General features: G+C 44.5%; 3 protein-coding genes across 11 annotated transcripts in view; 1 reads left to right on the top strand and 2 right to left on the bottom strand.

Annotated features, from left to right (window-relative positions):
- Positions 1-44,391, bottom strand: part of LOC115097484 (translocating chain-associated membrane protein 1-like) — a 233,511-nt gene extending 189,120 nt beyond the window's left edge. The window contains exon 1 of the mRNA XM_029613374.1: positions 44,169-44,391. Coding sequence (XP_029469234.1) covers positions 44,169-44,288 — 120 coding nt within the window. The 5' untranslated portion in view covers positions 44,289-44,391. The remainder of the gene's footprint in view (positions 1-44,168) is intronic.
- A 27,502-nt stretch (positions 44,392-71,893) lies between these two features.
- ZMYND8 (zinc finger MYND-type containing 8) lies at positions 71,894-495,134 on the top strand. Of its 9 annotated transcripts, none has more exons than XR_003858448.1 (25): positions 71,897-71,988; positions 76,684-76,782; positions 105,049-105,283; positions 111,681-111,751; positions 206,052-206,200; positions 229,303-229,521; positions 230,266-230,379; positions 256,896-256,988; positions 299,026-299,113; positions 322,318-322,373; positions 341,962-342,039; positions 361,739-361,854; positions 363,300-363,781; positions 388,874-389,014; positions 415,531-415,683; positions 432,393-432,896; positions 436,558-436,956; positions 438,882-439,072; positions 440,014-440,094; positions 440,779-440,857; positions 464,736-464,975; positions 472,848-473,005; positions 485,785-485,874; positions 491,492-491,600; positions 493,635-495,134. XR_003858448.1 is itself a non-coding variant. In XM_029614634.1 (25 exons), exons 5-25 carry the CDS (start codon positions 111,727-111,729, stop codon positions 493,734-493,736), a joined length of 3,558 nt encoding a protein of 1,185 aa, XP_029470494.1. In that variant the 5' UTR covers positions 71,901-71,988; positions 76,684-76,782; positions 105,049-105,283; positions 105,593-105,713; positions 111,681-111,726; the 3' UTR covers positions 493,737-495,134. The 9 variants fall into 9 exon arrangements, 8 of the variants coding, with proteins under 8 accessions (XP_029470499.1, XP_029470498.1, XP_029470493.1 ...); XM_029614634.1 differs by lacking the exon at positions 491,492-491,600 and adding an exon at positions 105,593-105,713 and having other exon boundaries at positions 71,901-71,988; XM_029614635.1 differs by lacking the exon at positions 491,492-491,600 and having other exon boundaries at positions 229,378-229,521.
- An 8,141-nt stretch (positions 495,135-503,275) lies between these two features.
- EYA2 (EYA transcriptional coactivator and phosphatase 2) lies at positions 503,276-833,622 on the bottom strand. Its single transcript, XM_029613002.1, has 16 exons — positions 833,587-833,622; positions 753,355-753,473; positions 748,100-748,148; positions 741,466-741,608; positions 719,803-719,919; positions 627,161-627,228; positions 617,082-617,256; positions 607,010-607,152; positions 596,247-596,330; positions 542,891-542,980; positions 528,977-529,035; positions 517,276-517,436; positions 516,119-516,233; positions 515,353-515,474; positions 512,694-512,794; positions 503,276-503,356 (listed from the first exon to the last, which is right to left on the bottom strand). Exons 2-16 carry the CDS (start codon positions 753,461-753,463, stop codon positions 503,276-503,278), a joined length of 1,617 nt encoding a protein of 538 aa, XP_029468862.1. The 5' UTR covers positions 753,464-753,473; positions 833,587-833,622.
- Between the last annotated feature and the right edge of the window lie 319,811 nt (positions 833,623-1,153,433).

The raw sequence follows: 1,153,433 nt of genomic DNA on the forward strand, positions 1-1,153,433 counted from the left end.
AATCCCCACACTGGGTCCAATTGAGCTGGAAACCCAAAGGAGCAGGAGGAAACTACTGGGTCAAAATTAAAAGCCCCCTACTGCCTTGTGATGGCCATAGGTGCAAAATGGCCTGGCTACAGCTCTGATCCTCTCTCTGGCTGTGTTCTCCATCTCTGCCCCGCCCCTCATCTCTCTCTCTCTCTCTCGCTAAATAGTCAATCCACTCTACTACCATACAGTACATCTGAGCTCAGCATGCACTCTCTACCACCATACATTTCAACTATGCACTTCCTCCATGTCACAGTTTTTCCCCCATCTTTGGATGGACGTTTACTACTAGTAATATGAATAATGTGCGAAATAAACGTAGCATTTTGTTTTAAGATCCCTTAGATTATAGGACACAAACAAAATAAAGCCAACTAAAGTCTCATCATTAACTTATTCAAAGAAAAATAGTGCAATCCAGTTTTAGTTCTATTATCAAATTTTAAAAATACAGTACTGTAAGCCCACAAGGCAGAAAATTTACCAGATCAGATCGATTTCTAAGATGTAAAGAATGAATACACATTTTTAAAAAATAAAATGCAAATGCACCATTAAAATCAGTCCTTTTTGAATTGATCTACAGAGACAAAATCCCAAGCTGCTTTGGTTTTCAAACCTCTAGACCAGAGCTTTCCAAACTTTTCATGTTGGTGACACACTTTTTAGACAAACATAATTTCAGGACACAGTAATTCAGTCTACTAGCAAACCAGAGGTTAAAGGTTAAACGAACAAAATGTATTTCGACAATTTATGTATGTTTCCTTAAATATATACATAATAAAATGTTTCACGACACAACCTATCTTGTGAAAATCTTTCATTTATATTAAAAATATATAATATTCCAAGATTAATGTTATTGTTATAATTTATGAGTAACAATAATAAAACAAAGTTATTGTGTTATTCAATTTACCTCTTTAATGAGATATATGAGCTTGATGGGATGAACACAGATTTGAATATTTGGTATTAATACGAAAGTCCAAAGGGTCTTCTGCGTAATTTTAAAAAGCTGGCCAGTTTCACACTATAAAATTATTTGATAGCCTCATTCAACTAATTCTATATGGCTATGAGAGTGAAGACTGGAATTTATAGGAAGGGACAGAATGTCAATATAAATCCTGCACCTCCAGTTCTGTAACTCTGTGCATCCACTGAAATTCCCCCAAACAATGAGCTTGAATGTTTCCCTTACATCTCATCATACTAAAAGATGTTTTCAAATTCTGGTGTCACCTCACAGTAACAGCAGCACAAACACCTTCCACTGCCAGGCACATTGTGAACGAAAATAAAACCTCGCAAAAAAAAAAAAGACACTCAAAATCTATACTGCAATCCCATCATAACATAACAGTAATAACACCAAGGACTCTAACAACAATAACCCTACCTGTGAAAAAGCAAGGGTAAATATTATACTGGGTCCTAGAATACCAATACACCACCTACTGAGGAAACAATTGCTATAGATCCCTATGCTAGCGAATTTCTCATCATGGTCACACACACAGAGCAGAGACAGACCCTCACCAAATACAGAATACAAAATAAAGGAGCACAAATTAGACAAAAACTGAAATGGAAACCCCAAGAAGCCAGACTCTGTGTATTAATAATGGAAAAACAGAACCATCATTCCTCATAAAACAAATAAAATCAAGAAACATAAAGCATCAGTTATAATAGTAAAACCATACTAATAAAAGAATATTTTAAAACTACTGATAAATAGAATTTCTATTCATTAAAATCATATACATTTTTTACAATTTCCTAAACACCAATAAAATATTTCAAAACAGCACATATATCAAATAACACCCAATAATTAAAACTAATAAGGATTTTAAAAAGCCCCTGCTGTCCATACGTGGGAGCTCTTGATTTCCAGTCACCCTGATATTGTCAAGGATTAGGAGGTTATCCTCTCTCTCTCACACATACTCACATTTCCATTCTCTCTCACACATATACTGTCACATACATACACATTCATGCTCTTATACCCACCATAACCTCTCGCTCTCACAGACACTGACACACTCTCAAGCTCTAAGACACTCTCTCTCCCTCCACACACACACCCCCACACAAACTCTTACTCCCCTGGATTTTCTCATACATACTCTGTCTGGCTCCCTCACATACACACAAACACACACACCCAGGCAAGCTCCCAGTCATTCTCACACACTGAAACTGACCCCCAGGCAGGCTTCCATTCAATTTCACACCACTCCCTCAGGCATGCACACATTCATTCTCACACACACAGACCCCCAGGCAGGCACCAATTCATTCTCACACACACATACACCACACACAGGCCGGCACCTATTCTCACACATACAAACCCCAGGAAGACACCCATACATTCTCATACAGAGACACACCCTCAGGCAGGCACACACTAAAGGCAAACCCCCTCTCTTTCTTTTGCCAGCAACCTCGGAGCCTCTCTCATTCCTCTGCTGCCACTGTCACTGCTGCCGCATGGCTATTGGGGAGGCGCTGATTGCTGCTATTGGCACTGAAGCCCATTCTGCTGCCTCCTCTGTGCAGGACCCGTGGGTTTCCACTTCCTCCATGTTGATCTCGTACATTGTGAAATCAGCATAGAGAAAGTGCTACTCTTGCACATTACCAAAGATTACATGTGCCAATCAGTAAAAAGTAATTTATTTCTTTTTTTTTTACCTTTGCTGTCTGATCTTAGTTTTCTAATCGGTTGGTCACAGGCTTTTTTGTTCCACCTCCCCTTTCTTATTTTTTTGCCAATTCCTTTCATATTGTCTTTTTTTCTATTTCTTTTCTCTCCATCTATCTTCTTCCCTCAAACATTCAGTCAGGTTCTCATTCTCACATACTTTCTCTCTCTCACACACTCACAGGCTCTCTCTCATACAATCATTCATACAGTCTCTCTCTTGCACATGCTGTCTGACTCTCACACACCCCAGGCTCTCTCTCACACCCACATGTTGTCTTGCTCAAGCACAGGCTCTCACTGTCACATGCTCTCTCTCATACAATCATTCATACAGTCTCTCTCTTGCACATGCTGTCTGACTCACACACCCAGGCTCTCTCTCACACCCACATGTCTTGCTCAAGCACAGACTCTCACTGTCACATGCTCTCTCACATGCTCTCTCTCATACAATCCTTCATACACACAGGCTCTCACTGTCACATGCTATCACACACACACACACACAGGCTCTCTCACATGCTGTCTCTGCAAACATTCAGGTCCTCACTCCCACACACAATCGCTCAACTCACCTCATACACGCACACAATCGCTCAACTCAGCTCACAGACGCACACAATCGCTCAACTCAGCTCACAGACGCACACAATCGCTCAACTCACCTCATTCACGCACACAATCGCTCAACTCACCTCATTCACGCACACAATCGCTCAAACTCAGCTCACAGACGCACACAATCGCTCAACTCACCTCACACACGCACTCTACGGGCCCTCAGCCGCTCTCTTACCTCTGGGCTCCTCTTCACGGGTCGCTGCAGGATGGGCTCTGCAGCGGCCCTGATCTTCTCGGGCCGATCGCGGCGGCGACCCTGCTACCGGGCCGCCTCCTCTTCTCTCCCCGCTGCTGCTCCTCTTCTGGACGCGGCTGATGCTCCTCCCCCTTTCTGCCCGTGCGGCTCCGGCAACATTTTTCTTCCGGGGCCGCATGGGCAGGAAGGAGGAGGGGCACCTGCACGTCTCGACGTGACCTTTTTCTTCTTCGGGCCGTGGTGAGGTGAGCTCCACCACGGCCTTGCTGATCAGCGATATTTTACTGCTCAGCCGCCAGTGGGATGAGCTCCACTGGCGGCTGCATTGGCTCCCACTTGCCGGTGTGTCACGTGCACCGGGCTTGCGCGACACACCGGCACACCTCAGGCGACACACCAAAGTGTCGCGACACACACTTTGGAAAGCTCTGCTCTAGACACTGGAAGCTTATTTGAAAACAATCTCTTATCTCTGCTCAAAATTTGTGAACTTTTAAACATGACTTTTATTATACCATTTTGAAAGTAGCTCATGAAGTGGCAGCTTCTTTTAAATTGCCTTTTGTCTGTCTCTACAGTGAATGAAATAAATCACTTGCAAAATGTCACACATTTAATCTTGAGTTCAGGAGAGGTAAAAATATTTAATGTAAAAAACTTGCATAGAAAGAACTCTGATAGCAAATTGTGTCAATAAATTGTATTTGCTTTTAAACTGTTTAGCCCCTCTGGTGTGATCAGATAATTTTCATTTTAGTCCTGTGATGAATTAGTTTACTTCTTTCAGGGTTAGAGATGTATTTTTTGAAGGAAAAGTTTGCGTATTGAAAATGTAAGACAAGGCAAATGAGTTCAAAGACCTGATTGTGACAAAATTCAGTATTTCATACTTAGTACCCAGACAGAAGAGATTTTGTTAGAATACGAAGGCTGTTTTGGTATAATTGTTCAGAGTTGCCAGGGCTGCATACCTTACTATTTTCTATTAATTGCAATTTTTAACTGTTTTAGATTGTCAACATCTTGTGGTTAAGGTACCATACTATGCTATTTTTTTTTCTGGGATTTTTTAAATCTCCTTTCTGAATCTAAAAAAAAATGCACTAAACGTTTGATCATAGGTTAGGAATCTACAGATGCTCATTCTTAAGGCATGCTATTGTTTTGAAGCTGAAGCATTTCTTAAGATGCTCTATAGCATGAGAACTTTAACTAAGGAAGGACTGGCCACAATGGCCAGCAAAAGGATGCATAGGAGACACAGGTTCAATTCCTAAACCCAACTCCTGTTCCTTGGGTCAGCTAGGAACAATACAGTGTCAGCGTCCAAAGACTCTGAAGGCTTTGAAAATAGAATTGTGATAACATCTCTATTTATTTATGTATTTGAAAAAATTTATTATCCTCATCCTTCCTATGTTAAGGGGTACAATCGCAATCGGTAACACACAACGAAAATAAAACAAAAATAAGGATTTAATATCAAATCAGACGATAGGACATGCCTCTAGAGAGGTAAGAGTCTTTCAGCATTCATATGCTTTTTTGAATAGGTCTTTATAGCTTTCTTAAACAATGTGAACTCTCTCACAGTTTTTATTTCCTTCAGGAGGGAATTCCAGAGAGAAAGACCTGCTAACGAAAAGGCACGTTCTTTGGTTTCATCAAGGTGCGCTGTTCTAGGAAATGAGATATATAGTAAAATTTGACCAGAGGATCCAAGAGTTCTAGAGGGAGAATGAATTTTCATATTTGCTCCAAACCATGGTGAGTGTACATTGTTAATCAGTGAGTGCATAATGGTTATTACTTTATATTGAATACAGGAGGAAACTGGAACCCAGTGAAGAGACTGTAGAATTGGAGAAATATGGTCGCGAAAAGGGGTTCCTGTTAGTAGCCTTGCAGCAGCATTTTGGATAATTTGCAGGGGGACCTATCAGAAGAGAATAGCAATAATCGATACCGGGGGGAAAAAAAAAAAAAAGAGACTGCAGAATAGTGCAGAAGTCAATGAAATCAAGTAATGGCTTCAGGTGATGTAATCTAAACTTGGAAAATTAAAATTGTGTTACAGAGTTAGGTGACTGGTCATGGAACGTGCAGAACTTGAAAGTTACGTGCACCCCTTGATATTCTAATTTTATGATTTTTTAAGGTAATTTCTTCAGCAATAGCCACTGGAAATCAGGATAGTATCATGATTTCAGTTTTATTTAAGTTTAGTGCAAATTTATTTTGACTGAGCCAATTTTGAATGGAAGCGAGGCAGTGTATAAGAAACTCTTCAGATAGATTCAAAGATGTTTTACATGGGAAAAAAAAATTGGATATCAGCATAGAGTTTGTAGAGCACCTCTAGGCCAGCTAACAGGTGACATAGGGGAGCCAAATAGACACTAAATAGGGCAGCGGACAATGCAGAGCCTTGGATACACCAGAGTTAAGGGAAACCCAAGATGATGAGTGTGAACCTACTTTTATTTGTTGGAATATGTTTGATAAGGAAGTAAACCAGGATAATACAGTGCCAGATATTCAAGGATTTTAATTAACCTTGACAACAGGATTGAGAGATCAATTATATCAAATGCTGTGGAAATATCCAAGCATACAAGCATAAATGATGTTCCACGATCAAAACCTTGCCTGACTGTGTCGAAGCTGGACAGTAAAAGGGTTTCAGTACTATGGTACTTACGAAATCCTAATTGGTATTCAGCAAGGTATTGATAGAGTCGATAAATGCAGTAAGTTGGGGTAAAACTCTAGATTCAAGAATTTTTATAAGGTATGCTGACGAGGAAATAGAACAATAATTGGCTAGGAAAGTCAGATTGTTTACTTTTACCTCAAGCCAATCAAGACGCATTGAGCGGGCTTTCAGAACTGGGGACTCTCTCCCTGAGTACGGAAAGCCACAGCAGTTAGTTAAGAATTTTTAAGAGAAAATAAGGTCAGAGAAAGAATGTCAAGTCGAGCCCCTCCAATGCTCCATGGTAGCTATCAACAGATGCCTGGCAGTTAAGGAAGCATAAACAGTGAAGAAAGCAAGATATTGCCACAGTAGCTGCCAAACAATGTATAGAGTTAAGTTGTAAAGTTCTAATTAGAAGCGAAAAGCAAAAAAACTGTAGAGGAGGAGAAAAACTGTACACTTACATTCATTTATATGAAATCACACTTCCATTATTAGTGATAGACTATACACAGAAAAAGTAAGTTTGCTTACTATAAGCTGTATTTTCCATAAACTGAAGTATTAATTAGCCAGGACATGTAGGTGACATCATCCAGTAGCACTGAACAATCTCTTCTCTCCTAGGTAGGAGAGCTTTTAGCTCTACTGAGCATGTATGGAAATTCCTGCATTGGTATTGCTTTGCAAGCCTCCTTAGTCAAGTATAAAGCTAAATCTAACTAGATAGTGAACTGAGTTAGCCATGACATGTGAGGAGTCCCAAGCTGAGGGCTGCAGCAGAGCATTTACTGAATAAGCAACCCAGACCCAGAGTAGATGACTACTGGATGAGGTTACACAAAACTGCTTGTCCAAATTTACCGTCACTCCTTGAGAGACAGTCTAGAGACTAATGAGATAAAAAGGTGTGCATTAACAACCAAGTAACACTTTGTAGCTTCGAGTACTTCACGCAGATGAGCAATGGAAGTGATCATAGCGGTAACTTGACAAGCTTTGATAGTGTCCGTAATCTGCAGGCCTGCACCTCTGTAGTAGTGTAAGATGCAGTCTGCTATTCAGTTAAACAATGTACATTTGGTGACTGCTATGCCAAGTCTGTTAGGATTGTAGGATACGAAGAGTTACAAAGCTTGGTGATGCAGTTGCATTTTTCTTTTGTAGTAGGCCAAGGCTCATTTGCTATCTAAACTATAAAGGACTTTTTCCCCTTCATGTGCATGTGACCTGAGGAAGAAAGTAGGCAATACGATATACTGATTAATATGGAAAATCGACTTCCGGGATGACGTCACTGGGGTAGACAACACAGTGAGTTAGCTTCAGGGCCCCCCCCCCCTGAATCGGCCGCCATCCCTCCCTTAAAAATATAAAAACAAATTTTTTCTCGGCTGGATGTTGTGCAGGACGTCGGGGGCTGCTGTTTTGCCGCAGTTTGGCAAAAAAACGAGCATTCTAGGATCCGCAGCGAGCCCGAGATTGGCGCAACTTACCCGGCTCCTCTGGTGAGTTCACTTCGGGGCACCTCCGTTATAATCGGCCACCATCCTCTCTCAGTCTGGTTTTTTTTTCCGCCTGTCCTGCGCTTGGAGGTGATAGAGGATGCGTGGGGCTGTTGATTCGCCGCGGTTGGGGACCAAAACGAGCGATCTGCGGCCTGATATGCGCAAAGATCACGCGGACCCCACAGAAGAAAAGGCATAGTGTGGCCAAGATGGCGGCCACCATCGCGGGAGACAGCACAGCTCCGGTGGCAGAGGTCTCTGAGACGGCCCTGTTTAAAATATCTGCTAGGGTTGCTGAAGTGCTGGATGCTAGGCTGCTAAAAATCCAATCCTCCATGAAGGAAATAAAAAATGCAGTGGCGGGGCAGGCTAAAAGGTTGGACGAGGCGGAGCATAGAGTATCTGAACAGGAGGACCGGCTGCATATTGTGGAAAGGCAAGTACAAGATTTAACCACGCAAAATTCCTTGCCTTCCGGAATCCGTGTCAGATCAAGAACTGTATGATCTTATTGAGGTCTGGCTGCCGACTCAGGTGGATCTGACTTTGATTTCTGGTTGCTTGCGCTGCGAAAGGGTACACAGAATGGGGCCAACCCAGGAAGCGACTAGTAAGCCTCGGCCTGTGATGGCTAGAATTTTAAACTGGTCACACAAAATTCAACTCATGAGAGCCTTTCAGCAGCACAAGGATGTGGAATATCAGGGCCACCGGATCATGCTGTTTCATGATTTCTCCGCAGCAGTCTCAGCACAGCGTAAAGCTATGTCCCCTGCATGCACAGAGCTGCACAGAAGGGGGATCCAGTTTGCACTACTTTTCCTGCAAAGCTCCGAGTGCAGCACAATGGTACTACCCTTTTCTTCTCTAAAAAGGAGGAAGCCACTACTTTTATATCCTCGCTGGAACAAGTCAATGCTACTTGAATGACACAGCTCTGTTGGACTTGAATTCACCAGCAATTCAGGTCTTCAAATTAATAGCGGTGTAAGTCTGCTGGATCTGCACTTGCCACAGACTTTGTCTTCAATTCAATGGAGTCACCATATGACTGACTTTGGGCCCCTAATTGGGGGTAAAATTCTAGTCTCCTCACAGTTTTTCTTTTTATATTACAGTTTATTGTTCCTTGAGGGGCGGTTCAGTGTTTAGTACCCTTCATAATGTTTGTTTCATTGACACCAGCTGTAGTGCCTTAAGTATAAGGGAAGGGGATGGTGGCGGCAAAGGGGATGTGTGGGTGTGTGTGTGTGGGGGGTGGGGGTGTGTGTCGGGTGTGTGTGGGTGTAACAGGTTGGGGGGGAGGGTTCAAGGTTCCGCCCAGGAGCCCTTCCAATTTCTTTAATCTGTCTGGAAAGTTTTTATATTGTTTTGGACGTGGGGGGGGGGGGGAGGGAGGGCGCCCAGACTGGGGGGCGCTCGGCCCCGTCGATGTCACCTCAGTGCTATCTGCTATCATCATGTTCCTTTTAAACAGCTGACATGGTATCGGTTAAGATCACATCTCTGAATGTGGATGGCATACATTCTACAATCAAAAGGAAAAAATTGCTATCCTTGTTTCAGCGTTCAAAATCACAGGTGGTCTTTTTACAGGAGACTCACTTGACGAAGCTGGAACATAAATTGAAGAGGGAGTGGGTTGGGAGCTGCTACTCATCGTTGTATTTTTCGCGACAGAGGGGAGTAGCAATACTTCTGCACAAACAGGTACCATTTCAGCTGGACGAGGTGTTACAGGATGTGGAAGGTTATGTCATGTCATTGTGGTGGGAACACTCTACCATCAAAGAATAGCTCTTTGTAAGGCCTATGCTCCAAACTTCTATTCCCATGATTATTTCGCTCATTTGGTGGGTATTTTAACGAAATTACCTGATTGCGCCCTCATTTTGGGAGGCGACTTCAATTCGATCATGGACAAGCAAATTGATTGTAAGCCCCCTAGAGCTGCGAGCAGTAATGACATGCATCAAGGCATTAATTTTCTCTGTAATGAACTAAATTTAATAGATGTGTGGAGGACCCTACACCCAGGGGAACAGGATTTCACGTTTTTTTCTCATCCTCATAGCTCTTATTCAAGGTTGGATTATATCCTGGTGCCCGAGCATTTTTTTTTTCTCGCGTCTCCGACACCACTATCGGGCCTATTTCAATTTCTGATCATGCCCCCGTATCTGTTACTTTAAATTTGGGTAGGTCACTTCCTGCAGGTTTTTCTTGGAGAATGCCTCCAGATTTAGACTCTGAGGCGTGCTTTCAGGAATATCTTAAAGAGGGATGGGACGAATATATTAAATTCAATAACACGCCCGGCATTGACCCACGCACTCTTTGGCTCGCTGGAAAAGCTGTAATAAGGGGGAAAATTATCACTTACGTTGCCACGCGAAACAAGCAGAGAAATGCAGAAATCCTGCATCTTACCACAGAGTTAAAGCGAGCGCAGGTTAAATCTGCTTGCAACTCCACTACAGCCAACAAGCAAGAGGCTGACCGGGTGCGGAATGCCTTAAACAATGCTTTGCACCAAAGAGCTTCGAAATCCCTAAGATATTTTAAATATCAGTTATTTAAACATGGGAATGTTCCGGGTAGACTTCTTGCAAACTTAACCAGACCTCGCAAAACTAAGTCTTTTATTGCGGGGGTTAAGGGTGGTGATGGCACCTAGCATACTGATCCACATAATATTGAAGCAAGTTTTGTAAAGTATTATAAGTCGCTATATGCCTCTAAACTCTTCCCTCGATCGCAGTTGGAAGCCTTTTTTCAACATCTAAATTGGCCAAACCTGCATGGAGATACCCTCCATACCTTAAATATCCCCATTGTGGACTCTGAAATTTTCACTATAATACAGAAACTGAAAAAAGGCAAAGCAGCTGGTCCTGATGGGCTAAGCAACGAGTTTTACAAAACCCTAAAGTTCCCATTATTGTCTAGTCTAACCTCATATTATAATTCTCTCATTCAGAGTAAGAACCTCCCACCGGATACAAATTGTTCCACTATCATTTTATTGCCAAAACAGGGGAGGGATTTACAAGAGGTGGGATCTTACTGGCCCATCTCTCTAATTAATGTGGACATCAAAATTCTTGCAGCAGTCTTGGCAGCTAGGCTCAGCACTATCTTGCCCACCTTGGTGCACTCAGATCAGACTGGCTTTGTTTCTCGCCACCAAGGGGTGCAAAATATGAGAAGGCTCATCGCTGCCCTAAATTACTATCCCCAGGAGGAAGCTCTTATTCTAAGTTTGGATGCTGAAAAGGCTTTTGACTCCTTATCCTGGGACTATATGTTTTGGGTGCTTCAGCAATATGGGATAACCGGGAACTTTGTTACATGGCTACAAGTTTTATACCACAATCCTAGTGCCAAAATTCTTATTAACGGAGGTTTATCGGTCCCCTTCCCTCTACAATGTGGGGTTAGGCAAAGGTGTCCACTTTCCCCCCTATTTGTGCTAGCAATAGAGCCACTAGCTGAAAAGCTACGACGAGACAAAGGATTTTGGGGAATCAGTTTGAGTGGACATCCCGTCAAACTTGCTTTGTTTGCGGATGATATTCTGCTCTTTGTGGGACGACCCCGGCAGAGTGTGCCCTTAATACTCTCTATTTTTACACAGTTTTGGGATATAGCGGGCCTTCGCATCAATTTTTCTAAGTCAGAAGCATTGGCCCTACATTCACGGCTTCCGCAGACGTGGCCTGGCTCCTTCCCCTTCAAATGGGCACCTGGGAAACTAAAATATTTAGGAGTATGGATCCCCAGAGAGTTGGATAAGCTATATGAGTGTAACATATGTGAAAGCCTGGCATCCTTGGGGCGGCAGTTGCAGGCCTGGCAGTCTCTTCCCCTCAATTTTTCAGGGCGGTGTGCTCTAGTTAAAATGATTGTTCCCAAATTGCTATACAAGCTACACATGCTTCCCCTTTGGCTCAAGGTTTCTGATCTTAATAAATTGCAGAGGGAGTTGATCCAATTTATATGGGCAGGTAAGCGTGCACGGATTGCCTATCAAACACTGGTGCACCCGAAGGCTCGGGGAGGGTTGGGCCTGCCCGATTTCCGTGCTTACAATGTTGCTTGTCAGATGCGTTTTATTGGGGAATGGATTCTTGATGAATATACTTACTGTGACGAGGGGATGTTAACTCGTATGACTTTGCCCTAGTCTCCTCTCTATGTGGTCCAAGCTCCGGTGGCCAAGGTACAATCCCTCAATATTCCCAAATGTTTTTTTTATCCATGCCGCAGGGCCTGGCGGTTGCTTCGCCGTCTATATCGATTGCCGGGCTTGTTCTCATTGTTTACCCCGCTGGTGGGTAACTGTGATTTTCAGCCTGGGATTACCACCAGTGGCATCTTTAAGACCTGGGCTTCGCTGTGGACTTATGTATGCCTTTCCCTTCTTTGAAGAAGACGTCCCTCAAGTGTTACAATACACAACTCTGGTTGAGAATTACAAGTTTCCCCATAAGTTTTTCTTTGCTTACCTACAAGCTCGCCACTACTTGCAGGCTTTTCGCTGACAACCAGAGGAATTTGCACGCGAAACTGCTTTTGCTAAAACACTGTTCGAACTATGTAAGTTCGCACTTACATAATTCTATACAAGGATGGAGTATACTGATGTGCGCACTTATGTAAGTGCGCACTTACATAATTCTATACAAGGATGGAGTATACTGATTTCAAATACGCGGTTGACTCCTCATCTTGATCTTCTGGCCTGCTACTGGACGCCATTTTGTGCAAAGGATGTTACAGTTCCCTTCATTACTTCTTGCTTCACTTCTCTGCATAAACGACTGAAGGACTGTGGGTTGTGTGACCTGCAATTTCGGATTATCCATCATACTATTTGCGACGATGTGCGGCGTTTTAGAATGGGTCGTCTCTCCTCTCCACTATGTATCAAATGTTCCATAACAGAAGGTACCATGTTGCATCTGCTGATTCTCTGCTCTTCCCTGGAGACTTTCTGGAAACACATACTGGCGTGCGTCAATAAATGTATTCAGATACCTTTACGATTGTCTGCTGTGCTCCTATTGGCAGGACCGCAGGCGCTCTTTGTGAAAATATGGAAAATCAATTATGCCTTTTGCTAGAAACTTGGAGTGGGTAAGGAGTATTGATTATTGGGGGAAGTACTGCATGTACGACAGACAACGAACTAATAACATCAGCCAAAAGAGTCTGTGAACTGCAGTCATCGCTGCAAGAAACACTCCCAAGTCAAAAACTTGAGAAGTTGATTCTAATAGTTCAAAGAGCAGCTACATCAGTTGAAATAGAACACTCAGGTCCCATAGTACATGAGATTATTACATTGGAGGTTTAACTTGTCATAAGCCTTTCATAGATCTCAATAACTAACAGATGAGATGAGATAGGTTTACTATCCACTTGAATACGATAAGCCACTATGGCACTAAGTTGTATACTTACTGTCGATGTGGCAAGGTCTGATTCCAAACGAGCAAGTGGGCTAGCAAATGTTTGGGTTCATGTAAGAATGGGTCCAAAGCATTAAGCTGACACCATATGGAAAATATTTTCCCTTTAAAGCTTTGGTTCTCCTGGTTGATGATACTACTATGTCCTCGATTGTTACGAGCGCGCGCGGGCGCGGTCGTCTCGGGCGGGTGGTGAGCCCTTGGGCCACGGCAGGACCCCAGGAGGAGCCCAAGGCCACACCGTGGGAGGTGAGCTGAGCAGGCATGGTGAGCCAGGCAGGCAGGAACGGAAGCAGGGAGTCCGACCCTCAGCCGGACCTGCATGCCCATGGTAGCCAACACGGGGAAGTTGACTAATGAACGGTCCTCCGACTGTTCCCGGCCCTTTCGGACCTGCCGCTGGGAACGGCAATGGGCAGCAGGCCGGACAGAGGCGAGGGCAGACAGAGTCCTTAAACTGAAGACATCAGACGGGGCAGAAGCAGGCTGAAGCAAGACGGAGACATCAGGGCAAGGGCTGAAGCGAGACACTAGAAGGATCCAGGCGAGTAGGAACTCCGATGCTGGGATACTCACATCCGAAGCCCCCTCGGCTGGCAGAGGAAGACATCAGGGTACGGGCTGAAGCAGACATTGTAGACAAGGCTGGACGGGAACATTGCACTGTCCATCAGGGCGCCCTACTCAGCCCACCCGTGGGACTGAGTCACGGACCACCCTGTCCCAGACGCGCCCTACACAGCCCTGGGAGGCTGGTCGCGGACCACGCTGAGAAGGAGGGCGCGGGGAAGACCCAGGCGAACAGGACTCCGATGCTGGGAAACTCACATCCGAAGCCCTTACGGCTGGCAGGCACAGGAACAAACATCTAGGCAGGGTCAGAGACAGGCATCAAGGCAGAGACACTGGACATCAGGAACATCAAGCAGAGACAGGACAAGGCGCCATCAAACATGGAGGACCTGGATCAGCTAGGTTACAGGCGACTGTAATGCTCAGATCCAAGGCAAAGACACAGTGAACCGAAAGTCCTTAAATACTGGAGGTAGAAGGCAACTCCCTGGGAGGAGCTTGCCAGGACCGCCCACCGCTGGTCCTATAACTAGGGTAGAGAGCTGCGGGCCAGCCCCTAGGGAAGGGCGTCGCCCAACAGGAAGTCCAAACACTGAGGCTGCAAGCCACCGGCATGCCTCAGGAGCAGCTAGGCCTCTCAGGCCCTGGAGCAAGTCCTGGATGATGCGCAGGCGAGGCCCTGGCTTCAGAGCGGCCTCTGGAGGAAGGTAAGAGACCTCCTGCAGCGCAGCAGCAGGGGGGATCGCAACATCGATTTCTTCAGGGAAAGAGAAATCTGTCATTACTGAGCATTCAACATCCAAGGCATCAAGTTGAGGGATGGAAGATTTAGATGGAATATACTTCCTTCCGCTTGAGTTAACAAGATTGGATCTATCCCAAAATGAATCAGAACATTGCTGGAAAACTGTACGATATGCAAACCAAAATCTGTCTGGTCCACGCTGGAGCTTTGAGATTAGCTGAGTCCGACCTTTTAGTGCTTTTTGCACTGCTCTGGCTATTAAACAGAATTGATGGGAAAATGTACATGAAATCTGTATGCCGATGGAGCAGGAAAGCGTCCTGAGCTAACCCAGGTTTGCTGGATAGAAATGAGCAAAGTTTTGCCAGCTTTTTGTTCTGACACGAATAGGTTAGCCATTGGGAGACTCCATATGATGAACAGTGCTGATTGTTGCAGAGAAATTTGTTTGGATAGAATATCTGATATCCCTTGAAGATAGGTGGCTTGCAGGATTGCTTGATGTTCGCATGTCATAGCTGGTAACCACTTAGAGCGATAAGTGAATCTGTGTGCATAGTTTACTCCACTACTCGTCAAACTAGTGGGGTGATTTACATCAGATACCCATGTGAAAAATTCTATGTCTCGAGCTGTCAATGCAAGGATAGTTGAACATAGTAGCTATCTGAGTAGGTCTCGTGTGACAGCACTTTTGGTGTTATATTGTCTGGAGTTTGCACACAAGTTTGAAGATCTGTATATTTGCATTATAGATGCAGAACTGGTAAAGGCAGGGACTTTTCCCGCCACCTCCTACAGATGGAACCTTTGGATTCGTCGGCTCAATACTTTGTCCCCACAAGGGTTTAATACTGATATGGATCTCACAGTTTTCCTTTGAATACTGTCACATTCTCATTTTTGTTTTTGCAGTTAAATTTCTGATCAGAGATTAAGTGAGATTTCCTGATTAAAGTAATTATGTCACGTGATGGGCTACATCAACTCTTCGTTTGGGCACAAAACGCTGAGCACCTGGACACTCCAGAAGTTTCTCCACAAACTTTTGCGAGATTGGGAGATCCTGGCCAGAATGATGGTTTACACAAGACATTGATATAAGTTCCCCCTGATGTAAACTTTTTGATTAGCCAGCTGATGTAAGGGTTTTTTTGGTCTGTTTCAATTATGGTGTCTATGTTTATCATGGTCAATGACTGTACTTAAGTTTGACTTTTTAAATGCAAAAAGAAAAATTATGCTGAAAAATTCATTAAGGGTAAATGATCAAAAGGACTGGAGTACCTCCGTTTAGAGAGGTCTTACACTTTCCTAGCTTGCTGACACCCACATAAGGTTCTGCAATTTTGCATTACCTATACTTTCAAAGTTTCACCATTATATTACTGACACACTGTTCTTTGCTCCAAAATTTTGAAGACAGATCTTCTAGAGAACAGGAATGCTCCAGAGGCTCTGATAGTGCCTCAAAGGATATTCCTGTCAATCCTCCTTTCGAGTCCAAGGGTGTGAGAATGCTAACCCAGGACCCCAATGATGAAGGTGGTGGCTTTTGGGCAGGGGGGAGGGGAGAGAAAAATAACAGTCCCTCAGTTGCCTGGAACTTCTCAACAGCTAGATTTCACTGCAAGTGACAGAAGATAAAAAAAATTCCTAGCAGGGGTTGTGATAATGTATTCACCCCAATAGAGGATACTGGGACTCCTTCCTGTGTGTGGTCACTAGCAATATCAGAAAGGATAGGAAGCACCCTATTTCTCCCTTGTCAAAGAGAAAAGGTTTTCACCAGTTCTGCTACTTGGTCAAGTTGATTAATTGTCCTCTGATCTGGTGCGAGTGGTGGAACATCATTTTCAGAAACTAAGACAAGCTCTTGCCCTTGAATGGGAAACCAGATTGAGGTAAGACAGAGAACATATTGGATCAAGCATCTCTACATGTAAGCCTTTAGCTAGCAATCTGGATGGAGTAAGAGCTCTACTGAATGGAGGAGGAAGTAGTACTGCATCTCCTTCTGCTCTTGTTCTTGGGTGAGCGGCATAAAGCTGCACTGGTAATTCGACCTGACAACCACAGTCCTGAGCTCAATGCATTGCTTAGTGCATCGACAGCATTGAGGCTTTCAGCTTTGGCGGTGCTAATTTATGCTTCAAAATTGTCAAGGTTGCATACTTTGCTGGTACCAATTTGCCCTGCCTTGAGTGGCATGCATCGAAAGGGCATCAGCGCTGTATGTCAAAGGTGCTAGTGTACCCATGCATTGATATGCTGTGTGATGAAGCGCAATGTGTCACTGGTTTCCATATACCGAATGTCACTGGCACTAATATATAGCATGCACTGCTGACATCCCATGCATTAGAGGTGCCAATGTCACGCATCGGCAATACCCAAGTAGCATGTCAATGATGCCAATGCACCGTGGTTGGAAGGTCTTGTGTTGGAATTGAAGACAATGAAGGCTGATGCTTTTTCGATGCTGGCTGCTCAGACAACTCCATGCAGGACGGTCAGTATTACTTGATACGGAGGCTTTGGCCTGTCGTACCAAAGGGGGAGTTTCTGAGAAGCTCCTGCTCAACTCTTTTCCCTGGAAGGCAGATGTTGCACTATGAGAGAAAAACTGACTGTGATTTCTAAAAGACTTACACAGTTTCTTTGATTTATATGCCCTGATGCGCAGAGAGATCAGTCAGCAGTTATAACAGTTTGCATGGTCCTGGTAAGGACTCAGGCAAAAGTAGCAGTTATGTCTATCCATTAGAAACATTACCAGTTGGCTTCTTTTTGCCTGATATCGGGAGAAGGCAAATGACTCCACTTTTTTTAAATTTAACACTGAAAAGTGCTACTGTGTGAGCTGCTGATGCAGCAAAGCAACTGAATAGTGAAAGTAAGTAAAAGATTGAGAGAAAAAAATACGGAGACCGAGTACATGTGCACGCTGTGCTCAGACAAATAACTGAGGCGGCTTGCAAGGCAAAGCCTGCGTGAAAATTCCAGCATATGCTCAGTAGATAGAAGAAGTAAGTCTGTTCAGAGCTGCCAGATGATGTGGTTCAGATATCATGGCTAATTCAGCCCTGTTTATCAACTGACAATTACCCATGACTAGAAAGGATTCTTGAAAAGGCCAAGGACAGGTTACAAAAAACAGTTTCAGTGAAAGGAAGTGTTCAAGTTAAAAAAAAAAAAAAAAAATGCAAATAATGTGGTAAGCTACTCCATGTGCCTAATATAATTTGCATTAATGTTCCTGTTCTTCCATGTACAATAAAGTAATTTGACAGTCCTTACACTCATTTTAATTGCTCAATGAAATAACTCTTTATTAATCTGTCAATATTAACTGAACTAAGCTCAGTTATGACCCTTTGGGATGCTGCATTCAATTTCAATGCAAATAAAAAATAAAACCAGTTCACACTATTAATAAAGCATTAGTCTTACACTTTAGAACTGTAGCCTATAGACATTTATCTTCTCAAGTTTGTATATTAGACAATTGTACAGTAATCCTAAGTGGCAAATGTACTAAGCCACATTAAAAAAAATCAACTATTAATATTGCGATTTTAATGCAAATAGTAGCAGATTTTTTTTAACATCCAGTGTACTAAAGGACATAGTGTCTTTAATACAACTGGGTATTAAAAGCAATTTTGATGGTAGCTAACATGAGCCTCAAACCCCTCCAGACACCAAACAAAAGAGGCCAATGGTGCCCAAATACACTTCACACCTGCTAACATCAAGGTGCTCCGAGGCCAGATCTCTTCCCCTCACTCAGCATCAACACCTAGGGCCCTCCAAGACCCTATAACCCCTCTATGAAGACCCTGACCTCACATAAGATTGTTTTTCAATTATGAATTAGGCAGGAAGGATCAGAGATCTGACTTATCTTATTCATCTTTGCAATACTATCTTGGGAGAGGTGGGGAAGAGGGAAAAATATGACTTGGATGACTCAAGGTATATATCATTGGGGGGGGGGGGGGGTGGAGAACTGTAACTTGCATTAGCTATCAAGGCTAATAGAAAAACTTCACTACACCTCAAGAGGTAGTTAAATCTGCCTGAATCTCAAAAACTTAACCAAATCACATTAATTCACATGATTTGTATAAACCAGTATCAGTTATCTGCATGCTGTGCAGTAACTTTAAAAATGTAGCATTAAATTCACAATAATCTTAACATGAACAAATGCACAATTTAGCATTAAACATGTTAGCATTAACATTTTAGTAGAGACTTCTACATGTCAAAATCTAGGCTGTCTTCCTAATTCCTAATTATAATTCTTTAATTGAGTAATATAAAAGCAAGTTTGCTTATCAAAAACAGTATTTTCTGTAGATCACAGGATGAATTAGGCATGCTGACTGGGTGACAACATCTGACAGCGCACCACTTGGAGCTCTCAATAAATCAGAGCTTTGCTCTGCTGCACATGTGCGGTGGTTCCCATAGAAATGTTAGGTATGTTCCTCCTCAGTCTATAAGGAAGCAATTTAGTGAAGCTCAGGCTGTCAGGATAAAAGATCTGTCCAGGTAGGAGGGAGGGCTTTTATGACTAATTCATATGGAAAACACCATTTATGGTAAGCAAACTAGCTTTTTTCATCAATAAGCAGGACTGAATTAGCCATGCTATCTAGGGAGTCCCAAAGCTTAGGGCTGTAATAGTGTAAGTATCATTCCTTAGCTTTTTCCTTTTTTTTTTATTTTATTTTACAACCCGTATCCCTTGTGGACAGCTCTTTTATTTAATTTGTTAAAACTGCTTGTCCCACTGCACTGTCTGAAGCAGCAAGCTGGTCCAGACAATAGTGGAATATGAATGTATGAATTGATGATCATGTGGCTGCCTTGCAGATGTGCCCATTGAGGACATTAAGTATGTGTGCTATTGAAGAGGCTGAAGCTCTCACTTGCAGGCCGATACAGTACAGTACGCTCCCGCGATTGGACGCGCTAGCTTTACCCTTTATTCAGTAAGGGGTAATAGTGTGTCCAAAACGCGCATCCAACCCCCCCGAACCTAATAGCGCCCGCAACATGCAAATGCATGTTGATGGCCCTATTAGGTATTCCCGTGCGATTCACTAAGAAAAAGGTGCAGCCAAGCTGCACATTTTACTTTAAGAAATTAGCACCTACCCAAAGGCAGGCACTCATTTCTGCCAGCACCGAGAAAGTGCACAGAAAAGCGGTAAAAACTGCTTTTCTGTGAACCCTCTGACTTAATATCATGGCGATATTAAGTCGGAGGTCCCGAAAGTTAAAAAAAAAGTAAAAGAAAAAAAAATTTGAAACAGGCCCACCGGTTGAAAACCGGATGCTCAATTTTGCCGGTATCCCTAGCGCCTTTTTACCGCTGGCCCTAATTTTAATAAATTAAAATGCTTCAACGGCAGGGGAGAAGAAGAACTGATACTACACGCATATCCAGCATAGCTCCCTGCTTCAACGGCAGGGGAGAAGAAAAACAACCAATAAGGGCTGAATAACATATTCTGGGAAAAACAAATAAGCATGGGTGTAGCTTGCTTATTGCGGCGGTTACTATCCCTACTACCCCTTACTAATCAAGCTAGATATTTCACTTGGATGCAGCTCCATCACTGCTCTCTACATTAATGGTGGGGGTGGAAGGGAAATAGAACCAAAGAGCTAAGAGAAACAGATAAGTATGAGAAAAAATGTGTGAAGCTTGCTGGGCAGACTGGATGGGCCGCTTGGTCTTCTTCTGCCGTCATTTCTATGTTTCTATATGTTTCTATGTATCGCGCGCATAGGAGAGTGGCCTGTGCGCTCGCCCGCTCTCCCACGATTTTACTGTATCGGCCCGTTGGTGAGCTCCTGCTGATCCAGGAAAGAAGGAGGATGTAGATTGGTAGCAGTGTTGAATGCAAGCGGAAATCCAGTTAGAAATTGTTCTCTTGTTTACCACTTTCTCTAGGGTATTTGGCTCATAAGATATTTATTTATTTATTTAACAGCTTTTACTATACCGGTGTTCGTGTGGCACATCACGCCGGTTTACAATAAAACTTGGGAAAGGAGGAAAATTACAAAAAACAGGGAGCAGGTGAGGGAGCAGGTGCGAAAAGAGGGGGCAGGAGTGGGGGGATAGAAAGAGGAGAAAGGGATAGCAGCTGAGAAAGTAGAGGAGAGTAACCATAATTGAGGAGGAGGTATACAGGGGGAGATATTTACAGCAGAAGGACTGCAGAGGTGTGATAATTTAGAGCAGGTTATACATTATAACTTATTTACAGTAGAGTGTAAGCTACATTATAACTTATTTATAGCAGAGTGTAAGATACAATTAACTTATGGCAAGCTGTTCAGGTAGCATGCTAGAGAGATATGAAAAGTTTCAATGGTTTCCTATGCCCTTGAATACGTTTTTCGTAATATGCTAAAGCTTTTACAAAATGGCTTTGGAAAAATGATGGGAAGTATAATGGCCTAATTTATGTGAAACACGGTCACCACCATAGGAAGAAGTTTAGGGTGAGTATGAAAAACCAATTATCATGGAAAAATTGAAGATAAAGTCTGCAGTTCACTGATCCTCCTTGCTGAAGTGACCACTACAAGGAACAGTACTTTCGAAGTTTAAAATGTTAAAGGGACTGATCGAATTGGTTCAAATGGATCGATCATTAAAGATGTCAAGACCTTGTTTATGTTCCACGGAACTGAAGGCTTTTGTTGCAGTAGCCTAAAATGAAGATGACCCTTCATAAATCATGATATGAGTGGGTGAACTGCAATGGATAAGTTGCATCCCTGTCATGATAGGTATGATCGCACTAAGATGTACTCTGATAGAGAAAGCTGCTAGACCTTCCCTTGATAAATCATGCCAATAAGTTAGTAGCTGTGTTGGTGAAGCACTGAAGGGGAGAATTGCATGCCAGGAACACTAGTCTGTATACTACTTCCATTTGAAAGCATAGTTGTGACAAGTCGAAGGTTTCCTTGAAACTATTAAAACATCTTGTATCTGAGGCGGGAGATGTAAGCTCTTTAGACTTTCGTGCTCAACATCCATGCCATCAGCTGGAGGGAAGACTGCAGCAGATGAATGAGTGACCCTTCTTCCTGCGACAGAAGATGTGGTCCTGACTCAAAGAACTCGAATTCCTTACGGAATACTGTACGAGATGTACATACCACGCTGCCTCAGCCACTCTGGAGCGACAAGTATCAGACAAGCTCTGTTGTGAGTCATTTTCTGTATCATTCAAGAGATTAGAGAAATTGGAGGAAAAGTGTTTAAAAGTCCAGTCACCCATGAAATGAGGAAGGCATCCGGAGCCTCCGTGTACCCACTGAGTAGAATGTAGCAGAACTTCTGTACTTTCCTGGTGAGTTCTGTCGCAAATAGGTTTATCCACGGTAGGCACCTCTCAAGGAAGAGATTGTCGACTGTCTGATTTATGGACAACTCGTGCAGATGAAATACTCTGCTTAAGTGGTCTGCTGTCACGTTTGCAAGGCCTGGAAGATAGGCTGCCTGAAGGAAAATGGAATGGTCGATGGCCCACTCCCAAATCCCAAACTGCTTCCCTGCACAGCACCCATTAACCAGACCCTCTTTGCTTGTTTATGTAAAATATAACCACCTGGCCCATATGGATCATTAGCTATGTATTCTGAAGGAGATGTTGGAATGCAACCAGAGCATTCTTTATCACCCTGAGCTCTAGTAAATTGATCTGGAGAACAGACTCCTCCAGTGACCACAACCTGTGTTTTGTATTGCAACACGTGAGCTCCCCAACCCTGCATAGAGGCATCAGTGGTCAGAATTAGCTGATGCAGAGGAATGTGCAGAGATACCCCTTTAGTTAAATTGTTCTCCTGCAACCACAGTATGTCTTTTTCATGGAGGTCATCATCATGATTCTGATTGTTAGCGGTTTCAAGTACTGCAACCATTGGCCTTTGAGACCCCATTGTAATCTTTTCATATGAAGACGAGTGTGGAATACAACATGAATGGCCAACGCCATGTGTCTCAATAGGGTTAACACTTGACACACTGACACAGACATCCTTTGAAGTAAAGATCGACTGAGGTGTCAAATCCTCTGAATCCTGTCTTGTGATAAGAAAGCCCTCATCTGGGTGGAGTCTATTCTTGCTCCTATAAAAACTTATGGCTTGGGCGGACTGGAGAATCGATTTTTGTAATTGATTAGAAATCCTAGGTCTTCCAGGCACTTAACAGTCTTCTGTAAGTCATTCCATAGATACTGGAATGGGAGAAACTATCAGCTAGTCGTCCAGATAAGAAAAAATTTGGATTCCCTAGCAACGTAGATGAGTCACTGCCATAGCCAGGCATTTTGTGAAAACTCTGGGGGTGGACAAGAGACCAAAAGAAAGACCTGTGAATTGGTAATGTGCCATATTCATTCTGAAACAGAGGTACTGCCAATAAGAAGGGTAGTTCGGGATGTGAGTATAAGCATCCTTCAGATCCAGGGAGCATATCCAATCATTCAGTTGTATGAAAGGTAGAATAGACTTCAGAGACGTCTTTTTGAATTTTACTTTCGCAGGTGTGTGTTGAGAGAGCAGAGGTCCAATATGGGATGTAGAAACCCCCGCCCCTCCCCCAGAACACTTTGGGATAAGGAAGTAAGGGGAATAGAACCCCATAGAGATGTTATGTTCCGGAATTTGATGGATATCTCTTTGAAGCAACAGCTTTAGAATCTCCTGCTGTAATGCTTGAGTCTGCAAATGCTGTTGCTGAAGAGTTGTGGAATGAGAGAGCTTGGAGTGGATCTTGAAATCTAGGTGATATCTATAGCAGATAATGCTGAGAAACCACTGATCTGTTGTAATCTTTCTCCATTCCACATAAAAATGGCTGTCTGCTTCTGACTCGAAGGATGGGCTGTAGGTGTTCCTGGTTCTAAAAAACTGTGCCAGTTTCGGCGCAGCTGGCTGCACTGGTTTCTGTTGCCTGTGGTCACGAGGGCAATTTCTCGGCTGTAACTGCTGTGGCCGTACATGTAGCTGTTGGTAAGACTGCAATCGATATGGACGGGAACTGCTTATTTGGTTTCCTTTGATAGTTCTTACAATACTGGGGGTAACAGCGCTTGAATGTTCCAGGAATGCTCCAGGGATGTCGACAAGGATTGCACGGCCACATTCTGCTCCTTAATTTGGAAGACAGTCTCCCAGACAGGGAAGGTTTACTAGTTGCTCATGGATATCTTCCCTTATACTGCTAGCCTTGACCCAAGCCATGTGACATGCCACAATCACAGCAGCCAATGTTCTAGAGACGTCAAAAGATTAGTATTCCGCCCTAAGCAGATGATGAATACCCTCTTCCAGACCTATTAGTGGTTGAGGGGTTACCTGTTCTCCCACTTCTGATCTGATAAACCACTTCAGAAGCTGCAGGCACTCGAGAAGATACTGCACCATATAAAATTGCTGCTGCTAGATCCTGGAGGTTAACATGACATTATGGAAGATTTTCTTTCCAAAGTCATCTAGAATCTTGAGTTCTCTCCCAGGTGGAGCACTGGAGTGTAGTTTGAGAATAGCCTGGATTAAATAATAAAATAAAAGAACAACTCAGCACAAGTGAAAGAAGGCATTTCTGTTAATATGAGCAAGTAACCTTGAGCAAGAAACTGAAACAGTTGGTGTAGAAAATTTGCCCACATCTCAAGGCCTGAACTGCTGAACAGAGGAGAAGAGAGTGTACCAGATAAGGAACCTGGAAAACTTTAGTCTTAGCCATAGTTTAGACAGTTTCAGTAACTTTCCATTCCAAATAAGGAATATTCCCAGAAAAGAAAAAAAATAGTAAAACATTGCCAGCAATGCATGTATATAACAAAGCAATATGCCATGTAGAAATTGAGCAGCCTTTGAAGCACATCACTGTTATACTGTTTTCAGCTGCTCCCAAGAAACCTGTCAGTTTCTTGCATTCTTATCTGCCTCTTATTTTCCTACTTTACTTAATAAAGATTAATGCTTAGACACATAAGGCTGAGATATTTCTTCGGTTACCGGCCATATAACCCGAGAGGTATGGTCCTCAGGATGTAAACACAAGAAATAAGGTCCCTGGATGAACGTATACCTGGGAGATAAGGTCCCCAGTTGAACAAGTTTGGACTTTTTTACTTTTTTTTAATGCGTCTCAACCACTACGGACCTATGTGCAAGTTCACCACTCCGTAAGTGAGAGACTTCTGAAGACGGAACTTCAAATCCAATTTCCAGGATACTGGCAAAACTGAAGATGGAGTTTCTCAAGACTTTAGAGTAAGAGAACATAAGAACTTAATTACCATACTGGGTCAGACCAAGGATCCATGAAGCCCAGCATCCTGTATCCAACAGTGGCCAATCCAGGCTACAAGTACCAAAACACTGAGGGGCAGATTTTCAAAGGGGTACGCGGGTAAAGCAAAATTGCTTACCTTGTAATAGGTGTTATCCCAGGACAGCAGGATGTAGTCCTCACATATGGGTGACATCAGTAATGGAGCCCTATACGGAAAAACTTCTGTCAAAGTTTCTAGAAACTTTTGACTGGCACAGTGTGCCCACTGAGCATGCTCAGCATGCCATGATATTCCTGGCCACAGGGGTCTCCCTTCAGTCTCGTTTGTAGCAATGAGCGTTAGTCAAAAATAAAATAATAAAAGGTATCGGACCCAACTCCACGGGGTGGCGGGTGGGTTTCGTGAGGACTACATCCTGCTGTCCTGGGATAACACCTATTACAAGGTAAGCAATTTTGCTTTATCCCAGGACAAGCAGGATGCTAGTCCTCACATATGGGTGATTAGCAAGCTACAGGCTGAGTCATCCTTGTATTGGACCAACAGTGTACAACTTGTGCATAAGAACATAAGAAAATGCCATACTGGGTCAGACCAAGGGTCCATCAAGCCCAGCATCCTGTTTCCAACAGTGGCCAATCCAGGCCATAAGAACCTGGCAAGTACCCAAAAACTAAGTCTATTCCATGTAACCATTGCTAATGGCAGTGGCTATTCTCTAAGTGAACTTAATAGCAGGTAATGGACTTCTCCTCCAAGAACTTATCCAATCCTTTTTTAAACACAGCTATACTAACTGCACGAACCACATTCTCTGGCAACAAATTCCAGAGTTTAATTGTGCGTTGAGTAAAAAAGAACTTTCTCCGATTAGTTTTAAATGTGCCCCATGCTAACTTCATGGAGTGTCCCCTAGTCTTTCTACTATCCGAAAGAGTAAATAACCGATTCACATCTACCCGTTCTAGACCTCTCATGATTTTAAACACCTCTATCATATCCCCCCTCAATCGTCTCTTCTCCAAGCTGAAAAGTCCTAACCTCTTTAGTCTTTCCTCATAGGGGAGTTGTTCCATTCCCCTTATCATTTTGGTAGCCCTTCTCTGTACCTTCTCCATCGCAATTATATCTTTTTTGAGATGTGGCGACCAGAATTGTACACAGTATTCAAGGTGCGGTCTCACCATGGAGCGATACAGAGGCATTATAACATTTTCCGTTTTATTCATCATTCCTTTTCTAATAATTCCCAACATTCTGTTTGCTTTTTTGACTGCCGCAGCACACTGAACCGACGATTTCAATGTGTTATCCACTATGACACCTAGATCTCTTTCTTGGATTGTAGCACCTAATATGGAACCCAACATCGTGTAATTATAGCATGGGTTATTTTTCCCTATATGCATCACCTTGCACTTATCCACATTAAATTTCATCTGCCATTTGGATGCCCAATTTTCCAGTCTCACAAGGTCTTCCTGCAATTTATCACAATCTGCTTGTGATTTAACTACTCTGAACAATTTTGTGTCATCTGCAAATTTGATTATCTCACTCGTCGTATTTCTTTCCAGATCAGGCACAACAACTGGCGTACTGTTGGGAAAAATGAGGCAGCCTGAAATCACGAAAGGTTGGATGTGGAAGGAGTTAGATTATGCTGGAAACAAGTTCTTTAAGACAGATTGTCCATAGACTGAATCTTGTCGTCCTTTCTTGTCTAGACAGTAGTGGGCCGCAAAGGTGTGTAGAGAACTCCATGTTGCCGCTTTGCATATGTCAAGGATTGGCACTGAACGATAGTGTGCTACTAAGGTTGACATTGCCCTTACTGAATGCGCCTTTACTCGCCCTTGGAGGGGAAGGCCTGCTTTTTCATAGCAGAACTGTATGCAATCTGCTAACCAATTGGATAAAGTCTGTTTACCCACTGCTTTACCTGGTTTGTTTGGATCGTAAGATACAAAGGGTTGAGTGGATTTCCTGTAGACTGCAGTGCGGTTTATGTAAAATGCTAATGCACGCTTTCAGTCCAAGGTATGTAAAGCTGTTTCTTCTTGGTGAGAATGAGGCCTTGGAAAGAATGTGGGTAAAACTATGGATTGGTTTAAGTGAAATCCCGTAACTACCTTGGGAAGGAATTTTGGATGTGTACAGAGAACTACTCTGTTATGTAGGAATTTCGTGTAGGGTGAATACGTGACAAGTGCTTGTAACTCACTAACCCTTCTAGCCGATGTAATGGCTATGAGGAAGATAGTTTTCCAGGTGAGATATTTGAGATCACAGGAATCTATGGGTTCAAAAGGAGAATGCATGAGCCTTGTTAAAACCAGATTCAGGTCCCATTCTGTGACTGGTGGCCGAATTGGTGGTTTTAGGTGCATTAAACCTCTCATAGATCTGCTGACGAGAGGTTGCGTGGAAATTGGTGCATCTCCTATCTTGTTATGGTAAGCTGTCATTGCACTTAAGTATACTCTTACAGACGAAGTCTGGAGACCAGAGTCTGAAAGATGGTATAAGTATTCTAGTAGAGAAGTTATGGAGCAGGAGAAAGGATCAATACTTTTTCGCCTGTACCAGAAGGTAAACCTTTTCCATTTGGAAGAATAGTTCTTACGTGTCGAAGGTTTACGTGAAGCTAAAAGCACTTGAGACACATTGGTGGAAAGATTGAGTGGTTGTAAAATCAAGCTTTCAACATCCATGCTGTCAGGGATAGGGATTGAAGGTTGGGATGGCGTAACCGACCTTGATTCTGAGTTATGAGAGTGGGAGCTACTCCCAGGCGAATGGGATCCCTGATCGAGAGGTCTAGAAGTGTGGGAAACCATACTTGTCGAGGCCAATATGGGGCTATGAGGATCATGGACCCTTTGTCCTGTTGTAGCTTCACTAGAGTTTTGGTTATGAGCGGTATCAGAGGATACGCGTATAGAAGGCCTGAGGTCCAAGGGCGAGCAAAGGCGTCCTTGGCTGGCTGGTTTTTCTGTTTGTGTAAGGAACAGAATCTGTACACTTTGTGATTCAGATGTGACGCAAAGAGGTCTATTGTTGGTTGACCCCAACGCTGAAAAATCCTGGTCGCTACTGAGGGATCCAGGGACCATTCGTGTGGTTGGAATTGATGGCTGAGTCGATCCGCTATCACATTTTGAATGCCTGCCAGATAAGTGGCCCGGAGAAACATTGAGTGTGTTAGGGCCCAGTCCCAAATCTGTGCAGCTTCTTGACAAAGGAGATACGAGTCCATACCTCCCTGTTTGTTGATGTACCACATGGCAACTGTGTTTGTATAAGAACAGTCTTGTGTGAAAGGCAGTCCTTGAACGCATATAGCGCATAACGTATAGCTCGAAGCTCTGGGAAGTTTATCTGAAAAGTTGCTTCGAGTTTCGTCCAAGTACCTTGAGTCTGTAGATGGCCAATGTGTGCTCCCCAGCCTGAGGTGGATGCATCTGTAGTCAATGTTACTTGCACAATTGGTTGTTGGAAAGGTAGGCCTTTGAGCAAGATGTCCATGTTGGTCCACAGAGGAGCGAGGAGTGTAGTTTGTGAGTTACTCGGATAGGGGAAGACAGTGGTTGAATGGCCTGTATCCATTGACTTGAGCGTCCACTGAGTGAGTCTCATAGTCAATTTGGCCATAGAAGTGACGTGGACTGTGGAGGCCATGTGACCCAAGAGGATGAGACATTGATGTGCTATTTGTGTGCGTGCTCGAAGAGAGTCGGTTAACGAGGCTAGTGTCTGTGCACGGTCCTTTGGTAGGAAGGCTTTTGCTGTTAAAGTGTTTAAGTCTGCTCCGATGAACTGCCACCTGTGAGACGGTGTGAAGTGGGATTTCTGGTACTTGATGAGGAATCCCAAGGAATGGAGTAGATTTATTGTGAGCTGGAGAGAATTGAGAGCTCCTTGTTGTGTTGGACTCCTGATGAGCCAATCGTCTAGATAGGGAAAGACATGCACACCCTGCTTGTGCAAGTGAGCCGCCGCCACTGCTAGACACTTTGTGAACACTCGAGGTGCTGAGGCAAGGCCAAAGGGTAGTACCCTGTATTGGAAATGTTGAGTACCCTCGAGGAATCGTAGATACTTGCGATGAGGGGGGAATATGGGAATGTGAGCGTAAGCGTCTTGAAGATCCAGAGAACAGAGCCAATCTCCCTTTGAAGTAGTGGTAACATGGTGCCTAGAGAAACCATTCTTTTCTCAGGAATTTGTTGAGATTTCTGAGGTCTAGGATTGGACGTAGGCCTCTGGTTTTCTTTGGAATAAGGAAATAACGGGAGTAGAATCCTCTGCCCTGCTGAGGTCGGGGAACTGGTTCCACAGCCCTGGCTCTCAGAAGGGTGGATAATTCTGTTTGTAGAATTGTGGATTGGTCTTTTATTGTCCAAAACGAAGTGGGAGGAGGGTCATTTGGTATAGTGAGAAAATCCAAGTGGTACCCCTGAGATGTGATGGAAAGTACCCACTGGTCTGTGGTTATGAATGCCCAATTGTGATGGAAGAATGTGATCCGACCACCCACTGGTATGTGTGGTGCCGGATTGGTAGAGCGGCTGCTGTTCCCTGGAATCACCTCAAAACCCCGACGTGGATGCTGTCTGTGGAGGGGGTTGATGTCTGGTTGTTCTTGACTGCCTAGGTCAGGGGTCAGGAACCTTTTTGGCTGAGAGAGCCATAAACGCCACATATTTTAAAATGTAATTCCATGAGAGCCATACAATATGTTTAAAACTAAATACAAGTAAATGTGTGCATTTTATGTAAGATCACACTTTTAAAGTACAATAAGTCTCTGAAAATATTACACCAGGCCTTAAGACACCAATACATCTCCTATTAGGAAAACGGACCAAGTCAGGCTGCTATAGAGTCCTACACAGAAACTACACGCCAGCAGAAAACCTCACCTGAATCACGTGCTGTCCCTTACCTAACATAGAATAAAGAGACCAAAACACATAACAAGAAGCATGCAGAAAAAAATGAATTGGAAACTGCAACAAGCCAGAGTCTCTGTATGCAGTGTAACAAAGGAAAAAAGAAACATCACCCATGCTTATAAAACAAATCAAGAAATATAAAATCATCAGCAGTAAAACTGTACTAACAAAAAGAACATATTTCGAAACAGCTGATGAGTGGAATATCCAATAATTAAAAACTCATATAAAACATTTCCAGATACCAACAAAATATTTCAAAATAGCAGACACAAAGACCCAGTAATGAAAAATAAGGATACAAAAATTTTTTTGCTCTGCATACCTGGGAACGTTTGATATCCAGGTGTCCTGAGATTGTTCTCAATTAGCAGGAGGCGGGGTGGTTTGCTTGGAACTTTCTCCTCTCTCTCAGTCACATACCAGCGCTCTCTCTCACACTGGCTCTCAAAGACACACCTATACACACATGCTCTCAGTACTCACATATACACGTTTTTTCTCTCACTTATATAGGCTCTTAATGACACATTTACACACATGCTGTCTATCTTTTCACGCTTACACACACACAGGCTTTCAATCACACACATACATGCTGTCTTTTTCTCTCACACACAGACTCTCATTCACATGCTTACAAACATGTCCTCTCTTTCTCTCATTTACACACAGGCTCTCAATCACATACTCACATGCTCCATCACCTAAACCAGCTCTCAATCACACACATGATCTCTCTCTTACTTATACACACAGGCTCTTAATCATACATACACATGATTTCTCTCACACACAAAGGGTCTCAATCATACACACATACTCTTTCACACAAACAGGTTTTCAATCACAAACTTACACATACAGGTTCTCAATTGTAAACTTACATTCATGCTCTCTCTCTCACAGGCAGGCTCTCAATCACAGACACTCTCTTTCACATGTACAGGCTCTCAATCATTCACATACATGCAATCTCTCACACACACACACACACACAGGCGCACCCCCCCCCACCCCGCGGCCCGGAAGAGGAAGTGGAGAGTATCGGGTGCCTGCGCGGCAAGAAGAGGCCACGCTGGTGCGCTCGGCATCGGCCCGAAGAAAAGAAGACTGTGCAGCGCGACTCGGAGGAAAATGAAGAGGTTCAACCGCGGCCGATGGGACTCCGCCTCCGCGAGGGCTGAAAATGAAGAGGTTAGTGTTGGGAGGAGGCTGCTGCTGCTGCCGCGAGTTCCCGGGTGGGGGAGAGAGAGAGAGTGAATGAGCGAGCAAGCATGTGTGTTTGCTCGCTCATTCACTCTCTCTCTCCCCCACCCCCACCCCGGGAACTCGCGGCAGCAGCAGCCTCCTCCCAACACTAACCTCTTCATTTTCAGCCCTCGCGGAGGCGGAGTCCCATCGGCCACGGCTGAACCTCTTCATTTTCCTCCGAGCCGCGCTGCAGTCTTCTTTTCTTCGGGCCGATGCCGAGCGCACCAGCGTGGCCTCTTCTTGCCGCGCAGGCACCCGATACTCTCCACTTCCTCTTCCGGGCCGCGGGGGGGGGGTGGGAAGAAGAGAGCACGCCGGTGCCACTGACTCCAGCTGTCCTGCCGCGTTCCGCCCGGGCGGAGGAGGATCGGGGAGCAGCTGGGTCAGCGGGAAAGTGTGGCGACACTTGTCTGCGAGCCAGATGCAGCCCTCAAAAGAGCCATATCTGGCTCGCGAGCCATGGGTTCCCGACCCCTGGCCTAGGTTGTGACCGTTGAGGTGGTCTAGATGAACGCCCATGTGTAAGAGGAGGATAATATCTTCACGGCCTGTAATAAGGACGCTTAGGCTCCTTCCTTGGAAGTCTCTTTGATGATTGAGACTCTTGAGGCATAGATGACAATTGTTTTAAAGTTTCGGAATGTTCTTTCAACAGAGAAACTGCTTCCTTAACTTTATCGCCAAATAAGTTCTCTCCTACACAAGGGAGATCTGCTAGTTTGTCTTGTATTTCGGGCCTTAGGTCAGATGCCTTAAGCCAGGCCCATCGTCGAGCATTGATACCAGTGGCCGACATCCTGGATGCAGTTTCAAATGAGTCGTATGCTGCACGAACCTCATGTTTGCCTGCTTCTAGGCCTTTATGAATAATGGTTGAAAAGGATTCTTGAAGTTGCTGGGGGAGATCCTCAGAGAGTTCCTGTATCTGTTTCCATAGGTTTCACTGGTACTGAGTCATATATAATTGGTAGGCAGCAATCCTGGATACCAACATAGAACCTTGAAACATTTTCCTACCAAGGTTATCTAGGAACCTGTTATTTTTGCCTGGTGGGGTTGAAGAGTGAGTTTTTACTCTTTTTGACTTTTTCTGCGCTGACTCAACCACCACTGATTGGTGAGGTAATTGAGTCTTTTGAAACCCCGGGATGTGTTGGACTAAGTATGTTGCATCCACTCTTTTGTTGATTGGGGGTATGGAGCAGGGATGTTCCCATAACCTGTGCAATAACTCTACCAGGACTTCGTGGACTGGAACTGCCAAAACTTCCTTGGGTGGGTCCATAAATTGCAGAACTTCTAGTGTCTTTTGTCTGGAATCATCCTCAGTGTGTAATTGGAAAGGGATGGTGTCTGCCATCTCCTTGACAAAATTGGAGAATGAGAGATCCTCCGGAGGAGAAAGTCTTCTCTCTTCTGGAGGTGATGTCTCAGAGAGGACTTCCTCTGAGGATGTGTCCGTATCTGTATCTTGCCAAGTGTCCGGTGTATGAGGATGAAGTGGACTAGAAGGTGTATACTCCCTTGGCCTGGATGGAGGTTCCAGCAGTTTAGATGGAAGCAATGGTGATATTGGTGGATGAGGATGTGGAAGCCCTGATGGACCGGGGATTGGCCCTGAAGGTGGAAGTTCCTTTGGAATATCCTCTCCAGTGGGTGGTGGTATTGTTGGTTCTGGAGATATTATCGGAATGGCACCGATAATAGTGTCTAGTTTTGCCAGAATCGGTGCAAAGACAGACAAATCAGGCATTGGCATCGAGGGCGATGGCACCAGTGGTATCGGCGATGGTATCGGCAAGGTTATGGGCACTGGCATCGGTGATGTCGACAGTATCAGCAGGTTCATGGGAACCGGAGACAATGGCATCTGTGGTGTCTGCGATGGCTGAGGTGGCATCACAGCTAGGAGCGCATCCTTTACTGCCTGGCGAATATAGTCGTCCAGTTCCACCTGCATAGCTGGTGCAACCAGAGCAGCTATGGGGGTAGGCAGTGAGGGTGATTCCGGTACTTCCCCAGGGCCCTGAGGAAGTACGGTTCCCGGCACCAATATCGGTGGGGATCGCCTCGGCTTAGAAGGCCTCGGTGATGTTTCGTCTCTGCGAGGTTTCTTAGGTTGGAACCCAGGAACCCTCGATGGATCACCAGTTATTGGGTCGATGTCCGAATCGTGTGTCCTCCGATGCCGATGCTTCTGCTTACTTTCAGCGGTCTTTTCGATGATCGATACCGACCTGAACGACGATGTAGATGGGGTTGGCGATGCCCTATCCCCTGCCTCATCGGATGCTCGCTTTTTTAGCACAACCTTGCGAATCGCTCCAGCCGCAGACGATTGAGTGGATGTTGACGAAGGCATCAATTGTAAATGGAACAAGTGCTCCATTTTCTCCATCCGGAGTTCTCTCCCTTTTGGCGTCATTTCAGTACACTTTACACAAGTTAACACGTCGTGCTTTTCTCCAAGACACAACACACATTCTAAGTGCGGGTCTGTGATGGACATATTACGGCAGCAGATCGGGCATTTTTTTGAAACCTGAGGCCATAGTTAAGTCGGACAAATGTCGACGATTTGAAGGCCAAAAAAATGGTACGGAACCAGCAAAAAACTGATAGAAAAACTTATCGCAATGTTAACACGGAAGACCCCTGCGGTTCTAATGTTTTTCCTAAGTTTTTACAAACTTTTTTATGAGGTAAATTTTACCTCAGAGGACTCCTAATACCCGCGAGGCTAATGGCTACGCGGAAAAAAGAATACTGAAGGAGACCCCTGTGGCCAGGAATATCATGGCATGCTGAGCATGCTCAGTGGGCACTCTGTGACAGTCAAAAGTTTATAGAAACTTTGACAGAAGTTTTTCCGTATAGGGCTCCATTACTGATATCACCCATATGTGAAGACTAGCATCCTGCTTGTCCTGGGATAAGATACGCGCGTACCCCCCGAAAACCTGCCCCAACCTCCCCCTGCACGCGCCAAGCCTATGTTGAATAGGCTCAGCGGCACACGCAAGCCCAGGGACGCACGTACGTCCCGGGGCTTTGCTAGGGGGAGCATTTCAGGGGGCATGTCGGGGGGCGGCGCGACGTTCGGGGGCGTGGCAGCAGCCTCCGGACCGGAACATGGCGCACCGGCAGCCGGCCTGGTGCGCGCAAGTTACGCCTGCCTCAGGCAGGCATCATTTTTGCAACAAAAGTAGGGGGAGGTTTAGATAGGGCTGGGGGGGTGGAAGGAAAGTTCTCTCCGAGGCCGCTCCGATTTCGAAGCGTCCTCGGAGGGAACAGAGGCAGGCTGAATGGCTCAGTGCGCGCAGGTTGCCGATTTTGCCAAGCCTTGCGCGCGCCGACCCCGGATTTTAAAAGATACGCATGACTACGCACGTTTCTATTAAAATCTGGCGTACTTTTAAAAAAATCTACCTCTAAGTAGATCCCAGGCTACTGATGCCAGTAATAGCAGTGGCTATTCCCTAAGTCAACTTGATTAACAGCAGGTAATGGACTTCTCCGCCAAGAACTTATCCAAACCTTTTTTAAACCCAGCTACACTAACTGCACCAACCACATCCTCTGGCAACAAATTCCAGAGCTTAATTATGTGTTGAAAGAAAAAGAACTTTCTCCGATTAGTCTTAAATGTGCTACTTGCTAATTCATGGAGTGCCCCCCTAGTCCTATTATCTGAAAGAGTAAATAACAGATTCACATTTACCCATTCTAGACCTCTCGTCATTTTAAAGACCTCTATCTTATCCCCCCCTCAGCAGTCTCTTTTCCAAGCTGAACAGTCCTAACCTCTTTAGTCTTTCCTCATAGGGTAGCTGTTCCATCCTGTTTATCATTTTGGTCCCCTTCTCTATACCTTATCCATTGCAACTATATCTTTTTTGAGATGCAGCAACAAGAACTGTACACAGTACTCAAGGTGCGGTCTCACCATGGAGTGATAGAGGCATTATAACATTTTCTGTTTTATTCACCATTCCCTTCCTAATAATTCCTAACATTCTGTTTATTTTGACTGCTGCAGCACACTGAACCGATATTTCAATTTATTATCTACAATGATCTTAACTAGATCTTTTTCCTGGGTAGTAGCTCCTAATATGGAACCTAACATTGTATAACTACAGTATGGATTATTTTTCTCTATATGCATCACCTTGTACTTGTCCACATTAATTTTCATCTGCCATCTGGATGCCCAATTTTCCAGTCTTATAAGGTCCTCCTGCAAATTATCACAATCTGCTTGTGATTTGACTACTCTGAATAATTTTGTATCATCTGCAAATTTGATTACCTCACTCATATTCCTTTCCAGATCATTTATAAATATACTGAAAAGTACCAGTCCAAGTACAGATCCCTGAGGCACTCCACCATTTACCCTTTTCCACTGAGAAAATTGACCAGCTAATAATACTCTGTTTCCTGTCTTTTAACCAGTTTGTAATCCATGAAAGGACACCACCTCCTATCCCACGACTTTTTAGTTTCCTTAGAAGCCTCTTATGAAGGATTTTGTCAAACGCCTTCTGAAAATCCAAATACACTACATCTACTAGTTCACCTTTATCCAAGTTTATTAACCCCTTCAAAAAAATGAAGCAGATTTGTTAGGCAAGTCTTGCCTTGGGTAAATCCATGCTGTGTTCCATTAAACCATGTCTTTCTATATGCTCTGTGATTTTGATCTTTAGAATAGTTTCCACTATTTTTCCCATCACTGAAGTCAGGCTCCTTGGTCTATAGTTTCCCGGATCACTTCTGGAGCCCTTTTTAAATATTGGGGTTACATTGGCCACCCTCCAGTCTTCAGGAACAATGGATGATTATTTTATTTATTTTTAATTTTTATATACCGAGGTTCTTATTCCTATTATCTGCCCTTTTAAATAACCTATTTACTCTTTCACTGAAAAAGCATACCTAATCATAGCCCATATTTAGAATTCTTGCAGATTTGATCTTTAGGCAAAAACAACAAATACATTACAACCAGATTGAATGCCAAGGACTCAATTACAAAATACTGAATCTATACTTATTTTTCTTATCAGAGAAATCAACTTCTATGTTCTACAACTAAACCTCAGGTTCAAAATATTTTCTATTAAGAAATGCTAAAGGTCATATTAGGCCCATTACTATACTTAAAACAATTAAAAAAGGTTCTATTCAAGTATTTCTCCAACACAAAATGGAAAAAGAAAATCCTTAAATTCAAAAAGCCACTGTAAAAATAAAAGTTACTGGGAAATATCAGATTTTATTATATTTGAGAGAGAAGCTAAAAGAAACTGATAGATAATCTGAAGGGATGATATTCTTAAAAATGATGAGTGGGGGCACGACTATAATAAAAGGTAAACCTTGAAATCACAAGAGAAAATAAATAAATATATTTTTAGGGAATAGAAAGTAGACAATAAGTACATCAGAGGGAGGAATAGAACCAAAAGATTAGGAATTTGATATATTGAGAATAGTATATTGTATTGCTGTCTAAACCAGTGATTCTCAACCTTTTTTCTGTCGGGACACACCTGACAGATGGTTCTCACATGCATGACACACTGACCCATGATCGTCACGGGGCTAGATGTAAAAGTACAGTTTGCATCCATAGGAACCCCCTGACCCACAATAATGGATGTAAAGCAGAATTATGACATTCCCCATACAACTCACCCTACAAAAAAGATATTCTGGTTCTGGTGTCATCTCAGTAACAGCAACTCAAACTCCTACTTCCAGGCTCAATAGCCCTACTTATGAAAAGACAGCAGTTTACCACCAATGCATGTCATTTGTTGTGTTTTCTCAAGAGAAGACTGATACAAACGCTTACATGCTAGTAAAATATCTCATCTCAGTAACAGACACAGAACCGACCTAACATACTCCCAGGATCTGTAGTAATGCACATAAACTAATCCGCACACAGTTACACCTGTATTATGGAATACACTCAAACAGGAGCAACCCTATCTATGAAAAGGCAACACTACAAATATTAAATCAGGCCCTAAAAACCAATACACCTCTTATTAGGAAAACAGAACTAGCAAGCAGCTATAGATCCCCACACAGAAATAAATTGTAAAACTATACTAATAAGCAGAATAAATGTTTCAAAACAGCTATGAACAGAATAACACCCAGCAATTAAAACCTCATAAAAACTATTAAACATTCTCCAAACACTAATAAAATATTTCAAAAAAGCAGACATCACATAATATTAAATAATTAAAATGGCAGTCAATCAAGAAAAATAAATTTAAAAAGCCACCTTTACTTACCCCCTCCAGCAGCTCTCCTACTCCCTTCCATGCAGGCCGTGGCACACACCAGAAGCAGCAGTAGAAGCTAAGCTCTATACTCATGGTCCTCTTCCTTAGTGCCCATGTCTCTCTCACACACACACACACACACCATACCAGTCATGCCCCCATGCCCAGTTTCTGTCTCTCACACATCAATCATCTCCCAAAGTCTTTGACACACACCAGTCACCTTCCTGAACAGTTTCTCTCATGCCATACACACACACAGTCTTCCCACTCCCATGTTCTCTTTCAGATATACAAGCTTCCCACTCCCATGCTGTGTCTCACACACACCCAGGTTTCTCACTCCCATGCTCACTCTCTTCACAAGCACAGGCTTCTTATTCCCATAATCACTTTCTCTCTGTTACACACACACAGTCTCTCTCTCATTTCCAAGCTCGCTCTCCACGTGCACAGGCTTCTCATTCCCTGAATCACATTCTCTCTCACATTCACACGCACCAGTCTCTTTCTCTCACACACACTGTCACCTTACCAACCAGTCTCTCTCCCTCATGCATGCACACACAGGCTTCCCACTCCCATGCTCTCTCACACATAATCAGGCTTCCAACTCCCATGCTTTCTTTCACACACACACACACCCCCCAACACCAGGCTTCTTACATACCCAGATTTCTCACTTCCATGCTTTTTCTCTCTCTCACACACACAGTCACCTCCCTGACTAATGTCTCACACACACATCAGTTATCTCCCTGAGCAGTCACTTTCATTGTCTCTCACATATACACACACATCAGCTCTCTGACCAGTTTCTCTCAATCACACACATGCTCTCAATCACACACAGGCTGGCTGGCTGCTTCTCTCTCTTTCTCTCACTTCCTCTCCCCCCCCCCCCAGAGCACAAATGGTAGCTGCAGCAGCCTCCTCCTCCAGCCCCTGCAGGCCAATAAAGAAGAATCCCATCGACCGCTCATGCTGCTGTCTCCTTTCCCGATTACCGGCTGCTTCGATTGCTCGGGGGCCAATGCTGCTGCCGCCATTTTTCCACGCGGCACGGCTCTTTCTCCTTCCCGTGCACAGCATATAACTTCCTGTTCTGGGTCACAGGGTGGGGGGGGGGGGGCGCGGGAAGAAGAAAAGGCCAGCCAAAGGTGCCACAGCTTCTTCTACCACCGCTGCCCATTCCCACTGGGCTTGAACGTACTGATAGCCCAGTGGCAACGGCAAGCGGGGAGACACCGGGAGCACGCAACACACCTGCCGGTGCTTGGCGACACACCGGTTGAGAAGCACTGGTCTAAACAACCATCAGCAAAAGATTATCTTAAGCAATCATTAATGAACAATGAGCAAGCTATAGTTTTTTGCTTCTGTAAACCATTATTTGAAAAGAAATATGCTGTATAGATGCTGTTCACCTACTGCATGCAGGCTCTAAATTTAAAAAAATAAATAAAGTTATTAAGGAATATACAGGTTTATAAAGATGTACAATATTTTAAAAGCATAGCAGATTCCCATTTTACTGAGATCTAAGATATTGGCCATAGATAATTCTGAAGAGCTGTATGCTCTTTTTTTTTTTTTGTTAGGCGTGAATAAAGTATATAATGGGTAGCAATAATGTTTAAAGCAATACAATAACTTTGAGAACCAGGAAATGATTAATCAGTTAGTCAGCCTTGAAAATGACCCTTTATATCAGATTTAAAAAGATGTCTATTTTTGGCTGCAGCCGGACTGGGTCGCTGGGTACTCGGTAGAGTGCCCGCGAAAGATTCCTGAAAAATTACCTGTTTGAAAGCTTGAGGATTTCCTGTATCGGCCTGGAGAGGAGTGACGTCGACACCCGAGGGAGGAGCCGGAGAGGTATAAAGACCTGCCTCTTCCGGCGCGACGCCGCCGGCGCAACGGCTAAGCGGCCAAGGGGCGCGCGGCTTTGCCCAGCTTAGCCCGGGTTAGAACGGATTGGAACGGACTCTGCCGGCTGGCAACCAAGTAGAGCCCTATAAAGCTAAGTAACTGTTTTATTAGTCTAACTGGGTTCAATCTGACTGGGAACCTTGGGGATAAGATTGTTTGGTTATTCGCCATGCCTCATACAAAGAGGAAGGCGAAATTGAGGGAAACCTCACTAACATCCACACCAAGCAAAATGATCCAACCCAGCATTAAAGATTGTTTCCAGGGTCCATCCACTCCTGCACCGGAAGCGGCCGCTTTAAGCCTAACTCAGGAGCAAGAGAAGAGCTTACAGGCCATAGAAATATCACTGACGCCCGGTGCCCCACAAAAGCCGGCCCCTCCCTTCAAAGGGGAGATAAATGTTTCTGGCAACATGGGAGAACATTCTTATGCTGAATATAAGGACATTTCTTTATCAGTAATTGAAGGGGATAATGGGGCAATAATGCAGTCAAAAGGGGAGGTTTGCAGGATAATGTTAAAGAAATACCTATTATTATACCTACACAATTTTCCATGGAGGAATTGGGGGCAATTATGGTGAATGTCCAGAAGTCTATAGCTAATTTAACAAAGATAACTCAGGAAGCTTTAAAAAACAATACTAATTTGGAAGAAAAAAGTAGTCAAATTGGAAAAACAGGTAAAATCTTCAGATATACAGATTGGAGAAGTTCAGAAAGTTCAAGCTAATTTAATAAAATCACTGGGGGAGACTGAAGCAAGGATTGAGTTTTTAGATAACCAAAATAGGAAATTAACCTTAGAGTGTTGAATTTCCCTAAAAACCCATTGTCCCCACCAGGTGAATTATTTAATAGTTATTTAAAGAATATTCTAAAATATGCAAATAGCAATTCCCTATGTTGTCAAAAATGTATTATCTACAACAAATGCAAACAGATAAAGAAAAAGATTTACAGACTAAGAAAATTTAGATTTAACAGACTTTTAGAAAAATCGTATGAGGAGCGAATTGAAAATAGAGCAACGTTATTAGTTCAATTTACCTCTCTCAATGAGAGAGATACAGTATTGAAGTTGCATTTTAAACATCAGGAAAAAGAATTCTATGGATATCCATTAAGGATCTATCCGGACGTTGCTCGAGCGACCCAAAATAGGCGAAAAAGTTTATTATCTTTGAGAAAAGAAGTAATTGATAGAGGGGCACAATTCACCCTAAAATACCCATGTAGATGTATTGTAAGATATAAAGATAATAGGTATATCTTTACTAATCCTGACCAGCTCAAGAGACATCTAGACAATGTACCCTTAAATACTGTATTAAATGGGGAAAATGTTTTAAGTGGAAAAGGGGACTAGATAAGTAGTGGTTATAGTTTTGCCTGAGTATGCTCCAATTAATATGGCTAATAGGGTTCTAAATTACCTTTAGATTTCCTATGTAAATGGAGGCTATTTTGACACTGAAGGATAATTTCCTATTGAATATTTCTTCTGTTTATTCTTGAATTGTGGAAATATTGTCCTCCATATATTTGTGTATTTAATTATGAAAATGCAATAAAAATAAAATTTAAAAAAAAAAAAAAAGATGTCTATTTTTAAGAGCTAGAACCAATTTAGTAATTTGATTCAAACTCACATGCTACTAGTTCTTTTGAAACCACTCAATTAAATATAAAGACATCTATCAAGAGATGGGGATTTGTACTGTCTTCCATACCTACAAATGTACAAAGTCAATCAAGCCCAGCATCCTGTCTCTGATAGGAGCCAGTCTGGCTCATAAGTACTCGGCAGATTCCAAGTTACTCTCTCCCAGGGATAGTGATGGCTTTCCCTTGTCTACCTGGCTAATAATATTTTATGGAGTTTTCCTTCAGGAACGTGTCCAAACCTCTTTTAAACCTCCACTATGTTAGTTGCCTTGACCAGGTCCTCTGGCAAGAGATTCCACAATTTAATTGTGCTTGAGTGAAAAAGTACTTTAAACAGTTTGTTTTAAATCTGGTTGTTAGTTTCATGGAGTGCTCCCAAGGTTTTACTATTATTTAACAAGGATAAATAACCAATCTTTATTTACTCATTTCATCGCAATCATGATTTTATAAACTTATCACGTCCTCCCTCAGTTGTCTTTTCCAAGCTAAAAAGCCCTGAGAGGTGCAGCTTCTCTTCACAGGGAAACTGTTATATCCCTTTTATCATCTTTGGTGCCTGTCTCTGCACTTTGTCTAGTTTCGCTATGTCTTTTTTTAAATGAGGCAATCAGAACTACACACAATACTCAAGGTATAGTTGTACCATGGATTGAGGGGAATATATTTTCCTTTTTATTAGCCATTCCTTTTTGGATCATTCCTAACTTTCCATTTTCATTTTGACAGGGTCAAATTTAGGATTTGGGCATCCATAGGCAGGACTGGAGAGTGGGGGGGGGGGGGGGAGCGAGAAACCCTGAAAATCAGATAATGGGTGAAGACCCTGTTACCTCCACTCCCTTCCAGAGACCCATAGCAGTGCCCCTTTGAAATGGATTGCTAAAGCAATCCTCTTTGGCCTGAGTATTTGGCACCTTCAAAATTGAGTACCCTAAGCAATTGCCTATGCTAAATATGGGCTTGATTTTTAACCATCACTGTACACTGAGCTAAGGATTTCAATAAACTGTCCACAAAGACTCCAAGGACTCTTTCCTGGGTGGTGACTAATATGGAACCTGGCATTGTGTACCTGTTGGAATTATTCTCTCTTGTGCACATCGTTTTTCAGTTTTTCACATTAAATTTCATGTGCCATTCAGATGCCCAGTCTCACAATGTCTTTCTGCAGTTCCTCATAGTCAGGCCAATACAGTACAGACACACTAAAAAAGCACATTTGTTTACGGGGCTTGCTCTTGCAACGCGCACACAGCCCCCTCTCCTGGGCATGCAATTCAGGATGCAAATGAGAGGTTGCGCTAGGAGGCAGCACTAGGAACAACTGTGCCTCTCTAGCACCTCCTCGGCACAGGAGAGGTGGCTGTCAGCGTCAGGAAATTTCTGAGCGTAAAATGTGCAGATCAGGTGCACTTTTCTTAGTCAGTATCTGAGGCAAATGGACTAATAGCCTCATCAATATGCATTTGCATGTGATGAGCGCTATTAGTTTCAGGGGGGGTATGGACACATGTTATGACACGCTAAACCCCTTACTGTATAAGGGGCTGTGGACGCGCATCCAACGAGGGTTAAACAGTGCACTCAGCTGAGCGCACTTTACAGTATCTGCCTGAGTCTGCTGCTGTTCTAACAACTTTGAATAATTGTGTCAACTGTAGATTTATCAACTCACTCATAAATGTGTTAAACGGTACAGGTCCAGATCCCTTTGCCTTCAACTAAACAATGATTGTAACACACCCTAATACTCCTTATACTGTATTGCAAAAGCATGTTTGTCAATGCTATTCTGTAACATCTTTTAATCAGCAAACACCTATCTGGTTTTTCCCACACAAATGATTTTCAACATACCATAAATTAACCTGCAGTTCTGAAGTTCTATTTAGCTGAGCCAACACTGCAATACCTCTTTGGCAATTACATTGCACGAAGACAAAGCATTTTTTGATGGAAAAGATTTTAGATGAGAATGAGGAATAATGAAACATAGGTTTAAGATAACATATCTTTGGAAAGGGTGGTGGACAGTAATTCAACAGTTTCCACTGGTGGTTGAAGCAAAAAATGGCAACAGAATTAAAGAATGGGATGTGGCCTGAAGATTTATAGTTGTGAGGAGCTGGTGGAGTCTTTGTAAATTTTCTGACAGCTCTTACTGGGCAAAAAAAAAAAAATAGATGACTGTGCATGAGCTTTTAAGAAAACACTGATATAGACTCAAAGGTTCATGTACTACCTCAATAAAAGTATCACAGCCCACAAAAATCCCACTTCTCATCAGAACCAATACAGTTAAACTAGAACACTAACACAGAAGTGAGGAATTAGAAGTAAATCTAGCAGGGTCTGGGAAATTAGGTTGGTAAAGAAAATGGGCAGCCTGTGAAAGACCGCATGTTTCTATGTACAGAAAAATAAGGTACAAGATAAAGAAATAAAAGTTTTGACATCGATGCTCTAATGATCGATTTACAACTCTCTCTGGTTTCCTAAGAGAATAAGCTAATTTTTATTCTGTGCAAGAACTAGAGCATTTTAGATATTTCAGGCCGGGGTTGCAATTAAACTTCAATTGAAAGTATTTTACTTGTAAATAACCAAAATCTAGTATTAGACATCTAAACATTTTTCTTGTTTCTTTCAAACCCGTTAAACTTTCCTTTAGACTTCCCAAATCAAAACTAAATAATGTATGGCTACATGGAATTTTTCAACTTCCAAGACCTAAAAATAAAGCTGTAGCTTGGAGGAGTTATAAAATAACCTGTAGTTATGACTTTTGGGGGTTTTCTTTTCTGGACTCTTCCAACTAAAAACCACTCTCCACACTTTATAATTTTCCCTAAATCATCACTTTCGCCAAAGTGCACATTCCATTTATCATAATTATTAAAAAAAAAAAAACCCCAGAGTATGTGAAAATGTTAACCCGGGTTTCACCGAGATAAGGCTTACAACTTGCTAAGTCCTACAAGTGGCTCCATGTATGTAGTCTGGGACAAGACAGAGGAGGAAAAGCAGCAGCAGCAATTTTGTTTAGGAGTTGTTCTTTTTTAGTTACAGAAGTTGATGGGCTGACAGACGGGGGCCCCCCTAGGTAGCAGCCTCGCAATACCTCGAACATGAGTCCCAGCAGGATGACCATGGCCACACACGACACCATATCAGCATGATTTTGAATCACGAATTCGTGGCTGAAGACGGGGGGGCTCTTGTTTTTCTTCCGCAGCCCCATACTGGCTAGCTGATCGGCCACCCGCCCCCAACACCGCTAAACAACAACCAAGCCCCTCCAAACACAATCCCCGAGATAACCGAAAGCCAACGGTCCTCCCGACCCTCCCCACTGCAAGACGCAACCAAACCCCGCCCCCTTCCTCTCCCTCCCCCCTTACGCACAGCTCACCCCGCACGTAGCCGAAAGCGCTCAAAAGGGAGACACCCCATCCTGGCCAATCACAAAGCCTCATGGGTGTGATTGACAAGGATGCTAGCCATTCGAAGAGGAGAGGTGGGAGGAAACGGCTAAGTAAGGGACGAAAAAGCCTAGGATTTTGAGTGATCTCGATTTCGGCCAATCAGGTGATTCTGCTAAAGACTGGCTCGTGTCAGAGATCGTTGGTGGGGTGCGCGGTGTGATTGATTGACGGCGCGCGCTGAAGCACCTCAAGGGAAGGTTTACGGCTGCTAGTGTAGTTGTAACTGCAAGGGTGTGGAGCCCTTTGCAGTGCACCTTATCATCTCTCTCTGGATGTGGATCTATTTTCTGAGGCACTCTACACACAAAGTAGTTGATTAAGAAATATAATTGTTGCATGCAAATACTTATCTGAAACCCTACCTGGATTTGTCAATAGGCACCCATTATGCCTGTATCTAGTGCAGCAAACATTTAGGGGCAGCAGGCTGGCTAAGATTTGCTGCCTTCCAGCGCTGTTGAATCTCATTCAGCAGAGAACAGCCCTCTGCTATCCTCTAACAAGCTCTTACAGGAGGTGGACTGATGAAAGCACCAAAAGTGCCTAAGGGCAGCAAAATCCTAAATCCATCCCTGGCTGAAACCCACAAATCATTTGCAGTCAGATTAATGTATTTGTGCCCCCTCTTTCACCCTCTAGTCTAGTTCACCCTATCCCAAACTTTCCCCATCCATCCTCTCCTCTCACTCGGTTGGTTCAATCCCCTAGTCTCTAGCTATTGGGTTCTCTTGTCCCTCTGGACAACTGCCTCTTTTCTGGCCCTCTCATCCTGCCCATACAACATTTTTCTGCTACTAATACTGACTGCCACTTCTTTTCACTTGGGCAGCATGATGACACATCTAAGCACACCAGACCCATTGCTCTAGCTTGGGCCTATTTATGCTAATTGACCTTACCATGCTAGTTTATGGGATACTGATATGTGATACCCTACTTCAAAAATGTTCACCATCACTGTTTTACCTAATTGTGATGTGGTATTGATGACACTGATTAACTTTTTCTGACATTCTGCTTGCACAGCTTATAACAAGGTAGGTAAATGCAACTTAGCAGCATTTGCTACAAGCAAAATTCCCAAATCCCACTTCTGCTGCCTGAGAGCAGAAAAACTCAGATGAAGGAGTGTCTGACACATGTGAACTAGACCTACTTTCTTCACTAAAAGGAAAATCATGTCAGCATGGCCAACTCCAGTCCTCAAGAACCACATGTCTGGTTTTCAGGATAACGACAATGAATATGTATGCGATAGATCTGCATACTGTAGAGGCAGTTTAAAAAAAAAATCAAGGGCTAGTCCGATAGCATTTCCACAAGCAAAGCCTCAGAAGACTGTTTAAAAATAGCAATGGCATGTCAAGCAGAGTCGCATAAGAACATAAGAAATTGCCATTCTGGGTCAGACCAAGGGTCCATCAAGCCCAGCATCCTGTTTCCAACAGAGGCCAAACCAGGCCACAAGAAGCTGGCAATTACCCAAACACTAAGAAGATCCCATGCTACTGATGCAATTAATAGCAGTGGCTATTCTCTAAGTAAACTTGATTAATAGCCGTTAATGGACTTCTCTTCCAAAAACTTATCCAAACCTCTCTTGAACCCAGCTACACTAACTGCACTAACCACATCCTCTGGCAACAAATTCCAGAGCTTTATTGTGCGATGAGTAAAAAATAATTTTCTCCGATTAGTCTTAAATGTGCTACTTGCTAACTTCATGGAATGCCCCCTAGTCCTTCTATTATTTGAAAGTGTAAATAACCGAGACATCTACTCGTTCAAGACCTCTCATGATCTTAAAGACCTCTATCATATCCCCCCTCAGCCGTCTCTTCTCCAAACTGAACAGCCCTAACCTCTTCAACCTTTGCTCATATTATATACAGCTTCCAATCAGGGAACATACTGAAGGCTGGTCCAATCAGGAACTTATTTATTAATTTAAATTATTTAATATTTCTTATATTACACAATTCCATTAAATATGTTCAGTGCGGATTACAATTGGCTAACTAAATTGGTGGTAAGGTAATAATGGGAAATTTCAATTACCCCAATATTGATTGGGTAAATGTATCATCGAGACATGCTAGAGATATAAAATTCCTGGATGGAATAAATGACATTTTTATGGAGCAATTGGTTCAGGAACCGACAAGAGAGGAGCAATTTTAGATCTAATTCTCAGTGGAGCACAGGATTTGGTGAGAGAGGTATCGGTGGTGGGGACGCTTGGCAATAGCAATCATAATATGATCAAATTTGAATTAATGACTGGAAGGGGGACAGTAAGCAAATCCACGGCTCTCGTGCTAAACTTTCAAAAGGGAAACTTTGACAAAATGAGAAAAATAGAAAAAAACTGAAAGGAGCAGCTACAAAGGTAAAAATTGTGAAGAGGCGTGGTCATTGTTAAAAAATACCATCCTAGAAGCACAGTCTATTGCGCTCGGGGGTGGACCCTTGTTCTGAGGCAGTGGAGAACCGCCTCCTGGTAGGGACCAGGAGACAACTACCCCCAGGGGGCGGAACACTGGAGGAGACAGAGGCTAGGAAGAGCTTCACTACTGGAAGCCTAAGGTCCCCCGGGAGGAGCCCGTAGGGACCCGGGCCGCTTGGACTTAGGTGGGCCTTGCAGGGTCTCCTGGGAGAATGGAAGTCCAGTGTGCTCACAGACAGAGGGGGAGCGCGGTCAGGTTCGGAACTTGTGGTCAGGTGGAGCAAAGAGTACCAGAACAGCGTAGGATGAAAAGGCTAGGAACAGAGCTAGAATCTTTGAGAGGTCATGCAGGCAGAGGTCAGAATCCGAGAGTCAGTCTGAGGAGTGGTCAACAATGCAGAGGTCAGGTTCCGGAGGTCAGATGAAGTCACAGGCAGGCCGAGGTCAGAAGGCAGGCAGCAAGCAGAGTAGTCAAGGAGCAAGACAGAGTCAGTACCAAAAGACAGTCTGGAGGTACTACCTGGGGAGGCGACAGATGAACACAGGAACAAGAGGCCACTGGAACGGAAGGATGCAGGAACAGGCAGAGGTCAGGTTCCAGCAGCGACCAGGCGAAGTCATTGGACAGGCAGAGGTCAGGTTCTGACAGCGGTCAGGCGAAGTCTTTGGATAGGCAGAGGTCAGGTTCCGGCAGCAGTCAGGCAAAATCATTGGACAGGCAGAGGTCAGGTTCCGGCAATGATCAAGCAATACTGAAAAGGCAAAATAGCAAGAAGCCAAGACAACTAGGGAGGAAACCAGTTGCAAAGGCAACCATGCGCGGTAGGGAAGTCCCTGGCCGGAACGGGGCTCGGTGGCAGAGATGGCGACGGCATCTCCGCGGTGTCACGCAGAGGATCGCCCGGACCGCGGTAGAGGGGTGAGGAGAGCCAGCCACGGGATTCGTGGTCGGCCTCGTAACACAGTCCAGATGTATTCCACACATTAAGAAAGGTGGAAAGAAGGCAAAACGATTACCTGCAAGGTTAAAAGGGGAGGTGAAAGAAGCTATTTTAGCCAAAAGATCTTCATTCAAAACTTGGAAGAAGGATCCAACAGAAGAAAATAGGATAATGAATAAGCGTTGGCAAGTTAAATGTAAGACATTGATAAGACAGGCTAAGAGAGAATTTGAAAAGAAGTTGGCCATAGAGGCAAAAACTCACAGTAAAAACTTTTTAAAATATATCCGAAGCAGAAAGCCTGTGAGGGAGTCAGTTGGACTGTTAGATGATCGAGGGGTTAAAAGGTCACTTAGAGAAGATAAGGCCATTGCAGAAAGATTAAATGATTTCTTTGCTTCGGTGTTTACTAAAGAGGATGTTGGGGAGGTACCCGTACCGGAGAAGGTTTTCTTGGGTAATGATTCAGATGGACTGAACCAAATCACGGTGAAACTAGAAGATGTGGTAGGCCTGATTGACAAACTGAAGAGTAGTAAATCACCTGGCCCAGATGGTATACACCCTAGAGTTCTGAAGGAACTCAAAAATGAAATTTCAGACCTATTAGTAAAAATTTGTAACCTGTCATTAAAATCAGCCATTGTACCTGAAGACTGGAGGTTAGCTAATGTAACCCCAATATTCAAAAAAGGGCTCCAGGGGCGATCCGGGAAACTACAGACCAGTTAGCCTGACTTCAGTGCCAGGAACAATAGTAGAAAGTGTTCTAAATATCAAAATCACAGAACATATAGAAAGTCATGGTTTAATGGAACAAAGTCAGCATGGCTTTACCCAAAGTAAGTCTTGCCTTACAAATCTGCTTCACTTTTTTGAAGGAGTTAATAAATATGTGGATAAAGGTGAACCGGTAGACATAGTGTACTTGGATTTTCAGAAGGCGTTTGACAAAGTTCCTCATCAGAGGCTTCTAGGAAAAGTAAAAAGTCATGGGATAGGTGGCGATGTACTTTTGTGGATTACAAACTGGCTAAAAGACAGGAACCAGAGAGTAGGATTAAATGAACAATTTTCTCAGTGGAATGGAGTGGGCAGTGGAGTGCCTCAGGGATCTGTATTGGGACGCTTACTTTTCAATATATTTATAAATGATCTGGAAAGAAATATGACGAGTGAGGCAATCAAATTTGCAGATGATACAAAACTAATCAGAATAGTTAAATTACAAGCAGATTGTGATAAATTGCAGGAAGACCTTGTGAGACTGGAAAATTGGGCATCGAAATGGCAGATTAAATTTAATGTGGATAAGTGCAAGGTGATGCATATAGGGAAAAATAACCCATGCTATAGTTACACAATGTTAGGTTCCATATTAGGTGCTGCCACACAAGAAAGAGATCTAGGTGTCATAGTGGATAACACATTGAAATCGTCGGTTCAGTGTGCTGCGGCAATCAAAAAAGCAAATAGAATGTTGGGAATTATTAGAAAAGGAATGGTGAATAAAACGGAAAATGTCATAATGCTTCTGTATCGCTCCATGGTGAGACCACACCTTGAATACTGTGTACCATTCTGGTTGCTGCATCTCAAAAAAGATATAGTTGTGATGGAGGTAAGAGAAGGGCGACCAAAATGATTTATTTATTGATTTATTTAAAACTTTTTTATACCAACTTTCATTTGCACATCACATTGGTTTACATATAACGGGGTTAATACAACATGATTTAGAAAGTAAAAAATAAGTTACATGAAACAGGGAGGCGAAGGAACAAGATGGGAATGAAGTAGAAGAATAAAGGGTCCAAAGAGCGGTTGGATAGGTTAATAAAATGAAAGAAAATAATGTAAAATAAAAATGAAAATGGAATTACTATTTACAAGGGGAATGGAACAGCTCCCCTATTATTTATTTATTTATTTATTTTTTGTTTTTATATACCGGAAGTTCCTGTATACAATACATATCACTCCGGTTCACAATTAACAGAGATAACTATTGCCGGGAAGGCGGTTTACATGGAACATACATGGAACATGGAACATATCGAATAAAGTGAACGGATAATCTATAATAAAGTACAATCTAATTTGAAACGACTGAAATCAACTTAGAAAATAACTTGGAACATATAACTGAAGCAAGATGAACATTACATTATTGCTGCAAGACAAGGCTGGATGTTTGTTCTTCTTGCTTTTAGCTCTCTGGGAAAGCTTGATGGAAGAGCCAAGTCTTGAGTTTCGCCTTGAAAGTAATGTGGCATGGTTCAAGGCGGAGGTCCGGTGGTAGTGAGTTCCAGAGAGACGGGCCCGCTGTGGATAGAGCACGTTTCCTCAGGGTAGATTTTGCAGGTTGTGTGATCATATCTGTTCTGGTATGCCCTTCTGGTTGGTTTGTTAGAAGAGTGTAGTTGAAGCTGGAAAGTTAAGTTGAGTGGGGAGATGTTATGAAGTGCCTTGTGAATCATCATGCAGGTCTTGAACTGAATCCTATATTTGATGGGAAGCCAGTGGAGATGTTGGAGGATCGGGGTGATATGGTCCCTTTTTTTGGCATTGGTAAGGATTCTTGCAGTGGCATTCAGTACCATCTGGAGTGGTTTGGTAGTGTATGCTGGAAGGCCCTGCAGGAGTGAATTACAGTAATCTAATTTAGTGAGAATGATGGCCTGGAGTACTGTGCGGAAATCCCTATAGAGTAGAAGGGGCTTTAGTTTCTTCAGCACTTGTAATTTAAAGAAGCATTCTTTTGTAGTGTTATTTATGAATTTGTTGAGGCTGAGGAAAGACTAAAGAGGTTAGGACTTGTCAGCTTGGAGAAGAGACGGCTGAGAGGGGATATGATAGAAGTGTTTAAAATCATGAGAGGTCTAGAACAGGTAGATGTGAATCGGTTATTTACTCTTTCAGATAATAGAAAGACTAGGGAGCACTCCATGGAGTTAGTATGTGGCACATTTAAAACTAATCAGAGAAAGTTAATTTTCACTCAACGCACAATTAAACCCTGGAATTTGTTGGCAGAGGATGTGGTTAGTGCAGTTAGTATAGCTGTGTTTAAAAAAGGATTGGATAAGTTCTTGGAGGAGAAGTCCATTACCTGCTATTAATTAAGTTGACTAAGAAAATAGCCACTGCTATTGCTAGCAAGAGTAACATGGAATAGGCTTAGTTTTTGGGTACTTGCCAGGTTCTTATGGCCTGGATTGGCCACTGTTGGAAACAGGATGCTGGGCTTGATGGACCCTTGGTCTGACCCAATATGGCTTGTTCTTTTGTTCTTATATACAATACAAGTCACAACACAAATGATCTTCCAGGCATTACGGTTCTGGCTGCTGTGCTGCCTCCCTTCCACTAGAGGACTCCGATGAACCCCGCTCTGAACTTTATTCTTCAGCATGTCCATAGTTTATGCCTCAGCCCGGTCTTATAGCCTCTGCTCTACGAGGGGACCTCCACGAACACACTCCCTGACTGCCCAAGCTCTTCTTGCCTGCCTGCACCACACCCAGACTCCAGCACTACTTAACCTTGTCTGTCCCTTGCCTCAATGCTTCAGCATCAAGTTCCCATTGGCTTCTTGCTCTAGCCACTACTGCCTTGCAGCCTTCTTAGGCTGTTTTGCCTCATGGCCTTTTGGGCTTTCTGACCTCATCCCTTCCTTGCCTTGCCTTGTGGCCATCCAGCCTTCAGCTTCTGTCTTTGCCTTGTGGACATCCGGCCTTCAGCCCATAGCTTTGCCTTGTGGCCTTTGGGCCCTTCCTTGTTTATGCCCTTACCAAGGCCATCCCTGACATCTGGACTACCCAGGCCTTGCCTAGCCTGTGGCTTCTTTTGGCCTCTTCATGTCTCTAGGCCTCTCCTTCTCTTGATCCTCAGGGCCTTCCAGCATTGTTGATTTATTTTCATGTTCTGTGTTGTTCTTGTCCCTTCTTTTTCTGTCCAGTCTGTTCCTGAGTTCCAGTTCCACTCTTACCTGCACACTGTTCCAGTCGGTTCTTGAGTCCAGTTTCACTCTTAGCTGCATACTGTTCCAGTCTGTTCCCGAGCTCCAACCTTCTCTGCATACTGTTCCTGAGTACCAGCGTTGCTTGCACTTGCTCCACCCTCACTGGACTGCCCAAGCCTAGCTCTAGTCATTATGCCAACCTGTGCCACTCTAGAGATGGTATCCACTACGCTCCTCCTGAATCGGAGCCTCAGCCCCAGGCAACCAACCTTTGCTGGGTAGACTAGGTAATTAATACTAGAGTATTTCAAGCTAAACCTATCTTGTAGCCCAGGGGTTCCCAACCTTTCAGAAAACACAGACCCTTTTTCAGTTTGAAAAAGTTTTAAGGACCCTCACACACTTCTTTTTAATTTTTGCATGACAAAATAAAAGAAATAATGATATACAATCTAGAATCCTTCATAATGTATAAAACTTTGATCTTAACTGAATAGGCAGGGAAGGCAATTTCGAAAACTATTTAAAAATTACTCTCATAATTGAAGGTTGAGGCCAACAATGGCCTCCACCTTCCACTCCAGCTACAATAGGGAAAAGGAAGCAAGTTCAAAAAAGTTCCAGGTTGGCAACTTGGTTGTGACTGTTACGCATCCTGTCCACGCCCGGCCCTGCTCACCTTCATGGTTTCACGGCAGGGTCCTGGGTCAGCCTCCCTAGCGGCAGCTGCAAAGCACTTCCAGGCCCCGGTGTCCTGCAGCGGCAGTCGCCGGGCCTTCCACTGCGCACCAGGCCTCACAAACACCGGAGCTCGGCATCCTCGGCTGTGTTGGCCACGCCCCTACGTGCGTGCGCACAGATCACCCAGCCTCTTGTAGGGCCAAGGGCGGGTCCTAGCTCCGCAGCGCGCCCTGATTGATTCCCTGTTATAAGGAAGTCCCTGCTTGGTACTTCCTTGCCTTGGCAATCTGTCAGCGTTTGTGCTAGATTGTCACTGCATTTGTTTCTTGCTCCAGTCTTGTTCCACATCCTCGTTCCAGGAATCCTTCTGTTCCTGCATCCTAGTACTCCAGCATCCTTCTGTTCCTGTTCATCTGTCCGTCTCCCCAGGTAGTACCCTCCGGACTCACTGGTACTGCCTCGGCTTGCTCCTTGACCTGCCTGCCTGCTGCCTGCCTTCTGATTCCAGTCCTGTTCCTTGACCTGCCTGCTTGCTGCCTGCCTTCTGACTCCAGTCTGTTCCTTGACCTGCCTGCCTGCTGCCAGCCTTCTGACTCCAGTCCTGTTCCTTGACCCTGCCTGCCTGCTGCCTGCCCTCTGACTCCAGTCTGTTCCTCGACCTGCCTGCCTACTGCCTGCTTTCTGACCTCGGCCTGCCTGTGACCTCGTCTGACCTCTGCTTTTCTGACTACTCCTCGGACTGACTCCCGGACTTTGAGCTCTGCCTGCTTGACCACGGCTCTGTTCCTAGCCTTGTCATCACCTATGCTCTTCTGGTCCTCCTTTTCCATATGACCTCCAGTCTCAAACCTGACCACGCTCCCCTTCTGCCTGTGGGCATGCCGGACTTCCATCCTCCCAGGAGACCCTGCGAGGCCCACCTAAGTCCAAGTGGCCCGGGTCCCTACAGGCTCCTCCCGGGGGAACCTCGGGCTTCCAGTGGTGAAGCTCTTCCTAGCTTCTGTCTCCTCCAGTGCTCCGCCCCCTGGAGGCAATTGCTTCCTGGTCCCTACCAGGAGGCAGTTCTCCACTGCCTCAGGTTAAGGGTCCACCCCCGAGCGCAACAGTGACCTGGCAGAAAATTAGCACCAAGACCTGCAGACTTGCAATCTAATTTTCAAAGGAAAACTGCCTGTGGAGTTTCCTTTTGAAAATTCAGGCTGGTGGGGGAAGCCACTACTTTTCTGTTGTGTACTGTGCAACTGCTAAGCAAATTACATGCATGAAAAAATGCACAAGGATTTCAAAATTCAATCTCTGCTTGTACTTTCTCTCCGCCAACCTAGCCCTGCTTTTTCCCTCACACATAAAAAGTTTGAAACTTACTCTCCATGAAAACTGACCCCCTTTTAGTCTGCTTTACTTTTATATTTTATTATTTTAACTACTTAACCTTGTCTGTCCCTTGCCTCAATGCTTCAGCATCAAGTTCCCATTGGCTTCTTTTAAAGATGGCGCCTGCTATCCAGTGCTCCTACCATGTGACAGGGGCCGGCCAATGGCACAGATACCCTGTCACATGGTAAGGGCAAAGGGCCATTAGCGCCATTTTTATTAGCGCAGTCGATGGCCTGAGAGCGGGAGATCGCTCCCCGCGCCCCCACTGAACCACCAGGTAAATTTAAAATGTTTTTGGGGGGGGGTCGGGAGGGTGGGGGTGGGTTTTTTGTTTATCGGATCGAGCGCAGCCGATAAACAAAAACCCAATCGGGCCGGGCAATAAAAATTTTAAGATTTGAATCGGAACCGGAACAGATCAGATTCCGGTTCCGATTCACATCTCTACTATTTATATGATTAATAGGATAATCATATATGTTTATACTGTCCTTCTAATTTAATACTTAATTATGAGCAAAATAATAAAGTAAGAAGAGTGACTTTCAGCTGTGTGTATGTGTTCTTACTCAACGACCTCACTGTGAAAGGCTTTTTTGAAGAGCCATGTTTTTAAACTTTTTTTGAAGAGTTTTAAAATCTTTCATTAGTCTTAATTCGAGTGGTAATGTGTTCCATAATAATGGCCCTGCTAAAGATAGTGCTCTTTCTCTAACTTGGGTCAATTTTGCTGTTTTGACCGAGGGTATGGTTAGTAGAGCTTTATTGGCCGATCTGAGATTTCTCTGGGGGACATGTAATCGTAGTGCAGTGTTTAGCCAGTCGGCATTTTCATCATTGATTAGTTTATGAATTGTGCATAGTGTTTTAAATTGCAGACAGTGGTCAGTGGCAGGTGGAGTTCAGATGTGGTCGGAGAGCAGGCAGTGGTCGGTGATAGGCGGAGTTTAGATGTAGTTAAGGATCAGACGATGGTGAGTTGTAGGCAGAGGTCAAGCAGACTCCATGGCAAGCCAACGTCAGAACTGGAGATCTGTCCAAGGGAAGATGGGACGGATAGGCAGGCAGGAAGGCGAGGAGCAGCACAGGCAGGCAAAGAGACAGAAGAACTGAAGACTGACCACAAGTCAAAGACAAGGACCACTGGAGCACGAATGCAGGAGACCAGGAACTGAAGAGACAAAGTCCAGGAACACAGTCAAGAACGCTAAGGCAGTTCACTCTACTAAACTGTAGTGGACCTATTTCCGAGGCATGGGGGAGCCTTATAAAGGCCTATGATATTGTAACGTTCACCCTGCCAGGAGGGCAGAGTTAGTAATCTGTAATGCTTACCCCGCCAGGAGGGCGAGTTAGCAATCTGTTAGCGAACTGCTGTCTGGATGCTCCTGTAAAGGGAAGAGTTAGTAATCTGTTCAATGTTGCTCCTCCAAGGGGAGGAGCTAGCAATATGTATTCCATAAACGGAGCTAGTACTCTATTAGAGATGTGCCTGCCAGGAGGGCAGAGTTCACTATCTATTGTACTACACTACTGAGATAGCAATCAATTATGCTTCCATTACAGATTAGCAATCTGTTATGTATTAGGCTGCTGGCAAATCCCATAGAAAGAGGAGTTAGCTATCTGTGGATCTTGCTAGGGGACTAGCAATCTGTACCAATCTGCAATAGAGTTAATAATCAGTACAATGCTGTTCTTCCAAGGGAAGGAGCTAGCTATATATATAATACTTCCGAAAGCGGGATTAGTGGTCTGTAGTGGTTGGCTCCCACAGAGTGACAGTCAGTATAATGCTGCTAGTAGTATAAGGAATGGCCACTTAGAGGAAATGGTGAATCCCTGGGCCAATGGCAGATGATAGCACCCCCAGGAGGAGATCCTGAGAGAAACCACCAGCTAGGCTGGAATATTTATTTATTTTATTTAACAGTTTTATATACCGACCTTCATAGTAAATAACCATATCGGATCGGTTTACATTTAACAAGGGGTATAACTGGAGTAACAATTCAAGTGAACGAAGATAACAATAGGTAGGAATAAGTCAAAGTTACAATCAACAGGGGGAGGAGAACTTGGAAGCTTGCAACAAGCTGGAAGGAAGATAAGGCGGGAAGAAGTTATAACGTATTACAACGTATTGCCAAAGGGCGTACGGGTTAAAGCTTAAAAGGTGCTTTAACCTGGACATTTAACCTAGAAGTTTCAGAGTCCATTGTTCAAGAGAATAGATGCCAGGCTGGGTTAAATTGAAGGACAACTAGTGAGAGACTGGTGGATCGGCGAAGGCTTGGTGAAAGAGCCAGGTTTTAAGTCTTTTTCTGAAAGTTAAAAGGCCTGGCTCTAATCTGATATTTGATGGGATGCTATTCCAGATAGATGGGCCTGCTATCGAAAAAGCTCTGTCTTTGGTCGTAGAGAGGCGTGAGGCTTTAATGGGGGGGATATTTCAGAGTGCCTTTGTGAATATCTCTAGTAGGTCTGTTAGAGGAGTGGAGTTTGAATGGGATTTCCAGGTCGAGTTGAAGTTGATGATGGATGGTTTTGTGGATTAAGGTGATCGATTTGTATAGAATCCTGAAATTCACTGGTAGCCAATGTAAGTTCTTGAGGATGGGTGAGATGTGTTCGCCGCGGCTTGTACTGGTCAACAATCTCGCTGCCGCATTTTGTATCATCTGCAGTGGTTTGGTCGTGGATTTGGGGAGGCCTAGGAAAAGGGCACTACAGTAGTCTATTTTGGAATATAGAAGCGCTTGGAGAACTGTCCTGAAGTCGTGGAAGAATAAAGAGGTTTTCAGTCGTTTTAGAACCTGAAGTCTGTAGAAGCAGTGGTGGCAGTAGTGGGTCGATGTGCCCAGTAGGGCACATCGACCCACTGATACTGGAATTATAATCTCTGGGTTGCTGAGCTGTAGAGAGAGACTATAAGTAGTGAGTAGACAGGGTATGCTGGATACAACTAGTAGAAGATGGTACTCTCACAATAGTAGATGTCTGCAATGGTCTCTATGCCGCTCTCTGTGGCATAGAGACCATTGCAGTACATTCAGGAACAGGAGCCGTAGGCGAGCACTGGTTCCTATAAACAGTCTGTAATAAGAACTCACAATAGCTATATATGGAATGGCTTCTAGAGTAGAAGAGAGTCTGTAAAGGATTCTAGGAACATGGGCCCTCATGAAGCGAGTACCGGTTCCTATCTGCAATCTTTCCAATATAACTCACGATCTCCGTACCTGCGATAACGTCTTAGACAGAAGGGAGTCTTCTGAGATAAAGGAATATAGGTCCTTGTGGAGCAAGTACCGATTCCTATCTGCAATAGAACTCACAGCGTTCACGTCTACAATCGCTTCCAGGCAATGAGGAGTCTTCTGAGTATTCAGGGACGTAGGTCCTCGAGGAGCGAGTACCGGATCTCGTCTTGGCAATCTGAAATCAAGAAGAGAGCATGGAGCCCCCGAGGAGCGGGTCCTCCTGGTAAGTTTGAAAAGGCCGAGCAGTGGAGAAGGATTCCCCTAGTTGACTCGATCATTGTTGCAAGTAGCGTGGACTGCCAAAGCAAGTCCCATTGGAGTTCCTTGCTAACTCGTTTGAGGTTAGCAAACAAAGACCTTTTAAATTGAAAATGGATGATGTCACTACGGGGGGACGCCCCCGAGGTTCGCGCCCTTGCTGGTACAAAGTCTGGAGCGCACACGCGCCCTTACGTCAACAGAAACATGGCGGATCCATAGCATCAAGCCAGCCCGGGGATACCGGGACCAAGAGGCAGGGAGAAGCCGCGGCAGCATCTGTCCATCAGAGCCGAAGTGTTACAAAACCGGGTCAGCTCCCGGTTCCCCCGCTTACCCCAAGGCAGCTCCGGGCGGGTAGAAGAGCCCCGCACACTCCAGAGCCGGAATCGCTTCCTGCTGCGGCTCCTGCACAGCGTCGGAGACGCTGCCGACTTCCGTCGCTGGCCCCGCCCCCTAGACGCACGCGCGCGAAGAAGGCTAGTTCTTAAAGGGGCCAGCGCGGGAATTGCCTGGGATGACGTCAGACTATGGAGAGAAGCGACGGCATCTAAACGAAGACACATGGCTGATGCAACGGCATCCAGGGACGAAGACACATGGCTGATGCAATGGCCTCCAGGGACGAAGACACATGGCTGATGCAACGGCATCCAGGGACGAGACTCTTGACATCCACAAAGGCAACACGAGGCATGGACATTGGCACTGTCTCTCAGGGCACTCTACTCAGGCCACCTGCGGGACTGAGTCATGGACCACCCTGTCCGTTACGCGCCCTACACAGCCCCAAGGCTGGTCACGGACCACGACGGGAGCGGGACAGCACAGGAAGACACATCCGGGACATGACGGCTCAGGAGCACAGGACAACCATCCACCGGCAGGCTAGTCCTCTCAGGAGTACTGCATCTGAGGGACCCCTGGCCTACCGGACCAGAAGGCTCGAGAGCGAAGACGAGGCATGGAGTAGGAAGGAACATCATGGAAGGCAGGAACACCAGGACATAGAGGATGAAGACACCTGGACGAGGACCTCAGGCACGAAGACTTGACATGGAACAATGAACAAGACGAGGAGCTCCACGAAGAGAAGACGACCTTACACAGGCTCTGGCAGGCGGGAGCCTCCAGAGCGAAGACTCCACGACGATGCAAGGCCCTGGAACAACAGACGGAGCAGCCCTTTATAGGGCTGATACAGGAAACAGTCATCGAGGTGGGGCCCAGACACTTCCTGTGTCTGGCCCTTTAAATGCAGAAGGAAGACACGGCCGCGCGCCTAGAGGGAGTGCAGGAACTGTGCAGGACCGCGGACAGCGGCCTGCACCGACGTACTTGCGAAGGGAGCAGGCCCTGATGTCGGCAGCGGCTCCAGCTGCTGCGGGGAGCCCCGGGGGCGGCTCCAGCCACCGGATGGCGCCAGGGCTTGCGGCCTAGCGCTGCGAAGATGGCGATGACGTCGGGGGCACTCCCAGCCCCGAAGGAAACTGGAAAGTCCGCGGCTCCGGCCACTTGAAGAACTTTAGGCCGCGGCTCCGGCCGCGTGGTAGGGCCGATGCGGTGTCCTGCCGCATCGGCAGAAGACACAGCATGGTGAGTCAGAGCCTGCTCGCTGGGAACACCCGCGGGCAGCGTTCATAACAGTTCTCAAGTTTAGTGAACAAGTTTTTTTTTCATAGCTGCTGTAGAACTAGACATACGTCCTGACAGTGAGTACTGAGATCCCGAGAAAATATTAGGATGTCATCTACACAGACATAGAGTAAATCCCGGAAGATTTCATTCATCATTTTTTGGAAAATGGCCAGAGCATTACACAGCCTGAAGAGTATTGTTGCAAAGGGCAGCTGGAGAGGAGGTGTGTTATAGACAACACTTCCTGGAGTGGCTCAAGACAGTAGGACTGGAACTGGGAGTAGGTGGTCCGGTATGACTACAGCAAGAGTAAGAACAGGCTGGGCAGTAGCTCAGGAATTGATTAGAGGCTGCAGTGGAGCTCTGGACCGGAATGCAGGGTGAGCTGGAGTCCTGGAAGGCTGGAACACTGGAACAAATTGGATCTGAGTGCAGGTAAGAATGGACTGGGACAGCTGGAACAGAGTGATCTGAGTGCAGGTAAGGGTGAAATGGAACAAACTGATGCTGCATGCAGGTAAGAGTGAACTGGAACACACTGGAGCTGAATGGAGGTAAGCGTGAACTGGAACACACTGGAACTGAGTGGAGGAGGTGTGAACTCAGGGACAGACTGGAACACAGGACTCAGAACGGACAGGATAAACAAAGAACATAAAACACAGAGCCAGAAGGCTACAATACAGGAAAGCCCCAAGGGGCTAGGCAAAGAGATGCCTAGTGACAGAGAAGAGACCTAGGAAGTCTCAGCCTAGGCCAGAAGCCAGGAAACAGAGGGGCCTAGTAACATAGAAGAGACCTGGGAGTCTCAGGGCTAGCCACAAGATAAGGAAGGGCCAGGCCCACAGATCACAGAGTGAGGCACAAGGCAGAAGGCCAGATGCCCAGAAGACAACAACAAGGAAAGGCAGAATCAGAAGGCCCAAAGACCACAGGAACACGAAAGGCAGGACTGGGAACAGAAGACCCAGAGGCCACGAAGAAATACCAGGAAAAGTCCTTGGAAGGTTGCAAACAAGAGTGGCTAGAGTAGGGAGCCATGGATGACTCAATGCTAAAGCATGGGAGAGACACAGAGTTAAGTAGGGCTGGAGTCTGGGTGTGGTGCAGGCAGGAAAGAAGGGCTTGGCCAGCCAGGAGAAAGAGCTCGTGGAGGTCCCCTGATGGCATGGAGGATGTAGAAGTGGCTGAGGACAGGAAACGGAGACAAGCTGAAGAATGAGAGTTCAGAACCAAGCTCACCAGGGTCCTCTGGGGAAGGGGAGGCTGCGCAGCGCCCGGAAACGCAACAGGCATCATTAAATATTCTTAATGTCCATTGTGTGTATTGAACACTGTCTATCATTTGTCACCATGCTTGATCCGGATTAAATTGTAGGCTCCTCGGAAGTCTAATTTGGTAAAGATCCTGGCCCCTTAATGCCCCTTGATGAAAAAGTTCAGAGATTAATGGCAATGGGTACCCATCCTTGCTGGAGATAGCATTTAATCCACAGTAGTCAATAAAGGGCCTGAGCGAGCCATCTTTTGGCCATAAAGAAGAAGCCGGTCCCCACTGGGGAGAAAGATGGTTGAATGAAGCCGCATTCTAGATTCTCCTGGATGTAGTCCGACATAGCTCAGGTCTCAAGGAGAGACAAGGGATAGACTCTGCCCTGTGGAGGCTTGGTGTCAGATAGCAGCTCAATTCCACAATCGTACGACTGATGGGGTGGTAGAGTCTTGGCCTTCCTTTTGGAAAAAACGTTCCCAAAGTCACTGTACTGAGGAAGAAGGCTCGGGAGTATAGTGGCCATGATAAGCGAAGCAGAAGTTCCACATGTTCCAGGCACGAATCATGGCATTGTTGACCCCAGCGGGTGAGCTGTAGAGTGGCCCAGCTTCTGGAGCCAAGGTAGTCCCAGCACAATTGAGTGAACGGCACTAGCGGTAACGTGGAAGGTTATTCTTTCTCAGTGGAGCAACCCAGTGTGTAGGGTCAGAGGCACAGTCGCCAGGGTGATTTGGCTAGGCAAGGGATCCTTATAGATGGAGGAGGTAATCAATGGTGATGTCCTCTGAATGGTGGGGTTCTGCAGGTGATCTACCAGTTCTTTCATCACAAATTTTCCCCAAAACTGGAGTCCACCAGAGCTAGATTGGGAGCAGGTGTAGTGAAGCCTTGAGTTATCTCCCCACCCGATCCTAGGCTTGGAAATTTCCCATCCTCATCGGTCATTGGGCAAGTAGGTGGCCCTTGCCAGCGCAGTACAAGCACAAGCCTAATTGCCGATGGTGGAGTCTCTCATCAGGTGCATGGCCATTGCCAAGCTACATGGATTAATTGGATGGTCCAGAAGAGGATGAAATAGGAGACAGTAGAGACAGCAGTTGCTGGAAGTGGGAAGCCAGCATGATGGATTTGCAGAGAGGTCGAGCCTCCCTAGCTCATTGTTGAAGGCTATGGTCTGTCTTCCCTGTCAGGCTAATGAGCCCTTCCAGGAACTCTGGAAGATCTCAAGCTGCCAGTTTGTCTTTGATCCTGGGGGACATGCCCTCCAGAAAAATACTGCAGAGGTAATCCTCCCTCTAGTCAAGTTTGGTTGCTAGGGTCCAGAACTCGATGTCGTATTCTGCCAGAAACATAAGACCAAAAGTCCATCAAGTCCAGTATCCTGTTTCCAACAGTGGCCAAGCCAGATCACAAGTACCTGGCAGGATCCCAAGGGATAGATAGATTCCATGCTGCTTATCTCAAGAATAAGCAGTGGATTTCTGGCACAGATGCAGGAGTTCTGAGCCCATGGTGGCCAGCCGGCCAGGCTCCTCAAGAAAAAGTATGTAAGTAGTTTTCATGATGTCATCCAGAAATAGCACCACCTGAAGCATAAAGTGCATATAACACTGGTTTAAGAACCCCTGGCATTGCTTGGGTTCCCCTGTATACTGGGATGGAGCCTGCAACTGCAGGATAGGGCGACTTGGTGCTGCAGGCTTGGTTGGTGCAGTCAGTGGAAGCACTGGAGCGGCTGCAGCTGCGGCTGCATCCAGGCGAGTAGTGAGTCATTCCATGGAGGCTTCCAGCAGTTCCAGGAATCTTTACTACTCCTGGAGCTTGTGCACAAGATCAGGAATGACCTGGAGAGCAGAAACATCTGTCGAGTCAATGGCCTTGGCAATCTGTTGTGAGCATGGATCCTTGGGCCGAGGTGGAGTTGGCACAACCCTGCAGTTCTACCACTGTGGGCTGGTGGAACTGGATGAGGCAGAATCCCAATTGGAGCTTTCCCTATATCAGCCCTCTTTCCCCTTAGTTTGAGCCCTTGGGTGTCGGGGCTGACAGGTCTTAGGTGGGGGCCTCTGCTGAGAAACAGGAGATCTGTAGAGATGGTCAGGTTACAGGCCAGTATCCAGGACAGAGTCGGAGAGCAGGCAGAGTTCAGACATGGTCAGAGAGCAGGCAGTGGTCAAGCAGAGTCTAAGGCAAGCTGAAGTCAGAACTGTAGATCTGTCCAAGGGAAGATGGGACGGGTTGTCAGGCAGGGAAGCGAGGAGCAGCACAGACAGTCAGACAAGGAGTCAGAAGAACTGAATACTGACCACAAGATGAAGAAAAGGACCATTGGCACTGGCAGGAGACCAGGAACTGACGAGATGAAGACCAGGAACTGAAGAACGCTGAGACAACTAGGTCTACTAAACAGGGGTGGACCTATTGCTGAGGCAAGGAGGAGCTGCTGCAGTGGCCTTATATAAGCCTTTAATAGTGAGGTCTTCAACGGGTACCACTGGCCTTTTCCCGCCACAGGTCCTTTAAATAAGTCAACGTTGAGTGCTTGCTTGCCTTAGGAGGGTCCAGGAACAGTGACAGTGTTGGAAGCAAGCTTGCTGCACATCCATTCGGGGGCCTTCCATAGTGTTGCAGTTTGTTCCCTCAGCCTCAGGGCTGAAGGTAAGTGCAGATGTCCATGGTGCAAGCCTGTGGGCCACCAAACACAACACATAGGTCCTCAAAGACAGCTGACGGAGCTACCCTGTGAAGAGAGCTTCACTTATACCAACCCGTTTCTCCTCAGGTTGAGCCCTTGGATTCCAGGGACTGGCAGGTCTTAGGTGAGAGTCTCTATGGGGCAGGTGCAAGCATAGGTCCAGTATCAGGCAAGGGTCAGAGGCAAGTGGCTATTAGAAGAGTCTGTATCCAGGCAACGGTCATTGATGGGTGGCAGATAAGCTTGATCGGTATCCAGGCATGATTCAGTGGTGGGTGGTAGACTAGAGTAGTCAAAGTCCAGGCGAAAATCAGAACCAGGAGTCAATCTGAGAGCAGGCAACAGGAGGCAAAGAGAACTGACACAGAAGGCAAAGAACGGCAGGGTCTGGATTGGAGAGGACTGACTGGACCGTAGGGCTGAGCAGGAGAGACAGGGCAGGCTGAACTTAGAAAGATGAGGCCGGCTGGATGTGGAGAGACAAGGCAGGCTGGGCTAGCAATGCAGGAGCAGAACTCATACTACACGGTGCGGTCAACCCATTGCTGAGCTGCTGTCAGTAGTATGGCCTGCCCTATATACCCAGAGCAGATGATGTCATCAGGGGGTGCCAAAGCCAGGATTCCCACCTCTATTCCTTTAAGATGTTTTTTGCCCCGTACATGTGTGCTTAAGGAGTGTGTTGGGAGAGGCTGGAGTGTGGCATGGAAGAGCAGCGTTGGAGCACACATCTGAGCTGGAGCCTGCCTTGTGGCGTCAGAGATGAGTGCCGCGGCTCATAGGGCCTGCCCACAAGCCATAATATGTGGTATGAGACTTCTAATGGGTGTGAACAGTCCTGCTTTATTCTTCCTCCTCTGAGTCAGCAGCAATGTGGGGGTGAAGTTTTCAGATCCATAATAGGCCCCACTCTCACTCTCCTGGCCTGAGGCAAGAGTTCAACTAATCATAGTTAGCAGCAGCCTGCTCATTTTCTCCCCAGCTAAACTTTCTGGATATGCCTGAAGGAGTAGAGAGAATGAAAAGTGATTTAAGAAAGCTTGCTCAAAGATTTGGCAGCTGGGATTCAATCCCAAATAGTGTAGAGTGATGCATCTGGGGGTGCAGTAATCCAAAAGAGCTGTAGGCGATGAGGGATGAAAGACTAATTGTTGCACTAACACGCCACACCGGCCGTGCCGGTCCTGCTCCCCGCGGTCCCCTATGTTGTGCCGCTGGTCGGCTCAGCCCTGGATCCTCTGTGCCTCTTTCTGGCAGTCCGGCCTCCATTCCTTCTGCGCCAGATCTCCATCAGGGTGCGGGACGCTGCCGGCCCCCTGCCTGTCGGGTCCTGTCTTTAGGCATGCATGCACGACTATGGCCTCCAGTTAAAGGACCAGTGGCGGGAAATTCCCGCGGGCCCCGCAGGATGACATCACCACACTTGGCCTATTTAGGCCTGCTCCCACTGCATCGCCCAGACTTGGCAATGAGTCTTCTGCTTTGCAGTGGTGTTTCTAGTGCCTCTTCTCTTCAGTTCCTGCCCTCCATTCCAGTTTCCATTCCTGTTCCTGTCTTCAGCTCTGACTCCCTCCTTCTGCTCCCGGCTCCTTGCTCTTCACTCCTTCACTCCTCGGATGGACCTTTTGGCTTTTGACTTCAGATCGGACTTCACGCTGTTTGCTTGCCGCCTGCCCAGGACTTCAGATCAGACCTCATGCTGTTTGCTTGCCGCCTGCCCAGGACTTTGGATCGGACCTCACGCTGTTTTTGCTGCTTCCCTAGGATGTCAGACCAGGACTTCTTCCCTCCTGGCCACGCCACTCCTTGGAACCAGCCTCCGGTACTTCATCGGAACCCCCGTACAGGGGCCTACCTAAGTCCAGCCGGTCCCAGCACCCAAAGGCTCAACCAGCGGGGAACGGGATTGGTATTGGCAAAGCTCCAGCTGGCCACTGCCTTCCGTCAGCCTCGCCTTCTGTCATTGGGAACCCGCGGCAGGCCTTTCTCGCAGGTTGTGTCAATCCCAACACAGGTCAAGGGTCCACATTTCACGTCGAGGTCCCAACAGTTTGCCAATTCCATGGACCCTGCCTCCGCTGGGAGCAGCAGAAGGTCCTGGAGTCCCTCGCCTCAGCAGTAGAATGCCTTAGCCGGCACCTGGATTCCACCATTCAACCGAGAGCTTTGGTGTCTGCAGTGATGGGGGCTCCTGCTCCTCCTCTGGCGGCTATACGGTCAGTGCTGCCCCTGCTGGCACCACCTCGCTTCTCTGGGGATCCTCAACTCTGCCACGGCTTCTTGAGTCAATGCCATATGCACTTTTGACTTCAATCTGTGCTTTTTCCGGATGACCTCACCAAGACCACCTATATACTCTCCCTTTTGGACTGTAAGGCCCTAGCTTGGGCATCCCCTCTCTGGGAGTGAGCTGATCCAGTCTTATAGGAATTACAGCACTTCCTCTCACTCTTCCGCACTGTCTTTGACGATCCCGGGAGACAGTCTGTTTCCAGTACCTCCTTGCTACACCTACATCAAGAATCCCGTTTCCTAACGGACTTTGTTATCAAGTTCCGCACTCTGGCATCGGAACTTCACTGGGGAGAGGATTGTCTGCGTTCAATCTTTTTGGAGGGCCTGGCTGGTCAGATTAAAGACTAGTTGGCAGCCCGAGAATTGCCCCCTTCACTGGATGGTCTCATCGAGTTGGCCAGGCGGATCGATCGCCAACTTCAAGAGTGATCCCGCGAATTACATGCTCCCAAAAGACTTCCCCTGCCTACACGAGTTCCTCAGCGCTCACCCTCTCCCAAACAGATAGCCAGTCTGGTCAAGGCTGCTTCCAAAGAATGCATGCAACAGGGTCGGGGTGATTGACTACCGAGGAACGCCTCCGACGCCGTCGTGCAGGACTATGCTTGTATTGCGGTGAGGCAGGGCACCTCCTGCTCAATGCCCAGTACGCCCGGGAAACACACGGGCCTAGGAGAGATTGGGGGACTTCTCATGGGCCTCACATCTCCCAATTCCCCTCTCACTCTTCCAGTTTCTCTCAAGATGGACACTCAGGAATTTCACACTCTAGCCCTGGTGGACTCTGGATCAGAGGGCAATTTTATCCTCAAGCAGCTGGTGCAACACAAAGATTCCTACTTGCCTTGCCCCGGTACCTCTCGTACTTTTCTTTATCTCCGGGGAATCCCTGCCAGGCAAAGTCACCCATACCACCATCCCGCTGGTTCTCCGCACTGGTGCTCTACACAAAGAGACCAATAACCTTCCACGTCATCAACAGCTCCATCCATCTGGTGGTACTCGGGCTGCTCTGGTTAAGGAAACATTCTCCTCAATTTGACTGGGCATCTTTGCAACTCTCGCAGTGGGGCCCCGCCTGTCAGGTCTCATATTTGAAGTCATCCACGACCCATCGCTTTCTCTCCACAGGGCTCCTCCCCGCTGGGCTACCGCTTTTTTATGCCCCCGACGCGGAGGTTTTTTCCAAACAAGGAGCGGATAACCTGCCTCCTCATCGCTTCTTCAATTGTGCCATCAATCTCCTGCCTAATTCAGAACCCCCTCTGGGGTCGGGTTTACCCGCTATCCCTTGCGGAGACCAGGGCCATGTCCGACTATGTGCAGGAAAATTTAGCCAAAGGTTTCATCCGCAAATCAACATCTCCTGCCGAGGCTCGATTCTTTTTTGTGGCCAAAAAGGACGGTTCATTCTGTCCTTGTATCAACTATAGAGGTCTAAACGCCATCACACGGAAAGACTGCTATCCCCTGCCTCTCATTTCTGAGTTATTCGATCGCCTACAGGGAGCCCGGATCTTCTCCAAACTTAACCTGCGAGGGGCCTATAACCTTATTCACAACCGGGAGGGCGACAAATGGAAAATGGCCTTCAATACTCACGACGTGCACTACAAATACTTAGTTATGCCGTTTGGACTCTGCAGTGCCCTGGCTGTGTTTCAAAACATGATGAATGAAATCTTCCATGATCTCTTATATAAGTGTGTTGTAGTCTATTTGGACGACACCTTAGTCTTCTCCAGGGATCTCCTTATTCATCGCCAGAACATTGCCTGTGTGCTTCAACGTCTCCATGACCACCAGCTCTTTGCCAAACTTGAGAAGTGCTCATTCGAAAAGGGAAGCCTCCCTTTTTAGGGTACATAGTCTCGGCATGGATTTTGCATGGACCCAGAGAAGCTTAAGAGCATTCAGGAATGGCCACAGCCCACTGGCCTACAGGCGGTTCCACGATTTCTCAGGTTCGCTAATTATTATCGGGCATTTATCCATAACTACGCCAAACATGTAGCCCCGATAACTGCCCTGACTCACAAGGGCGCCACGCTGAAGCAGTGGCCCCTGGAGGCAGTAACTGACTTTCAATGTCTAAAATCCGCTTTTCTCCGCAAGCCATGCCTGCGACATCCTGATCCGCTGCGCCCCTTCGTGCTCGAAGTCAACACTTCATCCGAAGGAGTAGGGGCAGTATTAAGCCAACATTCTCCATGTTCCTTCTTTTCGAGACAATTTTCGCCTGCAGAATTAAACTATGGGATCAGTGACAAAGAGCTGCTGGCAATCAAGCTTGCCTTTGAGGAATGGCATCCCTGGTTGGAGGGGTCCCAATACCCCATCACGGTATACACGGACCATAAGAACTTATAATATCTCCATCAAACCCAGCGGCTGAATCCTCGCCAAGCTCGTTGGGCACTCTTTTTTACCTGCTTCAATTTCACCCTGCGCTACCGCCCAGCCGCTAAGAATACCAAAGCTATGCTCTTTCCTGCGCTTTCACTCGCAAAGACATTGCTGAACCTTCTCGTCATATCATAGATTCTGCACGAGTCCTTCTGTTGGCCACCATCACCGTGCCTCTAGGGAAAACCGTGGTTCCCAACAGACTTTGCAACAAAATCCTCCACTGGGCCCACGATTCCCGCACCGTGGGAGACCCTGGGTGAGCCTGTATGCTTTCCACGCTCCTACGATTCTACTGGTGGCCCACGGTCAAGAAGGAAGTCCAAGATTACGTTGACTCCTGTCAAGTCTGTGCTCAACAAAAACCTCTATCGAGTCCCACCTGGGGCCTATTACAACCTTTACCAGCTCCCGCAGAACCATGTTCGCACATTGCCACGGACTTGCTTGCTGGGCAGACTGGATGGGCCGTTTGGTCTTCTTCTGCCGTCATTTCTATGTTTCTATGACTTCATCATGGACTTACCACACTCTAAAGGCAAGACGGTCATCTGAACAGTGGTGGACCGCTTCTCCAAGATGGTGCACTTTGTCGCCCTACCTAGGCTTCCCTCTGTTTCACAGCTGGCACAGCTCTTCGTGCAACATGTCTTTCAGCTACATGGTCTCCCGAAACATATAGTTTCCAACCGAGGTACCCAATTTACTGCCCGCTACTGGAAGGCTATCTGCAAGAAATTTGATATCTCCTTGGATTTTACTATGGCAGAGAGGACCAACTGGACCCTGAAGCAGTTCCTTTGTAGCTATGTTAAGCTGCAACAAAATGATTGGGTCTCCCTGCTTCCTTGGCCAGAATTTGCATTGAACTCCCACATCTCCTCTGCCACCAAATCCTCACCTTTCCTGTTGGTTTACGGCCGGCAGCCCCTCCCTCCGCTGCCTCTACCCTTAACAGTTCCTTCTCCTGCTGCTCAGTTGATGGTGCGTGAGTTGCACCGTATTTGGGAACAAACTCAGCTTCTCATACAAAAGGCGGGTCAGAGATCCAAGAAACCTGTAGATGCTCACCGGAGACCTGCTCCACATTTCCGAATGGGTGAAAAGGTTTGGCTCAGCACCAAATATGTTCGCTTGAAACTCCCATCCATGCGCCTGGCACCCTGCTATATCGGCCCCTTTCCGGTACTCCGTCAACTGGGGCCCATCACCTACCAGTTTCGTCTACCTCCTACCCTGAGGATCCACAACTCTTTTCACGCTTCCCTTCTGAAGCCTCTGGTGTTAACTTGGCTGTCACGAACTCCCCCCAAGCCTCAACTTTTAACGGCCGAAGAAGAGTCCATCTACCAGGTCCGCGATGTCCTGGATATCAGGAAAAGAGGCCGAAGATGGGAATACCTCCTATCCTGGGAGGGTTTTGGTCCAGAGGAGAATTAATGGAAACCAGCCGCCAACATATTGGATAAGAATCTGCTTGAGCTATTTCATCTCTCCCATCCAGGGAAACACAAGCCTCCGGGGAGAGGCCCTAGAGGAGGGGGTACTGTTGCACTTACCGGCCGCGCTGGTCCTGGTCCCCGAGGTCCCCTATGTTGCGTTGCTGGCTGGCTCACCCCTGGATCCTCCGCGCCTCTTTCCGGAAGTCCTGTCTCTGCTCCTTCTGCGCCAGGTCTCTGTCAGGGTGTGGAACGCTGTCAACCCCCTGCCTGCTGGGTCCTGCCTCTAGCCTCATGCACGCGACTATGGCCTCGTTAAAGGGCCAGTGGTGGGAAATTCCTGCGGGCCCCGCAGGATGATGTCACCATGCTTGGCCTATTTAGGTCTGCTCCCACTGCACCTCCCTGACTTGGCAATGAGTCTCCTGCTTTGCAGTGGTGTTTCTAGTGCCTCTTCTCTTCAGTTCCTGCCCTCTGTTCCAGTTTCCATTCCTGTTCCTGTCTTCAGCTCTGACTCCCTCCTTCCGCTCCTGTTCCTGCTCCCGGCTTCTCGCTTTTTGGTCCCTCACCCCTCGTACAGACCTTTTGGCTTTTGACTTCGGATCGGACCTCACGCTGTTTGCTTGCCGCCTGCCCAGGATTTTGGATAGGACCTCATGCTGTTTGCTTGCTGCTTCCCCAGGACGTCAGACCAGGACTTCTTCCCACCTGGCCATGCCACTCCTTGGAACCAGCCTCCGGTACTTTGTTGGAACTCCCGTACAGGGGCCCACCTAAGTCCAGTCGGTCCCGGCACCCAAAGGCTCAACCAGCGGGGAATGGGATTAGTATTGGCAAAGCTCCAGCCGGCCCCTGCCTTCCATCAGCCTCACCTCCTGTCATTGGGTACCTGTGGCAGGCCTTCCTCTCAGGTTGCGTCAATCCCAACACAGGCCAAGGGTCCACATTTCACGTCGAGGTCCCAACACTAATGGACTAGAAGAGGAACCTTGGGGTAATGGTGTTAACCCATCTAAACGCAATAAAGCAATGTGACAAGGCAATAGCTAAAGCCAGAAGGATGCCAGGCTGCATAGAGAGAGAGGAATAACCAGTAAGAAAAAAAGAGGTGATAATGCCCTTGTACAGGTCCTTCGTGAGGTCTTACCTGGAATACTGTGTTCAGGTCTGGAGCCCGTATCTCAAAAAGGATAAGGACAGGACAGGCGGGTTCCAGAGAAGGGTGACAAAAAGATGTGGGGGTCTGTATCGGAAGACTTATAAGGAGAGGCTCTAAATATGTATACCCTGGAGGAGAGGAGGCGCAGGGGAGACATAATACACATCTTCAGATACCTGAATGGTGTTAAAGATGAATGAACTTTGAACCTTTTCTGTTGGAAAGAAAACTGCAGAACTAGGGGTCATGAAATTAAACTCCAGGTGGGATGACTCAGGAAATATTTCTTCACAGAGAGAATGGTGCATGCATGGAATGCCTTTCCAGAAGACAGGGTGAGGACAAAAAAAGTAAATTAATTCAAAAGGGCATAGGATAAACACTGCAGATACTTAGAGGCTAGCAGTTGGAAATGAAGAAAGGGGTACATGGGGGTAACCTGCACAGAGCAGCAGCTACTACCCTTAACAGACTATGTGGGTATAGCCTGCATGGAGCGGCAGTTACTACCCTTAAGAGAAGGCATAGGGTAACCTGTGTAAAACAGAAGTTACTACCATGACAACTTGCTGGGTAGACTGGATGGGGCATTTTATCTTTATCTGCTATCATTACTTTGTTACTATGTCAGCTTGAAGAAGAGACAATTGAGAGAGATTATGACTGAGGTCTACAAAATCATTGGTGGATCAAGCTGTGGAATTTATTGCTGGAGGAAGTGATCAAGGCAACCAGCAAGGCTGAGTTTAAAATGAGTTTGGGACAAGTTCCTGGGAGAACAGTCTCCAAATACATATTAATGAGGTTACTCAGGGGAACCCATCACTTGCCATAGGAAGTGAGCATCACTTCCTATGGCATATAATCCATGTTTTTTGTATTATTAATTTATTGTTTTATGTTAATTTATAGTTTGTAATTTTGTTAACTTATTGTTCAATTACTTAATTCTGTCCTATCTTCCGACATCCATGTTTTTACTCTCCCTGTTTTAATGTAACTTCTCTTTTCCACTTATACGTTAATTGATTTTTCCCCTTGTTCTAATGTAAACCGGTACGATAAGACCTGGTCTTGAGTGTCGGTATAGTAAAAGAAGTTAAATAAATAAATAAATAAATAAATAAGAAACTGAATCTACTTTTAAGAATTGGCCACTGTCTGAGATAGGATGCTAGGCTCCATGGACATTTGGTCTGACCCAGCATGGCATTTCTTATGTTCTTATGAAAAGCAGACTAGGTAGGTATGCACTGCTCTAAATGTAGCTCAGCAAGCAACCCGAAAATAAATATCCTGGGAATGTAGTTTTGAAAGGTCTTTTTACTTACTTTTTATCTGGCTGAACAGGTTTTGTACCATTCTTAAGACAAGCTCCTCGGACTGCCCAAAAGGTGGGCAGAGAGCGTGGGCGAGTGGGAAGGTAAAGGGCTTTAACACTTGATCCAATCAGAAGAGAGGCGGGGCGGAGTTCGGGAGGAGCCGCCTCAGCCGATGGGCGGGGCTCCACGCGGGCATTTCCCGGCGCGTAGGAGGCGCCCGCGCGCGTAGCAAAAATGTGTTTGAAAAGCGTTCCAGTTCTAAACCGTTACTTTCTCTCCTCCCGCACAGTATCTGCAAGGTGAGGGCAAAGCTGGGCCACGTTTTTAAGGGTTGGTTTATATGAAAGCAAAACAACAACAATAAAAAATTGAAACTCTTATATAACCTCGAGTAGATATTACATTTCTCTCGTGGAAGATAACGTTTCGGTTTGTTGTCTTGTTTTTTTTTTTCGTGTGTATTCTCAATTATGCAACCCTCCGGCACCAGAAGCGGGAGCGTTCCTGACGTGGAAAAGCGCGCTCTTCGGGTTTTCCTGAAATGAAACGTCAGTTTCCAGCTGACTGCGCTGTTTCGTGGTGCCCTCTGCTGGGGGAAAGTCTAGTCGTCCCCTGATTTACATCTGGGTGTTTCTGAAGGGGCTTTAAATATTTTACTGGGAATTTTTTGAGATATTAAGTTATATTTTGCTATGCATTCTGACAGAAGGCTTTTAAAAAAAAAAAGTGTGCAATTTATGAAAAGAAACCTGGTCAGATTTGTTTTTAAAAGATAAGTCTCCTGGGTAAGAGGATTCTTTGGGGTTAGCTAACTTTCCTAGCTCCGTTTTCCAAGCAAACGTGGTTATTTTAATAGTAGTGTTACCCTTATGTGACAATTTCCAAACAAAATAATAAAACTACTATTTTGTATAACGAAACCCGGAATCTTGATTTTTCTTTCACTGAAAATTACTCCCACAATTCTGCGTCTCTCTTTTGCCTTATTCGTGCTGCGTGCTCATTGTTGGCAATTTATTTATACATCCTCTTCTAGCCTGTCCTGGTGAGACAATCGTTAAAGTCTAAACTTCATGGCCGTTTTGCAGCTGTGCCGCTTTTGCAAGCAGCTGAAAATCGAGATCTGGCTGAATTTAGTATATTCGCTCACATGACGTGCATCGCACATAAAAAAAACCCAATATATATATATATATGGGGGGAGAGAAGTAAAGGTGATGAGCAAAAGCCTTTTTTTTTCACAAAACTGTTGGGATTTTCCGACTAGATTACAATTAAAGTATTGGAGAATTTTGAATCCAATTAATAAAAAAAAAAGATTGAAAGTAGACCATACCCCAGGTATAGAAATCAGTAAAATATTGTTGGTAGCTGGATAGTATCATGATAGCTTCCCACCCCCACCCCCAAAAAAAGAAAAAAATTCTCATTCTGTAGTGTCCACTACAATCAGGTAATTTATTTATTTAAATTCTTTTAATATACTGATGCTCAAGAGGAGGTCTTATCGTACAGGTTTACAGCAGAACCAGGGGAAAAAAACATTTAACAAGAAATGCATCTAATAGCTTTACCATTTCATTTATAAGGGGAGTTGCTTTCTTTTTCCTTTCCCTACCAGTTTTAGATATGTTTGCTTTGTTAAATACATTGTCTGTTCTGTGAGAATTGCTTTGAAATTCATTTTTATACCCATTACACAAAGTTTAAGGAAAGATAAACATAGAAGCTTCCTTGTCAGGAAAACATGAAAGGAAGCCTGAGATTTTCTGCCGTCTACTGCATGCAAGAGGAGATAGACTGGGCAGACTGCAAGGAGATATGCCTCCAACAGGGTCTGTTTAGCAAACTTTAGATGTATCTGCAAATCTTTAAGATTGCAGTTAAAACAGTTAACCAAGGAACATGGTGATGAAAAAAAAATGTAATATATCTTTGATTTGGGAATTTAAAAATATTAAACATACAAATAGAATAGAATTTTGTTGCTTAAGATGTGAACATAATTGACTTGAAGTGGATACTAGATGCTCCTATTCATTTATAATCATGGGATGGTTCAAGAAAAGGGTACCACAAGTTGCCCATGATAAATGTTATTTGTCTGCCCCCATTTGATTAAAGTCTGTGCCAAGGTATTTCTTTTACCACTTGTATTTTAATGTAATCAAATATAAAACGCAGAGGAATCTTATCAGGGCTGGTAAAAGGATAATTTGAAAATTGCTCATTTAGTTATGACAATGTTGCACCAAATAATTGTAACTTGAAACAGGTTATCTTGTATTAGTGTGTGATGTTGAGCTGCTAGTAAGCCTTAGTTGCTGTTTCTGTTGTTACAAAAATAGAAAGCCTAACACCTATAAGTATTGCAAGCCATAATTGAATAAGTGGCATCATATAACACTGACATGAAAATTCACATTTTACCTTTCTCTTTAATTGCATCTAGTAATGAGTATCCTATGCAGCAATAAAGCACCTCAGTTGAGATCTCTGATTGGTCAATATGTTAATGCATGCAAATAATACAGTGGCCAGGAATTCCTGAATTATAGAGATCTACTTTGTGCCTGCCTGTTTTAAATGTTCTTCTTTCTACAGACCCACACTGTCATGATACCCTTAATGCTTAAGTCCATGTAGCAATACCATATGAGTCACTTCAGTGTGTGTGCAAAATTGCCTTGAGTTCACTGTATCAGACCCAACCACTCTTAAAATAACTTCTTATAGAAAAAAAACACCATCATTTTCATACTTGCCCTATAGCACTTTGCCTTCAGCATCATGGTTCAAAATGCACAGGGAATAACTGTTTCATTATCAGTTGATTATTCTATCACTGTTAGCACTTCCTATTCAGCTGATTCATCACATCCTATCCAGAGTATTACTATTAAATCTGATTTCTAGTATGGTTTTATTCTGATCAAATTGTAGAAGTGCTGAAAAATAGCCCAAGTAGATCCTTCATTGCATACAGCCCTCGAAACAGATTTTTGGCAGCACAACTAAAAATAGCATGTTAGTTCCCATTTCAGGTTAAAACAGTAGAGCAGCCATATTTGAAAAAGGTTATAAATGCTAAAACATCCTTTGCTATCTCTGATTCATCCTATGCATGTTTTTTGGTTTTTTTTTTAATATCTCAATAAGAACCAATCACATCTATCCAGTATAATACAATTTGTTGCTTTTGTCTGACATAACAGGTCCCTTATATTCAAGAAATTGATGAGAAGCAGTTTTAAGAATTATAACCCCCTCCCCCCCCCCCGCCCCCTAATGCTAGGGTGGTTTTATTGCAGTATCTGCACAGTATACGCTAGAAGAAAAGAACACAATGGATATGTTTTTCTTTTAAGCATATAAGACAAAGATCCACAAACAAGTTGTAGGTGATGCCCTTTTTGTTGGACTAATTTAACACCTTTATGACATCTTTAAAGATCTGGGCTACAGGTCATTACAGAATGAGCTAAGGATGTCTGACTTAAATGACAACTCATTTTTGTATTCTTTAAAAGTTAAAAAAATATATTTTTACTGATTCATGAGCTATTAGTTGTGCTCTCTGATGTAATAGGTTTAGACAGTAATTCATTTTGCCTAGTGGATGGCTTGCTATATGGAACTAAACTAACTGAGGCAAGTTAAATGCCACTGTCTCATGGTCTGTACTGTTTCCACAACCCTTCACATCTTCTGTTTGATAATAATGTAGTTAATATATATGTGTCATGACTACTTATACATTGTTAGTTAAAATGTAAGCTAAAAAATAGCATCTACTTTTTTTTTTTGGCCCAGCCATTTTTTCTTGCTTCTTTGGGCTTCCATTTCATTCAGAAGCAGAGATCATTCATAACTACCCAGAGATTATTCACCCTAGTTTTACATCCCCTCCCAACTCATTTAGCTCAGTCATGGCAGTAATAGTCCTTAGCTGAGGATCATGCATCCAGGATCTTTCCAGAACCCTGCAATCCTGGACCCTAAATCCAGCCACTAGGTGTTGATGTTGCATGATAACCTGGACTTCTCTCAGCAGAGGCATTGAAGGTGGTCTCTGCAGACCCCACCTTCCTCCAACCCTAACTAACCCAGGGAACAAAAGATCTCTCCTGAGAAAATTGAACCCTGGTCTTCTGCACTGAGCTACCGGGCTGGCCCAAATTTGGATCTAGTCTAATACTGGTAGGAGTTTTCCCGGTTAACGTAGCTGTTTTGGTATAGATATTAGAAAGATGTATTGCTACCAATTTATTTATTTATTTGAGATCATTTATAGTCCACTTCTGTTTTATACTATATTTTTTAAAAACTTTTCTGTTGGTTTATTCTTGCTTTAATTCTTGTATGTTGTTCAGTAACTAGTAAACCATTATGCATGCTCCTTTATCATTTATTGTTCTATTATGATTTATATTGCACAGTTTGTTGTATTTTATATATCTTATTTGTTTTTCTTTGGCAATTTCCTCCTGCTCTTTTAGGATTCCAGCTCAATCAAAAGAACATCTTTTTGGCTTCCAGCACCATAAGCCTTCATTTGCAACTAACCAGGGATTTTCTTCTTTTTATGTCCCAGCATAAGTTTATTAGACCCAGCCATTGTAACACTGTTCAACCAGGAGCCACAGACCACAGCTCACTTCTGAACACTGTGGATCCTGAGTCTAGCCACCAGATGTCACCATTGAGTAATGGTTGGGAATCCTATAGTGACTGTGAGCTCTGCCACTACAGCATCCTAGCCCAGCTAAACCCAAGACTTAAGCATGGCTGTACATAGCATTGCAACTGAGCATGCCCATGCAATTAACTTTTGTATTAAAGAATTTTGAAAACAAACCAATTAAAAAAAAAAAAAGTAAGATTATGGCTGTGATTTCCAGCAACAAGATTTGTTTGCTGAAAATATACAAACCATTAGGTTATGCAAAACCATTTATTAAAATAAGTTTCTAAGTTACACAACTCTTCCACAGATGCGCTCGTGTGTGGATAACAGAAATCAACTGTGCTACACAAGCCTGATTGTTCCGCCCTTGTGATAAACCAGCAGAAGATTCAGTCAACATGTGAAGGTAAGTAAATATATCTGAGGATGCTCATATCTACTTAGATCCCTTTTAGAGCTAAACAATTGTCCAGGCCTTTTTATTATTTTAATTTTTTTTAATTTTTAACAATTGATTACTGTAACTCCTTGTACATAGGTTTAACTAAGATGTGGTTACATGCATTACAGTATCTTGAGAACTCTGCTGCAAGATTAATTGCTAAAATCCCAAAATATGAACATATTCTGATTACTCTGATCTTGTAGCGTTTGCACTGCCTACTGGTGCCTCAGCAGATAAAGTTTGATTATCATGTTAATTTTCAAATCATATCAGGAAAATTCTCCTAGCTATTTGTCAAAGTTGTTTAGGAAATATGTTCCTAAGTGATCATTAAAAACATCTTTACAACATTTCCTTGAAGTACCTAATGTGTGGAGATCCACCTGCAAAGAAGTGTGTAATCATGCAAAATTGGCCCCAAGCTATGGAATGGTTTACCAGGTGACCTTAAAATAATTTATGATCATAAGATTTTTAGAAAAATGTTAAAGGCCTTGTTTAAAGAAGATTATCCAACTGTATTGATTTGATGTTTATGATTTGATGTTTTATTAGTTTAATGGTTTGATTTTGATGTTGATGGAATGCTGTTGAAGTATGTTTTTTATTAAATGTATATACTCCACTTAGCATGACTCAATATAGGCAGATAAGTACTGTAAATCAATACATAAAATTATGCCCATATACGTGTACTTGATATCCCCTATCATGTTGGGGAAAAGAGTTGCATTATAGATGATCAATGCTTCTTTGCACCCACTGTTTTTCCTACATGTTAAGATGGTTATTGTGTGCCATGTCAGTAAAAAGTGTAGAAATTCATACAACAGTAAAGGAAAAATTCCTGTAGAACAGCTTGTATGTATAAATAAGGGAGCGGTAGCAAAAAAGAATGAGGTAAGGTCTATGGAGGAAATATAGTGAGTGAAGGTATAAAGTGGAACGATGTCTGCATAATAAGGATTGGCCCAAAGACAGGCACATCTATTTTGAAAGGAAGGCAAATGAAAAGAAGCAACATTATATCAAGGTTATGACACGTATTAGGGAGCAGGAGAAACGATTTTAGAAGGTGGCCCTTCCCAAAATGACAAGAAAAAAGCAGCACTGGTCATTTAAAAATAATTTGAGGAGGCAGAAGAGAAGGAAGACTTTAACTTGGTGAAGTGTGTTTATTTAAAACATGGGGTAAGGCAAGAAAATATATTTATCAAAAATCAAGAAGAGAGAGAGACATTTTTACACATGCACCCATAGAAATGAATGGGCCATGGGGTGGCTGCAGCTCTCCGAATCAGTTACTTTCTGCAGTATTGAATATATTTTATTGTGAGGGCTGCTGAAGCAGCACAAACAATGCATAATTAGTTTGGCAAATTAGTCCTAGTTTGTGGACAGAATTGAAGGCATTAGGAGTGTGTCCATGATGGGCCCCCCCTTCTGTGCAGCATGAATATCTTTTCCAAAGCCATGACAATATATCTATTTATAGATAGATATAGATATATAAATATATAGATATTTATTTTATTTTTTATTTATTATTAGCTTTTATATATTGACATTCTTGGGTACATCATGCCAGTTTACAATATAACTGAAGGAGGAAATTAAAAAAAAACCCCAGGGTGGGGGGAGAGGGAGCAGATAGGAAGAGAGAAGGGGCGAGAGAAGAGAGGGAAAAACAGGAAAAGGAGAAAAGGAACAGTACCTGATGGAAAACAGAAGAACATAATAAGTAGCATTGCAAATTATACACTCAGTAAGGGACTGTGTATAACCTTATACACTGTGGAAAAACTTATATAAATTATACACTCCAAAAGGTATTAAATACAATAATTACTATTGTATATAATACTTTTTGTTTACATTATCTTTAACTTGTACATACAGGAGACACTATATATGACATTACAAATTATGCGTTCAGAAAGGCAACTATATATAGACTAGCAGGGTTGCTATAGGGAAAAGTAAGGATTAAAGGATAGCTGGGGGGGGGGGGAATAAAAAGGGTATAAAAGGATTACTATAAGGAAAAAGGTAGGGTATAAGGACAAGGGAGGGGGAATGGGTATAAATTGGGTTAAATAAGGAGGTGAAGAGAAATGGGAGACAAAACAGAGTATAATTAAAGGAATAAAGGCGAAGGCTATGAGTACATTAATGACAAAGGCTCTTTCTCTGAAGGAGTAAAGGGAGTAGGGGGACTACGTAGATACATATAGATAGAGGTATATTTATCTCTATATAGTTGCAAATAAAGAACACTAATGAAAGTACAATATATAACAAAAAAATAAACATTCCATTTATTCAAATCATTTTTATACTTATATCCATCATGTTAATTACTTAAATGTGCAACAACTTATAAACCTCTGTGTGACATTCAAATAAAATCATCTTGTACTCAAACACTATGAACCATGTATACTGACTTCATCACCAGCAAGTATTATCCCTCAACATTATCTGTTGTTAAACAACTTTAAAATAAATTTCTATATGCAGTCCATGTATAGCTACAACTTGGCAAGAACCTGCAAAAGGAATCAGTCAGTGAGCAAATTCAAACAACGCTTGTCACCAACTAAACAGATATAGATCAGTCTATTTTTTAAAAACCGCATCAGCAAGCCTGGCAACATGATTTGTGTGGTTCAATCATATGCGGTTTTATAGGCTTAGCAAAAATCATTTGGAAGTGTTTCAAATAATTTCACTGTATATCAGCAATGGAGTTGTTGCGTCCGTCAGTCTCAGACAGCTTCGACCTTTGTGCCTCACCTTTCTTTCTGCTCTCTCCGCTAGCCTTGGGAAGATGGCTACCGCCGCATCTGCATGCCGCTCTCTCCGGCATCCCCGGAACGGCTATGGCAAAGCCTCACGTCATGTTTCTCCTAAGGGCTTCCTAGGGTGCGCATGCCACCCACTGTCTTTATCCACGTCTTGGCGGGAGCCTTGGGGGTGTCCCCCTCGAGTGACGTCATGCCATCCGGGTATTTAGCCTGCCCTTATTTGCTAGCTCATCGAGTTAGCAACGGATCGTGAATGGATGGAAAGCCTCCGGTCTGAGCTTCTCTGCCGCTTCCTTGCTGCCGCTGGAAGCGCTCTCTGCCCTTCAGGGTATTTCTCTAACCTGAGTACCCGCTCTCGGGGGCCCTTTACTTTCTTTCAGGTGCCTATCTGGGATCAGGTACTCACTCCTCGAGGGTCTGCTCTCCCGGACTCGGTGCCTGTGTTCAACTACTTCTACATGCGGGATCTCCACCTATACAGCTATCAACTTACAGGCCGATACAGTACAGTGCGCTCTGAAGGAGCGCACTGTTAACCTGTCCTTGGACGCGCATTTTCCCTTACCCCTTATTCAGTAAGGGGCGGAAAACGCACGTCCAACCCGCCGAACCTAATAGCGCCCTATTAGGTATTTGCGCGCGATTCAGAAAGTAAAATGTGCAGCCAAGCCGCACATTTTACTTTCAGAAATTAGCGCCTACTCAAAGGTAGGTGCTAATTTCTTCCGGCACTGGGAAAGTGCACAGAAAAGCAGTAAAAACTGCTTTTCTGTGCACCCTCCGACTTAATATCATGGCGATATTAAGTCTGAGGTCCCGAAGAGTAAAACAAGTAAAAAAAAAAAAATAAAATAAAAAAATTGGAAGTCGGCCGGCGGCTGTCGGGTTGAAAACCGGATGCTCAATTTTGCCAGCGTCCAGTTTCCAAGCCCGTGGCTGTCAGCGAGCTCGAGAACCGATGCCGGCAAAATTGAGCGTCGGCTGTCAAACCCGCTAACAGCCACCGCTCCTGTCAAAAAGGAGGCGCTAGGGATGTGCTAGTGTCCCTAGTGCCTCCTTTTGCCCGTTTTTACTGCTGGGCCTAATTTAAATACTGAATTGCGTGCACCGGCGAGTGGCCGGTGTGTGCGCCGGGAGAGCGGGCATTTGCCCGCTCTCCCGCAGACTTTACTGAATCGGCCTGTAAGTGAGTAATCTACTTTCTCAGTCTGTCTCATCTACAGCTCTGCTGCACTGGGAACCTGCATCCGGATATCCCTATGCTATCTCTCTGTGAGCCGGGTCTCCTCAGCTGAGGGTCCCTGGATTGCTACCTCTGGTTCACCTCACTACTGCCACCTCTGGTGGAACATCAGTTGTATAATAAAAGACGAGTCTCTGTGTTTGTGCATCCTGAGTCTAGCCTAGTACTGTGGTTCCCCACGGGGCTCCTCCCCCGTGGGCTTGGTCATCTCTACAGTACCCAAGAATCCACTCAAACACCTCCAAACCATAACAGGAGTTTATTTTATATGTAAAAGAATTTTGTATGTCTGTCTGTGCCTGTGAATATTTGACTATTGACCCGAATAATCTCTTATGATGACCCGACAGCGGCCGGTGTTTCGCAACTGTCAAGTTGCTTCTTCAGGAGTCAATACATCAACAACTTTTTGAAGGAATATGGAATCGGATCTGTAAATATAAACCACAAGGGGCTGTCAGCCTTTTTACATAAAATATTCAATACTTAGCTTGATTGGAGTGGTGTAGCGCACCTCTTCATTCGGACACCTGGTCGCAAGAGTTTCCAAAGTTACAGGACAGAGACCTCATCAGACCAGTCTGGAGAATTAAATAGCCCGTGCTTTTGGTCAGCATGATGACGTGTTGTGACGTGCAAACGTCATATTCTCTTGAAAGTCAAGAACCAAAGAACACAAGTGAAAATTGAATCAAAGGAAAATATTCAATTCAAGTGCAATATTTAAACCAGCATGTTGAACTGTATCCAGTCGGTGAATCCAGCACTGTTCAGCCTTTAATAAAAGTGTGTTTAGATCTCCACCTTGCCAGGTGGGATGGGGCTATTCCAGTACACAGACTCTCAAATCATCAAAAGAGTGAGATTTTTCAAGACAATGGGGTACTAATGGGGCTGTCAGTCGACCTGTCATGATGCAAGAGCGGTTTTCAATCAGTCGGGTTTTGAGGGCACGTTTGGTTTTACCGATGTACCACAAATTGCATGGATAGTGAATAATGTATATTACCCTATAAGAGGCAATCTGTAGTGTGCTTTAAGAGAACTGATTGATGTAACCTGGAAAAAAATATTGCCGAAATCTGAATCATGATATGACATACTGTGCCTGACCCACAGGATGTATGTGAACCAATGGTAGACAGATTGGTCAGGATAGAGGAATTAGAATGAATGAGTTGGTCTTGCAAATTGGTCCCATGAGTAAATGTAAATCTAGGAAAATTTTGGAATTCCTTGTTTTACTGCAAGATGTGCCAATTCTCAAAAATCACTTGCTTCATCTTGCGTGACATTGAAGAAAATGGTAATATACAAGTCAAAATATCATCCGTGTCAGATCCTCGGGATAGAAACAGCCATTCCTGATGTGCGAATTTGGCTGTTGTATAGGCACGTTAAATGCACCGTTGTGGGTACCCTCTAGCGCGGAATCTGTCGAGCATTCCTGATACTTGTTGTTTGTATTCTGACATTGTAGTGCAGAGCCTACGAATCCGGAAAAATTGGCTTTCAGGTAGATTTTCTTTTAAAGTGCGTGGAAGTGCACTGGTAAAGTGGAGAAAGGTATTGCTCGATGTCAGTTTGCAGTATAGCTTGTCATAAACCCATCTTTGACTCTAATAATTTTGATATACAAAAAATGGATTTGATCTTTTTGAATGACTGCAGTAATGTGAAGATGTGAATTACACCTGTTGAGCCAAATCATAAATTGGTTGAAGGTCTCAATGGTATCCGTCCAAACTTGGAACAGGTGCTCAGAACATCACTGAGTAGAGTACCTCGTTCTGCTTGCAGGAAACTTTGTTCAAGTCAGTGATGTTGCATTATCTGTGAATATTTATAGGTATACTCTTGTATACTATTTTGTGTGTGTGTGTTTTGGTTCCTGCCTGTTGTTTGGTAGCAGGAGGAAGTTCCCGGCATTTTGAAACCATCAGATTCTAAAATGCATTTTTACAGACAATTCCTGGTTTTTTGGTAATTGGCCTCTCCACTTAGGGGTAATTGATGCCATCCTGAGAACACCTGCAGCACTGAGCATTTTTGCTTTATAGCGTGCTCACAAGCCAATTCATTTTAATGTTTAATTAATAGTACAGCTAGCGGTGCCATTTCTTTGTTTTTATGGGGATTTCTGTTAACTTTCTTTGCTGAACTTGTTATTCTTGCTGCTCAAGTTCTGAGTAAGGTAATATAAAACGGTAGTCCTTCTATTCAGTATTGACTAGTCCACCAGTTGCCTGCTAGGGTATTTTTTCAGGGGTCATTTTTAATCCTCAATGTCCTTAAGTTGTACAGGCTCTTCCTGTTCATTTAGATCAGGATTAGCCTTTTACAGAACAGAGACTTTCACTGTAACTTGTGCCAGGGGTCCCCCCTGAGGAAGCCTTCATTAGCAAAACAAGGGCCTTGTTGGGGATTTTCTATCAGACCCAGGAAATGACACATTACAGTTTACATATAGAATGATTATTGGGAGGTCAGGAGGCTCCCAGTCTCTGAGGCCCACGATAATATGGACACCCGGCTGGCTCCTCCGGTCGGCTGTGCACGGGTTGGGTGGGGTGGGGCCGGAGTGGTTAGAATCCTCTCTGTCCCACCTGCGATTTGATTTAATTTCGTTTAACTTGGTGCGTCGGGGTTGACCCTGGGGACCCTGCTGGGTCCGATTGGTTGGCCCCGGTGCACCAAGGTCTGAATAATTAGTCTCCATGGGGGTTTAAGAGGGGTGATACCTGATTGTTCCGCCTCCTTTTTGCTTGCGCAGCCATACTGATTGTACTGATTTGATGCGCTTCGGGCTAGAAGGGCCTGGCCTGCTCCGTTTTTTGCTTTTTTCGTTGTTGCTTCTCCTGGGCCGGCCCCCGAATGCCTTCATGCGGCCAAGCTCTCGCTGGAGTGGCTCTCCTGCCCCGACTTGATTTCTCACCTCTGCCATTAGTGCATTGGCGGTAGGCCCCGACGGTGACCGTGGTGCTGCGGCAGTAAGAGCCTCTGTCCCTTCCTTCCTCGCTTGCGCTCTGTGGTCTCTTTTACCTGTTAACGCTTTAGTCGACAGGTGAGCGCAGGCCAGCCTTTCAGAACTTGTTTATCCTAGTTGTCACCCCTCTTCGGGTTCAGGATTTCACCCCCCACCCCCCTCCTTCCCCTACTTTGGCCGCGAGCATAATTTTGGTGGTGCTCCTGGGGTTGGGGTCCGGGCTATCTCTGGGTGGCTCATACCTGGACCCGAACCACAGAATGGCTCATTCATTCTTCTTAATGCTGCAATCTCATCTAGCTTTGCACCTCCCCCACCTTCTGGATTCCTTGGTTTCTCTCAGTTATTTCCTAATGACCTTGCCTGTGTGGGTCCTCTCTCTTTTGTTAACTCTGGATCTCTTGGATCCTATGGGCTTTCTGTAGGTGGTTCTGGTGCTCCAGTTCCCTCTTCTGCTCTGGTGTTTGCCTCATCGTTGGCTTCAGCTGGTATACCTGTTGCTTCGTCCTGGGGCAGTGCTCTTGTGGCTCTTGCGGTTGGCTCTGTTTGTACTACCGGGGCAGATCAGGCTCGGGCGGTTGGGTTTCCAGGTGGGCAGGTGGGGGGGGGGGGGGGGCTTTCTGGGTGTTCTGTTTCTGTCTTTCAGCCTGGAGTGCAGAGGGGATCCGGCCTTGACATCGCTGACCATCCAGTTCCTTCAAGCCGTGAGAGTTGGCGGAACCAGCAGGCCTCAGCGCACATCGGGACCAGTGTTACTTGTGCTGATCCCGGTCCAAGGCCTTCGGCAGCTGGTGCTCCTGTGGAGGATTCTATTCTCCATCCGCAGTCAGCAGAATCTCTGTTTTCGCAGGGCATGGATGCCCCTGGTGAGTTATTGTTTAGATGTTATTTTATGTCTTTGCCAGCCTATGCCATGGATCGGGTTTCCAACAACCCGCCTTTGAGCAGCTTGCCTTTGCCCTCTAACGAACTTCTTCCTGGGTCAACAGTTGGCCCCGCTGGTGGCCAACCTCTTTTCATGGGGGGTGATTTGGATGTTTCGCAAATTGTGACATCTCGTGTGACCAGTGTTGTCGTGGGTGGTGGCGCGTAGGACTCTGTACCGGTAATTGACAAGAGTGCGGATAAGTCGGGTGGCAGTAAGAAAAAACGCGCATGGCTCCAATAGGAGGCCTAGTTCCTCAGATTCCAGTTCCTCTTCTGGGTCGTCGTCCTCCTCCTCTAGTGATCGTGCGGGTCCCCTGAGTCAGTCTTCCCAGGTGGGGGACAAAGGCACTCCTGTGCTTGTAGCTCTTACCGAGCTCTTGCAGGAGGTTTCGCGCACACATAAGAAACAAATCAGAAAACGGAAATATATTGATATTTTCTGTCTCCTGGAGGGTTGACAGGGTAAGCATTCCAAGAGTAAGAGGAACAAATCCGATAGATCTCTGGATGGTGAGACCAAGATCCCTAGGAATATTCTCAATTGGGTCCGGGTTTCCTCAGATTTATTTATTTATTTATTTATGGTTTTTATATACCGATCTTCTTACATTATATGCAAATCAAATCGGTTTACAGAGAACAGTTGAATAAACTTGCTTGGGGGCAATTACATATAACAAAGAACTTTTTGAATAACATTTTGAAGAACTTTTTGAATAACAGTTAAACATAAGAGAAAAACTATACATGACAAAAAACAAAGTCTTATATGTCTAAAAGTGTGGTGGGTCACTATGACCCATCACAATATGGTGCTCTTCTAACTTATGCTGACACCATTATTGGGGCACACAAAGATTACGAAGGTTGGGCCTGGCTCATCTATGATGAGCATTTTAGGGATAGAATGGCAGGTAATAAATCTATCTGTTGGGGTATCCAGGATGTTAGTCTTTGGCTCAAGCAAATGACCAACAAGGCTCATTCCTCTGGTCTTATTGCAAGTCAATCTGGGCGTCCTGCATCTGGGGTTCCTTCTCAGCTCAGCTGGCCCTTTCTCAGACAAGGTGCCAGTGCTGGGCAAGGAAAGTCCGCACCCGGATCTGCTGACGTCTGTTGGCGTTTTAACCGATTGGGATGCCTTTTCCCCAATTATAAATTTAAACATCTCTGTTCCATCTGTGCTTCCATTCACCCCTCCTCCAAATTTCCATGCAAGTCCGGTCCAGGCTCCTCTGTCGCTTCCAAGTAATTGTTCTTTTGATAGAGCTCCAACCCCCATCTCTGTTGTGGGAATGGCCCCCTGATTGAATGTGTACCCCAAGCATCAGGCCTTGGGTACCTTACGCAGTGGCTTTACCTTTGGAGTTTTCGAAGGCTCGAGTTCTAATTCAGGATCCATGGGTAGGCTGGAGTCGGTTGTCTGTCAGAAGCTTGTGGACGAGATTTCCTTAGGCAGAATCACTGGTCCTTTTATGGAACCTCCTTTTACAAGAATGATCATTTCTCCTTTAGCGGTGGTTCCAAAAAAAGGAGCCCGGTAAGTATCGATTAATTCATAATTTGTCTTTCCCTGAGGTCTCATCCGTTAACGATTTCATTCCTCGCGAATTTTGTTCAGTGCGTTATTCCTCCTTTGATTTGGCCTTTCGACTGTTACGACATTGTGGTGCAGAGGCCTTGAGGGCTAAAGTCGACATCGAGTCAGCCTTCCGCCTTCTCCCGGTCCATCCTGATAATTTTCAACTACTGGGTTTTCAATTCAGGTGCCAGTATTTTTTTGACAAGTGTATGCCTATGGGTCGCTCTGTCTCATGTGCGTACTTTGAGCTCTTTAGTTATTTCATATACTGGGTTACCGAGCGGTCCGCTGGTGTGCAGGGAGTTGAACACTATTTTATTTATTTAATTTATTTAAAGCTTTTTTATACCGACGTTCGCAGGGCATCACATAGGTTTACATGACATGTGGGGAAACAATATATCAAAATCGTAACTGTGCAGTACATAAAACGAAAAACATAAACTTAAAGCAATATAACATAACATCTAATATAATATAACATAAAGCAATATAAAATAGTAGAGCTGGAAAGGGGGTAAGAAAGCATAAAACATTATAACATTGTACACCTGGATTTGAAACTGGAAGGAAAGAGGAACCGGGATTTTATGAGAAGTCTCAGGATTATCAGGGTGGCAAAGAGAATAAAACTGAGTTAATAAGTACAATGTGGTGTTAGCGAGGGAGACTGCAAGGCATACAAGTAGGGTGGGTTTGATTATGTAAAGGCTTGTTTGAAGAGCCAGGTGTTTAGGTTTTTTTTTTTAATTTGTGGTGGCAGGGTTCGAGCCGTAGGTCAGGTGGCATAACATTCCAATTTGAGGGTCCTGCTATGGAAAGTGCTCTTTCTTTTGTGGTAGAAAGGCAGGTGGGTTTAGTAGAGGGTATGTGTAGTGTGCTATTATATGCAGATCTGGTGGATCTATTGGAGGTGTGGAAGTGTAGTGAGGAGTCGAGCCAGTGTACGTCAGGGTTATGAAGCGTCTTGTGTATAATAATGAGATTCTTGTAGCGACTTCTGAAGGAGATTGGGAGCCAGTGGAGGTCTCTGAGGATGGGGGTGATATGGTCTTTTCTGCAAGTGTTAGTGAGGACTCTGGCAGCAGCATTTTGTAGCATTTGGAGAGGTTTGATGGTGGATGAAGGGAGATCTAGCAGGAGGGAATTGCAGTTGTCTAATTTGAAGAATATTATGGCCTGAAGGACAGTGTGGAAGTCATTAAAGTGGAGAAGGGGATTAATTTTTTTGAGGACATGAAGTTTGTTTGTTTATTTATTTATTTATTTATTTATTGGAGATTTTTATATACCGCGGTACGTAAAGGTCTACATCACCTCGGTTTACAGAAAACAATAACATAGCACAATGCTTTACAAGTAACAAGTTATACAGTAAGAAAACAATAAATAGCAACAGGTTTTGCATACAACAGTTAATAGGAATGTGAACAATTAACTTCAACAGTAGTTGACAACTTTATACAGAAAACTGATTTTCAATTAAAACTAATTTTTTCAAGTTAGACATTGATCATCTATGGTATGCTTGTTCAAACAACCATGTTTTGAGGTTTTGTTTGAACGTTTTGTGGCAGGGTTCACAAAACGTTCATAGTAACATTCTTTCATGGTGGAGCTTATGAACTTTTTGAGGTTTAGTTGGGTATCTATTATAAGGCCAAGATCTCGTACGTGTTGGGCGAAGGGAGTCGAAGGGGGAAGGGTGTTGATGTTAGTCGTGTTCAAGGTGTTGGGATTGTGTGAAATAATGAGTTCAGTTTTGGAGGAGCTGAGGGAGAGATCAAGATTAGAGAGGAGATGGGTGATTGATGTGAGGCAGTTCCCAGAACTTGAGGGATTTAGAAATGGATTCGGTAATGGGGATAAGGATTTGGACATCGTCTGCATAGATGAAATGAGTGAGTCCTAGACTGGATAGCAGGTGGCAAAGAGGCAGCATGTATATATTGAAAAAGGTGGAGGATAGGGATGAGCTTTGGGGAACACCTCAAGTTAAATTGATAGGTTCAGATTCGCTGTTACCAGTTTTGACAGTGTAGTGTCTATTATGGAGGTAAGATTCAAGCCAGTGAAGGGCAGTGCTAGTGATGCCAATTTCAGAGAGGCGGTTAGAAGAATCTTGTGGCTGGTAGTGTCGAAGGCGGAGGAGATGTCTAGCATTGCAAGAATGTAGGAGTGCCCATTGTCCATACCTTTAAGGAGAGTGTCAGTGAGGGAGATTAGGAGGGTTTCGGTACTGTGGAATTTGCAGAAGCCAAATTGAAAAGGGTATAAAATGTGTTTTTCAAGGTGATCAGAGAGTTGGGTGTTTATTATTTTTTCCATAAATTTGGCTAGGAAGGGTAGGATTGAAATAGGTTGATAGTTGGCTGGTTCAGACGGGTTGAGATTAGGTTTCTTAAGGATGGGTTTGACGATGGCTTGTTTTAAGGAGATGGGGACATTACCAAGTGAGATAGAGCAGTTGATGATATCAGCTAAAGGTTTGGCTATTAGGTTAGGGATAGTAAGGTATTTTGTGGGGATGGTGTTGGAGGGATGAACTGCGGGGTTTTTATTTTGGATGAGGAGGTGGACTCAAATGTGTCTAAGGTCGCATGATGAATTTTAACAGGGATGTTTGAGAGGGTGGTGAAAGTGGGAAAACTGGATGTAAGCTTGGTTATTTTGTCGAGGAAGAAGTGGGCAAAGTGGTCACACATGATTTTAGAGTCCTTATCGGGGATGGGAGGGGGGCGGGTTTTTGTGAGGTCTGAAACTTAGGAAAAGAGGGCTTTGGCTTTGTAAAGAATGTTGTGAATTCTGAGGGCGTAGAAGTCACATTTGGTATTAAGTATAGAGGTTCTGTAGAGGGCAAGGGCGGATTTGTATGAAGCCTGTAGAGTGGGGGAGGGATTCGTGTGTCATTTCTTTTCAGACACAGAGTTTCTTAGGTCACGTTTGAGTTTTTTTAGTTTTGGGGTGTACCAATGTTTTCTAGGGTTGCGGGAGAAGTTTAGAGTTTTGGTTTGTAGGGGGCAGATTTTGTTGGCAATGTCTCTGGTGATGATGTACCAGTTGGAGAAGGCAGATTCAGCATTGGATAGATCGAGATCATTGAGGGTGTCTGTGAGGGAGAAAATTAGATTGTCTTTGGAGCCGGGTTTTCTGAATTGGATGGTAGTGGAGGATGAGTGAAGGGAGATAGCTGCTTTCATCAAGGAGAGGTTTGTTTTGATGAGGAAGTGGTCCGACCAGGGGACAGGGGTGCAGGTAGGTGTCTCGGAGGAGCAGAAGTGAGAGTTAATGAAAATTAGGTCTAAGGAGTGGCCTGCTTTGTGTGTAGGGCTGGTTATAATCTGATTAAAACCCATGGCATTCATTGAGGCAAGGAAGTTTTCACAGGAGGGGGATGGAGGAATGGCATCTACGTGGAGGTTGAAATCTCCAAGCAGCACAGCAGGTATGTCTATATTGAGATTGTCAGCAATGAATTCAATAAGGGGAGAGGTGTTGTTTTCAAGGAGGCCTGGGGGGAAGTAAACTAGGCATATTTGGAGTTGTGAGGATTTAAAAAATCCAATTTCGAAGAGGTATGGACTGTTTGGGATGCAAGTCTGAGTTCTTTTTTGACAGCTAGAAGGATATCTCCTCCTCTTTTTTTGAGCCTGGGTAAGGAGAAGATGTTATATAAGTGAGAAGGGAGTTTGTTTAGAGGGACTAGGTCGGTTTGTTTAAGCCAGGTTTCTGTTATAGCACAAATGTCTGGATTGTCATCAAGGAGGATGTCATTCAGGATTAGTGTTTTCTTAGTTAGGGATTGGGAGTTGAAGAGGATAAAAGAGAGGGCTGTGAAGCCGAGAAATTGTGTAAGGGGGGATAACATGATGGGGATTAGGGATCTTGAGTGAGAGGTAGGATTGTATGGGAGACGTTTTTTAAAGTAGCGTGGGGAATGTTGGAGGATAGGAATCTGTAGTGTTGACATGATAGGAGAAGGGGTATTGAGGGTGGGGTGGGATGCAAAAGGGGTGGGATGGGAAGAGATAGGAATGAGGTGGGGTTTGGGGAGAGGAAAAGTAGAGATAGTTGGGGGGAGAGGGTAGAGTAAAGCGAAGAGTAGGTGAGTAGTATGGAGGTGCAGCTTTAGGGGTAGCGCAAAGGGGCGTACTAAATGGCAGGCCCCTTTGTTGCGCTCCTTTGGTGCGCAGCGCTTACGGCTCACCGGCGCGAGTTTTAAAGGATCTGTCCCTTGTCACTCCGCTGATGTCAGCAGGTGGGCGGAGTCATCTGCAGCAGACTGGCTGGCGTCGGGCAGGTCAGGCGTGGTTCGATTGCAGGCTTGGGGGGGGGTCAGCCGATGCGCTCCTCGTGGCGATGGTGGGGAGCAGGGCCAATCAGCGTCGAGAGCGGGCGCCGAAGAACATGAAAGTCTTGATGACTTTCTGTTCATAGGCCCAGCTGCCTCTGATGCTTGTGCCCTTCTGAATACCTTTTTTGTAGTCGCTAGTCGTTTTGGAATTCTGATTGCCGCTAAGAAGACGGAAGGTCCCATCACGTCTCTGGTGTTTTTAGGTATTGAACTGGATTCTGCGGCTATGGTATCTCGCCTGCCCTTTACAAAGGTGCAGCAGTTAAGATCTTTGGTGTTTGATGCGCTTCGGGCTAAGAAGCTCACATTATGTCAGATGCAATCCCTAGTAGGCAGCTTAAATTTTGCTTGCTGTGTTATTCTGATTGGTCGTGTCTTTTTACAGCATCTCTCTGCTTCGATGGCTGGTGTGCAGAGCGGCACCATCACATTCAGATCACGCGACATATTCGAGAGGATCTTAGGGTGTGGAATGCCTTTCTGGATGGTTTTAATAGAGTTTCCATTTGGCAGTCTGATTTACTCTTAAATCATGATCTGGATTTATTTTCAGATGCATGCAGGGGGTCTCTGTTTTGGCGTTTACTGTCAGGGAGCTTGGTGCACTGTGGCATGGTCGGATAACTGGGTTTTGGCAGGCATCACCAAGAAAAACACCTTCTTAGAGCTCTTTCCCATTGTGGTGGCTCTGGTCATTTGGGTGAGCACTTGCAGAATAAGAAGTTTGTATTTTGGTGTGATAACCTGGGAGTTGTCCAGGTTTTCAACAATTTGTCTGCCAAATGTGTTTTTGTAGCCGATGTGATGCGGGAATTTGTTTTACGCTGTTTGTAGCTAAATGTAATGGTTTCTGTGAAGCATGTTCCCGGTGTAGATAATAAAATAGCTGACTCTCTCTCTCGGTTTAAGTGGGAGCAGTTTCGGAACCTGGTGCCGAACACAGGCTCGGAGGGCATGGTCATCCCAGATTTCCTTTGGAACTATGGAATCCCAAAGCTTGGCAGCTGTTGAGGTCATCAGTGGTGGCATCAACTTGGACAGCATATCTGTGTTGTGGAGCGCTAGGAGAGCGGTCCGCTTACCAGTAGATGTGTTCTTGGGCCACGGCTCGACCCCAGAGGAACTCCGAAGAGGTGTCGCGGTAGGCGAGGCATGCCTGAGCATGGATTGAACAGGAGCGAGGCTGGACTGAAGACTGGAGATACTGACCCTCCTCCGGACCTGCACGCTTCGGAAGACCAACAACGCAATGATGGTCTTGTGAACAGTCCTCCAACTGTTCCAAGCCCTTTCGGACCTGCCACAGGATATGGCAAGAAGCGGCAGGCTGGATGGAGGCCAGGGCAGCGAAGACCGGAACATGGAGATACAGACGAGACTCAGGAACGAGGTACTTGGATGCACAGACGTAGACTTCAGGAATAGACGTAGACTCAGGAACGAGGTACTTGGATGCACAGATGAGACTCGGGTATATGGACAGTGGCACGATCCCTCAGGGTGCCCTACTCAGCCAGTACTACTTGTCTGGTCACGGACCACACTGTCCTACATTCGTGGGAGCGGGACCAGCACAGGAAGGAACGAGGTACTTGACTTTCAGAAGACTCAGGAACAAGGTACTTGGCTTGCATCATGAAGCGCCCTACTCAGCCCGCCCGTGGGGCTGATCTCGGACCATGACATGGCTTGCCATGGGGTACCAAGCTTGCAGAAGACTCAGGAACAAGGTACTTGGCTTTCAAAAGACACAGGAACAAGGTACTTGGCTTGCATCATGAAGCGCCCTACTCAGTCCGCCCGTGGGGCTGGTCACGGACCATGACATGGCTTGCCACGGGGTACCAAGCTTACAGAAGACTCAGGAACGAGGAACCAGGGGTTCAGGAGAGCAAGACAGAATCACGGACTTCAGGATCGGGGAAGCAACATCGGGGCTGGGTCACGGACATCAGAAACAACATCTGGACTGAAACACAGATACTGGAACAGGAGACAGACCTTAGGGCTGGAACACGGACATCTGGAACAGCAGGTGAACATCAGGACTGGAACGTAGACAATAAGACAAGACGAGGAGCTCCAATGAAGAACAGGAAACACAGGACCTTGAAGAAGTGCTGGAACAAGGACGACTCCTTGAGCGAAGGACAGCAGGATCCCAGGAGTGACCAAATCTTTGTGAAGGCAAAGCTGGAATGGACGCTGAGCCCTTTTGTAGGGCTGAAGAGGACAACACCCAGGGAGGGGTCAGCAGAGGGCCACACCTGGCTGGCCCTTGAAAAGCTGGATAGAGGCGTGCGCCCACACCTAAGGAGAGCTGGGAGAAGAGAGAGCTGGAAGCTGGTGGTGTCCTCAGCCACGTGGAAGGCCGAGGAAGCAAGGCAGAAGCGGGGCAGCCCTGCCCTGAAGCTGGATGAAGGGCAGGCTGCTGGAGCGGCTTCCAGCCACGAAGAAGATAGAGCAGGAAGAGAAGGAAGGCTGCAGGACGAGCAGGCAGCTGTAGAAGATGCAGGCACCGGCAGGGACGGCCTCCCTGGTGGCTGAAGACCCCAGCATCGAGTGCAACGTGTCGGGGAAGAGCAGGAGCGGCAGCAGCTGTCCCAGCCGCATGGGAGGGCTCCCGGTGGCCCGACCCTGCCACGCAGGGCTGGAGGCAGCTGGGGAGGAGCCCGGCGACGGCAGCACACCCGCTGCGAAGAGGACAGCGACAGCAGCCCGACTGGCCGTGAAGAGGTAAGGAGCCTGCTCGCGCTCCTCGTGGGCAGGACCGCAACAATCTGGGTGGGTGTGTCAAAGTCTCAATTCTTAATGGCACACGATTGGTCTTGGGGTCCGGTTTCCGATGAGCTGTTCTCCAATTACATCATTTCTTCTATGGAGGCAGGCTTGTCCAAATCCTCTGCCTCTCACATTTCAGGTTTGGCCTTCTTTTTTAAGGCTCCTGGATGGGGCAATCCAGTGGACAGCTTTTTAGTTAGATGCTTGTTGACAGGGTGGTCATGGTGCTTGTCCCAGTCCATCGATGGTAGATTACCCATTACCCATGTCATTTTGCTACAAATGTGGGAGTGCCTGTAACTAAAAACTCACCTGAGCTAAAAAATTCTAACTTATCCCTATCAATTAAAAGCAGAATGAAAATACGAACTAAAAACAAACTTTGAAATGTTTGTATTCTAATGCCAGAAGTCTAAGAAGTAAGATGGGAGAATTAGAATGTATAGCAGTGAATGATACCACACTCCAATCCACTTCAATTCTTACATATTATAGAGGGATTCTACAATTAGACCAACTGTTTATGCCAACAAATCATCTCATACAACAATATTTTCTTCGAATGGAAATTTTCAAAAAATAAATCCAATCTCCCCACAGGGTATCTTATAGGAATTATTTTCAATCCATCTTTTTAGAAATATATCTTGAAAAAGAAAAACATTTTTTAGCTGTAGAGGAAAGTTTCATACCAGGCTTTTATCCCCAACCGGGTGATATCTCTTGTGTTGTAATCATGAACCAACCTCCACCAGCCAATGTGTATTTTTTTATGTGAAAATTTTTTTTTTTTTATATATGTACGTGAATTAAAAAACTGCCATGTTCAAATTATTTACTTTCAAGAGATTTCGGAGCGGCCTCGAAGGGAACAGGCAGCGCACGTCAGGCGTCGTGCTTATCTTATAAAATCCAGCTTTTGTTCGCGCCTGGTGTGCGAACAAAAGTACGCGCTTGCGTAAATTTATAAAATCTACCCCTCTTTCTCTTCAAATGTCTTTAAAATGTTTATCCTGAATCAACCATGTAGACATCCTCCACTCTGGTCTCCCCAAAGAGAAAGTGCAAGTCAGGACATCATGCTCACGGCCTAAGCACATTACACAGACTCTATGAGGGTCTGTGATCGACATGGTGCGAGTACAATCCGGGCACCGACGAAAATCCGACGCCATGGCCATAGAAATAATTGAGTCGCGGTACGGTCGACAGCCAGTAGGCCGTGAGGGCCAAACTCGACAGTAATCGACGAAAAACGACGAAAAAACTTACCGGACTACCGCGGCAGAGAAAGTTAGAGGAGGGACCCCTGTGGGGCAAAGATATTTTAAGTAAGTCTGTGAGGAAAAATTCCTGTCAAGAATGTGTTCAGAGCTCCTAAACCGCGAGGCTACTGCTCCGCGGAAAAAAGAAGACTGAAGGGGGACCCCTGCTGGCTGCAGGGTTAGTGCCATGCTGGGCATGTCCAATAGGGGCCAGTCAAAGTTCTAGAAACTTTGACAGAAGTTTTCCGTGATTGGCCTCCATCCTGTGATGTCACCCATATAAGAACATAAGAAAATGCCATACTGGGTCAGACCAAGGGTCCATCAAGCCCAGCATCCTGTTTCCAACAGTGTCCAATCCAGGCCATAAGAACCTGGCAAGCACCCAAAAACTAAGTCTATTCCATGTAACCATTGCTAATGGCAGTGGCTATTCTCTAAGTGAACTTAATAGCAGGTAATGGACTTCTCCTCCAAGAACTTATCCAATCCTTTTTTAAACAAAGCTATATTAACTGCACTAACCACATCCTCTGGCAACAAATTCCAGAGTTTAATTGTGCGTTGAGTAAAAAAGAACTTTCTCCGATTACTTTTAAATGTGTCCCATATTAACTTCATGGAGTGCCCCCTAGTCTTTCTACTATCCGAAAGAGTAAATAACCGATTCACATCTACCCATTCTAGACCTCTCATGATTTTAAACACCTCTATCCTATCCCCCTTCAGTCGTCTCTTCTCCAAGCTGAAAAGTCCTAACCTCTTTAGTCTTTCCTCATAGGGGAGTTGTTCCATTCCCCTTATCATTTTGGTAGCCCTTCTCTGTATCTTCTCCATCGCAATTATATCTTTTTTGAGATGCGGCGACCAGAATTGTACACAGTATTCAAGGTGCGGTCTCACCATGGAGTGATACAGAGGCATTATGACATTTTCCGTTTTATTCACCATTCCCTTTCTAATAATTCCCAACATTCTGTTTGCTTTTTTGACTGCCGCAGCACACCTTACCGACGATTTCAATGTGTTATCCACTATGACACCTAGATCTCTTTCTTAGGTTGTAGCACTTAGTATGGAACCCAACATTGTGTAATTATAGCATGGGTTATTTTTCCCTATATGCATCACCTTGCACTTATCCACATTAAATTTCATCTGCCATTTGGATGCCCAATTTTCCAGTCTCACAAGGTCTTCCTGCAATTTATCACAATCTGCTTGTGATTTAACTACTCTGAACAATTTTGTGTCATCTGCAAATTTGATTATCTCACTCGTCGTATTTCTTTCCAGATCATTTATAAATATATTGAAAAGTAAGGGTCCCAATACAGATCCCTGAGGCACTCCACTGTCCACTCCCTTCCACTGAGAAAATTGCCCATTTAATCCTACTCTCTGTTTCCTGTCTTTTAGCCAGTTTGCAATCCACGAAAGGACATCGCCACCTATCCCATGACTTTTTACTTTTCCTAGAAGCCTCTCATGAGGAACTTTGTCAAACGCCTTCTGAAAATCCAAGTATACTATATGTGAGGACTAACATCCTGCTGTCCTGTGAGAACACCTGTTACAGGTAAGCAACATTTACTTTTCTCCGATTAATCTTAAATGTGCTACTTGCTAACTTCATGGAATGCCTCCTAGTCCTTCTATTATCCGAAGGTGTAAATAACCGATTCACATCTACTCGTTCAAGACCTCTCATGATCTTAAAGACCTCTATCATATCCCCCCTCAGCCGTCTCTTCTCCAAGCTAAACAGCCCTAACCTCTTCAGCCTCTCCTCATAGGGGAGCTGTTCCATCCCCTTTATCATTTTGGTTGCCCTTCTCTGTACCTTCTCCATCGCAACTATATCCTTTTTGAGATGCGGTGACCAGAATTGTACACAATATTCAAGGTGCGGTCTCACCATGAAGCGATATAGAAGCATTATGACATTTTCTGTTTTATTAACCATTCCCTTTCTAATAATTCCTAACATTCTGTTTGCTTTTTTGATTGCTGCAGCACACTGAGCCGACGATTTTAAAGTATTATCCACTATGATGCCTAGATCTTTTTCCTGGTTGGTAGTTCCTAATATGGAACCTAACATCGTGTAACTACAGCAAGGGTTATTTTTCCCTTTGTTGAACACCTTGCACTTGTCCACATTAAATTTCATCTGCCATTTGGATCTTCCAGTCTTGCAAGGTCCTCCTGTAATGTATCACAATCAGCTTGTGATTTAACTACTCTGAATAATTTTGTATTGTCTGCAAATTTGATAACCTCAAATTTGTCATATTCCTTTCCAGATCATTTATATATATATAGAAAAGCACCAGTCCAAGTACAGATCCCTGAGGCACTCCACTGTTTACCCTTTTCCACTGAGAAAATTGACCATTTAATCCTACTCTCTGTTTACTGTCTTCTAATCAGTTTGTAATCCATGAAAGGACATTGCCTCCTATCCCATGACTTTTTAGTTTTCCTAGAAACCTCTCATGAGGGACTTTGTCAAATGCCTTCTGAAAATCCAAATACACTACATCTACCCACATGTTTATGGGAGAATAGAGTCAGGGAGCCACAGTTAGGGTTGATGGAAATAGTCACAGACTCCTGGAAAGTGCAGGATCTGGGCTAAACTGACCAGTGTGGGGCCCCTATGCAAGGCCTAAATGTTGCTCCTCCCATGGGCCTCTCTATCCTACTTGCTCTTTCTCATCTTCTTCCCCTCACCTTTGCAGTCCAACCAACAAGAGAGCAGGGCTGGAGGGTCCCCTGCTTCTAACCTGTTTCTGCTACCCTTGACGCCTCTCATTCCCATGTGGTCAGGTAGGCTAGATAGCTTATTCCTGCCCTATCAGACAAACAGCTTGGGAAAGCAACTAGTGGCAGCAGGAGCAGTTTAGAAGCAGTCTGGTAGGCCTTTCACCTCCTTGGCTCCCCTAGAGCATGGCAAACAGTTATTATCCCAGGACAAGCAGGATGCTAGTCCTTACATATGGGTGACATCATTGATGGATCCTATTGCGGAAAACTTTCTGTCAAAGTTTCTAGAAACTTTTGACTGGCCCTGTAAGGCCACTGAGCATGCCATGATATTCTCTGCCACAGGGGTCTCTCTTCAGTCTTCATTTTTCCGCACTGCTGTAGGCATCACGGAGCAGGAGCCTTGTGAGTTTTCTCACAGTGTTTTGCTGACTAAAATTCACTTATTTTTCTCATTCATTTTCTCCCACAAGGGATCTCTCAGGTTTCCACCGGCTGGTGAGTAATCAAAGTCTCGTTTTTACTCCTTGAGTAAAAACTTTTTCTTTCATAATTTTTCCCTCATTTCATCGACGGCTGTCGATTTGAAAATGGCTACCAGATTTAAAAAATGTCCTATCTGTAATCGGACAATGTCCATTACAGACCTACACCTCGAGTGTGTCCTTTGTTTGGGGGACAAACATGATGTCACAACCTGGCCTAAATGTGCAGAAATGACTCCGAAGGGAAGAAAATTTCGCAAAGAGAAGATTGAGCATCTATTCCATCTACAGCTTTTGCCTTCTCCCTCGACATCGACAAAATCATCTCCGGCCGGAGTCTCAAAACGAATAATATTGAAAAAACGTTGTCCGGAGGGGTTGGGAGACCATCCATCACCAACAACATCGATAGCACCGATGAGGTCAGTGGTCGAACACCGATTGAAACACTGTCATCGACATCAACACACATCGACACCAGCGGCGCTTCTCTCCCCAGAGGAACTGACCGCTAAGCGGCCAAAACTTCAGGAAACACCACTATCCTCGATGCCGGGGCCTTCACCTCGCGAAGAAACACCAGTGGTGGAACCTCCACAGGGCTCTGTGGAAGGAGCATCGACGCCTCCACCGCCACCTCAATCAGCTACTCTGCCTGCACCAGCTGTTCCGCAGGAATTGTCGGATTTCATCCGGCAAGCAGTGCTCCAGGCCCTTAAGGAGCAGATGTTCTTTCCGGTGCCTTCGCCGAAGCCGGTGACTACACCGATGCCGACTACTCCGATGCCAGTACCTACACCAATGCCGACAATTCAGTCGATGCCGGTGCCTACACCGATGCCGGCACCACAGCCTAAAGTGATACCGGCACGACCATCGATGACAAGGATGCCATCTTCGATGCCGGACCCGATGCCACCGATGCCAGTGACACCTGGGGACCCAGGGCATCCAGAACTAGCACTATATCAACTCATAATGAAGAGATTTGGCGAAGTAGTCAGTGCTCTTCCTCCCAAGCCCCGAAAAGAACAGTCTGAAGGGATACCCCTCGATGACCCGCAAGCAGGTCCTTCAGGGCTTCCTCGCCCACCTAGATCTTCTCCAATATCTCCTCATCAAGAAGATCCATACGATACTTGGGATGATGGGCATACAGATATTTCCTCTGAAGATTTTATGTCACATCCTTCACCTCAAGACCCAAGGAAGAAATCTCCACTGGAGGATTGATCCTTTACAAATTTCATCCAGGATATGGCGGACACCATACCTTTCACCTTGGTGATGGAGGAAGATTCAAGGCAACAAACGTTGGAGGTTCTCCAATTTGTGGATCCTCCAAAGCAAGTAGTAGCTATACCTGTCCATGACGTCCTCCTGGACTTACAATATCAGCTTTGGGAGCATCCATGCTCAGTACCTGCTGTAAATAAAAGAATGGACACAACTTATTTGGTACAGTCTGTTCCTGGCTACCAAAAGACACAGCTTCCACACCAATCGGTGGTCGTAGAATCCACACAAAAGAAGTCAGAGGATAAAACCACATTCCTCCACTCCCCTAGGAAAGGATAACAGATTCTTGGATTCCCTGGGAAGAAAGGTTTATCAAGGAGCCATGTTAAATACTAAAATATCATCTTACCAATTATACATGACTCAATATCAAAGAAATCTGTGGAAACAGATGCAAGAATTTATACCATCATTACCACAGCAACATCAAGAAGCAGCCCAAACAATTATTAACAAAGGACTTGAGGCTGGCAAGCACGAAGTCTGTGCTGCCTATGATGGGTTTGAAACAGCATCCAGAGTGGCCGCATCTGGAATAAGTGCAAGACGTTGGGCATGGCTTAAAGCCTTGGACCTCAGGCCTGAAGTCCAGGAAAAATTAGTTGACCTCCCATGTCTTGGTGATAACCTTTTTGGTTCCAAGGTACAAGATGCAATTGCTCAATTGAAGGAGCACACAGAAACCCTGCGACAACTTTCATTGATTCCACAGGATCCAGCTACACAGTCATCTCGTCGGCCTCAAAGAAAAGAACCTAGAAGGCCCTTCTGTTGACAGGGTCGTTATTACCCTCCAACATCAAGGGGCAGATCTACTAGGCCACAACAAAGAGCTCAGCCCAGACAACCTAGGGTGCCTAGGCCTCAACCTCTGCCACAGACGGGACCGGCTGCTGGCTTTTGAGGCCTTTCCCAGAGACCAAAGCCATCTCTTCAGTCCTCATCCGGATCTTCCAGTAGGAGGCCGAGTATCCTCCTTCTACAACCATTGGTTACAAATAACAGACCAATGGGTACTTGCAATAATATCTCGAGGTTACCAACTCAATTTCCTCTCAATTCCAAGAGATTCTCCTCCGAGACCTCTTTCTCTAACCGAAAATCACATAATCCAATTACAAGTAGAATTATCCACTCTTCTGAGAGCCAGGGCTGTACAGCCGGTGCCCCGGACTCAGCAGGGCAGAGGATTCTATTCCTGCTATTTCCTCATTCCAAAGAAAACTGGAGGCCTACGTCCCATCCTAGACCTCAGAAATCTCAACAAATTTCTAAAGAAAGAAAAGTTCAGGATGGTTTCTCTAGTCACCATGCTTCCACTTCTTCAAACAGGAGACTGGCTTTGTTCTCTGGATCTTCAAGATGCTTACGCTCACATTCCAGTATTCCCTCCTCATCGCAAGTATCTGCGCTTCATGGTGGGTCATCAACATTTCCAATACAGAGTACTGCCATTCGGACTTGCCTCTGCTCCCAGAGTATTCACCAAATGTCTGGCAGTAATAGCAGCACACTTGCACAAGGAAAGTGTCTATGTCTTTCCCTATTTAGATGACTGGCTCATCAGAAGTCAATCTCAACAAGGAGCTCTGGCTTCTCTCAGTCGAACAATTACTCTACTTCACTCCATGGGCTTTCTCATCAATTATCAAAAGTCCCATCTCACTCTGTCTCACCTCTTCAATTCATAGGAGCAGAATTGAACACCATCCTCTCAAAGGCTTTTCTACCCGAGGATCGGACAGAAACACTTTTCCTACTGGCAAACTCGATTCACTCACAGAAACAAGCAACAGCTCATCAGTTTCTAACCTTACTAGGTCACATGGCATCCACAGTTCATGTCACTCCTATGGCAAGGTTAGCCATGAGAGTAACACAATGGACTCTAAGATCACAATGGATCCAAGCCATTCAGCCATTGTCCTCTCCAAGTAACCCACCAGCTACGTTCCACTCTACTTTGGTGGGCAAACAAGGACAATTTGCGCAAGGGCCTACCTTTCCAACAACCAGTCCCACAGATAACGTTGACTACAGATGCATCCACCTTGGGTTGGGGAGCTCACATAGACAATCTCCAAACCTAAGGTACCTGGACAAAATTCGAAGCAACATTTCAAATCAATTTCCTGGAACTTCGAGCTATACGTTATGCGCTGCCTTTCACACAAGTGGACAACACAGTAGCCATGTGGTACATCAACAAACAGGGAGGTACGGGCTCGTATCTCCTTTGTCAAGAAGATGCACAGATTTGGGACTGGACCCTAACACACTCAATGTTTCTCCGGGCCACTTATCTGGCAGGCATTCACAATGTGCTGACGGATTGACTCAGTCGTCAGTTCCAACCACACGAATGGTCCCTGGATCCCTTAGGTAGCGACCAGGATATTTCAACATTGGGGACAACCAACAATAGACCTCTTTGCGTCACACCTGAATCACAAAGTGGACAAATTCTGCACTCTATACAGACAGAATCACCAGCTAGCCAAGGACGCCTTTGCTCGCCCTTGGAACTTGGACCTTCTATACGCGTATCCTCTGATACTGCTCATAACCAAAACTCTAGTGAAGCTACATCAGGACAAGGGCTCCATGATACTCATAGCCCCGTATTGGCCTCGACATGTATGGTTTCCCACACTTCTAGACCTCTCGATCAGGGATCAAATTCGCCTGGGTGTAGCTCCCACTCTCATAACTCAAGATCAGGGTCGATTGCGCCATCTCAACCTTCAATCCCTATCTCTGACAGCATGGATGTTGAAAGCTTGATTTTACAACCACTCAATCTATCAACCAATGTATCTCAAGTGCATATAGCTTCATGCAAACCTTCCACACGAAAGAACTATTCTTCGAAATGGAAAGATTTACTTTGTGGTGCATGCAAAAGAGTATTGATCCCTTCTCCTGCCCCACAACTTCTCTATTAGACTACTTATGCCATCTTTCAGATTCTGGTCTCCAGACATCATCTATAAGAGTACATTTAAGTGCAATCTCAGCTTACCATAACAAGATGGGAGATGCACCAATATCCATACAACCTCTTGTCAGCAGATTTATGAGAGGTTTAACTCAACTTAAACCACCAATACAGCCACCAGTCACAGAATGGGACCTGAATCTGGTCTTAACAAGACTCATGCATTCTCCTTTCGAACCCATAAATTCCTGTGATGTTAAATTTCTCACCTGGAAGACTATCTTCCTCATAGTCATTACATCGGCTAGAAGGGTTAGTGAGTTACAAGCACTTGTCACGTACTCACCCTATACAAAATTCCTACATGACAGAGTGGTTCTCCGTATACATCCAAAATTCCTTCCCAAAGTAGTTACGGGATTCCAATTGAACCAATCCATAGTTTTACCCGCAATCTTTCCAAGGCCTCATTCACACGAAGGAGAACGAGCCTTACATACCTTGGACTGTAAACGTGCGCTAGCATTTTATTTAGACCGCACTGCAGTCCACAGGAAATCCACTCAACTCTTTGTATCTTATGATCCAAACAAACCTGGTAAAGCAGTGGGTAAACATACTCTATCCAACTGGTTAGCAGATTGCATACAGTTTTGCTATGAAAAAGCAGGCCTTCCTCTCCAAGGGCGAGTAAAAGCGCATTCAGTAAGAGCAGTGTCAACCACAGTAGCACACTATCGTTCAGTGCCAATTCTTGACATATGTAAAGCAACAACATGGAGTTCGCTTCACACCTTTGCAGCTCATTACTGTTTGGACAAGCAGGGACGACAAGATTCAGCCTACGGACAATCTGTCTTAAAGAACTTGTTTCCAGTTTAATCCCAACTCCTTTTGCATCCAATCTGCTGTGATCTTCGGCTGCCTCATTTTCAACAACAATACTTCACTGTTGCTGCACTACAAAATGACTCAGCCTCTAGCTTGCTATTCATCCATATGTGAGGACTAGCATCTTTCTTGTCCTGGGATAAAGCAAAATTGCTTACCTTGTAATACGTGTTATTCCAGGACAGCAGGATGTAGTCCTCACGAAACCCACCCGCCACCCAGTGGAGTTGGGTCCGATACGTTTTATTATTTTATTTTTTGTGAAAGCTTATTGCTACATACGAGACTGAAGAGAGAGACCCCTGTGGCAGAGAATATCATGGCATGCTGGGCATGCTCAGTGGCCTCACAGGGCCAGTCAAAAGTTTCTAGAAACTTTGACAGAAAGTTTTCTGCAATAGGGCTCCATCAATGATGTCACCCATTTGTGAGGACTACATCCTGCTGTCCTGGGATAACACCTATTACAAGGTAAGCAATTTTGCTTTTTTTGTCTGGCAAGGCTACATTTATAGAGATGAAACAGCAGGAGTTGTAGCTGCCCAGGCCACACAGAAGAGGGAAGTGTGGCTTAATGATGTTACACCAGAAGAAGGGCCTACCATGGTAGGCTGGGGCCCATAAAAGCATGAGGCCTGGGGAAGTTACCCTGAGTTGTTCCCCCCCCCCCCCCCAAAGACTGGCCCTGCTTCTAGGCCTTAGAATGAAAACGGACAGTCTGATTTTCAGGATAACCACAATGAATATCCATAAAGGCTATTTGCATACAATGTAGATAAGGCATGCAAATAGATCTCATGCATATTCATTATGGACATTTTGAAACTAATCTGATGGTGCATTTCCCAGGGCAACTGCCTTACAGAAAGTGCAGTGTTGACTTTACATGAAAAGTCTATGCCTGAATCATGAGACTTTTGGCGAATTGTATTTTTAGTTTACTAAAATACATTTGGTCTCGCCAGTAAAACGGAGCATTATATTAGGGCCTGAACAGCAGCGGTGCCACTGCGCTCAAAACTCAAGGATAATATATTCTTTTCAACTTCCCCTATACTTTCAGAGACAAATGAAAAATATTTAAATTATTTTCATTAAAACAGAAGTAAAATCCGCATGTTACAGTAGATTTTATAGCCGTGTATTGTGTTTTTTTTTTTGCCTTGAAGTTATTGAGTTTTAAGTATTGCAGTATCTGATAGGGTTAATAGCCAGCAAGCTGCAGCAGACTAAAGCCGAAGTATTTTCTTTAACCGACAGCCTGAAAAGACCTTGTGTGGGGTGGGGGTGGGGGACGGGGCCTACATCGAGAACGCAGGAGATTTGACAAATCTGGTGATTTTGTGCAGATGTAAATGGACCTGTATGGACTTGTATAACAAATCTGTTTCCTACCATTTTCTGTGCACAAAATTCAGTTTGCATAATAAAAGCGCAATTCTGTAGCTACTGATTATACCGGAATCATATTCTGAGCCTTAGGAAAAGGGGATCTTTTCTATTATTATTATAAACTTAGTTTCCGGGAAACAGCAATTATGTTTCAGTTTCAGCATATCTGACAATCACTTTTAAGCTCAGATGTATTATTTTATTTTTATTTTCCTCGCCTGTTACACATTTCTAACCCTCACTTTACTGTAAATGTTCTGGAAATGTAGCAAAGTGCTAAACTGTTTCTCATTACTGCTAAAGTAGCCTCTGTGCTCTCTAAATGAAAGAAAAGAGCAGTGCTGAGAGCTAAAACAGTAAAGCTGGTTCCCTGCGTGTTGTGCAACGAGAAGCTGTGTGCCTGCTCGCTGCCGTGTGCTGAGAGGCAGAAGTTTAGATCGGCGAAATTTTGTTAAGTTCTTTTCCCGACAAAGGCCTAGTTTTAGCCTGTCTCTTTCTCTGTGTACAGGATGGCTCCTTGCTTTCCAGAGCTGCACAAAGATAATCGCTCAGGAAGTGTTTCAGCCAATCCCTTGAAGTTTTGCATTCGGATTTCTGAAAGCAGCCAATCCGGGATTGGTTTCTATTAGGAAGACAGATCATCAAGCTGAAGTGCCAAGCCCTTTCTGTCTGAGAACTGAGAGCCTGTCCTCCATGTTTTATAAGTATTGACAAAACACTGTGTTAACAATGCATCCACAGAGGTAAGCTTTACTTTTTCATTTCTGTTTTCCCTCTAGGACATGTGTATTGTGGGGTTCCAGGCTAATTCTCTGTTCTCTGCGTGCAAAACTCACACCCCAGCACTTTCTTGAGTTAGAGCTGTTTAAATGTGCTTTCTTGGGTCACATGGTTAGTAGCCATTAGCCATATCTTTGTTTTTCTAAGCTGGCAAAAACCTGGGCAGACACATACTTTGTCACAAGAGGCTGGTGTTTTTAAGTTTACCAAGACCCTGGTGTTTTTTTTTTTTTTTTTTTCCAAAGAAGGTTTTTTTTTTTCTCTCTGAGCAGTTTGCCTGCACTGTTGTCTGCTGTGTCACATGCCTGCTGGAGAGAAAATGGAAGCTAGGAACAGATGCATGTAGCTGCCACCCAGGGAGCCAAGAAAGGATAATGGCAGACAACAGAAGAGGCAAGTTAATCTTTCCAAGACCAGAGGGAGAGCTGGTTTCAGTTTGCTCCCAACAAATGCTGTTTTGGAAAACTGGGAATGCAAGAGAGAAGTGTTCAGGGCAGATTCAGATGTTAGGCCTAGAGGCTGGCATTCTGTAGCATGATTTTTAAAATGCAGCTCACCTAAAAGATTTGATCTTGCCTCGTGCTCACTTGGGGAAAGCATCCACTGTGGTTTTTCTCTGAAAGGTAAATGTGCCAGGTTGTACTTTTTTTTTTTTTTAATCTGAAAAGGAGTTTTTTTTAGCCTGAGTTTTGTGCTGTGGGTACCAGACAACCAGGAAAAGACTGAGGAAGGACGTGCAGCTTTATAAAAGAAATTCTGTTTTTATGTGGCAGGCTTTCTGTATATTTAATCTAATGTACATTATTTTATTGCAGTAGGTAGAGTTCTGTGCTGTGAGTGTTAGCTGTGTAAAAGAAAAATGTCTGGGTCATGACAGCATTATGTTGTTCATTTTCTAATACTGCTTAAGCCTTTCAAAAATGTCCATGTTGGTCAGTTTCAAATCTGCCATCCAGGCAGAAACCTGCTTATATGTGGAAACCCTGAGATCTTTTCTTGAGCATTTATTGGTAAGTAGATATCTATGAACTACTTCTGAACACATTTACTGTTTATCAGAATGCACTAATCCTAGAAAACAAAGCACTCATGGAGGCTGTTGAGACACAAAACTGGCCTTGATCTATTAAAATCCAATGATCTATTAAATAACTTATAACTAAATGGGCTAATTCAAATGTATTGTATTTTTTTTTCTGATAATGTGGTATTGTAAAAATGTAATTTTATTTCTTTCCTGTTTCTCCTTAGCCAGTGACAAATTTTATGCATTGTGTTAGTAATTTCTTTAAATATTGTATTTGGGGGCTGGAACTTAAATGTAGGTGCCCCAAAAAGCTTTGTGAACTGTGATGAAAATGCAAATACTCAGCTATGTATATTTCCTGTATCCATTTTAGAGGATTCTGCCTGTTAGCTATGTGTGTATGGGACTATATGTAAAATGAACACCAGCAATAGTGCTGGTTTCTTTAGTATTTGATAATGAACACACACTACTGAATACTAAGGCACCTTCTTTTTTCAAAATATAGGAGTCATTTTCTTAGTCATGGATCATGTTACCTGTATTGTCTTCCTTCTAGCAACAGCCTTATTTTAAGATATCAGTCACATATCCTGTTGGGGAGTTGTATTAAAATTTGAATATAGCTTTATGCCAATTGAATGCATATTAATGCTGGGAACCAGTGTTAGGACATATTTTGTAACATTTAGCCCCACACCTTAAGTTTTAGGCCAGTGTTGTAGGATGCCATATATTGAAAGATAGAATTAAAAAAAAATCACCCTTAATGTGTTCAAACAATATTTTTAACAGCAAAAGTATGTTTGCAAGCAAAATCCTGAGCAGTGTGGCCTGCTGAGCAAAACTGAAAAAACCTAAAAGATTTGTTTGCTAAACAAAAATGTTTTGAGGCTGTTAATCTAAATAAAATATAATTAAATGTATAGCTTTATATGGTTACTTTACATAGAGCTGGATTTTTTGTTATAACTGTTGTCCACAAAAGAGAGAGCAGATACTGCAGCTGAGAAACCAGCTGAAGCTATTTGCTGCTGTCTTTGTTCTTTGTTTGCAGCAGAAACACAGAAGAGGGTTTTTGCTTAGTAAAGTGGATTTCCAGAGAGTGATCATAATATATGTACAAATGTGATTTGAAGCAGGGTTTGTTGCAGTTTCCTGTTTTGGTTAGTACAAGGAAGCATGAGCAAATGATATGTAATTGAAAGCTTGCATTAAAATGGCTCCCCCAGGTTTTGTTAAACAAGGATCTGATTCAACTCTGCAGCCCTCTCCGATATTGCTAACAGTGAGGCATGTTGTTTGAGGTGCCCTTCAGTTTGTGCAGAAACACTGCACTTTGCTTTTGTTGCACATACTATTTTTAACTATGTAAATATAATCAAGTTCATTATATTTCAGAAAAAAAAATGTGTCTGCATTGCAGCAAGATGTCTGAGACAAGGCAGAGATAGCAGTGTTTTGCAGTGTAGCCCAATCGGATGTTTCCATGTAGCTCTTAAACCAATAGTAGCAGAGGGAAGGTTAAAGATTGACAACTAGTAACAGAACTGTGAAAGGCCTGCTGGAAATTTCTGCCATCTTTGTTAAATAAGTAAGACTAATTCAGCCAAGCTGAAGAATTTGATGTAGTTTTGGTGCTTGTTAAGGTATGATATTATCAGTCAATTTTATAAGATTGCATTGTGAGAAATGATCTGTGCAGTTTTCTAGTTAATCAGTACAGATGGGTCATGGCATTCACTCTTAAAAGTGAAAGGAGGTCTTATTCCTTCTAATTCTGGCCTTGCAGAATTTAACTGTCTTCCATTTCTCAGTCAAGTTTTGCCTGAATAAGCATAAGGTAGTTCATAGAACTTCAGTCTAGAAACTTTAGGGCTACTAAAGAATGGCTGTAATTTCCCAAGATGACTGCATATAGTAGTCATTTGGTTTCAGCATTCAGTTACTGTTCTGACTTGACTAAAGCTTGCAGTGGACAGAAACAAAGGGCTTCCTGGCCATATACTAAGGGCTTGAGAGAGGACACTTGTCTTTTAAGCTTTGCAGGGGTACTGTTTTTAGCTGTCGATTGAAATATGTTCTAAAAGCAAGTAACTAAAATACTGAAACAAGCCAACAGGATGGGACCTGCCTGCACAAACCAGTTCAAACTGGATTGCAAAAGTCTGGTTTATGGAGAAGGTGCCTTCCTCTGTTTGGAAATCTCACTTGGAAGAATTCATTGCAGTCATTTATAGTATGACTACAGTGATACTGACATTCAGCCATTTTCTGCTGAAACATTAACTGTTTTTATACCAGTTGTCACTGCTTGTAAACTCTTTGGCACAGTGGAAAAGGATAAGCTGTGTGTGATGTGAGGCTGTTTTGATATTCACAAGTAGCTGTGCTGCTACATCTTTTTTCTTTAATTATAGACCTTCCCCCAATAAAATGGATTGTTTTAGAGCTATATTTTGTTTGTTTCAGAGTTAGACATGGCCAACTTACTATGCTGAGGCCTTGTCATAATGTATCCCCTAGTTTGAAAAATAAGATATATTAGAAACTTTCTTTTACCTTAAAAGTCCTTGATGTTTTTCTTAGTGTGCTATGAAGCTTGGTGTATTTATTTAAGAATCCTAAACTTAAAAAATATCTCTGTACACATTCCCATTAATTAGTTTTTGACTTGTGCACTGTTTGCTGTGTTATTAGGTTAGAGCATGACAAAAATGATAGTTTAAGAATTAGAAGCAAAAAAAAATAAATTTTGAGTCAGGCTTTGACTCTAAAGTTGGAAGTCTTCCTCAGTAACCTATGACTTTAAGCAAATCTCCTATTTAAAGGACAGAACTTCCTATTTTGTAAATTGTATCTAAACATTTGGTTGTCAGATGTGCTTTGCCCTCTGCACTTTCAGATGTTCAGATTATTGCTTCGTTTAAACTAGAGACACAGTTATTCAATAAACTGCTACCATTTTAGACACAGTACAGCAGTGAGGCAGTCACTGCTGCCTGCCAGACGCCATTTTAAGAATCCTTCATATCTAGCTTAACTACCGATGAGTAGGAGACTGTTGTAGGTGAGTGCTTATGCAAAGCTAGTACTTATTCAACTTTGGCATGCTAACATTTGGGGGGATAGAGATGGGGTTGGATTTTTTGACATTTTCCTTCATACTTGCCACTCACAAGTGTATAGTACAAAAGGAAGGAAGTATTTTGAGGATAAAAATGAACATTTGGGGCATGGTCTAACAAAATCTGATATTTATCAACTGTCTCCATAAGTGCATGTTCTTGATGTGCAGTCATTTACTGATTCCCCATGCAAGAACGCTGTGCATGTGAGTATGGATAGACTGAATGGTTTTCCCAGAGCTGTCAGATGTTCTCGGTTAAATGTCAGGGTTAGCAGTTGCGCTGCAACTTTTAATTGCTCTCTGAATCTAATACAGGTTGAGATATGAGTATAATAGATTTAACACAACTTGCCGCTACCTTTAGACTGGATATTCTTCGGTTCCTTATGCGCAGGCAACATATTAATGTAAATTGTCTGAAATTAACTGTTTGTGAATTGCATGCAAACCTAGCTAATGTAGTGTCAGTAACTATCAGGCAAGGACGTGACTGAAGAAAACGTACAGTATATCACATTAACTGATACACTGCTAGAAAGTGTTTCCTTGTTACATAAGAAGACATCAGCTTTTTTTTTTTTTTTTTGCACTTCTCAACATCTAAAAGCAGGTTTCTGAGACTGGGTGAAACACAAACTTTAACCATCATTTAGAAATGAATTACATTTTTACACTTTATCTCAGTTTGTCCACTATGCCTTAGCTGAATAAATGTTGTCCCTAGGTATTTGATGAAGGGTGATAGATATCTAATTTCTAAGAAACTAAAATATCATTTTGTTTTTTTCATGATATGACTTTTGAACAAAATGACCCTATCAAATATCGTAAGCAGAAATATAACTTTTATTGCTGATGTTAATAGAAATCTAGATAGCCTATCAATTCGAAATGAACAGAAAATAAAGTATGTGAACATAACCAAAAAGGTAAAGGATTACATTCATACTGTACAGTGTTGATCTTTAAGATACCTTTAAAGCCATTGGTATATCATAAGAAGTGTTTTCCTATCATAGACATGGATAGATCCAGTAAGTTGTGCCATATGAAACAGGATTCTTGATTTCCATGAAGTTCTTTTGCTGGGATAATGCATTGTAGTCCTTTGCTAGGGAACAAAGCTGCTGCTGTTTCTTTGGTTGAGGTTGTCAGGCTCTTAGGTGTCACTGATTTATTCTGAAAGACAGAAATGCTGACATGGTCAAAATCTATCTGTTTTGGCAAAAGTTATCTGAAATTTAAATATATTTATTTACAAACACAGAATAATTTGAAAAGCAGTTTATTTATTCTGTATCCTTTCAAAACTGGAGCCAAACAACCTCCTCCTTTCTAAAGGCTGAAAATGAGGACTGTAATTGGTGCTTATCTGGATTTGTCCCTGCACTGACTAATAAATAAAATACACATTAGGATTCTGCTTGCATACCATACAAGTCTCCAGGCATTTTGCCGAAATCTCTAGCTTTTTTGCCCTTTTGCATTTGTGGGAGTCTCCAGCGTTATCAACCCCTGGGAATCCATGTAATTGATCTATGCCTCCAGCACAGTCAGCAGATCTTCAGCAAATACTGGAAAATCTCCCAGCAAGGCTCTGAAAACCCTTGGAGAGTATATGTTAGTATGTTAGATGCTAGTATTCTGTCAGTACTTAGAAGCATTTATATTTGTTTTTTTTACCACTCACGTTGTATGTTATATTCTGTAACAAACAACAATTGGGGAATGTTTTTAAGCTTTTGTGACCAGAATGATTTGTCATGTCAGTAATAGGTATAATTTGTAGAAAAGCAAAATAATGAAAAGTTTTATATAACTAAATATCATTGACAATGTTGAACTTTGATTTCTGTCACTAGAAAAAAAATGTGAAATATATTCATGATTTTACTGGTTAAGGATTTCTAAATAATGCATTGTTTAAGATATGCTGGTATAGGAAGAATAGTACCATTTGTTATATTTCTTATAGAATTTCAGAGTCATAGAAAAGCCACAGTTAAAGCTCAGTTAGAAGACACTTCGATAACCCCTCCCCACCCCCCCCCCCCCAAAAAAAAAACCCCAGCAACCTAGTATTTGGCTCCTTATTTGTCGTTAAGCCACACATGTTTGACTAAAATTAAACAAATTAAGTTTTCATGGTTAAACGTGTACATACAGATAATGGTTTATATATATTTTTCATTAACTCTTATAGCTTGGCTGAAGAAGAAATAAAGACAGAGCAGGAGGTGGTGGAGGGGATGGATATCTCTACACGCTCTAAAGGTGAGGAAAATAACATGCTTCTTGCTCTCAGAAGGAAAGGGACTGAAATACCTTAGAGAAATGCAGCAATGTACTGTCTGCTCTGTACATCCAGGTTTTGTACTGCTTCTGTGTAAGAAATCTGCCATGGAAATGTGAAAGAAATTGTATGTGGCTACAGATTTAGATTAATGCACTTCACTTACATGTGAATGAAATAAAAGCGAATTCGACTGCAAATTGTATGTGAAATTAACTTACACTGTACAACTGTCTATACCAAGGGTGTTGGAGAAGATTGGTGAGTACAGATGTTGGAGGAGAAATATAATGCAGAGCTCAGTAAATAAGTGACACCCTTAATTACTGGGTGCATTCACCCTGTAGAGTTTATGTGCAGTGTTGTTCAAGGGAGTACAAGTAACCAGACACCATTTTGCTGCTTTTTCCCAAAGCAGCTGCAAAATGGTGGCAAAACAGGCTGCTAATTGCCAGTGTAGACAGCTACTCCTTTTTCTTCCCTCCTTTTTATGTTTAACAAGAAGAGGATATGAAATGGCAGATTTTAAAATGCAGTCAGTTGTGTGTACTTTTTCATTGAAGACCTGAACATGGATTTCTATACTTCTGTGAGGTTTGTTTAGGGGAGTAGGTTTGCTTATTTATGATCATCTTTGGAGGCTGTGATATTTTTAAAAGGACCAACAAGAAAGATGTTGTCGTACTTGAACTTTCAAGACTTCATAGGCCTCTTCTTCAAATGTTATATGTCATAAAAAATTGCTCATACATTAGCTGGTTCATATATTTTTTGGTTTGAAATTTAAAAATTTATATTTGCATAATTTAATTTCAAGTATTGTGTTCTAAACCGGCTCATTGGAGGCAGATTTTTCTAGAGTGCTTGTTGAAGTAGGTGATGTGGCATGTGCAGACAGGAAAATCCTTTTCCTTGTATAAACACCTGTTTTTCTCTAGAAATTTGTTTCAGAACCTAGATTCAGATGAATAAAAGCAAGCAGTAGAAGGGCTCACCTTGGGACCCATGTACTAAAGGACTTTCTCCATTTTATGTCTATGGGGAAAATGCTTACTTCATAGGTCCCTATAAGTGTTTGTGTATTTTAAGGTTCTGTAGGTGAGAGTGCTCATCCTTCTTCCCTGCTCCCACTTCCCAGTGGAGATATTCCTCTTCTCTCAATGACTGTGATCTTGCTGATTCTCACTGATCTGCCTTCTCCCATGCTATTATTATTCATCCTCACTCTCACCCCTGCCCTAGCAATGATGCTCATGTTCATTCCCCCACTCCTCTGTTGTGTTCCAACTCCTCCATGGTGATGCTTTTTCTATCCATTATGTGCCCAATGTTCACCTTCCCACTGATGACCCACTTTCCACACGCCATAATACTTTTTCCTTTTTCTCCCCTCTTTCCCCACACCGTCCCCTGGTGAAATTTGTCCTTACTTGCACTGATGATAGGAGCTAACTTTTCAGAATGATTTAGGATGCCAAACTCAACACAAATTATCCCTTCCTGGATACAGTGAAGGAGTTTGCTCAACAATGAAAAAGCATCCACAGAGCTGGTGCCTATGTCGATAATCCTTTTCCATGCTACCTTTCTTTTCCATCCCCCCTCCATCCAAGAGCCTATATTATGCATCACCCGTGGAAAAGGAGTGTCAGTATTGAGAGTTGGGTTGATTTTGTAAATGTTTTATTCTGCAAAAACACAAATTACAACAGGCAACAAAATATATCAAAATCAAAAACTTCATACATAACAAAGTACAATGTAAAATATACAAAAACATACCCAAGTTGCAGATCCAACTTGCAGCATGCACAACTGAATTTTTCTTCTTAAAACAAAAAAAGATCAAATCACAACACACAAACCACTCATACCAACCCATGTATAGAGAAGCATCCATCCATATAATTATCGACAGAAATGGTCCAGCCAACATTCTCTCTATCCATTCATAATACAGGCAAAAACACACACAAATGTCCATTGAAAAAGGATACTTCCTAATAGTCTAAAAACTACCAACTATAGGGAAGGCCTCTTCAACTTAGAAGTTAGGCATTATTTGAAGATATTGAGCCACAGGCTACAAAATATGCCAATTCAGACACACTTTGCTTCAAATCTGTTTGTAACTGATTAAAGTACATCTTCCAGTCTTATTTGATTCACACATTTTCCGTTTGGACAACTTTACATCCAACTTTTTCATTTGCATAATCTCGAACATTTTAGTTTGCTACAGCCTCAGGGTGGGTAACATCAGAAAGCATTTACAAGTTTTTTGCAAAATGAGGTAAAGACATTACTTCACACCATTAGGAATCTTTGGAACTCCAGATATATCCTCCAGTAATAGAATCATGCCCCTCTGAGGAAGCAAAACCCCTGTTTAATTCTGCAGAATAGATAGCACATCACCCCAAAAAGATGACTGCTTACTACATGTTAAAAATTGATGTAGCAATGTACCATGTTCTACCTTACATCTGTACAATGGGGCTTGACAGAAAATTTCATGTGATACTGTTTAACATCATTAATGTAGGAGTGATGTAACAACTTGAATTTCGTTTCTCGCATGTTCATGTCTATAATTGACCATTGCACATCTGCAGCTGTAACAGCCATGACCAGAACTCTGCTGAATTACTTAAGGATCCCACAGCTGACTTTGAAAATTGCTGTCTACATAGCATATACCGTTATGATATGGAATTTTCCCTCTATACTTTGTACCACTGGGGAAAAGTTTTGTTCTTTTTTGACAACATTCTCAGTCCATTTCAAAGAAATCAAATAGTGTTGCACTTGAAAAAAAAATGCAAAAAAGTGCGAATTTGGGATATTATACCTGTTGTGAATGAGCAAGAAGCACTGGCAGGTGACAATGGCAGCATTGGCTCATTGCAAAACATCTTTTGCAATCTTAGATATTTTGACATCATTCACATGTATTGGATACCTCAAGTTGTAACGTTCTGTTTTTGTTTAGTAGCTATATATTTGAGGTTTTTTGAGCCAGCATATATTATTAGTTTGTTGGATAAGGGTAAACCATATCACAATACACAGTTTCTAGTGTGCCACTCCCCCACCAAACACAATTGGTGGGCAGCATTGTAAAATTTTAAGATTAGGGCGGTCTAGCCCACCACAGTCTTTAGTATTAATATATCATAGTTTACCCTAAAACAGTTACCCCTCCAAATAAAACTGAAAAACAAAGACCTAAACAGAGAATGATTGCTCCTCATTAACCAGCAAAGTAACATTTGTATTCTGCATAAGATTTTTGGGATAATCTCCATTTTCAAACATACATATCAATCCATGAAAAACATAGGGAAATCTTTCCACATATTCAATTACAACCTTATTAATGAAACAACCTCTGATATATTAAGACTATATAAAGAAGATCTCATGGGATCCAAACTCCCAAATATTTCAAATTTTCATCAGCCCATTTGCGTCCAAAGGCAGAGCCTCGGATTTATCAAAATTTAATTTTTAGCCCTACAAAAGAATGAAATTGTAAAAACAACTCTTGTATTAGGTATGCCAGCATAAGAATCTCAAACAAAAAGCAGAAAATCCTTCACAAATAGACATTTTTAACAATGCAGCACCTATGCTAATGTTCTGGAAAGCCCTAGACAGTCACAATTTCATTGCCAAAGGCTCTATAGCAAAACAAAAGTCAGGAAAGAGGAGAGCCCTTTCACACCCCACACAGCAAATAAAAGCTAGCTGAGACAGAACCATTAATAAGAAGATACACAGTGGGAATGTTTATATAAGATCTTCAGTCTAAAATATTGCCTTGAAAATCAAAATTCTCAAATGCCCAAAACATATAAGTCCATGATAGGGAGTCAAAAGCTTTTTCTGCATCTAGGCTGAGTATCTATGCCTGTCGATTTGTTGTTTTGGCTCAATGTAGCTATCAATTTTCAAACATTTTTTTACCCCATGTTATTCCTAATAAAACCAGTTTGATCAGAGGCCACCAAATCTAGGATGTTCCATTTATTCTGTTCGCTAACATGGATTCCAAAATTTTTAAATCTACATTTATTAAAGAGAAAGGGTGATAAGAACTCACTTCATAAGGATCTTTATTTTTCTTTGGCAAAACTACAATTAGCGATTTGATTTATCTCAGAATAGTACCATGATATAGAATATTACTATAAAATTTTGTTAAGGGAAGTAACACTTGAAACTTAAGAATCTTATACATTTTTGACCCCAGTTCATTTAACTCTGATGCCTTACCTAGTTTGAGTCCTTGAATAACACAATAAATATCTGAATCTCTAATAGGTAAAGCCTATTCAAGTCTATTCAGCTTTTCTTTAGTAAGTTTTGGCCAACCAAAATTGAAAAACTATTTCAGCATTTTCTTGCTGTTTATCATATAACTTTTGAAAGTAATCTATGAAACTCTTAGTAATATCTATTGAACCCGTTTTGATTAACCCAGATTTATCCCATGCTTATAATGATGGAACGCTGTCCTTTCACTTCCACCAAGTTGGCCAGTAGCTTAGTAGGTTTGTTCCCATATTTATATCATTTATATTTTAAAAAGCTAAAAGATTTTGCAGTCCTTTGAAACACAATAAATGATTTAAAGCTGTCCATCCTTGATCCATTGTCTGCATGTGCACAACTGATAAAGCTTACTTTGTTTATCCTGGGCCAGTTTTACAACATTGGTTAATCTGAGAATTTCAGTATTTCTAATCCTCTTTTGCTTATGCAATAATATAACCCTGCATGAAAGCTTTACCAGCTTCCCACAAAAGGGGAAAAGTCTGTGGCATAGTATTAAAGGACATATTCTTGGCCTATTTTACCTGCAGATAAGCATGAAAATGTTCATCCTGAAGTAAACTTGGGCTCATTTGCCAGGTAAACGCTTTCTGCTCAGAATTCCTTAGTTCAACGGCCAACGTAACATGTGCATGGTCAGAGACAGAAATAATCCCTATTATTGGATCTTGCACCTTGGAAAACAAACTTCTGAAACTAGCAAATGATCAGTTTCAGAATAGCTTTTGTGCGGATTAGATTAAAACATGTAATCAGACTCACTAGGTTGGAGAAACCACCATACATCCAACAACCCTATTTCTTTGCATACAAAGTTTACACCCAGTGTATCTTCATCTATTTTAGATTTAGCTGCCTTGCATTCCAGTCTTGGTCTGCAGTAATTTTAAAATCACCCCATCTCCAATCGATAATCTAGAAACTACTGCAATTTCAATACTGTACAAGAGAAAAAAAAATAACAGGAATTAGAATTTGCTGCATAGATACATAATAAAAAGCAGAATATTCTTCGCAAATAGACCATTTTTAACAATTTTTATTTATTTATTTATTTAACTGTTTTTATATACTGACATTCGTTATGGATATCACATCGGTTTACAATAAACGAGAAACTACGCTTAAGTGGCGTTTGACAAGTAACCGGAGAAAAATACATACAATGCCAAGAACAATATATATGTTTATATGATTATATATATATATATATATATATATATATATATATATATTTATAGGGAGTCAAACATGGAGAGTAAATATAAAGGGACCTATATACACAGCACTAAAATTACTTACAAAGTTGCTTATAATACACTAGGGGGAAAGTTATCAATTAGTTGCAGTAGCGAAAGTGGATTGAAGTTGTGAGGTACAGAATGGAGTGTGGTATGGTATAGGATAGAGGTATGGTGCAGAGTATAGCTTAGAGATTAGGTAAGAGCAGTTAGGAGATAGAGATTATTGCACATGTGTCAAGACTATATACAAAATGTCTCAAGTATATAAATATCAACATGAGGATGTAATAGAGGCGGATGCTGGGTGACAAGTATGGGTAGGATTAAGTGTAAGCTTGTGTGAAAAGCCACGTCTTCAGTTTATGCTTGAACATTTTATGGCAGTCGTCCTGGCATAAATCTACAGGTAATGTGTTCCATAAGGTGGACCGGCTATGGAGAGTGCATGTGCTCTTGTGGAAGCCAGGTTGGTGCTTTTAGGGGAAGGTGTACGTATAGTAGCAAGGTATTGGTTTCTGGTTGGTTTAGATGACTCGTGAAATATGAGAGAATCATTGAACCAGTTCATCTTGGCATTGTGAAGAACCTTATGTATGATAGAGAGGGTCTTATATTGGATTCGGGATGCGATGGGGAGCCAGTGTAATTCCTTTAGTACGGGTGAGATGTGTTCATTTCTGCGCGTGTTAGTAAGGATCTGAGCAGCTGTGTTTTGTAAAATTTGGGGTGAGTGGATGGAGTTTTTGGGTAAGCCTAGGAGAAGTGAGTTACAGTAATCGATTTTAGAAAATATTGTAGTTTGTAGTACCGTATGAAAGTCGGGAGGGTGGAGCAAAGGTTTTAATTTCTTTAGGGTGTGCATTTTAAAGAAACACTCTTTCAATGTATTGTTAATGAATTTCTTGAGGTTGATTTGATTGTCTAGAATGACCCCTAGATCTCATACCTGTTGGGAGAACGAGATTGGTGGAGATAGGGAGTGAAGTAGGGGAAGGGTATTGGGGTAACTTTGTGGTGAGATAAGCATAATTTCAGTTTTTGCCGTGTTAAGGGCAAGGTGAATGTTGGATCGGAGCTTGTTGATTGAAAGTAGCGTAGATTCCCAGATGTTCATGGCTTTAGGAAGGGTGTCAGATATTGGAATAAGTATCTGCACATCATCTGCATAAATATAGTGGGGAAGATTGAGGTTGGATAGGAGGTGACAGAGCGGTAGGATGTAAATGTTGAAGAGGGTGGAAGACATGGAGGAACCTTGTGGGACTCCTTGGTCAAGGAGTATTGCTTTGGACTCATGGTTTCCGATTTTGACTTTAAAGTTTCGATTACTGAGATAGGATTTGAACCAGCTGTGGGCAACACCTGTTATTCCAATTTCATTAAGTCGCTGCAGGAAGATATTGTGGCTGATGGTGTCGAAAGCTGAGGATATGTCTAAGAAGGCTAAGAGATACGCTTGTCCTTTATCTAGGCCTTTAATGAGTTGGTTTGACAAGGAAAGGAGGAGGGTTTCCATGCTGTGGAATTTTCGGAATCCGTACTGAGATGGAGAGAGGATGTGATGGTCATCAAGGTATTTAGTGAGTTGCTTATTGATCGTTTTTTGAAGAATTTTTGAGATGAACGGGAGGTTTGAGATGGGGCGGTAATTAGGCAGGTCGGTGGGGTCAAGCTTAGGTTTTTTCAGTATTGGCTTGACTATTGCTTGTTTGAGGGGGTTGGGTACAAAGCCTGAGGTGATGGATGCATTTATAATGTTGGCTATGGGTTGGGCTATTATGTTAGGGATGGAGAGGAGGTGTTTTGTGGAGATTGTGACTGAGGGGTGGAAGGAAGGTCTGGCTTTCTTAAGAAGAGATTCAATTTCCAGAGCAGTGGCATATTCTAAGGAGTTCAGGCCTTTGGAGGGGTTTTTTGAAAGGGCTGGGTAGGCTTCTTGTGATGATTGGTTGGTGTTCCTCGCATTTGGTTTTGGCTACATCCTAAGGTATGTCTGAGGGTGCTGATTTGGTTAGCGAAGCAACGTAGTCATAGTGGGCTCGTGGATTATATTGAAATTGGTGAATTCTGGAAGAAAAGAAGTCCCTTTTGACATTATTTAACCTTTCCCTGTAGCAATGTAAAGAGGATTTGAATCGGGCAAGGAGTGTGGGGTCCGATCTTTGCGCCAGGCCTTTTCTACTTTTCTAAGATTGTGTTTCATGTCTTTTAGTTCTAGTGTGTACCAGGGGTTTTTTCTTTTGTTATGCTGTGAGTTTATTTGTCTTGATTGTAAAGGGCAGATCTTGTTGGCCACAGTATTTGTAATGTTGTGCCATGATGATAGGGCAGCATAGGCATTCGACAGATCTAGCGTGTTAGAGAGGGCCGAGATGAGGTCGTCTCTTTTACATATTTTTCTGTAGTGAATGGTGTTGCCTGAGGTAGGGTAGCTAGGAGGCTTCTTTATGGAGCAGGAGGTTCTTATAAGGTAGTGGGTCGGACCAGGGGATGGGCATGCAAGTTGGGGGGTCCGTCTGTATCTGGGAGTTGAGTGAAAATTAGGTCAAGGGTATGACCCGCTTTGTGTGTTGGGGAGTTGATGACAATGCAGCGCCTATGCTAATGTTCTGGAAAGCCCTAGACATTCATAATTTTATTGCCAAAGGCTCTATAGCAAAACAAGTCAGGAAAGAGGAGAGCCCTTTCACACCCCATGCAGCAAATAAAAGCTAGCTGAGACAGAACCATTGCTAATTTATAATTATAAGGCATACCCAGCAAAATGATAAATCTGCCTTCTTTATCTTGAAAATGATGTTCTACTTGAAAAGGAAGCTGCTTATGAATTGAAATAGTGATTCCCCTTTGTCTAGAGAATGATGAATAATAACTTTGGCTAATCCATTCTCACTTCAGTTTAGCATGCTCCAAAAGATGTCCTCTCTAGCATAACAATATGAGATTTTAACTTTAAATATATTTAATAATATTTTGTGCTTTATAGGCGAGTGGACACCATCAACATTTAATGTGGTGATGTTAAACCTAACGATTAAATCTTAAAAGGTAAATAAAAGATGCAACTCTTTCTGAAAAAACAAAACAAAACAGATCACTTATTGAGATCCCTGGATGATGCCTTACCCCCTGAAGATGGTAGTCAAAGAAACTTCCTGCATTATCACTGCAAATGACTCTTAAACATAAACCCACATTCAGAAAACACCCCTCTCCCCAGCTCACCAAGGGACAACAAACCCCAGCCTTCTCTACTACACTCGCTGGGTTGTGTCCAAGCAGTCTCCTCACAATACTACAACTGATTATTGGTATAATAAAATCATGATATGTCAAGAGCACAAGCTAAAAAACATTCTGTTGCATCTAAATCTCAGAATACCATCCATATTACTAAAACCCATACCATAGATAAAGTTCAGTTACATTTTATATATGCAGCCCACAGCTGACATTAAGTCAGGCAAACAAACAAAACAAAATCAAACCATCTCGATTTCAAAATTGTGATCCGAAAGTAGAACTTCAGTTCAAGAACGTGCATCATAAAGTAATATCAGTATTAAAATGAGACAAAAACAAATGGGGCGCTAGAAACTTAGGAAATAGCGCATCCCAGTATATTCAGTAACAATAACTTCCACATCATATTAGTCACTGAAAAAAAAAATAAGATCCCCACTTAATTTCAAATGCTCTCCCGACCAAACAGGAACTTTGCATCTTTCCTATGGCTATTAGTGAAAACATGAGGTGTGGAGCACTAGTTAAAGAATGCAGATTCTCAGTTCTACTGTCAATCACTAGTGTTGGGTTTGTGGCATATTGTGGACTCTTGATCAAAGTGGCGATGACTCCTCCCATGGGGAGGGGCCCCGTGGGAAACCACAGCAATAGGCTAGACTCTAGTAAGCAGACACTGAGGGAAGAAAGCTTTATTGTAGTGCTGATGTAAGTTGAATCTTGCTTCAAGGAAGGGATAGTACTGTAGGCCAGCGATATCACAGTAAGCTTAGACAGTCTCTATAGATGATGGTCTCACCCAGATGTAGCAAGGTTGGGTAGTGTTCCACAGTGCGGGATAAGCCGAACCTGAAGGGTGGAATAAGGAGATCTGGAGTGTAGCGATACTCAGAGTGGCAGTGCTGGTAACTTCCTTGGTAGAAGAATGGAGAGAGGGACCCGAGGTCCAGGATACCCTGAGCAGGCTAGGCCCATGAGGAGCGAGTACCTAGGAGCGCCGAAGGATCCTGGAAGAAAGTAGATAGGACTCCCGAGGAGCGGGTGTCCTAGGTTAGGTCGTTGAACCCCGAAGGGCAGATAGAAGGGAGAGGCCCTCGAGGAGCGGGTACCCAGAGCTTCTGTAGGAGCGAGTTACCCTGGAGAGTAAAGAGGAATCCAAGCAAATAGCTTAGAAGCGGTCAGATTAGCAAAACCGAAGTCCTTGCTAACTCGTTGGGCTATAGCGGAGGTTAAAAAACCCGGAGGTACTGACTTGATGCGGTGGGGATGCCCCTGAGGTTCCCACCATGATGTATTCAAAAGCATAGGTGGCGTGCGTGTGCACACCTAGGAGGCCTCAGGAAGAGGCATGGCAGAAGGGGACGCCCATGCTGTGTTGGAGATGCCGAGGGTTTCGGCAATCAGCATCGGAGGCAGCCATCCTTCCCATGGCGGAGGAAAAGGGTAGAAGAGAGGTGAGGCAGAGTGGTCACAGCCATCTGCTACCAGACACAACAGTACCCCCCTTCAAAGGGCCCCCCTTCCAGGACCTCTTCCTGGTGGTCTGGATTTTTGAGGATGTGCGACATGAAATTGACGTACCATGTCTTTATCCATGATGTTGGTCAGAGGTTTCCATGAGTTTTCTTCTGGTCCATTGCCCTCCCAGGAGATGAGGTATTCCCACATCTTGCCTCTCTTTCGGACATCCAAGATGTCATCTACAGCATATTCAGTGTCGTCCTCAGTGTCCAGATTTGTGGGTTCTGGGGTCTTCTTGGAGAACTCTGAGAGCATCAAGGTTTTTAACAGACAGACATGAAAAGCGTTGTGTATTCTCATAGATGGAGGTAGTTTTAGGCTGTACGTCAGATTTCCCAAGCGCCGAAGGATAGCAAAAGGTCCTACATAGCGAGGCGCAAAGCGTGTTGAAGGTAGTTTAAGATGGAGGAACTTGGTACTCAGCCACACTTTGTCTCCAGGCTGAAACTGAGGTGCTTCTCGATGGTGAGCATCGTAGATCTTCTTTTTTGCTTTCTGTCCTACCTTGAGGAGCAGGTTCTTCGTTCACTTCCAAAGCTGAGATAGCTCTGCTGCAGTAGCCTATGCAGCAGGAGAAGCCACTGTTAAAGGAATTGGCAGAGGAAGAAGCAGTTGTCATCCATAGACGAGTTGGAAGGGAGAAGATCCTGTAGATGTAGCAGGATGCGAATTGATAGCAAATTCTGCCCAAAGCAGCAGTTCTGCCCAGTCACTCTGTCTTGAGTTAACGTAAGATCGTAGAAACAGTTTAAGTGTTCTCGTCATTCTTTCAGTCTGACCATTAGACTGAGGGTGGTAAGCGGAGGTCAAGTCAAAGGAGATATCAAATTTTTGACATAAGGCTCTCCAGAATTTGGCAGTGACTTGTACTCCTCTGTCGGACAAAATATGCTTAGGCATTCCATGAAGGTGAAAGATATGTTTGATGAAGAGTTTAGCTAACTCCCAGCAGAAGGTAATCCAGGTAAGGCTATGAAATGTGCCAACTTGGAGAACCAGTCAACGGTGACCCAAATGGTATTATTCCCGTTGGAGAGTGGTAGGTCTACCACAAAATCGGTTGCTATATGTGTCCAGGGCTCATCCGATGCTGGCAGGTGTTTTAGCAGGCCCCACAGACTTCCGGCTGGCAGTCTTTGCTTAGCGCAGACAGCGCAGGAACCCACATAAGCTTGTACATCTTTTTTCATGGTTGGCCACCAGTAATACCGCTGTGACATAGCCAAAGTGCAACTCTGTCCAGGATGACCGGCTAGGTGGGAATTGTGTACCCACTTCAACAGTTTGTTCCTTTGATTTCTAGCCACAACCATCTTCCCGGCGGGTACGACATGAGTAGCTGCAAGAACCACTCTCCCGGGGTCAATGATATGACGGGGTTTGTCAGGCACATCCTGAGGTGAGAAGGATCGTGACAGGGCATCAGCCCAAGTGTTCTTCTCTCCCGGACGGTATTTCAAGAGGAAATAGAATCTGTTAAAGAAGAGTGACCATTTTGCTTGACTGTGATTGAATCGTTGAGCGTGTCTAAGATACTCCAAGTTCTTGTGATCGGTGTACACTACTAACTGGTGTTGTGCGCCTTCCAGCCAAGGACGCCATTCCTCAAAGGCCAGCATGATTGCGAGAAACTCTTTGTCTCCGATTCCATAATTTCTTTCGGCAGGCGAGAATTGCCTTGAGAAGAAGGAGCAGGAATGGAACACACTGGATTCGCTGTACTGGCTTAAAACCGCTTCCACACTGACATCCGATGCGTCGACCTCGATGATAAATGGGCAATGCGGGTCCGAATGATGGAGGCATGGCTTCTTTTGAAAAGCCTCTTTGAGAGTCGAAAAGGCTGATATGGCTTCAGGCGACCAGTTAGCGGGATTGGCTCCCTTTCTGGTCATAGCAGTGAGAAGAACTGTCAATGATGAGTTGTTCTTAATAAAGGAACGGTAGTAGTTCGTGAAGCCCAAGAAGTTGCGCAGTGCCTTCAGGCCTGTAGGTTGGGGCCAATCCCGGATGCTTTCTAATTTCTTAGGGTCCATCTGAAACCCGTTTTTAGAAACAGTGTAGCCCAGTAAAGGTACAGACTCCTTGTGGAACTCGCACGTCTCTAGTTTTGTGTAGTGGTATTCCCGCAGGCATCTTAGAACCTTCTTGACGTCTTCTTGATGTGTTTGTAGATCTTGTGAGAAGATCAGAATATCATCAAGATATACTACTACACATTGATATAGTAAGTTCCGTAAGATGTCATTTATCATATTTTGAAAGACTGCAGGTGCGTTACTTAATCCGAAGGGCATGACGAGATATTTGAAGTGTCCATCGCGGGTGTTAAAAGCTGTCTTCCATTCGTCTCCTTCACGAATGCGCACCAAATTGTAAGCTCCTTTGAGATCCAGTTTAGAAAATATCTTGGCTCCCTGGAGTCTGTCAAATAGTTCAGAAATCAAGGGCTGGGGATACCGGTCCTTGATGGTAATTTCAATCAGACCCCTGTAGTCGATGCAGGGATGTAAAGTGCCATCCTTTTTTCCTACAAAAAAGAATCTTGCACCAGCCGGGGATTTAGAGGGTCTGATGAATCATTTTTGAAGGTTCTCTTCTATATAGGCGGACATAACTTTAGTCTCAGTTGCAGAAAGAAAGTAAACTCTTCCCTTAGGAGACTTCGCATTAGGTTTCAGGTTTATAGCGCAGTCAAAAATCCTGTGCGGAGGGAGTACATCTGCTGCTTGTTTAGAGAAGACATCCTGGAAGGAGGCGTATTGTGGAGGTAAGCCAGGTAATGATGGTGTAGTGGGCAAGCACATTAGGAACTCAGATATGAAATTTCTGATCTATTAGTTAAAATTTGTGACCTATCATTAAAATCATCCATTGTACCTGAAGACTGGAGGGTGGCCAATGTAACCCCAATATTTAAAAAAGGCTCCAGGGGCGATCCGGATAACTATAGACCAGTGAGCCTGACTTCAGTGCCGGGAAAAATAGTGGAAACTATTCTCAAGATCAAAATCGTAGAGCATATAGAAAGACATGATTTAATGGAACACAGTTGACATGGATTTACCCAAGGGAAGTCTTGCCTAACAAATCTGCTTCATTTTTTTGAAGGGGTTAATAAACATGTGGATAAAGGTGAACCGGTAGATGTAGTGTATTTGGATTTTCAGAAGGCGTTTGACAAAGTCCCTCATGAGAGGCTTCTACGAAAACTAAAAAGTCATGGGATAGGAGGCGATGTCCTTTCGTGGATTACAAACTGGTTAGGAGCAGTGTATACCTAAGTAAAAAAGTTGAATAGTTCAGCTCAGTTACTCACCTTGGAAAGGTGTTGAGGTAGTGTGATTGGGTTTGAATAGGGACCAACATTTGTTAATCAAGAGAGCAGTGAGTCACTCAGGTTGACTAACTGAAGTTAGACTGTTTGTATTTCCCAACCCTCTCACCCCTCGCCCACCCACCCCTAGCTCATCCTTTAATTTATAGGCAGGTGCCACTTTCACAAAAAAAAAACCCAACAACAAAAAAATTCGATCAGACCCTGGTAGGCCACTACCAGACATATAGTGAATTCACTAATACTCCCATAGCAACCTAAAACTTAAATAGGAACTGATCAAAATTGAGATGAAGGCAGCAGTCCAGCAGCAAGAGGTGGGCTTCCCAGTCTCTTGCATTGAGTGTCACATGTATGACTTTTTACCCACCGGTGAGAAGTTGTACATGTGCATGCGATGCAAAGAGCTCCTGGCTCTCAGAGAACGAGTCTGATCTCTGGAGGCTAGAGTGGCAGACCTGGAGAAGCTGAGGCAGACACAGAGGTGTACAGATGAGACCTTCAGGGACATAGTAGTCAAGTCCCAACTTCAAACTGGCAGCCCTGGTGCTGCCTTGGAGGAAGATGGTCTCATGATGGGAGAGCACCAACCAGGTGCAGCAGGAAAGGATCCTGTAGCAAGGACCTGCTCTCCAGGTGATGCATTGTCCTTTCACACTGAGGATATCTCCCCAAGGCCTACTGCCCAGGAGGGAAGAGTTAGGTCGGCCGTCATAGTTGGTGATTCGATTATTAGGAATGTAGATAGCTGGGTGGCTGGTAGGCATGAGGATCGCCTGGTAACATGCCTACCTGGTGCGAAGGTGGCAGACCTCACGCGTCACCTAGATAAGATTTTAGACAGTGCTGGGGAGGAGCCGGCTGTTGTGGTACATGTGGGCACAAACGACATAGGAAAATGTGGGAGGGAGGTTCTGGAAGCCAAATTTAGGCTCTTAGGTAGAAAGCTTAAATCCAGAACCTCCAGGGTAGCTTTTTCTGAAATGCTCCCTGTTCCATGCGCAGGTCACCAGAGGCAGGCAGAGCTCCGGAGTCTCAATGCGTGGATGAGACGATGGTGCAAGGAAGAGGGATTCAGTTTTGTTAGGAACTGGGGAACCTTTTGGGGAAGGGGGAGTCTCTTTCAAAGGGATGGGCTCCACCTTAACCAGGGGGATAACCAGACTGCTGGCACTAACCTTTAAAAAGGAGATAGAGCAGCTTTTAAACTAGAACAAAGGGGAAAGCCGCATGGTTCGGAGAGAGGTATCTTTAAAGGATACTAATGATGCATTAGAATTAGGGCATCCCAACAGTGAGGTTCCAATAATTAGAAAAGTAGTCCAAGTGCCTGTAACTAAAAACTCACCTGAGCTAAAAAATTCTAACTTATCCCTATCAATTAAAAAGCAGAATGAAAATACAAACAAAAAAACAAACTTTGAAATGTTTGTATGCTAATGCCAGAAGTCTAAGAAGTAAGATGGGAGAATTAGAATGTATAGCAGTGAATGATGACATAGACTTAATTGGCATCTCAGAGACATGGTGGAAAGAGTATAACCAATGGGACAGTGCTATACCGGGGTACAAATTATATCGCAATGACAGAGAGGAGCACTCGGGAGGAGGTGTGGTGCTTTATGTCCGGGATGGCATAGAGTCCAACATCCTGCATGAGACTAAATACAAAATTGAATCTTTTTGGGTAGAAATCCCTTGTGTGTCGGGGAAGACTATAGTGATAGGGGTATACTACCGTCCACCTGGTCAAGATGGTGAGACAGACAGTGAAATGCTAAGAGAAATTAGGGAAGCTAACCAAATTGGTAGTGCAGTAATAATGGGAGACTTCAATTACCCCAATATTGACTGGGTAAATGTATCATCAGGTCACGCTAGAGAGATAACGTTCCTGGATGGAATAAATGATAGCTTTATGGAGCAATTGGTTCAGGAACCGATGAGAGAGGGAGCAATTTTAGATCTAATTCTCAGTGGAGCACAGGACTTGGTGAGAGAGGTAACGGTGGTGGGGCCGCTTGGCAATAGTGATCATAATATGATCAAATTTGATTTAATGACTGGAAGAGGAACAGTGTGCAAATCCAAGGCTCTTGTGCTAAACATTCAAAAGGGAAACTTTGATAAAATGAGAAAAATTGTTAGAAAAAAACTGAAAGGAGCAGCTACAAAAGTAAAAAATGTCCAAGAGGTGTGGTCATTGTTAAAAAACACCGTTCTAGAAGCACAGTCCAGATATATTCCACACATTAAGAAAGGTGGAAAGAAGGCAAAACGATTACCGGCATGGTTAAAAGGGGAGGTGAAAGAAGCTATTTTAGCCAAAAGATCTTCATTCAAAAATTGGAAGAAGGATCCAACAGAAGAAAATAGGATAAAGCATAAACATTGGCAAGTTAAATGTAAGACATTGATAAGACAGGCTAAGTGAGAATTTGAAAAGAAGTTGGCTGTAGAGGCAAAACTCACAGTAAAAACTTTTTAAAATATATCCGACGCAGAAAGCCTGTGAGGGAGTCAGTTGGACTGTTAGATGATCGAGGGGTTAAAGGGGCACTTAGAGAAGATAAGGCCATCGCGGAAAGATTAAATGATTTCTTTGCTTTGGTGTTTACTGAAGAAGATGTTGGGGAGGTACCCGTAATGGAGAAGGTTTTCATGGGTAATGATTCAGATGGACTGAATCAAATCACGGTGAACCTAGAAGATGTGGTAGGCCTGATTGACAAACTGAAGAGTAGTAAATCACCCGGACCGGATGGTATACACCCCAGAGTTCTGAAGGAACTAAAAAATGAAATTTCAGACCTATTAGTAAAAATTTGTAACTTATCATTAAAATCATCCATTGTACCTGAAGACTGGAGGATAGCAAATGTAACCCCAATATTTAAAAAGGGCTCCAGGGGCGATCTGGGAAACTACAGACCAGTTAGCCTGACTTCAGTGCCAGGAAAAATAGTGGAAAGTGATCTAAACATCAAAATCACAGAACATATAGAAAGACATGGTTTAATGGAACAAAGTCAGCATGGCTTTACCCAGGGCAAGTCTTGCCTCACAAATCTGATTCATGTTTTTGAAGGAGTTAATAAACATGTGGATAAAGGTGAACTGGTAGATATAGTATACTTGGATTTTCAGAAGGCGTTTGATAAAGTTCCTCATGAGAGGCTGCTAGAAAAAGTAAAAAGTCATGGCGATGTCCTTTCGTGGATTGCAAACTGGCTAAAAGACAGGAAACAGAGTAGGATTAAATGGGCAATTTTCTCAGTGGAAGGGAGTGGACAGTGGAGTGCCTCAGGGATCTGTATTGGGACCCTTACTTTTCAATATATTTATAAATGATCTGGAAAGAAATACGACGAGTGAGATAATCAAATTTGCAGATGACACAAAATTGTTCAGAGTAGTTAAATCACAAGCAGATTGTGCTAAACTGCAGGAAGACCTTGTGAGACTGGAAAATTGGGCATCCAAATGGCAGATGAAATTTAATGTGAATAAGTGCAAGGTGATGCATATAGGGAAAAATAACCCATGCTATAATTACACAATGTTGGGTTCCATATTAGGTGCTACAACCCAAGAAAGAGATCTAGGCGTCATAGTGGATAACACATTGCAATCGTCTGTTCAGAGTGCTGCAGCAGTCAAAAAAGCAAACAGAATGTTGGGAATTATTAGAAAGGGAATGGTGAATAAAACGGAAAATGTCATAATGCCTCTGTATCGCTCCATGGTGAGACCACACCTTGAATACTGTGTACAATTCTGGTCACCGCATCTCAAAAAACATATAATTGCGATGTAGAAGGTACAGAGAAGGGCTACCAAAATAAGGGGAATGGAACAACTCCCCTATGAGGAAAGACTAAAGAGATTAGAACTTTTCAGCTTGGAGAAGAGACGACTGAGGGGGGATATGATAGAGGTGTTTAAAATCATGAGAGGTTTAGAATGGGTAGATGTGAATCGGTTATTTACTCTTTCGGATAGTAGAAGGGCTAGGGGGCACTCCATGAAGTTAGCATGGGGCACATTTAAAACTAATCGGAGAAAGTTCTTTTTTACTCAACTCACAATTAAACTCTGGAATTTGTTGCTAGAGGATGTGGTTAGTGCAGTTAGTATAGCTGTGTTTAAAAAGGATTGGATAAGTTCTTGGAGGAGAAGTCCATTACCTGCGATTAAGTTCACTTTGAGAATAGCCACTCCATTAGCAATGGTAACATGGAATAGACTTAGTTTTTGGGTACTTGCCAGGTTCTTATGGCCTGGATTGGCCACTGTTGAAACAGGATGCTGGGCTTGATGGACCCTTGGTCTGACCCAGTATGGCATTTTCTTATGTTCTTATGTAAACAGAGAGTAGGATTAAGTGGTCAATTTTCTCAGTGGAAAAGGGTAAACAGTGGAGTGCCTCAGGGATCTGTACTTGGACCGGTGCATTTCAATATATATATAAATGATCTGGAAAGGAATACGATGAGTGAGGTTATCAAATTTGCGGATGATACAAAATTATTCAGAGTAGTTAAATCACAAGCAGACTGTGATACATTACAGGAAGACCTTGCAAGACTGGAAGATTGGGCATCCAAACCGCAGATGAAATTTAATGTGGACAAGTGCAAGGTGTTGCATATAGGGAAAAATAACCCTTGCTGTAGTTACACGATGTTAGGTTCCATATTAGGAGCTACCACCCAGGAAAAAGATCTAGGCATCATAGTGGATAATACTTTAAAATCATCGGCTCAGTGTGCTGCAGCAGTCAAAAAAGCAAACAGAATGTTAGGAATTATTAGGAAGGGAATGGTTAATAGAACGGAAAATGTCATAATGCCTCTATATCGCTCCATGGTGAGACCGTACCTTGAATACTATGCACAATTGTCACCGCATCTCAAAAAAGATATAGTTGCGATGAAGAAGGTACAGAGAAGGGCAACCAAAATGATAAAGGGGATGGAACAGCTCCCCTGTGAGGAAAGGCTGAAGAGGTTAGGGCTGTTCAGCTTGGAGAAGAGATGGCTGAGGGGGGGATATGATAGAGGTCTTTAAGATCATGAGAGGTCGTGAAGGAGTAGATGTGACTCTGTTATTTACACTTTCGAATAATAGAAGGACTAGGGGGCATTCCATGAAGTTAGCAAGTAGCACATTTACGACTAATCGGAGAAAATTCTTTTTCACTCAACGCACAATAAAGCTCTGGAATTTGTTGCCAGAGGATGTGGTTAGTGCAGTTAGTGTAGCTGGGTTCAAAAAAGGTTTGGATAAGTTCTTGGAGGAGAAGTCCATTAACAGCTATTAATCAAGTTTACTTAGGGAATAGCCACTGCTATTAATTGCATCAGTAGCATGGGATCTTCTTAGAGTTTGGGTAATTGCCAGGTTCTTGTGGCCTGGTTTGGCCTCTGTTGGAAACAGGATGCTGGGCTTGATGGACCCTTGGTCTGACCCAGCATGGCAGTGTCTTATGTTCTTATGACTTCTGCGAGACACCGAGCGCATGATAGCCAGGTCCCCAATGGGATAATTCCAGCGTGGCCCAATCAAACTGTGGCATATGATCTTGTAGCCAAGGCAGTCCAAGTACCACCGGGTGCATGGCCTTTTCCAATACAAGGAAGGAAATGGATTCAGAGTGTAAAGCTCCAGTGCGCAGGCCAATGGCCTGGGTAATTATGAAACTTCTCCAGGAAGTGGTTCCCCATGGATTGAAGACAGTAGCAATGGCTTAGCTGTTGGTGTGGTAGGAATCCGTAGATATTCTACTAAGTGTTTTAAGATGAAATTTCCTCCGGCTTCAGAGTCTATGAGAGCGAGGGTCTGAAATTCAAGGCTTCCGCAGAGCAGTGAGACTGGTAAAGGTAATGGAGGAGTTGGAGGGGTGAGGCCTAGGAGAAGTCCTCATGCAGATCCTAGGCCCAACAGTTTCCCGAACAGATGGGACAGGTTTGGACGGCGTGGCCAAATTAGCCACAGTACATGCATAACCCCATGCGTTTCCAAAAACGTCTTTCTTTAGAAGTTAAATGACTTTGGCCTAGTTGCATAGGCTCGTCGTCTTCTAAGGGAGCAGAGTGTAGGCTTGAGGCAATAGGCACAAGTTTAGGATGGTTAGCTCCCGAGGTGGACTTTTGAGGACTCCTATCCTCTTGAGTTCGGTCTCGAATACGGGGGTCAATTCTACCAGCCAGTTCCATAAGAGACTCAAGGGTATCAGGCAGATAACGAGCCACCAGTTCGTCCTTCAAGCGAGAGTTGAGGCCCTTCATGAAAATAGCTCGTAGACATCCAGTTTCCCAGTGTAGTTCGGATGCTAAAGTCTTGAATTCGATTACATAGTCTGTAAGTGGCTTATTACCTTGCTGGAGGTTAAGTAGAGGAGATCCAGTGACAGTCTGGCAAGCTGGGTCATTGAAGACAGACTTAAAAAGTTTCAGAAATCCTGATAGGTCATTCAGGATAGGATCTTCACGTTCCTATAATGGTGAAGCCCAAGCCAAGACTCTTCCTTCAAGTAGAGATAGGATATAGGTGGTCTTGGAAGCTTCTGTGGGAAAGAGGGTAGGTTGCAAAGCAAAATGCATACTGCATTGGTTGACAAACCCTCTACACATCCGTGCTTCACCCATGAAGCAGGTAGGCGCGGATAGCAGTACGGTGGTCTTGACAGTCACCACTGGAGACAGTAATTCTTTCACTGGAGTTGCTGAATTATTCAATTGTGCATGTAACTGATTGAAGGCAGTAGCTAAGCTTTCCAGAGACTTTTGTTGCTCGGTGATCTGCTGGGCTAGGCCAGGAGCCGAGCCAATGGAGTTAGCAATCTGTTGGGTTTGTGGCATATTGTGGTCTCTTGGTCGAAGTGGCGATGACTCCTCCCACAGGGAGGGGCCCCGTGGGAAACCACAGCAATAGGCTAGACTCTAGTAAGCAGACACTGAGGGAAGAAAGCTTTATTGTACTGCTGATGTAAGTTGAATCTTGCTTCAAGGAAGGGATAGTACTGTAGGCCAGCGATATCACAGTAAGCTCAGACAGTCTATATAGATGATGGTCTCATCTGGATGTAGCAAGGTTGGGTAGTGTTCCGCAGCGCGGGATAAACCGAACCTGAAGGGTGGAATAAGGAGAGCTGGAGCATAGCGATACTCAGAGTGGCAGTGCTGGTAATTTCCTTGGTAGAAAAATGGAGAGAGGGATCCGAGGTCAAGGTGCAGGATATTCTGAGCAGGCTAGGCTCTCGAGGAACGAGTATCTAGGAGCGCCGAAGGATCCTGGAAGAAAGTAGATAGGACCCCTGAGGAGCGGGTGTCCTAGATTAGGTAGTTGAACCCCGAAGGGCAGATAGAAGCAAGAAGCCCCCGAGGAGTGGGCACCCAGAGCTTCCGTAGGAGCGAGTTACCCTGGAGAATAAAGAAGAATCCAAGCGAGCAGCTTAGAAGCGGTCAGATTAGCAAAACCGAAGTCCTTGCTATCTCGTTGGGCTATAGCGGAGCAGAGGCTAAAATACCCGGAGGTACTGACATCATGCGGTGGGGACGCCCCCGAGGTTCCTGCTATGACATATTCAAAAGCGTAGGTGGCGTGCACGCCTAGGAGGCCTCAGGAAGAAGCATGGCGGACAGGGATGTCCATGCTGTGTCGGAGACGTCGAGGGTTTCGGCAATCAGCACCGGAGGCAGCCATCCTTCCCATGGAGGAGGAAAAGGGTAGAAGAGAGGATGAGGCAGAGTGGTCGCAGCCGTCTGCGACCGACGGACGCAACAACTAGCATTCAAAGAGGCAATAATGGAATTGCTTCCGATTTATTATTAAGAAAACACACTGGGGCCGATGCAATACAAATGCACTCAGGGGACTTATGCAATAAGGGGTTTAGTGCCTCTTCAACGCACGTCCAACGCGGAGTGAATCTAATAGCGCTCCTCACATGCAAGTGCATGAGAATGAGGCTATTAGCTATTCACTCCCTATGCAAAATTTAAAAAAATGTGTGTCTAGGATGCACTTTTAGCTATCAGAAATTGCCTGCCTGGAGTAGGCATTAATAGATGAGCACTCCTTAAACCAGTACAGAAAAGCAGAAAAACCTGCTTTTCTGTACTGCCTCCTACTTAATATCGTTGCGTTATTCAGTAGGAGGAAAACTAAAGTAAATCAACCCAAAAAAAAAATAAAATGCTGGCAGTTGGGTGCAGGAAACAGATGCTCAGTTGACAAGCATCTATTTCCTGAACCCCCTGGCTGTGTGGCATTTAGGAAAACTGACGTCGATATACTTGGTGTTTGTTTTCCTAACCAGCAGACAGCCAATGCACTCGGGCTCTCATTAGCAAGTAGGCACTAGTGGCGCGCAAGCGACCCTAGCGCCTTATTGCTAACGCGACCCCCCCTAATTTAAATATTGATGGTGCCCCCAGGGGGGCGCATGGGGACACATTAAGAAAGCGGGCGCTGAGTGTTCAGCGCCCATTTCTGTGCAAAAATATTGCATCTGCCCCACTGGCTGGGAATAGTAAAGCAAATGTTGAATTAATGACTGGAAGGGGACAATAAATAAATCTATGACTCTAGCACTACATTTTGAAAAGGGAAACTTTGATAAAATGAGCAAAATAGAAAAAAAACTGAAAGGTGCAGCTACAAAGGAGAACAGTGTACAACAGGTATGGACACTGTTAAAAAATAAATACCATCTTGGAAGCACAGTCCAGATGTGTTCCATGCATTAAGAAAGGTGGAAGGAAGGCTAAACAATTGGCGGCATGGTTTAAAGGTGAGGTGAAAGAAGCTATTTTAGCCAAAAGATCAAACTGGAAGAAAGATCCATTTGAAGAAAATAGGAAAAAGCATAAGAATTGCAAGTTAAATGTAAAACATTGATAAGACAGGCTAAGAGAATTTGAAAAGAAGTTGGCTATACAGGCAAAAACTCATAATAAAAACTTAAAAAAAAAATATCCAAAGCAGGAAGCCTGCAAGGCAGACTGTTGGACCATTAGACCATTAGATCATCGAGGGACTAAAGAGGCACTTAGGGAAGATAAGGTCATCGCAGAAAGACTAAATAAGTTCCTTGCTTCAGTGTTTACTGATGAGGATATTGGGGAGATGCCCATTCTGGAGACTGTTTTCAAGGTTAACGATTCAGATAAACTGAACCAAATCACGGTGAACCTGGAAGATGTAGTAGTCCAGATTGACAAACTGAAGAGTAGCAAATCACCTGGATCGAATGGTATGCACCCCAGGGTTCTTAAAGAACTCAAAATTGAAATTTCAGACCTTTTACAAGTAATTTGTAACCTATCATTAAAATCATCCGTTGTAACTGAAGACTGGAAGGTGGCCATTGTGGAGCCCTTTTTAAATATTGGGGTTAGAGGTGATCCGGGAAACTATAGACTGGTGAGCCTGACTTCAATGCTGGGAAAAATCGTGGAAACTGTTATAAAGAATAAAATTACAGAACATATAGATAGACATGCTTTAATGGGACACAGCCGTAGGGAAGTCTTGCCTCACAAATCTGCTACATTTGTTTGAAGGGGTGAATAAACATTTGGATAAAGGTGAACTGATAGATGTAGTGTGTTTGGATTTTTAGAAGGTGTTTGACAAAGTCCCTCATGATAAGTTTCTAGGAAAACTAAAAAGTAATAGGATAGGAGGTGATATCCTTTTGTGGATTGCAAACTGGTTAAAAGACAGGAAACAGAGAGTAAGATTAAATGGTCGGTTTTCTAAGTGAAAAAGTTGAACAGTGGAGTGCCTCAGGGATCTGTACTTGGACCGGAGTTTTTTTTTTAACATGTTTATAAAAGATCTGGAAAGGGATATGACTTAGGGAATAGCCACTGCTATTACTGGTATCAGTAGCATGGGATCCTCTTAGTGTTTGGGTACTTGCCAGGTACTTGTAGCCTGGATTGGCCACTGTTGGAAACAGGATGCTGGTCTTGAATAACACTTGGCTTAACCCAGTATGGCAGTTTCTTATGTTCTTATGAGGTGATCAAATTTGCAGATGACACAAAATTATTCAGAGTAGTTAAATCACAAGTGTATTGTGATAAAATGCAGGAGGACCTTGTGAGACTGGAAGAGTGGGTGTACATATGTCAGATGAAATATAATGTGGACAAGTGCAAGGTGATGCATATAGGAAAAAATAACTGTAGTTATGTTGCTGTGGTTTTATGTTAAGTTCCATATTAGGAGTTACTACCCAGGAAAAAGATCTGGGCATCATACTTGAAAGTACATTGACATCGTTGTCTCAGTGTGCTATGACGGTCAAAAATGCAAACCGAATGTTAGGAATTAGGAAGAGAATGGCAAATAAAACAGAGAATGTCATAATGCCTCTGTTTCGCTCCATGGTCAGACTGCACCTTGAATACTGTGTACAATTCTGGTTGCCACATCGCAAAAATTTATAGTGGCACTGGAGAAAGTAATGAGAAGGTCGACCAAAATGATAAAGGGCAAGAAACATAGAAATGACGGCAGAAGAAGACCAAACGGTCCATCCATTCTGCCCAGCAAGGTTTTACACTTTTTTTTTCCATACTTTTGTTACTCTTGTCCCTTTAAATAATTTTTTTGGTTCAATTTCCCTTTGACCCTCGCCATCGTAGATAGCAGTGCTGGAGCTGCATCTAAGTGAAGTATCCAGCTAATTGGTTTGGGGTAGTAACCGCCGTAATAAGCAAGCTACTCCCACGCTTGTTTACCCAGCCTGTGCAATTCAGTCCTTGTTGGTTGTTTGAATATAAATCCTCTTTTCTTCATTCCCCCTGCCATTGAAGCAGTGAGCTGCGCTGGATATGTATTCTAAGTGAAGTATCAGGCTTGATTTGGGGTAGTAACCACCTTAACAAGCAAGCTACACCCATGCTTATTTGTTTTACCCAGACTATGTAATTCAGTCCTTGTTGGTAGATGTCTGAATAAACAACATCTTTTCTTCATTCCCCCTGCCGTTGAAGCAGAGAGCTATGCTGGATATGCATTGAAAGTGAAGTAGCAGACATTTTTGGTTTTGGGGTAGTAACCATCGTATCAAGCAAGCAACTCCCCTGCTTTTATGTGGATGCAAATCTTTTTTTCCATATTTCCTCTTGCCGTTGAAGCATAGAGCAATGTTGGAGTCGCATTAACTGTGTGTATGTTTATTGAATAAGGATATTCATCTCCAGGTAGCAGCCGTCATTCCCGCAAGCCACCCCCATGCCTTTTCTCTTCATTCACATCCTCTAGACTTTATGGATCCACAGTATTTATCCCACGCCCCTTTGAAATCCTTCATAGTTTTGGTCTTCACCGCTTCCTCCGGAAGGTTGTTCCAGGCATTCACCACCCTCTCCGTGAAGAAATACTTCCTGACATTGGTTCTGAATCTTCCTCCCTGGAGTTTTAAATCGTGACCCCTGGTTCTACTGATTTTTTTGCAACGGAAAAGGTTTGTCGCTGTCTTTGGATCATTAAAACTTTTCAAGTATCTGAAAGTCTGTATCTTATCACCCCTTCTCCTCCTTTCCTCCATATTTAGATTCTTCAGTCTCTCCTCATAAGTCATTTGATGAAGACCCTTCACCTTTTTGTTCGCCCTTCTCTGGACTGCCTCCATCCTGTCTCTGTCCCTTCTGAGATATGGTCTCCAGAACTGAACACAGTACAACGGTTCCCCTATAATGAAACAGTTCCCCTATGAAAAAAGGCTGAAGAGGATGGGGCTGTTCAGCTTGGAGAAGAAACGGTTGAGAGGGTATATGATAGAGGTCTCCAAAATGATAAAGGACTTGAATGAATAAATGTGAATCTGTTTACTTTTTTGGATAATACAAGGACTAGGGGCACTCCATAAAGTTAGCAAGTTGCACATCTAAAATAAAAATCGGAGAAAATTCTTTTTCATTCAATGCACAGCTAATCTCTGGAATTAATTGCCAGAGGATGTGGGCAGTTAGTGTAATTGGTTTTAAAAAAGGTTTTAGATGTGTTCCTGGAGAAGAAATCCATAAACTGCTATTAATCAGTAGGGAATCACCATTGTTTGTTGCTGGCATTAGTGGCGCAGGATCTATTTAATGTTTGGGTACTTGCCAGGTACTTTTGATTTGGATTGGCCACTGTTGAAAACAGGATACGGGGCTTGATGGACCCCTGGTCTGACCTAGTATGGCATTTCTTAAGTTCTTATGTTCACATGTACCCTCTTATGGTAGAACTCCGAGCAGAACTGCACCATTTCCTTTCTCTCGGCAACCACGTGCTTTGAATAATCATTGAAAAGGATGCCACTTCCATGATACTTAAGCATCTTTGCCTTGCAATACGCTGTAAATATTTAAATTTTATAGGACCAGTTTAAAATCCGAGCAGCCACAAGTCATGGCTTACCTTCCTTCTCCTTCTGTATGCCGACCCTGTGTCGTAACTAGCGCAGTTAAGCCTAGTTCTCTAGGAAACCATTTTTCAATGTTACCATGCAGGAAGGTGTCTTTCATTGTTTCAGGAAGACCAATAATTCTTATGTTTCTGTGGCTATAATTTTCCAGATCCTCAAGCTGCTCATGGAGCAGTGCATTGCATGCTTGCATCTCAGCAGTCCATTAGCCCACCTAATTTACAGCTGCCTTGAGTCTCTTGATATAGTTCTCTAGGCCTTTTTTAATTTCCTTCATCATCACTTACGGTTTTATAAAGTGGTTCCTCAGGTGCAGAAGGTACTTCTGGAAATATGTTGGACAGTATCAACTGACTTGAATTCCATAACTTTGTCTCTGCATTCCACTGCTCCCATATTCAGCTCATTTGCTTTTGTTCTATCATGAGTACTCCATAGGATTTTGGTGCTTATAGCCACTCTTGCCAAGCGAGAGCATGCTACGCCAACCACCAGTACCCAGTTAAAATATGCAGTCCTAGCAAACAGTATTTAATACCTATATACAGTAAAATAATTTGTGGGGAGCCCCACAGGAGCTCCAATTTCCTGCATCTGAATAGCTATCAGGCATAATCAGACATCAAGAGATGGGTTGATTTTAAATTTTACTGTTTATTCTCTTGAAATGGTGTCAGAAGTTGAATTGTAATTCTTGCGGGTTATACTTCATAAGTATGCTCTTGATACTCAGCCCCTTGTGATGTGGTTGCTGCTAGGGCAGGCACAGGGTGGCACACCTGGGGTGGCGGTGGCAGCAGGAGAGGCTGTGGGGTCGCTGGTGGAGCCCAACTTGCCAGCTGCCAAAAATGAGGAGAGGCTGCAAGTCACTGGACATAAATTAGGAGAGGCCACAGGCAGTGTTCTCTTTAAGCTCCTTGTCTGTGCCCAACTTTTCCCATGGGTGTACACAGCTTTTGCCTCCTCCCCAGTGCAGGAAGGCTGATGGGGCTGTGGTGGAGCTCATCTCACTGTGGCCCGAAGAGAAGAGGAGGCCTTGTGTATGTGTTTGAATGCATGTGTGTGTGTCAGTGTGAGAGTTTACATGTATGTATGTTTGAGAACCTGTGCGCAGGTATCTGTGAAGAGCCTGTGTGTGTGTGTGACAGCATGTGTGTATACCTCTGAGAACCTGTGTGTCACACCCAGGCTGTCACAGGCATGCACACACACATATAGTAACATAGTAATGTCGGCAGAAAAAGACCAAAATGGTCCATCTAGTCTGCCCTGCAAGCTTCCCAGGTAGTAACTGCTGCTCCGTGCAGGTTATCCCCATGTTTCTCTTAAGGGTAATAACTGCCGCTCTGTGCCGGTTTAGTTTTTTTTATTTATTCCCATCCTCTAGCCTTTTAGGGATTCACACTGTTTATCCCTTGCCCCTTTGCAATCCTTCACAGATTTAGTTGTCTTCACTTCCTCCGGAAGGGCATTGCAGGCATCCACCACCCTCTCAGTGAAGAAATATTTCCTGACATTGGTTCTAAGTCTTCCTCCCTGGAGTTTCATAATGTATCTGTTAGGGAGAGAAAAGTCTGTGCATGTGAGAGAGAGGGATTGTGTGTGAGAGTGTAGGCATGTATGAGAGAATGAATGTGTTATATTGTGTGTGAGAGAGAGAAGATAAAGTTTGTAAGGCCTTACCTCCCCCAATCCATGACAGTCTCAAGGTGACTGGAAATCAAAAGATTCCAGCTATGGAAAACAGTGTATTTTTTAAACCTTATTAGTTTTAATTAGTGGGCCTAAAGAGAAAGTGGATTGCGCAGGAATAAGAGATCATGCTAAGTAAAGTGTGTGGAGTATCGGCCCGAAGAAGAGCAGAGTGGCTTGGTGCAAAAAGCGAGCATTGTCAGCCCCTGTGGCCGATGGGACTCCTTTCTTGAGGCCATGAGAGTTGGAAGAGGAGGAGGCTGTTGCTGCCGCTAGTTCGGTGTGGGGAGAGAGAGTGAGTGAGTGAGCTTATATGTTTGTATGAGTGTGAGAGAGAGCATGTGTATGTATGATTAAGAGCTTGTGTATCTAAGAGAGAGAGACTGAGAGCCTATGTAAGTGAGAGAGAGAGCATGTGTGTAATTGTGTGACTGAGAGCCTATGTTAGTGAGAGAGAGGAGAAAGTTGCAAGCAACTCCCTCCTAATTCACAACAATCTCCAGTCATCTGGAAATCAAACTTTTCCAGGTATGGAGAGCAGAACATTTTTTTATCCTTATTTTTAATTATTGGGTATTTATGTCCGCTGTTTTGAAATATTTTATTGATGTCTAGAAATTTTTGATATGATATTTTAATTATTAGATATTCCATTTATCAGCTGTTTTGAAATAACCTGTTCTTTTTATTAGTATGGTTTTAATGTTATTGATTTTATAATTCTTGCTTTATTTCATGAGGACTGGTGATTTCTCTTTTTTCGTTTGTTGCACTTCATATAGAGACGTTGGCTTGTTGTGTTTCCAGTTCAGCTTTTGTCTGCATGTTTCTATTTATGCTTTATGGTCTCTTTATTCTTTGTTAGGTGAGGGTCTGCACATGTGATTGAGGTGAGGTATTTTGCTGCATGTAGTTTTTAGGTAGGGCTCAATAGCAGCCTGGCTTGTTCCATTTTCCTAATAGCGGTATTGGGGTTTTAAGGCCTGGTGTAATATTTTCAGTCTTGCCGTTTCTTAGGTAAGTGGTTACAGTTTGAATGCTGGAAGTTGGTGCTGTTCTGGTTTGGGAGGTTTACTAGTTATATAATTTCTGTTCAGAGAGAATACTCTTATCTTTCCCATGTGTCATTCTTAACAGTAAAAGTAATATGGGGCCTTTTGTGTTTTTTTTTTTTCCGCCGTAGATGTAATGAACAGTGTGTCACACGTGAACATTGTCCTTCAGGTGTGTCACAAATTGAAAAAGGTTGAGAACCACTGGCCTAGGGTACCTAATATCCTTCTCTTGACCATGGTTTCCATGGGGCGGGTGCCAGTTTTTAAAAAAATATAGATTGCTGGAGGCAGCTTGGCTTTTTTTTGATGGATGTGGAGTAGCACAGTAATTGCTCGCACAGGGCAGCAAAAAAGCTAGCACGGCTTAGCAATGTGCTTAGCAAACGAAACATCATAGATCTGTTTGTTATTACTATTGTAACAATGCATCCTTTGTTTCTAAGCATTTTTCCCAAAATACATATTTGTTTTGTTTAAATGCTTGGTCATCGTATATTTTGATTTAGCTGTATTTCATGCAGGCTTATTTGCAGACCTTCAAAAACTTGATACATAAGTAAAATTAGGAATTCAGGTATTTTCCAGTTTTTGTAACTGGCAACTATATGATTTATCAGTGAAACTGTAATTGTTTAATGAGAATGTTGTCAACCCCCCCCCCCCCCCCCCCCCCCCCATTTTTCTATAATGAAAAAGCATTTTTATTTTTCCTGGATTATTTGACATACCATATTTTATTATTAGAAAGACAACTACTATATATACTCTTATATAAGTCGAGAAATTTATGCCAGAAAATAAGCCCCTAAAAACTGGGTTGACTTTAACACGTATACTATCATTTTTTCTGCATATACTATAACGTTCCCATGATATGCGCGTGCATATGCGCTAACCGCCAAAATGGAGTGGAGTTAGCCACATAAGTCAAGCGGCTAACTCAGATATTAGCAGTTAGTCGCTTAACTTATACAGCTAACTCTGCTTGTGCCACAGACTTGTGCTAAAGTTAGCGCACCCATTGACTTTTTAAAATATGGACATGGCTTTTCTTGAATTCTTATATTCCTGATAGATCACTTATTTTAAACGTTGACTTGTACATAAGAACATGCCATACTGGGTCAGACAAAGGGTCCATCAAGCCCAGCATCCTGTTTCCAACAGTGGCCAGTCCAGGCCATAAGAACTTGGCAAGTACCCAAAAACTGTCTATTCCATGCTACTATTGCTAGTAATAGCAGTGGCTATTTCCAAGTCAACTTAATTAATAGCAGGTAATGGACTTCTCCTCCAAGAACTTATCCAATCCTTTTTTAAACACAGCTACACTAAGTGCACCAACCACATCCTCTGGCAACAAATTCCAGAGTTTAATTGTGCGTTGAGTGAAAAAGAACTTTCTCACAGGAAAAGCAGGATGTAGTCCTCACATATGGGTGACATCACAGGATGGAGTCCAATCATGGAAAACTTCTATCAAAGTTTCCAAAACTTTGACTGGCCCCTACTGGGCATGCCCAGCATGGCACTAACCCTGCAGCCAGCAGGGTTAGTGCCATGCTGGGCATGCCTCGCGGTTTAGGAGCTCTGTGGAGATTCCTGACAGGAATTTTCCTCACGGAATTAACTAACGTTAAATTGCCCCACAGGGGTCGCTCCTCTAACTTCTCTCTAGCCGCGGTACTCTGGTAAGTTTTTTGACAGTTTTTCGTCGATTACCGTCGGGTTTGGCCCTTGCGGCCTGCTGGCCGTCGTCCATCCCGCGGCTTGATTTTTTCTATGGCCGGGTTCCGCCGGTGCCCGGACTGTACTCACACCAAGTCTATCACAGACCCTCATGGCGTCTGTGTAATGTGTTTAGGCCGGGAGCATGATGTCCTGACTTGCACCAAATGTGCCCTCATGACACCCAAAGGTCGCAAGGCAAGGATGGAGAAGATGGGACTCCTCTTCCGTGCTCACACCCCGATGCAGTCCATTGCATCAACATCATCGGAACCGGCACAGTCGACGTTGCACCAGCATCGACCACCGTCTGGTGACCGTCTGCCATCGATGTCTTCACGGCCATCGGCGCCCATTACTCCCCCTCAGGATCGAGGGGATCGTAAGGAGAAACATCGCCATTGGCATCGTAAGACTCAGACCGTCGAGGGAGCGAAATCATTGACCTCGCCACCGTCGAAGAAGCCCTGTCCAGAAAAGGCACCGACCATTCCTGCGACCGGGTCATCGAGGCCACCCTCACCTGATCGGGGTTTGGGAGCCGCGATTCCGCCTGTAAAGATTGTCCCTCCGGCTATGCCTCTGCCTCCCTCTTCTGTTCCGGAGCCGGGGCTGCTTGCTTCAGGTCTCTGAAGAACTGGACTGGCTGGTCCAGGAGGCCATCGACAAGGCGATGCAACGACTCCAGGGCCCTTCGGCACCGACACCGGCACCGATTGTGGAACCGGTCATGGACCCGATTCCAGCAGCGCTGGCTCCATTGCTATCCCGGATGGAGGCGCTAATAACTGCCCTTCCACCTGTGATTCCCGGGTCTCTGATGGCTCTGATGCGCTCTGATGCGCTCCCTGTTTACAGCCTCATCGAGAGGAGAAACACTGTTCCGCATCCCTCAACCATCGATGCCATTGATGCCATTCATCGGGGGTGATACGTACGTAGGCGCCATCGATGCCTTTGATACTGGCACTGATGCCGTCCACAGTGTCCCCGGCGATTCCTTCGATTAATCTCGGAACCTCAGCCGGGGCCTTCGGGTATCCAACCCCATTCTCATCCTACAGGTCAGTCTGCTGATCCTTATGACACCTTTGGTGATGATTCTTCTTCAGACACCGATGACTTACCTTCACCTCCCTCTCCTACTGAATGTAGAAAGCGTTCTCCTCCAGAGGACCTTTCTTTCATTAATTTTGTGAAGGAAATGTCTGAGTTGGTCCCTTTTCAGCTTCAGATGGAGCAGGATGATAGGCACCAGATGATGAAGTTGCTCCAGTTCCTGGATGCCCCTAAAGTGATCACTTCCATTCCCATTCATCAAGTTCTTCTTGACCTCCTCAAAAAGAACTGGGAAAACCCTGGATCCATTGCCCCAGTCCATAGAAAAGCTGACACTACCTATTTAGTGCAGTCAGCCCCCGGCTTTCAAAAATTTCAGCTCGACCACCACTCAGTAGTGGTAGAATCGGCTCAAAAGAAAGCAAAAAGGACGAAGCCTCACTCATCTACCCCTCCTGTTAAGGAACACAAGTTCCTAGACAATATTGGGCGACGAGTGTTCCAAGGGGCCATGCTCATCTCTCGAATTGCTGCTTACCAGCTGTATATGACCCAATACAATAGGGTCATCTTCAAACAGATACAGGACTTCTCTGAAACCATGTCTGAACAATTCCAAGACAAGCTTCAAATCCTTGTCAACAAGGGGTTTGAAGCAGGAAAGCATGAGATAAGAACAGCTTAAGATATCTTCGACACCTCTACTAGAGTGTCTGCAGCTGCTATTTTGGCAAGACGATGGGCCTGGCTCAAATCTTCTGACCTTCGCACAGAAGTACAAGATAGACTTTCTGACCTACCATGTGTAGGAGACAATCTGTTTGGTGAGCAGATCCAGCAAATAGTGGCTGAATTAAAGGACCATCATGAGACCCTTAAACAGCTCTCATCGATATCTTCCGACTTCCCCTTAAGACAACCCTTCAGGAAGGACTCTAAGAAGTCATTCTTCCGTCCAAGGAAGTACTATCCTCCACCAGCAAGGTCCCGAACTACGAGACCTTATCAAAAGCCTCAGCCTCGCCAGGCCCGAAAGCAAAAGCCGCAAGCAGCTCCCCAGCCGGGGCCTGCTTCCGGTTTTTGACTTTCACTTGCAGAGCAGCAGTCTGATTCCTCTGCCAAGCAAACCAGTGGGAGGTCGATTGTGCCACTTTCACAACATGTGGCAATCAATCACAACCGACCAATGGGTGCTAGCAATCATTGCTCAGGGTTACCACCTAAACTTTCTTACTCTTCCACTGGACTCACCACCTCTGCAGGCGTGGAGAGTATCCAACCACTCTGTCCTTCTGGAGCAGGAGGTTTCCCTTCTTCTCCAGTTAAGAGCAATAGAACCTGTCCCACTCTCGCAGCAAGGCCTAGGGTTCTATTCCCGGTACTTTTTGATCCCCAAAAAATCTGGAGGGCTTCGTCCAATTCTGGACCTACGTGCTCTCAACAAGTACCTCCAGCAGGAAAAGTTCAAGATGGTAACCTTGGGCTCGCTTCTACCTCTTCTACAAAGAGAAGACTGGCTCTGCTCTGCTCTCTGGACCTCCAGGACGCATACACACACATTGCGATCACTCCAACTCATCGCAAGTACCTCAGGTTTTTAGTAGGCCCAAAGCACTATCAATATCGAGTGCTTTCTTTCGGCCTAGCGTCTGCACCACGAGTCTTCACCAAATGTCTCGTAGTTTTAGCAGCTTTCCTCAGGAAAGAAGGTGTGCATGTCTACCCCTATCTGGACGACTGGTTAATCAGGGCTCCAACCCAGCAAGCCGCTCGGTCATCCCTTGATTTCACTCTACACACTTTACTTTCTCTAGGATTTCTTGTCAATTACGGGAAATCCTATTTAACCCCATCTCAAAACTTGTTGTTCATTGGGGCAGACTTGAACACTTTACAGGCAAAAGCCTTTCTTCCTCGACAATGAGCGCTAACATTCGTGGCCCTCGCTCACCAGTTGCAGTCTCAACATACAGCAACAGCTTGCCAATTCCTCGTCCTGCTAGGACACATGGCGTCCTCCGTCCATGTTACTCCAATGGCCCGCCTGGCCATGAGACTCATGCATTGGACTCTGAGGTCACAATGGATTCAAGCTGTTCAGCTTCTGTCGACCATTGTCCACATCACCAACTCACTCCATCTGTCTCTCGCCTGGTGGAAAGATCAGACCAATCTCCTCCAGGGACTGCCTTTTCAAGTGCCAGATCCTCAACTCATTCTCACCACCGCTTCCAACCTCGGGTGGGGAGCCCACGTGGACAATCTCTACAGACACGAGGATCTTGGTCTCCACAGGAAGCCAAACATCAAATAAACTTCCTAGAACTTCGAGCAGTGCGATATGCTCTCAGGGCTTTTCAGGAACGCCTATCAAATCACGTCATCCTGATTCAGACGGACAACCAGGTCGCTATGTGGTACATCAACAAGCAGGGAGGCACAGGCTCCTTCCTCCTGTGTCAGGAAGCTGCACAGATTTGGGCGGAAGCGCTCTCCCACTCGATGTACCTCAGGGCCACCTACTTTCCGGGAGTGGACAATGTCTTGGCAGACAAACTGAGTTGCGTCTTTCAGCCACACGAGTGGTCTCTCAACCCCTCGGTAGCGACCTCAATCTTTCGCCAATGGGGATACCCCCAGACAGACCGCTTTGCGTCCCCTCAGAACCACAAAGTGGACAATTACCTCTCCCTCATTCGGAGCGAGTGCTCTCAGCCCAGAGATGCAGTCTCCCTCTCATGGGCAAACCGGTCTGCACTATGCATTCCCTCCACTTCCTCTTCTTTCGAAGACTCTTGTGAAGCTATGTCAGGACAAGGGAACCATGATCCTGATAGCACCTCACTGGCCACGCCAAGTGTGGTTTCCCATACTCCAGGATCTCTCCATCCGCAGGCACATTCCCTTGGGAATGGACCCGCATATGATCACTCAAAACGACGGATGCCTATGCCATCCCAATCTTCAGGCCTTGTCCCTGACGGCATGGATGTTGAAAGGCCAATCCTTCAACCACTTAACCTTTCAGATTCGGTTTCTTGTGTCCTGATTGCTTCACGAAAGCCTTCCACAAGAAAATCTTATTCCTATAAATGGAAAAGGTACACATGGTGCACTTCGCAGTCCCTTGATCCCTTTTCCTGTTCAATCCCAAGGTTTTTGGACTATCTCTGGCATTTGTCAGTCAGGTCTAAAAATCTCTTCCATCAGAATGCATGTCAGTGCGGTAGCTGCCTTCCATAAAGGTGTCGGGGATGTCCCTATATCAGTACAACCCCTCGTAACATGATTTTTAAAGGGTTTGCTCCATATCAAGCCACCTTTACGTCCTCCGGCCCCTTCTTGGGACCTTAAGCTGGTTCTTGGTCGGCTCATGAAACCACCATTCGAGCCTCTTCACTCCTGTGACCTAAAATATCTCACATGGAAAGTGATTTTCCTTTAGTTATCACTTCAGCTCGCAGGGTTAGTGAGTTACAGGCCCTAGTTACCTATCCGCCTTACACTAAACTCCTGCAGGACCGGGCAGTACTCCACACTCGCCCTATGTTTTTACCCAAGGTAGTTTCGGAGTTTCACATTAATCAATCCATCATACTACCTATCTTCTTTCCCAGGCCCCATTCCAATCCAGGGGAACAGGCTCTGCATACCCTTGACTGTAAACAAGCTCTAGCTTTCTTTCTAGACCATACACTTGCCCACAGGAAGAGCACTCAGCTATTTGTCTCTTTCCATCCCAACAAATTAGGGCAACCTGTGGGTAAGCAGACTCTCTCCTCCTGGTTGGCGGACTGCATATCCTTCTGCTACCAGCAAGCGGGCATTCCATTCCAAGACCATGTTAAAGCACACTCTGTGAGGGCCATTGTGACTTCAGTAGCACACCTACGATCGGTGCTGCTTCCCGACATTTGCAGGGCTGCCACCTGGAGTTCTCTCCATACCTTCGCAGCCCACTATTGCTTGGACAAAGCCGGAAGACAAGATTCCATCTTTGGCCAATCTGTCCTGCGTAACCTATTTCCAATGTGACATGCCAACACCCTTCCGCCTGCCCGGTGGGGTTCAGGATGCCCTCTACCAAATTCCACCCCAGTTGTTTGTAATTGTTGCACGCCATTGGGTAGATTTGGTGCATGTTCGGACATCCTCAGCTCGGTACTCACCCATATGTGAGGACTACAATCCTGCTTGTCCTGTGAGAAAGCAAGTGTTGCTTATCTGTAACAGGTGTTCTCACAGGACAGCAGGATGGTAGTCCTCACAAAACCCGCCCGCCGCCCCTTGGTGTTGGGTTCGTAACGTTTTGTTGTTTTATTTTTTCGGCACTGCCTGTAGCTATCAAATAAGACTGAAGGGGGACCCCTGCTGGTTGCAGGATTAGTGCCATGCTGGCATGCCCAGTAGGGGCCAGTCAAAGTTCAGGAAACTTTGATAGAAGTTTTCCGTGATTGGGCTCCATTCCGTGATGTCACCCATATGTGAGGACTAACATCCTGCTGTCCTATGAGAACACCTATTACAGGTAAGCAACACTTGCTTTCTCCGATTAGTTTTAAATGTGCTACATGTTAACTTCATGGAGTGCCCTTTAGTCTTTCTATTATCCAAAAGAGTAAATAACCAATTCACATTTACTTGTTCTAGACCTCTCATGATTTTAAACACCTCTATCATATCTCCCCTCAGCCATCTAGTCTCCAAGCTGAAAAGTCCTAACCTCTTTAACCTTTCCTCATAGGGAGCTGTTCCATTCCCTTTATCCTTTTGGTCACCCTTCTCTATACCTTCTTCATCGCAACTATATCTTTTTTGAGATGTGATGACCAGAATTGTACACTGTATTCAAGGTGCGGTCTCATTATAGAGCATTACAGAGGCATTATGACATTTTCCATTTTATTCACCATTCCCTTTCTAATAATTCCCAACATTGTGTTTGCTTTTTTGACTGCCGTAGCACACTGAACCGATGATTTCAATGTGTTATCCACTATGATGCCTAGATCTCTTTCTTGGGTGGTAGCTCTTAATATGGAACCTAACGTTGTGTAACTATAGCATGTTTTATTTTTTCCTATATGCATCACCTTGCACTTATCCACATTAAATTTCATCTGCCATTTCCCAATTTTCCAGTCTCTGAAGGTCTTCCTGCAATTTATCACAATCTGCTTGTGATTTAACTACTCTGAACAATTTTGTATCATTTGCAAATTTGATTACCTCACTTGCATTTCTTTCCAGATCATTTATAAATATACAAGCCGTAAAGCCCGTTAAAACGGGCTACATCCCTCTGTCTCTCACCTCCCCCTCATTCTCTCTCCCCTCACTCTTCACCACCCCCCTCCCCCACCCACTCCTCTCCACCCTCCCTCTCCTCTCACTCAGTCCCCCCTCTCCCTCACTCCCTCCCACTCAGTCCCCCCTCTCCCTCCCTCCCACTCACTCAGTCCCCCTCTCCCTCCCTCTCACTCAGTCCCCCTCTCCCTCCCTTCACCCACCTCCATTTCCTCCCGGCGCCGTAAGCGCGACTTCCCGCAACCCTCACCCGGCTCCATTAACTCCTCCCGCTCCTGCCGGCAGATCTCGGGGGGGGGGGGGGCGGGAGTGACACCCCCCCCGAGATCTGCCGGCAGATCTCGGTGGGGGGGGCGCGGGAGTGACACCCCCCCCCCCCGAGATCTGCCGGCAGATCTGGGGAGGAGAAGCAGCGGCACCGCGCGCGCGCGCGGCGCCGCTGCTTCTCCTCCCGCTCCTGCGGCCCCAGCGCCATTTTTTTTTTCTGATCGACATCCTTGCCCGCACATGCGCAGTAGAGCTGTGCTCTACTGCGCATTTGCGGGCCGTCGGTCACAGGCCATTTATAAGGTAGATTGAAAAGTAAGGGTCTCAATACAGATCCCTGAGGCACTCCACTGCCCACTCCCTTCCATTGAGGAAATTGTCCATTTAATCCTACTCTCTATTTCCTGTATTTTAGCCAGTTTGTAATCCACGAAAGGACATAGCCACCTATCCCATAACTTTTTACTTTTCCTAGAAGCCTCTCATGAGGAAATTTGTCAATAGATTTTGGTCTTAATATCGCCCATCGACTTACACATGAGAGCGACTTATATATGAGTATATATGGTACATCTTTTCAGGAATTAATATTTAGAGCTAAAGAAGCACAAAACTGTACTTGCCTTCAAAGAGTAATGCATTAACTACCAGGTGCTATCTTGAGGTTCCTTAAACTCTTCCCTCCCCATCTTTCCACCCTCACTTCTGGAGCAGTTGGTTACATTGGTGCTTTAATGAACTAGGCTGTTTTTTGTAATTAGAAATTTTTATTGGCTGTTATCAAGTTACCAATACAGTATCAAAATGCACACGTAGATATCCACAATTCGCAATATAATTCCCCAACCCACCCATCCCTTATCCATTCAAGCATAAGTATTATAGCACATACGAAAAAGAGCATATGAAATCATCATTTACAACGATAGACTTACAGTATCACCATGAGCGCTTATAACGGAAAACAAACATAATACCAAACTCTTTAATAAGAAACTAAGCTGCAGGGTAGCCACTATGAATTCAGATACCAGCAAATGAAAGGATAAAAATGACCAATGAAAAGACATTATCAAAGGAATATGCAGGATTAGTCACTCAGTCCCTGGGAACTCCACCATTTAACAAAAAGATCCCAAATTTTCTCAGAAGATGCTAAGCAATTATGATGTAAGGCTGGTAAGCAAGCCAAATGACAGACGATGCAATTACCACTTGAAGAAAGGGTACTTCGGTGCATTTCCAAAATAAAGCTAATTCACAACAGGCCACAATAAATACCTGTTAGCAAAACCGCTGCTGAGATTTAGCAATGCCCGCTATTGGCATGTTAATCAAAATATAGCGAGCATCACAGACATTCCTCATACCCAGGAGATTGGATACCCAATCGGTAAGTTGTTGCCAAAAGGTCAAAACCTCTCTACAGTGCCACCAGATATGTATAAAAGTACCCGTGGCACTGCATTTTCTCCAGCTGCAATCACTCACAGTGGGATACATCTGGTGCATCTTAGCGGGGGTCAAATACCAGCAAATTAATAATTCTCCTGCAGACTAGCAGAGATAGAGCATTTATTTAGCACAAATATAGACTGAATCTTAGGCTTCTAAACTCAGTTTCTCCTAAATCCAGCTCCCAGGCTCTGAAGTGCGGAAATGTATCATTTATGCGTCTATTAAGGAGACAAACTTTAGATATAAGACCTCTTATCTTATCAGCTTGATCATAAGTTTTCAAACATACTCTGTCATAAGGTGGAAGCTGTCTGTTGGGCTACTAAAAAATGTAATATTTGGGGATATTCTAAGAAGTCCACCTTCTCCATTTGATTAGTAGTAGTTATAGCTCAAGGAAGCATGAAAGTATCTTGGGTGAATAAATGATCCATTCGGATAATACCATGAGCCTTCCAAGTTTCAAACACTTTAGTTTGTAAGTACATTGGGAAAGTTGTATTGTGAAATAGGTGTGTGAGAAAAAAAATAAGAGGAATTTCCAACCAACTTAAATTTCCATTGATCACACTCGCAAAGTTGTATGTAAGGCAAAGGGGTAACAATTCAGTGATGCCAAGTGGAATCTAGCTGCCATGGGAGGGTGGATAAGGGCATTACTCCAATCAATGCTTGTTCAAGCAATACCCAATGTTTCATCGAGCATATTCTGTGGATATCCAGCAATGCTCGAAGTTGGGATGTGGCATAATACCACATTAAATTGGGGATCCCCAAGCTGTCCGCTACTTAGGCTGGAACAAAATCATCCAGGTGACCCTTTGTGGTTGCTGCCTCCAAATAAAATAAAAAATCTCCTTCTGCCAAGTTTATAGAATAGCAGATATGAAGATTGGAAGGGTTAAAAACAGAAGAAGAAATTGAGGAAGAATATTCATTTTAACTGCTATATGCCCCAACCAGGAGAAATTCTCCCTATTCCACTTCTCCATATCCTTATATAAAGCCTTCACCAAAGGAACATAACTCAGAGTGAATAAATCAGTTACATTAGGGCCTATATGGACTCCCAGATATTTAAGAGAATGTTTAGCACATCTGAAGGGGAACTGCTGGTGAAGACTCATAATATCAGGTTCAGTTAATTTAACATTTAAAATTTATCAAAATTGACCTTGAATCCAGAGACTGTGCTGAACTAGCTTAATTCAGCCATCACGCCCGCCAGTGAATAGCAGGGGTTAGTGAGGGTGAACAAGATGTCATCAGCAAATAATGAGAGCTTTAAGCATAAGTCACCCAAGCTAACTTGCTCAGTCTGCTTTGATAAATGCATTCTGGTGGTTAAAGGTTCCAAGAAAAGGGGCAAACAGTAATGGGGACAAGGGGCAGCTCTGCCTCGTTCCATGGCCTATCCCAAAACAGTCCACATACCTCCATTGACCTTAACTCAAGCTTTTGGTGATTCATATAACTTCCCAAGCCATTGAAGAAAAAAAAGGTTCAAACTGCATTTTTTCCAATGTCTTAAATAGAAAGGACTAATGTACTATATCAAATGCTTTCTCTGAGTCAATGGGATAGTAATATAGCGGGGATATTTTCTTTGCGCACCCACCATAGAAGGTCAGTTGTGTAGCTGGGTTTAAAAAAGGATTGGATAATTCTTGGAGGAGAAGTCCATTACCTGCTATTAATTAAATTGACTTAGAAAATAGCCACTGCTATTACTAGCATCAGTAGCTTGGGATAGATTTAGATTTTGGGTACTTGCCAGGTTCTTATGGCCTGGATTGGCCACTGTTGGAAACAGGATGCTGGGCTTGATGGACCCTTGGTCTGACCCAGTATGGCCTGTTCTTATGTTCTTAAGTCAACAATTTTGTGGATGTTATCTGCTGCCAGTCGATTAGGAATAAAGCCTACTTGGTCATAGTGAATAAGCATTGGCATAATCTTGTGCTTGGCTAGGACTCTAGCCAGTATGTTAAGGTCTACATTAAGGAAATCGGTCTATAGGACCCACAAAGAGTGAGATCCCTGCCAGGTTTTGCAAAAATTGAGATCCTGGGACATTAGAATTGACTGTAAAGGAGCCCCCTTTCCTAATAAAATTAAACATATCAATCAAAGGAGTTAACAAAATATGAGAAAATCATTTGTAATAGCCATTAGAGAGCCCATCGAAACCCAGTGATTTTCCTGCTGTTAAGGTATTAATCATCTGTAAAACCTCAGTTATACTAATTGGGCTAACCAAATATAGTTGTTGTTCAAAGGATAGGCAGGGAAGTGAGACAGAGTTAAAGTATCAGTATCGGTCAGCTATATCTTTATCTGTACTGTAGGGAGATGCATAGAACATTGTCAGGCAATCCTTGATATCTGCAAACTTTGTAACCATCTCCCCACATGCCGTTTTAATTTTAGCTATGCAACCCTGAGTGTGTAAGGCGCTCAGGTACCTTGCCAGATAATAACCAGCCTTGTTTACCCCTTCAAAGTATGCCTGTTTAGTTAACTCAAGCCACTGGATCCACATATCATCATCCAATGACTGTAACTCAGATCTAACTAAGAATAGTCGTTTAAAAGTTGATTTGGATTGGGTCTGCATATGCACATGAGGCAGCTGTGTAATTTTGGTCATTAATTGAGACCGCTTGGACTCCCTTTCCTTCTTACGGTAGGTAGCATGCGAGATTAAAAGACCCCACACCACTACTTTAGAGCAATCCAAAACCACCTCCTTGGATGTAGATGTAAGGGTATGCAATTGAAAATACTCTCTTAGCTGTGTACCTAGAGATTTAAAAAAAAATTCATCTTTTAAGAGACTTCCATTTAAACGCCAGAAGCGTTGGCCACAATCCAAATCCTGAAAAATAATATCAAACCAGGTAGGCGCATGGTCAGACCATATGATATTCCCAATACTCACCCCCACCACACCATTCTGCAGTAGTTTATCATTTAGTAAATAGACAATATGGGAATAGGACCCATGAGGAGATGAAAAGTAGGTATAGGTACAAGAATTAGGATACCACTGCCGCCAGACATCCACTAAACTTCATTGTGCCATAAAAGATAATGTTTTCTCGTCCTCTGTAAAGACAAGGAGGCCTGGTGCAAATTATCTAAGATTGGGTTTCTAGTGAAATTGAAATCCCCGCCTAGGATTAAAAGCCCCTCTGCATGAGAAAACAGAATTTTGTCCAACGATTTAAAAAAGGACCTTTGATCAAAATTGGGTGCATATAAATTGACTAACGAATTGACTCTGATTTTTATCAAAATAAACCTCCCGTGGGGATCAGGGAGCTGGAAAACACCTCATATGTAAGAAAGCAGGAAATTAAAATGCCTATGTCAGTATACTTAGCCCTTTAAGTGCTGGTCGCTAAAACCGTATGGGGCTAATCCTTAAGGAAGAAGATACACTCGGGCCTTTTCCGCAAATGGGTTTCCCGCAAAAGTACAGTAGAGGCCCTGTGAGAAACTAGCTCCTGAGATTAGCTGGTGCTTCCGAAAAATATTAAGGCTTTTAACATTAGAGAAAATATCCGGGTTGTCATTTATAAGCATACAATAACCGACAACGCTTAGATGTAAGAAAGCACTCAGTTCAGTTAAATAAAAAATGACATACTGGCTCAGTAAAATATGTGCACAAACATTAGTATTATAGAACCCCCTCCCACACACACTTATTCCCTACTACCCAAAATATGATCTCTGCCTGACCTCTTCGATAGATCCCTCCTCTCCTTGGGGACATAGGCAGTAGACCAGGATGGGCTCACAGCTAAACCCCCCCCCCCCCCCCCCCCGATTAATCAGTGATAACAGGAAAGAAAGAACAAAATATTTTTCATCGCATAACCCAAATAGAATACAGCAGTGAAGCAATGCAAAACTGACAACAATCCAAATATTGCAGGCCTCTATAGCAAAGCTAGTGAAAATACTAGCTAAACCATAGGTGAAACGACCCAAAAATCAGAGTCAATAAACTTCTTCAGCCCTGGTCCGACTGTCGGTGCATCTGCTGGCCTCTCTTTTCTGCTTGTTGCCATCTGGGATAGGCACCTTTCTTGGGCATACTAGGCGCCATTTTGCTTGCTTGAAAGCCTCCACAGCTTCCGATGCATAAGAACATGCCATACTGGGTCAGACCTAGGGTCCATCAAGCCCAGCATCCTGTTTCCAACAGTGGCCAATCCAGGCCATAAGAACCTGGCAAGTACCCAAAAACTAAGTCTATTCCATGTTACTGTTGCTAGTAATAGCAGTGGCTATTTTCTATTTTCATGCAGTACGAAGTGCAGGCCGAAGGGAAAAGTCCAGCAATATCGGGTGTGCTGACCTCGTAATGACCGAGTCACCACTTAACTCAAAACACTTGCGGAGAGTGGACGGAGCCAGGTCATTAAAAATAGCGATGGTGGGGGCGCTGTCGAGCATCGCTGGAAAATGGCTGCCTGAGACGTCTGCTCCGCTCCCACTAATCATTTAGAGGCGAATAACTGGAAGCAAGCATCGATAGCAAACGTCTAATTGTGATAAACTGGCAGGGGAGTACCCCAGGATGACAACCCGCAAGCGCCTAACTGATTTAAAACAGTTCTCGTTTAGCAAAGCGGCGGCGGAACTCATGCAGGCCGAAGAGGAACAGGCCGCAGCCGGCCACGAGGCAGGACATGCTGCGGCCCGCTCAGAGAGCACTACAGCGGCCGATGAGGTGATGCAAGCGGGGGCTACCCCCAATTTCCCGACTCGAGCGGAGATGTGCACATGGTTTATCGAGCTGCGGGTGGACCTTAAAGCGCATAAAGCGGAGTTGCTCGTCTCCATGGCGGACTTGCGGGAAGACCTTAATTCGATGGGGCACAGAGTGGATGACTTAGACATCCGGGCGGACACTCATAATGCAGCGATCGAAGTTCTAAGTGTGCAAAACAAAGAAATGGCTGCGGAGCTGAATACAGTGCACGACAAGCTTGAAGATTTGGAAAATCGTTCGAGGAGAGCGAATCTCCAACTGCGAGGGGTGCCCGAAACAGAGCAGTACCTGGACTGTATGCAAACTGTGGCGGCCATTTGTAAATTTATTCTCACTAAGGGTCCCTCTGCCTCCTCGGACGAAGGAAAAGAAATAGATTTGGAGCGAGCACATCGGGTGCTGGGCCCGCGAAAAGATAACCAACCGCGAGACATAATCAAATTCCATCATTACAAGGTTAAGGAAGAAATCCTTAAATGTGCACGCTCCCAGCAGCAATGGTCCTGGCAGAATCATTATTAAGTCTGTTTTCATTTCCCTGCATCTCCTTGGTGACTTAATAACTTATTGTGGAGAGCGGTGTTGCTCCATTTATGTTTGTGGATTTCCCTGGCAGAATCATGCCATTTCTATTTACAATGATCTGGCTCCATCTACTCTACAAAAGCGATATTCGCTGCGGGAGGTGGCTTCCGCTCTGCGTAACGAGGAGATCCGATACAGATGGGGTTTTCCTTTTGCTCTTATTTTTCAAAGAAAGGGAGTGACCTATCGTGTTCGCACTTTGGAGGAAGCCGTGGAGAGCTTCAAAAAAGCTGGCCTGGAGGTTCCTTTTACTCCTGCACCAATTCAACGGGCCGCACCTCCGGTGGATCCCACCCCGAGATGGCGGAGACCGGGCCCAGGCCGTAGACGCCTTCGACAACAGTCCTGGAAGGGGAACCCCCAGGGCGAGAAGGGCTGATGGCTTTCTATTGACTTGCAGTGTATTTCAGCTAAGGATGTGAACTCACATAGTTGTTCTTGTTTTTTTACTTCCTTACTTGGTTCAGAAGTTATTTCATAATATTATGTGCTCCATTGCACTTGCTTCCATGATTTTTTTTTTATAATACGTATTATCTGTTACAATGCCTCCTGTTGATTTCAAAGCAAGAAAGGGGGGGGCGGCGGTCTGGGGGAGCTGCTGGTGTTGTTCTTTGGGCACCCCCACCCATGATTCGCGAGGGCTTAGCGAATCACTTTAGTGAGGGTACAGGGCTTGGGTACCAGGGGATATGGATTTGTGTCTGTGGGCTGGCATGTCTTGTTCACCAATTTGTCATCACTAGTGCAGGTCTAAGGGCCTCAATGCAGCCTGTCACGCTGTCCTTAGTGGCAAGTGCTCACGGGTCTCTTTATGGGGATCTTTTCTTTATTTTCTTTTATCATGGTTGTTGTAGTTTCACTGAATGTTAAAGGTTTAAACACCTTTAGGAAACGCTATTTACTCAGAAAGGAGCTCAACTCTTATAGAACAGATATAGCGTTCGTACAAGAAACTCATTTGAAAAGAAGGTATGATCATCTGATGGTCTCTAAAGACTATCCCCATGTGTTTCTAGCGGCAAGTGGCCCGCAGGCTAAGTATTCAGGGACAGGAATTCTAATTTCAGCTCAGATGCTGTTTGAATATATCACTCGTGTCTCAGATCCAATGGGGAGGTATGTACTCTTAAAAATCCGGGTGGGGACTTTGGTCTATACTTTACTTTCCTTAAATGCTCCTAATGGAGAACAAGTGGGTTTTTGGAAGGGGATTCAGACCCTATTACTAGCTCATGCTGAAGGCTCTCTAATCTTAGGGGGGGACTTTAATGTTACTTTATGCCGGGAATTGGACAATTCCAGGGCATCTCTCACTACCTCGCATACAAATAGAAATGCCTTGAGGGGTATTATGGAAGACTGGAATTTAATGGATATCTGGCGGAATCTTAACCCGAGGGCTTGGGTCTATACGTATTACTCGGCGCCCCATACTAGCTATTCTCAAATTGATCTTTTCCTTGTGGATGGGGTGACGAGTAATATTGTGCGGGCAGTAGAAACAGAACCCATTACCTGGTCGGACCATGCCCCGATTAGAATGGATGTACTCATAGGCAGCAGGGATGCGGGAGACAGATTTTGGAAACTGAATGAGTCTCTGTTGCGGGATGATCATTTTACTAGAGAGTTGACTGAGCAGCTTCAGGAGTATTTCCAACTCAATCAACATCCTGAGATAGAGCACTCCCATAGAGTAGCTGGAGCTAAGGCAGTGGCTCGGGGAGTGTTAATTTCTAGAGCGGTACTGTGCAAACGCAATAGAGAACGAGATAGGCTTGCCCTGCAAGCTCAAATAGCTGAGCTGACCAGGGAACATATGAGAACGCAATCATCTCGATGCTACCAGAAACTGTTAGCATTGAAAGATAATCTTGCTTCTCTTGATAACCACAAGGTGTTACACGCCCTGGAACTCACTAAACAGGTGTATTATGAAGGTGGGGATAAAGCCGGACGATTGTTGGCCCGTCAGCTGAGATCTAAGATGACTCAAAATAATATATCTAAAATAAAAAGTGCTAAAGGTCTCTTTCATACCTCAGCTTCGGACATCCGAGAATCTTTTTCGGATTTCTACAGCTCTCTTTATAGTGCTCAGACGTCCATTTTAGACTCAGATATTACAGAATACCTAGGTACTGTAACTCTCCCATCTCTAACTTTAGAACAACAGCAGATATTGGATGCCCCTATTACACCTGGGGAAGTCACCTTTGCCATTAAATCTCTTAAGTTGGGCAAGTCACCTGGCCTTGACGGATTTTCCGGGGCTTATTATAAAACATGCTCTACCACTGTGGTTGAACCTCTTACCGCTTATTTTAATAGTCTTAGAGAAGGAGGCTCTATACCTTCCCACGCTAATACGGCTGGGGTCACGGTCTTAGCTAAGCCGGGCCGGGATCCCACATTGTGTAGCTCCTATCGGCCCATAACTCTTATTAATGTCGATTTAAAAATCATGGCCCGTCTATTAGCATTACGACTTAACAAATTTCTACCGGGACTAGTGCATTCCGATCAGGTCGGATTTGTACCACAACGAATGGCGGCGGATAATATCCGTAAGGTTATAGATCTTATTTGGTGGGTGCGAAAGAAACGGGTCCCGGCAGTACTACTGTCTTTAGATGCTGAAAAAGCATTCGATTTAGTGCACTGGCCGTTTCTTTTCCACACGTTGCAAAAGCTGGCTTTTGGGCCCTATTTATCAATTGGATAAAAAAGCTTTATGATCATCCACAGGCCAGGTTTAAAGTAAATAATGGATATGGGCCAGCTTTTCCCATTGGTAGAGGTACCAGGCAGGGTTGTCTGCTTTTCCCCACTGCTGTTCGCTCTTTATATGGAACCGCTCACCACCAGGATTCGAGCCGCTCCTGAGATCAAGGGGGTTCACTTGGGTGAATTTCACTATACTCTTTCACTGCTTGCGGATGATGTGCTCTTAATGCTGACGGACCCAGAGTGCTCCTTACGGGGAGTGATGCATGAGCTCACTGCATTCAGCAGAGTGGCGGGGCTTAAGGTGAATATAGAGAAATCAGAACTTCTCAATGTTAACCTGGACCCCGGAGTGGTGAGTCATCTTAAAGATCAATTCCCTTTTAAGTGGGCTAAGTCGCATGTTAAATACCTGGGAGTACAGATATCCCCCAATTTAGCCGAATTATACTCACTGAATTACCTGCCACTCTTACGAAATATCACCTTGGACTTGAGTCGCTGGAATAAGAGAGGTTTTTCATGGCTCGGGAGAGTGGCTATAATCAAAATGACCATATTACCTAAATTGTTATACCTTTTTGCTTCACTGCCGGTGTATATCCCCTCCCCGATATTACGAAGCTGGCAGAAAATTTTTTTTGACTTTATTTGGAGACGACGGCCCCCGAGGGTAGCCAGGCACGTGCTTTGTTTACCAAAGACGCAGGGGGGTTTGGGGGTTCCCAACCTTATGAACTATTATACAGCTTCTCAATTAAGGTCGGTTATAGAGGCTCATTGAAAGGCTGCTCCGAAGCAATGGGTATCGGTAGAGCAATCTATTATTGGACCCATGGAGTGGTCTGCTATGCCCTGGCAACCCCGCTCTACATGGCGACCGGTAATAGACATCCCATGCTCACTGGAGGTCACACTTAAAGTATGGGCACATAGTCGACGCCGGCTCTTAGGGGATTATAAATTTTTCTTTCAAACGTCCCTGATGAATAATGTCCGCTTCCCCAGTGGGTTTCAATCTGGGAAATTACGTTACTGGCGGGAGTTGGGGATTAATTCGGTAGGTCACCTTTTCCCCCACGGCTCACTCACTTCTAAGGACCAGTTCTTTGAAATGTATCAGTTAGACCATTGTGACCATTTAGCCTATGCTCAAGTAACCCATTATGTTAAGGGACTGCTAAAAGAGGGGTCCTTACATCCGGGGAGATCTCTTATGGAAACCTACTGCTTGAACAGTGATAGGCTTAAGGGGATGATCTCTAAAGTATACCAGTTATTTTTTCCTCCGCAGGCGGTGCTGGGCAAATTTTTTTCCAAATGGGAAACTGACCTGGGCCGGACCCTGGGGAGGCAGACCTGGGAAGAAGTTTTCCTCAATGCCCGGAAATGCTCTATTTCGGCTCTCATGCAGGAAACCTGCTATAAGATTATCTACCGGTGGTATCTCACGCCGGATAGGCTGCATCATTTTTCTCCTTCTGTGTCGATCTCCTGTTGGAGAGACTGTGGGAACTCTGGCACCTTCATGCATATATGGTGGGAATGTATCGTTCTTGTTCCTTTATGGAGGGAAGTATTTGCTTGGTTGACCAGGGTGTTAGACGTCCCGATACTCTCTAAAGCTGAAACAGCGTTATTAAACATTTTTCCTGATACTATTAATAAACACCAACAGCGTTTTTGTATGCAAATGTTTATTGCGACCCGCACTTTGATCGCTTAACATTGGAAGACCACGCAGGTCCCGGGACTCGCTGACATTTTTGCATTATTACATCGATACCAGAGACTGGCCTCGTTAACGGCCACTAAACATAATAGAATGTCATCCTACTTTAAGATCTGGCAACCCTTCCTGGACTACTCCGACCGATCTTGATCCTTTCGCCGACATTATTGGACTGATGCGGAGTTCGGGTAGCGACCTGGGCTTTGGTGAGCTGCACTCAACTCTAAAGGCTTACCTGTGATTGCATAGTGAACGGACTCAGGACACTGAATATTGCCAGTTGCATTGCCTATTTCCTTGTACTGCAGCTCATGTCAGACACTTATGGGTGATCGGTATGACAAGGTACCCTAATTCCTGGGGGAGGGGGAGGGTTTCGTACATTTGTTAGTACATTTGTTAATCTGTTTACTGTATGCGATTTCAGTGGCGTACTGTGTTCTGTGAGATGTATTTTGATGGTTATTTGTCACCCACTGAGGAAAGTTAATAAAAAACGTAAATTTCAAAAAAAAAATAGCGATGGTATGGTCCTCCCAGAGCCACTCGGATTGTTTCCTTGTTGCGAAATAAATGGACTTTTGAGTGAAGATATGAAAACATGAGATGAAGTTCCTGGCCTGATTATCAGGTTTGGGGCCAAGAGCCTTATGGACTCGTTCAGTCTTAATGGTTGATGAGAGGCAATCGGATGATGAATCCCCAGATTCATTAGCAGTAAGTATAATGGTGCAAATTTTCATGGTGACAGCTCTGGCATCACTGTAATCCGCGTCTTCAGGCATCCCCCGAATCCGCAAGTTACACCGCCTTGAGCAGTTTTCTAGATCTTCTAATTTTTTAGCGAGAAGCACACATTTGGCATGCACCGACTTCTGCTGTGCTGCTAAAGTCTTGAGGGAGTCAGCATGACTTTCCACCTGGATGTTGACCTCATCAAAGCAAGACCCAAGAGCCTCCATATCTTCCCTCACCTCAGAAATAGAGGCCAAGAGGTCTAACTTGTGCTGCTTCATATCAGCCTGCAACTCCAGAAACCAACCCTGCAGCTTATCTCTCGATGGCAGATCAGCAGGTTCTGAGCTAATCAGGGTTGCAGATGAAGCACCTTCCAATTCTTGCCCTCCAGGGTCATTTCCAGCCTGACCGCTATCATTTCCAAGGATCTCGGAAGTATGTTTGCTGAACGAAAATTGCTTTAAGTCTGTTGCTTTTCGTTTGGCTGCCATCCGGCAGGATAAAGTAGCAATAGAGCAGCAAGAATATCCAAAAATCGAGCTGATAGCAACGTTAAGCGATGGAATTAGTAATCGGGGAGAGGAGCTCCTCAATCAGGCATCTATCTTGGTCGGCCACGTTAGAGTGCCCCCAAACTAGGCTGTTTTGAAGAAGGTTGGTGGGGAAAGTTGAAGGGAAGGTAGGAGGGAGACCCAATATGAAAGCTACATGATGATATAAGGACTATCTCTGTTTTGGGACTTTGTCTGACAGATTGCAACTATGTTGAAACTGAGGCCTTTTAGCAGGTATCACTCTGTGGCTCCATTTCTAAAAAAACAAACATTTTAAGACATTTGAATCATGATAGTGGTATTTATAAATGGGAATGGTGGGGAGGTGGGACATCTGAGTGGATTGTCAAAGACCCACACTGAGGAGTTCGTCTTCAGAAAAATAGGGTTAGGAAACTTGGCCACCTTGAGTTGTAAATGAATCTTTAAGAAACGCAGGCAATCAGCAAAATTTCAATGCTTCAGATGGTGTAACCATACACTGGCGATTCCCTTTATAGATTGATGAACGCCTGCTAGAATTCTCTCTAAGGCTGAACTTTTAACTTTCAGACAGAGCAAGTGCTAAAAGTCTGCAAGTCAGTTTTCTTGATTTTTTTTTCATATTTTGCCCAAGGATGTATTTTTCTTTGACTTCCAGGAGGGGAAAATATTCATAGAAAAATGTATGCAATTAACACATGCCTCTGGGAAGGTTCCTTAAATAAAAAGACCCCGGTGTTCTACATAAGTAGTGAAGAGATGGTTTTCTCTTCTGAGATCTCTCACTTAAAGCTTATTCCTACTTTTCAAATTACATTGTAGCCAAATATTCTGCTAGTGTTATTCCTATCCTTTGGGTACCTTTTCTAAAGAAACTTTCAAAGTTGTCTGACCAAAAAAAAATTGGTAAGCCAAGTTTTCAGTTTTACACCAACACACACATTCTTTGTAAAATCTAATATTTGTATAGGCGGTATACAAATGTTTTAAAATAAATAAATAAATCCTTTGCTTACAAGAACTTAGGCTCATTTGGTATTGGCCTGATCCTCTTCCTGTGTCCAATGACCTTGTTCTGGAGCTCCAGACCGCATTCTAGTTTGGGTCTTTTGGCCGATCTTGCAGAATACTGTTGGTGGGCTTTGGAACAATTATGTATTAGGAATAAGAGGCCCAAAAGACTGCTGTAACATCACCATTTTAAAGAAAATTCATCGAACACCTCAAGTGAGAAAAAAAATATTTTTTTCACCAGACCTCATAAACTGGCATAGTTAATAATGCTAAATTAGCATAGAATATATTTGCCAACGTTTATAATCATCGGTCAATTGTATAGATTTTTTTGTATGCTTTCCTTTCGTGAAAAAATAGTGATAAAACTTTCTGATTATCCTTTTCAAAGTCACATTGACAAAACTTAACTTAAGTGAAGAAACGCCATGTTCTTCAGATGAGGCTAGCATGGAAAATTGACCGATGATTATAAACGTTGGCAAATATATTCTATGCTAATTTAGCATTATTAACTATGCCAGTTTATGAGGTCTGGTGAAAAAAATATTTTTTTTCTCACTTGAGGTGTTCGATGAATTTTCTTTAAAATGGTGATGTTACAGCAGTCTTTTGGGTAATTTATGTTTTGCTGTTTTCACTGCAGTCAATACTTTTGAGAGTTTTTTGAGTATATATCTACTTAGGAATAAGAGGTACATAGCGTGCAAGGTAACTCCATGCACAAGTTTTCTGCTTTGAAATTAATGATTTCTGATATGTGGAGGGGAAAAAAAAACATAAATACTTGTTCACTGTTATAGAGAAAAAAAATGTTTTTCAGTTTAATGTTTAATAGGCCACCTTTCTATTAGTAAATCAATCTGAGTAGTTCTGAGCTGGGAAGGATTTATTTTAAATTTTTTGTTAATGTTTTCAAAACACATGAAAGTCAGATTATTACCATTAATTTTCCCTTCAAGTCCATTAGTGACTCTTTTTTTTATAAAGAAAATTGAAAAAATGTACTCCATGGCTAGTTAAAATAGGAAAAAAATATTTTAAATGATATAAGGGATACTGTGAGGATTGTTAAAATAAAAATTTTCATTAAATAGGTTATGAAACAATTAAAAGTTGAAAATAAAAGCAAGTAATAACTAGATATTTCTCATTCCCATTTAACTGACTCTGACTGTATCCCCTTATCACTTTTTAATGTAAGCCAAAATTGAATTAATCCATTTTCTACCTGAGCTTCAAAGGATTAAGAAACACCTTGATTTGTCACCATTCTATTAATGCACTTCCTGGAAAACATATTCTGTGTGCACTTGACTGAGTCATTCCTCCTCTGAAACAGCCCTCTCTTGTGCAGAAAGAGGAAAAACATGTTTTTTTCTCTGTCTCATCTAAGGTACTGGATTTTTTTTTTTTTAAATATAAGAACATAAGTTGCCATACTGGGTCAGACTGAGGGTCCATCAAGCCCAGCATCCTGTTTCCAACAGTGACCAATCCAGACTACAAGTACCTGGCAAGTACCCAAACATTAAATAGATCTCATGCTACTAATGCTGGTAATAAGCAGTGGCTATTCCTTAAGTCATCTTGACTAATAGTTTATAGACTTCTCCTCCAGGAACTTGTCCAAGCCTTTTTTTAAACCTAGCTAAGCTAACAGTCTTAACCACATCCTCTGGTAGTGAATTCCAGAGCTTAATTGTATGTTGAGTGAAAAATAATTTTCTCCCAGGACAAGTAGGATGGTAGCCCTCGCATATGGGTGACATCATCAGATGGAGCCCTGTCACGGAATACTTTTGTCAAAGTTTCTAGAACTTTGATTGGCACACTGAGCATACCCAGCATGCCACTTAACCCTGTAATCACCAGGGGTCCCCCTTCAGTCTCTTTTTTTTCCGCGCTGCAAGTTGCCTCGCGGTTAGGAGCTCTGTGAGAAATTCTCCCTCATGGAAACATCTGAAGTTTATCTTCTTAAAATCACCCTCACTGGGGTTCCCCATTGCGCTCCATTCCCTCCGACACTCGGTAAGTGTTTTTCCTGTGATTTGCAGTCTGTTCCTGGCAGTATACCTCTCGGTGCCCAATGGTTACCGCCCGCACGCCTGCCTCTTTTTTTGATGGTGACCGGGTTTAGAAAATGCCCTGAGTGTCCGAGGAACATATCCATCAAGGACCCGCACAATGTTTGTGTTTTGCGCACAAATGACCCCCAAAGGCCGGCACCCTCATCTGGACAAGATGGAGCATTTGTTTGCTTCAAAACGTTCTGCACCATTGATGCCAGTTCAAGTGCCACCGACTGGAGAGGGTCCATTGACCTCAGAGATGCCCCACCAGGAACATCGTGGAGCGGGTGACCGTCCATCACAGACACCATCAAAGGCATCTGCATCATTATCCTAGGTGCCGGAGAAGGACTGGACCGAGCTCTGAGGGAAACACCGTCCCAGATGGGCGTCTCCAACTGTTATCAATAACACAGCGGCATCGACTTCCATCGAGCCGCCTGTGAAGAGGGTCCGGGGAGAGGAGTCCCCATCCTCCTCTGGACCCGGGAGCCCTAGGCATTCCCCACCGATACCGGTGCCAGGCACTGAGCCTCCACGGGCCCCCATGGAAGCTCTGGTTATGCCTAGCCTGCCTCCTACCCCAGTTGCTATGCTGGCTTTTCGGGAGGAATTGGACCTCATGGTCCAAGAGGCAGTGCTGAATGCCCTACAAGGCTTCCAATCACCACCGGCGCCAGCCCCCATACTGGCACCGGAACCTGCTCCCTTGATGTTCGCACCACTCCTCGAGCGCCTTGACATGCTCATCGGGCCTTGCCGACTCAACCTGTGCCACCGGACACGCTGGCACCTAGTTGTCTATCGAGGCTTCCGCAGGTCCCAATTCCAATACCGGGTTCCTCGGAGGAGGAAGAATCGATTTCTGGCCAGATCCCTCCACAGGAACCACCGATGCCGGAACCCATACCAGGTCCATCGGGGCTATCTGTGCCTAATTGCACCTCATCTGCTCCGGTGCCCTCGATGCCAGCATCGATTCCCTCGATGCCGGTGCGGCATCCATCGATGCCTTCCCTCCCTCTCGGCTTTGGCATACTTCCTCCCTCAGGAATTTCTCCAGGGGAAGGGGAAAGACCCTATAATTCATGGGAAGATGCATCCTCAGATGATTCCTCACAAGCTTCTGAGGAATTGCTCTCAGAGCCTTCACCCCTGGAAGAAAGGTGACTATCTCCTCCGGAAGACCTCTCCTTTGCCAGTTTTGTCAAAGAGATGTCTGAGACTATCCCATTTCCACTGGTTACAGAGGAAGGTGCTCTCCACAAGATGCTGAAGGTCTTCCAATTCATAGATACTCCAAAAGAGATAATGGCAATACCAATGCACAAAGTTCTTCTTGACCTCTTGCACCGCCTGTGGGACCATCCAGGTACTGTACCTCCAGTCAACAGAAAGACAGAGGCTACATACCTGGTCCAACAAGCCCCAGGTTTCCAGAAAAGTCAGCTGCCCCACCATTCTGTAGTTGTGGAATCAGCTCAGAAAAAGGCTAAACGATTGCGTCCACGTTCCTCTGCTACTCCTGGAAAGGAACAGAAGGCATTAGATGCATTGGGACGAAGAGTTTTCCAAGGGTCCATATTGATAGCGCGAATAGCAGCATATCAATTATACATGACCCAATATAATAGAAATCTCTGGAAACAAGTCCAGGAATTTGCGGAGACATTACCGCAGCAACAAGAGACCTTGTCTTCCATCCTACAAAAAGGATTGGAAGCAGGCAAACATGAGGTCAAAGCTGCTTACGATTCTTTTGAAACAGCATCCAGAGTCTCAGCAGTGGGCATCGGTGCTAGGTGCTGGGCCTGGCTCAAGGCCTCAGACCTACGCCTGGAAGTGCAGGACAAACTTGCAGATCTATCCTGTACAGGAGACAACCTATTCGGGGACAAGACCCAGGACGCAGTGGCCCAATTAAAAGACCATCATGAGACCCCTGCGTCAGTTGTCAACTGTCTCCCCAGATGTTCCCTTCTTAACCCGCAGGGGCACACATAGGGACACCAGGAAGCAATTCTACAGGCCATGTAGATATTACCCTCCTGCATCCTGTGCACGACGAGCTTGGGCATCTCAGAGGGGACGTGCACGCCAAGCGAGAACACCTAGACCACAGCCAGCTCCACAAGCTGGATTTTAAGAACATAAGAACATGGCACTCTGGGTCAGACCAAGGGTCCATCAAGCCCAGCATCCTGTTTCCAACAGTGGCCAATCCAGGCCATAAGAACTTGGCAAGTACCCAAAAACTAAGTCTATTCCATGTTACTGTTGCTAGTAATAGCAGTGGCTATTTTCTAAGTCAACTTAATAGCAGGTAATGGACTTCTCCTCCAAGAACTTATCCAATTCTTTTTTAAACACAGCTACACTAACTGCACTAACCACATCCTCTGGCAACAAATTCCAGAGTTTAATTGTGCATTGAGTAAAAAAGAACTTTCTCCGATTAGTTTTAAATGTGCCCCATGCTAACTTCATGGAGTGCCCCCTAGTCTTTCTATTATCCGAAAGAGTAAATAACCGATTCACATCTACCCATTCTAGACCTCTCATGATTTTGACTCTTTTCCAGAGAGCAGCAGCCATTCTGCAGTGGGAGGCTGCCTTTGCCATGCAACCAATTGGCACCCAGTTACCACGGACCAGTGGGTATTGTCCATCATAACCCATGGTTACAGTCTAAATTTTTCAAAAATACCCCCGGACTTCCCACCCATTCCATTTATTTATTTATTTATTTATTTATTTTTAGGTTTTTATATACCGGAAGTTCCTGTATACAATACATATCACTCCGGTTCACAATTAACAGAGAAAACTATCGCCGGGAAGGTGGTTTACATGGAACATACATGGAACATGGAACATATCAAATAAACTATAATAAAGTACAATCTAATTTAAAACAACTGAAATAAACTTAGGAAATAACTTGGTACATGTAACTGAAGCAAGATGAACATTACATTGCTGCAAGGCAAGGCTGGATGTTTGTTCTTATTGCTATTAGCTCTCTGGGAAAGCTTGATGGAATAGCCAAGTTTTGAGTTTCGCCTTGAAAGTAATGTGGCATGGTTCAAGACGGAGGTCTGGTGGTAGTGAGTTCCAGAGAGACGGGCCCGCTGTGGATAGAGCACGTTTTCTCAGGGTAGATTTTGCAGGTTGTGTGATCATTCTATTCTGGTATGCTGTTCTGGTTGGTTTGTTAGAAGAGTGTAGTTGAAGCTGGAAAGTTAGGTTGAGTGGGGAGATGTTGTGAAGGGCCTTGTGAATCATCATGCAGGTCTTGAACTGAATCCTATATTTGATGGGAAGCCAGTGGAGATGCTGGAGGATCGGGGTGATATGGTCCCTTTTTTTGGCATTGGTAAGTATTCTTGCAGTGGCATTCAGTACCATCTGGAGTGGTTTGGTAGTGTATGCTGGAAGGCCTTGCAGGAGTGAATTACAGTAATCTAATTTAGTGAGAATGATGGCCTGGAGTACTGTGCGGAAGTCCCTATAGAGTAGAAGGGGCTTTAGTTTCTTCAGCACTTGTAATTTAAAGAAGCATTCTTTTGTGGTGTTATTTATGAATTTGTTGAGGCTGAGTCTGTTGTCTAGTAGTACTCCCAGATCTCTGACTTGAGGTGCTGTGGAGTATCCTGAGGCGTCTGGAGGGTTGCTGGATGTTGGCGGGGCAGATTTATCTGGTGCTATTATGAGGATTTCCGTTTTTTTGGTGTTTAGAACGAGGTTGAGGCTGGTTAGAAGATCGTTGATGGATGAGAGGCATTTTTTCCAATGATCCATGGTTTTGTGTATGGTCTCTGTGATAGGTATGAGAATTTGAATGTCATCTGCGTATAGGAAATGGGTGAGTTTGAGGTTAGTAAGCAGATGACAGAGTGGGAGAAGGTAGATGTTGAAGAGGGTGGGGGAGAGTGATGATCCTTGTGGTACCCCCATCTTGGCTTGGATGGGGTGAGATTCCTTATTGTTTATCTTAACTTTGTATGATCTGTTCTCTAAGAAGGATTTAAACCAGTTAAAAGCTGCTCCAGTGATGCCGATATTTGTCAGTTGTTGTAGTAGGTTAGGGTGGTTCACGGTGTCGAAAGCTGAGGAAAGATCCAGGAGCGCGAGGAGACAAGGTTGGCCTTTTTCGAGATTGAAGATGATGGTGTCCGCTAGTGTGGCTAATAAGGATTCGGTGCTTTTTTTCTTTCGGAATCCATATTGATTATTGGTGAGGATATTGTTCTCTTCAAGGAATTCATCAAGTTGTCTGTTGACAACTTTCTCCATTCCATTCCATTCTGGAGCTGGGACGATCACACAGGGCTACTCAAGTCAGAGCTCTCGACCCTTCTGTTGGCCAGAGCCGTGGAACTGGTTCCACCGAATCAGCAGGGAAGAGGGTTCTACTCCAGATATTTCCTAATTCCAAAAAAGACCAGCAGCCTATTCTGGATTTCTGTGCCTTGAACACATTTCTTCACAAGGAACGGTTCAGAATGGTGTCCCTGGGCACCATGCTTCCTCAGCTACAACAGGGGGATTGGCTCTGCTCTCTGGACCTTCAAGACACATATGCCCATATTGCAATCTTCTTTCCTCATCGCAAGTATCTGCGATTCGTGGTGGGTCATGGGCACTATCAATACATGGTACTGCCATTTGGTCTGGCCTCGTCGCCCCGAGTGTTCACAAAGTGCCTGGCAGTCATGGCTGCACAGTTATACCGCAGGGGCATATCCGTTTTTCCATACCTGGACGACTGGCTCATAAAAAGCCAGTCCAAACAAGGAGCCCTTGACTCCCTCGGTCTCACCATAAGACTTCTAAACTCATTGGGATTTCTAATCAACTACTCGAAATACCATTTAACACCGTCTCACCATCTCTCCTTTATAGGAACAGAGCTGGACATTACACTAGCCAAAGCATTCTTACCCAATGACCGCACGATTATGCTGCCCAACCTTGCCAGTCTATCTGCCGTCGAAAAAACCTCAGCTGGCCACCTAATCAGATTGCTCGGCCATATGGCATCAACAGTCCACGTCACCCCTATGGCACGCCTCACCATGAGAGTGACACAATGGACTCTAAAAACTCAGTGGCGACAAGCTACTCAACCGCTTTCATCCCTGCTACATATTACCAGCCAGCTTCGTCTGTCCCTTGCCTGGTGGACATTCAAAGCCAGCTTACAAGTGGGTTTTCCTTTCCAGCAACCGGCTCCTCAGGTTACCTTAACCATGGATGCCTCCAACCTAGGTTGGGGAGCTCATGTCCAAGACCTTCAAACTGAAGGGACTTGGACAACAGCCGAAGCAACCTCTCAGATCAACTTTCTGGAGCTTTGGGCGATGTGGTACGCCCTTTATGCATTCCAGGACTGCCTCTCCAACAAAGTTGTCTTGATTCAAACAGACAACCAAGTTGCAATGTGGTACTTGAACAAACAGGGGCAGGGGCTTTTAGCTGCTCTGCGAGGAGGTGGCGCAGATTTGGGCCTGGGCCCTGTCGCATTCTATACTACTGTGAGCCACTTATCTAGCAGGCACACAGAATGCACAGGTGGACTGCCTCAACTGACGTTTCCAGCCCCACGAGTGGTCTCTGGATTCCTCGGTCGTGAGCAGAATCTTCCACCGGTGGGGTCAGACGACCATCGACCTCTTTGTGTCCAGTCAGAAGCACAAAGTGGAACGCTTCTGCTCCCTGCACAGGGACTGACGAGCACCAACCATGGATGCCTTTGCCTGTCCCTGGAAAACAGGCCTGCTGTATGCGTATCCTCTGATTCCGCTAATAAGCAAGACTCTCGTGAAGCTACAACAGGACCGAGGCTTAAAGATACTCATAGCCCCATATTGGCCACGACAAGTTTGGTTCCCCATACTTCTTGACCTCTCTGTCCAGGACCCCATTTGCCTGGGCACGTCGCCCAAACTTATAACACAGAATCACGGCAAGTTATGCCACTTGAACCTTCAGACCATGTCTCTGATGGTCTGGATGTTGAAAGGTTGATACTACAACCACTCAATCTTTCTAGTGACATCTCTCAAGTCCTCGTAGCTTCACGAAAGCCTTCCACGCGGAGGTCTTACCGCTCTAAATGGAAGCGGTTTACCTTGTGGTGCACACTGAAGGGCTTGGTCCCCTTTTTCTTGCCTCACATCAAATCTGTTAGACTATCTATGGCACCTCTCGGAATCTGGTCTCCAGATGTCATCTATCCAAGTACACCATAGTGCCATCTCTGCTTACCATCAAGGAGTAGGGGATGCCCCGATAACGGCTCAACCCCTGGTGAGTCGCTTCATGAGAGGCTTATTACAGCTTAAGCCTCCTCTACGGCCACTGGTCGTGGCATGGGACCTCAGTGTTGTCCTTGCAAGGCTCATGCACACTCCTGCGAACTCAGATACCTTACATGGAAAGTACTTTTCCTAGTAGCCATCACGTCTGCTCCCAGGGTAAGTGAGTTACAGGTCCTTGTGACCTACTCACCCTACACAAGGTTCCTCCATGACTGGGGTGTTCTCCACACTCACCCTAAATTCCTTCCTAAGGTGGTAACAGATTTCCACTTAAATCAGTCCATAGTCTTGCCCACTTGCTTCCCAAGGCCTCATGCTCACCTGGGTGAACGAGCTCTGCACACCTTGGACTGTAAGCATGCACTTGCATTTTATTTAGATTGCACCGCAGTCCATAGGAAGTCCACCCAACTCTGTGTTTCTTTTGATAAAAACAAACTTGGAGTTGCGGTGGGCAAGCAGACACTCTACAACTGGTTGGCAGTTTGTATTACATTCTGCTACCAGCAAGCAGGCCTTCCACTGCAGGGATGAGTGAAGGCACTCTCCGTCAGAGGCATGGCAACGTCAGTAGCACACTACCGTTCAGTACCGATTGTTGCCATCTGCAGGGCTGCGACATGGAGCTCTCTCCACACCTTCGCAGCTCACTCCTGTCTAGACAAGGCTGGACAACAAAGGAGGTAGATGCCAAGGTCTTTTTCAATTCTTTATTGAAATGTAGTCGTGTTTAAAAAAAATTACAGCCCGACTCTGGCCAAGTTTCGCCTATAAGCTTTTTAGCAACCCTGAGTCCAAACATACATATCTAAGCCCCTGAGGCAGCCGTTATGTGAACTGCGAAACTCGGCCAGAGTCGGGCTGTAATTTTTTAAACATGTCTCCACTTCAATAAAGAATTGAAAAAGACCTTGGCATCTACCTCCTTTGTTGTCCTAATGGCTTTTCTAGATCGCCTACCTTCTTGCTTTTTAGACAAGGCTGGACGACAGCTGTTTTTGGCCAGTCTGTCCTAAGGAATTTATTCCCAGTGTAGAAACCCAACTCGTCCTACCTCGACCTGCTGTGAATTTCAGCTGCCTCATTATTGCCAACAGTACCACATTTATTTATTTAAAACTTTTCTATACCGTCGTATAGTAGAGCACCATCACAACGGTTTACAGTTAGGCACAAATATGTGGTTTCTAAGTTATCCAAAGGGTGCCATTATTATACGGTTACATAGTTTGATAATATACTCTAAATGGGAATGGGTGTGGTTACCATTTACTATTAACTGTCTTTATAATTTAATACTTAAATTGTGAGAAAATAACAAAAGTAAGCAATACTGCTTTTTCTTGGTGACTTCCTGCTTTGTGTATGTTATTCCGCTACCTCACTGTGAAATGCTTTTTTGAAGAGCCATGAAGAGATCATTTAATAGAGGACTATTATTGCTCCAGGAAGTGCCCTGCTTTACCCAGCTTGTCCCAGATTAAACTGTTTGACTCCCTCTCACCCTACCCCTCTACCCACCCACCCCTGGGGCTTGTTTTCTAATAAAGACTGCCTAACTTAACATTAGCAGCAAGATAAATTAGTACATTGATAGGTCAAGGAAATACAAATCAAATATTACCAAAATGAGGACTATCCAATGTAACTGCTGTGGAGCCTGTATTCTCAGGGAAAGCATCTGGAAACTTAGAGCTTGCCCAATTTGTGCACAACTCTCTACATTGAAAAAGGAGCTGACTGAGGTTAAAGCTCAATTGGCTTCAATTACAAGTATTAAACCCACAATGCATTACTCAGAAATTAATTCCCCAATATCACAGAAAAACCAAGAGTCAAGAAAAGGAGATTCATTAGGCTCAGGTAGGCCCCACAGTCACCCATTCTTGACAGATGGGCAGCCAACAGGTACACCCCCCCACTCAAACAGGTCATTAAGAAATTCTTTAAAATCCAGGATTACAGTGGGCTCTGGTAGAATTAGACCTGTGATAAGGAGACACACAATGTACCAGATGCAAAAAGAACAAAAAGCCTTCTCTATATTAAAAACTAATGAAGTTCTTGAGAAAAACATTGACGTGTTACCAGAAATGAGAAAAAAAACACAATGCATGCAGAATTTCAAGTTCCATAACCAAAAGAAAAATCTAATTCAGATAGATAACTCTGTCAACAGTGGCACAACCGCAAAAGGAATGAGTGAAGTGAATAACAAATCTCAACCAAAGTCTCATAAGGAGTCCAGGAAAAGCAATAACCTTAAAGAGAGTACCTGGAAGGCTATGACCACAAATGCTCATAGTTTGGGAAATAAAATCCCAGATCTACAGGCCCTAATGACAGAGGCAGAATTGGACATTGTTGCTATCACAGAGACATGGTTCACAGAATCTCATGAATGGGATACAACAATACCAGGCTATAACTTGTTAAGGAAGGACAGAGTGGATAGAAAAGGGGGAGGTGTGGCTCTTTATGTCAGAAACAACATCCAAGCATCTGAGCTGCAAGGAAGTTGGGGCAAGGAAGAAGCACTATGGGTTGACCTAAAAAAAGATGACGGACCATCCATTTATATTGGAGTGGTTTACAGGCCTCCAAACCAAAAGGAAGAGCTGGACAGAGATCTGGTTGAAGACATCCATAAGATAGGTAAGAAGGGAGAAGTGGTGATCGTGGGTGACTTTAATATGCCAGATGTAGACTGGAAAATCCCATCTGCAGAATCTAAAAATAGCAGAGCGATAGTGGATGCCATGCAAGTATCTTTGTTCAAACAAATGGTGTTGGAACCCACGAGAGAAGGAGCTATTCTAGACTTAGTGCTCACTAATGGAGATAATGTCTCCGATGTCCAGGTGGGCACCCACCTCAGCACCAGTGATCATCAAACGATATGGTTTAATATCACTAAAAGAATAGGGAAAAGAACCACAAAGACCCGAGTTTTACAGTTCAAAAACACAGACTTTGAGGAAATGGGGAAGTACCTGGAGGAAGAACTAAAAGGATGGGAGAATGAAAGAGATGTGGATCAGCAGTGGACCAATCTAAAAGGAGCAATCACCAAGGCAACTGCTCTATATGTTAGAAATGTAAAGAAAAGCAAAAGAAAATTGAAACCTATCTGGTTCTCAAAGGAGGTGGCTGACAAAATTAAAGCTAAAAGAACAGCATACAAGAAATATAAAAGTTCCCAAAGGGAGGAACACAAAGAAGAATATTTGTATCAACTGAGGGAGACAAAGAAATTAATCAAGTTGGCAAAAAGTCAAGCGGAAGAGAGGATTGCCAAGGAGATAAAAAATGGTGACAAAACATTTTTCAGATACATCAGCGAAAAGAGAAAGGTCCAAAGTGGTATAGTGAAATTGAAAGGTGGTAATGATCAATGTATGGAGAGAGATGAAGAAATGGCAGAAATATTAAACGAATACTTCAGCTCTGTGTTCACTAAAGAAGACCCTGGAGAAGGACCATCTTTACACAACAAGAAACTGGAGGGAAGAGGAATAGATGAAAATCCTTTTACAGAAGAGAATGTATGGGAACAGCTAAAGAACCTGAAAGTGGACAAAGCCATGGGGCCTGATGGGATTCATCCAAGGATACTGAGGGAGCTCAGAGATGTTCTGGCGGGTCCGCTGTGTGACCTGTTCAATAGATCCCTAGAAACAGGAGTGGTACCAAGAGATTGGAGAAGAGCGGTGGTGGTCCCGCTTCACAAGAGTGGGAACAGGGAGGAGGCTGGCAACTACAGACCGGTCAGCCTCACTTCGGTGGTGGGAAAAGTAATGGAGTCACTGTTGAAAGAGAGAATAGTGAACTATCTACAGTCAGGAGAATTAATGGACCAGAGGCAACATGGATTCACCAGGGGAAGATCCTGTCAGACAAATCTGATTGACTTTTTTGACTGGGTAACCAAGGAATTGGATCAAGGAAGAGCGCTCGATGTCATCTACTTGGATTTCAGCAAAGCTTTTGATACGGTTCCGCACAGGAGACTGGTGAATAAAACGAGAAGCTTGGGAGTGAGTGCCGAGGTGGTGACCTGGATGGCAAATTGGTTGACGGACAGAAGACAATGTGTGATGGTAAATGGAACTCTCTCTGAAGAGAGAGCGGTTTTAAGCGGTGTACCACAAGGATCGGTTTTGGGACCGGTCCTGTTCAATATCTTTGTGAGCGACATTGCGGACGGGATAGAAGGTAAGGTTTGTCTTTTTGCGGATGACACTAAGATCTGCAACAGAGTGGACACGCCGGAAGGAGTGGAGAGAATGAGACGGGATCTAAGGAAACTGGAAGAGTGGTCAAAGATATGGCAGCTGAGATTCAATGCCAAGAAGTGCAAAGTCATGCATATGGGGAGTGGAAATCTGAATGAACTGTATTCGATGGGGGGGGAAAGGCTGATGTGCACGGAGCAGGAGAGGGACCTTGGGGTGATGGTGTCTAATGATCTGAAGTCGGCGAAACAATGCGACAAGGCGATAGCTAAAGCCAGAAGAATGCTGGGCTGCATAGAGAGAGGAATATCGAGTAAGAAAAGGGAAGTGATTATTCCCTTGTACAGGTCCTTGGTGAGGCCTCACCTGGAGTACTGTGTTCAGTTCTGGAGACCGTACCTTCAAAAAGACAAAGACAAGATGGAGGCGGTACAGAGAAGGGCGACCAGGAAGGTGGAGGATCTTCATCGGATGACGTATGAGGAGAGATTGAAGAATCTAAATATGTACACCCTGGAGGAAAGGAGGAGCAGAGGTGATATGATACAGACTTTCAGATACTTGAAAGGTGTTAATGATCAAAAGACAACGACAAACCTTTTCCGAAGGAAAAAAATCAGCAGAACCAGGGGTCACGATTTGAAGCTCCAGGGAGGAAGATTCAGAACCAATGTCAGGAAGTATTTCTTCACGGAGAGGGTGGTGGATGCCTGGAATGCCCTTCCGGAGGATGTGGTGAAGACCAGAACTGTGAAGGACTTCAAAGGGGCATGGGATAAACACTGTGGATCCATAAAGTCAAGAGGCTGCCAATGAAGAGTGGGTGACTCGCCAGAATGACGGCTACTGCCTGGAGTCAATACCCTTATTAAATAAACATACACAGGCTTACTGTGACTCCAAAATCGCTCTAAGCTTCAACAGCAAGAGGAAATGTGGAAAAAAGGATTCACACTCACAAAGAGGGGAGTAGCTGGCTTGTTACGGCGGTTACTACCCCAAATCAAATAAGCCTGATACTTCACTTTCAATGCATATACAGCACAGTTCTCTGATTCAACGGCAGGGGAGAAGAAAAACTGATACTTCACACATCCAGAAAAGAGGGCTCGCACTCGCAAAGCAGGGAGTAGCTGGCTTGTTACGGCGGTTACTACCCCAAACCAAATGTGCCTGATACTTCACTTTCGATGCATATCCAGCATAGCTCTCTGCTTCAACGGCATGGGAGAAGAAAATCAACCAATAAGGGCTGTATAACAGTCTGGGTAAAACAAATAAACATGGGTGCAGATTGCTTATTGCGGCGGCTTCTACCCCTAACTAATCAAGCTAGATATTTCACTTGGATGCAGCTCCATCACTGCTCTCTACATTAAAGGTGGGGGTGGAAGGGAAATAGAACCAAGAGCTAAGAGAAACAGATAAGTATGAGAGAGAAAATTTGCGGGGCAGACTAGATGGGCCATTTGGTCTCCTTCTGCCGTCATTTCTATGTTTCTATGTTTCTATGTTTCTATGTTTAAGCCTTTTTTGAAGAGTTGTAGTTCTTTCATTAGTCTTAATTCTAGTGGTAATGTGTTCCATAATAATGGTCCTGCCAGAGATAGTGCTCTCTCTCTAACTTTGTTGTGCCTGTTGCACATTTTGAGTGCTGATTGGCCTCCTTTGTTATGAGTTAGCCTGTAGCTTGCTATTCACCCATATGTGAGGATTACCATCCTGCTTGTCCTGGGAGAAAGCAGAGTTGCTTGCTTGTAACAGGTGTTCTCCTAGGACAGCAGGATGTTAGTCCTCGGGAAACTCATCCGCCACCCCGTGGAGTTGGGTTCATTACCATTTTCTTATTTTATTTTTCGCTCATAGTTTTGCTACAATTTGGCTTCCGTAAACACTTTAATACAGAATCCCTCCTTCTCACCCTTTCTGATCACCTCCTCAGAGGCATGGACCAAGGGAACAGCTACATCCTTGCCCTTCTAGATATTTCAGCGGCATTTGACACCATCACCTGTCTAAAAGACATCGGCATCTCAGGCTTAGCCCTCCTTTGGTTCTCTTCCTACCTCTCCAACAGAAAATATTTTGTGAAAATAGGTAATGCCATATCCGCCCCCTATCCCCTCCTTCATGGAGTCCCTCAGGGTTCCTCCCTCTCCTCCACCCTTTTCAATATTTATCTCACCCCGCTCTGTCAACTCCTCTCAGATCTCAAACTAAAATTCTACCTATATGCCGATGATGTTCAAATCGTCATACCAATCCACACCTCCATCTCTGATGCCTTAGCTCACTGGGAGACCTGCCTCAAATCAATCAACTCCCTTCTTACCAATCTCCACCTCGCCCTTAACACTAAAAAAAACCAAACTACTATTTATTTCTCACCACTCCATCCCTAAACCATCTTTTTGCTATTGACCCAGCCTTCAAGCTCATCACCACACAACCTTTTGTAAGAGACGTTGGAGTACTCCTTGACCAACATCTAAACCTGAAGAAACACGTCAGCTCCATCCTTAAAGAAGGTTTCTTCAAACTTAATGTGCTTAAGAAACTCAAGCCACTACTACATTCCCATGATTTCCGGACAGTGACCCAAACCACCCTATCATCAAAACTGGATGACTGCAACTCATTCTTCTTAGGACTCCCTTACTCCACCATAAGACCCCTACAAATGCTCCAAAACGCCATGGCAAGAATCATAACAAATGTCCGGAGAACAGACCATATAACTCCCGTTCTCAAAGACCTGCATTGGCTCCCCATCCCTACTCGTATTCTTTACAAAACCCTCACAATCACCCATAAAGCCATTTACTCCCACCACTCCAACTGGCTCGACCATCCATTCACTTCCGCTCACCCGGATCGTCCCACCAGAACAATTAACAAAGGAACACTTCATGTGCCCTCCCTAAAAATGGCACCCCTATCCACCACAAGAGAATGTGCTCTCACGATCGCAGGCCCTTCACATTGGAACTCCCTGCCTTCAACACTCCGTCTTGAATCCTGTCACTTCAAATTCAGAAAAAAACTAAAAATATGGTTGTTTAAACAGGCATTTCTTGACTAACCAGCTCTCCCTGCAACAATCTGCCTCCCCCTAATCCATAACCCGCCACCATCGCTAATACCATTGTAATCTGTGACTATATGCACTCCTGTACATAATGTAAATAACATAAAATTCACTATATTAGAACCTCTTGCCAGTTGCGCTGTTTTTCTATGCTATTTAAATGTACTTTTTAAGCATTTTGTAATGATGTAAACTGATGTGATGTGCACACTAACACCGGTATAGAAAAGGTTTTAAATAAATAAATACAAACGAAACTAAAGGGGGAAACCTGGTGGCTACAGGGTTAGTGGCATGCTGGGCATGCTCAGTGTGCCAATCAAAGTTCTAGAAACTTTGATAAAAGTATTCCATGACAGGGCTCCATCTGATGATGTCACCCATATGTAAAGACTAACATCCTGCTGTTCTGGGAGAACACCTGTTACAGGTAAGCAACTCTGCTTCTTATGATTTGTTTTAAATGTGCTACTGGCTAACTTCATGGAATTCCCCCTAGTCCTATTATTTTTGATGCAGCTCCATCATTGCTTTCTGCTTCCATGATAAAGTTTAAGGGAAATTGGATTCAAACAGCATCCAAGGACCCTGACTTTTATTGTCTGGGTAACTGATAAGCATGAGGGTAACCTGCACAGTGGAACAGATACTGGCATAAGCTTGCTTGGCAGACTGGATGAATCATTTGGTCCTTTTCTGCCATCATTACTATGTTTTTATTAAACAACCAATTCACATTTACCCATTCTAGTCCTCTCATGATTTTGAGGACTTTCATCATATCCCCCCCTCAGCTGTCTCTTCTCCAAGCTGAACAGCCCTAACCTCTCTAGCATTTACTCATATGGGAGTCATTCCATACCCTTTATCATTTTGGTCACCTTTCTCTGTACCTTCTCCAGTGCAGTGTTATCTTTTTTGAGATGTGGTGATAGAATTGAACACAGTATTCAAGGTGCGGTCTCACCATGGAGCAATACAGAGGCATTATAACACTTTCCACTGTATTCACTATTCCCTTTCCAATAATTCCTAACATTTAGTTTGCTTTTTTGGTTTCCGCAGGACACTAAGCTAATGAATACTGTCCACTGTGACACCTAGATCTTTTCCTGGGTGGTAACTCCAAACATGAAACCTAACATCGTGTAACTACAGCATGAATTATTTTTCCCTAAGTGCATTACCTTGCATTACATTCCTCATATCCACCAGGCAAAGACAACAAATATTTGGATGAGTTTGGCAGGAAAATATACCATAACGCAATGTTGAATGCCCGAATTATGCACCATCAATTCTACATGGTACAATACCTATATGAGTGCATCCATTTTCCGAACCTGACTGCCCTGCCCCCTAAGCCTGACCTGCCCATTCCTGACCTGCCCTGCCCTAAGCTCCCTTCCCCCTGAGGGAGCTTTAGGGCAGGTTACATGGAGTGAATAAATCAATATTAAAGTGTCGGGTACTTAATATTTATTTATTTACTCCTTCGCTTATTGCCCATTGGTCCTTTTCACTGACATTTGTCAGTGGAAAGGACCAATCCCCTTTCAGAACAGCCTTCTGAAAGGTGATTACTCCTTTCACTGACATGTGAGAGCGAACGGACCAATGGGCAATAAATGGAGTGAATAAATTACTATTAAGTGCCTGACACTTTAATATTGATTTATTTCCTCTGTGTGATCTGCCCTAAAGCTCCCTCATGGGGAAGGGAGCTTAGGGCAGGTCAGGAATGGGTGCCGGCAGTCAGATTCGGAAAATGGACACTGAATTTATCAGCGTCTGTTTTCCTATCCCGTTGATGTGCACCAGTTAGGAAAACAGACATTGATAAATTCAGCGTTGGTTTTCTTAACTGGCGGATAGCTACTGACAGCGGACCTCTCTCAGGCACACGCTATCAAGGAGGTGCTAGGGGTGCACAATTGCCCCTAGCGCCTCCTTGACAGCGTGAGCCCTAATTTAAATATTGCATCGCGCCCCCAGGAGAGGTGCCTGGGAATACATTAGCAAAGCAGGTGCTGAACACTCAGTACCCACTTTCAGCGCACCTTTTTTGCATCGGCCCCTATACGTTTTGGGTGGTGTGTTTTATTTCCCCAACCCCCCCCCCCCCAACAAACCCAGGACAGGAAAGCAAGGGGAAGGGTTGCATTGATAGGACACTCATCTCTTCTTTTGGAAATGTTCAACCCCAAACAGTGGTAGGGGGTGGAGTCCTTGGTATGTAAAATGGAAGAATATAAATTGATTTTAGTATATTGGGCACTGTTGGCATTTGTCTCATCTTATATACGGTAGTCTTATATACTGTCAAATTTCTTATATACTTATATACTTATATATATATTTCTTATATTATATTATATTCTTATTATATTATATTATATTCTTATATTATATTATATACTTATATATATATTTCTTATATACTTATATAGTCTTATATACTGTCAAATTTCTTATAGTCTTATATACTGTCAAATTTCTGTGTTTCAGGATCTTTAAGGCAGTGATGGGAATATTAAAGCTAAATTAGTTGGATGGATGGAAGACTAGATAGGCCATATATTCATGTTAATGTTTCTAAGAGTTAATGGAATTTATTGTGGAATTGTATAAAGAAACAGGGAAGTTTTTAGTAATAAATGGAATTTAATTGTATTGAAGGAGAAGGGAATTGTAGTTTATGTATAGGTTGGGATGCAAGACTTTGGGCTATACCATTTATTTAAATGGTACCTCCCCCCCTTGCCGTCCTCCTACTCCCCTCCTCTTTCTCCCTCCCATTGAGCCTCCTATCTAGCAGGCTTCCCATTTACACTTTCATCTGTTACCCTCCTTTTGCTCCCCCCCCCTCACCACCTTGTTCAATTGTCCTCAAGTTAAACCTTTGGCGAACTACTGTTCAATTTCAAGAAAATAGCCTTAAGCTTGCACCTACAGCCCCAGGCAATTTTCTCTGTTTAATTATTGTTATTAATGGTAATCATTTTTAATTGTTATTTTGAGATCCACTGTTTAATCGTTATATGTATAGTTTTGGAGACTCATTGTTTACTGTTTTATGTAAAAAGCCTTTGTTTACAGTTTTATGTAAAAACCTTGGTTGGGTATGTATGCCCTGGGCGATCTGTCGTTCCATGTAAACCGGATTGATTTGTATCTCATACAGGAATTTCGGTATATAAAAATTAAAAATAAATAAATAAATTTTAAACAAATGTTATACCATATAAATCAGCCGAAGCCACCAGGATGGTTTCCAGTAGCAAATATACATCATAAAAAAAATATTAAAATACAATTAACCAATTTAGTACAATCTATGTATACTCATTACAACAATGTACATGCCTGTCAGACATCTCCTACATTTCTTTCTACCATAGCAGTTTTTTCTGCTTATCCTGGAAGATGAAAACCCCAAGTTACAAACCTGTCCCATCACTCTTACCTAATTAATCTACAGTTGGATCATCAAAATTTGTTGGTTAAAACATAGACATATTCAGCAGGTCATTTACTAGATCTAGTGTTTGTGTCTGATACAGGATGTAGTTCAGAAAATAGTATTAAATCACTGCCATTGTCTTGGTCCAAACGTTTTCTGGTGGCATCTTAATTTATGTTCGAGCCAGTATTATGCCCTCAAGAAAAATAAGTGACTTCCAGAAATTTATCTTGGCAAGATGTCGAAATTTTAGAGGAAGATTTTAATAAGATTGATTATGATAGAATGAAAACCCTTCTGTTGATGGAAGAGGTTGGCTGTGGGAATACTAGCTTAAAGGAGATTCTTGACCAGAAAGGAGATAATGGGTAAAACCAACAAAGCAGTTTCCTTGGTTTAATGAAGAGCTATGATTGCTGAAATGCTAATCTTGCCATTTGGAATGTAGGTGGAGGCACCAAGAGTCATCTCATTCTGCATGGATTAACCCAAGGGAAGTCTTGTCTCACAAGTCTTCTTCATTTTATTGAAGGGGTTAATAATCATGTGGATAAAGGTGAACCAGTAGATTAGTGTTTGGATTTCAGAAGGCGTTTGACACAGTTTCTCATGGGAGGCTTCTAAGAAAACTAAATAGTCATGGGATAGGAGGCGATGTCCTTTCGCGAATTACAAACTGGTTAAAAGACAGGAAACAGAGAGTAGGATTAAATGGACAATTTTCTCAGTGGAAAAGGGTAAACAGTGGAGTGCCGCAGGGATCTGTACCTGGACCGGTGCTTTTCAATATATTTATAAATAATCTGGAAAGGAAAATGACAAGTGAGGTTATCAGATTTGCAGATGATACAAAATTATTCAGAGTAGTTAAATCGCAAGCGGATTGTGATAAATTGCAGGAGGACCTTGCAACACTGGAAGATTGGGCATCCAAATGGCAGATGGAATTTAATGTGGACACGTGCAAGGTGATGCTGTAGTTACACAATGTTAGGTTCCTTATTAGGAGCTACCACCCAGGAAAAAGATCTAGGTGTCATAGTAGATAATACTTTGAAATCGTCTGCTCAGTGTGCTGCGGCAGTCAAAAAAGCAAACAGTGTTTGGAATTTTTAGGAATGGAATGTTGAATAAAATGGAAATGTCATAATGCCTCTGTATCGTTCTATGGTGAGACTGCACCTTGAGTACTGATGCCATGTTCTTCATAGTTTGTATAAATGGTTTTTGAAGGTATTTGATTTTTTGTTTTTCTGCGCCCTTTGTTTTTTGTTTGTGAGATTGAATTGAAGGGATATCTGCTTGTCTAATTTGAGGTTAAATTAACAGCATTTAAACTGGACCCTCTTTTGTGTTTCTTTCTGAGGGCTGTGGATCAAAGTCTTTTTGTATGGCTAGTAGTGATGGTGCATGATTCACTAAAACAGGGTCTGCTTGCCTACTCTTTTGAAAGAAGACATGGTAAGATGAATTTTGAAGAAGGTTTCTGATCCCACAGTATTAGGAATCTTATCCCCCAGTTTCATATTTGCTTTTTCTCTGTAAAGTAATTCAGAAGGTGGTCTTCCAGCAGTTGAAGGTTTATGTAGATAGTTTTGGAGCCCTTCATCCCTAGCAATCAGAATTTTGATCTGATCGTGGCACAGAGACGGTCTTTCTGACTTTGGATCGTGTACAGAGGCAGATGGACAAGGTCATTGATTCATTAGTGATGCTTCTGGGTCTGCTGCCGTATTTGTCATTTACCATTTGTTGTTGATCACATGCTTGAAGGAGGTTGGACTGGAGGATGTAGTTTTGGGCTAGTAAGTATCTTTTCTAATAGGGCTGATACACAGCATCGTGTGTAATGTGGAGCTATCCACCTCATGGTCCTGGGCCTTTGGAGTCCCACAAAGCTCAATTTTTTCACTTCTGTGGTTCCAATATAAAATCCAGTTAGTAGCTGCAGTGAATAGTGATCTAGAAACATGTGTAGGAATTCTTTCCAGCTGTTTAGATGCAGTAATGGTTTGGCTGCAGTGGTATTGGCTAAAGTTAAATCCAGCCAAATCAGAGCTTCTCTGGGCTAGTAGACTGGAGAGGGAGTTGACTAGCTACCCCTCGGTTCTGGGTCACAGTTTAAAACCAAAGAAAGTAGTCTGCAGTTTGGGTTTCTTATCTGACCCATTGCTACAGAAAGATGTCCAGATATTGGAAGTAATGAGAAGTGCTTCTTATGACCTTGTGCTATATTGATCAATTGAGAGCATCATTAAATAAAAAGGATTTATTGCAAGTTGGTTATGCATTAGTGCTCAGTTTGATGGATTGTTTCAGGGCCTTTATCAGGGACTCCTCAGATTAGGTTGAAACATCTGCAGCTATTACAAAACACTGCGGCTTATAGAGAGAGTTTGGATCATATTATCCTTCCCCCCCCCCCCCCCCCCCCGGGATGGCTGTATAATAAGATAAGGTGAAGTGGCTGCCTTAGGCTGCAAAATTTTGGAGCAGCAGAAAATGCCTCTCCAAATACCCCTATGGTGGCTGCCTTTTTGCCTATATCTAAATGTCAGTGAAGCTGGTGAGATTCTCATACTCTGATAGCAAGAAGAGGTCCCTGTGTGGCAGCACCAGATGATGATGTGCTGGTAGGGTTTTCTCACCTACACCAGCAAGAAGAGGCCCCTGTCTCGGCAATTAAGGAATTGTTGAAGACACAGGGTGGGCCCAATGGTAACCTGAAGGCAGGAAGAAAAATGACAACTAGGGAGGTTGTCATCAAATGGGGGAGGTGAGGGAAGGGAAGGAGTGATTGGATGGAAAGGGAAGGAATGAATGATTGAGAGAGAAGAAGGTGGGAGGGAAAGGAAGGAGTGACTAAGAAGGGAGGAAAGGGAATAGCATGTGTGTGAGGAGGGTTGTAAAAGGGAGGGAGAATAAGAAGGGAGGGGGAATGACATAAGTGGGAGGAGGGTGAGAAAGGGATGAATGAGGGGGAAGGCAGGGGAATAAGGGAAAAGGGTGAGTGAGGGGAGGAAAGGGGTGTAAGTGGAGTAGAAGAGGAAAAGGATGTGTGTGTGTATATATATATATATATATATATGATACGTCTGCTGTCTTGAAATAATTTTGGGGGTTTTGGGACATTTTTAAAGTTTAATTTAAAGTGTTTTTTCTCCTTTATTTTTAATTAGCAAATGTTCAATTTTCCAGCTGTTTTGAAATTCATTTTTATTAGTAAGGTTCACTATTATAAGTAATGTTTTATATTTCATGATTTTGTTTTATGAGGAATAATGATGTTTCTGTTCCTTTGTTGCACTGTATACAGGGGCTGATTTGTGGTTTCCAGTTAAGCTTTGGTCTGCATGTTTCTATTTATACTTCTTGCTCTCTTTAGTTTATATTGTGAGAGTCTGTCTGTGTTCTGCATTTATGACTGAGGGTGATGTATTCTGCTAGCATGTAGTCTCTGTGGAGGGATTTTTAACAGTTTGGCTTGCTTTGTTTTCCTAATAAGAGGTGCAATGATATTTTGGGGCTTACTTTATTATGTTCCGTGTTACCTTTTCATAGGATTGTTACTGTTTGAGCACTTGCAGTTAGTGCTGTTTTGGTATGAGAGGTTTACTATATTGTATTTCTACTTACTCATGGCTTTCTGAGGGCCAAGCCACACTTAACATGCTTTACAATAGGAATATAGATTCCAAGGATCTTTTTGGAAGATTTTCTTGTTTGGCCCACAGCAGTGCACGTAAATATAATATACATGATTTACCATTGGCGGCTTACGGGATGCCCCCGCATGCCATCACTCTCATTCATGCTGCTGCAGTCCAATTCTGCTGACTCATTTGCAAGCCACCATTGCCGCACGCCCAGAGATACTGCCTTGCTCATTCAGTTGCTGCCCCCTCCATAGGGTATGCACATGCGCAGGTGCACACATAAATAGACCCCACAGCAGGAAACTGCGGTCGGCGCCTAGTGATGACATCATCGCCTTGGATGTATTTAGCTTCAGCCCTGCAACACATCTTTGCCTCAGCAATGGGTCTCCTGCCTAGTAATCTGCTGCTCCTGTGTTCCTGTGCGTGACCATCTGTTCTTGTTCCTGTCCTCCAGTAGTTGTGCCTTGCCAGCCATGTCTGCCTTGCTTGCCTGCCTGCCTTTCCTTGCCATGTTCTTGTTCTCTTGCCTTGTTCGGTCTTTGTTTGTCCTTGTCTCCCTTGGCTTGATTCCTTGGACTTGACCCTTGCCTAAACCTGACCTAAACTGTTTGCCACTTGGACCTCACCCTCTGCCTGGCCCCTGACTTCGCTTACTTGCTGCCTGCCCTGACCTCTGGCCTATCCCTGTTTTTCCGGTCTGCTGTGTTCCCTGATCTCATTCAGTACGTCGTGGATTTTGTCTTACTTCCTTGCCCTCAGGACCTGCCTAAGTCCTGTCAGCCACCAGAACCGAAGGGTTCAACCTAGGGGGGGGGGGGGGGGGCAGCTGGAATAGGTTAAGTTCCAATTTGTCCTGTCATAGGGCTTGTTCATCGACTCTTGGTATAAGCATTGTAGGTTTGTTTACGAGGCAGAGCCAGTTACACCACCAAGGACTCACTATCATACCACGCCATGTTGTAATTGATATTTTTATCTCAGAAGACTCTCCATTGAATGCTTTTTTTGTGTAGGGGAAGTGGATAAGAAAATTTAAAATAAATGCTTAATTTTTAATTTGTATGTAGGGAGAGCCAGAGAGAGGAAAAGGTGCAAGGCTGTAAGGTTCATCTAGATCATCTAATACACTTCCACCAGCCCTAAGAGTGTGCCACATTCAGACTTCCGTATTCCCAAGGGGCATATGCTGTGTAAGGATGGGAGGCAGGTTGTAGAGTTTTTGGGAGTGTGGCAAGTTTTATGTGCCCCTCTGGGAACCCTAAAACCAACCCCTCTATTCCCCAGCAACTTTTGGGGAGGTGGCACCATCTCATCCCTCGTTTCAGGCAGGAGATAGTCTTAACTGCCCCGGCCTCCTCATCATTTTGGCATTACACTGACTCCCAGTTGAGCAGAAAATCCAATTTAAGATCATTGCATTAATGTTTAAATGCCTTCATAAGGATAAACCATTTTATTTAGCCCAACTGTTGTGTTATGAGCCACAAAGGTCATTTGCAGCAAGCCCTGTTAATGGTACACAGATTCCTAACATTTGGTTAGTTAGCAGTAAAAATATTATATTTTCTTGCTGTGGTTCAAGGTTATGGAATTCAGTCCCTTTAGATATTCATCTGGAATTGGACTATGCAATGTTTTGGGGAAAAAACCCAATTACTCTTCTTCCAACAAGTATTTCCAGGATAGGTTGTGTTGAACAGGGCAGGTATCAGGGGAGATCTGGAAAAACTTAAGGAGATGAGGAGGGGTGAATGGGCAGAGGGGAAAGGGAGGGAGAGGAATAAAGAGGGGGTGGGGAGGGGTTTTAATTGTGCAAATTTGTTTTTTATATTATGTTTTATTGTAACCTATTTTGAGATCTTTGAATATGTACTGGGAAATCAAGTTTGAATTTTAAATAAGTAAACAAACATCCTGGCATTGGCAGAGAGGAGGAGATATGGCTGTAAGCATCCTGATTCTGAGGTTTAGAAAAAAAAAAAATCCATCTATTTACATATTCTTCTAAATTAAAGAGCAATCTCTGTAAAGTTTGTGCAAATGACACTTCTCCCACCTGGGAAAAGTTCTACACTTTGATTTGAATTTTAAAGATGCAGACACAAGTTCTGCAGCAAGTTGGGGGCTATCCAGTCTTTTGTCACAAATGCTACATGAATGATGATCAGCACAATCATAATGATGAAGGGGATGGAATGATTCCCCTATGAGGGAAAGGCTAAAGTGGTTAGACCTCTTCAGCTTGGAGAAAATAGTTACGAGGAGATGATATAGAGATCTATAAATAATGAATGGCACAGAACAGGTGAATACAAATCAGTTGTTTATGCTTTCAAAAAGTATAAAGATGAGGGGCCATTCAATGAAGTTACTAGGTGATTCATAGGAGAAAATATTTTTTTTAAGTCAACACATAATTAAACTTTGGAATTCGTTTCCAGAAGAAGTGGTGAAAATTATTAGTGTATCTGGGTTTAAAAAAGGTTTGGACAAGTTCCTGGATGAAAAGTCCATAAACCATTATTAAGGTGGACTTCGGAAAATCCACTGCTTATCCCTGGGATAAGCAACATGGAATCTTTTGACCTTGGAATTCTGCTGGATATTTGTGACCTGGCTTGGCCACTTTTGGAATCAGGATACTGGGCTTGATGGACCTTTGGTCTGACCTAGTATGGAGGTCCATGACAGCCTACAGGGCCTCACATCTTCAGGTTGCAGTGGGATGGGCTCCAGTGCAGCCTTGCTGGGCCATGCATCTTTGTGCCATGGTGGGATGGGCTCTGCCATGGCCTGCTCTTTGGTAAGATAAAGGTGGCTGCCACAGGTTTTGGGAGGGGGCTCGTTTTTGCTGTTTCCAAAAATTTGCCAGTTGAGGCGACACGCCTCATGCTGCCTTATTCTAGAACTGCCCCTGGGAGCGTCAGTGGTTGTTGGGACATACCTACGATATTTCTCAGCTTCTCTTCAAATTGTGTAATCTAACTGAAGAACAGTTTTGCTAGTATTTTATGTACTGGTAATTTACATGTGCTTCACCAGAGTTGCAATGAGGTATTTTTGCAAGGTTTGAAAATTTTGCTTTTCTTTCATCTCACACACTGATAATGAAAGTAAACAGATTACAATTTTATCTTTTTAAACAGTAATTTATTTACAATGTAGAAAAGTCCACATTGTCATTTGCTGCACCTTTAAGTGTGCTGTGCTGTGTGTGCCTTTGGTTGGTGTCTGGCTTGCCTACTTCTTGTCCTGGCTCTGTTTCTCACTAGGCATAAAGAAATTTTTCATTTGGTATGTTATGTAATTGTTTTATATTATATTAATGTTTAAGGTTTATTTATTTTATACCGTCATATCGGTAATCCATCATAATGGTGTACAATATGTTAAAGCAGGAAAAATACAATAATTAATCAAATCACAGAACAAACAATAAAAAACACAACTAAAACATAAATAGAGGCATCTTAGGAACTCTTAATACATAGAAGTTTGTTAGAATCAGAACAAATAAATACAGGTAAAAATAGATAAACATGCTTCGTAGTGTTTCTGCATAAGCACATTTAAACAGCCAGGTCTTAAGTTCAGCTTTAAATTTTTTAATGTCTGCTTGTAGTCTTATTTCTTCAGGTAGGGTGTTCCACAGTTTAGGGCTTGCTATAGAGAGTGCTCATTCACAAACTTGACTTAGCCTGGCTGATCTAATTGTTGGAACAGTTAACAGACCCTTGTGTGCTGACTGCAAATTTCTCTGGGGGATGTGTAGCCGTATTGATGTGTTTATCCATTCTGTATTTGTATCATAGATTATATTATGAATGATACAAGCGGTTTTGTACTGTATACGGTAATTGGCAACCATGTGCATTGCTGTCTTGAATGTTTAAACATTTTGGGATACTGTTTGTAGGACTTTCTGTTATCAGACACAGTAGTGGAAGCTTGATGATACATCAAGGACATAGGTGTTGTGGAAGTAAAGCTAGATTTTCAGATTTATGGAATGTTTAAATAGTGGTCCTAAGAATTAGCTTTCAGCAAGGGATCCTTTTATTTGTGTCCCCCTCTGAATCTGCCACCACAGTTATCCTGTAAAAGGTTTGTGTCCTATGCATTAGAACCTCTTTCCCTTGGATGCTTTTTGCCATAAAATGTTTCAGTGTAAGGTTGTATTTATATCTTTTGATTAACTTTATGCTCTGATCCTCATGACCTATCTTTGTGGACTGTATTGCTTAAACTAGGTATTGTTCAAACTCTTCATCTATACAGGTTGCATTTGAGATGGTGCTTCTCAGATACTTGCCAGGTACTTGTATCCTGGCTTGGCCAGTATTGGAAACAGGATGCTGGGCTTGATGGACTCTTGGTGTTGTGTCTGTCAGTGCCTGATGCCTTCTCTCTGCCCTCCTTACCTCCTTGGCGCCTCCCGCTCCGTCTGCGGGAAGATTGGCTGCCGCGCCACGGCGTCCATTTGCTGAGGATCCTCGGGCGTTCCCGGACCGATCCGACGCTACAATCGCCATGTCTCCTGGATGCCTAGGGGCGCGTGCGCAGCGTGACCCCACTTGAAGTACCGGCATTGGCGTGAACCTCGGGGGCATCCCCCGAAGATGACGTCACCCGCGACGGATATTTAAGGTCTTGGAATTTGCTAACACATCGAATTAGCAAGGGTTTCGCTACCTAAGCTACTCTGCCTCCTCGGACTTACCAGAGGTACCCGCTCCTCGGGGGCCTCGCTCTCTCCATGTTTTTTCAGGTGACAGTCTGGAGCCAGTACTCTCTCCTCGAGGGCCCTGATCCCAGACTTGCTTCATATACTCCTGTGATGTAGCGCAGCCCGGCCGCAGGCAGGAGCTGACAAGCTACCATAAGAGCAACAAGAGTACCAGAGCCAGACAGCAGAGGGCGCAGGGGAAGAGAAGAACTACGAATCCCAGCTTCCCTGAAACACCACCAGACAGGGGAGGAAAGCCTGAAGGCGAACAGGTGGCAGGCATAGACGTTAATGAGGCAGACACAGATGAGTCCATGGAGGTGGAGGAAGAGGGCGAGCCCCCTTGGTGGAACTGGCCACAAAAACCCAGCTCTTCGGAGTCAGAGGAGGAGGAGATGGAGGTAGGTTCAGGGATAGAGGAGTCCTCCAGTTCAGGCATGGATACGGAGTAATCCAGGTGGAGGGGTGAAGTATAATCTTTACCCTAAAGGGGCCTGTGGTGTTGGGGCTTGTAATAGTGCTGAACAGAGGAGGTAAATGATTGCTCTGAACTAGCACTGCTTGTAAGGGAATCAGAGGGCTGGAGGGGGAGGGGACAAACCCCATGTAATGCATCCAGTTGTTACTTATTAAACTGCTTTGAAGGAACTATCCCTCTCTCTGTGTTGTCTCTGGGGATTGGGGGGACTGCTTACCCCCAACCCTGCCTGAAGGGAACCCAGAAGCCCAGCAAAACCAGGGCCAGCAGAGGCACAGACTCAGGGAGTTACTTGAACACATCGAACTCCAGGGACCGGGGCAACTGGTGGCGACTGAGAACTGGAGACGGAAGAGCGGCGTTCGAGGCCTCATGGACGGTGAGCCATCACAACTCCTCTGCCTAGAAGTCTTCACTACCAACTATATCAGCTATATCACTGTTACCATCATTCTCTCTGAGCTTTCCCTGGAACCAGGTACTCGCTCCTTGAGGGCCTATACTTTCCAACTCATGGGCTTCATTGGGACATTGTGTGAGTGTTACCATCTGCATACCCTGCCTACTCACTATATCTCAGTCTCTCTTCAGCTCAGCCTCCAGGGATCGCTGTTCCAGTATCTGAGGGACTACAGCCCAGCCGGGCTTACCAGCTCACTACTGCCATCTCTGGTGGTTCAGTATACTGTCTAATAAAGAACTAGTATGTGTTTGTCCCTTAACTCTGAGCCTGATCCGTGGTCCCTCTTGGAATCATTCCCCGGGGGCGTGGTCATCTGCCACTAGTCCAAGGATCCACCCTCAACTCTCATATATAACTACAAATCCCGAACGGATTGTTAACTACTAACTGATTGTTCCTCCCATCAAGCATCAGATTCAGAACAGATTGCTAACTCCTTTGCAAATCCGGAACAGATTGTTAACTCCCTAGCAAATCCAGAACACTCGGTCTGACCCAACATGGCAACTTCTTATGTTCTTAGTGTGAATAATCTCATCAATATATGATGCATTTGCAAATTTTGAAATTTTATATTATGGCTGGTGAAAAGTGACTTTCAATATAATCCTTTAATTTCTTTGTTTGCCATTTTTTTCCTGTATGATACTTGTTTGCTTCTACCTTTTATTTATAGGATGACCAGGCCCTTTTTTTGTCCATTTCTTTTTTTTGTTAGGATTATGGATTTTTTACTTGCATGGTACTCTGTTGCTCAAATCTTATCCTTGTGTTCAAAATCCATGGAGCCCAATATTCAAAGCACATTCAGCACTCGATAGCTGGATTAATAGGTTATATTAGTGGCTGCTAGATAGCCAGATAAGTCACTTATCCGGCTATCTTTTACCTGGAGAAAAAGTGGGCAGGCAATGGATGGCGCTACTTAGATAAATTATCCGGCTAAGTAGTAATCTTCAGCCTTAGACAGGTAACTTATCTTCCTATGTTAGAGGGATAAGACTTATCCGTGTTTCCTGTCTTCATGGGAATATTGGCCCCTGCACACCGACTCACCATGGTGCATAGCGCAGATCAGAACTGCGAGATGGCTACACCCAACACCAGGTCATCACAACTGGAGACATAGACCACCATAATCATCTTCACCATCTTCACACAAGCCAGGCTGCACTGAATTTTCCTGGGACCCAAGCCAATGTTATCCAGATTTGCCTATCAAAGTGGCAACCAACACTCAAGGTCCTAGTGCAATAGGGCAGAGCACTGTCACCCAAGATCCTAGTGAGGCTGGCCAGCCCAACAAAGCTGAGTTGAATGGGGATGGGGGTGGTGGCGTATGCTCAATAGGGGAGGTTGTGTCTGTGCCAGCGGCCACAAGCGTAGGGCCAGCCCAGTTTAAATAGTTCATCTGATTCATTGGACTCTGACACCTCATCAGATGACAGTACACCCCGACCATCCAAGGCTATTGAGCTTGCATCAAGAGGATCTACAGCCCTTACAAGCTTGTTGCAGCTATGGGAGAGTGTGCTCAAAGCTCGTTACAGGAAGATTAAGAAATGTATATACATAGACATATTCCAAGTTATGGAAGAAGGAGCGTATGGAAAGAGGAGAAAGATGATGTAGCGCTTGGAGCAGATAAGAAAGTACCTTGCAATATAATCAATTGGACACAAGCTTTTTAAGGATGATAAACATAACTGGTCAGGGAGACTCTTCTCAGTATGGGCCTATGCGGAGTTATGCAGGTACCATCCTTGAAGCTTACAAGGAGTATGATGGGTGGGCATGTTTGAATGATTTTGGGACAAGATGGAGAAAAATTGCCTCATGTCCTGGGGTACACAGGACTTCAGTGTATGGTTAAAACAAATTACAAAGCAAGTGATGCAGGCACACAGGTCGACAGGACAGGCATTGGGAGTGGCCCAGTTGGCTAACAGTGTGTGTTGGCATTATAAAAAAAAAAAATCCTTGTGAAGTTTTCAGAATTGCAAGTTCAAGCATGCCTGCTTCATCTGTTTTGCACCACACATGGTGACCAAGTGCACCTAAAAGCTGGCTGGAGGGAGTAATAATAAACTAGATGAATCTCTCGTCTTCCTTATAGCTCCGTCCCCCATAAACTTGTTAATGATGTCATTCTGGCTGGAGCTTTATCCTAAGCACAGGGAGGCACTTTGGATTATGCAGGGTTTCCACAAGGGTTTCCCAATACCATTCCAGGGATGAATCCGGTATTCCACAAGGGTTTCCCAGTACCGTTCCAGGGACAATACCATCCCTTTCCGCATAAAATGCAAAATCCTCACAGTTCTTCATAATGCACTCTAAAAAAAAAAACCAACCCTGCTTAGCTCAAGTAAATGCTACGTTTCTGTACCTCCAATCGTCCATCCAGAGCCACCCTTGCAGGTACCCTACACATCCCACCCCCTCAAAACTGCGCACCTCTCCACCACAAGAGAGAGAGCTTTTACCATCGCTGGCCCTACCCTATGGAACTCACTACCCATGTCCCTCCGCCTTGAATCCTCTTTACCCAACTTCAAAAGAGGCATCAAAACCTGGCTTTTCCTACAGGCCTACCCAGATGCCAATCAAACATAAACCCCTTCTTTTGCCTCCTCCCTATCTTGACCTCTGCTCCGCTACCCACCAATCAAGGATACATCTTATGGAAACATTGACTATGTAATGCTTGATATGTTATGTATATATTAAGGCCTTTTTAATACAGTTCCTTTATTTTTTTCTTTCTCTTTCGCTTTACAACCTATGTTCTTCACGCTACTTATGCGCTTGCTTTGCACCGGCCCCCCATTCTCTCCTTATTCCACCCCTGCTCCCCTTTCCCCTCTCCGTTATTTGTAATTTCCCTTTCCTACTTTCAAAGTTGATTGTAAACTGGCATGATATGTTCTATGAATGTCGGTATATTTTAAAAGCCCTTAAATAAATAAATGTCACTGCGGGCAATACTGCATCCATCATCTGCCAATGTAGTGCAGCAAAACCTTGACAGCAAGTTGGCATTGGATCAGATGGTGGGCCCATTTGTGGCTCCCCCTTTCAGCGAAATGATCTTGATGTCTTTGGCAGTAGTCCTGAAGAAGGAGCCTGGCAAGTTTAGGCTCATCCACAACCTCTCATACCCAAAAGAGGCATCAGCCAAAGATAATATGCCCCCCCCCCCCCCCGAAGAATGCATGGTACAGTACGCATCTTTTGACCATGCTATAGCCTTGCTGCTTAACTGTGGATGGGGTGCTGTAATGGCTAAGTCTGACATTTAGTCCACATTTAGACTACTGCCAGTACACCCCAGTAATTTCCCATTGCTAGATTTCCAAATTTATAACCCAATTTTCTCCAAGGATAAGCAGGATGGTAGTCCTCACAACTGGGTGACATCATTGGATGGACCCTGGCATGGAAAACTTTTGTCAAAGTTTCTAGAAACTTTGACTGGCACACTGAGCATGCCCAGCATACTGCTAACCATGCATACACGCGGGGTCCCTCTTCAGTCTCTTCTTTTCCGCGAAGCTGTTGCCACACGGTTCAGGAGCTCATGCTTTTTTTTGTGTGTGTCTCGTAGGGTCCCTCTCCCTCTTTTTGGAGATCAGTAAGTTTCCTCGTGTCTTCGCCGTCGATCACTGGCAGAACTGCCTCTGGTTGCCTACCGGTGATCGACCACACATCACGTTTTTTCCGATGGGATCATCTGGTTCTCGCCGATGCCTCCTGTGCCTACGAACTATGTCGCTCACGGACTCCCATGAGGTCTGTGTCCTTTGCCTGTGGGCCTACTACGATGTCCGCATTTGTGGTTTTTGGTTCCAAATGACGCCGAAGGGTCGCCAGGCCCGCCTCGACAAAATGGAGAAATTGTTCGGTGCCAAACATTTGGAACAATCCCCGGAGTCAGTGACCTCCGCACCGTAAGGAGGCCCAGGCCCCAAGTTCTCCTGCGCCTGTCGGGTCTGCTCCCAAGGTGGGCACAGGAGACCATCTGTTGTCTGTCTCTTCCCACTCCCGTTCAGGTTCCTCGACATCCCCCTAGGCTTCGGGGAAGGATCGCAGGGACTACCAGGAGAGGTCCAGGAAACATCGACATCGATCTTTTTCTTCTAAAAAGGACCATGAGAGGGCATCGATCTTGGTGCCTCCCACAAAGCGGTCGAGGGCGGAGGATGTCATCCCCTCCAGAACCCTCAGACGCCTCTAGGCAGCCTCCACTGGTTCTGGTGGAGGGATCGGTCCCTCTCCAACTAGAGGGTCTCCCAATTCCGCCTGCTGCTCCTCAAACTGTTCTTTCTTCTCAAGCATTCGAGAAGGAACTCAAAAGGGAGTGTGTGCGGATGGTGGTCGTCCGGGCCCTACAGGGCCTCGAGCCTCTGGTTCCCTGGGTACCGCCTCCGCTGCAAGAACCTGCTTCACCGGTTCTTACACAGTTTCTCGAAAAACTCGATATGCTGCTCGATATGCTTCCTACTCAGCCGGCACTGGTGCCTTAAGCCCCTCAGAGGCCCCTGAGCACACCACTGCCATCACCACCAGCCCCCATATCTGTGAACAACGACTCAAGAGGACAGGCCATCCGGCTCAATGGAGGGCTGGAGGCTTGCGGTGACCTTCACCGTCCAGTTCTCCCTGGGCTCTCTGGGTCGATTCTACTGATTCCTTTGGTGCCCCCGATGCTGCCATCGGATCCCTCGAATTCGAGGCCCTCCGATGCCCCTGGTGCCTCCCTCGATGCCATCGAGGCCTGGCCCCCGCATTCGGGTGAGCTTCCCCCTCCTACCTCTCCGGAGGGTCGAAGCGAGGGTGAACCTCCATATGACCCCTGGGAAGAGGAAGCATCCGTCTCTTCATCGGATGAGTCAGAAGATTTACCATCTAAGCCCTCCCTGCCAGAGGAATGGCAGCGATCCCCTTCGGAGGATCTCTCCTTCGCGGGATCATCAAGGCCATAGCCAATTCCGTCCCCTTTCAGCTGTTGGTGGAACAGGACTCTAGACACAAAATGATCGAGATCCTGCAGTTCATGGATGCACCAAAGGAAGTAGTGGTGGTGCCTGTCCTTGACGTTTTCAAGGACCTGGTAACCCGTTTATGGGAGCATCCAATCTCGATGCCATCAGTCAACTGAAAGACAGACGCGGTGTACTTGGTTCAACCCTCCACTGGGTTTGATCGCTGCCAATTCCCACACCAGTTGGTGGTGTTAGTCAACCCTTAAGAAGGCTAAGAGGGTGCGTACCAATGTGTTGGTGCTGCCGGGGCTTGAGCATGAAACCCTAGAAGCTTTGGCACAGTGTATATTCCAGAGTGCCATGCTAATTGCCCACATAGTGTGTTATCAGCTCTGTATGGGGCAATATTCTCGAATCTTGTGGAAAGAAGCGCGAGAATTCAGTGAGTGCCTACCTCAGCAGTACCAGGAGGAGTTGCAGAATGATGTTTAGCAGGGCCTCGAATGTGACAAACACAAAGTCCGTGCGGCATACGATGTGATTGAAATGGCCATGAGGTCGGCTGCAGCGGGCATTGGGGCCTAGCGCACAGCATGGTTATGGGCATCCGACTTGTGCCCAGAGGTCCATGACCGTCTAGCAGACCTGTCCTGTACTGGGGAGAACTTGTTTGGTGACCGGATCAGAGAGGCTGTGGCTCAGCTGAAGGACTATCAAGAGACCCTTTAACAATTGTCAGCTAGTATTTCTGACACCCAGCCTGCTAGGGAAGCCCGCTCTGTCATAACCGAAGCAACCTCTTTACTGGCCCTGCTGGTATTACCCTCCCGCCATGAGATCTAGACCTCAGTGGCCAGTGGTGAAACCCAGACAGAGACAGTCTCGGCCCCCTCGGGCAACCATGGTCCCACCGCAAAACCCCACCACTGGCTTTGACTGGCGGTGAGAGAGTCAGAGCCAGCAGCTGAACCCTGGCCCCCCAGTTGGAGGTTGTCTTTGACTCTTTGCGGATCATTGGAGTTGGATCACTGGGTCCTATCCATCGTCCGCCAGGGTTACCGCCTTCATTTCCAGTGACTTCCACCCCACTTCCCACTGTTTCCTGGATGGGGAGTGGTAGAGAATGATTAAATACTTCAAGCAGAACTCTGTCCTCTGTCCTGCTCAGGCGGTCAAGCTGGGCACACCTGGACCCTGTCCAGAATAAGGCCTACCTACCTTGGCAGCTCTTGCACATCATATTTCCAGCCGCTTCCAGGTATCTGCTTGCCACTTGCTTCAGCTGCTTGGCCATATGGCGGTGACGGTTCATGTCACCCCGTACGCTCGGCTACACATGCGCTGTGCGCAATGGATACCACATTCCCAGTGATGTCAAGCGTCCCAGGAACTTCATGCCACCAATGTGGTCACAGATGAGCTGCGATGTTCTCTTCACTGGTGGATCATCCCTGAGAATCTGCTACAGGATTCCCCATTTGCGGAAGCTGCGCCCCAGGTTTCTCTCACCACAGACGTTTCTCAGACAGGGTGGGGTAACACACGTCCTGGGGTATCGCACGCATTATTTCTGGTCATCTCAGGAAAGGAGGCTCCAAATCAACTTTCTGGGGCTAAAGATGGTCCGATATGCCCTTTGGGTGTTCCGCGAGCTGCTGGTGAACAAAGTAATCCTGATACACACAGAGAATCATGTGGCCATGTGTTTGCTGAACAAGCAGGGTAGAACTGGGTTGTTCCCTCTCTGCCAAGAGGCCGTCCTGGTTTGGACATGGGCCATCGCCAACGGTTATAACTCTCTGGGCGGAGTACTTTCCAGGGGTGGACAACACCCTGGCCAGTGCGCTGAGTCGGACATACAGACCACACGAGTGGTCCCTCAAGCAGGAGGTGGCAAATCACCTCTTCAGCTGCTTGGGGACCCCGGATGTGGACCTGTTTGCCTCTTGGGAGAACAGGAAAGTATGCCCCTCCTGCCGAGGGAGCAAAAGTGGCAAAGGGTCATTGGCTGATGCGGTCTCGATCCACTGGGGGGCGGGCTTGCTGTACGTCTATCCGCCCTTTCCCCTTATCTCCAAGATACTTCAGAAGTTGCAGCAGGATCAGGGCACAGTGATCCTGATCGCTCCCTCGTGGCTCTGTCAGGTCTGGTACCCAACCCTTCGGGAGTTTGTGATGCTTCCCCCAATCTGACTGGGAACGGCACCAGACCTCATCACACAGGACCAGGGCAGACTCCACCATCCCAGCGTGGATGTTGACTGGCTGACAGTTGAGGCCCTCGGCCTACCTGTTCTTCTGGAGTCTAGGACACCGTCCACCAGAAAATCCTACAATCTGAATTGGAAGCGGTTCTCCTCCTGGTGTGAAGGTTGCGGTTTGGATCCCTTCACCTGCTCCCCCTTGGCTCTTCTGGACTACTTGTTGTTCCTTTCTGAATCTGGTCTACAGACCACCACAGTTGAAGGGTACACCTCAGTACCACAGGAGCATACCATCAGGATGTGGATGGTTCTGCTATCTCTTGCCATCCACTCATCCCCCGGCTGTTTACCGGGATCTAAATGTGGTTCTCTTACAGCTCATGAAACCCCCATTTGAGCTGTTATGCTCCTGTGACCTAAAATACCTTTCCTGGAAAGTACTTTTATAGTGGCGGTCACATCGGCTCGTAGAGTGAATGAACTGCAGGTGTTGGAGTCGTACCCACCTTACACAAAGTTCTGTCATGACAGGGTGGCACCACGTACACATCCCAAGTTCCTACGCAAGGTGGTTTCAGAGTTCCACCTCAACCAGTCCATCGTTTTACAGTCTTTTTTTCCCGAGGCCTCACGCTCATCGAGGTGAACGTGCCCTCCATACCTTAGACTGTAAAAGGGCGCTCTCCTTCTACCTAGAATGGACGGTGTCTCATCGAACCTCCACTCAACTATTCATTTCATTGAACAAAAATAGGTTGGATGTCGCTGTTTCCAAACAGAAGCTATCCTATTGGTTGGCCGACTGCATCGCCTTCTGCTATGCGCAGGCAGGGCTAAAGCTTGCTGGCCCTGTTTGGGCTCATTCCGTCCGGGCCATGTCACTTTCAGTATTGCACCTGCGAGCGGTTCCTATTCATGAAACCTGCAGAGCGGCAGCCTGGAGTTCACTCCATATCTTTGTCTCTCATTACTGCTTAGACAAGGACGGACGGCAGGACTCCTTTGGGCAATCAGCTGTAACCCAGCTCTCCCACCGTGGTTCCCCTCTTGGGTGACAGCCTGCTCCTCTGTTCTCTGCAGCTACAGTTGTGCATATTTGCATCCGATTTTGCTGCTCATAGTTGGAGAGGCGTGAAGCTACTTATTCACCCAGTTGTCAGGACTACCATCCTGCTTGTCCTTGGAGAAAGTGGAGTTGCCTACCTGTAACAGATGTTCTCCAAGGACAGCAGGATGTTAGTCCTCACAGAACCCACCCACCTCCCCGTAGAGTTGGGGTCTTTTTTTTTAGTGGGATTTTTTGGTTGTTCGCTGTCCTGCTCACTCTTTGTTATAAGACTGAAGAAGGGACCCCACTTAGATGATGCATGGTTAGCGGCATGCTGGGCATACTCAGTGTGCCAGTCAAAGTTTTTAGAAACTTTGACAAAAGTTTTCTGTACCGGGCTCCATCCGATGATGTCACCCATTTGTGAGGACTAACATCCTGCTGTCCTTGGAGAACACCTGTTACAGGTAAGCAACTCTGCTTTATTTTGACAAGTGCATGCCAATGGACAGTTCAGTGTCAAATGCTTGCTTTGAACTATTCATTTCCTTCCTACAATGGGTGACCTTGAAGCAAGCTGGCATGGACAATATCATACACTACCTCAATGACATCTTATTTATTGGACCGAGAGAGTCTGATTCCTGCATATGCCTCCTTCAAGAGTTTCAGTCCATGGCTGATGACATAGACATTACTCTGGCACACAAAAAGACTGAGGGAATGTAGACTTGGACAATATGAAGTCTAGACTGCTGGATGACAAAGTGCTGAAGCTATGGCTTATGTTACACCAAGCCCTGGGGGCCAAAAAGCTTACCCTACGCTCATTACAATCATCATTAGCACTTTGAATTTTGTGTACAGAGTCATTCCAATGAGGAGGATTTTTCTTAGGAGGTTGGCCACTGCAGTGGTTGGAATTAGTCTGCCTCATCACTTTATCGGGGTATCAAAACCTATATGGCCAGACATCTCCATATGGGTATCCTTCTTGAATGAATACAACAGTGTCTCAGTATGGCAAGCGTCCCTGTTATCTAGCTGTGAACTGTATAAACGCAGATGCTTTGGAAGAGTGGGGATTCGGGACCTTCTGCCAAGGTGCATGGTGTGCTGCCCCTTGGCTGGACACCAGGGTCAAGGCAGGGCATACTTGGAACATTGCATTCCTTGAGTTGTTCCTCATTCTGATTGCCTTGGTACTTTGATGTAGGGTGGTAACTTGGGTGATCATGGCTTGGGAAACAGCTAGAGGGATAAAGGAGGCAGACTCTGGCTGTTTCCTTATATACAATTGCATTTACAAAAATAGGAAAACAGTTTCCAAAGGCAGCTTACCTCTGCAGTCCTTCCTTGTAGTTCTGAAAACATCAAACATAAGTCACTTGGCTTATGTTTGTATACTGTGGCTTCTTGCCTGTTCCCCGAGCCTCTTTTACTCTTCTGGGCCCTGATTCCTTATAGTATGGTGAGGGAAGACTTTACAGTTATGGACGATCTGTATTTTACAGAATGCATTCACTGTTGAAAGGCCATCAGTAGAAGGAACATACTGGACATCTTTCAAATGATTATATGCTCCATATTAGCAAAAATACCCATTAGTGTCAATTTCAGGGAAGACTGAAACTAGTCTGGGGATCCTGTCCTCCACTCAAAGCAGCAGGAGCAGGAAAGCCATAGTAAAGGGGAAGTCCAACATCCAAGCTGACCCCTTGTCCCTTTCCCTCATTGACTTGGCAAGCTAGCAGCTCCACATAAGTAGCAAGCCTACATGGAGTAGATAGGGTGGTATTCCACAACACTGTCTTGGGGCAAGAGGCAGCATTGAAGATGGTGACATGGACCAACAGGGAAATGATTTCTCTTGGATGACCAGCCCTGCAAGTGGGTGAGAAAGTGTGATTTAAGAAGCTAACACATATTTTATCCCCAAATTACAAAGTTCTTTCCAGGACAAAATTTATGATGGGTTCCTACCCAGTGTGGTACCTCTGTACAGACAGGTGGCAATGGTGGAGGGGAATAGCAGCATCTGTTTCACTTGTAACATCTGCACCAGTTTGAATGGTGTGTGCGCCTTTCTCTCTTTTATTGCGCACAGGTGCCAGCAGGATGAGTCAGGTTCAGGCAAAAGCTGTAATGGGAGTCCATCACCAAGGTACAGGTGGGCTATGCTGCACACCCAAGTGATAGACCAGAGCCATATATCTGCTCAAACCTTAATGGTGATAAAGGCGATGAAAGAGGACCAGTGACTAGTCCAGAAATATATTACCATTCCTAGTTTTATGGTTACAGATGGTGGCAGGAATATGACATGGAACAGAGCGATGGGGCTACCTGGGGATCCTGTGCTTTGCCCGATTTACTGCACTTGGCAGCATGGAACTCCCTGGTGCTAGCGGTCAAGAAAACCAGCAGCTTTGTCTTGCAGGAATTGAGAGGGGTACAGAAAAATAGTGGGTTATTTAACGGAGCATGAAGGACGAGCAGCAATTCTCCGAGAATTGGGAAGCAGTCAGGGCACCTGTACACCTGCTTATTTGGGACACAGACACCAGGTGGAATTCCACTTATCTGATGCAAAGTTGGTGTGGATGACCTCCTGAGGTGTCAGGATTGGTTTTACATGACCCAGGCAGTAAAGGTGTGAAGCTGTTTAAGTATGCCACAAAGGATCTGAATTCAACAACTCCCACTTTGGGTGAGATCATTCATAAAAATCAATATCCTTGAGGAGATGATGTAGGATTTTCTCCAGGAAGAGGGACTGGCACTAGAGGTAATGGTGCTAGTCCATGTAAGTGGACTAGAGGTATTGGTGCTGGTCCATGTAAGTGGACTCCTTACAGCTACAATTGCAATATCGGTTCAAACCCTTCGCCAGCTAGATCCGTATTTCCTTTCATCAGGTGACCAGCATGTATTATACTTCAGTTTAATAATCTGCCTTATTGGAAGGAGAGGTTGGTAAAAGGGTGCAAGAATGGGAGCACCAGAAGAAGAAGGGCAGTGGAGTTGCAGCAAAGGAAAGAAAATGTTCCCTGTGCATCAGCAGCACCCTGAAAACTGTCACTTCCTCCTCTTCCTCCACCTTTAACCATAACTCCTGCCCCCCCCCCTGCCGATTTCCACATAATAGACTCATTCCACAGGCCATAACTTCAGTAATTGGCAACAGAGACCAGTATTCCCTCCCCATCGCCAAGCGAAGGAGACTTCTGCACAAATTGGAGGCATATGATACCTTGGAGAGCCCATCAGGGTCATGGACACAAACCCATTGGCATACTGGGCTCACAAGGTGGCACTTTGCCTACCCACCAGCATGCATAGTAAACAGGTATTGTCAGTGACAGGAGACATCATGAGTCCAAATTGTTCATGGCTAGTACCAGAGTTGGTGGAAAGGTTGGTCTTAAGATAAACCTTCCTCTGCTGGGTTTCCTGAAAATTTCATGTGAATGTCAAGATAACTGAGAGCATGGCTACACTACACCAGTGTCCACACTTTTTGGCCTCAGCACTTTGCTGTTTGTTGCCAGTTGCCACTCTTGTTGCCACTAACTGATCTGCTTCTCATGCTCTGCTCTCCTACACTGGGATATTTTGGACCCCCTTTAAAAAAAATATTAAAAAATAAATCCTTTTCCTTTGTCCATCTCTGGATGCCCTGGGATTTTAGAACCACGCTGCTGCCCCCTACCTGCCTGCTTCTCATTACCTGCCTCAGTCTTGGTTCACTGCTTTGCTGTGTTGATGCTTCTCCTTTTGATTTGTCATTCTGTGCCTGGGAATGTTGATGCCACTTCTCTTATTTATCTGTTAAGATTTATAGCCCATCTTTCTGGAAAAGAATGAAAGTGGCTAACAAATGCTACATAGTAATGATAACAATTCTTGATGTCTTACCCCTCACATAGTGTGTGAGCTGGATTTTGGGGTGGGTGAGCTGGGTGGTCACTTAGGGCAGCATGAGCTGGAGGGTGCCCTGGGCACCGCCAGCAACACCCATCTGCAATGGGTCCTATCCCACTGCGGTCGAAGAGAGGATGGTTACTGCAGTGGATCCCATCCCACTATGAACAAAGAGAGGCCCGGTGGCTGCAGCGTATCCTATCAAACTGCGGCTGAAGAGAGGCCTGGTGACCACAGCAGATCCTATCTTGCCACAGCCTGAAGAGACACCCAGCGTGGCTGCAGCGCTTGCTATTGTGCTGCAGCCGAAAAGAGGCCCGGGGGGGGGGGGGGGGGGCAACATCAGTTGGGAGAGGGCACCATCAGGTTGAGGAGGGGGGTGCTTTTTCACCCAGGGTGCCATTTGCATTGGAGTCGGCCCTGACTTAATGTCTTAGAGTGTTCATGCCACTGTGCTTGCTGCCATAGGCCTTGCTTTTTGCCTTGGATGCGTCATGCCTCTCTTTTGGGATATCATGCCATTGTTGTTGGTGCCTTTGCCTTTGGATTTTTCTTGTACAGCTTTTGCTCATTTTTTGGTGTCAAATGTCAATGCTGTTTGTGGCCTTTGCTCCTCTCTTGATGTCTTGGGAAGCTCATGCCACTGTTTGCGTTGTTTTTTTTACCTCTATTGGTTCTTTGGGATGTTCCTGCCATTGTTGGTGCTGTTTTGCTCCTCTCACGATGCGTTGAGCTATTCATAACTGTTCCTTCTGCTTTGTCTCACTCTTGTTGTCTTGAAGTACTGTTCCCTCTGCTTTTGATGCCTTTCAAGTTTCATTAAACTTATTAGGGATGTGCAGCTCCAAAATTTTAGATTTGGTTTCTTTTTTTTTGTTTTTTAATTTGGTTCATTTAATGTGTTTTTGGTTCATTTGCGAAACTGTCAAAAATATTAAACAAGAAAAATAGCCCCAAGATACCCCCCCCCCCCAAAAAAAAAAGCTGCTAAAAAAATTAAAAAAAAAAAAGCGGGCTTTTACGGCCCCGGCTGGCCTTCATGGGCCAAAAAATTGCCTTGAGCCAGGGCCCAGTGCAAGCATTGGGTCCTTCACAAGTGCTGGGTCCAAGGAGCTCTCACACCAGCCTCTTCTTACCTCCTTCCTGGATCCAGCATTGAAACAGGCAGAAGCAATACCTAGTTGCTCCTACCTGGGGCTTGGATTATGAAAATGGTGACGTTTCCCTTGGGATGGTGCTGAAGTGACATCACTTTGGAGCCTTCCATCAGCATGGCCAACTCTGCTTTGATGTATGGCCATACGACAAAATGGCCCCGGCCATTGTGGAGGAAGGTGCTGAAGTAATATTGTCATTTTAAAGCACCACAGGACCCAGGTGGGAACAACTGCGCATCGCTCCTACCCATTTCAGTGCTGGATCCGGAAAAGGGGTAAGAGAGGGTTGGAGTGGGAGTTCCTTGACCCTGGCAGATATACAGAACCCTGATCTTGGGCAGGCCTGGGGCTAGGCCAGGCAGCCGGAGACCCTTTTTTTTCTCTTTTCTTATCATGCAAAAACGAAAATACCCCCAAATTTTCAGAACAAGCCAAAAATGGTCTCATTCATTGCATTTGTTTATAAATTTATTTATTTATTTAGAAACTTTTATATACAGGCATTAGTGGGTACATCATACCGGTTCACATAATAACTTAAAGCTTGGAAAATACATTTCAACAAGGAGAATGTAACTGGGCGGGGGGGGGGGGGTAAAATAAATAGGCAGTAGGAAGGATAGATAAAACAAGAAAGTCATAAATGAATGCACTATGTATTTTCCTGAAATTTGGATAGCAGTGTTAGTCCAAAATAGGATGCATTGCTCCCCCCTTTGCCTTTAATGGAAATGAATGAAACAGCATACTGAATGAAAGGCATGAACTTGAGAGGAGCTACCACCCAAGAAAGAGATCTAGGCGTCATAGTGGATAACATATTGAAATCGTCAGTTCAGTGTGCTGCGGCAGGCAAAAAGCAAACAGAATGTTGGGAATTATTAGAAAGGTAATGGTGAATAAAACGGAAAATGTCATAATGCCTCTTTATCGCTCCATGGGGAGACCACATCTTGAATACTGTGTACAATTCTGATCGCTGCATTTCAAAAACGATATACCGAATTTTTCGCTCCATAAGATGCACCTGACCATAAGACGCACCTAGGATTCAGAGCGGGAAAATTAAAAAAAAAAGTTTTAAAATGGTGTGCTAAACCGGCTCTGTTCCCTGGCATCTGTGTGTCTTATGGAGCAAATTAGGGGAGGGCATAAAATGTCTTTTTGTCCCCAATCCCCATCCCAACATTTAAATTTAATTAACTACAACCCCCTACCCTCCTGACCCCCCAAGACTTGCCAAAAGTCCCTGGTGGTCCAGCGGGGGTCCGGGAGTGATCTGCACTCGGGCCGTCGGCTGCCAGTATTCAAAATAGCGCCGATAGCCTTTGCCTTTACTATGTCACAGGGGCTACCGGTGCCATTGGTTGGCACCTGTCACATGGTAGGGAGTACAAGATGGCGCTGGTCGGTTTAGCACACCATTTTTTTTTTTTTTAATTTTCCCGCTCTGAATCCTAGGTGCGTCTTATGGAGCGAAAAATACGGTATATCTTTTTTGAAATGCGGTGACAAGAATTGTACACAGTTTTCAAGGTGCGGTTTAGAACACTTTTAACATACACATTTATCACCTTTAGATGTTGCTAGTTGTGTCCATGGTCTCTTTCATGCTATAATACATGTGGTTTTTTTTTGTTTTTTTTTTTATAGATGCAGGCTCTGCTGAACGTGTGGCACAAAAAAGAAAGTTTCCCAGTCCTCAGCATTCTTCAAATGGCCACTCTCCACAAGACAACTCAGCTAGCCCCATTAAGAAGAAAAAAAAGCCCGGGCTGCTGAACAGTAATAACAAGGAGCAGGTATAAGAAATAATTTCAGAAACACAAAATTTAGTCAAGCATCAAATCAAGGCCTAAAAATAAAATGTCAGTCTTTCTTTAGTGTGTTAAAACCAAAGTGTGCCTTATAAAAATGAATTTGTTTTGGCAGCTAGACCCAGCGGCATTTCATGCTATTGTACTTTCTGAAAAGCGTGACTAAAAACATAGAAAGCTTATGACAAATCACAGTGATTTCACTCCTCCCAGGACTGTGAGTAAAGACAGCCCAGGCTTTTGAACTATTGCCTGAAAGCATTATGAGGGATAATTTTGGAAGATGCAATTATTTAAAGCTTTGAAGTGCTGAAAAATGGAATATAAATTAAATCAATAAAACTTTCAAAGAAATGGAGAAGAAAGTGAATGAGGAACTTAGAATAATGGATGTGATAAAAGAATGAATTTCTGCGTCTCCTTAAATTCAGTGCACAAACTATTAGAACATCCAGCAAAGAATCACAGAGACTTATATTCTCCTGAATTAATGTTGCAGCCATACGATACCTCCTGCTTTATTTTTAATTTCCTAGAGACCAGTTTCTAGATGTAAAAATTCAGAAGGTAATTTTTGGATTTGAAAAAAAATCACACAATTTTAAATCTCTGATTTACAATTTATTTATTTAGATATATATTCTGCTTTTTTAGGCACTTCAAAGCAGATTACATTCAGGTTTTAAATCCTACCATAATTCAGATATTTACTGACAGGGAAGATTTACTGGATTGTGATCTGGGGAATGTCCAAGAAGTCTTTAGTATGATTTTGGGTCTTTTGTTGGGTTTTTTTTTGGAAATTTTTTTTTTTTTTTTTTGCAATCCTATAAACTTTACTATATTGTAAAATAGGCAATGTTTTGGATTACATTCCAAGCTCATGTTATTACTGTCCATATTGCCAAAGGGACCAATAAAAATAAAATTGGATTTTCAGAAGGCGTTTGATAAAGTTCCTCATGAGAGGCTTCTAGGAAAAGTAAAATGTCATGGAATAGGTGGCAATACCCTTTCGTGGATTATAAACTGGCTAAAAGACAGGAAATAGAGAGTAGGATTAAATGGACAATTTTCTCAGTGGAAGGGAGTAGGCAGTGGAGTGCCTCAGGGATCTGTATTGGGACGCTTACTTTTCAATATATTTATAAATGATCTGGAAAGAAATACGACGAGTGAGAATCAAATTTGCAGATGACACAAAATTGTTCAGAGTAGTTAAATTACAAGCAGATTGTGATAAATTGCAGGAAGACCTTGTGAGACTGGAAAATTGGGCATCGAAATGGCAGACGAAATTTAATGTGGATAAGTGCAAGGTGATGCATATAGGGAAAAATAACCCATGCTATAGTTACACAATGTTAGGTTCCATATTAGGTGCTACCACCCAAGAAAGAGATCTAGGTGTCATAGTGGATAACACATTGAAATCGTCGGATCAGTGTGCTGCGGCAGTTAAAAAAGCAAACAGAATGTTGGGAATTATTTGGAAAAGAATGGTGAATAAAACGGAAAATGTCATAATGCCTCTGTATTGCTCCATGGTGAGAAAAGGAAATAAAACAATCCACAAAGCAAAGAGCACCATGGTACACCCCAGAACTGAAAACCTCAAAGCGAACACTGAGACAAACTGAAAAACAGTGGAGACGTACCCCCACCTCAAACCTGAAAGACAAATACAGAACACTACTACACAACTATACTACTGACCTTAACACAGCAAAGCGCAATTTCCACACATCAAGAATTCACGATTACCAATTTAACCCGAGGACCCTCTTCGCCTATGTCAAAGACCTCACCAACCCCATCCAAAATGACAATACGCCAAACTCCAGCAACATCTCCAGTGAAAAACTAGCACAATTCTTCAAGGATAAAGTTAACAACATCATTGCCAAGATTCCCCAAACCCACAATGACTCAATTGACACCCCCCCTCCCATCCACACATGGTCACAATTCACACCCGTTGCTACCACAGAAATTGAACCTATCATCAGAAAAACCAACCCTGCATCCCACCCCTTAGACCCCATCCCCATCAAAACCCTAAAACTCATCAGAGAGATTATTGTCAAACCAATAACCTACATCATCAACTTATCCCTAGAACTAGGAATCTTCCCAGAAAAACTCAAAAACGCCATCATCAAACCAATCATAAAAAAACCCCAACTCGACAAATCCGACCCAGCAAACTACAGACCAGTCTCTAACCTCCCATTCCTAGCAAAAATCATCGAAAAAACAGTCAACAATCAACTCACAGACTACCTTGAAACCTATAATGTTCTTCAGCCTGCACAGCATGGTTTCAGAAAACTCTTCAGCACTGAAACCCTCCTCCTCTCCCTCACCGATACCATCCTCAGAGGCCGCGACAAAGGCAAATCGTTCCTCCTGATACTTCTTGATATATCAGCCGCCTTCGACACCATCAATCACAGAACACTCCTCACCAGACTTAAAGAAATTGGTCTCCAAGACACCACAATCAAATGGTTCAAATCCTACCTCTCAAACAGATCCTACATCGTCAAGACGAACTCATCTGAATCCTCACAAGTGCCTCTCACTCATGGAGTCCCACAAGGTTCTTCCCTATCATCAACCCTCTTTAACATTTACCTCATCCCACTATGCAAATACCTTTCAGAAGCAAACCTCACCTACTTCGTCTATGCAGACGACATACAAATATTACTCCCCATAAACAACTCCATTCAACTCACCATGGAAAAATGGAACAAACTCAGCTCAAATCTATCCCACTTACTATCTCAATTATCACTATGTCTCAACCAAGCCAAAACCGAAATCATGCACATCCACGATGACCGTCCCTCCTATCCACTCATGTGCACCCCCTCTGACCACCCAGGAAGCTCAATCAACCCGGGATTACCACAGATCTCACAAACCTCACTCACGCCGTCCACAAGAAACCTAGGCGTAACAATTGACAGCCAACTCAACTTTAAACGACACATCTCCAATACAATCAAAGATGGATTCTTCAAACTTCAGACACTAAAAAAACTCAAACCCCTTCTCCAAGAGCACGATTTCCGAACAGTCCTCCAATCAATTATCTTCTCAAAACTCGACTACTGCATCTCCCTCCTCCTCGGCCTACCAGAAATCCACATCAAACCCCTCCAAGTTCTACAGAACGCTGCCGCCAGAATCATCTCTAACAACAAAAAATCCTCTCACATCACACCCACTCTCAAAGAACTCCACTGGCTACCCATTACACAAAGAATCCAGTACAAAACCCTCACCCTCATGCACAAAAAAATAAACAACAACAAAATGGACTGGCTAAACAACGGAATACAACCTTACCCCACTCAAAGAACTCTCAGATCCATCAACACTGGCCTCCTAGCCATCCCCAATCTCAAAGCTGCACACCTCAACGTCACCCGCAAATGAGCCATAACAATAGCGGGCCCCACCTTATGGAACACCCTCCCCACCAGTCTCAGAAACGAACCTTCACTGCAAGTCTTCAAAAAACACCTCAAAACATGGCTATTTTTAAAAGCTTTCCCACCGTTGACACATAACCCGCCCAAATGCACCAACCACACCATGCCCCCCTACACAAGCATCTCACCCCACTCTTTCCCTCCCTATCACTACCTTCCTCCCACCCTTCCCTTTCTCTCCCCTCCCCCACTACCCTCCCTGCTATCCTTACCATAATTTATCCTCATCAACAAGCCATTTATGTACATATGTTATATACTATAGTCTAATGTTCCATATATTCCTGTTAGTTCTGTTACAACTTGTTATATTTATTACCATGTTATAATGTAAAATATTCTTATATCTATTTATTATCATGTTATAATGTAAAATAGGGCTGTTACCACCCTATTCCTTTAGTTATCTGGAAACCGATGTGATATCTCGATCGAATGTCGGTATATAAAATAAATAAATAAATAAATCCCACCTTGAATATTGTGTACAATTCTGGTCAACGCATCTCAAAAAAGATATAATTGCAATGGAGAAGGTACAGAGAAGGGTGACCAAAATGATAAGGGGAGTGGAACAGCTCCCCTATGAGGAAAGACTAAAGAGATTATGACTTTTCAGCTTGGAGAAGAGGCGGCTGAGGGGGGATATGATAGAGGTGTTTAAAATCATGAGAGGTCTAGAACAGGTAGATGTGAATCTGTTATTTACTCTTTCGGATAATAGAAGGAATAGGGGGCACTCCATGAAGTTAGCATGGGGCACATTTAAAACTAATCGGAGAAAGTTCTTTTTCACTAAATGCACAATTAAACTCTGGAATTTGTTGCCAGAGGATGTGGTTAGTGCAGTTAGTGTAGCTGTGTTTAAAAAAGGATAAGTTCTTGGAGGAGAAGTCCATTACCTGCTATTAATTAAGTTGACTTAGAAAATAGCCTCTGCTATTACTAGCAACGGTAATATGAAATAGACTTAGTTTTTGGGTACTTGCCAGGTTCTTATGGCCTGGATTGGCCACTGTTGAAAACAGGATGCTAGGCTTGATGGACCCTTGATCTGACCCAGTATGGCATGTTCTTATGTTCTTATATTTTTCCCTTCAAGATGGCTACGTTTAAAGGTGAATTTTAAAAACCCGGTGTGAGCCAAAACTGTGAAACATGTGCACAAGTTGGGCTGTTGCGCGCCAAGTGGATTTTAAAAGCTGTCCATGTATGTGCACGCTTGCTGCTACGTGCACAAATGAAAAGTTTTGAAAAAGGGGCTTGGGCATGGTCTGGGCAGAGCATGGATGTTTCTGGATTTCACCTTGAAATGTTTGCAGAAATACTTATGGGCACAGATGCGCGTTAGAACCCCTGCTGCGTAACTTTACCTCTGCTATGGATGGCATGTAAGTCATAAAACAAAAACTAAACAGATTATGGTGTTTTAAGGGTCCGGGCTAACGGGGGAAACAATGGGGGTTTGGAAGTCCTATCCCTTAACTTGGCGAACTGAGAACAAATTAGGAAAATGGGCAATGACGTCCGTGTGCGGTAGAAGTGGGAATTGTGTGCATAAGCGCATGTCCTCTTAAAATTATGCACCCATGTGCACGCGGTCAGGCTATTTTATAACTTGCACATATATTATAAAATGCCCCGGACTTCCAGTGATGACGTAGGGGCGCCGGCAGCACGATTTTTGGGCTCTGAAGTCCCGCTCCCAGCCTCGGCGCAAAAAGCCCCTAATATCAAACGGAACGCTCAAAAACTTTTTGCCACTTTACCCGGGACGAGCTGCTGCAGCGCTGACCTGAGTGTGAGGGCCGGGGATGCGACAAAGAAACCTCCGAAAGGCTGCGGTTCGGCGTCCCTGTTGCTCTAAGATGGCGGCGGCCCTTTCACCTCCCTCTGGCGTGAAAGTTTTAGAAGCGGTCTCGGAAGAGGCTTTGGTGCAGATCTCGCAGAGTGTGACAACGGCTCTGGATGCGCGGCTGATCCGCATTCAGTCCACGATGGAAGATCTTAAAGCAGCAGTGGAAGGCCAGTCTAAGCGCCTGGATGAGGCGGAACAGATTCTCTCTGATCATGGGGATCGGGTGGCGGAGGCCGAGCGCCACGTGGCTGAGCTACGCACACAACAGCGCGAGCTGCTCGATAAGGTAGAAGACTTGGAGGATCAGGGGCGCCGTAATAATTTAAAGATTGTGGGGCTACCGGAGGAGGTCAAAGATACTGCGCTCCAGGACTGGGTTGAGAAATGGCTGCCGGCCCAGATAGGCCTGGAACTGTCACCGGGAGAGTTGAAATGTGAGCGAGTCCACCGGGTCGGACCGATACGTGATGGGGCGGCCAGACCCCGGCCAGTAATGGCGCGGATATTGAACTGGGACTATAAGACTAAATTGTTGAGAGCATTTAAGCAGAAGGAAGTAGTGGAATACAATAGCCACAAGATTTTGCTATTTAATGACTTTTCAGCAGCCACTGCCGCGAAAAGGAAACTGATGACGCCTGCCTGCTCGGAACTCTACAAGAGGGGTATAAAATTTGGCTTGCTGTACCCTGCTAAACTCCACGTGTCTCACAACAACAAAGTCCTCTTTTTTCATACCAAGGAGGAAGCGGACGGATTCATCGCCAGTTTACCTGGCACGGCTGGGGAATGAGAGAGCCGGGGACTATATTGGCTACATGCGCTATTTTTACCCAACCGATGCAGCACTGACTGGGCTGTTTCCCCAGTGGAAGGGATGGAGCCCATAAGGATTGTTTTTTTTGTTTGTTTTCCTTTCTTCTGAGGTTGGGGTGACTCACAGTCCGGGCTACAATCCCAGTTTGTTTGCCTTTGGGCATGTTTTCTTTCTTCCTATCATTGCAGTCCCGAGTGGTGTCATGAACCTTATCGCTGATGGCTCTGGGCCCGTGTGCCCAGGGATGCTATTTGGACTATGGACTTGTTTCAATAGACTCTGTGGAAGCTGTGTTCCGTTGTTCAGAATTTGTTTCATTATCTTGGTGGGATGGGGGCTTTGCTGGGCTGGGACGGGACGGAGGGGGGTATCTTGTCCCACTGGAGAGGCTGGGGGGGGGGATACCTCTGTACCTCCTTGAGCGCTTTGGGGTATGTATGGGTGTGTATGTGGGGGTGGGGAGGAACGCTGCTTGGGGGTGGGATTGGAAGGATGGGGGCTGTACGGGGGTGGGGGGGATGGGTTCAGAGACTAAGGTATCATAACTCTTCTGTTTGGAGTTCTATCTCCTTGTGGTCTAGGCTGGGGGGCCATGGGGGGCGGTGGTATTGGTTGCCAGGGCCTACTTGCTGGGCTCTAATATTACTTGGCTGGGTCATGGCACGCCATGGTGAAGGTTAGAATTACCACCATGAACGTCGATGGCATACACTCCCCCCGTTAAGCGGAAAAAGTTATTGGCTATGTTTAATCGCATGCACTCACAAGTTGTTTTCTTGCAGGAAACACATTTAAATGATGCTGAACATCTAAAACTCAAACGGGAGTGGGTGGGTCAATGCATATATTCGTCCTACACGCCTCGTAAGAGGGGCGTGGCCATCCTCATCCATAAGCAGTTGCCCTTTCGACTTACTAAAACTTGTCATGATAAAGAAGGTCGGTATGTGATTGCAGCTGGGGTACTGGGTCACCAAAAGATAGCCTTTTGCAACGTTTATGGGCCCAATGTTTTTTCTCAGGCCTTCTTTTCGTCTCTGGTGGGCTTGCTCGCTGGTTTTTTGGACCATGTATTGGTGCTTGGGGGTGATCTCAATGTGGTAGCAGATAGTCAGCTGGATCGGAAGCCTCCCAAACCTGCTGATGCCCGCGGTGGGGCACTGGGAATTCCATTTCTGTGCGATGAACTTCAGCTTTTGGACGTGTGGCGGGTTCTTCACCCTGGTGAACTGGATTTTACATTCTATTCTAACCCTCACCAGGTTTACTCTCGCTTGGACTATTAGTTGGTCTCTGATAAGTGGTTTGCCCGGGTGGAGGAGGCGACTATTGGTGTGCGTTCGATCTCTGACCATGCCCCGGTGTCTGTTGTGTTGCGGAGCGATAGGGGAGACAGGCCTCCATTTTCATGGCGCATGCGGCCGGATCTTTATTTTGACGAGCAATTTAAGGAACACATTCAGAAGGGCTGGAAGGAGTATATCTTGCATAATTCTACTCCGGATATTTCCGCGGCTACCCTGTGGGAGGCCGGGAAAGCGGTGATGCGTGGGGAGGTGATCGCGTACGTAGCCAAGGTGAATCGCCAACGGAACGCTGAAATTGTCCGCCTAACTCAGGTTCTCAAAACAGCACAACAGCGTCATGCGGTTGATCTGACCCCGGACGCTAAGGAACAGGCCGACCAGGCCCGCGCTACGTTAAATACGTTGCTCCATCACCGGGCGTCGAAATCCCTTAAATACTACCAATACCAACTCTATAAATATGGTAATCGGGCTGGACGATTGTTGGCTCACTTGGTTCGGCCTAGGGGCCAGCGGAAGGTCATTGTCAGTATCAAAGATGGCCGTGGCGTTCGCCGAACGACCTCTGGAGCTATTGAGGCTCGGTTTCTTGAATATTATCGACAATTATATGAGGCGCGGTGTAGCGATCCGCTGGTTCGGGAGGCCTTGTTCCACCAGATTGAATGGCCCAGAGTGACTCTGGACCAGCTGACTGCTCTAAATGCCCCTGTCACTGACCAGGAGGTGTATCGGGCTATTCACCGTCTTAAGTTGGGCAAGGCTGCGGGTTCGGATGGGTTTGGCTCCGAGTTCTATAAATTATTAAAGTTCCAATTGCTCTCCCCGCTTGTGGCTTTTTACAATGAACTGCTGGAGGTGCAGGCCCTCTCGCCGGCGCTTAATCACTCGGTCATAGTTGTCCTTCCCAAACCGGGTAAGGATCCGGAGGAGGTGGGGTCCTATCGACCCATCTCCTTACTAAATGTCGATATCAAGCTCCTGGCGGCTATTTTGGCGGCCAGGCTTAGTGTTATTCTTCCCCAACTCGTCCACGACGAGTTGGCGGTCCACAGGGGGTACGGAATGTGCGCCGCCTCATGGCTTCCCTTAGTTACTCTGCGGGGGCAGACGCGGTTGTGCTGAGCCTTGACGCGGAGAAAGCTTTCGACTCCTTGTCTTGGGATTTTCTCTTTTGGGCGCTGCGTCAGTACGGCCTTGAGGGGGCTTTTGTACAGTGGGTGGAGGTTCTTTATCGTAACCCCTGTGCTAGTATTTTGTTGAATGGGGTACTGTCTTCCACTTTTGACTTGCATTGTGGAGTACGGCAGGGCTGCCCCCTTTCCCCCTTGCTTTTTGTTTTAGCTTTGGAACCACTGGCCATTCGGTTGCGGGAGGAGCCACAGATTTGGGGGTTGCGGGTGGGTCATCAGTCCCTTCGTACCGCTTTGTTTGCCGATGATATCTTACTCTTCGTTGGCAAGCCACAAGCCAGCGTTCCAGTCATTATTAATTTATTCGACCAGTTTCAGGCGGTGGCGGGCCTCCGAATTAACTTTGGGAAGTCGGAGGCGCTGGCCCTCAACCCTCAGCTGCAATCATCGTGGGTAGGCTCCTTCCCGTTTCGTTGGGCGCCAGATCGGCTGAAGTATTTGGGGGTCTGGATTCCGAGGGATTTAAGGCACCTGTATGAGCTGAATGTTACTAACCTCTTGGGGCGGATCCGTACACAGCTCGAGGCGTGGACCTCGCTCCCCCTGTCCCTTTTCGGGCGCTGCGCTCTTATTAAAATGACCATAGCCCCTAAGATATTGTATGTCCTGTCTATGATCCCCTGTTGGCTGCGAGATCAGGATTTAAGGGGACTGTACAAGGCCTTTCAGCTCTTTCTTTGGAGGGGCAGGAGGGCCCATCTGAGCTATCAGACTATGACCTACTCACGAGCTCAGGGGGGTTATGGCCTGCCCGATTTTCGTTTGTACAACGCTGCCTGCCAGCTACGATTCATTGGGGAATGGCTAACTGGGGACTATAAATTTTGTGCACAGGGGCTTCTCTCGGGCATGGCTGCCCCATGGTCACCACTGAGTCTTATTCAGTCGAGCGCACTGGAGCGTCGAAAGCTTGCATACCCTAAAGTCCTGATCTCTCCCTGTATTGCGGCCTGGCGGTGGCTGCGGGGACAGAGGGGGTTGGACGGGGTGGTTTCTCTCCTCCTGCCTTTGACTGGGAATGTGGGATTTGTGCCGGGTAGGGACTGTGGGGCTCTGTTTTCTAAGTGGGCGAATAATGGTGTGATGTTTGCCTTCCATTTTTACGACACGGATACCCATCTAATGCTGGACTTTAATACTTTGGCCAACACCTATCACCTTCCGGCTCATCAGTTTTTTGCATTTTTGCAGACCAGGCATTATTTGACCTCTTTTCACTGGACACCTGAAAGAGTTGGATTGGAGTCTGCTTATGCTACAAGGCTCTTTGACACGGCTCTTCTGGCAAACACCATAACGGGCTGGGCTGCGCTGGGCAGATCGTGGCTTGCAACCCCGCGTTTGGAAGTCCTAGCGGCCAAGTGGTCTAGCACTTTTGGAACACCCATTACCGTGCAGTATCTGGTGAAGTGTTTCGATGCAGTACATCGTCAATTGCCAGATATTGGACTTCGTGAGGTACAGTTTCGCATACTACAGCGGATTTATTGCGACGATGTGCGACGCTTCCAGATGGGGAGTACGGACTCTCCTCTTTGTATTAAATGTAGCCGTGAGGAGGGTACCTTGGTACATAGACTGTATTCTTGCCCTATTCTCCACTCTTTTTGGAATACAGTGGTTGGAGTGATTTCTCAGTGCACGGGTGTCTTACCGCCTACAACGGGATTGTTTCTTCTATCCAGTCCACAAGCTTGCACTGCTGAGGTCAACCGTTCGAAGGATCGATTTGGACGTATTGCGACTATGCTGGCGTGTCGCACCATATTGTCCGGATGGGCAGAACCTGGGACTGCCCCCACTGCAGCAGCATGATTCCAGCGTATGGCCTTGGTCTTGCAGATGGAACGCTTGGATTTTTTGAAAGGCCATCGAAAGCCTGATAGGTTATATGGGGCTTGCTGGACTCAATGTGTGTCACTGTTACCGGCCTCAGTTCAGGCCGGACTGCGGGAGAGTGGGTATAGTACTGACTGGATACAATCAATGGTTTCTGGAGGGAAGGGACAGGTTCAGGGGGGGAGGGGGGGGGCCAGGTGCGCCTGTTTTAAAGCTACTGTCTTAGACAATGAGTCCTTAAAGAAAATGACAGTTTTTATATTTGACAAGGAAAAATGTGGAAGTCTTCTCAAGATTTTACTGTAACTGATCATTAGGGATGCTTGGGACAAGGCTACCAGTTAGGACCATACTAATTAGATATGTGACGTGACAAATCTAGTTTTAGAGAATGATGGCAGAGGGAATTCTTCCAGATATAAAAAAAAAGAAAAGGGGGAAAGGAATTCATTAAACAATTTATAAAATTGAGACATGGAGGAAAATAAATGTTCCATTAAGCAGAATACAATCAAAAGTAAGGTGTTGTAAAACATGGATATTAAATTGCTAACTAACCAATTTCAGGTATTGGTACATTTTTTTTATTCACGATCATCTGAAAATCAGCAGTAACTGACCATAGGATTTAAGCTTCCGCTATAAATAAAGTGGAATGATCTTCGGCCAGAAAAGGGGTGGGGGAGAATAGTGTGCAGCTGTCCGCATCATGGTGGTGCGTTTTTACACTCAGTTGTTGCAGCCGCCCCACCCACTGTTGCCCCCATAGCGCTACTGCAAAAGGTGGTGTTATTTCCCATGATGCTGCCAGTGATAATGTGTAAAACAATGCCTGCAGCGGTACCAGCATAACATTTTTTTTTCTCCCAGGACAAGCAGGATGGTAGTCCTCACAGATGGGTGATGTCATCAGGTGGGGCCCTATTACGGAACACTTTTGTTTTGACTGGCACACTAAGCATGCCATGATCCCTGTGTCCACAGTGGTCTCCCTTCAGTCTCTTTTTTTTCCGTGCTGCAGTTTGCCTCGCGTTTAGGAGCTTTGTGAGATTTTTCTCACAACTTTTCCTCTCAGAAACACTTGATGTTTTACTTCACAAATAATTTCCCTACACTGGTCTCCCTTCGCGTACATTTCATCGACGTTCGGTGAGTACTATGCCCTGTTCTCCTGTCGGTTCCTGTCACCTCACTATTGGTTTCCCCGGGTTACCAACTGAATTGCGGCCCTCTTTTCTCCCTATGTCTATCACCCTTGGTCCGCCCCACAATGCCCGCGAGTGTCCTTGCTATGATCTTCCAACAGGGCTAGAGGGATTGGGACGTCCACGGTTCCCGTTGCGGTTGCAGTCGATGCCGCCAGGCCCGCCGTCGATGCCCCCATTGATTTTGTCGATACCACAGTCTATGCCCTCGACTAAAGAAAATGCTCCATACTTCAGGTTCTCAACCAGAGCCCTGTGCAATCCTTGGGTGAGAAACAATGCCAGGAGCAGTAGAGGCACAGTGACAGTCCGTCACCAATGCCATCTGGGACAGCGAGGGCATCTTCCTCGGTGCTGGAGAATTACCGGGCCGAGCACTGAGGGAAACATCGTTACTGCCACGGTAACAGTCCGTCGCCGATACCATTCTGGACATCGGTGGCAGCTTCCTCGGTGCTGGAGAATGACCAGGCCGAGCACCGAGGGAAACATCGTCGCAGGCACCGATGTGGTTCTGCGTTCGGTGCCGGCCCTGATACCACACCGGCATCATTATCCATTGAGCCAGTTGCAAAGCGGGTCCGGGTACAAGAGTCTCCGTGCTCCTCTGCACCCGAGGCACCAATGTGTTCCCCACCGACACCGGTGCCAGGTACTGAGCCACCACAGATTCATGTGGAAGTGCCAGTAATGCCTAGCCTGTCTCCCCCTGTAGCTGCGCTACCTATACCAGCTTCCAGGGAGGAGCTGGATGTCCTCGTCAGTCAGGCTGTCCTTGATGCCTTCCGGAATCTACTAACACCGGATCCATCGATATTCTCACCGTTGTGGCACCTACCGACGACAGCCTAAGTCATTGACGCCGACTTGTCCTTCTGAGCCTCCAAAGACCCCTATACCTATCCCGGGATCCTCAAAGGGCGATGGGCATTCTAATCCTGCTTCAGCACCGATCCCATCGAGACCTAAGTAATGGACGTGTCTGAAACCATCTCTTTCAACCTGGTCACTAAAAGGGACCAGAAGTTTAGGTCGTAACATCTTCCAAGAACCATATTGGTGTCACACGTTGCTGTTTACCAGCTATATTTGACACAACACCAAGGGAACCCCTCTGCCATCCACATGAAATTTGAGCAACATGTGATTGCTTTGAAATGTCCTCCCATTGCCAGCAACAGGACTCTGTACTAGATGGTAATCTGGCTTACGGCCCCTGATTTATGGCCCAAAGTCCAAGATAAACTAGCTGATCTGCCATGCACCGCAGATAATCTCTTCATGCACAGGGTCCAGCAGACAGTGGCTCAATTGCAAGACCACCGCAAGACCCTGCGACAGCTCTCTACGTTTCTTGCACAGCAAGAGGGATGCTAGAAAGACATTTTAACGCTCCCGCATGAGACCAACTGATACCCAGATCACACCAGCTCCGCCAGTCGGGCAGGCTCCTGGAGTTTTCAACCTTGCCAGAGAACAGAATGCCACTGAGGACCAGGGCAACAAGGCAGAGGATTTTAATCCCGCTATTTCCTACTTTCAAAGAAAACAGGTGACCTCTGCCCATCCTGGACCTCAGAAATCTCAACAAATTTCTTCAGAAAGAAAAGTTCAGAATAGTGTCTATTGGCACCATGCTTCCCTTACTACAACAAGGGGGTTTCCTCTATTCTCTGGACTTTCTATACGCTTCATAGTGAGTCGTCAACATTTTCAATACAAAGTTCTGCCATTCGAACTAGCTTTGACAACTTGTGTATTTCACCAAATGCCTAACAGTGACTGCCGCTCATCTACAAAGAACAGCATTCACCAGTTTCCTTACCTGGATGACTGCCTAATAAGGAGTCAGTCCAAACAAGGAACTCTAAATTCTCTAAGACTCACTATAAATCTACTACATTTGGCTGGGAATTCTGATCAACTACCATAAATCTCATATGGAGCAGATCTGGGCACTACAGTCACAACGGCCTTCCTGTCCAACAACTGCACAGACATCCTATCAAATTGTCCACATCTCTGCGCGAATGCAACATAGCCTCAGCCCATCAATTTTTCCATTGCTGGACCACATGGCTTCCATGATCTACGCCACTTCTATGGCCAGACTAGCCATGAGAAAATCTCAGTGGATTTTAAAATTTCAGTGGCTCTAAGCCATTCAACCGCTTTCATCCCTGATCCATATCACCGATCCAGTAACCAAATGCTCAGATGATCTTGGCCACGGTTGCATCCAACTTGGGATGGAGAGCTCGTATCAACACCATCCAAATCTGAAATGCTTAGACTCCACTCCATGTAAAGTCTCAGATCAATTTCCTGGAGCTGCGAACCATGCGTTATGCCCTTCATGCCTTCAAACACTGCCTCTCACACAAAACTTTGTGGATACAGACAGACAACATAGTGGCAATGTGGTACTCGAACAGGGACACACAGGCTCTTATCTGCTCTGCCAGGAAGCCGCGCAGTTCTGGGCCTGGGCCCTTGCATACTCCATGCATCTCCGGGCCATTTATCTAACAGGCATACCGAACATACTAACAGACCATCTCAATGTCTCCATCCCCACAAGTGGTCTCTGAATCCATGTGTCACGAACAAAATCTTCTAGCGCTGAGGTCAACCAAACATCCACCTCTTGTGACCGAATCGAACCACAGTGTGGACAGATTCTGCTCCGTACACAGGCTTTGAAATGCCTTAGCCATGGACGCCTTTGCTCGCCCCTGCAACAAAGGCCTCCTATATGCGACTCTTCTGATACCGCTCATAGCCAAAACTCTCATGAAGCTACAGCAGGACAGGTTTTCAATGATTCTCATAACCCCGTACTGGCCTTGACAAGTATGCTTCCCCATACTTCTCAACCTATCACTCCAGGTACCAATTCGCCTGCCCACAGGTCAACCTCATAACAGAGACTCACTGATATTCTCAGGTACTTGTAGCTTCACGAAAACCTTCCACACATAAATCTTACCATTTGAAATGGGCAAGATTTACCAAATGGCGTGCACAAAAAGGTATTGGCCCCTTTTTCCTGCCCTACTCCATCTCTGTTAGGCTATCTAGGATACCTTTTGGATTCTGGTCCACAGACATCCTCTGCATGGGTACACCTCAGTTCCATCTCAGCGTACCACCAGGGAGTAGGGGATGCGCTGTTAACGGCTCAATCCCTTATGAGTTGGCTTATCATGGGTTTTCTACAACTTAAGCCTCCTCTACAATCATCAGTTACGGAATGGGGCCTAAATGTAGTGCTTTCAAGGCTCATGTGTTCCCCGTTCGAGCCTTTGCATTCCTATAATATTAAAATTCTAACATGGAAAATTATTTTCCTCATAGCCATCACCTCTGCTAAAGGGATCAGTGAGTTACAAGCCCGTGATGCATACTCACCTGACACTGGGTTCCTCTGTGACCGAGTGGTCCTCCGTACTCACCCTAACTTTCTTCTTAAAGTGGACACAGCTTCTCACCTTACTCAGTCTATAGTTTGCCCACTCTTTCCCAAGGCATCACTCTCACCAGGGGAGAGTGTTTTGCACACCTTGAACTGTAAGCGTGCACTTGCATTCTATCTAGACCGCACTGCACTCCATAGGAAATCACCCAACTCTTTGCTTCTTTGACAAAGACAAGCTGCGAGTTCCAGTGGGCAAATAAACTCTCTCCAACTGGCTAGAGACTGTATCGAATTCTGCTATGAGGAAGCAGGCCTTCCTCTCCAGGGGTGAGTGCAGGCACATTTTGTAAGGGCCATGTAGCACACTATCATTCAGTAGCAATTGCCGACATCTGCTAGGCTATGACATGGTGCTCTCTTCACACATTCGCAGCCCTCTATTGCTTAGATAAGGAAGTCCGTCAAGACTCTGGCTTTGGCCAATCTTTTTTTTTTAAAGTTGTAACTTTTTTATTGGTATCAAATAGTATCATACATGTCAGAATGCAAACAGTCACAATACCGTTACTCACAGCGAAAAGTAAATTAACTGAACATCATGACCAAAAGAACCTGGAAATACCAATTTTTCCAATCATCCATTTCCATCCCCCCCTCTCGCACATAGTCATCATGTGAAAGATCATACAGATAATAATAAAGAATATAAGTCCTATTGATAATAGAAGAATAATACAGACAATTTGAAAAGTATAGAGAATCAGATCCATCTGTAACAGTCCCAAGTCTAAAAAAAATCCTACAAACAGTCCTGTAAGAAGCATTACAGAGGAATCATGTTGCCTTATAGAAATCGAAAAACTGTTATACATGGAAACAATTATTGTGCATCTCCATCATTTAGTTTAGCTATGTCAAACCTTGAGGTGTTGTCCATTGCATATATTTATACCATATTTTGTGAAATTTAGCTAATGTCTTGTGTTTATGGGCCGTAATTTTCCCCAAGGTATGCATAACTCGCACCCTGTCATAGACATCCTGGATTACTGGGGGTGACGTATCCCTCCATTTTTTGGCAATTGCTCCCCTGGCTGCGGTCACGACATATTTAATAAAAGCATTATGAAACTTAGAAAGCTGTGGATCGTCTTTGTTCAGTAACGCCTGCGATGGCACAAGGGATATTGGCTCTCCGAGAACTGTTGTCAGCCAGCGAGCAACAGCATCCCAGAAAGGTGTAAGGCAGGGACACTGCCACCACATATGAAAGAAAGTTCCCGGTGCCTGGCATAATCTCCAACAAAACTCAGAAACATTGGCTCGTATGCGATGTAGCCTATCTGGGGTCAAGTACCACCTGTATAGCATCTTATACCCATTTTCAATGTGGGAGGCAGATATAAGACCCTTACCCATTGAATAAGATAAATGTTTCCAATCCTCCAACGGCCAATGTTCCTGCAAATCCCTTTCCCAAGCAATAACATGAGGAGCCTGGTCGCTTAACCCTCCCATTAGCATAGCATATATACGAGCTATGTGTCCTCTCACCTTCGCAGCTTGTATGCATAAGGCTTCAAATGGCGTGATCCCCAGCGGGAGCTCTACTGTCAACTGGTTATGGGTTAGAAAATGCAACACCTGGAGATAAAAGTAATGATCCTTAGAATCAAGATGGTATCTCGCGGATAGCATTGGAAAGGACCGCACCCCACCAGGATCCCACATGTCAGATACCTGCATGATGCCCCTAACTTTCCATCTTCTGGCAAGAGCAGAGTGTGCTGCGTAACCAAAGGAGGTGTGGTGAAACAAGTGGGTGCTATGAAAATGTGTCCTCTGGCCCACTAAGACCGACCGCCAAGCATTCCAAATAGTGATTGTCGCCTGAACGGTGGCAGGTAGCTTAGCAGAGGGACTCCAGGTGGATCTCCTCTGCCATAGTAATGCCGTGAGGGGAAGATCTCCCACAATTTCCTGCTCTAACTGTACCCATGGCTTTTGGTGGGATTTATTATGCCACTCCACCGCCGCCTTTAGATGTGCAGCGCCCTGGTAACCCACAATATTGGGCATGCCTAAACCTCCTTGTAACTTAGGAAGACATAAAATCTGCCTTCTGATCCTTGGTTTCTTCGCCCGCCACAGATATTTAAAGAATCGGCTCTGCCATTTATGTAGAAATTTTTTGGGTACTACTATCGGTAAAGTTTGCAACAAATATAAAACCCTTGGCAAAATATTCATCTTTAGTACCGCTAAGCGACCCAACCAGGAGATGTGATAACGATCCCACTCCTCCAGATCCTTGTAAATTCTGGCTAACAAGGGAGGGTAGTTAAGTTGAAAAAGATCCCTCGTACATCCTATGTAAATCCCCAAGTATTTTATTTTCTCTTTAGCCCACTTAAAGGGATGAGTCTTCCTGAGTTGGTCCACCATTACCGTCGGTACGGATACATTAAGCAATTCAGATTTTTCCCAGTTGATTTTAAACCCCGAGATCTTGCTAAACGCCGAGATCTCGTCCGTGATGGCCAATAAGGATGAGACAGGGTTAGTTATGGTAAATAAAATGTCATCTGCGAATAAAGAAAGTTTAGAGGAAAATGAGCCAACCTTCACCCCCTGGATAGCTGAATTGGCCCTGATATGGTGCGTGAATGGCTCCAAAAAAAGAGCGAAAAGTAAGGGAGACAGAGGACACCCCTGGCGTGTGCCTCTACCCACAGAAAAAGGTTGTGAATACCCTCCATTAATCTTTAAGCAAGCTTTCGGGGCCTCATACAGCTTTTGTATCCAGCGTATAAAGCGATCCCCAAAGCGAAAACGTCTCATAGTGTGGAATAAAAAGGGCCAATGTACATAGTCAAATGCTTTTTCAGCATCAAGCGCTAGTAACAATAGAGGGGTATGGTGCTCTCGAGCCCAGTCCATAAGATTTACTATTTTCCGAACATTATCGGAGGCCATCCGGCCAGGTATGAATCCTGATTGGTCAGGATGTACCAGTTGCGGGAGCAGACTATTAAGCCTATTCGCCAATATTTTCGCCAGTATTTTCATATCCAAGTTAATCAGTGAGATCGGGCGATAGGACCCGCACAAGGTGGGATCACGGCCCGGCTTAGCCAAAATTGTAACCCCTGCTAGGTTAGCTGAAGAAGATAAGGACATATCCCCCTGAAGAGCATTAAAAAGCTTAACCAATAGTGGCGTAAGTTGTATAGCAAATTTTTTGTAAAAGCCAGCCGTCAGGCCATCCAATCCCGGGGACTTTCCCACTTTTAAGCTCTTTATGGCCCAGGTGACTTCCGCTGGAGTCACATCCCGATCCAAAAACTCTTGATTATCAGGGAGTATGGTTGGAAGAGAGGCATGAGATAAGTAGTCTTCTATCTCTGGGCTATTAATGGCTAAATCAGTAGCATACAATTCCGAGTAAAAACGTATAAAGCGTTGCCGAATTGCAGTGTTAGAGGTCAACATAGCACCCTGTTCATCTTTTATTTTAATAATATTATTTTGCATTTGTTGGACTTTCAATTTTCTGGCTAATTGACGTCCCGCTTTGTTCCCCCCTTCATAGTATTTTTGCTGTGTAAGAGTGAGTGAGTGCGCTATGTGGGCCGCTTCCAATTCCTCCAAGTGTGCCCTGAGTCTGTCCATTTCTCCCAAGATTGCCTCATCTCCGCTACTCTTATGTTGGAGCCCCAGTTGTTGAAGGCTCTGTAGCGTGTCCGTTTTATCTTTGTTACGCTGCTTTTTCAAGAAGGAACCTCTGGCCACAAATTTCCCCCTGAGGACTGCTTTTAAACAGTCCCAAACTAACATAGGGGACATACCGTCCTGGTCATTAAATATCAGATATTCCCTGATCTCCTCCTGCATCTGCAACACAAAGTCAGCCTCCTCTAGTAGACTCTCGTTCAGCCTCCAGAACCGCTGCCCCCTGTCATAGGAATTTAGTTCCAACTGGATAGTGATCGGGCTATGATCTGACCAAGTAATGAGGTCTATTTGTGGATTTTTAACTTGATTGACACAGCTTTTAGCTATGAGGAATAGATCAATTCTGGAGTATGAACAGTGAGCTCTCGAGTAAAACGAAAAGTCTCTGCCCCTGGGGTTCCATACGCGCCACACATCCAGTAGATTTAAATGAGTCAAGAAAGTTTTAAAGAGTTTACGGTCTTTCAGAGAAGTGTAAGCAAAACCCTTAGAATTATCTAGAAAGGGATTCAGAGTGATGTTAAAGTCACCCCCTACTATCACGTGACCTTCCGCCCGCTTGTCTATCAAGGTGCGAATACGACTTAGGTATGCACCCTGCCCACTGTTCGGTACATATACATTAACAAGTGTATATTTCTCTCCGCCCATCACAACAATGAGTATGAGGTATCTCCCCTCAGGATCTTCGTACCTGGTTACCTCTTCATACATTACATCTTTGTGAATTAATACTCCTACCCCCAAGTATTTATGGCTTAATGGGCGAGGCACCCAATACTGAGCCGGGTAAGACGGGTGTTTAAGGAGGTATTCATGACGCCTCTTCAGGTGAGTCTCCTGAATGAAGGCCACGGAAACCTGGTGTCCAATCAAGTCTGCATATAAACAATGCCGCTTATACGGGGAATTCAATCCCTTTGCATTAATAGATAAGTAATTGATGACCACCATGTTTTTAATGTCAGGTAACTATGAGAAATCCTAGCCTGTACATTCCATATGCGCGGGACATCATGTACACGGGGCTCTAGTGTGGACTGACTCTGTGCCCAAGTGTGTCTAGGTATGTCTGTGTTTAGCAGTAAGAACCTGTGACCTGTGCGAGAACCCCCAATTCCTATTCCCCCTCCCCCCTCCCGCTTTACCAATTTCCCCTCTAGGTGGACCATCGCCCCCGTCCAACCCAAGATCATAATGGAGGAATTTGTCATCCCAGGGTGACTGCCCCACCATCCCCATCCAACTATTGTGAAGCCAGCTAATAACGCTGAGCTGGCTTTAAATGCTGAAAATCCCTCAGAACTAATCGACTATAGCAGAAAAACAACTCTGTAGCTACAAGTAACAAGAAACAACAGTGTACCAAAACTATAAAATTATTCCCGACAGGAAGAAAATACTATGCAAACCAGCACTAGGCAATATGCCGTTCCAAACGAGGTAGTACTCTGTCCGGCAAGGAAATCAAAAATGTCAGGTTTGGTCTTTTTGTGTTAATGAGGAGTCTGTTTGGCGCCTCAGTCTTTTGTCTCCTTTATTTACTCTCTGCCATTTCGGATACTCCTCTCTGCGGCTGTGAGGTTTGGGCGCCATTTGCAATTGATCAAAACCAGCAAATCCAGCGTTGTGCAAGAGGGTCGCAGCTTCCGAAAGATTTCGCACCCGGTGAGACTCGCCCTTTACCGAGAAACTCATCCCAAATGGGAATAGCCAGCGATAGCGAATATTTTCAGCTCGCAGTCGATCCGTGACCGGTTTCATCTCCTGCCTCCGTCTGACAGTGAGGGGTGAAAGATCCGCGAAGATCATAATGACTGTGCCCTTCCAAAGCCACGTGGCTTGCTTTCTCGCTATGATCATTAGCTTGTCTTTCTGGGCAAAATCATGAAAGCAGGCCAATATATCTTTGGGCTTGTTAGCCACGTTAGGTCCCATAACCCGGTGAGCACGGTCGATTTTAATATCCCCTCCGACTGTGTCACTGACCTGAGTCATTTCTGAGATCAACAGCAGCTCGCAGATCTGTTTTACTACCGCGACACAATCTTGGTTTTCAACCGACTCCGGCACTCCCCGGAATCGTAAATTGTGGCGTCTAGAGCGGTTCTCTAAATCTTCCATTTTATCATGGAGCCGTTCCATTTCTTCACGAAATTGTTTATTTTGGTCGCGGAGGCCTTTGATATGTTCGCTGTTAGCGTCAACCCGGGTTTCCGTTTCAAAAATCCGACGGCCATGATCCGCTAGGTCACCTTTCAGCTCTTCTATGGATTCCATAATATTTTGCGTTTTGGTGGTCAGCTCATTTTTGAGATCCTCAAACCACAGCTTCATTTCCGATTTAGTCGGCAGGTCTCCCTCAGCTAGTTTATCAGCCAAGGCTTCCTGCCCATCATCCTCGGCTAATCGGGGGTCGGCAGCCGCCATGTTATCCGCCACTTGCTGGTTCCCGTCGCAGTCTTGCTTCTGGTACGAATACTTTTTAAAGTCCACAGCTTTGCGTCTCGTTGACATCAGTACAGGCAGGAATGATACCGCCAATGTTTTAAGATAGAAAATTGTAGCTGATGCGTACGATATTCTGAGGATTATAGTAAGAGGTGGAGGAGCTCTAGTTTTAGGCAGCCATCCCTTGCTATGACGTCACTTCCTCCTCTGGCTTTGGCCAATCTGTCTTGCAAAACTTTGTTCCAGTATAATCCCCAACTCCTTCCTCAACCACCTGCTGTGATTTCAGGCTGCCTCATCATTGCCAATAGCACCCCAGTTATTGTGCCTGCTGCATGAGTTGTCTGCTATTGGCCTGTTGTAATATGAGTCAACCTGTAGCTTACTAATCACCCATATGTGAGGACTACCATCCTGCTTGCGCTGGTAGAAGGAGTTGCTTACCTGTAACAGGTGTTCTCCCAGGACAGCAGAATGTAGTCCTCATGAAACTTACCCGCCACCCCGCAGAGTTGGTTCCGCTTACGTTTATTATTTTATTTTTTCACTCGCGCTTTTTGCTACAAACGAGACTGAAGGGAGACCCCCTGTGGACACAGGGATCATGGCATGCTGGGCCCGTAATAGGGCTCTGCCTGATGAAGTCATCCATATGTGAGGTCTACATCCTGCTTGTAGGTAAGCAACTCTGCTTTACCCTGCCCTTACCCCACCCCTTTCCCCTCATTTAAATGTTAGTCACGATAATGGCCCATCATGATTTAAAAAATGACCCCCTGTGTGTTATGCTGGTCCTAGAGAGAGGGGCTATAAAGGATAATTCTGCCTTTTTGGTAAATGCACTTTTCATGGTGATTGCATCTTTAAAAAAATGTGCTAGCAATTTCTTTTGTGGCTTTCAGACAATGAAATGCTAATCTAACAACTGTGAAAAATAAAGTATTGTTTTAAAATTGTTGGTCCACAAACAGTTGTGAACAAATCTGTAGACATCAAACTGCAAGCTTGGAAACTTTTTTCTTTTGAGGGGTTGCCCTCATACAACCATAACTTTGGATTTGATGTAAAATAAATCTAAAATTTTGTTTAAATACGACTAGGAATTAAACACACCCTATAATATCACCCTGATTATTTTGGTTATTTTTATGAATTATGTTTTCATTGCATTTTATTTTTGAAATTGGAAATGTAAGTGCTATAATTTCATGTGTAGCATTCTTATGTTCATAAACTTCGATTACACACAGGGCATTGCCCTTCTCCAGGTTTTTAGAAGAAACAGTACTCGAAATTTTTCTTGTTGCTATCAAATAAGGCTTATTCTATTACAGAAAGTGAAAAATGCAAAAATGTTGCTGGATGATTGACAGCACGTAGTACTGTGATGCCTTGAAATACTCTGTTACTCAACAGGGCTTCTGGGTGTACTGGGGGGGATGGGCTACTGAGATGTGTGTTTACAGAAAGCCTTCCTATGCTACACAGATCTTGGAGATCTAATCCAACAAAAATATAATAAAATAGAGGAACTAATTGATTCGTTTCAAACCTCTATAGTTCTAACTTTCAAGAGAGCCTTTCAGCTTCATAGCACCAAATTGGCTATGTGATAGGTAGTCCTGCTTTAAAATCTTAACTAATAAACTGTATGTTGTTGAACTAACTGAATTCTGTATGCTGTATCTGTTTTTTTTTTGTTATATGAAAAAGCAAATCTGTGTTTTGAAACCAAACCTGTCTTTCTTGCCTACATTCCAGTCAGAGCTAAGGCATGGTCCGTTTTACTATATGAAGCAGCCACTCACCACAGATCCTGTTGATGTTCTACCGCAGGACGGACGGAATGATTTCTACTGTTGGGTTTGCCATCGGGAAGGCCAGGTGCTCTGCTGTGAGCTCTGTCCTCGAGTTTATCATGCAAAGTGTCTGAAACTGACAGCTGAACCAGAGGGGGATTGGTTTTGCCCTGAGTGTGAGGTAAGTCAAATGAAGAAGGTACCTTGTGTCTCCTGTCATTTCTAGTATCCTTCCCTCAGGGCTTCCCAGATGTGTCCTGGGGATCCCCACAGCCAATTAGGTTTGCAGGATATCCATAGTGAATATGCTTGAGTTAAATTTATGCAATGTATCCAAAGCTGGCATCAGTATATCCATTGCGGATATCCTGAAAAACGTTACTGGCTGTGGGTTCATTAGAGAAAACTTGGGAAGACCTGCTCTGTCTACTTTGTGATGACCAGAGTAAATTCTGTTGGAAGAGATAACAGAACAGACCTTATAAACAAGTCTCTTTGAATAAGAGCATTTGTTTTCCACCACTTTTCTGATTTAGGTTTTGCACTATTTTGGCCTTCGTATGTGTTCTGTTTTTCTTTATCACAGAGAATTTCCATTCACGGAGCAAATCCTGCAAATATTCTGCTGCCCATCAGAGTTGACTGGGAGTACAGTTGCAAACACTAGAGTGGGCAAGAATTATTTTTCTTATGTGTATCCATGTGGCAGATGTGATTTATATGGGCAATACAGTATATATCTATATTTGTAGGTGTGTGTGTGAAGTTAATGTGTACAAAATCAGAAGCATTTTGGTTTATTTCTTAAAACATTCAACAGATATTGTCTTAATGCAATATCTCTGTATTATAGTGTTGATTTTGTATACAAATTTATCTGAATGGTAATAAGTATTTTGCTGATTCATGTCCATTTTCTTTTTAGAAAATCACTGTTGCAGAATGCATAGAAACCCAGAGCAAAGCTATGACCATGCTCACCATTGAACAACTTTCATACCTGCTCAAGTTTGCACTACAGAAGATGAAACAGCCAGGGGTATGGAGAATAGTTTTTTCTTTGTAGTAGTCGTCTAAATAGTTTTTTCTGTATTAATGATATTGTTATTTTACATAAGAACATAACATGTGCCATGCTGGGTTAGGCTGAGGTCCATCGACCCAGCCTCCTGTCTCCAATAATGGCCATTAAGGGACATTTGGAAGTATCCTCATAGCCCAAAGAGTAGATCTATTCTTGTTGCTTGTTAAATAAGCAGTGGCTTTTTCAAGTCTACCTGGCTAATAATGGTTTATGGGTTTTTCCTCCAGGAATGTGTTCAAACCTGTTTAAAATTTAGCAATGCAAAATGCCTTGACTACATCCTCTGGCAACAAATTCAACAATATGATTGTGCATTAAGTGAAAATAATACTTTCTTCAATTTATTTTAAATCTGCTACATGTTAGTTTCATGGAATGTCCCCTAGTTTGTATTGTTAGGATAAATAGCTGTCCCCTAATTTACCTGTTCTACCCTACTCTTCATTTTTGAAACCTCTATCATGCATTTTTTTTTAGGAAACTCTATCATGCATATTCATAAGGGACATCCTGAAAACCAGACCAGTTTGTAGTCTGTGAGGCTTATAGTTTGACACCCATGGCTTATGGATTGAGGTTAGGTCTTGATTTAGGTGTTTGGGTTTTTTGTTTTTTTTTTGCTTACTTTCTGTTAAGAACTGGATAGGAGTTTATTTACGTTGCTTATTTTCTTTAAGAGCATTAGCTCAAGGTGACATACAAGTCAGAACAAATAATCACATACAAAATTTAAAAAAAGATCACTTAATGTTGTTGGCTGCCATGATATGACATATAGGGAAACATCACAAGTTTGACTTAAAAATATGTAATAGTCAATAACATGTTTAAAAAAAAATGTAATAGTGAGAAAATCCTGTACAAAACAGCAATATGTTTCATTACTGTGCTGCATTTTCAATATCATCATTTTCTTAAGCATCATAAAATGTTATAGTTGCCATGTTAGATCCATTTAATAGGTAGAAATAAAGATTAATAAACAAGTTGTAGGCAGGGAGGATAACTTTCAAATAAATGCGCACGGAGGCATATATGCCTGTATGTGGCTGTGAGTACATATAAGCAAGTATTTTATAACCCACACGTATGATATATGCGCATTTTATAAAATTTGTGTATCTGTATCCAGCAACGTAAGTGCATATGTAGGCTTACGCGCAAAAACATGCAGTGCAATGAAACCACATATATCACTGCTTTGAATGTGCGTACTTTTCCTACCTGCACTAAAAATATGCTCGCAAATATTTTACCCATGAAAGTAAAGTAGGACTTATTTGCATAAGTTGGCCAATTTAGAAGCATTCATGCTTAAATAAAATTACTCCACCTGTTCGCCCCCTTCTTCTCCAGGTCATTGAGACCTTCTGGTTCATCAGCCAGTACTCCCCCTAGTTCACCCAGACCTACCACTTAGTTAGTCCTACACAATAAACATGTTTAAAATCATGCCAGATAATAGGTGTAAAAATATGAGCAAGTTGGCAAGTGTACATGTGTAAGTGCCTTTTAAAATAGCAACTTAGGCCATAAGTGTTGGCTCTGCCTTGGAATGCTCCTAGACTGTCCCTTTTTTTACATGTATATGGGTGTGCGAAAGTAAAAATACATGTATATTTTTGACTTTTATAAAATACAGAATACACAAGTAAAGGCTACTTATATATATATATATATATATATATATATATATATATATATATATATATATATACCAAATTTTACATGATTAAGTTTTGAAAATTCACCCCAGTACCTTTTATTGGATTATTTTGCTATGACTGATGAGGTTTTGAGAGCTATGCTCCCTTTATCAGGTCAGTAAAGAAACAGCACAGTTATGCTAGATTTAAATAGTAGTGTTAGCTAGCTGTGTTTCTTCAGTGACCCGATAAAGTGAGCATTGCTCTCTAGAGCTATTAGACTATTGTTAGTCCAATAAAAAGGTCTCATCTACATCTTGTTTGTTGACCCTTATTTCTGTTATACAGAATGAATATTCAAAATACTTATTTGTACACCTTGTTGCGTAAATGGATGCTAGCAATCATTTTATGTGTCATATGTTTGAGGACTCTATTTTAATTGTAATTTTTATCACATTTTTTATTGTTTTGCAATTCTGGATGACTGCCAAACCCTACTTGTGGGATTTCTCAACATGCTGTTTCTGCACATCCCAGTAACATATATGCAGTCTGTTTGCATTTGTGGTCAGGAAAACCTTTTAATGACCCGGTGAACTGTTTTCTGTATCTGTTACTAGGATATGTGGATCTTTTTACTCTCTGTCTATGGCAGCTACATCATATACTATGAATGGAAAGCAGTTTCCATTGTATCTTTCTGGTCTTTTAATTTGTGAAAGGTCAAATTCAAAACTCATTTTTTGCTAGCATGTTTTATTTTTTTGTGTGTAAGTGGCATTTATGTGCCGTAAAAGGTGTAACAGACCAATAGGATTATTGGACTTTTTCATTATTCTCATTATTACACAGGCCTACTCTTAAATGATGGTGAATACCACTATATTCACCAGTACTATGGAAATTCATTCTAGAAAGACAATTTAGATTATAATTCTGAGTTCAAAAAGTGGAAAGTAATTCTTGTGGTTTTCATAGAATGAGAATAATATGAGAACACAAGTCATCCTTTATAAGCTATTGTGTACATCCAGGGGAGATTTTCTAATTAAAAAAAAAAAAAGGTACCAGATTTGGAGGGGAAGAGGCACTGTGGGATGTTCCAGCACCGATCCTCTGTCCACTCCTCCACCTAACTTAAGTAACTACAGTGATGTGGATCTATATCAACCCTCACTCGTCCCCAGTAGTCTCTCTCTTTATCCCAGGACAAGCAGGATGCTAGTCCTCACATATGGGTGATGTCAGTAACGGAGCCCTAGTGCGGGAAAACTTCTGTCAAAGTTTCTAGAAACTTTTGACTGGCAGCCTGGGGCTACTGGGCATGCCCAGCATGGCATGATATTCTCTGCCACAGGGGTCTCACTTCAGTCTTCGTTTTTCCGCGCAGCTGGACAGCAGCACGGATATCGGAGCCCTCTGAGTTACCTCAGTGTTATAATTCTAATATATATTTCTCTCCATTAAGGGGTCTCAAAAATTTTTTCATATATCACTGGCTGGTGAATTATTTCGGTTTCCAAAAAAAAAAACAAACGAAATTCAATTTTCTGTCATCGACGGCCGTCGATGTCAAGATGTCCTCAGGATTCAAAAAATGCCCGAATTGTAACCGCACAATGTCGGTTACCGATCCGCACGAAGAGTGCGTTAGATGTCTCGGGGAAAAACACGACATTTCATCGTGTGAGAAATGTCAAGAGATGACGCCAAAAGGCCGTAAGCTCCGCCAGGAGAAGATCCAACAGCTATTCAGCTTACAACTGACTCCTTCTCCAGCTACTTCTTCGAAATCTTCGCCATCCGGAGTATCGAAAAAGGTACTGTTAAAAAAGCGCCGAGCTGACTGTTCCGGAGATAAATCCTCCCCTACTCCGTCGACATCGTCGATACGCTCGGCAGTAGACGTCCGGCCTAAACATAAACATCACCACAGACACGCCCCGACCTCACCGTCGGCACTTGACCGAGGAGAACCATTACCGAAACGGCCTAAACTTACTATAGCTTCTGTGCCTGAAGGGCCTACTCCGACTTCACTTCCGCAGCATACGGAGGCATCAACACTTCCGGTGGCACTACCTTCGTCGATGCTACAGGACTTCACAGCCTACATAAGAGGCAGTTTTACAAGCGATTAAGGAACACCTGCCGGCACCTCCGCTGATGCCGTGACGTCCCCTTTAACATCGACTTCACCGATGCCTGTACAATCAGTACCGATGTCTCTTCCATCGATGGTGCCAGCGATTCCGGGACACTTCCCGATGCCGAGTATCGACCCGATGCCGGGTGCTCTCTTGATGCCGGGCACGAGCCCGATGCCGGGCACCATCCCAATGCCAGGCACGAGCCCAATGCCGGCCATTGCCTCGACAACGGAGGCTTACTTGACACCGGCCACTAGATCTATGCCACTCACTGCCATGTCGACAACAACCATAGCAGCGCAAGGCCCCGTCCGGCTTCCGGATTCGTTCCTCCCTCCAGAGCGAACGACTACATTCACCTCGATGCCCTCATCGATGCCTACTTTTTCATCGAGTATACCATCGATGCTTCCTGCTCGTTTTCAACAGGCATCGCCGTATATACCCACCATGGGTACCGAGCAGTCATCGAGAGACAAGACACCGATGTCAGCGATGACAAAGACAAAATCTACGATGCCACTTTCTTCTACAGTGGATACATCATCTGAAGCAAGATTATACTCAATACTTCAGAAAAAATATCAGGATCTCCTGGATTCAAACCCGGTGGAAGAGGAGGCTTCTCCACAAGAACCCATTCCAGGACCCTCTGGTGTACCTCCTCCACATCCAGCTAAAAAACCAGGTCCTCATACTCCAGAATATGATTCCTGGAGCGACACACAATCTGACACCTCAGAAACTTTCATGTCTGACCAGTCTCCTCCTCATCCAAGAAAGCAGTCTCCACCAGAAGACCTTACTTTCTCCTCTTTTATCCAAGAGATGGCCGACTCTATTCCATTTAAATTAGAATCTGAGCAGGATCTCCGTCACCAAACTCTTGAGGTGCTACAATTCGTAGATCCCCCCCAAGCAAGTCATGGCAATACCTATCCATGATATTCTTCTTCAACTTCAACAAAGAATGTGGGAACATCCTTGCTCTGTTCTTCCCATCAATAAAAGAATGGACTCCACCTATTTAGTCCAACCTGCACCAGGTTTCCAGAAATCCCAACTGCCGCATTCTTCTGTGGTGGTAGAATCAGCACAGAAAAAAGCAAAAAGATCAAGAGTGCACTCCTCTAATCCTCCAGGGAAGGATAATAGGTTCTTGGATACATTTGGAAGGAAGGTTTTTCAAGGTGCAATCCTCAATTCTAGAATTGCAGCCTACCAATTGTACATCACACAGTACCAAAGGAACCTCTGGAAGCAGATGGAGGAGTTCATAACATCTTTGCCCCAGGAATTCAGAGAGCCAGCACAATATCTCATTCAAAAAGCTTTTGAAGCCGGCAAGCATGAAGTTAGAGCCGCCTATGACTCATTTGAGACAGCCTCAAGGGTGGCAGCTTCTGGCATAAGTGCTCGCAGATGGGCCTGGCTAAAAGCATCAGACCTCAGAACAGAGGTCCAAGAAAAGTTGGTAGACCTACCCTGTGCAGGAGATAACTTATTTGGAACAAATGTTCAAGAAGCGGTCTCTCAACTAAAAGAGCATATGGAGACCTTAAGGCAGTTATCCTCCATGCCTCATGATACCACTACCCATCGCTGTACGTCGTACCCAGTGAAGGGATATTCGCAGGCCCTATTACCGTCCTAAAAGATACTATCCACCGGCAACTAGGCCTCGCCAACCAAGATCCCAGCACAGGCCACAACCTCGCCAACAAAGAACAACCAGACCTGCACCTGCCGCTCAAACAGGTCCCACAGCTGGTTTTTAAAAACATCTCCAGAGAACCCAGCCAATCTCTGAATCCTCACTCACACTTAACGGTGGGAGGAAGATTATCCCATTTCTACAGCACATGGAAAACCATAACGACAGATCAATGGGTTCTTTCCATCATATTCCACGGGTACAAGCTCAATTTCCTAACAATACCTACAGAGCTTCAAGCACCTCTGATTCCTCCCAACAGAAATCACATTCCTCATCTTCAAATAGAATTATCCACCCTTCTGAAATCCAGGGCCATAGAGCCAGTGCCCCAGTCTCAGCAGGGCAGAGGATTCTACTCCCGATATTTCCTCATTCCAAAGAAATCAGGAGGCCTACGGCCCATCCTAGACCTCAGAAATCTAAACAAATTTCTAAAAAAGGAAAAGTTCAGAATGATCTCGCTAGGTACCATGCTTCCACTCCTCCAAAAGGAAGATTGGCTTTGTTCTCTGGACCTTCAAGATGCCTATGCTCACATCCCAATATTTCCTCCTCACCGCAAATATCTGCGTTTCATGGTAGGTCATCAACATTTCCAATACAGAGTACTGCCCTTCGGACTAGCCTCTGCTCCCAGAGTATTCACAAAATGTCTGGCAGTAATAGCAGCACACTTACACAAATAAGGTGTTCATTTATTTATTTATTTATTTATTTATTTATTTATTTACTTATAACTTTTTCTATACCGAAGTTCAGGTAACAGAGTTACTTATCACTCCGGTTTACATTGCAACAGATATAAATATTAAACAATGGCAACAAGTGTCTTACAGAGAACAGGGAGAGACAACTTGGATAACATAACTGGGAACAAGAACATTACAAACTATTAATGCGAAACAAGTCCATGGAGAGGGAGATTAGCTATTGGTGTCGACAGTCTGTGGGAATTGAGGAGTACTTAGTAAGTTATGGGAATGCTTGACCGAATAGCCATGTCTTGAGTCTTTTTTTGAATGTGCTGTGGCAGTGTAGCAACCTTAGTTCCGGAGGAAGAAAATTCCACTGTTTAGGGCCTGCTGTAGATAGAGCTCTTTTACTTAATGATGTTTTCATGGGAGGCGCGTGTAGAGTTCCTCTTTGTGCTAATCTTATTGGTCGTGAAGATGTGTGAAGTTGGAGAGGGATTCTGAGGTCCAGTGGGGTGTTATTGAAAATGGCTTTGTGGGTGATTGATAGAAGTTTGAAGAGGATTCGAAATTTGACTGAAAGCCAGTGGAGCTTTTTTAGAATTGGTGTTATATGGTCTCTTTTGCTGGATTTGGTGAGACATCTTGCTGTCTTCCCATACCTAGACGAATGACTCATCAGGAGTCAGTCTCAACAAGGAGCAATCAATTCTCTCAATCAAACCATTGCTCTACTTCACGCCATGGGATTTCTCATAAATTATCAAAAGTCCCACCTCACATCGTCTCACTTGCTCCAATTCATAGGAGCAGAGTTGAACACCGTCCTTGCAAAGGCTTTTCTACCCGAGGATCGAGCAGAAACATTAGCCTTCCTAGCACACTCGATTCTCTCAAGCACGCAGACAACAGCTCATCGTATTCTAATTTTACTAGACCACATGGCCTCCACAGTTCATGTCACTCCTATGGCAAGACTAGCCATGAGAGTAACCCAATGGACATTACGGTCACAATGGATCCAAGCCATTCAACCACTACATTCTCCAATTCAGGTTACCCACCAACTACACTCTTCGCTCCTTTGGTGGATCAACACAGACAACTTGCCCAAGGGCTTACCCTTCCAACAACCAGTTCCACAAATTACTTTAACTACAGATGCATCCACCTTGGGTTGGGGAGCTCACATAGACCATCTCCAAACTCAAGGAACTTGGACAAAACTCGAAGCAACATATCAAATCAATTTTCTGGAACTTCGAGCTATACGTTATGCACTGCATGCATTCAAGGATTGCCTTTCACACAAGACTATTCTGATTCAAACAGACAATACAGTAGCCATGTGGTACATCAACAAACAGGGAGGTACGGGCTCGTATCTCCTGTGTCAGGAAGCTGCACAAATTTGGGGCTGGGCCCTGAATCACTCAATGTTCCTACGAGCCACTTATCTGGCAGGTATACACAATGTCGTAGTGGATCGACTCAGTCGTCAATTCCAACCACACGAATGGTCCCTGGATCCTGCAGTAGCGGCCAGGATATTCCAACGTTGGGGCCAACCAACAATAGACCTCTTTGCGTCACATCTCAATCACAAAGTGGACAAGTTCTGTTCTCTACACAAACAGAAGAACCAACCAGCCAAGGACGCCTTTGCTCGGCCTTGGAACTCAGGCCTACTATACGCGTATCCTCCAATACCGCTCATAACCAAAACTCTGGTGAAACTACAACAGGACAAGGGGTTCATGATACTCATAGCCCCATATTGGCCTCGACAAGTATGGTTCCCCACACTGTTGGACCTCTCAGTCAGGGATCCAATTCGACTGGGCATAGCTCCCACTCTCATAACTCAGGATCAGGGCCGGTTACGACATCCCAAGCTTCAGTCCCTATCCCTGACAGCATGGATGTTGAAAGTTTGATATTACAACCACTCAATCTTTCAACTCATATTTCACAAGTACTCATAGCTTCACGTAAACCTTCCACAAGAAAGAATTACGCTTCCAAATGGAAAAGATTCACCTACTGGTGCAAGCAAAACAACATTGATCCCTTCACTTGCACCATTACCTCGCTACTAGACTACTTATACCATCTTTCAGACTCTGGTCTTCAGACTTCATCCGTAAGAGTTCATTTAAGTGCAATCTCAGCTTACCATAATAAGGTAGGAGATGCACTAATTTCCACACAACCTCTCGTCAGCAGTTTATGAGAGGTTTAACTCAACTCAAACCACCAATTCGACCTCCAGTCACAGAATGGGACTTGAATCTGGTATTAACAAGACTTATGCGTTCTCCATTCGAACCCATAGACTCCTGTGACATTAAATTTCTCAATTGGAAGACTATCTTCCTCATAGCCATTACATCGGCTAGAAGAGTTAGTGAATTACAAGTACTGGTCACGAACGCACCTTACACAAGGTTTTTCCTTGACAGAGTGGTCCTACGTACACATCCAAAATTCCTTCCCAAAGTGGTCACGGAATTCCACTTGAACCAATCCATAGTTTTACCCACATTCTTTCCAAGACCTCACTCTCACCAAGGAGAGGCAGCCTTGCATACTTTGGACTGTAAACGTGCTCTATCCTTTTATTTAAACCGCACTGCAATTCACAGGAAATCCAGTCAGCTCTTTGTATCTTATGATCCAAACAAACCAGGTAAAGCAGTGGGTAAACACACTCTATCCAATTGGCTAGCAGATTGCATACAGTTTTGCTATGAAAAAGCAGGCTTTCCTCTCCAAGGGCGAGTGAAGGCACACTCCGTAAAAGCAATGTCAACCTCAGTAGCACACTACCGTTCAGTGCCAATACTTGACATATGTAAAGCAGCAACATGGACTTCTCTTCACACTTTTGCAGCTCTTTACTGCTTGGACAAGCAAGGAAAACAAGATTCGGCCTATGGACAATCTGTCTTAAAGAACTTGTTTCCAGTTTAAACCCAACTCCTCCTGCAACCAAATTCATGCTATCTTCGGCTGACTCATTTCCACAACAACACATCACTGTTGCCTTCATATTAAATGACTCAGCCTCTAGCTTGCTAATCACCCATATGTGAGGACTAGCATCCTGCTTGTCCTGGGATAAAGCAAAATTGCTTACCTTGTAATAGGTGTTATCCCAGGACAGCAGGATGTAGTCCTCACGGAACCCACCCGCCACCCCGTGGAGTTGGGCCTTCCTATTTTCCTAATTTTATTTTGCTAATGCTTATTGCTACATACAAGACTGAAGTGAGACCCCTGTGGCAGAGAATATCATGCCATGCTGGGCATGCCCAGTAGCCCCAGGCTGCCAGTCAAAAGTTTCTAGAAACTTTGACAGAAGTCTTCCCGCACTAGGGCTCCGTTACTGATGTCACCCATATGTGAGGACTACATCCTGCTGTCCTGGGATAACACCTATTACAAGGTAAGCAATTTTGCTTTCTCAGTGTTCCTCATCCCCAGCAGTCTCTCTCTCTCTCACTCTGTCCTAGCACAGCAATTTTTCCATTGATAAGCAGGCTGAATTTGCCATTACATGTGGGTGATGTTATTTGGTGGCACTGAACAAATGTGTCTGTCCAACCTAGTAGAGCTTTGAGCTCTACTGAGCATATGCAGGAGTTCCCAGTGGGTGTAGCCTCATGAGCCGACTCAGTAATTTTTTCTTTAAGCATAGCACAGACATAAACTCATTCTCTCCTGATAATTTTTCTCTAAAGATCCTTAAAATGATTTAAATTTGATAATTTTTCTTTAGTCTTTTCCTATTAAGATACCTCATTGCCGCTACAGCCTCATAACTTACAACCTCACTTTTCAGTACTATTAAAAAAAAAAAAAAAACCAACCCACAAAGGAACGTGGCCACCTTTCCTTCATGTCTTGCCAGAAGACGTCAACAGTAGTGAGCGAATTTAAAAGTTGTATCTGTGGAAAGATCATGTCCCTCACAGACTGGCACAAACTATTACCGATGCGTCAATTTGGAACACAATCAAAAGAACTACCATGCCTGTGGATGGATGTCCCTGCATTCACAGCATTCTAGGGCACTTCACATCAAAGAAATGCATAAATCTCTCCAGAGTCGCAGTAGGTCCTTGTCCCACAGTGCAAATTGCCTCGCTGGGAAGAGCAGGAACTCCCTGAAACTCCCCTGTCTGCTCAGGCTGAAGCTGCAGGGTCAAGTCCTACTTGTCTTGAAGAGTAAGTGGCATCAATCGAACCATTGCAGCCTGCGATGAAGAAGTGCACAGTACGCAAGGTACATCGGCATTGGCACGATGATGCCGATGAGGCCACTGTTGATGTGGCCATCATCGGCACCTTGGGCACAAGCAGGTTTGACATTCCCAGTGCACGATGCATTGATTCACCTGAAGCATCTTCCATGGATGTATTCGACACATGGTGTATCAAAGCGCTGGATGTACAGTATGCTGGGTGCATGGAACTCCAATGCACTCAACACATGGAGTTCCAGTGCACTCAATGCATGATGCACCTGTGCACTGGACGCTTGATGCTCTGCCATTGAAGTTTGCGGCCACGATGCACACTACCTCTACTCTTTTTGGTCACATGGTGCTCAGGATCCTATACCACACAATCCTGTGATAAACAGTGTAAGGACACATGGCATAGCCCCTCAACTGATGCAATATCATTGGCCTGCATTGAATTCCTCGACGTGCATGTCCAAATACCCATTGAAGTATGCCAAGACATCCAAGCGTCAAAGCTACCAATGCATCCACCTCAGGGTTCAGTTTATGAGACTGTTTTGCTAACACAGCCCATGCTAGATCAGCAGGAGAAGAGGTCAGGGTACTTCTGCCACCTCCAATAACCTGGGAACTCTCCTTGCCTAGATTAGTAGTGGAAGGACTTCACCTGGAGAATGCCAAATTGGTATCCTCTATTAAATACTGCATATTTCTAATGGGCCACCCCATACTCATTCAGGAGTCTATCCTGATCTTGAAAGAGGATGTACCAACACCTACACCAGGCCAGAAGACACATCAGATACTTTGCCAAATCACAGCTTTGGTGAAGTTTCTTTATCTCTGACCAAGGAGATGGAAGGAACATTCTAGCCTTTCCTTTCCATTATCGCTATGACAATATCATAGACTGGAGTCCAAATCTCACCTATAGGGGTGAAGTCATCATCAGATCCCTTGATTAGGAGTTTGTCTATCACAGCAGATTCTAGTAGGCCAGATGTTTTAGACTAGATTGCACTTCCTTGGAGTCAACTGGAAGCCTTCCCAGTTCGTCCTCTGTATCATTGGAGACCTGGATTAGTAAGCCAGTAACTTTTAGGCTCAGTTGAAGACTTTACTGACATACTCTCCAACCTCCTTCCAGATTCTCCAGACCCCACCTTGCCACCAGAGGATCCTACCTATTCTAAGTTTATGGAAAAGATGGGTATAGTGCTGTGCTGTGCATCCATGTCTGCAAAGACAAAGACCCTTGTTCTGAGCTCCTTGGTCGCTTTCAGATATTGGACACTCCAACAGAACCAGCGGCCTTTCCAGTTCATAACATCCTCAATGTTCTATAGATGAGAATGTGGGAAACTCCCATTTTGGTCACTCCAACAGCTAGAAAGTTATACCTCAGATCCAGCACTCACCTGGCTTTGGTTTCCAGCTGCCTCACCAGTCCATAGTGGTTGAATTTACTATGAAAAAAAGCAAAGATGAGGATTCACTCATTCTCCTCTGGGAAAAGACCACAAACTTTTAGATAACTTTGGGAAGAAATTTTTCAAAGTGCAATGCTTTCTGCTTGCATTACTATCCACCAATTCTATATGGCGCAGTATATCCATGACTGCATTCAAAAATTGAAGCTTTTCCTATCTGCCACTGAGCAATACTATCTACAACCACTCCTAGATGCGGAAGAGGGCATCCACCACCTACTTTGATTAGTCTACAAATCTTTTAATTCTGTTTTCCGTATCTGCTCACCCTCTATTGGTACTAGAGATATAGCATGACTCTGAGCAAGTAGTATCCGCAAGGATATCCATGAAAAACTGGATGACTTTCCATAATTGGGGAACAGTCTTTTCCTAGCATGTAGCAGATGGACTCAAAACAAATGGGTATAGTGTGCTCGTGCTAGCAGTTGGAGACGGATGTGACGTCAGCACGGGTACATATACCCCCACAGGAAGTGCCGCAAATCAGTAATTTGTACATCCTATTTGTTTTGAGTCCATCTGCTACACGCTAGGAAATGTAGAGATTACTTACCTGATAATCTCGTTTTCCTTAGTGTATGCAGATGGACTCAGCATCCCGCTCGGCTGCCGGCATACATGGGGATTCACCGACTCACGGTAAGCCATGTTTTCTTATAATAGGCCATCCACCCTGCCGGGTGTCGACGCCTTCTGGTTGTGATCACTGGCGGTCTCCAGCTACTATCAATCGGTCAGGGTAATCCTGTTCATTTAATTGATCGGTCAGCTACAGCTTTTGCAAGGAAAATTACTGATTTGCGGCACTTCCTGTGGGGGTATATGTACCCGTGCTGACGTCAGATCCGTCTCCAACTGCTAGCACGAGCACACTATACCCATTTGTTTTGAGTCCATCTGCATACACTAAGGAAAACGAGATTATCAGGTAAGTAATCTCTACATTTCTGTGGAAAACTCCAGGAGACGATCACGCACATAAAGGACCAATATGTGGCTGTGCAATCGCTCGCAAAGGCTCCTGAGCAGTCCTTCATGGTGAGATGCCATTTCTATCCCTTACAAATAACCATACTTCTGTAGGAGACCATATCTGCCTTTTCAACAGTTCCATCTGTTGCCCCTTCTGGCACAACGTCTGCAGTCATTTCCAATCAGTACTAGACAAAGAGAACACTGTTAGTAGAAAACCACACAATAGACCCAGTCCAAACTGGGGCCTAATTTTTGATCCCTCTGAATAATCCATTCTTTACTTTCTCAGTAGGGGGAAGAAGCCCCATTTTGGAGAGGAGTGGTGTCACTTCATCAAGGACTCCTATGTCCTCCAAATTGTGCAGTCTGGGTATTGGTTCCATTTCTCCTGGCCATCGTTCCTTTCACATTGTTCAGCGTTCATCCGGATCCATCTCATCTATCGCAGCTTAATCTGGAGGTCCAATCTCTTCTCGATAACAAGCGATAGAACCAATTTCAGCAACGGAACATATGCGGTGTTTCTATTCTTATTTCTTTATCCTTGTGAGGGAGTATATAAAAGATTCCCTCAAACCATCTTAAAACACAGGCTAGAGCCATTTGCCCTGGTCTGTCTTAAGGCTCAGGGCTGCAAAGGTTTCTGGGTCTCGATAGGTTCCCTACCTAACAATATAAAGGATCAAGGCCCAGAAGGGTTAGGAAGGCCCTGAGGAACTACTTCAAGCCCATGGTAAGCCCCACACAGAGTATGTCTGAACTGTTTTGGAACTTTAAAAGCGAGGCAAGCTACTGTTTAGTTTTGTTGTTTTCTTTGAAACTCCTTTAAACAAACCTTTTGTTCCTGACCTTAACAGCCAAATCTTGCTGTGTATCTTTGCCGTTCTAAATGCCATGGCCAGCCTAGCTCTACACGTGATAGTAGAAGTGGGATCAGGTGGCCTAAAGAGTGAACCACAGCACTGACTCATAGCTACAGTACAGAAAAAGAAATCCAGAGATTTTTTTCATGTTTCCTGGGGCCTCCCTAGTTTCTTGCCTAACAGTGTTACAAACAGGCTAAGGTGGTAGCCTATTTGGTATAAATAGGGTTCAAGAAGTGAAGGCAGGGCCAGACAGGCAAGCAGGATTTTGTTTTTCTCTCTCTTTCCCTGGAGAGGCATTGCTTAGCATTTCCTCTTTCCTAGAATGCAGGCAAATTTGGAGCAAGTAATGAAGGTTCTGGTTACCAGGCAGCAACACCTGCAAAATGCTTTGCAGGTCCAGATCAATCAGCATGTGTTGCGGGAGCAAGTGGCTCAGCAGAACACCATACTGACTCAGGTGGCGCAAATGGCAGTGACTAAATCACCTTTCTTGGCTATGGCCTTACTGAAGATAACTCGTGGAGAGGATCCCGACAGCTTCTTAAAAGAATTTTAAGTGGACTGCTGGATTGACCGGCTGACTGGAGGACAGGTGGGCTGTTTATGTAGGCAACTGTGGAAACTGTCGAGCTGCTTTCCAGATCGCAATCCCCAATGGCACAGCCTTGTACCAGAAAGTTAAGATTGCCATTCTGTAGAGAGCAAGGCTCACCCCAGAAACCTATTGACAGTGCTTCCAGTCCGGCTCCCTGCAACCTGGAGAGAATCTAAGAAACCATTTCCATTGACTTCACGAAGTCGCCTGGAAGTGGCTCTGTCAAGAGAGGAAGACTAGCGAGGTTGCCAAGACAATTCTTTTGAAACAAATCCTAGATAGCCTCTGACACTACCAGGCTCAATCTATGCTAGAGACACCATGCTCTCCTGAGAAGTTACAGGATGGGTGTAGAGGCCAATGAATTCCTAAGATTCGGAGGTTCTAGCTGCTGGAAGAGCCGTCTCGAACACGAATGGTAACCCCATTGCCTAACTTGAGGTGTCTCCCATGTTTTGCTTGTGGAAAAAGCCATTTCACCCAGGACTGTCCACATCATGAAGAAGCAGCTATGGTCATTAATGCTGTGACTCCACATTATTGTCATTTTGCAGACATTCCCCAGCAAAACACCAGCACTTTTGTAATTTCCATAGAAATAGATGGCATTCCAACACATGCCCTGGTAGATTCAGGAAGAGTGAAGACCCTCATTTAATGTGTGTTGGTGAAATGGGTCCAGATTAATTATGAGAATGTGTACTGTTGACAAGCATGCATGGTGACCACAATGTCCAACTTGCCAACTGGAGTTAGACACCCATTGGCCAAGATAAAATAGAAGTGGGGGTTCTGCCATTGCTCCCCTAGCCTGTCCTAATTGGGTAAGACTATACCAATTTTAACAATCTCTGGACCATGCTCACAACGGAGATACCCACCACCAATAAGGAGGAGTTACCAATCTCTGAACTCTTACCCTGAAGAGAGGACAAATATAGTTTTTCAGCTGACCAAGTAACTGAGGGGGTGGCTACCTCAGTCAGAGGAAGGATTGCCAGCCAACTGGAATCTCATTCTTGATCCCGTTAACTGGGAAAAGGAGGGTAAATCAGATTACTTTAAATGGGGCCAGAGGGGAGGACCAGTCTTTTAAGTGGGCTAGGGAGCACCTACAGAGGGTAGATAGTAAGGTGGTTCCAGGAGCCCTGGCAACTGTGCCAGATCCTCCGTATTTCATAATGAAAAGAAACTTTCTGTACCAAGACATAAAGGGGAGTGTGGAGGGAGAACGGATAGAGGAACTCCTAGTTCCCAAGTCCCATTTCAGAAAGTCATGCAGCTAGCACATAGTCACCTGCTAGAGGGTCACCTGGGTGAGGAAAAAAACAGAGAGAAAATTTTGGCCCAGTTCTTTTGGCTGGGGATATATAAACAGGTCCAGTTATTTTTCCAGTCCTGCCTTACCTGCCAATTCATTAAACCTGCCAGTGTTCGGGCGGCACCTCTCATTCCCATGCCCATAATTGAACCCCCTTTTTTGCAAGGGTGGCTATGGACTTTGTGGGGCCACTAGAGAGAACCACTTCAGTTAACAAGTATATTCTCATGATCCTGGACTATGCCACGAGATGCCCTGAGGCCCTACCACTGAAAAATATGAAAACCCTGACAGTGGCGACTGCCTTAATGGAAGTTTTCTCTCTGGAAGGACTACCCAAAGAGATCCTGATAGACTAAGGGACCTAGTTTGTCTGTAAAGAATTGAAGCAACTCTGCAGCATGCTTAAGGTAAGTACTCTACGTACGTCACTGTACCATCCACAGACCGATGGCCTCATGGAATGCTTCAGTAGAACACTTAAGCAAATGTTGTGGAAGTTTGTAGATGAAGATGGCAAAAATTGGGACTTGCTACAACCCTATGTGCTATTTGCAGTCGGCAAAGTGCCCCACGTTCAGCAGACTTCTCGCCTTTCGAGTTGTTATATGGTAGAAGATGAAGAGGTGTATTAGATATGGTTCGAGACATGGGAGGATAAAGAAAACCTCAGACAGAATCTGTGGACTATGTTATATGGGTACAAGATCACCTATAGAAAGCAGGCAGGTGGCCCACTTGTGCTTAGAAAAGGCTTAGACTGTCCCACAGTTCAGAGGACCTTCCAGCCTGGAGACTAGTTCTGGTTCTCTTATCCTCTTCAGAAAGCAAGTTGCTCGCTCGTTGGGAAGGGCCTTATGAGGTGCTGGAAAACACTGGCCCAGTGGACTACAAAATAGACCAACCAGATAAGAGAAGGAAAAGTTAGATTTACCATGTCAGGTTACTGAAGAAATGGGTTCCTCAAGAGAGTGGACTGGTACAAGGGAATTCAGCCCAGAACTTGGTCCTGAGGTGGACTAGACCCAAGTGCCATTTGGAGAGAAGCTCACAACTTCCCTGATAGCTAATTTAAAGCAGCTCCTTGAATGGAATAGAGAAATCTTTTCAAGCTTGCTTGGACTTGTTCAGCATATCATTTACCATACTGAAGCCAGGTGCTGAGTCATTAAAACAGGTGAAAGAGATGCTCCAGTCAGTCATAGAAGAATCTACTAGCAACTGGTCTTCACCCATGGTCCTAGTACCGAAGTTGGATGGGAGCATAAGATTTTGTATAGACTTTTAAAAAGTAAACGGAGTCTCCAAACTGGATGCATACTCAATAATTAGGGTAGATTAGCTGATTGAGTGCCTGGGATTGGCTCAGTTCCATCTTGACCTTGAATCTCACCAAAGGATACTGGCAAGTTTCCTCACGCCAACAGGGAAGGAGAAGACAGTCTTCTCGACACTGGTGGGGCTTTTCTAGTTTATGGCCCTCTCATTTAGCTTCCAAACATTCCAGCGCTTGGTCGAACTTGTGCTCTGCCCACGCCAGGGCTATGCCGCTGCATACCTGGATGACATAGTGGTCTACAGCCCAGATTGGAGGACACACGAGCCAACTTCAAGCCTCACTATTAACTCTGAGGAAGGCTGGGCTAATGGCTAACCCAAAGAAGTGTTTGGTGGGAGGACAAGAAGTCAAATATCTGGGCAATACTTTGGGGATGGGTCAAATCCACCCACAGTCCAGTAAGACTGAGACTATTACCAAGGTATTGGTCCCACAAACTAAAGGGAAGATAAGGGCATTCCTAGGCCTGATAGGCTACTATAGAAGGTTTATACCAAACTATTCCAAGAAGACAGAGCCACCTACGAAGCTTTTACTGAAGAAATCGCTGAAAAAAATCCATTGTCTGCTGAGACAGAGAGCCTTCCAAGAGCTGAAGGAAGCGATCTGCACCAACCCAGTCCTAATAAGTCCAGACTTTATGGAATCCTTCATCATTCAGACGGATGCATCAGAGGTAGGACTTTGGGGTGCTCCTCAGCCAAACGAAGGATGGCCAAGAACATCTGTGGTCTATTTAAGTCGGAAGCTCCTGCCACGGGAGAAAAAGTACTCTATAGTGAAGAAAGAGACATTAGCAGAAAAATGGGTCCTCGAAGCATTATAATATTACCTCCTGGGATGGCAGTTTACCCTGGTGACAGACCTCCAACTGCTCATATGGATAAACTGGAACAAAGGGACAAATTCCAGGATGATGAGGTGGTTCCTGGCTTTGCAGTCCTTCAGTTATAAAATTCAGCATAGGCCTGGGAAGGAGAATGTCAATGCTGACTTTCTGTCAAGAGAGGTGTCCCTGACACAGGTGCTCACCTGAGAAGGGGGTGAGCTGAGGAGGAGGGTATGTGAGGGAGTATACAAAAGACTGTCTCAAACCACCTTAAAACACAGGCTAGAGCCATCTGCCCCAGTCCACCTTAAGGCACGTGGCTGCTAAAGATTCTGGGTCCTTGGAGGTTCCCTACGTAACAGTATAAAATATCAGGGCCGAGAAAGTTAGGCCCTGGGGAGCTGCTTTGAGCTCATGATATGCCCACACCAAGAATGTATGAACTGTTTTGGAACTTTAAAAGCAAGATGAGCTACTATTTGGTTTGCTGTTTTCTTTGAAACTCTTGTAAATAAATCATTTGTTCTTGACCTGAACAGCCATTGGCAGTTATAAACCCCATGGCCAGCCCAGCGTTACAGTCCCCAAGAAGATGGGAAGACTGTGGCCAATTTTGGACTTGAGATGTCTGAACAAACACATACTCCGGGAGAAAGTTACAAATGAACTCCCTCAGCACGATCCTTTCTTATATACAAGATGACGAATGAATATATGACTTGAATCTAAAGCAGTGCTTCTCAGCCCAGTCCTCCTGGCAAACCTAGCCTGTCAGGTTTCATGATATCCACAATGGATACAAATGAGAGAGATTTGCAAGCACTGCTTCCGTTTTATGCTAATCTATCTCATGCATATTCATTGTGGATATTCTGAAAGCCTAATTGGTTAGGTGTGCGCTGAGAACTGGATATGTACTTCCGTTTGGCCTTTCATCAGCCCCTAAAAGTCTTTACGGAATTCCTAAAAGTAGTTGCAACTCATTTCTGTTGCCAGGGAATACAAGTCTTCCCATGTCTGGATGATTGGCTTATCATGGTGAAATCATGAGGCAAAGTGCTCTGCTCTCTGAGCTTGACAATAGGTCTTCTGCACCACTTAGGTTTTCTGGTCAACTTTGAGAAATCGAGTATGGAGTCCACTCAGAGGTTCAAGTTCATCAAAGTCTGGATAACTTGTAGGAAAGAGCATTCCTGTCTCCTAACCGAGTGAACACCATGATGTTCCTCATCCACAACCTACTCTCTTCTTCATGCTTGGCAGCCAGAAAGCTTCTCATTGTCCTCTGTCACATGGCAGCAGCCATCCTTGTGGTCTGACTTGTTTTCATATCTGCTACTTCAATGGTGTCTACGTACCCAGTGGGATCAATTCACTCAACCGCTTTCTTCTTCAGTTCAAATAACAATGAAATAGAAGTTGCAGTGTTGGCTGTGCCCCCAAATTCTTAAGGAAGGAGCCCCGCTTCACTCACTCCCCTGTCACGAGTTTCTGGAGATGAATGCCTCCACCAAAGGGTGGGGACACATACTGGGACTGTTTTCACAGAGTGCATCTGGACTTGATTTTATTTAATAACATTTTTTAATTGCTTCACTGTTTACAAATTGCTCGAAGCTATGTACATTACTAGCAATTTCCTATGCAAACTCATGAATCAATCTTTAGATTCAGGAATTTTTCCCAATGCTTTAAAACAAACGTCAATTCTTCCGATACCAAAAAATAAATCAAAAGATCCACTGGACCTTAATCTTAGACCAATAGCTTCGCTTCCATCCCTTGCCAAACGTATTGAGTCTGTTTTGCATCAGCTTTCAAATTTTCTTTCCGATCACGAGATTCTGTATCCCTGTCAGCATGGCTTCCGTAAAGGCCATTCAACGGAAATACTGCTTCTTTCATCTTTTGATTCCCTCCTACGTGGTTTTGACTCTATAATACTGACTTTATTCTTGTTTTTGTGGACATTTGTGCAGCTTTTGATACCCTGGACCATCAAATTCTTCTATCAAGCTTACAATCTATAGGTATTGCTTCTACTGTTCTAAACTGGTTTTCAACTTACTTATCAAATAGAACTCAACAAATCAATATTGGTATGCATTCTTCTGATCCCTATACTGTATCTTCAGGTGTCCCTCAAAGTTCTTCATTGTCTCTAATACTTTTTAACATTATATCTACTGCCTCTTTGTCACTTTCTTTCTGCTGTAAATACTCAGTTCAAAATCTATGCTGACGACATTCAGTTCTTTATTCCATTAAGCTCTTCTTGGTCAAACACTCTTTCTACAGTTGTACTATATTTAAACACGGTCGATGCTTGGTTATCTCATAATCGTCTTAAGTTAAACCCCACAAAAATTGAAATTATTCATTTAACATCAATATCAAACCCCATAAATGGACCCCCGTCTCACCTTCTTGTTAATGACTTTTCTTTTCCCATCTCAACTCATGCTCGCAGCTTAGGGGTGATTATAAACTCTGATCTGTCACTAACACATCACATTTCCACAATAATAAAGAACTCATTTTACAAATTACATATGTTGAAGCATCTTCGTTCCTTATATTCATTTAACATCAATATCAAACCCCATAAATGGACCCCCGTCTCACCTTCTTGTTAATGACTTTTCTATTCCCATCTCAACTCATGCTCGCAGCTTAGGGGTGATTATAAACTCTGATCTGTCACTAACACATCACATTTCCACAATAATAAAGAACTCATTTTACAAATTACATATGTTGAAGCATCTTTGTTCCTTACTATACTATCGAGACTTTCATACTGTTCTTCAATCTTTAATTTTCTCAGGACTTGACTGCTGTAATGCTCTTTACTTAGGTCTTCTCGATACAGCAATAAAACCTCTCCAATTAATCCAAAATTCAGCTGCTCAGATTTTAACAGTATGCCGTTAAAAAATCATATATCCCCCATTCAGTTTTCACTACACTGGCTACTTATCAAATTCAGAATCCAATATAAAACTCTGACTATTATTGATTCACTCATACATAATCCATCCTCAACCTGGCTGTGTTCCACCTTGAGAATTTATAAGCCTGCTAGACACCTGAGATCTTTAAATCTAAACCTACTTGAGGTCCCCTCTGTCCGTCTTGCTAGGTTAGATATAACCAGAAAAAGAGCTTTTTCAGTAGTGGGACCATCAATCTGGAACAATTTACCAAATGATCTCCGACAAATCTCAATTACTGCACAATGTAAATAATCTACCTCTGTAAAGTTTATATTTATTCCTATCTATTCTTATTCTCCTTCATTCCCCAGTTTCAATGACCTTGTTATATTGTAACTTTTTGCTTCTTCTGCACTGGTTAAATGAACAAAGTTTTCACTCCCCTGTTATCTGTAAACCAGCATGATATGATTGTATCATGAATGCCGGTATAGAAAAGCCTTAAATAAATAAATACTAAGGAATTCAAGAAAACTCTAAAAACTTACCTTTTTCAAATAGCATTTAATATTCACTTAGCAGAACACACCTAATATTTACTTGTCTTCATGGTCCTCAATATTCTCATGCAGTTTCTCGCTGTTTGAATTGATACAGGCCTAGTTGTTTTATTTTTTATTTTTTTATTTTTACTGTTCTTTTAAATGTTTTCTTATGAAGTATTTGATTGCTATATTATTTTATGTATGTTTTATCCGATTTCATGGATTTGTTTATTTTATGTTTATATTATATCTGTGGTCAAATGTAAACCGTTTTGATCAATTTTTAATTGAAAAGGCAGTATATAAACAATTTAAAATAATAAATAAATAACAAAGCTTAAGTACATCTTACAATAATAAAACAATAAAAACAAAACCCTAAACTTCTGCCTACTTAATATCACCTAGCATTGGACCTCACTTTTCTGCATATTTAAAATTGTTTGCATATTGGGTCATAAACCATGGTTTGACTTCTTTTTTTGAATTGTTTCAAATCAAGATCTTCTCGCAGTTCTAGGGGGAGTTCGTTTCATTTAACTGGAACTCCTTCCTTGAAATATCTTTTCTGTAATTTAGGGGGTTATTTTCTAAACGTTGATCACGTGCGTTAGCACGCGATAAACCCCTATTGCACATGAAAAGGGCCTTTTCGCGTGCAATAGGCTGCAAATAAGCTGGAAGGGAGGAGTCGGGGAGGGGAGGAGTCTGTGGCACCGCTGCCAGCGATAATGGGAGGAACATTATCACTGGCAGTAGCGCGGCGAATAGCACCACCTTTTACGGTGGCGCTATTTGTATGAAAGGCTGCAGCTGGCTGCAGTGTGGCCGTCGAAATCGCACCACCACGGTGTGAATGGCTGCGGCCTTTCGCAGCCCCCCCCCTTCGTGCCTCCGCCCCCTTTTTCGCTGGATTCATCATTCTGCAAGGAATGATGAATCCAGCCCTTAGTTTGGTGGTAGTTTTTTTTTTTTGTTTTTTTTTTTTAACAGAGGGAGTTTGCAACAAAGATTTCCCCTTAGATCTTAGACTCCTAGGTGCATCATACCATTTTAATCTCATTTTCTTTCTTGGAGATCCAATACCTCAGAGATCCTGGAAAGTTAAAAGTAAAATTCTAAATTTATATTGTAACACTGTTGGTAACCAGTGAAGCTGAAATAATAAAGGGCCCTCTGTTGATCTTCTAGATTGCTCCATTACTATACATGCTATTGTATTCTGAATCAGTTGAAGTTTATAGGTAATTTTTCCCGGTAAGCACTGTTAGTGTATTGCAGTAATCTATGCAAGTTTGGTATTAAAGCATAGGTTACAGCTTTCAAAACTTGGAAATCTACATATGGCCGAAGTTGTCTAACCATCTTCAACTTCCCATAAATATGGCGATACACATTTGCTATCTGTTTTTCCATAGACAGATTCTCATCTAAGGTAACTCCCAAGGATCTTACCTTTGGTTTTGGAAATAAATTTGTTCCCTCCATCATTGGCGTTTTCAATAACTGACCAGGGCCCAACTTCAACAACAATGTTCTTGAACAATTTAAACATGACACTATTGCAAATAATGATACAGGCTCTAGACTAAATCATCCTGATTGTTCCCCAAGGGTGCCAGAATCGTTACATAAAATTGGAGGCAAAGAAGAGCCCTGGGGTAGCCTTGAATGAACATCTCTACTAAGAGATTCCTTCCCTTGCCAAAAAACAAACTGCTTTCTATCTCTTAAATAGCTAGAGAGCCATTTAAGCAATGTACCTCCCAATCCAGCATCCTTACACTGATGCAACAAAATTTCATGGTTAACTAAATCAAAGGTAGTTGAGAGGTCCAGTAGCATTAATATAATATACGGTAGTCTTGCTCTTATCTATCCTCGGTAACATCTCATCCATCATAGTTAAAGTCTTAGTACTGCACCCTCATCTGAATCCTTCCTGAGCTATATCAAGGGAATATACTTTTTCAGTAAAATCAGTCACTTGAGTGGTGATCACCTTTTCCACAATCTTAGCAATATAAGGAATATTAGAAACCGGTCTATAATTACAACACAACCTAGGATCAAGATTATCACTTTTCAGACAAGGTAAAATAGCAGCCTTTTTTGCCTGAGGCGGAAGATACTCTTTCTCCAGTGATCCATTTACAAAAGATAATAGCCACTTCAGTACCTTCAGAGGCACATCCTTCAATAACCATGATGGACAGGAGTTGAGCAACACAGATGCTAGTTTTATTTGAGACATTTTCAATTCTAATATAGAGATTTCTTCAAAAATCAGTAACTGACCTATATCATCAGTCACGTTGTTTACAGTATCCAAGGACTCTGTTCTCATTTCCATCTGAAAAGAGAGCCGCTATCAAATCAGTCTACTAAAGCTGAGAGCAATCAGATATGCTATATCAACTTTTGTGCCTCTCTTTTGGGTAAAGAGCATCCTAATTCAAACTGACAATCATGTTGCCATGTTTTATTGCAACAAGCAAGAAGGAATGGGATCATGGCCTCTGCCAAGAAGCCCTACAAATTTGGAATTGGGTGGAAAGAAATTGAGCTGTTCTACAGGCCACTTATCTGCTTGGCATCTCCAAAATCATGGTAGATTGCTTCGGTAGTATTTCAATCACATGAGTGGTCTCTACAGCAGTCAATGGCCAACTCTTCAGTTTATGCGGTCTACTATCAATGCACCTATTCACATCATCACAAAACTAAATAATTTTGCTCAGTTCTGCCAAGTGATTACAGACTAGCTCAGGATGCTTTCCTCTTTGAGTGGAGACAAAGCCTCATGTATGCTTTTCCACCATTACCACTTATCACCAGAACGGTGCAAAAGATCCTTCAGAGATATGCTTGGCTGATCCTCATTCCCTCAGTATGACTCAGACAGATCTGGTATGCATATCTCATATAACTTTCCAGCAGTCCCCCCTTACATCTGAAAACAGATCCTAATCTGTTAACTCTGGAAGATGGGACATTGTATTATTCCAACCTTTCAGTCCTCAGCTTCACAGCTTGAATATTGAACACTCTGTAATCGCTGATATCAGATATTGTGGACATGCTAGTCTCATCTAGAAAGTCTTTAACAAAGAGAAATCATGCCTTCAAATGGAATAGATACTCCAAATGGTGTCAACAAAAATGCGTTGGACCCATTTTCTTGCAAACGTAAGTATCTGCTAAACTCTCCATCTTTCTCACTCAGGTCTCACCACCTCTTTGGTGCAGGTGCACCTCAGCTCTATAGCAGCTTATCATATACAACTGGATGGCAAACTGATCTCTACTCATCCACTGATATCCCATTTCATGAAAGTCTGTTGAATGCCAAGCTCCTGGTACAAAAGCCACCTGTTTCATGGCACCTGAATGTGGTCCTTTCCCAAATGATGAAGCCTCCCTTTGAGCCGTTGGAGTCAGCTCCTGTAGACATGGAATGTGGTGTTCCTTGATCTAGTGACTTCCTCTAGAACAGTGTTTACCAACACTCTCCTGCAGGCACACTTATCCAGTCAGGTTTTCAGGATTGCCACAATGAATTTGCATGAGAGAGATTTGCATGCAGTGGAGAACTATAATATGCATATCTTTCTTATGCATATTCATTACAGATATCCTGAAAACCCAACTGGTTAGATGTGATGCCAGGAGAGGGTTGGGAAACACTGCTCTAGAAGAGTCGGCAAACTCCAAGCTGTCGTCCACTATCCTCCATACATGCATTTCTTCCATAACAGGGTGGATCTCCATACTCCCCTGAAATTTCTGCTGAAGGTAGTCTGTTTTCCATCTCAGTCAATCCATCATATTGTCTACCTTCTTTCCTCAGCCCCATGTGCATGAAGGTGAAAAAGTCCTACATACTCAGGACTGTGAAAGGCCTTCTCATATTACAAGAAACTAACTCAGTTGCATCATAAAACCTCCAAATTGTTGGTCTCATAAGATTCCAACAGGCGCATATCTTGTCTAACTGGCAGGCTAAGTGCATTCACCACTGCTACACTTTTGCAGAATTGCAAGTCACAGAATCTGTGAAAGCTTACCAAGTGAGAGCTATGGCTGCTTCTGTTGTTCATCTTCAAGAAGTACCTATTGAAGATATCTGTAAATCTGCAACTTGGTCTTCTGTTCATACTTTTATATCCCACTACTGTCTTGACAACCTCTCAAAGGCTGAGAGTAAATTTGGACAAGCAGTTTTGCAAAATCTGTTCTCACTATAGTCTATTCTCCATGGTGTGGCCAGGTTGCTTATTAAGTAAATGCTCTGCTGTAACCCTCAGCTTGGGACTCCCCACATGTAATGGCTAATTCAGCCTGCTTATCGATGGAAGAAGCAAGTTTGCTTACCATAAACAGTGTTTTTCATAAACAGCAGGATGAATTAGCCATGGGAGTACCTGACCACCTCCTTGGAGAGTCGAGTACATAATTAGATTAGCTCTGGTATAGACTGAAGAAACTCACTGAAGAAATCCCGCACATACTCAGTTGAGCTCAAAGCTTTACTAGCTTGGAGAAACAAGTCTGTTTGATGCCTCCAGATGACATCACCCACATCTAATGGCTAATTCATCCTGCTTTATACGGAAAACACTGTTTGCGGTAAGAAAACTTGCTTTCCATCTTTCTTTCAATCCTCCTAGTCCCCGTCTCTCAATCCTTCTCTGTCCTCAGCAGTCTGTCTCAGTTCCAGCACAGCAATCTCTTTCTCTCTCTGTCAACCCCCCTTGTCCCCAGTTGTCTGTCTGACTGCACCTTTAGGCACTTCATCGGCAGACAGGACCCTGGTGATGCTGAAGACCCCTCTTTCTCATGGGCCCGAATGGGCTGCTGATGCTGCTTCTAACTCCTTTTGGCCTGCATAGGCTACTTATGCAGCCTCCTTCACTTTGACCCACACAAGCCACTTATCTGCTAAAAAGGTTCTGGGTAAATGACCTGGCACAAAATCCACCATTGTGTATATTTCACAAATCACGCAAGAAATGTAACATGACACATGCAGTTGTGTTTATACTTGACCATGAAGGGTGAAAAACCTGGACAAGCTTTGCTTTTATTAATTTTATTTACTTTTTCTTTAACAGACAGAGCCATTTCAAAAACCAGTTTCATTGGAACAACATCCTGATTATTCAGAGTACATATTCCATCCTATGGACCTTTGTACATTAGAAAAGGTTGGTCTGCATTAAAGAAATAAAACTGCTGCAACTAGTTTTGCTCGCTTAGTTTGTGAAGTTGCTTTCTGTATAAACTGATTATATGTCTGTACAGTATAGTTCTCATATCAGGCATAATTGCTGCTGTTTAAGTTTGCCAATAACTTAATTTTGATAAAAAAAATTGCTGTGTAAAACTGGGTCTTTCTGTTTGCTTCTGTGTGGCTATTGGGTGATTTTGAAATAATCTGCACTTTTCACTGGTTTAAAGTAATTTTTACATATTTAGTTACTGCACAGCAAAGGAATAGAAAGCTCAGGATGTCTTTTCTGTACTACATCATTACAGTGACACCTACTGTCCAATATCTACAGGAAGCATCTATCCAGAGTTTCAGATTCTGTTTTTATTGCACAGTGGTGATTGCGTGAACTTTGTTTAAGCCATAAACAATGCCAATAAGAGCTGGAAGTTACTAAGCAATCACAGGCAATTTAGAGATTGATATTTATGGCAACTTTCATTATCGTGAAAAGTATGAGTAAAAGTCAGAGACTGACAAGATATGCCCATTATTGATTTCTTTTTTATGGGAATTTCTGCTTTTTACTGTAAATATGCCTTAGGTTCCTGAGCTGGTCAGACCTAGTAATACCTGGGTAAGAGACCACTGTGTAAGACTTAAGTGCTGCAGAAAGCTTCCGCAAACCACTGCAGTATTCTGTGACGAATGCCACAGTCACTATATGGGACCATGATTGTCCAAGTCTTTAACTGGAAAGGGACTTAACTGCCAACACCACACCTTACTCAGTTCAGGTTCCTGAGCAATCATTTAAACTTTCAACTATGAATTGTTGATTAAAAAAAAGTTCTTCCCTTGCTGATCGAAGGCTGGGGAGAGACTGAGCTCCTCAGGCCCCACTGCAATGGCAGTCATTCTTGCCTTTCCCTCTGGCACCAAGCACATTGCACATTTGTCTAAGGTCGATTCTTGAAAGTATGACTTTTATTGTGTGTATTTTAAACACAACGTAACTGTCATATTTTTTAAATAAAGTATATGTTAGAAAGTTGTAAAAATGGAAAATGAAATGAAGTTACATTGAACCTTCAGTAGCACATGAGTATGATTCATAGAGTTAACGTTTCCAAATGAAAATAATGCCTATTTTCAGGATTGTCATTAGTATGTAAAAGTGAGTCATCTTTCCCAAAAATTAAAAAAGCTTTCTTTGTAAAATAGTATTAGAAAATACTAAAGCAGCCAAATTAGATTAATGGTTCCCAAACCGATCCTATTGACTCCTCACTGACCATTGTGTTTTCAGAATACCCATAATGAATAGGCATGAGAGAAATTCTGCATACATTGGCTCTCCAATGTATTCAGATATATCCCATGCTTATTCATTTTGCATGTCCTAAAAACCCGACTGGCTGATCAGTCCCCAGGACAAGTTTGGGAACCACTTAATTAAATATAGCTAATTACAATGATAACAGTATTCATGAAATTTCAAGACAAACAACTGAGGATTTTGGCAGCACTTCATTTTCTGTCAGGTCCACCTTTTTATAGATGATAATAAATTCGAGCACAAGTGTGCTGTTTGTTGTCGTAGAAAGAGGATGATTCTTAATTTTGGGGATGGACTGTTGGGGAGATGGGTTGAGTGAGTGCAATTTCAGATCAGAAAAAATAAGGTCAGATGTTTGTGTTTCTCTGTCAATAAGCAGGATGGTCAGCCACACAAGTAGATGTCATCTGATGGTACCAAACATGAAAAAATCTAGCTAAGCTTAGAAACCATGAAAAAGTTTTTTTCTGAGAATGCGCAGGAGTTCTTGCATGAGCCCCACTCATTGATGAATCATGGATCTTCTTAGTTTGAATCACAGCCAATTATTTTTCTATGCTATGGGCATTGCTCCTTTCCCTTTCCCTTTCTTTAAAATTGTTTATTTTCCACCTATATTGGATCAGCTGTACTAGGCGAATTACAATAAACGTACTAAAGTAAATGAAGGGATAACTGGGGCTAAGGAGCTCTTTGGCCCTGGTTCTGATCAGTTCTTTTGGAGGGGGTGGGTGGGCCAAGGGAGGCCCAGGCTAGGCACAGCTCAGCTCAGCCCAGCTGGATAGATCCAGACTCTGCAGCTGGTTTTATTGGTGGGAAGGGGGTTGGAAGGAACTGGGTTGGGTTTAGCTTCCTCGTCACATTTTTCACATTTGTTTCAAATGAATGCACATCTACTAATTTCTATTTATTCTGTGTTGCGTGCCACCTAAGTCATCTGTAATAGGTCCTTGATTTTTTGTCAGTTTCTAAAGTTTTCTTTTCATGTCAGCCCCACTGCCCTGGGGTTTTTTTCATTCCAGTTAGCTTTTGGCAGGTTTTTGTCTGCTGCCTTATTCTGCTGCAGACATTTTGTTTGGTTTTGTATTGTCTGTTTTTCTCACGGTGTTGGAGAAGCAAGCAAATGGCTTCAAGTGGTTCTACTTATGCTTAAGAAGACATCTAAAATGAATCAGCACAGGGATAGTATTTGTTGTTTGGGATTTGAGCATGACATCCCTAGTTGTGGCATCTGAGCTAAGATGTCACCTAGGATTGTGAAGCATTGAAAATCTATATGCCGATGATATCCAGCTTTGTGTTAAAATAAAAGACCAACACTCCACTATTTCTAATCTTATCAGTAGCCCAATGGCTCAGCAATCACAAATTTAAACTCAACTCATCCAAACCAGAACTTCTTTGTGTGAGCAGGTATGGACAGCTTCTATTACTCCCACCCTCAACCTGCAGAGTCTGTGTGTAGTCTGGAGGTCTATCTAACTACTCATTTTCTCCAAATCTGATCAAAAGGCGAGTTACAATTCAGGCACCATAATTATTTCTATGCCCAAGAGGACTTAAAATCTAAGCTGTTCTCTGGCTTCCCTGATTTTCTGCCTTTTTTTAACCAGTAAGTTGCTACTCCACTCTCAAGAAAAACCCACATCAGCTATGGTGAAGTCCATATTATTGACAATTACATAACTCCTTTGAAAAATGCAATCTAACTACCACCATTTACTCCCTGATCGCTAGCTTTTGCATTTCCCACACCATGGTATTCCACAGCACAAAGCCTTCAAGTATCAGCAAATAGATTTACAAAACACAGTAGCAAGGGCTTTGGCTGGGGCTAAGTCAGATGACCATGTGAAACTTATGAGCCTTTGCATAAGATGCTCATAATAAAATGAGAATCCTGGTAGAGGGTTACAAGATGGTAGAATGGATTAAAAATTGACAGACTGACAAACATCAGAAAGTAGTGGTAAATTAAACCTATTCTGAACAAAGAAGAGTGATAAGTGGAGTTTCTCAAGGATCGATTCCATTTAGTGTCTTTGTGAGTGATATTGCACAGGGATTAGAAAGTTAAAACTTGTTTTTTTTTTCTGCAGATGATACTAAGATCTGCAATAGAGTTGACTCACCTGAAGGAGTTGAGAAAATGAGAAGTATTGTAGAAAAACTCAGTGGTTGAAGGTTTGCAGTTGGAATTCAATGCCAATAAGAACAGAGTCAGGCATTTGTGATATGGCAATCCAAAGGCGTTGTATGTGTTGGGGAGAAAGACTGATGAGCACAAAGTGAGAAATAGTGACCATCATAATAGGAGTCGTCGTGTAGTTAGATACTTTCATACTCTGCCTTATATATAATCATTGGTCAGAAGTAAGAGAACTTTTTATTAGAATTTTATATTTTGCCTCAAGTGAAAGTCCATCACCAATTAAAAATAGAATCCTTATTACTGGAAATTCAACCATTGTACTTATCTTATTTTAACCCTTGTGGAAAGTCAGTTCATGCCCGAATGTCCAAATTTTTCTCAATAGTATTTTACCGATACCCTTCTCAATGGTATTTTACAGATACCAGACATGGAGCCGTGTTTCGGACAAAAGTGTCCTTTATCAAGGGCTGATATACTGAGTCAAAAAAGAACAAGGTATATTATTAACCATCATCTTCAAAATATTTTCAGCAAAAATAAAATGTTTCTTACCAGAGCAACTGTGAGCACTATTTACTATCAGAGCAGCATAATGGCGTTTCAGTCTTGCTAATTTATATGTGACATCTTTTGAGGAATCCTTCTTGTATAATTCTACGTAGTTTCAGAATGTGTCTCACTGGACAAGGTACATTGATATATTCTTTTTGTGGCATGCAGATGAACGTAATCTCCTACAATTCCATCAGTGGATAAATACCTTGGACAGCAACTTACAGTTTACAATATCGTTTCATCAACGCACTATTCATTTTTTGGACATTGCAATTACTAAGGCTGATGATTCTCTGACTACTAGCCTATATAGAAAACCATGTGAAGGAAATACCTTACTTCATTTTTCTAGTTTCCATCCTTACCATCTTTGGAAAAATTTGCCTGTAGGCCAGTTTTTGCGCCTCCGGCGTCTCTGTAGCATAAAACAAGAATTTTTGCTCCAAGCTGACCATTTACAATGGAGGTTATTAAAGTTCATGGATACCTGTATAAATTCATCAAGAAAGCGTAAAAACATGCCTATCACACAGAGAGACAATGGCTTTTATTGGTGAAAACATCTGAAAACACTACATTTCCTAGCGTGTAGCAGATGGACTCAGGACCAATGGGTATAGTGTACTCCTGATAGCAGTTGGAGACGGATCAGATTTCAATCTGACGTCAGCCCTAGTACATATACCCCTGCAGGAAGAGCAACTCTTCAGTATTTTCCGTCTCCATAGCAGTTAGGGACTCTATGCACGCTTGCACAGCGTTAGAGTAATTTTACCAAAGAAAACCAAAATAAAAAGAAATCTTACCTCTACAGTCGAGCCCCGCTCTCCTGTGGTGACACCCATTGGGTCCCTCCCCCAGTTGAGAATTCCCGAGGTGATTTCCGCGATCCCTCAGAGGTAAGCCTCGGTTTGGCGGGGACCTAGCCCCCGACATCGGGTGAGGCTGAGAGGCACCCGCCTGTGCGATTCCTCGAGCTTCGGAGATCGGAGACTTTTAAATATATTTCTACGTTACCTTGTCTTGGCGCTTCCCGGTCTCATTCCGGGCGGTCTCCAGCTGTGGGGGGAGAGGGAAAATACCTTCACCGCCGTGCTCGAAGTTGACCCGCTGACTCTCAGCCTCACCCGATGTGTTTATTTTACCTCTCAGACTCACACCTCTGGTGTGTACTTTACCTTTTTCTGATAGAGCGTCTTCAATTGCAGCGCTTATTAGACATCACTGGCCAGTAGTAAAAGTACATACAGTCTTTGCAGAATTACCCATTATCACTAAATAACAGATACTTCCAAGTACAGATCAAAGATATAATGTCAAATAAGATAGAACTTCAAACAGGAGTCCCACAAGGGTCTGCCCTATCCGCCACACTATTTAACATATACATGCTGCCACTATGCCACCTCTTAGCTGGACTGGGCATAACGCATTACATCTACGCTGACGATATTCAATTAATTCTTCCCATTGACAATACAATCAAAAAAACTCTGGACCTAGCCAACATGTATCTAGATATTATTAAACAGCTTCTTAACCAAATGGAGTTAGTTATTAATATAGAGAAAACAGAATTTCTACATCTAGAAAGAAAAAAAATCTAGAAATCATTCAGAATTCTATAACACTCAAAAACAACCAAAAGATTGAACTAGCTGAGAAAGTACGAAACCTAGGAGTGATAATTGACACTGAACTGAATATGAAACAACATATATCTTTTAAAATAAGAGAAGGTTACAACAAACCTTTGACTCTTAGGAGACTAAAACCCATGCTAACAACAAACAACTTCCGATCGGTGCTACAAGCATTAATCTTTGCAAACACTGACTATTGTAATGCCCTTCTCCTGGGTCTACCATACACAACAATTAGACCACTCCAGATACTGCAAAACATGGCGGCAAGAATTCTGACTGGAAAAAGTAGAAGGGACCATATCATTGACACCCTAATTGAACTACACTGATTACCCATTGAACAGAGAATACAATACAAATCACTATGTACCATGCATAAATTAATCCATGTCGAAAAAACAGATTGGCTAAACACTGCACTGAAAGTACACGTCCCCAACAGGAACCTGAGATCCGCAAACAAGACATTACTAACTATTCCCTCAGTCAAAACAGCAAGACTAACTCAAGTAAGGGATAGAGCCCTATCATTAGTAGGGCCTACATTATGGAACACCATGCCGTCAGAAATCAGATTGCAAAAAGACATCAGACTATTCCAAAAAAAAGCCTAAAAACATGGCTATTTAAACAAGCATACCACAAAGAGAATGGAGAATAGAATCCAAAGAATTGTAGAAAGCAATGTGTTTGTGCTTTGACACAACACACCTACTCATACTGAGAATTTTTTACTTTTAAGCAGCAACAGATAACGTAGAATATTAATATTTTTGAACTGATCTGGTAAACCTAAGCAAAACAATCTCACCTAACATCATATAGCTATTATGAAACTCTGTACCATACCTTACAGGCTATACAGTTCTTAACTGTAAAGCCTTTTACTGTACAGCTTTTATACTGCTTGTTTCACAGAAACTTTCAAAGTTCCCTCATCCAAAGCAGCTAACGTTCCTCTCAACCAGTCTTCAAAACAAAGATCTTAATGTTTGAAATCATTTATTGTAAAGATAATTTCTGATTACTTACAAGTGTTGTTTCCAAACGTCTATGCCTCTGGCAGAGATCCTTGTGGCTGTAGGAAGGCAGGGGAAGGTAGGTGAAGTTTCTTAGGACGCAGGGAAGGACAACGAGGGGTTGAAGCTGATTAGTCTTTCTAATTAAAGCAGTAAGAGGAATGTAAAGAGCTGTTCATGTAACCGAGGTTACAAGCATGTGAGTCTTCCACTGGCTTAGCTGGGACAGACCCTCCGTCTTGGAAGTGAACACAGGAGAAAATCTCCTCAGGCTGAGGTAAGGGGCGAGAACCAATCACAGCGAGCCCAGGACCTAAGAGACTCATGAGGGAACATGAAGAGCAGTCCCTTCAGCCAATAAGGCACCTGAAAGGACCCAGGTTATATTAAGAAGGCATACAGATCCTTTTCCCAATGGGAGGAACAGAAGGGAGGGGGCTTCTGTTAAAGGCAAACTCCTTTTAAAGGCAGGGCTCTCAGACTTTTGTTCTGGGTTACATAAAGTGTCACAAGTATTAGGAAGGAGGGGCTGTGGAAAACATAAGAGGGCTGCACTTTATACATACACAAATATGTACCCTTTACTGGGGACAGAACACTCCCCGTCTGGTATCACAAGATACCACAACATCAATTCTTATATCAATATGCAACAGTGTAAAGTTCATTATAACTGGATCTTGCGACATTCAGGGAAGTTCGCAGGCGTCTCGGTCATCCAGTCATCTAGGCGGTGAATGGTGTCTTCCTCAAGGAGTTTCACCAAGCTGAAACGAAAGACAGACAACACAGAGAGAGATAGTCTTTGGTGTGGACAATGGTCCACGAAGTTCAGGTTTCTTCACGTGGCATGAGGAGTACCACTTCACTGACGGGCCTGTAGAAGACCTTGGCTGTCCCTTGGTTCGTAGTCTTTACTTCGATCTTACAAACAGGTCCGTCGTTTCCGGGGTGAGTCTTGATGACGAGCCCCAGGGGCCAGCTGTTGTGTTGGAATTGACCATTTCTGAGAAGAACAAGGTCCCCTTCTCGGATGTTGGGTTTGTTGGATTGCCATTTGCTTCGAAACTGGAGAGTTGGTAAGTACTCTTTCTTCCAACGACTCCAAAAGGAATTGGCAAGCTGTTGGACTTGTTTCAATTGGCGTTTGTGAATTCCTTTGCCCTCAAAGTCCCCTTGCGGCACAGAATGTTATTAGTCTTTTGTGTTAAAAGCATGGCTGGGGTCAAGATCAGTGGTGACTCAGGGTCGGAGGATACCGGGACTAGTGGTAACTTCCAACTCCTTGCCGAACAACAACTTCCCTTTGAAATGTAATGAACCAAGGTGCGCCTTGGACGAGACATCAGCCGCCTAATTGCGGAGCCAGAGGAGTCTTCGCGCAGAGACAGCGGACACCATGGATCTCGCTGACGTGCGCAGCAAATCGTAGAGAGTATCCGCGCTATAGGCAATGACCCCCTCCAGCCGTCAGAAATCAGATTGCAAAAAGACATCAGACTATTCCAAAAAAAGTCTAAAAACATGGCTATTTAAACAAGCATACCACAAAGAGAATGGAGAATAGAATCCAAAGAATTGTAGAAAGCGATGTTTGTGCTTTGACACAACACACCTACTCATACTGAGAATTTTTTACTTTTAAGCAGCAACAGATAACATGTAGAACATTAATATTTTTGAACTGATCTGATAAACCTAAGCAAAACAATCTCACCTAACACCATATAGCTATTATGAAACTCTGTACCATACCTTACAGGCACCTGTCTAGATGTTAAAATAACACAGTTAAGCAACATTATTTTAAGTGCCTTATTGTTAACCATTGTGACTGTTTCTAGCTTAACGACGGTATAGAAAAGAGAGTTTAAATAAATAAATAAATTATAGTCATGGAAAAAATGTGGGAGAAGAGGTAATGCATTATTTTTAAAACCTATTCCGGACTCTGTTCAACCCAGTGCTCAAGGACATTAGCCATGTCAGCATTACTCTTTCTGTAATCAAGCCATCACAGGGCCCCGATGGATACACAGGGTATTCAGCATATTGCACATCAACATACAGATTGTTCTTCCAAATATGTTATCTATTTAATTATTTGCCCGTGTAACCTGTACTATATTGGTAGAACCAAGCGTTCTATCCGTATTCGTCTCACCGAACATCACAGTTGTATCAACACGGGTAAGACACAAGCACCGATGGTAACACATTGTTGGAGAAACATCATGATTTTCAAGATTTATACTGGTGAATAATTGAACATGTCCCAGACAGTTCTCGAGGAGGAGATCCTAACAGTTTTCTCAATTTTAAAGAGGAACAGTGGATTTTCTGTTTGAATACAGTGAGTCCGCTTGGTCTAAATTGTGCAATCGAGTGGAATTCCCTGCTCTAATGCTAGGGGGGTGGTATCCATATGCAGTAACACAGCATTTAACGGAGATCCGAGGAATACCAGAAGTAGAACGCTGAAACGCCATTATGCTGCTCTGATAGTAAGTAGTGCTCACAGTTGCTCTGGTAAGAAACATTTTATTTTTGCTGAAAATATTTTGAAGATGATGGTTAATAATATACCTTGTTCTTTTTTGATGCAGTGAATCAGCCCTTGATAAAGGACACTTGTCTGAAACATGGCTCCATGTCAGGTATCGGTAAAATACCATTAAGATGGGTGTCGGTAAAATACTATTGAGAAAAATTTGGACATTCGGACATGAATTAACTTTCCACAAGGGTTAAAATATAGGGATGTGCATCCGGTGCTCGATTGTTTATGTTCGTGTGGCCACGGGAAAATCTCGCTTTCCCGTGGATCGGCATTTTTTTTTTAAAGTAAAAAATCGTTTTCGGCTTAGTGTGCGCTAACTCCTATTAGCGCACACTAACAAAAATAACAAAAAGTAACAAAAATAAATGGTTTTTTGTTAGTGTGCGCTAACCCGAAAAACAATTTTCACGAAATTTGGGGGAAAAAGTGTTCGTTTCTTGTTTTAACTGATATATAACGAATTAAGAAATATCATACGATATTTCAATTCGTTATAAAAACGATTCATATCCCTATTAAAATAATATATGTACAATGGTTGAATTTCCAATAATAAGGATTCTATTTTTAGTTGGTGATGGACTTTCACTTGAGGCAAAATATAAAATTCTAAAAAAAAGTTCTTACTTGTGACCAATGATTATATATAAGGCAGAGTATGAAATTATCTAATTACACGATGATGCCTATTATGATGGTCACTATCTAATATTTGTTGTGTGTTATCTAAATTCGATTCTTGGGATAATGTTGGCATTTATTTTTTGAGTTGAAGCTTTTCCTGTGATCCTCCACAAAACAAAGGTTGTCCTGTGCAATTTTCAAAAGTGTGTCACAAAGTGAGAGAGACAGACTTTGGGGTGATAATTAGTGTTGGATGATGTGTAGGTGGTGAAACAATGCAATAAACTGGTAGCTAAGGCCAGAGGAAAGATGGGATGCTTCGAAAGAGGCATAACCAGCAGAAAAAAAGGAGGTGATAATGGCCCTTTATAAATCCTTGGTGAGTCTCACTTGGAATATTGTATTCATTCCTGGTGATCTCATCTCTGAAAGGGAAAGGAAGAATTGAAGTAGCCCAGAGAAAGACAATCAAAATGGTGTGGGGTCTGTACAGCAAGCCATATGAGATGAGACTGAAGGGAGCGTAAGAACTTAAGATTTTCCTTACTGAGTCAGACCAAAGATCTATAAGCCCAGTATCCTGTTTCCAATAGTGGACAATCCAGGTTACAAGCACCTCATAGGATCCCAAAAGGTAAATATATTCCATGCTTCTTATCACAGGGATCAGCAGTGGATTTCCCAAAGACCACTTAATTTTTTTATATAGCTGTTTATTAACAACATGCAACATACAAAGTATCAACATCTTGAGTGAAAGCTTTCATTTATCCAATCCTCAATTCCTCCTCCCTCATCACATCCCTCCTTCCCCTGTCCCACCCTTCCAGTTGAAAACAATATGAAGAAAAATAAAATAAAATCATAAAATAAACAAGCAAATACAGGTTGGGTTAGGATACAATTCCCCAAGTCCTCTTTAATATAATGGCTTATAGACTTTTCCTCCATGAACTTGTCCAAATCTTTTTTTTTTTTTTAAACCCAGCTACACTCTCAGCTTTCCCCAAAGACAAGCAGGATGGTAGTCCTCACAAATGGGTGACATCATCAGATGGGGCCCGGCATGCCACTAACCACGCGTCCACGCAGGGTTTCTCTTCAGTCTCTTCCTTTCCACAAAGGTTTCGCCTTGCGATCGTGGAGCTCACGCTTTTTTTCTTCTTTTTCGGCAGTGTTTGATATCTCTGGCTTTGCGTAGGGTCCCTTGTGTTTTTTCGGGTTCTCTCCCTTTGCGATCTGATAAGTCATTCAGTTCTTCGCGGTCAAGCGCCTACGATATCGCCCCCCGGTGGCCGCCAACCACCGACCATGCGCCGCGTTCTCTTTGCAATGGCATCGTCTGGCTTCCGCCGGTGCCCCCAGACTATGTCCCTCTCAGACCCCCCATGAGGTCTGTGTCCTTTACCTGGGGGCAGCCCATGATGTCCATGGTTGTGATCTCTGTGCCCAGATGACCCCCAAGGGCTGTCGGGCATGTTTGGACAAGATGGAGAAGTTATTCAGCCCAAAGTGTTCAGATCCATCATTGGCATTAGGGACTTCCACCCCGCTCAGGAAGGAGGTCGGAGCCTCAACCCCTTTGGGGTTACCCCAGCTGACTCTCCTCTGTCCTGAGGTGGGAGTGGGGGGCCGGGCGTGTTCTGTATCATCTCGTTCATGGTTGGGTTCTTCTCCACCACCGTCTGTTCAAGGAAAGGACCGAGGTGAACATTGAGAAAAGTTGAAGCATCACCACAGGTTGTCTTCCTCCAAACCAGACCGTGGGTAGGCATCTGCCACATCAGTGCCTCCCCCGAAGCAGTCTCAGGCAGAAGAATTGGTTCCCACCGATCCTTCCAAAGTCTCTCGGCGACCTCCACCGACACTGGTGGAGGGCTTGGTGACTCTCAGTGAAACAGGAGACATTCCAATTCTGCCACCACATGCTCCTCAAGCCATTTTGTCCTCTGATGCTTTTGAGAGGAGTTGGAGAGGCATGGGCAGTTGATGGTCATCTGGATCTTAAAGGGCCTTGAGCTTCCGTTTCCTCTGGGACCACCACTGCCACAGGAGCTCACTCCGCTGGTGCTTGTGCCTTTACTGAAACGGCTGGATATGCTGCTCGGTGTCCTGCCAACACAGCCGGCGCCGATGCACAAGCCCCCTCATGGCGTAAGGGAGCATCGATGCCACTGATTCTCATTCCAGTGAATGATTCCTCAGACGAAGAAGGGCCATCTGATTCGTTGGCACCCCGATTGCACACAGTGCCCTGCCAACTTCCAGCTCTCCCGGAGCCATTGGGGTCGGTGCCTCGAAGCCGTTAGATCCAGTGATGCTTTTACGGCCTTGAGCCCCTCCAGTGTCATCAGTTCCCTCTTTGGTTCCGACGAGGCCTGTGCTTCGAATGCAGCTGGGTGCTCGTCTCCCCATGTCTCCGGACGGACACAATGAGGGGGAAGCCCCTTATGATCCCTGGGAAGGGGAGGTATCTATGTCCCTCACAGAAGAATTGAAGGATTTATCCTTGGAGCCCTATCCACCGGAGGAGCAACTGAAATCCCCACTGGAGGATCTTTCCTTTGCTGGATTTGTTAGGGCACAGTCTGTGCCTTTCCAGCTCTTAACGGAACAGGACTCTAGGCACAAAATGCTAGAGATCTTGCAATTCTTGGATGCCCCAAAGGAAGTGGTGGCTGTTCCAGTCCATGACATCTCAAGGACCTGATAGCCTGCCTATGGGAATACCCCATCTCGGTGCCTCCAGTGACCTGCACGATGTACGCGGTTTACCTGGTCCAGCCTACCACTGGTTTTGAATGCTGTCAGCTCCCCCACCAGTCGGTAGTGGTAGTCGGTCTTGAAGAAGGCAAAGAGGCTTCAAACTCAGGCCTTAGCCCCCCACTGGGGCGGGAACATAGAGCTCTGGATGCTTTAGGACACCAAGTATTCTAAGGCTGAATGTTAACAGCCAGGATTGCTTGTTACCAACTGTGTATGGACCAGTATTTCCGGAACCTATGGAAACAGGCCCAGGAGTTTGGGGAATGCCTCCCGCAACAGTTTCAGGCAGAGTTCCATAGGGTAGTACAACAGGGCCTCGAAAGTGATAAACATGAGGTGCGCTCTGCATATGATGTCTTCGAGACGGCTATGAGAACTGCCACAGCAGGCATTGGGGCTCGCCGTATGGCTGATCTACTCCCTGAGGTCCAGAACCGCTTGGCAGATTTGCTTTGTATGGGTGAAAATCTGATTGGTGACAGGATTAAAAAGGCGATAATGCAACTGAAGGACTACCATGAGACCCTTTGGCAGTTGTTGGCCAGTACTTCCGACACCAGCCTCCCAAGAAGCCCCCTCGGCAGTGCACGAGGCGCCCTTCTTACCAGCCGTGCAAGTACCATCCACCGGCACTTAGGGCGAGAAATCAACAGCCTCCGGCGAGACCAAGATTGAGGCAACCATGTATGCCCGGCTCCAGCCCCACCACAGAACCCCGCCAAGAGATTTTGAGTGGTGGCCAGGGAGTATGAGCCAGTTCCCTGTGCGTGGCATTGACTCCCCAATGGGGGGGGGGGAGGGGGGGGGTCAACTATAGCTGTTCGTAGACTGATGGACTTTGATTACCTTGGACTTTTGGGTTTTGTCCATCGTGCGCCATGTCTACAAGTTGCAATTCCAGTGAGTTCCACCCTGCTCACCTCCGTGTTCTTGGTGTACAGCACTAGGGAAATTGCAGATACTTCAAGTAGAGCTCTCTGCCCTCGTGCTGGCTCAGGCAGTCGAACCAGTTCCGCCAGACCAGCAAGGCAAAGGGTTCTACTCCAGGTATTTCCTGATTCCCAAGAAAACTGGTGGCCTTCAGCCCATTTTGGACCTATGGACACTGACCCAGTTTCTGGACAGGAGAAGTTCAAAATGGTCTGGGCACCTTGATTCTCCCAGGACAAGCAGGATGGTAGTCCTCACAGATGGGTGACATCATCAGATGGAGCCCGGCAAAGAATACTTTTGTCACAGTTTCTAGAAATTTTGACTGGCACACTGAGCATGCCCAGCATGCCACTAACACCGCAACCATGCAGGGTCCCCTTTCAGTCTCTTTTTTTTTTTTTCTGCGGTGCTGTTGCCTCATGGTTTCTGGAGCTCTTTGCTATTTTTCCCTCGTGGAAGAAATTGACTGTTTTTTCACTGTTTTTTCCTGCTTTGGGGTCCCCCTTCGCGAATCTGTTCCTCCGGCATTCAGTAGGTACTTTTTCGGATTGCAGTCTGTTCCCGAGTGTCTCCCCCCTGGTGGCTGCCGGTCACCGACCGCGCGCTGTCTTTTTTCAATGGTGACTGATTTTCGGAAGTGCCCCCATTGTCCGCGGACTATGTCCATCATGGACCCGCACAACGTTTGCGTCCTCTGTCTGGGGCCTTCCCACGATGTCCGGTGTCCTAGCTGTACTCGGATGACTCCTAAAGCACGGCGCGCCCACCTGGACAAGATAGAACACTTGTTCGGTTCCAGAGAATTGACTTCGTCGAGTTGCGAGCATCGATCTGACCCAGGGCCTTCTCCCTCAGCGCCCTGCCGCAATGAACACGGTGCAGGAGATTGCCATTCACCAGCATTTGGCCAGTCCAAGGCCGGAGAAGGACCGGGCTGAGCACCGTGGGAAGCACTGACACCGGCACAGACTATCATCACCATCCGGTGTCTGCACCGATGCCGGAGGGGCACTGGCTCCAGCCGAACCCCCTCCTAAGTGGCCCTGAGGTGAGGAGGCCCTGTCCTCCTCTAAACACGGGAGCCAGGGTTTTCCCCACCGATCTCGGTGTCGGATACAGAGCCTCCGCGGACACCTGTGGAGGCTCTGGTTATGCCCTGCCTGCCTCTCGTGTTGTTGCTCACTTCGCTTGCATTTTGGGAGGAGTTGGACCGTGTGGTCCAACAGGCAGTGCTCGGTGCCCTCCAGGGCTTCCAGCAAGCACCATCGCCAGCCCCCATGCCAGCGCTGTGTCCAGCGCCCTCGATGTTGGTGCCTTGCTGGAAAGGTTGGAATTGCTGCTCTGTGCCTTACCGACCCAGCTGGTGCCCGGAGGTCCTTAGGTGCCCTGTCCACCACCGGTTCCTGCTTCCGACACTATCCCAATTCCGGGTTCCTCGGAAGAAGAGGATGCAACTATATACGCTTGCCACCACAGGCAGCACCATCATTGCCGGAGCCCATTCCTGGGCCATCGGATCCCCCAGTGCCCCAGCTTCCATTGCCCGTTGCCCTTGATGATGGAGTGGCTGTTATCAGGGCCCTCTGATCGACCATCGATGCTGGTGCCCCGAGACCCGGGGTTTGGACTCCCTCCTCGATCCAGATTCATGGGGCGAAGCTTCCTCCGAGCTTTCCTCAGATGCCTTCAACGATCTTCCGTTGGAGCCTTCAACTCTGGATGAGAGGTGCCGCTCACCCTCCGGAGGACATACCTATCACCAGTTTTATTTGGGCGATAGCAGAGGCCATTCCCTTCCAGTTATTGATGGAAGAGGAAGCCTGCCATAAAATGTTGGAGGTCCTCCAATTTGTGGACGTCCCTAAGGAAATGGTGGCTGTTCTGGTACATGAGGTCCTCTTAGAGCTCCTCTACCGTTATGTTATGGGAGCACCCAGGCTCTGTAGCCCCGGTCAACTGGAAGATGGATGCCATTTATTTGGTGTAACGGGCCCTAGGCTTCCAGAAAAGCCAGCTTCAACACCATCTGTGGTGGTGGAGTCGGCATCCGGGGGAGGACCAAAAAGCCTTGAACGCCTTGAGCCATAAGGTCTTCCAAGGGGCTATACTTATTGCCTGTATAGCGGCATATCAGTTGTACATGAATCAGTACAACTGCAACCTCTGGAAGCAGGTTCAGGAGTTTGCTGAAGGTCTCCCCCAGCAGTTCCAAGAAGGCTTAGAGTCCGTTGCACAAAAAGGGTTCGAGGCTGGCAAGCATCAAGTGTGAGTGGCCTACGACGTGCTTGAGACAGCGGCAAGGGTATCAGTGGCCGGCATTAGTGCCCAGTGCTGGGCCTGGCTTAAGGCCTCTGACCTCCGCCTTGAAGTCCAGGAAAAGCTGGCTGACCTCCCCTGTACAGGGGAAAACCTGTTTGGGAATAAGGTCTGAGACACGCTGGCCCAGTTAAAAGATCATCACGAAACCCTGTGTCAGTTGTCCGCTACCACCTCAGACCTCTCTTCAGTGAACCACAGGGCACCACGTAGGGATCCCCAGGAAGGCTTTCTATAGGCAACTGAGATACTATCCTCTGGCCTCACGCGCTCAACCGGCTCGAGCTGTCCAGAAGGGCCACTCCCGCTAACAGCGTGCGCCTTGGGCCCAGCCTGGCCCAGCGACCGGTTTTTGACTGGTGCAGAGAGCAGCTGCCTAACCCTGGTGCCCACAGCTTCTGACCCTCCAGTTGGGGGCTGCCTCTGCTTATTTGCAGACTGCTGGTCGCCCATCACCACCAACCGATATGTGTTAACCATCGTGAAACGAGGCTACCGCTTGAATCTTCTCAGCATCCTACCAGACTTTCCTCTCAGGGGTGGAGTCTCATGGAGCATGCATCGACTCTTGTGTTAGAACTCTCAGCCCTGTTGTAGTCCAAAGCTATCAAACCGGTTCCTCGCGCCTAACGAGGTCAGGAGTTCTACTCCAGGTATTTTCTCATTCCAAAGTGAGCAGGCGGCCTCCGTCCCATACTCAACCTCCGGGCCTAAACAGGTTCCTCCAGCGGGAGCGGTTCAAAATGGTCTCATTGGGCACTTTACTCCCACTTCTTCATCAGGGAGATTGGCTCTGTTCTCTCGATTTGCAAGGCGCTTACTCACACATGCCATATTTCTTTCTCATTGGAAATACCTGTGCTTCGTGATAGTCCAGCAGCATTTCCAGTACAGGGTTCTTCCCTTCGGGCTTGCCTCTGCACCCTGAGTCTTCACCAAGTGCCTGGCGGTGGTGGGAGCACACCTACACCGCAAAGGTGTGCATGTGTTCCCCTATCTAGATGAGTGGCTCATCAGGAGTTCCTCGACGGAGCCCTGCAGTCCCTGAACTCGACAGTCGGGGTCCTCCAATCGCTGGGATTTCTCCTCAACTTTCCGAAATCCCAGCTGATGCCATCCCAGCAGCCCAGCTTCATTGGGGCGGACCTGGACACTCCCTAGTGATTGCAGAGCCAACCTGGCAGGTTTAGTCAGGACGGTTCGCCACAGGCAGATGGCTTTGGCCCGCCTGCTTTTGAGGTTGCTGGGTCACATAACATTGTCAATGCATGGTCACCCCAATGGGTCCGCCTGGCCATGGGGTAACGCAGTGCACCTGTGGTCCCAGTGGCACCAGGCCACTCAGGAACTCTCTTTGCTAGGCCGGATAACGAACCGCTTTGGCTCTTCCTCGCTCAGTGGGCACAGGAAGCCAACATGAGCAAGGGACTTCCCTTTCAGCCCCCTCCTGCTCAGGTGAACCTCACCACAGATGCATCCAACATCAGCTGGGGTGCCCATGTCAATGGCCTCCGCACTCAAGGGGTGTGGTCGAAGTCTGAGGCGAGATGCCAGATAAATTTCCTGGAACTCCGGGTGATGTGGTATGCCCTCTATGCGTTCCAGTACTGCCTGTCCCACGAGGTTGTCTTAATACAGACAACCAAGTGGCTATGTGGTATGTGAACAAACAGGGGGCACTGGCTCCTATCTCCTCTGTCAGGAGGTAGCGTAGATTTGGGCCTGGGATCTGTCACGGTCCATGCTCCTGCATGCGGTGTACCTGGCGGGGACGGAGAATGTGGTGGCGGACCGCCTCAGTCGGTCGTTCCACCCTCACGAGTGGTCTCTCAACCCCTCCGTGGCAGACAAGATCTTCTGCAGGTGTGGGGTCTGTCAGACTTTGATCTCTTCGCGTCCCCTCAGAGTCACAAAGTGAACCACTTCTATTCCCTGTTCTAGGAGGGCCGGGAACCGAACGTGGATGCCTTCACCCAGTCCTGGAGGGTGGGTCTTCTATATGCATATCCTTCGATTCCACTCATAGGCAAGACCCTCATGAAACTCGAACAGGATAGAGGCTTCATGATCCTGATTCTGCGCAACCTATTGATCCAGGAACCCATCAGGCTGGGCACTCTTCCGACCTCATCACACAAGATAAGGGCAGGTTGCGCCACCCGAACCTCCGGTCATTGGCCCTCGTGGCCTGGAGGTTGAAAGGCTAGAGTTACAGTCCCTAGACCTTTCGGACCATGTCTCACTGGTTCTGGTAGCTTCTCATAAGTCTTCCATGCGAAAGTCCTACCAGTTTGAAGTGGAAGCTATTTTTGGTCTGGTATGCGGAGCAGGGTCTTGACCCTTTCACCTGTCCCACGCCTTGGCTCTTGGACTACCTGTGGCATCTCTCAGAGCCAGGATTACAGACTATTTCAATCCAAGTTCACCTGAGTGCCAATAGCTCCTACCACCACGGAGTGGGTGACACTCCAATCTCGGTGCAGCCCTTAGCGGGGCGCTTCATGAGAGGCTTACTTCAATTGAAGCTTCCACTGGGTCCCCCTGTTGTGGCCTGGGATCTGAACATTGTACTAGCACGGCTCATGCTTCCTCCATTCGAGCTCCTGCGAGTTTAAACATCTCACCTGGAAGGTTCTCTTCATGGTAGCAATTACGTCCACTCGCAGAGTCAGTGAGCTGCAGGTCCTAGTGACCTATCTGCCTTACACGAGGTTCTTCCACGACAGAGTGGTGCTGCGCACTCATCCCAAGTTCCTGCCTAAGGTGAAGACTGACTTCCATCTGAATCAGTCCATCATGCTGCCCACCTTCTTCCCGAAGCCCCAATCCCACCGAGGTGAGCCGGCTCTACACACATTGGACTGTAAGCGTGCTCTCGTTTTTTATCTGGAGTGCACTGCAACCCACAGGTGGTCCAACCAATTCTTCATCTCCTTTGATAAAAATAGACTTGGGGTTGCAGTGGGCAAGCAGACTCTGTCCAATTGGTTGGCAGACTATATCACTTTATGCTATGAGCAAGTGGGCCACACACTTGAAGGCCATGGGACAGCGCACTCCGATTGGGCCATGGCGGCATCCATAGCCTTCTTCGGTGCTGTACCAATTGCTGAAATCTGCAAGGCCGCAATGTGGAATTCCCTCCACACGTTTGCTTCCCATTACTGTCTGGACAAGGATGGTTGACATGATAGTGTCTTCGGCCAGTCTGTCCTCCGTAGCCAGTCTGAGAACCCAACTCTCCCTGCCTAGGGCCCCTTCTGTGGATCAGGCTGCCCCATTGTTGCCAACAGCACCCCTGTTGTGCCTGTTGCACATTATTGGCTGCCTGTTGATCCAGTGTATCCGGAGACAGCCTGCAGATTGGTATTCACCCATCTGTGAGGACTACCATCCTGCTTGTCCTGGGAGAAAGCAGAGTTGCTTACCGGTAACAGGTGTTCTCCCAAGACAGCTGGATGTTAGTCCTCAGGAAACCCACCTACAACCCCACAGAGTTGGGTTCACCTGCGGTTTGCTATTTTATTTTTTCGTTCATCTTTCTGCTTTGATACAAGATAGAAGGGGAGGACCCTGCATGGCTGCGGGATTAGTGGCATGCTGGGCATGCTCAGTGTGCCAGTCAAAGTTTCTATACGAAAGTATTCCTTGCCGGGCTCCATCTGATGATGTTAACCATCTGTGAGGACTTAACATCCTGCTGTCTTGGGAGAACACCTGTTACAGGTAAGCAACTCTGTTTTCCCCTCCTCAAAGCGAGAGACTGGCTCTGCTCCCTCGATCTAAAAGACACGTACATTCATTTCCCCTTTTATCAGGTGAATCACTGATATCTGCAATTCCTGGTAGACAGGAAGCGCTATCAGTACCACCGGGTGCTGCCCTTCGGTTTTGTGTCTGCGCCCCACGTTTTCACCAAGTGACTGGTGTTGGTCGGAACCTATGTCAGAGGTGGGGGATCCATATCTTTTCTTACCTCGACGATTGGCTTATCAAGAGCGACTCCAGGTAGGGGGCACAGAATGCCCTGCGTGCTACAGTCTGGGTCTTGGTAAACCTGAGTTTACTGATCAACTATCCAAAATCCCATCTCAAACTGTCCTTGCAACTAGACTTTATTCGGGCCAGGCTGGACACCATCCAGGCGAAGGCCTTTCTACCCCAAGACAGGGCAGAGACCTTCGCGACTCTTGCTTGGGTATTCTCTGGTTGCTCCCAGGTCTCGGCACACCAATTTATTTGGTTACTGGGTCATATGGCATCAATGGTGCATGTCACGCAGTTTGCTCAGCTTTACCTGTTCAGGTCTCAATGGATGTTGTGATCCCAGTGGTGTCAAGCTATCCAGGACTTACGAGTTCATGTACTAATCACCACACTCCTTCGGCAGTCCCTCATGTGGTGGACAGACCCCTCAAATCTTGAGTGGGGGATACCCTTCTGGAGCCCACAGCCCCAGATTGTCTTCACCACGGATGCATCCCAGACTGGTTGGGGAGCCCATGTTGCAGGCCTCCACACCCCCAGGGGTTTTGGTCTTAGTAGGAGAAGCAATCTCAGATCATCCTCCTTGAGTTGCGGGCAATCCAGTAAGCCCTACAGGTATTTAGAGAGCAACTTTACAGCAAGGTGGTCCTTGTTCAGACTGACAGTCAAGTAGCTATGTGGTATCTGAACAAGCAGGGAGGAACAGGGTCCTGCGCCTTCTGCCAGAAGGCAGTACAGTTCTGGTCATGGGCCATTGAGAACAGCGTTCTCCTCAGAGCTGTGTACCTCCCTGGAATAGACAAATGTCCTCGCAGACTCCTTGAGCTGTGCCTTCCGGCATCATGAGTAGCCCTTCAATCAGGAGGTAGCGAACCACATCTTTCGCTCATTAGGAACCCCAGACATAGACCTCTTTGCTTCCTCGGAGAACAGGAAGGTTGATCGCTTCTGCTCCCTAGGCCAGGTGAGCAGGGGAGCAGTGTTGCTTACATGTAACAGGTGTTGGCGGATGCATTTTTGAATCACTGGGGCACCGGGCTGCTATAAGCTTACCCTCCCCTGCCGCTCATCTCAAAAACACTCCAAAAGCTCCAAAGGATGGATGATCCTGATCGCCTCTTTTTGGCCTCGGCATGCCTTGTTCCTGCTTCTACAGGACCTTGTCACGTGCCCCCCATTCCGGCTGGGGACTGCTCCGGGCCTACTTTCTCAGGACCTGGGCAGATTCCGCCACCCCAATCTCTGAGCCCTGTCTCTCATGGCTTGGATGTTGACCGGGTGACTGTACAGGCCCTGGGCCTTTCAGAGGGTTTATCCCAAGTCCTGTTGGAGTCCAGAAAACTCTCCATAAGGAAATTCCACAATCTCAAGTGGAAGCGGTTTTTGGCTTGGTGTGTGGGGTGCGGTCTCGATTTCTTCTGTTCCCCTCCAAAGCTTTTGGACTACCTGTTGTCCCTCTCCGATTCTGGTCTGCAGACCACGTCGGTGAGAGTTCACCTAAGTGCTATTGGGGCATACCTATAAGCCTCTCATGACCCTCCCCATTTCCACCTATCCACTGGTGGGGAGGTTCATGCAAGGCTTGTTACAGCTTAAGCCCCCCACTCAGCTGCCAGTCATCTCCTGGGACCTGAACGTCATCCTGTCTCAGCTTATAAAAGCTCCGTTAGAGCCATTGCAGTCCTGCAACCTAAAGTACCTATCCTAGAAGGTCATCTTCTTGGTTGCGGTTACTTCCACATGCAGGGTGAGTGAATCTCAAGCTCTGGTGTTGTACCTCCATTATACAAAATTTTGTCATAAGGTGGTTTTGCGTACACACCCGAAATTCCTTCATAAGGTGGTCTTGGGGTAAGCAGGCCTTAAACACCCTGGATTGTAAAAGGGAACAGACAGCATCTCATCAAATATTCACTCAACAAAAACAGATTGGGGGTTGCGGTATCCAAGCAGACCGTATCCCATTGGCTTGCGGACTGTCTTTCCTTCTGCTGGGCTCAGTCAGGCTTACAGCTTGACAGTCACATCAAGGCTCATTCCGTATGAGCCATGTCAGTCTCGGTGGCTCACTTGCATGCAGTCCCCATTCACGAGATTGCAGAGTGGTGACCTGGAGTTCCCTCCACAAGTTTGCCTCACATTATTGTCTGGTTAAGTCCTTGGGTGCAGACCTGCTCTTCTGGTTATTGCAGCTGTAGTTGTGCACATTGGCACCTGTTTTCTGCTGCATATGTGGGAGCTACTTTATCATCCATGTGAGAGGACTACCATCCTGCTTGTCCTTGGAGAAAGCAGTGTTGCTTACATGTAACAGGTGTTCTCCAAGGACAGCTGGATGTTAGTCCACACTAAACCCACCCGCCTCCCTGCAGAGTTGGGTTTCCCTTGGTTTGTTTAATTTTTTGCGAGCTCCATGTTATAAGACTGAAGAGGGGACCCCATGTGTCCACATGCTTGGTGGCATGCTGGACATGCCACTAACCATGCGTTTTCCGTGCCAGACTCCATCTGATAATGTCACCCATGTTTGAGGACTAACATCTTGCTGTCCTTGGAGAATAGCTGTTACAGGCAGGCAACTCTGCTTTCACTGCATCGTCTGGAAATGAATTCCAGAGCTTAATTATGCATTGGGTAAAAAAGTATTTTATCTTATTTGTTTTAAATGTACTACATAGTAACTTCATTGCATATCCCCTAATGTTTGTACTTTTTGAAAGAATAAACAACTGATTTGCTGTCACCCATTCAATTTCACTCACTATTTTATAGACGTCTATTATATCTCTCCTCAGCCATCTCTTCTTAAAGCTGAAGAGCCCTAACCTCTTTAGCTTTCCTTATTTTGGTCACCCTTCTCTGTACCTTTTCTAATTCTGCATATCTTTTTTGAGATGCAGTGACTAAAATTACACACAAATACTCAAGATATGGTTGTACTTTGGAGCTATACAGAAGCAATATGATATTCTCTGTTTTATTCTCCATTCTTTTCCTAATAATTCCTAGCATTCAATTTGCTTTCTTGGCTGCTGCCACACACTGAGCAGGGTGTAGCTTATTATGCTATACCCTGGAAGAGAGAAGAGAACAGGGAGATAAGATACAGACTTGAAAATTCCTGAAAAGAATTAATGATGTACAAAAATTAAATCTTTTTCAATGGAAAAGAAGCTGTAAAACTAGCTGTAAAATTTCAAAGGGGAAGACTCATGAGCAATGTTGGGAAATATTTCTGCTTGGAAAGGATGATGGATGTATTATGGAACACCCTCCCAGAAAAGGTGAAGAAGGTAAGAACTGTAATGGAATTCAAAAGAGCATGGGACTCAGAGGATCTCTGCTGGCTAGAAAATGGAAATGAAGAAATGGGGTATCTTTTCTATTACTCCTTGGGGGTATCCTGCACAGAGCCTTAACAAAAGGCTTGGCGGTATCTTGCGTAAAGCAGCAGTTGCTACTTCTCTTAACAGAAAGCTTGGGGGTAGCATACACAAAGTGGCAGCTGCTACTACTCTTGACAGAAAATTTAGGGGTTGCCTGCACAGAGCGGCAGTTGCTACTACCCAAATAGAAACAAACTTGCTGGGCAGTTTAGATCAGTGGTTCTCAACCTTTTTCCCATCGTGACACATCTGACAGGTCACGCTCACGTGTAACACACTGCTCATCACAATTTACGGTGGAAATAAAAAATAAAGGTCCAGTATTGTTTTTATTGTTAAGAATGACACAAGGAAAAGATACATATTCTGTCTGAACAGAAATTGCAGGAATAGTAAACATCCCACACCAAAATAGCACCAATTTCCAGCACTTAACAGTAACCACCTTACCTAAGAAAAGGCAACACTGAAAATATTACACCAGGCCTTAAGACACCAATACATCTCCTATTAGGAAAACGGACCAAGTCAGGCTGCTATAGAGCCCTAAACAGAAACTACACGCCAGCAGAAAACCTCACCTGAATCACATGTGCTGACCTTCACCTAACAAAGAATAAAGAGACCAAAACGCATAATTAGATGCATGCAGACAAAAACTGAATTGGAAACTGCAACAAGCCAAAGTCTCTGTATGCAGTGCAACAAAGGAAAAAAAGAAACATCACCCATCCTTATAAAACAAATCAAGAAATATAAAATCAGTAGCAGTAAAACCATACTAACAAAAAGAACAGATTATTTCAAATTAGCGGATGAATGGAATACCCAATAATTAAAAACTCATATAAAAAATTTCTAGATACCAATAAAATATTTCAAAATAGCAGACACAAAGACCCAGTAATGAAAAATAATGATACACAAAATGTTTTGCTCTGCGTACCTGGGAACATTTGATATCCAGGTGCTCTGAGATTGTTTTGAATTAGCAGGAGGAGGGATGGTTTTCTTACAACTTTCTCCTCTCTCTCTCTCACTGGCATTCAATCGCTCACATATACACGTGCTTTTTCTTTCTCACTTATATAGGCTCTTAATTACACATTTACACACATGCTGTCTATCTTTTCAGGCTTACACACACAGGCTTTCAATCACACTCATACATGCTGTCTTTTTCTCTCACACACAGACTCTCATTCACATGCTTACAAACATGCTCTCTCTCTATTTTACACACAGGCTCTCAATCACATACTCACATGTTCTCTCACCTAAACGAGCTCTCAATCACACACATGCTCTCTTTCTCTCATTTACACACAGGCTCTCAATCACATACTCACAAGCTCCCTCACCTAAACCAGCTCTCAATCACACACATACTCTTTCACATGTACAGGCTCTCAATCATTCACATACATGCTATCTCACACACAGGATCTCAAACACACATGCTTGCTCATTTACTCACTCCCCCCACTCCCCCGAACTAGTGGAAGCAGCAGCAGCCTCCTCCACGTCTAACCCTAAAGGCAGCAGTAACCTCCTTCATTTTCAGCCCTCGCGGAAAAAGGCGTCCCATCGGCCGCGGGGGTTGACGACGTTCTTCGTTTTTCTCCGAGCCGCTCTGCTCATTCCTCAGGCCATGGCTCTCTTCTTTGGGCCAATGCTGCCCGCACTAGCATGGTCTCTTCTTCCCGTGCACGCACCCGCTGCTCATCTCTTCCGGGCTGGGGGGGAGGAAGAGAGAATGCCGGTGCTGCTGACTCTAGCTATCCTGCCGCATTTTGTCCGGGCTATCAGCATTTTAAGCCCGGGCGCAGGACCTATTTCACTTGGGTAGGGGTAGCAGCTGGGTCAGCGGGGGACCGGGAAGTGTGGCGACACACCCGTGTGTTCTTGGTGACACACTAGTGTGTCGCGGCACACCGGTTGAGAACCACTGGTCTAGATTGACTGTATTGGTCTTTATCTGTCATCTTTCACTATGTTACTATCCTGTGTAAGCTTCATTGGCTCCCCTCTGAGAGCAGGATAAGATTTAAAGCACTTTTTATTGTTTTCAAATGCCTGAACCAAACAGCACCAGCATACTTGTTGCAACTCCTGCCCACATACTTCCCCAATGAGGAAACTTGTGTCCTCCCAACAGGCTCTTTTCTCTGCCTCTTTACTACCTATAGTAAGGCTATCCTGTATGAGGCTTTGTGCATTCAGTTGCTTCACTCCCAAATGGAATAAATCTGGTCTGGGCTTCCAAGAAGGTTTTACAGCTGCACCTTTTAGCTTTTTTTTTTTCCATTTTCCTTATTCTATCAAAGTTTCCCTTTTAAAAGTTAAATGCTAGAGCAGTAGTTTTTTCTTAATGTCCTCCCTCCAATTATTAAATTTGATTGCATTACTATAATTGTTGCCAGTTGACCCCACTACCTGTATCTCTTGCACCAAATCCTGCATTCCACTAAGAATGTATTTCTTGTCTTTCTTTGTAATCTGCCTTATGCCTTTCCTAGGAAAAGGTGGAATATGACACATACAGAACTAAAATTAGATTGCTGGACATCTTTGGATCAACCTCAAAGTTTGATACAGGACCAAAGCTATTGCCATTGGAGGACACAAGAACTGTACCATCTGCTAATGGTCATTTGGCCCTAAGGTAGTCAGTTAGCCTCCTCAGGTTGAGACCTAAGAAAAGATGTCCAAGAGCAGGGAGCCATCCTGCTCTTCTCACTTGATGAAGGAGAAGGATTTCTCAAGCTGAGCCTCACAAGTACACAGTGCCAAATATTGTGTGGAGGAACCAGAATGAAAGTGCTGTTCCTTCCCCTGGTTTTTGAGGCCAAGAGCTTGGAGATAGTGGTGACAGCCCTACTTATTCCCAAGTGGGTTGGCCAAGCTGTAACAGTCTCTAATGGTCCAATCAAGATCATCAGTACTTCCCCTTTGGTTTCCCAGGAGGATGTTTCCTATCCTGCTGTTTCCCCAGTGTTGGTGTTGGCAACCTTTGAGCAAGGGCTGGACTGGAGGATCCTTGAGGCCCTCTCTTGGCACCTCAGTTGAGCTAGGAAGTCATCATTGAGTGCTTCAGCATCAATTGTGTTCCCAGTAGAACCAGTCCTTTAGGCTTATGCACTAGTAAGGGGCAAGTTGGCTTTGTTTGGTCTTGGAGAGGAAAACCTCCCATGTGGCTCATCAGCTGTTATCCTCAAGGCTAAAACAGTCTCAGGAATAATCCGCTAAGTGTGAGACTATAAGATCAGTGCTTCCTCAGACTTCTGAGAGATTGATGATGTCTGAGTATGAGGAGTCCTAGGATCTGTCTTGGGGTCTGAGGACTTTTATGTTGATCAAGAGGAGTCCACAGGCCTTCCATGTAATCAGTCTCCACTCTAGGCCAGGAGTAGATTGCTGCAGGTGGATCTTTCCCACCCATCCTTTATTCAGGAGATGACTAAGGCCATCTCACTCACTGTTATTCTTAAATCAAAGAAAACAGACACAAAGCATCATGTCCAAGAGGCTCCAGGATTTAACAAGGTTAGTTGCCACACCAGTCTGTGGTAGTTGAAGCTGTGCTGATAAAGACTTTGAGGAACAGGGGTGCACAAACTCGGCCCTTGAGGGCTACAACCCAGTTGTGTTTTCAGGATTTCCTCAATGAATATGCATGAGATCTATTTGGGTGCACTGCCTCATGGTATGCAAATAGGTATCATACATATGCATTGTGGAAATCCTGAAAACCCCACTGGGTTGTGGCCCTTGAGGACTGAGTTTCATGTCCCATACAAAAATAGCTAGACCAGAGGATTCCAAACTTGTCCTAGGGGACCCCCAACGAGTCAGGTTTTCAGGATATCTATAATGAATATGCATTAGACAAAATTATCATGCTGTGGAGGCAGTGCATGCAAATTTATCTCATGCATATTCATTGCGGGTATCCTGAAAACACAACTATTTCTAGACTATTGTGCTAGACTATTTTCTACATCTCAAGAGATGTAGAAAATAGTCTAGCACAATAGTCTAGAATGGAATAAAGACCTACTCTACCAGGTGCTTATCACCATGTAGAAGATTTGTTGTACAGTTCCTCTCTGTCAGATTCATGTGAGGGCTTGTTTCACTTGGAGCCTCCCATCAAGCCACTCACTGTCTTGAGACCTCAAGGTGAGGTGTACTCAGTTGATGAAAGTCCTTTTTTAAGCCTCTGAATTATCCCAGGACAAGTAGGATGCTAGTCCTCACATATGGGTGACGTCACTGACTGAGCCCTATCGCGGGAAAAACTTCTGTCAAAGCTTCTAGAAACTTTTGACTGGCAGCCTGAGGCTACTGAGCATGCCCAGCATGCCATGATATTCTCTGCCACAGGGGTCTCGCTCCAGTCTTCGATTTTCCGCGCTGCTCTGAGCATCGCGGTGACAGGAGCCCTGTGAGTTCACTCACAATTTTGACTGAAAAAGTCACTTAATTTTCTCCTGTTTTCCCCATTTCGGGTCTCACTTCACATTTGTCACCAGACGGTGACAAAACTAATAGCGATTTTTGCTTTTTCATTGATTATTTTTTTTCACAGAATTTTTAATTGACGGCTGTCGATAGTGACATGGCCTCGGGCTTCAAAAAATGCCCGGTCTGTAATCAGACCATGTCAATAACCGATCCACATCTTGAATGTGTGATCTGTTTAGGTGAAAAGCATGATATCTCATCATGCCCACAATGCCAAGAGATGACCCCGAAAGGTAGGAAACGATGACACATCTTTTCCATCTCCAGCTAGTTCCCTCACTGTCTACTTCGATGAAGTCATCTCCAACAGGAGTCACAAAGAAACTCCTCCTTAAAAAACGGCACCTCAAATGATCTGGAGACGCTTCATCGCCAGCCCCGTCGACATCATCGACCAGGTCAGTCTCGGAATAGAGGCCTAAGCATATTCACCGGCATCATCGATCCTCGGCGTCCATGTCGCTCCCCCCCCCCCCCCCCGGGAGAAAACTGTAAAGCGGCATAAACCTAGCGATGTTCCGCTAACCTCCATGCCCACGGTGCCATCGTCTACACCATCGTTATTGATGCCCACATCGACATCGCAATTACCACTGACTACGCAAGACTTAGTCGTCCTCATCAAACAAATGGTGATGGAAGCCTTGCAGGCACAACTTCCGGTGATCCCGCCGATGCCGGCGATCCAGCCGATGCCAACGATAATACAGATGCCTGAAACCACCCCAATGCCGTCTTCGACAGCTACGTCATCGGTACCATTACCATCTGCGTTGATGCCTCTCTCGATGTCGGAAGCTCCATCGATGCCAAGCCCTTCGGAACCACCGATAGCTTCGATTACTACTCTCATATCGATGTTTTCATTTCTCTCTACATCGACATTGACCATTCCATCGATTCCACAACTGATATCCATGTACACTATGGCACCCACCTTACCTCCGGCTAAGACACCATTGGTATCGAGACAAAAGACATCGACTAAATTAAAACCTTCGATGACTAAACGTCCACCAACAGTTTCTGAGGTTCCAAGTTCTGGAGAATCAGCACTGCATGGTATCCTTACCAAGAGATACCACGAATTGCTAGCCTCCTTGCCATCTAATCCTGTAGAAGAGGAGGTAGAGGACATTCCACCTGATGACCCTCTATCAGGACCCTCTGGTGTACCTCCTCCTCATAGGACTACACCTACTCATCATCAACCTACAGACTATGATACTTGGTCTGACACTGATTCAGATGCCTCATCAGAGGCATTTATGTCTCCGTCACCACCTCATGCCAGGAAACAATCACTTCCAGAGGATTTTTCTTTTCCAATTTTTGTACAGGAGATGGCAGATTCCATCCCTTTCAAACTACAAGCGGAACAGGACGCCAGACAACAAACTTTGGAAGTACTCCAGTTTGTAGACCCTCCTAAACACACAGTTGCAATTCCTATCCATGATGTCCTCTTGCAACTACAGCAACGTCTCTGGGAGCATCCCTGCACAGTTCCAGCGGTAAATAAAAGGGTGGATACAACTTATCTTGTACAATCCACACCAGGATATCAAAAAACACAACTCCCCCACCACTCCGTGGTTGTAGAATCGGCGCAGAAGAAGTCCAGAAGAACAAGGGCTCATTCATCAACACCTCCAGGTAAAGACAACAGATTCCTGGATCAACTGGGCCGCAAGGTATTCCAAGGAGCAATGCTGAACTCTAGAATTTCAGCATACCACCTATACATGACCCAGTACCAGAGGAACCTCTGGAAACAAATAGAGGAATTTATGCCATCCCTGCCTACACAATACCAGGAGATATTATCAACAGGGGATTAGACGCTGGTAAGCATGAGGTCCGAGCGGCCTATGATGGCTATTTATTTATTATTTTATTTATTTGTTTAGGGCTCTTATATACCAATATTCTTGTAACAAGTTACAAATCACTTCGTTTTATATTATAACAAAAACCTGTGCAAAAGAATGCATTACATTAAAACAAGGATGAGCAAACTTGGATCAAGTAACATGGTTTAACATGGGGATAACTGGAAGAGATCGTCTGCATAAAGAACAGAAAGCTAGAGATGTTCTAGTGGCGAGCAGCATAACTGACTCTGAGGTATAAAAAGACTCTACTGTTCGTCTGAGCAAGAGAAGGCTTGGGTGAACAGCCAGGTTTTGAGTCTTTTTTTTTAAATGTAATCGTGCATCTTTCGAGCCGGAGATCTGGTGGGAGAGAGTTCCATTGAGTTGGTCCAGATGTGGAAAGCACTCTCTTTCTTACTGATGTTTTGATGAGGGGGGCATGGAGGGTGTCTCTATACGCTGATCTCACCAGTCTAGAGGGTATTTGTGGCCGAAGTGGGATCTTGAGTTCCAGTGGTGTGATGTTGTGAATGGCTTTTTGAATGATCGTTAGAGTTTTGTATAAAAATCTGAATTTGATTGGGAGCCAGTGGAGATTCCACAGGATGGGAGTAATTTGGTCTCTTCTGTTGGTCTTGGTCAGAATTCTTGCCGTTGCGTTCTGCAGCATCTGTAAAGGTTTGATGGTGTTGGAAGGGAGGCTGAGGAGGAGTGAATTGGAGTAATCGATTTTTGAAAAAAATGATTGCCTGGAGAACTGTGCGGTAGTCCTGGAAGTGGAGGAGGGGTCTCAATCGTTTTAAGATTTGAAATTTAAAAAAGCAATCCTTTGTGGTGTTATTGATGAAACTTTTGAGGTTCAGATTGTTATCCATGTCGACCTCTAGGTTTCTGACTTGTGGGGAGAAAACTGGTTGAATTGAGGGGTGTGTGTTGGTCTCTAGATCATTTCCGTCTTGGGTGACGAGGAGAAGCTCTGTCTTGTTAGTATTCAGAATCAAATTGAGACTTGTAAGCAGGTTGTTTATGGATTGAAGGCAGGTGTTCCAGAAATCCAGTGCTTTATCTAGCGAGTCGGTAATCGGTATGAGAATTTGGACGTCATCTGCGTATAAGTAATGAGTTAGATTTAGTTTGGAAAGGAGCTGGCAAAGCGGGAGCAAGTATATGTTGAAAAGAGTTGGAGATAATGAGGATCCTTGTGGGACTCCCAAGGTAGAGCTGACGGGGTGTGACTCTTTATTGTTGATTTTAACCTTATAGAATCTGTTTTGAAGGAACGATCTGAACCAGCTGAGGGCGGTACCTTTGATGCCGATGTCCGATAGTCAATCTATGAGTATAGAGTGGTTCACTGTGTCAGATGCCGCTGATAGGTCGAGGAGAATTAGAAGACATGGTTGTTTTTTGTCGAGATTCAGAAGGATGGAGTCTGTTAAAGAAACTAGGAGGGATTCTGTATTTCGGGATTTGCGGAAGCCGAACTGTGACGGAGAGAGGATTTTGTTGTAGTCCAAGAATTCCGAGAGTTGTTTATTTTCTATTCTTTCCAAGATTTTGGAGATGAACGGAAGGTTTGCTATAGGGCGGAAATTGGCTGGGTTGTCTGGAGATAGATTTGGTTTTTTCAGAAGAGGTTTTAGAATAGCAAGCTTAAAGGGGTCAGGGACTTGGCCTTGTGTTAGGGAGCAGTTAATGATCTCTACAATAGGTTTCGCGATAGCTTCAGGGATGGCTATGAGACGGCTTCAAGAGTTGCTGCATCAGGCATAAGTGCCAGAAGATGGGCCTGGCTCAAAGCCTCGGATCTAAGGCCAGAGGTGCAGGATAAACTGGTCGATCTTCCTTGCCTTGGAGATAATTTATTTGGCTCCAAGATACAAGATGCAGTTTCAGAGTTACACGAACACACAGAAACTTTGCGACAGTTATCCTCCCTTCCACATGACTCTTCCACACATGCTGGCCGCAGGCCCTCGCGAACAGATACCAGGCGGCCTTTCTACAGACAACGGAGATATTATCCTCCTGCATCCAGACCGAGGCCTCCCAGGTCCCAGCAAAGACCACAAGAGAACAACTAGGCCCCAACCAGCTCCGCAAACCGGACCTGCTACTGGATTTTGAAATCACATCCAGAGAACGAAGCCTTTACTCAAATCCTCACCCAGCACTACCAGTGGGAAGATTGTCCAACTTTTACAAAACTTGGACTTCAATAACATGGGACCAATGGGTCCTATCCATAATACACCAAGGATATCACCTCAATTTCATATCAATTCCCCAAGATTTTCCACCGAGTCACTCTCATCTCAGCGAAAATCACACACTTCAACTACAACTAGAATTATCCACCTTTCTGAGAGCCAGGGCTATAGAGATGGTGCCCAGGTCTCAGAAAGGAAGAGGATTCTATTCCCGTTATTTCCTCATTCCAAAGAAAACCGGAAGACTACGTCCCATACTAGACCTCAGAAATCTCAACAAATTTCTAAAAAAAGAAAAGTTCAGGTTGGTTTCTCTAGGCACCATGCTTCCCCTTCTTCAAATAGGAGACTGGCTTTGTTCTCTGGACCTTCAAGACGCTTATGCTCACATTACATTATTCCCTCCTCATCGCAAGTACCTGTGCTGCGTGGTAGGTCATCAACATTTCCAGTACAAAGTACTACCATTCGGCCTTGCCTCTGCTCCCAGAGTATTCACCAAATGTCTGGCAGTAATAGCAGCACACTTACACAAGCAAAGTGTGCATGTCTTTCCATATCTAGACGACTGGCTCATCATGAGTCCCTCTCAAGAAGGAGCTCTCATCTCTCTAAATCGAACAATTTCCCTACTTCACTCCATGGGATTCCTCATCAATTATCAAAATCCCACCTTAATCCATCTCACCTACTCCAATTCATAGATGCAGATTTGGAGACTTATCTTATCAAGAGCCTTTCTACCCGAGGATCGAGCAGAAACATTATCCCTGTTGGCAAACTCGATTTGCTCAGGGAAACACTGTTTGACATGTTATTGATATCTATTTAATAGTCACGTTCTTATGTTCAGAAACTCTGTTTAATATTTACGTTCTCATGTTCTAAAAACTCTGTTCTATGTAACGCCTTAACAGCGACTGTTTTGTTCTATGGAAACCGACCTGATTTGATATGTGTATCGAGAATGTCGATATATAAAAATTCTAAACAAATAAATAAATAAATAAACAAGCAACAGCTCATCAGTTTCTAACCTTACTAGGCCACATGGCCTCCACAGTTCATGACACTCCTATGGCAAGGTTAGCCATGAGAGTAACCCAATGGACATTAAGATCACAATGGATCCAAGCTATACAACCACTGCATTCTCCAATTCAAGTCACCCTCCAGCTAAGTTCCTCTCTCCTTTGGTGGGTGAACAAGGACAACTTGCGCAAGGGCCTTACCCTTTCAACAACCAGTCCCTCAAATAATTTTAACTACAGATGCATCCACCTTGGGTTGGGGAGCACACATAGACAATCTCCAAACCCAGGGTACTTGGACAAAGCTCGAAGCAACATTTCAAATAAATTTTCTGAAGCTTCGAGCTATACGTTATGAGCTGCATGTATTCAAGGACTGCCTTTCACACAAGACTGTTCTCATCCAAACTGACAACACAGTAGCCATGTAGTACATCAACAAACAAGGAGGTACGGGCTCGTATCTCCTTTGTCAAGAAGATGCACAGATTTGGAGTTGGACCCTGAACCACTCAATGTTCCTCAGGGCCACTTATCTGGCAGGCATTCACAATGTAGTGGCAGATCGACTCAGTCGTCAGTTCCAACCACACGAGTGGTCCCTGGATCCCGCAGTAGCGACCAGGATATTTCAACGTTGGGGGCAACCAACAATAGACCTCTTTGCGTCACATCTGAAACACAAAGTGGACAAATTCTGTTCTCTACACAAACAGAAGAACCAGCCAGCCAAGGATGCCTTTGCTCGTCCTTGGAACTCAGGCCTTCTATACGCGTATCCTCTAATACCGCTCATAACCAAAACTCTAGTGAAACTACAACAGGACAAGGGGTCCATGATACTCATAGCCCCGTATTGGCCTCGACAAGTATGATTTCCCACACTCCTAGACCTCAGTCAGAGATCCAATTCATCTGGGAGTAGCTCCCACTCTCATAACTCAGGATCAGGGTCTGTTGCGCCATCCCAACCTTCAATCCCTATCCCTGACAGCATGGATGTTGAAAGCTTGATCTTGCAACCACTCAGTCTTTCAACCAATATATCTCAAGTGCTTATAGCTTCACGTAAACCTTCAACATGAACTATTCTTCGAAATGGAAAAGGTTCACTTTGTGGTGCAGGCAAAAGAGTATTGACCCTTTCACTTGCCCCACTACTATTCTGCTAGACTACTTATGCCATCTTTCAGAATCTGGTCTCCAGACTTCATCTGTAAGAGTACATCTAAGTGCAATCTCAGCTTACCGTAACAAAATGGGGGATGCACCTATCTCCATACAACCTCTTGTCAGCAGGTTTATGAGAGGTTTAACTCACCTTAAACCACCAATTCGGCCACCAGTCACAGAATGGGATCTGAATCTGGTTTTAACAAGACTCATACGTTCTCCATTCGAACCCATAGATTCCTGTGATCTTAAATTTCTCACATGGAAGACTACAGGTATTAAAAAGACTCAAACCTCTCTTATATTTCCATGACTTTAGGACAGTTCTTCAATCCTTGATATTTGCCAAAATAGACTACTGCAGCGCTCTTCTCACAGGACTTCCCAGCTCAACCACCAAGCCACTACAGATGATACAAAATGCTGCGGCCAGAATCTTGACCAGCACCAACCGGAGAGATCATATTTCACCCATCCTCCGAAACCTACACTGGTTACCAGTCAACCACAGAGTCCTACACAAATCTTTAACTTTAATACACAAATCCATCCACAATCTCCTTTATCTCGACCTTGAAATCCCTCTCAAACTCCATACATCCAACAGACCAATGAGAGAAATATATAAAGGAGCGCTACAAGCCCCTCCAACCAAAGCCACGCGACTCATCTCATCCAGGGACCGAGCATTTTCGACAGCAGGCCCAGCCATCTGGAACAACCTCCCCGCAGAACTCAGGCTGGAACCTTGCCTGCTAACATTTAAGAAAAAACTCAAAACTTGGCTGTTCCGCCAAGCCTTCCCAGATCCCTGGGACACACAGGTGTTTAATCTACTCACGAACAATGGAACCTCCCTCCTCCCCTGATTACCTGATCTGCATGGATACTTCCTCTAATATGTGGACTAACACTAGTCTGGAATTTGTTATGTCTCTCTTTAACTTAATCTAAGTTGATGCCCTCTTCGGGCCTTTTTCTTCCAGCTACCTAAGTTTCCAAGTTCACGGTCCTCGTTAAATGTAACTTTGTTTCCTTTATCTCAGTTATATACCCCTGTTTGATGTAAACCGATCTGATATGGTATTTAACCATGAAGGTCGGTATAGAAAAATGTTAAATAAATAGCCATTACATCAGCTAGAAGGGTTATTGAGTTACAAGCCCTTGTCATGTATTCACCCTATACAAAGTTCCTACATGACAGAGTGGTTCTCCGTACACATACAAAATTCCTTCCCAAAATAGTTACGGAATTCCACTTGAACCAATCCATAGTTTTACCCACATTCTTTCCAAGGCCTCATTCTCACCAGGGAGAAACAGCCTTACACACCTTGGACTGCAAGCGTGCGCTATCCTTTTATTTAAACCGCACTGCAGTCCACAGGAAATCCAATCAGCTTTTTGTTTCTTATGATCCAAAAAAACCCGGTAAAGCAGTGGGTAAACATACTTTATCCATTTGGCTAGCAGATTGCATACAGTTTTGCTATGAAAAAGCAGGCCTTCCTCTCCAAGGGCGAGTAAAGGCACATTCAGTCCAAGCAATGTCAACCACAGTAGCACACTATCGTTCAGTGCCAATCCTTGACATATGTAAAGCCGCAACATGGAGTTCTCTTCACTGCTTTGTAGCTCATTACTGTTTGGACAAAGAAGGACGACAAGATTCAGCCTATGGACAATCTGTCTTAAAGAACTTGTTTCCAGTTTAAACCCAACTCCTTCTACAACCAACCTGCTGTGATCTTCGGATTACTCATTTTCAACAACAATGCATCACTGTTGCCTCAATCTGAAATGACTCAGCCTCTAGCTTGCTAATCACCCATGTGTGAGGACTAGCATCCTGCTTGTCCTGGGATAAAGCAAAATTGCTTACCTTGTAATAGGTGTTATCCCAGGACAGCAGGATGTAGTCCTCACGAAACCCACCCGCCACCCCGCGGAGTTGGGTCTCAGATTTTTTTTTTAATTTATTTTTTGCTAACGCTTATTGCTACATACGAGACTGGAGTTAGACCCCTGTGGCAGAGAATATCATGGCATGCTGGGCATGCTCAGTAGCCTCAGGCTGCCAGTCAAAAGTTTCTAGAAACTTTGACAGAAGTTTTTCCCGCGATAGGGCTCCGTCAGTGACGTCACCCATATGTGAGGACTACATCCTGCTGTTCTGGGATAACACCTATTACAAGGTAAGCAATTTTGCTCTCTATCGACTCTAGTACTTGACCTGGAAAGTCATATTTTTGGTAGCATAAAGAGTCTTTGAACATCAGGCTTTAGTAACTTATCCACTTTACACACAATGTTTACAGCATACAGTGGTGCTGTACACTCATGCTAAGTTCCTTACTATGGTGATATTGGACTTCTATCTTAATCAACCAGTTGTTGTGCCAACATATCTTTCCAGGCCCCATGTTCACTAGAGTGAACAAACCTACCACAGTCTGGATTGCCAGAGAAGCCCATACCTTTTATCTGAAGTGGACCAAAGCCCTTAGAAGGTTCATCCAACTTTTTAATTCTTTTGATCCAAACAAGGCTGGACTTGCTGTAGCCAAACAAAACCTTTCTAATTAGATAGCAGATTTCTTCTCCTTCTATTATACCCAAGCAGGTCTAACACTAGATGGACATGTCAAGGCTCATAATATCAGAGCTTTGTTGGTTGCCCATATAATATTGGCTTTGATTGAGGAAATACGCAAGGTTGCGATGTGGACATATTTATCTTATTTATTTAAAAATTGTTTGTATACCGCTTTTATTTATTTATTTTTATTTATTTTAGTTTTTTCTATACCGGTATTCGTGAGGGTATCACATCATGCCGGTTTACAATAAACAGTGGGGTGATAAAAACAAAGTAGATCAAAAAGGTTTACAGGAACCATATACAATATATGTATAAATCTAATACACACAATTAAAATTACAAACAGAAGATTAAATAGTAAAGTAAATGAAAAATAAAGTAACCATAAAGTTAGAGAATAAAACAAATAAAACAAAAATTAAACAGGGGTTGCCAGCAGCAGTAATTCATTCTTGATAGGCATAAAAGTATTATGTGAAAGATGGAGCTATTAAGATGCCAGGATGTTATTAAAGGCCAATTGAAAAAGAAATGTTTTAATTTCCTTTTTGAATTCTCTATGGTTGGTGATCTGTCATATCAACTGGAATTGAATTCCATATTAAAGGGCCACTGACCGAGAAAGCGCGTCTTCGTGTCATATCGAGTCTTGCTATTTTTATGGTTGGTACATGTAGTAGGTTTTTGTGCATAGATCAAAGGTTTCTTTTGGTTTGGTATACACAAAGTTGAGTGCATAACCAGGTGGAAGTATCATTGTAAAGTAAGTTATGAATGATTGATAAAATTTTGTGTTCAATTCTGTATTGAATAGGTAACCAATGAAGTGAGTGTAAGATGGGTGATATGTGATCTTTGCAGGACATGACAGTTGAAATATGGCAGCAGAGTTTGGGACCATCTGTAAAGGGCAAATAGCAATATCATGTAAGCCGACTAAAAGTGCATTGCAATAATCTATGCCGCTGAATATCAGGGATTGTAGGATGGTACGGAAATCGTCCGGATGAAAAAGGGGATGAACATGTTTCAGTATGGGTAATTTGAAAAAAGAATTTTTTACTATTGTAGAAATGTGATGGGACATGGTTAGTCTAGAGTCAGCTATAATTCCAAGATTACGTGCTTTAGAGACTCTGGGTTTGATGGCGCCATCAACATCCAACTGGATGGCACCATCATACCCATCCAGTGGACTACAGGTTGAGTGTGGTATGGTGGACATGTGAAGAATTTCCAGCTTTGAAGAGTTAAGTTTTAGGCAATTATGAGAACGCCAGCTGTTAATTGTTTTGATGTAGAGATTAACCAGGGCTAAGGTATTTGTCCAAGACTTGATATATAGAACAAAAAACTGTATATCATCTGCATAAATCTTGAATTGGACACCCAGATTATTTAGAAGGTGACACAGTGGAATCATGTATATGTTGAAAAGGGTGGGGGAGAGAGAGGAGCCTTGAGGTACTCCAGAGACTATAGTGTAACAATCTGAGGAGTATGAGCCAATCTTTATTTATTTAATAATTTTTAGATACCAACTTTTCATGCAAGCGAACAGCTAGGAATGATTGGAACCAATTTAATACCATGCTTTAATCCCAATGTGTTGGAGTCTTGTGAGTAAGATTGAATGATCAAAGGTCTCAAAAGCTGCTGATATATCAAGTAACACTAATATATAATCTATATTAGCGTCAAAATCCCAAATTAGTGTATCAAATGAAGAGAGAAAAAGGGTTTCCATACTATGTCCTTTACGGAAGCCATACTGGTTAGGGTGAAGAAGTTCATTATCATTGAGGTAGTTTGAAAATTGATGTGCTATAACGGATTCAGTGAGTTTCGCTAGGGTTGTAAGCGATGCTATTGGATGAAGGATGGAAAGGTTGGTGATGTCTTCACTTTTTTTTTCTTGGGGATGGGTAGAATTGAAGTTTGAAGAGATCTGGGCAAATTCCAGTGGAAAGTGATTGATTGACTAATTTAACGAGAAAGATGCTTACAAAGCCTGATGCAGCTTTTAGGTATGTGCCATGACATGGGTTAAAAGGTGAAGTGGATGTTTTGTTCTTATTTAGTATCTTTGATAGAGATGTGAATCGGTGCCGGAATCGGTTCTGGTTTCGTGGGCATTCGGGAAATTCTGTTTCCCGCGGTCCAAACATTTTTTTTTCTATTGGCTGCGCCCGAGCCGAAAAAAACAAAAACCCACCTGACCCTTTAAATCAAATTTTTTAAAATCCCCCCCCCCCCCAAACTTTTCAAAAGTACCTGGTGGTCCAGCGGGGGTCCTGGGAGCAATCTCCTGCTCTCGGGCCGTCGGCTGCCAGTAAACAAAATGGTGCCCATGGCCCTTTGCCCTTATCATATGACAGGGGCTATTGGTGCCATTGGCAGGCCCCTGTCACATCGTAGGAACAGTGGATGGCCCACACCATTTTTAAAGATGGCGCCGGCCGTCCATCCATTCCATAGTTACTCATCCGATATTTTCAATCATCAGAAAAACAATTCACATCCCTAATCTTTGATATAGTAGGTATGTCTATTGAGAAGAAGTTTGTCCATGAACAGATAGCTGGTGGAGCAGTATTGCTTGGATGAGGCAAATTTACAAAATTATTCACAATATTGTTTTTTTTGCCTGTGATGTAGGAAGCTATCTGTTTGCATAAGTTTTTTTTTTAATGCTTTGGTTTAACATCTCGGGAGGGCATAATAGCTTTTTAATGATGCTGAAAAGGATGGAAGGATTACCGTTTGCAGTGTTAATCTTAAGAGGAGAAAAAAAATTTTTTTGCAGCATTCCATATCTGTATCTTTTCAGGTAGCAGAAATAGGCATTTTTTGCTGCGGTGGATTTTAATTTCCTCCAAGAGCGTTCACAATGCCTTAAGGTGGTTTTTAAGAGGTGAAGTGATGCAGATTGTGTCTTTTTTGTTTTAGTTTTGTCAGATCTGAAAGGAGCTATGGAGTCTAGAGTATGGGTTATGGCTTGGTTCCATGAGGAAACAGTAGAATTTATGTCTGGGCCAATAGAGGAAAGTAAATTAGGCACAAGAGCTTCTATAAATTGATCTGGAGTAATTCTTTTCCTTTTTAGACAGCAAGTGGTTTGAGAGGGATTATAGAGAGTAACAGATTGTCTAGGTTAGTTGATAGGTAGATAAAACAATCTGACCAGGGTATGGGAAAGATTGAGGTTTTGGTGGAAGACAACTTAAATCTGTCTGGGTTGCAAAAGATTAAATCTAAAGTGTGGCCAAGTTTGTGAGTAGGAGACTCGATTAGTTGCTTCCATCCCAAACCTTTCATGGCATCAAGGAAAGTGGATATGGAAGGATGTAGATTGTCTGCATCAAAATGAATGTTTGTTTATTTATTTATTTAAGGTTTTTCTATACCGAATTTCTTGATGCAGATCAAATCAACTCGGTTTACATCGAACAAAAGTTTTAACAATAACATAGCCAATAAACATATTACAAGAGGCAGATATTTGCAGAGTCAAAAGTTACATTATAACAAGGGCGAGCAACTGGGGATTAGGAAAAGAAAGGGGGGGAAAACAAGAGTATACAACAATCGGCAAACTTTATACAGAGAGTGAGGGTGGCTAGGATAGCCAATCTCTAAGGATACTTCTAAACATTAAGACATCTATGCGATATAATGAGTGATTATGTGAAGCGTAGCGAAAAACAGTACATTAAAAGTTCAGTGATGTAAAATTTGGTCTAGGCACATGGAAAGGCTCGGCCGAACAACCATGTTTTGAGTTTCTTTTTAAAGGTCTGAAGGAATGTTAAAGTTGCCAGCAATGATTGTTTTGGTTAAATTGGTGGGCAAAGAAGAAATAGTTTCAAGTAACGGGGATGGATCACTTTTCAGAAGGCCAGGTGGACAATATACCAGAAGGATATCTATAAGGGAGGTTGTGATTAATACGGTTTCGAACTGATGAATAGGGGTTGAGATTCTTTTCCTTGGAAGCAAAGAAGATTTGCAAAGGGCTAAAAGGCTCCCACCACGCCGGTTTGGTCTAAGTTCCAAAAAGGGCATGTAGTTTGGGGGACAGAGAGTGTTAACAAGTCACTATGTCGCTGTCCGTTAACCAAGATTCAGTTATGTGAAAAAAAATCTGGTTTTAAATCTGTTACAGTATCGTAAATGATAGCAGTTTTCTTTTGGACTGATTGGGAGTTACATAATAATAGCGATATAGGTGAGAGATATAGTGACATTAATGACTTTCTGGTAGCTAACTTGTGGTTATGGTTTATATAGCATAAGTTGTCATATATACCTTTGACCAGAAATAATTGTAATTTCCATAGTTAGTTTGTCAAAACGAATGTGAGGGTGAGATGTCGAAAGTACAACCAACTAAAAGCAGATAAAATTTAAATTCAAATGTTCCGATGGATAGGCATGAAAAACACATTGCCCGTTCATTTACACCTAACGTTTGTTTGGTTTTTGACTTCTTATGCAACAATAAGTGATGTAAAATTTTTTTGATTTGGGTTATCTTGAAAAAAGAAAAAGGGATTTCTCACTAACAAAAATGTGGTCTGCCCATTAATGGTTTGCTTATTTTTCCTTTATGTTGAAAGACAACCTCTAGCTAGGGATTCCCACTGTAGCAGTTCATTTTGTTTGTCAACATAGAAAAATAAGTTGCTTACCTATAATGGATGTTTTCCATAGACAGCAGGATAATCAGCTAGATATACAATATTCTCTCTCCTTTTGGAGCTTGATTATAAGTTTTTATGTAAGACTGAGGGGACTTGTTTGTTTGAAACTTGAAAATGTCAACAAAACAAGTAGTTTCATTTTGTGGTGTTTGGAAATCACTAACAAAATGTATGCTGTTTGCAATCAGCATGCACTAAAGACCTGAAAGTGAAACAGTTATAAATGACATAAAAGTGCTGAATTCTTCCCCCTCTCCTCGAAGCAAAATTTTTACCTAGTATGCAGTAACTCCAAATCACGCCCAAAAATTCTTTCTAGACTTTCTTATTTATTTATATTAAAAGTTCTTATTATCCAACTTTCACAATGCTTGTTGCAGTTCACAGTTTTGACATATATAACTTTTCTAAGCTTAGCTGGATGCTATTCATATTTTAGCACCAGCAGATTGTCACCCCTTGTGTGGCTGATTATCCTGCTATCTACGGAAAACAGCTATTCCTGATAAGCAACTTATAGTTTTACACAGTAAAACGAGTAAGTAAAATAAGTCTGCACCAAAATCTTTCACAGAAGTGAAATTTCTCCATCTAAAAATATGATTACATTTTCTTCCTTTCAGAATGTAAAAAAGAAAATGTATGGTTGCACAGAAGCATTTCTGGCAGATGCCAAATGGATTTTGCACAACTGCATTATTTACAATGGAGGTAGGCATTGGTCTCTCTTGGTAATGTTAGCTCTGGGTTTCATGTTGATTTGAAGTCTGTTATGCATGATCTTGTCAGCCCAGGGATACAAACAAACATTGCCATTTATGGCTCATCGAGACCCTTTTATTTTTGTATTGATTCTTATCATTTAAAAGGTATGCATAAACTTTAAAGCAAATTCTGTCAAGGATCTTTTTTTCATATTTCTGTTCCGACTGATAGATTGCCTTCCTTTCCCAATGGGGACCCAAAGTGGTTTATATGAAAACCTTACGGGTGCATTTTTAAAAAGTTGCGAATTTATTAAAATTCGTTATGTCCATGTACATATTATTATATAAACATTAAACATACATGCATAAATAAGGGTTCGCATGCAAATATACATGTAAAAGAAGGGCTGGTCTAACACAACATATATGCACATAAGTTGCTATTTTCATAGAGACATACATGTAGATTTGGCAACTTGCTGGCAATTTTACACTTACTAATTATCTTGCATAAGTGATATCAAACATGTTTATACTGTAGTATTGGCTGGGTGGGAGGTCTGTGTGAGCTGGGGGAACTTCATGCTGTAGAACCAGGAGGGTCTCAGTTACCTGGAGATGGACTGGGTGAACTGGTGGAGGAAGTGGGAATTGGGTTAATTTCCTTTTTGCGTGTATGATAGAAAATTTGCCAACTTACATGGGTAAATGGAGACTTACACAGGTAAATCCTACTTAATTTTCGCACATAAATTATCTGTGCATATGATTTTAAACTAGATTGGAAAAATATGTGCTTTTTTTGCATCATATACGCGTTCAATGATTCAGTGCCACTTAGCCGGCTAAATTCCGATTTATCCAGCTTAGTGGCAGCTTCTAAACGCCACCACTTGGCTAAGTAGTGCTTTTTGAGAATTATCTGTCTAGCTAACTTAGGGAGTCATTCATCAAATTGCGTGTGGGTTAGGGCCTTAACGCCCACGATAACAACATAATGGATGTGATAACGCATCGCGAAAGGCGTATGGAAATTTAAAAAATTTCGTCAAGTGGGAGGAGTTTAGGTGGAGTTTACGAAAATGAGGGACGCTTAACGTTGCTTGCGATAGCTTAACACACGCTATCGTGGGATTTAACGCCGGAAATAACTACACTTTTTTTCCTGATGTTATGCCTGCAATAGCTGTGCATTATAGCGGCAGTGGGATTTGTGATAAATATCGTAAATCCTGTTTTGGAGAGGAAGGGAAGAGAGAGAGAGACTCTTTATAAAGATCTCATATAAATAAACTATTTATACCACTGTAGGAGGGGCAACTATTATTTATTTATTTATTTATTTATTTATTTATTAGTTTTTATATACCGGGGTTCCTGTATAAAATACATATCACCTCGGTTTACAAGGAAATGAAACTAACGCCTCGCAGGGCGATTTACATTGAAACGAGAAAAACACTTCAAACAGGTAACAGATAAAGAGGTGGGCATAACAGGGATTATAGGAAGAAACTATAGAAACAACATGTGTTTAGCATGTCCAATTTGTTTTGATAATGCTGCTCGGAAAACTATGTACAAACCTATGTACAGGGGGAGGTGGTTCAAACTAGTAACTTGGGGTGAGGTTTTGGTGGTGGCCTAGGTTTTGGGGGCCAGTTTTACATGCACAGTCAGAGGTAGGAACAGCACAGTTACTATCAGTGAAGATTTTATGTGATTTGGAGTGACGAAAGGTACATAAAGATGAGATTTGTACATTTTACTCTCGACCTAGCTTCATAGCTGCTAGGTAGAGAGTGCCTCAAGGTAGGTTGAGAGTACAATGTACAAATCTCATCTTTGTGTACCTTTCGTCACTCCAAATCATATAAAATCTTCACTGTTTCCTAGGGTATAGCCAGATGGATTCAGGACCAATGGGTATTGTGCTCTTCTGCTAGCAGAAGGGAGACTGAGTCAGATTTCAAGCTGATGTCATCCTGGGTACATATACCCCTGCACTGACCTCACTTCGTCAGTATCTCTCCGTCTCCTAGCAGATGCAGACACTATACCACAAATTAGAATAGTGTTAACAATTACAGCAAGAAGAAAGAAAATTACTTTTAAGAAGATCGAGCCCCGCTCTTCCTGCGGTGAAACCTAAGGGTCCCTCCCCCAGTTGAGAATTCCTGAGGTGATTTCTGATATCCCTCAGAGGTGAGCCTTGGTCCAGTAGCCGGTTCCTGGCATGGACTTAGTCCCCAGTGGGAAAGGCAGTGGGTGCAGAATCAAGCGCGGCGGTTAAGGTATTTCCCTCTACCCCCGCAGCTGGAGACTGCCCGGTAAGCACCGAGACCAGGTAAGGTAGAAACTTTTAAATTCAGGTCTCCAGAGCTCGGATTGCTGTACCGAAAGTTTTCTTCTGGTGAGGTTTAAAGGGGCACCGATCGGGTTGAGCAGCCCTGCTGGGGCTAGGCCTAGGCCCTGATTTGGTGCAAGGGTCCACACATGTGGAGATCCTCTGGGGGCGCCATTTGCGAGTGGGGTCATCGGCGCCATATTCCCTCCTCGACCGGCGGTATGCATGGGGCAAGCCGGGCGGTCGATGCGCCTAACTTGCGCACGCCCAATATAAACGCATGCATAGCTGTGTGCACAGCGCCGCGCATAACTGAGTCATGCGCACAGCCGAGCACATCTGGCGCACACAACTAAGCGCATATGTGCGCATAACTACGCGCACAGACACGTTTTTGAGGGCAGCCACGCACACAAACTCGTGGAAAACAATGGCACCGCCGCCCAAGAAGGCCAAGGGACACTCCCTTTGCACAGCCTGCCACATAAGAGCCGTGCAGCCTGAATTGGAGTCCTGCCTATGCCAGCACTTCGAAGAAACCCAGGGGGAACCAAAACCTGGACCCCTACTGTCGGGAGAGGGGTCCAGAACTACTGACGATTGCTCCCCGGACCTTTGTATCTCTAGCATGACCGCCCCACAGGAGGGCATCTCTGGGGCCCCTACTCCACCTCTCCCTGGGATCAACATGGACCCAGGGACTTTTTCGTGGGTGGAATTTTTCAAAGGGCTGCAAACCTTTGTTCAGGCGCAACCAGCCCCAGCTGCGCACCAGGCTCAATCCCTACCTGGAGCTCTAGATCCTCCCAGTCTGGCTCGGATGCCTCGAGACATGCCTCGCCTAACCAAGATTCCCTAACAGAGATCCAGACACCTCAGATGATGAGAGTGACTCCATGGAGGAAGGAGAAATCTCTCCAGGGATGGAACCATACCGAACCATGCTTCGCTTTTTCCACAAGGACGAATTACCTGCCCTTGTTTCCCAGACCCTAAAGATGCTGGGTATTCCAGGCACGAACCCTGTGGCGGAACCAAAGAAGAACTCCATCTTGGTGTCCCTTCGTAAGGCCTCATACTACTTTCCAAGGATGGAAGCCATCCAGGAACTGATTGACCTGGAATGGAATGCCTCGGAGGCCAGCTTCAAAGGGGGGTGGGCATTGGAAGCCCTATACCGTCTGGAACCTGCAAACAAGGAACGCCTGTGTTCCAGAAAATGGATGCTATGGTCTGTGCTGTCTCAAAGCGAACGACGATTCCCATTGAGGGACGAGCGGCACTGAAGGACACACAGGACAGACGATTGGAATCCATCCTTAGGCAAGCCTTTGATGCAACAGCAATGATGCTGCAGATTGCTTCCTGCTGCGCACTGGTGGCATGTTCCTGTTTGCTCCTCTCGAGAGAGACTGATACCTCTGGAACTCATGCTGGAGAGTCGATGGAACCTGCAGCGTCCTTCCTCATGGATGCAAGCTCAGATCTAATGCGCACCTCAGCCAGGGGCGTTGCCTCTGTAGTGGCAGCCAGAAGACAACTATGGCTATGAAATTGGTCTGCGGATGCCACACCTAAAGCGAATCTCATGAGAATGTCTTTTAAAGGATCTCTCTTATTCGAAAGCAAATTGGAGAAGTTAACCAACAAATGGGGTGAATCTCCAGTGCCTAGGCTACCTGAAGATAGGAATAAAAGATCTCGGCGTCCCTCCCCCAGAAGAGCCAAGGGCAGAGGATCGCAGTGCTTTAGACCCTACAGGAACGCGCAGTTCCAGGCACCTTGCCCCTCTGGAAGGTCCCAGTCCTTTCGGACCAGACAGACCAAGAATGGAGCAGGATCAGGGGCAGGTTCCAGCCGTGCCCCACAATGAGAAGAAGCCGACCCATCCACAGGAAGAAAACATAGGGGGTTGACTAGCCCTCTTCTACCAAAAATGGGTCGAGATAACGTCTGACAAATGGGTCCTAAACATCATATGAGAAGGGTACTCTCTGGAATTCTGCAGCACCCCTCGAGACAAATTTATGAGATCACCCTGCCACTCCCACTCCAAGAGACTGGCAGTAGAAACCACACTAACTGGACTACTCAGTCTGAAGGCAATATCTCCAGTGCTCACGCCCCAGCAAAATACTGGGCGCTATTCCATCTATTTTATCGTTCCCAAGAAGGGAAGGGTCATTCTGGCCCATCCTGGATCTCAAGAACGTCAAAGGTTATCTGCAGGTGCTACACTTTCGCATGGAAACTCTGTACTCCGTTATAATGGCAGTTCAACCGGGAGAGTTCCTAACTTCCCTAGACCTCTCCGAAGCCTATCTTCACATCCCAGTCCATCAGGATCACCAGCGCTTCCTGCGCTTTGCGATACTGGGTCACCATTACCAATTCCAGGCACTTCCCTTTGGCCTAACAACCACCCCCAGGACCTTCACCAAAATAATGGTGGTCGTGGCAGCAGCGCTGAGGAAGGAAGGAATCTTGGTACATCCTTCCCTGGACGATTGGCTGATCAGGGCGAAATCTCCGGAAGAGAGCCAGCAGAGTCAAGAGCCTACTGCAGGAGCTCGGGTGGGTCGTGAACACGAGCAAGAGCAGTCTACAGCCCTCTCAGTCGCTAGAGTACCTGGGGGTCTGGTTCGACACCAAGCAGAACAGAGTCTTCCTCCCCCCTCCTAGGAGAAGGAAATTGATGGCACAATTGCGATGATTGATGACCGGTACACGGCCCAAGGTATGGGATTAACTTCAAGTCCTTGGCCTCATGGCATCAACCTGGAGGTCGTTCCATGGGCAAGGGCCCATATGCGACTGCTCCAGCACTCCCTACTGTCACAGTGGAACCCACTGTCCCAGGACTACTCAATTCACCTCCAACTACCAGTGGAGGTTCGGACCCAGCTCCAATGGTGGCTACAGGAAGACCACCTAAGCAAAGGAGTAAACCTATCCCCACCGAACTGGATATTGTTCACCATGGATGTGAGCCTGCGAGGGTGGGGAGCCCACTGTGAGGAAATGTCAGCCCAGGGACAATGGAACAAGAAAGAGGCGGAATGGAACATAAACTGCCTGGAAGCATGAACAGTCAGACTAGCGTGCCTGCAATTCAGCCACAGACTCAGTGGCGAGTCAATCAGGGTAATGTCAGACAATGCGACAACAGTTGCTTACATCAACCACCAGGAAGGAACCAAGAGCCAGCAGGTGTCTCTGGAAATAGACCCCCCTCGTGGCATGGGCAGAGATAAACCTACAAGGGATCTCAGTCTCCAATATCGCGGGAAAAGACAATGTCTCAGGAAACTATCTCAGCAGAGAAAGCCTAGACCCAGGGGAATGGACGCTGTCGACCACAGCCTTCCAACTGATAGTAAATTGCTGGGGCCTCCCAGCCATGGATCTACTGGCCACCCATCTCAGTGCCTAAGTTCCCAGGTTCTTCAGCCACAGATGAGAGCCACAATCCATAGGAATCGATGCCCTCGTCCAGACCTGGCCAGAGGAAGACCTTCTGTATGCCTTCCATCCATGGCCAGTATTGGGCAGAGTTATCTGCAAGATAGAGCATCACAGGGGACTAGATCTGGTTGTGGCCCCGGACTTGCCAAGACGACCATGGTATGCAGACATGCAAAGATTCCTTGCGGGGAACCCTCTGTGCCTACCTCCACACTGGGACCTTCTCCGGCAGGGCCCGATCCTCCACGAAGATCGATCTCGATTCTCTCGTATGGTCTGGCCCTTGAGGACTCACCTGAAGAAGCGCAGTTACTCAAAAGCCGTAATTGACACCCTGCTTCGAGCTCGCAAGTTCTCCACATCCCTGTCTTACATACGATTCTGGAGAGTGTTCGAAGCCTGGTGTGAGGACTGTGGGATTCTCCCACGGACAGCCAAAATCCTCATGATTTTGGAGTTCCTACAGGACGGGATAAAGAAAGGGTTGTCACTCAACTCCCTCAAGGTCCAAGTTGCCGCGCTGACCTGTTTCAGAGCCAAAGTGGATGGAATCAGACTATCAACCCATCCAGATGTGTCCCGCTTCCTGAAAGGGGTTAAACAGCTCCGACCACCCCTAAAATGGCCGGTGCCCCTATGGAATCTCAAACTAGTATTAGACTTCCTAGCTGGGGCTTCCTTCAAACCAACACATGGTCTGCCATTACACCTCTTAACATTGAAGACTGCATTCTTGGTGGCAATATGTTCAGCTCGTCGCATCTCCGAACTACAGGCACTATTCTGTCAGGAAATCTGATTGACATTTTTGACTGGGTAACCAAGGAATTGGATCGAGGAAGAGCGCTCGATGTCATCTACTTGGATTTCAGCAAAGCTTTTGATACGGTTCCGCACAGGAGACTGGTGAATAAAACAAGAAGCTTAGGAGTGAGTGCCGAGGTGGTGACCTGGATTGCAAACTGGTTGACAGACAGAAGACAATGTGTGATGGTAAATGGAACTTTCTCTGAAAAGAGAGCGGTTTTAAGTGGTGTACCGCAAGGTACACCACTTAAACCGCTCTCTCTTCAGATATTGAACAGGACCGATCCCAACCGTGTTGGGATCGGTCCTGTTCAATATCTTTGTGAGCGACATTGCGGACGGGATAGAAGGTAAGGTTTGTCTTTTTGCGGACGACACTAAGATCTGCAACAGAGTGGACACGCCGGAAGGAGTGGAGAGGATGAGACGGGATTTAAGGAAACTGGAAGAGTGGTCGAAGATATGGCAGCTGAGATTCAATGCCAAGAAGTGCAAAGTCATGCATATGGGGAGTGGAAATCCGAATGAACTGTATTCGATGAGGGGGGAAAGGCTGATGTGCACGGAGCAGGAGAGAGACCTTGGGGTGATAGTGTCTAATGATATGAAGTCTACGAAACAATGCGACAAGACGATAGCAAAAGCCAGAAGAATGCTGGGCTGCATAGAGAGAGGAATATCGAGTAAGAAAAGGGAAGTTATTATCCCCTTGTACAGGTCCTTGGTGAGGCCTCACCTGGAGTACTGTGTTCAGTTCTGGAGACCGTATCTACAAAGAGACAGAGACAAGATGGAAACGGTACAGAGAAGGGCGACCAGGAAGGTGGAGGGTCTTCATCGGATGACATACGAGGAGAGATTGAAGAATCTAAATATGTACTCCCTGGAGGAAAGGAGGAGCAGGGGTGATATGATTCAGACTTTCAGATACTTGAAAAACTTTAATGATCCAAAGACAACGACAAACCTTTTCCGTCAGAAAAAAATCAGCAGAACCAGAGGTCACGAGCTGAGGCTCCAGGGAGGAAGACTAAGAACCAATGTCAGGAAGTATTTCTTCACGGAAAGGGTAGTGGATGCCTGGAATGCCCTTCCGGAGGAAGTGGTGAAGTCTAAAACTGTGAAGGACTTCAAAGGGGCGTGGGATAAACCCTGTGGATCCATCAAGTCTAGAGGGCGTGAATAAAGAGGAGGCAGTAAAACACTGCACGGAGCGGCAGTAGCCACAGAGGCATTCACGGAGCGGGATGCCAGTGGCTGGAGTTCCACCTTCACGGAGCGGAAGGATGGAGGGCTGCCATCTCCAAAAAAAAAAAAAAAAATAGGGGTGGGTAAGAGTATGGGGCAGGGGTGTGGCCTGCTTGTTACAGCGGTTGCTACCCTAATTGAGCTGGATGTTCACTTGGATGCAGATACGGCACTGCTCTCTACATTGTGGTGGGGTGGAAGGGAATTAGGGCTGGAGGGTACTGGAAGCCAATAGTAACAGGTGGGAGAGAGAAAAAGGGAAATAAAAAAATGGATAAAGTGCGTAGCTTGCTGGGCAGACAGGATGGGCCGTTTGGTCGTCTTCTGCCATCATTTCTATGTTTCTATGTTCCTTAGGTTCACGCCTGGAACCATACAACTGCGCACGGTCCCCTTCTCCTTACCGAAAGTGGTTTCCCAGTTTCACGTGAACCAAACCATCTTGCTACCATCTCCAGATAAACATAAGGACTCTGAATACTCATGCCTTTTTTGCCATCTAAACGTCGGCAGACTCCTTGTCCGATACCTGGGAAGATCGGCGCCTTTGCGCAAAACGGACCACCTGTTCGTTCTTCACAGCGGGAAGAAACAAGGGGAAGCAGCCTCACAGGCGACCATAGCCCGCTGGATCACAGAAGTAATCAAGTCGGCCTTCATAGAGGCAGGCAAACCCTTACCCCTACAGGTTAAGACTCACTCTACGAGAGCCCAGGCAACCTCTTGGGTGGAAACCAGGCTGCTGTCGCCAGCCGAAATCTGTCTGGCGGCAACTTGGTCCTCCATACACACCTTTTCCAGGTTCTACTACCTGGATGTTCAGACCCTGGAGGACACAGCCTTCGCAAGGGCAGTATTAAGTGGGCCACGGGCAGCCTCCCGCCCTGTCTGGGAGTAGCTTTTGTACATCCCATTGGTTCTGAGTCCATTTGGCTACATACTAGGAAATGGAGAAATTACTTACCTGATAATTTTGTTTTCCTTAGTGTAGACAGATGGACTCAGCATCCCGCCCACGGCTGCCCCACAAAAGGGAGAACCTCGGATGGCAGATCTTGAGACCAAGCAAATACGGGTCAGCCACGGCCTACCCCTAGTTCAAGACAACCACAGTTGTCCGGTGTCAGCGTTAATCAGTTGAGTGCACTGGCGGTCTCCAGTTTGGAAATCAGTTGAACCAGTCAAGTTTTTAATCAAGTTTAAGCAAGTTACTTAAGCAAAGATATTTCTCACAGGACAAGCAGGATGATAGTCCTCACACATGGGTGACATCACAGGATGGAGCCCAATCACGGAACACTTCTGTCAAAGTTTCCAGAACTTTGACTGGCCCCCACTGGGCATGGCACCAACCCTGCAGCCAGCAGGGGTCCCCCTTCAGTCTTCTTTTTTCCGCGCAGCAGTAGCCACGCGGTTAAGGAGCTCTATAGAGATTCCTGACAGAAATTTTCCTCACGGAATCACAAAACATTAATTTACCCCACAGGGGTCCCTCCTTCAACTTTTTCAAGCCGCGGTACTCCAGTAAGTGTTTTATCCATTTTCCGTCGATTACCGTCGAGTTTGGCCCTCGCGGCCTACTGGCCGTTGACCGTACCGCGGCTCAATTTTTTCATGGCCATGGTGTCTGGGTTCCATCGGTGCCCGAACTATAATCGCATGTCCATCACAGACCCTCACAAAGTCTGTGAAATGGGTCTCGGATGTGAGCACGATGTCCTAACCTGCACCAAATGTGCCCTAATGACACCAAAAGGTCGCAAGGCTAGAATGGAGAAATTGGAACTTCTCTTCCGTGCTCAAACCCGATGCCGCCTATTGAATCGACGTCGTCAGAACCGGCACCGTCAACTTCGCACCATTATCGACCTTTGGCATCGACGACTTCTCGGCCTTCAACACCCTCTATTCACCCTCAGGATCGTGGGGACCGTAGAGATAAACATCGCCACCGGCATCGAAAGTCTCAGACCATCGAGGGTGTGAAATCATCGACCTCGCCATTGTCCGAGCTGCCGTCGAAAAAACCCCGTCCAGAAAAGGCACCGACCTTTTCGGCAACCGGGTCACCGAGGCAACCCACACCCGACACTGTATCGGGAGCTACGACTCCGCCTTTAACGGTGGTCCCTCCAGCTATGCCTATGCCTCCTTCTTCTGTTCCGGAGCCGGGGTTGCTTGCTCCAGGTCTCCGAGAAGAACTGGACCGGATGGTTCAGGAGGCCATAGAAAGGCGATGCATCAATTCCAGGTTCCTCTGGCACAGACACTGGTGTACCGATTGTGGAACTTACCACCGACCTGATTCCAGCAGCGTTGGCACCGCTGCTCTTGAGGATGGAAGCGCTCATGGCCGCTTTTCCACTGATTGACCTTGGGTCACCGATGGCTCCGGTACCCTCCCCGCTTGCTTCGTCATCGGGAGGAGAAACAACGTTCCGCATTCCTCCATCGGGAGTTCTGCCGATGCCTCAGCCATCAATGCCGATACATCCCTCGATGCCACCTATCCACCCATCGGTGCTGATACATCCGTTTGCGCCACCGAGCCATCCATCGATGCCCTCGATGCCTTCATCGGTGCCTCCACTCAGTCCTTCGGAGCCTAGACCAGGACCTTCAGGGATCCCACCGCCCCGTCCTCCTCTAGCAGAAAGCATTCTCCTCCAGAGGACCTTTCCTTTATACATTTTGTGAAGGAAATGTCTGAATTGGTTCCCTTCCAATTGCAGACTGAACAAGATGGCAGGCATCAAATGATGGAGCTGTTACAATTCCTGGAAGCTCCCAAGGAAATAACCGCCATCCCTATCCACCAGGTTCTTCTAGATCTCCTCAAAAAGAACTGGGAACATCCTGGCTCTGTTGCTCCAGTCCACAGAAAAGCTGACACGACCTATATCGTTCAGTCAGCTCCAGGTTTTTTTCAAATCTCAATTGGATCACCAATCTGTGGTTATAGAATCTGCCCAGAAAAGAGCAAGGAGATCAAAACCTCACCCTTCCTTCCCCCCAGGCAAGGAACAGAAATTTCTAGATGCCATTGGTTGCCGTGTCTTCCAGGGAGCTATGCTCATCTCTAGAATTGCCTCTTATCAGCTCTATATGACCCAATACAATTGGGTCTTATTTAAGCAGATACAAGACTTAATAGACTCCTTGCCTCAGCAATTTCAAGATCAGCTCCAAACCCTAGTAAACAAGGTTTTTGAGGCAGGCAAGCATGAGATCAGATCATCTTTCGACATCTTTGACACTGCTACCAGGTTATCTGCAGCTGCTATCTCAGCAAGACAATGGGCCTGGCTCAAGTCTTCTGACCTTCTCCCTGAAGTACAAGTCAGACTATCCAACCTGCCTTGTGTAGGAGATAATCTGTTTGACGAGCAGATTCAACAAACAGTGGCGCAACTCAAGGATCATCATGAGACCTTAAGACAGCTCTCTCTGATACCTTCTGAGTACTCTTCAAAACAACCCTTCCAGAAGGACTCTAAGAAGTCATTCTTCCGCCCGAAGAAATCCTACCCGCCACCATCTAGAACCCATTCTATGAGACCGTTTCAAAAAGCCCAGTCTTGTCAGACACGAAAACAAAAACTGCAAGCAGCTCCTCAGCTGGGCCTTGCTTCCGGTTTTTGACTCCTGCATAGAGAGCAGAAGCCAGATTCCAGTGCCCCACATACCAGTGGGAGGTTGATTGTGCCATTTCAACAACAGGTGGCACTCCATCACCTCAGACCAGTGGGTCCTGGTGATAATTTCTCAGGGTTATCATCTGAACTTTCTCTCCATTCCACCGGACTCCCCACCTCTACTGACGTGGAGATCATCCGATCACTCCATCCTTCTGGAACAGGTGGTCTCCCTCCTTCTCCAGTTCAAGGCAATAGAACCTGTACCCTACTCTCAGCACGGCCTAGGGTTCTTTTCCCGGTACTTTCTAATCCCCAAAAAATCGGGAGGCGTTTGTCCAATTCTGGACCTACGTGCCCTCAACAAGTACCTCCAGTGAGAGAAGTTCAAAATGGTAACCTTGGGCTCTCTTCTTCCTGTTCTACAAAGAGGAGACTGGCTCTGCTCTCTAGACCTCCAGGACGCATACACTCATATCGCGATAATTCCATCTCATCGCAAATACCTGAGGTTTCTAGTAGGCCCCAAGCACTATCAGTACCGAGTGCTTCCATGGTGTCCTCAGTTCAGGTCACCCCAATGGCCCGCTTGGCCATGAGAGTCATGCAGTGGACTTTAAGGTCACAATGGACTCAATCCATTCAGCCCCTGTCGACCATTGTCCACGTAACCGAATCACTCCGTCAGTCTCTCGCCTGGTGGAAAAATCAGGTCGATCTCCTCCAAGGCTTGCCCTTCCAGGCTCCAGATCCTCAAATAACTCTCACCACCAATGCTTCCAACCTTGGCTGGGGAGCCCACGTGGTCGATCTGCAGACACAAGGATCTTGGTCTCCAGAAGAAACCAAACACCAAATCAGTTTCCTGGAGCTTCGAGCAATCAGGTATGCTCTCAGGGTATTTCAGGATCTCCTCTCCAATCAAGTCATCCTGATCCAGACGGACAGCCAGGTGGCCATGTGGTACATCAACAAACAGGGAGGGACGGGCTCCTACCTTCTGTGTCAGAAAGCTGCACAGATATGGGCGGAGGCCCTCTCCCACTCGATGTACCTCAGGGCCACCTACTTGCTGGGAATGGACAATGTGTTGGCAGACAAGCTGAGTCGCACCTTTCAACCGCATGAGTGGTCTCTCAATCCTCAGTAGCGAACTCCATCTTCCAACCATGGGGTTCTCCTCAAATAGACCTCTTTGCGTCACCTCAAAATCGCAAAGTAGACAACTTCTGCTCTCTCACTTGCAGCCCACACTATCAGCCAAGAGACTCGTTCTCCCTATCATGGACAACTGGTCTCCTATATGCATTCCCTCCACTTCCACTTCTCTCGAAGACTCTAGTGAAGTTACGTCGGGACATGGGAACCATGATCCTGATAGTACCTCACTGGCCACACCAAGAGTGGTTTCCAATACCTCAGGATCTCTCCATTCGCAGGCACATTCCCTTGGGAAAAGACCCGCTTCTAATTACTCAAAACGGGTGCCTACACCACCCCAATCTTCAAGTTTTGTCTCTGACGGCATGGATGTTGAAAGGTTAATCCTTCAGCCACTTAACCTTTCTGAACCAGTTTCCCGTGTCCTGATTGCTTCACGGAAGCCTTCCACGAGAAAATCTTATTCTTACAAATGGACCAGGTTTACGTCATGGTGCTCTTCTCAGTCCCTTGACCCCTTTATCTGTCCAATCACGAAGTTTCTGGACTATCTCTGGCATTTGTCAGAGTCAGGTCTAAAAATGTCCTCCATCAGGATGCATGTCAGTGCGGTAGCTGCCTTTCTTAAAGGTATTGGGGATGTTCCCATATCAGTACAACCCCTTGTCACTCGTTTTTTGAAGGGCTTGCTTCACCTCAAGCCTCCTCTGCATCCTCCGGCCCCTTCTTGGGACCTCAACTTAGTTTTGGGTCATTTGAGCCTCTTCAATCCTGTGACCTTCGATATCTTACATGGAAAGTAATTTTCCTTTTGACAATCACTTCCGCTCGCAGAGTTAGTGAATTACAGGCTCTAGTTATCTATCCGCCTTACACTAAACTTCTGTAGGACCGGGCAGTACTCCGCACTCACCCTAAATTCTTGCCTAAGGTAGTTTCGGAGTTTCATCTCAATCAATCCATTATACTACCTACCTTTTTTCCCAGGCCCCATTCCAATCCAGGAGAGCAGGCTCTGCATACCCTTGACTGTAAACGGGCTCTAGTTTTCTACCTAGTCCGTAGAGCTGCCCACAGGAAGAGCACTCAATTATTTGTCTCTTTCCATCCTATCAAATTGGGGCAGCCTGTGGGTAAACAGACTCTTTCCTCCTGGTTGGCGGACTGCATATCCTTTTGCTATCAGCAAGCAGGCATTCCACTTCAAGACCGTGTTAAAGCACACTCTGTGAGGGCCATGGCGACTTCGGTAGCACACCTACGCTCTGTGCCGCTTCCTGACATTTGCAGGGCTGCAACCTGGAGTTCTCTCCATACCTTTACAGCCCATTATTGCTTAGGTAAAGCCGGAAGACAAGATTCCATCTTTGGCCAGTCTGTCTTGCGCAACCTATTTACAAAGCGACATACCAACACCCTTCCACCTGCCCAGTGGGGTTCAGGATGACCTCAGCCAAATTTCATCCCAGGCCTGGTGCTTTGCATGCCTGCATACATTTGGTGCATACTCTGACATCCTCAACTCAGTACTCACCCATACCTATCACCTATTTCCTTAGCCAACATTTGGCTCCGTAGCATTTACGTTATGTTATTAACCCCATATATCTGTATCCAAGTTCCTGCTACCTGTTCATTGTAAGACATTAACTTGTCAATGTTTCTGTTTAGAATGTAAACCGAATTGATCAGTAACTCTGTTATTGGAAAGTCGGTATATAAAAGTGGTAAATAAATAAAATAAAATATGAGCGGACTACCGTCCTGCTTATCCTGTGAGAAAGCAAATGTTGCTTACCTGTAACAGGTGTTCTCACAGGACAGCAGGATGTTAGTCCTCATGAAAGCCGCCTGCCGCCCTGCGGTGTTGAGTTCGTAAAGTTTTCTTATTTTATTTTCGTCACTACCTGTAGCTTTTTAACAAGACTGAAGGGGGACTCCTGCTGGCTGCAGGGTTGGTGCCATGCTGGGCATGCCCAGTGGGGGCCAGTCAAAGTTCTGGAAACATTGACAGAAGTGTTCCGTGATTGGGCTCCATCCTGTGATGTCACCCATATGTGAGGACTAATATCCTGCTGTCCTGTGAGAACACCTGTTACAGGTAAGCAAATTTGCTATCCACATTGGCTTTTCGAAGAGGATACTGAGGAAGTGAGGTCAGTGCAGGGGTATATGTACCCAGGATGACATCCGCTTGAAATCTGACTCAGTCTCCCATCTGCTAGCAGAAGAGCACAATACCCATTGGTCCTGAATCCATCTGTCTACACTAAGGAAAACAAAATTATCACGTAAGTAATTTCTCCAGTAGTAGCTGTGCTGTTCATACATCCGACTGTGCATGTAAAATTATTCCCCAAAACCTAGGCCACCTCCAAAGCCTCACCCCGAGTTACTAGGTGCCCCTCTTTTATAGTGGTATAAATAGTTTACTTATATGAGAACCTGATAAAGTCTCTCTCTCTCTCTCTCTCTCTCTCGATAAAAGGTTTTTAATTTTTTTTTTGAGACTTACTCGGCTGACTTCATTATATATTTGTGTGTATCTATACTTATGTGCAAATGTTACGTATTTACTCATTTTTACCTATAATTTATAACCTGCATATCTGATACGTGCCAGTTATAAAAATACTAGGGTAGATATGTGCAGAGCTATGTATATATATATATGTATCTAGGACCAAGCACAGATCTTTAAAAGTTATCCTCCCAATGTTGCCCCTCATGTTAAAGTAAGATATTTTTATTTGGGCTGTATTCATGTGTATTGTGGCAGACCATTGTAACATAAATATTCAGTCAAACTAAAACCATTTTTCCTTGTGTACTGGTATGGATAGTTCCATTTTCTGTTTGTGCTACTAAGTTATACTTCTTCAGAAGCAGTTGCGCAAGAGTGATACTAATATTAAACTAAATTGTAATGTGTATCATCCGTGATATTCAATGACATCACTAGCAAATAGTTTATTTCCATGTCATGAATATTGTATAATTCAGTGCAAAATTTTTTAAAACAGAAATTGTATTTATTTATTTGATTTTTTTTATTCCACTTCAGAGTGGATTATCTTCAGGTACTATAGGTATTTCCCTATCCCTAGAGGGCTTACAATCTTAGGGGGCTGATGTAATAGCTGCTCAAAACCTGCCGTGGATTTTTGCATGCGTAATTGAGCGAGGTTTTCCACGCAGATCTTTTGTGTGTATGTAATTTGTTCAGCGTGAGAAAAACATGCGCACAAACCCATGGCAGGTTTTGCACAAATGCATGCAAAAGGCATGTAAAGGAGGCAATTATTTATTCATGGGCGATGCAGGAAGCCACGCTAGTAGGGAGATCGGTTAGTGCAGGGTTTTTTTAGTGGGTATTTTAGTGCCTGGGTCAGGGTGGGAGTTAAGTTAAAGCACGTGTCTGAGGTGCATAAGCCTGCCAACTATGTTGTATATTTGAGTGCATATACCTCAGAATAAGCCATGTCAACTGTAATAGTTCTGATTCCATATTTGCCTTTATCCCAGGACAAGCAGGATGCAGTCCTCGCGTATGGGGTGACGTCACTGACGGAGCCCTATCGCGGGAAAACTTCTGTCAAAGTTTCTAGAAACTTTTGACTGGCACTGTGAGGCAACTGAGCATGCCCAGCATGCAATGATATTCTCTGCCACAGGGGTCTCACTCTAGCCTTCGTTTTTCCGCGATGCTTAGGAGCCCTCTGAGTTTTATACTCAATTCTAACTGAAAAAGTCATTTCTTTCAAAAGTCATTTATCTCCTATATGGGATCTCACTCTCACCTATTTCACCGGACGGTGAGATATTCATAGCGTTTTTCATTGAAAAACGCCGATTTTTTTTCTCTCTCAAAATTTTTCATTTTCATCGATGGCCGTCGATACTACCATGGCTTTGGGTTTTAAAAAATGCCTGACCTGCAATCGGACCATGTCAGTCACAGACCCACACCTCGAGTGTCTCGTCTGTCTGGGCGAAAAACATGATATTTCGTCCTGTCAGCAATGTCAGGAAATGACCCCGAAGGGCAGGAAACTTCGACAAGAAAAAATTGAACAACTTTTTCACCTGCAACTCATTCCTTCACCTTCGACATTGACAAAATCTTCCCTAGCGGGGATTACAAAGAAAATCTTCCTGAAAAAACGTTGACTGGAAGGATCCGGGGATCAGGCATCGCCAACACCGTCGCTGTCATCGGTAAAATCAGTAACCGAGGTAAGGCCTAAACATAAGCATCGACATCTTCATGCCCCGACACCTCCGTTAGTTCCCTCCCCAGAGGAACCGAGAGGCAAACGGCCAAAACATAAAGATACACCGCCGTCATCTAGGCCTCCCTCGATACAGTCTACACAGCCATTGCAGGAGATGTTGTCTCCTCCTCCACCGGTGCCAACCGTTCCACCCATACCACAGGACTTGACTACACTTATTAAAGAAGCAGTAATGCAAGCCCTAAAAGAGCAGTTTCCGGTGACCATGCCGATGCCGGCGATACCGCGGATGCTGGTGACGTCTCCTACATGGGTGACGTCACTGCCGGTAGCCTTACCGATGACTATGGCAGTATCAATACCGGTGACATCGCTGATGCCGGGATTACTCCTGATGCCGGAGAAAATCCCGATTCCAGTGACATCGATGCCACTGATGACTGCGCCGTCAATTCCAATCTCGATGCCTCCTCTCTTTTCAGAGACTAGGTCGATGACGATGACTTCATCGATTCCGATACCGATGCCCATCTTCACCCTTGTACCAACACAAGGAAAAAATGGGAAAGCATCGATGACCACGAAAAAACCATCGAAGACACCATTTTCTTTGATGCCAATGTTTCCAACAACGGTGCCACCCTTTTCTGGGGCTCCAGAATCCACAGAGGCAGCACTGCATAACATCCTGCAGAAAAGATACCAGGAATTATTGGATTCTTTGCCATCTAATCCAAGGGAAGAGGACTCTTCTCCTGAAAACCCTTTACCCCAGGACCTTCTGGCCTTCCTTCCCCACATAAAGCCTCAGCACCACTGCAGAAAATTCCAGAATATGATACATGGAGTGACACTGCTTCAGACACTTCATCAGAAGGCTTTATGTCGGACCCATCACCACCACATCCCAGAAAACAATCTCCTCCAGAAGATCTCACTTTCACCACATTTGTGCAGGAGATGGCGGACTCCATCCCCTTTAAATTGGAAACAGAGCAGGATACTAGACAACAGACCTTGGAGGTACTACAGTTCATTGACCCTCCAAAACAGGTGGTGGCAATTCCAATTCATGATGTTCTCTTACAGCTACAACATCGTCTCTGGGAGCATCCCTGCTCTGTTCCTGCAGTTAATAAAATAATGGATAGTACTTATTTAGTACAATCCACTCCTGGATACCAAAAGTCACAACTTCCCCAGCAATCAGTGGTCGTGGAATCAGCGCAGAAAAGGTAAAAAAGAACACGAGTTCATTCATCAAACCCCCCAGGTAAAGACCATAGGTTTCTGGACTCCCTGGGTCATAAGGTGTTTCAGGGCACAATGTTGAACTCTAGGATCTCGTCCTATCACCTCTACATGACCCAATACCAAAGAAACTTATGGAAACAAATTGAAGAATTTGTTCCATCTCTTCCCACTCAATACCAGGAGGCTGCACGGGCCATTATCAACAAAGATCTAGAGGCAGGAAAACATGAAGTCCGAGCTGCCTACAATGTATTTGAGACGGCTTCAAGGGTGGCTGCATCAGGCATCAGTGCCAGAAGATGGGCATGGGTTAAGGCCTCAGACCTTAGACCAGAGGTCCAGGAGAAGTTAGTGGATCTCCCCTGCCTGGGAGACAACCTATTCGGATCCAAGGTGCAGGATGCTGTGTCTCAATTAAAAGAGCACACAGAAACTCTGAGACAGCTATCCTCCCTCCCACAGGATCCCCTCGTACATGCTGGCTGTAGGCCTCCAAGGAAGGACACCAGACGTCCTTTCTACCGGCAAAAGAGATATTACCCTCCTGCATCTAGGCCCAGGCCTTCTAGAACCCAGCAAAGACCGCAACCACGGCAACAGAGAGCAGCTAGGCCCCAACCTGCTCCACAAATAGGACCGGCTGTTGGTTTTTGAAATCCCATCCAGAAAACTCAGCCTTTTCTCAAATCCTCGACCAGAACTTCCAGTAGGAGGTCGGATATCCAAATTTTACAATTGGATACCAATAACATCAGACCAATGGGTTCTGTCCATAATATCTTGAGGATATCAACTCAGTTTCCTCTCAATTCCCACAGATTTTCCTCAGACTCATTCTCATCTCAACGAAAATCACATGCTTCTACTACAAGTAGAATTATTCACCCTTCTGAAAGCCAGGGCTGTGGAACCAGTGCCCCGGTCTCAGGGGCAGAGGATTTTATTCCCGTTATTTCCTCATTCCAAAGAAAACAGGAGGCCTTCGTCCCATCCTAGACCTCAGAAATCTCAACAAATTTCTGAAGAAAGAAAAATTCTGGATGGTTTCTCTAGGCACCATGCTTCCACTTCTTCAAACAGGAGATTGGCTTTGTTCTCTGGATCTTCAAGACGCTTACGTGCACATTTCCATCTTCCCTCCTCATCGCAAGTATCTGCGCTTCATGGTGGGTCATCAACATTTCCAATACAGAGTACTGCCATTCAGACTTGCCTCTGCTCCCAGAGTCTTCACCAAATGTCTGGCAGTAATAGCAGCACACTTGCACAAGGACAGTGTCCATGTCTTTCCATATCTAGACGACTGGCTCATCAGAAGTCAATCTCAACAAGGAGCAATAGCTTCCCTCAACAGAACAATTGCTCTACTTCATTCCATGGGCTTTTTCATCAATTATCAAAAGTCCCATCTCACACAGTCACACCTGCTTCAATTCATAGGAGCAGAATTGAACACCATGCTCTCAAAGGCCTTTCTACCCGAAGATCGAGCAGAAACGCTTTCCTTAATGGCAGAATCAATCTACTTAAAGAAACAAGCAACAGCTCATCAGTTTCTCACCTTACTAGGCCACATGGCCTCCACAGTTAACGTCACTCCTAAGGCAAGGCTAGCCATGAGAGTTACCCAATGGACTCTAAGATCACAATGGATCCAAGCCATCCAACCACTGCATTCTGCAATTCAAGTAACCCATTAGTTACTTCCTCCCTTCTTTGGTGGGCGAACAGGGACAATCTGCGCAAGGGCCTACCTTTCCAACAACCAGTCCCACAGATAACGTTGACTACAGATGCATCCACCTTGGGTTGGGGAGCTCACATAGACAATCTCCAAACCCAAGGTACCTGGACAAATCTTGAAGCAACATTTCAAATCAATTTCCTGGAACTTCGAGCTATATGTTATGCGCTTCATGCATTCAAGGACTGCCTTTCACACAAAACTGTTCTCATACAAATGGACAACAGAGTTGCCATGTGGTACATCAACAAACAGGGAGGTATGGGCTCATATCTCCTTTTCAAGAAGCTGCACAGATTTGGGGCTGGGCCCTGAACCACTCAATGTTCCTCAGGGCCACTTATCTGGCAGGCATTCACAATGCAGTGGCGGATCGACTCAGTCATCAGTTCCAACCACACGAGTGGTGCCTGGATCCCTCAGTAGTGACCAGGATATTTCAACGTTGGGGGCAACCAACAATAGACCTCTTTGCGTCACATCTGAATTACAAAGTGGACAAATTCTGTTCTCAACACAAACAGAAGAACCAGCCAGCCAAGGACGCCTTTGCTCGCCCTTGGACTCAGGCCTTCTATACGCGTATCCTCCAATACCGCTCATAACCAAAACTCTAGTGAAACTATAACAGGACAAGGGGTCCATGATACTCATAGCCCCATATTGGCCTCAACAAGTATGGTTTCCGACACTTCTAGACTCGATCAGGGATCGCCTGGGAGTAGCTCCCACTCTCATAACTCAGGATCAGGGTCGGTTGCGCCATCTCAATCTTCAATCCCTATCCCTGACAGCATGGATGTTGAAAGCTTAATATTACAACCACTCAGTCTTTCAACTAATGTCTCTCAAGTGCTTATAGCTTCACGTAAACCTTCAACACGAAAGAACTATTCTTCGAAATGGAAAAGGTTTACTTTGTGGTGCAGGCAAAAGAGTATAGATCCTTTCTCCTGCCCTACAACTTCTCTACTAGACTACTTATACCATCTTTCAGACTGTGGTCTCCAGACTTCATCTGTAAGAGTCCATTTAAGTGCAATCTCAGCTTACCATAACATGTTAGGAGAAGCACCCATTTCCACACATCCTCTTGTCAGTAGGTTTATGAGAGGTTTAACTCAACTTAAACCACCAATTCAGCCACCAGTCACAGAATGAGACCTAAATCTGGTCTTAACAAGACTCATGCGTTCTCCTTTCGAACCCATAGATTCCTGTGATCTAAAATTTCTCACATGGAAAACTATCTTCCTCATAGCTATTATATCAGCTAGAAGGGTTAGTGAGTTACAGGCACTTGTCACATACTCACCCTACGCGAAATTCCTACATGATAGAGTGGTTCTCCGAACACATCCAAAATTCCTCCCTAAGGTAGTTACGGAATTCCACTTGAATCAATCCATAGTTTTACCCACATTCTTCCCAAGACCTCATTCTCACCAAGGAGAACGGGCTTTACATACCTTGGACTGTAAGCGTGCACTTTCTTTCTACTTAAACCGCACTGCAGCCCATAGGAAATCAAATCAACTTTTTGTTTCTTATGATCCAAACAAACCGGGGAAAGGAGTGGGTAAACATACTCTATCCAACTGGTTAGCAGATTGCATACAGTTTTGCTATGAAAAAGCAGGCCTTCCACTCCAAGGGCGAGTAAAGGCGCATTCAGTAAGAGTAATGTCAACCTCAGTAGCACACTATCGTTCAGTGCCAATCCTTGACATATGTAAAGCAGCAACATGGAGTTCTCTCCACACTTTTGCAGCTCATTACTGTTTGGACAAAGAAGGACGACAATATTCAACCTATGGACAATCTGACTTGAAGAACTTGTTTTCAGTTTAAACCCAACTCCTTCTACAACCAACTTGCTGTGACCTTCGGCTGCCTCATTTTCAGCAACAATACCTCACTGTTGCCTCAAAATAAAATGACTCAGCCCCTAGCTTGCTAATCACCCATATGTGAGGACTAGCATCCTGTTTGTCCTGGGATAAAGCAAAATTGCTCACCTTGTAATAGGTTTTATCCCAGGACAGCAGGATTTAGTCCTCACGAAACCCACCTGCCACTCCGCGGAGTTGGGTCTCATCCCTTTTATTATTTTATTTTTGCTAAAGCTTATTGCTACATACGAGACTGGAGTGAGACCCCTGTGGCAGAGAATATCATGGCATGCTGGGCTTGCTCAGTGGCCTCACAGTGCCAGTCAAAAGTTTCTAGAAACTTTGACAGAAGTTTTCCCTCGATAGGGCTCCGTCAGTGACGTCACCCCATATGTGAGGACTATATCCTGCTGTCCTGGGATTACACCTATTACAAGGTAAGCAATTTTGCTTTACCTGCACTGACGACATATGCGAGGAGCCAAGGGGCACTTTACAGTGTGGAAGATGTACAGTGTGCCCCTGATCTTGAAGGAACCCAAAGTGAAGTTACTTTTGGGGTGCATTTTCATTTCTAAACAGTATACCACATGTACTTCTCATATTTTGTCGTCTTTGATCATTTGCCAGTGTTTGAACTCTGCAATATATTTTATTAGCATCCATAATTTTAGTGCTTATTTTTCCTGCGGCTTTCTGCATTGGGGCTTGTACCCGGTATTGGTGTGTGCATTGGCATGTATATTTGCTCTTCCACTGGTTTTGTTTTGCATGTACTTCATTTGCAGGCTCTCTCCTTTTTACATCCCTTGGAGCCACCTGGTTTAGTCACATGTGCTAAAAAAAAAAAAAAAACTTGCTGAAAAAACAGCACAGGTCTTATTACATTGGCCCCTATGTTTGTACCTGAGGCAATGAAAAATAAAATGTGAAAGCATTTCAACCAAGTTTATCTTTCATAGGAATTCTTTTGTTAGCATTAACTGTGCTATGACCAAATTATGTTTCCCTTGTTCTGTATTGAACATCACCTGAGTATTTTTTTAAAATTAATTTCTACAAAGCAAGCTGCGTAAATGCATGAACAAACGTATTTGTATTAATTCTGAGTGTGTGTAGTTTATAAATTGTATTGATGGTAGAACTCATCAGATTTGCATAGTATCTTTCATATTGTACCATTGTAGTTGTGACCAGTGCCTAATTAATAAAAATGTATCTTGCTGTTCCTTGTGTACTCTTTCCAAAACAACACTGGCCTTTGGTTTCCTAGAAGCATTCTCTTGCTTTAGTTTTTTCAGCATTCAGAACGGTTAGTGGTAACATTATGGTTTTGTTTTGTGTTTTTGTTTTGTTTTGTTTTTATAATTTTGATACCAAGTTCATAGGTAATGATTTTGCTGCCTTGCTGGTTTTTTAGGAAATCACAAGTTGACACAAACAGCAAAAGTCATAATCAAAATTTGTGAGCATGAGGTAAGTGTTTCCTAGTGAATTTTATTTGCTTGCAGTTTTTATCTAGCTGGAAATTTTTTCCAGTTAGCTTCAAGTAATACTTTTGCTATGTTTCCTTATGAAGCACAATTAGTCTTAAACATTAACATTGGCTTTCATCATTGAAGTTCACATGAATGGAAGAATTCATCATTGCAGATTGAAGAATATGACTATTCAGTTTTTCAGAAGAATATAGCATGCTATATAGATCAGAAAGAGCTATTAAGTGATAGTGCCTGCAGTAGTAGGCATTATTATAAGATAATTGATTTTACTGAGAGAGATCTTGAGCCAGAAGAAAGAGCATGCAATGACATGGCAAGGGTAATGTAAGAATTTAAAGAGCAAAAGCCTTCACTTATTATTAGCTAGTATCCACTGAAGCTGCCCACTGATTGACACTAATTATGTTATCTAATGGTTTTTAAAATAAATACATGTTCACATTTAATGGATATACATTATTTCTTAATATTCCAAATAAAGAAATCCAAGTCCCCGAAGACTTTTGTAAGTAAGGGATTGGATATAAAAATGAGTGATGTCATAGATTTTTAAAAAGTTTCAGAATGGCAGCCATTGATTAACAGAGACAGACTGCTGTTTGTTACATGAGATGTGTAGTTTTGTGATAAGATATCACTGTGTTTAGTGGCGAGAGCCAGTGGGGATCACCAGAGGGTTGGCTATTAGCTGAAGGAAACAGTGAGCATATAACAAAAAAGACAGAGATTTTAAAACACAAGGCAAGATTTAAAGAACTGGCAAAATTAAAGGGGGGAAAGGACATACATCCTGCAAATATGTTTGCTGGCACAATTTTGAAGTATTGCATCTTTTGCCCATACCTTTCATATTTTGTGGCTCCTGGAAAGGAAATAAATCCTCAGGAAAATTACACTAGCAAAACTTGTCCAACCTTAGATTTGCCCCTTTATGGGAAAAAGTTCCAGTGTTAAGACTTGTGGGTTTTTTTGCATGCGTGCACAAGGTTTTCTGCGGAATGGTTTTCTTTTCCAGAAATTGCAACCTTGGGAAAAAGGATAATTGTGCAAATTGTACTTTATCCCAGGACAAGCAGGATGCTAGTCCTCACATATGGGTGACATCACTGACGGAGCCCTATCACGGAAAAATTTCTGTCAAAGTTTCTAGATACTTTTGACTGGCATACTAAGCCCACTGAGCATGCCCAGCATGCCATGATCCCTCGAGCCACAGGGGTCTCCCTTCAGTCTTCGTTTTTCCGCACTGCAGTTAGCATCGCGGAGAAGGAGCCCTGTGTGAACTTCTTCACATAATCTTGTGTATAAAAACAAATTAAAATCCCTCATTTCTCATTCCCCACATCAGGGTCTGTCTTCGACCACCGGCCGGTGAGTTAAGTTCTTTTTTCCGACTCGGAAATGACTGCCAAAGGAAGAAAGGCACGACAGGAAACGTTGGAACATCTTTTCCACAACCAGTTAATGCCTTCCACGTCTAAGTCGACTCATTCGTCTCTGGCCGGAGCATCGAAACAGTTATCCGAAAGCATCGCGTGGGGGACTTGGGAGACCGGTTGTCACCGACCCCGTCTGCAGCATCGACAAAATCAACGTCCGGGCTTGAAAAAGCCACCGAACATCGTTTAAAGCATCGACACACTTCGATTCCAGGGCTCTCTTATCACCGGAAGAACCAGTAGCCAAAAGACCTTGTCCACAAGAGTCACCGAAGCCTGCTACCCCAAGGCGTTCCCCACCTCTAGAGGTGCAGGGCATCGAGACACCACAGTGCCCTGTGGTAGAGCCGATGATGCCTTCACTGCCACCACCTATAGCTGCTCTGACTACACCAGCTATAGCGGAGGACCTGAGCAGATTCATCTGCCAGGTGGTGCGAGAAGCGCTTCAGGACTTACATCCATCGACACCGATGACTCCTCACCGAAGCCAGCACCATTGTCGATGCCGGGACCAGTGATGCCGATGCCATCACCATTCCCGATGCTGGTGCCTGTACCGCTACCAGGGACTCCAGTGCAACCAGATATATTTATTTTTATTTATTTTATTTATTTAAATTTCTTATATACCGGCATTCGCGATGGGAGTCGCATCATGCCAGTTTACAAATAACAAGGTGTGACAAAGGATAAATACATTAATAACTTAAAACATTAACATGTGATAGAAGAATAAAGTAGCAGTTACAATAAAACAGGGATAAAATGCAACTTGGAATGTAGAGAAGGCGAAAGAGAGATTAACAATGAGATAAAAAAAAAATAACCAAGGTAAATAAAACCTGCCATATTAAAAGAAAGAACATTATTGAGTTGTCAAAGGTTGTTGATTACCCTGACGGGAGTTCTTAGTTGCTTGAGTTGAGAGTGGGTTCAGTTGGTATCTGGAAAGGCTTTCAAGAATAGCCAGGTTTTAAGTCTTTTTCTGAAAGTGGGGAGGCAAGGTTCCTGTCTCAGTTCTGGTGGGATGGAATTCCACAAGGTAGGTCCTGCTGTAGAGAAAGCCCTGTCTTTGAGAGTCCTATGGTTAAAGGTTTTTGCAGGCGGCACCTGTAATGAGTCTCTGTAGGACTCTCTGATAGGTCTGATGGAGGTATGTTTTTTAAATGGGATTTGGAGGTTAAGCGGAGAGAGTTGATGGAATGCTTTGTAGATGGTAGTAATGGACTTATATAAGATTCTATAGTGCACTGGTAGCCAATGTAAGTCTTTGAGAATCGGAGATATGTGGTCTCTTCTTCTTGTGTTTGTCAAAATTCTGGCCGCCGTGTTCTGAACCATCTGAAGAGGTTTAGTATGAGAAGATGGGAGACCTAATAGAATAGAATTGCAATAATCTAACTTAGAGAAGATTATTGATTGCAAAACTGTTCTGTAATCATGGAAATGGAAAAGTGGTTTGATTCTTTTTAAGACGTGTAATTTATAAAAGCAGTCCTTCGTGGTTTGATTAATAAAAGATTTTAGATTTAGCCGATTGTCGATAATGGCTCCTAGGTCTCTTACATGTGAAGTTTGAAAGCCGGTTGGTGGATTTGAGGTGAGGTTACTGTTTTCAGGGGAAATTATGAGGACTTCGGTTTTTGCGGAATTTAAGATTAGATTTAGACTGGAGAGGAGGTTGTCAATATTTTGAAGGCAGTTTTCCCAGATTTTGATAGTTTTTGTAAGGGATTCTTTGATAGGGATGACAGTCTGGACGTCATCTGCATATAGAAAGTATTTGAGGTTCAGATTGGTTAATAGTTGACATAGGGGTAGGAGGTAAATGTTAAAGAGCGTGGGGGAGAGAGAGGAGCCCTGTGGAACACCTAGCGAGGAAGGGTAAAACTGTGATTCTTTGTTATGTATTTTGACTTTATATCCTCTGTTTCCCAAGAATGATTTGAACCAGGCAAGAGCAGAGCCTGTAATTCCGATGTTCGCTAGTTGATTAAGGAGAAGGGAGTGATTCACGGTGTCAAAGGCCGCCGATAGGTCGAGGAGTATCAGCAAGTAGGCGTGACCTTTATCGAGGCCCATGATGAGGTAATCTGTCAGAGATATGAGAAGTGATTCTGTACTTAAAGATTTTCGGAAGCCGTATTGAGTGGGGAATAATATGTTGTTGTCTTCGAGGTATTCTGATAATCTGGTGTTGACTAATTTTTCTGTAACCTTGGCTATAAAAGGAAGGTTGGATATTGGGCGGAAGTTGGATGGATCTTTAGGATTAAGGTTCGGTTTTTTTAATAGGGGTTTGATAGAAGCAACTTTCAGGTTGTCAGGATAAATTCCTTGGGCTAAGGAACAATTGATAATGTCAGTTAGGGTTTTGGAGATGGTATCTGGTATTAGCAGCAGTAGTTTGGGAGGGATATGGTCAAATGGGTGGGATGATGGTTTCATTCTCTTCAATACTAACTTGGTCTCTGATATTGCAATGGGTTTGAAGGCTTGTATAGCAATGTCGTTGCAGTGATGGCGAAATGTGCTGGGTGGAGCTAGGGTATTCGTTTTTAGTAGAGATTGCAGGTTGGAAATTTTGTTACTGAAGAAGATGGCCAGCTCCTCAGCTTTTTCGTGCGCTTGGTTGAGTGGGATGTCCGGAGAATTGGGTTGAGTTAAGTTCGAGACGTAAGTAAAGAGGGCTTTTGAATCGAAGATGAGGTGATGTATCTTGTGAGCGTAGTAGTCCCTTTTTGTTTTTAGTGTGGAGCTCTTGTAAATGTGAAGAGCGAGTTTGTAAGCTGAGAGGGAGGTCGGTGATGGTGCTTTACGCCATTTATTTTCTTTTTGTCGCAGGGAAAGCTTGAGTTTTTGTAGTTGGTCATTAAACCAGGGTTGTCTTCTGGCGGCATTATGTTTAGGTTTTTTTGTTGCCAGTGGGCAGAGTTTATTAGCTGCCGATTCTGTGAAGTTGGACCATGAGTGGAGAGCAGTGTTGGGAGTGGAGATGTCTATGTGGGGGAGTTCTAGGATAAGGTGTTCGTGAAGTTCATCGGATGAACATAGGTTTCTGTAAGTAAATTGAGGTTGAAGATCGTGTTTGATGTTTGATTGTGCCAGCGAAAAAGTGGTAGAGATTAAAGCATGGTCTGACCAGGGGACTGATTTGCATATGGGGGGTGCTGAGTACGAGATGCCTGAGTTTACAAAAATGAGATCCAAAGTGTGTCCTGCTCTGTGGGTAGGGTTGTTGATTATCTGCTTGAATCCCATGGCGGTCATGGCATTTAGGAAAGTTTCACAGTTTGTAGATGGAGAGGGGTCGTCAACATGTAAGTTGAAGTCTCCCAAAATGATGGCTGGAACCGCAAGATTTAGGTTAGTAGCTATTATTTCTAGAATGGGGGAGGCGTCTGACTCCAGAAGTCCCGGAGGGGCGTAGACTAGAATGATTTGTAGCCGGTCTGATTTGAAAAATCCGGCTTCAATTTTTGTAGGAGAGTGAATTGGGAATTGAGTAAGTCTCAGCTCTTTTTTGGCTGCAAGGAGAATACCCCCACCCTTTCTTTTCTGTCTGGGAATAGAGAAGAAATCAAGGGATTCCATTGGAAGTTGGTTTATTAGTGCGGTGTCCGTCTGTTTAAGCCATGTTTCCGTAATTGCGCAGAGGTCGGGTTTGGTGTCCAGTAGAAGGTCATTAAGTATTAGTGTTTTTTTGGGAAGGGATTGAGCATTGAATAAAATCAGAGAGAAAAGAGCTAGGCCTAGTGTCTGTGTAAGGGGGGAAATCATGATAGGAATGAGTGATTTATAGGTAGTTGGCCGAGAAAACACTGATGGATTTCTAATGAGAAATGACCTTTGTTGGAGAATTGGAATAGGGAGACCAATATGCATTGAGGCTTGGAAGGGTGGGCGCTGGATGCTTGCTGGAGTGGAAGGATGAGCGCTGGATGACTGCTGGAGTGGAAGGATGAGCGCTGGATGACTGCTGGAGTGGAAGGGTGAGCGCTGGATGACTGCTGGAGTGGAAGGGTGAGCGCTGGATGACTGCTGGAGTGGAAGGGTGAGCGCTGGATGACTGCTTGAGTGGAAGGATGAGCACTGGGTGGAAGGATGAGCACTGGAGTGGAAGGATGAGCGCTGGATGACTGCTGGAGTGGAAGGATGAGCGCTGGATGACTGCTGGAGTGGAAGGGTGAGCGCTGGATGACTGCAGGAGTGGAAGGATGAGCGCAGGGTGGTTGTCTGTCTGGTACAGGTGTGCTAGGCTTTGGAAGGTGTGGCGAAGCTGAGTATTGATGGTAAGGGTTATTATTGTAGTCTAACCCTGACCTCACCTCACCGGAGTCTCACAAAGGGGCTCACTAAGGGGCAGGCCCCTTAGGTCGTGCCCCATCGGACGCGCGACGCCGGATGGGTGTGCCGAGATTTAAAGTCCTTTTTTGGCGCCCTCTGATAGGCCTAGTGCCTCCGGGGGGCGCGGCTGACTCACCGCGTGTGTCCTGCGATTCCCGGCGCTTCCGTCTGGTCTTAGGTAGGGATTTTTTTGTTTCCCTTTTATTTCTTAGCTGTTCTGGTTGCCTCCTCTGTGCGGCTCACGTGATCGTGAGCGGGCTCAAGCCCCGATTGGGCTTAGGGAGCCCCGGCAGAGGAGGAGGAGGAGGAGGCGAACGGCGTCCGATGCCGGGAGCGGTGCGGGCGCGAAGAGGTGGGCCGGAAGGCAGCGCCGAGATTTAAAGTCCTTTTTTGGAGCCCTCTGATAGGCCTAGTGCCTCCGGGGGGCGCGGCTGACTCACCGCGTGTGTCCTGCGATTCCCTGCGCTTCCGTCTGGTCTTAGGTAGGGATTTTTTTGTTTTCCCTTTTATTTCTTAGCTGTTCTGGTTGCCTCCTCTGTGCGGCTCACGTGATCGTGAGCGGGCTCAAGCCCCAATTGGGCTTAGGGAGCCCCGGCAGAGGAGGAGGAGGTGGCGAACGGCGTCCGATGCCGGGAGCGGTGCGGGCGCGAAGAGGTGGGCCGGAAGGCAGCGCCGAAATTTAAAGTCCTTTTTTGGCGCCCTCTGATAGGCCTAGTGCCTCCGGGGGGCGCGGCTGACTCACCGCGTGTGTCCTGCGATTCCCTGCGCTTCCGTCTGGTCTTAGGTAGGGATTTTTTTGTTTTCCCTTTTATTTCTTAGCTGTTCTGGTTGCCTCCTCTGTGCAGCTCACGTGATCGTGAGCGGGCTCAAGCCCCGATTGGGCTTAGGGAGCCCCGGCAGAGGAGGAGGAGGAGGCAAACGGCGTCCGATGCCGGGAGCGGTGCGGGCGCGAAGAGGTGGGCCGGAAGGCAGCGCCGAGATTTAAAGTCCTTTTTTGGCGCCCTCTGATAGGCCTAGTGCCTCCGGGGGGCGCGGCTGACTCACCGCGTGTGTCCTGCGATTCCCTGCGCTTCCGTCTGGTCTTAGGTAGGGATTTTTTTGTTTTCCCTTTTATTTCTTAGCTGTTCTGGTTGCCTCCTCTGTGTGGCTCACGTGATCGTGAGCGGGCTCAAGCCCCGATTGGGCTTAGGGAGCCCCGGCAGAGGAGGAGGAGGAGGAGGCGGACGCCGTTCCCAATTTTACAACCACTAATGGCAAAACCAGATGCCCTTATTGGTGCTATACCATTATAACCTGTCCCTACTAAACCAGCAGGTATAGGAGATACGTATGGTACGTCCCCACTATACGAACCTCAACCAGGACCTTCAGGACTGTCCAGATCAGTTATACCATCAGTGCCACTGAGGCCTTCTCCTACTTCTCCTTCCAAGTATACACCATATGACTCCTGGGAGGACAGAAACACTGATTCCTCGTCAGAAAGTTTTATGTCTGAGCCATCTCCTCCTGAAGGAAGAAAGAAGTCACCTCCAGAGGACTTATCCTTCAACACTTTTATAAAAAACATGGCATAAACTATTTCTTTTAAATTAGTGTCTGAAGAGGATACGAGACAGCAAACCTTAGAGGTTCTTCAATTTGTAGATCCCCCTAAGGAAGTCCTAGCTGACCCTATTCATGAGGTCCTGGTAGACTTACAACATAGATTGTGGGAAAATCCTTGTTCAGTTGCACCAGTAAATAGGAGGATGGACACGACATATCTAGCATAGCACATCCCTGGCTATCAAAGAGCACAACTACCACAGCAACCAGTAGTGGTCGAGTCGGCTCAGAAAAAAATCTAAAAGAGTATGACCTCATTCGTCTACCTGCCTGGGAAAGAACACAGATTCTTTGACACTCTAGGAAGGAAAGTCTTCCAAGGAGCAATGCTTAATTCCAAGATAGCCTCTTACCAACTTTACATGACGCAATACCAGAGAAATCTGTGGAAACAAATGCAACAACTTGCTGATTCCCTACCTCAGCAGTATCAAGATTCAGCTAATGCAATTATCCATAAAGGATTAGAAGCAGGAAAACCTGAGATTCGTGCTGCATACGACAGTTTTGAAATTTCCTCAAGAGTGACAGCTACTGGGATCAGTGCACGCCGTTGGGCCTGGCTTAAAGCCACTGACCTTAGGCCTGAGGTCCAAGACAAGTTGGTAGATTTACCCTGTGTGGGCGACATTCTTTTTGGATCAATAGTTCAGGACACAGTAGCCCAACTTAAAGAACATACAGATACACTGCGTCAATTATCTGCTGTCCCACAAGACTCTTCCACAGTGTCACGCCGTCAGCCACAAAAAGATACAAGGAAGCCGTACTACAGGCCGAGGAGGTACTATCCACCAGCAAATCTTCCTGACCACAACAAAGATCCCAGCCCAGACAACCTAGAATCGCTAGGCCTCAACCGCCACCGCAAACAGACCCAGCTGCAGGTTTTTGAGACAAAGCCAGAGAACAGCATCCAACTCAACAACCCTAACCCAACCATACCAGTAGGAGGTCGCGTCTCCTTCTATTACAACCATTGGTCAAGGATAACAACAGATCAATGGGTACTCTCCATTACATCACGGGGTTATCAACTCAATTTCCTATCAATTCCAAAAGACTCTCCAACAAAGTCTCTTTGGATAAACAAAGACCATATCATTCTTCTGCAAGCAGAATTATCCACACTTCTGAGAACCAGGGCCATGGAACCAGTTCCCTGGCCTCAGCAGGGCAGAGGATTCTACTCCCGTTATTTCTTCATTCCAAAGAAAACAGGAGGCCTACACCCCATACTAGACCTTCGAAATCTCAACAAATTTCTACGGAAAGAGAAATTCAGAATGGTCTCCTTAGGCACCATCCTTCCTCTTCTTCAAGCAGGAGACTGGCTCTGTTCTCTGGATCTACAAGAAGCTTACACTCACATTCCAATATTCCCTCCTCATTGCAAGTTCCTGCGTTTCCTGGTCATCAGCATTTCCAATATCGGGTTCTACCATTTGGACTAGCCTCAGCACCCAGAGTTTTCACGAAATGCTTAGCAGTAGTAGCAGCACACTTACACAAGGAAAGTGTACATGTTTTTCCCTATCTGGATGACTGGCTCATCAGAAGTCAATCTCAACAAGGAGCTCTTGCCTCTCTCAGACTCACAATCAATCTGCTCCACTCGATGGGATTTCTCATCAGTTACCAAAAATCCCACCTCATCCCGTCTCACCTACTACAATTCATTGGAGCAGACTTAAACACCATACTATCAAGAGCCTCCACAGTTCATGTTACTCCTATGGCCAGATTAGCCGTGAGAATAACCCAATGGACATTACGATCACAGTGGATACAAGCCAACCACTGTCGTCTCCAGTTCAAATAACCCACCAGCTACATTCATCTCTCCTATGGTGGGTAAACAAGGACAACTTGTGAAAGGGCCTATCCTTTCAACAATCAATTCCACAGATAACTTTAACAACAGATGCATCCACCTTTGGTTGGGGAGCTCACATAGACAATCTCCAAACCCAAGGTACTTGGATGACACTCGAAGCAACATTTCAAATCAATATCCTGGAACTTCGAGCTATACGTCAATGATACTCATAGCCCCCTATTGGCCTCGACAAATGTGGTTTCCCATACTTCTCGACCTCTCGATCACAGAACCAATTCGCCTGGGAATACATCCCACTCTCATAACTCAGGATCAGGGCAGGTTGTGCCATCCCAACCTTCAATCCCTATCTCTGACAGCCTGGATGTTGAAAGCTTAATCTTTCAACCACTTAATCTTTCAACTAATGTCTCTCAAGTGCTTGTAGCTTCCCGTAAGCATTCCACTCAAAAAAACTATATTTCAAAGTGGAAAAGATTTACCATATGGTGCACACAAAAAAGTATAAACCCTTTTCATGCCCCACAACCTCTTTATTAGACTATCTAAGGCACCTCTCAGACTCTTGTCTCCAGACTTCGTCAGTAAGAGTATTTATTTATTTATTTATTTGAGAGTTTTTATATACCGTCATTAAGTTATTTACCGTCATAATGGTTTACAATAAGGCACCTATATCAAAGAAAGTGTAGATCCTAATTTACATGGATGGTGCCATTGTGGTTCGGTAACAAACAATAATTAAGAATTAATATGGGTTGTGCTCAGGAAATTACCTTTAGAGAAATTTCCTTGGGGGGTTAAGTGTTTTATGGTACTTCATCCTGATGGTTTGACTACAGTTAAAAGTGAGTGCACTAATTTCCAGTAGTATCTGGAAAATATGCTTTGGGTGCTCTGAGTCCGCTTTAGCCTTATTTATTTGCCTGTGTCATTTTCTTTCTTGAAGGCTTGTTTGAAAAGCCAGGTTTTGAGTTGTGTTTTGAAAAATTTATGATTACTCTGGAGTCTTAAGTCAAGGGGCATTGAGTTCCATATTGTGGGACCAGCCAGAGATAGTGCGCGTTCCCTAACTTGGGTAAGTCTTGCTGTTTTTACAGATGGAATCGTTAAAAGAGCTTTGTTTGCTGATCTTAAATTTCTGTGAGGGATGTGTACTCTTAAGTGCTGGGTTCAGCCACTCTACTTTTTCGTCATGGATAAGTTTGTGTATTAAGCAAAGTGCTTTGAACTGAATTCGCTGTTCTATGGGTAGCCAATGTAGTGTGGCAAGTGTATCTGTTATGTGGTCTCTCTTACTTTTTCCAGTGAGAATTCGAGCTGCAGCGTTTTGTAAAATTTTTAGCGGTCTTATTGTAGTGTAGGGTAGACCAAGCAGTAAAGCATTGCAATAGTCCGTGCTGGCAAATATCAGAGATTGGAGTACTGTACGGAAGTTTGGCAGGGATAGTAATGGTTTACGTTTTCTCAGTATCATGAGTTTTGCATATCCTTCCTTTACCTTTAGTGAAATGTGTTGTTTGAGGTTTAGTTCAGTGTCAATTATTACGCCGAGATTGCGAACTTTCTCGGCTAAATCAATTTTTTGGTTGCTATTGAGAATTATTGGAGTTTGTGTAATATTCATGTTTTTCCTTTCTAAGTGTATGAATTCAGTTTTGTCTATGTTGATTATCAGCTCCATGTGGTTTAGCAGTTGTTTTATTATGTCTAGATACATTATGGCTAAACTCAATGTTTTTTCAATAGTTTCATCTATTGGTAAGATTAGTTGGATGTCGTCAGCGTAGACGTAGCGTATGATTCCAAGTCCAGCCAGGAGATGGCATAGTGGTAGTAGATATATATTAAAAAGCGTCGCTGATAGTGCCGATCCTTGTGAGACTCCTGTTTTTAGGGTAATCTTTTCGGATAGAGAGTTTTTAATTTGGACTTGAAAAGTTCTGTTGTTTAGATATGATTTGAACCATGTTATTGTTTTGTCTTGTAGTCCTATTTCTTCAAGTCTTTTAATCAGTATATTGTGGTTCACTGTGTCAAATGCTGCTGATAGATCAAGTAATATTAGAATATAGTGTTTTCCGCTGTCGAAACCTCTTAGTATATTGTCTGTTAGTGTGCATAGCAGTGTTTCAGTGCTATAATGTTTACGGAAGCCGTGCTGAGAGGGGTAAAGGATATTGTTATTATCTAAGTGCTCAGATAGTTGTTTTTGTACTGGTTTTTCAATTAATTTCGCCATAAGAGGTAAATTTGATACGGGTCTGTAGTTTGCTAGGATAAGGGGGTCCATGTTTTTCTTCTTAAGTATAGGTTTAATGATAGCTCCTTTCAGTGTTTCAGGCAGATACCCTTCTTCGAGGGAGTAGTTTATAATTTTTTGCGAAAATTGGAGCGGCGATTTCAGTAAGCTTTTTAATTTCAACTATGGGTAATGAATCTTTCCCTGTACGTACCAGGATTATTCCAGATGGTGGGTTATGTCCCCTGTCCAGCAGATGGAGTCAGAACCAAAAACTCCCAGGGGAGGAGCAATATAGGTACGCCTCCCTCGCCTCAATCCTCAGTATAGTTCTGACTCCAGCAGATGTGAGCAGAGGACACGGTGGTCCCCAGCACTTTTCTAAATTTATTTCTCTCTGAGGGATCAATAAAAAAAAAAAAAAAAAAAAAAAGGTTTTTTTCTTTAGAATAGGTCTTATAGTGTTTACTGCCAGGACCACTCCAGTCAGGAACTTGCTGACAGGCTGTATTTTTTGCCTGTCACTTCATTTTTCTCTCTTTCTATTCTTTTGTTTTCCTCTTCCTTGCCCGGCTAGAGTGTGGTAAGTGTTGTTTTTATTATTTACAGTCGTTGGTAGGAACAGAAATTTCTGAGGGGTGGAAGTTGGTAGTGCCGACCGCTCCCCCCTAGCCCCGGAGTTTTTACTTTTCCCCTTCTACCCTTCGGGGAGTGACTGGAGTCCCGCCCCGCAGCTCTGCGAAGCCCATTCCCCGGAGCTGCTCACCGTCGGGACGGCGCTTTCCCCGACGGTCTCTTGGGGACGGTGAGGGGTCCGGAGGCCGGAGAGTTTTATTGCTTCGCCGCTTCAGTTATTGCCATGCCCTGCAGCCACCCCTCCCCCTCCCTCTCGCCGCGATGCAGAGATCTCCTAACGGCTCCGGAGCTCGGCAAGGGGTTCAGCAGCCCTCGGAGGGGTTTTCTTCGGCTTTTGAGGGGGAGTTTAGCTTACCTGGTGGCCAGCTTGGAGGAGAGTCGGACCACGCCGGCAGGAAGCGTCATGCCCCGTTTCCCCTCAGCGCGGGAACGGCGGCCATTTTGTCAGCTGATTCTGAGGCAGCTCTCTCTGAGGAGGACGTCGACGCTCCGCTCCAGGTTTCCTTTCATGCTATGGGGTTTCGTGCGCAACGGACCAGGCCAGGCAAGGAGATGACACCTCAGGGAGCCCTTCATCAGCACTGCCTGTTTTTTCGCCAGAATTTGTCGTTTTAATGCACAAGGCATTTTTACAGAACAGGGATCCGAATCTTGAAAATTGGGGTCCCCCTCCTCCCAAACTGTCTTGCTTGACCCAGCTTTTGACGGTGGACCCTCCCTTAGGGAGGGCTTCTTTGCCCACAGGAGGTGCGGGGTCTGCTCGGGCCCCTCCCGTGGTCCCTACGCCGCTGCAGCAACCGTCGGGGGATTCATGGCAGGACCCAGATACGGATGATCCCTCCCTGGCGGCCCAGGTAGAGGGTGACGACCCGAGGGTCCTCCGCATCTTTCAAGCAGCGGAGTTGGATGATCTCATCCCCCATATCCTGCAGGAAATGGACATCGACCCTCCTCCGGATCCTATGGCTCAGGATCCGAAGATTAAGAAAGGGGATCCTCTGCTAGCGGGCTTACGACCCCTAGCGAAAGCTTTTCCCACGCATCACAACACCTTGCAATTGATTTCAAGGGAGTGGGATACTCCTGAGGCCAATCTTCGAGTCGGAAGAGCCATGGAAAAGTTATATCCTCTGCCTACTGATTTCCTAGAGATTCTTAAAGTTCCTGCGGTTGATTCGGCGGTATCGGCGGTCACGAAACATACCACCATCCCGGTCACGGGTGGGACGGCATTGAAGGATGTTCAGGATCGCAAGCTCGAGGTGTACCTCAAGCGTATCTTCGAGGTCTCAGCGTTGGGGATGAGGGCTGCTATCTGCAGTTCACTAGCACAGCGAGCAGCTCTGCGTTGGGTACAACAGCTTCTCACATCCCAATCTTTGCCACAGGCAGAGACTATTCAGGCTGATAGACTTGAAGCGGTGGTTGCCTATGGAGCTGATGCCTTTTATGATCTATTAAGGGTTCTCGCTCGATCCATGGTGGCAGCGGTGTCTGCTCGCCGTCTTTTGTAGCTACACAACTGGGCGGCAGATGCTTCGTCCAAGACGCGCCTGAGTTCCCTTCCTTTCAAGGGTAGGTGCCTGTTTGGGGAAGATTTAGATCAGATCATCAAATCTCTTAATGAGAATGCGGTGCACAAGCTACCAGAAGATCGTCCACGTTCTTCTAGATCCTTTTATTCCTCCAGGAACAGGTACCGGAATCAATGGAGGTCGCGTCCTACCAGACAGCAGGCACCTCGGGCGCCTTCTACACGATCACACACCTGGAACCGGTCCTATTGTGGACGCCGCCACGGTAAGGATACTCAAGGGGCAGGTGCCTCCTCAAAAGCTTCACAATGATGCCAGAGGGACCCTCGAGGAGATCCCCTACCTGGGGGGTCGCCTTACTCTCTTCTACAAAGAGTGGGTCCAAATTACGTCTGATCAATGGGTGCTGGACATCTTAAGACAAGGCTACGTATTAGATTTTGTACACGAACCCCGAGACCGTTTTCTGTTTTCTCCTTGCGGTTCCCACCTCAAACAATTAGCAGTTCGGCAGACTCTCGATCGTCTGCTACAGCTAGGGGCGATAGTTCCGGTAGTGGCCTCCGAACTGGGAAGAGGACATTATTCGGTCTACTTCGTGGTTCCCAAGAAGGAGGGCACTTTTCGACCTATCTTGGATCTCAAGACGGTCAACAAGTGTCTCAGAGTTCCTCGTTTTCGTATGGAAACGCTCCGGTCAGTGTTAGCAGCTGTGCATCCGGGAGAATTTTTGGCCTCTTTAGATCTTACGGAAGCATACCTTCACATCCTGATCCATCCCCATCATCAGCGCTTCTTACTCTTCAAGATTTTGGGACAACATTTTCAGTTTCGTGCTCTCCCCTTTGGCCTGGCGACGGCTCCGCGAGTCTTCACCAAGATCATGGTGGTAGTAGCGGCGGCACTCCGCAGCGAGGGCATCCTAGTACATCCTTATCTAGACGACTGGCTCATTCGAGCGAAGTCGAGAGCGCAGGGCTACCGTGCAGTTGACAGAGTGGTACAGCTTCTTCAATCTCTGGGTTGGATCGTCAATTTCTCAAAGAGCAAACTGATACCGTCCCAATCGCTGGATTTTCTGGGAGCATACTTCGACACCAACCAGGCCAAGGTGTTTCTGCACCCGGACAGAGCTCGGGCTCTATGCGCTCAAGTAACCAGTTTTATGGCTCTCGTCGCTCCCACGGCATGGGACTATCTTCAGGTGCTGGGAACCATGGCTTCAACCATTGATTTGGTACCGTGGGCCTTCGCCCATCTCCGACCTCTCCAGAGATCCCTACTTTCACGATGGAACCCGGTGTTGAGAAATTTTCAGGCAGTAATGCCCATTCCGGGTGTTGTCCTGAGCAGCCTACAGTGGTGGCTGGACCCTCAACGATTGGCTCAGGGAGTGTCTCTGCAGAACCCGGATTGGGTGGTCGTCACCACGGATGCCAGCCTCTCCGGCTGGGGAGCGGTTTGTCAAGACAGGTCTCTCCAAGGCCGATGGACGGCAGATCAGTCCACCTGACCCATCAATCGGCTGGAGACCAGGGCAGTCCTTCTAGCGCTGCAGGGGTTCTACCCACTGGTGCGCAGTCGAGCGGTTCGGATTCTTTCGGACAATGTGACCACAGTGGCGTACATCAATCGCCAGGGGGGCCCCAGGAGACATCTGGTCTCGTTGGAAACCGACGAGTTGATGAATGGGCGGAGCTACACTTACAGCGTCTAGCGGCTTCGCACATAGCGGGCGTGGACAACGTTCAGGCAGATTTTCTCAGTCGACAACACCTGGATCCCGGAGAGTGGGAACTCTCGGTGGATGCAATGTGAAGGATAGTACAGCGTTGGGGGAGACCCCATGTGGATCTAATGGCAACCGCGACAAATACAATGGCCGCCCTGTTCTTCAGCCGCAGGCGAGAGCGCGGCGCGGAAGGAGTTGACGCGCTGGTTCTTCCCTGGCCTCGACACTGTCTCCTGTATGTCTTTCCTCCGTGGCCTCTAGTGGGCAAGGTTATCCGACGGATAGAGATGCATCACGGTCCGGTGATTCTAGTTGCACCAGAGTGGCCTCGTCGACCATGGTTTGCAGATCTCCTCAATCTGGCAGTGGAGGGCCCTCTTCGGCTCAGTCATCTGCCACGTCTTCTTCGCCAAGGACCAATATTTTTCAAGGAGGCAGATCGCTTCTGTCTTGCGGCTTGGCTTTTGAGAGGCGTCAATTGAGACGGCGTGGATATCCAGAATCTGTCATCTCAACGCTCCTGAAAGCTAGGAAGACATCCACGTCGGTTACTTATGTCAGAGTATGGAAGGTTTTTGAGGAATGGTGCGAGTCAAAATCGATTCTACCAACGCAGGCCTCGGTGACGCATGTGCTTTCCTTCCTACAGGCTGGTCTGGATTTGGGCCTTGCCTATAATTCTCTTCGTGTGCAGGTGGCGGCGTTGGGAGCCTTCCTACGTAGTAACGACAGCGGGCTCCTGGCCTCACATCCGGATATCCTACGTTTTCTAAAGGGGGTAAAACACTTGAAGCCTCCAGTTAGACCACCTTGTCCTTCTTGGAATCTCAATTTGGTACTCCAGGCTCTATCTGCACCGCCTTTTGAGCCTCTGAGTTCGGCCACACTCAAGGATGTCACCCTTAAGACCATCTTCCTGGTGGCAATCAGCTCAGCACGTCGAATCTCTGAACTTCAAGCTCTATCATGTCGGGAGCCATACCTTCGTTTCACGCCAGGGGGAGTTTCCCTGCGGACAGTTCCATCTTTTCTGCCGAAGGTGGTCTCGGCTTTCCATCTCAACCAATCTATAGAGCTTCCGTCATTTGTATCCTCTGATTCGTCTGACCTCCGTCGGCTGGATGTTCGACGTTCCTTGATACATTATTTGGAGGTCACCAATGATTTTCGACTCTCCGACCATTTGTTTGTACTTTGGTCAGGGCCCAGGAAGGGTTACATGGCATCCAAACAATCAATTGCTTGCTGGCTGAAGGGAGCGATAATAGCTGTGTACATTGGAGTGGGTAAGTCTCCACCTTTAGCTGTTAAGGCGCATTCTCTCCACGCTCAGGCGACGTCGTGGGCGGAAAGTTCTGCAGTTTCTTCTCAGGAAATCTGTAGGGCGGCCACATTGAAGTCGCTCCACGCTTTCGCAAGACATTATCGTCTAGATGTCCACGCGCCGTCTCACGGTCAGCTTGGAGACAGGGTCATACGGGCAGGGCTGTCCAGGACCCACCCATGATGGGGAAGCTTTGGTACATCCCACTGTCTGGAATGATCCTGGTACGTACAGGGAAAAGAAAATTATTCCTTACCTGCTAATTTTCATTCCTGTAGTACCATGGATCATTCCAGACCCCTCCCTTACTGGGGGGTTCTTTGTGGGCCATCCCTGCTTTCCTGTCTTCACAATATTTTCACTCTGTATCTCTAGTTATTGCGAGCTGTGTCATTGTACACAGTACTGTTTGCAAGTTCTCAGTTACTGTTTTTTGAGTACAAGTTAGTTGCTGTCGTTTTTCAGCTGTTATTTTCTCTATATTTTGAGATTAATTGATCCCTCTGGTTCTGTCTCTTCTCGTCTTGGCTTTGCTAGTCCAGTTACTGAGGACTGAGGCGAGGGAGGCATGCCTATATAGCTTCTCCCCTGGGAGTTTTTGGTTCTGACTCCATCTGCTGGACAGGGGACATAACCCACTGTCTGGAATGATCCATGGTACTACAGGAACGAAAATTAGCAGGTAAGGAATAATTTTCTTATTTGGTGGGGGGCGGGATTTAGTTGTTTGATCATGTTCTCTGCCTGGTTGTTGGTTATTTCGTCAAATTCAGACCATAGTGTCACGTTTCTCTTACACATTTTAATTTCTTGTTTGGGTGACTTTGGTATTTTGGTACGCAGGTTCTCAATTTTGTCGTTAAAAAATCTGGCTATTTCATTGCATCTATTTTCTGGTAAGTTGTCTGGGGGGTTTGTAGTATCTTTGGTTAAATTATCAACTATTTTGAATAGGGTTCTCGGGTTATTCAAGTGTTTTTCTATCTTTGCGCTAAAGTGCAATCTCAGCTTACCATCATACAATAGGAGACTCATCAGTATCCATACAACCTCTTGTCAGTAGATTTATGAGAGGTTTCCTTCACCTAAAACCCCCAATACGGCCACCAGTCACAGAATGGGACCTCAATGTGGTATTAACAAGACTCGTGCATTCTCCTTTTGAACCCATGGATTCCTGCAATGTTAAATTTCTCACATGGAAGACTATCTTCTTAATAGCCATTACATCGGCTAGAAGGGTTAGTGAGTTACAAGCACTTGTCACTTACTCACCCTATACAAAATTCCTCCATGACCGAGTGGTACTCTGTACACATCCAAAATTCCTTCCCAAGGTAGTTACGGAATTCCATTTGAATCAGTCCATAGTTTTGCCCACGTTCTTCCCAAGGCCTCACTCTCACCAAGGTGAGAGAGCTTTGCACACCTTGGACTGTAAACGAGCACTTGCATATTACCTAGACCACACTGCAGTCCATAGGCAATCCACTCAACTCTTTGTTTCTTTTGATCCAAACAAACCAGGTAAAGCAGTGGGCAAACAAACTCTCTCCAACTGGCTAGCAGATTGTATAGAGTTCTGCTATGAAAAAGCAGGCTTTCCTCTCCAAGGGCGAGTAAAGGCGCATTCAGTAAGAACAATGTCAACCTCAATAGCACATTATCGTTCAGTGCCAGTAGCTGACATATGTAAAGGTGCAACATGGAGTTCTCTTCACACCTTTGCAGCTCATTACTGTTTGGAAAAAGGGCGACAAGATTTAGCCTACGGACAATCTGTCTTAAAAACTTGTTTCCAGTATAATCCCAACTCCTTCTGCATCCAACCTGCTGTGATCTTCGGCTGCCTCATTTTCACCAACCAATACTTCAATGTTGCTTCACTACAAAATGACTCAGCCTCTAGCTTGCTAATCACCCATATGTGAGGACAAGCATCCTGCTTGTCCTGGGATAAAGCAAAATTGCTTACCTTTTAATAGGTGTTATCCCAGGACAGCAGGATGTAGTCTTCACGAAACCCACCCGCCACCCCGCGGAGTTGGGTCCGATACGTTTTATTTTATTTTTGCTAACGCTTGTTGCTATACACGAGACTGAAGGGAGACCCCTGTGGCTCGAGGGATCATGGCATGCTGGGCATGTTCAGTGGGCTTAGTATGCCAGTCAAATGTTTCTAGAAACTTTGACAGAAAGTTTTCCGTGATAGGGCTCAATCAGTGACGTCACCCATATGTGAGGACTACATCCTGCTGTCCTGGGATAACACCTATTACAAGGTAAGCAATTTTGCTTTATTTTGCCATACTATTGCCCAGACTGGCCCTACAGTGGCTGGGCTGGCTTTTCAGCTGTCTGCAGGAATAGAATTGAATGGACTTGGAAAATATTTTCTTTATAGAAATTGCAGTTAACATTAGAGAAGGGAGCATAAACGGTAAGGATGCTGGTAGCATGGGTAATTAACACTTCACACCATCAATTAGATAATGTGAAACATTTTAAACTGTATGGAATGTAAGTGATGGGTTTTTGGGTCTTGTATATTATTACCATTAACCTGACCAGAATATTAAAAGCACCGCTCCAACTGTTTGCAAATTCACATACTTTATATTATTACTTTTAAAAGTATTTATGATGATAATAAGTGGAGACATTGAATGAGTTTGTCTTAGAGGTAGACATTTTGGAAGCTCAAGCAGCATTTTGAGTCCTTCACAACACTCTAAATGACCTCATTCTATCTCTGATTTTATCCCTTAATTATTATTATTAAGATATAATGGCTCATATTTTTAAGCAAATGCACTTCACATTATTGCAAAAAATAGTCTGCTTTTTCTATTGCAGATGAATGAAATTGAAGTGTGTCCAGAATGTTATTTAGCTGCTTGCCAAAAAAGAGAGAACTGGTTTTGTGAACCTTGTGTAAGTAAAATGTTTTTGTAGTTTATAAAATAATGTAAATGCAAACTTTTGTTGCAAGTGGCAATAAAATCTATATTTTTGAGAAAAATTGCACGCTACAGCTGCTTGCTCTGAAACAAACATGAAATTTCTTTTCTTTTTTTGGCCTGCCAGATTGCTCTTATTTCTTTTGGGCTTCAAGCTCAATCAGAATCTGCTGTAGCAGGACTGAGGCATCAACAGCATTCAGTTACAACTATACAAAGTTTTCCTCACATAATTTCCTGTCCTATCCAGCTCATCTATTGCAACAACAGTCTTCCCATTAAGAATCAGAGACTGTGGTTTGTTCCAGAAACCTGCACATATGTGTTTTCTGATTCAGTAGGGGAAACTGAGCACTACCTCCACAGTATCAGAGCACTGGTTAGTTTGAGGTCCAGGAACTGGGTCTATTAATCAACTAGGTCTCCAGTCTGTAGGAGTGAGACAATGTAGCCTTGGACAATATTTCTCCATTGGTTCCAAAGCAGTGGAGCAGCTCTAAAGGCTGTACCATTCCTAAAGTATGATCAGACTTATTTGATCTGAAGTTGTTGAAATTTGCTGATCTATTGATTAAATAAATACATGCATTAAGATAATATATTAGTGGAAAGCCTGAAACACAGCAGTTTATAAGCCACTAATAATGTTAAGCCAGTCCCTTAGCAAAGATTCATTTTTATTAGAGATGTGCATTCGTTTTAAACGAAATAGATAATGGCAATGAAATTGTCTTTCGTCTCTTTTTGGAAGTGCCACGAAATGAAAAAAAAAAAAGATGACATTTCATAATCAGTTAAAAAGTGTCAATTGGGGGAGCAGTTTGTTAGCTAGAGTTATGGATATGCATTCCCATAGTTACTTGTGTTGCCAAGGTTGCAAGGTGGTATTTGTGGGGGGATGGCCAGTGCCTGGTAACAAACATGAGCAAACCATTGATATAATACTTGATGGTATTTAATACCATCAAGTTTTTAGTCAGCAAATGCAAAGGCATGTATTGCAAATGCATATTTTGAATTTGCCAATCCCTTTGTATTTTAGGAAAGGGGCCCTGGCATTTTGGTACATGCATACTTTTAATTCCCCTGGTGTCTGTGTGTTTGGGGGGGGGGGGGGGAATGGTAACTGGTGAGAGGGGAAGTGACTAGGGTGAATGTATGGGGGTGGTGGGTGGGAGAGAGTCTGGTTGGGGTGGTGACTGGTGAGAGAGAGGCAGCCTGGTGTGTGTGGAGGATTACTGGTGAGAGGGGAAGTGACTGAGGTGAATTTATGGGGTAACAGGTGGGAGAGAGACTGATTGGAGTGGTGAGTGGTGAGAAGGGGTGAATGGGGTGACAGACAAAAGCGAGATTGTTTGGGTGGTGACTGGTGAGAGAGAGGCAGCCTGGTTTGTGGGGTGTGACTGGTGAGAGGGCGAGTGTCTGGGGTGACTGTATGGCGTGTCAAGTCGGGGAGAGAAACTGGTTGAGATGGTGACTGTTGAGAGAGAGTCAGCCTGGTATGAGGGGTGACTAGCAAGAGAGGGAGTAACTGGGTTGATTGTATGGGGTGACAGGTGAGAGAGAGAGACTTCTTGGGGTAGTGACTGGTGAGAGAAAGACAGCCTGTTGTGTATGGAATGGTACTAGTGAGAGGAGAGGTGACTATATGGGGTGAAGTGGGAAAAAGAGGCAGCCTGGTGTGTGTGTGGGGGGGGGGGAGGGGGTGACTGGGGGTAACTATGGGGTGACAGGTTACCCCCACACACACCAGGCTGCTCTCCATTCACCACCCCAACCAGACTCTCTTCCACCTGTCACCCCATACAGTCACCCAAGTCACTTCCTCTCTCACCATCAACCCACCCCTCACCCAAGCACACAGACTCACACAAGGGGAATTCAAAGTATACATATCCCAAAATGCCAGGGCTCCTTTCCTAAAATACAAAAGGATTGGTGAATTCTAAATAAGTATTTGTGTTACATGCTTTTGCTGACTAGAACTTGATGCTATAAAATTACATCACTTGTTTGTTTACACTTGTTACCCCTACAAACACCTCCTTGCAATCATAGCAACACAAACAAGTACTGGTAACTAGGGAGGCAGCTAATGGAATGCAGAACCATACCTCTAGCTAATGAATTCCTCTCAAATTGACACTTTTTAACTGATTGGTAACATTTTCTATTAATGTGCACTAACTCTGAAAGTAGAAAAACACGAAATAAATACCTTCTGAATCATTTTAAAAATGAAAATTAACAGTTAACGACCCGAAACAAAAACGACATGAAACAAAAATCAGTGCACATCCCTAAACTTCTGGGGACTGACTAACATTCAAAGGTATAAAAAGTTCTTGCATAAAAGTCATTGAGATACAAACATGATTTCAAAGTACTTCACGTGCATCCAACTTATATTTGTCTACAGTGATTTTTTTTTTTTTTTTTTCAGATAAAATGTTCTCATATATTAGATACATGCTTTAGGAGAAATTGATAACAGGGCTTGATACTTGCTAAAACAAGGTATCAAAGCCTTCTGTGTTGTGTTTTCAGAATGTAATAGATACTAAAGAGGTTCTGTAGAGGATATCAATTAATTTCATTTTCATTTTGTTTTCTTCATTTATATACTGTCTTTATAAATCAATCCAGTTTAACCAAAGCTATTTGGATACCAGTCATCAACAGAGCAAAAAACTTTAGAATATGCAACTATATGACAACACGTTACAACATATTACCCAACAAACATGAAAATTCCAGGCCATCTAATTGACCCAAGGAGCTACCATCATTTCCTATAGCACAGACTGGGAGCCCTAGCTTGTTGCCTGCCACAGGTTCTTTTTGTTGAGTCTATGGTTAGAAGAGAGAAAAAGGATTAATGACTGAATTAAAAACTAAGGCCTAGATTCATCAAAATACTACAAATTTTGATATTTGAAATGTTGCTTTAATACTACATCCCTCTCAAGGAGGGATGTAAATTGAACCAATAATGTTGCCCTGTTATCAACAGTTGCCTCATACGACTTTTCCAGGAAGTCTGTTAAATTCAATTCAGCTTGATTTTGTTGAGATTTCTTATTTTGTAGCTGCTGAAGATAATATATTTTAGATAATATAGGAAGAGAGTTATCAGTATACTTCAAAATATTTTTCAAATAGCTGTTAAATAAATCCTCCGGAGAGGCTAAGTGTATTTTGGAAAGTTTAAAACTCTCAAATTAAATTTTCTATTTTGATTCTCCAAAAACTCAATCTTCCCTTCATTTTCTGTCACAGATTTACTTGAACTCTTTGAATTTCTACTATTTGCGTATCTGAAGAAATTACTTTCTTCTCTAACTTTGCTATTCTTTCTTCTATATAGGTATTATTCTTTAAAGCTTCCTGGACAGTCGTAGTGAGATTATTTATTTATTTTTATTTATTTTATTTAGGTTTTTTCTATACCGGCATTCATGAACAGATCACATCATGCCAGTTTACATTCGAACAAGGGGTGCATAGAACAATAAAACTATAAACTGGTCCATTAGGGTTGCAGTTACAATGAAACAAGGTAATAAAACAGGGAGAAGACGAGGAGAGCAGTATAGGTTAAACATAAGTTAATTATTTACATTGCCAGGAGGCTACATTGTTTGAGTGGAACTGGAGGTAGTTAAGAGTTGTCTGGGAAGGCTTGTTTAAATAACCAAGTCTTCAATCTTTTCCGGAACGTTGGTAAGCAGGGTTCTTGGCGCAGATTCGTGGGGATGGAGTTCCAGAGTGAGGGCTCTGCAGTCGAGAAAGCCCGGTCTCTTGAAGTTGTGTGCCGGGTGGATTTTGTGTTCGGTACTTGGAGGGATCCTCTGTAGGCTTCTCTGGTTGGTTTGTGAGAGACATGTGGGCTAAACGGATATTGAAGGTCCAGAGCTATAAGGTGATGGATGGACTTGTATATGATGGTGATGGACTTGAAGATGATTCTGAAGTGAATGGGGAGCAAGTGAAGATTTTTTGAGATTGGTGTGATGTGGTCTCTTCTTTTGGAGTTTGTGAGAATTCTTGCAGCCGTGTTTTGTACCATCTGTAGGGGTTTGGTGTATGAAGATGGAAGGCCCAGAAGGATGGCATTGCAGTAATCTAATTTTGCGAAGATTATTGCTTGTAGAATAGTTCTAAAGTCCTGAAAATGAAAGAGTGGTTTTATCTTTTTCAACACTTGGAGTTTGTGAAAGCAGTCCTTAGTGGTGCGGTTTACAAAAGCTTTCAGGTTCATTTTATTGTCAATTATGGCTCCTAGGTCTCTGACTTGAGAAGACAGAGGGATGTTTGATGAGTAGCTGGAATAGTTATTGTTTTCTGGTGCAATAAGTATTAGTTCTGTTTTTGAGGCGTTTAGAATGAGATTCAGGCTGGAGAGTAGGTCATTGATTTTTGATCTGCAAGATTCCCAATATTCGAGGGTTTTGGCGAGGGATTCTTTGAGAGGGATTACTATCTGAACATCTGCATAGATAAGGTGTTTGAGTTTAAGATCTGTTAGGAGCTGGCACAACGGGAGTAGGTATATGTTGAACAAGGTGGGTGATAAGGAGGATCCCTGTGGGACTCCTATAGGTGCGTCATGACGGGAGGATTCTTTATTGTGGATTTTCACTTTGTAGCCTCTGTTGTTGAGGAAAGTTTTGAGCCATGTAAGGGCAGTACCTGCAATTCCAATGGATGTGAGTTGGTTTAAGAGGCTTGTGTGGTTAACGGTATCGAAGGCGACTGAGAGGTCCAACAGGATCAGTAGGAATGAATGACCTTTGTCAAGACCCAGGATCAGGTAGTCTGTCAGTGATACCAGGAGGGATTCTGTGCTTGACGCTTTGCGGAATCCGTATTGTGAGGGGAAGAGGATTTTGTTGTCTTCGAGGTAATCTGAGATTTGCGTGTTGACTAATTTTTCCATAATCTTAGCTATGAGTGGTAGGTTGGCGATTGGACGGAAGTTGTTCGGGTCGTTGGGGTCTGAGTTTGGCTTCTTTAGAAGTGGTTTGAGGGAAGCCATCTTGAGGTCATCTGGGTAGAAGCCTTGTGATAAAGAGCAGTTAGTGATGTCTGCTAGCGTTTGTGCTATGGCATCCGAGATGGACAGTAGAAGTTTGGTGGGAATATGGTCTGCAGGGTGAGTGGAGGGCTTCATTTTATTCAAGATTGATTGTATCTCTTTTGCTGAGGTGAGTTCGAATGCATCCAGGTGCCAGGATTTGTTGTTTGTTCGTGGCGAAGAGGTCAGAAAAGGAGTGGTGGAGTTGGGCAGCTGAGTTACTAGCCTGCTGATTTTGTCCTGGAAATACTGGGCCAGTTCTTCGGCTTTAGCTTGTGCTTGATTGCTAGGGATAACTGGTGAGGTGGGTTGAGTGAGGTTGGAAACAAAGGAGAATAGGGCTTTGGCGTCAAAGACTAGATCGTGAATCTTGTGCACATAGAAGTCCTTTTTGGATCTGGAAGTGGAGGTTTTGTATTGGTGGAGTGCCTGTTTGTACGCTCCGAGTGTGCTCGTGGAGGGGGCTTTACGCCATTTACTTTCCTTCTGTCTTAAGCTATGTTTCAATTTTCTAAGCTCATCGGTGAACCAAGGTTGTCTTTTGTGCGAGTTTGTATTATGTTTTTTTGTTGTAAGGGGGCATAACTTGTTAGCTATGGTTTCCGTAATTTTGTTCCATGATAGGAGAGCTGTGTTGGGGTTGGTGAGATCTATGTTGGTGAGTTGTGGGATTAGGTGATTGCTGAGGTCTTCTAGGGAGCACGTTCTTCTATATTGGAAGGAGGTTTGGGTTCCTTGTGCCAGGCTTGTTTTATTTATTGTAAACTTGGTGGTGATAAGGGTATGATCTGACCAGGGAATCTTCTTGCATTTCGGCTGGGAGGGATGCTTGATGCCTGAATTGACGAAGATTAGATCAAGCGTATGGCCTGCTTTGTGTGTAGGTTTGTTGACTATCTGGTTGAAACCTAGGGCAGATAGTGCCAGGAGGAAAGATTCGCAGATAGTTGAGGGAATTGGATCGTCAGCGTGTAAGTTGAAATCTCCCAGAATGATTGCTGGGGCGTCCAGATTGATGGTGGTAGTGATTAGCTCAATGATAGGCGAGGTATTGGTTTCTAAGAGCCCAGGTGGGGCGTAGACTAAAAGGATTTGAAGTTGATCTGAAGAGAAGAAGCCAATTTCCAGTTTAGGTTCCGATATGACAGAGTGTTGTTTGAAACCAAGGTCTTTTTTTGTTGCTAGTAGGATGCCTCCCCCTCTTTTTTATTTAGTCTGGGGAGGGAGAAGATTTTGTATTGCTGAGTTGGAAGTTGATTTATTATTGCGGTATCTGTTGGTTTTAGCCATGTTTCTGTTATGGCACATATGTCTGGTTTGGCTTCTTATTGACTTTTGTACATGGTTTTCCCATAAGAATTTTTCCTGATGTTACTTGAGTAACTCAATTGAGACGAAAAAATTTTATTGCCCTTAGAAAAGAAGTACTAGATAGAGGTGCGCAGTTTACCTTAAAGTACCCGTGTAGATGCTTTATAAAGCATAGAGATAGTAGATATATCTTTAATACCCCAGAACAGCTTCGAAGTTACTTAGATACTCACCCTTAGACACTGTTCAAATGGGATAACAATGTTTATTATGTGGGAATAAGTTTAGAATAATATGTTAGATTAATTGCTTGTTATTTGCTCCAAGCCAACATAGCTTAAGGGTTCTCTTTTTTTCCTTAAAATTACCTATGTTTGGATGTTATGAAATATTTTCTGGAGGAACTGTTTTGTTTTTTTTTTACCTGATATAAGTGTGAAATCTTAAGTATCCATATTTGCTTTGTATTTAAAAATGAAATGCAATAAAAATAAAATTAAAAAAAAACAAACTACAAATTTTGCATGAATAACATCTGCAATAAGGTTAGAGTTACTGCACCATTTGCTATTTTAGTGCTTCGCATAGGTATTTTATTGCAATGTGCGTTAAATTAATCGCGCCCATGAGATTTTCACTACAGACACTTTCTTGTGTTGGGCTGCAGAGAAAGAGAGAGAGACTCTTTATAAGGTCTCAATAGTAGTCAATTATTTATATCACTATAGGAGGGACAGCTAATAACTCAAGGTGAGGTTTTGGTGGTGGTTTTGGGGTCAGTTTGACATGCAGAGTGAGACGTATGAACAGCACAACACAGTACAGTACACTTCGGTGAAGATTTGATGTCATTTGGACTGAGGAAAATCTCACAAAGATAAGATTTATTTTATTTATTTATTTAAAATTTTTATATACCGACATTCATCCAGGATATCACATCGGTTCACAGTGTAACGCAAACAGACGTCATGCATGGCGCTTTACATAGAACAAATAAAACATGTTAACAAGGGAATAAGGGGGTAAGAAAACATGGGAGAAATTGCATTAAATAATAAACAAGATTTGCAATTATATACATATGTACAAAATGGGGAGACTGAGAGACAAGGGATTTGTACAATGTTCTCTCGCCCTAGCTTGATGGACTCTATAACAGGGCTCTTGACTCTTATTGCTTGTCTAGGACTCCAACTGATAATAATGAGGCACCCACTCTGCCTTTGATCAGATATGTGAGGTTTTAAAAAAGTCAGTTCAGGTCTTTGGCAAACTGGGAGTGTGATACTGTATGTGAATTCAAGGACTAGGGGGCGCTCCATGAAGTTAGCAATTAGTACATTTAAAATAAATTGCAGAAAATTGTTTCACTTAGTACACAATTAAACTCTGGAATTCATTGCCAGAGGATGTGGTTAAGGCAGCTAGTGTAACTGGTTTAAAAAATGTTTGGATAAGTTTTTGGAGGAGAAGTCCATAAATTGCTGTTAATCAATAGGGAGTAGCCACTGCTTGTTACAGGCATTAGTAGCATGGGATCTATTTAATGTGTGGGTACTTGCCAAGTGGTTCTGACTTGGCTTGGCCACTCTTGTATACAGGATACTGGGTTTGATGGCCCCTTGCCCTGATCAAGTATGGCATATCTTATGTTCTTATGTTATATTCTTATGTATTGCTAGCTTGCTATGTTTTCTGAAATATAGGTGTTAGTCATAACATTTCAGGTAATTAACATAGGCTAGCATCTGGAACCAAACAATACTTGCCCTACACCCTGCTTGCTGGAGTGCTAGAAATCACAGGAAAGGGAAGTTGTCCCCAGTCACAAGTTATGAATTACTTTTTCCAGAAGGATGATGTATTTTTTAATAATTATATTTAAATTAAATTTACAGAATCAATATTTTTTCTTAATTTTTTTTGTGAACCACTTTGATATAAATGGAACTGTGGTAAATCAAATAATGATACCTATATATACGTAATGTATAATAGACATTTTCTTATGTCTTCACAGAAAGCTGACTTGTTTCCTCTTCATTCATGTCCTGCATATTGAAATTAGTTCCCTCATTGTTACCATATGTCTAGTTGTATGTTAATGTTGTTTTTATTACATTTATGTCATGGTATAGCACAAGCAGACTGATATTTGACAAAATAGTCTATGGTTATTGCCTAGGTCAGTGGTTCTCAACCTTTTCCCCATTGTGACACACCTGATGGACAATGCTCACATGTGTGACACACTGCTCATTATAATCCATGGCAGAAATATTTTTAAAAAAGGACCAGTGTTACTTTTATTATTAAGAATGACACAAGAGAAAGATAAGTACTCTTTCTGAACAGAAATTACATAAATATTAAACCACCTACCAGAGCAGCACCAACTTCCAGCACTCACAGTATCCACCTTACCCAAGAAAAGGCAACACGTGAAAATATTACACCAGGCCTTAAAACTCCAATACTCTTCCTGTTAGGAAAATGGAACAAGTCAGGCTGCTATAGAGCCCTACACAGAAACTATACGCTAGCAGAATACCTCACCTCAGGTAGACCCTCACCTAACAAAGAATAAAGAGACCATAGCGCATAAATAGAAACATGCAGACCAAAACTGAACTGGGAACTGCAATAAGCCAGAGACTCTATATGCAGTGCAACAAAGGAAAAAGAGAAACATCACCAGTCCTCATAAAACAAATCAAGAAATATAAAATCAATAGCAGTAAAACCATACTAATAAAAAGAACAGATTATGTCAAAACAGCTGATAAATGGAATATCCAATAATTAAAAACTCATCAAAAATTTCCAGATACCAATAAAATATTTCAAAACAGCAGACACAAAGACCCAATAATTAAAAATAAGGATAAAAAAGTGCTCTGTTCTCCATACCTGGAAATGTTTGCTTTCCAGTGCCCTGAACTTGTGAATTTGGAAGGGGGTGGAGTTGCTTGCAACTTTCTCCTCTCTCTGCCATACACAAGCTTGCTCTTTCTTACACTTTCATAGTGGCTATAGAAAGTCTACACCCCCCTTTAAAATATTCACCTTTTGTTGACTTATAGCCTGGAAGTAACTTCATTAAACTAGTATTTGTTCCATGTATCCACCCATCTTGCCCTACAACTACCAAGTGAAAAATATACTCCAAAATTCCTCAGAAAATGAAGTAGAAATAATGGAATAGAATGATTGGATAAGTATCTCCCCACCCCCTTGTACTTCTGTAGCAATCCTAAATGCTTGAAGCTCTGGTATAACCAATTGCCTTCAAAGCCAAGTGTTAAACTGTACAGATTCACATAAGTAAATTCATCAGTTCCTGTTGGTTCTCTCTGCTGGGTACTACATTTCAAAGCAGACTCACCCATGAGCACCAAGGAGCTATCAAAAGAACTCTGGGACACAGTTGTGGAAGTCATAGATTTTGGGATGGATACAAAAGAATTGCAAAATCCTTGAATATCCCTCTGAACAAGGTCACGATGATTATTAAGAAGTGGAAGATGTATGATGCCACTATGATCCTCGCTAGATCAGACTGTCCCTTCAAATTGGTTGACTGAGCAAAGAGGTAACCAAAAGGCTAATGACAATTTTCAAAGAGCTTCAGGCTTCCATGGCAAAGACTAATCAAAGCATGCATGTGACGAATATCTCAAACATTCCATAAATCTGACTTGTAGAGTAGAGAAGCAAGTAGGCAAGCCACTACTCAAGAAAGTTCATCTTGAATCCCATTTGAAATATGCAAAAGAACACTTGTGGGATACTATAGCCATATGGCAAAAAGTTTGTGGTCTGAGGAAATTTAAAATAGAATTTTTGGCCTGAATGCAAAATGTTACATTTGGCACAAACTCAATACAGCACATCACCCAGAGAACACTATCCCTCCTGTGAAGCATGGTGGTAGCAGCATCATATTATGGGGATGTTTTTCATCTGCAGGGACTGGGGTACATGTCAGGATAGAAGAGATAATGAAAATTTCTTGAAGAACACATATGTGCACTCTGGAACAGAAGTTCACCTTTCAGCATGGCAACAACCCAAAGCATATAGCCAAAGCTACACTGGAGTAGCCAATCCCTCGCACACAGAGAAATTACCCTTCTAATTCACCCCTCATGCCCTCCAACCTTTCATCCCATTTACATAGAAGGTTAATCCCCATCCTAATATCCCCCCTCACTCAAATACTAGGCCTCTCACTAATCTCATTACTTCTCTTCAACGCACAGTCACTCAAAAAAAACCAACACATCTTCTCTATGGCCTCCTAACCGATTTGAAACCTGAAATCTGTGCCATAACTGAAACATGGCTAAAACCCCCAGATATCTCCCTTCTTAACCAACTTCCCACTGACACCTATGTCTTTTCCTTACCCCGCAAAAAGAAAAGAGGTGGGGGTCTACTCTTAATCGCTAAAAAAGAACTTAAACTTACACTTCAAAATTGCAACCTTCCTAATGGATACCAAATTGGTTTCTTCAAATCTAAACTCCTCCAAATCTGCCTTATTTATACCCCTCCTGGTCTCCTTGAAAAAGATCCATCCCCACTTATTGAATTCTTTGCCGAATCTCTTGCCCCAGAACTCCCTACTATCCTTCTTGGGGATTTCAACCTTCATGTGGATTCCATCCCGCAATCACCATCCTGTGAAGCTTTCATCTCCACCCTTGAAGCAATGGGCCTCAAACAAATCATCCACTACCCCTCACATACTGCTGGCCATACACTAGACCTCATCTTCACTAACTCTGCTATCAACACCATGAATCCTCCTTCATGCATCACTGTACCATGGTCTGACCACTATATAATCAAAACTACACTAGCACTTCCACCATCTACCCCCCCCTACACCTCCCCAACCACACTCCTTCGAATACCGAAAAGCCTATACCCTAGATACTCACCACAGCATGCGCAGACATTTCTAACCAAATCAACCTATCATCAGCTGACAAAGCCACCTCCACTTGGTTTGAAGACACCCTCAACATTGCTAACCAAACCTGTCCTATTGTGACAGAAACTATCAAACCTACCCAAGTAAACAAAAAACCATGGTACTCACTGAAACTCAAAAATCTTAAAACCCTCCTCAGGGCCTCTGAAAGACGATGGCGGAAACACCCCACTTCAGCTGCCAAAACAACCTATTACCAACTCATGCATGACTACCGAAAAACCATTCTTGAAACTAAACGAGAATACTATGCAAAAAAAATCCACAACTTCCAATACAACCCCAAAGCTCTCTTCACGATGATCACTAACCTCACCAGAAACCCCCCCACGCAACCCCAAGAATCCTCCTCCAAAAAATGGTGTAACGACTTAGCCTATTTTTTTCAAAACAAAGTCACCTCCCTCTCTGCACAATTTCCCCTCAACCCTAGCAACGTGCTCCTTCCTACCAACAACCAGTCAGCCACACTTTCATCCTTTGACCCTGCCTCCTCCTTGGAAATAGAAAACATCCTTAAAAAAATGAGACCATCCTCACACCCCTCTGAAACTATCCCTACCAAGCTCCTCCTCTCTATACCCAAAATAATTGCTAAACCCTTTGCTAACATTTTCAACCTCTCTCTCGAACAATGTACAGTACCTTCCATACTCAAACAAGCAGTAGTCAAACCCATTCTGAAAAAACCCAACCTTGACCCCTCTAGTTTATCTAATTTCCGACCTATCTCAAACCTCCCATTCCTCTCGAAAATCCTAGAAAAGCTAGTCAACAATCGCCTTTCTGACTATCTTGAACAACATAACCTCCTCCCTACCACACAATATGGTTTCCGAAAACACCTTAGCAAGGAAACCCTGCCATTATCCCTAACAGACACCATAATCAAGGGCATGGACACCGGAAATACCTATTTGCTAGCTATGTTGGACATATCCGCAGCGTTCGACACCATCAACTACGACATTCTCGTCAAAACCCTCATCAGTATAGGTATATCTGGAACTGCTCTATCCTGGATTAAGTCATACCTGCAAAATAGACACTACACAGTAATCATTGACAACAACAAATCTGACCCAATTAACCTTGACCGAGGTGTCCACCAGGGTTCCTCCCTTTCCTCAACTTTATTTAACATATATATGCTCCCTCTATCCAACCTCTTCACCAATCTTAACATAAAGCACTTCATCTTCGCAGATGACGTGCAAATTCTTTTACCTTTTACTGAGACCCTGCAATCTGCTCTTCTAAAATGGGATTCATGCCTTAACTCTATTAATCACCTACTCACTAACATGCACTTAGCTCTCAACCCTCAAAAAATGGAACTACTTATCATTTCCAACAGTCAACCTGCATCCCCCATCCCCCTATCCCATCTCTCCTCCACCTTCCCCACTCACACTCGCAGCCTGGGCGTCATGATTGACAACCAACTCAATCTGAAACCTTTTTTTAAATCTATCCTAAATGATTGTTACTTCAAGCTGCAAACAATTAAAAAAACTCAGGCCTCTACTTTACTTCACAGATTTCCGCACTGTCCTACAAGCCATCATTTTCTCCAAAATTGATTACTATAACTCCCTCTTCCTCTGCCTCCCCTCCTCCCATATCAAACTTTACAACTTTTACAAAATGCCTCAGCCCGCATCCTTACCAATGCAAAAAAAAGTGATCATATCACACCCACGCTTATAGACTTACATTGGCTACCAATAAAATCAAGAATCTTATACAAAACCTTGTCCCTCATTCACAAAAGTATTCTAAATGAAAACCTCCACTGGATCAACCCTGTGTTCATACCTTACACTTCTACAAGACCAATTCGCTCCGCCTCCCTTCAATCAAATCTACCAGACTCACCTCCACAACAAAAAGAGCCTTCTCTTTTGCTGGCCCCACTCTTTGGAACTCCATGCCCCTTGAACTACGAACTGAAACCTCCACCCCCAAATTAAAAAAACAAACTAAAAACCTGGCTGTTTTTACAAGCATTTCCCGCAAATTCCTCCCGCTGATAACTGTAAATACTCAGTACTGTAATTACCATGATATTGATATGCACTTCCTCATGCCTATTTCTACTCTCGCGATCTGCTTTTGCCTCTATTATTTATACAGTTAATCAACCTTTTTTCTTTCTGCCATTATTCCTCAGTGTCAAATGTAAATACCGCCTCCTTATATAATCAATTTTATACCAGTTTCCTTATATAAGCCTATGTAACCAGTTTGTTGTTTCCATGTTCCTTGTAAAAGTTTGCTGTTCCATGTTCCTTGTAAAAGCCTCACCTTGTTATCTGGTGTCGCTCTCTTAGTTCTGTGTAAACTGATACAATGTGCAAACGGATATCGGTATATAAAAACCTCTAAATAAATAAAGAACAAAAAGATTAATGTCCTGGAGTGGCCAGTGAGACCCCTTACCTCAATTCAATTGAAAATCTATGGCATAACTTGAAGACTATCCACTCTCCCCAAGGAACCTGACAGAACCTGAACAGTTTTGTAAAGAAGAGTAGTCTAATATTGACAAATCTGGGTGTGCAAATTGATGGAGAACTGTCCCCACAAGTCCACAACTATAATTGCCTCCAAAGGTGCTTCCTCCAGGGGCTAGAACAGGGGTGGGCAATTCCGGTCCTAGAGGGCTGCAAACCATTCGGGTTTTCAGGATATCCTTAATGAATATGCATGAGAGAGACCTGCATACACACTGCCTCAGTTGTATGCAAATCTATTTCATGCATATTCATTAGGGGTATCCTGAAAACCCGACTGGTTTGCAGCCCTCGAGGACCGGACTTGCCCACCCCTGGGCTAGAATCATATCCATTTGGATTCAGTTTTGTTTTTTGGATGCACATAATCTTTGTCCCCCAATACATTTTTGACCCAGAAAAGTATATTGTGTTGATGAGTGGAAAAATGTAAATGCATGCAAGTCTGACACAGAATATGAAAATTGTTCAAGGAAATGCAGATTTTCTATTGCTACTGTAAGTGTATATGAGAGAGAGATCGTGTGTATACATGCATATGTGTATGCACGTGTACACACACACACACATGAAGTCCCTGCCTCAGTGATCTTACAAGCTGTCTTGGTCTCAGACAACTGAATATGATGCAATTTGTCCAATCTCTCAAAGGGTGTTAACAGGAAAACCCTTATTTCTACATTCCAATCCCATTATCTTGTTTGCTAGCTGTTTGTGTGTCACTGATTCCAACTTCCTCCTCAGGCTCTTCTGCAACTGAGTCAAGGTCTCCAGAGTCCCATGACTACCTTTGGTGCCAGCATTATGTGCAGCCCTTCCTCTTTCGACATTAGGTTGTTGGAGGGCTGCAGCTTGTTCTTGATGCATGTACATATGATGTTCTGCCATCATGTCTTTAACTTGCCACTTTAATCATAGAACCATTTTTTTAGGCATGTGTTGACCAGCCTCCTGGATACCTCAAACCTTCTGCCACTGCTGCTATAGTTTCCCGGATGGTATCCATGAAGAACATCGAACTCTTGATTTCCTTCTTGCCAAATGGAGCATCGTATGTCTCCAGGACATTTGTCATAAGCAGCTCATTTTCTTCTGTGGTGTAGTACATTACATAGGCATGTTCTCACTCAATATGCTGCACTGCTGCCTGCCCTACCTGACTGAATTCCAGGTTCGGACTGATCAGCCTATTGAATGCTTGACTATTTGACATCTTCTTTCATGCCTTCATACATTCACTCTTAATCCTCTCATGTCCTGTGCTTTCCAGTTAAATGCTACATACATGCATAGCTCAGAAAAGACAGATTGGCAATTCCTCACTCAGACTCTCTCTTGCTTACAGAAACACACACACAGAGGATTGATTGGTGAACATAGAGGGAACAAATATAAGAAGACACAGAAATCATTCAAAATTTTCTCTACACAAACTATTCTCAGCAAACTCCTAGGTCCATTAACTCTTCTCCTCCTTTTCACAGCATTGACGGAGTTTCCTGATCAAATGGCTGTCTTCTGAGCTTTTTTTTTTTGTGTGTGTATGTGTGTGTGTATTTGTGTTTTCCTGGGATATTTCTAAAATCTCACATAACCAAACATAATAAATGTGTTAAGATTATTTCATGTTTGTTGCACACTTAATTTTTGTAAATACCTAGCATACTCAGCAGATTTAAGGTAGGACGAATTTCTTCGGTAAGACAAGATTATTTAATAAGAACATAAGAACATGCCATACTGGGTCAGACCAAGGGTCCATCAAGCCCAGCATCCTGTTTCCAACAGTGGCCAATCCAGGCCATAAAAACCTGGCAAGTACCCAAAAACTAAGTCTATTCCACGCTACTGTTGCTAGTAATAGCGGTGGTTATTATCTAAGTCAATTTAATTAATGGCAGGTAATGGACTTCTCTTTCAAGAACTTATCCAGTCCTTTTTTAAACACAGCTATACTAACTGCACTAACCACATCCTCTGGCAACACATTCCAGAGTTTAATTATGCGTTGAGTGAAAAAGAACTTTCTCCGATTAGTTTTAAATGTGCCACACGCTAACTTCATGGAGTGCCCCCTAGTCTTTCTATTATCCGAAAGAGTAAAAAATCGATTCACATCTACCCGTTCTAGACCTCTCATGATTCTAAACACCTCCATCATATCCCCCCTCAGCCGTCTCTTCTTCAAACATATTGCCCTTTAGTGAATAGAGACCTAATGTGATGGGAGACACATTCCTGTTGCAAATGATTTATCGTAATCTCCAGTCACAGAGAGGGTGGTGGATGCCTGGAATGCCCTTCCGGAGGAAGTGGTGAAGACCAGAACTGTGAAGGACTTCAAAGGGGTGTGGGATAAACCCTGTGGATCCATAAAGTCTAGAGGACGTGAATGAAGAGTGGGTGGCTTGCGGGAATGACGGCTACTTCCTGGAGATAATACCCTTATTCAATAAACATACACACGGTTAATGCGACTCCAACATTGCTCCAAGCTTCAACGGCAAGAGGAAATGTGGAAAAAGATTTGCATTCACAAAAACCGGGGAGTAGCTAGCTTGTTACAGCGGTTACTACCCCAAACCAAATAAGCTTGATACTTCACTTTCAATGCATAACCAGCATAGCTCTCTGCTTCAGCGGCAGGGGAGAAAGTCTGATACTCGTGCATATCCAGCATAGCTCTCTGCTTCAATGGCAGGGGAGAAAGTCTGATATTTCGTGCATATCCAGCATAGCTCTCTGCTTCAACGGCAGGGGGAATGAAGAAAAGTGGATCTATATACAGACAACAACCAACAGGGACTGAGTCGCGTAGTCTGGGTAGACAAATGGGCATGGGTGTAGCTTGCTTATTGCGGCGGTTACTACCCCTAACTAATAAAGCTAGATATTTCACTTAGATGCAGCTCCAACACTGCTCTTTGCATTAATGGTGGGGGTGGAAGGGAAATAGAACCAAAGGGTTACTAAGAGCCAAGAGTAACAGATAAGTATGAGAAAAAAAAAAAGTGCAAAGCTTGCTGGGCAGACTGGATGGGCCATTTGGTCGTCTTCTGCCATCATTTCTATGTTTCTATGTCTATCCATGTTTCTCCAAACAAGAACTAAAACTAGAATTACCAAAATGTTTAATTTATTATTCATAGTTTTTTTTTGACCTGGCATTTTCCTTCTTTTCCTTTGTGGCTTCCAGCTAACTCTGAACCAGAGATGGAATCTGGAACCATGGGTCTTCATTCGCAACTTCCCAGGAATTTTCCCCCCTGTTCTCTATATCTCTTCCCAACATATTGTAGTACAGTCTTTGCAATGACCATCCTCTGCCTTCCAGAGCTTCTGTAGCCATGCACCTAAAATCTGTCCACTGGATATTGCTGTTGTACGATGACTTGTGTTCCCCCAACCCCAGGGGCTGCAGGCGCTGCCTCTGCAACATACTCAAACTGCACCTGTTCAGTGGAATACCTCAGCTGGGAGTTGATCCCAGTTCTCTCTGCATGACACTGCAACACTGCCACTGAGCTACTAGGCCAGTCCCTATTGGTACTTTTTATGCCATATGTTTTTATGTGATAATAATTATAGTTGTTGGATTTACATTTAGAAACAACCTCTTTAGCTATGTGAGTTTGAATTTCCTAGTGCTACTTTATCTCATAACCCTGACCTCATTTCAAGGACTTATGATGTCTCTATTTTAGGATTGCTAATTAAATGAGTGAACAGTTAAATGTTTTATCTTGTTTAATCAAGGATTACTTTTCAGTGCATTTGCTGCTCCTTTTCTTTCTCTGCATACTTTATATGTGGGGCAGCTTGTTGTCCACTTATTGTCTGGTTGTATGTTTAGTGACAAGCATTATCAAATGTTTTCAATTAAGATGTGTAATGGACAATATATACACATAGTTTTCAACTACATAAACTAAAGCGATATTCAAGCACGGAACCCGCATGGTTTATTATGTTTGAAGCTTGGGTTGATGTGTGGATAAAAATTTAAGACAGGCTCGCATTTGCCGGTGCATGCACACAGATGCACTGATTTTATAACATACATGTATGAGCATATATGCGCTTGTATTAAGAAATGGGCTATCCGCACATAGGTGCGATCACGATTTTATATTGATGTGCACATGTGCGTGTGAATGCAGTCTCGAACGTGTAAGTGGGGGGGAATTTTAGTAGGTATGTGCGGCAGTGCAATAGGCCTTTTTCCCAGTTCGCTCCCAGTTTACCTCAGTAAAGGAGAGGACTTCCTAAACTCCCTAGCTAACTTGCCTCCCTTTCATTCTGTTACCCCGACCGTTAAAACCCCGCTAATTAGCATATTTTTTTTGTTATATGACTTACACGCTGTCCATTGCAGAAGTAAACTTATGCGGCAGGGGACCCCGGCACGCACTTGTGTGCATAAATACTTACACATTGGATTCATGCTACAGACCCGTCCTACCCATGCTGTGCCCAGACCATGCCCATGCCCTTCCCCTTTTAGTGAGAAAAATATTTATGCGCGTACCTGTGCTAGTTTTAAAATCTGCGCTAGTCCAAGCCACACGAATATCTTCAGTGAAGGGCTTTTAAAATTCACCCAAAAGGGCTTGATTTTCAAAAGCATTTCGATGCTTAAAACTGGATTTTACATGTGTAAATGCACTTTTTCCATGTAAGTAGGCTTTTGAAAATTGCTAAAATATATTATATGTGTAAGTGCATTTTAAGCATGCAAATAGGCTTTTGAAAATTGATACAATTGTATGTTACATTTACATGCATAGCACTTTTGAAAATTACCTCTATAGTTTTCAACCATGCCTCTTCACAACTCAGGTTTTTAATGCAGCTAAAAAGAACTGTACTGTGGCTGAAGATCTATTTCTACCTCTGTAATTTTTTTTTTTTTTTTTACCTGTGTAGATCTCGACTAAGCTTTTGAAAATTACCTCTAAAAACCTGATGGGAAGTGAAAATGGAAACTTTTGTATACTGACAGGTTACTTTAGTAATGCACAGAAGATAGCAAGATACCAACTGTGGCAATGGTTGCCCATTTTCCCATTCAGGGCAAACTTGCATGTGTCCTAAGTTTTCAGTATTTGCTCCAAAATAAAATGGCATAGTAATTTTCATGGCTCTAATTCTGTAAATATGATAAATATTTAAAGTAATTTAAACTGCTATCCTGCACTTTTCTTTTAGTTTTCTAGCTAAATGGATGTTCCTCCCATGATCTACTTCTGAGTCTTCAGGACTCATGTCTGAATCCATACTGTGCTGGAGTAGAGATATCATAATCTTTGTCTACCCAATTTTAAATAGCATTGTAAGCTTCAAATGTATCTTAAGTATTGTTTGATGATATGTGATAGTGATATTACTTTCTAGAGTGGTCTTAGGAAGAGTCTGGGTTTCTTGGAGGAGTGATACAAGGAATGAAATCCTGCAAACAAGCTTCCATTAGTGGCAGCTGGGATGTAGCCTTGCAGTGTGGACAAGAATTACTGGGCAATGTGGATGGTCCAATGGACTTTTTTTTTTTTTTTTTTTTTGCAGCTGTCTAATATAAATCAAATAAATAAATACTATGTTACTTTGGGTTTTTATTGTTGTACTTTGTTGCTTTTCTTGGTCACTAGTTGAGCAGGAATCGCCTTCTCTGGCAGTGTTACATAAATGTAATAAGATAAAACATGAATTGTGTTGAATTCTCACCTGTTTAAATGTCTTAAAGATTCTATGATGTGCATCTTCTCCACAGAGCAATCCTCACCCTTTGGTTTGGGCTAAACTGAAAGGATTTCCATTCTGGCCTGCTAAGGCACTGAGGGATAAAGATGGGCAAGTTGATGCCCGCTTCTTTGGACAACATGACAGGTAGGAATTGAACCAAGAATCATTTGTCTGATATGTGCAATTATTATTTTGAAGTTTATGTAGAACATGTACATTTTTGGATTTTTTAACTTTTATTTTTGATCTGAGAAGGAAATGCATTTTATTATAATTCTAAATTGCTCTTTACAGAGAGAGTCCATTCTCCCAGTAGTGCCTTAAGTTGATTAGGAATAAATCAGGACTTACTTTTTTTCTGCTTTTTGTGCAGGGTTGCCACTTCACCCAGGTCAATTCAAAAAATTATGATCCATTCCTGATTTTGGTTTATTACATGCATTAAAATGTAGTCCTACAATTCCATGCATGCAGAGGGACAAAACAAGAAATGGATCAGCTTGGTTGACCTGCATGATGTGGCAACTCTGTTTCTATGAGAATTTGAACTCTAAATTTTTGGCTAAGAATATTTTGTTTAATTTCTTTGAACTGTGTGTAGCTGCTTTCCTGCTTGTTCTTTCCACCCTGCTTTCTGAGACTGATCCCCGCTTGGAGGCTGGGAATTTCTGGTGTGCCTGTTCATTTAGGAAGAACGGTCCTTGCTGTCTCTGTTGGTAACCTTAGAGTAACTGGCAAGGGAATTTCAGTGGAGCTGCAGTTTTCAGAGCACAGTCGTTGCACCATCTGCATTCAGCTCTCTGGGTTGAAAGTGGGGACATTTAGCCAGACTTGAGCCTGAGTTACAGTGAATTAAAACAACTCAGGATTTGCTTTATCCAGTACTGCTGGCACAGATATTTAAAAAATGGAGAGGAGTCCTCACTAAACGTTCAGATAGAATACCGATTGTGGATCACACATGCCTGCCATAGTCTGCTCCTCAATTTAAAAAAACAACAACAAATTACAACATATTTATTTGTTAGTTAAGTTTATCTCTTGCCCATCCAGTCATGTGTTGCAGCAGCATTCACTAGGGCACCATAATAGGTCTTTCAGGAGGTGACACAAGTGGTAGATCAAGGAAGTGCACATTATTGAGTTTACAGAAGTTAATGAAGTTTAAAGTATCTGGTACCATTTTCCTCTGAGTAGCAAATCATTACCTTGTTCTCCAATGAATTTCATCTTAACACTTTTTGAAAGATTTTTTGTAGTCATAGCTTTAGTTTGCATAATTTTAAGTTGCATCATTAGAAGCAAAATTGATTCAGTGCTTTACTTATGTTAATATATATTTCAGGGGCTGTTGTAATTGATAGCATGATAAATATTTACTGGGTTTTTAACATGTGAAAACTTCTTTTCTCATTTTGTGTCTGTTGGGAAAATACTTAATATGTAGGCCCCCTAATGAATTAGGTTTCTATCTAGGTTTTTTTCATTATTTAAAAAGGATACATTTTACCTTGGTTAAATCAATATTTGAAAAATAAAACAGGTATTCTAATTTCACTTTTCATTTTTGTTGCACTGTATGTACACAGGGCCTGGGTTCCAATGAATAACTGCTACCTCATGTCTAAAGAAATTCCTTTTTCTGTGAAAAAGACTAAAAGCATCTTCAATAGTGCAATGCAAGAGATGGAAATTTATGTTGAGAACATTCGCAGAAAGTTTGGAGTATTTAACTATGCGTCTTTCCGGACACCCTACACGCCTAACAACCAGTTTCAGATGTTACTGGATCCTGCAAATCCAAGCATTGGAACTGTAAAGACCGACAAGCAAGAGAAAATCAAACTAAACTTTGACATGACAGCATCACCGAAGATCTTAATGAGTAAACCTATGTTGAGCAGTAGCAGTGGGAACAGGATTTCTTTAACTGATATGCCACGATCACCTATGAGTACAAATTCATCGGTTCACACTGGATCTGATGGTGAACAGGATGTAGAGAAAAAAGCAACTTCCAGTCACTTCAGTGCAAGTGAGGAGTCCATGGACTTTATTGACAAGAATACAGGTAAAAATCTGGGAAAAAGCAGTTCATACAGTTAAGAATCAGGAAATAACTTTTAATAGCAGTTGTATTTGTGTGTATTATTTCATGTAGAGTACCTTACAAAAGTCTTCACACACTTGTACATTTTTCACATACAAATCAAAATGCATTCATTTCACTAATCTGTACAACATATTTACTCAGTACTTTCATTGTGAAAGAACAATTTTAGAAATATTCCAAAAGTAATTAAGAATAAAAAGCAAAAAGTCTTGATTGTATAATTCTTCACAACTGTTGACTCCGTAGCTGATGGAAGCTCCTTTTGTAGTAATAACAGCCGTGAATCATTTATGGTAAGTGTCTACCAACACAGTGGTGCAGTTTTTGATCATTCTTCTTGGTAGAAGAGCTCAAACTCCTTTAAGTTGGCTGGGTATTGTCTGTGACTGCAGTGTTCAAATCTTGCCACAGGTTTTCTGTTGGATTTAGGTCTAGACCACTCAACTAGGTCACTTATTTTTTTCCATTGTTGCTTTTGCTTTGTGCTTAGTATCATTGTTCTGCTGAAGGTTGAATCTTCTCCCTAGTTCCAGGTCTGTGGTAGCCTGGAACAGGTTTTCTCCCAGGACAAGCAGGATGTTAGTCCTCACATATGGGTGACTTCATTAGATGGAGCCCTATTACGGAACACTTTTGTCAAAGATTCTAGAAACTTTGACTGGCACACTGAGCATGCCCAGCATGCCTTGATCCCTGTGCCCACAGGGGTCTTCCTTCAGTCTCTTTTTTTCCGTGCTGCAGTTTGCCTTGCGTTTAGGAGCTCTGTGAGATTTTTTTCTCACAGAAAAACTTGAAGTTTTACTTCACAAATAATTTCCCTCACGGGTCTCCCTTCGCGTACATTTTCGACACTCGGTGAATACTATTCTGTGTTCTCTGGTCGGTTCCTGTCACCTCACTGTCTGTTCCCCTGGGTTACCAACCGTTTGCGGCCCTCTTTTTTTTCTCTTCCTTTGTCTATCACACTCGGTCCGCCTCATAATGCCCGCGGGTGTCCTTGCTGCGATCTACCACTGGGTCCATCAGGGCTAGAGGGATAGGGGCATCCATGGTTCCCATTGATGCCGTGGAGGCCACCATCAACCCCGTTGTGGCCACTATTGATGCCGTCGAGGTCGCAGTCGATGCCGCCATCGATGTCTGTGCCGCTGCTGCTGGTGCCACTGACACACCCGTCGATACCTCCATCGATACCTCAGTGCCCTCGACTAACGAAAATGCTCCATACTTCGGGATCCCAACCAGAATCCCCATGTAATTCTTGGGTGAAAAACAACGCCAGGAGCAGTAGAGGCACGGTGACTGTCCGTAACCGATGCCATTCAGAACAGCTGTGGCATCTTCCTCAGTGCTGGAGAATGACCATGCCGAGCACCGTGGGAAACATCGTCACCGCCACGGTAACCTTCTGCCACTGATGCCATCCTGGACATCGGTGGCAGTTTACTCAGTGCTGGAGAATGACCGGGCTGAGCACCGAGGGAAACATCGCCGGCACCAACAGGGTTCTGCATTCGGTGCTGGCACCGATACCGCATCGGCATCGAAGTCCATCAAGCCAGTTGCGAAGCGGGCCCGGGTACAAGAGTCTCCATGCTCCTCTGCACCCAAGGCACCGAGGCGTTCCCCACTGACACCGGTGCTGGGTACTGAGCCACCACAGATCCATGTGGAAGTGCCAGTAACGCCTAGCCTGCCTCCCCCTGTAGCTGCGTTACTTATACCGACTTCCAGGGAGGAGCTGGACATCCTCGTCCACGAGGCTGTCCTCAATGCCTTCCGGAGTTTACAATCTCAGTCAATGCCGGCCCCCATACCGGCACCAACACCAGAGCCATCGATATTCGCACCATTGCGACACCTCCTCATTGCCCTCATCAGTACCCTACCAACGACAGCCTAAGTGAAGGACGCCGACTCGTCCTTCTGAGCCTCCATAGGCCTGTATACCTATCCCAGGATCCTCAAAGGGCAATGGGGACTCTAATCCCGTTTCGGCAATGATCCCATCGAAACCTAAACCAACCTCCTCTCGAGCCTTCTCCACCAGAAGAGTGGAGACTATCCCTCCAAATGACATCTCCTTTGCCACTTTTGTATAGGAAATGTCTGAAACATCCCTCTCAACCTGGTCACTACAGAGGACCAGAAGTTTTTGGGAGGGTCTAGGTCGTAAAATCTTCTGGGGATCCATGTTGATTTTTTTGCTTCAGTGTTTACTGAAGAGGATGTTGGGGAGATACCCGTATCAGAGAAGATTTTCATGTGTAATGATTCAGATGGACTGAACCAAATCACGGTGAACCTAGAAGATGTGGTAGGCCTGATTGACAAACTGAAGAGTAGTAAATCACCTTGACTGGATGGTATACACCCCAGGGTTCTGAAGGAGCTAAAAAATGAAATTTCAGACCTATTAGTAAAAATTTGTAACCTATCATTAAAATCATCCATTGTACCTGAAGACTGGAGGATGGCTAATGTAACCCCAATATTTAAAAAGGGCTCCAGGGGCGATCCGGGAAACTACAGACTAGTTAGCCTGACTTCAGTACCAGGAAAAAATAGTGGAAAGTGTTCTAAATATCAAAAGCACAGAACATATAGAAAGACATGGTTTAATGGAACAAAGTCAGCATGGCTTTACCCAAGGCAAGTCTTGCCTCACAAATCTGCTTCACTTTTTTGAAGGAGTTAATAAACGTGGATAAAGGTGAACAGGTAGATGTGGTATATTTGGATTTTCAGAAAGCGTTTGACAAAGTTCCTCATGAGAGGCTTCTAGGAAAAGTAAAGAGTCATGGGATAGGTGGCGATGTCCTTTCATGGATTACAACTGGCTAAAAGACAGGAAACAGAGAGTAGGATTAAATGGACAATTTTCTCAGTGGAAGGGAGTGGGCAGTGAGGTGCCTCAGGGATCTGTATTGGGAGCCATACTTTTCAATATTTATAAATGATCTGGAAAGAAATACGACAAGTGAGGTAATCAAATTTGCAGATGACACAAAATTGTTCAGAGTAGTTAAATCACAAGCAGATTGTGATAAATTGCAGGAAGACCTTCTGAGACTGTAAAATTCGGCATCCAAATGGCAGATGAAATTTAATGTGGATGAGTGCAAGGTGATGCATATAGGGAAAAATAAGCCATGCTATAGTTACACAATGTTGGGTTCCATATTAAGAGCTACCACCCAAGAAAGAAATCTGGGCGTCATAGTGGATAACACATTGAAATCATCAGTTCAGTGTGCTGCGGCAGTCAAGAAAGCAAACAGAATGTTGGGAATTATTAGGAAGGGAATAGTGAATAAAACGGAAAATGTCATAATGTCTCTGTATCGCTCCATGGTGAGACCACACCTTGAATACTATGTACAATTCTGGTTGCCGCATCTCAAAAAAGATATCGTTTGATGGAGAAGCTACAGAGAAGGGCGACCAAAATGATAAAAGGAATGGAATAGCTCCCCTATGAGGAAAGACTAAAGAGGTTAGGACTTTTCAGCTTGGAGAAGAGACGGCTGAGGGGAGATATGATAGAGGTGTTTAAAATCATGAGAGGTCTAGAATGGGTTAATGTGAAACAGTTATTTACTCTTTTGGATAATAGAAAGACAAGGGGCACTCCATGAAGTTAGCATGTGGCACATTTAAAACTAATCGGAGAAAGTTCTTTTTCACTCAACGCACAATTAAACTCTGGAATTTATTGCCAGAGGATGTGGTTAGTGCAGTTAGTGTAGCTGTGTTTAGAAAAGGCTTGGATAAGTTCTTGGAGGAGAAGTCCATTACCTGCTATTAATTAAGTTGACTTAAATAATAGCCACTGCTATTACTAGCAACAGTAGCATGGAATAGACTTAGTGTTTGGGTACTTGCCAGGTTCTTATGGCCTGGATTGGCCACTGTTGGAAACTGGATTCTGGTCTTGATGGACCCTTGGTCTGACCCAGTATGGCATGTTTTTATGTTGGTATCACACATTGCTGTTTACCAGCTTTGTTTGACACAACACCGAGGGAACCTCACTGCCATCAACATGAAGTTCGAACAACATGTGATTGCTTCGAAATGTCCTCCCATTGCCAGCAACAGGACTCTGTACTAGATGGTGAACGTGGCTTACGGCCTCTGATTTATGGCCCGAAGTCCAAGATAAACTAGCTGATCTGCCATGCACTGCAGATCATCTCTTCGTGCACAAGGTCCAGCAGACAGTACCTCAATTGCAAGACCACCGTGAGACCCTGCGACAGCTCTGTTTCTTGCAAATCTTCCCTCCTCGGCTAGAAAACCAGCGAAGAGGGATGCTAGAAGGACCTTTTACCGCCCACATGAGTATTATCCAGCTCCCGCGTGAGACCAACCAGTCCACTTCAAAAAGCACATAGACGTCAACAGCTGATATCCAGATCACACCAACTCCGCCAGTCGTGCAGGTTTCTGGATTTTGGAACCTTGCTAGATAACAGAATGGTCAATGCTACTGAGGACCAGGGCTCAGGAACACCGTTCTCAGGACACAGCAAGGCAGAGGATCTTAATCCCGCTATTTCCTACTTCCAGGGAAAATAGGTGACCTCCGCCCATCCTGGACCTCAGAAATCTCAACAAATTTCTTCAGAAAGAAAAGTTCAGTATGGTGTCTCTCAGCACCATGCTTCCCTTACTACAACAAGGAGGTTGTCTCTCTTCTCTGGACCTTCAATAAGCTTCATAATGAGTCAACAGCATTTTCAATACCAAATTCTGCCATTCGAACTAGCTTCGACATCTCATGTATTACACCAAATGTCTAGCGGTGATTGCTGCTCATCTATGAAAAAACAGCATTCACGTGTTTTCTTACGTGGACAACTGCCTGATAAGGAGTCAATCCAAACAAGGAGCTTTAAATTCTCTAAGACTCACTGTAAATCTACTAAATTTGCTGGGATTTCTGATCAACTACCATAAATCCAATATGGATCCGTCTCATCTCCTTGCCTTTATCGGACCATATCTGGGCACTATAGTCCAAAATGCCTTCTTGCCCAACAACCGCGCAGACGTCCTATCAAACTGTCCACATCCCTGCATGCATGCAACATAGCTTCAGCCCATCAATTCTTTCCATTGCTGGGCAACATGGCTTTCACGGTCCATGTCACTCCTATGGCCATGGGAAAAACTCAGTGGACTTTAAAATTTCAGTGGCGCTAAGTCACTTTTGTCCTTGATCCATGTCACCGATCCAGTAACCAATTCCTCAGGTGACCTTGGCCATGGTCACATCCATCTTGGGTTGGGGAGCTCGTATTAACAACCTCCAAACCCAAGATGTGTAGACGCCGCTCGATGAACATTCTCAGATCAACTTCCTGGAACTTCAAGCCATACGTTATGCCCTTTATGCCTTCAAACACTGCCTCTCACACAAAATTGTGTGGATACAGACAGAAAACATAGTGGCAATGTGGTACTTGAACAAGCAGGGACTCACAGGCTCTTATCGGTTCTACCAGCAAGCCACGCAGATTTGAGCCTGGGCCCTTGCACACTCCACGCATCTCCAGGCCACTTATCTAACAGGCATACCGAATGTACTAGCAAACCATCTCAATCAATGTTTCCATCCACACGAGTGGTCTCTGAACCCATGTGTAGCGAGCAAACTCTTCTAGCTCTGAGGTCAACCAACCATCGACCTCTTTGCATCCGAATTGATCCACAAAGTGGACAGATTCTGCTCCCTACACAGGCAACGACACACGTTCGCCATGGAAGCCTTTGCTCGCCCCTGGAACAAAGGCCTCCTATATAAGTCTCCTCCGATACCGCTCATAGCCAAAAAAACTCTTGTAAAGCTGCAGCAGGACAGGGGTTTAATGATTCTCATACCCCTGTACTGGCCTCGACAAGTATGCTTCCCCATACTTCTCGACCTATCAATCCAGGAACCAATTCGCCTGTCCACAGTTAAATCTCAACACAAAATCACGGCAATTTATACCAACCAAACCTTCTGATCTTTTCACTAATGTTTTTCGGGTATTTGTAGCTTCACGAAAACCTTCCACACGTAAATCTTATGATTCGAAATGGACAAGATTTACCAAATGGTGTACACAAAAAGGTATTGGTCTCTTTCCTGCCCCACTCCATCTCTATTAGGCTATAATAGGGTACCTTTCAGATTCTGGTCTCCAGATATCCTCTGCACAGGTACACCCCAGTGCCATTTCAGCGTACCACCAGGGAGTAGGGGATGCCCTGATAACGGCTCAACCCCTTATGAGGCGGCTTATCATGGGCTTTCTACAACTTAAACCTCCTCTACGATCACCGGCTACGGAATGGGACCTAAAGGTAGTGCTCACAAAGCTCATGCATTCCCCGTTTGAGCCTTTGCATTCCTATGACATTAAAAATTCTAACATGGAGAATTCTTTTCCTCATAGCCATTACATCTGCTAAAAGGGTCAGTGAGTTACAAGCCCTTGTTGCATACTCACCCTACACTAGGTTCCTCCATGACCAAGTGGTCCTCCGTACTCGCCCTAAATTTCTTCCTATGGTGGACACAGTCTCTCCCCTTACTCAGTCTATAGTCTGCCCACTCTTTTCCCAAGGTCTCACTCTCACCAGGGCGAAAGGTTTTTGCACATGTTGGATTGTAAGCGAGAGAATGAGATGTGATTTAAGGAAGCTTGAATAGTGGTCAAAGATATGGCAGCTGGGATTCAGTGTCAAGAAGTGCAGAGTCATGCATCTGGGGTGTGGTAATCCGAAAGAGCTGTATGTGATGGGGGATGAAGGGCTGTTGTGCACGGAGCAAGAGAAGGACCTTGGGGTGATTGTGTCTAGCGATCTGAAGACGGTGAAGCAGTATGACAGGGTGATAGCTAAAGTCAGAAGAATGCAGGGCTGCATAGAGAGAGGAATAACCAGTCAGAAAAAGGAGGCGATAATCCCTTTGTACATGTCCTTGGTGAGGCCTCTCCTGGAGTATTGTGTTCAGTTCTGGAGACCGTATCTCAAAAGGGACTGAGACATGATGGAGGCAGTCCAGAGAAGGGCGACAAAAATGGTGGGGGGGTCTCCATCAAATGACTTATGAGGAGAGGTTGAAGCACTTAAATATGTATACCCTGGAGGAGAGGAGGTGCAGGGGAGGTATGAGATAGACCTTCAGTTACCTTAAAGGTTTTAATGATGCACATTTGACAAACCACCTCCGTTGGAAAGAAATCAGTAGAACTAGGGGTCACGAAATCAAACTCCAGGAAGGACAACTTCAGGAAATATTTCTTCACGGAGAGGGTGGTGGATGCCTGGTATGCCTTTCTGGAGGAGGTAATGAAGACTAAAATGATAAAGGATTTCAAAGGGGTATGGGATAAACACTGTGGATCCCTAAAGGCTAGAGGATGGAAATGAGGAAAAGATGTATGGAGTAACTTGCTGGTGTGGTGGTTACTATCCTAAACCAACAAGCCTTCATACTGTCGATGCAACTCATTATTGCTCTCTGCTTTAACAGCAGGGGGAAAGGAGGAAAAGATGAATTAGTTTCGGACAGCAACCAATAAGGACATGAATTTTACGGTCTGGGAAAACAAATAACCATGGGGGTAACTTGCTGATGCAGCCTTATACTTGTGATGTAACTCTGCTTCATCGGCCAGAGATAATGGGGAATTGGACTCAGACAGCAACCAACAAGGGCCCTCACTTTAACAGTTTGGGAAACTAAATATGGGGTTAACTTGTACGGCAAGACAGTTGCCACCCCCTGATGATACATTTATGGGGGAGACTGATAATGGAGCAGCTGGTGCTACCATAAGCTTGCTGGGCAAACTGGATGGACCATTTGGTCCTTTTCTGCCGTCATATCTATATTTCTATCAAGCTCAACATCCTGTTTCTAACAGTGGTCAGTCCAGGTACAAGTACCTGTACTCGAATATTAAATAAATCCGATGCTGCTAATGCTGTTCCCTGTACGTACAGGATCAGTCCAGACGGTGGGTTATGTCCCCCGTCCAGCAGATGGAGTCAGAGTAAAGTTTTGAGGGTGCTGGTATATAAGCTGGTGCACCCTCCTAGATCCTCAGTATCTCTCTGACTCCAGCAGATGTGAGGAGGGGATCTCATGGTTTCCCCTATTTAGTGGTTTTCCGCTATACATTTACTGATTTTTTTCTATCTTTCGTATGATGGATCAAGTTTGACCAAAAAAAAAAAAAAAAGAGGAAGAAGGAAACTTTGTTCCTGTCAGAGGGAAGCCGGTTCCCTTGGCCCCTCTGCTGATCCTGCCATCAGGACTGGTCTTACCTGCTCTGTTTGTCTCTCGCTCCTTGTATTCTTGAGGGGTAAGCTGGGGGAAGCGGGTTGATTGGGGCTTGTGTTCCTTTTCTTTCAGCACAGGTTCGGCGCAGCCTGAGGTGGATGCTGGTGGGGCCAGCCTCTCCCCTCCTTTCTCTCGCGGCGACGCGCCTCCCCCGCGGCCCTGCGAAGCTCATTCCCCGGGGCCGCAGGCGGCAAGGAGGTCCCATTCCCCTGCCGCCCCCGGGGTTGAGGGTGTTTGGGTGGTGGTTGAGGGCACGGCGAGCCCGCTCTCCCCGCGCCGCGATCGTCGTCTGCTGCGTGCTCGGGCTGCTGCGTCTGTTTCGGGCCTCGCGCGATGCAGCGCGCTCGTTGCCCGTCCTGCGGCGGTCCGAGTCACGGCGCCTCGAGGGACGGTCCGTGTGGTCGATGCCCCCCCGGGGGTGAAGCGGGCGCCGGCCCACCGACGACCTCACCGCCGCGCTCGGAGCGCCGCGGCCCTCGGGGGATAGCCCCGCCCCCGTCTTTGGCGGGAGCGGCGGCCATCTTAGAGTTGGAGGGCAGCGTGGGCTCAGACATGGAGGAGCCGTCGGATGATTTTCTGCCTTCCGCGCCCCCGATCTTGGATGCCGGGCCTCTGCCTTCCTCGGCCGGACCCTCCAGGGACCCCATGCCTCCGCCCTCGGCGGCGCCGCTCAGTTTTTCGGCGGATTTCGTGGTACTTATGCACCAGGCTTATTTGCAGAGCCTGACTCCTCAGGGGGGAGCAGTTCTCTCTCCTCCCCCCGCCAAGGCCCCCAGACCCTCGGGCGCTACGACATCGATACCGGGGGCCATAGGGGCCCAGAGTATACCGCTGTTCCTAGGTGGCCCGTCGCCCTCGCCGGATCCGGGGGGCGACCCTTTGGCACAAGTGGATGATGATTCGGGCGTAACAGCACACCTGGAATGCGATGACCCACGGGTCCTTCGCATCTTTCGCAAGGAGGAATTGGCGGATCTCATCCCTCACGTTCTCAAGGAACTGGATCTCGACCCTCCCATTGAGCCACCGGGACCCCCGGCTCCTTCCGTAGCCTCCGCTACCTCTAAGGGTGACCCTGTCTTGGCAGGCCTGCGTCCCATAGCGAAGACCTTTCCCATTCACCATTCCTTTCTCCATCTTCTGGTGAGAGAGTGGGATAACCCGGAGGCGTCCCTTCGGGTCGGCAGGGCAATGGACAAGCTCTATCCTCTTCCGGGGGACTTCCTGGACCTTCTTAGGGTCCCCAAGGTTGATTCAGCGGTGTCCGCCGTCACGAAGAGAACTACCATCCCGGTCACAGGGGGCACCGCGCTGCGAGATATACAGGATAGAAAGCTGGAGGTCGCCCTCAAGAAGATCTTCGAAGTCTCGGCGCTGGGAGTCCGGGCGGCTATCTGCGGTTCTCTGACTCAGAGAGCCGGGCTTCGATGGGTTCAACAGCTCCTCACCTCTCAACAGTTACCGCCCGAGGAGGCAGCCCAGGCAGACCGTCTGGAGGCGGTCATTGCTTACGGGGCAGATACCCTGCACGATCTGCTGAGGGTCCTGGCGAGGACCATGGCCTCGGCTGTTTCTGCCAGGCGCCTTCTGTGGCTCAGAAACTGGGCGGCGGACGCCTCTTCCAAGGCGAGTCTGGGAGCTCTGCCCTTCAAGGGCAGGTATCTCTTTGGAGAAGACCTCGATCAGATCATAAAGACCCTGGGTGAAAATTCGGTCCACAGGTTGCCTGAGGACCGGCAGCGTGGTTTTCGATCGTCCTCTGGAACTCCCAGGAATCGCTACCGCGCCCAGAGGCGTTACCGAGGTTCCAGGCCGCAGGGACCTAGGACACCTTCCACCAGGTCGCAAACGTGGACGCGGCCCTTTCGGGGTCGCAGACCTGCCAGGGACTCCTCGGCACAGGGAGCCTCGGGCAAGCCTTCACAATGATGCCAGGCCAGTCCATTCCTCGCTGCCCCGGATTGGAGGTCGCATTACTTTGTTTCGCGAGGAATGGACCAACATCACCACGGACCAATGGGTCCTGGACATCCTAAGCGACGGTTACGCGTTGGACTTTGTGCGGGCGCCCAGGGACCGCTTCATTTTCTCTTCCTGCGGGTCAAGTCTCAAGCGCCTGGGAGTGCAACACACGCTGGACAGGCTGTTGACCCTAGGAGCCATTTCGCCCGTCCCCTTAGGAGAGGTGGGCTCGGGGCATTATTCAATTTACTTCGTGGTTCCCAAAAAGGACGGATCCTTTCGTCCCATACTGGACCTCAAGGAAATCAACAAGGTGCTCCGGGTCTCCAAGTTTCGCATGGAAACACTCCGCTCTGTGATTGCAGCGGTGCATCAAGGGGAGTTCTTGGCTTCCCTCGACCTCACGGAAGCGTATCTGCATATCCCGATCCACCCGGCCTATCACAGATTCCTTCGCTTCAAGATCTTGGGACAACATTTTCAGTTCCAGGCTCTGCCCTTCGGTCTGGCGACCGCGCCCAGAACCTTCACCAAGATTATGGTGGTGGTAGCGGCCGCTCTCCGGAAGGAGGGCATTTTGGTTCACCCTTACTTGGACGACTGGCTCATTCGTGTGAAGTCTCTGTCGCAGGGACGGGCGGCGGTCGACAGGGTGGTGTCCTTCCTACAGTCCCTTGGCTGGGTGGTGAACTTCAGCAAAAGCAACTTGCGGCCAGCCCAACAGTTGGATTTCCTGGGAGCGCGTTTCGACACGGCTCTGGGCAAGGTCTTCCTGCGTCCGGACAAGGCTCAATCTCTGCGGGATCAAATCATCCGGTTTGCTTCTCTTCCGACACACACGGCGTGGGATTATCTCCAAGTCCTAGGGTCCATGGCGTTCGCGATCAGCTTGGTGCCCTGGGCCTTCGCACACCTGCGGCCTCTACAAATGTCCTTGCTCTCGAGGTGGAAACCAGTCTCTCAGGACTACCAGGCGGTTCTCCCGCTCCCTCCGGCCGCCAGGTCCAGCTTGAGGTGGTGGCTGGATCCCAGGAACCTAGCTCAAGGCTGCTCCCTGGAAACGCCGGACTGGGTAGTGGTCACTACCGATGCCAGTCTGTCCGGTTGGGGAGCTGTGTGTCTCAGGAGCTCGACTCAGGGCCGGTGGACAACGGACCAGTCGACCTGGTCAATCAACCGCCTGGAGACCAGGGCGGTTCGTCTGGCCCTCGTGCAGTTCCTGCCTCTGATCAGGGGTCGAGCGGTTCGAGTCCTCTCCGACAATGCGACGACGGTGGCGTACATCAACCGGCAAGGGGGCACCAAGAGCCGCCTGGTCGCGTGGGAGGCCGCGCGCCTGATGGCGTGGGCGGAGCGTTTCCTGGATCAATTGGCGGCGTCCCACATTGCCGGGGTGGACAACATTCAAGCAGACTTCCTGAGTCGTCAGGTTTTGGATCCGGGGGAGTGGTCTCTCTCCGACGGGGCGATGTCGCTCATCTCCCGCCGGTGGGGGACGCCGGCGATGGATCTCATGGCGTCCGCCGCCAACGCAAAAGCTCCTCGCTTCTTCAGCCGCAGACGGGAGCGCGGCGCGGAAGGCGTCGATGCTCTGGCTCTCCCCTGGCCCACTCGGATTCTACTCTGTCTTTCCCCCCTGGCCACTGGTGGGAAAGGTGATCCGGAGGGTGGAGCGACACTGCGGTCAGGTCATCTTGGTGGCTCCGAATGGCCGCGGCGTCCATGGTTCGCGGATCTGCTCGGCGTGTCGGTGGACGGCCCACTTCGACTCGCGCACCTTCCACGTCTTCTGCATCAGGGCCCAGTATTTTTGGAGCAGGCGGAACCCTTCTGTCTTGCGGCGTGGCTTTTGAGAGGAGGGGGCTCCTGAACAAGGGCTACGCTATTCCCGTGGTGGACACACTCCTCAAGGCGCGTAAGGCGTCAACATCGGTCGCCTATGTGCGGGTTTGGAAGGTCTTTGAGGTTTGGTGCTCGGCGCGGGGTGCCCTCGCGACCGCGGCTTCACGACATCACATCCTGGCGTTTTTGCAGGACGGGCTGGAGAAGGGTCTTTCCTACAATTCGCTTCGAGTGCAGATGTCAGCCCTCGCGTCCTTGGCTCGCGCCTCAGGCAGGCCGGATCCGTCCTCCCATCCGGACATATCCCTGTTCCTCAGGGGAGTCAAGCACTTGCGGCCGCCGGTGCGTCCTCTCTGCTCCTCCTGGAGTCTCAACTTGGTACTACGTGCCCTGGGGGGGCTCCCCTTCGAGCCTTTGCGTCAGGCTTCCATCAAGGACGTCACCTTAAAGACTATCTTCCTGGTTGCTATAGCTTCGGCAAGGCGTATCTCAGAGCTACAGGCGCTGTCGTGCAGGGAGCCCTTCCTGCGGTTCACGGACTCCGGGGTTTCTCTGCGAACGGTGCCCTCGTTCTTGCCTAAGGTGGTCTCCTCGTTTCACTTGAACCAGGTGGTGGAACTTCCAGCCTTCTCAGTGGACGCCCCTGCGGCACTTCAGTGCCTGGATGTTAAACGAGCGATTCTTCGCTATTTGGAGGTGACGAATGAATTTCGGATATCCGATCATCTCTTTGTCCTTTGGTCCGGTGCTAGAAAGGGCCAACAGGCGTCAAAGACTACCATCGCGCGCTGGCTCAAGGAGGCGGTGGCTGCTGCTTATATTGGTTCCGGGAAGGATCCTCCGGCGGGCATCAAGGCCCACTCGTTGCGGGCCCAGGCCACTTCCCATGCAGAGTCTCAACTCGTCTCCATACAAGAAATCTACCGGGCGGTGACTTGGAAGTCTCTCCACACTTTTTCCAGACACTACAGACTTCATGTACCAGTAGAGGAGGCTGGTTCGTTTGGGGACAGGGTACTTCGAGCAGGGTTCTCAGGGACCCACCCGGTTTAGGGAAGCTTTGGTACATCCCACCGTCTGGACTGATCCTGTACGTACAGGGAAAAGAAAATTACTTCTTACCTGCTAATTTTCGTTCCTGTAGTACTAGGATCAGTCCAGACGCCCACCCGGTGTGAACCTGCTCGACTATTATCTCCTGTCCTTTTGTTCTCTGCTCTTCCCCTTCGGGGGTAGTTGTTATTTGCGTGTTGTTCTGTTTGACAGTTCTCATTGCACGTTGCATAAATTTGGTTAGCTGTCTCAGCTTTTGTTTGCACTTATGCTTGATCCATCATTCTTGCTCTGTCCAGTTCTCTGGCTTGGCTTTGATATTCTCGATACTGAGGATCTAGGAGGGTGCACCAGCTTATATACCAGCACCCTCAAAACTTTACTCTTGACTCCATCTGCTGGACGGGGGACATAACCCACCGTCTGGACTGATCCTAGTACTACAGGAACGAAAATTAGCAGGTAAGAAGTAATTTTCTTGTAATAAGCAGTTTATGGACTACTCCAGGAACTTGTCCAAACATTTTTTAAGCCCAGCTATACTAACTGCCTTAACCTCATCATCTGGTGCGAGACAAAAATATGCACATACTTTTGATGTTTTTAAAATAGCTTATATACAAATGTAATTTTATGCACCCCCATGATTTCTGTGTTCCTCCATGTTTTCTCTTTAGTCTAATTCCTATGAATAAGGGTAGTTTAGTTTCTTATTGAAGAATAGGAAGTTGATGGGCATTTATCAGCATGTTTTGGGAAAGAAGTGTCTTAGAATTTCACAATATCCATTTCAGCACTCTTTGGGGGTTTTTCAGCCCCAAGTTCAAAATGTTCTGGAAAGTGCCTGTTTGGCAAGACTAAGTGACTTTAACAGAAGCCGACCTACCCACTAGGAAACCAACACTCAACTAGGCAAGTTTGTTTTGTAATATTTTTGCTGCCTTAGCTCAGACATGCTTCTATAAAAACAGGAATAAAGATGATCTCTGGACAGGAAGTGATGTCATCACCTGAGATGGCAGCATAGTGTCTGAGCTGTGAATTTTTTCAAGTGTTGCAGTGCTTTGGAGTGTGAGGGGGAGAGCTTTGGACTATAGGCACTCATCACAAAACCATGGACTTGAAGCACACTTTTGAGGCATGTAGTGGGCAGTGCAAGCGTGCTAACAAAAACAAGCCACAAAGGAAATGGCGTCTTCAGATTCTGAGGTGGAGAGCATGGCGGGTAGCAAAACTGGATCGGAAGAGCATGCATTTAACTGTACAGAGTTAAAATCGTGGTTCAAGGACCTTCGCTGCAGTATCCAGCAGGTCAAGCAGGAAATTTTGGAGTGAGTGGATGACTTAAAAAATGAAGTTGGTGAGATCAGGGGTCGCATGGCAAAATGGCGCAACATTTTGAAGACCAAGAATTGCACTTAACCAAATTACAAAGAGGTTCTACCTCTCTTACTAGCCAACAGTCTGAGATTTAGGACAAATTGGAGTTCCTTGAGAACAGATCAAGGCATAATAATCTGCAAATCCGAGGCCTTCGGAGGTCAGTGAATATGATGAGGCCCATTATGTGGAACAGCAAATTTGCAAGGCATTACTGAATACAGAAATAGAGAACGAGGAGGCTGAAGCTGAAATTTTGATTGATCGTGCACTCGGCCTGCAAAGAGGAAATCTGCCTCAAGTTGATATAATATGTCTGCATGGCTTTCTAGTTAAGGAGAAGATTATGGCATGGGCCAGAGCTAATGGTGGCATACTCTGGGAAGGTCATAAGCTGGCTATTTTTGGAGACCTAGCTCCCGCCACATTGAAGAAGCTTGGGGAAATGGGGGAGATTACAGCACAGCTCCAGAGAGAAAATGTGAGGTACCGTTGGCTCTTTCCATTTGGCTTGTTAGTCACGGTTAGCGGGACCAGCTACAGAGCGAAGAATGTTGAGGAGGCTCTTAGATAATGCAGAAGGCCGTTCTGGGCATATCAAGCATGGTGCAGGAAGAGTTTTGTAAGGGAGCGTGTATTTCTTCTCTGGCGAAACAGGCCCTATCCCGATAGCGAAGAGTTAATTCTGGGAAACAGGGTTCTAAGACCTGAGGACCTGGTGTTTTAGCAATGCTCCTTGCTGTTTGGGAGTAGTTTTCTATTTTTTGTTGAAAGTTACTTTAATCGCTTGGTTCCTTGTACCCAATGTTAATTTGGATTGGGGCACATAACTTTGGGCTCTGGAAAGTTGTAATTTTTTCCTTACTCTTAAGAAAATGTGTGGGACGCTGATATCTGGGTAACTGCAACTTATCCCTGGTTGTGGATTGCATGAGAGAATATTTCAGAAAGCTATTTACTTGATATGAGTGTTTTTCTTTTTATTACTGGATGTACATCTGGGAGGTGAAGTTGTTCTGCCGGGGGATTTAGGCTTTGACTCTTTATGTAGAAGGGGAGGGGGGGGTTGCGGGTGGCTATTGGCGGCATAAGCTGTAAATTTTGAATGGGGTTACAGGGTAGGGTAATGTTACCTAACAAGGTTAGGTCAATAAATGTGAGACCTAAATGTGCTAACCAAGATGCAGGTGGTGTTTTAAAGACTTAAAATGTCAAAAGGTTGATATCGCTTTTGTGCAGGAAACACATTTTATAAGAAGAGATGAGAGATTACTTAAGATTAAAGAGTACGCATTAATTGTTCCCTGTACGTACCAGGATCATTCCAGACAGTGGGTTATGTCCTCTGTCCAGCAGGTGGAGTCAGAACAAAAAATTCTTAGGGGAGGTCCTATATAACCACGCCTCCCCTGACTCAATTCTCAGTATAGTTCTGACTCCAGCAGGTGTGAGCAGGGGACTCTGAGGTCCCCAGCATTTGGCCTTTAAGGTCTTAAATTTTCTAATTCTTCTTTGAGGGATCAAGTTTTATTAAATTTAAAGATTTAGTTTTGTATAGCTTGACAGCCAGGACAGGAAACCCTTTCCTCAGTGAACAGGGACTTGCTGACAGGCTTTCTCTTTTCTTTCTTTTCTCTTCACTTATATTCCTCCTTCCCCCTATTTATTTCTTTTTATTTTTTATAGGGCTGAAGGTAAGTGTCTTTTTCGGTTTTACGGCTTCGTGGAAGTCTTTGTAACAGCATTCACGGCTGAGGGTGCATATCGGTAGTGCCGTTTCACTCCCCTCTTACTTGTGTTGGTGCGAACCCACCCCGCCTTTTTTGGTGTGAGGAGTTACCCGGTCCGCAGCCCCGCGACGTTATATTCCCCGGGGCTGCTTGCCGTCGGGAAGGGTCATTCCCCGGCGGTTTTCTCGGGGCCGGTGGGTGGTTTTCAGAGCCGTGCCGGCGTTTTTCGCCGCTTTTTTCTTTCAGCGATTTCAGCGCGAACTGCACCTCACTTCCTCCCCCCTCACTTTCTCCTCACCAAGTCAGCGGCAGTAGTGGGTAGCGACGTCCTTCTCTGAGCGAATTTCTTCTCACGAAAGATTTTTTGTACTGCTCATGTCGTCTGAGGGGGAGGACAGCCCCGCTCCGGGAGATTCAGAGCGGCTTCAGGACCGCGGGGGCAGAAAGAGGCAAGCCCCATTCTCGCAGACCGCGGGAACGGCGGCCATTTTGCTTCCTCCTTCATGCGTTGGTATTTCATCTGAGGGCGCAGAGACTCAACTTTCTTCCTCTTTACCAGTCACCGGAGCACTATCGGAGAGTCAACTTTCTGTGAACTCAGGTAATTTTTTCTCTCCTGAATTTATAGTCCTAATGAACAGGGCTTTCATGCATTGCAAGGACTCCCTGTCAGGAGGGGGGATACTCCTCCGAACAAACGACCATGCCCGGTTCCTCCCTTAGGGGGACTCTTCACACAGTTTACCGGGTCTTTCTCTGAGGGGCTTCCAGGAACTTCTAAGTCCTTCCCTGTCCCTCCACCACCGTCGCAGCCAGCGGCAGGAGGAGTTGGAGATGACCCTCTTTTAGTTCAGCTCACAGACGACCCCTCCCTTACAGCTCAGGTTGAAGGGGATGATCCCAGAGTTTTGCGGATTTTTCAAGCGGGGGAGTTAGAGGATCTCATTCCACACATCCTACAGGAGATGGATATTGACCCTCCGCCTGAGTCTGTGGTTCCAGACCCGAATGTCAAGAAGGGGGATCCACTTCTTGCGGGCCTTCGACCTCTGGCAAAGGTTTTTCCCACCCATCACAGTATTTTACAACTAATTGCCAGAGAGTGGGACACTCCAGAGGCCAATCTCAGGGTGGGTAGAGCCATGGATAAATTATATCCTTTACCGGCAGATTTCTTGGAGCTGCTTCGAGTGCCCGCAGTGGATTCGGCGGTTTCGGCGGTGACAAAGCACACGACCATCCCTGTCACCGGGGGCACAGCTTTGAAGGATCTTCAAGATAGGAAGCTAGAGGTGTTCCTGAAGCGGGTGTTCGAGGTCTCTGCTCTGGGCATGAGAGCGGCTATCTGCAGTTCTCTATCTCAACGTGCAGGACTCAGGTGGGTACAACAACTTCTCACTTCGCAGACTCTTCCAGATGCCGAGGCTCAACAAGTGGACAGGTTAGAGGCCGTGGTAGCCTATGGAGCGGACGCCCTGTATGATCTCATCAGAGTACAGGCACGAGCCATGGTAGCAGCGGTTTCTGCGCGCCGTCTCCTTTGGTTAAGGAATTGGTCTGCAGATGCTTCCTCCAAGACCCGTTTGGGGTCTCTCCCTTTCAAGGGTAAGTTCCTCTTTGGGGAAGATCTGGATCAGATCATTAAGACACTTAACGAAAATGCAGTTCATAAGTTACCAGAGGACCGACCACGTTCTTACAGACTGTTCAACTCTAACAGGAACAGGTATCGCAATCAACGTAAGGTCCGACCCTCGAGACAGCCTCCACGGGCCCCTTCTTCACGCTCACATACTTGGAATCGGTCCTTTCGGGGTCGTCGGCCCGCTAAGGACGGACACAGTACGGGCTCTTCCACGAAGTCACCGCAATGATGCCAGGAGGACCCTCGAGTCGATTCCTCGGCTGGGGGGTCGACTTTCGCTCTTTTTCGGGGCGTGGGTCCGAATCACTTCAGACCAATGGGTCCTCAACATCCTAAGACAAGGTTACGTGTTGGATTTTGTACACACGCCACCAGACAGGTTTCTGTTTTCTCCTTGCGGATCCCTCGCAAAGCGTCAGGCCGTATGTCAGACCTTGGATCGTCTCCATGCTTTGGGAGCGATAGTGCTGGTTCCGGCTTCCGAGTTGGGACGGGGTCACTATTCTGTTTACTTCGTAGTTCCCAAGAAGGAGGGAACCTATCGACCCATTTTGGATCTCAAGACTGTCAACCATTTCCTCAGGGTCCCTCGTTTCCGCATGGAGACGCTCCGCTCGGTTCTGGCGGCGGTACATCCAGGGGAGTTTCTAGCCTCGTTGGATCTCACGGAGGCGTATCTACATATCCCGATCCACCATTCTCATCAACGTTATCTTCGGTTCAAGATCTTGGAACAGCATTTTCAGTTCCGGGCTCTGCCTTTCGGGCTGGCCACGGCTCCCCGGGTCTTCACGAAAATCATGGTGGTAGTGGCGGCCGCGCTCAGGAGAGAAGGAATCCTGGTGCATCCTTATCTAGACGATTGGCTCATCAGAGCGAAATCTCGGGAACAGGGATTTCAAGCAGTCCACAGAGTAGTCCAGCTCCTTCAGGAGCTCGGTTGGATTGTCAACTTTACAAAGAGCAGACTGCATCCATCTCAGACACTGGATTTTCTGGGAGCTCATTTCGACACGGGAAAAGCCATGGTCTTTCTCAGTGCGGAGAGAGCTCAGGCGCTACGCGAGCAGATCCTCACTTTCTTGACTCTCGAGGTTCCAAGGGCGTGGGACTATCTTCAGGTCCTAGGAACCATGGCCTCCACCATCGACCTGGTTCCATGGGCCTTTGCCCATCTTCGGCCCCTTCAGAGAGCATTACTTTCCCGTTGGAAGCCGATGTCCCAGGATTATCAAGTGGAGCCTTCCCTCCCAGACTTTGCAAGGTACAGTCTCGACTGGTGGTTGGACCCTCACCAGTTAGCTCAAGGAGTGTCTCTGGAGTCTCCAGACTGGATGATAGTGACCACGGATGCCAGTCTTTCCGGCTGGGGAGCGGTCTGTCTGGACACCTCGATTCAGGGACGGTGGTCGAAGGAACAGACGACCTGGCCCATCAACCGTTTGGAGTCGAGAGCCGTTCGACTCGCACTTCAGGACTTACTACACTTGGTACACCACCGAGCAGTTCGGGTACTGTCGGACAACGCCACCACAGTGGCGTACATCAACAGGCAGGGAGGCACAAGGAGTCGTCTGGTGTCCTTGGAAATAGACAGACTGATGGAATGGGCAGAGATTCATCTTCTTCGTCTGGCAGCTTCCCACATAGCAGGTGTCGACAACATTCAGGCGGATTTCCTCAGCAGGCACCACCTGGACCCCGGAGAGTGGGAACTCTCAGAGGACGCGATGGCCCTGATAATCAAGCGCTGGGGAACTCCACGCTTAGATCTCATGGCAACGGCCAGAAATGCAAAGGCCGCTCGCTTCTTCAGTCGAAGAAGGGAGCACGGAGCGGAAGGAGTAGATGCGCTAGTACTTCCTTGGCCACGTCAGTGTCTTCTGTATGTCTTTCCACCGTGGCCACTGGTGGGAAAGGTTATTCGAAGAATAGAAGCTCGTCAGGGCCCAGTAATTCTCGTGGCTCCGGAATGGCCCCGGTGACCGTGGTTCGCGGATCTTCTCCAGTTAGCGGTGGGGGATCCGCTCCGCCTCGCTCACCTTCTGCGGCTCCTGCGTCAGGGACCAATATTTTTTCCAGCGGCAGATTGCTTCTGTCTTGCGGCCTGGCTTTTGAACGGCGGAAGCTGAGGCGTCGCGGTTACCCTGAGTCTGTCATATCCACTCTGCTACGGGCGCGTAAGACATCCACTTCGGTTACATATGTTCGAGTTTGGAATGTTTTTGAGGAGTGGTGTGGCTCAAAAGCCATTTTGGCCCCACAGGCTTCGTTGGCACAAATTCTTTCATTCCTACAGGAGGGTTTGGATATGGGTCTGGCCTATAATTCTCTTCGAGTACAAGTGGCGGCGCTTGGAGCCTTCCTTCAGGAAACGAAGGGAAGTTCTCTCTCTTCCCATCCGGATATTCTGCGTTTTCTGAAGGGAGTGAGACACCTGAAGCCTCCAATCCGTCCGCCCTGCCCATCGTGGAATTTGAACCTGGTACTCCGGGCCCTCTGCGGTCCACCTTTTGAGCCATTGAGTTCTGCTACCATTAAAGATGTTACTTTCAAGACGGTCTTCCTGGTGGCGATCAGTTCAGCAAGACGGGTCTCGGAGTTACAGGCTCTATCTTGCCGGGAGCCATACCTCCACTTCTCTCCGAGTGGAGTTTCCTTGCGTACGGTTCCTTCTTTTTTACCTAAAGTGGTATCTGGGTTTCATCTTAATCAGTCGGTGGAACTTCCTTCTTTTCCCTCCACAGAGTCTGGTGATCTCCACAAGCTTGATGTACGACGAGTATTAATGCACTACCTGGAGATTACGAATGAGTTTCGACTTTCTGATCATTTGTTTGTTCTTTGGTCGGGACCTTGGAGAGGTAACATGGCCTCGAAGCAATCCATTGCTCGCTGGTTGAAGGGAGCGATCGTAGCAGCATACCTAGGCGCAGTTAAGTCTCCTCCGTTGGTGCTAAAGGCTCATTCTCTCCGTGCTCAGGCAACTTCCTGGGCTGAGAGTTCCTCCATACCCGCCCAGGAAATCTGCAGGGCGGCTACTTGGAAGTCTATCCACACTTTTACCAGGCATTATCGCCTGGATGTTCGGGCGCCTTCGGATGGGTGTCTAGGAGACAGGGTCATTCGGGCAGGGCTGTCCATGGCCCACCCATGATGGGAAAGCTTTGGTACATCCCACTGTCTGGAATGATCCTGGTATGTACAGGGAAAAGAAAATTATTCCTTACCCGTTAATTTTCGTTCCTGTAGTACCATGGATCATTCCAGACACCCTCCCTAGACTTGGGGGTACTTTGTTGTGGGACATCCCTGCTTACCTGTCTCTATCTCTTTTGCTCTCTGTTCTTCGTGTACTGTGGAACTGTTCTTCCACGCAGTACTGTTTGCAAGTTTCAATGTTTATGGTTTGTTAATTTTAAATTTACTTCCTGGACATTTGGTCCAGAGATTGTTTTGTTCGTTAACTTGATCCCTCTGGTCTTTCTCTTCTCTGTTGGCTTTGATAGTCTATTTACTGAGAATTGAGTCAGGGGAGGCGTGGTTATATAGGACCTCCCCTGAGAATTTTTTGTTCTGATTCCACCTGCTGGACAGAGGACATAACCCACTGTCTGGAATGATCCATGGTACTACAGGAACGAAAATTAACGGGTAAGGAATAATTTTCTTATTTGGCTTTTACTAATGAGAAAAAGAAGAATAAAGGGATGGGAATTCTTTCATAAGTCGCTTAATGTAAGGATGGTAGACTCTTGTTTCTCAATGCTCTCCTTGAAGGAGTGGTGGTGACCATGGCCACTAAGTATGCTCCGAATCAAGAGCAGGGTAGTTTTTATGAGGGTGTGACTGAATATTTGGGGAGGTTTGCCAAGGGGCCTATAATCCTGGGAAGGGATTTTAATCTTACAGTGAGCCCACAGGTAGATAATTTCAAACGGTCAGGGTGTCTACAAAAATCACACAGGAAAAAATTGGTACAGATGATAGACACATTGGGAATAGTAGATTGCTGGAGAACTTTAAATCCTACAGTAAAAGATTATAATTTTTATTTTATACCAAACGATAGATATTCCCTGATAGACATGATATTCTGTGCCTCAGCTTTAGTGGGGAAAGTGGTAGTAGCAGGGATTGAGGCACGAGTCTGGACAGACCATGCTCCCATATGGTTAATACTTCTAAATTTTTCAACCTTTCAATCTCTGTGCTTTTGGAAGTTGAATGAGTCCCTCCTGAAAGATGAAAACCTATGTGTTAAAATTGAACATGAGCTACAGGAATATCTGGGTATAAATGATAAGGGGAAGTTTCGGAGGCTACTTTGTGGGATGGGAAAAAGTGTATATTGAGGGGTAGCCAAAAAGAAAAGAGGCAGTGCCTGAGGGATTATGGAAGAGAATGCTAAGAGTTGGAAAAGAAGCCTAGAGAGGGAGGCTCAGTATGGGTACTTGCAGAGTTAGAAAGAATGAGAACTCAGCTAAAATCTCTGACCTTAAATGAAATTAATTATCACATGACCCAAGTCAAACAGACTTGAGCATGAGAACAAAGCATCTTGTTTATTAGTGCTTAAGTTTAGGAAGGAAGGTAGCACTGTCCCAACTGTGTCTCTCTTAGCTGGAGTGGGAGGAATGTTTTAAGCACACAAAAAGTTGCCAAACTGGGTCAGACTGAGGGCGCATCAAGCCCAGCATCCTGTTTTCAGCTGTGGCCAATCTAGGATACAAATACCTGGCAGGTACCCAAACATTAAATAGATCCCATTCCGTTAATGCCGTTAATAAGCAGTGGCAGTTATATGGTTGACTTGACTAATAGCAGTTTATGGACTTCTCCTTCAGGAACTTGTCCATTCCTTTTTTAAGTCCATCTAAGCTAATTGCCTTAACCACATCCTCTGGCATCGAAATACAGAGCTTAATTGTGTTGAGCGAAAAAGAATTTTCTCCAATTTATTTTAAATGTGCTACTTGCTAACTTCATGGAGTGCCCCCTAGTCCTCCTATTATTGAAAGAGTAAACAACTGATTCACATTTACCCGTCTTGTCCTCTAATGATTTTGTAGACCTCTATCACATCCCCCTTCAGCCATCTCTTCTCATAGGGGAGCTGTTGCATCCCCTTTATCATTTTGGTCGCCCTTCTCTGTAACTTCTCCAGTGCATCTATATCTTTTTTGAGATGCAGTGACCAGAATTGAACACAGTACTCAAGGTGTGGTCTCACCATGGACATTATGACATTCGCCATTTTATTAACCATTCCCTTCCTAATAATTCCTAATATTGTTAGCTTTTTTTACTGCCGTGGCACACTGAACCGATTTCAATATATTATCTACTGTGATGCCTAGGTCTTTTTCCTGGATGGTAACTCCTAACATGAAACCTATCATCGTATATCTACAGCATGGGTTATTGTTTCCTATATGCTTCATGTTGCACTTCCTCACATTAAATTTCATCTGCCATTTGGATGCTCAATCTTCCAGTCTCTCAAGGTTCTCCTGCAATTTATCATAATCTGTTTGTGATTTAACTATTTTGCATAATTTTTTGTGTTCAGATTTGATCACCTCACTTGTCGTTCCCCTTTCCAGATCACTTAGAAATATATTAAAAAAAACACTGGTCCCTGAGGTGCTCTGTTTACCTCTCTCCACTGAGAAAACTGACCATTTAATACTTCTCTCTGTTGCCTGTCTTTTAATCAGTTTGCAGTCCACAAAAGTACATTGCCTCCTAACCCATGACTTTTTAATTTTCTTATAATCCTCTCATAGGGGACTTTGTTAGACATCTTCTGAAAATCCAAATGCTCTACATCTACTGGCTCATCTTTATCCACATGATTATTAATGTCTTCAAAAAAAAATGTAGGACAATTATGAGGCAAGACTTCCCTTAGGTAAATCCATGTTGAATGTGTCCCCTTAAACAATGCCTTTCTATATGTTTTATGATTTTGTTCTTTACAATAGTTTCCACAATTTTCCCAGCACACAAGCCAGACTCACTGGTCTATAGTTTCCTTGATCACCCCTGAAGATCATTTTAAATATCAGGGTTATATTGGCCACATTTCAGTCTTCAGGTACAATGGACAATCTTAGCTATCTATTTCTCGGGCTTGGAGGGTTTGCTAGTAGTCTGTCTGTCTCAAGCTAAGGATACTCCTAGTTGTCTGTCTCTTTTGGGCTGGAGATGGGATCTCCTAGCAGGCTTTGTCCACCTTCCTTCCTCATCTGTCTAGGACTAAAGGCTACTTTTTAAGGTGGCACAGAGACATAAGCTCTGGAAATGTACCTCTTGCCTGGGCTGGTCCTGGAGTGCCCCTGCCAGTTATTGGAAGTGAAGTTCAGGGCCAGGTTAATGCATCCTTAAGAAGACACTCTCTGTTCTAAAGAACAGGAAGCCATATGTTTTCTCATGCCACAGCCTGGAAGCCTGCTATGGGGTTGCCAGTGCCTGATCTAGAGCCTCCCTAAAATGATAGCGCGTGCGCCTCCACACTCTACTCCTCTGAAAAGGGCACACGTGGCCCAAGCAGTTTTTTAATGACACAGTTTTTTTGCCGATGACATATATTTCCCACAAGCTAAATTCTTGTACAAAAAAGTTAAGCAGACACACAAAGTGAGGTGGAATCTCTGTTCAGTCCTGAAGTCTGGTCCTTCTGCTACTGAGAGGCTTAGATTCTATCATGTATTGCATGTCTTTACACAAGTTAATATTTGGAGTACTTTTTATTTACACTGATTCAAGATCCGCCCCTTCTGCCTCCAGCAGTCCTTCATTTACTTTTCCAAGCACTGATGGAAGTAGGATAGTAGCAAAATATAACAAGATCTTTGTGGGTGATTGTGACACAAACTCAAAATTCATGCAAAATGCATACAGATAGCTCCAGGCATATGCCCTCTTTTTTCTTTTTCTGTTTTGTTTTCAAAGAAAGGAATACAACCCTCTAAACCATGGCAGGTGAAATACTTGAGGCATCTTGAATGACAGTGCACTGCAGTTTTTATACTATGTTCATTTTTCCCCCAAAATGTATGAGAAGCTGTATTTATTGAATTTTTTCTTTTCAGCTTCTCCAGCATCGACCAAGACAGGACAGGCAGGAAGTTTATCGGGGAGCCCCAAGCCCTTCTCCCCGCAAGCCTCAACGCCTGTTGGAGTCAAACAGGAACGAACTCCTATTACTGGAAGTATACTGAATCTTAACCTGGGTGAGTGCTATTCTTTGAAAGTCTGTTGCCTCTGTATACATTATTACCTTACACTAGGGATTCCAAACATTTCAAGAGAAAGGCCACATGGAACATTTTTAATCACCAAGAGGGCCAGAGTTTGTTGGAGGGAGGGTGGATGCCTACCCTTTGGAGTTGTTATCTAAGAAGGGTGTGTGTGTGTGGGAGGGGGGGGGGGGTCATGTCTGGCTCTTTTGGTGATTTCAAATGCTGGGGAAAGGGAAAGATGGGGGGCAGTGTTCCTGTGGGTATAGGAATGTGGCAGATAGTGTCAGTAGTAATTCTAAATTTCTCCAAAGCTGGCAGCCCTGCCACACTCCCAGTAACTTTGCTTCCTGCCTCCTCCCTAACCCAATAACTGTCCACCTAGGGAAGTAGGGAGTAGGGAGGGTAGATGGATGGTCGGATGGGTTTAATCCCTCATCCAGCAGTTGGAGGTACTTTGTTTTTGGTATTTTTTTTTTGTTTGTTTTTATGACAACATCAGTATGTATGTCATGTATAGAACTGGTATAGCCAGTGTTCTCTGCCTCCAGCTCTTAGATGGACAATTGTTGACTTTTATTCTTTTTGCCTGGTTATAACTTCTATTCTGATGCCGTAAAACTGAATACATGTTTTTAGGCCTGTGAGACACTACAAGCAGTCTGTAACTTCCTAGAGTACAGACACATGTTGGACTCAGACTCTTCTAACTTAAACTTTATTTTCTACAAGCAGATTAACAAACATCAATGGCTTACCTTCAGACAGATTCACAATTTTCTGTATTCATATCCCAGCATTTACCTTCAGTTTTCATATTCTTACAAGAGCTACCTTTTCCTGGAGATCCGGGGCCTGTCTGTTCCCATTTGAGCCCAAACTCTTATTCCTGCTCTCTGGGATCCACCCACCAAGCTATTTGTGACTCTAGTTTATAGAACACAGCTTATAGGTTAAGGAGGGTTATAGATTGAGGAGGGTTTTCAGGGCCACTCCTTCACAGGGCCAAGCTCCTGTGGTACATTCTAATTCCAGAAGAGAGGTGAGCCATTGTAAGTTAGCTAGCTCTCTAATTCCATTAAAGAGAAATTTGTAAGAGCTCTTCATATTCATTTTATCAAGGAGTAAAGCTCTATTCTCACAGGACAAGCAGGATGGTAGTCCTCACATATGGGTGACATCACAGGATGGAGCCCAATCACGGAACACTTTTGTCAAAGTTTCTAGAACTTTGACTGGCTCCTACTGGGCATGCCCAGCATGGCACTAACCCTGCAGCCAGCCGGGGTCCCTCTTCAGTCTTCTTTTTTCCACGCAACAGTAGCCATGCGGTTAAGGAGCTCTGCAAGGATTCCTGACAGGAATTTTCCTCACGGAATTATTTAAAGTTTAATTGCCCCACAGAGGTCCTTCCATTTACTTTTTTCAATCCGTAGTACTCCGGTTTTCCATCGATTACAGTCGAGTTTGGCCCTCGTGGCCTACTGGCCGTCGACCGTACCACGGCTTGATTTTTTCTTTGGCCATGGCGTCGGTGTCTGGACTGTACTCGTACCATGTCCATTACTGACCTGCATAAAGTCTGTGTAATGTGTCTTGGACGAGAGCACGATGTTTTGACCTGCACCAAATGTGCCCTAATGACACCAAAAGGTCACAAGGCCAAAATGGAAAGATGGGACTTCCCTTCCATGCTCAAACCCTGCATCGACGTCATCGGAACCAGCACCATCAACGTCACACCAGCATCCCCCACCAACTGCTGACCGCCCAGTGTCTATCACTTCCCGGCCTTCGACACCCTCTTCTCTCCCTCAGGACCGAGGGGATCATAAGGAGAAGCATTGCCATCGGCACCGAAAGTCTCGGACCGTCGAGGTATCGAAACCATCGACCTCGCCATTGTCCAAGCCGCCGCAGAAGAAACCCCGTCCAGAAAAGGCACTGACATTTTCGGCAACCGGGTCACCGAGGCAATCCTCACCTGATAGGGCGTCGGGAGCCGCGACTCCGCCTCTAACGGTAGTCCCTCCGGCTATGCCTCTGCCTCATTCTTCTTTTCTGGAGCCGGGGCTGCTTGCTCCAGGTCTCTGAGAAGAACTGGACTGGATGGTTCAGGAGGCCATCGACAAGGTGATGCATCGACTCCAGGTTCCCCCGGCACCGATATCGGTACTGATAGTGGAACCACGCACCGACCCGATTCCAGCAACATTGGCACCGCTGCTATCAAGGATGGAAGTGCTTATTGCCGCTTTTCCTCTGCTGGATCCCGGGTCACCGATGGCTCTGGTACCCTCCCCGTTGACTTTATCATCGGGAGGAGAAACTCCGTTCCACATCCCTCCTTCGGGAGTTCTGCCTCAGCCATCGAGATCGATACCGATACCCCCATCAGCAGCATCGAGCCATCCACCGATGCCATCGATGCCTGTGCTGGGGCCTTCATTATTTTCATCGGTGCCTCCGGTTATTCCTCCGATGCCTTCGGAGCCTAAACCGGGACCTTCAGGTATCCAACTACCCCGTCCCTCTACAGTTCCTAGAGAGACAGGTGCTGATCCTTATGATACATGGACTGATGATTCTTCACCAGACACCGATGACTTGCCTTCACCACCTTCACCCACCAAAAGTAGAAAACGTTCTCCTCCAGAGGACCTTTCTCTCATAAACTTTGTGGAAGACATGTCTGAATTGGTCCCCTTCCAGTTACTGATGGAACAGGATGACATACATCAGATGATGGAGTTGCTTCAATTCCTGGACGCGCCCAAGGAAATCACCTCCATCCCCATTCATCAAGTTCTTCTTGACCTTCTCAAAAAGAACTGGTAGCACCCTGGCTCCATTGCACCAGTCCACAGGAAAACTGACTCTACCTACTTGGTGCAGTCAGCGCCAGGTTTTCAAAAGCCTCAATTGGATCACCAATCTGTGATGGTTGAATCTGCGTAAAAGAAAGGAAAAAGGTCCAAAACTCATACTTCCTTTCCCCCTGGCAAGGAACAGAAGTTTTTGGATACCATTCTTCACCGAGTCTTTCAAGGATCAATGCTGATCCTCCGAATTGCTGCTTACCAACTATATATGTCCCAATATAATAGAGTCATTTTTAAGCAACTACAAGACTTGACAACCTCCATGCCTCAATCACTTCCAGAAAAGTTCCACACCCTACTTAATAAGGGGTTGCAGGCATGCAAACATGAGATTAGATCATGTTACGATATCTTTGACACTGTAACCAGAGTGTCTGCAGCCGCTATTTCAGCAAGACGATGGGCTTGGCTTAAGTCTTCAGACCTTCGTCCAGAAGTGCAAGAGCGGTTGTCCGACCTCCCCTGCATAGGAGACAATCTCTTTGGCGAGCAGATTCAAAAGACAGTGACTGAGCTAAAGGACCATCATGAGACTCTCAGACAGCTCTCTCTGTTTCCTTCGGATTATCCTTCTAAACAGCCTTTCCAGAAGGACTCTAAAAAGTCTTTTTATAGACCAAAGAAGTCCTACCCGCCAGCAGATTGATGCCGCTCTGCGAGACCATTCCTCAAATCACAGTCTCGTCAAACTCGAAAGCAAAAGCCACACACAGCCCCCCAACCGGGCCCTGCTTCTGGTTTTTGACTCTTGCATAGAGAGCAGCAGCCAGATTCCATTACCAAATATCCCAGTGGGAGGCCGCTTGTGCCATTTCAACAACATATGGCAATCAATCACCTCGGACCACTGGGTCCTAGCAATAATTGCTCAAGGATATCATCTCAACTTTCTCTCCATCCCGCTGGATTCCCCACCTCTAATGACGTGGAGAACATCTGACCATTCATTGCTTCTGGAACAGGAGGCTTCCCTCTTACTCCAGTCCAGAGTAATAGAACCACTATCATTGCCTCAGCAAGGCCTTGGATTCTATTCCCGGTACTTTATAATCCCCAAAAGATTGGCAGGCATTCGTCCAATTTTGGATCTACGAGCCCTCAACAAGTATCTCTAGAGAGAAAAGTTCAAGATGGTAACCTTGGGCTCCCTGCTTCCTCTTCTTCAAAGAGGAGACTGGCTTTGCTCTCTTGACCTTCAGGACGCATTAACTCATATTGCAGTAACTCCATCTCATCGCAAATTCTTTTAGGCCCCAAGCAGTATCAGTACCGAGTGCTTCCATTCGGCCTAGCATCTGCACCACTAGTATTTACAAAATGCCTCGTCTTAGTTGCCGCCTTCCTCAGGACTCAAGGTGTCCACATCTACCCCTATCTGGACGACGGGTTAATCAGGGCTCTGACTTAGCAATCCGCTTTGTCATCCCTACATCTCACCTTACACACTCTAATTTCACTTGGATTTCTCGTCAATTACGACAAATCCTCCTTAGTCCCATCTCAAACCTTATCGTTCATTGGGGCAGACTTGGACACCTTACAGGCAAAGGCTTTCCTGCCTCAACAACGAGCCCTCACTCTTGTGTCTCTGGCACAACAGCTGCAGTCTCAACACTCGACAGCTCATCGTTTTCTCATCCTTCTAGGACACATGGCATCCTCAGTTCAGGTCACACCAATGGCCCGCTTGGCCATGAGGGTCATGCAGTGGACTCTTAAGGTTGCAATGGACACAGTCCATCAGCCCCTGTTGACCATTGTCCACGTCAACGACTCACTCCGTCTGTCTCTCGCCTGGTGGACGAATCACATCAATCTTCTACAGGGCTTGCCCTTTCAAGCGCCAAACTCTCAAATAATTCTCACCACCGATGCTTCCAACTTCGGGTGGGGAGCCCATGTTGCCGATCTCCAGACACAAGGTTCCTGGTCTCCAGAGGAGCCAAACACCAAATAAATTTCCTGGAGCTTCGAGCAATAAGATATGCTCTCAGAGTATTTCAGGATCGCCTGTCCAATCAAGTCATCCTGATCCAGACGGACAACCAGGTGGCCATGTGGTACATCAACAAACAGGGAGGGACAGGATCCTACCTTCTGTGTCAGGAAGCTGCACAGATATGGGCGGAGGCCCTCTCCCACTCAATGTACCTCAGGGCCCACCTACTTGCCGGGAGTGGACAACGTGTTGGCAGACAAGTTGAGTCGCAACTTCCAACCGCACGGGTGGTCTCTAAATCCCTCAGTAGCGAACTCCATCTTCCAAAAATGGGGTTATCCTCAAATAGACCTCTTTGCGTCACCCCAGAATCGCAAAGTAGGTAATTTCTGCTCTCTCACTCGCAGCCAACATTATCCACCAAGAGACGCGTTCTCCCTATCATGGTCAACCACTCTCCTATACGCATTCCCTCCACTTCCACTTCTCTCGAAGACTCTCGTGAAGTTATGTCAGGACAAGGGAACCATGATCCTGATAGCACCCCCTGGCCCCGCCAAGTGTGGTTTCCAATTCTTCAGGATCTTTCCATTCGCAGGCACATTCCTCTGGGAACAGACCCGCTTCTAATCACTCAAAAGGACGGGTGCCTTTGCCACCCCAATCTTCAGGCCCTGTCCCTAACAGCATGGAAGTTGAAAGGTTAATCCTTCAGCCACTTAACCTTTCTGATACAGTCTCCCGTGTCTTGATTGCTTCACGGAAGCCTTCCACGAGAAAATCGTATTCCTACAAATGGAATAGATTCACGTCATGGTGCTCTTCTCAGTCCCTTGATCCCTTTACCTGTCCAATCCCGAAGTTTATAGACTACCTCTGGCACTTGTCAGAGTCAGGTCTTAAAACTTCCTCCATTAGAATGCAGTCAGTGCCTGTGAGGCCTATACTGGTTCCCGACGGGAACAGACCGAAAAACAGGTAAAAACTTACCGTACGGACGCGGCTATTGACGGCGGAGAAGGGAGACCCCAAGGGGGTATAAACCTTTGCAATTTGCAAAGAAATTCCTGAGGAAAAAACCTCCTGTCAGGAATTTGTGAGAAAGCTCCTAAGTCCGCGTGGCAAAAGCTGCGCGGAAAAAGAGAGACTGAAGGGAGACCCCTGCTGGATGCAGGGTTGGTACCTTGCTGGCCATGCTCAGTGGTGCCAGTCAAAGTTCTAGGAACTTTGACCAAAGTGTTCTGTGATTGGGCTGCATCCTGATGATGTCACCCATATCTGAGGACTAACAACCTGCTGTCCTGTGAGAACACCTGTTACAGGTAAGCAACTCTGCTGTTTCCAGCAGATGGTGGACATGCCTCTCCCTATGGGGATTGCTGTACTTTTTGGAAGGAGAAATTCTACATTTAAATTGGAGAAAAAATTGAGCCCCGGTCTCCTGCAGTGATACCTAAAGGTCCCTTCCCCAGTTGAGAATTCCTGAGGCGATTTCTGAGATCCCTCAGAGGTGTGCCTTGGTCTAGTAGCTGGTTCCCGGTATGGACTTTGATGCTTAAGCAGCTGAAAGGCAGTGGGTGCAGGAAACCGAGCGTAGTGGTGACAGCCAAAGTCCTCTCCACCCCCTAGCCGGAGATTGTCTCTGTATTCAGCTGGTATGCGCTGAGCCCAAGTAAGTGTAAAAAAAAAAAAAAAAAAAGAAAAAAGAGAGAGAGAAAGAGAAGATTTATATCCTGATTCAGAGACGTTTGGAGGGGTTTCGGTAAGACTTCTTCTGGTCTCCTTGCTCATTGTGCAGTACTGCCGTTGTTCCTGATCCTGTTTGGGTAAGGGGAAGTGGGCTTTCGAGTGGGTTAAGCTGCCCCCGGTGGGTAGGCTCCACTTTAGGCTTGGTCAGCACACCGCATGGTAGGCTGTGGCGGCGCCATCTTGCACGTCTTTGTGCATGCCGTATTGCCCTCCATAGAACATCGGTACGCGCATAACGTTGCGCACGTACATACGTGCACAGTCTACTAAGCACAGAATACAGGTAAAGCTGGATGCACGGGCTGTACGTGCACCTCGCTACTTCCCGTCTAGGTGCCCGAAATCTGTGCGCATAAAATTTTAAGTGTGAGCTGACAGAACACACAGTTACCATCGCCAGTGGCTCCAGCAGCCAAGAAACATAAGTGCCTTTCTCTCTGCGCTGCTTGTCATATTAGGGCTTCCCAATCTGACCTAGATTCCAACTTATGCCAGCACTGTGAGGAAGCTCAGGGAGAGTTGGCTTCCCCAGACTTTGCTAAGCCCAGCTCCTCCCATTCAGAAGATGGGTTACCCACAGCCTTTACTGGAAGAACCCCAGATCTGAGTATTCCTGGGACTGGGTCAACCATGGGAAAGGGAAATTCTGTAGCCCCTACCCCAGTACCTCCTGGGCTAGGCATGAACCTGGCTGCCTTCTCTTTGGTGGAATTTTTCCAGGGTCTTCAAGCCTTCGTGCAGACGCAGTCTGCTACCTCACTTGCCCCTGTCCGGATGGAATCTCAGCTGGTAAGCCCTCCCTTTCCCAGTCCTATCGGCAGACTTTGAGGCATGTCTTGCCGCAGGGACCCGGATGGCACGGATGAAGAGGAGGATACAGATTCCTTGGAAGATGGGAAATTCCCCCTGGTTTAGAACCATATTGGACTATGTTACAATTTTTCCATAGAGGTGAATTGCCGGCCCTGGTTTGCCAGACTTTGAAGATGCTGGGCGTTCCTGGGGCGGACTCTATGATGGAACCAAAGAAGAACCCCATTCTGATTTCCCTATGGAAAGCCTCTTGCTACTTTCCAGTACCGGAAGCCATCCAGGAGTCGATTGACCTGGAATGGGATGCCCCAGAAGTAAGTTTTAAAGGGGGATGAGCGTTAGAAGCTCTATTCCGACTGAATTCGGCAGTGGGAGAGCGTTTGCGTTTCCCATAAGTGGATGCACTGGTCTGTGCCACCTCTAAGTGAACAACTATCCTAGTGGAGGGAGGAGCGGCCTTAATGGATGCTCACGATAGACGGATGGAGTCCATCCTTAAACAGGTCTTTAACGCAGATCGCTTCTTGTTGTGCCCTGGAAGCTCACTTGTGCCTAGTCTTCTCGGATGACTCGGGGCGTGAATTCTAGAGCCGTTATGGAACCTGCCGCTGCCTTTTTAGCTGATGTAGGCTTGGATCTAGTCCATACTTTGGCAAGAGGAGTGGCCTAGGTGGTGGAGGCCAGAAGATAGCTATGGCTGCAGAATTGGTCAGCAGATGCAACCTCCAAGTCAAATCACTTCAGTCTTTGCACTGGCTACCCGTGGCTTCTAGGATAATTTATAAATCTATGACGCTGATACATAAAGCCATTCAAAATAGAGATATGCTCTGGTTCACAGATCAACTACAATTCAAAACTTCTTCCCGCCCAACGAGATTCCAGAACTTAGCCAAACTAAAGATCCCAGCACCCAATTTGACTAAACTCTCTAGTACAAAAGAACGATCTTTCATTATTGCTGGATCAACAATATGGAACACCATGCCCTCTGAATTACGCCAGGAACTTTGTCACAAAAAATTTAAACAAAACCTTAAAACATGGTTATTTAAAAAAGCCTACTATTAATGAACTAAATCTTCTACTACTCTTCCTAATTTCCACAGTCTCTCATTTATTGTTTATATTCTATTAATACAAAGTTATACATGGTATTGTATTCGTTCAGTTACTAAGTTATATTGTAAAGCGCAATGCTGAATTACTGTTTGAATGTAAACCGAGGTGATGTTACTTACGTACTCCGGTATAAAAAAATCTATAAATAAATAAAAATAAATAAAATCTCAAAAAGATACCCTTTAAAGGATCACTCTTTTTCGGAAGCGAATTGGAAAAGCTGGCCAATAAATGGGGTAAATGTCCAGTTCCCCGGCTACTAGAAGATAAGAGAAAGCAGTTACAGCGCCCCTTGCCTATGAGGGGTTGATCCAGGGGTTCCTAACACTTTTGTCCCTACAGAAACTCAACATTTCAGAGGTCTTGGCCCTTTGGGAGATCTCAGTCCTTCCGTAGTCGACAGCCCAAGAGAAGGGCAGGCTTGGGTTCAGGTTCGTTCTGACCCCCCTCCCCAGTGAAAATTTGCCGACCCACTCTCAGAGCAAGGAGATAGGGGGTCTACTGTCCCTCTTCTACCAAAGGTGGGTTGAGATCACTTTGGACAAATGGGTACTGGAGGTCATATGAGAAGGATATGCGCTGGAATTTCACAGCACTCTTCGGAACATATTCATGATGTCTCCTTGCCACTCCCAGCACAAGAAGCAAGCAGTGGAGACTACTCTTTTAAGGCTCCTTAAATGAGGGCTGTAATCCCAGTACCTGCGTCCCAGGAAAATAGTCCATCTATTTCATCGTATCCAAGAAGGAAAGTTCCTTTCGCCCCCATCCTGGACCTCAAGAGTGTCAAGACATGTACGAGTGAATCATTTCCGCATGAAAACCCTATGCTCCATGATAATGGCCGTACAATCAGAAGAGTTCTTAACCTCCCTGGACCTATCCGAGGCCTACCTACATATTCCAATCCATCAAGAACACCAACCTTTCCTATGCTTTGCGGTACTGGGTCACCATTATCAGTTCCGGGCACTGCCCTTTGGTGGTTGTAGTGGCAGCAGCATTGAGAAAAGAAGGAATCCTGGTGCACCCGTACTTGAATGACTGGTTGATCTGGACCAAGTCTCTGGGTGACTCTCTTCCACGGACTTTGTCCAGATTCCCAGGTATTCCAAGGACTGGAAGGGCTTGAGACTGCTTTTGTTCAGGGTTACGACCAAACTGAGTTCCTGAAGCAAAAGCAGTCTCAAGCCCTTCCAGTCCTTGGAATATCTGGGAATCTGGTTCGACACCAAGCAGGGCAAGGTCTTCCTTTTGACCACGCAGATAAGTTGATGTCCCAAGTGCATCAGTTGATGAGCACGATACGCCCAATGGTGTGGAGCTATCTCCAAGTTCTTGGTTTGGCGGCAACCCTGGAGGTAGTGCCGTGGGTGAGGGCACACATGCGACCACTTCAACGCTCAATACTGTCACATTGGAACCCGCAGTCTCAAGACTATTCGATTGACCTCAACTTACTGATGGGAGTATGCTCTCGGCTCCAGTGGTGGCTACAGGAAGCCCATCTGAGCAGGGGTGTACACCTGTCCTCTCTGAACTGGCTTATCCTCACAACAGACATGAGCTTCCAGGGCTGGGGAGCTCACTGTCGGGAACTGACGGCCCAGGGATGTTGGACCGAGGAAGAAGCCCTCTGGAACATCAACTGCCTGGAAGTCCGGGCATTCAGATTGGCGTATCTACAATTCAGCCACAGTCTCCAGGGTCAAGCGGTCCATAAAATGTCAGACAATGCAATGACAGTAGCCAACATCAACTGCCAAGGTGGAACCAAGAGCCTGCAAATATATTAGGAGATAGATCTCCTTATGGAATGGGCAGAAATTTATCTACAGAGGATCTTAGCCTCCCACATCGCAGGAAAAGACAATGTCCGAACAGACTTTCTAAGCAGGGAGTGTCTGAATCCAGGAGAGTGGGCACTGTCAGCCAAAGCCTTTCAGATGATAGTAGATCGCTGGGGTCTCCCATCCATCGACCTACTGGCCGCATCCCACAATGCAAAGTTTCCCCGATTCTTCAATTGCAGAAGAGATCAGTGGTCCCTGGGGATCATTTAGGCATTGCCGGAAGAAGAGTTGCTATACGCCTTCCTTCTGTGGCCCCTGTTGGGCAAGGTCATTCACAAAATTGAGTACCACAGGGGATTAGTCCTACTAGTAACTCCAGATTGGCCCAGGTGTCCGTCATATGCAGAGACTCCTGGTGGAGAAACCTCTGTGCCTCTCGCCGCACAGAGACCTGCTACAGCAGGGACTGGTCCTTAATGAGGATTCTGTCTTATGGTCTGGCCCTTGAGTGCATCAGCTGATGCACTTGGGACATCAACTTACTTATCTGCGTGGTCGGAAGGAAGACCTTGCCCTGCTTGGTGTCCTTGAGAGGACTCACCTGATGAAGTGAGGATATTCTGTAGCAGTAACTGCCACCTTACTCTGTGTTCTGAAGTTCTCTATGTCCCTAGTTTATGTGCGGGTATGGAGAGTATTTGAGGTCTGGTGTGTGGAAAGTGATGTCCCCCACCTCAGGCGGTCAAAATCCCACTAATTCTGTAAAAAAGGTTTGACCCTTAACTCCTTGAAAGTCCAGGTAGCAGCTCTCTCCTGTTTCAGGGGCTAGGTGAACGGAATCCGCTTGTCGGATCATCTGAACATGACCCATTTTCTGAAAGGAGTGAAGCACCTGCGGCCACCCCTACAGTAGCTGGTTCCCTTGTGGAATCTTAATCTATTTCTAGAATTTTTGGCAGGGCCCTCCTTTCGGCTGCTGCGCAGTCTTTCCTTGCGCTTATTAATCTTGAAAATGGTGTTCCTGGTGGCTGAATACTCGGCACGTCGAATCTCTGAATTACAGGCATTGTCGTGTCGGGAACTTTCCTCTGGATGACTCCAGGAGGATTACAGCTTCGTACCGTTCCATCCTTCTTGCTCAAGGTAGTCTTGGAGTTTCATTTGAATCAGTCCATTTCGTTGCCATCCTAGATAAGCACAAGGCTATGGAAGAATACTGCCGCCTCCATCATTTGAATGTCAGTAGACTTTTGGCGCGGTTTCTGGAAGTTTCAGAACCGGTCCAAAAGACAGACTGCCTGTTTGTTGTTCACAGTGGAAGGAAGCAGTGCGAACTAGCTTTGCGGGCTACCATAGCTTGCTGGATTAAGGAGGTGATCACGGGAGCCTTTCTGGAGGCAGGAAAGCCATTACCTTCTCAGGTTAAAGCTCATTACACTAGGGCTCAGGCGGTCTTATGGGCAGAAGCTAGACTACTGTCTCCTGTCGATATCTGCTGAGCGGTGACGTGATCCTCCTTGCACACCTTCTCCAGGCCCGTATAGGCCCAAGAGGATTCAGCCTTTGCAAGGACAGTGTTAACCAAACTGTGGCAGCCTCCCGCCCCGATCGGGTGTAGCTTTTGTACATCCCATTGGTCCTGAGTCTATCTGGCTACACGCTAGGAAATGGGAGAAATTACTTACCTGATAATTTTGTTTTCCTTAGTGTAGAGACAAATGGACTCAGCATCCTGCCCACGGCTGCCCAAGAATGGTGTAAAGGATTCGCTTATGGAGATCGATTCCAAGAGATTACAGGTAAGCCGTCGTCCAATCCCTAGATCAGGGCATCTATATTCTTACTAGGGTTTAGTGTTTATGATTGGTTGAGTACAGATTTTGTTATCTGTTTTTAATCCTATTTCAAATCAAGTTTTTTCCATAGTATGTCCACAGTGGCTTTTGAAGAGAATACTGAAGGACTGAGGTCACTGTAGGGGTGTATCTAGGGTGACATCATCTCTGAAATCTGACTCCATCTCCATCTGCTGGCAGGGGAGCATAACCCATTGGTCCTGAGTCCATCTGTCTACACTGAGGAAAATGAAATTATCAGGTAAATAATTTATCCAATTGTGAGCTCAAGTGGGGGGCAGGGGGCTATTTTAGAACTCTAGAGAGCCTGGTTCATGTCAGAAATTCTCATTGATATGTGCTTACTGCTGTTAATTTGTGTGTGATTTTTTTTTTTATTTAATCTGAGTTAGGAGAAGGCCCAGAACCTACAGGGCCCTAACACTCATTACAGTTCCATAAAGTTTTGTCAAGGGTTGGGAGTAGGAGACTATAGAAAGACTGTATTATCATACCTTGGCAGGGGAGGGAGGGGATTGGCCACCCTGTAGACTTGCCTTTATTTTGTAAGGTCATGACAGCACTACTTAGCCAGATGTCTTTTAAAGATATCTGGTTAAATAGCGTGTTAACTGGGCACACAAGACCAGATAACTTTAGACCTGCTTGGAATGTACCCAATATTAGGCTAGGATAGTCAGATAACTCAGTCCTTCCCCTGGGACAACCCTGAAATGACCCATTTTTATCCAGCTAAATTCTAGCCGAGTAACTAGGAGGACTGAATAGAGACATGTAAGCGACATGTCTGCGACATGTAAGCGACCTTAACAGCGACTGTTTTGTTCAATGGAAACCGACCTGATTTGATATGGGTATCGAGAATGTCAGTATATAAAAATTATAAATAAATAAATAAATAAAATGTAAGCCATTTGGATGGATAATTATTCCATAATCCATTTAAATGGCTTTTGAATATGGATCTCTATATTTTACTATAGTTTCTGATTTAGCTTTGATTAAAGTATACTGGTTCTATACATCACATACATCTTGGTAATGTCATAAAAAAAAATCTGCCTCCAACTGCTGGATGAGGGACTAAAGCCATTGTGTTCTAAACTGGTAAGGAAAGGAAATTATCAGATAAGATCAAGTTTCATCTTATTTGTGTAGTGCACTCTGTCACACACAGCCTAATGCACTCTTGTTCCTTCTCTACTTCCTTCCCCTTTCTCATCCCTTCCCCCCACCCTTTCTCCCTCTTCCCCTCCTCTTACTCCCCTCTCTTTCAACATGCCGTATTATAATCATATGAGCAAAACAACTCTCTCTAATCCAGGAAGAGACACTCAGACTTGGTATCTGTGTTTTAATAATAGGAATTTTGCATTCTGCGCTTCCTCACAGTTCTGAAGGGACAGCAGTGTGTTTGCGAGCTCCAAGAACCACCATGCTTGTTTGGCTTTCCCTGGCATCTCCGCAGAGCCCACAGCTCGGTACCACCAGTGTCTTTCTCCTTATGACCTGCACTGCACAGCAGCCAAAAATTCCTTATGGTTGTGCTGCAACCTCTCTCCCTGTCTTAGGCCTAAGTGCCTTCACCTGCAGAAGCCACACTAATGCCATCAATGCATAGTACAGCCCAATCAGTGGTGGCCTTGCACTGTCATGCCCCACCCTTATCGCTCTGGTGCCACTTGTACTTCTAATTTCAAGTATCTGAGCTGGTGGTAGTGGCAGAATGAGCTTCTTCCTCTGCAAGCCAGATGGAACAAAACCTGTCGTCATTGCTGCAGGCCGGATCAAACTCCTCCTGCCGTTGCTGCTGGGGACAAGATGAAATGCAGCCAAGGGCCATATCTGGCTCTCTTACTGTGAGTGCAAGGGCCATATCTGCCCTCTTACTATGAGTGCAAATCTTCACAAATCCGACCACTGTGTACATGGATTTCAGGTAACTTGAATTGAAGCTTACACATCGCTTTCTTCCTGTAAGTGAAGTGAGCATTTTTCAGTTTATTATTTTCTTCAAATGCAATTCAGTCAAACAAAATGCTAATATAACTACAACATATAATTGAGAACAAATACACAAATAAATATCACCTAGCTTAATTCATCAAACAGCAAGACAAAAGCCCTCAACTAAAATGCCAAATATGTGAAACTAATGAAATGCAAAACTCTGCAGCATTACCATGGCTAAGGTTTGCCTTCTGTTGATAATTTGGACCCAGTATCACAAGTGCACTATTCTGATTCTCTTGAGTTATCTAACTAACTGCAAGAATCACAAATACAAATTTTTTCTGGAGCAGCTTTGTTAGTCGTTTTTGCTTTAGAGCCAGATAAGAACTGGACTTAAATTTTTTTTTTTTCTTTTGCACGGGAAATCCTTTTTTCCTGGTCAAAAATTTGCTTTGTTCCTGATGTGGCAAGGTCCACTCAGCAAAGATGCAAGTCTTTTTTGATGAAAAAACAGAGTTACCTCTAAGGATTACTTTTTTATATTAAAATTTCCTTGCAGATGTTTGGTTAAATTGGGAAGAAATATGCTTTCTTATTTTTGACCCTGAGCAATTGGAAGGATTCTTTTAGAACAGGGTTCTCTTAGTGAAGCTGCTCCCAGAGTTTAAAATCTAGGATACAATTAGTGTTTACCTTGGTGTTTTTCCTTTTTTGATTGGTCATTATGATTAGTCTCCCATAATGAGATCCTTGTATGGTGATAACGTTCTTTGAAATGTTCTTTTGCAGATGTTATATGTTTTATCACTGTTTTTCCTATATCAAGGTGTCTTGATTTTGTACATTGGAAATCCAAATAAAAACTGAGGGTAATTTAAAAAAGCATTTACATGCTAGCGGGTAGATTTTAAAAGGGCAGTGCATGTGCCCAAAAACATGCATATCTAAATGTGTGCAAAGATATGCACTATTTTATAAACTATATGCGTAGGTTATAGCAGCGGTTCTCAACTGGTGTGTCACGGCACACTAGTGTGTCTCCAAGCACCGGCAGGTGTGTTGTGCACTGCCTGGTCTCCCACTCTTCCCTCCCTCTCCTCACCCCAGCGAGGCGCACATGGTTCTTCAACAAACATTGCTGCTGTTCCTGCCCGTGCTATCAGCACTTTCAAGGCCAGAGTGGAACGGCAGCAGTGCTTGTATAAACCAGCAACAGCAGCATGGCCTTTTCTTCTTCCCGCCCCTGCGGCCCGGAAGAGAAAGTGATGTTTACCAGGCATGCGGGAAGAAGAAAGGGCCATGCTGCTGCTGCTGCAGAAATCATGTCCCAAGGCTCCCAAGATTCCCCCCCAGCCCCTCAATGGTAAGAAGGCAGCAATCAGCTGTTTGTGCTGCGATCAGTACAGTCAGCTGAGAATGTGGCCATGGCAATTTCTTGCCGCGCAGCTGATTGGGAAATCCGTCAATTAGCTGCCTCGGGTCTGCGGCGTTTTTTTTTTTTTTTAATGGCCCCTGCTCCAGACCTACGGGTCCCGCTGATGTCAGCAAGATTGTGGCCCAAATCGTAAGGCCCCCCCCCCCAATGCCTTCTGCAGCTCCCTTCTCTTCTCGTGGTGGCACTAGGCTCAGAGACTCATGTCAGCTCCAGCCCTTCCCCTCGGGAACACTTCTTGCCTCTCCTCAGCCTGCGAACAACTGGCTCCTACCGACCAAAATTCCGCCTCTTCATACCGTGGGGAGCCTGTCATTGGCTTCCCGAGGCTCTGCACATCCACAGCCTACAGCCGCTATTCTCAGCCCCTCCTCCCTGCATCCTCTGTACCATGGGAACTTCCCCTGGCTCCTGCAGCTAGAAATGCGGCCTTTCTGCTCTTGGCCACTCACCCGTGCAGCCAACAATAGCCCACAGAGAGAGTCTGTCTCTGACTCCCGCAGCCCTTGCACATCATGGCTACTCGACGGATTTCCCAAACAGCCACATGGCAGGAAATCCCTGCGGCCATATTCTCAGCTGACTACTCTGTGCTGCGATGATCACAGCACAGGCAAACAGCTGAGTGCTGCCTTCTTACCGCTGCGGGGCTGAGGGAGTCACTCCTGCTGCAGTTCTCAGCCTGTCATGACTGCTTTAATAGCAGAATACCTGCTGTCTTGTGCTGTAGCTGCCATGTGGGGTGGGGGTGAGTGAGTGAGACAGAGTGAGCCAGCATGTGTGTGAGTGTGTGATTCAGACTGTGTGTGTAAGAGAGAGAAAAAATGTGTGAAAGCAAGAGGCTGGTCAGGGAGGTGACTGGTGTGTGTGTGAGAGAGAGAAAGATTGGTCAGGGAGGTGACTGGTGTGTGTGTGTGTGTGTGAGAGAGAGAGAGAGAGAGACAGAAAGATGACTGGTATGTGAGTGACAGAAAGTGTGTGTGTGTGTGTGTGTGTGTGATAGACTAGTCATGGACCCTAAGGAAGAGGAGCGTCAGAACAGAGTTTCAGCAGCCATTGCTGCTTCTGGTGAGTGCTAAGGCCTACAAGGGAAAGGAGTAGGAGAGTTGCCAGAGAGGGTAAGTAAAGGTGGCTTTTTAAGTTTATCTTTCTTGATTGACTGCCATTTTAATTATTGGGTATTATGTAATGTGTCTGCTGTTTGAAATATTGTATTGGTGTTTAGGGAATTTTTAATAATTTTGTAAGTTTTTAATGATCGGATGTTATTCTATTTATCAGCTGTTTTATATTTATTATTCTAGGTTTAGAATTATTATTTTATATTACTTGAGAAATGTAAAATAGAAATGTGGAGACAAAAACTGAACTGGAAACAGCAAGTAGCCAGACTGAGTGTATGCTGTACAACAATGGGAAAACCAAAATCATTTTGATGGTCACTTTATTCTGTATTTGGTGAAGGTCTATCTGTGTTCTGCGTGTGTGACCCAGGGAAAGGTATTCTGCAAGCTTGTAGTTTCTGTATAGGGATCTATAGCAGCTTGGCTTCTTCTGTTTCCTCATAGGGCCTAGTTAAATATTTGTAGTGTTACCTTTTCATAGGTAGGGTTGTTACTGTTTGAATGAGTTTCATAATGCAGGTGTAACTTTTTGCGCATTAGTTTGTGCACACTATTGCAGATCATGGGAGTCTATTAGGTGCTATATTTCTTTTTCCATTTCTTCAGTTTTGCACTGCATGCAGAGTGGCTTTTTTGGATCTCCATTCCAGTTTGTCTCCATATTTGTAATTTGCGGTCTTTCTGTACTTGGTGAAGGTCGATTCTTTGTGTGTGACCGATGTGAAGTATTTTACTAGCATGTAGGCATTTGTATCCATATTATTTGTTGTGTTTTCTCAATAGGACATGTTTTGGTGGTAAATTACTGTTTTTTCATAAGGAGGGCTTTTGCGCATAAAAACTGTTTATGTTGCTGTTACTGAGATGACACCAGAAATATCTTTTTTGCATGGTAAATTGAAAGGGGAATGTCCTAGTTCTGTTCTGCACCCATTGTTGGGGGTCAGGGTGGATCCCATAGATACAGAGTATATGTTTACATTTAGCCCCGTGTTGGTCATATGTTCAGTGTGCCACGCATGTGAGAACCATCTGTCAGTTGTGTCCTGACAGAAAAAAGGTTGAGAACCACTGGGTTATAAAATACTCTTCACACGTGTATGTCTGCAGCTCATATCTTATGAGAGAGAGAGAGAGAGAGCCTCTTTTATAAGGCTTAGTCTGATACTCTATATAGGTCAAAAATTCTTTATCGATGTCAATTTTACAATGGATACCCCTGAATGTGTCTGTAACACCAGCCCCCCTAACCCAACCCACCTCTGAAAACTCTCCCTGAATCAGTGCCCAACGGCAGGGGAGCAAGACTGATACTTCACTTTCAATGCAAAGCCAGCATAGCTCTCTGCTTCAACGGCAGGGGAGAAAATTTGACACTTCACGCATATCCAGCATAGCTCTCTGCTTCTACGGCAGGGGAGCAAGACTGATACGTCACTTTCAATCTCTGCTTCAACGGCAGGGGGGAATGAAGAAAGGTGGATCTATATTCAGGCAACAGCCAACAAGGACAGAATTACATATTATCCCAGGACAAGCAGGATGCTAGTCCTCACATATGGGTGACGTCATTCACGGAGCCCTTAAGCGGGAAAAACTTCTGGCAAGTTTCTAGAAGCTTTTAACTGGCTGCCTGAGGCTACTGAGCATGCCCGGCATGCCATGATATTCCCTGCCACAGGGGTCTCACTTCAGTCTTCTTTTTTCCGCGCTGCTGACTGCATCGCGGTTCATAGGAGCCCTGTGAGTTAACTCACAACTACAAAAGTTTTATAACAATATTTGCCCTTTACGGGTCTCACTCGATTTGTCACCGGCTGGTGACAAAAACCATACGTTTTTCGCCAAGAGAAACACCGTATTCATCGACGGATGTCGACTGAAAAGACTTCGGGCTTCAAAAAGTGCCCGGCCTGCAACCGGACTATGTCGATAATGGACCCGCATGTCGAGTGCGTTCGCTGTCTTGGTGGAGACCATGACATCGCGGCTTGCACTCAATGCCAAGAAATGACGGTGAAAGGTAGGAAACTTCGTCACGAGAAGATGGCTCAAATTTTTCAAATTCAGACAACGCCATCGCCGACGACTTCCACAAAATCCTCACCGGTTGGCATAACAAAAAAGATCTTACTAAAGAAAAGGATTCCGGAGGGTTCCGGGGATGCCTCCTCTCCAACACCCTCCGCGTCATCGACAAGGTCGGTATCAGATACTCGTCCAAAACATAAGCACCGACGACACCGTTCAATTCCTCCATTACCTCTGCCGGAGGAACCGGTACCAAAAAAACAAAAAACTTCATCGACCTCCGTAACATCCGGACAGGAATCGATGCCATCGACATCGGTTACAGACTTAACCACATTGATTAAGCAGATAGTCACCGATGCCCTGAAGGAGAAAATACCGGCATCATCGCCTATGCCGACCTCTGTGTCAATGCCGACTGTCCAGTCGATGCCGACCACAGAGTCGATGCCGACATCGATGTCGATGCCGATACTGGCTACGGTGCCTATGGAAACAGCCCTGTCGATGCCGGCAGACCTGCCGAGGTTTTCAACAGCGATGCCGGCTACTCAGCCGATACCGGCGACCTCATCATCGCCGATATACGCAGTGACTTCCTCGATGCCATACTCTACCTCTGCGATGACAGTACCATTCCCGATGCCAGAGCCATCGATGACATCGATAATCTCACAAACCTCGATGACCACAATGGCTTCTAGACCCATTTCATCAATGGTTCCCATCTCCATGTTTACATTCCTTACTTCATCGATTCCAGCTACTTCCCAATCGATGCCTCAATACACTCTAGCTCCAACTAGAGCACCTCCACAAGGAAGAATTACTTCAACAAAAAAGGCATCAGGAAAATATAAACATACTTCCATGCCAGTTCCAGAAGCCTCTTCTGAGAGAAGATTACATGCAATACTCACTAAAAGGTATCAAGACCTTTTAGCATCCTTACCTACAGATCCTGAGGAAGAAGAAATGGAAGGTGAAGGCAGTGACGGTTCACCAGATTTTCAGGATCCCTTACAGGGACCATCAGGGATTTCCCCATCTAAAAGACTGGAATCTCATCATTACCAACATACATCAGACACATGGTCAGACACACAATCAGAGCATTCCTCAGAGGATTTTTTATCTGAGAATACTCCACCTCAAGCTAGAAAGCAGTCACCTCCAGAAGACCTGTCTTTTTCCTCCTTCATTCAGGAAATGTCCGAGTCCATCCCATTTCAACTCCAGGCCGAAAAAGATGAACGACAACAGACTTTGGAAATACTACAATTTGTAGATCCTCCAAAACATAATTTGGCCATCCCAGTGCATGAAGTACTTCTACAACTTCAGCAAAGAATATGGGAGCACCCTTGCACAACCCCTGGAGTAAACAGGAGAGTAGACTACGTATCTGGTCCAAGCAGCCCCAGGTTTTGAAAAACCTCAACTCCCTCACAACTCCCTAGTCGTAGAATCTGCTCAAAAGAAGTCACGCAGATCCAGAACACATGCTTCAATCCCTCCAGGGAAGGATAGCAGATTTTTAGACCTCATGGGGAGAAAAATTTACCAGGGAGCTATGCTGAACTCAAAGATTGCTGCATATCAGCTTTATATGACGCAGCACCAGAGAAATCTCTGGAAACAGATAGAAGAATTTCTACCATCCCTGCCTCAGCAACAACAAGAGGCAGCACAACAAATTGTACAGAAAGGCCTAGATGCTGGAAAGCACGAGGTAAGGGCAGCTTATGATGCTTTCGAAACCTCATCAAGAACTGCGGCATCTGGCATCAGCGCACGAAGATGGGCCTGGCTAAAGGCTTCAGATTTACGTCCTGAAGTCCAGGACAAACTAGTGGACCTACCGTGCCAAGGAGATAATTTGTTTGGCACAAAGGTGCAAGATGCTGTGGCAAAGCTTCGAGAACACTCAGAAACCTTGAAGCAACTCTCCACTTTGTCACATGACACTACTACTCATCCAACCCGCAGACCACCACATAGGGACACTAAGCGTCCATTCTACCGACCAAGGAGGTATTATCCTCAGGCCTCTAGATCACGACCTCCAAGGACTCAGCAACGTCCACAACAAAGACAGCAGCGGTCTACAAGGCCACAGCCTCCGCCTCAAACAGCTTCTACCTCGGGGTTTTGAAAATCATCCCAGAGTGCAGAGCCAACTACCCAATCCTTATCCCGAATTGCCAGTTGGAGGCAGAATTTCCCAATTTTACAAAGAATGGACAAACATTACAACAGATCAATGGGTCCTGTCCATTGTTCACCAAGGCTACCGCCTAGACTTCACATCTCTCCCTTGGGAGTTTCCACCACAAAACTCCCATCTAGAACATATTCCTCAATTGCAAACAGAATTATCTGCTCTTCTGAAATCAAGAGCGGTGGAACACGTACCACCCAATCAGAAGGGAAGAGGATTCTATTCCCGGTATTTCCTCATTCCAAAGAAAACCGGAGGCTTACGACCCATTCTAGATCTCAGAAATCTCAACAAATTTTAAGAAAAGAAAAATTCAGAATGGTGTCCCTAGGCACCATGCTTCCACTCATACAAAAAGGGGATTGGCTTTGTTCTCTGGATCTTCAAGATGCATACACTCACATTCCAATATCTCCCCCTCATCGCAAGTACCTCCGATTTACGGTAGGACATCAACATTTCCAATACAGAGTCTTGCCATTCGGCCTAGCCTCAGCTCCCAGAGTATTCACCAAATGCCTAGCAGTGATAGCAGGACATTTCCACAAGCAAGGTGTTCATGTTTTTCTTTATCTCGACGATTGGCTAATAAAAAGTCAGTCACAACAAGGAGCGCTAACTTCTCTACATTACACAATACAGTTACTTCACAAACTGGGATTTCTCATCAATTATCAAAAATCCCACCTGCACCCGTCTCATCTACTCCAATACATAGGAGCAGAATTAAACACAAACCTTGCACAAGCGTTTCTTCCAGAAGACCGTGCACAAACACTGTCCCAGTTGGCGTACTCCATATCCATACAACCACAAGTGACAGCTCATCAGTTTCTTATTTTACTAGGCCACATGGCTTCAACAGTTCACGTCACTCCTATGGCAAGACTTGCCATGAGACTCACCCAATGGACTCTTCGATCACAGTGGATCCAAGCCATTCAACCACTGCATTATCCAATCCAAGTAACCCACCAACTACGCTCCTCGCTACAATGGTGGACAAGCAAGGACAATTTGCGCAAAGGCCTACCCTTCCAAAAACCGATCCCTCAGATAACATTAACTACAGATGCCTCCACCTTGGGATGGGGAGCTCATGTAAACTCTCTTCAAACTCAAGGAACTTGGACAAAACTCGAAGCCACATATCAAATCAATTTTCTGGAACTTCGAGCTATACGTTATGCGCTACATGCGTTCAAAGACTGCCTTTCACACAAGACTGTGCTAATCCAGACAGACAATACTGTAGCCATGTGGTACATCAACAAACAGGGAGGTACGGGCTCGTATCTCCTTTGTCAGGAAGCGGCACAAATTTGGGACTGGGCCTTGAACCTCTCAATGTTCCTACAGGCCACTTACCTAGCAGGGATTCAAAATGTACTAGCAGACCGACTCAGTCGCCAGTTCCAACCACACGAATGGTCTCTGAATCCCTCAATAGCGACCAAGATATTCCAACGTTGGGGACAGCCAACAACAGACCTCTTTGCGTCGCATCTGAACCACAAGGTGGACGACTTCTGTTCTCTGCACAAACAGAGGAACCAACCAGCCAAGGACGCCTTTGCTTGCCCTTGGAACTCAGGTCTACTATATGCATATCCTGCAATACCGCTTATCACAAAGACGTTGGTGAAGCTACAACAGGACAAGGGGTCCATGATACTCATAGCCCCATATTGGCCTCGACAAGTATGGTTTCCCACACTGCTGGACCTGTCAGTCAGGGATCCAATACGCCTGGGAGTAACTCCCAATCTCATCACTCAAGATCAGGGTTGGTTGCGCCATCCCAACCTTCAATCCCTATCCCTGACAGCATGGATGTTGAAAGCTTAATCCTACAATCACTTAATCTTTCAACTAATGTTTCTCAAGTGCTTATAGCTTCACGCAAACCTTCCACCCGAAGGAATTACTCTTTCAAATGGAAACGGTTTACTGTCTGGTGCAAGCAAAACAATATTGATCCTTTCACTTGCCCCACAACTTCTCTTCTAGATTATTTGTACTATCTCTCAGACTCTGGTCTGCAAACATCGTCAATCAGAGTTCATTTGAGCGCAATCTCAGCTTATCATCACAAGATAGGAGATGCACCTATATCCACTCAACCTCTCGTCAGTAGATTCATGAGAGGTCTAACTCACCTTAAACCACCAATTCGGCCTCCAGTCATGCAATGGGACCTGAATCTGGTTTTAACAGGATTAATGCGTTCCCCTTTCGAACCCATAGATTCCTGTGAACTGAAATTTCTAACATGGAAAACTATTTTCCTCATAGCCATTACATCAGCTAGAAGGGTTTATGAGTTACAAGCACTTGTCACGTATGAACCTTATACAAAGTTTCTCCATGACAGAGTGGTTCTCCGAACACACCCAAAATTCCTTCCTAAGGTAGTTACGGAATTCCACTTAAATCAAACGATAGTTCTACCCACATTCTTTCCAAGGCCTCACTCTCACCAAGGCGAAAGAGCTCTACACACTTTGGACTGTAAACGTGCATTGTCTTTTATTTGAATCGCACTACGTCCCTCAGAAAATCCAATCAGCTTTTTGTCTCTTATGACCCAAATAAGCCAGGTAAAGCACTGGGTAAACATACTCTATCCAACTGGTTAGCAGATTGCATACAGTTTTGCTATGAAAAAGCAGGCCTTCCTCTCCAAGGGCGAGTAAAGGCTCATTCAGTAAGAGCAATGTCAACCTCAGTAGCACACTTTTGTTCAGTGCCAATCATCGACATTTGTAAAGCAGCAACATGGAGTTCTCTTCACACCTTTGCAGCTCATTACTGTTTGGACAAAGAAGGATGACAAGATTCAGCCTATGGACAATCTGTCTTAAAGAACTTGTTTCCAGTTTAAACCCAACTCCTTCTACAACCAACCTGCTGTGATCTTCGGCTGCATCATTTCCTCAACAAAGCATCACTGCTACCTGCATGGACAATGACTCAGCCTCTAGCTTGCTAATCACCCATATGTGAGGACTAGCATCCTGCTTGTCCTGGGATAAAGCAAAATTGCTTACCTTGTAATAGGTGTTATCCCAGGACAGCAGGATGTAGTCCTCACGGAACCCACCCGCCACCCCGCGGAGTTGGACCTCTGACTTTATTAATTTAATTTTGCTATCGCTTATTGCTACATACAAGACTGAAGTGAGACCCCTGTGGCAGGGAATATCATGGCATGCCGGGCATGCTCAGTAGCCTCAGGCAGCCAGTTAAAAGCTTCTAGAAACTTGCCAGAAGTTTTTCCCGCTTAAGGGCTCCGTGAATGACGGCACCCATATGTGAGGACTACATCCTGCTGTCCTGGGATAACACCTATTACAAGGTAAGCAATTTTGCTGTCTGGATAAACAGATAAGCATGGGTGTAGTTTGCTTATTGCGGTGGTTAATACCCCTAACTAACGTGCCGATATAGTAAAGTCCACGGGAAAGCGGCGCGCAGACAGGCCACTCTCCTGTGTGCGCGATTCAGTATTCAAATTAGGGCCGGCAGTAAAAATAGGTAAAAAGAGGCGCTAGGGACACTAGCGTGTCTCTAGCGCCTCTTTTTGGACAGGAGCGGCGGCTGTCAGCGGGTTTGACAGCTGACGCTCAATTTTGCCGGCGTCTGTTCTCAAACCCGCTGACAGCCAAGGGTTCGGAAACCGGACGCCGGCAAAATTGAGCGTCTGGTTTTCAAGCCGCGGGCCGACTTCAAATTCTTCTTTTTTTTTTTTAAACTTTTTGTAACTTTCGCCATAATATTAAGTCAGAGGGTGCACAGAAAAGCAATCTTTACTGCTTTTCTGTGCACTTTCCTGGTGCCCGTGTCCAGTTGCGGGTTAACAGTGCGCTCCGCCAGAGCGCACTGTATTGTATCGACCTGCTTTTAACTTGTGGACCTGCTTTTAACTTATGGACTTAGATGCAGTTCCAACACTGCTCTCTACATTAATGGCGGGGGTGGAAGGGAAATAGAATAAAAAAAAGGTTACTAAGAGCCAAGAGAAACAGATAAGTATGTATGAGAGAAAAAAAAGTGTGAAAGCTTGCTGGGCAGACTGGTTGGGCCGTTTGGTGGTCTTCTGCCGTCATTTCTATGTTTCATATATAGAGTATCAGACTGAGCCCTATAAAGAGGCTCTCTTCCTCTTCCACCCCCCCCCCCCCCCGACTGTTACGCCTTCCGAGGAGCTGTAGCAAAGTGGCATGCATAACATACACGTGACGGCTGAGGAAACTTAACAGCTATTTAAAATTTGCATAGCTCCCACAAGGCTTTTAAAATCTACTATTTAAAATTGAGTTTTACATGTGTAAATGCATTTTACCCATGTAAGTGGGCTTTTGAAAATTACTACAATATATACCATTGGATTGTCCATAGGATATTAAAGTGTAAGTGCTTTTTACAATTGCTACAATAGTATGTTACATTTAAACATGTACTTCTTTTAAAATTTCCCTTTATAATTATAGAGTTCAGATTTCCCTGTGCTAAACTGCTTAAAATGAAAAGGCTAGTTAACATGGGGAATCTTTCCTACCCCCTTTCTCCTCCCCCCAACACAGTTACATTTTTACTTTTAAAACTGAAGAAAAATGGGTTTGATGGAATTTTATGATGGAAAAAACAAGCAAGTAAATAGGATATCAAATTTGTTGGAACAATAGCAACCAGTGGAGTTGTTGCAAGTCTTTGCCTACCAGTAAACATTTTCAAGAGGGTTTTGGGACCCAGCAGTTTCCTCCTCTTCTTTTGGGTTTTGAACTCAATTGGAACTGGCCTGTATTAGACTTATAGCACAATGAGCTATCATTCACGCTACCAAAATATGGTGCGCCAGTTTTCATCCATCCACCTTCCAGCTCTGCCCAGGGGTCACAAAGCATGACTTACTCTGGAATCCAGCTAGCATGGACCCTATGTCTGGCCACTAGGTGTCACTGTTGAGCAAAGACAGACATTCCCAGGAGCAGAAACCCTATGTGGGAATTGAATGCAGGTCTTCTGTATGGCAGTGTGCAGCACGTGCCATTTGGCTGGCCTTAAACTATTGCTCTTATTATGCAAGTCAACATAGATTAAATGTTTGCTGGACAACTCAGCAGTGTTATTTGTCTGATCAGTGGTGACCAAAGCAGAAAAAAGTCAAATTCATGAAACAATTTGTGCCTTGATGTTACTAAGACGAGTTCATGATGGCCAGTATTATTTTTTACTACTTGAAACTCGTGTCTGCAGTACAGAGCAGTAATAGGTGCCAGAATATAATTTTTGATTAGAGAAGTGATTAGAATGTGAATTTGAAAAAGTTTTGCTAGCATGTCTGAAACTGCCATTCATGTCCTGTGAATGAGATTGATAGAAAATAGGACAGTGGACAGTCAACAGAAAAATTACAGGTGATCTAAAAGGTTTGTTTGGCGCCTCTTATCTTTACTTAAGAAAAAGTATATGGAAAATGTTTTTTGTGTGTACATAGTCCTTCCACTGTTTGATTCCAAGCTGCGAAACTTAGGCATTGGCTAGTCACATATTATTTTTTAAAAAATCATTTTTAAAATATTATCTTTGTAGATCGCAGCAAAGCAGAGATGGATCTCAAAGAACTAAGTGAATCTGTTCTCCAGCAGTCCACACCAGCACCACTCATTTCACCAAAACAACAGATTCGTACCAGATTCCAGCTCAATCTGGATAAAACAATAGAGAGCTGCAAACAACAGTTAGGTAAGGTATAAACAAATAGACATTACAGGAAGAGAGGGGCCAACATAGGGGCTAAGTGGCAGTACAGTGCTGCACTATAAGGGCGTGGATAGTAAAAAAAAATGTTTTCATGTCATTGTCATCATCTTGTTTTTAAATTTATAATGTTGCTTGTTTTTGCATGGACTGTATTTTTACCATACGCATACTTGAGTAAAAGCACATGCTAAATCGATATAACAAGACTAAACAAAATTTCTTTAGATTTTTGTTTCAGATGGGAAATGACAATGATGTAACTAATAGCATTTGTGTTATGTTTGAAAAAGACAGCACATTCTTATTGCATACTGCCATGCAGAGAGATCTGGATTTTATTTTCCAGTAGGGATGTGCAGACTTGAAAAATTGGTTTGGGTTTGTTTCATGGGTGCCTCACTTGGTTTCATTAGTTTTGGAAAAAAATAACTCTCTTCGTTCCATTTGTTTTTTGTTTTACATTGAAGTCAGTGGGAGATAGCCCCATTGACTTCACTATAAAAGAAAATTGAAGGCCCAGGCCTAGGCCTGGATCCAACTCCGGGGCCAGATTACAGTTGCTGAGGCCTGAGTCTGACACTGGGGCCTGGCCAGGTCATAGTCACTGAGACTCGGGCCTGGGCCTACGTCTCACCAAGGCTAGGTCACAGTTTCTGAGGCCCAGGCCTTGAGACTAGGCCTAGGTAAGATGCTGAGGGCGGGTCTCAGCCAGGTCATTGTCACGCTGGTGCCCAGCTGATGCCAGGTCCTGGTTGCCTGGGGTTATGCCTAGGCTTGACACTGGGGCGCAACCAAGGCTGGGTCTCAGTCGATCAAGCCCAGACCTTGGGCCTTCGCCTAGGACTGACACCAGAGCCTGTTTTAAGGCCAGGTCCTGGTTGGCAAAGCCAATGCTGTACAACAAAATGTAATTCGCCTTGGGGGAAAGTGCCGCAATAATGTGGTCATGGCGCCTCCTGAGAATGGAGGATGTCATTTGTAGTCTCTGGATCAAGCAAAGAAGACATTGGAAGGCCTGCTCCTGGGCTTAGTCCTCTGGCCTAGATCTAACCTAAACTTGGGCCCCAGTGATCGGATTCAGCATTGGGCCCAGGTCTAGGCCTGGGCCTTGAGCCGGTTCTTAGAAACCAGGATCCAGTCTTGGTTGGGCCCCATTGTTGGACTGGGCCTAGACTTCAGTGATTAGCACCCAGCCTCAGGCTTGGCCCTGGCGTGGAGTTAGGTGACTGGGGACTGGCGTAGGGCCTAGATCCAGCTCCCAGCTTTAGCCAGACCCTGGTATCAGTCCTAGGCTTAGGCCTCAAGTCTAGGTTTTGGTGACCGGGATCCATCCTTGGGCCGGGCGCCTTGGCATCGATGCTGGGCCTGGGTCTTGGGGACTTCGCCAAGATATGGTCCTGCCAGAAGCCTTCTTTTGTTTTTTTTGTTTTTTTGAGATGCAGATCAATATGAACATACATGAAAATTTTTGTGTATATTCAGCTGAGGCCTCATTTGTTGCATTTTTGGCATTCATTCCAAATGAATGCACATCCCTAATTTCCAATTTAGATCTTCCACTCCCTTGGTCAACCAGGGCTAAGTATGCTTCAGACTCAGATTTCATAATCTCTGTAAAGAAGGAGTCATAGTCACTGTGCAGTGGTGATACCTAGTGGCTGTATTTAAGGTCCATTTTTGCAGGGTTCCTGAATGATCCTGGTATGGCCCCCAGTCAGTGGGCTGTCGCTACTGTAGTCAGATTAAAGCAAATTAGGAGGGATTATTAAATGGGTAAAAAGTTCTTGGCTAGATACGAATGAAGGTCCATAGCTCCAGAACCTCAGCCCTGGCTCTGATTGAATTTTTAACTGAAAGGAACAGGAGAAAAGTGCCAGGTTAAAAAAAAAATTACAGGAAGAGGAACTCCATTTGAAATACAAAAACCTCCCATCATTTTCTTCCTGCTCCCTTGTCACAAATTATTGAACAGATAAACAGCAAAAGTGATAGATATGTAAGAATTTGATAGGTGCCCTGATGTGCACACTTCTGGTATGGTCCCCAAAACTGGAGTGAAACCACCACCTTGTTTCACATAAACCACCATTTTAAGTCCTTGCTGATCTGAGCTAGATTTGAATTGATGACTGAGATGAAAGATTCTGTGATGCTGTGATGAGTCCCTTGAGCCATTAAGTTCCCACTCAAGATGAATTCTAAAATGCAGATATTTTGGAACTAAAAAGGTGTAGTAATAGTTTTTCTATGACTGCTTGGGTCTCTTGGCTGTGCTCTAACATGCCCCTTTTTTGATTGCCAGATATTGCCAAACATGTTCTACTTGAACATTGTACAAATCAAGGCTGACTAATCTGATGGGAGGGAAGTGAATTATTTAATGAAAACTTAAATAAATTATATATCTTTAAATAAATGATTGGTCAACATTGTCAATTTATAATTTGGAGGACAAATCAGCTAGTACATGAATACAGTATTCAGTTCAACAAGCTAAAAAATTAAAGGTTCTATGCAGGTTCAATAGAGAACAATTTTGTGCAATGAATAAAGCATAACATTAGGAAATACTTTTTTTCATAGAAATGGTTGTGGATGCATAGAGTGCCCTCCTGGAGTAGATGGTAGAGGCTAAAACAATATGATTTGTGAGCCATCTGGAAACAGGGAAATATCTACAGTACCTGAATGTAATCCGTTTCAAAGGGCGTGAAAAAGCAGAGTATAAATCAAATAAATAATGTGCTTAAGAAAGGCATAGGATAACCATAGATAATTCTTAGATGCAAAAAAAGTGGAGAGAGTAGATTATAAGGATATAAGAAATGGCCATACTGGGTCAGACTTAGGATCCATCAAGCCCAGCATCTTGTTTCTAACCATGGCCAATCCAGGTTACAAGTACCCAAACATTAAGTAGATCCCATGCTACTAATGCCAGTAATTCACCAATTTGAGCGTTTTCAAGGGAAACCTTGTCTGGTGGTTTTTTGTACGGAGGTTTTTGATCAGGGTAACAGATTTGCAGTTATCCTTTTCTTCACCTCCGTCTATTATTCTTTTATTATTTTTAAAGATATTTCTGAAGATATTCACTTTTTTGTTTTTGTTTTTCTTATTTATTCTTAAAATCCCTTCTCCCCGGCTGCTTTACCGACCCACTACTATTTTTATTTCATACTTATCAAGGTCGCCGCCTTTGTTGATGTTCATGGGTACGGTGCTGCCTGTCCGACATTGGCCATGTTTTGGCACTGTGTGCCTGCTTCAGGGACTGCAGGAGAATTTACTGTGTCCTATATCGGGTTCACAGTATCCATATCACCTTCAACATATAAGTGTTTACTTATACAATATGTTATAAAAACATAATTTCAAATTGTTTTCAATTTTAAATCTATTCCCACCTTCTCAATGAACAATTACTTACTTTTCAATTTGACACGTGACAAATTGGTGAATTGATTAAAAAGGGAAAGAGGTTGGTTAGTGATCAGTGAATACTAATGCCAGTAATAGCAGTGGCTATTCCCTAAGTCAGCTTGATTAATAGCAGTTAATGGATTTCTCTTCCAGGAATTTATCCAAACCTTTTTTTAACCCAGTTACACTAACTGCCTTAACCACATCCTCTGGAAAGAAATTCCAGAGCTTAATTGTGCGCTGAGTGAAAAATAATTTTCTCTGATTTGTTTTAAATGTGCTACTTGCTAACTTCATGGAGTGCCTCCTAGTCCTTCTATTATCTGAAAGAGTAAATAACCAATTCACATTTTCCTGTTCTAGACCTCTCATGATTTTATAGACCTCTATCATATCCCCCCTCAACTAATTAGCAACTAATAATTAGAAGTCCGAGTACAGACGCAGATGTTCATGTAACCAGTTCTATCAGGCAGCTTGTGATGATAGACCCAGCTGCTGATTCTATCTGACAAGTTGCAAGTACAGTAATAATTAGAAGTCCTAGCAGAAACACAGGTGCTCATGTAGCCAGGTCTAACTGGCAGAGGCTTGGTGTGTCTTGTGTTGACTGGATCAATGTTGTGAATTGGTGGTGATGGGATGCCACTAAGAAAAGCTGTGGGGATCTAGAAGGCCAGATGTCCGCGTAACAGCTGCATTGATATTTGTAGCTGTTCACATTTTTGTGAGACCTTGTGGTTGGTCATAGGAGAGCAGGGGTGCTGGATGTTGTCTCAAAAGGGGATCTTGCATTTTCAGTTTCCAGGGGAGATGGAGTTCAATGGAGGAAGATGACCAAAACTGTCCTGGATAATGAGGGTTTCCTAGCATGTAGCAGATGGACTCAAAACAAATGGGTATAGTGTGCTCGTGCTAGCAGTTGGAGACGGATCTGACGTCAGCACGGGTACATATACCCCCACAGGAAGTAAAGCAATTCAGTAATTTCCGTCTCCAAAGCAGTTTGGAGCTACCCACGCTCGCTGAGCGTGTTTTCCAAATTCTATCGACTAAATTCTTAGAAGAAATCTACTGAAGACAAGCCCCGCACTCCTGTGGTGATACCAGGCGGTCACTCACCCAGATGAGTTTCCCGAGCTGACTTCCGTGGTCCCTCGGAGGTAGGAGCCTCGGTCCAGTGGCCGGTTCGCGGCAGGGACCCAGCCCCCGAGTGAGAAGGGCTCGGGCGTGGCTTGGCCCCCTTGCGGTTCGGGCGCAGCCTAGAGGCAGCCTCGGTCCCGGCGTGGACTTGGCCCCCGAGCGGTTCGGGCGCGGCCTAGAGGCAGCGGGTGCACTTCCTTAAGCGCGGCGGTGAAGGTATTCCCCTTTCCCCCCGCAGCCGGAGACCGCCCGGGTCGCAGCCGGGAAGCGCCGAAGACAAGGTAAGGCGTACATCTTCACTTGGTCTCCGAGGAAGTGTGGACTAACTGGGCCTGCCTACGAGGCCGCCCGCCTGGGAGGTCGCCATTTTTTGCCTGCCTACTTCTCTTTTCTAATTAAGCGCTTTTTGCTTGCTGAATGCACGTTGTGAGCGCACGCGATAGGCGCACGTTGTGAGCGCACGCGATAGGCGCACGTTGTGAGCGCACGCGGTAGGCGCACGTTGTGAGCGCACGCGATAGGCACATGTTTTTGGCGCACGCTACTAGGATACACGCACATATGCTAAGACGCCCGTTGATAGGCGCACATTATAAGACGCCTGCTATAGGTGCACTGTTTATAAGACGCCCGTTCATAGGCGCACTGTTTATAAGACGCCCCGTTGATAGGCGCACTGTTTATAAGATGCCTGCTATAGGCGCACGTTTATATAAGGCGCATGTTTATGTAAGACGCCCGTTCATAGGCGCACTGTTCATAAGACGCCCGTTCATAGGCGCACTGTTCATAAGACGCCCGTTTATAGGCGCACGTTTTTAAGGCGCCCGTTCATAGGCGCAGGCTGTTACGCGCCTGGGTTAGGCGCACATCGTAGGACGACACCGCATTTGAGGCAAATGGAGCGTAAGAAGGCCTCTGCGTCTGCAGAGCTGGCACCCCCAGAATCAGGCATGAACGCTCTAAGCCTCTGCTCAGCATGCAATCTTAGAGCCACACAGAGCGAGGAAGCAGACTCCCTATGTGCCCAATGTGAGGAAGCCATGGCAGTCCCAGGACAGGACCTGTCTCAGCCCAGCGGTTCCGTAGAGAACACTCCGGACTTAGCAGGCCGCGGCGAGCAGCCAGGGAATCCAAGAGACCTGGTATCCCTGCGGCCAGATCTGGCTTCGCTTTCCTGGGTGGAATTGTTTAAGGGGATTCACGCCTTTGTCCAGAATGCAGTCTGCTCCTCGGATGGGTCTTTCCATCCTGGTTGATCCGGTCCCTGGACCCTCGAGACCTAGGCGCAGCCATTCACCACCCGACAGCCCCAATCATGGGGATTCGGATTATTCACAGGTAAGTGAGGAGCCCCCTGAAGAGAATGAACTTCCCTCGGAGATAGAACCATATCGGACCATGAAACGCTTCTTTCGGAAAGAAGATCTGCCGGGCCTGGTCTCACAATGCCTATCGGAGCTGGCCATTCCGGGCCAGGACCCCCCAGGGGTCCCTGTACAGAACCCTCTGCTACAAGGCCTGCGCCAATCGGCTCACCACTTTCCCCTCCTACAAGCAGCACAGCAGCTAATTGAGCTGGAATGGAAGGCACCGGAGGCCTCATTCAAAGGGGGTCGGGCCTTGTCTGGCATGTACCCTCTAGATCCGACAGCCAAGGAACTGCTGGCGTGCCCCAGGGTAGACGCCATAATTAACGCAATTGTGAAACGCACCACCATTCCGGTGGAGGGGGGAGCGGCTCTCAAGGATGCGCATGACCGCCGCATGGACACCATTCTGAAACAAGCCTTTGAGGTAGCAGCCATATCCCTTCGAATCGCGACTTGCTGCACCGTGGTGACGCGCTCCTGTTTATCACAGGCAAGAAATAACACCCCGGGAGAGGCCATGGAATCGGCTCTCGCATTTCTCACTGACACAGCCTCCGATCTCGTCCGTACGGCAGCCAAGGGAGTGTCCTCCTCAGTGGCAGCCAGAAGACAGCTTTGGCTACGCAATTGGGCGGCCGACTCGTCCTCCAAGACTCGACTCACAAGAATGCCCTTTAAGGGGTTCCCTACTATTCGGCAGCGACCTTGAGAATTGGGCTACTAAATGGGGTGCTTCTCCGTTACCCCGTCTACCAGAAGACAGGTCAAGGAGGAACCAGCGTTCTGTTTCTAGACCATCCAGGGGTAGAAACTCGGAGCACTTCAACCCTTACCGGTCTCGCTATCAAGCACCTCGTTCTCAGGCCAGGAATCAGCCCTTTCGGGCTAAGCACACCAAGAAGGGAACCGGCCCGGGTTCTGGCCCCGGCCGTAACCCACAATGACAATCAGCCGACCCATCCGAGGGTAGCAGCCATAGGGGGCAGGCTAACCTTCTTCTACCGCAGGTGGGTCGAGATCACTTAGGACCAGTGGGTCCTCACCATCATCCGGGAAGGATATTACCTGGATTTCTTTCTGTTTCCACCGAACAAGTTTGTGGAATCTCCTTGTTCGCCACTCAAGGCAGTGGCACTAGAAGTGACCTTGCAGAGGCTCCTGGCCCTAAAAGCCATAATCCAGGTACCTGCGGAAGAGGTACCTTCTGGGCATTATTCCATTTATTTCATAGTACCCAAGAAGGAGGGCACCTTCAGGCCCGTCCTGGACCTCAAGTCAGTCAACCGACACCTACGGGTCCCCAGCTTTCGCATGGAAACTCTACGGTCTGTCAAGAATTCAGTACAGCCAGGGGAGTTTCTCACCTCCCTAGATCTGTCAGAAGCCTACCTGCATATCCCAATTCATCGGGATCATCAGCGCTATTTATGCTTCAAAGTCCTGAATCAACACTTCCAGTTCCGGGCCTTACCCTTCGGTTTAGCCATCGCGCCGCGGATCTTTACCAAGGTAACAGTTGTAGTGGCAGCGGCACTCAGGAAGGAAGGAATCCTCGTCCATCCCTACCTGGACGATTGGCTGATCAAGGCTAAGTCACTGGAAGAGAGTCACTGGGCAACCAACAGAGTTATAGCTCTTCTGGAAAGCCTAGGATGGGTAGTCAACATAAAGAAGAGTTCCCTACAGCCATCCCAGTTGCTGGAATACCTAGGGGTCCAATTCGACACCCAGGGAGACAAGGTCAGCCTGACCTCCAAGAGAAAGTCAAAACTCCGGACTCATCTGCAGGTCTTGCTGAGCGCCAGCCGGCCCACAGCTCGAGATTATCTCCAAGTCCTCGGCCTCATGGCATCCACCCTGGAGGTGGTGCCATGGGCGCGGGCTCATATGAGACCATTGCAACGTGCCCTTCTATCTCGATGGAGTCCGCGATCACAGGACTACACCATACACCTGCCTCTACCAGCCAGAGTGCGGAATCAACTACGCTCGTGGTTATGGCCCGGCCACTTGACCCGGGGGTCAAGAATGTCCTCCCCAACCTGGATTCTGCTCACCACAGATGCCAGCCTGAATGGATGGGGAGCGCACTGCGAGGAGCTCACCGCCCAAGGACGGTGGACCAGAGAAGAGTCAAGATGGAATATCAACCGACTAGAGGCACGGGCAGTCAGGCTGGCGTGCCTGCGATTTGCCCACAGACTTCGCGACAGAGCGGTCAGAGTGATGTCAGACAACGCCACCACAGTGGCATACATCAATCGACAGGGCGGCACCAGAAGCCAACAGGTGTCCCTAGAAATAACTCCCCTGATGATTTGGGCAGAGGCCAATCTTCAGGACATCTCCGCCGTACACATCGCCGGGAAGGACAACACTGCAGCAGACTTCCTCAGCAGAGAAAGCCTAAACCTGGGAGAATGGCAGCTGTCACCCACAGCCTTTCAGATAATTGTGGATCACTGGGGGACGCCAGCCATGGACCTATTAGCAGACAGGTCCAGTGCTCAAGTTCCCAGATATTTCAGCCGCAGGCGGGATCCTCGAGCTCAGGGGATCGATGCCCTGGTACAGCCGTGGCCTCAGGGGACCCTACTATATGCATTTCCTCCATGGCCCCTGTTGGGCACCATTGTTCACAGGATTCAGCAACACAGAGGTCTAGTTCTTCTAGTGACCCCGGACTGGCCAAGAAGACCCTGGTCCGCAGACATGAGAAGACTACTGGCAGGGAATCCTCTACCTCTGCCTCCATACCGGGACCTGCTACGGCAAGGCCCCATCCTCCACAAGGATCCAGCTCAATTCTCTCTTACGGTCTGGCCATTGAGAGGGCTAGACTGAAGAAAAGAGGATGCTCAGAGCTGGTGATAGATACACTCCTCCGAGCATGCAAGTTCTCCACATCACTAACATATATCAGGATCTGGAGAATCTTTGAAGCCTGGTGCGATTCTCACAGCACAAATCCGCATACCGCACAGATTCCTATCATTTTGGACTTCCTACAAGATGGACTTCAGAAGGGTCTCTCTCTCAGCTCCATCAAGGTACAGGTAGCAGCGCTGTCTTGCTACGGTCCCAGATGTGACTGCAAATCCATTGCCCAGCACCCAGACGTTTCACGCTTCCTGATAGGAGTTAGACACATTCGCCCGCCACTGAAGTGGCCAGTGCCCTTGTGGAACCTTAACCTGGTATTGGAATTTCTAGCGGGATCAGCCTTCAGGCCCCTTCGAGGCCTGTCTCTCTGTTTGTTAACCTTGAAGATGATGTTCTTGCTGGCTGTGTGTTCAGCACGCCGCATCTCAGAGCTACAAGCACTATCCTGTCGTGATCCATTTCTCAGAATCACTCCAGAGGCCATCCATCTTCGTACAGTTCCTTCTTTTTTTACCCAAAGTGGTCTCACACTTTCACCTCAACCAAACCATATCCTTGCCTACCACAGAAGGTTTGAAGAAATCGGAAGAAGGTCAAATACTACGTCATCTCGACATCGGCAGACTGCTGTCCAGATATCTGGAAATGTCAGAAGCAGTACGAAAGACGGACCACCTGTTCATCCTGCCCAGCGGGAAGAAACAAGGGGAAGCGGCCTCACGGCCTACCATCGCCCACTGGATTAAAGAAGTTATCAAGGCAGCCTACGTAGAGGCAGGAAAACCACCACCTCTACAGGTCAAGGCTCATTCTACCAGAGCACAATCAGCCTCTTGGGCAGAAGCTAAGCTGCTGTCGCCTGCAGAGATATGTAAAGTGGCGACGTGGTCCTCCCTCCATACCTTCTCCAGATTCTACCGTCTGGATGTTCAGGCCAGGGAGGACACAGCATTTGCGAGGGCGATCCTACACGGTCCTCGGGCAGCCTCTCTCCCAGTCCGGGACTAGCTTTTGTACATCCTATTTGTTTTGAGTCCATCTGCTACACGCTAGGAAAAGTTAAGATTACTTACCTGGTAATCTCCTTTTCCTTAGTGTATGCAGATGGACTCAGCATCCCGCCCGGCTGCTGGTATACATGGGGAATCGCTGACTCACGGTAAGCCATGTTTTGCTTATAATAGGGCTTCCACCCTGCTGGGTGTCGATGCTTTCCGGTTGAGAACATTGGCGGTCTCCAGCTACCATCAATTGGTCAGGGTAATCCTGCTGATTAATCAATCGGTCAGTACACATATAGCTATAACAGCTTTGCAAGGAAGATTACTGAATTGCTTTACTTCCTGTGGGGGTATATGTGCCTGTGCTGACGTCAGATCCATTTCCAACTGCTAGCACGAGCACACTATACCCATTTGTTTTGAGTCCATCTGCATACACTAAGGAAAAGGAGATTACCAGGTAAGTAATCTTAACATTGCTCTTCAAGTGGTCAGACTGTATAGCTAGCAGCTGGCATATATTCTTGGCAGTGTAGACAGGAGTAACAGACCTGATTGGATGGATTAGCTCAGGGGTAGGCAACTCCTGTCCTTGAATGCTGTGAACAGGTCTGGTTTTCAGAATATCCACAATAAATAGGCATGTCATAAATTTGCATGCTCTGCCTCCATTGTAAACAGCTACCTTTCATGCATGTTTATTGTGGATATCCTTAAAACCAGACCTGTTTATGGTACTAGAAAACCAGCATTATCTACCTCCGGACTAATTGGTCTTTTTCTGCCATCATCTGTTATGTTGCAAAGGATTGGTAGAGTGATCTCCATATTAATGCTTTCCTAGCGTGTAGCAGATGGACTCAGGACCAATGGATAGTGTATTCATGCTAGCAGTTGGAGACGGATCAGATTTCAATCTGACGTCAGCACCTAGTACATATACCCCTGCAGGAAGTGCAGATTCTCAGTATTTTTCCGTCTCCAAAGCAGTTAGGAGCTATCTTCATGCTCGCTGAGCGTTCTACCAAATTTAAAGAAAAAAAAAAATCCTACCTGAAGACAAGCCCCGCACTCCTGCGGTGATACCCTCAGGTCCCTCCCCCAGTTGAGTTTCCCCGAGGTGATTTCCGTGGTCCCTCGGAGGTAAGAGCCTCGGTCCGGTGGCCAAATTGTGGCAGGGACCTAGCCCCCGAGCGAGAAGGGTTCGGGCGCGGCATAGAGGCAGCCTCGGTCCGGAGCCGAATCGCGGCGAGGACTTAGCCCCCGAGCGAGAGGAGTTCGGGCGTGGCTGAGAGGCAGCGGGTGCACCCCCTCGAATGCGGCAGTGAAGGTATTTACCCTCTCCCCCCGCAGCCGGAGACCACCCTGGTCACAACCGGGAAGCGTCGAAGACAAGGTAAGGCGCACAACTTCTATTTAACCGGTCTCCGAAGATCGAGGAGGAACAGGGTCTGTCCACGTGGAGACCCTCCAAGGAGGTCGCCATATTGCCCGCACGCTCGCCGTCGTAACTGGGCGCGTATTATAGGTGCCCAAAAATAGTTGGGCGCCTACTTAAGCTAGGCGCCCAAGGATTGGGCACGTATTATAGGCGCCGATAATTGAGCACGTATTACAGGTGCACATAATTGGGCGCGTATTACAGGCGCACAATATTGGGCGCACATTCCTAGGCGCACATTAAAAAAAAAACAAAAAAACTTCCGCACATAAGTTTCGCGCACAGTACAAAGCGCATAATTATGGCTTGGAGCACACCGGCGCGCATATATCAGACGCAATGGATCGCATAAGAGCACACGCGTCCACAGAAGCGGCACCTCCAGAATCAGGCATAAAAGCTCTAGGCCTCCTCCCAGCATGCCACATCAGAGCCGCACAGAGCGAGGAAGCGGACGCCCTATGCGCACACTGTGAGGAGGCCCTGGGAGATCCAGGCCAGAGCCAGTCCCACCCGGGTCCCAGTACTAGCTCCTCACGGGGCACCCCGGACCTAGCTGGCCCCAGTGATTCCATCCCACAGATGGGGAACCCAAGGAAACCGGCACCCTTCAACCTAGATCGGGCTTCGATCTCCTGGGTGGAGCTTTTTAAAGGGATTCACGCCTTTGTTCAGATGCAGACTGAACCCCGGGCCGGCCATCCATATGCACCGGAAGATCCTCATGCCCCAGGACCCTCGAGGCCTAGAGATAGGCTCCCACCACCCAGAAGCCCCACCTACGGGGAAACGGATTTCTCTGAGGAAGAAGTTGAGCCCCTTGAGGAGGGAGAACTCCCCTCGGGGACGGAGCTGCATCGAACCATGAGACACTTCTTCTCAAAGGATGAGCTTCCGGACCTGCTATCTCAATGCTTGTTGGAACTCGCTATCCCGGGCCAAGGCACCCCAGGGGAACCTAGAATGAACCCCCTGCTGGAGGGCCTTCGACAGACGTCCCACCATTTCCCCCTCTTACAGGCAGCACAACAGCTAATTGACCTGGAGTGGAATGTGCCAGAATCTTCATTCAAAGGGGGTCGAGCCTTATCGGCCATGTAACCCCTGGACCCAGCAACCAAGGAGCTTCTGGCATGCCCCAAGGTGGATGCCATAGTGTGCGCGGTCGCCAAGCGCACCACCATACCAGTGGAGGGAGGAGCGGCCCTCAAGGACGCACACGACCGACTCCTGGAAGCCATACTGAAACAGGCCTTTGAGGTGGCAGCCATGTCTCTACAAATTGCGACCTGCTGTACAGTGGTGACACATTCCTGTTTATCCCAAGCCAGGAACAGCACCCCGGGAGAAGACATGGAACCGGCACTTTCGTTCCTCACTGACGCTGCCTCCAACCTAGTACGCACGGCAGCCAGAGGAGTGTCATCCACAGTGGCAGCCAGGAGACAACTCTGGCTGCGAAATTGGTCGGCTGACGCCTCCTCCAAGACACGTCTCACAAGAATGCCCTTCAGGGGATATCCTCCTGTTCGGCAGCAAACTAGAGAAGCTGGCTAACAAATGGGGCGACTCTCCAGTACCTCGTCTACCAGAAGACAAGATGAAGAGAAACCAGCGTCCCTTTCCAAGGCCCTCCAGAGGCAGAAGCTCACAGCGCTTCAACCCTTACAGGAACAACTACCAAGCGCCCCGCCCTACGGGCAGGAACCAGTCCTTTCGGAACAAACAAAGCAGGAGGGGAACCAGCTCAGGTCCAGGCCCCAGCCACACCCCACAATGAGATTCAGCCGACCCATCCAAGGGAAGAAGCCATAGGGGGCAGACTAACCCTATTCTACCGCAGATGGGTTGAGATAACTTTGGACAAGTGGGTCCTAGCCATCATCAGAGAAGGGTACTACCTGGACTTCCTTCGAACCCCTCCGGACAAGTTCGTGGAATCTCCCTGCCACGACCCCCTCAAGAGGGCGGCAGTGGAAGCTACTCTGTCCAGACTCCTGACCCTAGAGGCCATAACCCCGGTACCAAAACAGGAAATAAATTCCGGGCATTACTCCATTTACTTCATCGTACCCAAGAAAGAAGGTACGTTCAGATCCATCCTGGACCTCAAGTCGGTCAACCGACACCTAAAGGTCCCAAGATTTCGAATGGAAACCTTGCGATCAGTCATACATGCAATACAGCCAGGAGAATATCTCACATCCCTGGATCTGTCGGAAGCCTACTTGCACATCCCAATCCATCAGGAACACCAGCGCTACCTACGCTTCAAGGTCCTGAATCACCATTATCAATTCCGGGCACTACCCTTCGGGTTAGCCACTGCACCGCGGACCTTCACCAAGGTAATAGTAGTGGTGGCGGCGACACTCAGGAAGGAGGGAATCCTTGTTCATCCTTACCTGGACGACTGGCTGATCAGAGCAAAATCACCGGAGGAGAGCCACCGAGCAACCAACAGAGTCATAACTCTACTGGAAAGCCTAGGATGGGTAGTCAATACCAACAAGAGCTCCCTACAGCCATCGCAGTCGCTGGAATACCTAGGGGTCCGATTCGACACCAAGGAGGACAAGGTCAGTCTGACCCCCACAAGGAGATCAAAGCTGCGGGACCGACTACAGACCCTGCTGAGCGCCACCCGGCCCACAGCATGGGATTACCTACAAGTCCTCGGTCTAATGGCATCCACACTGGAAGTGGTACCATGGGCGCGAGCCCACATGAGACCCTTGCAGCGCTCACTCCTATCTCAGTGGAGGCCACGATCCCAGAACTACACCGTGCATCTACCTTTACCGACCAGAGTGCGGACCCAGCTAAGGTGGTGGCTGCAATCCAACCACATGAGCCGGGGATCAAGAATATCCTCCCCGACCTGGACCCTGCTCACCACAGATGCCAGCCTACACGGATGGGGAGCACACTATGAAGAGCTAACCGCCCAAGGGCGGTGGAACAAAGTCGAGTCGGGGTGGAACATCAATCGATTAGAGGCACGGGCAGTCCGGCTAGCCTGCCTACGGTTTGCCCACAGACTTCGAAAGAAAGCGGTCAGAGTGATGTCTGACAACGCCACCACGGTGGCCTACATCAACAGGCAGGGCGGAACCAGAAGCCAACAGGTATCCTTAGAAATAGCCCCCCTGATGTCCTGGGCGGAAGCAAATCTCCAGGACATCTCCGCCGTCCACATCGCCGGGAAGGACAACACTACGGCAGACTTCCTCAGCAGGGAAAGCCTAAACCCGGGAGAATGGAAGCTGTCAACCACAGCCTTCAAGATGATAGTGGATCGTGGGGGACCCCAGTCATGGATCTTCTGGCAAATAGATCCAACGCCCAAGTACCCAGATACTTCAGTCGCAGGCGAGATCCGCAGTCACAAGGGATCGACGCCCTGGTACAGACCTGGCCACCTGGGACCCTCCTATACGCCTTTCCCCCATGGCCCCTGCTGGGCACAATCATCCACAAGGCTCAGCGACACAGAGGTCTAGTTCTTCTGGTGGCCCCGGACTGGCCAATAAGACCCTGGTACGCAGACATGAGAAGACTACTGGCAGGGGACCCTCTACCCCTACCCCCAAACAGGGACCTACTACAACAAGGTCCCATCCTTCACGAGGATCCAGCTCAATTATCTCTTACGGTCTGGCCATTGAGAGGGCCCGACTGAGGAAGAAGGGATACTCGGGGGCAGTAATAGATACCCTCCTCCGAGCACGCAAGTTCTCCACATCGCTAACATATATAAGGATCTGGAGAGTATTTGAGGCCTGGTGCGAAGATCACAACATCTAACCACAATCCTCTAAAGTCCCCATAATTTTGGAATTCTTACAGAATGGACTCCAGAAGGGCCTGTCCCTCAACTCTTATCAAGGTAGAGGTTGCAGCGCTGTCATGCTACGGCCCCAGGAACAAGGGCGACAGCATAGCTGTGCACCCAGACATATCAGTTTCCTGAAAGGGGTCAAACACATTTGCCCACCACTAAAGTGGCCAGTGCCCCTGTGGAACCTCAACCTCGTCCTGGAATTCCTAGCGGGACCCGCCTTCAGACCCCTCCGAGGCCTGTCTCTCCGTCTACTAACCCTAAAGATGGTTTTCTTGCTGGCCGTATGTTCAGCCCGCCGCATTTCAGAGCTACAAGCACTGTCCTGCCGTGATCCATTTCTCAGAATCACCCCGGGGACCATCCATCTACGCACGGTCCCCTCCTTCCTCCCCAAAGTGGTTTTGTACTTCCACCTCAACCAAACCATTTCATACCAACGTTGGAAGGTTTGAAGAAATCTGAAGAAGGCCGGTCTCTACGCCATCTCGACATCGGCAGACTATCCAGATACCTGGAAATGTCAGAACCAGTACGAAGAAGAAACAAAGGGGAAGCGGCCTCACGGGCAACCATTGCTCGCTGGATCAAATAAGTCATCAAGGCGGCCTACGTAGAAGCTGGAAAACCACCACCTCTACAGGTCAAGGCCCATTCCACCAGAGCCCAGGCGGCCTCCTGGGCAGAAACCAGAATGCTGTCACCTGCCGAGATCTGCAGGGCGGCAACGTGGTCCTCCATCCATACCTTCTCCAGATTCTACCGTCTGGATGTCCAGGCTCGGGAGGACACAGCATTTGCAAGAGCAATCCTTATTGGACCACGGGCAGCCTCCCACCCAGTTCGGGAGTAGCTTTTATACATCCCATTGGTCCTGAGTCCATCTGCTACACGCTAGGAAATGGGGAAATTACTTACCTGATAATTTCGTTTTCCTTAGTGTAGACAGATGGACTCAGCAGCCCACCCTCGGCTGCCGTCATACATGGTCGTTCATCGAATCAAGGTAAGCCATGTTTTACTTAACTTAGGGCTTCCACCCTGCCGGGTGTCGACGCTTTCCGGTTGAGGACACTGGCGGTCTCCAGCTATAGTCAACCAATCAATTCAATCTAATCAGAGTAAACACATTAAGTTAATCAATCGGTCAGTCACACATATATCCATAAATGCTTTGCAAGGAAGAATACTGAGAATCTGCACTTCCTGCAGGGGTATATGTACTAGGTGCTGACGTCAGATTGAAATCTGATCCGTCTCCAACTGCTAGCACGAGTACACTATACCCATTGGTCCTGAGTCCATCTGTCTACACTAAGGAAAACGAAATTCAGGTAAGTAATTTCTCCAATACTTTGTCCGTGTAATGAAAAATTACAGTTTGTTCCAACTTAAAAAAGGATAATACTATTATCATAAAAAGGTATATGGTGCAAACTTTTCTATCATCATTAGCGTAACTGAAAGCAATGTAAATCTCCTTGTGCTTACATGTTTAGAAGTAGAAGTCCATTCAAAGAGATTTTCCAGCACTGGGTGGTGAATGACTTTTCTGCTTGGATCTCCTTTGGATTTTGTATATCTAGGAATAAATGAAATATCTGAGGATGTCTATACTGCAGTAGAACACAGTGATTCTGAGGAATCAGAAAAATCGGACACTAGTGACAGCGAATATGTAAGTGATGAGGAGCAAAAGTCAAAGAATGAGCAAGAAGATGGAGATGAGAAAGAAAGTAAAATGGAGAAAGAGTCATCTGCCAAAAAGAAACCCAAGCAACCTGTTCAAGCAGACATTAAAGAGGAAGGCAAGAGCACACCTCCAGCAGCGGAAAACATTGAGCCACCAGTCAAAGAAAAGCCAAATACGAGCACAGAGAAGGATGATTCTGAAAAGATTAAAAGTTTGCCTCACCCTACAAAAGAAAAACTGAAAGGTAAAGATGACACAGACTCGCCTACTGTGCGCCTGGGTTTGGACTCTGATTCAGAAAGTGAACTTGTCATAGACCTGGGAGAAGATCATTCTGGACGTGAGGGACGGAAAAACAAGAAAGATTCAAAAGAACTGCCCACTAAACAGCCAGAAGGTATGTTGCTATTCTGTTTTTGGTTTCTTTCTTTCTTGCTTTCCGATATATGTTTATAATTTCATCATCAGGACTGTAATGTGCAATTAATGAATATATGCAAACAGTTAAAACAAGTGGTCAGCAGTATCGGTAGATAACACATTCTGTAATATTTTTTAATTCATTGCTAAATGCTAAATATCAACCTACTAAAGGATTTTTCCCCATTTTGTGTCTGTGGTAAAAATAAATCCTATGTCAGGCCGATAGTTCCATATTATCTACATCAGCTGTGCTTGTACTGGTCCTCCAGTAACCCCTAACCAGTTTCTAATAAATATATATGAAATATATTTTTATGCACTACCTTCAATGTATGTAAATCTCTTGTGTATAATCATTAAGGATATCTAGAAAAATCCAGCTGTCTGGGGAAGGGGAAGAGTGGAAGGTTGTGTGCGAGGACTGGTTTGATCCTCAGCACACCTTACTAAAATTCAAGGTTTGCAGTTGATACAGATGTTTATAGGTTGCTCTTCATAGGTACAATTAACTGACAGTGAGGTTCATTTAGTTAATTACTTTATTGGATTAATTACTATTCTTTTTAAAATTACAGTGATGTACAATTAAGAACAAATACAATACATAAGATATGTCACTATCAAAAAAGATATAGATAAATTATACTAAAAATTATTCTAACTCTAATATACTAGTACAGGTTAAAAATAAGGCAATTATAGTAGATACTCATAAAACCAAATAAATTAAAATTCTTTTCAAAAACCAATACATTAATTCAACATAATAAGACTGTACAGCTAGAGCATAGCTTTTATTTATCAAATGCTTGTAAAAACAAGTAGATTTTTCTAGTCGCAGACTAAGAGGGAGGGAATTCAATCAACTAGAGGCCAGGAATGCAAATGTCATTCCCTGAGTTGTTTCAAATCTGATTTGCTTGAATATGGGAATATTCAGTAATTCATACTGAGTTGATCGGAGCAGACGACCTGGGGTATAAGGACACAAAAGGTTTGAAAGATAGGTAGGAATTGCCCCATCAAAACACTTTAAAGGAAAGACAGACTATTTTAAATTGGATTCACAGAGAAAATGGTAAGCATTGTAACTTTAACAGAGGAATGACATGAACATATTTCTTCTTATCAAAATTGAGTTTAGCTGAAATATTTTGGATAGTTTAAAGATGGCTAAGTGACAGGGATGAGAGGCTATGATAAAAGTTTATTGCAGTAATCCAAATAGCTGGGTACAAGTGCATAAATTAAAGACTTTAGACTGCTGGAATCTAAAAATTGTTTTAAATGATGGATAAAACTCAAGTAACAGTAGATGCATTGGGCTAGAGCAGAAATCTGAGGAGAAGACTTAAGTTCAGTTTAATTTCTAGGATGGTTATTACATCTTTCAGTTCAATCTGAACACCACACATGGATGGGGGATGGCAAAATCAATGAATCTAAATTTCTGGTAAATCATATAGCTTTGAAATTACTAGGATTGACTTTTAATCTAGCCAGTCCACTACCTTAGAAAGACAGGTGTTGAAGTCTGACAAAAAGTCTTATGAGCTAGCATTGAAACTAGCCATAGTCTGAACGTCATCCACATAGAGATAGTATCCATAGCCAAGGCTCTGAATTAAGGTTGCTAAGGGTGACAGATATAGATTGGAAAGAAGAGGAGAAAGGATAGATCTTTGAGGGACTCCACAGGTAAGATATTGGGGATATGAGAGAATAGAATTCCACTCAACAGTGAAGAATCTATTGGTTAGATAATAGATGAACTGAGAATTTACAGTAAATTTGTTGATCTTTTGTCATATGCCACCCTTGTAAGTTTCCAGGCTTTTGAGTCCTCTTCCATAATGTCTGCTTCTAGAAGCCCTGTTAATGAGTGATTTCTATCATAGCTTCTGTTGATTGATTGGTTTGGTTCAGATATAAAAAGTGAAATGCTTTTAACCTTATAGACAAGGCGGTCAATACATCTATAAATGAGCTTCATGGAGGCACCAAAAAATATTTGTTTTGCTAATTGACATAGAAATATAGAAAAGGACGGCAGAAAAGGACCAAATGGTCCATCCAGTCTGCCCAGCAAGCTTATGGTAGCATCTGCTGCGCCATAAAGGCCACTTCCTTACTTAGTTTCCCAAACTAAGGGCCCAACAAAGTCAGGGCCCTTGGTTGTTGTCTGAGTTCGATTCCCTGTTACTTCTTGCCGTTGAAGCAGAGAGCAATCTTGGAGTTGCATCTAAAGTATCAGGCTTATTGGTTAAAGGGTAGTAACAGCCACATCAGCAAGTTACCCCCATGCTTGTTTTCCCAGACCATAAAATCCAATGTCCTTGTTGGTTGCTGTCTGAATCTAATTCCCCTTTTTCTCTTTTCCCCCTGCTGTTAAAGCAGAGAGTAATAATGAAATTGCATCAACAGTATGAAGTCTTATTTTGCTGATATGGAACTACATCTTAGTGCAGGTAGCAATTTTTATAAGATTACTTGGTTATCATATTTGGTACCCTGAATTCTGAAATATCCTGGGGCAAGAGGAGGGAATAAATCAGGACTAGGCAATAGAAATGGGCTCTTCCTTTTTCTTGCACAATACCACCCAGTGGCAATATTTTTTCTAGCACATAAACTGAGAACTTTTCTGTGCATGTGAAGTTTGTCTCTCTATCTGGGACACAGTTTCAAAGTGTTTGAAATCTCTCCCTATGTTGATTTTGTCATATTTACAACCCATTTGAATTGCAAAAAATGCTCATTACAAAATCTAGAACCCCTGAGTTAACAGGGAGGAGAAGCTGATATAGCCTCTGTCTTGGTGAGGTTGATCTTTAAGTAGATATTTCCTTTCCATTTCCTGTACTAATATCTATATCCAGAGAAATGACTAACTGCAAGTCTTCGTCGTTAACTATAATACCCAATATCAAATTTTTTTAATGAACCTCCCATCATTGGTTATAAATTATATATTAAAAAGTAGTGGGGACAAGATTGAGCCCTGTGATATTCCACTTGTCAATAACCAGGGCTCTTATTTCTTAGGAATAGAAGCTCCCAGCACTGAGTTGGAATGTGGGAGGTCGTGTTGATTATAGTAGGAAAACAAAAATAACTCATTCATGTAATTCAGTATCAAAGATTTGGACTTTCTTGCTCACTGCCTAGTCATGTCAGTTTCCTTGTTTTATTAAAAGTATGTCATTGTAAGAGTTGACACTAGGTGCCAAGCAGTAACTTTGAATATTTTTCACCCAGTTGCAGGTACTCACCAAAGGCCCAATTTTCAAATAATGCTTGGTGTCTAAATACCATGCTTCTATATTTGAGAGGCTATCAGCTGAATTTAGAAACCTAAATTTTCTGTTGAAATTTGTCCTTAAATCCTAAAATCTTTTGGAAATTGCCCTGTGAATGACTAGAACTTAGAAACTTTGATCTAAATGGATAGGTGAGAATGTGTACATGTCTAAGCATAGTGGATATGTGAAGGACAGTGCCCACACAAAATCCTTCCCCTGCAAAAGCATCAGTTATTTCCTTTTACCTTAGCTTTTTTTAAATTAATATTTGTGAAAATTATTGGAACTCATCAAGCAAAGAATATCATTTTCTTAAATGTTGTGTTTGCTTAGCTGTTGGGAAAACTCCAGCTGCAACCAGTGCAAACAGTCAGCCTCCTCCACCTGAGACACCAGTGCTTACTCGGTCTGCGGTCCAAACCCCAACAGCTGGCGTTACTGCGACAACTAGTGCTGTGACTACTGTGACTGCTCCAGCTGCAGCCACTGGCAGTCCTGTAAAAAAGCAGAGGCCCCTGCTGCCTAAAGAAACAGTGCCTGCAGTACAACGAGTAGTATGGAATTCTTCAAACAAATTTCAAACATCCTCTCAAAAGTGGCACATGCAGAAAGTGCAGAGACAGCAGCAGCAGCAGACGCAACAGCAACCACCACCACCACCACCACCTCCTCCAGCAACACAACTTCAGTCTTCTCAAGGAACAAGATATCAGACTAGACAAGCTGTTAAAGGTATTCAACTGCATGGCTGCTTTGTACTGCAGTTTTAACATGACTGGGGGAGTAGGCCGTACAAGGAAATGTTCCATTAAAATACTCTGGTTATATGAACCTCTTCCATTTCTTTCTTACTACTACTTTATGTGATTTTTAGACATACTAAATGTTTGAAGTATTATGTTTTTTAAATTTGTGATGGCTTGTGGAAATGTATGTATGTAATATAGAGGAGAATGGATGGGATGTCATCTATAACCAGTAACTATTGGTATTGGAGTGGTGAGTGAGGTAGGTTTGCTGGCATCAGTAAACTGTATGAGTATATTATAGTACCTACTTTAGCAGACTCCCAAGGTACCAGTACTGGTTAATTTATAGATGGATGGATTGTGCTACCATCCATTGTTCTATACAGTCTATAGAATAGAGCTACAAGGAGTGAGGGACCCTGGAGAACCATGTGTAGCGGGTAGAGTGGAAACATGGAGGCCAGTAATTGGGAGCAGTGGGATAAGAGGAGTAGAAAGTGGCAAGGAAAGAAGAGCTGTCAAGCATTGTGGAGAAGGAAGAACAACAAGGTCCTTAGCTGAAACCCTAAGAGAAGCTGGCAGGGTAGGTGGATGCAACACAGGCAAGTAAATCTAATCACGTTTTGATGTCGGAAAGCAATGGTTGTCTGACATGATTATACCAATTTGCCAACATCACAGTGGGCATTTGACAGGCTAAGACAGGATGAATAGGCAGGTTAGAGGCACTTCTTCTTGGCTGAATAAATGATATTTGGCTGTTTATTTGTGTGAGATCATCTTATTTCTGTCATGCAGCCATATGGTTGGCTAATACTTTTGTCACGAATTAAAATTGTGAAAATTATGCTGCTGGTTATACTTTGTGGCACGATGGTGAAAGTGCATGCCTGGAAGTCATCAGGTGGATGAATTTGGGTTTGTCATTAGTATGCGAGTGAATAGCACCAAGAAATTCTAACTTGAGATATTTAAGGATCGTTTTCTGAGAAGAGGCATAAGATATTGCAGATGATGGGAAGATAACACAAAATAAAAATCAGATCCCAGTCAAAAATTCATGCATGGTACCATTATATAGGCATGCTTTTCCTTTTTCAAAGCTGGGTATTTACACATTTAGGAAATGTATATTCTTTATCTATTGTAATAAGTAGAATCTCCTAGGATGAAGTCAGGTCTGTTATTTTTATTATTTCAGAGTGGTTTTTCAACAAAGTACAAGCAGGTATAAATATCCCTGCCCCATCCAGATAGGTATGTGAGGTCATGAGAGAGAAATTTGTTCAAGGTGTCAATGAGTATCAGTGGCAGAAGCAAGATTTGAACCCAGATGTCCTGATTCCCAGTACATAATTTTAATAAAGTATTTTCTTTTAAATTCTTACATTCCCCCTATAGCGATACCGATCAGTGACAACGGCTCAAAACCAACCATTGCCCCACATTTTTATTTTTAAAGATTAAATTACAGAAATAATACATTAGTAAGCTGAATCATTGTTTGCAAAACCTCTTTCAAGTTAGTAAAAATAAAAAATGAACTTAAACATTAAGGGTGTACAGGGTTTTTTTAATGTCGTTTTTGTTTTGTGTCATTTTTTGCTTGATTTTGTTTTTAAAATGCTTGATTGGGGTTTTTTCAGTTTTCTCAAATTTCATTTAACATGAATCTCAAATGAAATTTCAGTGTTTTTTCTTTCATTTCATGGTTCCAACGAAATTAAACAAAATAGCAGTCAATGTGTTTCATTTTAAACAAATGCACATCCCTATTAAACATGAAGAATTGTTAGTAAGATTCACAGAAAATGGTCATTATTTATATTTTATATCCTCATATTCCATGTGGCAAAGCATTTTATTTATGTACGTAGAAAATTGCAACAATTGTGTTTCTGCTTTTAGCTGTACAGCAGAAAGAAATCACACAGAGCACTTCGACATCCACGATTACCCTGGTTACGAGTACTCAACCTGTTTCCATGGTTACCAGTTCAGGATCTATGACCACCTTGTCTACCCCAATTAATGCAGACTTGCCAATTGCTACTGCTTCTGCTGATGTGGCGGCAGATATTGCCAAATACACTAGCAAAGTAAGTTTCTGAGGATGGGATATATGCTAAATGTTCAGAATTTTTTGCCTTTCAAGTGTTCATTGTTGGCCTTGGTAAATTGCAAGCCCAAACAGAACAGATTTGATGGGTCAACAGAATTTCCATGTACTGTATGTTCTGAAATTTCAGTCGCGGACCTGTGCTTACCTAGCAGGTTCAAAGAGTTTCCAAAGAAGCTTGGCCATTTGCTAAACTGTTAAGTAAGCCTTTCCAAAATGCGTTTAATCGCTCCCCTTGTATAATAATTTCTTCCTACCATGATTCTCAGCATGGTTATTCTGTTATAGTTGCACAGACCTCGTGTATATTTGGTGCTCTGTTCATATTTTTACTGAAATAGAGAACTGAGCTTTATAGTTTTTATATAAGAATTGAAGAAGAATTGGAAAAACAGGCCGATGTATGGGTATCAGTGGACGTGCATTATGACTTTCCAATAATAGTTCAGCTTAGCCCAAAATACCATGGAAAGGCAGCTCTAGACAGCTTTATTTAGCAGCATTTAATATTACACACTTTAGAATGTATTTTTTATTTATTTAAATCATTAAAATGTCAACAACAAAATTCAAAATACATCGGCATTTCTCCTGGCAGTACTCTTTTGGCCCAGTAGGCAGGTTTATCCATTTAGGAGCTATAGGAAGACAACCAAGGCTATTTTATAGCATGTTTTAATATTTTTTCTGATTGAACATATTTACTAGTTAATGCTATATGTTACTACTGACAGAGCTTTATCTGCCTGGGAAAGATTTCCAGTTGGATCTAGTTTTATGCTTGAAAATAATAGTATTTTGTGTACAGAATACACAATTTTGGATGCATTTCTTTTCTTTTTTTTTTTTTTTTACCCTGCTATATATTTACTGACTTCCTAATATATGTCAGAGCAAGACATCAGTTTTTTTCTTTTTCAGATGATGGATGCAATAAAAGGCACAATGACAGAAATATACAATGACCTTTCTAAAAATACTACTGGAAATACTATAGCAGAGGTAGGAGCTTACTGTTTGGTTTAATACTTTTGTTATACCACCTCAGTCTTTAATATAATAATCAGTGGTTTACAATTATGCACCTGTTAAATCATTCATACATGTAAAACACTTAGGATAAAGAATATGTATATTAAGGCAGTGGTTCTCAAACTGGATTTGGGCATTGAACTGGCTCCTTGTGGACCTGCAGGTGGTTCCTAGAATGAAACCCTGTTAGAGATGCTTACCAAGAAAATTTATTCAAGTGTGAGAAGCAGAACAGTAAGACAGAAAATTGTTTAAAAGTTGTCTTGCCTTCCTGCTTCTTTGTTGACTGTTATCTATATCTATATCTATCTTTCTGTCTATATATATATATATATATATATATATATATTGCGGCAGGAAATGGACAATTAACAGTCATTCCTGCAACATTAAGTGATGATTCTCTGGCCAGGATATGGGAAAATTTGGTGGTAAATGTCTGAGACCTCAGTGTTTCTGTAATACAAAAAAGATCTCTGTTAAAAGGTACAGAATTAATTTTGTATATATAACCTTAGAGCTGGGTGTTTTGGTTTTTTTTTGTATGTAATTACCTTGTGGTCCTTATGATATTAGGTAGAAAACCAAATGTATCAAATAAAGAGTAGTCTTTATATTTTGGTCAATATTTCTGTCCTCCCCTCCTTTCCCCAGATTCGACGTTTGAGAATTGAAATAGAAAAGCTGCAGTGGTTGCATCAGCAAGAGCTCGCTGAAATGAAGCATAACCTTGGTACGAGAAGTGCAGTCTTAGTTATCTGTTGAATAATATTCAAGAAACGCCAGCCTGATGGGAGGGAGTGTTTATCCTGAAATTTAGTCCAAAAAATGCTATAAGATTACTAGGGGCTCCAGATAATCATTTCAGCACATGTGCGCATGTACAGGGTTCAGCAAATAATGTGGGAGGGTGGTGGCAGCGGGAGAGACTACAGGTACTGCTGTTCAAGAGGTAAATGATTGCAGCTGCTTTTTCATACACACTTTTAAGAATCTGTAAGGGGCCGGCAGAAACGGTAGATGAGAAGCAGGCAAATAAAACAATCAGACTCCTACCAGGGCTTACAGAATCCTCCCAATCAGTGATGGTATGGAGGAGATGAGTAGCAGGCAGAGGAAGGAACCCTGTGAAACTTGAGACCCAAGCAGCTTCTCAGGTGGTCAGTTAACCACCTGAGAAGCTGCTTGGGATAAACACTGCGTGGGATAAACACTGTGGATCCATAAAGTCTAGAGCAGTGGTTCTCAACCTTTCTAATGCCGTGACCCCGCAATACAGTTCCTCATGTTGCGGTGACCCCCTCGCCCCGCCCTCGCCCCGTGAGGGTGGGGTGAGGGCGGGGCTTTGGTCATATGGGGGCGGGGTTATGGATGGGGTTGGATTTTAGTGCACACTTATCATTTAATTATGACATTTATAATGTGAATGTAACTCAACTCACCATAGGTTCTCACATGCATGGCACACTGACCCATGATCGTCACAGGGCTAGATGTAAAAGTACAGTTTGTATCCACAGGAACCCCCCTGACCCACAATAATGGATGTAAAGCAGAATTATGACATTCCCCATACAACTCACCCTACAAAAAAGATATTCTGGTTCTAGTGACATCTCAGTAACAGCAACTCAAACTCCTTCTATTTCCAGGCTCAATAGCCCTACTTATGAAAAGACAGCAGTTTACCACCAATGCATGTCCTCTGAGAAAACACAACAAATAAGACCGATACAAACGCTTACATGCTAGCAAAATATCTCATCTCGGTAACAGACACAGAACTGACCTAACATACTCCCAGGATCTGTAGTAATGCACATAAACTAATCCGCACACAGTTACACCTGTATTATGGAATACACTCAAACAGGAGCAACCCTATCTATGAAAAGGCAACACTACAAATATTAAATCAGGTCCTAAAAACCAATACACCTCTTAATAGGAAAACAGAACTAGCAAGCAGCTATAGATCCCCACACAGAAATAATTGTAAAACTATACTAATAAGCAGAATAAATGTTTCAAAACAGCTATGAACATCCAACAATTAAAAACTCATAAAAACTATTAAGCATTCTCCAAACACCAATAAAATATTTCAAAAAAGCAGACATCACACAATTAAAATGGCAGTCAAGAAAAATAAACTTAAAAGCCACCTTTACTTACCCCCTCCAGCAGCTCTCCTACTCCCCTTCCCTGCAGGCCGTGGCACTCACCAGAAGCAGCAGTAGAAGCTAAGCTCTATACTTATGGTCCTCTTCCTTAGTGCCTATGTCTCTCACACACACACACCATACCAGTCATGCCCCCATGACCAGTTTCTGTCTCTCACACACCAATCATCTCCCAAACAGTCTTTGGCACACACACACCAGTCACCTTCCTGAACAGTTTCTCTCATGCCATACACACACACACACACACAGGCTTCCCACTCCCGTGTTCTACTTACATATACGGGCTTCTCACTCTCATAATCACTTTCTCACACACACACACACACCAGTCACCTTCCTGAACAGTTTCTCTCATGCCATACACACACACACACACAGGCTTCCCACTCCCGTGTTCTACTTACATATATGGGCTTCTCACTCTCATAATCACTTTCTCTGTCTCTCTCTCTCTCTCACACACACACACACACTCACTCACTCACCAGTCTCTCACTCCCATGCTTGTTCTCTCCACATGCACAGGCTTCTCATTCCCATAATCACTTTCTCTCTGTTACACACACACCAGTCTCTCTCATTTCCATGCTTACTCTCCACGTGCACAGGCTTCTCATTCCCTGAATCACATTCTCTCATATTCACACACACACACCAGTCTTTTTCTCTCACACGCACCATCACCTTACCAAGCAGTCTCTCTCTCTCATGCATGCACACTCACCCAGGTTTCTCACTCCCATGCTTTCTTTCACCCCCACAACACCAGGCTTCTTACGCCCATGCTTTCTCACATACCCAGACTTCTCACTTCCATGCCTTTTCTCTCTCACACACACACACATCAGTCATCTCCCTGACTAATGTCTCACACTCTCACATACACATCAGTCATCTCCCTGAGCAATCACTTTCATTGTCTCTCACATACACACACACATCAGCTCTCTGACCAGTCAATCACACACAGGCTGGCTGGCTGCTTCTCTCTCTTTCTCTCACTCACTTCCTCTTCTCCCCTGAGCACAAATGGGAGCTGCAGCAGCCTCCGCTGGCCAAGAAAGAAGAATCCCATCGGCCGCGGGAGGCTCATGCTGCTGTCTCCTTTCTCCATTACCGGCTACTTCTATTGCTCGAGGACCGATGCTGCAGCCGCTGCTGCTACTTTTTCGCGCGGCGCAGCTCTCTCTCCTTCCCGTGCACCGCGATTCACTTCCTGTTCCGGGTCACGGGAGGGGGGGCGGGCAGGCGCAGGAAGAAGAAAAGGCCCAGCCACGGGTGCACAGCTTCTTCTAGCGCCGCTGCCGTTCCCGCTGGGCTTGAACGTGCTGACAGCCCGGCGGCAACGGCAGCGGGAGAGACCGGGAGCGCGCAACACACCTGCCGGTGCTTGGCGGTGCCGCGGACCGGCAAAAAACTCCCACGGCCCGGTCCGTGGACCGGTGGTTGGGGACCCCTGCTTTAGGCGACCCCTGTGTTTTGGGCGTTCGACCCCCGCCGGGGTCGCGACCCACAGGTTGAGAACCGCTGGTCTAGAGGATGTGAATGAAGGGAAGAGGCATGGGGGTGGCTTGCGGGAATGACAGTTACTACCTGGTGATTAATACCCTTATTCAATAAACATACACATGGTTAATGCAACTCCAACATTGCTCTATGTTTCAACAGCAAGAGGAAATGTGGAAAAAAGGATTTGCATTCACAAATAAGCGTGGGTGTAGCTTGCTTGTTACGGTGGTTACTACCCAAAATCAATTAAGCCTGATACTTCACTTGGAATACATGCAGCTCACTGCTTCAACAGCAGGGGGAATGAAGAAAAGAGGATTTATATTCAGACAACAACCAACAAGGACTGAATTGCACAGGCTGGGTAAACAAAATAAGCGTGGGAGTAGCTTGCTTATTGCGGCAGTTACTACCCCTAACCAATTAAGCTTGTTAGTTCACTTTGATGCAGCTCCAGGACAGCTGTCTACCTCAATGGTGGGGGTGGAAGGTAACTAGAACCAAAAAGTTACTAATAAGGGCCAAGAAGAACAGATAAGTATGAGAAAAAGTAAATGTGAAAGCTTGCTGGGCAGACTGGATGGGCTGTTTGATCTTCTTCTGCCGTCATTTCTATGTTTCTATCTTTAAGAGAGCAGAGGAAGGGAGGGGGGTAGGCAAGCAGCAGACAAGTGCAGAGAACTTGTGCTGGTGGGAGGAAGAAGGAAAGGGTCAGGAAGTAGAAAGTAAGAAGAATTGGAAGGTGGGATGTGCAATGAGAAAAGTGTCCATACTCCTGCACTCTCCCCCCCCCCCCCCCCACAACCTTCCATGTCCCCTCACACCCCATAGTCCTCCCCAAACCCCCAATGCATGAAACCCACAAATGCACCTCTGTCCCCAAACAACAACATTCACCCCTTCAAACACAAAATCATACCGGAAACACCTCTCCAAACCCTCACCCACACACAACTTCTCAACAGCCACTCGCAACACTCAGCCCAATGTACACCACTGACTCCACCAGCACACACCAATCACAAACCCAGTTGTAACACTCACTCTGCACATCTACCTACCTCCATGTACCAACTCACCTCCTCTACTCGACCCCCACATTACTGACACCACCACCCACACACTCCTCATCTTCATCTTCACCCACACTACCACAATGACCATACATCCCAAAGTCCCCATATAAACCCCTCCCTAAATACATACATCCCATCCACAAATCTCTTGTGCCACCACATTCCACTCCCACAACTTCAACCCAAAGTGAGCATCACAGTGCATTTGCATTCACACACATAGTAATGCTCATCTGGAGCCATCACACTGCTAAAATTGATGCAGGAGACCTCAGGAACACAGACACAAGCAACACTGTAGCAGTGGCAGGCAGCAATAGAAAGGCTTCTGGGGTTTCCCAAAACCCACCAGAGGAAGAGAAAAGAGGAATGACAGATCTAGAAAGGCTGGTGGGGTTTCTCATTCCCCAGAAGAGGTAGGCAGATTAGGCAGGAGATGGAAAGAGGGAGAGTAGGAGGAGGGCGGGCATGAGTTAGAAGAGTTAAACAGGAGATAGGAGAGGGGATAAGTTAAAGAAGTGAGAAGGGAAGGAGTTGGCATGGGGGGAGGAGAGGGAACATGGAAGGGGAGAAGTGGAGAGTAATAGAAAAATTGTGCTCATAGCCTTCTGTCTCCACTTCACCTCCCCTTCTTACACCCACACCCTCACCCCACACAAACTCATCCCCCCTACCTGCTCCACACATACATACGCCACCCACCCTCCCCACCTAAACCACTCCCACAACCCCCTAAACTACTCCCACCAACCCCCTCCCACACACACACACACACACACACTGGGGGGGGGGGGGGAGGAAGTGTGGAGGGGGAGGAAGTAGGGAGGGGGAAGCCAGTGCACACAGAACTGCCCCCAGTCCCAGCATATCCGCTACCAGCTGCAGACCCACCTCCACACCACCTGCCTTTATCCACCTATACACTCTCACTCACATTCACACACTCGCACACTACATACCCTCACACTCACACTTTCTTTTCCCTCCTCAAATCCCATATACCAGCACCTCCACCCCACGCACACCCTTCACCACTCCTCCCCACACACACGAGGTGGAATGTGTGCACACATACTCACCTACACCACTTCCATCCTCTCCTACCACCCCTACATTCACTTTACGTAAACCACCACCTCCCTAATACAAATGGGGGGGAGGAGAGGGCGAGCAGGACAGACTCCAAGAGGGCAATAGTGCCCATACCTGCCCATCCCCCCACCCCTATATCACTGGCAGGATTGGCAAGTGAAGCCCCTAGTGTGTGTGTGTATATATATATATATATATATATATATATATATATATATATATATATATATATTTAAGTTATGCTACATTGTTTAACATGTTATTTCTTTATTCTGACTTCTTGCTTGCCAGTTCCCGGCTACCCTTCTCTCCTGTTCTTTGTAGTCCCACCCCCTGTCCCTTTTTGATGTACTTTCTACCTTCAGTTTGGATGTAAACCGGTATGATGTAACCACTAATATTGGTATAGAAAAGAATTAAATAAAAAAATATATATATCTATATCTATCTATCTATCTATCTATCTATATATATATATATATATATATATATATTTATTAATTGTGAACCGGAGTGATATGTATTGTATACAGGAACTTCCGGTATATAAAAACCTAAAAATAAATAAATAAATACACACACCCATTTATTTAATAGTTTTATATACTGCTCTCACCAAGGGATTACAATGTTATATTCACAATATAAAATAGCAAATTAAAATAAACATTACACTGAAATAAATGCTAATACAGCATGAGTCTAATTTTGCAATCTATACAATCTGATCAAACAATCGGGCTGATACAGTAGCCGCACATTTTACTTTCAAAAATTAACGCCTGCCCAAAGGCTGCCCAAAGGCTGGCGTTAATTTCTGCTGGCGCCAGGGAAGTGTACAGAAAAGCAGAAAAAACAGCTTTTCTGTACACCCTCCGACTTAATATCATAGCAATATTAAGTAGGAGGCCCCAAAAATAAAATCAAAAATTTAAAAAAAAAATTTTAAATTGGCCTGCGGCCGGCGGGTCGGAAGACGGACACTTAATTATGCCGGCATCCGCTTTCCGAACCCGTGGCTGTCAGCGGGTTTGAGAACAGACGCCGGCAAAATTGAGCGCTAGCTGTCAAACTTGCTGACAGCCGCCGCTCCTGTCAAAAAAGGAGGCGCTAGGGACACGCTAGTGCCTAGCGCCTCTTTTTACCATGGGCCCTCATTTGCATACTAAATCGCATGCACAGGAGAGTGGCCTGTGCAGCGTCGGGAGAGCGGGCGCTCGCCTTGGAGCGCTGGCTCTCCTGCGGGTTTTACTGTATCGGCCTGAATGTTGTTTGTTCTTTTAGTGCTAGCTTTATAGCATGGGTTATAAGGCTTCATTCTGTTTTGTTAATATTGAATGCCATTTTAAACAAATAGGTTTTTAATGGAGAAATTACTTACCTGATAATTTTGTTATCCTTAGTGTAGACAGATGGACTCAGGACCAATGGGTTATGTGCTCCCTTGCTAGCAGATGGAGACTGAGTCAGGTTTCAAAGCTGTTGTCACCTTAGATATACCCCTGCAGTGACCTCAGCCATTCATTATTCTCTTCAAAAGCCACTGCGGACATACTATTTAAAAATTTGAATAAAATTTGGGTACAACTTAACAACTTGATTAAAAAACTGGTGACCGTTACTGTATTCAACCAAACATTAGCGCTGAATCCCAGCAATATTATAGATGTCCTGATCTAGGGATAGGGCGACGGCTTACCCGTAACCTCTTGGAATTGATATTCACCTCATGGGTGATTCCTTGGTACCGTTCATGGGTAGCCGTGAGCGGGATGCTGAGTCCATCTGGCTACACTCTAGGAAATGGAGAAATTACCTGATAATTTTGTTCTCCTTAGTGTAGACTGGACCAATGGGATGCACAAAAGCCACTCCCGAACAATATGGGAGGCTGTCTGCGGTCTGGTTAGCACCGCCCTTGCAAAAGCTGCATCCTCTCGGGCCTGGACATCCAGGCGATAGAATCTGGAGAAGGTGTGTAAGGAGGACCACTTCGCTGCTCGATAATGTCGACAGGAGACAGCAGCTTAGCTTCTGCCCAGGATACTGCCTGGGCCCTAGTGGAATGAGCTTTAACCTGAAGGGGTAAAGGCTTCCTTGCCTCTACATAAGCTTCCGTGATCACGTCCTTCATCCAGCAAGCTCTCTGGTAGCTCGCGAAGCCACTTCACCTTGTTTCCTTCCACCGTGAAGAACAAACAAGCCACTGGTTCTGAACGTTCCAGATACTGTACTAAAACATTCCAGATAATGTACTAAAAGCCTAGAGTGGGGGATTCGCCAGAATGATGGCTACTGCCTGGAAACAATACCCTTATTCAATAAACATATACATGGTTACTGTGACTCCAACATCACTCTAAGCTTCAACAGCAAGAGGAAATATGGAAAAAAGGATTTGCACTCACAAAGAGGGGAGTAGCTGGCTTGTTACGGCGGTTACTACCCCAAACCAAATAAGCCTGATACTTCACTTTCAATGCATATCCAGCATAGTTCTCTGCTTCAACGGCAGGGCTGAAGAAAAACTGATACTTCACACATCCAGCAGAGCTCTCTACTTCAACGGCAGGGGAGAAGAAAAAAGGGTTCGCACTCACAAAGCGGGGAGTAGCTGGCTTGTTACGGCGGTTACTACCCCAAACCAAATGTGCCTGAGACTTCACTTTCGATGCATATCCAGCATGGCTCTCTGCTTCAACGGCATGGGAAAAGAAAAACAACCAATAAGGGCTGTATAACATAGTCTGGGTAAAACAAATAAGCATGGGTGTAGCTTGCTTATTGCGGTGGTTACTACCCCTACTACCCCTAACTAATCAAGCTAGACATTTCACTTGGATGCAGCTCCATCACTGCTCTCTACATTAATGGTGGGGGTGGAAGGGAAATAGAACCAAGAGTTAAGAGAAACAGATAAGTATGAGAGAAAAAATGTGTGAGGCTTGCTGGGCAGACTGGATGGGCCGTTTGGTCTTCTTCTGCCGTCATTTCTATGTTTCTATGTTTCTAAGTGGCATAGGTGGTGGTAGTCTTCGTGTCCTTGCATCTCTCTTGGGACAGTAAGGAAATGGACTGGTTCAGGTGAAACTCCGAAACCAGCTTTGGCAAGAAGGAAGGGACGGTGCGAAGCTGTAATGTTCCTGGAGTAAACTGAAGGAACTGCTCCTGACATGACAGCGCCTGTAGTTCAGAGATGCGACAAGCCGAGCATATCGCCACCAAGAATACAGTCTTCAGCATTAACAGGCATAGAGACAGACTGCGTAGCGGTCGAAAAGAAGGCCCTGCTAATAAGTCCAATACTAGATTGAAGTTCCATAGGGGAACCGGACACTTTAAGGGTGATCGGAGGTGTTTAACCCCTTTCAGGAAACGGGCCAGGACTGGATGCGTCCACAGGCGGGTTCCGTTCACCTCACCCCTGAAACAGGAGAGAGCCGCCACCTGGTTCTTCAAGGAGTTGAGGGACAACCCTTCGTTCAAGCTGTCCTGTAAAAATTCCAGAATCATGGGGATCTTGGTTGTCCAAGCGGGCAGCCCGCATTCCTTGCACCAGGCCTCAAATATTTTCCAGATCTGCATGTACGCCAGGGACGTCGAGAACTTGTGCACGCGGAGCAAGGTGGCAATTACAGCCGCCAAATATCCTCGTTTTGTCAGATGAGCCCTCTCAAGGGCTATACTGTAAGACAAAACCGAGTTGGATCCTTGTGAAGGATCGGACCTTGTTGGAGAAGGTCTGTGTGCGGGGGGAGGCATAGGGGGGTCTCCACCAGAAGCCTCTGCATGTCTGCATACCACGGGTGTCTGGGCCAATCTGGGGCCACCAGAAGGACTAATCCTCTGTGGCATTTTATCTTGCGAATGACCTTGCCCAGCAGAGGCCATGGAGGAAAGTGTACAGTAAGTCCTCCTCTGGCCAGGTCTGGACAAGGGTGTCGATTCCTTGGGAGCACTGATCTCTTTTGCGACTGAAAAATCGGGGGACCTTCGCATTGTGAGATATGGCCAGTAGGTCGATGAATGGGAAGCCCCAGCAATCTACTAGGAGCTGGAAGGCTTTGGTTGACAATGCCCATTCGCCTGGATCCAGACTCTCCCTGCTGAGAAGTCTGCTCTGACGTTGTCTTTTTCCCCGCAATGTGGGAGGCCGAGGTCCCTTGTAGATTTAACTTCACCCATTCCATAAGGTGGCCTATCCCCAGAGACACTTGGTGACTTTTGGTTCCTCCCTGGTGGTTCATTTAGGCTACAGTTGTTGCATTGTCCAACATCATGTGGACTGCCTGTCCCTGGAGCCTGTGGTTGAATTGCAGACATGCTAATCTGACAACTCGGGCTTCCAGGTGGTTTATGTTCCAGCACGCTTCTTCCTTGCTTCTTTGTTGCCAGAGCCATAGTGCACTGTTTGTGTGTTCAGCCGGTTAATGTCTGAGCTCGAGCGCGCACAGATCCGCCCCGATGCATGTAAGTATAAGCATCCGGTTGTGTGCAAATGTATGTGTGTGCTTATGTGCGCGGTTATGCACACAGGTGTGTGTGCACTTATGCACGCATTAGGTGCACAACAGGACCGGCCCGCACCATGCGTGCTGACGTCAATGGGGGAAAATGGTGCTGCATCAAACCGCATGCAAGATTGCGCCGCCGCGGCCTGCCATGTGGAGTGCCCACCGAGCCTGAAGCAGGGCTTAGCCCATTGGGGGGCCACTCAACCGGCTCGGAAACCCCCTTCCCTTGCCCTAACAGGGTCGGGAACATTGTCGGTATGGCGTGCCAAGAAAGGAAACTGGAGGAAAGACTTACTGAAGCCCTTCCACTTCTCTGAATTGGAGGAGTTCTTCTCTACTTACCTGGGCTACCTGGGCTTAGCGCTTACCGGCTGAGTTCAGAGATGGTCTCCGGCTGCGGGGGAGAGGGCTTTAGGCCATCACTGCCATGCTTGGCTTCCTGCACCCGCTGCCTTTCAGCAGTAAAGTCCACGCTGGGTTCGGCTACCCGGACCAAGGCACACCTCTGAGGAAACTCGGAAATTGCCTCAGGAATTCTCATCTGGGGGGAGGGATCTTTAGGTATCACCGCAGGAGAGCAGGGCTCGATCTTTCTCCAAATTATGTTGAAATATTTTTTATTGTATCAATCAGTAAGATACATAAACAAGCATGTGTGATCACACTGCTCATCAATATACGTTTGATAAAATAACAGTGTAATTAGCGATACAATATTTTGTATGTTTTCTTTAAACCAATTTTCCATCAATAACAATGCTGCAACTATAAGACTAGTATCATGAGAACAAATCAGTGGGAGGGTGTCTGCAAGCCACTAGTTGTACTAAAAAGTAGGTAAAGCATCAAAATTAGCAAGGAAAAGGTAAACCAGTTCTAGAGTGACACCGGCGGCTGCAGGGCCGCCATCGAAGTGACACCGGCCATCAGAGGCCTCAATCTCCAATGCCCCCCGATAGTCCTAGGCGTTCCCCACCAACACTGGTGCTGGGCACCATGCCACCTTGGAGACCCAAGGAAGAGCCGGTGATGCCTCATCCCCCTCCCTCAGTACTGGCCACTCCGAACTTTCAGGAGGAGTTGGACTGCAGGGTTCAGTTCGTGATGTTCAAAGCTCTCTGGAGCGTTGAGCTGCCAGTGCCACCAGCCCCATACCAGTGCCCGAGCCTCCGTCATCGATGCTGATGCCCTTCCTGGAGCATTTGGATGTCCTCCTGGGTGCCCTTCCAATGCAGCCGGTGCCTGAGGGACCCTCTGTTCCCCAGCGGCCACTAATGCCCCCCACCGGAGCAATCCTGATTCTCAGGTCCTCCGAGGAGAAAGATATGGCTGGGACTGTGTGTTTCCTAGACCACGGTTCCCCTAGTCCTTACCAGGTCCTTCCAGCCTCCCGTGGCCTCTGGTCCCCTCGATGCCAGGGAAACCGTCAATTCCCACGGTGCCCTCAAGGCCTCCGAAGCCATTGGAGCCCAGGGCCGATGCCCTTCACGGACCTCGCCCACGGCATGCTGGTCATAGTGAGGAAGAAGGGCCTTGGGGTGATGACTCCACAGAATCATCCTCTGTTTATTCGGACAACCCCTTCTTGGAGCCCTCCCCTCTGGAGGAGTGATACTGGTCACCCCCAGATGACCTGTCCTTTGCAGGAATCATTTGTCAGAGCCATGGCTGAGGCCATCCCCTTTCAACTGCTCACTGAGGAGCACACGCATCATAAGATGCTGGAGGTTCTCCAGGTCGTCGATGCTTCTAAGGAGATCATTATGGTTCCTATCCACAACATTTTCAAGGACCACCTCCTCCGCATGTGGGAGCACCCCATTTTTATCTCCCCCATCAATAGAAAGGCCGATGCCACCTACTTGGAGTCTGCCCTGAAAAAGGCCTGGCGCTCCCACACCCATGCCTCCGCCACTTCGGGATGTGAACACAGGGAGCTGTATACCCTGGGCAGGAAAGTCTTCCAAGGCACCATGCTGGTGGCCCGCATGGCTGCCTTCCAGCTCTGTATGACTCAATATAACCGCACTCTCTGGAAAAGGGTCCAGGACTTCACAGAGGGCCTTCCTCAACAACAACAGGTGGCCCTCTTGTCCATTGTCCTGCTGGGTCTCGAGGCTGGGAAGCACGAAGTGCATTCCACCTATGATGTATTCGAGACTGCGGCCTGCGTAGCTGCGGCTGGCATTGGTGCCAGGAGAATGGCATGGCTCAGAGCCTCAGATCTCTGGCCGGAGGTCCAGGACAGACTAGCCGATCTCCCCTGCACAGGTGAAAACCTCTTCGGGGATAAAGTCCGGGATGCAGTAGCGCAATTGAAGGACCATCATGACACCCTTCAACAGCTTTCCGCTAGCACTTCTGACGCCCCGTCCTCGGTCAGAAAGTCTTCTAGGCCAGGATCCCAGAAGTCTTTCTGCAGGCAGAGGAAGCATTATCCTCCAGCCTCCAAGGCTCGCAAGCTTCATACTAGCTCCAGGGACCACCCTCATCAGCAACGAACACCTAGGCTCCTGCCAGCACCCCAGCAAGCCCCGGCCATGGGCTTTTGACTGGCGGCGAGGGAGCAAAGGCCAGTTGACTGTACCCACTGATGTTGGATCCCCTGGTCAGAGGAAGGCTCTTGAGCTTTGCTCATTGCTGGGAAGAGATCACATCGGACCGATGGGTCCTCACTATCATCCGTCAGGGGTACCGTCTAAACTACAGTCTGCTACCAGAGACCTCTCCCACATGTCCATCGTGGGGTTCATCCGCCCTTCAGGTCATACTCCAGATGGAACTCATTGCCCTCCTCGTGGTGGGTGTGGTGGAACCGGTCCCTCTCCTTCAGCGGGACCGTGGGTTCTGTTTGAGGTACTTCCTCATTCCGAAAAAGAATGGTGGTTTGTGCCCCATTCTCGACCTCTGGGCGTTGAACAAGTTTCTCATAGGCGAAAAGTTCCAGATGGTCTCTCTGGGCACGCTGCTCTTGCTCCTCAGAGAAGGAGACAGGCTTTGCTCCCTCTATCTCAAGAACACTTATGCGCACATTGCTTTCTTCCCCAGCCACCGGAAGTACCTCCGCTTCGTGGTCAGGAAAGCACATTAGCAGTACAAAGTGCTGCCCTTCGGCCTGGCAACAGCCCCCCTGCGTTTTTACCAAATGCCTAGCGGTGGTGGCCACCTACTTCAGGCATCGCTCAGTGCACGTGTTCCCCTATCTGGATGACTGGCTGCTCAAGAGCGACTTCCACTGAGGAGCCTTGCATGCTCTGGCCCTGACGGTGTAGACGTGGGGTTTGTTATCAGCTTCCCCAAGTTGCATCTCTACCCGTCTCCTCAGCTGGACTTCATAGGCGCCAGACTGGACACGGCACAGGCAAAAGCTTTTTTGCCCAGGGACTGAGCAACCGCTTTTGCCTTGCTACCCTTATCCGGAAAAGCCGGAAGATACCAGCCCGCCTCCTACTTCGCCTGCTGGGCCACATGGCGGCCTCCGTCCATGTGACACCTCTGGCTCACCTTTGCATGAAGAGGGCCCAGTGGACCTTGCGGTCCCAGTGGCGACAGGCTTCCTAGGATTTCGAGGCTCCTGTTGCAATCAGGGACTCTCTGCGAGGGTCCCTTTCCTGATAGGAAGATCTTTCCAACCTGGAAAAAGGACTTCCCTTCCAAGCCTCTCCACCCCAGGTGTTTCTAACCACCGATGCTTCCCCTCAGGGCTGGGGAGCCCATGTGAACGGTATCCACACGAAGGATCTCTGAACTGCCTCCAAAGCCCACTGTCAGAGAAACTTTCTGGAGCTTCGGGCAATCCGGTACACCTTATGGATATTCAGGGACCAGTTGTCATCCAAGGAAGTCCTTGGATGACAACTAAGTTGCGATGTGGAACATCAACAAGCAGGGAGGCTCGGGCTCATTCCTGCTGTGCCTGAAGGCGGGGCAAGTGTGGACTTGGGCCTTCTCGCAGGGGATGTGTCTGCTTACTACATACCTGCTGGGTCGTCTGACTGACCTAGTGGAACGCTTAAGCCGCTCCTTTCAGCCCCACGAGTGGTCCCTCCACCTGGGTGTGGCGGCTGAGCTGTTTCGCTGCTGGGGCATGCCTCTTCATCTCCCCTCACAACTACAAGGTGAGCACATTCTGCTCCCTGTTGGGGGACGGACATCCAGCCTGTGATCCTTTCTCCCTCCACTGGGGGAGAGGCCTGCTATATGCGTACCCCCTTCTGCTGCTCCTGCTGAAGATGTTGCTGAAGCTTCAACAGGATGTCGGGACCATGATCCTGCTGGCGCCCTTCTGGCCATGTCAAGTCTGGTTCCTGCTTCTGCAGGACTTATCGGTGTGGGCCCCCGTCAGCTGGGGACGGCACCTAATCTCATCTCTCAGAATCAGGGCACTCTGCGCCATCCAAACCTCCAAGCGTTGGCCCTGACGGCTTGGATGTTGAGCACATAGTCCTTCAGCTTCTGGCGCGCTCGGACTGCATCTCCCGGATACTGGTAACATCCCAAAAACCCTCCACCAGAAAGTCGTACAGCTTGAAATGGAAAAGATTTTCCATCTGGTGTATGGAGCATGACTTGGATCCTTTCTCCTGCCCCCTCCCTCAGCTTTTGGACTACCTGTGGCAACTCTCCGAGTTGGCTTCAGATCAGCTCGGTCAGGATCCACCTGAGTGCTGTCAGCATGTACCATTGGGGGGTCACTGGCATGCCGGTTTCCATTCAACTTCTGGTGGGTCGGTTCATGTGGGGTCTCCTCCAGCTGAAATCCCCTCTTCGGCCTCCTGTCATAGCCTGGAACCTTAATATTGTCCTGGCATGGCTCATGCAACCCCTTTTTAAGCCGCTGCAGTTTTGCGACCTGAGAGTGATTATTTCAGCTCGTAAGGTCAGTGAACTTCAAGCTCTGGTGACCTACCCACCATACACGAAGTTCTTCCATGATCAGTGTTGCGTATGCCTCCGAAGTTCCTGCCCAAGGTGGTATCAGATTTCCACCTTAATCAATCCATCATGTTACCCACCTTCTTCCCTCAACCTCATTCCCACTCGGGGGCATGAGCCCTTCACACCTTGGACTGCAAAAGGGCCTTGGCTTTCTTTCTGGATCATACAGCAAGCCACAGATAGTCCACTCAGCTCTTTGTCTCTTTTGATCCCAACAAACTGGAAAGGGCGATGGGTAAGCAGACCTTGTTGAACTGGTTGGCAGATTGCATTACCTTTTGCTATCAGCAGGCAGGCCTTCCGCTCGCCGGTTGAGTAAAGGCTCACTCTGTGCAGGACATGGCAGCACCAGTAGCTCATTTGTGTGAGGTCCCCATCGCCGAGATTTGCCGGGCTGCAACCTGGAGTTCTCTTCACACGTTTGCAGCTCATTACTGTTTGGACAAAGATGTGTGTCAGGATAGTGCCTTTGGTCAATCCGTCCTGCGCAACCTGTTCCAGGTCTGAACCCAGCTCTTCGTGCTTTGGTGGGAACCAGACAGTCCCCTACTGACTTAAAATGCCTCAGTTGTGTTGTGCCCTTTGGTACCTTAAGAACATAAGAAATTGCCATGCTGGGTCAGACAAAGGGTCCATCAAGCCCAGCATCCTGTTTCCAACAGAGGCCAAAACCAGGCCACAAGAACCTGGCAATTACCCAAACACTAAGAAGAACCCATGCTACTGATGCAATTAATAGCAGTGGCTATTCCCTAAGTATAATTGATTAATGGACTTCTCCTCCAAGAACTTATCCAAATCTTTTTTGAACTCAGCTACACTAACTGCACTAACCACATCCCCTGGCAACCTTGTTCGGTAGCTGTTGGTCTCTTGTTCTCAGGGACAGTCTGGAGCTTGGTACTCACCACATGTGAGAACTACCATCCTGCTTGTCCTAGGAGAAAGTGCAGTTGCTTACCTGTAACAGGTGTTCTCCTAGGACAGCAGGATGTTAGTCCTCAGGAATCCCACCTGCCTTCCCATGGAGTTGGGTTCTCCTTTCAGTTTGTTTTATTTTTTCGCTCGTATTTTTCTTCTATATTCCGAGACTGAAGAGGGACCTCGCGTGGGCGTGCGGATAGCTGCATGCTCAGTGTGCTGGTCAAAGCATCTAGAAACTTTGACAAAGGTTTTCCATGCCAGGCTTCATAGGATGATGTCACCCACGTGTGAGGACTAACATCCTGCTGTTCTCGGAGAAAACCTATTACAGGTAAGCAACTGCGCTTTCTGGCGCAATGGAATCCATTACAGTTATTTATTTATTTATTATTTTTATATACCGATGTTCCTGTATAGAATACATATCGCACCGGTTTACAGAGAACTGAACTGTCGCCCCAGGAGGCAGATACATGGAACAAGGTTAATACGAATTTAGGTTGATACAAACTTACAGTGAACAAAAGGGATGCAATTAAAAACATGAATGCTAACACGATTTGGTACAATTAGAACATATTTACAATGACATATTTACAGTGTAATGAGTAGAGGAACGGCTGTGAAGCACCATTCATCGGACCTTAACCCTCCGGGAATGCCTGGCTGAATAGCCATGTTTTTAGTTTCTTTTTGAAAACCAGAGGGCAGGGTTCTTGGCGGAGGTCCAGTGGGATCGAGTTCCAAAGGGGAGGACCCGCTGTGGAGAGGGTGCGTTTCCTTAGTGAGGTTTTGGCCGGCAGTTGTGATGGAACTGTTCCAATCATCCATAACATCAATGATATTGTCGGCCGATGCGTCAGGTAACATTGGCAACAGAATTTCAATAAATTATTTAGGGTCAGCTGTTTTTCTTAGTATTTTTTCCTTGTTTACAGATTTTTTGGATTGTCTATTTTAATTACACATTTCAATGAGATTAGGTAGTGGTCAGACTATGTTATTTTATTAATACTCATATCTGTAGCATTTAAGTCAACAAAACTAGAATTTGCAAAAACCAAATGTAATATATGACCATGTTTGAGTGGCTGAGTTTACCAACTGTTCCCAACCCAGTCCAGCCATGACATCTAATAGTGTCAATGCTGTAGAAGATAGGGGTATATTATCAATGTATAGGTTGAAATCACCTGCAGCAATTGTATTTTTTAAGTCTACTGGTAATGTTGACAATGTTTACAGTAGTGGAGGCAGGTCAGCATTTAAAAGCCCAGGAGGACAATATACCAACATAAGTTGACCAATGAAGTTGAGATGAGCAGGATTTCATATGGACTATTAATGTTAATTAGTATTTTCCTAGGGTTAATAAATAACAGCTAATAGGCTTCCACCATGGCGATTGGGCCTGGGTTGGGATATTGGTTTAAATTCATTTGGACATATCTTGTTGAGTATGACAGTGTGTCTGTAGGTCAAGATTCAGAAATCAATAATTCCCTGTACGTACCCGGATCAGTCCAGACAGCGGGTTGTGTCCCCTGACCAGCAGATGGAACCAGAGAAAAAAATAACTGAAAGGCATATCATATATGGGCATAGCTCACCCTGCGCTCCTCAGTATTTCTCTGGTTCCAGCAGATGCAGTCAGACGAACCTGCGGTTCATCTTCTCAGAGATATTTCAGTGTTTTCTTCTCCTACACTGGGTCAAGCAAGTATTAAAATATATAAAAAAAAAAAAAAGGTTGGAACAGAGTTTTTAAATTTACAGGAGACAGTTCTGTCGCCTAGCTCTTAAGGAGTCCTAGGGGGGATTTCCCCTTGATTATTCAGCCTAGGACTCCAATTCCCGGTAGCCATAACAATTTCCCTGTACAGGGGTGATACTGGTGGTCCAGTCACTCCCCCTTACTGTTTTGGTCTCCCCTGAGATGTTCTTACCTCAGGTCCCCTTGCAGAGACGACGTTATTCCTCTGTTGTGGTGAAAGTTCAACAAAGTTTAAAAAACAACAAAAAACAAAGGGGATTAAAGGAGACAGTATTTCTGCTTGTTTTAATCTGAAGCAGAGGGGAAAAGTCTATTTATGTGGCTGTTACGCTGAACGGCAGGGATTTAAGTACCTCACAGCTGTTTTGCCGGCTCCTCTGCTTCACTATTTTTTATCAGCTCAGCTAATTTCTTGCCACCCAATGCAGAGGTCACCTCTCTGCCTCGCCTGCAGGGATCCTGCTTCGAGGCTCTCCCGCGAAGGGCTCTGCTCTGTCTGCTTACCCGGAGGGAAAGGACCCTCCTGGACTGCTTCTAAGTCAATGACCCGGGGTCGGGTCACTAAGCGTGCGTCTGGGCCGGCCCTCCCTCAGAAAATCGTGGGAACGGTGGCCATTTTGTGCCCAGACCTCGAAGCAGTTTCAGAGCCTCAGGGGGGAGGGGATCCTGATTTATTACACTCTCCGCCTGACTTAAGCCCCATAAGCCCCCCTGTTACAAATTTTGATTCTCAAGGGACCCCCTCCCCCACAGGTACCTGACGAGCCTTACCATGGTTTTCCACAGAGTTCGTGCTGCTTCTACACAGGTCTTTTTTGGCAAGCTTGGAGGCATAGGGGGATCCCGTTCCGGGCCCTCCACCAGCTAAGATTCCTCATTTGGTCGGTGGCCAGGGCTCTGGCCCACCGGACCTGCAGGGGGCTACTAGGGTCCGTACTGTACCCGGGGGCTCAGAAACTCTTCACCCTCCACAGCCTGCTCCTTTGCCAGATTCTGATTCTGCTGCTTGTGAATCCACCCGTAGAAGGAGATGACCCACGTGTCCTGCGGTTATTTAAACGCGAGGAGCTGGATCTGCTTATTCCCTTTGTTCTGGATGAACTAGGGATTGAAGTCCCACCAGAAGATACCACCAGTGCCTCCACTTCTGCCAGTGCATCCACTTCCTGCACCGTGGATCCGGTCCTAGCTGGCTTACGGGCTCCACCTCGTACCTTCCCGTATCATTCTGGCTTATGCAGCTCCTACTCCGGGAATGGGAATCCCCCGTTTCTGGCCTTCGGGTGGGCAGAGCGATGGATAAACTGTATCCCCTGCCAGATCCGGCCCTCGACATGCTTAAAGTCCCCAAGGTTGATGCTTCGGTGTCCGCAATACCATCCCAGTGGTGGGGTCAACGGCTTTAAAAGATCTTCAAGACCGCAAGTTGGAGCTATACCTCAAGCGAATCTTCGAGGTGCTGTCCTTAGGGGTCTGTGCGACAGTGTGTAGCAGTCTCATGCAACGGGCGAGCCTTAGGTGAGTTCAACAATTACTCAACACCCAGAATCTCCCGGCGCAGAGGCCGAACAAGCAGAGCATCTTGAAGGGGCGATTGCATATGGCACTGATGCCCCTTATGATCTCCTTCGGTGCAGGCAAGAGCCATGGTCTCCACCCTCTCCGCTAGGCGACTCCTCTGGCTACGGAAGTGGGCGGCGCATTCCTTTTCTAAGTTGCAGTTGGGCTTTCTTCCCTTTAAGGGTAAGTTGCTTTTTGGGGAGGACCTGGAACAGCTTATTAATTCCTTGGGAGACAACAAGGTTCATAAGCTGCCTGAGGACCGCCCTAAACAGTCCAAATCCTTTTTTCCTTCGTGCTCTCGTTTCAGAGATCAGCACAGGTACAACAAGCCATGTGGGTCTTTTCAGTGGAATACCCCCTCCAAATCTCAGGCATGGCCTCATTCCTTTTGGGACGTTGGCCGTTCCAAGATGGAAACCCCCAAGGATCCGGTGCCAAGTCCTCACAATGAGATGCAGAAGGCCCATTCCTCCGTTCCCGTCTTAGATGGACATCTGTCTCGGGGAATGGGCCAAAATTACTACGGGGTCCTGGATGTGATTGGAAACGGTTACACTTTAGAATTTGCTCGAAACCTTCCGAACTGCCATCTGATATCTCCTTGCGGCACTTGGAAAAGGCCTGCGGTGTGTCGAACCCTCGACAGACTCCTGGAGCTAGGGGGCCATATTTCCTGTTCCTCCAAACGAACAAGGATCTGGCCAGTATTCCATTTACTTCGTCGTGCCCAAGAAGGACGGCTCTTTCCGACCGATCCTAGAACTCAAGTTGGTCAATCGGGCTCTCAAGGTTCCCCATTTTCAAATGGAAACCCTGCGGGCAGTCATAGTGGCAGTTCGCTCCGGCAAGTTTCTGTCTTCACTCGACCTCACAGAGGCTTACCTGCATATCCCTATTCGCAAAGGTTCCTTCGCTTCGAAATTCTAGGTCGGCACCTGCAGTTTCAGGCTCTTCCGTTCGGATTGTTTACCGCTTCTCGCACGTTCACCAAGGTGATGGTGGTAGTAGCGGCTTTTCTTCGGCAAGAAGGAGTCTTAGTCCATCCCTATCTGGACAACTGGCTTATCCAGGCGAATTTGATGGAGCTCTGTGTGACGGCAGTGAGCCATGTCGTATCGCTGCTTACCTCCCTCGAATGGATAGTCAACTACTCAAAGAGCAACCTCAAACCCTCTCAAGTTCTGGAATTTCTGGGAGCTTGCTTCGACACCCGTGAATCTAAGGTCTCCCTACCCAAAGCCAGGGCGCTCAAGCTCATGAATCAGGTACAGCTTCTCATATCTCTCTCGCAGCCCACGGCCTGGGATTACCTTCAAGTACTGGGCTCCATGGCCTCCACCATAGATTTGGTTCCCTGGGTGTTTGCGCTTATGCAACCCTTGCAGAAAGCTTTGCTTGCCCGTTGGAAGCTGGTTTCGGAGGATTTTTGGGCAATTCTACCATTTCCCGAATCTACTGTCTTCAGCATACGGTGGTGGCTCTCTCTCGACCATCTCTCGAAGGGAATGCCCTGGAGTCTCCCCAGTGGATGATGGTGATGACGGATGCCAGCCTGTCTGGCTGGGGGGCGGTGTGTCAGTCTCTATTGACTCAGGGCTGATGGTCCACAGTCCAGTCCAATTGGCATATAAACCGTCTGAAGGCCCGGGCGGTCCGTCTGGCTCTCAAGTTCTTCCTTCCCTTGCTTCGTCACAAGGCGGTGAGAGTCCTCTCAGACAATGCAAATACGGTGGCTTATATCAGTCGCCAGCGGGGGCACCAGGAGTTGCCTGTTGGCCCTGGAGGCCAGCAAGCTGTTTGATTGGGCGGAGCATCACTTGTAAAGCCTGGCGGCCTCACACATTGCAGGGAAGGAGAATGTTCAGGTCGACTTCCTAAGTTGTCAGTATCTCGACCCCGGAGAATGGAAATTGTCAGAAGAGGCGATGGACCTAGTCGTACACAAGTGGGGGGGTTCCCCACCTGGACTTGATGGCCACCTTGAGAAACGCAAAAGCTCCCAGGTTCTTCATTCGCAGAAGGGAACACAGCTCGGAGGGCGTGGATGCTCTGGTCCTACCCTGGCCCAGCGATGTCCTCATCTATGTATTTCCCCCATGGCCTCTGGTGGGAAAGGTACTCCGAAGGGTAGAAGTTCACAACGGGCCGGTAATTCTCATTGTGCCAGAGTGGCCCCACAGACCGTGGTTCACTGACCTCGTGAATCTCGCGTCAGACAGCCCTCTTCGACTCGGCCACCTCCACAATCTCCTCTGACAAGGTCCCGTATTTTTCGAGCAGGCGGATCACTTTTATCTAGCAGCCTGGCTTTTGAACGGAGGCGTCTAAGAAAGAGAGGCTATAAGGAGGAAGTCATCTCCACGCTGTTGTGGGCTCGTAAAACCTCTATGTCGCTGGTGTATGTTCGGGTTTGGAGAATGTTTGATAACATGTGTGCGGAACTTGGGGTTTCGACGCGCAGGGTCTCGGTCTCTCTAGTTCTCTCCTTTCTCCAGAATGGTCTCTCCAAGGGCTTGTCTTTCAACTCCTTGTGTGTTCAAGTCTCAGCTCTTGGCTCTCTTTTGGGGAAATTAGACTGTTACGTGGTAGCAGCCCATCCGGATGTGGAGCATTTTCTTAAGGGGGCTAAGCATTTGAATCCGCCTGTCCGGCATACATGCCCATCTTGGAGTCTTAACCTGGTCCTTCGGGTTTTCTGCGAGGTGCCTTTTGAATCTCTACGTCGATCCACGCTCAAAGACCTCATGCTTAAGACAGTGTTCCTGGTGGCTATTTGTTCAGCCCGGAGGGTATCTGAACTGCAAGCTTTATCCTGTAGAGAACCCTTCTTGAGGTTCTCTGATTCGGGGGTCTCTTTAAAGATGATTCCCTCTTTCCTGCCAAAGGTAGTCTCCTCCTTTCATATCAATCAGTCAGTGGAGCTCCCTGCCTTTTCTCAGGAGGATATTGCTAGCTCGGCTAGTGGTGATTTACGCCGTTTGGATGTTAAGCGCATTTTCTTGCACTTATGATTTCAGAGTTTCCGATCATCTCTTTGTTTTATGGAGCGGCCCTCATAAGTGGTCTACCAGAATCAACTATCAAACCATTACAGCTAATACAAAACACTGCAGCTCGCATTCTCAGTGGCACACCTTTAAAAAAACATATCTCTCCTATTCTATAAAATCTACACTGGCTACCTATCAAATATCGGACTCTTATTAAAATATTAACCATAATTCACTCTCTATTAAAAGGTTCTAACTCCATATGGCTCTGTTCTACTTTTAAGAATCTACAAACCATCAAGAGAACTCAGATCTTCAAACAAGAGCCTTTTAGATATTCTGTCTGTAAGACTAGCTAGACTGAGTGTAACCCGACAGAGAGCATTTTCGGTTGCAGGACCTATACATTGGAATGCCCTACCAAATTCACTATGCCAAATTTCCAATAGTAAGGATTTTAAGAAGGCATTAAAAACATATCTGTTTAAAGAAACATTTAAAAACACAGAATAAGAGGCAAGGTATCTCTCTTCTTCTATTTTTCTATAGTTGAAATAACTATCTTAGTTCTATCTTTTCTGTTTTAGTAAAGTAGATTTATTAATTTCTATAGACATAAAATTATTATTTTATATTGATATGTTACCAGTTGTATTTTTGCTCTAACTTTATTATTCTAAAAACTCTACCTTATTTTATATTTACATTTTATTTTGTTAAATTAGAATTATTTGTAAACTGTTTTGATCAAATGTATTTGCTATGATGGTATATAAGAAGTTTAAATTAAAAAAAAAAAAGTTTGAAGTGCAGCAAGTAGCCTTGTGATATGTCCATGATCACCATATTTTCCATTACCTAACATTCTCAGGATATGCATTTTACAGTAATGAGAAAAAAATCTGAATGAGTTTATGCCAGTAAATTCACTGACCGTATTCAGCAGGATGGAACAGAACTTCAATGGGATATACTTGCACAGTGGTGAATGAAGGGGCGAACATAAGGGCAGGCCCTTTGTCTCGCTCCTTCGGCACATGATGTACTGGCATGCAGCGCCTCTGGCAATGGTCCTTCCTTCTTAGTCCAGTGCCCAGATGACATCAGTAGGAGGCAGGGCATCTAGCCCCACCAGGCAAAGGGGTGCTGCTATACCTGGTAACAGCTCCCGTGTTGGAGGTAGGGAGCTGGAGAATGCAGGCAGAATTGAAGCATCTCCGGTGATGATCTGTTCCTCTTAGCTGGCGCCCAGATGTCAGTAGGGGGCAGGGCATCTAGTCCCACTGGGCAAAAGGGTGCTTCCACAGCTTCACTCACCAACTGCCATCAACAAGTAGAAAAGCAAGTAATGGTATTTCAATAGCTGAATGTGTCAATTTAAGAATTATACTTAGGAAATTAAGATCAAATTATATTTCTATGTACTGTCTAGATATATTATAATTTGACCTCTATTTCCTAATTCTTAAATTCAGATATTTAGCTATTGAAATACCATTCCTTGCTTTTCTACTTTTTTATGGCAGTATAAAAATTCAAATTAAGCAGAAACAAGTCCAGAAAAATACAATAAAGTGCTTTTAGTAGTACATCTCCAGTTTGGGGTGATGCACATTTTGAATGCAGTGTTTGGTATATGGAATTATGTATGTATGTATTTATTTAAAAGCACGTATTCAGAGCGGAGTACACTATAAAACATATTCAGACATTGGAGAATGGGGAAGGGCAATACAAAATATTGGGGAAGGAGAAAAGACTATGGGGTCAGAGGAGAGGGGGTGGAATACTAGTTAGCATCAACAGAAGAGGGACGAGTTGAGGGTAGTTAGTTGTCGTCTAGGTTGAGGGGGAATGCACTCTTGAACAGTAACATTTTTAGGGGTTTTTTGAAGAAAGATCTTTCTCAGAGATATCGTCTTTGGTTTTTGATTTCTAGAAGAAGCCTGGGAAATGAGTAGCTGGAGTTTTTTTATTTGCTGTAAGATGTAGAGTTTGTCTGCTTTCTTTTGTGGTGTAACATGAAATCTGTGGTACTTCCTTAGAGCTGACGATGGCTGAGATGCGGCAGAGTCTGGAGCAGGAACGAGATCGCCTGATAGCTGAAGTTAAGAAGCAGATGGAGATTGAGAAGCAACAAGCTGTGGATGAAACCAAGAAGAAGCAGTGGTGTGCCAACTGCAAGAAGGAAGCGATTTTCTATTGCTGCTGGAATACAAGTTACTGTGATTACCCCTGTCAGCAAGCGCACTGGCCCGAGCACATGAAATCCTGCACGCAGTCAGGTAAGTCAGAAGGATTCACAAGGAGAGAATGAGGAAGCCTTAGATAAAGTGACAAAACAGGTTGGTGGGACTTTTATAGCCTACCAGGTTTATTGAAGTATGCGAGTTCAAGGACAAGTGTCCCCGTTGTCGGACTTCACTTCTTGAAACTTAAGCCTGAATAAATCTGTTATTCCCTGTACGTACCCAATCACTCCAGACCATGGGTTGAGCCCCCCTTCCAGCAGGTGGAGACAGACCAAAGTTCTAAGGGCAGCCTATATAAGGATGGAACCCACCCTGGAACCCTCAGTATTTGTCTGCCTCCAGCAGGTGGAACAGCTCACCCCTTGGTTCCCTGTTAGCTTGCCCTCTGTGCTTTCTTCTTTCTTCTGTAGCAAGCTTACGCAAGTACATTTTTAGTTTGCTTCTTAAGTATTTAAAAAAAAAAAAAAAAAAACCCAAACAAAAAAAACCCCAGAGAATTTTTCTCCGACTGTGATAGGGCAGACAGTCCTGTCTCCCTCTCTCTTGGGGTTCCTAGGGGGGCTTTACCCCTTGATTTTTATCAGCCTAGGTTCCTTTTCCGGTGACCTTGTGTGGGTGATACTGGTGGTGCCAGTCCCTCTCCCCACTTTTCTCTGCTGCCATGCCCCAAGATGCCTATTCCTCGGTTGAGCTTTCAGGGAGGAAGAACATTCCCCTGCCTCTGTGAATAAAATAGAATATTTTATTGGGTTAAGAGTATCTCTCTTTTTCACAGAGCAAATTATTATTAACAAATTCTTGGTCTTTCTAAAAAAAAAAAAAAAAGCAGCAGTTTATTTTGTGAGGAGGGAGCGGGGTTCAGTCTCCTGCCCATCTTCTCAGGGGCTCCCCGGTCAGCTGTTTTCAATTAGTATCACGGCTGCTTCCTGCTTCATGCCGCGGCCGCTTTGCTGTGTAGCTTGTGGAGAGTCAGCCTCCCGACTCTGCCGCGAGGGGGTATGCTCCAGGTGTCTTTCGGAGAGGGGGGAGGCTCCTCTTTCGGACCGCCAATGATTAGACCTCAGGGAAGGGCTCCCCAACGTGCTGCCAAGCCATTCCTGTCCCGGGAGCGGCGGCCATTTTAGGTTTTTCTGATGAAACACTTCCTGCTTCTCTGGGGGCAGGAGACCCGATTTCGCCACTTTTTCCCTCTGATTTGAGCCCGGTTCGCTCTCGGGGTGGTGGCTCTGACCTCCCCCCCCCCCCCCCCCCCCCGTGACAAATTCGGCACCGACCCGTTTTTCCTCAGATTTTGTTCTTTTGTTGCATGAATCATACTTGGCCAGCTTACAAAGGGAGATGGACCCCCCTCCAATTGTTCCCCCTCCCCTGAAACCTCCTTTTTTGCCTGTGCCGTCCCCCAATGTTGTTCCGGACCCTCAGGGCTCGGTTAAGGTTCGGGTAGTCCCGGGAACTCCCCCCCCCCCCCCCCCCCCCCCCCCCCCAGCCGGCCTCCTTTAGACCCGTTTGATGTATGGGATAATGATACCATGGCTCAAGCGCCCCCCCCCCCCCCCCCCCCCGCTGGAGGGTGATGATCCCCGTGTCCTGCGCTTATTCAGCGGGAGGAACTGGAGCCTCTTATTCCCTTTGTTCTCCAGGAATTGGGAATTGATGCCCCACCAGATGATTCTGTGGCGGCGGCGATGACGCCAAACGCAGACCCAGTCCTGGCAGGACTCAGGGCGTTACCGCGTACTTTCCCGTTTCATCCAATGCACCGCTTGCTCCTCCTCAGGGAATGGGAGACCCCAGAGACGGGTCTTCAAGTTGGTAGGCCCACCAGCACCGGGCACTTTTGAGATGCTTCACTGAAGAGAAAAGCTATGAAAAAAATGAGCTTTAAAATGTGAATGGAGATCGCTATGAAGAAAAACAGTGAGCATGAGACCCGCCCCCTTGTGATGTCATCCAGCCCAGCATCGAGCCGGTAAGCAGCGCCATTCCACCTAGCGTTGCGCGCCGAAGGGGCGCGACAAAGGGGCCACTCCCCTTTGTGCACCCCTTGGTGCTACCTTTTTTCGTTTTTTTTTCTTTTTAACTTCTATGTTTCTTCCGCTTTTGTTTACCTTTCTCTTTTTTCATAGTTGTTATCCCTTGTTAACAATTTTCTTTGTTATTAATGTTAAATGTATTTGACAAAGGTAACTTTTTTCCTGCATCTCCTGTTTTAATGTAAACCGGTATGATTTGTATATTACACAAGAATGTCGGCATATAAAAAATAAAAATAAATAAATAAATAAATAAATAAATGGAAAAGCTCTGCCCACTTCCTGAGGACTGCCTGGACATGTTAAAGATTCCAAAGGTAGATACTTCTGTCACCGCAGAGACGAAACGTACCACCATTCTGGTGGTGGGCGCCACAGTATTACGGGATATGCAGGACCGTAAGCTTGAATTTTATTTAAAATGCATTTTTGAGGTTTTAGCTCTCGGAGTCCGGGCGACAATTTGCAGCAGTCTCATGCAGCGGGCAAGCCTTAGGTGGATGCAACAGTTACTCAGCACACAGGACCTCCCATCTGCAGAGGCTGAGCAAGCTGAACGTTTGGAGGGCGCTATAGCCTATGGTGCGGATGCCCTCTATGACTTGCTTCGGTTCCAAGCAAAGGATATGGTTTCTGTGGTTTCGGCCAGACGTCTTCTCTGGTTACGTAATTGGTCCGCTGATGCTTCTTCTAAGGCTCAGTTGGGCACTCTTCCTTTCAAGGGCAAGTTGCTTTTTGGTGAGGACCTGGAGCAGCTTATTAAGTCCTTGGGTGAGAACAAGGTCCACAAGCTGCCAGAGGACCGTCCCAAACAGTCAAAGTCTTTTTTCCCCGATTCGCACTCGCTTCAGGGGAAACCTGGCTCCTTCCCCAGGGGAGGCATGTCCAGGTCCCAGTCTTGGTCCCATTCATTTCGCGGCCGTCGAGGTTTCCGAGATGGCCATCAGCAACTCACGACCACTAAGTCAGCTCCCCAGTGAGATTTGGCCAGTCCATTCCTCCACACGAAACTTAGGTGGGCGTCTTTCTCTGTTTCCCGAGGAGTGGCCAAAATCACATCCGATCTCTGGGTCCTCGAGGTGATAGAACGTGGCTATGCGTTAGTTTGCCAGGGACCTGCCGGATCTATATATCGTGTCCCCTTGCGGCCGTTCCAAGCGACCTGTGGTTTGTCACACCCTGTTGAGAATTCAGGAATTGGGGGCGATCCTTCCGGTTCCGGTGCAAGAACAGGGCGCCGGCAAGTATTCAATTTACTTCGTTGTTCCCAAAAAGGACGATTCCTTTCGCCCCATTCTGGATCTTAAAAGGATCAATCGAGCCCTTAAGGTTCCCCGTTTCAAGATGGAAACCCTGCATGCAGTAATTGCGGCGGTCCGTCCCAGCGAGTTCCTCGTTTCCCTCGACCTGACGGAGGCTTATTTTCACATTCCCATCCATCGGGAACATCAAAGGTTCCTTCGTTTTCAGATCCTAGGCCAGCACTTCCAGTTTCGGGCCCTCCCATTCGGTCTCGCCACCACTCCCCGCACTTTCACCAAGATCATGGTAGTCGCAGCAGCTCTCCGATGGGAAGGAATATTAGTCCATCCTTATCTAGACGACTGGTTGGTAAGGGCCAAGTCCGCTGCTCTTTGCACGCACGCGGTAAACAGAGTTCTAGACCTACTCACACCTCTCGGATGGATAATTAACTACTCCAAAAGCAATCTTCGGCCCTCACAAGAGCTAGAATTCCTGGGCTCTCTTTTCAACACTCTGGTCGGGAAAGTTTTTCTTTCAGACTCGCAGACACTCAGCCTGATCGATCAGTTGAACACTTTCGTCTCTCTACCGCTTCCCATGGCGTGGGATTTTCCTACAGGTTCTAGGGACCATGGCTTCCACGATCGATCTCGTCCCCTGGGCGTTTGCTCATATGCGTCCTTTACAGAAAGTTTTATTATCCCTTTGGAAGCCATTGTCCTAACAGTACCAGGAGATTCTTCCTCTCTCCGACTCTTCCATTGCCAATATTCAATGGTGGTTCTCTCCAGCACACCTTCTCAAGGGGATGCCTCTTTTGACTCCCTCTTGGGCCATAGTGATGACAGATGCCTGGTTGGGGGGCCGTCTGTCAATCTCAAATGACTCAAGGTTTTTGGTCCCTGTCCTAGTCTCACTGGCACATCAATCGTCTAGAAGCCCGAGCGGTTCACCTGGCCCTCAAATATTTTCTTCCTCTGATTCGCCACAAAGCAGTCTGGGTGCTATCAGACAATTCCACCACGGTGGCTTACATAAATCGACGAGGGGGGACTCGAAGTCGTCTAATGGCGCTAGAGGCCAGCAAGCTCTTTCTCTAGGCAGAGAGGCACTTGGATCGCCTGGCGGCCTCCCACATAGCAAGCAAGGAGAATGTTCAAGCCAACTTTCTCAGTCGACAACTTCTCGATCCCGGCGAGTGGGAGTTGTCAGACGTAGCGATGGACCTCATTGTGCACAGGTGGGGGTCCCCCTCACCTGGACCTCATGGCGACGCTATCCAACGCCAAGGCTCCCCAGTTCTTCAGCCGGCGGAGGGAGCATTGTTCAGAGGGGGTGGTCGCGCTGGTTCTTCTCTGGCCCTCCGACATGCTACTTTACGTGATCCCACCGTGGCCGTTAGTGGGAAAGGTTCTACCGTGAGTAGAGCTCCATCGCGGACCGGTCATTCTCGTGGCCCCCGAATGGCCCCGATGGCCGTGGTTCGCAGACCTGGGGAATCTCACTGCAGACGGACCTCTTCGTCTCGGTCACCTGTCCCATCTTCTGCGGCAGAGTCCCCTATTTTTCAACCAGGCGGATCGCTTCTGTCTAGCGGCATGGCTTTTGAACGGAGACGTTTGAGACACAGAGGATATAAGGAAGACGTAATTGCCACCCTCCTTAGGGCTCGCAAACAGTCAACATCGCTTACCTATGTCCAAGTCTGGAAGATTTTTTAAAACGTCTGCGAGGAGTTGGGTGTTTTGGCATGTTCGCCTTCCGTTGCAGTGATACTCACTTTTCTTCAGCGTGGTCTCTCCAAGGGTCTATCGGTCAGCTCCCTGCGAGTTCAGGTTTCGGCTCTTGGTTCCCTCCTGGGTACCATTGAAGGTCGGGCGGTCGCCTCTTATCTGGATGTTGTACATTTTCTCAGGGGCGCTAAGCACCTGAAACTGCCTGTTCGCTCTCTTTGTCCTTCGTGGAGTTTAAATTTGGTACTTCACGCTCTTTGTACAGCATCATTCGAGCCTCTCCGTCATGCCACTCTCAAAGACTTGACTCTCAAGACTGTCTTTTTGGTCGCTATTTGTTCAGCCAGGAGAGTGTCTGAGCTCCAAGCTCTATCCTGTAGAGACCCTTTCTTACATTTCTTGGACTCGGGCGTCTCTCTCAAGACCGTACCGTCTTTCTTACTTAAGGTGGTTTCGTCTTTTCATATTAGCCAGTCCGTGGAACTCCCTGCTTTTTCGCCAGAGGATATTGCGGCATCTGGTGGTAGTGATCTTCGTCGTTTCGATGTCAAATGAGTCTTATTGCGTTATCTTGAGGTCACTAATGATTTTCGGGTTTCTGATCATCTTTTTGTCCTGTGGAGTCGACCCACAAGGGGGAAGCAAGCTTCTAAGGCTACCATAGCTCGCTGATTGAAGGATGCAATTTCTTCTGCCTACATTTGTAAGGGCTGACCAGTCCCTGAAGCCTAAAAGCTCATTCTTTACATTTTCAAGCGGCCTCTTGGGCAGAGTCTCAATTGGTATCTCCGCAAGAAATATGTAGGGCGGCTATATGGAAATCTCTTCATATTTTTGCTTGTCACTACCGACTTGATGTTCAGGCTCCAGTCTTTGGTTCCTTTGGTCGACAGGTGCTTCGAGTGGGACCGTCTGGGTCCCACCCTTTGTAGGGAAGCTTTGGGACATCCCATGGTCTGGACTGATCCGGGTACGTACAGGGAAAGGAAAATTAGGTCTTACCTGATAATTTTCGTTCCTGTAGTACCACGGATCAGTCCAGATGCCTGCCCGTTCTTCTGTCCACATTCTTTTTCCTTCTTATAGGATTTTCTTTTTCTATCTCTGCATAGTCTTCCTGGAATTTACTGATAGGCACCGGAAGCATCGTTATAATGATCAGGGGTAGATATACAAGAGCGTTTAGTTACACAGGTAGTTCATTCAATTGTTCTGTTATTTTGTTGGTTTAAATTAAATTACTAGTTATCCTGTTACTTGCTTGATCTTGTACTTTCTGCTTTGACAATGGTTAAAATGAGGGTTCCAGGGTGGGTTCCGTCCTTATATAGGCTACCCTTAGAACTTTGGTCTGTCTCCACCTGCTGGAAGGGGGGCTCAACCCATGGTCTGGACTGATCCGTGGTACTACAGGAACGAAAATTATCAGGTAAGAACTAATTTTCCTATTTTTAACTTGCCACCAGTCTCTGTGTTGTTTTTGCTACTATCAAGTAACATGTTTGTTTTTTTTAACTAAAGCTCTTGCACATAAGTGTTTTTAGATGTAAAAACTTGCTTTGCATGAACAGCTGTCTTTGTAAAGCAACAATATTCAGCCAAGTGAAATAATTACTTATGCTCTTTAAGTATAGTTCCTTTCTTATTTGTAAAATCATCTTTTGATTTTTAAAACTGATAAAATGGCACCATCAAAATCTTATTCACCCCCCAAAAAAACTAAACTTTATTTTTGATAGTTTTGTTCTAGAAAAACCAGTGCAGAAGAATTTCACCAGCTTAAGACTGTTAGTTCATGTTTATAGTGTGTTTGTTGCAACTTCAGCACTTTTTCATAAAAATAATTCAAAATAAAAAGGAAGATGCATGCCTAATTATAAACTGCTTGTTCCATTTCTAAGCTTGGTACGGACCTGTGAAAATGAAGGCTTCAATTCAAGATCTCTGAAATTATCACTAAGGGTCAGTTTTAAAGAGCCAGGAAAAATTTGGCCTAGGCAAAGGCAACACCGGTCCTCAGGTGCCGCAATCAGGTCTGGTTTTCAGAATATCCATAATGAATACATGTGAGATATATTGACATGCACTGCCACCATTGTATGCAAATATATCTCTCACACATTTATTGTGGCTATCATGAAACCAGACCTGTTTGTGGCATTCGAGGACCGGAGTTGCTTACCACTGGTTTAGCTCAATCCTTCAGTTGGCCCCATGTCTCCTTGTCCCCAAATTTAGAGATTTACCTTTTTGGGGAAGGAGATTTGTTAGCCTGTGAATTCCTGTAAAGTTTTTAAGTAATAATTAATAATAGTAACTAGAGATAGGCACATGTTAAAACAGAACATCTTTCAGTCCTGGAGTTTCAGGTGATTGTGAATTGTGTGTGATTTGTCTAGCTGAGAATATAGTTAAATATCATCAGCAAATCAGTTTACTGACGTGTACAGGTTTGCACTAAAAAAAACAACCCCCCCAAAGAAATGAAAAAAGTTTTTCTGATGAATTGTAGTCCATTAGTATACCCCTTGTTGCTGACCATTCTTTGTTTCAGGATGAGAACTCACCAGCAGTATGGGATTAATAATATAGTGCTTCACTGTACATTGATTAAGATTCCTTGGCCTGTTCTCTTGAGTTAGGCTGAATTTGAATTCTGTTTTTCTAACTCACATTGCAACAGGCTCTATCTGTTCTATCTTTCAAGTTGCTTTTGAAAAACACAAGTTGGATTTTGCCTTCTCCCGTAATAAGCACCATAGAATTGAATTGTAGATCGCGTGGGAATACACTTTATAAATAAGTAAATAAATATACATGTTGCTACAGAGTTTAACTTAGCTCAAAACAGTAGCAGCTTAATGAAATGATTTTTTTGTATATTTTATTTGTAGCCACTGCAACACAGCAAGAAACAGATACTGAACTTGGCACAGAATCTTTAAACAAGTCTTCACAGCCCAGCTCCGGTGCACAGGCACCTCCTGCTGAAACAGCAAACACCCCAAAAGAAAAAGAAAGCACAACAGATAAAGCAAAGGAGAGTGTCACGGTGAGTATTACTTTTCAGGAAAATCTCATAGCATATATATACATTTTTTACATTCATCTGGAGAAAGATGTCTGTATAGCTCTAAAATGTTGCAGCCTCCAGCTTTTTTAAAAAACAGCACTTTGTACAACAAAAAATTTGTTCATCTCATGACATTCTTGATGAGCAGCCTGACTTGAAGGTTAACTGAGCTGTTTAGTTTGCGGTAGTAAATCTGTGGTGCTGTCTGTTGCCGCAGAGCAGACCCAGATGTGGATTGCTTTCTACTGGGCTGGCTGACTTTCAGGCCGATACAGTACAGTGCGCTCCGGCGAAGTGCACTGTTAACCCGCAGTTGGACGCGTGTTTTTGACGCGCTAGCTTTATCCCTTATTCAGTAAGGGGTAATAGCACGTCCAAAACGTGCGTCCAACCCCCCCGAAACTAATAGCGCCCACAACATGCAAATGCATGTTGATGTCCCTATTAGTTATTCCCGCGCGATTCACTAAGTAAAATGTGCAGCCAAGCCACACATTTTGCTTTCAGAAATTAATGCCTGCCCAAAGGTGTAGGCATTAATTTCTCTCGGCACTGGGAAAGTGTACAGAAAAGCAGTAAAACTGCTTTTCTGTACACCCTCCGACTTAATATCATGGCAATATTAAGTCAGAGGTCCCAAAAGGGAAAAATAATTTAAAATAAAAAAATTTAAAATCGGTCTGCGGCTCGCGGGTTGAAAACCGGACTCTCAATTTGCCGGCGTCCGGTTTGAGAACAGACGCCTGCAAAATTGAGTATCGGCTGTCAAACCCGCTGACAGCTGCTGCTCCTGTCAAAAAGGAGGCGCTAGGGACATGCTAGTGTCCCTAGTGCCTCCTTTTACCATGGGCCCTAATTAGCATTTTTTTTTTTTTACTGGATCGCGCGCACAGGCCACTGGCCTGTGCGCACGCCGGGAGAGCAGGCACTCGCCCGCTCTCCCGCGTTTCTTTCTGAATCGGCCTGTTTGTGCATGTCATGGTAGTGATGCAAAGCACCAAGTCTTGCCTAGAGGAACTCAAGATCATCCACTTCTCAATTTTCAAACTGACTGCATTGGGACGAAGACTATGTGTGCTTTTTACCCATAGAATTACACCAACCTTCAGAACAAAAGTGTGCACTTTTGACTTCTGCTTAGAAACTTGCCTTAGGTAGAAAGTACCCGGGGACATTCATTGGTACTTTTTTCATTGAAAATAGTGCATGTGAATTTGATCATAGAATTTACGCTTGTTATTTTCCTCACCTGACCTAAGCCTGCCTCCCTTGGGAATTCTGCCTCTAAATGTGGCTAGAATTACTTGCAGTGTATAAGAATGGAGGTACTTTTTGTTTAAATATCTTTATTCAGTTTTAATGTCAGCAAAAATATAATACAAATGATAAGATAACAGCATCTGAAAACAGTTTACAACTCCAAAGCAACCACCTTCCAGAGTGAAAGGAGTCCTATTGCTTTAGTCCTATATGACAAGAACAAAGAACCATAAATTCCCCTCCCCCCTCCTCCCCACCCTGGAACAAGGTATACAATATAGGGATGTGAATCGTTTTTCTAACGAATTTAAATTTCATACCATATTTCTAAATTCGTTCATATATCTGGTAAAAAAAGAAACGATCACTTTTCCCCCCGAATTTTCGTAAAAATCGTTTTTCAGGTTAGTGCGCGCTAACTCCTGTTAGCGCGCACTAACAAAAAAAGTTTATTTTTGTTATTTTTTGTTACTTTTGCTATTTTTGTTAGTGCGCACTAACATGAGTTAGTGCGCACTAACGGGAAAACGATTTTTCATTAAAAAAGAAAACAGGGATCCGCGGGAAAATGAGATTTTCCCGCGGCCAGACGGTCCCGAAAGCGGGAACGATCGGGCACCCGATTCACATCCCTAATACAATTCTAGATCCCTAATACAATTCTAGATCCCTAATACAATACTAGATTCAAAAATAGAAGGGGGAAAAACTCCCCAAGAAAATCCTAGGTTACCTGATGAATCTCTGAAATCTCCGGGAATCTGGCTTGCACAGCTGGTGGCAGATGCGCTATAAAGGAACCCCAGATAGACTGAAACAGTTTGGCCTTTTCCCCTCCCAGTCCCATACACCAGGATTTGTAATCTATCAATAAAAGATCTAGCACCTCTGCATGCCATAGAGGGAGGCAGAGGGATCTCCTACACCCAGTGAGCTAAAATATACCTCCTGGCAACACAGATACCCATTGTTAGCAGGGCAACTTTGAACCTGTTGTATGAAGTATCATTGAGCATTGTCCCTAGAACACATATTTGCGCCTACATCGGAATTCGTATATTTAGTTGATCCAAAAAGAAAGAACTGAGGCTGGTCCCCAAAACATTTGGATATCCGGACATGCCCATAGGCCATGAATGAGACACACCCTGGGTTCTGAGCACTTCCGACAACCCAGATTTCCCAGTAATGCATTTGAAATGCACGATGGGGCGAGATTATGAGCCTATGAAGTATATGCATGTGCTGTTCCCAAAGGAGAACTGAGGACACATTATGGTTCAACAGGATCAAACTCTCTTGCAAGTCCTCCTCGTCGAGTTCGATCCCAAGATCTGTTGCCCAGTCTGAAGCTAGGAAGGACGGTGTATGATAGTCCGTGATAGAATGTATGAATTTATGTAAACTGGCTAATGTCTGTTACCCTTTTTGTAAAGCACCAATAATCTTTGGGTGGGACCTGAAGTGTAGGGTCTCACAGTAAATTGGATTTCCTGTCGTGTAGCCAGATGGACTCAGAACAAGTGGGTATAGTGTGCTCGTGCTAGCAGTTGGAGACGGATCTGACATCAGCACGGGTACATATACCCCCACAGGAAGTGAAGCTCTTCAGTAATTTCCGTCTCCAAAGCTGTTTGGAGAGCCTGCACGCTCGCTGAGCGTGTTTCCAATCTACTTTCTATTTTCTACTTTCTACTTACTAAATTTCTACAGGAACATCGAGCCCCGCACTCCTGCGGTGATACCATTCGGTCCCTCCCCCAGTTGAGTTTCCCGAGGTGATTTCCGTGGTCCCTCGGGGGTTTAGGCCTCGGTCCGGTGGCCGAATCGCGGCAGGGACCCAGCCCCCGAGCGAGGCTTGGGCAGGCTAAGAGGCGCCTTGGTCCCGGCGTGGACTTGGGAGGCAGCGGGTGCATTCCTAAAGCGCGGCAGTGACGGTATTTCTCCTCTCCCCCCACAGCCGGAGACTGCCCGGGTTTCAGCCGGGAAGCGCCGAGGATCAGGTAAGACGCACAACTTTTACTTTTCGTCTCCGAAGTTCGAGGATCGGCGGTGTTGCCTGTATGCGGCACGCCGCGGAGGACACCATTTTGTTGGCCCTGTTCAGGTATTGAGCGCCCATGATAGGCGCCTGTATTGTATTTAGCGTATATTGCTGACCGCATATTATTGAGCGCATATTATATTAAGCGTATATTGCTGACCGCATATTATTGAGCACATATTGTATTAAGCGTATATTGCTGACCGCATATTATTGAGCGCATATTGTATTAAGCGTATATAGCTGTCGCTTACTAATTAGCGCATATTGTATTAAGCGTATTTAGCTGTCGCTTATTATTGAGCGCATATTGTTGAGTGCATATTATATTGAGCGCATATTCTTCAGCGCGCTATGGAACAGTCGAATGCCCCGGTGTCCCCGGCGGCGGTGTCTCCTGATTCCGGCGTGAAAGCTCTCGGTCTCTGCTCAGCATGCCAGCTCAGAGCCATGCACAGCGAGGAGCCAGACTCCCTTTGTGCCCAATGTGAGGAGGCAGTGGGAGCCTCGGGCCAGGACCAGTCTCAACCAAGGTTTGTTGACAGTTCCCCAGGGGCCACCCCGGATCTCGCAGGCAGTCTCGAACAACCTGGGATCCCGGGGGACCTGGTACCCCGACGACTAGAGACCGCTTCCATTTCCTGGGTGGATCTCTTTAAGGGGATCCATGCCTTTGTACAGATGCAATCAGCTTCCCGTCCAGGCCCTGCTGTCGCTGTGGCTGCTGCTCCTGTTGCTGCTCCAGCGGATCCTGCCCCTGGACCTTCGCGCCCTTATCGTGGGCAAGCACACCCGCCTCCGGGCAGTCCGGTTCAGGCGGACCCTGATATCTCGGAGACTGAATCAGGACCCTCCGAGGAGGGGGAACGTCCCTTGGGGATGGAGCCATATCGAACCATGAGGCGGTTCTTTCCCAAGGAAGATCTCTCCGACCTAATATCTCAGTGCCTGGCGGAATTGGATATTACAGGCCCCAGCACTACGGTGCCATCTACACAGAACCCTCTGCTGGAAGGTATTCGCCCTACAGCCCGCCATTTTCCCTTCTTGCAAGCCTCACAGCAACTGATAGATCTGGAATGGGCTGCACCAGCGGCCTCATTCAAAGGGGGTCGGGGCCAGATAGGCATGTACCCCCTGGATCCGGGAATCAAGGAGATGCTGGCGTGCCCTCAGGTGGACGCCTTGGTTAGCGCGGTGGTCAAACGCACTAGCATTCCAGTTGAGGGGGGGGGCAGCCCTCAAGGAACTTCACGACCGGCGACTGGACGCCATCCTGAAACAGACATTTGAGGTGGCAGCTCTGTCTTTGCAAATCGCAACCTGCTGCACAGTGGTGACACGTTCCTGTTTGTCACAGGTCAGGAACAACGCTCCGGCGGCAGACATGGAGTCCGCTCTCTCGTTCCTCACGGATGCTGCATCCGACCTAGTCCGTACAACAGCCAAGGGGATCTCATCTTCGGTAGCTGCCAGGAGGCAGCTCTGGATACGGAACTGGTCAGCCGATGCTCCTTCGAAGACACGCCTCACCAGAATGCCCTTTGGGGTTCTTTCCTGTTTGGCAGCGACCTTGATAAACTGGTCGGCACATGGGGTGCCTCTCCTATACCTCGACTGCCGGAAGACAGGTTCAAAAGGAACCAGCGTGCCTTTCCAAGGCCTTCCAGAGGCAGAAGCTCCCAACGCTTCATTCCCTATAGGGGTCGCTATCAGGCACCCCGACCTCAGGCCAGGAACCAGTCCTTTCGGCCCAAGCAGCAGAAGAGGGGAGCCGGCTCGGGTTCAGGCCCCGGCCGCGCCTCCCAGTGAGATTCAGCTGATCCATCTGGGGGACGGGGCCATAGGGGGCAGGTTAACCCTCTTCTACCCCAGATGGGTCGAGATTACGTCGGACCAGTGGGTCCTCGCCATCATCCGAGAGGGTTATTTTCTGGACTTCCATCATCTACCTCCGGACAGGTTTGTGGAATCTTCGTGTCCGATCCACAAGAAGGCAGCATTGGAAGCTACCATGGCGAGGCTCCTGTCCTTGAAAGCCATAATCCCGGTACCTGCACGGGAAATGAATTCTGGGCATTATTCCATTTATTTCATGGTACCCAAGAAAGAGGGCACTTTCCGGCCCGTATTGGACCTCAAGTCAGTCAATCGATACTTACGGGTCCCGAGGTTTTGCATGGAAACGCTGCGCTCAGTCAAGAACGCAGTACAGCCAGGAGAATTCCTCATGGCCTTAGATTTATCAGAAGCCTACCTGCATATCCCGATTCACCAGGATCATCAGCGCTACCTACGCTTCAAGGTGCTGGGACGCCACTTCCAGTTCCGGGCTTTGCCCTTCGGGCTGGCCACGTCGCCGCGGACCTTCACCAAGGTGATCGTAGTGGTAGCAGCGGCACTCAGACGGGAAGGAATCCTCGTCCATCCCTACCTGGACGATTGGCTGATCAGGGCGAAATCACGGGAGGAGAGCCATCGGGCAACCAACAGAGTGATCGCCCTTCTGGAAAGTCTGGGATGGGTAGTCAACCTCAACAAGAGTTGCCTACAGCTTTCCTAATCACTGGAATACCTGGGAGTCCAGTTCGACACCCAGGCAGACACAGTCAGTCTCACTACCAAGAGAAGGTTAAAACTTCAGACGCGTCTCCGGTCCTTGATGGGAGCCAGCCTGCCCATAGCTTGGGATTATCTGCAGGTTCTCGGCCTCATGGCCTCCACCCTGGAAGTGGTGCACTGGGCAAGGGCCCATATGAGGCCTCTACAACACTCCCTGCTCTCTCGCTGGAGCCCCCACTTCCGGAATTATTCCACGCACCTGCCTCTGCCGGCCAGAGTGAGGACCCAGTTACGATGGTGGTTGCAGGCCAACCACCCGAGCAGGGGGTCGAAGATGTCCTCCCCCACGTGGACTCTGCTCACCACAGATGCCAGCCTGAGTGGGTGGGGAGCACACTGCGAAGAACTCACCGCACAAGGGCGGTGGAACAGAGAAGAGTCGGGGTGGAACATCAACCGTCTAGAGGCACGAGCAGTCCGGCTAGCCTGCCTGCAATTTGCTTACAGACTGCGGAATCGGGCTGTCAGAGTGATGTCCGACAACGCCACCATGGTGGCATACATCAACCGTCAAGGCGGAACCAGAAGCCGACAGGTGTCCCTAGAGATAGCCCCGCTGATGGCTTGGGCAGAGGCGAATCTTCAGGACATCTCCGCCGTCCACATTGCCGGGAAGGACAACACCACGGCAGACTTCCTCAGCAGAGAAAGCCTAAATCCAGGGGAATGGCAGCTGTTGCCCACAGTCTTCCAGATGATTGTGGATCACTGGGGGATTCCGGACATGGACTTACTAGCGGACAGGTCCAATGCTCAAGTACCCAGATACTTCAGCCGCAGGCGAGACCCGTTCTCACACGGGATCGACGCCCTGGTTCAGCCATGGCCTCCAGGGACTCTGCTATACGCTTTTCCTCCGTGGCCTCTGCTGGGCGCCATCATCCACAAGATTCAGAAGCACCGGGGCCTAGTTCTTCTAGTGGCACCAGATTGGCCAAAAAGACCCTGGTACGCGGACATGAGAAGACTACTGGCAGGGGAGCCCCTTCCCCTGCCTCCTCTCAGGGACCTGCTACGTCAAGGTCCCATCCTTCACGAGGATCCAGCTCAATTCTCTCTTACGGTCTGGCCATTGAGAAGGCTAGACTGAAGAAAAGAGGTTACTCGGAGCCAGTGATAGATATACTCCTCCGAGCTCGCAAGTTTTCCACCTCCCTCACCTATGTCAGGATCTGGAGAGTATTTGAAGACTGGTGCGACACTCACGGCACCAATCCGTTTGCGACCACAATTCCTATTGTTTTGGATTTCCTGCAGGATGGACTTCAGAAGGGTCTCTCCCTCAGCTCCATCAAGGTTCAGGTGGCTGCGCTGTCTTGCTACGGTCCCAGGAGGGATGGCAAGACCATTGCCATGCACCCAGATGTTTCTCGCTTCCTGAAAGGAGTCAAGCACATTCGTCTGCCACTGAAGTGGCCAGTGCCTTTGTGGAACCGCAACCTAGTTTTGGATTTCCTCGCGGGATCCACCTTCAGACCCCTTCGGGGCCTGTCTCTCCGTTCTCTCACTTTGAAGATGGGGTTCTTGCTGGCTGTATGTTCAGCACGCCACATCTCAGAGCTACAAGCACTGTCTTGCCGTGATCCTTTTCTCAGAATCACTCCTGAGGCTATCCATCTTCGCACGGTTCCATCCTTCTTGCCTAAGGTAGTCTCACAATTTCACCTCAACCAGACCATATCCCTGCCTACCACGGCGGGTTTGAAGAAATCAGAGGAAGGGCGTTTGCTGCGCCATCTCGACATCGGCAGATTGCTGCCCAGATATCTGGAAGTGACAGAAACAGTACAAAAGACTGATCATCTGTTCGTCCTTCACAGCGGGAAGAAACATGGAGAAGCGGCCTCTAGGCCCACCATCGCCCGCTGGATTAAAGAAGTCATCAGAGCGGCCTATGTTGAGGCCGGGAAGTCACCGCCTCTACAAGTCAAGGCCCATTCTACCAGAGCCCAAGCAGCATCTTGGGCAGAATCTAGGATGTTGTCGCCTGCAGAAATCTGTAAAGCGGCGACGTGGTCCTCCCTCCATACCTTCTCCAGGTTCTACTGTCTGGATGTCCAGGCCAGGGAGGACACAGCATTTGCGAGGGCGGTCTTACACGGTCCTCAGGCAGCCTCCCACCCAGTCCGGGAGTAAAGCTTTTGTACATCCCACTTGTTCTGAGTCCATCTGGCTACACGACAGGAAATGGTGAGATTACTTACCTGATAATCTCGTTTTCCTTAGTGTAGACAGATGGACTCAGCATCCCGCCCAGCTGCCTGTATACATTGGTTTCACCGATTCAAGGTACGCCATATCACTTCTTACATGAGTGCGTCCACTCTACCAGATGTCGACGCCTTCTGGTTGGGAATGCTGGCGGTCTCCAGCTACTATCAGTCGGTCGGGGGAATCCTGTTTTCACTATTTCATTGATCGTCAGTACACATATATCCATAACAGCTTTTGCAAGGAAGATTACTGAAGAGCTTCACTTCCTGTGGGGGTATATGTACCCGTGCTGACGTCAGATCCGTCTCCAACTGCTAGCACGCGGATACTATACCCACTTGTTCTGAGTCCATCTGTCTACACTAAGGAAAACGAGATTATCAGGTAAGTAATCTCACCATTTGTTTGTAAATAAAACTACAAAGCTAAGAATACACCAGGAAATCCCTAGCACGAAATATAGAGGAGTCTTGACAGTATTGAAAAGAAAACATGCGGTTATTAGGGTGATCAGTAAAGTAAAAAAAAAATTGATTTGTGCTGTGGAAGGCAATTGGAAGAAAAAAATTATTCATCATTCCTGCCAGAAATCTCCGGTTTCCACAGACAGGCAGCTAAGGGGTATTCCTCAACAGTTTTCTCAGTACGCGCCAACCATACTGCATGTATTGGACTAGGATATTACTGGCAAGGCTGCTCTGGATTTTCACTGTCATAGCATGTAAAAGAAAGCTAAGGCCAAACAGGTAAACCAAAACAGCCTCTTCATCCGCATCAGCAAAACTACCGGTACCATCCAACCAATCCCCTAATGCCCACAAAGCGCAAGCCAAATTGTAATAATGAATGTTTGGAACCCCTATCCCCCCACCCCTTTGGGCATCATTAATTTTTTAGCGACATGCGCTGTGTCCCTTCCAGACGAAGGTAGAGCAGATCAGTAAGAAGGACTTAATATCCTTGGTAATTAAGAACAAAGGCAGCATTTGCAAAGGGTATAACAGTTTGGGGGAGGAGAGACAACTTAAGCAGGGCTATTCTGCCCATTAAGTAGAGAGGAAAGTTCATCCAGGCCTGTGTACGAAAATTAAACTCCTGTATGATATGAGGAATATTGACCCTATACCAATGACTGGGATTTCTGGTGTATATAAATGCCCAAATATTTAATTTTCTCCATCTCTCATCATAGCGGGGAGACATCCCAAGCTGTATGGAGATGACCCAAAATATCCAACACCTCTGATTTATCCAAGTTTAATTTTAGCCCAGAGCTCGAAACACCTCTAAAATCTCTGGGAGCAAATTTCTGGCTTGAGGGACAAAAAGCAGGATATCATCTGCAAAAAGAAAAGAGGCTAGAAGCGGGGACACCCCCCCCCCCCCCCGATAGACAACATGCGCTTGGAGTATGCAGTTTAACTTAATAATCAGTGGTTCAAGGGATAAGATGAACAAAAGGGGGGACAGGGGACATCCCTGTCTCGTCCCTCTAGTTAGAGAGAAGGAATCCGATAGGATACCATTAACACAGATTTTCACCGTGGGATTACTGTATAACAGTGTGATCGCTTGAAATTAGGTTAGGCCCTCGGAGAATACAAGAAACCAGATAGTGGTCTTCTGTGACCATTGATTCAGTTTCCATCTCCATTAGTTGGGGAAATAAGGATTCCGATATTAACACATAATCCAGTCTAGATTTAGAAGTGCAGGCTCTTGCGTGATGAGTAAAGTCTATTGTGCCAGGATGTAAAACTCGCTAACCATCTAAAAGTCACAAAGTTTGAACAAAAAAGGAATACCTTTAAACTCCGGGTGAGCCTTGGCACGAATAATTGTTCTTTAAGAAAAAAACAGATTAACATTCTTCCTAAAGAGGAATCTCCCCCACTGGTGACCTGTCCAAACACGGGTCCGCCACACAATTAAAGTCCCCCGCCCCCTAAAACTATAGATGCACTGCCCAAAGCAAAAATTTGAGATCTGATATTTGTAAAAAAAAAAAAAGATTGTAGTTGTTAATGGAGTTAATAAATGGAGCCTATTATATATGGCTGCCCAAAAATTAACCCTCGTACTAATATATAGCGACCTGCAGGATTCACCACAGAGGTTTGCAGCTGAAAGGATACCGACTTATGAATTAAGATGACTACCCCACAACTGTGGGAGGAGCTTGCAGCTGCGAAAACCTGGCTAATACCTCGATGCTTAAGTTTGAGGTGTTCCAAATGAGACAAATGTGTTTCCTGTAGTAGCATTATGGAGCCTTTTAGTCTATTTAAATGGGAGATAACTTTTTCACGTTTAATCAGGGTTCCCAACCCTGCAACATTCCAGGTAATAAATTTAACCTGGCTCCCCATCATCAACCTGCATAATCTTAAACTGAGGGCGGACACTGCCACCAAGCAGAAAAATCCTTTCTGCATGCAGTGCCAAGCTTGTAGTGTAACAAGGAACCCACCTAATGTGAACATAAAATATGACATAAGTTTCTCAAGGTAAGCAGAGCAGCAGGTATATGACCTGTAACCTTGTTCCCGAGCTAACTCCCCCATAAACCTCCCCACCCCGCCCACCCAGCCCTCCTTCCCCATCCCTTTCCCCACCAGTTCCAATAGTCTTCTCTTACTCCCTGCCATGAGAGATTACTAGAACCCCAGATGTGCAGATAGGTGTCTTCCCTCAACACACTAATTAAAGCAGAATGAGAGAATCAGGCCGACAGTCCTCAGGGCAACTGCTATGAGAATTGACCATAAGGGGGATAAGGACAAAGAAAAACGGTAGTATTTAAGCATTAATAGCTGCTATGCAAGAATGAAACCAATCCACAGAGTGAAAACATACCCCCCCCCCCCCCCAAGACTTCGAGTATTACTGAAATTATGTCCAATATATCCAGGACATCAGTCCAGCAGGTAGCCAGAAAGAAGAATGTCCACTGCTGTCTCTGGCACAGCAGCGAATTCTACATTTGTGGGCCAAGATATTGTTCGTGAACATCTTGTAACAGAAATGTCCGGTAATCATAGCTTTGAATCCACAAACGTGCTTGGCAAAAAGCTAAATGTTACCAACGAGGATGTCCGCTAACTTAGCACGTGGGTATAAGCAAAAACAACGCAGCTCCTTAGCTTCAAGATGTGACTGCTCTGCCATCTTGCGCAGGCAAATTTTGCAATAACGCTTTTGCTTCTTGTGTGGATTCACACCATTTAATGCCCTGGTTAGTCCAGATTTTTTATTTTTCCGGATAAAATAAGGCAAACTGCATCTGACGTTTTACCAGGTCAGCACAGATCGGCCCAAATACTTTGCGCTTGGCGGACACATTTACAGAAAAGTCTTGAAAAATTATTATCTGCCAGCTCTCATACGGCAGCTCCTTGCGCTTGCGGTATTCCTGTAAAATACGGGCCTTATGGGCAAAGTTTAGAATTTTCGCTAATATGATGCGTGTTTTAGATGAGTTCGCTGTCACTGCGCCTACCTGATGCACGTGTTCGATCCATAGAGGTTCCTTCAGGTCCGACAGGCCTAGTTTATTGGGCAACCATTGCTCCAGAATGTCGTGCAATTTCCCGTCTGAGATGTTGTCTGCAAAGCCTAGGAACCGCAGATTGAAGCACCGAGATCGATTTTCTAAATTGTCATTCTTGTCTGTTTATCAAATACAAGTTTTCAGATTTTGTTTGTTTTCATAAAAACACAATTTGCCAAGAGTGTTCACAGCCCATACAGAAAGCATATTTTAAATAAATGTTAATTCGAGCCTTGTTTGGTTAGTGATCTAGATTGTGAGAAAAAAAAGGGCACTGCTTTAGGACCATAAGACAGTTAATGTGCATTTGGGCATCTAGCACACTGAAAGTTCGGGCTTCTGCTGTCATATAAAAGGAAGATGTTTAATGATGGGTGAAGAGGAGAGAAAAGATAGGGAAGGATATTGATTACCAATGCAACAGTACTGATTAGGACTGTGCATTATGTTGTTTTCTATTGGATTTAAGTTGTTTTTATTGTTTTGTTTTCCTGTGTGTATTATGTTTGGTTTTAGCACATACTATGGAGGTAATTTTCAAAGGAAAATGTTAATATAGCATACTAGTGTAGCAGTTTTCAAAAGCTCATTTACCCACATTAAGCGCACTTAAACGCAGGTAAAACCTATTGACAATTCAGTGGCATATGTTGTAGCAATTTTCATGCTAAAATGATATGATGGCATGAAACAAAATTTCTTTTGGTTTTCTTGTGTCATTTCAAATGGGAAATGGCACAAAAGCAACAGCTCCATTTCCAACAACTGATATTTGAACATTAAAAATAGTTGTGTGCTGAAAAGCTTTTTCCGTTAAGCTTTTTTTTTTTCCATCAGAAACATGTTCTCTTTCCTACGATTTTGATTTCCCTGCCTGAAGCAACACCATGCTTTGTACATTAATCATGTTCATAAGTTGAATTTTATTTATCGAAAAGAGCCTGTGAATTCATTAATTTGGAAATTTCTAACAAGCAAGAGAACCAAGATCATTTGCATATAATAATGTGAAATATGCAAAATACTGGGTGCTAATTTAGACTGAGGTTACCTGTGCTGTCTCTGCAGATAGCAACAGGGGTGACAAGCAGCCAGCCTATAAAATTGGTCCCAGTGCCACAGACCACCACCTATATTCCAACTACTCAACCCACAATTGTAAGTACAACCATTGTCATTTAAAGTCTGCCAAGTAATTGTTTTTGGCATTGAAATTGGTTCAATATTTTGGGTTTTGTAACCTGTGTGTTTTTAGACTAATATGAATTCACTGGTATCAAGTCTCATCCATGCAGAGCAAACATAACTTGTTTTCTATCTTCAGTCATACCTTTCACAATTGTCATTGGCTGTTATGAGGTGTTGGGTCACACGGTCATGTAGAAATGCAGTTTTCTTGAAGATATTAGTCAATTTGCCCACCGACATACATTCATGATTAACATTTTTGGTGCATGCGTATTACATTGAAATAGTTTATGATGGTATTTAAATTCAGTACATACTCTGGAACCTAGTTACTGTGCATGCTGGTCTACTGCATAAGCCTGTCTTAGAATACTGTGTGAGGTTTATTTGTCTCTGGTTGTATTGTATTTGGTGTATAGTGATAATCACCTTTTTGCCACTTCTGTTGCCATCAGGTTACAGCTCTGCCCTCTTTCTAGGTGCAGGGTAGGGTGAACTTTTAGAGCATGAGTGCAGAATTTTGAAAATTGGCAATTTTTATATTTGGCACACAGAAATAAAGTTTTACAATAAGTACTATACCTCACCTTGGGCTTTTTTTGGAAAGGTAGGTTATAAATTGAAATAATAATTAATTTGTTTATAGGAAAAATCAATTGAAATTCATACAGATGTCCCATAAACCTCCTACTGTTCCAAAAGATATGTTTTGTTCATTGGATAAAAAAAACTTGGCAGAGAAAAATGAATAAAATCCAGAAATAAAAATGTAAATGAAAAAAAAATCTGAATTCCATGAATGTTATGAAATGAACTTTTTTGACCAAAGTACAACAGTTTCTGCAAAAGTACCAAAAGCTATGTAATTCTGTTTGAAAACCAAGCTGTTTACTTATCCCTAGTTATAACCTCCTGCTCTTGTCATAGTCCATTAACCACATAGCAGTTACTTGCATTCACTGGCTTTACACATGTCTGGAGTAAGTTACGCTAAGATATCTGGTCAGGGATATCAGTTGCATGCCTCTATGAGTGCTATTCCATAGCAGAAAGCAATGGTACAGCAAAAAGATATTTTCAATTCAAGCTGTAAAAGGGAAATTAACATATGAGACGACAGCTAATTTAAGAATTGATTTTGAAATATACTTTGTCTTTTGCTCATGGAATAAGAATTTATGGTTTCTCTTGAGCTGTGGTGGCAAAATCTATAACATCATAGAGCTCTTGATCACTTTTGATTCCTTGGTTGCTTTCCAGCTTTACATCTTTAATATTTTCAGTAAAGCCATGAGGGAATTGTCTGCAAAAACATTTTTTGTTATGACTATTAATAGTCATTGTAAATCTAAAATGTTACCACTTTTGAGTTCGTCAACTCCTGTGGGGGTTGTACTTTTTTTTTTTTGCGAAGCAGTCATATGCACTGTGGTAGAGTCTGCTTATATCTTTAAATTGTATGGAAAGAGAATAGCTAGCTTGTTGGGAGAAATCATATGCTTTTTTAGTTCAACTTTCAATAATATCCGTGGTACACAATTTGCATGCTTATCTGGACATATATGGATTTATGCAAGTGTGACTGGTGTCAAACAGTTTATAAACTAGTAAAAATACCACATATTTCTGCCCCGTAAGTTCATGCATATATTGTAGAAAATGTGTATATTTCCATTGCCAGAAAATACTTACTTTCTCTACCTAGTTTAAAAGTGTATGTTTTAGACAGGTAAAAATATATAACATGTCCACTTAATAACCCTGATTTAAACACACAGGCAGGTATTTTATAAAGTATACACATATACCATTCCGAAAATAATTGCTTAAATACTTGGACTCACCGGTTCGCTGATACCTCCAGAAGTTCACCCAGTCCTTCTGCAGTTCACCTAGACCAGCGGAGGCACCCTTTTTGAAGTGGTGTGCCAAGATTTAAATCAGAGGTAGGTAATGCTAGTCCTCAAGTGCCACAAGCCAGTCAGTAACCTGATTTACCAGATTCCTTTCACACAACTCTTGAATATTCATTTTGCCATTCATTTTCAGTTAAAATATTTGCATTATGTAAAAATATAATTGAAACTGAAATATTTTCCCTGCATAAAAACAAAATTATAAAAAAAGAAAAATGTCTCCCTCCCTCCTTGCCAATACACCCCCTATTAGGAAAACAGAACAGGCCAGATTGTATAGATACCTACACAGAAACCAAATACTAGCTACCAGAATACCTCACCTCAATCACACATGTAGAACCTCACCAAATACAGAATAACGTGACCATAAAAAGTATGTATAGAAACATGCAGACAAAACTGAACTGGAAATTCCAACAAGTCAAATTCTGTATGAAGTGCAATAATAGAAAAACAGAAATATTCCCATGCCTCATAAACCATCAAACAACAAAATAAAGAAATATAAAACAATCAAAATAGTAAAACTATACCAATAAAAAGAATAAATATTTCAAAACAGTTGACAAATAGAATAACATCCAATAATTAAAAACTCATATAAAAATATTTTAAAATTTTCCAGTCACCAATAAAATATTTCAAAACAGCAAACATCTCAAACATCCAAAATTTTAAATTTCAAAGAATAAAAAAAAATAAATTCTCCATGCTTGGGAACTTTTGATTTCCAGTCACCCTGAGATTGTCATAAATTATTTGGGGTGGGGAAGGGGAGACACAAGCTTTCTCCTCTCTCACATACACATGCTTTCTCTTTCCCCTGCATGTATGTAATCGTACACACAAACATGCTCGCGCTCTCCCCTACATACAATCACACACACATAGTCTCTCTTTCTCTCCCCCTCACATGCAGTCATACACATGCTCTCTCTCCCACATGTAATCACACACTCGCTCTCCCCCACATGTAATCACACACTCGCTCTCCCCCACATGTAATCACACACTCGCTCTCCCCCACATGTAATCGTACACTCGCTCTCCCTCACATGTAATCACACACTTGCTCTCTCCCACATGAAATCGCACACTCGCTCTCTCCCACATGCAGTCAACACACATGCATGCTCTCCCGTGTGCAATCACATACATGCTGTCCCCCCACATGCAATCACACATGCGCTCTCTACCCCCACATGCAGTCACACATATGCGCTCTCCCCCCCACATGCAGTCACACACACTCAATCTCTCTCTCTCACCCCACATGCAGTCACACACACAATCTCTCTCACCCCACATGCAGTCACACACACTCAATCTCTCTCTCTCATCCCACATGCAGTCACACACACAATCTCTCTCTCACCCCACATGCAGTCACACACACAATCTCTCTCTTTGTCTCCCCCCACATAGAATATACACTCTCCAGCATGCAGTCACAAACATTCTCTCCTCCCCACATGCAATCATACACCTGCTCTCTCTCACATGCAATCACATACACATGCTTTCTGACATGTAGTCTCACACTTGCTTTCTCTCTCTCATATGCCATCTCACACACACACACACACGCTCTCTCTCTCTCCCCTCACATGCAATCTCACACACACTATGCCAGGCAGAGACTTATCCACCCACATGGGCTCACAACACACAACAACACACACATGGCTCACACATAAACTCTCAGCTAGAGGGATGGGGGTCCTCCCTCTCTCTTCGGCTGCCAAGGTATGGGCTCTGTAGCGGCCTGCCAGGTGAGATGAGGTCTGCTGGTGGCACCTAGGTCCTCTCTCTCTTCCACTGCGGTAGCCTGCCAGATTGTGGGTTGTATGGCAGCAGGAGTCACATTTAACCAAACATCATCTCTGCTGCTGTGGGGCCGGTCTCATGATAAGACCTGCGAGACTGGCCCCGCAGCAGCAGGTGATGAAGTTTGGTTGAACGCGACTCCCGCTGCCAGTGCATGAAGCTCAGAGCTACTTTTCTGATTCATTAGTGGTTGGCGGCTGCTCAACTGTTCCATTCTGTGCTGTGCCACTAAAACTGGCTTCATGTGCCGTAGGTTACCAACCCCTGACCTAGACCTTGTACCGCTTCACCTTGAACCCCCACCAGTTCACACAGCCTTCCCACGCAAAAACAAAGAAAAGACAAGTACGACTTCAGTAGCATAAGTCAGCATGTTTATAAATGTTCAGACTAGTTTGGTAATGTATGTGCATATACCTCTTACAAAATAGCAGCTTGGGTGTGTATGTCTGATCCTAGAACACCCTTATATTATCTCTTTTTCTCCCATAATGAAATGTATGTACCTACTGTCTGTGCATACTCTTGAGGTTTAGCCACTTATATATGTGTATGTTATTTTTACATGTGAAACCCCTTTGAGAATTCACTCCCTAATATCTATACTATGATAAGCAGATGTTGATCAATTTAAAACTTAATTTTGATTTGCAAATGGTATTTTTTGTGATATCCATGTTATGCCAGTCAAAAACTATGTGTAGCATTATGAATCCTATAAATAAATAAATATATCTTGTTATAATAGATAATGCTTTTATTTGAATATTTAACACCCTGGGTGCTTAGTAATGGGCCTTGGGCTTCTTAGCACATGTGAAGCATGTTGTATTGACCAAATAAAACACTCCCTGTCTTATCTTTATACTATATCATTAACCCAAGGGGAAGTCCTGCATGTGACAATGAACTGTTTGTGGCTAAGAAATGCCACATGCCATATTCAGTCCCTTAAATGTGAATTTTTAAAAGGGTTCTATGTGTAAAAATAGCATGTAGGCACATTAGTAGCATGTATGCGTCTATATGGTATTTTATAAATGTGAAGAGTGCATGCATAATGACAGTAACTTTCAAAGGGGCACATGGGTGCACATTGACACGTGTGCATCATTATGCGCCCAAAAGCGCAGCAATTTTATGACATATACGTACATACGCACATGTTATAAAATAGCCTAGGCGTGCATATGTGTGCACCAGTTTTGCAAGTGGGCGCACATAGCCACTCACATCCAGGTATGAGTTGCGCAAGTGAGGGGATTTTATAACAGGCGTGTGTCCATACCATGACCAATTTCACCAGTTCATCCACCAGTTCACCCAGTCTAGAGCTAGGTCCTCCAAACCTCCCTGGTTCTTTAGCTTGCACTCCTCCTAAGTTACGCCAGATCCCTTAAACCCCTTAGGGATTTGTCTGTATTTTTTTTAAACTTACACCTCCATAGCAGAAGTAAACTTACACAGCACCGGGCCTGGGTGCTTGTATGCACAACTTTTGGCCTCGCCCTGGAATGCCCAAGCCCCGCCCACACAATGCCTCTTATTTGTTCCAAGTAAGATATTCTTGTATCGGGAGATACACGTGTATGTAGGTGACTTAAAATTGATTGGACACATGCATGTCCTACATGCATGCACATCTCTCAATTTTGATGCACACCCAACCTTTTAAAATTCACCTCAATTTTTGGTTTTGCACATACATTTTACCAGAGGGAAAAAAAGGGGCAATCTAGGGATGTTCCGGGAGTAGTGTTCAGAAGTACGTGCCGTAGCTGCTGTTTTCCACCTGCTAATTGACTCACATAAGCAAAATCGGACTTGTCTGTTGTCTGCAGTTTTTGGTGAGAAGTCTGAAATGATGGGTGTTCAGAGTGAAGTACTAGAAGGGTCTAGGTGTACTGGAGAAAGGACTGACTGAACTGGTGATTCCAAATATATGCTCAAGTAAGCATTTTCAAAATGGTGTATGCATATGCTTTATAAAATGCCTCCACATATAAATCAGGGTTATTATATGTACATTATATTTTTTTAATGAATATGTTTATAAAATGGGTATAGAGAATACATTTTTGGAAATATTTGCCTTTGAAACATATATGCATACTTTTGGAGCAGAAAATCATTGTAGTTATAAACTGTACAGCTCCCACTCTGCAGTTTATAAAATACTATCATTAATCTCTGTGCATCCACTTACACATGCAAATGTTGTATCGCAAATAGTTTTGAAAGTTGGGCCCCGGTTCTGATGCATGAAGCATTTTTCCTTTAGACACAAGATGAGGAAAACCCTTTAGTACAACTCAGATCTTCAAGAGCCACAAACAGGCTTGGTTTTGAGAATATCCCCATTGAGTATGCATGAGAGATATTGCGAACCAGCCCTGTTTTGGCTCGTGAAGTCTAGAGTTTGACAGACCTGCTTTAGTATATCCAGTCCTTAGCCACTTATCACATAATTTTCAGTAAACCGCTAAGCCGAATTTTCAGCCATACCTAACTGGCTGGATTTATGATTAAAAGTTCACCTAAATCTAGCAGAACAAAATTTACCTAAGGAATTGTCCATCTAAACAGCCATTTAGTGCTGAAAATCCTCCCTGATCAGCTAAATCATAAAACCACTGTAGGAACACCACCAGAGCTGCCCTGCAAGTTTATGCACAAATTTAACCAGTCAGCAGAGGTTTAACCAGATTCACCTTTTCAAAATTGACCCCTTTGCTTCTAAATAATTTGATAATTTAGAATTTTTTATGATAAATTCTGGGCATTTAGTTTTGTCAGGTAGAAAACAAAACAAGTATCTATTTTAATTGTGCTTATGAAATCAGAAAATCTCAGCTTAATTTTTTCAAATCTTTAAATCCCAGAATTAAATATCAGAAGCATGGTCACTGTTCAAAGATGACACCTGGTGGTCAGATTCCAGGGACCATAATTGCAGGGTTCAGGAAGGAGCCTTAGCGTTGGTCATCGGCCGAGGATGATTGCGGCAATGAGAGATATAAATAGGAGAAAATATCCTGGGGGGGGGGGGCGGGTTTCCAAATGAACTCTCATGGCACCAGGATCTTAGCCCTCAACTGCTGAGTGCAAAAAAAAAAAAAAGTATGTTATAATTAAATTTAAAAAAAAACCCACTTATAGCATATATACAAGGGATTTTGTAAATTAGGCTTTTTTTCACACTTGCAAACTATAATTCTGTGTTGCAAGTAGTATTGGGCATCCAGTCATTAATGGCCTAATTCCAGATGGAATCTTCAAGCCACATAACCAACCAGTATTATCGTATTTTGTCATGATCTCAAGGCATTTAAGAAAAGTTTAAAAACATGGCTTTTTAAACAGGCATTTTACAAGGAGACGGGAGAATAGAAATTATTCAGGAATAAGCAGATAAGCACAGACACACAGTACTTAGGACAACACAGTAGAGTAGTCTATGAACCCCACATCACAACTAGCATATTGATAACACTATGTATGATAAATTTACCCGTAAAAGTACTTTCAGTACACTCGGTCATGATCCACTTCTCTAAAAATTATTTTGTCTAATTATATATTGTAACCAAACCTTTGACGACACCTGTTAGAATGTACTATAGTACACTTTTACCTACATTAAATATGTGCCTACATGTAAACCGTTGCGATGGTATATAACTTAGCGACGGTATAGAAAAGATTTTAAATAAATTAAATAAATAAATAAAATGGAGTAGCAGTTTTTGGGTAGGGTAAGAAGCAAGCTGAAGTACTAGGCAGCAGTGCACTTTCTTCCTTCTGGTTTATATTAACTTGCAGACGCTGACTGATAATGCTTACTGCTCCCAACCCGTTCAGCTAATCACACTGTAGGATGCCTGTCTGACTATCCTAAACCTCAACCCTCAGGATCATGTTAAAAAGAGATTTCCGTGCATACCAAGAAAATGTAACCCACTCTTGATTTCTTTTATTTCACAGACCATTCCTGTAGTGGTGAGTCCTAGTGCTGGAACGGTAGCAATGAGAACAGGAGTTCAGTACGTTCAAACAACAATGCCAGTTCAAGTGCGCAGAGTGTAAGGACTCAAGTTTACATAAATCAAGGAGACTTCTGGAAAACATAATTAACAAATGGAAACCAGACTTAAGGAAATGTGAAATCACCATTCTTTGGCCTAACCTAAAAAGTTGGGACCTTAGTTTTGTATATGTGTACAAAGAGTGGATTACACTACATTCATGTAAAGCATTAGATCTGGCTTTGAATAGCCAAGGACAGTTAAGAGCGATGTTAATCTATTCTTCTTGTGTAAATAATGTATATTTTGTGGATGTTATGAATGTTAGGGAACCATCTCCTTTTTATATTTGTATTGACTTTAACTTATGAAGATTGCTGGAAGTAGGTAAAAGATATTCATACAGCTCCCTTCTTCCCACTGACTGGCAAGTACACACAGAATTATTGCCTGGTTTTAGCCAGATAATCTGAGTTTGCATTTTAATTTGCAAGGAAGTGGGGAGGTGAAAACAGTTTTTGAGCTCCGAAACATGGTAGCGGAGAAATTGAATTTAACACTGCCCTATCAAAATCAACAACCTTTTCCTAATTGTTTTATTAAACCCTAAAGCCTATTGAGACGTGTTCTGTCCTTTGGTAAAAAGTAACTTATCTTCCCTGGACTGGTATGCTTAAAAATGATGAAGTTATTCATGGGGAGGGGGGAGGAATAAATGGCTTACAAATAATTCAGCATATTGTCAGCAAAGCATAAGGTACTAATTACTTGAAAAAATAATTTCTGATCTAATGTATTATAAATGATAATCACATGAGAACCAGTTTTTTTTTTTAACTATGCCTCATTCATCCAAGATCATTTCATATTAAACCTTTCAGTGAAAGACTTTTGATAGGCTTTTCATATGAAAATCCAAATTCATTTTTGAGTGCAAAAGGATATCATGACATGTGGGTAAAAGGACTTTTAAAGCTGGATGACAGCATGTGCTAGTTATGGGATGGAATTTAATGGTTTTATGTAAGCATGAAGCAGCACAGTCTGAGCAAGAGTAACCCATGAAAATCCTGTCTGTTACATTTATACCCTAGTACCATTTTGTATGTTGTGTAAAACAGAGGCATTAAACAAAGCAAAAGTGATGTATGTATATGAGACAGATTTAATTGTATGATATCATTCCAGTACGTTTTGTTGTACATTTTATTCGTGCTAATTTCTCCCATTGTTTATAAAGGATGCGGTTTGTACAGTCTCCAGCAGGTACCCTCAGTAGATGAAAAGACATTAGGAGAAACAGGAAAGGCAACAAAACATTGATGAATTACAGTTGTGTCAAAGAGAATAAGCCTAGCTGGCCTTATTTGTGAAACATAATTGCTTTTAGCATATGGAAGTATTTTTTCACATTTCCTTTGTATAAAATTTGTATTAAACTTAAAAATCGTTTTTTGATGATTGTGCTTTATTGATGATAGATGAATGATTATATACTATATTTTGGTGTCTACAGTTTTTGAGGACTACTCTTTTTTTTTTTTTTTTAATCTTGGATACCTCCTAAACTTCATGGCAAGTACTCTAGTCCCACCCAGTTCTAGTTATTGCTGATGGAAAAAGGAAAAATGTAAAAGGTATGCTCCATCAGCTCTAAGAAGAGAGATACTTAAGGGAGAGTGTGAGGCATGGATTTTGTCACTCTTCAGCACCATTAAACCATTAGCCGAGTGATGATATAGTTGGCAAAGAGGTTTACCTGTTTCTGTTGTGAAACCGAAGCCTTGCATGCTGTAGAATCCATGGCCAGATCAGAGCTTGAGAGAGATGGAATAACCCTTTTTTTAAATGCTGCTTTCTTTCCCCCAAATAGCTTGAGTCATTAGATTCTGTATGAGTTTTGAGATATCCTAGGAATAGCCTCTATGTCTGAATAACCTGCATGAAAATCTCTCATGGAGTGTTCTGTAATAAAAACCAGCTTAGTATCCACAGCTGTTGTGGCACAGTTCATGTTGGAAGTATTGCCACCTTGTGGTAAAATGTAATTTTGCAGAGAACTCATATTTGGGGGAATTTTTGCCATCAATAGTGGAGTTCTAGAAACGAGCACAGACTACAGTGTCTCTGAACTGGCTAATTTATGCTTTTGAAATGTTTAAATTACCACTGTAATGTGCCTTTTCTTTAAGTACAGCACAAAGGTATGTTAGCCATACTCTTTCATATAATATAGGTTAGTTTCTATCCTGTTTAGTGCCAACATGGTGCTTAGCAGAGACAAAGCTCACCATCATGTGAATCCAGAGCTGGAATTTGTTTGTACAATTTTAAACCCTGTTCTGGAAGACCATGGCCCATTGAGTAGAAGTAATGTTACAATCATGTCCAGCTAAATGGATCCATGTGAGGTTTCAGTCTGCTGAATGAGAGAGCTGGGTTCACTTTCTAGCCCTAGCTTCTACTCATTTGGCTTGCAGGGACCAGCGATGCTGCAGATCCCAGTCATAACATGAGACTTCAGCCTTTGGGTGGGATTCGCTGTTTACTTTTCAGGTTCAGTTAAAAACAGCAGTCTATGATGCTCACCCCACCCCACTCCTGATTCTGTGGTCAATGGATTACAAGGGGAAATGCTTGAAGGACTGAAATGGGAAGCCCACCTGCATCCCAAGGTAGTTGTGAATAAGGGCTTATGTCACTGTAACTCTAGCAGCAGATTCCAATGAAGCTAGAAGGCACAGGAGCAATATGTTGGCTCAAAAAAAAAAAAAAGGTTTAATGGGTCTAATTTTTCTCTGTCGCTACTGATGGGAAAAGTCCTTGCTAAATCAGGCTGATATATGCTTTGCTCTTCTGTGACTGTATGGACGGCATAGTTTGCTGACTGGCATAAATTTTACAAAATATGCAATGTCAAACCTTAATGGCCTGCCATTGTAACTCACTGCAGTGCATATATAAGAAGGGACTATGGCAGTGAATTTACGTCTGGGAATAGCTTGTGTGAAGTATATTGAGAAATCACGATGAATCTCATAAAAATGGAACGTTGAAGCCAATTTGCAAAAGCTTTCTAAGTTAGAACATTTGGTGCTATTACACTATTTTAGTTGGGAGAATGGAGTTTCTCTTAGCATAACCAGTCAGGATTTAAAGTTTCTAGAGGGAAAGTAATTAGGAACTCCTGTAGTCTATAGCTGGCCATGAAACGAAAATTAAAAGGCTGAAAAGAGGGGGAGGAAAGGGAATGGCATGGAGCTTCTGTTTTTTCATCCCTCCTTTGATTCTAGGTGAATCAATATTGTCTGGAAAAAGCAAAACACCCGCACATTATTGAATTAGCTTGAAATGTGTAAAAGAACAGTGCAGACAAAACTAGTGCTCGATTGGTGATATGTTTAAAAATCTTGCTACATTAGGGGCCTAAAGCTATTGGGAAAACAAATTATTTAATTTCAGGTCACCAAGCACTGTTTCTGTTTAATGTTCCCTATGCATCTATTATGAGGTGCAGAGTAGTAGTACCCTTCTTGGATTCTTTGTGAGTTGTGATATGCTTTTTTGGATCAGCACAAAAATTATCCAGAGATCTACATGAGCTTAAAATCATAATCTGAATAAGAGATCGATATGGTCTTGACAGATAATCCATAACCACATGCATAAAAATAACATTTTGTACTTTGGGGGGAGCATGCAGTTGGGCTACATCCAACATTGCTCAGGAGGATGTGGTGTCTGCCGTGGCCCTTGTCTACCATCCAGGTGGAGGATGTGTAGGTGGGGAAGCGGAAGAGCTGACCTATCAGTTCCTGTGCAGTTTGAGTTACACCTTGGGAACTGTTGGTGGTGTGTGGTGTAGTCACACCTGGTGAGGGATCCCTGCTTTGGGGTATGGTGGGATTGTGGATGGTGATGGCTTCTGGCTCCCTTTTATTTGCAGGAGGTGGTGGCGGTGGCAGCCTCTGGGTAGCCCAATTTACTGGAGTGTGGTTGATATGCAAATGGGGCTTTAGGATTTGTCATGTGTGTACAATGTGAATAAAACTGCAGCCCAACTTTTGTCTGTGTTTTATTTGTTAAATGTGGAACTTGGTTAAGTTTTGTCGAAGAGGAAAGGTGCAAGAGAGAGGCTGCATAATCTGGGTTGGTCTTATGATCTAGTAAAACAAATTCTGTAGATTCTTCATTGGCAAATGACCCATTGGAAGAGGTACAGTTATACTGAATGTGTGGATTTAGTGGCCATCATAAAACTCCTTAGTTGAGTAACCATTAAATAAACATCAAGAACCATTCTTCTAGAACTTTAAGCATGGGCATGACATGGAATACAGTAAGCACCCAATCAGTTGTCTCAGCAAAGGCTACTACTTCACTGGTTTATGACATTCGGTGGAAGAATGGTGCCTTTCTAAACTGAAAGAACCTAAAATAGCCACATTTGGTATATAAACCAAATAAATACATTTTTTAAAAAGGCAATGATGTATTCATAAGCTAAAGGCATGTTTGCCCATTGTCTGCCAAATTTTAAAACTGCCACGCACGTAAAAATTGGCGCTTATGCATGTGGCCAGACCCTGCGCATATTTTCAAAAAGGCTTGGCCATGGCGTAAGTACTGATATGTGCACAAGGCCCGGGCCCTGAAAAAGGGCTGGCCTGGGTGGGGTGGAAGCCGGCTGGGACAGCGGTTATTAGCTGCTGTTCTAGGGAAGCGTGTGCCGGCAGCCGGCTGGCGCGCGCAAGGTGCTTCTGCTCTAACAGAGCACTAAGTAAAAAAATGTTTAAAAATCCTTTTAGTTGGGTCGGGGTGGAGAGGGGAAAGGGAAGGAAGGTTAGGCAGGGGGGTAGGGAAGGTCCCTCCCAGTCTGCTTCTTAATTGGAGCGGACTGAGAGGGAACTGGGGGAGTCCTGATTGCTTCGCTGTGCGTAATTTGCTAAAATTCACACCCCCCCCCCCCCCCCCCCCCCGTGCATGCCGCCTGCGCGGATTATAAAATCTATCACGCATGTGTGCGCAGCCCATGGATTTTATAAAATGCACGCACTGGTGCGTGCATGTTATAAAATCCACATGTCCATGTGCGCCCGCTCCTTTTAAAATCTACCCCTAAATGAAGGATATGATGTCAGGTCACTTCCGAGAGAATGGTTTTACACCACTAATTTGTGGATTAACTATTCAGTTATAGCAGATACCTTGCCTTGGACATGGTTAATAACAGTAAAACCTTTACTGGGCAAACATGCTTTCTACATTTATATGACAGACCAGAGCACTTTGTGGTTTAATGAAAGGTACCACCAACCTGCAAGAAGCTTTTCTCAAGGACCAATTTGGCTCCTATATTTCTCTAGAGCATGTTCCTAATAGAAGCTATGAATGATGATATACATCTCTATAATTAACATAAAATACAAAGGATGATTATTTTTTTGGAAATCCATAAAAAAAAGTGGAAAGTGCCATGTGTACTCATGGGCACAGAGACAAGACATACTGTAAATAAATGCTAATCTGGGTAAGACCAATGGTCCATCAAGCCTATCATCCTCTCTCTAGCAGTGGCTAGGCTGGATAGCTTAGAAAAGCCCTTTAATCTGATTTGAGTAGAACATAACAAATGAGTTAATTTTCAGCTAAAAGTATTGACCCATCTGAAAAGTCTTCAGATGTTTTCAATTCAATGCTTACAAAAACCCCACCAACCAACCCATGCAGCCCCCCCCTCCATGGATTAGTTTACCCCTTCTGCGAGTCTCCCTAGTTTATTCCCAGTCACTCCTGCCCTGCCAGCTTCTGCTTCTAAAATGGTGCCAGCAGGCTGCGCGTGAGGAATGTTTTATGGCCATAAAAGAAATGAGAGCTGGTCTCTGGGCTGGCAGGCACCATTGAAGGATTGAGAGGGAGCAGCGTTGGGAGTGTCTGGGGATCTCTCCTAGCCCTTCCTCCTTTATAAATGCCTAGGAAGGGGGTAAGTATTGGGATGTGGGTGGTGAAAGAGATTTTTTTTTTTTAAATTTAATCTATTTCGGTTCAGGAATTGAACTGACCCGAAATAAGCATTAAAGAAACTGTAATCCACAGGGGAAAAAACCCCTTGAAAATGTACATCCAGATTCTAAATAGAAAAGCCCATTCATTGCCTGACATGCCTAGAAGTGGGAAGAGGAGATGCAGAGCTATCGGGCTAAATAATGGTTACTAACCTCTCTGCTAGAAACTTATCCAAATCTTTTTTTTAAGGCAGCTTAATTACTAGCCTTGACCATATAATCTGATCCTGCCACAATGGGTCATGCTACTGATTGTTTCCTCTGTAACTTATTTTTTCAAATGGATTCTTGCATCAAGGTTGGGTCATGTCTGCTATTCTGGCTTAGAGTTCTGTTTATTGTGGGTAAGTTGATTGCACGTGACTTTTTCAAGGAAGATTTAATTGCAAAAGCAAAAAATTAATTTGTATTAAACCAGCAGGATGCATTTACCTGGTTCACACAGGGTGTGCTTCAGGAATGAAAATAGATAAGAGTTAATTGTTTGGCTTGTGAAGGAAACATTATGGGCCGAGGAGCACTTGCTGACCCAAACTGAAGCACATCTATTAACGTCATTGGGCAATACCGATAATCACCAGTTGTCACAAACCTCAGCAGTGGGAAAACCCATCCAATGAGAAAATTTCTTTTTTTTTCACACCTGTGCTTACTGAGTGATACGTTTTAGGATGGCTACAGTGAAAGTGAACAGAAAGGGTGGTGGAGGTGTGCTGGCATGTGCGGAAGGGGATCCAGGCATGGCAATGACAAGCTCCCATCCTTCAAAGGCAAAGGCTTAAGTTTCCAGCTCTATTTCTGCATCACTCAATATAGGGTCATTTGGCAGGACCTTATTGGAAGTCCAGTTTTTCCCTAATGTTCATCACATCCTACCCTGGGAGCAGATTTTCTCAGTACATAGCCACCTACAGAGATGATTACATTTAATTCTTAGAAGTCTTAACAACCTGCTTTACTAAATTCTCCGCCACCCCTAGACATGGAATGGGAGAAAAGCCATAGGACAATCAGCCACTACAAGTGAAAACAATAAGACCTGAGTTTTTAAATAGTATACATTTTTTTATTGCAAGTTCTTTCTGAAATATTTTCCTCTCTCCATGGTCCCTTGTTGTCCTCCTGTTATCTTGACAGCAGTGTCCTGTAGCTCCAAGGTTTGCTTTATCAGCACCTCTGCATGGACGCGCCTGCTACAGATGCCTCTTCCAGCCCATCACGTTGTTGTTCCACTTGCACGTCTCATGGTGGATGACACCACCCCCAAATTAGCTTTGCAGGTGCGCCGAGTTTGCATGCGGCTCTGACAGTTCACGTCCCTACCGCTCAGACAAGTTGACAAGGCCGTAGGGAACAGACCTTGGGTATGTACTGCCGACATGATTTCCTGGGCTGCCAATCTTTACTTTCAAGCTTCAAACTTTTTTTTTTTTTTTTTTTTGCTACCTAACACGAGATGACTAATTAGAATCAAATGAAGACAGCTTGAACAGAAGACATTGCGGTTTAATGGCCTCAGGATGACAGCGAGCATACGAGTATCAGCCGCCCACCGCCTGGGGATTCTCATAATGGTGAGGATGTACAGATTACTCCCATATCGATTACTGCTTAGGTGGCAGCTACTCCCTCAAACACTTATTTTTGCCAGCACTATGCTATAATAAAGTTAGGATGCCCTATCTTTCAATTACAATAATAGAATGAGCGGTGGAACATTGAGAGTTCAGGCTCTGGTCCTCTCGTATAACATAGCTCCCCCCACGCTACACCATCATTGTAATACCCCTGGTGATTACTTTGTATATCCGGGCACCGTGAGCCTTTGCACGAACTTGCTCATTAGCTTTGACCTGAGGAAGACAGCGTAGTTCTTGAAAGCTAGTCGGAAATATCCTAAATTAGTCCAATAAAAAAAAAAAAGTATCACCTACAATATTTTGTGAACCTTTATTTCTATGTATTTGGAAAAGGAAATCCATCCTTATAAAGAAAATAAAATTGGGAGGTGTGCAAAAAAAAAAAAAAAAAATTACATCCCAGGAATCCATCACTGCGGGATGGGAACCAACTAACTCCTGGTCACTATGAGAAACATAAAATGCTGCAATTTACGGTATCTCCAGCTCAGCCATTTACACAGCTCAGGAATGTTGCATACAGAACTGAATAAATTAGCATTACAAACATAACATATATATATATATATAAATATTTTGTTCTGTGGTCTGAAAAATGTTAATTGATTTTCTTAGAATAATAAAAAGGATTGCAGTGCCATAAACATCTCACAGGACAAGACCCCATGCTGAACAGGGCCAGCATTTAAAAGGCAAAGACTGTTCATGGCAATGCTCTCTGCCACAGAATCTCATGTGTGGGCTGATATCACAACCCGTCTTTGACATTTGTGTGGGATTGTCATAGAATAGTGGCATTGACCACATTGCAGGCAGGGGAAGCGGCGTTGGGTCATGGTAACCAGGCAAGTCCATGTTCAGAGTCATGAGATCCAAGTGAGCACCAGCTCGGTTCTGGTGCACTTGAGGGCCAACCATTCATATCCAGGTGCAATGGAAGGCATCAGTTGGACTGCTCTGGCACTCCGGCCAACCAGGAATCTAGGTTATCCTCCTGGAATTGTCGTATGATTCCTAAGTGTGGTGCTATTTCTGAAAACAATCTGCCCTCTGAAGAGAATACAACGCACAGATTATATTTCCCCCAAAATGTAAACGTAGTTTTATTTAATGCCTTTCATTTATGACAATGTTCTGCTTATATTAAAAAACAAAACAAAAAAAAAACAAAACCCCAAGATGGCAGCATAAGGCACCGTGTAGACACATGCACAGTCCACATACCATCGACATAAGGTTTATAAACATAACTAGAGGATCTTCCCAACAGCCCAAGTGTCGTCATTACAAATGTACAGAACGTGATTGTCCCAAGAATTTGTCTTGGAGATAAGAATTATTAAATTAGAATGGTATGACCCTTCCCCTAAGCAACATTTAAAAGCACAAGTACAAGAGCTTAATACCAGGGTAATACGAGTAGATCATAAATTAAAAAAAATACAAAAAAAACCAAAACTATTTCACTCTTATTTTCAACAAGTCCAGCATAATGTTAAATGCATTATCCAGTGAGCATGCCCAGAGAATCAAGAGCAGACTCATTCCCCATTCACGAAGCAAGAGAAGCTAACAAGTAGAACCAGAACTTAAAAGTTTTTGTGTGCATAGAAACACCTTGCACTGTCATCCAGTTTCAGCTGTAAGCAGCCAGTTAAATAATTATTAAACTTGCCAGAGCTACAGGTTTTAAGCTTTTTTTTTTCCTTTCAAAACAAAAAAAAAGAAAAAAAAAAAAAGAGAGACAGCCTCGCCATGCTGCTAGTTTGCCGCAAGCTTTTCAAGGCTCTCTCTCTCTCTGCAGTATCGCTGTCCATCTCGCGCTCTTGAAGAACATGTTCAGCAAATGCCCATGCGCACGGTAGAGCCCAGTCACTCGAGACCTCTGCGCTCTGCTACAAGTATTCGAGTTCCAGAGCATGTCGTAAAGCTTCCAGATCGGCGTGGCAGGAAATCCTCCAGAAGGGCATGTTGTGCTGGAACAATGAAAGAGATACTTTATAACACGTTTGAAAGATGGCAATGGGACTATTGGCAGGAGAAATAACACTGCAATAAGGGCCGATCTCTGAGCAACACAGCAGAAAGGGCTTAGGTGTAACTTCTGCCCCATGGATTCGAGACCACATGTTAAGATCACGGGGCTCGTTCTCGCTCCCTGCTGCAGCATCACGGACCCTACCTGGACCCTACTGTCCCTGCACCACCTCCTGCAGACAAGGTGCAAGCATCGTAATTTATTTGAAAATTTTTTCAGTAAAAATAAGAAAGATGACGTGTAAAAATGTAATGAGTCTGAAACAGTATAGCCTGAAATCAGTCTCTGCTCCTTATGTGTGTGCCTCTTCATTGTCTGCAAGTTTTGAATAGATTGTAAGCTCTATGGGGCAGGTAATCTCTCTTATGTGTAACTATACAGTACTGCATATATCTAGTGGCACTACAGAAATAATAATAAGCAGTAATAGGATCCTCTGAATATGCTTAGGATGTATTTACTTGGATTTATTATTCACTCAAGGCTCTGAATACCTTCCACCCTGCTGCACAGTTCACAGACCTTTACATTCCTTCGTATCTTTCGTAATTAAACATTATTTTTCTACAAACAGTATTCTACATGTTGGTTACAGATATTACAATTAGACATTTAAAAAATGCACTTCTTGACTTTTAATACTGAGCAATACTGCTCTATGTCCTGGCTCGCCTGAGCCGATCAAGAAGTTTTCCATTTTTCCTTTCATCTTAAGACTTCTTCTCATTACCATTTTACGTTTGGGATCTGATAAATCCTGCCCACAGGAAAATCCATGGAACACGGTTCGGGTTCCTAAGTTGTAACTTTCATATACACCTACATGATGTATTTAATATAAAGCATTTTATTGTGATTGTTAAAAGATATCAAAGATGTATCCAAAGAAAATCAAGTTGGGACAATTTTCCTTACCTAGACTATATTAAATTAAATTAAAATATTGTGCTAATGAGTTTTTCCAAAACAGAAATCTAAACCTGACAAACTATAAAACTCTCAAATGTCACATTGGGGCAAATGAATGCATGCTTTGTGACAAAGAAAACTTTGTTTCAGTACTGAAATGTGCAAACAAATAGGGAAAGATGAGGACAATTGTGAATGCTCTACAGCAGTGGTCCCCAAGCCTGGCCTAGGCCCCCCCAGCCAGTCGGGTTCTCAGCATATCCACAATAAATATGCCTGAGAGAAACTTTGCATGCTATGGAAGCAGGGCATGCAGATTTATCTCATACACATGCATAGTGGAGATCCAGAAAACCTGACTAGCTGGGGGGGGGGGGGCCACCAGGCCAGGCTTGGGGACCACTGCTCTAGAGCTCATTGGCCACTTGTCAATGGAGGAGCCTAAAGAAGGCCTAGAGACTCAGTGCTGGGGTTGTAGCAGCAACAAAAGACTATTTTTAAAATTTGAGATTTAAAAGTTAAGAGGTCAATATTCAGAGACATTTAGACACATAACTCAGAAATTTTCCAGCTAAATGCCAACTTTTGAATATTTTGGACACTTATCCAGCCAGCTAAACTTTAGATGGATAACTCATTTTCCTGCTAAAACATCTCCAGATAACGTAAGGGTGTTCCGGGGATGTTTCAGGGAGGACTTAGGTTAGCCAGATTAGTTATTGATTTTATTTATTTAAACATATTTAATCGCTTTACACATTTCAATAAATCATCCAAAGCATAATATTGAGAGAGCTGAATCTCTTTATCAGGTGATATCTGTAGAATTTCATATAAATATTTCTTAAAATGTTCCAATAGGGCCAAGAAACTGGTTTTGGGGAAATTGAGAAAATGCAAATTCTTAGAACAAATGGTATTTTCAAGAGATTCTATCCTATTGTGAAGAAATAAATTATCGTTTACATTAAGAAACTTGAGAAGTTTGCAACACAGACATTTGAGTTTTCAAAGAAGAAACATTTGATTCTATAGATCCTAGATGATTTTCTACTTCCATTAATTTGGTTGAAACACCTGCGGAAAACTGACATAGCTGAGTAACAGTCCGCATTAAAGTACTTTTTGTGCACGTGACCACCTTCCAAATGTCCCTTAAGGAGTCGTCGGAGAGTACAGCCACTGGTACTGGGTCAACCCCAATTTCTGGAATTGTCAGTATCGATGTAATGGCGGATTCTCCATGTTGTATCCCAGTGAGCTTGACTTCAGTGCCGGGAAAAATAGTGGAAACTATTCTCAAGATCAAAATCGTAGAGCATATAGAAAGGCATGGCTTAATGGAACACAGTCAACATGGATTTATCCAAGGGAAATCTTGCCTAACAAATCTGCTTCATTTTTTTGAAGGGGTTAATAAACATGTGAATAAAGGTGAACCGGTAGATGTAGTGTATTTGGATTTTCAGAAGGCGTCTGACAAAGTCCCTCATGAGAGGCGTCTTCGAAAACTAAAAAGTCATGGGATAGGAGGCGATGTCCTTTCATGGATTACAAACTGGTTAAAAGAAAGGAACCAGAAAGTAGGATTAAATGGTCAATTTTCTCAGTGGAAAAGGGTAAACAGTGGAGTGCCTCAGGGATCTGTACTTGGACCGGTGCTTTTCAATATATATAAATGATCTGGAAAGGAATACGACGAGTGAGGTTATCAAATTTGCGGATGATACAAAATTATTCAGAGTAGTTAAATCACAAGCGGATTGTGATACATTACAGGAGGACCTTGCAAGACTGGAAGATTGGGCATCCAAATGGCAGATGAAATTTAATGTGGACAAGTGCAAGGTGTTGCATATAGGGAAAAATAACCCTTGCTGTAGTTACACGATATTAGGTTCCATATTAGGAGCTACCACCCAGGAAAAAGATCTAGGCATCATAGTGGATAATACTTTAAAATCGTCGGCTCAGTGTGCTGCAGCAGTCAAAAAAGCAAACAGAATGTTAGTAATTATTAGGAAGGGAATGGCTAATAAAACGGAAAATGTCATAATACCTCTATATTGCTCCATGGTGAGACCGCACCTTGAATACTGTGTACAATTCTGGTCACCGCATCTCAAAAAAGATATAGTTGCGATGGAGAAGGTACAGAGAAGGGCAACCAAAATGATAAAGGGGATGGAACAGCTTCCCTATGAGGAAAGGCTGAAGAGGTTAGGGCTGTTCAGCTTGGAGAAGAGACGGCTGAGGGGGGATATGATAGAGGTCTTTAAGATCATGAGAGGTCTTGAACGAGTAGATGTGAATCGGTTATTTACATTTTCGAATAATAGAAGGACTAGGGGGCATTCCATGAAGTTAGCAAGTACCAAATTTAAGACTAATCGGAGAAAATTCTTTTTCACTCAACGCACAATAAAGCTCTGGAATTTGTTGCCAGAGGATGTGGTTAGTGCAGTTAGTGTAGCTGGGTTCAAAAAAGGTTTGGATAAGTTCTTGGAGGAGAAGTCCATTAATGGCTATTAATCAAGTTTACTTAGGGAATAGCCACTGCTATTAATTGCATCATAGCATGGGATCTTCTTAGTGTTTGGGTAATTGCCAGGTTCTTGTGGCCTGGTTTGGCCTCTGTTGGAAACAGGATGCTGGGCTTGAAGGACCCTTGATCTGACCCAGCATGGCAATTTCTTATGTTCTTATGTTCTCTAAGATGGGAAGAGGAGGTGGGGTACGTCCCTCGGGGCTCAGTGATGTCCCTAAGCCTTCCCTGTTCAAACTACCTGATGTAGAAGAGACCAGATACTGAACATGGGCATCCATCGGTCCCACCCATGGTATAAAGGCTGCAGCAATTGAAGAAAGTCTTCCTTTTCTTAACCATACGAGAAGGAAAATGGCAACAGAAGATAAGAAAAAAAGGCACAAAGGACAGGAGACACCTGAAAACCTGTAGCTGGTCAGTATTGGAACCTTCTGGGATTCCCCCCTGACCTCGCCTCCCTGACATCATCATTAGGCGCGAGGCTCAAAGGAGAGGACACCTGAGAATCTGTTGCTGGTCAGTATTGGAGCCTTCTGGGATTCCCCCCTGACCTCGCCTCCCTGACATCATCATTAGGCGCGAGGCTCAAAGGAGAGGAGACACCTGAGAATCTGTAGCTGGTCAGTATTGGAGCCTTCTGGGATTCCCCACCTGACCATGCTTCCCTGACATCATCATCATTAGGCGCGAGGCTCCTTTACAAAGTTGAGGAGGCAGCACCTATCCGGCTATCTGACTTGCCTGGATAAGTAGCACTTTTCAGACTTATCCAGCTAAGCCGTTACTTAACCAGATAAATTGGAACTTATCTGGATAGATGTCATTACTTAGCCAGATAAATTGGAACTAATCCGGTAAGTTCAATATATATTTGCACTTTTTTTTTCTGTAACAAGCGCACGCCTGTCACAGGGAACATTTGTGCGTATTTTATAACCTGCGTATTTCATGTAGGTTATAAAATGCAGAAGTAGATTTTTGCACGCCCATATACACATGTACATGGGGGGGGGGGGGGTGCGTCTTAAGTGTCATACCTTACCCTTAACATCAACTCCTTCATGTCGACAATGAAAATGGGATGTCTGAATGCCCACATTAATTCTATGGTGGGCACACACTGGCTTTTATAGCATGCTTTTGAGGAGAGCAAACCATCAGTGTGCATGAGTAAAGGTAGGTACAATTCACACCACTGGTCTTTAACTTATTTCTTAACTATATGTGTTCAGTTTATATCCAATGCAGCCACTTTCTTATTCCTACCCAATGTGCACGCCTTATCAATTCACTTGCAATCTACCAAGTATCTGTATATCATATCTGTATGTAACCATTGCTTATGTACTCAATCCCTTGCTACCTTATGCAATCCACCTTGGGTTTACTTTTAGGAAAAGGCAGAATATCAAATGCTTGCAAATAAATAAAAATGAACAACATCGTATTTATACTACAGGCAAAACAACACTTAATATGGAGTCCTCGAAATTTAACAGTACCAACAATGGCTACATTTGAATGAACTTCAAACAGGCACCATACAGTAAGATGTGAGGAAGCAAAGATCAAGGCATTGTAGCAGAAAGGGGACGCAGATCGGTCATCAACGGTCAGCATATTCTAGGTATCTCTTGATGGGGAAATTCCTCATTTCATAGAATTATTTCAGAGACTCAAGGGCATCTGATCCAGGCAGCCCTCCCAACTATGGTACGATGGGGTTATTTCTTAAATACCTTACCGTATTAAAATATTAACACGTTTTAGGGCGCATTCACTCCTTTTGTAAACTGCTGCCTCTTTAGGCCATGTTCGGAACCCACTTCTGGTGCAATTTCACTCTCAAGAAAAAAAATTGGTTTTTTTACATGGGTAGGATATTGATTTTACTTTAATTTCTTTCTTTTTTTTAATTTAAAAAACAAACAAACTGCAGACTGAAAGCCAAAAGTGGAGCTGTAGTAGATTTATCACTTGCAGACAGGTGAAGAAAAGTGAGTCACTAAAACTGAGATATTATCTGTGCTGTCGGCAAAACAGTGAAAGTTTCTCTTTTCCCATATATTATAGAGCTCAGGTGTGTAATAGCCTTGACTAATGATTATCATCAATCACAGACAGTGACAGGCCCAGCAAAGAATATTTTCCACTAATGGGTGAAGCCAGTAGACACCAGCAAGAGGCCTCTTTAACCCTGTCTATGCAAGATCACTGAACCCTGTTGCTGTTTTATACTTCAAGCAAACTTTGCATCCTTTGATGCAATTGTTTGCGTTATGCTACCTTTGAAGTGCAATGCAGCCCTCTCGGAAACGTGAGGCTTTCAGCACCTCACTTCTTCCAAGCAAGGCGAGTCATTCTGGAAGGTTCTTTTAAACTACCCAACCTGATCACTTCGGATCAGTTCTTTGACTGGCGGAGGGGGTTGACTACGAACTGTCGGTAACGGCCTGAGGACCAAGACCCACCCTGCCTTCAGAAAATAGAATCTCCCTTCATATTCGCATTTTCAACAAGAATCCAAAGACAGCCGTCTTCATTTAAGTGCCATCAGTATTTGCGTTCATGGCTTAAATTTTAGGCCAATAGGTCCTGCTGTGTAAAAGGAAAAATTCATATAATCCATACTTTTAACATATGTACTTTAGGGAAAACATTTCCACAAAAAAACTGCAGGTGCTGTTTCCTTTTGAAAATGAGAAAGTGCAAAGTTACCCATGCACTTTGCACTTATTTGTGTGTGTGGAGAAACAGGGGGAGAGGGGTAAAATAGCACACGTAGGACTGAAAATGAATATGCTGTTTTCCTCCTCTAACCTAAACATGCCCATAGGAAAACCTCTTTTTTTAATGACGCTAAAAGTACATGCACAATTCTCGCTTTTGCCTTTTTTACCCGGGTGAATGCCTTTGAAAATTTCCCTCTTAACATCCAAATCTACCACAGCATGAGGCATGCATGCCACAGCATTTGTATTCGGCTTCAGTTAGGTATGAGTGCTAGGGGATTAAAGCTAAAATTATCTATTAGTCCAGCATTACCAATTGGCTTTGAAACTCTAAATCCGGCCCCTGTAGAATAAATGACTTCAGGCTTATTGCAGCTGTCTAGGGCTGCACAATAAAGATGATCATGTAATGCCCTGTCTGCTAGGGCCTCAAACTCAAGACACACGAGTTAGTCAGTCTCCGATGTGCCAACGAAATAGCGTAAGCTTTCAAACTGCTGATAGGAACGTAGAACACGAGGGCAGATCACAAGATTCTCAAAGGACGTGTTTTCCAGCAGGACATCATCATCTGTTTAAGGAGCATTACCTGATACCTGGCACAGGGCCTTCACCTGGCCCTAAAATTCAGGGGAAAAAATAAAAATGAGGAAGCAGAGCTTTGCCTTTGAGAACTTCTGCCTCAATGGATGTGTTTCGTCTATAAGATTTCACTGGCCTCTGTGTCATTTTTGGTAGAACAGAATATCAAAGCCATCCCTCGGAGGTAAAAACCTGTAACCTAGGACTCAGTTAAATCATTGACACTGACCCTGCCCCAACTCCGCCCACATTTAGTGATCGCACGCGAAAAGACCCCCTAAATGACTTAAATGGCATATTAAACCTCTTATCCAGCTAAATTATAGCCAGATAGGTTGTTATCCGGCTATAATTTAGCCAAATATAAAAGGGGCGGGAGCTAGGGATATTCGGTGAGACCTTTATCTCACTGAATATCTGGGCCAAGTTATTTTATTTATTTATTTATTTAGTGCTTTTTTTATACTGGCATTCATGGTACAGAACATATCATGTCGGTTTACAAATAACAAGGGTCGCAACCTAACTATTAACATGGTATAGAGAAGACAAAAGTTATCTGGCTAATTGTGTGTATATGATACTGGACAAAGTTTGTGTGCAGTTCCCCGTCCCCCATTAATTCAGGACAACGTTAGGGTGACTGGAAATCAAAACTTCCCAGGTATGGAAAGCTGGGAATTTGTTATATCCTTATTGGTTTTAATTTTTACTGGATGGTATTTGATGTGTCTTTTAATTATTATTGGATGGTATTTGTTGTTTTGGAACTTTTTAAAAATGTATATATGAGTAACTATAAAATGTCATTCTTTTTATACGGTGTTTTGTCATGTTTACTTGTTTTATTAGTGTGGTTTTACTATTATGATTGATGTTTTATATTTCATAATTTAATTGTTTTACGATGTTTGGCAATGTTTCTATTTTTACATTGTTGTACTGCATACAGAGTCTGGCTTTTTGCGGTTTCCAATTCAATTTTTGTTTGCTCGTTTCTATTTATGCTTTATGGTCTTTTTATTCTGAGGTTCTGTCTGCGTGTTCTGGTGCATGACCAAGGTGAGAGATTCTGCCACCGTGAAGGAATCTATAACAGCCTGGTTTGTTCTGTTTTCCTAATAGGAAGTGTATTTTTGGTTTAAGGCTGGTGTAATATTTGCAGTGTTGCAGTTTCATATGTAGGGTTCTTACTGTTTGAGTGCTGGCAGTTAGGGCAGTTTTGGTATGGGATGTTTATTATACTGTAATTTGTAGTTCATTTTATTCATGGCTTTCTGAAGGCCAAGCTCAAACCCAATGCACTTTACAACAGTCCTATATTGATTTATTTAATTTAAATTTTTTTTGTATTCCACTACTTCCAGCTCATTATTGTTAAAAAAGAGGTTGGACTTAAAATGTTTGCAAGAACAACTCTGATACTTTTTTACGAGCAAATTAAACAAAATAGGCCTTGTTGGCCCCACAGCAGTGCTTGAAATATAATGTACAGGAGTTGCTGTAAGTGCTATGTACTTGGAGTGCTCTTTTTCATGTAAATTGTTATCAGACCTGCATAATTTCTGTGTGGTGAGGGTTGGGTAGGGGGGGGACGCGGGCCCTCACACAGACTTTTGCCATTCACCCATTTTCCACTTCCCCAGTTTTCTAATGTTGGGGAAGTGTGGGAGGCAGGCAGTAGGGTTCCCTGGAGTGGGGGTAGGCTTGGCAGCTTCACTGTGTCCCACCCTTTCCCAGCATCTCAAGTCATTTAAAGGGCCAGGCTCCATGGGTTACTCCCCCCTTCGTTCTTTTGGGGATTTGACCCATGCCATGCCTTGGGGGGGGGGGGGGGGGGGGGGGGGTGGAAGGCGCCATCTCACCTGTTTCCTTGAGCCGCCCCTGTGCCCATAGGTTCTGGAACACAGTGCATGCCACTGTACTCACTTGTCCCTTCATAGCTTATGTTGAATCCTCTACTGACTTATTTATATCTGCTTTTTATTTTTCCTTTTCCTTTGTTATCTATTGTTTACCAGAATTGTTACCTCAGTTTACCCTTGTTAAAATGTAAACCGATCTGATATGGTTATCTACTATGAAGGTCGGTATAAAAAACTGTTAAATAAATAAAATAAATAAATGAAGGACCTGGAAACCATCGCTCTGCCAGTGCTAGTTACAAAATCACTCGTCTTGGCATGGTGCAAATGCCATAGGGAACCGTACATCTGATGCCTTAGAACAGTGCCAAGAGAGGGGACAGCACAATACAGTTTCCTTTTCCTCAATGGCAGCCACTATTTTAGGAATATTTTAAGTTGAAAAATCGGGACGAACATTGGAGGATAATGAGTCAAGGCAGAAAGGAGTATTAGGGAAAGCTATGCGTTACGGGAATGATTGTAGCAGCCGAAAACTGTGACGACATTACAGTTTTTCAGGGGCAGAATGTTACTGTACTACAGAAAGGTCAATTCAACTGGAAATGTGAAAATTCTAAGTGGAACAAAATAAATCACCTTTTTCGCTCCCTGTTCCTCTTCGACACCGTCTCCTATTACAACATACACAGCTTTCCTTCCAAACCTCTGCATTATTCTCTCAAAGCAGCTCTCTTTTCCTAAAAAAAAGAAAGAAAACAGACAGTGGCACAGAGAGCGCAGGGAGCAGATTTGTCTGGTGCAGACATTACACAGTTTGCTTTCCATGATGTGACATGCTGAGAAAAATGAGATTTGGGGAAATTCCAATTTATTTATTTATTTATTTGAGTTCACACAAACGCTGGAGAAAAGTGCAAGAATAAGAGGAAATGTAACTTGGTTTATCTGGCAGAGGTGAGCCCCATCTTGGGAGAATAGCTGCACCTGATTCCCACCCAGCACGGAAGCACCAGCTGCCCACCCTCCTCTTCATCCAAATCAAACTGGCATGGATTCAGCTGCACACAATACACACGCTGGAGGTCAGCACTGAAAGGCTATCCAGATAAATGCCAGGTTTGGAGTAATCGGCTACCCTCACCTAGTTACCTTTATTGGAATACGGAAAGGGATGGTGTTGAGAGTTAGCCAAACAGCGCTACCAGGGTTGCTGTTGAAAACAATGCTGAGCCTGCTGGGAAGTGGATGATTATTCTGAGATCCTGGCCACGGTTAAGTGGTTTTGGGGGAGGCGAGAGGGTGCCTTCCGGAAAGGGCTTTCAGTTTCATTCTATTTGGCAGGGAGGGAGCCTTTCCAGGTCTCCAGGCCCACAAAGGTTTGTTACTATTTGGGAGGCTCAGGCGGATGGGGACATTGGTTTCATGGAGGTGGGCAATTGGAACGGCAGGCTCGTTTGCTGGGTTGGTTTTTTTTTCTTGGCATCACTATTTAACCAGCTTTATGCTTTGAGAACAGCCAGTTAAAGTTATTCATTCTCAACTGAAACAGCTCATCTGGTGCACCCAGCACAAATCTCCATTAAAAAAACATGGAAAAATGGTTTCAGTCACTTGACCCCATTTCATTATATTAAATGTTCATACCAAAGTTTTATATTAAGTCATCTGAAATTCTACAAGGCGGTTCGGAAACGTCTTTCATAAAAATAAATAAATATTTCTAGGAGTGCAATAACTTCCTGCATTAGTCATCAATTAGTCTGTACTCTTAAACTGATGAAAATAGCGAGAAGCTGGTGGGTTCTTCTGAAGGCCACTTTTCTAAGGACCCATAGAAATCCTTGCATTGAGTTAATATTAGAAACGGAATCAGATCAGTTGGTCTCTGTCTTCGTGTTATGCATCTTCATCGCTTCCTTGTTCAAACGTACATTAACCCTGTCCCTGCTCTGCATTACACTCGGAAGCAGCTCGGTGCACATAATTGCTTCGGCACGCGGAGAACATTCTTCATGTTAGCATGCAGGGGGACAGTTTGCATCGTGTCCAGTTCTGCTCGGTAAAACCCTCTTATGTGTAGCTGTAGAAACAGACTGCGAGGTCACGTCGGCACGCAAACTGCGAGCCTAGATCTTCAGTGGGGACGAGGGACCTTTCTCAGCAAACCAGTAAGGTCATTAATGGTCACTGCTTCCCCCGCGTGCCACAGCAAGCACGCTGTAAGGAATCCTTTCACCGGTGAAATCTAAACGCCGCAGGGGCAGTCTTCACTGCACCACGGTGAGCGGCGGCGCTGCCACGGCTGGGGGAATTCTTCCCTGCCCCGACTACCCAGCCTGGTTCAAATGAAGTGGAAAGAAGAGGGGCCCTGGCGGCAGGCAGCGGGCACCGACCCGATACAGAAGAGCCCCCCCCCCCCCCCCCCCGCGCTGCGAGGAGGGCGCAGAGTGACCGCCGACGGGCAGGGTAAAAAGCGAGCAGGTGGAAAGAGATTACGCAGAGAAACTCAAAGCGCTTCATAAACTTACAGTAAAGTAACGATAACCGTCCTCTTTCCTCCCCTTCCTCGTTGGGCATTTAAAAGGAGACTATTTTACTGCTTTCACTTCTACAACTAAGTATTGTGTGAAATAGAAGCAGAGAATTTAGATCGCCTCCTTTTAGATTCCGTTTCATGTTTTTTTGTTTTTTTTTTTAAGACAGAGCTCTATGTCCGTAATTTCCATTTAGTTGGGTGATTAGGGAGCTGCATGCTGAACCAGTCCCGGTTTTACACCCTGCACTCTCTGCCTTGTCGTCCTGCTTTTCATAGATGCAATGGGATTGCAACCTGCTTCCTATGAGGAACAGCCCTCAGGCGTCCCTTTAAATTCACCATAGCAACATGGGAAATGACGATATAATAAGAGACTAATTGGCAAATACAATCTGCCCAGTTGTCTTCCTCTTGGGGGGGAAGGAACTGAACATAGAAATCGGCAGCAAGCAGCTCCTCTGTCAATGACTTTTACCCAACTCCCATCCCTGTCCCAGGTTACTGTGCTGGCCTCCCCCCCCCCCCCCCCCATCACTTCTGCCGGGTCAGTGCTTCAGCCCAGCTTAGCTTCTTCTCTGATTCTCACAAGCCCCGTCCTCCATCTAACTCCCAGACCCCTTCCCATTCCTGACCGCCACGCTTTGCTGTATTGCAAAGAGCCGCCAAAATCAGACAGGCTGCCAGGAAAGGGTCCGCCCCCCCGGCGACACTACAGTGAGTCCTTGTTCCTTTCCCCTCACGGCAGAAGACTCCCCTTACCTGTCTTTGTTGCACTATAAATGTTCTCGATAGGGAAGACTGTCCCTAATCCGTAGAGGAGGACCTTAGCCAGGGCCGGTATGAGCTGAGTGGTGGTGACCAAGACGTTTACACAGTTAGGTCTAGAAATAAAAAAACCCCCAAACAAGAGTTAAACGGGAAAGTGTCGGGAGCATGCGAGAGCGCTGAAAACAAAAAGCAGTTTTTATAGAGTTAGGAGAAAAGTCCCTAAAAACGCCACAGTGCACAGATTTAGATTGAGTTAAGACTATCGAGAGCCACGGTACACATCAGGTTTATCGCAAGCAGTGATTTATAGCCCCAGTGAAATCCCGTCTTCACTTACACTGGGTCATTTGGGACACATAAATCAGGCTTCCCCTTAAGGTCTTTACCAGCTCAGGTCTTCTGTGTGTTTTAACAATAATCCCTAAGAGATTTTTCAGGGGCACAAACCCGGCAGGTCTGCTAAGCATTTGGAAACCTTGGCTGGTTTGTATCCTGCCTGAATCGTGGCCTGTAACCATCAGCTTTGTATAACTTCTTGTCTAAAGCTTAGAACGCGAGGTAGGATAGTGCCAGACCCTTTCTGTAACACGATGCGCTGTAAATCCCCAAAACGAAACGAACGTGCAGCGCAACTCTAAAACAACGCCGAGCCCCTACCGGCGTCACGCGGTGCCCCCACGTCTTCCAACCAAGGACCTTCCTGTCAGCTGCAGAGCCGGGAGAGGCCCCCCGAGGCCGCGGACCTCGCCCCGCTTACCTGGAATGTATCAAATTCAGGGCCTTCAGGGCGTGCGTGAGCCAGAGGTCGGTCAGCGCTTCCATTTCCGCTCTCAGCTGCAGCCAGGTCTCCCTCTTGGGGGCTCCTATCAAACCTAGGGCGTGAGGCGACAAAGCAGGGCCATCAGCTTCTGCGATTCAGCTGTCACGGGGGGGGGAGGGGGGGCGCAAGGACTCGGCTGCGTCACGCTTCGGCGCACCCTGCCCCGAGCAGCCAAGGTGAGGGTGAAACGTTTCCCTTACGCTGAACACAGGCTGTAGGCAACCCCCCTAAAACCCCAACAGTGCAGGTGGGACTGCGCCAGACTAGCGAGTCAAGACAGGATGAGGCGGGAGGAAAGTCCAGGGGATGGAGTAGAGAAAAGATCTCACTAGAGACCGGGGGCAGGGTCATATATATATGGGAAGCTGTATGCGTATGTACCAAAGGAGGCTAGTTGCTACTGGGCAGGCCGGATGGGCCATTTTGGTCTTTATCTGCTGACGTTGACTGCGTTATTATAAAATGCCAGAAACCTGAAGAGTGAGTGAGAGAATAAGAGAATATTCTGCATGCATGGATTTTGAGTGCTTTTCCGCTATGACCTTTTCAATAGGGGAGGTGATGCGACCTTTTCAATAGGGGAGGTGATGCGATTATCTGTCCCCTTCCCTGCACCCCCCTCCCCCCCACACACTTTCCACAGGTGATCCTGATCGGGTCGCAGGCGGGACGGTTATCGGGTCTCCAAAGAGACAAATTTAACCAGCGCATAAGGGCTTTTTTTTCACACCGAAGTTAAAAGAAATACTTAAAAAATATAATGGAAAGTACGCAAAAAGATTAAAAAAAAAAGAAAAGAAAAGAAAAAAAAAGACAAAACATTAAATCAGTCACTGTAGGATTTTGAATTTTCTTTTTAAGACTTTGAGCTCAAGTGGCTTTATGGAAGAACTCAGTCACAAGCCAGGCATATGTACACATTATCAGTTAGTAAAGAGGTTTGCTGCCGTGAGCAGCCATTTCTGCTTCGGCAATGCCCCCGAACAGCTGAAGCAAGAGCTTTCCGCTGTGCATTTCCTGCGGCAGGGACTGAATTACCTCTACTCCACCCTGGCGGAGTCCCCGCACAAACTCTCCTCTGGCTGGATGCTCACCTCCTACGTTGTTTCTGTAGGTGTTGTACATCTCCTTCACTCTCCGGTAACGGAACGCCAGCTTCCTCATCCAGTCGACTCCCCCGTGGACACCAGAGCCCAGGCAGAGGTTTGCACCGGCCGCTGAGCTGTGGAAACCATCTGCTGAAAAGTTGTACGTGCTGCGGGGGCGGACGGGAGAACAGCGTTAGTGCAATTAAAGATCCACAGAGTCCAAATTGTGGAAACAATCAAACTGGGAGAAAAACGACGGCCGTGCCAAACGCAAAGCCCGCGAGGATGTCTGGTGAAAAACCAGAGAGAGATGATTTGTATTTCTCTTCTCTTTCTCCTTCCCATTTTCTATTTTCCAGTTTTTCCATTTTCTATGATATAAATATTCTTTTTTTTTTCTTTTGTAAGGGGAAGGGGTTAAATGTATCATGTTGGGTCATAATTTTAAGAAGAAAATGAGACCTGACTTTTGACCTCGTGCACACACGTCCCAGGTTGTTCTAATACTTCCATTGCCATTGCCTGAACACCAAAATACTTTTGAATGTTTGCAGCCGGAGGAGAGGAAACCAATCCATTTTAGCACTTATTTTAACCCCCAGTTTATTTTTTTTTTAACTCTCTTTTTGTTATTTACACTGTTACACCCCCCTCTCATAACTCCAAGAGGCTACTCTGCTGTGATTTCAGGGATTGGTTAGCCCCCAGTTTTCGCCGATTAGCCTCCTCATAGAAGGGGTTAATCTGGGAGGTACAGAAGGTAGACAAAAAATATTTACTACAGCTCAAAATAAGTAATCTGGGGCACACAAGAGCTGCCACCTCAGATGCGCCAATAATACCTTCCATTAAATCCAGGAGCTGTTTATTCTCCCACACACTTACGCTTCTTTGCTCCTTTTTATTTGCCTCCCTGCTTAAATTTACTAACACCGAGGGCTGGACTATCTCGGTCCCTGGTCACCGCTGCACAGCTCCCATAACAACAGTGATGGGCACTTTTTTTTCAGTCAGGGCCACAATTGTGACTCTCACTTGCATCAGGGGCTGAGGAGTCCCGAGTCCGGGAGCAGGGGGGACTCCTCATCAAAGCTCCGCTCATGAAGCTTTCCCCCCCCCCCCTAACTGCCCCCGTCTCATGCCAGAGGGACCGGGGAGGAGAAAAGATTAAAGGAGCACCCCGCCAATGTCCCGAGCAGCCTGCGTGATGTGATCTTCGTCGTCTCTGACCCACTGGCCCGCCATCACCATCATCAAAGGCCTGGGATGAAGCGCCAACACCCACAACGTTGACCCAGCAGTGCCGGCGGGCCGGAGACCATCAACGTTACATTGAGGTAAATGGGCCAGAAAAAAAGGGGGAGATGGCCCTAATTCTGGCCTTACGAGCCACACTTTGCTCACTCCTGCATTATCCACTGTGAGGTGAATTTTGCATTAATTAGCGGATGCGCGAAGGAATTGGGCTCTTAGCGTGCGACGAGCAGATTTATTTTATTTTTATTTATTTATTTAAGTTTTTTATATACCAACATTCAAGACGGTAGTCCCATCATGCTGGTTCACAAGAAACAGGGGTGCAATAAACTTTAGAATTTGAACAATGGTGCAGAAAAGCAGTTACATGTAACAGGGAATCAATAACTTGGAGTAAGAAGGAAAATGAAGATCAGATAATTATATATATATATATATATATATATATATATAATAACATTATAAGAGGTGGCTATTAATGCTATTACTAGCGAAGTATGTTGTTTGAAGGGAGTTAAGTAATGTTGGAGTTAGGAAAGGCCTGCGTGAACAGCCACGTCTTGAGTCTTTTCTTGAATGTTGAGATGCTGGGTTCCATTCTAAGATCCGGGGGAATCGAGTTCCATAAAGTTGGACCGGCTGTGGAGAAGGCCCGATCTCTAAGCGTGATGTGTCTGGTAGTTTTGGCTGGAGGTACTTGAAGAGATCCTTTGTAAGCATCTCTTGTCGGTCTTGTTGAGCAGTGTAATCGGAGGGGGATATGGAGATCGATTGGGGCTAATTGATGGATGTTTTTGAAAATGGTGAGAATGGCCTTGTAGATTATTCTGAAGTGGATAGGCAGCCAGTGGAGGCCCATCAGGATAGGTGTTATGTGTTCTCTTCTCCTGGTGTTAGTGAGTATACGGGCGGAGGCATTTTGGACCATTTGCAATGGTTTGGTGTGTGATGAAGGGAGACCAAGCATGATGGTGTTACAATAGTCCAGCTTTGCGAAAATGATTGATTGTAGAATCGTTCTAAAGTCATGTGTGTGGAAGAGAGGCCGTATTCTTTTCAACACTTGGAGCTTATAAAAGCAGTCTCTGGTGGTTTTGTTGATGTTGGCTTTCAGGTTTAGGTGATTGTCAATTAGAACTCCTAGGTCTCTCACTTGTGTAGTGTTTGGTAAGGTTGGATGAGTGTGTGTGAGGGAGCTGTTTTCTGGTGTGATGATTAGAAGTTCCGTTTTTGATGAATTTAGTATCAGGTTGAGACTTGTGAGAAGCTGTTTGATATTTTGGAGGCAGGTTTCCCAGTGAGACAGTGTTTTTGCGAGTGACTCCTTGATGGGGATCAGGACCTGAATATCGTCAGCGTAGAGGAAGTGTTTGAGATTGAGGTCAGATTTTAAAAGCCGCTGAGATTTGTGCGTATCTTCCGCAGCGTGCACATCTTGAAAGCTTTCCAAAAAAGGGTGGGGCGTGGGTGTGGGCGTGGTCTGGGTGGCTTACGGTGTTTTGGGGTGAGAATTTGAGAAGCGCACACAGATACTTTTGCAAACCAGCGCGTGCCGGGATCCCCTGTCTTGTAACTTTACTTTTGCCATGGATGCCGTGTAAGTTAAAAATTAAGGAAAGCCAGGCAGATCTGCAGGGTTTTAATGTTCGGGACTTACTGGGGGGGGAGTGAAGACTAGCAAACCGGCAGGGGGGCGGTTGGAGGACCTCTCTCTTAACTTGGCGAACCGGGGACGAACTGGTAAAGTTGTTAGCGGGTGCCCCTTTCCAAATCCCCTGATTTAGGCGCTAGAAGTGGCATTTCCGCACACCCATTTAAAATTGGGCGCAGGTGTGCACGTAGAGGCGTCCCTGGGCACAGGCCAACGTATGCATGCAAATGTGCACACATGCAGCGGTTTGAGAGTCACCATCCCTGGGAGCGATTGTGCTCCTGTTCTTTTCCTCTCCTGCCCAAGTTACCTTTACTCAAGTTGTGCTACTTCCCTCTATCACACGCCATGAGAAGGAAGACTTACCAAGGCCTTTTCTCCCTTCTGTGTCTATGAGCAAAAATGTTAGTGAATCAAGCCCAAAAACTGCTTTTGGCTGAAAATCCTTGGTATGCGCTTTTCATGGCAAAAGCTGCTCTTAAAGAGACAAAAACTCTGCATGGCCCCATACACACACGTATATGGCCACGAGGAAATCTACTACAGTGGTTTATAAGCTATGGGCTAGATTTTAAAAGCCATGTGTGTGCGCCGGCGGCCTATTTTGCATAGGCCGCCGGCGCGCACAAAGCCCCGGGACGCGCGTAAGTCCCGGGGCTTCGTAAGGGAGGGGACGTGTCCGGGAGGGGGGGGGGCATGTCCGGGGTCAGGGGGCGGTCCAGGGCAGGTCCGGGGGCGTGGTGACGGTTTGGGGACGGGCCAGGAGGGCGGTCCCGAGTCCCCCGGCACTGCGGCCTGTGCCGGGGGATGCTGAGGCGGCGCACGCACGTTACGCCTGCTTCAAGCAGGCGCAACTTGCACAACAAAGGTAAGGGGGGGATGCGGAGGGAACGGAGGCAGGCTGTGCGGTTCAGCACGCGCAGGCTGCCGATTTTGCGCAGCCTTGCACGCGCCGACCCCGGATTTTATAAGATACGTGCGGCTACGTGCGTATCTTATAAAATCCGGTGTACTTTAAGATCTACCTCAGCATGTATAACATACGCAGAGATTATAAAATATGTGTGTGTCTACCCCACGAGATTTGCACGAATGTTTGGTTATGCACGAATACCTGCAACACGTTACAAGGACATACATTTCTTACTTTATAAAACACATGTGCGTACATTTTACGCGCGAAAAAAATATAACTTGCTTGCCTATAACCCTGATTTACGCACTTAAGTCAGTATATTTAAAAAAAATGCACGCATAATTGAAATCACCAGTTTGCTGATACTTTCCTCAGTCCTGCCAGCCAACCAACAGCAGACAACAGATGGCTTTGATATCAATTATGCAAGATAATTAGCAGGCGTAAACGGCGTGAATAAGTTGCCAAATGTTCTTGCGTAAGCCTCTTATAAAATAGCAACTTACATGCTCCCAGGTAAATTTTTAAAGACTGGCGTAAGCAAATACTCAGAGATATGTGTGTGGCCGGGCCTCACACGTGCCAAGCGCATTTTCGAAACGGCCCGGCCAGGTGCGTATCTCCCGGTATGCATGGAAGTGCCGGGCTCTGTAAAAGGGGTGGACCAGGGGCGAGGGTCGGCAGGGACAGCGGCCATTAAGCTCTGTCCCGGGGAAACGCGTGCTGGCAGCTCAGGAGAGCGAGTAAGTTCAAAAACAAAAAAAAAACAGGTTTAGGGGTCAGGGAGGAGAGGGGTAAAGGGAGGAAGGGTAAGTAGGGGGATAGGGAAGTTCCCTCCCAGTTCGCTCCTTATTGGAGCGGACTGGGAGGGGAATGGCGCAATCGCATCGCTGCACCGTTTTTTTTTTTGAAAATCACCCCTCCTTGTGCGCCCGAGTCACAACCCGCCCGCACATGTGCGCTCCGATATAAAATCGGGCACATACGTGCATGCGGGTATCATATTTTATAACATGCGCGCATCACCAAATCTACCCCTTAACTCTTAGCCCCTGCCCCGGAACCCCCCTAAGTCTCTCTTTTCTGCCCTTGTAAACGTGCGCGCGAAACCAAAAACACGTGTACTTCTAGATGCTTATAAAATGGCATGTATGCGAGTACAAGCTATTTACGCACGCACAGGCTAGTTTTACACGCCTAACTCCTTTGCTAATTCATTCCTCTACCATTTTCTCTGCTGCACACTAACCATGCGTGCCCCTTCTCCTGTCAATCGTACCTCACCCTTACAGGCTCTCTCATACACTGTACACACACACACACTCTCTTACTTTCCCATTCACCCCAGTCTATCATGCTGTCATGTAACCATACCTACAGCAAAAGGCACTGCCCGCACTGCTGATACAAACATACTCATTTTACTGAAAACTGCCCCCGTCCAGTGTGTGAACCTCATGTATGAACTTCTGGGTTCCTCCCTGTGCCTCTTCTGGGGGAGGAGAAAGACCTGTTTTTCCTACAGCTGAGCCTGGACTTAGAAAAGAGAGTTATTCCATCTAAAATCCAAATCTAAGCAGAGTTGTGACGATGTGCAGGTTTCCTGCTGGCAAAATATTTTGTACTCAGAACATGATTATTTTTATTTGCCAGGGGCAACACAAATCTTTTTGGCTGAAAATCGTTCTCTCCCCCTTGATTAGCTCGATCCGCTCAGTGCGTTAACTCTTCAAAAACATACTGAGCAAGTACTGGGTTCCAAAATGAGTGCAAAACTCAGGGAAACTGTTTTTGAAGGTGGGATCTGGCGTACAGGAGGGTCCTCTCTCTAGGAAGAACTGCGTCATCAAATGAAAGACCATCCATTGAGAAATGACTGACACAAACATAACAAAACTTGTACGTGGCTACAGTGATAGGAAAAAAGATAAGCTATGCCAGAGGCAGGCCCGGCGGGTCCTTGAGTGCCGCAAGCGGGTCAGGTTTTCAGGACAGCCGCAAAGAATATGCATGAGACTCCTCTGCACGCAACGGAGACAGTGCCCGAAAAACGCATTTCATAAAGATTCAGTGCGAGGATAGCTTGAAAACCCAATCGGCGCATGACGCGGGGACTAGTTGCCTGCCCCTAGGGCTACAAAACACCTATTTGTTGACGCCGAGATACGCCATTACTCTAAGTGGCGAGAAAAAGCCCAGCCTTCTGGTACATTCCTGCAGCATTTTAACCTGTGGCAAACAGCAAGTCCCCACTGAATGTTTTCTCATTAAAGACAGCTGATAAAACCATTATCTGACTGTGGAAAACAAGTGTGGATGCGGAGGAAGCCAGTCCTTATGTAAAAATGTCAGAGAGTTTGGCAGGTCTCAGCTAGTCATGATAATACAGTGTGGATCCCAGCCAAAGATCACAAAGCTGCAGAACACTTCACAAATGCGGATTTTTTTTTTTTTTTTTTTTGTTTAAACAGGAACGGAAGCCCATTCTGGCGAGAAAGGAGAAGGAGCATTACAAGTCATCACAAAATAAGTAACCTAAAATCTTTACATTTGTTTTTGTTTAATTTGGGCAAAGGGTCGATGATAATTACAATGGAGATTTTCTGCACTAAAAACCCAGAACGTATTCCCGTTCTCTTCCAGGAGATACTAAGAGAAGCCTTGAAACCCTCCCCCCTCCCCCAATCCCTGCCCCCTCTCCCAAATGGCATCATTGGTTCTGATGATTACATCCGAACTTTGAGTAACACAGTAACATAGTGAATGATGGCAGATCAAGACCAAAATGGTCCATCCAGTCTACCCAGCAAGTTTGTTGTTTTTTTTTTTTTTAAGGGTAGTAGCCACTGATGCTCCATGCAGGCTTTCCCCCAAGCCTTCTGGTTAGGGGTAAAACGTCCCCGAGTGTTTAAACTCTTTCCTGAAAATGAAGGTCAGCGAGCCCTACCAGTTTTGGAGAAGATCCTGGAGTTCTTTGCAGGTTCTAATACCTTTCAGACCCATAAGAATTATGGAACGATGACGCTGCACGTGAGCTTATGAAGCTACCCGGGTCCTCCCTACCTGGAGAGGTGACACATGTGATCTTGAAAGGGCACACGTGCCATCGTCATCATTGGATAACTGCTCCAATATCAAGCTGTGGAAGAATGGCCTAGCAGGGGATCGGGCACCTTCCAGGGGGGGTCACTGCGGGGGCGGGAGAGGCCTTTCCTGTAGTGCCAGCTAATGAAGGAAAGAAGAGCAGGGGACGAGCAGGGCCAGCTCTGGGCGAGAATTAGCATCGCTGGCCTGTGAGTTTTTAAAAACACTCGCTCAGTGCCGGCCTGCTCGGATACGCCTTCGGCAATGACACCATGGGGATGGCTCCGCCGGCCACTCATCCCCTCCCCTCCCCCCCCCTTCTTCAGGTCGGCAGGAGATGCTGAGGCCCCTGCAGTTGTTCAGGCACCCACTGGCCGGAGGCCAAACCTTTGAGGAATTCTGCAAGGCAGTGCATGCACACGGCAGAGCCACTCTGCGCGACCTCATCGCCAACTTTGTCCGCCCGCATTGTAGCCTGCCGCTGTCAAACTTGCAGCTTTTCCCTATGCATGCGCTTGGGGGCCCAAGTGCTGCAATCTCAGCCACCCTGCTGGCCAAGACCAACGCGTTCTCGTGCCAGGCCAGAGGCGCCTGGGGCTGCAGGGAGAGCAATGTGATGAAGGAGAGTGAGTGAGTGAGTGTGACCAGGGCTTGACCTGGTAACTCGTGTGTGCATGTGGGGGTGTGGGTGGGTGTGTGCATGTGGGGGTGTGTGTATATGTGTGTGTGTGCGTGTGGGTGCGTGCGTGCTTGTGTGTGTGTGTGTATATGTGTGCGTGTGGGTGTGTGTGTGCGTGTGTGTGTGTGTGCGTGCATGTGGGTGTGTGTGTATATGTGTGGGTGGGTGTGTGTGTGGGTGCGTGCGTGCTTGTGTGTGCGTGTGTGTGTGTGTGTATATGTGTGCGTGTGGGTGTGTGTGTGTATATGTGTGTGTGCGTGTGTGTGTGTGCGTGTGGGTGTGTGTGTATATGTGTGCGTGTGGGTGTGTGTGTATATGTGTGCGTGTGGGTGTGTGTGTGTATATGTGTGTGTGCGTGCGTGTGGGTGTGTGTGTATATGTGTGCGTGTGTGTATATGTGTGTGTGCGTGTGTGTGTGTGCGTGCATGTGGGTGGGTGTGTATATGTGTGGGTGGGTGTGTATATGTGTGTGTGTGTGCGTGCATGTGGGTGTGTGTGTATATGTGTGCGTGTGTGTGTGTGCGTGCATGTGGGTGTGTGTGTGTGTGTGTGTGGGTGTGTGTATATATGTGTGTGTGTGTGTGTGTGTATGCCATTCCCTGGCCCGCCACAGCCTCAGCAACAGCGAACTCAGCCTCTATTAATAGCCATGGGACCAAACTGCCTTCTGCTTAGCTCCTGGCATTTCCAAGTAGGATCCCAGGTGGTTTAGGTGAACTCCCCACCCCACGTCAATAAATAATTTAGTTCAAGTGCACTAAGCCTATCTCCCATAGAAACAAAACAGGTAAAGGGCCTGGTTGGAGTATCTCCCCCTTGGCTATAGCTCACTTTTTGCACTACCTGAAAAAGTCCTCTGCACTAAAGGACGTTTACCACAATCCACCCCTGATTACAGCCCATAAGTCTATTTCAGTCTGATAATACAATTACTAAATTGTTTCTAAATCGTACCAGAAGAGAAATAGCAGCAAATCTGCCTTGCGTAGGGCACCATTGTTTCTGTCTAAAGATAAACTTCCTATGGATGAGAACAAAAAAAAAACCACTAGAAAAAGCACAAATGTCTCTCTCTCTCTCTCTCTATGCTAATATTTTATGTGTATAACTCTCAAAATTCACCCCTCAGGGTCCATGTTGTAAGTGACCTCTGCAGGCCTTAGCTCCAGAACAAACCTTTCTGTCTCTCTTCACACACTCTGGGCTATGACATGACATTTATTCCATCTGAAGACTGAATCCTGCCAATGATTCTGCTCAAATAAGAACGAAGCCATATCCCCATCTCTTAGCATGCAGGTGATTTTGTTGAACTTTAAAGCAAAGTTGTCAATCTCAATCTTGACCTCTCTGTGTGGATTCAGAATTAACAGACTTGGTAATGCTGAGTAACAGAGATGTGTGTGTGTGTGTATATATATATATATATATATATATATATATATATGCATAATCGCTATTTTCTAAAAGTCGAAACTACGTGCGTACTTTACATTTTGCGCACACATATACATGTGGAAATAAAGGCATGGTTTAGGGGCATCCCAGGGTGAGGCCAACAGTTATGCACTTAAGTTGCTATTTTAAAACACGCGCACATACATTTGGCAACTTATATAATTTTACATTATCCTGAGCAATTGATATCAGACTTCTTTATCGTGTATGACTGGCTGGGTGGGAGGTCTGGGTGAACTGTTAACCCAGAAGGCTCTCGATGGCCTGCAGGAGGACTGGGTGAACCGATGTAGTAATTAGTAAACTCCACCAGTAATTTCAATTACGCGCACATGTTTTAAAATCCTACCACTTGCATGCGTGAATCAAGTTTTTACAAAGTCCTACTTTATTTTCATGCATATATTTTTTAAATTTGTAGAAAAAATAAGTTTCCAATGCATTGCATACACATGCATGCACGATGCGGGGTAGAGAAAGGTGTATTTTATAATACGTGCATATGTGATACGCATGGGTTTTAAAATAATATAGTAGGTCCACGTGTGGCTATATAAGCGTGTATATGCCGCTGTGTGGAGCAGTTTGAAAATTATCCTCATAGACTTACTGACAGTCAGACAGGCCCCAGTGTGCTCCCTGGGACACACTTGACTGCTACCTAAAGACTGGAGTTCACATTTGCATGTTAAGCTGTCAATGCAACAGCAAGACTCGAAAAGTGAGTAAGGGTGCATTTCTTTTAAACCCCCTGCAGCACTGTTATTTATTTATTTATTTGAAAGTATTTGTTGCCAGCACCCTCCAGAGTTCAAGGCAGGGTACATAATGATACATATACAGAGAAAAATGTTAACCTATAACATAAAAATACGAGTCACATCAACACAAAAAATAATGCCTTGTATAGCGTTCAATATGCTGTTGTAATTCTGCAGATGACAAATAATCAGGCCGATGCAGAAAAACGTGCGGGAGAGCAGGTGCGCGCATAGGCCACTCTCCTGGGCGCTAGATTCAGGAGGGTGGCCTATGCAAATTAGGGCCGGCGGTAAAAGGAGCGGCGGCTGTCAGCGGGTTTGACAGCCGACGCTCAATTTTGCCGGCATCGGTTCTCAAACCCGCTGACAGCCACGGGTTCGGAAAACGGACGCCGGCAAAATTGAGCATCCGTCTTCCAACCCGCGGGCCGTGGGCCGATTTTTAATTTTTTTTCTTTTTTAATTTTTACTTTTTTTTTTTTTTTTTACTTTTGGGGCTATATCGCCATAATATTAAGTCATAGGGTGCACAGAAAAGCAGTTTTTACTGCTTTTCTGTGCACTTTCCCGGCGCTGGCAGAAATTAACGCCTACCTTTGGGTAGGTGCTAATTTCTGAAAGTAAAATGTGCGGCTTGGCTGCACATTTTGCTTTATGAATTGCATGGGAATACCTAATAGGGCCATCAACATGCATTTGCATGTTGCGGGCACTATTAGTTTCGGGGGGGGGGGGGGGGGGGGGGGGGGGGGGGTTGGACGCGCGTTTTTGATGCGCTATTACCCCTTACTGAATAAGGAGTAAAGCTAGCGCGACGAAAACGCGCTTCCAAAACTGTATCGGCCTGAATGTGAGGAGAACATTGCATATCTACTAAGAATGCTGCTTTATATAGATATGCTTTTAATACTTTTTAAAAATCCCTTAGAGTCCTTCAAAGATCAGGAAGGGAGCTCCAGAGTAGCAGTCCTGCTATCGAAAAAATTCTCTCTCGAGTTACTGATAATCGCACTGTGTGAAGGGAAGGAACTTCCAAAAGGGACCGAGTCCTGACAAGGAGCGTTGAACTAATCCAGGGAGGTAACATTATTGAGCAGGTTATGCATTATGATGCAAGTTTATATTGCATGCGTTGCTGTATTGGATGCCAATGAAGGCCTAGGGATATGTGGTTGTGGAGTCATGCGCCAGAGAGCAAATGGGCAGTTGCGTTTTGAACCATCTGCAGAGGTCTGAGGAGGTACAGCGGTAAAGCCTGTGTAGAGTGAGTTGCAGAATCAAGACTGGGGTGCATTAATGCCTGCAAGTCAGAAGGATCAAGGAGAGGTTTTAAATGGCGGAGAAGTTTTTAATTTGGGTTAGGAAGGATGATCGACCTACAGTTTTAATTTGGCTGTGCGGGCTCAGGGTGGACTCAAGGATTACGCCAAAGTTGCGCAGGTCTTTTGAGATTTGTATAGGCAGGTTGTCAAAAGTTAGAGTAGATGGAAACTGGTCGATTGCAGTTAGCTAAACTTTCGCAAAGGCTTCCTAACTTCCACAGGGTACTCGCTGCCAACCATGGCCCTAGAAAAGGCAGTGTGAAGACGTTTTTGGGCAAATTATGCAACTGCATCCAAAGCTTTTTTTTCCCTTATTGATAGATGTTGCTTTATCAGGCAGACAAAATGCTGAAAACAAAGTTAATATATAAGACCTAAGGTTAGGAAAACAGTTGCAGTGCTCAAGATTTAACAGCTTAGAGGCAAGGAGAAATGATACTCGTGTATGTTAAAACACATAAGGAGTGCAAGAGGAAGCAAGAAGACCAATAATGTTATTCACACCGTTAATTAGCCTCCAGCTGTCTCTGTGAACAGGAAATAATTGGACTGCAGATTGTGTTTCAGGAAATTCCTCACCTTAAGTCTTGCCCGTTGTCATCAGAAGACACATCGTCTATGTGTATCTGGTCACAGTCCTAAGAAACACAAAATATACATTTCTTTCAGGTTGAAGTTTGTTGGACTTGGTTTTCAATACCAGCAGTGTGCTGAAGGCAGAAACGCCTCCACTTCTGCGCCAGTATCCCGGAGCAGATTCCAGAGAATGAATGAATCGGATTACTAAAAAGTCAAGCACCTGCTGCCCAGAAAACACAAATAGGTTTACTGTCCAAACAAGAGTGTCCAAGGTCAAAATGGCAGCTCTTCTTCGGTGGGAAAAGGTGGCTGAATTCATATTTATCTAAAAGAAGTTGCTGGGTGTATATATTTTCCCTGGTAAAATAGATCAGAGTTTCTGGGTGTATTTTTGTTTTTATACATTGTAGTTCTGACCCCCCTGCAATTTCCTCCTGCTCCTTTAGGCTCCCAGCTCAATTGGAAATGGCCTCTGTTAGTCAATAGTGCAAGAGCTTAAATCTGCAATTATCCAGGGAATTCTGCCCTCCCCGTCCTTTTTTTTATTTTTTAATATCCTTCCCTAACCCAATCACTGCAGCGATCAACCTTGTCTGGGAGCCACAAAGCAAGATTGCCTCTGTAGCCTAGTATTGCACTCAACCTCGTTCCAGCCACTAGATGTCACAACTGAGCAATTTATGGCTGGGGCTTCCCTTCCCCTACACCCAGGAGCTGAAAACATATCCATCTACAAAGAAAATGACACCTCAGTGCAACACACTATGGGGTAGATTTTAAAAGAAGCGCGATCTGCCTACTTTTGCTTGCGCATCAGACTCAAGCAAAAGTACGCTGGATTTTAGTAGATACGCGCGGAGCCGCGCGTATCCACTAAAATCCTGGATCGGCGCGCGCAAGGCTATCGATTTTGTATAGCCTGCGCGCGCCGAGCCGCGCTGCCTCCCCCCGTTCCCTCCAAGGCCGCTCCGAAATCAGAGCGGCCTCGGAGGGAACTTTCCTTTGCCCTCCCCTCACCTTACCCTCCCTTCCCCTACCTAACCCACCCACCCGGCCCTGTCTACACCCCCCCCTTACCTTTGTCGGGGGATTTACGCCTCCCGGAGGGAGATGTAAATCCCCGCGCGCCAGCGGGCCTGCTGCGCGCCGGGCCGCGACCTGGGGGCGGGTACGGAGGGCGCGGCCACGCCCCCGGGCCGTAGCCACGCCCCCGTACCGCCCCCAAAACGCTGCCGACACGCCCCCGGAACGCCGCGACGACCGGGCCCGCCCCCCGACACGCCCCCGACACGCCCCCCTCCGAGAACCCCAGGACTTACGCGAGTCCCGGGGCTCTGCGCGCGCCGGGAGGCCTATGTAAAATAGGCTTCCCGGCGCGCAGGGCCCTGCTCGCGTAAATCCGCCCGGTTTTGGGCGGATTTACGCGAGCAGGGCTCTGAAAATCCGCCCCTATATTTTGTAAGTGCTAGTAATAGTAAGTGAAAGTACCACTGAGGGTAGTGGGGAAGAGAGAAGGGGGGACAACAGAGAAAGTGAGAGAAAAGGAAGCACTGTCAGGCATCTTTCTTACAGCGACCCCTTGCGGCCATCTTAAAAGATGCACTTATTGTGCCAAAACAGGGCAAAAGGAGATGAAGCCACCAGCAGGCTAAAGCCTGTGGCCCTCTTCCGCCTACGAGACGTCATGGTCTAGGAGGCCAGAGCAGGTTCTTATTAGGCTGCGAGCCCAGGGGAAGGAGAAAAGTGGCCAAGCCAAGAGAAAAAAAAAAAAATTAGGGGAGAACCATCTCCCCCTTTTATTTCTGCTCTAACCTCGGAGGAGATTTTTAAATCTCGAATGACCCAATCTTGTTGAAAATCTATGGCGTGGGTCTTGAAGAAAGCGGTAGGGAGCCTGAGCTATTTTTTAGCTTCTTTGGCCATCCGGCTCCCCCCTTCTTAGAAAGCCAGGGAGAAGCTGCAGTTTTATCCATGCGCTTTCAGGGTAAGCTGTGCCCCCCCTTAGCTGGAATTCCTAAAAGATGTTCTTCTCCCAAGAGCTTTGAACGTGCTAAATTGAATTCAGTTTCTTATCTCCAGTTCCTTCCTTACTGTATCATTACGCATGGTCTCTCTAATGAGAACCAACCTCAGAATGTAAAATTAACCCCAGCTTTCTCCCTTACATGCCCCACGCAGAACAGCAATGGCCTGGCCGTCCAAGGCACAGCAGAATAATATTTTTAGTAGCATTGTATTTGGCGTCATGCAAGGAGAAAGGCATTTGCGGGGGGATCTGCTTTTCTCATTTTCCAATGAATTGTTCAATAGGCTGCGGTGCGACAACAGTTAACTATCGCATTTCTGGCTTAATAAAATACCACGACACTTACTGAGACGCTACCCTCATAGCCCCCATTCACCGAGCTATCAATTACCAAGTGAAACACAGAGCTGGACCATGCACGGATTCAGACCATATTTTAATAGGTGGGTACCAGGCTAATTTTTTATTTGCCTCCTTTCTTTTTTTTTTTTTGTGAGCAGGAAGTTTAAATCCTCCGACTTTAGCAATGGTTGCTACATCACGTCCCCAACGGGGGTCGGGTGGCCAGAGCATTGACCGCCCCCAGCCCGCTCCGCATATCTTAACAGGATCTCAGTCTCAGCCAAAGGGGCCAAGAAGGGGCCCATCCTCAGCTCAGACCCTGCGCTTCGAATCGCAGCCAAAGGCAGAAAGCTCCTCGACCCGAACAGCCACGTGAAGAAAAGCCGTGAGCAAGGGAGGGACATGTCTTGAACTGAACGGAACGGACCAAGATTTCTCTGTTTGCCTTAAGGTGCAGGACTGTTCACACCTTTCTGCTAAACTGAAAGTTTACCCTCGGCTTTCTTGCCGCTCAGGCTTACGAGAAATTCACATTTGCAAGGTCGTCCTCAGTCCTTGGACGTTTAGGGGGCCTATGCAGTAAACTTGCACAAACATTTTTTTTTTTGCATGGGCTTGCAAAATAAAAAGTTTCAGGCATGTTCAAAATGTTCACTTTGACCGCCTACTGAGCGCCAGTCACAGTTTCAGATCATGAGAGCAGAGGAAAATGCTAATTAACGCCATTTGAGCAGCGTGTTTAGGGTGGTAGAAAAAGACCAACTGGGCCATCCAGTCGGCCTAGATAAATTTATTTTACTTCAGTATTTATATAATGACCCAAACCAAGGCACTGTATGCAGTTTATTTACAGACCACAGAACTTACTAGCAGACCGATGCAATAAGGTGCGCGTAAAAAACGTGCGTCTAAACTCGGCGCCTGGTTTTTTTTACCGCGCGCACATTGACCTCTCCTGGGCGCTCGATGCAATAGGCAAATGAGCTGCCACACTAAAAAGGACGCACTAGGGATAAGGTGGGCGTCCCTAGCGCCTCCTCGGCATTGGGAGGCGTGCATAGCCACGGGTTAGGAAAATGGGCGTTCGTAAATTTGAACGTCTGGTTTCCTAACCCGATCGCCATGAAGACTTTTTTTTTTTATATTGCTGCTTTCTGTCATTCCTCAGATTTAATATCGCGACGATATTAAGTCAGAGGAACCTCAGAAAAGTAGTAGTTTCTTTCAGATTTTGGGGGTGCCTCAAGGCTTAACGTCAGCTCCGGGTGCACGGTTATTTTTTTGTTTTACCTCGGGTGTACTAGCTAACAGCGCTCATCAACATGGCATTTACATGTGGCGAGCGCCATTAGCTACACGCGGATCCCCCTTATTGCATCAGGGGTTATGAATGCGCGTCCAACCGCGGGTTAACCTGTGCGCATGATATTGCATCGGCCTGTAAGCGGGTACCAGAGGCAAAGGTTACAGCAAATGGCAGTAAAAAGCAGGATTTGAATGCTGGTCTTCTGCATTCCAGCTCTGCACCGTAACCCCCAAGGCCACCCCCTTTGCTCCGTGTTGGATATGGTAAAAGCCAAATCAGTTTGTGACTTTAGATTCTCAAGCCAGAGGATGATTTTTAGCAATCCTAGCTGTACTTGTGGGTTCATTTATCTCCAGGATCTCACTTGCTGCTGGCAGTGAAATTACATCTTTAAAGTCACTGTGATGAGGGGCCTACGTACTAAAGTTGCCATCCATTTTCTGTCCATGTGAAAAATGCTTAACACACAGGGCCCACAAAGTGGCAACATGCACATCGCTAGTTATATGAAAATAAAGGCTGGGGAATAAAAGAACAAAACATGTACTTAATAGAAAAATTGCTTTCTAGAAGTATCCATACTGGTAATGTTTGCAGGGCGTATGACCCACATGGACAGCTCAGTTGCTCCTTTGTTATCAATCATAACACATATGTGCTCTGTATTTGAGTGTCTTTATTAGCCCTCACTTCTGGAAATCTAATTTCCCCGAGGCTGAACAGTACTCGCCCACACGCTTGTCTGTATAGCTTCCCGTTCCTGTGGCTCGTGTACTTGGCAAGCCTGCAAGGGGCAGCCACCTGGGCTTACACAGCAGGCTCTGTGCGCACGTGTAGGACGTGCTCACGCGCCGTGCGCAGGACCGCGCGGCGGCACTGGGTGGCGCTGTTCTATAGCTTTAGCAGACGGTTCAGCCGCCGAAACGGCCCGTGCTCATCGGCTCTCGCTGACCGTGCACGGATCTCCAAAAAGGCACCGCTTTGGTGAGAGTCCAAACGGTCTTCTCTCTCTCTCTTTTGTTTTGGGTGCGCCTTCCCGACTTCCAATGGCTGTAAAGTGCAGCTAATCTGAATGTATTTTCCAGCAGAAGCCCAATGGTAATTGCTTGCTCTCGCGTCCCTTTAGAACCAGCCACAATCATCCACAGAAATGTTCTTGTATCTCCTGCTTCCCCAGCCTGGCGTGCGACTTAGATTAATCAGAAGAAACGTTTTTTTTCTTAACGGAACCCCAGTCTCAGCTGAACATAAGCAGCCAGAGTTCAGGGCTGAGAAGAGATGGAGATCCATCTCTGCCCCTTAGTTACTGAATAACTCAGACTAATCGGGGGGGGGGGGGGGGGGGGGGAGCTATTTTTACCCCGGTCACTAAGCAGTAACCTGGGTATAATCTGGGACTGAATATCGCCCCTTCCCATCGACCCCGCAGGTAAAACGAATGCAGGTACTTTTCCAGGTGCCACAAGGGACCGAGGGAACGTGCGGGGATTTCATTCCCACGCGTGCTTTATGGCAACGACTTTGCGCCTGCAACGTCCACGGGCAGCAAAGCACCTGCGGTGCTGCGGGCCCCTTCAGTTTCCCTTTGAAAATCTGCTTGCAGGCTCAACGAGAACAAAGTGCAAAACACCCGTAGGCCTGTACGGCTTGCAGAAATTGGGGGGGGGGTATATAAAATTAAGTCACCCCTCCCCCCCCATGAGTAACCTTTTCCTAAAGTGAAATCCTGCAAGCGGTCAAGCTTCTCCAGCCGGCAGATGGGATATTACCCTTGCCTGCTCAGAAAAAGACATCATCTACCATGTCTGCTGTGTTTTTCCATTTTATACATTTCTCCTTCCTATGCGGTGTGGGCAATTCTTTTTCTCTCTCTCTGACCCTTGTTCTCAGTATGCGTCGTGGACAGGCCTTTTCTCCAAGCTGCTCCATACACAGATCCCTAGCTTCACGTTTACACTTACACCAGATGGACGCAGCTATTCACTGCTGGCCCCGTATTATCTGCCTGGCTTGACCGCCCATTTCTTAGTTACACCCAGTGGCGTAGCCACGGGTGGGCCTGGGTGGGCAGGTGCCCACCCAACTTAGACCCAGGCCCACCCAACTGGCACCGGAACTGCAAGGCTGTCGCGGGATCCCATCCCCGCGACAGCGAACAAGAGAACCCACGCCTCGCGCGCCATCACGGCACACGTGGGGAAACGCTGCTGCGGCCGTACGGCCAACCGGTCTTCCTGTTCGGGGGGGGAGCGGAAGCGCCGCGCGCAGCTTCCGCTTCCTCCCCCCCAATGCAGGAAGATCAGCTGCCTCTCCTGCTGCCACCCGTTCTCCGGCTATCTTCGGACCAAACGGCCCGCCGAACTTCCTGTTTGGGGGAGCGGAAGCGCCGCGCACAGCTTCCGCTTTCTCCCCCAGAGCAGGAAGATCAGCTGCCTCTCCTGCTGCCACCGGCCTCCTGCTATCTTCGGGCGTCGGGCCGTACTGCCCGCCGATCTTCCTGCTTGGGGGGGAGGAAGCGGACGTTGTGCGCTGCGCTTCCCCCCCCCCCCCCCCCCCGACAGGAGGTTCGGCGGGCCATACCGCCCGACGCCCGAAGATAGCAGGAGGCCGGTGGCAGCAGGAGAGGCAGCTGATCTTCCTGCTCTGGGGGAGAAAGCGGAAGCTGTGCACGTGCTTGAATGTGTATGTGTGGATGAGAATGAGAGTGTGTGTGGGTGAAAACTGGAGCCTGGGTGTGTATGTGGGTGAGAATGGAAGCTTGAATATGTGGGTGAATGGGAGCTCGAATGTGTGTATGTGTGGTTGAGAATGGGAGCCTGGGTTTGTGGGTGGGTGAGAATGGGAGCTTGAATGTGTGTATATATGGGTGAGAATGAGAGCCTGGGTTTGTGTGGGTGGGTGAGAATGGAAGCTTGAATATGTGGATAAGAATGGGTGCTTGAATGTGTGTATGTGTGGGTGAGAATAGTACCTTAAATGTGTATATGTATGGATGAGAATGGGAGCTTGAATATGTGTGGGTGAGACTGGGAGTCTGGGTTTATGTGTGTGGGTGAGAATGGGTGCCTGGATGTGCGTCTGTGTGTGCATAAGAATATAAGCCTGGGGAGGGGTGAGAAAGTGAGAACTTGAATGTGAGCTTGTGAGGGGGGGGGAGAGCATATGAGAGTAACAGCTTGAGTGTGTGAGAGGGAGTCTGTGAGAGAAAGCGTGTATGTGTGTATGTGTGTGTGTGTGTGTGTGGAAGGGAAGAAGACAGTAATAGAAGAAAGACACTGAAAAGGAATTAGGAAATGAGCTATAAGGGAAAAAGAGACCAGGACCAACTGATTAGAAAAATACAAAGATCAGACGACAACAAAGGTAAAAATATATATCTATATTTTGAGATGTTAGCAATTTAAATATAAGCAACACACCCGCTCTCTCAAAATTTATGGACAAGTAGGAGCCGTGTATAAAATCGTAATAATAAGAAGGCTAAAGTACCACAAATCACCGTGAATTATGTTTGTATCATTAAGTAAACCTCATACTTAGGCGTAGATGTGAATGCTATGCTAAATAATTTGGCATTATTTATCAGTAAAAAAACAACTAGTAGACCTGCATGCCTACAGCCCACCCATGTTAACCTTGTGCCCACCCAAAAAATCAATTCTGGCTACGCCACTGGTTACACCAAGGGTTCAACCAATCACTACCTCTTCCTTTCAGAATACAACAGTATACACAAGAAGAGGACACACCATAACTTTATATTTTTTATTAATGTGTACAAATATAACCTATCCTATCCCTTTTGAAAAATCCGTTGGTTTATATGAATGTGTTCCTGATTAAGGTGAAGTTTGGATAAGAACCTGTGATTCTGAGATGTGCACCGGGTGGTGTTAAAGACTGATAGTGCGGTAATTCCATGGTGGCTGTTTGTATCGTTGTTCTGATACAAAAAAGTAAAAGATTTTGTGAAGTGTATCTTGGAAAACTTGGGGCCTGAATTCTAAGAGATATATGCAGATACTACTCAAAAATATGATGGAGAAGATATGAGAAGTGTTTAAGAAATTATTGGCATGTGTTTTTTGATGTTTTAAGTCCATGCCTGAGGAAGCCCTTAAAAAAAAAAAGGGGTGAAACGAAGATCTTTGTAGGATATAAGGACCAACATCGCTTCTAATACTTACTGTAATGATGTTAAATGGTTTAAAAAATGTTGAATCTGTGTATTAGTGATTGATCTTGTTAAAGATTTACATCTTGAGATTAAAAGATAAGTGATTTTAATGTATGAGTGTGTATGTGCTAGAGAGAATTTTAATGTTAGGTTATATTTGTACACATTAATAAAAAATATAAATTTATGGTGTGTCCTCTTCTTGTGTATACTGTTGCATTTCTTGAATGAGGCAGGGCTGAAGGTGAACTCTTGGCTACGGGGCTCGTAAGCCAGCAGAGAACCCTATTCACTGGTCCACTACCTAGGGCCTCACCTGCGTTGGGAGTTCCTCAAGCTCCCTTTTCTACCATGTGCTCACCGACCAGACCTCACAAGAATGATTACAACAGCCAAGGCATAGCTCCATCTAACAAACACAACTTCTGCTCCTTGGTACTTCCAGCTCTGTCCGAAGCAGGGCTGGGATCTGGCACCGTGCCCCTTCGTTTGTAACTCCCTGGGGATTATTCCCCTATTTCACACCCCCTCCCCCCCCCCCCGTGCTCCCACAACATGCCTAGTCCGGTCACTGCAGTGACAGTCCTGGGCCGGGGGCCATGCAATCATGAGGCCTGCGTACGGCCACTGGGTTTCACCCTTGACCAATGACCACAACTCACCCCACAGCATCCCCAGCCCTCAAAATCCGATACTACTTTAACTTTTAAAGCTGCTGCTCCTGTTTAATTCAGTAGCTGCATATTCGTCTGAAATGGGCGATGTTTTTTCAGATTACCCCGAAGGCCTCTCCACCACTGAAAGCTATAATTTGTAAGCAGTGCGCCAATAGCACTGGTAGACTGATACTGAACTTTGGGATTTAATAATGGGTTGTTTTGTTCTAATGACTGTACAACATCTTGACTGGATTGGGTCATCCTGAAGGGCAGTTTATATATTTTTAAATTAAACATCATTTCAAGCCACTAACAGTGGTTTTCATCCTGATTAATGTATACACTCGTCTGTCCTTCCTGATGTAAGGTAGCACTGTGACATATTGGTGACCATCCTAACTTTTTGAAGTGGTTGCTTTTCATTGAAGCTTAACATACAGATGATATCCCACCATGAAGGTTAATTTGTTTTAGTTTCTATTTATCCTTATCAATGTGTTCCCTCAATAATCTACTAAAAGTTCTCTTTATTTGATGGCACATGTCACTTTTAAACAAATGCACTGCATATGCCTGACTATTTCATGCATAAAGTTGTATGATGATTGTGTCAGAGCAGTTAAATACATATAAATTGAAGTCTCCATTCAGTTAGTTGGCGGTACTTTATTACTGACCTTGCAATATATTTTTGAGTAGCATTTGGGATTTATAATTCCTTCATCAGATCACTGCAGAGTGAGCGCAGAACTAAAAGCTACTCGAAATATATTGAGTCAGTCGATTGGGAAGGTAGTGTAAATGTTTGTTGACTAGGGGTGTGTAATGGGAAAAGCTTTCATTTTTCGTTGCCTATCCTTTGTTTTGTTTCTGAGTTTTAGCACTCTAAAACGCAGGAATAAAATGAAATGAAATTTTTGCTGGGGTTTTTTTTTTTTTTTTTTTGTGTTTCAGATAGGAAATGACACAAAACAAATGTTATCGTGATTTCTCCTGTCATCCCTATTGTTGGCTTTTATTTCTACAAAAGATTCCATGCACAATTCGTGGGAATTATGCCTATACTGAAAATCTCCCTTTTGCTGTTACATTTGCTTAGTTTAGGTGCTTCTGTTAATAATAATGGTCAGTGCTTGTCACATCATGCACTTGATGTGCAGCACGCTATTCAAGAATGCAATGGCCATATTCCAGTAATAAGATAAAACACACCAAATTCTACCCCATCCACAAAAACAGCTGAACGTATCTATTTAAAGTACGCGAGGGTTCATTACAACAGGCAGAATCCCCATGGTAGTTCAAGCCTGCAGTCTGGAATGAGGACCAATTTTACAAGAATAACTTGTTTTGTTCCAAATTAATTATTCAGCGTTAGCTCATCTGAAAAGTGAAATAGTTTGTGGAACTTCTTACACCAAGGCTGACAAGACCTTAAATGATAGAAAACAGCAGCAAAAACAAACAGCATAACATCTAGATGTCTCCATGGTTTCTTAATAGCCAGGGGAGTAGGGGAAGCCCACATTAAAATCAATCAATACCTTCCCTCCACACACAGTGGAATGAGGACAACACATAAAATGTGGATGCCAAGTGTTGAGCAGGCCCCCAGCTATACCCTGATGAACTGCAGTGCCTATAACTAACCATTTGGCAAACAAGTCTACAACGTCCATCTTACATCCAACTCTCGCCATCTCTTTGCCACCTCACCCCCTCGTCGTGCACCCCGCTCGTCGGATACGTCCCTCCTATCCGTGCCTTTCTACTCCACTGCCAATTCCAGACTCTGTGCTTTCCCCCTGGCTGCGCCGGCCGTGTGCTCGGAATAGTCTTCCTGAACTGGTGCCTCATGCCCCCTCTCTCGCCGTGTTTAAATCCCATCTAAAGATTCACCTTTTTGAAACCGCTTTAAAATCTTTTAGTCTTGTTAACTAACTTTCTTTTCTTTGTCTTGCTTTATGAAATATCCCAAGCCTCTTGTCCTGTATGCTTGTCTTGTCAGATTGTAAGCTCTATTGAACAGGGACTGTCTTTTTGTATGCTTGTTAAGTAGTAGTGGTAGTAGTAGAATAACCAAGCCAAGGGTGCGCTTGTGCTATTTTTATCCTTCAACAATGACAGTTTATAGTTGGAGAAGAAAAATGACAAAATAAATCTTTGTCTCGAAAGCCACTGTGACTTAAATCAGGGGTGAGCAAAGCTTTTGAGCCATGACCTCCCCTTCCATTCATGCAACTGGCTAGGGCCCCCCAAGATGGGTTACTAGAGAGTGTGTACACACACACACACACACATGAAGGGCATTCACCGGGCAGCCACACTGCCAGGCAGTGGCTCAAAGACCCCATTTTGTTTCTCATCAAGTGTTTGAAAGAAGTAAGCTCTCTCTCTCTCTCACACACACACACGGGCACTCCACACCCAGACACAGAGAAATAGATACTTCATACCCAGGCAGACAGAGTGCGAAATAGAAACAGTTACCCCATACTCAGACACCCCACAGAGAGACAGAACCCAACACCCAGGCAGGCAGAGAGACACAGACATGCCACACCTAAACAGCGAGACACAGACACGCCATACCCACGAGACACAACCCACGAGACAGACAAATACAGGCAGACGACACACATACAGACCAAAGCGTACCAGACCCACGCGACACCACATCCAGACACACAGGCCACACACCACAATGGTAAGCACTGGAAAATGTTCCAAGAAACGTAGGTGACAGCCAACAATTTCTACAGGCTCAGAAATACTCCATCCCACCCACTGCAACTTTTTTTTTTTTTTTTTGCTTTTTTACTGTTTTCACTACTTTGTCCTGTTTTTATATTTTTCTTAGTTTGCTCATCTTTTTTTTTTATTTTCTCATGTTTAGATTTGCTTATTTAATTTTTTTTATTTTAATTTTTTACACTTTTTGCCTTTATTATCCCTTCCCCACCTCCTCCCTCTCTCCCCTCCATCTTCTCATTCCCTCAGGGCAGTCACCGGCTGTGACCTCTCTCCCTGGCTAGGGTCCAGGCGGCGGCAGGAACTCCTCTCGGACTGAGGTCTGGGTTGTGGTGCAGCGCGGGGTCTGCTCCCACTCTACCCCCGAGTAAGCGGATCCCCGCTCAGGCCTGCCACAGCAGAAGCAGATCCTCCCCCCGGCCCACCGGAAGAGATGGCATGGCTAAGCTGCGGCAGGCTTACAATGTCGTCACCTCATTCTGCCAGCTCGTTCCCTCCCTCCTGAGTTGACAGTGTAGCATTTTTCGTCTTCCCTGATTGAGCAGCCATTGTGCCCCCCTGCAGGATTGTTCAAGCCCCCCCCCCCCCCTTTTGCTCCCTCCTGGCTTAAACATAAGCTCAGATTGATCAAAACGTTGACAGTGTCCTTGGGTAGGGAAAAATTACAAGTTTCAACCGAGCTCCTATGGAGCAAGCACTTCCCAATTTTAGCTAGCGCCAGCATGACCCAGGGCATCTTGGAGAGCAGTGTGGTGCTGGGCGCATGTGCGATATTTTGGTCGAGGAGGAGATCAGTCAGCTCTTACTTGGCATGATCAACCTTTTCTTCAGGCATGTTGGGGTAGTGACCCTATTAGAGGCCTGTATTTATGGATATGCAGAAAAAGGCATAAGGAGCCTTTCTAACAGGTCATACCAGTAGGTGGGCGTACACGTCTCACTATTTCATAAACCTCAAAATGTGTTTTGGCTCGCTGGTGCTATTGCCACTTGAGTCTTGATCAGTTCTAGCAGAAGCTTGAGTTGAGTTGACAAACTGTACCCTAGGAGTAAAGAAATCTGCAGTGCAGAGAATTCTAGGAGGAAACAGACATTTACTGAAGGCTATTTATTGAATTATCTACGGATATTTGATATTTCACTTTTTCCCAAAATTGGTCTGAAGGTGGATTACAGTAAATTTGAATGAACAGAGACATTTGAACAGCTTACAATCGAAGCAGAATTTGCAATTAATGCATCATTGGAATTTAGCACAGGAAACTCCACTTTGGAACAGTTTCAAGACCCAATATGTTTGCTTTCTACTTCTGTTCCATCAGGTGCCACCATGCTGCCCTGTACCTGTAATAAACCAAGCAAGGAGCCAGATGGAGCCATTTTCAGCAGGTTAAAATGGATATTTTATTTAAAAGGACACTTTTTATTGAGGTGTTTCTTTCCAAAAATTTAGGGTAGATGGCTAATGTATTTTGCTGAGTATATTCCACCCATTCACTGAATTATCAAAAGATTTTACATGCAAAAATGGGCTTTTGAAAATTGCTAAGATATATTAAAGCACATTACTTCTTTGAAAATGTACTCCAATGTGCCTTAATGTACAACATGCGTCTTTTAATAAATAGGCTCCTTAGTTAGGAGGCTTTATTTTAAAGTTTCAGTCACATGCTGCATAATAATGGCTTCAAAAAACATCAGAAAATTGATATCTTAGAAAGGGGGACACCTGAGAGAGAAATGCTATGTTGGGTGCAGCCCAATGCCAATTTAAAAAAAAATCACTGTAGGATCTAGCATACAGCATAGGGTTTCCCGATTTCCTCTGGCACTGACAGGATGGGAGTCTGACACGCATTGCTTCAGGACGGAACCAGCTGTGGCTGAGACTGACCATTGGTCAAGCCCTGAGGAGTGGCTGTCTTCTGGTATGGCAAGCTTCTCAAAATAGCAGTATTTCAGCTGATTTTGTAAGTTATTATTGTGCAGCGCCAGGCTGCCCAGGAATAACTTTAAAAAGCCTTCAGATCACTTCAGGTTGACGTGACCTATATTTACAGAAATTATTATGAGTCCCTGTATAAACAAAAGCAGCAAAAAAGAGAAGTAGTTTACAAACATATACATTCTTAGTTGGGTGTTTAAAGGCTTTTGGTTATGCACCTTACAAAATAACTTGAACATGTGATATACCCCATTTAACTGCACATCCTGTTATTGTTTCGTGTATGCATTACAGTTCAATGTTATAGCAAGGTATCTAGTTTTCAGGGGGAAATGAAGATCTTAAACTTTCCCCTGTAGACCATTAGTCATAATATTATACCCTGAGGATATCTGCTAATTTAACTTACTAAATTAAAGCACAAATTTAAAAAGGAAGACACTATGGTTATCTTTATTAGATTAGTACAATTACCAGTTAGCACAAATAGTATTTTACATACAAAAGGTATTGAGAAAGCAGGGAAATAAGCAAGACATGTTTGGGATGGGATGTTTTCAATAAACCATCACTGGTCACTTCTAAAGACTTCTTGTATGCAACAAACAAATTTTGCAGGGCCAAAAAAAAAAAAAAATCCTAGGGTTCCCAAAACCAGATGCAGATGATTAAGTGGCAAAATCTTAACTAAAATAAGCACTTACATACCTCCAGGTCATTAAAGAACAGATGTGTGTCTGCAAGGTTGAAGATCATCTCTTCCATCATCAGCCCCACCCTCACTGACGTAGTGGTATCCTGTTGGAAATACAAACGGCCGCTGCATGAAGGAGCTTTAATCTTCCACGGAAAACTTGTCCTGTTGCACGTCAAAGTCTAATTCGCTTGGAGCTGCACAATAATCGTGCTGCATACACCACAACCCACTACGTGCCTACTCTCTATCTTCATTGTATCACCAAGCTCTGAAACCTAGCAATTCACCTCTGCAGGTCAGGATCTACTCAACCATCACGTCATCTCCCTACGTTGTACAACTCTCTCTCTCTCTTTGCTGCCATATTTCTTCTTTGAGCAGACTTTATCCTGGATGCTGACTCTCACCCCATCAATGACAATCCCCCAAGATCAAGCCAAACTGCAGCTTTTTATCTCATAGCTTCCAAGCAATTAAAAAAAAAAAACTCAATTTAAAACTTCTGAGAAAGCTGCAGTGAAAAATGCAGAACTGCCATTTTATCCTCTGGAAGGAGCCATGTTGATTAATGAATGTTTAGTTTGGCTTCAGATATTCTTGGACCTTAAAGTAAATCAGTGTTCTCTACCTGTTCTTGCCTGCATCCATCTCTAAGGTTTACAACTTGCTCGTCTCTAATTTTCAAACCCACATTTTTAAGAAAGGCGCTGTCTAAAATTAAATACCCTTCCTATTTACTAATCTTTACTTCTGGTCCTGAGTCAGCAATAATTCTTAGCATAGCTCCCTTCAGTTAGTGCATAAATAGAACAACAAGACATTTCTGGAGATCTTCAATAACAGCTTTGAACAATTTCACAAACCTGGAAGATTTTGGAACGTCCATCAAATTGATTTAACAGACCTTTATGAAAAAATGAAAACCATACTCTTCAAATCTCATTCACATTATTCCCTAATCTGCTGATAAGAAAGCTAATGTATTTCCCCAATGGATTTGGGGAAAAAAAAACCCCAAAAATTCTGTTGAACTCGATCCAGGCTGAAATTTATCAAGTTCAAATTGGACTTTGACTTGCATACACATTCCACCTATTTGTCCTATATAGACTGCTGAAATTACCACTATAAAGCCCATGTTATGTGGGCAATATTGAATTTCAATGCTGAGCTGCAGTTTGTTGATCTAATTAGCTATTTTCTGCAGCATCCTAGCCAACCAAAAACAAAACATTTATGTTAAAATGAAATTTACAGCTCATATAGCTAAAAAGGTGCAGAGTTTTTCAGGTAATCTATAGGCACTTGCTTTACACAGAGTTTCAGATTTATACAGAAATCTGCAGTTCTTTAACAGAGCATATAGGCTGGTTCTCTGCCATTTTTCCGGTTCTCTGTTGAAACAGATAACGAGAGATGCTTCTGGCAACAGACCTACTAGACACACAGCCATAAACACTCACACCAAAAAGCAAGTAGCCAAGCTCATTGGGAGTTCCATTTAATGCCCAGCCGAGAATTTGATGAAAATAGATCTGAGAATTTTTGAAAACCAGTCTTTTTTTTTTTTTTGTAAAATAACAAATTAACTTAATTGCATTTTCCTTGACTATTAACAGATAATTCTTTGCCTACTTTACTTCCCTTTGTCAATGATCATCCAAGAACAGTGATGTTGACCTTGCGTTTTCTCAATGTACGTGGGTGGTTTTCTCATAGTGAAGGTACAAATCAGGCCAAGACTGCAGACTTATGTGGACTTCACTCTTAATTTTCTGCAGCATTCTGAGGAGCTTCGTTCCCACACAATGAAGTCAGAAACGAATTAGTTTAGGAAGATGATGGAGTGCATTTTACTAAAGGCTGACAATTTCAATCAACCTCTGTGGCAGAATCTGTTGACATGTAGGGTGTACAGAACACTAACCTAATTATTACGCATTCTTGGAGTAATTCTCTCTAATTAGAGAAGAATGGCTGTGGTTTTGGCCATATGGATGAGTCACAATGACTGCAAAGAATTATATATATATACATATATATATACACAGATAATACAGTATATCTTTCATGTCTGAGCATATTTCCCAAAAAAAGTGAGAAAAGTAGACACAAAGACATAAAAATATCTATGAAATACTCACCTTTTCTATTAACCTCTAGAAAAATGTAATAAAATATTCAATCACGTAAACCAGCTTGGCCTGATCATCATACTGTCTCGCTATTTAATCTGGCAAGTTATATCGCTTCTCACATAAGGAACAGATAATATTCAGGAAGATGCAGAATACTTGGTCTTGAGTGCTAGTGTCTTTGTTATTCAAATTAATTGCCAATATATGACAGAAATTTTGGTGGAATCGGGCTCCTTGTCAGATAACATTAGTCTGTGTTAAACAGGTGAGCATCTTTTGGTTTTGTAAACAGCTGTTTCAAGTGTACAGCCCAGTGTGCTACACCAGATTAAGGCATATTTTATGAAAATTTAGCAACAAAATATTTGCTCAAAGAACTCCTAAACTAAACACTAATTTTTATTCTCCCCGGTAACAAATAGAAACTCATAAAACAAATGTTTATTCTTTTTATTCTTCACCGTAACCATATTGTTCTTGATTTTTGGCTTCTGGAGAGCAAACAGTAGGAGACAGTTGAGTTTTGGAGAATAACCATAATTGTGAAAACAGGTATTTATGAGACAATCAGCAAAAGACAAAATGCTTGTCATAGCTTGGAAAAAAAAAATCAATGAAGCACATAGGAGGTGTGGTCACCAAACAAAAATGCTGCATTAGTGCTTTCCATGCTGCCCCAAATAGATATGGACCATTTAATCAAAAGGTGATAGCCCACAGACCTGGATATATTTACTCCAGCCTAACTGCAGGCCAGAGTGCTGCCACAGTCACATGACTGTCATGACTTCCTGCATTTTGTTCTGCCATTCACAGCACTTCTGAGCACTTCCGTATGGTGTACAGGCATAGAAAATATTTATTTGCAAGGAAAAACAATACATTTGAATAAACACACGTCTCCTTAGATGCAGACTCTTCTTTAGGGTTGTGGGGGTGGAGTGTGTATATATGTTTAGTATGTAATGTACTTCCCAGTGTTGCAGGTCATGGACTGGGTTCTGAAAGGCGATGAACGTCCTCTACCCTAGTCCCGTATCCTGTGCTTCTCCGCTAAATCAGTTTTTACCTGTCAAGGCATTCTACCTCAGTAAGGATGGAGTGGAGGGGAAAAATCCCCCTTCAGATTCATAACAAGCAGGCACACATTATATGTGAAAGGATTGCTCCTCCTCAACGCGAGGCGAACAAGGCAATGAGTACAAAACACAGGGCTGAATTTTCAATAGGTTTTATGCATGGAAATGGAAATTTGAAAATTGCCTGGGTAGATTGCATGAATAAAAATATTTACTTACATGGGTATTTTTATGTGCATTAAAAAAAAAGCATTCTGGAGGGTGCAGTTGGGGCAAGGAAATTATTTATAAAGGATTTATATTCCGCAGATTACAAAAGCAGAAATACATAATTTATAAAAAATAAAAACCACAAAAACAATAATTGAAACAAACAGAACACACTAGCAATAACCACAACAAAAAATAAAATAATAATCATTTAGAAAGCGAAGCCTTCACAAATTTCCAAAACCTTTTCATATCCCTCTGCTGCAGAAGTTCACCTGGTGATGTACTCCCGATGGTAGGGGAAAAGGAAGCCAAAACTCCATATATGTCAATTGATGCTTACAGTCACATTTAGATGGCATCGACAACAATTGTGCACCGACGGCTCGCAACAGACGCCCAGCTTCATACCATTTCAATTTATCAGCCACTGTGCAAACATAATCCGGACACAGCAATTCGGGAAGAACAACAAATCATTTAAATTGTGATCTGTACTTGACCGGCAACCAGTACAGCTGCAATAACACAGGGGGTAATGTGCTCATGAAATCTTACAATCATGCAGCTGCATGTTGTACTAATTGCAATTACTGGGGAGACCCACCCACAGGCTGCTACAACAGTTCAAGGGGTCCATAACTAACCACTGTAACACAGTTCTAAACATATCAAAAGGGAAGAGAAATCTGAATGGCCTAAAGAAGTTTAATGTATAAAAGGCTAATTTTGCTATTTGACGTATGTGTGGCTTCATAGTAAACCTAGAATCTACAATGACCGCAAAATTCGTAACCTCAGATGGTACAGGCAGAATAATGTTCTCAGCCAGAAGAGACAATCATCAATGAGAGACTGCTTGCCAACCCACAATAGCTTGGTCTTATGTAACAAACCACTCTTAGCCAACCAGCTCCTGATTTCTAACATACATGTCTCATATGTTTGTCTAAAAATCAACATTACGCATGGGAATTTACAACTGCTCTATAGCAATGTGTGCAATCGGGTGGATTTTAAAAACCAGGCGCGCGTAAATCCCGGGTTTAACGCGCGCGGCCGGGCCTTAAACACGCCGGGCCAATTTTCAAACGGGCCCGGCCACACGCGTAACCTCCGGTACACGAATAAGTGCCGGGACCAGGGAAAGGGATGGGGAGGGGGCAGGGCTGGAGGCGGCTGGTACGGCGGCCATTTGCGCGCGCTGGACTGGGAGGGAACTGGGGAAGGCTGGGAAGCGTTGCCGGGTGAAAATTGCGGAAGTCTTTCCCCCCCTTGCGCGCTCTGGCGCGCTTGTGCACGCGGCCCCTGGATTCTATAACGTGCGCATGTTATGAAATCGGCTTGTCCTGGTGTGGGCGCTGGGAAGTGCGCGCGCACCTTGAAAAATCTACCCCACTGTGTGCACGTACATTTATAGGCATACTTCTGAAAATCAACATTACACCAGTAAGCCTGCCCTGATTTTCAAAATAGGTTTTTAGCACTTACTTTAGCCATACACGCAGAGTTTTAAAAATTACCCCCAGAGAGGCATATATGCCATTATATGGCCGCGCATGGTTTTACCATAGTATTTTATAACTCGCGTGCATTATAAAATACATGTATCAAATACATGCGATGACTGAAACCACTTATTATCAATGCATTGAACGTGTTTACTTTACCTACCTATTTTAAAAATATAAATGTGCTATATTTTGCACGCGAAAGTAAAGTAGGACTTACTCTCGCAAGTCGGCTTATTTTAGAACATGCGCACGTCAAGGAAATGGCTCAGTTTGCCATTTAGTCCACCAGTTCGCCCAGTCTTCCTCCAGGTCATCGAGACCCCCCCCCCCCCGCCCCTTTTCTTCAGCCCGAAGTTCCCCAGGTTTGGCCAGACCTCCCACCCTTTCCGCACTACATAATAAATGCATTTAATATCACTTACGCCAGATAGTTTAGATGTACAATTACAGAAGTTGGCAAATTTACACAAATAAGTATCTTTTAAAATAGCAACTCATGCGGGTGTTGACCCCCACCCTGCCCCTTCTTTCACATGTTTATATGTGCACGTGATAGTGAAAATAGGCCCGGGATTTTCAATATTTACAAAATACAGAGTGGAGGCTACTTACATGCATATCTGTTCATTTTTATGCACAGAAACGTTTGAAAATTCACCGCATAGTGTGGAAAGGAGGTGAGAGATTGAATTTTCATTTTATTAATTTTTGCACGCATGCAAGCCTTTTCCAACTCTTAAATCAAACTCTCTAACCTCCTTCCATGACAGTATTTATTCCACTAGAAGTAAAATATTTCTCGGTTTTCCTGTATTTCCCCCCATTAATTCCTAGGGGGTTGGGCTGCGTAAGTGCTTCTGAGTATACTTAAATGAGGTAGTGTGGTAATTGAAGCACAGGCAAGCATCTTTTGCTTCTTAACCTTAATTCAAGTTGACATCAAGATGGACTTCTTCCATCCAATTCCAGATGTTGGCAACATTAGGATAGTAACTCCGCATACCCTAAAAAGGATAATGAGGATCATGTATATTGCGATGAAACAGAAAATGAAACATGATTTTCAAGTGGGTGTTATGTTTGGTAGTCCGCACCGCACTCATTTTTCTAGCTGGACCGTCGCTGTTAGCTCGATATGCAGCGCTCTGACATGGCAAGAAACCATCAGCTTCTCATGCGTCAGGACGCCGCTACCCCCATTCTGCTGCGCTCCTCTTTAGGCATGCGCCCAACCTCTCTTCATATAAAGGGGCTGCGGCAGGAAACGTTCTGCGGCGCCTGCGGATGTCATCACACGCTGAACCCTATAAAGGGCTCATTCTCTTCTTCTCTCATTGTCTCAGCAACAGGTCTAACTACTTTCTAACATAAGAACATGCCATACTGGATCAGACCAAGGGTCCATCAAGCCCAGCATCCTGTCTCCAACAGTGGCCAATCCAGGCCATAAGAACCTGGCAAGTACCCAAAAACTAAGTCTATTCCATGTTACCGTTGCTAGTAATAGCAGTGGCTATTTTCTAAGTCAACTTAATTAATAGCAGGTAATGGACTTCTCCAAGAACTTATCCAATCCTTTTTTAAACACCGCTATACTAACTGCACTAACCACATCCTCTGGCAACAAATTCCAGAGTTTAATTGTGCGTTGAGTGAAGAAGAACTTTCTCCGATTAGTTTTAAATGTGCCCCATGCTAACTTCATGGAGTGCCCCCTAGTCTTTCTAGTATCTGAAAGTGTAAATAACCGATTCACATTTACCCGTTCAAGACCTCTCATGATCTTAAAGACCTCCATCATATCCCCCCTCAGCCGTCTCTTCTCCAAGCTGAAAAGCCCTAACCTCTTTAGTCTTTCCTCATAGGGAAGCTGTTCCATCCCCTTTATCATTTTGGTAGCCCTTCTCTGTACCTTCTCCATCACAATTATATCTTTTTTGAGATGCGGTGACCAGAACTGTACACAGTATTCAAGGTGCTTCCCAGTGCTCCAGTCTTCATCCAGCTTGTCTTCAGTCCTTTTCCAGCTTTCTTTGGTTTGTCTTCTGTCTTCACGCCAGTCTGTTCCATCCACGTTGCCTGCTTGATCTTCTCCTTGCCTGCCTGCCCTGCCTTCTCATCCCTCCTCTCCTCTCTTGGACGGATACCTGGATCTCAGATACACCTGACTGCTGCCCGCCTTTGACCATTGCCTGGACCTCGGATTTGCCTGGCCGCTGCTTGCCTACGACCGTAGCTACTACAGACCTCCACACCTGTCAACAGCAGAGACCCCCCCACCTGTCTTGCTGGCCTTGGCACCCAAAGGCTCAACCCAATCCCTACGTTGCCTGGGTCCGCCTGCTGACGGTGGGAACCTGCAGGGCTCCTCCCTGCAGGCAGGGTCAATCCTGCCTTGGCCCAAGGGTCCACAGATATAACAGTGGGGACTAAAGTGTATTTATTTGTTTGCACTTGATTATCTGCTTTTACAACTAACAGCACAAGATTGAGTATAATAAAACTATAACAAACAAAAATCAAACCAATTAAAAACACTTTGGGGTGAATTTTCAAAATTTTATGCGCATAAAAATTAGTATACGCACACGGCAAGTAGCCTCTACTTGCTTTGAAAAAATACTTTCAAAAAATATATAGAGACTTGGTGGATTGGGATTTGAGCGCTTAGGGCCAGATTTTAGTAGGTACGCTTGATTTTATAACATGCACGCAGCCGCGCACATGTTATAAAATCCGGGGTCGGTGCGTGCAAGGGGGTGCACACTTGTGCACCTTGCGTGCGCCAAGCTCCAAGGCCGCCCCGAAAATCGGAGCAGCCTTGGAAGGAACTTTCCTTCCGCCCCCCCCAGCCCTACCTAAATCACCCCCTACCTTTATTTTCAAAGTTGCACCTGCCTCCGGGCAAGAAAATGCCAATCCACGGGAAAACTAGATTTTCCCACGGCCACAGAAACCCAAAAGCGCAAATGATCGAGCACCCGATGCACATCCCTACAATCTAATCCCATTTAATAAATTCCAGCCTGCATGATGCAGGCTGGAATTTAGAGAGAACACCTGCTTCTTCCAAAAAATCAAACTATTGCTGGTAGACCACCCACTCCAACAACTCCCCAGCAGCCAAGTCCTCCATTGAGTCCAGTGGAGAATTACCTTGGTAGGAATAGCGAGGCCGATATTCAGAAGGCTGTTTAGGGGACAAGTTATCTGGCTAATGTCCCGCTGAATATACTTGTTTAAAGTTATCTCGCTACATGTAAGCGGCTAACTTTAAAAACTAACTGGCTAAGTTTGAATGTAGCCGGTTAAGTTTTAAGGCTATCGGGCCTAAGTTTGAATGTAGCCGGTTAAGTTTTAAGGTTATCGGGCCTTGTGCGGCCGGATAGCTTATCCGGGTAAGTAGCGCTGTATCAGTATTCAAACAAGAAAGAAAGAAATGGAAGAGCCCGCAGGTGCCATCCTTAGCGGTAAATTACCCTGTCTCGCCAGGCGCTCCTCAAATACATTATCGGGCCGTTTCTTCCCCCGCACCGCCTTTCCCCATTTTCACTGTTAACATTTCTAGCACCCCTCCGTGGTGTCAAACTATTTTTTAGGCCCACCCCATGGACTCACATCCCCACCTCCCCCCAACTCCCCTATCAGGTGCAACGCTGGAGCCGCCGGGAGCAGGTGAGTGAAGTCCTCACTCCTGGAGGGGATGGGACGGGGAGTCCGAACGGGTGGGAGGCGCCTAACCAAATAGTTTGACGCTGTGGAGGGGTGTTCCAAAGTCCGGGGGGGGGGGGCGGGGGGCGCAATATAAATGTTAACGGTGAAAACAGGGAAACGGGATGGGGGGAAAGAAACAGCCTAATGTGTTTGAGGCGTGCTGGGCGAGACAGGGAAATTTACCAATAAGGAAGGGAGCCACACCCCCTTTCATTTCTGTTTCTTTTTAATACTGATACCTTTTAAAGATACCTGCGTGAGCAGCAAGCTATCTCACCACACAAGGCCGGATAACTTAGCCACATATATCCTTCGGCTAAGTTAGCCGGATATCTCAGACCTCTCTGGAACGCCCCCGAAACGCCTCTTTCTTAATCCAGCTAAATCCTAGCTGAATAACTACTTGTCCATCTATAATTTAGGAAGATAGGCACATTTGCTATTTAGTCGGTCAACTTTTGAATTATCCGTCTAAACAGGTTTTGAATATGGACCCCAGCACTGATAATGTATGCAAGCCAAGGCATAAATGTCTGGCCGGCTCCCTAATGATCTGTGAGGAAACGGAATTCAAGCTAGGTGTTGTCATTTTAATGCCCCAAATAAACCTTGCTAATTCTCCAGTGCTGACTGTACAGAATGTAAGCAATGAAACATGATCGTTTTCATTCATCCAAGTGGCTGAATATCTGTCAGGGGGGATGTCTGGCGATGAAGTAGCAGCCTAATGATTAGAGCAGGCTCAGAACCAGAGCAGCCAGAGTTCAAATCCCCACTGACACTTCAAGTAACTTCATCCCTCCCATTGTCTCAGGTACAGACCGAACCTCCCAGTTTGTCACCCTCCACTGCCCCAACCAGAAAGCTCAATTAAAATGACGATTATCACACTTGTGGTGCATGGGTGCCAATTGTGATGGGCAGCCAGCTCCTTCCCCCTGCCCCCCATTCTCAATATGGCCGTCACTTCCCCGTTCTCCCGGTCGCATAGGGGAAGTGTGGCGACTCCCTGGCTGGGTCTGTGCTTCTTTTAAGGGGGGTGGAGATGCTGCAATAATGGCTACAGTCTCCTTGACCCTCTTCCCCCCCCCCCCCCCACCCCACAGGATGGCTGTGTGGCTCCTTCCATGTCCTGTCCCAGCTTCCTGAGCAACCGCGTGATGACGTCATCAGGCGGCTGGTCTCAGGGGGAGAATGTGATTTGCCGGTCACCTGATGTGGCCGGAGGGTCTGTCAAGGAGAGTAAAGGGAAGAGGAGTGCATCCCTTCCCCCTTTTGGATTTTCGTTTCCCCAAGCCAGAGTAGCATGCGGCTCAGTGCAAGGCCTTGCAATATATGGCAGGACTTGGAAACAGGGGTTGTAGCACAGCCTGAGCAATCTCCTCAACTGCCCTGGGAACAGCTCCTGGAGCATGGGCTGATGCAGGATCCCCTCAACCAGGAAACAAGGGGGGGGGGGAGTGGTGGGGGGGCTGTTAGAAGGATGAGATTCAGCACCTGGTCCCTGGTTCCAGAGATAGTTTCAAAGATGAGTCAGATGAACTGAACCAAATCTCTGTGAACCTGGAAGATGAAGTAGGCCAGATTGACAAACTAAAGAGTAGCAAATCACCTGGACCGGATAATATGCACCCCAGATCTATTAGTTAAAATTTGTAACCCATCATTAAAATTATCCATTGTACTTGAAGACTGGAGGGTGGGCAGTGTAACCCCAATATTTAAAAAGGGCTCCAGGGGCGATCCGGGTAACTATAGACCAGTGAGCCTGACTTAAGTGCCGGAAAAAATAGTGGGAACTATTCTCAAGATCAAAAGCGTAGAGCATATAGAAAGACATGGTTTAATGGAACATAGTCAATATGGATTTACCCAAGGGAAGTCTTGCCTAACAAATATGCTTCATTTATTTGAAGGGGTTAACAAACATGTGGATAAAGGTGAACCAGTAGACGTAGTGTACTTGGATTTTCAGAAGGCGTTTGACAAAGTCCCTCATGAGAGGCTTCTAAGAAAACTTAAAAGTCATGGGATATGAAGAATGTCCTTTTCATGGATTACAAACTGGTTAAAAGACAGGAAAAGAGAGTAGGATTAAATGGCCAATTTTCTCAGTGGATAAGGGTAACACTGGAGTGCCTCATGGACATGTGCTTTTCAATATATAAATGATCTGGAAAGGAATATGAGTGAGATAATCAAATTTGCAGATGATACAAAATTATTAAAAGTAGTAAATCACAAGGGGATTGTGATAAATTGCAGGAGGCCCTTGCAAGGCTGGAAGATTGGGCATCCAAATGGCAGATGAAATTTAATGTGGACAAGTGAAAGGTGATGCATATAGGGAAAAATAACCCATGCTATAATTACACAATGTTGGGTTCCATATTAGGTGCTACAACCCAAGAAAGAGATCTAGGCGTCATAGTGGATAACACATTAAAATCGTCGGTTCAGTGTGCTGCGGCAGTCAAAAAAGCAAACAGAATGTTAGGAATTATTCGAAGGGAATGGTGAATAAAACGGAAAATGTCATAATGCCTCTATATCGCTCCATGGTGAGACTGCACTTTGAGTACTGTGTACAATTCTGGTCGCTGCATCTCAAAAAAGATATAGTGGCGATGGAGAAGGTACAGAGAAGGGCAACCAAAATGATAAAGGGGATGGAATGGCTCCCTTATGAGGAAAGGGCTGAGGGGAGATTATGATAGAGATTTATAAAATCATGAGAGGTCTAGAACGGGTAAATATGAATCAGTTATTTACACTTTCGAATACTAGAAGGACTAGGGGGCATTCCATAAAGTTAGCGTGTGGCACATTTAAGACTAATCAGAGAAAGTTCTTTTTCACTCAATGCACAATTAAACTCTGGAATTTGTTGCCAGAGGATGTGGTTAGTGCAGTTAGGGCCGGTTTTTAAAAGGGTTACACGCATAAGGTACGCACGTAACCCTTTTAAAACCCCCCTGCGTGCGCCGAGCCTATTTTGCATAGGCTTGGCGGAGCGCAAGCCCCGGGACGAGCGTAAGTCCCGGGGCTTGCAAAAAAGGGGCAGTCGGGGGCGTGGCCAGGGGGCGTGGTGTTGGATCGGGGGCATGTGGGCAGTCCGAGGACGTGGCCGAGTGCCCCGACACAGCGGCCTGTGTCAGGGCCTGACGCGCTGGCGTGTGTAAGTTACTACTGCCCAGAGGCAGTAGTAACTTTTCGGATAAAGGTAGGGGGGAGTCTAGATAGGGCCTGGGGGTTGGAAGGAAAGTGGCCTCGGAGGGATCGGTCAGCTCGCGTAGGAGTCGGTGCGCGAAAGTTGCACAAATGTGCACCCCCTTGCGTGCGCCGACCCCAGATTTTATAAGATACGCGCGGCTATGCGCGTATCTTATAAAATCAGCGTACTTTTGTTTGTGCCTGATGCGCGAACAAAAGTACACTCACGCATTGTCTTTTAAAATGTACCCCCTTAGTGTAATTGGGTTTAAAAAAGGTTTGGATAAGTTCTTGGAGGAGAAGTCCATTACCTGCTGTTAATCAAGCTGACTTAGAGAATAGCCACTGCTATTACTGGCATTAGTAGCATGGGATCTACTTAATCAGACCGATTCTGTAAGGTCTGCAGGAAATGGGTGCTCAGTGTGGAGGGCTTGCTCTCCTAACGTGCCCCCAGCCACTTCTCCTGGGCATGTGATCCTGTATTTAAATGAGCGGTATTGCTAAAAAGGAGGCGTTAGGGACAATAGCACGTCCCTAGTGCCTACTTAGAAGTGGAAACCCAGGAGAAGTGGCTGCCAGCGGATTCAGAATACAGACGATTTTTTTTTTTTTTTTTTTTAACATTTTTGCTTCCTCCGACTTAATATCACTAGGATATTAGTAGTATGGATATCACTAGGATATTAAGTCAGAGGGTGTACAGAAAAGCAGTATTTTCTGCTTTTCTGTACACTTTTTTGGGCAGGCGTTAATTTCTGAGCGTAAAATGTGCGGATTGGCCGCACATATTTTTTTTCAGTATCTCAGGTGAATAACTAATAGCCTCATCAACATGCATTTGCATGTGATGAGCGCTATTAGTTTCAGTGAGGGGAGGGGTTGGACACGCTTTTTTGACACGCTAAACCCCTTTACTGTATAAGGGGTAGTGGGTGGACGTAAAAAATGCGCACCCAATTGTGAGGAAAACAGTGCACTCAGCTGAGCGCTCTTTACAGTATCGGCCTGAATGTTCAGGCACTTGCGCAGTACCTCTAACCTGGATTGGCCACCTTTGGAAACAGGATGCTGGGCTTGATGGACCCTTGATCTGACCCAGCATAGCAACTTATGTTCTTACCTGTATTTGTTCTGTAATTAATAAATCTGCAGTCATTAATATTTCAAAGCGATGCAATGGCTGCTGCCTATTTGTGGGCTGGTGTGTGGTGGTCGTCGTGTGTGTGTGTGTGTGTGTGTGTGTGTGTGTGTGGGCTACTGGATGCCCCTGTCACTGGCATCTAACAGTGTGGATTTCCTTTTCTTTTCTGCCGTTGCCAAGAATGTTTAAACAGACTGCAAGTCAACGTTAGGGAACACACAGTAGCGTTTCTGTCCTCTGCATCACCCCTTTCCTCCTGGAAAATGGCCTGAGAGGAGGAATTGGATTAGGAAGCAGAGGAGCGTCTATCTGCTCTGACCACCTCAGCATTATCCCCATCCCTTCCTGTCCCCTGCAGGCAGGTGCCTGGGGCAGGAAGCAGGGGATTGTCAGATAACCTGCATATGTGATTACCTGGCATGGGCCATTCCCCATGCATTCTGGATGACGGGGCTTTCACTGCACTGAGAGGGTCATTTATCAAATCGCATTAGGGCCCTAACGCCCGCAATAACGCCGCAACGCACGCGATAAATACCGCACCGCAAATTGTGTAGGCTAATTTTTCATTTGTATTCAAGTGGGAGGAGTTTGGGCGGAGTAAATGGAAATGAGGGTCAGTCAGCGTCGGGTGCGATAGAGTAATGCACAGCAACGCAGGTTTTAGCGCCGGAAATAACTACACCGTTTTCCTGTGCGCTGTGCCTGCGTTAGCTGTGTGTTACCGGCCGAAAATGTTTTTATCGCGGGAGGGGGAGGGGCCTCTGAGGAAGCTCACATTTCTTAACTTTTTATACCACTGTAAAGGGGGGCAATCTTACATGCAAAGTCATACGTACGAACAGCACAGTTACCATCAGTGAAGATTTAATGTGATTTGGAGGGATGAAAGGTGAAAGAGTAGATTTGTACCATGTTCTCTCTACCTAGCTTGATGCGCTCTCTATGCAGCTGCAATCGTGTTCACATTTTACGATCTGCTCTTTGCGGTTAGAGACGCTACTACCCGGACAGTTTGCAATCAACACTACTTTTGCAGTCTAGGCATTTCCTTCGTGTGTGCTGCAAAATTGTCACTATAGGACACTTTTCCTGATGCTGTGCAATTAGTATATTGTTGGGTATCTGACCCTCGCGACGCAGCCCTTGTGGCGAAACAGGGTCTGGGTCGGAGGACTACACCTTTATTGGACTTTTTGGTTTGTTTCTGACAAGGATCCTTGAACTTGTAGCGCTGTACTACTCATACATGCTATAGTATGACTACATCAACTACTGCTCCACATACTTTTGAATTACTGTACAGTACACGGTTTTAGGGTGGGGGGGGGTTGTTTTTTTTTTTTTTTTACAAAAGCTGTCATACAATTGATGACAATTCTACCTTTCTCAACTGTTTTTCCATCAATTCAAACTAAGACAGAGGCCATTGGCTCCTGAGGCTTTCTTCCTGGTTTGTGGTTGATGAGGTTTGTCAGAGTAGCATTTTCAGATTATTTTCAAAACTTAACCAGTGGGTAAATAGCCAGAAAAATATATTGGAAAGGAAAAAGAAAGAGCTTCACTTTAAAATGCTTCATTACATAAGAACCTAAGATATGCCATACTGGGTCAGACCAAGGGTCCATCATTTCCAGTGCCCCAGGGATAACATTAGAAAATGTTGCTGAACCCCAAAAATCTACACGCTCCTTACCACGCAGGCAGAGAGCATGCCTTAGCGCACACATAACAGCGGGACACAGTTTCTCTCTGTCTTACATTGTTACATGGCTTTATGAGGAGGGCTTTGTGATATATTTTGCATTTGGAAGTGTTTTATAAATAAATTTGCTGTGTTTTACCAAGATGTACTATGTTAAAGATTTTGTTTATTTACAATTTCATCTATGTGCTTAAAGCACAACAGGGCACGAAACCCCCCCATGAGATCAAGTTTCAAAGGGATTAGGAGCCTAACTATCGGGCCGATGCAGTAATCTGGGCTTTAAGAAGCTGTGCGCTGCTTGCTTTTCAGCACATATATTTAATGCCCGGATTATTATTTGGTTTTTTTTTCCACTCCCGATACAGTAAGCTAATCAAATGCAAATGCAGCAGGAGTTAAAAAAAAAAAAAAAAAAGCAGGTTTAGAGTAAAATATGCTTTTGGCACAGGTCCAATGCACATTTTAACTCAGGAAGTGGGGGGAGAATTCCTGACAGCCCATAAGTGACAGCAGCTGCTGCCACTTAGCCAGATAAATACTGGATAGCTACGGCCAGAAAGGCAGATAAGTTAGTACTTATCCAGCTCTCTGGCGTGGGTGACCGCTACTTAGTCTAATAAATACTTACCCTTGGACATCTTAAAACTTTTTAAAAAACATTTTTTCCCATTGTTTAGGGGGTTTTAAGTGCCAGCACAATAGCATTGGAAACTTAACTCCAGCTCTGTCCCGCAGTTAGGTTTCCAGTGCTAAAAATATTGCGCTGGCCAGATGGAGTCTCTCTGCATGGGGAGGAATATTGCTTAATGCCCTCATTTGCATGTGATTTCTATGCAAGGGTGCTAAGCGGTGGTTCTGTTTACAAATGCATAGCTTGCCACATCGGCAGTATGTTTTGCGCACAGATGATGCGTATTGAAGTGCAGGCAGAAATGTGCTTTCGGCTGAATGTGCTTTTCTGCAATGGCCTGTTTGGGAGTTAGGCTTCTAAACTGAACCTTTTGAAAATTTACTAGGGCTGAGTGCTTATATTTAGGATCCTCATTTCACTAGGCTCATACATTTAAGAGCTATAAGTGGCTACAAGGAGAGTGCTGTCCCCAAAATTTTGCTTTGTTTTTTATTTCATTTTTGAGAGGTTTTAATGTCGGGTTTTAGTTCATTTAAAGGTGAATGTTCACTTTAAGGTAGATTTTCAAAGATGCACCGATATTATAACATGCGTGCATTGCCACGTGTATGTTATAAAATACGATACCCTTGCGCACATGCACGCCCGATTTTATATTGGCATGCGCATGTGACTCGCGAGCAAGGGGGGGGTGATTTTAAAAAAAATTACGCGTGGTGATGCAATCGGTCTGTTTCCAGTTCCCTCCCAGTCCGCTCCAATTAAGGACATCTAACCCCTCCATTACAATTTTTTTTTGTTTTACAATTTACTTCATCTTCTAGGTGAAGTTCCGAGTGCTGGCTTGCTTCCAGTGCACGCTTCCCCGGGACAGGGCCTAATGTCCTGGCTGGCCCCTGCCCAGACCCTGTCCCTGGCCTGCCCCCGTGCGAATCGGGAGATATGTGCGTAGCCGGGCCGTTGCGAAAATGCGCTCAGAACATGCACGGCCCGGCCATGCATATACCTCCCGGTATTTGCTCGCACCAGGCTATTAAAATCTACCCTTTAGAAATCAGCTCACACGTGTGTAAAATGACACATAGTTGCATTTATTTATTTAGCATTTTTATATACCGATGTTCATGTAGCAAAGATACAAATCAGATCGGTTTACATTGTAACATTAACAGGCATGTAAGAATGCGATTACATTGAACAAGGAAGAATAACTTGGATCAACTGAACTGGGGATGTGGTATCACCGTAAGCAAAAAATATGATACTTTTTAGTGTAGCAACGGCTAAAAACATGGTTCATAAACATGGTTTATAAAATGTTATTTTATAAACCCCAAAGTGCACATGTAAGTAAGGAAACACAAGTATATCTGCACATGCAAAAAAAGGGGCAGGGCCAAGATTTAGGCGAGTGGATTGCTATTTTATGTTTACATCTTTCCCTTTCGTTTAAATCTTTTCACTTCGTTTTAATAAACATACAAACTCTCAGCGAGAGCGAGTTCTTATCCATTGCTAAGTTATTACAAGACAATGTAATAACTCTTGAAAAACCTAAACTTCTCCTGCTTCCTCTCCCAATCCCACCCCTGACCTCCCCCAATTAGGGTCATCCTTCAAGATTCCAGCATTAGGTTCCATTAAGGCAGTACACAGACAGCATTTTCAACCTATTAGTCAGATGAAAAGTCAATCACAATCATACTACCAGCTCTGGGAGATAATGATTGCAAGTATACATTCCGGATTTGTAGAAAAGCAGGTTTTGTCTTACATCGTATTTTACTATACATTTTTCCACAATAAAAAATGCTAGACATCATTTATAGAAACATAGAAATGACGGCAGAAGAAGACCAAACGGCCCATCCAGTCTGCCCAGCAAGCTTTGCATTTTTTTTTCTCATACTTATCTGTTTCTCTTGGTTTTTAGTAACCTTTTGGTTCTATTTCCCTTCTACCCCCCACCATTAATGCAGAGAGCAGTGTTTGAACCGCATCTAAGTGAAATATCTAGCTTAATTAGTTAGGGTAGTAACCGCCGCAATAAGCAAGCTACACCCATGCTTATTTGTTTACCCTATGTAATTCAGTCCTTCTTGGTTGTCTGTATATAGATCCACTTTTCTTCATTCCCCCTGCCGTTGAAGCAGAGAGCTATGCTGGATATGCATTGAAAGTGAAGTATCAGGCTTATTTGGTTTGGGGTAGTAACCGCCGTAACAAGCAAGCTACTCCCCGCTTTTTGTGAATGCAATCCTTTTTTCCACATTTCCTCTTGCCGTTGAAGCTTAGAGCAATGTTGGAGTTGCATTAACCATGTGTATGTATATTGAATAAGGGTATTATCTCCAGACAGTAGCTGTCATACCCGAAAGCCACCCACTCTTCATTTGCATCCTCTAGACTTTATGGATCCACAGTGTTTATCCCACGCCCCTTTGAAGTCCTTCACAGTTCTGGTCTTCACCACTTCCTCCGGAAGGGCATTCCAGGCATCCACCACCCTCTCCGTGAAGAAATACTTCCTGACATTGGTTCTGAGTCTTCCTCCCTGGAGCTTCAAATCGTGACCTCTGGTTCTGTTGATTTTTTTCCGACTGAAAAGGTTTGTTGTTGTCTTTGGATCATTAAAACCTTTCAAGTATCTGAAAGTCTGTATCATATCACCTCTGCTCCTCCTTTCCTCCACGGTATACATATTTAGATTCTTCAATCTCTCCTCATAAGTCATTTGATGAAGACCTTCCACCTTTTTGGTCGCTCTTCTCTGGACCGCCTCCATCTTGTCTCTGTCTCTTTGGAGATACGGTCTCCAGAACTGAACATAGTACTCCTGGTGAGGCCTCACCAAGGACCTGTACAAGGGGATAATCACTTCCCTTTTCTTACTCGATATTCCTCTCTCTATGCAGCCCAGCATTCTTCTGGCTTTTGCTATCGCCTTGTCACATTGTTTCGCCGACTTCAGATCATTAGACACCATCACCCCAAGGTCTCTTTCCTGCTCCGTGCACATCAGGCTTTCTCTCCCCATCGAATACAGTTCATTCGGATTTCCATTCCCCAAATGCATGACTCTGCACTTCTTGGCATTGAATCTCAGCTGCCATATCTTCGACCACTCTTCCAGCTTCCTTAGATCCTGTCTCATTCTCTCCACTCCTTCCGGCGTGTCCACTCTGTTGCAGATCTTAGTGTCATCCGCAAAAAGACAAACCTTACCTTCTATCCCGTCTGCAATGTCATTCACAAAGATATTGAACAGGACCAGTCCCAACACCGATCCCTGCGGTACACCGCTTAACACCGCTCTCTCTTCAGAGAGAGTTCCATTTACCATCACACATTGTCTTCTGTCCGTTAACTGGGTTATCGGAGGAGGCTCAGGTACTAGCCACCTCTGCAGTATGGCCTTTTTTTTTGCTAGCAAAAGTATTTTCCTGCACCATAAGAGGATATACCTGCTATGGAAAGATACACCTCACAGATCATCAAAAAGGAACAGCCTTCTGTCAAGAGGTATCTGCGTCCCAGTAAGGGAGATAATAAGTCCCACAACTCATCGCCAAAAATTCTGGACTTTAGGGCAGGACCAAAACTGGTGGCCAAGGGTGCTGTTGCATTATAACATTTCCTGCACAGATTGAAGGGCATGTGCTTATTTCTCGTGGAATATAATAGGGTAATAAACATTGATATTGGGTTTTTCTGAAATCCATATTGCTAGTGAGTTGCTTAATTAATTTGAAACATTTGGCATAATATTGGGAATTGAGATCTATTCCCAATTTGTCTTGCCAGTTGAGTGCTCGCTCACATATATTTTACACCTGCTCTATATTTGGAGTAAGTGATCGTAAACATCTTAAAAATGAAATACTGCTGGGGGTGGGGTCTAGGTGGAATTGGGGAAGTTGAGGCTGAAGAGCCAGGAGGGTCTGGATGATCTGCAGATGAACTGGGTGAACTGGTAGACTGATGGGTGCAACTGGTAATTTCATTGCCGTGCGCATGTTAAACACTCTCAGTAATAGGCGGAAAGGCCGAATTATAGGGTAAATCTATGTAAGTTACGCAGATAAAATCTCCACGCTTTTATTTTTAAAATTAAATGTAAAAATGTGCAAGCATAGCAGTTGTGCACTACTTATCCGGTAAATTCCAGTTTCTTCTGCTACATCTTGAAAGCAGCACTTACCTGGACAAGTTCTAATGTACCTGGATTAGTGGCAGCACTATTCCATACCCATATCTAAAAATACAGTTCTCCACCAGCTCATCAACAATAGTCTGAAGAAAAATCTGCTCAAGTGAAATGGAACTCATTCGACCAGTATCGACATTTAAAATAAACCAAATCATCACTAAAATGAGGCCTGCCAACCACCCACTGGACCCTATCCCTGCAAGTGCCCTGAAAACAGTAAACAGTGTAATATCTCTGATATTCACAACCATAATAAACTAGTGATGTGCAATCGTTTTTGCCGAATTGGAAAATTTCAAAGAAATAGTCCAATTTGGCATGGGTCAGAGGAGCCGAATCCAGAGACAGATTTTCCCTGAACTTCAGGGAAAATTCATTGTTCGGGTTAGCGCGGGGGGAGGGGAAAATTTATTTAAAAAAAAGAAACACAAACAAACCCACCCCAACCCTTCAAATTTAGTTATTTACAACCCCCCCCCCCCAAAACTTGCCTGAAGTCCCTGGTGGTCCAGCGGGGCTCCCGGGAGCAATCTCCTGCTCTCGGGCCATTGGCTGCCAGTAAACAAAATGGCGCCAGTAGCCCTTTGCCCTTACCATGTGACAGGCTACCAGTGCCATTGGTCAGCCCCTGTCACATGGAAGGTGCAATGGATGGCCTGCGCCATTTTCTAAGATAGCGCCGGGCCCTCACCATCTCACCGGCAATCAACCTTCCTCCGATCGACTGCGAGGCCTACCCAGCTTCACGAAGTTTGACCCAGACCGTGCCCCTCGGCCAATCGGAGGCCTGGCACGGCTGTGACAATATTGGAAGTGACGGCCTTGCCCTTTAAAGCTAGCTCCCTACCTCCGGAGCTGAGCGCCGAAGGAGCGCAACCAAGGAGCCTGCCCCTTAGTGCACCTCTTCGTGCTTCCCCCTTGTGCTCTCCCCTATCTACATATAACCCTACCAGCAAGCTGATCCACCCTACCGTTCCTGTCTTTTCCACCCAGCGATTCATGATACAGCTCCAACAAGTTTTAGCTACCCCTCCATCCTCACCTCATTGGCTCCCCATCCTCCTCCCCCCCTGTAATAATTTGCCCTGACACACTATTTATCTACCTCTCTCTCAACCCAATTCACTACTATAATATCTTCCTCCGCCATCCCTTCCCTCCTCTCCCCCTACTAGAAACTCTATTCAGACTTTTTCCTGCTTCCCTCCACTATACCCTCCCCCTCTCTCACTGGCAAAACACCTACGAGTACCTCCTACTACTATCTTCTCCTCTCCCACCTTCAGACATGCTATTCTATCCTATTCCCACCCTCAAACACCACCACCACAAATTCTGTTGCCAGCACCTCAAAAAACAAACTCCAACCATCCATCCTCCCAACACAAGATCACTAGTGCCAATCATGATCTCCCCTCTCACTCAATTCCTCGGCCTCTCTGCCCTCTCCCTCATTAACTCACAATCACTAGTCAAAAAAATACCTTTCCTCAATGACCTTCTACTAGACAAGCAACCAGATATTTGTGCTATAACGGAAACTTGGTTTAAACTAACTGATATAGTTCTCATCAGTCAACTCCCTACACAACTTTACGATATCATCTCTCTACCCAGACACAAAAAAAAAAAGAGGCGGATGTCTCCTACTAGCTGCCAAAAAAGAACTAAAACTAATCCTTCAGACCATCAAGACCTCTCCTAAATTTGAAATTGGCTTCTTCAAATACGCTCAATTACAAGTTTGCCTAGTCTACACCCCCCCAGGTCTACTAGACAACAACGCCTCCCCCCCTCATAGAATTTATAATAGAAACATAAACAATGACATCCCAGCTATTATACTGGAGGACTTCAACCTCCATGTTGACATGGTTCCTTTATCCCCTAACTGCGAAGCCTTCCTATCTTCCATTAATTCCATGGGATTTAAATAAATCAGCTAGCCCCACCCAGAAAGCAGGCCACACCCTTGATTTAATCTTTATAAATTCTCTTATCTCCTATGCAGACTTCCCCACCTGTGCTCCTGTTCCCTGGTCAGACCACTCACTTATCAAAACCAATCTCGCCTTAAAAGAAAAATCAAACCCCTCGCCCACACTCAAGACTACGTTTCACTTTAGAAAACCTTGCACCATTGAAGACCTTAGCTCCCACTTCATTAACAACATACACAAACTAGACCTCTCTAACACCGATTTGGCCCTTACCTCTTGGTTTAATATCACCAACAATATCGTTGACAACAAATATGCCCTTTAATGGTTAAAGAACTAAATCCTGCCCACAACACCAAAAAACCCTGGTATTCTCCAGATCTAAAAAAACCAAAAACAAGAGCTAAGAAATAAAGAAAAGAAATGGCGCAAAGACCCCTCCCCCACCATGTTAACTGCCTATAAATCATCCCTGCACAACTACAGGACAACTATCCTCCAAACTAAAAGAGATTTCTACGCCCTCAAAGTCCACAATTTTCAATATGATGCTAAGGCTCTCTTCTCATACGTTTCAGACCTGACTAAAACTTCCCCTCTCACCATCCCAGATAACGATGCCCAAACAAAATGTGACGAAATTGCAATCTTCTTCCAGGAAAAAATCTCCAAGCTCCTGTCACGATTCAACACTACCACCCCATTCTCTTACACCACCCCCTATAACCCGAGAGCCGCCCTCGACTCCTTCGAACACACACCCTCCCTCGAAATTGTTTCATTTTCTTTAGGAGGGATTCAATCTTCACACCCATCTGACACCATCCCGACAAAAACACTTCTTACTATACCAAATATAATTGCCAAACCTCTGGCCGAAATAGTCAACTGCTCCCTCTCTCTTGGAATAGTCCCTAAAGCACTGAAACAAGCCATCCTTAAACCCATACTGAAGAGACCCAATCTTGACCCTGGGGACCCGTCTAACTTCCGACCTATTTCAAGCCTGCCATTTATTGCAAAACATATGGAAAGATTAGTCAACACCCAACTCACTGAGTCTCTCGACAAACACAATTTTCTTTTCCCCTCCCAATTTGATTTCTGTAAATTCCTAAATGCGGAAACCCTCCTAATTTCATTCACGGAATCGGTCCTCAAGGGAATAAAGGCCAATCGTATATACTTGCACTACTTGATATCTCATCTGCATTCGATACCATTAATCACTCCATTCTCCTAAACCGTCTCACTGACAAAGTATCTCAGGAACTGCCCACCGCTGGGCTGGTATCTATTGTTCAGGTAGAATCCTACCTTAACAATAGATATTATAAGGACATAATAAGCAATAAAGAATCCTCCCCCATCAGCATAACTCATGGAGTTCCCCAAGGCTCATCCCTCTCCCCAACCCTATTCAATATCTACCTCCTGCCCCTTTGCCAACTCCTCGCAGACCTAAACCTTACTCACTTCATCTACGCGGACGATGTTCAAATTCTTATCCCCATAACAGAATCTCTCCCCAAATCTCTCAAGTTCTGGGACAACTGCCTTAACTCCATTAACCACCTCCTCACCAGCCTCAACCTCGCTCTTAACACAACCAAAATGGAATTACTCATCATCTCGCCCGACCACAACAATCACTCCCGCATTGAGCCTTCCACCACTACAGCCCTGCAAGTGAGAGATCTCGGTGTTGTCCTTGACAACCAGCTGAACCTAAAAAAAATGTGTTAACACCACAATAAAAGACTGTTATTTTAAACTCCAAGTCCTAAGAAAATTAAGACCCCTCCTCCACTTCAATGATTTTCGCAGTCCTCCAAGCCACTCTATTTTCAAAAATTGACTATTGCAACAGTCTTCTTCTAGGCCTCCCCGCGACCACCATTAAACCTCTACAAATGCTCCAAAGTGCCGCGGCCAGAATCCTAACCAACACCTGCCGAAAAGACCACATCACGCCCATCCTCAAGGATCTCCACTGGCTCCCAATTCGCTTTAGAATACTCCATAAGAGTCTTACTATTATTCACAAGACCCTCCACAACCAGCATTCCCATTGGCTAAAGGACTCCCTGTGCTACTATACATCAAAAAGGCTTGTCAGATCCTCTTACAAAGGATCTCTCCACATTCCCTCTCCCAAACTCATTCACCACACGTCCACTAAAGAACATGCCTTTTCCTTAGCAGGAATTACGTCAGGAACACTGCCCCCTGACCTTTAAAAAAGAACTAAAAACCTGGCTGTTCAAACAAGCCTTCCCATAGTCTAGTCCCTCAATTCACCTCACCTGCCTCCTCCCTTTCTCCCCGCCCTAATCCTAATTTGTCCTACAGTACTACTTTTTAGCTTCCCAGTTATTAGTTATCAGTCAGTTTTATGTTATATGCTATATCATGTTATATTACATGTTAATCAACACATCATTTTACAATGTTAACAATTGAAATTTTTTCTTCACTATATTATGTTACCTCTCACCTACTGTTCCTCTAATCTGCTATCCTTCTCTTTCTGTTAACCAAGTTTTCTCGCAGCCCCCTGATTTATGTAACTTATCTTTCCTTTCTAAGTTATATTACCCCTGTTCCATGTTAACCGATGTGATATGCTACATGAATGTCGGTGTAGAAAAGTTTTAAATAAATAAAATAATTATTCGTAACAGATTTCTGTATTGTAAGGGTGACGTTACTCCTGGGGGAATTCTGCGCTACTGCGGAATGCAGAATTTGCGCAGAATTCCCCCTTCTCGTAGATTTCCTCTCTCACCTTGCAGATTTCCTCCCTCGTCGCCGTTCCCGCAGATTTTCACCGTCGCCGATTTCCTCCCTCCAAAACCGGAAGCGCACGGACAGCGGCCATCACGAGAGTGGGGGCATCTCAGCATGGCAGAAAATAGCAGAGGAGACCCTGGCATGCCGCTCTGTTCGCGGCGAAGATGAAGGCCCGGCGTGCCGTTCACAGTGAAAAGGGAAGGCCCCTGTGTGCTGTGAACAGTGCGCACAGGCCTTCATCTTCGCCGCGAACGGAGCGCATCCCGCATGCCGGTGAGAGAGAATGTGTGTGTGAGAGAGGGGAGGGTGACAGAGAGCATGGTTGGTGACAGGGGGGTGGGGAAGGTGAGAGTGGGAGGGTGTGAGAGAGAGAGCATGGTTGGTGACAGGGGGGTGGGGAAGGTGGGAGAGAGCAGGAGGGTGTGAGAAAGCATGGGAGGTAAGAGAGGGTGGGTGGGGGGATGCTTGAGTGTGGGTTTCAGAGAGAGGGAGCCTGCATGAGGGGAAAGGGATGCCAGTGAGAATGTGTGGGTGTGAGAGGAGAGGGGGAGTTGGGGGGATGCTTGTAGGTTTCAGAGAGGGAGCCTATGTGAGGGGAGGGTGACAGAGCAGGAGGGTGAGAGAGAGCATGGGAAATAAAAGAGGGGGCTGGGGGGATGCTTGAGTGTGAGTTTCAGAGAGAGGGAGCCTATATGAGGAGATTGCGAAGGAGTGTGTATGTGTGTGAGAGATTGGGAGCTGGTGTGTATGAAAAAGGGATTGTGTGTATGTGAGGGTGCTAGCCTGTGTGAAGGGACTGTGTAAGTGAGTGAGCCTATATGAGGGTGTGTGTATGTGTATTAGAGAGGGAGCATGTGTGTGTGAGAGAGGGAGGGACAGAGGGAGCCTGTTTGAGGGGCAGTACTGAGAACAGGGTCAAAGTCTGGGACTGGCAATAGAGTGGAAAGGGTTGAGCTTAGAGGTGGAGAGGAGAGACATTGGCAGGTGGAGGAGTTGGGGCCTGAGAGGGCAAACTGGCCAGGGGAGTAGGGAGAGCGAGTGGAAGGGACACTCTTTCTAGGGAAATTCTGCTGAAAATATTTAAAATTCTGCAACTTTAAGTAAAAACTTTTTTCTGTAATTTAAAATGTAGTTACTTAAAGACTGTCATGTAAATTGTGTTATTTTGACCAATATAAAGTTTGCAGAATTTTCAGTTTTTGTGCGCAGAATTTTAAATTTTTTTGCACAGGTGACGTGCATACAAACTTAAGGATTCCCTCCCTAACAGTACAGAAACCCAATGTTGAGTGTATCATACACATCCTCCTCCATGATGCACAGGCACCCATGCACAAAATATCAACAGCCAGTGTACACAGTCTCCAGGCTGAGCATACCCTTCCTGGCAGCTCATTCTACACAATTCCCATGCTGAGTGTTTTCAGCAAGCAATCAGGGACGTGCTTTCGTTTGCAAATATTTCCAATGTTGTTTATTGTTTTGCGTCAGACACAAACCACATGACAATATCCAGCCACTAGGGGTTGCCGTTACACAATGACTATGTCTCCCTCCCCTCTCCCCTCTCGGTGAATCCTCAGACCTGATCAAGTTGGTAAGAAGAACCTCTGTGACAGGCATCACACCCATGTTCATCTGCTTGGCATTGTGCAACACTGCCACTGAGCTGCCAGACTGACCCAAAAACCAGACCCGTTTGCGGCTCTCGAGGGCCGGAGTTGGGATTCCTTGCACTGCAGCTACAGTTGACGTCAAAACCAGTTACCAAACAAAGGGACAATTCCACTGTTGATAGGGTAAAGAGCATTGAATGAAAAATCTAGGCTACCCAAGTCCAGCACACAACCTTTGCAGATGAATTTGCTACAACCTGCAAGAAGTTCAAAGGTCGTTTTCTCCCACATAGTTCTATCACGTAATCCTAGTACGTCAATGGAATTTTAAAGGGCAGCGAAGAGAATGAACGTCTTGGCAAATGATCAGATTCAGTCAATCTCCTCACATCCTATGGCTCCAAACTCCTGTCTTGCAGATAAAGTGTTCAGACTTGCATCCCGTCAGCAAAGGGCTGAGTTTCCTGCTGAGTACTGAGTGAAGACGGCTTGTTGTCGGAGTTCGTCTCTATTTACCTATGCACCAATTACTTTGACATTCAAAATGTCAAGACACCATAGTTTAAGCCTCTATTTTGGATTTGGCTATAAAACTATTCAAACCAATCAGACTTTTAGAAACGCCTGCCAAGTTCCCGTTTACCATGTGAACAAATAATTACTTTGCCACAAGGAAGAAAGTATTAATTAAGTGCATTTGTTAAATTAGACTTCTATTCTGTAGGATTTATCTGCTGGAAGTGTCAGCCAGAGGTTAGAGACGGATTAGTATACAATCGAAAGCTTTCTGAGTTAAGCCGTCCTCCTTGCGGTTACCTGTTAGTAATAAAGTTGTCACGAGCAGAAAGAATTTAATGGTTTAATTGTGTTTAATTATGTGGAAACTCTGGAAGATGGACCAACTTGTTTGGTTGGAAAAAAAAAAAAAAAAGGTTCTCTATGAGGTTGGGTCAACAATCAAATATTTTGAATGTGAATAATTTTTGATATGTTGAGCTCTATATACTAAATGGGGCATGCAAATTTAATATGGGTTTATTACTTATTTACATAAATTGCACTCACTGTTTGACTAATAGCTTCCATCCACACCAAGAAATGATTAACATTACATTGTAACTGTACTTTAAAATACTAATTTACACACACACACACACAAAAGTACTGAAATAGGCATTAGGGACGTGGTGTTGCTGGAAATGAAATCAGAAATGTCAATGACATTTTCTATTTTGCTTCATTTTAAGCAAAAGAAAAATGGACATTTCATTTGTTTTGCTTTCATTTCACTTTTAAGATGCAGCTGTCGCCATTGAACAACAACAAAAAAAAAGCACCAAAAAGCTACCTGACCCACCAAATCTGCTTATTTTTAGGGTACCCTCCAAAACCCCTCTAACCTCCCTCCACGCCAGATCTTACCCCACTGGGTGTCTTCCAGGTGCAGGAGATCCCCAGTCGCTCATGCCCCGCTGCTCCGTTGTGACAATATGGTTGCCGGCCAACCCGAGGACAGTGCCATTATGTTGTAGGTCAGAATCTTCCGCACAACATAAAGCTGCCAGCCTTGGGTTGACCGGTGGTCATTCTGAAAAACAGGAACTGCAGGGCAAGAGGGACTGGGGATGGCTCCTGTGGTTTGAAAACACCTGATGCAATAAGAACTGGCTTGGAGAGGCGGGGGGGGGGGGGGGAGGTCAGAAGGGGCCTGGGGAGCGATAAGGGGGAGGGTCTTCAATCTTCAATTAAGCAGGAGGAGAGGGACATTTTTATTTTGCTTTAATTTTTTATTTTGTTTTGGTTAAATGAAACATAAAAAACAAAACAACTTTTTCGCTTGAAAATAAAATCATGATTGCATACAACCCTTAGAAGATGAGAGAATATGGGCAGCCAGCACAGATGGTCCCCTCCCCTCAGCTCCTTACAGTCTTATAATATAAATAACACACAAACATCCGTCTGGAATTCAAACAAGGCTGCAGCTTTATTGATACAATAACCACCAGAGCCAACTTAACACTCCAAATTCCCATCCCGGGGTCATCTACCGCATCCCAGCACAATGACCCCTCCGCGGGCCAACAAACCTGCACAAACCAGCAGCATCCGGCCGCTAATCGGGACCCCCAGCATGAGACTGAACCCAGTCACAAGCAGCTGAAGCCAGAGACAAGAAAGCCCACCACGTAGCAGGCTCCTTGCTCTGAACCCCACCCCAACTGAGTCCTGGCTCTGGTCACTCCACATAACCCCCCCAAGCTGCGACAAACAAGCCCCATAACACCTAAAAAAACAGGGGAGGGAGGGCGGGGATCAGGCCGGCTGCTTGCATAAAAAAGGGGCGGCCCCAACGGCCCCGCCCCTTTTTATGCCCCATTCAAAAAACCCGGTGACATGGCGAGGCCGACCAACCACAGCCCTCAGGTCGGCTGTGTCGGCCCCGCTGCGTCACAGGCACGTCATCGCAGGGGAGGGGGGGCGGAGCGCAAGGATGTGCGTCCCAGCTCTCCCCCTCGCCCCCCACCCTCCCTCCAGCATCCGACCGGAGGAGCCCGGCTGGTGCCCATATTATCATGGGCCCAGCGAGACAGGCTCCCCCGGCCCTTCCAACAAATGGCAGCATTACATATTTACTTTCCAAACAGAAATAAATTCATTGTTAATGAAAGTACTCTCGGTGATTTGATACTTATGGCTAGTTCTGGCCATGGACAGGGCCCAAGGGATTAACATGGAGGCTTTCTGAACCAAAGATGAATTAAAAGAACTGGGCTGAAAGAAACCTAATGGACATCAAAATGAATGACACTGTTTTTCCCTGGTTTTTGTTTATTATTTTCTAATGGTTTCTGTCTTTTCAGTGATGCTTACAGTCTATAGAAAAATTATGGGGAAACTAGGCTTCTAAAAACATCGGGGACAATTTTCCAAAGCATTTACATGTGCACTTATGTGGGTAAATCATATGGACAATTTAATGGCATATATTGTAGCAAAAGCCCACTTACATGGGTAAAGAGAATTTACAGGTGTAAAACCCAGTTTTAAGTGAATAAATGCTTTTTAAAACAGGCCCATTGGGCCAGATTTTAAATCACCTACACGCTTAAAACCCGGGGTTTTATGTGCATGCCGGGCCAATTTTCCAAGGCCCGACTACGCGTTTAAGTCCCAGGGTTTGTGAAAGGGGCAGTCCGGGGGCGGGATGGGGGCTAGAGGCGCCCAGCACAGCAGCCATTTGCCGCTGTGCCGGGGGATCGCGTGCTGGCAGGGTGCCGGCGCGCGCAACTTGCTCCTGCTCAGAAGCAGGCGTAAAAGGTAGTTTAATGATTTGGGGGGGGGGGGTTTAGGATAGGGGGAGGGCAGTCTAGGGGGTTGGGAAGTTCCCTCCCAGTCCGTTCCTTAATTGGAGCAGACTGGGAGGGAACTGGGGAAGGCCCCGCTGCGTCGCCGCGCATAACTGCAAAAATCCTCCCCCCCCTTGCGCGCACCAACCTGGCATGTTATAAAATCACGCGTCCATGTGCGCGCGCCGGGTAGCGCGTGCACATGGACAAGCGAGCGCAATTTTTTAAAATCTACCCCATTATGTATATGTCTGTCCGTCTATCTGTCCTTCCACTCTTATAACTTTTGAATTGTTTCTCCAATTTATTCAAATTTCTGGCACAGATAATAGAATACTCTGTGGTCTCTGATTCACACTTTTCAGGTCCCCCACCCCTCTATTTAAAATTGCTCTTTGTTGTTTTATCTTTCTTTCTTATAGGGAAATGGGCCGGTTCTGTTCATTTGTGATCTTGGGAAGGTCAGAACACATTGCGATACCACTGAGGCTGCCCTATCCTTGGTTAGTGATGACAGGACCCTGATCCCATCATCTGAAATACCGCAACCTGGCACGCGCAAGTCTCTCTCTGGGGAATAAAAAGAGGAGAGGTCAGAGCACCCTATGCTGCCTTTGGGAACCTTTAAAGGGGCCCTGCTAGTGGTTGGCATCATGCATTGCCCGCCACTGCTTAGTAGTCATAACCCAAATGCAAATATCTGCACCAAAGAGGGAGAAGGGACATTGGGCTCATCTTGTTTTCTTATGACAAATAATTTTACATTAAAAAAAAAATATATTGTGTAACCTGGGTGTGAAAATGCCAGTGCTCTGCTCATGCCAAGGCATAGCCCAGTGGCCATTTTCTACATAAAAAGGTTGCCATTCAGTTTCAGAGGCAGCCCCTCACTTCCACTTCTTCCCAATGGGGGAAAGGTCGCAAGTTCAAAAAGGCTCCAGTTAGTGACCTGGCATGACCTGGCAGAAAATCATCACTGGCACAGCCTGAGGGAAAAACACACGATTCCCCATTGCCCTGTACGGGAACAAGGCCAACCTAGATGATCCCAGGTGACGCCACAGAGTCTGGTGCCCTTCCCAAGGCCCAGAACAAATCTTAAGGACTTTCCTTTTCTTAATGCTATCTTTGTAGTCACCAAACATCAACTGTTAACCAGCATGAGTGGATTGACGTAGGAGGAAAGCCATTTGTAAGCTCTAGTCTTCACTGTGGACCTAATGAATCCAAACAGGCCAATATGGGCAGCTACCTAAAAAAAATTAGCCAACTTTGGAAGCCAAGTCTGCAGCTCTGTGACCCAGCATGATGAAATTCCGTTTTAGTGATATCTTGTCTTTTAGACAATAACACTCTTCTTACTAACAGGATGAGCAAACATGACAGTCTTACTCACAATGGCCACTGTTTCACTCTCAGCCTTTATTCAGACCAGCTGGCAATTACTAGGCATTGATTTCTAATGAGCTGCAGACATGGCAAAGCACATCATTGCCCTTTGCCGTAGAGGACAGAGGATGGGCTTCTTGAACAGTTGACGCTCGTAAAAAAAAATAAAAACTGACACGCAAGAAAAATGGAGCTGGTTTGCTTCTTTGACAACTTTTCTCATGTGGAGTTTACACACGCTATTTTCTGCCCTCTTCAGAATTCTGTTTCTCTTAACAACTGCACACACATTACCACCATGATAGGAATCCTTTTGTCTCTTTCTACTGTTTCTGTGCCAAGAGGTAACTTCAGTAGATATTTACTGGACTGCAAGCTTAGAAACATCATCAACACCCTTCTAATACTCTTTGGCAGGTATGTTTAACTTTTGCAATTGGCCATGATCCAGAAGAATGCTCTACTGAAACTCAAGAGAAAAAATGAAGACTTACCTCCTCTTAAGGCTGTCATTTACAGAAGTGCTTGTGACTTCTTCAAACGATGTCATTATGCAGAAAAGCATGCTAAAAAATATCTTTGCTAATAATCTCTATTTATCTTGATAGTACTGTTGTGAGGACGTGGGAAAAGTGACACCAGGATGCTGTTAGTCAGGTAGATAAATTATACAAGGGTTTATATACTTATGTGCTGCTGATCTTTCTAAGGCTGAAATGTATTTTATTCTGCTTTGCCAATTATGGGCCAGACATTTAGAATCTTTTCCCATAGTCACAAAATGGCCATATTCAGTATTTTCTCTTCTGTTAAACAGAGCTACAGAATTATGCTTTTGTGCAACCAAGGAAGAGGACCTTAAATACTGGGATCTTGGCTTACAAAGTGGTCAGGGAAGGTGAACAGCAACACAATAGTTTATTGCATATTCTTGCTTTCTACACAGTACCAAACGATTACAGGCTAGCTTAAAACGGCATGGCAGTCAGTGGCATCATATAGCAAAGTGCTCAGGGCCAAGTCACATTCAACATAAGTTGAGCGCCTGACCGAAGCATATCAGTTTTAAGTGCCTAAAGTTAAATTTCAGCCCATAAAACTGGATATGTAAGTCTGGTTGGAACTTTGTCTAGCCTTAAGCACATAAAACTGAGGGGCCTAGATCAAACACTCAACTTATTTTGAATGTGGTGGACTCCCTGGTCAGCCACTAGAATGCCCTAGATCCCTGCCCCAGTGATTTTCCAGTTTAGTGGGAGATCTTAGTCCTTTACAGCCCCTTCCCTGAGGATGGTTGGGATTGGTGGTCCCAGTATACTTGGGAGGGCTAGCTGGTCAGTTTGAGTTAGATGTCAGAGAGTGAGGAGCTATTTTCAGTATTTAGCTGGGTTAGGTAGGGCCTATCACCCTGACTTGGTGTTTTTCCATTTGAGGATATCCCTTCAGTGCACTCCCTGTCTGCTGGGGTTTGCCTCCTTTTCAAATCAAAGGCTTTGTGTTGAGATATTTGCTAACGTTTGAGTTGCTGGTGTGAAACCCTGCACCCTTTGGTGAAGGCCATCCCTGAATCTGAAGACCATGGGCTGAAGACCTGTGTGTGTCGCCCTTCTGATCCAGAGAAGGAACAGCAGGGACAGCATCACTCAAAGGGATTTTGTCTTTAACGAGATTTTTCCTGCTTTGTTTTTTGATCCACCCTCCTCACTGGGAACCTGGGCTGTAGTAGACTGGTTTCTGTTCCATCAGGCCTTCCCTCCAGGGAGGTCACATTTAGAAGGAGATCAGGAAGAAGCAATAAGCTCTGGGAGACCCTCAACAGGATGTTGACCCTTAGGACACAGAACTCAGGTTGGGGAGAAGAAAGATCTGGACATTTGGACCTAAGTATGATTTTTCCATGGTTTGTGGATCCCCTCACCCATAGGAGTTCCCTGCGCGACTGCAACCAGCCTACATGCTCAGCACAAGAGTGTCTAGTAAAAGCCCAGAGTCTGAGGCAAAGGGCATCTTCACAGAGGGAGAGAGTATACAGTCCAAGTGTAAAGCCAAAGCACTGGCTGTACAAAGGGCAGCATCCAACTTGATTGGACATTTATTTGAGTTATAAATCAGGGGCGGATTGTGGAAAAATAGTGGCCTGGGGGATTTTTCTCCATACTGGCCCATGGGTACCCAATTACACATACAATTTGGTGAGTCACCAAATACAGAATAAAGGGACCATAAAATATACACAGAAATGCACAGACAAACTGAACTGGAAATCACAACAAGTTAGACTGTATGTAATGCAGCAATGGAAAAACAGAAAATACCATCATTCCTCATAAAACATCAAACAATAAAATCAAGAACTATAAAACATCACAATAGGAAAATCATACTAAAAATATATATTTCAAAACTGCTGATGAATAGAACCTCCAGTAATTTAACTCAGGGAAATTTTCAAAAATTTGTATATAACACCAATAAAATATTTCAAAAAGAGCAGACATCAAATAATATTCAATAATTAAAACTAATAAGGATTTTTAAAATCCCCTGCTGTCCCTTTCTGTGAGAGCTCTTGATTTCCAGTCACCCTCACACATACTCACATGTCCATTCTCTCTCACACATACACTGTCAAATACACACACATTCATGCTCTTATATCCACCATAACCTCTCGCTCTCACTGACACTGATACACTCTCAGGCTCTAAGACACTCTCTCCCCCTCCACACAAACTCTTACTCCCCTGGATTTTCTCATACACACTCATGCTCTCACACTCACTGGCTCCCTCACATACACACAAACACACACACACACCCAGGCAAGCTCCCAGTCATTCTCACATACACACACTGACCCCCAGGCAGGCTCCCATTCATTTTCACACCACTCCCTCCCCTTCCCCCAGGCATGCACACATTCATTCTCACACACACAGACCCCCAGGCAGGCACCCATGCATTCACACACATACACCCACAGGCAGAGCCCCATTCATATACATGCACACTCTCTTTTGCCAGCAACCTCGGAACCTCTCTCATTCCTCTGCTGCCACTGTCACTGCTGCCGCATGGCTATTGGGGAGGTGCCGATTGCTGCTACTGACACTGAAGCGCATTCTGCTGCCTCCTCTGTGCAGGCCCCGTGGGCTTCCACTTTCTCCATGCTGATCTCGTACATTATGAGATCCGCATAGAGAAAGTGCTATTTTTGCACATTCCCAAAGATGACATGTGCCAATCACTAAAAAGTAATTTTGTTTTTTTACCTTTGCTGTCTGATCTTGGTTTTCTAATTGTTGGTCACAGGCTTTTTTTTCCATCCTTCCCTTTATTTTTTTTGCCAATTCTTTTATATTGTCTTTTTTCTGTTTCTTTTCTCTCCATCTTCTTCCCTCAAACACACAGTCAGGTTCTCATTCTCACATGCTTTCTCTCTCTCACACACACACACAGGCTCTCACTGTCACATGCTCTCTCATACAATCATTCATACACACAGTCTCTCACTGGCACATGCTGTCTGACTCACACACAGGCGCTCTCTCACTCCCACATGCTGTCTTGCTCAAGCACAGGCTGTCACTGTCACATGCTCTCTCTCATACAATCATTCATACACACACACAGGCTCTCACTCTCACATGCTCTCTCTCATACAATCATATACACACACAGGCTCTCACTGTCACATGCTGTCTCTCACACACACACAGAGGCTCTCACATGCTATCTCTGCAAACATTCAGGTCCTCACTCTCACGCACAATCTCTCAACTCATCTCATACACGCACGCACACACACTCTACAGACCCTCAGCCTCTCTCTCACCTCTGGGCCTCCTCTTCGCGGGTCGCCGCAGGATGGGCTCTGCAGCGGCCCTGATCTTCTTGGGCCACGGCGGCCCTGCTACCAGGCCTCTTCCTCGTCTCTGGCCGTTGTGACTTCGGATTCGCGGCGGCCCGTAAGCGCTGCTCTTCTTCTGCACACGCTGATGCTCCGCCTCCTTCCTGCCCACGCGGCTCCGGCAACGTTTACTTCCGGGGCCGCACAGGCAGGAAGGAGGAGGAGCATCAGCACGTTTAAACGTGATCTTTTTCTTTGGGCCGTGGTGACGCGAGCCTCACCACGGCCCTGCCGATCCTCCTGTCGCAGCGCTGCATGAGCCGCCCTGCGCCCGGGGGCGTTGGCTCCCCTCGGGATACCACTACTCGCGGCGCCCCAGGTCCAGGCCCAGTGCTTCCACCAGCCCTGCCTGCAGGTTTCTCTTCGGGCCGCAGCACCAGCAGACCCTCTTCTTGTCTTTGGCTGGGAAGTTTAAAAAAAAAAAATCATGTGATGGGAGCGACCGGCCCACCGGGGGAAGCCCGATCCCCCGATAGGCCAATCCACCCCTGGTAAAGGTATTTTGAACACCCAATCTGTGTCCCACCTGTCTGTCCCAGCCACAGCACAACATCACAACATTTAACAGAGTCACAGCAGTGCTTATATTTAAGGAAAATACACACCACCGCCCAGGCCAAGAAGATCTGCCTTTACCCCCCGAGGGCTCACATCCTGTGGGACTAAGAGGAGGGGAAGAGAAATCGCAAAGAGAGCCCCAGATATAAAAATCCTTTGTATGCCCTTGAAACAGTACTAATCCAGAAAAAGGATTGCATGAATATCAGCCCCAAATCGAACACAATTCTAGTTACCAACAAGGAAGTAAGTGCTGCATTACTGATGATCGACGGTGGGCCAAATTATTCTCAAAAATCCTAACTGCCTTCAGTCCATTTGTGTACAGCTGAAGGGATGTTTATTCATGATCCATCTGAACCAAACTATTTTGCTGAATTAAATTGGTAAGACAGTGACCCAGAACCCTTCTTCCTGATGCTTTTTGGGTTAACAAGTAGCACGAATACAAACCCCGTAACATGCTGAGCTGCAAGATCAAAACCCACGACTGGCCAGAAGTCTCCCTCCACAAACGGTTCTTCAGTTTTGGAGTAGAAGTGCTCACCTTTCCCTCACAGTCCTCCACATCTTGGTCCTTAGGCCAGAGGAGACGTTTTCAGAAGCTACCATTCACTTACAGCTCGATCCAGTATCGTCCGCTCGAGGATTGCCCGTCTGTAACGTGCTCGTAGCGCACAATTCGGGCGCGCAAGGCAGTTCGGCGATACAGTGTCCAGTTTCACGCGTCCGTATCGCTTCTGAAAACAGACGCATAACCCTTTCCGCACCCGGCATGTAAATGAACGAAAAAGCTGTATAATGAAGGAATTAGCTATTCCCCTGCGATACTGTAACGGGCGCTGATATTATCTCCTCCGTAACCCGCTGTTCTGCCGCGGCCTTAACCTGCTAGTTTACCGCCTCCCCCTAGTAGGAGTTAGTGTAGTGTAGTGTAGGGTAAAAACATTGCTTACCCGCCCTGGTCCCGTCCGGTCTCCTGCAGCCCCGTCCGGACCGGACGGGGCTGCAGGAGACCGGACGGGACCAGGGCAAAAAAAAAACAAACGAAAAAGTAGCAAGGCTCGGGCCTGCTATGGTAAGTGTAAAAAGTGTAAAAAACAAAAAACCTGTGTGTTATATAAAAAAATAAAACAATTTTAAATACCTGTCGGAGGGCCGTGGGTCCAGGCGGCCGGTGGGCGGCGGGCAGCCATCAGCAGCATCCGGTACTCCCTTCTCCCTTCCTCCCTCCCTCCCCTGCCTGGATGAGCGCCAAAATCGCACGGGCGGGTCGGCAGCGGGGGGGGGGGGGGGGGGGGGCGGCAGCAGGATCCGGGGGCGGTGGGTAGGCAGCAGCGGGGTCCGGGGGTCCGGGGCAGCGGGGGGGCGGCAGCAGGATCCGGGAGCGGCGGGTAGGCAGCAGCGGGGTCCGGGGGGTCCGGGGCAGCGGCAGCGGGGGGGGGGGGGGGGCGGCAGCGGGGGGGCGGCAGCAGGATCCGGGAGCGGCGGGTAGGGAGCCGCGGGGTCCGGGGGTGGCAGCGAGATCCGGGGAGCCAGCAGCGGCAGCATGTTCGATCGCGCAGGCAGGTAGGTGGCAAAGTAAAGATGGCCGCCTGCACGGGAAAATCGTGCAATTGGCCGCTGAAGACGTGACGTCACGACGTTTGGCGTCACGGGGTGTGACGTCACGTCTTCAGCGGCCAATTGCACGATTTTCCCGTGCTGGCGGCCATCTTTACTTTGCCACCTACCTGCCTGCGCGATCGAACATGCTGCCGCTGCTGGCTCCCCGGATCTCGCTGCCACCCCCGGACCCCGCTGCTGCCTACCCGCCGCTCCCGGATCCTGCTGCCGCCCCCCCGCTGCCGCCCCCCCCCCCGCTGGCCGCTGCCCCGGACCCCCCGGACCCCGCTGCTGCCTACCCGCCGCTCCCGGATCCTGCTGCCGCCCCCTCCCCGCTGCCGACCCGCCCGTGCGATTTTGGCGCTCATCCAGGCAGGGGAGGGAGGGAGGAAGGGAGAAGGGACTACCGGATGCCGCTGATGGCTGCCCGCCGCCCACCGGCCGCCTGGACCCACGGCCCTCCGACAGGTATTTAAAATTGTTTTATTTTTTTATATAACACACAGGTTTTTTGTTTTTTACACTTCTTAAACTTTTTTACACTTCCTGGTGCCTGTCATTTCAAATGTCATTTGAAATGACAGGTACCAGCGCACCCAGGTTACTGTATAGGCACTGTTACAGCGCCTATACAGTAAAATGGGTTGCGCGGGCATAACCCTTCCCTAACGCTTCACAGCCGCGGCATGCATTTGCATGCGATTAGAGGAGAGTATCGGGGAGTTAGTGAAGAGAACTGTGCGTGCGGGGAGGAAGGGTGCGCCTGACACTACCTCACTGTTTTTACCGCGGCCTTACTGGATCGAGCCGTTACTTACATGAAGATACCCTTCAGTTTCATGTATCTGTCTGCAGCTCATCAGAACAAATCCCTAGAGCTACCTTGGAGCTATTCTAGTTTACACTACAAGCAGTGCCGAGTTCACGCGTTCAACAGGAAGCGCCACAGGGAATGAAACATTTGGCATGTCAATAAACGTCAGCCCAAAATATTATCTACTCTTCTCCTGCCATAAGTGTATAATGCGTGACACAGCAACAAGGGTTTCACGAGAATTCAAAAGTCACTGGGCATGACCAATAATCTTAAGGTTCAGACAGTAACTACTGCAAAAAAAAAAAAAGCAAAGCCACAATTTTCTAACCTGTTATTTAACTACAAAGAGAAATTATTGCAATTATTAAAGCATGCAAGAGGTTTGAGTTGATTTTGTTTTTGCCATAGTCGTGCCTCAGTTTATAGGACACAAAGAAAACCAATTTGTTGTAGGAGACTTGCGTCATCTTTATCAATCTTAGGCCGGATCATTTTAATGGAAAGTTTTGCAAGAAATAAAGAAGCTGGTTTGTTTTTGGAAAAGCTTTTAAACTCTGGATGGCGGAGAGTAATTAAAATGTGTGTGAGATTTCAGCCTTACCCAGATTTCCTAGAATATAAAGAGCTGATTTCATGAATGATGTTTTAAAAAAGACTTGCATCAGACTTGAATCTTATTGTTAATGCAGCTCTGCTCTTACACCTGTTATTGCTCCAGATCCTCAATCCTACCGCAGGTACTACCTACTCCTAGAAGACAACTCACTCTTCTAAACCCCTCTTCTCCCTTTTTTTCTTTGGAAAATCTTGCATGGATTCCCTGTCACTATATTCTGTACTATTTGATTTAAATTGATTGAAGCCATTCTTGGTAAAAGACGAAACATCAAAAGTTTATATATGAATGAATCATTTCTATAAATTCTCCTGGTTCAGAATAATTCTTCAATACTACTGAATGCAACCACATCTGCATTCTCTATCAAGACAATAGTGCACCTGAATTCTGCAGGATACTAAATTTAATAGCACCCCATCCCTCTAAACCCACGCACAAGCTATCCCTGCAAACATTTTCTTCCCCCTTGGAGCAGCAAGCACCATCATTTTTTTTGGAAAACAATTTTGTTGGAAATTTTAAAAGATAATTGGAATATTTAATCTGATTCTGAATTAATTTCATAGAAGAAATAAATATTTAAGGATATGAAAGGTTCTCCTGCTTACAGGCCAAATTTTCAAAGTCCTATGCGTGTAAAAACCTTACGTGTGCAGCATGCATTTTATATTGAGCCCGGGTATGCACACAAGGGGCGGGCCAGGGGTGTGGTTTGGGCAGGACGTGCACACTGGCAGCTGGCCGACACGCAGAAACTACTACTGATCCAGAGGAGCAGTAAGCGCTAAATAAAAAAATTTCAGGTAGCTAGTTAGGGGTCGGGGTGGAAAGGGGAAAGGGAAGGAAGGTTAGGCAGGGGGGTAGGGAAGGTCCCTCCCAGTCCGCTTCTTAATTGGAGTGGACTGGGAGGGAACTGGGGAAGGCCCCGATTGCATCACCACGCATAGTTAGCGAAAATTTGATCCCCCTGCGCGCGCGGATTTTAAAATCCGGCGCACATGTGTGCGTGGCCATCAAATTTTATAATGTGCGCGCGCCGGAAACTGCATGCGCATGGACAGCCGCGCGCTGTTTTTAAAATGGACCTCTACTTGCTCTCACTATTGTGAACCTAAATAAACCGGGGGCTGCTGATCCTGTGAACAGAAGGAGCCTCATGACAATGCTAAAGGAGAAACATTCATATATAGCACAGATAAATAGGTTTTTTGTTTTGTTTTTTTTTAATAAACAGAAAACGTGGCCATAGTAGAAGGTGCAGGCTTTTAGTAAAAAAAAAAAAAAAAAAGTCCAAAAATGTATATATAAAATACAAAGGAGACCCAAGAATGCAACCAAATGATAAAGGCAAGGTAAAGGAAGAAGCCTGTGGGGATCTTGAGCGTTGTGCATCGTGCGATGCTTTAAGATATCCAAACCTGTTTCCATAAAAAAAAGAATGTGCTCGTAACAACTAAATTATCTGACTGTAATCCAGGAGAAAAAACATGTCACATTTCTCTTTTTTGTGCCGTGAAGGCTCTGAAAGAATGGTTATCCAATCCCTGCAAGGTGATGGTGGTAACTTCCTCTTACTTTGAGAAATGACGGTGACAGCTGCTGCAGGACAGCACCGAGGTGCGATCCTTAATTCAGGGCTGGCTACATTTCTCTAATTGCTGGTTCAGGATTCCGAGCACCGGGGTCCTGTTTAATGAAAACACAGGACTTCAGCAGGTTTGATTCATCTTCCATCCAGATGCTTTCATTAGGGAGTCATTCTCTTCAGAAAATGCTATCTCTGGCTCCCCTCTCCCGAGCCCTAGGGGTGTGCACAGACATTTTTTTTTTCTTTTCGTTGGGACGGAGACTCTCAAACTGGCGCGCGGGCGCACATACGTCGACCCGCGCCCAGGCGGGCGACCATTTTATAACACAGCAAATAGTACACAGTGGAGTAAAAGGAGCGGATTACTGAATGGTGACCTGGCCATGCGCATGTGTCCCGAATTTTAAGTGGGCGCGCGCAAACGTTGCTTCTACTGTGTAAATCAGGGAATTTTAGAAAGGGCTGCGTGCCAAGGCCACTCCCAGTTTTACCAGTTCGTCCAAACCAGTTCCTCCAAAGCCCCCTAGTTTAATCGCCTTCACGCCCCCACAGTTAGCCCCGATTCTTAAAACCACGCGGATCTGCCTAGTTTTCTTAATTTTTTTAAAAACCTTAGGGGGTCATTTTCTAAAGCTAGTGCACGCGAAAAGGGGCGAAGTCGGGGGCGGCGTCTGCCCCGGAAGAGGAGGAGTCGGGGCGGACGCCACGAAGACAGCGTGGACGGCGAAAAGGTAAGGAGCCTTTTCGCTTCCAATTTCGCGCCCAATAGCGCCACCTTTTACGATGGCGCTACTGGGTGCAAAAGCGGCAGCAATCGCACCTCACTGCCGGCTATCGCAGTCCGCCCCCCCCCCCGCGATTCACGCCGCCGCAGCGTTTTAGAAAATACAGGCTTTACACTGCATCCACGGCAGAAGTTGTACGGCACATCGGATCGCGTTAAGCATTGATGCGCACATCTCAGGTTTACGCCCTGAAGCGCCCACGCACGTAACCTCCTCTGCTTTTCAAACCGCTCGGCGTGCGCGAGCCCGATTTCTTCGCACATCCCCTAATTAATGCGCGCGTCGGGCTTTTAGAATTCACCTCTGCGTTTGTCATTTTTGGGGTTTTTTTTTCCCATTTATTTAAAATGAAAAAACAACCCTAAATAAACCCGTTTTTTAAATGAAGAAGAAAAAGAGAAAATGAAAAGCAAAAAAAAAAAAAAATGTTGGTTCCCTTACAGAAAACCTCATGGGCCTCCCACATAATCTTCTTATTCTTCACTAGGCAGACCTGATCCCCCAGTTTCTCCTGCCCCGCCGGAGACCATGGCCTGCGACGCTATCGTTAATTTCTTCAAGACAAAATAAGGAGGGGAGGCCCGAGAGGTTTTTAAATTTCTTGTTGAGGCAAATTTTTAAAACAAAATGGAAAAAAAAAAAAAGTCAAATTTTGTTCATTTTTTTAAATTTTAGCAATGAATTGAAACAAATTGGGAAATTTTGTTAAAATGCCCTGTTTTCTTTCAAATGAATGAAGATCCCCTATAAGCCCCATTGGTCTGTCGCTTGTATTCAGTTAACCTGTGCTAGTAGTGGATGCACAGAACAGCTACCTGGGGGGAGGCGGTGGAAGGAAATGCAGTAACCATACCTGGGAACTTCTGATTTCCTGTTGCCCTGAAAATGTTGCAGGGGGAGGGGGGGAGGGGGAGGGCGGTAATAGCAGGCGCACAAACCTTCTCTCACACTAGCACACTTACCTACATACATGTTCATTCTCACACACTCTCCCCTTCTCTCTCTCGTCCACACACATAAATGCACTTTCTCACATTCACACACACTTCTCTCCCTCTATCATACACATACATGCACTCACACATACACACGCACACTCACTCCTTTCTCTTTTACACACACACATGCACATTCACTTCTCTCCTTATTCCACACATATACATGCACTCACACACACATGCACACTCACTCCTTTCTCTTTTCCACACACATGCACATTCACTTCTCTCCTTATTCCACACATATACATGCACTCACACACACACGCACACTCACTCCTTTCTCTTTTCCACACAACACACACACATGCACATTCACTTCTCTCCTTATTCCACACATATACATGCACTCACACACACATGCACACTCACTCCTTTCTCTTTTCCACACACACACACATGCACATTCACTTCTCTCCTTATTCCACACATATACATGCACACTCACTCCTTTCTCTTTTCCACACACATACACATGCACATTCACTTCTCTCCTTATTCCACACATATACATGCACACTCACTCCTTTCTCTTTTCCACACACATACACATGCACATTCACTTCTCTCCTTATTCCACACATATACATGGACTCACACACACATGCACACTCACTCCTTTCTCATTTCCACACACACACACATGCACATTCACTTCTCTCCTTATTCCACACATATACATGCACACTCACTCCTTTCTCTTTTCCACACACATACACATGCACATTCACTTCTCTCCTTATTCCACACATATACATGGACTCACACACACATGCACACTCACTTTCTCATTTCCACATACACACATGCACATTCACTTCTCTCCTTATTCCACACATATACATGCACTCACACACACATGCACACTCACTTTCTCATTTCCACATACACACATGCACATTCACTTCTCTCCTTATTCCACACATATACATGCACACTCACTCCTTTCTCTTTTCCACACACATACACATGCACATTCACTTCTCTCCTTATTCCACACATATACATGCACACTCACTCCTTTCTCTTTTCCACACACATACACATGCACATTCACTTCTCTCCTTATTCCACACATATACATGCACACTCACTCCTTTCTCTTTTCCACACACATACACATGCACATTCACTTCTCTCCTTATTCCACACATATACATGCACTCATACACACATGAAATCTCTCTCCCTTTTTCGCATATCCACACACTCACTTTACTCTCTCTTCCACATACATACATGCACTCTCACACACTCGCTTCTCTCCTTCCACACACACGCACACTCATTCACTTCTCGCCCTCTTCCATACACGCATGCACTCTCAAGCTCTCTTCTCACCTCAATCCTCGTTTCCCCAGGCCCGCGGGACAAGCACTTCACTTCCTCCTCCTTCCGCCGCTTCGGGCCCGTTCTGCCCTTGTTTCATTTTCGGTGTGCTTCATGTCGTCTTCCTTGGGATCGGGTCTGATGCTGCTTCTTCTTTGTGCCCACGCTGCTCCAGGCCATTCTTTCTTCCAGCCCTCTGCAGCAGGGCACCCACAGTTTTCGGGTGTTGGCCCGCAGGTTCAGCAATTCGTTCAGAATTCCAGAATCTCCGGGCCAAATCCGGAGAGTTCCCAGGTATGGCAGTAACATAATCCCAAAAAAGCATGAGAGAAGCACAGAGGATCCCTAGCGGTGAAGCGGTGAAATCCACAGAGCTTTAGGGCATAGCACCAGGCAGTAACATGGCCAGACTAGAAGGGCCTTATGGTCCCTAGCTTCTCTGTTTCTATATCTTGGAGCAGTCGCTAGTAGATCTCTCAGTACTTGGTAGCATTCCTTGTCAGGAACTGCCTTTAATGCCTCTGGCATGCATCTGCCTAAATCACAGGAGTTCCACATTCAGTAGGCCGGTGAGTGGACAAGTTAGGCAGATGACTTGTCCCACTGAATATATTCACCTAAAGCTAGCCAGCTGCATGGAGCCAGATAACTAAAACACTGGGTTGGATAATTTGCTACTTAATTGGATATCTTCACAGATGTCCAGTTAAGTTGCAGTGCAAAGTGTAAAAAAGAAAGAAAGATATAAAAGCAGGCCTGAGGCCCAATTCCCTCAAGTTTCATAAATGACCCTGCCAGGCCGCGCACCCCCCCAGCCCCTTCCCTCATGGGAATAAAAATGTTGCGGGGGTCCAATTGTGTTTTCAAATCAAAATCAGGCTGCCGGCTCACCACCCTTCGATCCTTAAATGCTGGGCTTCACCCCCACCACCCTACAAACCCAGGCTGGGAGCGAGGTGTGCACTGATCCGCTCTCCCGGGGGGGGGGGGGGGCAGGTCAGTGCATAGCTCATTGCTGGCCGGGGATTTTAGGGTCGGGGGGGGGGGGGCGAGTGTGGGAGGGCAGTCTGGAGGGGACAGCCCAGGACATAAGGATTGTGTGTGGGGGTGGGGCAGCACAATTTCAATTTAGAAACAGAACCGAGGAAAGGGTGGGGGTGTGGGAGGGGGGGGGGCTGCAAGGCCGGGCAGTGCCATTTATTTATGAAATTTGCAGGGGGAGAACATAAGAACATAAGAAGTTGCCATACTGGGTCAGACCGAGGGTCCATCAAGCCCAGCATCCTGTTTCCAACAGTGGCCAATCCAGGCCATAAGAACCTGGCAATTACCCAAACCCCAGCTGGGAGCGAGGAAGCGCAAGCTTCGGGTAATCTTACGTTTCCCGTGCTCCTTCTGACGGAAGCAGATCTGGAAGCGCTGAAAGCAGGACAGTGCAGGACTTCTTGCCGGCTGGGGATTTTGGGGGAGGCAATCAGTATGCAGGCCCATTTTAAATTATTTTTTTAATTTTTACTTTACAGTGCTGCTTAACCGTTAGGTAGCAAGATATCCGGCCACATAAAGGCTAAATAACTTTAGATTTTCTCTAGTTATCTGGCTAACTTATCTGGTTTCGACTGAAAACTGGCTAAGCTAGCCGGATAACTTTATCCTGCCATTGAATACCTCTTTTTAATCTGGCTGGATTTTAGTTGAATAAGTGGCTCAATATTCAAATACTTGCCATTTAGTGGGATAACTTGTGAGTCAGTGGCTTTGAATTCGGACCTCAGGATATTTTAACAGCTTCTTATGGCCTTTCAATGAACAGGAAGATTTGTTTTCTGAATTCACACTACACATTGTCAAATCACTACAATTATTAAACACAACAGTACATACTATAATAGAAATCCTAATGATCGAGAATGGCACAAACAAGTTAATTCATTTTCTCTTCCTTACTATAATTTAATATTGTTCTTATTTAATCCTTAAAACTAGAAATACACAATTTTATCTGTGGTAGGTAAAACAGTCTTTTACTTACTTGGAAAATCCTTTCCAAATTGTATTCCTCTAGACTTAATCCATGATCCGTTGAGTGAATTAAGTTGTATTTATTTTGAAAATCTATTTTATGGAGTTCCAAGAGCAGTGTTTTCCTTAGGAATGACTTATTCTGGGTTTTAGTCAAGGATGCCTGGAAGTAGGCCTCAGTATAGGCCTCAGCAGACCTTTAATGTCCCAAGGTGCACAGCACGCATGACTAACAAAATGTAAATAAACACAGCTGAGCCAGGAAGAAACTGGAAGGTTTTCTCATTAGAGAAATAAAATAAACAGATGTCCTTAAGCACTTTGGCTCGTGTTTGTCAAAGGAATGGAAAACTCTTAGATGTCTGAACAGCAGAGGTGATATAGGGCTATATCTCAAGGAATGAATAAAGAATCTGTGGCACTTTGATTTAACTAATGGTCCTCGGGGAGAGCTCTTTTGATTTGAACCTTAGCAACTTCTATAAATAGTTTTTAACTGCAGCATAACAACGAGGGGTTTTATGCCTGCTAAGTCAGTGAAATAGCAAAGGGGAGCGAGACCTCAGGATCATCAGCATGAATCACCACCTGATTTGATTAAGTTCCCTGTGGTGTTTTACCAGGTACTGACTTTATTAACCTATGTAGAAACAGGGCAAATGCTTAAATAGAACAGCCCTTACATTAAAGATAGAAGTATGAAACAATACAGCTGTTAGATGAGAAATCCCAACCACGGTGAAGAAACGCATTAGTGTTATTCCAGTGTAAAGCTATCGCCTTATATATATATATTTTTTTTTTTTTATTTGATAAATTTTATTTCTCTGCATCCTAGTGGACTAACACAGGCAGACAAAATAATTTATCCAAAATGAAGAAGAAATTAAGAAAGCGTCTTGAGAGCATGTAACAGCATGAAGGATCACTCAAAAGGGAAACTTTGTGTGGTCAAATGCTACATCCTATTGGGAATAATTAGAAGGCAGAAAACTGGTAGTTTTGATTCTGCATGTCTCAAGAAAACTGTCTAGTTAGATTTAAATTCTCTTTACATCAGAAAAAGGGGGGATTTTTTGTTAAGAGAAATGGAATTCAGGAAATTATCATCGAGCCTTGAAACTGTTCCAAAGTTTGTTTTGTCTTCTGCACATGACAAAAATATGTATTCAGATTTTCATTTCCGATGGCTTTGCTCAATTAGACTTACCCGACATACAGACAAACAGTAAAGGTCAATTTATCAGAGTAAAACACATCAAACCATGATATAGGGGCAAATTTAAAAAAAAAAGCGCGAGCGTGTACTTTTTTTCATGCACCCGGCGCAAACAAACGTACGCCGAGTTTCAATAGATACGCGCGTAGCTGCGTGTATCTTTTAAAATCTGGGGTCGGCGTGCACAAGGGGGTGCACATTTGTGCACCTTGCGAGCGCCGAGCCCTGCGCGTGCTGCCCGTTCCCTCCGAGGCCGCTCCAAAATCGGAGCACGCCATTATTGATGTTCTTATTGATGTGACTCGCCATTATTGATATCATTGCATGCCCGTGAAGAAGCTTCACAGCGAAACACGGGCCGTGTTGGGTCTGGTCAAATAGAATGCGAAGAGTCTTTCACTAATGCATATTTGAAGACATTTTACAATAATTTAGAAATTAAAAAAAATATATTTCATTAAAAAGAACTTTTGAAGGTGGGTGATGTATAGACCGTTTGGTCACTTTTCAAGTGTCACAACGACAGGCTTGCTGACACCTTTTAGGCTATAATACAAATTTATTTTTGTTTCCACTAATTTTTTGCTGAGATTTCAGTTACCCCAATATTGACTGGGTAAATGTAACATCAGGATATACTAGAGACATAAAATTCCTGGATGGAATAAATGCCTGCTTCATGGAACAATTGGTTCAGCAACAATTGAGAGAGGGCGCTAATTTAGATTTAGAGAGGTAATGGTGGTGGGGCCACTTGGCAATAGTGATCATAACATGATCAAATTTGAACTAAGACTGGAAGGGGGACAATATGTAAATCTACAGCTCTAACACTAAATTTTCAAAAGGAAAATGTTGATAAAATGAGGAAAATAATTAGAAAAAAACTGAAAGGTGCAGCTGCAAAGGTTAAAAATGTACAACAGGTGTGGACATTATTTAAAAATACAATCTTAGAAGTGCAGTCCAGATGAATTCCATGCATTACGAAAGGTGGGAGGAAGGCAAAACGATTACCAGCAGGGTTAAAAGGGGAGATGAAAGGAGTTATTTTATCCAAAAAAAATCCTTCAAAAATTGGAAGAATCCATCTAAAGAAAATAGGAAAAAGCATAAGCATTTTCAAGTTAAGTGTAAAACATTGATAAGGCAGTCTAAGAGATAATTTGAAATGAAGTCGGCCGTAGAGGCAAAAACTCATAATAAAAACTTTAAAAAATATATCCAAAGCAAGAAACTTGTGAGTGAGTCGTTGGACCGTTAGATGACCGAGGGGTTAAAGGGGCTCCTAGGGAAAATAAAGCCATTGCAGAAAGCCTAATTTAATTCTTTGCTTCTGTGTTTACTTATGAGGATGTTGAAGAGATACTGGTTCCAGAGAAGATTTTCAAGGGTGAGGATTCAGATGAACTGAACCAAATCACTGTGTACCTGGAAGTTGTAGTAGGCCAGATTGACAAACTAAAGAGTAGCAAATCACCTGAACTGGATGGTATGCACCCCAGAGTTCTGAAGGAACTCAAAAATGGAATTTCAGATCTATTAGTTAAAATTTGTAACCTATCATTAAAATCATCAATTGTATCTGAAGACTGGAGGATGGCCAATGTAACCTCAATATTTAAAAAGGGCTCCAGACCAGTGAGCCTTCTCAGTACTTTCTCCAGTCCAATTATATCTTTTTTGAGATGCGGCGACCAGAATTGCACACATTATTCAAGGTGCGGTCTCAACATGGAGCGATACAGAGGCATTATGACATTTTTCCATTTTATTTACCATTCCCTTCCTAATATTTCTTAACATTCTGTTTGCTTTTTTGACCGCCACAGCACACTGAGCCGACGATTTCAATGTAATATCTACTATGACGTGCAGATCTTTTTCCTGCGTGGTAGCTCCTAATATGGAACCTAACATCGTGTAGCTACAACATAGGTTCTTTTTCCCTATATGCATCACCTTGCACTTGTTCACATTAAATTTCATCTGCCATATGGATGCCTAATCTTCCAGTCTCGCAAGGTCCTCCTGCAATTTATCACAATCCGCTTGTGATTTAACTACTCTGCATAATTTTGTGTCATCTGCAAATTTGATCACCTCATTTAAAAATATATTAAAAAGCACAGTCCAAGTACAGATCCATGACCCTGTGTGTCACCTGAAAGAGGAATCTTCACCCTGGGGAGATAGTGGAGAGACCGAGAACAGGAATTTTTGTCCAGCAGTATTTTTGGAAGGAAAACTTTTTCTGCCCAAATAGAATACCCCTGACTACCTGGGAAGCCTTGCTTTTCAAAGCCCAGGAGATGTGAGATTTCCCTGGTCCAACTACCGAGAGACACTTGCACAGACAGAAAACTGGAGAATTGTGATTTCAAGCTATGAATGCCAAGACTTGATGTGTAAAGTGCCATTTCACCGTTTAAGAAGCTCCACAGTAAAGATTTATTTTGGACACTCAAGTTGAGCCTCCAGAGTATTGTGTTGGCACTCACATCCCTTACTGGTGAAAGTGAACAGATACCTCCTCAAGACAGTATTATTGAGAGCCGCCCTCACATCATGGGCTTTGGAGCATTGATTCTTTCCCCCCCCCCCCCCCTGGAAAGAACTCTACCCCCATGACCTGGTGAGACTATGAGAAAGAGTAAAAAAGTAGCCCTGGGACCCCAGATGCCCTTGCTATCTAGGCTCCAAAACCGGAACAAGGGATACACATATCATGCACTTCATTAATATAGTTTCAGAAACCAAAGCTTTAAGGGTAAATGTTGACATCTAAAGCTTAACACTTCATCAACAAACCATAAGTTGGAATGAATGCCCTAAGTGACAGATCCGGGGACCATGACCACCAGTGTCCTACGACAGCTGTAGCTCTGAAACTGAAGTGGACAGCATTTTTTAAATTGTCATTTTTCTCTCCATCTGTTTTTTTTTGTAATATAGGTACTAGAACAACTTAAAGAGTCTTACATTTAGAGAGAAGCACTAGTGCAAAATAAACACAGATAAGAATGTTTACATTTGCAACACAGAAGTGGTACTTTTGGCATTTTACAATAGCAGTTCCACTGCTTCCATTCTAACTCTTCATAACCATGCACACAAATAATAGTAGATGATGGCTGAAAAAGACCAATTGGTCTATCCAGTCTGCCCAGTTATTCCTCTTCATACTACCTAGGATATATTCCAGCTGCCAACTGTAGAAGCTTGACTGCTTATAGAATATGTTTTCTTATCCAAATCAGTTTTTGTTTCTTTCTACATGGAGGTTGATATGCAAACACATTTAGCCAGATTATAGCTGGATAATAAGTTAAAAGGCTAGAATTTAGCTGGAATAGTTATGGGTGTTCTAGGGGCATATCTGGGAGGAATTGTGCTAGCCAGATAACTTATCCAGCTAATTCTGGTCAGCCTGTAGACCTGTCTAGCCGGAAAAATGTATCCAGTTAACTTTAAGATAGCAGGATATATTCAGCACCGCTGAATATATGAGCTAAGTTAGCCAGATAAGTTTATCCAGCTAACTAGCTGAGCAGCACAGTGGCTGAATATGAACCTCTTCATTCTCATCCATCCTGGATAGATAAAATCAATGAGATTATTGCCGGAACATCTGGCCTCCTAGCTCCCCTCTGGCCCCTTTGGACAGTACTTTTGGTCACCACCAACCCGGCTACTCCACAGTATCTTTGAGGCTGTGCTTTCTTTATCTATTTTATATTTATTTATTTTTAATTTTTATATACCGGAATTCCTGTATGCAATACAAATCAATCCGGTTTACATGTAACAAAAAGGTTGCCCTGGTCTGGGAGGTTAGACCGGGGTTTTTTACATAGAACATTGAACAATAACAATCAACCAATGAACATTAACATTAACATTATTACAAGGAACAATGAGAGTATCAATAATATTTAACAAATAATAAATAACCTTGTTCGTGTTTTGAATGGTATGTGTGTGTTCCCCTTTTTACAATGGACTTTAGTAGCGTATATCGACTGCAGTAAACGGTTAAATAATATGTCCTCTATTAAATGACTGTTAAATAGGCATTGCGACTAAGCAAGTACATGTAAGAAATTAAGTGTAGCCTTTATTTTGTTCTTACTCACAATACTGTAACTTCCCACACTTGTGCCTATCACACTTGTAGAATATGAAAACAGATAACAACTATTGGGCCGATCTAGTTTGCCCAATTTCATTTCTGGAATAATGCCATAGACTCCATTTGATTTCTGGCTTTTCCTTCATCGCTGCACCACCAGAGATCCTCTGTGTTTATCCCATGCGTTCTTGAATTCCTTTACTGTCTGCATCTCCACAACCTCCACCGGGAGTCAGTTCCATGTATCCATCAAACCTTCTGTTAAGAAACATTTTCCAGTGTTGTTCCTGAGTCTAAACTCCCTGAGCATCATACCATGATGTTGCAAATTAGAGGAAAAGATCAACCCACAGGTTGGGAGGAGTGCCCTGACCAGGACTGAGTTAAGTCCCTAGGAAGGTTGAACAGGAAACATCAGGCCACACTGGGAGAAGGAGTTGCACCAGTGGGCTACATTAGGAGGAGCAGAAGTGCTGATGGCTTCAATCTTTGACCCTGTGGGTCACACATTGGTTGGGGGGGGGGGGGGAGAGGTTAGTGGTATTAACTGCTTTATTCTTTGGCCCTAAGTTTCTTTCTCTCGCCCAAATGCAAGTCTGCTGTGGGATGACTGGTCCAGTAGGAGAAGCCAGAATCCCCAAAAGGACAACCTGACCCTGTACCTTGATCTCTTACTCTAGGGCATTCTTTCCTTGGAAAGCTTTGATTCTTCTACCCGATTTATATCCATCAGATTATCTGCATGGCTCCATCATATCCCCCTGTCTCTCCTCTTAGCTAGACATATTTAAGACCATAAGTCTTGGTAGACTCTCTCTGGACTACCACTAGCCTGTCTATATCCTTTTGGAGGTATGCTCTCCAGAACTGGATATAATAATCACTAAGGATGTGCAATCGTTTTTGCTGAATTGGAAAATTTCAAAGAAACAGGCCAATTCGGCATGGGTTGGAGGACCCGAATCCTGAGATGTATTTTCCCCGAACTTCAGGGAAAATTCATTGTTTTTGTTGTTCTAAGATGGTGCCGGTCGTCCATTGCTCCTACCATGTGACATGGGTCGACCAATGGCACCGGTAGCCCCTGTCACATGGTAAGGGCAAAGGGCCACGGCACCATTTTGTTTACTGGCAGCAGATGGCCCGAGAGTGGGAGATCGCTCCCAGGACCCCTGCTGGACCACCAGGGACTTTAGGCAAGTTTCTTTGGGGGGGGGGGTCAGGAGGCTGGGGGGGTTGTAATTAACTAAATTTGAAGGGTTGGGGTGGGGGTGGGGGGTTCGGCGAAAATTGCAGAGAAAAAAAAAAAGACTCATTGGAAAACGAAGTTTCCCACGGGTCGCCCGACCCATTGTCCGACCCGTCATAAAAAAATGATGCACATCCCTAATAATCACCAGCAACTTGTGCAAAGATATTCATCTCCTTTTTCCTGCTGGCTATGCTTCTTCTCCCTATGCACCCCATCGCCTTATCACACTGTTTTGCTGCCTTAAGATCATCAGACACGATCACCCTGAGGTTTTCTCCTGGTTGGTGCACATCAATTTCTCACCCCTATTGTATACTTTCCCCATGGATTTCTCCATTTTTTGTACTTAACCCCTTCTTTGAGTTTTCCTAGCTCATTTCTCATTTTATCTTCTCCCTCAGGGGTTTCTGCTATGTTACATTTCTGAGTATTATCTGCAAAGAACCACACTTTTCCGTCTAGCCCCTCTGCCATATTGCCTACAAAGATACTAAACAGAGCCCCAGTGAGGCACTTAATTGTGTTTCTTTCCTCAGAGGAAAACATTTACCACCACCCTCTGATGTCAGTCACTCAACCAGTTTCCAATCCAGTCCTCTACCTTGGGCTGCTCAGTTCATACGTGGGACCTATCAAAAGCTTTGCTGAAATACAAGTAAACCACATTCAGCACATGCCTTTGATCCAATTCTCTATTCACTCAGTCAATGAACTTGATCAGATTAGTTGGATACAATCTCTCTCTGATAAGACCATGATGCCTCGGATTATGGATTTTATATATTTCACTCTCCTTTCCTTCAATAGTGTCTCCATTAATTTTCCTTCTACCTACTTAAGACTATCTGGCCTGTAGTTTCCAACCTCCTCTGTGTTACCAGTTTTATGAAGAGAGAGATGACATCTGCACTTCTCCAGTCCCGTGGGACCAGTTCCATCTCCAAAGATTTATTGAACCTTTCCTACTGCAGACCTACCAGAACCTTTCAATCATGAGACAATAATAGAACTAGAGTAACAATATTCACAATGACAATACCTCATCATAAACAGCACTTATATTGCTTGCACTGCAAAAAAAATAGTCATGCAATAGGTGATCACTATCTTCCAAAATCGTTTGCTAATTTACCAGTGTTAATCATGAATTTTAGCAAAAATACTGTGCAGCAGATGAATAGTTCTGGGTACATTTCTGATAAGATGCAGAACTTTGCTGTAGTCTACTGTAGCGGTTCTCAACCCAGTCCTCAGGACACACCTAGCCCATCAAGGTTTTCAGGATATTCAGAATGATTATATAGGAGGTAGATTTGCATGCATAGCCTCCATCACATGCAAACCCATCTCATGCATATTTACTGTGGATATCCTGAAAACCTGACGGGCTAGGTGTGTCCTGAGGACTGGGTTGAGAATCCATGGTCTAGTGACAGTATAGGGCTACCAGTGGATGACATACAAATGTTATTTAAAAAATAAAAATGCTGTACAGTTGAAGCTCATGTCTCTATATGTTCTATAGCACAATACAAGGGCAAGAACCTCCAAAGATCTTTGTCTCAAATACCTGTTTCTTAGCTCTCAAAAAAAGCCATTTCTCTAAAGAGAAAAACAATTTATAGGTAACAGTATAGAGTGGGGCCTAGTAGATGAATAATCCAAGCTTTTGAAGAAAGAACTTGACAGTAAGAAGGGAATCTAATTAAATTTTCACGTGTTCTAGGGAAATGGTATTTGATTTATTTAGAAAAAATCTGTATGAACCAAATCGGCTACATCTGCTCGAAAGGAGGTCTTCCTGACTGCCCCCACAATTCCCAATGAAATCTGTATGGACAAATAGTTATTTAAAACGAAAAAAAGAAGATTTATTGAATTTACCTTCCCATATCTGGTCGCAAATGTTCCCGTGAGTAAGGAGTGAAAAATAATTATCGTCTCATCCAGATCCCACACAAACACACGCTGTGATGAAAGAGAAGAGACAAATGTGCTTGTGAGCAGAAGTCTGTAAAAATGAATTTCAAGTAGAGGGGAAAGAGATTTTTTTTCCACTGTTTTTAAGCAAACCACAAGCAATATTCATTTATTTTTCTTCCTGCTGCACTGTAGAGGACATGGAGAGATGAGAAAGAATTGCTCCCTAAGCAGAGGGATTATGCATCATATAAATTTGTCAAACGTTGTTATGGATTTCTTTGTAAGCTGTAATGCCATTTATTGGGCTAACATAATTATGCAAACACAGACACAGAGAAACGTGATGGCAGAAAAAGACCGTACGGTCTATCTAGTCGGCCCATCCGTCCAACTAATTTATCTTTACAACTTCCATCACTCCTCCCCATGCTTTCCTGAGTTCAGATACTGTTTTTGTCTCTAGCACCTCCACTGGGAGGCTGTTCCACGCATCCACCACCCTTCTCTGTAAAGAAATATTTCCTAAGATTACTCCTGAGTCTACCCGCTTTCATCCTCATCTCATAACCCCTTGTTCTGAAGTCTCCTTTCTGTTGAAAGAGGCTCACCTCCTGTGCAGGGAAACCTTTGAGATATTTAAATGTCTCTTTCATATCTCCCCTATCTCACCTTTCTTCTAGGGTGTACATGTTTAGATCATTAGGTCTACCCCCATATGCTTTAGAACGGAAGACCACTGACCATCTTAGTAGCCACCCTCTGGACCGACTCCATTCTATTTATATCCTTTTGAAGGTGCGGTCTCCAGAATTGTACACAGTATTCCAAGTGAGGACTCACCCGGGACCTATACAGGGGCAATATCACCTCCCTTTTTCTGTTGTCCATTCCTCTCCCTGGCTTTTACCATCTTTTTATCCACTTGTTTGGCTATCTTAAGATCATCAGATACAATTACCCCCAGATCCTGCTCTTCCTTTGTGCTTAAAAGAATTTCACCTCCAATACAGTACCTTTCCCTTGGTTTTTTTTTTGTTGTTGTTTGTTTTTTATTCATCCAACATTCAATACTGATACAAACCACAAAAATAGAAGAATACAACAATTGTATCATCTGCCCATAAGCATTCAACCCCATGGAGTATGCATTACAATAAAGTGATACAATTAGGCTTAAATATAATAAAGAAATTGCAAATAACCTTTGGGAGTGGTGTGTTTTATTACATATTTATTTATTTATTTATAGGTTTTTTATATACCGCGGCACGTATGGAACATCACCTCGGTTTACATTAGAACATAATGCAGCAACAAGCTTTACAATGAAATAGAATAAACCAACAATGTATAAATATGCGAATTAACTAAAGTAACAACAATAAGTGTTAAGATACATAGTATACTGAAGCATATGGTAATAATTATAAGAATAATAATATTTTTTGGGTGATATAATAGTTCATAAAGATAAGGCAATGGAGGGTAATATGAAAGTTCATGAATTGAAGGCAAGGAAGGGTAAGCATTAAGGGGATTCTGAAAGCTTATACTATAGTTGTGCATTATGTATTTTATATATCCATCGTGTAATTTCCAAACTGCTCTGTCTTGTTTCATTTTCTTCTTGTCCCCCACTCCTCGTCCCCAGAATAGTCCCACCCCCATCCCTCTATCCCTCCTGTGGGTGGGAATACTAAATACGGTACTCCTTCGGGGAATTAGCTATGTTCATTTTTTTTTGACACCAAGTTTGATAAGGTTGCCGCATCTTATCAAATTTGGTCAGTTGTTTCCGTTTGAGGGCTGTGAGCCTATTCAGATAATGGGTACGAGCTAACGGCTGAGTAACTTTTAGAAAGGGAGGGACCACAGGTGATTTCCAATGGCATGCCACCTCACAATGTGCCGCAATTATCACCTGTAAAGTCAAGGCAACTGCTAAAGAAGCTTCCTCCACCATATTTAAGAGGAATAACTTACGATCTTTACTTATATTTTCTCCTAATAGGTCCTGCACTAATACTACTATATCATCCCAGAACTGTGAAATTTTTGGGCAAAGCCACCAAATATGTAGAAAGGTACCACACTGACCGCAATTCCTCCAGCAGCTATCATCTAGCATGGGATAGAACCTACATAGCCTCGCAGGGGTCAAATACCATCGATAAAGCATTTTATAACCATTTTCGGTTAATAGAAGCTGAGATGGAACACTCTTTGATCGCACTGAAGCATTGGTCCCATTGTTTATCCTCCAATTTACAGCCCAGGTCTCTCTCCCATTTCAGTATGTGGGTGGGAGTGGGAGATAGATCTTTATTGAGCATGCGGTATAGTCTGGAGACCCCTTTAGTAATAGATTTAGCATTATCGCAGAGACCCTCAAAGAGGGTTTTCCTCTGGAGCAGGCCTTTTTTCAGTGCAGATTGGGAGATAAAATGACCTAACTGTAGATAGAGATAATAATCAGAGTGATCAAAGTGAAATGTGTCTTGTAGGTCTGGAAATGTTTTGGCTCGCGTTCCATTCCAAAGGTGTTCCAGTCTGCTACACCCTTTGCCTTTCCATCTACCCCACTTTTGTGCTGAACCACCTGGTATGACCTCCCTGTTCATAAATATGGGAGTTCTATAAAAGTATGTCCGATCTCCCACCAGCTGCGCTTTCCACTTATCCTAGATTTTCAGGGTTAAAGCTACCAGTGGTGGAAACGGCCGGTGGTAGGTTCTGGCGTTCCTGGCTAACCACACTAATTTGTCCGGTGGCATACCATTCAAGAGTGCTTCTTCCAAGGCCACTCAGCGTTTCCCCTCTACCCTCTCCCCCCCCATGCCAATCCAAGATAATTTTCAATTATGCCGCTACATAATACCATTCCAGGCACGGAGCCCCCAACCCTCCTCTCTCTTTAGGTAAATATAGGACTCGCCTGCTTACTCTAGGGGGGCGTCTCTTCCAAATAAATTTCATTCATTTCCTTTGCCAGAAGGATAGCTGCGGGGTAGAGACTGCCACAGGAAGCGATTGAAATAAATAGAGGAGCCTTGGGAGTGCACTCATTTTTATGGCTGCTATTCGACCTAACCACGATAGCTCACATCTTTCCCATTTAATAAATCTGTTGCGATTTTTGCCATAGTCCCACATAATTAATATCGAATAATTTATCTAGGTTGGCTCCCAGCTTAACCCCCAGGTATTTTACTTCCTTTTTTTGGATTTTAAAGGGAAATTTACTCCGAATATTCAGAACAGACTCCTCTGATAAAGGGATATTCAAAAATTCAGATTTCTCCGCATTAAGTTGATATCCCGATATCCTATTAAAATCTTCTATCTCCTCCATCAGATCACTGAGGGCTCATTTCGGATGAGCTACTGTGAACAGGATATCATCCGCGAACAGAGATAGTTTGTATTCTTGGTCCCCTACTTTTAAGCCCTGGATATCAGGATTAGCTCGGATTTTAGAAGCCAAAGGTTCAAGATACAGGGCAAAAAGCAGAGGGGACAGCGGGCATCCCTGTCTGGTTCCTCTCACAATTGGGAATGGTCTGAATAGGATCCATTGACCTTTATGCACACAGAGGGGTTATTGTATAGTTTACGTATTCAGGTAGAGAAGTTTCCTCCCATTCCCAATTTATCAAAAGCGCGAATAGATAATCCCAATGAACCAGGTCGAAAGCCTTCTCGGGACTTGGGTGGTCTGGGCTTGCCATATTAGTTTTATAACACGCCGAATATTGTCTGCCGCTAGTTTACCCGGCATAAATTCGGTTTGATCCGTGTGGATCAGGTCGTCTACTACACTGTGGAGCCTGTTCGCTAGAATTTTGGCCAGAATTTTTAAATCTAGATTTATAAGCGAAACAGGCCTGTAGGAGCCACACAAAGTCGCATCCCGGCCAGGCTTCGGAACGACCGTGATTCCTGCTGTGTTCGTATCCTGAGCTATCTGCCCTCCCATTAGTAAGTGATTGAAGGTTCAGGTTAATGGCTGGATGATCACTGGGCTCAGTTGTTTATAAAAGCCTGCAGAAAACCTGTCCATCCCCGGGGCCTTCCCTAGTTTCAGGTCTTTTATGACCTGGGTGACCTCTAGTTCTGTAATTTCTTTGTTCAACCTTTCTTGCTGGGCCGGGTTAGCTCTATTCAGATTTAACTTCTCCAAATATTCTGAAATCTGTGCCACTTGAATGACCTGCCTGATCGCATACAGTTCACTGTAAAATTGGGAGAACCGGGACCTAATCGCCTCTGACTCAACTAACATCCCACCGTTACAGCCTTTAATCTTTAGGATTTGGTTTTGCAGGGTTTTAGTTTTGAGTCTCCTAGCTAATCATTTGCCAGCCTTATTCCCTCCCTCAAAAAAATTCTTGTTTTACTCTATCTAATGGGAAGACAATTTCATCGGCATCCAGAGCTTTCAGTTCCTCTCGCAGACAATCGAGGGACTTACCTATCTGTGCATTCATATGCCTTTTATGTTTAACTTCTAATTTAGCAAGGTTCTCCAGTATGTGCAAACGTTTAGTGGCTTTGCTCTTTTTTACATAGGCCGCTCTAGCTATCAGTTTCCCACGTTGTCATTATCGATTAGGTAATCCCCCATTTCCTTCTTTAACCTGACTCCTAGCAATCCTTCATTTAATCTCCACATTTTCTTCCCCTCATGTTCCCCCATTCCGCTGATGGAGATCCACACCGCTGCATGATCAGACCAAGTGATGGAATTTATACCCGAATCCCTTGTTCTGTTTACTAAGGCTTTGTCTTTAAGAAAGAAATCTATTCTGGAATACGTTCTGTGCATTTTGGAAAAAAATGTGCAGTCACATTCAGATGGGTGGAAAAGTCTCCACACATCTATCAGGCCTCATTCTGACATTAAGATTTTCAAACCTTTTCTGTTAGAGTGTGAGGGGCCTCCACTCCCATCGCTGTTATCCAAAACAGGTATCTGGTTATGTTAAAGTCCCCACCAATTATTATAAACCCCTCTGCCCACTGTTTTAAGACATTGGAGATTTTCTCCAAAAACTTCCCTTGGCCTACATTTGGGCTGTAAATATTGACAACGGTAAACAGATCTTTCCCCAACTTGAATTTTACAATCAAGTACCTTCCTTCTATATCCCTCAAAACCGAGATAGTCTCCATTACCACATTCTGGGAAAAGAAAATGCCTACTCCGCTATATTTAGAGGAAGCGGTAGCTGAGGCATAAAACTGAGTAGGGAAGTGTTTAGAGAATAGCAATTTTTCATATCTCATCTTTAAGTGCATCTCCTGACACAACAGGATATCAACCTTCATGCGACCCGCATCTTGCAATATTTTTTTCCTCTTAACATATGTATTAAGCCCTTTCACATTCCATGACAATAGTTTTAGATCCCCCATAGTCTCAGATTAAATACTTCCCTCTCACACATGCTCATCCCCTTGGCTTCTTGTAGTATATGATCACCATAACCCCTCATTATACCAGAATAAACAACCTTCATGCTTGGCTGGCTCCCATGTGTACCCTCATACTCAACTATGATTGATATTCTCCCCCCATATCTTCCTCGCCTCCCCCCCCATTCCACTAAGCTGCAGCCACTCCACTCTGTGGGGAATGGTGTCTCACTGATATTCCAGCAGCTCCCGTCCTTCCCAAGCCCCACACTATTCAGATACATTTCACAACTTCTCTTTAAATAAGAGTGAAATAGAAACATTCAACCCCAATAACTGTAAGCAACTGGAATAACTGGACTAACTGGAATGTGGGACAGCGTCCTCTAGCCCTTAATGAGTCCTAAAAGGATATGCTGCCCCACCGTGGATGGTGAAACTAAAACCTTGATTCTCAAGAGGGCACGCTTCAAGTGTCTGTATCTCGCAGACGTATGGAACTGCCCGAATGTCTACGCAGTCTCTTTCCACCGTTCTGTACGCATTGCCATTTCGTGCTTAGTTCTCATCCCGGTGTGGCAACATGTTGTCATATCTGAGAGTTGGGCCCTGTTGGAATGCCAGCCGCCTGCATGATTTTAAGCGCCTCCTCCACTGAGCGTACTCTCAACGATATCCCGCTGTTTGTAAATTGTAATCCAAATGGAAACAGCCATTTATACTGGTGGCCTCCAGCTCTTAGTAACTGAACCACTTCTCTAAAGTCTCACCTTTTCTTTATGGTAAGAGGTGACAAGTCCTGGAAAAGCTCTATTTTATGGTGATGCCAGTGAATTTCTTTCATCTGCCTCGTTGCTGCCATGACCTTCTCCTTAATGGCGAACTCGTGGAAGCACACCACAATGTCCCATGGCTTTAGCCAGGGCTCTATGCGCTCGTGCCAGTTTGATGCACACTGGATCTGCTTCAGAGTCACCAGGATTGAGAATAGAGCTGCAGATATCCTGTATCACCTTCTGGCACTCTGTATATGCTGCCTCCTCTGGAATGCCTCTAAACCTCAGGTTATTTCGCCTGGACCGATTCTCCAGGTCTTCAACCCAATCCTGTAACTTGCCATTTTCTTCTTTAAGATTTTGCAGGGTTTGTTGCACCTCCTCCAACGCTGTCTCAAATTCCTCTTGCCTTTGCTCCACTGCCTCCACACGATTCCTCAGCTCTGAGCACTCGTGCCTTAGTTCAGAAACAATTGTGTGCAATTCTTGTTTTAACAGCCCCATGCCTGCCCGAAGCTCTCCAAACCACTGTTGGAAGTCTTCCCTGGAGAGGGGAATTTCAGAGCGGCGGGTTCCATTTCCTGCTCCCTCTTCCCCCTGGGGCTTGGCCTGCTGCTGCGGCACCATTTTCCTCCATGCTTTCAGCACTGACCTCCCCCGTTGTTTTCGCTGCCGAGGATTCAAACGAAAACTAATGAAATCGGGGATTTTTCTTCTCGCCGACATGCTAGTGCTCCCGGGAGGTAAGCAGCTGATTTTTTCACCCCGCAGCGCTAAGATGCTTCAGATCGGGAGGGATTTGCCGATTTGGGGCTCGGGGCTATCGGGTTAGGCTGCCATTTGTCAGCGTGACATCACTTCCCGCTTTCTCTTGAGTTTTTGCATCCTAAATGCATTACTCTGCATTTTTTAGCATTAAATCTTAGTTACCAGACCTTAGACCATTCGTCGAGCTTTGCTGGATCCCTCCTCATGTTTTCCACTCCTTCCTGGCTGTCCATCCTGTTACAGATTTTGGTATCATTGACAAAAAGACAAACCTTTCCAGACAACCCTTCCATTATGTCACTCACAAAAATGTTGAAAAGAACTGGCCAAAGAACCAATCCCCGAGGCACACCACTATTAATAACCCCTTCCTCAGAGAAAACTCCATTTACCACTACCCTTTGTCGCCTCCCATTCAGCCAGTTTCCTATATATAAAATCCGGGGTCGGCGCGCACAAGGAATGCACACTTGTGCACCTTGCGTGTGCCGAGCCCTAGGGGAGCCCCAATGGCTTTCCCTGTTCCCTCCGCCCCCCCCCCCCCACCTTCCCCTCCCTTACCCGCCCCCCAGCCCTACCCACCCCCCATACCTTTGTTTTGTAAGTTGCGCCTGCCTCTGGACAGGCATAGGTTGCACGCACCAGCCGAGTGCCGGCGTGCGATCCCCCTGGCCTAGAGGCCCTATGGAGGCCTCTGGCTGCGTCCCGGGGCTTGCGTGCGTCGCCAGGCCTAAGCAAAATAGGCACGGCGCGGGTAGGGCTTTTAAAATCTTCCCCTTTATTTATAAGTTACCTATACAGAACTGAGTCAAAGGCCTTAATAAAATCCAAGCACACTGGGCTGGATTTTCAAAAGGTTATGCGCGTAAAACCAGTTGTGTGCTCTCCCTTTATCCAACTCTCTGGTCACCCAATCAAAGAAATTGATTAGATTTATCTGACAAGATCTACTTCTGGTAAAACCATGCTGCCTTGGATCTTGCAATTCATCCTCTATTTTAGCAGCAATTCCATTAATTTGCTCACCACAGAGGTCATGAAATGCATCCGTTTTTGCAAACTCATAAGTTCCTTCTTTAGAGGTGGCCAAGTTGTTACTGGTTCCATCCCTTTTTTTTTTTTTTTTTGTTATGGTATTTTTTTTTATTATTTTCCATTTTCTCCTGCTTTTATACCTTCCACCCTCAGATGACTGACTTGAGTGACTACAAGCAATCAGAGATGGAGGGGGAACCCTCTTCTGGGGGATGGCTCGCTGGTTCTATTGTAGATTTGGAAATCTACTAAAGGGTTAATAGTGTTATTTAAATAGTAATTCAAAATAAAAGATCAGCAGAAATATTAAGATGTGAAATTTCTATATTGTCCATTCATGGAAACACCCACCCCAAGGTAATCATATAAATCTGGGACCAACTCTTTCTCCTTGATTGTCAATGAATCCTGACATTATTACTACTACTACTTGGATTGCTCTGCTCAACCTTTCAGTGAACAGAGTGGAGAGGAGTGTTTGATGTTACATGAAGGGAAAACATAATTTTCTGTTTCATGAGCCATTTTCACTCTATTATAAAGGGAGGGCAATTTTCAAAGCTCTTTCCCTGGGTAAAATATTTTACCCTCAGAAATGGCCTTTCACAAAACTGCCCATCCGACATGTGGGTAAATCTACACGTGTGCTGCCTGTTCATCTGGACTGGGCAGAGGGGTTCCTGGGGCAGGGTGGAGTTGAGAAGGGGGTTTGGACTTGCATGCATACTTTTGGATTTCAAAATCAGAAGGGGAATTTTCAAAACGATGTCTAAAATATACCATATACATGTGTAAGTAGCCTCTATGCGCATATTCCATATTTTATGAAAGTAAAACATATGGGGTAGATTTTAAAACCCCTGTGCGCGCGAGTGCCCTGCGCGCCTATTTTGCATAGGCCACCGGCGCGCGCAAAACCCCGGGACGTGCGTAAGTCCCGGGGCTTCGTAAAAGGGGTGGGAGTGGGCGTGTCCAGGGGGCGTGTCCGGGACAGGGGGCGGTCCGGGGCGAGTCCGGGGGCTTGGCGACGGTTCGGGGGCGGGCCGGAAGGGCGGTCCTGAGTCCCCCGGCACTGCGGCCTGTGCCGGGGGATGCTGGGCAACAGGCGTAACTTGCCCAACAAAGGTAAGGGGGGGGGGGGATTTAGGTAGGGCCGGGGGGTGGGGTAGATAGGGGAAGGGAAGGGAAGGTGGGGGGACGCGGAAGGAAAGTTCCCTCCGAGGCCGCTCCGATTTTGGAGCGGCCTCGGAGGGAACGGAGGCAGGCTGCGCAGCTCGGCGCACGGAGGCAGGCTGTGCGGCTCGGCGTGCGCAGGCTGCCGATTTTGCGCAGCCTTGCGTGCGCCGACCCTGGATTTTATAAGATATGCGTGGCTACGTGCGTATCTTATAAAATTTGGTGTACTTTTGTTCGCGCCGGTGGCGTGAACAAAAGTACGCGCATGCGTATGTTTTTAAAATCTACCTCTATGCGTGTATGTTCACTTTCACACGCACATATACACGTGTGAAAAAAGGGCGGTCTAGGGGCGTGCCAGGCTGAGGCTAACAAGCGTAAGTTGCTATTTTAAAAGATACTTTTTCCAGCTTACTCATGTGGTGTAAATGATATTAAATGTGTTCATTGTGTAGTTATTGTCAGAGTGGGAGGTGTGGGCGGACGGGGGGGGGAGGGGGGGAGATCAGACTGAAGAACTAGGAAAGTCTTGCTGACCTGGAAAAAGACTGTACAAATAGGTGGGCTAATTGGTAAACTGGTTAATTTCCTTGACGTGTGCATGCTTTACAATTGGTTAAGTTACGTGTATAAATTGTGCCTTTCATGAGTAAGTCCTAGATTACTGTCATGTGTAAAGTATACGCATGTATATATTTAAATTAGGTGGGTACAGTATGTGCGTTCACTCCATTGATATACGTTGTTTCAATGCGCTGATGCATTTGCATGTAAGCCTATGTGTGCGCGGATGCCGCATGGCAGAATTATGAGTATTTTATAAAATGTGCCTATATCATATGCACATGGCCACATACACTCGTATATCCTGCTGCATGCAGCCATTTCAAAGTTATCCTACCTGTACCTAAATTTTCCCCAAACTTTTATGCACACATATAGCAGGATTAATTATTGTGTGCAGGTAAATTCAGTCGAATAATTTTCAAAGCAGATTTATGCATGTATATTTGCTTTGCAAATGGGTGCAACTTACACATGTATTTCCATAAAATCACCCCCTGAATTGGTAACTGATGTCAGTTACAAAAGGCAACAGCAGAGGGTGCGTTCAAGGCGACTTTTCACCAAATAATACTCAAGAGGGCACAACAGGTTTTTATACCTACGCAGAGTTACTTCTAGATAAACACCTCTGCAACTCAAATGTCTCTTTCTTTCAACCAGAATTTAGCATCAGGCTGTAGCTTCTTTAATATTCTGAATGGAAAATTTTGATGCTGGCACAACTGCCTGCAGACAATTTTTCAGGAGAGGATGCGTGGGAGGGCATAAAAAAAAAGGAATGCAGAAAACCAGAAATATAGAAATAGATACAAAAACAATTAGCTGTTAAAATCCAGGAAGGTGGAGAGAAGAAATGACATTTCTTGCTCACCCATTCCACCACCATGGACACCCATGGGTGCTCTGGTACAGAAGGGCCCCAGTATGGCCACTCAGATTCCCTCAGACCCTGCTAAGACGACTGAACTCACAAGAAATGTTGATTACCTCAATCTCATTATCAACAGAAGGAGAAGGATCATTGTTTCTTTTTGATCTTCCCCGTAACTTTCCATCACAGCCTCGGTGCTGCCGATCATTTTCTGCGTCTTTTACCGGTGTTGCTGGACCGTTGTGGGTACTGTATTCCCCTATGACAGGAAAAAGGAAGAAAGTATTTATGGATCATATTTTGTCTCGATTACATTGGGTCTTATTCAATAAAGATTTTTCCATAAGGAAAAGTCCTTTTTAAAATAAGGGCCATTATTTCAAATTTATCTATCCAGTAAATATAAACGTTTGGAAACACTCTCCCTTCTGACCTACTGCTTAGAAATAACAATATATTTATTTTTAGCTCATGCTTCACCACCAAATGGTTCTCAAATTTGTGTTACAAACAGCATAATGCAACCAGTGCAGAGCTTGATCGCCTCTTTCAAGCAGGATATGTGGATTAGACTGGTTATATTGTTTCCTTGTTTTTTCATTTGGTTTAACTTTTTATTTTTTTAAGGGCTCATTTTCGGCGATATATGCTCCCAATTTCTCAACAAGGGATTCTTTTCAAATCTGCTCTGTTCCATGCGAGGCTCTTTGTTTTCATAAAATAATTTAACAGGGGGGGCTCCCACCAGCACCTCACTGTTCCCTTCAAGTTGGGTGAAAATCCAGTTCTCCATGAATCTTGTCTGACCCAGCCCATTTCTAACATTATTTGTGATATAAACAGAAAAGGAGGCTTATCATCTTCCAGCCCAGAATATCACTGAAGTCTGTAAAAATATCATTAATGTCAGAGGACGGTGGAATCAAGGCGAAGAAGGTGATTATGGGGCGGGTCTGATTACATCCAAAATAAAGGGAAGGAAGGAGCCAATCTGAACAAATTTGTCAAACCCAAGCAGAGGTGCCTGCTTCTTTAGACTTTAGAAGTTGCATTGGCCATCTTGCGAAACAAAATAGTTGCTGGCCTCTGTTTCATAAATAGTACGCTTTATTTACTAGGAGTGTACAAGGGTAAAAAGGTTTTGTTTTTTTAATTTCATTATTGGAGTGTTTTTTCCATGAATTCTGCTTTCGTTTAATGTTTATTTCATTTTCTTTAGTTTATAAAATGAAACAAACATTAAAAAAAACAACCCACACCCCAGCAATGCATTAAAAAAAACACAAAAACGGGCACCCATCCCTCCAACCTGAAAAACTTACGGCACCAGGATCCTCTCCAGTCCCTACTAACTTGGTCCAGGAGGAGATCCATGGATGAAGCTTCAGCCTTGTGTAGACCTAGACCATGGTAGGTCACCATGATATCTGCCTAGACCCTATGCAAAGCCCAGGCTTTAAGGCCTGGTCCTGACGTCATGGCCTAGGCCCGACCCGGGTCCCAGTCTGGAGGCCAAGTCCCGATGCCTGGGCCTGGGGGCCTAGACCAAGGCTTGGGCCCAGTCCAGAGGCCGAGGCCTGATGCCAGGACCTGGCCCGGAGGACAGAGCCTGAATCCTGGACCTCGGCCTAGACTAGTGATGGCAAACTCCAGTCCTTCAAGTGCCACGAACAGGCCAGGTTTTCAAGATATTTACACTGAATATGCATGAGAAAGATTTGCATGCACTGCCTCGATTGTATGTAAATCTCTCTCAAGCAAATTCATTGTGGATATCCTGAAAACCTGGCCTGTTTGTGGCACTTGAGGACTGGAGTTCACCATCATTGGCCTAGATCAAGGCCCGGACCCAGGACTGGAGGCCGGAGTCCAGGCCACATAGCATCATCCTCTTTTTCTTTAAAATGACAGCATCCACTGGGGACATGCCACAGCTAATTAACTCCAGCACTTCCTTCTTAAGCGCAGATCACCATTTTGTTGTGTGGCAAAATTGTGCTACACCATAATGGAGTCCTCTGCTGAAGAGGAAGGTGCCGGAGTTAATTAACTTCAGAGCATCCCCAGTGGATGCCATCATTTTAAAGAAGAAGAAGGTGATGATGTTATGAGGCCTGGGCACTGGCTTTCGAGCCTGGTGTCTGGCCTGGGTCTGGGCCAAATCCCTGGCGTTGAGACCCAGCCTCTGAACCAGGCCCTGGGCCCTGGCCTAGGCTGAGGCTCCAGTGTCAGGACCCAGATTCCTGATGGAAAATTTCCCAGCATCATCAACGTTTTTGGGCTCTCAGCTGAGTACCCAGTGTCGGGTCCGAGCCTATATCGAGACCCCGGCATTGCGATCAGGCTTAAACCATGGCCCTTGCCTATGCCTAGGCAAGGCCTGTAAGGCTCAGGCCACAGTGGCTTGCTTGGGTGTAGGCGGAGGCCCTGCCTTTGGACCTTGGCCTGTTCCTTAGTCGAGTCTCCGGCCTCGGGCCAGATCTTTGGCCTGACGGATGACTTTTCTTTCTTTTGTTTGTTTGTTTGTTTTCAAACTGAAACGTGAAACCAACAAAATTTTGGCAGATTTTCAATTGTTTCCTTTAGAGAACGAAATAGGACATTTTGATGTTATTTTCTATTTCATTTCTCCCAAATGCACATTTCTATTATTCACTGCTGAGGAGTGAAACTATGTTCACAGTGAATACTGATCAGTTTCGTAATCAAAGGCTAAGTTCATTTTTTGGCAAGGAGACAGCTTTTCTAAAGTCTCCTATTAATTTCCGCCTTACATTATTTTTAGTTTATGCACTTTTGGCTCTTTGCATTCATGTTGAGACTGTGCAAAACGCTGGTGTAGGCTTTATGCTATTATCTTTTTGGCAACATGCTTTTGAAAAGAAGTGGCTTCCCATTCTGTCCAAAATAAAACCAAACCAGAGGATCCTCACAATATTCTAAAAACAATGGTCTTGCTAATATTTGTTTATTTGTCTTTTAAAGTTATTGCAGATGTTTGGATTAGCTCCATGAACGACAAGGGCCACAGAAAAGCTTTGCAAGTTTGATAGTTGAGATTACAAACCACGTGACACAGAATTTAGGCAGCAAACCGGGGATGTGCAGTTCTTTCAATCAACACTGAAAACACCAACATTTTGTTGTTTCACTTCACTTCATTAGCCAATCTGAAACCGCACAAAAACAATACTCTCATGTCTGATTTAGCATGCATTCAATGGTTTTAGTGAATGCTAAAACACAGAAACAAAACAAAACAAAAAAAACAGTAAAAGAAACAAGAGGAAAGCTTTTCCCATGCACACCCCTAAAGGAAAAACTATCCTTGAGTTTGCCATAGCACTGAGCCACTTCAGGAACTCACAAGTGAACCACCTAGAGAAATCATTTGAATGAAATAAAATGTTGTATCCCCTTATATAAACCCCCATCCTAGGTGGCAGGCCCAGGTGACTCAAGTGCCTTCACTGGCCCGATAGGCTGGAAGGATGTCTCCTTCGGGAGCTGCTGCAGTAATAGCAACCATCTTGCCTCCCTCTCTGGGATGGAGTGTGTCGTCTTAACCACACACCTATCGCTTTAAAGGTAAAGTACAGAACTTGGTATATAGGATGGCACAAGCTGACACAACATTCATAGGGAATGAATGTTTTCTGCAAATTATTCCAGTTTCACAAATGTATTTTTGAAAGGGATTCCCCAATATGAGCATAGATCAGTGCCTTCTGCTGCACATCCCATCAGTACCCAGGACAAATGATCGACTATTGTGCTCCTCTATCCATGCTAAGCATGGACTTGGCTACTTACATCTAGACCAACATTGCTGATGCAACTCCTGTGTCGTCAAACATGTTTCGCAACACCATACATGTTGGCAGTTTCCATGAAGCAAATGCATGCAAGCCTCCAAGTGCCAGCTGGGAAGAGCAGGTCCTGCCGACACTGCCTCGCCCAGTCACTTACATGGAAGACTTCAATAGCCATCGCATAGACTGCGGATAGTCATCATCTCACAAGAGATGATCAACTACTGGTAGACTGAGCTTGAAGAAATGATCTCTCTCTGACACATCTGTCAGAGTTATTTAAGAAATATCGGCCAGTATGTGCTCTAAGGTCTGCCAGTCAACAACTTTTGGAAGCTCCTAGTGTTAAGTTAGTTCATTTACAGCAAAACCTCTAATGAGCTTATCAGTTATTCATCCAACACTGTAGAAAAAGCTTCCGGATGATTTAAAGCAAATTCAGGATGTTAAGCTATTCAGGAAGGCACTTAAAAGGTGTTTTTATTTTGTGATGCTTTTAATTAATGTTCTTTTGTATAGTGATCATTTTTAATTTGTAAGGTTCATTAAATAAAGCTTTGCATTGCATTTAATGTCATTCTATGTAATCTGCTTGGAATGACATTGTTAAACAAGCAGAATATAAATATTTTAAATAAATAAACTAACTAAATAAAACACGATCCCAATTAATGAGAAACATTCTATTCAGTCAGATGGCATCAGAGTTACTCAAATGGCTATGCTGGGTCAGTTCTCTTGATGGGCACAATGCTAAGTCTTGAATGATTTCCCACAGAGTCACCACATGCCATTACTTATAAACTAAGGGGTGGATTTTAAAAGGTGCGTGCGTGCGTCCATGTGCACGCAGTTCCCGGTGCGTGCACATGGACGTGCCGATTTTATAACATGCATGCGGCGACGCACGCATGTTCTAAAATACAATATTCCCTGCCCACATGCATGCTTGATTTTATAATCGGAGTGCGCACGTGCGGGTGGGCGTCTGTCACGTGTGCAACGGGGAGTGGGGGGGATGGTGGATTTTTTAAAAATACGCATGGTGACACAGGTAGGCCTTTCCCCAGGTCCCTCCCAGTCCGCTCCAGCTAAGGAGTTCCCTCCCAGTCCGCTCCAGTTAAGAAGCGGACTGGGAGGGAACTTCCCTAACCCTAACCTTCCTCCCTCTTCCACTCTCCTCCCCGACCCCTAACCTAACCCTATCTAGCCCCTCATTTTTTATTTTAATACTTACTGCTCCTCTGGAGCAGAAGTACCTTCTGCGTGCCGGCCAGCATCTAAAGGCGCTGTCCCAGCCCACCCCCCGCCCCTCCCCCACCCAGACCATGCCCCTGGCCCGCCCCTTGTACTTGGCCCGGCACTTCTGCACGTAACGGGGGTTACGTGCACGGATGGGTCCTATGTAAAATGCACACGGTGCGCGCAGGGCCCGGCCACATGCGTAACCCCCGGATTTTACATGCACGTGGGTTTTAAAAGCAGGCCGAAATTGCCTTATTGCCATCAAGTCACAGTCCAAAGAAGATGCAATGTAACATCCGCAAAGCAGAATGATCAAATTACAGTGAGATCACAGACCACAGCACAGTAATAATACGACTATGCTGCTTAATATAACTGGATACATTCTAGTTATCCAGATAAGTTATCTGGTCAACTTTAGACCTGCTATTGAGCAGTTCTAACATTCAGTTAACTTAACCAGATAAGGCTGAATACAGGCAGTAGTGCCTGGTTATCTTAACCAGGCACTACTTACCTGGTTAAGATAACCAGGTAAGTAGTGTCACCCCAATCCGCTCATTCCCTGCCCACTGTTGCATTCGTGCCTGTTCTCGCCCTCGCTCCACCCTCTCTACCTTAGTGGCGACTCCCTTCGGGTCCGACAGACAGATGCTGCCGTGGCTTCTTCTCGCCGTTCTTCCTGGAATCCCCGGGCTGGCCTGACGCTGCGGATCTGCCATGTTCCTGATGATGCAAGGGCGTGCACGCGCTCCAGAGTTTGTACCTGCAAGGGCGCGAACCTTGGGGCGTCCCCCCCGTAGTGACAACATCCGCTTCCACCTTAAAAGGTCTTTGCTTGCAACTACGAATTGAGTTAGCAAGGGGAATTCTTTCTCCACTGCTCTGCCTCCACAACCTTACCTAGGGGTACCTGCTCCTAGGGGTACCTGCTCCTAGGGGTACCTGCTCCTCGGGAGCCCCGCTCTCTCTTCTTGATTTCAGATTGCTAAGACGGGATCTGGTATTCGCTCCACGAGGGCCTACATCCCTGAATGCTCAGAAGACTCCTTACTACGTGGAAGCGATCGTAGACGTGAACACAGTGAGTTCTATTACAGATAGGAACCGGTACTCGCTCCACGAGGGCCTATGTTACTAATCTCCGAAGACTCCCTTCTGTCTAAGACGTTATCGCAGGTACGGAGATTGTGAGTCATTACTACAGATTGCAGATAGGAACCAGTACTCGCTCCACGAGGGCCCATGTTCCTAAATCCCTTCTCAACTTTCTTCTATATCAGAAGCTATCATATCTTCTATATCAGAAGTTATTATATACCTATATCTTGTGCGTTACTATTATAGATTGCAGATAGGAACCGGTACTCGCTCCACGAGGGCCCATGTTCCTAAAGCCCTCCAGACTCTCTTCTATTCCAGAAGCCATCTCATACACAGATATTGTGAGTTCTCATTCCAGACTGCATATAGGAACCAGCACTCGCCTACGGCTCCTGTTCCTGAATATACTGAAGGCTCTCTATTGCATAGAAGCCATTACAGATATCTACGATTGTGAGTGTATCATCTACTACTGGTTATGTATCCAGTATATCCTATCTACTCACTACCTATAGTCTCTCTCTACAGCTCAGCAACCCAGAGATCGCAATTCCAGTATCTGAGGGACTTCAGCCCTTCCGGGCACATCAACTCACTATTGCCACCTCTGGTGGTTCTACTTCCTGTCTAATAAAGAACTATCTGTGTTTGTCTCCATACTCCAGCCTAGCCGGTGGTCCCTCTCAGGATATCCTCCTGGGGGCGCTGTCATCTGCCATCGGCCCAGGGATTCACCAATTTACTTCAAGTGTTCATTCCTTACACTACTAGAGCAGTATTATATGACTGCCACTCTGTGGGAAGCCAATCCACCACAGATCATTAACTCTGCCTACAGAGTATTATAATTGTTAGCTCTTCCCCTTGGCAGGGTGATCCATAACAAATTGCTAACTCCCTAGTGGACTTATAACAGATTGCTACTCCTAGCAGCAAGGATTGATGACAGATTGTTAACTCCTCTCTCTTCAGGAGGAGAAACCTAACAGACTGCTAACTCCTCCCCCTACAGGAGGAGCACGATAACAGACTGCTAACTCCTCCCCCTACAGGAGGAGCACGATAACAGATTGCTAACTCCGAGCAGCAGATTTATAACAAATTGCCAACTCCTCCCCTCTGGAGGAGCAGATCTACAACACCCACTGACTATCCAATTATCTATTTAGCTAGATAAGTGACTTATTCAGTTAAGTGACGACTGCTGAACATTACCAGATATTCAGCTACCATCACTTAGCTAAATAAGTCTTACTTATCTGGCTAGGCAGCATTTCAATATTGGCCTCTCCATGCTTTGACGCAGAAAGTGCAGTAGTCCTAAAGCAGTACAAATTGTCTGGCAATCCTGAAGTAGCAGATCACTTTGTTGAGACTCTCAAAACTGCACATTGTGTTAAATGGAAAGAAACCACAGCAGAGCTAAACTTCACTTGATCTAGCCCAAAAACCTCCTGCAACTAGTCGTTCCTCAATTACCCAAAACCAAGTCACCAGTCACCTTCTACATGCAGCCAAACCACCACTGGACACTAAAGTGCAAAGCTGCTGGTCAGGCTAACAACTTAACAGAATTCCTGAAACAGCTTGGGACTTCATGCTTGCATGTGGCTGAACCAGTTGCAAACAAGAATTATCAGCTCAAGGTCACTTACAAAGAGGTATATGGCAGATCTTCTTCCAGTCCAAATCTTGGCAATTAGCTATTAACCAAATGCACTACTCTCTGTGTGCTATAAGGTTCTTGAGATCCTTATTTTACAGCAAATATCCGGGGTCTCCCCTAGGGAGTAAGCTGAGAGCCAAAGCAGGGGTTCTGGCCTATGCCCAATCAAGAATCTGGCATCTCGGCGTTGGCCCGAAGCCTGGCCCTAGCCTAGGCATAAGGCCGCAATCTGATGAAGAGATCGTGGCCTACACTTGAGCATGATTTATTTATTTTATTTATTTATTTAGATTTTTTCTATACCGGCATTCGTGAAAATATCACATCAAGCCGGTTTACAATAAACAATGGGGTGATAACCGGAACAGTGATACCAGGATCTCAGCCTAGGCCCTGGCCCAATGCCAGGTACTAGTCCAAGACCCAAGCAAATACCCAGGCCTGGAAATTTCCTGACAACCAAAACCTATACTTACCAAATCTGACGTTGTGACCTGGCCCGGTCCCAACACTGGGGCTTCAGCCAGGACCCAGACCTGAGGCCAATTTCCGATACCCAGGCCTCAACCTAAACCAGGGCCCCAGAACCATGTCCCAACACAGAAGCCTCAGCCCAGTCCCAGACCAACACTGTAACCCAGTCTGCAGGCTGGTTCTGGACACCTAGACCCAATGACAGTGCCTTGGCCCCGACTGCAGCTCGGCCCAGAGGCCGGGTCCCAAAGTCAGGGCCTCGGCCAGATCCCAGGTTCAATGCTGCATCCTGGCATGAAGGCTGGGTCCCAACGCCTGAGCCTTAATCCAAGCCAGGGCCTGGACTCAGGCCAGATGCTGGGGCCTCGGCCCGGAGGCTGGGTCCTGACGGCGGGGCCTCGGCCTAGTCCTGAATCGTGATTCCAGGACCAAGCCCAACACTGCAACCTGGCCCAGATGCTTGGTCCTGACGCCAATGCCTCAGTCTGGACCTAGGCCTGAGGTCGGGTCCTGACACCTGGGCCTTGGCCCAGGGTCAGGCTAGGGCAGGAGCCCAGGACTCTGAGCTCCTCTTCAGTGTCTTCTTTCTTTGGCTGTTCTTCGCCAACCGACGCCGTCTGAGGGGTCATTGCGCCAGAGTTAATTAACTCCGACATATCCTCCCAGCAGAGGCCACTATTTTTATGTACGGAAGTTAGGCCTATGCAAGGCTGAGGCTTTATTACCAGCTGGCCCCGACTCCTAGACCCAAACCAAAGCCTCAGCCTTGCATAGGCTTAGGCCATGCTAAGACACTGTGACCTCGGTGCCCCATCTATGGACCTCCCTTGGATTGGATAAGTTGGGGCCAGGGAGGATCCCAGCCCCAGCATGTTTTCTGGGTAGGAGGGATGGGTGAGAGGCACGGGAGGCCCCATTTCTTTTTTTTTTCAATGTTTATTTCATTTTTTTTTAACTGGAAATATCATCCCTAAAGGCCCCTTTTACCCCTTGTTCATCTAATGGTCCAACTAACTCCCTCGCAGGCTTTTCCCTTCAAATATAACCAAAAAAGTTTTGATGAGTTTTTGCTTTCACAGCAAGCTTCTTTTTGAAGTCTCTCTTTGCCTTCCTTATCAATGCTTTGCATCTAACTTGCCAGTGCTTATGCTGTTTCTTGTATTGAGTTTCTTGTATCAAACCCCACTCATCAACTTGCTGATTTTGAATGAAAACAATGAGTGGTCCCTGCTACACAGGTTCAGGACAAGCAAAGGCCAATGTGGGGTTAATCTCCACCACTGGGCGTCAACCCACCATGCACTTGTGGAGAGACACAAACTATATTGCACATTATAGAGTGTTATTCCCTCTGCAAACTAAGAGCTAGATTAATGATTCTGCATTCAGGTAATTAAGGAGGTTATTGCTTTACTCTGTATTTGCTAAATAAAATAAAGAAAGAAATGCATTTAGAAAAATGAATTATTCGTCCTTCCCTAATAGTCTTAACCATACTCAACCATCAGCAGCTGAGGTGGTCTGAGTTTTGCTTTGAGCATGACTGACATTGCCCTACATGAAAACTGCTAGTTTGCTAAAAACGGTTGTTTCTTACTCTATGGGTCTTCACAGTCAAACGAAAAATGCCTTTCTGTTAGCCGGTTTTCAAGAACAGTGCAACTGTACTTCATGAAAACAGGAAGACAGAAACCTGAACATCTTGGCTCACGTTTGCATCATTTGGGTACCAGGCGTTCATTCTTAAAGAATTATCCTTGAACCATAAGTAAGGAAAGAAAACAATAAAACCATTCTCAGGGAGCAAATTCAAAGACCTAAAAGCTGAGGGTAAATGTCTTCTTTTCCTGAGCAGACCCTGATTAAGCAGGAAAGAGCTTCACCTACCAGACAGCGCTTCTGTGCTCTGATTGGTGACTTGCGATGACTCTTGGGCAGAGTACGTGCTTGTGGAGATGGCTGATGGACTGATACTATTTGCTGATACATAAGGAGAGTTGAAGGAAGAACTGTAATACTGCGAGTATTGGCTTTGACTAAAGCCTGGATATGAAGAATACTCCTTTGAAAAATATTAAAAAAAAAAAAAAGAAGAAAGCATTTAGGTTAAGACCAACTTGGGTAAAATAAGAAAATCTTACACACAGTAGCGTTATTTAATAACACCATGAACTACAAGATCTTAATGTGAGCACAGATACCGAGCTGGTGTAAGATTTCTGGTTACTCTTGCTGCCCTCTCTCTGCCGTGGCACACCCCGCCTTTACCAGGCCTCCGCTGCTGCCCTCATCTGCAACTCCCCATGTCTCCGCAGGGTAGACTGGGTGACCCTGGATCAAGGCACACGGGGATGACTCTATCCCACTCTTGTGGCTCACTTAAAACCAGCTCCCCAGACTCCCAACCTGGAGCCGAGAGCTGGCGCAGCTGCTTCCGGTGCTGCTCTCTCAGTAACACTGGAAACGAGCACGGATACACTGCTGTCACAGCAACTATACCCGCTTAATATTTTAAAGGACATTTTGTGTGTGTGTATGGGGGGGGGGGGGGGGGGGGGGGGGAATCAGACCTGCTGTACTGCCTTCAGTGGGAAGCTTTTCTCGCTGAAAATCATGTCAAGTTATCCACTGCTTTTCTGAATATTGACCTGATAGCATATAGTGCCAATGCTTTCGCACATACAAATATATGTATATTATATATATAAAAACAATAAGGCAGTTCAAGAAATATATATTTAAGTGTTCTACAGATGCACTATAAACAGCAAATGATGAACACTAATAATTAAATTCCCTAAACCAAACAATTCCAAAAAATGCTTAGAAACATATTACTTCTTACAAAAATATTTATTAAATATTGCCTTTCACAATTTATTACAGGCTAGACACAATCAAAACTTGAAAAATATTCAGAAAAATGGCAACCACAGCACGCCGCACGCGTTTTCGAAAGGGCCCGGTCACGCGCGTAACTCCCGATACGTACAGAAGTGCCGGGCCTGAAGAAAGGGGCAGGCCGGGGGGTGGGGAGGAGCGGGGGCCGAGACAGCGCCATTAGACCTGGTCCCGGAGAAGCTCGCGCTGGCACCCAGCCAGCGCGCGGAGTTTACTTCTGCTCCAGAGGAGCAGGTAAGTATAAAAACAAAAAAATCGTGGACAGGCAGGGTAGGTTTAGGGGGTCAGGGAGAAGAGGGGAAGAGGGAGGAAGGATAGGGTTAGGGAACCGGGCAAAGGCCCAATGGCGTTGCTGCACAATTCTTTTATAATCCCACCCACTGGCGCGCGGTGGAGGCCACCCCGCTCGCACACGCGTGCATGGACATTAAAATCCAGCGTACAGGTGCCGCGGGAATCACATTTTATAACACGCGTGCGCTGACGCAGGCGCATGTTATAAAATAGCCACATCCATGTGCGCGCACCCGGGAACCTCGCACCCATGGACGCGCAGGCGGGCCTTTTAAAATTTACCCCATAGTCTTTAGATGAACAAGTGCTCCATTTCTTCTTCATTGTGGTTAAAGCTTGAAAGTGACTGAAACCAAGGCATTCAAAAGCTATCCCATAATCGGTCAGCTCATGTTACATCAGCATGCTAATAATAATAACATAATTTTATAGCACACTAAACATATGTAGTGATAAGTATTCAGGGACTGATAAATCCCTGTCCCCCAAAAGCTTCAATCTTAAGTGGATAACCTGCGCAAGAGGAGATAAAAGTAACTTAACCAAGGTCTCAAGGTGGATTTGAACCCTGGCTTCTCTGGTTTGCAGCATTGCTCTAGCCCAGTGATGGCCAACCTTTTGAGCTCAGTGTGTCAAAATTCATAAAAAACCCGAGCATAACTCGGGTGGTGTGTCACTTCTAGAAAAATCCATAATTTTGTGATATTTGTAGCTCTAATATTAATAACAAAAAGTTATATTTTTAATATATATACTGTATTTATTAATAAAGCAAAAACAAATAATTCTTCACCTTACCTGCTTAGTGACTTTTTTGTTGCTGAATTTCATTGGCTAAATCTTCAATTGAAGGTTGGTATTTCGTACACTTCAAGCCCAAGCAAGGGTTACAAACTTCATCTGTCAGTCTGTTTCTTTTATTGGCTCCCATTCATTTTCACACCACTCCCTCCCCATCCCCCAGGCATGCACACATTCATTCTCATACACACAGACCCCCAGGCAGGCACCCATGCATTCACACACATACACCCCCAGGCAGAGTCCCATTCATACACATGCACACACTAAAGGCAGACCCCCCTCTCTTTTGCCAGCAACCTCAGAACCTCCCTCATTCCTCTGCTGCCACTGTCACTGCTGCCACATGGCTATTGGGGAGGTGCCGATTGCTGCTACTGACACTGAAGCCCATTCTGCTGCCTCCTCTGTGCAGGCCCTGTGAGCTTCCACTTTCTGCTGATCTCGTACATTGTGAGATCCGTAGAGAAAGTGCTATTCTTGCACATTCCCAAAGATTACATGTGCCAATCACTAAAAAGTAATCTTTTTTTTTTTTTTGCCTTTGCTGTCTGATCTTAGTTTTCTAATTGGTTGGTCACAGGATTTTTTTTTTCCACCTTCCCTTTCTTATTTTTTTTGCTAATTCCTTTTATATTGTCTTTTTTTTTGTTTCTTTTCTCTCCATCTTCTTCCCTCAAACACACAGTCAGGTTCTCATTCTCACATGCATTTCTCTCTCACACACACACACAGGCTCTCACTGTCACATGCTCTCTCATACAATCATTCATACACACAGTCTCTCACTGGCACATGCTGTCTGACTCTCATACACACAGGCTCTCTCTCACTCCCACATGCTGTCTTGCTCAAGCACAGGCTCTCACTGTCACATGCTGTCTCTCATACAATCATTCATACACACAGTCTCTCACTGGCACATGCTGTCTGACTCACACACAAGCTCTCGCTCTCTCCCACATGCTGTCTTGCTCAAGCAAACATTCAGGTCCCACATGCTGTCTTGCTCAAGCAAACATTCAGGTCCTCACTCTCAAACACAATCTCTCAACTCATCTCATACACACACGCACACTCACTCTACAGACCCTCAGCCTCTCTCTCACCTCTGGGCCTCCTATTCGCGGGTCGCCACAGGATGGGCTCTGCAGTGGCTCTGCTACCTGGCCTCTTCCTCTTCTCGGGCCGCTGCGACTTGAAATTTGCGGCGGCCCGTAAGTGCTGCTCCTCTTCTGCATGCACTGATGCTTCTTCTCCTTCCTGCCCACGCGGCTCCGGCAACGTTTACTTCCGGGACCGCACAGGCAGGAAGGAGGAGGAGCATCAGTGCATTTAAATGCGATCTGTTTCTTCGGGCCGTGGTGACGTGAGCCTCACCACGGCTCTGCCTATCGCTGCGCTGCATGAGCCTCTCTGCGCCCGGGGGCATTGGGGAGGAGGTTGGAGGGGTCCGGAGGGTGGGGGGATACTAAAAAACTAATTTTAAAGGGTCGGCGCAGCTGAAAAAAAAAAAAAAGGCTCGGCACAGCCGATAAAAAAAAAAAAAAAAAAAATTCCCGATAGTCCATGAAACGCTGCGCGTGTCAGCAAAAACGTCTCGGCGTGTCACCTCTGACACGCATGTCATAGGTTAGCCATCACTGCTCTAGCCACTGGACCGCTACTCCTCCAATACTAACTTTTTTTTTTTTTTTTTTTTAGAGAAAAACAAAAAGATTAATACAGTGTATAACCACCAATGTTTGCCTTTAAGATTTACAAATTATGTTTACGTCTTTAGTATTCTTTTTGCTGATCAGCATACTCATAATTCTAGAACTGAGTGGATTATCCTATCAGGGACTGGGCATTCCACTACTGGCCAGTGGGCTGGTTAGGTGGGCTGTAGTGATGCTGGCAAGTGTAGAAGGCAAGCTGACTCAGAAGCTCTCGAATCTTAATTATGGGGCATTGTGTCTCCTCTCCTTATAGATACAGGGGCTCTCGGGCCAGTGGCACTGGAATTGCTGTTCTTCAATGAGCACCTATGCCCTTAAAGGGGCAGAGTCAATCAGGATGAGCCATTGCTCAGCACCTACTAGAAGCACAGGCAGCCAGGGCAGGCTATGAACCAGGCAGGGGCAGCAGCAGCAACCAGCGAGGTCCATGAGATGATGCAGGCCGGGAGTCAGGTCCAGCAGTAAGACAGAGAAGAAGAAGGGAGAGAAGCTTAAAGGTTGAGATACCGGGGAGGGGAGGGAAGGAAAGAGAGAGAGAGAGGCTGAAATGCAGACAAATTCTTATACTCCCCCAAAGGCTGACTTTTTAATAAAATCTGCCGTATTCTTCAACACAATTTACTACTACTCTACTACTATTATAGATTCACACAAGAAACATTTCCTGCTCCATAGAATTTACAATCTAGTCAAGATAAGCATACATGACAAACAAGAGTCTATAGGAAGGGTATTTATTATAGAGAAGTGGTCAGGATTTAGAAGCAGCCTCGCAAAGGTGAGCTTTTAGACTGGATGTGAACATGGCCAGAAAGGAGACATGGCACGCTGACGTAGACATATGGCGCAGCAAGGTGGAACGTGGCGGTAGAAGAGAAGGGCACAGTTAAGAGTGACTTGCCCAGTGAACGGAGTTCACAAGGAAGGGTGTAGGGAGAAAGAAGAGAAGATAGGAAATGAAAAGTTGAAACTGAATGCATTGTAGGCAAATAGGAGATGATTGAACTGTATGCAAAAGTGAATGGGGAGCCAATGTAGTGATGAAAAGAAGGGTTACATTGTCTTCGTGATGTTGAAGGAAGATAAGTCATGCAGTCAAATTCTGAATAGACTGGTTCAATGGGAGATCTACAAAGATAAAATTGCAGTCATCTAAGCAGGACTTGATAAGAGTGGATGAGTACTTTGGAGGCATGCTCAGAAAGGAAGGGATGGTTTTTAGCCATTTATAGAGGAAGAAGTAACATTTTTAGAAGTGTTTTGGATGTATGAAGAGAAAGAAAGAAAGGCATCAAATATGACAGACATCACCATCCAGACAGACAGAAAAAGAGGGAAGAGGAGAAGCAGGTTTTGGAGGAAAGACATGAAGTTCCATCTTGGCCATGTAAAGTTTAAGGTGGCGGTGAGCCATTCAGGCAGCGATGTCAGACAAACAGGCTGAGATTTGGGACTGGATTCTCAGTGGAATGTCTGATGTAGAAAGGTAAATCTGAGAATCATCAACATAAAGGTGGTACTGAAAGCCATGGGAGGAGATCAGAGCACCAAGGGAAGAAATGTAGAGAGAAATAAGAATGGAGCCTAGGATAAAAGCCTTGAGGCATACAGACTGATAGCAGAATAGTAGTGGAGGAAAAATCACCAGAGGATACAGTCAAAGTAAAATGGAAGAGGTAAGATGAGAAGACAACCTGCTAAGAAGAAAACACACCACAGCGTCTGGAAGTAGGTGCACAAGAAAATGTATGGAAATAAAGAATGAGAGACTGAGAAGAACAGAGTTCCAATTTATCATCCACTGGTGCAAAAACGGGTGCAGGAATTTCTCAAAAATATTTACTCGACGTGGATGGTGCAACATGATAGCATTTCATACAAAATGTCATCAATTGCAGCAAACATAAGGACATTTGTCCTCCTTGACACTCAGAAAGGCAAAATATTTGCTGGGCCTGGGCAAGACACTAACAGAGCCAGTATGGAGCTGCTGGCTCCCTGCTGTCCAATGGTCAGCATGGAAAACAAGCAAATACCAAACAACATGGGTTGTTAAGCCAACTCATTCCAATTGTTGATGTACAATTGTTTATTCCAATTAATGAATCTATTGATAAGACTCTGAAATTGGTAGAAGCATATGTTTCAGCTATTCAGCAGCTCCTGACTCACATGAAACTAGTGTTGAATTATCAAAAAAATGAGATTTCTTTAAATTCACTCATTGTTTTTAATCCTGGTTGCACTACAATTAAGTTAACTGATCATGTTCGTGATCTTGGAGTAATTTTGATAGTGATCTTAATATGAAGAAACAAATTAACCTTAAAATCAGGGACAGTTTTAACAAACTTCACATATTAAAGCGACTAAAGCCGCTTCTAAATCAGGATGATTTTCATTCAGTTCTTCAAACCCTGATATTTTCTAACTTAGATTATAGTAACCCACTTTTGCTTGGTTTTGCTTAGTTCATCGAGACCATTGCAATTACTCCAAAATGTGACAGCCAGAATTTTAACAGGAAGAAAAAGATTTGATCATATTACTCCAACACTGATTGCCCTACACTCGTTACCTATTAAATATATGCTAGATTATAAAGTCATCTGTCTACTACATAGAACAATTTTTAATGAAAAGATTGAATGGCTGAATGCTGTTATAAATCTACATACTCCTCAAAGAAACCTAAGATCTGCCAATAAAGGCTTCTTAGTAATTCTCTCAGTTCATACTACACATTTAAGTGGGGTAATGTAAAGAGCTATTTCAGTTGCTGGCCTAAAACACTCTTCCCACTGAATTAAGGCTGCAGAAAGATTTTTTAGTTTTTAAAAAAGACTTGGGTATTTAAGCAAGCTTCTGAGACAGATGAAGTTTATGTGCAAGCTCAATGTGAAAGTCGAACAAGACCAAAAGCATGGAACTCTTTACCAGACTACCTAAGCTCTATCAATGACTGCAAATCTTTCAAAAAAGAACTCAAAACCTGGTTATTTAGACAAACTTTCACAGATGGTATTGGATAAACTAATTCTCTCATGTCCAGATCTACCTCCCCTCTTAACTTCTTTTATTTTACTCTCTCCTGATATGACCTATTTGTCCCACTAATCCATCCCATCCCCATATTATTATTAAATTTTTATTATTAAATTATTATTAAATTATTATTTAATATTATTAAAATATTATTAAATATTAAATATTAAATATAAATTAAATATAAATATTAAATATTATTAAAATATTATTAAAATATTATTGTTAAATTTTGAACTTATGTACACTGTTCCAAGTTTCATAACCTTGTTCTATGTAATGCCTTTTGGCAATTTTCATGTTCTGTTTCAATGTAAACCGATGTGATCTTTATTTCATATAGGAACACCGGTATATAAAAATCTAAAAATAAATAAATAAATAAATAAAATATTAACCAGTCCACCCATCTAACTCATTTCACCTTTAAAAGTTCCATTAACTTTCTTTCAGTGTAAAGTAGACATCTATATTATATTTCATGTTCTACCAACCTTCCAGAGTCACACTTGATAACCGACTTACGTTATATTCTTATATACCTGTTCATAATCTTTTAACTGAGGCCGAAATGTATCTAGTTTTTTGTAAACTTGTCAATATGTTAGCATACGGAAGTGTTATATGTACTAAGTTGTTTATAATGTAAACCGGAGTGAAGGCAATATGTTATACTTCGGTATAAAAAAAGACTCTAAATAAAGAAAGAAAGAAAGAAAGATAACTTCATGTGCAATCTTACGGCTCGATTTTAAAAGGACCATTCGAGTAAATTATGGGAGTTACGTGCATGGCCGGGCCTTGCGTGCGCTATGTGCATTTTACAATGGGCCCAGCCATGCGTGTAACCCCCCTTACGCACAGAAATGCCAGGCCCAAAGAAAGGGGCGGGCCAAGGGGCATGGGTGGTCTGGGCAGAGAGCGGACCGCGACAGCTCCATTTGAAGCTGTCCCGGGGAAGTGTGCGCCAGCAGCCGGCCGGCGTGCGGAGATTACTTCTGCTTCAGAGGAGCAGTAAGTATGCAAAAAAAAAATTGGGGGATAGTTAAGGTTGGTTTAGGGGGTGGGGAGGAGAGGGAGGAAGGGTAGGGCTAGGGTTAGGGAAGTTTGGAGGAACAGCCGATCACATTGCTGTACTTAAGTTTTAAAATTCCCCTCCTTGCGAGCTGCCCGCACATGCATGCACGGATTTTAAAATCCAGCGTACATAAGCATGCGGCGATCGGATTTTATAACATGCGCATGCATGTTATAAAATTGATGCATCCATGTGCATGCACTGGAAACTGCGCATGCGTGAGTCTTAAAATCAACTCAATGTTTAAGTAGAACAAGTATGATGGATCTGGAATGCTGAAGGACTGAGATTTATTTCCATGATTGCATTTTATTTTATGTTTTTATCTTATTTTATTTAAATTGTTCTTAACTATTTAAGGTATGTTTTTATTATTATTGTAAACATTATTCATATTGGGGTAGATTTTAAAACGTTCCACGTGGGCATACATGTGCGCGCATTACCCGGCGCGCACACATGTATGCCCGATTTTATAACATGCGCGCGCAGATGCGTGCATGTTATAAAATCCGGGGTCGGAGTGCGCAAGGGGGTGCACAATTGAGCCTTCCTCCATTCCATCCCACTTAACCTAACCTTCCCACCCCTTCCCCTAACCTTTCCCCCCTAGCCCTACTGTAATCCCCCCAAAATGTTTATCTTACCTTTTGCGCCTGCCTCCGGGCAGGCACAAATTGCGTGCGCTGGCAGCCTGCCAGCACACGATCCTCCGACACAATAGCAATGGCCGCTCTGTTGGAGGCCCCCGCCCCCTGACTACCCCTTTAGTAAAGCCCCGGGACTTACACGTGTCCTGGGACTTTATGCGCGTAAGCCCATTTACACGCGTAATTCTTTGAAAATATGGCCCATTACTGTTATTGAGTATTTTATGATTTTATTTAGTTATTTTATATTTCTCTTACCATGGAAACCGTTATGATTGTTTTTCTACAGAATTGAGGGATACAAATACAATAAATAAATAATAAATAAATACATTTATTTCTGACACGCGTATGTTATAAAATCCGCTATCCGTGAGCACTTGTGCCTGATTTTATATCAGTGCGTGCGCCAACTCGCGCGTATAAGGGGGGCGGCATTTTATAAAATTCACTCTGTGATGGACAGGGCCTTTCCTCAGTTCCCTCTAGGTCTGCTCCAATAAAGGAGAGGACTGGGAGGGAACTTCCTACCCTACCTACCTACCTTTTCCCCTATCCTCCCCCTGACCTCTAAACTCCTCTAACAAGTTTTTTTTTTTCAATACTTACTTGCTCTCTGGAGCAGTAGTAAGTTGCACGCGCTGGCCGTGCGCTGTCCCGCTGGCCCTCGCCCCTGGGCCACCCCCTTTTTTTTTTTTTTTTTGCTGGTTCTTCGGTGCATACTGGTAGATACACGCGTGGCCCTTTAAAAATCCCCACGGCGTGCGCACAGCCCGGCCACACACATATCTCCTGGTTTTTACGCGCGTCGGCTTTTGAAAATTTACCCATTATTTTAATTGCCTTTTAAGTCCACTTCTCCAAAAAATTATTATTCAGATTTTGATCATGTAAATAACAAATGAAAAAGACTCATGTAAAAACGAGTTCATAAAATAACATAAAAGACACACAAGAAATAAAGTGGTAATAGCAACATAGCATAACAAACATAAAATGCAAAACACAACTAATACCAATAATAAATCCTAACTAAAATATGCCATTAGAGAACATTTATAGGAGGAATAGAGGAATTTTAAATACATAGTCTCATTACGCCAATCACCAGGGCTAGTGCTTCCATTAGGCAAACTAGAAGTCTCCTAGAACAGCAAGATTTTGGGGGTGGCAAAATCCTGCCAGCGTGAGGTCTAGATGGGTGCTGTAGCAGAGCCAATACTGCCAAAGAAGGGAGTGCAGTCCTGGGATCACTGCTATGGGTAGAAGGGAGCGCTGTGCTGGAGCTGCTGCCAATAGATAAGTTGGGGAAGGGGGGGTGGGGTCAGGTGAATAAACAAAAGTTTGCCTAGGGTGTCAAATAGGCTTACACCAGCCAATCACGATAATTAAACTCCTGAATACTAAAGCAAGCATCTTAAAATTTTAAGATGCTTATTTCAACATTCTGTCTGAAAAAGACTGCAAGGCTCTTACCTGATGCACAGTGCTGAATCCTGCTGAGTTTGTTAAACCATTGGTTCCTTGGTAAATTCCAGATGTGCCTAAGGAAACACCATATATTAAAAGATCAGGCCTTTTATTTTAATTTGTTTTTACAGTGTGATCAGTGTAAGACGATTGTAAAATTCACTTCACAGGAAAGGAAATCTGTAGTAATAGAAAGACGACCACCCTTCTTCCACCTCCGCCATACACTCGTTCTGAGGGGTAGATATTCAAACATTACTTAGTCAGACTTCTCCAGCTAAGTGGTTGCCGCTGAATATCTAGCTATACTAGGGATGTGCAGAGGGACGCCATACGTTGCATTCGGGATTCGTATTTGTCAGGAGGCAGATACGTTGCATTCAGCAAGGGGGCCCCCCCGATACGTACATGAGTTAATTCTTATTCGTTTCCCAGCTAAAACTGAATTAAGTACAACCCCCCACCCTCCTGACCCTCCCCACCCCCAAAACTTACCAAAACTCCCTGGTGGTCCGGGAACCATCTCCTGCACTCACACCCTCGGCTGCCGGTATTCAAAATGGTGCCAATAGCCTTTGACTTTCTGTGTCACAGGGGCTACCGGTGCCATTGATCAGCCCCTGTCACATGGTAGGAGCAAAGGATGGTAGGAGCAAAGGATGGCTGGCGCCATCTTGTGACACAGAAAGTCAAAGTCAAAGGCTATTGGCGCCATCTTGTGCTCCTACCATGTGACAGGGGCTGACCAATGGCACCGGTAGCTCCTGTGACATAGTGAGGGCAAAGGCTATCGGCGCCATTTTGATTACTGGCAGCCGAAGGCCCGAGTGCAGGAGGTCGCTCCCGGACCCCCCGCTGGACCACCAGGGACTTTTGGCAAGTCTTGTGGGGGTCAGGAGGGTTTGTTTAAATTGGCTCCTTTAGAAGGCTGAATAATTCGGCAAAGATTTGTTGTATTCGTGGGGAATGGCGATACGTGTTGTATTCGTGGGGAATGGCGATACGTGTTTCGCTTCCCCACGAATACAATGAATATGGCCCTATACGTTGCGGATTACAAATATGTAGGAAACGAATACACACCCCTAAGCTATACCACTTAGTCGGATAAGTCACTTATCCAGCTAAATAGTTATTTGTCTATCATGGGTGTTAGAGCTGTAATGCATGCAATAAACACCTCATTGGAAAATGTGTATGCAAACTTTATTCAAGTGGGAGGAGTTTGGGCAGAGTAAATAAATGGAAATGAGGACTGAGTAACGTTGTAGATTTGTACTCTTCTTTCACACTTTCATCCCTCCCAATCACATTAAATGTTCACTGATGGTAACGGTGCTGTTCGTACATATGACTGCGTATGTAAAATTGCCCCCCCAGAACCCACCCCACCTCACAAACCATACCCTGAGTTATTAGTGCCCCCTCTCACAGTGGTATAAATAATTAACCTTTTTGTGAGCATCGCTCTCTCTCTCTCACACACACTCTCTCTCGATTTCTCTCCAGCAGCCCAAAATGTAATAAAAGCCTGCCCGGGGACTTCTCAGCTTGCAATGTGAAAATATCACGGATACAATAAATTTAATGCACGTTGCAGTAAAATAGCTATGCGAAGAGGTACCAGGAAAATTATCCTAACCACACCCCTTCTTTTTTTTTTTTTTTAATTGCAGGTGCTATTTCTGCTATATTTATAGCAGTTTGATGAATCTAGGCCTTAGCTGGATAAGTAGCGATATTGAGCATTATCTGGTTAAATTAACTGGATCATTTAGACATGGCTCACAACAGTTCAAAAGTTAGCCGGATAAGCTTATCCAGCTAATTTTAATACTTATTCTGGTTCGTGCCACTGAATATCCTCTGTAAGTTAGCTGGATGATTCTTATCTCACAAATTTACAAAGCTGGACAGCTTTAAATATTGGCCTCAGAAAGGCTATTTTATGTGTACCCATTATTTTTGCCATTGCAAATATTCATAAAAATTGAAAATATTAGCCAGCAGATGGGAAAAGATTGTTAAATGATCTAATGTAAATAGATAGAAATAATGTAAATAGATAGATCTAATGTAAATAGATAGAATAAATAGAAATTATTCAGGAATAAGCAGATAAGCACCGACACACAGAACTTAGGACAATACAGTAGAGTAGTCTATGAACCCCACATCACAACTAGCATATTGATAACACTATGTATGATAAATTTACCCGAAAAAGTACTTTCAGTACACTCGGTCATGATCCACTTCTCTAAAAATTATTTTGTCTAATGATATATTGTAACTGAACCTTTGACGGCACCTGTTAGAATGTACTATAGTACACTTTTACCTACATTAAATATGTGCCTACATGTAAACCGTTGCGATGGTATATAACTTAGCAACGGTATAGAAAAGATTTTAAATAAATAAATAAATAAATAAATAATGCACAGTGAAAGTAGAGATGAATAAATACTATAGCCAGCAAAAGCACAGTCAATCAAATTAGCTAAGAACTTACACAAAAGCATTTCTGACTAATGGCTTTAATACAAAAAGGAAATCAAACGTTTAATATAACTTTCCATTTGGTGTTATAAATGACTTGAAAGAAGTACTGGTACTGTGCTTACTACATTGTCAAGAGGTCTGAAGTAAACCTACACAGACTGGACAATAAAAGCAATTTGAAAGTGTCATAGTACGGGGCAGAAACTTATTCTTAGGGTGCGGTGGTGCATTAAGCTTGGTTTTAGAAATTATTTTAATATCAGTCTATGGAATAAGTTAACACACGTTGTAGGTGATACCTTTTTTTTTAAAAAAATACTTATTTATTGCTATTTTAAATTTATAAATCCAAGAAAAACCTTGTTGAGAATAATTCTGAAGGAACAAAACAAAGGATAAGAAAAATAAATGCTAAAGAAAACTCATCACTATCCTCCCACATCATTCCATAAGTCCACAATTAATCAAAGGGACGAAATCTCAATTCAAATATATATATTATATCATTTTTACAGGAAAATAGACCTCATGCAGTTGCAGACTCCAGCATCTGCATAGCATGCGTTTCCTGGGGAGGAAGCCACCGTCAGGCTATGAGTAATCGGCAGTGGGTTCTGAGCTTCTCTATCTTTAATAAACTTGGCAAGATGTATAGGCTCTTAAAAAAATGTATTTAACACCTCTAAATTTGATTACACATTTGCATGGAAAGGTTAACCAAAGCATTGCTCCCAAATGTGAAATTCTTGGTTTGGACAATAAAAATCTCTTCCTCTTATTCTGGGTTACTTTAGCTACATCAGGGAATATTCACACTTCTAATCCAAGGAAAGAAATGACCTTGTGATGAAAAAAAAAGTCTCAAGAAATAATCTCTATCAGAATCCAAGACCATATTCACCACAAGAGTAGATGGAATAACTTCTTCACCTTATTTTTTTCAAAAAGGCATCACATTTAAAATATCTAAAGAGCTCTGAGATAGCAAATTAGTTTCTTCACTTTTCTTTTTAAATGATGGTAAATAATATGCTTGGGAATTTTAATTTCTGTTGGCGAGGTCTGGGGTGGGGGGGGGTCTTTGGTTCGGGTGGCAGGATTTTGGTATAAAGGGAAGAGTGCGGGGTGTTGCCACATGATTTTAGATCTTTCTGGGTTTTTTGGGTTTTTGTTTTTTTTTTTAACTTTTTTACTTGGTGCTGCCTTGATAGGCGGCAAGGGTGTGGGATGTGGGTGGGGGTCTTGCAAGACCTCCAGGAGGGTTTGATATTTTTTGGGCAGCATGGCCTTTAAAACAATGGTGGTCCCATGCAAAGCAGGTCACTATCATGCGTTTTTGCAATCTCTGCCGTGTTCTTTTTTAATTTAATTTTAATTTAGTGATTTGTAGTCCCTACTAGAACTTCGGTATATAAAAATTAAAAATAAATAAATAATAAATAAATAAATTAACCTGGAGTTTTTCGTGATAAAAAAATAATGCAGAGATATTGCCGCAATATTTTGTTGGGGAGAGGCAAAATATTGCAGGACCACCCCTACAATATTTTGCCTCCCCCCACAGTAAAATACTGTGGTTTCATATCTCCCCTTATGTTATTTAACCAGACTATGGGAAAAGGTGTCTGCAATGTCTGGAATCAGCAAATAGGGGACATTTCCTTGAAAAACAAATCTTGAACCTGCTGAGGTAGATCTTCAAAAAATACGTGCGCGCGAACAAAAGTACACCAGATTTTATAAGATACGCGCGTAGCCGCGCGTATCTTATAAAATCCGGGGTCGGCGCGTGCAAGGCTGTGCAAAATCGGCAGCCTGCCGCCGTTCCCTCCGAGGCCGCTCCGAAATCGGAGCGGCCTCGGAGGGAACTTTCCTTCCACGTCCCCCCACCTTCCCCTCCCTTCCCCTATCTACCCCACCCCCCAGCCCTACCTAAATCCTCCCCCTACCTTTGTTGGGCTAATTACGCCTGCTTGAAGCAGGCGTAACTTGCGCGCGCCGCCCCGGCATCCCTCGGCACAGGCCGCAGTGTCGGGGGACTCGGGACCGCCCTCCCGGCCCGCCCCCGAACCGTCGCCACGCCCCCGGTCACGCCCCGGACATGCCCCCTGCCCCGGACACGCCCCTCCCGCCCCTTTTAGGAAGCCCCGGGACTTGCGCGCGCCGGCAGCCTATGCAAAATAGGCGCGCCGGCACGCAAGTGCCCTGCGCGCGTAAATCCAGGAAGATTTACGCGCGCAGGGGTTTTAAAATCTACCCCCTAAGTGTGAGATAAATACTTTCAAGTGGGAGAAAGAATAGTCTGCTAATACATATATGCAGCATGTGGAATCATTAGGTAAACAACTCTAAGAGATCCAAGTGGTGAGGCGAAGTTGCATCACTAGCAATTCAAGCGCTCCCTTGAGCATACTATGTGAGGGCCAGAAGTTTTGATGTGTGCAATATATCTGTGCTGATTTCAGAAAATGTCTGTCATGAACTTCTACAAGAGCAATAATGCCAGAAAAAAATGATTCTCCAGATACTAAATCAGCATAAAGTGCATGAAGAATTTGGAGAAAGTTAAGAGAAAAAGATAAAAAAATAAAAGGCTATCATTGCAAAAACTTGGACATTTTGTAAGGGACTGCTATTTTGTACCCAATGGAAATATAAAAGGGATTAAATATTTTTCAAGTAATGAAAGGGAACAAAGAAAAAATAATCAGAGAACAAAAATAGCTAAAGAATCATCTAATGATGAGAACACCACTAAATCTGCCAAGAAATAATAAGCGTTCCATGTAAAAAAAACCCAAACATATAGATCAAGAGACAACTGACAACAAAGAGTAATTTTCAGTACATTCTGGTGCCTTAAGTCATTTAACTGGACAGCTTGAATTACTAGATACCTGTCCTGTATTGCAGTGTAGTTATATAATAATCACAAAAGACACATCCAAAGAACCAGGGGAAATAGGATGTATTCAATTCCAGCCATACGCAGAAAGCAACTATGACAGTCTGTTCGCTGTAGATGTATTACTATATGTAGCTGACAGTCTCATATCAGTTTCCATATTAATAAGTTTATGAACTGAAAGTGATTTTTGATAAAAACAGTCGCAAAGTCAAAAATAGCAATGTATGATCCCTAAATGTAGAATATTCTAACAAGCAGAAATTCAAAGTTTGAAACTGAAGAAATATGAACAAGTTACTTATTTCTCAAAGGAAGAGAACATTGTGCATTATAATTGTGATGAAGCTGGAGCTTCATATATGCTGGAAGCAGCCTGGAGACGCAGGACAGGTAGAGACTCCAGCAGGCAAGGGGAGCTCTGAAGGGAGGTCCCAGGGGAATGGAAAAGTAAACCAGAGTTGATTAGGGAACTGGAAAGCCAAGAGGAACAGGAAACACAGGGCTGCTGGGAAGTGTAGTTCTGAGATCCTGGGCAGAGAACTAAATAGGATCAATGATGCTGATTGGAAGCCAATTAGAGACTGTAGCAGGGCTCTTAAGCCAGAAAAACCTGCCTTTCATACAAAAGGAAAGCAGAGAGAAGGAGAGACCTGGAAGCAGAGATGCCTGCAGCCCTTTGGTTACAGATTTGAATCAGTAAAAGGCACATTTAGGATGCAAGTAATGTGATGGGCTAGCCTACAGCTAACTGCCATATACCTTGGTGGGGTGACACTGGAGTCTCAGAGAAGGAACTGAAAAACTTTTAAATTGCGACATGAACACTAACGTCTGGCATGAAGTGGATTTTACTGCAAGACCGTCAGCAGGTTGTGCAGGTTTTGGGCAGTGACTCGTGACAATCATATTGATGAAATACCATGAAGCAATGATGAAAATTCAGTTAATAATGAGAGAGTCATCACATGAAATTCCATCATCTATGGCAGAAAAGCATGGTGAAATTTTGTTAGAACAAGAACAGGAACAACCAGACAAGCAGGAACTACATAATTCAATGCAAAAATTGTGACCACCCCTGATAGATTAGTACCTAAACGAAAAGCAAACAGTGTGCATCATAGAGTGAAAGGAACAAAATACATTGAAGATAAGTGGGTGGAGACTATTGCTGAAGAACTTTCATCTCAAAAAAGGATGAAAACTTGGGAAACAGTGCCAAGATAAAAGGACATGAAAGTTATTACATCAAAATGTTTTGTTTTTTAATTTAAAGTTAAGTCCTAAAGATGATGTGAAGCAATACAAAGCACCACTATTGGTAGCTGGTTATGATCGGCAATATGGAATAGATCATCATGAAATATATGCACTGGTAATAAAAATGACTACTGTTAGATTATTATTAGCTTTAGGAAATAAAGAAAATGTAATTATTTATTTTATTTTATTTTATTTATTTAACACTTTTCTATACCGACCTTCATGGTTAGATGACCATATCAGATCGGTTTACATCGAACAGGGGAACGGAACAAAAACAGTAATAAATAATAAATTGAACAGGAAGAACAAAGTTACATGGTTACATGGTTATTTATATTTTATTGTTTGATATTTAATGATGTATGCATATTATCTTTAAAACCCTTGTTTCTGTAAAGCCTGTTGCTGTGAAATGTTTTACTGTTTTTTAAACTGTTACATGTAAAGCCTGTTGCTAATTTATTGTTTCACTGTAAACCGAGGTGATGTATGTCTATACGTACCGCGGTATAAAAGAATCTATAAATAAATAAATAAATAAACAAGGATGGTAAACTTGGAGGCATAGACAGCTGGAAAGAAAGGCTTAAGAACGCAGTAAACCAGGAGTGTAAACAATTGCAGAATCAGGGGTGGGTCTTATTAAATACTTGAAGGAGTACAGAGATCCATTGTTCATGAGGATGTTCAGTCGTCTAGTGTGTAATTATGCAACAATCTGATGTGAAAACAGTGTATCTTCATGGCCAACTACAAGAAGAAGACTATATGGAGCCAACTTCCAGGGATTGATGAAGAGGAAAAGATGAGAAGAGTTTGCAAGCTCAAAAAAGCAATATATATGGATAAAAAACAATCAGGTCATGCATGGTACACGACCTTAGACCAAATACTATGCGATAAGAATAGAATAGAATCAAATAGAACAAGATTAATGTGTCTATATACCGCAACAAGAATATGCTTTACTAGCTATTTACAAAGAAGACATGCTAGTAGTAACAAGTGAAAAGCTTCTATAATGTGGAAAGATTTACAGAAACCAAGACTGAATTAAAAGATTTAGGAGAGCTAAGTCGAATCTTAGGCATCAACACAGAGAGAAATATAGACAAAAAACATTTTTAAATCAGGCAAAATATCTATATTGAAGAAATCCTAAAAAAATAAAAATAAAAAATTGGCACAGGTGGCTATGAACACTCATCGAATTAAATCATAAAGAAAATAATGATCCACAAGGAATAAATCATCCAAATGTTCTATACCAAAGTCTTATTAGAAGTTTGATGTATCTTGTACAGGCACCAAGACCAGATATTATATTTAAGAGTTCATTATTCATGTTATGTTTGCTATGTTATGCTGTTCGTGTTAATTTAGTACACTGCTTTAGGTGGTCTTTAGTTGGCCAGGGAAACGGTTTAGAAATGTTTTAAATAAAAATAAATTATTGGAGCAGTTTCAACATTTTCTATATGACTGAACACTGGAAGATGACCAAACATTCTCAGATATCTTTAAGGAACAAAAGGATAATCTTGTTTGTAAAGACGCTTCTGGAGAAAGAATAATTGGTTATTCAGATGCAAGTTGGAACATCTTCTGGAGGTTATATATATATATAAGCTATTACAAACAGCAATTAAGTGCAAATCCATTAAATAGGGATGTGCATTCGTTTTACCTGAATGGGTAAAATGCAATGAATGAATCTGAAAGAAACAAAATTATTTTGATTTTTCAGTTCAGTAAATAGTGCACACTACCAAATAGCACACACTATTTACCAGCACATCTAAAACTCCCTAGCTCCTAATTATGCCATTGGGGGTATCTAAGAGAGAAAAGGGCAAGAGCATATTCCAGATTTTCCAATTTAAAAAAATGGAACCAGTTAAGGTTCACTTTTCCATATAACTTTTAACCCTGCTCTGAGGCACACCCAGATTTAGCCAAACAATTTATACTGATAACTCTAAAATCAGATTAGCTGGGTAAGTTATCCAGCTAAGTTAAATCTGTTCTAGAATACCATCCCAGAATGCCTCCAATTCAACCAGAAACATATTATGCAGTTAATGACTTAGCCAGTTAAAATTTATCTGGTTACAGGGGCCAGATATTTACTTCTTGGAGTTTGTCCGGCTAACCTGAAAGTTATCCAGACAACCTTTTAAATATGAACCTCATTAATCTTAAATACTTCTTTATAAGAGATGAAGTGAAACAAGGAAAGTTTCAGCTGAGCTATGTCTGAACAGAAGAGATGATTGCTGATGCTCTGACCAAACCAGAAGAATAAGAATTAATTCTGTATGCAAGGATTTGAATTCATTAAAAAAGATTACCATAGCAAGTCACATTCACGAGTGGGAGAGTGTTGGAAATCTGTTTCATGTCATTGTACTGGACTATATTGAGTCAGCTAGCACCAAACTGATTTGGACTACTAGGGCTTCCATACTGCTCTATATGAGGTGAATTTTAAAAGAGTTGCTTGCATTAAAAGGCTCATATATGTTAGGATATGGACCGGCACAAGCAACTCTTATAATAAAACCGGCAAATTATGTATGTATATGTGCGTGTGCACAATAGAACACACAAAAAATGGACAGATTACGGGCAGGGTTGGGATATTGCGGAGTGGGGCCAACATTTATACGCATAAATCCAGATTTTAAATCCAGCGAACACAGCACATATCAGGCTCTTACCTGAGCATATTTACTTCTTATCTTTTTCAGATGTAAGGCAGAATAAAACTTGATATAGCCAAAAGATGACGAGGTGAGGAGTCTGGATAAACTGGGGGAGAGGGGTGTAGGCTGAAGAACCAGAGGGGTCTTGATGACCTAGAGATACCCTGGGCAAACTGGTGGACTAAGTGGTCAAACTGGTTATTTCCTTCACGCACTCATGTTTTAAAATGTGCTCACTTTCACGTGTAAAAGCCAACAAGTCCTACGGAAAGATTCGCTAATATCGTTTCCTCGCGCAACCGCTTAAAATTAGGAACTCACGCACGCTAGGCTTATTTTAAATAATACATGCACAGTTGCGTGGACGATGTAAAATTCTAGCGTATGTGTGCTCACGCCCACACATGCGCTTATATGGGTGCACGTGTGCTCGATTTAAAGTTACCGTCTTTGAGTACTTATTTGCTTCCTCTTCCATGTCAGTGATTTTGAAGGGTCTACATTGGCCCCCAATTAAATTCCATTGCCAATTCAAAATACTGATGCTAGTTTTCAGAGCTGTACCTGATTATCAACTAGAGTATCTATCTTCAGCTCTGAAAATGTAAACGCCACCCAGAAGTCTACATTCCTGTAAGATGAATTTTAGTTATACCATCGGAGAGGGAAGCACAACTACTGAGAACTAGAAGATGCAGCTTTATAGTAGTAGCCCTGATCCAGTGGAATTCTTTGCCTCAGACATTTTGTTTGCAAAAGGATTACTGCATATTTCAGAAAAGTGTCATGACACGGTTATTCAGTAAGGCTTACAATTAAGAGTGAGGCTGATAATTAGTAGTTGGATGATAGGAAGGATTAAAATTCTGATTTAAGTTCAATGATAAATGAGTGGGTTAATATTTTATTTTATATTATGAACAAAAGCATGAGAAAAATCAGGGGGGGGGGATTTAAATTTTTTTCTCCCGATTTTTCTCCCTTTTTTTAAAATTTGTTGTAATAAATACTGATAAATTCCCAGAAAAATAAAATAAAAACTAAAAACTAAGATCCCTACCCACAGAAAAAACAGATAAGAGTAAGAATTTTTCTTCAAATAAGGTCCTATAAATAGTTTGATAAGACTGACCTTTTTCCAGTTTCAGTGAATTGTTAGACAATTGTATTTTGAAAAGGTCCACATATTTATGGAAGAGAACATAGCAACGGGAATTGGGGTTTGTTCTCTGAATGGTAAAATTGAGTTCTTTAAGACCAGCATCTAATATGACAGAAATCTGCATGCACTTTTGTGAACCTTATTACAACATTTCATCTACATATGAATTTTGTTTTAAAGGCTCAGCTTATTCTTCTAATTCATTTGGAGAGCAGACAATAGATAATTTGGAAATTGAGCATGAAAAAATGCAACCATATACGAAACTAGCAAAATACAACAGAGAGATGGCAGGTAGCTAAGTTACCAGGAACTTGTGAGGCAGCTTAACATGGTTTATCTCTTACAAACCAAAGCATATAAGCATGTGTCTAACATTTTACTGGATTTGACATGACTGGGAGAAAGTGAGCCTTGTGTCCACCACCACCACTTGTCCCATCATCCCTATGGAGATAAGGTGACAGACCCACCTACTTTTAAGGACCACAGAGCTTGGTGTCTTCACCTGAGTCCACCCCCTTCCCCACAGGTTGAGCCCTTGGGTTCTAGGGGACTGCAGGAACTTGCTGCTAAGGAGCACTAATGAGTCGATGTCCAGATGATAGTCAGGGTGGATGGCCAGAAGCAGAGTCAATGTCCAGGCAGGGCATGCGGCAGTAAGCAGAGTCCAGGTACAGCCTAAGGTCAGTGCAGGGGTTGCTGGCCAGAACAATGAGACAGGGAAGCAGGGAACAGACCCAAGAGACAGAGACAAGTAGATGAGAGAGACAAACAGCTGAAACCAGGGGATGAAAAGGCAAAAGGCAGACAAGGAATGCAGAAATGAGGCAAGGCAAGGAGGAGACACAGGAACATGGCAAGGCAATGAGAACTGATGGCAAGCACTGGAGACCTGTTGCTGAGGTGCTGGCTAGTAGCAGAGTGCTTCCTTAAGTACCTGGTCAGGATGTAATGTCATCAGCCAGTGCTCCAGGGAATCCTGGCTGCAGTACCTATATGAGTAGCTCAGGGAACAGGAAATGCTATACACGGCCCCTAGATGCAGCATGGTGCGGGACGCTATGCCAGAGGTAAGGGGTGAAACAGTACCCCTTCCCTCCCCAGGCCTGTTGGCTTGGGTTTGTGGGGAATGAGGCAATAGAATCTTTTCATGAGCTGAGGTACATGGATGTTGTGAGCCAGTTTCCAAGTCTTTTCTTCAGGACAGTATTCTTTCCAAGATATTTAATATTCCAACTTGCAATGTATTTTCTTGGCATCTACTAAGTCTTGGACTTCATACTCTGCATCCATATCAGTGGAGACTGGTAATGGCAGGGGAATACGCCAGAACTTCCATGAGAGTTTTAAAGGCTTCAGGATAGACACATGGAATGCATTATTAATCCACAATGTCGGTGGTAATTGCAAACGATATGTGATTGGTCTAATTCATTGTAGCACTGGGAAAGGGCCAATGAACCTCGGAGAGAATTTAGATGAAGCTGATTTCAGTCGAAGGTTTTTTGTTCTAAGCCACATTTTGTTGCCCAGTTAAAATCAAGGTGCTGGATAATGTTTCTCGTCAGCCCCCTTCTTATATCACATCGCTGCCTGACTCAGAAGTTCTCAAATCTTAATACATATCTGGCAAAGGTTTTGGTAAGTCCACGCCAAAGTCGGATTGGTGGGTGGGGGGCGGTGGGTGGATATCAGTACCGGCAAAGGTGTTTTAGGATGATGACCAAAAACAATTGAGAAGGGCAAAGCTCTTGATGATTCACTCTTACGATGGTTATATCAAAATTCCGCCAAGGATAGCAAAGAGGCCCAGTCATCTTATCACTCACTGGCATATGCCTGAAAGAATGCTTTCAAGATCTGGTTGACCCTCTCAATTTGTCCAATGGACTGAGGGTGATACACAGAGGATAAGTCCAGACTTATCTTAAACTTCTTACATAAGTGTTGCCATAATTTTGATGTGAACTGGAGACCTCGGTCACTCATTATGCGATCAGGAAGTCTGCGCAATCGAAATATGTTCATAAAGAAGTGTTAGGCCAATGCCCAATCCATGGGTATGGGCACAAAGTGAGCCATTTTGGAGAAGCGATTCACTAAGACTCAAATAACAGTCACCCCCTTAGATGGTGATAGGTCAGTGATGAAGCCCATCGAAATTTGGTACCAGGGACTTGTTGGATTTGGCAGTGGTTGTAGAAGCCCACAAGCACAAGCATGAGAGGGCTTATGGTGAGCACAGTTGGCACAGGATTCCATAGAAAAGCCATACTTTATAACAAAGCTTTTAAGTAAAGATAATGATGCAGCAGTATGGATGTTTTTATCTGTTTCATTCTTGATTGATTTTAATTTGATGTTATTTTAATTGTATATTATTGCTTGTTTTAATTATTATTTTGATAGGTTTATTCTATTGTTATTCACCTAGCACAATTTTGTTATAGGGAGATGATAAATATTTGTATAAATAAATAAATTTGTACGTAGTGACTGAGTCAGGGCCACCAGTAATGATGGAAAGTGTAATTCCAAGGTCTTACAAACTCTGGAGTGCCCTGCAATGTTGCATTTGTGTCCCTACCATATAAGCACAAAGGAATAGATGCCTTGATCTTTTTCAATCATACGAGCAGAGACGGCATCCTGAATGCTGGTTTGCAAGTTGTTTTACATTGCTGATACACAATCATTGCTCATTGGATGATACCACACTGCTGTATTTTATTCATGATTTTGGAGTGTTTGAGCCCCTGAGGCAGCAGCTTTTGAGCTGCGAAACTTTGCCTGAGTTGGGCATTTTTATGAACACGTCTCTGCTTCAATAAAAGTATTGAAAAAGATCAAGGCATCTATTCCTTTGTGTTTACCTGACGGCTACTATAGATCGCCTACCTCTTTGTTTTCTTGGACCTACCATATAAGCGCCTGGAGAACACCGTTTTGCCTGCCATTACCTTGAAGATAATTATGGTCAGAATATTAGCGGGGTCAATAATGGGTTAGGTGGAACCTCCATACTATCCGAATCTCAAATGAGCAATATAGAGCATCAGTTTTTTAATTCGCAGGCTGATATTTTAGGTAGCAGTTGAAGTGGTTAAGGAAGAGTGACTATCTTGCCTCGCAAGGGTTTAATCTCCGAGCCTCCTATAGGTATTGCAAGTTTTTATGGACTGTAAAGATAGTAACCAGATAACGGGCTCCCTCGAACAGGTGTCGCCATTCCTCTAGGGTGAGCTTGATCACTAGAAGTTCCATATTCCCAATGGTATAGTTCCCTTCTGCCAACGTAAATTTTTGAGAGGGAGGAGCACGGCGCCTTCCGGTTGTCCATATCTAGTTGAGAAAGTACTGCTCCTGTTTTAGAATACATTTGACCTTCCAGATCACCCTAGTCCTCAAAAGAACTCCACTGGCTTCCAATATCCTTCCGTATCCTCTACAAGAACCTTTCAATTATACATAAAACCATACACAACTAACATACACTGTAACATACATACATACGCTTCCATACTCCCAATCGCCCAACCAGAACAGCATACCAAGGAACTCTACACATGCCCTCTCCTAAAACTACCCACCTTAACTCCACGAAAGAGCGAGCCCTTTCGATTGCAGGACCCACCCGTTGGAACACCATGCCCCCGGACCTTCGCCTAGAGCCAAGCATCCAAAAATTAAAAAAAAAACTAAAGACCTGGCTCTTTAAATAGGCAATCCCTGAATAATGTTCCACCCTTTCACCTTAGCCTTCCCCCACCCAACATATTATTGTTGCCTTGAATGACTACCTTACTGTATGCACTAATAACATACTGTATATATTTCTGTATGCACCTTACTGTATGCTCTAATAATGTACTGTATATATTTCCACTATTCCTACCTAGCTGTATCTTCATATGTACTGTATATATATACATCCTCTATTCCCTCCTAGTTGTATCCTCATATACTTTTCCCCCTCATAAATGTTTTGCTGCCATTATTATCAAGTCTATACATTCACTTCTTCCTGCAAACTATGTTGACTCTCCCCCCCCCCCCCAAGTTTTCTGCACCCTACTCAAGCTCTTTGCAATCCTATATGATGTACCCTCCCAAGTTTTATGCTCCCTGTTCTTTGTAAACTGATATGATGTACCCACAAATACCGGTCTAAAAAAGCTTTAAATAAAAAAATAAAAATAAAAAAAATAAATACATGCTTTAGCCAGGGTGCATTCCAAAAGGCCAATTTCAGTTGATGAAATGCTCAGATTGCTTCTTCTGGCTAATGCAGTGAAAGGGGCTATGATAGACAGGTAATCCTGGATAAACTGCCGATAGTAGTTGGGCCTTTGGGCACACGAGTTGAGGCCAATCTCGTATGGCCTAAAGTTTGTCTGGGTCCATTTTTAGTCCTTGATCCAAGATGATATAGCTGAGGAAGGGTGGCTTGGTTTGCTCAAACCAGCATTTCTCCACCTTCGCATAGAGCTAGTTCTCGTGCAGCTGGCATGAACATGTTATAAAATCCGAAGACCGCACACACATGTGCGCCGGATTTTAAAATCTGCATACACATGTGCAGGTGGCATGTGCAGGGGGGTGAATTTTAGTAAATTACGCTCAATGACGCAATTGAGCCTTCCCCGGTTCCCTCCCAGTCTGCCCCAATTACCCCTACTCTTTCTACCTCTCCCTCTCTCCACTCTGCCCCCTAACCTAACCCTAACTGTCCCCACTTTTTTGTTTTTTTTACTTACTGCTCCATCGGAGCAGAAGCAACTTCCACGCATCGGCTGGCTGCCGGCGCACGCTTCCCCAGAACAGCAGCCAATGGCCATTGTCCTGGCTGGCCTTTGTCTCGTCCCACCCCGCCCACGCCACTCCCCCCACCCACCCACCCCTTTTTCAGGGCCCAGCACTTATGCACGTAAGTCCCGATTTTTACATGCACGGCCCTTTAAAAATTTGCTCGTATATGTCTGGAGGTTGTCAAAAGGTAATATGTCCCCTCAAAAAATGTGCACAGACAAACAGTGGCCACACAAATAATGACCTTTTTTATCTTGTTCCCACTCAACAGATGATTCTCTCTCCCTAAATCCCAACTGTACAGCTACATCTCTAATATTGCATTCTCTACTGAATGCAAATATCAGTATCTCAGTGAAAATAAACGAAGTTATAATACCCACCAATACTTCTTTATATTAAGTTGAACTCGAAAAATATGTGATGAAAAAAAGCAAAATACACACAAGTCCAGATTCCACTGGTTGTGATTTAAGCCATAATAATAACTGGCGATTTGACAACCTAGCTCTTTTACACATCTTCTGTATTACGGATTGTGAATAGACTCTTAAAACAAACTAATCACTCATGTCAGCTGTACGTTTTTTAAATTCTGTGATGGTAATACATAACCTCCATAGACATAAAAATTGACAACTAGGTAAATTGTCCCATAAACTCTTCGGATGACAGCTGTGATATGCCAACAATGTATTTCTATCTGTCGGTTTTCTATAGAAAACTCATCTGCCCTAGCAAATCTGAATGTAAATATCCAAGTACGATAAATCTGTAGCACTAATAGTACTAGTAAGCTGTAAATTCAAATCACATTAGTTTAGCCACATCATAAACTAAGCAAACAATTCTTTCCCACCAGTCCACAACAGAAAGCCATCATCAATAAACCATTTCCACATCCTAATACAGGACTGAAAAGGAAACAGCAGTAACCAGATTTATTAAAATGTTGGTTGAACATTGTGTGGCAAAACAGCACAGTTTTGAGAATTTTACTTTTTCTGTTTTGGACAAGCCCGCCATGCGTGCTCAAGGAGGTGATTATGATTCGGTGTTGGTACAAGCAGAACAGCGATAGATATATAAATTGCAAATTGTTCAACCACAGGGTTTAAATAAAGAAGTAGAATGGCATTAGTGTTAACATGTTGAAGTTGGTAACCTCATAATGTGGTATAACTTTAAGATGGTGATGTCAGTGTGAATAATTGCTGGTTGGATGTTTTATTCATAAATGGAGAGGATGTCAGCACCCGTATTTCAATCACTACCATGTTTTGAATGAGATGGATGAGCCAGAATAAAGGTAGAAGGTAAAATAAGTATATACTTTTTAACATATGGGTTGTTTGTGAGAATGTATGTGAAGATATTTTCCCTGATGTTATATATTTGTTCTGTTTGTATTAGAGTACATTTGACCCCTGAGGAAGACGGGTAATCCCATCAAAACATGGGCCTATGTCAGGCATGCTAAGAGGATTATAGAACTAATGGGTTTTTCAAGAAAGGTTGAGTTGAAGATATTTTGTGATTAATGTTTAAATTGAGTACACATTTTTTACCATATGGGGATTTGTTTAAACATAGTTATAAAATTTATCATAAAATTCATCTTTTATTTCAGCAAACTGGTAAATGATAATATTTTGAGTGCTTCTTTCTGAAAATGCTTGCAGCCCATTGCAAGGCAAAAGGCATCAGATCAATAAATTATAGCACCTCTACAGTCCGATAATATGTTCGCTGTAAGGGTAATTTAATTTAATTGATGTTGATGAAATTGGAAGATACTGCACCTCTAATTTTGTTTTTTTGTTCACTGTATGTTGTGTAATTGAAGCCAAGGTAGGCCCAAGATAACAGAATTAATTGATCTGGGGAGAACGTAGAATGTCACCTATGCTTGGTGAAGAATTCCAATAGAGTAAGGAGGGCAGTTACCATCAGGAGTCGACCAGACAAGGCTTTGCCAAAAACTGATGAAATGGCGAGGGGTGATTCCAGTCTTACAGGAATCCCAAGGCACTGAACCAGTCACCAGTCAATGAACTTCCTGGCGGACCCCACATCTAAGATTGCTTTGATGGGAAACTCCTCGGATACCCAGCTGCAGCCATATTGGAACGAGGATTTGGTTCAAATGGTGTAGAGCGGACTTGACCTAGGTCTGCCTCCCCAATCAGTCCTAGGCTTGCCCGTTTTCCTATTTCTCAGGAAATTCGTTGACATAATGTTCAGACCTAACGCAATACATGCACAGGCTCTATAGTCTGCACCGATGCCTCACCTCCTCAGAAATTTTGAGCCTGCCTAACAGCATAGGTTCTTCATCTGCCTGGGATGGGGAACCTTGCCGGAGGCGTCATAACTCTGCGGACGCACAAGACCAACGGCCTGGTTTGTGGAAAATCTTCCTAAACTGTATCAGGAAGGCCTCAAGATTATCCAAAAGGGGTCCTTCCACTCCAAGCTAGGGTATGTCCGGAGAGGAGGGATATGATAAAAGCCACCTTTGTATTATCCAAGTGAATACTAATTTAAAGATTATTAGGCACTGACAGATGAGGTCTTAGGATCCCCTTCATAATATAGGGTGGTGCCAGATGGGGAACCGGAGCAGGAATCCTGATAGGTGGAGGAGGAACAGGAGATAATGGCAGATGGGTTGCCAGACCTTGCAGTAGGTCCACGATTTAAGTGAGCTGGTCTTGCTGTTGCTGTACTCATACACAGTATGCCAGGCCCTGCAGGAACTGTGATGAGGGTATTTTTCGAGCTCATGGCATCAGCAATCTATCACGAGTGGGAGAAAGTGAGCTCTTGGCTGCTGTCAAGCTGGCACTGTCTGGTCCGTAAGGAGATGGGACAGGCTGTGACAGGGGGTGGCAGTAGACACACCCACTGACAAGGACTGTGGAGTGTGGTGTCTTCACCTGGACTAACCCCTTCCCCCGCAGGTTGAGCCCTTGGGTTCTGGGGGCTAGAAGGATTTATGGCTGAGGAACACTAAGAGGCCGAGGTCCAGGTGATGGGTGGGCGGAGGAAGCAGAGTCAAGGTCCAGGCTATGGTCAGGGCAGGCAACAGGAAGCAGAGTCAAGGACTAGGCTAAGGTCATGGCAGCACTAGGCAGAGTCGAGGTCCAGGCTAAAGTAAGAGCCAGGGGGATCTGTCCAGAACAATGAGACAGGGAAGCAGGAAATGGACCTGGGAGACAGAGACATGGACAGGAGGGAGACAAGCAAAACCAGGGGAAGGCAAAATAAGGTAAAGCAGAAGACAAAGGAAAACGTCAAGGTAACAAGATCCAACGATACGCGCTGGAGACCTGTTGCTGAGGCGCTGGCTGGTAGCAGAATGCTTCCTTACATACCTGGTCAGGAGGTGATGTTATCAGCCAGCACCCCAGGAAGTCCCAGCTGCAGAGCCTATATAAGTAGCTCAGGGAATAGGTAGTGCTATATATGGCACCTGGATGTAGCTGTTGCACAGGTGGACCCTTGGGCCAAGGTGGGGTTTACCTATCTGTAGGAAGGGTCCTACAGGTCCCCACCGTCGGCAGGCGGAGTGGGCTGATGGACGGAGGCCGGCTGGAGCTTCAACAATACCAGCCCTCATTCCCCGCGGGTTGAGCCTTTGGGTACCAGGTCCGGCTGGGCTTAGGTGGGCCTCCGTATATCATCGTCAATGGAAGGATAGAGAAGTCAGCCCAGAGGCAGCAACAGCAAAGCTGGGAAGTCTGTACTAGATGAGGCGGGGTCCTGGAGACCCGGGCGCCAAAAGAATCAAAGTCAGACAGGGGGCGCCTGAGCAAGAGCAGGCCGAAGCCTGAATAGGCCAAGTCCAGGACATAGACAATAGAGGCGTTGAAGAGCAAGCTGGAGTCAGGGCTGGCAGCATCAAGGAGCGGTGGCAAGGCTGAGGTCTGAGCTAGGAGTTGATCAGTAGCGAGGTCAGGCAAAGCAGTGGTCCGGGCTAGGAGAAGATCAGTAGCATAGTCAAAGCAGAGGTCCTGGCTAGGAGAAGATCAGTAGCGTAGTCAGGCAAAGCAGAGGTCCGGGCTAGGAAAAGATCAGTAGCGTAGTCAGGCAAAGCAGAGGTGAGGTCCGGACTAGGAGATGATCAGTAGCGTAGTCAGGCAAGGTAGAGGTCTGGGCTAGGAGATGATCAATGGTGTAGTTAGATGAAGCAGAGGTTAGGTCCCAGAGAAGATCAAAGGCAAGATCAGACGAAGCAGAGGTCGTGTCCAGGCTGTCAATCCGAGGAAGGACAAGGATTCAGGAACAAAGGAGAACAGGAACAGGAACTCGCAGGGATCAGGAACCAGGAATGCAGGAGAATCACCAGGAGGCAAGGAAGTACACAACCAGCGTGGAGACCTGTTGCAAAGGCGACTATCAGAAGCTGAGCCTGGTCTTATATACTGGAGCTTCAGCGATGTCATCATCCGGGGCCGTAGCCAAGTTCCCGCCGCGGGCCCTTTAAAGGTAGCAGTGAAACAAGCAAGCGCGCCTAGGGAGGGGCGCGGCACTGGACAGTGGCGTCTCTCCGCGGGCCATGCAGAGAGGCCCGTCGCAGAACAGAGGCCTGTTTCAGTAGCTGAAGCACCGGGGGTGGCCCACCACCACCAGAGATGTGGAACTGGACGCTGGATTTGACACTGGAAGGTGAGAGGACCGGGCTGCGGGCCTGCCGCAGCCGGCACACACAACAGCAGCACCTTGAGGGACGCTTTGTCTGAGGTATTTGGTGGTAAGTAGAATTACAGATTTAGTAAAGCAGACCACAAAAAGTTTTCACAATAGGCCTGACGTTCAAAAGTATCTACACGCTTAAAATTAGTTTTTTTCAAGTATAAATGCACTTTACTCATATAATTGGGCTTTGAAAATTGCTACAATATATGCCGTTGAATTGTCCATAGGATATTCATATGTAACTGCATTTAAATGCATAAATAGCTTTTTTAAATTGCTAAGATAGTATGTTATATTTATGCACATAACTCCTTTTAAAATTACCTCCAATAGTGTCTTTATCTTCCCTTCAATCCCACCTGAAGATACACATTTTTTTTTAATAGGAGGCATCCCACTTTTCTTCACAAAATGCATCACTTCCTCTGATCTCCAAAAATACCACTCTTACAATTGAGTCATACTTCCTGCACGCCTGTCTCTTTTCCAACTTAGATTATAAACTCTCTGCAAAAGGGACTTATTTTGCCTACATGACGGCATGTTGACCATGCATTGTTGATGAGTCTATGTTATCTTTGCATTCTGTTTACTGTTCTATGCATATCTATGCATTCTGTTTACTGTTCTATGCATTCTGTTTACTGTTTATTGACTTTTGATTATTGATTATTGTTCTAGGAATTACCATATCTTTGGTAATTCCTAATCTGGTTATATGTAAACCGAAGCGATATGTACCAGTACATGATCTTCGGTATATAAAAGTCTTTAAATAAATAAATAAATAAATAAATCTTGTCCAGGATTGTATAAACCATCAGCACAACAGTGACACGAAAAGAGAGTTACTTGAATAAGAGCAATGGACAGCTTGAGTTTCAGTGCACAGCTCTCTTTATAGCACTGGCTTATTCCAGGGGGCTCTCAGTGCTGGGCCTAGAGGGCACAAATAGATTTGGCTTTCAAGTATGCAAATTAACCCAGATCTTCGACCAAGTGCATGCAAATATACCTGATGAATATTCAGTGGGGATGTCCCAAAAACTCAAATCTGTTTACAACCCTCAAGGACTGGTACTGAGCACCTCAGCTTTATGTTACCCATAGGGAGGGTAATTTTGCAATGCCCCACATAGCAGTAAAGTCCGCACGTAGACGCTACACATTAGGGTGAGTTTTAAAAGCCCTACGCGCGGCAAATCCAGAAGATATGCCTGTGACTGGGACGTGTGCAGACCGCGTGGATTTTAAGAGGTCCGTAGCCACGCGTGTATCTGCCAGTACATGGATTAAAAACGTTTTGGCGAAAAAGGGATGGGACGGGACTGCACCCAAGAAGTCAGTTACGCGCACTAGCGTGCGCCGGGATCTCATAACTGCATAGCTTGATTCTGCTATAGACAGCGGGTAAGGAGTTAAACTTAAAAAAAAAAAAAAAAAAAAAAAAAGGGTAGTCAGCGGGGTTTTAGGGGTCAGGGCTAGTAGGGTAAAAGGGAGGCAAGATAGGTAGGGGGCTTAGGAAGTCCTCTCCTTTACTGGAGCGAACTGGGAGGGAACTGGGAAATAGGCTTATTTCCTCACCACATTTCCTCCCCTTATGCGCTGAAGACAGGATTCACACGCACATGCACGCGTCGATGTAAAGTCGTGCGCGCACGTGCATGCGGGTAGCCGATTTTATAACATGCACCCACAAAACGAGGCATGTTATAAAATCAGTGCATCCATGTGCGCGCACTAGCAAATGTGTGCGCATGTGCGCCCGCACACGACTCTAAAAATCTACCTTATTGTCTTTCATAGCAAACTTATGTAGGTAAAGTAAGTAAGTGGCCAGTTATATGCAGAGATTCACTCGCATAAAATTACATCTCTTCAGAGGGTGTGTCTTATGCATGTGCATTTGCACACATCCTTTTAAAAATATAAATGTTTGTAGGTGATGATTCCAACCCTCCCCCTAGGGATGCCTATACTCAGTTCACATAAAAGCATGCATAAAACCAGGTTATACGCATACTTTTACACAATCAGAGATCCGGTTGATTTTGCAACAGCCGTTTTGCAGCATAAAACCAAGTTTTGTTCATGTAAGCGGCTTTGAAAATAACCTCCGAAGAGCAAATACCTCTTGTACTAATTTCTCTAGAGCAGAGATGGGTGAACAGTAAATTATTCCGGTAATTTATTCATCTTGCTTCTCGGTGAATATAAATATATTCAAATAACATTTCATCATATCTCATTAATTCTTTTATTATTGATTCAACTGAAGTGACTAATCCATATTTATTTACGTCTGGTTAAAAAAAAAAAGAATGGTCACAAGAAGATGAAATTAAGTTTTTATTGTGAGTTTGTTACTGCAGCATTGATGAAAACGAATCACAATGCATTATGGTTCGTGCAAAAGGAGCATGAGTGTTCCCTCCCTCCGAAGAACTAATCTTTAATACTATCTGTGAATTAAAACTTTTCATGGCATTAAATCTTACATGAAGAGGCACAACTATGGATGAATTTAAACCTATTTCCTGAAATGTCTCTGGCTGTGAAGCTCATTAATGCACCAATTGGCATGCTTTTCGTTGTGTACGTGAAACTGCTGTTTGAAATTACACAGCTTTCAGTAACCTCACTTATTTTATGAGATTACACCCAGTTTTTGAATGATCAGTGCATTTCCACTTTGAAATACAAACTTTAGGATCACATGATAATTCAGGGACCAAAGTTTATGGAAAGACATCCATAGTTCTTAGATTCCCACAATTTGCAACTCCGAGGATTATAGCTATAGCTTTATTTTGCTTTGCTGGATATAATGCAGGCAGTTCTTTCTCCATGCATAAATATAAGAGATAAAAAGTACTAGTCGGGTGAAACCTAATAAAACTCTGGACACAAGCAATATCAGTAGCGGGTGCTATTTACATCTTAAAAATGGAATTTAATTCTTTTTCTCACCATTAATCAGAACCCCATTATTTCATCGACAGTCTCTGGATTATTGCAGTTTTTACCCACTGCAAACAGATCCTCAGGGTCTTGGCTTCCCAGCCTCCCTTCTCCAAAGACCCTCCCCCCTGTTTATTTTTATTTTAAGACCCTGGATTAACTGGGGAATGGGCAGCTGAACAAACTCCAGCATGCCATGTGCAGTCACAGGGGCAGGCCTCCAGCACCAAAACGAAGCAGGAATCGGGGGGGGGCCTGGCAAGCACCTCTATGTGCAAGCTTTCCAGCAAGGCAAAGGGCCGAGAGCCGTAACTTCAGGTGCGTGAAATGCCAGCGGTGTGGCTGCCATGTTAACCCACTTAGAGATGCAGAAATGAAAAGGTCAGTAGACAGGTTTGTAGGTGATGCTTCTAGACTGGAGTAAATACAGATACGATTAGCCTTGGCAGGACCTCCCCCTTCATCACATGAGTGCCTGCAGAAACGGAGGCATTCAGGAGACTGCTAGAACAAATCCAGCGGCTTCTTAGCCCTAGGGAATCCGGAGCAAAGCTGAAGATCAAGCAGGGCCTATGGTTCTGCAGTGGAAAGGGAAGACAAACTGATTAGGTGGGCTTGGAGATTATTATCTGTCTTCTTATTCATCCTTCCTTGTCTCTGGACACATAACCCTGTGTGCAAACAGGCTGACCACTGAACTCATTTCTCGGTCCAGCACATAAACTTTAAACCATTGCAAAAATGCATCTGCAGCCGTCACCTTGCCTTCGCTATTGAATACAAGTAAGCTTATAACAGAGACACTGACATAATGACGGCAATTTTCAAAAGCCACCCACCTGAATAAAAGGGTTTTTTTGGAACACTGCCCACCTTGCCTGCAGGTGGGAGCACTCATTGTACTACAATGTGCCCACGTTTACCTACACAGAGCAGCGGATTTCCTGGGTGCGTGCTTAGGGGGCAAAAATCCAAAAAGGGGAAACGAATCCACAGAAAAAGTGGGTGTGCTTTTTCCTTAAACAATTTTGAAAAGGGAAGAGTAAACGTGTACGTTCCTTTGAGAAGCGAACCAAAGCCAGTGGTAAGAGGACCTGCAGACTTTGCTACAAAATGCAACTTTGAATACTGACCCCAAGATGCAAAGAAATTCCATCCCAAATTAAAGGAGCCTACTTTCCAGGATGCATGCATGCGCACATCCGCAGAGAGGGATAAAAAGCTGCCTTAGGGCTCTACCGTGCGTTATATCGTGGCGATATTGCATGATATTTTGCATCTCCCCGCTCAGATACCCTCCCCTCTTGCAATGACCTTCTTTGCATGCAATTTGCATGCATGAATAATGAAAACGCATGCAAAAAATGTCAATACTAGTCAAGTCGATGCAACCATTTTACCACGGCCGACTGAGAAGGTGGTCACCCGCAATAAAATACCACCTCCTTGGTAAGCGTTAGATATGTGGCAGGAGGCCTGGAACCCTAACGTGGGTCCCGAGGCTCCCGCCGCACATTTAAAGCAGCCAGAAAAAAATATGCAGCCAAACAGGGAGGTTGAGCGGGGCTCAGTGTTGACCTCTGATTCAACCCAGGTCCGCTGGTCAAGGTGGCTCAGACTCTGCCAAAATAGAAAAAGAAAGTTTTAATTATGCACATGGCGGCCCCCCCGCCGATGTACATTCAACTCCACCCCCATCCCCAAAATGCCTTAACCACACCTCCAGCCCCTTGATGTACATAAAGCCACACCCCTGGGCCCCCCCCAAGTATCTTAACCACCCCCACGCCCTGCACCATGATGTACATTAACCCACACTACCCTCCCCCTGGTCTCTCTGAAATGTTTAAGCACAATCCCCCGCCCCAGCCCCCTCATATTGTAAACCCCCACCCCCTGGTCCTCTCCAGAGTCCACCTTACCTTAACCTAGATTCCGCATCAGGGGCGGATGCACCCGTCCCAGTCAGCACCATTTTCCAAAATGGTGCCTACCTGACCTTGCTCCAGCCATGTGCGCCCATCCTCAATACAGGATGCACGTTAAGGCAAGGTGGGTTCTGGGAGTTGTAGGGGATGTGGGTGGGTTTACATTTCTGGTGGGCTTGGGGGTGGGGTGTGTGGTTAAAGCATTTTGAGAGAGCTGGGGCTCGGAGATGTGGGTTAATGTATATTGGGGGAGCTGGGGGTGTAATCAAGGCATTTTGCGGAGGCCAGGGGGCCGGGGGTGTGGGTTAATGTACATCAGAGGCTGAGGGTGGGTGGGTTTACATTTTGGGGGGTCATGGGTGGGGGGTATGGTTAAGGCATTTCAGGGGTGCCATGGAGTAGGGGGTGTGGGTTAATGTACATCAGAAAGACCAGGGGTGGGGAGGTGCCATTGCCGCCATGTGCATAATTAAAACTTTTTTTTCTATTTTCGGGGAGTCAGTGCTGCCTCGACAGGCAGCTCGGGGTTGAAATGGGGCTTAGAAATGAGCCCTGCTCAACTTCCCCATTTGACTGTGTTTTTTTTGGGGGGGGTGCCAGCAGCCCTTTAAGACGATGGCAGTCCTGTGAGGTTGGGGCTGCCATGGTGTTAAAGGGCCACTTGCCGCTTTCTTTTGTGTTGTGGTATTTGGCCACAACACAAAAGAATGTGCTATGCAGCTGCAATGTGCTTTCTGGGGAAGGGCCCCACTATTACGGGGGTCCTCTCCCCCGCAAACACCTTGTGGCTTGATGAATCTAGGTGTAAGTTTGTACCCGAGGTAATGCAGAGAAGTAATTTGCCCAAGGGCTATAAATGGGATTTGAATGCTGGCTTCTCTGGTCTGCAGCCTGCTGCCTTAAACACTAGGCTGCTCCTCCACAAGAACCAATGGTAACATTCAATAAAAACAATGCGTCAAAATTAACTAAAGCTAAAATCAACCAAAAGGCCATTAAGATACCTATCTAATGACCAGCTCAACCAGAAATGTTCCCGTATGGCAAGGAAAACAAAATGACTGGGTGACCAATTTCCAATGTCAACAGCAATCCCCTAGTTGACTTAAAGCACCAGGCCATGTCATTTATTTATTTATTTCACTTCTCTGTTTGTTTGTTTGTTTATTTCTTTATTTTTTTAGGTGCTTTATATATGGTCTTTCCAAAAGAAGATCACCATGGTTTACAAAATCAGTATCCATATTCTTGATCAACATTCCCACACTGCAGGGCGGATTTTAAAAGGCCCGCGCGTGTAAAATCCGGGGTTTATGCGTTTGGCCGGGCCTTACGCACGCTGCATGAATTTTCAAAGGGGTCCAGCCATGCACCCTGGAACACGCACAAGCACTGGGCCTCTTCAAAGGGGCAGGCCGGGACAGCGCCATTGTACGCTATCCCGATGACTCATGCACAGGCTGCTCAAAACTTACTTCAGCTCTGAGCCTGAAGTAAGTTGCGAAACAAAAAAAAATAGATAGGTAGGATTTAGCGGGTGGGGAGGAGAGAGGAAGAGGAAGGGAGTTTAGGTAGGGGGTAGGGAAGTTACCTCCCAGTCCGCTCCTTAATTAGAGCGGACTCGGAAGGAATTGAGAAAGGCCCAATTGCATCGCCACACGGAAACTGCAAAAGTTGACCCTCACCTTGCGCATGCCACCCAATTTTATAGCATGTGCACCCCGGCGCACGCATGTTACAAAATCAGCACGTCCATGTGCGTGCTCATGTTATAAAATCTACCCCTGTGAGAACATCCATATTCCAGGGCAACACTACAGCAGATACATATCCTAGTTCAAATTCATACATATTCTAGGTGAACACAATAGCAAATATATAATCTAATTCATATTCGTACAAGTTGTAGGTCAACACAACTGCAGACACAAATTCTAATTCTACTTACAATCACGATATATCATTCATTGCTTATTGCTCGCACAATTAACATTGTCTCTGGTACTGACGTTGAAGCTGTTGGCATATTAGCATTTTACATTAAATCAAGACTTGGCTCTTTAAAATGGCCTATCCAGACATGGACCAAACATAGCTCAGACCCTTATTACTATGACACCACCTTCCAGGATTTCTCTCTTCTGTCTTTCCCATAATGTACATAGTAAGGAGTAATTTCTTACCCTTTGTCCCCCCATTTCCTGCCACTGTTTCACCTGTCCCCACCCTGGATCCCAGCTGTTGTCTCCAGTCTTTTATTCTTCCCATGCGTATCCTTTCCTCGATAACATGTATAATTTTTTACTTCTATATCATGTATATTTTACTTTTATAACAGGTATTTCATGTATCCTTCATGTATTTCATGTATCCGTCATTATAACATGTACATATTTTGTTTCTCTGTAACATGTACATATTTTATTTTTTTTCTTATCATGTATATATCATATACTTCTTCAGCTCTCAGTTCTGTTCCTATCAATCTCGATCCTTTTCTTTCATTCATGCTGTTGCTCTTTCTCCTCTCTTCTCTGCTGCTCCCGCTTCCCTATCTTGTTAATTGTATTTCTCCTTTTGTTGAACAGTTACAATGTAAACCGGTATGATGTACCCACGAATGTCAGTATAGAAAAGCTAACAAATAAATAAATAAATAAATAAAATAAAGAAATAAAGAAATCGTATGCGGGCAAACGCCTGCTCTCCCAGCACGCGCACAGGTGAGTGGCCTTTGCACGCGATGCAGTATTTAAATTAGGTCTGGCGGAAGAAATGGGCAAAAGGAGGCACTAGGGACACTAGCGCATCCCTAGCGCCTCCTTTTGGCCCGGAGCAGCGGCTGTCAGCGGGTTTGACAGCCGACGCTCAATTTTGCCGGCATCGGTTCTCGAGCCCGCTGACAGCTACGGGCTCGGAAACCGGACGCCAGCAAAATTGAGCGTCCGGTTTTCAACCCGACAGCCGCTGGCCGACTTTTAATTTTTTTTTCTTTTACTTTTTTTTACCCTTCGGGACCTCAGACTTAATATTGCCATGATATTAAGTCGGAGGGTGCACAGAAAAGCAGTTTTTACTGCTTTTCTGTGCACTTTACCAGTGCCTGAAGAAATTAGCGCCTACCTTTGGGTAGGCGCTAATTTCTGAAAGTAAAATGTGCGGCTTGGCTGCACATTTTACTTACTGAATTGCGCGGGAATACCTAATAGGGCCATCAACATGCATTTGCATGTTGAGGGCGCTATTAGGTTCGGTGGGTTGGACGCACGTTTTCCACCCCTTACTGAATAAGGGGTAAGGGAAAACGAGTGTCCAATGACAGGTTAACAGTGCGCTCCGACGGAGCTCCGGAGCGCACTGTACTGTATCGGCCTGATAGTGATTATGGAAAACATTCCGTCTCTTATTTGCGTTAGGTGTGTGTTCCGAGTAGAAGGCACCATTAGAAGTCCCTTGTTTTGTGATCTTAGTGCTCTCTGTGGTTTGTAATGTTGTAGTGTCACTCCTAATAAGCATGGGTTAATAATGTTGATGATATTGAAAATTATAATTAGTACTTTATGATGAATTCTGGATTGTATAGGAAGCCAGTGCAGTAGTATCAGTGATGAGGTGATGTGGTCAAATTTCCTTGTCCCTAGTAAGAGTCTAGCAGAGGCATTTTGAAGTGATTTTAGTAGTCCTCAGGACTACTAAATAGACCTTATAATAGAGAGTTGCAGTAGTTCAAGTTCAAGAATATTAGTGTTTGTAAGACAGTGCGGAAGTCCTGTATTGTTAATAAGGGTTTCAGCTGATGTAATATTCTGACCTTGGAGTATCCTGTTTTGATTAATTTGCTTATATGCTTTTTCATAGCAAAGTTCACATCAATCTGTATTCCGAGGTCTCTTACTTGATCTGAGGGAGTGACATCAATAATTCCTAGGTTTATGGTTGGCATTGGAATATCGTAGTGTCTCTTCTTAACCACACTATTTCAGGGTTTTTTTTGGATTTAGAATTAGTTTCAATTGAGAGTTTTTGTTGAATAGCCTTCATGTATGTTGACCGAGACGATGCAGTTTTTTCAAATATTTTCTTCTATACCGATAGCCGTTTGCATATCGTATCGGTTTACATATAACCAATAACAATTAGGCAGAGCCTTGGAACAATTAGGCAGAGCCCTTACAAGGAACAAGGAACAATCAATTATATGAGGGAAAGGAACAGTAGTCGAAAGGACAAAATTCCTTTTGTCGAAAGGAATGTAGAATTGTATGTCATCTGCAGAAAGGAAGAAGTTGATTCCTAGACTTGCTAGTAATGCGCATATGGGCAGTAAAAAAATGTTGAATAGTGTGGCTGAGAGTGCTAAACCTTGGGGGAAACTTGTATCAATTGGGAAGGTGTCAGAAATGTGATTGCTCAGTTTCACTTGGAATATCCTATCTATTAGGAAGGAAGAGAACCATTTGTTAACATTTCAATCAATTCCAATTTCTCTCAGCAGGTGGCATAGCAGGGTGTGGTCAACTGTGTTGAATGCTGCTGTTAGATCAATTAGTACAAGAATACATGATTCATTGTTGTCAAACCCCTGTAGAACAGGGTTGGTCAAGGAAATGAATATGGTTTCTGTTGAGTGATTGTTTTCTGAATCCAAATTGATTTGGGTATAGTATATTATTGTCTTCGAGGTGGTTCTCTAATGGAGTTAACACTGCTTTTTCTAGGACTTTGGCGATGAAAGGCAAATTGGATATTGGTCAGTAATTGTCCAAATCATCGATTCTGCCAGTTTTATTTTTTGCAACTGGCTTAATCACAGCTTGTTTTGCCCTATTGGGAACCAATCCTTCTGCTAGCAAGTGGTTTATTATGGTTTAGAGCAGCGATTCTCAACTGGTGTGTCGCGACACACCGGTGTGTCGCCAAGCACCAGCAGCTGTGTCGCGGCTCCCGGTGACCCACTGCTCCGGTTGTGCTTCCCAGTTCCCTGCCCCCGCGGGCCAATGGCAAGCCTCCTCCATTCTTCCTGCCCCCGCGCAGGCCAATCAGAAGCCTCCTCCCTTCTACCTGCCAGTGGGAGTAGGAAGAAGGGAGGAAGCTTCTGATTGGCCGATGAGGCAGGAAGAAGGGAAATAGCATAGGCCGGGGGTTGAGAGGAGTGGCAGGGTCGAAGCGAGGCCGCCACAGGAGCTCATCCCCGTGGTGGTGAAGAGAAAACCCAACCCCCGATGAAGCACGGCCACCATGAGAGCTCATCCCCGTGGTGGCGAAGAAGAAACCTGACTCCACAAATCAAGGTCGACACGGGATCCCATCCCTGTGGTGGCGAAGAGGAAGCCTGACCCTGGCCAAGCAAGGCCGCCACGGGATCCCATCCCTATGGCGGCGAAAAAGAAGTCCCGCTGGAGTAAAGCCGCAGCAGAATTGGAGCCCATCCCTGCAGAGAAGGAAGAAGAGGTTTGGCGGTGAGGGCTGTGCATGCATGTGTGAATGGGAGCCTGGGTGTGGGTGTAAATGGGTGCCTGGGTGAGGGCTGGTGTGTGTGGGTGTGAATGGGTGCCTTGATGAGGGCTGGTGTGTGTGGGTATGAATGGGAGCCTGGGTGAGGGCTGGTGTGTGTGGGTATGAATGGGTGCCTGGGTGAGGGCTGGTGTGTGTGGGTGTGAATGGGAGCCTGGGTGAGGGCTGGTGTGAATGGGTGCCTGGGTGACGGCTAGTGTGTGCTGATGTGTGTGGGTGTGAATGGGTGCCTGGGTGAGGGCTGGTGTGTGCTGGTATGTGTGGGTGTGTGCTTGTATGTGTGAATGGGTGCCTGGGTGTGTGCGTGAATGGGTGCCTGGGTGAGGGCTGGTGTGTGCGGGTGTGAATGGGTGTGTGCTGGTATGTGTAGGTGTGAATGGGTGCGAGAGCATTTGTGTGTGATTTTGAGCTTGTATATGAGAGAGCATGTGTGTGATTGAGAGAGAGACTGGTCAGGGAGGTGATGTGTTTCTGGGTGAGAGAGAGAGACTGGTCGGGACGATGGCTGGTGTGTGCGTGAGTGACTGGTTGTGGGCCCTAAGAGGATCGTGAGGACAGAGCTTCAGCAGCCGCTGCTGCTTGTGCTTTTGGCCTGCAAGAGAAAGGTGTAAGAGAGTTGCTGGAGAGGATAAGTAAAGGTGGCTTTGTAAGTTTATTTTTCTTGATTGACTGCCATTTTAATTATTGGGTATTATGTAATCTGTTTTGAAATATTTAATTGGTATTTGGACAATTTTAAAATAATTTTATGAGTTTTTAATTGTTGGATATTATTCTGCTCATCAGCTATTTTGAAACATTTATTAGTATAGTTTTACAATTATTTCTGTATGGGGTTCTATAGCAGCTTGGCTTATTCTGTTTTCCTATAGGAGGTGTATTGGTGTTTAGGGCCTGGTTTAATATTTGTAATGTTACCCTTTCATAGATAGGGTTCTTACTGTTGGAGTGCATGCCATAATGCAGGTGTAACTTTGTGCGGGTTAGTTTCTGTGCATTACTGCAGATCCTGGGACTGTGTTAGGTGCTATATTTGTTTCCATTTCTCTAGGTTTGCAACTGCACGCAGAGTGGCTTTTTTGGTTTTCCATTCCAGTTTCTGTCTCCATATTTATAATGTGTGGTCTTTCTGTACTTGGTGAAGGTCAGTTCTGGGTGGGTGACCGAGATGAGGTATTTTACTAGCATGTAGGCATTTATATCAATCTTATTTCAGGTTATTTTCAGGTTAAAGCACCGTCCTTAAGTTTTTAACTTGTACACTCTATGGTAAAATTTCTTTTACCGGCCTATCTTCTTTCCAGCTTGTTGCAAGCTTCCAAGTTCTCTCCCCCTGTTGATTGTAACTTTGACTTATTCCTACTTATTGTTATCTTTCGTTTACGTGAATTTGTTACTCTAGTTTTTCCCTTTGTTAAATTGTAAACCGATCAGATATGGTAATTTACTATGAAGGTCGGTATAAAAAACTGTTAAATAAAATAAATAAATAAATTATTTGTTGTGTTTTCTCAATAGGATATGCATTAGTGGTAAATTACTGTCTTTTCAAAAGGAAGGCTATTGGACCTAGTAGTAAAGGGAGTTTGTTTTGCTTTCACTGAGATGTCACCAGAACATCTTTTTTGTATGGTGAGCTGCATGGATAATGGCCTAGTTCTGCTCTGTACCCATTTTTGGGAGTCGAGGGGGTTCCTGAGAATGTATATTTACATTTAGCCCCGTGACGGTCACATGTTCAGTGTGTCACGCATGTGAGAACCATCTGTCAGGTGTGCCCGGCCGAAAAAGGTTGAGAACCACTGGTTTAGAATATCGGAGTTATTACGCTGTTTACTTTTTTTAGGGTTCTTGCAGGGATAGGGTCTAGTGGATGGGTAGCAGGCTTCATTTATTAACATTTATTAACAGTGAAAGACAGGTAATCCAACTCATGGCAGCCTTCTGTAGGGATATTACTCCAAAGATGAGATCCTAAACAAAAAAAAAGCCAGTTTCCTTGTGTTTTTCACTTAGCAGTCTTATTGTGCAGGTAAGCAGAGAAGAGCTGAGTGTGCTGATCTTAATACTGGCAAAGAGAAAGCAGGCTAGACATGAGCAGTGAATGAAGCAGACTGCCATTTTCATTCACTGGTGAAGATGGAGCCACTCCAACTCAGAAAAGCAAACTTTCTATTCCTCTACTGTATTTGTTCTGCATCGATATTACATAGGCATTACCAGCCTAATGAAACACTCCCAGAAATAGGGCTTTAAAAAGAGATAATCAACTTTTACCTTTTGAACTTTGGCTGACATAATTCCACTTCATGACACACTTGTCATAGTGTCTTCAAAACTCCTATGTTTTATAAGAAGGTTATGTAGAAGTTTCTACCCTCTCGGATTCACTAGACAGACAGCACAAATATGTTATTTTTCCTGGTTTGTAATTATTCTTTTGTACAAACCTCAATAGAGTTTTCAGTGCTGCAGTTTAAATTCCCATTGGTAGGCTACTGTGAATAGAGGGTGGAGAAGAGAACAAAGAACCAACAGCTTTAAGGCAAATACTAGCAGCTTTCAGAGAAAATAACCCAGCTCCTGAACGCTGAACCCTAACATAATACGGATGAGAATTTTTTTCTTATCCTCCAAAACTGCCAGTTCTGAAAAAGATCTATCATTCTTTATTAAACCTGTCACGAGGACATGATACCTCAGGGGACGCTCTGTGAAGGAGATGTAAAAAGAACCCAAGAAGCACCGTGCTACCTGGGCATGATATCTTCTTGTTGTCTAAGCGACCAAAATACAATTATGCAGAAATGAAGGTGCTGCAATATGACAGTAACATGAACTTTTTGTGAACTTTGCAAGGGCAAATGGTAACAAAGTTGAACTTTACAGCCTACAATGAAATTACTGTATTTGCTTGATGGTGTGTCAAGTTTAGATCTAAGCTCAGTTATTAGGAATGTGCATTCATTCAAAAACGAATGGTAATCCGAACCGAAACTGTCCATTTTCGTTTCCTTAAATCTGAAACAAACTGAAAATTACCTTGAAAGTTCCCCCCAATTTTTTTTTTCTTTTCAGAAAATAGCACACACTATTTTCCAAAACAAATAAAAACAAATTTAAACAAAATAATAAAAAACTCCAAAAATGGCCCAAAAACAAAAGAAACGAACCAAATTGACAATTTTGACTGCACACAACTTTATCCATTATACAGTATTTATATCTTACATTTCACAGAGTTATTTGTAGGTTGTGACATATTTCATTGGCTCAATAGAAAAATAATCCAGAAATGAGCTTTTGAGACCACCTATATTCCTTCTTAAGTGAATATGATTTTAAAAAATCCCTGTTAAGCATGCTATAAGCATTAAAATGCCGTAAATGTTTTCCATATAACCCCTCTTTTGTCTCTCTTTCTTTGGTATACTTGCAAACAATGAAATAATTTTTTAGACAGTGATTTAAAAAAGGGGGACACTTTGAAACCCATTTTCTTCCAATACTATTTTCCACAGAAATTTCACTCCCGCCACAACCCACGCAAATAGTAATTAATATCTAGGTATCTCATAAATATTTTTGGTAAGCTCTACACTAGAGTGCCCATAAAAAACAACCTCTCTTTGTATCAGTCTCCACCCCGGAGTATTAGCAGTAAACATATGGCTCCAGAAAGCTGGTATTTCATTCCTGAGGTATACCACTTCTGGAATATGATACTTCTTGGAACGGCGTTGGAAGGTAAGTCACCATGCTTGCTAGCACATAGAAGCACAGATAGGAAAAAAAGATGACAATTATGGATTGGCTGGTATCACATTGTACAGATTCCTTTACCTCCGGCTACACCACCCTTCCCCCCCCCCCCCCCCCCACTATCCAACTTGTGTTGAGAAACAGATAGTGAGGTATCATGGAATGACAAGGAGTAGGGGTAATGCCGTTTATTTAAACCTCACTTGCTAAACACCATCATCAAAGCAGCTTATTATCAACTTAGGTTTATTAGGGGGGCCACAGTCATTCTTGTCACAAAAAGATTTGGCCTCGATAATTCATGACCTAGTGGCCATGTGATTGGATTACTGTATCTCCCTCCTTGCGAGCTTTCCTAAAAAGCAATAGAATCGACTTCAGTTAGTACAAAATATTACTGCATCACTGCTGTTAGGGATGAAAATCAGAAAGTCTTCACTGATTGTCTATAGAATTAGACTTAAAATTTTAGCCCTGGTTCACACTCTGTGAATGAAAACCAAAATACTGGAGCAGTTATTTGTCTTTTTAAACCCCAGGTAGAAATTTACGGTTAACACAAGACCATCTTCTTGGGACCCCCATAACTTACTGAGACTAAGGGCCTTATTTTCCCAGTGGCTCGCACGCGATAAGGGACGTTTCGCACACGAAAAGTCCCTTATCGCGTGCGATACCAGGATGGGGGCGGAGTCGGCCCTGGAAGAGGAGGAGTCGGGGTGTCACCGGGGCCGACTCCGCGAAGACGCTGCGGACGACGTAAAGGTAAGGGCCTTTTCGCGTCCTAGTTTGCACCCAATAGCTACACCATCCATGGTGGCGCTATTGGGTGCGAAACTGGCAGCGATCGCACCGCGGCGGTGCGATCGCTGCCAGCTAGCGCAGGACCGCCCCCCATTACCTAAAGTATCGCAGGCCTGCGATACTTTAGAAAATGAGGCCCTAAATTAGTTGATATTTAGAGGAGGGCTTTCTGCTGGCCCCTCTCTTTGGAATACTCTGCCTAAGGATCTTACATTGATGTCAGACTTTGTGGATTTTAGGAAGTACAATAATGCATGGCTTTTTAAACAAGCTTTTAACTCAAGGTGATTGATAGCATATAGATGCCTTATTGTTATATTGTGCTGGAAGAATTTCTGTTTTAGGCATTCCTGGTTTTATTTTAATGTTTATTGTTTATATTTATTTATTTTATTTAGACATTTTATATACCATTGCTCCATGTCAAGATCACAACAGTTTACAAAAGTAACATTCATAGATATAAATCAACAAATAATGACTGGTTAAAGTGGTTGTGCTCATGAACAGGCATTAACATCTATCAAATTAAATGTTGCAATCTATTTGACTAATGGTCTAGGACATAGATGAGTACTACAGAGAATAAAATAAAATAAAATTTAGTTAGTATGTTGAAATGATTCTTACATTCATTCGTTAAATTTATTCCTCATCCTTCAATTAGTATCTTTTGTCTGTTTTTTATAGCTCTCTACTTTCTGATGTTTTAAGTTAGGTTACATGCATTTTTGAATAGCTATGTTTTTAGCTCACATTTAAATCTCTTTCTATCTGGTATCAAACGTAGCGTCTCAAGTAGAGAATTCCATAGCTTTGGACCTGCTACAGAAAACATACGGTCTCTTACTTGCATCAGTTGTGTGCTCCGTATTGCAGGAACAGTTAATAGTCCTTTATTTTGAGATCTTAGTGTTTGCTGAGGTGTGTATGGTTGTAAAATCACACCTATCATGCTGGTGTTACTGGAATGAATGGTTTTGAGTATTAGCATTAATATTTTAAAATAGATTTGGACTTGTACTGGCAGCCATGCTTATTACTGGTTTTATGACTGATTTGTTATTTTATGGTGTTTATTTGCATGACACTAGTTTTAATGCTGTACACCACCCGGCACACACACATGGACTTGCGATTTTATAACACGCACGCGCCAGCGCAAGCATGTTATAAAATCGGAAGTCAGTGTGCACATATGCACCAGGTTTTGTAATCTGCGCACGCAAGGTGGGGTAGATTTTAGCTTGGTTCGCGCGGCGACGCATCTGAGCTTTCCCCAGTTCCCTCCCAGTACGCTCCAATTAAGGAGCGGTGGACTGGGAGGGAACTTCCCTACCCCTTACCCTAGCCTCCCTTCCCCTCTCCTCCCCACCATTAAACCTAATCTGTTGTACCTTTTTTTTTTGTTGTTTTTCTTGAAGTTGCTGCTCCTCTGGAGCAGAAGCAACTTGCACGCACTGGCCAACTGCCGGTGCGCGCTTCCCTGGCACAGCGGCAAATGACCGATTGAAAATTGGCCCGGCGCGCATAAAGCCTGGGATTTACGCACGCTGGGGTTTTAAAATCTACCCTTAAGTAGATAATCATTGGAATAAGAAGTGTAATTATTATGTTCACCTGTATTCCCCTGAACTGCCATAATACTATTACAATATAGCTCAGGGAACTGGGGGCCAGAAGTAGAATAGGAAGTAGTTGGAGGGGTGGAAAAAGTGGTAGGGAGAACTGTTAAAGTGGTTGAAGACTTACTATAGCTGAAGGGATGAATGTGAAAATGCCAAACCACAGTATAAGCATAACAGAGGTCAATGATGGTAGCACTCTCATCGGCACCATGCTACTTTCCTTACATCAACATGAACTAGCATGATTTATTCCACATTTTTCGGTGTTTTCCTATTCCACAACAACTCATAATGTGTTGTGTGCATCACAATATCCAGTCCGTGCTCAGAGGACTTCCCATTTAAATATCCCAGCTGTCACCTTTAAATCAGAAACATGACCACTAAGCTGGCCCTCTGCATAGCCATCAAGAGAGCACATCTGTGCTTAATCAGATCGGCTGATGTGTGTCACAATATCTTCATTCACAGGTACCAGTAAAGTTGGCAGTCAAGAAAAACGTTGCCTCTATGGAGAAAAGAATAAATCCAGACATAACAGCATGCATATTCAGAAACAGACATGCAGACAGTTCTAGAAATGAGAACTTTGCAGCTTTGTCTGCTAGGATAACACCTCGATTTCAACCCTGCAAGATGTAGGTTCTACTGATGAGGAAGCTGCTACGACCTCTTAGCAATGCAGAAGTCAATATTCAGCTGCAAAGCGGCTAGTTTAGTTAGCTAGATATAGCTCTCCAGCTGACTTAAGGGGGATATTCCCGGCTATCTTAAAGTTAGCCTTATATGTGTATCTGGCCAACTTTAGGACAGCCCTATGGCGCAACCAGAGTTAACCACATAACTTATACAGCTAACTCTGGCCCGCCAGGACACGCCTCCCAACCGCCCCTGGAATGCCCCCGGCTTATGCGGCTAAGTTCTAGCTGCAAAACTATGTGGCTCGAATTTAGCCACATATGGCTTTAAATATAGCCAGCTAGCCATTTAGACTGTTAACTTCCCAGTTATCCATCTAAACGGCTTTTGAATATTGACCCTTGTGGCAAACTGAAGGACAATACTGCACCTTGGGGAAAGAGCTAGCGGGAGCTCCCACCTGCTCTCACAGAGCAGTCCACTGTGCAATTAAAAAAACTAAAATGTATTATGAGCTCTTGGAGGGTCTAAGATCCTCCAACAGAAGACCTCTGCAAAATTAAACACTAGGGATTAAAAATAAAGAAGAGTGAAGTCACTCACGCAAGACATATAATATCACTCAGTAACTGATTGGCCTAAAAAGAAAGAGGATAACATTTAGTGCTCCTTAGCCGGATAAGTCCCTACTTATCCAGCCAAGTGGTCGCCGCTGAATATCCGGCTATGTTCACCGACCACAACTTGTCTCTCGGTCAAACACCACCGGATAAAAGAACGTGGCTAGGGGCCCTTTAGGTGCGATGGCTACCTCAATCTCAAAGGACCACTGCCCAAAACAAAAAATTGCCACAGCTAAAAAACAGGTTGAGCGAGGGTCAAAGCTAAACTCTATGGAGAAATAATTTCTCCATAGAGCCAGAACATAAGAAATAATTTCTTATTTCTTATGTTCTGGCTCAACCCAGGGTGGCCACTTGAGGCTGCCCCACCTCTTCAACGTAAAACATTAAGTAACCATTTCATGAGTGGCAACAGCACTCCCAAAGGTTTAAATAAAAGTCATTAGGGTTCAGGTGACGCTCCCACTTCCCTCCACCCCAATATTAAAAGTAAGTCATTGGGGTATGGTGCCTCCTCCTCCTCCAGGGCCCCCCCCCAAAGGTATGAAAAATATTCATTGGGGTTCAGTGGGGGCACCCCTCCCCCTCCCAAATGTATCAAAAAAGATCATTGGTGTACAGGAAGCCCCCCCCCCCCCCGATTTTCCCAAATCTTAAAAATTAGATGATGGTCCCACGATGCGTCCAAGACTCCCCCTAGCACTTAGCTCGGTCGATGCCATTTTTCAAAATAGGGCCAAGGTTAGGTTGGCCCCATCATGTGTCGACCCCAGGTTGAGCCGGGGGGTCAACCATGACCCCCGCTCGACCTTTCTATTAGCTGTGGCAATTTTTTTGTTTTCGGCAGCAGCTCTTTAAGGCGATGGCAGGCCCTTGGGAGGGAGGTTGGGGGCTAATCCTAAACCCGATGACTTTTATTTAAACCTTTGGAGGGGGGGCATTGCCATGCGTGAAATAGTAACTTTTTTTTTTTTTTTACGTTCAGGAGTCAGAGCGGCCCGAGTGGCAGCCCTGGGTGGAGCTGGGCATCCACCCTGACCCCCAGCTCAACCTTTTTATTTTAGCTGCAGCAATTTTTTTTTTTTTTACTTTTACACGGCCCTTTAAAAGTATCGCGGAAGCCTCGGGACCTGAGTTAGGTGCTTGGGGCTCCCGCATTACATTTATCGAATTCCTAGGAGGTGGTGTTATTTTAATGGCGGCTGACCACTTTCCTGGCCAGCCGTGATAAAATATTAACATAAAATTGACTTTTAATGACTTTCTTTGCATTCATTTATGGACGCTGACTTTTATGGTTCGGGATACTGATATGCAGACATCAGTGAAAAAGCGCAGGACTGCTTTTACGGCGAAGTCCAAAAGCAAAGCACATTCAAGCAACAGCATTGTATGAATTTTCAAGAAGATTGCTCATCCTATAAACATTTTGCTAGCAGTAATTTTTTTTTTTTTTTTTAAATATATTTATTAGGATTTTTTAAAGAACAACATGATGTTAAACAAGATACAGCAGTAATTTTTTTTAATGGTTTTGACAGTTGCTTGGTTTTGATTTTTATTATTACTATCCTTAACATAAGGTTTGGGGGTAACCTGCAGGGAGCGGCAGTTACTACCCTTAACAGAAACATGGGGGTAGCCTGCATGAAGCAGCAGCTACTTTCCTTAACAGAAACATGGGGGTAAACTGTACAGAGCAGCAGATACTTCCCTTAAAAGATACATGGGGGTAACCTGCACAGAGCAGCAGATACTTCTCTTAACAGAAACATGGTGGTAACCTCCATGAAGCAGCAGGTACTTCCCTTAACAGAATCATGGGGGGAAACCTGCAGGGAGCGGCAGTTATTACCCTGAATAGACACATGGGGGTAACCTGCAGGGAGCGGCAGTTACTATCCTAAACAGAAACATGGGGGTAACCTGCACAGAGCAGCAGATACTTCTCTTAACAGAAACATGGTGGTAACCTCCATGAAGCAGCAGGTACTTCCCTTAACAGAATCATGAGGGGAAACCTGCAGGGAGCGGCAGTTACTACCCTTAATAGACACATGGGGGTAACCTGCAGGGAGCGGCAGTTACTATCCTAAACAGAAACATGGGGGTAACCTGCAGGGAGCAGCAGTTACAATCCTTAACAGATATACTAAAAGGAGCAATTATAAAACCAATCATAAAGAAAAAAAACAGTGAACCCCTGATCCTAAACAACTACCGTCCAGTCTCAAATCTACCCTTATTAGCCAAATTAATAGAAAAAACGGTACAGAAACAACTAGCAGAACACCTTGATAACAATAACTTACTATATCCATCACAACATGGATTCCGCAAACACTACAGTACCGAGACACTACTCCTCTCCCTTAACCTGCATAGAGGGGCAGTTACTACCATAAGAGACTTGCTGGGCAGACTGGATGGACTATTTGGTCTTTTTCTGCCATCATTACTATATTAAATTTACATTATTCATGCATCTAAATTGCATGCAAAGCAGGACATTGTAATAGGGGAGGGAACCCGGGCAGGGCCACGTAAATGATTGCATATATCGCACGGTATCGCTGCGATAGTGCTCTCTACACTGTTTTATGCACATTTAGAGCGCTACCGTGGCTTGATGCATCACCCAGTTAGATAGCTGGCCCAGTGAAAACTTAATTTTAGCAAGCAAGGACACAGAATAAATGCAGTAAAATGCTCAAGGTTTGAGAGTCACTTTCTAGAAAAGCCTTTCCTCTACCCCTTGGTAATTACCAGTCCCTTTTCCCCATGAACACCACACATTTTTACAACCGCATTTGAAAATGTGCTTCCTTACACAAAGCACGAGGTTACATGAGAAGCAGGCAAGACACACCAAACGCATTTTCTATGAAATCGCCTTTTTTGTCTGTTTCTCCTCTTTGCTTGAGGGCTGTTTGAATTTCACCTGACCTAAAAAGATGACTTAAGAAGGGACTTTTTCTTTTGTTTTGTGAGAATCATGAGAATTACAATAGGCAGACTGAGAAAGGAATGTACTTTCACAGCTGCTTTATTCAGGAACCGGATATTCATGTTCCATTCCAGACAGTGTCAGAGCTGGGCCGGGCTGGTGCGCTTGTAGACTCTCTTCAGGTGCAAACCAAGGTCAGCGGGGCCGGCCTCTTCAGTCTCGTGGCCCTGGCATCCATCCCCTAACCCCGATATACATGTTTACTGTAGGCGAAGAAACTCATGGACAGGAAATCAAAGCGATGGCATCCTGAAATGAGTCACTTATAAACTGCCTTTACAGGTCAAATGGCCCACCCAAAGCAGTAAATGCAATAAACACAACATGTATCCAGTTCATTAGCATTATAATATATACCACTCCTTTACCATCCCCAAATAATTCTAGCCTCCTGTGCTCAACCTTCCTACTATTCTCCGAACCTCAAATTTTCAATACAACGTTCATAAACAATGCATTTCCCATTTACAGTTCCCCACAACACAATCCTAAACCCAAACTCATTCTCTAACATTCCCACACATAAACCGCACCCCTCCAGACTTGAGAGATTGTTTAAACCTTTCTTAGTCCCTGCTTGAAACCCACTGATGACTCCATAAACAAATCACCTGATATGCAAAATTCCTTCTTAATTTTCTCCATGAAACTTACCTCTCTCTCTCTCATGCAGGCCGATACAGTACAGTGCTCCAACGGAGCGCACCGTTAGCCTGCTATTGGATGTGCGTTTTCCCTTACCCCTTATTCAGCAAGGGGAGGAAAACGCGCGTCCAACCCGCAGCACCAAATAGCGCCCTCAACATGCAAATGCATGTTGATGGCCCTATTAGGTATGCGCGCGGGATACAGAAAGTAAAATGTGCAGCCAAGCCGCACATTTTACTTTCAGAAATTAGCGCCGACCCAAAGGTAGGAGTCGGAGCCGAGACCGGGGGTGGGGGGCAGGGGGCGGTGCAACTGGGGGAGGAAGGCAGGTGCAAGGCATAAGGTTTGCCTAGGGTGTCTACTACCCTTGCACCAGCCCTGGACGGACCCTATCTGCAACCAGCTCTTCACGGATAGCTTTACACCCCTGAGTTCCAGGGCTCCCTGTTGAGGAAGACTTAGCTTCAAGACCCTTTTGCATTAACCCGAGTATAAGCCCTTTTTTCCAGTCTCTGTAAACAGCACTGACAATCTCCACCATTTTTTTTTAACAGCACAAATCACACTGCAAAGCATTGTGGTTTCCAAATTCTTTGCAAATAGTTGATTAAATGACTGAAGATTCTTTACAGTACTGACATTTAGGGTTTTAATAAAGTCAACGAATGATGAGACAGAAGAAGGATTAATGCATTTGTGACCTCACTTTGGGCCTGATTCACTAAGCATTTTCCCATAGACATAGAATGGGAGAAAAACCAAACAAGTACATTTTAAAAGACCCGCGCAGCATGCGCATTTTCAGAAGGGACCAGCACGTGCGTAACCCCCATTACACGCCACAGTGCTGAGCCTTTAAAAAGGGGCGTGCCGAGGGGGGGGGGCGTGATCTGGGTGGGGAGGACCGAGGCAGCACCATTCGATGCTGTCCCGGGGAAGCACGTGCTGGGAGCCGGCCGGCGCACAGAGATTATACTTCTGCTCCCGAGGAGCAGTAAGTAATCGAAGAAAAAAAGCGTAAGTAGCTAGGAAGGGGTTAGAGTTCAGGAAGGAGAGGGGAAAGGGTAGGAAGGTTAGGTAGGGGTATAGGGAAGTTTCCTCCCAGGCTGCTCCTTAATTGGAGGGGACCAGGGAAGCCTTACTCCCATTGCCCTGCATTGCCTTTTAAAATCCACAGCCCCCGGCCCCCCCCCCCCCCCCCCCGCGCGCAGAGGAGGCCATTTGCATGTGCACAAGGATCTGGTATTTTATAACACATGCGCGCGTGTTATAAAATAGCCGCGTCCACGTGCACGGGCCGGGAACCGCGCGTGTCTTAAAATCGACCACTTAATGAATCAAGCCCTTTGCTAGTAAAGCCTTTGAATTTAATAGAAGCCAATTCCTTACAATTGATCTCCTTCACTTGCCAGTTACTCAGATTGAAAATGGTTCAATCCTCCTTCCTCTCCCAAATTTATCACATCTTCTTCCCAGTGCAGAATAGACTGCAGGCCCATTTAATTATCAGAACGCAAGTCCCAATTCTCATACCTTTCCTGAAATCCTTTGAATATTCTAGATCCCCTTATGACAGTACCAGTGGGCAAACGCCTCTCTAGTGCAGCACACTTGAGTCAGCAGCAAACACAGTTCTTACACGATACCTTCAGCTCCTTCCCTCTGGCAATGGACAGAAATCAGTTTCTCCTCTGATGAAAACTCTACTCCGCAGGCTCTTCCCAGGTGGAAGACGCGTCTTCTTCCAATAGACTGGAAGCTGATTCCCTGGTACCAAGAGCACTCAGTTCCAAGTGGAACAAAAATAGTCTGGCTCAAAAAGGGGAAAAAACAAACAAGAGAAGAAAAGGTGGAAAATCTTCCTTGCCCTCAAAATGTTACTAAAGAAAGGCAACTCAGGGTTGAAATTCCTCTGCATCAGGTCACGTACAGGAGTGATGGAATACTGCCAGAATCTTCCCTACCTCTCATAAAAATCCCACACCCCTAGTGGTCAAAAAGACTAAGGCTACACCATCTCAATCTTCCACATGGGGGAGCAAATCCAACCCACTATTTAATAAATCTCTCTGAACCTCCCCAGCTAGTTAGTACTTTCCTTCTGGTAACAAAATCAAGGGTTCCTTACACTTGTGTGATTAGATTTAGGTCCGCCATTTGTATTGCCACACAAGACAAATTTATCTGGTTATTTATGTATTTTATTTATTTTTTTACAAGTTTTTTATATACCGGTATTAGTGAGAACATCATACCGGTTCACAAATGAACTGCAAGATTGAAATTACATAATAACAGGGGAAAGGAACTGGGAGGGCGATAACTTAAGAGCAGCATTGAAAGAAAGGTTATATACAATAAAAGTGTAAACTCAAGGGACTTAAAATACGGTATCATACAGTATCATACTATGGCCGCTAGGTAGTGGTGGAGATACTAATCTGGGTAGGCACGTTTAAATAACCAGGTTTTTAACTTCTTTTTGAATTTAATGAAGCATGGCTCGAGTCGCAGGGCAGGTGGGAGAGCATTCCAGAGGGACGGGCCAGCAATTGAGATAGCTCGATCGTGTGTGGTAGTGAGGCGGGCTGTTTTGAGTGGGGGGACAATGAAGGTGCCTTTATTGGCTGTTCTGATAGGTCTTGAGGAATGGTAGGGGCTGAAAGGCAGGTCGAGCCAGTTGGAGTTGTGAACATTGAGGGATTTGTGTACAATGGTCAGGGTTTTGTAGTGGATGTGGGAGAGGATTGGAAGCCAGTGTAACTCCTTGAGGATAGGGGTGATGTGATCGCCCTTGCTGGTATTGGAAAGGATGTGTGCTGCTGCATTTTGCAGCATCTGTAGTGGTTTTATCGTGGAGTAAGGGAGCCCAAGGAAAAGGGTGTTACAATAGTCTAATTTGTTGGGAATGGTGGCTTGGATCACTGTACGGAAATCTTGGGGGTATAGTAGGGGTTTCAGTTTTTTTAAGACACTCAATTTGAAAAAGCCATCTTTAAGTACGGAGTTAATGTAGTTCTTCATGTTTAGTTGTTGATCGAGGATGACACCTAGGTCCCTGACAGTCGGTCGGGAGGAGGTGATGCAGATCTTGGGGTCATTAGACAGGGGGGGGAGGGGGAATGGTGGGCTGAGATAAATAGCACTTCGGTTTTGTTGGAGTTGAGTGCCAGATGGAGGTTGGAGAGCAGGGAGTTAATGGCTGTCAGGCATTCGCCCCAATGGTTTAGGGCATCAGATATAGTGTTGTGGATTGGTATAATGATCTGCACATCATTGGCGTAGAGAAAGAATTTAAGTTTAAGATCAGTGAGGAGTTGGCATAGCGGGGTAAGGTACAGGTTGAAGAGGGTAGAGGAAAGTGATGAGCCTTGCGGAACACCCTGTTGCAGTGGGTGAGGGGTAGATAAGGAGTCTCCAAATTTAACGGAGAACTTTCTGTTCGATAGATAAGAATTGAACCATGCTAGGGCAAGGCCAGTAATGCCAATGTTTTCCAGACGGTCAAGGAGGAGTTTATGGCTGATGGTATCGAAGGCCGAAGAGATATCTAAGAAAGCGAGGAGGAAGCTGTGCCCTTGGCCCATACCTCTGAGGATGTGGTCGGAAAGGGTGAGGAGAAGAGATTCCGTGTTGAGATGTTTACGGAAGCCGAACTGAGCTGCATGGAGGATTTCATGGTTTTCAAGATAGTCCATGAGTTGAGAATTGACAACCTTTTCCATTAGTTTGGCTATGAGAGGGAGGTTAGAAATGGGGCGGAAATTGGCAGGATCTTTCGGGTCTAAGGAGGGTTTCTTTAAGAGGGGTTTGACTACTGCATGCTTGAGTGAGTCAGGGACAGTGCCATGTGACAGGGAACAATTGATAATGTCAGCTAGGGCACTGGCTATGGAGCTGGGGATGGTAAGAAGGGCTTTGGGGGGGAATGGTGTCACTAGGGTGGGAGGCAGGTTTAAGTTTTTTGAGAACATTTTCAATTTCTTTGGCGGTGGTGAGGTCAAGGGCATCCATTGCTGGGTAGGAAGTAGTGGGGGGTGAGGGGAGGGGGAGAGAGGGAGGATTGGAGGAAGATGTGAATCTTGATAGAAGGGCTGCGATTTTATTTTGGAAGTATGTGGCAAGTTCCTCGCATTTGGAGGCTGAGTCAGAGAGGGGAGAGGAGGGAGATGTGGGTTTGGTGAGACCAGAGACATAGGAGAATAGCACTTTGGGGTTGAATCTATAATCGTGTATTTTCTTAGCAAAGAAATCTCGTTTGTGTTTTAAGGTAGAGAGTCTATAGCAGTGGTCCCCAAACCTGTCCTGGAGGGCCACCAGCCAGTCGGGTTTTTGGGATATCCTCAATGAATATGCATGAGAGAAAATTTGCATGCACGGCCTCCATAACATGCAAATTTTCTCTCATGCATATTCATTGTGGATATCCCAAAAACCCGACTGGCTGGTGGCCCTCCAGGACAGGTTTGGGGACCACTGGTCTATAGCTATGTAGAGCTGTTTTGTAGCTGGCCGAATGTTATGGGATTGGATACTTGCGCCATTTTCGCTCTTTTTGTCTGAGAATGTTTTTTTGGGACTTAAGCTCGGCTGTGTACCAAGGCTTTGTGGGTTTAGAGGTGGAGTTAATGACACGTTTGGAGATGGGGCAGAGCTTGTTGGCTATGTCACCAGTGATGTTGTCCCAGGAGGCTAATGCAGAGTCAGGATCAGAGCAGACTAGATTGGGTAGGGCGGTTGTAAGTGCAGCGGCTAGAGCATCACTGGGGCAGGGTTTTCTGGAAATTATGGTGGTGCTTTGGGTGGAGTGGTGTGGTATAGGGGCGTTGGTGGAGAGAAGACCTTCAATGATGAAGTGATCGGACCAGGGAACTGGGGTGCAGGTGGGGGTGGAAGGGGCAAGGACGACTGAGTTGGTGAACATCAGGTCCAGCGTATGCCCTGTTTTGTGTGTGGGAGAGGTTATGATCTGATTAAAGCCTAAGGCGTGGAGGGATTTGATGAAAGTTTCACATGAAGAAGAGGGAGATGGAGAGTCTATGTGGAGATTAAAATCTCCGAGGATAATGGATGGGATGTCAGAGTTGATCAATTCAACAATGAATTTGATAAGTGGTGAAGGGTTGGATTTAATATAGGTAAGGGGGGCATAAATCAGACAGATTTGTAGGTCAGCTGACCCGAAGAGACCTATTTCAAGCTTAGGTGGTGTAACAATGTGCATAGATTTAAGGTTAAGGTGCTTCTTGGCTGCGAGGAGAAGGCCTCCTCCTCTTTTTTTAGGTCTGGGGATAGAAAATATATGTCGTAGGCGGAAGTAGGGAGTTGGTTGATGAGAACGACATCTGTGTCCTTGAGCCACGTCTCAGTGACCGCACAGATGTCTGGTTTACGGTCGGTTAGCAGGTCGTTGAGGAGAGGTGGTTAATGCTGAGGATTGTGCTAACTGGCTAAATTTGCAAACCCTGTCCTAAACATGCCCAAAACCAGTTCTCTTTTGTGTAGCTAAATTAGTATGGGGGTTTAACTGGCTAGATTTACATGGTTCAAAGCAGATTTTAACCGGATATATCTTTTGAATATCAACTCGCTTGCTACTGAGAGTAAACTTGAAAATATTTGGGTTGGGTTTTTTTCCATTCTTCTCCCATCAGTGGCCCCTAGCCCAAAACAAAATTGAGTTTGCTTCCCCTTTTACACTGTTGAAAAGTAATTTGATCAAAAACAAATGCTTAGTACAACTAGAATCCAATATTAGTTGGAATGGGTTTAGAAGGCACTCAGGGATTATAGACTGGAATAGACAAAAAGAACGCAAACAGTGGGTTTGTTTAGAACAGGCTATAATGGTACACATGCCTTTAGGGGCAATGATTTGACAACCTAAATCTATCTGAAGACCGATTAATACTTTGCCGTTGTCAATAGACACTACCCTGAGAGTTTGGAAATTATAGTGTAAAAAGCTTGTGGGATAATCGGCGTTATTTTCTTAGCTTTTCTATTAATCATCATTTGGACTTTAGACCAGGAATGGCGCTGATTTTCCATGGGGTTGGATGGACCATAGGATTTCTAGATTGGGTGCTTTTTGGGCAGATGGAAGAATCACTTCCTTTTCAGAACTTCGTGATAAGGATTCTTTAGATAAAATTCATATGCGTCCCTATATGCAACTAAGACATTTTGTACAATCCAGGTATTGCAAAAGAATTGATTTTAGGAAAAAAAACCAATTTGAAGTATGGTGTGATAATGCAGACAGAAGACAGAGGGTGATTTCCAATTTGTATATCTATCATAAGGAGGACCCAACTATTAAACCATCTTATATAAGGTCTTGGGAACATGAGTTAGGTGATGAGTTGTGGGAATCTGAATGGGATCGAATTTATGTTAGCACATATGTTACAGGAAATAGTTATAAAGTATTATTGAGATGGTATTTTACTCAAGAGTGGCTTAATAAAGCTTTTCCTGGAATAGGGGGATTATGCTGGAGGGGGTTGTAAAGAACTAGGTATGTTCTACAGTTAATAGATTCTCCTGTTAGTGCTCTCCTAAGCCTTCCTGATGAGCAGACATCAGCTTCTAACTGGTTGTTAGTTCAGCAGATCTTTGTTGTTGCTAGGTGTGAAAACGCCTATTGTTGGAAAGCTGTGGATCTATCAATATTGGCAGCTGTAGTGTGTAGGTTAGAGAAATTATTTTATTTCTATAAACTGACAGCCCTGAAGCACTGTATCTTAGCAAAACTGAAAAAGTGGAGGAGTAGCCTCGTGATTAGAGCAGCGGGCTACAACCCAGGGAAACCAGCGTTCAACTCCTGCTATCAATCCTTGTGAGCTTGGGTAAGTCATTTTACCTTCTGTTGTTTGTTGTATGCCCTGTGGGGATAGGGCAATACCTATAGCACCTGACTGTGATCTACTTTGATATACACTTTGAAGTGCCGAAAAGCAGAATATAAAAATCTAAATAAAAGAGGTGGGATCCTTTTATGAGATGGCAGTGTTCTAGATCATAGTATTGCCATTGTATTGACTTGGGGATGGGGGCCTCTTATTGGCCTTTATTATGGAGGTTAATAGAATTTGCTATTCTTAGCTGGGTGGACTCATTTTCTAAGATAGTCTGATCCTAGTTTAGTTTGCTTATAATTAAGATGAACATGTTGTGATATCTATGTTCTGTACACAAGATTCTTGTGTATTGGGGGGAGGGGGTTGATTGGGTATGCAAATTGTATTAAGAATTGTGATGTGCTCAACCTCTTTATTGTATTTAAGTATACTGATGTGATAGTTGTTATACTTTAGTGTTTGAGGAATAAAATAAAATAAAACAAATAAAAAGAAGGCACTCATGGAGATCCAGGCTATTATTCTTGTTTGTGAACAGCAGCATGGCCTTGCATATCAGCCTCCTTGAGTGTTACAGATAAGTGCTACTTTTTATTTCAAGTGTCCATATAAATGTATTTTGCATTTCCAGGGAACCCTATAAATATATATATATATATATATATATATATATATATATATATATATATGCTTTGAGCCCTCACAGTCTTTGTGTGGGATAAAGAGGTCCTCGAGATATCCCGTCAGTTCTGCCCACTACTCCATATGAATGGCTTCTAATAATGTGAATATGTGCGCGTTGATGTCCCCTGCTACTTACTGTTAAAACACAATGTTGATATTTGTTCTGAATTTTGGAGACTTGGATCCTTTCAATGAAATTTGGGCACTTTATTGCATATCACTTGATGGACTTTTTCCTATTTTTTCCTCTCTAAATTAATAGGTGATCCTGCATCTTTATATATTCTATAAATGTCATAAATAGGAAGAAAGGAAGACAGCATTCATGGAAACATGCTTTGAATATTCCCTTTAGTGGTAAACTCCGGTTGAAGAACATATGGAGAAGGAGGAAGGATTTTAGCAGTTTCAAATGCTCACTAGGAGGTGTTTTGGTTTGTTTTTTTTTTAATGGAACAGGAGGGTGAGCAGGGTGGGGAAGCTGTACTCTGATCAGCTACTGATAACATTAACCATACCAAAATATATGGATAATATGTCCAACATCTGTTTGCAGCTGCTATGCTTATTTGAAAGTTGGGGTTTTTTTAAAGCCTTTCAATTCTCATGAGCTAAAGTTTCTTGCACTAAATATTACCTTCTCCAAATCTGATACATTTTGAGAAAGAGGGATGATGGGAAAGGGTACGTGTTCGCGAAGAATATCTCCTACCACCTTATATGACTGGGCAGGACGCACAGGACATCTGCTTATATTACCTCAGTTTGCTAGGCAAGAAACCTCATAAACTGTTAAGTGGTTATTAGTTAGGGGTACTGTAGACTGAAAATCTGATCCTCGTATAAAGGGCACAGACTCAACCCATATATTTAGGGGCCCCGTCCTCAACTGTTCACCATGCTCTCTCCACACTGCAGGCATTGTGTTCCACTGCACTCTAGCACAATATACACCAACAAAAACCATGTTGAGTTGCTTCTTTAAACTAAGCCATTTCTTTTCTGATTTCAATTATGCACCTTGTGTGATTCTGTATTCTTAGTGCCAATTCAGTTTTAAGAGCCTCTACTGGGATATGGCGCCATAAGCATTTATTCGTAGCTTCCTGGGCTTTTTCCTTATTTTATAACCACACCTTCCATCTAGCCCAGCCATTGTGGCAACAATCCTTGGTAAGAGGGTTTCTGAAACATGCTTGGTGCTATTGGGTGTGTATACTGTGCAATTGCACAGGGCGGCACATCCAGAGGGGTGGCAGAACAAGCAGCCCAGAAGGCCACCAGTGGACCTATCCCACCAGTAGCCAAGAAGAGGAAGAGGCCCATGAAGCCACTGGTAGATCACATCCCACCGGCGACCCGGAAGTAGAGGAGGTCCGTGACGCCGCTGGTGGATCCTATCCTACCAGCAGCCCGGAAGAGAAAGAGGCCTATGAGGCCACCAGTGGACCCCATCCCGCCGGCGGCCAAAGAAAGAAGGAACCTGTTCTCCTATTTCTTCTCGGTGCTGGTGTACACTTTTCAAAACATGTGTAGCTAGCATATTTTCTATGCTGATCTCGCGATGCATGAGATCAGCATAGAGGAAGTGCTAGGCTCACATGGTTGATTAGTGCACGGGCCGGCATACGAGGAGGAGCAGCAGAATGGCTCCCACTGGTGTGTGTGTGTGTGTGTGTGTGCGTGTATGAATGAATGAGAGCCTTACTGGGATGTGGGGGTGTGGTGTGTATGAATGAGAGATTTACTGGGGTGTGGGTGTGTGCGGTGTGAATGGGAGCCTGACCTGGGCATGTAGTGTGTGTGAATGGGAGCATGACCGTAGGGGGGTTATATGAATGGGAACCTGACTGCAGTGTTGTGTGTGAATGCGAGTGTGTGTGTATGAATGGGAGTCTGACTGGGGTGTGTGTGTGTAGTTCTGTGTGCATGGGAACCTAACCGGGGTGTGTGTGTATGGGAACCTGTCTGGGGTATGTTTCTGTGTGAATGAATGGGAACCTGCCTGGGGTGTGTGTGTGTGTGTGTATGGGAACCTGTCTGGGGTGCGTGTGTGTGTGTGTATGGGAACCTGTCTGGGGGGTGTGTGTGAATGGGAATCTGTCTGGAGTTATTTGTGTGTGAGAATGTGAGTGTGTGAAAAAGATTTGTGCTGCCTCACTAATCAGTAATTCTTAGGCCTTCCCGCAAATATCACAAGACTATTGCAACTTCTGCAGAACTCTGCAGCTAGACTCTTGACAGGTACTAGAAGATCCGAACAGATCACTCCAATATTAAAAGAACTTCACTGGCTGCCGGTCAAATACAGGGCCCAGCATAAAATCTTATCACTAATTCACAAAACCCTATACAATGAAAAAATTGAATGACTAACCTCTTCACTTCACATCCACACCCCCTCAAGAATCACCAGATCAACCGGAACAGGGATGCTGCCAATTCCTTCCACCAAAATTGCCCACCTAAATAATGTAAGCGAAAGAACTCTCTCTATTGCTGGACCCCTTCTATGGAACTCTATTCCGCAGGAATTACGACTAGAAGCTGACATCAAATTATTTAAAAAGGGGATTAAAACCTGGCTTTTTAAACAAGCCTACCAAGAGCTGTTAGCATAATTATCTCACTCTTCTGATTTTATACCAAGGTAATGTATATTTCTATTTTTATTATACTATCTCTACCCTAACTATACTACCTCTCTAACAGGTCTATCCAGTACCGAGCGGTAGGAAGAGCTGCGTTAGTGCCTGCGGCACCCGCGGTTGCCGCACGCACAGTGCAGCTCACCTACCGCTCGATCCTGAACATTAATTTTATGTAAATGTAAACCACGTCCGTGAAGCCTTAGACCCGCGCAACCCATTTTACTGGATAGAGCGCCTATACAGGATCCTGGGTGCGCGGGCCTAACGCTTCACGCCACGCTGGTATCTGTCATTTCAAATGTCATTTGAAATGACAGATACCAGGAAGTCGGGACTGCCAGTCCCCTCCTCCCCTCCTCCCGAAGCAGGGCGCGAAAAGCAGCCTTGCTCCAGGAGGAGGGGAGAAGAGACACTGACAGCGGCGAAGCAAAAAAAAAAAAAAACGAAAAAACCAAAAGCTGTAAGTTGCTTCGCCGCTGTCAGTGTCTCTCCTCCCCTCCTCCCGGAGCAGGGCGCGAAAAGCAACCTTGCTCCGGGAGGAGGGGAGAATAGACCCCAAAAGTAGCCTTCCCGGACACCAACATGGTCAACTAATCTCCAACCACACCTTGATTAACCATATCTTGATTAACCATATCTTCTATCGTTTACCTGTGTGAATTAATCCTGTCCTTTCTCTTCCTTCTCAGCCAAGTTCTTATCACCCTGTTATATGTAACTGCCTTTTCAGCACCATTGTTATAGTTATGTTTACTATGCACCCCTGTTTTATGTGAACCAGCATGATGTGACTGCTGTCTCGAATGCCGGTATATAAAAATTTGAAATAAATAAATAAATAAATAAATAAAAGTGATCTGTCAAGATCCCAAAAGTACAACTTACTTTTTTTTGCAGCCATCAGCAGGAACACATGGCGATCGTAGCTCCCGTAGCTCCCCCTGACGAAGATGGCCGCCTGCACGGGGGAAAGCGTGCAATTGGCCGCTCAAGACGTGACGTCACGACGTTTGGCGTCACGGGATGTGACGCCACGTCTTGAGCGGCCAATTGCACGCTTTCCCCCGTGCAGGCGGCCATCTTCGTCGGGGGGGAGCTACGGGAGCTACGATCGCCATGTGTTCCTGCTGATGGCTGCAAAAAAAAGTAAGTTGTGCAGGCGTCCAAAAGCGACTTACTTTTTGGGATCTTGACAGATCCCAAAAGTAAGTCGCTTTTGGAAAAAACCCAAAATTGTCGCTTTTGGAAAATTGCTCCCCTTTTTTTTTTTTTAGCTTCGCCGCTGTCATCTCTTCTCCCCTCCTCCCGGAGCAGGGCGTGAAAAGCAGCCTTGCTCCGGGAGGAGGGAGAACAGACCGAAAGCGGCGAAGCAAAAAAAAAAAAGGGGAGCCACGATACCTTCTTGGCCGGACGGCTGCAAAAGTAAGTCGGGTCGGGTCGGGTCCGGGCTGGGGGAAAGCTTGCCACCTACCCTGACCCCTGCCTCTACCGCAGGGGTCAGGGTAGGCGGTAAGTTAGCAGATTAAACGCGCGACAAAACGGCAGGGAAAGGTAGCGATAGTCGGGGCGTGGGTTACGGGATGCTAGGGAATAGCTAATTCGCTCGTTTGCATGCAATATGCATGCCGCGTGCGGAAGGGGTTGGCTGGGGATTTTAGGACACGGTAGGAGTAGGTTAAAGGGGATTCGGGATCGCAGGAAGGGCTAACGCGGCCGGAAGGTGAGTAGAGAGCCGGTTAGGAACGGGGAAACCGCGGACGCACTTTACAGGATAGACCTGTAAGTGTTTAAATTTTGATTATTTAGCCTACTATTTAGTTTATTATGTTAATTATTTATATTATGAAACAATGTATTTACTTCCTTTCTTCTTTGGAAATGCAAATAATCTTAAACGATTAATTGCTAACTACTGTAAACCGATTTGATATGCTTGCATGAAAAGTCGGTATATAAAAATTATTAAATAAATAAATAAAATACCTTATTCAGGATGACTGGAAATAAAGAGTTTTCAGGTATGGAGAGCGGTGAATTTACCATCCTTATTAGTTTTACTTATTGGAATGTCTGTGTCTGTTATTTTTAAATAATTTATTGTTGTTTGGGAAATTTTTAAAATTTTGTATGAGGTCTTAATTATTGGATGATATTCTATTCTTTAGATCATTGGAAATATTCTTTTTATAAGTATGGTTTTACTAATATGATTTATATCACTTGATTGTATTGTTTGACGAATGATTTATGAGGACTGGTGATGTTTCTGTTTCTCCATTGCTGCATTGCATAAAGAGTCTGGCTTGTTGCAGTTTTTGGTTCAGTTTCTGTTTATAGTTTATAGTCTCTTTATTCTGAATTTGGTAAGGGTGAGTCAGTGTTTTGCATTTTTAATTGAGGTGGAATATTCTGTGTTTAAAAAAAATTGAGGAGGTGGGGAGGGGGGAGCACAGTAATTATTCGTACAGGGCAGCAAAACTGCTAGCACCAGCCCTGTTCTGAAACCTGGTACGTTTGCACCCTGGTGACTAGGTAGGCTTGGGGAAGCCGCTGCTTATTCCTAGGTATAGGCAGCAAGGAATCTATCTACCATATGTGATTCTTCCAGGTGCTTGTGCTTTGGATTGGCCACTGCTGGAAACAGGATATTGGGCCTGATGTTTTTATGTTAATATCATTGTACATCATGCAATGAATGAGATTTCATCCTCCTGGGTCCGAGAATGTTGCCACTACAGTATCCCCAGACCCCAGCCCTGGCCGGCCTGTGTAGCAGAAACTGTGCGTGGGAATTAAAACCGGGTCTTCGGCATGACAATGCATAGCACCATCACTGAGCCGCTGGGCAGGCTCATGTGTTTAAAAGATGCTTTATGTTTGGATTATCAAAGTTCAACATGTAGATCCTGGACAACAATGGTATGCCCCGGAGAGAGTTAAGCCCTGTATTTTGAGGCCTAGTGGTGACGCCAAAATAGATGATGCGAGCATGCTCTAGAGGGAATGTGTTCAGAGTTGGCTGCATTCAGTGAGAGTGAGACTGCGGTTTGGTGTATAGAAACATAGAAATGACGGCAGAAGAAGACCAAACGGCCCATCTAGTCTGCCCAGCAAGCTACGCACTTTATCCATTTTTTCCCTTTTTCTCTCTCCCACCTGTTACTATTGGCTTCCAGTACCCTCCAGCCCTAATTCCCCTCCACCCCACCACCAATTTAGAGAGCAGCGCCGTATCTGCATCCAAGTGAACATCCAGCTCAATTAGGGGTAGCAACCGCTGTAACAAGCAGGCCACCCCCTTACCCCATACTCTTACCCACCCCTGTTTTTATTTTTTGGGTTTTTTTTTTGTTGTTGTTTTTTTTTTTGGAGATAGCAGCCCTCCATCCTTCCGCTCCGTGAAGGTGGAACACCAACTACTGGCCACTGCCATCCCGCCGCTCCGTGCAGTGTTTTGCTGCCTCCTCTTTATTCACGCCCTCTAGACTTGATGGATCCACAGTGTTTATCCCACACCCCTTTGGTATGAAACAGTACGAGAGAGAGCAGCTGTCTGCATGGAGCTGAGACAGAGTGACTTCCAGAAATGTTGGTAGTGTTGTGGAAACCCATCTCATAGTAAAGCCTGGAGCTCATAAGAACATAAGAAATTGCCATGCTGGGTCAGACCAAGGGTCCATCAAGCCCAGCATCCTGTTTCCAACAGAGGCCAAAACCAGGCCACAAGAACATGGCAATTACCCAAACACTCCTCCTGAGAGGAGTATGCAGCTTTACCTGTATGAGTGCCCGAGCCTGTAAGAATCTGGAACAATAAGCAAAGAGGAGTCCTCCGTAAACACACGCTCTACAGATGCACTGCCCCATGTCGTATGGAACCTGCAATGTAGTGACTGAGCTTTCCTCTGAGGGGGTTATCTGAAGCTGGAGTAAGATAATCAGTGTGAAACCGGGGACCCCATACTGCTCCAAATTACAGTTATACTTGAAAGGTCTTTATTGGGAAGGAAGGAGAAATATCTGTCACCTCTGAAAGACTGGAAGAAGCACCATGCCTTGATATCCTCGAGTTCTCCCAGGAGGACCTTATCTAGAAAAGAAGGCGACGTAAAATATCTGATCTCTGAACTGGAACTTTGAAAGTGACCCGCTTTCTCAACGCAGAAATCCTAGGCCTGAGTACAAGCAGATTGTGCCTCTACAGCAGCACTCGGAATATTTTTCTAGGTAAATAAGAGTCACATCAACTGGAACCACTTTTTTTGGAGTCATCTACAATTTATTTCTGGCACTGGCTCCAGTGACCGGTGCTGCTACAGAGAAGATTTGAGTGCATTCAGCAGTAGTCCACCACATCACCTGATCAACCACTTACTAAAGGACCCATATTCCATCAGGAAATGACACCCCCCCCCCCCGGCCTTAAACAAACAGTTACAGAATCGTGTGTTCAGAGAGAGAGAGAGAGCGTCTGTGTTAGAAGATGGTGGAGGTGGTGGACTGACGGGGGGGGGGGGGGGGCATGTATAATAAGCAAGACTGGAAAGGTGACCTCATGGAGACCCAAAATTGCCACTTACTCACCAGGGACAAAAATGCAGTCACCATGTACTTCCCTAGGGCCCCCTCCCAATAATTTGATTGGCAGGGGGGAAGGCAGGACGACATGGTGCCTAATTCCTTCCCTGGCATGTGTACCACACAGTCATGCAGATCTTTCTCTCCTCTTCCATTCCTCACTGGGGTGCAGCCTTCTTTCCCTCCCATCCCCTATATATTTTTCAGGGGGGGGGTTGGAATCATAACTAAAGGAAATAGGGATGTACAAGAAGAAAAACAGAGAAACAGCTACCAACACATTTAATCCTTAAAATCTTGTTGGGGAGGGGGGAGGAATGATGCCCCTTATACATCCTCCTCCATGGATAGCCATGCTTTCCTCCTCTACTCACCCCCCCCCTTCTGAAAATACAGTCTATTGTCAGGTTGCAGTTGTCTTTGGCACCTTGGCGAGGGGAGGGGGGGGCAGTGGTGGTCTTCGGCTGATGGGGTCTGGGGAATCTTGCCGATCGGGCGGCCGGATCCTCCTCCTCCTTCAGCTGGTGAGGCCCGGGGTCCTCTGCTAGCTCTGCCTGACCTCATCTCCATCCCCGTTTACAAACTTAAGTGCGTAACTTTCCCGCCACCCGCATAACTTCTTTTGTCAGCAAAGTTCCGTGCGCGAGTTCCGGCGCGTGTGCAGATGGAAAATTACACAGACATAAAAAAAAAAAACCCAAGTTCGGACAAATAAAAGTGTCACTACAATTCTCCCCGTGAGGTGGGAAAATCTTGCAAATAAATTCTGTATTGTGGGTGCGGAAAAACACAAATCCTCCAACAAACAAAAACCCCCCCTCTTGCTCTCTCTTCCCTACCTTGTGCCTCTGTTCTTTTATTTATTTACATTCAGGTACTGTAAGGTATCGTCCTTGTCCCCAGCGGGCTCGTGATCTAAGTTTGTATCCGAGGCAATGGAGGGTGAAGTAACTTGCCCAAATTCACAAGGAGCGATCCTCTGAACCCCGGCTGCACTGGTTTACAGCCCCACTGCTCTAAACACGCGGCCTCTCCCCCACGGAGAAAACCTCTTCCTTTTACTCCTACAAGCTCACTCTGCGCCTATTTATTCAGCTCCGCTTATCTATTCCAGAGGTTTGTAAGGTTTTCGGCAAAAAAACTCAGTAGCTAGCAACCGGTCCCTTGTTGTCATCAGGGGAAGGGGGAAAACACCTCACTTTTCTGCATCCGTTTCTTCAGACACACTTCATCTAACCAGGCACGTGTCACAAGAACCACTCAGATCCTTTTTTTTTTTACCTTAAAAGATGCTGTGGCAGTGTTCAGCAAGAGCCTTTGAACAGAAAATGAAATGACTATGACCAACGATCCTATCACATAAACAGCAAGACGCAGTCACACGTTAGTGCCACTCTCTCTCTCTCTTTTTTTTATTTTTTTTGCGTGTCAGTTACAATTTTTAAAAAGGCACCGACCCTCCTAACCTTTTCTCTGCAACAAAAGATATTCTAAGTAGAATATTTTGTTCTTGTTTTGAATTCCTGCTCCACCCTCACCTCTCAATCACATGAGTGTCAAAATCTTGGGAGGAAAGATAATTCCCCACATCCTGATGCAGCAGGCAAGCAAGAGAGCAGAGCATGAAGAATACAGAGAGGGGCAGAATACGGGGGAATCAATTAACTGAAACCCCGGTACTGGTCCCTTATGTCAGAGTCCACAGCGCATTATCATCCAAAAATGTATCAAAAGAACAGAAGAACCAATCTAATGGTATGCAACTGCACTAAATCATTTGCACAAGTCTTTGAAAGGTTTATCTGCTAAAATTCTATTTTAAAGAGCAGCATTTTAAAAAAGCAGTGCCCAATCAATTGAACAAATACTGGGACCCTGTACAGAGGAGCTTACAATCTATTTTCTGTCTGGACCCAGGAAAGTTAAGTGATGTGCTGCTCTAGGCAAGCCTGGATGCCGGAGAGCCGCATATGCAGTAAGTCTGCATTTGGTTATCCAAGAAACCAGGCCCATTTATGGCACTTGAGGACTAGAGCGACCAGCCCCCTACTCTAGGTCAAAAAGCGAGCAGCAGAGCTGAGATTTGAACCTGGGTCTTTGGGTTGCTCAAATTATAGCCCCCCCATATTAGAAATCAGCAGTAAACAGCGTAAATCATTTTCTCCTAGCAAAAGACCAAAAACAGCACAGTAAAGAACTACAGTGCGCTCGACCACACACTAGGAGGGAAAACCTTCAACTCGGCAGTAAACTGGCCCTGCTGCTTGAAAGTCGTGACGGCAGAAAAAGACTACACCTCTTACCTGCCCATTTATTTTATTTATTTATTTATTTATTTAGCATTTTTTTATATACCGAGGTAGAGCAGAGTAGCCTTCACTCCGGTTTACAGATTATAACAACATGTTACATAAAACTAATTAATCAACTATTCAGCTCTACAATCCCTACCACTCCCTCAGAGGTCTCTGAGCTCATCCCATGCTTCCTTGAATTCATACATTGTCCTTGCTCCATCACCTCTACTGGAAAGCTGCTCTGTGCATACACCCCCTCTTTGTAAAGAAATATTTCATTTTTCTACCTCCTTTCACCCTCGTCCCTTGTTCCAGAGTTCTCCTTTTATTGTAAGAGGCCTACCTTCTGTGCATTGATACCTTGTAGGTTTTTAAATATTTGTATCCTATCTCCCCTATTCTGCCTTTTCTCTAGTCTAGAGAACACATGTTTAGATTAAGTCTCTTACAATTTATAAATAACAACTCTAATCCCAGTGCTCAACATCGGGTATTGGTAATGTTACCTTGAAAACATATGGGCAAGAATTGACTTCAACAAGTTAAAAGAGAAGTCAAGATTGAGTGTACTTACACATATGCAATGACTGAACAACAGTATTGTTATTTTAATGGTGAAGGACTTTCACGGATAGCAATATAAAATATTTACAAAATAGTCCTGATTGACCAATGATTATATATAAGGCAGAGTAATAAAATCAAAAGCACTATACGATGATATCTATTATGACGGTCAAAAATTGCGTCAAGATGATTGATGTTGAGCACTGGGAATAAAGTTGGTATTTATAAATTGTAAGATTTATCGTGTCAGCATTTCCGATCCAAAAATAAGTCGTTTTGAGCAGGATTTATTAAGTTAGATTAAGTGAGCAATCAGAAATAAACTGAATTGAATATTTTTTTTAATATATACTATATATGTACTGCCGCCACTCCTCCCTTTCTTCCTACCCTGTCTTTCCTGAATAGATTGTACCTCAGTATAACTATATCCCAGTTGTGATTTTCAATGTACCATGTCTCTGTGACAGCCATTTCATCCAAATCAGTCTCTTCCATGACTGCTTCTAGATCCTGGACTTTATTTCCCATGCTATGAGCATTTGTGTACACAGCTTTTCAGATGTTGCTCTTTTTCTCATTTCTCTAGAAGTGTTTAAAGATTCATTTACCCGAGTACTTTGACTTACCATAGGCCTTTGTTCAACCATCCCAGATGATCGTAGTTTAAAGCCCTCCTCAGTTGGTTTGCCAATCTTTTCTGGAAGACATCGTGCCTCTTCTTCGACAGGCAGACCCCAAATCTGCTGAGTAGTCCTTGAAACATCATCCCATGGTCCAGTAAGCCGAAATGCTCTTGTTGACCCCATCTACAACGCCATTCAGTCATCTCTAGAATGTGAGCTTCCATGCTTAAGCTTTTATCCTTGACTGGGAGGTCTGAAATGAATACCACCTATGTACCTATCTCCTTTACCCTCTCTCCCCGATACTCTGTGTAGTATTTTGCACCATCATTCACCTTCATGTGGATGAGCAGAATTGAGCAGCGAGGCTGTTGAAATTTCCCAGGCCCACTATCTTCTTTCTAAGAGGGCCACTAGAAAATGGCAGAAAATATTGCAATTTGTGAGGACTTATTCGATATTAGGTGAATTCAAAAGCAAACTCACACCATGCAGATCTCAGCTTGGTTAATTTACCAAGATTTTTCAGATTTTCCCTAGATCCTCTTGGGGAGGGAAAAGGGGAATGGTCAGATTCTTATCAACTGGCTGGGTGAAAATTTTGAAAGAAATATGAAAAAACACGGATTAAGAAAAACATTTGCTTTGGCTTATTGAAAAAATCCAAAATGGATCTGCAAGTGGACAAAATTGATTTTGGGTTTTGCAAAAATCCAAGTCTAACTTAAAAAAAAAAATTCTGTTTTAGATTTAATTGAAAACGGTTAAATTAACTTCTCAGTTTTTCCAGATTTGTTCAGATATTTGAAGAACATATTTTGAAACTCTCTGTATCTCTGTGGCATTTCTTTCTGCTCATTTATTGCACCATTTCTCTGGAATGCCGTTCTGCCTGTCTCCGCACAGTTGGGTTCTTCTCTCCCTAAACGGACAGACAGGTCAGAGCTCGATCCAGCCCGCCGTAAGAAAAAGCAAAATTTGATTTATGAAGGTAAAAGCAGACACAAAAATTCCAGGGAGGAAAGAAAAAATGCACAAAGCTGCGGAAGAGTCTGAGAACTGGCGCAAAATTGAAACACTGCAGAATTTGCAACTAATAATACTAATAAACATGATTTCGGAAAACAAATTATGGCTATCAAAAATGTTTCACAGTGGAAGACTTAAAAGCTAATGGCCACGCGCGCAAATATTGGTACTTATGCTCGTGGCCGGCGGCACACGGATTTTCAAAAGGGCCCAGACATGCACATAAGTGCCGATACGTGCCCAATTGCTGGGCCCTGAAAAAGGGGTGGGCCCCGGGGGCATGGGCTGGGTGGGACGGAGGCCGGCTGGGAGAGCGGCCATTAGCCACTGTCCCAGGGAAGCGCGCACCGGCAGGGGAGCAGTAAGTAGTAAAATAAAAAATTTGCGGGTAGGTAGGTAGGGGTTAGGAGTCAGGGTGGCGAGGGGAAAGGGAAGGAAGGTTAGGCAGGGGGGATAGGGAAGTTCCCTTCCAGTCCGCTCCTTAATTGGAGGGGACTGGGAGGGAACGGGGAAAGGCTCGCTTGCGTCGTCACGCGTAACTTACTAAAATTTCCCGCCTGCGCCTGCTGCCCACACATGCGAACGTGGATTATAAAATCCAGCGCTCATGTGTGCACGGCCCATGGATTTTATAACAAAAGCTCGCGCATGTTATAAAATCCACGTGTCCAAGTGCGCGCACCGGGAACTGCGCGCACCTTTTAAAATCTACCCCTAATTGTGTTCTCGAAATATAGAACTGACAGCATTTATTTTTTCCATTTTATACCCCATTGGTTCTGTAGGCACCCAGGCCGGGTTGGATTTCTCAGAGGCCCTCTGAGGCTTTGCACACAGCACATCAGCCCTAGACTGAGCAGACCTTGACTCAAGGCCGGCTGCGGCACGTTTTGCCTAGAATCCATACATTGACATCTCAGGCAACCTGAGGTGCAGGATCTCCAGCATCTCCTGTACTCTTTGAGCGGACTTTCATGCTTGCTGTGAAAAATGGATCCTACACGTGCCAACCGGAGTGGCGCAGAGCAGCCTTACCTGCCTCTGCTGGCTGCAATCTGAATGCATGGGGCCAGGGAGTCCGGTGAGACTGTGAGGCCTTGTGCAGTTCAGACGTCAGACTTGGAAAGCCAGCAGAGGAGGAGACGGATGCGCAGAAGAGGCACCAACTCATCCTGCCAGCCGGCGGCGGAGAGGACTGCACCGACCTAATGTGGAAGCATCAGGTTCCCCCAATTTACAGCCGATTCCTGTTTAATATCACTGGTGATTTGTTTGTTAATATTTTAAATAACCTCACCTCCCTACATTTAGTTCACACAAAGCCCTGCGTGGCACAGGCGAACGCAGGATTGCCTACTGTGCCCCGCAGAGATGGTGTCGTGCTCTTTCCCTTTACTTCCTATCGCTGGATGGTCTTTTCATGATGAAGACAAACTTGGATGTAGACAAATAAAAGCTTTGCTACCAACGCTGGAGAGCTGAGCAGAGATTTTTATTTACTTTTTTTTTTTTTTACGCTGCCTCTCACGGGAGCTCGTGACCCGAGGCGCCAAATGCTTCATCCTGACAAAAAAGGATGGATTGTTTCCTCCGGGGGCGTGTGCCACCATTATGTTTACGATGGAAACAATACAGCTTTTTTTTCCCCCCTAAGACAGAAATCCTGTAGAAATCCCCAAAGCCCTTCATTAAATCTGGATTTCCCCCACTAACCCCCCCTCACCCAAAAAAAACCCCTTAAAATAAATGTTTACGTAAAGCTCCCTACAAGGACTACGGCAGTTTGAGACCTTTTCTCATTAGTCTCCCAGGACTTCGAAGAATCAGAATCCGGATCCTGGGAATTTGCGTTGTTAGGAGTCCTTGTAATTTGGGATTTGCCTACACTGCCCTCCCCCCCCTTTATAAAATGATCTGTACTGACAGATGGGAACCGCCTGGCTCGCCAGTGCTTCGCCACAATGGAAGAACGGTTAGAGGGCCTCCATTTAATATTCTACCTAGGATTATCTGATTGTTTCACAGTGTAGAAATGTCAATCCCTCTCCAGTATGCGGTATGTAGATCCTTTTTTTTTTTTTTAACCCTCTCTCAGCTCATTTTAAAACAATCAAACCGGTTTAAAATGGCAATGTAATGTCTGCTTTTGAACGTCTTTGAAAGAGATATTACGCTTGCATTCTGTGGGAACCTTTAATTATACTGTAAAAAGTGTGATCTGACCTTCCTGCATGAGGCCTACCACCCACCCCCCACCTTTAACTTTCCTCTGGTGCTGAGTTCAGTGCTGCCGCCGTGCTCTTAGACTGCAGCTAATGAAAGCCATCTGTGTAAAAGCAGCCTGAAAGAAGCAGTATTCCCTTTATAGTGACTTAATTCTATGAAGCAAAAAAAAAAAAAAGTATGCCAGCCGTGATTATCTGGGAGAAATCTCTTGCATTTCTGCTCCCGAAACTCCTCGGCACACGGCTCCTGATCAACTCCTCACTGCACTCTAAAACAGAAGTAATTTTCTATTTGTGCAAATAAAAACTCCCAATGATCCTTCCCTATGTACACATAGAAATACAGACCACTATTCTGCACTCTTAAAATATTATTCTTAGTACAGAAGAAGCCATTTGTCTGAATTATATAACTTGCGTTTTTTTTTTAACGGAGTAAGATGATGAATTATTTCCAAGTCACATGCAATGCACGGAGAGCTCCTGGAGTTTCACTCTGTATTTTTCAGCATTTATTTTTTTACAATGTCATTGAATGAATCTAGAATTTGTATTTTTTTTTTTTTGTCATCTTTACAGCCAGCTATGGGCTTATGGGAATACACAGATGTATCCAAGTTTAGGACTTTGATTTCACTTTCCTACATTTATCTGCTTTCAAAACCAAGTATAGATAAAAAGTAAAATGATCCTTTTGCACGTTTTCAGGGTAAACTTTTACCAGCAAGCAAATGTAGATGCCATCCATAGGCCTCAGGTTGTTTTTTTCCTGCAGTTCCAGGGTCTGAATGAGGTTAACACATTCAAGTCTTGATGATTATTCCAACAATAGCTTACGCTTAATAATTCATGGTGCCGTTCACTGCAGGAAAAGCAACTTCAGCAGCTTGAACTATTTCAGTCCAGTGCCGAACCTGCTTTTCAGGACAAGGTTCGACTTAATCCTGATGCTGTCAACTTATTATTATTAATTCTGGGCTTTTTTTTTTTTCAAAGGTAGTTTATTAGACTTCATGTATTCTCCTACCGAGAACAGTACCAGGAAAACAAAGTTGGATGCCAGGTTTCAAGAAGTGTCTGGATGAAAGGAAGAGAATTTCTCCAACAAACAAACAAACAAACCTAGCAGTCATAGTTTTAAGTGAGAATGAATGGTTTGCATTAATGGGAGCTCCAAAGGTTAAACACTGTAGAAAGAAAGGAATGTAGGTCTTGTATTGTGCCTTTCATATAAATGTATCCTGAAACACTTAAGAAAATATTGTAGGGTCATTTCTCTCTCTCACACACACAGGTCTGGGAATTATAAAAATATCTGGCAAAAATTTGCCATTGTGGGTGAAAAACTTGATTGTAATACAAGTTTGAAAAAAAAGCTGTTGATAGGCCCTGGTAATCCCCAAATAAAATCCATTTTCAGAGAATTTGAGGCAGTCCCCCTACTCTTCATTACAGTGAAGCTGGGCTCCTCCTCCTCTCGAGCCGCCATGACTGAACACCGAACATCTGGCTGGCGAGCAGCCCCATTCTTTCCAGCAGCTTCTCCCGGAGGTGGCGGCAGCAGTCACAGTTCCTGGGACTTCTGAGCCAGCCTGCTCGCAGAGGCCATACTCCCTTCCCCCCCTCTACTTGTGCAAGGGATTCCTGTTGAATAAGGAAACCCCTGCTAGTGTGAAGTCTGTGAGCACCATGTGCCCCGTGACTTCTGCTGCCACCACTACCACTCCCACTGCTGGAGGAAGCATAAGAACATAAGAACATGCCATACTGGGTCAGATCAAGGATCCATCAAGCCCAGTATCCTGTTTCCAACAGTGGCCAATCCAGGCCATAAGAACCTGACAAGTACCCAAAAACTAAGTCTATTCCATGTAACCATTGCTAATGGCAGCGGCTATTCTCTAAGTGAACTTAATAGCAGGTAATGGACTTCTCCTCCAAGAACTTATCCAATCCTTTTTTAAACACAGCTACACTAACTGCACTAACCACATCCTCTGGCAACAAATTCCAGAGTTTAATTGTGCATTGAGTGAAAAAGAAATTTCTCCGATTAGTTTTAAATGTGCCCCATGCTAACTTCATGGAGTGCCCCCTAGTCCTTCTATTATCTGAAAGAGTAAATAACCGATTCACATCTACCCGTTCTAGACCTCTCATGATTTTAAACACCTCTATCATATCCCCCCTCAGTCGTCTCTTCTCCAAGCTGAAAAGTCCTAACCTCTTTAGTCTTTCCTCATAGGGGAGCTGTTCCATTCCCCTTATCATTTTGGTAGCCCTTCTCTGTACCTTCTCCATCGCAATTATATCTTTTTTGAGATGCGGCGACCAGAATTGTACACAGTATTCAAGGTGAGATCTCACCATGGAGCGATACAGAGGCATTATGACATTTTCCGTTTTATTCACCATTCCCTTTCTAATAATTCCCAACATTCTGTTTGCTTTTATTTACTGCCGGTAATCAGTCACACCGGGCAGCAAAACAAATACCACCGGCCCCGATTATGAGAGAAGTTGAAAGGAAGAAGGTTGGAAGGCAGGGACCTGGGTTGTGAGTGAGAGTATTAGACTGAGGGCTGGATTTTCAAAAGGCCCAGTGACACGCGTAAAGCCCCAGGACGCATGTAAGTCCCGGGGCTTTACTAAAGGGGCAGTCCGGGGGCGGGGCCAGAGGCTTCCGACACAGCGGTAACTCCGACACAGCGGCCATTACCGCCATGTTGGAGGATCGCGTGCCGGCAGGCTGCCAGTGCGCGAAAAAGGTAAGATAAAAATCGGGGAGGGGGGGAGGGGGGAAGGCAGAGCGGCTTGGCGCGTACAAGGTGCACATTTGTGCACCCCCTTAAGCGCGCCGACCCCTGATTTTATAACATGCGCGCGCCTGCGCATGTTATAAAATCGTGTGTCCATGTGCGTGCACCAGATAGCGCACACACATCTTAAAATCTATCCCTGATTGTGTAGGGTCTGACAAAATGCTCTTAAAAAGATGAGTACATTCATCTCATTTCGAAAAAAAAGAAAGCAATACAGTCCCTTTAAAAATGGCTTTTGCCATAAGAAACTGCAGTCGATAGTTTTCAGAAAGTGGGTACCTTTGTCACCTCGTTCCGGCTTGTTTCAGTTAGAGTTCTTATTTTTGCTATGAGAGTTAAAGAAAATAAAAGGGTGAAAACTACTCCCATAAAACCTGGTGGGATCCTGGAGAGGGTTAATGGTGCAGACATATCTACTAGTGAATAGATTACCCTTAACCCTCGGGGGGGGGGGGGGGGGGGGGGGGGGGGGGGAGGGAGGGAGGGAGGGGGGGAGAGAGAGAGAGAGAGAGAGCACCTTGCTATAGTGCCTCCTCTCTAGACAGGTATTTGTATCCCTATGGGAGGCCCACCTAGTAACTCGAGGTGAGGGTTAAGTATTAGTGTAGGAAACTCACCCAAAGATGAGAAATCTCATCTTTGGGTGAGTTTCCTCACTCAGAAGGCCAGCAAATCTTCACAAGAGACCACTGTTCTGTTCGTACGTCTCACGTTGAATGTCAAAGTGGCCCCTACCCCCCTACACTAATACTTAACCCTCACCTCGAGTTACTAGGTGGGCCTCCCATAGGGATACAAATACCTGTCTAGGGAGGAGGAACTATAGCAAGGCTCTCTCTCTGGCTCTCTCTCTCTCTCTCTCCCCCTCCCCCCAAGCCTGCAGCATACTGAAACAGGCCTGTCCAGAAACATTGTGAACCACGATATATACTGGCAATGTAGCCCAAATTGCACTAATAGTGCAACTTGCGATAACAGCCTTTTGCATAGCTGATATCGCAATTTGCGATACACATGCTTATTAGCATAAGGTACACCCCTTTTTGGTATCGCATGCGATACTGGAAAATGAGGCCCTTAGATTGTAAGCCCTCTGGGGATAGGGAAATACCTACAGTACCTGAATGTAAACCGATGTGATATCTCAGATTGAATGTCGGTATATAATAAATAAATAAACAAACTCTCTTTGCTAAAGCAGTAATAAGGAGCAGGGCAGGCCAAAAGGCAGAAGAAAGCAAATGGAGAAAAGGAAGCTGAGAATCAAGAAATAAGTCAAGTGAATTTGAAAGCCAGATTTAAGGTTGGCGCACAGCATGCAATTTCTACCACGTGGTGAAGAAAACATTCTACATAAATGATCCTCAAAAAGGATGCAAATAAATCTGCATGCATACGTTTGAAGCAATGCACACATTTGCCGGTAGGCTTAAAGTTGTAGAAATGTAATCGTGCAGATTAAAAGCTATGAAAACAGCACTGCCAGACTTTTGTGCAAGCACAAAATCCCGGCCCTACATGGCATGTTCCATGGCACATGGGACCAGGTTCAAACATTGTTTTCTGTAACTGCTTCTTGAATGCATTACAGGAGCTCTTCATTTGCTAGAAAACAGTTTTTGAGTTTTGGTAAGAAAAAATTAGTTCCGAATTTGTGTAGTCCTGCAACTTTCCCATGGAAGCTGGTTAGTGACTCAACCTCTGGCTCGCTTGTACAGAAAAATAATAATAATGAAATAAACTACACTGAGAGGGTTTGGAAGATCTTAAGCATTGTGGGTTTGTGGTTCATTGTTCATGCATTTGCAATTCTAAATTGCATGTGTTTAAAAGTATTGAACATTGAAACTGGCACAGTAACAAGTTTCAATCAGCCAACATATACTCAAAGAGGTCAATATTCAAAGCTGGCCGGTTGAGTAACTTAGCTGGATATAACTTATCCAACCAAGTTACGATGTATATTCAGCGGCACGGCAAAGCCGCTGAATATACGCATATATGGGCACACTTCGCCGGATAAGTCTACCCAGCTAAGCTTAGACTTGCTCTATGGGGCGTCTAAACTTAGGCGTACACTTATATGCCTAACTCCAAATATCGGTAGTTAGGCGTATAAGTTAAATGTCTAACTTGCTCTGCCCCCGATCCACCCAAGGCATGTCCAGTTTTCTTTTGTGCACACATGGTAGGCGTATAAGGGACTTGTAAGGTTAAGCAGCGGCCGCTGAACGTGGGCGCATATTCAGCAGCTGCTACTTAGCCACATAAGTCCAGCTTATCCGGCTAAATAATGATGAAAGAGCTTTGAATATTGACCTCAAATTGTCTTAAGTGGGAAAGGACAGCTCTATTCTTTACCCTTTCGACACATAATAATTGGAGCATGTTTGGCAGCAAGCAAACCTTGAAAAGTCACGGAAGACATGAGTGGTGTCCTCTTGCCTGGGGTTGGAGATGGAACTGATTGTTTTTGGTCATCATTTGATCCCTTTAAACCAAGAAGGACCTAAGTAATCCAAGCTGAATCCAGTGAGTTGCTAGAAAGGCAAATCTTAAATCACTGACATGGGTCAGTTTTTTTATTTCTTGCCATCTGAAGCAATCGCTCCTCCCCTATGTGAGAAACCACCCCTCTCTCCTTGTAGATGAGGTAAGGGGATTCCCACAGGTCTGAAAATACTACTTGTAGGAACCCTGAAGAGTGTGAGTGTGTGAGAGTGTGTGGCAGGTGCATGGATAAATATTTCCATTGGCAGACCTTCTATCCTGTGAGGGGATTCTGTGCAAGCCAAAGGCAATCCCAAACCTTGACTATAATCTCTCACACAAAACAAAGATTACAATTGATTGTGAGTGGCCCATTACAATTTGGTGGTCTGTCTGGCTGCATGATCACATGGGAAGGGGAATAAGTAGTTTACTTTTTAGAATAGGTGGAAGAGCTGGATAGTTGCAGAGCACCATGGAGCTCCTAGGTGATATGCACTCAGATAAACTCATTTTTAAACGATGGAAAAGAAGTGCTGCACAGGATGTTATTACAGTATAGGTACCGGACAGCACAAACACCTTATGGGCCGGATTTTAAAAGCCTTATGCGTGAAGGGGGGGGGGGGGGTTTACACACGCCGGGCCTATTTTAAAAAGGCCCGGCGACGCACGTAAAGCCCCGGGATGCATGTAAGTCCCAGAGCTTTACTAAAGGGGCGGTCCAGGGGGCGGGGCCAGAGGCCTCAGACACAGTGGCCATTGCCGCTGTGTTGAAGGATCGCGTGCCGGCAGGCACAACTTGCGCCTGCCCGGAGGCAAGTGCAAAAGGTAAGATAAAACTTTTGGGTGGGGTTAGAGTAGGGCTGGGGTGGGGGGGTGGGAAGGTTAGGGGAAGGAGTGGGAAGGGGAAGAGAAGTTCCTTCAAAGGCTGCTGCTAGGTGATATGCTCCTAGGAGCCTTTCCCCGTTCCCTCCCCTTGCGTGCGCCGATCAGTGAAAAGATATCGGGAGCTTGCTCCTGCTGAATTACATCAAGGCTTTTATCCATGTTACTGTTTTCCCAATGATCTGTGAGAAAGGTGTTAGTGGTACCTGTCACAAGGGTACGAATCCACAATCTCATGGCTCTAGAATTCTGCCACACACACATCCACCCACTATTTTCACAAAAAAAAAAAAAAAAGACCTAATAAAAGGTCGGAATCTGTGCATAAGTATTCCACGGATGAAACGACGACTTCACATCTGTACGCTGGGGATCCGCATCCCTACCTCCCAGCAAAAATTAAGATTACTAAACCCTCAACCAATTAATCGCAACATATTAATGAACTAGACTACACCACTAGCATTCTTCTTTAATTATTACCTTCACAGCGGCATATGTGCTCCTCTGTGCCAGTGGCGGTGATGAAAACACCTCTTGCCATAAACATGCAGAGTCTTTAATTTAAATCTGGCTCGGGAATTGCTCATCTCTTTTTGACAGACCGGCAAGGAGGTGAAGCCTGGTAATAAGTGCAGTCGTATAATCTGGATCAAAGCACAAGCCATGGAGAGAAAGAATGGGTTCCTTTTTTTTTTTTTTTTTTTTTAGCAGGACGGATGTAAAAATAAGAAAAAAAAAAACTTTTCCTCCTGGGATTTCTTTGCCGAAGAGGCCCTTTCGAAACATTAAATGAAATGCTCTGCACTCGTGCACTTGCTTTCACATCTCAATACTTTCTGCGCGCATGCAGAGCTGGGGGCCGCACAAGAGGAAGGGCCAGAGCCAAGGGCAGTGCCCTTCAAATATCCTTTTCAATGCTGAACATAAGGGCCCATTAGTCAGGGGCCTAAGGCACTTTGTCTCCCTCTTCCTCATCTGCTCTTAGGAGATCGGTTGACAAAATTACCATGTAAATGATTTGTACACAAATGAGACCTGCCCCTGGGTGTGGGTGTGTGTGTACTCGTATGGGGGGCGAGATTCCCAAGCTGTTCATATTTTTTTTTCCCTTGAAGACGCATATTTTCCTGTTCTGAGCAGAACAAATAGGGCTTTTTCATGCACCAGCATATGGCCTCGAGCACGTAGCCGCTCTCAAGCAAACCGCTGCTGGCAAGGAGAACGTGATTTTGCTGCAGAGCCAAGAAAAATGGCAGCGCTATTGTAAATCTGCGCATCCTGCAAAGAAGGAAAAACAAAAAAAAGAATCGTGCCACAAAATGCCTAAGTTTTCAAAAATGTATCCAGGAGGAAAACAGCACAGTGGTTAGAAAGATGATAGCTTTGTAAGGCTAATCTGGTACGGCTTTTATTCTAGTTACAAAACTAAGAAAATGATTTGCATATACAGCGGTAAATAATAGAACTAAAGAAGAAGTAAGATACATTTTCTCCTGACCTCTCCCAGCTCTGGCAGCCATGTGCATAAAGGCGAATGGAGTTTAAGAGATTATGGAAAAAGTTCAAATATAATTAAGCATGATTTTCAAACTATCACCAAGGCAGGCACTTTTTACCTGCTGTCCGTGCAACAATTTTCACGGGGGAAATATACAAGTTCCTGTGGAGATTTGTGCTGCTTTTTCTGTGGGTACTTTTCCCGTGGGGAAATTACATGTATAGATTTGAAAATGAAATCTACGCACATTTTATTTTTCTCATCCTGACCTCTCCTGGGAACACCTCCCTCCTCATGCAGCTGTAAGTATACATATCGTGGAACTCTGCAAGCACTTTTAGCTGGGTTAAGGGTGGGCAGTTTTCAGGCGGTTGTTTAAAACTTCCATCTTGGAAGCCCAAACCAGATGTATTCCACACAATAAAAAAAAAAGGTAGAAGGAAGGCCAAATGACTACTTGGCATGGTTAAAAGGTGAGATGAGAGAGACTATTTTAGCTAAAAGAAATGGAGAAGGTAGGCAAATGAAGAAACAGCATAAATATTGGGAAGTTAGATGCAAAGCATTGATATGGAAGGCAAAGACAGAATTTGAAAAGAAGTTTGCTGTGGAAGCAAAAACTCATAACAAAAACTTTCTCAGGTACATTTGAAGCAAAAAGCCTGCGAGAGAGTTAGCTGAACCACTAGATAATCAAGGGGTAAAAGGGGCACTAAGGGAGAACAAGGCCATAGCAAATAGACAAAATTAATTATTTTCTTTGATCTTTACTGAGAAAGATGTAAGAGATACGTATGCTAGAAATTATATTTAAAGGGGATAATTCAAAGGAACAAACAAATCTCAGTGAATCTAGAAGATGTAATAGGGCAAACTGACAAACTAAAGAGTAGCAAATCACCTGGACCAGATGGTATTTAGTAATATATATAGTAACATAGTAATGAAGGTAGAAAAGACCAAAATATCCATCCAGTATGCCCAGCAAGTTTCTTATGGTAGTAACTGCTAATCTGTTCAGGTTACCCTCAAGCCTTATGTTAAGGTAGTAATACTACCAGCAACATTTTTATGTGGTGAGCATCCTTGATAATTCAGAAAATGCTGCTTGAATGTGTTTTGCTTTTGGACTTGAAATGAAATCTAAAATTACAGACCTATTATTAGTAATATGCAAATTATTATTAAAACCATCTATGGTACCTGAAGAGTGAAGGATGGCTAACATAATGACAATTTTCTAAAAAGGGTTCCAGAGGTGATGCAGGAAACTACAGACCAGTGAGCTTGAAATCAGTGCCAAAAAAAAAAATGGTTGAAACTATTATAAAGAACAAAATTATTGAACGTATAAGCCAACATGGATTTATCCAAGGGAAGTCTTGCCTCACCAATCTGTTACATTATTTTGAGGGCATAAATAAATATGTGGATAAAGGTGAGCCAGTTGATACAGTGTATCTGGATTTTCAGAAAGCATTTGACAAAAGTCCCTCATGAGAGACTCTTGAGGAAACTAAAAAATAATTGTTATGATATTTCAGTTGTTAACACAGTTCCTATATTTTCTCTCTCCCTTTACTTTTTTACTAACTTTATCCTTCCCGCAACTTGTGCGCTTGCTGTCAACTGGCCCCCATCTTCTCCTTTTTCCAATTCTGCCCCCTCTCCCCCTCCCTGTTATTTGTAATTTTCTCTTTCACTGCTTCAATGTTGATTGTAAACCGGCATGATATGTCCTATGAAGTCGGTATATTTTAAAAGCATCTAAATAAATAAATAAAATAAATAAATAATGAGATAGGGGGCAGAGTTCTAGGTTAAAAGATAGAAAACAGAGAGTAGGGCTAAATGGTAAATGTTCTCAGTGGAGAAAGGTGAGAATAGTGGAGCGCCCCAGGGATCTATACTTGGACCACTGCTTTTTAATATATTTATAAATGACCCAGAAATGGGAATGAGTAAGATGATCAAATCTGTTGATGACTCAAAATTATTCAAAGTTGCCAAATCACAAGGAGGTGCACATTCAAAACCTATTTCGATGGCTAACTCAAATGTTATCTGTCTAATTAGCAAATGTGGCAGATTCAGCCACTTATCAGCCGGATGAAAAGAAAAAAGAGGCGTTTCAGGGGTGCTCCAGGGAGGGGCTGAGATATCCGGCTAATGAAGCCGAATATCGGGTACACGGGGCGAGGGTAGCCGGGTGGCTTTAGAACTGCTTCAGAGCGGGACTGAAGTTATCAGGTCTTACGTGGCCGGATAACTTGCTACTTATCCGCGTGTTTAAAAGATATCCAGGGAAGCAGCACTGTATCAGTATAAAAGAAAAGCAAAAAGAAAGAAATCAAAGGCCTACAGCTCCCATCCTCACTGTAAATTGCAACGTCTCGCCCAATGCTCCTCAAATTCATTACCGATGGTCTCGCCCCGCCCCGTCACATACACACGTTCCCCATTTTCACTGTAAATATTTCTATAGTGACATCCCCAGACTTTGGAACTCCCCTCCCCCTAACTACTTGTTAGCCCTCCCTCAGGGCTTCCCCATCCCCACCTCCCTGCCAGGAGCGAGGGTCTCACTCGCCCGCTCCTCTGGGCTCCAGCACTGTCTCTGCAGACCAGCCGTCCCGTTCTCCAGGGCCTCAGCAATAGGTCCTCCTGCCTTGCAATGTTTACTGCTACTTCTCCATGCCCTGTCTGTACCTTGCCTTGCCTCCTCGCTGCCCTGTCTTGCTGTTACCTTACCCGGCTGGTCCCACCGTGCTCTGGTCCCTCAGTGTCTCGTCTTGGTCTCATCTGTCAACCTCTGAGTGATTCTTGGTTCTGACCCCAGGCCTTGGACACTGACTACCCTTCTGGATCACCGCCTACCCTGACTTTTATCCTGGACCTTGACACTGCCTGATTGCCTCCTGCCCTGGCCTCGGCCTGGAACTTCACACTGTCTGCTCACTGCCTGCCCTGACCGCTGCCCGCTATACAACGTCCTCTGACAGATTCTTACAGGACCCTCGCCTAAGCCCTGCTGGTCCCTGGAAAGCAAGGGCTCAACCTGTGGGGAATGGGGCAGGTATAGATGAAGCCCTAGCACCAGTCCCAGTAAGAGCAAGTCCCCCTGCTGTCGGCACGGGCCTAGCAGGTTCGCCTGCTAAGCTGCGCCAACCACGCCACAGTGCAAGGGCTCATATTAGTGACACATAAAAATGTTTAAAAATTTTCCAAGCACCAATAAATGGTATCTCTCACACATACACATTCATGCTCTATCTCTCATTCATACACACACACACATGCACACTCAAACTCTCTCTCTCACACACACATGCACACTCAAACTCTCCATCTCACACCCACATGCACACTCAAACTCTCTCTCTCACACCCACATGCACACTCAAACTCTCTCTCTCACACCCACATGCACACTCAAACTCTCCATCTCACACACACATGCACACTCAAACTCTCTCTCTCACACCCACATGCACACTCAAACTCTCCATCTCACACACACATGCACACTCAAACTCTCTCTCTCACACCCACATGCACACTCAAACTCTCTCTCTCACACATGCACACTCAAACTCTCTCTCTCACACCCACATGCACACTCAAACTCTCTCTCTCACACCCACATGCACACTCAAACTCTCTCTCTCACACACACATGCACACTCAAGCTCTCTCTCTCACACACACATGCACACTCAAACTCTCTCTCTCACACCCACATGCACACTCAAACTCTCTCTCTCACACCCACATGCACACTCAAACTCTCCATCTCACACACACATGCACACTCAAACTCTCTCTCTCTCACACCCACATGCACACTCAAACTCTCTCTCTCACACACACATGCACACTCAAACTCTCTCTCTCACACCCACATGCACACTCAAACTCTCTCTCTCACACCCACATGCACACTCAAACTCTCCATCTCACACACACATGCACACTCAAACTCTCTCTCTCACACCCACATGCACACTCAAACTCTCTCTCTCACACCCACATGCACACTCAAACTCTCTATCTCACACCCACATGCACACTCAAACTCTCCATCTCACACACACATGCACACTCAAACTCTCTCTCTCACACCCACATGCACACTCAAACTCTCTCTCTCACACACACATGCACACTCAAACTCTCTCTCTCACACTCAGGCACTCATGCTCTTACACATATGCACAAATGATCTCTATCTTTATTTTCCCAGAACGTGCACAGTACAAGCAGCCGAAGCCTTCTTGTTACAGGCCCGCGGACCAGCCAACACAGCAGTCTCCTCCTTGGCTGTGCAGGCCCAGCCGACACAGCATTCATCTCCTCCTCTTCAGGCCACTTGGGCCCAGCTGACACAGCTGTGCTGGAGCCTCTTCCTTAGAGAACATAAGAAACTGCCATGCTGGGTCAGACCGAGGGTCCATCAAGCCCAGCATCCTGTTTCCAACAGGGTCCAATCCAGGATACAAGTACCTGGCAATTACCCAAACACTAAGTAGATCCCATGCTACTGATGCAATTAATAGCAGTGGCTATTCCCTAAGGGCCGGATTTTAATATCTACGCGTGCATGTTATAAAATCCGGGATCGGCATGCGCAAAGGGGTGCACACTTGTGCACCTTGAGCGCGCCGAGCCCTAGGGGAGCTCCGATGGCTTTCCCTGTTCCCCCCCATCTTCCCCTACCTAAACCCCCCCCAACCTTTATTTAGCAACCTACGCCTGCCTCTGGGCAGGCGTAGGTTGCGCGCGCCGTCCAAGTGCTGGCGCACGATCCCTCAGCCTAGCAGCCCTAGGGTGGCCTCTGGCCACACCCCTGCCCCAGACCACCCAAGCCCCACCCCTTTTTTCAAGCCCCAGGACATATGCGTGTCCTGGGGCTTGCGCACGTTGCCAGGCCTATGCAAAATAGGCTCGGCGCATGTAGGGCTTTTAAAATTTGCCCCTGAGTCAACTTGATTAATAGCAGTTAATAGACTTCTCCTCCAAAAACGTATCCAAACCTTTTTTAAACCTATCAAACTAACTGCACTAACCACATCCTCTGGCAACAAATTCCAGAGCTTAATTGTGCACTGAGTGAAAAAGAATTTTCTCCAATTAGTTTTAAATGTTCTACTTGCTAACTTCATGGAGTGCCCCCTAGTCTTTCTATTATCCGAAAGTGTAAATTATAGATTCACATCTACCTGCTTGACTATGCTCTTGACCATCTCCATGATCAGACCTCAGCCTTGCTTGCTACTGCTTCTGGATCGCCGCCAGCCCTGACTCAAGCCTACCATTGGACACCTCTTCTGCCTACTCCTTGGACGTGGATTCATCAGGCTTCGGCCTACCTTTGCTTGAGTGCCCCCTGTCTGCCTTTGTTCCATTGGCGCCCAAGTTTCCAGGACACTATCCAGTCCAGAGTAAGACTGTACCATATCTCGCCTTCTGTCTCTGGGCTGAACCAACTTCTCCTGCAACTATACACAGAGGCCCACCTAAGTCCTGCCAGCCCCAGCACCCAAAGGCTCAACCCGCGGGGAATGAGGGCTGGTATAGGTGAAGCTCCAGCGGCCTCTAACAGCCCACTACACCTGCCGACGGTGGGGACCCGTAGGTCCTTGCCTACGTGTTGCGTAAACCCCACCTCGGCCCAAGGGTCCACCTCAGACGCAACAGTTCTAGAGCTCTCATGATCTTAAAGACCTCTATCATATCCCCCCTCAGCAGTCTCTTCTCCAAGCTGAACAGCCCTAACCTCTTCAGCCTTTCCTCATAGGCAATTGTTCTATCATTTTGGTTGCCCTTCTCTGTAACTTCTCCAGTGCAACTCTATCTTTTTTGAGATGTGATCAGAATTGTACACAGTTCTCTAGGTGCAGACTCACCATGGAGCGATACAGAGGAATTATGACATTTTTTGTTTTATTCACCAGTCCCTTCTTAATAATGCCTAACATTCTGTTTGCTTTTTTGACTGCCACAGCACACTGCGCTGAGGATGTCAATGTGTTATCCACTATGATGCCTAGATCTCTTTCTTGGGTTGTAGCTCCTAATATGGAACCTAACATCATGTAACTACAGCAAGGGTTATTTTTCCCTATATGCATCACCTTGCACTTATTCACATTAAATTTCATCTGCCATTCGGATGCCCAATCTTCCAATCTCGCAAGGACCTCCTGCAATTTATCACAATCTTCTTGTGATTTAACTTCTCTGAATAATTTTGTATTAACTGCAAATTTGATTACCTCACTTGTATTCCTTTCCAGATCATTTATAAATATACAAGCCGTTAAGCCCGTTAAAACGGGCTACATCCCTCTGTCTCTCACCTCCCCCTCATTCTCTCTCCCCTCACTCTTCACCACCCCCTACCTCCCTCCCTCCCTCACCCACTCCTCCCACCCTCCCTCTCCTCTCACTCAGTCCCTCCCTCCCACTCAGTCTCACTCACTCCCTCCCCCCTCTCTCCCTCCCTCTCACTCACTCAGTCCCACTCACTCTCACTCAGTCCCACTCCCTCCCTCCCTCTCTCTCCCTCCCTTTCTCTCCCTCAGTCCCACTCCCTCCCTCAGTCCCACTCACTCCCTCTCACTCAGTCCCCCCTCCCTCTCACTCAGTCCCTCCCCCCAGTCCCTCCCCCTCACTCAATCCCTCCCTCCCACTCAGTCACTCCCTCCCCCCTTTCTCCCTCCCTCTCACTCAGTCCCACTCACTCTCCCTCAGTCCCACTCCCTCCCTCCGTCCCACTCCCTCTCACTCAGTCCCCCCTCTCCCTCTCACTCAGTCCCACTCCCTCCCTCTCACTCAGTCCCTCCCCCTCACTCAATCCCTCCCTCCCACTCAGTCCCTCCCTCTCACTCAGTCACTCCCTCCCACTCTCTCTCTCCGTCCCTCCCTCCCACTCAGTCCGTCCCTCCCTCTCTCTCTCTTCTCCCTCCCTCGCTACTGGCCGCTACCGCCGTCGCTACCGCCGCTGCCCGCTACCGCCCGCTGCCGGTACCGCCGCCGCTCGCTACCGCCGTTGCCGCCCGCTGCTGCCACTGGACGCCGCCCGCTACCGCCGTCGCCGCTACCACCGCCGCCCGCTACCGCCGCCGCCGCTCGCTACCGCCCGCTGCCGGTACCGCCGCCGCCGCCGCCCGCTGCTGCCACTGGACGCCGCCATTATTTTTCTTTCTGACGCTGGCTCAGACCGACGTGCTCGCCCGCACATGCGCGGTAGAGCTGGTCTCTACTGCGCATTTGCGGCACATCGGTCAAGCTTCGTTTATCTAGTAAGATTGAAAAGCACTGGGCTAAGTACAGATCCCTGAGGCACTCCACTGTTTACCCTTTTCCACTGAGAAAATTGACCATTTAATCCTGTTCTCTGCTTCCTGTCTTTTAACCAGTTTGTAATCCATGAAAGGACATCGCCTCCTATCCCATGACTTTTTAGTTTTCTTAGAAGCCTCTAATGAGGGACTTTGTCAAATGCCTTCTGAAAATCCAAATACACTATATCTACTGGTTCACCTTTATTGTGAGGTAAGACTTTCCTTGGGTAAACCAATACTGACTGGGGCAGATTTTAAAAGCCCTACGTAGTAAATCCAGGAGGATTTACGTGCATGGGGGGGGGGGGGGTTACGCGCGCCGGGCCTATTTTCAAAAGGCTTGGCAGCTCGCGTAAAGCCCCTGGACGCGTGTAAGACCCAGGGCTTGAAAAAATGGGCAGTCCGGGAGCCAGGCAGGGGCATGGCCAGAGGTCTCTGCAAGGCTCTTGGGCCGGGGGGATTGCGCGCCAGCAGTTGGCCGGCGTGTGCAAGTTATGCCTGCCTCTGGCACTAGTGTGCACCCCCTTGCAAGCGCCGAACCCCGATTTTATAACATGCGTGCGGCTGTGTGCACGTTATAAAATCGCGTGTACATTTGTGAGCGCCGGGTAGTATGCACAAATGTACGCTGCGTGCGTAACTTTTAAAATCTGCCCCACTGTGTTCCATTAAACCATGTCTTTCTAGATGCTCTGTGATTTTGATCTTTAGAATAGTTTCGATTATTTTTCCTGGCACTGAAGTCAGGCTCACTGGTCTATAGTTTCGTGGATCACCCCTGGAGCCCTTTTTAAATATTGGGGTTACATTGGCCACCCTCCAGTCTTCGGATACAATGGATGATTTTAATGAAAGGTTCCAAATTTTAATTAATAGATCTGAAATTTCATTTTTTAATTCCTTCAGAACCCTAGGCTGCATACCATCCTGGTCCAGGTGGTTTGCTACTCTTTAGTTTGTCAATCTGGCCTACTACATCGTCCAGATTCACAGTGATTTAGTTCAGTTCATCTGACTCATCACCCTTGAAAACAGTCTCCAGATCTCCAGAACCGGTATCTCCCCAACATCCTCATTAGTAAACACAGAAACCCCCAAACCCCCCCTGCGCGCGCCGAGCCTATTTTGCATAGGCTCGGCGGCGCGCGCAAGCCCCTGGACGCGCGCAAGTCCCGGGGCTTGCAAAAAGGGGCGGTCGGGGGCGTGGCCAGGGGGCGCGGTTTGGGATCAGGGGCGTGTCCGGGGGCATGTCCGAGTGCCCCGACACAGCGGCCTGTGTCGGGGCTGCTGCACCGACACAGGCCGCTGCCCGTTCCCTCCGAGGCCGCTCCGAAATCTAACCCATCCCCCCGGCCCTATCTAGACCCCCCCCCCCCCTACCTTTATCGGAAAGGTCTTGGAGGGAACTTTTTTTTTGTTCCCCCCCACCTTCCCCTATCTAACCCAGCCCTCAGCACTACCCAAATCCCCCCACCTTATTTTGTTGTTACGCCTGCCTCTGGCCGCAGTGTCAGGGCACTCTGTCACGCCCTTGGACTGCCCCCGGACCACCGCCACGCCCACTGCCCCACCTACTTCTGCAAGCACCAGGACATACATGCGTCCCGGGTCTTGCGCTCGCCGCTGAGCCTATGCAAAATAGGCTCGGCGCGCGAGGGGGGGGGGAGTTTAAGGGTTACACGCGTAACCCTTTTAAAATCCGCCCCTAAGATTTTTTCCTTCATCTTTGTTTTTTTAATCGCTCTTGATTTTTTCCTAATGCACTAAATGAAGTTAATACTACCTCTGTGAGTATAGCTCTACGCTGACACCAAGTTGTCCTTTCTAGAATATTTAACAATATGAATGCATACCACCGCTGTTTGTTGACTGAAGTGATCACTTTTTTTTTTCAATTTTTGCTTTATTGAATTTTAATTAAAACTTTTAAACAAAAATATCACAGTAGTAATACAGATGTAATCAGCATACTACATATAATACAATTCCATAATCATACACATCTCTATTACATAACCCATAATGGTGGGGGAGCTAACTTACACAAACATTAACCAAATTATCAAAAACCGTTAGGAGAGAGAGAAAAGGATTTTCTATTGGCCTTCTATATTATTTCCTCCTATTGTATCTTTATTGGAGACTTTTATGTTAGATAAAGTGATCACTTTTTAATCATATGAAAATAAGTTCTTCTATATAGGTACTAAATATCATTTCATCCGTTGTCAAATCCTATCACCCTGTTTGAACTCACATGTGTGCAATCTATTTTTGTGTTCTTTTATGTGCCATTGTGATGTTTTAATGCAATAATATAAAAGAGTTCCTTTTTATTCCTATGTTGATTTACACCTCTTATGATTTTTGTTGTTTGTAATGTTTACACATCCAAGTATGTTTTTTATTGTTTCTTACATGTGTGTTTTAATTTTAAATTTTAGTAGCCCCTGAGGCAGCTCTTCACATGGGGCGAAACTTGGCGAGAGTTGGGCTCGAATATTGTCAGAATAAAGGTTCTTTTTTACACACCGATCTTGTTCCTTTTGGTCGCTCCACAACATTCAAAGGACTGAATTTTAAAAGCACTGCTTGCTCTAAAAAGCCCTTATACGCGAGTACCTGGGCCACGAGCGAGTGACGCGTATTTTAAAAGTCGGAAATCATGCGCATATATACACACGCACGAGTAAAAAAAAAAGGAGGGGTGGAAAAAGGGTGGAACTGGAGGGGTGGCATGTGCCGGCTTGTTACCCGTATAGCTTTATTGCTGCTCCTGATGAGGAGCGAGTCTGCCAGCTCTCATGTTTTTGGGCTTACGCGACAGGGCGAGGGGTCCGGGTCAACTGGGGGGGGGGGGGAGTGCAGGATGAGGAACCAGAGGGGTCTGGATGACCTCGAGGTAGGCTGGGCAAACTTCTGGACTAACTGGAAATACTGGGAACGTCCCTCGCGCGAGCACGTTTTAAAAATCCCCTTACATACGCCCGTTAAATCCGGCAAAGCCCTATGGAAGACACGCGAAGCAGGGAGGCTCGAGAAACCTCTTTTAAAATTAGGAGCATACTTACACGCCAGGCACATTTTAACTCTTACGCGCGTAAGTACACGCACGATTTAAAATCCCAGCGTATATACGCTCCCACGCCTGTATACGCGTCTTGAAATTAACTTGAAAGTGAGTCCAATCCAGTGCGCAGTGCATGTTCTCCCTGTCGCACTCAAACTGGGGAACAAGGCGGAGGCTCGAAGAACTCAAAAGTCGTGTAAAATGTGGAGGCGCTGTGGGCAGTGTGTGAGCCACACAAGGGAGGTCCCAGCTATCCATGCTCTGCACGCTGCCTATTAACTGCCACCCCCTGGGGTTCGTGCTGCAGCTTCAGGAGAAGAGGCACACGTGAGAACGCAGGCTCTCAGAAAGGAGCTGCTGCACGTTTAAAAGCCACTCCTGGTGTCTCTTGTGGCTGAGAGCACTGACCTGGATCTGAGCATCAGGAAGCGGTGACTTCTCAATGGCACACCTGATCTGATCTGAAGGCACAGATCTGGTTGGGACACAATGATGTATATTAATGTTCACATGCCTAGTTGTGGGTGCCAACCAGAAAACCCTGCAAGAAAGATGCTTGGAACCCATATGGTATTGGGCCTATAGTAATGCATGTTGTGTATGGGCTTGACTCTCAGAAAGCCATGAGAAAGCTGAATTACAATTATAGGGCCCGATTTTCAGAAGCATTTACATGCTTAAAACTGGGTTTTACATGTGTAAAATGCACTTAACCTGTGTAAGTGGGCTTTTGAAAATTGCTATAATACATGCCATTGAATTGTCAATAGGCTTTACTTGTATTAAGTGTTCTTAATGCAGGTAAACGGCTTTTGAAAACTGATATGATATTATGTTACATTTACATCCATAACTCCTTGGAAAATTCACCTGATAATATAGTATGTCTTCCATACTAAAACAGCACTAACTGCCAGCACAAATTTTGACAAGGTAAGACTGCAAATATTATACCAGGCCTTAAAACACCAATATACCTCATATTAGGAAAACAGAAGATACCAGGCTGCTATAGATCCCTACACAGAAACTATACACTAGCAGAAGCCTCACTTCGGACACACATGCAGAACAAGACAGGCTCTCACCAAATACACAATAGAAAGACCATAAAGTACAAATAGAAAAGCAGTCAAAAACTGAACTGGAAACCACAACACGCCAAACTCTGTATACAGTGCAACAATGGAAAAACAGAAAACTCACCATTCTTCATTAAGCATAAAACAATAACATCAAGAAATATAATAAATTCATTAATCAAATTAGTAAAACAATACTGATAAAAAGAATATTTCTAAACAGCTGACAAATAGGACATCAGATACAAATTTAAAAAATGTCCCATAGACTCATTAAATAACACCCCAAAATTAAAACTAATAATGTTAAAAAAAATTTCCATTCGCCATACCTGGGAACTTTTGATTTTTAGTCACCCTGATACTGTCTTGGATTAGTGGGGTGGGGGGTTGGTACGGAGGCCACAAACTTTCTCCTTTCTGTAACACACACATCATATTCATTCATTTACTCACACACTCCTTCTCTCTCACATGTACACTCATGCTCGCAAATACATTCCCTCTCTCATTCACACACACTTTCTCCCACTCTCACATATACTGTCACACACACACACACACACTCTCTCTCTCTAACTCATACGCACTCTCCCTTACACATGGTCTCTCCCTCTCTAATTTCAATAAAATCTAATATATCACCCTATTCAACAAATCTCACACACGCTCTCTCCCTCTCCAACACATACACATATTCTCCCTCATTCCCACTCTTTCCTTCTCCCTCAACTACAGACTCTCTTACTCATTTGACCCTCCTCATGTGTGGCTCCTGCAGTCTTGGAAGTAGGTTCTGCTGGGCATCACAAAATTCATATATACCAGCAATAACACCCCAGAAACACCGAGCAGCAAGATATTGTTGTGGCTTCCTCACCCCTCCTTCTCTTATCTTACCGCTGGTGGTCCCATGTGCCTTGTTGGTGTTGATGCTGCCTAGGGCTCACCCTGCTACTCTCCGCCTCACTATTGGCTGTGCACGGGTCATGTGTCAGTGGTAGCAGCAGCAGCAGCGCAGAACCAGGGAAAAAAATACTGCTGGGGATCCATGTTTGCTCCGAATGTGGGAGCAGCTTACATGTATTGGGACTTTACTGCTGGCAGCCTGGCACTCCTCTTCAAAAGACCTGCTCTGCCTCTGTGGGCTGTAGCCCAGTTTTCTCTCGATGGTCCTGGTTGCTCGCCACCATGACTGGACCGAAAACAGAGCACCAGCCGATGCCACCGCCCCCAGGGGTGTGCCACCCTGGGCAGTTTCACAGTATGCACACCCTCTAGTGCTGAGCCTGGCAGCAGGAGGAATCTCCAGCAGCCAATCATGAAGTCAAGAACGGTCCTACCACGTTTCAACAATGTGGTATTATCAACAGACCATCACTTATTCTTCTTGCATGTGACCAAACAATTTCAGCACATCTGTAGAGGTTGGTTGGGCGGAATGGAGTATGAACAGTTGTTGAATTTTTGGTGGAGGGGTTTTTGTCTCCTTTTATCAGATTGGAATCAGTGTCATTTGTTAGTGTTACATGATGTTGTTGTTGCCTTTGTTCTACGTACAATATTGGTTTTGGCATAGCTTTGTGTTCAATTATGTACTGTATTTTTTCTTTTAATCTTTATCCACCACTTTGAGCAGACGCTTTATTTGGGATAAGGAAAGCGGTCTAAGCACAATTTATATAAACATAAAATTGTGACTTTTTCGTTCAACTTCCAAGCAATCCTTTATGTACAAGGAAAAAGGCAGAAATGAGCAACATTTGTGGATCTTGTCTCGGGTGTACATGCTTGACCTGAATTGTATAATTTATTTCTATCTCAAAAAATAAATTTTTTTCCCCTGAAATGCTGCAACCAAACATTCTATCCTTGCCACTGGGGTTAAAAATTTGACTTTTAAGAGCCCCCCTGATGGTCCATCTTAAAACCAGCCCAACGATGTTCAGCTGTTGTAGGCTGTCACTTTGAGCTATGGCGTCGATGCGGCAGAACCTCGACATGAATCAGGCTGAGGTACAGCGCAAGGGCCGGGAACCTCTGGGACAGGCTGGCATAGAAATCAAGTCCTTTTTTTTTTCATGCCGGGATCAAGAACTTCCTCTGGAGAGGGGCTGAGGTGCAATGGGCTGTAGCGTGGGAAAGACCCAGATGCCACACTCCAGGCAAGGAACACGGGACTTTCAAAGCGCTAGGGCCTTGCCTCGCACAAGCATTTGGTCGTTCGGGGAAAGGCAAATAAATCTTGGAGGCACGTAAAAGGTGCTGAAATGCCAGCAGTCCTGGGAAGTCACAGGTAGTGAACTACAGAGGAAGTCTGGCCTCTTGAGCACTAATTTGGCGAGGCAATTTGGGTTAGGTACCGACAGCAGGCCATTGTGCAGACTTTTTTTTTTTTCTCTCTCACAGTTTCAGGGTCACTGCATAGCATTTGCCAGCCTGGGCGCACAGTGCAGATAAAATTGTATGATGTCTCCTCAGCAGGACAACACTGTGGAAGTGTCAGATGCACGTACAGTAAATCACTTCCTGCAATACCTAATTACACCGCTTTTAAAACTAAGGTCTGAAACAGTGCTCAATTCAACCCAAGTGTAGAAAGTCAACACATTCTGGGCATTGTGAGCAAAACGCAAACTTTTACCCACAACATGGGCGGGGACGGCAAAAAATAATGTAAAGGCTTTTTTTTTTTTTTTTTAAATGGGTGAATGCAAGTTTACCCCTTAAAAAGCTTTGATTTCTGACCTCCCCCCTCCCCATACTAATGGTATTTCATCTTTTCAGGAACATTTTCCAGATATTTAATTGGTTGATCTTTTTGCATAAAGGTGAACAATTTCAGATTCTCGAGGTCTTTTCAACAAATCAAGAATTTTACTTTTCCCACAGCTCCTAAATGTAGCACCACAGACTGCTAAAAACAAGCTGCAGGTTCTCCTGGACGATCTGCGCGTGCCCTCGGGAATCCTCAGGGCCCCCACGGCGCGACCCAGAGCTGTTCTGCTGAGAGCCCGCAGAGATCCCGTCACTTTGCGGGCTGCACTCTCCTCACCCTAAGCTGGCAAAGTGAACTGATGAATTCGGGGTTTATGAGGCAAAGCGCACTGTCCAGCTCAGCAGATCTGTCTGCAGCCCGGCCCTAAGAATTTCATGCAAAATGTGATAACTTCTTAAGTATGTTTTGTATTCAACTGGGTCTTCATCGTAGCATTTCAACAAAGTCATCTTCAATACACCGAGCAATCATTGTCTCCATGGTCTCTAGTGTCCCAACAGCAGCACGTATAAAATGGCAGAAAGTTCAAAAACCTATTTCCCCCCATATTTATGGTAAAAATCTAAGAAAAAAAAAAAAACCTGGCTGTTCCCTTTAATATGCAGCTCAAACTTTGGCCGGACTGTATCTTGGTGCTTGCCTTACATGCCTGGCCCAAGCAGCCCCCTCACAGGCCACAGTAGGAAAACCCTCCCAGAACATGAATGGCACACGCAGAGGAAATGTACCTGCTCATTGTACCACATGTCTCCTCAAGCACAAGGCACGTGTGCGCGAGCATGGGCGCCTTTTATAAAACAGCCTGACCACGCGCACATATGAACATGAATGGCACACGCAGAGGAAATGTACCTGCTCATTGTACCACATGTCTCCTCAAGCACAAGGCACGTGTGCGCGAGCATGGGCGCCTTTTATAAAACAGCCTGACCACGCGCACATATGAACATGAATGGCACACGCAGAGGAAATGTACCTGCTCATTGCACCTCATGTCTCCTCAAGCACAAGGCACATGTGCACGAGCATGGGCGCCTTTTATAAAACAGCCTGACCACGTGCACACGTGTGCGTGCAATTTTAAGTGGACGTGCACCTATGCATGCAAATGCCGCTTCTCCCACGTAAATGGGGGGGATTTTAAAAGAAGCACGCGCTGACGCCATTACCAGTTTTACCAGTTCACCCAGGTAAGGAATAGGACTTCCAGAAACCCCCCACCCTAGTTTAATAGCCTCCCTTCTACCCCGTTAGCCCCGATCCTTAAAAACCCGCCAATCTGTCTATTTGCCTTTATTTTACAACTTACACGTCATCCATAGCAGAAGTGAAGTTATGCGGCAGGGGACCCCAGCGCGTGCCTGTGTGCGTTGAGTATTTATGGGTAGATTTCAATGTGAACTCCAGGCGCGTCCTTGCCCCGCCCATTCTGGAACTCTTCATTTGTGCGGGGGGGTACCGTGCATATTCAGGCAGCTTTTAAAATCTGCTTGGCACGAGCCAGCCTGACTCGTGCACGTGTCTCCTGGTTTTGGCACGCTGGGTTTTTAAAATTCACCTTGTAAAGTGCACTTTCATGGGTAAAAACCTACTGACCATTTAATGGCATGTACTGTAGCAACTTTCAGACGCCCACTTGCAGAGGAAAAGTGCATTTTACACATACAAACCCCAGTTTTAAGCGTGTAAATCCTTTTGAAAATTGCCCCCAAAATCTTTCCCCAGCTCCATGTGCTTGGTGGCTGGAGAGGAAGGGCACAGGGTAACGGCAGCCTGCCGTGGTCTTTGGGAAAGACGCATGGAAAACACTAGGGGGGATAAGGAGGGGAGAGGAAGGGAAGCAGGAAAGAAGGGAGGTGGAGGGAAGCGAGGAGCCAGAAAAGAGAGCAGCCTCAATTTTTTCCCCTCTACTTTGACCCCTGGAGATCTCATAATGGTGTCCCAGAATCTGAACGATAAATATTACTTTTTCAGTCTGACAAGTTTTTTCTGGGAGGGTAATCAAGTGCGCTCTGGCATGATAAGGAGTGTGACTTCCATTCCTCTGTCCTTTTCCCTGCTTTATGAACGGACGCTCCTTTCCAGCTTCTGCAGCCCTCATTCCTCCCCACCCCCACCCGGCCCTGTGCTGTTTTGGCGCTCAGCTCACATTTCCCACTGACCTCGTCCTAGAGGATTCTCCTGTTACCGGACGTGCGGCTCTCTCTCTGCTTTCTGTTTAAAGTGCACAAGAAAACAACCTTGCCCTAGAATTCCCCTTAATCGTGGTGTAAACCAGGGACAAATTGTTCATGAACTGAGCAGTAATCATAGGAACTGCACTTTGTTTTTACAGAGCAGCTGTAGCGCTCCTTTTGGATTCCGCGCCAATAATCTCCTCGTTCCCGCATTGTTTATTTTTTTCTGTTGCCTGCCTTTCTGTGTTCTAGCTGCCTCTTTATTTCTCCGCTATGTGCATCAAATTGTACAGGAAATCTACCTGCAGTTTATTAAATTATCTTTTTTTATCCCCTGAAGGGAGCGTACCTAACTCGGGGTTTATTAACTTATTATAATCTCATGGCAGTAGAATGAGTTGCAAACGGCAAAACAAAAAAATGATTCAAGTTAGGGGAGCTGCAACCTTTTTACTGACCTCTACAGAGCAAGAGGGCACCTCCGGGGGGGGGAGGAGGGGGCGTAAACCGATTCACGAAAGTGATTTGGGAAAGTGACTTTCTAGCACTTTTATATGCAGCCTTACCAGGGCTGGACTGTGACGACATCCAAATGGGCAGGGCCAGAACAGAGCTTTTTTTGGGGGGGGGGGCATGCTTCCATTTCTGAATCTCATTCCACGCTCAGGAGTTTCCTGGGGCTTTTCTTGGGTTTGCTTGCAAAGGCTTGGAGGAAGGGGAAAAGATTTTTTTGCTCAAACAAGCTTCAAGTGTGGATTGAGATCCAAGCACAGAATTGAGGTTTAAAAAAAAAAAAATTTACCCGGAATGGGTAAAACACCATTGGTGAAATCAATCTGGTTCAAACACTGGTGCATTTCGAAACACTGAAGATAGTACATTCAACTTAAAAGCCTAGTGGTGGGGTGCCCCTTATGTTTTAGCAGGCACAGAGTTTTAGGAAAGTTTTTGCATGGCACCAGATTTATGCCTTAGATCAAACTTGCGCGGTTTCAAGATGGACATAAAATTATTGCACATTTTTTTGCCACAATTATTTTTGCATATAATGGTTGAATCTGGAGGAACTTTTGTGTAAAACTTAAAATTTGGGAAAACCATGCATGAAAAATATTCACAGTTATGGGAGTTTGGGGATTTGTTTTAAAACAAATCCTAAATCTGTTTCTATTTTATGTATTCGATATAAATGAAATTAATGCAAAATAAATAAAGCCAGGGGGGCTGAGGAGCAAAGGTCATGCAGTGCTCTATAGAAGATCCAGGCTTGCTTCCTGGGCCCTGCTGCAGATGCTGTATACACACAGCTTGAGGGAAGAAGAAAGGGAGCTCCAGATATGGCCGAACAGTGAAAACCTAGGGCTGGGTCCGGTGGCTCGGTGGCCATGCTATACCCTGACTTTTGGAGGGTCTGGCTCAAGTCGTCCACTCCCTGAGATTGCCGGGGCTGGGGGTATCACGAGCCCAGCGGCACTCACAGTCCCTGTGGGGAAGGGGGGTTGGTCATCTTGCGATGACGCCACCAAGTGGTCAGACTAAGGGCTCTCCAGGGGCAGGGTTCTGGAAGGAGGCCTGGTGTTCGGTCCCCCTGCCCTGGCCTGTTGTTGCAACGACTGCATTAAAGTAAGCTGGAAAGGGATAGAAAGTACCGGAACCTCCCACCACCACTCCGAGCCAGGTGTGAGTAAAAGCTTGCGGCACCAGCCCCGGTTCCGACTGAGCGGAGGACCTTCTGGGGGACAGGATTGGGAAGGGTTCAGACTTACAGGCAGTTTCAAAATGCATGTACCTAAAGGTTCCCCAAAATTTTCCACGTGCAAAATAGGTGTAAATTGTGCGTGGGTAAATTTGCTGAGATAATTTGAGAATGGGTCTAATTTATGGGCATTTTTGCCAACTAATGTATGTAGGCTGTTAGAAAATTACCTCCTATAATCACAGGGAGCAACTTGCAAAGCCTTCTACATGGGCAAATGGCGATTTACAGGCGTAATTTGGTCTGTCTGATAAATGCGGCGAAAAGTGCATGCACTGTTTGTTGCATTTACCAAAAGCCCACCCAGGGACATGTTCAGGTCAGGGGGGGAGCAGAATAGCGCACACAGACTGCATTTTCAACTCGACGCGCGCTATTTTCCATGAGAGAAAAGAAAAAGTGCCTGCAGGAAGAAGGGGGGGGGGGGGGAATGTGCGCAGGTACTTTCTGATTCACGACGCGTCGCAAAGTGAAAAATACCTGCCTGCGGACACTTTGAAAACTGATGCACAACCCGCCGACTTCGTGCCCGTGTGAACAATTTCAGAACTGTCCCCATAAGTTTTCAATATCTTAAAGAAAATATTGTGCTGCTGCTGCGGGGAGCTCTCAGGGGGTGAAAAAAAAACAAAAAAAAACAGCCCTCAAGAAAAACAGCAAAACTGAAAATACTTGGGGAAGCTGGAGAAATGCCAGCCCTTGTGGAATTTAAACCTCAGAAGCAACAGTACATTTGGATTATTAAACTGCAGTGCAGGTCGGAATGGCTATTTTCATAAAGGGCTTTATACCTAAGCCAACAGCAATATATACCCAATAGCAGATATACCAGAAAGCCTTGAAACACAACAGTCAGATTTATTCATTCTTACTTCCTCTTTCAGTCTGAGGCCTATAATAATTCTCACTTCCTGAGACATGTTCTGGCATAGTCCATTCGGATCATTATTAACCCCCCCGCCCCTTTCCACCCTCAAAACAAACAAACCGTGATTGGGCCAAGGCAAATCTCCATTTGGATATTTTTTTTTCCTGCTCTCTCTCCCATTCCTCTAATTGTTTTTGGCTACACCTGATAATGTGTTACATCTGCAGAGCGACTTCTGAACATGCACTGCGCCGGATAAACACATGTCGCACAAAAGGGCACTGCTCTCAAAGTCAACATTCACGGAAACCCAGCCAGATGGAGCGGAGGCCGGGCCACCTGAGCGAGGAGAACTGGGAAAGCGATCCCTGCGCTCTGCGCTGTTTTTCCCCCAGGAAAAACTCTAAAAGGGGGCTTCAGAGGAGAGCACTCAGTATCCCCCAGAACAGAACCGCGAAAATGCTTTCCTTCACTCGCTGCAGCTCGCTTTTGAGTTCTTTTGTTGGAAAAGCTTGTAATAAATAAGAGAGGGCAACGATGATGATGATGATTTGGGTCGCTGAATCTAATCTTAGAAGGTTACTAGGTAGAGGAAAGACCCCGGTGTACCTTCAGCTGTAGAGAATCCCCCACATAAAGTGAAATCGGTTATGCGCACAAAGGAAACGTTTTCTTGGTACTTCCTACCCACAACCCAGGATATGAATGGAGAAAATCCTTGAATCAATTCCTCAATGACTCCAAACAGCTACCTGTAAAGCATAATTATAACCCCCCCCTTCTGCTCCGTATTTCAGCTGCTCACATCTGTTTCCAGTGCCTTGTTCGACAAGAACCATTACATTTTAAAAATAAAGCCTGGAAGCGAAGACCCCCGTGTCACTCTTTTATAAGTCTTTCCCCACCTACGCACAACGGTGAAGGCGCTTCTAGCGGGGTAATTTTCAAAATGTGCGCATTGGGCTGTCCTCTACAGGTACGTTATACCCATGGACTTTGCACCAGTTTTCAAAACTAAAAAGTACACATGTACCCTTCTCTTTGAAACTTGCTGTGGGCACAACATATCCACGGCCGTTTTTACACCTACATTTTGTGAGGGTGCTGTTTTCATGGAAGATAGGCATAGAATTGAAAATGCAAACTACATGTTATTTTCTTCTGACAATCTGCAAGCTACAACTATGTGCTTTCCGAAAAACTGCACATGCGTTTAGCCACAGTGAGGGGCGTGCAATTTTCGAATGCCCGACCTACGTGCACGGATAGCTATTCACCCACTTAAATGGGCTTTGAAAATGGTCATCTTAGTTTGCATAATTCAGACTTGTGCAAAAAACTGTGCACCCTCTAAAATCCCAGCTGAAAACACAGAATTATTCCCTCCCACCTCCCCAAGATGGGATAAATTATATCCACAGCATGAGAAATAAATGCCATCAGTCTAACCCCTCCAACATCCAGCCAGCTACATGGTCCAAGAATTTTATTATAGAAGATGATTTGTTAATACATTCTTCACTTTTATTAAGAAAAAAAAACAACCCCAAAAAAGCCCTGGAGGTTCTCTCCACTCTGGCATCAAATCTCTGTGCTACTTCGCTCTGGACTAAGCTGCCGGCCTGCACAAATACTGTGTTCCCTCAAAATATCTCAATGCTGTTACAATCTGGAAATCTGCTGCGTGTGCACCCTGGGCTTCCAGCTCAATTAGAACTGGCCTCTCTGTGGACTACAGCACCATGAACCTTCACTTGCAGCTATCTGGGGTTCCACCTCAACCCTCTTTGTAACCTTCATTCCTCTTCGCTCGTAGCCCAGTCATTGCAATGGTGCCCCTTGGCTGGGGCTGCGGAATTTCTCTCCCTCCAGAACCGGGTCTGTCACATGCACCCTGAGGCGAAGCCAATAGATGTCACTATTGCTGAATGACAGATTCCCTCCCTCCAAGGGACAGTGAATGCTACCTGCTGTATTCTGGTACGCTGGCAGTCGTCTAAAAGCATCTTCACAATAAAATGGCAGGCGTCCCTTTAAGCAGTACCAGTGAAAATTCTGCTCAGCTAATTCATTTAGAGTCATTAATTCATTAATTCATTTAACAGTCATTAATCACATTCTATATAACTGTATACTTGTATACTCTATATGCTACTAAAGTTCCCTGTAAAAAGTTGAACACACATACTGTTTCAAAACACGAATAATGTCAAATGTTATTTGTTAAATGTTATTGTTACTTTCAATGTTCCTTGTAATAAGCCCAGGTCGGACCGTCCCAACCAGGGTAACTTGTTTATTGTAAACCGGATTGATTTGTATTGTATACAGGAATTCCGGTATATAAAAATTAAAAATAAATAAATAAATAAATAGAGGTTAAGCATAAATTGAATCATTCGAATCCCCTTTAATCGTTCCAATGTATGCATTTCATCTCTGCGAAGACAGCATTAAAGGTTTGGAAAGCTCCTCCAGCTTATTCACTCCTATCACCTTTATAAATAAATCCTTCCCCAAACCTCACGCAGGCACCATATTAACACGAGGGAAGTAAGGAGACAGGATAAAGATCTGAAGATTACAACTTTAAAATAAAGGCCCATAAGAAAACAGAGAACAAATCCAAAAAGGAAGACCAAAAGGAGAACCAGGCAAGTTCTAATGTGACAAATCCGACTTTAAGAAAACAGAAGACAAAACAACCAAAATACTAAACCTGGGTACTTGAAACATCCATAAGTTGAAAGATAACAAAGAAACCAGCATTACTGACCATGCATCTGGTAAGTGTAAGGAGCCTGGCCTGGAGGAGGGGCGTTGAAACTGGAACCATAGCTAAGAAAGCCACTCTGTCCTGGGGAATGGCTCAGACTGTCTTCTGTTTTGATGCCTAGGAAAGCAAAAAAGATAAAAATAAAATAAATGCTTGCAATATGCATGGGGTGCATAAAAGGTCAAAAATAATTTACATACCCATTTTATTTGAAAATGTTTATTTATTGTACATCGCCTTAGGTGCTCTCGTGGAAAGGCGGGCAAACAGGTATTAAATATATAAATAACTCTCCCTTCTTTGCTTCCACGTTTCACACAATTTTAACATTAATTAGAGCGTAAGGTGATAAGGCCTGAAATGGCTTCCAGTGGAGGTTTTGAAGGCCTGCACTTTAACTGATTCTGAGCATGTTTAGGACGGATATGAAGGCAGTGGTAGAGAAGGGGTTGACAGTTCAGTTAAATATACTGGGAGTGGGGAGCCAGTGTTGGGTTGAATATGGGAATTTATATCACCAGACACCCAAAGTGCAAGAATCGCAACTGGGCAGATTGGATGAGCCAATTTGGTCTTCTTCTGCAGTCATTTACTATGTAAGTATAATCTTAATCATAAAGGGGCAATTCATTAAAGGGTGCTAATGTTTAGGGTGCAAGCTAAACCAGTTTAAAAGGCTCATTTTAAAAGCCCAGGGTGCACAAAAACCGGGAGATACACAAGTATGTCTGGCCGGCGCACTCCGCGCTGATTTTAAAAGGTGCCCAAGTTCACTTGCATCTCCCAGTTCGCGCACAAATAAGAAATTGCAAACGAGGGGCAGGGCATGGACGTGGTCTGGGCATGGGTGGGACATGGTTGTTCCGGGACTTTAACATGAAATCTGCATGTAAGTATTTATGTCCCCTGCTGTGTAACATTACTACTGCTACGGATAGCGTGTAAGTAATAAAATAAAAAAAAAAAATAGGCTAGTCAGCGGGTTTTTAAGGGTTGGTGCTAACAGGGTAAAAGGGAGGCTGTTTAACTTGAGGGGTTAGGAAGTCCTATCCATTACCTGGGCGAACTGGGGAAACTGGTAATTGCATTGATGCGTGTCACCTATAAAATCCCCCCCACTTATGCGGTAGAGGCGGCATTTGTGCACACATGCGCACATCCTTATAAAATTGTGCACACATGCATGCCTGTTCATCCTCTTTTATAACATGCGCGCAAATACGTGCGTTTGTCATAAAACGGCCACGTCCTTTGGTCAAGCATACGCGCATACATGTGCGCCTGCGCAGCTGTTACCATCTTAATGTGCACAATGGTGTTCTGCATGCTAAGGTATCCACCAACACTGTAGCAAGCAGGTGGCAAACCATATTATTGCCACACACGCTAATAAGCGTAATGAGATGCAAATGAAGACATGCGTGCTTAACAAATCATCGTCCTCTTCACTAAATCAAACCCTAATTAGTGACAGCATACTAAGGACAAAAAAACATATCACCCGCTCCAGACCACACATTCAACACGGACTGCGAGTGCGCACACTATAAAAGCCACCTATTGGCCTATGACAGTTTGTAGAAGGAAACATAAGCACTTTGGATGCTGCAGGAAGAGGAGAAGAGGGAATGAGAGCAAGACGGCAGAGAAAACAACAAGGCACAAGTGTCCCTGGATTTTCTGACCCATAACAATGCCACCCATTTCTCCTCCTAAGTGCTGGTATTGGCTACACACCTTGCATTGGTCTTTTCCTCGAGTGATCATGTGTTTAGGATCCTCTCCCATGCCACCTGCTTTCCACTCCCTCCATCCTCCCAGCTCGTCTCCCCTCCTCCTAACCAAGGTCTGGACCTGGATGCTTCTTAAGAACATGAGAAATTGCCATGCTGGGTCAGACCAAGGGTCCATCGAGCCCAGCATCCTGTTTCCAACAGAGGCCAAACCAGGCCACAAGAACCTGGCAATTACCCAAACACTAAGAAGCTCCCGTGCTACTCTGCTATTACTGGCATCAGCAGCATGGGATTTTCTAGGTGTTTGGTTACTTGCATCCAGGTCCAGACCTTGGGTAGGAGGAGGGGAGACGAGCTGGGAGGATGGAGGCAGTGGAAAGCAGGTGGCATGGGAGAGGATCCTAAACGTGAGAAAAATGGGCAGACACATGGCAAGACCCAGGAGAGGACAGATTACTTCCCCTTTCTTTGCATCGCTCCCATTTTCACATCTTTCTCATTTCTTATCCACTATCAATCACTTCTTTTTTTTTTGTTTTAAACTCTTTATTTATATTTTCAAATCAAATATATATAAAATGTTTGACAAAGAAAAATAGAGAATTTACATAACAAGCAATACAGCAATAAGAAAAGCAATAAAGGAAAAAAAACTGTTATCAGGGTAAATTGCCTGATTAGACCTCAATAAAAAGGGGGGGGGGGACACAAGATAATAACCCTGGGGAAAGGCTATAACACAAATCGAAATGCAGTCATAGTAAGGATGGAAGGAGTACGAGCCAATCAAACAATATCCACATTGGTAGGTGGAGAAGAAACCCTGACCCCCCTCGTCTGGCATCCAAAACAAGTTTTAACTGACTAGGATCAAAAAAAGTAAATCTCGTAGTATCAAGAGTTATCACACATTTGCAAGGATAACAAATAATACACAAGGCTCCTAAAGGAAGAACTGCATCTTTCATCTGTTATCAATCACTTCTGAGGGAAGGGGGCAAAGTAGAATGAAAGCTCCCTTTTCCCAACACCTAAACCCTTGTGACAAAAACTTACACCAGATTTCTTCCATGACAAACCATATAACACTATAGCAAATCTTATTTACAGCATAAAAGGCAAGTATAAAACTGATGAGACAGAATATGTATAAGGCAACGTAACATGACAATCATTCTCTTATGCAGTAGAAGACACATGACAAGGAAAGCAAGACCATTAGAGGGACTTGCTGATCACCAATGAGAAGGTGCAAAAGAAACAGTTCTTCAGCAGTGATGCATCTTAGGGCACCCTTATTCCCTATGGATTGTTCACCTACAGAATGCAGTAGATGGCCTCTTGCCCTCATTGAATAGATTTTGTGATTGCTGTCGACCATGGGTTGTCCCAGAAATGAGCGGTCTAACGACATGAGAGTCAAATCCAGGCCACTGACGGAAGAAGGTCTTCCTTCTATGCCAGCCAACTTCCCTTCAGGTTGACCCCTCTAGTAATAGTGACTGATAAGGCATGAGAAACGGGAAAAGTCCCCAGTTTGAACAAGGAATGAGAGACCGGGAACAAAGCGAAGAGCTAGAACAAAACATGAATCCAAGAAGGATAGCAGGTAGGAACCTTGGTTGTAGAATCTGCAAAGTCTTCATAATGGAGCCAGGAATGGAGCCAGAGTCTGAAGACCGAAAGGTAGGACCAAGCTCTGGCAACTGACTGATGAAACTGCCTCAGCATAAAAACAAATCTATACAGGAAACAAGATGGCCACCAGGCAGAAGCGAGGGGCACTGGTTTGGGAGGTCTTGATACTCAGTACAAAACAGCTCACAGTGCTACCTACAGGCTGGAGGAGAATCCAGAAATGGATCCTTAAGGTTGTCTAGATTGAGGCCTTCCACCTTTGGTCCAAGATCCTCTAAAAGTTGGAATCGTGTAGGGTGTGGGTGGTATGGGCTTGAGGGAAGTAGCAATGGGGTAGTTCTAAGGGTGCTTTCGAAAAGCTGCTGGAGGGTGAGGCAGAGGTTGGAAATATCTATTCTCAGTCTGTCCACGGACTGTTTACTCCTGTACACTGCCTTTGTTATTTTTAATTTTTGATACATATTCCACTTTTTGTGACTGGTCAGTTACTTCAAAGCGGATTGCTGAAAGTATGTTCCTGTCCCCAAAGGGTTTACAATTTAAGGGCCTCATGTACTAAGCATTCTTCCCCATATGGACAGAATGAGAGAAAAGCCTCAGTAAAGTAGGCTCTAAAGGGCAGATTTTTAAAGCCCTGAGAGTGTAAATCCTGGCCTTTACGTGTGGCCGGGCAAATACTCCAAGAGGCCTGGCTGGGACGTGCTCAAGTGCCAGGCCTCTTGGAAGGGGCAGGCTGGAGGGCGTGTTTTGGGCGGGGCGGTCCAGGACAGCACCATTGTTCGTTGTCCCTGAGCCTTGCACGCCGGCTGGCTACCGGCGCGCGCAAGTTACTTCAGGTCAGGCCCTGAAGTAACTTGAAAAAAAAAAGATAAAAAAAATTTAAAATTGCTTTTTAGAGGGGAAGGGAAGTTAGGGTAGGGGGTAGGAAAGTTCCCTCCCAGTCCACCTCTAAATTGGAGCAGGCTGGGAGGGAACTGGGGAAGGCCCCGATGCGTCACCGCGCGAAAATAGCAAAAATGAAACCCCCCCCCCCTTGTGCGCGCCTCCCCCGATTTTGTAACATGCAAGCACTGGCGCTCGCATGTTATAAAATCGCATGTCCATGTGTGCGCGTTCGTGCATAGTTTTTAAAAATCTACCCCTAAGTTTGCAACTGAGCCAGTGGAGGTTAAACTTTCTTGCTCAAGGTCCCAAGGAGGGTCAACAGGATCTGATTCCTGGCTCGTAGCCTGCTGCTCTAACCACTAGGCTACTCCTTCATGCTGTCCACACCGAGCAGCACCTGCTTCTGATGGATGTATAAATGACAACGTTATCTTTTACAAAGGCTTGCGGCCTTTACAAACTGTGTTGTCCCAGCACTACTGGATGACCAGAGGGAGAGTACGTGCTCTCTCCCTTTTATATCTTTATGGAAGAAAGGGGAGCAGCTGGTAAAGAGTACCATACAGCCTGCAAGCAAGCATATTAAACATTACAAAATCTGTCTGCTTTTTCACAGTGAGCGCACATCATTATCTTCCAGGTGAATTTTCAAAGGCGTTATGCATATAAACGTAGTAGATTATTGTAGCAATTTTCAAAAGCCATTTACCTGCATTAAATGCACTTAATCTGTTGACAAGTCAATGGCATGTATTGCAGCAATTTTCAAAAGCCCACGTAACGCAAGTAAAGTTCATTTACACATGTAAAACCCAGTTTTAAGCGTGTAAATGCTTTTGAAAATCTGGCCCTCAGTGAGCATGTTAAATGCAATTTTTGGCATGCCTACTACTAAATAAATGCCACATGAATACTAAAAACATTTTTATAGTTAAGTCTGTTTATTGTTTTCAGAAGATAAGTACAACAAACCGAAGCAGAATTATACCAACAATCACAGATAAGTACACAAAGTACGGTATTAAAAAAACCCTTAGCTCTAGTGAATAACATGTCTTCAACAGGTTACTCCCCACCCAACAAGCCCAACTACGGCTGAAAAATTACGATACCGAAAGAGAATTAACCATCAGACTGTGAATTCTACAAGACAAAGAATCTATTCATGGTTTCCAAACCCAAAGCAATATTTTTTGTCTCCTACAGTTTTTTTGGATACAACTTTTCCATAAGCAATAAGCTATACATTTGTATACTCCACTGTTCCAGGGTAGGCGCATCCTTATGTATCCATTGTATCAATATACATTTTGTAATTATACAACAGGCTTTACGCAGCTACAACAACATATTTATCAGACATCTCATAATCATCAAAAATATCTAATAATCCTAGGGATGCATCTAACGGCACATCCTTCCCAGTCCAAGTAGAGATATGTCTGAAGCCCAAAAATGTTTAATGCCCGCACATGCCCAGAAACAATAGAAAAAAGTACCTTCTGTTGCCCCACACTTCAGACAAGCAGGGTCCCAGAACGGTGAAAAGTAAAGCTTGTGCACCACTAAGATGCGTTTCTCAAAGATTAGCACTTTCCATTAAATGTCCCAACCCAGTCAGAGAGAATCTAATATCATCTTCTTCCAAAGCCGTTCCCAAATCTCTTGCCCGCTGTGCTGTAAGAAAGGAGACGGGGTCCACCATCCAATAATCCATTAAACCCCAATATAATTTGGGAATTAACCCAGTCTGAGAGGCGATAATAACGGCCCCCTCAAATTTCCCTGCTTTGAAAACCTCCTTGTTGCCATGTAACAAAGATTCAACGTAATGACGTATCTGCAAATGGGCACAGAAATCCTTATTATCTAAGCCATATTTGTCCTTTAAAGTTTGGAATGTGGATATCTCAATAACAATTGACCAATTCGGGGAGGTGCTGTCTAACTTAAGTTCTTTCAAAAGCCAGGAGTACATTAAGTCCATCAATTTCGATTCAGTTACATTTTCTGTGATTCCCAAAATCTTTAAGTTGTTGCGGCGACTATAGTTCTCTAAATCATCGATTTTTACCTGTGCTGCTTGAACCGCACGTTCGAGGGCCACCATTTGCCGGTCTAGGACCTGCACTTTAACGGCATTATCGTGCATTTCCACTTCGATATCAGCGAAGCATTTGGCAAAGTCCGAGAGCTTAGCATCTATGGCTGTGATGGAAGTATTCAACTTATCCAGTTTACCTTCCACGGCCGCTATAACCCCTGAGGAGATGTCACGAATAATAGCCGCAGCATCCCATCTGACTGGGTCTGAAGGTGCAGCCGCCATTTTGTTCTCCGGCACCACCGTCTTGAACTTTTCTTTTTCCTTTTTTGACGCTCTAGTGGACATAATAAGCCACAAAACAGCTTAGTAAAGCTCTTACTCTGTTGTAGTAGGTTACTTCCCGGTGGCAATTAAAAAATTCAGAGTTTTTAAGACTCAAATTGGGAGCCTCAGCAAAATACATCTGCTCAGCTCACTGCAGCACCGGAAGTGAGAACTTTTGGAAATTATCCCAAAAAACTGGTCTAAGTAGAAAGCTGGGACAGAGAAGACGTCAAGAAGCCATCTACCCCAATAAAAATCTGTTCAGCATTCTGCAAGGGACGTAGCCAGGAAACAATTACCTGGTACCTAAGTGTGACACAAAACCTCTTCCTCGGCTGCTGAAATGCTGAGTCTGACTGCTCATTGCGACTACCTACTTTTTATCTTTGTTTTATTTTTATGTTGCCTTTGTGCTTAAACCTGCTTTAAAGTACATCTGTGGAAAAGCACAGCCGCTTCTGTTAAAATGCTCAGCTGATGTGCAATGTTATTATATGAGTGTAGGACTTTCCGTGGGAGAAAAAAAAAAAAAACTTTGTGAATGAGAAGATCTGACCTCTGTAACTTCTGGCTGAGTGCTGCACTCCAGGCTGACCTCCGACTCCCTGCTGGGCCATATCAAAGCGCAGCGTGGGCGCTTTCAGAACCAGGACCCAGCAGGGGTTTGCAAGCTAGCAGGGGATTTAGAAATAAGCCCCGGTATGAGGCAGACCACAAATTTTGGAAGCAGTAACTTTTACTTCACAAAGATTTATAGTTTTGTGTGTCAGTATGAAAACAGGGCTGGGGAACTGGAGGTGCCAGAAACAGGTCTTATTTTCAGGATTTCCTCGACAAATGTTCATGAGCCATGTTTGCCTACGTCTGGTCCAAGAACTGGGCTAATGTGCGTAATATGGCCGTCCTCAAAGCCAGGCCAGCACTCGCCATTTCTGCACTCTACACCTACTGCGAGTGTTTCAACATGGCTGACTCTAGGGATGCACTTTTATTGTATTTCTTTTCCTAGCACTCACCAAATGGGTTTTAATGTGCAATAAGAGGATCATGTTCTAAGGCATTTCTGCCTTCTGGAAAGGGCCCGTTATAAAATTGCCCAACCAATCTGCTGGTAAACTTTTGCGTGTATATCATGTACGTGCATATGTTTACCTGGATTGAGCGGAGGCACTCCCAAGGCGGGGTCAGGGAGGACGCTGAACTTCCGCAGGCATTTTTCCATGTTCAAAAGTATTGCTTGTAAATTTTCCTGAAACATTTCTGCGCACGTTAATAGTTCTAATTGTATGTAGGTAGATCCTGTGGGATAATTTTCAAAATGACCTTATGCATGTTGGTTTGCTTCAAAAAACTGGTGTAACCCAGGAACGTATTTGCCATTGCATGTATAAGGCCATAAAACAAAACGGTCTCAGGTCTGGCAATCGCCATTGACAGATTGGGACCTGGCAGGGCTGGAGGGGCTGAGGATTGCCTCCTATCCTATTTGGACATCAAAGAACCAACAGAAGGTGTCTGGGCTGGGTAGGGGAGTGGTTTGAGGGGTTTTCATTTTTAAATTTCGGTGGTGCTGAATTTTACACAGCAACAGTAGAGCAGGCCGGGGTGGGTGCCTGCTATTTTTGAAATGAAGACACCCAACAAATTTCGTTGGGGGATTTTGTTTTGCTTAGAAATTAAATGACATAACAAAACAGACTGCTTCGCTGCTTTTTTTTTTTTTGTGTCATTTGAAAACAAATGCAAACCTCCTAAAATATAATAGAATACGGCAGTCAAGAGCCTACATGGTAACGTCACTTTAAATATATAAAATATTGTTTAGAAATATATTCAGTTTTACTAGATGGGCTGTGCTTTAGAGAGGATGATGGTATTCCAGATGAAGATTAAGCAACATCATTAATAAAGTGAACTTCTGTTGCCACCCTATGTCATTTACCATTATTTTGGCACAGTCAGACTGCTCTGGATTCGTGGGTGTCCGGAAAGGGACGCATTCCTCTTTTTCATAACATCAACGGAGCGCATGTGAAAGCTCAGCCTGCTATCATTAAGCCACAATTAATTTTTCAGTAAACAGGGCTTCCTGAAGCCTGCAAACTGTTGTCAGTCACCAAAGGAACTTTGCACCAAATTAATTTCCAGCACAATGCTATGTTTTGTCTAGAAACTGACCCAATACTGATTCATTGTTCCCGGTTGCCGGCCAGGTGGGATATTTCATATACAAGTGCCACATACATTGTGCAGAAAATAAAATATGCAGGGCGTCCTAATAGGTAATCTATGGGATTTATAAGTAACATATGGCTCTGACATGTGTGTGCCCTGAAGACACATTTAAGTAGCAAATGGTTACATTCTTTCACCTGCTTCAAGCAGAACAGCCGTGTAGAAGTTTCACTGGAAACCCTCCAGATCATAGATGCCAAGTGCACTTCCACAAAACACTGTCTGCTGTGAGCTATCATTCAATTTGGGGAAGCTTGTCCCCCTTGTGTCATCACAGTTTTTTCCTTTGGCGAAGGCTCCCACACCCGGTTCTGGCTTTTTCTGGTGACAGTCCACAGAATATGACGGCAGACGAAAACCACAGAAGCCCATATGCTTTGCTTTCTTGCTGCAAATTACTGCCAAGCCTATTACCCTACACGTTCACAGGAGCCTCGGCGAGAAGGATACAGAGCCTAGCAATCCTCTTAGATATTAACCCTTAACTGCTGCCCGGGTCCAGCAAGGTTCTATCATCTGTGTCGTCCCCCCCGATGGTTGCAACTTCCTCTTCCCCTGCCCAAGCCTGCCATGGAGCAGTCTCCAGCATGAGATGAGCTCTCTTGTGGGCAGTCTTTGACCCGATTAGCATAGCTTTGCTGGGGCTACCTTATGGCCTTCTTCAGCACCCATAGGATGGGGTCCGCTAGGACTCCCTGGTGGCCTTACACGGCCCCTCTGGGAAGGGCTCTGTCACGGTTCTCGTATGGCCACCTTCAGCCCCAATGGAATAGGCTCCACCAGGCCTCTCATTTAGTTATTTATTTAAAGTGTTTATATTACACTTTTCTAAAAATTAAATTTGTCCAAAATGGATAACACCACCATGCAAGTCTTCAGCGGAAGGAGGGCACGTGATACTCGGGCCATGATTATAAGGCAAGCTAGGGTTTGTTTTTTTAAGGGGGGGGTTAACACAATGTAAAAAAAAAAAAACCACAACCCACTTCTATGATAATCGAGCCAATATGATATTTGAATGTGTCTATCATATCCCCCTTTACCTTTCTCTCTTTCAGGTATCTAGGTTTAGTGTTTTCAGGTTGTCAAGCAGATCCTGCAATGTTACGTACACAATGTTAAGGCTCGGGGATAGAGAATCCTCAGAACTGTGTGTTGAATTAAAGCGCAGTGCGCACCTAATTAGGAGCCTCATGGTCTACAACCTGGATGCTATTAATTCTAGGGTTACCAAATCTGTTAAAACCCTCCCCCGCCAAAAAAAAAAAAAAGCCACCCCATACTTCCATTCCACCCCCTTCACCATCAATCCTCCATTCCAATGCCTCTCCCCATTCATTCCTTCCTCCTCCCTCCTCACCTCACTTCTGCCTGGAAGAGGCACAGCTGCAGGCATCTGTAGAGCCCAATCTTTTCCCCCGGCTTCTCTTGCAGAATAGCAGCCTGGCACTGAGAGCAGCACATTAGACACCGTGTGTGTGTGCTCACAGTACCCTCACTTGGTGCCAGATTGCTGCAGGTGAGGCAGGCTGTCAGACAGATTGTCATTTTCTGGGGCCTACTGGCCTCTTAACAACAGCAATCAATCACTATTACTAAATTCCAGCAAATTGACAACTCTAAATAATCCATGCTTTTCCAGTGGGAGTCCATACTTTAATAAAAAAAAAAAAAAAAAAAAAGAGCTTGTTTACTGAAATAGATAGAGCCAGCACCCAAACACATTTCATTGTCTTGGAAGCAGATTGGGCAGACTGCATGGCCCTTAGGGAAGTTATCTGCCATCACATTATGTTTCACAACCAACTTCCCAAAGGCTGCCAAGTTGGATGGTTTGCAATGGAAATGTAGCAACACCTGTGAAGGGTTTGAAGACTGGGTAGTTATGCAGATAAAAACCATCAGGTAGATTTTAAAAGAGCCACGTGCTACTTTATAAACTATGGGGTAGATTTTAAAAGAAGCGCGATCAGCCTACTTTTGCTTGCGCATCAGACTCAAGCAAAAGTACGCTGGATTTTAGTAGATACGCGCGGAGCCGCGCGTATCCACTAAAATCCCTGGATCGGCCCGCGCAAGGCTATTGATTTTGTATAGCCGGCGCGCGCCGAGCCGCGCTGCCTAACCCGTTCCCTCCAAGGCCGCTCCGAAATCGGAGCGGCCTCGGAGGGAACTTTCCTTTGCCCTCCCCTCACCTTCCCCTCCCTTCCCCTACCTAACCCACCCGCCCGGCCCTGTCTAAACCCCCCCCTTACCTTTGTCGGGGGATTTACGCCTCCCGGAGGGAGACGTAAATCCCCGCGCGCCAGCGGGCCTCCTGCGCGCCGGGCCGCGACCTGGGGCGGGTACGGAGGGCGCGGCCACGCCCCCGGACCGCCCTGGGCCGTAGCCACGCCTCCGTACCCGCCCCCAAAACGCTCCCGACACGTCCCCGAAACGCCGCGACGACCGGGCCCGCCCCCGACACGCCCCCGACACGCCCCCCTCCGAAAACCCCGGGACGTACGCGAGTCCCGGGGTCTGCGCGCGCCGGTAGGCCTATGTAAAATAGGCTTACCGGCGCGCAGGGCCCTGCTCGCGTAAATCCGGGCGGATTTACGCGAGCAGGGCTCTTAAAATCCGCCCCTATATGCATAGGTTATAAAATAATCTTTGCACACATGTGCTTGGGAGGGAGGGAGAGAGAGAGAAAGAGAGCAAGAGACTGACTCCTTATAAAGCTCAATCTGATATTCTATATATGGACCATTGTAAGGGGGCACTTTGATTCGGGGTGAGTTTTCAGGAGGCAGGTTGGAGTTAGGGGGTGGTGGTGTTACAGACATATTCAGAGGTATCCATGGTAAAACTGACATCATTAAAGAATGTTAGACTTTTGTAAAAATCAATGCCTTTTTATCACTTACAACACCCCCCTAACCCGCCTCCCGAAAACTCACCCCAAATCAAAGTGCCCCCTTACAATGGTCCATATATAGAGTATCAGGCTGAGCCTTATAAAGAGTCTCTCTCTCACAAAAATTAGGAGTTGTGTGTATCAGTGCTGGAACTTTCCACCTACTTTTGCTGGCTATGCATACATTGATGCACGCACACCTTTCCCAGCCATTCAAAATTCGCGTAGCTTCTGCATGGCCCACTTACAACATGTGTGGCCATTTTTGCACAGGCAAGGCTTTTAAAGTCTACTTCTATATACGTACTTTAAGTGTCCTCCATTGGGAATATCAAGTAGAGTACGGTTTTGTGCGCTATGTTCACTAAGTCATATAGTATTTATGTGCGGATATAGCATAAGAACATAAGATTTGCCATACTGGATCAGACCAAGGTTCTATTAAGCCCAGGATCCTGTCTCCAACAGTGGCCAATCCAAATCTCAAGTTCCTGGCAAATACCCAAACATTAAATAGATCCCATGCTACCAATGCCAGCAACACACAGTGGCTATTCCCTATTGATTAATAACAGTTTATGGACTCTCCTCTAGGAACCCAGCTACACTAATTGCCTAAACCACATCCTCTAGCAATGAATTCCAGAGCTTAATTGTGTGTTGAGTAAAAAAAATAATTTTCTTCGATTTGTTTTAAAAGTGCTACTTGCTAAATTAATGGAGTGCCCCCCCCCCCAATCCTTGTATTATCTGAGAGAGTAAATAACCATTTTGCATTTACCCGTTCAAATCCTTTCATGATTTTGTAGACCTCTATCATATCCCCCCCTCAGCCGTCTCTTCTCTAAGCTGAACACCCCTGACCTCTTTAGCCTTTCCTCATAGGGGAGCCATTCCATGCCCTTTATCATTTTGGTTGCCCTTCTCTGTACTTTCTCCAGTGCAACTATATATTTTTTGAGATGCGGCGACCAGAATTGTACACAGTATTCAAGGTGCGGTCTCACCATGGAGCTATACAGAGGCATTATGACATACTTGTTTTATTTGCCATTCCCTTCCTAATAATTCCTAAAATTCCATTTACTTTTTTGACTGCACACTGAGCCGACAAGTTCAATGTAATATCTACTATGACGCCCAGATCGTTTTCCTAGGTCGTAACTCCTAAAATGGAACCTAACATTGTGTAACTACAGCAAGGGTTATTTTTTTCCCAATCTTCCAGTCTTGCAAGATCCTGCTGCAATTTATCACAATCCACTTGTGATTTAACTACTCTGAATAATTTTGTGTCATCTGCAAATTTGATCACTTCCCTCATCATGCCTCTTTCCAGTTCATTTATCAATATATTAAAAAGCACCGGTCCAAGTACAGATCCCTGAGGTACTCAACTGTTTACCTTTCTCCACTGTGAAAATTGAATATTTAATCCTACTTTCTGTTTCCTGTCTTTCCACCAGTTTGTAATCCACAAAAGGACATCTCCTCCTATCCCATGATTTTTTAGTTTTCTTAGAAACCTCTCATGAGGGACTTTGTCAAATGTCTTCTGAAAATTCAAATACACCACATCTACTGGTTCACCTTAGTCCACATGTTTATTCATCCCTTCAAAAAAATGTAGCAGAATGGTGAAGCAAGACTTCCCTTGGGTAAATCCATGCTGGCTGTGTCCCATTAAACCATGTCTATCTAAATATGTTTTGTGATTTTATTCTTTATAACAGTTTCCATGATTTTTCCCGGCACTGAAGTCAGGCACACCAGTCTATAGTTTCCTGGATTACCCCTGGAGCCGTTTTAATAAAGCAGGGTTACATTGGCCACCTTCCACTCTTCAGGTGTAACAGATGATTTTAATGATAGGTTACAAATTACTTGTAATAGATCTGAAATTTCATTTTTTCAGTTCTTTCAGTACTCTGGGATGTATACAATCTGGTCCAGGTGATTTGCTACTCTTCAGTTTGTCAATCTGGCCTACTACATATTCCAGGTTCATCGTGATTTGGATCAATTCATCTGAATCATTAAACCAACTTTGAAATGGGTATCGTCCCAACATACTCCTCAGTGTGACCAACTCTTTGGTTAGTCACTAGATGGCCTTATGTCCCTTACCATCTGGACTAGTAACATCATGGGATTTTTCATGCTCCAATATCAACAATCAATGGTACCACAAGTATAATTTAAACACATTATGTTTGTGCACAACCAAATATATGTAGGCCCCTTACTTTAAGGGTCTGTATTGTGCAACAGACTCTATTCTTGTATATGGTCACCTTGCTTTAATTTAAATTATCTGTTTTTAGTTATTTTTTCTATTTCCTTTTATCATAAAATCGATAGTCACACAATCTCCGTAATTGTAAGGAGGGGACACAAATACTCATCTACTCCATGGTAGTTCACCCGACACAGCTGTGTTTCGGACGATGTCGTCCTGCTTCAGGGGGTGTCCTTCAAAGTTTCTTTTTGAGAGCGTCGTAAGGCAGCCTTCTGTAAATTCCTTGGTATTGCTTCTTCTTTATAATCCACTGCAGTCCCGTTGGGCTGCGTGAGCAGACGCAGCCCAACGGGACTGCAGTGGATTATAAAGAAGAAGCAATACCAAGGAATTTACAGAAGGCTGCCTTACGACGCTCTCAAAAAGAAACTTTGAAGGACACCCCCTGAAGCAGGACGACATCGTCCGAAACACAGCTGTGTCGGGTGAACTACCATGGAGTAGATGAGTATTTGTGTCCCCTCCTTACAATTACGGAGATTGTGTGACTATCGATTTTATGATAAAAGGAAATAGAAAAAATAACTAAAAACAGATAATTTAAATTAAAGCAAGGTGACCCTATACAAGAATAGAGTCTGTTGCACAATACAGACCCTTAAAGTAAGGGGCCTACATATATTTGGTTGTGCACAAACATAATGTGTTTAAATTATACTTGTGGTACCATTGATTGTTGATATTGTTGCTAAACGGTTCGGTACACTGGAATACAGTGGTATTGGGTTATTTATGTTGTGATTTTTCATGCTCCTTCACGCTCTCCACTGAGCTAACTGTGATTGGCTATCCCAGGGGCATAAGGCGGAGTTAGAGAAGTATAGAGGGTGGTCAGTTTGAGTTGGAGGTTGAGGAGTAAGGAACTGTTTTTGTTTTCTCTCTGCTGAGTTGGGCCCACAAACCCAGCTTGGTATTTGTCTTGTGTTTAGAGGAGATTCTTCTCAGTACACTCCATGTCTGAGAGAGTCTGCCTCCATTTTGTAGAGAGTAAAGGTTTTTGGTAGCTTTAGATACATTTTCTCATTCTGGGGAACACCCTGTGCCTTGGGAAAGGAGTAACCCCCTCTGATCCTGAAAGCAGAGGCTGGAAACTGTGAGCAACCCCCTCTACTCCATTGAGAAAACAAGACTAATGACAGCACTACCCAGCGAGAGACTTTTGGATAGAGACTTTTGGATTTTTCCCCTTTTTTTCCGTGTGGAGGCTTTTTTTCTGCCACCCCTCTGCACAACCTGGTGAAGGAGATAGAGAGCTGTGAGCTGAACTGGAACTTCTAGCCTCTCTCCCTGAGATGGCCTTTAAGGTTGTACCATCAAGCCTTGGGAGATTTCCAATCAGATCTATACCCCAAAGGGATCAGGACACAGGCTGTGGGCTTCAGACTGAACTTTGGGCTCAGGTAGGATCTTTTCATGGCATGGGGCTCCCCACTAGGATCCCTCCTCTATTGGGCCATGCACAGATGAGTAGGTGGTGGCAAGCTCCCTCTCAGGAGTTAGAGGGATGGATACCTGCACCCCAGTAGAGATACCGGGTAAATAGTTAAACTGTACAGTTTCATTTACTAAATGTTTCTGGGACAGTGATTGATCTTTTGGAAATAATCAGTAAATATGATTTGAACACCCAGTCCGAGTCCAGCCTGTCTGTCCTTGAGGAGAAGAGCACACCAGAAAGACACACGCACCACAGAAGGGATTCTCCGTCACCTGGGCCTCAGGGAATTTCCTCTCCCCCCACAAAAAGAGCTCCCTCCCTGGGAAGTGTAGGAAGGAGGGGAAAGATGGCAAGAGCAGCCCGACTTATAAATACTTTTATGGCACTAGGGGAATTAACAAAACCCCAGCAAAGGGTTATATCAGTAAATACCGAAGCAAGGAATTCATTTAGACTTTCCACGATGGCCTTATCTTTCCTAAGTGCCACTTTAACCTCTCAATCATCTAACGGTCCAACCAACTCCCTTCAGGCTTCCTGCTTCGGATATATTTATATTATATTATATTATATTCGGATATATATTAGTTTGTTACAGATGTTAAATGTATTAGACTAAGGAAATATTTTCCTGCTTACACTGTTTCATTGTAAACCGGTCTGATATGCATTTGATGCATGAAAATCGGTATATAAAAATCAGAAATAAATAAATAAATAAATAAATATTTTTTTAAAGTTTTTATTATGAGTTTTTGCTTCTATGGTCAACTTCTTTTCAAATTCTCTTTTAGCCTGACTTATCAATGTTTTTCATTTAACTTGCCAATGCTTATGCTTTTTTGTGTCTATTGTAATGCACATAATTACCTCAACAATCGTGTAGTGTCTGGAGTGTTATTGTGATTGCAATGCGTGTTTATATGCTTATTGAGGAGTAAGCTCAGTAAATATTTCTTTATAGAAAGGTGGTGCATTCATGCATGCCTGGAAGAGCCTCCCAGTGGAAGCGGTGGAGACAAAAACAGTATCTGAAGTCAAGAAAGCATGGGATAAATACAGGGGATTTCTAAGGAAGCGATTCTAAATTAATGGGCAGACTGGATGGGCCATATGGTCTTTTTCTACCATCATGTTTCTATGCGTCTTATTGAATATTTGAGAGGTTGTTTGTCTATTGAGATGCTTACTAAATGTGTGAATCTGTAACCCGCCTCAGATGCATTTGTCTGAACTGAAGCGAGTAAGAAATCTAAATAAAAGAAGGAGGTAGGTTGACTACATGCATATAGTTTTGAAATATCAATGCATGCGCATAGGCGTCTTCCCCAACCAAGGTTGGCTAAAATGATGCGTGTTTGCTGCTGGCTGAAAATCAGCTTAGGGTTCAAGCATTCCACTTGCGTAACTTCTGATTTTATTCATGCAGTTGTTGATTAAGGTTTTGAAATGTATCCTACATAAGTATGAGCTGAAGTTGCCTTTCCTCCATCTCTACAGACTGTACAAATAGATTAAAAACGTACATTGACGGAAGAGGATGAAAGCGAAAGATGTGAAACAACACAGCTGAATTTAGTAGGATAACATTTTGAACAGTGCACCTAAGGCATTCTTGTGCTTTTCTTCCCATCACAAAACAAACTGATTTTGAAACCCAAGATACCCATGCATGCTGACTTGGCCTGCTGTGGGAGAAGGTTTTGTGTTTGAGGAGAACAAATTGGAACTTTGTCATCTTAATGCTAAGCAATATGTGTGGTGTAAGACAAATACAGCACATCACCCTGCTTACAGTATCCCTACAAGTAGAGCGCGCTGGTGGCAGCCAGGGGCGGATTGTGGGAACATTTTGGCCTGGGGGATTTTTCTCCATACTTGCCCATGGGTACCCAATTACACACACAATATACTGGTAATTTACATATATATAGATATAATCACCTTAAAATATGAAAAATGTGTACCCCCTTAAATTCTAATTTAAAAAAGGGCAAATCACATGACAATTACAAAATAGCATTTTCTTATGTTCTTATGTTGTTAGCCTTATACAAATTGCTTTTATTATTCATTATAAATTAAGAAACATTAAATATGAGTAATCTATAACACCATGTTGTATTCAAAAATAAATGCTGACCAAACATTCACTCTATCCATTCATACAAGCAGCAAATAATGCACACATCAACATATGATATTAAAACCAACTCACACAATTAAAGAAATTATGCTTAACAGAGTTTACATGAAAAAGGAAATCAAAGTACAGTCTTCTGAGGAAAAAAAGTCACAATAACGTGTATATATTTACATGCACTACTGAGGTACCAGCCAAGAAATGCTTCAAAAAAGACACTTGGAATTCATATGGTATTTGGCCTACTGAAACACATGTTGGGTGTGGGCTTGACCCGTCAACAGACATAAGTAAACTGAATTACAATATAGTAAACCTCCTAACAGTGCTAATTGTCAGGCTTCAAACAGGCAATACTGTAAATATCATACCAGGCCCTAAAAACCAATACACTTGCTATTAGGAAATGGAACAAGCTAAATTGTTATAGATCCCTTCAGACTAGCAGAATACTTCACCTTAGTCACATGCAAAACACAGACAGATCGTCACCAAATACAGAATAAAAAAAACAGAAACCATGAAGCATAAATAGAAACCTGCAGATAAAAACTGAAAAGGAAACTGCAACAAGACAGACACTGTATGCAGTGCAACAAAGGAAAAACTGAAACATTACCATTCCTCTCAAAACAAACAATAAAATCAAGAAATATAAAACAATCATAACAGCAAAACCATACTAATAAAAAGAATAAATATTTTAAACAGGTGACAACAGAACATCTAATAATTAAACATTTTTAAAAATTTCCCAAACACCAATAAAATATTTCAAAATTGCAGACCCATCAAATAACACGCAATAATTAAAACTAACGAAGATTAAATATATTCCTCACTCTCCTTACCTGGGAATGTTTGGTTTCCAGTCACCCTCAGATTGTCATGGACTTGTGGGGGGAGAAAGACCCACAAACTATCTCCTCTCTCTCTCATAGGCACACACTCTAACATGGATATGCTCCTTTCCTTTAACACTTATATGCATGCTCTCTCGCATTCCCTCCCTCTCTCTCCTACTCACACACATGCTGTCTCTCATGTACTCCCTTCTCCTACTCAAGACACATGCTCCCTCTCATGCACTCCCTCACCCTCCCACTCACCAACATGCGCTCTCTCTCTCATTTACTCCTTTCTCACTTTTCCCTCTCATTCTCTCCTCTCCCTTCATTTAGGCCTCATTCCATACCTTCTGCCTTCTTTTCCCTTCCTCATTCACTCCACTCTTCACCATTCTCTCAGCCCTCTCATTCACTCCCTTCACCTCGCTTCCTTGCTTTCTCTCTCATATGGTCATAGTCCCCTCCCTTCCTCTTTAACTGATCTTTTTTCACTGGTGGGGCCTGGCCTTTCCACCAGCGACTCTTCTCTGGGCTGGGCCTGATGCTTTTCTTTCACTAGCGGGGCCTGGCCTCCCCGTCAGCGGTTATTCTTCAGAGCTTCCTACCCCGATGCTCTTGTTTCATTGGCGGGGCCTGGCCTCCCCGTCAGCGGTTATTCTTCGGAGCTTCCTACCCCGATGCTCTTGTTTCATTGGCGGGGCCTGGCCTCCCCGTCAGCGGTTTTCTTCGGAGCATTCCCGCCCCAATGCTCTTGTTTCACTGGCAGGGCCTGGCCTCCCTGTCAGCGGTTATTCTTCGGAGCTTCCCGCCCCAATGCTCTTGTTTCATTGGTGGGCCTGGCCTCCCCGTCAGCTGTTTTCTTCGGCGCATTCCCGCCCCAATGCTTTTGTTTCACTGGCGGGGCCTGGCCTCCCCGTCAGCAGGTTTCTTCGGAGCTTCCCACCCCGATGCTCTTGTTTCACTGGCAGGGCCTGGCCTCCCCATCAGCGGTTTTCTTCGGAGCATTCCCACCCCGATGCTCTTGTTTCATTGGTGGGGCCTGTCCTCCCCGTCAGCAGGTTTCTTCGGAGCATTCCCACCCCGATGCTCTTGTTTCACTGGCGGGGCCTGGCCTCCCTGCCAGCGCTGAGCGCTGCTGGTGTGGGATGCACTCTTTCTGCCCCACCAGCATGCCCATGATGAATCACGCCTTACTTCCTGCAGGGGTACTTTGGTGGGGCACTGAAGTGACCGCCTCACCCCATCCTCTCCCCTGCTTTTTTGCAGCCCACCTACCTTGATAGATGGCAGGCCGGGTTGAGGAAGACAGTGGCTGGCAGTGGGTCCTGTGGCCTGCCTGAGCAAGCAAGTACGAGTCACATGACTAACTTGCTGTCAAGCTGGCTTATCTGGTGCCAGCGCAAAAGGGTGAGACTGAGTCAGTCAGTCGCTGGGAGCCGACCACCAGACCTCAATTCCCTTGCCGCTGTGCAGCTAACCTGAGTCTTGCTCGTGCTGCAGGGTTTGGAGGGGACACAGCCATGTGGCGCCCTTAATGCAAGCAGGAGCAGAGGAGAACAGGTGACCAGCCAAACCGGCCCACCGGGGGCAGCCCAATCCCCCCAGTAGGCCAATCTGCCCCTGGTGACAGCGTTGTGTGGTGGGGATGCTTTGCAGCAGCAGGGACAATGGACGGTGTAACGTACAGGCGATCCTGGAGGAAAACCTATATCAGTCTGCCACCGGCCTGGGACTGGAGAAAGAGTCACCTTTCAGCAGGACAATGATCATAAGCAGAAAGCAAAAGCTGCAGTGGCTCAACAAGAAGAAAGGGAATGTCCTTGGGCAGCCCAGTCAAAGGCCAGACCTGAGTCTAATAGACAATGTGTGGCTAGGCCCGAAGGCTGCAGTCCATAGACAATTCTCAGTCAACTCGAAAGAGCTCCAGCCCTTCTCCTAAGAAGGTGCAACAGCTGTACCGCACCACTGTGAAAAGCTGGTAGACACTAGAGATGCGCAGGCCCCCCCCCCCCTTTTTTTTTTTTTTCATTTTAAGAGGGTTTTATATCTGAAAATCATTTTGTTTAATGTTCATTTTGATTTTGGTATCTTTAGTGAAATGAAATAAACTTTTAACAAACAGAAAAAAAAACAAAAAACCTGAAGCACTACAGAGCCCTGCAGACCCATGCCCTGACCCATGGCCTATCCCGGGCCTGTCCAGCAGCCTGCCCCAGAGCTTCCTCGAACTCCTCCCTCCCTCCCTCCCCCTTCCCAAAATGATGCTTGGGCCAGGAACCATCCCAGCCCCCACTTACCCCTTCAGTGGGATCGACAGCAAAGTAAAAAGGGCAGGAGGCATGTCCAGTCACCCCCTGCCCCTTCCATGTAATCTTCATAATGGCACCGGTCATCCCTGAGACCGGCACCATAGCAGCTTTTAAAATGGCGCCGGCCTCAGTTCTGGCAGGTGCTATTTTCTGGTACAGCCTAACAATAATACGGCCTTTAAATACCAACATGTCTGCCATTTTCTTTTTAATTCTGTATATTTACCGTGTTTCCCCGAAAATAAGACAGTGTCTTATATTAATTTTTGCTTCCAAAGATGCACTAGGCCTTATTTTCAGGGGATGTCTTATTTTCCCATGAAGAAGAATTCACATATATTGTTGAACAAAAAAATGAACATTTATTATATTCTGAATAGTTGTCTGGTTATGCTGGTTTGTGATGACAACTAACTGTGAATCCTGCAGGGTAAAAAAATCACAGCTGCATGCTCTGGTGTTCTGTGCGACGGGCATGCTCCCAAATAAAAACTTTGCTAGGTCTTACTTTCGGGGGAGGTCTTATATTTAGCAATTCAGCAAAACATCTACTAGGTCTTATTTTTGGGGGATGTCTTATTTTCGGGGAAACAGGGTAGCTCTGGTCTTATTTCTTACATACGCCGGGGTCTGACGTTTATACCTATTATGGCCACCAGCTCCCTCAAAGCGAGATTAAGGAACAGATACAAGTAGGTTAAGTGAATTTTTAGGGAGCGACAGTGTACATGTAGCATTTGAAACTTAGAAATACAGTGACAGTGAAAGGGAATAAAACTAATTTTTCGAAGGTTGAATCATTGCTGTACACGCCTAAGGTAATTCCTGTGAATTACCTTAGACATTCTAACTTTTTGGTACTTACTGTAAGAAGGGATTCCATAAGCTTGTCCTGGCGGAGGATAAGCCGTGTATGCACTAGCTTGTTGGATCCCCGTGCTGTATTGTGTCTGTCCATAAGCAGCCATGCTTGGAAAAGATGCGACCGATAATATATGGGGATAAAGTCTGTGCAGAATAAATTAGAAAGTTTAGTCATATTGCATGTTTGCTTTAAAAAGCAAAAATGTGCCTAGGCCTTAAGCAACTAGTGCCATATTTTTATTATGAATAAAAAAAATATGCATTTCCAAAGAAATGTAAAGATATAAAAGTATTTAGTGATAACTGCAAAATGCACAAGATTATTCCCTAGAAGCAGAGAGCAGATCATTATAATGAGGATATTTTTCAAAGCCACACCTATGGGTAAAATGGTGCTTTATCTGCAGAAATGACCTTTTACAAACTTGTCTGCCCACCATACAAGTAAGCTTATGTGTGTATGGCCTGTATGTGTGTCAGCAAACCCTCATGAGGGGAGGCATTCCTGGGTTGTGGGGCTGGGGAGGGGGGGGGTTGCACTTTCCTGCAGGGGTGTATCATCCCCCCCCCTCAAAAAAAAAACAACCAAAACATGCACATACAGATTAGCAGGTATGAATGTGTACAGGTGTGAATGTGTGCAGGTAGTTTGGGTGGGATCATTTTCAAAGGGAATGCGCGTGTGTACTTTCCTTTTAAAAATGAAAAGTATGTGGGTGTGAGGCCTTGCGAGCGGGCAAGGTTTGGAAGAAAAGGAAGTCTAGACCACTGTTTCCTCCTAAGCTGTGTGCGTGCATAGAGGTCGCGAACCCTGTGCACTCAGCAAAACATAGCGCGCACAAGAAACCATGAAATTATTTGTATTATCCTGGCTTGTAGTACACAAATTTGAGCATGGTTTATAAAAAGCTGCACAAAAAGCACATTTTTGTGCAAGCAGTCTTTCAAAAATTTGAGGAAACGTTGGTCTGGACCTTATTTGGCTCTTCGGACAGCATTTATTATTCATACAGTTTACCAGAAAGGCTCCTTATCTTAGCGGTCTGCACTGCATTCAAACAATAGCTTGCCTAGGCTAGCTGTGGCCTTCCTGACACCCTGGGGCCTTCATCAGTCTGGGCCTTAGCTTCTTATTCCTCAGGTGACGGGATATGCCCCCCAGCCCAGAATTCTTTGCTAGCCTGCTTCTTAAGGAGGACCGGATCAAATACATGGAGCTGGCCCTTTAAGGTATTCTGCGGACTCTGTCTATACTCTCTGTCATAGTCGGTAATTGCCTTAAAATCTCTGCGGGCTGTTGCAAAGTGATCCTGAATGTGTCCGAGTCTTGGGAAGCCTTATGTAAGTGCCTGTTTTCTAAAGTAGTTTAATAATATACACACCTTGAAATACCTATACTGGCTTATTATTATGTATTTAATTTATAACCTACTTTTCCACATCTCAGAGGGAACAACGGATAAAAGAAAATCAAGATCATAAAAGAGTAACATAAGAACACAAAAGATCCAAAATAATAATAGAAGATCATAAAAAGTTAGTATAAAAATCCAGGGATCAAGTTTCAAAGTATTTAGGGTCCTAATGTTTGACGTTTGGCTCCTAATGTGTCCCTTTTAGGGTTGAGGCCCTAAATTTAGGCCCTCTAAAAAGGGAGGAGGTTAGAGCAGTGGACTATGAACCAGGAGACCAGGGTTCGAGTCCTGCTGTCGCTCCTTGTGACCTTGGGCAAGTCACTTTACCCTCCATTGCCTCAGGTACAAAACTTAGATTGTGAGCCCTCTGGGGATAGGGAAATACCTACAGTACCTGAATGTAAACCGATTGAGATCGAATGTCGGTATATAAAAATAATAAATAAATAAAATAAAAAGTAAATGGTTAAGTCGCAGAGATGTTAGGGCAGGGAGACAAAGTTAGGAGCTTAGCACCGGATTTTCAGCATAAGGCACCTAATTTAGGTGGCTAAAATGGTAACTTTCAAACAGCCGGGAGGGCGTCCATGCACGCGCAATATGCCGGCTTGCACCAGTGGATGCGGTCATTTTATAACATACGCACGTATGTGCGCAGGTCATGAAACCGTCTGTACGCGCACACATGTATTTTATACGGGCGCGCAAATGCCAGTTCTACTACACAAGTGTGGGGGGAATTTTAAAAACGACACGCGCTGACAATAGCCCTTTCTCCCAGTTTGCCCAGTTAACAGATCGGATTTCCTGTGCCTATTTTTTTTTTTTAATTTTAATACTTACACGCCGTCCATAGCAGAAATAAAAGTTATGTGGCAGGGGACCCTGGCGCTCGCTTGTGAACATAGATACACATTTCAAGGTAACTTCCCAGAATGCCCGTGTCACGTTTTCGAACGGGTCGTCTTTCCTCTCCGCTATGCATTAAATGCTTCGCAACGGAGGGAACCCATGTTGCACCGGCTGATTCTCTATTCGTCTCTGGAGACTTTCTGGAAATCCATAATGGCCTGCATCACTAAATGTATCCAGATACCTTTACGGGTTGTCTGCTGTGCTCCTATTGGCTGAACCGCAGGTGCTCCTTGTGAAATGTACGGGGGCGCAGGACTGCTTTTCTACTAGCTTGCCGAACAATACTTGCTGAGTGGATTGAGCCTGCGATTACACCTTCACTTGTGGCTTGGACTATCGCATGATGGACAGGATTCTGTTGGAGCGCGTGGATTTTCCTAAGTCTCCAAAGCCCATGGATAAATGATACGCGGACTGCTGGGCTCGCTATTACTCTCATCTCTCTTTGGATTTGCAATCACAACTGCTTACAGCAGGATATAAAGATATTTGGTACACCAACTCTTCTGGGGCGAGTGCCCTGCTAATAATTTTCTCTTACACGTTGTTACTGCCTGAGGGTTTTCTGTATTCCAATGTTTTTTGGAGCTCCTGGGCGGGGGTAAGGAGGGGGTGTAAATGTGTTGGATGAGGAGGTGGTTGTTGAATGGGTTATGAGAGGAGTGCTTGGTATGTGTAGTTTGAAGGTGTATGGGGAGGGATGGGGGTTTGGCTGTTTTTTGGGGTGGGTAATGGTACTTAAAAGAAGACCGGCATAACTTCGGTACAATTTTGCAAAAATTAAAAAAAAATGCCCGTGTCACGAAATGACCGCGCCCCTTTTTTTAAAAAGTTTTTGATTTGTGCGCGTACCAGGAAATGTGCGCGCACTCACACAATTTCTAAAATCTGCGCAGCGTGTACCGGCCCAAGACACGCGTGTATCTCCCGGCTTTGGCACACATAGGGGCTTTAAAATCCACCCTTAAATCTAGGCAAATGACTAGCAGGCCTATGCTTAGGACTGTAAGTTTATGTGGATTTTCAGCTAAAAACGGAAGCCTTTAAATTTAGCTGAAAATTGGCAGGAAGCCTAACTTCGGTGCCTAAATTTAGGAGCTCAGCCTTTTTAGAATGTCTGCCCCATAACAAATGCAGAAAGCATAAAAGTAGTACAAAAGCACAAAAATCTAATACAAAACTCAAATAAAGACATCTTTAATACTAAAAACCATAAATAAAAAAGATCTGAAAATGTAATACTAAAAGCCAATTTAAAAAAAAAAAACACTGGGGAAGTCTTGAAACATCCTTATTAAAGCTAGGAAGGACGTGCAGCTCTGTTCGCTTGGCATCAGGGCACCGATCTGCCGAGAAGCACACGGTGAAAGGTCGGGTGGCTTCATCACATTCTGAGCTGCATTCTGGTCCTATCCCTGCCTACGCTTCCACTTCCACAATACACATACTCGCACCAATATCAAAATCCCATTGGGGGGGGTCAATGTTCACAGGACTTAGTTGCCTAACTTAAAAAGTTAGCAGTCTAAGGGGGTCATTTATCAAAGGCTTATCGCACGCGTTATGGCCGTATCACGTGAGATAAACCTCTATCGCATGCGAAAAGGGGCATGCGAAAAGGGTCTTTTTGCATGTGATATCATGCAAATTAGGGGGAGGGGAGGAGTCGGGGCGGGGCGGAGTCTGTGTCTTCGCTGCAGGCGATAATGTTACTAACGTTATCGTCGGCAGCAGCACGCCGAATAGCGCCACCTTTCATGGTGGCGCTATTCGGTGCGAAAGCCGGCAGCCGGCGCACCGCCGTGGTGCGAAGGCTGTGGGCTTTCGCAGGCCCGCCCCCTCCCCTTCACCACCCCGCCCCCCCGTTTTCGCAGAATTCATCATTCAGCAAAGAATGATGAATCCTGGCCTAACATTGGCCTCTTTGAACATTGACAAGAGCCGAGCACCTACATTTAGGCTCCTAATGTTACTAGCCCCCCCCCAATATGGGGGTTTGAAAGAATGGGCAACTATAGGGGTAGAGTTATTATTGATTTGATTTATATTTTGGTTTTTGGCACTTCAAAGTGGATTACATTCAGGTACCGTGCATATTTCCCTGTCCCCAGAGGGCTCATATTCTAAGGGCCTCATTTATTAAGCATCTTTCCTATAGACACAGAATGGGAGAAAAGCCTTTTAGTAAATCAGGCCCTAAGTGCCTCAAATATAGTTTTATAATTGAGGTACTGAGCAATTTTTTTATTTTTATAAAACTGACCCTTTACTGTACAGTCTGCTCCCAGAGCAAGGAACAGTGTCCTATTTATGCCACCGTCATCAGAAATAGACCGTGGATGATAGAAATGAGAGGGAAGCCAACAGGGACAGGTAATATTCAGATTCATTTTGAACAACCTGCCGAACGGGTATGATAACAAGGGCAGTATCACTCGGTTATTGCGAGTCAATATTTCAGCCAAATCTAATTGGTTAGGTCACAAGTAGGTGACCTCAATTGGCCTGACTGCATTTAGGTCACCTATTGTGTGACCAGCGTTGCAAGCTAAATTTAGCTGGCTAGCACTGAAAATCTGTGTTGCCAGGCTAAATCAAAAACCCCACCCCAGGAATGCCTTCAGAGCCTCCCCTTTTCTGAATCACTAAATCTGTGCACCTTGTGAATTTAAAAAGATAAAAAATTTACCTGGTCAATGGGGGAAAACCTTCAAAAGTTAGAGGTCTACCTGGCTAACTTACAAAGGTCCATTTTTTTCCTTTTATTTCTTTACTGCGTTAGTGTTCGCTAAATCATTTTAGCGTGCACCAAAACACAAAACCAAAATGAAATGTAGTTGTTTCCATCATTTCGAATTCCTAACATTTGGTGATGTTGGTGAAAGTATTTTTAAATTACAGTCAACTGCTCACAGGGAGTTAGGTGGCATAAGCAACTTAAACAACCATGAAACCTTTGTGAGTGGTAGATCTGAATCAATACAGTCTGAAACTCTAAGACATAATAAATGCAGAAATCTCCCTCCAGGTTAGCTCTGTATGATTCCCTTACGAAATCAGAGCAGTAGAAAATAGTTCTGTTGGATGCTGAAATTTATTATGAATATTTCTAGTTGCAAGAAAGAGGAAACTTCTCTCATGGTTTCCTAGTAGGGGAAGACAACCAACAAAATTCATGGCCTCCTAACTTATTGAAAAAAAAAAAAATTCAAGTTGCTTGATCTGAAAGATTATGGGGTCGATTTTTGAAGGCCTGCACGGGTGTCCATGTGCATGCGGTTCCCGGCGCGCACACAGGGACACGGCTATTTTATAACATGTGCGCGCAAGGGTGGCCTCTCGTGCCTGCAGGAGGGGAATTTTGTAAAGTACGTGGAGCAATGCAATCAAGCCTTTGACAGTTCCCTCCCAGTCCGCTCCAATTAAGGACCGTACTGGGAGAGAACTTTCCTATTCCACTACCTACCCTTCCTTTTCCGTTCTCCTCCCCGACCCCTAACCCGTACTACCTAGCTACTCAAATTTTTTTTGTTTTACCTTACTGCTCCTATGGAGCAAAAGTAACTTTGGCGCACCAGCCCACTGCCGGCACAAGCTTCCCCGGGTCAGGGCCTAATGGCCGCTTTTCATTGGCCCGGCACTTCTACGCGTACCAGGAGTTACGCAGGTGGCTGAGCTATTTCTAAAATGCACTTGGCGCACCCTCGGCCCAGCCACTTGCGTAACCCTCGATTTTATGCACGCAACGCTTTGAAAATTGGGGCGTATCAGTCTTAATTTTAAAAGGCCAGCGTGTATTAAAATCAGGAGATATGCGCGTGGCTGGGCATATCTCCTGGTACACACAGAAGACCGGCTCGACAAAAAAAGGGCGGGCGGGCCAGGACAGCACCATTAGGCACTGTCCCGCTGAAGCTCGCACCGGCAGCCAGCCAACCCGTGCAACCTACTACTGCTCCAAAGAGCAGGTAAGTATGCAAACAAAAAAAACAAAGTTAGATAGAGGGGATTTAGGGTCAGGGCGGATAAGGAAAAAGGGAGGCAGGTTAGCTAGGGGGTTTAGGAGGTACTGGAGCGGACCGGGAGGGAAATGGGGAAAGGCCCTGTCGCATCACCGTGCACTTCTTAGAAAATTTACCCCCCTTTTGGGCACGAGTCAGCTAGCAGATTTTATAACATGCACGCGTTGACGCACGTATGTTATAAAATCAGCACGTCCATGTGCGCACGCCGGGAACCGCTCGCACATGGATGCCCGCGCAGGGGTTTAAACATTTACCTGTATATTTTGCAAAGTACTCTTACTTTGTGTAGCTCAGTTGAGATGCAAGCAGCAGGGCTTCCGTGGTTACCCCTTAAAAGAAAAGAAAAAGAAAAGATATTTAAGTTTCTCTAGCTTTCAATGACACATTTATATGATAAAGTTCAATGAGGAAACTGTTTCAACATCTCATTCTGAAACAGAATTAGAGATGTGCATGAAAAACATTTTAGCTTTATGGCATTGTGTCACTGGGGGTTTTTTTTTTGTTTTGTTGGTATCATTAACTTGATGTTTTGTGTTCCCCTCTCACCAACTACCGTAACAAAATAATCCATGAAAACATTGCAGTGCTAGGCCAGAAACACTGGGTCTCTTTAGTTTAGCTTACGTAGTTGGAGAAATGCAGACACCAAGCCAGAAGCAGGTAAAGAGGAATCCTGCTGCTGGCTTGGTGTGAGCAGTCTGGGGTTGTTCTGAAGGGTTGGAGGGAGGGATTGAGGGTGGTAGGGGAGAGGCTGGCCAGAGTCCAGGGGACACAATTCTTCTTTTTTTTTTTAAACAGATTGGGTGGATAGGTGAGAAGGGAGGGAGAGGTAGGTGGCCAGCCCTGATCCAGGCCAATTTTTTTGGTTACAGAGGGAACCTGGAATTTTGTTATGAAGTTTGCTGGGTTTCAGATACAAAGAAATATCATTAATTTTTATGTTGTTTGCAGAAGAAAGTCCATCCTTACGTAGAATACGATGAATAAAACGAGTAAGTTGATAGCGAGCAAAATCCAATCTAACTACAAGCTTGTAGCTGTTTGCTTCCTGTCCCACTCAAATCTTAAGGTTGTCATAGTGCTGTGTGTGTTGCTGTAGTGTCGCATGCAATTCACACCCTCCAGGCTTTTTACAAAAACAAATGAACTGATGACATTCATAAGTGATAATTATAATCTAGGCAGACTGGCCCAATGAGGCATTTATTGACTTGTGGCAAGGGGAATAGCGCAGTATCACCATTTCCCTTCTAAGCTAGCAACTCTATCTGCTGTCTGCTTCAGTTTTATCTTAAAATAAAATATCTAAATTGTGGACTCAGGAATTAAACTCTGAATGATTATAACCCTGTTGTGCATCTATCATGCTTGGGGGTGGGGAAGAGGTTATGTGAGTGTGTAGTTGGCTGTCATACATCACAACTAACCCCCTTGGGTCATGCAAACAGAAGAGAAAAATTAAGTTGGCAAGTCAAAAGGTATTTATAATGATGGAAAAGAGGATTCGGAGAAAAATAAGCATTTTCTTTTCTAAAGTTACTTTTCCCCAGATGTCTGATTTTCCAGTCCTCTCTCATTATATGTCAATTATAACCCTATGTACATAAACCATTTATTACAGCAAAAAGAGTCAACCTGAGAGACACAGTGAATATATTCAGAAGGAACACTTGTAGGCAATGCTTCCAGTTCATATACATGCTTCCAATTCAAAAGCCATTTAGGCGGATATCTGGAACGTTATCCATCTAAGTGGCAAAACTGGCTCATTAAAAGACATATGCTCCTAAATTCTAGCCAGATAACTAGTTATGCGGCTAGAATTTAGACACATAAATCGGAGGCAACCTGGGGCAGGCGGGAGGCGTTTCATAGAGGAGCCACATAAGTTAAGCAGCTAGCTCCAGTATTCAGAGTCAGCCATTTAACTTCTGCAGCTAACTCTGGTCATGTCACTGATCTGTCCTAAAGCTAGCTGCATAAACATATGGATTGAGCTGCTGGGGAAGTCACTGAGAGCTTCAGTGGAAGTAGCGGTGTTGGGGAACTTCCATAAACCACTTCAAATGGTGACAATCCAGTAGATGTTGCTGGATGAGAGTTGATGGCGAATTCAGCCCATGGAAGCAATTCGGCCCAGTTATTCTGTCAGGACGTGACATAGACTTGAATAAACTGCTTCATCGTACGATTCATCCATTCCGTCTGGCCATTCGACTGCGGATGGTAGGCTGAAGTGTAATCCAGAGTAATGTCGAATAACTTGCACAAGGCCTTCCAAAACCGTGCCGTGAATTGGGACCCACGGTCGGATACGATGTGTGAAGGTAGGCCGCGGAGGCGGAATATGTGTGTTATGAAGAGCTTTGCAAGCTCCAAGGCTGAGGGTATGCCAGGGAGCACCACGAAGTGTGCCATCTTGCTAAAACGATCCAGTCACCCAGATGGTGTTCATTCCTCCAGAAGTAGGTAAATCGACTACAAAGTCAGTAGCGATGTGCGACCAGGGCCGATCTGGAACTGGCAATGGTTGCATCTGACCCCACGGTTGTCCAGAAGCAGGTTTGTTCTTAGCACAATTGGTGCAGGATGCCACATAGGAATAGGTATCCTTTTTGATAGTAGGCCACCAATACAGCTCCTATATCTTGAGCAGGGTACGGCATTAACCAGGATGGCCAGCCAGCTTGGAATTGTGCGCCAAAAAGAGCACTTTCTTCCTGAGTTTCTTTAGAACGATAGTTTTTCCAGCGGGCACAGACTGTGTGGATGCCAAAAGGATTTTCTTCAGGTCAATTATGTGCTGTGGCTCATCAGGCACATCCTCTGAATGGAAAGAGCGTGACAGGGCGTCTGCTCTGGAGTTTTGATCTCCAGGGCAAAACTTGAGCACAAAATCGAAACGATTAAAGAATAATGACCATCTAGCCTGTCTGTAATTCAGACGTTGTGCGTGGCATAGATACTCTAGGTTTTTATGATCCGTGAATACGGTTATTTGATGTTGAGCGCCTTCAAGCCAAGGCAGCCATTCCTCGAATGCAAGCTTTATTGCCAAGAGCTCTTTATCGCCGATCTCATAGTTTTTCTCGACTGGAGAGAATCTTCGTGAGAAGAATGATCAGGGACGTAAGGTTTTCGAGTCTCCAGGTTGGCTCAACACAGCCCCTACCCCCACATCTGAAGCATCAACTTCTACTATGAAGAGCTTGTTGGGGTCTGGATGAATGACATCTTGCGGGATCTGCTGTACAAGAAAGTTGTGGTCTACCTGGACGATATACTCATCTGCTCCCAGGATTTGGACACCCACATTGCAGACATTAAGCAAGTACTCCACCATCTCTGCGAACACTGGCTGTACGCCAAACTCTCTAAGTGTGAATTTCACAAAGACTCTGTGCCTTTTCTAGGCTACATAATGTCAAAGGAAGGCTTCCAAATGGACCCTCACAAACTTGAAAGTATCAAGAATTGGTCTTAACCTACCAGCCTGAAGGCTTTAAGGAGATTCCTGGGGTTCACCAATTACTATCGAAGCTTTATAAAGAATTATTCTTCTTTAACCATACCCTTGACTGCGATGACTTGCAAGGGTGCCAACGCTTCAAAATGGTCAGCGGAGGCCATTTCTGCATTCGAGAAATTGAAGACTGCCTTCTCCACAGAACAGTGCTTTCAGCATCCAGTGGTAGGAAGACTATATGAGAAATTCGCACGCTAGCTAAGGTGCTAAAAGAAAGCCTGTATTTCATTTCTTTAACGAGGTACAGAGAAGGAGAAACACTTATGCAAACAGTACTGTGTTTTATCCTCAACATACAGGTTTATCCCTTGCTAGCAGAAAACAAATACCCAAATTACCTTTTTAGCACACAGATGCCTATTAAATCATGATTGTTTTAAAGTTATTTGTTTCTATTGCACTGGAGCTACACAAAAGTCCTGTATTAGCAATCATTTAATAAGGTATGTGAACCCGTTTTTTTTTTACTATTTAATCAAATATTTAATTTATGGCTTTCCAATGGGGTTTGTTTTTTTTTAAACTCATACACAATCTCACTATACTTGGATCCCGATACTTCAACATGGTCTGTAACATGTCCAGTCTGTTTGAATATCCAGGAGCCCATATACCGGTAATCGAGACTCTGTAATGTTCACTAAAGACTCAAGGAGCGATGCAGAACTAGGACTTTACCTGAGATTCTAGCGGATTTGATTGTCGCCCAATTGTTCGTGTCGTAAGTGTAAAGAAAAAAAATTTTTCATGAACGCGCCCACGGGTAAAAATCCTACCGAAGTTGCTATGAAACCAGTCTCACACGACAGGAAGGTGCAGACAGACACCAAATGACTTATGGCACTTGCCAATTATTTTAGAAGCAGATTGAACATTTGTCTGTGTCTTTAGCTTAAAGAAGAAAAAAAAATAATTAGAAAGAAACAGCGTGAAAACTCTGAGGACTTTCCAGTGTACTATCAATGGTTTGTGGAATGTGTTCTGCTCCTGCCTGCCAGCTCCGGAGCTGGAGACCTCAGACGGCTTTATCATCCCTTCCGAGCTGGGACAGCTTTAGCATCACTCGTCTCCAGGTGGCATTCAATGATCTCTGTGTGTCTGTGTGGGTGGATGGGGCAGTACTATGATTCAGAACAGTTTTATTTTTATGTTTTGTTTTTTTGGTTTTAATTATTTGATGGATGGCTTCAGATCTTTCAGACTGGCAAAATGCATCACAGAACACTCAGAGCCCCGGAATATTGACATCTGGGTTCTGGTCTGGTTTATATATATATATATATTTTGATATATATATATATATATTGATTGAAAGAGTCTTCTATACCGATGTTAGTCGAAACATCACATTGGTTTACATCGAACAATAGCAACGGAAATTACAAAAAACAGGGGAAGGATAGGGGTTGACACAGCAAATTAACAATAATGACAAATAATAACAAATATATATATATTGTTTTTTGCTTTTTAGAAATCGAGGAGTAACCTAGAGGTGAGAGCAGTAAGCTAAGGACTCAAGAAGCTAGGGTTCAAATCCTGCTTCTCCCATCAACTCTCTTTATGATCCTGGCCATGACTTTATTCTGCATTGCCTCAGGTACAAACTTAGGGGCCTATTTGCTAAAGGATTTTTCACATTCTGTGTCTATGGGGAAAATGCTTAGTAAATGAAACCCACAGACCGTAAGCTCTCTGGGGCTAGGGGAATACATACATACATACTGAATATAATCTACTTTGAAATGGCTGACCAGTCTCAAAAGCCAAATTATAAATCCAAAATTAAATTAAACTAAACTCACTGCCAGAAATTAAAGCTTTACTGCCTATAATAAATAATTTTAAAGCTACGTAGGTCTACATGCATAATAGTGCAAATCATGTTCTAATGGAAATGGCACAGATTAACTCTAAAGGAAGAGAGGAGATTATACGCTTTTTGTTTTGTCAGCAAGCCTCATTGCACCTGACAAATAAACTAAATACCAGATCAGCCAACCTACCGTTTAGGTCATCTGGAGAAGTGGAGTGACGGTCAGAAAGGTTAAGCCTTGGACTCTCACGGTTCTCACCAGTTACGTGCAGGCTGTGTGGAATCACTAGATCTAGCATTTCCTTATACCTGAAGCAAACAAAAAAAAAAAAAGGGAGAAATGAAATGTATTCATCCATTATGCATGCTCACTAATGATTGCATTTTTTTTTCCTAAGAGTATGAATATTAAAACCGATTACCTAAACCCGTCTTCATATAAATTCAGCATAATAAAATTCACTAAAGTTTTCATCACAGGGAAAAAGTGTGGAATGATAATGAAGTGTTCTCTCCCTAGGAGATTACGCCCCACTTTATTAAAAGTTTTGTTGTTCCTTTTTTGCTAACAGAACGTACGTAAACACTGGCCTGGTGGAGCTGTACAAGCCAAGCCCTTCTGAATTTTAAAGAACAGTTTTGCATTTTCAGACGCTGGCGTACAGAGCCACACGGCTTGGCTTTGGAATAAATTTCTTTCATGTGGACCTTTCTGATGGATCGTGAACAGTTCACTTTTTTTTTTTTAGTGGGTTGCGTATGCATGTTTTATTATTTTTGTATAATAATTAAAAATTATTGGTGCTTTTGGTTCTGAATGTTTACATTTCATGACTGGAACCATTGGGGGGATTTTTAAATTTGATTGGCCCAGAACATTGTCTGATCAGGATTGGCTGAAGAAGCGATGGGCTTTTGTGAAAGACCTGAAAGAGTGCTCGTGTGACTCCACAACTGTTTTGTGATTGGACCTTTTGAAAATAGTCTCTATATATAATTTAGTGAATTGCACTATTTTTTTTTTTTTTTTTAGAGGCAGTGATAATGTAATGTGTCCATTAGTGCTAGTGGGGACAATTTTTCATTAAGAAGATACCCATGAAGCAGTCGTTTGAAACATGGCAAATTCAGAGAAGTTGGTTTTTTGCTTTGTCAACTTTGCACATTTTTAAGGGCACAAAAATGACTTTAAAAACCAGGGCTGTGATTAGAGTTGCAACAGATTCTATCAGCTGGACAGCAGCTGCTTCTGTGTGACTGTCCCTCACAAACTTAAAATGGTTTTCTGCACTAAATCAAGCGCTTTTGCCAGGGGAATTAGTGTTTATGGATTTGACTTTCATCTTTGATTGGTCCTTTTTTTGGGGGGAGGGGGTGCCTGCTGCTGCAGGCCAGTCATTGGCTCCCAGAAACCCTGAGAGGGAGAAAGTTGGTTGAAGGAGGGGACTGCCTGTGCACTGCGGCTTGCTATTAATGGAAAGAAAGGGTGAGGAGAGGCAGAAATGATCACAGTTCTTGCTCAGCACTCCCTGGAAATGCTCCTATCACTGCATCAGGCAGCTCATCAATCTCAAACCAGGGCGACACCTTAAGGTGGACTGACTTCCCAGGGGGCCCCGATATGAGAGTCTCATCCGAGACTCCATAATGAGAGCGCACAGCTGGGGGAGGGGAGGGGTCAGAGTGTCTGAGAGAGGCAGGAGGCGGAGAAGGGGGAAGGGGAAACCGTGCCTTAAGCTGGCTGAGCCTCAGCCGAGTTTGGTGGCCTTAAGACTCAGGAATCCTTCCCCAGCGTGACTTGTCGGAGACTCCTTGCTGAGAGAAGCAAGCCTGAGGGGGATCAGTCCGAGAGTGAGGGGAGGCGGGCAAGAGTATCTTCCAGAGGCAGGAGGTGGAGAAGAGGCAGATGGACATGCTTGGCCTGGCCTATTTTATTTCATTTTTGGTTCCGAAAAAACATGCTCCTGTGATTATTTCTTCCCTTCTCAGTCTGCCCTGGGGAGAGGGGGGCAGAGGGAGAGAGTGAGTGGTGTGTGTTTGTGTGTATGCGGTGTGGCATGAGCTGTTTAGATCTCTGTGTATGGTGCTGGGGTACCTGCCTCTTTGGGCCTATTTAAGTGTGGGATATCTGTCTGTGCCTGCTGTATAGTGTGACCTCCTTGCCTCTCAGTGTTTGAATGTGATGTGTCTCTTTGTCTAGTTAAGGGGAGTCTGTATTTTTCTGTCTGATTGTGCTGTATGTGTGTGTATATCTGGGTATGGTGTTATGTATCTGCCTGGGTATGAAGTGACTGGGTCTCTCTCTCTCTGACTGGGTGTGGTGTGACATGTGGTCATTCTATCTGTTGTGATGTGTCTCTCTATAAGGTAGTGTAGTATATTTATCTGTATCCCCTTGGGTATAGTGTGTGTCATTTTTGGACCTGTCTGCCTCAGACTTTCTTTGTTATGGTCTGTCAGGGTGTGATGTGTGTGTGTGTGTGTCTCAATCTGGTTGTATGAATGTATATGTCTCTCTGTGTCCTGGTGTAGTATGTTTGTCTCTTTGCCTCTGTATGGGTGTGATATGTCTGCCTCTCTTTGACTTTATCTCCGTGTGTCTGTGCCTGTCTCTGCATGTGGTCTATGCCTCTCTGTGTCAGGGCGGGCGGGCGTATGTGTGTATTGGTTTGCTCCTTTCAGCAAGCTGAAGACAATACAAACTAACAGGCCGATACAGTACAGTGCACTGTTAACCCGCATTTGGACACGCGTTTTTGACGCGCCAGCTTTACCCCTTATTCAGTAAGGCGTAATAGTGTGTCAAAAACGAGCGTCCAACCCCTCCCCCCCCCCCCGAAACTAATAGCGCCTGCAACATGCAAATGCATGTTGATGGCCCTATTAGTTATTCCCGCACGATTCAGCAAGTAAAATGTGCAGCCAAGCCGCACATTTTACTTTCAGAAATTAACGCCTGCCCAAAGGCTGGCGTTAATTTCTGCCAGCGCCAGAGAAGTGCACAGAAAAGCAGTAAAAACTGCTTTTCTGTACACCATCCGACTTAATATCATGGCGATATTAAGCTGGAGGCCCCAAAAGTAAAAAAAAAAAAAAGTAAAACTTAAAAAAAAAAAAAAAATTAAAAATCAGCCCACGGGTAGGAAGACGGACGCTCAATTATGCTGGCGTCCGTTTTCCGAATCCGTGGCTGTCAGCGGGTTTGAGAACAGATGCCGGCAAAATTGAGCGTTGGCTGTCAAACCTGCTGACAGCTGCCGCTCCTGTCAAAAAGGAGGTGCTAGGGACGCGCTAGTGTCCCTAGCGCCTCCTTTTAACGCGGGCCCTAATTTGCATAGGCCACCCTCCTGAATCGCGCGCCCAGGAGAGAAGCTTGTGCACTTGCCAGCTCTCCCGTGCATTTTTCTGAATCGGCCTGTAAGTCTTCGAGCTGCTGGCTGACAGTGGGATTGCGTGCTACTTGGCAGCTGATTAGGTGGTAAGAGATTTTGAAGCTAGGCCAGGAATCTGTGGGTGTGTGCAAATGTATGTATTATAAAAAAATATATATCTATATCATGATAAGGTGTATGTAGCATTGTACAGACATATATGAGACAGTCCCTGCAGGACATGCAGTTTACAATCCAGTCAAAAGAGACCAAAAAAAACAAATAAGCATGGTTAAGATTTAAAGTCTCAAAGGTAGGTTAATAGATTCGAGTTTAATTGAAGACAGGGATCACTTTTACTAACTGGGTAACTCTGCAAGAAACTGAATCTTTGCACCCAAAAACAATCTGTATAAGAAAATCAGGAAAAGGTAGGTGAGGGGCAGCAACGATGGAATCTATATAGGATAACAATTTCACTTCCTTTTCTGAAACCAAAAATCAGAATTAGAGCAGTAATCAGCAGGCCTAACAAATTGCAAAGTTCTTATCTACAGGAACTCCTGCTAAAATTATTGTCTGCAGGGAGAGCCAGCAAGGACAAGCTTTGATCTACAGTTATACAAGCCTTGCCTCCCAAAGCCCCAGACTACTACCATGAAGACATTAGCATCCTAGAAGACACTAGTGGGGATCGAAGAGGCCCAGCCCAGATAAGTTACCTTATTCTCTGAAAGCTGAATTTTAGAATAATTGTTAATGCAAAAATCTTATTCTGGGGGGGGGGGGGGGGTGTGCATCTTTTGAATCAACACTGAAATATTCCAAAGATTTTTTTCTCTTGAAAAGAATTTCATGAAACTGAAAGGGGCGATATTTTCAAATCAGATTTGCCATAATCGAATGCGAGGAGCAACTTTTGAAAATAGGATTCAAAATGAGTAGAAATTATCAGTTTTGCTCCAATTAAATTCGGGTGGAATTGTTTCACTTGTTCACCACTGTTTGACACTGAATGAAATACTGGAATGTTATTGATAAATGTGATGATAACCATTGATAAACCCCCTGAAATATTGACATGCAGAATTTTTCAAAAATTTCAGAAGTATCAAACTTCTCAGAGTTTTCTGATCCCCAATTCTGATTGTGGGGAGACTCCTAAAATGGGACCCTCTTTTTGGTTTTCAAGTGCACAAGATAGTCTGAGTGGGGGAGACCCAGGACTTATGTTTTACATTGTAGAATAGTGAATTGCATATATCCTGCACACGTGTCATTAGCACTATGAAACACTATGATAACTAAGCTTACCAGAGAACTAGCCAGCACGGATGACATCATTTTTGAGAAAACGAAACTAACTTGGTCTTATTCTCTGCTACTGATAACAAGAGGCTCCGGCCCACAGTGAGAGCACGCACACACATGCTAAAATGTATTGATTGGCTATAAGGTAAATGGGTTGGCTTTTGCAGACATTCTGTGATAGGCTGATAGAATCCCTTATAAGGCTCAGCACGCACGTCAGATCTTTGAGCAAGCTTAGAATCATTTTCCACTTGTTTTGTTTTGCTTCTCCATGGAGGTACCACGCTTTCCTCCATTAATAAATCTTTTAAACTATTTGAAGCTGGTATTCATTGAATTAATTAGTCAGAGGTTACCACTTTTAACAACATGCTTGAGAAATGTGTTTGAATGTTGAAACTGCTGTGGGAGAAAATGGCCACTGAATGGCATTTCATAGGGTGAGAAATGATAACTTTTGCCTTAAGTATTTATGGGATATGTGGGTTCCTTTAATAATCCACGGTGGGGGTTCAGTGGGAAGTATAAAATTTGGGAGTTTTTGGCAGGACTCAGCCTTTCCCCAGTTCTTCTCTTGGGAGCCTTGCTTTTTGGGTTATGGGACTGGCAAAGGAAAGGACCTCCAAGATGTAGTGGCCAGCCTGCGGCCTGGTTGGCCAGGGGGAATCTTCCCATGGGACTGGAGCCCTGCTGGGGCTTCTCCTCCTCAAAGGGAGAGGCCCGAGGCTATGAATCGGGGGGGGGGGGGGGGGGGGACGACGACTCTGAAATGACGAGTACCCCAGTAGGTCCACTGCGTGGAGGAGAGCAGGGAAGGCTTCATGCTATGGGGATGGAGAAGCGTGGAAAACGGCTGGGAAGTTGGATGACTGAAGAGTTGTGAACAGTTCAGGAAACTGCACGTCCCTTTTGGATGTGAATTTTGATGAGGTGCGCTGTGTGGGGAAAAAAGAAAGGAGTATTTAAGAAGTTGTGAATAAGATTCAGTGGGTGCACCTTATTCCCTGAAAGAGACTGGGGTAAAAGTAAAGAATGTATGGAAGTGGAATGGGTCCCTTGGGATAGGGGGCTTGGGGCCATGGATGAACTGGGGAGTATTTCATGGGAGAAGGAATGTAAGCCTTATTGTTCCCAGAAATTGGCTGGGAGATCGAAGGGACTTTCAAGTGAAAGCTGAGGCACTATATTCTCAGTCATGGGGAATGCCCCACTGTATGGTTTGAAACAAGTGCTACTGACCGCTTTAATCCCATGAGTTCTGAGTATTCAGTACGGACAATGTTTTGCCCTATGCCAAAAAACCTAGAAATAAAGGGGTAGATTTTGAAAAACTGCGCGATCGCGTACTTTTGTTTGCGCAGCAGGCGCAAACAAAAGTACGCTGGATTTTATAAGATACGCGCGTAGCCGCGCGTATCTTCTAAAATCCTGGATCGGCGCACGCAAGGCTGCTGATTTTGGGCAGCCGGCGCGCGCCGAGCCACGCAGCCTGCCTCCGTTCCCTCCGAGGCCGCTCCGAAATCGGAGCGGCCTCGGAGGGAATGCTCTTTCGCCCTCCCCTCACCTTCCCCTCCCTTCCTCTACCTAACCCACCCCCCCCGGCCCTATCTAAACCCCCCCCTACCTTTATCCATGGATTTACGCCTCCCGGAGGGAGACGTAAATCCACGCGCGCCGAGACCGGACGCGGGGGCAGTTCCGGAGGGCGTGGCCACGCCCCCGGAACGCCCCGGCCCGAAACCACGCCCCCGGCCCCGCCCCCAAAACGCTGCGTCATTCGGCCCCGCCCCCAAAACGCCCCCTTCCGAAAACCCCGGGACCTACGCGCGTCCCGGGGTTCTGGGCGCGCCGGCGAGCAGGGCTTTGAAAATCCGCCCGATAGTTTAGGAGTTGGTATTTTGAAGGAGGTGTATGTGGTACATCATTTGGACCAGGTCTCATGGATATGGGAGGAGAAACTGGAGGGTCCTCCCTGTCTGGTGTACTGCTACTCCTGCAGGTCTCTATAGGTCCATTAATCATCTGCATGTCCTCACTTCAGAACCCAAACTGTACTCCAGGGTTAGGGTTACATGATTGTATTTTTTTTTTTATTTACAGCACTTGTATATTCTGCTACCTCAAAAAAATTGATCAGAGCAGAGTACAACCAAAATGCACAACTGTATCTTCAGCCTTTAGTTTAATCTGAAAACACCAAGCCCATCCATTTCAGGCCTAGATTTAATGAAAAAATTTCAGGTTTTAACTTATTTGCAGCTCAGCAAAAATACTTTGCAAATCACATTTTGAACTTTAAGAGGGCAATTTTCAGCAACTCGCTCAGGGCTAAAGTTTGCTGGCACAAAGTACCCGCAGACTTCAGGATAAATTTTCAAAGTGGGCTTCTGGGCAGAAGTCTACTTTGAAATTTCCTGGGCGTGGGTGGAACCAGTGCCAATAAATACACACACACACACATTTCACACCTGTTCCTGAGCAGGCGTAAATATGCGCATGCAGATTCACGCACATTTGAAAATTGAAAGTATGCTTGTAAATGTTTTCTTTGCTTCAGCTTTGCCCATCCCAGAATGCATCTTTGTAGTATGTATAAAATTACTCGTGAAACTGACTTATGCACACACTTTTTTTTTTTGCACACTGGGCCCTGACTGAGTTTCAAAATGTCACTTTCATAGGGTTTTATGCATGTACACTATTTTTGAAAATGAAGCCTTAAGAAGGGAATGTCAAAAGATTTTTATGATACGGGCTTTGCACCTGCCACAAAGCAACGGAAGACTCCATGGGGAGTTTTCCACCAATTAGAAGCTTCTTTGTTTATTAACCTTTTTTATGGACATTTATTTGTATTTATTTATTATGCATTTCAGTATTTTATTTTTATAAGAACCGCCAATCCCAGTTCAGTATTAGATAAGACTCTTATACAACTACCCACATGGTCCTATTTTCAAACGTAGATGCCATATTTACAAATTATAAAAAATCTCCTGCTGCTGAACTTTACAAAGTTCAGCCTCGTGACGTTAACTAACCAACTCCAGAAGAGTCTCTACCCAACATTCCCCTCACCTCCCATTCATTTAAAGCCAGACTTAAAATGGGGAAGCATATTTTCTGTTTAATTTGCTGGACAGAGCAGCGAGCTGCAATCAGGGAATGATGAGTGCTTGAATGTTTCATAAAACATTTCCTCCTTCCTCTCTTTCTGCTAGACTTTCTATGGATGGTAGCCATTTACAAACCAAACAAAACCTGTTGACGTAGTAAAGCCGCCCATGCCTAAAATTTCCAGCAATTTGGTAGTCCAAGAAATTAAACGAGAGGGCTTATGTTCTTCTGAGCTGATTACAGCGCAGTTCTTTGCCAGCAAATTCCCCGTAATAGCTGCATGCATCTTGAGTTTTGATTAGTCATTGAGGAACAGCTGAGAGAAAGCAGAGATTCCCAGGCCTGCTCCCCAGATAACTCTGTAATTGGAGCTCTGGTTTTAATTTATCCAGTCCATTTAAAAATTTAAAAAACCAGACTGGGGAAATGCTATCATTCCTCCCTCTGATCTTACCCCGTTTCAGTCTTCTACTTACTGCAACTATTGTAATTACATAATAATTCGGAATAGATACTGAATAAATAAGTATGTTTCAAGACCTGGGCACATACCTTAAGAAACAACATCTCTTGAAAAATGGTTATACAACACGTAGAATAAAAGAAAAATAAAACTTATGCAATGTAATAACAAATTATGAATCTATTCATAGTTTTACTACAGTAATTAAGGGTGAAGGCTGAGCAAGTGCACGAGGCTAGTCTGGGACCAAACCAAGCAGCATTGGAAGAAACAAAACAAAACACAGAAGACATTATTCTCCTTTTTCCTCTTCCCATTCATGCCAAGAAGCTTGCAGAATTTCTGATCCTTGTCATCACTCCCGTTCCCCTCCCCGCCTTCCTTCTCCTGGGGCTAGAACAGTTAGAGGAAGGGATGACTGTGCTTTCAATGCCCTGTTCCAGAGCAGTGTCAGGGAGCGGAACCCAGGGGATGACAGCTGGGGGGAGGGGGGGGAGCAGAGGAGGAGGAGGAGGAGGACCCACCCCACCCCCACCCCCCACTGTGAATGGATCAAAGGCATAAGGAAAGCCCCGGTGACACTGTCTGCCCAGCCCACCTTTCTGGAGCAATGGTCATCTCATTCACAAGAGGTAAGGATCTGATCATGCAGTGCTGGAGAGGCGGCAGATGGGATATCAGGACCCCCTGAATGCAGAACTCCCAAGATGGCATTAAAAACATAGGAGGCAATTTTCAAAAGGATTCACGCCCCGGAAAGGAGCATGCATCTGGATTTTACGTGCGTAAATGGGCTTTTGAAAATTGCTACTTTTGTGCACGTAGCTCCTTTGAAATTTCACTGAATATTCAAAAGGTTTTTATGTGCGACAATGGGCTTTTGAAAATGTCTATGCTTCATGCATGTGCATTCTTTTGAAAATTACTTCCACTCTGAAATGTGTACACACACATTTCCTTAAAGTAAATACATCTTTTTAAATATTGGGTAATGACAATCCTCTCTCTCTGAAACTCCTGGATTTCTACTTGCACTTCAGTTGCCTTAAAAGAGATGAGTCCGGTATACATAAATAAACTAGCTGTCTTAGAGCGCCTGGTCTGTCAACGGCAGTCAGGTTTCCCCAGTTCAGTCAATGTATTCTTAAGTAAATGCAGAAAACATTTATTAATCGTCATAACGTGTCTGGGTTCCATTAAATTACTAAGTATTATTTTTCATATATTATACAAGTACAGACTGGATTGGATGGGTGTAGTGGAACATTTCTTTTCCTGGTAGACAATGCAAACTGTAAGGGTATAATGACTTGAAGGGAGGGTTTGAGAGTGCATTATCTTCTGAAGGCGATACCTAAACAAGATATGCCACGCAGTATCGCTGTTACCATACCATTCATACATTTGACAGATCTAAAGTTCTCTCACTTTCGTTAGGTCATATATTTATTTTGGAGGGAGCTAATTTTTCTTTCCCTTAAAATATGTAAAATGTTTATTAGGGGATGGTTAGGGAAAACGTGTCATTCTTGATTGTGTGACTAACTTTCAGAAACAATGGGGTAGATTTTAAAAAGAAGCATGCGTGGCCTACATGTGCGCGCGCTACCCGCACCTTGCTTGCGCCAAGCCACGCTGCCTTCCTCCGTTCCCTTCCCCTTCCCCTAACCTTTCCCCCCCTAGCCCTACTCTACCCCCCCCCCCCGACTCTTGTCTTACCTTTTGCACCTGCCGGCACACAATCCTCCAACACAGCGGCAATGGCCGCTATGTCGGAGGCCACTGGCCCTGTCCCCGGACCGCCCCTTTTGTAAAGCCCCGGGACTTACGCGCATCGCCAGACTTTTTTAAAATAGGCCCGGCGCACGTAACCCTTTTAAAATCCGGCCCATTATGTAACATTTACACACGCACACACCCCCCCTCGCTTTAATTATGCTTCTGAACCCTCCCTGGAAGGTCCTTGTTGTCCCCTGTTAACATTTGTATGTGATCTCGCAATGGAAGTAATTCTCAAAGGAGTTACAGGTGTAAATGTATGGTAGCAAATTTTTAAAAAACATTTATGCACGTGAAGTGCGCTTATGAACTATTGAAAATGTCTGAGAATATGATTGTTTGCTTTGTTGTGTGCCTTGATATTTATTTATATTTTATTTATTTATTTAAGTTTTTTATATACCAACATTCAAGACAATAGTCCCATCATGCTGGTTCACATGAAACAGGAGTGCAAAATAAGCTTAAACTTGAACAATTGTGCGGAAAAAGCAGTTACATGTAACAGGGGAAATTGAACTTGGAGTAAGAAGGGAAAAAAAAAAAGGAAAAGGAAAACCAGATAATTACATATAATTACATTTTAAGAGGTAGCTAATAGTGATATTGATGGTGATGTGTGTTGATTGTTATGAGTTAAATAAAATTGGAGTTATGGAAAAGCCTGCATGAACAGCCAGGTCTTGAGTCTTTATGCCTTTTGCTTTGTTGTGTGCCTTGATATCTTTATGCCTTTTATCATTGTTATGCTATGTATTTATGAGGGTCTTGCTCTTTAAATCTACTTTTGTATGTTTTAACCTGCTGCCCGCTAGAAGCAAGAATACAAATTACTTTTACATTCTATTATCATCCTTTGCTCATATTAACCTATGGACAATTCAATGTATATACCACAGTAGTATTCAAAAGCCCACTTACAAGGGTAATGTGCATTTACACAATTTTATGTGTGTAAATCCTTTTCAAATTTACCTCCAATGTTTCCAAAATAATGTGCTACTTAACATGCATATGTATGTATTTTCTTGTGCATACTCAAACATATGCATGTACTTTTGGAGCAGAAATACGTGGTATTCTATAAACTACAGCTCCTGCCACACAAATTGTAAAATGCTAGCATTAATCTCCGAGAGGTCTGCAAAGTTAGCCTGATAAACTGCTCTGGCTTGCTTTGGAGATACGTTCCATAGTTTTATTTTATTTTTTTTTATTTTTAATTTATCTTTTATATTCTGCTTTTTGGCACTTGAAAGCAGATTTTTTTTCAGGCACTGTAGGCATTTCCCTATCCCCAGAGGGCTCACAATCTAAGTTTGTACCTGAGGCATCAGAGGGTAAATTGACTTGCAACAGTGGGATTTGAACCCCGGTCTACCCTAGCTCATAGCCTTCTGCTCTAACACTAATAGCAGGTGCACTAGTGAATATAGTCGGCTAACTTTGTCCGTCTAACTTTAGATCAGCTTCTTGGCCCAACCAGACTTAGCTGGCTAAATTACCTTCTGCCATCGACCTTCCCTTAATCAGTTCAGAGGAAATTCCATTTCCCTATGTATGATTCTTTGACTTGGAACCTGGAATTGGTCCAAACAATTCAAACCAGACCTGAAGCCTGGAAATAGCAGAGGACAGTGCTGTCTTGAATTATTCCAATGACTTTAGAGGATTTACCTCTTTTGCAGGGAAGTTGCTATAGATATTGCCCCCTAATATTGCAAACCACATGATTTTTAGAAAGGAAGAGAGCCATTCTTCCATCATGTTGCTTCTAATAAAGATTTAAACCAAGTGAGAAAAGAAAGAACTGATTGTTTTGTGGCTTATGCGAGGAACTCTCACAGATGCTTGACAATTTGAGAATATCTAATAAAATTTCATGTGAAAGATACTGCTTTATTCCCAGACCAGGTACAGAATACAAGGTTTATCTTAGGCCTCCTCTGGAAAGACAGCATTGAAGGAGAGAGCTCTGTTCCTGGCTTCCCTAAGGAGGGTGCAAAGTAAGGAAGGATATCAGTTCTTGCAAATTCTCAATGAGGAAATCTATAGTTCCTGGGATTCTAGACTGAAACCAACTCCTTTCTGGGCTGGCAGTTTAGTCAAATGTTCAAAGGACAGTCTGTTTTGATTCTCTACCACTCCCTACGGCTTTGAATCAGCAAAATGTGTTGGTATGCAAAATGCTATTCATAGGCATATTCAGGGATTTCTGTAATAAAAATATTCACATTCAGAGTACGATAGTATTGCTGTGTGGGTGTTGTACTATATTGCAACTGGATTATAAGCAGCTTCTGAAAGCAGCCTCTGCTCTGGATTGGAGAAAATATTATGGCCTGTAATTTATAGGTCTCTCCCTCCTTAGTATGCCTTCCAGGAGATTCCTCGTGTCTATCATCCCCCTCCCCCCCCCACTCCCCAACATTACGCACATTTCAGAAAAAGGGGGCATGCGCCAACCGCTGGTGTTACCAGTGGCGATTCTGGACCAGGTTATTGATCCGGAACCTTTTGCCCCCGCGGGCCAAGAGTGGAGGAAGGGAATGTCAGCAGCCCCCTGCAGGCCACACAAAAGAAGATTCTGCCTCTCTTGACACGCACGGACAATGTAAGAGACCAGACTGCTGGGGACGGAGGGTGGGGGTTTGAGGCAGAGCCACACCACTGAGGGTGGGAGCATGAGGGGAAGTTTAGTGCAGGATCCCCGCCATCCCATCACCCCCTGAGCCAGTACCTGCCTGGATGTTACCACTGAGCATGGATATGGAGTTCAAAACACTATCCCCCAAGTGAAAAAACAGGGGAAACGTTCTAATTAGCTCCCTGCAGAACAGGTGGTGTTACCACAGGAAGGTCCTGTAAACAAATCCGATTGATTTTCTTTGATTGGGTGACGAGAAAACTGGATCAAGGAAGAGCACTCTGTGTGGTTTACTTGTATTTTAGCAAGGCTTTTGATACAGTCCTGTATAGGAGGCTCATGAATAAAATGAGAAGCCTGGGAGTGGGACCCAAGATGATGGAATAAATCACAAATTGACTGACTGACAGGCGGCAGCAAGTAGTGGTAAATTGAAACTATTCTGAAGAAAGAAGAATAAGCAAAATTCCTCACGGGCCAGTTTTAATATCTTTGTGAGTGATGTTACAGGGAGTTTAGAAGGCAACATTTGTCTTTTTGCAGATGACACTAAGATCTACAACAAAGTGGACACGCCTGAAGGAGTAGAGAGAATGAGAAGTGGCCTAGAAAAACCCGAAAAGTAGTCAAAGATTTAGCTGTTGGGATTCAATGCCAAGAAGTGCGGAATCAGGAATTTGGGGTATGGCAGCCCGAAGGAGTTGTATGTGTTGGGGGGCGAAAGACGGATGAGCACGAACTGGGAGAGAGACTTCGGGGTAATGGCCTGAAGGTAACGGAAAAATGTGACAAGCCAGAAGGATGTTGGGATGCATCTAAAGAGGCTTAGGAGATAATTTTCAAAGGAGTTCCAAATGTAACATACTATCGTAGCAATGTTAAAGTGCACTTAACGTGGGTATAACGTATTGACAATTCAATGAAATATATTGTAGCAATTTTCAAAAGCCCACTTGTATGTGTAAACTGCATGTACATGTCTAAAACCCAGTTTTAAGTGTGTAAAGTCTTTTTAAAAATTACTTCTATAACCAGCAGGAAAAAAAAGGTGATATTGCCCTTGTAAAAATCCTTGGTGAAGCCTCAACGGGAATAGTGGGGCGGATTTTAAAAGGCCCACGCGCCTATTTTGCATAGGCCGCCGGCGCGTGTAAAGCCCCGGGACGCGCGTAAGTCCCGGGGCTTTCGAAAAGGGGCGGGAGGGGGCGTGTCCGGGGACGGGCCCGGGGGCGTGGTGCCAGCCCGGGGGCGTGGTCGAGGCCTCCGTAACTTTGCCGACAAAGGTAGGGGGGGTTTAGATAGGGCCGGGGGGGTGGGTTAGGTAGGGGAAGGGAGGGGAAGGTGGGGGGAGGGCGAAGGAAAGTTCCCTCCGAGGCCGCTCCGAAATCGAAGCGGCCTCGGAGGGAACAGGCAGAGCACGCTGGGCTCGGCGCGCGCAGGTTGCACAAATGTGCACCCCCTTGCGCGCGCCGACCCCAGATTTTATAAGATGCGCGTATCTTATAAAATCCAGCGTACTTTTGTTCGCGCCTGGTGCGCGAACAAAAGTACGCGATCGCGCAAGTATTTAAAATCTGCCCCAGTGTGTTCAGTTCTGGAGACCTCATCTTAAAAAAAGATAAGGACAGAATGGAAGAGTTCCAGAGAAAGGTGACCAAAATGGCATGGGGTCTGTACGGAAAGCCATAGGAGAAGAGACTGAGGGAGCTTAATATGTACCCCCTGGAAGAGAGGAGACAGGGGAGATATGATACAGACCTTCAGATACCTGAGAGGTATTTCTGATAGAAAAGAAGCTGTAAAACTAGGGGTCAGGATATGAAACTCCCAGGGTGAAGACTCAGGAACAATGTCAGGAAATATCACGGAAAGGGTGGTGGATGCATGGAATGCCCTTCTGGAAGAGGTGGTGAAGAGAAGAGTGGAATTCAAAAGGGCATGGGGCAATCAAATAGGATCCCTGCTGGCTAGAGAATGGAACTGAAGAAAGGGGGGTAACTTTTCTATTACACCTTGGGGGTGGCCTGCATGGAGTGGCAGCTGCTACTACAAAAAAAAAACAAAAAAAAAAAACCTCTTTGCTGGGCAGACTAGATGGACCATATTGGTCTTTCTCTGCCTCTTTCATTCTGTTACTATCTCCTGAATATTCATTGTGCATATCCTGAAAACCAGACTGGCCAGATGCTCCTCTAGGAGCAGGCTGGGGACCCCTCTGTGCTCCTTAGCATTGCCTCCTTCTTGTTTCCAAGATGAGGGTCAGTCTTACAGCTATGGAGCAATGCACCAGGGAAGGATCCATCGCCTGAAGGTCAATCAATACATGAACATATGTTTTCAAAAGTGGCATTTGTAGGCCGGGGCTTATCTAGAACCAACAGCCCTGTAATCGTACTCAAGTACGAAGAATTGATTTTACTGGACCTGCACCCTTTAAGGAAATATGAGACCCCCGGTCCCAGGTGGCTCAGGGCGGCCGGTGCTTGCAGAACCCCCTCTCTGGCTGGAAAAACATGGCAATGTTAGCAGCCGGACTCCTGCTGATTCCAGAAAGACGGCATGTTACATTTTTGTGTTAAATGACATTTCTGGGTGTCTTTCTTGGTGCAGGTATTGTATGTTTGTGGTTGTGGGTGAGGTGGACGATTTCTAGGTTGGGTTTGGAAATGTCAGAGGCCGGAATCATTTGGGTTGCAGAGTATACACGGTGGAGGGTGGGTGATAGGACACCGTGGGGGTACATAGTGCTCTTTAGGGTAATTTGGTAACGGAACAGAGGACTGAGGTATATAGATAAGGGAAAGGCCATTAGAGGAAGGTAAGGGCAGGAGTTTAGGGTAGGAACATCGTACTATACAGCAATACTGACTTGTAATTTAAAAAAAGGACCATTCACATGCCAAGAGTTGCTCATCATCACCTTGAGTCAGATTAAAGTTTATGCTTAAGAACAAAAGACTCTCTAGTTTGAAATGTATGTTTAGAATATCACAAATATTGGGGCCAGCCTGGGGCCTCGGTGGCAGTGCCATACAGAGAGTCCATGGTGTGATTCCTGTATGCTTGTCTTGATTTCACTGTAAGCTCTAACAAGCAGGGACTGTCTCTTATGTGTTATTTATATAGTGCCGCGTACAACAAGTAGCGCTATATAAATGTTAAGTAGCAGTAGTAAGTCTTCCAGTGGGCTAGGGCTAGAGATGCTGAGTGAACTTCAGTCGCTCTGTTGTTCACAGTAGAATGGTGCAAAATATTCCCATTTTATCAAACCGCTTAAAAATGTCCTCTTCTTCCCAGGTTTACAGATGCGAGGACAAATTAGAGGTCAAACTCAAACCAGGCAGATTTCAACATAGTTTAATTCCATTAGAAAATCCCTGGATCCACTGGGAAGATCAGATGGGGTTTTTTTCCTGAGTGATCTGGCCAAAATTTAAAGCAGATCCATAAAAATCTGAAAAGGATCCGAGCGGGAAAAAAACAGCTGATATCTACATCATAGTTTCCAAAGATTTAAAGGGAATTTTGAAATATTTATGATAAAATCTGAAGAAAAAAAACACTACTAGAATTTGCTAACAAGTTCAAAATCATTTTGAACATAAATAGCTAATTGAAAAAGAATCTACAAATTCAGATTTTTTAATATATTTTTCATGAAATACATGGTTTCCCATAAAACATACTTCTGAAAGCATGAAACATCCTTATGTACCTACTTCCCCATCCTAAACTGAGAACCTTATTCACCACAGACAGAGAGTTACCTTTAAATTTCAGTCATTTTACTTTATGCGAACAGCAGAGTAAATTTATAATTTGTGCTCAGAATTTTCTAGGAGGTAACTCCTTTAATGACAACATGGATGCTGTCTCGTTTCATACCAGTTCGATTAACGGAGAACAATACTAAGCAGGGAGGCTTTGCCAGAAAGGCTATTACACACAACATGTCAGAACACAAAACAATTAGGGGCATGCTGCTTTAAAATGAAAGTGATAATGGCTGTGTGTGGTTTGGCTTTGTCATTTCTAATCAGAAATGACATAAAAAGACCCCCAAAACATCATTTCAGCAAACACTAAAATGGCAGACAGAAAATAAAAACCAACGCGTTCCCATTCCCTCTCCCTACAGCCAAGCTGATACCTGCATTTCCCAAACTCATGATGTGTTTTTAAGGACGACAGTGACGCTTGGCCACGTTAAGGTGACAGAAAGAGGAGCTTCAGGACGTGCATGTTTAACATCTTGCTCTATCGCCATAGTCTGATTCAGGGCTCCCATGTAAGCCCTCATCATTAACAAGAAATATATTTTGCCTTGTCTCCCCCCAGATCACTAACTGCCAGCAAGTGCACTCCCACTCAATCATCATGTAAATCACATTTTTTCTTTTGTGTATACTAACCAGAAGCAATACTTTTTTTTTTTTTTTTTAAACATACTGTAGTGCACTAAGCACTCACAAAACAGCCTGCCCAATAAAACCCAGTTGCAAGGTTTTTTTTATTCTGTAATAATCTTGCTATGAATAAAGTGAGGATCTAAAAATACTGAAAAACAACTGAAATATAATCATACTGGGTATTGAAAACATGTGCTTTAGAATTACACCGTACGATAAATGAGTCTTCTTTTGAAAAAAAAAAAAAACCAAACCTTTTTTAAAAATCATTTCCACATGCCAATATTTGTCCATGTTAATAAGGTCAAGGCAAGCCTTGGAGTCGAAGGTTTTAACTTAAGCATATTTTGCCATGGTTAAATGCTAGCATTAAATTTCTGAATCCAAAATTGCCAGCCAAAATGAAGCTAATCAGATACAGGAAATTAAGCCCAAAAATACTACTGAGCTGGCAATCATAGCAATAATGCACTGGAAGAGGCAGACTTGGAGAGCTATAAGCACACCTACACAGTAAGCATGCAGGAAAGCACAGCTATAGAATAATCTGCATAGTACCCATGCAGTAAAGTACAGCTATAAAAACACCTGCATGGTAACCGCACGGAAAAGCGCAGCTATAAAAATACCTGCACAGTACTTGTACAGGAAAGTGAAGCTATAAATAAACCTGCACAGAACTGTGCACAGACACCTGCAAAATACCCACACAGGAAAGCGCAGTGATAAATAAACCTAAACAGTACCCACGCAGGAAAGCGCAGCTACAAATAAACTTGCATAGTACTGTGCACAGACATCTGCAATATACCCATGCAGGAAAGCGCACCTATAAATAAACCTGCACAGTACCCGCATAGGAAAGCACAGCTATAAAATCATCTGCACAGTACCCGGACCGGAAAGGGCAGCTATAAATAAACCTGCACAGTCCCCGCATAGGAAAGCACAGCTTTAAAAACATCTGCACAGTACCCACGCAGGAAAGCGCAGCTATAAATAAACCTGCACAGTATCCGCATAGGAAAGCGCAGCTATAAAAACATTGGCACAGTACCCACGCAGGAAAGCGCAGCTATAAATAAACCTGCACAGTACCCGCACAGAAAAGCACTCATGAACACTCAATACAAAATTAAAGAAATTTCTAATCTAGTAAATATTGATCTACAATTACAACTAAGCCATGCCACAATGTCACTTGCCTACAGGCAGTCCTAAGGCTGTTGAAGCAAGAGCTGCTGAAAGTGGGGTCAAACTTGATTAACTAAAATATTTCTTGCCGAGGGGAGACTGATTGTGCTTTGAACTATATTTCTTTCTGCACTGAATTATATTTTCTTCTGTTTTGAGAGTGTGATAGTGACAGGAGAGCAAAAAAGGGACTGTAAGATTCAAAGGTGAAGAGAGGAATATGTTGACGTTAAAGAGAAACAAGAACTGCTTAACAAATATTTCTGTTCAGTTTTCACTGAGGAAGGGCTTGGAAATCGGAGCAGGGAAAACTGCCACAAATATTAATAGAAGGGAGAGAGAGACCTCAATCAATTTTCAGAGCATTGTGTTCATGAGGAGCCAGCCTCCGAGGCTTTGTTATAAAATGTTGTGCGCGCCGGCACAGCAGCAAATAGCCGCTGTACCGCGCGCCCCTAGCCCCGCCCCCTCCCATTTTAAAGCCTGGCTTGGTCCATTTTCCTAACAGGAGGTGTATTGGTGTTTAAGGCCTGGTGTAATATTTTCAGTGTTGCCGTTTCTTAAGTAAGGTGGTTACTGTTTGAGGACTGGAAGTTGGTGCGGTTCTGGGATGAAACTATTGCTATTTATGTAATTTCTGTTCAGAAAGAGTACTTATATTTCCCTTGTCTCATTCTTAACTATAAAAGTAATACTGGGCCTTTTTTAAATTTTTGCTGTGGATTATAATGAGCAATGTGTCACACATGTGTGAGCGTTGTCCGTCAGGCGTGTCACAATGGGAAAAAGGTTGAGAACTACTGCAATAGGGGGTGAAGTTCTTCTGTGCACAAAACAAGAGCAGGATCTGGAGGCTTTCGTATCTGATGATCCTAAGGCAGCCAAATAGATAGACAAGGCAAGGGAGAGAAATAACCAGCAGGAAAATGGAAGTGTGTGCACAGTTCTGGAGGCCTCACCTTAAAACAAAATAAAAACTGAAACAAGCAGGTCCAGGGGGCAGCTACTAAAATGGTCAACAGTCTTCATCATAAAGCATATGGGGACAGACAAAGATCTAGACATTAAAACCCTAGTAAAAAGGAGGGAATGGAGAGATATGACATACATTTATATACATTCAAGGAATAAATGCGCAGGAGGTAAATCTCAACAGAATGGAATGGGTGGGTCATGGGATGAAGATGAAAAGGGGTAAACTTGGGAAGTAAATACTTCTTCATAGAAAAGTTGGTAGATACATGGACAGTCTCCCTGTGGAAGTGACAGAGATGAGGAACATATCCGAATTCAAGAGGCTGATATTCAGTGCTACTTAGCTGAAAAATGTAGCTATTTATCCAGCTAAGTGGCGTCCACTGAATATCAGGCTACAGATATGTAATTAGCCAGATATCTGGATATGTAATTAGCCAGATATCTAGTGGGTGGGCAATGAGCAGATTAGTCATATAAGTGCTGATATTTATTTTGTACTTATCCGGTTAAGTTAATCGAATAAGTTAGACCTGCCATAGCGCAAGTTTAACTTATCCGGATATAACTTATCCTGCTGAATATCCCATGTAAATTAGCTGGATGAGTCTTACAAAGATGGTTTCTTTTGAGTACTGACATCCAAAAAAACATGGGATATTTATTTATTTAAAATCTTTGTTAATCACATATCAACAGAAGACTTACAGCTGAAAACTGTACAGTTCCTATTTGTGACTTAGAGTTTTGTTTATTAGGAACAGCCACCCAGATGTATACGACCCCCATCTTCCTAAAAAAAGCCAGCCTCCAATCAAATAACCACTACCTATAGCATCACACTTAGAAGGATATAAAGTTGACTGGGAGAGGTGGATGGGCAGACTGGATGGTCCGCATTTTCTTTATCTGTTGTCATGTTCCTTGTTAAACACACATAGGTGTGCCCTTATATGTGTGTATGGGGGCATACAAGTTCATGCGCTTGTATTTTATATCGTCTGTGCGAGTACGCATTTACAATGTAAAATATATGTATATCTACTCTACAAAATTCACGTGGGAATGTATTTTCAACATAGCCAGATAAATTTGGCTGGACCTGGTCCTGGGCTGGTGCCGAGGTCCAGCCTGAGGCGTATACCCATCACCGAGGCTAAGGCCCGGGCCCCCAGCCTTGAGGCCTAGTCCATCGCCAAGGACTAGGCATGGTGCCAGGGCTTGGCCCTGAGGTCTGGTCCCATTGTTGAGGCCTAAGGCTCAGCACTGGGACCTGGCCATGAGGCCTAGTCCAGTTGTTAAGGCCTATGCCTGGCCCTGAAGACTGGTCCTGGTGCTGAGGCCTAGGCACAGGCTTCCCAACTTCTTTTTCTTGTCCCCATGCTTCCAAAAGAATGCTGTTCGCTTCAAGGATGGCACTGAAGTGACGTAACTGTAGCGCCTTCTTCTGGAGTGGATGATACCATTTTGATGTATGATCATTGAAATGTACAGCCATACATGAAAATGGTGCTGTCGGCATTCCTGATCCTACTTCTTGCCTCATCTCTCCAGCCCAGCCTGCCTCATCTCTCTAACCTAGCTTCGCCTTGTCTCTCAGCCTGCCCAACCTCATTTTTTCCAACCCTTACACTTCCTGCCTGCTCTGCTGTGTCAGTCCTTCTCCTCATCTCCCCAGCCTATCCTTGGACTGGATTCTGGATCTGACCCTCGCCTGGACACTGACTATTCTTGCTTGCCGCCTGCCTCCAACCTTGGCCTGGCCATGAACCTATGCATTCGCTACTTCCATGGAGACTCTTGCCTAAGATCTGCCGGCCCCTGGAACCCAAGGGCTCAACCCAAGGGGAAAGGGGTTGGTATAGGTGAAGCTCCTGTCCAGTTTCTTCTTTGCATAGCTCCACCAGGTGTCGGTGAGAATCTACGGGGCCTACTCTGTAGGCTGTGTAAATCTCACCACAGCAGTAAGGATCCACAAATCTTACCCCAGCCTTCTAAAGGAAGACCTGGTTCCTAGTTAAACATCTAAAGATTTAGCATTGCCTTCTTTAACACATTCACATACTGTAATTGAATTCACAAGAATTGTTCAGACATAATTTGAACATAACATTAATTCATCTAGGACTATACTGCTACCTAATCTAGAAGATTTATTAAAATAATGAAGACTGTTATTCAGTACTACTTAGCCAGAGAAGTAGGGACATATCTAGCCAAGTGGCAGCAGCTGAATATCCAGTCCCATTCAGTGGCTACAACTTAGCCAGATAAGTATTTATCTAGTTAAGTAGTTAGCTGGACAAATGGTGGTGGTGGTATATGGGCATTCCAGGAAGGAGCTACTTATCTGGCTAATATTCCAACTTATCCTGTTAACTTAACCAGATAAGTTAGACCTGCTCAATAGCAGGTCTAAAGTTAGCTGGATAAGACTTATCCTGCTAACTAGCGATTTATTCAGGGATATTCAGTAGCATAACCAGCTAACTTATTTACCCGGCTAGTCTTATCCAGCTATGTTTGAATATCTACTCTATGATATATAGATAAACTAAGAAGTAAAATTTAAGATCCGTGCGTGCATTTGCCGGGGTGCAGACATGGATGCGCTGGTTCTATAGCATACGCATGTATATGTGCATATATGCATGCATTTTATAAAATTGGCTATCTGCGCATACATGTGAGCACAATTTTATGACGACGTGGTCATGAATGCTGTCTGGAGCGTGTAAATGGGGGGAATTTTAGTAGATATGCATGGCAATGCAATAGGCCTTTTTAACAGTTTGCTCCCAGTTCGCCCCAGTAAAGGAGAGGACCTTGTAAATCCCCTAGCTAACTTGCCTCCCTTTTACCCTATTAGCCCCGAGACTTTAAACCCCGCTGACTGGCCTTGGGTTTTTTTTTGTTACATGACTTAACACGCCGTCCATAGCAGAAGAAAAGTTACGCGGTAAGGGACCCTGGCGTGCGCTTGTGCGCGTAACTACTTGTGCGCCGACTTCATGGTGCAGTCCCGGCCCACCCATATCCCGCCCATGCCCTGCCCAGACCATGACCCACCCCTTTTTCAGAAAACAGGAGATACATGGGCCTTTGAAAATCCGCGCAGCGCATGTGGGTCTAAGTCTACATTAATGGTGGGGGTGGAAGGGAAATAGAACCAAGAGCTAAGAGAAACAGATAAGTATGAGAGAAAAAATGTGTGAAGCTTGCTGGGCAGACTGAATGGGCCGTTTGGTCTTCTTCTGCCGTCATTTCTATGTTTCTATGTTTCTATATGTAAGTCACGCACATAGCTCCTGGTTTTGGCGCGCAAGCCCTTTGAAAACTGGCTAGTAAGCAAGCAAGCAATATGCACCAGACCTTTGGTAACTTTCTGCAGCTGAATCCTCCAACAACAAAACCATGAACTGTAAAATGACCCTAGAACTAACATTTGGCTGCAGGAGTTTTATTCAGAAGTCCTGTAAGAAGAAACTACTATTAAAAAGTTTTATCCCCACACCTTGCATTTTCCAAGAAAGACCTTCCTTTTTCCTAATAGGTCAAACACAGTGATCTAACATGACGGGACTAATTCACCAAGCTCTTCTTCTGTACACTTTCTTAAATATTTACAGTTGATATTGTCATATTTAATCAAGGCTGGCAAGTGATATTGTAATGTAGCAGCAAAATAGATCTGACTTAATATTAAGATTACTAGCATCGTACAGCTGAAATGGGAATCTCCAGAAAATAGAAAGGACAACCGTTAGCCCACCAAAGATAAAATTAGTTATCATAATTAGGAGGGGTGGGGTCACTGCTACCCAAATGACTTTTTTGTTTTCTCTTAATGGCTTCCATATACTGATTTACAATCGGAAGGTGGCTACGCTAAAAGTGCATGAAAAAGAGAGATCCAAGATGCTGCATGTTATATTGGTATTGAACTGCATTATTAGAAACAGGTCCGTTTGGCAATCTTGTGAACACTGTGACAATAAATGTAATGTGAGGTTGATTGGGCGGTCACTTTATGTTTGAGCCACTGACCACCAGGTTCCACAGTTTTCCCTCTTAAACATATTCAAAACAAAGGGCAAAACTTTAGCATTTAGCAAACTACCATGAGGCTTTTGCATATCTCTACACTAAATTCATAGACAAAGGCAGCTAGCAATGTATTGTATATATAGTAGGAAATTTGTAAGGGCTTCTCAATCATTTAATTTTCCATTTATCAAACAAACTGTGTTTATGTGAAATTTTTTAAATGTACAGTGAATAGGATGTTGCACTGGTGGCAATTTATCATGGGGAAAAAAAAAAAAAAAGCATATTCCCTCTCACACCCCCACATAAAAGAGAAACACCTCCCTCTCACATTTCTGCCTCAGCTTTTACTTCATCACGCAGTCTGCTTCCTTCTCCTTTCTTCAGCACCACTGGCCTCCAGCCCCTGTCCTCTCCACGCTGGCCTCCCTCAGCTGAGCAGCTTTTTCTTTGCCTCCTCCGGCGACCCATAGCTTTTAATATGGCCCCACCAGCTTGGGCTCCAGCGGCAGCCTGCAGCTTCAGTCTTCGTCCCTGCCGACAGCCTGCAGCTTCAGTCTTCGTCCTTGCCGACAGCCTGCAGCTCCAGTCTTTGGCCCCGCCGGCTTGGGCCCGGCAGTAGCCCTCAGTTGAGCAGTAATTGTTTTCATCACTGCCGGTGGCCCGCAGCTGTTTTCTTCATCCCCGCCCAGCCAGCGGGGGGCAGAGAGAGGCAGGATGCTAGGGGAAGCAGCAGGAGTGTTTCCCGCGTCGTGGTGCTGCATTTGGGGGGGGGGGGGGGAGGTGTATGTGAAGAGAGTGGGGGCAAGTCCCATGCCTATCCTGCTGCCACGCACCCATGGTCACCGAGGAGAGAGGGAGAGCAGGCCCCATGGCCACGCGGCCGCCGGACCGAATACTGAAAGGCAGCCTTAAACGGAGAGAAGAGCTGCTGCGGGGTGGTGTTGGGCACAGAGGCTCCATGGTACGGGGCTGCTGTGACCAACACCAACCATAAGGTTGGGCTGACCGGCCCACTGGGGCTTTCCTGAAGCTCCGATAGGCCAATCCACCCCCATTTCTGGGGAACCCTTAGTCAGAAAGTGGAGACATTTTTAGGGAGCTTTCAGACTATAACAGAAGAAATATGTAAAGTTATCATCAAATTTAGGAGTTTAGAATTTTTGATTAAGGTCATGGTATTTCTGTAAAAATTTCTATTTCTATAAAAAAAATAATAATAATGTCCAACGTTTCTAGACAAGCTCGTACCCTGGCTGACCATTGAAAAAAATCAGTGTCTTCCATGGGTCAACCGACTGCCCTTTAGAACAGGCGCGAGCAATTCCGGTCCTCGAGGACCGCAAGGCAGTCGGCTTTTCAGAATATCCCTATGAATACGCCTGAAATAGATCTGCACAAAGCTCAGGCAGAATGCATGCAAATCTCTCTCATGCACATTCATTAGGGATTTCCTGAAAACCCAACTGGTTTGTGGCCCTCGAGGACCAGAATTGTCCACCCCTGCTTTGGAGTGTGAATTGTGCTATTATTAAAAGATACTAGGGTATGCTAGCAGAAGACTGAGAATTTAGAAAACTGTCAAGATCTTGCATTCATCTTTCCCAAAGTTTCCAATATTTAAACTATGGACTTGTTCAAACAGTATCTGAGGGAGGAGGAACTGCAGGGTCCTGACAGAAATTGGTCTCGGAAGTTACATTTTTTGGCAACAGAGTCTAACTGTTTATGGGCCAAATGATGTGTGTTTCCTGGTGTCTTGTGCTAATCAGTCCAAGTGCAACGGTTTTCTGGCACTTTCGACAAGAAACATTACATCTAGGGGGCTGAATTTTATTTAAAATCACATTTATGGCTCTTTAGTAAAATATCATGGGATTAGATAAATCTTTGACCCTGAACAATCTTCACTGGTTTTTTTTAAAGAGAGCACCAAAATGTATCATAGGGTTCCCATGATGTCTCCTCTTTGAACTAGAAAGTCGGGTTTCTATCTTCGTTTTCTTGGACTTTTGAAAATCTCAGAGAGTTTTACCTTATTTATTAATCTGTTGCTTATATATCCTTTCCCTGCCTTCTGACTTTATTTCTCTTCTCTATTTCTCTTGAGATATTGGTTTCCCCCTTGCACTTAACGGAGCAGCATGACAGACGAGGTTGCCAATTCTCGGATCTCATTTTCTCTCCTTTGTATGAGAAATTGTAACTTGGGCCTTTCCCTCATGGTCAGTCGTCCTTTCAACAATTATTTTCTTGAGATCACTTATGTAAACTTTTAAAAATTAGATAAATTAAATACCAATAGCTTAAAACTGCCCCCACAGTCTTAAAATGCCAATATCTGTTGTAGTACAGAAATGCTGCAAAAAAAGCTTTTGTTAATATAGAATTCTATAACAAAATGCCAAGCTTGTGATCCGTTAGCCTCCCCCACCACCACTTATTAAACCATTTAAAGCTCAGGAAAGTGCTTTGAGCTGGCCATCCTCACTCATGTCCTCAGGGAAGCAAAACAAGAAACAAACTCTTAGCCGCCTGGCTTTAAGTGGAGACACGTCGGGCGAGGAGTCAGAGCTGGGAAACTTTCCTGAAAGATGATAAAAAGCCAGTGTCACAAGTCTGGAACACTAGGGCACAAACGTTCAGCAAAGCAGGCTACTTCCGGTGAACAGTACTGTACCCCAGTCTTAAATTTGGTGCATTACCAAAGCAGCTTCTAAGAAGCCGTCCAAGCCTTACAGCATAGAACGTTATGCTTCATTCATTCTCTGATTTCGGGCTATTGTAATGTCTTTATTTTGGTTTTAACTGTAAGCAGCTTCCTCTAGTACAGCTGCTTACTGGATACCCAGTATCTAGGTAAATGGACTTCCTTTCTTCTTTTACTCCACGGGTCTTCCCTACCCTCTTCCAAAGCCCACTCGCTCTTCAGAGAGCACGGTTAAAAAGACTAGAGGTCATTCACTATGGGAGGGGGCAGCTGGGAGATGGACCTCCCAAAATGTCCTGCAGTTAACAAGTGAGAGAGAGAGACAGGAGGACGTGTCTGGGGAAGGTGGGAGGCATTTCCAAACCCCTCGAGTTTTCTGTTCGACTGGTTCAAGGTAAACATGTCAAAAGAGTTAGTACTGTACAAAGACAAGTGTGAGAGGCTATTTAAATGTGATTTAACAATATTTATAATGGGGAAACTGCTAAGACGTGATGTCTAATATGAAAGGGCAACCTGCAGGTAAAGGCTGGAATGAATTCTTTGTCTAGTCCATTGCATGAATCGGTTCATCAAGTCGGAGAAAATTCTTTTTCACTCAGCGCGCAGTTAAGCTCTGGAATTCATTGTTGGATGATGCGGTTAAGACAGTTAATGTAGCTGGCTTTAAAAAAAAGGTTTGGACAAGTTCCTGGAGGAGAGGTCCATAAACTGTTATTAACCAAGCAGACTTAAGAAATAGCCACTATTTAGTACTGTGCAATAGCAGCATGGGGTCTATTTACTGTTTGGGATCTTGCCAGGTACTTGTGACCTGGACTGGCTACTGCTGGAAACGGGATACTGGGTTTCATGGACCCTTGGTCTGGCCATTATGGCAATTCTTATGTTTATGCTCTCTTATAGGTTGGCTGAAATGCATTAAAAAAACAACTTTAAGAAAAACAAACCACTTTTGTAATATAAGAAGATTAAACCACACTAGTAGACAAAATACATGCAAAGATATAAGTGTCCTTGGATCATGATAAATCTACTCTAGTCTTGAGCTCGGCATATTCTCTCTCTCATCCAGTGCAATCTAGTTTAGACTTTTTAAATGCATAATAAAGGTGATGCAATCTATAACCCTATGTATTGTGGCTTATATTTAATGTGAAAGATCTATGCAACTAAACAAAAACTTCACCAAAATTAAAAAGAAAAATTTAATACCAGGTTATAAATCTATGCAGCAAGTTCAACTTAACCAAAAATAGAAGGCATGACATTAACTAAGCTGTAAAATTATTTCTTAACTGAAGCCAAAAATAAATAATTTTTCACTCCTATTATAAGAGAGAGGAAAATGGCATCACAAGATTAATTCAGCAAACAAGAATGGAATGGCCGGAGGTGCGCAGTCTGGGAGGCCCGCGGTAATGTGGGTGCCAGGCTGTCTCCTCCGACTGGCGTGCGCGATTGGGCGTAGTGGGGGGGGGGGGGGGTTCGGGGCAGGACCGTTTGCCTTTTCTCTGGCCCCACCCCCACCCCCTCCCCTTCGTGGCGGCCGGTGATTCAATTTTATTGGTGCCCGGGGCCGACCCTTTAAGTTCCGCCGGCCCCGGTGCACTAGGGGAAGTTCTGATGTCATCGGGGGAGAGAAATAAAAGGGGGCGGCGCCTTCCTCCCTGCCTCTTTTCCTCCGTGCAGCAGGCGATCCCCTCCCTAAAATTATGTTGTGGGGGTATTATTGTTGTCGCAGCTTGGGGGGTTTCAGCTGAGTACCAGAGCCATGACTAATATGGGGGGGGGGGGGGGGGCGGGATTTAGAGCAAGGAACCGCTAGGTGGCGGATCTCCTTGTCTCTGGCTTATGTCATGTGACTGAGGTCAGCCACATGGCAGGGACCCCTTGCTGGGGGCTGTGGTGGGGGTCCCGGTTAGCGGCAGGAGGCCGCTGGATATTGCAGGTCTGGTGGCCTGCAGAGGACTCATTGTGCTGGGGCGTGGCAGACGGGTCCTGGGGGGGAGGGGGGGTAATAATTGTTCTTGATCATTTGGTTCTGGTGTTTGTTTTGTTGTTGAAAGTTATGAATAAAGCTGGGGCCTTGTTTTAAATTCCAATCTGGTTGATGAGTGTTGTTATTGATAATACGAGCCTGTGAGGAGCCGGGGGACATTGGTCCTGGCTGCACATAGTAAAGATGTTCTACAGCAAGGTCATAAGTTCAAAGTGTGGCATGCAGCATCCATGATTTCAAATTAAAAACAAAACCCCCCCCACAGCTTTTCACAACCAAAAGAGAAGAGAACATTTAACATGCAATCAAAGCTACACCTGCTCAGCATTATGCACCACAGGGCGAGACGGCATCACTCTTTGTGAGGCAGAAGATTTGTCTGCATATTTGGCAGGTGGCACCAAGATCGCAAGACGCACGTGTGCCTCTGCTCAGGCACACATGAAAACTTAGGTCCATGGAAAATGACCCTTGGAGGGAAACTGAATATTCTTAAAGCCAAAACTTTTAGTGTGCGCTATTTCAAATCGCTCACTATCACAAAACTCACCATAACCAAAAAGTGCCGCCCTACTATACAGGCTGTCCTTAAAACAGCAATACTAGCAACACAGAGAGAACTCAGCTGACAGTTAAAATAAGACTCAAGACACCTCTGGTTTGCTTAGACGTTCATGTTTAAAGTTTTAAAAAAGTCCTTCCTCTTAGCTAATCCCAAGATCAGGAATCTAAAGTGTGCGCTGCGCCTTAGTGACTTCACACCGTAACACGTGAAGTGCGGTGAAATCTTCCAGGGGGCGGCCGTGTCAGCTTGTAGCAACCACAATGACAGGAAGGCTGGTGGCACCTGACAGGCTCACTTGATTTCTGGATGCACAAGCTTTCCAGGATAAGAGTTCACTCTGTCAGACGCCTCCGCCATTTACATAAGTACAGACTGAACTGAAGAACACAGGATCTACAATACATAAGAACTAAAAAATGAATATGCAGACTGTTTTATTTTTCCACCGACTTGAAAAAAAAAAAATTGTTTTTTTCTTTTGCCCCTTAGCCATGCTGTAACCGTTGTTCTTTTCACAAAAAAAATCAATACAAACAGCTTTGGGCGACAGATCAAGCGGAGGCGTGCCAGAATTAACCGATCAGGCTGCAAAGAGGAAATATAACATACAGGTGGTCAAACCTGAGAGCTAAAGAATGAGCTTCTCTTCTCCTGCCCTCTCCAAAGAGCAGCTTCGATCCTTTGCAGCAGGCCGCTCAAGGCTTGGAAGTGCTCGTTTTGTATTGTAGGCCGAGACCCTAAGCCTCGCTGATCTAGTCGGAGTTCTCAAAATGTAACAGTCTCTAAAAGTCAGAAAGGAGGCCCAGACAACTGATTCGTAAAGATAGACTTTTATTGCCAGCAAGATGCAGCTAAGACAAAGGCTCAGTACAACTGCATGCCACGCCCCTTCAGGAGCTAGCTCTTATACATTCTACTTTTCTTATCTTTTACACATGCGTTATACAAATTGCTGAACAAGCATTTTCTAGCGTGGTTTTCAAGTAGGTGTAGCTTATAATCAGACTATTGTTTTCGTCATTTAATTGACGTGTTAGACATTTTATAGCGATGATCGTATTAATACAATACAAATTGTTATTTCAAAATGGAAGTGCGTTCCACTGAATGTCAGTACGTAACTACGTAATGCATGCCATTGCGTTCCAAAGGTTAGTACGTTCAATATGGCTGTGCGTTTCACTGCTGGCATAGTTAATCAGAGATTTTCAGTTGTCTCATTCATCGGTCGTCCATAAAATTGAACTCCTTCAAAAATGCATAGCAAAAACCAGACCATCAACTACTAACTAGGATGTTTGAAGATCGAGGATTTAGCGTTTCTCTAACAGAAGAGGAAAGAGGTTGATTCCGGAAAAGGCCTAAAAAAGGACTTGGAAGTGAAATGCACGCCACAAAGAAACATTTCAGGAAATGGTTGTCAGGAAGTTTAGTGTCAGAATATTTTACCTTTCAGAGGGGGGAGGGAAGCCTCGCTGCAGGGAACATTGGGTGTGGGGGAGAAGGGAAGGCTGGAAGGGGAAACCTTAACCTTTAGCTTTAAAAAGGTGGCTTCGTTATTTAGGCGGTTGGATGGTTTTGTTTAACCAAAACATGCCAAGAAAGGTTGGTCAGAAGGATGCGGATCCTGGTTCAGCTCCTGCCTGAAGTTTATATATCCTCTCCCAATGCAAAAAAAAAAAAAAAAAGGCTCAGGGTAAATGAAGCATACGATTCTTCAACTCTGCTAATATTACACACAGAAACAGGAATTCTACCCTAGCCAGAACAGGTAAATGTTTCTATTGTATGCTATTTATTCTTGCCTTGGTAAATCACTGCTCTGCCAGAGCAAAACGGGCAAATATTGTGAAACCGTGGGTAGTATTATTCTGAGATTAGTGCCCGATCTTTACTTTACAGACTGCTGTGATGCAAAAATATGACTTTTAAAAGCAGAAACTTTTACCTGAATAAAAATACCAAAAAGAATGATAAACATAGGAGAGCAAAACTGTGTTTGTATGCTTGGTGGAAAAAAATGTCAGGCAGAGCCTTGGTGGTAAGAGACTGGAGATCCACGGATATAAGTGCAATATTTATTCCTTTTTAGCAGATTTTATGTGCACAAATCACTTGGCCTGTGCAATTTTGAAATTGCCTACCTTTTGCTTGTGGATTTAAACTGACTGGATGGGGTGGAAAAAGAAACATATCCAGCGGCGAGAAAAAAAAATTATCCAGCCAGCAAAACATTTGCACCAGAGGAATTGTAGGGACTTGCGCGCACAAATGCTAAATTTAATAAACTAGTCAAAAGCTCCACCATACATTTTTGTACCAGACTTCGTAAACATTATTTTTCTGTGGAATTATTTCCCTTCCAGAAACTGCAGGGAGTTTAAATCCTCAGGAACGAAAGATTCTGCAGATACATTTTACCCGAGGACCCCACATCAAATTTTCAAAGAGAATGTAAGCGTATTATTTCCACTTTGAACGCTGCCACGAGCACCAAATACCCATGCATTTTTTTGCATTTCCTATCTGTGCAGGCAGGCACTCTTCCCACGGAAAATAATGCACTTACAGGGAACTATTAAAAGCAAAATGTAAATGAAAAATACTATCATAGCAATTTTGAAAAGCCCGTTTACCCATATTTCATGCACTTAACACATGTGCAACCTACTGACAATTTAATAGCATATTTCTGAGCAATTTTCAAAGCTCACGTGCACATTATGGGGTGAACCTTCAAAATTTAATGTGCATATATATGACAGTAACTTTAAAACGAGGGTGCGGACGCTCATACACGCACATATCGGTGTATGAGCAAAGGTACGCTGGAATTTTAAATCGTGCGTGCATTTACGTGCATATGTTTTAAAATACATCAACTGCGCATAAGTATGCCCCTGATTTTAAGAGGTTACTCGAGCAAAGCTAGCGCGAGTGTCTTCCATAGGACATCGTCGGCTTTTATAAGCGCATGAAAGCGAATTTTAAAACATGCTGGTGCGGGGCACATTCCTATTAAGTCCAGCGGTTTGTCCAGTTAATATCAAGGTCTTTCAGACACCTCTGGTTCTTCATCCTACGTGCCATCCAGCTGACCCGAACCCCTCGACCTGTCCTATAAGCCTTAAAACTCAAGATCTGCAGACGTGCTCCTCAACTGAAGCAGCAGTAAAGTTATGCAGATATCTAGCCTACGTGTACTCCAGTTTTTGGTTTTAAAATACGGAGTTACACGTGTGTTGGTCCTGCCCCGGAACATAAATGCCCCACCCCTTTTCTGCACCGTTATTTCTCCTACGTGCACGAGTACATATGCACGGAATTTGTGGCTTTTTAAAATCAGTGTTGCTTGCACGTGGCCCACATATGCACATACGTGGCATTTTTGTGCAAGCAACACTTGTAAAATCAATCTCTATGCACGTAAATAGTATCTAATTGCTTATTCGAATTTTTATAAAAGTCGAAAAAAAACTGTGTGTATCTTCACTTTCACACGCACACATATGCTTGTCTAAAAGGGATGTTCCCGGGCAGTGCCAACTCTTACATGCGTACATTTGCCAATTTTCCAGTGTATTTTTTATCTGCTAATTATCTGGCGTAAGTGATATTAAACGTATTTTTTATTGAATCCTTATTCTAATTGGCTATTCTCTAAGAAACATTGCGGATTACAATCAATGTGTACAATAAAAAAGGGATTCAAATTATTGGCCGGATGGGAGGTCTGGGTGAACCTGGCTGAAGAACCAGGAGGGTCTTGATGACCTGAGAAGGACTGCGCAAACTGGTGGACGAATTGGTAAAATTGGTAATTTCCTTGATGCGTGCATATTTTAAAATTGGTGTAAGTCCAACTTTAGTGCATAAAATCTCATGCATGCATATTTTTAAAATAGGAAAAGTACACGCGTTCAATGCATCGATATATGTGGTTTCAATGCACTGCATGTATTCGCACGTAAGCCTGCCGACGCATGCATGTTGCAGGGTAAAGAAACGCATCTCTTATAATATGCGCATGTTTGATGTGCACGATTTATAAAATACTGTGGTAATTAGGGGGGTAATGGGGGGAGTTTGGGGAGTTAAGATTAAGACTGGTTTTGATGATTGTTCCTGGCTATGGTATATTTTTGTCAAGAACTCTTTTAAAAAATTTCAATAAAGATCTTTATATAAAAAAAAAAATACTAAGTAACACCACACGCAGCCATATACACACGTATATCTCATCGTGCACAGTTATTTGAAAATGATCCTCCTTAAGTGCATTTACGCACAAAGAAACAAATTTTAAGCACGTAAATCCTTTGAAATTACTCCTTATGCTTATTATTTTCTGATCCCACCCAGGCACGCCTCTTCCAAATACTGCTAAATGATATATGCATTCAGGAACACTGGGTGCTCTTTTAACCATATCGAGGGCGGTCATTTTCAGATCGCCAATTTCCACACACAAATCATTACTTACCCACATAAATGATTTCTAAAATTGTCAAGTCAGCTCATACATAAGCAGATTTGACTACTTAATTTGGGAGGGCAAGGGGGTCAGACTGGCAGAGAAGTGTCAAAACTTTCTCTTCCCTTCTGCCCTCAAAAGACTGCCATGGATTATTGGGGGGAGGCAGGGCCGGTGCATCCCATTAGGTGAACTAGGCAGTTGCCTAGGGCAGTGGTCCCCAACCTTTTTTGCACCAGGGGCCGGCTTCAAGCTTCCATGGCCCGGCAGGGTGGGATGGGGTGGAATTATGGATGGGGTCCACGGCAGCCGGGGAGATCGGCGCCGCGGACCGGCAAAAAACTCCCAACGGCCCGGTCCTGGTCCGCGGACCGGTGGTTGGGGACCCCTGGCCTAGGGCACCAACCATTGGGGGGTGGGGGGGGGGGGCACCGAAGTGCAGCCATGTAGGGCTGCAAGAGGAGCCTATCCCGTGCGAGGCAAAGATGAGTAGAGATTGGGCAGGCCGTGAGCAGCACCCATCCTGCTCCCGGCCCAGAGAAGCACACCCTCGGCGAGTGCAAATGAGGTAGGAGTCAGGGCCAAAACTGGCAGGGGGGGGCGGGCACAAGGTTCGCCTAGGGCACCCTTCAACCGGCCCTGGGGGAGAGGTCTCGCTTTGTCTCATCCTCCACTCATGCTTTCCCACATATGCACTCTTACACTCTCGTTCCTCCACCCCAACCTCAGCACCCTTCCCCGTCTCTCAGACCAAACCCCATGAGCCTCTAAAACTTTCCATCTGCCCAGTGTGAGGTGAGCCCAGCCTCCTCCTCCTTCCAGTCCACGTGGCCCAATGCCAGTTTCTCTCTCTCTCTCGATCTATGTGGGCCGATGCAGGCGTAGCCTCCTGTCTAACTTCAGCTTCCTGAGGGCTGCAGTGAACACAGCCCCATATACTTAGGGGCAATGTGGAGGGATCAGGAGGGGGTTAAGCCCTGGAGGGAGACTTGTATATTCTTGTGAAGTGAAGGGGAGGGATTGGAAGTGTGACGGAGGGGCTGCATTTTTGTGTGGGCGAGGGGGGGGAGGGGGGGAATTGATGATGAAACAGATAGTCCTGGAGAGGTCTTCCCAAGTTGTTCTATGGGAGATCGTAATAAAGTTTTTTTTCTAATGTTTCCTCCCATTAACGTGTGACTTATGCTGTGTTACCATATTTTATAGATGTTAAAACTCTAAACATATCATCATGAAATGAAAGCCCCTCCTGTTCCCAGCTTTTAAGGGTCAGAATCGTTTCAGTTTCTCCCACCTCTGTTTAATTTCTCCTAATCCATATAATACCTCGCTTGCAATTTTGCTGATATTGACTGGCCCCTGTCCGGGTCACCCAGGCACCAATTGTTTAAAAAGGCACCAACTGTCCCTAAAGCTGGCACCATTTTCAAATACAGCACTGGCGGGACAGGAGTGAGTAGAAATTGTCTCTGCCCCATTTCCAACCTTCAATGGGGGTAGGGAGATGAGAGGATCCAGGGATGCAGAGTTTTGGCATTAGGGACAGAGTTTCAATGGGGGAAGTGGGGTGGGATTGCGGGCTCGACCTGGCTGCATTCTGAACACAAAATACAAAAGAAATTTCATTTTTATTTTTTTTTTAAGGAAATGAAACAAAACAACCATTTTATTTCAAATGAATGCATATCCCTATTTCTGAAAACAATAAATGCTTTGCTCTTTTGACTGTGCAGCATACCTACCGTACCGTGGTGGATGTTCTATGTGGGATTCATTTTTGCATTATAAAAGAGTTTTTTGCAAAGTGGCTGACGGCACGTAGTCCCACTGCAGTGCACAGATCCTTCTATGTACAGTACAACAAGTACAATAAAAGCCAGCTCACAGCTTTGTATGCACAGCGCAAATCCCCTTGTCCTCTTTCAATTGCAGAATGCGTTTACTGCTATCATGATCTTCACGTCACCACATTTCTCGTCTCACCTGTACTGCATCAGCACGGATATCTTTTCAGTCAAGCATTAGAATGAATGCACAGTACATAATCAGAAAGTCTGATGTGAACTGCATTAATATAATTATTTCCTCAGATGCTGGCCCAGTTTGTCTTTTAGAAGTGAACATTTAGCAAAAAAGAAGCCTCATTTCAATTTACCCCTGCATAAAGATAAGAAAGTAATAATATTGTAAACTAATTCTCATTTAGTGAGGCTCTCTCTCTAAACCACCCAAAGCTGGAATTAAAAGGAGTAAACCTGTACTCTTGTATAAAGCTGAATGCTCTCTTTCTCTGCTTTGTTTCCTCTAACCACTAGGAGGAATGTTGATGGCCCTATTAGGTGCCGCGGGTTGGACGCGCGTTTTCCGCCCCTTACTGATTAAGGGGTAAGGGAAAGCGCGCGTCCAAGAGCAGGCTAACAGTGTGCTCCTTGGCCTGTTAGACTGTAAGCCCTCTGGGGATAGGGAAATACCTACAGTACCTGAATGTAAACCGGTGTGATATCTCAGATCGAATGTCTGTACATAAAAATAATAAAATAAATACACCTCTAGTATTTACAGTACATGTTGCAAGAAATTAATTCCACTACCTTTTTTTTTCACCATCGCCTCCGCTAGCAGAGCATTCCAGCAATCTGCCACCCTATCCATGAAAAACACTCTCTGAATCTGCCCCCCTTGAAGCTTCAGATAACGGTCTTTATCTACAGAACTAAATGTAGAAACATGCTGGTAAGTTTGGAAAATTAGTACCTGCTTTTAAAGCAGCCAGACACACTGACAAAATACTCTCTGCTCATGCAGTTCTATGCACTTATCAACAACTTAAACTAAAAAGTCTGCCATTACTTCTCCAGGCAGTGACTTACTACCCTGCTAGAAGAGCTGTGGGTCTCAAAAAAGCAGAGATGCTTTAGCTGCAAAAGCCATTAATAACCTAGAGATCATTATCACTGCTGTGTATCATTATCAAAACAGATTTTCTCTTATGGAAAAATCTGACTGAGAATGGCACATAACAGATTACTTAGCTGATTAAAATGTGGGATTCCAATCATAACGTTCTGGTCATGCTCCTTACATTAATAGTAAGAATAGCAAAGGCAATAATCCATAGCTATTAATCACAAAGCTGCCTATGCAGTGCATATGAAAAAATATTTAAATCAAGAGGATTGACAGACAGAACAAAAACTGGAAGAAAGAGGAATACTATCTATCTGTGCATCTATCACACCCTGTGAACTGCAGAAGGAAGCTCTCTCTCTTGAGAAAAAGCAAGAATTAAGCAAGCTTTTTCCCTTTCAGATTTTATTATAGTGCCCTTTGCGTTCTGGTACAATCATGCGATGCAATTAACTCAAATTTTCTACTAGTGCTTTTTCTGCTTTTTGGACGTATACTGCACTGAGAACTGGCTTTGTGCGGGTTACTGTGTTACATATACCATCATTTACAGAAAATGCCAGAATAGATGTAACTGTTCATGTACCAGACTAACACTAAAATTCCATTCATGCTAAAATGTCACAAATGAATAGAGATGTGCATTCGTTTTTGCTGAATTGGAAAATTTCAACGAAATAGTCCAATTCGGCATGTTTCAGGCAGCCCGAAAAAGATTGGGATTTTCCCGTTTTTTTGCAAAAATTTGTTTTTCCAATTAGTGCGCACACCATGACAGGACTGAACCTCACTCATAAGCCAGGCTATTTTGGGTACAATCTCAAGCTCTCACATATACATCATTTTCACACTTTTTTAAAATGATGTATTTTTAAAGGGTTTGAAAGGGGTTTTTTCCCCCCTATCATGGCAGTGTAAGTCCCCTTTTTTGGTCACTGGTGAATTGTCAAGATACAAGTGTGGGCTATCTGAGCTTTTTCCCTTTTCAGACTTCCTTATCGTGGAGGTGGCGCTCTGGTGGGAAGTGATTAATCCAGTGAACTTTTGCACCAGTGCTTTCTTTGGCATAACCGCAGTTTCATTATCTGCTTTTTATCTTCAGGGCTCCTCTTCGTTTTTTCATTAGTTTCTATGGTCTGTCTCCAGCTGTAAGCGGTCCATAACAGGTTCACTATGGTCCATACCTGCACAAGGGGCACTGCCTTCATCTGCACCATCACTACCACCATTTTATCCTGGGCAAGGTGTGGGCCAGGATGAATTTTTCTTTTTCCTTCCTTTCATACTTCAGTAACAGTGGGCCACCTTGCCTGAGACTTGGTCTAGATGTTATGTTATGTCATACCGCACTTTATATACAATGAAGACACCGCATGAAGGTACTCAGCAAGATTCAGTAAGAGAAATCTCCTCTGTCCTCTCTCGGTTGGAAATGCACAGCAATATGAAATCACCAACACCGCCCTGGGCCCTTCCGAGAGACGTGCAGTGTTCCATATCTAAACATTTAGGCTGATTTTACCAGCGTATAAAAAAGGGACGTCTAACTGTTCAGGTTTTCAAGGTATCTCCATTACATATGCAAGAGGCAGGGATAAAAGGTAGGCAGTCAGAAACGCACCACACAATAGCGCTTTCCACTGCTGAAACACCTGGGTGAAGTAAATAAGAGACAAAGAAAAAAAAGGAATGAATTCTACTTCTCTTTGAAGCTTAAAGCTTCATTTGTAAAGAAATCAACTTACGGTGGGACCATTCTAGTGTCATCCAGAGCTCCTGTGACTGTACAAGGTTGTAAACAAAAGCTCCAGGACATGCAAGGAGACCAGAAACACTTCCTTATAGTAAAATACAAAATGAAGGCAGAATATAGACCATATTCCACCATCCAGTTTTCCCAGCTCAGATTCTCCTACTTTTGAGTAGCTGAGCATATACATTCCCATGTGCAACCCATCTGGTCTTTCACCTGACCTGTCAATCCTGCCAAAATTCTGTTAGAAGCATTGGCCTCCACCCCGTCTGCTGGTAGGTCATTTCAGGCCTTGTTCTCTTCCAGGCTGATTCTTACAAGACCAAGAGTGGCTCGCACACCCACGTCTCTGCAACAATTCCCCAAAGCCACCAAAATGAGTTGTGGCGGCTGCCCAAAGCAATCCAGCCTCCCCCCCCCCCACTCCCTGAAGTTTGGGCTGTTACCTTGACCCCTCCGTGCAGATTACGCCAGTGCTTTCTCGCAAGCTCAATGAAGCCACACCACTGCTGCAGTGCTTAGCACTGCAGGAAGGAAAGCTAGCTGACTGTAGTTCTGCTTCTTAATGCAATTTGCTGGAGATTACTTTTTAACTATAATAGAAGACTCACCTTAAAGTTCAGTTCACATTCCTGACTGAAGTTTATTTTATTTTATTATCAACTTCTGCTCTAGTTATCCTTGGAAACAAGGTTTCAGCTTTCAGCAAAGTGCTTTTGCAACACAGCCCCTCTCAGAGCTCTATTGTAGTCATACCTGTCAGCAATGTCCATTCAAGCACTGTGCCAATTCACCTACTGGCAAGCTCTTACAAATGTATGATTCTAAACAGATGAAAAGTAAACTAAGAACAAGACGTTCACCGAAGAAAGTTTCAATAATGGAATGTTTAGGATACGGCAATGCAGTCAACACAATTACAGCCACCAGGAATTGAACTAAGTGGTTTCCTAAGTCCCACAAAGCCTTACAAAATGCAAACATACTGTACAGTTAACTGTAACTGAGATGGAAACCCGGCGAGGTTACTTCATTCTTGACTGGCTACCCATGATCAGTACTGGATATAAGGCTTTTGCTGCCCTCATGCACTGTCCATACAGTCCACCCATGGACCTCTAAACCAATTTCAGCTCTTCTCTTCCACCTGTGTATCTGAGGGCTCCAGCATCAGCAAACGGCAGAGACCATGGTGATTGAGTCAGCCGACACTCGCAGGAAAGGCCACTGGAAGGGGCTGATTAGATAGGCAGCTGCCAGTACAACGGCACAGAAATAAGCTCTTGCACGGCTACTGTGCGGCTGAATCATTGGAAGGGGATGGCTCCAGGTAACAGCTGTAGCATTGGATGGGGACCCCCATCTGCTTGGCCATGTCATCAGAGAAGAAATAGCCCTACCTCTGGTTAGCCATATCAACCCCTGGACTGCTGAGGGCACTTTTTAGCCCAGGTGGCTATCCTGCTCACTGGCCCCACTTCCTGCACAGGTCTGGAGGGAGCAGGGCCATTGTGGTGCCTGTGAGCGGGAACTAGCTCAGCCCCCACACTCATTACCTTCCGTTCATGCTGGAGGCAAAGCTCCTGAGGTCCATGGAGAGTGAGGAGAGGGACAGGACTGGAAGTCCACACGAGGGCAAGAATTTTGCTGCCCTGGATAATGATCTGCTCATTATTTATCCTAATTTAATTTAAATGAAATAAAATAAGTGATTTTGCATACACATTAAGAAAGTACCAGAAATGAAATGCCTACCTTACTTTTTTTCTAACTGAAATTAATAGGGGGCAGTAAGAGCTGTAGTTATAGCTGCCTGGTCATTAGGGGATATACATAATGGGTCTACTGTTTCCAATATATGTTTCAATTTTTGGGCAAAGTGAATACCTATAAAGAAACAGTAACTAAAAGATCAAGGTGATAACTTGGGTTAGTAGGCCCAGACACCCTGGCTCTCATTGACTCAAAACTAGTCAAGGTTGGGTGAAATTGAGAATTACCATCTGAGAGCACTTTGCAGACCTTTGCAAATGAATTAGTGGTCTCTTAACCAGTGTCTAGACCAGGCCATCCCAGACCTGCCCTGGTGACCCCAGAGCCAGTCAGGTTTTCAGATTATCCACAACGATTATGAATGACACAAACCAAAAGCAGACGAATTAGCACTCTACTTTCAGAAAAAAACTGCGGACACATTAGCACGCCTACCGAACAATGCAACCCCACCCTCCATAATTTTCAATTCCAGGACTTATATTGGGGCCATCCTTGAATCCTTTGAACCTACAACACCACTGGAAATCGAATCTATTCTTAAGAAACTAAAACCTTCAAACCACCCAACAGATCACATTCCAACTAAACTACTGCTTCTTATCCCAAATACTATTTCCAGAGCATTGACCAACATTATAAATTGCTCACTCGCCCAAGGAATCTACCCGGACAAGCTGAAAACCGCATCCCTCAAACCTCTCCTGAAGAAACCTAACCTCGACACAAGTGAATCCTCCAACTTCCGCCCCATATCCAACCTCCCTTTTTTAGCAAAAATCATGGAGAAAGTTGTTAATACACAACTTTCTGTATACCTGGAAGAGCACAATATCTTCCACCCATCCCAATATGGCTTTCGTAAAGCAGCTAGTACAGAAACCCTACTTATCTCCCTTGCCGATCACATCCTCATGGGCCTAGACAAAGGTCAATCTTTTCTCCTAGTCCTTCTGGACATTTCATCCGCATTTGACACAGTGAACCACGCCATCCTACTAAATCGCCTAGCAGAAATCGGAATAACAGGATCCGCACACAGCTGGTTTAACTCCTTTCTAAGTAACAGAAGCTTCAAAGTAAAAATCAATAACAATGAATCCCCAGAGGTCAAATCAACATTAGGAGTACCACAAGGCTCCTCCTTGTCACCCACTCTATTCAATATATACCTCCTGCCTCTCTGTCAACTGCTTACGGACCTAAAATTAAAATTCTATCTCTATGCAGATGACGTACAGGTTCTGATTCCCATTACAGAATCTCTCCCTAAATCCCTCGCCTTTTGGGAAATCTGCCTCAAATCTATAAACAGTCTGCTCACCAACTTGAATCTAGTTCTGAATGCAAATAAGACTGAACTCCTAATCATCTCCTCGGACCACTCGGCCTTATTCAATCCACCAGCAGGCAACACCCAGATCACGCAAGTAAGGGACCTTGGAGTAATCATTGATAACCGTCTGAATCTTAAGAAAGCCATCAATAACACTACCAAGGACTGCTTTTATAAATTACAAGTCATGAAAAGGCTCAAACCCCTACTCCACTTCCAAGATTTCAGGACAGTGCTCCAAGTCACACTCTTTTCCAAAACAGATTACTGTAACTCTCTTCTACTCGGGCTCCCAACTTCATCCATCAAACCATTACAGATGCTCCAAAATGCTGCGGCAAGAATCCTGACTAATACCAACAGAGGAACACACATCACTCCCATACTACAGAACCTTCACTGGCTGCCAATCAAATATAGAATATTACACAAGGCTCTGACTATAATCCACAAAGTCATTCACAACCAACAACAACTAGACCTCCAGATTCCCCTCAAATTATACTCATCAGACAGACCGATTCGAGAAGCATACAAAGGCACCCTGCAACCCCCTACAACGAAATCCTCTCGCCTATCATCTACCAAAGAACGAACCTTCTCTACAGCTGGCCCAACCATCTGGAACAAGATGCCCACAGAACTCAGATTAGAACCATGCCCGTTTACCTTCCGCAAAAAACTTAAGACATGGCTCTTCATCCAGGCCTTCACTTAATCTACAGTTCCAGCAATTCCTTACTAATTCAGACAATGACTTTTACCTAAAACTCTCTGACAAGTGTAGCCTATACACTTATGCCTCTTCTCATCATATTATTGTATTATCTAATTTGTTCAGTTATTCTTTCTATCGCTCCGGCTATCCTAGCCCTCCAGGTTAATACCCCTTGTTATATGTAACTTTCATTTCTTGTTATATGGTTGACTTTGTTATTCCCCTCATGTTATCTGTAAACCGATCTGATATGAATTCTCTTTCATGAAGGTCGGTATATAAAAATGTTAAATAAATAAATAAATAAATAAATCTGCATGCACTGGAGATTCAGTAAATACAAATTTATCTCATGCATAGTCATTACAGATACCCTGAAAACCTGACTGGCTGTGGAGTCACCACGATAGGTTTGGGAAGCTCTGCTCTAGATCACAGGATCCCATGATCTCAGAACACAGTGCATCCAACTGATAATCCTAGTTGGCAGCATCAAAACAAGTGCCAAATATTTTAATGAGCCTAGAAGAAAATAACTCATTTCTCTTAATTTTGCCTCCAAAGAAGAGGGAAAAACATGAACAAAGCAGCATGTGAAAGAAGTTTCTGAAAGCAAGAGACAAGCACAGGGGATCTGTGAAGGAGTGTAGGGCTGAGTAGTATAGATGGGCAGACTGGATAGGCTGTATGGTCTTTTTTTACCGTCATGTTTATAAGTTAGCACTGCTATGTCTACGCTGCACTCTTCTGTGTGGATGAGGAGAAAACTTCATCTTCCATTGTTGCCAGTCTGGTCCATTTCCTGATCAGATGCAGAGTGTGACATACTAAATGAAAAAGGAAGGGACTTAAACACGGTCTGTACAGTGATCTATGAATTAACAATCTGAACCAAGAGTCGTCCAAAAAATGCACAGACTTCAGCTAACAGAAGATCTCTCTGCATTAGGATCTGTTGCTGAGTGCTTCTCCGGTCTGCAAGAAGTGCTGTGGGCTCCTTTGGCTATCTGTTCCAGCCTCCCAGCTTTCCTCTGGTGGCCATCTTGTTTCCCGAGTCAGACTTGTATTTATACCGAGGCGTTATCATCAGTCAGTTGCCAGAAACTGATCCTGTCTGTCCTTGTACTCTGGCTTCATTACTGCATTTGGAAGACTTCCCTCTTCATTCGGCGCTCCTGCTTGCTCTCCTTCCTGGGTTCCTGGATTCATGGTTTATTCTGGCTGCTTGCCCTGCCCCAGGCCTTTCGCTCCTTGTTCTTGTCGGGGGGGGGCTACCCCCGTTTCTCATGCCTCGCCGGTCACCAACACTGGAGGGTTCAACCCGAAGGGAAGGCAGCTGGCCTAGGCAAAGTCCCTCTACCAATGCTGGCCTGGATTTGATAGTTTCCGAGGTACGTCACAGATGACAACCGTCACATACAATTTTTAAATATGGCAATCAAAATACAGTGGGCCCTTGAGTTACGAACAACTCGGGTTACGACCAACTTTTTGTTATGGTTTGGAGGTGTTTGAGTGGATTCTTGGGTACTGTGGAGATGACCATGCTGACGGGGAGGAGCCCCGTGAGGAGCCATAGTACTAGGCTAGACTCGGGATGCACAAACACAGAGATTCGTCTTTTATTATACAGCTGATGTATACTACCAGAGGTGACCGTAGTGAGGTGATCCAGAGGCAGCAGTCCAGGGACCCTCGGCAGAGGGGACCCGTCTCATAGAGATAATATAGCGAGATCTGGATGCAGGTTCCCAGTGCTGCAGAGCTGTAGATGAGACAGACTGAGAATGTTAGATTACTCACTAAGTTGGTAGCTGTATAGGTGGAGATCCCAGCAGGCAGAAGTAGTTGAATACAGGCACCGAACCAGGGAGAGCAGGCCCTCGAGGAGCGAGTACCTGATCCCAGATAGGAACCTGTAAGAAAGCAAAGGGCCCCCGAGGAGCGGGTACCTAGGTTAGAGAAATACCCCGAAGGGCAGAGAGAGCTCCCAGCGGCAGCAAGGAAGCGGCAGTGTAGCTCAGACCGGAAGCTTTCCATCCATTCATGATGCTTGCTAACTCTATGAGCTAGCAAACAAGGACAGGCTAAATACCCGGATGGCGTGATGTCACTCGAGGGGGGATGCCCCCGAGGTTCCCGCCATGACATGGATGGTGTGCGCACCCTAGGAGAAACATGGCGTGAGGCTTTGCCATAGCCGTTCCGGGGACGCCTGAGAGAGCTGCATGCAGACACGGCGGTAGCCATCTTCCCAAGGCTAGCGGGGAGAGCAGAGAGAAAGGTGAGGCACAAAGGTCTTGAGTTACGAACAGATTTCAAGTTACAACCACAATATTTTGAGAGAGAGAGAGAGAGAGAGACAGACAGACAGACCATAATGCCCTCATAGTAGGTAGGTATTTATACCCCTATCTGAGGCCCACCTAGTTACTGGAGGTGAGGTGTAGATAGTAGTGTAGGGGTTAGGGGCCACTTTGACATGCAGAGTGTGACATACGAACAGAACAGTGCACTCTTCTGAAGATTTGATGAGCTTCGGAGTGAGGAATCTCACCCAAAGGTGAGATTTGTGCAATGTTCGCTCAACCTAGCTTGATGTTACCCAGGTAGAGAGTCCATATGCCGATATCGTAAAGGAACTGGTGGAGGAGGTGAAATTGTTGTTTCTGGTAGGCTAGGCACATTTTATAACTTTTTGGTGAGTACACTTGGAAATTATTGGTGTTTCTGGTAATTACAGACATTATACAACAATTTTTTTATTATAGAAATGGTTAGGTAAGGGATGCTTTTGGGAGGTTTGGAACACATTATGGGTATTTCCATTATTTCCTATGGAAAAAATAGTCTTGACTTACAACCAACATGAGTTACAACCAGCCCTCTGGAACCAATTGAGTTCGTAAGTCAAGGGACCACTGTGCGTATTATTATAAAATTATTAGAAAGGTATCCTTTGGTAGTGTCATTGTTAATATATTCATTTAACTTTTTTTTTTTTTTTTTTTAATTAAACGGATCATACTGTTACAAAATCTCTGCAAGACCTGGGAGTCATACAAAGTCAGAGAATTTCTATAGGGCTGCTTTCAGTTATAGCAAATTGTTTTGGCAAAATGTTTCTCTCCTTCTCTCCCTCTTTCCTAGCTTGGCAGAGTTCTTTTTTTCCTTTATTTAAATGGAAAGGTAGAAGTAATTAAAATATGATCAGATTTTAGAGGGCAGAGTTTTAAATCAAAGCCAATCTCCATTTCTCGGCTCAGCTATATGCATTTTTCAGGTCCCTCTTCTTGCCTCGCTGGGGCTGGCGTGTGCTCCTGGACTTGTGCAGTGGGTTCTGCATTCCTGCTGGGGCTCTAGCAAATCACACAAGGTTTTTCATTAAACATTCCCTGCACGGAAATCTGAAAGGCAGTTGTTATATTTTTTTTTTATTTTTTTTAATATAAAAGCTGAATCATACATTCTTTGAAAACTATTTTAATGACACAAGATGCAATATGTTCTACATTAAAAAAAGACAGTTCCTGGATAAAGCATTACAAGCCTAATCTAAGCATGAAGAATTATGGTTAGCACAACAAATAGACTATCATCTGGCCTTGGACCACAGTAGATTCATATTTTTCTCTCATTCATGCCTAGTCTTACAGAATGCTTATCTCTGGTTTAAGTCATGTCATACATTATTTTTGGCTTTGCAATTTTCAGTTCGATTGCAACCAACCTCTTACTGGGCCTATGGTGCCCTGAGCCTTCATTTGCAACTAACTGGGTGATTTTCTATTTCATAATTCCTCTTCCCCACCCCCAATTTAGTGCAGTCATTCAAATGACCATCCTTAGATAGAAGCCCCAGCCTGCTACTCCTTCTGGATCCTGGGAAGCATGCATTCTAAGCCTGGCCAGTAGGTGTCACTGCTAAGCAATAGCACAGACTTTCTCCAACCCCTGGTCTGTGAATGTTGCTTCCACAGCACCCCAAATTCTGACTGGCCGGAAGAGCAGAAGGCATAAGAACATGCCTTACTGGGTCAGACCAAGGGTCCATCAAGCCCAGCATCCTGTTTTCCAACAGTGGCCAATCCAGGCCATAAGAACCTGGCAAGTATCCAAAAACTAAGGGGGTCATTTTCAAAAGCGATCGCACATGAAAAGTCCCTTTACGCATGCGATCACTAAATGGGGGCGGAGTCGGCCCCGGAAGAGGAGGAGTCAGGGCGGCACCGGGGCCGGCGCTGCGGTGACATCACCGGCGGCGAAAGGTAAGGGACCCTTATTACAGCCAGTTTCGCGCCGAATAACTACACCTTTTCGCAGGCCCGCCCCCCCACTTCGTGCCCCCATCCCCCATTACCACCGGATTTTCTAAGGTCTGCGACCTTAGAAAATCCAGGCCTAAATCTATCCCATGTTACTGTTACTAGTAATAGCAGTGGCTATTTTCTACGTCAACTTAATTAATAGCAGGTAATGGACTTCTCCTCCAAGAACTTATCCAATCCTTTTTTAAACCCAACTACACTAACTGCATTAACCACATCCCCTGGCAACAAATTCCAGAGTTTAATTGTGCGTTGAGTGAAAAAGAACTTTCTCCGATTAGTTTTAAATGTGCCACATGCTAACTTCATGGATAACTTTGTCAGGAAGTGAATCCATTTTCTTCACATGGCTGCACACAACACTGCCACCAGGCCGGCACAAATACATTTTCAGCGTTTTCCTTAGTTTTCTTTATGAATTCCTATTTTTAATGGGAAATGCAGCATTAAATAAGGTTAAAATGGAAATGGTTTGGTTATTATTTACTTTTGAAGTTCAAAAAAAGTTACTTGTTCAAATATGAAAATATTTCTATGTTTTTGAAGCCAAAATAATAGGATCCATAATTGGGAAGACTTATGCTAGGAGAAGATAATTACTAACTCCATCTTTGATTATAAGGATTTTCAGTATTCTGAATTAATATTTTTGCACTGTAATCAGACTTTCAATTTAATTTAGCTGAAAGCCTGACTACAATGCAACAGTATTAATTTTTTTTAATTTTTTTAAACTTTTCATTTAAAAAATGTTGCTAAAAATGAAGAGAAATTAATTAGGAACATTTGGAAAAGCAAACTTGAAAATCACCTTTTCCTATTATAAATTCACTGTTTTCAATACATTTGATGAGGTTACGAATTTAGCAAAAATAAAAAAAAAAAGTTCCAGGATTTTCAAAAGCTGGAAATGCATGAATAGAGCAGAGTCCTTAAAACAGCAGAAAACCTGGTGTAACTCAGACCACAGAACTAACAAATTTCCCTCTCACTTTTCCCTCTTCTAAAACCTAGGAGGAACTGAATGAGCAAGCCCGAATGGCATAAACGAAAGTGTGAGGGACTTTCCTACTCGCACAGCCAAGCAAGTTGCATTTGGCACGTGAAAGAGCTTGGATTTACCCACGTATGGACTTCTGGCGTCTGGCACTAAACGAGCTAAATGGGAAATTGTGCATTTTCCAGAAGCTTTCATATTGAATTCTGAACTTTTTCTACTGAATTCCCAACAAACCTACGTACAAGCTGCTGATTAATTACAAGAACATTTAGAGTGCGCTGTTTGCAAATACCGAGATTAGTAAGACAGAAACAAAAAAAAAAAAACCCAACAAAATTCTTTTTCATTTCAAAATGCAAAACGGCAAAACATCTCTACAGATTATGCTTTAGAGTATAACACTTGTACTTCAGCGGGGTAGTGGGGGCGGGGGTGGGGGGGTAACTCACTTTCTGAAAAATGTTTGAGTGTTTGTTATGGTTCCTGCCTATTTTGTCGTTTGTGTATTCCACTTTGAGCAATTTGGGTGGCTACCATGTTGTGGCATTGACAGTTCTGTTGACTTTATGTTCAATATTTTTTATTGAGTGTTACAGAGTATAACACTTGTTTTTTTTTTTTTAAATTACATTACACCTACATTTTCTCTCTTCTGACCACCTTTTCGCCTGCCTCTGTTTTATTCAAGTGCTAATTTGCTTCTTGCTATGTTACAATCCTGCCCACTTTATCCCCCAATGGCAGCTTTCTTGATATAGCTTACATAAGGTGAATTTTATTTAAGTTATCTCCATTCTGAATGATTTCACAGGATTCAGGATTACCCTACATTAACATCACTTCTTCCTTCATTTTCTAATTCTTCCAACTATACTTCTCTTCCTGATTATAACCTTACCCAAACTTGTATCTCAGAGTATACCTACCCAAACATTAATCCCATTGTTCCCATTTTCCACCTCCCACTTCCTCTGCCATCCTCTTTTCTACCCTGTTCGCTCTCTAAAGCATCACATTTATCCCTGTGCCAGCCATCACTACTCTCCTGTAGATCATCTCATACTAATAACCCTTTCACAAATCTGAATCTCTTCCCATTCCCTTGTTCTCTTCTCCCTCAGCCAGGGACAGGGTGGGTAGAAGCTCTAGGCAGCCACCAGAGTGCCACAGGTTTAGGGGCAGCTGCCTAGTGCTTCCACCAGCCCTGCTAGGCCCTACTGCTTCTGCTCCTTTGGGACGCACAGGCCAAGCCTCCACTGCTCTGACTCCAAAGAAAGAAGTCCTGGCCGATATGGCCCGAAACAGCAGCAGCAGTGGGCCATACATCCAAAGAAATAGCAAAAGCTGAACCCGTGGGGCTGGAAGAAAGGAGGCAAAGCAGCATCGAAGGTCACACGGCCCGAAGCAGCAGCAGCAGCAGTGTCAGTTGGGCCCGTGGGGCTGGATAAAAGGATGCCGAGCATCACTGATGATCGCATGGACCTGAGAAGAAGCAGAGGTGTTGGCTGGGCCCACGGGGCTGGAAAGAGAAGGCAGTACGGCAGACCAGCGTCCTTGGGGCCGGTGTGGCCCACAGAAGAAGCAGCAGTAGCATCAGTTGGGCTGCATGGATTGAAGAAAATAGGACTCGGGAGGCAGAATGGCATTGGCTGGGCTGCACAAATCTGAAAGATCAGAAGTAGCAACAGCGTGAGCCAGCCACGCAGCTGAAGGCAGGAGCTGCATCGCTCCCACAAAGAGAGGGGTCCCAATGGTGGAGGGTGTCCAAAGAGGAGGCTACTGCTGCTTGTTCTGGAGGAAGAGAAGCATGTGTGTGTGTGTGTGTGGGGGGGGGGGGGGCATGTGTGAATGAGTGTGTGGTGGGAATGTGTGTGAAAGTGTATGTGTGTCTATTGGCATGTGTGTGCTTGAATGAGTATCTCTGTGTGGGGGGGGCGCTGTGTGCACATGAGTGTGTGTGGGCATGTGTGTGAAAGTGTGTTTGTGAATGAGCACATAGACAGCAGAATGGGGTTGGGCCACTGTGGCCATGGCACTGCCAACTTTTTATCCCACAGTGGATCAGCAAGCAGGGCACATGAGGAGGCAAGGGCGGTGGTAGGTTTATTTGGCCCCGCCAACCAAAAAGGTGTTCTGCTGCCTCTAAATGTGCATGTGTGTCTATTTGGGTGTGCGCGAATACATGAGTGTTAGAAAGTAAGAACATAAGAAATTGCCATGCTGGGTCAGACCAAAGAGTCCATCAAGCCCAGCATCCTGTTTCCAACAGTGGCCAAACCAGGCCACAAGAACCTGGCAATTACCCAAACACTAAGTAGATCCTATGCTACTGATGCAATTAATAGTAGTGGCCATTCCCTAAGTCAACTTGATTAATAGCCGTTAATGGACTTCTCCTCTAAGAACTTATCCAAACCTTTTTTGAACCCAGCTACACTAACTGCACTAACCACATCCTCTGGCAACAAATTCCAGAGCTTTATTGTGCGTTGAGTGAAAAAGAATTTTCTCCGATTAGTTTTAAGTGTGCTACTTGCTAACTTCATGGAATGCCCCCTAATCCTTCTATTATCCGAACGTGTAAATAACCGATTCACATCTACTCGTTCAAGACCTCTTATGATAAAAGCCTGACGCGCGCATTAATTAGGGATGCTCGAAAATGTCAGACTCGCGTGCAGAGATCGGTTTTTAAAAGCCGATGAGATTCGCGCCTATCTCCCGAAGCGTGCAGATCTGAGAAGCTTTCAGAAAGGGGTGGGATCGGGGCAGGGCGTGAACCTGAGATGTGCGCTAAATACTTATGCGATCCGGCACGCGCAGAGGCCTCCTGCCGCGTAACTTTACTTTTGCTACGGATGATGTGCAAGTTAAAAAATAAAGAAAAATAGGCAGATCTACGGAGTTTTACGGGTCAGAGCTAACTGGGGGGAGTGCTATCAAGCCGGGGGTGGGGGGGGGGGGGTGAAGGACCCCTTGCTTAACTGGGCAAACTGGGGGCGAATTGGTAAAGCTGGGAATTCCCCGATTTATGCGGTAGGAGCGGCCTTTGGGCGCCCATGCGTGCGCTCATTTAAAATCTGGCGCACATGTGTGCGAGGCCAGGCTATTTTAGAACATGCGTGTATAAACGCGAGCAAGTTATAAAACAGCCGTGACCCTAGGCGTGGGCTGATGCTCACGCGCACATGTGCGCCCGCATGCCGGTTTGAAAGGTACCGTCCCTGCGTATATGAAAAGGAGGAGAAAGTTTGTGGCCTCCCCCCACCACCCCACTAATCCATGACAATTGCAGGGTGACTTGAAATCAAAAGTTCCCAGGTATGGAGAGCGGGAGATTTTTTTCATTGTTATTAGTTCTAATTGTTGGGTGTTATTTGATGTGCTGCCTTTTAAAGCATTTTATTGGTATTTGGGAAAGTTTAAAATATTTGTATATAATTATTGGATGTTCTATTCATCAGTTTTGAAATATTTATTCTTTTTATTAGTATGGTTTCACTATTATGATTGATGCTTTATATTTCTTGATTTTATTGCTTAATGTTTCATGAGGAATGGTAACAGTTGTTTTTGCATTGTCTGCATATTTTTGTTTATACTTTATGGTCTTCTCTATTCTGTATTTGGTGAGGGTCTGTGTCCTGCATATGTGGCTAAGGTGATGTATTCTGCTAGCATATACTTTCTATGTTGGGATCTATAGCAGCCTGGATTTTCCTATTTTCATGATAGGAGGTGTGTTGGTATTTTAGGGCCTGGTGTAATTTTGCAGTATTGCCTTTTCATAGATAGGGGATATTGTTGTTTGAGTGATGGCAGCTAGTGTTATTTTGGCATGGGAGGTTTACTATATTGCAGTTGTAATTCAGTTTACTCATGGCTTTCTGAGGACCAAGCGCACACCCAACAAGTGTTAAAATAGAACCAATGTAGTATTAGGCCTAAGTGTCCTTTATGCTCCTCAGAGGGGCATGTATACATAACACACAAGATGTAAGTGCTATTTTTATCTCAGAATGTCCTTTTTCATTAAAATCTTATTACACATGCATAATTTTTAATAGTGGGTGGGAGGGGGGAGGATTGTGCAAGGTTCACCTGGGGTACCCAATACCCTTGCACTGGCCCTGGCCAGGGATATCAACCGACACAATTCAAACACTTCACCTCACCTCTGTCCCCCTTCTTCTTTCACATATTCCCTGCAGAATGCCCACCCTGTGTCCATCAAACTTGCTTACACTCGTGACCTCTTCATTTCTCATTCTCTCCATCTGTAACCGAGAGCAGGCTTCTTCCTCGGGATTCTGCCTTAGTTGCTGCTCTGTCTCATTAAGGATACATTTTCTCCCATAAGCCTTGCTTGAATGGCCATGGCGGGGGTATAGGGTTACATCTTTCCCCCTCAGTCCCATGCTTTTATTTTCTCAGAGGCCCAGTCCATCCACCTTTTCATCCTACTACCTCTCCAGGTAGCTGTTGTCTACAGGCCCCCTGATAAATCCCCCTCCTCCTTCCTTTCTTATTTCTGGCCTAAACCACCTTATCCTTTCTTTATGCAATGGGAATTTCCACATAAATGACCCCTCTGACCCTTATGCCTCAAGGCTTTTTTGCCTTCCTCTCTTCCTCTGACCTCCAATTAAGTTGTGCCATCCCTACTCACCAACATGGTCACTGCCTTGACCTGGTCCTCTCTTCCAGCTGCTTCTTCTCCTCAGACTTCTCCATCACTGCTTTTCCCTTATCTGACCACAGAAAATATAACAGAGGAAAAAGATCATAAGGCTTATCTAGTCTGCTCATCCACACAAACTACTTAGCTGCACAATCCCTACCACTCCCTCAAAGATCCCTTGTGTTTTTTTAACGTGCTCTCATGAATTCAGACACTGGCTTCCCTCTTCACAGAGTCACTGCTTCCTACCCCTCTCACTATGCAATCACTGCCCAGATTATGGCTGATTTCTTTCAATGCAAGGGTTCACAAGATTATTCTCAGGTTCTCCACCCATCCTCCACTACCTTCCTCCCTTCATTTCTCTCTCTTTGCCTTAAGCCCTTTTAATGTCTCCTCCTCTTCTGAAATCATAGAGCAGGAAACTGGCCTCCTTATTTTCTCCTTGTCCCTCTGACTCCATTCTCCCCCTTGCTATCATCACCTCCATCTGTCACATCTTCAATCTGTCATTTTCTATTACAAACTTTCCTGCAGCCTTCAAAACATGCTGCAATCACACCATTCTTCAAAAACCTCTCATTAGACCCTTCCTGCCCCACTAATGATTGGCCCGTATCCCTCCTCCCCTTTGCACTTAAACGGAATTTTACTTTCACTGCCTTGACTTTTGGCATCTTAATATATCTATTTGCTGGTGGATTCTCTTCCACCACTGTCCCATGATCAGTCGATGCGATTCGGGTCTCTGTCCTGGGCCTTCTGCTCTTCTCTCTCTACAATCTTCCCTTTTGTAATCTGATTCCTCCCATAGCTTCTAGTTCCATCTTTATGAGCATCATTTGTACTGAAATTCTCACCACCAATCAAATCATAAATCTCAGTCTGCTTGGATGTCCTACCTTGCCTTCAACTCAACATGGCCAAAACAAACTTATTGTTCCTCCTCCTCTGTACAACATTATTACCCTTCCAGATCCCTTGGTCTCACAACCTTGAGGACCTCACTAACTCCTCTCTTTCCTTCTCTGTACATATCCTCAACACTGATAAAACATACCATACCTTTCTTTATAACACCTCCAAAATCTCTCTTTTTTTTTTTCTAAACATACAACCAGAACCCTTATCCGCTTTCTCATCACCTCATGCTCAGCTATTGCAAACTGCTAATGTGCCTACCACTGAATTATCTCCCTCTACTGCAGTCCATTCAAAAAATTCAGCTGTCCAACTTATCTACCACTACTGCCACTACATCCATTTAACCCCCTCCTCAAATCACTGCATTGCCTTCCCAATTCACTCTGCATACAATTCAGAGTTCTTCCTCTGCATTCACTCTTCAGCTCCTCATTACCTCTCTTATTTCCCTACACACCCTTGTTCATTAAACTGCTCTTATCTATGCACGTCTCCTGCATTAACAAAATGTTGCTGCTTAGAATAAGCCTCTCTTAATGCGTGCATCATGCTCCCTCTCTTAATACATGCAAATCCAGCTTAAATACTCACCTACTGGAGGCTGCTTTTAAAAACTTAAACCTAATTCTTTCTACACATGGCTTTCCTGACTTTAACAATTTTCTACTTAACAAAGGCTCCCAGAACCTATTATTGGTTTTGCCTGTAAGTCTTGACTAGATAGTCCCTGGTCCATGGAGCTTACATGACTGTGCATCACTACATATGCCACCTAATGCTGCAGAGGTCAGGTTCATACCCCTTGGGAATGAGTTTGGAGGAGGGATGTCCATCTCCAGACCTTGAAGGCTGCAGACCGGTCTGGTTTTCAAGATAGCCCTAATGAATATGCATGCAATATATTTGCATGCACTGCCTATGCAAATATATCACTGGAGTTGACCACCCCTGGTCTCGTGAGATGCTCTTGTAACGACCGCCATCGCTGATCTACTTGATAGAAGGACTGAAAGAGTCATCAAAATATTATGGTAGGGTAGGAAAAAGAGAGTCAAAGCACTGAGGAGGTGGATAGTGAACTTCCACACTTCTGTAATGGATTCCTAAAGGGAAGACCAGCACATGTCACTGAAGGACTTTTCTGCCTTACTGGACATCCTAGGTCTGCTGTTCTGTTTATAACAAAAATCATGAAACTTTCACTTGCTCTGCCCTGATGATTTCGCTTTATCCTTTTTGTACTATAAAATTGTGTGTGTGTGGTGTTTTTTTTTTTGGGGGGGGGGGGGGGGGGGGGGGAATGGAAGAAGGGAACCGGAGAAAAAATTTCCGAGAATACAGATTCCTGTCAAGGACAAACATTGTACAGCAATAAAATATTCTTCTCAGTCTGGGCCCAAACAAATGTCTCTTCAGCTCATACAATTTAGACCACGTCTTTTGAAGCAGAGTTCCTGCAGAATAAGCAATTTGTAAAATATATTTGTTTCACTGACTAAGTAAAATATGTCTTACTTACATAAATAGAAGCATTAAGCACAGCTAGTATTTCCAGAAAGAGGAAAATAATCCATGCAATCCAGGATATCATGCTTTGTCTACCTACCACTACCAAGTTAAAAAGAAAATAGCACTTCAGTGACTTAGCAGCACAGCTCCTATAAATGAGCCCAAAGTGCTGAGGTGTGCTACTATCAGTACAATCACAGAGCTAACGTGTGCTGGAGGCACTGGGGACGAATGCAGTTCAGTTTACATGCCTTAGAAGTGCTTTTAATGTGGGTGAACTAGCTTACAATATTTAACACAAAAAAAACTACGGCATTGAGATACAAGATATGCAAAACACCTCATTACCTATCAGCATGGCAAAAAAATACACATGCAAAGGGCTTCACACAATCATGCAAAACCAACTACTACATCTCGCCATGGTGAAGTTAATATCTGCGATACCGTCTATAGGAAAAGCACGCGAGTACTTACAGTCTGTAGCACTTGCATTTCATTACTATCGACCATTAACATGCATGATAAACACCACATTTACACCAATGTTAGTGCATCTTAAGACCCTAAATCATCGACTCCTGAGAGTCGTTTACACACCACAAAACCTTGTGTACAACTACATGAAATGATTTCATGTATATAAAAGGATGCATGCATTTTATCCCAGCTAATATTACATTTTAAGAAAATATATTTAATAACACTTATTATATATGTATTTTACACACACGCAAAATCTTATCATTTCATCTGGAGTATACTACCTATATATGTTTTCTTAATCTAATACACTAGTAGGTGAATTTTAAAAGCCCAGACGCGCCAAAACCAGGACCAACGCGCACAAGTCGGGCCGGCACGCGCCACGCGGATTTTAAAAGCTGCCCAAACACACGCGTTCTTGCCAGTGCGTGCAGAAATAAAAAGTTCCAGAAAGGAGCAGGTTGGGGGGGTGGGGGGGGCAGTCTGGGCATGGGCGTTACTGGATTCAAACGTGCGCGGGCATCAAGCGAAACTTTCCTTCTGCTATGGATGACGCGTAAGTCGTGAAACAAAAAAAAACTAAAAACACATCGGTGGGGTTTTTAAGGGTCAGGGCTAACAGGGAGGCTATTATACTAGGGATTTTGGAAGTCCTATTCCTCACTGGGAACGAACTGGGAAAACTGGTGTTGGCATTGGCGCGCATGTGTTTTAAAATCCCCCCACTTATGCGGTAGAAGCAGCATTTGAGCGCACAGGGGCACATCCAGGTCAAACCGCACGCGCAGCGCAGTCGGGCTATTTTATAAAATGCGCGCCTATAGGCGCTCCACGTTGTAAAATGGCTGCGTCCCTGGGCGCGGGGGCGACGAATGCGCACACATGGGAGCCTGCACGCCACTTTAAACGTTACCGTCTGAGGGGTTGATTACTTTCCAATCAAGCCACTCAAGTAAAATGTTGTCTTTATATACACTGGGGATGACAGTAATAAATTAAAACAGTTTCTCATTAGCCCTTGGTACTTTACTGAACCATTTAAAATTACTTTGGACTTTGGCCTTGTCTGACCTCTTCACCTCTGCTCAGACATTATTGTTTCCGGAACACAGCAGAGTCGGCCTGTGAGTCAGGCTTTCCTGTACCAAACTACAAATCATTTCAGCTCTTGGGGGCCAGCTGAAGGGAGCATTCACGGGAGGGAGGCAATATCGCTCTTCTTAAAGTTGGAAGAAGCCATTTAAAGTGACTTTGGAAGACTTTTGGAGTGATTTTGGGGGGGCCAAACCTCAGTGTTCTCCGTCACTTCTTCTGCGAGCTCCAGCAGTCGGGGACGAATAGGTTATAACTCTCACTTATTTTATTGCACTACTGCACCTTCCAGTGCATGCACAGGGATACAAACATCCTTGGTTTAATCGCTATATACCAGGTCTACAGTTTTGGTAATGCAGAAACATGACGGGACATGAATGTTAAACGTGAAATGATGCCACCATCAAGCTGAAAAGGATAGAGGGTGTCTTGTTAGCTGTGGGCACACGAGGGTCCCTCTGCTCAACAGTGCTCAGAGTCTCAGTTGCTCCAGTCTGTATTTTACCTGCTTTAGGCTTACAACTCTTATTTTATTACAGTAGTGCACCTTCTAATGCATACAGAGCCTCGCAATGTACAGAGCAATTAAGTACAGGGATAAAAACAAGTATTCTTAGTTTATTCACTATTTCTCTTTCACTGGGATATTGCTGCTGGTCGAGACGGGCTGATCAGCGGCACTTTATTATGGTGCAACTCATCCAACGTGGCATGTAAAAACCTTAGCTTCACTTCGATAGTGCATGCAGAGAAGCAGATCAGGTCATTTTCCCCCTTTAGGAAACTACAGAACTAAGAGCTGAGCCGAAACTGTTCTGGCACTGTAAAACCATCTCAGACAGCCCTGAAGAACGTGCGTCCAGGGCAAGCACACCGTCTGCCCCCCGCCCCCCTCCCCAGCTGGCAGATCTTACTCCTGTTGAGGAGATTTAAGGACATCCCTAATTGATGTCATCACGCCATACCAGGATTTTCAGAGGGCCACATGCAAGACGTTGGACTGGCCATGTCATAACTTTTCCAGCTAATGAAGTGCTATGCTGCAACTGATACTGGGCCAGATAAAACAGTCTAAACTTGATGTTTCCATTCTGATAATGCCAAAATAGGTAAACAGTAATTTACCAGGGCTAGAGTTTTGGTAATGCAGGATCATGACGGGACGTGAATGTTAAAAGTGAAATGATGCCACCATCCAGTTGAAAAAGATAGAGGAGCGTTGTTTGTTAGCTGTGGGCCCATGAGGGCCAATTTGCTTAACAGTGCACAGAGTCTCAGTTGCTTCTGTTGGTTATTTTACCTGCTTTAGGCTTGTAAGGGTAAAAAGAGCCAGACCTGGCCTTGTACTGGGGGTCTGCTCTCATGGAAGATCTCTGCTCTGCCCTTGAGTTGAGAAGGCTTCCACCCTGGAGGGCTCAGACTGGTCCTTGGGGATCATAAGGGATCACTGGGGATATCACATCGTTCCTGGCAACTTGTAGGCTGTAAGCTGTGCTGTGGATCCTGTGATGATGAAGACTGGTAACCTTGAGCATCTGGTGCTGGTATGTGTAATGTATGTGAAAGCTACTGGAATATTCTGACCCAGACTGGATCGTCTGTGAGTGCTGTGAACCTGCCGTTGTATGGGTTATGTTCAAGTTAACAAAAGGTGAAGAGAACCTGTTGCCTTTTATGTTGTGAATAAACCCTGCAGTGAATGAGAAGATACTTGTTTCGTATCCTGTGGTTAGCAACCTGACAAGCCTGCATCAACAGGCCCAGCTCTGAACAACAGGGGGAAGTGAGGTGCTAACCACTGAAAGATCTTGGGTATGGCCAAAGTAGATGATGAGCACCTAATATACCCTCCTCACCCATCCCCTTCCCAGCATGATCCACCAGGAGGAGGAAAGCAGTTCTTCTGCTGGTTTTATAAATCTGAGCCTTGTGGGGCCCTGTAGTCTCACAGGACCAGGCCGGTGCAGTCACACCGCATAGTGCAGCCTGCAGGGTTGGCAGCAGGTAAAAAGCTGCTTTCCTCCTGGCGGTGGACGGGCAGATCTTGTGGTCTGGTGTGATGCAGAGAGAATCACATAGGACAGCAGGAACAAAAGGAGAGTGGAGAGGGAGGAGGGGTGGAGAGAATGGAGAGAGAAAGGCTGAGGAGCAAATAATGAATAGGAGGAGAGTAAGCAAAGGGGCTGGGGGAAATGGAGGATTGGGATGGCGAGCAAGGGGGAGCAGAGGAGTAAGAGCGAGAGGTCTTCAGAGAGTGAAAAAGTGAGAAGAGAGGCAGGGTTTGAGAACAAGCGGATTTGAGGGGAGAGTAATAAACAAGAGGGGCAGGGGATGTGAGATAGCAAACAAGGAGGACTGGACAGGTAAGCGTGAGGGAGGTTAGGGGCTGGGGTGGAGAGTGAGCATTTAAGAAGAGGAAGGGAGAAAATTTCAGAAGAACAAATTCTTACGGGATGAAAGAGATTATCAGAAAGGATTGGTTTATTATTGGATGCAACCGAATTATAAAAGGAATCAAAGTAAAAAGTTGCGCAATTCTGATAACTCTAGTTCTTCTTCATCTGAATCATCGGGTGAAGACAGTGAAAATAGCAATGAGGGTAAACAAAATAAGCGAGTGAAATTCCAAGAACAAAAAAAACTCCAAGTTTGGGAGACGAGGGGCCAAAATGAATCATCAACAAACACGGAATCGTCCGGTAACTCGCTCACAACAGGATCGAGATTGAGTGAGTCTACTGTAATTAATTTATCTTCTTGTACTTTGAGTATGACACAAATTGCTGTATTAGAGAGAGGTCTCTCCTTTGTGCCCACTGTTAAATTGGATTTGTTTGAAGTTGAGAAACATTTTCATAAATGTATTCGTCAGCTTTGGCTCCAGGTTTATTTTAATCAAACTTCTTATGTAGATCCCTCAATTGTTACTCCTAAATCAAAGTGGTGCCCTCTGGGAGTTATGGACCCTTCTGTTAATACATTTCGAGATTTAGTGGTCAGAGAAATACGGGGCTTACAAAAGTTGAATAGAATTGAATCAGAGTCTAACATTTCTCGTGATGAGCTGTGTGCTTTGTCTGAATTAAAAACGGATCCCTCGATCATTTTAAAAGCTGCCGATAAAGGCGGTGCAGTAGTGGTGATGGATGCGGATAATTATTACATGGAAGTAATGCGACAGGTGAATGACTATCTATTATACTAGATTGGTAGAAGATCCCACTGGTAATTTGAAAAAAGAAATTGTTTGGTTGAAATGGCGTTTACCAGGTTTTGGATTACCTCGCGTGAGAGAAGATTTCTCACGGTTGATTTCTCCGAAACACAGGTATTGTATATGCTGCCCAAAGTACACAAGACACTCGTGAACTCTCCGGGTAGACCGATTGTATCCACTAAAGGCTCTTTACTTGAGCCATTATCGATCTTTGTGGATAAATTTCTATCACCTAAGGTGAAGTCACTTCCATCATATGTCAGAGATTCCTCGGACTTCATGTCCCAGTTAGATTCCCTAACTTTACAATTGTTTCCCAATAATTTGTTAGCATTAGCCACGATCGATGTGGTTTCGTTATATATGAATATTCCACAGTTGGAAGCTATTGAGATTGAGGCAAAATTGAGTAGTGTTACGTCACGTATACCAGCTGTATTTATATCATCATTGGCGCGGATAGCTTTGAAAAACAACTTTTTCATGTTTGACAACGAGTTTTTCCTACAAAAGAAAGGGGTAGCCATGGGCGCCACAATGGCGCCAGACATGGCGAATTTATATATGGGAAACTTTGAAGAGAAATTTTTGGATGTTAATCCATTTAGTGGTCACGTCAAGTTATGGAGGCGATATATTGATGACATCCTTGTGGTGTGGGAGGGGGAAGAAAGTGAATTTTCGGCTTTTATGATGTGGTTAGAAAATTGTGATGTTAACTTGAAGTTCACTTACAATTTCAACAAAAGCAAAGTGGCATATTTGGATATTTTGATTACATTGCAATCGACGGGTTTTGAATTTTCCATATTCCGCAAACCAACAGATAGAAATACGTTATTAAGATATGACAACTGCCACCCCCAGCACTTGCGTATTAATCTGCCATATGGACAATTTTTGAGACTGAGGAGATTATGTTCGAATGTTAAAGAATATAAGGCAAAGGCTCAGATCATGATTCAAAATTTTCAACAAAGGGGATACCCATTACAAATAATTAAGAAAGCTTATAAACGAGCCCGGTGGGTAAATAGAGATTTACTCTTCCTACCCAGTAGTCAACAACAGGATACTAATAGAGTAATTTGAGTCTTGCCATTTTCTCCACAGGTATATAAGATACAAAATATCATAAAAAGTTTTTGGCATATTTTACAGTTACATGAAGGTTTTGCCGAATTACCAAGATTTGCTATCAAACGGGGGAGAAATTTGAGAGATGTAGTGGTACACTCTGATTTTGCAGATGAGAAAATACATGGGGCTGTAACGGAGTTGATAAACAAGGGACATTATCCCTGTGGGAACTGTACTGTTTGTACTCAGTCATTTCTTGGTACAGTTCTGCCATTTTTTGCTAATGGCAAATTTAAGTTGCAGTCGTTTACAAACTGTGAATCTAAGGGAGTGATTTATGGGTTGTGGTGCCCATGTCCCCGTTTGTATATTGGCAAAACTAAACGGAGTTTAAAAACCCGGATGATTGAACATAGAAGCGCGGTAGAATTGAGGAACCAATGGTCCAACATTGTCTTCAATGCAGACATACTTTTGATGATTTGAGATTTGCCATAATAGAACAACCAGCTTTGTGTAATCGTGGAGGCGATTTTGATGGATATCTATTACAAAGAGAACAGAAATGGATATATTTTTTCAATACGGTGGAGCCGAATGGACTCAATAAAGATATTGATTGGTCAGTGTTTTAATAGGTGGAATGTGTCTTTTAATTGAGGATTGTGGGAATTGTAGTTTGATTCGGCAGTGAGTAATCCAATTTCCGGTGACGACAGCTGCTGGTATATATTTAGGTAAAGGGGTGGCCCTTGAAGGTAAAATTTGAGTCGCTGTGGCGCCATATTTGAATCCCTTAAGAATCGCTAATCCTATGTCCAGGTAAGTTTGTAAATAACTTAATCTACCTTTGCGATATGAAATATTTGGGATGGTGATATGGAGTTTAAATTGCATAAATTGTAGCTGGATGTCTGTTAAGAGTGTTTTTATTTGTTTGTTTTAATTTTTAGGGTTAACAGAATATTTTGGCCTTTTTTGAAATCTAAATAGTTTCCCCTGAAGAAGACTGAACCTCAGTTGAAACATGATTCATGTCGGGAACAGTTGAAAACAATGCAGCATATCTGCTTGACTTAAAGATTTATTGGCTAAGTATTCAATTCAATTCATGAGATTGGGTGATGGTAGTGTAAGAACGGGAGTTCTAAGATAATATGAGAGTGGTGTTAAAATAATAGAGATAATTTGTTTAAGAAATTTAATAAAGGTACTCAGAGGGTTTTAAAATGATAGTGGCAAATGACAATAGATGATTACAATCAAAAAGCTCTGAAGGCTGATTACAGTCTGCGGCCCCTTGCGTGGCGAGAGGCTGCAGATTAGATTGTAAAAAGGAGGTACAGAGTAGATTTGGTCTCCTCTCTCCTTTTTTGTTGTGATTAATTGGAGAGGTAGCTGCTTCATTGTTGTTGAGAAGAACAAACCTGACATGGGGCAGCATTTCATCATTTGATCCAGACTGGACGATCAGGAACAGGCAAGACCAGCCATTAAATTCAAATTAAATTCAAGTGAAACAACCTGATCCTGTCAAAATCATATTTAGTTTAATTACATTTTAATTAAATTTCCAAATATTGCTCAAGGCATTTGACAGCCTTGCTTTATTTTTAGAATTCAGGTACAATACGTCCCTGCCTCAGAGAGCTTACACTTTAAGTGGGCGTGGCTGAGGCAATGGGACATAAAGTGACTTGCCTATAGTCACAAGAAGTGGGGTTCAAACCACGATTTTCCTGATTTTCAGCCCATTGCTTGTTGCGTCCGTCGCTGCTCGACGCCCTCACTCCGCCCTCTTTACCTCTGTGGCGACTCCCTCCAGATCTGATGGACGCTTCGCTGTCACAGCGTCTCCTTGTCTTCTTCTTCCGGCGTCCCGGACCAGCACGATGCTGCGGATCCGCCATGTTCCTGGTGACGTAGGGCACGCGCGCTCCGATGTATGTACCAGCAAGGGCGCGAATCTCGGGGGCCTAACCATTTCCAGCTACTGAACTTCCTAAAGACCTTATGTGAGTTTTCCTTCCAGTTCTGGCTATGAACACAGCATACCCTGTCTACTCACTATCTATAGTTTCTCTACAGCTCAGCAACCCTAGGATCGCTGTTCCAGTACCTGAGGGACTTCAGCCCTGCCGGGCATATCATCTCACTACTGCCAACTCTGGTGGTTCTACTACCTAGCTAATAAAAGAATTATCTGTGTCTGTCTCCATACCCAAGCCTAGCCGGTGGTCCCTCTCAGGATATCCTCCTGGGGGCGCTGTCATCTGCCATCGGCCCAGGGATCCACCTATCTACATTTCTCTACAGCCGAGTGCTCCCTCTAGAACTCCGCTGGTACAAATTCCTAACTCCTCCGGTACAAATTCCTAACTCCTCCTACCACAGGAGCCGAAGCATTACAGATTGCTAACTCCTCCCTCTACAGGAGCTAGTTCATAACAAGATTGCTAACTCCTCACGGAGTCTAACAAGATTGCTAACTCCTCCTTCCTCAGGAGCTAATACACAACAAGATTGCTAATTCCTCCCCCTTCAGGAGTCTTCAGCAACAGATCCAATACAGATCTATTACAGATTGCTAACTCCTCCTTCCTTAGGAGTCATCATTAGCCACTATCTGCTTGCTCCTCCCATCAGCATAGCAGATCCTAACATTACTGTCATCCAGGGGCGGACTGGCCTATCGGGGGATCAGGCATCCCCCGGTGGGCCGATCGCTCCAGTCACGTGGTCTGCCGTGCATGGCCGTGACAGAACCGCGCTCGGCAGATCACGTGACGTGTCCTGGGCTGGCCTGGGTGGCGAATACCCGGGCCGGTCAGACATCATGAGTCCACCACTGCTGTCACCCCTAGGCCAATCGGTTTAAAATGGTCTACCCGTAATATGAATGCTGAGTTTTAGGAGAGGAGACTGTGATTCTTCAGTTTAATTATCAGAACGCTGGGGTGGGGCAGGGAAGGAAGGACGGACCTATGGGACTGCGCCCCTGACCTTGCAACGCTTCTAGTTTGACGTGTGAACTTTGCATCTGCCAGTCTGTTTAGGAAGTTCTGGGTTTCCAATGCACTGTGATATCCTAGATTGGGCATTAAGGTTTGAAAAAAAAAGAGGATCCTTTCTGGTGACCACTTAAATGTGAATCTAATAAGCACAAACTTATAACACAGAATCCAACATTTGAAAACAACAAATCCTCCTCTAGAGAATGCATGAATGACTCTTATTTGCTGTATTCAGCTGAAAAAAACAAAAGCTAATTTTTTATGAGAAATTGTTTTAATAAACTCTTTAAGATTCATTGAATAGCAAAAATTGTTACGCGTGCCGTTCGCGGCAGACCCACAGCACGGCCCCCTCACCTTTCTACTGTAACTCCAGCCACTGGTTCCTCCTAGCTGGCGGCGGTGGCCGTCAGCTTCTTCCTTGGGCCTCCCATGGTGCCTCCGGCTCTGCCACAGTCCCCGGCATTCCCAGTTCTGCTTCCACATCTCGTCGGGCCTCTACGCGTGGCCCGCAGAGAGTCGCTGCTACTCGCGCCCCTCCCTAGGCACGTGCATCATTGACTCTTAAGTAGGGGTAGGGACCGCGGCAGGAACCAAGCAGCGGCCCCGGATGATGACGTCAACCTAATCTCAGTATTTAAGTTCAGGCTCCGCTCCCTAGTGTTGCCTTTGCAACAGGTCCCCTCGCTGGTCGAATACTGTTGCTTCTTGAGATTAGTCTCTACTCTACGTTCCTGTTCCCTGTCTCTTCGTTCCTACCCTGCTTATGCTTCGGATTGACTACACGGATGTTGACCTCTGCTTCGCCTGACTACGCTACGCCTATCTCCAGACCCAGATCATCGCTTCTCCTGACTACACTATTGACTATCTCTGTGATCAGACCTCAGCTTTGTTTGACTACGATACTATCTCCGTGATCAGACCTCAGCTTTGCTTGACTACGATGCTGACCATCTCTGTGAACAGACCTCAGCTTTGCTTGCCATTGCTTCTGGATTGCCGCCAGCCCTGACTCAAGTCTGCCATTGGACGCCTCTTCTGCTTACTCCCTGGACATGGTTTTCTTCAGGCTTCGGCCTACTTCTGCTCGAGCGCCCCCTGTATGCCTTTGTTTCATTGGCGCCCGAGTTTCCAGGACACTACCTAGTCCAGAGTAAGACTCACCTGCTGTCTCTGGGCTGAACCAACTCCAACTGCAACTAGATACAGAAGCCCACCTAAGTGGCCCCGGCTCCCAAAGGCTCAAGCCGCGGGGAGCGAGGGTTGGTATAGGTGAAGCTCCAGCAGCCTCTGTTTATCAGCCCACTCCACCTGCCAATGGTGGGGACCTGTAGGTCCTTACCTACAGGTTGCGTTAACCCCACCTCGGCTTAAGGGTCCACCTCCGACGCAAGTATCTAAAATACTTGAAAAGGTTGTCAATACCCAGCTCTCTGACTACCTCGAAAACCACAACATTCTGCACCCCGCACAATTCGGCTTCCGTAAAGGTCGCAATACGGAAAACCTCCTTCTGGCAGTCACCAACACCATACATATAGGCATGGACCAAGGAACCTCATTCTTACTCGCTATACTAGATATCTCTGCTGCTTTCGACACTGTCAACCACCAAATACTCCTATCCCGGCTATCAGAAATCGGCATCTCTGGCACTGTACTATCATGGTTTACCTCATATCTCACCCATAGAGAATACCTGGTCAACATTGACAACTCTGAGTCCCCACGCATACCCCTCCTCCAGGGGGTCCCCCAAGGATCCTCCTTATCCTCCACCCTCTTTAACATATATCTTCTTCCCCTCTGCTATCTACTTTCTAACCTCGGTCTCAATTTCTTCATGTATGCGGATGATGTACAGATCCTCATCCCCATGCAAAAAACCCTACAAGAAACTCTAAACTTCTGGGAATCCTGTCTTGCCTCCATTAACTCTCTCTTAGACAGCCTCCAACTCGCTCTTAACACAGCAAAAACTGAAATTATCCTCATTTCCAACAAACTCGAGGTTACCTCACAGGCCTCTACTAAAACTACCCCCACAACCCTCCCCATCCTGCCATCTGTAAGAGACCTAGGTGTTGTATTAGACAAACACCTTAATTTCATCCACACATCAAATCCCTTCTAAAAACCGGCTTCTATAAACTCCACATCCTCAAAAAGCTCAAACCCCTCCTCCACCTTCAAGACTTTCGCCTTGTATTGCAGTCCACAATCCTATCAAAATTAGACTACTGCAATTCACTTCTCCTAGGCCTGCCCTACGCCACAATTAAACCACTACAAATCTTGCAGAACTCCATGGCACGAATCATCACAGACACTCGTAAGAGAGAACACATCACACCCATTTTAAAAGAACTGCATTGGCTCCCCATCCCTTTCCGTATAAAATACAAAACCCTTACAATACTCCATAACATGCTTCACAAAAATGACCACGAATGGCTCAAGGAAACACCACGTTTCCGTACATCCAATCGTCCATCCAGAGCCTCCACGGCGGGCACTGTACACATCCCACCCCTCAAAATAGCACACCACTCCACTACCAGAGAGAGAGCCTTTACCATTGCCGGCCCCTCCCTCTGGAATTCTCTTCCCACGTATCTCCGCCTTGAACCTTCCTTACCCAACTTCAAAAAAGGCATCAAAACCTGGCTTTTCTTACAAGCATACCCTGACTCCAGTCAGACCTAAACCCCCTCCACTGCCACTTCCAATTCCCTTACCCCTTCTAATCCATTGATGCATCCTAGGGAATTGCTGATTTTGTAAATTTGTTAATTTTTTATTCTCAGTTTTTTAACACAGTTCCTATCAATTTCTCTCTCCCCTAGCACTTCACTACCTTTCTCCTTCCCGCAACTTCTGCGCTTACTGTCACCTGACCCCCATCCTCTCCTTTTTCCTTCACTGCTCCACCTCCCCCCTCCCTGTTATTTGTAACTTCCTCTTCCTCCTTTACAATGTTGATTGTGAACCGGCATGATATGTCCTATGAATGTCGGTATATTTTAAAAGCATTTAAATAAATAAATAAATAAACAAACAAACAACAGTTTTCTTAAAGAGGTGGAATGATCACAGGTGTGCTGCTCAAGGACCACAATGTTTCAGTTTTCAAATTGCTGAATACTCAAAAGTCCGTCTCAATTTTCTTTCATTAGAATCTCATTATATATACAAACACAGCATTATTCCCACCAAAGCAATATTATATGCAAGTGCTTTGGAAAATGTATGTTTGTTAATGGCCAGCAAAATTGCAAGATGGTCATGTTAAAACCCCTAGCAATCTGCTTGTCGTGCTGGCAGGTTTGCCACAGATTGCTGCAAACTGGCTCACGAGTATGGTTTGGAATGGTACAGGGACTCAAGTTGTGAGAAAAGCAGACTTTTGTTTCATGAATAATTCTGCAACAAGTTATCACATTTCACAAAATCATTCACCATGGAATTATATGGAAAAATCTCTCTTGTGAAAAATATCTTCTAAATTGATGCAAAGACAAAAGGGTGGACCCAAAAGTTCCTGTAAATCAGTCTGTATCTGCACACAGACTGAAACGGTTGCTGGGTCTTGAAAGAAGACAGAGAAAGATTACTGGGACCAATACACCAGATCCGTGTTCTTTCCTAACTACTCAGCAAAGTTATGTCACTGAAAAATACATTCATCATGGTCTGCAAGATGCTGGTGTTGCAGTCACATGTCAAGCGTGTGAGGCACATATGACTGCCAACAACGGAAGCGTGTGACCAGATGCTTTACAGACATCAGGGAAGGTGGCAGCAACGCAGACAAGCACTGAACAGCAACATATAGGCTTCCTGCCCAGAACGTGAGCTAAGAACCTGCATGCAACTGGTGCCAGTGGACTCTTTCTATTGGCTGCCTAGTCCCTGAGCAGCGGGGGTAGTAGAGTGGTGCAGGGACGTGCTGACATTTTAAAATTGCATAAAAGCATCAACGAGATATGCTATGTTATTTTATATTTGCATCTTTAACACCGCAATAACTAACAGCATGTTCTTATGTCATTTCACTCCAGAGCTGCTTCACTTTCAATACTCTGAGCTGGCCCAGGATTAATCATTAGCAAACATATCTTAAACCTGTCAATCCTGGCCTAATTCTTTTTTTTAAACTTGAGATGCAGAGAATATTCAAGGCTTCCCCTAGGTGTTTGTCTTTGTTGGGTAGGAGTTTTGGAGGAATACAGAGAAAGAGAGAGAACTGAACATCAATGCCTCAACGCCTTGAGGAATTGATGCCTCTGTGCTTGCTCTGCCCCCTCACTCAATTTCTGGGAATGTTGTAGTCTCTGCTACTTGGCCCCTGTTGCTGCCTCTGCTGTTTTGCTCACAGATAGGCTATGTCAGCCTTATCTATGCTGCCTGCACTGTTTGCTCTGCTCCTTACTCAGTGCCTTGCAGTGATCTATAGGGAAGGACTTCAATGCCTGCAAGAGTCATACAAATTGAATGGAAAGCAGCAATATTGTAGTCACAAATAGCAAGCTCATTGCTTCCCTCACTGGTCTTAAAATGGAAACGACACAAGCAATAGTGAAAAGACAAAAATCAAAATTTTTGTTTTGGAACATCCCTAAAATGAAACACTTATGGTGTGTCTCCTTATCCCAATATCTTTTTACAGGCATTGACTTTTTTTTATTTTTTGCCAAGCATTTCCCAAATATCTGCTTAGTTACAATAGTTACTACTGTGCTCTCCCTCCTCCCACAGTCATCCTCCAGAAATCAACTTTTGGGTGAATCAAATCCTTTGCAAACAATTTGCAAGCAGTGAAAAAAAAGTTTACATTTCACATTTGCTGCATTGGTGCAACACGATTTTACACAAGTCTAAACAGGCAAATAAAAACTGGGTACTCTGAAAAGCCTGTGCGCAAAAATAGTTTATTTCCACATGCTAAACCAATATTGTGGCCCTTACAGGTACCTTCATCAGTGTTATAAAAAATGATAAACTGCCACTCTATATACATATAAAAACATGTACTTGCATGGTTTAGCATGTTGGAATAAACTATTTTCATCTACACACAAACTTTTATCCAAAGTTCACCGGAATTCTAAGCTGTTGACGTTACAGTGTGTAACTAGCACAGTTCCAAATCAGAGCATTAAAGAATCAGAATACCGGACTCTTACACAACGGGTACATTCCAGCACATCTCTAAACAGGTCGTATGTATTTAAAAGGGTTGCTGCACATTGGGAAAAAAAAAAAAAAAGAAACGAAGGGTCCTGCTCTCCATAAGCCACAAAATAAAAATCAGCTACATTTCTGAGCGCACAAAAAAATCTAAAATGGCAGCTTTGCATGAAAGCGCCTTTCCTATCAGGCTTTTGTATCTGCAGGAAAGCCAGTACTAAGCTCTGAATTCACAGGACAGTAAATGAGAAAGACAAACATTCGGATCCCAGTCGAAGAGCCACAAGTAGTTGAAAATGTAAACAAATTAGTAGAGTAACAAAAAAAAATAAAGGTCTAACTTCACACTGAAAATACAATTGTGCTTCAAAGTCAACCATGTGTGCCTTTGGGGGGAGGGCAACTAGTGAATTGTTAAAAAGATTTCAGGAGAGAATTGCCTTCTTCTCCAACCAGCACATACACTTTTGCAGGATGCAAGGCTCTACAGTGCTGAATCACAAAAAACAACTGAGTTTTTGTATCCAATGGAAGATGAACGTAAGGTAAACTCTTCATGACATTCCCAACATGGCTGCTAGCAGAAACCGTGACACAGAAGTACCACATCACAGCTAGCTCTTCGTTTTAACCACTAGCTATGCACACGTCTTCCAGACCGTACGGGCTTTCCTTTTCAAATCAAGCAAGCATAAAATGGCCAAAGAACCAACAAAATTGTTCTGGAGAAAAAGCTGACTAAGATACACAACTGGCTGAAGCTCTCAGATGCCACACACTTTCTAATTCTGAAGATGCTTTCTAGTTTTAAACTAACTTTATTCTGTTAGGCGTGCAAACTAAAGGTTAGTGTGCACAGCAAATAGTGTGCAATGCACTAATGGCTTAGCAAGCATACTAAGTTAGTCTCTTGACCCTATAGCAGGTATGAATTTAAATTAAAGCATATCCACATTTAAATGAAGGATGATCATGTGAATTGGGTGTTGGCAGGTTGTGTGGCTTGATTGTGTCCCACCCTCCCAAGAGAAAAAGCAAGGGGTCTCCAAAACATTCTTTCCCCTCCCTCCCCAGTCAGAAAAATCCAAAGGCCTGGATGACCCTCCCACCCCCCACCCCACTCCATCCCCTCGACAGGTACTCCTTGGCTTACCCCTTCTAAAGCCCTGGGGCTGGAGAAGTGCCCACTTCTTTTTGGACTAATACCTGCTAACAACCAAAATTGCACCAGCTATACAGTCAATTTTTCATACAAGTATGCAAATATTTAGTGCACTGTATGCTAGGTGACATTCTAGCACGCACACCAGCGATTTTCTCCCATCCTCTGCCTATGAAAACAAATTTTGTAACAGAGCAGACCTATCAAACTATTACTAAAGTGAGTGCAAAAAAATTGTCCATGCTTAAAAATAATCACATATTTTCAATGAGAATAAAAAGCAGAGGCAAAATTGTAGCACTTTTTTTTTTTTTTTTGACCAAAGCCAAACCTTGATACATCTGGCCAATCTTTTAGTACAGATTTCTCAGCTGAATGCAAAGGCTACATTTAATGGTATATTATCCTACCATCTGCCAGTACTTAAGTACATAAGGTTTGTCATACTGGATCAGACCTAGGGTCCATCGAGCCCAGTATCCTGTTTCCAACAATGTCCAATCCAGGTCACAAGTACCTGGCAGGATTCCTAAGTTTGATAGATTCCAAGCTCCTTATCCCAGGGACAGGCAGGTTTATGGACTTTTCTTCCAGGAACCTATCCAAATCTTTGTTAAGCCCAGCTACACTAACAGCTTTTACCACATCCTCAGGCAATGAATTCCAGAGTTTAATTAAGCGTTGAGTAAAAAAAATATTTTCTTTCATTTTTCTTAAATATATCACCTGTAACTTCACGGTGTGTCCTCCTAGTCTTTGTACTCTTTGAAAGCTTAAAACAACGGATTCGTGTTTACCCGGTCCAATCCACTCAATATTTTATAGACCTCTATCAAGTCTTGCAAGCCTAATGGCAACATCTCAGATGTATCAAAAAAATAAATAAAATTTAAAAAAATCCATTCAACAGCAAATGAAAACAAAAGTGTTATAAAGGGTAAAAAACAAAAAAAAAAAAAAAAGCCACACCTGAATTCACATCCTTTTCAGAGTAAACACACTTAGCAAAGCCAACAGAAACACGGAGAATGTGTAATTTATGGACTGTTCCTAACTTACATGGGCTATTATGGTCCAATATGTGCCTTCTTTCCAAAACAGACTTTTTCCCCCATTCTATATCTATGGAAAAATCTTTTTACTGAATAAGGCCCTATGTGGTATACTTTTGTTTTCCAAAGAAAAGTCAAAGGGCACCCCCGGGGGTGTACAGAAATAGAGCTCATGCAAGGTCTCTCTAATTGTTTGAGACCTTGTGCGCACTCATGGCAATGGTTTTTATGCTCCATTAAGTACAGTTTCCCCATTCTTCACCGCTGGTGATTTTGTTGACCCATAGACTTAATGAAAGACGAATAGATCTGGAAGGGGCATCAAGGAGTCAACGAGCCCATCCCCCTCCCTCCAGCTTCTGTAGGTAGTACCATCGTTTTCCTAGGCTGATTCTGGCCTCTGCATCACTCTCCTTCCAATGAGCAAGGACTAGCCAATACGTGCGAGATGCCTTTACCAGATACAAAGCAGGTTTTTCTTAAGAATAATTACATTCCAAAAAAGCATTATTTTACAAGTTATACAAAACAGCTATTGCTCAGGAGTGGAACCATCCCCTCTCAGCAAACCATTCTCCACCCCCAACCCCCCTTCCTTCTTATCTTCTACCTGCCCAGCACAACAAAGCTGCGGCAAGAAATGTAGGGCATTGAAAACAGTGGTACATAGAGTTTGACTGCTTGAAGGAAAAGTAATTATACTGCCTCATATCTGGGATTCCATGAAATGTCATAAAACAAATCCATATTCAAATACAGAAGTATTCTCATTCTTCTCAAAAACCAGTAATAAGACCGCGAAGTTTGGAAAGCAAAACACTTCCAGGATCTGCTAATGGACTTAGCAGAGAATCATCCAGAGGTCCAAAATGTATACGGTTTTAGTTATTCTGAGTCTCTTTATGGTCATTTTGTCATGCTTTAGAATGTGAAGTTTTATTTGGACTGGTCTAGGATGACGTTTTAGTAATCTGAGTGGTTTATGGTTCCAGAAACAAGGAGAACTAAGTTCCAACCAGTTCCCCCTCAGTTGGGAGCCTGGCAATACTGACCAATGAAGGGGCAGCCCAGATTTCATACCATTGTCTTCTACAAAATTATTTCAAGCATCTGTTATGTTGTCACCTACCACTATTTTGCAATATTTTCTAGTGTTTTCAGAGGCAATCTTCTCCTGGGGGATTTAACTTAACACTAATGGAACTCTGAACAAGCTTTTTCACAACTATTGCACTTACACTTCAAATCAATAACTCTTAAACCATATCTGAACCTTCATTTTATGTATAGTTAGGATTGTGGTTGCAATGTTGGTTCATTTGGATATGTAGAACTGAAGGTCAAACAAGTTGTAGGCAATAGGTCTGATTTGCAGAACGGTTTACATGCTTAAAACTGAGTTTTACCCATATAAATGGGTTTTTGTAAATTGCTACAATACAGGCCATCGAAATGACAATAGGTTTACCCACATTAAAGTACACTAAATGTGGGTAAATGGCTTTTGAAAATTGCTATGATAAGTATGTTGCATGTACATATGTAACACCTTTGAAAATTCACCTCTAACCCTTTTTGTTGTATTAATACAGTACAATTGTGGCTAGTTGTCGAGAGCTATGCTTCCATCATATTGACCTGATGAAGGGAGCAGAGGCCTCGAAAGCAAGCTTATTTACTCCAGTAAAAAAAAAAAAAAAAAGGGTTATCACGTACAACTTGTTTGTTGATCTCTGCCACAGTCAGAAAGCTCCCAGGTTTCTACTAACAATCAGGCCGAATCTGCAAAGTGCGCTCAGCTGAGCGCACTGTTTTACCCGCAGTTGGACGCGCGTCCAACTACCCCTTATACAGTAAGGGCTTTAGTGCGTTGAAAACACACGTTCAACCCTCCCCGAAACTAATAGCACTCATCACATACAAATGCATATTGATGAGGCTATTAGTTATTCACCTGGGATCCGCACATTTTACGCTCAGAGATTAACGCTTGCCCGAAGCTCTAGCATCTCCTTTTTAGCGCGACCCCCTCATTTAAATACAGGATCACGTGCCCAGGAGAGGTGGCTGAGCGCATGTTGGGAGAGCAGGTGCTCAACACCGAGCGCTCATTTTCCCGCAGACCTTTCAGAATCGGCCTGAATATCAGCCAGCAGAAGCATTAATGATCTCAAAGTGACGGAGCCACTGCCCGCAGGGTGCTGGGTGCTAGTTTTGCTCATGGTTTTAGCACTGACGTGCCTTGCATCTTTGTTGCCCGTGAGATGCCCTTTGATGCATTACAGGGTGATGTATTATCCCAGCCCGGCGCAGGCTGGCGCTAGCACTATTTAATGTTGCAATCAATATTTTAGCACCGGTTGAACATAGCATCCAGCATTAAAAAAAAAAAAAGGGGCTAGGTGCATTCAAACATAATTTAAAAACAAGTGAGTCAGGGGGCCAATGCTATAAATAGTGATGTGAATGTGTTTCTCCCTTGGGGGAAACAGTATTTTCCTACTAGGGAAGCCTCCCAATGTGGCCAGGTTTGTAAAGTGAACCTTAAAACTTTACAAAAACTTTTGCAAAAAGGAAGAAGCCTTTCAAACCCTGTGCTAATCAGTGTGCATTTCTGGGGGGGTTTTTAGCAGCAGAAAATTTACAAATGTGGTACTTCTGCAGTGCTAACACTACAATACATTGCACCAGGAAGAGTTTATGACTGAAGCCCCTCCCCTTTTAGTTTACATACATTGCAAGCTTTCCCTGCATTAAACATAGTGACATCAGGGCATGGGGCAAGACACTGCTATTTCATGGCAGCGCCAAAAGCTTTGGGATTCACTGTCTGCTGCTCATCTAGGTCTGCTCTAAGACATGGGGACTCAGAGCCCTCAGGGCTGGCACTAAAGTTTGATACGTTGGCCTATTACAGCCCGAGATACTTAGCTTTCTTCCCATGGACAAAGAATAGGGTAAAAGCATTAGTGAATCAGGCCCTTAATGTTCATGTTTTATTTTGCCTGTGATCAAGCAGCTGTCACCCCATAACTTTTAAAAGACTAAAACAGCACAGTTTAATTTTGCAAAACCTGGCACACCCCAGCTAAGTGGCCACAATGGATTTTGGCCACTATTGATCTCTCCTTGCCACCAGCTGGCATGATCTCTAGCGCCGAGAGCCACCAGAAGCAGGAAGGTCGGCACATCAGAGCAGTATCAGACAGCAGCCAGACTCTGGCAGGACCTGCCATACAGTGCACAGAACATTTTAGAGAGAGAAAATCAAGTTCTGTTGCTCCGTTTTAATATTTAAGGATGCCCCACCCAATAGAAAATATGCAAAAGACATGGTGCATTCCAATGCTGAAATGAAAAACTATTGTAAAAACAATCATCTACCCGAAGAATAACTTGATGCCAGCAGTATTAACCATGCAAATACCAGGTTCTCAATTTTCCTGTTCCTCAGCTGTGCTGCTTTTTTCTTGGGTCTTACTCAGAGGTCTCCTTGGTTTTTTTTTATTGCAGCCACACCTCTTGGTTTTAAAAGCCTTCCTTGAGCCTTCACTCATTTGTGTGTGAGTTCTCAGGAAGGACATGCGTGCCCTGATTCACACCAATTCATCATGTGGCTAACACCTTAGGTACAAAAGAAGCCTTCAAAAATCTTTCAGTATTTTTTCTTTCAGCGCCAAAAACAATTTTTTAAAATGAAAAAAAAAAAAACCGTGGAAGTTCAAAAGATAAAGATTTTAAGAACTGCCAAATTACGTAATTTAATTTTGCCACTGCTGGTAACGTGAACTATTCTTGCTAATTTTTTTTTTTTTTTTTTTTTGCTCTAATTGCATTTTGTGCTTTGTTCTTTAGTCTCAAAGATTCATTTTTACAATTCATAACGATAACCCTCAAGACAATTCAAACAAACATAATAAACAGAAAAACACTTGCTGCCTTTCTTCTCCTTAAAAAGTGCCTATGCGTATGTTTCCAGAATATAAACACCACACCGAGGACGGATCTTTGCATTCAGACAATACAGATATTTCATTTCCGATTGTGTTTCATACATTTTACATTTCCAGAGGTTTTGCGCGTGTCATTTTCGAGAAGAGTTTTCCTTGCAGTATCGATCCCATTTTTGTTTTTTTAATGAAAGCATTATTCAGTGACAGGACTGGTTGCACTCTGATTGTCCCTGGCCAGGAAAGAAATAGCTTTGTGTTTTTTTTGCAAGACAGAAACTGGTTAAAAACTAAAACCAAATCTTTGTATGCGTTTACAAAAGGACGGCAGAGGTGCAGAGAGCTACAAGAATTTAGGAATGAAGAGAAAAAGGCCTTCCTGGAGGGGAAATGCCAAATTCACTTGAAGCTAAAACTCGCTCCGGCTGCAGTTGTGCCGAAATTTCAGTAAACGCGGAGTTAGCTTGGCCCTGCTTGCCGGGAAGACATAGAACCTGATCTCATGCTGTTTTCTTATACCCAGGGCAGCATTGGCCCTGGCTTTTCTTTTGACGAAAAATGAAACCTTGGAAGATAAAAGCAAAAACGAGGGAAAGGGGAAAGAAATCATATCTGATATTTCAATGGAGAAAGCCCTTTCCAGTTCTGCTTGTGAGTAGGGATCTATTTATGCAATTTTTTTTTTTTTTTTTTTTAACAAATCTTACAGATGGAGCCCTGTCTGCACTACAAGTCATGGACAGTATTTGTTACAGAAGTCTGATCCTGCCAGAAGGTTGTAGGCCTTCCAGTTTGTTTGGAAGACAGATCGACCTCTGTACATGTCACTGGTAGCAAGTGCAGTAGCCCATCAAATAAACGAGGCAGTCTCCCTTCAGCCACTAAGCCGAGCACCGTGGTTGAAATCTTGGTGTTCAGACACTGTGGCTTGCCTTTCCACACCCCCCCCCCACCCCCCCAGACAGGGGATCTTTTTATCCCTTTGATATTTTGCACTAAACTCCGGAACTGGTTTGTTTCAAACCCTTATTCAAGCAGAGGCACTGGAAGTGGGAGCATAATTCGGAAAAATGAAAAAAACAAATGCACGTTAAAGACACTTTACCTCCATCTTTTCCACTTTTCACAAACCTTCCTAGGCAATGTAACTAGTCACCTACTCTTCACTATCTTTACACATACCTGTCCCTTATCCACGCTAAGGCTTTAGCAGTTATACATTTAACACGACAATCCAACATCACTTCTATTTAATGAAATGCGGTTAGTTCTGTAGAGAAGCCTTTCCATGGGTCGATCCTCAGCCGAAGAGAGGGGACCCTTGTTCAAAGAAAAGAAGGACAAGTCAAACTATGGCTTTCCATGAAGGTGGAGGAAAGCAGTGAAAAAAAAAGAAATAATAATACCTGTTGTGCAGTTCTGCAAACACTGCACTGTGATCTAATGCACTCCACGTGTAAACTTACAGAGCCGAGTTCCAGCAGCTGTAATGGAGATGTAAAAATGCAAAAAAGAGAAACTATGGCGTTTCTTAACCACCAACTAATCAAGGCGTTATGAACACTGTACTATTTGTGTTTAAACTCAAATTACATTTTTTGTTTCACGCAGCTATGCCCCGCTGCGGGTCCAACGGGCATTTTCATGGATTGCGCTACCACCAAAAATTTAGATGACCAAGATCAAGTCAAAATAAACTTATTTCCAGGAATCTGTGTGTTTTTGTAACAAATTTACTCTTGGCACCAGCGGCGCTGACCAATGTTTCTCTTTCTAGTTTCTCTAGCGTGTTGTTCCACCCTAGGAACTGGAACTACATTTCTGAGCAATTGAAACAAGAGTGGAACACAATACAATTTAAACTTCAAGCTGACGAATCATGCCATAAGTCTTAGCTCTTTCTTGAATTCAGCTGTGGTGATATTATACACGCCTGCCTTTTCAATAATATCCTGCATTACCTTGCCTAAAACCATAAGGGACCACGTTAATCTGACCGTCCTTTAGGCAGCTACAGGCACAGAAAATCTTCCAGCACCTTCAGAAATGTTAACTTATGGGTCAGATTTATCAAGGTGTTGTCCCCAGAGATACAGAATTGGATAAAAGCCTTCGTGAATCTGGCTCTATGCAACAGGAAATCAGAATTTAGTGTCACTAATAATGTCATTGCTGCTTAAGGAATAAATGTTATTTCTTTATCCAGGTTTTCCGGTAGCAATCAGACACCTTAAGTTTTCTGGAGTAGTGGGATTCAAAGAACTGTTAAGCAAGCCACAAAAGCTGGCTGAAGTCCTGTCTTCTTTGCTTCTAACCCCTCTGCCTATTTAGCAACTGGGATGATTTCTTTACCAAACAGAAGAGATAAACCTACAAACCTTCCTCCCAAATGTCAACACCTTGGAGACTTGGTGACCCTCCATTGTCACCACAATGCTAGCTGCAATTATTTGCCCCCTAATTGGGAGTTTATCTTCTCCCGATTAGAAAAGAGAGTGTTGGTTAAACACCATTAGACTGAGCTACCAACCTCCAAATAGAGAAAATGAGGTATTGTTTTTGCTGATTTTTGTCTCCACTGATTGTCTGCTCTTAAAACTAACAAACAAAAAGAAGTCAAGGATTGAGTTTTTCCTTCCTTTGTAGCAGGGGTTCCTCTTCCATCAGCAGGCTCCTGTTTACCCAATTCTACAAGGTCTGCTCATACTGGGCTGAGCACTAAACTTCGTTTTACTTAATCCTTCAAATTTTATTTTGCACTGCAGACCCAAACCTGCTCTTACAGCCATCTTCTAAAGGTTAATTCTGGATTATAAGACGTTTCCTTTACTTTAAAACATAGCATGGTGCTCTCTAGCTCTACTTTAATACACATGCTTAAAATCTTCCACTTCACTTTAATGTCACAAAGAAAAATCAACTCAACTGTAAATTTAATTTTTGTGATGTTATGAACTCTCCTGTGTGTATTTGAGCTTATGTTTCCTTATTATTGGAATTCTGAAAATTTTTCCAAAGAGTTACAGTCATTTGAAAATATTTAAGGGAGCAGCACTATTTTATGTATTTATTTTTAGTTAATATGATGTTTCCTTAAGTTAAGGGTCAGAAAGCATTTTCAAGTCCAGGGCATTAAGAACTGTAGCCTATTTGCTGCTTATTATTATTGGTCATTACACCGCCGGACTCTGTAACGACTGAGGCGCTATCCACCCGCTAGCGAGCCAGAAAAGATTAACAGACAGTAAACTGAAGTTATTGAAATGAAGCAAGGATTTCTGAATGATGAATTTGTAAGAAACGTGTAATTGAAATGCGACAAGAACAAGGATATTACTACTACTGTCTAACTGGGGCCTAGTTATTCCAAGAGTATTCTACAGACAAAGAATTGGGAGCAAATCTTTGGAATAAAAAGAGTCCTAAAGCTTTCATCTGTTACTGGAAACCTGTTTCATTTCAGTCTGTCCCTCAGGAAGGCATACATAAAGCGATCAATTCGCTAATAGGCAAAATACATGTACTACAAATCTGAAGGTAGAAATACCTGTACAAACCTGCTATTAATCTTATACAAAAGACACCTTTTGTCCTGGACAGTCTGAGTTTCATTTTATTGAGTAGCCCTAAAAGAAGGATTTAATTAAAAACAAGTTATGTCCTTTGGGGGCGGGATACACACAACAAAGCACTAGTTCTTTTTAAAAATAATATTTTATGCCATTTTCAGTCAGTTAAAAGCTTATAGGAGAATATTGGGTTCTGGTGAAACAGTTGGTTGCTTGTTCCTATTTTTTTGTTTTAAGGCTGCTTGTACATAAAAAAAAAAAAACCCCACACATCTGAGAGTGGAGGGAACTGAACGCTTTTTAAAAATTAGGGAATTATTCCATTGACTGACAAAACTGATAAGATGATTCGTGTACGCATTGAATAATTGCAGTTCTAAAAATGTAACAGAATCCCTGGGCATTAATTACCAGTTATTTTTCTCAAAACACAAAACAGTTAATGACAATAGCCAAAGAAATTAAATTGGGGGAGTTGGCTTTTTCACGCTACAACAACTGTGTGCTCAAATTAATGAAACTCCTGCATTCCAATTAAAGAAAATAATCACTAATTATTAAGAAAAGGAGGTGTAGAAAGCTACTGCATAAACCAGCCAACTTTAGGAAATAAGACCTAACAAAATAGCACCAGGACAACGGGAAGCACCCGGACTCTGCTGCCACACACATACATCTAAGAAAGAACATACATCTATTCATTTTATGCCAACCAGTAAAACTTGGCGGTCATTTATTAAGTTATCCTTCTGGTGCAAAAAGTGTATCAGATTTATCAATGAAAACATTTGGGCATGGGGGAAGAGACCAGCAGAAATGTGTGCTAAGCATCCAAACAATTGAAAAATCCCATCCAAGGAGAGAGGTAGATCTTCAAATTAAAAAAAAAAAAAGTCTAATCTCTGGGAGAAAAAAAATCAGTTTTCTAACTCCAGAGTGATTTAATGCACAAGCCCTTTAAATGATTATAAACTACTAAGCTTTCTTTTCGTGCACAGCTTCAAGCCAGAGATATTTCAAGGTCTCCTTTAAAAAAAAAAAATAATAATAATCTGAATATACAAGTTTGAAATGAGTAGCCTAGCTGAGCCCAGTTTTGAAAAGTGTTACAATATGATGTCAGTACAAGGATCAGTGATCCCATGAAATATTACAATTTGTATCACTGCATCTGCCTAACCCCCATGTGTAAGCATGAAGACATTTAAATATTACTGGGCTGAAAACTGTGTGAAATGAAGTGTTTGCAGTTTTCTGACATGTCCTTAGTGTCCGCTGATTAGTAACAGGCAGGCTTCTATTAAATATAATAAAAGGAGCAAGCTTCTACAGCTGACAATGTGACCCCCTACATCATTTTTAATCACCACCTGCATCTGGTAAGGTATAAAGCCCCTAAACCTATTAACACGCGGTTAAAGTTCAGGTTAAATGTTTGAAACCACGGATTGAAGGGTTTAAAGTGAGGTTTAGATTTTTTAACTAGAAATGTTTAATGAGGCAGTGTAAAGGGTGCAGAACTATTGAATCGGATGCCAGTGTTGAAAAGAAATGAAATGGAAGCCCCCTTTATCTTATTTTCTTTTTAACTGGTATATGGGCAGTTGCATTAACAATATGAATAATATCCCAAAAGCACTGAGAAGAACTTGGGTTTTTTTTAATTTTTTTTGTGCCATGCTTATTTTTTTTTACTAGATTATGTGCAAGACTTGTCAGGGATGTGAAAGATCACATCTGTCCTGTCACCCCGTATTATGTGAAAAGTCACTTACAGCGTCAGTTTAGCACCACCCAAAACATGCAACTGATGCTTTAAGTTAAAAAAAAAAAAAGCAGAAAGCAAGCAGAGCCAAAGAAGTGTGGAGCCTGCACTTGCTCTCAGATTCCCCAGCCCGCAAACGCTGCTTGGGAACGGCCTCCCTGTTTATTTCGCCAGTCCTCCTTACAAAAAAAGCGGGGGACAACAGTTTTTCTAGTTGTATTTTATATTTCTGTACTGCCTTTTGGGCCTCCAAACGGGGACCCAACGAGGTTTTCGTTAACACTTGGTACAGAAGTACAATCTAGATTCATAAACTCCGGCCGTACTTGTCTCCCACCTCGGCCTTTGCAAATGGTCCAGCAAAGAGCGACTGCCACAGCACTTGGGCTGGGAAAATTACTTTGCAAAAATATAAATACATAAAAATATATAGCCCCCAAAACCAAAAACTCACAAGGGCTTACTTTTTTTCTTTATCGCTCCATTAGCACTTTTTTTTTTTAAGCACTGAATGGTTGGGACCTTCTCACCATAATCATCAAATCACTAAGCTGAGACCTCCAAGATAAAACTTAAATTTAGCAATCAGCATGCAATACACATAAACAGGGCAGCTGCTTCCTTCCTGAACCGGAGCAAACGCATATTCCAAAGCGCACGAATGGCCGCACGGCATCGCTCGGATTTCGATTTCATTTTAGCCGAAACTCCGGTCCCTAAGTTTATTCTTAGGGGGAAAAAAAATGGAAATAAAAAAAGTGCTTCTCGGACTTCTAAGGGTGAGAAAGGCAGCAGCCCCCACGCGTCCTCCAAACGCCTTTTGCCATTCGCTGCAAACAAACGCACCTGGTGGCAGCTTCCCGGGCTCCGGTTTGAAACCAGTTTCTAAGCCTCCGCGTGCAAACGATTGCATTTTATTTATTTGTCCGTTTGTGCGCCTGCCACAACCTCCAACTCGGCTCCAAACGAAGGCTTTTTTTTTTTTCCTTTTTTTTTAAATAAAACTTCCCCTTCTCAAACCAAGCCCCGGGAAATGCTGTTTGTTGTTGTTGTTGTTATTATGATTATTTTTTGGTTACTGTTGAAGTTATAAATGAAGAGCGATCAGACAAACAGTACTCACCCCTGGCTGAAAGGTAAAAGCTTTCCACGTTCCCAGCGCCCGGCTCTGTGCTGCTGCCTGGGGGGAGGGGGAGTCCGAGCGAGAGAAAGTCAAAGTGGGGAAAAAAAAAAACCAAAAAACAACCCCAAAAACCCCCAAGCAAACGGAGCCTGAGCCGTGAGCAGGGCCAGGGGATCTCAGCCCTCTCCAGGCTGGCGACTGAGACTGCACTCAACGCTGAAGTTTAGGCGACTCCCGGCAATGCAGGGAAAAAAAAACAAAAACAAAAACCAACCAGTGGGGGTTGGGAGGGGAGGAGGAGGAGAGGGCAGATCTCCAGCCCAGGTGCCTTTTTGGTTGTGGTGGCTGCTCTCTAGGTTGGAGGAGGAGGAGAGGAGCTGGACATCCTCCTCCTCTTATGGGGGGAGGGGAGGTTTTCAGTCTGTGGCGGGCAGGTTCCTCCAAATCTGTGCCAGAGGGCTGCTTAACCCTCTCTGCACCCGGGAGGAGCTGAGGGCGTGCAACGCCAGCCAGGGCTGCAGACAAAGCCTTTCAGATGCCGTTAGGTCTGAGAAGCCGCATTTTTTTTTTTTCTCATCCTTCTGTGCTGCTCTTTCCTTTTCTTTCTCCTTCTTTTGACCGTTCCTGGGCTAGAATTACAAATGCATGGAAGTGACTTGCTGGCAAACAGAGGGCTGTAGACACGCTGTGTCCGAGCCACCCGAAGTGGCACAGGGGACTTCCTCGTGCCAAGGGAGGTAATTAACCCCACACCTGTGACTGCCCATGAGGAGAGGGGGCAGCCCTGACCTGGAAATCTTGCTGCTGGGTTCAGCCCATGTATCAGAGCCACTGAGCAGCTTCTGGGGCCACCTGAATCCCATCCACAGCCAAGTCGTCAGGTCGCAAGCCAACACAGCCACATGGGGGGGACACTCTGCCAGGCGAGACCTGCAACACCTTTGGCCATTGATCAAGGATGACTCCTTCCCAGTGTGAAATCCTGCTGAGGCTAATCCGTGAGCAGTGAAATGTTCTCATCAGTGGACAGAAAACTGGCTGGACCCAGGAAAATTAAAAAAAAAAAAAAAAAAAAGATGCAGTTAGTAACCAGGAGATCCGCAATGAAAGCACATTGAGAAGAGCAGGGACGCAGGAGGCAGGAAAGTCTAACTCCTTTCCCTTCGGCAGCTCTAGGAAGCAGGGACCTCGTGTGTTTGGTCACTCAGTGCACACCACAGAAGAAACCCAGTTGTAGATTTCAATAGCGTGAAGATGACTGACAGCAAACCTCTGGCACTGCACCAGGATCGTCGTGGCCAGGGCATGGGCTCTTTCTGCAGTGAGCTGAAACTCTCAACTAGGAAGGAAGTGCCTCGGAGACCGAGATGGGCCGGGAGGCACCTGCGCTTCCACAGGGCAATCCCAGAAATCACCTTTTGATTCCAGCCCTCCTATCCCTGCCTGCTCCATCTGTGCATATCCTGTGAAGGTCTCTGGCACGGGAGCCATGGTTCTAGCCTTCCTGTCACAACAGTCAAATATTCACGCCTGGGACTGAGCTCTCCTGCCTCGCCTGTCATTGTCACCGTCCCCCCCCCCCCCCCCCCCCCGGAGAGTCCTCGCTTTACCTCTGGAAGCTTCTCCCCCACCCCATCCCATCCCATCCCACTACATCTCCAATCCTGGGACCTCCGGCCTTCCTGACACGTTCCTTCCCCCTTAATAGCAGGCCGGGCACAGGGCTGCTGAACCAAGTACAGGCAGAAATGTCCACCGCTTCTGCTTTGCAAACGACAGTAACTTTTAAACAGGCGCGTGAGCGCACGGCTGGCGCCCGTGGACGCGGCTATTTTATGACATACGCAGCTGTATGCACGCATGTTACAAAACAGGCTGAGTGAGCGCACACGGGCGCGCAAATCCCGCTTCCGTCGCGCGAGTCGGGGTGATTTTAAAAGGGGCGCCCGTCCGCACCGTTGCCGGTTCCCCCAGTTCCCACAATTCATGCAGGCAGGAGATAGAACTTCCCAATCCCCCTAGCTTAATAATCTCCCGTTCCCCCTGTTAGCTTCGACCCTTAAAACCTCTCTGGCTGGCCTGGAGTCCTGTACTGTATAACTTGCACGTCATCCATAGCAGTAGTAAAGTTTACGTGGCAGGGCGCCCCAGCACATGCCTGAGCACGTTACGTATTTACACGCACATCCCTCGGTCTTCCCCCGCCACGCCCCGCCCCCTTTTTTTTAAAAAAAACTTTATTTCTTCGCGTAGCGGGGGGGGGGGGGATATGCACGCACTCCGGGCGGCTTTTCGAATCCGCTCAGCCCGACTTGAGCGCACATCTCCTGCTTTCGGCACATGCAGGGCTTTTAAAATCCGCCTGCCAGCTTTTATGTGTATATATATATACAACACAAAAACAATTCAAGTGGGATATCAGGCCTTCCCCCAGCTGAAAGAGGTAAACAGCCCCCCCCCACCCCCCACCCTCAACAATTGCAAAATCTTGCCCATGCCTCACAGGGAACGTGGACCTCGTAGCCCATCCTGCCACATTCACACAGGCTGCCATGTGCACCAGCCAATCAGATCGCTCGTTATAAAGGGGCTTTGCTGGGTTTAATATCCCCCAAATAACAAGATTTGGATAAATTGGTCCAGGCTGCTCGGCTATTGAATGTTTCATCCTGTTTAAATATCGCAGGTTAAACGCAAGGGTAGAGTGCAGAGGACAGCTGGACGCACAGAGGCAAAAGGGCAGCCCTTAAGAAGAAATTGGCCAGAGGTACTTGGGCTGGAAAAGAAGGTCACTTTGTGTCCCCCTCCTCACTGCTTTCTGCTGATTTAAGGAGTGAACTGGTGCACGTTCTGGGAAAAACGAGCAGCCCATCATCTCCTTCTTGGGAGGCAAGGCCTGCTTGGAGCTGTGATTACGGTTCAGGAAACTGTTTTATATTACCCAAAATGTATTTTTCATGCTAATCACAGGACATGTTTTTTTTATTAGCGCGCGCTCACTTATATATTTTCTCCGGGATATCAGTTCATCTTTCCTTCAACTCTCTCCTTCCCCCTGGTGCTCTTTACTCCTGATTCTCCCGAACTTGTAACTTTTCTTTCCTCTTTGTTTTATATGCGGTGGAGTTTACGCCCACGCTGCGGTGTTTGGATCCTGGTGCCTTGGAGGTCACTTTTCAGACGGACGGGTCATCGATCCGGCTGGTATTAGTGTATTTACCAAATATGTAAACCCTCGGGGAAAGGGCTTTTCTGGATTTTTCTCTGATTATTGTGACTGAATCACTTACCCACAGTAGCCTGTGATTTGGGGAGCAGCACCTATTCTGAACAATCATTTTTCATGCATATATTTTGATTGCTGTTCTGCAGCAGTAGGTGGGGGGGGGGGGGGCTTGACTTTTTTTTTTAATGAGGTGGGGGGGGGGAGGGGGGTTGCAATTTACTCCAGCTCCTTTTGGCTTCCACTCCCGTGGACATGGCCTCTATTGAGAATTTGCTCACAGCTACCAAAGGGTTTCCCTATGTTTTACCTCCACTGTTTCCCTGCTACACAGCCCAGTCAGGGGTCTCAAACTGTGGCTTTCTCCAGAACCCAGCTAACGTGGACCCTATGTTTAGCTACTAAGTGTAGCCAGTGAGCGATAGTTGAGACTCCCTCCCACCTCCCTCAGCGGCTGTGAGCACTGCCTCTGCCTCATCCCCAGCCCTGGGTGGCCTGGGGAATAGAAGACGTGACCTGCACAACACTTGTCCACTGAACTACTGTGCCAGCACTCGGGAGTGTCACTTTCAGTGCTGCTTCAGGCATCACTGCAATTCTATATATGGCACATGGCAGTGCATTCTAGCTGTGACCTCATGCATTTCCCTATATGACACACGGAAGTGCATTCTAGCTGTGACCTCATGCATTTCCCTATATGACACACGGAAGTGCATTCTAGCTGTGACCTCCTGCATTTCCCTATATGGTACATGGAAGTGCATTCTAGCTGTGACCTCATACAGTTCCTATATGGCACATGGAAGTGCATTCTAACTGTGACCTCATGCATTTCCCTATATGGTACACGGAAGTGCATTCTAGCTGTGTCCTCATGCATTTCCCTATATGACACACGGAAGTGCATTCTAGCTGTGTCCTCATGCATTTCCCTATATGGCACATGGAAGTGCATTCTAGCTGTGATCTCATGCATTTCTTTATATGGCACATGGCAGTGCATTCTAGCTGTGACCTCATGCACTTCCCTATATGGTACATGGAAGTGCATTCTAGCTGTGACCTCATGCATTTCCCTATATGGTACACGGAAGTGCATTCTAGCTGTGACCTCATGCATTTCCCTATATGGTACACGGAAGTGCATTCTAGCTGTGTCCTCATGCATTTCCCTATATGACACACAGAAGTGCATTCTAGCTGTGTCCTCATGCATTTCCCTATATGACACACGGAAGTGCATTCTAGCTGTGTCCTCATGCATTTCTATATACGTCACATGGCAGTGCATTCTAGCTGTGACCTCATGCATTTCCCTATATGGCACATGGAAGTGCATTCTAGCTGTGACCTCATACAGTTCCTTTATGGCACATGGCAGTGCAATCTAGCTGTGACCTCATGCATTTCTATATACGTCACATGGCAGTGCATTCTAGCTGTGACCTCATGCATTTCTTTATGGCACATGGCAGTGTATTCTAGCTGTGACCTCATGCATTTCTTTATATGGCACATGGAAGTGCATTCTAGCTGTGACCTCATGCATTTCTTTTTATGGCACATGGAAGTGCATTCTAGCTGTGATCTCATGCATTTCCCTATATGGCACATGGAAGTGCATTCTAGCTGTGATCTCATGCATTTCCCTATATGGCACATGGAAGTGCATTCTAGCTGTGACCTCATGCACTTCCCTATATGGTACATGGCAGTGCATTCTAGCTGAGACCTCATGCATGTCCGTTTATATACCAGTGCATTCTAGCCAGGATCTCATGCATTTCTCTATATGGCACATGGCAGTGCATTCTAGCTGTGACCTCATGCATTTCTTTATATGGTACATGGCAATGCATTCTAGTTGTAATTTCATGCATTTCTATCTATGGCACATGGCACTGCATTCTAGCTGCAACATCACTACATTTCCATATATGGCACATGGCAGTGCATTCTAGCTGAGACCTCATGCATGTCCGTTTAGAGCATATACCAGTGCATTCTAGCCAGGATCTCATGCATTTCTCTATATGGTACATGGCGGTGCATTCTGTGACATGACTGCATTTCCGTATATGGCACATGGAAGTGCATTCTAGCTGTGACCTCATACAGTTCCTTTATGGCACATGGCAGTGCATTCTAGCTGTGACCTCATGCATTTCTTTATATGGTACACGGCAGTGCATTCTAGTTGTAATTTCATGCATTTCTATATATGGCACTGCATTCTAGCTGCAACATCACTGCATTTCCATATATGGCACATGGCAGTGCATTCTAGCTGAGACCTCATGTATGTCCATTTAGAGCATATACCAGTGCATTCTAGCCAGGATCTCATGCATTTCCCTATATGGCACATGGAAGTGTATTCTAGCTGTGACCTCATACAGTTCCTTTATGGCACATGGCAGTGCATTCTAGCTGTGACCTCATGCATTTCTTTATATGGCACATGGAAGTGCATTCTAGCTGTGACCTCATACAGTTCCTATATGGCACATGGCAGTGCATTCTAGCTGTGACCTCATGTACTTCCCTATATGGTTCATGGAAGTGCATTCTAGCTGTGACCTCATACAATTCCTTTATGGCACATGGCAGTGCATTCTAGCTGTGATCTCATGCATTTCTTTATATGGCACATGGAAATGCATTCTAGCTGTGACCTCATACAGTTCCCTATATGGTACATGGCAGGGCATTCTAGCTGTGACCTCATGCGTTTCTTTATATGGCACATGGAAGTGCATTCTAGCTGTGACCTCATGCATTTCCCTATATGGTACACGGCAATGCATTCTAGTTGTAATTTCATGCATTTCTATATATGGCTCATGGCCGTGCATTCTAGCTATGACCTCATGCATTTCCCTATATGACACACGGCAGTGCATTCGTAACATCACTGCACTTCTGTATATGGCACCACCTTTGTGCAGTTGACATGTGCTGCAGTGTTATCGAATCCCTTACGAGCACTGTTAAAAAAAAAAAAAAAAATCAAAGGAAGGGAAGCACTGATTTCAAATGCAGAGGCTGCTTCCAAAATCACAGCCTCCTGTGGCCAGTGATTACAGGGTTCATTTACAGTAACACTCGTAACAACAACAACAAAAATGCAGGGCAGGCACTCATTTTAAAGCGTGTCATTGCTAAAAATTTGTGAAAATTAGGCACGAAGGTTGGTCATGTGCAGTCAGAGCAGGATTTCTCAGTCTTAGTTCTGTCAGAGGCATTAGAAACACTCTCCTAGTCCCCCTCCCCCAGTTACTATTCAGTAAAGATGGATTATTTAAATTTGCCCCTCTCTTCCTATCTTATTGCTGTACCACTTTTCCCCAGATTATAATAAACACCATGCAGGCAATTTCCAGAATAAATAGTGCTTTGCCTGGATAAACTGGCGTGGCTGAAATTTGCTGCCTTCAAATATAGCTGAGAGTACAGGGGGCACTCACGACGCACTTTGCCTTTATCTGTGTTGAAAAGGGGGACATTTCTTTGGGCATGTTTAGATCGAGTGAGGGGGGGGGGGAGGAAAATATCACCGACACATGACATTTTCAAAATGACCCCATGCTAGTGTCCTCCTCTCGGCTGCCAGCACAAAAGAGCAGGTGCAACGCGTAGGGGCGTTTTTAACTTGTGTGTGCCATATACTACATTAAAGCCGCCTGGGTTAACTTTGCAACCATGCAGGGCTGTTTTGGAAATTGATAACTGATGACACAATACGATGGTGGGAGCTAAAATAATTATATCACTCCTCTTACAAGGTGTCATTCAAGACATGGACCATGCGAATGACTTCAGTTGCCATCCACCACCTTTGCAGAGGCTTGAATCAGCAAATCAAACTGGTCATGTAAAGTGAGTGGCACGCCCTGATGGGTGGGGCTTTGAACTGGTTCCGTGGGGGGGTGGGGGGGGGACTCAGTCCAGAGAGATGGTTTGGGCCAGCTGTGATGCTTTCCATCTATTAGAGGCCTAAACTGTCCTCTCTCGACTTGGCCCAAGATTTCTGTCTGGATCAGATCTCAAGCATTTTCAAAGATTTTCACAGGTATCTTATTGGGACATGGGAGTCGTGCCTGGGGCGTAAATATGCATCGCGGAGTAGAAACATGTGCACCCAGAGTGTCGTGTGAAAGCAATTGTACTTGAAAGCCAATCTAGGAAATATATAGGAGGAATAACCTGGAAACAAGGCACTATGGACAATGACTTCTTTCTTATAGAAATCTAAAGCAATATAGGGTTGTTGTACTCTCTCAAAAGTCATGTTAAGTGTTGTGCCCCAGTTTTGAAATGTCATTTTTATAAAAATCACACTGTGAAAGCTTTCAATGCTTTCTCTCCTGGCTCCCTAAGATGGTTTTTCATCTTCTGCCAGCATCGGACACAGTGCAAGACAACTTTTTCCCCCTTGGAGACTGTAAATCTCAAAGGCCTCGTAGAACAACGGCCGAAAAATTGCATGAGTTATCTTTTTTTATTTATTTTTCAGGAAGAGGTTGTTCACTAACTTAGCTTAAGACTTCTGCATCATTTTGATTTCTGCCCAGCAGCTACAAAGAACAAATACAACCTGAGGGGGGTTTCTGGTAAACCTACAGAGCTGTGGCTGGCCTGGTGGATAAGTGGCACGTGCCGGGCACAGCCACTCAGAAGTCCTGGGTCCTCTGCTCCCTAGACTGTCCAGGGCCAGGAATCCTATGAGGAAAGCCCTGGGGAGAGTGGAAGGCGTCTCAGCTGTTGCTCAACGGTGACGTCTAGTGGCCAGACTTTGGGGTCTTCCTTGGCCAGGTCTTGAAGGAAGCTATGATTTATGGCTGGCTGGATGAAGGCTATTGTTGTGGTAACTGGAAGGGGAATATGAAAATAGGGTGAAAAAAAATTAAACCCTGAGTAGCTGCGAATGGAGGCTCGTGGCAGGTAGCCCAATAAGAAGCGAGTTCTGATTGAGTAAGAAGCCCAAAACAACAGGAGGAAGTGCTAGGCCAAAATTAAAACAAACCAAAAACCTCCTCCCCCTCCCCATCTGCCGTGGTCCGTCTTTCTTACCAATGCTTTTGAAAATTCATTCTCTGATTTTGCTTCCTTTTCAGAGTATGCTTGTCTCCCGAACTCGCTGAGGGTGGGAAGGGACTTCTCCTTCCTACTGGAACCCTTTTGAGCGCTGCTTAAAAGGCAGGAAGGGTCGGCCTCCGCAGGAGCATTGATCTTTCTCTCTGCACGGAGCCCGAGTCTCATCAAGCCACCTCATAACATGGAATTAAAATTTCCTGCAGAGCTGCAGCAGCTCTGTTGGCCCTAGAGAAGGCTGGATTTTTGGCAGGTTGTGGTATCTCTTGTTGCCCCATCATAAGAATTATCCAAAGACAATTGTGCTCCAACAGGTCTTCTCTTTCAGCTTGAAGGCAGAAACTTCTGCTGTACAACGATGTCTCTGGAAAATGTTTATATTGTTTCAATGTAAGGTTATCAGAACCTACAAATTCTGCTTTATCGAAGCCTCTTAAATACAAATTAATTTCTAGTCTCAAGGCCTTATGTTTATAAAAAAAAAGAAGAGACCACTTACATAAAGGATTGTGATATGGTCCTGCCGAGCCTCTTTTTCTCTGGTCACTGAAAGCAGCAGAGACAGGCGAGGACTGTAATCCAGAGCACGGCATGCAGGCCAGGAGTGCCGAAAGTTTACAAGATGGGCAAGGAGCCAACAAAACAGCCTGGCCCGTTAACTGTGACAGTGACTCAGAACAAAAACTAAAACCTAACTCCTTACTGGAATCTAACTATAGTACAGCTGAATCCAGATTGTCAACCCGGCCAAGGCTTTCTCTAGTTAGTCTGTTGTAATCTGAGGATTTAACTAAGCAGGGTCCCTGAAAAAGGAGGCAACCGAAACAGTGCCAGAAAAGACACTCGCCTCCTTATGGGGGGCAGCCTGACTCTCAACAGCAGCCAAGGCGGTAAACGACTGCCACCTCATCCAGATCGACCTGACGAGGCTGATCCTGTCCTGGCTTTGACCTGTTGTGCGCATGTGGACATAATCTTTCTTTATCTGAGCCCGGGAAATCAGAACGATTACTCCATGCATCACAGCAGAATCCGGTCCTTGTCCCCCCCTCTCTCACAGTCACAGTAGTACTCAGCATTCATTCTGGTCCCCGTCCCGCCCCCGGTTCTGCCTTGGGGAGTAAGTTTTACCAGCAGGTAATTAATAAACTAAATCCTGTTGTAGGTGCTCTTAGCTCAGGGAAGCCATGTTCCTCGTCAGTCTGGAGCATCCATGTTGTCACGGGACCCAATCTAATACAGGCTACTTCTCCACCAACAGGTTTAGTAATTAACTACTGAATGGCGCAGAGCATGAAAGCGTAAATGTTTTATTTTCTGAGAGAAATGTTTTAACATTCCAGAAAACAACGCAGCAAAAACTACAGCCGCTCAACATTTTACGATGATTGGTTATAGCTGGATAAATCAAGAGTATTATTTTATATGAAGACATATTTTTCCTATTATAATGTGTCAAATTAACCGTTTTGGTAATTTTCAGTATTTCACTATATACAGAATGTTTTTCAATGTAAATCACTGGCCATGGATCATGCATTTCAGTTTGCCTTTCCTTAATGGCAGAAATCTCACTCAGGAAGAGTCAGAATGTGTAGCACTTTGAACCTTGACCTTGGGATTTCCACCTGTCAGTGAATTGGTCACATATAAATTATCCAACAAAGACTTGTGAATCACAGGCTGCAACATGAAAATAAGGAATCATGATCTGTGAATCAGAGGGTGGAATTGCCAGCGGCCAGGGGCACTGTGGAACATGATTTCAGTTTCAGCTTTCAGCAAAACCTACATAGATAGGCAAGATGCATCAGAGCAGATGCAACCAGATGGACTCAGGGCCGACTGTAGGGTCAATGGCACCCTGGGTGAAAAGAGTTGAAGGCATCCCCACCTTCTTGCTCCTCCAGACCTTCTCTCCCCATCCCTCCATGCATTTTCTTTCCCCTTCCCTCTCTTCCCCTTCTCCCTCTCTTCATTCATTCTCTCTTCTTGTCCATTCCCATCCCAGATCTTCTCTCCCTATCCTGGACTCACCTTTCATATTCTTCATGTCCTCATTTCAAGTCATCTCTCCCTTTCTGGATACCCCTCTCCATGTACAGTCTTCCTCCCCAACACATCACCCCCCCATGTAGGTCTCTTATCTGTCCCCACCACCTCATGTACAGTTTCTCTCTCTGTTCCCCCCATATAGTCTCTCTTTTCCTGCCACCCACCACTTTCCACTACTCCTTATGATGTGAATCTCACCTTCTGTTCTCCCCCACTCCATATAATGTAGGTCTCTCTATCCCTGCCACTCTCTACCACAACTACCTCAGAGTAGTTAAATCACAAGCAGATTGTGATAAATTGCAGGAGGACCTTGCAAGACTGGAAGATTGGGCATCCAAATGGCAGTTGAAATTTAATGTGGACAAGTGCAAAGTGATGCATATAGGAAAAAAAAACCCATGCAGAAGTTGCACGATGTTAGGATCCATATTAGGAGCTAACACCCAGGAAAAAGATCTAGGCATCATAGTGGATAATACATTGAAATCATCAACTCAGTGTGCTGCAGCAGTCAAAAAAGCAAACAGAATGTTAGGAATTATTAGGAAGGGAATGGTGAATAAAACGGAAAATGTCATAATGCCTCTGTATTGCTCCATGGTGAGACCACACCTTGAATACTGTGTACAATTCTGGTCACCGCAACTCAAAAAAGATATAGTTGCGATGGAGAAGGTACAGAGAAGGGCAACCAAAATGATAAAGGGAATGAACAGCTCTCCTATGAGGAAAGACTGAAGAGGTTAGGGCTGTTCAGCTTGGAGAAGAGACGGCTGAGGGGGGATATGAAAGAGGTCTTTAAAATCATGAGAGATCTAGAATAGGTAGATGTAAATCGGTTATTTACACTTTCGGATAATAGAAAGACTAGGGGGCTCTCCATGAAGTTAGCAAGCAGCACATTTAAAACTAATTGGGAAAATTTATTTTTCAGTCATCGCACAATTAAGCTCTGGAATTTGTTGCCAGAGGATGTGGTTAGTGCAGTTAGTGTAGCTGGGTTTAAAAAAGGTTTGGATAATTTCTTGGCGGAGAAGTCCATTACCTGCTATTAATCAAGTTGACTTAGGGAATGGGCTCTGCTATTACTAGCATCAGTAGCATGGGATATACTTAGTTTTTGGGTACTTGTCAAGTTCTTGTAGCCTGGTTTGGCCACTGTTGGAAACCGGATGCTGGGCTTGATGGACCCCTGGTCTGAACCAGTATGGCAATTTCTTTTGTTCTTATGCTTTTATGTCTCCCTCTGCCTGTTCCCCCTTCCTCTACTACTTATCATGTAAGCCTCCTTGCTGCCACCCCAACTGTCAAATGTGTAAAAAAAAAAAAGTCAGATGTGTAGTTCTCCCCACCCTTTCATGGATTCCTGGTATTTGCAATTTTCTCCCTTCCTGCCAGCCATATCCCCAGTTCCCCTTTAGCCCCACTACTAGCCAGCACTGCCCAGCAGGAGGGGCAGTGCTTAATAGCATGTCAGCTTCCTCTGCTGAGCAAGATCAGTCTCGTAGTATGAGCCGTAAGATTATGTGATCTCATGGCTCTTACTGCAAGGCTTGTCCCTGGCCGCAGAGAAAACTGCCGCTCCTCCTGCCAGCTGGATGGGGTTGAGATGGAAACAAATCAGTCCAGCCCAAAAGGCAATGCCAATGGTGCTAAGGCACTCTTTGTCTTGGGTGACCATGGCTTGCTCTACCCTACGGTTAGTCTTGAATGGAATAACTCAATTGATTACATACTGTTGTATTGAAAAAAAAAGTCATGGGATCATGTTGTCTTTTAGCTCTACTGATCCATAAGTAGAACTCATACATCTTGCTTGCTTTATTAAACAAATTCAACTCTCACAAGCAGAGAATATTGTCAGGTGGGAAGGTTAGTGATTGAGTGAATCAATTCAGTTACACTAATAGCTCATTTCTCTTGAGCCAAATTATTTATTTATTTATTTATTCAGTTTTATATACCGATATATAGTTTTTCAACCTTCACAACGTTTTACATTGTAAACATTTAAAAAAGAACAGACATGATACTTAAATTAAAATACAATTTGGTCTTAAAAAATAAAACTGAAATAAACATTAATTAGTTCATAAATTAAATCACTTACAATAAATGGATTAAAATGAAATTAAAAATAATTAAAATAAAGATAAAATCATTTGCTCAGTTCTATATCAAATGCTTGATTAAAAAGCCACGTTTTTAGCGCCTTTCTAAACAGTTTCATATCTCTTTGTAGCCTCAATTCAGGTGGCATAGAATTCCATAGTTTTGGGCCCACCAACGAGACAGCTCTTTCTCTGACAGTAGTTAGTTTGGCACTTGCCACAGAAGGAACAACAAGAAATCCTTTATTAGCGGAACGTACATTTCGTTGGGGGGGGGGGGGTTGTGTATCCGCAACATTGCATTCAGCCAGTCTATTTGTTCAGCATAAATTGCTTTATGAATCAGAGTGTTTTATATTTGACTCTTGCATCTGTCGGCAGCCAATGTAGTGCTACTAGCACAGGAGTAATATGTTCTCTTTTGTTTATTCCTGTTAAAACTCTAGCCGCTGAGTTCTGCAAAATCTGAAGCGGTCTTAAAGTTGTTTGAGGGAGACCTAGATATAAAGAGTTACAGAAATCTATAATTGTAAACACCAAAGCCTGGAGCACTGTTCGAAAGTCTGTTTGGTTAAGAAGTGGTTTTAATCGCCTAAGTACCAATAATTTATAGTATCCTTCCTGTACTTTCTGTGAGATATGTTGTTGGATACTAAGCTCAGGGTCGAGGTAAAAGCCTAGATCGCGTACTTTTGTTCCCAACACTATTGTAGATTTTTCTAAGGTCATCCTTTTTGCTTGATCAGTAGGTAATTGTCTCTACTGAAATTTTCACGAAGAATGTTTTAATTTCTATATAAGAACATTGAAAAGAAGGACAGTTTCATCTATAAAGAATTTCTTAAGAGCTCTGTTAGGCAAAAAAAAATGCCTTTTTCTTTGGTAATAAATGGATACCTAGAAAGACAGAACTGAGAGGAACTTTGAGGGGTCATCTGGTCCCATCCCCCTGCCTCAAGGCAGACTGTCTTATGCCTAAATCATCCCAGACAGATGTTTGTCTAATCTGCCCTTAAAATCCTCCAATAACAGAGGCTCCATTACCTGTCTCAGTGCTTAACTAAAGAATCATAGAAAAATAAGTCTGAGAGGAACTTCAGGAGGTCAAAGAGAAAGCTGCAAAGATTAAACCTCGGGCACTGCTGGGGATTCATATCCATTGTCTTCTGTTTCTTAGGCAGGAGCTTTAATCGAGCGAGCCACAGCACCTCTTGGAAAAAGTCATGTCCCCTAATGAGGAATGAAACTGAGGCCACAGTGATGATAACACTAATGTTGCCCCTAATCTTTACGGGAGTCCGCTGCCCAATGCTGCAGCTGCCAGGCATGCGGCAGCCGTCTCAGGGCGAGCAGGTGCTACGGGACTCTTCTGGGACCTGCCCAACCTGCACATTTCAAACCGAGAGGCAGCCCCACCAAGCTCAGCGGTCTAGAACGCAGGCAAGAGACTCCCGCGCAGCTTAGGGGGAACAGTGAGTTGCACCTCTTGAGGTGCAATAATTTCCAAATGAATCATCACAGTAGACTCTGGATGCACAGCTCTAGTATTCAAGAACCTCCAATGAGATTTTTTCAGAATAAACAAAATATGAACTTCACCTGGTATTTAAGCTGAAGATATCTCATGAATATTTATTATAAATATCCTGAAAACCAGGCCTTGTTGTGGTCCTTGAAGATTAGAGATTTTGGGTCCCAGAGCTTCAATTAAGTTCAATTTCAAGATTTTTTAACCTCCAAATATAAGAGCTTGAAAGTAATCCATTTCTAATGTTTTCATTTTCTAGAAAGCTTGAGATTTTGGAACATGCCCTGGGCTCAGGAACAGCATTAACGATAAGAAAGTTACTAGTGTCTACGACTTAATCAAGAACCCTAGACTTTTGATGTGATACATTTAGTAGTAACATCTCTCGGTCTTGTGCTTCCATTTGACACTTTGAACCTTGACCTTGGGATTTCCACCTGTCAGTGAATTGGTTACATATAAATTCTCCAACAAAGGCTTGTGAATCACAGGCTGCAACATGAAAATAAGGAATCATGATCCACAGGGGCACTGTGGAACATGATTTCAGTTTCAACTTTCAACAAAACCTACATAGATAGGCAAGATACATAAGAACATGCCATACTGGGTCAGACCAAGGGTCCATCAAGCCCAGCATCCGGTTTCCAACAGTGGCCAATCCAGGCCATAAGAACCTGGCAAGTTCCCAAAAACTAAATCTATCCCATGCTACTGATGCCAGTAATAGCAGTGGCTATTTTCTAAGTCAACTTAATTAATAGGTAATGGACTTCTCCTCCAAGAATTTATCCAATCCTTTTTTAAACACAGCTACACTAACTGCACTAACCACATCCTCTGGCAACAAATTCCAGAGTTTAATTGTGCATTGAGTGAAAAAGAACTTTCTTCGATTAGTTTAAATGTGCCACATGCTAACTTCATGGAGTAGCCCCTAGTCTTTCTATTATCCGAAAGAGTAAATAACTGATTCACATTAACCCATTCTAGACCTCTCATTATCCCCCTCAGCCATCTCTTCTCCAAGCTGAAAACTCCTAACCTCTTTAGTCTTTCCTCATAGGGGAGCTGTTCCATCCCCTTTATCATTTTGGTCGCCCTTCTCTGTACCTTCTCCATCACAACTATATCTTTTTTGAGATGTGGCAACCAGAATTGTACACTGTATTCAAGGTGCGGTCTCACCATGGAGCAACACAGAGGCATTATGACATTTTCCATTTTATTCACCATTCCCTTTCTAATAATTCCCAAAATTCTGTTTGCTTTTTTGACTGCCGCAGCACACTGAACTGATGATTTAAATGTGTTATCCACTATGACGCCTAGATCTCTTTCTTGGGTGGTAGCTCCTAATATGGAACCTAAGATTGTGTGTCTATAGCATGGGTTATTTTTCCCTATATGCATCACCTTGCACTTATCCACATTAAGTTTCATCTGCCATTTCAATGCCCAATTTTCCAGTCTCACAAGATCTTCCTGCAATTTATCACAATCTGCTTGTGATTTAACTACTCTGAACAATTTTGTATCATCTGCAAATTTGATTATCTCACTTGTCGTATTTCTTTCCAGATCATTTATAAATATATTGAAAAGTACAGGTCCCAATAGATCACTGAGGCACTCCACTGCATACTCCCTTCCACTGAGAAAATTGCCCATTTAATCCTACTCACTGTTTCCTGTCTTTTAGCCAGTTTGTAATCCACAAAAGGACATTGCCAACTATCCCATGACTTTTTACTTTTCCTAGAAGCCTCTCATGAGGAACTTTGTCAAATGCCTTCTGAAAATCCAAGTACACTACATCTACCGGTTCACCTTTATCTACATGTTTATGAACTCCTTCAAAAAAGTGAAGCAGATTTGTGAGGCAAGACTTGCCCTGGGTAAAGCCATGCTGACTTTGTTCCATTAAACCATGTCTTTCTATATGTTCTGTGATTTTGATATTTAGAACACTTCCCACTATTTTTCCTGGCACTGAAGTCAGACTAACTGGTCTGTAGTTTCCCAGATCGCACCTGGAGCCCTTTTTAAATATGATTTCTTTAACACTGTCGCTTAGCCGGATAAGTTGATAATTATCGGGGTATCTAGCATGGGTCACCGATTGTTATCCAGCTAACTAGTAGTGACCCACACCAGATACCTAGATAAGTACCAACTTATTTGGCTAAGTAGCAGCTCGCCGCTGCCAGATAGCTAGATAGATCAGTACTTATCCGGGTAAGTGGCAGTGACTGCCATCACTTACCCAGATAAAACCCGAAAGATCTCCGCATATGACAGCAAGAGCTCCGGGCTCATGAAATGGTTGCTGTCACTGGGTCATTTAAATGAGCATATTCCGAGCTCTCCTCTCACTGCTATGGCTGCAGTAGCCAGATGACAGCAAGACCTGGATGTCCCGCCTAGGCACCAGTACCTCTCCAGCCCTGGTTTCCACAAACAGACACTGCCCGTCCTTCTTTCGCCAAAGCCCTCATCTTGTACTTCACTTTCATCTTCTGCCTAGCATGACCCCCACCTCCTCTTTTCTTCACTCACCCAGTGAATGGAGACCCAAGTCTGCAACCATGGACTGAGTGCTGCACTGGGGTGAAAGTCAGCATGGCTGCTAGCATGGGGGTGAAGATCCGAGGTCTCTGCAGGGTGCTGCCGCTGTTGGGGGTTCACTGGTCACTATCTGGATGTGACTCTGCAATCTCCAGCAGCAGGGCATGTTATGGGAAAGATGGATACTGCCTGCATTTGGTATCGAGGTGGTTTTAAGCATCAGCGCATTAGCGCTGGAAACTTAACTCCATCTCTCACCTTGGAGTCAAGTTTCCAGCTCTAAGAAAACAACAGCTGGCCCAACACACTGCCCTGCATTGGGGAGTAATGCTTAATGCCCTCATTTGCATGAGATTTCCATGCGAGGGCGCTAAGTATTACTTCCATTTTAGAACGCCCACTTTATTAGCGTTAAACTTCTTGCTGCATCGGCAATTAAGCTTACACTCACAAAATGATCATTGAATTGCAGGCAATGTTGTGCGTTGGCTGGAAGACATCTTTCTGCGTTGGCCTGATTCTTAGCAGGTAAACTAACAAAAAGCTATTCTCTAGTGAGTAACAAGAAATAGATGGGATCTGATGGGTGCTTGTGACATGGATTGTTGGAGACAGGAAGCTGGTCTCGATGGACCTTGGTGTGATCTAGTATGGCATTTCTTATGTTCGTATAATATAAAACCCATGACTGCAAGGCTCTGGTAGAAGCCCTGGTACAAGACAACCCCCCCCCCCCCCCACCAGCCGACAACTATCGCTGCAATGAGTGGGATACCTGAGATGGGAAGGAATACACAATAAATGAAAAAGAAAAGACATAAGGATCAGATTTAGGGGGATAACTGTAACCACTCGCATTAGTGTACTGCCTGTGGATACTTGTTACCTGTAGACGTTACACAAGTTTTCAAAGGGAATTTACGCACCTACTTTTCCTTGGAAAATCATCCCACCAAAATTCCCCATGCATATTTACATAGTAACATAGTAGCGACAGCAGAAAAAAAGGCCAAATGGTCCAATTAGTCTGCTAAGCAAGTTTCTTATGGTAGTAACTGCCGCTCCATGCAGGTCACCCCCATGAGTTCTGATTAAGGGTGGCAATTTCTGCTTTGTGCAAGTCTCCCCAAGCCTTATGTTAAGAGTAGTAATTGCCACACCTTGCCAATTACCCCCAAGCTTTATGTTAAGGGTAGCAACCGGTGCCAGTGGAAAGGTCTGCAATACCCTAGGCAGCCATCATGTGACTCTCTCTCTTTCTCTCTCCCCCCTTGCAATGTCGAAATTCACAAATTGCCGATGTCCCCAACCTGGGCCATGCCCCCGATACTAAAAAACACAGCACTATTGTACAACTCCGACGCCCCTCCCACTTCCTGCACCCTAGGCGATTGCCTAGTATGCCTAGTTCTCCCAACAGCCCTGGTAGCAACATTTACAATCAAAATCAAGCAACTGTCAAACCCATAACAAATTACTGCTAGCAACATGTTTACAGGGTGAGCAGCCTTCTTGATAATTCAGACAATGCTGCTGCTTGAATGTGCTTTGCTTTTGGACTTGGCTGTAGAAGCAGTCCTGCACACTCTCTTTAATGTCTGCGTATCAGTATCCACGGACAATAAAAGTCAGGGCCCAGCATTGGCTGTCTTCTGAATCTAATTCCCCTTTTTCCCCCGCCGTCAAAGCAGAGAGAGATGCAGTTGCATTACAACCTTCAAGGCTAGTTGGTTAAGAGTAATAATTCTGTTAAGGGTAGAAACCGCTGCTCCATTGAGGTTACCCCCTTCCACCCTTTTCTTCATTTCAAGCCTCTAGCCTTTAGGGATCCACAGGGTTTATCCCATGCCCTTTTGAATTCATTTAATGTTTTTGTCCTCACCACTTTTTCCAGAAGGGCATTTCAGGCATCCACCACCCTTTCCATAAAAAAATATTTCCTAATGTTGGTTTTGAGTCATCCCCCTCTGGAGTTTTGTATTGTAACCCCTAGTTCTATAGTTTCCTTTCCAACGGAAAAGGTTTGAAGTTCATACATCATTAAAAACCTTTTAGGTATCTGAAGATCTGTATTATGTCTCCCCTGCACCTCCTCTCCTCCAGTGTATACATATTTAGGTCCTTCAGCCTCTCCTCATAAGTCATTTGATGGAGACCCCCTACCATTTTTGTCACCCTTCTCTGGATCACCTCCAACCTGTCTGTCCCTTTTGAGATACGGTCTCCAGAACTGAACACAGTACTCCAAGTGAGGCCTCACCAAGGACCTGTACAAGGGGATTATCACCATCTTTTTCTTACTGGTTATTCCTCTCTCTATGCAGCCTGGCATCCTTCTGGCTTTAGCAATCAACTTGTTGCATTGCTTCACTGCCTTCAGATCACCAGAAACTATTATCCCAAGGTCCCTCTCCTAGTGCATGTACATTAGTCTTTCACCACCCATCACATACAGCTCTTTTGGATTGCCACACCACAGATGCATGACTCTGCAGTTCTTGGCATTGAATCCCAGCTGACAAATCTCTGACCACTTTTCAAGCTTTCTTAAATCACTTTTCATTCTCTCTACTCCTTCAGGCATGTCCACTCTGTTGCAAATCTTAGTATCATCCACAAATAGACAAACTTTACCTTCTATCACTTCCACAATGTCGCTCACAAAGATATTGAACAGGACTGGTCCCAACACCGATCCCTGTGGCACTCCACTTAACACCGTTCTCTCTTCAGAGTAGGTTCCATTTACCATTGCACGCTGTCTCCTGTCAGTCAACCAATTTGTAATCCATGCTACTACCTTGGTACCTACTCTCAAGCTTCTCATTTTATTTACAAGTCTCCTGTGCAGGACCATATCAAAAGCTTTGCTGAAATCCAAGTAAATCACATCAAGCGCTCTTCCTTGATCCAATTCTCTTGTCACTCAATCAAAAAAAAAAATCAATCAGATTTGTCTGACAGGACCTTCCCCTGGTGATTCCATGCTGCCTGGGGTCGAGCAACCCACTGGATTGTAGATCGTTCACTATCCTTTCCCTCAGCAGATTCTCCATTACTTTTCCCACCACAGAGGTGAGGTTAACCTGCCTGTAGTTTCCAGCCTCTTCTCTGCTACCACTTTTGTGAAGCAGGACCACCACCTCTCTTCTCCAATTTCATGGCGCAAGTCTTGTTTCCAGGGATCTATTGAACAGGAGCCGCCAGCACATCTCTGAGCACCCTCAGTATCCTGGGATGTACCTCATCCGGCCCCATGGCCTTGTCCACTTTCAGTTTTCCTAGCTCTTCCTATACATTTTTCTTCTGTAAAAGGAGTTGTGTCCACCCCATTCCCTTCCTTGGTTTTATCAGCCAGTAATGGTCCTTCTCCAGAGTCTTCTTTAGTGAACACCAAACTGAAGTATTTGTTTAATATTTCTGTCATTTTTTCGTCTGTCTCTACACATTGCTCCTTGTCACCTTTCAGTTTCTCTATACCACCTTGGGCCTTCCTTCTTTTTCTGATATAACTGAAAAAATAGTTTGTCACCTCTCTTTACCTCTTTGGCAATCCTTTCTTCCGGTTGATATTTTGCTTTCCTAATTTCTTTCTTATTCTCCCTCACTTTTACCAGGTATTCTTCTCTGTCTTCCTCTTCTTGGCATCCTTTTTATTTCTTGAATGCTGTTCTTTTTGCCTTTATTTTTTCTATGCTAATATATGCGCATAGAGTTTTCTAGGAAAAATGCCACATACTTTTGAAAGCGCAAAAGTATGCGCTTAGGGGTAGATTTTAAAAAAGAACCCTGGCATGCGCATGTTATAAAATCCCAGTCAGCACGCACAAGGGGGTAGAATTTCGTGAATTTGCGTGGCGACGCATCATCGGGCTTCCCCAGTTCCCTCCCAGTCCACTCCAATTAAGAAGCAGACTGGGAGGGAACTTCCATAGCCCCTATTATAACCTCCCTTTCCCTTTCCCTTCCCCTTCCCCTATCCTACCCGCCCCCTATCCCTATTCTAGGCCTCCCCATTTTTTTTACTTACTTTTTGCTCCTGCAAAGGAGCTGGAGCAAGTTGCGCGTGCCAGCACCGCGGCAAATGGCCGCTGTACCAGGCACTTCTAGCCCCGCCCCACTGCCTGGACTGCCCCCATGCCAAGGCCCGCCTCTTGTGCGTGTAACAGGGGTTACGAGCGCGGCCGGGTCCCTTTTAAAATACGTGTGGCACACACAAGGCCCGGCCGCGCTCGTAACCCCTGTGTTTTACACGCGCGGGCCATTAAAATTCCAGCCGTTAACGTGTGACCCTCCCCCAACACCTGCTCAAGGGAGCACCTTTGCTTTCTGCAGGTAAAGGTATGTGCATACAGACGCTACGCGAGTGCATTTACCCCCCATATTGGGTGGACAATTTTGTAAAAGCCCCTTTCAACTGTTTTACCTGCAAAAAAAAAAGTCTTTGAAATTTACCCTCCCTAAAATCAGGTAATATTTGGGCAAAGAAGCTGTAAGCCAGTGTGCACCGTTTTGAAATCTCATGATTTTTGGCCCAGAATTTAATTTATTTGAACTCCTGGAAAGAAACATATTGCACAGAAATATGGGGTACCAGCAAAAATGTGTGTGAAACAAGCTCTTCAGGGCTGCTGCTTCAAAGGTTGGATTCAAGGCCCGGCTGAATCTCTCAGCACCGTACGCATTTACATTTTGATCTGGATGCTAAATAAATATGAATCGTATGCTAGAACAAAAACAAAAAGCTTTAGCAAATACTAACAGCAGTGCAAATCCTGGCAAGAATATATTCCACAGAGGAACACTGCTTTTAATTCCTGTGTTTTCTTTTATTGATTCATTTTTGCCTCACTTTTACCGTGAAATACTTTCTTTCCCTCTTAAGAAGGGGGTAATCTGTTTTTCAGACCCAGTCCACTGAAAGCTCTGAAGCATATTCAGTCCATGTGAATAATTTGTGCTTCCGGCCGCATGGATCCTGTGAGAAAGACGTGCAGATTGCTAATCCATGTCTAGGCCGAGCCTGTGCGCTGAAACATATGGAGCGTTGAGCAAAAACCTGCTGGTAAGGTGTCTTATTGGCTGCTGATAAAAGAAGCCCTCTCAATTCTGTCCTTGGCAGAATTTAAGCCCATCTATCAGCAAGAACACTTCTCTGGGGGGAGGCCCGAGGATGGCCCCAATGAAAACAATAGTGGCGCATGGCTGGAAACACTGCAGGCTCAGTTCTTCATGCCGAAATTTGTTTGACATGGACTGTGCTGACAGAAACCGTACGTGCAGAAAGCACAGGCCTAGATTACGAGGCGTCCAAGAGGCTGCCGACCTGTTGTGAGACTTGGACAATGTTATGTACTGTTGAAACATTCAAAGATAAGTGTTTGCCTTGAACGATTGTTGTGCAAAAAAAGATTTGCTATGGAACCTTTTAAGAGTTTAAGGCCTGGTATAAAGGAGGTGACTCTGATTTTTAAGTATTTGGAAAATATGGATGTGCTAATATAAATTGCTTTGAACCCCTACAAGCACTGACGAAATGACGTAAAGTAATGCACGGTAAGTGATAGCGTAAGGCATCCTCCAAAGACAATGTGGGGGAATCAGTGAGCTGGTCATTTTACAGCAGTGCACACATAGCGATAAAGTCTGCGTGGAACTTGCCTAGGCAGACTTCAGTCAACATTTTCAAAGCAGACTTGCGCATAAGTTGGCTTTGAAAATCCTCTGGTAGCCGCACGAGTTACCCTGCAGAAAGTCACACCTGCTCTTCTCAGGGCGCAACTTGTGTGGGGCAACTTACACTCATATTCTTTAAAATGAAAACGTGTGCACATATGTCTGCACTCCGTCTCCTCCCCACCGCAGAAGACCTCTTCCCAATGCACATGCGAAACCTGGCTGCTCTAAGGGCACTCTGAGGTGGGGCTACGAATTACACGTGTAGTTGCTATTTCAGAAGGGACTTAAGCGAGTATATTTAGCAACTTATTCGTGCGCTTTTGGTATCAGGCTTGTCTGTTGTCTGCTCCTGGTTGGGTGGGAGGCCTGGTTGAACTGGGGGGAGGTGCAGGGTGAAGAACTAGGAGGGTCTCGACGACCGGGAGAAGGACTGGGTGAACTGGCGGAGGTTTCAGCAAACTGGTGATTTCAATTACACACGCATGTTTTAAAAAATACCAAGTTCCGTTTATGAATAAGGGTTTTATATTAGCACATTTATTTTTTTTGCTCATAAAATATATGGGCCGGATTTTAAATGCCCTGCGCGTGTAAATCCGGCCGGATTTACGCGCGCAGGGCCCTCGCGTGCTGGCGTGCCTATTTTGCATAGGCCGCCGGCGTGCGCACAGTCCCGGGACGCGCGTAAGTCCCGGGGCTTCGTAAAAGGGGCGGGGTGGGGGCGTGTCCGGGGCGGGACCGGGGTCAGGGGGCAGTTTGGGGCGGGACCGGGGGTGTGGCGCCTGCCCGGGGGCGTGGTCAAGGCCTCCGGACCAGCCCCATCTGGCAACAAAGGTGTGGGGGGGGTTTAGATAGGGCCGGGGAGGGGTGGGTTAGGGAGGGGAAGGTGGAGGAAGGGCGAAGGAAAGTTCCCTCCGAGGAGCGGCCTTGGAGGGAACAGGCAACGTGCGCCAGGCTCGGTGCGCGCAGGTTGCACAAATGTGCATCCCTTTATGCGCGCCGACCCCGGATTTTATAAGATACGCGCGTATCTTATAAAATCCAGCGTACTTTTGTTCGTGCCTGGTGCGCGAACAAAAGTACGCCCTCGCGCAAATTTATAAAATCTACCCCTATGTGTGTATGTTTATAAAATAGGTAGGAAATATATGCTTTTTCAATGCATTGCAGGTATTTGCATGCAATCAAACATATACATGCATGTTGGGAGGTAGATATACATTTAATTTAGAATCTGTGCAGGTTATAAAATACTGGAGTAGATCTCCAATCAGGCATATACCCACGTATATGGGGTTGTGCAGAGTTCTTTGTAAATTATCTGCATAATGTATGGAAATGGATTTGAATATTACCCCCTTTATGACTACCACAAATCATAGAAATATACTGGCCCCCAGGAGCTTACAATACATATGACATACTTAGTACAGAAAATGGACTTCTTTCTAGTTCCTAGGGGATAAATGAATTTGGACAGAAGGCCTATACAGTAGCAGATGCATGGGACAAAATTTGGCATGTCTGGCGCAGTTACTCCTGAATTATAACCAGGCTATTACAAAAGCTTTCTCCCTTTTTCTCCTGTCAGTCCAGTTGTGAGTGAGGCTGTAGCAAATGGCTATGAATGAGCGTAGAATCCAAATGCAGTGCTCCCTTTATAGTCTACTTTTACAATAAAGGCCTTTCCAAAACTGAGGAAACAGTTTAAAATATGCATAACACAGTCTATTCGTAAGACAGTTCTCAAAGATAAATAGATATTTATCAGGGACAAAATGGTCTATTTAAAACTGAGCCTCCCCAGATACGGCTACAAGTAGGTGCAGCTTCCACAGTTCAAGTCCTTTTAACCACAGGAAAAAGAAGGGTGCCTGTGCGCATTTTTAGGTCAGGGTAGAAAACAGCGAATGCATGTTTGATTTTCAAACGTATGAATGCTTCCACCCCCTTCCACCGCCCTGACATATAACAGGTGCAGAGCTGCTTTTAGCCCACCAACCTTGCCACTGTTGGCAATGGCACTGGCAGGACGAGGCTGGTACCATTGCTCATTTTTGCCGTACAAAATGGCGCCGGCCTGAGCTTGTCTAGTGCCATTCTGTACGGCAAAAATAAACAATGGTGCTGGGTTTGATTTGCCAGGCTATTTCCTATAGCAGCAGCGGCAGGGGCAGGAGCGTTCAGGGTCACTCCTGCCTAATGAAGAAATTTTTAGTTACAGGGTAAGAGCATCCAGGGTGGGAGGAGGAACAGGAAGTGGTTTTCATTTGGCTACAGACGCAACATTTTTTTTTTAGTTTAATTTAATTTAATTCATTAATTTTTTTTCATTTAAAGAAACAAAAAAAAACAAAATGATAAATGAAGCAAAAAAAAAAAAAAGAATACAAACAGCAACAAAAAAAACAAAACAAAGAATGTCCATGCAGAACCCCCGGTAAACACAATCCCCAATAGTATAACAGACCCTCCCTCCTGCCCCCACCCATGCATTTATTTGAATGCACCTTTTGCCAAATATTTGATAGACTGCAGGAACTCCCTCCTTCCTCTTGCTGACCCTATGCCCCTCTATTGATATTCATAGCCCAATTCACCTCTATAACAATCAAGACTTTTGATTCATCACATGAGTATTGTCATCCAGTTAGTAGCCAAGAAACACTTCAAGAGTTTAACATGTTGTGTTGACTTGGACGATTTGTTTGTTGTCCTGGCAAAACTGAGGACACACTTTTAATTTAATACATTTCTAGCGACAGATGAACCGCCGTAATATATATTTATTATTGTTTAATAAAGGGCCGGTGCTTTAGAAACCAAACCCTGTAGAGTTTTTTTGTTTTTAAAGTCACTTACATTAACAGAAATAGAATAAAACCCGAACTGCGCTTTCCTGTTGAGGACACGGAAGGATGAGCACCTCCTCAAAATAAAAAACAGCCAGATACTGGTTCCCAGAAGAAATTAGCACAGTCAGGGCACTTAAGCCTCCTTTGTATGGCAGGGAGCGCAATGTTGTTCTGAAATTCTTTTGGTTTGGAACCTAAATCCAGTTTTAATGAGGTCATATTTGGAACATTATTTTCTATCTCATGAACAATGTATTCTTTCTTCTAAGGAATTAGCATGAGGTATGCGTCTGAGAAAAGTCTGTAAAAGTATTTTGTTTTTTTCTATAATTTACCATGGACATTACCACAATATCCTTACCTTAACCACAGCACATATCCTCGACTCTCTGCTTTCCCTCTGTATTTGATTAAATGAATAACCAAAATGGCACATTTCTTCAGAGAAGAAGAAGAAGAACTAGTGTTAGCCTTGTTCGGAGAAGTTGAAAGTTTTCAAGTGACAGCTGGCCTGGAGGTTCAGTTGCAGTGCTGGATTCCAGTTCTGGCTCAGGCCTTCCAGGACTCAGGTCAGCTGGTGGAGCAGGAGAGACCGGGCAATTCTCCTGCCCCAGGGGCCTGGTAGGATCTTATGGCAAGCAGGGGGAATCTAAGTGGGGTTTCAGTTATTTGACTTCAAGTGGGCTGGAGTATGAAGGAGGCCAGGGGAATCTGTAGGGAAGGTTGTCTGCTGGGGCCAGAGGGAGGAGGAACGATGCTTAGAGGGATAACACTAGACGCTAGGTGCCACATTTTCCTGCATGACTAGAAAGCGATGGGGGGTGAGGCCTAGAGCATTGGCCGTTGCATTAACCGGATGATGCTCTTGGGAAAAGTTAGCTATATCTCTTCAGGTGTGGTTAACTTTCTGAGACTTAACACAGATTGAGAGGTTTATTGTGATCTGCGTTAATCCATTTAAATATTAGTGAAATTTTGTTACATTTGAACACAAAGTTTTACGATATCAGTAATGTTTAAACAGATGTTACATATATTACATATTAACACATTTTTAAGATGCATTAAGTGCCAAATTTGATGTTCAATGTGCATTAACTTGGCTATCTAAATAGACCCCTTAGAAGATAGTAAGAGGTCAATATTCAAAACTAAACATTTAAATGAAGAACTTGTGAGTTAGATGGAGTTAGATGGCTAATGTGTGAGTTAGTGTCATGGATGTGAGGCCTTGGGCTGTGGCATGGTTGACGCAGCCTAATCGGCAAACCGGCTAGGCCCATGTCGACAGCTGGTGGACTTGCTCTTATAGGGACTAGAACTGGAGCTTCATCTATTCCAACCCCATTCCCCACAGGTTGAACCTTTGGGTTCCAGAGGCTGGCAGGGCTTAGGCGAGAGCCCTCTAAGGAGCAGTCAGACGAAGTCAGGAGGAAAGCAGAGGTCAGGGCTGGCAGCCAGCTGATGCAGTCCAGGTCTGGACCAAAGGTCGGGGCAGGCAGCAAGTAGGAACAAAGTGAGGAACAAGCAGAGATCAGAACCGGGAAGTCGGGCTAAAACAGAAAGGACAAGGGTACAAGGAGACAAGGGAAAGACCGAGCAGGATGGACAATACAGGGAAAGGCAGAGGAACAAGAGGACCAGGAGAAGGCAAGGAGCACGATAAGACAGAAGCACAGGGCGGATAGCAAGGAACACAACGAATAGCAACACGCACTGTGAACAAGGAAGGAGGACCTACTGGTAAGGCAAGGATTGGGAGCACGATTGGGGTTTAAATACCCAGCCGCGCCAATGTCAACAGAGGGCTCCTGCCAGGTCTTTCCCGACGCAAGGCCTAGATAAGGGGGAGAAGTGTGCGTGCGCATGCCCAGGGAAAGGTGCGGGGTGATCAAGGAGACATGGCGGCATCCCCAGCGCGAGGGATCCTGGCGTCGTCATCAGGGCTCAGTGGTGCTGAGGGTAAGTGCAGCCGGTCATGGGCCTCCCTGCGACCGGACAAACGTTACAGTTAAAGGGATAACTTGTGAGTTATCCATTTAAGGGCCTCATTTTCCACACGGATCGCACGCGATAAGGAACTTTTCGTGTGTGAAACGTCCCTTATCGCATGCGATACCAAAAGGGGGGGCGGAATCGTCCCCGGAAGAGGAGGATTCGGGGCGTCACCGGGGCCGACTCCGCGAAGACGCCGCGGATGATGAAAAGGTAAGGCCCTTTTCGCGTCCGACTTTGCGCCCAATATCTACACCTTCTATGGTGGCGCTATTGGGTGCGAAACCGGCAGTGATGGCACCGCTATGGTGCCATCGCTGCCGGCTAGCGCAGGCCTGCCCCCCGTTTCGACCCCCCACCCCTCATTCCCTAAAGTATTGCAGGCCTGCGATACTTTAGAAAATGAGGTCCTAAATGGCTTTGAATATTGACCTCTGACTGGAGATGTCTCCAAGGTTCCTCTTTCTCCATGCGACTGTGCAAGCACTGTCTGTACTCCACAGCTGACCCAAATTTAGATAGTTGCACCCCCTTGTGCAACTGGGCAAGTGAAAGTATAGTACTTGTGAAAACACAGCCCACTGTATTTTACCATTACTGTCAGGGTTCATCATATTTATTGACCTCCAGCCACTTGTATAAACTCTTGATTTTCTGGGAGGTTTAGTCACATTACCAAGACAAAACCGGTTCTGTTTTGTCTCCGTAAGGCCAGTGTTTGGTTTTTCTTTTCCTAGTAATACAACAACAAGCACTGTGGCTTAGAAGAAGTACCACATACTAAAATATTATTAAAGAAGGGGAATAATTAGGCCTTTGAAGTTTCACTTTCCTGTTACCTGGAGAAAGAGATGGGGTAGGGAGGGTCCTATTCCGGTAACGGAAGAGGTCAGGGAAGGTAGATGAAGCTGAGTAATATGCTTACTATTTTGGGATTTAAATCTTATTCCAGGATTGCTAAATCTGGCAGGGTTGCTACAAACTTTGACAAAAAAATGTAATTTTAAGTAACTTAGGCCTGGATTCTTTAATACCACCGGGCTCTTTGAATCGCGCTGTGCAGGGGGGGGACGGGGGCGAAGCGGGGGGCGGGTCTGCGAAAGCCGGCAGCGATCGCACCTCCGCGGTGCGATCGCTGCCGGCTTTCGCACCCAATAGCGCCATCATAAAAGGTGGTGCTGCTGGGCGCGAAATTGGCAGCGAAAAGGCTCCTTACCTTTTCGCTGTCTGCGATGTCTTTGCGGCGTCCACCCCGGTGCCGCCCCGACTCCTCCTGTTCCGGTCTTGACGCCGCCCCGGCTCCACCCCCATTTAGTGATTGCGTGCGATCGGTTTGGAAAATGACCCCCTTAGGGACTCGTTTATTAAAGTGTGGCTCCTGTGATTTCCCCACTGAGAAGAGAAGCGATACCTTCATTGACAACGCTGGCACTGGAGCAGCGCTTTAATGAACGAGCAGTTCAGTGCATCACTTTTCTCTGCTTGAGAACTTTGCCAGTTCTTGCTTGCCCGCTGCTCAAGAATCCTGGAATCTTCCTGCTCACTTCTGGTCAGATACTGCATAGGGGCCTTAGCATTCGTGAGCTGGCACGCACTTCATCTTGTCCATACGGTTTACCTCTTTTCTGTCTAACATGCGGGTCGATACTCTAAGGCCGCGGTAGAAACAGTGCGGCAGTGTCAGGCGCACCCTCGTTCCCCGCACGCACAGTTCTCTTCACCTACCGCTCTATACTCTCTTCTAATTGCATGCAAATGCATGCCGCGGCTGGGAAGCCTTAGGCAAGCGTTAGGCCCGCGCAACCCATTTTACTGTATAGAGCGCCTATACAGTATCCTGGGTTCGCGGGCCTAACGCTTCACGGCAGCGCTGGTATCTGTCATTTCAAATGTCATTTCAAATGACATTTGAAATGACAGGTACCAGGAAGTGGACAGTTATGTTCCCCGATGCTCGGCAAACTATCCCCCAGCCCCCGCTCACCTGCCCTGGCCCCGTCCGGTCTCCGGTGCAGCCCCAGTCCTGTCTCCTCCTCCCGAAGCAAAAAAAAACAAAACAAAACTGAAAAAGTAGCAAGGCTCGGGCCTGCTACGATAGTCCCTTCTCCCTTCTCCTCTCCTCCCGATTTCGGCGCTCAAGGCGGCCGGGTGGGTGTGTATTCATCCAGGCAGAGGGAGCCGGCGGCGAAAACGGCCTCCGGCTCCCTCTGCCTGGATGAATGCACAGCCCCCGCCGGCAGCGAATGAATGCCCGTGCGATTTCGGCGCTCAAGGCGTGACGTCAAGTCATGTGACTGCCTTGAGCGCCGAAATCGCACGGGCATTCATTCGCTGCCGGCGGGGGCCGCTGGATGAATGCACGGCCCCCGCCGGCAGCGAATGAATGCCCGTGCGATTTCGGCGCTCAAGGCATGAGCGCCGAAATCGCACGGGCATTCATTCGCTGCCGGCGGGGGCCGTGCATTCATCCAGGCAGAGGGAGCCGGAGGCCGCTTTCGCCGCCGGCTCCCTCTGCCTGGATGAATACACGCCCACCCGGCCGCCTTGAGCGCCGAAATCGGGAGGAGAGGAGAAGGGAGAAGGGACTACCATAGCAGGCCCGAGCCTTGCTACTTTTTCGGGTTTTTTTTTGCTTCGGGAGGAGGGGACAGGACTGGGGCTGCACTGGAGACCGGACGGGGCCAGGGCAGGTAAGCAATGTTTTTACACTTTTTTTACACCATTTTTTACACTTTATTCCCGTTTTAATTTTCGAACACCACACTAACACCACACTAACACCAAGTAGAGGGTAGCGGTAAACTAACAGGTTAAGGACGCGGCAAAATAGCGGGTTACAAAGGAGATAATCTGAGCGAGCGTCACAGTATCGGAGGGGAATAGCTAATTCCTTCATTATACAGCTAATTCGTTCATTTACATATCATATACATGCTGCGTGCGGAAAGGGTTATGCATCTGTTTTAAGAAGCGCTAAGGACGCGTGAAACTGGAGACTGTATCGCTGAATCGCCTTACGCGTCCGAATTGTGCGCTCCCAGCACGTTACAGACGGGAAATCTTCAACCGCACGTTACAGTATCGACCTGATGATGTGAAAAAACCCAGCAGTTTTAGATATGCAGGAGAACGCCGTCCAGCTGGAATGGTCAGGGCGGAAGCCATTCCAGATAATTGATTTTTCCACATAATGGGAGTTTTCTGATAAAAGAATTTTGGGGAATGGGAGATTTTCTAGATGATGGATCTTATGAGCCAACCACGGAGGTGGGAGTGAGAGGGGATCAGCAGGGGGGAATGTGAAAGAAGGGCTAGGGAGGAGGTGAGACGGGGATGGAATGAAAGTGAGGAGAAAATGGGAATAGGATGAGTGAGGGGGATGACAGAGGATCAGTTGGAGACTAAAACAAAGGGCTTGGGGGCTGAGAGGGGATCAGCTGGTGAGAAGCGAAAAGGGCCAAGGGAGAAAGAGAAGGGCTGGGCTGGGGATGTGAGAGGAACAGAGGGCGAGAGAGGGAGGGAAGGAGGTTAAGAGAGAAGGCTCTTTGGAGTGCGGGAAGGGTGTAATGTGCTTGTTACAGGGGGGACTACCCAAAATGGACGAGCTTAAATACTCATTTTATTGGGTCACACACTTTCATGAGATCTGGCTTGGTGAATACATTTCTGGGGTTCTGTGTATTTTCAAGTGCTAAACTGGGGTCTCTTTGGCTGAAAGTTTGGGATGCCCTGCTTTAGAGTACTGTAGCCCTCTTTACTCCTCTCTGTTCTTCTTTCTCTTTCTGGAGTCTCTGGCCGATTTGAGTTGGATCAGTCTTTGAACCTGTGGACTTTCCCAGGCAGGATGCTCATGGCTTGGTAAATGGTGCAGTAGGCTTGACCCAGAGGAAAGGGCTATGTTCCTCAAGCTGGACAGGAAACGAAAAGCCAAAACACTTATTTCCCTTCTGTGACCCTTCCTGCTGCATCCCGATACATCCAAGACCTTCAGATCTCACTCTGCTGTCTCTCTCAAACTCACACCATGGAATAAAGGCGGGTCACACACAAGAGGTTATTTTCAACAAAATATGACTTTTATTTCCTGGGGTTTGCAGGATCAGAGAGGAACAATATTAAAATTCACTATTTAAATCAGGGCTCACAGGTTCACAGCATTGATGCTGCAGCGACATCAAAAGCAACAACAAAATACTCTTTCTTCAAACCTTCACTCAAATAGCACAGTACCAAACTCCTCTCCATCTTCCTCCATTCAAATGAGAAACAATACTCACATCTACTCACAGCGTCTTTTGTAGTCCTAGTCCCATCAGTACAGCTCACTCACTTCCCAAAGGATTTCCACAAGACTGTTGTAGTCCGTAACCCCTCTGAGTTGCCGCAGGACACCACCTAGGAGACCAGCATTGGTTCACTGGCCTCCCATGTTGGGTCTTGCTAGGCTGTGTAGACCCACCTGCTCTCCAAGGAACTACTCAATCTCTTGGAAAATATGCAGCAAGAAGCAAAGACCATTTTCCCACTTTGAGCACCCTCATAATACTTCCTTAAAGGAATATACCAAATGCCCTTAATAAACCTCTGCCACAATGACTCATTGCCATAACCCAGGGGTACTTAAACCATTCCTTGGAGGTCCTCCCAGCTAGTCATATTTTCAGGATATCCCTAATGAATATGCATAAAATTTCTTTGCATGCACTACCTCCTATGTATGCAAATATTTCTCATGCATATTCATTAGGGATATCCTGAAAACCCAGCTGGCTGGGAGTGGGCCTGATAATCGGTTTAAGCACCCCTGCCATAACCCACAAATAGAGGTTATGTGACATCCCTGAATATTTCAACAAGGAACACATTTCTAGTGACCGGGCCCTGATTTAGGGCCTCCATCACATGAATAATCGATGGTTAGAAAAAAAATAAAATAAAAAAAATTACCATCTCTATTATAGAATAGTACAGGTAGAATACAAATTTCTTTATTTCAATTTTCCATTTCCTTACCTTCCAGTTTCCTTCAACATTGAACATACTGAGATCAACCCAAAAAGTGTAACACCTACCTCGGCCAGAGAATGATAAATAGCCAGATTCATAGTTTGATTTTCATTCTGCTGTGCAGTTTTCCCTACCATAAGGAACACAACAGGAAACCTTCAGCAAAAGCAGCCTGTCCCCTTTCCAAACCTAGGACTCCAGCCCATGCATATCCTCTGAGAGAACAAGGTTTGTCTCAGAGCTCTGCTACATCAAAACAATTAGTGGCTAAGATGAGTCATTACTGGAAGTGAACGCATTGCTCTGTGAGGCTTCCATCCCCAGCCAGCTTCAGCTTCAGCTTCATGGAAACCTCTTCTGAAGCCCCACTTGGATCCACTCACCAGGCCAGCTCAAGCTCTTGCAGAACTGCAAACCATGCGCAGTCACTCGTAAAGCACTGTCAATGCCCCCTCATCAGCTGATTGCACTCCACCCCTCTTTTGACTTGTTCAGCATTGCAATTTATGAATAATGGGATAACTGTAATAGGATACAAGCATGATTTGCAATAAATCAACACTGAAAACTCCATTCCCCATTTGTTCCACGTTTATAACATGAATCCCCTTTGGTAGGGAGCCAGTGATCAGGCCGTGACTCCTTAGCAATGGACAGTTTAAGAACCTGAGCTGTAGAATATCGGGGAAATGTTGAAAGGAAAAGGTAATTATCTGACTCCATGTGCGGGGTTCCAGTAAAATCGGTGGTTTGTGAAGAACCCAACACGCACACGTGCACACAGAGATATTTCGAGATGACCAGTAAGTAAAAAGGTCTGCATTCTAAGTTCAAAAAATAGATCTGAGAATATGCAACAAACCTCAGCAATCCCATGCACTTGGTGTTTAGGTAGTTTGAAGAGCCGTCACCTCCCTCCAAACGATCTCATGCACAAGTGGAAAGGAGTAGAGGGAGCCTGTCATATATACGCCCTATGGACTATTATCACCATGAGAGAAGGGCGATGAACCGAAGGGGGTGGCTCAATACGCAACATAAGTTCGAAACAGTACTTATTTATATTTGCCCGAACTTAGGCATGCAAGCCAGGGAAGAACAAAATATCGCATGTGTTCTGGAGTTATAACCATGTGACTCAAAAGTACCTGCCGGGAATTTGGAATAACGGTTTGTGAGAGTAAAGTTAAAAAAATAAATTGCAGGTGATACGATTTTATTGAATGAACTTTCAAAAGCTAAACTCCCTTGATATCAAGTCAATATCTCTTGAATGGTAGCCACAACTGTGTTAAGTTAGACCAATAGAAAAAGATCTCACCTATGAACTGTTTGTTGGTCTTTATTTCTACATATCCAAGTGATCTAACAAGGCAACTACATTAACGCTACTAACGCTACATTAATTCCAGTACAGGGGAAGAATTGTGAGTATATGGGGAGGGCTTCTCCTATACAGCCTGGATAATGTTTGCAGAACCAGACAAATATTACAAAAGATACTGCCCAAAAAGCTTTTTGTAAACATAAATTAAGAAATTCAAACTACGAAAATGTCATAATATTTGTCACTTATGTGGCTATCCAGTTTGACAGGGTTCCGGCCTATGTGCTTTTGTGATTGGATAACAGTAGCTCTAAGTATGGGAGATGTAAATAGAATTATAGATATTCCAGATAAAGCACATATTCAATATGAAGATCCTTCAAAGTGATTTAATTTTGGTTAACATTTATTAGGTAATGCAGAGGGCTGCCCGATTTTGCCTCTAAAAATGTAGACCTGCTCTTTACCAAAATTTCAACCGAGGTTTCAGCTGGTCTGAGCGCCCTCAGACAGTCCTGGATTTGTTGTCAGTAGGCACCCATGATGCCTGGGCCTATGATGGCAAACATTTAGGTGCAGCAGGCTGGCTAAGATTTATTGCCTTCCAGCTCTGCTGTGTTGAAACTCAGAATTTTGTGTTTGACCCATACGAGACTTGTTTAACTCACAAACGAGCAACAGACATGCTATTATTTTATGTGCCCTACATATATACATACATATTCTCTTCTAAGCCAAGTTCTTAACACCCTGTTATATGTAACTGCCTTTTCAGCACCATTGTTATAGTTATGTTTACTATGCACCCCTGTTCTATGTGAACCAGCATGATGTGACTGCTGTCTCGAATGCCGGTATATAAAAATTTGAAATAAATAAATAAATAAAAATAATGCATACTTACAGATCATGAGTTTACATTCATATCCATGTCCACTGACAAACTGAAACCTGAGTATTGTATTCATTGAGCAAGATGGCTGCCTCCACCTTTCCTCACCGACCTCTTCAGCGTCCCTGGTCCGGCATGGGCAATTGTGTTCGTCATTTTTCCTCTGAGGTCACCTAGGGCATGCGTGCAAGCGTCGGCCCTCCTTTTGAGTACGTCATGGCGGGAACCTGGGGGGCGTCCCCACCGCATGACGTCACTGCCTCCAGGTATTTAGCCTCTGCTCTCCATTCCAGCTATGAGTTAGCAAGGAATCTCCCTGCTGATCTCTGCCTGTTACCAGATGCCTCCGCTCTGAGTAATTTCGCTCCAGAACAACTTAGGTATCCGCTCCTTGGGGGCCTTGCCTCGCTCCTACCTTCCCTTTGGGGATACCAGCTACCACCAAGGACTCTCAAGGTACCCGTTCCTCGGGGGCCTTGCCTCACTCCTTCCTACCCTCCGGGGTTACCAACTTCTGCAGGATGCTTAAGGTACCCGCTCCTTGGGGACCCTGCTTCCTCCCGGACCTCTGCCCTAGGGGGGTTCCTCTCTATAGCAGCTTCCAGCCTCAGAGTGAGTACCTCAGCTCTTGGTCTATCTCTGCCTTGTCTCATCTCTGCTATTGTAGCTTCTCGGCCTACCCCGCATCACGGACCACTACCGGATCTACCCTCTCTGGCATATCATCTGTACCTGGGTTCTCGGCCTACCCCACCCTGCAGACCACTACCGGACCCGTCATCCTCTCAAGACCTGGTGAGACTCTTATCTGCGCTGCAGAGTACAGACTGGACTATGCCATCAGAGACTCTTCTCCTCTGGCTGGGTTCACAGCCCGTTCCCCGGGCCACCAACTACATTTCTGTATAATAAAACCTATTGTTCCACTGTGTGTATTACTGCTAAGAACCAGCCTATTACTACAGGTCCCCACAGGGAGGAGTCATCTCTTGTAGTGACCAGGGGTCCACAATTCAATGTCTCAAATACAACAGATATTAACGTGTTGGAAACATGGCCATCAGTGCTTGAGTGTGCTCAGCTACTTCTTTACTCACTAACAGCACCAGCAACTATGTCCACCCAGACCCACTGGAGCTGAATCTGATTGTATTACCAAGATGACAAAATGTTACACAGAACAGTGTGCAGCATATATTGGACATGTGATAGCACAGATAGAAAAATGCATCAAGTAGCTGAAGTTTGAATTTTGGGAGCAGTCGCACCAGTTGTCAAGGCTTCAACCTTTTCCGCTCTGTAGTGAATGTCACAGAAGCAAATATTGAAGCCTGGATGATTGGTGCTATTGGTCAAAAGTTCTGAACAAGCTAATTTAACCATTTCTCTGTGTGGAATAGCCTTAGGAAGGGGAATTTTCAAACAGCCAACATAGGTATAAAGTTTATGGGTACTTTGTACCTACAGATTGTAGCCAAGATGTTGAAAGCAGACTTATGTGCATTGTGCATATTGAAAATTTGCAGGGGGTCCCCCGAAATGCACATAGAGTTACACGTTCTGCTCAGTATGAAGATCTAGGCGCATACTTTCAAAGGATGCCCATAAATCCTTTCCCCACCCCATCTTCACCCTCCGGAACGCCTACCTGAGTACACCTGAAATTGGGTTTCATGGGTAATTTTACCCTCAGAAACCTTCCTTTGGTTTTCAAAGTGTGATATTTGCACATAAAACAAGGTTTCCTGCACCTAAACCTCTTTGAAAAAAACACTCTAAAATCCACTGCAGTCATAACAGAATATCATATTTGTAATTTCCCAAGTGGTAACTATCTTCTCTTTTAGCTGCATTAACTCACGCAGCATTATCTCCTTGTCAATTGTCCCTTACTACAGAATTAGTTGCCTCTTGTACGTTAGTCTCCAAGCTCTCCAGACGATTGAACTAAATGCGGGAGGGTAATTTTCGACAGCAGCGTAGGTCTAAACATTGGCCCGATTTTCCAGGACAGGCGTGGCCATGCATGCAGGAACGAAGCCACACCTGCTCTCGAGCCAGTGGAATTCTTGCGTTTGCACGCATTCTTTTGAAAGTCAAAAGTTTGCACATAAATGCTTCCTCTGCCCCCAACTCCACCTCCCAGAACACCTAGCGTGAGTGCGGGGGAAAGCAAGCAGGTAACTGAGTTCTGCGCATCCTTTCCCCGCTACACCCCCGATGATTCTCTAAAGCTGATTTAGATGCCTAAGCTGGGAGTTGGGTATGCTTAAATGCTTTGAAAATTACCCTCCAAAAGGCTGCGACATTGCTATCCCTGTCACAGAGCAACTGTCACCTCTACAAACTCTTCTAGGGACGCACCATCCCTGTCCCAAAGTGGAAAAAGGTACTACCATGAACCTGGGCCCATTTCAGCAAGGTCTGGTGGAATCAACCATCTGAATCCTTTGGCATAACACAGTCAGTGGGAGGCAGGCGCTAGTGGCACCGCTCATCCATGGAGGCTTGTGATGACCTCTAGTGTGGAGGTAAAAAAAAGGTAGGCCAAAAATGAAGATCTTGACAGTGGTACCAGATGTACCTTTGAACATCTTTTTAATCAGAAAAGCTATTGAGTTTTGAGATCGCACATTATATTAAAATACACCCACTGAGGTGTCTACATGTCTTACCTTGTACAACTAAGAGAGTGGCTTGGCTTAACCCTTCCAGATGAGCCTGTGGCAGGGCAGAAGTTAGCACATAGCTTCATAGGCACTTTCTTAATTTAGGCTCAAATGTGTAACTTTGTGATCAATCTCTCACCTCTTCAGTTCTTTTTATACATCCCAGGAAAAGAATGCGTTTTTGATATTTGACACACAGATCTTACGCAAACAAAAAGGATGTGTGTTTGCTAGTCATATACCTAAACTGAATTTCTGTGCATAAAGCAATTCCTACAGAGCCGCCTTAATTGTACACATGTAAGGCCCCTTTGTCTTGCTAAAGGCAGATCCGGTTGCTAAAGCAGGGTGAGTTCGCGGGTGGTTCCTGACAGCGCAAGGTGTGCAAGCACCTCTGAAGGAAGTTTCTAGCTCTTTCCACAATGGAGGAGAGAGAGAGAGAGATGGTGAAGGCCTCTGAGGTGGGAAAGATTCCAGTTTGCTCTAACCTATGGTAGGAGGGGGCGAGGGACTAGAGGCATTGTTCTCCTGGAAAGTCTCCCGTGTACGCATTGTTCTCCTGGAAAGTCTCCCGTGTACCTTGGCCAGAGAAGTGTGGGCATCCTGTTCGCTGAGCAGTGGCATGAGCTCATTTGGTCGGTATAGAAAAAATAAAAATAAATAAAATAAATAATAGACAAATGGATAGAAATCCTTGTTCTACTAATGGATTCAGCATTACAGTAAGGACTATTTTTATTTGAACACCAACCTTGGACTCCTTTGGATTTCTTTGTTTTTCCTTCCGGGATGTGCAAGGGATGATTGGACCCTGGTGTGACTCAAAGGTTTTTGCCTGTGGTGTTGATTTTGGTTCCCCTACCTTTGATTTTCCCCTTCTGGCACCTTCAAGAGATTTTGAGGCTAGAGTGTGAAGCTGCTGTGCTCGATTGTGCCTAGGGTCCTGGAAATTAATAACCCCCCCAATTCCAGACTCAAATCCAGGCCCTGTATCCACCCCTAGTGAAGGATAAAGTACCAAAACGGGGTTCCACTTACATATTTCTCTATCTATCCATATATATATATATATATATATATACTTGCTTTGGCCAGTCAGCTTCCTGAGGGCAGATATTCCAATCCATTCATCTTCTGCTTCCACTCTGTTCCATGTCATTTATGTTGGGGGTAGAAGAGGTGGAAATCTGAAGCCGACGTTCCATCGTCTTCATTCACTTCACTCCAGCCTTCCTTCCTTATTTTGTACCTCTGCCCCCCCATTTTACTTGGTGGTCCAGCCACTGCAGCTTCCCCTTCTGTGGTCAAGTGACAGACCGCAGTGAAGGGCTGGTAGCCATCGTTGTAGAGCAATGACTAGGGCCATCTTCCATGGTGCTGCCAAGACCCTGCCGGCTTGTGGAGCGCGAGCTGCACCCGGGAACTGAACTGGGGTCTCCTACCCGCTGTTACTGGGTCAGTCCCATCTTGCAAGGATTTCAAAAAGCTGAACTGGCGAGAATTCCATGCTTGATTTTCCAAAGGATTTAATTGTTCCCAGATCAGCCCATTTAATTGCAGCTTGCATTGCAAATAGCAGGATCTGAGGGTCCTAAACTACTTGTTTGCCTCAAAAGATTTATTGCCATTATTCAGTTGACAGTGATATATTATTATCCAAATGCTCCTGTTGAAGAGATAGGGAAATTAATATTCTTTCTGGGTAAGATTCACTTTTTTTTTTTAATTTTATGCAGAATATTGAAAACTTGCCTGCATTTGATTACTTATGGACAGGCTCAAGGATGATCAGGGAAGGAATTTTCAGTTGTTGGCGGATCAAATTACAGAAGAATATATATTTTTCAGTTATTTATTTCTGTGTGTTCTAGTGCTATGAAACAGAGCAATGCTTCTATGGGGAGCACTTTAGCACAGCTGGATCTTTACTCAGTTATCCTGAAGTACTGCATCAAAGGATTCTGAATGACAAGGTCATGCTGATTAACAACTTTATTAAAAGTAAAGCTTTATAGACAATAAAATGAAGGCCCTGCAGAGTTCACCAGTGGGCAAATATTTCACCTGGCTGGCATTTTATCTTCCAAAATATTGCCTCTAGGAGTTAAAAGGAGATGAACATTATGATCATATAAGGAACCTTATTTGAGCCAAGGTGTCGGCTAACTTTAATATATTGCTCGGGGCTTTCAGAAATTCAGTGAAGTGTTTCATTGTGAATTCGTCCAAGTTGGAGTAACGGGAGAGGTATATTGGAATCTCATTACTGGAAAATATTCCAAACAAGGAAATCATGGAAGGCTTTTTATTTTTTTCATTTGAGCAACTGTATATTACGTCATAAGAGCAGAAGTCAAGAATGCGAGTGGTGTCTGTGTTCGTTTCTGTATTTAAGAATTCAGGTGTTGGTAGGGGCTACGACTGTTGCAGAGACCTGCAGATTTGCTGCAGAATGTGGCAGACTGCTGATTTCTGCAGAAGGTTGCAGATAGGGGAATGCTGCATCTTTAATCAAGTTAAACATAACACAGAAAACAATCAGGCTGTAGGAAACGGTAAAATGCATGCAGGCAAGGATGCCAACCAGACATTTGGTAATATAAATGTGCAGCTTATTGGATGCACCTATGATTGTTGTTATTGAGTTGCGGCTTATCTACCACCACCAAATTGTTCACATATACAGTGCAAACTGAGGGCGGGGGCCGAAACGGGGGGGGGGGGGGGCTGCGCTAGCCGGCAGCGATCGCACCATTGCGGTGCGATCGCTGCCGGTTTCGCACCCAATAGCACCACCATAGGAGGTGTAGCTATTGGGAGCGAAATAGGATGCGAAAAGGGCCTTACCTTTTCGCTGTCTGCGGCGTCAGCGCAGAATCAGCCCCAGTGACGCCCCGACTCCTCCTCTTCCAGGGCCGACTCCGCCCCGACTCCGCCCCATCCTGGTATCGCACGCGATAAGGGACTTTTCGCGTGCAAAAGGTCCCTTATCGCGTGCGAGCCGCTTAGAAAATGAGGCCTGCCCGCGAAAAGTCCCTTATCGCGTGCGATACCAGGATGGGGGCGGAGTCGGGGTGGAGTCAGCCCCGGAAGAGGAGGAGTCGGGGTATCACCGAGGCTGATTCTGCGCCGATGCCGCGGACAGCGAAAAGGTAAGGCCCTTTTCGCATCCTATTTCGCTCCCAATAGCTACACCTCCTATGGTGGCGCTATTGGGTGCGAAAATGGCAGCGATCGTACCACAACGGTGCGATCGCTGCCGGCTAGCGCAGGCCTGCCCCCCGTTACGGCTCCCCACCCCTCATTTCCTAAAGTATCGCAGGCCTGCGATACTTTAGAAAATGAGGCCCTTTGTGTTCTATAACAGTTTCTGTATTGTAAATTTCTAGTAGCTTGAAGAAAATGCTATTCTTTGCAAGCTCTGATCCGTTTTCTTGGACCCTGTAAGGCTTAGGGGTGTAAAGATAAATTCACATGTAATCTGCATTGTTTAGATTCAGATAAACTAAATCCAAGCTAATTTAAAAGGTCAGAATTAAGTCCCACTCTTTTGTGGTATAGTTATTTATTGCATAATTAAAATATACAATTATTTCCATTTATCTAGCAAAACAAGGTAATTATTTTATTCTTATTTAAGTACTTGAAGAACACCCCATGCCTTATTAATTCCAGTTTGCACTTGAAAGATTCATAGCATCTAAATATCAAACATAAAAGTAGTAACCAGCTGGCCTTACAGGAGTTCCTTTTGAATTGGAGAAATTTACATTGAATTGAATGTACAAAATAAATAAATAAACAATCTTGAAAAATTAAAGGACTTATAGTACTCTGCACTCCCTCATTTCTTGGATTATACACGGAGTGTGGACCAAATTCCCTTTATAGTATTTTGGTAGTCCCTCCAACCCACATAAGAATGATTATATATGCACATTGCTGGATAATTCTTCTATGGCCCAAAAAGAAGCTAGTACATAATTTAACATCTGAATGTAAGTTTTAGACTCTTTAATTTCTTAATATTAATAACAATAATAATAATATGAATATTACTTAGAAACATATTAAGTGTCATTCTGGGTCAGACCAAAGGTGCAATGAGCCCAGCATCCTATCTCTGACAGTGGCCAAACTGGGCCACTTGGAAGTTTCTAGCAGATCCTAATGGGGAGATCCATTCCCTATTGCTCACTCCCAGAAGTTGTGATCTCCCAGGTCTACCTGGCTAATAATTGCCAATGGGTATATCCTCAAGAAACTCATCCAAACCCTTTTGTAAACCTAGTTTTACTACTAGTCTTGCCCCTATCCTCCAGCAACACAGCTTAATTGTGTGTTGAGTGGAAAAATGCTTCCTTAATTTTTAAAAAAATCTGATACCAGTTAGTTTCATGAAGTGCTTCCTAGTCCGAGACCTATTTGAAATAGTGAATAATTGCTCCCTATTATCTTGTTCCACTCCACTCATGATTTTATAAACTTCTATCATAGCCCCTTTCAGTTGTCTTTTCGTCAAGCTAAAGAGCCCAAACCTGGTTAGCCTTTTTTCATACGGGAGCTGATCCATCCCTGTAATAGTTTTTATTGCCTTTCTCTGTACATTTTCTACTTCTGTTCCTTGTTTTTAGAGATGGGGCAACCAGGAATGCGCACAATACTTAGGTGTAGTTGAATCATAGAATTATACAAGGCAATTATGATATTCACAGGTTTTTTTTTCTATTCCTGTCCAAAATAATTATCAAAATTCTATGTTTTTTGATTACAGCTGCACATTGAGCTGAAGATTTTGATGTTATTGTCTGCAATTTACTTATTTTATTTAGATATTTTATATACCATCGTTTCATGTCAAGATCATAACGGTTTACAAAAGTAACATTCATAACTATAAATCAACAAATAATTATGGGTTACAGAGGTAGTATTCATAAACAGGCATCAGCATCTATCAAATGAAATGAAATGCTCCAATACATATTAACTAAAGTTCTAGGACATAAAATAAAATAATATAACACATTTTGCATAATAGTCTCAGGTTGAGACTCATGCTTCTTGTTTTTTCCTCATGCTTCAATTACTATCTCTTGTCCTTCTTGATATTGTAGCTCTCTACATTCTGATGGTTTAAGTTAGGTTATCTGCATTTTTGAATAGCCTTGTTTTCAGCTCCCTTTTAAATCTCTTTCTATCTGGTATTAAGCATAATATCTCAGGTAGGGAGTTCCAAACCGTTGGGCCAGCTATGGAAAACACACGATCTCTTACTTGCGTAAGATGTGTGCTCCGTATTGTAGGAACAGTCAATAGTCCTTTATTTTGAGATATTAGTGTTCACTGAGGTGTGTATGGTTACAATGTCACGCCTATCAAACCAGTTTACTGGAATGAATTATTTTGAATATTAACATTAATACTTTATAATAAAGTCTGGATTGTACTGGCAGCTAGTGCAGTGAAATCAGCGAGGGTGTAATGTGATCAAATTTCCTAGTTCCTAACAAAAGTCTTGCTGAGGCATTTTGTAATAATTGCAATGGTTTTAAGAGACATGTTGGAAGACCGAGTAATAAGGAGTTACAATAGTCTAGGTTTGAGAAAATTAGCTTGCAATACGGTATGGAAGTCCTCGAAAGTTAATAAAGGTTTCAACTGATGTAATATTCGCAACTTGGTGTAACCTGTGTTAATTAATTAATTAATTAATTTTCCTAAGTGGTAACTCCTACTGAGGAACCTGACATTATGTTCCTAGAGCTGGGATTATTTTTCCCTACGTGCATCACTTTCCACCTGTCCACATTGAATGCCATCTGCCATTTAGATTCCTGGTTCCCCAGTCTTGGAAGTTCTTCCTGCATCTCATTAGTCTGCTCATGTTTTAACAATTCTGAATAATTTTGTGTCATTTGAAAATGTGATCACTTTATGAGTTAATAATTGTTCCCTTTTCCAGATCATTAAAGAAAAAGTTAAACAACACTGGCCCCAGTACATATCCCCGGGGCACTCCACTATTCACCTCTCTCCATTGGGAAAACCTTACCATTTAGTCCTACTCTTTGTTTTCTATCCTTTAAGCAGTTACCAATCCACAAGAGGACTTGCCTCCTATCCCATGATTTTAACAATTCCTGAGGAGTCTCTCATGAAGAATTTTATCAAATGCCTTCTGAAAATCCAGACACACTGTATCGACTGACTCACCCTTTCCACATGTGTATTTATGCCTTCAAAAAATTCCAGTAGATAAATAAATAAATGACTTTCCTTTCCCAACTCCATACTGGCTATTCTACATTTAGCCATGTTTATCCTTATGACTAGAGATGTACATGTATCCCGACCATCCTGTCAAGTTACTCGTAAGCCCAGGGAAATGTCAGCTAATATAGGTTAGAATTTTTCAGATAACGGGCCTCGAAAGGCCTTGCATTCTGTTACATAACGGGTGTTTTGTGTGCCCTTGGGCCTCAGCCCGACCCCAGGCGGATCCAGGACCGAACCGAGGGTTGACGGCGTGTTCCAGCATGGCTGACGGGCTTACCTTCTGCCAGGCCTGCAAGCTCCCAAGGCCAACAACATGATGATGTTGGAATGTGAATGGTCCTCCGACCATTCTGAACCCTTTTGGACCTGCCTCTTGGATCGGCATGGAGCAGCAGGCCTGGCCTGAGGTCGAGGGCAGACGGGCCTTGACATGAAGACATAACACCAAGGTCGATGCTATGGCATCGCAGACGAAGACATGACACCAAGGCTGATGCGGACGGCATCAGAGATGAGGGCTGGCACAGGACATGACACCAAGGTAGCTGAAGACATGACACCAAGGCTGATGCGAAGACATCACGGACCAATGGTCGATGTGACGGCATCCCGGACCAGGGTCGATGCGACGACATAAGGAACAAGATGTTGACATGATACCAAGACTGATGCAACAGCATCCAGGACGAGACGAGGAACTTGACGAAGTCCAGATGAGACGAGAAGCTGGGCGGAAGGACATTGGCACTGTCTCTCAGGGCGCCCTACACAGTCCACCGGCGGGACTGGTCGCAGACCACCCTGTCCCACTGCGCGCCCTACACAGCCCGAGGAGGCTGGTCACGGATCTCGCTGAGAACGGGACGAGCGCAGGGAAGAATCCAGCCGAGGCAGAACTTCGACGATGGAGCCATAAGTCATCCAGAGCTCCGCAAAGGCTGGCAGGACATGATGGCTCAGGAGTACAGGACACCAGTCCACATGCCGGCCACTCCATGCTCGGGAAAGACGTCATCCGAGGGAGTCGGGCCTGACAGGACCAGAAGGCTCAGGAGCGCTGAAGCAAACACCAAGAAGGGCAGAACATCAAGGAACCTGGGATATCAGGAAGCAGAAGATCAAGACGAGACACCAGGACACCTGGATGGGGACCTCAGGCACGAACATGACTTGACATGACAAGAAGACGAAACGAAGAGGAGCTCCACGAAGAAGACCTGACGGAGCTCTGGCAGACAGGAGCCTCCAGAGTGAAGTAACTCCGATGCAAGGTGAAGACTGAAGTGACGGAAGTCCAATCTTAGGTGGGGTCAGCACACTTCCTGTGTCTGGCCCTTTAAATTCAACAGAGAGGCATGCGCTGGCGCCTAAGGAAAGCAGGAAGAAGCTGTGCAAGACCGCGGACAGCGGCGCTCTCCTGCACACTGCGACGGCAGAGCACAGGAGGCAGGCCGGTCACAGGAAGGTCCCTTGGCAGCCTCCAGGCTGCCAAACGAGGACCACATCGATGGCGTTGCAGCTCCTGGCCACGGGGACAGGCTTCAGGGCAGCCTCCGGGCCGCAGAAGGAAAACACAGTCCGCAGCTCCAGCCGCATGGGAGACCCAACTTCAGCTGTGTCTGTGCCGCGTCGGGCAGGCACGAAGGGTGGCCTCCGGGCCGCAGAAGGAAAACACAGTCCGCGGCTCCAGCCGCAAGGAAGGCCCAAGTCCGGCGGCACCAGCCGCGTCGGGCAAGACAGCAACAACATGGGGGAAGGTAAGCAGTGCCTGCTCGCGGGGGGGCCTGCAGGCAGGGTCCATGACAGCATTTGAGAAGGAGTTACCATTCAAATTTCAGCCTCTCCTCTTGTGGGGTCTGAGAATTTTTTATTTTTTTATTTATGGCCATCCTCCTAAAAGGTTTTATAACAGCTCTCTCCCGAGAGACTGTGGGCAGTCCCTTATGGTTTGTCTAGAGTTAGGAGGTGGAGAGGTGCATTTGCCCTTAGTTATTTTTTCAGACCCAGTCAGAGGAGCCAGGTAAACCGTTGTCAAATTTTGCTGTACAAATGGCACCAGCCAAGCTCAGGCCCAGGCTGGTACTATTTTGCATGGCAAAAATTTACAAAGGTGCTGGCCTCGGTCTGCTGCTGTCATTTAATATAGCGGCAGCTGTGAGGCAGAAGTGGATGGAGTTTGCTCCTGCCTCATGAACATTTAACATGAAATGAAGACACCATTGGGATAGGAGGGCCTGGAGGCAGCTGGAGAGATTGAGGGAGGCATAGGAGATTTTTTTTTGTAGTGGAAGCCTGATGGGGTTTTTTTGTTTCTTTATATTAATTTCATTTTTGTTTGTTTTTTGTTTCAAACAATAAAAATAAAAGAAACAAACAAAAAAACCAAAACCAAGAACAAATGAAAAAAAAAAGCAAATCATAAAAGCAAATCTAAACGAAAAAAAAAATGCTTGTGAATACTCCTGGTAATTCTGTTCTTAACTCACTCTTAACCAGGTTCTCACTGGGCTATAGTTACCTGGATCACCCCCATAGCCCTTTTTAAAACTTGACATTACATTGGCTATTTTCCAATGAGGATACACTTTCATGTGAAAATGACAAAAAATAACAATGAGATTTGTTGTTTGGTTTTACCTCATTTTCAAAATGAAATTAAAGAAGACCAAACACAATTTTGTTTCAGTTTGCTTTTTCATTTTAGTGTGCATTGAATGGTTTCTAACATTGCACTCAAACCAATTAGGGTGAGTTAAAAACCGTTTCACGTGCACTAAATGGTTGTAGTGCACAGGAAGATTTTTTAACGCACACTGAGACAGAAAAATGAAATGAAAAAAAAAAATCCACCAACAAAATGAAAACTAAAGAAAAAATATCCCTCTGTACCCCCTATTCTCTAGTCCTCAAGAACAGTGGCAAATTGGTTAAAATAATGAGCAGATAGCAAAAGACATTTCTAAGGGAATCCCAAAGACATACTTGCAGACCTTAGAAAATCCAGCGGGGGCGGGCCTGCGAAAGCCGGCAACCATCACACCACTGCGGTGCACTGGCTGCTGGCTTTCGCACCGAATAACTACACCATAAAAGGTGTAGTTATTTGGCGCGAAACTGGCAGCGATAAAGGTCCTTACCTTTCGCTGCCAGCGATGCAGTGTGCAGTGTCAATCCCGGTGCCACCCCGACTCCTCCTCTTCCGGGGACGACTCTGCCCCCATTTAGTGATCGCACGTGAAAAGGGACTTTTCGTGTGCAATCGCTTTTGAAAATGATCCCCCAAGAATGAGTACTGTAGCTATGATTTTTTTATATGCAGCTCTCACTTACCCTTGAAATTCAATACAGATATTCACAACAAATTAATTCCCCTAGTTATTACTATGTACTTTAGGGACTCTTCAACTAAACATTTCAAACAGTGGGCATAATATAGAAAAAAGTTGTATGACTGGAAAGAGGCCCTAAGGAAAGCAAAAGACATTTCCCACCTTCCTCAGGCAATCGTTATCCTGTGTAGTTTATTCATTTTTTTTAAGTCTGCTTTTAAAATTCCTGTTCTCTTCTCCTGCCTTTGACCCTGGTGGTTAAGGTTTCTCTCAGTGTCATAAAATCTCAGGTTGTAAAATTCATATTGTAACTTTAACAACCACATCTGTTTTAAGCATTTTAGCTTTAAGAACTCAATGAGAATTTAACGATGTAAGCAATAAAAGCAAAAGTTGAAGGAAATTATTGCAGATCTGAAAAGCTATAAGAGAGGTTTCTGTGCTCATGCGAGCAATGAAGTTACAAAGAAAGTTGTCAAGTGCTTTTACTCCAGTAAAATATCCTCTTTGTTTCTCATTTTAATCTGTCGAATTAACAAACACTTTTATTTAGGTGTACTTTTAAGACTTGTGCACAATTTTCTTGGTAAACAAACCTATTACCCTACCTGTGAGGGGTAGGTGTGTGCGAAAGGGGCAGAAGGGGAGGGGATCAGTCATGTGGAGTAGGGTGGAGGAAGAGTGAACTAATCAGGGGACATGCAGGGATGGCTGTCATTTTTAAACGACATGGTAAGCACAATGACATTTGTTGCTTTGGGGGGGTTTTTGGGGGTTTTTTTTGCCATTTTCCATCTGAAAAGACAAAAATAACCAGAAAAAAATTATTTTGCTTCTGCAATTAAACGTGAACTAAAACCAGTTAGTGAATGCTAACATGATTTCGTACATATTTAAAATGTGGAAATGAAACAAACAAAAAAAAAAAGATAAAATAGTAAATGAAACAAAAATTAGCACCCAGTTAGCCCTGACCCTGTCACTGCTTTGAAGGTGGTTAATGCTGGCCTTAGAGAGATTGCTCGCAGGTTGGATATGAACAAATTGGTTCTCAATGAAAATAAAACTGAGTGGATGTATATTCACGGTTCCGAGAAGGTGCAACATAATGTGAAGATGAAGATCAAGGAAGTGTCACTGGAGAATGTGCCCCGCGTGAGGTGACGGATGATGACTTTTCTTTAGTACCCCATGTTTCCAACATGGTTAAGAGGGCACACTGTAAGCTTCATCAACTACAGAATTTACGGGGGATGGTAAGTTTCTCAGCCTTCCAAACAGTCCTTAGTGCCGCTGATCTTAGATTATTGTAATGGATTTTTGATTGGGTTCTCATGTAAGTAGATTCAGCGGATATAACAGGTCATTCAGAATTTGGCTGCGAGATTTATTTTTTTCTTGCCCTTGTCGTGAGAGTGCAGAACCCCTCTTGCGTCAGCTCCACTGGCTCCCCATTAAGGAGAGATTACAGTTCAAAATTATGACCCTAATGTTTAAGATAATTCGAGGTGAGGCGGCTAAATATTTGAAGACAGCGGTCGCTAGTTATATTCCAAAGTATTCTTCTGTCAAAGCCAGAAGTCTTGTTTCTAGTGCCCACAGTGCGTGAGGTTCATAAAATGTTACATCGGAGGAGATCCTTTTCAGTGGTGGGTCCTGAAATCTGGAATGCTACCCCTTTGGAAATCAAGTTGGAGTCTAATTATTTGGCTGTTTCCTTAGGTTTGGGTCCAATAATGAAGTGGGAGATGATGTACTAAGGTATCCATTTCAAATTATCCCCTAGATTCCTCAAAAAATGTTAATAGCACCCATGTTGAGAGAGACTGAGAGAGAGAGAAAGAGAGAGACTATCTACATGGCCCTCATAGTAGTTAAGTATTTATATCTCTATAGGAGAGCCATCTAATAGGTCGAGGTGAGGTGTTGGTAGTGATTTAGGGTTTAAGGGCCAGTTTCGCATGTAGAGTGAGACTCTATAACAGGGTACCTTCAAGCTAGGGTGAGATAACATAGTACAACATTTCATCTTTGTGAGACTTTCTTCACTCCAAATTACATTAAATCTTCAACAAAGTGTACTGTGCTGTTCGTTCGCCTCACTCTGCATGTGAAACTGGCCCCTAAACCACCACCAACACCTCACCTTGACCTATTTGATGGCCCTCCTATAGAGACATAAATAGTTGCACACTGTGAGGGTCTGGGCATCCCCATGGGTTCTCTCTCTCTCTTTCTCTTTCTATCCCTCTCCCTCTCTCCTCCTTAGCCCAGAAATGGCCAAAATGCAATTCCAAAAATTTATTGTGAATTGTGTTATGGCCATTTCAGGCATATTGCACAGCCTAACACCAGGAAAAATGGTGTAGTTAAAATCGTAGAATAGCATGCGTTATGCTATCACATGGTGCGATATTGCCCTCATTTAACTAAATCCCGCCCAAACTCCTCCCCAATCCCACCCCTCCCAAAAATTTGCATTTGCATCATGTGTTACAATTCTTTTCGCATGCATTATGGCGTTAACGTACACATTAACACATTATCTCGTGCGTTAACGCCATAATGCATTTTGATGAATGACCTGGTATATTTTCTGCTTTATTTCACAGATTTCCGTACTGTCCTACAGGCTATTATTTTCTCTAAAATTGATTACTGTAACTCTCTTTTCCTCAGCCTCCCCTCCTCCCACATCAAGCCTTTACAGCTTTTACAAAATGCCGCAGCCCGCATCCTTACTAATTAAAAAAAAAGAGATCATATCACACCCATGCTCATAGACTTACATTGGCTACCAATAAAACCAAGAATCATATACAAAACCTTATCCCTCATTCACAAAAGTATTCTAAATGAAAACCTCCACTGGATCAACCCTTCGTTCACACCATTTACATCCACAAGACCAATTCAGTCCACTCTTCAAGGAACGCTCCGCCCCCCTTCAATCAAATCCACCAGACTCACCTCCACAACAAAAAGAGCTTTCACACTATGGAATTCCATGCCCCTTGAACTACGAACAGAAACTTCTACCCCTAAATTAAAAAAAAAAACTGAAAACCTGGCTGTTTTTACAAGCCTTTCCCACAAGTTCCTCCCACTGAATTGTAAATCCTCAGTACTGTAAATACCATGATATCACTATGTTCGTCCTCATGTAAATATCTTTTTCGATATGCTGTTGCCTCTATCATTTATCCAATTAATCAATTTTTATCTTTTTGCTCTATCTTGCCTTCCAAAATCTCCATAATAACGTCTTTTCTCTATCTTGCCTTTTGCAAAATCTCTATAATAACGTTAAACTTTGTTTGTTCCTCAATTCCCCTCCCTTTCACCTGTTACTCCTCAATGTCAACTGTAAATAACGTCTCCTTATATAATTAACTTTGTGTCATGTTCCTTATATATAAGCTTATTTAACCAATTTGTTGTTCCATGTTCCTTGTAAAGGCCTCACCTTTTATGGTGACGGTCTCTTAGTTCCATGTAAACTGATACGATGTGCAAACGGTTATCGGTATATAAAAAATAATAAATAAATAAATAAATAAAATAAATAAATAAATATTAGATGTATGTTGTTTTTTATGAGTTCCAGTTGTATTTTTGTTTTGTGAGGTTTTAATTTAATTTCTCTGGTATTAAATGTCAATGTGACTACTGATTTTGTTTTCATTTTGTATACTGCTCTGATGAGAGTTTTTTTTCCTGCATGGGCAGTATAGAAAAACATCAAAACAAATAAATATAATAAAATGAAACAAAAGGTTTACCCATATACATGACTAATGTAGGACAGTGGATCAGGAACAAGGTGGATCAATGTGGGTGAGGGCATGGTGTAGGGTAGAGTGATGAAGGGAAGGATATGAGCTTCTAGAATAAAGTAGACAAGGTTCTCCTTCTGTCTCATCTAGGCACAGGGAACTAAGGACTGCGTCTGTCCCTTTCAACCTCGGAAGGGGTAAGCGTGGTCCAGGGCACTGGTGGTACTCAGAGAAAGGCAACAGCTGTTGTAGTTCATGACTTCATTATTTTTTCATTGACTTTCTCACATACGTCAATGAAAAATAAATGTTGGGATTTCTTGTTTTTAAATGAAACAAAACACAAGTCTTCTACAGCATTTTAAAATTTTGTTTAAAAATGAATGCACACCTCTAGAGCTTAGTTTTATGTTCTGTTTGCTAATTTATATAATATTGTATTACTTTATCTGATTTGTATCCTCGCTTTGAGTTTAGTTTGATAGAGAACAGTTTATAACTGTAGTAAATGAATAAATGCACTGTGAATATCCTGGACATCTGACTAGCTGTGAGGTCAGAAGGACAGGCTTGGGAACCACTGGCCTTGCATGATGGTATAGGGTGGATCTGAACAATAGAAGTAATATCTGAAATAAAAATCATTTTCTATTCTCAATGGGGTAGTAATATACTGCACCTATTGGGCAGTTGAAGGCACTTCAGGAAGTGCTCGACGTGTACTGATATCGTATAGTGCGCACTCATTTCCACTTTATTGCTTAAGATGATGTTGATTATAGATGGGCAAAACTCCATATTTCTCAGATAAAGTTTTATTTTTAAGTGCTTCTTCTGCATGTATGTGTTATCTCTGTATGCTGAAAGGAGGGACTTCATATACAGTACATTGAGCACCTGAATGTAATCCGCTTTGAAATCAAGTAAATCAATCAAATAAATAAATATTCTTGCCTTAATGAGGTTAGAGTTATGGAAAATATGCAATGGGTAATTAACCTACTTGTATTCAGGTACAACTCTATTATCATTTCAACTAGAATTTTAAGAGGATAACTTTAAAACATGTGTACGTGCACTCATATAGATGTGCTTCGGGTTTTGCTATCGTGTCAGGCTTTGTTTCAGGGCTCCCCTGCGAGAATTTCGTTTTTCCCACGGTTCGGGGGTTTTTTTTTCGGGGGCCCCGATTTTCGAGTTGGTGCAATTTCGTTGAAATTGCCTAATTCAGGAAAAACGAATGCACATCTCTAATAGGTAGGGGTGTGCGTGCTCCTGTGCATGTATTTTATATCGTTCAAGCAAATGCATGTGCACGATATAAAATACATTTTGAGCTCCAGTATTGGCATTGCATTTCTGTATATAGCACAAAGAAAAATTTATGTGAGCAACCATGTAAAACCCGTGAGTGATGCACCTAAATATATGAGCAATTGCTCACGTGCTCAGCTTAGAAGGAATCATAGCGGCAGGTATTTTCAACATAGCCAGATAAGTTTTGACTGAGTGGCAAAACAGATAAGTCTCAAAAAACGTGAAGATTTGAAGTCATCAAGCTAAGGTAAGAGGCCACCATACAAATTTAATCTTTGTGAGATTGTCCTCACTCCAAATGACGTCAAATCTTCACCAAGGTGTACTGTGCTGTTCGTACTTCTCACTCTACATGAGAAACTGGCCCCTAAACCTTAAACCTCCACTAACACCTCACCGTGACCTTTCAGGTGGCCCTCCTATAGAGGTATAAATAGGTGCACACAATGAGGCCTTCACCAGAGGTTCTCTCTCTCTCTCTCCCCCCCCCCCCCCGTGGCTAAAATGGGGGAGAGGAACTGGCCCCTAAACCTCCACTAATACCTCACCTCAACCTATCAGGTGGCCCTCCTATAGAGATATAAATACTTAACTACTCTGAGGGCCTTGTAGATAGTCTCTCTCTCCCTCCCTCCCTCCTTAGCACAGGGTGAGATAGTTGGATAGCTGTGTTTGAAGACTGTTCCAGCTATCTTACTTAGCTGGATAAGCAGCGCATTTTAAGATGTACCCAGCTAAATATTGGCAAAGCTGCCACTCAGCCGGAGAAGTCAAAACTGATCCAGATGAATGGCACTGAATGGCACGCATATTTGTGCTCCTAATTTTAAACATTTATGCATGGAGATTAGACATGCATATTTTCCTTAGCACTTCCTGGCTTTTGCGCACACAAGTCTGCAAATTTCAAAACGTTCACATGTGAAAGAAATGACCAGTTATACCAATTCGGCCATCAGTTTGCCCAGTGCATTTCTAGGTCATCGATACCCTCCGGGTTCCTTAGCCTGAATACCCTCTCTTACCCACACCCCTCACAATAAAGACTTTTATTCTCACGGCAGACAATTAGCAGGTGTAAACAGACGCAGGTAACAGACTTAACGCCAGCCCCTTTAGCTGGTACTAAAATAGCAGCTTCTATGCGCAAATGTTGGCCCCACCCAGGAACATCCCTGGGCCTCCCCTTTTCTACACACGCTATTTTGCTCGTGCACGCACATATGGATGCATATGTGAACCCTTTATAAAACACACAGTATGCACGCAGGGGCCACCTACACAAATATCTCTTTGAAAATTCACCTTTAAGGTTTTTACATTGTAATAAAACAGTGCCACATAAAAGAATCTCCTTGTCAAATCTACACATCTTGTGATCCTCAGCCATTCTTTTAGTTTTTTCTTTAATCTCCCGGGACTTGGAGGGAGGAAGTCCCTCCCTGTGGTGAAAAATGTGCCTCCTCCATGGGGCCGCCCTTTCTCCCAGGCACCGTTCAGCCTGAGCAGCAGCATCCCATCAAACCCATCCCCTTAAAGATGCGGGGGCGCCTTGCGGCAATTCTACATCGTTCCGAGTGCTGCCGACCCATTCCTTCACCTTTATGGGGGGCAGGACTGATGGGATGCTGGCGCTCAGGCTGAGTGTCTCTTAGAAGAAAGTGCTGCCAGGATGAAGGAGGCCTTTCAGCCCAGCATCCTTAGGCAGCTATCAACACTGGGCAGAGCTTTCCACACCTGTCCCGGGGGTTTTCAGGATATCCACAAAGAGTATGCATGAGATAAATTGGACTACTCTGGAAACTCAGTATCTGAAAATGTATCTCATTGTGGATAATATTCTGAAAATCAGACTTGCTGTGGGGTCCACGGGACAGGTTTGGGAAACCCTGCCTTATTCAGAAATCCAGATCTTTCTGTACCCATTAACTAAGAACAGCCAAATAACAAGTGAAGCAAGAGGAAATACTCAGTTATGTGAAAAATGATACTCCAATAGCACTCAAATCAATGAATGTGGAATTGTCTTGGCTTATTTATGACACCTAGAAATGAGCACTCCTTGCTTATCTCTAAATCACTGATAATAGAGTAACATAACATAGCAAATGCAAGCAGACAAAAGAACAATTACTTCATCTGGTCTGCTTAAACTAAAACTCCTCCCTGTCTGGTACTCTGCCACCTTGGTTAGATGAGCACACAAATTCCCATTGCCCAAACCAACACCATCTTCCTGTTAGAGTTATGGACCTTTATGTTGGAGTGAGGTTCACGCTATCTACTGGAAAGGCCCAACTGGCAGAGTAGATGGTGCAGAGACTGTGTGGAGCTTCATCTTTACTAGCTCCTTTCCCCACAGGTTGAGCCTTTGGGTTCCAGGGGCCGGCAGGTGATAGTCTCTGCTGTGAATGCCAAAGAGAGGTTCCGATAGGCTGTAGTCAGGGCTGGTGACAAGCAAGGTTGGTCGATGGTCACAGGCTATGGTCAAGGCAGGTGGCAGACAAGAGTGATCAGGTCATAGGCTATGGTTGAGGCAGGTGGAAAGCAAAGATGGTCAGGACACAGGCTATGGACGAGGCAGGCAGCAAGCAAAGGATGGTCAGGTCACAGGCTATGGTCTATGCAGGTGGCAAGCAGGAGAGAAGGACTGAAGGCTGAAGGCAAGGCAAGGCTGAAGACATAGAAGGCATGACAAGGCTGAAGACAAAGAAGGCTGGACGAGACTGAAGACAAGGAAGGGAAGGCAAGGCTGAAGACCCAGAAAGCTGGACGAGGCTAAAGAGAAAGAAGGCAAGACAAAGTGAGAAAATTAACTCTTGCATTATTAGTATTAGAGCAGAGTTGGTGTTTTGTCTGAGGTGACAGATTTGTCCGTACTGCCATTCAGAAACCTGTCTGTGAGCGAGGATCTCGCTCTAAACTACATCACCTTGTGAAAGTGACTGACCCCACTGTACAGGGAGAAGACATTTTAATAATCAAGGGCACTTCTCAGATTGTGCTTGAGCTGAAGAAATGGTTGTTTTACCCTTGGGAAATAACCGAATATGCTGCAGAACAAAGCTGAAGACACAGAAGGCAAGGCAAGGCTGAAGACAAGGAAGGTAAAGCAAGGCTTAAGACTCGGCTCTGAAGCAGCAACTCACACTACCAGGGGTAGTCAACCCGTTGCTAAGGCAAGGAGAGAGTGTCAGAGAGTGTCTTAAATAGGCCTAGGCATCTGACACAATCTTTGGGCAGCACAGCCCTTTTCCCACTACAGGCCCTTTAAATGAGCCTGATTCCAGCATGTGGGTGCCTAGGGGTGCATCAGAAGGAAGAGGGAGTGTCTGTGTCTGTTGTGAGGAGGCCGGTCGGGAGCCCTGGGTGAGTGCACCAGCTCACAGGGCCATCTCGCAAGCCAGCAAACATACTTCCTTCTCTCTATGCCTGCACCCATCCTCTCAGCCCAGTTCTCTCATTTCCTGCCACAACCTTTCCAAATAGATGCTTCTCTTTCATGTTTTCTGTTAACCCTCACCAGCTCTTTATCACCAGGTTCTGTGTTTGTCCCAAATGTTTTTAATTCTGTCACTGTTTTGTACTAGAGGGAGCTCTTCGGGAATCCTGGGAGCACCTTGTTAAATTATTTTATGAACATAAAAAAATGTCTGAGAGAGACAACCTTGACGAGAATCCTTGCATGAGAAACTGGCAGGGTATCACTTTTCTGAATGAGTCAGCTGTGCAGTGTATCCCACCAATTGCAAACAGTGAAACAGGATAGCAGTGTCACATGTCTTTTGCAAAGGAAAGCGAGGAAGAGTTCTTGCTGCCACTGATGACTGGCATCGGCTCTCTTATAACTTAAGATTACTGACTGCAACCAAAGGCAACGCTGGCGGTCTGTCAGATTGGAAGCTTGAGGAATAGAGGGAGCCCCTTCCAAAAGTCATGGAGCTTGGTGGAAGGGGTTCCACTCCAGAGGTGGACTTTTCTCAGCCTTAACAAGCCGACCTGTGAACCCCTGGGGTTAGGGAAATACCTACAGTACCTGAATGTAATCCGCTTTGAAGTGCCAAAAAGCAGAATAGAAATAAATAAATAAATAAATAAATAAATGAATGAATAACTCTGAACAGAGTTTCCAACGCAGTGTACAAAAGAACATGCATAATTAAAACAACTACATCACATACAATAAAAAACCAAACCAAATAAAACCAATAAAATGTCAGCAGATGTCAGCTTCATGGGCTCATGCCTCACACTTGACTTCATCTAAAAGTTGAGCCAATTATTTGTGCTAAAAAAACACAAAGTCTTGACCTGATGACTTATGTATATTGTACTTCTTTCTTTGCGTCTTTGAAAAATTAACCCAAGCATTTATGGTGGTCCATTGACCTTAATAGTATACAGGGATCTCAGGCTTCTCCTGCTGGTTGGGTCTCTGAAACTTGTTAAAGAAGAGATGGAAGGTTGTACCACGTTTCGCTCGGGTGCCTCCCTGTAGCTTCTTGAGGGCAGTTTATAACTTTCAGGAGACTGCCACAATTTCTCTAGCTGCAAGGCTATTTGGAGCTCACACTATATAATAAGTCACTAGGGTTGACACCTGACCTAGGTTAACCCAAGAAACTGAGCCAGTTGTTGTTTTGCTGCCTTGCACTTTTGGTTTTGTAGTTCCAAGATCTCTAGGAAATGCAGAACAATGAGTTAACAGATACAATGAGGCAAAACCAGAACTGCATCACTCTGTCAGGATGACCTCTGTCAGGTAGCAATCCTATAAGTTAATTGCGATCAACTCCGGTCCTTAAGAGCCACAAAGAATATGCATGAGATAGCTTTGCATTCATTGCCTCCATTGTATGCAGATATATCTCATGCATATTCATTGTGGATATCCTGAAAACCAGGCCTGTTTGTGGCTCTTTACGACTGGAGTTGGCCACCTCTGCTATAAGTCATATAGAGTAACTTATAATATATATTTTAGTGAGACCAACATATTTTTATTTTATTGCCATTTACAAATGATGATAGAAAAGTAAAGCATCTCCAGATGTTAGGCTCTCCTGTTCCTAATCTGTGAATGCTTCCAGTGTTTTCTTCCTGTAAGGATGTATAGATGAGGCTCAGATAGGCATCAGCAGACAATATCACACATTCAGGTTTCTTAGGATTGTCTGCAAACAAGAAAAAACTTGAAGGCTGTGCTAAAGCAACAAATCCCATCTTAAACATCAAACCTAATCTACAGTATTTAAGAAAACAGAGCTACCTGGGCAGGGATCCCACTATTTACTCACACTATAATCAGACTCCTATTCCAATAAATTACAAACTAACAGAAGGAAAATAAAATCTGAACTAAGTAATCTGTTTGACTGTCCATCTGTCTAAGATATCAAACCATCCATAATGATGATGGGGCATATTATCTATCCAATTTCTAATTATGGGGAGCAAAGTATTTACAACTCAACAGCTTCTGAGGGCTTTGCCATGCCACAACAAAATGTTATCTCCTCCCAAGCTGAACTCTCTTCTTCACATGACAGTACTTTTCTTCTGTGCAGCTCCTTAGTTGCGTTGTCGCCGCAGAGTGGGCTCTCTGTTCCCTTGACACGCTAATCTCAGCATGCCACCCCTTCCATGACCTATTTGCATAGTTTCTGAAATGGCAAACCACGACTCTTGTAAAGCTGTATCTACATAACCTAACTTGGATGAAGGATTCCCATCTAATTACTCTTTGGTAAGATTAGAATGTGGTAATCAGGCAGCTTTGCACGCGGGTAACAGGGAAGTAGAATTATCAGCGGTACGTACATCTTCAAGGACAAGACGAAGCGCCTATTGTAAAGTTTACTGTATGCCACAGCAGCTTGTACCTGTTGTACCTCACTTCTTTGGTTGCTGATGCTTGAGAGTTATCAGGTTACTCATCGTTCCTAATTTAGACCTTGCTTTCCAATATTTTAACTGGAGAATGTGGAATGAAGATCCTTATGGCTACCGACAGAGACAGGGCATTCGGCTGGCGGACCATTGTTTTGACCCAACATGGTGCTTCTTATTTTCTTGTGTTTTTAAAAAGTCAGTTTAGGTTTTGTCTAATTCAGTTTTCGGTCAGTTCAAAAACAGATTATTTGAAGAAGATTTTAACAATGATATATTGCATTAATAACATTGGGTTATGTTTCAGATAAAGTTTCATAGAGCCAGTAAATATCAATATATTATTTATTGCTATTTAGACTGATTAGCAATATTGCATGTAAAATACCCGAGTGAAATGTTACATAACTTTTATTTTTATGTACTAAATCAGAACTAGGGTTAAAACTATGAGGTCAATATTCAAAATGCATTCAGCACTATTTAACTGGATAAGTGTAATTTATGCAGCTAAGTATTTTCAGCAGCCACTGCTTAACTGCATAAGTCACTTACCCAGCTGCAAAATTAGCCACATAACTTGTGGGCGTGTAGTGGGCGGATCGGGGTAGAGTGAGAAAGCCGTACAAGTTATGTGGCTAACTACCAACATTCGGTCTTAGGGGGTCATTTTCTATAGCTTTCGTATGCGAAAAGGGACTTTTTGCATGTGAAAAGTCCCTTTTTGCGTGCGATAGCCAGATCAGGGTGGAGTCGGGGTGGAGTCGGCATCGGAAGGGGAGGAGTCGGGGCGGCACTGGTGCGGATGTGGCGAAGACATAGCTGACGGCGAAAAGGTAAGGCCCCTTATCACCGCCAGTAACGCGCCCAATAGCACCACCTTTCACGGTGACGCTATTGGTTTGCGAAAGCCGGCAGTGATTGCACCGCGGTGGTGCGATCGCTGCCGGCTTTCGCAGGCCCACCCTCCCGGTACCTCACGATTCACTAAGGCCTGCGATTTTAGAAAATCGCAGGCCTTAGCCGCATAAGTTATGTGGCTAAGTTTAGGTGAGCTGGTTATAACTTATACAGCTGAGCGTGGAAATATAAGCGGCTGAATAAGTTATATCTGGTTAAGTTACTTAAACGGCTAGTTTTGAATACTGACCTCACTATAGATATAGATAGATATATAATTTGTAGTGGAACGGCCTGGAGCTGAGTTCCATCATTTCTTTTCAGGGGTGTTCTTGTCCAGCCCCCTCCCATCCAGACAGTGTGCAGGGAAGAAGTGGGCTGAGTGTGAACGTGAAGTAAAGAAAAGAAGAGTTCACTCTGCTCCCTAATCCAACTCCCTCTTGTTTCGCTCTCTTGTCCTTTAGGGAGCAGAAAGGGAGGGGATGATACTGAAGCAGACACAAAGAGCAAATAGCAGACACAAAGAGAGTTTTAAACTGTGAGCAGTAGTGTCGGTCGTCAAGGCTTCAACCCTGGCCTCGATGAACGGGTATCAAACTAAAATTGATTCAACCTCTTTTTGTGTCTGTTAGCTAGGGCTTCATTTCTGATGGAGCTACCCAGAGCAGTGTCCTGCCACCTTTTCTCTTCTGGGACCTGGAGAAACAGGATAGAGCAGGCAGTGTAAATCAGTTCTGGCTCCCCCATGGAAATGGAGCAGAGCCAGTAGGAGCACAGGTCATTTCCAGCCCACCTGGCCCCCCGGAGGCATCAGAGCAGATCAGAGTGTTGGAGCCGCTCATCCTGACATGGAGACAGCCTCATGGCCTTGATTTTTGTGCGATTTCTCTGCACAGTTGAGGAGGTTGTGAGGTAGAGTAGCCAAGGTCAAAGACACATAGAGTGCATGCCTGACAGCCCCACTGCTTCGTGGTTAGAGCAATGGGCTGAGCACCAGGGAAGCCAGGGTTCAAATCCGGCTTAAGCAAGTCAGTGCACCTCCATTGCCTCAGCTGCTAAAAGCTTAAATTGTGAGCCCTCTGGGGACAGGGAAATGCGTCCACTGTGAAGTGCCTGACAGGCAGAATATAAAGCAAGCAAACTGATCCTCTCAAGTTTAGTGTTTTTTGGATAAGTTCTTGGAAGAGAAGTCCATTACCTGCTATTAATTAAGGTTACTTAGAAAATAGCCACTGCTATTACTAGCAACAGTAGCGTGGAATAGACTTAGTGTTTGGATACTTGCCAGGTTCTTATGGCCTGGATTGGCCACTGTTGGAAACAGGATGCTGGGCTTGATGGACCCTTGGTCTGACCCAGTATGGCAAGTTCTTATGTTAGTTTACTAGCACCACTGCTGCCTATTGTGCCCCTGTCATATCTGTCCCTGGTGACCTTACTGGGGGGAGGGGGAGCGTTAGTGAGCAAAGGGAGGGAAAGGAGAGTGGGGGGGAGGGGGGATAAGTGTGAATGAGGGGATACAGGGGAGGAAAGAACGAGTGAGTGAGGGACGTGGGAAGATGTTTTTATTGTAGCTTGCCGAGAACCTGGGACTGGAGAGCGATAAATGTTTTTTTAAATAAAAGAATGAGTGAGCAGATAGGAGGGGCTGTGCATTGTGTGGAGGAGTGGGGGCAGACAGTGAATGAGGAGATCAAAGGTGCTGTCTGTGTGAGTGAGGAGATTGGACAGACAGCTGTGAGTGAGATGATTAGAGTTGGGGGGGGGAGGCAGTCTGAGAGGCCCGGGGGGGGGGGGGGGGGGGGAAAGAGCGAATTAGAGGAGGGGACAGGAGAGGCTGAGTCAGGAGAGCATGTGATGCTGCTCCCTTTCTTCTTTCCCCGAGGAAGCGGAGAGCAGTTGTGCTTTCAAATTCTAGGCCACCCAATCCAAGGATTCTGAGGAGAGAAACAGTTCATGACACATGTCTGCCCTCACCCCGAAGGCCGAGGAGGGCCAGTTGATTCTGGCTTGAAGAGGAGGCCTGTGGTTTCTGGCTAAGGAAGGAGAGGAGTAAAGTTGATGGAGGGGGCAATTTTCTGGAGAGAGGAGTGGGTCAAGGACTATCAGAGATTTGAGGTGATACTTGGGGGTCCTAGATCCACTTTGGGAGGAAGGACCACTGGGAGATTCATGAGGGGGATAGACTGGCTAGAAATAAAGGGCCCCATTCTCTCCTCTTCTCTTCCATACTCCAGTAATCTTCCATGGATGCTCAGGGAGGACAAGGAAATAGCAGAAAAAAACGAAATGAACTCTTTGCCTCGGTCTGGGCAATACCCACATTGGAAGCATTTTTTTATGGTGATCAGTCTGAGCGACTGAACAAATTCACTGTGAAACTGGAGGATGTAATAAATCAGACTGACAGGCTAAAGAATAACAAATCACTGGAACTGGATGGTATATACCCCAGAGTTCTGAGGGAACCCAAAAATGAAATTTCAGACCTGTTTCTGGCAGCTAGCAACCTATTATTTAAAACAGCCATGGTGTCTGAAGACTGGAAGGTGGCCAACGTGACACCAATTTTTAAAAAGGGCTCCAGGGGTGATCCAGGAAACTATAGCAAACGATAGAGACTACTTAAAAAAAGATTGATAACATGGTTTAATGGGGGAGAATCAACATGGTTTTTTTTTCAAGGGAAGTTTTCCTCCTCCCCTGCTGCTTCACCTCCTTTCTATTATTCCTCAACAATCTCAGGGTGACTGAAAATCAAAAGTTCCCAGGTATGCGGTGCATGCGTGCGCCCTGCACACAACTTTACCCGCAGGCGCATGCAGCTTCTGCTCCCTCTCCCACCCCCTACAAGCAAGAAGGCTGGTGGGTCATGTGGAACTCATCCCACCACAGCCTGAAGAAAACAGGAGGACCGCAAGGCCATGGTGGAGCTCATCCCATCATGGCCCGATGACAACAGGAGTCAATGTGAGTGAGCGAGTGACAGCCTGTAAGTATCTGTGAGAACCTGTGTGTTTATGTGTCTGTGTGCCTGTGAATGTGCCTGTGTGAGAGCCTGTGTGCTTGTGTGTGTTTGTGTGCCTATGAGAGCCTATGTGTCACATATAGGCTCTCACAATCACACACACACACACACACATACATAATATATCTGTGAGGGAGAGGGAGCCTGTGGATGTGAGAGAGAGAGGGAGTGTGTGAGAGAATGAATGTGTTATTGTGCGTGTATGTGAGAGAGAGAGAGACGATAAAATATTTGCGGCCCTACCTCCCCCAATCCACGACGATCTCAGAGTGACTGGAAATCAAAAGAGAGCTGGAGATTTTTTAATCTTTATTAGTTTTAATTATTGGGTATAATTTGATGTTTCTACTCTTTTGAAATATTTAATTTTTTTAGGGGAATAAAACATTTTTTAATTATTGGAATTTTTATTCATCAGATGTTTTGAAATATTTTATTGGTGTTTGGGAAATTTTTGATATTTTATTAATTGTTTTGAAATATTCTTTTTATGAATATGATGTTTACTATTATGATTGATGCTTTATATTTCTTGATTTTATTATTTAATGTTTTATGAAGAGTGGTAATGTTTCTGTTTTTCCATTGTTGCTTTGCTTGTTGTGGCTTCCAGTTCAGTTCTTCTCAGCAAGTTCTGTTTATACTTTATGGTCTCTTTATTCTGTATTTGATGAGGGTCTGTCTGTGTTCTGCATATGTGACCAAGGTGAGGTATTTTGCTGGGATGTTATTTCTGTGTGTGTGTGTGTGTTTGTGTTCTAGGGCCTTATGAAATATGTGGAGTGCTGCCTTTTCATATATAAGGCTGTTAGGATTGTTTTGGTATGGGAGGTTTACTATATTGTAATGGTAATTCTGTTTATTCATGGCTTTCTTAGGGCCAAGCTCACACCCAACACGCATTACAAAAAATCTAATTCCACAGGAGTTCCAAGTGTCTTTTTTGCAGAGTTTTCTGGTTCGTATCACAGGAGTGCATGTAAATATAATATGCATATTGTAAGTGATATTTTTGCTTCAGAAGACTGAACTTTTCAATGTTCTTTGTCATGTAAAATTTGTTATAAAAGCATAATTTAATTGTGTGTGTCTGTAAAGGGTGTGGGAGTCTGTGGGTGGGTGGGTGGGTGGCATGAGTGCAAGGCTATAAATTTTGCCTAGGGTACCTAATACCCTTCCCTATCCATGGGTTTCTGGTGAGGATGCGGACATATCGATTTTTAAAAGTATAGATTGCAGGAGGGAGCTGGGCTTTATTTGAAGGGCCTGGGACAGGGACAGAGACTGAATGAATGGGGGGGGGGGAGGGGGGAGGGAGGCAGCACAGTAATTGTTCACCCATGGCAGCAAAAAAGCTAAGCACCGGCCCTGGACCTGTGCTATTTAGCACATTGATAAATGATCTGGAGAATGAAACGGGGGGGGGGGCGAGCAAGGTGATCAGATTTGCAGATAAAATTGTTTTGAGTTGTTAAAGCAAGAGTGGATTGTGAGGAACTGCAGAAGGACCTTGTGAGACTAGGAGACTGGGCATCTAATGACCCATGCATTTTAATGTGGACATGTGCAAAGTAAGGCATGTAGGGAAAAATATTGCCAACCACAGGTACACAATGCTGGGTTCCGGGTTGGACGTCACCACCAGGAAACTCTTTGGTTCAGTGTGCGGTTAAAAAGTCAAATAGAATGTTAGGAATTATTTGGAAAGGATTAGAGAACAAAGCTGAGAATATCATGACGCCTCTGTATAAATCCATGGTGCGATCGTACCTTGAGTATTGTGGTCAGTTCCGATCACCCATCTCAAAAAAGACATCGCGGATATAGAAAGGGTACAGAGAAGGGCGACAGAAATGATAAATGGGTTGGAAAATCTCCCTTATGGAGAAAGGCTGAACAGATTAGGGCTCTTTAGCTTGGAGAAGAGACGACTGAGAGGGGATGTGATTAAGATTTATTAAATCATGTGTGGGGTGGAACGAGTAAACAGGGAACGGTTATTTATCCTTTCCAACAATACTAGGACTAGGGGACACACTATGAATCTAGGAACCCGCAGATTTAAAACATGTAAATTGGTTAAATAAATACATATTTATTTAATTAATTAAAATCTTTTCTATACCGTCGCTAAGTTATATACCATCGCAACGGTTTACATGTAGGCACATATTTAATGTAGGTAAAAGTGTACTATAGTACATTCTAACGGGTGCTGTCAAAGGTTTGGTTACAATATATCTAGTGAGGTTCAAAAGAGAGTTTGACAAGTTCATAAAGGAAAACTCCATAAACTATTATTAGGCAGGCAGATATTCGGAGATTTAAAATAATGAAACAATCCATTCTTCCTCAAATAAACAAGCATGATGCATGCATGCCCTAGCAGTAACTGACCTTTTAAGTGCTGTATGTATCATGCTTGTTTACGCTTTTAGAATATTTTTTGGCAGCCATAAACCCATTTTCTTTGATATGGGGAGATTGTGTTTAGGTTGTAACTGTGTGACTTAGTTTCATATCTGCAAACCTTTTTTGGAAGATTTTACAGGCTATTCAACCCTACAGCAATGCCATGGTAATTCTAGTACTTCTGTTACCTGGCTGTCACGTTGACCTGATCCACATGGCAGAAATTTTGTGACATCCTATTAAGGAAGCTCCATTCTTGGCTGAATTTGGATACTGCGCGTGGAGATCAGATATTTCCATTGATCACAGGCCTGTCATGCTTTGGTGAAATGCCTTATTGATTCACAGCACTTCCGATGATCATGAGGACCATATGCACTGCGGGGCTTTCCCGTGTCAAGGAAATGTTACATCCATACGACCCCGGTTGTATCAATAGGTCACAGACTGTTGACGAGTTATGCAGCATATTGCAAGGTCAAGGTTACTGTCTCTGGAATCAAAGGGCTTTGATCAGCTTCTGTTCCGTATTTATTGCAGTAATAACCTTATTCAAAAAGGACATTTCCCCATTCTGAGCCTGCGTAAAAATTCTGCTCCAAATAAGTTCAAAAACATTTCAACCTACGATCGTTTTAAAGAAAGGCGATTCATCAGATGTGTTAAACATTATCCTGACAGGACTTCAGGAGGAATGGCTTTTTATTTGACGAGCTGATAGTCTGGCTTTCAGCTGGACTAAGAACCGCTCCAAAGAGTTATATAAAAATCCATGGGTGCTACAAATAGCTTTTACAGCGGCTATTTTAACTCTCTGCAAGAGCACGATGCCTCTCGTGTTGCATTTTACTACCTGCCTCTTCAGGGGGCAGGGAGGAGGGAGCTGCAAACGAACTCCATTTGACTAACACGGATACCACTGGACTAAACAACAAGTGCTCCGAAGTTCTGCGATTCGAAAAAGAAGATGGATTGGTACCATGGCCGAGCGTGAAAGTTAAAAACATCTTTGTACAGTATTTCCTGAAACCATCGCCCTCACAAAAAAAAAAGGTTCCGAAATATTCGCGCTTCCTGCCTCCAAACATTAAAGAGGCTGGGAGCGTCCAATGGTTGGGGAAGCACATTTACCATCTGTGAAGCACAGGTGTGGGCCTCCGCGCACCCATTCCACAGAACCTGATAAACAGAGTACACTGCTTCTATTGTTCTGCCTGGGTGCCACTAATTCAGAGGACAGCTGCTCAGTGACAGCCATCTGTGTATAATGACAGCTTACTGGGGGGGGGGAGCTCTACAGTGAAAAAAAAAAAAAAAGAGCACTGTTTAGGGTTTGTAGAGGCCGTTCAGAGCTGACATGAACTAATTCAGGAGAAATAGCTTTGAACAGGTGTTAACCTGCTTGAGCTAGAGCTAGCAGGACAGCGTCTACTGGAAGAGAAACCAAGGCCCACTGTAAAAAAAAAAACAAACAACATAATAATGTTACCAGTCTGTCATCGTCACATCGCGCGCGGGAGATGCACGTCGTTTCACTCAATTTCCAATGAATCAATTAAACCGATAACAGCCAGAAGAGGACAGCAACTGAATCTATAAGGGGGCCAGACCCGCTTAACACCCTGGCGTCCCAGGAACCTTACAGCACTATATATATTATATAGTGAAAGTCTGTGGACCCCCGCCCTGAGCCTTCCTCCCTCGAGTCCCTCCTCCTCTCCTGTCCTATACACAAAATTGCATGGGCTCTTTCTTTAGTGATGCTCATTAAACCCTGGGGTTTCATATAGTCCCAGCCGAAAGGCGCCGACTTTAGGGATCCCATCCATTTTACGTTTATGAGAAAAATCCAGAGTAACTCTCTCCCTAGGAAGCGCCTTGTTTGATTGAATTGTAAGACACACACAACACCGATTCTTTCAAATCCTTTTTTCCTTAATCTCCACTGGAGAAGGGAACGTTATTTCTTTCCTGTACAGTACAGTATGAAACAGGAGGCAGCCAACAGGTACTTTGGCTCCAGTTCTGGAAAACTCTTGAACCACTTAAATGGATTAATCTCCAGAGACTGCGAGGACTAATTGCTTAGTGAGCCTGGAGCGTAGCTTGTGAGACCTCTGGGGACAGGGAAATACCTGTGAAATGCCTGAAAAGTGGAATATAAATGAAATTAAAAAAAATAAATGAAAAGAACTGGGGATGGGGGGTATAACTGGCTGGGCAGTAGGCCTGCGCTTTTCCCTGTGAACCGACAGAGTATGGAGGTGGGTAGTAAGTACAGGAGAGGAGACAGAAACAGAAAAATGAGATGGCAGAAAAAGGCCATATGGCCTCCCTAGCCTGACAGGCCACACCAACTGCTCATCTCTACAATCCCCACTTCTCCCTTAGTTATCCCCTCTGCTTGTCCCACATTTTGTTGAAGTCAGATGTTGTCCTTGTTTCCCTCACCTCCACTAGGAGGCTCGTCCATGTAGCCACCACCCTTTCTGTATCATGCATCACCACCCGTGTTTGCACCACCAAGGGCGGGCTGGCCTATCGGGGCTTCGGGCATGCCCCAGTGGACCGGTCAGGTCAGTCATGTGACACTGGTGTGGATCGCAGCGGCCCCCCATACCTGCTCCGATCAATACCGGGCCCCGCGGCAGTTCTCCTGGCAGAGCGGGAGCTTCTTTGTTCACTTTTGTTTTGCCTTTTGTTTCGTTTTTTCCCTCACGGCTCCATGGATCTGCCTTTTGTTTATTTTCCCTCGCGGCTCCATGGATCTGCCTTTTGTTTCTCCAGCCCCCCACCACGGCTTCATTGGCCTGTCTCCCCTCCCCCCCTCCCCTTGTGATGCCCTCCATGCAGTATGGGACCGATCCCCTCCTCCCCTCATCACCGCAGAGGCGGGAAACATTCCTGCCGCCTCTTTTCACTCCAGTCCTGGTGTCCTGCCAATGTCTCTGTCACAGAAGGCAGCAGGTAAACCGCCCGCTGCTTATCAACCTACTGAAGGTCTCTCCTTGAGCTCTGCTGCCTGCCGGCCCCCGCCTTATGTTGGGACCGCAAAAAAAAGTATAACACTTCCCCCCCTCACACATTGGGGCCTTCCTGACACCTCTTCCCACACCTCTTCCATCAGCAGATATCTCTGTCTGTATTCCCCCTGTAAGTAAAAATATATTTTTTAATATATTCAGAGGAGGTTGGAGAAAAGAGTGAGTGTCAGTGAGCATGTATTTGTATTTGTATGTGTGAGTGTGAGAGCCATGTGTGCAAAGGAGCATACATATTTGTGTGTGCCAGCATGTGTGAATGAACATGCATGTGTGTGGGAGAGTGTGTGCCAGCAAGGGTGCATGGGAGCAGACATGTCTGTTAGTAGGTATGTGTGACAGCAGGCATGTGAGAGGGTACATAAGAACATGCCATGCTGGGTCAGACCAAGGGTCCATCAAGCCCAGCATCCTGTTTCCAACAGAGGCCAATCCAGGCTACAAGTACCTGGCAAGTACCCAAACACTAAGTATATCCCATGCTACTGATGCCAGTAATAGCAGTGGCTATTTTCTAAGTCAGTCAACTTGATTAATAGCAGGTAATGAACTTCTCCTCCAAGAACTTATCCAAACCTTTTTTAAACCCAGCTACACTAACTGCACTAACCTAATCCCCTGGCAACAAATTCCAGAGTTTAATTGTGCGTTGAGTGAAAAGAACTTTCTATGATTAGTTTTAAATGTGCTACATGCTAACTTCATGAAATGTGTGTGTATGTCAGGGAGACAGTGTATGTCAGAGACTGTGAGGGAGCATGTGTGTGTGTCAGAGAGCATATGCATTAGAGATCATGATGGAGTGTGTGTGTGTGTGTGTCAGAGACTATGAGGGAGCATGTGTGTGTGTCAGAGCATATATGTAAGGGAAGAGAAAGTTTGTGCATCTCCACCTCCATACCCACCAAACCACAACAATTTCAGGATGACTGGAAATTAAAAGTTCCCAAGTATATAAAGTGGAGGATTTATTAATTCTTACTGGTTTTAATTTACTGGTGTTTGAGAAATTAAAAAAAAAATGTATATAAGTTTTTAATTATTGGATGTTCTAGTCATCAGCTGTTTTGAAATATTTATTCTTTTTATTAATATGGTTTTTCTATTTCTAATGATTTATATTTCTTGATTTCGTTGTTTAATGTTTTATGAGGAATGGTGATGTTTCTGTTTTTCCCTTGTTCCATCACATACAGAGTCTGATTTCTTGCAGTTTCCAGTTCAGTTTTTGTCTGCACATTTCTATTTATACTTTATGGTCTCCTTATTCTGCATTTGGTGAGGGTCTATCTGTGTGCTGTATGTGTGTCCAGGTTGAGGTACTCTCCTAGCATGTGGTTTTTTTTTATGTGGGGATCTGTAGCAGCCTGGTTTGTTCTGTTTTCCTAATAGAAGATGTATTGGTGTTTTAGGGCCTGGTGTAATATTTGCAGTGTTCTCCTTACATAAGTAGGATTGTCATTGTTTAAGTGCTGGTATTTAGTGCTGTTTTGTATGGGAGGTTTACTATATAGTAATTGTAATTTAGTTTATTCAAGGCTTTCTGAGAGCCACGCCCATACCCAACATGTGTTAGACCAAATGCATTATGGGATCCAAGCGCCTTTACTTTTTTTTTTTTTGTGGAGTTTTCTGGTTGGCACCACAGCAGTGCATGAAATTGTTATGTACCTGTGATATTTTTACTTCAAAAGACTGTACTTACATTATGTCCTTTGATGTAAAATCGATAGTCAATTTTAAATTATGTGTGTGTGTGTGTGTGCGTGAGGGGACGGGCCTGGGAAGTTCAAGTATATAAGGTTCACCTATGACTCCTAATACCCTTGCACCAGCCCTGGCTGTACTGGCGCTACGTGGGAAAGCAGGATTGTGGAGCTGTGCTGCTTTGGATCCTGTTGCGCCGGAGGTGGACCCTTAGGCCGAAGTGGGGTTGACGCTACCCGCAGGGCAAGCCCTACGGGTCCCCACTGTCGGTAGGCGGAGCTGGCTGAGCGATGGAGGCCGGCTGGAGCTTCGCCAGTACCAGCCCTCGTTCCCCGCAGTTTGAGCCCTTGGGTACCGGGGCCGGCTGGTCTTAGGTGGGCCTCAGTCCGAGGTCTTCCCGGGAGCGATGTGCAAATCAGCCAGGGACCGGCAGCGATGACTGAGATCGGAGAACAAGTCCAGACTAGGCTGAGTCCAGGAAACCTGGGCGCCAAAGGGACTCGGAGTAGACGGGGGTGCCCAAGTGAGAACAGGCCGGAGCCTGAAAGGCCAAGTCCAGATTAGATTCAGCAGAGGCTTGGTAGAGCAGACTGGGATCACGGCAGGCGGCAGGCAAGAAGGCGTGGCAAACAGACGCAGGTCAAACCAGAGTCAAGCAGAGGATGGTCAGGCAAGGCAAAGGTCAATCCAGGAATCAAGCAGGAACGTAGTCAGACGTAGCAGGGGTCAAGCCAGGTATCAATCAGAAGCATAGTCAGATGAAGCAGGAGTCAAGCCAGATATCAATCAGAAGCGTAGACAAACAAGGAAGACGCGGAACTCAGGAGCAGGAACAGGTACCAGGAACAAGGCAGGGTCAGGAATCAGGAACACAGATAAAGCAGGAACAAACCAAGAACCAGGAATGCAGGAACAAGCAACTAAGCACACGACAGGCGTGGAGACCTGTTGCCAAGGCAAGGAAACACTGGCTGGGCCCGGCCTTATATACCGGGACCCAGTGACGTCATCTCCGGGGCCATGGGGTGGTTTTCCGCCGTGGCCCCATTAAAGGAAGGCTAGTTGCGCATGCGCACGCCTAAGGAGAGACAAGGCACGAGATGGCGGCATCTCCACATGGCCCACACAGGGAGGCCCGCCGTGGAGCTGGGACATCCACTGAGGAGTTGGGAGCAGCCCGAGCACGGAGGCGGCTGCCCACGGCTGCAAGGGAGGCGGAACCAGGCACTGGAGCAGGCAAACAGGGGTAAGTGAGCCCGACCATGAACCTGCCGCGGCCGGCACACGCAACAGGGCTTAATTTTTCTTTTTATAAGAGCTGAAGGAACAAAATGGATCACTTCTTGTTCCCCCCTTCTCTAGAGTAGGAAGGTAGTGCAGAGCCTGAGGAATTATAAAAGCAGCAGACTCTGTAACACATAGTCAATGGGAATGCAATGAAGTGGTGGTGGGGGAAAGGAGAAAAAAGGATGGAGTGAACCGAGAGGAAGTGCCTGTACAGTGTTGGGGAGGCTCCTGTCTGCTAGGCTCACCTCTGAAAGGAGCAGCTGGCTGTGGAACCAATGAGTCTTCTGGAGAGTGGGGGTGCCAAGAAGAGATGGGAATGGAAAACGGCAGGCTGGGGAAGGGCTGGCAGCAAGCAAAAAAACTTTACATAATGATGCGGCGGTACTGGAGGAGGGGCACTCACTGTGGGGCAGATCTTTAAATCTACGCCAGATTTTCTAACGTGCGCGCACTGCAGCATGCATGTTATAAAATCCAGGGTCGGCGCGCGCAAGGGGGTGCCTTCCTCCGTTCCCTCCTGCCCCCCCCCCCCCGCACCTTCCCCTCCCTTCCCCTATCTAACCTGCCTCCCAGCCCTATCTAAAACCCCCTCCTTACCTTTATCGGGCAAGTTACGCCTGCCTCTGAGCAGGCGTAACTTGCACTCGCCGGCTGGCTCTGGCGCGCCATCCCCCAGCACGGTGGCTGTTACGGAGGCCTCGGTCCCACCCCCGGAATGCCCCCGGGCTGGTGCCCCGCCCACGGCTCCACCCCCAGAACGCCCCTTTTTCGAAGCCCCGGGACTTACATGCGTCCCGGGGCTTGCGCACGCCGCCGAGCCTGTGCAAGATAGGCTCAGCATGCGCAGGGGCGGCTTGGGGCAGCTTTTTCGGGGGTTACGCATGTATGTTACACGCGTAACCTTTGAAAATCTGCCCCTGTGTGAGCACATGAGCAGCAGCACAACCACAGAATGTGTGTGTCAGATTGAGAGTGTGTGTAAGCATCATTCTGTGTCACAGAGAGAGACATCCACACACACATTTTGGAGTAGATATTTGAATACTAATTATTTTCTAAGTTAGCCAGACAGATAACCAGATATTCCGTGACCGTTATATAGCTGGATAAATGTGCTTTGAATATCCGGCCCTTTGATTCTAAGTATATGTGTGTATCTTTTTTTCCTCTCTGACACAGAAAGACATCCACACATACATCACACACACACACACACACACACACACTTACACTCTCTCTGTAACACAGACAAGACACATCCACACACACACACAGAGAATGTGTATTGGGTGTCTTTGTGTAAGAACGAAAGACTCCCACACACTTTCTCAAGCACAAAGTGGGTGTTTGAAAGAGTGTATGTGGGTGTTTTTTGTCTGAGAGACTGTGTTTGTGTCTGCCACTGGCTAGAGGTGTGTTGTCTCACTACTTGGCAACGGTTCAAGAGCTGATTGGTTGGCAAGAGTCTTTAATACTAGATTAGGAAACCAGGATATATGTGTGTGTGTATATATATATATATATATATATATATATATATGAGATGTGATCTAATTTGGGGGGGGGGGGGTTGCAATTGATTGCAAGGAGGGAAGGGGGGCCTGCAGCTTACCCTTGGTCTTGGGTGGGCTCCATAAGTTAGTTATTTAGGAAAAATGTGAAATATATGTTGAAGATATTTTGCTTTAGTTCTGTCAGGCTCTAGTTCACATGATGTACCTCTGAAGGGTAAATTTGACATGTTTTTGGGAACTATTGAAACACACACACTTCATGGAAAGCACAAAGAAGTCAGACATATTCCCCATGGCTGGTTTTGAAAAAAATCCCCCGGACTGATATTTTCGTGCAATCCTCCCCTAACCACCACCCTAAGATTACTCCTAAATCTACCCTCTTTCACCCTCATCCCATCATCCAGACCCTCCTTTCTGTTCAAAGAAGCCCCCCCCCCTCCTATGCATGGAAACCTTGGAGATATTTAAATGACTCTATCATATCTCCCCATGTTTAGATCATAAAGCTACCCCCGTATACTCTATAATGAAAACCATTGTTCATTTGAGTAGCTACCTCCTGATGTGACTCCATCCGGTTTATATCCTTTTGAAGGTGAGGTCTCCAGAATCCTACACATTATTCCAAATAAGGACTCATCAGGCCTTGCCTACACAGGGGCGACATCATCTCCTTTTTTCTGCTGACCATTTTATTTATTTATTTATTTATTTATTTAAAAACTTTTATATACCGGTATTAGTATGCATACATCATACCGGTTTACAATGTAACTTTAAAGGTAGAAATTACAATGAACAGGGAGGGCGAACATTTCTCGCTGTATGCACCCAAGCATCTTTCTAGCTTTTGTCATCACCTTATCCACCTGTTTAGCCACCTTAAGAACATGAGATACAATCACCCTCAGATCCTGCCCTTTATGCATGGAAGAAATTTACCTTATACTGTACCACTCCCTGAGATCTTGCAGCCCAAATGCATGATTCTGCATGTTTTAGCATTACATCTTAGCTGTCGGACCCTAGACCATTCTTCAAAATTTGCTAGATCCCTTCTCACCCCTTCCTATGTGTCTATCCTGTTTCAGATTTTTAAGATAGTTCTTCCACAATATTGTTTGCGAAAATGTTGAAAAGAATATTTGTATTAGGGCTATGATAGCACCAGGGTCTCACTCCTGAAGAACGCAATTAGTCCCGGGGATTAGAAAAAGGGTTACTGGGAACAAGGAAATTGTTTCTGGTAACTTGATGGCTAATGAGCGATGCTGGCGGTGCCAGAAGTAAAAGCTCTATCAATGACTGGGGAGAAAGGAAGGATTGGGAATGTGGACCCAGAGCAAGTACTGTGTTCTGATTGCCCACAACCACTAAAAGAACTGTGAATTCTTATTTTATGGGTTTCAAGGCAGCTGTACCTACAGAAAGTGTCTTGCCTGATGCAAATGAAAACCTGTAGCTATGCTGTTGCTCCCTATGTAAATATTTATTTATTCTAGACCAAAGATTCCCAACCCTGTCCTGGAAGACCCCCAGCCAGTCAGGTTTTTAGGATATCCGCAATGAATATGCATGGCATAAATTTGCATGCACTGCCTTCATAGTATGCAAATATTATCTCATGCATATTCATTGCGGATATCCTGAAAACCTGACTGGCTGGGGGTCCTCCAGGACAGAGTTGGAAACCACTGTTCTAGACATTCGATATTCTGCCTTTTCCAAATTAGCTTCAAATTTGATTATGATCAAATTTAAATTAAATTTGTAATACAATAGTGCAACATTAACAACCTAATAGGGAACATGAAGGAGGGATGTAAAGATAAGATTAATTTGATCATTTAAGGTAGTAGAAAGAATGATGGATAGGGGAGTCAGAGGAATGAACTTGGTTCATGAGTCACTGATGCAATGGTCTTGAGATACTTATCGCCTCTTCAGATGGAATTAGGGGATGACCTGGTTGAATAACCAGGCCTTGCTTCTTTTCCTGAAGAAGGTAGGAAGGTAGGAAGTCTCTTGGCGTAAGTTAAGTCTGGAACTTGAAGGGTCCAGTATTCAAAACTAAGCATTTATTTAAGTTAGCCAGATTAGACTTATCCAGCTAAAGTAAATGGAATATTCAACAGCATGGCCTTACTGCTGAATATCTGTGTACATAAATAAATAAATAAATATTACTGCTTAGCCGGATAAATTAAATCTGGCTAAGTTAGGCCTGCTCTATGGCAGGCCTAACTTATCTAGTTAACAAGATAAGTCTGAGTATCAGCACTTATCTGGTTAAGATATCGGGAGAAGTAGCTCCGCTCTGATCTACCCATTCCCTGCCCCCAAGATATCTGGCTATCTACAAAGCTGCATAAATATCCGGCTAAATAGCAGCTGCTGAATATAGCCAGATATTCAATGGCCACCACTTAGCCAGATAAGTCACTATGTATCTGGCTAAGTAGTGCTAAATATCTTCCTCAGTCTGAAGTGACTAGATTTGCAGTATACCTTATTCTCTAAATTGACAGTGATATTCATTTCACTGTATTTTTTTCTTATGCTGCAATATATACAGATTTCTGAAGGACATGTCCATTTACAATTACAGCCAGGTAGACATGGGGATCACTATCTCTTACTTCTGGGAAATAATCTATTAGCATCTGCCAGGTACTTTCAAGTGACCCGAATTGGCTGCTGGTGGAGACAGCATACTGAGCTCGAGGGACCATTGGTTTGAGTCAGCTTGGCACTTCTTATGTTACATATATTCAGCCTACCTTGTGAGATATTTGGTTCTGTTCAGCAAAGATTTATTTCTTATATAAGCTTCTAAAAGCTTTTGACCCTTATCTGCTTAAGATTCTCTCTCATTTTTTGCCAATAGGGAATTTCTTTTTTGATAAATCTGTCCTTTTGTTTGATTTAATTTTAAGTTTATTGATAGTATCACTCACAACTGTCGCCTCCTAACCTACCATGTTACTATAACAATCTGGAGTGGGGAATTTCATATTAACTGGACAGACTGATGGCACAGGATATTTCATAGCCCATTTGAGTCACAAAAAACAGAAAATAAATCAGAAATTAAAGTTATTGTTTTGTGGCAGGTATCCAAGGACCAAAGTATCAGCCTTAGTTAAATAATACTACACCAAATTAGGGGTTTCCCTTATTTCCAAGGAAATTTCTTGGAGCTGGATTAATTTCCGAAGGTTCACTTTTAGTTCTTTCAACTGCTGTTAAGATAAGCCCCTTGCATTGCCCCAGACACCTGGGAGTGGCCATGTTTGGAGCAGTTTCATAAAAAGTTAGCCTCACAAGGAATGGGATCTGCTTAGTTCATGCAGTGGGGGTGACTCCACTGTGACATCACAGCCAGTATGGCCCAATCAGATCCTGAGTGCTAGGTAGTTCTCTAATAAAGTTATTCAAAGGGTTTTGTGGTAATTGCAGGGAAGCTACATTTTAAATCGATGACAGGATGAGTTCTACTATTAATTATGAATCCTTTTGCAATACTACACCGGAGACAGAAGATAAGAGTTTTCTATAAACAATTGCCACACCCCCGACCCTCAGCCTAGTAAAAAACAAAACTAAATAAAACAATATACCATGCAAACAAAATATAATGTTTGAGTATTGGGTGGGGAAGACAAAGGGTAAGGGGGTGAATGGGGATGAAGGGTTTGTGACACTATTTGCTTGGACTGCAACTGTTGATTCTGTTCTTGTTTTGTGTATCTCCTGAGCTTTAACGTACGATGACAATCCATAAAACATTTCCAATCCAAGCATTCTGGTATTTGAGTGCAGGTAGAAAGGGGTGAAAATAAGGACAAACTAAACCCATAGCAGATGGAAGCTCAGTGGTGTTCACAGTTGCCCTTAGCTGACTGGGCCTTTTTTTTTTTTTTTTTCCTTTTCTTCCCACAATGAAAATGAACCCTTGCATCAGGCACGGACAGATTATGTCTTGCGACTCGTCCTCTGAGGTATCGATCACATGCTCCTCTTCGAGGCATTTCTCTTGTCCATATGTGCAAGTCACTTAATAAAGTGAGGAGAAATGTGTAAAATAACAAGTCTGCGAGATGTAAAGTTCTCAAATGGCCACTGCCAGCATGAATCTTTAATTACTTATTGACACAAATTGCATATTGATGAGCAACACACGGCTCCAATATCACAAATATGGATGATGTAGTTTTAGATACGGTCTTCTCCTTGCAAAATAATCGATCACCAACTAATTGTGCAGAAAGCACACTGTTCTTTAAAGTAACCACTATCTGAGCTGGTAAAATGGGAGTCTGAAAATCTTCAAGAGATTAATCTTCTTAGTCAAGTGGACTTTGTTTATTTTTTTCTTGCTGCCTTCTCAGTTTTCCCTTGTGTCTCCATTAGCTGGGTTTTTTGTTTTTTTTTACTGCTCCTTTCTCTTTTGTGAAATTTAAAAAATGTTAAGGCGGCTGTAATGTCATGTGGGACAGCAAAGTAAAAAATAGGTGAAGTTTGCAGCAGCTCGTCAGGAGTGCACTCAGCAGAAGGAGTCAATCCTGTTGCTGCAAGTTGCATGTGCTCGTCCTCACGATCCCTTCAAGGTGTGACAGGCTCTCAGTCTCTAGTCACTTTTTTTTTGGTTTGCAACATACTTTTTGCTGTTCTGCCTCAGTCCCTTTGCTGTGATACTCTTTCTTTTCCCGGTCACTCTGTGCATCTGTTTGATTCTTCTCAGTTATCTGTAGGGCGGTTCGGTAGGATTTATGAATGAGTGTTTGTATTTCATCTCTTTTATTTCATTACTCTTCTTTTGCAGCCACACAACATGTTGTTCCAAGAAGTAAAAAAAAAAGATGCGTTTGGATAACTGGGTTTTTGTTGGGGATTTTTGTGGGTCCAGTGGAGGATGTTAATGGAGCATCTATGGTAGCTTCTCCTGCAGGCAATGAGTATCTTTTTTTTAGGCTGTGATGAATGTTTTTTTTCTCGGTGCAGAATAGTTGGTGAATATCTCATTTTATGACAATTGGAATTCAACAAAATCAGAAGATTTCTCTTTATTAATTAATATTATTATTCTGGTTGGTATAGCACTTCCCAGATGTACATAGTTCTATACAGACATATAATGATCCAACAAAGGACATAATGAATTTGGGTGACTCATACCCCATGAACTTTCAATTCCTGACCTCTCTGCTGGGACTGCCAAATTTCATGGCTGAATTTAGTGATACAAAATTACAGTAGGAAGTGGATTTATACCATAATCTCATTCTCCAGCAGTTACACACCCATCAGCTAACTTTGACTAGGGTGAACAAATAATCTTTTTTTTTTTCAGTTGAGTTATATGACGTTTGGTAAATCCAATCCATAGGTACTGATGCATTTTTTAATCAAAAAATGTAATTTAATAACTTTCATATAATTCAGGCTTGTGCATTCATATTTCCCCATATTTTTTCCTTACGTTTCAGTCGTTTCCAATGTTTTTATTCAACGAACATAAAGGATTTATTGGAATAATGTATCTATGGGCATTTGTACAAATTCCAAACATTTAATCATACAGATATAATTCCAGAACCCTACTATGAATCTCTACAATTTGAAGTTTGCCATCGCAAGTTTTTAAAGTTTGTCCATTCCTAGTTATTCCGTTGGCCCTTACTGACCTGGCCTAGTTTCCAACCAAACAGCTGAAGATAACATCTGTCCAAATTGTAATGTACCTAGTCAAATATGAGATTTCAAGCTCAATAATCACCCTTCCTGTTTTTAATAGCAGTTACAGTACTTAATTCTAAGTTTACAAAGCAATGCTGAGGCCACCTTTGTTCCAGGGAAAAGTGAAATGGTATCACTTGGAAACAAATAAAACTTTTGTTAAAAATGTTTATGGGAAGACATTAAAACTGTCTTTTATCATGGCAATATTTTAGGGCAATGTACAAACAGCTATAACACTAATAGAAAACTCTAATACAACAAAAAGCACACAGATTTGTTTTGGTTTTTTTTGCAGTGCCCTGGACCTGAAATATGTAGGTTTATGAATTTAATTCCCATTTTCATCAAGAACAGTGCCACCTTCAACTTTCAGTTTCCTCTTGATTGCCCAAGTTTTAGGGAGTGAAGCTAAAATAATATATTCAAATTAAGTTCACTTAGAGAATAGCCACTGCCATTAGCAATGGTAACATGGAATAGACTTAGCTTTTGGGTACTTGCCAGGTTCTTATGGCCTGGATTGGCCACTGTTGGAAACAGGATGCTGGGCTTGATGGACCCTTGGTCTGACCCAGTATGGCATTTTCTTATGTTCTTATGTGTCTTATGTAGATCAAGATGGCATTTGAGTAAGGATCTGTGCCATCTTGGTATGCTACAGATGTTACTACTCTTTTGCTATTATTTTCTATCTGTAATATCTTGCAAGCAGAAAGGCAGAGTAAAGGATTTTCCCCTGTTCCTCACCATCTGTGCCAATCTGTTAGACCACCACGACCGAGCACCTCTCTGCAGCCCCAAGTAGCTCACCCAATGTTTTCGGTGTTGGACTTGGCTTGGAAGCAGCTGGCCCACTGTATCTTGCTTAGTCTGGGTGTGCAAGCCGTCCCTCCTATGCCTGGCTATGGCATCAAAGCCATGCCAGGAACGCTGACAGATCCAGAAGTGGCTGTGCAGTCTGCTTTCATTGGGGGGGATGGAGCAGTGGCAGGCAGCGGCTGTTCATAGGAACAATGTGTTGGTGAGATCAGTTGATCATCAAGAGGCTTTGTCAGCAGTTTCTGGGGCCAAAATCGAAGGTATGGTAACTAGAGATGTGAATCGTGTCCTCGATCGTCTTAACGATCGATTTTGGCTGGGAGGGGGAGGGAATCGTATTGTTGCCGTTTGGGTGTGTAAACTATCGTGAAAATCGTTAAAATCGTGAGCCGACCCCCTAAAACCCACCCCCGACCCTTTAAATTAAATCCCCCACCCTCCCGAACCCCCCCCCAAATGCTTTAAATTACCTGGGGATCCAGCGGTGGTCCAGAACGGCGGCGGTCCGGAACGGCCCCCTCAATTGAATCCTGTTGTCTTCAGCCGGCGCCATTTTGCAAAATGGCCGCCGCAAAATGGCGGCAGCCATAGACCAAAAACGATTCGCCACAGGAGGTCGTTCCGGACCCCCGCTGGACTTTTGGCAAGTCTTGTGGGGGTCAGGAGGCCCCCCCAAGCTGGCCAAAAGTTCCTGGGAGTCCAGCGGGGTTCCGGGAGCGATTTCTTGCCGCAAATCGTTTTCCGTACGGAAAATGGCGCCGGCAGGAGATTGAGTGCAGGAGGTCGTTCAGTGGAGGTTCTGGACCGCCGCTGAACGACCTCCTGCACTCGATCTCCTGCCGGCGCCATTTTCCGTACGGAAAACGATTTGCGGCAAGAAATCGCTCCCGGAACCCCGCTGGACTCCCAGGAACTTTTGGCCAGCTTGGGGGGGCCTCCTGACCCCCACAAGACTTGCCAAAAGTCCAGCGGGGGTCCGGAACGACCTCCTGCGGCGAATCGTTTTTGGTCTATGGCTGCCGCCATTTTGCGGCGGCCATTTTGCAAAATGGCGCCGGCTGAAGACAACAGGATTCAATTGAGGGGGCCGTTCCGGACCGCCGCCGTTCTGGACCACCGCTGGATCCCCAGGTAATTTAAAGCATTTGGGGGGGGGGTTCGGGAGGGTGGGGGATTTAATTTAAAGGGTCGGGGGTGGGTTTTAGGGTGTTTTAGTGTGCCGGTTTTCCTGCCCTCCCCCTTCCCCCGATTTACGATTTTTTAACGATAAATCGGGGGAATTGGTATTGTATCGAGGCCCTAACGATTTTTGACGATTTAAAATATATCGGACGATATTTTAAATCGTCAAAAAACGATTCACATCCCTAATGGTAACTGGCTTAATGACTGCCGATTCCTTGTGTCCTGATCTTTGTTCTGAGGCATGACTGAGTTTTTCTTCTTTGACTTTTCATGAAAGGCCTCCCTTAGTCAAGCCTACTATTGAAACTTTGGATTCAACATTGTCTATCTTGGTTTCCTTAGAACGATCGATTTCCTCTGTGCCAAAAACTCTTTCTGAAACCTATGAGAAGGTTCATGCTCATGATTTTACCTTGAGGGAATATAGCCAACAAATAGGGAATCATGAACAAAAGTTGGTCATACCATCTAAAGTCCAAGCTGGACTGCTACAAGATAGATTTATATTATATTGTAGGATAAAAAAATGTTGAAAACTGCACCAAGCAGCTCGATTTGCAGATGCTCAGTTTCCCTAAAGTACCCCTGATATCCCCCTTAGATCTCTTTAAAAAACTTTCAGCAAGTGGTCGTAAAAGTTCCAGGAGAGGCTATTTCTCCTTTTATCAAGATATATTTCTTGCCTACTGGGAGAAGATCATGGGACAAGGGTGGATGAGAGCAAGTTCATTCTTTGAAGGGAGAGAAATAGAACTACTCTGTGGTCACATTTGCCTTTCTACAAGATTGGGTTAGTATAATGGCACCTCTACTATCTCAATAGACAAACGTTGTTCTATAAACAAAAGATTCAGATTTTTCCAGGCCTCATTAAGACAACATTAGAAAGAAGAAAAAAATATATTGCAATGCGCAAGGAGGTTTTTTCTTTGGGCGTGACCTTTTTGTTACATTTTCCCTGTAAATGTTTGCTTAGGATAGATGATACAGTATATGTTTTTTTTAGCCTTCCCAGTTAAGATATTTGTTGGATAATAAACATAGAGGAAGTTAAGCCAGGGCAATATCATTTTAAGTTAAGTATATGATGTGATGGCATTTGGGAATGGGACTTAGTGTCCACTCTATCGGGCCAATACTGTTAGCCGGCATTTGGACGCGTGTTTTGGACGTGCTAGCTTTACCCTTTATTCACTAAGGGGTAATAGCGCGTCTAAAACGCGCGTCCAACCCCCCGAACCTAATAGTGCCCGCACATGCAAATGCATGTTGATGGCCCTATTAATTATTCCCGCGCGATTCAGTAAGCAAAATGTGCAGCCAAGCCGCACATTTTGCTTTCAGAAATTAGCGCCTACCCAAAGGTAGGCGCTAATTTCTCTGGGTACTGGGAAAGTGCACAGAAAAGCAGTAAAAATTGCTTTTCTGTGCACCCTCCGACTTAATATCATGGAGATATTAAGTCAGAGGTCCCGAATGTTTAAAAAAGTTAAAAATTTAAAAAAAATTTTTTAAAATGGGCCCGTGGCTGTCGGGTCGAAAACCAGACACTCAGTTTTGCTGGCGTCCGGTTTCTGAGCCCGTGGCTGTCAGTGGGCTTGAGAACCGACGCCGGCAAAATTGAGCGTCGGCTGTCAAACCCGCTGACAGCCGCCGCTTCCATCAAAAAAGAGGCGCTAGGGATGCGCTAGTGTCCCTAGCGCCTCTTTTTACCGCCGGGCCTAATTTAAATAAATTAAGATACTGAATCACTCGCACAGGAGAGTGGCCTGTGCGCGCTGGGAGAGCAGGCATTCGCCCCCTCTCCCGCGTTTTTACTGTATCGGCCCGTATGTAAGATTTCTTTGTTCTTTTTGCTTGCTTTAGTTCAGCTTCTGAGACCTTTTCTTTTGGATCTCTTGTTTGTGTTTTATGAATTGTACCTTTTTTCCTTTTTTGTTGTTGATGTTATATTTTACAGTAGTTCTTGATGTTGATGTTATATTTACAGCAGTTCTTGCTTTGTTAAATGATATACTTGATGTATTATATTAAAATGAATATAAACAAAATGAAAAAATATTTAAAATTAACAATGCAAGCCAGATTTGTATTTTTGCTAATGAGTTGTGAAACTATAACAAAATGTTTAACTCCTTCAAGATCACGTTAAAGACATTTTTTTGATTATTGATGGGCGTTATTTCCAGCTTGATGGATGAAATTACCCATTACCATAAAATGCACTGTAGTAAGCGTTAGTGAAACTTATAACTCTGATCTTTGGTAAATATAATTTCTGCCACTTTTAACAAATATTTCCAGCAGGGTTGAAGTCTTATGAACATTTATGTTAAGCGTGCATGACTTTGAATTTATTTTAGTCACAGAAAATAAAAGATTGATTCATGTCTCAGTCACTAGAAATCTCAAGAGATAACATCTCCAGAAATGGTATCTTTCAAGACAGTAACTCAATCCTTGCTCTCTCTGCTACTGAAAACTGTCAATTATGCTCCCAGCATTGAAGATTTTCCTCCTCTCCCTTTTTCATTGATATATTTTTTTCACATCAATACACTGTGGGGTTGATAGGCAGGGTACACATTTTTGAAGTAGGAAAATCCTATTTCAGAAGGCATGAAAATAAAGGTCAATAAACAAATAAAAAGGTGCCCTTTTTAATGGACTAATTTAATGTATTCCTTGACCTTCCTTTTGGAATCTAACACTCCCTTCATTAGGGCAAAACAAAATGAGCAGGTCAAAGGTTAAAATTGAACATACAACATGCAGATCTTGTCAATGCTCACCAAAAGGCAAATCCTATGCTATGCACTTGAGAAATTGAAAGCTAATGATTAAAAGTGAGTGCTCATCACTGCATTGGGTGCTATTATCATTATACACAAAGGGTGTACTTAGATGGTTATCAGCCCTGGTTAGACCTCTAACAAATTTTCAAACACCCCCAGTTGTGTGTCTAAGTATCTTAGGCCTCTAAACAATTGTCAAGTGGGTGGTCTGGAGTTGTTGTCTTTTTAGACATCCACATGTAGTTTTTAAAATATTGGAAGACTAAATGTACTAAACATCTAAGTAGAAAAGTGTTTTGGCTGGTAGTGCTTCTATAGCTTTTCTTTTTATTTCTAGCAACGATGTAAACCCTCTGTATTGTTTGACAAAAGTATACTTGAGCTCATCAAATGAATTCCCACATAGCCTCTGCTGTGACCCTTTGGGATTATAAATGTTCTGTAAAATGTGCTCTCTTTTCTTTTCCCTCTGCTCAGTGGGCCTGAAATCCAGGCCGCCTAGGTGACCTAGCCCTTGGGTTTCTTCCAGCTCTGGTTATTCCCACCCTAACATCAACGAGCGTGGGGTGCTGGATGTTTCAGATTACAGCCCCGCTAAGTTTTGGTGGCTGTTTGGATTATTAGAGAGTTTGGGAGTCAGACATGGGGAGGCTTGGACTAAGCGCGGGACTTGTAAGAACCGAAGAGGAAGGGGGCGTGGCCTGGAATGGCCTGTCAGAACAGGTAGCAGAGGCCAGCACTGGGGTAGCAGAGGCCAGCACTGGGATAGCATTTAAAATGCTTGGGACAGACGGAGAGGAGTGCAGTGATAGGAACAGAGAAGAGATTGGGCAAAAGACGAGGGGGAGCAGGTGTTAGTTTTAGCCAACATGGTAGAGAACCACTGAGGAAGACAACTGGACAGACTGATTGGGCCTAAGGTTTTTTAGGCCACATTTTCATTTCATAGGCCCCGAGATATTTCAATGTCTCTATCACCTTTAATTTTATACTAAAAAAAAAAAAAAAAGTGTCTGCACGAAGTCCTAAGACTTTCTTGCATGGCAATCCAGGCAAATGCAAGAGCAAGGCCATTGTTGCTAGCACCATTATCTTTGTACCTTGGCTCTAACTATTTTACGGCAGTGTCGATTGGTTGGCAACAAAATTGTAACCCTCCTTGAAAAGTTTCTGCTGCTTTAAGACAAACTGTAATATGTAATAGACTTTACATATTTTATACCTCCTTTCTGCTGGCCCTACCTCCTTCTAGCTGCCTAATATTCTTCAGGCTCTTGCCACTGCTGGGTCATACAACCTTGAAAATCAGCAAGATTCCTTTCCTGTTTGGTGCTGATAAAGTGATGCTCTCCAGATAAAAAAAAATATGTAGAGTGTAAAATAAAATCACAATATTCAGTACATTATGTAAAGTAATAACTGCTCATTATACAGCCATATGTCATATTTTTTCCATAGACACAAGATAGGAAATATCTCTATCTGGGCTTAAGTATTTAATTGCAGGTTCAAAAAAATCAAAGATAGTAGCATAAAACTGAGACATTTTGCACATTTTATTTCAGTAACAATTTTATTAATTACCCCCCGTAAATCCACCTCCAAGTTTGGTAAAGCTTCTAAAATAAATATCGCATATCTGTACTTATGCCCAGTTCAGAGCCTTAATGGAGTCTGAATGCACAGAATAAGAAGAAAAGGCAGTCTGGATTGGTTTGGCCAAAGCCCAGGTTAGCATATCTCATGCAGCATGCAGTAGGTTTAAACGTGCAGTCAAGCTTCATAGATGAAATTCAATGAAAACAGTTCCAATGATATAAAATGACACTTGGCCACATTTGAAGCCTGTTGATTTTGAGGGCAGCTAGAGCTGGAATTTAAGCCCTCAATATCTAGCATAAAGTATTAAGAATTCCGTAGAGAGCCTTTTGGCTATGAGTTTTTGGATCATTCAACAGAACAAAATAACATATGTTGTTAATGTTTTCATATTTAAAAAAAACAGCGCATCACTTATATTCTGTATCTACAATATATTCAAATAGATTTGCAGTGGTTCCCACTCCACTCCTCAAGACATGCCCAGCCAGTTTGGTTTTCAGGATATCCACAATGAATATGCAGGAGATACATTTGCATGCAATGCAGGCAGTGCAAGCATATCTATCTCATGCCTGTTCATTGTGGATATCCTAAAAACCAGACTGACTGGGTGTGTCCCGAGGAGTGGGGTGAGAACCACTGTCTTCTTGCAGTACCTAGAACACTTGGGTGTTAATCTGGTGCCTGTTCCTGTACTGCCCGGTGCTTTAATAAAATCCCAGTGTGAAAAAGGTGCACTGGACTGTGAGCATAATTTTACTTGGTGGTGTGCATGCATTTTTTTGAGTGCAGACTTTACGCTCAAAGCAGTAAGGAGTTATACATGCAAAAAATGTGCACATAACCTAGCGTAAAACTGTGCACACAAATTAGCGTTCCTCCATTTAAATCCCATGTTAACAAAAGCATTAGCTATTGCTTCCCGATGCAGAGAGATGCATAGGCTTCATGCGTGGTTTCTTAACGCTGGAAATTTAACACATGCTCAGAGCTGGAGTAAAGCTACTTGGGTTAATGTTAGTTTATAGGGCTGAATCCGAAATTTGTGGTGGTGGTGGTGGTGCATAAAAGCACAATTTGTGCACAAATCAAGTTTTCTGTGCGGAGACCGCGCTTCCTACTCCATTTCTGTTATGTGCACAAATTGTTTTGTGTGTATAAGTCTTGTTTTATGCGCAGAAGACACTGCTCACAAAATACATTTACAGTACAGAAAATATGTTTCAGGTGCATAAATCAGTTTTATGCATGCTAAATATTTCTTCTACGCACATTTTCATGTTGGTGCATTTTTTTGCACTCCTGAGGCGTCAGCAATAGTTTACTGTATTGATTGTTTAACTCAATTTTTACCACACAAGTCGAGAATATTTAGCTCATGCCTTTTTATGTTTCGATGTTTTTATTTGTAAATCAAGCACCACAGCACATTGAAGAAATTTAGACAAATTAACACCTGGAAGGGAGAGCACTTCTCTCAGCCAGGATCTCAAAATACAACTTTTAACATTTTCACTCCAAATACAGTAATCACTCTCCCCTCTCTCCTCCCCCATCCACCCTGGATCCCATCTTATCCAAATACAACAAAATAGAATATATTATTTTCATTCTCAGCTCAATTTCAAGCTCCCAACAAAAGACAAATTATGTGGACATATCATTCAGAATCAAGCTTCAAACCTTAGCAGGCAATATTTGTAAATATGTATCCCATCTCTTCAAGAACATACACTGTTTTAGTGACCAATCAACCTTCTCTGCGTATTTCTCCAGAAGGCACAGCTGGTGCATGAAATTTCATAATTGTGTCAAAGTTGGAGGCTCTGAATCCAACCAGCATTGCAATATATTTGTTTTGCCAATATTAAGACTTTCTTACACCACAACCTTGTATATTTTATATCAGATTTAAAGCCACATAAATCATCCCACAAAAATATCTTAGCATTAAGAGGGAGTTGTACCCTGTGATTTGATAGAGATATTGTTGTGCTCTGTCCCAAAAATGTTGTGCTGTCATACAAGTCCAAAATTGATGACCCAAAGTACATACACTTTCCTCGCATTTTTAACATTTATCAGTGTCGGCAATCCCAAAACGCTAAGCTTGCTGGGGAGATGGAAAAGCAATGCAGAAATTTAAGACTGGGTTTCCCTCAGACTTACCCTGGTAGTGAGAGGCTGCAGTCTCAAGAAACATTTTGCATAACAGTCAGCTGTCAATGAAATGCCCAGTTCCTGTGCCCAACCCTGGACAAGATTATCAAATCTTGATACGGTAAGTTATTTCTGTAAAAACCTATACCAATAAGAAATAGTGTGGCGGCTAGGATCCTCAAAGTCAAGCTTCTCAGGTAGGCATTCCCATGGTGGGGTTTCTGAAAGTCTAGAAGATGAAGTAAATGAGTGGGCGTGGTGTCTGATTTGTCAGGAGGCCCAGAACTGCGCCTGTGAGAGATTATATTCACTGTGAAGATGCTGAAATGAGTGAAAAGCAGGAATTCAGACTTACACATGCCAGTCTGAAAAACCTTTGGTGTGCATCCCAGAACTAAAATCTCTATTTCCCAATACTGATAAAAATTGTGAGATAGTCAACTGCAGTCGCAATCGCAAGCAAAACCAATGCCAAGGTTTTAAATTTGAAAAAATGAATATACTGCGGCGTTTTGCGTACTATATTAGCTCATGGTTTTTTTTATTTATTTATTTATTTATAGATTCTTTTATACCGCGGTACGTATAGACATACATCACCTCGGTTTACAGTGAAACAATAAATTAGCAACAGGCTTTACATGTAACAGTTTAAAAAACAGTAAAACATTTAACATTTAACAGCAACAGGCTTTATAGAAACAAGGGTTTTAAAGATAATATGCATACATCATTAAATATCAAACAATAAAATATAAATAACCATGTATTCGCAGGAGCAAATTAACTGTCAGCAGCGAGACCAATGTCACATTGAATACAATAGCCTAAATTGAGTAACAGTGGGGGGGTATGGAATAGCAGAATGCGAGGAAAAGAACTTGGAGCCAGTGAGGAATAATAAGGGATAGCTGAATTTTTAGGTTAGATGAGATTCATAGAGTGAATGCTTGTTCAAACAACCATGTTTTAAGGTTTTGTTTGAAGGTTTTGTGACAGGATTCAAGACGCAGGTCCAACGGCATGTTGTTCCAGATTTTGATACCTGCTATGGAGAATGATCGGTCTATGGTGGAAACGTGTTTGATGTGTTTTAGTGGATGGACAGCTAATTTCGCTTGGTGAATATTTCTAATTGGTCTGTTGGAGGTGCAAAAAATGAGCTGATCAGAGAACCATTGCATCTCTTGGTTGTGAATTGATTTGTGGATGAGTGAGAGAACTTTAAAAGTAATTCTGAAGGATACGGGTAGCCAATGTAGGAACATGTGTGCTGGAATAATATGTTCATGCCGTCGAGTATTAGTAATTAAACGAGCAGCGGCATTCTGCAACATCTGAAGAGGTTGAATTGTGCTTTTAGGGAGACCCAGTAGTAGTGCATTACAATAGTCAATCTTTGGTAGAATTGTGGCTTGTAACACAGTCCGGAAGTCCTGAGGATGTAATAACGGTTTAATTCTTTTCAATGTATGTAACTTGAAGAAGCCACTCTTGATTGTGGTTGAGATGAAATTGTTCAAAGTAAGGTGATTATCAATAATGACCCCAAGGCTGCGGACCTGCTTTAGCTTGTATGGTCTGTTGTTGAGGAAGGATCATGTTGCGTGTTGGTTGAGGTGTTCTTGTGTGGTGTTATAATGAGTAGTTCAGTCTTGTTGGTGTTGATTGCAAGAAAGTTTTCCATGAGTAGATTTTTTATTTCAGTAAGTGCTGATTCCCAGGTTTCCAAGGCCTTAGCAAGTGAATCCTTGATTGGAATAATGATCTGGACGTCGTCGGCGTATATGAAATGCCGGAGATCCAATTTCTTTCAGTAGTTTACATTTTATAGCATTGGGCCTCAATCTAGCCCTGAATGGTCTGGTGTTACTCAAACCAGCATAGTGCAGGGCTATTTAGCACCAGCAGGAATTCTGCTTAGTTGATAGATTAACCCCATTATGTCTTCTCTGCTGTGCTGGTCAAGACAGCTTTCTAGGGGTTTCTTATAACTCGAATCTACCCCCATATGTTCCCTATTCCCACCTAGCATGAGGCATCTAACATCTGTACTGGAGGGAAAGACGTGATCTCATTTGGGACTGCTGTGTCGCTAGTATTTCAGCACAAGTCAGCTGGCAAGGGCCATGCAGACTTATTATTCAGTCTCTCTGAGGATGAACCATGTACAAAGCAGGTTAACAGATTCTGTTCTTTGCTAACACATTTCATTTTTATTAGATTATAAATCACATACATGAAATAAAACCAAAGAAAAGAAGCATAATAATATAGTACATCAGTTAAGAAATACAAAAATATAAGAAATACTTCACAGGGGGGAGGGGGGTATTTGAAAATATATATCCAAGTCCAAGTGTAGCCACCTAGATACCCCTAATCATAGTGACTTATCAGCAAGCAAAGTTTCTAACTGGAGAGGATCGACAAAAGCAAATTTATTTCTTTAATAGACCACCTGAAACTTCCAGGGAAACTTCAGGAAGAAGGAAGCACCAAGAGCAAGGACACACTGTTTAAGATGAAGGAGAAGCTTCCTCCTTACCTAGCAACATCTGGGAAATAACCAGGCAGCGCTGACACCCTGGGTTCTATCCCGCCCCCACCCCGCCATTACACACAGACACAATGAAAAGCCTCAGTCATCACTGGGATGCAAAATGGGCGCAGCTGTTTATTACATGACCCTAACAGGGGAATCTAAACTTGGCGCTAAGCCCTATTACTATCCTCAGGGGCGGTGCCAATGACTCCGCCCCCCTACCGCCCTAGTGGAATCTGAAGGGGGCGAGAGGGGGGTCACTCTCCCAGTAAGGCACTCCACTGCTGGAGGGACCCCATCAGGCCACCGCGCAACAGGCCCCACCAGGGCCCCCTCGCAGATGTGCCAGGCCATCAAAAATCGTCAAGGCCCACTCCCTGTGCCTAACATGCGTCCTTAACAGCCAATCGCTAAGAGGCAGTCCCTCTCATCTTTATCAGTGCCTCCCTCCTTATATGCAGCTTTCATCGTTACATTAATCTTCCAGGACTCGATCGCCACAGCCATCGGGATCCCGTCATGTGGGCTGAGAATAAACCTTCAGCCCACAGGACGGGCTCCCCCCATACCAAATGGCTACGGCCACTGCACTATGCCTGTGAAAACCTTCTGCAAGGCTTGCAGAAACAGATAATTTCCTATGTCAGATAAATGCACTCCGTCCGGAGCGTACAATCCTGCACAATGCGCATCTACCCACACGTGCCTCAGGTGATGACCGCCATGGCGCTGCAGCGCCTTAGCTATCTGCCTGTTGAATTTGGCAAGGTATCGCCCCCACCATCCCAAGCCCAATAACTTCCGTCGGAGTATGATTTCTGACCAGCATATTCTGGAAGATGGCCATGCTGCGATGATGAGGTTCAAATCATTCCTAATTGTGTTCAACAGTAAGAGGCCAGCGCTGCTCCCCAGGTCTTTACCGCTGAGGTGTATGATGTCGAGGGCCAGCGGTGTGCGGTAAATTCTTTCTGACTGCAGCATGGGCCAGAGCTGGTGCCAACACATGCCCCTCTGGCCATTCATTCGATAGTCCAGCCTTGTTCAATCATCCCCAGGTCAAGGCCGAATTTCCCTCTCACAGCCCTTCTATGTGCGTGGTTGATGAATGAGTGGCCCACAATCCACGCAGAACAACAACGGATGACAGCTGCAAGTGAAATTAAACTTAATCTTGGGGTGCACCTGGGCTGCTGCAAGCACAGGGGAGCCGTCGTCATTCCTGATGTATAACGCAAATGTCCTGGACCTCCATAGGCCCATCTGCTGTATGACCGCCTGCAGAAAGCCGGCGGTCGTTGAGCTAGATGCAGCTCCAATGCAGAAAGAGTAATTACCGAAACATTCACTCTGGAGCCCAGCTTTTTGCAGCGCTTTCTTGAAGACTGCAGAAAACTGGTATCTGCTTAGGGGGCATTTGTCCTGATGCAGTAAGAATAGGCCATTCACTCATGGGTGCAAAGTCAAGTATGACATCATGGCCACCATTGGACATTTTAACAGATCCTTGTCTGCCGCCAGAGTGATGACTTGACTGTGCGCTCCTTGGTCAGTCTTTGACTGCCTCAATGTCAAGCGTAGCATGCCGTTTGAGATGCTGACATCCTCCCACAGCAGGCCATGCATCTGAGATGCCTTCCAAGATGGCACACTGAATTGGCTGATGTGCATGGTGAGTGCACACACAGCTCAAAAGGGTGCAGTCTCAAACTCATTTGACGCTACTGAGGGCATGAAGCTCCACAGCGACATCAGCAGGTCATGGGTTAACGGCCTCCATATGTCGTGTCGAGGCACGGACTCTCTTGTCCAGCTCAGTATCACTCTTTTTACTGTGAAGTACTGCTCTGCACATCCCGTTTCCAGCATTGTGAAAAATGCTCAGGTGGCCAGGTGTGAGCAAAACATATTTCTGGATCCCCCGTGCTGCTGGGCATGTACAATATAGCTAATCAGTAGGTCCTCGGGAACCTGGCAACAAGACCAACCGCTTGCAGCGAGGAAAGCCTTCACTTTGTTGTAGTTGCATATATAGGCATTCCAGGTGGATCTAGTGAGTGATCTTTGCAGCATCTCGTATGGCGCCCTGTTCTGAAGGACCATAGCTGCTCTGGAACTTCTCTGCCAATCAGCTCTGCTTGTGGCGCCAGCTTCCTGAACAGGGACCACCTGCAATGAGAGAGAGAATCAGCAATCTCACTGCGCATACCAGGAATGTGCTTCGCCCACTATGTTCATTCGCAAGCAGCATAATAGGAACTCCCTCGGAAGCTCTGACACCAAGAGGCACTTGGAGGTGTGCTTGTTTATCGACTGCACCACTGCTGCGTTGTCACACCATAAAACCAACCGTTGGCAACTAAGGACATTGTCCCAGATGTTCAGGGCAACTACAATGGGGAGAGAACGGATCTCCTCCCTTGTACCCGGAGACAGGACAGCCCGGCGCGGCGGAGACAACGCCCCCAGGGATGCAGCAGGAGCCTGGTTATTTGTGGCACCCGCACATCCATGCTGGGGGCGCCTTCCATATCTGGAACTTCTGATTACAAAATAAGCTCCCCTTGAATTTAAAGTGCTGTTGGAAAATCAAATCTTTACCAGAATCTAGTTGGAATATTTTCCCGAGAGCTCCTATAAAAAAAAGGGGGCAAGGCAGAGCTAGCAAAGGGGGCTAATTCATCACAGGCATCTTCTTCAATTCAGGCATATAACAACAATTAAAGAGTAGAAAGTTCCTATCTGAAGAAAACTGCAAAACCTCTGTTACAAATTTTTAAAAAAATAACTCACACCCAGACAGAAATCTAGTTTTAGGAAAATTCAGTGGCTGGAGCTTCTTGGATCTCATCCTGTTCTCCAGCAACTCATATTTATAGTGCAAGCTTAAATTATCTGTAACAGCTGCTGTTGCAATAGATTGTAGCATGGAGAAGGCAGCAAAATCAGATGACACCCGAGATTCAACAGTCCCCAGTCTTTGCTCTGCTTCAGATAACTTGGAGGAAACACCTGAAGAATAAACACAATTGTGAAACAGTAGGTGCTAAAGAGGTTTCCGTACGGGTCACTTTCCTCCGCATGTCTCTAAGGGCCTGATTCATCAAGGCATTTTCCCCATAGACACAGGGGCCGATGCAATAAAGGCGCGTAGAAAGCGGGCGCTGAACAGTCAGCGCCCGCTCTCTTAACGCGCGCATGGTGCCCCAAAGGGGGGGAGCCATGCAATATTTAAATTAAAGGGTCACGCTAGGAAGAAGGCGCTGAGTAATGAATGCGCTGAGTAATGAAAACGGCCGCTGAGTTTATCTGTGGCCGTTTTCATTACTGGCAGATGGCTGGTTATGAAAACCGAAGCCGAGTTTACCGGCGTTGGTCTTCATAACTCGGTCTGCCGAGTTTTTTTTTTTTTTTTACTTTAAAAAAGAAGTACAGAAAAGGAGTTTCTTCTGCTTTTCTGTACTTCTTTTCAAATCGCTCAGCTATTAACGCCTGCTCCAGGCAGGCGTTAATAGCTGAGCGATAAATGTGCGTCTGAGACCCATATTTATCTTTTTGCATGTGAAGTGAATGAGTAATAGGCTCATTTCACATGCATTTGCATGTGATGAGCACTATCTTATTCACTCCACGTTAGACGCACGTTAAATAGGCGCTAATCCCCTTATTGCATTAGGGGATTGATTAGCGCCTATTTTACCCGCATCTAACTGCTCGTTAAGAGTGCGCTCGGTATATTGCATCGGCCCCACAGAATGGGAGAAAAGTCTTAAGTGAATCAGGCAGGCTCAGGCAATCCGTCACCTACTTCAGTCCCTCCCAAAGCCTGTGGAGGAAGGACTGCTTCTGGAACCAAAGTCCGAGGCCGTGCCAGCGTTTTCAGTTGAACAGGTCATAGGGGGAGAAGCACCCAATGAAGGGAGATCTTCTTGAGCCCCTTGCAGTTGAGGCCCCCAACCCTACCTCAGGGGAACCCAGTCTAATAGCAAAGCTCTTCTCCACAATCCCATTTGTCTGAAACTGGGACAGCAATGGAGGGAGGCAGACTCCAGGACTCAAAGAGGTTTCCACTAATTTATCACTTAAAAATGTACCTGAGTGAGGACAGATCATATGTAAATCCACGAGTCCTTTCACCAGTCGAAGCCTTAGGGGACCAGATAGCTTCTTCTTTCTTTTCCTTCCCATAGCTTGGGCTGCCTGCCAGTGGCGGTGCGCTGCAGCACAGACGACTTTATTGCCCCCCCCCTCGGCGCTCCTGATGTCGTCAGTGCCGCGCTATTCAGATGGAAGCCTCGCTGGGCTCTTCCTTTCAAGAACCTCGGGAAGGCTTTGAACAGCACCGCCAGCCAGGTAATCCCCCCCCAAATTGTATTTTTAACCTTCCGCGCTGGTATCACAATTACCTGGTAAAAGAAATTCTGGCCATTTGCTTACCGTGGTAATATTATTTTATTTTTTGCAGGAAAATAATCTTCGTAGCTCTTTCCTCTCATTTTTAACCAGACTTTTATTGCTTGAACTGTCTGCTTTCTTACTAGTAGGGGTGTGCGTACAAAATGTTATTTGCTTTGCTTCCTTTTTTCTTTTCTTGAATTGTTTTTCCATTTCAATTCTTGTTTTGTATCAATTGTTTGTTCCAATGCACATTAAAATGTGTTGCAAATAATACAGCCTGCACTAACACATTGAGCTAAAACTGAAACAGAAAATCAACACAGCTCTAAGAAGTGAAAATGCAACAGTTTTAGAATGAAGTGACATAATAAATATGCTGTTAGTTTTCTTGGCATTTTTAATAGGAAACAACACAAAACAACAACAAAGGAGGTGACTAAATGTAATCACTATCAACTAGACTTCTAAAAGACTGTTTATTTTGAGATACTTGTTAAAAAAAGAAATCTAACTCCTTCCTGGACTAGTGGACATGGCATCAGATAATGTGCTGCAAAGTGCTGCAAAAATCTTAATGAAATTTTTGTGTGAAACCGCATCAGCAAGCCTGACAACGGCCGTGAGAACACTTGCCGTTCGGACCACTCGTCATTTGCGGTGTTGGTATGTCCATGCAAAATATGTGTTTTCAAAGAATTATAAACATTATCTGTTCCTCCATAGAAAGTTCATGAGCCCGACAGCGGCCGGTGTTTCGCGATCGATATCGCTTCTTCAGGAATCAATTGCAACAGATCATGGAACAGATGCTTTATCCCGGACGATTCCGTCTCTCAAATCGGTAAATTCCAGCGGAATTTACCGATTTGAGAGACGGAATCGTCTCGAATTACATTGGGTGCACACAGTTTGACATTAGACTTCACAGTCTTTTTTGTTTGCTTGGTTTACGGTGACAAAACTAGTTTTGGTTCTTTTGTTTTTTGTATTATCAGATAATGTGCAACAGTACTTAATCCACTGCCTCTCATCTTGCAATGGGCCAGAAGCAGTATCAGCCAACTGCACTTGAATTTATTCATCTGCTGGGTCCATGGCCCTAAGAAAATTCTCTGTGCTGATATTTTATGTACTGATGAGACAGACCATCTTACCTCTATAAAGCCAACATAGAATTGTCTAAATGTGTAAAAATGCCAAAGAATTTTAACAATACTTATCTCAATCCCAGATTCACGATATAGACCAAACAGCGACTATTCCCACTGTGAGACGGATGCGCCATGAGTCCACTGGTGATGTTCCAATGATTCAAAAGACTCAACATAGGCCCATGTTTCGGCAAACAAAAAGCACCTACATCAGGAGTCACAGTTTCTCTAAAACCTACTAGACATGTCTGAACATGGCGCCATAGCTCTGAAGGACACAAGCAACACAAAACAACATTTAACTATAATAAAGAAGAAAATTGTCCCGCACCTGCATTAATGGTAAGCAATTGAGCTCCACCCCTCTCCCTCCCTGTATTCTCCAGCTTCACCCTCTCTCTCTGTATGGAAATTGAGCTCCACCCCTCTCTCCCTGTAATCTGCCCCACTCTTCAGCTCCATCCCTCTTTCTCTATATTGTCCAATCCACTCTCAACTACCACATATGGAAATTGAGCTCCACCCCTCTCCCTTCCTGTATTCTCCAGCTTCACCCTCTCTCTCTGTATGGAAATTGAGCTCCACCCCTCTCTCCCGCTGTACTCTGCAGCTCTGCCCCTCTTTCTTTCTGTTTAAATTGTCCAATCTCCTTTCTGTTAGCAGACTGTACATCTGAGCTCAACCTGCATGCTCTACTATCACCACACATCTCACTTACACACTTCCTTCATTTTGCAGTATTTTATGTGTCTTTGAACGGGCTTTTACTACTAGTAGCATATGTTGTTGATGCTTTCATGTTTTAAAACAACAGCACATCCCTATCTCTTCAATATATTCAGTAGTGCATCTAGATTGGTGGATAACCTGGTTGGAATGTGATTGCAAATGCTCCCACAATGGCATTTTCAGCCCTCCGGTTTCACTTTCATTTGGATTGTGTCTGAAAATTACCCCCTGTCCCTGACTTCCTAAGACTTGGGTGGGCAACTTCTCAAGGGCCCCTAACCAGCCAGGTTTTCAGGATATCCCTGATAAATATGCATGAGATCCATTTGCAAGCACACTGCCTCAACAGCATGCAAGTCTATTTCAGGCATATTCATTAAAGTTATGCTAAAAAACCTTTCGAGTTAATTGTCAAAGGAATTATGCGTGTGCAATTAGCATATATGCGCATAAATAGCTTGTATTCACGTACATGCCATTTTATAAACACCAAAAGTATGCACGCATTTTTTTATTTCACACAATAAAGGGGCAATCTAGGGGTATTCTAGGTTTTGCATGTAAGTTGCTATTTTATAAGAGATTTACATGAATATATTAGGCAACTTATTCTCACAATTTTACACCTGATAATTATCTAACGCTATTGATATCAGACTCGTCTATTGTCTGCTCTTTTTGGGTGGGGGGTCTGGGTGAACTGGAAGGAGTCCAGGATGAACTGGTGGAGGGTATTGGCAAACTAGTGATTTGAGGTACGCCCGCATATTTAAAAATATACCCACTTCCGTGTGCAAACCAGGGTTGTACGCGTACAAGTCATATTTTTCTTGCACGTAAAATATGCTTGCGTATATTTATAAAACAGGTAGAAAAAGATGCACTTTCAATGCTTTGCAAATATTTGTGCATACTACAATAGCCCCATTGGGAGGCAGACATACGTGTATTTTATAATCTGAGTGGACCAGCTATGTGCAGTCTATAATCGACAATAGCTGATCTCCGTGCACCCATTCATGCGTGTATATGGGGCCACGTGGAGATCTTTGAAAGTTATCCTTCTCGTCTCCTTTCAGCAAATGTCTCAGATCGCCCTTTGAAATTTTGTCTTCAAGGAAAGAAAGTGAGATAGAGCCTCACTCTGCCTCACTCTTATCAGCCTATATGCAGTATTTCTCTGTCTATTAATAATGATCTGAAATAAAACCCAAACCGTGTCTATAGGGAAGGGCACTTTGCAAACAGCCAGCGTAGCGATGAAATCTGCATGGGCTTTGCGCCCACAGGCTTTGCCAAGTATTTTCAAAGCAAATTTAGGGCTGGATTTTCTATCTTCGCAAAGTTTTCTGAATCACGCGGTAACGGGGGGGTGGGGGAGCGAAGCGGGTGGACGGGCCTGCGAAAGCCAGCAGCGATCGCACCGCTGCGGTGTTATCGCTGCCGGCTTTCGCACCCAATAGTGCCACCGTGAAAGGTGGTGCTATTGAGCGTGCTACAGGCGGCGATAAGGAGTCATACCTTATCGCCGCCAGCGAAGTTTCCGCGGCGTCCGCCCCGATGCAGCCCCAACGCCTCCTCTTCCGGTCTCGACGCCACCCCGACTCTGCCCCTATCTAGCTATCGCACGCGAAAAGTCCCTTTTAGCGTGCGATATGGATAGAAAACGACCCCGTTATACGCATACATTGGCTTTGAAAATTCTTGAGTGATGGTCCAAGTGCACATGCCCAATACTGTACATGAGATTACGCTTGCTTTTTAAAAAAAATCCCAAAGCATTCATGTAAATTCCAACTGTGCCTCAATGCCCCCTGGGACACTGCTCTGCAGGTCATGTAAAAATACGTGCATAGCAGAGTTACGTGCATACTCGTACACATACAGCGCCCCAGAATATTTTAGTATAGCCATTTTTGCGCATAAAACATGGATTTTTGCTTAGTAGTCCTCGAGAAGCAGCTGTATTCGAAAGGACTGAAGAGTTTTTAATACTGGCAAGGGGCAATGTCTGCATTTAACTGAGCTCTGGGAATGTGGGTTGGTAGGCTTAGGACTGGTCTGCTTGGCTTCGCTTCTCTATTTTATAAGTAATTAATTTGGGTTGTTTTAATTCTGTTTTGTTTTAATTTTGCTTGTGTTAAATTTTTATTGTAGGCTATGTTTTATTGTTATGATTTCTTTTTATATGATGGCTTAGCAATAAATCAAATTGAGCGGCCCCATGTAGACTGGGATTATGGTATAGAAATTGAATAAATAAAATAAAAGCAGGAATAAAAGCACGGGTTTATGTGTGTAAATATCTTTAAATATTATCCCCTTAAACTGTATATATTTGGGAATTTTTTTAAACAGCACTTACTATCTAGCAACCATTTGCAAATATTTTGGCTACTGAGGTACGTGCTCAGTTGAAGTCTTTCCTGGAAATGAGAAGATCTGTGGAAACTTGAAATTGGGGTTTTTTTTTCTGTTCTGTACTTAATTAATTAAAAGAAAACAAAGCGTTTGAATCAAACTTTTATTTCATTTTATTTTTTGGATGGAAGGCACCGAGGGGGGATCGCTACTGAATGTAAAAAGAAAATGTACTTACCACAATTATTTTTTGCTTCCCCATAGGCCAAAATACTTATGTAATGCATTGCACACAGTGCTTGTAAGTTTCAAACCTTAGCTCTTTCAAAATGCCCTCCAGCTAAACGCTGGTTTTGTTTCAACCGAAGACAAAGGGAAAAAGAGAGAAAAAAATATGATGAAGGCAGGCTAGCATGCTGGAGTCACACACACACACACACACACACACACACGCACATCTGTTGGTGAGCTCAGGGCATTGTGTATCAATGATCTGACCTCTAACTCTGTCACTCAAAAGGGTCCGGAAAGTAGCTGGGCTAGGACTCCTAATGAAGTAATGAAGTGTATGCTAAATGAAAAAGAGATAAATTGAAATTGTCTGCTGCTGCAATACATAATTGATGAGACTCCAAGCAGGGCTTTAGTGTCTGATAAATTATTAAACAGAGACTCATTAGGGAAAGATTTCATTATAGGATAATTTAATTAAACAACAGGCAAAAAAAAAAAAAAAAGGGCTTTAAGGTACTGAGTCCTGGGCCCCACTTTTAACTGTTCCATTTAATTGATGGTGGGTTTTTTTTTTCCCTATCCAAGACAGAGGGAAATAAATGAAAATGGGACTGGTAAAATTATTTATTTATGTACACTAAGTGCTGATGATCAGGAACGCCTCTTCTGTCAGAAGGAAAGCCTTGGGATAAAAAGGCAACATAACACACAATGGGGCCGATGCAAGAAAACGCTCCCGGCTAGGCGCACGGGTTAACGAGCGTTTGGATGCACATTTTGGACACGCGTCCATAACCCCCGCGGCAATAAGGGGATCAGCGTGTCAAAAATGCACGTCCAAACTTGCGCGGAGCTGGTAGCCCTCATCACATGTACATCCCATGCGATGCAAAAAATCCCCATGCGCCCGAGTCGCACTTTTTTAACCCGTAAAATTTTATGCCTGCCCAGAGCAGGCGTAAAGTCTTCCCGCACGTCAAGAGCTCAACTTAAAAACAAAAAAAACTACTTTTCTGTGGTTCCTCCTACTTAGTATCGCTGCGATACTAAAGTAGGAAGAACCACAGAAAGCAGCACCATGGCAAAAAAAAAAAAAATGTCGTGAAATTTCAGGGTTCACAAATTACACTCACAATAATACACGCTCCGGGCCGAGTAAATTATGCTGGTAAATTAGCAGCCGCGGGATTAAACGGACGCTCACAAAATGAGCGTCCGTTTTCCTAACCCACGAAACCAGTGCTGGATGCCACGGACGCACTAGGGAGGCACAATTTATCCCTAGCGTGTCCTTTTTTAGTGTGGCAGCTCATTTGCTTATTGCATCGGGGGGCCCAGGAGAGGTGATTCTGCGCGCATTAAAAAAATATGCGCCTGGTTTGGATGCAAGTTTCTAACATGTCCATATTGCATCCACCTGCCAGTAAGGTGGTCCAAGAATTATCATGATTTAGTAGTCTTGGAGGTAGAGAGATATGATGTGCTGATCTCACAATATCTTTTCAATTTGAGACCAAATAGAAACTATTTCTTTTGCTAATCTATAGCAGCAATAGTAAAGTTGCATAATTTCAGTTCTGTTGTTCACGTCGGATGTTTATCTCTATATTTTCCCCTTACTCTTATCTATTCATTTAAGGACTAATTTTAAAAGTCCTGCGTGTGTGAAAACTGGGAGATATGTGCATGGCTGGGCTGTGTGCGCGCTGTGCAGATCTTCCTAGGCCTGCAGCCACGTGAAGAAGAACGGGTTTTTAGAAAAGGGTGGTCTGGAGGCGGGGTCTGGGCGGGGCATGGGTGGGGGAGAAAGCGCCCTAAGGCACTGTTCCGCTGAAGCAACCACCGGGAGCTGAACAGCCTGCGTAAGTTGCTGTTACACCAGAGAGCAGGTAAGTTTCAAGACAAAAAAATGTAGGGTAGTTAGCGGGGTTTTAGAGGTCAGGATTAGTAGGGGAAAAGGGAGGCAGGTTAGGTAGGGGGGTTAGGAAGTTCCCTCCCAGTCCACTCCTTTACTGGGAGGGAACAGGGAATAAGGTCTATCATGTGGCCGCGCGCATCTAATGAAATCTCCCCCACTTACGTGCGCGATTTGGTACTAGTACACGCATGCGCGCGCTGATATAAAATTGTGCGTGCATGTGCGCGCAGGTAGCAGATTTTATAACGTGCGTGCCTTGACGTGTGCAGGTTTATAAAATCTCCAGGTACACGTGCGTGCACCAGCAGCCGCGCACACAAGGACACCCGCACACGGGTTTGAAAGTTACCGTCCCATGTGCTAGTTCTTTGTCTCCACTAGCAAGGCTTCTTGGGGGCACTCTAATGACACTAGCAAGTATCAGTTTTAAAACAAACTGAAGAAAATATTTTCTTTTCATTCAATGCACGAGCGAGCTGTGGAATCCGTTGCTGGAAGATGTAGGCAAGGCATCCAGCATAGCTGAGTTTAAAAGGGGTTTGGACAAGCTCTATAAATCATTCTTAGCCAGATAGACTTGGGGAAAGTCATGGCTTATCTGAACAAGTGAGCAACATGCAGTGGATCTACTCTTTGGGATCTGCCGGGTAGTTAGGACTCAGATTGGCCACTGTCGGAGACAGGATACTGGCCCAGACCTTTGGTCTGACCCAACTTGGCAAATCTTATGTTCTTACGATGTGCTGTTTCAGTTTTATAATCTTTATATCATTTCATTTTCCCCTATATACTGTTTGTTTCATTTTAGCACCCACTGTAATGTGAATTTTAAAAGCCCTACACACACCAAAACCGGGAGCTATGTGCACAAGTCGGGCCAGTGCGCCGAGCAGATTTTAGAAGCTGCCCGAGGATGCACGGATCTCCTGCTGTGGGCACAAGTAAAAAGGTTTCTAATAAGGGGGCGTGGTTTGGATGGGGCGTGAGCATGTTGGTGCTTGGCCAAGAGATGTGCGTGTAAATACTTACGCATCCTTGCACACACTGGGCTCCCCCTACTCATAAATATACTTCTGCCATGGATGGCGTGTAATTAATAAAATAAAAAAAATATAGGCAGGGCAGCAGGCTTTTAAGGCTTGGGGCTAACAGGGGGATAGGGTGGCTATGAAATTAGGAAGGTTTGCAAGTCCTATCCCTAAACTAGGCATACTGGGAACAAACTGGGAAAACTACCTATGGCGTCGGTGCGCATCGCTTATAAAATTTCCCCATTTTCGTGGTTAGATGTGAGATTTGTGTGCACATGCGAGCATCCATTTAAAATTGAGCATATATGTATGTGCGTCCAGGCTATTTTATAACATGTGCGCATATCCACGTGCAAGTTATAAAATGGACACATTCATGGATGCGGGCCGATGAATGCACGCACATGTGCGCCCACGCGCTAGTATTCAAATGTTCACAATATGCATCTTTTATTACATTTTACAAATAGCATGGCTATACTTTTATATCATGCATACTTTACTAAATTTTCTGAAAAGCATGGCTATATTTTTACCACTGTGCATTTTACTAAATTTTACAACTAGCACGTACTGAAAAGGTTTAGCATGCAGTAAAACACTTTTAGTGTGCGATAAAGCAACATAAACATCTTAAACAATATTTTGTTCATTTTTGTGTTGTTTTGGACACAAAACAACATAACAAATATTGTTGATGTGTTCATGTCATTTTAAAACAACAGAACAGTCTCTGTAAATTCCATTACTTTTTCACTCAGTGCACAGTCAAACTGTGGAATCTGTTGCTAGAGGATGTGATCAGGGTGATGAGCATAGTGGGGCTTAAAAGAGGTTTGGATAAGTTCCTGGTGGAAAAGTCCATAACACATTATTAGCCAGGTAGACTAAAGATAGCTAGTGCTATCCCAGCGAGCAACTAACAAGAAACAGGTCTACTGGCTGGGATTTGCTAGTGGAGGAGTAGCCTATTGGTTAGAGCAGTGAGTATAAACTAGGAGACCAGCGTTCAAGTCCCACTGTCGCTATTGTGACCTTGCGCAAGTCACTTTACCCTCCATTGCCTCAGGTACAAACTTAGGCCTGGATTTATCAAAATGTGATAAGTATCACATGTGATAGCAAAAGGGGTATGTTTTATGCTAATAGACAGTTTATTGCAATTTGCGCTAATACCTATGGGGTAGATTTTTAAAAACGGCGCGTTTGCGTACTTTTGTTCGCGCCCCTATGTGAAGAGCTAAGTTAGCGCAAATTGTGATAATTAATGGTGTAGCTAAAATCAGCATTAAGTTCATACAATAGGACTTTGCAAATCCCCTTTTTCAGATTTGCATCACACCATACGCTATGGCATGCGTGAAAGGCGTTTTCGCATGCATTAAGGGCTTATTGCATGCGAAAGCGCATTTTGATAAATGACTCCCTTAGATTGTAAGCCCTCTGGGGATAGGGAAATTCCTACAGTACCTGATACAATCCTCTTTGAAGCATTGGAAAAGAAAAGGAATATAAAAATCTAAATAAATACTTGCAACCTAGCCTAGCTACTGTTGGACACAGGATACTGGGCATGATGGACCTTGGTCTGACCCAGCATGGCATTTCTCATGTTCTCCTTATCACTGTTCCCTTTCTTCTGATTGGTAAAGTAAGACTCTGAGTCAAAAGTCAATTAGCAGCAAAAAATAAATATATCTTCCTATTAGTAATTTCAATGCTGCAAATGCACAAAAAGTTTTCTTATAATAGACAAATACCCTTACATGAAGAGGTTGTATGTATGAGAACCTAAAAGAGATATTCAGTAGAATTACACGTTCTTATGTTCTTATAATGGATATTAATGATTTTATTGAGGGATAATGTTGAGAGATATGGCACTGAATAAGTTAGATACATTCAACCAAAAATGGTTGATACCAATGGGTGTAATTCTTCATTTGGAAACTGTATATTTTATATTCATTTGCTTTCCATCTTTTCCTTGGTAAGGCAAGAGGTGGATTACAAGAAACGGTAAGAGAACATTGTCCAAGGGAGAGAAAGAGAAAGGCCATAAATAATGGAGAGCCAGGAATTGGTGACAGAGGTAGACCACCAGGGGGATCCATGGTTAAAGAGGGTGCGTACAGGTAAGTAGGGAGATGAGGAGGAGGGAAAAGCTACTCATAGGAGATAATTTTCCAAGGAGGTCCATGCATAAATGTAACGTACCATACGTAGCAATCTTCAAAAGGCAATGACTGAAGTAAAGTGCACTCAAGCCAGTAAATCCTATGGACAATTCAATGGCATATATTGAGGCAATTTTCAAAAGCCTGCTTACTCAAGTAAAACCCAGTTTTGCGCGTGTAAATGCTTTTTAAAACCATGCCCTAAGAGTCTAAGGGGTAGGCATGCAAGTAATGTAAGGGCAGGGAGACTCAAAAACTAGAACAATGGGGGGCGGAGGTTATCGAGTTTACAAAATACTGCATATTTCTGCTTCAAACGCACATGTGCACGTTTCAGTACACAAGAATATTTCCAGTGCAAGAAAACGCACACTTTAGCTTCTTATTTTAGAAAAATGTGCACTTAAAAGACAATTTTAAGACCCACGTGCACACATCTATGTGCGTGCGGTTCCCGACGTTCGCCCATGGACGCGCTGAATTTTTACCATGTGTGCATCGCTGCGTGCATGCTATAAAGTACGATACCCTACACATTATAAAAATCGGCGTGCGCATGTGCCCCACCTGCGCGCACAGGAGGGGGGATTTTTCAATTCTGCACGGCGATGCGATCGGCCTTTTTCCCAGTTCCCTCCCAGTCCCCTGCCTAACCTTTCTCCCTTTTCCCCTCTCCTCCCTGACACATAAACTAGCCCTATCGATTCCCAGTTTTTTAATTTTTTTACCTTACTGCTCCTCCAAAGGAGGTGGTTAGTGCAGTTAGTGTAGCTGGGTTCAAAAAAGGTTTGGATACGTTCTTGGAGGAGAAGTCCATTAATGGCTATTAATCAAGTTTACTTAGGGAATAGCCACTGCTATTAATTGCATCAGTAGCACGGGATCTTCTTAGTGGTTGGGTAATTGCCAGGTTCTTGTGGCCTGGTTTGGCCTTTGTTGGAAACAGGATGCTGGGCTTGATGGACCCTTGGTCTGACCCAGCATGGCAAGTTCTTATGTTCCAGAGCAGAAGTAAACTCCGCACGCCGGCCGGCTGCCGGCACGCACTTCCACGGGACAGGGTCTAATGGCACTGACCCGGCCCGCCCAGACCCCACCTCTTTTCTTTGGCCCGGCACTTCTGCGTGTATCTGGGGGTACGCGCGTGGCTGGGCCCGTTCTAAAATGCGTGTGGTGCACGCAAGACCCAGCCACACACGTAACCCCCAATTTTACCATGCGCAGCGCTTTTAAAATTCAGGCTATATATTTCAGACGTGTAAAAGAATACGACATGTGGATGTAATAACCCCAATTTATATGTGGACACAGGTATTTTGTAATATTTGCATGTGGACCAAATTTGAAAACACATACTTGCGCATGTACTTGGAATCACCAGTTCGCCGATACCTCCAGTCCATCTTCGGTTCATCTAGAGCCTCTAGCACTTCACCCTGAACACCTACTATTTCACCCAGACCTCCTACCCAAAAACTGCAGACAATAGACAAGTCCGATTTCACTTGTGCCAGTTAGCAGTGTAAAAGTGTACAGATTAGTTTGGTAATGTACACAAATGTACAAAAAAATAGCATGTCTGTTTCTGAACCTCAGATCGCACCTTTTTTTTTTTTTTGCAGGTAGAATGTGCACATGAAATAGAAAAAAAGTCACATGTACTCTTGACCTTTGTAAAATAGCATGCACATGAGTTCATGCTACTTAGAATATATATGCTATTTTTATGTATTAAACCCCTTGAAAATTTACTCCATATTGCTCGGGGACATTGCTCAGTAACCTCTGTCAAAATCATACTGAAGGGGCAGGGAGAGAGTGGGCCCTTAGGCATGGAGCTGCCACTCATTTCACACTTGTTATAGAAGGTAAACTTATAGAAGGCATACGCACAATATTCTCTTCGTTGCATTATTGTTTCATGAAAATAAGTTGATCTGCAACTATTTCTAGATAATATAGCCATGGGTTGAAGAATTAAAAAAATGATGGCTGTAGGTAAGTGAAGATTTATCTGCTGGAACGTAAAGAATACATTTTCCATCTGCTATCTCAAGACAAAACTCTCCAAGACAGAAGAGAAGTAAAGTTTTAGTCATATCTTCTTTGATAATGGTAATAATTTATTAGTGGTGTTCCTTTAAGATGAATGGGTTACAACAATTGGTTCTGCCTTGGGTAGGTGAAAGGTTCAGCCTGATCACTCTAAGTTCATTTGGTTTCTTAATGCCTTGAACTGATAGATGTTGTCAAGGTTTTCAAGAACCCTGTCTTTGGTTAATGGTACGGCTCCAGTCTTCTTTTGGGTTCCTGACCAGCTGTTGACTTGTGTTAGGATGAGATTTTTAAAGATGAAACAGACAAGGTCAGATGTACAGGGAAAAAAAAGACCCTGTAAATATCATGACAGCCTTCCGAATGACAAGCATAGCAAAGCCATGAAAATTCTCATTTCTTACCAGATACATTAAGCATCTATTTTACATTTTTAGAGAAATGCCTGCAGCTGTCTAGCATTTGCTATATCATTGTGCTAGGAATAGATGCTGAGTTCTAACTCCCCCTTTTCTTTTAGTTTAAAATTTAATCATGGAGCCAGTCCATGTCATTAGTTCATCTTTCAAGTCAAGAAAATCAAAATTGGATATTCTAGTCGTCAAAGTCTCATGAACCATAAATATGCACGGGAAGATTCAACCATACTTGTTGTAATATACCAGAAAATATGAATATAATTTCAGACATTGCCTGCTAATGAGATAGTTAACCTAACGTTCATGTTCATCCTAGCTACCAAGTCACACACTTTTATTTCTCCAGTTCCACACAATAAATGTTCTTATTCTAAATCTTAGCCCAGAATATAGAAGATTTTAGGGCTATGCCACCTTTACTACAGTATATGGCTAGGAAGCAGCCATATCCTGCTTTTGAGTACTGGCTCTTTCATGAATTCTTTGCGTAACCTTGAACAAGCAACTTAACCATTCCTTGCCTCATTTGCCAAAGAGATCTGAAACAATGAATGAGAATTAATCAGTGCACATCTACACCACATCATGTAATATTCTCCTTAAAATGAAAAGAAAAAAAAAAAAGAATTGACTTTTCAAACCAGAAGTCAATTCCCATAGATCTCTGGGTGATTCATGGTCAGTTCTGTGCTGGAATTGATTATCCGATTAGCGGAAATCCTCTCCTCTCCACCTCAAAATCTATTGGTAGCGTGAAAAGCAGAGCAATGTTACTGAATGGCCACCTATGTAGAGAATGATGCATCAGAACCGAGCAGGAAAAGTTCATTAAATAAATAAGACGTCCAGGGGACAAGTGGAGATCTGGTTCTGGGTATCCCTGCTACATTTCTGGGTTACAGACTTTCCAGGTACAAGTCACTAGAGAATTCAAGACAAGGGCCAAACATTCCTCTCGCAGCTACATCTCAGCGGTCAACAGGTATTCTAGAATTAGACTTCTTTGATGGCAAAGATGACTACCAGAGCTGGCCTGGTGCTTCTGTTGGCTGCCATGTGGAGGGACCCGAGTTTCATTCCTGGTTCAGGTCTACGGGGGGCTGGGAATCATGCAGAAGAAGCATTCACAGCCCTTGGAGAGGAGGGGAAGGGGGAGAGGGAGTCATAGCCATTGTGCAATGGTGACACCTTGTGGCCAGATTTAGGGTCTACGAGTGCAGGATTCCACAAAAGAAGCCCGATGCATGGCCCTCAGCCAAGGACTGTTGCTGTAATGATTAAACTAAAGTAAGTTGGGGGGAGGGGGTAGGAAATAGGAGAAAGAAATTGCCCAGCATTTGCCCAGTCCTGACCCTGCTTCTGTCTGAGCTGGAAGCCCAAAGGAACAGGAGGAAATGCTGGATCTAAAAAAAAAAAAAAAGATGGCTTTTCCCCTTAGTTTTGCAAGACTGTTCTTGGATGTTGTTTCTTTTTGTATTTGTGCACTACCTGGAAGTCACAGGCATGAGTTCCTTGGAATAGTAACGGTAATACTTCTAAGGCAGTCCAAGAGGTATTCTGGATCCCCTGTGAATGATCTCAGCAGCTCTGCCTTTCCCCAGAGGAAAACAATCTCCTCTTTGAAACCGAATGGGCGCTCTCCTTAGTTCCACCTTCTTCCAAGATCAGGATGGTACGCCTAACACCCTGCTGGGCTTCTCCTCACCATCAGGCCGCTGTGGCTTCTCAGAGCCCTTTCCGAAGACCCATAAATCGGCAAACACAAACCCAGAATTCTCTGCACCCGGGAGACAAACCCTAGGAGGGCAAGCCTTCCTCCCAAGCAATGGGCGAATCTTACCATACCACGTGGGTCCACGACCGCCCCGAAAAAAAAAACCAAAACAAGGAAAGAGCTCACGAGCTGCTTTCTCCTTCAGCGAGGGGCTACTTCCAGAACACATGCAGATCCAACACTTAAATTTTAAAGGCCGCAGGCGCACGATGGCACATCCATCAGGGAATGCGCGAACAAGTCGGGATTGCGCCCGCCCGCCATATTTTAAAAGCTGCCCGGATACACGGGTATCTCCCACTGCACGCACATCTTGCTCCAATGCAAAAAGGGGCTTGGTCTGGGCGCAGTCTGGGTGTTCTGTAGTGGGGCCGAGAGATGTGCACACAAATACGTACGCGCCTGGGTGCACGCCCAAGTCTAGTGCCGCGTAAGTTTACTTCTGCTGTGGAGTAGGTGCAAGTTTAAAAAACCCCAGAAAACTAGCCACATCTGAGAGGTTTTGAGGGTCTGGGCTAACTAGGGGCAGTGAAGGCTATTAAACTAGAGGGGGGGTTTGGAGGATCCATCTCTTAACTGGGCAAACTGGTGGAAGAACTGGTGAAACTGGCAACGGCGTGGGCACGCACCCCTTTTAAAATCCCCCAGCTTCTGCAGCAGAAGCGGGATTTGCGTGCCCGTGCATGTGTTCACTTAAAATTAGGCGCACATGTACGCGTGCCAGTTATAAAATGTCCCTGGGGGGTGCGCTGACGCCCACGTGCCAACGTGCGCCTGCACGCCGGCCTGCAAGTTACCATCCCAGTGTCCCTCCTGCAGATGCCTGCAGGGAAGAGAGGGCAAAGCAGTGCCTCTTAGGCTGACTCTGCTTTCGCCTGACTGCTTCTGGAAACCCGTAGGGGTCACTGGGCTTCTGTGCGGGAATCACTGCGGCTCCTTCTACAAGGTTCGCTTCAGATAGTGGTTCAGACAGCTGCCTGCTCTCACCACTAAAATGCACTAGGGGGTGTGCATTTACATTTTTAAATGTTGTTTTGTTTTATCTAATTCTTTATTCTTTTTTTTGTTGTTGTTTTGCTTGCTTTATTTAATATGAGAGAAAGAAACAAAAAAAGAAAATAAATGAAATTGACTTTGTTTTTCTTTTGTTTCATTTTCAAAGCAAAAATAAGCAAACCAGGAACCTTCATATCCCTAATAAGTCAGAGACGGCAGGTCCTTACACGTAGATATGAGAAAGAGGTCACTACGGAGTGAATTTCCAAAAGCATACGCGTGTAACACGCCATTTTGCACACATACAAATGATCCTGGGGTTTAAGTGCACAAATATGCGCGGAAGCAATTTTGTGAGCACTTTTAGGTGTACTTGAAAGGGGTGTTCCAGGGGGTGGAGCTAGGGCAGGGAAACCATTCATGCACATAAAGTATGCATGGGAATATACGTGTGAACAGTTATTATTTATACCTGTTCCCATGCAGGCGTAAATGTGTGCGTGTATGCCATGCATGGGTTCACGGATAACGTGGACTTATACACATCCTTCGCACACATCCTTTATTCGCACAGATTTTGGCCCTACGCTCTATGTTATAAAAATGGACTCCCTAATTGTATTAATCCGCACCAATTCCAGTACTGAATTCCTAGTAATTACAGAACAATATTTTATTGCTTTCCTTTTTTTTATCCTCCTTTTCTGCTTGCATATTTAAATCTGATGACCATCTGCCTATGCCAGATAGTCATGACTAGGGTGTTAGGACTGGCACATTTCATGGCGTGGGAATCTTGAAAATCTTGATTTTTCGTACTCTTCATTACAGCCTAGGATTTTTGACAAATCTCATTGATTTTTGCAATTTCTTCTAGTGCTCTAAAGATCATTTCTTACTTTTATGTAGCTTTCCTAACACTATTAAATTTTAAATATACTGTTATTTTTAAACACTATCTTAACCAGATGATTAAATATAATTATTGTAAATTACTAGAAACTGTTGCGATACCACTTGCGGGAGGGCCCCCGCTCCCGGCCTCACTCACCACCGCTCCTTTTGCGTCCTCGTGATGCTGCCTGCATGCGCTGCTCTCCACAGATGGTTTCACCGCTGATGCCGCCTGTTCCAAGTGGCGGGAGATGCTGCCAATCCTGCTCCTGCTTCTTGTGCGGCTTGAAATGCTGCTGCCATTCTCCGACACGACATGTAGCTTCCCTAGTGGCGCGTACACCTCTGCTCACAATGTAAAGGGACTGCAGTGGGAAAAGCCCTGCGGCCCCTCCTGATGATGTCATTGCTTTGGGCCTTTAAAAGGCCACCTCCTCCATTGCTCCAGGCCTTTGCAAGGATTTCCTGTGGCTACCGGTCCTTCAAGGTCTCCTATTGCTTGTGGTCCTCCGTGTTCCTGGTCTCCTGGTTCCTGATTTTGGTTCTGCATCCAAGTCTGCAGTCCAAGTCTTTGTTCCTGCATCCAAGTCTCCAGTCCAAGTCTTCAGAATCCTGTCCAAGTCTTCGCCACTGGTTCAAGTCTTCGGAGTCTCTTCCGAATTCCTAGTCTGAGTTCCCTGGTCCTGTCCTTGGTCTCCGGAGTTCTTGTTCCAGCCACCTGCCTATTCCAGGTCCCGAGCCCTCATCTTCTTCCATCCAGCCATGTTCCTGTCTGAAGCCTTGTGTTCAACTTCAAGCCATGCTTCAGTCTTCAAGCTATGCTTCAGCCTTCGTCATGTCCAAGTCTTCAGTGTTACGTCCAAGTCTCCAGCATTTTGTCCACGTTTCCAGAGTCATCTTCGAGTCCTTTGCCGCCATCTGTCCTCTCGTTCAAACCACTTCCAAGCAGCAATATGAAAGGGCTTTCGGAGTGGCTGGAGGGCTATCCCAGAGATCAGCATGGGTTGCTGGTTCTCATTTCCTGGAGCGTGTTGGACGACCAAGTGTTCCTGTTCCAGGTCAAGAGTGTTCCTGTGCCAGGTGAAGAGAGTTTCCTGTTTCAGCCAGCCCATGCTGGCTGAAACGCTCACTTGCCAGCGGCATGGACCACGGGGTTGTGTCAGTCACATCGTGGCACAGGGGCTGACACTCTCGAGTGCCCATCCATGCTCACAACAGAAACCATATCCATGATTTTATTTTGAGCTATTTCCACAGTATTTTGCTTAACGTTTGACATTCTTATCATAAATAATCCATAATTTGCCCAAACATTTACCATGAAAAAAATTACAAACCTAGCCATGACTGTCTAAACTTCTTCAGCTTTTACCCAGATCCCAAAAACACAAAATATCAGGACTTTCCTTTGAAAACTCAGTACACCAAAATCATGGTCTGATGAACATTTATAAAGGCATTGTACAATGGGATACATGATGCTGGTGAAAATTACAATATTTCCTTTTGGAAATATGATCCTTGGGTTCTACACAATTTTAAATGAGCCAAAACCTAAGAATCACATGTAGATCTTTCTCTCTTTCTCACCAACTGGCCACCTGGTCATCTGTCCAAAGATAAGTGTTTTGATGAATAATAACTGTATGTATCATTTTAAAAAAGATTATTAGTACATTTTTTTCAAATAAATTAATATCACCTTCTTTCCCTATTTACTATAAATATATACATTCACAATTAAAATCCAGTCTGATTAAGCCACATGCTACCATTGTTCATACGTGTAACTTGGATAGCTGAAAAATTAACAGTGGAGCAGCAGTAGAACAATGTAGAGTGCCCACCCATAATATCAGAGATATGACACTGTTTGACTTCAAGAGGCTCTAAAAAGATTATTGCATAATCATTAAGTACATGTATCTAAAAAAAAACATGTATTTATTGGCCACTGAAAGATTTCAGTAGCTGTTGGCTGAGTACATCTTGTGCACATGTGTGAACATAAGAAATTGCCATGCTGGGTCAGACCAAGGGTCCATCAAGCCCAGCATCCTGTTTCCAACAGAGGCCAAACCAGGCCACAAGAACCTGGCAATTACCCAAACACTAAGAAGATCCCATGCTACTGATGCAATTAATACTAGTGGCTATTCCCTAAGTAAACTTGATTAACAGCCGTTAATGGACTTCTCCTCCAAGAACTTATCCAAACCTTTTTTGAACCCAGCTACACTAACTGCACTAACCACATCCTCTGGCAACAAATTCCAGAGCTTTATTGTGCGTTGAGTGAAAAAGAACTTTCTCCGATTAGTTTTAAATGTGCCACATGCTAACTTCATGGAATGCCCCCTAGTCCTTCTATTATTCAAAAGTGTAAATAACCGAGTCACATCTACTTATTCAAGACCTCTCATGATCTTAAAGACCTCTATCATATCCCCCCTCAGCCGTCTCTTCTCCAAGCTGAACAGCCCTAATCTCTTCAGTCTTTCCTCATAGGGGAGCTGTTCCACCCCCTTTATCATTTTGGTTGCCCTTCTCTGTACCTTCTCCATCGCAACTATATCTTTTTTGAGATGCGGCGACCAGAATTATACACAGTATTCAAGTTGCGGTCTCACCATGGAGGATATAGAGGCATTATGACATTTTCCGTTTTATTAACCATTCCCTTCCTAATAATTCCTAACATTCCGTTTGCTTTTTTTGACTGCTGCAGCACATTGAGCCGACGATTTTAAAGTATTATCCACTATGTTGCCTAGATCTTTTTCCTGGGTGGTAGCTCCTAATATGGAACCTAACATCATGTAACTACAGCAAGGGTTATTTTCCCCTATATGCAACACCTTGCACTTGTCCACATTCAATTTCATCTGCCATTTGGATGCCCAATCTTCTAGGCTTGCAAGGTCCTCCTGTAATGTATCACAGTCTGCTTGTGATTTAACTACTCTGAATAATTTTGTTTCATCCGCAAATTTGATAACCTCACTCGTCGTATTCTTTTCCAGATCATTTATATATATATTGAAAAGCACCAGTCCAAGTACAGATCCCTGAGGCACTCCACTGTTTACCCTTTTCCATTGAGAAAATTGACCATTTAATCCTACTCTCTGTTTCCTGTTTTTTAACCAGTTTGTAATCCACGAAAGGACATCGCCTCCTATTCCATGACTTTTTAATTTTCATAGAAGCCTCTCATGAGGGACTTTGTCAAACGCCTTCTGAAAATCCAAATACACTACATCTACCAGTTCACCTTTATCCACGTGTATTTGTACCCTGATATAGTACTGTCCCATTGGTTATCCTCTCCTTCCTCCAAGTCTCTGTGATGCCAATGATGTCAATCTCATCATTTGCTGCTATACACTCTAACGCTCCCATCTTACTTCTTAGACTTCTGGCATTGGCATACAGACATTTCAAAGTGTGTTTTTTGTTTGTTTTAACAACCTGCTTTTCAGTTGTTTGGGATAATTCGGAAATCAGTAGCTTCAGTGATTTTTACATATAGGCATATGGACTATGTTTGCTTGTAATGGAACCTCTCTGTTCGGATGCCCTCACTCTCCTGTTTCATTAGTATCCTTCAAGGATACATTTCTCTGAACCATGCACTGCTGAGTGACTGTCGACTTTCCCCCTTGTTCTAGTTTAAAAGCTGCTCTATCTCCTTTTTGAAAGTTAGTGCCAGCATCTTGGTTCCACTCTGGTTAAGGTGGAGCCCATCCTTTCGGAAAAGTCTCCCCTTTCCCCAAAAGTTTTCCCAGTTCCTTACAAAGCTGAATCCCTCTTCCCTGAACCATCGTCTCATCCATGCATTGAAACTCTGGAGCTCTGCCTGCCTCTGGGGACCTGCACGTGGAACAGGAAGCATTTCAGAGAATGCCACCCTGGAGGTTCTGGATTTCAGCTTCCTACCTAAAATCCTAAATTTGGCTTCCAGAACCTCTCTCCCACATTTTCCTATGTCGTTGATGCCCACATGTACCATGACAGCCGGCTCTTCCCCAGTACTGCCTATAATCCTATCTAGGTGACGCGTGAGGTCTGCTACCTTCGCACCAGGCAGGCAAGTTTACCAGGTGGTCCTCACGTCCACCAGCCATCCTGCTATCTACATTTCTAATCGAATCACCAACTATGATGGCTGGCCTAACCCTTCCCTCTGGGAGACATGTCCTCACCTGGAGAGCAGGTCCTTGCTACAGAATCACTTCCTGCTACACCAGGGTGATTTTATCCTACTGGGAGACCTTGCTGATCAAAGGCAGCATTGGGGCTGCCAGACTGGATTTGGGACTTGGCTACTATGTCCCTGAAGGTCTCATCAATGTACCTCTCTGTCTGCTTCAGATCCTCCAAGTCTGCTACTCTAGCCTCCAGAGATCGGACTCGTTCCCTGAGAGCCAGGAGCTCTTTGCACGAGTGCACACATACAATCTCTCACCGGCGGGTAAAAAATCATACATGTGACACTCAATGCAAACAACTGGAAAGCCCCCCTCTTGCTGCTGGACTGCTGCCTTCTTCTTAGTTTTATTGAGTTCCTAGTTAAGTTTAGGAAACTAAGGGAGTTGGAATTAGAGTACTTTAAATTTACAGGTGAAATTACTAATTAATTAGCCTGTGTTCTACAAGGGGATGATTAAACTTTCAATAAGGGCTGGTACAATAGAATGATTTAGATAAGACCCTGATTGATTTTTAATGAGAAAGTGTCTCGTGCCTAAAAATCAAGGGTTGAGTGGGTGGGAAAAACAGACACTAGAATTAACTATCTCTGGCTTGCTTATTACCTCAGACACACACAAACTCTAAATAATATATCCCTTAATTTCACCTTTCACCAAACTTTTATAAGCCCCAAAATTTCTGAAAACTATATTTACCAATCCTCTTTAACCACTGTTAAATTAATCTTCACTCAGTTAATGGAAGGGTTTGAGATGGGCGCGTGCTTCCGGTCCTCCTCTACTGCAAAGGGTGCGGGGCCTCTGGAAGCTGGGGCTGTGGAAGTCAATCCCTTGATCGCTTGCGGTGACCTCTGGACTCCTCTCCCCGGGGATGCTGGGAGCAGTATGCAGATGAGCCTTCCAGTCCTCCTCTACTGCAAAGGGTGCGGGGCCTCTGGAAGCTGGGGCTGTGGAAGTCAATCCCTGGATCGCTTGCGGTGACCTCTGGACTCTCTCCCGGGGGATGCTGGGAGCAGTATGCAGATGAGCCTTCCGGTCCTCCTCTACTGCAAAGGGTGCGGGGCCTCTGAAAGCTGGGGCTGTGGAAGTCAATCCCTGGATCGCTTGCGGTGACCTCTGCAAACATGATCAACAATATAAATACAATATTAAAAACAATATATAGAAACAAACAAGGCAATATACAAAAATAAAGTATAAATACTATCATAATCAACGGAATAAGTACAATCTTAAAAACAAAAAATAGAAAAACAAAGAGAAAAGAGGCCATGAGCATTGATTAAAACATGAAATGGAAGTGATAATAATAATAAAACAATAATAAATGTTGATGTAGCAACCAATAGATTAGCTTTTCCTTAACCTCAGCAAAGTCTCTCTCAAAGCGCAAATCATGGAGGAAGGAATTAAATAAAATTGGGGCCAAGTACAAGCTTTTTCTCAAGTGGTCTCGATTCTTATTTGTTTATGGGAAGGAACCCTAAGCAACTTGTGCTGGGAACAGTGGAGGACAGTCCTGGACAATAGGCAATTAAAAGATTAGAGAGATTAGATGGAGTACCCTAGTAATAAGCTTTAAAAGTCAAACATGCAATTTTAAACTGAATCCAAAAAGCAACTGGTAACCAATGAAGTTGCTTCAAAAGTCGAGTAACATGGCCAAACTTGCCAAAGATAAGTTTGGCAAATGTAGTTTGAACTATCAGTAAGCGGTGAGTTAAATTAGATGATAAGCCATTTATTTATTTATTTATTTATTTATTTAAGTCTTTTATATACCAACATTCAAGACGATAGTCCCATCATGCTGGTTCACAAGAAACAGGAGTGCAGAATATAATAAATAAACTTAAACTTATCATGATAGCCATGATAGATCAAGTTACAATAATTTAACTATTTAAGATTAATCTACAAGTTAATGTCCTTAAATCATGAGCATCCAAAAAAGGTCTCGGATAGCGAATAAATCACAAGTAATAATAGGAATTCTGAGCTACATTAGAAATTTGCGATGTAAATTTCAATAGTAGATCAAATTAACTCCATTCTTTCAGCCAGCACTCTTCGGAGGATTTACTCCCCACCTGTAACATACATTTCCCTTAACAGGGGCATGTTGGATATTCCTTAACACAAATTACCTCGTGTACAAGACACACAAGAAAGGACATTCTCTTTTGCTGTCCTGGAGTTCTGGAACATCCTGCTCATTAATTTATGACTAGGGACAAATACCAAAAAGTTTAAAGCTGAGTTAAAGACTCATCTATTTAAATTAGCATTTGTGTGAATCTCAGTAGTGGTAACTTTTGCACAGGCTTTCTTTAAGGCTGAATACATTTTTTGTTCTACTTCTGTTTGTATTTTAATCAAGTTTGTTATATCATACATTATGTATGTTTTATTGTAAAGTGCCTAGAGCCTTTGGGCCAGATCTTAAAAAAATACGCACAGGCATAGATTTGTTTGCGCAACCCGGCGCGAAGAAATCTGTGCTCAATTTTATAACATGCGCGCGCAGCCATGCGCATGTTATAAAATCCGGGGTCGGCACGCACAAGGGGGTGCACACTTGTGCACTTTGCGTGCGCTGAGCCCAAGGGGAGCCCCGATGGCTTTCCATTTCCCACCAAGGCCGCTCCGAAATCGGAGCGGCCTTGGAGGGAACTTTTTTTGCGATCCCCCCACCTTCCTCTCCCTCTCCCTTCCCCTATCTAGCCCAGCCCCAAACCCCTAACTAAATCCCCCCTACCTTTTGTTTCTGAAGTTACGCCTGCCCACAGCAGGTGTAACTTGCGCGCACTGGCTCGCAATCCCCCGGCACAGGCCATTGTTCCGGAGGATTCCGAACCGCCCCTGAACCACCGCCACGCCCCCGGCCCCACCCCGGCTCGCCCTAAACCGGCACCATGCCCCCGGCCCCAACCCCAGAGCGCCCATTTTTTAAAGCCCCGGGACATACGCGCATCCCCGGGCTTGTGCGCGCCGCCGAGCCTATGCAAAATAGACTCGGCGCATGCAGGGCCAGATTTTCTCGGGTTACGCGCGTATCTTACGCGTGTAGCCTTTGAAAATCTACCCCTTTGTGCGCCAGGTGATTCATAAATTTTATTAAAGTTAAATTGTATACCCAGCATGGTTACTGTCTGTTTAAGACAAATCTGAACACCAGCCTCATTGGAGCAGGGGGTTGTGCACTTTCAGTTTTCCTAGAAAACCATATAGCCTCTGACTTGTTAGGCTTGACCTTTAATTTTGCAGATGAAAACCATTCTGAAACTTAAGTTAGACAGTTATTGAAGTCAAATAACAAATAGTAGAGAGGAAGTGACATAACCGATGGCGGCAGCAGCCTAATCATGAGGCTCCTCAATCTCCCGGCGAATCTACCAGCATCAAATTTTTTAAACTTTCACCAACTACTCTATTTTTGGTAAACTGGGTAATATAAGGCGTGATCATGCTTACAAAGTGCAAATCTGTTGATTTCCGACATTTTTCCTACCGAAACAATGAGACACCAGACAAAGAGGACGGCTGCGAGGACAGGCTTGGGGAGGATGAGGCAAGCCCAGACCTTATAGAGGCCCCATCCCCAGTCACCACTGAGCTGCTGACTAGAGAGGAGTTCAGAGACTGGTTTTGTGAGATGCAAAAAGATATTAAAACTAATAAACAAGAACTCCTGCAGAGCATGGCTGAGTTAAGGAGGAAATCTCCTCCTTGGGCCACCGCGTGGATGAGCTCGACACATGTCTAGACTGCCAAGAGGAAATGAACAAGAGCTTACAAGAAATTTGCACTACCTTACAGATTGACAATGCGTCCCTAAAAGAAAAATTGGTGGACCTAGAAAACAGGTCCCGCCGAAATAATCTGCAATTTCGAGGCTTCGAAGAAATGCCTGAAAATGCTGACTGTGCTGATTCGGTGAGGAGATTTGTCGCTTTATTCTCGGCACTCACCATACAGAGACAACGGATGACACATTGGAAATTAAAATCGACAGAGCGCATCAAGCAATTGGACCAATCATTAACAACTGCCCGAGAGACGTAGCAGTTTGTTTCCATGACTACGCAATTAAAGAAAAAATTGCAACTGTAGCTAGACAGCAACAAACCTGGACATGGGAAAATCAAGAACTTTCCATATATGCAGACCTATCCAGAGCAACACTGCAGAGCCGCTTCGACCTTAAGGAAATTACAGCATACCTCCGATAGGAAAATATAAAATACTGGTGGTTACACCCCTTCGGCCTTTCATTTACCTGCGATGGGACCACCATAAAAATCCGCACTGCATCTGAAGCGATCGCCATCTTAAAACCACGAGGTTTCATCCCTTCTGCACAACCAGTGCCTTTGGACAAACGCAGACTTCCCAGAAGCACGCTCCCGGCTTGGCAACGTGTCGGCAAGAGGAATAGTCAACTTTGAAGGCAAAATAGAGACTCGGTGTTGCCCAATAATCTGATTGTGTGAACCCTGCAGCGCGGCTGGTTTGTGTTACTAAGACCTATCTGACTGGGCAAGTTTATCTTTCCTAAGCAGTGCAACATACACAACTGCATGCACTCCCGTGGTGCAAGGCTTACTTGGTTACATTTTGTAAGCCAGGTCCCATGAACTCTATTATACTCATTGTTGAAATGCAGAACTCAGCGAGCACAGAGCTGGTTAGACTGGTACAATCATGCTAGAGTTTTTGTTTTATTCATATTTAACATTTAAAATTTGTTGTACCGAATTCACCGGGAGGGCTGGGGAAACTTCCCATGGGCGAGGCCGAACTTCCTCCCGAGAGATGAAGGGGTATGGTCTGCAGGGAGGTTTAAGCAGGCCTGTGGAGAGATGGGGAGTAAAGATGAGGAGAGGGAAGGGGGTGGGGGGGGGACGACAGGTGGGGTTTTGCTGTCAGTGTATGCTTAAAGCTAAGCATAACTTGATGTTGTTTAATGTGATAGACATGGAGATATCTTGTGGCAAGGCAGAGGGTGGTGTTTGCTTTCTGGGGAGGGATAAAAGCCCTGAAGTTAGTCTGAGTGGGCCAACACCACAACTGTATACGTGGCTGATAGTACTAGTTGGTAAAATGGCCATTTTCCGCGTATTTTCTCTAAACGTGAAAGGGCTCAATTCTCCTCTCAAGCGCCACCTATTATATAAAAAACTAGAACGCAATAGGGTGGATGTGGCCCTGATACAAGAAACCCATTTTAAGGCTCGTTATGAGCATCTCTTGAAAAATCTCCGCTTTCCTTGCACCTACTTTGCTCCTTCCGATAAAGGGTCTTAATACTCTGGAGTATGCATGCTATTGTCTCAGAATATTATATTTGACCTTAAAGGCATAATTAAGGACCCAAAGGAAAGGTATTTACCCCTCAGATATTGGTTAATGGAGCCCCTTACATTGTAGTCAACTTGCATGCCCCTAATCAGAATCAAGGACATTTTTTCCTGGAACTCAACGGAGTGCTCTCTGCTATCCAACTAGACAACCTGATTATAGGAGGGACTTCAATGTAGCCCGAGTGCCGAGTATCTGCTCTGCCCCCATCACATAGAGCCCAGTTAAGTACTCTCATGGAAGAGTGGACCCTGATTGATATTTGGAGGTCCTTTTTCCCATCCTCACGCTCATATACATTTTACTCATTTGTACATAACAATTATTCAAGGACAGAATATTTTTTGATAGATAAAAGCTTATGCACTAGGGTGAGAGACATTGGGGTAGAAGCAATAGTATGGTCTGACCATGCTCCGGTGTGGTTCGACGTCACGTTTGTAAACTCAGATCCAGGGCTTAAATTTTGGCACCTAAATGATTCCTTGCTATTAGATCCTGAATTCAGTAAATCACTCCAAAATGATACCCAATCCTTCTTCTCCATAAATGACACTGGTGAGTCACACCCCACAGTAGTATGGGATAGTTTTAAAGCATATATCTGAGGGGGTGTTTATTTCCAGGGCAGCTTATGTTAAGAAATATAGGGCACGGAAGTCTGAGGAGCTCCGACGCTCTATACAATCATTAGCCCGCAGACACGCACTGAAAGGGGATCGTCGTACCTTAACTCAGTTGACTAAGGCTAGGGAGGAACTGAAACGGGAAGAAGTATACAATTTAGCACACTCACTGAATCTGTCGAGGCAGGAGCATTTTGAATCACGCAATAAGGAAGGAAAATTACTAGCCCAGAAGTTCAAGCATATAAAGTCTCAAAATCTAGTACTTAAAATAAAAGATGAGAAAGGAGACATGCTGTTTAACCCAGCCGAAATTAGATGTAGATTCCAATAATTTTATGAGAATGTGTATAACTTAGATGCTACTATCTCCCTAGAAGATATCTCAGCCTTCCTTGACAATGTTAACCTCCCCTTACTAACACTGAATCCCGTGAAGACTTAGATAGGGAAATCACCACACTTGAGATATTATTGGCTATTAAGGACCTACGCCTAGGCAAGGCCCCAGACCTAGATGGACCGATAACACATTTCTACAAACAGCTAGGCTCCCTATATCGTTGAGCCTCTGCAGAAAATGTACAACTTCTTAAGGGAGGGGGGATCCTTAATGCCATATTCCATATTCGGGCATCACGGTTATTGCCAAACCCGGAATATATCCTGCACTATGTGGATTCTATAGGCCTATATCGCTAATTAATGTAGATCTCAAAATCTTAGCTAAGATACTGGCCGCCCAGCTCAACACCCATATAGTTAAGCTAATCCATCAAGACCAAGTGGGGTTTATCCCTGATCGCATGGCTGGCGACAATGTTCGAAAGCTAGTAGACATAATGTGGAAGGTACATGAAGACCTTAGTCCAACCCTATTTCTCTCCATAGATGTGGAAAAGGCCTTTGATCTAGTGCATTGGCCCTTCCTCTTTCGGGTTTTGGAGGGCTTGGGTTTTGGAGCCGGGTTTCGAACTTGGATAGACAAGCTATACGACCGTCCCATGGCCTGTATGAGAGTCAATGGTGGGTACTCCAGCAATTTTGTAGTGGGTTGGGGAACTAGGCAAAGATGCCCTTTGTCACCCCTGCTCTTTGCCCTATTTCTTGAATCCCTTGCAATAAAATTAAGAAACAATGACAATATCTCAGGCATTCTGGTGGGGAAAAGCTCGCTCAAGCTGTCTTTATTTGTGGATGATATCATATTTACAGTGAGCAATCCACATCGGTCACTGCTTGCTCTTGAAGCAGAGCTGGATGTGTTCAGTAGTGTGTCTGGATTTAAGGTTAATTGGGAAAAGTGTGAGATATTAAATATGTCATGTAATTCTAAACTGGTAGACTCCTTGAAAGCCCAGCACCCCTTTCGGTGGACTAAGCAAAAGCTAAAATATTTGGAAATCTATCTAGGGCAACACCCTTCCTCTTTGTATGACCTCAACTACCCACTCTTGATCAATAGCATCTGGAGGGACTTAGAAAAGTGGGAGCGTTTAACTATTTCCTGGCTAGGCAGAATTGCCTTAATCAAAATGAATGTCCTTCCACGCCTACTATACCTCTTTCAAACACTACCCATTCATATACCTAACCTCCTGCTGAAGAGGTGGCAATGTAGAGTCTTCAGCTTTATCTGGAATAGACGACCCCCAAGGGTGAAGCGGTCCATACAATACGCCCCTAAGCTTGAGGATGGCCTGGGAGTACCCAACATAGAGTTATACTATTTAGCGGTGCAGCTTAGACAAGTAATTGACTGGCATAAGCCAGACCATCCCAAACAGTGGATAACACTGGAATAGGTTCAGGCTGCACCAATGCCATTGGCTGCTATGCTATGGCAACCTAGCAGAACATGGAGGAGTAACTTATGCATCCTACCTACAACACCCTCTCCCTCAATTTGTGGAAGAAATGGCAACCTAAGCTGATTGGCACCAGAGAATACTTCTTCATTACTCATCTTTTTCTTAATACCACATTTGAACCATGTCTCCAGCCACAAGCATTTAAAACTTGGATAACAAAAGGGGTGTACATGGTTAAGCATGATTGGGAAGATGGTCGGTTGGCAAACTTTGAGCAGCTATGTGCCCGATGGGCTGCCCAAATCTGAATTTCTTTCTTATCAGCAAATTGCCCACTTTTTGCACTCACTTAGTATTACAACCTTCCTCAGGTCAGGCAGCTTCCTCTTTGAAGGGCACTGTTCTGCAGAGGGAGAAATAGAAAGCCTCATTTCTAAATTGTATGGTATCCTAAATACAAGTCCCAGGGAAAAGATGAAACACATATTAGCTTGGGAACATGATCTCGGAAGATCCTATTCAGAAGAAAAATGGGATACTGTTCAACAATCTCTACGTAGGGTACCCATATCTACACTAATCCTGGAAAATTGCCTTAAACTCATGGACCGCTGGTACTACTCCCCAGATAGGCTGCATAGGATGTGTACCCTACTATAAGTAATTTGTGCTGGCGGGGCTGCAGCAACAAGGGCTCCTTTTTCCATATCCGTTGGGAATGCCCTGCTATTTCAGCGTTCTGGAAGGATTTGGGTACTTTTTGTATCTCTCTTGCTGCAGATCCCCCTCGTGCTCCAAGCTGAGCAGGCATTGCTGCACTTCACAGTTCCCGCTCTGGATAATGACCAAAACCGTCTGGTGCAACAGGGTCTGCGTAGCAGCCAGAATTGAAATTGCAACCCTCTGGAGACAAAAAACAGGCCCCTGCTATGAGTAAAGTTCTATTACGGTTGGACAGAATGTGTACCGTGTGTAAATTGACAGCGGTTAAAAGACGCAATTTACTGAAGTTTCATACCATGTGGAACTCGTATTTACTTAAGAGATGAAACATTTAATCGCACATTCAGGCGCTCTCATCCAAGTGCTCTTCAGTCAGGGGTACCAAATTGAACGTTGATGGCCCATTGCACCCACAACTTTGTCATATCTCGCCATAGGCCATATCACGAATGAACCACTTATGTATGATATTGTTGGTTTGTATTTCTCCATTTGTTGACACCCAGAGCAAGGAGGTGTATTTTGTATAAATTGATGTGATTTCTTTCATTTCTGTATATTGAACTGTTATTATTCTTTGTTGTGCGGAAGTCAATAAAAAGATAATTATAAAAATAAATAAATAAATAGTAGAGATGTGTAGAGGCAAAATATTTGTTTTGGTTCATTCATTCATTTTGTAGGTCACCTACATTCATTTGGTTTGTAATAATTTTTTTTTTTTCATTTATTCATACCATATGTTTTCCATTGAATTCAATGGGGAAGCAAGTTTTAGGCCTCAATGACTTCAATGTAAAAAAATAATGAAGTGGGGCTGGGGCCCGGACCTGAGACTGAGTCCCGAAATTGAAACCTAGGTCTGGCGCCAGGCCTGACCCAAGGCTGGCTGTCATTGCTCAGGCCTGGGTTCCATTGCCGAGGCCTAGTCCTGATGTTGGGGCCTGGCTTTATGGCCAGGTCCTTTTGCCAAAGCCTGATTCCAGGGCCTTGCCTGAAGCTGGTTTCCATCACTGAAGCCTGGACCTAGGCCTAAGCCCCAGTCCACGGCCTAGGTTCAAGGCTTAGGCATGGGTCTGACACTGGTGTCCAACCAAAGTCGGATTCCTTCACCAAGACCTGAGCCTAGGCCTAGGCATAGGCCTGAAGCAGGGCACAGCCAAGATTGGGTCCCATTGCCAAGGCTTGGCCTGAAGACTCGGCCCAGTTTCAGGCTCGATGCCAGAGCTTGGCTGAGGCCAGGAACCATCTAGACTCAGGCTCTGACCCAATGCCAAGGCCTGGCTGAGGCTGGGATCTGTTGCCTAGCCTAGACGCAGGCCCAAATATAGGCTGGGTCCCATTGCTGAGGCCTGGGATTATACTGGGGCCCGTTGCTGATGCATGGCCGAAAGACTAGACCCAAGCCCAAGGGCCAGGCCCAGCAGAGGCAAAGTCCTGTTGCTGATGCCCAGGCCTAGGCTCCTCTGGAAGTATGTGCTTCAGTGACGTCACTGTAGCGCCTCCCTCTAAAACAAATGGTGCCATATTGATATCTGGTCATTAATTTGAATGTCAATATACAAAAGACATACAGGGTTTCACCAAAGGAAATTACAATCGTAATCAATATAACAACAACCTGTTTGTGTATTTTTCTATAAAGATTTATTTTAACAAATTGTATCAAAAATTCATTTAAAATATTTAATATATACAAAGCAATTTATATTATTCATTTCAACTCATACACTCTCCACATTCATACCCAATATAAATTTATCACATATAGATTACACATCAAAAATATCAGAATCATTTGTTAAACACTCCCCCTTCAATATTTTGTTCTTATATATGTATCATCCACAGTGGTACCCTCCTTTCAATTTCTTTTCATTTCTTCTCATTCTATTTAAATGTAGTTTCTTCACAACATTTTCCTCTTCCTGACAAAAGACTCTTGTTTCAACCAAGGTTTCATCAGGGGAGATAACTGTTTCACACAGGATCACCACTAATATAGCAGGGAGCCATTTCGTCTTCTTCTGCCGTCATTTCTATATGTTTCTATATATGTTTCTATATTTGAAATTTCGTTGCTAAAAATCCTAAACAAACGGCTTTAACCCTTCTTACCCATATTCAAAAATTATCTGATCAATATATCTTCCATACACAAAAAACGAAGCATTTCCTGCCAGTGTTTCAATGTTTCTTTAATATGGCAACCTTTATAATAATCTCTCTCTTACCACCAATTTTATCATCGCCAAGAGCTATTTCAATGTTTCTTCAACACGGCAATCTCTATAATTTCCCTTCTCATGCCACCAATTTTCATCAACACCGTTAGCTTCAAACAGTCATCTTTTCCAACGCCGCAGCGTTCTTTGGATGTATGTATTAAATATTTTAAATGAATTTTTGATACAATTTGTTAAAATAAATCTTTATAGAAAAATACACACACAGGTTGTTGTTATATTGTTTGCATTAATTTGAATGGCCTTACATATGGCACCATTTGCTTGGGAAGAAGGCACAGCAGTGACATCACTGAGACACATCCTTACAGCGGATGGCATCATTTGAAGAGGACATTGTAAACGAAGAGGATGATGTGAGGTCTTAGACCAAAGCTTCAAGCCTGGGCTTAGGCCTATGCCTAGACCTTGGCAACAGGACCTTGCCTCTTCTATGCCCAGGCCTCAGTGACGGGATCCAGCCTTGGTCAGGCCCAAGCATTAGCCTGGACACTGTCCTTGGGCAGTGCTTCAGTAACGGGCCCCAGTATTGGGATTGGGCCTGGGCCTAGGCAATGGGACCCAGCCTCAGGTCTGGGCCTAGGCTTCATGTTTGGGCCTAGGCCTAGGCCTGGGCCTCAGTGATGGGATGCATGCTCCACCAGGCCTCAGCATCAGACCTGGGTCTAGTTCTTGGGCCTGAGCCTAGGTCTGGATCTTGGCAATGGGACCCAGCCTCAGGTCTGGGCCTAGGCTTCATGTTTGGGTCTAGGCCTAGGCCTGGGCCTCAGTGATGGGATGCATGCTCCACCAGGCCTCAGCATCAGACCTGGGTCTAGTTCTTGGGCCTGAGCCTAGGTCTGGATCTTGGCAATGGGACCCAGCCTTAGAAAAAGCATTGGCGATGGGACTGAGCCGAAGCCTTGTCTTTCCGGGTGCCCATTTTGATAATAATGCATCTTATTTGCTAATAGGGTGCGCTATTTCCCCAAAACAAAAAATTAATAAAAGAAAATTTGGTTGTTTTTAAATGAAACAAAAATGGGCTCATTTGTCACATTTTTCATTTTGTTTTAAATGAATGCACATCCGTAAAAATAATATATGTGTATATGAGTCACATTCCAGCTTAAATTAAACCTGAGGTTTATTCCAAGCTGCATTTATTACAACATAAACAGTAGAGACATATTTTCTGCACGGTAGCAACATAGCTTTGGAGGGATATTCCCAAAAATGCAACAAATGGAACAAAGCAAAAATAGTCTCCTATGAAAATATCCTGAAATTGTGTGGCATTTTTGCAAAAAAAAAAAAAAAAAAAGGGGGTGGGGCTTCCCTGGGCCCTTACGATTCCCACTCCCAGGATTAAAAACTAATCTGGCCCAGCACAGAACTGGGGACTGGGGCCTGGGGCCTGGGGCCTCCCTTTCCTGGATCCTCTTTCAGAAAGGAAAGAAGTGATGCCCACTCACTCCTGCCTGGGTTCTGGTGCTTAGAAAATGGTGCTGCCCGCCTAGAGCAGGGGTGGGCAATTCCAGTCCTCGAGGGCCACAAACCTGTCGAGGTTTCAGGATATCCCTAATGAATATGCATGACATGGATTTGCATACAACTGAGGCAGAGTGCATGCAAATCTCTCTCATGCATATTCATTAGGGATATCCTGAAAACCAGACTGGTTTGTGGCCCTCGAGGACCGGAACTGCCCACCCCTGGCCTAGAGGATGGTACCAAAGTGACGTCAGTTTGGCCCTTGCCTCCGGTGCAGCTAGCGCCTTTTTTTTTTTTTTTTTAAACCTTTTCTTTATTGAATTTTCAAATTAAAGAAAGGAATATTCCTTACTTACAGAAAAAAAGATGAATGATTATAGAATTAATACATGAAAATATTTAAGTAAAGAAAAGAAACGCATCACAGAGACATTATAAACAATCATCTCCAAAAGAACAATATATGCAGCTGGGTCAGAAAAATTGGAGACATAAGGACTAATAAGCAAACTTCAGAAACTAACTTAACAAGAGATTCAAGCAATAATACACCAGTATGCATCGATTCGGCCAGCGCCATGATGATGGATGGCTGAAGGCCCTTTTTTCTTTTTAATCGATTCGGGGTTTGTTTGTTTTTGTTTGTTTGGGGGCTTTGCCCCTGTTTAATGGCTTTTTTAAAACATTAAGTGAACCCACAAAAAGATAAGCCCATGAAAGAAAGCAAAACAAAATATGGGCACTTTCCCTCCCTATAGAATAGGTTGCAGTAACTTCTAGTAATGTGCATGCCAGCTAGAGCTCTTTTTTGCCCTGACTGTAGCCTACCAAAGACATCCTTTTTGTGCTTCTTTTCCTGGACTGGGAAACGCATCATAGAAACATAGAAATGACGGCAGAAGAAGACCAAACGGCCCATCCAGTCTGCCCAGCAAGCCTCACACATTTTTTTTCTCATACTTATCTGTTTCTCTTAGCTCTTGGTTCTATTTCCCTTCCACCCCCACCTTTAATGTAGAGAGCAGTGATGGAGCTGCATCCAAGTGAAATATCAAGCTTGATTAGTTAGGGGTAGTAGCCGCCGCAATAAGCAAGCTACACCCATGCTTATTTGTTTTACCCAGACTATGTTATACAGCCCTTATTGGTTGTTTTTCTTCTCCCCTGCCGTTGAAGCAGGGAGCTATGCTGGATATGCGTGAAGTATCAGTTTTCTTTTTTTCTCCCCTGCCGTTGAAGCAGAGAGCTATTCTGGATATGCGTGAAGTATCAGTCTTCTCCCATGCTGTTGAAGCAGAGAGCCATGCTGGATATGCATCGAAAGTGAAGTATCAGGCACATTTGGTTTGGGGTAGTAACCGCCGTAACAAGCCAGCTACTCCCCGCTTTGTGAGTGCGAACCCTCTTTTCTTCTCCCCTGCCGTTGAAGCAGAGAACTATGCTGTATATGCATTGAAAGTGAAGTATCAGGCTTATTTGATTTGGGGTAGTAACCACCATAACAAGTCAGCTACTCCCCTCTTTGTGAGTGTGAATCCTTTTTTCCACATTTCCTCTTCCTGCTGAAGCTTAGAGCGATGTTGGAGTCACAGTAAGCATGTGTATGTTTATTTAATAAGGGTATTGTCTCCAGGCAGTAGCCATCATTCTGGCGAGTCACCCACTCTTCATTGGCGGCCTCTTGACTTTATGGATCCACAGTGTTTATCCCACGCCCCTTTGAAGTCCTTCACAGTTCTGGTCTTCACCACATCCTCCGGAAGGGCATTCCAGGCATCCACCACCCTCTCCGTGAAGAAATACTTCCTGACATTGGTTCTGAATCTTCCTCCCTGGAGCTTCAAATCGTGATCCCTGGTTCTGCTGATTTTTTTCCTACGGAAAAGGTTTGTCGTTGTCTTTGGATCATTAACACCTTTCAAGTATCTGAAAGTCTGTATCATATCACCTCTGCTCCTCCTTTCCTCCAGGGTGTACATATTTAGATTCTTCAATCTCTCCTCGTACGTCATCCGATGAAGATCCTCCACCTTCCTGTGGAGGAAAGTGGAGGAAAGTGGAGGAAAGCAATGAGCCAGTGAGCTGTGGGCACAGGATTCATTCCATTATATGGAGATACTGATCAGAAAGCAGAGCGAAGCCATCTTGGACATGCTCTCTTTTTATTTTTTTTTGTCTTGCTCAGGGGACCCTCACCCCGCAGAGGGCTGGAAAGGATGCCTGCTCTGTGACAGCAGGTCCTCCCTCCCCCAATCCGGAAAACTATAGACCAGTGAGCCTGACTTCAGTGCCGGGAAAAATACTAGAAACTATTCTAAAGATCAAAATCACAAAGCATATAGAAAGAGATGGTTTATTGGAACACAATCAAGTCTTGCCTCACAAATCTCCTTCATTTTTTTGAAGGAGTTAATAAACATGTGGATAAAGGTGAACCGGTAGATGTAGTATACTTGGATTTTCATAAGGCGTTTGACAAATTCCCTCATGAGACGCTTCTATGAAAACTAAAAAGTCATAGGATAGGAGGCGATGTCCTTTCAAAGATTACAAACTGGCTAAAAGTCAGGAAACCGAGAGTAGGATTAAATGGTCAATTTTCTCAGTGGAAGGGAGTGGACAGTGGATCGCCTCAGGGATCTGTACTGGGACCCTTACTTTTCAATATATTTATAAATGATCTGGAAAGGAATATGATGAGGGAGATAATCACATTTTCAGATGATACAAAATTATTCAGAGTAGTTAAATCACAAACAGATTTTGATAAATTGCAGGAGGACCTTGCGAGACTGGAAGATTGGGCATCTAAATGTCAGATGAAATTTAATGTGGATAAGTGCAAGGTGTTGCATATAGGGAAAAATAACCCATGCTATAGTTACACAATGTTAGGTTCCTTATTAGGAGCTTTCACCCAGGAAAAAGATCTAGGCATCATAGGGAATAATACATTGAAATCATCAGCTCAGTGTGCTGAGGCAGCCAAAACGCAAACAGAATGTTAGGAATTATTAGGAAGAGAATGATGAATAAAACGGAAAATGTCATAATGCCTCTGTATCACTCCATAGTGAGACTGCATCTTGAGTACTATGTACAATTCTGGTTACTGCATTTCAAAAAAGATGTAGTTGCGATAGAGAAGGTACAGAGAATTTCGACCAAAATGATAAAGGGGATGGAACAGCTCCCCTATGAGGAAAGGCTAAAGAGGTCAGGGCTGTTCAACTTGGAGAAGAGACGGCTGAGGGGGGATATGATAGAGGTGTTTAAAATCATGAAAGGTCTAGAACAGGTAGATGTGAATCAGTCATTTACTCTTTCGGATAATAGAAGGACTAGGGGGCACTCCATGAAGTTAGCATGGGGCACATTTACAACTAATCAGAGAAAATTATTTTTCACTCAATGTACAATTAAGCATTGGAATTTGTTGCCAAAGAATGTGGTTAGTGCAGTTAGTGTAGCTGGGTTCAAAAAAGTTTTGGATAAGTTCTTGGAGGAGAAGTCCATTAACTGCTATTAATCAAGTTGTCTTAGAGAATAGACACTGCTATTACTGGCATCAGTAACATGGGATCCACTTAGTGTTTGGGTACGTGCCAGGTTCTTATGGCCTGGATTGGCCACTGTTGGAAACAGGATGCTGGGCTTAATGGACCCTTGGTCTGACCCAATATGGCAGTTTCTTATGTTCTTATAAGTTAATTTTGAAAATTGTTGTAAGTTACGACTGTTGCTGCCGCATAAGTTACTTACGATGTTAGAAAATTACCTTCCCCATGTTAGCTGAAAAGTTGAAACTGTTAATCTTGTTACTCTTGCACTCATATAGTGCACTACACCAAAATTCTTTTCTCCTTTGAGGTCGCTCTGACAGCTGGCTGAGGTATACCTACTGTTGCTGGCATTCAACGCTAGAACAATATTGTTTTGGAGTCTGATGGAGATCTGGGATGCAACCCAAAATTTCTGATTACTTTGTTAGATTAGGTTAGGAACAGAGAGGAGCCAAAAAAATGTTTTACCTGTCAAGCAGGAAGAAATCTGACAGAATCTGTCACTTCAAAATCACATTTCATTTCTCTAGGGAAAGATAATAGCCCAAAAAAGCACTTAAAAGTGGTAGGAAAAGAGATCCTTCTGTCTGTATTTTACCGCGTCCTATGTGGGTTCATTAATTTTATTTTAAGCTTGAAAATAATGTACCTATTATTTAAACATCATTAACTCAAGGTTTCTAACCCATTCATTAAACATTCCTCTTTAAATATGTTGGAAATCATGGAGCTTATTTACTAAAGCACATTAAAACTTGTTCTGGGATATATTTTCTTAAGGGGGCAGTCTTCAAACTTTGTGTTTCGGGACAAAGACCCTGGGTTCATTTATACCCATGGATTTTGCCCCAATTTTCAGATGGAAAATATCTGCATATTTTGGATTTGATTCTTGCTGCGGGTACTAAGTACCCATGGACCATTGCACTTGCTTTTTCTGTGATGACTTTTTTCACTGAAAAGAGCAGTGGTAGAGTCCTCTCCCTGACCAGAACACTCCCCTGGGACTGCCTTCTCTCAATGCATCCTGCAGTTCATGCACACGTTTAGCCATATTGAGAAACAGCAATTTTCAGAAGGCCGATTAACATCGTTATAACGCTCTTTACTCTTGTTAATAGCTTTGAAAATTATCCTCCAAGCAGGGCCTGCTCTTCCATTAAGTTAACTAAGCAGTTGCCTAGAGCGGCAAAATCCCGGAAACCTCTAGATGCTGCCCACCTAATTTCAAGGAAGGCCGAGTACTTTCAGGTCTGCCTCGCCACTCACTGATAGTGGCAGAAAAGCCAAAGGGCTCCTGCCAGTTCTCTCTCGTCTTTTGACTGAACAAGAGCTGTCAAGACATGCTCCCGCCCACGGCTGGCTCAGTCTCTCCTCCTCACGGCCAGGTTGGGCCTCCAGATGTCTAGCAATCATGGCCGCTGCTTCTCTTTTCCTCGCTGTCTCCTCCTGTCTCAGCTACTTGGTAAGTCTTGTGGGGGAAGGGGGTGGGATGTGCAGGTCTGAAGGTTCACGTAGTGCTACTCTTTCACCGGCCCTGCCTCCAAGTGTGCAAGGTGCAAACTTTTGAACTTTTTTTTCATTGCATATATATATATATATATTACAATGCCATAAACATGACAAAGAAAAATCAGGAGAATAATAATACAGAAAATCATTGAAATATTGAAAAGAAATGACCTTAACTCCCACTATTAGAATGGGGTGGACATTAAAGGCAAGGGAGAGCTATAGGTAACATAAAAAAAGAAAAAGCAATAACTTGCTACAGATGCAGAGACAAGGGATTTCTTTAGATCTAGAAAAAATCAAAGCTGAGCAGGGAGAAAAAAGAAATATCTATTTCCAACATATGTAACCACGCATTTGCACAGATATCTGAGAAGAAAAGTAGCTCCCAAAGAAACTGTTGCGACCGTCGCTGCCCGACGGCTTCACTCTGCCTACCTTTCCTTTTCTGCGACTCCTCCTGCTCCTCATGGACGCCTGGCTGCCGCGGCGTCTGCCCGCCGTCCTCTCCAGCGTCCCCGGACCGGCTTGGGTGCTGCCTCCTGCCATGCTCTCTAGGTACCTTAGGGCGCGCACGCCGCGCAGCCCTCATTCTTATTTCCTCATTGGCGCATTCCTCAAGGGCGTCCTCCTGTGATGACGTCACGCTGCCCGGATATTTAAGCCTACTGTTTGTTGCTAGCCGTTGAGTTAGCAAGGGTGATCTTATGGATGGGATTCGCTCTCTGTACCCAGCTACTCTGCCTTCCAACTCCTATTGGACTCTTTCTGCTAACGGGGGCCTCATTGTTTCTTTCAGGTTGCTATCAGGTAACCAGTACTCGCTCCTCGAAGGCCCGTGTTCCCTGACTCGCTGCCTGCATCTATCTCCTCTTCTACTTGGAGGAATTCGCTACAGACACCATCAGTGAGTACTACTATCATCTACTCCTCAGAGCTGTCTCCCTGGAACCAGGTACTCGCTCCTCGAGGGCCTGCCTCCGTTCCAGCGCCAGTGCCATCTCTTACATGGAGCTGCTGTGTGAGTACTTTGCCAACAAGTCTCTCTACCTCCAGGGATCTGGTACTCACTCCTCGAGGGCCAGCTCTCCCTATCTCGGGGCTTCTCCATGATTGGGACTCTGTGAATGTTCTATTGTACTCACTTTCTCAGTTCTCTCCACTACAGCACTGCTACCGGAGAAACCGCTGTTCCAGCGCCCTGGGGAATACTAGCCCAGCTGGGCTCCATCTTCTACTCACTACTGCCACCTCTGGTGGTTTCTCAAACTGTCTAAATAAAGAACTATCTGTGTTTGTGTGTCCCAAAGCTGAGCCTGACCTGAGGCCCCTCACGGGACTTCCCCCTGTGGGCGTGGTCAGCTGCCACAGTGTCCAAGGGTCTACTCAAACCTCACTAACTATAACAGAAACGACTTCTTGCCGCTTTACAAGAAAAAAGTTTTCTTCTCTTTTGAGTGGTCTTAACAACATCTGGGTAAATCCAAATCCGATTCCCATAAAAATGAGTTTGAGCCTTACGAAAAAACAGTTTTAAGATCATATTCAAGTCTTGCTCAAACACAAAGGTCACCAAAAGAGTCTGTCTTTCCACGGCTTCTTTCAAGGGGCTCTCCAAAATAGCTAAGATATCTAAAGGAAGATCTGGTGAGGTAGGATGAAGAACCTTTCACTTCTACCAACTGGTAGGAAGAAAGTCCAGTTTATCGGTGGACATGTATCTAAAGACAGTCCAAGAATTTCCATGAAGTATTTTTTTTAAAGTGTCTCTAACTGGAATCTCAGGAAGCTTAGGAAAATTTAAAAAGCACAAATGTAAATGCCTAGTAGAATATTCCAACTGTTCTATCTTCTCATGAATAAAGTTCTTATCTTGTATAAGGGCGTTATTGACCTTTTGGATTTCTTGGAAACTTTTTTCAATTCCCTGAAGTCATTGGGAATTCCCTGAAGCCATTGGGAAAGCACTTCACGAAGGTCTGAGACTGTTTTTACAAGTAGACTAATATCAGCAGTGCAACCGCTAATAGCAGAATCCACCCTCACCAGAACAGACCAAAGAGAATCCAAGGAAGTTTGAGTTGGTCTCACCAAAGGCTGCAAAGGACGACTCACGAGAGAAAACGAAGGGATATCACCCCGATCCGCATCCGAAACAGGAACGCTTGAACTTGGCGTTTCTGAATTTCCCCCTGCAGAATAATCGTCATAGCTGGGCATTCCTTCACTGTTTGCAGCTTCCCCCATCGGAGGGCATACCGAGTCATTCTTCTGCACCATCTCTGACACCATAACACAGGGAGAGTCTGGCAGAGGTAAGGAGGAACGCTCCAAGAGGTCAAAAGATGTTATCCAGGAGTGCCTGTGGTCCCTCACAGCGCTCCCCAGTGGAACCAAGGCTCCCAATTTCATCCGATCTGTGGCACAAGATGGAGTCTAGTGTTTGTTGGCCAGGTGAAGCCCCAGGTACAGAGGGAAACTGCCTGGGCTTCCCCTTTCTTTTCGGAGGCATCGTATTAGGATCGAGAAAAAGAGAGCTCCAAAAAAACGCTGCCGCCTAGCAAGTCGCCATCTTGACTCCACCCCCCACTTTTGAACATTCTTTTTGTCATTGAATGCCCTTCAAGTGCTCTGTTTTATACACTTTACATCTGTGTATTCGGAATCTGATTAGAGAATTAGCGCTTTATATTTTCACAGTTTATTTAGAAGGAAAACAGGACGTGGGGACTTGTAATAAAAAAAATGTAGTTCTGATGTGATGAAGCTGTCAATTTGTTAATTATGCTGAATGTCATGAGGACCTGGGGAGATGCGGAAAGCCCCTCCTTTGCTGTAAAAAATCTCATGGGGTTTGTTAAAAATAAACCCATGCATGCCTGTTTTTTGAAAATCCGAAGAAGGACATTTTGGCGAGAATGAGAGGGGAATGAATGTGATAATCTCCAGCTAAAAAGCACTAGAGCAAGAGAAATTTTTGGAAGGGAATAGGAAAAATAATTGCAATATTTTGGACAAGTATAGGGAGCCACTCTCTTAGAAAAGTGGAGCCAGCAACTTTACAAAACCAAAAGGACTGGCTGTGAAAACATTCCAAAGCCTATTCGTCAGGAGCAGAAACCCTGTGAAGGCAGGGTTTAGGCAGGTCAGGCAAGCAAAGGAAATGAAGTCCTGGCTCCTAGTCGAGTTTTGCAGTCTATGAGGTTCCTGATGTCTAAGCTATAGGCTGTTTAGTTATATAACTTAAATTATTCTTAGTTGTCATTTTCTGTTGTGCTGACTTTAAAGTGTATGTTTAATGAATGTACTGATTTCTTATTTTGATGTTACATGTATTAATTTGCAATCTGCCCTGTACATATGTTTGCTAAAAGCAGAATAGAAATGCATTAAATAAATAAATTGCCCCCTTGGGGAAATGGCTGGTGGGGTATGTGACAGAGAGCCCCTAACTTTCCCCTTGAACCTGTGCAGGAGCAGGCTGGATGCCTGCTCCCCAATTCCCTCTGCCAGGAATGCCTCTTTCAAGTGTGCGCAAAAGTGCACGCGAAATTAGCTTCCGTGCATAATTTTACGTGCACAACTCCACGTTTTACAGGGGTAACTGCTTTTGAAAATTGACCCATGATGATTAAGGGAGCCTGGCCTTTCTTAGACGTTTTATTAGTTCTTTTGAATTTGCCACCTTGCTTCTGTTTTGTCCAGTGCCAGCCTAAGATGCTCTCCCATCTTAACAAATGGATGTAAAACTATTGTATTGGGTTTGAAAAGATGTCCCAAAAACTTCTACAGTTTCACATGTAAAGGTGCTGATTTTTTTTTATTTTATTTTATTCTAAAACATTGCTAGCCAACCTGCAATAAATGTTATTCTAGCAGATGTTGCCAGTCCTAAAATTAGGGGCATCTTGTCAATGAGAACCGCAATGTGCTGACAGAGGAAACAACAGCTGATTGGTGTCCGCCTTGCTTTGACTCTCGACATGCTAGGGAGAAATGGAAAGCTGTAGAAGGAAAAAGTCTCACTTGGGTGGCACTTGAAGCCCCAAACCACTGAAAAGCAGCTTAGCAATTTAAAGGGCCTATTTACTAAATCATGTTAATGTGCATTGAATGCCAGTTTGGGTGCTTAACGTGCATTAGAAGCACATTATTGTAAGTCATCAGCAGTGTTTGCACCAGCGTTTCCAGTAATGCAAAACAAATTTGGCCCAACTCAAGGAAAATATTAATGCAAATGCATGCAGAGCAGCTCATTAATATTGCAAAGGCTTAATGCAGATTGTGCTAAACAAATATTATGTTCCTGAGAAAGCCGGGAAAGTTAACTACACCTCCCCCCCCCCCGCCCCCGCCCCCGCCCCCATGGATGTTGAAAGGGGCAGGTAGCGCTGAGTGAGTTATGATGACTGCCCCAGACACATCCTCCTCTTGGAGATCCCCTGGCCACCGTAACAGGAGTCCCCCAGTAGCCCCATCATCTACCTAAACCGTTCAAAACGTCCCTCCATGCTCACTTCCTCTGAACCCTCCATTACCTGCTCTTAGGAGCCCTTTGCTCCTCACTCATGCAGGAGCAGTTCCCAGTTGCTCCTGCCCCCCCCCCCCCCCCGGCAGGCATTGTAATTCAAAATGGCGCTGGCTTATCTGAGGTTCCCCTTTACCCTGACAGGATAAAAGGGGTGGGGAGGGGGATGGTGAAACTTATTTGTAAAGGGGGCTGTGCCGGGGGAGAAGTTCAGCATAACCTGGGGCTAGCTTTTCCTTTACAAATTGCAGCCTGGGTGAGGCAGGGACAGGGCCCTTTCCCAACCAGGAGCGCGCAGGTGTTACTGTTGCTGGGAACATCCATGCACGTCTGACCACAGGAAGGTCAGGCTTGCTAAACTGCAGTACTCCCTGGGTCCCTAATTAGCACTCAGCTGGCAAGTTAATGTGCTGTTCTCCCGCAGCTTAGTAAATGAACCCCTAAATTAGTAAGGTGGCCAGTTCACTGGAGGTTTGGTAGCAAGGTATTGTTCACTTCCTTCACTTGTTCTAAAGGAGATGCACTCTCGCTTCTCTCTAGAGGACGAGGATCATGCGAGTCCACAAAACTTGAAAAATTATGAATGACTGTAGAAGACATATACAAAGCACACGATAATAACCCATGCAGTCCTGATACTTGTTTTGCCCATTTCAAATTATTTATTGCAAGGGTACTCAACCCTGTCTTTAGGACACACCCAGACAGTCTGGTTTTCAATATATTCCCAATAAATACGCATGAGCTAGATTTCCATGCACTGCCTCAGTTGTATGCAGATCTATCTTATGGATCTATCTTATGGATATACTGAAATCCCAACCAGCTGGGGGTCTACTAAGGAATAGGCTGAGATCTACTGATTTATAGGATTGGTGCATGTTTTACGTAATCATTTGGATTAAATGCTGACAGTAATATTACTTAATAACAGTTCTAGTACCCAGATAATCTCACCAAAGTCCAGGGGCTCTTGTGGTAAGACATTTTGGCTTTTGCTTCTGCCAGGTCACTGTAAAAGCAGCAGCAATATAAATGACATTAAACATTTCTGGATGACCTCCAGCCAATACCTCATCAGTAAAATAATTTAGGCACTGACAGTGTTCTACAAGTGCTCATTAATATTCCATTCATGCTTTACACTGTGGTTGGGACACTCATCAGTCAGCAAGCCTATTTAATTTCTCCAACTGCCAGTCAAATTCAGAGGAATGTTCCGGCACCAAGTCTTACAGCAGATAATTGTGGTGAGCTTGGCACCGAGGCTTGCAAGCTCAGTTTTTCCTGGCTGCAGTAACTAGAGTGGACCTGGCAGGGCCTCCCTTCTCATTGTCTAATTCCTCGGGCAGGCCGGCAGGCAAGGCTTCAGCCTTTAGTTCTTCAGGTTCCCTATTGCAGGGTGGGTGGGGGCGTGCCACCTCAGTCATCTTTTTTCCTTTTTGATTTTTTTTTTTCAAGTACATTTAGTTCTGCTGTAAGGTGACAATAGTGTAAAGTCTTCCCTTGTTCTCACAGAAGAAGCCTCAGTCTGTGTGGGGGCGCAGCCCTCCTTACTTCCTATACCAAAACATTACAATGGAAAAATCCCATTCAAAGGGGCTCAGTGTTTCATGTTGGGTGAGTCTTTCTGCCAAGAGTACTAGTAAATGAAGTGGAAATCGAATGTGAACTGAGGTAAAGAATTGGTGGACCAGACACTGGTAAACTATGACTGGTAAAAAGATCGCCAGCTAATTTCATCCAAGTCAATCCTTATCCACTACTCTCAGGGCCGCATTTAGAATTTCAGTGTCTATAGGTTCTGTTGCAGGTGGGGGTCGCACAGGGAGCCCTGGAGATTGAAGAATAATAGAGGGGGGAGGGCGGGGTGAGGAAGCCCCCAGAGTGCCTCTGACTGGATCCTCCTCTCAACCCATACCCACACCTACGTCTTTCCTCACCTCGTGGAGATCTTCAGATGGCACCCACTGCAGCATATGGAAGAAAAGGGAGGTGCAGGGCCTGTGAGTTCCCTCATGCTCACAGGCCCTGGGGTGACGCCGCCTCTTCCACAGGCTTCCAGTTAAAAAGGAAACCCATGTGAAAGGCAGGACTACCCCAGGGCCTGTGAGCGCACACCAACTCATAGACCTGACTGAAGATAACAATCAACTCTTTGGGTGTTTTGTCTTTTTTCAGCTCCTTGCTAGCCTCAGGACAGGATAGCGGCGTGATGCTTTAAAAATTTGGTGCCATGAGCACATTACCTGTGCCTATGCCAAAAGTTGGGTCCAGCAGCAAATGTATATCCCTGATTGTACTGAAGAATGTGGATAGCTGGCTGCCCCCTCCTCCCCCAGAAGATGATACGATGCTACAGCTAATGGTGTAAACAGGTGACACACAGGGAAGGGGGACTACTCCACTGGGGTGGATGCCCACAGGCACTTGCCTACCTTGCTTATTGGTTAGCCCTGGCTGGGACTGAACAATGTACAATAATAACTCCATCACCAAGGACTTTGTCAGCTTTCAGATTGACAAAGCAGAGGTGGCTGACCCTGTGTCCCTCCGTTAGTCAATGTAACCAAATGAGAAAAAAAAACAAAAAACACCGGAGAGGCAAAATATAGAAAATAGTCCAGTGAAGTAACTGGAATCAGAAAGGATCAAATTAAATATAAAAAAAAATGTTTATAAGCCTCCAGAGTTCTCATTTATATAATTGGTATGTTCATACAAATTCTGATAAATACCATTCTAAGTACATTGCGGTTCCCATAAGATGACTCCCTCTAAATCTAGAACTGGCAAACATCTGCAAGGTTAATGCGTTTCAAGAGAAATTCCCCAGGCACATTTTTTAAAAACTGAATTGACACTTTTACATTTGAAACCGTAGAACAGTCTTCTTGGACACATTTTCAAACCAAACAAAAGATATTGCATCCATAATTTTTCTTTCTAATTAAAACATCCATTAAAGGAATCCGGAAATTGGCTGTAGGGAGGGTAATTTTTAAGCAGCCCGCATTTGGCTAACGTCTGCAGGGCACAAAATGTAAGCTGTATACCCTGTATACGTATGTGCAGGATGTTACACCCTCTCCTGAGCAGGTGCAATTCTTTGCACGTACATTATGCATAAACATTTGAACATCAAAAGTATGGACCTCACCCCCCTCGAAATGCCCACTGGGGTGAAAAGTACCCGTGTAAATCAATTTATGCTCATACTATTCCCTGCTCAACCCCCCTTTTGGGACACAGCACCTCCACCAAAAAAGGGTTGCAAATACATAGGTTTTCTGAGTTCTAAATGTACTTAGCATGGCAGCGCGCCATCAACGATCTGTAACAAAGGAAGACCCACTAATTGGAGCAGAGCTGGTGAGAGCCCTTGATAAGATGCAGGCAGTACATTGCTACAAGAAATGCTATCAGACTCTAGGAACATGTGGCAAACAGATAAAGAGTCCTAATTGTCTATCTGCCTGATAAAAAGCCCTTCCAAGTGCACCTCCATGTTGACTGCATAAATTAACACCTTATGAGCTCCAGAAGGAAGAACACTAGCAGTAAGTGATAGTACCTAGAAACAGAGAGACATAGTAGATGATGACAGATAAAGACCAGCTGGCCCATCCAGTACGACGAGTTAGTTCAGTCTACACTGCTAAGGATATATCCCAGCTGCCAGCTGTAGAAGTTTGATCTCTTGTAGGATATCACTCCTATTCAGTTTCTGTTGTCTTCCTCTTTGGTTGTCTGTTATATAAGTTCGCTACTAGCTCCCTAGACCTCCCACCCCCACCGAGCTTTGTAGTAATCTAAAAAGCTACAACTAGTGAGCCTTTTGCCTGAGCATCTGATTGCCTCGGTACCTTTGGCCTTGCTGGAGGGTACTCGCTGGAGGGTACTTCAATAACTTGCCAGCACCAAATTAGATGTCTTCTGGGAATGCCTAGGCCATGTCTTCTGCAACACCCTGGCCATGGCCTAGTTGTTGCAGTGTTGGGCTTTCTTTCTCATCCCCTTGTTTTCTGATTATCATCTTGCTGGGCAGTACATGACCACCAGCTTCTAGCTTAGGAGTAAGATTTATTCCTGCCATGGTAAGCACAAAACAAACCTATTTGTAGACTCTAACCCAACAGCAACCGGTTATCAACACTTTTCCTCTTTGACTGCCACGTTATTTTCAATGAATTTGTTAATGCAATATTGATGAATCAGCTGTAAAACACAATGAAGTCTGTAGTGGGTGTCTTTTTTTAATTATTATTAAGAAAATAACATTTTTACTAGAGTAAGAGCAGGATAAAGGGGATCGTAACTAACTCCATATGTAAAATGTTGGACTGAGTGTTGCTATGCATAATATAAAGAGTCAGGATGCCAGCCTGTTCTGGGAATCATTTTTTATTTTTTAATGACTCCTGTTTCCCTTCACCAGCCCAGACTGGCATGCCACCAAGTTCCATATGCCTGTAAGCAATACATCATATTTATCATAGCACATTTGTACCATGAAACCCAGTGTAAATGGATTTGCATGCCACTTCTCCTGCACCAGGGGCGGTTTTTGGCATTTGCTTATGAATCTGCAGTGGTATTTGTGAAAGGTTTGGGTACCTTGAATGAAAACTTTGCACAACAGAGTTTAGCTTGAACAAAAAAATCCAAACATCGATATTTTAGCATGTTCAATTTAGTCTTACTTTCCATGCAGAGGACAGTTGAGAGGCTCCGTAATGTTCTCGTAGTCCTTAACGGCAGGAAGGGAAAGGGAATGAATCATATTAAAGATTCATCCTTTCTGCCAACAGCCAACATGAGTCTCTACTGCAAATGTATTAATTAAACCCCCGTCACTTATCTGATGGCCACATCAACATTGGCGTATCAAATGCTGACTATTCCAATAGGGTCAAAGTCATTTTGGTGCCAATGTACTGAGTAGCGTTAAAATTGTCCATTAACATACATTAATGGCTGATTTTAATTCATATTTCAGCTGCCACAAAATACCCAATAGATACATGGGCCGATGTCAGCTGCTGTCTCGCTCAACCCCTTGCCTGAAAAAGGTAAAGTGCCTGGCAGTCCCCTCCTTGACACACCAAAATAAAGACATCCCCCCCCCCAGCTTCTTTGGAAGCAAAGGCAGAACCCTCTTCCCATGCCTCCAAGCTCCCCATCAGGTCCCCCTTCCAGGTCTGCCTCATTCAAAGTCAGCCCACAGTTGATGGGACAACAAAGAGTCATCTTACCTGTTGCCTCACTGGCCCCGATATCCAAAAAGGTGCCAGATAACCTTACAGGCATATGCAGGGCAAAAGACAACGTAAGATCAGCCTTGCCATTCTAGATTTTGGCACCAGTGGGACAACAGGGGATGACGACCCCCTCCGACCCCCATTGACTGTGGGCTGACTTTGGATGGGGTAGGCCAGGGATGGAGACCTGCTGGGGTAGGTGGGTGCCCTGCCTTTGCTTCTGGAGTGGGTAGGGAATGGGAGGCTACTATTGGCTGCTAGTGTAAATCAGGATGGGGGGTGAGGGCTATTCTTATGTGTATGATAAAGTGAGGGTGGGGGACATCAAAGATCATATCTGGCCTTGCATTAGCCCCCCCAGAGGCTAATGCGAAAACTTAACTACATTTTGTCAAGGTGTAGTTTCATTTTTGCATTCCTGGCAGGTTAACGCAAATTGCACTGCTTAACACAATTTGTGTTAACCCCATTTTAATGCCAATGAGCTGCGTTGCATGCGACACCATCTGCTTAGCATTTTTAACGGGTCAGTGTGCGATAATCTTAATACGGGAGTAACGTAGCACTGAACATGCATTAATGCATGCATGCTTTATGCATGTTACCGCTGCATTAGTCTTCACACAGTTTAGTACATTGACCCCCTTTAATTGGCAAAAAACATTCTTACTGTATGACCTTCTTTTCATTTCCAACTCTTGCCTTGCCCTTGATAGCCATCAGCAATGGTGACCACAGAGAGGAATGCAACTCCAGTTTGACATGCAGAGTGATAAATAGTTGCTAGCCTGAAATTTAATATTCAGAATTGATTACATTGTCACGGTAAATCCATTATCAAACCATTCCGTATGAAGAATGCCATGTTTCAATCATTCCCTTTAGATGAAAAGGCTTTCTGAAGGACTGGATACAATTACACCTTCCTATTTATACTCCGCAGACACCTTGGTGCTTTGAAAGGTACCGGCACTTTTTGTGGAAGAAAAATGTGCGCTTGGTCGGATTCCGCGAACCTTTCCTCTATACTGACCCCACCGAAGAACCATGAGAAAAGCACAGGATCTGCACCAGTCTGAGCCATCCGAATCCTAACTTTTAGCAGTCCCCCCCCCCCACCCACATTTGTAAATTCTGAATACTGAATAAGATAAATCTTCCAAATTCTCAGAAGATATTTGGATCCTGTCATACAGATATCTACCAATTATTGTTTCAGACAAATATATAACAATGACAACTATTTGCCAGCTCTTTTACTAGCAGATTGCCTTAAATGTTTTTTGGGGTTGTTCAGGGTATATTGTACAGAGTTTTGGACAAATGATTTACACAAATGCAATAAAAATAGGGATAAGAACTGGATGCTCTGCTCTTTTCATTTGCTGATCATCAACATTTGTAAAACTTATTTGACTAAAATCTCTAATGAGTTATGTGACTTACACATGCCACAGACACAAGGAAGGATTCAGGTTTCTTTACAAAAAATACATTATTTGTTCAACTTTCTTGACGTGCATCAGTCTTAAACCAGACAAACAGGGTAATTCATCAAAACGCAATGTGGCCTTATTGTGTGCTGTAGGGTGATAATGCCCTACCGCACGTGATAACTACCACATTTATTTATTTATTTATTTAGCATTTTTATATACCGAAATTCTTGTAGCAAAGCTACAAATCAAATTCGGTTTACATTTTAACATTAACAGGCATGTAAGAATGCGGTTACATAGAACAAGGAAAATGAACTAGGATCAGCAAGCGATAGGTATTACCATGAACAAAATAGTATGATATTTATGTGTAACAAGCTCAAAAATAGCTAAACAAGTAACAAGCAAGACAATAGCTAAACATGGTTCAATCTGGAAGAACTGCGGTTTGAGAAGGCTGCATGTAAGAATGATATCTGTGGTTACAATATGGTTATTGTCTAAGGGAGCCATTTTAAGATGGAAAGGGCGTGATTAGTGGGAGATTATTGGTGTAGATTAAAAGCTTGCTCGAACAGCCAAGTTTTGAGTCTCTTTTTGAAGGTGATCGGGCATTGTTCCTGTCGGAGTTCGGGGGGTAATGAGTTCCATTTCTCGGGGCCCGCTTTGGATAAAGATCGTTTGTTTAAAGAGGATTTGATGGATGGGGCTAGGAGGGTATTCCTGTAAGCTGTTCTCACCGGTCTATCGGGAATATGTAGTCGAAAAGGATTGTTGAGCTCCAGTGGGATGAGTTTGTGGATTGATTTGTGAATGATAGTAAGGATTTTGTAGGTGATTACCCAATTGCATAGACTCTTCAGAAATCACAACCCTCCCAAATGGGCTGCAAAGATTCGGAAGCCTAGGAGCCACAGGTATGGTGAGATCGGAATTCTTCTTTTCCTGGGCTGGTTCCTGGAATCTGAGATCTATTCAAATAGACAAGGCAATAAGTGCTTCTAGTGTCGGGGGAATATTTCGGGTAGCTAGTTCATCTTTTATTCTCCTGGATAACTCTTGCCAAAAAATGACGGTTTGGCTGTCTTCGCCCCGACCGAGTTCAGAAGCTAGGGTGCAAAATTCTACTGCGTATTTGCCGGATGAGTGAGTGCCTTGATGAATACGAATAATTTCTGTTGCAGTGGATGAAAGGTGACCGGTTTGGTCAAAAATCAGGCCAAGCTGTTGTACAAAGTTATCCAAGTTTCTGAGAAGTAAGTTATCCTGTTCCCACAAGGGGGAAGCCCAGGCAAGAGCAAGACCATCCAACAGGGAAAGAATATACGTAATCTTGATATGGTAAAAAAAAAAACAAAACCCGAGCTGGCTGTAATTTGAACTGCATCTTGTAAACTTTGAGAAACCCTCTACACCCCTTAGGATTGCCACTATACCTTGGAAGTGGCGGAAGCTGAATCATGGATTCCACAATCCGAATGGGTGTCAGTGCAGGATTCACCAGAGCTGGAACTGGAACAGAAGGCAGACGTGGGGCTTGTATCATATCTAGACGATGAAACAAGGTCTGTAGTGAATTTTTTACTTGATTGAGTTGCTGCTGAACCTATTGCATGAACTGGTGCAGGAGACTAATCAATTCTGTTTTTTTGCTCCTGCATCTAAGTGTTAAGGCGGGGACCCATTCACCGAGCTCTCAGCAATCTGTTACAAACAACATGAGTGTTAGCCCCTCTTGCCATGGCACAATTGGTGCAACCTCTTGGGCTGAGCCCTAAGGTTTGCATTAACGGCAGGTGAGTGAGTCTCGGCACTGCTATACCAAGCTATGACAAAGTCCAAGAGCTTATATAAGGACAAGGTTGAGGCTGTGGACTTGATGAAGGCAAGGCTGATGGCTTGAGACAAGGCTGATGGCTTGCACAATGCGAGGCTTAAAACTGGAGTGGAGAGAGACGAAGAACCAAGCTGAAGATGGAAGGCTTGGAAGCAGGCTGAAGACTGAAGACTTGGAAGCAGGCTGAAGACTGAAGACTTGGACAGAACTGAAAACTGAAGACTAGAACAGAAGTGTGGGCTTAAGCAAGACTGAAAACAGGAACAAGGAGACCTTGCTGAGGTGAAATTGAAGTGCTTGAGAGCCCTTTTATAGGGCAAGTGATGATGACATCATCCGAGTGTGCCATGGGATTGTCCCGCCGCCGGCCCTTTAAAGGAAACTGGATTGTGCGCATGCCTAGGGAGCAGGAAGAGAGCATTTTCATCTGCTGCACATCAGCAGTGTTTCCCTGCCACGGGGAGCAGTAGCGTCAGGTTGGTGGCGTTGTGCTGCAGAGGGAGGTGCCCGACATGGAGTGAGTGCCATTGCTCGCGGTATCCTGCAGCGGGCAACGAAGTGGAACACTATGTTCAATATAGCCAGTTAAATTAAAATTATCTGGATAAACTTATGTGAATGCACATAATTTTATGCACATAGCTGCCGTTCAATTTACTAACAGGCCATTTCTGCAGGTAGAGCAGTTCTTTATCCACAGACATCCCTTTGAAAATTACCTTCCTTATGCCCAGGAGCTGTTTGGAGTAATGAGTAACTGGAGCTTATTTTAGGATGTTTAAAGTTAAATGTAGGAGGGGTATCTACAATGTGCTTAATAAACATGTAATGTTTCTACCCCAACATCTGGCTGTTTATACTATAAACAAAATGGCCGGCCTGAGTGTGACATTCTTTGCATTTTTACACCAGTTTAACCCAAGAAAACCTAATCCTGGGTTAATGGTGTTTTAATATAAGCGGTCAATAGTTTGGTAAATGTTTAAGTGACAGGTTGACAGACATGGAGTTAACACTTTAATCCTGGCTGCAGGCCGAAGGGCTACCAAGTGGCCTTTACTTTAAAGATGAGATGAAGGAGTTTATTTCAAAGCAACCTCAGGTTGGAAGTGAAGGCTCCATCAGCCCAATTCTACCTTTCAGGGTTTCTGAGTGGGAAGTGAAGGTGGGGCTGGTTAATAATAATAAAAAAAATGCATCATCTAAACGTTTGTGCATCTTTTCTATGTAGATCTGAGAATGATGTCTTGTGAATGCCCCTAAATGACACCCGCTGTATACATCAGCATCATCAAATGCCATCTTTGATACGAAGTTTGGCAACTATGATGCACCCATCCCATCCAGGATCAAAATACTGAGTCCATTTTTGAACAAGGCATGTTTCTACCTGCACATAAATACGCTGTTTATATATACAAGTTATAATTGTCATTGTTTTTCTGCCATTCGGATCATTCTCAGCGGAGCATGAGGCTGAGAGCTGGGAATACCCAAACTCCGTTTTCACACACAGGCACTTGGGCTCTTGGATTACTTCCTTGGTGTTCCTGCCTGGATTACTTAATCTGGCTGCACTCTCTGTTCCTCTCCGGATTCACAATGGGGAAACAACTTCAGGATTAAACCTGGATTAGGTTGTGGTTGTGTTTGCACATTTTACGTGAGTTTGCTTCAAAACGCCATTCATGTGCGCTTAATCCTATATTAGTTTCTCCAGGCCTGATTTGTCAAGGAGTGGAACAGCCTCCCTGGCCAGGACTTACTTGCTCGAGGAATGATGTGGAACCTGCTTCTCACTCTCTACGTTTGGTTTGCATGCAAAGGCTTATATTTTATATGCCTTTCATTTTGCCGTGCTTTTCAGAATAAATGACAGAGGTTTTGATATTCATAGGAATACAACCCTAGTATTTCCAGAAAATCCAAAATAGCAGAAACAAAAATTTTAATGAACTTAAGAGGGAGACGTCATCCCAAACTATTCCTTTTATTCAGCCATTTCTTTAAGCTCTTAAACTTTTATTAGATGACAAATGATAAGTTCAGAGAAACAGAAATCCCATTAAGAACCAAAAGCCTGTTATAGGATCCGGGGAAGTTACTTTATAGTCATCGTTTGCATTATTTATGGGATTAAATACAAATCTTTCTGTTTTTAACCCCAAAGTGATAAAATTGAAGACATGGGCAAAAAAATTCCACAAAACCGTTTGCATGAGTTTGTTCGTGCTCAAGTCCCCATCCGCCCCCCGTGGATTATTTTCCCTTCCTGCAATTGCAGGAAATTAAACCTTCGAGCCAAAGAGGCTGCAGTTTCAAACGTGTAACTATGCAAACTGATTTCTGGGCTTTTACCACTTTGTTTTGGTTTCCTCTGCTTTAGCCCACAACTGAAATCTGATCTGCAGGGTTTAGGTATCAATGCAAGCCTTCACCAAAAATTCTCTCTTTGATTTCTAATTTTTGTCTTTATAAATGAAGATATTTATGTTTTTCTTATGTATCAGCTAATAATAAGCGAACATGATCATTGATGGAATTTTTTTGTGCTAACATAATGGCCTATCCTAAGGATACTGAAACACAGATAGACCCAACTCCATTTGGTTATTGTAAATCTTCTGGAATGAGAGAATTTGGACAAGTAGAGAGGTGACTTCTACTGTCCAAACCCCCATTTATTCTGCCTCTAGCAATGTGGGAACTTGGGGCGACAATGATAAGTTCCGGCTTTTGAACCTGTAAAAACAAGTTGAGGGTACAGAACATTCAGATAACTTTGTAGTCTCTGCATGATCATAAATCAGGTTGGATCAAACTTTTCTCAGTGGGAGGCGCCAGTGGTACATAAGAATAATGAAGAACATAATGTGACATCTGCTTGCCAATAGTTAACTCAGCCTGTTTGTGTGGCTGCCTTTTTAGGGAACTTCCCCTTGCCCAGCACACATGGTTGAGAGATCTATGGATAGAATGACAGGCATTGTTTTGCTGAAAAACAGGGTTTTTTAAGGGAAAAAAAGTGAGTATCAAACCCCCCCCCCCCCCCAAAAAGGGTCTTTGTGTTGGCTGTTATAGCGGTCCAAATGAAAATGGATGATGTGTAGTGCTTGCACGTTCCTCTGTAACATGGGATCCAGTGAATGCATGGCTGCGAAATCCCACATTTGGGCTCTGGGAGCACAGAGAGAGCAAGAGTAGGGACAAGAAATTCACTTCCCGAGTGTCAGAAGCGATAATGAGTATGGGACCGTCACGGGGGATTCCCTTCCCAGGCCCTGGGAAAAGGGGGACTGAATGTGGAGCTGAGAATTCCCATCTTCAGACCCTGGCAGCACAGAGGAGTGAGTGCGGAGCTCAGGAATTCATTCTTCAAGTTGCAGGAGAGACAGAGACACATTTGGTCAACTGATTTAGTGCCAGTGCCAAGCGCCTCCCCCCCCCACCTCCCCCCTCCTCCTGGCAAACCTCCAAGTTATGTACGACGCCACCCTCAAAGCACAGCACAGAGTTTTTGCCTAAGCCTGCACTAATAGGCACCCATCCCCCACACAGAAGGCCAGTGGGGCAGGCCCTATGAGCATTGGCCTAGTCCTCATGCTTACTATGCTTTGAGGATCACTGCTGGTGCCAAGGACACAGTGGCGGCAGCAGGTTGGGCCATGTGTGCCTTCCATGCTCTGGGGCAGGATTGCAGGGTGGCAGGGTGCAAGAAATGTGCCAACCCTCCTAAGTTTTGACAGTCTAAACACAGGCCTAATAGGTCTGTGCATAAATCCAGGAGAAATAGTGCACTTGGGGTCCTGGATCCCTTCCCTGTGGATTCTCTCTCCTGGCCCTGGAAGGAGATAAAGTGAGTGTAGGGCCAGAGATTTCTTCCACAGGTACTGAAAGAACAAAAGAAGTAAGTACAGGGTTGGGGAATCCCGTCTCGGACCCTAAGAGGACAGAAAGAGCAAGTGGGTGAAATTATATTAAAAAAAAATCAACATCACAATATTTTGTGTGCTTGTACTTGTGCCTGTGCATGTAAACTCCTCAGGATAATTTTGCAGAGCAGCTTAACAGAAGAGAAGCTATAAAATGCAAAATTCCATAACATGTGCAAGAAAACTATTTAATTCTAACTCACGCTCCTTACGCATTCCTACTTTTCAACCTTTTCAGTGTCTGAAACACGATTTATGGATGCAGTTCATGTCACAGGGTGCTGGGCTGGACTCAGGGTACACCATCCCAATAGTAATACAGGACTACAAGGCAAGACATGAGCTGGTCTTCTGCCTAGCTAACCCCCTCTCCTGCAGGTCGAGCCCTTGGGTTCTGGGGGCCAGGAAGTCTTTACTGAGGTGGCAGTACGTCATGGTGAATCCTGGGCAACTGGAACAAGGTAGGACAAGGCAAGGCTTGGACAGGCTGGATGAGGCATGGCTTGGTACAAGCAGGATGAGGCAAGGCTTGGATAGGCTGGAACAGGGTAGGACTAGATACTATAGCTGGACATAGAACAAGTACTTGGGCTGCTTATAGACAGAGACAAGGCAAGGTAATGAGCACAGCCAGGGAGAGATATAAGCAAGGTAGGATACTGGACAGGACACTAAGCAAGGATTAGGACTAGGTACAGACACAAGCTGGGACAGGATACTGAGCAGGAACTGGGACGAGGAAAGGATGCTAGGGACTGAGCAGGAGAGGGCATGACAACCAAAATGATAAAGGGGATGGAACAGCTCCCCTATGAGGAAAAGCTGAAGAGGTTAGGGCTGTTCAGCTTGAGAAGAGACGGCTGAGGGGGGGATATGATAGAGGTCTTTAAGATCATGAGAGGTCTTGAACGAGTAGATGTGACTCGGTTATTTACACTTTTGAATAATAGAAGGACTAGGGGGCATTCCATGAAGTTAGTAAGTAGCACATTTAAGACTAATCGGAGAAAATTCTTTTTCACTCAACGCATAATAAAGCTCTGGAATTTGTTGCCAGAGGATGTGGTTAGTGCAGTTAGTGTAGCTGGGTTCAAAAAAGGTTTGGATAAGTTCTTGGAGAAGAAGTCCATTAACGGCTATTAATCAAGTTTACTTAGGAAATAGCCACTGCTATTAATTGCAACAGTAGCATGGGATCTTCTTAGTGTTTGGGTAATTGCCAGGTTCTTGTGGCCTGGTTTGGCCTCTGTTGGAAACAGGATGCTACGCTTGATGGACCCTTTGTCTGACCCAGCAGGCAATTTCTTATGTTCTTATGTATCCGACAAATACAGAACTAGACAAGACAGACAGACTAGGACAAGATTGAACAAGGACTAGGCAAGACAACACAGAACAAGGAACATAGGAGCCCAAAGGCAGCAAGACTGGAGGCCCAAAGCCTACTAGGATATAGAAAGGCCTGGATAGGCCACAAGGCAGGATACATGAGTAGGGCAAGCCCAGAGGGCACAAAGAAAGGTAAGGCCTAGAGGAGGCCACAGAACAAGAGCAAGGAATGGCTTAGATAGGCCATAAGACAAGGTAAGGCCTAGATAGGCCACAGAGCAAGGAGCAAATGGACAGAAGGCCTGGAGGCCACAAAGCAGGGTAAGGCCTGAGTAGGCTGTAAGATAAGGAGCAAGAAGGCCCAGAGGCTACAAGGCAAAGAAAGGCTTAGATAGGCCGCAAAGCAAGGAGAAAGGAACAAGAAGGCCTGGAGGTCACAAGGCATAGAGCAAGGTAAAAGCAGCCAGGTCAGAGAACCAAGAGGGACTCCATGAAGAGGCAAAGGTGCACTGGCAAGGTTTGGTTACATAGGACTGGAGTCTGGGTGTGGTGCGAGTAGTGAGGAAGAGTTTGCCAGGCTGGAAGTTAACTCCTGCTGGTGGGGAGGCATCATTGCAGGAAGACACAGGGCACGGTGAGCCTGTGAAATAGGTGAAATCCTAACAGTTCATTTATAATACAAGCTATTCAGGTCAAACAGTTTATTTAACTACGCTGTAATATAGACATTTAAAGGTACAGGTGAAAAAACACTGGATGAGATGAAGCACAGGATAAAACAAGTGGTGCTGGATTAACAAACAGAAAGGGAGGCAGACATGAGCCCTGAAAAGCCTGATTTGCCAGTGGGAACACAGAAGAGGCATAAAGAGGGGAAGCTTAGTGAATGAGGAGGCACAGCTGGTTCCAATGCTAAAGAATGAGGATCACAATCAGGAGGTGGTACAGAGAGAGGCTATAGTGGCTATAAAGTGCTGTGACTAAGGGGTTCATTTACTAAGCGTATCGCATGCGATAAGGGACGTTTCGCACGCGAAAATTCCATTATTGCGTGCGACACCAGGATGGGGGCGGAGTCAGGGCGGCGTCAGCCCCGGAAGAGGAGGAGTCGGGGCGGCACTGGGGCTGACGCCACGAAGACTGCGCCGACAGCGAAAGTTAAGCACCTTTATCGCTGCCGGTTTCTCGCCAAATAACTACACCTTTTATAGTGTAGTTATTCGGCACGACGCCGGCAGCAATCGCTGCCGGCTAGCGCAGGACCGCCCCCCGCTTCGCCCCCCCACCTCCTGTTACCGCCGGGATTCAAAGAGCCCGGCGGTATTAGTAAATCCAGCCCTAAGGAAGCATGGGACAATCACAATGAAAGGCTGAAGAATCTGCTTCAAAATAATTTTCATATACTGGATATTTCACTCCTGCCAATGTTATGGAGGCAATTTTGAAGGGTCCGCCCTGTTTTCAATGCATGCAGGTACTTCTAGGCCCCCGCAGACATCACAGCCGAAAAATGAGTTCTGCTATTTGTGCAGGCGCCCATGCAAGGGACAAAATAGCTGTGCATACATTTGAAAACCAGAGCTAACAATTCTGAGGTTATACATGGAATTCAGTTACCTAATGGTATGAATGAAGAATTAGAATTGGCTAGCACTCTTTAATGATATCGATATTTTTTAAGGGTCCTTCATGCTATCAATTCCAGTAAGAGCTTTTCCTTGGATGAGTTTGAAATACATAGAAGTGATTGATTACCAACAAGACGTGTTTCGATTGGTCTCTTTAGTGATAACATGACATATAGAACTGACTCAAGAAACTGCCGAGATTCATCTAAGCCGGAGCAGATGAAAAAAACACCATCGCAAGTATACCCTCTGAGGCAGATTAAGAAATACTGGCCTGCATTGGGTGATGAAAAAGAACTTGGATGATGAAAAAAACTCTTGAGAAGATAAGTAACATGATTTATGCACAGTATAAAAACTTTAGTGATGGAGTTGAAAGATTCTTTAGCAGATAAGTGGCTTGTTTTGTGTGTTGTATTAAAAATTTTCAAAAACGTTTACTAGGACATTATTTATGGAGACCAATGATTAAGAAGAAAAGTTGTGCACGGAAAATCGGTGTGTTTTCCAACAAAGATTGGGGATGATGGTCTCCTTTGAAATTTTATATATACCTCTATGCGTTTAAATTATAGTGATTAATTGTGGATTGAACTGCCTGCTTTTAGGCAAGCTGCTGACCAAACCATGAAATCTCGTAAGAGGTGCCTGCAGGGGATGGTCTGCAAACTCCTACTTCTTACCTAAGATCCTATTCTAGGGCTTAAGCTAGGGACAACTGGATAGTGAAGAGCTATACTATATAGGATTTCCAGGTTCTTTGAAACAGACTACTATAAACCAGATCGTAAATGCCATTAGCTTACCTGATAGCGTTTACATTAAAAAAATGAGGGCAATTGTCAAAGCTATTTAAGTGGATAAAAAGTATATTACTCACATTAATCGGCCATCTGAAAATTGCCTTCCCTCAGGGTGACTAAAAGTCTGTGCGGTGCTTCGTGATGTGCATTCTTTTAGCTACATTGAGAGGAGACATTCCTGGGGTCATGTGCAGGCCAGGAGAGGGATAATAATGCACATCGAGATCGATGGCATTTTCAAATCTACACGTGTTTCATTGCGAGTCCCCCGCTGAGTCCTCCCTCTCTCTAGCTAACTGGTGATGGTTACCCTCGATGCCATTTGGGACTTGATAATATGCTTTGGAAGTTCTTTGAAGGATTATAATGCAAAGATTGATCGTTTGTCTAACAAAGTGGACAGTATGGGAAGCAACTTTGATTCTCAGCTTGCGGAAATGAAGTCTAAGATTTCGATCACTGAAACTGCAATTAGTGACATTCAAACTTTTAACTCTTCCGTGGTTAAGGACTGGAACAACTTGTTTTGCAAAAAATAATTTCTTGAAAATCATATAAGGCATTTAATTTTGAACTTGCCTCTTTTTGAATTTTCCTAGGGTGGCGGAGATACGCAGAATCCGTATCTTACTCTTAGGAAATATTTGCTTGAGACTCTTCATTTTGAATCTGCTCAGCAAACTGCTCAATTTCCTAATATTGCAAATTTGACTGATTTTCTTGAAAATTCCAGTGTTGAGTTTATTGAGTGTTCCACATTACTTGTTTCTTTTACTTCTGAACAAGATGTGAGTGCAGTGATGAAAGGTATTTTCAGAATATTTGGTTTTTGTTTTATGGATAGATGATCCGTATTTTTCCTGACTTCACACGTTCTGCTCAGGAGAGAAGGAACGATTTTCTCGCTCTCAGGTCTCACGCTATTTCTATAGGATGTTCTTTTGTTCTAGATATCCTTGTAAATGATTGCTTTGTGTTTTTCCTTCCTGAACAACTTAAGTCTTTTATCAACTCCAGGAGTGTCGCAGTTTCTTCTCCTGGTTCCCAGTAGGTAAAGGGGTTGTGATAAATTGCAGGAAGACCTTGTGAGACTGGAAAATTGGGTATCCAAATGGCAGATGAAATTTAATGTGGATAAGTGCAAGGTGATGCATATAGGGAAAAATAACCCATGCTATAATTACACAATGTTGGGTTCCATATTAGGTGCTACAACCCAAGAAAGAGATCTAGGTGTCATAGTGGATAACACATTGAAATAGTCGGTACAGTGTGCTGCGGCAGTCAAAAAAGCAAACAGAATGTTGGGAATTATTAGAAAGGGAATGGTGAATAAAACGGAAAATGTCATAATGCCTCTGTATCGCTCCATGGTGAGATCGCACCTTGAATATTGTGTACAATTCTGGTCGCCGCATCTCAAAAAAGATATAATTGCGATGGAGAAGGTACAGAGAAGGGCTACCAAAATGATAAGGGGAATGGAACAACTCCCCTATGAGGAAAGACTAAAAAGGTTAGGACTTTTCAGCTTGGAGAAGAGACGACTGAGGGGAGATATGATAGAGGTGTTTAAAATCATGAGAGGTCTAGAATGGGTAGATGTGAATTGGTTATTTACTCTTTCGGATAGTAGAAAGACTAGGGGGCACTCCATGAAGTTAGCATGGGGCACATTTAAAACTAATCGGAGAAAGTTCTTTTTTTACTCAACGCACAATTAAACTCTGGAATTTGTTGCCAGAGGATGTGGTTAGTGCAGTTAGTATAGCTGTGTTTAAAAAAGGATTGGATAGGTTCTTGGAGGAGAAGTCCATTACCTGCTATTAAGTTCACTTAGAGAATAGCCACTGCCATTAGCAATGGTTACATGGAATAGACTTAGTGTTTGGGTACTTGCCAGGTTCTTATGGCCTGGATTGGCCACTGTTGGAAACAGGATGCTGGGCTTGATGGACCCTTGGTCTGACCCAGTATGGCATTTTCTTATGTTCTTATGTTCTTATCACTGCCGGTGGCTCACGTTAGGCTGGTTCCTTATGTTTTGTATAATTTCCTAAGGTCTCTCTTTTTTTTCTTCCTTTTCCCTCTGCCTGCCATAGTTACTTTTTGGAGATGTACGATTTATGATGTTTTCTTTTTTAGATTTTTGCATCTTTTTGTATTCTGTTATCATGAATCATTCATCTTTTTTCTGGAAGTAAGGTGTATTCCTTTCTTTACTGAATAAACTCAATAAATAAAAAGTGAAAAACAAAAATCTACACATGTTAATTTTCAACAAAAAACAGACTCCGCAGAAAAAGCAAGGCACAAATATCTGCGGCTAAGTTTCATGGCGAAAGTATGCGCCAGCTTTTCCATTCAAAATTGGTGCAAAGACATATGGGCTTTGTCCCAGTGCGAAGAGCTCAATAATCGTGTCCCAAATGGTAGCACTGACACATCTATCAGCACCTTGTACCATGATCCATTATTATCCATGATCCTTGTACCATGAACCATTATTATTCAGCCAAGCCTTCCCGGACACTTAATCTTTCCTCAATTGCAACCTCTCTTTCTCAAGTAAACTTTCCATTCGGACACCATAGTCCAGCTCATTATCTCCGTTGTTCTTATCCAGTTTTCATCTCATCTGTTTTGAGATGATTTGCATTGAGTTATCATGTTAGGATATGTTATGACCCGTTTTACTGTTAATTGCCACCTTTGTTCTTTGTATCGCCCTGAGTGAACATTTAAGTTGCATTGTAAACCGATGTGATATGTACATTTTACAGGAACTTCGGTATAGAAAAGCTAAAAATAAAGAAATAAAGAAATAAATGATCCCAATGCAATTCATGGAGGAGCAACTCACTGGTCGAAAAGAGTTCAACCATTTCAAAGTGGCGCGTGACAAACCTGGGTCTTTGCATGTTATTATTCAACAACATGAACTATTCATTGAATTATGCATCAATTGTGGGCATTTGCCTATTATAAAAGACTTTACCAGGAAACTAATTGACACCCAAGACAGTTACAGTTTGCCCACATTGAATTTTAATGTAAAGAGTTATGCAAATAACCAGAGCTATATTTGTAATTCAATGCTAAAAAAGCAAACCCTGGAAGTTCGGAGATGTCTAATTCCAAACAAAATAAATCAAATGCAAAAATGTTACTCATCATTATAATTAATGCTCTGTGTGGTGGAAATTATAAGATTCAGTTCAATTCATTTATTTACGCTTGGCAAACTCCATCACATAAAAGGTTGCCACGATTTATAAAACCTAATCAAAATATAGTATGAATACAACAATAAAAAACAAAAACAGCATCAAAGAGGTAAAAAAATGCATGTTTTGCATCATACATGGTCATGCAACAAACCATGCACATTCATGACTTTGGCCATGAATTGAGTGGCAATGACTGCTTCGAGGAGGGCAATTTTCACAAGACTTTACCTGAGCAATGGCTTATCTGGGTAAAATCGGGGCGAAAAGGGCGAGGGGACTGAAAATCACCTTCTGTATTCTGTGTTTACTTTTTCCGGTACTACAAATGGGGCTGGGGCTAGGAGAGGGAATTGTTGGCATGCGTGATTTAATTCTGAATGAGCCAATGTGCAATTCATGGCATGGACTTTGCCTCTGCTGCCAAGCAGGTACCTGTGGCCCTGGTTGGCCCCAAATTTTCAAAGGGAAACTCTATTGTGATGTTTCTCTTTGAAAATATGTTTGCAGGCCCACAGGTACTAGGTCTGCAAGACCCACAACATTTTTTTTGTTTTGTTTGGCTCACTAATTCCTCCCTTCCGCTCTTTCTTCCAACTCACTCAGAACCAGTGCTAGCACCATGAGCCTTCATTCACAGCCAGCTAGGGATTTTTCCCTTATTTTATTAGCTTCTCCCACTACTTCTAGGCTGGTTATTGTAGCAATTATCCTGAGGCCAGCTGCCATGTACCAAGGCTTGAACCAGAACATGGTATCAAGGGCCCTTACTGATAGCCACCACTTCTTCCCCACCAGGGGCTGTGAATAGTGCATCTGGAAGATCCTCTACCATGGCTGACCCGGTGTAGGAAACCTGATCTGAAAATCGAATCAGGAACCTTTCACATGGAAGGTGTTGCGACTGTCGCTGCCCGACGTCTCCACTCCGCCCACTCTTTTGCGACTCCCTCTTTGGTTGATGGAAGTTTGGCTGCCGCAGCGTCATCTTGCCATTCTCCTCCGGCGTCCCTGGACCGGCTAGACGCTGCCTTCCGCCATGTTCTCCTGAAGCCTAAGGGTGCGCGCACGGCGTGGCCCCGACTCAAGTACCAGCTGTGGCGCGAACCTCAGGGGCGTCCCCCTGAGATGACGTTATCAAGCCCAGATATTTAAGGTCTTTGTTTTTGCTAGCTATTCGAGTTAGCAAGGGGATTCCTCCAGGTATCGCTGCGGATGGGATTCGCTCTCTGCATACCTTGCTACTCTGCCTCCTCGGACTTTACCAGGGGTACCTGCTCCTCGGGGGCCTCGCTCTCTCTTTTGCTTTTCAGGTCGCAGTCTGGAACCGGTACTTGCTCCTCGAGGGCCCACGTTCCCGGACCTGCTACCGAATACTACTTCTGCCAGGAAGTCACCGCTGCCTACAACACCAGTGAGTTACCATCTCTCTCTCAGAGCTTTCCCTGGAACCAGGTACTCGCTCCTCGAGGGCCTACTTCATTCCAGCCTCTGGGCTGCTTCAAGAGACTATTGTGTGAGTGTTACCATTAAGGTTCTGTTCCTGAACTCTGCATACTCTACCTACTCACTATATCCAGCTTCTCTTCAGCTCAGTCATCCTGGGATCGCTGTTCCAGTGCCTGAGGGACTACAGCCCAGCCGGGCTCTTCCAGCTCACTACTGCCACCTCTGGTAGTTCACTATACTGTTTAATAAAAGATCTAGTGTGTGTCTGTCTCCCAACTCTGAGCCTGACCGGTGGCCCCTCTCGGGATCTTCCCCCGGGGGCGTGGTCATCTGCCACAGGCCCAAGGATCCACCCACAATAATCACAAATAATAACAGAAGGTCACAGTACTTGTTACTGATCCACTAGGCCCAATCACATATGTTTTAAATATTGCCCCCCTTTGGGTTTGATTTTCAAAAGGATTTATAGGCATAAAACTTGGTTTGTGTTTCAAGTCGCCCTTTGAAAATCAGCCAAGGGCCAAGCATGTAAAAATATTTGCGTAACTCGATTACACACATACTTTTATGTGCCCTCACTAGAGGTGTTCTAGGGGTGGAGTTGGTAGGCAGGGAAAGGATTTATGGTTATACTTTCAGTTGCATGCCTGTAAAATCTGCATGCACAACACTAACACCTGCTCAGGAGATCTTGAGCATGTATACTGGGGACACCTGTGAATTTTCAAAATTAACATATATACCTAAGTCAACTTTGAAAATTCCTGAGAGACCAAGATGGCTGCTGATTGAAGAGGATGCACAGATGCTCTCTCTCTGAATTCCTTGTCTCTTGTTTCCTAAACAAAAAATTCCACATACCAAAAGGAAAGCTAAGCTCCGGCAAATACCGGCATCTTCCCCTGTATCAGAATTACAGCAACCACGGATAGAGGCATTTTTTGCGTCACCCTTACTTCAAGCACTGGAGGGTGGAGCCGCTTCAGCTACCGGCATGGAATGAATGTCGGAGCGACTGGCAGAAGAGACATCGTTGAGCTCCAGTGCGCCGACAGTTCCAGAACCACCATTCAAGACTTCGGAAGAGGATTCTGATTTGTTGGTATTGCCATTTTCACTGTCTGGAGAGGTAATGCTGGAGAAAAGAACAGAGACCCCAAGAAGGGACACCATTTTGACGCCACCTTCGGAGAGTCCCTTGATATGGGACTCCATGGGCTCCATGGCAGCTCTCCCTAACCCTGAAGCTCTGAAGAGTGGCAGAAACCCCACAGAACTAGGAGCAAAGGAATCCAAGGTATGCCTAATGCCTCAGCCATTGTTAAATAAACCGTCTGTGATAACATTAGACTCTATATGGAATGCCGTCTTCTTTAGAGAAAGCTATATTATCTCTAACGCAAATAATGAAGGACACTAATGTTAAGATGCAAGCTATGGAATCTCAAGTGGCTAATTTCGATACTAAGATTAATGTTTTGGAAACAAGAGTTTCTGCTGTAGAATCTCTTTAGGAGTTTTCTCATTCAAGTTCTTAAAATGCCAGATGAAACATTACCAGCTATTACAAAAATGTATTATCTGCCTTCAATTAAGGATGAAATATCTGGGAATCCTCCTCAAGAAGTGTCTTTAAATATCATGGATATCTTGGATTTAACTCAAGAGACTATCATTCAAGCAAGAAGGACGTTACTTGTAACTTTTGCATTTATATCAGAGAGAAACTCTGTGTTAAGATTCTTTTTTCACAATCAAAGTCACTTATTTCATGGGCAAAGAGTTCAGATATTTTCTGACATAGCAAGGTCCACGCAGGAACAGCAAAAGAAGTTTCTGTCGATGAGAGATGAGGTGGTGTCACGAGGAGCAAAATTTTCTCTAAGATATCCATGTAAATGTCTTCTTCATTTTCAAAACTCCAAGTATCTGTTTTTTGAGCCTTAACAGTTAAGGGCCTACCTGGATTCACACTCCTAGATTATGTTGCATGGGGGGGTCCATCTAAAATTAATGTAGGGGGTACCTCTTGAGTTTCTTTTTATTTGATTACCTTTATTTGCTTAGTAAACCCTTGGTCTCCCTGACTTCCTATCAAGAAAATATGTAGAGATCTGATACGTCTGTAAAATATGCTTGGTAAAATTAATGTGAGAAATATTCTTGGTTATGTATCTCATCTCTTGACATATGTATCTTTTGTGATTAGTGGAAATTTAATAAAAATAAAATTATAAAAAAAAAGAAAATTGCCTTCCCTGTATAACTTAGAAATTTTAAAATTGTTGTGTCTCACTTAGAAAATATAAAACATTATGGGACATGTATCTCTTTCATGCCAATCAAAGGGGAGGGTTTTGTCAGCCATATTGGTCACAAAGAAATCTATTGGTTTATTGTAAGAATTTTTCAAAGAAGTCTTGACTTCTGCTGATGTCATCTGAAGAAGAGACCTATGTTGATCCTGAAAGCTCATCACCACATGATATTTCTTTACATCACAACCAGCAAGGAATTCCTACCTATGAAACGGAATGACAACACCTTGCAAGTGAACTCACTTAAAAGAGCGATGCATGGATTTTCACTACATCAGCCCGAGTTCAGTTTTCAAAATACTACCCATTACCTGCTCTGTAAATCAGCCCGTGCAAACTGACCCAATGTACACTCAGAGCAAAAGAACCCAGCCAAAAACTGTGTCATTCCAAAGGCAGTTTGAATTTAGTTTTCACCTGTCCACAGCAGCAATGTGTTTTTTAATGAGAAACATACGTTTGGGGTTTTTCTTTTCATGAAATTCACACTTACACATGAGGTCAATGCATTTGCTACATTTTTATGGTGTCTTGAACAGGGGCTTCCAGCAGGAGACAAATTTGATTTGACAAGCATTTACTCCTTCCCCACCTATTCCATCAATGCTCCTCCTATCCCAGTTCCAAAATTGTCCCTAAACTGGATTTTACAGAGGTGGAAATTGAAAGTAGCAGATTCCCTACTTATGCCAGTGCTACCAAATTAACACTGCCAACTCTTCATGCCTGAGGATGTTTACTTTATCCAGCTGAGGTCAGAATGGTATTTATCAAAGGACTGCTGAGTGAAGTCTGGAAGAGGTTCAACCAAATATTCCTGGGTTAATTTGCTTTCTTCCCAATGAATGAAAACATATTGGGTTCTATACTCAACAGAATTCCTTTCATTCTATGTCTTTAATGTAGCAAAACTTTTTTGATACTTGTGGATTAAGGAAAGTGCTGCATATATCACTGATAACTGGTAATCTTGCACTGCTAAATACCCCAGTGATCTATGCAGAGTCAGCGTTTAAGCAGCTTTTTCTGCTAGGGATTCTCAATGTCACCGATGCTCGGCAGACAACCACATGCAGGCTGGATCATTGCCCAGCCTAGATAATTCTTAATCACAAAAAGCCATAGCTTTGATTTTTCTAAAGAAAAATGCATTTTTAAATAGAAGGTAGCATTACAAATGCAGTGACAAAACCAGTGATCAGACTATCATTCAAGAATGTTTTCTGATCTTCGGCATAGATTTATTTATATTTAGCTCACCCCATTTCATTGGTAGCTCAAGGTGAGTTACATTCAGGTATAATAGGTCTTTTCCCAGTTCCCAGAGGGCTTACAATTTTAACTCAGGGCTTTTTTCATCCATCTTTCACTAGAAGTTGTATGACCTTCTGGGGGACTGTTTCCGTGAATGACCAAAATATCCTCTATCTCTCAGGAAAGATGAATACATGACATTAATTTGCATTTAACATCCATGTTGTTATTGTGAAGGAACAAATGTTTGGGTGGTGAATCCTCCCATGGTCTTTATTATTGCTATTATTATTATTTATTAGTCACCTGGTGACAAACTCTAGCCAACTTACAAATTACACACATAATTCATAAAATGCTAAAATAGATAAAACAATCATATAGTACATCACATAAATTACGTAAACCATAAAAACTGCATATAGTAAAATCATATAATAAAATTGCATATAATAAAATCATATAATAAAATAATAAAATTCAGACAAGAATAAAAATTAAGCAAAATGAGTACAATGATGCAGAGTCTGTTTTGAGTAAAAGCTAAGTGAAAAAATATGTTTCTAGCAAAGACTTAAATGTTTTAGTGTAGATTGTCAAGTACAATTCAACAGGTAATGTGCTGCAAAAAACTGGAGCAGCTATGGAGAATACTCTTTCTCATGTCTCTACCAGAAGTGCAGCACATATGGATGGAACATCCAATAACTCTCACTGATATGACCATAGTGCAGGAGACGGGTGTACAACTTGCAAACTAGGAAGCGGTCTTATATTTTACACAGTATACAACAGGCAGCCAATGAAGGTCTGCCAACACTGGAGAAATGTGTTCCCAAATGTTACTCCCAGATATTATTCTAGTGGCGGCATTCTGTAGGGTTTGTAAAGATTTTAACACAAAATCTGGCAAGCCGATAAAGAATTACAATAACTACAGTGCGAAAATCCAGTGGCTCTAAAAGAGGTTTGAGGCCCTATAATACTCTTAATTTTAAAACCCACTACACTCCAAAGCCTTGGGTTATAAAGAAGATGTACTAGGCGAATGGGTGTCTTAATCAATAATTGATGTAGACACAAAACAGATCTGGTGATATAAGAAGATCTTTTGAGTAAACGAGAGGAAAGGAAAAGAGAGAATAAGAGTAAAGAAATTGAAAACCTGGTATTTGAGTAAAATAGGCAATACTGCTTCCCAATGTGATCTTAATCCTACATCCCATCTTTCTATAAGGAACAGAAGAAATGCCATACTGGGTTAGACCAAAGGGCCATCAAACCCAGAAGCACAAAGGAGCTGTTCCATCCTCTTTATCATTTTGGTTGTTCTTCTAGTTCTGCTATACTTCTTTTGAGAGGGGGCAACCAGAACTACAAACAATACTCCAGGAGAGGTGACACCACTGTTCAATACAGGGACATTATGATATCCTCTGTTTTAGTTTCTATTCCTTTCCTAATAATACCTAGCATTCTGCTTTTTTTAACCGCCACCTCTCACTGGTCTGAGGATTTCAAAGTACTGTCCACAATCTTCCCAATTCACCATGATTTGATTCAATTCCTCTGGATCATCGCCCGCAAAGAATTTTTCTGGTGTAGGTATCTCTTCATCCTCAACATCCTCCTCCTGGGTAAAGATCAAAGCAAATAATTCATTTTTCTGCTATGGCCTTGTCTTTCTTGAGTGCCCCTTTAACCCTCAGTCTACTAGTTGTCCAAATGACTCCCTTACAGGCTTATTTTCAAAATACATCCTTTTTCAAATATATTAGTTTTTGCTTCTCTGGCTAGTTTCTTTTCTTTCTCTTTTGGCCTGCCTTATTAATGGTTTGCCAGTATTTATGCTTTTACCTATTTTCTTCATTTGGATCCACCATTCAGCTTTTGAATAACTTTCTATTGGCTTTAATAGCCTCTTTATCCTCACCATTTAACCAAGCTGGCAGTCATTTGGTTCCATTCCTTTGGGGGTTTTTTTTTACTCTTTATTTTAGCAGATATTAGTACAGAAAAAAGGACAAAAAAGGAAACAATTCAACTTGAGGACAGCAGTAATGTCCCCTCCTATCCACCCCCCCCCCCCCCCTCAAGAAGAGAGCAGAATCTAAATGTTGATAAAGACAAATCAAAATGACAAGGTTACATAGCGATTGTAAACAAGCCCATCTGCGAGAACCCTCTGGTGAACTTCGGAAAGGATGGGTATTCCGATATGTCCAATAGGGGGACCAGATTTTATCATATAAAACATTTTACGTTTTAACATATAGGTAAGTTTCTCCACCTGGGCTATTTCATGAACCTGACTCTGCCAACACCTGAGAGTAGGAGCTGATTTCCACATTAGAGCTATTGTAAATCACCCAGCGTGTAATAAATGATCTGCTATTCTCCTTTGTGAGATAGTGAGGTCATGATCCCTCCATAATCCCAGTGTTCCATTCCTTTTTTAATGCATGTAATACATCTAATCTGGGCTTCCAAGATGGAGTTTTTAAACAGTATTCACGCCGCATGCAAACTTTTAACCTTTGCAACCACTCCTTTTAGTTTTTTTCTAATTTCTTCATTTTATCAGTCTCTCTCTTTAAAGTTAAATGCTATTGCAGTAGTTTTCCTTAATGTTCTCATTCAGTAATTATGTTCAATTTGATTATTTTATGATCCAACCAGCCCTATCACCTTTACCTTTTGTACCAGAACCTACATTGCAGTAAGAATTACATCTAGACTAGACCCTCCACTCATAGATTCCAGGATAGCTGCTGCATGAATCAGTCATTTATGACATCTAAAAACGTTATCTCCCTAGCATGTCCTGATTAGATATTTACCCAATCAATATTGGGTTAATTGGAATCTCCATTAATACTATGTTGCTTAATTTATTAACTTTGCCAGTGTCTGTTAGTATTTCACTGTTTGTATCTTCATCCTGACCAGGCAAATGTTAGAATACCCCACCACTATAATCTTCCCCATCACAAATGGAATTTATATCCATAGAGTTTCCATAAGGCATTTTGTCTCCTGCAGGATTTTTATCTTGTTTGACTCTGACATCTTAACATATAGCAGCACCCCTCCAACAATTTGACCTGGCCTATCATTTCGATATCATTTGTACTCTAGCATCACAGCATCCTATTGGTTATCCATTTTCCACCAGGTCTCTGGGATGCTTATTGAGCCTACATCTTCGCTCGGTACCTGAAAAAGTTGTGGGAGTGGTTTAAGGGAATGCGCTGGAGGCCGGAGGATTCGGGACTCCGGCTGTTCTTCACAAACTTTTATTATTTACACAAAATAAAACAAGCAGAAAAGACCTGCTTACCTCACCAGTCTATACAGAAAAGACACAGAAATCAAACGCAGGCAGGGTTAGCACATTCTATGCTTCCTTCTTCTCTCCAGGGCCTCTCTGTTCCCAGCTGGACCTGCTCTCTTATTCTCCTGCTGCGGGAAATGTCCTGGGACCAGGATTCCCTTCTGAGCTGTGCCTTCAGACAGACTGGGCCAGATACCTGGGGCCGGTGTTCTGAGAGTTTCTCCTGTATAACCCTTCACAGTGCCATACAGTCCTCTCCAGTTTTATTTTTTAGAATTCTTGTATTTGCATACGGACAATTCAAAGTATATTATTTTATTGTGTTCACTACCTGCCTAGCAGTTGAAAAGGGAGGTTTGGAATCATATATACTACCTGGGCTACTTCTGCCTGTATCTCAAATCCTTTTTTGGGATATTTTAACTTCCTCAGTATGCCAGTATCCTTTGAAGATACCTCACCCAGTAGGGGTGAAGCTTATCAGGGGGATTGGGAGGGTGTGGGATTCCAGGGGGTGTCAGTCTTTCTTTGAATATACTGACAGAACACGGACAGCAGAGGGGGGACTGTCTACCAGTGGGATATGATTTATAATTTAGGAGGGGTTTGGGAGTTATTTATTTAGATTTTTCTACATTCAGGTACTGTAGGTATTTCCCTATCCCCAGAGGGCTTACAATCTAAAGGGGTCATTTATCAAAGTGCTGTATGGTGTTTTCACATGTGTCAAACACCTTTAATGCATGTGAAAGCACCATAATGCATGGTGCGATGCAAATCAGAAAAAAGGAAGGTGTTTGGGGCCAACTTTGTAAAGCCATATTGCATGGCTTTAACTACACCTTTTTTTGCTTTAGTATTTTAAGCTGCTGGAGACACAGCCTAGCTGAGAGAGAGTGAGTGAGTGAGTGAGTGAGAGAGAGAGAGAGAGAGAGAGAGAGAGAGACTAGCCGTAATGGGCTCATACTAGGTAGGTATTTATACCTCTATATGAGGCCCACCTAGTTGCTCGAGGTGAGGTTTAGTTATTAGTGTAGGGGGTTAGGGGCCACTTTGACATTCAGAGTGGGACATACGAACAGAACAGTGGTCTCTTGTGAAGATTTGATGACCTTCGGAGTGAGGAAACTCACCCAAAGATGAGATTTGTGCAATGTTCTCTCAACCTAGCTTGATGGACTCTCTACCTGGGTAACATCAGGCTAGGTTGAGAGAACATTGCACAAATCTCATCTTTGGGTGAGTTTCCTCACTCCGAAGGTCATCAAATCTTCACAAGAGAGCACTGTTCTGTTCATACGTCTCACTTTGAATGTCAAAGTGGCCCCTAACCCCTACACTAATACCTAAACCTTACCTCAAGTAACTAGGTGGGCCTCATATAGAGGTATAAATACCTACCTAGTATGAGGCCATTACGGCTAGTCTCTCTCTCTTTCTCTCTCTTTCTCACACACACTACTTTTCCACTGTTGGGGTGCATAGCCCAATAAGAACTTTTAAGCCCATATGACCAGATAATTTAAAAATCTCAACATCTGTATTCAAACATAGCAGCTTAGGATTTTAATTTATTTGGCTTCATGCAAGTATATTCAGCGGGACATTTATCTGATTAACTTTAGCCAGATAAATTGTCTACTAACCAGCTTACTGAGGATCTGAGGATCGTTACCTGCCATACCAAGGTGATACTTTTCTTCCAGGGCAGGTGCTACTAGACTGGAAGTGAGACCACTCTACTATGATCTGGAAGGTCTCCTCTATATACCTCTCTTTCAGCTTCAGCTCCACCAGGCTTGCCACTCTGGCCTCTAGAGATCAGATTCGTTCTCTGAGAGCCAGGAGTTCTTTGTACTGGGTGCACACATTCAACCTCTCACTAGCTGGTAGATAATCACATATGTGGCACTCAGTGCAAAACATTGGATAGCCCCGATCTTGCTGTTGGACTGCTGTCTGCATCTTAATATTATTGGGTTGTTATAGTTATTTAAGGTTGATAAGTGAGTAAGGATTCTTAATATAACGTAAAGTTGCTTAAATGTATTTGTTTCATTTATCTTAGTTTGTGACCAGCAAGAGGACAGCAGTTAATCTGTTCATGAAAGCAAGCGCCCTTGTTTTATCTGAATGCCTAATTAACTCATGCAATAGAAACTTTCCCTTTTAATTGGGATAACAGCCTATTAAACAAGGGTGGCCAATTCCAGTATTGAGAGCCACGAACAGGACAGGTTTTCAGGATATCCACAATGAATACGCATGGGGTATATTTGCATACAATGGAGGCAGTGCATGCAAATCTATCTCTTACATATTTATTATGGATATCCTGAAAATCAGGCCTATTTGTGCCTCTTGAGGACTGTAGTTGGCTACCCCTCTGCTCGGGGTGAGTGGCAGTCAGGAAGGGCTGGTGGGGAAAAAATTACTCTGGAATAATCTACAATTTGGAAGCTATTTCACATTTTCAGCCTTTCCTCTTTTTCAAGGATGAAAACAGTTACTCTGTTTTCTCTGTATTTCAGCCAGACTCAGTTGTGAGTCTAACCTTCTGGCACTTTGAATTGGTTCACGTGGAAGGACTTCAGAATTCCTTATTTGCAACCTGATCAATTAAAACTATGAGTAAATCCTAACAAATGGCATCAGTCTAGTAACCATTTGGACAAACTTGCTGGGCAAAACAAATACTAAAAAAAGTGGCCATGTTGGCTGCAGACTATGTCAAATGTATTTCTGTTTTTATTTTTGCTAAGTGCACAGTTCTACTGGTGTATGTGCCTTTCTGAATTAAGAAATTGCACACTTAGCACATATCAAGTGTGGCCCATTCCTTGACCATTTGTTTTGATCACTTTCAAAATAGGATCCTCTGTGTTGAGAATGTACCAGTATTTCATTTCAGGCACACGGTTGTATTTTTCCTCACCAGTCTTTACTAAAGCAGACATTTTTTTGGAACAAATAAGAAGTGGTTTTAAACTTGGAATGGTGTATTCATTGGGGAATATGTTTTTAAAAATTCCTTCCCATGATTGACAGCTCAGCTCTGACCAAAGGGATTATGGGGGATCAAAGAGGATTATCTCATTTAATTTCATTAACCCATGAGTTTACTTTACCTTTTTTCCAAATGCACTCACTTGAATCCTAACATTTAACTACTTTGTTGCCAAAGTGACCTAGAAAAAAATCTTGCTTGTTCCCAATAGTTTTTAGAGTAAACCCCAAGTTCTTTAAATAGAGTACTATATTTTAACAAATTTTCTGAACCAAAAATACAGCTTGCTGATATCACTATAACACTTCTGCATATAATGTGATAGGGAATTTTAAACAAAGTTGTTAAATATGGAATGTAATATCAATGATCTTTACTCTGCAAAATTCCTGAATTAGGGAAAAATATCTGGAGCTAATCGGTCAATGTCATTTTTTTCTTATACTGAAAAGAAAAGCATCAGCCTGGCTCTTGGGGATAAAGACCTCTGAGGATATTGGGCTCCAGGCTGTGGAAATGTGCGCATATCTATGGGTTTTGTAGCATCAAGAAGACAGTTCATGAATGGATGATTGTTTGTGACTTCATGCTGAATAACAAGGCAGAGGAACCACCGATACCTTTCTCCTCACCTGGTGCTGCTCCTGTACGTAGGACCCATGCAATTCAAGCCAGGAAGTTATTTATTTATTTATGTATATTCCACCTTTCAGCCACTTAGAAGCAAATTACATTCAGGTATTATAGGTTATTTACCTGTCCCCAGAGGGCTCACGGTGGCTGAAGTAGCACCAGGCCAAGAGAAGGGTGGTGGCAGCTTAGCAGGAATACTGGGTACAGTAGAGACCCAGAGGGCTCCAAAATTCACAAGCTACAAGGTAAAGAATTACAGGCTTTAAATTCAAGATTCTCTGTTTATGTCACTGCTTCCGAAACCATTCGTGGTGACCCTGACCACAGCCAGGTAGGCTTTTGGCATATCTACAATGAATATGCATGAAACAAATTTGGATATACTGGAGACCTAAGCATATTCATTGTGAATATCTTGAAAATTCGGCTATGCAGATCATCAGAATGGTTATGGAAAGCCCTGCTTTATGTCTACGGAAACACATTTTTAGCATTGGTTCCCATGCTTTTCCCAGTTTGAGCTAGGACTTAGGTTTAAAGCTTTTCACTGCTCCAATAAGTGGTAGTGCAGAGTTCTAGTAGCCATATTGGTCCTGCAAGGAAGAAACTGAAATCCTTATTAGTTGTAGTACCATTTATTAGACCAACAAAATAAGGTGTTGTAGTATCTGACCTTTCAAATCCCAAAACACCAATAAATATAGAAATACAGTATTGTGCAACATTACTCCTGCAATTTTTAGACTGCATCCCTAATGGCTTGCAATATAAGTGTGAGCAGTAGCAGATCATAGACAACATGGTTTCACAAGAGGAAAACCTTGTCAACTAACCTGATTGATTTCTTTGAAGAAGTGACAAGACTAGTAAATGTGGCTTACTCGGATTTCAGCAAAGCCTTTGACACTGCTCCACACAGACGACTGGTGAGAAAGCTAGTCAGCCTGAGAGATGGACGGAAAATGATAAACTGAGTGAGAAGTAGGTTGAGCAACAGGACTCAGAGAGCAGTGGCCAAAGAGGTTAATTCTGGCAAAGGGAACGTGGCCAGTAAGGTGCCACAAAGATTGGCAAGTCTGGGCCTCATATTAATGTCGTCATAAGTGACATTAGGGAAGGGTTAGAGATTAGAAGGAAAAGTAAACCTGGCTATGGATGACATGAAAATCTGCAACGGAAGTTATGACACAAGGGGTAGATAAGAGGAGCTGACTTTATCAAATTCGAAAAATGGTAAAAAATTATGTTAACTCTATTTTAATTTAAAAAGTGTTAATCCATGCATTTGGGATGCAGAAATCCAAGTGACAAATTCCCTTTTGGAAGCAAAGAGCTAGAAGTCACCAAAAGAGACCTGGGGGTAATTATCTCTGATGACCACAAAGTTGCTAGTCAGTGTGAAAAAGCAGTTGGAAAAGCTAATAGAATTCTTGGGTGCATAGAGAGAAGCATCACTATAGAAAACAATATCATCCCTCTGCAGTGCCGTGGCGAGATCCCGCCTTGTGATACTGTGTTCATTTCTGGAGACCGCATCTGTGGTCTCCAGAATGCATGAGAGAGTATTCAAAGGAGAGGCACCAAAATGATCCATGACCTGCGCTATTAGCCAAACATAGAGTGAAAGAGCCAATGACATACTCTCTAGAAGAAAGAATGGAAAGACATGACACTAACATTTAGCTATCTAGTAAGTTTTAATAAAGTTCAAGAAGGTCACATTTTCCGTAGAATGAAAAGTTCAAGGACAAGAGAAGTTTTCACATGAAGTTAGATGGAGGGAAGTTCAAAAGAAATATGAGAAAATACTTTTCCACATCTGGAATTGACTTCCAACAGAGGTTTATAGGAACAAAAAGAATGGCAGAATTCAAGCATTCATGAGTTAGACACAAAGGGACTTTGGGGGCGGAGGTAGAAGAGCACAGACTGAGTAAGACCTGTGACAGCACTGTAAGCGGGTACAAACAAGTGAACTGGGTGGACCAAGGGTCCTTTTCTGCTGACCTTTTCAATGTTTCTATGAGATCAGAGTGTGTAGAAGCTAAGGGGCGGATTTTCAAAGGCCCGTGCGCGTAAATCCTTCCGGATTTACGCGCACAGGGCCCTCGCGCGCCTATTTTGCATAGGCCGCCGGCGCGCGTAAAGCCCCGGGACGCGCATAAGTCCCGGGGCTTCCTGTCGGGGGCGTGTCGGGGGGCGTGTCGGGGTGACGCGGCATTTAGGGGGCGGGGCGTGGCGTTTCGGGGGCGGTGATGTGGGCGTGGTTCCGGCCCGGGGGCATTCCGGGGACATGACCGCGGCCTCCGGAACAGCCCCCGGGACCGGACCACAGAGCGGGGCAGCCGGCCGATGCGCGCAAAGTTACGCCTGCTGAAAGCAGGCGTAACTTTGCCGACAAAAGTAAGGGGGGGGGTTTAGATAGGGCCGGGGGGGGTGGGTTAGGTAGGGGAAGGGAGGGGAAGGTGGGGGGAGGGCTAAGGAAAGTTCCCTCCGAGGCCGCTCCAAAATCGTAGCGGCCTCGGAGGGAACAGGCAGCGCGCGCTGGGCTCGGCGCGCGCAGGCTGCACAAATGTGCACCCCCTTGCGCGCGCCGACCCCGGATTTTATAAGATACGCGCGGCTACGCGCGTATCTTATAAAATCCAGCGTACTTTTGTTCGCGCCTGCTGCGCGAACAAAAGTACGCGCTCGTGCAAGTTTTTAAAATCTGCCCTTAAGGGCGTGCATAAAAAGTATCCTCTACATGCACATTCCGTATTTTATAAAAGTAAAAAATACATGCGTATTTTCACTTTCATGTGCACATAGGGGCAGATTTTAAATACTTGTGTGAGTGCGTACTTTTGTTCACGCAGCAGGCACGAAAAAAAGTACGCTGGATTTTATAAGATATGCACATAGCCGCGCATATCTTATAAAATCCGGGGTCGGCGCGCACAAGGGGGTGCACATTTGTGCAACCTGCGCGCGCCGAGCCCAGCGCGCGCTGCCTGTTCCCTCCGAGGCCGCTCCGATTTCGGAACGGCCTCGGAGGGAACTCTCCTTCGCCCTCCCCCCACCTTCCCCTCCCTTCCCCTACCTAACCCACCCCCCTGGCCCTATGCAAAATAGGCCTATGCAAAATAGGCGCACCGGCGCGCAGGGGTTTTAAAATCCGCCCCATATAATGCACATAAAAAAGGGGCAGTTTAGGAGCATTCTGGGGTGAGGCCAATGCTTACGTGTGTAAGTTGCTATTTTAAAAGACATTTATGTGCTTACATTTACCAACTTATGTATTTTTACCCCTGCTAATTATCTGGTGTAAGTGATATTAAATGTGTTTACTGTCTCTACTGACTGAATGGGAGGCCTGGGTGAACTGGGGGAACTGAGCGAACTGGTTGGCTAATTGGTAAACTGATTAATTTCACTTACGCATGTATGTTTTAAAATTGGCCGACTCGCATAAGTCCTCCTTTACTTTCATGTGTAAAAATTATATGCGTAGGAAAAGTACATGTGTTCAATGCATTGCATATATTCATGTGTAAGCATACATATGCACATATGTTGTGGGGTAGAGGTACGTGTATTTTACAAAATGTGCGTACATGTGTGGGCTATAAAATACTTGCATATATCTGTTCACAGCCATATATGTACGAAAGGTATCCTCTCTATTTTCTATGGGAAAGAGTTGCAGAGAGAGGGGCTCCATCACCTCGGCTAACCCAACCCACTGGACACCCGATATGTCCTTCCTGGTAGACCCTAAACAGCAGGGGTGGGGAACAGAGAGTTGTAACAGGTCCCCTAGTAAAACAGGATCACTGTGTCTGTCGCTATATAAAGCAGCAGATTGAATAAGAATGCTGAACTTCATCGTGGGCGAGATACCAGGTATTTTTTTCAGGAAAAGCTGATTACAGAATTTGATGCCACATCCACGGACGTACAGAAAATGCCATCGAGATCTGGGATGTCATTACTGCATTTTGAGATTGTCTGGCGGTTTTATTAGTTTTCTTTTGCATTTGGTCCAGTTTCTGTATTTTACAATCTGAGTTAGCAGGTGATTGCATCTAGGATCTAAAAAAATGAAGATACCCTCCCCCAGAGGGGGGGGGGGGGGGCATTTCACCAGTTAGATAAATAAACCCAGAAGATTTGGAAATAACAGAAACAGTGAAGTGTCAAAGGCCTTTTTCTGGGTGAGGGTGGGAGGTGTTGTGGGTCAGGACCCTTGGTGGCCAGGGGTGGGAGAAGCAGGATCCTTACTGGTTTGGAGGCAAAGTATTTGGCAACTATCAGACTGCTCTTTTCCGCTTAGAAATACAAAAAAAATGCATTAACGAATTTCACTTTTAGATGAAAGCTGTGAAGCTATAGCATTTTTAAAAACCCACCCCACAACAACCCAATTAATTACAAAACAACCTCTGGCGGAGATTTTGCCCGGTTACTGTTCTTCAGCCTATTGGCAGGGGAGCCATTAGCAGCTGCTCTTCATTAGAAGGACCTTCAAACTATTCCTTGGGATGTTTTGACTGGGAAGTTCAATGCAATTTCTTTTACTTGATAGTTGTTTATTTTCTAATAACAGGCACTTTTAAATCGAGATTACAATATCACCCTCTTCTGAGTAAAGGTAAAAATGCATCACCCATGCGTAACTTTTCTTTTGTGCATGCAAATGGCGGTTCTAACATTGATCCGGGCTCGTGCATGTAAAAGTTGCTCCGAGAGCTGATCCAAGGAGGGAGTCAACCCTAGCAGCATACTCTTTGATTTAAAAAAGCATGCACGTGAGTGTACACTCCACTCATAAGTTATGTCCTTTAAAGAAGAGGTGAAACTGTATGCGGGTGAATGTGAGTCTGTACTTGGCCAGAGAGTATTTTCAAAGTGAGCTCACACACACGAGTTCACTTTAAAAATACTTGCTAAAGCCTGCATGTACAATGTATTCCGGCTATTTGAACATTACCTTCTATTAGGGATGTGAATCGGGTGCCCAATCGTTCCTGCTTTCGGGATCGTCTGGCCGCGGGAAAAAATCGTTTTCCCGCGTTTCCCCATTTTTTTTTTAGTAAAAAATCATTTTTCGGGTTAGTGCGCGCTAACTCATGTTAGTGCGCCCTAACAAAAATAGCAAAAAATAACAAAAAGTAACAAAAATAAACATTTTTTTGTTAGTGCGCGCTAACTCCCGTTAGCGCGCACTAACCCAAAAAATGATTTTTACGAAAAATCAGGGTAAAATTGATCGTTTCTTTCTTTTAACTGATTTCTAACGAATTTAGAAATATCATACGATATTTCAATTCGTTAGAAAAACGATTCACATCCCTACCTTCTATAGGTTTCAGCGCTGTATACCTGACAATGCTATAGAAATACCAGACAACACTGTTAAAAGTAACGTCAAAATATTTAATGCTAAGGGTAGCCTGCTAATAAGTGAAAACTTGAGACTTGGTAGAGAGCAAACAAATAACTTGGCTAGCTTTTTCAGCATCTTTAGCAAAACAAGCTTGCTGAGCTAGAAACATATTATTTCATGGTCTATGAACTGAAAGGTGAATTTTGAAAGCTCGACGTGTGCCAAAACCAGGAAATTTGTGCACAAGTCGGGCCAGGGTGCGCCGAGCAGATTTTAAAAGCTGCCTAGATGTGCACAAATGAAAAGTTCAAAAGAAGGGGCGGGGAGTGGGTGAAGTCTGGGCAGGGCACAGAGTTTCCTGGATTTTAACATGAAAGCAGAGCATAAATAATTATGCGCACAGGCACACGCCAGGGTCCCCGCCACCTAACTTTACTTCTGCTGTGGATGACGTGCAAGTTATAAAATAAAGACAAATAAATCGGCAGGGTTTTAAGGGTCGGGGCTAACAGGGGAGAAGGGAGGCTTTTAAACTAGGGGGGGTTTGGAAGTTCTATCCCTTACCTGGGCGAACTGGGAACGAACTGGGAAAACTGGTAATAGCGTCAGTGCACGTGTATTTTTTTTGAAAACTCCCACTTACGCAGTAGAAGCAGCATTTGCTCGCATAAGCACGCGTCCACTTAAAACTGCACGGTCAGGCTGTTTTATACCATGTGCGCGTGTTATAAAATGGCCAGGTTCCTGGGCGCAGGCCGCCGAACGCCTGCACGTGTGCACCCGCACACCTGTTTAAAAGTTACCATCCCCGAATGTGTTAAAGATTTAAATTCCCCTAAATTGCCAACAAGCTGTAACGTTGCTAGCCGAGTTGATGCTCATTAAAAGAAAAATGGAACCTGAATAACCTGAAGAATAACTCCAACCCCGGACCCCACAAACATGAGTTAATAAGAGCAAAGATATTGACTGACCTGCTTCCAAGGTTTGTGGTTTGCTTGCTAATATCACTTTTCTTTGTTTTTAACATCATTACTGCATGCCCCGAGGGCGTGGGAGGAAGGGCGACTGAGGAATCAATATCACAAGCATCCTCAAACAGGACAGGAATAAGGTGGCCACCTCCCTGCACCATGTAGCTATATTAATGCAGCCAAACGAATGCTGGTCACCTCCCCTGACCAGGCAGAGGGAGGGTTAACGAAGATTGTGACATGGCATGGGGCATAGATTATTGAGCTATTTAATTCCCCCTCTTTTGCCAGGTATCATAAGTCACTTGGCCAAGCTTCATGAGATTTCAATTTGAGGTTAAAAGGTTTAGGGGAAAAAAAAGGCCAATTTCATGTGTTGAGATATCAAGTCAGGGGGACTCATTGACATGAAATGGCAATGGGATTGTGTCAGTCATTCTGGAGTGAAAGACAGAACCATTTGAAGTGATAGGAAAATTGCTGAACGTCTACAGTCCGAATTGGTAAATATAACACGATCTGCCTTCTGAGACCTTCCATGTTTCTCCAATTCATAGGTACATGTTTTCTTTAAGTGTCTCTTTCACCTTCTTTTCTTTCTCCCTCCCCAAATGGCTCCACTGGACTTTAAAAAAAAAAAAAAAAAAGGAAAAGGGAAGCTCTGGAAAAGCCCACATCCAAGAAAGAAAATCCAGCCAGAACGCTGTCGGGCAGCCAGTCTGCCCTATGTCGTGGTTCTGCCTGCAGTTTGTAGATAAGAGGTCAACTCAGAGTTAAATTATTCCTTCTGTTTCAGAAATTCATCTTTTCCTGGCTAATCCTGGTTCCCCTTTGCCTTTTCTTTTAAAAGTAAATTTCCAGTCAGGGTTAGGGATGCTGCAGAAGCAACATTCACAGGCCCCTGGGCAGGACAGGGGCACAACAGTGACACCTACTGGTCACATCCAGGTGCATGAGTACTAGGTTCTGAACATCTGTGGCCCAGGATTAAAGGACTATTGAAGTTGCCACAGTTGAAGGGAGCAAGGCCAATGAGGGGGATGAAAAAAAAGAAATGCAGGAAAAGGAATGAATTACTGGCCATATATTATTATTAAAGTTTTAACCAAAAAAAATCACTTAATTCATAATTGTACAAATGCTTTGATTTGTTATTAAGGCAGCTGGAGGTTTAATCCTCCTGCTGTAGCAATGTCCATAATATCGTCATGTCCCAAGGGCATAAGGTGACATGGTGCTACCCCTGTATGTACAATATTGTACATACAGGGGTAGCACCATATTGTACATACAGGTTCTCGATCTCAGTCAGAAGGCCAAGCAGGGACCATCCTCGGCTCATAGTTCAATCTCTATACTTAGATCTCAGCCAAAAAGAGTTCTCTCTTTTGCTCTCTGTCTCCTTTGCGTAAACATTTGCAAGTTGGTCAACAAGCACCGGTGGAGAAAATCCTTGATTTGCAGTTTAAGGCAAGACAAGTCAAGAGAGAAAAAGGAGTAAAGAGAGAAAATGAGACACAGAGAGAGAAAGAGACACAGAGAGAGAGAGAGAACTCAGTGAGAAAATCTAGGCAATTCTGAACAAGCAATTTATTATCAGCAGTCAGGGCTCACAGTGCCGTGTTCATGTTTCAACAGAAAGGAGGCTCTGGAATGAGGGGTCATGGAAGAAAGAGGGTAGACTCAGGAATAATCTACGGAAACATTTCTTGGAGCAGCCTCCCTGTGGAGTTGCTGGAGACAAGGACAGCATCAAAATTCAGTCAAGGATGGGGCAAGCACAGAGGATCTCATTCTCTGAAGGAGAGGAAGGGACTGTAAAGCTGAGCAGAGGGGCCGTAATGTCTGTCTGCCGTTGAGCTGGGTGTTTCTTTATTGCTATGCATTCTTTTACTGGTCTTGGTCCATTAAAAATTCAAGTTAAATTGTACAATCAGTTCAAAAACTGCAGAGCCAGCTCAGACGGCGAAGCCTGTGTGTGGGGAGGAGAGTGATGATTAAACAGTTGAGATAAGTATACTTGCCCTTGAGACGGGCAATCTTGCTGGAACTTGTGCACGTTGGGTGTGCTGTTGATATGAGTTTGTATTACAGTGTTTTTTTTGCCGGTTCAGTGATTAAGCTGTCAGTCTCATGATTTTATTTTTTTTGATCCAGCTGTTTCTCCTGCTCTTTTGAACATCCAGCTCAATTGTAACTAGGGCTGGGATGTGATGCCATGAGCCTTCATTGCAATTAGCCGGGGATTTTTCCCCCTGTTTTGTATACCCTTTCAACCTACAGCGACAGTATTGGCAGGGAGCCCTGAAATCATGGTCCCTATGTCTGCCAGTAGCTGTTGCTGTCATGCAATCGCTGTGACTTTCTCTCCCCAGGGGCTGTGAGCGCTGGGAATCAAGCCCAGGTCCTCTTCCTTGGAGTGTGCAGCACTGCCATTGAACCACCAGGCAGCCTCCAATCTCATGAGCGTAACATTGATCAGAGATTGTCCTTGAATGAGCAACCGGGGAAGAGAGGTTTCTACTTTTTCACTATTTTCTTTTTTCACATCCTGCCAGTTCTACTTTGGCCATTACATATTCTGACACAAACTTTTTTTTTTTTTTTTAATTTTCTTTTAAAATGTACTCCCAGGATGAATCCATTCTCTCAGTCATCATACTCTACTACAGACTAGGGATGTGCATTTGAATGATCTGAATGAGTTGATTTTTGTTTTGGTTTGGGTTATCTGAATTGAATGAGCACAGTTCCTCAAAATATTGGAATCCTTTTCAGTTAATTTATCTGCACCCATTAAAGTCGATGGGGGAAGCAAATCAATGCATTTTTGGACTTAAATTTAGACAGAGTAGGGCCAGTTGGGAACGGGACATGGAAGGAGCTGGACTAATCATGTTTCAGCAGTTTTTCAACCAGCCTGTCCCAGCTGGCAGCTGCATGGATTGACAATCATTTTTTTAGAGGAAAGTAAAACTAAAAGCACTTTGAGCAGCCAGTAACCATTGTGTTCTCAATCATTCCTCTTTTGATCTCAGAAAGAGAAGGCACAAATTTTGAAGTTTTTTGCTTCAAAGTTCCAGTTAAAGAAATGATGAAAAAAAAAAAAGCTTTATATTTAGAGGAGAAAACAAGGTCTCCTAGCTGTGTTGCTAGCAACAGGAGAAATTGTAATATCTCTGTCAGAAGATTACAGTATAACTGCCATACTCCTCACTGTGACTTGGGGCTTCATGTCACTGTGCTTATTAATGTCTTTAGATCTGTTACGTTCTGTGTGTAAACTAGGCAGTGGGCTCGTGGGTCATGGAGGAGATGACTCCACCCACAATGCGGAGCCCTGTGAGGACACACTACGACAGGTGGGATCTCAGCAGTGATAGATAACAGAGGCAATAGTTTTATTATGCAGCAAGAATAACCTGAGAAGCGGGTTAATATATTTAGTCCAAATGTATAGCCTGCAAGCAGGCTTCTCCGGTAGTGGTCCGCAGAACGGAGTAATCCGGGAGATACTTCCTCTAGATGAGACTTGTGCTGATGGTCTCCGGTAGTGGTCCGCAGTGTGGGGTAGGCCGGAGACTGAAGCGCGGGGTAGCCTGGGGAGTACCTTCTCTTGATGAAGCGTTGTGCTGGCGATCTCCGGTAGTGGTCCGCAGCAAGGGGTAGGCCAGACGCCAGTGGAAAAGGTTGCACAAGACTGTATGGATCCGGTCGTGGTCCGTAGAGCTGGGTAACCCGAGAATCCACACAAAGAAGGCAGAGTAGGTCCAGTACTCACTCAGAGTCAGAGGAAGCCAATTGTAGAGTAGGCACCGAGGAGACCTGGAATAGGAGTGCTGGAGGGTCGTCCGAGGAACGGTGATGAAGCTCACTGGAAGAAAGGTGAGAAAGGTGAGATGGCTCTCCGAGGAGCAGATAGCCCTAGGTGCGGCAAGGCCCCCGAGGAGCGCCGGGTACCGAGGTCACCCAGTAAGCGGATGACGTCATGCGGTGGGGATGCCCCGGAGGTTCCCGCCATGACACGTACAAGAAGGGGGCGGGCATGCACGCGCGTGCCCTAGGTTTCCCCGGATGCAAGATGGCTGCCGGGAGCGCCCACGCCATCCCGGGCACGCCATGGAGGTCGGTATGTGGAAGCGGAGGCGGCCATCCTCCCTAGACTTGGAGCTGTAGAAGAAAAGGAGGTAAGCAACAAAGGTCATAGCCATCTGCGACCGACGGGTGCAACAAGATCTTCATGGCACTATGTTTGCTGCCATACCCCTCACACGCTATGGCTTGAGGTGTCCATGCTGCTGCTGGTGGCCTTTGCCCCTCTTTGGCTGCCTTATTGGATAAGTTACACTATTTGTGCTGTTTTACCCCTCTCACAGTGACTTGGGCTGTTCATGCCACTTTTGATACCCTTTGCCCCTCTTTTTGTGCTGTGTGGTATTCATGCCACTCTTGATGTCTTGGTGTACTGTTGCCTCTGCTGCCGATACCTGTCAATAAGTTTCATGTATATCTTGGATGGAAAACCTCAAAGTTAGAATCAAAAGAATAGAATGCATTGCTTCCCCTGTTGATTTTAATGGAAACAAATGAAATGAATGACACAAATAAGCTTCTTATCTGTACCAAATGAAATAGGAAACAGAACTGAAAATTTGAATTGAACCAAAAATGTTAGGTTGCACATCCTCACCAGGATGTGTTGATATTTTATAACAACATGAAAACCCAGTGATATTTGTTATATCATTTTTCTTTCACTTCCTATCTGAAATGATACAAAAAAAGTTAAATTTTGTTTTGTGTTACAACTTACTATTGTTCTTTTAGCGTGTGCTACCAGTAAATTAAGTGCATTGTTAAAAAAATAGTATGCGCTAAAACTAAGGGGGTTATTTTCTAAACGTTTATCGCACGCGAAATGGGTCTTTTCGCGTGCGATGGGATTTAAATTAGCTGGAGGGGACAAGTCGGGGAGGGAGGGAGTAGGAGTTGGCTGTGCCACCGCTGCCGGCAACAATGTGAGGAACATTATCGCCGGCAGTAGCGTGGCGAACAGCTACACTTTTTACGGTGTCGCTAATTGCTGTGAAAGGCTGCAGCCGGCCACACTGCGGCCGGCGAAATTGCACCGCCACGGTACGAACGGCTGTAGCCTTTCGCAGGCCCACCCCCCCTTCGCCTTCCCTCCCCCTTTTTCGCGGGATTCATCATTCCGCGAGGAATGATGAATCCCGCCCTAATGTAGCTCTCCTTTCAGGAGACACTCGATATCACGGCTTAGTTCCTGCTCAGACCTGTAAAACCCTAGCATGGATGACCCAGTGGGGGGAAAATTTACCTTCAGGGCCCAACGTGTGTAGAAGGTGTAGCACCGAGGAGACACTCAACACGAGATTTAGTGTTCAAATTAAAAAATAGCAAGTTACCGTCTTTCAATAAGAAAAGTCCTTCAACATGTACTGAGATTTTACAAAGGGCTTGCTCATTTTATTTTCTGTATTTATTACAATGTTGTTCACTGTACATCGCTTTGAGTGATTTTTAATCTGGAAGAGCAATTCAGAAATGCCTTTTAAATAAATAAATATTTTACTGAGGCACCCTCCTGGGATCTCCTTTAAGGCTCACTTGTCAGACGCTGGTCCTGATTCCTGAGCTTCCTCTTTGGTGCCTGTTTCTCAAATCCTTTAATCTTTCCCCTACACACCTTCCTGTTTCTGTCCTCAGAACTCCTTAGGACTCATCGATCAGAGCACCGGATGGCGGCTCTCACCTTTTATCCTCTTCTTCTTTCCACAGTGCTGGTTACCTCTGCGAAAATCTTTGTTCACACATAGTTTCGTTTTAGTTTAGTTTATTAAAATTTCTTCACCGCTTAATGCGTACGCTCTAAGCGATTAACAAAATAATATGCATAATCATTATTAAACAAAACAAGGTTAACGCACAGCAATAAGACAAAAGAAAAAAAAGTCATAACATCAACATAGAACTCAAGTCAGGGTCTTCTTTCCTCCCTAGAAAGATAAAGCCAGGGTGAAGGGTTTCCTCCCTCACAGCCGGGATACTCTCCATCCCACTGCTGGATCTCTCAGGAACAGTAAAGTAACAGAAGCACTGCCACAGAAAATGTGTTTTGTGGCCCTCTGAAAACACTGAGTACAATAGATAGGTTCCCTGCTCCAAGCTCTAAACTCCTGCAGATAGACAAAAGACTAGACTTCTCTCTCTCTCTCACACCTCCAAACCTTCCTACTAAAATATTCTTTAGCTTCACTGATCTACACCGTGGCCTGTACCATTATGCTCCATCATCATAGCAATGTTTCAGTCCACTTACTACACTGACAATCTCACTATGTCCTACACTAGGGAACATAGGCCCCTTTACATGAACGAAACAATATACGCAGGACAACAAAATGATAGAAATGTCATAAATCAAAAAATAAAATAACATAACGCAAAACAAAATAGGTTTTCCATGCAAACTCACACTTTCTACTCCTTTCTAGAGGATTCTATCAGTTCTAGGTTAAGGATTAACTCCATTCCCTGAGGGCTACAAGAGGTAAGGTTTTTCAAGATACCCTCAATGAATATTCCTAAGGTTTGTTTATGTGCATGTGATCTAAGAACCTTGGTAATTTGCATATTTTAGTTATGCTGAAAGTGAGACCTGTTTGCAGCCTCATGGACCAGAGTGGTCTAGCATTAGTCTAGTAGGGGTGTGCATGGCACATTTTTTTTTCATTTTATTTTTTGGGGGGGGGGGTTTCCCCCATTTTTTTGTTTCATTTTGTATATTTAAAATGAAAGAAACAAAACAAAAATAAAAAATAAAATTAATGAAAAATCAAATTGAAATATAAAATAGTTTGGGATCTAGGATTCCAACCCCTTCCCATCAATAAAAATATATTTAACATTTCTGGGCTCTTCTCTGCTTCTCTCCCACCCTTCTGACCACCTCCCCAGTATCTTACCCCATCTGTTGGCTCCAACGGCTGCTGCCCCACCTCTGCTATGTTGCAAAATGCTGCCAGTGACCCAAACCGTACAGCAAAATGATGTCACCTTGAGTCGCCGGCACCATTTTGGAAAATAACCGCAATGGGGCAGGAGCGGTGGAGATCACTCCTGACCCATTTGGAACTAACGGACGGGGTAAAATAACGGGGGTGGGCGGCTGTCAGTGGAGGAGGTTGGTGAGTAAAATGAATATTTCACTAGTGAGAGAAATGCATTGCCGTGGGCATGAAAGTGTTCCCTGACTGTCGAGTCTCGCAGACGTTATTGGTGGGAATATTTTGCGGTGCATTTTTTTTTTTTCAGACCGGAGGAGGAAGGTAAGGGGGAAGTGGTAGGAGGCCGTTCGAATCCCCAGATCCTTCAAGCTGAGCTTGATCCAAGCATTGATTCATTGCAAAGACGGTTTTGCGCTTGTAGTACTACATGCTTACAGTTGTCCAGAAGATGCTGCAGTGTAGTAAATGCCCCTGATCGTGAACTCTCTACGTTTAATTATCTTGGAAGCTTCTAAGGGCCTCCCCAGCGTTTTAAAAAGTGCAGTTTCTCATGAAAAATGGCAGCTTGGCAGGGCTTCTCTGTTGGCCATAAAACATTTGCATGCGGATAATATTTTACATAAAACAGGACAGCAGCCAAGAGCATCAATGAGAAACGGTTATCTTTCTGTTGTAACCTCTTCTGTCTGTTTTTGTTGTTAAGTGATTTTAATAAAAATGAGCTGAGGTTTCTGCAAAAGTAACTGAAAGTTCCCCCACAGTATTTAGGGAAATTTGTTGTTCGCAGGGCTTGTTAAAGCCAGAACCTAACTGGCTTCGGTAGGTCTCATTCAAGTTCATTTCGCCTACAGCAAATAGGTTTTCCTGAGGACAGTTTCCAAGGGCATCTCCACTCGGGTCACACGGCTACGAGGGCGCCGCAGGCGCTACAGCGGACATCCCTTTAGCTGCATTAAAAAAGAAACGCCCCTGTATGCAGGGGTAGGGCAGGGGAGGAAGACTGCGTGCGCACTTTGTAATCCCCCTGGAGACCACTCGTGGAAAGAGGTGGAATAGCAAATGCCTATTTTCCAAGGTCCCCATTACTGCCCAACTGGCTCCAGATTTTCAAGACAGGTTGATCCAGTCCTGGTTTTACTTCCCCTGCATGCAGGTATTTACAGTCTTGCTTTTCTTAGAGAATGTAATAGGAAATCAGAATAAGTTCCAGCATACCAGGGAGAATGCAGCATGCCCAGTCTTCAGCTCGTGAGCGTTTTTGGCAAAGAAGATATTTGTAGGGCAACGTTTCCCAACCCTGCCCTGGAAGCTCACCTCGCCCATCTCCTTCTCAGGATCTCTGCCATGAATGTGCATGAGATGGGAGTTGCAGGCATCAGAGACCCAGTCCATGCAGATGTATCTCAAGTATATTCATCACAGCTATCTGGAAAGCTGGACCAGTGACGTGTACCTCCAGGACTGGGTTGGGAAACTGAGTGTGAGTATAGGAGAGCAGAAAGGCTACAAGAAAGAGGGCCAGATACCATTATCAGATCACGGATGATGGGAGTTTAAAATAATTTGAGGTAGATTTTAAAAGGAGCATGCGCGGCGTACATGCGTGCGCGCTACCCGGCGCGCACACATATACGCCCGATTTTATAACATGCATGCGCAGTTGCGCGCTTGTTATAAAATCGGGGTTGGCACGCGCAAGGGGGTGCACAATTGTGCACCTTGTGTGCGCCGAGCCGCGCTGCCTTCCCCCGTTCCCTCCCAGGCCGCTCCGAAATCGAGGGAACTTCCCTTCCCCCTAGCCTGACCTTCCCACCCCTTCCCCTAACCTTTCCCCCCCCCCCAGCCCTGCTCTAACTCCCCCGACCTTTGTCTTACCTCTGGGCAGGCGCAAGTTGCTCGTGCCAGCAGCCTGCCGGCACGCGATCCTCCAACACAGCAGCAATGGCCACACTGTCAGAGGCCTCTGGCCCCGCCCCCGGACCGCCCCACCCCTGCCCCGCCCCTTTAGTATAGCCCCGGGACTTACACGCGTCCCGGGGCTTTACGTGCATCGCCGGGCCTTTTTAAAATAGGCCCGACGTGCGTAGGGCTTTTAAAATCCGGTCCTTTATCTTTTACCAAAAAAAAAAAAGTAAAACCAAACACTCATATGTATTCATAGAAAATGTAGGAGGGATAGTGGTTCTCACTCTAGTCCTCAAGGACCCCCCCCCTGGCTAATCTGATTTTCAGGGTATCCACAAAACTTGGGTAAAAAAACCTCTGTGGAACATTTCCCTGACCTTTCCATTTAACACTTTCAGTCCTGCCATGTTTTTTTGTAGAAGTTTTTGATTGAACAATTTTTTTATATTGATTTTATTTTCCCTTCCTGAAGTTGGCAAACTGACCTGCAAACCTTTTAGCAAATCTTTTTTGCCACACAAAATTTACATCTCACCCCAAGTATGTTTAGCATAATTTCTATTATTTACTCCCTATTCAGAAAGGTGTGTAATTTACTGTATGCCCTGTTATTTTCAGTGACGTCTGTTCACCAATAAAGCGCATTTTGGTGCATTCATGTTTAAGACAGTGGTTTTCATTCCTAGCCCGCGGGGGCTGGCAAAAGGTCGGATTTCAGGATATCCCAAATCAATATTTATGAGATAGATTTGCATACAATGGAGGCAAGTACATGCAAATCTCTTTCATGCATATTCATTAGAGATATCCTGAAAACCTGACCTGTTGATGGCCCCCCAGGGCGGGGAGTGGATATCACAGGCGTAAGGCATCTTTGTGAATAGCGATGTTTATTTTTATTTTATTTAGCAGTTTTTTATATACTGAGGTACAGCAGAAATCGCCTTCACTCCGGTTTACATATACAACAACCTGTTACATTTAAAGCAATTATTGTTAGTTGAATGTTAGTTGACTTCAATAGCCAAACTCCCTGGCTATCCCCAAGATATAATTAAACTCTGATTACAAAGAAACCTCGACATATATATTTAACTGACACAGAACGTAACATGCCTGTCATGCGATCTATAAAATCTCCTTCTCCACTATGTATCAGCACACGGATTGAGAACATGCAAATCTTGGTAAAATGTTTTGTCTAAAAATCTTTTGGAAAACACAGACGAAACATTTTTTCCTATCTGAAATGACACAAAACCAAGCCAAAATAGCATTGGTGTTTTCCATGCTGTTAGTGGTGCACCACGAGTACTTTTAAAACTGGCAGACTGGGACTTTGCATCACTAGATCAGCAGTCAGGACATCTGATGTGCCAGCCTGTGAGTTTTAAAAAAAAAAAATGCAGTGCCGACACTGAGGAGAGGAAGGAACGCAGAGGCCACTGGTGGAACCCAACCTGCCAGCGGCCGAAGAGAGGGGAGGTGGCCTGGAGCTGGGGGTGGGGAGGGATTTGAGAAAGAGAGAGAGAAAAGGATTGAATTCTTGTGGGTGGGAGTTTCGCAGCTGCCGGATGGGCTCTGTGACAGAAAACAAGTGTTGGGCATGGGAGCTGGAAGGGAAGGGAAAGAGGCAGGCAGGGGGAGTAACATTTTGTTTCTGTTACCGTCAGTGAGCACAGATGAGGGAAGCATTCATTGACTGCAAGAGAAATTAAACAGAAATGTAATCACATTTTAGACAAAACAACTGAAAAAAAAAAGAAAAGAATGTGAAACGAAATTATTTTCCCTGCAGGCCCCTGACCTCCAGTCCAGTTGTCAGTGCTCTTGGGCCAGTTCTAGTGGGCACCCCCCACCCGTTTCAGACCTATCCATTCCATAGTGAAGCCAGTGACAGCCATTGCAGCGGGGGCTGACCCGGTTCTAATGTTGCCCCCATTGTATCTGAGAGCTCGTAGTTCTAATTTCTCTATGAAAGGAAGGCCAATGCAATGTAGCAGCCCCCAAACTCAGACTTCAAGAGCTGCAACCCAGATGGCTTTTTAGGGGTTCCACAATGAATATGCTTGAAATGCACAATTGTGCACCTTGTGTGCGCCGAGCAGCGCTGCCTTCCTCCGTTACCTTCCCCCCTAGCCTGACCTTCCCCCCCGGCCCTACTCTAGCCCCCCCTGACCTTTATCTTACCTTTTGCGCCTGCCTCCGGGCAGGCACAAGTTGCTCATGCCAGCAGCCTGCCGGTATGCAATCCTCCAACACAGCAGTAATGGCAGCTGTGTCGGAGGCCTCTGGCCCCGCCCCTTTTTGCAAGCCCCGGGGCTTTACGCGCGTCGCCGGGCCTTTTTAAAATAGGCCCGGTGCGCGTAGGGCCCATAGATTTCATGCATATTTATTGTGGAAATCTTAAAAACCAGATTGGATTGTGGCCCTGGAGGATTGAATTTGAGGAGCCCGTGGCGTAATGTGTCAAAATTAGAATCAGATCAGCCCGTTAGGATTTACCCGGGCCAGGTAGGGTTCCCACCTCGTTCTGGGTCAATCAAGCAGGCCGATCCAGTTCTGGTTCTGCCCCTTTGCCTGCATGGCTTTATAGTTCAGCATTTTACCACTGATTTCCCTTAAAAAAAAATCTACAAACTCCATACAGGCAATAGGGCAGAACCAGGACTGGAGCAGCCCGTTCGGTTGACAGAGTCAGCTGGAAACCCTGAGTCGCAGGTGGCATTTCTAGCGTTAGCGGCCACACTGGTGTTAGAGGCTGAGATCTCACAGCAGCATTTTTTTGTGGGGGGGGGGGGGGGATATCCCTGGCTTTGCTTCTTTAACATCCATGGACCTGCTTTTCTACTAGAATGCAGAACTTCCAAGATGGAGGGCAAAATGTGGACTGACTCAGCTGGTCCCCGATGACTGAGAATCATCTTTTAGCCCTACCATTTCTTTCTCATTTGTTGGTTTTTCTACCACAAATTAGATTCTGTGTGGCGGAGAGAATTTTTCTCTACCATGGCTTACCTCCCACCGCTGAGACGTGCTGTATCATTGCCCTGGCACGCAGGATTGCAGAGCGAGACCACATGGGGTGTTTTCTATTAAAGGACCAGCCGGTGATCTTAATTCACTCTGATTTTCTCCTGATTCCAGTGTGTGTCTGTGAGGCCATCAAGAGCTTCTGGGTAAAAGTGCTGACTTTGCAGGCTGTCACTTCCAATGTAAGGAGCAGCAAATAAAGTCGTCTGATTTGCCCTGAGCTAGCCAGAGTAAATTAGAAACGTGTGTGTCATCACGGTCCTCGCATGAAGTATTTCCTGGCTTTCCTTCCCCTCCCAACACAAAAAAACAAATGTCTGGTTCCAGATTTCTAAAGAAAAAAACAAAACAAAACAAATTGCCTCTCTCAAATCCTAATGCTCCCATTCATATCCAGTTGGGTCTTCTATGGATAGGAAAAAAGTGCATTATTATTATTGTTATTATTATTAAATGAACACTGATGAAGTGTTTGTGCACAGTCCAGTGTTCACAGCTTCTTGCTGGCTATGCGCTTCACTGTGGGGGGATGGGATTCGTCCGCCATAATGAGGACACGTGTGTACTCCTAGCCGGGTTAAGGGGAGGCTTTCTCAGGACTGCATACTGGGATGGGGATTAGGCGATAGCGCCGTGCATGCATTGCATGTCCCAGTGATCGCTTGCTAGTTCCCAGCAGGCTAGCGTTACATGTGGGTAATTTTCAAAGGGAAGGGACACGCCAGCTTTCTCTCTGAAATTCTGTACACGGACGAGAAGTGCCTGCGGACTTTCCATTCCAAATCATTTCTTCCAAACTGCAACTCTTGACTGCTCAATGTAATTTCTATAAAACACCTCTAGGCGAGCTGTTTTGAAAATTGGCCCCAGGAAGGCAGGACCGGCGGGAGGCACTAGGGGACAATTAACTAGGGCGGCATTTTCGTTTGGAGAGGATGATCAGTGAGACGCGGCTGTGTGGCAGAGAGTGGGGTAGTCAGTGGTTTATGAGTTGTGGCATTCGGGGATTGGTGAGGAGTCTGATATTTATATAAAGAGAGAGAGACAGAAAATGAATGTCACTTGATCACCATCTAGGGTGTTTTGTAGACCCTTCCACCGGCACTGCAGGAAGGGTAATTTTCAAAGGTACTTCCGCTGTTAAAAAAAAGAAATAAAAAGTGCTTTAAGCGCAGAAATGTACTTTTCTAAAACTGCCCGCCCAATATGTAAGTAAACGTACACGCATGTATCATGCATTCACGGACGTTTGCCTGCACTGAGCGAAGGAGCTCCTGGGGGTGAGGTTGGGGAGGGATTTTGACGTATGCGCATACTTTTACATGTAAATTTTCTAGAATAAGTTCTGCACACATTTTTGCAGGTGTTAGTATGTGGGTCGATTTGTTAGGATCGTTTTCAAGGCGGGCTTATAAGCCTACGTCTACTTTGAAAATTGGTGTATCTTTTGCACATATTTGCCAGCTAATTTATGTACAATGTTGCAAAATTGCCCCCTAATTTCTGCAGCATCTGTCTACCAAGGCTGATTTTTCCAGCTACCTGGTGTTGATTTTTAAGTTTAAATGGGGTAGTAACATAGTGAATGATGACAGGTAAAGACCAAAATGGCCCTTCTAGTCTGACCATTTGATTTTCGTGCACTCAGGCAGATGTGCCTATGAGGTCTCCAAACTCCCCCTGCAACCCAACAGCAAATCCCTTTCCCCACATCTGTTAAGTGACCACCCCTCCCCTTTTCTTACTACTCTGTATCCTCCCGAGTAAGCCCGAAATCTGTTTCTGTGATGGCCTCCACCATCTCTGCTCGTAGGCCCCCTTCCATATTAAAATTCAACATTGAATTTCCTTAGCCTGCACTTCACTGAAGATCTCCCCCAAAACTTTGGCTTTCCATATCTGTCCTGGTGACCCTCATATACTGAATATGGCATTTAACTAATAAAGGCCTGGATTCATCCCCTGGGGGCAGGGGGGGGCGAAGGGTGGGGTGGGCCTGCGAAAGCCCGCAGCCTTCGCACCACCATATCGTCTTCGCTGCCGGCCTTTGCACCGAATAGCACCACCGTGAAAGGTGGTGCTATTTGGCGCACTACTGGCGACGATAATGTTAGTAACATTATCTCTGCCAGCGAAGACACTGCCGAGTCCGCCCCCTTACCTCCCTGACTCCTCCCCTCCCCGACTCCGCCCCGAATCGATTTTGCATGCTATCGCACGCAAAAAGGGCCTTTCTGCGGACCACCGCCCCGCCCCCGGACCACCCCTTTTTCAAAGCCCTGGGACATAAGCGCGTCCCGGGGCTTGCGTGTGCTGCCGAGCCTATGCAAAATAGGCTCGGCGCGCACAGGGGTAGGTTTTAAAGGGTTTGAAAATCTGCCCCTATATTTATAAATGATCTGGAAAGAAATACGATGAGTAAGGTTACCAAATTTGCAGATGTTACAATATTATTCAGAGTAGTTAAATCACAAGAGGGTTGTGATACATTACAGGAGGACTTTGGAAGACTGGAAGATTGGGCATCCAAATGGCAGATGAAATTTAATGTGGACAAGTGCAAGGTGTTACATATAGGGAAAAATAACCCTTGCTGTAGTTACATGATGTTAGGTTCCATATTAGGAGTTACCACCCAGGAAAAAGATCTAGGTATCATAGTGGATAATACATTGAAATTGTCGGCTCAGTGTTCTGCGGCAGTCATAAAAGCAAATAGAATGTTAGGAATTATTAGGAAGGGAATGGTGAATAAAATAGAAAATGTCATAATGCCTCTGTATCGCTCCATGGTGAGACCACACCTTGACTACTGTGTACAATTCTGGTTGCTGCATCTCAAAGAAAGATATATTGCACTGGAAAAGGTACAGAGAAGGGCAACCAAAATGATAAAGGGGATGGAACAGCTCCCCTATAAGGAAAAGCTGAAGAGGTTAGGGCTGTTCAGCTTGGAGAAGAGACGGCTGATGGGGGATATGATAGAGGTTTTTAAAATTATGAGAGGTCTAGAATGGGTAGATGTGAATTGGTTATTTACTCTTTTGGATAACAGAAGGACTAGGGGGCACTCCATGAAGATAGCAAGTAGCACATTTAAAACTAATCGGAGAAAATTCTTTTTCACTGAACATACAATTAAGCTCTGGAATTTGCTGCCAGAGGTTGTGATTAGTGCAGTTAGTGTACATGGGTTTAAAAAAGATTTGGAGAAGTTCTTGGAGAAGTCCATTAACTGCTATTAATCAAGTTGACTTAGGGAATGGCCTTTGCTATTACTGGCATGGGATCTTCTTAGTGTTTGGGTACTTGCCAAGTACTTGTAGCCTGGTTTGACCACTATTGGAAACAGGATGCTGGGCTTGATGGACCCTTGGTCTGATCCAGTATGGCAATTTCTTATGTTTCTTATGATTCACATATTCAAGGTTTTTTTTAAATGTCCCAAATACCAATAAAATATTTCAAAACTGTAGACACAGCAAATAATGCCTGAAAAATAAAACTAAAAAAGATTTTAAAAATTCATACTCTCCATACCTGGGAACTTTTGATTTCCAGTCAGCCTGGAATTGTTGTGGAGTAGTGGGAGTGGGATGCACAAATTTTCTCAAAAATAACCCAAAATAAAAAAAAATAAAAAATAAAAAAAATAAAAATTTAAAAATCTGCCTGTGGCCCGTGGGTTGGAAAATGGACGCTCAATTTTGCCGGCATCCATTTTCCGAACCCATGGCTGTCAGCAGGTTCGAGAACCAACGCCGGTAAAATTGAGCATCAGCTGTCAAACCCGCTGACAGCCGCCGCTTCTGTCAATAAGGAGGTGCTAGGGACGCGCTAGTGTCCCTAGCGCCTCCTTATTACCGCAGGCCCTCATTTAAATACTCGATCACGCGCCCAGGAGAGTGGCCTGGGAACGCATCGGGAGAGCGGGCGCTCGCCTTGGAGTGCCGGCTCGCCTTGGAGTGCCGGCTCTCCCGTGGTTTTTACTGAATCAAAACCCGATTGTATTACAAAGTTTGTGGACAGACAAGAGGTGGTGGGTGTGGCCAAATGTGGGATCTTGTGTATTCCTCTGTCTAGGACGGTAGAGTACAAATGAGGAAATGGACAAAAACTGTGCTGGATAAGGAGTGATATCTTATGGGCAGCTGGTATATATATCCTTAGCAGTGCGTGGGCAGGCATAGCTGGGCAGATTGAATAAGTATTTGGTCTTTTTTCTGCCATGATCCATGACGTTACTGTGTCAGCGTTTGAGGATCTTGTTACATCGTGATTCCATGTGTCATGAGCAGATACGTCTTTAGCGCAGAAATATTTAATATCAGAACGGAAGCCTTTTCAAGCCTTCTACAGGATTCAGAGAGGTAAAACAAATGAATTAACCGACCTGAAGACAATCAGTTTAGTAGCTCAACAAATATTTACACAGTACACCAGATGTTGTGAAAGCTTTTATATTTATAAAGAGTTTCCTGAAATAGGCTGGGCAGTAATTTTATAATACTCAGTGATGTCGAAGACTGCGCAGTTGCAAGCTTGAAGTTCATCAAGGCTCTGGTTTTCATGCACAATGTGTCCTTATTTCCCTACGGAGGGCCTTGTCTAGACAGTGACCTGAATGACCCGGCCGGCACATGTGCCTACCACTTTCTCATCACAACCCGATAAACTTCCTTTCTTTCTGAAATGCCACCATCCGTCTGATAGAGAAGTGAAATGCTTTCTGATTTTAGAACGGACTTCAAATCAATCTTTCATCATTTAAAAAAAAAAAAAGAAAACCCTGCTTTCCGACAGCTGGAAAGTGCAGCATTAGCTGTAATTGTCAACCGAAGAAGAGGGACAGCATCTTAAAACAGTGTTGATCTTGACATGTACACGTTTTACCTCTTTAAAATCTTCATGTGATAGAATTTTATCAACAGCGGCTCCTGATTTTTTTGCAGCTTCATATTTTAAAGTAACATTTTTAGTGTGATGTGAGACAAAACAAGGTGACTGTAGCTGGGCAGGACCAAAAGTGAATTCAGCAGAGTTTACTGTGGATTAGTGGCTAATGTAGCGCAGGAGGTGACTTCCAGCCTTTTGAACTACATTTCCCATGCTAGTCGGGGCCAGTCCGCACAGGGCTACTGACAGCAGCAGAAAATCACAGACCCCCTTAATATATAGTATATTAAAAGAAAAATAGCACTGACTGTTGAACAGCCATCAAGAGAACAAAAGCAATGACGGGGGAGGGGGAGAATTTAGTTAAGTAATAGGAAACTATTAACCTTTGAACTGATCCAGGGTCAGTAAGAAGTGCTCTCTATTATTTTAAGCTGTTTCTTAACTGGACTTACTAACATGAGAGGTTGCTTTGTGCGTAGCGTTTGGTGACCATCCCCATATTATTCAAATACCTACAAGTCACTTGTACCATGTTTATTGTTTCGAGGACCTCCTAAAACTCACTTTGAGGTCTTCCACTAGCCTGTAAAAAATAAATCTCCTGTTTTCTGCCAGGCTGCATGATAAGTAAGACCTTCATAATTACTCCGTCCTACCTGAAATGCTGTCAATAGAATGGTGTCAAGAAAAAAAACAACCAAAAAACACTCACCCTGCTTTCCACACTTTTCCATATATCGGTTTGGCACCGCAGGAGGTAACTTCTGGCATCTGCAGAAAGAAGGCAACTCAGGAAGCCCCATTCTGTTTCCAAAATATGTAAGCTTACTGCTCAAGTCAACACTTCAGATTTATTGCTGTGTCTTGTACAAATATTTATGGGGCTGTTGCCTTACCCCCCTGGGCAAAAGGCCAATAATCCCTGAAATTTAGATTTGAGCATTTGTCAACAGAAATATTTTTGAAAGGATGTCTGTTAAGAAATCATAGGAACTTTTAGAGTTCCCATGACATAGAAAAGGCATTCGGTCAAAAAAGATGATCTTACACATAACCCATATAGAAACGGAGAAACATGCTGGCAGGAAAAGACCGTATGGCTCATCTACTCTGCCCATCCATCCAACCATTCGTTTAGCTTTGTAATTCCCCTCACTTCCCTAGAGATCCCCTGCATTTATCCCCTGCTTTCTTCAATTTAGATACTTGCTTTTGTCTCTACTATCTCTAGTTGGAAGCTGTTCCATGCATCCTCAATATTTCCTAAGACTGCTCCCGATTCTATCCCCTTTTACCCTCATTCCATGACCCCTCATTCCAGTACCTCCTTTCCGTTGAAAGAGGCTCACCTCCTGTGCATGGAAACATGGCCGGATTTAAGATTTTGGTGCCCATAGGCAGAGTGCGATGGTGACTCCCCTTTGATGCTGTACCAGCACATGGCTATGTGACTCCTTTGGACTGGATATTTGGTGCCTTCAAAATGTGATGCCCTAGGCAATTGCCTGTGCTGCCTATGCCTAATTCTGGGTCTGCATAGAAACTTTTGATATATTTGAATGTCTCAGTCATACTGTATCTCCCCTATCTTATCTTTCCTCTAGGGTATACATGTTTAGATCTTTAAGTCTATTCCCATAGGGCCGGATTTTAATACCTACGCACGCGCATGTTATAAAATCCAGGGTCGGCGCGCACAAGGGGTTGCACAATAGTGCACCTTGCGCGTGTCGAGCCCTTGGGTAGCCCTGCTGGCTTTCCCCGTTCCCTCTGAGGCCGCTCCAAAATCGGAGCGGCCTTGGAGGGAACATTCCTTATGCCCCCCCCCCCCACCTTCCCCTCCCTTCCCCTACCTACCCCGCCCCCCAGCCCTACCTAACCCCCCCTAACCTTTATTTTATAAGTTGTGCCTGCCTCCAGGAAGGCGTAGGTTGCGCGCGTTGGCCGACGGCTGGCCCGTGATACTGGGCACAGGGGCAAATGGCCGCTGTGCCTGGAGGCTCTGGCCCCACCCCGCCCACCCTTTTTTTCAAGCCCCGGGACTTACATGCGCCCAGGGCTTTATGCGTGCCGCTGGGCCTTTTGAAAATAGGCCCGGCGCGCGTAGGGCTTTGAAAATCTGCCCCATATGCTTTAGAATGAAGACCACTGTTCATTTTAGTAGCCGCCCTCTGGACAGTCTCCATCCTGTTTATATCCTTTTGAAGGTGCGGTCTCCAGAACTGTACACAAGACTCCAAGTCAGGTCTCACCAGGGACCTATATAGGGGCAATATCACCTCCCTTTTTCTGCTGATCATTCCTCTCCCTGTGCAGCCAAGCATCTTTCTGGCTTTTGCTGTCATTTTATCCACCTGTTTGGCCACATTATTAGAGCAAAAGAGAGACAATCTAATAAAGTAATGATTTCACATTAGAGATGCACTTTTCTTTGAAAACAACGCAGAAACAACATTCTGACCTCTGTGGTAAGCAAAATAAAGGAATCACTGCTAAAAGAGAGGGTAGTGCAGTTTCTGGAATCCAGTGGATTATAAGATCTGATCCGAGGCAGCATGGTTTTACCAGAGGTGGATCTGGTCAGACGAATCTGATCAATTTCTTTGATTGGGTGACCAGAGATTTAGATCAAGAGAGAGTGCTAGATGTAATGTATTTGGATTACATTAAGGCCTTTGACACGGTTCCACATAGGTGACTTATAAATACATTGTATGACCTTGGTATGGGACTTAAAGTGACTGATTGGGTTAGAAACTGCCTGAGTGGGAAGCAACACAGGGTAGTTGTAAATAGAGTTGATGCCGGGGAGGGCGGGCAGTACTTGCAGGGTGCCTCAGGGCTCGGTCTTTGGACCTATTTTCTTCAACGTTTTTGTCAGTGACAGTGTGTGAGGATTGTCAGGAAAGGTCTCTCTTTTTGCCCATGATATCAAAATCTGCAACAGAGTAGACAGCCAGAAAAGTGTGGAAAATAGGAGGTATCTACCAAAGCTCGAGGAATGATGTACGTTGCCTGGCAACTAAGATTTAATGCTAAAAAAATGCAGAGTTATACATTTAGGATGCAAAAAGCCAAGAAAGAGGAAGTGAAATTCTTATAAGCATGAATGAAGAGTGATTGTATCTGATGATCTTAAAGTGGCCAAACAGGTGGATAAAGTGAAGGCAAAAGCCAGAAAGATGCTTGGCTGCATAGGGAGAGGAATGGTCAGCAGAAAAAAGGAAGGTGAAATATTATTTGGAATAATTTGTACAATTTTGAAAACTGTACCTTGAAAAGGATATAAACCACTTGCAATCTGTCTGGATGGTGGCTACTAAAATGGTCAATGGTCCTTGTTCTAAACATGTACACATTAGGGATGTGAATCGTTTTTGAACGATTAAAATTATCGTCAGATAATTTTAAAATCATCCAAAATCGTTAGAGTGCACGATACAATACAAATGCGCCCGATTTATCGTCAGGGGCATTTGTATTGTATCGTTAAATAGGGCACGGGAATTATTTGGGGGAGGGCGGGAAAACCGGCACACCAAAACAACCCCTAAACCCACCCCGACCCTTTAAAACCAATTCCTTACCCTCCCCCACCCTCCCGAAACCCCCCAAAATGTTAAGTTACCTGGTGGTCCAGTGGGGGGGGGGGGGTCCCGGCGCAATCTCCCGCTCTCGGGCCATCGGTGCCATTTTGGCTGCCACTAATTAAAATGGCGCCGATGGCCCGATAAAAAAAAAAACCCACCCGACCCTTTAAATCGACCCCCCCTTAGTCTCCCCCACCCTCCCGACCCTTTTTTTTAGGGAGGCCCGCGCCGCTAAAAAAAAACAAACCACCCGACCCTTTAAATCGACCCCCCCTCCCGACCCCCCCAAAACCTTTTAAAATTACCTGGTGGTCCAGGGGGCCTCGGGGAGCCTCAGGGAGAGATCCAGGGGGGCCTCGGGAGAGGAGAGATCCAGGGGGGCCTTGGGGAGAGATTTCCCGGCATCAGCTGTTCTAAAAAAAAAAAATGGCACCGATGCCCCTTTGCCATTACCATGTGACAGGGTATCCGTGCCAATGGCCGGCCCCTGTCACATGGTAGGAGCACTGAATGGCCGGCGCCATCTTTAAAGATGGCGCCGGCCACTTTACTCATCAGCCCCTATATTGTAATAATAGGGACTGATGAGTAAAGTGGTCGGTGCCATCTTTAAAGATGGCGCCGGCCATTCAGTGCTCCTACCATGTGACAAGGGCCGGCCAATGGCACGGATACCCTTTCACATGGTAAGGGCAAAGGGGCATGGGCGCCATTTATTTTTTTTTTTTAGAACAGCTGATGCCGGGAAATCTCTCCCCAAGGCCCCCCTGGATCTCTCCTCTCCCCGAGGCCCCTCTGGATCTCTCCCCGAGGCCCCCCTGGACCACCAGGTAATTTTAAAAGGTTTGGGGGGGTTGGGAGGGGGGGTCAATTTAAAGGGTCGGGTGGTTTGTTTTTTTTTAGCGGCGCTGGCCTCCCTAAAAAAAAAAATTAGCGATGTGAATTGGAATCGGAAACGATTCCAATTCACATATCTTAACGATTAGATTTCTCCCCCCCCCCCAGCCGAATCTGATCATTAAGACGATCTGGCACACGATTCACATCTCTAGTACACAAACATGTACATGCTGGAGGAAAGGCGAGATAGGGGAGATATGATAGAGTCATTCAAATATCTCAAAGGTTTCCATGCACAGGAGGTGGGACTCTTTCAACAGAAAGGAGGCTCTAGAACAAGGGATCATAGGATGAGGGTGAAAGGGGGTACATTCAGGAGTAATCTTTGGAAATGTTTCTTTGCAGAGAGGGTGGTGGATGCATGGAACAGCCATCCAGTGGATGTGGTGGAGATAAAAACAGTATCTGAATTCAAGAAAGCATGGGATAAATGCAGGGGATTCCTAAAATAATCATATCAAGTTAACTGAAATCAGTATGGACAGCCAAATTGCTAGACCTGGTCTTTCCCTGCAAAAAAAGTATACAGTTGATCTGACTCATGGAAAATGTATTTAATACCTTTCAATTTAATTTCACATTTACAAGGAAACCTAAGCAGGAAGGTAGCCCCTAGGGCAACCACTTCCTGCTTCTCACTCAAAAAGGCCTTCCGCCTTTGTTGTGTCTGTCTAGACAAATCAGGAAACATAGCTTTTCTGTGGCCTGGAAACATATTTTGCTTAACGCAAACCCCCCCCCCCCAAAAAAAAAACAAAACATATTTAAAGTCCAGTTTCTATCTGATGCCAGAACAAAGGCACCTAGCAAATTAGATCTAGTTATCACTCAGCTCAGACCGACAGCTATCTAGAAACTAGTGAGATTTATCAGTAGATATTCTGCTCAGACTCTCCTCTAGAGCCAGTAGGCAGGTAGAACACTTTTGCATCTAATGGTAGGGAGTCTAGAGGAACATGGAGGTCCATACTCAAAAGCATTTCGCCAGCTAACTTAGATGTTAGCCGGCTAAATGAATATTTGGGCACTTATCCAGCTAAATTCTAGTTGGCTAATAAGATAGCCAGCTAGAATCTAGCCTGCTAAGTTAGGGGCATTGCAGGGGCATATATTAGCCATCTAACTCCAATATTCAGAGTTAGCACCTTTGCACCTGGCCCAGTTGATACCATTTTCCAAAATGGTGCCGACCGGACCTTGTCCCAGCAATGTGACTGGGGGTATGGCATTGGGAGTATCTCTGTCACTTGGGGAGTAGAGAGTAGGGGGTATGGAAGTGAAGGGGGATCTCTGTCACTTGGGGGAGTAGGGGTTGGGGATATGGCAGCGGAGGGCCGGGACCACATTTTCGGCATTAGCTTTGGGGAGAGGGAAGGGGGGACCTGGGCTGTCACCGCAGAAATTTTTTTTTTTTTTTAAACATTTTGGGGGAGTCAGGACAACCTTGGCAGTCCAGGGTTGAGTCAGGGATTAGCACTGACCCCCATTCAACCTCCCGGTTTGCAGCAATTTGTTTTTTTTCCTGATGCTTTAAATGTGCAGCGGGAGCCTCAGGGCTTGTATGAGGGTCCTGGGCTTCCCGCCGCATATTTAATGCATTTCAAATAGGTGGTGTTATCTTATCTCAGCTGACCACCTTCTTGGATGGCCGCAATAAAATATTTACATCAAACTGACTACGAATGACTTTCGTTGCATGCACTTGCATATTCAGGCATGTAAATCACATGCAAAGAAAGTCATTGTAATAGGGGAGGGTGTCTGGGCAGCGGGACGCAAAATATAATTTATATCATGCAAGTTACGCGATATAACGCATATTAGAGCACTACTGCGGCTTGATGAATCACCCCCTTACTTTGCTGTCTGGACTGTGTCTGAATATGGACCTCATTTTGGTTTCTTAATTTGTATTTTCAAAATTTAATTAAAAAAAAAAAAAACAACAAGAAACAAAAGGAGTAAATCTCCACAGGCCAGAGTCAAATGTCCTCCAAGCTGAAACAGAAATCTTGTTCTCAGTATGAGGAAATAAATGTCAGATATTCAGCCATTTATAGACCATTCAATGATTTATTTATTTATTTGAAATTTCTTCTATTGTTCCCTGTAAAGTACAACTATGCTAAGTGGATTTTGCATAATTAAGGAAGCCATAATTAACTGAACTTACCCAAAGGGTAACACAACCAGATATGCTTTCATATTTTCTTCAAAATTTAAAAGGAAAATGTCCATGCATTCAAATATTTCCAGTTAAAAGTTCTGTGCATTCAAGTGGACTTATTCAGCAACCACACTATTCAATCCATGCAAAAGTAAAATTGCATGTAATGTTGTAAAAAAGAAATCTAGTATATTAATCCATATGCGTTGTGTGCTAGGATGTATCTAAATTTAGTTTGAATAGTTATATGTGGTGTTTTATGCTCATAATTATAACAGCATGGTTCGCTTTTCTGGAAATAAGCTATAATAACTAACAGCAGCACAAATCATTAAGGGGGTAATTTTGAAAGCTGTTCACTGAATGCCCATAAAATCCAATCTTATGCACGTAAAGGGCTTACTAAAACAGCCCTGGGCTCTGTGCGCATAAAAGTCTGTGCATAACCCTTCTGCACGTCTAATTTTATGCAAACTGCAGAGATGCATTCCAGGGGGCGGAGTTAGAATTTACATGCATATTTTTTTGCTTTTAAAAGGGGCTAATTTTCAAAAGGATTTACGTACAGAAAAGTTGCAAGTATCGTAGTGATTTTCCAAAGCTGTTTACGTGTGCAAAGTGCATTCAGCTGTGCAAATCCCAGTTCTAAGCGTGTAAATACTTTTGGAAATGATCCCCTATGCATGCAAGTTATCCCCTCCCTCAGAAGAAGTGTAACTTTACCCACGGTTACTGGTGCAGGGGTTGGCCAATTCCCTGAGAATTTGCAGAGCGAACGTGTGCATGCCAGCTTGCTTTGAAAATCCTCAGCAAGATCTGTATGTGCAGTGTAGCTCCAGATGTGCTCATACCTTTCTGCATGCCTACCTGCCTGAGAGACTCTCTCTAGAGCTGAGAAAGCAGGAGGTGAGAAGAGCTTTCCATCATACAGTTCACTGTCCCAATGTGGCGTGCAGGTTCCCCAGGTCTTACTCTGAGTGGAGTACAGTATATGAAGGCTGAACCCCTGGTATGCGTAGTCCTGCAGGATAGGTCAGGTACAGCCCTCAGGTATGGCCTCAGCTCCATCTCACACTGCTCCTCACCTTGCTGTGCTCGGCTGATGCGTTCAATATTCTGGTGAGCGGTCAGACAGCAAAAGGTGCATTTTCCCATCTGAGATTCCAGTTTTATCTCTTTGTGAGTAGAAGGGTTCAGAAATCAAGAAGACAGAGTACAGACCTGGAAAATGGTTGGTTTCTTTATTAGGGGTGAGGGGCATAGGGTTGGATTAACTTGTCTTTCAAGACTGCAGTTGCTCATGCTTTGTACCTTTCTAAAATCCTGGTACTTCTCTTCCCCTCCCCCCCCCTCAATAAAAGATTTGCTTCTGTTGTTGTTGTCCTTCTTTCCTATGGACCCTGGCTAGGGAGGTGGTAATGGGCATGTTGAAGTGTCTGGGAAGCATTTTTTTAGTTCTTTTCTTTACTTTGCCTTGATATCGTGCATTGCACATGCTCAGTGAGCCTTCTCTGCCTTATTCCAGGTGTTGCTGACATCAGCAGGACAACCTTGCGCGTCCAAAAGAAGGACGTACACATGCACGGTGTAATGTAGGCAATAAGGTAGAAAGTGATATATGAAGCTGCGAACAGCTTTGTAAAAGCGATTTTGTGCATTAAAATGGTAAATAGGGTGCAAAATGTTGTGGGCACTATTTGCTATTTTAATTAACAAAATGGTGCATTTGCAAAGTTCACTAAACTTATTTAAAATTGCTTGGGGGAGCTGAACAATGCAAATCAGCTCATTAGCGATTCTTCATGAGCAAAAATGTGCTTGCAGCATTTTGCAAAAGTCACGTTTTGGACGAAGCCTACTCACCCAGGATCCTGTGGCAGGAGAGAGCTCAGGTACAGTGGCAGATGGTCCAAAGAAAGCTCCCCTTCTTCCGTTCTTCACTTCCAACCCTCCCTCCCCTATCCTGCTCTTCAGTTTTGGGTGGGGGCCTACTTCAACGCATTCACCCTAGGTCCCACACCCTTCCTAGGGGTCTGAGACGAATGGGCTCTTTCAGCAACTTCTTTTGAAACCCTGGATGCAATCCTGTGAGGGTGAATGTGTTTCTTTTTTGCTGGTCATTTTTCACTATCCCAGGGTCCCAAGCAGGAGTGAACTGACCCCCACCGTTCCTTTAACAGGTTTCCACCTTTGCCAGCTCTGTCCAATACTCTGCAAAGGAATCCAAGTCAGTTTAATACCTGTGAACATAATCAGATTTTTCACCGATTCTTTCAGTAACTCGGGGAAGTGCAGAAATGTTAATGTCGAGGAGAAAATGCATTACAGTAGACATGAGAGCATGGAGAATTTCAATTTTAATTTTAGTTCATTATCTTTTTCTCTTATTAAGAAAGGTAATTCCGTTTTGCGTTTTCATTATTTAATCAGAAGGACCAACCTCATCAGTAATGTTCAAATCTGTCAGCGTAAATAGGACAATTCTCATATATGTGATGGAATAATTTACTTAAAGACCCAGTCAGCGGAGACTGGCATTAACAATTAGAGCAAGCAGCATGATTTGAAAACGAGTTAGAATTGATTGTGTTTCTGTGAAAATGAAGTTTGGAATGCACTAATTGGATTTTGCTTAAACATCTGAGCCGGAATGAGTGGCTGCGAGATGTGGTGCTCTTCAGAAAGAAGAAGCTTCGGAAAGGGTTGTTTTTTTTTCCCCACAAAAAACCCTGTCGATTTAATGTAATATTTCCAACCCAATTAAAGCAGTTTGCTAATGACACCATTACTTCTCCGGAATGACAGGCGATATTAGGTTTGCAAGTTGTCATTTTCTGCTCTTGAAGAGTGAGACGTGTCCCGCTAAGGCTCACGAGGAGAGACTGGTTCGGCGAAGGATGGACACAGAGTCAAATAGCTTCCCGTAATAATGCTATAAATTTGCAGATCTGTCAAACGAGATTTGCACGAGAGAATTTCACCACGAGAGGTGGGAGCAGATGGTGGAATTCAGCTGTTCTGGAGCATTTTCCTTAATTTGCTTTATATAAAGCAAAACAAAACAAAACAAAAAAAACCCCCAGTGCATCAAGAGCAGTTATGCATTGGCAAAATGTCGTATTTGCACCTTTTCTGCAAATATTTTTGAAGATTGCTGGTTCTAGGTACAGCTACTTAGGGAATGAAAAAAGAGATGGCTTCTCTTCCATATCCCTGGCATTCTTCGTCTTTTCACACTCAGAGCCATGAAGGAGAACACGTGGATGGAAAAGATACAAAATGTATCTCTGCCCTAAAGAAGGGTGAGACCTGGAGCGATTCAACTTTGTCCTCTGCTGCTGGGGAAAGTGTGAGGAGTTCCTATACTTGATGGTAGAACTCTGGATTTGGATTTGCTGAGTTTAATCAAGAGGCGCTGGTGCAGGACTTTACTCGGATCCCGTCTTTGAGGACAGGAAGTTTTGGTAGAAACTGGAGCACACTCATAGGTGTTTTTGGCCGTCTTCTGAATCATCACAGAAGAAATAACTGCCCAAGATGCGAGATGTATTAAAATAGTTTGGAATAGCTAAATGTATCCCATTTATCAAATGATATAGCCATGGAGTCGATATTCAAAAGATTTATGTGGTTAAAATCTGCGTTCAATCACATAATCTAAATCTACCTGGTTAAAAATGTCCTCTCCTTCCTCACCGTGCGCACGCATTTAGCTGGAATGGGGCTGGCTTTTCAAATTTAGCTGGTTACAGTTAGCACAATAAAAATGTGTGCCCACAAATCTATCTGGACACATGGTTGGCCTAAATCTAACTGCAGATATGCAGCTACAACTTTGACCATTTAGCTGCAGTGGAATATCTAAAGTTAGCTGGGTGAAATTAACTGGTGGTACTTTGAATATCTACCTTTATGTTTCCAAATTAGTAAGTCAAATACTGGAAGAGGCCAATATACTAAGCTGCAAATGTCCTCGAAGAATGGAAAATAGTGTGTGAATTTTATGAGCTCACTATTTATCGCTTGCAAAGTCATTCACAGACATTATGTAACATTGCTAACTTGGCTGAAAAAATGATGCAATCAGCTCATTAGTGATTTCGCTATAGCTAATTCAGGTGTGCAAAAATGTGCACCTGCCTGACTTTCTGTGAAATGTAACCACACCTAAGGGAGGTGTCGCTGTATTTTGTGAATAAGTTGGTGATCTTTTGCAAACTCTTTTATTATAAAACTGCGGTGAAGATCATTTGTGTTCTATGCAAACTGCCCGTGCTACGAGAAAAAACCTCTTCGGGTATCAGGCCGTTCCCCCAGAGCTATTCTCTGGTACATTAGCCTCAAAGTATGCTATCAACTAGATTGCACCCATTGTGAGGAACAAATACTTATACAAAACAAAATTTTAACCTAAGACACATTAATTGAAAGTCCTTCTTGTCTGTTGCCCATACTTCATACTGTACTGTGCATCAACTGTTAATGCACCTCATTTAGCCTTTGCAAACTGTAGCGCAAACGTTATGCAAAATAGGTAATAAATTCAATAATTGTGCAAATCATCTCATTACCGATGAATGCACAGCTAAATATTACACTTTAAAATGTGCCAACACAAATGCACAGTCATTATCATGAGAAACGTAACTACACCTCAGGGAGGAGTGGTTAATTTTTTTGTGCATTGATGACGGCATTAACACACTAACTTGTATATGCAGTATTTAATTCAGAACTGCTTTGTATGTGATTACTATGGGCAATTAAAGCAAGATAATTAATGTGTAATAATGGCACATGTTATCAAAATTTAATAAATCAGCCTCTAGGTTTTATATGTCTTTTAACAGGGGTTAATATTGCACAGGACAAACAAGTAGTATGTATAGTAATGAACTCAATTAGACACAAATGGAGGATAACTTTCAAACAACTGAACGCGGCAGCATATATGCGTGTATGTAGTCGTGCACATATTTGCTATAGTATTTTATAATACACGCATGTGATATGTGCGGGTTCTATAAAATATGCGTAATTCTACCATGCAACATGGGCAAATACATGCAATGCATTGAAATCATAAGAACATAAGAAGTTGCCGTACTGAGTCAGAGTGAGGGTCCATCAAGCCCAGCATCCTGTTTCCAACAGTGGCCAAATCCAGGTTACAAGTATCAAGAACCCAAACTATATACATGGATTGAATGTACATACTTTACCCACCTGTTTTAAATATATACATGTATATATTTTATATGTGAAAGTAAACTAGGAATTACTCGCATAAGTCCTAATTTACACGTGTAAGTCAGCCAGTTTTAAAAATCCACCCAAACCTTCCACGCTGTCAGTATTACACAATAAATATGTTTAATATCACCTATGTAAAATAATTAGCAGGTGTAAAATATGCGAGTAAGTTGAAAAATGTACATACATAAGTGTCTTTTAAAATACAGAATGCGTGAATAATGGCTACTTACGTGCATATATGCTACGTTTTACGTTCACAGCGTTTTGAAAATTCACCTAAAAGGATTTTAGGGGAAAAAAAATCTTGTAAAATAAACTCTCAAAGCAAAGCAATTCTAATTGGCAGGTTATGTTTATTTATTTATTTATTTTAGATTTTTTTTTTATATTCTGCTTTTTCGCACTTTTTTCAGCACTTCAAAGCGGATTACATAAATAGTATATCTTATCTACCTTATTCTAACTTCAAAACCACCTTTACATTTTTCCATTTGCCTCTGAGTTTTCCGGTTTGTAACATGTAGGAGGTTTTATTCAGAGCATCTGTAAAAACTGCACAATGTTGTCCTTGGCTAGAGAAGGCTGTGTTGTTTAGATGTAGTTTTAAGCCGATGTCACTAGAGGGCACCGAAACCTCCAAGTGATTCACATCAGTATTTGATACCCTTAGTATTGCACGCGTGATTTTTCCCTTCCTTGGTGTTTTGGACGAGACTATCACAATTTAAAAAAAAAAAAAAAATTATATAAGATCGGGTTAATACTAGAGAAATCAGTTTGCAGAGTACAAAGGGTGCCAAAGAGAGGGTCCGTGAAGCAGTGAGACCCAAGAATGCATTTGAAATGCATTCCATTTGAGCTTCTTGCATACTGGGGTGAACATGTTTGATACGCTAAAGGGAATGCAGTTACTGAACTTCAAAACCTGCAAAAATAAGCTTTTCCCCACCTCATAAAATCTGCCTCCCTTCACAGAAGGAAATTTCTAGCAGTTGGAAAACATGAGCCTCAAGATCACAGAGATTCCTTCTATCGATGGTCTGTGTGGTCTCCAAAGCTCGTGTACTGTAACATCTTTTGGGCTGGTCCTTTAGAAGGTATCGCAACCTATTAAGACTCTAGGTTTTATAGAAAAGGCAAAGAGAAACACTTTAACTGAAACTGGTTTTCAGGCTGCGTAGGGTGTGCTTCTCTGGTGCAAAGATCTGGGTTTATCTGTTGAAGGTTTTCAAGGTCAGCCCGCCATTAATTTACGACTGGCTTTGACAGGGAGTGCCCTTGCTGAAAAAACATGATCCAATAGATGAAGTTTTCAATAAATAATCCCATTCTGTGCACTTTACTTAAAATACTCAGGGGGTCACGAAAATCATGCTAAGAGAACACCACAAAGCAATAAGTCTCAGAGCCCCCCACGGGATTAAGTTTCAGAGAACAGAGCTGTAAAGGAATGAACATGGTGGAACGAATGCTACAAAAAAAAATGTTCCTAAGCATGGCCAATGCTTCGACCGGAGTGAAATAAACAGCCTTAGACTAAAACAAAGAAAATAATTCGCCCAAATAACGAGTCGGAAAATTCTGCAGATTTAAGTTTTAGAGCAAAGGTTTAACAAAAAAAGTGCAACCCCCCCTGCAAGTCATATTGATAATCGCAAATCTTTTATCCAGGCATTTCATTTCCCACATGTAAAAGGGAAAAAGATGGTCACAGAAAAAAATATTGCATAATCAGAAACTTGTCCAGAAAGAGCTCGTGCCCAAAAGTGTGAAACGTAAGCATCAGGTCAAAGCTGCACAGGGCTGTCTGCATACGTTTTTCCATGCAGCGCTGTAGCTATAAGATGTTAACCCTTCCAGAAGCTGCAGCCATTTAAATCTTTGTGCAAAAGATGTACCACTTCAAATATTGTGCAAGCAAACTGACTGGCAGATCCTTTGCACTTTTTGACTTGATCCTTACATCTGGTCTAATGTGTGCAAATTCATATTGTTTATCCTGGGCCTTTCAGCAGGAAAAATGGTAAAAAGAATACCTGTAGAAATAAATCTTAGGATCCATGTATTGTTCATTCCCACGTGTTTTCTAATGCCTTGAAATTCTCTTTGATTGCTGCAGCTTCTGAAAAGTGACTAGACAGTGCAGCTATCTAATCAAGGGAGAACAACTGGAAAGCTATGAGCACAAATACTGGTAGTTTGGGCAATAAAATCCCAGATCTGCAGGCCCTAATGGCGGAGGCAGACTTGGACATTGTTGCTGTTAAGGAGACATGGTTCACGGATTCTCATGATTGGGATACGGCCATTCTAGGCTATAACTTGTTAAGGAACGACAGAGGACAGACAAGGGGGTGGAGTAGCTCTTTATGTCAAAAACGATATCCAAGCAACTGAACTGCAAGTGACATAAGGTAGGGAAGAAGGATTATGGACCATACTCAGGGCCGGTGGAAGCACTAGGTGGACTAGGCGACCGCCTAGGGCGCCACCGGTCTGGGGACGGCGAAGGCATGACTTCTCTCTTCCTGTCCACGCAGCCCGGAAGAGGAAGTGGTGGGTTCGCACGGGCAGGAAGAAGAAGAAGAGGCCATGCAGGAGAAAGAACAGCCCATCCCCCGGGCTGTTGCAGGAAGAGGCAGCATTGGTCCCAGGTTCACGCGGTGTTTGAGTACAGGAGGAACAGAAACAGCACTCCCTCCCCCCCCCCCCTACAGGAAACAGAGCAACATCAGTGCCTGCGAAATCAAGAAAGAGAGTGCTAAAAGAGGAGGCTGCCGCTGGACTTGTACTTCTACTGGGAAGGGAGAGGAAGTGAATGAGCGAGAGCATGTGTGTGTCTGTGACTGTTAGAGCATGTCTGTGTCGGTGACAGCATGGGGTGTGTGTGTGTGTGTGTCTCTCTCTCTGAGAGCATGTCTGTGTCTGAGAGAGCATGTCTGTGTCGGTGACAGCATGTGAGTGTGTGTGTGAGTGTGTATGTGTGTCTCTGAGAGCATGTTTGTGTGTGTTTTGCAGTATCTGAGAGAGCATGTCTGTGTCGGTGACAGCATGTGTGTGTGTGTGTGTATGTGTGTCTCTGAGAGCATGTTTGTGTGTGTTTTGCAGTATCTGAGAGAGCATGTCTGTGTCGGTGACAGCATGTGTGTGTGTGTGTGTGTGTATGTGTGTCTCTGAGAGCATGTTTGTGTGTGTTTTGCAGTATCTGAGAGAGCATGTCTGTGTGTGTGTGTTGCTGTGTCTGAGAGAGTGTGTCTGTGTGTGTGAGAGCATGTTCTTTGATTGAGCATGTGTGTATATATATGAGAGAGAGATTGTGAGGATCAACCTCTCACCTCTCCCTGTTAATTCACGACAATCTCAGGGCATCTGAAAATCAAAAGATCCCAGGAATGAACAGCAGGGGATTTTTTTAAAATCCTTTTTAAGTTTTAAGTATTGGATGGTGTTTGAAATATTTTATTGGTCTTTGGAAAATGTATATGAGTTTTAAATTATTAGATATTATTCTATTTGTCAGCTGCTTTGAAATATTCTTTTATTAGTATGGTTTTACTTCTATTGATGATTTATATTTACTGATTTTATTGTTTGATTTTTTTTTTTGTGAGGATCTGTTTGTATTTTGCTAGGGTGTAGGATCTGTGTAGGGATCTATAGCAATTTGCCTTTTTCTGTTTTCCTAATATAGGTATATTGGCGTTTTAGGACTTGGTATAATAATTGCAGGTTTGCCTTTTCATAAATAGGATTGTTAGCGTTTGAGTGCTGGCAGTTATTTATTCCTGGGGGAATTCTGCGCTATTGCTACTTGATGGACCCTTGGTCTGACCCAGTATGGCATTTTCTTATGTTCTTATGTTCTAACTTATCCAATCCTTTTTTAAACACAGCTATACTGTTTTAAAATCTGCCCCTAAGTCAACTTGATTAATAGCAATTAATGGACTTCTCCAAGAACTTATCCAAACCTTTTTTGAACCCAGCTACACTAACTGCACTAACCACATCCTCTGGCAACAAATTTCAGAGCTTTATTGTGCTTTGAGTGAAAAAGAGTTTTCTCCGATTAGTCTTAAATGTGCTACTTGCTAACTTCATGGAATGCCCCCTAGTCCTTCTATTATTCGAAAGTGTAAATAACCGAGTCACATCTACTCATTCAAGATCTCTCATGATCTTAAACACCTCTATCATATCCCCCCTCAGCCGTCTCTTCTCCAAGCTGAACAGCCCTAACCTCTTCAGCCTTTCCTCATAGGGGAGCTGTTCCAGCTGTGACTCCTAATGGTATCTGGAAGGTGCTAGTGGCCAGAAATACCAGGGTGGTAGTGACCTTGAGGTGTACTGGCAAAGCAAGGACCCTGCGGGTGGAAGGTCCTGCTCTAACTGCTGGCATAGGTACAGTAGAGTTTCCTTGTTGATCCTGAACCTTCACAAGACTTGTTCCTCTGACAGATCCAAAAACTGTGCCCTAGTCCTATATTCTCCCCATCAGGATACCTCTTACTCCTCAATCGTTGTGCCATGAGTATCCATAAATCTATTAGTATTTTTTAAGTTTGATTCTCCACTACTCCCGCTCCCTCTCCAGTATAGCCCAGTCACTCACTCCACCCCCAGTATGGCCCAGTCTGTCCCAGTCCCTGTCACATACACACCCTACCAGCAATGCTGTGCTATCTGTGAAAGGTTCTCCCAATGCTCTTCTAGAGACTCCATACCAAATTGGTCTTTATAACGTCCACCATTCTGGGCAGGGGCAAGGATTTGCCAGTTACGCCACCCCCTCTGCTTCTTCTCCTAGCCTGCTGTCGTGTCCGCAAACTGGAAGAAGCCAGCCCACCAAACACCTGCTCCAAAAAGACTATGCAGGTTTGAACATGGTGCATAAAACAGCTGTAATAAATCTATTTGTGTATTCCTGATGACGTCTGTGCATACATGTCTTATAAAGTAGCAAAGTTCGTGTGGAATTGCAAACCATACTCCAACACGCCCCCAAACCTGCCCGCTTTTTCACACATACTTTTTGCTCTTGAAAGCGGATATGCGGGCAAGTGACCCATTTGGAGAACTGCAATACTTGCCTGTCCAAGAGCTTTTTTTTTCCTTTCCGATTCCCAATTTTCTTTTTGTTCTCTACAAAATAAAAAAAAAAGACACAGGTTAAGCTTCCTCTGACTTTATAAGTGATGATGTTTGTATTTTACATTGACCTCCATTTACCTAATCACATTTAAAAACAACTCCACTGTTATTCGTCTTGAATTTCTCCCCTCCATTTTGAAGCTTTTTATTCCAATACTCCTTAATGGTATGGCTAATGTAAATGGTTCTTCCTGGGTTTATCTTTTATTCTTCTTGATGGTGCAACACGATGCCTTTAGTGATTGCAACCTCATCTGACAGTGATACATCCTTTCAACGGTATTTTCCCAAACGTTAAAACCTTATTGAAGACTAACTCTATTAAGTGAAGAAATGTGTCTTACTGCTGTCTTGTGCTGTCTGGCTGAAAAGCACTGGGTACTTGTCTGGTTTTTTTTACTAGTTTTTCCATTAAATTGGTACTTAAATTTCCACTTGATATCTTCAGACCAGTAGGTTCTTCACGATGATCAAGCTCTACTGCAACATTTTTCCAGCTCCGTGAAAATAAACATTCCCAAGGGTCTGTTCACAGAAGGGTGCACAACAAATATTTAGGCAACTTACTAAGTCTGTGGCCTTGCCTCAACAGTAGGTGCATGCATTTGCTGTTTTGCAAAGTGCACAAGTTTATTAGAGTCTTGCCTGTTCGAAGTCCGAATTTGTGCACATCAAAAAAATAAGGCTGTGCGTCCACAAAGGACAACTTGGCCTGTTGCCTGAGTATTCAATTTGATATGTTTTAAATATATACTTTGCTGTAGCTGTACTGTTACATTCATAGTATCTAGTGGTGAATCTGATTCCAGTCTTATTTTTCTAAGTCTGAATTGTGTTTTTCAGGGCGGGGCTTTTTCCTTTATGTACACTGAAGCTCTTCACTTCCCCCATCCCTAATCCTAATATAGGCCTTTACAAATATTTGCATATTTCATCTATTTAAAATGTTTGGAGATAGTGCATATCTTATAATTCTTTGATCAGAAGTGTGAATTTGTGCGTCATTATTCACATCCCAAATGGTTTAAAAAGATCCAGACCAGGCATATGGTCTCTGTGGTAAATACCTCCAAATCTTCTGCGTCATTTTTGTCTCGTCTTGGTTTGATTCTGATCATCCATCCAAATTCCCCGGGGATTGGAAAGTGTTAAGGATTCATCCAGATCAATTCACCCATCCCTAGTTGCGTTTCATGCAGTAAATTCAACAGCAGATTGCAACAATTCTACAGTACCTGTCCTTTCCTTTTAGAGAACGTAGCAGTGTACTATCAAAGATGACAAAAACTACTGGCTTAAGAAAAAAAAAAAAAGCAACAATTAATTCTCCACTAAGCATTGTGGGCTGTATTTGAATAGTATTGCTATGTGCATAGAGTGGGCAAGAGCTGCTTTTTCTCTCTCTCACGGTGAACTGATAATAAGTAACATCTATAGAAGAACTGATACCATACCAGTTTCTTAACAAGGGGCTCTTACCACTGCCACTTAAAAATGGGCTCGTGTTGCTACCAATATCTTAACATCTCTGTTCCACTTAGGGGGACACTATGCCAGCACGTCACGGCTTGCAATTTGAGGACAGACGAGGGACTGAGAGTGCTTATGTACTGGTATCCACTCCTGGCCCTTTTATCACACAGATTCCACGAAGGGTTAATGTCAATATAAAAAACTTGCATGGACAAACTTGATACTTACGACTTAATAGATCGCTTTAAGCCATGTTGTGTTGGTTAATTAAAAAAAAATAATGCACAGGGTGAGCAGGGCCGGCTTTTAGGGCGGGCGAGCAGAGCCGTCGCCCAGGATGCCGCGAGTTGAGGAGCGCTCTGAGCACGGCGGCAACAGAATAGAGGCCCAGCGTGGCCGCAGCAAATCCCATCCCACTATGGCTGAAGAGGGGATTGGCGTGGTCATGGTGGTTTCCATCTCGCTGTGGCTGAAAAGAGGACTGGAGGGGTAGGGGTGCCATCAGTTGTGAGAAGGGTGCCATCATTTTGGGGGGGGGGGGGGGGGAGTGCATTTTGCCTGCCTAAATCTGGCCCTGGTGGTGAGAGAAAAAATGATTAAAAACATAAATTGTAAGCCGTCCGGAGATAGGGAAATACCTATGGTACCTGAATATAATCCGCTTTGAAGTGGCAGACTACTCATGAAAGGCGGAATATAAATTATAAATTCAATTCAATTCAATTGAATGGAAAGCCATAAAATGCCAAGAAATGATGACTTTTGGATGTCCCAGCAATAACAATGCAGCACTCTTTGGCATTGTTGTTAAATCAAATGACATCACAGACGGGGGCTCTATGATGTCATCTTAGAATTTTATGAAATACAGGTTGCTGCATTTTGTTTCTCCCTTTAGAAACATTGCACCCTGGAGGATTCTGGCAGCCTTGCTGAGATTAAATTCTTCTGGATGGGAAGATGTCGGAGAACTATTTGTGATGCAAAGACAGTGCAATAGAGTGCTGAGTTTTGGTTTCTGCAACAGGTTGAGATCTGTTCTGGCACAAACATGACATTTTCAGCAGCATCTTTCAAATTATCTTATCTGTTAATGTAGTTAGAAAAAAATCACTCTAGTTCATTGAGCCCTCAAAGCCCAATTATTTCACGAGTAAGAATAGCATTCATCTAATTATCTGGTCTATCGGAACTTTACGGGAACGTAATAGCATAAGAAGTGGAGGGATACCCTGAGACCTCCACGGTGAAGCTATCAATTTTCTGTTTCAGTATTTACTAGCTGCTAATTACCGAGGTTGTATTTCCCAGCTCTGGCTAGCAATGCCAGAATCCAAACCACAGTCTCTCAAACATTGTCGGATCTATAAACTCGCCACTCTTTTCACCACCATGCTAGCAAAATAATGGTTTCAATCTTTTTCTGTTGTTTCCGCAGTCCTAACATTAATGCATTGTGACATGGGGTTGAGCGTCCCCCTCCCCCACAGCTCATGTTTCTGTTCCATACAGTGACATGGCTCTAACATGCTGAGTAGTAAATTAGAATATTCTTGTGGCTTATTGGGTCAGAGCAGGTAATGGACTTGAGATTAACCGTCTAAACTAAACTCTCCTTTTCATTTTAGGTTTACCAATATGACATCGTAATACAGGAAGAAAGCAATTGGTATACCCAGATGCGTAGGAAGTCCACTTTTCCCTTGCACTACCATGATATTCTTGTTAAGCAAGAGGCCAGATTTGAAGTCCAGTGAAAGGTTCTTGCACTAGGGATGTAAAATCCCTTTTGGGGAGGCTGTCTCTTATCTCCACTACTCCTGTTTCTGTAATGGTTAGTTTAGGATCCCTGTGGGTTAAGAGGAGTATCATGAGACCTCAGTTATACAGAAGAGAATCCCTTTATAAATCAGATTCAGTGTGTTTATGATCAGGATATCACAGCTATTTGTAGAAATAAGGGTCAATGGCCTTTTATACTGGACTAGCTTACTACTTCTGTGATGAAACAGAACGGTTACACTGGGTTTAAATAGTACAGAGCCAGTTAGGCACTAAGTTGTCCTCATAAGCTATTACAGCTCAGCCAAGGGATGGGAGGAGGGATTGGGGGATGGGGCAGAAGGGTCGACAGACGTGACAGTCATAGTAAAACTTTACAGTTCTAAGGGGCCTATATCTGTTAATGGATGAGAAAGTCCGTGTTCTTATGAAGCTCTTTTGTGTTTATTTTATGTATTTATATAGAATAATGTACATTTCTACACAAATTACAATCACCACTTGCAAAGCGTTCGATTTGAAATGTTTTGCATTCTTTGGTAGTTCTGAAATTTCCTTTTAAGTACCCTCTGACTGTAAGGAGTGATCTTCTCTTGAGAATGTTCGCCTACTGAGGTGTCCTCTCTCTAAGCTTTACTTTTGTCCTTAAGGTTTGCTCCCTTTCGCATTTCTTGCACTGGATGATGCTTACTACATTCACAAAGAAACATAAATGTGAACCCCTGATATTGAATGTTTCTCATGTGGGTAGCTGTCAGGTCCTGTGATTTGTGTTTCACATAGTGTGCATCGTGGGATTGTTCAGGCTTCTGTGCCATTGTCTTCTGGTTGAGTTTCTTTCTAAAGCTCGTTACTAGCCTTTGTTTCAGTTGCCAGAAAGTTAGCAGTGGAGAAACGGGGAATATTTCTTTCAGTGATTTATCCTGCAGTAGCGGTAGTTGCAGGTCTTTTGAGAATTTCTAAGGCTGTCTGCTCTGAGTTGTATGTTACTTGGTGTGGTACCCACTTCATGGTTCTATTTACCATGGATTGGAGTAGGTCTTCCAAGGCTGTTTTGAATGAAGATGCAATTTTCTTTGAGATGACTGTGTGGTGCTAGTCCTTTCTTTTGAAGGATCCAGTTAGAACTTTAAATTGTTTATTCCCATTTTTGGGTCAGAAAAAATATGGTAAAATACCATATGGCTTGGCTGTGTATAATGGACTTTTTTATATGTGAAGGTTGGAAACTGTAGCTATGAATGTAGTTGCATCTGTCAGTTGTTTTTTTGTATACAGTTGTTTGTAAGTGTCTACTGTTGATTGATACTATAGTGAAACAACTTTAACATGAAGAGATGACAGCTACGTCCAGTCCTCCAGGTCTGCAAACAAGTCTGCCATTCAGCATCTAAAATATCAAAATACATATTTCATGATTATTCATTATGGGTAATGCAAACAATTTCTCATAGTGTAGTTCTAGAGGGCTAGAACAGACCATCCCTAGATAGAAGTGATACCATGCTATAATAATTATTTCCAAGATGGCCAATGGTTCTTAACTTGATCCTCAATAACTGCCCAGTCAGTCTAGTTTGCAGGATATCCATAATACATATGCATGTGATTTACTTGCATGTATGGTCTGCACTAAATATTTCTTATGCATAGTCATAGTGAATATCCTAAAAAAAAAGAATGACTGTACAAGTCCAGAGGTCCAGGTTGAGACCCATTGATCGAGTCAGTATAACACTGTTACCACCCCGTTCGCGCCCAGACCACACACGGGCCTGCTCACCTCCCTGGTTCCACGGCAGGTCCCGGCTCAGCCTCCCTAGCAGCAGCTGCGAGCTCTTCCAGGCCGCAGCGTCCCGAAGTGGCGGTCACCAGGTCTTCCACTATGCATTGGGCCTCATGCTGGAGCTCGGTGTCCTCGGTGGCATTGGCCATGCCCTATGCGCGTGCGCGTGAACCGCCCGGCCTCTTGTAGGGCCAGGGGCGGGTCCTAGCTCCACGACACGTCCTGACAGATTCCCTGATATAAGGAAGTCCCTGCTTGTACTTCCTTGCCTTGGCAATTGGGTTAGTGTCTTGCTAGATTGTCACTGCGTCTGAACCTTGTTCCAGTCTTGTTCCAAGTCTCGTTCTAGGATCCTTCTGTTCCAGTCTTGTTCCTGCATCCTATTTCTCCAGCGTCCTCCTGTTCTTGTTCGTCTGTCTGTCTACCCAGGTAGTACCCTCGGACTGTCTCTCTGGTACTGACCTCAGTCTGCTTCTTGACCTGCCTGCCTGCTGCCTGCCTTCTGACTCTAGTCTGCTCCTCGACCTGCCTGCCTGCTGTCTGCCTGCCTTCTGACCTCGGCCTTCCTGTGACCTCGTCTGACCTCCGGAAACTGACCCCTGCTTTGCTGACCACTCCTTGGACTGATCCTTGGATTCTGACCTTCAAGATTCTAACTCTGTTCCTAGCCTTGTCATCACCTACACTCCAGTCTCGAACTTGACCGCGCTCCCCTCCTGTCTGTGGGCACGCCTGGCTTTCATCACTCAAGGAGACCCTGCGAGGCCCACCTAAGTCCAAGCGGCCTGGGTTCCTTCGGGCTCCTCCCGGGGGGACCTCGGGCTTCCAGTGGTGAAGCTCATCCTAGCCTCTGTCTCCTGTAGTGCTCCGCCCCCTGGGGGCAGGTGCTTCCTGGTCCCTACCAGGGAGCCGTTCTCCACTGTTCCAGGACAAGGGTCCACCCCCGAGCGCAACAGGTTGCCAAAGCCATGGACTCGGCGGAGTCTCCCGCCTCCAGGGCCCTACCAGGTTTGGCCGCCACAGTTAAACAACATCACTAAGCTTTGGAATCGCTGGCCTCTTCGGTGGAAGAGCTTCTTTCCCAGCTACAAGATACAGCTCTGGCCAATCCCATGGGCCTCTCGGCCTCCATGCTTCCCAAAGCATCGTTGCCACTTCCTGCACCTCCTCGATACAATGGGGATCCACCCTCCTGTCCTGGCTTCCTTAACCAGTAGAGATGTGCTTCGTTTTTTTCTACCGGGTTGTTTTTTTGACTCGGATACTTCGTGGTAAAATTCGGGTTTTCTCGTTTAGTTTTTTTGAAAACGAAACGAGGGAACCCGAATCCGGGCCAAAAAACGAAGCGGGAAACGAAGCTTAAAAAAACCCACCCCAAGCATTTAAAAGCATTTTCGTGCATACATACAAACTCCCCCCCGCCCCATCCCGATCCCTCCCCAAGACTTACGAACATCCCTGGTGGTCCAGCGGGGTCCCGGGTGCCATTTGTTCCTCCGTGCACATGTGCGCCATTGTCAGCCTTGCTCCTCAAAATGCTGCCGAACAGCCTCTGAACTACTATGTCACAGGGGCTACCGGCGCCATTGGTCAGCCCCTGTCACATGGTAGGAGAACCGACCAATGGCGCCGAAAGCCCCTGTGACATAGTATTGGCAAAGGCTATCGGCGCCATTTTGATTTCTGGCAGCCGTCAACGAAATCGCTCCCGGACCCCCGCTGGACCCCCAGGGAATTTTGGCAAGCCTTGGGAGGGTCAGGGGCCCCCTCCTGACCCCCCCAAGGCTTGCCAATAATCCCTGGGGGTCCAGCGGGGGTCCGGGAGCGATTTCGTTGTCGGCTGCCAGAAATCAAAATGGCGCCGATAGCCTTTGCCAATACTATGTCACAGGGGCTTTCGGCGCCATTGGTCGGTTCTCCTACCATGTGACAGAGGCTGACCAATGGTGCCGGTAGCCCCTGTGACATAGTAGTTCAGAGGCTGTTCGGCACCATTTTGAGGAGCAAGGCTGACAATGGCGCACATGTGCACGGAGGAGCAAATGGCACCCGGGACCCCGCTGGACCACCAGGGATGTTCGTAAGTCTTGGGGAGGGATCAGGATTTGGGGGGGGTTGGTGGTTGTGTTATAGGTAATCTTAATGTTTGGGGTGGTTTGGGGTGGTTTTTAAATTGAAAAAAAAAATTTGCCTCTCTCCCCATGCAAACCCGAAAAACGGATTTTCCCCGAAGTTCGGTGAAAATCCTTTTCGGGTTTCGGGGCCCCCAAAACACGACGAACTAGGCAATTTCATTGTAATTGCCTAGTTCGTGATAAACGATTGCACATCTCTATTAACCAGTGCTTCATGCAGTTTGCCAACCCTCTCTGTTCCTGAAAGAAATCACCAAGGTGACCTTCTTCCTATCTCGCCTGGAAGGGAAGGCCTTGCGTGGGCCTCTCCCTTATGGGAACGCTCTGATCCCATACTTTCCAAGTTATCTGAATTCATCGCTCTCTTCAAACAGACCTTCGGAGACCCAGGCCGCCAGTCTGTTGCCAGCCATAACCTACTCCACCTTCGTCAAGGATCACAGTCCCTCTCCGAGTATACGGTGGAATTTAGGACTCTGGCCACGGAGCTTGGGTGGCAAGAGGATTGTCTGCAAGCCATCTTCCTAGATGGACTCTCCTGTGCTCTCAAAGATGAGCTCTCCATCCGTGAGACTCCCATGTCTCTAGAGGACCTGATTTCCCTTGCCGGGAAGATTGATCATCGTCTCCAGCAAAGACACCTAGAAGTAAAGGCTCCCCACTCTCCTACAACATGTCCCACGTGTGCTTCCAGTCCTCCAGCGAAAACTTCAGCACCACCACCCTCTTCTGTGGTGGAACATATAGAGGTGAACCGTGGGCAATTGTCTCCGACCGAACATCTTCGTCGGCGGAAGGAGGGTCTTTGCCTTTACTGTGGCACTTCTGGGCATCGTCTGCAGTCCTGCCCAGTTCATCCGGGAAACTGCAACACCTGAGCCCGGCGGGGGTCCCGAGCTTAGGTGCAACTGTTACTGGCCCTCAACTCTTGCTTCCCGTGTCTCTGGGCATCAAGGCCGACACCTTCGCCACCACTGCTCTTGTCGATACCGGAGCAAGTGGCAGCTTCATTATGGATGACATTGTCAAACTTCTGAACATTCCTCTCCAGCCATTAGAGGTGAGCCTCCGCATTGCCTCCATCCAGAGAGAACATCTTCCAGGGCTCATCACCCACCAGACAGTGGCTGTTTGTCTTACCATGGGCACTCTCCACGAAGAGGCGATGTCCTTCTATGTATTAAAACGATCAACACATCCAGTTATCCTGGGGCTGCCCTGGCTCCAGGCCCATGAACCCCAGTTCGATTGGCTTTCCCTGCAGCTGGTACAGTGGGGCTCTAAATGCCAGAAGACCTGTTTATGTCCTGTATCCCCAGTTGTTCCTGTTCTGAAGTCTGTTACCTTACCTGGTTTGCCTCCGCAATACTCTGACTTCAAAGATGTCTTCTCGAAGCAGAAAGCGGATACCTTGTCTCTGTTACGCAAGTTCAATTGCCCTATTGAGCTTCTGCCGGGCACTACGCCTCCCAAAGGCAGAACTTACCCGTTGTCTCAACCCGAGACCTCAAGCTATGTCTGAGTACATTAAAGAGAACCTAGAAAAGGGATCCATTCATCCTTCTGATTCCCCTGCTGGGGTGGGGTTCTTCTTCGTTAAGAAAATGGATGGCAGCTTACACCCTTGTATTGATTATGGGGGCTCAACGCCATAACCCGCAAAGACCGATATCCCCTGCCCCTTACCAGTGAACTGTTTGACTGCCTTGAAGGGGCACGGAACTTTTCCAAGCTGAATCTGAGAGATGCGTACACCTAGTACGCATCCAACCTGAAGATATTTATTTATTTATTATTTATTTATTTTTATATACCGACGTTCAAACTAGTATATCAGATCAGTTTACAAGAAATAAACAGAAATTATTTCAAGCAATGAACATGGATGGTTACAGAGGTATCTTACCATAAAATCTTAGGGTAGAAAATGAACATGACATAGTTGGTAGTGTATATGGGGGTGGAGTGAATTGGTGTGATAACATTTTTTATTTTAGGAGACTTAATAGGGAAGGGATGAAACATATTAAAGAACATTATAAACATGTTAAGCAACCTTAAAAACAATTTAACAGTTCAAGTGGTAGTAATTTCGGTAGGATGGGTAGGGGGTGAGCAAAGGCGAGTGTGACATTTCTTGATGGAATGTACTAAGGGGGCAAGGTTGTTTCAGAGAGGGGGATTGGTGAGGGTTGAAGAATTGAGTGTTATAAACCACATTTAATACGAGGGACGGTCACTACAAATATACTGTGATGCCCTTTGGGCTATGTAATGCCCCAGCGGTCTTTCAACGCCTTATGAACAAGATCTTCCGAGACCTTCTGTATTCCTTCGTAGTCGTATATCTTGACAACATCCTGATCTTTTCCAAAGACCTTGAATCTCTTCGAGATCATGTTCGGATCATCCTGCAATGTCTGAGAGAGAACCATCTGTATGCCAAGCTGGAAAAATGCCTGTTTGAGCGTAATCACTTACCCTTCTTAGGGTATATCATATCCAACCGAGGGTTCTCTATGGATCCAGAGAAAGTCCAGGGGATCCGCGACTGGCCTTAGCCAGTAGGCCTACGGGCCTTACAACATTTCCTTGGCTTTACCAATTATTACCGGCGCTTCATTGCCAATTATTCTACCTTAGTTGCCCCGCTCACCTCCATGACTAGAAAAGGGGCCAACACTCGGGTGTGGACACCTAAAGCACAAGCCACCTTTCAGTCAATCAAGGAGGCTTTTTGTTCTGGCCCTTGCCTTCAGCATTTGGATCCTAGACGTCCATTCGTTGTAGAGGTGGACGCCTCTGCAATTGGTGCAGGAGCTGTCTTGAACCAGTTTTCTCCTAAGGGTAAACTGATATCCTGTTCATTCTACTCTCATAAGTTTTCTCCTATGGAACAACGTTATACCGTTGGTGACCGAGAACTCCTCACAGTCAAGTTGGCACTCCAAGAATGGCGCCCCTGGTTGGAAGGGGCACAACACAAGTTTACCATCTTCACTGACCATAAGAACCTTGAGCACCTTAAAGAGGCTCAACTCCTGAACCCCCGACAAGCCCGATGGGCACTCTTCTTTGAACGGTTTAACTTCATTCTCTGTTTTCACCCAGGTTCCAAGAACCTCCGTGCTGATGCAATATCAAGATCATTTGAACCTTAAGATGGTCCTGAAGTTCCTAGCTTCATTATAGATCCCGCCTGCATATCCCTTGCTGTGACCACTACAGTCCCTACTGGAGAAACCGTCGTTCCGCGTAGATTACGCAAACGAGTTCTGAAATGGGCTCAAGACTCCAATTTGGCAGGACACCCGGTTCATGCCAGGACCTTAGAGATGTTACGAAGACACTATTGGTGGCCCAATATGGTGCAAGATTCTCGAAACTACGTGGACTCATGTCCTGTCTGCGCCCAACAGAAACCGCCTACCGGAAAGGCTTGGGGCTTACTTCAACCACTTCCAGCACCTACTGAACCATGATTCAGCATCTCAATGGACTTTATTACAGACCTGCCTCCATCCCAGAACAATACCGTGACTTGGGTCATCATCGACCGTTTTTTGAAGATGGGTCACTTTATTCCCCTGCCGGGCCTTCCTTCGGCCCCAGAATTGGCTAAACTGTTTCTGAAGAACATCTTTTGCCTCCATGGACTCCCCAAGGAGATTATATCCGACTGGGGACCACAGTTTTCCGCCAAGTATTGGCGTTCCCTATGTAAGAAGTTTAATATTTCCCTGAGCTACACATCAGCCTTTCATCCACAGGCCAATGGTCAAGCTGAAAGGATCAATCAGACCTTGAAGACATTCCTCTGCTCCTGTGTAAATGATCAACAGGATAACTGGTCTGATCTTCTTCCCTGGGCTGAGCTGTCGCACAATACCCATGTTTCCGCAGCCACCGATGTATCTCTGTTCTCCGTGGTATTTGGACGGCAACCTCGGTTGCCTCTTCCAGTTCCTCTGACCGTTCCTTCTCCATCGGCACAATCCATGACTCATACCATTCGGCAAGAATGGAACGAAGTAAAAGAGCGCCTTTCCCAAGCTATTGAGCACTTCAAGCGTACTTCGGATGCCCATAGACGTCCTCCTCCACTCTTCCGCCCTGGCCAGAAAGTGTGGCTAAGCGCTCGACACATACGACTGAGACTTCCCTCTCATTGCTTGGCTCCTAAATACATTGGACCATTCCCAGTAATCCGAAGAGTAGGAGCTGTATCGTATCAACTCCAGTTACCTCGTGCCATGGGTATCCATAACACGTTCCATGTGTCCTTATTGAAGCCGTTGGTCCTCTCCTGGCCCTCACGTAGAGTTCCCTCTCCTCCACGGGTCTCTACAGAACATGATTCATGCCTCCAGGTAAGAGAGGTCCTCGACGTTCGTTGGCATCGAGGGAAATGGGAGTACCTCCTAGCCTGGGAGGGTTATGGGGCAGAGGAGAATTCTTGGGAACTTTTCCACAACATCCTTGATAAGGAACTTCTGAAAACCTTTCATAGGACTTACCCTGACAAACCACGGTCGTGTAGAGGGAGGCCTAGAAGGGGGAATACTATTACACACCCCGTCCGCACCCAGCCCGCACACAGGCCTGCTCACCTCCCTGGTTCCACGTCAGCTCCCGGGTTGGCCTCCCTAGCGGCAGCTGCGAGCTCTTACAGGCCTTGGCATCCCGCGGCGGCAGTCACAAGGCCTTCCACTACGCATCGGGCCTCATGCCAGAGCTCGGCATCCTCAGTGGCATTGGCCACGCCCCTACGCACGCGCGCGGACCGCCCAGTCTCTTGTAGGGTCAGGGACGGGTCCTAGATCCGCGGCGTGTCCTGATTGATTCCCTAATATAAGGAAGTCCCTGCTTGTACTTCCTTGCTTTGGCAATCAGGTTAGTGTCTTGCTAGATTGTCACTGCGTCTGAACCTTGTTCCAGTCTTGTTCCAAGTCTCGTTCCAGGATCCTTCTGTTCCAGTCTTGTTCCTGCCTTGTTCCTGCATCCTAGTTCTCCAGCGTCCTCCTGTTCCTGTTCGTCTGTCCGTCTACTCAGGTAGTACCCTCGGTCTGTCTCTCTGGTACTGACCTCGGACTGCTCCTCGATCTGCCTGCCTGTTGCCTGCCTTCTGACTCCAGTCTTCTCCTCGACCTGCCTGCCTTCTGACCTCAGCCTGTTCCTAGACTCGTCTGTCTGCTGCCTGCCTTCTGACCTCGGCCTGCCTGTGACCTCGTCTGACCTCTCCTTGGACTGACCCCCAGATTCTGACCTCTGCCTGCTTGACCATGTCTCAAGATTCTGACTCTGTTCCTAGCCTTGTTGTCACCTCCGCTGTTCTGTTCCTCTTTGCTCCACCTGACCTCCAGTCTCGAACCTGACCGTGCTCCCCTCCTGTCTGTGGGCACGCCTGGCTTTCATCTCTCCAGGAGACCCTGCGAGGCCCACCTAAGTCCAAGCGGCCCGGGTCCCTTCGGGCTCCTCCCGGGGGGACCTCGGGCTTCCAGTGGTGAAGTTCATCCTAGCCTCTGTCTCCTCCAGTGCTCCGTTCCTGGGGGCAGGTGCTTCTTGGTCCCTAGCAGGGAGCCATTCTCCACTGCTCCAGGACAAGGGTCCACCCCTGAGCGCAACAAACACATGTTACAGACTAGAGCAGTGGTTTCCAAACCTGTCCTGGAGGAGCCCTAAGCAGTTGGGTTTTCAGGTTGTCCACAATTAATATTCATGAGATAAAGTTGTATGGACTGCCTCCATATGCAGACAACTGTGGGTAATTTGTGAAACTGCCCATAGGAAACTCCACTGTTTTTCCAGAGATTACCCATAGCCACCTACAGATTGCCTGCAGTTTTCCACAGAAATCTGTAGCTTCTTAACAAGCATGATACTTAATTGCAGATGTATAACGGGCTGTTGTTAACTTGTATTCTGCTAGAAAATGAGGCAAAACCAGGGCCTGTGCATGGGGACCAGGCACCCTAGGCACCTTCTGCCTTGTACTTGCGCCATTACCCTGAATCTCCACTCCTCTTTGGCGCCGCCACTCGCAGCCCCACATGACTCGCGCCCCCTAATGGTCGGAACCCTAGGCCCAGGCCTAGTTTGCCTAGTGCTTCTGCCGGCCCTGGGCAAAGCACATCACTCTCCATGCCCTGTGCAGTTTTCGTTAAGATGAATGCTAATCTTGAAATACGTCAGATCTTTCTGCCTCCTCTTCCACCAAATAAGGCATGAATCTAAGCAGGAAAGAAGAGCTGGATGTGGGGGCGATCGTATCTGATGAGCTTAAGTTGGCCAAACAGGTAGATAAGGTGAAGGCTAAAGCCAGAAAGATGCTTGGGTGCATAGGGAGATGAATATTCAATAGAAAAAGGAAGGTGATATTGCCCCTGTTTAGGTCCCTGCTGAGACCTCCTTTGAAATACTGAGTACAGTTCTGGAGAGCGCAGCTTCAAAAGGATATAAACAGGATGGAGTCGGTCCAGAGGGAGGCTACTAAGATGGTCAGTGGTCTTCATTCTAAAACATATGGGGATAGACTTAAAGATCTGAATTTGTATAGCCTAAAGGAAAGGCGAGATACTGGAGATATCATAGAGATGTTTAAATCCCTCCAAGGTTTCCATGTGCACAGGAAGCGAGCCTCTTTCAAGAGAAAGAAAGCTCTAGAATAAAGGGTCATGGGATGAGGGTGAAAGGGAGTAATCTAAGGAAATCTTTCTTTACAGAGAGAGTAGTGGATTCATGGAACAGCCTCTCCCATGGAGACTAAACAGTATTTGAATTCAATAAAGCATGGGATAAGCATAGGGGATTTCTTAAGAAATGGTAGGGATTGTAAAGTTGACTTAGTTCATATGGATGGGCAGACTAGGTAGACTGTATGGCTTTTTCTGCCATCACATTTCTATGTTTCTAGGCTTAAGAGGTTTTTTTGTTGGGTTTTGTTTTTTTTAAAGAAAAAAGAAAAAAAAAACCTTACTCTGGAATGGAATTGTTCATTGGCCAATCTGATTGCCCCATTTTTCCAAACCACTTTATAAGGTGATGTTGCATGGCGTGCAGTGCCTGCTTCTAGTAACTGAAAGCTATTATCACGATCAGAGATTATAGCAACTGGAACTGTTCACTCCCATGGCATCCAGAGAAAGAATAGGCTCTCTCTTGTGAAAATCCTCAAGATAACAGGTGCCACTTCTTAAAACAGGCACTAGATAGACAACCCTGGATCTCTTCAGACCCCCTGGGACTTACAGGAAGGTCCTCATACTTGGCTTATACTCTTACTTATTTAAGCCAATTTTCCAGCTGACACAAATGGCCCCTCCTGGATTTTTAACAGAGATTTTCTAGATGCTTCTAGGAATTCTTGGAAAGTCGTAAAGTTTTGTGCTATCCCTAATCAGTTCAGTGCATCACTTTTGATGTCATTTGAAATCTGACTTCTCTAAATTTTGTTTTAATAATGCAGTTTGACTATCTCTCACCAATTTGCAGAACACACTGAATACCAACGTGCACAGATGCTCCAATTACATAATATTAATAGACCGCATTATATATTAACCCCAGTGTATATTTAGCTGGGTCAGTTGCTGTGACATTCTTGTGTTAAGTATTTTCTGTATGACTTCTATGACTATTACATTTGTCTTTCCTTGACCTGAAGCCCTTTAGAAGATTAATCATCAGTGCCATAGTACAATCTTTATTCTTAAATGCACTATTCAATAAGAGCATCCTTTAAGACATCCTTTACGTTATATCTGATAAAAAGATACATTTTGTTTTGAATTATGAGTATAAATTGGATTTATTTATTTTATATAGTTGAATCACCCAAGGCGGCAGGCATAGTAAAAAGACTAAAAATATATAAAACATGACTACACAATTAAAACAGCACCCTCACATCTGATTTATGTAACACTAGTCTTGCAAACAGGATCCTACATGATTTCCAGTTTGTATGAACAGTGTTAAGACAGGGAACAATAGTACCATTAATATTATTAATATTAATATTGGCTACCTATCTCACAAAGAATTAAATACAAATCCTTAACCATCCTACACAATGAAATTCACAAAGTCAACAATCCATCCCTGGACAACATGATTAAAATCCATAAATCACCCCGTTCTTCAAGATCTTCGAACAAACTACAACTATTCATTCCTCCTCTCTCATCTGCAAAACTATCTTCTACTAGACAAAGAGCCTTCTCTATTGCCAGACCTAATGAATGGAACTCTATCCCAGGATACCTAAGTTCCATCAAAGATCCCAAAAATTTCAAAAAAGAACTAAAAACATGGTTGTTTAGACAATCATACACAGAATGATATAATCTATATCTATATTTAACAATTCAACCCCATCTTGAACCCTAATACTAATTGGTATCTTTCTAACATGTTATTCTCCGCTCTTTACTGAGATGTTATATGTTATATGTATTACTATTTGTATTATATTATATTTATAATTTATATCTGTTCTATGTAATGAGGTTGTTACACTGTAAACCGGAATGAAGGCTCCCAGCTATATTTCGGTATAAAAAAGAACATAAATAAATAAATAAAATATTAATACTCATATATATGGGTCATTTAAATTTGTCCTTATATAAATTTCCAACTATTGCAATACCTTGAGCATAAATACACAACTCTCTAATATGTTTGCCTAGTTGTTTGTATACAGTTCATTTGGTGACCCCCTATGCAAGTAAATTGCACAAATTACACTTGTACAGGTCCACATTATGACCAAGATTTGCATCTGCATTGGAATCAGGTTTTTATTTTCTTTACAGGAAAACTCTTTATGACCTTTCCTTATCTAGAAGATCCAGTTGACTACTACTTATCATATGGCAATGGTAGTAGCATTAATACAAAATGTCCAAATTCTGGAGCCAAGTTATGGGTCTGGTGTGGCTGCATGAATATCAGCCGTGTGTGCTGGAAAAGACTAAAGGAGTCAGTCTTCAACAATTTACTCCATTGTTTGCCTTTTGTTGCCACAATGGCAACTAGTACTTGATTTATTCCCATTGGTGCAAAAGATAACCACATCTTCCTTGTCTGAAAATCCAGTCCAGGTACTGATTCTGAAGGGTCATGTGGACTTTGCTGTTGCTCCATTGACATCTCCATTTTTTCCTCGCTATTAATTAAATAATAACATAGGGATGAAACAGTAGCGCTCGATTAACTGTCCCCCAGTACCCCAATAAAAGCTCAACACTGTTTGGCTTTTAAATTGGCCGCAGTTTATTACCAACATAACCCGAGCCCTAACAATAACAATAACAATTAACCCCCTTTCCATGCCCCACCTTTTCCCTTCCCCCCCCCCCCCCCCAGCCCTGCCCCGTTTCTCCACCACCTTAAACCCCAATGGTGGAGCCACCCCCTCCCCCCTTCCCCCGCCTGCTCCGCCTCGTACCAGCGAGAGCAAGCTCGGCCGCGAACCTTGGCCCCACGGTTCTGCGGTCATCCCGGGTAGCAGCCCTCCCCAACTACACGGGGCACCCCCTTTTACCCTAACCCAACTCCCCCTTTAACAGTAAACATGAACTGGGCTCGGGTTTACCACCTTACTGCGACATTTACATCATCATAAGATGACATTTACATCATCGAATAAGATGCAGGGAGGGCGGGCGGGACAACAAACTGGTTAGCTTCTTCTCCTACTCGCAGCTTTCCACTTCTGATGTCTTCCTAACCTACCTCACCCTCTCTACCCTATCAACTTGCCCAAATTTGAACCTAACCGTTGACCCCCCCCCCCCTTTTCTATGTGACTCCTCCCCTCCTAATGCCCTTCTGTTTCCCGCCTGTTCTTTTAACCCTCTCTTTCCTCTTCTCTATCTCTCTTAACTTCCCATCTCGCGCGGTGTTTCCCCCATGTTACCCTCGCTGCTTTTTCTGTATGTTGTTTAAATCTCTCTCACGGTGATTTCCTTGATTTAAGAGGCGATCTCGGCAGATTTTCCATCCTGCGACCCATGAGATGGGATGCATTTGCAAAGATGCGACCGGTTAAATGGGTGACCAAGGCTTCCCCTCAAATATTCGGGGGGAGCAAAGTCCATCAGCGTTGGAAGCTAGCCAATAGCCACTGATGTCAATGCTCTGGTAATGGCGTGCCTGGCCGGGTTTGGTTGCAGATTCAGCATTTTGGTGTGGCGACTGTGCATACAGGAATGCAATATTCTGCAGTGGAGCCATTTTGAGGTTCTTTTCTCCTGCACCCCCCATACGGTTCCTGTGAATTTCAATAAGATGTTTGTGTGCATCTTCCTCTGTTCCCCAGCCTTCAACAAATGCTGCTTGAAGGTTAAGAAGCAGACCAGTTGTGCTCATAGATGCTTCCCCTACCGTACATGGCATGTTCTTTTTGACTGATTTGGGATTTTCACAATTATTAACGCAACCTGCCAAAATTTGCTCTCTCACCTAATCTGGGCCCCCAGTGAACAGGATTCTTTTCTGGTAAAATCCCCGATAATTTACAGTCAGAGTCATCAAGCTGTTTGACTTCACATGCAGTGGAGCACCATACAGTCGAATAGTATATTTCCTAAGGAATTATTTCTTTGCCGCTGTTAAGTGACGGCAATTACATTGCAGTGGGATGTTTAGCCTGGCTGGCATACACATCCAGACCCATAAACCTTCTACTGGTATAAGCTAATGAAAGGAGATCAAATAGAGAGATTCTCCATTTGATACAGTGTATCAATATGTAACCTCATAACAAATGAGACATTTTTCAATTACTGGTAACATGAAACAAAATAGTGGGAAAAGGAAATTAAAATCTTTTTAGCTAACCTGAAGGCCATTTCTAATAGGCAAGGTGCATTAAGCAACCAGTCAAAATTCCTACTTCACTGTTTTCCCCTGGTGTCCATAAGAGCATAAAATAAAAAGATTTTAGATAAAATTTCATTCAGCGAATCAATTGAGAAACCACACAGTGCCTTAGTGGACATTCAGTCCTCAATCTAATGGAGATTCTTACGAGAATGTCAATGCTAAGTTGATTCCTATAGCGGAAAGCACATACATGGTATCTGGTTACGCTGGAAATCACTTGCTCTTAAGACAATATTAACCCCACTAGTGCTGAACTTTCACGGGTTAGGAAAATACCAGCCAAGTCATTAGGGAAATGGCTTAGCGGTTAATATGTTTCTCTTCAATTATTTAAGTTTCTCATGTGTTTTCTTTTTTTCTGATTACAATGAAGTGGTTTGAAATTGGCACAATTCCTCTTAAGTACGAGAATATCCTTCACAGCAGGATTATGAAGAATGGCAGTAGAAACCCAGTGTAATAACAGGTTAAAAGCAGCCTCGCAATGTTGACCACTCATTCTAAAGGCAACACGGGCAAATAAATAGTCATTTTATATCCGGTATCTGTGTAACGTAAAACTGTATTTCTTTGGCTTTTAATTGATTATGAACACAAAATTAAAGGACTTAATTAATTATGTGTGTGCTGGTTCCCTAATGCCTGGAAAAGGCTCATCTACATGAAACAAAGGAGCAAGCCTGATTGAAAAACTCAACTCATGTAGAATCTGAATGACTAAATAAATAAAGGTCTGGCACACTGATTTTTCTTACTTTCAGGGTAATTTTCCAAGCCGTTTGCCCTCACTTACAGGCCAATACAGTAAAGTGCGCTCCGGCAGAGCGCACTGTTAGCCCGCATTTGGCCGCGCATTTTCGACGCGCTATTTTTACCCCTTATACAGTAAGAGGTAATAGCGCGTCAAAAACGTGCAGCCAACCGCCCTGAAACTAATAGCGCCCGCAACATGCAAATGCATGTTGATGGCCCTATTAGTTATTCCCGCGCGATACAGAAAGTAAAATGTGCAGCCAAGCCGCACATTTTGCTTTCAGAAATTAACGCCTGCCCAAAGGCAGGCGTTAATTTCTTCCGGCACCGGGAAAGTGCACAGAAAAGCAGAAAAAAACTGCTTTTCTGTGCACCCGCCGAATTAATATCATAGCGATATTAAGTGGGAGGCCCGTGGATTGGAAGACGGACACTCAATTATGCTGGCGTCCATTTTCCGAACCTGTGGCTATCAGCGGGTTTGAGAACCGATGCTGGTAAAATTGAGCGTCGGCTATGAAACCCGCTGACAGCCGTCGCTCATGTCAAAAAAGAGGCGCTAGGGATGCGCTAGTGTCCCTAGCACCTCCTTTTACCGTGGGCCCTCATTTGCGTACTCGATCGCGCGCCCAGGAGAGTGGCCTGGGCGCGCGTTGGGAGAGCGGGCGCTCACCTCGGAGCGCCTGCTGTCCTGCAAATTTTACTGTATCGGCCCGTCAATCTGGCTAAAAGTGCACGCACTAGGGAACTGCTCTCCCATCTTAATTTTAGCTGGATGGAGGGGAGGCCTTCCCAGGGCTAAGTTTTAGGCAAGCTAGGAAAATAATATACGTGGTTTGTATTCTCAAATCGATACACTTTATTTTCCCTTGCAAAAGACCATGGGTTCTTTATGCACCTGGCAGGTTTCAAAGGGAATGCATGCGCGGAACTTCCCTTTGAAAATTAGGTGCAAGGTCCATGGATTGAAAGCGTCTGCAGACTTTGCACCTCGGTGGGACAATTCAAAATTTGCCCCCTTTCCATTTATGGGGAAAAAAGCTTTGGTATGGGGTAGGCAACTCTGATCCTCAAACAGGACTGTTTTTCAGGATATTTACCTTGAATATGCATGAGATATATATTGCATACTCTGGGTGCAGTGCATGCAATTCTACCTCATGCATACTCATTGTGATATCCTGAAAACCAGACCTGTTGGCAGCATGTGAAGCCTGGAGCTGCCTACCCCTGCTTTTGTATATAGACCCCTTAATGTTTAATTTATTTTTTTTTGTTCGTCACTGAATTTTCAAAAATTGCTCTGAAAAGGGAAAAATTAGTTTTACATATCTTGAAATAATGTCCTGAGAATCTGGGAGCGGAAACTAAGGAATTGGTGTATTTGTTGCTCAGTAAACCCAGTGGAGTCAATTTCAAAAAAATATTCAGCGCCTAACATAGGGGGTCATTTTCTATGCGTATCGCACGCGAAAACGGACTTTTCGCATGCGATAGCTGGATCGCGGCAGAGTCGGCCCCAGAAGAGGAGGAGTCGGGGCATTGTCGGAGCGGACGCGGCGGAAACTTCGCTGGTAGCGAAAAGTTAAGACCCCTTATTGCTGCCAGTAGCACGCCCAATAGTGCCACCTTTCACGGTGGCGCTATTGGGTGCGAAAGCCGACAGCAATAACACAGCAGTGGTGCGATGGCTGCTGGCTTTCGCAGGCCCACCCCCCCGCTTCGCCCCCCCCCCCCCCCCCGCCCCCCGTTACCGCCAGATTCTCTAAGGTCTGCGACCTTAGAAAATTCAGGCCATAGGTCCCTAAGTTTTAGGCAGATTTTCCGTTGAATTTAAGCACCTACATTTTTGGGCTGAAAATGTTTCAAAATTTGGGAGCCTAAATTTAGAAATGCAATTTATTTTTCTAGATTTAGGCATTGAAGTTAAGTGCCCGGGTGCTGAAAACTCTGTGCTAGTTGTCCAACGTTTTTCCCCTACTGTAACTCTACCTCTGTAGTCATCCACTTTTTAATCACCTAAATTCAGGTGCCTGGTGAAAAATAGGCTTCTGGGTTTAAGCTCAACCCAAGTCAGTTTTCAAAGCAACCAGTTTCTGGCCTGACTACACTCCCTAAGTCCCTGGGAAAAATGACCTCCAAGGTTTTATTTCTGTGAATGGTATAAGTCAACACTGAGACGTATCCATAACCACAAACGTGCTAAAAAAAAATGTACAAATGGCCTTCACAAAATTTCACCAGTAATATCTTTCATGGTCATAAAATGTATTTTGGCTAAAATGGGTGCTCTTATGTTTATTTGGTCCCCAGGGCCATTCTTATGTGAAGGACTTTTCCTTTGCTTGAAAAAACATAGGAATAAATTCTGTTATTATACAAAACCACAACCAAGAGATGCATTCGTTCTATGCTTTGGCATAAGGGATTGTTTAGGGATGTAGACCCTCACGATGAGCAGTTGGATGGGATTCTTTAAAGGCAGGATGCTTTTATTTTATGCTGCAGGAGTATCTTATAAGTATTTCCTATTATTTTTATGTCACATGGCTGGGACAAGGTTGGGTTGGTGCCATTTTAGAAAATGGTGCCGATTGGTGATTGGGCCGGGTGCAAGGGTGCACCCGGCCCCTACATAGGATTCCCTTGACAGGTTTGAGGGGGGTCGGGTGGACCTGTTCCTTTTTTTTTTTTTGGAGGTGAGGGGGCTTGATATTGGTCCTGGGGGAGGAGGGTGGGAAGGGGGGATCAGAACCTCAAGTTTATTTAATGGAAAGGGGGGTCTTCTTGATGAATGGGGGAGGGGGCTTCATTATAGACTTGGGGGAGCAGTCAGCACACACCCAAAGGTTTAAATTTTTTAGATTTTGGGGGAGTCGGGGCCACTTCAACTGCCGGCACTGGGTTGAGACAGGGGTCAGCACTGACTCCCACTCAACCTCCCTGTTTGCCGCATCTTTTATTTATTTATTTATTTTGACACTTTAAATGTGTGGCAGGAGCCTCAGGACCTGCGTTACAGTCCTGGGTGTCCCACCACACATTTAACACATTTCAATTAGGTGTTGTTATTTTATCACAGCTGATCACCTTCTCAGTCGGCTGCAATAAAATATTAATATCAAATTGACTATGCTTGACCTTCTTTGCATGCATTTGCATTAGTCATGCATGCAAACTGCATGAAAAAGGTAAGAATAATAAGGGAGGATATCTGAGAAGAGAAATATAAAATATTGTGTATATTGTTATGGGAGTCTCTGTTTAGTGAACCCTTGGGCCGACCTGCTGGAGACGGGGAAAGATGGTCAAATTCTCTAGTGAGTAGCAGGCCGGGAGACAGATGTACAGGCGGGACGTAGATGCTCTTCACCCTGGAAGCTGGTACTCCCCCGGGAGGAGCCCAACCACTGGGACTTAGGTGGCTTCACCCTTGGAAGCCGAAGCCCCTCCCGGGAGGAGCCCGTAGGGACCCTGCCGCTGGGACTTAGGCGGGTTGTGGATCAGGACAGGTAACTGGAACCATGCTAAGACAGTAGCAATACTGTAACTGGGTTCAGGTTCTGGAACCAGGCAGGAACTGTAGCGAGACTCGGGTACTGGAACCAGGCAGGAACTGTGGTGGGATTCAGGTACTGGGACCAGGCAGGAACAGCAGCAGGCACCGGGTACTGAGACCAGGCAGGGGCTGTAGCAGGATTCAGGTACTGGAACCAGGCAAGTACTGTAGCAGGCGAACTGGGACCAACCGGGTACTGTAGCAGGCTGGCAAGAACCAAACCGGTACTGAGCAGGCAGGCACGAACTGGCAGGTACTGTAGCAAGCAAGCAGGAACCAGCAGGTACTGTAGCAAGAGAGCAGGAACCAGCAGGTACTGTAGCAAGAGTGCAGGAACCAGCAGGTACTGTAGCAAGGGAGCAGGAACCAGCAGGCACTGTAGCAAGCAAGCAAGGACCAGCAGGTACTGTAGCAGGCAGGCAGGAACCAGGCAGGTACTGTAGCAGGAACGGAGCAACGAAGCAAGGCGAGTCACTCCAGGACACAGCGCAACAGGAAACCAGGAATCTAACCCGTTGCAAGGCAAAGGCTGGATGGCCGTGGCCGGCTTATCAAGGCCGCAGCCTCTGACGTCAGAAGTTGGGCGGAGTCACCACTGGCGGGAAACGGCCTAGAAAAGCGCCCAAGTGGCGTGCGCGCGCCTAGGAGCCGGACGTCCATGGGATGGCTTGCAGCGGCGCAGCCCCAGTGGGGATGCTGCCAACCAGGCCGCAAACCAGGCATCTGGAAGCGGGAGCAGGTCCGGGAACCCGGAGGTAAGGGCCTGGCCGCGGTGCTCGCGGCCAGAACTGCAACATATATTGCATGATATAATGCATGTTATAGCCCTAACACGGCCTGATGCATCACCTAGTTAGTCAGATAAGTGGCGATTATCGCATGCGGTAGACAAAGGGATGTGTTTTATGGTAATTTCCTAATTATCACAATGTGTGCTTTGTATTAGGGATGTGAATCGTTTATCTGACGATTGAAAATATCATACGATATTTTCAAAGTCGTCAGAAATCAGGGGCTCCCCGAAACCGATAGGAAAACCCCACAAAATTGTTCGTGGGTTTCTCTTAACGTTTTGGGGGAGGGTGGGAAAAACGGCACACAAAAACAACCCCTAAACCCACCCCGACCCTTTAAGCTTCCCCCACCCTCCCGACCCCTCCCCCAAAAACTTTTTAAAAGTACCTAGTGGTCCCTTGGGGGTCACAGGAGCGATCTCCTGCTTTCGGGCCGTCGGCTGCCACTAATAAAGCATTATATTTTACTAAAGTTTTTAAGTGATTTTAAAATTTTTTTATTTAGGTGTATATTATTGGTTTTGATGTTTTTGGTTTTATTACTGTGTTTTATATTTATATTGTTTTATGATTGTATGCCTGATTTTGTAATCTGCTTTGAATTAAGTTTCAGAAGTAGCAGATTAGAAGCCTGTATAAATAAATAAATAGAAGTGCGCTTTTTTTGAAAATTGATCACCCCATATGCGGGGAAAAGTATGTGCATAGTACTACCAGGAGGAGGCATTCTTGGGGGCAGGGTTGGGGCACAGTTTGGAATCACACACATAGTTTTGAAAATTGAAAAGTATACATGTATTTTTACATTTTAACCTGGAAAAATTATGATAAAGCAGGTGTAAAAGGGTGCGGTTACTTTTCCTTAGATAATCTGGAAAGTTGACATGTGCCGTCACTTTGAAATTAGTGCAAACTCTGCCAATAAAAACTACCCTGGTCTTTGCAGCCATGCAGCCAGCCTTATATGTTCTTCTGAATGAATGAGCTTGCCCTCCATCTTTTGTGAATTTCTATTACAGGATTCCAGTGAAAGAAGTACTGATAAATGCATTCTTCAATAATGAAACGATACATTTTTTATAACAGCCGGTGGTATTTGTGTTATTTATTTATGTATTTAAAAGAATTTATTACCCTCACCCTCCAATGTTTGGGCCAGGTCAGTAGTTCATATATTTAGAACAGAAATGGACAAATCTGAATTGCACTGCATTTTTGGGAGTTTGGTGGGAAATGTGGAGGAGAAGAGATGGAGAGGTTCCGATCCTCTCCAGATGTCAAGCAGCCAGAACCTCAGCGTTGAGAGTTTGCTATCATTGAATGTCTGGACGCCTGCCAGCACCACTAGTGTATGTGCAAGATCTAGCTCATGCATGATCCCCCTTTCTGATCTTTTAGAAAGTAGGGTCTGTGATCCACAGATATTTTTCCTCTGGTCCTGAAATCTAATTCAACATTTTGTACAATGGTATCTTTGCTTTCCTTTCTCAGTGGGACAATATACATAGCAACAGCTCAAAGAGAACATTATAAGAAAAGATCTTCACCCTACCTACGGCTTGCTTCTTCCCAGGACCTCATTTAAACTCTGAGGATTTCTACTTCCAAGAAATGTTGTGCCAGGACCGTCTGAAATTATTTGTTTTGGAATCTTGAAGCTTTTTGGCTAACAAATGTGAATGCATTTCCAAATATGGACCTAGGTATTGTTGTGAACGTCTAAAAAATAGAAGTAAACAAAGTCTTTGGCGTTAGGCTTTTTCTCCACATCTCTGCAGCCCTAGTCAGTCTTTGTGTACCACCTTTTTCTAATCCAAAGTGCCTTCCTGCTTTTAACTACACAGACAGTTCAGAGAGTTTATATATTTACTTGATCAGCTTGATTTATCATGAATTCCTGCTTTTTCTATAACGAGCCTTGTAACAGCGATATCACCAGAAATGAAGGAATTACTGTTCATTCTAGTGACAGCACAGATACAAAATGAACATCTTAGATTATTTGAAATGTCTTTTTTGTAAACTTATATTTAACATTCTAAGGTAAGTAATAGGAGACAATGATTAAGGCCTTAGCCAGAAATATCATTTATCTCAACTTGTGCATGGTGCTTTAGGAACCCTATAGAACATAAGAACATAAGAAATTGCCATGCTGGGTCAGACTAAGGATCCATCAAGCCCAGCATCCTGTTTCCAACAGAGGCCAAACCAGGCCACAAGAACCTGGCAATTACCCAAACACTAAGAAGATCCCATGCTACTGATGCAATTAATAGCAGTGGCTATTCCCTAAGTAAACTTGATTAATAGCCGTTAATGGACTTCTCTTCCAAGAACTTATCCAAACCTCTCTTGAACCCAGCTACACTAACTGTACTAACCACATTCTCTGGCAACAAATTCCAGAGCTTTATTGTGCGATGAGTGAAAAAGAAATTTCTCCGATTAGTCTTAAATGTGCTACTTGCTAACTTCATAGAATGCCCCCTAGTCCTTCTATTATTCGAAAGTGTAAATAACAGAGTCACATCTTTATTTATTTATTTTATTTATTTATTTAAAAACTCTTCTATACCATCGTTAAGTTAGATAACCATCACAACGGTTTACAGCAAGGCACGATAATGAAAATATGAGGGTTATAGATTACAAATTAAACATGTGCCATCATAGTACGGTAACAATTTAATACAAAAAACTATGGGGTAGATTTTTTTAAAAAGCGCGTTCGCGTACTTTTGTTCGCGCACCAGGCACAAACAAAAGTACGCTGGATTTTATAAGATACGCAGAGCAGCCTCGGAGGGAACTTTCTTTCGCCCTCCCCTCACCTTCCCCTCCCTTCCCCTACCTAGCCCACCCCCCCCGGCCCTATCTAAACCCCCCCTTACCTTTATCCACGGATTTACACCTCCCGGAGGGAGACGTAAATCCACGCGCGCCAGCAGGCTGCTGGCGCGCCGAGACCCAACCCAGGGGCGGTTCCGGAGGGTGCGGCCACGCCCCTGGAACGCCCCGGGCCGGCGCCACGCCCCCGGTCCCACCCCCGAAACGCCCCGAAACGCCCCCGAAACGCCGCATCATCTGGTCCCCGCCCCCGACACGCCCCCTTCGAAAAACCCCGGGACCTACGCGCGTCCCAGGGCTCTGCGCGCGCCTGCGGCCTATGGAAAATAGGCGCGCTGGCGCGCAAGGCCCTGCTCGCGTAAATCCAGGCGGATTTACGCGAGCAGGGCTTTTAAAATCCGCCCCTATGTGTGTAAGTTAGGCTTTGTAAAGCACACTCTATGCTTATAGCCAGGGATACAAGAACACTTAGACTCAGTAGAAAGTATAATTTCTTTTTATTAATCAGTATAAGTGTTCTCGGGAGATGCTGGGTACTGAATGCCCTTTGTCTGACAAACTGACCAGCATCTCCTCATATACAGGAAGTTACCCTTCTTTTATAGATAACATACAATATTGTGGAAGCTTCTAGACTTGCGTGACTGCCCAAAGAATCATTTACATAAGTTGTGATGTCAAATGCATGATTAGATCATCCCTAACTATCCCTGATTGGTTTATCCAGGACTTGTAATCCATTTACCATGGCTTTCTTTGTTCTGTTAAACTCTTACTGGTCAAGACAATCAACAGGTCTGTAGCTATGTTGATTACAAACTCCTGAGAATAGTGCCTGAAGCTCCCCTGTGGTTTCTCCTTTGTGACCCTAAAAATAGGCATCACATGTCTGGTGCCAGCTTGCCTGCTTCTACAGCTATCCAGGGACATTCTGTAAGTCATGCTCAGAAAGTCACTCAGAGTCCATTCAGCTTAGGCAGGCTAAAGAAAAGCAGAGGCTTCTGGGGATTTCCTTCTCCATGTTGGTTTTCTGTTCAGGCATACTTCTCAGCTTGTCTGTTGGGAACATATTAGGCAGTTTGAATTTAACATTAATATGCATTTGTAGGTTACAAGTAATAAGTTCTAGTTTGGTGCGTCCTTATCAATCAACTGGATTTCTCCTTCTCTTTATCTTTACAGAGAAAGAGAGAAACCTGGGGAAAAAAACCAGGAAAAAGTCAGCAATCCAGTGAGAAAAAGCCTCAGATGGGTGCAGAGGCAGGGTAGGCACATCTACTCATTCAAGACCTCTCATGATCTTAAAGACATCTATCATATCCCCCCTCAGCCGTCTCTTCTCCAAGCTGAACAGCCCTAACCTCTTAGGGGAGCTGTTCCATCCCCTTTATCATTTTGGTGTCCCTTCTCTGTACCTTCTTGATCGCAACTATATCTTTTTTGAGATGCGGCGACCAGAATTGTACACAGTATTCAAGGTGTGGGCTCACCATGGAGCGATACAAAGGCATTATGACATTTTCCGTTCTATTAACCATTCCCTTCCTAATAATTCCTAACATTCTGTTTGCTTTTTTGACTGTTGCAGCACACTGAGCCGACGATTTCAAAGTATTATCCACTATGATGCCTAGATCTTTTTCCTGGGTGGTAGCTCCTAATATGGAACCTAACATCATGTAACTACAGCAAGGGTTATTTTTCCCTATATGCAACACCTTGCACTTGTCCACATTAAATTTCATCTGCCATTTGGATGCCCAATCTTCCAGTCTTGCAAGGTCCTCCTGTAATGTATCACAGTCCGCTTGTGATTTAACTACTCTGAATAATTTTGTATCATCCGCAATTTGATAACCTCACTCGTCGTATTCCTTTCCAGATCATTTATATATATATATTGAAAAGCACCGGCACTCCACTGTTTACCCTTTTCCACTGAGAAAATTGACCATTTAATCCTACTCTCTGTTTCCTGTCTTTTAACCAGTTTGTAATCCACGAAAGGACATTGCCTCCTATCCCATGACTTTTTAGTTTTCGTAGAAGCCTCTCATGAAGGACTTTGTCAAACGCCTTCTGAAAATCCAAATACACTACATCTACCGGTTCACCTTTATCCACATGTTTATTAACCCCAGTTACCAGTTTGGTGCACAAAGTATAATCCTGGGTTTAATTCCCCTCAAAAGATGTTTTAATGCATTCCACTTCAGATTTAGATACATTTTGTTCCAATGTATTTAAGGTGTTATTTTATAGCTGTGCAGTTAGGGCTAAAGTCTATGTGTAACTTATGCATGCAGTCTACAGGCAGCATTTTCAACCCAAATTTATATGCATAAGTTCATGCAAAGATTAATTCACGTAAGGTTACACTTCCTTTTCAGCGGGGTGGATCTTGTATGGGTTAACTTACGTGTGCACTTTTCAAAATCCAAAGGTATGAATGTGAGGTCCAGCTCCACTCCAAAGCCACTGCGCGGCATGCCTCGCTGCAGTTTTACATAAAAGTACACATGTAACTCAATTACACACACACTGGGCCGGATTTTAACAGGGTTACGCGCATAAGGTACGCGCGTAACCATTTTAAAACCCCCCTGCGCGCGCCAAGCCTATTTTGCATAGGCTTGGTGGCGCGCGCAAGACCCAGGACGCGCGTAAGTCCCTGGGCTTCGGTAGGGGGGCGTGTCGGGTGAGCGGCACGACGATCGGGGCAATTCCAGGAGGCGGTGTCGGGGGGGCGTGGTGCCGGCCCGGGGGCGTTCCAGGGGCGCGGCTGAGGCCTCCGGAACAGCCCCCGGGTCGGGAGATGGTGCGCCAGCAGCCCGCTGGAGCGCAAGAGTTGCGCTTGCCGGAGGCAGGCGTAACTTTTAGAATAAAGGTGTGGGGGGGGGGGGGGTTAGATAGGGCAGGGGGGGTGGGTGGAAGGAAAGTTCCCTCTGAGGCCGCTCCAATTTCTGAGTGGCCTCGGAGGGAACGGGCAGCGCGCGCAGGGCTCGGCGCGTGCAAGGTGCACAAATGTACACCCCCTCGAGCGCGCCGACCCTGGATTTTATAAGATACGCACGGCTACGCGCGTATCTTATAAAATCCAGGATACTTTTGTTCACGCCTGGTGCACGAACAAAAGTGCGCGCGTGCGCTGTTTCTTAAAATGTACCCCAGCGTGCGCTGCCCGTTCCCTCCGAGGCCACTCCGAAATCAGAGCGGCCTCGGAGGGAACTTTCCTTCCACCCCCCCCCCCCCCGCACCTTCCTCTCCCTTCCCCTACCTAACCCACCCCCCTGGCTCTATCTAACCCCCCCTCCCCAACCTTTATCACACAAGTTATACCTGCTCGAAGCAGGCGTAACTCGCGCGTGCCGATGGCCTGATGCCGCACCATCACCCGACCCGGGGGCTGGTCCGGAGGCCTCGGTCATGCCCCCCGGAACGCCCCCGGGCCAGCACCATGCCCCCCTGGAACGCCCCAAATGTCGCGTCGCCCCCGACACCCCCCCTAGCAAAGCCCTGGGACTTACACGCGTCCCGGGGCTTGCGCGCACTGCCGAGCCTATGCAAAATAGGCTCGGCGCGCACAGGGGCGTTTTTTTAAGGGTTAGGCGCTCAACTTAAGCGCGTAATAAAGGGATAGATGACCCATGCCTAATATAGTTTGAATTCAAGTTTGCATCTGTGAATACCTCACATTTACTCAGATAATCACAGTCAGCCTCAATCAGTGCCGAGATGGATTTTTTTATATTTTTAATTCAGATCTGTTTGAACTGGTTCAGAAGTACATGAACATTCATAAGTTCAAACTATTGCATCCAAACTAGGGTAGGCTTGCCAGCTGGCTCTATTTATTTCAAGTGGGTTTATCCATTCTTAGTTTGACCCCAATGGGTTGTTTTTTTTTAATTAGGATATTATTTCCACACCTCCGTGTATGTAATAAGGCAAACAAAATTTAACAATTACCACCACTACTCAAGCCAGGACTAGATCAGCCTACTGGAAAAAAAATGAAGTCAACAGGTAACTCTAAACCAACCAGAAGGATATGGAGATTTGAGTCAAACTGTGAGGGTGAATGGTTTGGATTAGTGTGACTTGTGCTGCTGAAGGTCCAGACAGAATCGGACTCCTGGCTTACCTTCACTTGATTACCTTGGTTTACCTTCACTTGATTACCTTGGTTTCACTTGGTTTCACTTGATAACTCCCAACATCTTCAAGCTCAGATGGAATTTGCATTAGTGTGCTCTCACGTAAAAAACATTTCTTTTTGTTTCACTTTTTAAAACGTATTTTTCATTTCATTTATTAGAAATTAAATAAATATCATAGCGTAAAGAAAAGAAAAAAATAAAAGAATTAACAACAAAAAAATGTCCCTTCCCCACCAAAGGACTCACAGCACTGGCATTTAAAAAGTAATTTTAAAAAACTGGATTTTCCCCTATCCCCCCCCCCCTCCTGACATCGCTTACCCCCATCTTTGGGGTTCGAATAGTCAAAATGGAGCAGGAAAGATCCCCAGTCATTCCTGCTCTTCTGGGTCCATTTTCAAAATGGTGCCAGCTGGACCTGTATGACTGTAAGCTGAAAATGCACCCAGGAGCGAGAAGGGGGGTCACTGGAAATGGAGGGTGTGGTGTTGGGAGAGGGGTGAGGGGATATAGGCGAAGACCTGGGGGTGGGGTGTTTCAGTTTTTAAAGGTCAGCAGGGATGGAGGGGGGTTGTTTACAAAAGGGGGTTGTTTACAAAAAGGAAAGAAACAGAAACCCCCCCAAATTTTGATGGGTTTTTTTTTGTTTTGTTTTCTAATGGCTGAATGCATCAGAGATGTTTTCTAATGAAACAAGGTTTTTTTAGTTGTGTTTTTCATTTCATTAGAAAACAAACTAAAGAAGATCTTGGAGAAGGACCGTTGCTGGTTGACAAGACCACAAATGGGGATGGGGATAGATGAAACTCCATTTACAGAAGAGATTGTATGGGAGCAGCTAGACAAGCTGAAAGTGGATAAGGCCATGGGGCCTGATGAGATTCATCCCAGGATACTGAGGGAGCTCAGACATGTGCTAGCGGGTCCACTGCAAGAGCCGTTCAATAGATCCCTGGAAGCGGGAGTGGTGCTGTGTGACTGGAGAAGAGCAGTGCTGGTCCTGCTTCACAAGAGTGGAAGCAGGGAGGAGGCTGGAAACTACAGGCCAGTTAGCCGCACCTCAGTGGTGAGAAAATTAATGGAGACGCTGCTGAAGGCAAGCATAGTGAACTATTGTTGCAACCGTCCCTTCCTGACGGCTTCACTCCGCCTACCTTTCTTTCTTTGCACTTCCTCTCGCTATGGATGGACGCCTGGCTGCCGCGGTGTCTGCCTGCCATCCTCTCCTGCGTCCCCGGACCGGCTTGGGCACTGCCTCCCACCATGCTCCGCTGGTATCTTAGGGCTTGCGCCGCGCGCCCCTCACTCTTATTTCCTACTTGGCGCGAACCTCAGGAGCGTCCCCCTGTGATGACATCATGCTGCCCGGATATTTAAAGCCTACGATGTTTTCTTGCCTTTGAGTTAGCAAGGGGGAATCTTACGGATGGGATTCGCTCTCCGTACCCAGCTACTCTGCCTCTCCAATTTTCCATTGGACTCTTAACGCTAATGGGGGACCCGCTCCTCGGGGGTCTCACTTGCTTTTCAGGTCGCTATCAGGAAACTGGTACTTGTTCCTCGAGGGCCCATATTCCCTGACTCGCTGCCTGCTCCTACCTTCTCTTCTGCCTGGAAGGATTCGCTATCTTCAACACCAGTGAGTACTACCATCTTCACCTCAGAGCTGTTCCCTAGAACCAGGTACTCGCTCCTCGAGGGCCTGCCTCCATTCCAGCCCTAGTGCCATCTCCTACATGGAACCGCTGTGTGAGTTCATTACCTTCAAGCCTCTCAGCTCTCAGGGATCAAGTACTCGCTCTTCGAGGTCCTGCTCTCCCTAACCTGGGGTTCTCCATACTGGGGCTTTGTGCTTATTCCACTGTACTCATTATTCTCAGTTCTTTCCACTACAGCACTGCTACCGGAGGAGTCGCTGTTCCAGCGCATGAGGGATACTAGCCCAGCCGGGCTACTTCTGCTGCTCACTACTGCCACCTCTGGTGGCTTCATCACATTGTCTAATAAAAGATCAATCTCTCTGTTTGTGTGTCCTCAGCTGAGCCTGACCTGTGGCCCCTCACGGGACTTCCCCCCGTGGGTGTGGTCAGCTGCCACAGTGTTCAAGGGTCCACCCAAACCTCACTAATTATAACAACTATATACAATCTTGTGCATTGCTGGGCCCGAGGCAGCATGGATTCAGCAGGGGAAGATCCTGTCAGACAAATCTGAATGATTTTTTTTTTTATTGGGTGACAAGAGAATTGGACTGAGGAAAAGCGCTCAATGTGATCTACTTGGATTTCAGCAATGCTTTTGATATGGTCCCACTGTTATGAATCTTGCCCGCAGAGCTTCCCCCGCGAACAGGCTCCTCACCTCCCGTGCTGCCTTCTCCAAGGCGGAACGGAGCCGCCGCCGAGCCTTCATCGTAGCAGGAGCCGCCCTTCTGGCTTGCTTCCTCGTGGCTGGTAGGCCACTGTTACTGCCACCCATCATGCTCCTCTTCACCGCGGCAGGAGCCACGGACTTCAGCGTCATCTTCGCGGTCACAGGCCGCAATCCCCGGGCCTGCCTGGCGGCCGGAGCCGCCTCTGGGGCCTGCTTCTCGGCCCAGCCCTGCTTCTTCTCCATCAATGTCGGTGCAGGGCCGCTGTCCACGGTCCTGCACAGCTTCCTGTTCCTGGTCCTAGGTGCGCGGCCACGCCTCCTTGCAAGATTTAAAGGGCCCACAGCCGGATATGCCCTGGGCTCCACCTAAGGACTGTTTCCTGTGCCAGCCCTATATAAGGTCTGCTCCTGCATTTCAGCTTCGCCTTGCATCAGAGTTACTTCACTCCTGGAAGTTCCTGTCTTCCAGCACTCCGTCAGGTTTCTGTTCATCGTTGGAGCTCCATGTCTCGTCTGCTTCCTGTGTTCCATGTCTTCGTCTCCTGAGGTCCCTTGTCCAGGCTTCCTGATGTCTTGCTTCCTGACATTCCACTTTTCCTGATGTCTTCAAGGTTCCACCCTCCTTCGCCATTCCAAGTTCTCCTGGATCCGCCAGCTCCTGTGGTCCTCCAGATGACACCTTGCTCCATCATTGGAGTCTCGTCGCAGCTGGATCCGGTTCCTGTGTTCCCAAGTCCTCCTGGATCCGCCAAATCCTGTGGCCCTCCAAATGACACCTTGCTCCGTCATTGGAGTCTCGTCGCAGCTGGATCTGTTCCTTGTGTTCCCGAGTCTTCTTGACCTGTCAGCCTCTGTGGTTCTCCGGATGACACCGGCTCTGTCATTGGAGTCTCACCTCAGCTGGAGTCCCTTCCTGCACTCGTCCCGCTCTCCGTGTGGTCCGTGACCAGCCTCCTCAGGTTGTGTAGGGCACGCAGTGGGACAGGGTGGTCCATGACCAGTCCATTGGGTCTGCCCTGAGTAGTGGGCTGTGTCGGGCACCCTGAGAGACAGTGCCAATGTCTACCTTCCCAGCTTCGTGTCTCGTCTAGAGTCTTCCAAGTTCCTCATCTCATTGAGAGTCTTCCAAGATCCTCATCCACCTCCAGTGTCTTCACGTCATGAGTCTTCTATGTCACAAGGCCTCCGTCTGCCCTCATCCTCAGTCCAGCCTCCTGCTTCATGCCGATCCTAGTGGCAGGTCCGAAAGGGCTGGGAACAGTCGGAGGACTGTTCATATAACCTACATCTCATTGTTGGCTCCTGAAGCATGCAGGTCTGACAGAGGGTCTTCGCCCATGCTGGGACACGCCACCAACCCTCAGTTCGGTCCTGGATTCGTCTGGGATCAGGCCGAGGCCCAAGGGCACACTAAAGCCCCTAAGCTGGGAACGCTCCCCTGCGTTCCAGAAATGTAACACCCACATGGAAGGCTTGTGAATAAAATGAGAAGATTAGTAATGAAGTGGATTACAAACTGGTTGACTGATAGGAGACAGTATGTAATGATAAATGGAACCTACTTTGAAGAGAGATCTGTGTTAAATAGAATGCCATAGGGATCGGTACTGGGACCAGTTCTGTTTGTGACTGATATTGCCTAAGGTATAGAAGGTAAAATTTGTCTATTTGCGGACCATACTAAGATCTGCAACAGAATGGACACGCCTGAAGGAGTAGAGAGAATGAAAAGTGATTTAAGAAAGCTTGAAGAGTGGTTGAAGATTTGGCAACTGGGATTCAATGTCAAGACGTGCAGAGTCATGCATCTAGGATGTGGTAATCCAAACAAGCTTTAAATGATGGGGGGGGGGGGGGGGTGAAAGTCTAGTGTGCATGGACCAAGACAGGGATCTGGGAGAAATAATGTCTGGTGATCTGAAGATGGCAAAGCAATATGACAAGGTGATAGCTAAAGCCAGAAGAATGCTGGGATGCATAGAGAGAGGAATAACCAGTAAGAAAAAGGTGATAATGCCCCTGTACAGGTCCTTGGGTGGGGCCTCAGCAGGAGTAATGTGTTCAGTTCTGGAGCCTGTATCTCAAAAAGACTAGAAACATGATTGAGGTGGTCCAGAGAAGGGTGACCAAAATGGTGTGGGGTCTGTATCGGAAGACTTATGAGGAGAACAGTGGTGTAGCCAGAAATGATTTTTTGGGTGGACACAAGGTTAACATGGGTGGACTGTAGGCATGCAGGTCTGAGACCTACTAGTTGTATTCTTATTGATAAATAATGCCATATACTGCACCCTACAATGGCTTTCTAAGTAGTTGGCAACAGCCATTATACATCATGCATGAATTTTTTTTTCAAACCAGATGTTTCTGTATTTACAATATTTATTTATTTTATTTATTTATGATTTTTATATACCGTATTTACATATTTATTAAATATTTTATATTTGTATTTACAATATAATATCAAGCATACACTTGAAAGGCAATACATGCAATATTACAGCAATAAAGGGAATAAAAAAGAAAATAAAGAAATACACAATCAAATACCACTTATCTAACAAGCCCACAATATAGTGATCCAAGATTTACACTATCCATGAGGAAGACTAACAATAATATCAAACTAGCGAGAATAGAACAGCATATCATTTATAAGAGGTCAAATTGCTACTTTATGGAGCTCATTGACCAGAGACCAGAGAAGAGCTAATCTGACCCTCAACTTTATTGGATAGAAATGTTGTTAATTGAGAAGGTTGAAAAAACAAGTACGAAACCCCATGATGCTTAATCAGACATTTACATGGAAATTTTAATACAAATAGCAACTCTAGTTCAAGAACTTTGGGCCTCAATAACAAAAACTGCCATCTTCTTCTCTGGGTTTATCTTGAGAGATCTGGGAATATTTGAACTTTACGATTCAAAAAAAAGCTCTGTACGATGAGCAAAATATTTTTTGAAAATCCATTCCCTTTCAGTCTCAAGAAAAAAGGTAAAAATCAAGGTAGAAGATGTTGCCACATTTTCATCTGACAATTCCAAAACTGCTTAAATATCCATCTTTGCTGATTCAGGAGGTAATAAAACATGCATATTATTGCTCTCCAAAGAACTTTTCTTCAATGAGGAAATGAAATATATCTTAGAAATTATTGGGAGAGTAGACTCCGGAATTTTAAGTATTTCTAATAAATACCTCCACATGTCTTTAGGTGAAATATGTGGAACTTTCAGAAAATTAATGCATTGTAGATTTCTCGCCCTTATTTGGTTCTCCATATTCTCTAATTTAAACTGAAGTAGTTGGTTTTCCTTGATAAAAGCTTGCTGTGTAATAGTGGAACTCTCAAGATTAGTTTTAAAGGATTCCAACTCCACTTTATGTTCTCTAGTTTATTTCTCAACAGTTTTTAACCAAGTATCCAAGTCTTTGACAGTGTTAATGATAGAATTGACTTGAACTGTAATATTTTAATTCAATACATGAATTGCTTCCCAAGTAGACTCTAGATTAAAAGACCAAAGGGCAGATTTTAAATCCCCTGCGTGTTGCGCTGCGATGGATGAGAGCATCAGAGGACACTCTCCAGCGCAGGATGAAATGTGTGCCCTTGCGGTGAAATATCCTTACCCTGAGCCTTGTCCGAACCTGCATGCTTCCTTGAGACCACCAACGCAATGGTGGTCTCTGAATGGTCCTCCGACCGTTCCAAGCCCTTTCGGACTGCTGCTAGGGAGCGGCGGGAAGCAGAAGGTCGGACAGAGGACAAGGCAGACGAGGACAAGACACAGGACAAGGATTCAGACAATGTCTCAAGGCAGGCAAAGACTCAAACACTGGAGTAGATGAAGATTCAGGCATTGAGGTAAACTTGAAAGGAGTGCTGCGACGCCACGCGCCCTACACACCCCAGCCGGGATAGTTGCGGACCACGTTGGAGGCAAAGCAGCAAGGCTGACATCGACTCAATTACATTATACTTCAAGATGGCAATAGGAACTGAAGAGAAGGACTGGAATCCAAGGAGAAGAACATCAGGACAGACAGTTGAAGGTAACCAGCCAAAACTCCAAGTGGCCCCGTCCTGAACTGAGCCTCAGGAACCTGGCGTAAACGACGTGTCAAGAAAGTCTCCCGAAGTTAAGACTTGAAGACGGACAACAGGAGGGAAGCTCTGGAACCCTGAACATGAAGAAGATCAGATGAGAGTGAAGATCCGAGATGGTACTCAGATGGACAAGGAAGATCTTCAATCCGAGATGAAAGAGACTCCAGATAGAGCACTAACACCCACAGCCGGGGAGGAGGCTGCGGTGGCCAGACCAATCCTCAGGATATCCACCGGAGCACTGCTCGCTGGGGGCTAGGCATAGCCAGAGTCCAGAGGATCAAAGGAAGAAGACGAGTCTCCAAGGCAAGGATCCAGGATATCCGGAACAGACTCCCCGGATACTCGATGAGGAGCAGCTGGGACAGATGAAGCGGACGTCCAGAAGACTCCAGACACAGGAGGGACAGACAGGATCATGGGTACCCTCGGCTCCGGAGATGGAGGAATCCCACCAGCACCCTAACACCCCAGCCGGGGTGGTCGCGGACCACTGGGCCACTACAGGCCCTACCAGCCCAGCCGGACTGGTCGCGGACCACAAGGGATGGGAAGACGGAACCTCAGGAACCTCTGGACTAGAACGAAACATCAGGATACTGAAGAGCCTGCTTGCGGTTCCTGCCGCAAGCAGGGTCACAACACTGCACACGTAAATCCTGGCCTTTATGTGTGTGGCCGGGCGAATCTTCCAAGAGGCCCGGCCACGCGCGTAAAGGCCGGGACATGCTCAAGTGCTGGGCCTCTTGGAAGGGGCAGGCCAGAGCACCCTAGAAAGTTAAAACATCACTTACTGGAATTACAGAACAAGCTGGACTATTACAGAGAATTTACATGCTAGGAGAAATACTGCTCTTCAGTCACAAACACACACACACACACACACACACACACACAGGCAACAGAGACCAACCCTTACCTAATATAGAAATAAGAGACTACAAATTAGAAACAGAAACATGCAGACAAAACCAAAATAAAAAACCTGAGAAACTAGACTCTGAACAGTGGAATACTGAAGAAGGAACAAAATACAAAAATATAAGAAATGTACATTCCCAAAGATGGCATATTCCAATTGCTAAAATCTCAAAATAATTCTTTTTTTTACCTTTGTTGTCTAATCTTTATATTTTTCTAATCAGTTGGTCTCAGTCTCTTGTTTCCCACTTTTCCCTTGTTAGTCATTTCCTAATTCCTTTTTTAGGGTCTCTTCTCATTCTGATATTTCTATTGTCGTCTTTCCTTCCTCCCTCACACACACACACAGGCTCATGCTTTCTGTCATAGATTTCCTCACACCACAAACTCTCTCATATTCTCTCCCCCCCAAGCTGTCACTCTCACATTCTCTACACACACACAAGCTGTCACTCTCATACGCTCTACCATACACACACACAAGCTCTCACTCTCGCATGCTCTACCAAAAACACACACACAAACTCTCATTCTCACATGCTCTACCACAAACACCAGCTCTGACTCTCATATACTCTCCCCCCCACACACACACATACAGATATGCTCTCACTCTTATGTGCTCTACTACAATAACAAGCTCTCACTTTCTCAACCCCCCGCCCCACCGGCTTGCATTCTCAGACACACAGATGCACCCAGGTTCCCATTCTTATACACTTACAGACGCACACCAAGGCTCACATTCTCACCCACAGACAGAAGCACACTCAGGCTCCCATTCTTACTCATATACACACATGCCCAGGCTCCCATTCTGATCCACACATACACACACATCCAGACTCCCATTCTCACCCACACACACCCACACACACCCAGGCTCCCATTCTCACCCACACACACACACACACACACACACACACATCCAGGCTCCCATTCTCACCCACCCACCCACCCACACACATCCAGGCTCCCATTCTCACCCACACATACCCACACACACATACCCAGGCTCCCATTCTCACCCACACACACACAGGGACTTTTCATTAGGTACAGCCAAACTCTTACTTCTGCCGCTGCAGGAATGGGATCCCGCAATAGCCTTGCTGCTCCGGCCCTCCTTCGCCATTGAGGAGATGGGAACCCAGGATGGCATTGCAGCTCCTATCCTCCTCTTCGCTGTTACAGGGATGGGATTCTGTAATGGCACAGCTGCTCTGTGCTCGGCCCTCTTCTGGGTCAGACAGTCCTGATTGGGTGGGCCTGCAACCAAAGACACCCAGACCCACCTGTGGCTATGTCACTGGCGGAGAGACTGAAGGATCTGAATATGTCTATGTTGGAAGAAAGGAGATGCAGGGGAGATAAGATACAGACCTTTAGATACCTAAAAGGATTCAATGAGGCATGAACTTTGAACCTTTTCCATTGGAAAGAAAACAATGAAACTCCAGGGGGGAACGAGTCAGAACCAATGTCAGGAAATATTTCTTCACGGAGAGGGTGGTGGATGCCTGGAATGCCCTTCTAGAGGAGGTGCTGAAGACGGAAACAGTCAAAGAATTCAAAAGGACATGAGATAAACACTGTGGATCTTTAAAAAGCTAGAGGATGGAAATGAAGAAATGCATGCGGGGGTGGGGGTGGGGGTAACTTGCTGGTGCAGCGGTTATTATCCTTAGCAGAAGGCATAGAGATTACTATCCTTAGGGCCAGATTTTCATACCTACGCGCGGGCGTAGATTTGTGTGCGCAACCCGGCGCACACAAATCTACGCCCGATTTTATAAAATGCATGCGCAGCCGCATGTGTGCACCTTGCGTCCGCATGTGTCCACACTTGTGCACGCCGAGCCCTAGGGGAGCCCCGATGGCTTTCCCCATTCCCTCCGAGGCCGCTCCGATTGCGGAGCGGCCTCGGAGGGAATGGGGAAAGCCATCGGGATTGCGGAGCGGCCTCGAAGGGACTTTCCTTTCGCCCCCCCCCCCCACACACTTTCCCCTCCCTTCCCCTATCTAACCCGCCCCCTAGCTCTACCTAAATCTCCCCCCCCTACCTTTATTATTTAAGTTGCGCCAGTCTCCGGGCAGGCATAGGCTGCGCTTATCACCCAGTAAAAAATGTTGCTAGCTGAAAGTTTTATGGGTTATCATAAGGCTTGGGGGTAACTGCACGGAGCAGCAGTTACTACCCTTAAGAGAAACATAGGTGTAGCTTGCACAGAGTGGCAGTTGCTACATCGGGAAGCTTGCTGGGCAGACTGGCCCATTTGATCTTTTTCTGCAATTACTATTATGTTACTATGTAAATGCACTTCTGAGGTTTGCAGTCCAATTGAACTGGTTCATCCTTCCCAAGTACAAGGTCATACCGTAGCACTATATACCAGCGAGTGTCATTTCAACTTAGGCAGTCTTGAGTTAACTTAGCTAAAATGACTCTTTAACCACACTTGCTCTGTCAAGGGAATTCTGTCCCATCCAGTCCACTTTCAGTAATTCAAAAGAGATTACTCCTGTCCTGTCAGACGAGTGAGCGCACTGCCTGAACAATGAATGGTTAAAACTATATTTTCTTCGGGGAAAATAAAACATTGTGCCATTAGAGGACAAAAATATGTTTTCCTTTCAAATCTGAGCTGGGAATCAGAAAACAAAACCAACAAGTTAAAGGGGGAAGACGCCAAACGTTTATATTTATCACACACTGATTAATGCTACTTTTGCCAGCAATACTGATATAAAAATAAGCTCTCAGCTTTCTTAATCGGCTCCAGCCTGCTGGCGAAATTTGTTATAGGAATATGGCCCAGCCAGGACTGTTTTGTGTGAATAAAGACAAGAACATGGGGCCAAGCATCTCTTAATCTCCACTGATTCCGTTTGTTATGTATTTCTATTAAAGCTGTGGACATTGGACAGAGGCAAGGAATGCAAAAGATGTTCACGGCAAGCCAAACCTCCTCACTGGCGTTGTTTCACAGATTTTATCAAGTTAACCCAAAATACTTGGGAAGAAAATAGAAGGCTCTACTCCTTGTTCTCAGGTGCCTAAGCAAGCAGGCAAGAAAAAGTGAAAACCATGCACTTTGCAAACATTGCCAAGTGTTTCTCTGACACCTTTTTCAACACTTTTTTGGTGTTCAGTGAACGGTGGCAGAATCAGTGGCATGTGTAGGCAATAAAACCACACCAAAGTGCACTTTAAGATAGTTTTGGCGTATAGAGTAACCCTGTGCAAGATCCAGACCTGGCGATCACGTTTGGCGTCAAGTGCATCTCACTGTCACCTGATGACAGCTCATGTAAGAACATAAGAACATAAGAAAATGCCATACTGGGTCAGACCAAGGGTCCATCAAGCCCAGCATCCTGTTTCCAACAGTGGCCAATCCAGGTCATAGGAACCTGGCATGTAGGATGTCAGAACATCTGATAGAGTACGATATGCTGCATGAAATCTTGTTACATCAGTGCTGGCAAATACATCCAGAACCCGAAAGAGAGCTCGGGGATCTTGGCTACCCATGCTGAAGCCGCTTGATTGTCCCCAACTTCGGTCTGGACTGTGAGATGCTGCTATTACTAATCATTTTCTAAAACACTGCTAGCCATATACAGCACTTTATAAATAACTAGAAGAGACAGTCTCTTCTCTGTAGAGTTAGTCAAGACAAATACTGTACACAGGACAAAAGAGGTTTTAGGAAATTAATTTATTAAGAAAATGGTTAAAACCGGCAAGATGATCAGAAGAACCAGAGTTTACAATTTTAAAGCTTTACGCACGCCCAATTTTCAAAGAGCCCGGCCATGCGCGTAAACCCCCGGGACACGAGTCCCGGGGTAAGCAAAAGGGGCAGTCCGAGGGAGGGGCTAGAGGTGCCCGGCGCAGCGGCCATTTGCTGCTGTGCCAGGAGATTGCGCGCCGGCAGGGTGCCGGCACGCGCAACTTGCTCCTGCTTAGAAGCAGGAGTAAAAGGTAAGACAATGAATTTGGGGGGATTTAGGATAGGGATAGGGGGAGGGCAGGATAGGGGAAGGGAGGCCAGGCTAGAGGGTTGGGAACTGGGGAAGGCCCCGATGCGTTGCCGCACTATTTGCACATCTCTACCCCCCCTTGCACGTGCCGACCTGGCATTTTATAACATGCGCACGCCAGCGCATGCATGTTATAAAATCGCGTGTCCATGTGTGCATGCCGGGTAGCGCGTGCACATGGATGCGTGCGCATAATGTTTTAAAATCTACCCCTATATGACTCAAGCAGGACAGAGCACATTGTAATTTCCTCAAGCACTGGTAGTGCCACTGGTCTGTTCCTTGTTACATGCTGACTGTGCATCTGAGAATGCTTGGTGAGGGGACAGGGTAGTTGACATCTAGGGCCAGAATTACACACTTGACGATCAAACAGTAAGGAAAGAATTGCACAGCGATTCTTATGAGGTGTTTTTTGGTTTTTTTTGCTCACATCACTTTGATTTCTTGGGAACTGATCTTGTGCATGTCTGTGTAGGCTGCAGTACTTACAGTGGCCATAAGGTGTCAATATTATCTATTATAATAATAAAATAATGCCACCTTTTGGCAAGGCCTCTTACTGCAGCCATGAAAGTGACATTTTCCCACCATTTTCAACAATTCATACATTTTCAGGAAAATTGTTATTCCATTTTCTAGCTTTTATATTGCTCCACCAATTCTGAAAATGTAGTCGCTCTAGATTAAATGGTTTCTTAGATAATGTGCACACAGACAAAACCAAAAGCATAAGCACTGTTTTTAAAGTCACAATAAATGCAAAAAAGCCGCCATTCAGATGGGAGGGAAAATTTGGTAAATAGTACACAGAGACCACCAAATGGCTTTCAGTTAGCAATGACCTTCCTTGCTATCCCCCATACTGAATTTGAACTACCAACCTAAAGGTAAAAGGCTTAATTTCTCTGTGTGACCCCCGATCAGCCATTCCCATGTCCAGAGCAGTATATGCAACTCACTATCCACCGCACACATTCTGCAAAGGTTACATTTATTGGATTCCTGTAGGCATCTTCCATTAACAGAAACGAGGCTCTTGAATTGCACATTTAAAATTGTTTGCTTCCCACTGTACCTGTGATCGTGCCATAGACTGGAGACAACTCACCTTTCCTGCAAGAACAAGTGTTAAGAAGAAAACCTGACAATGCTTGGACTAACCCCTTGGATCATAGACTGTTGGCGCTCTGGGACAGCTCTCATCGCAGAAGGAAGCCGTGCTTTGTAAGGGTGAATAGCTATATTTGGAGAAGGCTGAGGATGCTGCAGCAAGCGATGGAGAATGCAGGCATTGCGCTGTAACTGATACCGAAAACAGAGGTCAACATCTTGACCTTTCTGCCTGCCAACCAAACAGCTGAGCTTTTTGTTATTCCTTCAGGACAATTGCAAGAGCAGATGCTAGTTGAGGATTACTATAGTAGACTTCCCATTAGCTCCTAAAAGCCTTTTTTTTTTTTTTAAAGAGATCTTCATAACTTGGTAAAATAGTCAATTGTTAGAAAGAAATCAGTATATCCACCAAAGCATAAAAGGTTTCTTATTTTTTGTCATTTGTTTGACCCAACTCATTTTTTTTTAATTTATTAACTACTTAAAAAAAAAAAAAAAATTCAGATGTTCTTTATCTAAAAGGACAACAAATATATTGTAGGCAATACCATTTTTACAACTGCACTGACTTAATACATTTGGGACTAGCATTAGAGAATTGTACTCCCTTCATTAGATCAGTGAAGAATCATTTGGTATATATCTCGTTGTAAAATTATAGTCTTTGCTCTGTTGATATTTAAGTCAAATGCAAGAAGAAAGAACAAGAGAAACAGAAGTGAAGGGACACAGTGGTCCATTTTTCCGGAAGTTCAGAAGACCATTCATGAGATCCATTTGTCTCTTAGAATTTACATGAGAAAAGTCCAAAATTATAATCAGGTTGTGTGTGTGTATATAAGGCATCTTGTCTGAAATGTTTTATAGACAAGATATATGAATATGAGTGCCCAGTTGCTATTGGCATTCAGTCTATCTTCTTCTGAAGGATGAAAGGCCGAGTCGAGCACGCTACGATCTGAACCTGTCAGCCCCAGGTTTACACAGATGTTACAGGCTGGGACCTTAGACAGCAGGACCATCCATCCAGCCTGACATTAATTATAGACCATGATAGTCGGATGAGATGAATGCCCACAGAAGCTATTTGTACATCTAAATCACAGAACTCCACATGAACATCTAGGCTTTCTGCTTCTACCTAGTAGAAAGGGGCAATAATAAGATAATGCACTGAACAAGAAATCTGTACCTGTGAACTATTTACTCCTTTTTGGTCAGCTTCAGGTTACTTGTTTTTAGTAACATGGTGTATTGTCCCTGCATACCATGGGAAAAAGTATTGAAATAAAAAGTCAACTCGTTTTTCAGGCAGAAAGATATAAATTAGTAAAGTCATATTAACAGAAGCAGAATCAAAGCATTGATATTGGTTCTATGGAAGAAAAATTTCACATTCACTGGCCGAAAAAGGCATCAAGGACAAAGTAACAAAATTTAAATGCTATTTATTTTCTGCATAAATGTATAGCTCATGTCCAAGGGTCATACAGCCACCATGCCTGCAGCTCCTACTGTGTTCTATCAGAGTCACCGATGGAGCGCACTGCAGGAGCTCAGCTGTAATTCAATCCCTCTGGGAGTTAGTGCAGGACCACAGCTGTACCTCAACCCCTGCGCGGTCCCTCGGGGAGTCAGTGCAGGACCACAGCTGTACCTCAACATCTGCGCGGTCCTTCGGGGAATCAGTGCAGGACCAAGGTTGTAATCCCCTACGCGGTCCCTCAGGGAGTCAGTGCAGGACCACGGCTGTACCTCAACCCCTGCGCGGTCCCTCAGGGAGTCAGTGCGGGACCACAGCTGTACCTCAACCCCTGCGCGGTCCCTCAGGGAGTCAGTGCGGGACCACAGCTGTACCTCAACCCCTGCGCAGTCCCTTGGGGAATCAGTGCAGGACCACAGCTGTAATTCAATCCCTATGCGGTCCCTCAGGGAGTCACTGCAGGACCACAGCTGTAATTCAATCCATACGCGGTCCCTCGGAGAGTCACTGCAGGACCACAGCTGTACTTCAACTCCTGCGCGGACTCCTCACCAGTGAAAGTGCCACAGATCTGTGGCTAATGATGAAAATTTGTCTTATTAGTCTTGAAATTAGCACCAACAATGACCTTTCACTTTCTTTCAGCAAGAGTACTGAGGATGCTGCTTAAGGAAACAAATGAATAATATACACAACCCTGGCAAGTTTAGGCAAGTAGCATATCCAGAATATAATATTCAAGGCAAAACGAAACTAGAATATAGTGAAAGAAAAGCATTAGTATTAGTGTTCTCAAACACACTTTAGTTACACAAAGCAGGGTACAATGCACCCATTCAGCACAATATGCCCTTTTACAGTAGATAAATAACAGCCAGTTATGATATATTTTTTCAACACTAGAGCTCACAGTATGTTAGCAACAACAAGGTGCAATATATATTTAAAACATTAGGGGTTAGTGGTGTCCATTTTTATCAAGGCTGATGGAAAAACAGAGAAAAATATCCTTCCATAAATAGTCTATGGATAAGGTTCGTTGAGTTTTCACTGGAGTGCAGCATAAGGTTTCTCCTTAGCACAGTCAACTTTGAGCAAGATCAAGTCAGCTTGGAGCCAGCTACTCTGTTCTGCAGTTCCCAAAAACCCCACTGAACTTTATCATAGGTCAGTGAAGATGCAGGAATTCCCAGGCTCTTAGGCACAGTCTCAGGAAATTCAACTATACTTAAGTGGCAAACTTTTAGTCACTTGCTTATTCACGATTGCACAACAGCGTGTGGTTCCTGCGGTCCTGCTCACAGCTCCTTTCGAGAGTGGCTGCTGGTACCAGAAGAGTCCCCTTGCTGATGGCCGTGACCTGTGGTAGCACAGCGCCAGGTTTAAGCAGCTGAGGCAGGATTTGTAAAAGCTCTGGAACCCTGCAGGTCATTTCAGAGAGTTTCACAAGCCTATGATCTTTCAGACAGGTGACTCAGACACACAGGGGGCTCAGGCTGCTGCCAGCTGACTCCACATCCTTAGTAAACAGCCAGCAGGGGAGGCTCAGAGTCACATAGGTAGGAGCCCTACCATCTGTGAGCCAGTGTCAGCTTGCTAACCTCCCAGAAAGAAACAGAAAATTCCTTCTCCCTGTCTCAGCAGAGTGGCTGGGTCCAACCATACAGAACAGATCTTCTATTGGTTACTGAACTGGGCCCAATAGTACAGAACAGTTCTTCTATTGGTTGCTGAAGTCCAGTCAAGATAGTTTTCACCCTGTCAATCAATGGGTGTGACTGCCTATTCTTAACTCTTTAAGTACAAAGCAATTAATAGACTCAGGAACGTATACACAATCCACACATTCCCACTATCACACAATAAATAACACCTCTGGACTGGTCACCAGAATGCCTCTGAAGCATACCAGTGGCAAGCAGCTGAGCAAGTCACAAAATCCGGCGTGCGAACCGAGCCAGGGACGAACGAAGACAGGGCTTCCCGAATCTGACCCAGGGACTTCAGAGCCAGTCAGGCTTTCAGGATCTCCACAATGACTATGCCTGAGACAAATCTACATACATTAGAAATCCAGCATAGGAAAATGTAACTCATGGCCTGGCTATGGGATCCCCAGGACAGGTTTGGTGAGCCCTGGGCAAAGGGTTGTAATCTGATTCTAAGAGGAAAGTACAAATCAGCTCCACTCACTGGGGCTAACACAGGAGAGAACTATTTATAATGCTAACCAAAAATACAAGAAACTGGCTTCCACCAGTGTCAGGTGCTTGGTCTGAGCCAGGCACATTGGTGTCAGGACGCACTCGACTCTAGCTTCAGCTAACAGCAATAAGTGCAAGGAAGCTACTAAAATAATTATTCTCCTTTCTTATATAACCAGAGAGAGAGATTGCGAGATGGGACCTTACAACAGAAACATCTTCTAATCCATCCCCTTGCCTCCAAGCAAGATCCACGCTCTCAAAAAAAAACCCCAAAACTGCCAGGCAGATGTTCATCTAATCTGCAACTTGAGCCACCAAAGGAAAGACCCGAGCTAAAGTACACAATAAATAACATAAAATAAAAACGTGTGAGAGGCAAAGATCAGCCAGAGGGCGTGTTTCTGCTGCTTCCGCCGCCTCCCCCTCCCCCCACATGGTCTGTGCTGTCGCGGTATGTGCTTATCCTTTTATTCCGCCTCCCTTAGACGCGGTCCAAGCCAAAGCCTCTTTCCCAGGGGGGTTTGCCTTCGGGCGGGCGTGAAACGGGAGAGGCCCGAGGCCCGATCACTTGGCAGCGTCCCGCTTTCAAGGGAGCTCCCTCTTTTTCACTGACCCTTGCCAGAAGGGAAGTCGGGTGACTCCGACGCTCCCCTCCCACACTGGTTTTTGTTGTTGTGGAGTCTGCTCAAGCATTTAACCGAGTAAAAGCTTCATAAATTAAGCGTTATAAAAGAGAAAAAGAGAAGCTTCGCTCAGCCGGAACCTCCTGCACTTCCAGAACAGGCCTTTTGTTTCCCCCTTCGTTAGAATTTATAGTTATTTTGATTGTGAAATTCAATGAAACGGGGCCACGGGTCTCCGATGCAAAGTCAGGCATATTTTCTTTGGGTTTTAGCATCGGGGAAATTTGGTTTTGTCTCTCTCCCTGACAGTCTCCAAGAAAAAGTTCCATATCAGACAGAACTTCTGGGGAAATCGCGCCATGAAGGCTGAAAGGCAAACAGGTTACGTTCGAGACGCGTCTTGGGCCCCAGGTCATGCCATGGGGGGATTTATAACTGAGGCACACAGATCAATGGAGCCATACCTACCTGGAGGGCTCAGTTCACCTCAATTATTTTATAATGCTGGAGGGCAACATCAGAAAACAAACAAAAAACAACTTGCCACTGTTTCTCTCTCACCTTGTATAAATCCCATCTAAAAACCCACCTTTTTGAGGCTGCTTTTAAATCTTAGACCTGCTGGTCTGCCTTCAGCCTCATTAACTAATCTTAACAATTGTCTCTTGACCTGTATGTTTGTCTTGATTAGATTGTAAGCTCTATTAAGCAGGGAATGTCTCTTGGGTGTATGTGTTGTTTGTACAGCATCCCTGGAGTAGCGCTATAGAAATGTTAAATAGTAGCAGTAGTGAAGATATTCAGTATGGAGCAAGCATTGTGAGAGAGAGAAAAAAGTCAGCTGGACTCCTGGAGAAAGAGTGGACACAGCAGTGTGTGTTACAGACAGCATGCGATTTCATAGCTGCAAATAAGATAAACATTTAGGCACGCTGCCCTGGGGAAGAGCATTCACCAAGGCTGGCTTTCTGGGTTCACGTACCAATCCGCCATTCTGCTAGGTAAATGCACGTATAGTACTCCGAGCCCATCGGTGTAAAGTTAAGGGGAATGCATATCATCAATCGGCGCTCTGTTGTCCTTTCTTGTTATGCGTTCCTAGGTGATAACAAGTTCCACCCCTCTTAACTCTGTTCTAACTCTCGGGCCGATTCAGTAAAGTCCGCGGGAGAGCGGGCGAATGCCTGCTCTCCCGGCGCGCGCACAGGCCACTCTCCTGTGCGCACAATTCTGTATTTAAATGAGGCCCGGCGGTAAAAATGGGCAAAAGGAGGCGCTAGGGACACTAGCGCGTCCCTAGCGCCTCCTATTGGACCGGAGCGGCGGCTGTCAGCGGGTTTGACAGCCGCCGCTCAATTTTGCCGGCGTCGGTTCTCGAGCCCGCTGACAGCCATGGGCTCGGAAACCAGACGCCGGCAAAATTGAGCATCTGGTTTTCGACCCGACAGCCGCGGGCCGACTTCAAATTTTTTTTTTTCTTTTGGAAAGTTTCGGGACCTCTGACTTAATATCGCCATGATATTAAATCGGAGGGTGCACAGAAAAGCAGTTTTTACTGCTTTTCTGTGCACTTTCCCGGTGCCGGCAGAAATTAGCGCCTACCTTTGGGTAGGCGCTAATTTCTGAAAGCAAAATGTGCGGCTTGGCTGCACATTTTGCTTTGTGAATCGCGCGAGAATACCTAATAGCGCCCTCAACATGCATTTGCATGTTGAGGGCGCTATTAGGTTCGGCGGATTGGACGCGCGCTTTCGGCCCCTTACTGAATAAGGGGTAAGGGAAAACGCGTCCAGTGGCACTGTACTGTATCGGCCTGTCTATTCCTACACTCATCTGCTCTCGGAAGAGGGCTACAATAGTGCCCAACCCGTCGGTCCCCCAGGGCAGTTACTGAGTGCACATTTATTCTCCTGAGAGTCTGGTCTTGCTGTTTGGATCACACCGGAGACTTTTCACCCCCAGACCCCCTGTCCCTAATAGTGAAGTAAGTGGTTGTGGTGTGTTGCAGATCTCAGAACACGGGTATCCACTTCTATCATCTGCACTATCTAGAGGAAGAGCCTGTGTGGGAGATTCCCTTCACATGTAAAAAAAAAAAAAGAAAAAGTAAAGCTTTTTCATTTAAGGATTACCTGAAAAAATAGCTTACACACTCAAATGATGAATATATGTAGCATTGCATGTCAAAGTTGAGTTACTTGAAGCATAAAGTACTTCTACATTAAAAAAATCTACACATACCTCCTGGACTTAATGTACCTTGACTATTAACGATCGTCTTTCAAGTCCTAGATTTGATCTGTTGCACCATAAGCGTGAGAGGCATTAACACCGTGACCTTCAGTTAGAGGGACAAGACAGGATGTATGGCTTAATGCAATGGGTAAACACCTATGTCACTCAGACTCTCCGGAATCACTGATCTTTCAAAATAGTGCACATAGTAGTATCACTCAAAAGAATTTAAACTAGCTGAAAATTAATTTACAGCAAAGAGATCGTAAAGAAAATGCATGCATTTGAAATATTGTGGGATGGAATAATTCTGAAGCTTAGTTGGAACTACGTGATTTCAGATGAGTGGATGTATGTGTAAGCCCCTGCACTGATCTGGACAAAGGCACAGCAGCTCACTGGGAGGGTCATGGGCCGTGGCAGCCCCCATGCATTTTGAGCCCTTCGTGCATGGTGGTGGTAGTGGGTGAGTGAGTGTGTGTGTGTGTGGGGGGGGGGGGTGCGGAATCACTTTTTCAAGGCCCTTAGGGTTTTCTGTCTTCTCTGGGGTTCTCTGCACATCACTCCAGTCAACAAGTCAGCCAAAAACCTACACTGTACACAAAGGCTGTTGTTCAAAATATAAGTCTTTAATGGTCTCTGATGGTAGGCAAACAAAATCCACAGGGTGCACCAAGGATTGGCTGCTCCTAACAGTTCAAAAAATAAGTATAATAGCCAGCGTAATAAACTCAGTCTCTCACAATATCACAATGCTACACACCCTTGTCAGGGAAGTTCTCCAGGGCAGGAACCCTCATCTTTTAGCTCTCCCCAGATACTTATTGCCATGGACTGGCAGGCTGGAGTCAGGGAGCACCTCCACAGAAGCAGTACAGGGCTGAAGGATAGGACTGGAGTTGGTCTTCTGCCTAACCAACCCCCTCCCCTGCAGGCTGAGCCTTTGGTTTCTAGGGGCCGGTAGGACTTGTCTTTTATGGAACATCAGGGCATGGACTGAGCACAGTCTGGGAGCTGAGGTAGGCATAGCCTGGACAGGGCAGGCTAGAGAAGGCAAGGCAAACTGGAAGCTGAGGGCAGGTACTGGCTGGTAGCTGGATACAGGGACTGGCTGAGAGCTCTATACAGGGACTGGCTGAGGACTGGATTCAGAGTACAAGCTGGGGCTAGATCTGAAGCAAAAGACAAGGACAAGACCTGGGGAATAGACAAGGGACTGGACTGGGCAGGACAAGGACCTGACAAGGACAGGACTGGACTAGACAGATAACAGGGAACAAGAAAGCCCAACAGGGCACGAGAATGGACAAGGTAATCCTAGTAGGCTCTGAGGCCATAAAGGTAAGACAGAAAAGCCCAAGAGAGCATTGTGTAGGCAGGGAGGCCTGAGACGTCATAGAGCAAGGCCAGAAGGCCTGGAAGAGCCCAGAGCAAGGTAAGAGGCTAAGAGAGGCCACAGAGCAAATTGAGAGGCCATAAGGCAAGGCAGGAGGCCCAGATAAGCTATAAGGCAAGGCAGAAGGCCTAGATAGTAGGGATGTGAATCGTGTCCTCGATCGTCTTAACGATCGATTTCGGCTGGGAGGGGGAGGGAATCGTATTGTTGCCGTTTGAGGGGGTAAAATATCGGGAAAAATCGTTAAAAATCGTTAAAAATCGAAAAATCGAAAAACCGGCACATTAAAACCCCCTAAAACCCACCCCCGACCCTTTAAATTAAATCCCCCACCAAATAACTTAAATAACCTGCGGGTCCAGCGGCGGTCCGGAACGGCAGCGGTCCAGAACGGGCTCCTGCTCTGAATCTTGTCGTCTTCAGCCGGCGCCATTTTCCAAAATGGCGCCGAAAAATGGCGGCCATAGACGAAAAAGATTGGACGGCAGGAGGTCCTTCCGGACCCCCGCTGGACTTTTGGCAAGTCTCGTGGGGGTCAGGAGGCCCCCCACAAGCTGGCCAAAAGTTCCTGGAGGTCCAGCGGGGGTCAGGGAGCGATTTCCCGCCGCGAATCGTTTTCGTACGGAAAATGGCGGAAAATGGCGGAAAATGGCGCCGGAGGTCGTTCAGCGAGGCGCCGGAACCCTCGCTGAACGACCTCCTGCAGTCGATCTCCTGCCGGCGCCATTTTCCGTACGAAAACGATTCGCGGCGGGAAATCGCTCCCTGACCCCCGCTGGACCTCCAGGAACTTTTGGCCAGCTTGTGGGGGGCCTCCTGACCCCCACGAGACTTGCCAAAAGTCCAGCGGGGGTCCGGAAGGACCTCCTGCCGTCCAATCTTTTTCGTCTATGGCCGCCGCCATTTTCGGCGCCATTTTGGAAAATGGCGCCGGCTGAAGACGACAAGATTCAGAGCAGGAGCCCGTTCCGGACCGCTGCCGTTCCGGACCGCCGCTGGACCCGCAGGTTATTTAAGGTATTTGGGGGGGGGTTCGGGAGGGTGGGGGATTTAATTTAAAGGGTCGGGGGTGGGTTTTAGGGGGTTTTAGTGTGCCGGCTCACGATTCTAACGATTTATAACGATAAATCGTTAGAATCTGTATTGTATTGTGTTCCATAACGGTTTAAGACGATATTAAAATTATCGGACGATAATTTTAATCGTCCTAAAACGATTCACATCCCTACTAGATAGGCTACAAGGCAAGCAGAAGGCCTGAAGCCCACAAGGCTAGCCAAGACAGGAGGCCACAAGGCTAGGCAAGGTAGAATAGCGAGCTAAGAATGGCAGGTCAGAGTGCCAAGGTGACTCAATGAAGAGGCACTAAGGCATTGAGCAGGTTGGGTTAAGTAGGGCTCCTGCTGAGGTATGGTGTGATCAATGAGAAAGTAATTGGCAGAGCTGAGAGCAAGACTCATTAAGGGCCTTTGGTGGAAAGAAGGTTGCTCAGCAGGCGGAATCTTGGAGATTGCATAGCAGGCAAAACCATGACACTTGTGTCTGGATGCAAAAGAACATAAGAAACTGCCATGCTGGGTCAGACCAAGGGTCCATCAAGCCCAGCATCCTGTTTCCAACAGAGGCCAAACCAGGCCACAAGAACCTGGCAAGTACCCAAACACTAAGAAGATCCCATGCTACTGATGCAATTAATAGCAGTGGCTATTCCCTAAGTAAACTTGATTAATAGCCGTTAATGGACTTCTCCTCCAAGAACTTATCCAAACCTTTTTTGAACCCAGCTACACTAACTGCACTAACCCTCTTTCTCTGCAGCATCTCTCCTGTCTCAAACTCAGATGAACCTCTGACTGATTCTTTTAGTCATTCAGTAACTCCGCAGGAGCTTCCTTAGCCGAACAGTTTTCTCCCTGAACCCCCACCCAAAAACAATCATTTTGTCTTCTTGACTTCTCCAAGTACTCTTTCTGGACAGATGAGGAATAGGGACTTAAACCTCTCTTTCTTAAGATTGCTTCTCAGCTTTTGCAATCTCTCTGGAGTACAATCTTGAACCCAAAGACTTCTTCCTTCCCTGAAGAGCTGGAAAGCCTGATCTTGGAACCCAACCACCTTCCTTGGATAGCAACATTTCTCTCCAGACATCCCTCTGTTGATAGAGTGCCCAACTTCAGGTCCTTTCCCTGTGGAGGGAAAGACCCACACCTCCCTCATAATAGAGACAGTGACTCCACCAGCACCTTCCTGTTAGAAAGGAACTTTCAACTACCTGTGTCCTCATGTAGGCACAGGAATGTTATTAAACCTGGGACACCACCCACGGGGGAGTGTCAAACCTTCCGAAGTACACTTGCTTTATTCTGACATCACTCACAGGGGCAGGTGTTGAGACTACTAACTCTATCTTATCCAGGGGCAACTACACTAATAAAGGGCAAATCTGAGGGTCCTTTCACATGAGAGGATGGGATGCATAAGATCCCTATCAGAAGATGTGGTCAAAAGGAAAAAGATATTTGTTGGTCACATACCTAGAGATTCTAATAGTGAACTAGTTAATTTAGTATTCAAGGTCATGATAAAGGGCAAAAGAGACAAAGGACAACAGAGAACAGTCTGAGGTGATGATATAAGGTAAATAGTCAAGATCTAGAAACGTGGGCAAAAAGAGGAAAGCTAAATTGGCGCACCATAATTGCCAACCTTCATATCGAAGCTGGTGGTGTTGTGTTCCAGTGCTTAAACTTTCTTGACCCAGCCTTAGTTCTGGACTGTATTCTGGTTTCAAGACCTCTTGAATACTGTCTTAGTAAAATACTTGGATAAGTGGGACTGAGTGGACAGCTAGCATAGTCTAGAACAGGGGTAGGCAACTCCAGTTCTCAGTGCCGCAAACAAGTCTGTTTTCAGGATATCCACAAAGATTACACATGAGATACATTTGCATACAATGGAGGCAGTGTATGCAGCAGATATATCTTGTTCCTATCCATTGTGGATGTTTGGAAAACCTGGCCTGTTTGCAGCACTCGAGGACCAGAGTTGACTACCCTTGGTCTAAAAATGAACAGAGAAAAGCTACAAAGATTTAATTCCTGACAGAAAAAAAACATGCACAATTGGTGTAAACTTGAAAGGTGAATTTTAACAGTGATACATGCAGCAAAAGTGGGAGATGCACGCGCATGTTTCGCTTAAGTACACCCAGTGAATTTTATAAAGCTGTCACATAGGTGCATAAGTACCGATCCATGACTTATCTCGCATTGGTAAAGAAAGGGGCAGAATATGGGTGGGGCCAAGAGATATGTCCCTATGTAGCTATGTGCAAGGTCAAGCATCCAGGTCCAGTTCAGCGCAAAGTTACTTCTGCTATTGATGAGATGTAAGTCTGAATAAAACAATTTCTAGCCATATACGAACTTCATGAGGGGTCTGGCTCACCTGGTGGGAGTGTATGCTTAAAATACCAGAGGGTCTTGAGGTCATAGCTATAGACTGGGAAAACTAGTGGGCGGACTGATTAAACTGGTGATTTCCTGGATGCGCATATGCTATAAAATTCCCTCACTTGCGTGTCTGACTGCCAACATTTCCCTGCTGTGCACATACATTGCTTAAAATTAGGAGCACGCATACACGCACCAGGCCTATTTTATAACAAGTGCGCAGGACACAAAATTTCAGCACATTATACCGCGTGTCCATATACGCGTATATATGGGTGCCCACATGCTTGTTTTAATATTATTGTCCCTATCTTTAGTGAGTCAAGTTCACAAGAAAACACGTGGCATTCTTTGTACTAGACAAAAAAGTTTACTAAGTTCTGATTATGCTGTAGCTAAGTCAAACAGGAAAAAAAAATGTATGTTTTTCTACATTTAATTTTTTGAATCAGGGAAAATGAGTTTTTCTTTTTTATCAAACATATAACCTTCATGTGGTTTGCTGTTTTTGGTCTAATATGTGCTCTGGACCCTGGGTATAAGAACAGTAATTAGGAATAGGCATGATAGACTTGAATTTATTGTTGGTTTTTTGGGGAAATTCAAGATAAAAGTAAGCCTAGAATCTACACAATGGCCACAAGATGTCACCATTGCTCAACAGTTGTGAAATATACAGAAGAAAACATGGCCCTATTTAAAGAGACAGAATAATTAAGTCCAGACACATGTTGAATGTTAAATAAATAAATAAAACATTATTAAAAGAATTATAATAATCGCAAGCACTTATTGAGGTAAGAAAAGTTAGCTGAATTCATCTTACATATTAAAACCCAATTTCACACTCCTATAAAAAGAATATGGGGCCTCCCCCTTCAACAGTGGCTTGGCCACAGCCCATCCACTTTGGGTTCAGGCCCACCCAATCAGTGTTACCCAGTGGCCTGAGGAGACCTTGCTGCACATCCACCGAGATGCCCGAGAAAAAGAGACTCTACCACAGGACCACCGTGGAGCCCATCCCACAGCACCCATGAAGAGGAGGCCTTGCAGCAAGGAGGCCCAGAAGAGAGACAGAGGTCCTGAAATAGAGAGAGACACGTGGGGGTGGAGAGCTTGTTTGTGTGTGAAAGAGAGTATGTGGGAGTGGAAAGCCTGTGTGTGTGTGAGAGAGGGAGCCTGCATGTGAGAGCATGTGGGAGTCTGCATGTGTTTGTGTGTGTGTGGGAATAGGAGCCTGAGTATGAGAGCTTGTAAGTATGTATGTGTATGTGTGCATGTGTGTTTATGAGTATATGGGAGCGGAAGCAGTGGTGTCTCTAGACAGGCGACAGGGGGACAAGCCAAAATGACATTTACACACAGGCCCCTTCCTGCCCGGCATTAAATTGGCTATAAAAGATACAATAAGAAAAAGGTCCAATGTCCTTCTCTGCAATTTTTAAAAATCCTGTCCAGTTTCAACTTCCCAGTAAAACAGCCATTAAAATTATTTGATTGCTCATTCAACCATTTCTTGTTTATGGATATGAGTGAATTCTAAAGTCTATACAAGAAGTGGCAGAATCTCAATATAAAACCCTGCTCTTCCAGTTCTATAACACAATCTGCTTCCACAGAAAGTCCCCCAAAGGAAGTAGGACATTGATACTTATCATTCACCATACAAAAAAAACCCAACTTTCAAATTCTGTTGCCACCTCAGTAACAGCAGCTCAAACACCCTCCACTGCCAGGCATGTTATGAAGTAACACAAAACTTTAACAAAAAGAAAGAACCTATATAGCAAACTTGTCCTACTGTAACAGCACTAACTCCAGGGACTCAAACAGCAACAACCCTGCAGGAAGCACTGGATATATTACACCAGGCCTGAAAACACCAATATACTGATAGGAAAACAGAATAAGTCAAGCTGCTATAGAGCCCTTTTATAGAAACCACGCGCTAGCATTATACCTCACTTCAGACACACATACAGAACACAGTCAGACCCTCACTAAACAGAATAAAGAGACCATGAAGCATATGTAAAGGACCATAGGATTTCCTTGCCAGAAGGAGTGAGCCCAAATCATGGGGAGGCACAGAGAGATTTAGTGAATAGAGGTTGGGGTTTGCAACCATTTTAGGATGTGGATTCTTAGTTCACTTTTTCCTGAGTTGCCCTGCTGTGGGTTAGCCTTGCCTGTGCAGTCCCACCGTTTTTTGTTTTTTTTTGGGAAAGGAACTCTGAGGGTCTTCGTCCTGGAGACCTGGGTAATGAAGTGAGAACAGAGTTGTCTTAATCCTATTTTAAGGTCCAGAGTTTCGGAGACTTTTTCCCACCCTTCCTTTATCTCATTTGGTCGCCCCTTTTCATTAAGAGCTTTGTCTGTGTTTTTATTGACTGGGATTGGGACTCGGATTTGTATTTATTCTAAGGAAGAGGTGTCTTTCGCATTGCCAGAGGGAAGCCGTTATTGAGGTAACGTTTAAGAGTATTTTCACTACTGACCCAAGCGTGCTGCACTTGGGAGGAGAGTGCCTACCTTGGTACTGCCAGCAAGACTGCAGCAGAGGTAGGAGAATTGGGACTTTTCACATTCTGTTAAGGAATTGAGGCTACATTTCTATCCATTATACAGTGGAAAGAATTTTCAAGTAAATTTGGGAAATTGGGAGAAAGTTTAGGCTTTCTTCAAGCTGATTTATTGGAAAGGTGGAGGAGGTAAATCATTAAGGAACTGGCAATTACACATTCTAAAGAGTTTTACTGGAAGAATAAGGACACAAATTTGTTAAGTTCAACCTGTAAATCAATTGGATTTAACATCAAAGTGCTCAAAAGACATTTTCATCCATCTTATCAACTGTCAGTAAAGTTGGAAATCACTCACTTTTCAGCTGATTATTGCTGCTATAGACTGTTGGAGATCATCAGTGCTGTTCACAATAGATTAAAGGGCAGTGTAATTGAACACCTCCCAGATAGGCTCTAAACTTTTATTGTGTACCTTTGGGTCCATTATCCAAGATTTCCACCCAGGGGCTACATACAGAAACGTGCAGACAAAAACTGAACTGGAAACCACAACAATGGAAAAACAGAAATATCAACATTAGTCATAAAGCAAACAATAAAACCAAGAAATATAAAACATCAACAATACTAATAAAAGGAATATTTCAAAACATCTGATTAGTATAATATCCAATAATTAAAATCTCATATCAAACATTTTAAAAATGTACCAAATACCAATAAAATATTTCAAAACAGCAGACACATCAAACAACATCCAATAATTAAAAATAATAGGGATTTAAAAAAAAAAAACCTCCACTCTCCATATCCTGGGAACTTTTGATTTCTAGTCATCCTGAGATTGTCCTGGATTAGTGAGGAAGGAGAAGGGGGAGGCTGCAAAAACCTTATCCTCTCTCTTTCTTTCCCATACATGCACTCTTTAACATACAAGTGCATTCTCTCTCACATACATATATGCTTACTCAATAAAGAAATACATTCTCATTGGCTCGCTCTCTCACACTCAGTGGCTCTCTCTCTGGCTGTTTCATACACACATAGGCTCTTTCACACTCAGTGGCTCTCCCTCACACACACACACACACACACACACACACACGTGGTCACTCACACGTTGGCTCTATCCCTTATACTCACATGGTCTCTCACAGGGTCGCTCTCTCTCTCTCGCAAACACACACACATGCTCTCACACAAACACACATGCTCACAAATAAGAAAAGGCTCTCATACATACATGTATACACACACACAATACTCAAGAATGTTTGAGAGTTCATGACAAGCAAGAAAAAGTAATAAGAGGAAAGGTTTAGAAGTATTTAAATTTAGAGAATAGATTGAGATGGGCATTCAAATGGAAATTCTTATTACACAGTTCCTGGTCTGCTAATTGATGAAACTGCAAATAAGAAAATTCATAGTCAGGTAGAATGGTTGATCAAGAAGAAAATAAAATTACTGTTTTTGCATTGGTATAGTAAGAATCCAGGATTTTTCTAGGGCTAGGGCTGCTTTCAAATTACGGACTTTTATCAGCATTGCACCGAAGAGCATGCTCAGACTGAAGTTCGGTTTTGCTTGGCGCCTCTGACTGTATCTGAGCATCCAGAGAAAGTATTAAATGGATGCAAGAAAAAATAAAACACAAAATGCGGCAGCAGTGGAAACAATCCCGTAGGGAAGCTATGAAAAAAAAGAGTCTGATGGGTAACAAGTCGCCCCAGCGGAGGGAGAAACCCAGTGCAAAAGGCTAGAAAAACAGAAAGCACTGTGTACGGTCTACAGGGTTGGAACAGTATGGATACTGAGGCTACCTCCTTCCCCGCCCCGTGCCAAACATACTGTACACTAAAAAATCAGGAACAATTCGAATTCAACACACCTACTATTAGCTGAGCCAACCACAGCACAATAAAGGGTAAAGATCCAGAAGCTTTACTGAGCGCTAACGGCGATGGCTGCTTTAGAAGTAGTAGGACATCAATGCAGCAGCTATCAGTAGACTTTTGTGAATAGATGTGATTCATGTTCATAATTCTAGTGCAGAGAGAGGGAAGAAAGATGCAGTGTTTCAACTTAAATAAGGTGCGGTCATACAGAGGGTGCCAGGTCCCACTCCCTGCCCAAGGGGCTTATAGGGTAAGCTCTGGGAATACTTTTATAAGATACAAGCAGTCTGATGAGTCAAGCTGAGCAGTAAATTGTGTAGCGCCCTTAAAGGTGAATTCTAAGAGAAATGCACACGCATTAAACGGCAGATGAGCACGCAGGTAGCGCTTATTTGTGCTAAAGCTATTTTAGAAACCTTGTACATATGCGTGCAAGTACCGATACATGAATATCTTTGATTATGTAAAAAGGGGAGGGTCAGGGGTGTTCTAGGGTGGGACCAACATATACGCATAAATTGAGATTTTATATCCTGTGATCGCAGCATGCGTCCGGCTCTTACCTGTGCATATTTACTTCTGCCATTGATCAGGTGTAAGTCTGAATAAGACTATTTAGAACCAAATATGGATGAGGGGTCTGGGTAAACTGGTCTGGGCGGGTGCAGGCTAAAGAGTCTTGATGACCTAGAGACAGACTGGGCAAACTGGTGGGCTAACTGGTAAAACTGGTCATTTCCTTCACGCGCGCATGTTATAAAATTATCTCATCTGCGCGTGCAAAAGCCGACAATTCCTAAGGAAAATGCACGAATAGCAGTTGCTTGTGTAAATGCTTACAACTAGGAGCACATACTCGTGCGCCAGGCGTATTTTATATAATATGCGCATGGGTAAGATTTATATAATATGCGCATGGGTAAGATTTATGCATATGTGGCCGCGCGCCACATATGTGCGCATAAGGGTGCATGCACCCTCGTTTAAAAGTTACCGTCCCTGTATGAAAAAAAATGCAGGGGTCCTTATGACTGTTTAAATGAAATTGATTGTTACTTTCAGGAAGCGAGCCCCAGGTGAAGACAGCGCCCATTGTACCCTGATACCTTTGTTCCAATGCAAAGGTGTCAGGGAATAAGCAAAAGGAGCAGTAAAGTTTCTCCACAGGGGATAAAAGCCACTGTAAAAAAAAAAAAAATCTGAACTTCAGGTGCACGGAGTTTCAGCTGTTCTCATCCTTTCACCTGCTATCTGCTCAATTTACTACTTACAACCACTTTATGTACCCACAAAGGAATGGAAAATTCATGGTCAGATTCTTCTGGAGCTGGTCAGTGGATGGTAGAAACATTGTTGAGGAATACTGTCAGGCAGTCATTTCATGGCATCAGTTGCAGACAGAAAACCTGCTGAGCATTGACAGATATTTTCTCAGTGCAGGGAGTGTGCAAACATTATTTTGTGTCACTATAATTTTGACAGCTCACTTTGAGTGTACACTTTACCTCTGGCAGGCACTAGTTTTTGCTGTTGTTTCTTTTTTTCTTACTTTAATTCTTTCTTCCCCTAATGACTCTCTCTCTCTTTTTTAAAATATGTACAGATTAGTTGACAACAGTAATGTGTGTTTAAGGCTACTCTTAAAACTGACCCACAGCCAAAGCTAAAATCTCGTTCATTTACCATCCTGATGGAGAGAAGTATGACCAAGGGCAAAATGGTGAGTTAAGGGTAAGTGAATGTCTCTGTGTGAAAGAGCAATCCTTCCCCCAGTAATATGCCACTTGAGTTGCTACCTTACCCACAGCAATCCAAAGAGGATGATCCAGGTCAGGATGTTGCTGAGTTGCATGCATGGATTTTCCTGAAGGAGAGTAAGACTACATCTCCATGCATGCAATGGGGCAAAACCAAGCCTGGACCATCCTGGCTGGCATTTACGTGGCAACCCTCTAAGCTGTGTGTCAGACAAATCACAACTCAGTATTGTACTGTAAGTTAGTTTCCAAGCCAATCGGTGGCTCTTTAAATGCAGAAAATTACAGGGGTGCTTATCATTTCTTTTCAACTGAAATTTGCTCTGATGAGCATTGGTTCTAAACACGCGAAATGATGTTATTAAATTCCCATCCCCTAGACCTGGGGTGCCCCCAGTCAGTCGGGCTTTCTGGATGTCTGCAGTAAATATACATGAGATAAATTTGCTTAAAATGGATGCGGTGCATGCAAATCTATCTCGTACATATGCACTGCAGATATCCTGAGAACCCAGCTGGCTGGGGGGATACAGTGCAAAACTTTTGAAAATGGATGTGCTGCTGTTCCTTCTTTAGGGTGCTCTAAAGGAATATCCATGTAAATGCCAGCCAGGATGATCCAGGCTTGGTTTTGCCCCAGTGCATGCATGGAGATGTAGTCTTCCTCTCCTTCAGGAAAATCCATGTCTGCAGGGAGAAGCCAAGTCACTCCTGGTCCTCCACCCACTGTATGCATGGGACTTGAGTTCCTTTTTCTAGATGCAACAGGGCAAAAACCAAACCGGGTCAGCCTGTCTGGACTGGGCACCCTACCTCCATGCATTCAGTAGGGTTAAGCAGGGTTTCCCAAACCTGTCTTGAGGACCCCTCCAGTCACAATAAATATGCATGAGATATATTTGCATATACTGGGTCCCCAATGTATGCACATTTTTCTCATGTATAATCATTGAAAACCCAACTGGTTGTGGGGTCTCCAAGACAGGTTTGGGAAGTCCTGGGATAAAACCAGGGTTGGTTCAGTCTGTTCCTTGGTCTTATAATGTGTAATTGTTGGCAGTCTTAAACTGGTCCCAGTTCAACAACCATTCTTCCCACAGATACAGAACGCAGTAAACCTCTGCATGAAACAGGTCCATGCTCACACCTTGATGTTGAATGGTAATACAAAGGTTCATCACTACACCATTTTTATCTGCATATTGTTAATCTCTACCTTTTTTTTTTTAATTTACATGCTTTAATTACCTCAGTCTGTTTCAAATTGTTGCATGAATGTACTCTTGTTACTTGACTAGTTTCCAAATTAAAGAGCTCCACTGGATTTAAACTTGCTCCAAACTACACACAGCAATATAAATTACTGGAGCTCCTTCAAACTTTTATTAAGCCTTCCAATTTAAACCCTGAAGGACATGGAGTATTTGCAATTATTAAAAAGTTACTAGAATTCTCTATCTGTGTAGTTTAGTTGGGGAATAAGCAGAATTTCTCAGGGGAGGGGGCTAAATTATGAGAAAATCAGCAAATTCCGCACACAGTTCTAAATATTTTTTACACCCATACTTTCATACATTAACCACATCACTGCCACAGCTCTTTTAAGTATTGTGTAATAAACATGTAGAATTACCTGACAAGTCAAAAACCATCATCATAGCGCTGGTGGTAAAGGATTTATTTAAAAACTGAAGCAAAAACTATTGCTTTGGCATGTCGCTGGCATGCATCCAAAAGTGAGTCTTTTACTCGAAGATGATAAAACGTTTGATTGAATTTTAAAACACCAACCCCACCCACAAAAACACAGAAGCATCAGAGGAACTGAGGTCTTGTCCTCTACAAGTTTGTGATGTCATTAGAGGTGGAGTTACAAAAACCAAACAAACACAATTCTCATGGATTTGTCCCACTAGGATGTCATTCTGTTTTAGATGCAAACTGTAACTTCTGGGTGCGCCAAAATATCTAAGAAGGCCATGCCACGTAATACTCACTTTGTTTCAATCAGATGTTTTACGGATTCGTCATTAGTTTTGGAAGTCTCTTTAAGCGGATCTTCAGCTGTTCCCCTGGACTCTTCCTGGCAGCAGCCTTGTAAGTAAGAGATGCCAATTGCACTGAGGGAGTGCTTCTGATTGCTCCATTCTCTCTGTGTTATCACAAATGGCATCTCTCACAGAAAACATGATGCATGAGCCAATTGGATTCCATTCTTTGCAGGGTAATCTGTGACAAACCTGGATGCTCCCAAGGGAGCTTCAGGAAAGCAACTTACAAGTCATGAAAAATACTAAGATCATTAACATTTGTAACTGACAGAGGTTAAGTACTGCACATAACTTAAAAATATTGCAGCACGCATGGAAATCTAGAATAGCTGTAGTATTGCCATCTGTCAAATGTCTATCCCTTTATATTTTTTTTATTTCTTCTGATTCTCCTATCGGTGCTTTATCTTGTACGATATTTATTACAACCTGGTATTGAGTTTTGGGTCCAATTCATTTGAAATCTTGCAACCCATAATTACAAACCCCTTACTCTCTCTTTCTGATTCTTTCCAACATTCCCATATCCTGCAAACAGCTTTTATATTTCAAAAAAGGTTGAGTTCAAAACCCCTTATTAAAAAAAAAAAAATTAAGAGCAGTATTAGCTATTGAAAAAAAACACATTGAAAAACTCTGCTAATTCAATTATGCAGTTAAAGTGCATTAAAAGTCTGACTTATTATTATTACAGGGTTACTGACCATGAAGGGAATTTTCAATCGTTCCATTCAGTAATCCTCACTTAATCCACACCAAGTCTGTCAATCAGCAGAATACAATCAGGATATTTGTGATCACAGCAGGCTCAAGATCTGGAATAATTTAGCATCTTAACTTTCCCAAATGCAGAAAAAAAAAGAAAGAATATTTTCACTGGCAGAATGAAACCTTGCCAGGAAAAACATAATTGTTGACTTGGTACATTTAATTGAATTTTCTACTCAGAAGTGACTTAGGAAGCCAACGATTTGAAGAAATGATCAATAGGTGAAACTTTAGCAATAGCAAAACAGGCAAGTTCTGCTGAAATAACAATTAGATGCTTTCCAGCCTTTCCTGTGAGATTTTTGCCTACTTGAGGTTTTATTACTTTTTTTTTAAAGATGGATAAGTCATAATTGCATAGTGGAAAAGGCACAGTGCAATTATGCATGGCAGAGTGAATAGCGATCAGTGTAGGGTTGAGGGGACCCAGAGTCCTGGCGGGGTGCTGGATTTCATGCACATTATCTCCCTCGCAGGAGTCACCCTCAAATATTATAAGCAGGTGAGCCGTTCATGTTCGGGAGGGGGTGAATGTCTTTTACTGACTATTCCTTTTCCAGCATCCAAAATGTATTTATGTATTTAAAATCACTTGTTTCCCACTCTCTGCCACGGGGCGGGGTACATAAGAACATACATAATAAAATTTGATAGCCCAGAAGCACAGACAGCACCGGAAGTGGGCTATTGCTTTATGAAGGGGTAATGGCCCATAGCTAGATGGAAAGAGTTTTACAAATAAAGAGAGAACCTGTGATTGGTACTTCAGGTTCTGTTAACGTGAATCATAAACTTGAGGCTTATGTTTTATTGCCTCTTTCCATTTTTCTTTTCCTGCCTTCCATCAGGCTCTCCTCATCCGACATCTGATCACAATCTTATTTGCATTTGCCTCATTACCTGCGACTGGCCTCTTATCCGGGTAAAGCTACCTGACTTCAGAGTTGGCTGACACAATTGTCTGTTGATCAGCTGACTTATTGAGGAAGAGCCTTAATTCCCAATCTCACAATAAATTTATTTTCCTGTCTAAAATTCCTGTCTACTCCCCGAAATCAGCTCCAGAGCAGTAACTGCTAAATGTCAGGATTCAGAGCCTTCTGGGACTGATCCAGTGCCATCAGGCTTCACAGTAAGATTGTTTCATCATAGGTTCTCCTCCCAGGAGCTACAAGTGTCATCTCCATAAAATTCACCAGGAAAGAACAAGGTCCAGGTCGCAAACCCAGATCTCCTGCCACAATTTTGTTTCTGCTGGTCACTGGGTCAGTGCACGGTGGGGAAGTGGAGGGGATGGGGGGAGGGTCAATTTTTCAATACTTGTCAACAGGGCTTCTAGACACTAGGGGAGGCTCACCAGCAGGTCCACTGGAATACCCTGAGAGGTGAAAAACAAGAAACTGACAGTCTCTGGATTCCAAAGCCATAAGATAAAAACTGCTAACATGAAGTACCATAAGTTAAAACTTCAGGCAATGCAGGAGCACACTGCAGCATGCCAGTGGCTTTTATAATATGGGACTTCAGGGAGACCCAGGCGATCCATTGCCATGGGAAGACTTATCTTCACATTTGTCTATGACTCTCCGAGACAAACTTTTCTGGGTACGCCTTTCATCTTCTAGGGGATTAGGACAGAAAATGTGTATCACAAAATCCTTACAGCCTCAGTCCGACCCATAATTAAAAAACCGACAGTGGATCCAACTATCACATCCAACGATTGCCCGATATCCACCCTATCTTTCATGGCCAAAGGACTGGAAACCGCAGTTCTCCACCAACTCTGCGACTTCATTGATTCAAATAATATCCTCAACCAATACCAGTTCACGTTCAGGAAACACCACAGTACCGAATTGCTACTGATATCCAGCTTTGATATAATGAGACGCAGATTCAACCATGGCTCCTCATTCCTCCTATGCCTACTCTACAACTCTGCTGAATTCGACATGGTCAACCACTCTATCCTACTTTCAAGGCTGCGCTCCTTCAGGATCACTGGTTCGGTGCTGGCCTGGTTCTCATCTTACCTTAGCAACAGGACACAACAAGTCTAAATTGAATCCCTTACCTCCTCTTTGATGCCATTGAGCTCTGGAGTGCCCCAAGGGTCTGCTCTCTCCCACTATCTAACCCCACTATGCCACCCCCTCATTGACCTTGGAGTACACTATAAAACTTATGTGGATGATATCCAATTCTTTTTTCCTCTCAAGGAAACATGGGCTCTGACTGAAGCTTTCCTTAACAATTGCCTCACATCGATCCAGAAGTGGCTACACAGTAATAAATTAGCTCTCAAAACATCTAAAACAGAAATCATCGTGTTATCACGCCATCCAGTCATCAACACCCCCAACCATATCACTTTTGATTCACATTCCATCTCCATCTCTCAAAGGGAACGAAACTTGGGAGTCACTATCGACCTCTCCCTCTCTCCATGAGCAACCATATAAGAAATATTACCAACTCCTCCTTTTATAAACTATGCCTGCCTCAAGCCCCTACTCAAATATGAGGGTTTCAGAGCAGTCCTTCAATCCCTTCTATTCTCAAGGACTGATTACTGTAACTCCATCCTGACAGACCTACTTCTAGATGCCACTTGCCCACTACAGATCATACAAAACCTGGCAGCAAGACTCATTACCGGCACTCCCATGCATGATCACATCTCTCCTGTACTTAGATCTCTCCACTGGCTCCCCATCTCCTATCGAATACAATCTAAGCTTGCAGGGATCATCCACTCTGCAATACATAACTTAAACTCCCCATGACTGTGGAATAGCCTACCAAAGACAATAAGATGTCTCTGAGAAAGATCTTTCTTTAAAAAAAACCCCTAAAAACTTCACTCTTCAAGAGAGCATCCTCCCCCCCCGACCTAGATGACAACCAACTAACCTCAACTCGTCCCCTTTCAGCTAATGCTACCTAGTCTTCCACCCCTCCCCTCTGACCCCTAACTCTTCCAATCTCACGCCCTTGATGCTTCCCTTTCTCCCCCCCCCCCCCAAAGATTCTGTCTTGCCTTCCCTTTTCCATTGGCTGTATATGTTTTATATTGTACCCCGCCCTGAACATCTATTTGTTCACTTTTGTACCCCACTCAGAACAAGGGAAAGGCGGGTAATAAGTGCTTTTAAATAAAGAAAGAAAGAAGAAGAAAACCCTCCACCAATGCATCCAAAAAAATAAATTGGAATGTCAGATTTTTTCCCAGCCCTACTCATTACCAGGAGCAGTGGTCGGGAAACAAACCAACAATGCTGCATGCCCAGCTCCGCCACTCTCTTTACTCAGACCCTGCCTCTCCCTCTCATTCTCTGCCCAACATTCCCACTCTCCCACCCTCTTCTCCCCACTCAAGCCTCTGCCTAACATTTCTAGACTCTTATTTCTCTCCGTTTTCACTTCCTAGCATCACCCCGACACCCTCTCCGTTTCCCTCCCAGCTCCCAGCCATCAGAGAAGCCTTCAGTCTACGGCAGCTCTCTCACTTCAGCCTGGCATAGGTGGGGAGACAAGGCGGCGGTGGAGGCAACTCCATCTGGTAGACATGTTCCTCTATCCTGCCTTCTGCGCGGCTGAGCCGGCTGGCGGAGAACATTAGAGCTGCAGGGGCTTCGATGGGTGACACAGTATAAGCAGCGCTGACTCAGCGGTACAGATACCAGTATGTAGAAAGTTGGCCGGGCCGTGGGTTGTGTGGCCCAACCCATGCAAACACCTATGGTCATTACAATAATGCAGGCATGCATTCTGGGCCATTCTTCCATGTAAGATACAGCATGTTGCAGACTGCTGGAAAGTGCCATGTGTCTTCTGGCAGTGCAATGATTGTCAGCTCCAGTCAGCCGTCTTTAGTGCAACACTCCAACTGATAAGGGGAATGGAACAGCTCCCCTATGAGGAAAGACTAAAGAGGTTAGGACTTTTCAGCTTGGAGAAGAGACGGCTGAGGGGGGATATGATAGAGGTGTTTAAAATCATGAGAGGTCTAGAACGGGTAGATGTGAATCGGTTATTTACTCTTTCGGATAGTAGAAAGACTAGGGGGCACTCCATGAAGTTAGCATGGGGCACATTTAAAACTAAGCGGAGAAAGTTCTTTTTTACTCAACGCACAATTAAACTCTGGAATTTGTTGCCAGAGGATGTGGTTAGTGCAGTTAGTGTAGCTGTGTTTAAAAAAGGATTGGATAAGTTCTTGGAGGAGAAGTCCATTACCTGCTATTACGTTCACTTAGAGAATAGCCACTGCCATTAGCAATAGTAACATGGGATAGACTTAGTTTTTGGGTACTTGCCAGGTTCTTATGGCCTGGATTGGCCACTGTTGAAAACAGGATGCTGGGCTTGATGGACCCTTGGTCTGACCCAGTATGGCATTTTCTTATGTTCAGATTTCAAGCTATTAAAACAAAGCCACCAAATAATTATTTACAGAAAAGGAAAGAGAATATTTCATGTGGGCATTCCATCTCACACCTTCCAACAAGCTGCCATTGCTGGACTCTCAGCTGAAAAAGACATTCATTTCAGATCTTTCAGTAAATGGGCTGTATGATGATGTGCCTTGATATTAAACCCCCACCCAGCATGCCTCTATTTCCGACAGCAAGTGCAGAAAAGTAAGAGTCCATTAATCTGTCTGGGTTTCCTTAGATGTTTGTCACCACGCACACCACTGTTTTATCAGCTGTTGATGCGGCACTGGGGAATTCCCCTCAGCAATGAAAGAGGTGGAGGTGCAAAATCCATTTGCAGCCATCCTTTGCTTTTTAAAGCACAACACATTTTTTTTTTATTAAAATAAAATCAAGTACAGCAGGAAAAAAAAGAAAGCAAAAGGTGTTTTTCATTTAACACACTTAAATCAAGCCCTTTTGAAAACTAACTAGGGCTGAATGCTAAATTTGGGAGTCTATTATGACTAGGCACTTACATTTAGTTACCCAAAATGTGGGCAGCTACAGGAGTGGACTTAGGGTGGGAAAATAAGTTGGGTGCTTAGCACGGATGTTTAGCACTATTATTTAATTTAGGGTCCTAAATCTAAGCAAATGAATAGCAGGCGGCAGGGGCGGATTGCAGGAAAATATTGGCCCATGGGGTTTCTGACGCCTTCATGCACTTTCCCTTCAGCACATGTGTCAATAGCTCCCAAAAGCTTACTAAGTCAACCCTAGAACCCAGCAGAATTGAGCCAAAATATCTCCAAAATAAACTTAATCTTTCCTAAATAACTAAAAAGTTGAATACATTCTAGAGACCATGGGTGAGCAGAGTTGTAGCTACACAACCCACGGCCCGGCCAACTTTCTACATACCGGTATCTGTGCCGCTGAGTCAGCGCTGCTTATACTGTGTCACCCATCGAAGCCCCTGCAGCTCTAATGTTCTCCGCCAGCCGGCTCAGCCGCGCAGAAGGCAGGATAGAGGAACATGTCTACCAGATGGAGTTGCTCCACCGCCGCCTTGTCTCCCCACCTGTGCCAGGCTGAAGTGAGAGAGCTGCCACAGACTGAAGGCTTCTCTGATGGCTGGGAGCTGGGAGGGGAACGGAGAAGGTGTCAGGGTGATGCTAGGAAGTGAAAACAGAGAGAAATAAAGAGTCTAGAAATGTTAGGCAGAGGCTTGAGTGTCAGACACACACACTCAGTGACAAACAGATTTTTAGATTGCAGAAACTTTATTGGCACATAAACACTGACACAAACAAAGACACCTATGCTTTCTCAGACACGCCCACAGACTGAAAGTGTGTGTGTGTGTGTGTGTGTGTGTGTGTGTGTGTCCCCAGTCCAGCACTGCTGCATCATGGTGTAAAGTTCTTGCTTGCTGCCAGCTCTTCCCCATTCTGCAGCAGCCTCCTCCCTTTCCCAATCTCATTCTTTAAAAGACTCACTGGTTCCAGGGTTAGCTGCTTCTCTCAGAGCTCAGTGCAGTCACCTCAGACAGAAGCCTCCCCAACACTGCACAGGCACTTCCTCCTGGCTTACTCCCTTCCGACCTGTGCCTGTAGCTTGCCTCCACTTCTCCACAACCCTCCTATTACTCCAGTGCATTCACAGTGACTGCAGGCTACACAGTCTGCTGCTTTTATGGTTCCCTGCTCCCACCCTTCCCACAAATAAATTAAAAAATATGCATTTATAGTAACAGATTTTACATGAAAAAGAATATTTAGTGTTCTAAGGTAAAAATATCACTTAAAACATGATTATATTTACATGCACTACTGTGGTATCAACCGGAAAACTCTGCAAAAAAGACACCTGCAGTTATATAATATTGAAACTATTGTAAAGCATGTCGGCCCTCAGAAAGCTTTAGGTAAACTTAATTACAATATAGTAAACATCCAATACAAAATGTGCACTAACTACCAGCACTCAAACAGTAACAACCCTACCTATGAAAAGGCAATACTTCAAATATTACACCAGGCCCTAAAACACCAATACACCTGATATTAGGAAAACAGAACAAGCCAAGCTGAAACTACATGCTAGCAAAATACCTCACCTCAGTCACACATGTAGAACACAGATGGGCCATCACCAAAAACAGAAAAAAGTGTTATGTTAGCGGCAGCCTTGAGAAGCCTTCGCAAACTGTTACAGAAGGGGGCATTAGGCGGCCTTGCCTTCTGTTATGCGCACGCAGGCTTTGGCTAGATGTAGCAAGAGATGCCATGAGCAGCTGCTGCGCGAGAATAGGAGATGTGTGCCCTTGGACCTCGGTGAACCCAGAGAGGAGCTCCAGGGAAACACCGAGGCTGGTGAGACAAATCCATGTCTGGGTCGAGACCAAGCCCAAGCCCCTGCCGACCTGCATGCCTCAGTAAGACCAACCATCCTTGGTTAGTCTCTGAGTGGTCCTCCGACTACTCCAAGCCCTTTCAGACCGCCACTGGGAATGGCAATGGTAGGAGGCTGGACAGGAGACGAGGGTAGACGAAGGCTCTGGAACATGAAGACTGAGACAGGAGACTTGGGACGTGAAGACTCAGCCGAGAAGCTTGAGCATGAAGACTCAGGATCAAGGTTAGGAACAAGTACTGGTTTGAGGCTGCAACGCAGCACGCCCTACACAGCCCACAGCCCATGGACTGGTCGCGGACCACGCTTGAGTGCGAAGCAGACTCCAGACAAATACGTGGTAGTTGAAGCCGGAACATGGCGAAGAGTCAGTAGAAGCCCGTACCCAGGCATGCCCTACACAGCCGCCTATGGCTGGTCATGGACTATGCTGGAAAGGCACGGGTTCAGTCAGAGTCTTAGGCATGGATGGTGCAGCCACCAGAACATCCGAGGGCCGAGACGAATTCCAGGGTAAGGGACTAAGACGAGACTTGGCTTCAAGAAAAGGGAAGGGGGCCAAGGTGAGACTTGGCTTAAGGCATGAAACATAGGACCAAGACAAGACTTGGCTTCAAGTGAAGATGACCCTCCAGAGACTAGTGCTGTGAGTCGAGGAGGCTGGCCCATGCCACGAGGTGACAAGACACGACGTGACACACCAGAAAAGGTAGCGATGAGGAACCAAGGGTCCAGGAAGCAGAAGCGGAGACGAGGTATCAGGAAGGAACATCAGGAAGACCACAAGACTTCAGGAAGACAAGAGATAATCCAGAAGAGACCACGAACATGAAGAGCAATGAGGGATCCCACGAAGAACAGGAAATACCAGCAGGAGTGAAGACGCAAAGTCCTGGAAAGGAACTAATTTCTTGCGAAGGCAACTAAGGTCTGGAAGCTGGGCCCTTATATAGGGCTGAAGATCAGGAGATGCCCTGGCAGGAGTCCAGGTGGGGCCAGGAGGCTGGCCCTTTAAATCCATGAAGGAGGCACAGCCCGCACCCTAGGAGACAGGAAGCAGGAAGTATTAAGAACCTTGGCCAGCAGCCATGCTGCAGGAGCAGTGCAGGGAAAAGCTGGGCCTCTGCACAGGCCCCGATGTCCGCAGTGGCTCCCGCCGCTGCTGGAGGCACCGAGGATGGCTCCAGCTGCCAGGAAAGCCCGGGGACTGTGGCCTCCAGGCCGCGAGGCTGATGAGGGCGACGGCGGCACTCCCTGTCACAAGAGGGTCCCGATAGGCGCGGATCCATGCCGCGCTGAAGATTAAAGTCCATGGCACCTGCCGCGAAGGTCGGCAGCACCTGCGCTGCGGAGGTAAGTGCAGAATCATAACATAAAGAGGCAAAGAGGTTAGTAACTAGAAACATGCAGACAAAAACTGAGTTGTAAACTGAACCAGAAAGTCTCTGTATACAGTGCAACAATGTAAAAACAGAAACATCACCATTCCTCATTAAATATCAAACAATAAAATCAAGATATATGAACCAATCATAATAGTAAAACCATAATTATAAAAAGAATATTCAAAATAGCTGATGAAAAGTATACCCAATAATTATTTTTTTTAATTATTCCTAAATACCCTTAAATATTTAAAAACAGAAACATCAAATAACACCCAATTATTAAAACTAATAAGGATAAAAAAAATCCCCTGCTCTCAATACCTGGGAACTTTTGATTTCAAGTCACTGAGATTGTCATGGATTAGTTCGGGGAGGGAGTGGTACAACTTTCTCCTCTCTCTCTCACATACCCATATTCTCCAACACACACACACACTTGCTTACTCACACATCCTCACACACATGTTCTCTCTCATATGCTCTCTCACATACACATGCTCTCTCTCTGCCATACATATGCTCTCATATTCTCTCTCACACACATACATGTACACATATTCTCTCTCATGCACACTCTCTTTCTCCCTTGAACATATAAACAGAAGCTTCCTCGGGCCTGCACAGCTTCTTTCTCACATAACCTTGCAGTCTTACATGCTATCTGCTCACATGCACACAAGCTCCTACACATCTTCACCCACATGCTCTCTTACATGCTATTTGCTCACACATATGCTCTCTCTCACAAACACACAAACACTTGCTCTCTCTCTCCTCGGAATATACCAATAACCGAAACCTGCTCCTTGGGCCTGTGCAACACCTCTCACACATACATATACATTCTGTCTTACAATCTATTTACTCATACACATACTCACTCTTCTCTCTCCAAGGAACATCAGCCTTCTTTCTTCAGCCAAGTGGCTCCACTGACACAACAGCCTCCTTGCTGCACAGCTTGCGAGCGCAAAAGCATCTTTTGGCCTTGCAGCCCTTTAGATGCAACCAGGGGTGGCTCAAGGCAATCTGCTGCCTGAGGTGAGGGAAGAGATGGCGCTCCCCCTCCCTGAAGCACAGTGCCGTGAAAGTCAAATCATGGAGATAATGTCCCGATGATTTTAAATGATCGGGAAGTGCACAGGCAGGGTGAGAGTTCTCAGAGATGTGGCAGATAAGAATGTCAGGGATATTCCTAAGAAGCTGGCAATCCTGCCACACTGCTTAACCCTACCACCTACATCCCACCATTCCCCAGCATTTGCACCCTGGGGAAGTGGGAGATGGACGCATGGTGAGGGTCTATGCGTGGCACACTCTCTCTAGGCCAATGCAAAGGTATTAGGTGCTTGGTGAATCTTACAGCCCTGCTCTGCCCTACCCAAGCTCTCACCACACACAATTAAAAAAACTATGCATAACAGATTTTATATGAAAAAGGACTTTCAAAGTAAAGTCTTCTGATGTAAAAATATCACTAACAAGAACATGGCACTAATGTTATGCCAGTGAGGAGACGCTGGAGCCCATATGGTATTAGGCCTATTGTAAAAATGTGTTTGGTTTGGGCTTAGTCCTCAAGAAAGCCATGAATAAACTGAATTATAATTATAATACAGTAATCCTCCCTTACCAAAATTGCACTAACATCCAACATTCAAAAAGTAAGAACCCTACCCATGAAAATGCAACAATTCAAATATTACACCAGGCCCTAAAAAAACAATACATCCCCTATTAAGAAAACAGAACAAGACAGGTTGTAATAGATCCCTAAATAGAAATTACACAATAGCAGAATACAACACTTCCATCACACATTAGAACATAAACATTCACTAATACGGAATTAAGTGACCATAAAATAAAAACAGAAAAATGCAGACAAAAACTGAACTGGAAATTGCAAAAAGCCAGACTATGTATGCAGTGCAACAATGGAAAAACAGAAATATCATCATTCCTCATAAAACAATGAAATCAGGAAATATAAAACATCAGTCATAATAATAAAACCATACTTATAAAAAACATATTTCAAGTCATCTGACGAACAGAATAACATTCTAAAATTAATTTCCTATGAATTCATTAAATTTTAAAAGTTCTCAAACACCAATAAAATGTCAAAAGAGCAGACATATCAAATAACATCTAAAAATAATTAAAATCAATAAGAATAAAAAAATGTCCAACTTTCCATACCTGGGAGCTTTGATTTCCAGTCAACCTGAAATTGTCCTAGATTAGAAGAGGAAGGGGTGAGGACTACACTCAACTTTGTCCATTCTCTCTCATATACACACACTTTCTAACACACATATGCTCATTCTCACAAGAATTTGTAAATTTGTTCACATTTACACATGCTGTCACACACACTCACTCTCACATGCTATGACACACATGCTACATTCCCATATGCTCTCACACACACTTGCTTGCTCACACTCACATGCACACACACTCACGCTCACATTTTCTCACACAAGCTCACTCACATGCTTATTCTCCACCTTCTGTCATACACACACATGCTCGCACGCAGAGTACCTCACATGCTCCCGTTTCCCTTCCTTCTCACTCACACCCTTCTCTTCCCTTTTATCCTCTCACTCTCTCAGCCCTCTTTGCTTTCCTTCTCTCCCTCGTCTCAAACACCTCCTCCCTTCCCTCCCCCTTCTTACCATCCTTTTCACTCAATCCTTCCCTTCCATTCCCTCTCACTCCCACTCACCCGCCCCCTTCCCTTAAACTCCACACACCAGGTCTCCGGGATGTAGGATCCCTGCAGGCACATCAAAATCCAGTACTGGCCCGGGATCCCCACAGCCATGTCTAGACGCTGCTGCTGTTGTCTTCTTGCCCATAGAGCCTGGGATCAGCGCGGACACGTCATAAATCTGGGCTGCTGCTGCTGCTAGCTTTTTCCTGCTCGCTGGGGCTGCGATCCCCGCGGGCACATTATAATTCTGTCGGTCGCCAGTGTCTTCTTTCCCACAGGGCCTGAGACCCCTGCAGGCGCGTCATAAATCCATTCCGCTGCTGCCATCTTCTTGCAGGGGCTGGATCCCTGTATTTCATCAGCCTGTGACAGGGGACTCTTCGCTTCAGGCGCGTGGCTGAAGAAAAGAGGTCGCTGTCAGCTGGGCCACGTAGCTAAAAAGAAAGAGGCCCCTGTCAGTTGGGCCATGCGGCTGAAAAGAGAAGTCCAGGCAGCACAAATGACAGCGGCCTCTTCTCTTCAGCCGCACGGCCCGGCCGACAGGGGCCTCTTTCTTTTCCTCCATGCGGCCCGGCACAAGTTAGCCCCGCAACCACGTGACTGGCCTAACCGGCCCACCGGGGCATGCCCATTGCCCTGAGAGGCCAATCTGCCCCTGAGCAGGCCTACATTTCGATGATCATGTTTTAGATGCCTAATTTAGGGAGATTCTCAGCTGAAACCTTAGGTCCTTAAATTCAGCTGAAAATCCATCTACATTTAGGGGCGCTAAACTTTTTTTTTTATTATTTATTTGCACTTATTTCTCACCTTTACAAAAATAGCTCAGTCACCAAAATGATAAAGGGGAATGGAACAACTCCCCTATGAGGAAAGACTAAAGAGGTTAGGCCTGTTCAGCTTGGAGAAGAGACGGCTGAGGGGGGATATGATAGAGATGTTTAAGATCATGAGAGGTCTAGAACAGGTTAATGTAAATCAGTTATTTACTCTTTCAGATAATAGAAGGACTAGGGGGCACTCCATGAAGTTAGCATGTGGCACATTTAAAACTAATCGGAGAAAGTTCTTTTTCACTCAACGCACAATTAAACTCTGGAATTTGTTTCCAGGGGATGTGGTTAGTGCAGTTAGTGAGGTTGGGTTTAAAAAAGGTTTGGATAAGTTCTTGGAGGAGAACTCCATTATCTATTATTAATCAAGTTGACTTAGAAAACAGCCACTGCTATTACTAGCATCAGTAGCATGGGATAGACTTACTTTTTGGGTACTTGCCAGGTACTCATAGCTTGGATTGACCACTGTTGGAAATAGGATGCTAGGCTTGATGGACCCTTGGTCTGACCCAGTATGGCATGTTCTTATGAGTTATCAGATGTTGCTATAAAATCGACAATCAAAATAACAATAATAACAGCATCACAACAGCCATCGCAACCAGTGAAATTCTAAAAACAATAAATCCAATATAACAAAACAATTACATAAAACTATGTCACCATAAAACAATAATAATATAAACCACAAATAAAATACAACATAAGACCAACATCATATTGAATCAGCAATAAATATAAGGTAAAAAAACCCAGAATATAGAACATAGAAATAGTTACTAACAGTATACAGTATTAAAACCACAGTCATAGAAAACTAAAGCACTAACTAAATGCTTTCTGTAACATCCATTTTTTAATTTCACACCTAAAAAATAAATAATCCTGAATAATCTATTTTCCTTTGGAAAAGTATTCCAAAGATAAAGTGCTGCATAGGATAAGGCTCTTCTCCTGGTTTCTGTTAAATGAAATTCTGCCAAGGATGACAGCACCAGGAAACCTTTTTTCGAAAAACAAAGAGCCCTAGAAGGTACAGAGGGAAGCAGTAACTTCTTTAAATAGGTTGGGCCCCTCCCATGGAATTCCTTAAAAGCAACAGAAAGCATCTTAAATTAGGGACTCCCGGCCTTGCCCAAAGGAGTTTTATTTTAGAAGAGACACCTCACCGTGCACTCCCTGCCCGAGGGTCCTTCTTATAATTTACAGTGAGATGGACTTTTAAAGCCTGATATCCCTTTGGGGCAAGAGGCTCTCCTCAGGGGACCAAAGGCCTGTGAGCCTACGCTACTCACTAATGGCTTAATTTTAAAAGTCCGGCACATGCCAATAGTGGGAGGCATGCGCATGGTCGGGCTGCGCGCTCGCCGTGTGCACTTTCAAAGCACCACAGCCATGCGCTTATCTCCCAGTTTGTGCAGAAAAAGGGGCGGGCCGGGGAGGGGTCTGGGCGGGGCGTGGGCGGGGCATGGGCGGGGCGTGGGCAGACCAGGACAGCGCGCGCCAGCAGTCGGCCAGCCCAGGCAACTTACTGCTGCTCCACAAAAACAAACAAAATAAAAAGGGTAGTTAGGGGGGATTTAAAGGTCAGGGAGGATAGGGGAAAAGGCAGGCGGGGTAGGTAGGAGGTTTAGGAAGTTCCCTCCCAGTCCGCTCCTTTATTGGAGGGGCCTGGGAGGGACCGGGGAAAGGCCCTATCGCTTCGCCACGCGCTTCTTAGAAAATCTCCCCCACCTTGCGAACGAGTCGGCACCCGCGTGCACATTCTCGTGCCAGTATAAAATCAGGCGTGTATGTGTGTGCACCGGGAACCGCGCGCACATGGACGCCCTCGCACCGGTTTCAAAATTCACCTTTAGGTAGGCAAGCACCAGTGATAGATCCTGCTGCAAGGGACAGCGAGGACAGAAAAGCTCTCCAGATTAGGAGTTAAAGTATTTTTTGGACTAAAGAGAAGTGCAGAGGTTTTTTGACCCCCCCTTCCCCACTGGGACTGCAGTGCTGTGAATAACCCGGTCCCCAAATTTTCCCACCAGAGAAATCACCTAAAGCAACAGAATCCAAGGAGCAACTGAATCCAAGGAAGATCAAGAGAAGAGGATCCCATCCGAATTTCCCCCCCATGGAGAGAAGATTTCTAAAGGGAGCATTTTTGCAAAGCAAAGGGGACCCCTCCACTAGGATTCCCACAGCACAGCCGCTGGGAGAGTTTGCACATTTAAAATCACCATGGGCTGTACCCAGAGGTTTGTAATAAGGACACCGACCTGCACAGAAAGAACCCTGTAACTACACTTCATTTTGGACAATGGACTTTAATTTGACTTTTAAGAATCAGTAGAGTTTATTTTAACACCCAGGCCTGATCCTGTCTGAGTTCTCACAGCCTCTCCCCTCACGGGAAGCACTTAAAGTACAACACTGGCGACCTTCTTTCATTGTCTGGGCTATAAGCGAGAGCTTCCCCCTAGGGATTAAGGGTCAGCATGGAAGTGAGCAGCTAGCAGGAGCAGCACCAGAAGATATAAATAAGATTGTGTGCCCCTAGGAGTACCTCTCCAAAAAAGGGGGTTACATGAACTTCTGAGCAGGACCTCCATACAGTCCATTGCAGTAACCACGTCACGGGGTGATGAGGACATGGATTAGAGTTGCTATTTCTTATTGCCTAAAGTTTTCAGCTGGTGTTTTAGCAAGTGCTAAAAAGTTTCACTGCATGTTATTCATAAAGTGCACCTATTGTAAAAAAAATAGTGCACGTTGTGGAAAAAAACAAACAAACAGCGCGTGTGCTAAAAATGAAAGATATTTTTCAAAATGAAATGAAATAAAATAAATGGAAAACAAAACGAAAAAAACTGAACAAACATTTTTCCAAGCACACCCCTAGATGCCAGCGCTGTCTCCATATTCTTCTCACAATGAACAAAAAATGGTCTCAGTTGTCCCTTATTTCTAGTTCCTTTGACCAGTTGCAGATCTTCATCGTCATGGTTACACGCGCAAAGTGCATCAATACCTTTTCCTTTATTGCACGCAAGCCAATGGTGTAAAATCTTCAGAGGGACAGCCATGTTAGTCTGAAGTAGCAAACATCACAGGAGTCGAGTGGCACCTTCTAGACTTGCCAGTTTATTAAAGCATGAGCTCTGGAGGCCAGAGTCCACTTGATCAGATGCATTAATAAATTGGTTAGTCTACAAGGTGCCTCTCCACTCCTGTCATTTAAGGCAATGTTGTGTGGTCTTGCAAAACAAATAATAATTAAAAAAAAAAAAAAGATAAAATTCCTTCTGATCCAGGAAGTTGAATGCATTGCATTTTTATTTTCAGCTGGGACTTACTCCTTTCTACATCTGTAGCCAACATGTGAGTGTTCCTAATACTTGTTTTTCCATAGCAAAATGTTCTTTGACACAGAGCACAAGGAGGCAAGGAACGTTATCAGACTGTTCACAGCTCTTGGAGTTACATAAAATGACTTAATGTGATGACAGACTGACTCCCTAATGAAAATTTAAGTGATAGGCACCTATTTCCTACTGGCAAGCCGATATATTACTGCACTTCACATGATGGCTTTCCTAGCTTAAACAACATCATCAACTGAGTTGATCCAACATAAAAGCAAGAAAAAGATCTATTTCTATATTTACTTCATACTTCTCCATTTTTTTCTGTTACTAACAAACTAGAAAGAAAGCTCATCACCCAGTAAAATATGTTGCTAGCTGAAATTTTTATGGGTAATTCTCAAGCTTGGGATAACTGCACGGAGTGGCAGTCGCTACCTAGGGAAGCTTGCAGGGCAAACCGGATGGACCAGTTGGTCTTTTTCTGCCTTCATTGCTATATTACCACGTTAAAGATTTTCTCCCATTCTGTGCCTATGGGAAAACATTTTTTTCTTGAAGAGGTTTTTTTTTTGCACAAAACATTTTTCAAAACGCTCACAGATGCTTAAAGGAGTTCCTGCCATCAGCAAGTGCCGTTCTGGAAACAGTGGCTGAGGGGGCAAGAGCAAGTGGAGAGTGGTCCTGGAGAGCGGTGTGAGGTAAGGTTTTGGGGAAACGGGAGAGTGGGGAGTTTGGGGGACTGACTCCTAATGTGGGTTTTATGTGTTTTGAGGGGCAGTAAGGGGGCAGGGCTTTAAATGGGCCTCGACCTTTTACTTTTATTTGGCTTACGGGGTCCAGGTGGGGAGGGGCAAGTGGCTACTAAGGCCACTAGGTACTTTTAATGACATTTCATGGGTTGGGGGGGGGGGGGGGGCAGGACGTCACATGGGCCACAAGGCCCCTTTAAATGCCTGTGCTGATTCACAAAAACTGCCAAGTCCATTGCATTGCCATAGCTGAGAAAGCGCAAAGTTCCTGGCTGTGCCAACCCGTAACAAAAATCTCTCACACAGTCAAGCCGATACAGAACGGTGCGCTCAGCTGAGCGCACCGATTAGCCCCCGTTTGGCCGCGCGCTTTAGATGCGCTATTATTACCCCTTATACTCTAAGGGGTAATAATAGCGCATGGAAAACTCACGGCCAACCACGCCGAAACTAAAGGCGCTCATCACATGCAAATGCATATTGATGAGCCTATTAGTTAGTTATTAGTACCCCGGAAATACTTGCTACTTGTAAGTCAGCTCAGATTAGTTAGGACTCTTGTTTCCATAGAAAAGAAAAGGCAAAGTGAGCGGCATGAATTCAAGACGCAGTTTTGCTCCCGCTCCTTCTGCAGAGGAAGAGGAACCTAAGCATCTCCTTCTAGTGACGTCTGCTGGCCGGACTCCCAGCACCTTGAGCCCAGGTTTCATGAGGGAGAGCTTCCCTTTCAAAAACTGCGGTAACCTTTCATTTCAACCCCTTCTGCGCACTTCGGCGTGACCCCGGCATGGAGCAGAAACCCACTGGACGGAAAAGGAGCAGCTCAAACACAGAGGGCTTTGCGGCGGCCTTGTCTGACGCCCAATGCTAATGAAGGCAGGAAGCCTGCGAGGGCTTTCATCCAACGGAGCTATGGAATTTGCTCGTTTCCTTTGTTTGCACTTTTCACTAGGCAGCTCAATAGGACAATTCATAATTACGCTGCCACCTATTATCAAATCGGGCTCCTACCTCGGAGCGAGCCTTCCACACGGCCCTTAAAGCGTTGTGCTCCTTCCTGCATTACATGTTTAGAAAGGATCTTGGCATTCGCTTGCCATCAACTTCTTTCAATGCTGCTGTCAAGTCGGTCTTCAGCAGTCACTGAAAGAAAATTCTGTGATAATTAGTGCAGCCTCGGGGACTCCGAGAGGTGGAATACGATCTGCCTCAACTTGAACTAGTAATTTGTCCCCGGGACGGAGTCTGGTTATTTCTTCTGCTCGGATTCATATGGTCTGGTGGCCCAGTGCTCATCGCACCCAGACAACAGCGGCGGGAGCAACTGACCATGCGGGCTTTGCTGGAATCTCACGAAAACCAGCGAGAATTTTATAAAAGCGCCTTCATAACTTGGCCAAGTCCTTTCACCTTTTGTTTTTTTGTTCTTTTGTTATCATTCTCAGCCCTTCTCTTCGTGGGTTGGGGGCAGGATCATAAGAGGGAGGTAGATAATCAAATGACCTGCGGGTCTGACAAACCCCACGGTTAATTTTAGCTTTCTGGATTCACAGCAGTACTTTTGGTTTCATGGTTGTCCCCTGGAAAATGACTCCTAAAGAATTGTGCTTGCTTTCTCTGCGGGCAATTTTTGCGTCTTTAAACAACGCGCGTAGTTTTGATTAAACAAAACGATGCACGTCCATAGCTCTCCCTCTCTCTCTCTTTGCCCCCTGGGAATGCCGCTCTGAACAATGTCGGAAAAATGACCCTTATTGTAGAATAATGCAGGCAATTTTGCCCACATTGAGGGTAGGCAATAATGAAAGCTTATTATTTCTAAAGTACTACTAGACATGCACTGCGCTATATAAACACAAATAAGAGACAGTCTCTGCTTCGTGGAGCTTTTGATCAAGTCAAGAAATGTATATTATAAACAAGCGACTACAGCAAATGTATTTATTATAAAGAAGTGATTGAGATTTAAAACCAGCCTTAAAAAGATGCTGGTTTTAATTTGAATAAGACCAGAGAGAGAGCAGGACACACTGACTCATTAGGACAGTAACTTTCAAAGTGATGCGCCTACGCACATGTGCACGTTTGCCGGCACGTGCAAACGGACACGCTGATTTTATAACACGCGCAAGTTATAAAATCACCTACCCACGTGCACATGCGAGTGCGATTTTATATTGAAGTGCGCGAATGCCGTCTCGAGCGTGTAAGTGGGGGAATTTAGAAGGCACGCGTGGTGACATTATTGGCCTTTTTCCCAGTTCACTCCCAGTTTGCCCTAGTAAAGGAGAGGACTTTCTAAACCCCCTAGCTAACACTCGCCTCCCTTTCACCTTACCGTTACCTGGTCCAGAACTCCCTGTTGTTGTACTCATGTGGCGAGTCCTGGAATTGCCTGCAAGGCTGTTAGATCTACTGGATCCATGGCCTCAGCTAGCTGTTAGGGTCTGTGGACCGAATGGCAGTGTTAACTAGGGATATAAATTGTTTTTTGACGATTTAAAATATCGTCTGATATTTTTTAAATCGTCATTAATCGTTAAACAGTGCGACACAATAGAAATTCTACCTATTTATCGTGAAAAAATCGTTAATCGGGTTAGTGCACACTAACGGGAGTTAGGACACAACCTAAAAACCCACCCAACCCTTTAAAACCACTCCCTTAGCCTCCACCACCCTCCCGACCCCCCCAAAAAGTTTTAAAATTACCTGGTGGTCCAGCGGGGGTCCCGGGAGTGATCTCCCGCTCTCGGGCCGTCGGCTGCCACTAATAAAAATGGCGCCGATGGCCCTTTGCCCTTACCATGTGAAAGGGTAACCGTGCCATTGGCCGGCCCCTTTCACATGGTAAGAGCACTGGATGGCCAGTGCCATTTTTAAAGATGGCGCTGGCCGTCCAGTGCTCCTACCAGGTGGCAGGGGCCGGCCTATGGCACGGTTACCCTTTCACATGGTAAGGGCAAAGGGCCATCGGCGCCATTTTTATTAGTGGCAGCCGATGGCCCGAGAGCGGGAGATCACTCCCGGGGCCCACTGGACCACCAGGTAATTTTAAAACATTTTTGGGGGGGTCGGGAGGGTGGTGGAGGCTAAGGGAGCAGTTTTAAAGGGTCGGGGTGGGTTTTTTGTTTATCGGCTGACAGCCCGAGCATGAGAGAATGCTCCCGGGACCCCCGCTGGACCACCAGGTAATTTTAAAACGTTTTTTGGGGGGTCAGGAGGGTGGTGGAGGCTAAGGGAGTGGTTTTAAAGGGTCGGGGTGGGTTTTTTGTTTATCAGATCGGGCACAGCCGATAAAAAAAACAAACGATCGGGCCGGACGAAAAAAAATGCATGATTTGAATCGGAACCGGAACCGAACCGATTCCAGTTTCGATTCACATCTCTAGTGTTAACAGCCTCACCTGAGCTGAAAATCCAATCCGAGTCTGGGAGGGGGAATCGCAGAGAAGCCGCACCAGCACAAGCCAGCCTGTAGCCGAGGCAAGGGCTTGTGCTGGACTGCCAAACCAAAAAGTTTAATTTTCCCCGCACTAGTGTGGGGGCTGTCGGGAGGAACACCGACGTGAGGGCAGGAGCGCAGCCATGCTGACGCATCCACCACGCAGCGGTGCGCTGCCACACCGAAGATGGACCATGTCGCGCCGGGTAGCGGGCGGTAGGACCAAGGTAAGGGTTCGAGCTCTAACAGATGTGCTTTAGGAGACAAGGAGAGAGAGACTTCAAAGATGAGCCCAAGGTTACAGGCTTACGGACATAAAGAGAGAAGAGGTGAAATGGGTTTGGGGGAAAAGACAACAAGTTTCATCTTAGCCATGTTAAGTTTAAGGTGGCAGCTGGTCATCCAGTCAGCAATGTCAGGCAAGCAGCCTAAAATCTGGGACTGGATTTTTGGTGAAATTTCTAGTTTAGAGAGGTACATTTGGGAGTCGTTAGCATAAAAATGGTACTGAAAGTGAAAACCATGGGAGAAGAACAGAGTGCCAAGGGAAGAAATGTAGAGAGAAAAGAGAACAGGGCCCAGGACAGACCCTTGAGCTACACCAACTGACAGTGAAATAGCGGTGGAGAAAGAACCACCAAAGGATACAGTGAAAGTATGGGAGAGGTAAGAAGAAAACAGAAGATAGAGCAGAGTCCTGAAATCCAAGTGAGTAGAGTATGTTAACAAGTAGATGTTGATCAATGATGTCAAAAGCAGCAGATAGGTCATGGAGGATGAGGCTTGAGTTAAGGACCTTAGCCTTGGCCATGAAATGGTCACTGGAGTCTTTGACAATAACAATTTGTTTGGAACGTAGCAGGTGAAAGCCAGAATGGAAAGGATCTAGAATGGTTTGAGATGAAATAATATCAAGATTGCATAAATTAATGGCATGTTTGAGCAGTTTGGATGTGAAAGGGAGGAAGGAGTTAGGACAACAGTTAGTTGGGCAGGTGGGGTCCAGTAAAGATTTTTTTGAGGAATGGTGGGATTGCAGTGTGTTTGAAGGAAGAGGAAACAGCCTCAGTGGCAACTGATCAACGCATGACATGACAGATGGAGGAGATGATTGCAGGGGAGATAGAACTGTGAAGCTGGGTAGAAATGGGATTACAGGAACAAGCACTAAGTTTGGAGAAGGACAGAAGATAAGTTTCCTCTTCTGTAATTTCTCATCTATGATTTCAGAAAAGGAAAAAAAGTGTGGCAGGGGCCAAAGGAATAACATGAGGGCAGAGGTGTCGCTCTAATGGATAATTCATGAATAATCTTATGAATATTTGCAAGAAAAAAAAGTCAGCCAACATCAAGTAAAGGGGGATGGGAAGCAGAAGCAGTCTGAGAGGAAGGGGAGTATAGCCAAAAAATGGTAGGGATTGGAGGCAAGCATATTTGTCAGATGGATATAATAATCTTGCTTGGCAAGTGTAATAGCAGACCTGAAGGAAGTAAGCATAAATTTGAAATGTATGAAGTCAGCATGGGAATGGGACTTCAGCCTGAGATGTTCTGCAGAGAAAGCGCATTAATGTAGGAAGTGAACACGGGAGGTGAGCCAGGGTTGTGGTTTGGCATGCCTTACAAAACGGGGGAGGATGCAAGGTTCATTTAGCCTGGATATTCCTAAAGGTGTTGTTGATGGACTTGTCGAGATTATGGGGGAAGATGGTTTAGTGTGAAAGTTATCAGATGATTGTCAGAGAGGAGAGGAACAGAGCTGGAAGAGTCTGAAGGGGAGTAGCTGGAAGAAAGGTCAATGCAGAGGTCATGCTGGTGAGAGGGAGCAGTAGGACATAGCTGGAGGTGAAATGAGGAGGTTAAGGTTAGGAATTTTGAGGCAAAACAATCAGAGGGTGTCATCAGCAGGGAGGTTAAAATCTCCGAGAATAAGAGGAGAAGATAAGCTCAAGAGAGAAGGAAAGCCAGGAATCAGCGGCTAGGACCCATGAGACCAGCGTTCAAGTCCCACTGTCGCTCCTTGTGACTACTTTACCCTCCACTGCCTGAGGTATAAAATTAGATTGTAAGCCCTCTGAGGACAAGGAAATACCTAGAGTGCCTGAATGTAATCTGCTTTGAAGCAGTGTGAAAAGTCTAAATAAATAAATAAAATTATCAAGGAAGGATGAGGTGGATTTATCAGGGAAATGATAAATGATAGCTACCAGGAGTGAAAAGATTGATAGCATAGGCCTCAAACAAAGAAAAGGAGTGGGCTTGAGGCAGAAGAAGGCATCGAAAATTGCAGAAAGAGGAGAACAGGAGCCCGCCCCTGCTACCACGGCCTTCTGAGTGTGATGTACGGGAGAACTGATAACGTCCATGGCAGAAAGCTGCAACAGAAGCAGAATCCTCAGGGGGGAAACCCAAGTCCCCGTCAACGCTGCTGCAGACGTGGACCCTTAGACCGAGGGGGAGTTGGCTCAGAAAACCAAGGCTGAACAATATTTCATTTTCAATTTTTAGAGAGTAGAGTACGTCAGCTTTGGGAATGCGCATGTCTTAAAGCTTTGCATTTTGCTCAGTACAGGAAGAAATGCATTTCTGTTGCTTTTGCTCTGGTGTTGCACGGTGGGCAAACTCTGCTTTCTCAGGCTTTCCATTTCAGTTTGTTTGTTTCTATTATTTTGAATTTGGCGAGGGTCGCTGTATGTTCTCTGTTGTGACTGAAGTAAAAGATTCTGCTAGCTTTTCATATCTGTATAGGAATCTACAGCAGTCTGGCTTGTTCTCCTTTTCCAGTAAGAGAGGTACTTGTGTTCTAGGGCCTGTGGTAATTTTTGCAGTACTGCCCTTTCCCAGATATGGTCGCTGCTATTTGAGTGCCGGGATTTAGTGCTGTTCTGGGATGGCAGAGTTGCTGTCTAGGTTCTGAGTGTCTTTTTTTTGCAGGGTTTTCTGTTACTTTACAAAGTTTCTGGCAGTGTAAGGTATTTGTGTGGCTGTTACTGAGGTGTCGCCAGCACTTGAATTTTTTTTTTTTTTTTTTTTTGCACGGCGAGTTGTATGGGGAAACAGCCTAGGTCTACTGTTGGGGGGGGATTTCTGTGGTTGAGGTTACAGAACTGGAGGTTCATATTGAGATTCTATCCCTTCTTGAATAAGACTTGAGGTTTCACTCCCGAATCTACACAGGAGAACTGGTTGACTGATGCTATCAAGTAATTTTAAGGGTGGTTTTATTGGAGGGTTGGAACTGGCCGGGGGATGGGGATTAATTACATAGAGGGTCCTTGAGACTTTCTCCTAATTGTGACTATTATAGCCAGTTTGAAGGCAGATGGCTGTGCGGAGGAGCATGATGTGTGGAACTGTCACTTTGGCTTGCCCCTTCAGGCTTAATTACCCCCCCCCCCCCCCGTCTCGTCATCCTTCCCCCTCCAATACTTCTGTCTAGAGACATCACTGCATTAAGGGAGAAAAGAGGCAGAAAGGAAGGAGCTAGGGACAAGACTGAAGGGATGACAGGTTGGAGTGACTGACACTTTTACTTGGAAGGCCAAGGTTAGGATCGATGTCTCCAGCTGAGGGGAGGAGGAGGAGGAGAAGCTCCTGTTTCTGTGGGTAAAACACAGCTTTCGTTATTGCCCTTCCCATTTAGATCTGCAGGTTTTTTGTTCAGGAGAAGGATTTACCGTCTCATCTTCTCCTTCAGCCATCCTGTCAGCCATTCTGCCGCAGCACTGCGTCGGGTGTGGGTGTGATTTTAAGAAACAGCTGTGACAGACATTTTGAATGTTAACGTGAACACTGGGCTAGGTTTTGCATGACTTTTTTTTTGTAATGTTTGTAAGCAGTGGGAGAACGAAAGAAAAGAAGAACCATTTTTGGAAGATTATTGTATCTTTGCACAGACATTTCATGGTACGAAGTTTAGTACGTGTGAACCAGTGCTCCTTATATGAAAGCTCTTGAATTAAGCAAAACTCCTAGTGGTGCCACTAATTTGGTCATATGGAATTGTGAATGTTTTCAAACATATGTGGATGTTTTAGATAAAACAATGATTGATGCATTCATTCATTTATTTATTTACATCTTTTTGCTATACCGACGTTCAGGACAAAGTCTTATCACATCGGTTTACATCGAACTGAACCTGGGGAAAGTTACATATAACAAGGGAGTGGTCAAAATAAATTCAGGATAACTTAGAATAGATAATAACTTAACTCCAAACTTCACTTAGTTCTTAAGGAAGGGACAGGGTTGACTGGGTAGGATCTATGAGAGGTAGGGAGGGGGGATAGGAAAACTAAGAGGGGGGAGAGGTAAGAATAGGAATGGTGGAGGTGATTGCAGCCTAGTTAAATGACTTTTTGTGTTTACAGTTCTGCATTTTTTCTTTACATTTTTGACCCTGTGTTTATTTATTATTTTTATATACCAACATTTGATCTGAGATATCACATCAGTTTACATTCAGGTACTGTAGGTATTTCCCTATCCCCAGAGGGCTTACAATCTAAGTTTGTACCTGAGGCAATGGAGGGTAAAGTGACTTGCCCAAGGGCACAAGGAGTGACAGTGGGACTTGAACCCTGGTCTTGCTGGTTTGTAGTCCACTGCTCTAACCACTAGGCTACTCCTCCTCCCAAACTGTCCAATCTGGGCAGTGCACATTGACTACAGCATCCATTAGAGCACAGATGCAAAAAGACAACAGGCTTATTTATTAATTTATTTTACTTGCATATAATCATATTGCTTTAGGTTTTCTCATATTACTGTATTGGCTGTTACATGTTATATTAATTAAGGTGGACTTGGGGAAATCCCCTTCTTACCCCTGGGATCCGCAGCTTGGAATCTGTCGCCCTTTTGGGATCCTGCCAGGTACCTGTGATCTGGCTTGGCAACTGTTGGAGACAGGATACTGGGCTTGATGGACCCTTGGTCCAACCCAGCCTGGCAAATCTTAGGCTCTTATTATAGGAATTGTACATGCGTTATATGTTTTGTAACCCACCTCAAGCTTTCCTGGGAAAGGTGGTATAAATAAATAATAGAAAATGTCCTTAACAAAGGGAATGCCTTGGCACCATGGAGCCAGAGTGGAACCTGATTTTCTGATCACTCTACGCTGAGACAATGTCAATGTTCCCTTACAATACTATTATCTAGGGCAGTGATTCTCAACAGGTGTGTCGGGACATACTAGTGTGTCACGAAGTCCCTGGAGGTGTGCCGCAGAACCAGCAGAAGGCTGATCTTTCCTCATCAGTCTGGGCAGGAGTTGGTTGACTTCTCTTTTATCGGGTGTGACAGGAAGCTGCTCTTGCTTCCTTCTCTTCCTGGCCAATGGGAGGTTGTTCCCTCCTCCTTCACGCAGATCACAATGCAATATGGGCCCAGCAGGCCACCAACTTTACCTTCCCCTGCCTGGCCTGGCAGTGGGGCCTGGATGTGGAAGCAGGAGCATAAGGGAGAAAGGTGCGTGCTCTATAGATCCGCTGCTGCTGCCTCATCGTCCTATCCTCAAGGCCCTCATTTACTGTAATAAAAAGGGAGGGATTGGACTGAAGTCTTTTCTGCTGGCTGAGAGCCAGGAGAAGGGGGAAATATACTGGGCAAGAAAGCATGGGAAGATAGACGTTCAACAGTCTGCTGGGCAGGAAGGCATGGGGAGATAGGGAGTCAGGAGTCTCCTGGGCAGGAAGGTATGGGGAGATAGGGAGTCAGGAGTCTGCTGGATAGGAAGGTATGGGGAGATAGGGAGTCAGGAGTCTGCTGGGCAGGAAGGCATGGGAGATAGGGAGTCAGGAGTCTGCTGGATAGGAAGGCATGGGGAGATAGGGAGTCAGGAGTCTGCTGGGCAGGAAGGCATGGGGAGATAGGGAGTCAGGAGTCTGCTGGGCAGGAAGGCATGGGGAGACAGGGAGTCAGGAGTCTGCTGGATAGGAAGGCATGGGGAGATAGGGAGTCAGGAGTCTGTTGGATAGGAAGGCATGGGGAGATAGGGAGTCAGGAGTCTGTTGGATAGGAAGGCATGCGGAGATAGGGAGTCAGGAGTCTGCTGGGCAGGAAGGCATGGGGAGATAGGGAGTCAGGAGTCTGTTGGATAGGAAGGCATGCGGAGATAGGGAGTCAGGAGTCTGTTGGATAGGAAGGCATGGGGAGATAGGGAGTCAGGAGTCTGTTGGATAGGAAGGCATGCGGAGATAGGGAGTCAGGAGTCTGCTGGGCAGGAAGGTATGGGGAGATAGGGAGTCAGGAGTCTGTTGGATAGGAAGGCATGCGGAGATAGGGAGTCAGGAGTCTGCTGGGCAGGAAGGCATGGGGAGATAGGGAGTCAGGAGTCTGCTGGGCAGGAAGGCATGGGGGTTAGGGAGTCAGGAGTTTGCTGGATAGGAAGGCATGGGGAGATAGGGAGTCAGGAGTCTTCTGGATAGGAAGGGCTAGGGGAAAGGTTAGGGTTGTTGGGTAGGGAGAAGTGGAAGAGGGAGGGAGTGGGGGAGAGAGGAGCAGGGAGTGGGGGATGCTGAGCAGGAAGGGGTAGGGAAGAAGTGGTCAGAGGTATTCTGGGTAGGGAAGGGGAGAGGGAAGGGCAAGGAGAGTTGAACAGGGGAGAGAAGGAGCATGGGAAAGAGGGTGTGGGGTGGAGGTGTCGGGAATGTTGGACAGGGATATGAGCACGTGAAGGGATGATTGAGTAGTTGGGAGGAGTGAAGGGTGATTGGGGCATGGAGGGGAGTGACTGGGATCTAGGGCCATACTATGTCAGTTTTGAGAATATGCATGCCTTCTCTCTTTGAACTTTGCTTAGTGTAGGAGGAAATGTATTTTTGTTTCTAGTCCTCAGTTTTGCAATGCATACAGAAGGTGGTCTTGGGGTTTCCATTCCAGGTTTTGTTGCCACATTTGTAATTTGTGGTCTTTTATTCTATATTTGGTGAGGGCAGGTCTGTCTGTGTTCTGTGTATGTGACTGAGATGAGGTACTTTACTAGAGGTTTGTATCAGTCTTATTTGTTGTATTTTCTCAATATTGTATTGCATTGGTGGTGGACTGCTGCTTTTTCATGGGTAGGGCTATTGCTGTTTAATTTCTTGGAGTTAGTGCTGTTGAGGGATGGCAGGTATGAAAGACGTGTACAGAGTGGGGTTTGTTTGTATTATTTTACAATGCACCTGGTAGTAGAGGGAATTTGTTGAGATGACACCAGAATCAGAATATCTTTTTTGTATGGTGAGTTGTACAGGGAAATGTCTTAGTTCTGTTAGGAAGCAGGGGACTCCTGTGGATGCAAAACATATGCTTATATTAAGTCCCATGATGGTCGTGACCTCAGCGTGTCACGCATGTGAACGTCATCTCTCAGGTGTGTCCTGAAAGAAAAAAAGGTTGAGAACCACTGCCCTAGAAGAAAGGTGGGATAGGAGAGATATGATAGAGACATTTAAATACCTCCAAGGTTTCCGTACATAGGAGGCAGGCCTTTTTCAAAGGAAAGGTATAAACCTTGGCAGGGCCTTTGGTCATCACTGGGTTTTCGGTTGGCGGTAGCCCAAATTGAAAAGTTTCGGTTAAATCGTTATGCTAAACAGACTTTTGCAGTTAGAGTGCCACAGCTTTGAAATAAACTTTCAGTCATGGTGAGAGCTGAAATTTCGTAAACACTTGTTTCCTAGTATGATTTGAGGTGATGTATATTGGTTCTGGGACAGGTTTTTTGTCAGCTAGTAAAAGGTTATGTACTGGAGGAGAAGGAAAGGTAGCAGTAGTGCTGTGATATGTTTTTTATTTTGTTGTGGTTGATTTATATTACAAATGCTTTTTTTGTGAATGGCTTTTCTAAGATTTTTTTTTTTTTTTTTTTTTTTACTGATTATGTGGTATATAAATTTTATAAATAAACAAGGCTGAACAGTTGATGTGGATGGGCAGACTGAATAGGCTACACGATCTTTTTCTGCCATTGCGTTTCTCTTGTTTCTTAATCTTGCTGGGCAGACTGGATGGGTCTTTTTTTTCTACCATCATTTACTACGGTATATTCCTATGTTACTGTGCCAGGGTAGAAAGAGAGGCAGTTTTTGCACTGAAGGCAAACCTGTGACAAATCTGCCCCTTTTTGGGTTTCTCACAGAAGACTGATCTATTATTGTTGGCAATACTCTTAACATTTTAAAAATTCGTAATGCGGTAGGTCTGGCCTGGGAAGTATTCTTAATACTAAGGGGAATTTGCCTTGCAGGGAATGGATTTTTCAACCTGCAGGACACTGAGAGGGGACTTGGGATCAAGAAATGGAAAGACAGAATCTGCCGGGTCAGAAAAGCATAAATCATGTGAATTTCTCCGAAATAAGTCCATGTTTTCTCCATCTCTCTTTATGTATTTGACCAGTTGCAAAAGCTCGTGGGCAATGTGTGTTACAGACCAAACACTGCAACAATATATTTATTTTGTCAAACAAGAGGCGAACAGTGTTAATCCTTAGAAAGATCATCAAAGGATATCTTTTACCCTGACTCTATTGTAGCTTTTGAAGACAGAGTTATTACAGAGGGGAAAAAAAATATAAAAGAAGATTTTGTTCTCCAGGCAATGGGAATCACATTTGCCCATTAAGTTAAAAGAGAAGTAGGAGCTTAGAGAGGCGTATTTTACAAAAGTTTTAGTGTACTTTGATGAAACGATGCCCGGTCACTTCAATAGAACATGCAATTAGTAAATATACTGCAGTAACCCAAACCATTTCATTCTTAAAAAAAAATCTTGGGTCTTAATTATTCCTTAGTGAATAATACTATCAATCACTGGGGAATTTTTTCATTAATGTTTTGCTTACAGCAGTTCCTTATGTTTGACAGGTTGTATAGATGGGTTCAGTCATTCTAGACTTCTTTCCCAATGGGACTGCTGAGCAGGTGGAGGCCCAGGCTTGTAACTTATCTCCGGCGGCGATCTTTATTTGCTAACAGCAAGCAGGAGGACAACCCTGGCTGCAGACAGGGCCAGATTTACGTCTCATGGCACCCTTAGGCGCAGGATCTTCAGCAGACGGAAAGTAGAAGGAAACCCGTGGTGGAGAAGGAAGTATCACACTGACACGATGTTAAGGCGCAGGGCAAACCCCCTCAAAAAAAAAAAACAACTTACATGGATTCCCCTTTAATTTTAGCATTGCTTTCTTTTGTCAGTTAGGAAAAGAGACCGGATAATAGAAAATACACTGGAATAAACAGAAGAGCACCGGCACACAGCACAATTCTCCTAAATGTGCATTACAATATTTTAACAAATTGAGTACACAATGAATGCAATAATATAACACAGTAAATGTGATTTTTTTTTGGACCTGTAAAAGTACCTTCTAGGTACACCTGGCCAGAACCTACATCACTAAACATTTGTATGCATTTTTATGATTTAATGTAACTGAAACTTAATGGCACCTGTTAGAATGTACTATAGTACGCTTACTCCAAACTTACTTATGTGCCTACATGTAAACCGTTGCGATGGTATATAACTTAGCTACGGTATAGAAAAGACTTTAAATAAATAAATAAATAGATAGATAGATAGATAGATAGATAGATGATTTTAAAAAATAAGTTTCCCTACCTGCTTTTAACTCACAAGGCCCTGCATAGCACTGGCACCTCTAGATACGTGCCTAATGGGAAATCTGGGCCCTGACTACGAAGGTTTTATTTTTCTAAAATGGTCCCAGTTTGAAAACAACATGGCGGTTCTCTGTATGGATGCTTAGGAAGAGAAAAAATGGCCACCAGTAGGCCCCCTCAGTTTCCCTCTTCCCACTCCTCTTGATTTTGTCCTGCACTGGAGCACCCATTAGATGCCACTTCAAACACACCTAAGAGAGACGAGGCGACAGCAAACGCTGGTCCTCCTTCTTATTCCAGAACTTTTATTTATCGACATTTCTTAATCACTTTACAGATTAAAAATCCCCCAAAGCGATGAACAAATAATATAGCATTAAACAATATTGTAGACAACATGACATAAATCTGTACTGCAGCAAGGACATATCATCCTCTCAGAAATCCAAAAATCGACAGATCGTAATCTATACAAACAACACTTAGACTGAACCACTGCCACCAGCTAATTCATTGGAACTGAAGTTTTTTTTTGTTTCCAGAGCATTTACATTTTAAACCTCTGTCATAAACGCCAGAAGTGGAAAAGAATAATGCTTCTATACTTCAAATGCTTTAAAAAAGTAAACGTTCACAGCCATGGCAGCGAGCAGGAGCAGTGCCTCATTTACAGGCCAAAGCATGGCTCGGGGGTCAGTTTGAGCGCTACTGATGGACTCCTGTCTCTTTCCCTCACACACATACACTCTCATTCACACACTTACACACATGCTCTCTCTCACTTACACACACTCTCTCTCACTTCCACCGGCTCTCAATCACACACAGACACACATATGCTCTCTCTCCTTCTCTCACTTACACACAGGCTCTCAATCACACACAAGACACACATGCTTTCTCTCTTACTTATACACACAGGCTCTTAATCATACATACACATGATCTCTCTCACTTATAAATACAGGTTCCCAATCATACACTTACATTCATGCTAGCTCTCTCTCACACACAAAGGATTTAAAATCACGCACACATACTTTCTTTCACACAAATAGGTTTTCAATCACACACTTACACATACAGGCTCTCAATCACACACTGATGTACACTTACATACATGCTGTGTGTCTCTCTCACACACATAAACACACAATCTCAAACACACATGCTTGCTCACTCAGTCACTCTCTCCCCCCACCGAACTAGCAGCAACAGCAGCCTCCTCCATTTCCAGCCTTAGCGGCAGCAGCAGCCTCCTCCACTTCCAGCCCTTGCGGGCTCGAGAAAGGAGTCCCATCGGCCACGGGGTCTGACGTTGCTCCTCTCTTGCTTCGCGCTGCGCTGCTCATTCTTCAGGCCGCGCCTCTCTTCTGTTCTTTGGGCCGACGCTGACCACACCGGCAGGGTCTTTTCTTCCCACGTGCGCGCGGCCGCCGCACACCACTTCCTCTTCCTGGCCGCGGGGAGCGGGAAGAAGAGACCCTGCCGGTGCCGCTGACTCCAGCTCTCCTGCCGCGCTCCACCCGGGCTATCAGCATTTTAAGCCCGGGCGGAAGATAAGTTCCCTATTTCACTGGGGCAGGGGGAGCAGCTGGGCCAGCGGGGGACTGGGAAGTGTGGCGACCCACTGGTGTGAGACCCGCTGCCCTACAGGATACTCCCACACCTTCTGTTTAGATTTGTGACTTCCTCTCCTTTCATGTTACCCCAGTGCTTCATTATCATCCTAAGGAAACTGTATATTAATCCCGATATTTTTTTTTCCCGAGCAGGCCAGGTATTCATCGCCCTTTCTGTGGAAAAAATATTTTCTGATGTTAATTCTAATTTACCCCTTTGGAGCTTCATATTATGTCCCCTAGCTGCAGAACTTACTTTCCATTGAAAAAGATTTGCCTCTTGTACATTATGTATACCTTTCAGGTATTCAAAAGTCTATATCATATTCTCCCCCCCCCCCCCAAATCTCTCCTCGCGGCGATAAAAATACATTTGCATGGAGTGCTTCCATTGTATGCAAATCTATCTCATGCATATTCATGGTGGATATTCTGAAAACCTGACTGGTTAGGGGTACCCCGAGGACGAGGTTGAGAAGCATTGGTCTAGGTTACTTAATACCCTTCCACTGACCATTGGGGGGGGGGGGGTGTCAGTTATTAAAAATATAGATTATAGGATGGAGCTGAGCTTTATTCTGACGGGCCCGGGACAGAGTCTGAATGAATCGGGGCGGGGGGAGTGGGCAGCATAGTAATTGTTCGCACAGGGCAGCAAAAAAAAAAGCTTTGCACTGCCTCTGTCTCTATCATTTCTGAGATACGCTCTCCAGAGCTGAACACAGTACTCCAAGTGAGGCCTCACCGTTGGCCTGGACCAGGGGCATTATCGCCTCCCTTTTTTTCCCTGCTGGTTGTGCTTCTCTCAGTGCATCCTGGCGTTCTTCTGGTGCTGGCCACCATCTTGTCAGGCTTTTTCTCTGCCCTGAGATTATCAGACCCTGTCACTCCAGGTCCTTCTCCTACTTGGTGCACCTCAGCTTCTCTCCCACCATCTTCTAGAGCTCCTTCAGATTTCTACACCCCAGATGCGTGACTTTGCACATTTTACACTTGAATCTCAACTGCCAAGCCATAAACCACTCTCAAGCTGTCTTAGATCGCTTCTCATTTTGTCTATACTTCAGGTATGTATGTCACTTTGTTGCAGATGTTAATGTCATCTGCAAAAAAGGCAGACTTGTCCTTCTTACCCTTTTACAACCTCCCCATTCAAAAACTATTAGATGTTCAGTGAGAAATCGGGAACAATTTTTGCAAAACCGGAACAAATATTTTTATCTAATTTGTCCCAATTTAGATTAAGCCTATGGAAGCTGTGACCTGCTGAAGTGTTTAAAGCTGCCAGACATTTATGAATTCATGAAATATAATTACTTATGCCTGTCAGGGCCGGTGCAAGGGTATTAGGTGCCATAGGCGGACCTTCTTCCTTGGGCCCCCCCCCCCCCCCGCCATCGCGCTGCCCCCAGGTCAGGAGCTGAGGACGGACGGGTTGGTCGCTCGTCGCTGTCATAAAATATCCTGCCAGCAGCTGCTGGGCTGCTACTACCGCTGCTGTGACGGCGGCTGTCTCTTCCCCGGCACGGGCCGCACCGCACGCCATGTCAGCCAGTCGTCCCCAAGCGGCCGAGCCCCCACATTAATTTATTGCACCGCTGTGAGACGGTGACCCCCGTCACCTTGCAGCTGGCTCTTGCTGCGTGCCGTGGCTGCTGCCCCCGGGACCCTGGCACCCTAGGCCTCCACCTTGTTCGCCTAGTGCTTCCGCCTGCCCTGATGCCTTATATACATTTTACGTTTATAATCTGAGCGGTCAACTTTCAGAGGTATTTAATCAGATAACTCATAAGTTATCCAGCTAAATGCTAACTTTTTAATATTTTGGACACTTATCTGGCTAAATTATAGATGAACAACTCATGATCTCCCTATAATTTAGCCAGTTAATGTCGGGGTATTCTGGGGCGGAGTTACGTAAGTTATCTGGCTAACTCTGGTTGTGCCACAGATCAGTCCTAAATTTAGCCAGAAAAAGTTATCTGATTGCAACACTGAATACCCTCAAAAGTTAGCCAGATAAGTTTATCCAGCTAATTTCGCAATTTGGCCAGTGACTTAATATCACACCCTAAATATATATATATATGATTATACATATCAATATACCTATTAACATATATTTAAACTATTAATAAGTCATTTAAATCTAACTAATTCAGTATGGCTGGTGAAAATCAAACAATTTGATCATCTTCTGTACTGGTATCTTAATGATGAATTACCATTGGTGCACTAGAGCAAGTGCCAGGCATCCTAATATGATATTTCTTCTTCATCTTGGCGGGATCGAAGCTGAATCTTGTCATTTCATCAAAATGTGCATTCATGTGCCTCATCGGCTTGCAGTTTGCAACAGTGTCAGCTTCCTAGACATCATAGGTGATCTGAACATGTTGAGGCAGTTCTCCCACCTATTTCAAGTCAATTCAAGCTCTTGGCATGCTCTGGGTGACAGCTGCAGATCAGAACTGTGCATAAACAGGCACACTGGAGAAATGCATGATTCATATTCCCTTTATTATACAAAACGGGATATATAGTACACACATCTGGACCATTGTGCGATGAAACTCTCTCTCGTCCTATATAATGTCAAAATAGTTCCTAATATGTCAAATAACCACCCATTTGAAGGCTGAGCTAAGACAGACCTGGTTTGTTGTATAACCGGAGCAGGTGAAACTGATAAGGCAGTTTCAACCAAAAAGAAGTGAATTAAGGGAGATACCTTTAGACCCACTTACTCCTGTCAGCTTCAGTTCTGGACTCTTGACTACTATCGGTAGGTGATAAAAGCACCCCCACCACTTTCTGAGGATATTGCAGGAGGCCCTCCATGGTCACTGGAAATGCATTTGCATAGTGTTACTAAGTAGTGAAAGGCACTAAGGTTTAAAAATGATCAGATGAATAGATGCTGAGAAGCATCTTCCCTCGCTCCCAGCTTAAACTTAAATTGCAGGGGGGGGGGGGGGGGGAAGCCTCAACCAATCTGACAGCTTCCTGAACAACAAAGACACTCTGATTGGTAGCTTGTACAGTATGCACCAAAATATCAAGCATGGGGGATGGAAAAAAAATCAAAGGATTACTTACTCAGTCTAGTTTATCCAATCACCAATCAGTAAACCCTTCCAGATCACTGCAACCAAGCCACTTGAGGGATTTGGTTCGTGCCAGAGAAATTTTGACATTTCTGTTGAACTGTAAAATGCCCAGATCTTGTAGTCTGCAAATAAACTGTTTTAACTTTTTTTGGCCTTCCCAGCTCATAATATACTTTACAATTGCTAGTTTTAGGTCACGTTGAAAGTAGAATAACACATATTAGAAACTGGGACCTAATTCCTGTGTCAGTCTCCCATGTTAACCCTGCCATAAGGCTATCAGTGACATATGTCATTGGCATGCTTCATAAAAGAAACAAAATGCTGGGTTTGTACCTTACAGTCTTTCATACTAATAGCACATTCATTGATCAGAATAAATGGATTTATTTTTTCGGCCTTTTAGTTTCCTTTTGGGATTCCATCTCAATCAGCGTCAGACTTTACTGGGGTTACTGCAGGATTTCTTGTGCACGCTATGTTTTCCTGTGTGCGCGGGGTTCATGACTTCTGTGTGGGCGCATGGGAACAATGGCCAAGCCGTCCCCCTTCTAGTCAATTTCAATCCTCTACCCTTTCCATATAGACCAGCCTTCAAGGCAAATGTGCTCAGCCAGGGGCCGGGGACCCAGACCCTAGCTCCCTGCGGAAGCTGGTATACATGCCCCTGAGTCTGGGCATTAGGTGTCGCAATGGATAACTCTTCCTTGCCAACCCTCCCAGCCGGCTCAAGAAAGGAAGCCGCTTTCTCCACATGGCAGGACAAAATGCTACCACTGAGCCATTGGACTGGCCCAGAATAAATGTTTAAATGCTATGCTAATATGTTTATGCGTGTGCATGTATGTACAGTATGGGGTAGATTTTAAAAGGTGCATGCGTGTGTCCATGTGCGCACGCTTCCCGGCGCGCACTCATGGACATGCTGATTTTATAACATGCGCGCTGGGAGGGAACTTCCCTACCCCTCTACCTAACCTCCCTTCCCCGTCCCTTCTCCTCCCCATCCCCTAAACCCTTTCGCCTACCTTATCTTTTTTTTTTAATTGGATTGCTTACTGCTCTGTGCCGCTGTACCAGCCGCCTCCAGCCCCGCCCCTCCCCGCCCTCCGGTCCGCCCCTTTCTCTGGGCCTCTCAGTGCTGGCCCCCTTTGAAAATGGGCGCAGCGCACGCAAGGCCCAGCCACACACATAACCCCCGTTTTTTACGCTCGCGGCTGATTTAAAACTTGGCCATCTGATTCAAGCCTGTATCCTCATTGGATATATTTCATGAAAAACAAAGAATGAATTTCGCAGCTCCCTAATGATGACAATTAACGTGCTGATTGCTGCTTTAAAGCAGTCTGCATATGTCTGAATGACACACTTCTCCAACATTAAAAGCGTAGATTTCCTTTTTAATTTTATGTCTAGCTGAATTTCCCTGCTCCCCAAGAACCTCTTTCCTGCGGAAATGATTAGGAAGGATTGGAAACTGCCTGTCTTAAATGACATTCTTGGCCAAAATAAACAGGGTCCATAAGAGTGAGCACCAGCAAAACCTTAAATCTGACCCAAGTTAAACAAATGAGCTGTCAAGCTTTTTGTGAAAGATACAGTCTGACTGGATAGGAAATAGAAGTGGAGAATGCTAATAGATTTTTGCACTAACAAAAGACAGTTTTTTAAGTTTTGCTTCTAAGTGCTATATTTCTAAATGTCAAGAGTCATAATTAACTTCAAATGCACTGAAATGTCTCCTGCATGTGGAGCTTACCACTGTACATTCAGAAATGTGTCCAAAGAAGCCTCAGGAATGAGAAGGTAAATAGTGCACAAGCATATTTGGTTCTAGACTTATACAGCGCTTATAATCAAATGATATTTATAAACAATACCAGTAGTTGAAAGAGAGGTCCCATGTGAAGGGCAAGCCAAGGCCAATGCCAACAAGTGGAAACTCAGAAGACACAGAGATAAAATAACTTGAGGGCTCTCTAATTCATTTCCCAGGACTTGTCCTGAATTTTAACTTTAGAGCATTCCTCCTTCTCTTCTGCGGGAATGGCATTATGGATCAGCAATAGGATGGAGGGGTTGTAAAACTGTCAAACCAGCTCAATACCTCCTACTTGCTTCTCTGTGATAACCCTGAACTAATGTTTCTAACTTTCTACTTCTCAAACGTGGGAACCAGTGTAGTAAAGTGCATTAACATCAGCCATGAAGCAGAAGAGAAAGTACAAGTGTACATAGGAATAGTATCACATCTGTGAAGCATTTTGTGCAAGTGTGTTCACTGCATGAAAAAGAAATGAGCTATTTTGCATACTTTTGCATTTCATTACCTGGCAGGTTGGAACCCCTGCAGTTATAAGCCACATTCAGAGGAACACCGGCAAGGTGAGTCTGTTAGGTCCTAACTGGGACAGCAGCAGGGTGCCTTCTGCCTACGATGGCCACCTTCCCATTCAACTGAGCCCTCTGGTGCTGGTGGCCGGCAGGGCTTAGATAGTAAATCCTGCACCAGGACTAAGCAGGGAACACAGTATGAAGTACAAGCAAGCTAGAAACAGGAAGATTGGACGAGACAAATCAGCAAATCCAGAGGAGTGAGGAATATGTTAGAGTCAAAGCAGCAAGTCAAATTCTGGAAGCAGGATTCCAATGAGACCTGAGGATGAGAACCAAACTCTGGCAACCTGCTGACTAGAAGCCTAGAAATTATATCTGTCCAGACAGGAAGCAAAATGGCTACCATCAGAAAGTGTGGGCCAAGTTGCTGGAAGGACTGACCAGTTAATCCCCGAAGTCCAGAGACCCCTGCTGGTGGGAGGTGAGAATTGCCTATTGGGACTTCACAATAATCTGAGGATGTGATTTTTCTAGTTTTGTTTTGTATTAATTTATGTTGCTGTATTAAATTGAGTTTGAGGAAGGACAAAGAAGATATGAGGGATTTCATAATGAGAGTAACCATGTTAAATATGACTGAATTTATTTATTTATTTATTTATTTTGCACTTTTATATACCGATTTTCCAATAACAGAGCTACTGATCAATTCGGTTTACATTCTGAACAGAACAATGACAAGTTAATGTCTTACAATGAACAGGTAAAAGTAACTTGGATACAGCTATATGGGGTAATAACATAACATAACGTAAATGCTACAGAGCCTAATGTAGGCTAAAACAAAGAAGCAAGGTATCAATCTGGGAATGGATTTAAGTCTGTTAAGGATTCAAAGAAGGCCTGAGAGTTCTGGATATGATCTATATATATATCTATATATCTATATATGATCTATATGAATTGTATTTACTAGTGAGGACACTGTGTACATATAAGTAATGCTGATATGTACACAGTGTAACAGCAAGGCTGCTCCGTGCACCAGAAGTTTAAGGCTCCTGGTTATTTTTAACTGGACTGAAATCAAACAGTTTTTAGAGATTTAATGAAATTGGGATTTGACCACATTCCTCAATCAGATTTTCTCCTTCATGTTCTCTTCTAAATTTCCTTTAACTCGCTCCTTTGATCATGGAACCCACTCCCCATTCTGCACAGCTTTTTCACTTGTTCCTCTCAAAGCCATTACGCTTCCCTTTACATCTAGTCCCAAATCCTCTTCCAGCATTACATTACATTGTCACACAGGGGTGTGCCTGGAAAAAATGTCATTTCATTTCATTTCATTTTATTTTCTATTTATTTTATTTCTTTTATTTCTTTTCATTTTTTGTATTGTTATTTCTTTTCATTTTAGCATGCTAAAAGCATTTAGCGCATGTTAAAATAAAAAATACTCCCTCGTTTTTAATGTCATTTCAGATAGGAAATAATACAAAATGAAATAAATTTCAATATTGTTTCCATGTCATTTTCAAACACCATCACATCTCCACTGTCATGCTTATCTTTGCTGCCCTGCCCGTATTGCTCTTCTGTTTGATTTTGTACCCACTTTTAATTTCCTTTCTGTAATTACATTTAGAGCTGTGTAGTACTTTAGTCCTGAAGATAATTGATCAAATACATAAAAGCAGGAGCCTGCTTAGCAGGGATACCATGGTGACATGTTGGAGTTAAGCTAGAAAAGGTATTTGACCTAATGAGAATGCTTATATAAGGTCACCATAGGATGGATTAAATTTGTTTCAAATTTTATGTTTGAGAGTGATTGCTTAATTGTAATTTATTACAATATTTTAATTTTTAATGTTTATGTGTTTAATTTTACTTTGATAAGTGTTGTCATTTATATTAATGCCAAATTTAATGTCTTAAATCATATTATGTGTGTATGAATATATAAACTAGGGGTGTGCATTCGTTTCCTACGTATTGGTAATCTGCAACATATAGGGCCATATTCGTTGTATTCGTGGGGAAGCGAAACGTATCGCGATTCCCCACGAATACAACGAATCTTCGCCTACTATTCAGCCGTCTAAAGGAGCAAATTTAAACAAACCCTCCACCCTCCTGACCCCCACAAGACTTGCCAAAAGTCCCTGGTGGTCCAGCGGGGGTCCGGAAGCGACCTCCTGCACTCGGGCCGTCGGCTGCCAGTATTCAAAATGGCACCGATAGCCTTTGCCCTCACTATGTCACAGGGGCTAAGTCGGCTGATCAATGGCACCAGTAGCCCCTGTGACATAGTAAGGTCAAAGGCTATCGGCCTTTGACCTTACTATGTCACAGGGGCTACCGGCAGCCAAGGGCGTGAGTGCAGGAGATGGCTCCCGGCCCCCCCCGCTGGACCACCAGGGAGTTTTGGTAAGTCTTGGGGGTATCAGGAGGGTGGGGGGTTGTAGTTAATTCAATTTTAGCTGGGAAATGAATAAGAATTAACATATGAACGTATCGGGGGCCCCCTTTGCCGAATGCAACGTATCTGCCCCCCGATGAATACATATCCCGAATGCAATGTATGGCGTCCCTCTGCACATCCCTAATATAAACCGCTTAGACTCCATATGCAGTACAGAAATAAATAAAATAAAAAAATATATCCTGAGAACTAGTAAGGATTCAAATCCTGCTTCTCCCATGAATGCTCCTTTTGACCTTGGTCAAGTCACTTCACCCTCCATCATCAGATACAGATTGTAAGCTCTTTGGGGCAGGGAAATACGTACTATAATGTAACTTGCCTTCAGGTTCTTATGGCCTGGATTGGCCACTGCTGGAAACAGGATGCTGGGCTGCGCGTGCAAGTTATAAAATTGGGTGTACATTTGTGCGCGCTGGGTTGTGCGCATAAATGTACACCCATGCGTAGGTATTAAAATCTGGCCCAAAGAGTTCTTTGGAACCTAGAAATGACTCAGATGACAGAAGAAGAGAAAAAAAGCTGCTGCTATTAAAAGTGACAACATTCTCCCTATGTTCTGAATAAACAAATACAAGAAAAGGAAGGACCGGGAACAGAGACCAGAGGCAGCCAGGGGGGGAGGGAAAAAAAGCAAGAAAAAGACAGGAAGTAGAGGAACAAAAGCCAAAGACACTAAACGTGGAGATACTGGCACAGACGCTAGCACAAAAATCCTGGGTGGGTTAAAAGAAATTTCAAGGCAGAAGAAGGAAGAATCTATTTATTTAAAAAAGTTACAAAAATAAGATGCTCTGATAACATAGAAAGAATAAATAGAGCCCAGAAGACTAAAAAAAATCTAAGCTCATAATTAACACTAAGTCTTTGTACTATGTCTTCTCCATGCTGAGCAATCAAATAAACCAGGCAGAGAAAGTGAAATCAAACGTATTTCTAAGCATTGGTGTTAGCAGTTAAGTTGACTGGGGAGGGCCTTTGCTTAGATATTGCTAGAAAAGTTGGTTAATCCATATTTCCTGCTGTGCTAAGCAGATGTTTTAGGAACTAATGGCTTCTGCTACTTTATTTGTATTTCTTATTTTTTCCGTAGAGAAAGCACTCAGTACTCAATCTTAGCCGTGTCATCAGCATTATCGAGTGCCTGGCAGTTTCCAGATCACAAGCTCTCTTGAACGGTTTTCTTTCGGTTGTTCTTTTCCATAGCAGGCAGCCGTTTGGAAGAAGACAGCCAAGCTGTTACCCAAAAAGTCCTGAGGGATCGTCCTGGAACCCGGCAGCCCTCTAAAGAAGTTCTACAGAGTTGTAGTTTTTAGAGCTTTGCAGTGTCATCTTCGGATCCCGGACTTCGGATGAATGGAACCTCAGTGGCATATTCATAAGGGCATAACCAGGTTCACAGTCAATGAAAGTGTTGATAGAAATGAATAAACAAAACAAAAGAAAAAACTGGGCACAAAAAATGGAGAAATATGATTGAGCTGAGAGCAAACAGATGGCAATGCAATGTCTGCCCAGAGCAGAGAATAATTCCTTTTGAAGACAAATACTGTCTAGTACTTGCATTTGGGGATTCCAAAACCACCGAAATTCTGGAAGAATATTTGAGGTCAAAGAATAAGGGCATTGCTAAGCAAGGGAGGGCACGTTGGAATCCACAAGGCCAAGCTGGCAGCCATTGTTCTGATGAGGCCACAGCACAGTCCCTATCGGGTTCATTGAATTCTCTCCCCAGCTCCATAGGCAGTGAGACTCAGATTGGGTGGTATTAGGACAAGAACCGGTGTTGACTCCTAAGTTTAGGCATGGAGTGTCTTAGAACTGCCAGGTACCTGAAGAGTAGGAGAAAAATCTGGCTCAGAGAGCCCTGGAGGCCACACCCCTGGTCAACGCGGATTGGCTGGGGCTCAGCTAAAAGGGGATGCTGGGAAGCAGGAAGCTGTCTGCAGAACCCGAAGCCTGCCCTGCCTCTGGCTACAGAACCTGCTACTTTCTGAAGGTGCAACTTACTCTTGATTACAGTTTTTGGCCTGTAAACCCAGCTTTTTGTTCAAGCCTGCTTCATTGTGAATCTGTTTTTCATTCCAGCTTCTGGCCTGCAAAGCCAGCTTCTGAGTTAAACCTGCTTCTGTGTGAACTGCTCCTGGTTCCAGTTGTTGGTCAGCACTGCAACTTGTTTCTCAAGCCTGATATCGTTCTGGTGTGCAACCTACCGGACTCGTTACTATCTCCAGCCTATCCTAGGCCCAGTCCGAGCACTCCTCAGCCCTGCCCCGTGTCTGTGAGTATCTGGAGGGCAGGCAGTGCCATCATTTAAAATAACATGTAAAACATGATGTCATTTGTTTCATTTTGTGTCATTTCTAACCTGAAATGACAGGAAAAGCAACAAATTTTCATTTTGTTGTGGTTTTGCATTTTAGTGCACGCTAAAATGCAGAAACAAGAAACAAAACCCGATGAACCGCACCCTCCCCCAACACATAAAGTGGAAATGAAACAGAAATGAAACAAAAGATTTTTCTATGCACACCTATGAATGCTCTACTCATCAGGTGTTGCTTAGCAATATAATAGAATGGCTTTAATTACTCAACACATAATTAAACTCTGGAATTTGTTGCCAAAGGATGTGATGAAAGCTTTTAGTATAGCAGGGTTTAAAAAAGGTCTAGACAAATTCCTGAAAGGAAAATCCATATTCCATTATTAAGGTTGACTTGAGGAAATCCACTGCTAATCTCTGGGATAAGCTGCATGAAATCTATTGACCTTTTGGAATCCTGCCAGGTACTTGTAACCTGGATTGGCCAGTGGCCACTTTTGGAAACAAGATGCTAGGCTTGATGGACCTTTGGTCTAACCCAATATAGCAAATCTTATGTTCTTATTAGCAAGAGCTGTCTTTCCATTCTGTCCTTATAGCAAAAAGCTTGACTATTTAGTTCTTTGTGTCATAGACATTTGTTGTCACATATAGTGATGACCATTTGCTCCCTAAATGCATGCACTAGTACAGTGGCAATTCAAGGCACATGACCAGTCAGATCACATCTACAGGGTCAAAGAACATCCAAAGCTAATATAATTCTGAAGCTGCTGCTCCTCTGGAGCAGATGCAACTTGCGCATGCCGGCAGACTGCTGGCGCGCGCTTCCCCAGCACAGCAGCAAACGGCCGCTGTACCGGTGCCTCCAGCCCCGCCCCTCTCTGCCCCCCCAGACCGCCCCCTTTTCAGGCCCCGACACTTACTCGCGTACCGGGGTTTATGCGCGTAGCCGGGCCCGTTTGAAAATTGGCCTGGCTTGTGTAAGGCCCGGCCACGTGCATAAACCCTGGGATTTACGTGCGCCGGGGTTTTAAAATCCAGCCGTTTGTTTTCTCAGCTCCAAGTCAAAGAATTATTCTTTCTGTAGTCCTGATTTGCCTGCAGAAGCATCATGAATATAAATCACGTGCTTCCAAAACCATTTCTATATTGCAGAGAATTCTCAAGCTTTGTATCATTATGCATCAAAAAACATGGACAGGTCTACTTCTGGTTTTGGAACATTCTTGGTTATAAATTGTCTTGAAGCACTTGTAGGCAGAAGAAAGCCTCTTGTGCAAAGATGAAAATGGTTAATGTGTTCCTAGTTTTCATTTACAAAAAAATAGAGCAACCAGCTGACAACAAAAACCAACGAGCTATAAAGACTGGCAACAAGATGTTGCAAATTACAAACTTAATTAATCCCCGCTACTGATGAGGACCACTGTATACATTACAACAACTCTAAATTTGAGGAAACATCTACGATAAGTGATGAGTTATGAACTTGATTGAAGTAACAGCAGCGTTTTATGAATTATCGATGGAGTTTTGAACACTTAAGTTAATTCAGACAGGCTGAGCTACACAACATTTACAAAAAAGAATTTTTATATGAAAGATTTGTTTTCACATTAAAAAAGTCACATAAAACAATAACAAAAATAAATATAAAAAATCAGAGGTAGGAGGGAGGTCGGTTCATGATTACTGTTGAAAACGCACTGCATACAAGGCCATGGTGGCATGTTGCAGATGATGTAGGAAACCTTCCTCTTCCTACTTTAAATATTTTTGTGATGTGGTGGAAGAAATTATTTTTGATTTGGTGGGGAATATAGAGTTGTTGCAAATTACATACTAGCATACATACGTATACTATAAAATCTTTAAGCCATAGCAAAACTTCCTGTCTGTTCAGCCCAAAATTGCACGGCCTTAAATGGCATGTAAATAAGAATTTATGCTGTCTGCAGTAATTCATCAAGGACATGCTCTTTTTTTTTATCATAAATATCTATTCTTGAACAAAACATCATCTAAAGCTTGCTTTATTTACTGACCTATAAGCATTTGATATTCCACCTTTTTTATGTTAGTTTCAAAGCAGATTACAACCCTAATTGTTACGCATGCCGGCCGCGGCAGACCTGCGGCTCGGCCCCCTCACCTCTTTCAAAGTACTCCAGCATCTGGTCCCTCGTCTCTGGCGGATGTGGGCCGCCGGCTTCGGGCCGCCCCTGGTGCCTCTGGCTTTGCTACAGCCTCTGATGCTCCACGTCGGGCCTGCGGAGAGATGCCGTCCCGACCAGCGCCGCGCCCCTCTCTACGTGCGCGCACGCGCACAGCTAGTCTTTAAATAGGGCCCGCGGTGGGAACCTGGCCGCAGCCCCGGATGATGACGTCGGTGGAGCTCCGGTATATATGCCCGGGCTCCGCTCTCTCAAATTGCCTTTGCAACAGATCCCCTCGCTAGTCAAGTACTCGTTACCTCTTCAGTTCCTGGTTCCCGATCCTGATTGTCTTCGTTCCTGTTTCCTTGTTCCTGTGTTACTGTTCCTTCGTCTCTCCTTCAGATTGCTGACCTGGTTTGACCTCTGCATTGCCTGACTACTCCATTGCCTCTCTCCAGCCTCGGACCTCTGCATTGTCTGACTACTCTGAGGTCTCTCTCCAGTCCCGGACATCTGCATTGTTTGACTACGCCATTGCTTCTCTCCAGCCCTTTGACTCTCTCCTCGTCTAGACCTCAGCCTTGCTTGCCACTGCTCCCAGATTGCCACCAGCCCTGATCCCAGCTTGCTTAAAAACGCCTCTTCAGCCTTTGTCCTGGACGTGGTTCATTCAGGCTTCAGCCTGCTCTTGCTAGGGCGCCCTCTGTCAGACTGTGTTCCTATTGGCACCCGGGTCTCCGGGACTCCGCCTCGTCCAGTACAGACTGATACCTACACTGTTTGCTGCCTCTGGGCTGACCTCGATCCACCCATCGACAACCACTGACAGAGGCCACCTAAGTCCAGCTGGCCCCAGTACCCAAAGGTTCAACCCACAGGGAACAAGGGCTGGTATAGGTGAAGCGCCAGCCGGCCTCCGTCCATCAGCCTTCTCTGCCTGCTGACTGTGGGAACTCGTAGGATCCCTCCTACAGGTAGCATCAACCCCACCTCGGCCCAAGGGTCCACCTCCGGCACAACAGATTGCAAAGGCCATGGACTCGGCGGAGCCGCGTGCCCTCCAGGCTATTCCTGGCCTGGCCTTAAAAGTACAAGAACAGCAACAGTTTCTCGAGGCTCTGGCCTCTTCCCTAGAGGTTCTGCATACATGGCTAGATGCCATGTCCAGCAACTCAGTTTCAGCAACGGCTTCCTCTCTGCCACAGCCAACTACTTCCTCCTCCACAGCCTTACTGGCCCTGCCAGCCTCACCTCGTTTCAACGATGTCTCCAAACTGTGCAGAGGGTTTATTAGCCAATGCTACATGCAGTTTGCTCTTCATCCCTCCATCTTTCAAGATGAACTAACCAAGGTCACCTTCATCTTGTCTTGCCTAGAAGGGAAGGCGCTGGCGTGGGCTTCTCCCTTGTGGGAGCGATCGGACTCACTCGGTTCGTGGCCATGTTCCAGCGAACCTTTGATGATCCTGGGTGGCATGCCGTGGCAAGTACTTGTCTATTACACCTTCGACAAGGCCAAAGAAGCCTCTTCGACCATATTATTGAATTCCGGACTTTAGCATCCGAACTCGCTTGGCAGGAGGACCGCCTGCAAGCTATCTACCTGGACGGGCTTTCCCCACATCTAAAGGATGAATTGGCAGCACGAGAGCTCCCTTCCTCTCTCGAGGATCTTATCGATCTAACGGGCTGAATTGGCCATCGTCTCCAAAAGCGTCACCGGGAGAATCGGATGCCCAAGAAACGCTCTCAGGTCCGTTCCCACACACCACCTGCTACCAACCCTACTACTAGTGGGAATTCTGCTGTGGCCAAGACCAATGAACCCATGCAATTGGGTCATGGGTGTCTGTCCCCGGAAGAGCGCCTCCGGTGGAGACAAACAGGCCTGAGTATGTACTGTGGAGCACCCGGCCATCACCTACAGACTTGCCCAGTCCGTCTGGGAAACTTCCCAGCCTAAGTTTAGTTGGGATCCTGAACTTGGGTGCAACGTCTCCGGCCCCTCAACTATCCGTGCCTGTTACTGTAGTCTGGGACTCTCGATCTTTTCCTGTTCTTGCTCTGGTAGATTCCATAGCAGGTGGTAATTTTATCCTTAAAGACCTAGTTCAATTCATGGGTATCAATACCCGTCCACTTGAGACATCCTTGTGCATTGCTTCAGTCTATGGAGAACTGTTACCTGGCCAAATCTCCTTATCCACAGAGCCATTTCGACTTCGTACTGGCGCTCTCCATTCCGAAAAATTGAACTTTTGGTTCTAGAGAAATCCATCCACCCGGTAGTTCTGGGACTACCTTGGCTCCAACGTCACTCCCCCCAATTCGATTGGGGGTCTCTTCAGCTGACAGAATGAGGCTCCACCTGTCACCAGACTTGTCTACGTAAAGTGATGCCCCCACCAGTGGTTCCTCTGGTGACCACTTCTTCAGGCATACCTGCTCCCTATGCAGACTTTGAAGACATGTTCTCGAAGCAGAAGGTGGACCTCCTACCACCTCTTCGGAGATTTGATTGTCCCATCGATCATCGTCATGGCCTTGCTCTCTCTTCCCGAGAGCAAGGCCATGACGGAATACATCCGGGAGCATCTTGAGAAGGGGTTCATTCGCCCCTCTACCTCCCCTGCTGGCGCAGGGTTCTTTTTTGTCACAAAAAAGGATGGATCTTTGAGACCGTGTATTGATTACCGCAGTCTGAATGTGATTACTCTCAAGGACAAGTACCCTCTGCCCTTGATATCTAAATTGTTTGATCGGCTACACGGAGCTTCTATCTTCACCAAGTTAGACTTACGCAGAGCCTATAACTTGGTGCGTATTCGCCCTGATGACATCTGGAAGACTGCATTCAACACCGGAGATGGGCATTACGAATATTTAGTGATGCCCTTCGGCCTTTGTAACGCAGCCGCAGTTTTCCAACGAATGATTAATAAAATCTTCAGGGATCTCTTGTACATCAAAGTTGTGGCATATCTGGATGACATTCTTGTCTTTTTCAAGGACCTGAATACGCACCGTACCGATGTTCGTACCATATTTCAGAGTCTTCAGGAGAACCATCTGTTCGCGAAATTGGACAAGTGCCTGTTTGAAAAATTCAGCTTGCCCTTTCTGGGGTACATAATTTCCCAACAAGGGTTCTCGATGGACCCTGTGAAATTCAAAGGAATCCAAGACTGGCCACAACCCGTGGGCCTGAAGGCACTTCAACGTTTCCTAGGATTCACGAATTACTACCACCACTTTATACTGCACTACTCTACGTTGGCGGTTCCTCTTACAGCTTTAACCCGTAAGGGTCAAGACATCCGAAACTGGACCCCGGAGGCTATCTCCGCCTTTCTTCACATCAAAGAGGCTTTCTTAACAAAATCCTGTTTCCATCATCCAGATCCTGACCACCCCTTCCTGGTTGAGGTAGATGCCTCCGCGATTGGAGCAGGGGCGGTCTTGAACCAATGCTCTGCTTCCAGATCCGTGGTCTCGTGTTCCTTCTACTTGCGCGAATTCTCCACTGAAGAACAAAATTACAGCATTGGAGACCGCGAGTTACTCGCCATCAAGCTGGCTTTGGAGGAATGGCGCCCAAGGCTAGAGGGCGCTCAACATAAATTTACAGTGTTCACAGGTCATAAAAATCTAGAACACTTGTGCCAAGCCCAACATCTCAATGCCTGTCAAGCCCAATGGGCTCTGTTCTTTTCCAGATTTAACTTCGAGCTTCGCTACCGCCTGGCAGAGAAAAATTTCCGGGCAGATGCCCTATCACGTTCATTTGAACCTGAAGACAAACCCGATGAATCCGGTCATATTTGTAAACCTTCTGAACCCCTGTTTTGGAGGATTCTGCCTCCTTAGGGCACACAACTAATTTATATCTTCAGGGGCTGCTCCATCCCATGCCTACTCTCAGTCCCTGGGGGGGGGGGGGGGGAGGACTCTTTTTATGGAGGGAAGCTCTCGCATATGGCACATGCAATGGGAAAAGGTCGCCAGTTGGTGTCAAAACTGTAGGTGCTTCTCATGGGGTGAGAGGCTGAAATAATTCAAGCAGGACCAGATCTGGGTGTTAAAATAAAGTTTACTGACTGGTAAGAATAAATTAAAGTCCATTATCCAGAAGTGTGAACTTACATCTGACTGATGGTACGGATATTATTCTGAGTGTCCTTAACCAGACTTCTGGGTAGAGCCCATGGTGATCTTAAATGTGCAAACTCTCCCAGCGGCTCTGCTGGAATCCCAGTGGAGGTGTCCCCAACTTTACTGCAAAAATCCTAGCTTTAGACATCTTCTCCTCGGACACCCAGCCCGTCCTGGTCCCTTGGTGTGTGGAGATCCAATTGGGGTCTCCTGCTCTTCTGCGGGAATCCCAGTGGAGGTGTCCCCAACTTTACTGCAAAAATCCTACCTTTAGACATCTTCTCCTCGGACACCCAGCCCGACCTGGTCCCTTGGTGTGTGGAGATCCAATTGGGGTCTCCTGCTCTTGTCCTTCCTCCTTAGTGAATCTTTCATCTTAATTCTCTGATAAGTCATTGGGATCAGGCAAGTTCTCCACTCTGCAGTCCCAGTGGGGAAGGGGGATCCAAAAACCTCCCAAATCTTCTTAAGTCCAAAAAATACTTTAAAACTTAAACTGGATATCCCTTCTGCCTTCATTGTCTCTGGCAGCAGGATCCGTCACTGATGCTTGCCCACCTAGGGTTTAGAGTGGGCTCACATGTCTTTTGTCCCCTGGGGAGAACCCCTTTGCCTCTAAAGGCTTAAAAGTCTATCTCACTATATAGGAAGGACCCTCAGGCAGGAAGTGCACTGGAAGGTGTCACTTCTAAAATAAACTCCTTTGGGTGAAGCTAGGAGGTCCCACCAGACTGTGGAAAAATACATCTTTACTCCTTGACTGCCTCCTCAAACTGAACCCCACACTGCGTTACCAGGGCTAAATAGTCTGGGCTAAATAGTCTTCAGGCATCCAGTCCAGAACCTTCAGGTGGGAGAGACTGAAGGGTATTGATGGCTTCTTGCTAAGACAGGGACAGTGACATCTGGTGGCCAGACTGGGGAGGGTCTGCCATACTTACAAATGGATAATTTTATAAACAACTCTCAGTCTTGGATGAAGAGTTGCGTGCAGATTTCGCACTGAAACCACAGCAGGTTTCTTCAGTATAAAGAATCCTTGTGTCATACACTAAGTCCTCAACGTGTTTGGTACTTTCGCCCAATGCTGTTTCATAACCGGCAGTTGCCAGGGTTAAGTCATCCAGCCTTTAACTGCAAATCCACTGCAGTAGTCCAAGAAAAAATGGGCTTCCAAAGAGAAGGCTGGAGGAGCAGATGTAGAAAGTGGCTACTTTGCCAAGTCTGTGGACCACATCTGCAGTGATATCATCAAATGGCTCATTTTTCTTAAAAAAAAAAAAGTCAAGCCAGCTGAAATATTTTGGAACAAGGGCATATTTCTTTGGTTGGACAATTTCTGCAAAATCATTTAACTCAATGTGTTTTCATTTTACTCTTAGACATACAGTACAAATATAACGCCAATGGGGAAGGAGAGGATTTGGTTGAAAGAAGAATAACGCCCCCCCTGCCCCCGTCTGTTACACCTTGTGCTGTCTGTAAGGCGTCATTCGGAAATACAAACCGATGTGCTAGGCTCCAAGTCCTAAATCTTGTCCTGAGTCTTACTGAGAGCACTAGCTACCCAGGCATCCATGTTTGCAGCATTTGTCAATGGCTTTGGAGGGATTTTTTGACAGTAGTCATTGAGAAGTCTTTATTTCTTCTTAATAAATGCAGCTGGCCTGCAATTTATTTGTTAATATCAATGAAAACAGAGAAAGAAATATGCTTAGGGTGCTGGTAACTGAGACATGGTCGGAAATATAGAATTTCAGAGTAGGTAAAGACCACACAGCTCAGGAAGTTTGCCCATCTCCCCTTCCTACTGTAATACCCCAGACATACTTAGTCTCTGGCTTTACTCCCATTCTTTCCTCTGCCATGAATCTCTTGGGCTCATAGTGTGCTTTCTTGAAATCTAATTCCATTTTTGACACGACTACCTGCCTTGGGAAGTTGGTCCCTATAACCATCACCCTCTTCTTTCAAGCTTTGTTTTCATTAATATTTAGTCGCAAGGTAATTTTGTAACATTAAGGGTAATGTATAAGCCAGATCTGCTCATAAATTATACCAATGTTCAAAGTAAAACGTACATAGGTACGTTCACGTTGGAAATTAACCCACCAAAAGTACCCATATGAGTGCGACCTGTCACTAAAACAGGTACTCCGGAGCATTCCAGATAGCCCTGGTGTAATCTGTAGCAGATAAGTGCATGTTTCTTTAAATTATGTGCATGTGCTGAGAAGCCTCTGGTGTAGAATCTGCATCGAGTTCTGCGCAGAATCAGGGAGCCCAGCTCAGAGTAAACATCTTGTCTGTTGTGTTCATGACCCGATGTAAGGCATTTCATTCAGTCTCCAGCCTCCTAGTCTGTGCCTGCTTCCGCTCCCTTAAGAGGGTAATGCAGCACAGCCTTCAGGAGCTCCACCTTTCCAAGAACCGGGGGTATTTACTGCTATCAGCACCTGTTTCCTCTACCTGCTTGATTTGCCCTACCCTCCCACAAACCACTACCCCCCAAAACAAACCATGTATCCTGCCTACAAACATAGGCATCTTGCTTTTCTAGAAGAAAAGCACTGCCAGGAGCTATGCTTTGGTTTATCATCTCAGAACTGTGAGCAACTATTTCCTCTGCTGTTCCTGAAGGAGATTCAGGATCCCCAAGTCCTTAAGGGCCTACACACTTAAGGAGATCCCTGGGTGAAAAGGATAAAGGTGCTGCATCTGTCGGTCTCAGACGGCTTCGACCTCTGTACCTCACCTTTCTTCCTTCTCTCTCCTCAAGCCTTGGGAAGATGGCTGCCGCCGCGCCTTCATGCCGCTCTCTCCGGTGTCCCCGGAACGGCAACGGCGACGGTGTTCGCCATGGATTTCTTGAGGGCCTCCTAGGGTGCGCGCGCGCACGTCACCCATGTCTTTATCCACGTCATGGCGGGAACCTCGGGGGCGTCCCCTCCGAGTGACATCATGACATCCGGGTATTTAGCCTGCCCTTCGTTTGCTAACAAACCGAG

Source organism: Rhinatrema bivittatum, chromosome 8, assembly GCF_901001135.1.
Source record: "Rhinatrema bivittatum chromosome 8, aRhiBiv1.1, whole genome shotgun sequence".
NCBI lineage: Eukaryota > Metazoa > Chordata > Amphibia > Gymnophiona > Rhinatrematidae > Rhinatrema > Rhinatrema bivittatum.

Coding starts and splice junctions, on each gene's coding strand:
- ZMYND8 (XM_029614632.1), top strand. Junction 432,897..436,557: donor GCCCACTAAACAGCCAGAAG/GTATGTTGCTAT, acceptor GTGTTTGCTTAG/CTGTTGGGAAAACTCCAGCT. Junction 485,875..493,634: donor CAACTACTCAACCCACAATT/GTAAGTACAACC, acceptor TTTATTTCACAG/ACCATTCCTGTAGTGGTGAG.
- EYA2 (XM_029613002.1), bottom strand. CDS start 753,463: ATGCTAGATCTAGTGATTCCACACAGCCTGCACGTAACTGGTGAGAAC. Junction 741,609..748,099: donor TCTCAACTGAGCTACACAAA/GTAAGAGTACTT, acceptor TATTCTGCACAG/ACTTTATCCCCATATATTAT. Junction 503,357..512,693: donor AGGAACAGGGAGCGAAAAAG/GTGATTTATTTT, acceptor TCATTGTTCCAG/CACAACATGCCCTTCTGGAG.